Source organism: Triturus cristatus, chromosome 3_1, assembly GCF_964204655.1.
Source record: "Triturus cristatus chromosome 3_1, aTriCri1.1, whole genome shotgun sequence".
Lineage (NCBI taxonomy): Eukaryota > Metazoa > Chordata > Amphibia > Caudata > Salamandridae > Triturus > Triturus cristatus.
In genome coordinates, this window is record NC_140583.1 from 651,178,863 (window position 1) to 652,270,836 (window position 1,091,974).

General features: G+C 47.1%; 2 protein-coding genes, 1 long non-coding RNA gene and 1 other non-coding gene across 5 annotated transcripts; 2 read left to right on the forward strand and 2 right to left on the reverse strand.

The window, feature by feature from the left end:
• Positions 1 to 105,162: 105,162 nt before the first annotated feature.
• On the reverse strand, positions 105,163 to 222,604 carry MORF4L1 (mortality factor 4 like 1). Of its 2 annotated transcripts, none has more exons than XM_085644677.1 (12): positions 222,398 to 222,604; positions 206,937 to 206,983; positions 206,124 to 206,191; positions 203,177 to 203,263; positions 202,200 to 202,277; positions 198,731 to 198,756; positions 197,789 to 197,877; positions 179,711 to 179,812; positions 177,447 to 177,535; positions 157,972 to 158,144; positions 119,524 to 119,608; positions 105,163 to 105,890 (listed from the first exon to the last, which is right to left on the reverse strand). In XM_085644677.1, the coding sequence occupies exons 1-12, from the start codon at positions 222,435 to 222,437 to the stop codon at positions 105,806 to 105,808; spliced, it is 969 nt and encodes a 322-aa protein (XP_085500803.1). In that variant the 5' UTR covers positions 222,438 to 222,604; the 3' UTR covers positions 105,163 to 105,805. The 2 variants fall into 2 exon arrangements, with proteins under 2 accessions (XP_085500803.1, XP_085500804.1); XM_085644678.1 differs by having other exon boundaries at positions 203,177 to 203,259; positions 206,123 to 206,191.
• A 42-nt stretch (positions 222,605 to 222,646) lies between these two features.
• On the forward strand, positions 222,647 to 224,099 carry LOC146860735 (uncharacterized). The gene is made up of 2 exons (XR_014978856.1): positions 222,647 to 222,983; positions 223,409 to 224,099. It is a non-coding gene; the product is annotated as an uncharacterized LOC146860735 (long non-coding RNA).
• Positions 224,100 to 382,813: 158,714 nt separating this feature from the next.
• Positions 382,814 to 382,886, reverse strand: TRNAK-CUU (transfer RNA lysine (anticodon CUU)). Its single transcript has one exon. It is a non-coding gene; the product is annotated as a tRNA-Lys (tRNA).
• Positions 382,887 to 487,376: 104,490 nt separating this feature from the next.
• ADAMTS7 (ADAM metallopeptidase with thrombospondin type 1 motif 7) lies at positions 487,377 to 974,781 on the forward strand. Its single transcript, XM_085644679.1, has 24 exons — positions 487,377 to 488,408; positions 548,698 to 549,059; positions 606,203 to 606,398; positions 668,250 to 668,446; positions 672,905 to 672,988; positions 675,508 to 675,632; positions 680,452 to 680,601; positions 684,343 to 684,486; positions 690,101 to 690,245; positions 693,693 to 693,785; positions 702,667 to 702,812; positions 760,412 to 760,581; positions 763,076 to 763,209; positions 768,960 to 769,080; positions 795,944 to 796,188; positions 837,116 to 837,257; positions 855,415 to 855,541; positions 876,582 to 876,795; positions 879,194 to 881,008; positions 882,175 to 882,327; positions 893,923 to 894,096; positions 904,726 to 904,872; positions 921,965 to 922,124; positions 972,833 to 974,781. Exons 1-24 carry the CDS (start codon positions 488,312 to 488,314, stop codon positions 972,994 to 972,996), a joined length of 5,505 nt encoding a protein of 1,834 aa, XP_085500805.1. The 5' UTR covers positions 487,377 to 488,311; the 3' UTR covers positions 972,997 to 974,781.
• Positions 974,782 to 1,091,974: the final 117,193 nt, after the last annotated feature.

Genomic DNA, 1,091,974 nt, shown 5'->3' on the forward strand with positions numbered 1-1,091,974 from the left:
GTTTTGAAGCATGTTCGCTTCCTCACAGGAAGCCAATGAAGATATTTTAGGCTTGGTGCTGAGGAAATCTAGATGGAAGATTCAGTACCAGCCTAGCTGCTGTGTTTTGCAGAACCTGGAGCCTGGAAAGAAGTTCGTCATTTATTGATGTCAACAGGGCATTTCCGTAATCCATACGGCTGATTATTAGTCCCTGGACAAGTGGTTTCCTGGCTTCTATCGGAATCCATTTGAAGACTTTGCGCAAGCTGCGCATGATACCAAAACAGGTACAGATTGTTTGGTTTACCTGGTTCTTCATTGATAGTTGGTTGTCAATTAGAATTCCGAGGTTCCGCACCACCTGTCTAGAGACTGGGCAAGGACCGAGTTTAGGAGGCCACCAGTCGCTTGACCAGTGCTCACATGCCTTACCAAAGAGTATTACCTCAGACTTGCCACTGTTGAGTTGCAGGTGGTTAGTGCTCATCCACCTGTCGACATGCAGTTTATGAAACACATTTTTGTGTCCTTAGAAACTGGACATAGGGTGATCAAAATCTGAGTGTCATCTGCATATGACACTACATCAAATCCATAAGATCTGATCACCCTGGCCAGTGGAGTTACATAAAGATTAAAGAGTGTACGCTCAAAATAGAGCCCTGAGGCCCTCCCATCTTTTCTGGACGACTGCATGAAACCCTGTCACCGATCTGTACTGTGGTGGCTCTATCGGCTAAATAATTCTTTAGCCACTTCAGAGCCTTCCCTCTGACACCAATCTCCCAGATCCGTTGTTCTAGAATGCCATGGGAGTTGGTGTCGAAAGCGGCCGACAGATCTAACAAAACAAGAATGGAGGATTTTCCTTTGTCCAGTGCCAATTTAATATTATCCATTACTTCCACCAGTGCTGTTTCGGTGCTGTGGGCCGCTCTAAAACCAGATTGCGATGGATCCAATAATCCATGACTTTCAAGATGAGTCACAAGTTGACGGTTGATCAAAGACTCGAGTACTTTCCCAAAATAGGGGAGGAACGAGATCGGACAATAGTTCGTCGAGTTTCGGGTCCGCAGTAGGCTTTTTTTAAAATTGGCCTAACTCTGGCAGCCTTCCATATCACTAGAAACACTGATTGTGACAGTGACCTATTAAATAGGTCGGTGAGATTGTCAAGGAGCAGAGGGATGATGGTGGCAAGAAATCGAGGTGGCATAGGGTCAACTGGTGAACCAGATTTGAGTTTTGACATAGCAATTGCCACTTCCTCAGATTTACACTGAGAAAATTCTTATAGCAAGGGGAAAAGACCAGTTAACCAATGGAGTCTTTTCCCTGAAAGTTTTTATAGATTCAGGAGGGGGAAAGGAGATATGAGTTGCCAAAATCTTATTTTCTTTTTTTAAAAATTTTTTTAAATTTTATTTAGGAGTTTTTTTCCCATATAATTTGCACAGGGCTCGACACATTACATAAACAACAACAATTTATACACACTGTTCACTACTGTCATTTTCTTAAACCTTAAATAGTTCATAACAATCATATATTATATACAGAATATACTATCAATTAATTATAATCTAACAAAATATATTAGCTCAAACGACACTCTTTCCACTAAGTTATGGGTTCCCAGATTTGTCTGCCTAATCTTCTCCCCTTTTTTCCCTTCCTTGCATAAATTGCCATCTCCAAATTATAAATCTCTGTTAATCTAGCTAACCAGCGGTGAAAGGTCGGGGGTAGGGGTGCAAGCCATTCCGCAGCAATACACGATCTCAATACTGCCATAGCAATAAAAATAAAACAATCATATTCGAGTAGCCTATCGCAATTGTTGACTCCTAACAATATAGTCACCGGTGTTAAATTAATCTCTAATCCTAGTGATCTAGAAAAGAAGACCTCGATGTCTTTTTGTATTGTTTGCATATGCGGGCACGTAGCGAAGATGTGGACTATATCTGCCTCTAAGCTTCCGCATCTTGGGCAATTAGTACCTGCAGTCCCTCCCCATTGCGCTATTCTAGCAGGGGTGTAATATAATCTATACAGAGTTTTATAATGTTGTGCCTGGAGTGCCGCGGAACATAATATAGTCTGTCCCATTTCTAATGAAAGAAAAAAGGATTCTTTCCCTACATCCAATTTTTGTGCCCAGTTTTCCGCTCCTTTTTCTAAATCATCCTGCTTAGATTCTATCAATTCCGAATAGAATCTTTTAATTGTACAATCGGTTCCTCCCTGGATAATCTCCATAATTGGATTTTTCTTAAATCCTGCCTGCCCTCCCTTCTTAGTTACCATAAAGCTTCTGACCTGTAAATACTTAAAAAAAATGTCTTGAGTCCAGTCCATATTTACGTTGGATCTCCGAAAACTGCATTATCCCCTGCCCATCCAAAATATCACCAATCTTATTTATTCCCTTCCTTCCCCATTCTTTAAACACAAAGTCATAGAAGATATCTTGAGGTAAGGAGGGGTTCTCTCCCATTCTTGTATACCAGTTATACCTCCCAAGGCCAAATTTCTTTGTGAAAGCTTTCGAGATACGAAATGCTGCCGTAACTGTCTTAAATCTGGTCCTTTTAAAGTAGCTCGAATCCATCTGCTTCAAAAAGACATTTTCTGCTGCTACTCCTAATGCTAACCCATATATAGCAATTGTACTAAAAGTCCCTTGTCCTTCAATTTCTGCCCCCCCAATTAGGCCTGCCATATACTGCAGGGCAGCTGCCCAATAGTAAAGTTTTAGGTCTGGTAGCGCCCATCCCCCCCTATGTCTTGGGAGCGCCATGAATCTCAATGCCCTCCTCGTCTTGCCCTTGGCCCAAATAAATCTGTTTATCACGTTCTCTAAGGTTTTAAACCACTTATCCTCAAACATTAGGGGAATTGCCCTAAATATATATAAACATTTCGGGAGGACCATCATTTTAATGATATTTGTACGACCCATAATAGAAAGATGTAAATTATGAAGCCTATCTAGATCTTTCCTGACCTTAACTATTATTGGGGCTATATTTTTTTCCACCAGAGTCTCTAAGGCAGAGGTGATAGTTACACCCAGATAAACACCTGAGTCCACCACTCTGTGATCCAGGCAGTGCGCATACTGGTTCTTAATTATTTGTGTTTTGGAGCTATTCAGTACATACCCCGATATCCGTCCAAATTTAATTGCCTCGATCTCAATCTGTTCTATTGCCTCTGTTGGGTTTGGTGTTAGAACCGCAACGTCATCGGCATATGCTAATATCTTGCACTGTCCCAAACGTGTAATTAGTGGATCTATTCTTTCGTTCATCTCCAGCCTACGCATTAGCGGATCCATGTACATCGCAAACAATAGCGGTGAACAGGGGCATCCCTGTCGTGTTCCCCGTTTTATTTTCACTGGAGTAGTGGAGCCAGCATTTACTCTAATTGAGGCTACCGGAGCTATATACAAAGCCTGCAGTGCCCTGACATATCCTTCCCTAAGCCCTGCTCTCTTTAGAGTGTACCACAGATAGTCCCAGGAGACCCGATCGAAGGCTTTCTCTGCATCTAAAAGCATTACCGCAATCGGTTCTCCTGTGACTTCTCCAACGTCAAATAGTCTAATAACCTTCCGCGTATGATGGGTAGTACCCCTACCGGATATAAAACCGTGTTGATTATTACTAACAAGGGTATGTATTATACTAGCGAATCTCGTAGCTAATACCTTTGAGTATATCTTCGTATCCCCATTCATTAAGGTTATCGGCCTATACGAGCCTGGTTCGGTAGGTGGTTTCCCTTTCTTTAAAATTATCACAATATCCGCTCCTCCCCATGACGCCGGTATAGAAATTCCTGCCTGCGCCTGCTGTAATGTAACCAGAAGATCTCTAGATATCTCATTCCAAAATACCTTATAGATATCGATCGGTATTTGATCCGAACCCGCTGCTTTGCCAGAGGGTAAATTCTGAATAGCGATTGTAATTTCTACTCTGTCTATGGGTATCTCTAGCATCTCAGCATCATCCTCACTTAATGTTGTTGCTGGTATCTCCCGTAGATATGTATCAATTGCCTGCTCCTCTTTACCACATTGCTCATCATATAGGTTCGCATAAAACTGCCTAAATACTTCACGAATCTCCTCTGTATCTATATGTAGCGTACCCATATTATCCCTGATTTCCCTAACTTCCCCTGTAGCCACCTTCTGCCTAGTACGAATGGCAAGTGTACGTCCCACTCTCTCACTGAACTCATGACATCTCTTTTTACTTGCCAAGTATAACTTAGCAGCCCTACCTGCCTCACTCTCTTCTGCTTGCAATTTTGCCCTGGCAACCTTAATGAGGGCTTGCTCAGGCGCAACCCCCAGCAGAATACATTGCTCTAGCTCCTTCTCAGCATCCAAGAGTACTCTGGTTACTTCTAAATTTCTCAGGCGCTCTTGTTTTCTTTTATACGTACTGTAACTAAGGGTCTCTCCCCGGGCTCCAGCCTTAAAGGTATCCCATACCATACCTGTCGCAGCCGTCCCTCTATTAATCTCAAAAAAGGACTTTATCCATTGTTTCATATGCTGTATATACTGTTCATCACTTAATAACCCTCTTTCAAACGTCCATACCCTCTCCTTCCGAGTAGCAGCTGTTGTAACCCAATTTAAAATCAGCGGGTTATGATCAGAAAATACTCTAGGGGATCTCTCAATTTCTAAACTAGGAATCAACGAATTAGTTACAAAATAATAATCCAGCCTTGCGCAAGTCTTATGCGGAGCTGAGTAATATGTAAACCCCATATCATCCGGTCTTAAGCTCCCCCATACATCTGTTAGAGCATTATTTTGAACAAGGCTAGATAACGCCTGACATACTCTTTTTTTTACTACCCCTATATAGCCCAGGCCCCAGTCCATTTGACCCATTAATGTTGAAATCCCCGGCTAAGATAACACATGGTGCCCATGTGGCTAATTCCAGATCCAGGTATTCAAGTATCTCTGGGTCATCATCAGTTGATCCATAAATCGCCCCCAGCGTGATCCATTTTCCACTGAGTAAACACTCAACCAATGCCCACCTACCCCACTGATCTTCTAGCTTTTTCCTTATAATTATGTCCTTTTTTCTGGAAAGAATAGCCACACCTCTATTTTTTGCCCCTTGTTTAGAGTATGCTAGTACCTGGAAGCCTAACTGTCCCAGGAGATACCCTTGTGTCCCCATTATATGTGTTTCTTGTAGTAGGACAAAATCCACATTCATCCTTTTTAATACCTGTGCAATTGCCCGCCTTTTCCGATAATCATTTAAACCACATACATTCCACGTAACAAATCGAGTACCCATTAACTTATTTCTACTATTTGTCTCAACCAGTAAATCCTACTTTTTTCCTTTAGTCCTTCTTCGGCTTTGATATTGGTCTGTCTTTTTTTTCCATACATGTTTTCACGCCATCTATCTCTAGCATTCCTTCTTCCCTAACTATTGTGCTCATACATTCTCTCAGTGTGCCTTGCCCTGTGCCCATACCCCCCGACCCCTCCCCAAGGATCCCGCCCTGAGAACCCTCCCCCCCTTACTGGCAAATAGGTCAATCCTGACCTATGCGTGTCCGCCGGTTCGCAGTTTGCAGCCCCCTCCCCCGCTCTCTCCTTTTCCTCCCCCATTTCATATTTCCATAAGATACCAACATTTTCGCTACTGGTTTAGTCTAACCTTATCAATCGGTTTTTATTACCGTATGAGATATTGATCTCATCTTAATCTCATCCTGCTATACTCTTTATTTATATTTGATTTCTTCTTACTTACTCTTACTAGCTGCCTGACCTTCTTGTCCCTTAGACAGTTTTATTTCATTAAGATATTCCTGGGCTTGTATTTCAGAATGAAATACCTTAAATTGGCCACTAAGCCCTATTTTCAAACGAGATGGAAACAGCAAATAAGCTTCACACCCTAGAGTATGAAACGGTGCAATAAGCTGTCTCATCCGCCATCTCCTTTCAACAGTGGCGTGGCAAAAATCAGGCTGGACAAAGAAAGTTATATCTCTATAAGAGCGCTTAGCCACAGGTTTTGCTTTGCTCATAATCTCCTCCCTTAATAAAAAATTCCCCACATATAGCAGAATCGCCCTAGGTTTGGCTGTCGTTTTTTCCTTCTTCTGATATAAGGGGAGACGATGAACACGCTGGATTTCTTTTTCCCAATCCCAATTAGTTATCTCAGGGAGTCCCTCTCTGAACAAATCAATGACAAATGATCGAATATCTTGTCCTTCTTTCCCTTCCCCCACACCCAGCAGTCTGATGTTGTTCCGCCTTTGCCTGTTTTCAAACGCTTCAAGTTTCCATAAAACATCCGTTGTAATTTTTTCCTGCTCAAGCCTAGTGTCTCTCCATTTAGCGACCTCATCTTCCAATTTTCCGGTTCTTTCTTCTACCTGCGCAACCCTGCCTACCATGTCTGCATAGAGTTTATTCACTTTTCGCAGTGATCCCTGTATATTTTTATTAGCCTGCCTGGCCCTTCGGCTTTCAATCCTCGCCTCGCCCTGCATCTGCTTCAATGTTGAAAATAAAAGCTCAAGACTGGGATTCTGTGGCTGAGGTGGAGCTTGAGCTTGAGCTTGATCTTGTTGTTCAAGCAAATATGGCTGTAGTGGGCATTGAGTATTATTTCCTTCCCCCTCGTGATATGTTTGTGAGGTAGCAGAGTAGTCCCAGTCCAATTTCTTCGCAACCTCTGCTTGTAGGAGGCTTTGCGGTTGTTTTACCCTATTACGTGCTCTTTTCCTAACACTTTTTAACCTTCTTTGCGGGCCAAGCCTATTCACTGTGTTATCATCTAATTCTGAAGTATCAGATCCGAGCTCCGAGTCTTGTGTATAACTTTCTAAGGATAGTGAGCGAAGACCTATATCAGACCCAAGGTCCGAAACTGATTTATCTTCATCATCTTCCCCCTCGCCATCCTCCTCATCATTAACTGAGAAAAAAAACATCACCGCCCGGGGAACCAGGATTAAGGGTGTTAGTGTCTATTTCCACCCCAGTACCTCTCTTTGAAGCAGGTACTGCAATATTAGAGTTTAGTTCCAGATTTCCCAGAGCTTGGGAGTCTCTTACTATAGCCAGCTCTGTTAATGTACCGCCTTTTCCCTTCAGTTGAAATTTCAAGGATCTGAGCCTATCGTTCACCGAGTCTGCAGTTATCTTGTTGCTGTTATCCGTGGTGTCATTTCTCATAGCATGTGCATTGTCCAGAGCATGGACATGTACATGCCCTCCCTCATGTTCTCTAGTTATTGCTCCTACCTTACAGCTTGTTGGTGGCTGCTGTCCGTCCTGGTGCTCCTGAGACTCCTGTAGTTCTGGGTCCGCTACCTGATGTACAGCTCTCGGAGCCATGAGAGGCCCCCGTTCTTTCGAATAGTTTGGCTCCGCGTCCAGGATGTGTACCGCGGTACTCTGCATGTTGCCCTGCGCACTCCGTACCTCCAGGTGCTCCGAGCTCTCAATCGGCATCACTGCCTGCGTACATACGCCCCCGGCCATGACCGGAGCAGCTGAGAGCGGCTTCTGTAACCCTGACATCAGTATTGGTGTAGCAGCCGAAGAGGAAGCGAAGGATTCCAACAACGTAGGTTGGCGCAGAGATGCCTCCTTCCCTGAACAGTCGTCTCCTTGTCGTGCTTGATTCGTCTTTCTTACAGGCAGCCCCATTTCTTTATTCTTTTCTTTGTCTCTATCCTTCCTTTCTTTTACCTCGGGGTTTTCGTTATTCTGTCGTTCTTCTATAACTTTCTCTGATGCTCTCTCCAGAGCTCTCCTAGTCTGAGCCTTAGTTGAAGCTTTTGCTCTTAAATTTGGCATATCCCTGGGCGCAGCTTTTCCCCTTTCAGCCTGTCCCTTGTGTTCCTTCGAGACTTTCTGTTTTTTCGGTGCCATGGTTTGCATCAGGCCGTCCCAGCCTTTCCTAACCGTCAAAGCGGTTAAAATTACTGCCTGTAGAGATTTTATATATCTTCTCTCTGAGCCGTATATCTGAAATTTCAAAAGCGTAGTCATCTTCAAGTAGTTTCGTAGGCATTCTGAAATCCGCTTATACGAAAAACCACCAAAACCTCCATATCCATCGTGCTCATAAAAACAGCAGCATTTCTTCGATTTACTTCAGAGAGGGGGGAGAGTGTGACTACTCCCTACGAGCTAACAGCGGCCATCTTGCCCCCAAAATCTTATTTTCAAAGAAATGAGAGAGAGAGTCAGTCCAGTCCTGTGAGGTGGAGGCACATGTCTGGCTGGGAGGAGTCGAACAATCTTTTAGAATTTTAAAAAGCTCCTTATTAGAATTTGCCACCTTTTCAATCTTTTTTAAGAGAAACAGTTTTTTTGTTTGTCTGATATTCATCATGTGGCTGCGGTGCATACATTTATATTCTTCATGATCTTCCGGGCTTTTACTTTTCCACCATTTTCATTCCGCAGTCCGACATGAGAATTTATCCATTTTTAATTTCTCAGTAAACCAAGGGGCGGTTGTGGGTTTACATTTAACCCTAGTGAAGGGGGTAACCTTGTTTAAGGTTGCTGTGATTGCTTCCTCAAAAGAAGTCGCTACTTGATCTATACTGGCTTTGTGACATATGGGAGGGAAACTAAAATGAGTTGAAAAAGAAGTAAGGGTGAATTTCCACCATAGCCTTCTCCATATAAGTTCCTTTCCAGTCTCATTTTTGGTCATATGGACTGGCCTCTCTGAACGGGTTGGAGGGAAAAGTTTGGATATTGAATGTTTCAAGTGAAGAACTGCTATGCGAGGCGTTGTAAGATAATAGAAAGGAGTAATTATCATCCTCTGACAGATGTTCAATGTTCCTATGTGCCTGGAGCGGTGATTAGGAAGAGGCCTAGTTTTCCAGTGTAAATTTGCCTTGCTTTCTACTGACAAGTTTTCACTTAGGTGACGTTGGCCGTGGTGGGGTAAGAAGATTGATTAGTCAAGGAGGATATGAAGGGGTTCCAGCACTTCTCCATCAATTGGAGTAGAGTGATAGGTTCTGAAGCTCCTTTTTTTATTCTCAATGGGGGAAGGGTATAAGGTGTGGGTGGCTGCGCTGGGGGGTAGATAGAGATTGACATCTCTCCATGGAGGAAGCCGTGACCGACTGAATGGATACCTTATGGATACCGAGTTTAGGAGGCCACCAGTCGCTTGACCAGTGCTCACATGCCTTACCAAAGAGTATTACCTCAGACTTGCCACTGTTGAGTTGCAGGTGGTTAGTGCTCATCCACCTGTCGACATGCAGTTTATGAAACACATTTTTGTGTCCTTAGAAACTGGACATAGGGTGATCAAAATCTGAGTGTCATCTGCATATGACACTACATCAAATCCATAAGATCTGATCACCCTGGCCAGTGGAGTTACATAAAGATTAAAGAGTGTACGCTCAAAATAGAGCCCTGAGGCCCTCCCATCTTTTCTGGACGACTGCATGAAACCCTGTCACCGATCTGTACTGTGGTGGCTCTATCGGCTAAATAATTCTTTAGCCACTTCAGAGCCTTCCCTCTGACACCAATCTCCCAGATCCGTTGTTCTAGAATGCCATGGGAGTTGGTGTCGAAAGCGGCCGACAGATCTAACAAAACAAGAATGGAGGATTTTCCTTTGTCCAGTGCCAATCTAATATTATCCATTACTTCCACCAGTGCTGTTTCGGTGCTGTGGGCCGCTCTAAAACCAGATTGCGATGGATCCAATAATCCATGACTTTCAAGATGAGTCACAAGTTGACGGTTGATCAAAGACTCGAGTACTTTCCCAAAATAGGGGAGGAACGAGATCGGACAATAGTTCGTCGAGTTTCGGGTCCGCAGTAGGCTTTTTTAAAAATTGGCCTAACTCTGGCAGCCTTCCATATCACTAGAAACACTGATTGTGACAGTGACCTATTAAATAGGTCGGTGAGATTGTCAAGGAGCAGAGGGATGATGGTGGCAAGAAATCGAGGTGGCATAGGGTCAACTGGTGAACCAGATTTGAGTTTTGACATAGCAATTGCCACTTCCTCAGATTTACACTGAGAAAATTCTTATAGCAAGGGGAAAAGACCAGTTAACCAATGGAGTCTTTTCCCTGAAAGTTTTTATAGATTCAGGAGGGGGAAAGGAGATATGAATTGCCAAAATCTTATTTTCTTTTTTTAAAAATTTTTTAAAATTTTATTTAGGAGTTTTTTTCCCATAAAATTTGCACAGGGCTCGACACATTACATAAACAACAACAATTTATACACACTGTTCACTACTGTCATTTTCTTAAACCTTAAATAGTTCATAACAATCATATATTATATACAGAATATACTATCAATTAATTATAATCTAACAAAATATATTAGCTCAAACGACACTCTTTCCACTAAGTTATGGGTTCCCAGATTTGTCTGCCTAATCTTCTCCCCTTTTTTCCCTTCCTTGCATAAATTGCCATCTCCAAATTATAAATCTCTGTTAATCTAGCTAACCAGCGGTGAAAGGTCGGGGGTAGGGGTGCAAGCCATTCCGCAGCAATACACGATCTCAATACTGCCATAGCAATAAAAATAAAACAATCATATTCGAGTAGCCTATCGCAATTGTTGACTCCTAACAATATAGTCACCGGTGTTAAATTAATCTCTAATCCTAGTGATCTAGAAAAGAAGACCTCGATGTCTTTTTGTATTGTTTGCATATGCGGGCACGTAGCGAAGATGTGGACTATATCTGCCTCTAAGCTTCCGCATCTTGGGCAATTAGTACCTGCAGTCCCTCCCCATTGCGCTATTCTAGCAGGGGTGTAATATAATCTATACAGAGTTTTATAATGTTGTGCCTGGAGTGCCGCGGAACATAATATAGTCTGTCCCATTTCTAATGAAAGAAAAAAGGATTCTTTCCCTACATCCAATTTTTGTGCCCAGTTTTCCGCTCCTTTTTCTAAATCATCCTGCTTAGATTCTATCAATTCCGAATAGAATCTTTTAATTGTACAATCGGTTCCTCCCTGGATAATCTCCATAATTGGATTTTTCTTAAATCCTGCCTGCCCTCCCTTCTTAGTTACCATAAAGCTTCTGACCTGTAAATACTTAAAAAAAATGTCTTGAGTCCAGTCCATATTTACGTTGGATCTCCGAAAACTGCATTATCCCCTGCCCATCCAAAATATCACCAATCTTATTTATTCCCTTCCTTCCCCATTCTTTAAACACAAAGTCATAGAAGATATCTTGAGGTAAGGAGGGGTTCTCTCCCATTCTTGTATACCAGTTATACCTCCCAAGGCCAAATTTCTTTGTGAAAGCTTTCGAGATACGAAATGCTGCCGTAACTGTCTTAAATCTGGTCCTTTTAAAGTAGCTCGAATCCATCTGCTTCAAAAAGACATTTTCTGCTGCTACTCCTAATGCTAACCCATATATAGCAATTGTACTAAAAGTCCCTTGTCCTTCAATTTCTGCCCCCCCAATTAGGCCTGCCATATACTGCAGGGCAGCTGCCCAATAGTAAAGTTTTAGGTCTGGTAGCGCCCATCCCCCCCTATGTCTTGGGAGCGCCATGAATCTCAATGCCCTCCTCGTCTTGCCCTTGGCCCAAATAAATCTGTTTATCACGTTCTCTAAGGTTTTAAACCACTTATCCTCAAACATTAGGGGAATTGCCCTAAATATATATAAACATTTCGGGAGGACCATCATTTTAATGATATTTGTACGACCCATAATAGAAAGATGTAAATTATGAAGCCTATCTAGATCTTTCCTGACCTTAACTATTATTGGGGCTATATTTTTTTCCACCAGAGTCTCTAAGGCAGAGGTGATAGTTACACCCAGATAAACACCTGAGTCCACCACTCTGTGATCCAGGCAGTGCGCATACTGGTTCTTAATTATTTGTGTTTTGGAGCTATTCAGTACATACCCCGATATCCGTCCAAATTTAATTGCCTCGATCTCAATCTGTTCTATTGCCTCTGTTGGGTTTGGTGTTAGAACCGCAACGTCATCGGCATATGCTAATATCTTGCACTGTCCCAAACGTGTAATTAGTGGATCTATTCTTTCGTTCATCTCCAGCCTACGCATTAGCGGATCCATGTACATCGCAAACAATAGCGGTGAACAGGGGCATCCCTGTCGTGTTCCCCGTTTTATTTTCACTGGAGTAGTGGAGCCAGCATTTACTCTAATTGAGGCTACCGGAGCTATATACAAAGCCTGCAGTGCCCTGACATATCCTTCCCTAAGCCCTGCTCTCTTTAGAGTGTACCACAGATAGTCCCAGGAGACCCGATCGAAGGCTTTCTCTGCATCTAAAAGCATTACCGCAATCGGTTCTCCTGTGACTTCTCCAACGTCAAATAGTCTAATAACCTTCCGCGTATGATGGGTAGTACCCCTACCGGATATAAAACCGTGTTGATTATTACTAACAAGGGTATGTATTATACTAGCGAATCTCGTAGCTAATACCTTTGAGTATATCTTCGTATCCCCATTCATTAAGGTTATCGGCCTATACGAGCCTGGTTCGGTAGGTGGTTTCCCTTTCTTTAAAATTATCACAATATCCGCTCCTCCCCATGACGCCGGTATAGAAATTCCTGCCTGCGCCTGCTGTAATGTAACCAGAAGATCTCTAGATATCTCATTCCAAAATACCTTATAGATATCGATCGGTATTTGATCCAAACCCGCTGCTTTGCCAGAGGGTAAATTCTGAATAGCGATTGTAATTTCTACTCTGTCTATGGGTATCTCTAGCATCTCAGCATCATCCTCACTTAATGTTGTTGCTGGTATCTCCCGTAGATATGTATCAATTGCCTGCTCCTCTTTACCACATTGCTCATCATATAGGTTCGCATAAAACTGCCTAAATACTTCACGAATCTCCTCTGTATCTATATGTAGCGTACCCATATTATCCCTGATTTCCCTAACTTCCCCTGTAGCCACCTTCTGCCTAGTACGAATGGCAAGTGTACGTCCCACTCTCTCACTGAACTCATGACATCTCTTTTTACTTGCCAAGTATAACTTAGCAGCCCTACCTGCCTCACTCTCTTCTGCTTGCAATTTTGCCCTGGCAACCTTAATGAGGGCTTGCTCAGGCGCAACCCCCAGCAGAATACATTGCTCTAGCTCCTTCTCAGCATCCAAGAGTACTCTGGTTACTTCTAAATTTCTCAGGCGCTCTTGTTTTCTTTTATACGTACTGTAACTAAGGGTCTCTCCCCGGGCTCCAGCCTTAAAGGTATCCCATACCATACCTGTCGCAGCCGTCCCTCTATTAATCTCAAAAAAGGACTTTATCCATTGTTTCATATGCTGTATATACTGTTCATCACTTAATAACCCTCTTTCAAACGTCCATACCCTCTCCTTCCGAGTAGCAGCTGTTGTAACCCAATTTAAAATCAGCGGGTTATGATCAGAAAATACTCTAGGGGATCTCTCAATTTCTAAACTAGGAATCAACGAATTAGTTACAAAATAATAATCCAGCCTTGCGCAAGTCTTATGCGGAGCTGAGTAATATGTAAACCCCATATCATCCGGTCTTAAGCTCCCCCATACATCTGTTAGAGCATTATTTTGAACAAGGCTAGATAACGCCTGACATACTCTTTTGTTTACTACCCCTATATAGCCCAGGCCCCAGTCCATTTGACCCATTAATGTTGAAATCCCCGGCTAAGATAACACATGGTGCCCATGTGGCTAATTCCAGATCCAGGTATTCAAGTATCTCTGGGTCATCATCAGTTGATCCATAAATCGCCCCCAGCGTGATCCATTTTCCACTGAGTAAACACTCAACCAATGCCCACCTACCCCACTGATCTTCTAGCTTTTTCCTTATAATTATGTCCTTTTTTCTGGAAAGAATAGCCACACCTCTATTTTTTGCCCCTTGTTTAGAGTATGCTAGTACCTGGAAGCCTAACTGTCCCAGGAGATACCCTTGTGTCCCCATTATATGTGTTTCTTGTAGTAGGACAAAATCCACATTCATCCTTTTTAATACCTGTGCAATTGCCCGCCTTTTCCGATAATCATTTAAACCACATACATTCCACGTAACAAATCGAGTACCCATTAACTTATTTCTACTATTTGTCTCAACCAGTAAATCCTACTTTTTTCCTTTAGTCCTTCTTCGGCTTTGATATTGGTCTGTCTTTTTTTTTCCATACATGTTTTCACGCCATCTATCTCTAGCATTCCTTCTTCCCTAACTATTGTGCTCATACATTCTCTCAGTGTGCCTTGCCCTGTGCCCATACCCCCCGACCCCTCCCCAAGGATCCCGCCCTGAGAACCCTCCCCCCCTTACTGGCAAATAGGTCAATCCTGACCTATGCGTGTCCGCCGGTTCGCAGTTTGCAGCCCCCTCCCCCGCTCTCTCCTTTTCCTCCCCCATTTCATATTTCCATAAGATACCAACATTTTCGCTACTGGTTTAGTCTAACCTTATCAATCGGTTTTTATTACCGTATGAGATATTGATCTCATCTTAATCTCATCCTGCTATACTCTTTATTTATATTTGATTTCTTCTTACTTACTCTTACTAGCTGCCTGACCTTCTTGTCCCTTAGACAGTTTTATTTCATTAAGATATTCCTGGGCTTGTATTTCAGAATGAAATACCTTAAATTGGCCACTAAGCCCTATTTTCAAACGAGATGGAAACAGCAAATAAGCTTCACACCCTAGAGTATGAAACGGTGCAATAAGCTGTCTCATCCGCCATCTCCTTTCAACAGTGGCGTGGCAAAAATCAGGCTGGACAAAGAAAGTTATATCTCTATAAGAGCGCTTAGCCACAGGTTTTGCTTTGCTCATAATCTCCTCCCTTAATAAAAAATTCCCCACATATAGCAGAATCGCCCTAGGTTTGGCTGTCGTTTTTTCCTTCTTCTGATATAAGGGGAGACGATGAACACGCTGGATTTCTTTTTCCCAATCCCAATTAGTTATCTCAGGGAGTCCCTCTCTGAACAAATCAATGACAAATGATCGAATATCTTGTCCTTCTTTCCCTTCCCCCACACCCAGCAGTCTGATGTTGTTCCGCCTTTGCCTGTTTTCAAACGCTTCAAGTTTCCATAAAACATCCGTTGTAATTTTTTCCTGCTCAAGCCTAGTGTCTCTCCATTTAGCGACCTCATCTTCCAATTTTCCGGTTCTTTCTTCTACCTGCGCAACCCTGCCTACCATGTCTGCATAGAGTTTATTCACTTTTCGCAGTGATCCCTGTATATTTTTATTAGCCTGCCTGGCCCTTCGGCTTTCAATCCTCGCCTCGCCCTGCATCTGCTTCAATGTTGAAAATAAAAGCTCAAGACTGGGATTCTGTGGCTGAGGTGGAGCTTGAGCTTGAGCTTGAGCTTGATCTTGTTGTTCAAGCAAATATGGCTGTAGTGGGCATTGAGTATTATTTCCTTCCCCCTCGTGATATGTCTGTGAGGTAGCAGAGTAGTCCCAGTCCAATTTCTTCGCAACCTCTGCTTGTAGGAGGCTTTGCGGTTGTTTTACCCTATTACGTGCTCTTTTCTTAACACTTTTTAACCTTCTTTGCGGGCCAAGCCTATTCACTGTGTTATCATCTAATTCTGAAGTATCAGATCCGAGCTCCGAGTCTTGTGTATAACTTTCTAAGGATAGTGAGCGAAGACCTATATCAGACCCAAGGTCCGAAACTGATTTATCTTCATCATCTTCCCCCTCGCCATCCTCCTCATCATTAACTGAGAAAAAAAACATCACCGCCCGGGGAACCAGGATTAAGGGTGTTAGTGTCTATTTCCACCCCAGTACCTCTCTTTGAAGCAGGTACTGCAATATTAGAGTTTAGTTCCAGATTTCCCAGAGCTTGGGAGTCTCTTACTATAGCCAGCTCTGTTAATGTACCGCCTTTTCCCTTCAGTTGAAATTTCAAGGATCTGAGCCTATCGTTCACCGAGTCTGCAGTTATCTTGTTGCTGTTATCCGTGGTGTCATTTCTCATAGCATGTGCATTGTCCAGAGCATGGACATGTACATGCCCTCCCTCATGTTCTCTAGTTATTGCTCCTACCTTACAGCTTGTTGGTGGCTGCTGTCCGTCCTGGTGCTCCTGAGACTCCTGTAGCTCTGGGTCCGCTACCTGATGTACAGCTCTCGGAGCCATGAGAGGCCCCCGTTCTTTCGAATAGTTTGGCTCCGCGTCCAGGATGTGTACCGCGGTACTCTGCATGTTGCCCTGCGCACTCCGTACCTCCAGGTGCTCCGAGCTCTCAATCGGCATCACTGCCTGCGTACATACGCCCCCGGCCATGACCGGAGCAGCTGAGAGCGGCTTCTGTAACCCTGACATCAGTATTGGTGTAGCAGCCGAAGAGGAAGCGAAGGATTCCAACAACGTAGGTTGGCGCAGAGATGCCTCCTTCCCTGAACAGTCGTCTCCTTGTCGTGCTTGATTCGTCTTTCTTACAGGCAGCCCCATTTCTTTATTCTTTTCTTTGTCTCTATCCTTCCTTTCTTTTACCTCGGGGTTTTCGTTATTCTGTCGTTCTTCTATAACTTTCTCTGATGCTCTCTCCAGAGCTCTCCTAGTCTGAGCCTTAGTTGAAGCTTTTGCTCTTAAATTTGGCATATCCCTGGGCGCAGCTTTTCCCCTTTCAGCCTGTCCCTTGTGTTCCTTCGAGACTTTCTGTTTTTTCGGTGCCATGGTTTGCATCAGGCCGTCCCAGCCTTTCCTAACCGTCAAAGCGGTTAAAATTACTGCCTGTAGAGATTTTATATATCTTCTCTCTGAGCCGTATATCTGAAATTTCAAAAGCGTAGTCATCTTCAAGTAGTTTCGTAGGCATTCTGAAATCCGCTTATACGAAAAACCACCAAAACCTCCATATCCATCGTGCTCATAAAAACAGCAGCATTTCTTCGATTTACTTCAGAGAGGGGGGAGAGTGTGACTACTCCCTACGAGCTAACAGCGGCCATCTTGCCCCCAAAATCTTATTTTCAAAGAAATGAGAGAGAGAGTCAGTCCAGTCCTGTGAGGTGGAGGCACATGTCTGGCTGGGAGGAGTCGAACAATCTTTTAGAATTTTAAAAAGCTCCTTATTAGAATTTGCCACCTTTTCAATCTTTTTTAAGAGAAACAGTTTTGTTTGTCTGATATTCATCATGTGGCTGCGGTGCATACATTTATATTCTTCATGATCTTCCGGGCTTTTACTTTTCCACCATTTTCATTCCGCAGTCCGACATGAGAATTTATCCATTTTTAATTTCTCAGTAAACCAAGGGGCGGTTGTGGGTTTACATTTAACCCTAGTGAAGGGGGTAACCTTGTTTAAGGTTGCTGTGATTGCTTCCTCAAAAGAAGTCGCTACTTGATCTATACTGGCTTTGTGACATATGGAAGGGAAACTAAAATGAGTTGAAAAAGAAGTAAGGGTGAATTTCCACCATAGCCTTCTCCATATAAGTTCCTTTCCAGTCTCATTTTTGGTCATATGGACTGGCCTCTCTGAACGGGTTGGAGGGAAAAGTTTGGATATTGAATGTTTCAAGTGAAGAACTGCTATGCGAGGCGTTGTAAGATAATAGAAAGGAGTAATTATCATCCTCTGACAGATGTTCAATGTTCCTATGTGCCTGGAGCAGTGATTAGGAAGAGGCCTAGTTTTCCAGTGTAAATTTGCCTTGCTTTCTACTGACAAGTTTTCACTTAGGTGACGTTGGCCGTGGTGGGGTAAGAAGATTGATTAGTCAAGGAGGATATGAAGGGGTTCCAGCACTTCTCCATCAATTGGAGTAGAGTGATAGGTTCTGAAGCTCCTTTTTTTATTCTCAATGGGGGAAGGGTATAAGGTGTGGGTGGCTGCGCTGGGGGGTAGATAGAGATTGACATCTCTCCATGGAGGAAGCCGTGACCGACTGAATGGATACCTTATAGTAGGGGAGGTCGATCGATGGGGAGGTACTGGAAGGTTGGGGGCTAGTGTTCGATGTCCTGGGGTGACCGATTGGGTATGGGAGAGGCGAGAAGTCAGGTTGCCCTCATCTCTGGGTATCTTTTGCAGTGGGTCCTTAGAAACCCGAGTGTTAATGAGCATCATGGGTGGGGTATTACTTGGGGCGAGGGTGAAGTAGAGGGAGATGCAAGTTGAACTCATAATATCCGCATTGTTACCGCTGTATGTTTTTGGGGTGTAAGTTTTGAGTGTCAGTGGCCAATGTGGAGCGGGTGATGGAAAATTGCCAACGTATGGACTAGGATAGTCTATCATTGAGGACCAAGGTTTTGTTCCTACCAAAATGGGCTCATTGATAGTGCAAGGGGAGTGGCTGTGTTGGGTCCTAGTAGGTGAGGTAGGAAGGGGGAGGAGGTAGAGACTGTAGATAAGGCTGGAGAGTTCAATTGATGGTGGGAGTTGGTATTCTGGGGTTAGAACCAGGGTTCCCCCAGGCTCAAGGATGCACTCCTGAAACACCCTCAGCGGCACTAGGGCGGCAGGGTGCGGAGTGCTGAGGCCCAATGTTATCCAACAGAGGTTAGGGGGCCACCGGTTGGTGGCTGCTCACAAGCAGGCCACAAGGTTGTGGGAGCAAAGATCTTGGTGTTAGGCTCAGGGCAAAGGGGGATCCTAGTTAGCGCCCAAAGTACACGAGCAGCGGCGGCTGGGTGCAGGGTGCTGGTTTGGCGTCGGGTGGCCTGCTGTTTTCAAAGGGCATTCTCCAGTCGCAACAAAGACTGCAGGCTCGAGGACAAAGATCTTCTGGAGGTGACCACCGGTTGGAGAGGTAAGTTGGGATGCCTGGGGATGCTGGGACACCGTCGGTTGGGCCACCCAAGGCCATGGGACTTCTGGTGCAGGGGTGTCTTTAGGTGCTGGGTTTGCTTACCAGCTCCGGTCATGGGTGTCCTCCAGAAAGTGACTGCAGGCGTCGTGTGGAGAGTCGAGGCAGGTCAGAGATCATGAGATCTCAGATCAGAATTGCCGGGGAGACCTCCTTGTGGTGTTGGGCCACTCGAACTCGGGCCATAGGCGTCGGGTGCAGAGTGGTGCAGACTCGCAGTTTTGGCTGGGGACAGAGTCTGTTGGTGAGCAAATCCGGTGCTCACGGGAGACAAAGTCTTTGGGTTGGAAGGTAGGGCAGGTCCTTTGGGTTCTCGAGGTTGCTGGGTGCAGGACACACTGGGATTTCGCTGGAGCAGGTTTGAGGTGGGGACAGGCCGGTAGGGCTGAGGCCAAGTTAGTGGGCGTCCTCCTCTTCTTAGTTCAGCATGGGTTCTTCTGTCCTTCTCCTTCTTTTCTTCTTGTCGATTCTTGTCTGAGGAGGCAAGGTTCTGGGTGGCCCCTAAATACTAGATTTAGGGGCGTTACAGGTAGGTAAAGGTTGGGACCAATGCGTCCCTTACTTGGGGTGGGTGCAACCCCTATTATGCCACCCTCCAGTGGGAGGGGGGCATATGCCTCACTCTGGTTGTCTAGATCCCCCCCATCTGCAAGATGGCGGGGACTGAGAGTTGTGCTTCACCTTGCCTCCCCCACCTGAGGGTTGGCAAAGGTGCGCACACCTCCATTCCTCACTTGGTTTCCCGAGGATTCTCCCACCCAAAGTGGGGGTCGGAACTGGTGGGGGCCAGTCTTTGAAGCTTCCCCTTTGTGGACCCTACCCATCCTGGGGAGTAGGCTTGGCACCTCGTCCCAGGATGTGCATTGTTTCAGACCCCTGAGAGAAGCAGGCTCTCGACCCAGGGGGTCCAGAAACATGTCTGGTGATGGCAGCTGGCAAGCAGCCACTCAGTCTGGACACTAATGTTAGGTCGTTTTTCAGGGGGCATCTGAGTGCATTTTTCATTAAATCCCAAACTGGCATCAGTGTGGGTTTAATGTGCTGATAATTTTGATGCCAAACTTCCCAGTTTTCAGTAAAGTCATTATGATGCTGTGGAGTTCATAATGACAAAAACTCCCAGCACCATATACTCTTAATGGCATTAATGCACTTATAATTGGCTTAGACACTGTAGGGGTACAGGGCTCATGCACCTGTACCCTCACCACCGGTATAGTGCACCCAACCAGAAGGGTGGCTGACCTATGCCAGGGCAGTGGGTTGTAGGCATGGCACACAGGGATGTCTGCCTTGTCGACTCTTCACTTTGTTGGAAGGGTGGCAGAATAAGTGCTGCAGGCCTTCGATGCCTACCCTGGCCACAGTGCCCTTGTTACCTGTGGTACCATTTACAAGGGACTGATCTGTGACCAAAGAGTGCCAATTGGGTTTTGTTTTTAATGCAGTTTAGGGAAAGAACATAGGCCCCGGGTACCTGTTTGGCAGGAACCCTGGGCACACTCAGTCAAAGTGCACAATCAGCAGTTTAGCAAAAAGTGGGGCAGCCATGCAAAGAGGACACTTTCTTACAATTAACCACAATGCCTTTTGAGTTGCATTAGTAGGCATCAGAGACAAGAGTTTAGGGGTATTGTTTGAGTAGATTATGTTTGAAGTTCTTAGCAGCATTTTTGGATAGGTTTGGAGGGTACAACATTTTAAATGACTAATGACCTAACCGAGATAGCAGGAAATCAGAGTGGATGGTGTTCCTAGTAGCCATGTAGGTGTGGTGCAAGTAAGGTGATATGCATATATTTCTGCGTAAAGGAAGATTATGCTTCGATTAGAAGTAGCTGACGACCTGTTAAAATTAAAGAGTACTATATAGTTGAAGAGTAGAAATAATGGTGGTGGGACCAGCAGCTTTACTAATCAAACAGAGAGTATGGAAGGAGTCAGTGAATCAGTCTTGTTTAAGATAGGCAATAAGATAACCACAATATAGTATGTCCGCACCCTGGTTGTAACACAATGCATATTCCTATCTAGTTACCATTGCTGTGGTAAAATTCACAATGAGCTGGATCTGCTTTCCTAAAACTACTTGGGGAGTAGGGGGTTTTAAAAAAAAATATTTTGCAAAAGAGCTAGACCTCCTTTCCAGTTAAAGACTTGAGGACTTGCACAAAGTACTCTTTCTATTTCTAGGCAAGGACAATGGACCTATGTCTGTTTCAGTGTCCTGAGACATAGGAACCATCTTGCAAACAAAGGTTCCCGATAAGGGCTGGAGGGTGAGAGCCTGAAAGGGGGTGGGGGAAAGGGGAGCAAAAAGCACAATCAAAAGGAATAATCAGTGTGAGTGCCCCAGATCGGGGCCTCTTCCCAAGAACTAACTCCCCCCTCTGTCTGGCGTGACAGCCCCTGCAGGCGAGCTCTCCCAGGAGCAACCATCTAACGCTGCCAGATCCGGTTCACCTCAATCGAGAGGCTGTGTGGGGTGGGACTGCTCATACCAGTGAAAGGCAGCACCACAGCACGTCCGATGACTCCAGGGACGCAAGGCAAGTCAGTGGCAGCATGAATGGGACATCAACCCAGACTGGCAGTCGATCTAATGTCTTGGGTAGCTCGAAAACAGACGCAGCTCCGTCCGATCAGGAAGGTTGTGCAGGGCCGACGTAACCATGAAGAGCAGGTGCAGCACCGTCAGATCAGGTAGGTTGTTCAGGGCTGAAGAAACCACAAAGAGCGAGCACGGCACCGTAGGACCCGGAAGGTTGTGCATGGTCAGATCATCAGGAGATAGCGGGGTCCGGTCACGGCATCGGCAGATGAGTCTCTGTACTTGATTGGTGATCCTTTGTGAATGCGTTCAGCCAATATACCAAAGCTCAAAGAAAAGTCTAAATGTTGCACCGAGGCAGGAGGGAGGGAAAATCAAGACACCTTTGCTTACCGCTTTCCTTTCCAAGCAATGGTCAGTGGGACTCCGAATCGGACTCCATATTCGATTGGATCCCTGGGTATTCTTCGAAATGTAGAGGATATTGTTACAAATAAAGTACAGTTCTGATACGTTGGTTCTGCTAGATTGGGTTACGGTGGTGGAAGATCACTGATGTCGGCTTAACAAGGAATTGCAGCCGAAATCTGATACCGAGCCCCGGAGCCTCTTCAAGGCATGACCATTGCGGTGGCCATCTTGTCAGACTACCTGATCTGCATGAACTTGGAAGGGTTCTTGAAGAGTCATGGCCTGAACTTCACTAACACACCTGAGAGAGGTGATGGCCACTTGGAAGGTTACCTTCCAAGCGAGATACTGTAAAGGGCATTAGCGGACGGGTTCAAAAAGAGGGCCCATAAGTCTGGTGAGAACTATACTGAGGGGTGGGTGACACCCTGGGTGGAATTACTCTTTTCGGCCCCTCCACGAAGACCTTAATGACCGGAAGAATGAAGTGTGTTCTCTGTTCTGGAGGTAGGCAGCAGCGGTGGCTAAGTGAAGTCCAATGGAGGTATAAGCAACGCCTGACTTTTGCAGGTGAAACAGGTAACAGACAATATCTTGGACTGCTGCCCTGAGCTGGTTCATGTGCCTAGGAATACAGTAGTGAAGAAGCTATTTCCATTTAACTGCAGCTGTTGTTGTAAGCTTGTGTGCTTCCTTGAGGATAATCATGTATTCTTAAGGTAAGTTGCAGCAGCTAAATTCTAAGACCCCATAAGCCAGCTTGCAAGATTCAGCAACTTTGGGGTTCAGGTGTCAGAGCGTGCTCTGGCTCTGCATGAGAAGGTCCAGTTGGTTGGGTAGCTTCATATAAGGTACCAGGTAGAGGTCAAGAATAGTGGTGAACCACGGCTGTCGGGTCCAAGTGGGTGTCACTAGGATTAGAGTGAGGGATGTTTGCTGAATACTCAGAACGGAAGAAGTGTAAGAGGCAGAAAAGCATAGCCGAAAATCCCTAAACAATTCATCCATAGTGCATTACAGTTGGACTGAGGACAGATGAAGGCAAAGCTTGGGCATTTTTTATTTTTGGCGATGGCAAAGAGGTCTACATCGAGGAATCTCCACTGCCCGAAGTACAGGAGGAGCACTTGCAGGTGGAGTTCCCACCCGTGGATTTGGTGTATCCTTCTGAGCAGGTCTGCAAGGTTGTCATCAACTCACAGCAGGTATTCTGGGAATGGACTTTGTGATTGATCGTGCATTGCCCAATGCTCTGAGCTAATGCGGACAACTGTGGCAAGTGCGTTTTGCCCTGTTTCTGTAGATAGCACAAGGCAGTCATGTTATCTTAGCGACAAAGGAGCACTTTATTCTGAACATCAACGAGGAATGACTGGAGTGCTAGAAGCGAATAAATAGGGGACAAACTAGCGCACCCTCCTGTCGCACAGCTGAGTGGGAGTCTTCCCTCATAGTTACACATTCTTTTAGAAGTTGTCCATTTTCACCATTTTTAAGACCATCTTAAACTTCATGATTATGTGATTCGTTATTCTATTTTTCTTCCGAACTTCATAAACCACTGCTGAGACAGCGAAATTCAATCCTGTTTCTTTATTTCATTTTTTCAAATGTCCACTGAGTGCTCATAAGGCATTTCGCAGTAACACGTTAAAATAAAGTTCAGAATCAAACGTTGCAGTAAAGATGACTCATTTCTTATGCCCAATGCATTTCGAGCCTAACTGGCTCTTCGTCAGGGGTCTCTGTAACATAAAATACACATCTAGCTTAACCATTCACTGCTAACAAACCATATTTAAACCTAACAAAACATAACGAAATGTTCAAGTGTTATTCCCTCTACCCTAGTTCCCCCTCCCCTTCTATCTCAAATGCCTTAAAGTCCAAATGTTCCCAGACCCAGACAAATCCCTGTCCCTCCCACTCTCCCTCCTGACTACCTCGTTTCTTGCTGAAATAAAATGTGAACAACCATTTATGTAACCCTCAAAACAAATACCTTAGTTAGTACCCCAATTCAACTCATAATTCTCGCTTATGACCACTGTACTCCTCTCTCTTAGTTGATTAAGCACGTCTTGCCTACCTAATGCGTGTCTCCATCTGCAGCCTTAGCTTCATCGCGCTCCTCTCTCTTCCTGATGCCATTAACCATACTGCCGGTCAACCGTTGAATTTTATGAGATAAGAACCTCCCCCGTATGTATCCAATCAAGTGTGAATCCTCTCAAAACCAAACCACATGACCCGTGATTCCTGCAGCTGTACTAAATGATCTACCAACCTAACCTAAACTGCAGATCCCATAATGCCCTCCTCTACCTTATGGCTCACCTGAAACGAACCTTAATAAACAGAAACCCACCCAAAAAAATTCGGTGAACAAAAAATTACATAGTGAACAGAGAAATAAAAATGATAATAAATAACGTTACATTCATATTAAATTATATGCAAAAAATCACTTGCTCTAACACCCAGTTCCCTCGAACGGAGAACAAAAATCCCACGTTAACAGTCCAATGCGTCCACTGTTGTGATGTGTTTATATGGATGTAATCATCTCTTCGTGAAATTCACTTCCTGCTTAGTCGCTGTCTCATTTGGTGATAGAAATTCCACTACCATTAATGTTGCTTTGTATTCCGTTTTTTCATGGGGTGCAAACCAAGTTGGGACGGTACATTTCTTGGAAAGAGATTACTTGATAGGAATGCACACCTTCCCTTGTGATATTCTTTTGTAGCTCGTGATACAATCTATTCACTTACATAGATGCGTGCAGACAGCTTTTGCGAACCGCCCCGTTCACAGTTATGCTGAAGCGACAAACTAGCGCACCCTCCTGTCGAATTTTTTTGGGTGGGTTTCTGTTTATTAAGGCTACCTGTTCCCCATAGGCCAGAATGGGTAGTTTGATTATTACATCCTATAATCCTAACTGACTCAGGGAACATGGTAGAAATTCGAGTTTAGTATGCCTGAACTCAGAATGATAAAATACATCTTTTAGTGCAGTTGGTTTTAACATTCTGTGTTTGAAAATACCACATTTAGAAAGTAGGTATTTTCTTGCTCAACTGTCCAAGCCTGCCTCTGCTAGGTTGTGTATTGTGTGTCTGGTTCTGTGAGGGACATGGGCTGGGGGATTCCAGGGGAGAGGGTGAGTCAGCACAGGGCTGAATAGGAAAATCTGCATGTAGATGGGTGGGAGGAGTTGCACCTGGGACCTGAATAGGGCTGTGCCTTCCCTCCACAATGCTGGCTCCACCTCCTGTGGTGTGTCTGATGTCTCTGCCCTGCACTCTGAAAGGAAAGAAGGAGTCAGGTAAACAAAGTGCTCCAGGACTGACCAGAACTGTTTTGGACTAGGCAAAGGCCTCTCTGCCTTCAGAGAACAAAGAGAAAAGTAGTCGGTTCAACGCTTAAAAGGAGGATTGTCACACCAAGCTGTTTAATCCTGATTATACTGTTATTGCTTTTTAACTTTGTAACTCAAGACTCTGTTATATATTCATATTAAATTGATACGGCAAGAACTATATTGATGTCCTGCTGGTACTTGGAATTGACTTGTTTAAATAACTTTATGAATTAATATAAAATTGAACAAGAGTGCCGAGGTTTATATATCTGTTTTACGTTTTCACTGGGTCCAATTGGGCTTCGGTGTTTTGGCACCTTAGGTAGTGGGATGCAGTTATCTCAACCTCGAGGGGCACCAATACTTTTATGCTTATATTGAATGCACAAAGAGAATAGATGTGCTACCGATTAAACCACCACTGCCATTTGTAAAGACAAAAGTAGTATAAATATGGGGACCCAAACCCCAAGACTTTAGATCACTTCTGGAACAAGAAGAGGAAACCTCTGCCAAGGAGAAGAACCAAAGGAAGCTGTAGGAGCGGACTGGCCCCCTGCCAGTGTGCTGTGTTGCTGGGTTGGCCTACAGTGGTGTCTTCAGTGCCAATGAGAGGAGAAGGAACTTTGTGTGTACTTCATCATCTTGCAGAATATTTCTCCAAGGGCTTGAACTTGTGCTTGCCTCCTGCTGAAGTCTCAGGGACAAAAGACTTCACGACCAGCTCCCCTCTGAATTTCCTTGCTTGGAATTCTACCTGCAGAAGCCTGCGTGTTACTGGGAGCTGAAAGCGCGACGCAACGAGAAGAAGCGTGTCGCCGCCGCAGCTGTAGTCATCGCATCGCCGGAGAAGCGTGCTGCCGCCGCATCTCCCAGAAGCGTGCCTTCGTCACAGCTGTCTGCTGTCACATCACCGGAGAAGCGCGTTGCAACCGTGAGGGTCGCCATCGCATCATCGGTGAAGCGTGTTGCAGGGCCTGTCGTGGCTCCAAGTACAGAGTCGCCGCAAGGCGGCCAGGGCGTGTCGCATCGTCTCAACGTCGTCGCATCAAGGGTGCCATCTTATGACATCGCACCTGATTGTCGCATTGCATCGAGGCACCATCTTGCCGCATCGCAACCGGGCTGCAGCATGAGAATCTACGCATCACCTCCGCTCCGGTAAGGATCAAGACGCATCCCCTACTCTGCGCAAGCATTGAGGCGCGACGCATCGTCTCCCCCGAAGCAAGGAACCGACGCATCTCCAAGTCTGCGAGCCTTTTGTTTATTTTGCATTACACATCCAGGTACTTTTGTGAGAACTTGAACTAAGCTAATTCTACCATCTTTAAGTCAATTTTGAGTACAGTATTGTGGATTTTTGTTGTTTGTGGTATTGTGTCAAGTCTATATAAAGAATAGTTATTTTTATAAAGCCTGTGTGGTGTCCATCTGAAGGGTTTTCACTGTATGTGTTCACAAATGCTTAACACACTGCCTCTGAGATAAGCCTGTCTGCTCGTGCCAAGCTACCAAGGGGGTGAGCAGGGGTTATCCAGTAGTGTAATCCCCTTTCCCTGACTTAGAAGCAAGGGTCCCTATATGGTCAAAGGTACCTACCTCTGCCAACTAGAGACCCCCAGTTCTAACATAGCCCATAATATTACTTAGTAATCTGGCTGAAAAAGAGGGAACAATGTTTGGAAAGTTTGGATGCGTGACGGACTGTAGTAGGCTTTCCCAAGTAAGTGAGTTGAGAACTGCTCCCCATAAAAATCTGGCTTCGGAGGGGATGGGATTTGCCTAGGTTGATGGTGAAACCCAGCTCATGCAGCAGGTCGAAGGTGCATTGAGTGTGTGTACCAGATGCAGCTGTTTAGTTGCGCTGTTAATTAGCCAGTTGTCCAGATAAGGATGATGTGGATGCTGTTCCACCGGAGTTGAGTGACAACCACACCAGACATGTTGTAAACACTTTGGGGGTGGTGTTTACCCCATAGGGCAGTGTAAGGAAATGCCGCTTTTTGTATGATACCCCCAAGTTTTTCAACTGATGCTGCTGGTTTTTCGACTCAGAGCAGTGAGACCTGCTAGCCAGACCTCAGTGCTGGTGCCCTGATCCTAAAGTGTATGTCAAATTGGCTGTACCAATTGGAAATGACTAACTTACCTTTAAGTCCCCGGTAAATGGTAGCCTTGTACCCAAGGGCATGCAAGTCAAAGGGATACCCCATGGCTTGCAACACTGATTGTGCCACCCTGGAGGTACACAAGTCAGCTTTCTGCCCTTCTATAGAGACATGCTAACGACTCTCAGGAAGGAGAACCATGTGGGATTGCCGGCCAGAGAGGTGTTACCTCCCTCCTGCAGCAGGCCACTGGGGTGTTAGCCCAAAGGACAGGCTTCAAAGGTGAAGCTGCCTTTGAAGAGTAGATGTGGGACACAAGAGGGGAGGGCCACTCCATTGTTGAGATACACAGATGGTATGGGAATAGAGAGGGGGAACCAGTTGCCAAACTGGTTTCCACAGCGGCTTGTAGCCCTGAGGTAGCCACACCCCAGGGATTGGTGTACACCAAGAGAAGGGTCTCGCCATCTTGGGAGTGGGTAGAATGGAGCATCCTGGGATAGCCAGATGCCACACTTCACAAGAAGTGGTCACCAGGTGGGAGGGAGCCTGGTAGCCTAAGGGCTACTAACCGCATCCAGCCATGAGGGCACTTTTTGTAGCATAAAGGAGGCACCCCAGGCAACCAGACCTCATTTCTCGACCAACTCTGAAGGGGGACTGCTGTGCTGCACTGAGGGACCAGCAAAGAGAGGCTGCACTGGCGAAGATTGCACCTGCTGCATCTGGTGGTTAGTATAGAGAGGGACTGTGCCTGCCATGTCATGCTCAAGGAGAAGCAGTCTCCAGAGCCCAGTCAAGTCTAGAGAACTCCGAGGGCCAGCTGACTGCACAGGCACAGAACAGCTAAAGAAGCGTGCTGTGGCAAATTGGAAGCCCAAAGTCTTGAAGCAGCTGCCAGCGCTGCGCAGCACTGAGGAGCAAGACACAGACAACGTGGCCGCCAACGCTGTGTATTGTGTATATGCTGACGACAAGCAGATAATCTTTTCCCTCACTTCATCTAAGGGATCGGATTCATCTGCTCTTCAGGTTGGTCTGAGAAAAATTGCATCTTTGATGCAAAACAACTTATTCAAGCTAAATGGAGACAAGACTGAAGTTGCGATCCTAGGAAAAGAACAAGATCTTTGGGGATCTCAACACTGGCCCGCTGAAATGGGTACCCTACCTCAGCCTGTACATCAAGTTCGTAACCTGGGATTCATCATTGACGACCGCCTGTAAATGAAACAACAAATCACTAAGGTGGCCTCAACCTGCTTTACCATTCTAAAATGGTTAAAAGAGAATTGCGGATGATACCCCTCTCTGTTCAACAAACGGTAGTCCATGCCCTGATTACATGTAGGCTTGACTACGACAATGTTCTATACTTAGGCTCAAACAAAACTATAGTACAAAGACTGCTAGTGGTGCAAAATGCAGCTGCCAGGCTGCTGTGTCGGGTCCCAAGGACTGTGTCAGCTACCAACTCTCTTTGTGATCTTCATTGGCTTAAAGTGGAGGTTCGTGTTAAATTTACAGCCTTAAGCTTTATGTTCAAAATTAAATCTGGAACAGCCCCAACTCTATATACCTTCTCGTCTTCTGCATTCTGCCGGACAGTCCAAATTTGCTATTCCTAGAATCAAACTTACTTGGATGGGCGGCAGGTCCTTCTCCTTTCTTGTACCCTCCCTATGGAATGCTCTTCCTATCGCAATACGGGAGGAAACCGTTTTTGTCAATTTCCGTAGAAGAGTGAACACATGGCTATTTAAGCAGTAATTTCCTTCTTTCTCCTTTTCCTACCTAGCCGGCGCCAACAAACCCCCAGGGTAGCTGTGCGCTTTACAAATTTAAATAACAATATAATAACAACAACATTGCAGAGCCCAGGAGTGCTGTCAGAGAGTTGCTGTGACCCTCAGAAGAAAAGTTATTGACCCAAGACCACAACAACAGGCGACTGGTAGTCCAGTGGCATTTGGACTACAGCCAGAACGTAGAGGGCTTCGTGGGATGACAACCCTGCAACCAGGACCCCCCTCTCGAACTACATGGACAGAGGGATCTCTGCAGGAGGACTCTATTGACTGTGTTGCATCCACAGCATCCTTTGAGCATCTACAGCATCTTTCATTCCTTGAATAGGAATCTATTGCAACACAGAACAAGCATTGGCATAGCCAATTGGTCTCGCCTTTGGGACATTATAAGTGTTTGGCCATGCAACTGTTAATGTTGCGCCACGGATATCGTGCTGCATAATTAAATACTTATAGGCGAGACCTATTGGCTATGCCAATGCTTATTCTCAGTTGTCTTGGGGAAGTTGCGCTCCAACACCCTGGAAATGAGTAGCACTTGGATGTTTCATTCAGCACCTTTGGATTTTTAACCAATTAACGTAAAACTTTTACAGTATATTATTATTACCCCGTTTGGCCTTGTATTTTCAAAATGTTCTTACAGGATAGAATCCGCACCGGACCGTCATTTAGAATGTCAGCCTTGCTTGCTCCAATTCCAAGTACATATGTACGGCTCACCTCTTTCAATGTTCACCAGCCGCCACTGCATGGCAGTCCGACCGCACATGCAGTGTTAGTTAAATGAATTGAACAACATGCAACATAACAGGCCACACTTGAATGTTAAATGAATGAATGAAGGAAAGTGCCCTAACCGAGCAGTGCTCCATCCATATTAAATGGCTGGGCTGTACTTCTAATTTAAGTGCTAAATGCAACAGATTTCTGAGCACTGGCTCGAAAGAAACCGTGAGATTGTAACTAAACCCTCGGTGAAGGAAAAGTCAAATGTTTAAGGTGGTGTCATGGCATGTTGTTTTACACTTCAAACGAAAACGCGCTATAATTCACGTCATCAGTTCCTATCTCCGCACCCCATTCTCTAGCAACACATCCTGTTAACAGATTCGAATCCGTACAGAGATTGATTGAACCCATGCATTCAAAGATCAAAGTGAGGGACTTCTGGGGAAATAAAAGAGCAATTAAACTGGCTAAAGCCGAAGCAATTGAGAAGGCCTCTCAAAAACAGTCTGGCCTGGCGCTGCAAATTCAAGAAAGCATGGCTGACTGAGAAAACAGGATGGCCCCTAAATGGGGGAGATTCCACCTTCAGATTAGACAGGGTTGTAAATACTTGCGAGCACCTGGGGCTCCCAGCAATCAGCGCCGGGATGCAATCTCGGGATTGGTGCTAACATTAAACAGCTCTCCATTTAAAACACCTTTAGAAAGTGGACATTCCACAGCGTGCTTCTCCGAGGCCACAGTGGGCCCTAAAGCAGCGTGTACCACATCAGAACAGAGCATTAACAACAAGTGCGCGCGTGCATCGAGCTAAAAGTAAAACAAGCATTGGCCGCGTGGCTGTGAAAGTGACATGGCCGCGCAGCCCGCGAAAGTGAACGTGATCACGATCAAGCGCGGCGAGCGAAGAGATCTGTGGTGGGGAAAGGGGAGAAGCGGGAGTTGTGTGACGGAGGAAAGACAGATGGCGGCTGCGCACGTAAGCTTGAGGCCACCAAAAGCCTGTGGCAGCACTTTGAAAACCCACACACTAAATGTCTCGCAGAGCAGCGCATGCGCTGGCTCAGCGAGACCTAAAAAGTTCCTAGAAACTTTGAAGGACTGCGTCTCCTGTGAAGGAAATCATTCTTGAGGACCTTGCTGATCTTCCTCACTAGCTCCCTGCTGTAGTTGGTCACCCCAACTACTTCTAACCGACTGAAATGACACTTACCAAGGTTTTCTTTGATAAGGTTTCAAAATTTCCAGTTAGCGGACTTTGCCAAGGCTTGTTCGAGGTTGAGTGAAATTGCGCTGATTTATTACTACTTGCGAAATCTCTATCTCCGGAACCATCAGGTAGGTCTTTCTCATTCTAGTCTCTAAATTCTTATAAGAATACAACCTATTTTTATAAATAGCTGTCGAATTTCCTGTGTCATGTCGATTTCTTCTTCAATTGTTTTGGTGCTGTTTAAATGCTTAACACTTGTTCCTCTGTGTAAGCCTTGTTGCTCAGTGCCAGAGCTACCCAGGGTTGAGCTGAAGGTTTTCCAGATGAAACAGACTGGACTTAAAGAGGCTACATGGTGAGGTCTTACCATATAATACACCCCCGTTTTCTCACAGGCCACACAGTGAACTGGTAATGCGGACCACTTGCCACAAACTGGAGGTACCAGCAATGTGCAGGTTGGATAGGAATGTGGAAGTACGCATCCATGAGGCTGGGGTGGGTTTGAGTCATTAAGTTGCCTTGCTGCAGTAGAGTGATGATATCCTGGAGTGTAATCATGTGGAAGTGCTCTGACAGGATGTATTTGTTGAGGGATCCATTCTTCTTGGGGAAGAGAAAGTACAAAGAGTACACTCACTTGCCAAGGTGGTGAAGTGACACTGGTCCCATGGCCCCTTTGGGAATTAGTGCCTCTGCTTCTGCCTGGAGGTAGTGCTGATGTTCTCGGGAGAAGTGTCTGCCGGGAGTGATGGGGGGCGGTTTTGAGATGTATTCTAGGCAGTTTACCTTCTTGATGACAGACAGCACCCATTGATTGAAGGTGAATTTACGCCAACAGGCGAGAAGCCCCTGCAGTCTTCCCCCAACAGGCGTAGAGCGACCGGGGGGGAGGGAGTCACTGTTTAATGGTGGAGGCTACATTAGTCACAGCACCTCTACCTCTGGAGTTATTGCTCTTGTAACCTGGAGGGTGTCTGTTGGTGCCTCTGGTAGGAGGTAGATGCCTCAGGGAGAGATGGTTTTGTAGCCCCCCTCTATATTTGGACCTATGAACAGATTCCCCTCAACCGTGGAGGTTGCCTTTGCGGTGTCCTTTTTGTTCTTTTCCAGCAGCTCATCAACCTGCAGTCCTAAGAGGTACCTCCATTGAAGGGAAGATTGAGGAGATGCAGGTGTACCTCCGTTTTGAAACCAGAGACGCAGCCAGGCATGTCACCAAATGAGGACACTAGAGTTAATGCCCCACACTGCAGCGTCCGCTCTATCCAGTGTACAGCAGATGGTGGTGTTAAATAAGAGCTTCCCTTACAAGACGATCTTGTCCCAGCTTTTTGTACTCATCGGGGAGATGAGTACGAAGGAGTTTTAACATCTCTTCACAGCACAATCATAGCATGAGAGTAAACTAATGGGGTTGGCAATTTCCCAGTGGTTTGTAGATTGGGAAGGACCCATTTGCCTTCTGCATCAATTTTTCTACTCTTCATCCGGCGGAGGGACATCAGCGGTGCCCGGTACATTACTGCATTTGCACCCATATGTACCACTTGGGAGACAGGCGGTAGTTAGGCCCGAATGCACAGCAGGACAGCGGGTGAAGCCTTTTTTTTTAAACAGCCGAGGGGTTACCACTGTAGCCTTTACAGGGTCTTTAAAGGTATCGGGCATGGTTCTTAGCAAACCTTTAATCATGGGGATATACCGGACTGACCTTTGGGTAGAGGAGAGTGTCTCCACTACAAAGTCCTGGTCTTTGTGATGCTCTAAATTGTGGAAGGCTGTGTAAGGAAGTGGGTTTCTGTTGCAGTAACACCCCGCTTTTTGCCTGATACCTGATGCACTTTTCCTTGGTGTGCCCTGGGTCCCTGCCAATCAGGTACCTAGGGCCTGTGTTCCTTCCCTAAAAACTGTACTAAAGCCTAAACCCAATTGGCATCTCTGGCCACATGTCAGCTCCTGGTAAATGGTACCCTAGGTACCCAGGGCATTGTGACCAGAGAAGACCCCTAATGGCTGCAGCACTTATTGTGCCACCCTTAGGGGCCCTGTACCCTGACACACACACACTGCCTTTGCAGGCTGAGTGTCCTGGTGTAGAACTAAACACAGAGTCAACATGGCACACATCCCTGTGTGCCATGCCCACAAACCCACTGCCCTGGCATACATCAGCCACCCCTCTAGTTGGGTGCCCTATGCCAGTGGTGAGGACACAGGTGCATGAGCCATGTGCCCCTACAGTACCCAGGGCCATTACTCGGCACTGTAAGTGCAGTGATGCTATTAAGAGTATATGGAGCTGGGAGGTTGTCATTACAAACTCCACAGCACCATAATGGCTACACTGAAGACTGACATGTTTGATATCAAACTTCTCAGCACATTAAGCCCACACTGATGCCAGTGTGGGATTTAATGTAAAATGCACTACTGAGGGCATCTTAGAGATGCTCCCTGAAACCTAACCTACAATCCACGTCTTGTCTGAGAGGCTGCCTAGGCTACCACACTGCAGACATGTTGCTGGACCCCTGGGTGGAGAGCCCCCGCTCTCCTGGGTCTGCAACAATGCACATCCTGGGCAAGGTGCTAGGTCTCCTCCCCCAGGATGGGCAGGGGGAAGCTTCAAAGGCACGCCGCCTTTTTGAGCTTCTCCAGGCCACTTGCTATACCCAGCAACTGGCCCCCACCCGTTCTGACCCCCACTCTGGCGGGAAGACTGGCGGGAAACTCTACGTGAGGAAAGGGGGTGTGCCAGCCTGTGCCAACTCCACGCCTCAGGTGGGGGAGGCGAGCTGAAGCACAACTCTGGGCTCCGGCCACCTTGAGGATGGGAAGCCCTGCCCAATCACAGGAGAGGAGCAGGATAGGGGGTGTACTCACCCCAGGACAGGGACCCATTGGTCCCTGCCCTCACCCTACCTGTAACACCCCTACATTTGTATTTAGGGGCACCCTGAACCTTCCTTCCTCAGATCCAGATTCGAAAACAAGCAAGAAGATCAAGAAACCAGAAGACCCGCCGCGCAGCTGCTAACAAGAGGACGACACCAACTGACTTGGCCCCAGCCCTACCGGCCTGTTGATCATTGAACCTGCTCCTGTGGAACTCCAGCACCTTCAGTGGTCAGCAACCTCAAAAACCCCGGCGGACCTGACCACCTTGAGACTCTACCAAGACTGGGACTCCCACGAGCAGTGGTTCTGCTCAAACAGCAATACCACTGGTGCCAGCCAGGAACCGCAAATCCATTACACTCTGCACCCGCTGAGCCCGGCCTGTGCCCGAGTGGACAAAGATCCTGAGGACGTCCCACCGGTGATTCTGACCTGGAATCCAGTGCCCAAGGACCCTCCTCGACGACCCAGACGACGCCTGCAGCCTCAGAACCAGGGACCCCTCCAACCGCGACCAGCAGGAGGTAAGATTCTCAGACGTCAAAAGACACCCCTGCACACGGCGCCCCGCGGCCCCCGGTGCCCAACTCCTGGGTGCCTACCTATCCTCCAAGATCCCAACTTACCCCTTGAAGTGTTGGTCGCTCCTGAAGATCCTCCATCCCCGAGCCTGCAGCCTTTGTTCACTTTCCCAGATCTCCTTTGAATAACATTGAGCGCACGACTGCTCAAAAGCACCCTGCACCCAGCCGCGTGGCCTGCTCGCCAGCAGCCACCAACGGAAGGCCCCCTGCCTCTCATTGGATAACATTGGGTCTAACTACCTCTGCACCCGGCTGCCCCTGTGCCGCTGAGGGTGTACCAACTGTACCTACCTGACCCTGGGAGACCCCTGAGTCTATGCCCAGAACCTTAACTCTGTCAGTCGAGTATTTACCTAAAGGCCGCTAACTCACTTTTCTTCCACAGGTTAACATTGACTGGTATCACTTGGAAATTCTTCTAAGTGTGGAGTTTTGGAACTTTAAAATATTCATCTAAAATCAGCCGAACAATGAATTCTGATGTACTCACCTGTCATCAGGAGAGACCTCAGTGCTGCATCTTGTAGCTCAGTACTGACCCCGAAAAGTAATTTTAACCATACTTACCAGTAACTTGAATTTCCTTCCATAGGATATCATTGCCTGCTTTTTGCTGAAAAAGTTTCTAAGTGTTGATTTTTGAAACTTACAAATATTCTTTAAAAATCGTGCCAACGATAAAAACGTAATTACCTGCCTGTTTTAGATAGATGTCCCAGTGCTGAACCTGGGGGCTCAGCACTGGATTACAAGAGTAACGAGAACATACTTTACCCGTAACTCGAATCTTCTTCCATAGGAAACCATTGACTGTTTTTCGGTGAAATTTCTTCTGTGTCGATTTTGCAAACTTATAAATATTCTTTAAAAATCGCCTGTATAATTTAAACGCAGTTTCTCAACTGCTTAAAGGTGGTACACTAGTGCTGGATCCAGGATCCAACACTGACCTAGAAAAAGTAACCAAAACCCCACTTACCTGCTAAGTGAATTTCCTTCCATAGGATAACATTGGTAATTTGATCAGAAAAAGTTTCTAAGTGTGAACTTTTAAAATAGCAAAATATTGCTTAAAAATCACAACAGTAACTAAAACGTATTTACTCACTTGTTTCCAAGAACTGTTCCAGGACCGAATCTAGGATCCAGTCCTGGAGTTAGAAAAGTAATCCTGAAAGTAATCAATTGCATATAACTTAAAATTCCCATTGAGCTCAATGTATTATTGTGTTTGAAATTGTGTTGCCTATTGCAACAAACTGTAACTATTGCATTTCAAGTCAATTGCCTTTTGCAAATTATTTAACTAAAAGCATCTCATTCTGAGAAAGTATATTTTGATACCTCTTGTTGGTTCTAAAATAAAACAACCATATATTTTTATATACAAACCATTGGCCTAGAGTTCAGTTCTTGAGTGTGTGAGACCATTTGCTGACTGAATGTGTACAACAAATGCTTTACATTGTCCTCTGATACTGCCTTACTGCTCGACCAAGCTACCACTTTAGAGAGTAAGGTTATATCTAACTTTAGCCTCTGCCAAACCTCTGGGGACTGTGGACTCTGTGCACACTGTACCTATTTGGGAACAGTATATACAGAGCCACTTTCTCACAGGCTGCTGCTCTGCTTATAACCTCGTGTTAAGAGGTGGTATCATCAGGAGGCAATGGCTTTGCGGAGCAGGGATCTGTGTCTGCAGGTTGGTCCGTTGTGTAATCGTCCCATGGGTTATACCGGGTCAAAGGTTGCTTCATATCAATCAAGGAGATACAAAGGACTACCTCCCCTATAAGATGAGCATGGGGATCCGTCTGATGAATGTGACTGAAGAATGCAAGGTGGAGCAGGTGGTGGTGGTGGTGGTGGTGCCGGGCTAGTGTCCCTGTCCCAATGTTTTCTGAACTTAGGTGGGGCAGGAGTTTCCTGTTGCACAAGTTACTTATCTTCAGTAACGATATATCTGTAAGACACATTAGTGAGTGATAGATTCCTTACCTTAGAATTACCCCCAGGCGTCAGATAGATTTTGACTAGCATGGGCATTCAAATATGTCTTAATCGGCGAAGTGGGAGGGGAGTCATTTCTCCTCACATCAGTAAAAACAGCCTGACAGGTACACACTTAAGACAGATGCATTCTGGCAGCTACAGGTCTTTCTGAGCACGCGCAAGGCTCTGGCTCAGCACTAAAGGAGTTAATTATAGTTCATGACTCAAGCGAAATACAAGAGCAGGCAACAGTGAAGACGGGAGAAGCACATGGCGAGCACATGGTTGACTAAAATGGATGTGTATAACGCACAGGAGGGTCTAGAGTAGGACAATGCTACAGGATAAACTTCTTATCCTATACTACTACTGCATAAATATAACTCACACTATGTATAGGGTAGCAAGGAGCGAAGAGTAAAAGGCAAGAGAGCTTAGGGCACAACCCGGTTGTGGACGAAAACCCTCACTCACCCGAGGGTGACATGCTTCATCATTGGGTTCCTCCAACACATGGGGACCGCAAGGTACCCCAGGTGGGCTACGACTTAACCCCAGAGGGAAGGAGCAGGAGTGCAAAGCATGTGTTGGATCTACCAACTCAAAATGGTAAGGAGGGGCAGAGTGCAAAAGTGAAAAGTGAGTAAAAACTACCTACATCGGGGCAACAACTTTATTCTTCCTTCCATTAGTGGTAGTTATTAAAAAGCAAGTGAAGAAAGGGTTAGATATATATACCCTAACTATTATTCGGTCAACATGTTTCTGCCATAGTGACAATTAAGTTCTGGGCATTCGTCAGGACCTGTAGACCTCAGTCACTCTGCTAGTGAAGGTGCAACAAAAAATAATAAGTGAAATGTATAAGGTATTTAGGCCTCTATACGTGACCACAGGTGTAAGTCATCAATGTTGTTGGTCAAAAGGCTCTGTAGAATAAAAAACATTTACATTTACTATTTTAAGTGACCTATTGTGAAATAATACCAACAACCTTCAAGTATGCCCCATCAGAAAGATAAAATAGATGTAAACACTCTTACCTAAACATCATTGTTTATATTCCCACTCAACCGTCCACAGAGTCAATCACCTCTGTCAATTTCTGTAGTAGGGATTAAGGTGAAGCTGGTATGAGCATAGTTTACAGTTTGTATGATCCAGCACATATTACAAACACCAACAGGTAGTGTAGGAAGAAAACCTAACTATAAAGGTATGTCTCATAACCTTAAACAGATAAAACACCATCTCAAATAGAGTGTACTATTTGCTGGTGAAACAGAAGTGGGTTCAATGGTCAATAGATATATACTGTTGGTATTCTTATGGGCAACTACCCTCAGCTGTCGCCAAAAAGACCAGTGCATCAGAATAGAACTCTCTGTACTACAGGATCCATAACATTTACGGTACCTATATTTATGTGCTGCATATTATGTAGGCACAGGATCGCTAGATATATATAACTACGAAATCTCCCGCTCGTATGTAACAATGCGTTTACTCTATTTTTCTCTATCAATATGAATAACGGGCCATTGTGAAGCATTCGCTCTATGACCGTTTAATGTATCAAAGTTAAAAATTAAAAACAGAGGAATAACTCAATCAAGGTCATAGTAGAAGCGGGGTGCTGGTGCTTACCTAAAATACCGACCGGGCTCTCCTGTCTGACTCTGGCAGGAGTCCCATCACATTATGCAGGTGTGTTTACATACCCAGGAGAAGAAGTTAGTATGGCATGACGTTACGACTTTGTCCCGTACAGTCATGTGTTTAACGTGGTGACGTATTACGGTGATTCCGTTTACGTCGTCACCATGGCGAACATAGTAAATAGATAGACATCGATCTAATCCTGAAAACCTACATATAAAACATGTTTTTAAATTAATAGGTACGGGGTATTATGGAAATAAGTACCTTATGTAATTATTGAGTCTCGTAATGAAGATTTGGCGGTAACCATAGCACCCAATAATAAAAAGATAATGTGTATCAAAGATACATGTTTGATGATGTCGTCTTCATCATCTAAATCAGTTTGCAATAACCATCAACCCAAATCCAAAACAATCATGAAATTAGTTTGTTTGGTGGGGTATTATATCCGAAAATGGAATCAGGTGACCAAAACCAGAATAAAAGGAGAACAGAATGGAAAATAAGACCTCTTGTATCGTGCATACATCAGATACGGTCCAACTACTTATTAAAGAGCCCTTTAAAAAGTGATGGATAAGGGTGACAGTCTCAAATTATTAAATTATTAAACATTACACTGCACACCACGGTATTTTATCATTCAAGCCAATGATGTGGCTGCGGAGTTGGAAAACCCATTGTTGTTCTCTGTGGAATAAAATAGGCTCAAGAGGACCCATATTTTTATGATAATGGGGTTTGACTAAAATGGATGCCACAAACAAAATGGCTTCAGCTCATGCCAACAGCGATTTCTGCCAACTTCCACTGACGACCCTTTTAGCATTAGCTGAAGACATCTCTATGACTTAGAAGGAACAAGTAAAACATCTTGTATGTAAATTTGCATCATCTCATTAACTTCTTGGTCTAATACATATTGGGCGCTCACATTCTTAACGTCGCGTGGTGGGTATACAAGCAGAGGCACAAAGTGAACAAAGCATTGGACCACATTGTAGGCATAAAAAACATGACAGTAGGATCACAAAGAATATACATAGGACTGTCAACAGTTTCCAGCCCCAGGTAACTGTCAATGTCCATAACCAGCTAGTTAAAGACCATGTTCCTGTATCGGGGTGAATCTCAGCGGCTAACTTATGCAGTTTAGAGAGTGCATCAAAAACTGAAGGGGCGGGACGGGGTGTGGCTAGCTGCCAGGCAAGATGGCCGCAGCCTGAAGGAGCTCCGAGGGTGAGGCCGACTCCCTTCTAATCGGTTCACTAATCCGCGGCATAAACTGTGCCCAAGGACCGTAGGCTGAGAGTCTGGAGGAAGCGACTCCGCCCGATCCGACTTTGAGGTCTCCCGCGGCGCGGAACACGGTCGGCGGCGCCCCGTCAGTTGCGGCCTGCGCCGATGGCTGAGACCGGGGCCTCGATTTAGCAGAGTGACCCAGGCGCGGTGCGGGAGGCTCGGACCCGCCCGAGTGGTGCACCAGAGGATCTGCAACTCGGCGAGGGGCCCGGCGGACGCACGAGGCATCTACGCCCTGGCCACGTCACCACTGCATGGACCCAGTAAATATAGGGCGGGACAGACAGGGCGCCGAGGTGGAACACCGGCGGACTGCCCCACGAAAGCTGGACGGGTCCGACGGTGGACCCCTCTACAGCGCAACACGAGCTACAGGAGGCGACCCTGGCAGGGGGCCGGCAAAGACATGCTCCTGGGGAGAGCTGACTACTCACATTACCTCTGGGTCTCGTGAGGAGGAGGGAGTGGACGAGACACAACTAGTGGCGTCGCCAGACGACGGTACTGTATGACTCCTGCGCCGACTCCCATAGGCGAGTCATATAAGGTGTGCTACGTGCTCAGAACGGCTTGAGCGAGCACGGGCAGCAGCTAGTTAGACTTTGGGGCCTGTGATTACTCGGGGTGAGCCTGCAGACGTGCTTCTTGCCATGGAGTTGAGTCACCTGTCGAGGACTGAGACGACGATAAATCTTGCACTGAGTGGCGAGCAAGGGCGTCTATCCAGAGCTCCCTGCTCCACCAACTGGCCCACAGTACGCAGCAGTCACACTGAAGTACATCTACCTGCCCAGAAATGAGTGGGAAAGGAAATCGTGCGCACCAGCAGGGTAAACTGGATAAATTTGCACACAGTAAAGACTCTTCCCCAACACCGGAGCGAAACGGGCTCACGGAAAAGGTTGCGGAGGAAGCTGGGGCGCCTAAAGTGAGACTGGAGGACATTATGGCTGCCCTTAATAAAGTACAAACTACAGTGGGGTCTATTTCCACAGATGTGTCCCTCCTTAGAGCAGACTTACAGAAAATGTCTGCCAGGGTCACAGAAGTGGAGCAAGCGACAACTACCCTGACGAAAGACACTAATTTCCTGCTCCAAAAAGTGTCGCAACTGGAGGCAGAGAACAAGCGCATGGCGACGAGGCTGGACGATCAGGAGGGGCGCTCCCGTCACAATAACGTGTGAATTATGGGAATTGCTGAAAGTGAGGGGAACCCAGCCATGGACCTATACGTGGAAGAGCTGATAAAAACCAGACTGCAACCTAGGGGACTCTCAACCTTCTTCTCGGTGGAGCGCGCACACAGAGTGCCTGGGGGCAGGCCTAAAGTTGGAGCGCCCCCCAGGCCGGTCCTGGCTTGTATATTCAATTTCCGCGACAGGGATGACATTCTTCAAACAGCCCGAGTGGCGCCGCCCCTGCGTATCCAGAATTCAACTGTGTCCTTCTTCCCGGACTATAAGGCAGTGGTGTCGGCGTGGCGGAGGAGCTTCCTGGAGATCAAGAAGAAACTAAGAGCCGAGAACTACCCTATTCCATGCTTTTTCCGGCACGACTGCGAGTGGTAGCGGATGGGAAGACGTGGTTCTTCGAGACGCCAGAGGACGCTCACGACTGGCTCGAGGGATGGCAACAGGTGAAAAGCTCTGGACGCTCGGACAGGCGGAGGCGACATCCTGGAGGGACGGAGGACCTCGTTGATCACGACCGAAGGGCGGAGGAGACAGACCGGTCGCAGGGAGAGGCTGGATAGGGCGACGATCGGCGCCTCTCCTGGACCAGAGGTGTGTAGAGGACTTGGAGGACTATTGGGGCTGGAGTTGCCTACTCAGCTTTGCTATAACGTATAGACAATTGGACTTTGGGACAGGGGATGCTCTTGGTCTTCCTCGGACCTCCCGCTCCTTTACACGCAAGTAATGTTGTGGGATTTGGGTTCTGAGCACTCTGCTAAGTTGGGGTCGCAGGCAGTTCGAATTCCGTATGGCAGGGAGGGGGTTGGGGGGATCTGAGTTGTTTAAATGTTTTCTTCAAAAGTTTACGTTAATGATGACAGTGATACTTAGACACGCAGTGCAAGCACCAAGTACAGCACACACGACCTACACCGATATATCCGCAACGCCAGTTACCTACTACCCCAGCCATTGTAATGACTGATATAGCGCATGAGACGTCAGCTGAGAACCCTCTAACTCCAGTACAGCCTCTCTCTCTGCTCACGTGAAACGTGCGTGGCTTGGGAGACAAAATTAAACGAGGTCTGGTCCTGCATGGTCTTAAGAGGTGCGCCCCAGCGGTGGTCTTGCTGCAAGAGACCCACCTTACCGGCACTACTAGTAAAGCGATGGATAGATGGGGGTACAAGATGGTAGTACACTCCGAATTCTCCTCTGGGTCTCGGGGGGTGGGCATAATGGTGCGAAGACAGTCCCCTTTAATAATACACAAAGTTAAAACTGATGGATCGGGGCGGTTTGCAGCGATCGTCACCCAATGGGAGGGGCGGCCCCTAAATATAGTCTCTGCTTACATTCCCCCCGCACTACATGCCACGGCACTCCCGACGCTTAGCGGATTTCTGCTTGACCTGCCGGAGGGGGAGCTTATACTGGGCGGAGACTTTAACGCTGTTATAGACGACCTTGCTGATCGATACCCGGCACGGGCGGGTGGCACGGGAGTATCCCGCCTCGGGAGCTTTATCGAAGCACTCGGACTAACAGATTTATGGCTGCTATATCACCCAACAATGCAACAGTTCACATACCACTCTGGGGTACATAATAGCTTAACAAGGAGAGACTACTTTCTGGGTTCGGCTGGTAGTCTCAAGAATATAGACAGCATAGAAATCAGACCCAGGGGCATATCTGATAATTCCCCGATACTCCTACAATACACGCACTACCACCTAACACGACGCCGTATCTATCCAATACACCCAGGCTATCTCCAGCTCCCCGTTGTCCATAAAACAATCACCAAGGCGACTAGCCTTTACTTTCAGGAGAATGCCTCCTCTGTTGACTCCCCAACTGTCCTTTGGGAGGCATATAAAACAGTCCTTAGAGGGCAGGCTATAGCCTCCATTGCGGCGCACAAGCGCAAAAAACACTTAGAACTGCAGTCGTTAGAACTGGAGCTACACGCGGCAGAGGTTCAACAGGCCCAAGACCCAACTCCTGAGACTTCTCACAGCCTGCGATTAGCGCAGGCAAGGTATAAGGAGCACCTCACGGAGCGTACTAGACAGCAGGTGGAAGGCTCAAGGCACAAAATCTACGACGTTGGTGATAAAACTGGGAAGCTGCTGGCATGGTTAGATAGAAGGGATAGAGGCACTAGGTGGATTGCGCAGATTAGCGCTGAGGGGGGACAGGTAACAACTGAACCGCGCGAAATAGTGCACATCCTTGCAAGACACTTTCAAGCGGTCTATTCCTCCGCCTCCTCCATGACAGTGGAGTAGGCGCTGACATATGTGAAAGATCTTGATATGCCCAAACTCACCCCTGAGGCAATGAATGCCCTGGAAGCCGATCTCACAGTAGAAGAGATACAGGCAGCAATCGGAGCGCTGCAGTCCAGTAAAGCGTTAGGACCAAACGGCATACCGGTCAAACTCTATAAGAGGGCAGCTGGGACACTTGCCCCTCACTTGCTTAGTATGTTTACTGACAGTCTGCAGATGGGCGAACTTCCGCCTGATCAACGCACAGCCACCATAGTGGTGATACCGAAACCGGGTAAGCCAGCTGATAAATGTACCTCCTATCGCCCCATATCACTGCTCAATGTGGAGGCTAAGATCCTCGCAAAATTACTGGCGACCAGGCTAACACCGCGCCTGTTGGAAATCGTACACCCAGATCAGTCTGGCTTTATGCCCGGCAGAAGCACGTCCCATAACTTGAGGCGCTTACACGGCGTGCTGGCTCGGACGGATCTTTTGGAAGAACCAGCGGTGCTCCTTTCACTGGATGCACAAATGGCGTTAGATATGGTTGAATGGCCCTTTCTATTCGCAGTACTTTTGCACCTGGGCTTTGGGCCAAAATTCTGTGCCTGGATCCGACTCCTTTATACCAAACCATTGGCTCACGTTACTGCTAATGGACATATGTCTGAAGATTTCCCCTTGACACGTGGTACACGTCAGGGTTGTCCCTGATCACCGCTGCTCTTTACCCTGGCGCTGGAGCCGCTAGCGGCGTGGATTCGCTGGGAACCCATGATACGGGGACTCAAATAGTCGGACGGCTGGGAAGACCGAGTCTCCCTATACGCAGATGATGTGTTGTTGTACCTGTCCTCCCCGCGACGCTCCATACTGACACTACTCAACACTTGTGAGGTCTTTGGCAGAGCGTCAGGATACACAATAAATTGGTCCAAATCTGTTATGTATGTGCTGCACGGCCCTCCACCGCAACTACCCGCGGACTGCCAGCTCCGGACGGCAGAGGGATCATTTAAATATTTGGGTATATACATCACTGCGGATCAGGCGGACTTCCTCCAACGGAATCTCCAGCCCCCTGTGGACCGCCTCAAACGAGATGTGCGTCACTGGGGAGCGCTGCCGCTGACCCTGTTGGGGAGGGCAGCGCTCTTTAAAATGATGGCCCTGCCTCGATTTTTATACGTACTGGAAAATACGCCGAACCAGATACCACCCGCTTACTTTCGTACAATTGCGGCGCAAGTAACTAGCCTCCTATGGAGTAACGGGCCGGCACAACTAACCCGCGGCTGGTATGACGGAGGGATAGCGCTCCCCAATGTCCAACTTTACTACTGGGTGGCACATCTGAAGGTAATCAATCAATGGCTCCACGCGCCGCAGTCCGACCCAGCATTCAAGGCAGACAGGGACGTACTGGGCACGAGGGGTATGTTGTCGCCCCTATACGACGGAAGACTGGCCCCAGAGTTAATCGGCCCTCTGAGACAGACCGTTGCCATCTGGCATGCGGCGCAGGACAGACTGGAATGGCATGGGGTTCTGACCCAGCTCACGCCTCTGTGGGATACAAAGCGGTTTGGGCGGCTCAGGAACAGCAAGGGCTTTGACAACTGGGACAACATCGGGATCTCCACGGTGGGCGACATGTGGTATAAAGGTGCAGTGGTCCCATTCGCACGCCTGCAACAACAATACGAACTGGCGCCCTCGGAATGGTTCCGATATACGCAGATTAAGCACGCCCTAGTAGCACCCGGCGCTGAGGTTCCGGAGGCATCTCCCATGGAGGACAGGTTGCTGACAGATTATATGCCAAAGAAGGCCTTATCACTCACGTACGGTAAACTAGTATACAATCTGCCGGACCCAATGGGACCCCTGCGAGAGAAATGGGCCCGCGATGTAGGCGAGTTTGACAACCCGGAATGGTGGGAGGCGCTAGCTTCACCGCGAGAGGCAGGTATACCCTCGAGGCTAAGACTGGTACAGCTCCGGATTCTGCACCGCTCATATTACACCAGACACACTCTACATGGAATAGGTAGATCACCACACCCATTCTGTCTACGCCGTTGCGGGGAGGAGGGTACCTTTTTTCATACCATATGCGAGTGCCCTATAAACCAAGAATATTGGAAGCGGGAGATGCGGACGCTGTCACAGTCGGGGGGGAGTGTCATTGGTGCCGGAACCTAGGCGCTGTCTGTTAAATGTGTGGGAACCTAATGACCTCAACCGCCAAGCTCAGAGCTGGGCTACGTTGGGGATTGTGATAGCTAAACGGACCATAGCCCAAAAATGGGGGGCGGGGGAAGCACCATCGCTGTCCGCATTGGCAAGGGACATGGATGCAGCCATGCTGGCTGAACGATCAGTGTTCGTCAGGCGTGGATGGCCCCGTAAATGGGGTAAAGTATGGGGGGCATGGAATAAATTCAGAGGAGGCATATGCGATCCACCACCAACGCAGGAAGATGATACCTCTGACACAGACTGACGAGAGAGACTTTGAGGCAGGCGTATGGGGCGTTGATATCAGAAATGTAAAACTGTATAGAAGTGTTTTCAAAGGGCTGGATGTAGTGTCATGTGCTATACTGCTATATGATATGGAAAATCTGTATAATCAAATAACAATATGTTTTGTTCAAAGGAAAATAATAAACTATTTAAAAAAAAAAAAACTGAAGGGGCGTGATCAGGGATGAAGACACAGCAACTGCTCCCGATGATGCGACATGCACCACCACGATCTGCAAGGACGACGTCAAGCACCATCCGATTTTGGAGCACCACAATTCTCGCAATCTGTAGTTCTTCATTGATGTTCCAAAGTGCCATAGCTGTCTGGTTGGTCACAGCTTCTACAACACGTGTCAAGCGCCTGATCTTTCTGCTGTTTAAGGCGGCACAAACAAAGAAGAACAGTCCCAAATTGAAGTCAACGTACTGTTGTAATGCAGTATCAGTTTGATCCACCTCATCATGATTTGTTGTCCTCTTAAATCTATTTTTAGAAATATCATTAAACAGTTTATAGTCTTTATGATAGGATGCAGGTGCCAAAAACACAGGTGGTAGCAAAAAAGACTCAAAACAAGTTCCGGACCAACCAATGGGCAAATTATAGTATCCCTTATTTCCGCATATAAAATAGGAGTTGTGTGATGACATAAAACTGCTGTTATTTACTCCAGTAATATTTAACACCAAAGTACAATTACTTTTCCCCACAGGAATACTACCAACACTGTTTACACATAGGTCTGCTCAAGCTCTATTAATAGCTATAACAAAAGGTCCATTACCCATGGCAGTTTGAGTGTTTGGGAAAACAATGTGTGGAGGAATTTCCTCGGTGATACTCTTCCATTTCCCACACAGTTCCTTTGGCCTGTGGATCTCCTTCCTCATCAGGGCAACAGGCTCTGTTTAGCTGAATGTTCAGTCTTCCTACGCCATAGTCAGTGTTGTTAGCAACATGAGTAGCTCATAGGAGCGCAAACCAAGCTCTACAGGAGCCGTTGTGTGAAAATGGCAGAGGAATAAAAGGCGTTCCTCCCTTCTTCTGATGAGCTGGCATCATTCCACATACCCAACAGTTGGTAATGTTCATAGCATTATGCGTGTGATGCAACATTTGAATTAACATGTTGTTGAGATAAGACTGTCTATGCTTCTGCTCATGATAAGGGAGGCTGAAGTAGTGGTGCTCAATGGGGACAGGGGTTGTGGCAGTCAGTGTATTTCGAACAGGAGCCACTTCCTCTATAGTCCAAGTTATCACTGCCATAATAATCACAATGGAGGTAAACCCAACGATGAACAAAGTCTTTCTGTCACAGATTCTCGCAGCAGTCGATGTCTCCTCCATACGCATGTTTATCTCGAAGTTGAACAACAAAGCAGATAGAACTCTAAAGTCCTGGGCAGCCGTTGGTTTCTTCACTGAGGGTCGAGATGGGTGTCACTAATAGATTCCCCACCCCCCCTTTGCAGCTCAGCCTTTCACTAACCCAGGAAGGTGGCTCAACCAGTCTTTTTCAGCAATGGAGTTTCTCTTTTTTGGGGTCGCAGTTGTTATCGAGATGCACCAGGGATCGTGTGGTCCGGGAAGACTTCCTCAGGCTCTTCAGGTGACGTAGCTTGGCCTCTCTCTGTGTCCAAAATATCACAATAGTCCTTAAGCGCAGCAGGTTCCACCAAGGTGGGCGGTACCTTCTTGCAGTGGGTGGAATGGACCCAGTTCTTTCGATTGGTCACTCGGACTGCAGTTCTGGTCACCAAGAGCACCTGCTCAGGGCCACGCCACCTTGGTTCCAGGCTATTCGAGCTCTGGAAGACTTTGACCATCACTTAGTTGCCGGGCCGTATATCATGGCCATCACCTCGCGACCTGTCAGGAAGAGCTTCTCGAACCTGTTGATGAATAGAAAGCAAGCTGTCAGTCAACTGTGACAGGTAGTCACTCATCAACACACATGGTACATCATGTATAGGGCGTGGCATAGGAATCCCCCAAATAATAATTGGCCTTCTGAATACCACCTCATACAGTGTGAGGCCAAATCGTGTATGTGGCACTGATCGAATGGACAGCAACGCCAAGGGCAGTGCATCAGGCCATTTCAGAGATGTGGAAGCCTGGATTTTTGCCAACTTAAGTTTGAGGGTGGAATTATATCACTCCACTAGCTCTGCTGATTGTGGGTGGAAAGCAGCATGGAACTTCTGCTTGATTCCCAATCCTTTCAAGACATACTCAACAACTTGCCCAATGAAATGGGGTCCGTTGTCACTCCACAAAAATCGGAAAACACCAAATCTAGGAAAGAACTCTTTTAGAAGCACCTTTGCTGTAGTAAGAGCTGTATTATTTTCGTAGCGTATGCCTCTATCCATTTACTAAAGGCACACACCCCTACTAGAACATACTTCAAATTATTATAGCATTCAAGCTGGATGTAATCCATAGCATTCAAGCTGGATGTAATCCATTTGCAGAACCTCAAAAGGTGCAGTTGGTGTTGCAAATCCTCCTCTGGGAGTTTGTGTGCCCTTTCCAGGATTGTATTGGAGACAAATCGGACAAGACTGGACTATCTTTTTAGCTGTGCCGGCAATTTCTGGATGATCCCAAACTTGCATAAGTATTTCACTATCGAGGAAGATCCAACATGTGCCGGCCCATGTGCCATGTGAATCATGGGATGTAAATAGGCTGCGGGTAATCACCATTTGGTCATGTCTTTATTTATCCAGCAGCCCTCATCATCCAATGTTCCCTCCTTAGACCATTGGTCTAATTCATCAGCAGAGGCAGATCGCTGCATGTCCAGCACTTCTTGCCTGGCATCATGCCAACGTTCAGCCTGTGACTTAATCACATACATAGATGTAATGCTTCGTTGAATTGCAGTCACTTTCTTGTGTGCGCTACACTTAATAGCTACTTTCTTAGGGTATGTCAAGGCAGTAAGGAGATTATGCACTAATTCTCCATGCACTATTTGTGTCTCATGTGATGTAAAGAAGCCTCTTTCCTTCCAGAGTAGCCCAAAATCGTGAGCCACTCAAAACGCATAGTGGCTATGGCTATCGGTGTAGATGTCAACAGACAAGTCAGTACAAAGCTCACACACCCTCGTTAATGCTATCAACTCAGCTGCCTGAGCTGACTTCTGTGGGATGCGAGCTGTCTCAACTACTATCTGAAGTGTTGTAATTGCATACGCAGCTGTCGTCGTGCCATCTGGCAGTTTCAAACAGGACCCATCAACCCACAATTCCCCATCAATACTTGAAAGGGGCGTATCTTGCAGGTCAACATGACCCTTTGTTTGTTTCTCAGTAAGGAATATACAATCATGGGACTCTTGTGACTGGGACTGAGTAGCTGGGAATGGCAATAGAGTAGCCGGATTAAGAGTTGAACATCTTTTCAAGGTGATATGAGGGGCCAAGTGTGTCAATTCATATCCTGTCAAGTGAGCACTAGTTAGGTGCTGCGTTTTCATCTGATTTAAAAGGGCATCGACTGAATGAGGCACTAACACAAGCAATCTGTGTGATAAGACTATCTCCTCCCTCACTTTGACGTATGGACACAGCTGTTGCCGCCACCGCTCGAAAACACCCAGGCAACGCACTGGCGACTGGATCAAGGACAGCTGAGAAATATGCACAAGGATACTGCTTATAACCGTGTGTCTGTGTTAAAACCGAGAGAGCACAACCATCCCTCTCGTGTACATAAAGTGTGAAGGCCTTAGTGTAGTCTGGAGTGCCTAATACTGGTACAGAACATAGAGCTTGACGCAATTGTTGAAAAGCAGTCTGGCATTCAGTAGGGCCAACAAAGGTTTAATATGTGAAAAGCTAGGGAACCATTGCCTACAAAAAAAATTAAGGCGAATCAGTGCACGAACATCCTTCTGAGTACGGGGCACGGGCATGTCTAAGATAGCTTGAATGCAGACTGGTGTGAGCGCACGTCCCTCTTTAGACAGGAGGTGACCTAAATAGGTAACCTGCTGTCTACAATATTGCAATTTCTTCCTATAAACCTTATGATGGTGAGATGCAAGAAAGGAGAGCAATGACAGTGTTCCTTCTTCACACTGTTCAGGGGTATCTGCAGCCAACAAGATGTCATCGACATATTGTATGAGAGCTACCCCTTTTGGTACAGGGAAAGAATCAAGCTGTCTTTTCAATGCCTGGCTATAAATGCTAGGACTCTCTGTATACCCCTGTGGAGCTCTACAAAAATCAGAATGATCGATTATTCAAAGTGAAGCCGAACAAATAACGGCTGTCAGGATGAACAGGTATCGAGAAAAAAGCATTCTTCAAATCAATCACAGTAAATGTAGTAGCAGTCGGAGGAACCATTGTAAGAAGTGTTGTGATGTTAGAGACTACCGGGTATTGGGGCACTACGATCTTATTAACCTCTCGTAAGTCCATGATAAACCTGTATATTTTAGTATCAGTGTCTTTTTTCAAGATGGGAAGGATAGGACTATTGCAAATATTGTATGGGGCTCCTTCCACAAACCCTACTCCAATCAGATCTTAAACAATACATATTAGTGCCTCTTCACCTTCGAGATATTTTATATTGAGGAAGTTGTGGCAATGAAGCACCTTCCTTCACCTGAATATGGACTGGTGGGATAACCATTTGACCCACATTAGTATCTGATGTAGCCCACAAAGTACTAGGTAGTGATGCCAAAGCGATATCTTTTTAATAAGACAAAACCTCTCACCCATGGGATAGTTATCATTCAAAATAACACGCACACCTTCTGGGGAACATCGTATCGTAGCACGAAAATGCTTGAGCATATCGAGACACACAATATTGTCCAGTGTGTTAGGGGAAAGCAAAAAAGGACATGCTGCAGTAAATTAATCAACATGAAATGCAAGTGGCTGTGACAGTGGGCTAAGAGAAGGTATCCAATCGAATCCTATCAATGCTATTTTTAAGCCAGACAGGGTAGCCCTAGGAACCAATTGTTTAGACAGGGCGCTATGAGTAGCTCCTGTATCAATCAGAAACCGATCAGTAGAACCCAAGACATTTTTTTTTTTAAACTTCTGTTTGTTTTCAACCAATTAACACCAGACAGTCAATCAGAATTACCATTACAAGCAGTACTCGATACTTCATCTCTTCGCAGGAGATTACAGACAGGACAATAGCGCATCAGTGTATGAAACAAGGCACATCCAAGCATTACATGACATGAGCAGCAGCGTTGCACACCCCACCTACTCACCGTCCTCCCTTAACAGCTGTGTATTTTGTTATGACTATATAACCATGCGGGGGGATAGTCGTCCATCTTAGGTGAATGCAGACCTGTCTCGACCAAGAGGGACCAGTCTTTTGTTAATGATCAAAGGCCTCACCCTCCATCATGTTAGCATGGACATCCCCTGTACCACCCGAGGATACGCGTGCCCACCTCACAACGCATCGAAGGAGGGCCTCACCTGTCATTAAAGAAATCCATACCACCACCCACCCTTGGACTCCCAGATATCAGCTGTCCTGATATGAAAGATGGATCCCCAGGGGGTGGTCCCAGACAACAACAGGACGGGCAAAAAAACCTCAGTGCTCAGCCTCGGCGGCCTCAGATGAGGCAGGTCCAGGTGAATGGGACAGTAAATAACACTTTAAAGGAGCCCAAATGTCTCTAGGCCTAGAGGAAACAGGAAGCAGTTCGGCATACGTGGTGAGTTGTTCTTGGCAAATCACTAGATCATCAATCCAATCCTTGAACTTAGGCGCCCTCCCTCTTCCCCAGCGACAGGCCACTCGCCTCTGAGCCATAAGAAGGGCAAGCGCAACATATTTACGGTTTGCCGCGGGAACAGGCTTAACATACCCCAGTATCGCCATCAATGGTGTGGGCTCCATCTGTGTGTTCGTCATCCGAGCTAACGCGTCAAAGACTTGCCCCCCAAAATCCTCGCACTCCCGGGCAGTCCCATGCCAGGTGCAGGAAATCCGCCCCAGGAGCACGACACCTGTCGCAGCTATGCGAGTCACGCAGGTTAAATCTATGCATCTTGGCTGGGGTATAATATAATCTGTGTAGAAACTTATAATGGAGTAGACGGAGCCTGCCGCTGGCCGATACCCTCTCAGTTTGCAAACTGCAATATTCCCATTGTTCATCGGACAATGCGAACCCCAGTTCGTCGTCCCAGCGCCCTCGGGAAGGCGCGGCTGGATACACCCTCTGGGCATGCACTGTCTTGTAGATTATGGAGACCAATCGCTTGCACGTCGTGCTTTTGAACATAAGCTGAAGCGGAGCTAGTGTCTGCGGCTCCGCTGGAAAGTCTGACGTCAATGACCGAATGCCATGTCTAAGGCGAATGTAGATAAAGACATTCATCGGAGTCTGCCGCCTGCCCTGGAAGATATGCTCAATCGAGCGGAAGCTACCGTTATAGTATACGTCCCCCCACGTGCTGATGCGCCCGCGCTCTTTAAAAAGATGAAACAGTCTCTCCTGGAGTAGGGGTATGCTCGGGTGATAAGTAAGAGGCAGTAAAGGGGAATAAATCAAATCAGCATGCGCCCAATACGCTGCCAGGACGATGCAGTACAAGTGAGTGTGGTCGGATGTCGGTCTCTAGGTGTACACCAGTCATAAAATACCCCCTCTAATGGGGTGGGATGTGCGAGCCAATGCTCAGCCGCAACTTGCGGCACGTACCGTGGCTGCTTCACCCAAAGTCATGCATAATGAGCTTGTGCACTAAGGTAGTAGAGCTCAAAATTCGGTATTCCGAACCCTACCTGCGCATATGGCCGAATGAGCACCTCCCATTGCAGCCTCGGCTGCTTCCCTCCCCACACCAGCCGCGTCAATTCAGATCAGAGTGTCCTGAAAAAAAAAGGTACCAGGATAATACGGGATGTTTAGAAATAAATACAGGAGCCGGGGGAGGATCACCATTTTAATGAGGGAAGCCTGCCCCGCCAGAGAGAGGGGAAGGGTTATCCAACGACTAATATGCTCGGTGATACAAGTCATAGTGGTGCCATAATGCAAACGCATGAGTTCCTCCCTATCTTTCGTGACCCGAATACCGAGATATCGCAGCTCGTCCTCACACCACTCTAATGGGTAATCTAACGGGAACCGTCCCGTCACCGCCGTCAGCGGGTAGATACAGGATTTCCCCCAGTTGATTTGAATCCCCGACAGTACCCCAAAAGGGTATAAATTCTCGCAATATCGGGTTCAAATTTAGTTGCGGGTCCCGGATATAGAGCGTGATATCATCGCCATATAATGATATCAGTATCTGCCGCATATTACACCGCAAAGCCTTGTCATTATGCCACTGTCATAATCGTGCCGCCAGCGTCTCTGTCGCCAGGGCAAAGAGCAGCGGGGACAATGGACACCCCTGCCTTGTGCCTCTGGTGATATGGAAGGCTTGCGGCGTTTGCCCATTAATGAGCACTTTGGCAACCGGCAAGTGATATAACAGCCGGATCCAAGATAAGAAGAGCGGCGGGAAACCCATCCGCAGCATAACCCTGAAAATATAATCTCATTCTATGGTATCAAACGCCTTGGTGGCATCTAAAAATACAGCAGCCAGCGGCAGATCCGGTGAGACATTATTTAATGCAACAAAAAGTGTTCGTAAGTTATGAGAGGTGGCTCTACCGGGCACGAATCCCGATTGATCCGGGAGAATCAAATTCTCCATGAGAAGACTCAGTCGAGTGGCAATTAGCTTGGCTAATATTTTAGCATCACAATTGAGGAGAGATAGCGGTCTGTATGAGTCACACTGCCTGGGCGATTTCCCCAGTTTCAAAAGAGAGACAATGATAGCTTCCCTCATAGAGGCCGGCAGGCAGCCAACCTCCAGGGATTCCTCATACACCTCTCGTAGGATCGGGGCCATGGGATCGATGTATGTTTTGTAAAACTCTATGGGGATGCCATCCGACCCCGCCGCTTTCCCAGATTGCATACGCATGATAGCATCCCTGACCTCATCCAACTCAAATGGTGCGCATAAGAACTCCCGTTGTCTATCGCTCAGCCAACCCAACGCCACATCGTCCAAAAAACTGCCCAAGTCCAAGGCACTGTCCCTCTGAGTGGTATACAGTTGGGCGTAGTGATGCGTGAATGTTTAGAGAATAGGAGTTGTGTCACCCTGAACTGTGCCATCCGTGTCCTCCACCTCTAACACACACCCGGTAATGTCGATCCTGTCTAATTACTTGTGCCAGGGCTTTACCAGGTCTTCCTCCCTCTCCATAACAGCGCGCTACCCATAATTTCCCCCGGAACCGAGTTTCCCTTTGCGCAGCATCCATATATCCCGATAGAGTCTCCCTAAATTTGAGTTGGGTAGCACTACTTGGGCACATCGCTAATTGCGCTTCCAGCGATCTCAGCTCTGCCTCCAATTTACTCAATGTGCGGACTATGTCTTTAAGCACTCCGGCCCCTTTAGCAATAAAGAACCCCCGGAGAGTGGCTTTAAATGCCTCCCGGATAGTTTCCACACTAGCCACCGAGCCCTTGTTACGGACAAAGAAATCCTGTATCTCTTCCCGCAGCTCAGTCTGAAAGACTGTATCCAACAAAATGGGAGCATGCAGACGACAAACTCTGCGTGGGGTGTAAAAATCTGCGGACGCCAACGTGATCTTAACTGGGGCATGATCGGAGTACGTTCTAGCTAGATGCTGCACTGATACTATCGCAAGCCCCAACCCCCTAGATAGCAACCAATAATCTAAACGAGCCCATGCCGCCGCCAGCGCCGTATAATGCGTTCCCTGTCTAGTGTGCGGGTGAGTGTGTCTCCAAGCATCCAGCAAATGGTAGGCAGCCACTATATCCTTAAGAGCCGCGCACGCTTTGGTGTAGTGATGAGGTGCAGGGTGTGACCTGTCCTGGCCTGGGTCCTAGGTTACATTGAAGTCTCCCCCCCAAATAACGTGGCTAGAGCCTATGTCAAATATCCTAGCCCATAAGGATGTAAAGATCTCTGGTGTGTCTACGTTAGGCCCATAGCAACAAGCTAGTGTGACTGTTACCGATCCCAGCCGTCCGCACACCAGACAGTAGCGACCCTGCGGATCACAAGTTGTACCCATGAGCTGAAATGGCACCTGTTTCTTAACAAGGATAACCGTACCTCTCGCATAGGTTGAATACGAAGAGAAAATTCTGTAGCCCGCCCATTTGTGTGCAAAGGTGTTCGGTCGGTCGGGAGCGAGATGCGTTTCCTGTAGCATGGCTATGTGTATCCTGTGCCTGTCCAGGTATGCTATTATGTGCTGCTTCTTCCTCGGACCCCCCATGCCCCTGACATTCCAAGTGAGAATATTCAATGCTCCAGCTTCACTATCCGCCATTTATCACAACACATGTCAACAACTTATATGAGACCCACTTGGAAAACCCCCGCAGTCCATACACTGTGCAAAATCCAGTCCAGACCAAGAATGATGCATACACCCAATGAAGCATCTGATACCACCTCCAAAACATCAATGAAAGTCTTGTGCGAAATGACTGTCATGCGGCAAACCAAACAACCCCCCCTCTCTCCCACCCCCACCCACTACAGCACCCCCAACTTGCCAGAATGATACACCCACCCCCCTCCCCAACTCCCAACAGAAACATTAACCCCAGTATCATCCCAGCAACAGTTATGCGGGGAGCTGCCCCAGGGGGATGCCCGTTGGGGTACATTGATAGGTGGCAGCACGGAAACCTCTTGCCCCACAGGCCCACCTCGGAGTCATACCCGAGGCCCGTACAGGCAGAGGGTGCCCGATGTTCGTTCAGTATTATTCATAGTTGGACCTCCGCTTAAGTAATTGTTCTGTTCACACATCGGGTCCCAGGTCGGAACAAGCAGCCAAGCATACCCCTTGCCTCGTCAAACACTGTAAAGGATTAAAGTACAATTACGAATCTTCCTCCGCTGCCAACTGTGCGGACCTCTGCGATGCCTCCATGGTGTTGTCAGTGCGCAACGCTCGCTTGACTCTCTTGAGGAATTCCTCCACCTGTTGAGGCTTTGTAAACAAAATGCTGATGACCCTGATGGGTCACCCCAAGCCTCGCGGGGTACAGCAATGCATAATCAATTTGAGCTTTGCGCAACTTGGCCTGGACTTCAATGAACTTGCGCCGCTCCTCCTGGACCATCGGCGTGAAGTCCAGATATATGGAGAACGTGTTCCCGTCAAAGTTCAGAGATTGTTTGCTTCTCGCCACCCTCAGCGCCACATCACGGTCCCTGTAATTTAAGAGTCTCGCTATGAGGGGTCTCGGGGCACTGCCAGAAGGAGGGCGCTGCCCAAGGGATCAGTGAGCACGCTCAACAATGAACTGACTGGAGAAGGAGTCAGCCCCAATCGAGGCCAGGAGCAGCTTTTCGATATATTCTTCCATTTTCCCTGTATTTGTGGACTCCGGAAAACCTATTACGCGTATATTGTTGCGCCGACTGCGCGCCTCTAAATCCTCGTTCTTCGAAGCGATAATCTTGAGTAGCTTGTCCATGTGGGCGAGTTGCGTAGCATGTCTGGGGGTCATGTCCTCTGTGTCCGAAACGCGTCTCTCTGCTTCCTTCAGCCGATCATCGTGCCCCTCCAATTTGTGGGCAATAGAGTCCATTCTTGTCGACAATCTGTCTACCTTATCCACAATGGTGGCGAATCCCAACCTGACCTCCTGCAGGATGCTGTGCACATCAATGTCCTGCGTCGTCCCCCCGCCCGCTACCGCCGCTCCAATGTTTACAGCAGGGTCCATTGGCAAGCTACGGGAACCGTTTTCAGCGACTCAAAGTGCAGCTTCGGCTGCCTAGCGTCCGATTTGCCCATGGCCACTGATGTCAGAGCACCTGGGGAGGCGACTGCAATTCACTTAGCTCCTCTGGACCTCCAACCGCACAATGCAATAGTGGTACAATCAATGTCCGCTTAGTAGGGCGACCGCAGCCAGGGCTCGCCCCCACGCAACGCCAGCGGGTCGCCCCACCACCAGTGCGCAAGGACGAGTCCCCCCGCGCAGCTGCCCGCTCCCGACACCTGAGCTGTATGACGCAGAATCACCAACCGCGCCACCAGAAGTTCCCGCAGAGATGGAACCTCCCGCCACTTCCAACTCTGCAGCACCCGTACACCAGGCCCCGTGTGCCAAGCAACCAGAGTCTCAGTCCTTTGCGGCAGGCTGGGGCGAGTAAAGGAGGTCTCGCGGCGGCAGCAGACCGGCAATGTCGTATGTTCTGACTGGATGCTCCCAGCGACGCACCCGCTCTGATGGTGGGGCCCCCAAGGCCAAGGCCCACGTCCCGCTCAGCAGTGACCCGTGGCACAGTGGTCAGTGCGGCTGAAGCGTAGCAAAGCGCATTCGTGTAGAGGCACAACCCGCAAAGGGCATTACGGAGAGGAGTCCTTCAGTAGACAGCAAGCTCCAGCAGTACACTGCCCCCGTCACCCGTGCGGGCGAAACCCCTCCTCAATGTGCACCGGTTGCCGCACAGCACCTCTGCTCCCGATATTCAAACAGCACTCTCCTTCTTGCTGAGTGCAATGGGCCACCGACGCTGAGGCCCCCAGCCACCACGCCAGCAGCGCCGCGCGTGCCGCCACCTTGCAGCACAACCTCAGGGGAAACACACCTCTCACGCTCCGGCCCAGCCTCTATCGTGTGCGGCGCGGGTCGAATCCCCTCCCGCCAATGCCGCGCAAGTCAGGAGCTGCCACTATTAGGGGAACATACGCGGCGGACGCAAGCAACAGCTGCGGTGCCCCGAACTCCCCCGCCACAGCTCACCGGTACCTTCTGGCCTAGCAACCTCGTGGGCGGCCTCGGGCTGACGTACCGGCCGATGGCGCCACAGCGCACCACTCCGCTCCGCCGGCCCTCTCGGTCGGAGCCTCCAGAGGTCGCAGCAGCGAGCAGATCGGTCCGACACGGCCGCGAAGCACAGCGAGTCCGCCCCCAGGCTTCACACAGCCGGGATCGTCGTCTCCAATCTGCAGGAAGGCCAACAACAGGATAAATAAGAGGATTAAAACATCGGGCTGCCAGAGCCTCACTCTAGTGCGGCCATCTTGGACGTGCGCCACCTAGTGCCCCCAGAACCCAAGACATTTGCATCTACATAGGGACTCTTATGATCTACTCGGACTCCAACTGGTTCCTTACCCCATCCTAGGCATTCCTATGCATAACTAGAATCCCTCAAATAATCGGTCGAATAATCAGACATTTGATATTGATTTCACCTGTCAAAAGTATTAGAAGAATTTTGAGTATGCTCTACTGCCTCAAACGTAGTACAATTATCCATACCTCCCCTATTTCCGGAGTTCCCTGGGCAGCTTCTCGTTTGTCCTCTACCACGCCGATACTGCTGCCCTTGCAAAAGTGGACAATCAAAACGCCAATGTCCAATCTCCTTGCAAAAGGCACACTGCTCAGAAGACAAAGTAGCTCGAGGGAAAGGGAGTGCACTAGGATGATACATCGCACGTCTGCCCCTACCTCCACCTCTATAAGATGGACCATGAACCTGAGCTAACATAACCTTTGTTTTTAAATCCTTAGCCTTTTTATCCTCCTTGCCCTTAGCTTTCAATTCCTAACGGTCATAATACTGAAGGTAACAACAAGAAACAGAGACTGGAGGGTCCAAGGGACAAGATTTCTAAAGACCGGCGAGGAGAAAGTCCCCTACTCATAAATAATATATAACACTACGAATCCTCGGGTCTATAATAATGATGTGTTATTATTGTAACAGATTACGTTTAGATGTCAACTCTCCATAGGGGAGAGATCCCTTTAAGGACGAATACCCTCACTCACCATAGGTGACATGCTTCTTCATTTGGGTATCTCCTCTCAGTGGAAATCCTAGTTCCACTGAGGGCTACAACTCCCTCACTGTGAGGAAGGAGCTCAGGGGTGTTTTTATGTAGAAGCTGCTACACTCTCGGGGATCCTAAAGTCCCATGGTGATTAGGATTAAGTGCAAAAAAAACGCAGAGCAAAACAGGAAAAAAGTGATTTAAAACTACCTAGTGAGAGCAAAATAATCCAACTTTATTTGCTTGCCCTCTCTGGTAGAGTTAAAAAGCAGTGCAAACAGCAGTATGGAAATAGACTGCTGGATTTTGACACACGGTCAACATGTTTCAGCCCCCATGATCTAATTCAGTATCTGGGCTTTCGTCAGGACCATAAAAAACTACAAAGCTGCTGCTCAAAGTGAAAAAACCGCAAATGTGCAAAAACAGTAATTTTAAGGATACTAGACCAGTAATCCAGTGGATTCTTCAGTAATACTGGATACACCTATAGGGATATAAGCAAAGATACGCATATAAGAGGTCAAAAACGAACTCTGTGTAACCAAAACACTCATCAACTTTTTATTTAAAGGATTGTAGTCATATCCTATATAACACTATTAGTGACAGGGTGGCAACACTCAACCAACTTTGTGGATATATACCCTCACCTCAATCTGGCGGCAGCTCAAGGAATGGGGCCCGCTCTAAAAAGAAAAAATATATAACTCTGTGTCATGTATCTCAATTGTCATACTGACAAATGTATTCAATTAAAAACATAGATAAAGCATCCACGCAGTGAGGGAGTTGTAGCCCTCAGTGGAACTAGGATTTCCACTGAGAGGAGATACCCAAATGATGAAGCATGTCACCTATGGTGAGTGAGGGTATTCGTCCTTAAAGGGATATCTCCCCTATGGAGAGTTGACATCTAAACGTAATCTGTTACAATAATCACACATCATTATTATAGACCCGAGGATTCATAGTGTTATATAGTTCATAATACTGAGCCATAGTCAAAAGAGAGACTGGGAAAGACGTAGTCCATGAACTCTCGCTGGCTTTTAGGCGACTAACTATTCCTGGCAACATGTTTGCAACAAATTTGTCAACGAACAGATGCTTGCCCGTGTCATCTGTCAATGACTGCCCACTAAAGTCATGGAATGTCTCCTCAAAACGCGTAAAGAAATCAGAAACTGGCTCATCTGCCTTTTGCTTACAAGATGTTAACATAGTCCAATCTATCATTTTAGGAGGTATAAGGATTTTCAACTTAGTTATTATAGCCTTTGGGAGGTCTAAAATCTCTTTTTGTGTTTTCTGTGCAGGTTTTCTTTCTGCATCTTTTCTCTCTATTTCTGCCCAAATATCTCTGAAAGTTGTTTGATCATCTACTTTCCGAATCAATCTCCACATATCAGGGGGTAAAATAAGCCCAAAAAACACGTAAACATCAGGCAAAGTCATAGTGCAAGTACTAATAGTTCCTTCAACTTCTTCATAAAAAGCAGCCGGATTTTTCCGCGGGTCAGGCAAAGCAGCTTTAAGAGCCATGACATCCGCTCTACTCCAAGGAGTTTAGACCCAATTGTAAACAAAATATCCCTTCGCATCAATTGCATCTTTATTGTCACTTGTTCCCGCACCCCTAGGAGGAACATATAAAGGCGCAGCTTCACGCATTGGTTTCCCATGAACTACAATATCCTTATCTGTCCTGGGATCCCCATCTTGTGGCACGGTGGTCTGAACTGTTTGTTTAGCTGTAGCAGATGCCTTTTTCTCCTCTCGCAAACGGAACGCATCAATCCGTAGTTTAACCACACGTCTAATTAAATCGGCCACCTGGGAAGGGAGAAAAAGACCGTCACTCAATTGTTTATGATCAGTTTTTATATCAACAGGCTCTACATCATCGGAATGTTTCCTATAATTTTCTATTACTTCTCCAGTAAACGACTCTGCAAAGTATAACTGTTCTGACTTGTCATTGCTGAACATTTGCTATAATGTCTGGAGCAGAGGTTGTACCGCGAGCTGCTTTACGAGCAACGGGTCTAAGAGTGGCTACACAGTCAGCAGTCAAGATGGAGCGAGTCTGCCATTTACCTTCTAATTCTGTCCCTTTCTGATCTGGGGAGGATTTATTCAAAAGTTAGAGAAAAATCTCCTCATTGCCTGCCTATGTATGTTGCAACGTACATAATACCCAAATCAAACCAGAATCTTGACCAAGTACACCAGAAATCAAGAGTGCTGCTATAGCAACCTTACCAAACAAAAGACTCCAGCCTCCAACTGCCAAGTTCTGAATTCAACCTAATGGTCACTGGAAGACTAACGCCAAAGGGATCTCAGCTGGGACCGTTCACCACCTGGAGCTTCAAATCGGGAAAATCGGAAAAGCACTTTGGTCTGCAAAGACAAGGGTCTCCTCGTGCAGCGTACGTCCTCAGCGAGATTCCAAACCTGCGTCGGGCAGCTGCGTCTCCGATGAGTCCCACGTGACGGGCACCAATTTGTGGGAGGTGAGACTCTCTGGAAGCCCACCAGTGCAAGGGTTCGCCCTTCTTTGTCCTTTGACAAACAAAATTGAGATTGGCACGGAAGCTGTAATATCAAAACAGTTTATTATCACTCGTGAGTGGGACTACATCGATACATAACCCTCAGGCAATGTATGAGGCAGTACAAGGAGTACAGAAACCAGGGGCCTTTTATATACATTTGTTGCTCTGTCAGCATGAGACCAAGGGAATAGATATTGACTAACATGGGCATACAAATATGTCTTAGTCGGCGAAGTGGGAGGGGAGTCATTTCTCCTTATATCAGTAAAAACAGCCTGACAGTTACACAATTAAGTCAGATGCATTCTGGCAGCTACAGGTCTTTCTGAGCATGCGCAAGGCTCTGGCTCAGCTCTAAAGGAGTTAATTATAGTTCATGACTCAAGCAAAATACAAGAGCAGGCAACAGTAAAGACGGGAGAAGCACATGGCGAGCACATGGCTGACTAAAATGGATGCCACAAACTAAATGGCTTCAGCTCATGCTAACAGTGATTTCTGACAACTTCCACAGCAGAACTGATGACATTGTGCGTTCTCTTCAGTGGCGAATAGATCTAACCAAGGCTCTCCCCACTGTTGAAAGAGACCTTGTGCCACCTCCGAGTGAAGACGCCATTCGTGATCCATCATGCACATGCAGCTGAGTTTGTCTGCCCTGGCGTTCAAAGAACCTGCCAAGTGCTGAACCATGCATGCCCAGAGGCACAGAGCCTCCTTACATAGGGTCCACGACCCCAATCCGCCTTGCTTGTTGCAGTACCACATGGCGGTGGTGTGGTCTGCGAACACCTACACTACTCTCCCCTTGAATGCCCGGAGCTCCATGTTGATATGGAGCCTGGACTCTGCCGGAGACCAGAGGCCTCTGATCTCCGCCTCTCCCATGTGGCCGCCCCATCCCAGGAGGGACCCTTCAGTCACCAGTGTATGCTCTGGTTGGGGCCAGGGAGAGTGATCTGCCGTTGACCCAATGCTGGTTCGTGAGCCACCACTGCAATTGTCGTGCAATGCCCTCCGAGATCTGGACGTACTCTGACAGGTTCCCCTCATGCTGCGCCCACTGGAACTTCAGGTCCCACTGCAGAGCCCGCATATGCCATCTGGCATGATTGGTCAGCAGGATGCAGGAGGCCATGAGGCCCAGCAGCCTCAATGTCATCCTGACCGAAACCCAGGGCAAGGGCGAAAAATCAGAATCATAGCCCGAATGTCCCGGACTCGCTGTTCGGGAGGATAAACCCGAAATGCGCCGTGTCCAGAACCGCTCCAATGAAGAGGAGCTTGTGAGAGGGAATCCGGTGCGACTTCGGCACGTTGCAGGGGGTCGGCTGTAGTCTGGAGGTGGGAGACAACTGCCTGAGGCAAGCCTGCCTTCAACAACCAGTCGTCGAGATAGGGGAAGACTGAAACCCCTGATCTGCGCAGATGAGCTGCGACCACCGCCATCACTTTTGGGCCGGCAGGACGGGGATATGAAAGTAAGCGTCCTGCAAGTCCAACTGTACCATCCAGTCTTGCGGGTCTAGGGCAGACAAGAACTGAGGAAGTGTAAGCATGTTGAACTTCTCCTTCCGGAGATAGAGATTGACTTTCCGAAGGTCTATGAAAGGACGCAGGACCTTGCCCTTCTTTGGAACAACCACCACGACCTACTTCTGGCATTAGAACGCGCTCAATGGCCCCCCTTGGCCAAGAGGGCCGTAACTTCCTGCTGGAGAAGTGTCAAGTGATCTCCCGACATGTGGTGGAACTGAGGTGGCATGGCTGGAGGGGTAGTCTCGAAGGGGAGGGAGTAGCCCCTTCGGAATATCTGTAAAACCCACCTGTCCGAGGTGATTGTGTGCCAGGGGGGGAGGTGATGGCAAATCCTGCTGCCCACTGGCATCTGATGGGCCTGAAACTCCGGACTAGGATGGTTTGGAGGCAGTTGTGGGAGAGGTGGTGGTGGACTGACCCACCCACTGGCCCTATGACTCACCTCAGCAGGTCCAACGTCAGCGGCTGCGCTGAGACTGTTGCTGCACAGGCCTGTGGCTCTGAAACAAACGTGTTTGGGCACCCCTTCCTTGGCCACGAAAGAAGCCGATGGAGTGCGCGTGGCCGAAAGACCCAAGGACTTGGCTGTCCTTAAAGCGCTCCAACACACTATCCGCTTTGTCGCCAAAAAGGCGACTGCCATCAAAAGACATGTCCATCAGAGTGTTCTAGACATACCCGGAAAAGCCAGTCGTCCTCAGCCAGGCGTGACGACATAGCGCCACTGTCGTGGAAATCGCTCTGCCCAGCGAGTCAAGGCCACAACGAATCGTGAACTTGGCTGCATCTCTCCTCAGCAATAGCTTGGGAGAGCACCGTCCGGGCCTCCTCCGGACACTGAGGCAGCACTTGCACCACCGTATCCCACACAGAGTGGGAATAACGGCCCAAGAGGCATGCGGTGTTCACAGACCACAACCCTGAATGGGCGGAAGAGAAAATCTTCTTCCCAAACTGCTCCAGTTTCTTGGATTCCCTATCCAGAGGTGAGGAAGGGAATGCGCTCGGGGAGGCAGAGGCTTGGACAACCATGCTCTCAGGGGTAGGGTGTTGGGAGATGAAAGATGAAAGATGATGTCACCCGGGGCCGGGAAATGGCGTTGGGCCATGTTCCTATCCACAGAAGCCCCTGTGTTAGGCCTGGGCCAGATGCCCAAAAGAACGTCTGAAAGTGCATCATTAAAAGGCAGCAGTGGCTCCGCAGAGGCAGCCGCCGGCCGAAGCACTTCTGTCAGGAGGTTAGTCCTGACGGCCACTGTAGGGAGCACAAGGTGGAGAGCCTCTGCTGCCCGACGCAACACCACTGAATAAGTACCACCCTCCTCCGTAGCCACGGTAGAAGGAGACAGTGCGCCAGGTTCTGGAGAAAAATCCAGCTCACCGGCATCCTCTAAATCCTCTGCCCAGTCCGGGTCTATCTCGCATTGGTCTGCGAGAGGGTCTTCAGACCCCTCCCAGTCCACCCTGTCCTCCGCAACCTGCTGGGCAGGTGGGAAAGAAGGAGGATGGAGAAAGGGATAGAAATTCCCCATCAGCGTCAGACTCGGCATCGACGACACCGGTTCGGCACCGTCTCCATGTCGGGGTGGAAACCGGGGACGACATTGGCCGGTGCCATAGACGTCTATGTCGGCGGAGGTCGTACGAGGTCAACCGACATCGGCTGGGGGTCTCGCGGCGCAGAGGCTGGAACCGTCGACAATGTCGGAGCCGTTGATGAAGAAGAGCGAGGACCCCCAGTCGGACCCATGGGGCCCGAAGGCAAGCCGGCGGGGCCCGAAGGCACGCCGGCGAGGCCCGACGGGCCACAGAGGCGGGCCATGGCTGACAGAAATTCCTGCAGCTGGACCAGGGTCGCCAATGGACCCGGGAAGGGCGGGTAGGCCATTGGCAACTGCTTAGGCTCTGCTGGAGCCGCAGGGGTGGCACCACCTGCACCCTCAGCAGTGTCACGCGACAGGCTAGGCGAAGAGCGATGTCACTTCTTCGACTTCTTGTGCTTTGTCTTACCTGACCCAGAGTGTGAAGACTTCGAACGATGGTGATGGCTCTGCGACCGGTGCCTCGACTTCCCACGGGACCGGGACCTTAAATGGCGTGGAGCAGACTCCCGGGCCTCAAATAACTTTCGGGACTGCTCCTGCAAAGTTTTCGGAGCCATGGCCCGGCAGTCGGAGCACGACGTGGGGTCGTGGTCACGCCCCAGGCAGTAGAGACACTCGTGGTGCAGGTCCGTCACAGACATCATGCGGGGACAAGCCACGCAATACTTTAAACCGGGCATCCCTATACACCAGGAGTCAAAGATTCAAAAGAACAGAGACAAAAGCCCCAAACACTCAGTAAAAAATTGACTGGGGGTACCGCTCTCTCCGGATCTGCGCCTGCTGGCACGGAAAAAGATAGAACCGACGTCAGCGCGCGAGAGCGGCGTCTAAGTAGCTGCCGCAACATCATCCCGACGATCATGACGGACGCGGAGCCGCACAACGCCACCTTCCGAGACGCGCAGGGGTACTGCCAAAAAGTTTACGGATCCAGTCTGACACCTGGGGGTAATTCTAAGGTAAGGAATCTATCACTAACGTGTCTCTTTCAGATAAAGTTCCTCCTCAAATAGGAGTTTCTGTTTTCAGGATGGAAAGTCCTGTTCCTGTGAAGGAATCCTCGTAATAATTTTCTGTCTGAGGGTGGCTGGCAAGGCATAGTTGCTGGACATCAAGCTCTCCTGGACCTGAAGCAGGATGGGTTGTTTCTGGTCAACAGCAGGGCTTTGGTCAGCGTACATCCAATGGCTGCAGGGGCAATTACTTTATTAGGGCGAAGCCCCACTTCAATTGCTAGTTAAATTGCTACCTCATACTGTTTTTATGAATGTTTAATTCACTAAACCTTCAGAGATTGTGACCCTCGCTCTGCGCCAGGGTCAATCAAAACAGGCACTTTCAAGCGACACAGGGCTTATCTGATTTCAGCCCTGTCCTCCCATGCCCTACAACACTGTAATACTCTGCCCTAGATGCCCGCAGTGCAGTCTCGCTGACTGAAAACAGCTGGGGCACTGTAAGCTTAAGCCCTGGGTTTCCAAGGCTGCTTGTGAATCAGCGAGTCTGCACTGTGCACCACTGCACACCACCCATTTCCTATATCGTCACAGGGTGGGGTGAGAACAAGGCTCCATTGCCCCCACCACGCTCTGAGAAGAGTTGGGAAAGGCCTAAGGTACACACGAGGCAGGCTATCCACTACCTGGTTTGCGACACACATGCCTCACCGATGAAGCAAGCAGCAGAGATGTTTCGAAGGATGACTGTTGTAACTAGAGTAGTTCCATTCCATGTAGTTTCTTTAAATGATTTATTCCAAGATAAGATGTTACAATAAGAGAGCCCCACCAGGAGCAGCCTCCCTGCTGCTCAGCCCTTCCTCCAACTGGCTCTCTCTCATCCAGCCTTCCACAACCAGCTCTCACACCAACATTCCACTCCACAGACACAGGCTGAGCAGCAGGTATAAAAGACTGCCATTTAGTTTGTGAGGCAAGTGTGGTCACTCTAGGATACGGAGGAAGTCTAAAGCAGGTTAATGGGCTGGGTCATTATTCAGGTGCTAAGAACCTGCACACAAAAATAATACAGACCTTGAAACGTGCCCTTGCAAGGCCCTAATTTCTTGTCCTTCGCTCACCGTTAAGAGGCAGTACGTGACAAGAAATGCCTGTCTCACTTTTGCCATACCATCCTCAACACATAAAATTCACAGATGAGCGCCATTCTTTCATTTTTTGGATGACTAGAAGCAAGTGAACAAGCTTAGGCGCTTTATGAATTGCGTGCTCCTAACTTTTAAACCCTAAAGTCTCCAATGCAACAGTGTTGCTTCTTTACCTTCTGAACTCCAGCATGGTTATTTTGGGAGTGCTCCAGCACCCCCACAGTCCAATTTCCAGCCACTAAACAACCAACTTGCCTTCTCAAATTGCTGGGTTTTTTTTCTCCTGTCGTCAGTAGGCAATAAAGGGCTTCTGGTGCACCTCCTTTTTGTTTAATTTTGCCCTTCTCTTTCGTGAAGGGACACTTTTGCGTTTAGTTTTTCAAAATTAATTTAACAATAAAAAAAGAAGCGCCTTCTCTCATGCACACTGTTAAACATTTGGTGCATGCTATTTCTTGTGGTAGAGAGACCAACAGCAGTTTTGCATTGTGTGTTTACTGGTCTTTCATTCTAGGTGTTTTTCATTTGAGTGTTAACCCTTTCGCTGCTAGGACTCCCCCCCCCCCCCCCCCTCCCCCTCCCCTCCTCCCCCCCCCCCTCCCCCTCCCCTCCTCCCCCCATCCCCGTGCTAAGCCTTTTTTTGGCTATTTGGGGTAGTTCGCGTTTAGGCCCCTGTAACTGTATCCACACCACATATGCATTGTTTTCTTCCAACATCATGGGGATTCTAAAGGTACCCAGTTTGTGGACTCCCCTGGAGGGGACCCAGAAGTTAGCCAAAATACAGCTAAATGTTTTTTTTAAATGGGAAAAAATTCTGCTGCAAATTAAAAGCCCGTTTTTTCCCCCTGCAAATGGTATCAAAGGGGCTGTGGGGTTGAAATCACCATTTTCCCAGTTTTCAGGGACTGACAGAATTTTGTCAGAAAACCCCAAAAAATGTTTACACAGTTTTGGTATTTTACTGGGGCATAGCCTATTTTTTGTGCTTTCAACCTTCTTCCAGTTAATGGAAGAAATGGGTAAGAAAGCAATAATGGATCCTGGAAAGCTATACATTTTCAAAAAGTAGACAAAATTCTGAATTCAGCAAGGGGTCATTTGTGTAGCTCCTTCAAGGTTGCTTTATTAAAACTAACAGTAAAAAATAGAAATAATTGGTGTCGCGCCCTTTTGTTTTGCAGAAGGGCACAAGGCAGGGGTGCCCCATCTCACCGATCCCGTTTGCTCTGGCGCTTGAGCCCTTGGCGGCCCGGATCAGAGGGGATCCGATAATGCCGTGTATCCATGTGGGCGACCAGTGGGAGGAAAGGATATCGTTGTACGCCGATGTCTTCTTATATACCTCAGTTTACAATAAACAGGTTGCTCCAGATTTTCAGACTTTTTGAGGGCTACTCAGGCTATCAGATCAATTGGGATAAGTCCCTTCTATATAGGTTGTCGGATGTACCACGCCCGAACCTGGGGGCTCCAGATTAAAACTAGTTTTAAATATCTGGGCATAAATCTGATGTTGCGGTTCTGGAAAGTAATCTGACACCGCAGTTGAATCGCCTGAAGAGGGACGTTGCACACTGGAGGAAGCTACCAATCTCCCTGATGGGAAGAGCAGTTCTCTTCAAAATGATGTCTCGGCCGCGGCTACTATACGTTATACAAAATACCCCATCAAACACCCAAAAAATTATTTAGGAACATAGACCGTGAATTGAGAACAGTGCTGTGGGACGGGGCGCACGGATAGCACTGGCCAAACTGCAAAAGGGGGTGTACGAGGGAGGGTTAGCTATTCCAGATATTCAAAAGTACTATTGGGCATCACAACTGATGGTCATAAATAACTGGGTCTTGCCAGATAGGTATGAACCAGCATATAGAGTATCATTGGGCGATGGGGGCAGAAGGTTACCTGCGGGCACTATATGGTCACGCGAGACAGGACGGTATGCCCCCACATACTCAATTAGTAGGACAGCATGGAATAGGGTCACTCGATTCCTGGGTTGGGTGAGAAGGCTGACGGAGCAGACCCCCTTGTGGACCAGTGAGATGCTCCGGGAGGTGGGTCGACTACAGGGCTTTGCGAAATGGAATCTAATCGATATTGTTCGGTTGGGAGATGTGAGGCGGAGACAGGCTGTGTTGCCATTAGCAGAGCTGCAATCAGAATTTCAGTTGGAAACCAAGGAATACTATAAATATTTGAAGCATGCGCTGGGCAGTTATCTTAAGGATGGGGACCATATCCCCGAGTATAGCCCATTAGAAGACAGATTATTGTTGGACCCAATCCTGGAGAAGGCATGGTCCTGTACATATAAAAAAAAAATTGTAAACAACTCACCGGATTTATTATTCAAGGTGCGAGAGGCGTGGGAGTCCGATGTGGGATTATTAGAGGATGATGTTCGGGTGGAGGCACTGCAGAGTCCCAGGGAGGTAGCAATCCGGAAACGCTTTAGATTGGTCCAACTGCGGATCCTGCACAGGTCCTATTGTACAAGTACACTTATGTTTAAATTAGGGCGCATCTCAACTGAGGAGCGTCAGAGGGGGTGTATGCAGAAGGGCAAGTTTTTTCATATCCTATGGGACTACCCGATTATACAGAAATACTGGCGGAAGGTGGTCCGGATTATGTCAGAAGTGTTGGGGCAAGAAGTCCCCCTGGATGCCAGATGGCATATATTGTGTGTGACTGGGCAACTGAATTGGCCCAAATATCAAAGAATCCGGCTACAGGTGGCGGCAAGAGTTGCAAAGAGGAATATTGCGGGGGCCAATTCCAGATTCCGAAATACAAAAATGAGCAAGAAGAAAGAAGATCTGCCCTGCCCTGCAGCTGCTAAGAAGAGGAAGACACCAACTGCTTTGGCCCCAGCACTACCGGCCTATCAACCCTCGAACCTGCTCCTGCTCCAACCCGGCATCCCTTGTGGCCAGCAACCTCACAAACCCCGGAGGACCTGGCGTCCTTTTGGCTCTAAGCACCTGGGATTCCCATGAGTAGAGTCTCTAATCAAAATCTGCTTCTAATCCCTGGCATCAGCCCGGAACCGCGAACCCTTCACACTCTGCACCCGCCAAGCCTGGCCTGTGCCGGAGTGAACAAAGACTACGAGGACGACCCCACGGCGACTGTGACCCCGAGTCCGGCACCCAAAGACTTCCCTTGACGCTCCTGACGACGCCTGCAGCCTCAGAGCCAGGTGCCCCCCCAACCGCGATCAACAGAGGGTAAGATTTCCCGACACCAAAAGGCACACCTGCACCCGCCGCCCCACGGCCCCCTGTGCCCAACTCTGGGGTACCTACCTATCCTCCAACTACCCAACTTACCTCTCGAAGTGGTGGTGGCACCTGAAGAATCTTCGTCCCCAAGCTTGCAGTCTTTTTCTAAACCGGAGCTTTCCCATTGAAACCAATTGGGCGCCCGAAGGCTCAAAAGCACCCTGCACCCTGCCGCCCGAGTGGCCCTGGCAGTGCAACCTGTACACCTATCTACTTCCCCATTTGCCCTGAGCAAGTGACCAGGAGCCCAGCTCCCACAGCCGCGTGGCCTGCTAGTCAGCAGCCACCAACCAAGGCCACCCCGGCCTCCCGTAGGATAAAATTGGGCCCAACTCTCACTGCACCCGGCTGCCCCTGTGCCGCTGAGGGTGTAACAACTGTACCTATCTGACCCTGGGAGACCCCTGAGTCTATGCCCAGAACCTTAACTCTGCCAGTCGGGTACTTACCTTAAAGCCGATAACTCAATTTTCTCCATAGAGTAACATTGACTGGTTTTTCCTGAAATTTCTTCTAAGTGTGGACTTTTCAAAACGTAAAATATTCACCAAAAATCAGCCGAGTAACGAAAACTAAAATACTCACCTGCTATTAGGTGAGCTCCCAGTGCTGGATTTTGGTACCCAGCACGGACTCTGAAAAATATTCACAACCGTACTTACCAGTAACCCAATTTTCTTCCATAGGAAACCATGGACTGTTTTTCTGTGAAATTTCTTCTGTCAATTTCTGCAAACTTTAAATATTCTTTAAAAATCGTAATTGCTTACCTGTTTTGGATAAAGGTCCCAGTACTGAGTCTAGGCACCCAGTACTGGATTACAAAAGTAACGAGAACATACTATACCTGCAACTTGAATTTTCTTCCATAGGGAATCATTGACTATTTTCTATGAAATATTTTCTGTCAACTTTTAAAATATCAAAATATTGCCTAAAAATCATAACAATAACTAAGTCGACTTTTATCACTTGATTCGAAGTACTGACCCAGGACTGAATCTAGGATCCAGTCCTGCAATCCCAAAAGTAATCCTAAAAGTAATCTGTTGCAAATAACTTGAAACTTCCATTGAACTCAATGCATGATTGTGTTTAAAATTGTGTTGCCTATTGCAACCACTTGTAACTTTCTACAAAAGTCAATTTCATATTGCTAAAGTATTTATATAAAGCATCTCATTTTGAGAAAGTATATTTTAATCCCTATGGTTGGTTCTAAACTAAAACAAGCATATATTTTTTACATATAAACCATTGGCCTAGAGTTCAGTTATTGAGTATGTGAGACCATTTGCTGACTGAGTGCGTGCAACAAATGCTTTATACTGTCCTCTGATACTGCCTTCCTGCTCGACCAAGCTACCACTTTAGAGAGTAAGGTTATATCTAACTTTAGCCTCTGCCAAACCTCTGGGGACTGTGGACTCTGAACACCCTGTACCTATTTGGGAACAGTATATACAGAGCCACTTTCTCACATTGGTGGATCAGCGGTGAGATACAAACTTGCATTTGTTGGACTACTTGGTTATCATCTGATCACACGACAGAACTCTTAAAATTGCCTTTAGAACTCTGATTGGTCTTTTCCAAAATACTAAAAGTCTTGCTAGGGCCTTGCTTAAATCCCATTAGAATTTTAGAACAATAAGTAACTATAGTCAGGGTAGAGGATTAGAACTGCCAGGTTAGAATGACTCAAACAAACCCAGCTATTGGTGAAAATAATAACATGGACCTGGTGGAGGAGCTCGACCTCACACCTTAATTACACTTGTCTTTCAAGGAATTGAGGTCCCTATGCAAACCTAAAAATGTACCAATGGACCTGCATCCAACCAAACTAGGGCTCCAGGAGCTCTTGGCTGAGTATGCTAAGGACCACCCATCTGAATATGGTGATGGTCAGTCTGATGAGGAAAGGGAAGAAGAGGAGGTGGATAATAACCCCCCCCACACACACACACACACTATTCCCTAGGGAGAAGAGGGCCCCCATACCCTTCAATCCAGGAATTAGCATCTGGGGACCTAGAGATCACACAGGTGACTCTGGTACCAGAGAGATCTCTAGGGGACCCACCAGTGAAGAGGACAGCCTTGTAAGGCTGGCCAAAAGATTAGAGCTAGAGTCCTGGCTCTAGAAAAAGAAAGGAGAGAGATGTCTTTAGCACCCATCAATGGTGGCAGCAATAATAAAAACAAGGATAGGGAGGAAACTTCTGATCCTAAAATCGCCAAAGGGATTGTCCCTAAATTTGAGGAAGGTGATGACATCACCAAATGGTTCACAGCCTTTTTAGAGGGCTTGTGAAATAAGAAGAGTAAAGAAACCTATCTGGGGGGCAGTCCTATGGGAACTGTTCTCTGGTAACTGCAGAGATAGGCTTCTAACCCTCTCTGGGCCAGAAGCTGGATCCTTTGACCTCATGAGGAAGACTCTGATTGAGGGATTTGGATTCACTACTGAGGAGTATAGAATTAGATTCAGGGGGGCTCACAAAACCCAGACCCAGTCCTGGATTGATTTTGTAGACTTCTCAGTAAAGACACTGGATGGTTGGTTAGCTGGACATGGTGTGCAGGATTTTACTGGATTGTACAATTTATTCATGAAGGAACATATATTAAGTAACTGCACAAATGAAAAGTTGCATCAGCATTTGGTAGACCTAGGTCTAATTTCTCCCCAAGAATTGGGAAAGAAGGCAGACCACTGGGTCAAGACTAGGGTGACAAGGACAGCCACTGGGGGTGACCAGAGGAAAGTGGTCACAAAGCCTCCCTCGGGGAAAGGTGGTGAGAATCCCCAAGATAAAAAGTCTGAGTCTTCCAAAGGGCCCCAAAAACCTGTTCAGGGGGGTGGGACCCAAACTACTCCCTATGTGCCTCAACCCTATAGGGGGAAGAACTTTGATACCTTAAAGGCCTGGTGTAATAACTGTAAGAGGTCAGGACACCTAACTGTAGATAAGTCTTGACCCCACAACAAAGCCCCTAAGGCACCCAGTACAGCTACTCCTGGGGCAGCAAGCATAGAGATGGGATAAGAAGTGTACCCTGAGCAAATCTGGGAACACACCGAAGCAAGTCTAGTCTCACTGGGGGAAGTGGAGTTTGCCACTGTAGCTGTGTGGCCATCCAACTTAAAGAAATATTTGCAGTACTCCTGGGTGACTGGAACTAGGGTAGAAGCTCTGAGGGATACAGGTGCCAGTGTCACTATGGTGAGAGACACACTGGTTTCCCCTGAGCAATATTTGATTGGGAAGTCTTACTCAGTCACCAATGCTGACAGTGTCACCACTAGTCATCCCATGGCCATTGTGACATTAGGCTGGGGGGGGGGGGGGGGGTAACTGGACTGAAACAGGTAGTGGTCTCTCCAAAGTTGCCAGCTGCCTGTCTGCTTGCAAATGATCTGTAAACCTCAGCCTGGGCTGAGGTGGAGCTAAAGGCCCATGCAGCCATGCTGGGCATCCCTGAATGTGTGTGTGTGTGTGTGTGTGTGTGTGTGCAAACCATAGCACAGAGCAAGAGGAAGGGTGAAAAAGTAGGTCTGGAGCCTGAAATAATGTCCCAGTCAACCAAGAGAAAAGTTAAGAAGACTGGGGAACAAGTTTCTTTACAGCAAAACATTTAGGACCCCTCTCCACAGGTAGAGGATTTGGATACCCCTGAGGCAACTGAGCCCATGGAGCTTGACCCTTACCAGGTTGAACTATTGGGCCCAGGGGGACCCTCTAGGGAAGAGCTGTGCCAGGGTCAGCGAGACTGTCCCACTCTTGAAAGCCTGAGGCAACAAGCTGTTTCAGAATCAAAGGGAGATGTCAGTGGTACCCACAGAGCTTATTGGGAAGAGGGATTACTGTATGCTGAGGCAAGAAACCAAACTCCTGGAGCCACCAGGAGGGTGGTCGTGCCACAGAAGTACAGGGAGTTCCTCCTAACTTTGGCTCATGACATCCCCCTAGCTGGACATCTGGGGCAATCCAAAACTTGGGAAAGGCTAGTGAGTCACTTTTACTGGCCCCAGATGCACCAAAAGCTGAAGGAGTTTGTCAGCTCCTGGGTTACCTGTCAGGCCAGTGGCAAGACAGGTGGCCACCCAAAGGCCCCCCTCTTTCCACTACCAGTGGTGGGGGTACCCTTTGAAAGGGTAGGAGTGGACATTGTGGGTCCACTTGAACCTCCCACAGCCTCAGGGAACAAATGTATTCTAGTAGTAGTGGATCATGCTACTAGGTACCCTGAAGCAATTCCACTTAGGACTACTACAGCTCCTACAGTAGCCAAGGCCCTCCTGGGTGTCTTCACCAGGGTAGGGTTTCCTAAGGAGGTGGTTTCAGACAGAGGTTCCAACTTCATGTCTGCTTACCTGACACACATGTGGAAGGAGTGTGGAGTGCAATACAAGTTTACTATACCCTACCATCCACAAACCAATGGCCATGTTGAGAGATTCAACAAGACATTGAAAGGTATGATCCATGGGTCTCCCTGAAAAACTCAAAAAGAGATGGGATGTCCTGTTACCATGCCTGCTTTTTGCTTACAGGGAAGTACCACAGAAGGGAGTAGGTTTCTCACCCTTTGAACTTCTGTTTGGTCATCCTGTGAGGGGACCACTTTGTCTTGTAAAAAAGGGCTGGGAGAGGACTCTTCAAGAGCCCAAACAAGACATAGTGGACTATGTGCTTGGCCTAAGGTCCAGAATGGCGGAGTACATGGAAAAAGCATCCAAGAACCTTGAGGCCAGCCAGAAGCACCAGAAGCACTGGTATGACCAAAAAGCTGCACTGGTTGAATTTCAACCTGGGCAACAGATGTGGGTTTTAGAGCCAGTGGCACCAAGGGCCCTCCAAGATAAATGGAGTGGCCCTTACCCTATCCTAAAAAGAAAGAGTGAGGTCACCTATTTAGTTGACCTGGGCACTAGCAGGACACTCAAAAGGGTTATCCATGTGAACCGCCTTAAGCTCTACAATGACAGGGCTGACATCACCATGCTGATGGTGACTGACGAGGAACAGGAAGCAGAGAGGGAACCTCTCCCTGACCACCTCGCCTACAGCCCACGAGATTGGTCAGTAGATGGTGTGGTCTTTTCAGACACCCTCTCTGCCCAACAGCAGACTGACTGCAAGCAAGTCTTGCAACAGTATGCAAGCTTCTTTTCCCTGACCCCTGGTCTGACAAACTGGTGTACCCATGATGTGGACACTGGTGACAGTGCACCTGTCAAGAACAAAATCTATCGCCAGTCAGACCAAGTCAAGAAAAGCATCAAAGCTGAGGTCAGCAAGATGCTGGAGTTAGGGGTCATTGAACCCTCTGAGAGCCCCTGGGCTAGCCCAGTGGTTCTGGTCCCCAAACCTCATCAACAAGGTGAAAAGAGAGAGATGAGGTTCTGTGTGGACTATAGAGGGCTCAACTCTGTCACCAAGACAGATGCTCACCCTAATGCAAGAGCAGATGAGCGGATAGATAAATTAGGGGCAGCCCAATTCCTCAGTACCTTTGACTTAACTGCAGGATACTGGCAAATTGGCATGGCCCCAGGAGCAAAAGAAAAGACAGCATTCTCCACCCCTGATGGGCATTATCAGTTTACTGTGATGCCCTTTGGGTTAAAGCATGCCCCTGCCACCTTCCGGAAGTTGGTGAACCATGTCCTGGCTGGGCTGGGGTCCTTTAGTGCAGCTTATCTTGATGATATTGCTGTATTTAGCTCCACCTGGCAGGATCACCTGATCCACCTTGGGAAGGTTTTAGAGGCTCTGCAAAATGCAGGTCTCACTATCAAGGCATCCGATTGCCAGATAGGGCAGGGCACTGTGGTGTACTTGAGCCACCTTGTAGGTGGAGGCCAGGTACAACCCTTAAAACCCAAGATCCAGGCCATCCAGGACTGGGTAGCTCCAACAACCCAGACCTAAGTCAGGGCATTCCTTGGCTTGACTGGGTACTACAGGAGGTTTATGAAGGGATATGGGTCCATTGGGACCCCCCTCACAGAACTCACCTCCAAGAAGATGCCCAAGAAGGTTAACTGGACATTTAGTTGCCAAAAGGCTTTTGACACCCTGAAAGAAGCAATGCGCTCAGCACTAATTCTAAAAGCTCCAGATTATGCCAAGCATTTCATAGTGCAGACTGATGCCTCTGAGCTAGGGATAGGAGCGGTCCTATCCCAGACCAATGATGAAGGCCAAGACCAACCTGTTGCTTTTATAAGCAGGAGGCTACTCCCGAGAGCAGCGTTGGAGTACCATTGAGAGGGAGGCCTATGCTGTGGTTTGGTCCTGAAGAAGTTGAGGCCATACTTGTTTGGTACTCACTTCCTGGTTCAAACTGACCACAGACCTCTCAGGTGGCTAATGCAGATGAAAGGGGAAAATCCAAAACTACTAAGGTGGTCCATCTCCCTACAGGGAATGGACTTTGAAGTGAAACACAGACCAGGGACTGCCCATGCCAATGCAGATGGACTTTCCAGGTTCTTCCACTTAGACAATGAAGATTCCATAGGGCAAGGTTAGTCTCATCACCTTTCGTTTGGGGGGATGGGGGGGGGGGGGGTTGTGTGAGAAAGTGCCATATTTCTTGCATGGTATGCCCCCACTTTTTGCTGAATTAGTGAATGTACTTTGAATGTGCCCTGGACTCCTGCCAATCAGTTGCCCAGGGCCTATGTTCCTTCCCTAAAAACCTAAAACCCAAATTGACAAACCCTGGCCACATGTCAGCCCCTGGTATTAGGTACCCAGGGCCTTGTGACCAGGGAAGGCCTCTAAGGGCTGTAGCACTCATTGTGCCACCCTTAGAGGTCCTGTACCCTAACACACACACACACTGCCCTTGCAGGCTGAGTGTCTGGGTACAAGACAAAACAAAGAGTCGACATGGCACACATCCCTGTGTGCCATGCCCACCACCTACACTGCCCTGGCATACACCAGCCACCCCTCTAGCTGGGTGCCCTATGCCAGTGGTGTGGGCACAGGAGCAGGAGCCCTGTGCCCCTACAGTACCCAGGCCCATTCCTGGGAACTGCAAGTGCAGTGCTGCCATTTAAGAGTACATGGTGCTGAGAGCTCGTCAAACACGAACTCCACAGCACCATAATGGCAACACTGAAGACTGAGAAGTTTGGTATCAAACTTCTCCGCACATTAAACCCACACTGATGCCAGTGTGGGATTTAATGTACCAAGCACCCCAGAGGGGATCTTAGAGATGCCCCCTGAAACCTAACCTACAATCCACGTCTGGTCTGAGAGGCTGCCTAGGCTGCCACACAGCAGACATGTTGCTGGATCCCTGGGTAGGAGAGCCCCTGCTCTCCTGGGCCTGCAACAATGCACATCCTGGGCGAGGTGCTAGATCTCCTCCCCCAGGATGGGCAGGGGGAAGCTTCAAAGGCATGCCGCTTTTGTGAGCTTCTCCAGGCGACTTGCTGTACCCAGCAACTGGCCCCCACCGGTTCTGACCCCACCCTGGCGGGAAGACTGGCTGGAAACCCCAAGTAAGGACAGGGGATGTGTCAGCCTCTGCCAACCCCACCCCTCTGGTGGGGGAGGCGAGGTGAAGCACATCTCCTGGCTCTCGCCATCTTGAAGATGGGAAACCCTACCCAATCAGGACTAGGCTGCTGCCCCCTCCCACAGGAGAGTGGCAGGATAGGGGGTGTACCCACCCTAGGGCAGGGACCCATTGGTCCCTGCCCTTTACCTACCTGTAACGCCCCTAAATCTAGTATTTAGGGGCACCCTGAACCTTCCTTCCTTAGATTCCAGATTCCGAAAAAGCAAAGAAGAAGAAGAAGAAGAAAGAAGACCTGCCATGCAGCTGTTAAGAAGAGGAAGACACCAACTGCTTTGGCCCCAGCCCTACCGGCCTGTCGACCCTTGAACCTGCTCCTGCTAAATCCCATCCTGCGGGAGGAGACCTAGCACCTCGCCCAGGATGTGCATTGTTGCAGGCCCAGGAGAGCGGGCGCTCTCCACCCAGGGGTCCAGCAACATGTCTGCTGTGTGGTATCCTAGGCAGCCTTTCAGACAAGACGTGGATTGTAGGTTACGTTTCAGGGGGCATCTATAAGATGCCCTCTGTAGTGCTTTGTACATTAAATCACACACTGGCATCATTCCGGTTTTAATGTGCTGAGAAGTTTGATACCAAACTACTCAGTCTTCATTGGAGCCATCATGGTGCTGTGGAGTTCGTGTTTGACGAGCTCTCAGCACCATATACTCTTAAATGGCAGCACTGCACTTACAGTGCTCACGAATGGACCTGGGTAGTGTAGGGGCACAGGGCTCATGCTCCTTTGCCCACACCACTGGCATAGGGCACCCAGCTAGAGGGGTGGCTGATGTATGCCAGGGCAGTTTAGGTTGTGGACATGGCACACAGGGATGTGGGCCATGTCGACACTTTGTTTTGTCTTGTACCCAGACACTCAACCTGCAAGGGCAGTGTGTTTGTGTTAGGGTACAGGGCCTCTAAGGGTGGCACAATGCAGCCCTTAGAAGCCTTCCCTGGTCACAAGGCCCTGGGTACCTAGGGTACCATTTATCAGGGGCTGACATGTGGCCAGGGTTTGCCAATTTGGGTTTTGGGGAAGGAACATAGGCCCTGGGCCCCTGATTGGCATGAGTCCAGGGCACACTGAGTCAAAGTACATTCAGCAATTCAGCAAATAGTGGGGGCATACCATGCAAGAAAGATGGCACTTTCTCACACCTGTCGGTGTACTTTTGCAGCTTGAAGACTTTCTGGATTCACTATGTTGTGCATTATTCCGCCATCTTGTGGTTGGTTTCGGAATCAAAGTATTTTCTCTTTTTTTTTTGTGGCCCAGGTGGACAGTGATGTCCCACCATTTGGTGTCCTTTGTGACGTGACGTCCCAACTTAGGTCGCCATCTTCTGATTCTTTTTTCTGGTCTTGCGTTAATACCGTCTTCTCCTCTGTTATTTTGTAAGTCTTGTTTATCATTAACCCTTTACCTCCTGTCTTATCTTTGTCGGAGGAGGGTGGGTTCGCTAATGAATCCAGAAAGTCTTCAAGCTGCAAAACTACACCGACAGGTAAGAAACTATACGTTTTGCAGCGTGAATCTTTCTGGATACACTAAGCTGTGCATAGTCTTTGTAGCAGTTTGTCCTTATTGTGGTGGCTGGGTGGAAGATGAGCACTGGTTACTGAATATGTGTTGTAAGACTTTCAGTCCCACTTGCGCTTCTTTGTTCATTTGAATATCCACACAGTAGTGCTTAGTGAACATATGCACTGAAGACCATGTTGCCGCTTGGCAAATGTCTTGGATAGGTGTGTTCGCTAGATACACAATTGTTGCTCCTTTCTTCCTTGTTTATTGAGCCTGAGCTGCTCCTTCTAACTGTTGTCATGCCTGCGGCGGAGTTGAATTGTCTGCGCAATCCATCGTGCAATGGTATTCTTGGTGACTGGTTGTCCCAGAAAATTGCTTGCGAAGGAGACAAAGAACTGTTTTGTTTTCCTGCACTCCTTTGCCCTTTCTATATAGTGCATCACAGCCCTTCTGGCGTCTAGTGTGTGTAGAGCCCTTTCTGTTTTTGTGGTCGGTTTTGGGAAAAGTTGATATTTGGATTGTTTGGTTAATATGGAACCGGGACACCACCTTTGGCATGAAGTGTGGGTCCGTCCTCATTACAATCCTGTCCTTGTGTATTTGTAAGTATGGCTCTTGGAGTGTGAGCGCTTGCAACTCACTTACTATTCGTAGTGACGTGATCGCCACTAAGAAGGCCGTCTTTAGTGTGAGCATGTGCAGTGTAGCCTTGTGAATAGGTTCAAAGGGTACCTTCATCAATTGAGGTAGCACTACGTTGAGGTTCCATGCTGGTGCTGGCATTTGGGGGGGCAATTCTCTTGGCCCCTTCCAAGAATCTCATCACCACTTGAAAGGTGAAGAAACTTTTCCCTGTTTCTCCTCTTGTGTAGGCCACCACCGCAGCCAAGTGCACCCTCAGGGATGTGTAGCTTAATCCGCTTTGTAGCAGATGCGTTAAGTACTTTAGTACTGTTGATTCCCTTGAGACCTTACGTTGTAGCTTCTCCTTGATGCACCATAGGGAGTACCTCTTCCATTTTGCTATGTAGCTCTTTCTTGTGGTAGACCTCCTTGCTTCCCAGAGTACTGCCATAGTATTTGGTGTTAGTTTTAGGTGTGCAAATTCTAGGTCTTCAGGAGCCATGCTGCTAGGCTGAGACCCTCTGGTTCTGGGTGAAGCACCCTTCCGTTCTGCATTGTTAACAGGTCCCTTCTTCTTGGGAACCTGTGTGCTGGTTCTTGTGGCATTTCCACTATCTGTGAGAACCAGGACTACCTGGCCCACTGAGGTGCTATCAGTATTAGCGTCATGTTGCTGATTCTGCATTTGCCGAGTACCCTGTGTATTAGTGGTATCGCGGGAAAAGCGTATACAAAGCTTTTTGACCAACTTATCCATAGTGCACTCCCTAGAGACCGATGGTCCGGTTGTCTGGATGCAAAGTGTTGGCATTTTGCATTCTGGTGTGTTGCAAATAGGTCTATTTGTGGAGTACCCCATTTCTGGAAAAGCTGCTCTATTTCCTGCTGTTTGAGCTCACATTCGTGAGATGCAGACGTCTGTCTGCTGATCCGGTCTGCTTCCACATGGTCCTTCCCTGGGAGATGTATTGCTAGTAGGTCTATTTTCAGTGGGATGGTTCATCTCCAAATTTCCTGTGCTAGCCCTGATAATGGTACTGATTGTGTTCCTCCTTGTTTGTTGATGTAGAACATGGTGGTTGTGTTGTCTGTTTGGACCAACACCCTGTTCCCGTAGAGCTCTTTCTGAAAGACTTTTAAGGCTAGGAATACAGTTTTTAGCTGTAGGTAGTTGATGTGTCTGACTGCATCTTGCTGCGACCATAGGCCCCTCACCTTGAGCTTGTTAATGTGTGCGCCCCACCCCAGCTGGGAGGCGTCCGTTGTGATGGTCACTGTTGGAGTTGGTTGTGTGAATGGCTTCCCCTGTGATAGGTTTTCCTTTTCCCACCACGCTATTTCCTGGTGCACTGTGTGTGTGTGTGACAACCACAATATCTTCCCAACTCCCTGGGTCCGGTGACCATTGCTGCCTGATCCATTCCTGGAATGGTCTAATGTGTAGTCGGATATTTGGGACTAGGTGGATGCATAACGCCATCATTCCCATCAGTTTGCTCGCCGTCCTCACTGTCAGAACTTGCCCCTTGCAGTAACGACGCGTTTCCTTCAGTATCGCAAACGTTCTCGTCCTGCTGTGGAACACTTTGGCCTGTATGGTGTTGATCTCTGCCCCCAAGAATATCTTGATTTGTTCTGGTTCTGTTGACGATTTCTCCCAATGGATCGAGAAACCCAGTCTTGTCAGTGTTAGTATGACCTGTTGGATGTGGAGTTTGCATTGGCTGTACGAACTTGCCTTTACGAGCCAGTCGTCGAGATAGGGGTATACGTGTATTCCTTGCCTTCGTAGGTGTGCTGCGACCACTGCTAGGCATTTTGTAAACACCCTTGGTGCAGATTTCAGGCCGAATGCTAGTACTGTGAACTGGTAGTGGCTTTGGTTGATCACAACCCTTAGCAGGCGCTTGTGTTTGTGGTTGATGGGGATGTGCAAGTATGCATCCTTTAAATCTATAGTAGCCATGAAATCCCTTGTATTTGTGGTATTACCTCTTCTAGGGAAGTCATCCTGAACCTCTGAGTTCTTAGGAATTTGTTCAGGAACCGTAGATCTAGGATAGGTCTTAGTGTTTCGTTCACCTTTGGCACCAGGAAGTAAGCTAAGTAAACCCCTTTGTTCCTTTGGTTCCACCTCTATTGCCTTCTTGCTGAGCAGTTCCTGTGTGCGCCTCTAGCTGCAAGAGCGAGAGCTCCTTTGCTGAGTGTCTAGCTTCTTGGTTTTCTGTTCGGAGGCTGTCTTTTTAACTCTATACAGTATCCGTATTGTATGATGTTTAGTATCCATTTGTCCGATGTGACCTTCCTCCATTCCTGGATGAAGTCTCTTATTCTTCCCCCTACCGGTGTGGAGTGTTCGAGGTACTGCTTGTTGTGGAACGTTCGGCTGCAGTTCTTCCTTATGTCTTTCCGCCCACCCCGAGGTGTTGCTAGGGTGGAGCCTGTTCCATGTTGGAGTCACATGCTGCTGGCCTCCTCTTCGTGTTTGTCCTCTTCCGTTCCCGCGCCCTCGAAAGTACTGTCCCCGGTGCTGGTACTGCCAGTTCTGCTGCTGTTGACCCTGCTGCTGCTGGCCTTGGTTGCTACTTTGGTAGCCTTGCTGGGATGTTTGGTGCGATGTGCTAGGCACGTTGCACCCCCTACCACCCGGCCTTCTCATGGGTGTGCCTCTCCTTATTCCTCTGAACTGCAACGCTCCCATGGACCTTGCGGTTTCGTTGTCCTTAAGCTTCGTCAACTTGTAGTCCACTGGTGTGCCGAACAGTTGCTCTCCATTAAAGGGTATATTTAAGATGTTACTTTGTACCTCTGGCTTGAATCCCGAAATTCTGAGCCATGCGTGTCTTCTCTCAGTCACTCCCATCATCATTAGCCTGCTCGATGTTTCTGCAGCATCCAATGTCGATTTCAGGCAGGTGTTCGCCAGGTTCTTTCCTTCTTCTACCAGGGGAGCTGCCCTTTGTTGGTACTGGTCTGGTAGATGCTTTAGGAGCTGCCCCACTTCATCCCAGTGCTGGTATGCGTGCCTGTTGATCAGGGCATTGGAATTTGCGATGCGCCAATGTATTGCTGCATTCCTCTCCACCTAACTCCCTGTGAGATCCATCCTTCTACTCTCATTGTCTGGAGGTGGTCCGGCATTTGTGGGAACATTAGCCCTCTTCCTAGCCGTTGCTGCAATTATGGAGTCGGCTGGCACGGACCCTTGGATGTATGCCGGGTCCTTTGAAGAATGTTTGTACTTCTTCTCCGTCCTAGGTGTTACAGCTTTGCATACTGCTGGCTCCCTAAAGGCCTCTCTTCCCTGGTCCAGCACACTAGGGAGCATAGGCAGGAATTGGCTCCTAATCTGTTGAGGCAGTAGTTTCCATGAGGAAACATGCCTTGGGCTTCTCCTCCTCCATTTTCACTCCATAAGTCTGTGCAGCCTTCTGGGCGACCATGTTATGGACTCCTATGTCGTCTGACGGCGAGGGCCTCGAAAGGTAAGTGTCTACGCCTTCTTCTGGCGATTCTGCGTCAAGATCTTGCCATTACACGTCTTGTGCCTCCGAGGACGTCGAGTCCCGGTAGGATTGCAGATCTTCGTCGCCTTCTCCCTTGAAATAGTTGTCATCTTCCCCTAGTTCCTCGACTGGTTCGGGCGTTTCGGCGGTTCCGCATCTTCGTTGTCCCTTTCGACTTCGACCGAGGGTTTCAGCAGGATGGTGTATTGACTCATCTTGTCGAAGTCCTTTTTCCGCTGTAGGATGCTCGCCATTTTGGCCTCGAGCCTCCTCTTCTTTCTCTCCATCTTGGCGTCGAGGGTTGGAGCGCTTCTCTTCGAGGCAATCGATGACGATATCGGCCCTTCTTTCCTCGGCGCAGAGATGTCCTTCTCAAAGGCAACCTTCGACGTCTGAGGTTTTTCGCCGATTGGGAGTCCTTTTCAAAGGATCCGCTCGGTTGACTGTCCCTGGAGGCTGTTGCTTTCGTCGAGTGTTTCGGCTGCAGAGCTCCTTTCGAGGACTTAGCTTCACCTCTACGAGTGTCGCTCGTGGCTTTTGCTTCACTCTTTCGAGTGTCGCTTGGGTGTTTAGGGGTCGTCGACTCCCTTACCTCACCTCCTGCGACGTCTTCTTATAGACCTAGACTACCGTGCCGTCCTCCAGCGATGTGGTCCTTTTCTCCAGTGGAGAGGACCAAGTCTCGTAGCGTTGGAGGTGGCCCCTGCATGTTGTGGTTCGCCCTTCTCTGCCTCTCTCTTACTCTAAGGGTCTTGGGTGTGAACGCCGAGCAGGCGTTGCAGTCTTCGCTTCTATGGTCGAGCGGCAGGCAGAGGTTGCAGACTGGATGCTGATCATTCTGGGCATACTTGTGGTGGCAATTGGTGCAAAACTTGAATGGTGTTTTGTCCATCCCCGCGCACAGGGAGCCCACTGCTAGTGCATTCTCTGTCGAATGTCAAGGGTTTGTTCGTTAAAACTTCTCCCTTGTTGCTCCGGGTACCTGACCTGTAGTCCAATGTAGTTGAAAACTTGTTTCTTCATCAATTTTCCTCGATTCCTCTTCCAAAACTCTGGAACTCTTCGGCAACGATCCAGACCCAACGGCGGAAAAAAAGAATCTGAAGATGGCGTCCAAAGGTGGGAGCTTCCGCAGGAAGCGCGCCGGCGTCACGAAGGACACCAAATGGTGGGACGTCGCCGCCCACCTGGGCCACGAAAAAAAAAAAAAGAATACTACGATTCCGGACCCAACCACAAGATGGCGGAATAATGCACAGCATAGTGAATACAGAAAGATTCATGCTGCAAAACTAGACACCCAGGGGAATACAGGATGGGGTGACTTGCCTGGCTGTTGCCAGGTTCTGTTATCCAGAATCCCTTGCAAACCTCAAACCTTGGAGAGAAAAACCCAACAAACACATTTTCCTCACATTTCTGTGGAGCAAAGTTCTAAAATCTGCGTGGATCCACAAAATTCCACCCACCCCGCATTCCCCAAAGTCTTCCAAGAAAAATGGTACCCCAATTGTGTGGGTAGGCCTAGTGCCCGCAACACGAAACGGCCCAAAACGCAACATGGACACACCACATTTTTACAGGGAAAACTGAATTTTTGCAACGTGCCTAGCTGTAGATTTTAAGCCCTAGCTCTGCGGGCACCTAGGGAAACCTATATATATTTTGAAAACTAGACACCCAGGGGAATACAGGATGGGGTAACTTGTCTAGCTCTCACCAGGTTCTGTTTCCCAGAAACCCTTGCAAACCTCAAAACTTTCTAAAAAAAAAAAAAAAAAAAAAAAAAAAAAGTACTGGAATCTGCCTGGATTCCCAAAATTCCACCCGCCCCGCATTACCAAACGTCTTCCGAGAGAAATGGTACCTCACTTGTGTGGGTAGGCCTAGTCCCGGGAAAGGAAACAGCCCAAAACGCAAGGTGGACACCACATTTTCACAATGAAAACTGACCCTTTGTTTGCAAAACGATCTGTGGAACAGGGTCGATAAAGGGCCACCCTTTTGACAGGTTTTGTGTATTCCACCACTGCAGAGAGCGGCTGTCTACCAACACTAGATTGGTTAATAGACCCTGTGAATGATTCCACTGACGCGCTAAACATTCTTGCAGAAGACACATGTGAAGCCTTGCATGAGGTACGATTGCAATGCAGGATGCCATCATTTCCAGCAGTTGCATGAAGACTCTGGCCAGTAATGATTGACTGGGTTGGAATTGTAATATTGTGGCCTGAATATTGTGAATTCTGACTACATTGGGAGTGGCCAGAGCTTTGAGAGTGTTGAGGGAAGCTCCCAGATAAGTTTCCACTTGTGCTGGACACAGGTGAGACTTCTGTGCATTTATTGTAAACCCAACTGGTGAAGTAGAGGCACTGTTGTCTGAGTGTGCAGTATACAGTTCTGGCAAATGCCCGCTTTGATAAGCCAGTCATCAGGGTAAGGGAAGACATGTATACATGGTCTTCTGAGATGAGTAGCTACCACTGCAAGACATTTGGTGAACACTCTGGGGGCTGCGGTGACGCCAAATGGTAGGACCTTGAACTGGTAATGTTTGCCTGCTATCTCAAACCTGAGGTATTTGGGATGAATTTGAATATGAAAGTAAGCATCCTTTAGATCTAGAGTAGACAAAGTCGCCCTGCTTAAAGAAAGGAAGTACTTGTTGAAGAGTTACCATGTGGAAGTGTTCTGACAATAATTATTTGTTTAACTCAGATCTAGACTAGATCAAGGGGACGTCCTTTTTGGGAATGAGAAAGTAAAGGGAATAAACTCCTGACCCTTGGTACTGAAGTGGAACTGGTTCTATAGCCCCTTTGAGTAGGAAATATTGCACTTCTTGTTGAAGCAAGTTCTGGTGGTCTGGTGATATAATGTGAGATAAAGGAGGAATGTTTGGAGGATTGTTGATGAGCTCCAGGCAATAACCATGTTGGATAATTCCAAGCGCACCCATTTGTCTGTTCTTGATTTCCAAATGGGAAGAAAGTCGAAGTCTTCCTCCGACAGGTGTGGAATAGTCGGAGAGAAGTGTTGGGACATCACGGTTTGCTTGAGGAAGGGGAAGTGCAAGGCGTGTTTTTACCTCTACCCCTGGGACGGTTTCCCCTATAACCTCCTCTTACAAGGAATTGCCTTTGTAGGTAGAAGTGTTCTGGTCCGTGTCTGTGGACTTGGACCCTCCACTTTAAAAAGAGAGCCAAAAGGAACCTCTATTTGAGGGAGATTGAAGCGCTCCCATTGATTTTGCTACATTGGTGTTCTTTTTTTCGAGCGCTAGATCGACTTCAGGGCCAAAAAGAAGTTTTTTATCAAAGGGTATAGCCAGGATGCATTGTTGGACTTCAGGTTTGAACCCCGATATCTGCAACCATGCTTGTCGTAGTAAGATGCTAGTATTTGCTTCTCTAGCTGCGGTGTCAGCTGCATCTACAACGCATCTGATATAGGTATTATGCCTTCCTGGAACAAATCCCGAGCCTTTGCCTTATTCTCCTCTGGGAAAATTCGAAGTAATTGTTCCATTTCGACCCAGTGGGCTCCATCGTATCTTGCTAGTAAGCCCTGCGTATTAGCGATATGCCATTGGTTAGCTGCTTGCACAGCCACCCGTTTACCCGAAGTATCGATGAGCTTAGATTCTTTAATTGGGGGAGTGGCATCCCCAGATGCTTGAGAGTTAGCCCTCTTTCTAGCATGTGATACCATTTAAGAGTCAAGTGGTAACTGACCCTTAATAAAAATAGGGTCTGTGGGGGAACTTTTATATTTTTTTATCTACTCTAGGAGTAAGGATTCTGGCATGGACAGAATCTTTAAAAATATTGTCTGTGCCTTAACATACCCTTGGGGAAAAGCCACAGGAGTAGAACCCATAAAGCTAGTTGAGATCTGGGTAGGTACAGTACAAATATACAACAATATCTCAACCGTATTCATTGAAAATAAATATACTTGTATGTGCAAGACATTATAGGAACAAAGGCGAGAGACTACAAACTATTCGTTAAAGGTTCTCCTGGCATCATATATTTAGAAGACTGGATTTTACAGCGATTTAGAGAACCAAAAGCATGGTGTGCGCCAAAAAATTGCGCCGGTGGGAGAGGGTTGACGGCGTTTCGATCCTTTCAAGTTAGGATCATCATCAGGACCGGGTAGCCATAAAGGTGGGTGCTGTTGCACGAATGGATCGGTGCCCGGGAATAGGAGGGCTGACTCGTGATACCTAGGTGGCGTCGCAGGACATCTGCAGAGGATGGCTGATCGCTAGATAACAGGAGTATGCAAAGCATGTGATCTACAGCTCACATGCCTCGGACATATATATACATACACACACACACACACACACACACTGTTGCAAAACAAATATATAAATAAAACGATAAAGAACAAACATGGGTATGAGGGGGATCTGGGAAAATGTCACAGATTAGGACTGGCAGGAACAAGACATCCCCCAAGGTAAACAGAAACATTCACCATATTTAAAACAATTAATAAAAAAAAAGTCAGCATACAAGTTACTGGACTTGTGGCACACGCATTTTTCCAACATCAAGGTGTATGGTGGCCAGGTCTTGGTCATGTGTGTCTTAGGGTCTCCTGTTCCTGCAGACCCAACAGTCACCATACAATGCAGTAATGAAACTGATGGTGGGTACTCTTGCACATGCAGGGTGCTGCTTGGCATACTGCTCCATGCTACAGGTTTAATAAACTCTGACATATTAGGAACACAGAGCGATATATATCCCAGCAGAGCTGTAAATTTAACCGAGTTCAGCTCCAATACAATACTTCACTAAACTAGAGCATTGAATGCTTTTTGCATTTAGCCATTTCCAGAAAACAATGGAAGACGTTTCCTCTATAAATTGTCATACTCTGAGAATCCTAAAATGGTGAAGCAACTCATGATCCTTTTTTTTCTCTCTTATGGTCTAGTGAGGTACAGAAAGGAGTCTGTTCTTTTGGAGGGAGAGTGGGTTGGAGGTGTAGATTTTAAAAGGATTATTTTGTTTTGCATACTATCTGTACCTCTCCTCTATTCATAAGGGAATTACGATTGCTTTCTACAATCCACTGTAAACGAAAAATCATGACAACATGCTTACCTACAATTAGCGCCCACAATTAACTTACTTCGCAATCACATCTTTGTATGATTACAAAAGCTAACTTAAGTGACCCAAAAGGTGTAGTTAAAATGATAGAGCCTTTTCTTGAATGCTTTAATGAGGATAAGTTACTTACCTGTAATCCTAGTTCTCTTCCAGGGGTATCATCAAAGTCATAAGCATACAAGTCATAAGCACTAGAATATTCCAGCCCATGCGCGGGACCCCGGAAACATAATCATATGTGACAAACATATATGCATCTCCACATACACATATATATATATATATATATATATATATATAAAAAAATAAAAAAGCAAATGCAGCCTTTCATAACCAGAGTTGAAAAATGCTGTAAGAACTCCCCTGTATATTATAAATAATATATCTAATATAAACAATACATCATAACAACAGGGAAGAAAGCAGCAAAGCATGTTTGAAAACGGTTTTAGTGCTTAGCATTTAGCCCAAAACCTCAGATAGGACTGAAAGCATTGACAGCTCACAGGCTGCATTGGAGAAAACTACAGCCTAGAAAAGGCTAGAAAGCTAACTCATAGCTACATAGAAAAAACTGGCACCGTGCCTTCAAGGCAGCCAAGACCCCTAGCTTCCCATCATGCCTCAGGGGCGACAGGTTAGTTGTTCTTTGCGGTGACAAAAAGCCATCACACAAAGAGTTGACAGTTCCTTAAGAATAAGGCTCCTTTGCCCGGGGAGGCGGGAGGGTTGCTTATGACTTTGATGAGGATACCCCTGGAAGAGAACTAGGATTACAGGTAAGTAACTAATCCTTCTCTGCCAGGGGATCCTCATCAATAGTCATAAGCAATAGAATAGCGAGCCTCACCTCATCCCCTGCGGGAAAAGGAAAATAATTAACAATCAAGGTTAGACAACTAAACTTGAAAACCCATATAATTCTCTTATCTGAATAGATGTCTCAAGGAGGCCTGGCCTACTTGAGTATCTGCCCTGGAGTTGGATTCAAGACAATAATGCCGTGTGAAATTATGCACCAATCTCCAGGTTGCTGCCTTGCAAATTTCTGCCATCGGAACGTCCTGCAAGAAAGCTATTGTAGCTGCTTTCCCCCAAGTGGAGTGTGCTTTAGGTGACAACAATAGGGGTTTATTTGCCAGCTGATAGACCAATTTTATACAGGAAACTATCCATCTCGAAATGGATCTTTTGGAAGCTGGAAAGCCTGTCCTCATGGAACCATAATTTAAAAACAATTGCTCCGATTTTCTTATGTCCTTCGTTCCCTCTAGATAGAACTTAAACACTCTCTTAAGGTCTAAGGAGTGGAGTGACCTTTCCGCAGGAGTAGCGGGATTGGGAAAAAAGGACGGTAAGGAAATTCACGGATTAACATGAAAATCAGATACAACTTTCGGTAGAAAAGCAGGGTGAGTCCTTAATACTACTCTGTTGTGGTGAAAGATAGTATATGGCTTTAGAAGACAGCGCTTGGATTTCGCTTACTGCGCGACTCGGTCTTCCATGTCAAATGCTGCAGCGTGGCTTTATGGATGGGCTCAAAAGGAGGACCCATTAATCTAGAGAGGACTAGATTCAACTCCCAAGGAGGAGAAGGAGGCCGAACAGGGGGATACACTTTCTTCAACCCCTGTAGGAAATCCTTGACCACCTGTAGTTGAAAAAAGGAAGGCTGGTTTGGAGACTTTCTGTAGGCCGTAACGGCCGATAAATGTACTCTGATCGATGAATACTTTAACCCTCATTTAGCCAAGTACAGGAGGTAAGGAAGAATTACCTCCTCCTGCCCTGTGGTAGGATTAAAATGATTACGAGTGCACCACAAGTAGAACCGTTTCCACTTAAAGGAGTAAGACACCCTTGTGAAAGGTCTCTTTGCTTCCTTTAGTATATGCATACAGTCCTGTGGTAAAATTCAAATGTCCATATTGCAGGACTTCAGGTGCCATGCTGCCAAGTTCAGTGCGGGAATCTTCCAGTCCATCTTGGTCAGTAGGTCCGATCTGTAAGGAAGCCTCCTGTGGGGGTGCACCGACAGCTGTAATAGGTCCGGGTACCACCACTGCCGAGGCCAGTCCGGGGCCATCAGGATCATTGACATGTTGGACCGGATGAGTTTGGATACCACCTTCGGAATCAGAGGCAGGGGAGGAAAGGCGTATGCAAATATTCCTGACCAATCCATCAAAAGAGCATTCCCCCTCGTCCCTGGACGGTGGAACCTGGAGGCGAAGGCGTGGCATTTTTTGTTTTGATCGTCTGCAAACAAATCTATGGAAGGTTGCCCCCACTGATGGAAAATTTCTGCCATTACCTCGTCGTTTAGCACCCAGTCTGGCTGATCTTCGAAGTGCCGACTGAGTGCGTCTGCTCGCACGTTTTGTTCCCCTGGAAGGTGCACCGCTGTGACGGAGAGGCCTCGGGCTAGAAGCCAATGCCTTATCTTTTGAGCTTCCAGGGAGAGAGGGCGAGAACGTGTACCACCCTGAGGTAATACATGGTGGTAGTGTTGTCTGTTTGGATGAGGATTGAGTCTGACATGATCGAGGGCTGAAAAGCTTTCAGAGCTAGATGGACTGCTCGCAGCTCTAACATGTTTATGTGGTAGGATTGTTCCTTGACTGACCACCGCCCCTGCATCTGTAGGCAATCCATGTGCACTCCCCATCCCTGTAGAGATGCAGCCGTTACCAAGGACTGGGTCGGAACAGGTTGATGGAAGAGGACTCCCACTAAGAGGTTCTGTGGACAAGTCCACCATAGAATAGACTACTTTGCTGCTTGTGAAAGCACAATTCTGTCTTCCCAGTGACCCGATGTTTGGTCCCACTTGTCCTCCAGGTCCTGCTGTAAAGGCCTCATTCTCAGCCTGGCGTTGGGAATGAGGAATATGCAAGAAGCCATCGATCCCAGCAGAGACGCCACTTGCCAGACCGTTGGACGATTTGTCTGGAGAAGAGCTTTGCACTTCTGTTGAATTGATGAAAGTCTCTGTTCCGAAGGAAAGGCTCTTCCTAGGCTTGTATCCAGAGTGGAGCCTAGATAATGGATCACCTGAGTAGGCTGGTGAACAGATTTCTCCATATTCACGTGCAGACCTAGCCTGTGGAGTAGAGATACACATTTGGAAGCTGCTCTGTGCTTGCTGAGGAGACGGACCTTTCAGGAGCCAACCGTCCAAGTACGGATATACGAACAGACCTCTTCTGTGTAGAGCCGCCGCTACCACCGCCATGCACTTGGTTAATTCGAAGGGCAGAATTTAGACCGAAGGGCAACACCTTGAACTGGTAGTGATTGTTGCCCACCACGAATCGCAGATTTTTGCGATGACTGGGAATTATAGGAATGTGGAAATACGCATCCTGGAGATCCACTGAACACATCCAATCGTTTGCCTGCAGATGTGGACATATTTGATGAAGCGCCAGCATGCGAAATTTCTTTTTCAAGATGGTTTTGTTCAGCGCTCGATGGTCCAGGATAGGTCTGAATTTGTGCTCCTGATCTCTTTTTGGTACAAGAAAGTACCTGGAGTACACTCCCTTCCCCCGCTGAGAGGGAGGAACCTTCTCTATGGCCTTTTTTTTGCAGAAGGGTCACCACTTCTTGTCGTAGCAACTTTAGCTGGTGAGGACGAGATCTTTTTGGAGGAATGTCCTGTGGAGACACAAGGAAACGTAGTGCGTATCCATTGCACAGTATACTGAGCACCCAACGATCTTTTGTTATGTTGCAACACTCTTTCAGATGATGTGAAACACTTCCTCCCACTGGAGTGGGCAATGGCGGCAGAGGAAGCTCTGGTTCATTGCTTCCCTGCTGATCTAGCTGTGGAAGAGGACTGCTGTTGATTACCTCCTCTACCTCTGTTAGACTTTCGACTTTGGAACTGTGATCTGACTTGGTTTTTGCTTTGGGACCACTGAGGGGTTTTTGAACCCTCTGTTGGTATCCCTTGCGCTGGTTGGGCCTGTATCTCCGCCTGAATTATTTTTTTTCTCTAACCCCACCGCCTTCAAAGTGTCTAATTCGGCTTTCATTCGAGCCATCTCTTCATCTGTGTGGGTGCCAAACAATGAAGAACCAGAAAAAGGCAGTTTAAGGATCCTCTGTTGAGCATCCGGTTTGAGAGCTGTAAGCCTTAACCAGGCAGACCTCCTTGCGCAAATGCCATGCGCATACGAATGAGCCGATAGTGTGGCACCATCCGATGCAGTGCTAATCATTTGATTAGCTACCAGGGATCCTTCTGTAATGACTTCCTCAAAGTCCTTTTGATCCTCCTTTGGTAGCTTCTCTTTGAAACGATCCAAAGAGTTCCAGAAGGCTGTCGTAACGACCTAATAAGGCTGCTGCGCTGGAGACTTTCAGTGATGACGCTGCAGACCCACAAACCTTTCGTCCCCAAGAATCCTGGGACTTACTCTCTTTATCCGGGGGGACCAACGCATGTGCAGAGACTGCGTGCGTTTTACGTGCCGCTGCGACGATAACTAAATCTGCAGGTGGATCCTTTTTCAAAAACACCGGGTCTGTATCAACAGGTTTTTTTTTTTTCTGTATCCTGGCAGGTGTAGCCTTAATCATGGAGGGTGTTAGAAAAATGTCCATCACTGGTTCCAGAAGTCCAGGAACCAGAGGTAGTAACGGCCGAGAATCAGATCTTTGGTGCAGCGTCTCAAAGATCACTGTCATTGCGAACTGAGAACCCTCTCTGTAGCACATCATAATATGTGTTAATGTCATCTATCGGAGACACTCTCGACTGAGGGCTGTCCGATGGAATAGGCGAATAGTCCCTTTTAGAGGAGTGGGTGGAGAAAGAGGACCATGAAGGAGACATTCTTCGGTGATGGGACGTAGAAGGCCTGCGTTCGAGATCTTCCTGTGCGGCGCTGACGTACCGGCGAAGGCGACCTATCCACCTCTTGTACCAATCTTTGTAGAGGAGATGTGTGGATAGGGCTCGTATATTCTTCCTCCCTTTTTGATGCTCCTGCCGGAGCCTTACTCCAGTGATGGACCGGTAAAAGCCCTCCTCTAATGTGATAGGGACCTTTGCCGTGACCTCCTCGCATGATGTTCTGGGGACGCAGATGGAGAATGCATCGACTGACGTCTCGAGGAATGAGAAGATGTGTCGCGACGCTGACTCAGTCACCAAAACCACTGAACCCCCTCCAGATCCAACTGATGTGGGTCTCTACGTCGAGCGTATAGCCCGCTCCGACGAAGCCCTTCTCGACGTCGATTTAGATCTTCTAGCCGTCGAACTTCGACCAAGTTCTGGAAGCGATCTCGGTGCTTGTTTCGACGTCTAATGACTTGACGGCGAATGTCGTATCGATGACGCCAAGGTACTTCTTAGTCTCGATGTCAAGCGTTGTGGGATCGACGACGAAGGACTCCTTCGCCTCGACGCCAATCGTCGGTGGGATGACGACGGCGGACGGCTTCTGGTTCTCGACGCCGATAGTCGTTGGATTGACGTCGGCGGAGGGCTTCGGGTCCTCGATGCCGATCATCGCCGGGATGACGACGGCGGAGGGCTTTTCGTTCGACGCCGATCGCCGCCTGGTTGGCGACGGCGGAAGACTCTCTCCCCTCGACATCGATCGTCGGACTGACGACGACGGAGGATTGCCAGCCTTCGATGCCGAACGTCGAGCCGACGCCAGTCTGCTGATCCTCGACACCGATCGCCGCTGGGTTGACGACGGCGGAGGCTCATGAATCCTCGACGTCGAATGTAGGGACGTACCTGCATGCCTGCTTTCGACGGCAAGCCCATCGTCGAAGGTAGTTTCTTCGATATATGTCCCTCCAGTGGTTGTGTTCTCAGCGCCGAGCCGGACGCTGATGGATTCCTACTCCTAGAAGAGAATTTGGGCTTCTTAGAGCCCTTTCTCACCGGAGACCTGCCTCTGGAAGCCTTTTCTGTCAGCCCATAAAGACGGATACGCTCCCTGTCTTTCAAAGTTCTTTTAGAGAGAGACTGGCAATGAGGACAAGTCTTGGGAACATGATCTTTAGGCAGGCAGAGAATACAGACAGTGAGAGTCTGACCTGGCCTCCTTTTTTCCACAAGAAGGGCAGGGATCAAAAAGGGATGGCATTTTGAGTGGAAAAAATGCTAAAATTAGTCAGAAAAAGTAAACACCTTACTTGACTAGATGTAAAACGTCGAAGTAAGATAAATTTATGAAAAATTGTAGATTATTTCTGAATAAAACCAGAAAAGAGTGGCACTGTGTAACCAGGGTCCTGACTGAAGGAGCCGGAAAGAACAACTGACCTAACTGTCACCCTGGAGGCATGATGGGAAGCTAGGGGTCATGGCTGCCTTAAAGGCACGGTGCCAGTTTTTCTATGTTGCTATGAGTTCGCTTTCTAGCCTTTTCTAGGCTGTAGTTTTCTACAATGCAGCCTGGGAGCTGTCGATGCTCTCAGTCCTATCTGAGGTTTTGGGCTAAATGCTAAGCATTAAAACAGTTTTCAAACATGCTTTGCTGTGGTTTTCTTACCTGTTATGATATATTGTTTATATTAGATATATTATTTATAATATACAGGGGAGTTCTTACAGCATTATTCAGCTCTGGTTATGAAAGGCTGCATTTGCTTTTTTATTATATATGTGGAGATGCCTATATGTTTGTCACATATATGATTATGTTTCCAGGGTCCAGCGCATGGGCGGGAATATTCTAGTGCTTATGACTATTGATGAGGATCCCCTGGAAGAGAACATGAATTTTCCTGATATAGAACTTGCAAATAAGCGGCTGTTGCGGATCAATGAACATTAATGCTACATTACGTACACAATTTGAGACCAGCTGAGACTTCCTCCCTGCTTGTGAAGTACAAGGCTCCGAGTCTCTTCATAAGCACATTACACACTGGCATGTGTGCGCCCTAAGCACTAAAGACATCACTTTGTGTTCCAATGGACGAACATTAAGGAGATATTCTGCTGGGCTACACTTCTACTGAAATGATATACCAGATGTTGCCTGCCAACCTTGGGAGACTTTAGTTGTGAAGGACCAACGATTTAAAAAAAGTGTTGCACTATCTTGAAGCAAAAAACTCAATCTAAAGACTCCATCCAATTCAGCTTCCAACAAGCATCATTCTAAACTAGACAACCGCACTCCAACTGACAAATGCAATATCAGCAAATTAAATTAGATGGAATACAAGCATTGGCAATGTCAATAGGTCTCACTTTTGTAATGTTCTATCTTTGCCAATGCTTTTGTCAAATGCTGTATATCACCTGCCAATCAATTGACACGGTAAGACGCTATATTAACACGTGTCATTTAGCAGGTTCACGCATGTGTGAAGATGCATGTATCTGCATGTGTCTCAATGCACCCACACACCTACTGAATGACACTAGACCCCTTTTATATAACTATCCAACATAGTGGAAACCACTTGGAATGGAATATAATAAGGAATATGCTACTTACCAGTATGCATCTGTTCTTGGCATGTAGAGCTGCAGATCTAGACACTGTGCACAGATCGCCATCTGGTGTTGGGCCCGGATGTTTGCAGTTTGTTTTTCCTTTTGGAAAGTCTTTGGAAGTCACGAGGGCGGTGACTCCTCCTTTGGTTCGTATTGCGCATGGGCTTCGGCTCCATCCTCAGATTGTTTTTCGCCAGCCGGGAAAGATGGAGCGTAGTAATAATAGTAAAGAAACCCATGTGTGTTGTATCTAAATAAGATAGACTGGAACGGATACAGGTAGCCGGGGAGGCAGGTGGGCGTGTATAGATCTGCAGCTCTACATGCCAAGAACAGATGCATACTGGTAAGTAGCATATTCCGTTCGAGGCATATGAGCTGCAGATTATACATTGTGCATAGACTATATAGCAGTACCCAACCCTAGCGGCGACCACCGGCATCCGTTGCAGTTGTTTGGAACAGTGTTTTTAGTACAGCCTGGCCCAGACTAGCTTATTGCTTGGTTTGCACATCTACACAGTAATGTTTTGTGAAAGTGTGCGGTGTTGACCATGTCGCTGCTTTGCAGATGTCATCTAATGGTATGTTTCCTAGAAAAGCCATAGAAGCCCCTATCTTCCTTGTAGAGTGGGCTTTAGGGGAACAGATAGCGTTCACTTTGCCTTGTGGTAGCAAATCTGTATGCTTTTTACAATCCACCTAGCTATCCCTGATTTAGAAATAGGGTTGCCTTTATGTGGTGGAGAGAAAGAGACAAATAGCGGTTTGGTTTTTCTGAAAGGTTGTGTTCTTTGGATGTAGTAAAGTAAGGTCCTTTTAACATCCAGTGTGTGTAAAGCCCTTTCCGCAACTGTTTGAGGTTGTGAGAAAAAGACTGGTAATTCTACCGACTGGTTTAGATGGAAGGGAGAAATGACTTTGGGTAGGAATTTTGGGTTGGTGCGGAGTACAACTTTGTTCTGATGCATTTGGAGAAAAGGTTCCTGTATAGTGAGTGCTTGTATTTCACTAACCCTTCTAAGGGAAGTGATGGCCACTAGAAAAGCGGTTTTCCATGTGAGAAATTGCAGCACACATTTATGTAATGGTTCAAAAGGCGGTACCATTAGCCTTGTGAGAACTATATTCAAGTTCCAGACAGGTGAGGGTGGTACTCTGGGTGGAATTACTCTTTTGAGGCCTTCCATAAAAGCTTTGATGGCAGGCACCCTGAAAAGTGATAGGTGCTGCCTGTTCTGTAAGTAAGCAGCAATTGCTGCGAGGTGTAACCGAATGGATGTATATGCTAGGTTACACCTTTGTAGATGGAGCAAGTAACATATGATGTGCTGTATGGACACATTTAGAGGGTTAATTGTGTTGTTGTGGCAGTAAACAACAAATCTTTTCCACTTTGCAGCATAGCATGCCCTAGTAGGGCGTCTAGCTTCTCTGATAATATTCATGCAATGAGGGGGAAGGTTAAGGTATCCGAATTCTAGGACCTCAGGAGCCAGATCGCAAGGTTGAGCTGCGCTGGGTCCGGGTGCCTGATCTCTCCATGGTTCTGGGTCAGGAGGCATGGTGAGAGGTGTAACTTTTGGTGTGGTACTACCGAGAGTTCCAGTAGTGTGGTGTACCACGGTTGTCTGGCCCATGTTGGAGCTACCAGGATTAGCGTGAGGGAATGCTGTTGTAGCTTTCGCACCACTAATGGAATTAGTGGGAGAGGTGGAAAAGCGTATGCAAATTTGTCTGACCAGTTCATCCATATCGCATTGCCTTTGGACAATGGGTGTGGATATCTGGCGGCGAAGCTTGGGCATTTTTTGTTTTCGTGGGTGGCGAAGAGGTCTATCTGAGGATGCCCCCACTTCTGAAAGAACGGGTGAAGAACCTGTGGGTGAAGTTCCCATTCGTGGATCTGTTGCGTTTGTCTGCTGAGCAGATCTGCCACGGTGTTTTGGACTCCTGGGACGTGTTGGGCCAGGAGAAAAATTTTCTGCGGAATTGCCCGTCTCCATATGCTCTGTGCTAATTGAGAGAGCTGTGGAGAGTGTGTGCCCCCCTGTTTTTGAATGTAGTACATGGCAGTCATGTTGTCTGTGCGAATGAGGACTGCCTTGCCTGAAATCTGCGTCTGGAAGGATTTTAGGGCTAGAAAGATTGCCAGTAACTCCAAATAGTTGATGTGGAGTAACTTCTGTTGCGGCGTCCATGTGCCCTGTACTGTGAGATGTAACAGATGAGCTCCCCAACCGGAGAGCGATGCGTCTGTTAGGATTATTTGTGGAACCGGGTCCAGGAACGGTCGACCTTTGGAAAGGTTTGTGGTGTTCCACCAATGCAGAGAGCGATGGGTGCGACCGTCCACCAACACAAGATCTGTCAGTTGCCCCTGGGCCTGGTTCCACTGGCGCGCTAATCACTCTTGGAGTGGACGCATCTGGAGTCTTGCATGAGGCACTATGAAAATGCAAGAGACCATCATCCCCATCAGTTGCATAAACACTCTTGCTGGGAGAGAGTGTTGGAAGTATGAATTTTTGACGCAGAGCCTGTATGTTTGTAATCCTGGCAGGATTGGGATAGGCTATGGCTTTTGAGGTGTCTATGGTGGCACCGAGGTATTGTTTTGTGTGTGATGGTATCAGGTGGGACTTTTGGTGGTTCACCGTGAAACCTAGCTGGTGAAGTAGTTGGATTGTAGCGGCGGTGTGGTGCACACATTGGTCGTAGGACGTGGCTTTTATTAGCCAGTCGTCCAAATATGGGAAGACGTGAATGTGCGGTCTTCTGAGGTGTGCCGCCACTACTGCTAGGCACTTGGTGAATACCCTTGGTGCTGTTGTGACCCTGAATGGGAGCACCATGAACTGGTAGTGTTGCCCGTCCACTACAAATCTGAGGTACTTTCTGTGAGCATGGTGTACTGGGATGTGAAAGTATGCGTCTTTTAAGTCCAGTGTGGTGAGAAAGTCGTTCTGGGAGAGGAGTGGAAGAACCTGTTGAAGGGTTACCATGTGAAAATTGTCTGAATGTATGTAAGTGTTTAGAGGTCTGAGATCTAGAATAGGTCGTAGAGTCTTGTCTCTTTTTGGTATCAGAAAGTACAGGGAGGAGACCCCTAAATTTTGCTGATTGATGGGGACTTGCTCTATGGCTTGTTTTTGCAGGAGGGAGATTACCTCCTGTTTGAGTAACGTGGCATGTTCTTGAGACATTGGGCGTTGCCTGGGTGGAATGTTTGGGGGGGGGGGGGGGGGGTAGATGTTAATTCTAGGCAGTACCCTGAATGAATAACTTGGGTCACCCATCTGTCTGAGGTGATGGTCTCCCAGACGTGAAGGAAATTTTGTATTCTGCCCCCGACCGGAGTGGGATGGTCTGGAGGGAGCGGGGGAAAGTCATTGGGTAGGCGGTGTGGCAGAGCGGGCGGTATTTGTTTTGCCTCTGCCTTTATTATTGTTGCCTCTGTAGCCGCCTCTTTGATAACCCCTTGTGAAGGTGGACTGAGGAGGGGATTTGTAGGACGTGGATGCGCTATCTGAGGAGTAGCCTCTACCCGTGCCCCGAAAGGAAGAGCGGCGAAAAGAGCACCTAGGAGTGTGTGACTGTAGGGCGCCCATGGATTTCGCCGTATCAGTGTCTTTCTTCATCTTCGAGGGCTTCATCAACTTTTGGACCAAATAAATGTTGTTGATCAAATGGGTGGTTCAATATGGAGGCTTGCACCTCAGGTTTAAAGCCTGAAACTCTAAGCCAGGCGTGGCGACAGAGGAGGACACTGGTGTTTATGGCCCTGGAGGCTGTATCTGCCGCATCTAGGGCACAGCGTATAGAGGTATTAGTTATACCCTCTTGGATCAATTCATTAGCCCTATTTCTGTATTTTTCAGGGAGATGGTGCACGATTGTTTCTAGCTCATCATAATGCTCTCTGTCGTATCTGGCCAATAGCGCTTGAGTGTTGGCGATACGCCATATATTGGCGGCTTGTGACGCAGTGCGCTTCCCTGACGCGTCTAGGAGCTTGGATTCTTTGCTAGGTGGTGGTGCTTCGCCTGACGCCTGAGAATTTGATCTCTTCCTAGCTGTAGATACCACTAAGGAATCCAGTGGTGCAGGGCCTTTAATGTATGCAGGATCTGTGGGGGCGGCTTTATATTTTTTCTCTATACGTGGGTTTAGGACCCTAGCCCTGACTGGGTCTTTAAAAACCTCTGGTGCACGTTTGATTACTCCTTTTAGCATAGGTAGTATAGCAGTAGACCTATGTGCAGTATCGAAGGTGTCTAGGAGAAAATCTTCCTCCACAGGGACAAGGTATTTGTGTCTTCCTGCCTTACGATTTGCATGCATAGCATAGCACTACTTTAAGGGCTTGCTCTGCTTGTTCTATGTTTTTAAATACTCCCGTTTTCTATTTGAGTTAAATCTTAATTTTCCCCTTACCCTTGATTTTATCCTGGGGTTCTGCCCTCTCACTCGCATTGTAAATTGTGTGCCGCACCGCTGCTTAGCGGGTCCAGTCCTCGGGTGGGGAAACTGTGTGGACTTTGGGCGCCATGTTGAGTGGGGCATTGGTGGTGACATAGCTCTGGCGCCATCTTTCGTGTCCTAGGCGCGATGCCTATCCGCGGGCAGTCTATTTAAGCCAGCCTCCCTAGCGCGCAGCGGTTACGCGCAGCGGGGGGCGCCCTCCCTGCGCCTGAGTCGTGCCAGAGTCCTGCCCGTCTGCGCTCGTCCGCGTCGAGGCCGGGCTCCGCCGCGCAGCATCTTTGTCACTCCACGATGTCCCGGACAACATCGCAGGTGAGGTATCCAAGGACTACTTTGCTTAGCCTGCGTAATCTGGCACCTTGCAGGCCCTGTTCATTTCACCCTCTTTCTGGCCCTGTTAACTGCTCTGATTGTGCATTTCAACTGCTATCGCCCACCCCTATCGCTGCCTACAGGAAATCTCCCTCGGGCTGCTTAGGCTGTTTAATATCTCCTTCGGTTACATCCCAGGCTTCCCTCAATCTTAAGATTTGTCATCTTAATGTGAGGTCGCTGGTTAGCCATCACGGGGATGTGCATAATTTACTTACTGATGTTGCCCCTGACATGCTGTTCATGTCAGAGACCTGGCTACATGAGGATGCTGCGGTTGCGATCAACTTAGCTCTTCCGTCGGAGTATACGATCTTCACTCTTAATCACAACTCGAGAGGAGGTGGCATTGCGACCGTCATTAAATCTTGCTTTTCATGTGTCTGGAAGCCTCTGGACATAGCCGCCTGCGAAAGTGCCCACTTCCGTATCTCGGTCAGCCCTCATTTTACTTTTTCCGGGCTACTTATCTACCGACCTCCGGGTCCTGACGCTGCCTTTAGGTTAACTCTGCCAGAGGTCGCTGGTGCACTGGCCTTGAATGCAGCTAACTTAACTATTATTGGAGATTTAAATCTCCATTTTGATTCTCCCCTCTCTCCTGCAGTTAGCAGTACGCTCGCAGATCTGGAAGCTTTTCAGCTACATCAGCTTGTCGACCACAGCACTCATGATGGTGGCCATATATTGGACCCCATTTTTACCAACCTCCTGTCAGTTAAAGTGCTGCCTCCCAAGCCTATGGCTTGGACTGATCACCATCTTGTTTGAGCTCCACCTTGCAATTAAGGATTCTCCTCACAAAACTACGGCGCCTGCGTCGTTGAGACGCCCATGGAGTAAGCTGAACTTGGCTGAGTTTCATCGGATCCTTGGTCAACAAGCTCTGGGTCCTTTCTCCGATGTAGAATCAGGCTATGATCTTTTCTGCAAATGGTTGACTGATGCGTTGGATTGTTTGATTCCAACTGCGGTGATTAAATGTCGCCGTGGTGAGCCTAGTCCTTGGTATGACGATGCGCTTCGGCTTTTAAGGAAATCCTGTAAACAAGCCGAAAGAGCTTGGCGCAAATTTTATTCACCCGACAAGAAATCGGAGTATTGTGCTAAGACTAGGCTCTATCATAGAGCGGTCTGGAAAACCCGGGCCGCCTATTTCTCTTGTGAATTCAATCTCAGCACTAATCCTACTAAATTAATTTTCGGGGTTCTTAAGGACCTTACAACTAGCAGAGCCTCACTTGATGAGATCCGTTCTGCATCGCACTGTGAAAATCTCGCCTCTTTTTGTGGAAAAGGTGGCGGTTATACATCGCTCCTTTCCCGATTCACCTGCCCCTTTGGATAAGGGAGAATTTCCTCTGATGACTACGTTGGCTCTTTGTTCTCTCCCTGAGCTCTCTTGGGAGGAGTTTACAAAAATCGTGGCAAAGGTTAAATCAGGCTCACCTAGGGACCCTCTTCGTACTGCTCAGTTTGGAGAATCTGCGTCTTTGTTTTGCTCCACTGCGTGATCTTGTCAATTTATCAACTGGCTCTGTCCCTGTAAGCTGGAAAGAGGCTCAGGTGATGCCCATTCTGAAAAAAACAGCCCTGGATCCATCTAAATTGGAAAACTAATCGCCCCATATCGCTTATTCCGTGGGCGGCTAAACTGACTGAGGCTCATGTCAATGCCATTCTATCTGATCATCTCCACCGCGCTGATATTCTGGACCCTACTCAGAACGGTTTCCGACCCGGCCATAGCACGGAGACGGCGTTGCTTTTTATGGACGACCATCTACGAACTTTGGTCGACTCTGGTCAAACTGCGGCACTGGTGCTCCTCGACCTCAGTGCCGCGTTTGACACCGTCTCCCATGCTATTTTATTACAACGTTTGGGTGAGGCTGGTGTCGGTAATACGGCACTGGAATGGTTTCGATCATTTCTATCTGATCGCACGTTTAGGGTTGTTACACCCCCTTTTCAATCTAATCCTTATCCTATCGTCCAGGGCGTCCCGCAGAGGTCGGCTCTCAGCCCCACACTTTTCAACCTATATGTTCAGCCGCTGGCTGCTGTAGCCAAACGGTGGAACCTGACTATGGTGTCCTACGCTGACGACACCCAGCTGGCGGTTGCATTAAGTGGGGCTTGCGACCTGGAAGCTGCTAAGTTCCGAGAGGGAATTAGCTCAGTAGCGCGTTGGATGACTGATAACTGCCTACAATTGAACGCTAAGAAAACCGAGGTGCTCATTGTTGGCAAGCAGAGCCATCTTTGGGGTGATTGCTGGTGGCCATCTGAGATTGGCTCTACTCCCCTCCCTGTTACGGAGGTTAAAAACCTTGGGATTTGGTTAGACTCCAAACTTAGCTTTGTTTCTCATACAAAGAAAATTGCTGCCACGTGCTTTGGGATACTTCGAAAGCTTAGATCCACTTTTAAATATTTTGATGCTCCAACCAGACAGCTTATTGTACAAGCTATGATCCTGTCGCGTCTGGACTATGCGAGCTCTCTTGTTAGGAGCCAATATGGCTGAACTTGTTAGACTTCAACGCGTTCAAAACGCTGCCGCCAGAGCCCTGGTTGGTTTACCGAGATTTTGTTCGGCCAAAAAAACTATTGGTAAACTTCATTGGCTCCCTATTTCACAGAGGATCAAGTTCAAGTGTCTTTGCTTGTTATTTAAAATCCTCAAGCACTCCTCTCCTCATATCCTGGAGCATCTTATTCAGCCTTATATTCCCTTGCGTGCTTTAAGATCTTCTGGACTTCACTTTGTCGTAGTCCCACGTTTTCAGAGGGTTAGGGCCGGTGGCCGCTCCTTTAGAGTACTAGCGGCCAGGCTCTGGAACTCTCTCCCCGCCCATATCCGTGCTATTGATGATCTTCTGGTTTTTAGGAAGGTTGTAAAACCTTCCTTTTTCCCCAGAATTTATAGTGATTTGCTGTTGGTTATGTTTGGCCTAATACCTTGTCTGCTGCAGCGCCGGGACGCCCCTTTGCTGGGGCATCTGTGCGCTTTACAAATCTGGCTAACATAACATAACACAGGGTCAGTATGTAGCTCTACCCCGTGGTAATGTGCCGCCCTCTGTAGTAGGTGGTGAAAACCTAACGAGTCTTCTAGTGGGGATGGCCTGGATGGATAAAGGTCATCCTGTGGGACATCTGGGATGTCCGGATTGTTATAGTCATCCCATGGGTCTGGGGATCCAGTAGGGGTGGGGTCTTGTGGCACATCTGCTGGATCGTAGTAAGGGTCCCCTTGATCATCATGGTCTGGAGACAGAGTCGGAGAGCGATGAGGCAGGGGTGGAGAAGGTGGAAGTGGGGAGGGTGGAGGGGGTGGAGGAGGTGGGGAAGACACTCTGAAAGGGGAGGTAGCAGTGTCCTTCCTCTTTGGAGGAAGAGGTGGAGCTGGTTTGTCCAAAGGTCTCTTTTTTGAAGACAGTGTCAAATGTCCCGTTTTTGGATCCTTGGTAAGTGTCTTTTGCAGAGGATCCGGTGTGAATAGTTCTTGCGACACTGGTTGTTCGGTCGGCGCCGAGGTTTTCGGGGCAGGCGGCTTTTTAGGCTTGTCTGTGCCGTGCTTTTTTGGGACCTCCGATTTTTTGTTCGGTGTCGAAAGAGGCTTCGGCACGGGAGTGTCGGCGCCGAGGGCCTTATGATGTTTGGTCGGCACCGAGAGGGCGTGTTTCGACACCGAGGGCTTTGGTGTTTAGCTCGGTGTGGAGGTGGAGGCCGATTTTTTCTTCAGTGCCGAAGGGTGTTTTTCGGCACCGCTGGTAGGCTGGCTCGAGCCCGAGCTGCCGGAAGGCTTAATAGGCTTCTTTACCGGGCCCGAAGGTGGGGTGTTAGAAGCAGTGTCCTTGGTCATGCCTAGGCTCGAAGGCGAAGGCGTGACCGAAGCCTTTTTGGGTATCGCCGTGGGAGGGGGTATAGTACTCACAACCCTCTGCGCCGGGGTGATGTCCTCCACATCTGAGTCGTCGGCCTCGGAAGCACCGACGAGGTAGTCGTCATCTTCGATGTGCTGCTGTCCCGGAGCTTCGACGTCGTCCCCGAAGATGTCGACTGGAGCGGAGGTCGAGGAGTGCGCCATGTTGCGTCTGGCCCTTCGATCTCGAATAGTCTTTTTCGATCTAAAAGACTTGCAGGCGGGACAGTCTCGAGCCTCGTGTTCAGGGGAGAGGCAGAGGTTGCACACCTCATGAAGATCGGTGTGGGGGAATTGGGACCCACATCGAGGGCACTTCTTGAAGGGAGTTCTTTCCATCAGCCGAGACCGGAGCCGGGATAGGCCCGAAGACCGCCGTCGACGACCAGAATCGAAGAAGTGCCGAAGAGAAGGTGATTAAGATGATTTATTATCTGAAGAATCTTGATGAGCGAGGATTTGCGTCGATCGTTGAACTGGAAAAGTTCGGAACCGGAGCGCGAAGTATTACATCCGAGCCCGATGGCGGAAAAAACCAATCTGAGGATGGAGCCGAAGCCCATGCGCAATACGAACCAAAGGAGGAGTCACCGACCTCGTGACTTCCAAAGACTTTCCAATAGGAAAAACAAACTGCAAACATCCGGGCCCAACACCAGATGGCGATCTATGCACAGTGTATAATCTGCAGCTCATATGCCTCGAACATATGATTTACTTCTGCAAAAGAATATTTCAGAAAGCGGAGCAGCCTGACAAATGAGAGCTGCCAGGACACTAAAAACAAACAGTGAGGAGTTGGAGCGCTGTGGAGGGGCATAGGTGTTCCAAAGCCCTCGTGGATACTTTGGGGGATATTGCAATTTTGGCGATGCACTGGTGATCTTACCAGGAAATATTTAGCACCACAATGCACCAAGGAGCTTTAGATATTTGAAGCTGAGCTGCCAGTGACTCCACTCTCAATACAAAACAGACATTTTATTTCCGATACTTGCAGACAAGATCCAGAAAGATCCACCCTTTTATAAGAGTGAAGGACACACTGCTTGCTCCCAATGTGACAAAGCATGCACAAAATCTGGGCAAAACTAGGCGGCTTTGCAAACCCACTCTTAGGAGCTTTGGTAAGGAGGGAGGAAATTCACAAGGTAGAAGACTCAAGCTCATCTTTCCTTCCATAAATAAAGAAAATGTCCTGGAAGAGAAAGGAATGTCTTTAAAATCCTCTAGAGTCACAAAATGCTTGTGGCCAAGTAGGTAATGTATAACGTTCAGTGCCACGCTGCAGAACACAGTCCAGTTTAGAGCCTTTGCTGGAGTCCAGCATATCTGGCTATTATACCATTTGGTCCATAGCTTTCCTGCTCCCGGCATGGTGAAGGACAGTACCAGCACCAAATGTCTGCAGGTTCCAGTCAACTCCGGGAACACAGACAAGATCAGGATGTTGACCCAACTCCAATGCCAACAGTACAACCGATTCATGTTCATAAAGTCTGTTGAAAGAATCTAGTTTAGAGTGGCTTTCTTCAAATTAAATGTAGAGTGTGTCAAGAGCCATGTCTTCCAGTAGAAGTCTCTGATAGTATCAACGAGGCAAAGCTACACTGCCTTCCGATGGTATTCAGGAGGTGCTACTTCATAGTCACTTGTGCTGAACAACACGGGAGCATTCTTTGCAAGATACCTTAGAAGGGAACAAAAAAGAAAAAAAATAAGAAGCCAGCATGTTCACACGACAGGTTTCCTATCACACTTTGCATCAGAATAGCTCCATCTGCACACAGTCATAAGCACAAGTTAAATAAACCTTTCACTAAACCCATCACAAAGGAACAATTACCTGCGTGTAATCCCCCATCTCTATCAAACACCGGCTAACTCTGCCTATGGATAGAGTATGAAAAAACTGCATGAACTGCATTTCACTGGTTACCATTTTTAATCTATGGACAGACCTCCAAATTGGATATGCGATGTGACAGCTGATTTTTAATCTCCTACAGGGAGTTCAGACCATCTTGTTTTACAGATGAAAATTCTCACGATAAGGAAATCAGGATTAGAAAGGAATTGCTTCATCTCATTTACCTACATTAACGAATCATGTATAGCATATCAATCTCATATTGAGCAACACCCAAAGCAACACAGTGATAAAGAAATGGACAGTCAGCTAAATGCCAGCTAGCACTGCAGGTGGTGGCTATGATAAATGGTGAGTGACAATACACTCCAACTAATTCTCACATTTACAGCAGAAAGCATACAGTGGCAGACTCTAATTATGCTTGTGATAATAACCTTTAGCTTAGGGCAAGATTTTTTTCTGGCAAGTTATTGGCCGAGAAGTCGAGGGAATGTTGGACAATAGTAGTTGAAACAATCCTCCCAAAAGGTGAAATGTATAGCCATCTGGTGAAAAACGTTTTTTATTTCACCTAGTTTTAAATATCTGCACTAAGTGGATTGAGGAACAATGTGGTCTAGACCTTAAGCGAGACAGAGGTACAGGATGCTGCCTTTGAGTTCTTGGTAGGAGGACAATCTGTAGGGTCAGCATGGATTCAGAGACTACACATTTTGCGTTTTTGGCTAAAGAAAAAGCCTCAATAGTCTAAGAGACCAAGACTTGCCCAATATTTAGTCAGATAACGGGTAGAAGACTGGTTAAGATTGGATTACAAACAATTACTTGATTGTTCTTCACATCTGGCAGGTAGATTTGGTGTTATGGAAATGTATGGCAATCATATAGCCATTTGGAAGGAGTTTTCAGTGACCGGGCCCACTCTTTTATACCTCTGGATTGTACGCGTGGTAGCGAAGTTACTAAAGAGACTTCTTCATACTAGCTGGTCCATCAATTCATACCCCTTTATCCCTCTGGTCTCAGCTGGAAAGGATTTGCTTATACCAGGTCATCTTTTGTTCAGCAGAGGAAAATATTAGCAAAAACATCCCCCCATATCTTCCCACTTCGAGGCACAGACACTACTGGTCCTCTACACACTCCAGCAAAAGCTCAATAATACATCAGACTAAGAAACCGCAGGAGCCCTCTGAGCTAATGAGACATCGTAATTATTGAGTGTAGGAAACTGGCTCTGTATATACTATACCAAAATGAGGTATAGTGTGCACAGAGTCCAGTGGAATCCCAAAAGGTAGGCAGAGGCAAAGTTATATAGAATCTTACTCTATTTGTGGTAATGTGGTCGAGCAGTAAGGTAGTATCAGAGGACAGTGTTAAGCATTTGTTGTACACACTCAGTCAGCAAATTTTATTTCTCGAACCAAGCAAGCCTGGCACAGGTAAGTAATACGTAGTTTACAGTAGTAAATGCGGATTGTAAAACAGTTCAATTGCAAATGTACTATGGTTTGACTTACATTATTGTTTCAGAGAAATGCAATCACTTGTAAATACAGTACATAGACTTGAATGGGATTTTCAGTAAAATAGCAGGTTAGTTACTATTGGATTACTTTTCTTACTCAGTGCTGTATGCCTGGATGAAGCACTGGGACATTTCCTGTAAACAGGTGAGTAAAAGAGTTTCTGTTTAATCATACAATTTTAAAGAATTTCTTTAGGTTTCAAAACTCCACACTTAAAAAACTTTCAGGAAAAAGTGTCATTGTTATCCTATAGAGGAAAATATGGTTATCATTTTTTAGGTAAGTATTCGGTAGTGGGAGTTGAGGTTCTGGGGGTAGACTCAGGGGTCCCCCAGGGTCAGTGATGCACTTTTGTTACACCCTCAGCGGCACTAGGGCAGCCGGGTGCAGAGTGTTGAGGCTCAATGTTATCCAATGGGGGATAGGGGGCCTCCGGTTGGAGGCTGCTGGCAAGCAGGCCACTGGGTTGTGGGAGCAAAGATCCTGTACTTTAGCTCAGGGTAACGAATAGTTTACCTGTCGGTGTAGTTTTGCAGCTTGAAGATCTTTCTGGATTCACTATGCTGTGCATTATTCCGCGATCTGGTGGTTGGGTCCGGATTCGTGGTCTTTCTTTTTTTTCGTTTTTTGTAGCCCAGGTGGGCGTCGACATCCCACCATTTGGTGCACCTCTCGTGACGTCGTCGTGCTTCCTGCGGAAGTCCCACCTTTGGGGCGCCATCTTCGGGTTCTTTTTTACCCTTTTTTTTTTTTTTTAACCCTAGGCGTTCTCTTAATTTTCCTTTTCCAATTTCTTTTAGTATTCCAATTAGTCTGTTCTTCCTTGCCCTTCCACCTCTTTCTCCACCCTCATCTTCCTGGCGGAGGTGGGTGGGTTCGCTAGTGAATCCAGAAAGATCTTCAAGCTGCAAAACTACACTGACAAGTAAGAAACTATTCGTTTTGCAGCATGAATCTTTCTGGATTCACTATGCTGTGCATAGACTTTGTAGCGGTTTGTTATCTTTGTGGTAGTTGGGTGGTAGATGAGTGTTGGCTGTTGAATATGTGTTGAAGCACCTTCTGTCCTACTTGTGCTTCCTTGTTCATCTGAATGTCAACGCAATAGTGCTTAGTGAACGTGTGCACTGAAGCCCATGTTGCCGCCAGGCATATGTCTTGAATGGGTGTATTTGCCAGAAAGGCAATAGTTGCTCCCTTCTTCCTTGTGGAGTGGGCTCGTGGCCCCTCCAATAGCTCCTGCCCTGCTTGTTTGTGGCCGAATTGTATTGTCAGTGCAATCCATCGTGCAATGGTGGCTTTTGTCACGGGTCTACCCAGGAAACTAGTTGCAAAGGAGACCAAGAGCTGCTTGGTCTTCCTGTGCTCTTTGGTCCTCTCAATGTAGTGCATCACTGCCCTTCTAGCGTCCAGAATGTGCAGTGCCCTTTCTGCGCTTGTCGTGGGGTATTGAAAGAAACTCGGTATCTGAATTGTCTGGTTCATATGGAATGCCGACACCACCTTAGGCATGAAGTGTGGGTCCGTTCTTAGAACCACCCTATCCTTGTGTATCTCGATGTAGGGCTCTTGCAGTGTTAGTGCTTGCAGCTCGCTCACTCTGCGCAGCGAGGTTATCGCTACCAGGAAGGCTGTTTTCATTGTCAGCATTTGCAGCGTGGCCTTGTGGATGGGCTCAAACGGCGCCTTCATAAGCTCGGTTAGGACCACGTTGAGGTTCCATGCCGCCGACGGCGGCATCCTCTTCGGTGGCGCAATTCTTTTCGCCCCCTCCAGGAACCTCTTTACTACCTGTGACATAAAGAGACTTCCTCCTCTCTCCCCTCGTGTGTAAGCTACGATTGCCACTAGGTGTACCCTTAGGGAGGATGAGCATAGATTACTTTTTAGTAGGTGTGTGAGATATCCAAGCACCGTTGACTGTTGTCATTTTATTCAGTAGTTTATTTCTGCTGCACCATATTGTGAACCTTTTCCATTTCTCCCCATAGCATTTTCGTGTTGTAGGTCTCCTTGCCTCCCGCAGCACTTGCATAGTGCTTGGAGGTAGGTTCAGGTGCGCAAACTAAGTCTTCAGGAGCCATGCCGCCAGGCTGAGGCTCTCTGGTTCTGGGTGCAGGACCTCTCCGTTCTGCATGGAGAGCAGGTCCTTTCTTCTTGTGAATTTGTGAGGAGTGCCTTGTGCCATTTCCACTATTTGAGAGAACCATGTCTGCCTTGCCCACTGCGGTGCTACTAGGATCAGTGTCATGTTGCTGGTCCTGCACTTGTCGAGCACCCTGTGTAACAGCGGTATCGGTGGAAAGGCGTAGGCAAATGTCTTTGACCAACTTATCCATAGGGCATTCCCTTGCGATTGCTGTTCTGGTTGTCTGGACGCGAAGTTTTGGCATTTTGCATTCAGGCGTGTTGCAAACAGGTCTATTGTCGGAGTTCCCCATCTTTGGAACAGCCTCTGCTTTTCCTGTACATTGAGCTCCCACTCGTGGGATGCCGATGTCTGTCTGCTGAGCCAGTCTGCCTCCACATTGTCCTTCCCTGGTAGGTGTATGGCCAGCAGGTCTATCTTGAGTGGGATGGCCCATTTTCAAATCTCCTGTGCCAGAGAGGAAAGGGGTACAATTGTGTCCCTCCCTGCTTGTTGATATAGAACATGATAGTAGTACTGTCCTTCTGTATCAACACTTTCTGGTTGTATAGCTGTTTCTGGAAGGCCTTCAGGGATAGCAGGACAGTCTTCAATTCCAGGTAATTGATGTGTCTGACCGCATCTGCCGGAGTCCACAGACCCCTCACCCCGAGTTTGTTCATGTGTTCTCCCCATCCTATTTGTGATGTGTCCGTGGTAATGGTCACAGTTGGGTTTGGTGGTTTCAAGGTCTTTCCTGTAGTTAAGTTCTCCCTGTTCCACCATGTTATCTCCTCCTGCACTGCGTGCGTAACAACCACTAGATCCTCCCAACTCCCGCTTGCTTGTGACCATTGCTGTTGCAGCCATTCTTGGAATGGTCTCATGTGAAGCCGTACATTGGAGACTAGGTGGATGCATGACGCCATCATCCCCATGATCTTGCTCACTGTTCTCGCTGTCAGAACTCGCCCCTTCTGGTAGAGACGCGTCTCGTTCAGCAGAGCTATTGTTCTTCTGTCGCTGGGCATCACCGTTCCGTTTATGGTGTTGATCTTCGTCCCCAGGAAGATTTACCCCTGTTCTGGTTCTATCGATGACTTCCCCAGTGTATCGAGAACCCCAGGTTTGTTAGTGTTCTTGTCACCAGTTCTGCGTGCTCCTCGCACTTTTCGCGAGTGCTTGCTTTGACCAGCCAGTCGTCTAGGTAAGGATACACATGAATCCCTTCCCTTCGTAGGTACGCTGCTACTGCTGCAAGGCATTTTGCGAAAACCATTGGGGCTGACTTTAGGCCGAATGCCAGGGTTGTAAACTGATAATGATCCTGGTTGATGTTGAACCTTAACAGGTTTTTCTGTCGCCTGTTCATTGGGATGTGCAGGTAGGCGTCCTTGAGATCCACGGTGGACATGAAGTCTCCGCCTCGCATTTGGGGTAGCACTTCTTGTAGTGATGTCATCTTGAATTTTTGCGTCTTTATGAATTTGTTTAGGAACCTTAGGTCCAGGATGGGTCTTAGTGTTTCGTCCACCTTTGGTACAAGGAAGTAGTTTGAGTACACTCCCTTGTTCCTTTCTCTGCATGGCACTGGTTCTATGGCCCTCTTTTTCAGTAGTTGAAGTGTCTCCTCCCCGAGTTGAGCAAGCTCTGTCTTCTCTTTGGTTTCTTGTTTGGAGGCCTTTTCTCTAACTCTATGCAGTATGCGTGCTGTATGACGTTGAGAACCCATTTGTCTGAGGTTATTTGTTTCCATTGTTGTAGGTAGAGGCCCAGTCTTCCGCCCACCAGTGTTGCATGTTCGTAGGCGCTTGTTTTGTGTAACCCCCTTGGTGTTCTTACTTTGCGCTTTACCCTTCGGGGTATGCTGTGGGTGAGCGTCCTTTTGTGTGTGTAGTCCCTTAGATGAGGGTTGGTCTCCCCCTCTCCTCCTTTGGCCACGTCCGTTTCCTCTCCCTCGAAAGGACTGGCCTCGAGGCTGGTACTGCCAGTTCTGCTTCTGCTGTCCCTCCTGGCTGTGACTGTCACCCTGCTGCCTGTGTTGGAATGTCTGGTGCGACGTACCCTGCTGGCTTCCTCCCCTTCCATAGGGTCTCCGATTTGGGGTGCCTCTTCGCATCCCTCTGAATTGCAGGGCCCCCATGGATCTTGCTGTCTCATTTTCCTTTTTCAGTTGGGTGAGCTTCTCGTCCACAGTTTCCCCGACCAGCGTTACACCGTTGAAAGGGGTGTTCAGTATGTTATTCTGGACTTCCTGCTTGAATCCAGAAATTCTGAGCCAAGCCGGTCTCCTTTCAGTGATCCCTATGGCCATCAGTCTGCTAGAAGTTTCCGCCCTGTCCAATGCAGTCTTAATGCACGAGTTGGCGATATTCTTCCCTTCCTCCACTAGATGGGAAGCCCTCTGACGGTACTCTTCTGGGAGATGGTGGACTAGTTCCCCCATCTCATCCCAGTGCTGGTACTGGTGTCTGTTCAGTAGCGCGTTTGAGTTTGCCATGCGCCAGTGCATTGCGGCGTTTCTTTCTACCTTCCTTCCAGTGAGGTCCATCCTTCTGCTCTCCTTATCAGGAGGTGGCCCCAAGGTCGCCGGCACATTGGCTCTTTTCCTAGCCGTGGAAGCAATGATGGAATCTGCAGTGACCGATCCCTTGATGTAAGGAGGATCCTGCGAGGAGTGCTTGTACTTCTTTTACGTTCTGGGTGTGATGGACCGGCATGCTCCCGGGTCCTTAAACACCTCCTTCCCCTGGTTCATCACGCTTTGGAGCATGGGGAGGAACTGGCTCCTCGTCTGGATGGGGAGCAGAGTTTCGAGTAGAAAGTCTGCTTTCGGCTTCTCTTCGTCCAATTTCACACCAAAGGCTGCTGCAGCACTCTTGACGACCATGTTGTACGCCCCGATGTCGTCAGGCGGAGAAGGCCTCGAAGGATACGAGTCCACGGGCTCTTCAGGGTTTTCGGTGTCGATGTCCTGCCATTCCAGCTCCTGACTCGTCGACGGCGCCGAGCCGTAGAACGACTGCTGATCCTCTTCATCACCTTCTCCCTCATAGTAGGTGCCTTCTTCCTCCTCTTCAGGACCCCTCGACTGCTCTTCGGCATCGAAATCTCCTTCTTCCTCGATCTCAACGACATCCGTCGACGGGACCGTTGGGATTTTGAATGGTTTCATTCTTTCGTCGAACTCCTCCTTCCGGATGCTCTCCATCTCCGACTCGAGCCTTCTCTTTTTCTTTTCCATGCTTGAGATGTGCTCGGCGTCGACCGCAGGTCTCTTCGACTGAGCTTGCGTTGACGCGGCCTTGTCTTTCGTCGCCGAACGTCCCACCTCGTGGGTCTGTTTCGACGAACTCTGGCTCTCGGCGGTCTTCGGCACCTGGGAGTCCTTGTCGAAGGATCCGCTCGGCCTTTTGTCCTTTGAACCACTGGCGGATGACGAAATTTTCGGCGCCGGTGTTTCCTTCGAGGACTTTGACTAATTTTTTCGAGAGTCACCATCCGATTTTCGGGGCCCTTTCGGTGGTTTTGTACTCGACGTGTCTCGTGTCGCTTACCTCGTCAGGCGTTTTCTTATCGGTCTCTGCGACCGTGAAGACATCAGGTCACTCGGCGATGTTGTCCTCAGTCGGTGGAGAGGCCCAGATCGTACAGCGACGGGGCCTTAGCCTTGCCTTCCATGCTGAAGTTGGCTCTCCTCGGACGTTCTCTCACCCGGAGAGTCTTCGGCGCGAAAGCGGAACAGGCGTTGCAGTCCTTGCTCTCGTGGTCGAACGGCAGGCAAAGGTTGCAGACCGGATGTTGGTCCTTCTGCGCGAACTTGTGGTGGCAGTTAGGGCAGAACTTAAATGGTGTCTTGTCCATTGCGCTCAGAGCCTCTGAGTGCGCATTTTCCTATGTGCGTCGAAGAATTTCGAGGATCCCCTCCTTCTTAGTCATCCCGGCTGAAATACCTTTCTCTCTGTAGTCTTCTAAAGATTCTCTTTCAATGAAACTCGCGTATTTTCCTTCTCCCTTCGTCTAAAACTCTGGAGCTTCTCGATGACGATCCAGACCCAACAGCGGAAAAAAGAATCTGAAGATGGCGCCCCAAAGGTGGGACTTCCGCAGGAAGCACGACGACGTCACGAGAGGTGCACCAAATGGTGGGATGTCGATGCCCACCTGGGCTACAAAAAAAAAAAAAAAACACAACAAAAGAAAGACTACGAATCCGGACCCAACCACCAGATAGCGGAATAATGCACAGCATAGTGAATCCTGAAAGATTCACGCTGCAAAAATTGGGAAACAAATTAGCACTAAAGGTGTACCCTCAGCGGCACTAGGGCAGCTGGGTGATGTTTCGACGTCGAATGCCCTGTTTCCAATTGAGAGCCTCCGGTTTGCAAAAGCACTGCAGGCAGGGAGACGAAGGACTTCAAGTTGTGACCACCACTTTGAGAGGTAAGTTGGGAAGTTAGGGGTTGTTTAGGCACTGCTGGTTTGGGCACACAAGGTTGTGGGGTGTCGGGTGCAGGGGTGCCTTTTGAGGGTCGGATCTTCTTACCAGCTCCTGGTCGCGGTTAAGGGGGGCCTTCTGGATTTAGACTGCAGGTGTCGGCTGGAGGCAGGTCAGGGGTTGCCGGATCTCGGTTCACGATCGCCAGGGTGACCTCCTCGTGGTGTTTCCCCGCCTGAGCTCGGGCGTGGACGGCAGGTGCAGAGTGGGGCGGATTCGCGGTCTGCGTACTGCCAGAGGTTACAGTCGAACACATCCGGTGTTCAAGGGAGAAGCAGTCTTTGAAAGTGAAAGCAGGCAAGCTCTCCGGGGTTTTAGAGGTGGCTGGCTGCAGGACACACCGGTATTTCGCAGGAGCAGGGGGATTCAGGATGGTAGGGCTGGGGCCAAGTCAGTGGGCAACTTCCTCTTGTTAGCTGCTGCACTGCTGTTTGGTGCTACTTTTCTTCTTGCCTGGATGTGAGGAAGCAATTTTCAGGGGTGCCCCTAAATACCAGATTTAGTGGCGTTACAGGTAGGTAAAAGATCGGGACAAATGGGCCCCTTCCCTTGGGTGGGTACAACCCCCATTATGCCGCCCTCCAGTGGGAGGAGAGCATGGGCCTGTCCCTGGTTGGCTGAGTCCCCCCATATTCAAGATGCCATGGACCGAGTTGTGCGGGGTGGAGTTGGCAGAGGTGGGCACACCTCTCTTCCTCACTTGTTTTTCCCGCCTATTCTCCCACCCAAAGTGGGGGTAAGAACCATTGGGGACCAGATGCTGAAAGCAGCAATTGGCCTGGGGAAGCTCACAAAGGCGACAAGCCTATGAAGCTTCCCCTTCGTGAACCATGCCCATCCTGGGGGAGGAGGCTTGGTATCTCGTCCAAGGTTGTGGATTGTTTCAGGCCCCCGAAAGCATCAGGCTCTCAACCCAGGGGTCCAGAAACCGGTCTGGTGGTGGCAGCTGAAAGCAGCCACTCAGCCTGGACACTAGTGGCGGGTTCGTTTTCAGGGGGCATCTCTAAGATGCCCTCAGTGCATTTTTCATTAAATCCCACACTGGCATCAGTGTGGGTTTTATGTGCTGAGAAGTTTGATACCAAACTGCTCAGTTTTCAGTGTAGCTAATATGGTGCTGTGGAGTTCGTAATGACAAACTCCCAGCACCATATACTCTTAATGGCAGCACTGCACTCACAATGTTTAAGAATGGACATAGACACTGTAGGGGTACAGGGATCATGCACCTGTACCCTCGCCACTGGTATAGTGCACCCAGCTAGAGGGGTGACTGACCTATGCCAGGGCAGTGGGTTGTAGGCATGGCACACAGAGATATGTGCCATGTAGACTCTTCACTTTGCCCTGCACCAAAACACGCAGCCTGCAAAGGCAGTGTGAGAGTGTAGTGGTACAGGCCCTCTAAGGGTGGCACACTAAGTGCTGGAGCCCTTAGAGGCCTTCTCTGGTCACAGTGCTCTGGGTACCTGTGGCCAGAGATGACAATTGGGTTTAGGCTTCAATGCAGTTTTAGGGAAAGAACATATGCCCTGGGTACCTGATTAGCAGGAGCCCAGGGCACACTTAGTCAAAGTACATCAGCAATTCAGCAAAAAGTGGGCGCAACCATGCAAAAATAGGGCACTTTCTCACAATGGGCCATTAGTCAACAATGGATTTTTTTCTGAACAGAAGAACTACCTTTCATCCAAAGGATACATCAACAAAGGTGTCTGTTTGCCAAAGGTGACATGCTGCCCTACAATTTGTGCTGTTATTGCTGTATGGAGGACTTTTGCTACCCTTATTTAGGCACAAATGAAACAAACATTCCTTTCCTAGGGTAAACATTCTCAATACTTAAGATTGATAGAAAAGTTATGCCCCCGACGCACTCACACAAGTCAAAGGCTTGAGGAGAAGATCAAAATGAACACGTAGGAATAGAGTAAGGCTGACCACGAGAAAAGGGACCCTGCCCTTTAAATATTGTAGTGTGTGTGTATATATATATATATATATATATATATATATATATATATATATATATATATATATATATATATATATATATATATATATTTTATACCCCTCTCTACAGTATTTACAGGCCAGGGCCCGAAGCTCTGTTGGGGGAATTGGTCAAACAGATTTCAGACAAATATTCCATTGTGTTCAAACTAGAAGGATAAGAAAAGGAGGCTGTGGCTTTATAAGATACACCATTAGATGTTGGTCATGGAAGGAGGCAGACTTAGCCTAACATCCTTCTTATCTCTTCCACCAGCAAGTGTAGGTTATTGGATGGGAGAAAAATGGGGTGCCTAATATGGTGAATAATGCAGCGAGGAAGATAAATCCCGATCGCCAGCCTTCTTCATAGAGATGGAATAGGTTTCAATAAGACAGATAAGAAGGTGATGTTAAAGGAAAATGATCGTGGATAACAGATGTAGCCTCATAACTTTCTCTTCCACAGAGTAATTGCTGTAAGTTAACCCTTGGATTGACTATGAAAGACCATCACAGATATTGGTGTGATATCAACTTCACTTTTGATATAATAAGAGAACAAAAATAAATTAGTTTGACTCAACATTCATGTGCAATCACAGTTCCCCACTTTAGTAAAGGGGGTTACAGCAAGGGGAAGTGACTCTCCAGGTGATTCCCAGCTTGGGGCAGGATCAAACGGAGGCTACTCATTTTGGTGCTACAAAAGTTCCTGCCCGGATATCATCACTCTGTCACCGTATGCATCTAGTTATCGCTGTGCAATACAGAACTTCCTCAAAAAGGACTGTTTATTTCCTTATGCTGAACATTAAGTTTAAGTAATGATGATAGACACAAACTGTCCATACGAATATCCACCTCTGTGGAGGCACCAATCATCTGTCTGGTTATGAGTAAGTAGTCTTTCACAACTTCAATGAAATCCTGATCTTCTCCGTTTGAGGTCATCTAAGAGCCAGATATGTATTTCTTGCATGGGTAGTGGAGATCAACACTTAATGATCTTGGTAAATGCACCATGCAATGCTTAAAGCAAACTAGCTTTTGCAGAATTGGGGAGGATGGAGTTAAGGCTGTCACTGATCAAACTCAAGGAAAGCATGGTCTTGTTATGGTCCATTTTAAACGCATTTCCACTGGGCAAAGCTGCAATTAAAAGGAGGTGAGCAGAATACATTTGAATTAGTATCCCTGTAACTGGTGTATGCCATTGTGAAGCCTGACTCTAGGTAAGTGAAGTGTGCAGTTTTCTAAGTGTGCAATTTGCTTTTTGTGGAGAAGGTGAACACTTCATTTATATAGAAATTCTTACAAAGCTGCTGTTTTAATCCTAACAGAACTGCAGTGGAATTACCTCTATTTGATCGACATCAAGGACAAAGATGTACTAACTTCTGAACAAGCAGGGATGAGGGTAATGTAATGTGTTACTATTCACTTGAAACTTGCTGAAAAGGGAAGGGAAAATAAACGACTCAGTTCAGCTAGGTTTATTCTGGTTGACTGTAAACCATCAGCTGTAGAGAGGAAGCAAGAGTGTTGTTCACATCCAAGGAAACTTGCTATCCCATCTTTTAATATCTTCCTTCCCTGTTTAACGCTGCCTTATTTGCCACTAGATCACCGGACCACTACATTGTATCCATAACAGCACCCAACTTTTTCAAATATATTTTTTAGTCATGCTCAACAACTTCTTTTGCAGGTCTGTTTCATCACTTCTGAAGTCTCAAAATGTCTTTGCTTTCTTTCAGCATGTTCAACATCTACAGCCAGCCTTGGTCTAAATTAATCAGAGGGTTTGGATCTAAATTCTACAACTGTGCAGGTGGCATAACTTAATTTGGATGATACTAAGATTTCCAATGGCCTCTCAAATTAGGCCATTTTCAGCAACCCACTGCAAACTATACAGATTTAAAGTGGACATTAAAGTCTCCTCATTCCTCTAAATTTTAACAGATAGTTGCTTTTCTTTATGAAGCCAGTAGAGCGACTGCTGTGGCCACCATCATTAGCTCTAGAATGGATTCATGCAATGCTCGATTTCGGTACTGCAAAGAACCAACAAGCTTTTGGTTTAAGACTGCCAAACCACTGCTGTATAAGCTTCACTGGCTCATAGTAAGAAATAAGATCATTTGAAAAAGTAATTTTACTTTGGCACAGTGTCTCTTTGGCTCTTCTGCATGGTTTTGAGACTGCTTGGTGAACAAAATCTAAGCGCTAACTCAGGCCTTCATGTAAATAGCTCTTAATCTTAAATTCAATAAAGCCACATATGAAGGGAAAGCCTGCTCAGTACTTGTTAAGAAGTCATGGAACGAACAGGTTGGCACTCAAACAAGTTTCTCTTCCAATATTTTTGGGAAGAGATGTAAAACATTAATTTTCCATAGTGAATTTCTCTTTCTGTACTCTGTTTATTTCAATACGAGCTTTGGTGCCATAAGGGGAGTGGGAGCTCTAATAAGGGTTCTGGGAGCTCTAATAGGGCACCTATTCAATGTTAATGATTAGATCTCTCAAGATCTCATGATGGAAATCGAACTTTTCTACCTCTAATTCAGTCACCTTGCATTCCCAGCCCCACACAAAGACTGTTAAATCGTCAATGCCCGTTCATTATAGCTTTGTCAAAGAGGAAACAGTCAATCATGAACTCTCAGCATTCCAAATACACCATTCACAAACTGTAACCATATGCTTTTATCAGTTGGAAAAGACTGGTCTCGTGCACCGTTCACAAATGCATTTCAATAGGTTAGTGGTCACAATTCAGACCACAAAAAACCATCAGGACTGAAGGAGTTTCCATCTGATTGTACTATTTGCGTGCAAGCATTAAGGCTTTCAGTCAGAATGAATGAACGCAACAAGGCATACAATATCCCAGGCCATTGTTACGCTTCCAGTTGTCACAGGAAGCGGAATGCTCGTAGTTAATTAAACTTTAAAATCTCAGCATGGCGAACTAAGTGTTCGCTGCTTCAAAAGTAAATAAAATATCATTTAACTGGGTAATAACTTACAGTCTACTGGATGACAAAAATGCACCATTGCGGGTTTTTTTTTTTTAAAGTGTTTTTTAAAGGTATTATTCATGAAGAGCCAGATCAGGAGATCAAAAACTGTCAAAAGCAACACAATTTAGTAGTGAATTTCATAGCAAAACCAGACAACATATTGTGGCAGAAATGGTGACAATGTCTGTGCTATTCTGCCTGAACATGTAATAGTTAATACCTAGAAATAACATTTTGCTTGCGTCACCAAAAGAAGATCACTTACTTCAGAAAATCATGCAAATAGTTCAATAATAAAGCCAGACTCTTCTCATCCAGAGGTGTGTACGCAAGCATTGCACCAATACGGACTGCAAAAGAGAATATGGATAAAACATGAAAACATATTGGTCATTACTAGACACCCGCCCAAGTAGAGGCCGAATATATGTACACCCATACTGACAACAGCTCACATAGCCAGAAACGCAGTTAATGAGTACTTCAATAATATAGGATGACCATGTAATTACACAACAGAGAAGTGTTCTGTTCACTAGTAGTCCTATCCTCCAACAGAACACCCACACCAGTGACAACTGTCAATAACAAATTTAGCTAAATAAACGTAATGGTTCATTTACAACCTTAATTAGAAGTACTTTTAGAACTGTAGGCTTATTATACTGTCATCGAACTGTGTAATTGTAATTTGTTTAAAGCCATCAGAAACAGAGGTGCTGCCAGCAGTGCAAGATTTTGAGGGGAAGGAGGGTGTTTTGCCTTTTCTTAGCGTTTCCACACTCAAAATGATTTAAAGATCCTGCCTATCCAACAGGTTTTTTTCAGTTAGGGTGACTGGCTCAGGTCCAGTCCATCTGGCCTGCGGAGGAGAGATGCTAGCTGAGACTCCCACAGTCAGAATGGTGGCTGCATGCTACACACCGTTTTACCAGAGTTTACCCCTAAGCCATGTTTGAACTGGCAGTCGGCAATGAGAGGCGCCCTGTTGTCACACTTACTTCAAGGGTGGTGCTCCTCCTGATGAGTACTCGCCTGTCACTGCCGTGTAGCAAAACTCGTAAACCAACATATTTGTCTAAGGAACTACCTTTACGTAAGGATTAGGGTTTCAGTTTTCCATGAACCTCGAACGGAGGTCAGAGCACAACACTATACACTGGGACTGGCAGAGTCCTGAAGAAGGCCGGCGTTACTAATCATTGGGCACAGACAGCCGAATCATGTCTTTTTCCTGTCAGTAAGGAGGGGTGTAAGGAGCACATTATCTCCCCCCAGCACCACCATCTTTCACGTTTTTAATCCTGGCCGGAGGATCTAGGAATAAAGTATAGGTATAGAGATGCCTCCGAGCTAGTTTTAAACCCACACCACACTGCACTTTCACTACCGGCGTTCCCAGTCACTATTGAAAGCCTTGTTTTCTCTCTTTTTGTTGTGATTGTCTTCCCCACCCTATTGCTCCACCCCAGGCGTTGGCGGCGCCACAGTGTATTGTAAGCAGCCCGATGATGAAGCATGCCACAAACTAGTGTGAGTGAGAGCAGTACTGGGACACAGCACATGCCACCACTGAATCACTACACCAAGATTTTATCCTTTTGGTGCGTACAAGTATTCTACAGGGGGTTCGGAGTAGGAGAGTTCCGTACCCTCTTCCCTTCCTGTTTGTGTGTAATACAGTACAAGACTTCCATACCGGGTGCCTCTGTGTTAATGGGGTCCCAGACACCAATACCCTTGGGTTTCGCTTCTCCTGGAGGCTGCATGCGCAATTGTAGGAAGTGCCCATCTAGGCTGGACTTAGTGGGTGACATCGATTCCCATCAGACTTGACCCTTCTGTAATTTCACAGACTCAGAGTGGACTGCAACAACGGACCCAAATAAACTAGACGTCCCGACCCCAGTACCAGACTCCTCCCATGGGGGCAGCAAAGCTCATGTTCCCTGAAGAGTTGTTGCAGCCATGCTGGTGTGTTTAGCATCCTTCGCTGATGCAGAGGGCCCACTGTGGAATGCCGGATATTAAAGTTGAATCTTTGGTTTAATACATCATTTAGTTTTGCATAAGGGTGCAAACATGTTTGAGGTTGCTATAGGAACCCCCTTTCTTTTCTTGATTCAGTAAAGTTTAGGAGTTCTAAATGAGTGTCTTAAATAGGGCAACAGAAGCTTCTCAGTGAGAGGTATAGAGTGGGGCATGGTGTAGGAAAGTGGCTCTGTATATACTGTTCCCAAATAGGTACAGGGTGTACAGAGTCCACTGTCCCCAGAGATTTGGCAGAGACTAAAGTTAGATATAACCTTACTCTCTTAAGTGGTAGCTTGGTCGAGCAGTAAGGCAGTATCAGAGGACAGTGTAAAGCATTTGTGTACACAGTCAGCAAATGGTCACACACACTCAAGAACTGAACTCTAGGCCAATGGTTTGTATAAAAAATAATATATGGTCGTTTTATTTTAGAACCAACAATAGGTATCAAAATATACGTTCTCAGAATGAGAGGCTTTAGTTATATACTTTGCAAAAGACAATTGACTTGGAATACAATAGTTACAGTTTGTTGCAATAGGCAACACAATTCACAATAATACATTGAACTCAATGGGACTTTTTAAGTTATATGCAATTGATTACTCTCAGGATTACTTTTCTAACTCCAGGACTGGATCCTAGATTCAGTCCTGGGACAGTTCTTGGAAACAAGTGAGTAAATTCGGTTAAGTTACTGTTGTGATTTTTAAGCAATATTTTGCCATTTTAAAAGTTGGCACTTAGAAACTTTTTGCTGATCAAATTAACAAGGTTATCCTATGGAAGAAAATTCACTTAGCAGGTAAGTGGGGATAGGGTTACTTTTTCTAGGTCAGTGCTGAATCCTGGATCCAGCACTAGTGTACCACCTGCGAGCAGTTGAGAAATTGCGATTAAGTTACACAGGCGATTTTTAAGGAATATTTATAAGTTTGTAAATCAACCCAAATTTCATAGAAAAACAGTCAATGGTTCCCTATAGAAGAAAATTCAAATTACGGCTAAAGTATGTTCTCGTTACTTTTGTAATCCAGGGCTGGGCTCCTAGGCTCAGTACTGGGACCGCTATCTAACACAGGTAAGTAATTAAGTTTTCACAGTTGGTACGATTTTTAAATTATATTTGTAGTATGCAAACAAACAGTCAATCGTTTCCTATGGAAGAAAATTGGGTTAGTGGTAAGTACGGTTGTGAGTACTTTTCAGGGTCAGTGCTGAGCACCAAGATCCAGCACTGGGATCTCTCCTAATAGCAGGTGAGTATTTCCGTTTTAGTTACTCCGTTGATTTTAGGTGAATATTTTAAGTTTCAGAAACTCCACACCTAGAAGAAATGTCAGAAGAAACCAGTCAATGTTACCCTATGGAAGAAAGGAATATGCTACTTACCAGTATGCATCTGTTCTTGGCATGTAGAGCTGCAGATCTACACACTTTTGCATAGATCGCCATCTGGTGTTGGGCCCGGATGTTTGCAGTTTGTTTTTCCTCTTGGAAAGTCTTTGGAAGTCACGAGGTCGGTGACTCCTCCTTTGGATGGTATTGCGCATGGGCTTCGGCTCCATCCTCAGATTGTTTTTCGCCAGCAGGGAAAGATGGAGCGTAGTAATAACAGTGAAGAAACCCATGTGTGTATCTAAATAATATAAACTGGAACAGATACAGGTAGCCGGGGAGACGGGTGGGCGTGTGTAGATCTGCAGCTCTACATGCCAAGAACAGATGCATACTGGTAAGTAGCATATTCCGTTCGAGGCATATGAACTGCAGATTACACACTTTTGCATAGACTATATAGCAGTTCCCAACCTTAGCGGCGACCACTAGTATCTGTTGCAGTGGTTTGAAATAATGTTTTGAGTACAGCCTGGCCCACACTAGCTTGTTGCTTAGTTTGCACATCTACACAATAGTGTAGAGTGAAAGTGTGCGGTGTTGACCATGTAGCTGCTTTGCAGATATCATCTAGTGGGATGTTCCCTAGAAATGCCATGGAAGCCCCTATCTTTCGTGCAGAATGGTCTTTAGGGGGGAGGGGGGGGGGGGGGGGGAACGGATAGCGTTCATTTTGCTTTGTGGTAGAAAATCTGAATGCATTTTACAATCCACCTAGCTATCCCTGATTTTGAGATGGGGTTGCCCTTGTGTGGTGGAGAGAAAGAGACAAACAGTTGTTTGGTCTTGCGGAAAGGTTGTGTTCTCTCGATGTAGTAGAGTAAGGCTTGTTTGACATCTAATGTGTGCAGAGCCCTTTCTGCAACAGTCTGTGGTTGCGAGAAAAATACTGGTAGTTCTACAGATTGGTTTAGGGGAAATGACTTTAGGTAGGAATTTTGGGTTTGTACGGAGAACAACCTTGTTATGGTGCATCTGAAGAAAAGGTTCTTGTATGGTAAGTGCTTGTATCTCACTGACCCTTCTAAAGGAAGTGATGGCTACAAGGAAAGCCGTTTTCCATGTTCGGAATTTTAGTTCGCATTTGTGTAAAGGTTCGAAGGGAGGCCTCATTAGTCTTGTGAGAACAATATTTAAGTTCCACACAGGTGAGGGTGATACTCTGGGGGGAATTATTCTTTTTAGGCCTTCCATGAAGGCTTTAATGGCAGGTGCTCTAAAGAGTGAAAGATGTTGCCTGTTTTGTAAGTAAGCTGCAATTGCTGCGAGGTGTAGTCGAATGGACGTATAGGCTAGATTACACCTTTGTAGGTGGAGTAAGTAGCCTATGATGTGTTGAATGGACACGTCCAGGGGATTGATGGTGTTATGGCAATAAACAACAAATAGTTTCCACTTGGCAGCTTAACACGCTGTAGAGGTAGGTGGTCTAGCTTCTCTGATGATGTTCATACACTCATGGGGAAGATTTAGGTACCCAAATTCTAGGATTTTAGGAGCCAGATCGCAAGGTTGAGCTGAGCTGGGTCCGGGTGTCTGATCTCTCCATGGTTCTGGGTTAGGAGGCATGGTGAGAGGTGTAGTTTTTGGTGTGGTACTACAGAGTTGCAGCAGCGTGGTGTACCACGGTTGTCTGGCCCACGTTGGAGCTACTAGGATTAGTGTGAGGGAGTGTTGTAGTTTGCGCACCACTAATGGAATGAGTGGGAGAGACGGAAAAGCGTACGCAAATTTGCCTGACCAGTTCATCCATATCGCATTTCATTTGGACAATGGGTGTGGGTATCAGGTGGCGAAGCTTGGGCATTTTGTGTTTGTGGGTGGCGAAGAGGTCTATCTGTGGATGCCCCCACATTTGAAAGAACGGATGAAGAACCTGTGGGTGAAGTTCCCACTCGTGTATTTGTCGTGTCTGTCTGCTGAGCAGATCTGCCACGGTGTTTTGGACTCCTGGGACATGTTGAGCTAGGAGAAAGATTTTATGAGGAATTGCCCATCTCCATATACTCTGTGCTAATTGAGAGAGCTGTGGAGAGTGTGTGCCGCCTTGTTTTTGTATACAATACATGGCCATCATGTTGTCTGTGCGAATGAGGACTGCCTTGCCTGAAATCTGCATTTGAAAAGATTTTAGGGCTAGAAAGATTGCTAGTAACTCCAGATGGTTGATATGGAGTAACTTTTGTTGAGGCGTCCATATGCACTGCACGGTGAGATGTAATAGGTGAGCTCCCTAGCCGGAGAGCGATGCATCCGTTGTTAGTATTATCTGGGGAACCGGGTCCAGGAACGGTCGACCTTTGGAAAGGTTTGTGGTGTTCCACCCCTTTAGAGAGCGATGGGTGCGCCTGTCTACCAACACCAGATCTGTCAGTTGACCTTGGGCCTGTTTCCACTGGTGCGCTAAGCACTCTTGAAGGGGACGCATCTGGAGTCTTGCGTGGGGCACTATGAAATTGCAAGAGGCCATCATCCCTATTAGTTGCATGAACACTCGTGCTGGAAGGGAGTGTTGAAGTATGAATTTTTGTCGCAAAGCCTGAATGCTTGCAATTCTGGACGGATTGGGGTAGGCTATCGCTTTTGAGGTGTCTATGGTGGCACCAAGGTATTGCTTTATGTGGGATGGTTGTAGCTGTGACTTTTGGTGGTTCATCGTGAAGCCTAGTTGGTGCATGTGAGAAAGTGCCATCTTTCTTGCATGGTATGCCCCCACTTTTTGCTGAATGTACTTTGACTGAGTGTGCCCTGGACTCCTGCCAATCAGGTGCCCAGGGCCTATGTTCCTTCCATAAAACAAACCAAACCAAACCCAAATTGGCAAACCCTGGACACATGTCAGCCCCTGGTAAATGGTACCCTAGGTACCCAGGGCCTTGTGACCAGGGAAGGCCTCTAAGGGCTGCAGCACTCCTTGTGCCACCCTAAGAGGCCCTGTACCCCAACACACACACACTGCCCTTGCAGGCTGAGTGTCTGGGTACAAGAAAAAACAAAGAGTCGACATGGCACACATCCCTGTTTGCCATGCCCGCCACCTACACTGCCCTGGCATACATCAGCCACCCCTCTAGCTGGGTGCCTTATGCCAATGGTGTGGTACAAAAGGGGGTGGTGATGGACGGAGCATCAGACACTCACACCCAGTCAACAGATCTGGGTTTGATCCATCACCGTTCGAGCCCACTCTGCCACCCCAGTTCAGACATGGCCATATGCAAATCAGTCTGACCCTGTGCCTCATGGGAACAGTCCAGCCCGAACTGCCAAGCCATGCCTTCCCTGGACCGGAAACAAGCTTCCTAGGACCGGTTTCTGGCATTTCAGCCGTCTTCAGCCAGGCTTGCCAATGATGTGGGCACAGGAGCAGGAGCCCTGTGCCCCTACAGTGCCCAGGTCCATCCCTGAGCACTGTAAGTGCAGTGCTGCCATTTAAGAGTACATGGTGCTGAGAGCTCATCAAGCACGAGCTCCACAGCACCATAATGGCAACACTAAAGACTGAGAAGTTTGGTATCAAACTTCTCAGCACATTAAAACCACACTGATGCCAGTGTGGGATTTAATGTACCCAGCACTCCAGAGGGCATCTTAGAGGTGCCCCCTTAAACCTAACCGACAATCCACGTCTGCTCTGAGGCTGCCTAGGCTGCCACCCAGCAGACATGTTACTGGACCCCTGGGTAGGAGAGCCCCTGCTCTCCTGGGCCTGCAACAATGCACATCCTGGACGAGGTGCTAAATCTCCTCCCCCAGGATGGCCAGGGGGAAGCTTCAAAGGCATGCCACCTCTGAGCTTCCCCAGGCCACTGCAACCCCCCACTCTGGCGGGAAGCTTTGGCCGGAAACCCCAAATAAGGACAGGGGACGTGCCAGCCTGCCAACCCCACCCCTCAGGTGGGGGAGGCGAGGTGAAGCACATCTCCGGGCACTCGCCATCTTGATGATGGGGAGCCCTACCCTATCAGGACTAGGCTACTGCCCCCCTCCCACAGGAGAGGGACAGGATAGGTGGTGTACCCACCCCAGGACAGGGACCCATTGGTCTCTGCCCTTCACCTACCTGTAACGCCCCCAAATCTAGTATTTAGGGGCACCCTGAACTTTCCTTTCCCAGATTCCAGATTCAAAACTACAAAGAGCAAGAAGAAAGAAGACCTGCCCTGCAGCTGCTAAAAAAAGGAAGACACCAACTGCCTTGGCCCCAGCCCTACCGGCCTGTCGACCCTCGAACCTGCTCCTGCTCCAACCCGGCATCTCTTGTGGCCAGCAACCTCACCAACCCCGGAGGACCTGGCTACCATTTGGCTCTAAGCCCCTGGGACTCCCATGAGTAGAGGCTCTACTCAAAACCTACCTCTAATCCCTGGCAGCAGCCCGGAACCGCGAACCCAGCACACTCTGCACCAGCCAAGCCTGGCCAGTGCCGGAGTGAACAAAGACCCCGAGGACGACCCCACGGCGACTGTGACCCAGAGTCCGGCACCCAAGGACCTCCCTCGACACTCCTGAAGAAGCCTGCAGCCTCAGGACAAGGTGCCCCCCCCCACCGCGATCAACAGAGGGTAAGATTTCCCGACACCAAAAGGCACCCCTGCACTCGGCACCCCGCGGCCCCCTGTGCCCAATCCCGGGGTACCTACCTATCCTCCAACTAACCTCTCGAAGTGGTGGTGGCACCTGAAGAGTCCTCGTCCCCGAGCTTGCAGTCTTTTCTAAACTGGAGATTCCCCATTGAAATCAATTGAGCGCCCGAAGGCTCAAAAGCACTCTTCACCCAGCCGCCCGAGTGGCCCTGGCAGTGAAACCTCTACACCTACCTACTTCCCCACTTGCCCTGAGTAAGTGACCAGGAGCCCAGCTCCCACAGCCGCGTGGCTTGCCAGTCAGCAGCCACCAACCAAGGCCCCCCTATCCCTCATAGGATAACATTGGGCCTAACTCTGTCTGCACCCGGCCGCCCTAGAGCCGCTGAGGGTGAACCAACTGTACCTACCTGACGCTGGGAGACCCCCAAGTCTGTGCCCAGAACCTCAACTCTGCCAGTCGAGTCCTTACCCTTGAACCGCAAACTCTATTTTCCTCATAGGGTAACATTGACTGGCTTTTTCCTGAAATTTCTTCTAAGTGTGGACTTTTCAAATCTTCATATATTCACCAAAAATCAGCCGAGTGACAAAAACGAATTTACTCACCTGTTCCTAGGTGAACTCCCAGTGCTGGATCTTGGTGCCCAGCACTGACTCTGAAAAATCGCAACAACTGTACTTACCCGTAACCCAATTTTCTTCCATAGGAAACCATTGTCCGTTTTTCTGTGAAATTTCTTTTAAGTGTCGATTTCTGCAATCTTTAAATATTCTCCAAAAATCGTATATTATGAAAACGTAATTGCTTACCTGTTTTGGATAAAGGTCCCAGTACTGAGTCTAGGCACCCATTACTGGATTACAAAAGTAACGAGAACGTACCGTACCTGTAACCTGCATTTTCTTCCATAGGGAATCATTGATTGTTTTCTCTGAAATATTTTCTAAGTTTCAACTTTTAAAATAGCTAAATATTAGTTAAAAATCATTACAGTACTTAAGTCGACTTTCATCACTTGGTTCTGAGAACTGACCCAGGACTGAATCTAGGATCCAGACCTGGAATTACAAAAGTAATCTAAAAAGTAATCTGTTGCACATAACTTGAATTTATCATTGAGCTCAATGTATTGTTGTGTTTAGAAATAGAGTTGCCTATTGCAACTACTTGTAACTGTTTACTAAAGTCTATTGCATATTGCATATAGAAAAGTATTTATATGAAACACCTCCTGTCGAGAAAGTATATTTTAATTCCAAGTGTTGGTTCTAAAATAAAACGAGCATATATTTTTTATATATAAACCATTGGCCTAGAGTTCAGTTATTGAGTGTGTGAGACCATTTGCTGACTGAGTGTGTACAACAAATGCTTTACACTGTCCTCTGATACTGCCTTACTGCTCGACCAAGCTACCACTTTAGAGAGTAAGGTTATATTTAACTTTAACCTCTGTTAAACCCTTGGGGTCTGTGGACTCTGTACACCCTGTACCTATTAAGGAACAGTATATACAGAGCCACTTTCTCACAGTACCGAAGAGCCCTAGGTCCGGAGGCGAAGGCGTGACCGAAGCCTTTTTGGGTGTGGGGGGGGGGGGTGGGGGGGGGGGGTGTTCCACATCTGACTCGTCGGCCTCGGAAGTGCTGACGAGGTCCTCTTCGGTGCGATGATGTTCCGGATTGTCGATGTCTCCGAAGATGTCGACTGGAATGGACGTCGAGGAGTGTGCCATGTTCCTTCTGACTCTTCGGTCCCGAATAGTCTTTTTGGATCGGAAAGCCTTACAGGCCAGACAGTCTCGAGCCTCGTGTTCAGAGGAGAGGCAGAGGTTGCATACCTCATGAAGATTGGTGTGGGGAAATTTGGACCCACATCGAGGGCACTTTTTAAATGGAGTGCTTTCCATGAGCCGGGACCGGAGTCTGGGTAGGCCCGAAGGCCGCCATCGACGACTGGAACCGAAGGTTTGTGCCGATGAGAAGGTGCGTTGATTGAAGAGATCGCGATCGAAACTATACAGCGAATTGGGGTGAGGATGGCGCGTGGATCGTCGAACTGGAAGCTGTTCGGAACCGGAGCGCTAAGATAACATCCGAGCCCGATGGCGGAAAAAAACAATCTGAGGATGGAGCCGAAGCCCATGCGCAATACCATCCAAAGGAGGAGTCACCGACCTGGTGACTTCCTAACACTTTCCAATAGGAAAAACAAACTGCAAACATCCGGGCCCAACACCAGATGGCGATCTATGCAAAAGTGTGTAATCTGCAGCTCATATGCCTTGAACATTGGGTTATCGGCTTTTGGGTAAGTACTCGACTGGCAGAGTTAAGGTTCTAGGCACAGACTCCGGGGTCTCCCAGGGTCAGGTTGGTACAGTTGTTACACCCTCAGCGGCACTGGGGCGGCCGGGTGCAGAGTGAGTTAGGCCCAATGTTATCCTATTGGAGGCAGGGGGGCCTTGGTTGGTGGCTGCTGACAAGCAGGCCACGCGGCTGAGGGAGCTGGGCTCCTGGTCACTTGCTCAGGGCAAATGGGGAAGTAGGTAGGGAGTAGAAGTTACACTGCCAGGGCCACTCAGGCGGCTGGGTGCAGGGTGCTTTTGAGCCATCGGGCGCTCAATGGATTTCAATGGGAAAGCTCCAGGATGAACAAAGGCTGCAAGCTCAGGGACGAAGATTCTTCAGGTGCCACCACCACTTCGAGAGGTAAGTTGGGTAGCTGGAGGATAGGTAGGTACCCAGGAGTTGTGCACAGGGGGCTGCCGGGTGCAGGGGTGCCTTTTGAGGTCAGGAAATCTTACCCACTGTTGATCGCGGTGGGAGAGGGGGGCGGGGGGGGGCTGTAGGCATCGTCGGGAGCGTCGAGGTGAATCCTTGGGTGCCGGATTCGGGGTCACAGTCGCTGGGGGGACGTCCTCGGGGTCTTTGTTCACTCCGGCACAGGCCATGCTTGGCAGGTGCAGAGTGTGCAGGGTACGCGGTTCTGGGCTGATGCCAGGGGTTAGAACTTGTTTTGAGCAGAGCCACTGCTCATGGGAGTCCCAGATGCTCAGAGTCACAAGGTAGCCAGGTCATCCGGGGTTTGTGAGGTTGCTGGCCACAAGAGGTGCCGGGAAGTAGCAGGAGCAGGTTCGCGGGTCGACAGGCCGGTAGGACTGGGGCCAAAGCAGTTGGTGTCTTCCCCTCCTTAGCAGCTGCACGGCAGGTCTTCTTTCTTCTTGCTCTTCTTTCTTTTTCGGAATCTGGAGAAGGAAGGTTCAGGGTGCCTCTAAATACTAGATTTAGGGGATTACAGGTAGGTAAAGGGCAGGGACCAATGGGTCCCTGCACTGGGGTGGGTACACCCCCTATCCTGCAACTCTTCTGTGGGAGGGGGGCAGTAGCCTAGTCCCGATTGGACAGGACCTCCCATCTTCAAGATGGCGAGCGCCCGAAGATGTGCTTCACCTCGCCTCCCCCACCTGAGGGGTGGGGTTGGCAGGCTGGCACATCCCTGTCCTTATTTGGGGTTTCCGGACAGTCTTCCCGCCAGAGTGGGGGTTAGAACCGGTGGGGTCCAGTTTGCTGGGTACAGCAAGTGGCCTGGAGAAGCTCACAGAGGTGGCATGCCTTTGAAGCTTCCCCCAGTCCATCCTGGGGGAGGAGACCTAGCACCTCGCCCAGGATGTGCATTGTTGCAGGCCCAGGAGAGCGGGGGCTCTCCACCCAGGGGTCCAGCAACATGTCTGCTGTGTGGCAGCCTAGGCAGCCTCCCAGACCAGACGTGGATAGTAGGTTAGGTTTCAGGGGCCATCTCTAAGATGCCCTCTGTAGTGCTTTGTACATTAAATCCCACACTGGCATCAGGGCGGGTTTAATGTGCTGAGAGGTTTGATACCAAACATCTCAGTCTTCAGTGTTGCCATTATGGTACTGTGGAGTTCGTGTTTGACAAGCTCTCAGCACCATATACTCTTAAATGGCAGCACGGCACTTACAGTGCCCAGGAATGGACCTGGGTACTGTAGGGGCACAGGGCTCCTGCTCCAGCACCACTGGCATAGGGCACCCAGCTAGAGGGGTGGCTGATGTATGCCAGGGCAGAGTAGGTGATGGGCACGGCACACAGGGATGTGTGCCATGTCGACTCTTTGTTTTGTCTTGTACCCAGACACTCAGCCTGCATGGGCAGTGTGTGTGTGTGTGTGTGTGTGTGTTAGGGTACAGGGCCTCTATGGGTGGCACAAGGAGTGCTGAAGCCCTTAGAGGCATTCCCTGGTCACAAGGCCCTGGGTACCTAGGGTACCATTTACCAGGGGCTGACATGTGGCCAGGGTTTGCCAATTTGGGTTTGAGGTTTTTAGGGAAGGAACATAGGCCCTGGGCACCTGATTGGCAGGAGTCCAGGGCACACTCAGTCAAAGTACATTCAGCAAAAAGTGGGGGCATACCATGCAAGAAAGATGGCACTTTCTCACAATCGGCTATGGTGCTTTGGACTCCTGGGACATGTTGGACTAGGAGAAATATGTTCTGAGGTATAGCACACCTCCATATGTTCGGTGCTAGCTGAGAGCTGCAGATGGTGTCCCGCCTTGTTTTTGTATATAGTACATGGCTGTCATGTTGTCCGAGCGGACTAAGACAGCCTTGCCTGGTATGTGTTTTTGAAATGCTTTTAAAGCTAGGAATATGGCTAGTAACTCCAGGTGGTTGATGTGGAGTAACTTTTGTTGAGGGGTCCACCTCCCCTGCATGGTGTGATGTAGTAGGTGAGCTCCTCAGCCGGAGAGTGATGCGTCCACTGTCATAACTATTTGAGGAATCCGCTCTAGGAACAGTCACCCTTTGGAAAGGTTGTTGGTGTTGCACCACTGCGGAGAGAAACGAGTACGACCGTCTATCAACACCAGATCTGTTAACGGACCTTGAGCCTGGTTCCATTGGCGTGATCAGCACTCTTGGAGGACGCATCTGGAGTCTTGCATGAGGCACTATGAATACACAAGAGGCCACCATCCCTATGAGTTGCATGAACACTCTAGCTGGAAGAGTGTTGCGGTTTCAATTTGGTGAGAAGAGCCTGTATGCTTGCTATCCTGGCGGGACTGGGATAGGTTAGTGCCCTTGAGACGTCTATTGTTGCACCGAGGTATTGTGTGTGGGACGGTTGTAGCTGGGACTTGGCATGGTTTACCGTGAACCCCGGGTCGTGAATTTGTTGAATAGTGGCGTGAGTGTGTTGTACACACTGATTGTATGAGCTGGGTTTTAGGAGCCAGTCGTCTAGATATGGGAAGACGTGGATGTGCTGTCTTCTTAGGTGTGCTGCCACCACCGCTAGGCACTTGGTAAACACTCTTGGTGCTGTGGTGACTCCAAATGGGAGTACTTTGAATTGATAGTGCTGACCGTCCACTACGAATCTGAGATTTTCTGTGAGCGTTGTGAATGGGAATGTGGAAATAGGCATCCTTGAGGTCTAGGGTAGCAAGGAAGTCGCCCTGTGAAAGCAGAGGAAGGACCTGCTGAAGTGTGACCATGTGGAAATGGTCTGAGTGTATGTATAGGGGTCTGTGGTCTAGAATAGGCCTTCGAGAGAAGTCCTTTTTTGGTATGAGAAAATAGAGGGAGTAAACTCCCTTGTTTTGTTGGTGCAGGGGAAATGGTTCTATTGCACTTTTGTAGGAGGAAGATTACCTCCTGCTTTAGTAGTAACAAAATGTTCTTGTGACATTGGACGCTGTTTGGATGGTATGTTTGGGGTGGAGGGGGTAGATGTTAGTTCGAGACAGTAGCCTGATTGAATTATCTGTTGCACCCACCTGTCTGAAGTGATGTTTGCCCAGGCAGGGAGGAATCGTTGGGAGTCTTCCCCCGACTGGAGTGGAATGGTCTGGGGGAAGTCGAGGGAAGTCATTGGGTGGGGGTGGAGGCAGAACGGGAGTTGTTGGTTTTGCCTCTGCCTTTGTTGTTGTTCCCCCTGTAACCACCTCTCTGGAAACCTCTAGTAAAGGAGGATTGGGAGGGAGCCTTGTAAGAAGTGGATGGGCTATCAGAGGAGTAGCCTCTGTGGATGCTTTTGAAGGATGAGCGACAAAAGGAACGTCTGGGAGCTGGCGACTGCAAGGCTCCCATAGATTTGGCCGGGTCTGTATTGTTCTTCATTTTTTCGAGTGATACGTCCACATTAGGGCTAAATAGGTGTTGCTCATCAAATGGTTGATTGAGTATGGAACTCTGGACTTCAGGTTTGAAACTTGAAATGCGAAGCCAGGCATGCCTGCGCAGAAGGACACTGGTGTTTATTGCACTTGAGGCGGTATCTGCCACATCCAAGGCACAACGGATGGAGGTGTTAGTGATGGTTTTACCTCCCTGTATGGGTTCAGTGGCCCGGTTTTAATACTTATGGACTCAAGCTCATCATAATGTGCCCTGTCATACCTAGCTAACAGCGCTTGGGTACTGGCAATGCACCATATGTTTGCTGCCTGTGACGCCATTCGTTTGCCAGAGGCGTCCAGGAGTTTAGATTCCTTATCTGGTGGTGGTGCGTCACCTGATGATTGGGAATTGGCTCTCATCCGCACGTTGGAGACTACAAGGGAGTCTAGAGGTGCGGGGCCTTTAATATAGGCTGGATCAGTAGGGGCAGCCTTATACTTTCTCTATTCTAGGGTTGATGACACGAGCCCTGACCGGGTCTTTAAAGACCTCTGGTGCATGCTTAATGACACCTTTATGCATGGGTAAAACCGAGGTGGACCTTTGTGTGGTGTCAAAAGTGTCCATGAGAGATCTTCCTCCACGGGGTCTGTATGAAGGGCAACCCCGTGGTACTGGGCAGCTCTGTGGAGAAGCTGGTTAAAGCAGATATTGTCCTCTGGAGGGGAAGGTCTGGAGGGATAGAGGTCTTGTGGGGGTGTAAGGGACGTCTGGGATACTATAATCATGCCAGGGGTCTGGGGAGCCAGTAGGGGTAGGGTCCCCTAGGGGTAGATCGTCCACACCTCCCCGTGCATTATCTGAGGTGTCATCATCATCTTCTGGAGTCGGTGATGATGTAGGAGAGCGGTGGGGAGGAGGAAGAGGAGAAGGGATCCTTAATGGAGAGATAGCAAAGACTCTTTTTAGGTGGGGGAGCCGGTGGAGGCATATCTAGGGGTCTCTTCTTGATGCTAAGCATTAAGTGACCAGTCTTCAGATCCTTCACAAGAGGTTTTGGGTAGGATCTGGGTGAATCAGCTCTTCTGTGGCAGGCAGATCCTTCGGTGCAAACGGTGTTGGTGCCGTAGGCTTTTTCAACGCAGACTCGGTAGCGGTTCTGGGTTTGGAACCGTGCAGTTGCAGTGTCGTTGACCGATGGAACCGGTTTCCTCGGTTCCGAGGTCTTTTTCGGCTTCGAAGCATGGGAGTCGGGGCACTTTGGTGGCAGTTTTTTGGTCGGGTCCAAGTGTGTTGTCCGTGTCGAGGAGCCGGTGCTAGTCTTAGACGCAGAGTGCTTAGATGTCGAAGCAGCTGCTGGCGTGGATGAGGAAGAGGACGACTTCATTTTCGGTGCCTGTGTATGTTTATCGGCACCGAGGGTAGGCTGACTCGAGCCAGAGTCACCTGAAGGCTTAGTAGGATTCTTTACAGGGCATGGGAAGCAGTCTCTCGGTATGCACCTGGGCCCGAAGGTGAAGGTGGGACCGAAGACTTTTTTGATGGTGTAGAGGGGGGTTGGGGTCGGGGGTCGACGTCTGTACTCACGGCCCTCTGTGCTGGAGTGATGTCCTCGACGGAATCATCTGCTTCGGAGGCACTGATGAGGCCTTCTTCGACCCGCCCCTGCTCTGGCACATTGACGCCTTCTTGGAAGAGGTCGTCGGGAATCGAAGATGACGAGCGAGCCATTGTTCTTCTAGCTCGTCGGTCCCGAATCGTCTGCTTGGAGCGGAAGGAGGCGCAAGCTGGACAGTCTCTGGCCTCATGCTCCAGTGAGAGGCAGAGGTTGCACACCTCATGCAGGCCGGTGGGGAAACTTCGACCCACATCGAGGACACTTTTTGAATGGCGTCCTTTCCATGAGCCAGAAGATGAGGCCCAGGTAGGCCCGAAGGCCTTCGTCGACGACGACCGGAATCGAAGACTTCAAAGTTGTTGAGACGCGTGAATTGGGAAAACGCGATCGAGACAATACCGTCGAAAAGGGAAGGATTGCACGTCGGAAGAGAAAACCGGTAACGGTTCCGAACTGGAGCGCAAGAAACACATCCGAGCCCGATGGCGGAAAATAAACAATCTGAGGATGGAGCCGATGCCCATGCGCACTATGATCCAAAGGAGGAGTCACCTACCTCGTGACTTCCAAAGACTTTCCAAGACAAAAACAAGTGCAAACATCTGGGCCCAACACCAGATGGCGATCTATGCATAGTGTGTAATTTGCAGCTCATATGCCTCGAACATAATTTTTTTTTTTTTTTAACTTAATTCTAGGTATCCGATGTGTAGCTGGAGTACATACGCAAGGCATGCTTGGGCCCTACGTTTGATAAAATAGATCTGAGCTCAACATAATTGCACAAAGGACCTAAAAAAAATCCCAGGCAAGAAGGGCTGATGCAGGTGTTACTAGCCACTGGTTTTTGTTATCTACCTCTACAAGTGGGACGTGCATGATTAGTCAAGGGTCTTGGCGGTAAAACAGAGACCAGTTGAGTTTTAGGAGGAAAAGTAGCAAGGGTATGGACGGAATATGCTACTTACCAGTATGCATCTGTTCTTGGCATGTAGAGCTGCAGAGCCACACACTTCGGATAAGATCGCCATCTGGTGTTGGGCTCGGATGATTGCAGGTTGTCGTCGTCTTCGGAAGAAGCCTTTTTGGTCACGAGATAGGGGACTCCTCCTCTGGACAACAGTGCGCATGGGCATCCACTCCATCCTCAGATTGTTTTTCGCCATGATGGGAAATGGAGTGTATAAGAATAAAGAGAAAGGATGTCCATGTGTAATGTCTAATGAAGACAATGCTGGAACAGATGCAGGTCCCGGGGAGGTGGGTGGGCGTGTGTGGCTCTGCAGCTCTACATGCCAAGAACAGATGCATACTGGTAAGTAGCATATTCCGTTCGAGGCATATGAGCTGCAGATCACACACTTAGGATAGACTATATAGCAGTGTCTCCCCTAGCGGTGGTCACCTGTATGCGTTGCAGCAGTTTGGAATAGAGTTTTTAGGACAGCTTGGCCTACGGAAGCTTGTTGTTTTACACAGTAATGTTTAGTGAAGGTGTGTGTGGTAGACCATGTGGCTGCTTTGCAAATATCTTCTAAGGGAATGTTCCCTAAGAATGCCATGGAAGCCCCTATTTTACGTGTGGAGTGCGCTCTAGGGGGAACTATAAGAGTGCGCTTAGCTTTTTGGTAACATATTTGGATACATTTAACTATCCACCTGGCTATACCTGATTTTGAAATGGGGTTGCCTTTATGTGGTGGAGAGAAAGCCACAAACAGTTGTTTGGTTTTGCGAAAAGGTTTGGTTCTGTCGATGTAATAAAGCAAGGCTCTTTTCATCCAAGGCATAGGTCTTCAAACTGTGGGGCGCGCCGCCCTGGGGGGGGCGCAGCATCCCTCCAGGGGGGGGCGCGCTCTTCACCTTCTATTGTTGCTTTCAGGCGCCAGTCCTGCATCTCAGCCCGGGCGCTGCAGCTTCAGCTGCTGGGGGCTCGGCTGAGTGTGTCTGGAGTCACAGGTCTTTAAAGGCCAGAGGCGCAACGATTTCAGAGGTAGTGGGGAGTGGAAGGGGGGTTAATTCTTCCAGCAATAGGAAGAGTGGAGATGCAGGGGCTCTAAGAAGGGGGGAAAAAGACAAAGCCACATTAACGCGTAAATGGTCTTTTAAAGACCTGTGAAGTACTCGGGTGCGGCTGGCAGATTCAAAAACTGTGTGTGTGCGCGCCCCGGAAGCTGTCTCTTACTGAAAACGTGACTTCAAGATGGGGTTCTCACTCTCTTTCCTCCCCTTTCTTTTATTTGCTACCCTGTGAAATGGATCCAAAAAAGAAAATAATTTTTGCTGGATATGTCGTATTTTAATTCCAAAGTGCAGTATCTGGAATAAAAGGTTAAAAATATGAAAAATAACTAAATAAACTAAGACAGAGTGGTAGCAAACTGGCCAGATTGATTTTATTCACACCAAAGCACATTAGCGCCACTTTTACAAAGTGTGCCAGTGAAGCGCTATTTTTGTTTTCTTGTCTTTGTTTTCCCTGGGCTTGCAACTAGTGCACCAATCCTGGAGGTACTGCAAAGTGTGGATTGGAAAACAAAATGTGTACTGCGGCTCTGCGTCCAGGGATGTGGTCTTTTTACCATACTGCTTACGTTTTGTAAGGATATAAGCAATGGACATTGAAATGGGTTCATTCAGGGCCCTGTAGTCTTGGCTTTAACTTTTGAGGCAAAAGAACTCACTGATTTCTGAATAGTGAGTGTAAAAGCGTCACGGTAACCATGCTGTTCCTGCTTAAATTTCACATGGCTTGCTAAATTTTGCATTCCCTATCAGCGTTTGCTTTTTCCAGGATGTTACTTTTTTTTGTAGGCTGCATATTGCTCTTGTCTATTGCGTCATTTAAATTTAGCCTCATCCAGGTGTTATAGTTGGCAGCAATTGGGTTGTAGTTGAAGGCAGTGTGAGTTTCTCAGTGGGGCAGTATGGTGTTCAGTGGGGGAGAGGATGTGGCACTACGGCTAGAGCTGCTGAATTTGGAACTGGGGAACCAGGTTCAGCCTTAATAACCAGTCCACCAGACGACTCTCCAGAGGGAGCACAATCCTTTGCTAGACCTTAGAAGGCTTCGCAAGACCTTAGAAGCGCTGATGTCTTAGCACCAGCAGGTGGACCCTAGCAGTGGCAAGTCTGGGTTAACCTTCCAGGTTTGTCCACCACAATCCATACTGAAGTTCACATCCAGTCTTGCGGGTAGGCCTATGAAGCAGCACAGCCAAGAACAACAGTGACTGTCACTGAGGTCACAGGACCCTTGAGAAGGGCCAGCTCTAGGGCAGTGCAAACGGTGTGACCGGGCGCTGACTTTGGGTGGAGGCATTATGTTTACAAGTATATTAAGGTTTTAAAAGTGCTTGCTGCCTCCTTCCTGGCCTCCAGCAATTAGCGGCAACAATAAAAATGTCATGATGACTCTGGTGTTTAATGTTCTTCCTAGAGAGAGATCAGAGATTTGTCTAGTGGAAGTTTTGACTCATGGATAGGTAGCACAGAGGGTTAATGTGCCTGCTGCAAAGAACATGTACCATGCAGATCACAAAGTGCAGTTATTTCTGAAGCTTTGTAAGGCGATCTTCTTAATAAGCCAACTATGCGAACAAATTGACTCTTGATGCTGCTAGAGAATAAAGATGTATATATCCTTTTGAATCACTTATATCACAGGTGTATGATGTAAATGTCCCCTAGGCCTTCTTGGAAAACTGTGGCTGGCCTCCTACTGACATGGCTACACCTGGCCATACTCCACATAATCATGGACTTTTTAATTGTGTCAGAAAGCATGTTTTGTGGAACTTCTTGTATAGGGGCAAGGATGTGGCACAACAGCCAGAGCTGAAGACTGGAGTTGGGGAGCCAGGTTCAATTCTTGATGTCTGCTCAACAGCCTGTGATTCTGGGCAAATCACTAAATCTCCCTGCGCCTACAAAAAATGAATGTGTGCTTGTGTAATGTAAAAGATGCTCCTGCAAAGCGCTCCAATACCTTTGGGTCATGTTCACGCTATATAAAACTGAACAAAAATATATTACAACATTTTGTGAGCACTCCTGTTTCCAGGCACTGCTCAAGACTGGAAGAGGAGCACAACCTAAGGATGGCAGAAGCAAGAATCCATCCACACATTGTCTCTGTGGAGAAAAACATGCACACCCTCACCTGAGTTTTGGGAGTGTTTTTGCTAATCTATCCTAAATGTGTTTTATGTGAAAAATAAAGCACCAATATAAGTTTTTCTACTAATTCTTTCTTGGAGACTTTATTTGAACTTTATAATAAGCACAGGCACTACAAAAACTTCAGTTTACTAAACACTTACTTTATTTAATATTATTTGCCCTATACAAACTGGGCTCTGCAGAAGGGAAGGGCCATCAATGATGCAGAGTACCAGCTTCCAGAACTTTTTCAGGTGGTGGTGGGGGGGCTTGACGTGTAAAAAGGTTTAGATGGGGGGGCTCGGCCAACAAAAGTTTGAAGACCTCTGATCTAAGGTATGAAGGGCTCTCTCAGCTACTGAGTCTGGATTAGGGAAGAAGAATGGTAGCTCGACTGATTGGTTAAGATGGAAAGGGGAAATGACTTTTGGTAGGAATTTTGGGTTTGTCCTAAGAACCACTTTGTTACGATGTAGTTGTAGGAATGGTTCTTCAAGAGTTAAGGCCTGTATCTCACTTACCCTTCGCAGGGATGTGATTGCGATAAGGAAAGCCACTTTCCATGTAAGGAATTGTAGTTCCCATTTATGCATAGGTTCAAATGGAGGGCCCATGAGCCTTGTGAGAACAATATTTAGATTCCACACTGGAGAAGGTGGTAATCTGGGAGGAATAATTCTTTTGAGACCTTCCATGAAGGCTTTGATGGCTGGTACCTTAAATAGCGACAAGTGTTGTCGATTTTGTAAGTAGGCTGCTAACGCTGCCAGGTGTAGACGTATGGAGGAATACGCTAAATTGCATCTTTGTAAGTGTAGTAAATAGCAAATAATGTTTTGGATGGAAGCATCCAGTGGACGTATATTATTGTAAGTGCAATAAATGGCAAATTGTTTCCATTTTGCAGCATAACATGCCCTAGTAGTAGGTCTTCTAGCTTCTTTTATGATATTCATATAGTCTGGTGGGAGGTTGAGGAAACCGAACTCGAAGACCTCAGGAGCCAGATCTCCAAGTTCAGTAGCTGTGGATCTGGGTGTCTGATTTCTCCATGGTTCTGGGTTAATAAGGCCGGGGAAAGGCGCAGTTTTTGATGTGGAACTAGCGATAGTTCCAGAAGTGTCGTGAACCAGGGTTGACGTGCCCAAGTGGGAGCTACTAGAATCAGTTTTAGAGACTGTTGTTTGAGCTTGCGTACCACAAATGGAATGAGTGGGAGAGGCGGAAAAGCGTACATAAATCTGCCTGACCAGTTCATCCATATTGCATTGCCCTTCGACTGTGGGTGTGGAAACCTGGCGGCGAAGGTTGGGCATTTTGCGTTTCCGTGTGTGGCGAACAGGTCTAGGTCTGGTTGGCCCCATTTCTGGAAGAATGGCAGTAGGACTTTGGGGTGTAATTCCCATTCGTGGATTTGCTGTGTCTGTCGACTTAGGAGATCGGCAACCTGGTTGTGAGCCCCTGGAAGGTGTTCTGCTAGCAGGTAGATGTTTTGGGGGAATTGCCCATCTCCAGATGTTCTGTGAGAGTTGGGACAGTTGGAGAGAATGTGTCCCCCCTGTTTTTGTATGTAATACATGGTCGTCATGTTGTCTGTGTGGATGAGGACAGTTTTGTTCCTTAGATATACCTGAAAGGATTTCAGTGCTAGGAACACCGCTAGAATTCTAGGTGATTGATATGGAGCAGCTTTTGTTGAGTGGTCCATCTGCCCCGAGTGGTGTGTTGAAGGAGATGGGCTCCCCATCCTGTGAGAGATGCGTCGGTTGTCAGCATTACTTGTGGAAGAGGCTCCAAGAACGGTCGCCCTTTGGACAGGTTGATGGTGTTCCACCATTTCAGTGAGCTAAGTGAGCGACTGTCCACCAACACCAGATCGGTAAGTTGTCCGTGAGCCTGGTTGCACTGTTGTGCTAGACATTCTTGCAAGGGACGCATTTAAAGTCGTGCGTGAGGCACGATGGAGATGCAGGACGCCATCATGCCTAACAGTTGCATAAACACTCTTGCTGGAAGAGAGTGTTGAGTTTGAAATTTTAAGATGAGGTTTTGTATGTTGGATATCCTGGCTGAGCTGGGATAAGCTATGGCCTTGGAAGTATTTATGGTGGCTCCCAGATATTGATGTATGTGGGAGGGCTGAAGTTGAGATTTGGGATAGTTGATGGTAAATCCCAAGTTGTGTAAGGTTTGAATAGTGCGGTGAGTGTGGAGAACGCATTTGTCGAAAGTATTGGCTTTTATTAGCCAATCGTCGAGATACGGGAAGACATGGATTTGTTGTCTCCTGAGGTGCGCTGCCACTACTGCTAAGCATTTGGTGAATACCCTGGGTGCAGTTGTTACTCCGAAGGGGAGGACCGTAAACTGATAGTGCTGTCCGTCTACCACAAATCTTAGGTACTTCCTGTGAGCAGGATGCATGGGGATGTGAAAGTATGCGTCCTTGAGGTCCAATGTGGCAAGGAAGTCGTCTTGTTGAAGTAGTGGGAGGACTTGTTGGAGAGTGATCATATGGAAGTGATCTGAGTGTATGTACTGATTTAGTAGTCTGAGGTCGAGTATGGGTCTTAAGGTCTCGTCCTTTTTGGGAATTAAGAAGTATAGAGAATATACTCCTGTACCCTGATGTTGGAGTGGAACTGGTTCTATTGCGTGTTTTTGAAGCAAGGACTGAATTTCCTGTTTGAGGAGTGTAAGATGGTGTGGTGACATTGGGCGGTGTTTGGGTGGTATGTGTGGGGCGGGGGGGGGGGGGGGGTGTTTGTGAGTTCGAGGCAGTAACCAAACTGGATAATTTGTCTTACCCACTTGTCTGTTGTAATGGAATTCCAGACAGGTAGGAACTGTTTGAGTCTTCCCCCGACCGGAGTGGAATGGTCTGGGGGGAGTGGAGGCAGGTCACTGCTTAGTGGTTGGAGAGGTGCGGGTGTTGGTATTGCCCCGACCTCGGCCCTTGGTGTTGTTTCCCCTATATCCTCCTCTAAAATATCCTCTGCTAGGAGATGTTTGTGCGGAGGTTTTGAAAGTGGAAGAGGTGTCTGTTCCAACATTTTTGGAGGCTCCCCTATAGAAGGAGCGTCGAAAGGAGCCTCGCGGTTGTGGAGACTAATGCTCCCATTGATTTAGCAGTCTTGTTATCTTTTTTCATCTTCCCAAGTGCAGTATCTACTGCGGGCCCAAATAGTTGCTCTTGGTTGAATGGTTGACCAAGTATTGTTGTTTGTACTTCCGGCTTAAAGCCTGAAATACGTAGCCATGCATGGCGTCTAAGTAGTATGCTTGTATTGACCGCCCTAGAAGCAGTGTCCGCGGCGTCTAGTGCACATTTGATTGATGCATTAGATATGAGTTTTCCCTCTTGGATGAGGTCATTGGCCTGGGATTTGTACTTATCTGGCAGGTGTTGTAAAAGATCTTCTAACTGATCATAATGAGCCCTATCATATCGGGCTAATAGGGCTTGTGTATTGGCCATACGCCAATGGTTGGCAGCTTGTGCTGCAACTCTTTTGCCCGAGGCCTCTAATAACTTGGACTCTTTGTCTGGGGGCGGTGGGTCTCCTGTTGTTTGGAAGTTAGCCCGCTTTCTTGCGTTTGAGACTACTAAAGAGTCTAGAGGGAGCTGTGATTTATTGTACGCGGGATCTTGTGGGGCAGGTCTATATTTTTTTTCAATTCAGTTGTTAAGAACCCTAGCTCTAACAGGGTCTTTACAAACCTCTGTGGCGTGTTTTATGACTCCCTTAATCATGGGCAAGATCTGAACTGATTTTTGAGGCTGTTCGAATGGGTCTAGAAGAAAGTCTTCTTCGGTGTATCTGAGTGCATGGTGATGCCATGGAAAAGCGCCGCCCTGTTTATCAGCTGCCCAAACCCTAGGTGGTCATCTGGAGGGGAGGGTTTGGAGGAGTATGTAGTGGGATCAGGAATATCAGGTAAAGGGTAGGCCCAGTCATCTAAGGGTGCTGTATCCGGGAGTGTGAAAGGATCATTAGGATCATTAAGGTCATCCGGATCACCCCCTCTCCTTAAGTCATCATCATCATCCTGTGAAGGTGGTGTATGTGAAGGAGATGGGGGCGGGGGGGGGGGGGTGGGATGAGAGGTGATATAGGAGAGGAAGGACGAATGGGTGAGGTGGCGTAGTCTTTCTTCTTTATGGGAGCTGGAGGAGGTGCTGTGTCCAGCTTCCTTTTCTTGTATGGCACAGCGGTGTGACATGTCCGGTTTTCGGATGGATATAAATCCTTTTTTGCGTGGGATCAGGGCGAAAAAGTTCTTCATTGTCCGAAAGTGGCTTTGGTGCCGACTTTTTCGGTTCCAGTCTTTTTGGACTTTAGACAGACTTTTCGGTACCGATGATGGTTTCGGTGCCGATGATTTCGGTGCCGGTGGGAATTTCGGTGCCGAAGCACGTTTTGGTGCCGGTGGAGATTTCGGCCTCAATGGTTTCGGAGCCTGCTTCGGTGCCGAGAGGTGTTGAGTCTTTGGTGCCGAAGGTATTGTGGGCACAATCACATGTGGTTTGCTCGAGCCACCTGTAGGCTTATATTTCTTCGGAGCCGAGCCCGAGGGCGGGGCTTCTGAAGACTATTTTCGGTCGCGACTGGGGCCAGCTGGCGGAGTCCTGACCAATGCCTTTTTTGGGAGGGCTGGGGTAGGGGCACTGGTACTCACTCGTTGCCCCGGGGTGATGAGGTCATCAGAATCGTCCGCTTCGGATACGATTTGGAGGTCTTCGGAGTCGTCTTCCGGGACATCCTGGGCAAAGAGGTCCTCTGGTTCTGGAGCTGGTCTGGCCATGATATGGCGTCGAGCTCTTCGGTCCCGGATGGTTTTCTTCGAGCGGAATGCGGCACAGGCTGGACAGCTAGATTCGTTATGTTCCGGCGAGAGGCACAGGTTGCAGACCTCGTGGTGGTCACTGTGGGGGAACTTTACTCCACATTGGGGGCATTTTTTAAAAGGTGTCCTTTCCATGAGCCGTATCCGGAACCGGTCCGATTGGATTTCGACGTCGTGTTGTAAAGGTTTTTCGTTTCGAAAGCTGGATTTTCAGAAGTTTTCAGCCGGAGTGGAAAAGTTCATCCGAACCCAATGGCGGAAAAAAACAATCTGAGGATGGAGTGGATGCCCATGCGCACTGTTGTCCAGAGGAGGAGTCACCTATCTCGTGACCAAAAGGCTTCTTCCGAAGACGACAACAACAACCTGCAATCATCCGAGCCCAACACCAGATGGCGATCTTATCCTAAGTGTGTGATCTGCAGCTCATATGCCTCGAACACTACTTTGCATACCATTTATCTGCCTTGAAACCACCTAAGTTTGGTATCAAACTGCTCAGCACATTAAATCCACACTGATGCCAGTGTGGGATTTAATGTACCAAGCACCACAGAGGGCATCTTAGAGAGGCCCCCTGAAACCAAAACCTACAATCCACGTCCGTTCTGAGGCTGCCTAGGCTGCCACACAGCAGACATGTTGCTGGACCCCTGGGTAGGAGAGCCCCTGCTCTCCTGGGTCTCCAACAATGCACATCCTGGGAGAGGTGCTTAATCTCCTCCCCCAGGATGGGCAGGGGGAAGCTTCAAAGGCATGCCGCCTCTGTGAGCTTCCCCAGGCCACTGCAACCCCCCACTCTGGCGGGAAGCTTGGCCGGAAACCCCAAATAAGGACAGGGGATGTGCCAGCCTGCCAACCCCACCCTCAGGTGGGGGAGGCGAGGTGAAGCACATCTCCGGGCTCTCGCCATCTTGAAGCTGGGAAGCCCTGCCCAATTAGGACTAGGCTACTGCCCCCCTCCCACAGGAGAGAGGCAGGATAGGGGGTGTACCCACCCCAGGACAGGGACCCATTGGCCCCTGCCCTTCACCTACCTGTGACGCCCCTAAATCTAGTATTTAGGGGCACCCTGAACCTTCATTCCCCAGATTCCAGAATCCGAAGAGCTAGAAGAAAGAAGACCTGCCCTGCAGCTGCTAAGAAGAGGAAGACACAAACTGCTTTGGCCCCAGCCCTATCGGCCTGTTGACCCTCAAACCTGCTCCTGCTCCAACCCGGCATCTCTTGTGGCCAGCAACCTCACAAACCCCGGAGGACCTGGCTACCTTAGGACTCTAACTCCCTGGGACTTCCATGAGTAGAGGCTCTACTCAAAATCTACTTCCAATCCCTGGCAGCAGGCCGGAACCGCGAACCCAGCGCACACTGCACCAGCCAAGCCTGGCCTGTGCCGGAGTGAACAAAGACCACGAGGACGATCCCATGGCGACTGCGACCCCGAGTCCGGCACCCAAGGACCTCCCTCGACACGCCTGAAGAAGCCTGCAGCCTCAGAAGGAGTAGTTTCTTTTCTGTAACTCCAGTTCTGTAGTAGGGGTATCTCTGTTATAGTCATAATCTAGTGAATAGTCCCGCCCATGTGCGTGGACCCCGGAGCAATAAAAAATAATCTCTAAAGGTGACAAATCATGCAGACCTGCATACACCTTTAAGAGAGAATTTAATTTAAAGACAGATAATGCAGCCTATACCCACAGGCTACACTGTCCAGTACTTCAACTAGAATTCCACCAACATCCACAAACAGCACTGCCTGTCCAGCTTTTCTCCACATAGGAAAAAACCCTGCCTCTACCAGCAAAATCCTCTGGAATGATAGAGAGGAAGGAGTGGACAGACAAGCCCCATAGGCTGCCATTATGTGGCTTAGAACAGGATACTGTGCCTTTAAGAAAACTTTCCAGATCTTTCCCCAGTATCCCAGAATGCCCAGCAGGTCCCTTTTACTTTCAGTTCTTTTTGAAGGCGTAGCACGCCAGACCTGTAGCATTCTTCATATGAATAATTCTCTCCACCGGGGAGGAGGGCGGGCGCTTATGACTATAACAGAGATACCCCTACTACAGAACTGGAGTTACAGAAAAGAAACTACTCCTTCTGTAGTAGGGGATCTCTGTGTATAGTCATAATCTAGTGAATAGAATGGCAAGCCCAACCCCACACAACAACAGCGGTGGAGAACAAACGAGACAAAACCACTACTGTGCGAACAAATTTCGCAGCGAAGCCTGCCCAACCTGAGCATCTGCCCTGGCATCCGAGTCCAGACAGTAATGCGCAGCAAAGGTATGGACCGACTTCCAAGTGGCCGCCTTGCAGATTTCCGCAATAGGAACATTACACAGCAAAGCCGTCGTGGCAGCTTCGCCCTGGTGGAATGAGCCTTAGGTTTACCCCCTAAGGTCTTATTAGCCTTTTGATAACACAATTGTATGCAGGACACAATCCACCGTGAAATGGACTGCTTAGAGGTCGCGAGACCAGTCCTGACTGATCCATAATTAACAAACAATTGGTCAGACCTACGAATATCCTTGGTCTTATCCAGATAAAATTTCAACACCCTCCGAACATCCAGGGAATGGAGAGACCTTTCCGCTGGCGAAGAGGGATTTTGAAAGAACGTAGGTAAAGTTATGGTCTGGTTGACATGAAAATCAGAGATAATCTTAGGAAGAAATTTAGGGTGAGTACGCATCACAACCTTAGCAGCATGAAATACAGTATAAGGTTCTTGACAACATAATGCCTGAAGTTCACTCACCCTGAGGGCCGATGTAATGGCCACTAGGAACGCCGCCTTCCAGGATAGGTGCTGCAATGAAGCCTTGTGAATGGGTTCAAAAGGCTCCTTCATCAGTCTGGACAGCACCACATTCAAGTCCCAGGAAGGCGAGGGAAGTCTGACGGGAGGAAACACTTTCTTCAAGCCTTCCAAAAAATCCTTGACCCCAGGGATCTGAAAGAAGGAAGTCTGTGAAGGGCATTTCCTGTAAGCAGTCAAAGCAGCCAGATGAACCTTAATGGAATGGAAATTAAGGCCAGACTGCGCCAGATGTAAAAGGTACGGAAGGATGACATCTTCCTTACATGTCGTCGGATCAAAGTTCTTGGACTTACACCAGATACAGAACCTCTTCCACTTGTAGGCATAGGATGTCCTAGTGGAAGGTCGTTTAGACTCCTTCAGTATGTCCATACAATCGCCTGGTAGATTCAGATGGCCATATTGCACTATTTCAGGAGCCATGCCGCCAAACTCAAAGACGAGAGGTTGGGGTGCACCATCCACCCCCCGAACTTCGTGAGAAGGTCCGGCCTGCACGGCAACCGTATGTGAGGAAGGAGAGACCGGTGAAGTAGGTCCGTGAACCACCACTGCCTGGGCCATTCCGGGGCGATCAGGATCATCCGCGCCCTGGACTGGGACAGCTTGAGCACTGCCGGAATCAGGGGAATGGGTGGAAAAGCGTACAGAAAGCTGTTCGACCAATCGATCCATAACGCATTCCCCAGCGTCCCCCGCTGGTAGTACCTGGATGCGAAGTCTCTGCATTTGCTGTTTTCGGCGGTGGCGAACAGATCTACGTCTGGAGTCCCCCACCTTGCGAAGACTTCTCCTAGTACTTCGTCGTTTATGACCCATTCGTGGTTTTCCTGAATCAGCCTGCTCAAGGCGTCCGCCTGAGCATTCTGCACCCCTGGCAGATGCGTGGCCGTAATCGTCAGTCCTCGGGCCAGAAGCCAGTGCCAGATCGCCTGCGCCTCCTGCGACAGAGTGCGCGACCTCGACCCTCCCTGCTTGTTGAGGTAATACATCGTGGTTGTATTGTCCGTCTGTATCAGCAGCGAGTTGGTCTGGAAGGACGGAAGGAAGGCCTTCAGTGCCAGGAAGACAGATCTGAGTTCCAGGAAATTGATGTGGTACGTCGATTCCAAAGGAGACCACTTTTCTTGAATCTGCAAGTCCCCGGAATGCGCTCCCCAGCCTTGGAGAGACGCATCCGTCACGACACTCTTCGTGGGAATATCCTTGTGGAAGGGAACCCCCATGAGGAGGTTTTCCGCCGAACACCACCACTTCAGAGACTGAAGAGCATGTAGAGACAGTCGTATCTTGTCGTCCCAAGAACCGGTCCTCTGATCCCACTGATCCTCCAAGCACTCCTGCAGTGGTCTCATGTGTAGCCGTGCGTGAGGCGTGAGGAAGATACAGGAGGCCATCGATCCCAGTAGCGAAGACACCTTCCTCACTGTCGTCGATGGAGCAGCCCCGAGGTCCTGAGCCTTCCGAAGGAGTGATAACCGTCTCTCCTCCGAAGGAGACACGCTTGCTGACCGCGTATCGATGGAGGCTCCCAGGTACTGTATGCACTGGACCGGAGTCGGGACCGATTTGGACATGTTGACGTGTAACCCCAGCTTGTGCAAGAGAGCGCACGTCCACCGGAAGTGTTCTTGCGCTTCCGAGTAGGATGATGCCTTGATCAGCCAATCGTCCAGATACGGGTAGACAAACACCTTGTTCCTTCGCAGATGTGCCGCCACCACCGCCATGCACTTCGAGAAGGTCCTGGGCGCAGACTTCAGCCCGAATGGCAGTACTGTGTATTGATAGGGAATGGCGCAGACTTGGAATCGCAGGAACTTCCTGTGCTTCCGTGCTATGGGCACATGGAAGTACGCATCCTGTAGATCTATGGCACAGAGCCAGTCTCCCCGTTGCAGCTGAGGGTAAATCTGGTGCAACGATAGCATGCGAAACTTCTCTCTGCGAATCCATTTGTTTGCCTGTCGCAAATCCAGAATGGGCCTGAACTCGTTCTTGTCCTTCTTGCGAACGAGGAAGAACCGAGAGTACAGACCTCTTCCCCTTTGAGACAGAGGTACCTCTTCTACCGCCTTTTTTCTCAACAAGCTGTCTGCCTCCGCCTGGAGCTCTCCCAGCTGGAACTGAGAGCTGACCGGCGGAATCGCTGGAGGCGAGCTGATAAACCGAAGACTGTATCCATTGCAAACAATATTCGGCACCCACTTGTCCTGAGTAATTTTTCTCTACTCTGCCGGAAAAAGTTGAATGCTTCCCCCCCACTGGAGTGGGTAACGGTTGAGGGGGAAGTAGTCGCTCAGGGCCGAGACCCGGCCGGGCCCTTGGTAGTGGTAGCCGCCTGCTGGCCTCCTCTACCCCTCTGGCGTTTCTGGAAGGGCTTCCGGAACTGCTGCCGTTGGTGCTGCTGCTGTCCCGAACCCTGCCCACGCCCTCTGCCCGTAGACCCGAACCGCCTCTGGAACGGGCGCTTCTTCTTCTCGGCCTTCTCCAACCCGACGGCCGTCAGGGTTTCCGCCTCCGCGCGGGCCATCTCATCATCCGCATGTTTCCCGAACAGGGTTTCCCCCGAGAAGGGCAGGTTGGCCACTCTGTGCTGCGCCTCTGGTTTGAGGGACGTCAGGCGCAGCCACGAATGTCGCCTCTGGTGGACGCCATGACAGTAGGCGTGGGCGGCCAACAAGGATACATCCGCCGCCGCGCCGATCACCTGATTAGAAACCAGCATGCCTTCGCGCACTGTTTCCAAGAAGTCCTCCTTCCTGTCCCGGGGCAGCAGGTCCGCATACTGCTGCAGGGACTCCCACAGGGCCCGGTCGTAACGGCCCAACAAAGCCCCTGCACTCGCCGCCTTCATGGTGGTGGCGGCGGTCCCACACACCTTCCTGCCCGCAGAATCCAGCCAGCGGCTTGGTCAGGCGGGACCGTCGATGAAGGGGCGGTCGCATGTTGTTTCCTCGCTGCCGTCACGATGACCGAATCCGGCTTCGGGTCCACCCTCAAAAAGGTGGAGTCCGACTCCGGGGCCCTATACTTTTTCATGAGCCTGGAGGGGGCGGCCTTCGTCACCGCGGGAGTGAGGAACAGCTCCAACGCGGGTTCCACCAGTCCTGGTACAAGTGGCAGTAGAGGGCGAGGCAGATGTTTCTTATGAAGTGTCTCGAATATCACGGACGTCGTGGGTGTTGGAACCGTCACCGTGATACCCAACTTTGCTGCCCCTCTCAACAGCACCTCTTGGAAAGAGACCAAATCGTCCACCGGAGACACCCTAGTCCCCGGTGAGTCCGACAACGTCGGGGAAAAATCTCTGGTCGAGGATCGCGTATGCGACCTGGACCTGTGCCTCCTACGGCGCAGTCCTGAGTCCGACGATGACCGTCCATGGCTCCGTGATCTTCTCCTGAGAGAGCGGGAGCGCGACCTCTTCGGCTTCGGTCTGCCCGCCGGTCTAGCCGGTCCCAGCGACCGCGGGCGTCGTGGCTTCGGAGTCCCCTGCGGCGGACTCCGGTACCTCGGAAGGGAAACCGACCGCGGGGGAACCGCCGGCAGCCCCAATGGAGTGCGTGGTAACGACCGAGGTGGGGGCGGCGGAGGCAGTGGCCGCGGCTGTGGAGGCGGTGGTGGTGGCGGCGGTGACGTAGGCATCCGAGGAGGCGTATACACCACAGAGTACACCGATCCAGATGACTCTCTCCTCGACGGCGATCTTCTTGACCTCGAGCGTCTCGACGTCGATCTCCTCTTCGACGGCAACGTCGACCGTCTCCTCTTCACAGACGGCGAACGGCGATCTCCCCTCGACGGCGAGCGCCGACGCCGGGTCCGATCTCGACGCAGACTGCTGGACGGCGCCGTAGACGGAGTCGTCGCCGAAGATGCCGATGTAGTCGACGGCGGCCTATTCAGGTCCCTCGACGTCGACACCGCTTCTCCCCAGAGCCCTGGGGAGACGGCGAACAGATGGTAGTCCTCCTCCTAGACGTTGCCGTCGACGCCCTCGACGGGGAGTGGGAACGCTTACTGGTCTTCCTGCCCCTGGGGAGCCCCCCCAGAGGCCTCAGTATGGGCCAAATCAGCCCCTCCAGACCAACCTGGTGCCTTCAGCCTTCTCTCCTCCAGGACTTGAAGCCTGATTTTCATTCTGTCCCTCAGGGTCCTGGCTGAGAACGAGTGGCAGATATTACAGTCTTCAGGCACGTGGGACTGGGGAAGGCAACCTATACACACCTCGTGTGGATCAGTTTTAACCTTCTTTCTACCACATTCTGAGCACTTGTCGAACAAGCCAGGCATGTTGACAGTACCAGCCACTAAGCACTTGAAAAAGTGACAAAAATTGACAAAAACTACAATAAACCCTTGAAAAGGGGAGAGCTCAATGCTCCAGGGTCCTGCTAGCAGGAGCCGGAAAAAAGAACTGAAAGTAAAAGGGACCTGCTGGGCATTCTGGGATACTGGGGAAAGTTCTGGAAATCTGGAAAGTTTTCTTAAAGGCACAGTATCCTGTTCTAAGCCACATAATGGCAGCCTATGGGACTTGTCTGTCCACTCCTTCCTCTCTATCATTCCAGAGGATTTTGCTGGTAGAGGCAGGGTTTTTTCCTATGTGGAGAAAAGCTGGACAGGCAGTGCTGTTTGTGGATGTTGGTGGAATTCTAGTTGAAGTACTGGACAGTGTAGCCTGTGGGTATAGGCTGCATTATCTGTCTTTAAATTAAATTCTCTCTTAAAGGTGTATGCAGGTCTGCATGATTTGTCACCTTTAGAGATTATTTTTTATTGCTCCGGGGTCCACGCACATGGGCGGGACTATTCACTAGATTATGACTATAACAGATACCCTACTACAGAAGATCTAGGCCCGAAGGCAGAGGTCTGGTTTTTATGGATGAGTTTTTTTAAAGTGCTTCAACACGCAGAAGATGCTAACGCGATCGGACAATACAGACGAGGGTAGAGTGAATTGAGAACCCAAGGGTCCCCGATTGACTGTTTCGAATCGGAGTGCAGCAATACACGTCGAACCCAAAGGCTGAAAAAAACAATCCATCAATTGAGTTGATGCCCATACGCACTGTCACCGGAAAGAGGCGTCACCTTAACTTGTGATTGAAAAGGAATATGCTACTTACCAGTATGCATCGGTTCTTGGCGTGTAGAGCTGCAGATCTACACACTTGTGCATAGATCGCCATCTGGTGTTGGGCCCGGATGTTTGCAGTTTGGTTTTCCTTTTAGAAAGTCTTTGGAAGTCACGAGGTAGGTGACTCCTCCCTTGGATCGTATTGCGCATGGGCTTCGGCTCCATCTTCAGATTATCGCCAGCAGGGAAATGATGGAGTTTTGTAAGAAACAGAGAAGAAGCCAATGTATGCTGTATCTAAATAAGAAAATACTGGAACAGATACAGGTAGCCGGGGAGGCGGGTGGGCGTGTGTAGATCTGCAGCTCTACACGCCAAGAACAGATGCATACTGGTAAGTAGCATATTCAGTTCGAGGCATATGAGCTGCAGATTACACACTTGTGCATAGATTATATAGTAGTACCCATCCTTAGCGGCGACCACCGGTATCTGTTGCAGTGGTTTGAAATAATGTTTTGAGTACAGCCTGGCCCACACTAGCTTGTTGCTTAGTTTGCACATCTACACAATAGTGTTTAGTGAAAGTGTGCGGTGTTGACCATGTAGCTGCTTTGCAGATATCTAATGGGATGTTTCCTAAAAAAGCCATTGAAGCCCCTATTTTACGGGTAGAATGGGCTTTAGGGGGAAACGGATAACGTTTGTTTTGCTTTGTGGTAGCAAATTTGAATGCATTTGACAATCCACCTAGCTATCCCTGATTTGGAGATGGGGTTGCCTTTGTGCGGTGGAGAGAAAGAGACAAATAGTGGTTTGGTCTTACGGAAAGTTTGTGTTCTCTCAATGTAGTAGAGTAAGGTTTGTTTGACAACTAGTGTGTGAAGAGCTCTTTCTGCAACGGTCTGTGGTTGCGAGAAAAATACTGGTAGTTCTACAGATTGGTTTAGGTGAAATGAAGACATGACTTTGGGGAGGAATTTTGGGTTGGTACGGAGAGCCACCTTATTATGGTGCATTTGTAGAAAAGGTTCTTGAATAGTAAGTGCTTGTATCTCAATGACCCTTCTGAGGGAAGTGATGGCTACAAGAAAAGCGGTTTTCCATGTTAAGAATTGAAGTTCACATTTGTGTAGTGGTTCAAAAGGAGGCCCCATTAGTCTGGTGAGAATGATATTTAGGTTACACACAGGTGAGGGTGGCACTCTGGGGGGAATTATTCTTTTAAGGCCTTCCATGAAGGCTTTAATGGCAGGTACTTTAAAGAGTGAGAGATGTTGCCTGTTTTGTAGGTAAGCTGCTATGGCTGCGAGGTGTAGTCGAATGGACATATAGGCTAGATTGCACCTTTGTAGGTGGAGTAAGTAGCCTATGATGTGTTGCATGGACACATCTAGGGGATCGATGGTTTTGTTAGGACAATAGACAACAAAACGTTTCCACTTGGCGGCGTAGCACGCTCTAGTGGTAGGGCGCCTAGCTTCTTTGATGGCGTTCACACAGTCAGGGGGAAGATTTAGGTACCCGAATTGTAGGATTTCAGGAGCCAGATAGCAAGGCTGAGCTGGGTCCGGGTGTCTGATCTCTCCATGGTTCTGGGTTAAGAGGTGTGGAGAGAGGTGTCATTTTTGATGCGGTACTACTGATAGTTCCAGCAGTGTGGTGTACCACGGTTGTCTGGCCCAAGTTGGCGCTACTAATATTAGTATGAGGGAGTGCTGTTGTAGTTTGCGCACCACTAGTGGAATGAGTGGGAGAGGCGGAAAAGCGTACGCAAATATGCCTGACCAGTTCATCCATATCGCATTGCCTTTGGACAATGGGTGTGGACAAAGCGGTGAAGCTTGGGCATTTTGGGTTTTCGTGGGTGGCGAAGAGGTCTATCTGTGGATGCCCCCACATTTGAAAGTACGGGTGAAGAACTTGCGGGTGAAGTTCCCACTCGTGGAGGAGTTGTCTTTGTCTGCTGAGTAGATCTGCCATAGTGTTTGACTCCTGGGACATGTTGGGCTAGGAGAAAGATTTTCTGGGGTATGGCCCATCTCCATATGCTTTGTGCTAATTGAGAGAGCTGTGGAGAGTGTGTGCCGCCTTCTTTTTGAATATAATACATGGCTGTCATGTTGTATGTGCGGATTAGGACTGCCATGCCTGAAATCTGTGTTTGAAAAGATTTTGGGGCTAAGAAGATCGCTAGTAACTCCAGATGGTTGATATGGAGTAACTTTTGTTGAGGTGTCCATGTGCCCTGCACAGTGAGATGTAACAGATGAGCTCCCCAGCCGGAGAGCGATGCGTCTGTGGTTAGTACTATCTGGGGAACCGGGTCCAGGAATGGTCGACCTGTGGAAAGGTTTGTGGTGGTCCACCACTGCAGAGAGCGATGGGCGCGACCGTCTACCAACACCAGATCTGTTAATTGACCCTGGGCCTGGTTCCATTGGCGCGCTAAGCACTCTTGGAGAGGACGCATCTGGAGTCTTGCGTGAGGTATTATGAAGATGCAAGAGGCCATCATCCCTATTAGTTGCATAAACACTCGAGCTGGAAGGGAGTGTTGTGCTATGAATTTTGCGCGTAGAGCCTGAATGCTTGCAATCCTGGCAGAATTGGGTAGGCGAGCGAGTTTGAGGTGTCTATAGTGGCACCTAGATATTGTTTTATGTGGGATGGTTGTAGATGGGACTTTGTGGTTTACTGTGAAGCCTAGCTGGTGAAGTAGCTGGGTCGTGGTGGGTGTGTGTGTTGTACACACTGATTGTATGAACTGGCTTTTATCAACCAGTCGTCTAGGTATGGGAAGACATGAATGTGTTGTCTTCGCAGATGTGCTGCTACCACTGCTAGGCACTTGGTGAATACTCGTGGTGCACTTGTGACTCCGAACGGGAGCACTTGGAACTGGTAGTGTTGGCCGTCCACTACAAATCCGAGGTACTTCCTGTGAGCGTTGTGCACTGGAATGTGGAAATAAGCGTCTTTTAGGTCCAAAGTCGTGAGAAAGTTGTTTTGGGAAAGCAGCGGGAGTACCTGCTGAAGCGTCACCATATGAAAATGGTCTGAGTGTATGTATTTTTTTTTAGGGGCCGAAGGTCTAGGATGGGCCGTGGAGTCTCATCCCTTTTTGGTATGAGAAAATATAGGCAGTAGACCCCCATATTTTGTTGGTTGGTAGGAACGTGTTCTATTGCCTTTTTGTCTAGGAGGGAGATTACCTCCTGCTTGAGTAGCAGTAGATGTTCTGGTGACATTGGGTGTTGTCTGGAGTGGGATGGTCTGGGGGAAGTGGAGGGAAATCATTGGGTAGGCGCGGTGGCAGAGCGGGTGGTGTTTGTTTTGCCTCTGCCTTTGTTATTGTTGCCGCCTCTTTGGTAATCCCTTGTAAAGGTGGACTGAGTAGGGGATTTGTATGAAGTGGTGTCTGAGGAGTAGCCTCTGGATGTGCTCCGAAAGGAAGAGCGGCGAAAGGAGCGTCTGGGAGGGCGAGATTGTAAGGCTCCCATGGATTTTGCCATGACCGTGTCCTTTTTCATTTTCTCTAGGGCGTCATCCACTTTTGGGCCAAACAAATGTTCCTGGTCAAAGGGATGGTTGAGGATGGAGGCTTGTACCTCCGGTTTAAAACCAGATATCCTTAGCCAGGCATGGCGACGGAGGAGGACACTAGTATTGATGGCCCTAGAGGCTGTGTCTGCTGCATCTAAGGCACAACGTATGGAGGTATTAGAAATTGTTTGGCCCTCCTGAATTAGCTAATTGGCCCTAGCTTTGTATTTATCAGGGAGATGGTGCATTATGGCTTCCAACTCGTCATAATGGGCCCCGTCATACCTCGCTAGTAGTGCTTGTGTATTGGCGATACGCCATATATTAGCCGCTTGAGATGCAGTACGCTTGCCTGATGCGTCCAAGAGTTTAGACTCTTTGTCAGGTGGTGGTGCGTCGCCTGACACCTGGGAGTTGGCCCTTTTCCGTGCTGTGGTTACTACCAGGGAATCTAGTGGCGCTGGCCCTCTGATGTAGGAGGGATCTGTTGGGGCGGCTTTATATTTCTTTTCAATGCGCGGGTTAATAAACCCTGGCCCTGACTGGGTCCTTAAAGATCTCCGGCGCATGTTTTATAACAACTTTAAGCATAGGCAATATGGAGGTGGTCCTATGTGTGGTGTCAAATGTATCTAGGAGGAAATCCTCCTCCACTGGGTCAGTATGTAAATCTACCCTGTGGTAGTGTGCCGCCCTTTGCAGTAAATGGTTGAAGCCCAAGGAGTCTTCTGGTGGAGAAGGTCTGGAAGGGTAAAAATCGTCTTGTGTGACGTTAGGGATATCAGGGATATTATAATCGTCCCATGGGTCTGGGGATCCTGTGGGAGTGGGGTCCCCTGTAGGTATATCTTGGGGCACATCCCCTATGTCATCATATGGTTCCCTTGATCATCATCATCATCCGGGGATAGGGTCGGGGAATGATTAGGTGGGGGTGGAGAAGGGGAAGGTAGCCTGAAAGGGGAGGCGGCAGAGTCCTTCCTTTTTGGAGGAGGTTTCTCTAACTATCTCTTTTTGATAGACAACATCAAATGTCCAGTTTTGGGATCCTTAGTTAGTGTTTTTTGTAACGGATCCGGTGCAAATAGTTCTGGAGAGGTTGGTGTGTCCGTCGGAGCCGAAGGCATCGGGCCATTGGTTTCTTAGGTTTATCGGTATTGGTTTGTTGTTTGGAACCATGCTTCGAAAGCTCGATTGTTTAGTAGGCGCCGAGGTGGATTTCGGCTTCGAAGTGTCGGTGCCGGTGGCCTTGTATGCTTTTGTCGGTACCGAAGATGGGGTCGGTGCCGAGTTGCTGGGTCTCGACCCCGAGTGTTTCGTGTGGGGCTCGGTGTCTAGATGGAGGCTGGTTTCTTTTTCGGTGCCGAAGAGTGTTTATCGGCTCCGACGGTGGGCCGCTTCGAGCCCGAGCCACCCGAAGGCTTAATTGGCTTCTTTACCGGTCCCGAAGGTGCGGTGTGGGAAGCAGTGTCTTTGGTGTTGCTTAGACCCGAAGGCGTGACCAAAGCCTTTTTTGGTGCCGGTGAGGGTGGGAGTAGATTAGTACTCACGACCCTCTGTGCCGGAGTGAGGTCCTCCACATCTGAATCGTCGGCTTTGGAGGCGCTGACGAGTCCCTCGTCGGTGTGTTGTTCTGGAGCGTCATCGCCTTCCCCGAAGATGTCGTCCGGGATCACCGCCGAGGAGTGTGCCATGGTTCTTCTGGCTCTTCAGTCCCGAATAGCTTTCTTGGACCAGAAGGATTTACACGCCGGATAGTCTCGAGCCTCGTGTTCAGGGGAGAGGCAGAGATTGCATACCTCGTGGAGATCGGTGTGGGGGAATTTGGACCCACATCGAGGGCACTTTTTAAATGGAGTCCTTTCCATTAGCCAGGACCGGAGCTTGGGTAGGCCCGAAGGCTGCCGTCGACGACTGGAACCGAAGATCTTGGCGATGAGGCGCGTCGAGTGGGGAGATCGCGATCTAAACAATACTGCGAATTGGGGTGAGGATTGCGCATCGATCGTCAAACTGGAAGCTGTTCGGAACCAGAGCGCGAAGATTACATCAGAGCCCGATGGCCGAAAAAAACAATCTGAGGATGGAGCCGAAGCCCATGCGCAATACGATCCAAGGGAGGAGTCACCTACCTCGTGACATCCAAACACTTTCCAAAAGGAACAACAAACTGCAAACATCCAGGCCCAGCACCAGATGGCGATCTATGCACAAGTGTGTAATCTGCAGTTCATATGCCTCGAACATACTTCTTCGAAGAACAACTTGCAAACATACGGACCCAAGACTAGACAGCAGGTGTATGCAAGGCATGTGCATCTACAGTGCACATACCTTGAACCCAGGATTTATTGCTTTGAGGAACAAGTGTGTTGAAAGGAAGGACTTTGCTAAAGATTTTCCTATAAACAACTGCTTCACATCTCAGGGAGCATGGACTAATGACTCACCAAACAGTCTCAACAGGTGAGGCGCTCCATAGACGTGCGACATCTGTGCATCTGGATGATCAGCCAGAATTTCTGCATACTGTGGTCTCTCAAACTTGTACAACAGCTGTGTGCCGAGCATCACGTTAAAGTATTCCTTAATTCCAGCAACCACTTCGTTCACTGCATACTCCCTGAAACAAGAAAATATAAGTTAGTACACTGCATAAATAGAAAGGCCTACATAATCTCTAAATCACAATTCAAAGCCGGGGGAGTCATTAGGTCAAGACTAACAGACAGCTGAAGCTGTCTGGTTGCGAAAGACCCATTGTCCGCTTTCCAGTTCTTACAGTGAGTTCGAAACTAGTCAATTACTCAACAAATAGAATTTAATACTTTATTGCGTACGATTAACCCGTTGTGTGCTTATGACGAGCCCAGCTCGTCATTAACACAGTGGAGCAGTGCTCATGACGAGCTGGGCTCGTCATAACGGTCGCACTCCACCCACGCGCAATTGATTCCCCGCCTATGCGGGGAAATCAATTAGTGGGCGGAGTCTTGACAAGCTCAGCTCGTCACGAGCACAGCGCTGCCCCCTCCCCCCCCCCCTCCCTCCCCCAGCGGGGGAATTACCCCCGTGGCGAAGGGGTTAAAAACATCACAATTTAATAACACAAGTGTGAGAAAGTGCCATCTTTCTTGCACGATATGCCCCCCACTTTTTGCTGAATTGCTGAATGTACTTTGACTGAGTGTGCCCTGGACTCCTGCCAATCAGGTGCCCAGGGCCTATGTTCCTTCCCTAAAACACACAAAACCCAAATTGGCAAACCCTGGCCACGTGTCAGCCCCTGGTAAATGGTACCCTAGGTACCCAGGGCAGGCCTCTAAGGGCTGCAGCACTCATTGTGCCATCCTTAGAGGCCCTGTACCCTCGAACACACACACTGCCTTTGCAGGCTGGGTGTCTGGGTCCAAGACAAAACAAAGTCGACATGGCACACATCCCTGTGTGCCATGCCCATCACCTACACTGCCATGGCATACATCAGCCACCCCTCTAGCTGGGTGCCTTATGCCAATGATGTGGGTACAGGAGCAGGAGCCCTGTGCCCCTACAGTACCCAGGTCCATTCCTGAGCACTGTAAGTGCAGTGCTGCCATTTAAGAGTACATGGTGCTGAGAGCTCGTCAAACACGGACTCCACAGCACCATAATGGCAACACTGAAGACTGAGAATTTGGTATCCAACTTCTCAGCACATTAAACCCACACTGATGCCAGTGTGGGATTTAATGTACCAATCACCCCAGAGGGCATCTTAGAGATGCCCCCTTAAACCTAACCTAGAATCCACGTCTGCTGAGGCTGCCACACAGCAGATATGTTGCTGGACCCCTGGGTGGGCGAGCCCCTGCTCTCCTGGGCCTGCAACAATGCACATCCTGGGCGAGGTGCTAAATCTCCTCCCCCAGGATGGACAGGGGGGGAAGCTTCAAAAGCATGCCGCCTCTGTGAGCTTCCCCAGGCCACTGCAACTCCCCACTCTAGCAGGAAGCTTGGCTGGAAACCCCAAATAAAGACAGGGGGATGTGCCAGCCTGCCAACCCCACCACTCAGGTGGGGGAGGCGAGGTGAAGCACATCTCCGGGCTCTCGCCATCTTGAAGATGGGAAGCCCTACCCTATCAGGACTAGGCTACTGCCCCCCATCCACAGGAGAGAGGCAGGATAGGGGGTGTACCCACCCCAGGACAGGGAGCCATTGGTCCCTGCCCTTCACCTACCTGTAACGTCCCTAAATCTAGTATTATGGGGCACCCTGAACCTTCCTTCCCCAGATTCCGAAATACAAGGAAAAGCAAGAAGAAAGAAGACCTGCCCTGCAGCTACTAAGAAGAGGAAGACACCAACTGCTTTGGCCCCAGCCCTACCAGCCGGACGACCCTCGAACCTGCTTCTGCTCCAACCCGGCATCTCTTGAGGACAGCAACCTCACAAACCCCGGAGGACCTGGCTACCTTTTGACTCGAAACCCCTGGGACTCCCAGGAGTAGAGGCTCTACTCAAAATCTACTTCTAAACCCTGGCAGCAGCCCGGAACCGCGAACCCAGCACACTCTGCACCAGCCAAGCTTGGCCTGTGCCGGAGTGAACAAAGACCACGAGGACGACCCCACGGCGACTATGACCCCGATTCGGGCACCAAAGGACCTCCCTCGACACTCGTGAAGAAGCCTGCAGCCTCAGAACAAGGTGCGCCCCCCCCCCCCCCCAACCGCGATCAACAGAGGGTAAGATTTCCCGACACCAAAAGGCACCCCTGTACCAGGCACCCCGCGGCCCCCTGTGCCCAATCCCGGGGTACCTACCTATCCTCCAACTACCTCTCGAAGTGGTGGTGGCACCTGAAGAATCTTCGTCCCAGAGCTTGCAGTTTCTCTAAACCGGAGATTTCCCATTGAAATCAATTGAGCGCACGGAGGCTCAAAACCACCCTGCACCCAGCCGCCCGAGTGGCCCTGGCAGTGCAATCTCTACACCTACCTACTTCCTCACTTGCCCTGAGTAAGTGACCAGGAGCCCAGCTCCCACAGCCGCGTGGCCTGCTAGTCAGCAGCCACCAACCAAGGCCCCCCCCCTACCTCTCATAGGATAACATTGGGCCTAACTCTCTCTGCACCCGGCCGCCCTTGTGCCGCTGAGGGTGAACCAACTGTACCTACCTGACCCTGGGAGACCCCAGAGTCTATGCCCAGTAACTTAACTCTGCCAGTCGAGTACTTACCTTGAACCCATAACTCAATTTTCTCCATAGGGTAACATTGACTGGCTTTTCCTGAAATTTCTTCTAAGTGTGGACTTTTCAAAACTTAAAATATTCACCGAAAATCAGCCGAGTAACGAAAACGAATTTACTCACCTGCTCTTAGGTGAGCTCCCAGTGCTGGATCTTGGTGCCCAGCACTGACCCTGAAAAATACTTAAAACTGTGCTTACCAGTAACCCAATTTTCTTCCATAGGAAATCATTAACTGTTTTTCTGTGAAATTTCTTTTAAGTGTCAATTTCTGCAATCTTTAAATATTCTTTAAAAATCGTATAATATCTGAAAACGTAATTACTTACCTGTTTTGGATAAAGGTCCCAGTACTGAGTCTAGGCACCCAGTACTAGATTACAAAAGTAACGAGAACCTACTATACCTGCAACTTTACTTTTCTGCCATAGGGAATCATTGACCGTTTTCTATGAAACATTTTCTAAGTGTCAACTTTTAAAATAGCAAAATATTGTCTAAAAATCACAGTAATTAAATCGACTTTTATCACTTGATTCCACGTACTGACCCAGGACTGAATCTAGGATCCAGTCCTGGAATTCCAAAAGTAATCCTAAAAGTAATCCGAGGCAAATAACTTGAAACTTCCATTGAACTCAATGCATTATTGTGTTTAGAATTGTGTTGCCTATTGCAACCACTCGTAACGGTCTACAAAAGTCAATTGCATATTGCAAAAGTATTTATATAAAGCATCTCATTCTGAGAAAGTATATTTTAATGCCTATTGTTGGTTCTAAAATGAAACAAGCATATATTTTTTATATATAAACCATTGGCCTAGAGTTCAGTTATTGAGTCTGTGAGACCATTTGCTGACTGAGTGCGTGCAACAAATGCTTTATACTGTCCTCTGATACTGCCTTACTGCTCGACCAAGCTACCACTTTAGAGAGTAAGGTTATATCTAACTTTAGCCTCTGCCAAACCTCTGGGGACTGTGGACTCTGTACACCCTGTACCTATTTGGGAACAGTATATACAGAGCCACTTTCTTAGAGGAGGAAATTCACTTAGCAGGTAAGTTATGTTAACAATACTTTTCTTACTCACTGCTGGATACCTAGATTCAGCACTAGGACATTTCCTGAAAACAGTTGAAAAAATGCGTTTTGGTTATTCGGCTGATTTTAAGGAATATTTGAAATTTTCAAAAGTCGACAAAAAGTAGACAAAAACTTGAGTTAGGGTTCTGGGGTAAGACACAGGGGTCTCCCAGGGTCAGTGATACACTGTTGTTGCACCCCCAGTGACACTAGGGCGGCCGGGCGCTGAATGTTGAGGCCCAATGTTAACCTATTGAGGATAGGGGGACTCCGGTTGGTGGCTGCTGGTAAGCAGGCCACGGGGTTGTGGGAGCAAAGCTCCTAGGGTTAAGCTCAGGGCAAGTTGGGGACCAAGTTAGCACCAAAGGGGCACCCTGAGCAGCACTAGGACAGCTGGGTGCAGGGTGCTGTTTTGAGGTCGGGTGCCCCGTTGATTTCAATGGAGAATCTCTGGGACAAAGAAACACTGCAGGCTCAGGGACGAGGATCTTCCAGGAGTGACCACCACTTTGAGGGGTAAGTTGGGATGTAGAGGGTTGGTCGTGGGGCGTCAGGTGCAGGGGTGCCTTGGGACGCCGGATTTTCTTATTCGCTCTGGTCGCGGTGGGGGGGGGGGGGGGGGGTCCTCTGGATTGAGGCTGCAGCCGGCATCAGGGGGCTTGAGGCAGGTCAGGGGTCGCCGGATCACGGGTCAGGATCGCCCGGGGGGGGGGGGGGGGGGGGGGCCTCCTTGTGGTATTTGTCAGCTCGGGCCGGATTCGGCAGGTGCAGAGTGCGCGGGATTCGCTGGCACCAGAAGCTGCAGTTCAAACACGTCCGGTGTTCATGGGAGAAACAGCTTGGAAAGTGAAGGCAGGCAGGTCCTCAAGGGTTTTTGAGGTTGCTGTACGCTGGACACGCCGGGGTTTTGAAGGAGCAGGTTCGAGGGGAGACTGGCCGGAAGGGCTGGGGCCAAGTCAGTGGGTGTCTCCTCTTGTTAGCTCTGCACAGCTTCTCTTCCATCTCTTCTTTTTCTTGTGGTTGCTGGATCTGAGGAAGGAAGGTTCAGGGTGCCCCTAAATACTAAATTTAGGGGCGTAATAGGTAGGTAAAGGGCAGGGACCAATGGGTCCCTTCCCTGGGGTGGGTGTGAGAAAGTGGCTCTGTATATACTGTTCCTTAATAGGTACAGGGTGTACAGACTCCACAGACCCCAAGGGTTTAACAGAGGTTAAAGTTAGATATAACCTTACTCTCCAAAGGGGTAGCCTGGTCGAGCAGTAAGGCAGTATCAGAGGACGTGTAAAGCATTTGTTGTACACACTCAGTCAGCAAATAGTTCCACACACTCAATAACTGAACTCTAGGCCAATGGTTTGTATATAAAAAATATATGCTTGTTTTATTTTAGAACCAACACTTGGAATTAAAATATACTCTCGACAGGAGAGGTTTCATAAAAATACTTTTGTATATGCAATAGACTTTAGTAAACAGTTACAAATAGTTGCAGTAGGCAACTCTATTTCTAAACACAATACATTGAGCTCAATGCTAAATTCAAATTATATGCAACAGATTACTTTTTAGATTACTTTTGTAATTCCAGGCTTGGATCCTAGATCCAGTCCTGGGTCAGTTCTCAGAATCAGCTGTTGAAAGTCGACTTTGGTACTGTAGTGATTTTTAACTAATATTTAGCTATTTCAAAAGTGAGCACTTAGAAAATATTTCAGAGCAAACAATCAATGATTCCTTATGGAAGGAAATATAGGTTACAAGTACAGTAGGTTATCGTTACTTTTGTAATCTAGTACTGGGTGGCTAGACTCAGTACTGGGACATTTATCCAAAACAGGTAAGTAATTACGTTTTCAGATGTTATACGATTTTTGAGGAATATTTTGAAATTGCAGAAATCAACACTTAGAAGAAATTTCATAGAAAAGCAGTCAATGGTTTCCTATGGAAGAAAAATGAGTTAAAGGTAAGTATAGTCGTGGGTACTTTTCAGAGTCAGTGCTGGGCACCAAGATCCAGCACTGGGAGCTCACCTAAGAGCAGGTGAGTAAATTCGTTTTTGGTACTCGGCTGATTTTAGGTGAATATTTTGAGTTTTGAAAAGTTCACACTTGGAAGAATTTCCAAGAAAAAGCCAGTCAATGTTACCCTATGAGGAAAATGAAGTTAGCGGTTTAAGGGTAAGTTCTCGACTGGAAGAGTTGAAGTTCTGGGCATAGACTCAGGGGTCTCCCAGTGCCAGGTAGGTACAGTCAGTTCACCCTCAGCGGTTTCAGGACGGCTGGGTGCAGAGAGAGTTAGGCCCAATGTTAGCCTTTGAGGAATAGGGGGGCCTGGTTTGGTGGCTGCTGACTAGCAGGCCACGCGGCTGTGGGAGCTGGGCTCCTGGTCACTCACTCAGGGCAAGTGGGGAAGTAGGCTAGTGTAGAGATTGCACTGCCAGGGCCACTCGGGCGGCTGGGTGCAGGGTGCTTTTGAACCGTCGGGCGCTCAATGGAAATCAATGGGAATGTTCCGGTTAGGAAAAAGGCTGCAAGCTCGGGGAGGAGGATGCTTCAGGTGCCACCACCACTTCGAGAGGCAAGTTGGGTAGTTGTAGGATAGGTGGGTACCCCGGGATCGGGCACAGGGGGCCGCAGGGCGCCACATGCAGGGGTGCCTTTTGGTGTCGGGAAATCTTACCCTCTGATGATCGCGGTGGGGGGGGGGGGGGGCACCTTGTTCCGAGGCTGCAGGCTTCTTCCGGAATGTCGAGGGGGGTCCTTGGGTGCCGGACTCGGGGTCACAGTCGCCGTGGGGTCGTCCTCAGGGTCTTTGTCCACTCCGGCACTGGCCAGGCTTGGCTGGTGCAGAGTGTGCTGGGTTCGCGGTTCTGTACCAAAAAAGAGGAATACTTCACGCATGCCAACAAATTAAGAGATCGCCTACTTGAGAGGGGATACCCCAAGAAATTACTCAAACACTCTTTGAAGAGAGCTTGGTGGACACCAAGAGAGACATTGTTGGAGCAAAAAACTAGGAATAAGGGCAACAGACCAGTCTGTGTAACAACATTCTGCCCTAATAGCCACCAACTCCGGAAACTCATCCTAGGCAATTGGCATTTGATTAAGGACCTCCATGAAGAATTTTCCACCCCTCCAATGTTTGCTTATAAAAAGGAGAAAAGTGTAGCCAACTACATAGTCCGTGCTGCTCTACCAAAACAAGAACAGCGGACATTAAGGAGCATGCTGAATTTACCGCCAGTTGTGGGTCACCACAAATGTGGAACATGCATAAGTTGCGAGCAGACCATAGAGGGTGATGTCTTTTCTTTCAATACCATCCACTGGAAGCATAACACATTTAGTAATTGTAAAACAAAAAATGTGGTCTATGCAATAACTTGTCCCTGCCCAAAGTTGTATATTGGGAAGACAACCCAGGAGGTCCGACAACGTATCATCCAGCATAAATCTAGGATTAGACGACGAGTGGAAAATGCCCCATTAGTCAACCACTGGGTCACAATGACACACAGTGAGGAGGATTTGAAATGGACAGTTTTGTCCAAGATTGAAAGAGACCCTCGTGGAGTTGATTTGGAAGGCCAATTAAGCCAACGTGAGGCATTACTCATCATGAAATTCAACACGGCGATTAACGGCCTGAATGAAGTAGCGGAGATATTCAGACCAATTGTTTAATTTGAGAACAACATCGTCCAGTTGTCACCACTGTTTTTCCTGTTCGTCCTGCTGTTCCAATGTTACAAACTATGTACGGCTTTCCTGTCAACTGAGTCCGTTATAGGCACAATCACATGAGGTTTGCTCGAGCCCGAGCCACCTACAGGCTTAGATGTCTTCGGAGCCGGGCCCGAGGGCGGGGTTTCTGAAGAGGATTTCTGGTCTCGACTGGGCCCAGCTGGCGGAGTCTTGACCAATGTCTTTTTGGATGGGGCAGGGGCAGGGGGGTTGGTACTCACACGCTGCCCTGGAGTGATGAGGTCATCGGAATCGTCGGCCTCGGACACGATCGAGATCTTCGGTGTCATCTTCAGGAACATCCTGAGCAAAGATGTCCTCCGGTTCTGGTTTGGCCATAATATGGCGTTGAGCTCTTCGGTCCCGGAGGGTCTTCTTGGAACGGAAAGCGGAACAAGCTGGACAGGTCGATTCGTTGTGTTCCGGCGACAGGCAGAGGTTACAAACCTCGTGGTGATCACTGTGGGGGAACTTCGCTCCACACCGGGGGCATTTCTTGAAGGGTGTCCTGTCCATCAGCTGTGAGAAAGTGGGTTTCTGTTGCAGTAACCCCCCCTTTTTTTTTGCCTAATAGCTGATGCACTTTCCCTTGTTGTGCCCTGGGCTCCTGCCAATCAGGTGCCCAGGGCCTATGTTCCTTCCTTAAAACACACAAACTCCCAATTGGCAAACCCTGGCCACATGTCAGCCCCTGGTAAATGGTACCCTAGGTACCCAGGGCCTTGTGACCAGGGAAGGCCTCTAAGGGCTGCAGCACTCATTGTGCCACCCTTAGAGGCCCTGTACCCTTACACACACACACTGCCTTTGCAGGCTGAGTGTCTGGGTGCAGGACAAAACAAAGAGTCGACATGGCACACATCTCTGTGTGCCATGCCCATTACCTATACTGCCAAGGCATATGTCAGCCACCCCTCTGGCTGGGTGCCTTATGCCTATGGTGTGGGCACAGGAGCAGGAGCCCTGTGCCCCTACAGTACCCAGGTCCATTCCTGGGCACTGTAAGTACAGTGCTGCCTTTTACAAGTACATGGTGCTGAGAGCTCGTCAAACACGAACTCCACAGCACCATAAGGGCAACACTGAAGACTGGGAAGTTTGGTATCAAACTTCTCAGCACATTAAACCCACACTGATGCCAGTGTGGGATTTAATGTACTAAGCACCCCAGAGGGCATCTTAGAGATGCCCCCTTACAGCTAACCTACAATCCACGTCTGCTCTGAGGCTGCCCAGGCTGCCACACAGCAGACACGTTGCTGGACCCCTGGGTGGGAGAGCCCCTGCTCTCCCGGGCCTGCAACAATGCACATCCTGGGTGAGGTGAGAAATCTCCTCCCCCAGGATGAGCAAAGGGAAGCTTCAAAGGCATGCCGCCAGTTGGAGTTTCCCCAGGCCACTGCAACCCCCCACTCTGGCAGGAAGCTTGGCCGGAAACCCCATACAAGGACAGGGGATGTGCCAGCCTGCCCACCCCACCCCTCAGGTGGGGGAGGCGAGGTGAAGCACATCTCCGGGCTCTCGCCATCTTGAAGATGGGAGGCCCTACCCTATCAGGATTAGGCTACTGCCCTCCTCCCACAGGAGAGAGGCAGGATAGGGGGTGTACCCACCCCAGGACAAGGACCCATTGGTCCCTGGCCTTCACCTACCTGTAACGCCCCTAAATCTAGTATTTAGGGGCCCCCTGAACCTTCCTTCCCCAGATTCCAGATAGAAACCTACAAGAAGAGCAAGAAGAAAAAAGACCCGCCCTGCAGCTGCTAAAAAGAGGAAGACACCAACTGCTTTGGCCCCAGCCCTACCGGCCTGTCGACCCTCGAACCTGCTCCTGCTCCAGCGCGGCATCTCTTGTGGCCAGCAACCTCAAAAACCCCGGAGGACCTGGCTACCTTTGACCTCTGATTCCCTGGGACTCCCATGAGTAGAGGCTCTACTCGAGAAACCTATTCCTAGCTCCTGGCAGCAGCCCGGAACCGCGGACCCAACACACTCTGCACCAGCCAAGCCTGGCCAGTGCCGGAGTGGACAAAGACCCTGAGGACGACCCCACGGCGACTGTGACCCCGAGTCCGGCACCCAAGGACCCCCCTCGACATCCTGGACGAAGCCTGCAGCCTCAGAACCGAGTGCCACCCCAGCCGCGATCAACCAGAGGGTAAGATTCCCGACGTCAAAAGGCACCCCTGCACCCGGCGCCCTGCGGCCCCCTGTGCCCAATCCCGGGGTACCCACCTAACCTACAACTACCCAACTTACCCCTCGAAGTGGTGGTGGCACCGGAAACATCCTCGTCCCCGAGCCTGCAGCCTTTTTCCAAACCGGAACATTCCCATTGACTTCCATTGAGCGCCCGAAGGCTCAAAAGCACCCTGCACCCAGCCGCCCGAGTGGCCCTGGCAGTGCACTCTCTACACTAACTTACTTCCCCACTTGCCCTGAGTAAGTGACCAGGAGCCCAGCTCCCACAGACGCGTGGCTTGCCAGACAGCAGCCACCAACCAAGGCCCCCCTATCCCTCATAGGATAACATTGGGCCTAACTCACTCTGCACCCGGCCGTCCTGAAACCGCTGAGGGTGAACCAACTGTACCTACCTGACACTGGGGGACCCCTGAGTCTATGCCCGGAATTTCAACTCTGCCAGTCGAGTACTTACCCTTAAACCGCTAACTTCATTTTCCTCATAGGGTAACATGGACTGGCTTTTTCTTGAAAAATCTTCTAAGTGTGAACTTTTCAAAACTGCAAATATTCACTAAAAATCAGCCAAGTGACAAAAACGAATTTACTCACCTGCTCTTAGGTGAGCTCCCAGTGCTGGATCTTGGTGCCCAGCCCTGACTCTGAAAAGTGTTCACAACTATACTTACTTCTAACTCATTTTTCTCCCATAGGAAACCATTGTCTGCTTTTCTGTGAAATTTCTTCTAAGTGTCTACTTTTGCAAATTTGAAATATTCTTTTAAAATCGTACCATTTCTGCAAACGAAATTACTTACCTGCTTTTGATAAGGACCCCAGTCCTGGGTCTAGGCACCCAGTCCTGGATTACTAAAGTAACGATAAAGTACTCTACCTGCAATTTGAATTTCTTGCCATAGAGATCCATTGAATGTTTTCTGTGAAATATTTTCTAAGTGCTAACTTTTGAAATAGCTAAATGTTATTTAAAAATCATTACAGTTATTAAGTCGACTTTCATCACTTGATTCTGAATACTGACCCCAGGCTGGTTCTAGGATCCAGACCTGGAATTCCAAAAGTAATCTAAAAAGTAATTTATCACAAATAACCTGAATTTACCATTGAGCTCAATGCATTGTATGTTTAGGAAATAGGATTGTTTATTGCAACCAACTGTGACTGTTTACACAAATTTATTGCTTGAAACAAAAGTATTTATATTCAACCTCTCATTCTGAGAAAGTATATTTTTACCCCCTTTGTGGTTCTAAAAATAAAACAAGCATATATTGTATATATACAAATCATTGGCCTAGAGTTCAGTTATTGAGTGTGTGAAACCATTTGCTGACTGAGTGTGTACAATAAATGCTTTACACTGTCCTCTGGTACTGCCTTACTGCTCGACCAAGCTACCACTTTTTGAGAGTAAGGTCATACCTAACTTTGACCTCTATCAGCCTCTGGGGGACTGTGGACTCTGTACACCCTGTACCTATTAGGGAACAGTATATACAGAGCCACTTTCTCACATTGGTGGATCAGCGGTGGGATACAAACTTGCATTTGTTGGACTACTTGGTTACCATCTGATCACACGACAGAACTCTTAAAAATTGCCTTTAGAATTCTGATTGGTTTTTCCAAAATTACTAAAAGTCTTGCTAGGGCCTTGCTTAAGTCCCATTAGAATTTTAGAAAAATAAAAGTCACTATAGTCAGGGTAGAGGGTTAGAACTGTCAGGTTAGAATGTCTCAAACAAACCCAGCTATTAGTGATAATAATAACATGGACCTGGTGGAGGAGCTCGACCTCACACCTTACTTACACTTGTCTTTCAAGGAATTGAGGTCCTTATGTAAACTCAAAAATTTACAAATGGGTCAGCATCCAACCAAACAAGGGCTCCAGGAGCTCCTGGCTGAGTATGCTAAAGACCACCCATCTGAACATGGTGATGGCCAGTCAGATGAGGAAAGGGAAACAGGGGAGGAGGACAGCAACCTCCCCATACTATTCCCTAGGGAGGAGATGGCACCCATACCCTCCAACTCAAGACATAGCATCTGGGCACCTAGAGACCACACAGGTGGCTCTGGTCCCAGAGACAACACTGGGGGTCCCCCCAGTGAAGAGGACAGCCTTATGAGGCTGGCCAAAAGAATAGATCTAGAGTCCAGGCTCCTGGCTCTAGAAAAGGAAAGGAGAGAGATGGGTTTAGCACCCATCAATGGTGGCAGCAATAATAAAAACAAGGATAGGGAGGAAACTTCTGACCTTAAAATCCCCAAAGGGATTGTCCCTAAATTTGAGGAAGGTGATGATATCACCAAATGGTTCACAGCCTTTGAGAGGGCTTGTGATATCAGGAAAGTAAAGAAACCTCTCTGGGGGGCACTCCTGTGGGAACTGTTCTCTGGTAACTGCAGGGACAGGCTTCTGACTCTCTCTGGGCCAGAAGCAGGATCCTATGACCTCATGAAGAAAGCTCTGATTGAGGGATTTGGATTCACCACTGAGGAGTATAGAATTAGATTCAGGGGGGCTCACAAAACCCAGACCCAGTCCTGGATTGATTTTGTAGATTTCTCAGTGAAGACACTGGATGGTTGGTTAGCTGGACATGGTGTGCAGGATTTTACTGGATTGTACAATTTATTCATGAAGGAACATATTTTGAGTAACTGCACAAATGAAAAGTTGCATCAGCATTTGGTAGACCTAGGTCTAAAATCCCCCCAAGAATTGGGAAAAAGAGCAGACCACTGGGTCAAGACTAGGGTGACTAGGACGTTCACTGGGAGGGACCAGAACCAAGGGGTCCCAAAACCTCCCCAGAAGAAAGAGAGTGAACCCCTTGTGGATAAAAGAAAGGAGTCCCAGGTAGCCCCCCAAAAACCTGACCAGGAGGGTGGGCCCAAAGACACCTCACAAACTAAACCAGGGTACCAAGGTAAGAATTGGGATCCCAACAGAATATGGTGTTTCAACTGTCAGAAGGCTGGACACCACACCCAGGACTCTAGCTGTCCTAAAAATAAGGTTCCTAGTACAGCTCCAGGGGTGACTAGTGTAGCCCCGGGGGTTGCCAGTGTAGCTTGGGAGGGAGGGTCCTCAGATGAGGAAGTCCTCCTAGCTTTCAACTGGGGAATGGGCCCAAGAAGCAAGCTGGAGATCCCAGAAGGAAGTAGACACTTCCACCACCTACTGGTGAATGGAATCCCAGCCACTGCCCTGAGAGATACCTGTGCCAGTCACACTGTGGTACATGACAGGTTGGTATTCCCACACCAATATGTCTCAGGGGAAACAAGAAGGGTAAGAACTGTCCCAGGGGGAGTCACTGTTAGGCCTGTGGCTATCGTGCCCCCTAGCCACAGCTGGGTCCCTTAGATGGAGGAAAGTGATAGTCAGTAAAAACCTCCCCCTTGATTGTCTCTTGGGGAATGATCACTTAGATGTGGAACTGAGCCAAAGAGAGGTGCTGGCCCAATGCCAGGCCTCGCCCAAAGAACCTGTGGGGGCTCAACCTGCAGTCAGTGCAGCTGAGTCCCAAAAGAGTGAGAAGAAACAGGGTAGGAAAGGTGGGCAACTGTTAGCCACAGTTCCAGAGAGCCAGGGAGATTCTATCCCAGTAAGGGAAAACTCCCACAATGGCACTGGTAAAGCCCCCCCTAGCCAACAGCAAGACCTGACTAGTCAGGCAACTGTCCAGCCTGAATTAGTGGTTCCTCAGGTGGCAGAACAAGGGGTAGAGGAGGGGTGTTCCCTACCAAGAGTAGGGACCCCCTATCCTCAAACAGACCAACAGCCAGGACCCAAAGAGAACTATAAAATAGCCCCCTCACTTGCCAGTCAGGAGCTAAAGGTATGGTACTGGGCACTGACAGCTGTCAGCAGCCTCTGCTGGGTGTTAGCCTTCATGGCAGCCCTATCCTTGGCATGGTGGCCTAACCCCCTGCCAAATAGCAAGTCAGGCCCCCTGACCTTATTGGTCATGGTGGGGTTGCTCAAGCTGTGGGTAGCCTCTGTGGGTAAGCTGGGCCTAGCCCTGGCTAGGTTAGAAACTACCGAGGTATACACCTCTAAACCCAAAATAGAAAGATGGGACCAGGACAGTAAAAGACAAGGAGAGGAGCCTTGGGAGTTAGGTCCTGAAACTAATAAGACAGGCCAGCTCCCCAAAGGGACTGACCTAGGCAGAAGGATGTAAGGCAGAGTAGGCCCTGCAACTTTCAAACCACTTCCCCAACTCTTCCTCGCCTGAAAGACTAGGTAGACTCTCCCAGCTTTGGCAGAAGTCTCCTGGCCTTTGGGCTGGGGGGGGCTTGTGTGAGAAAGTGGGTTTCTGTTGCAGTAACCCCCCCTTTTGTTTTGCCTAATAGCTGATGCACTTTCCCTTGTTGTGCCCTGGGCTCCTGCCAATCAGGTGCCCAGGGCCTATGTTCCTTCCTTAAAACACACAAACTCCCAATTGGCAAACCCTGGCCACATGTCAGCCCCTGGTAAATGGTACCCTAGGTACCCAGGGCCTTGTGACCAGGGAAGGCCTCTAAGGGCTGCAGCACTCATTGTGCCACCCTTAGAGGCCCTGTACCCTTACACACACACACTGCCTTTGCAGGCTGAGTGTCTGGGTGCAGGACAAAACAAAGAGTCGACATGGCACACATCTCTGTGTGCCATGCCCATTACCTATACTGCCAAGGCATATGTCAGCCACCCCTCTGGCTGGGTGCCTTATGCCTATGGTGTGGGCACAGGAGCAGGAGCCCTGTGCCCCTACAGTACCCAGGTCCATTCCTGGGCACTGTAAGTACAGTGCTGCCTTTTACAAGTACATGGTGCTGAGAGCTCGTCAAACACGAACTCCACAGCACCATAAGGGCAACACTGAAGACTGGGAAGTTTGGTATCAAACTTCTCAGCACATTAAACCCACACTGATGCCAGTGTAGGATTTAATGTACTAAGCACCCCAGAGGGCATCTTAGAGATGCCCCCTTACAGCTAACCTACAATCCACGTCTGCTCTGAGGCTGCCCATGCTGCCACACAGCAGACACGTTGCTGGACCCCTGGGTGGGAGAGCCCCTGCTCTCCCGGGCCTGCAACAATGCACATCCTGGGTGAGGTGAGAAATCTCCTCCCCCAGGATGAGCAAAGGGAAGCTTCAAAGGCATGCCGCCAGTTGGAGTTTCCCCAGGCCACTGCAACCCCCCACTCTGGCAGGAAGCTTGGCCGGAAACCCCATACAAGGACAGGGGATGTGCCAGCCTGCCCACCCCACCCCTCAGGTGGGGGAGGCGAGGTGAAGCACATCTCCGGGCTCTCGCCATCTTGAAGATGGGAGGCCCTACCCTATCAGGATTAGGCTACTGCCCTCCTCCCACAGGAGAGAGGCAGGATAGGGGGTGTACCCACCCCAGGACAAGGACCCATTGGTCCCTGGCCTTCACCTACCTGTAACGCCCCTAAATCTAGTATTTAGGGGCCCCCTGAACCTTCCTTCCCCAGATTCCAGATAGAAACCTACAAGAAGAGCAAGAAGAAAAAAGACCCGCCCTGCAGCTGCTAAAAAGAGGAAGACACCAACTGCTTTGGCCCCAGCCCTACCGGCCTGTCGACCCTCGAACCTGCTCCTGCTCCAGCGCGGCATCTCTTGTGGCCAGCAACCTCAAAAACCCCGGAGGACCTGGCTACCTTTGACCTCTGATTCCCTGGGACTCCCATGAGTAGAGGCTCTACTCGAGAAACCTATTCCTAGCTCCTGGCAGCAGCCCGGAACCGCGGACCCAACACACTCTGCACCAGCCAAGCCTGGCCAGTGCCGGAGTGGACAAAGACCCTGAGGACGACCCCACGGCGACTGTGACCCCGAGTCCGGCACCCAAGGACCCCCCTCGACATCCTGGACGAAGCCTGCAGCCTCAGAACCGAGTGCCACCCCAGCCGCGATCAACCAGAGGGTAAGATTCCCGACGTCAAAAGGCACCCCTGCACCCGGCGCCCTGCGGCCCCCTGTGCCCAATCCCGGGGTACCCACCTAACCTACAACTACCCAACTTACCCCTCGAAGTGGTGGTGGCACCGGAAACATCCTCGTCCCCGAGCCTGCAGCCTTTTTCCAAACCGGAACATTCCCATTGACTTCCATTGAGCGCCCGAAGGCTCAAAAGCACCCTGCACCCAGCCGCCCGAGTGGCCCTGGCAGTGCACTCTCTACACTAACTTACTTCCCCACTTGCCCTGAGTAAGTGACCAGGAGCCCAGCTCCCACAGACGCGTGGCTTGCCAGACAGCAGCCACCAACCAAGGCCCCCCCTATCCCTCATAGGATAACATTGGGCCTAACTCACTCTGCACCCGGCCGTCCTGAAACCGCTGAGGGTGAACCAACTGTACCTACCTGACACTGGGGGACCCCTGAGTCTATGCCCGGAATTTCAACTCTGCCAGTCGAGTACTTACCCTTAAACCGCTAACTTCATTTTCCTCATAGGGTAACATTGACTGGCTTTTTCTTGAAAAATCTTCTAAGTGTGAACTTTTCAAAACTGCAAATATTCACTAAAAATCAGCCAAGTGACAAAAACGAATTTACTCACCTGCTCTTAGGTGAGCTCCCAGTGCAGGATCTTGGTGCCCAGCCCTGACTCTGAAAAGTGTTCACAACTATACTTACTTCTAACTCATTTTTCTCCCATAGGAAACCATTGTCTGCTTTTCTGTGAAATTTCTTCTAAGTGTCTACTTTTGCAAATTTGAAATATTCTTTTAAAATCGTACCATTTCTGCAAACGAAATTACTTACCTGCTTTTGATAAGGACCCCAGTCCTGGGTCTAGGCACCCAGTCCTGGATTACTAAAGTAACGATAAAGTACTCTACCTGCAATTTGAATTTCTTGCCATAGAGATCCATTGAATGTTTTCTGTGAAATATTTTCTAAGTGCTAACTTTTGAAATAGCTAAATGTTATTTAAAAATCATTACAGTTATTAAGTCGACTTTCATCACTTGATTCTGAATACTGACCCCAGGCTGGTTCTAGGATCCAGACCTGGAATTCCAAAAGTAATCTAAAAAGTAATTTATCACAAATAACCTGAATTTACCATTGAGCTCAATGCATTGTATGTTTAGGAAATAGGATTGTTTATTGCAACCAACTGTGACTGTTTACACAAATTTATTGCTTGAAACAAAAGTATTTATATTCAACCTCTCATTCTGAGAAAGTATATTTTTACCCCCTTTGTGGTTCTAAAAATAAAACAAGCATATATTGTATATATACAAATCATTGGCCTAGAGTTCAGTTATTGAGTGTGTGAAACCATTTGCTGACTGAGTGTGTACAATAAATGCTTTACACTGTCCTCTGGTACTGCCTTACTGCTCGACCAAGCTACCACTTTTTGAGAGTAAGGTCATACCTAACTTTGACCTCTATCAGCCTCTGGGGGACTGTGGACTCTGTACACCCTGTACCTATTAGGGAACAGTATATACAGAGCCACTTTCTCAAATCAGCCGCTTCCGGAACCGGTCCGAGATGATTTCGATGTCGATTGAAAGAAGATTGAAGAATTAAATCGATTGCTGAAAGTTTTCTGCTGGAGCGGAAAAAAGTTCATCCGAACCCAATGGCGGAAAAAAACAATCTGACGATGGAGTGGATGCCCATGCGCATTGTTGTCCAGGGGAGGAGTCACCAACCTCGTGACCAAAGGCTTCTTCCGAAGACGACAACAACCTGCAATCATCCGAGCCCAACACCAGATGGCGATCCTATCCTCAGTGAGTGATCTGCAGCTCATATGCCTCGAACATGAAGTTACACCCTCCATTATGCCACCCTACTGTGGAAGGGGGCATAAACCTAGCCTGGATTGGAGGAGTCTCCCCATCTTCACGATGGCGGGGACAGAGAGGTGCTTCACCTCGCCTCTGCCACCAAACAGGTGCATTTGGCAGAGGTGGGCACACCTATTCTCCTGTGTTTTCCTGATCCAGTTTTCCAACCCATAGTGGGGGGTGTGAGCCAGGGGCTGCCATCTCCTGCTAGAGGCTGGTGGTCTCAAAGACGGTAGGCCTTTAAAGCTTCTCTTCCAGCACTGGATGTGCATGGTTTCTTTTACCAGAGAGTAGCGGCTCTCCATCCAGGGCTCCAGAAACATGTCTTGTGGTGGCTAGCTGCCTAAAGCCGGTCAGAGACCACACCAGGGTTATTAGGTTTTCAATGGGCACCTCTGAGGTGCCCTCTAAGTACATGGTACAATAAACCCCACACTGGCATAAGTGTGCATTTATTGAAAGGAGTAGTTTGGTACCAAACACTCCTGTGTTTAGTGAAACCATCATGGTGCTGTGGAACTACAGTTGGAGTTTCCAGCCCAGGTATTCCCTATGGCTTTCCTGGCACTTACAATATTTAAGGAATGGACCCCAATATTGTAGGGGCATATCTGTATGAGCAGATATGCCCCTACAATATGCCATCACATGTGTTATAGGGCACCCTGCCTCAGAGCTGTGAGGCCTGCTAAAGAGGTGACTTACCTATGCCTTCAGGCAGTGCTGGCTGGCATGGCACCCAAGCAGGGTGTTGACTTTGTCCTTTTCTCCCTCACAGAGGGTATGCAAGCTGCAAGGGCAGTGGCATGGCCCCAGGGGGAACCTCTTCAGCTCCCAGGCCCTAGGTACCCATGGTACCATTTACTAGGGACTTAAAGGGGGTAAAAGTACTAACTGAGGATTGATTTTTTTGGAACAGTAGACCTGGTTGGCAGGGACCCTGTGCACTATAATCGAAACCACATCAAAACCACGCAAAACGTGGGGGCTAACCATGCAAAAAGCAGCACTTTCTCACAGGGGTGGGATGGCTAAAAAGTTTGTTCTTTTTTCATAAACGTTATAAAGTATAGCATTATAAATAATCTCAACAATTGTGAAATGGAAAAAATAAACAAACATTCTTAACAAAAAAAACAACTGAAAAAAATAAATACAAGTAGGCTTAAATATGGTTGGTGCGTATATGCGAATGCAGATATGCCCACACCTGCAATACACTGCACCCTACCTTAGGGGTGGAAGGCCTGCTAGAGGGTTAGCTCACCTATATCTTAGGCAGTGCTAGTTGGCATGGCACACAGGCAGTGTGCCATGTTGTCTTTGTCGTTTTGTCTGCACCAGGCCATGCATGTTGCAGAGGCAGTCTGCATCGCCTAGGTGAGTGGTCCCTAGAGGACCTTTAGTCTCAATGCCCTAGGTACCCAGGTACCATTTACTAGGCCTGAAAGGCCAGTTGTGGAACACTTTTGGGGAAGAAGCACCAACACCGGGGACCTGGTTGGCAGGAACCCTGTGCACCACTCCTGAAACCACATCAAAATACCAGGCAAAATGTGGAGGCTACCATGTCAAAAGAGGCACATTCTCTCACACACTACCTCGTGTCTCCAAACATGTCTAAGAAAAAGAACTTGCACACATCTAAGTCCAACACTAGATGGGAGGAGTTTGCAGAGCAAATGTGGCTGTAGATAAGACATGCCTCAAACATTTGTACAGCACCACACACGCAAAAAAAAAAAAATACACAAGAGCGATGCCACAAAGTAAAACAGAATACCAGTGGTTGTGTTTTAACTTACTTGTTGTCTGTGTTGCCTCGCGATTTCTTGTAATTTGCATAATCCTCCAAAATGGCATCAACACTTTTTTTAGCAGGGAGATAGAAGAGCTGCGTGTACAAGAACAATTACATGAATTATAAAGATGAATTTACATGGTATAATGGTGGTCTTGCTTCTTAGCATGAAAAGGAGTTGTACTGACTCGATTTGTGAGGATATTTTGTTTTTCACTTTACTAAGAGCCTTGACACCAGCCAACATTACTCTCATAACACTAAACACTCTCAATATGAAAATCCACACACTAAATCTTATCATGAAAGTCCGTTAATATACGCTGACAGGCCCCACCTTCCAACATCAACTCCACAATGATCTTTCAAATTCTAAAATTTGATTACAGAAAGCCTTACATTCTTAAAGCGTGCAACCAGCCACCAACCCCTTCCAAGTCCTCCCAAGCCCAATAAAGGAACCATTAGTAAAAGTCCAGGCCACTCAGAGCCATGCTATTGATAAACCTCTTTCGAAATAAGCCATGGAAGTTCATGAACATGACTGACTAGTAAATGGGACAGAGCTAGGGTAGAATCCAATACCTACAATTGGCTTGTGGAGGAGATTCACAGAAAACAGAACATGATTAAAATAAATACTAGGACTCCTACATCCGTGAAGAAACAATCCAAGCGTAACCGCTTCCTCCAAAACTGTAGAGCGGCAGCAAAACACAGACTAGGAATAGCTGAAGTTTCCAGTAAACAGAACTTGCAATTTTTTATTCTTCACAGGAAATTGATTAACAATTCCTCACAGGCCACATTAGAAATGCTGGTCCTACAAGGCTTCTCCATCATCCACCTAGACAGATTAGACAAGACATGGGGCTGAGAAGCAGCTGTACAATAAACGTTTACCAACTGCTAAGTCTCAAGAAATGTCCTCTGAATGCTTATCAGTGGAAATAAAAAATGCACCAATACTCCGTAAATAATCTACTATCCCTAAGAGAACAAATCAGAATGCATGATCATTTTACACTGGGGCAACCAGAAGAACACACCGATTTCTACTGGTATTCACATAACTTGACTAAAACAAAACACAAATTTACAGTTCCCTCACACTCAAAGTGCACCACACTGGATGACCGTTTTGCACCGGGGGGAATGCTAAAGATTGATTCAACAGTCACTGTACTTTAGACAGACAAAATAGCAACCGTAAACTCTAGTCAACCAAAACTATCTAAACAATCTCTTTCAAAATAACACATGGTAATAGAATTGTACCAACTCAAAAAGTTTACATTTAAAAATATCTTTGTAGGAAAGTCGACTATGATTCCTGATGGTTGTGGCCACATCAAAGGTCCTGCTAGAGGTCATAAAATAAATAAACCTGCGCTCAATCCCTGGTAAATGGACACAAAGCAATCAGGCTGAAATCAAAGGCAGGGTATTAAGTATTGAACCAGTGCATACAAGGCAGAAAAAGCCACAAAACTCCACAACCAATTCTAAAATAAAGTGTTAAGAGTAAAAGACCAGAATGACAAAAAAAGGGGGGGGACCCAAAGAGATGAAATTTTGAAGAAGATTTAGGTGTGGCAAGTTCTAGTACAAGCAGAGACCACCCCCCCCCCCCCATCCATAGATAGTGAAATGACAGCAATATACAACTTCTCCTTTCAAGGGGATTTTAGCCAGTGATTGCCACAATAGATGTAGGTGTGCCCTGCTATATAGCCGTAAGAAAAGTCTAGGAACACAGAGTAAGAGAAAACAGCTTTGAATCAGAGTGGCCTCCTACCTTTTCTGTAATAAAATAGTCTTGATAAAGGAAACTAGTTCTTGTCAAGCCCCTAATTTCGATGCTGCAAAATTTATCTAATGAGATACAGCAATGGCTAGACCCAGAGAGGAGGCTTTCTGAACAGAACATATTTTAATAGGTTCGGCTATTCAAGTTCTTGAAAATGTTCCCTCTGTTCCATCCATACTCTCCTGTAAATCTCAATATTGTTTTCTTATAGAGCAATTCTCTATTTGTTCTAACTTGCGCTCCAGACCTTTAAAAGCTGATTTAGTTGCTTTGTCTTTCTGTGTATTAGTTCCTAACTGCGCAGAGCCAGCCTAAGCAGGGTCACGTGTGCCCCCCACTGCTCTGCTCCCGTCCAAATGCTAACCCAACCACAGGTAGTGCTGAAACAAAATGTATTTAATGTCTGTGCCTCCTGTACACTTGAAGTTATTACAGATATACAATGCTAACAGTCTTACCTGCTTTTGCCTGGTGATCAAGTCCCAGTCATCAACCAGCCACGGTTTGAGCTCCTCTGGAATCTTTACTTTCACTTCAACTCTGTTCATAAACGTTTCCTCCTGAGGCATAAGGTTTAAAATAAGTCAAGTAGCTGGACAAAGGAGGCACACTTTTAGAGGTAGCAGCAGATATGGCAGTTGTAGCCTAAATGACAGTAATCAGAGCACATAACTTTAAATACAGCATCAACAATTCATCAAATACCCCCCATCAATAACGTCGGCGGGGGGGGGGGTTTGGGGGGGGGGGGGGGGAGAGTACAGAACTTTAAAAAAATAACTGAGTAGCCAAATGAGCGAAATAAATAAAAAGTGTAATACATTAAAGACTAATTCTGCCATTTTACTTTAATAGGCACCAACTTTCGAAATTGTTTTGGGTCCGGAGGAGGGGGTGCAATCGGATTTAATTCAACTGACAACAATATTCTAGCTACAGCATGTCACATAAGCATTGGAATTGGGCTATTCATCAGTTAACACTCAACTCCTGCTTGGTCATTTAAATTGCTATGTTTTCAGCACAAAGCAAAGTAACTGCACAGGTGCAAACACTGTTGCACAACAGAAGACGGCAAACAAGGAGCATAAAAATAACAGGGCTAATGAAAGCGATCCAGCACCTAGACTGCAGATGCACAAGTTACTACTTGTGTAACGATACATCTTTGAGAGACATTAGTTAGTGATAGATTCCTTACTTTAGAATATCCCCAAGCGTCAGACTGGATCTGGAAAGTTTTGCTAGCAGTACACCTGCGCTTCAGTAGGTGGCGTCGTGCGGCTCCGCTTCCGTCACTGGCGTCGTAAGCGCCGAGATGAAGTCACAGAGACTACTTAGGCGCCACCCATGCACGCTGACGTCAGTTCTGTACACTACTTTCCGCGCCAGGAACGCAGAGTCATGCAAGAAACTGACCACTGGCGTCAAGAAACTAGGGCCCTGAAAGGGATGACCTTAAACCTAGAAATCAGCAGAACAGGGACCATGGTAAGAAATCTTTCACTAACTAATGTCTCTTACAGATGTATTGTTTCACAAGTAGCAACTTGTGGATCTGAAAGAGACACGTTGGTGATAGATTCCTTACCCTAGAATAGATACCCGAGCAAAACCAACCCCGGTGGTGGGTCTGCGAATAGATTACACCAGAAAGTCACGGAGAACAGAGCGGCCAAAGAAGCAGTCTCTTCGGTCCCGACTGTCAAGGCAGTAATGCTTGGTAAACGTGTGCAGCGAGGCCCACGTAGCTGCCTGACAAATGTCCTGCATATGGCAGTGTCTGAACTGGGGTGGTGGAGTGAGCTAAAGTATGATGGATTAAACCCAGATCAGTTGACTGGAGGTTAGTGTTTGATTTGCCCAAACGCTCGGTCCATTATCCCCTTTGGTATCGCCCTGGAAGAATGGGCACGCAGTCCAAAAGGAGGCTCCTGCTAAGCCAACGAGTAACAGGCCTTGATGCAGAGAACGAGAGATGGTTCGTTTGTGCACAGCCCAAACTTCTTTGGTGCCCACATAGCGAACAAAGAGCTGGTCATTCACCCGGAACTGTAGTGTGCGCTTCAGGTAGAACTAGTGGTACAAAAGAGGGTGGTGATGGACGGAGCATCAGAACCAATCAAACACTTGTGAGAAAGTGGCTCTGTATATACTGTTCCCTAATAGGTACAGGGTGTACAGAGTCCACAGTCCCCCAGAGGCTGATAGAGGTCAAAGTTAGGTATGACCTTACTCTCAAAAAGTGGTAGCTTGGTCGAGCAGTAAGGCAGTACCAGAGGACAGTGTAAAGCATTTATTGTACACACTCAGTCAGCAAATGGTTTCACACACTCAATAACTGAACTCTAGGCCAATGATTTGTATACATAAAATATATGCTTGTTTTATTCTTGAAACCACAAAGGGGGTAAAAATATACTTTCTCAGAATGAGAGGTTGAATATAAATACTTTTGTTTCAAGCAATAAATTTGTGTAAACAGTCACAGTTGGTTGCAATAAACAATCCTATTTCCTAAACATAACAATGCATTGAGCTCAATGGTAAATTCAGGTTATTTGTAATAAATTACTTTTTAGATTACTTTTGGAATTCCAGGTCTGGATCCTAGAACCAGCCTGGGGTCAGTATTCAGAATCAAGTGATGAAAGTCGACTTAATAAATGTAATGATTTTTAAATAATATTTAGCTATTTCAAAAGTTAGCACTTAGAAAATATTTCACAGAAAACATTCAATGGATCTCTATGGCAAGAAATTCAAATTGCAGGTAGAGTACTTTATCGTTACTTTAGTAATCCAGGACTGGGTGCCTAGACCCAAGACTGGGGTCCTTATCAAAAGCAGGTAAGTAATTTCGTTTGCAGAAATGGTACGATTTTAAAAGAATATTTCAAATTTGCAAAAGTAGACACTTAGAAGAAATTTCATAGAAAAGCAGACAATGGTTTCCTATGGGAGAAAAATGAGTTAGAAGTAAGTATAGTTGTGAACACTTTTCATAGTCAGGGCTGGGCACCAAGATCCAGCACTGGGAGCTCACCTAGGAGCAGGTGAGTAAATTCGTTTTTGTCACTTGGCTGATTTTTGGTGAATTTTTGCAGTTTTGAAAAGTTCACACTTAGAAGATTTTTGAAGAAAAAGCCAGTCAATGTTACCCTATGAGGAAAATGAAGTTAGCGGTTTAAGGGTAAGTACTCGGCTGGTAGTGTTGAAATTCCGGGCATGGACTCAGGGGTCCCCCAGTGTCTGGTAGGTACAGTTGGTTCACCCTCAGCGGTTTCAGGACGGCCGGGTGCAGAGAGAGTTGGGCCCAATGTTATCCTATGAGGGATAGGGGGGCCTTGGTTGGTGGCTGCTGTCTGGCAAGCCACGCGGCTGTGGGAGCTGGGCTCCTGGTCACTTACTCAGGGCAAGTGGGGAAGTAGGTTAGTGTAGAGAGGGCACTGCCAGGGCCACTCGGGCGGCTGGGTGCAGGGTGCTTTTGAGCCTTAGGGCGCTCAATGGAAATCAATGGGAATGTTCCGGTTTGGAAAGAGGCTGCAGGCTCGGGGACGAGGATGTTTCAGGTGCCACCACCACTTCTAGAGGTAAGTTGGGTAGTTGTAGGTTAGGTGGGTACCCCGGGATTGGGCACAGGGGGTCGCAGGGCGCCGGGTGCAGGGGTGCCTTTTGACGTCGGGAATCTTACCCTCTGGTTGATCGCGGCTGGGGTGGCACTTGGTTCTGAGGCTGCAGGCTTCTTCCGGGATGTCGAGGGGGGTCCTTGGGTGCCGGACTCTGGGTCACAGTCGCCGCGGGGTCGTCCTCTGGGTCTTTGTCCACTCCGGCACTGGCCAGGCTTGGCTGGTGCAGAGTGGGTTGGGTCCGCGGTCCCGGGCTGGTGCCAGGGATAGCAAGTAGGTTTCTTGAGTAGAGCCTCTACTCGTGGGAGTCCCAGGGGCTTAGAGCTAAAAGGTAGCCAGGTCCTCCGGGGTTGGTGAGGTTGCTGGCCACGTGGGATGCCGCGCTGGTGCAGGTTCGAGAGTCGACAGGCCGGTAGGGCTGGGGCCAAAGCAGTTGGTGTCTGCTTCTCTTTTTAGCAGCTGCAGGGCAGGTCTTTGTTCTTCTTGCTCTTCTTGTCGTTTTTCTATCTGGAATCTGAGGAAGGAAGGTTCAGGGGGCCCCTAAATACTAGATTTAGGGGCGTTACAGGTAGGTGAAGGCCAGGGACCAATGGGTCCTTGTCCTGGGGTGGGTACACCCCCTATCCTGCCTCTCTCCTGTGGGAGGGGGGCAGTAGCCTAATTCTGATAGGGTAGGGCCTCCCATCTTCAAGATGGCGAGAGCCCGGAGATGTGCTTCACCTCGCCTCCCCCACCTGAGGGGTGGGGTGGGCAGGCTGGCACATCCCCTGTCCTTGTATGGGGTTTCCGGCCAAGCTTCCCGCCAGAGTGGGGGGTTGCAGTGGCCTGGGGAAACTCCAACTGGCGGCATGCCTTTGAAGCTTCCCTTTGCTCATCCTGGGGGAGGAGATTTCTCACCTCACCCAGTATGTGCATTGTTGCAGGCCCGGGAGAGCAGGGGCTCTCCCACCCAGGGGTCCAGCAACGTGTCTGCTGTGTGGCAGCCTGGGCAGCCTCAGAGCAGACGTGGATTGCAAGTTAGCTGTAAGGGGGCATCTTCTAAGATGCCCTCTGGGGTGCTTAGTACATTAAATCCTACACTGGCATCAGTGTGGGTTCAATGTGCTGAGAAGTTTGATACCAAACTTCCCAGGCTTCAGTGTTGCCAATATGGTGCTGTGGAGCTCGTGTTTGACAAGCTCTCAGCACCATGTATTCTTAAATGACAGCACTGCACTTACAGTGCCCAGGAATGGACCCGGGTACTGTAGGGGCACAGGGCTCCTGCTCCTGTGCCCACACCATAGGCGTAATGCACCCAGCTAGAGGGGTGGCTGACATATGCCTTGGCAGTGTAGGTGATGGGCATGGTACACAGTGATGTGTGCCATGTCGACTCTTTGTTTTGTCCTGCACCCAGACACTCAGCCTGCAAGGGCAGTGTGTGTGTGTAAGGGTACAGGGTCTCTGAGGGTGGCACAATGAGTGCTGCAGCCCTTAGAGGCCTTCCCTGGTCACAAGGCCCTGGGTACCTAGGGTACCATTTACTAGGGGCTGACATGTGGCTAGGGTTTGCCAATTTGGAGTTTGTGTGGTTTAAGGAAGGAACATATGCCCTGGGCACCTGATTGGCAGGAACCCAGGGTACACTCAATCGAAGTACATTCAGCAATTTAGCAAAAAGTGGGGGCATACCATGCAAGAAAGATGGCACTTTCTCACAACACTCACACCCAGTCAACAGATCTGGGTTTGATCCATCACCGTTCTTTAGCACTCGCGTTCAGAGAACCTGCCAGGTGTTAAACCATCAAGGTGATGCCTTGATGTTCCAGCCATGTCCAGAGGCGCAGAGCCTCATGACATTGGGTCCAGGACCCCACCCACCCTGTCTGTTGCAATACCACATGGCGGTGGGGTTGTCCGTGAACACCTGCACCACACTTCCCCGGACAGAGGGAAGGAATGCCTTCAGTGCAAGTCGAATCGCCCAAAGCTCCAACAGATTGATATGGAGCCGGACTCCGCCGGAGACCAGAGGCCTCTGATCTCTGCCTCTCCCAAGTGGCCTCTACATCCCAGGAGGGACGCATCCGTCACCACTCTGTGCTCCGGTTGGGAATTGGAGCGGGATCTGCCATTGACCCAATCGCAATTCGTGAGCCACCACTGCAATTGCCATGCAGTGCCCTCCAAAATCTGGACATGATCGGTCAGGTTGCCCATATGCTGCGCCAACTGGAACTTCAGGTCCCACTGCAGAGCCCGCATATGCCATCTGGCATGTGCCATCAGCAGGAGGCCATCAGACCCAGAAGCCAGGGGGTCAACCTGACAAACCCGGGACAGAGGCTGGAAGATCGGAATCATAGCCTGAATATCCCAGACTCGCTGCTCGGGAGGATAAACCCAAAACAGCGTCGAATCCAGAACCGCTCCAATGAAGGAGAGCTTCTGAGAGGGACTCAGGTGCGACTTCGGCACATTGATGGAGAACCCCAGCAAATGCAGGAGGTCGGCCGTAGTCTGAAGGTGGGTGACGACTGCCTGGGGCGAGCCCGCCTTCAACAACCAGTCGTCGAGGTAGGGAAAGACTGACACCGCTGATCTGCGCAGATGAGCTGCGACCACCGCCAACACTTACGTGAACACCCAAGGGGCGCTGGTAAGGCCGAATGGGGAGCACGGCAAATTGAAAATGCTCGTGGCCAACGGTGAACCGCAGGTAACGCCGGTGGGCCGGCAGGAAAGGGATGTGAAAATATGCGTCCTGCAAGTTCAACGCTACCATCCAGTCTCCAGGGCAGCCAAGACCTGAGCCAGAGTCAACATCTTGAACTTCTCCTTCCGGAGGAAGCGATTGACTTTCCTGAGGTCCAAGATGGGGCGCAGGCCCCCTTTGTCTTTCTTGGGGACCAGAAAGTAGTGGGAATAACAACTGCGTCCTACTTCTGGCCCAGGAACGCGCTCGATGGCCCCCCAAGCCAAGAGGGCCGTGACTTCCTGCTGGAGAAGCACCAAGTGATCCCCTGACATGCGGTGGCACTGAGGTGGCATGGCTGGAGGGGAAGACTGAAAGGAAAGGGAGTAACCCCTGCGGATGATCTGCAACGCCCACTTGTCCGATGTGATATCGCGCCAGTGGGGGGAGATGATGGGCGGATCCTGCCACCCACCGGCGTGGGGTGCTCCACAAAGCTCGGATTAGGAAGGTTTGGAGGTAGAAGCAGCGGGGGCAGAGGTGGACTGACCCCCACACTGATTCCCAGACCCTCCCCTGTGGCAGCCACGGCCACGGCCACGCTGAGGCTGGTTCTGCACAGGCTTGTTGAAGGAACGCGCCTGGGCACCTCTGCCGTGGCCACGAAAAGGAACGAAAACCAGGAGTGGCCAGGCTCTTTGCGGAAAGACCCAAGGACTTGGTAGTGGCGCGCGAGTCCTTAAAACGCTCCAGCGCACTGTCTGCTTTATCGCCAAACAGGCGAGTGCCATCAAAGGGCATGTCCATGAGCGAGCTTTGGACATCGGGCGAGAACCTGGTAGATCCCAACCAGGCGTGGCGACGAAGCGCCACAGTCGTAGAAACCACCCTACCCAGTGATTCCGTGGTATCCAAACCATGGCGAACTTAGCCACATCCTTACCTTCAGCAACTGCTTGGGACAACACAGCATGGGTCTCCTCAGGACACTTAGGCAACACCTGTGCAACTGTGTGAGAAAGTGCCATCTTTCTTGCATGGTATGCCCCCACTTTTTGCTGAATGGACTGAGTGTGCCCTTGACTCCAGCCAATCGGATGCCCAGGGCCAATGTTCCTTCCCTGAAAACATCAAACCCAAATTGGCAAACCCTGGCCAAATGTCAGCCCCTGGTAAATGGTACCCTAGGTACCCAGGGCCCTGTGACCAGGGAAGGCCTCTAAGGGCTGCAGCACTCATTGTGCCACACCTAGAGGCCCTGTACCCTAACACACACACACACACACACACACACACACACACACACTGCCCTTGCAGGTTGAGTGTCTGGGTACAAGACAAAACCAAGAGTCAACATGGCACACAACCCTGGGTGCCATGCCCACCACCTACACTGCCCAGGCGTACATCAGCCACCCCTCTAGCTGGATGCCCTATGCCAGTCGTGTGGGCACAGGAGCATGAGCCCTGTGCCCCTACAGTACCCAGGTCCATTCCTGGGCACTGTAAGTGCAATGCTACCATTTAAGAGTACATGGTGCTGAGAGCTTGTCAAACACGAACTCCACAGCACCATAATGGAAACACTGAAGAAGTTTGGTATCAAACTTCTCAGCACATTAAACCCGCACTGATGCCAGTGTGGGATTTAATGTACAAAGCACCACAGAGGGCATCTTAGAGATGCCCCCTGAAACCTAACCTACAATCCACGTCTGGTCTGGGAGGCTGCCTAGGCTACCACACAACAGACGTTGCTGGACCCCTGGGTAGGAGAGCCCTCGCTCTCCTAGGCCTGCAACAATGCACATCCTGGGCGAGGTGCTAGGTCTCCTCCCCCAGGATGGACAGGGGGAAGCTTCAAAGGCATGCCGCCTCTGAGCTTCCCCAGGCCATTTCCTGCCCCCACTCAGGCGGGAAGCTTGGCCGGAAACCCCAAATAAGGACAGGGGAAGTGCCAGCCTGCCAACCCCACCCCTCAGGTGGGGAGGAGAGGTGAAGCACATATCCGGGCATTGGTCCCTGCCCTTTACCTACCTGTATCACCCCTAAATCCAGTATTTAGGGGCACCCTGAACCTTCCTTCCTTAGATTCTAAAAAACAAAGAAGAGCAAGAAGAAAGAACACCTGCCGTGCAGCTGCTAAGAAGAGGAAGACACCAACTGCTTTGGCCCCAGCCCTACCGGCCTGTCGACCCTCAAACCTGCTCCTGCTACTGCTACATCCCGGCACCTCTTGTGGCCAGCAACCTCACAAACCCCGGAGGACCTGGCTACCTTTTGGCTCTAAGCACCTGGGACTCCCATGAGCAGAGGCTCTGCTCAAAACCAGCTTCTAACCACTGGCATCAGCCCGGAACCGCGAACCCTGCACACTCTGCACCTGCCAAGCCTGGCCTGTGCCGGAGTGAACAAAGACCCTGAGGACGTCCCCCCGGCGACTGTGACCCCGAATCCGGCACCCAAGGACTCACCTCGACGCTCCTGACGACGCCTGCAGCCTCAGAACCAGGTGCCCACCCCCCCCCCCCAACCGCGATCAACAGAGGGTAAGATCTTGCAGCCTATGTTCAACCAGGAGCTTTCCCATTAAAATCCATTGAGCGCCTGAGGGCTCAAAAGCACCCTGCACCCAGCCGCCCGAGTGGCTGGGTGCAGGGTGCTTCAGGGTTTCAGGAAAAACCAGTCAATTTTACCCTAAGGAGAAAATTGAGTTATCGGCTTTAAGGTAAGTACTCGACTGGCAGAGTTAAGGTTCTGGCCATAGACTCGGGGGGTCTCCCAGGGTCAGGTAGGTACAGTTGTTACACCCTCGGCGGCACAGGGGCAGCCGGGTGCAGAGAGAGTTAGGCCCAATGTTATCCTATGGGAGGCAGGGGGGTCTTGGTTGGTGGCTGCTGACTAGCAGGTCACGCGGCTGTGGGAGCTGGGCTCCTGGTCACTTGCTCAGGGCAAATGGGGAAGTAGATAGGTGTAGAGGTTACACTGCCAGGGCCACTCGGGCAGCTGGGTGCAGGGTGCTTGCGAGCCTTCGGGCGCTCAATTTATTTCAATGGGAAAGCTCCGGTTTAGAAAAAGACTGCAAGCTCGGGGACAAAGATTCTTCAGGTGCCACCACCACTTTGAGAGGTAAGTTGGGTAGTTGGAGGATAGGTAGGTACCCCGGAGTTGGGCACAGGGGGCCGCAGGGCGCCGGGTTCAGGGCTGCTACCAGGGATTAGAAGTAGATTTTGAGTAGAGCCTTTACTCATGGGAGTCCCAGGGGCTTAGAGCCAAAAGGTAGCCAGGTCCTCTGGGGTTTGTGAGGTTGCTGGCCACAAGAGATGCCGGGTTGTAGCAGGAGCAGGTTCGAGGGTCGACATGCCAGTAGGGCTGGGGCCAAAGCAGTTGGTGTCTTCCTCTTCTTAGCAGCTGCAGGGCAGGTCTTCTTTCTTCTTGCTCTTCTCTATTTCGGAATCTGGAATCTGGGGAAGGAAGGTTCAGGGTGCCCCTAAATACTAGATTTAGGGGCGTTACAGGTAGGTGAAGGGCAGGGACCAATGGGTCCCTGTCCTGGGGTGGGTACACCCCCTATCCTGCCTCTCTCCTGTGGGAGGGGGGCAGTAGCCTAGTCCTGATTGGGCAGGGTTCCCGATCTTCAAGATGGCGAGAGCCTGGAGATGTGCTTCACCTCGCCTTCCCCACCTGAGGGGTGGGGTTGGCAGGCTGGCACATCCCCTGTCCTTATTTGGGGTTTCCGTCCAAGCTTCCCGCCAGAGTGGGGGGTTGCAGTGGCCTGGGGAAGCTCACAGAGGTGGCATGCCTTTGAAGCTTCCCCCTGCCCATCCTGGGGGAGGAGATTTAGCACATCGCCCAGGATGTGCATTGTTGCAGGCCCAGGAGAGCAGGGGCTCTCCTACCCAGGGTTCCAGCAACATGTCTGCTGTGTGGCAGCCTCTAAGACCAGATGTGGATTGTAGGTTAGGTTTCAGGGGGCATCTCTAAGATGCCCTCTGGGGTGCTTGGTACATTAAATCCCACACTGGCATCAGTGCGGGTTTAATGTGCAGAGAAGATTGATACCAAACTTCAGTCTTCAGTGTTTCCATTATGGTGCTGTGGAGTTTGTGTTTGAAGAGCTCGCAGCGCCATGTACTCTTAAATGGCAGCACTGCACTTGCAGTTCCCAGGAATGGGCCTGGGTACTGTAGGGGCACAGGGCTCCTGCTCCTGTGCCCACACCACTGGCATAGGGCACCCAACTAGAGGGGTGGCTGATGTATGCCAGGGCAGTGTAGGTGGTGGGCATGGCACACAGGGAAGTGTGCCATGTCGACTCTTGTTTTGTCCTGTACCCAAGCACTCAGCCTGCAAGGGCAGTGTGTGTGTGTGTGTGTGTGGGGGGGGGGGGGGGGGGGGGGGAGGGGAGGGTACAGGGCCTCTAAGGGTGGCACAATGAATGCTGCAGCCAATAGAGGCCTTCCCTGATCACAAGTCCCTTGGTACCTAGGGTACCATTTACCAGGGGCTGACATGTGGCCAGGGTTTGCCAATTTGGGTGTTATGGTTTTAGGGAAGGAACATAGGCCCTGGGCACCCGATTGGCAGGAGTCCAGGGCACACTCAGTCAAAGTACATTCAGCAATTCAGCAAAAAGTGGGGGCATACCATGCAAGAACGATGGCTCTTTCTCACAGCGCTCATGACAAATGACTTTCCTCTAGAGTTCACAAGTGGTATTGTTGGTAAGGTGGGGCAGGAATATTTGTAATTAATATGTCTCAATGCAGTGGTAATCTGATTTAATTAAGGTGAAAAGCTTCCACATGTTAAAGACACTTTTTTGACTTTTAAAGAGACTATCATATTTTTACATGTTTGCTGCATGACATGCATGCGAAAAATTTTACTGGCTCAGCTCCGACTTGGCTGTTAATTTCTTCGCTCACCCATCTCTAATGTTATTGCCTAATTTAAAGCTGAGAAGTACCAATTGAAAAACAATCTTGCATCTTCAACCAGACATTAAAGTACATGCCTCTGCCCAGCTAGATACTGTTCACATAAATACCAAACCATAGAGGGTGGTACATTATATCCGCATATACAATTTCCTGCCAAACACCCACGTAGCATTAATTACAGGTGATGAACAAAGGAATCAATGTTGCATAAAATCCACTATCCTCAAATTTTGCAGCACCTGGCCATTGTATCCTTATTTAAACCAGACTAAATACAGCTCAGAGAGGCTATACACGTGTGATATAACTGGTCATCCTCATCCCAATTGTAAATAGTTTGTGCTATATTTGGAATCACAGCTTATCTGTAAATTGTGTTTTGTCTGCACAACTCCTTCCAGCAGTACCTGGGGAAATTTGATCGGCCAAAACACTGGTCAAAGGGAACACTGCAGAAGTACCAAATGCAAAGATGTGGTATTTCCATTGCATGAGAAACCTATAAATCAGACACATTAACATCCTAAACAACATGTGGAAACAGTGGCGGCTCGTGACATTTGAAAGTGGTAAAGCTTAACATTGTCGTACTGCACTGCGGCGAGCGAGCCCGAACAACCTACAAGGGGCTTGGGGTGGGGTTCCGAGTGGACACACAGTGCATTTTCAAACAAATTTGAGGAAGCAGGAAGGAGATATTTAACTGATTTTTAATTGTGTTAATTCACTTTATCTATCTTTTTAATGCATGGGGATGTCTTTGTGAATTTTCTTTTGTGGTAACCCTTTCTGTCCTTGTATGGTCGTCACAGTCATTTGTCGTGTTAGATGTCTGCGAATTCATTATGTGTTTCTGTAATATGTATAATGATTTTATGTATTTTCTTACAGCTCTAATGAAGTTCACGTGTAGTGAACGAAACGCATTGGCTGTCTTTTGCGATCAATGAAAAATAACGTTCTGGATTACATACTTTTTAGAATTGGACTTGTATATGAATGAATTTTAACTTTGCTGTGCACTACCATCCGTGTGTTTTGGATCACTATGAAACTTTTGGTTTTCTCAGATCGAGGTTTCGTCTTTTTTCTGAGTGAAAAAGAACGTGTAAATATTGAGCAGTACATTTTTGGTGGTGGTGCTGCTACTGGTCGTGCTGGTGTTGTGCGTGTATGACATCACTGATTACGCTTCTGAGCAGGTCGTTCACCAAAGCATCGAACCACCTACTACGCTCAACGTTGGGAATTATTCAGAAAACCTAACACGTCCCACTCCTTCCACAGAATTACATTCTCAGTTAAGTCTTTTCAAATGGCTCTTTATCATAGGATTTGTGTTTTAAAAAACTGTCACTCAGATTTCTGCAAACACCCGTGTGACATTATTAGACAAAACATGCTAACACGGCTGCAGAAAGACAATACTAGCAAATTCTTTCAGAGATCATATGACCTACGCTGCGTACACCAACACTTGTTATGTCCGTGTTGTGTGCTATATTGATTACTGGGCGGCTCTCCTTGAACATCACTCTATAGGCAAGCTATAACTTGAACAGCACACAGTCCACTTCACGAAAACGGTTGCTAGCACTCCACAAACTCACAAAATGCAATCTTATATCTACAAAGCGCACATCATTCCCCATGAGAACGCACATGCACAGAAGCAGCGCACGGCGGCATAAATGGTTTCATCAATGCACACATATACACAAAGGGATCTCTTGACAGCACCACAGACTGCACATCGCAAGATACATTTTATCTGCACAGACAATACACCACACAGCAGACCTCTTAAGTGCACTGCTCGTACACACCAGGAACGCCACAGCTTGAATTCTCATACGAAAAGTATTACAAGGACTGCACACAGCACATCCACAAATAACAGTTATTACATGCAGGCCGGACCTTCACGTTACTGCTGCCCCCACACTTATTGCTCCTTCATTGCGTCTGTCAGCATTTCCTGACAGCGTACTATGGAGCACATGGTGCATAGTCTGCATCAATCAGCCTGCACGGAGCAGATCTAAGCAGCAGACTATCGATAACAGGCCTGAAATCGGCGCACTGCAAGTACTGCATTTTCAAAATAATAAACATATTTACAAGTACTCTGCCTCACACGACCAGTGGCGGCCGCCAGTAACAAATGGTGGTGGGGTGCATGGGGGGGGGGGGGGGGAGAGAGGGGGGAGTGGGCTGGAGTGAGCACGGCGGAGGAGATTAATAAATTTAAAACGTACCTCGCGGCCCGCAATACTCACGGGGGGGGGGATTTTCGTGCAGGGATGGGGGCCGGGGGTTTTAACAATCAAGTTTAAAAAAAAAAAAAAAAAAAAAAAAAAAAAAAAAACTTAACTTACCTGACCGGGCGGCGCCGCCTCTGCTGTCGACGCCTGGGCCCGGTGCGTTGGCACCTTCAACGTCTTCTGGGTGAGTTGCTGGCACCCCCTCTCAGCCAATCCAGACGCTGCTCCAGCAGCGCCAGGATTGGCTGAGGGCAGGGATACTCCCTGCCCATTAGGAGACCGGGGGCTGCGCATGAAGCAATCCTCGGTCTCTTAAGGGGAAGGCTAGCGCGCATGTTCGGGCTGATCGTAGAAATGATCAGCCCAAAAACGAACATGCGCACTATTGTGCGCCGCTGTCACACATCCCTAAGAGTGCTGCTGCAGCCCCACCCCCTTCAGCGTCCTTAGCGTGTTCTACTTCTGAAGCGAATTCCAACCAGGTGTCCTGATTGCTGCAATTAGCGTCAGAAATAGAACGATTACATTCTAAATGGGGCCGTGGCATTAGTGGGGCAACGCCCCAAATCGACGCACCGCCACTGTGTGGAAACCATAGTTACTCCTCACCTTCTCCTTTAAAGAAGTCAATATTAATGAGGCTGCAAGACAATCTGGAATTTCTGTATATGTTTTTCGGACTACTAATGCCTCTATGCAAAATATGGGTGAAGGTAAGAAATAAACGTAAACTATGCTGCCTAGCAATTTGAGGCTGAAAACTGCTCCAGATTACAAAGAAGTATATTAGGAGAGGCAGAGAGGACCAGTATTAAGTGAAGATTCATATTTGTATCTTAGATTAACCTTTAGTGAATTTGCAGTTCAACTTGTGATCTCTGCGCATTTTCTGTAGAAGGCATTTTTTCTGGATCAAACACTCAATTCTAACTGCACCAGTCATTAAAGCAAAAAGGAATTTGAAGTTATGAAATTGTTGGACTCCTAAATACAATCTGTGCTACTAGTTTCTGCCGTGTCAGTCAAAATAAACGGGTGCATGTACTGACGAATCCAAATACTACTAATCCAATTGAGATTTTGTCAGATGAAAGCTTGTTTCCGGTGTGTTTAATGACAGAGCTGCATGAAAAGCTGCAACAGTATTTTTTTCAGCATTATAGTCAATAGGCTACAGAGTAAGCCTGAATCGATTATAGCTGGAAGCAAAACCTTCACTGCCTACCGTCAGATATGTCCCAATTGACTTATTATTGATTTTAAAGGGGCATGTGGCAATCAAAGGTCACTGGGCAATATCAGAGGTAGTTACTCCAGTTTACCAATCAAGTTCCAGGCCTGCAACACTGCTTTGTTACAATTAGATAACAAAGTTACTTCTTTTCGGCACTCAAACACCAACGATACATTTCGGCAGCAAGGGTTTACAGCTCATTGCATCTTTAACTGACTGATCCAAGAAGAATTCGAGTTAGGTTGTGCCATCTGGTACGGTTGCCATCTGGTACGGTTGCCCTAAAAAGGGCTCAGCACAGGGAGGAAAAGTCTCAGCGTCTAAAGGAGAAGGATAGCATACTTTCTCTAAACTAGGTGAGGACTCTAGTCATAGCACTGTCCTAGTTTGTTTCTTCTTAGAGAGGCATTGTGTGAGAAAGTGCCCTCTTTCTTGCATGGTATGCCCCCACTTTTTGCTAAATTGCTGAATGTACTTTGACTGGGTGTACCCTGGACTCCTGCCAATCAGGTGCCCAGGGCCTATGTTCCTTCCTTAAACACACAAACTCCAAATTGGCAAACCCTGGCCACATGTCAGCCCCTAGTAAATGGTACCCTAGGTACCCAGGGCCTTGTGACCAGGGAAGGCCCCTAAGGGCTGCAGCACTCATTGTGCCACCCTTAGGGGCCCTGTACCCTTACACACACACACACACACACACACACACACACACACACACACACACACACACACACAGCCTTTGCAGGCTGAGTGTCTGGGTGCAGGACAAAATGAAGTCGACATGGCAAACATCCCTGTGTGCCATGCCCAACACCCACACTGCCAAGGCATATGTCAGTCACCCCTCTGGCTGGGTGCCTTATGCCCATGGTGTGGGCACAGGAGCAGGAGCCCTGTGCCCCTACAGTACCCAGGTCCATTCCCGGGCACTGTAAGTGCAGTGCTGCCATTTAAGAGTACATGGTGCTGAGAGCTCGTCAAACACGAGCTCCACAGCACCATAATGGCAACACTAAAGACTGGGAAGTTTGGAATCAAACTTCTCAGCACATTAAACCCACACTGATGCCATTGTGAGATTTAATGTACCAAGCACCCCAGAGGGCATCTTAGAGATGCCCACTTACAACTAACCTACAATCCACGTCTGCTCTGAGGCTGCCCAGGCTGCCACACAGCAGACACGTTGCTGGACCCCTGGGTGGGAGAGCCCCTGCTCTCCCGGGCCTGCAACAATGGGTTAGGTGATAAATCTCCTCCCCCAGGATGAGCAAAGGGAAGCTTCAAAGGCCTGCCGCCTCTAGGAGTTTCCCCAGGCCACTGCAACCCCCCCCACTCTGGCGGGAAGCTTGGCCGGAAACCACATACAAGGACAGGGGATGTGCCAGCCTGCCCACCCCTCAGGTGGGGGAGGCGAGGTGAAGCACATCTCCGGGCTCTCGCCATCTTGAAGATGGGAGGCCCTACCCTATCAGGATTAGGCTACTGCCCCCCTCCCACAGGAGAGAGGCAGGGTAGGGGGTGTACCCACCCCAGGACAAGGACCCATTGGTCTCTAACCTTCACCTACCTGTAACGCCCCTAAATCTAGTATTTAGGGGCACCCTGAACCTTCCTTCCCCAGATTCCAGATTCGAAAAACTACAAGAAGAGCAAGAAGAACAAAGACCTGCCCTGCAGCTGCTAAAAAGGGAAGAAGACACCAACTGCTTTGGCCCCAGCCCTACCGGCCTGTCGACTCCCGGACCTGCACCAGCGCGGCATCTCTCGTGGCCAGCAACCTCACCAACCCCGGAGGACCTGGCTACCTTTTGGCTCTAAGCCCCTGGGACTCCCATGAGTAGAGGCTCTACTCAGAAACCTATTTCTAACCCCTGGCAGCAGCCCGGAACCGCGAACCCAGCACACTCTGCACCAGCCAAGCCTGGCCAGTGTCGGAGTGGACAAAGACCCTGAGGACGACCCCACGGCGACTGTGACCCCGAGTCCGGCACCCAAGGACCCCCTCGACATTCCGGAAGAAGCCTGCAGCCTCGGAACAAGGTGCCCCCCCAACCGCGTTCATCAGAGGATAAGATTGCCCAACACCAAAAGACACCCCTGCACGCGGCGCCCTGCGGCCCCCTGTGCCCAATCCTGGGGTACCCACCTAACCTACAACTACCCAACTTACCTCTCGAAGTGGTGGTGGCACCTGGAGCATCCTCGTCCCCGAGCTTGCAGCCTTTTTCCTAACCGGAACATTCCCATTGATTTCTATTGAGCGCCCGGCGGCTCAAAAGCACCCTGCACCCAGCCGCCCGAGTGGCCCTGGCAGTGCAATCTCTAAACTAGCCTACTTCCCCACTTGCCCTGAGTAAGTGACCAGGAGCCCATCTCCCACAGCCGTGTGGCCTGCTAGTCAGCAGCCACCAAACCAGGCCCCCCTATTCCTCATAGGCTAACATTGGGCCTAACTCTCTCTGCACCAGGCCGTCCTGCAACCGCTGAGGGTGAACCGACTGTACCTACCTGACATTGGGAGACCCCTGAGTCTATGCCCAGAACTTCAACTCTGCCAGTCGAGAACTTCCCTTAAACCACGAACTTCATTTTCCTCATAGGGTAACATTGACTGGCTTTTTCTTGGAAATTCTTCCAAGTGTGAACTTTTCAAAACTCAAAATATTCACCAAAAATCAGCAGAGTACCAAAAACGAATTTACTCACCTGCTCTTAGGTGAGCTCCCAGTGCTGGATCTTAGTGCCCAGCACTGACTCTGAAAAGTACCCACAACTATACTTACCTTTAACTCATTTTTCTTCCATAGGAAACCATTGACTGCTTTTCTATGAAATTTCTTCTAAGTGTTGACTTCTGCAATTTCTAAATATTCCTCAAAAATCGTATAACATCTGAAAACGTAATTACTTACCTGTTTTGGATAAATGTCCCAGTACTGAGTCTAGCCACCCAGTACTGGATTACAAAAGTAACGATAACCTACTGTACCTGTAACCTACATTTCCTTCCATAGGGAATCATTGATTGTTTGCTCTGAAATATTTTCTAAGTGCTCACTTTTGAAATAGCTAAATATTAGTTAAAAATCACTACAGTACCAAAGTCGACTTTCAACAGCTGATTCTGAGAACTGACCCAGGACTGGATCTAGGATCCAAGCCTGGAATTACAAAAGTAATCTAAAAAGTAATCTGTTGCATATAATTTGAATTTAGCATTGAGCTCAATGTATTGTGTTTAGAAATAGAGTTGCCTACTGCAACTATTTGTAACTGTTTACTAAAAAGTCTATTGCATATACAAAAGTATTTTTATGAAACATCTCCTGTCGAGAAAGTATATTTTAATTCCAAGTGTTGGTTCTAAAATAAAACAAGCATATATTTTTTATATACAAACCATTGGCCTAGAGTTCAGTTATTGAGTGTGTGGAACTATTTGCTGACTAAGTGTGTACAATAAATAATTTACACGTCCTCTGATACTGCCTTACTGCTCGACCAGGCTACCACTTTGGAGCGTAAGGTTATATCTAACTTTAACCTCTGTTAAACCCTTGGGGTCTGTGGACTCTGTACACCCTGTACCTATTAAGGAACAATATATACAGAGCCACTTTCTCATACATTGCTCTTCCCAAATCAATTCTCTCCACCACTTTTATCTGAATTGTGAAAATCCACACAGGCATCAGTTGTTTTAGTGGATTTAACATGGATCACACCAACACCTCCGCATACTCATACCATTAGCAAGCCATAGATCACTGTTGAACGTACATTTTCAACGCTGGGGTCTACACGAGCTCTCTTCTTACGTGGTGGTTGAGGAGCTTCACTCGTACTACTGCCTTCTCCAGCCCCTGGCGCTGCAGACAAAAATGAAATCAAGTAACACAGCTCCATGCTTATAACTTGTAAACAAAAGGCAAGCACAACCCTTGGAGAACCAGATTGCCTTTCCCTTTTTATTAGGGGACAAACCTCCAGTGTATTTTATCCTATCCATAGGTTAGCTCAAAGGTGTAACCCCCTAACCTGTCACTAAGGTATGTGCAGAGTTTTTTTCCAAATAGCAGCAATGTTTAGCTGAAAGTAACTCGGTCATGAAATAGGAATCAATAGTGAATGTAGCTTGGTAATAAAGGTTAGAGAGAAGTATTGGGCCGAGAGAAATTTTCAGAAAGGTTATAGGGTTGTGGAAGTGCCTGGTATTAAAATATAGGAGGAGAATGTGTGAGCTATGACATTCTATTGTGGGTGCTGAAAGAACTTCCTTGATCACAAGGGCATTGTGAAGTCACAAGGATATTGTCAGAGAATGAGAGCTTTAGAACTGGGTTTCATAAGTGCCACTGTCTATTTACCAGAACCCTGTCTTGTATTGAAGTGTATAAGTGCATGCAAGTCTTCAAATAACGTAGGGTGTGAATGTCGTAAAAGGCCAGTAGCCAGTCTTCAGATTAGGGAAGCAGCTTGTGGAAGCCTACAAGATATTATAATTGTAAGGGGTCCACAGAGCTCAGAGTTCAGGTATTCGAGGGCTTAAGTGTGAAGACCAGTCCAACTCAAGGACAGTGGTTTACACCAGGTGGACATATTAGCGACTAATGACTTGCTGACTCCGTGTGCGTGAAGAGACTTGCAAAACATGCCGACTGCATGTCCTGCACCCTAATAGCTTGCTCTTTGGGTGTGTAGAAAAAAATAAATAAGACTTACTTTTCTGTTTATTTTTCTTCGTTTTTCTGTAAGAAAAAAAAACAGGGTACACAATTACTGTCAGCAACTTGATTTGGTCATGTATGCAGCACTGTTGTTGAAAGTGTCCAAGTGATATGCTTAGGTAAACAAGACATTGGGTGTGAAAGTTTAACTGCTCTAGCAGCGACTTCTTTTACAACAAGTCAGCAATGCAGGTGGACAGTTCTTACAAAACAACGTCCACCCACGGTTCACATACAAAAACTAATTATATAGGTCACTTTCTTCCTTGGAAATCAGTTTTTAATACTGGCCACTTCAGCAAAGCGCACTTTGACAGTCGCCTGCACTGGATAAATCAAACATGCATCAGATGGAAAATACACCCATACAAAGCCACGTATTAGTAACTTCACAATGATGGGAAGAGCTGGAGGACAGGGAAAGACAACACTACTACATTGAGAGTTGGAGTACTACCAGATGTAAAGAAATCCCACAATCTTGCATTCTTCAATCGTTCTGCATGAATGGTAGAATAGAGTTGGGCATAACTCACTTGGCAGAATAGGCTCAATTTCCACTGGGACACATTACTTGATCTTCCACCTAGTCCCAACTTGGATTCTCTGTACCACCTAAGAGCATCTCCACCACCAGTTGCTTTAGCAAGCTGGAATGCCTGGGGAAGGCAGTGTTCTATGGCTGCTGCTACAGACTGCCAGGACAAGCTGCCTTGACGTCAACATTTAAAAAAAATGTTTTAACATTACTTTAAATTTTACAAAAGTAAATAAAACAATAAAGCGCACTGCCTAACATGGATTTATCCTGATCGCTAGGTGGGTGAGCGGGATCTTAAAGCATGTACGAAAGACTTGTCACTGCCACTTAGAAATGGGATACACTAAGATGATACACTAAGATGTTTAAATAATTTAGCTGCACAAAGAAATTGGAAACAAACAAAACAAACAGACCTTGACAGCAAGCTCGCTCAAATGCCAAGCAGATACAATCCTATGCTTGTAGACTATAGGAGATGCCTTACTAAAATCTGTCAGGCCTCTGGAGAATCAGTGCTTTTGAACCAGGTCTCTGCGGCACAATGAGCCCATAGCTTAGAAAAGTTGGCTATTTGTGAGAAAAACACGACCTTCTGGAATAAATCAGAACAGCTAGCCACATTGATAAGTGTGCGCAACAGGATCGGAAAACTATTTAATGGCACGGATGGTGACAAAGCCTCTGACAGCGTTGGATTTGAAAACTTGGTGGCATGACCATCTGGCTACATGCCTCAATGAGTACACTTCTAACAAATCAAACTGTGGCATCCTACTGCATGTGGCGCGTCGCTCTGCAGGCTTAGATTTTACTCTGTTAATACTCTATTAAATGCAGCAAATGTTGCAAAATCCAATTGCTTTCTTTGCCTCTCACTAAACACTGACTTGAGGCAAACAGAAACCCTTTCCAAATCACGAATCTCCTATGGCTTCCTAAGGCTACATTTAAGGCCTCGATCTGCATTACAGTACTCTTGACACCGGAGAGCTTTTGAAATGGATGAGAGTCTGATGGACCGTTTGAGCTTGCTGTAAGGGGGGGGGGGGGTGGCTGAAAGATTTAGGTATAAGCAGATATCCTACAGGGCAGTCTTCTCCAACAAGTAGCTCGCAAGCTAGTGGGAGTTCTCCAGCTACCTTAAAAAGTAGCATTCTTGGTGCAATAAACACTACTGTGTAAGAAGCTGGTGCTTGGTTATATATATGTAAACCAAACTTGAAAAATGTGCGTATAAGGCCAAAATTAGTAGGTTGAGAACTCCTAAAAAAAACCTTTTTTTGAGAATAGTTTAGTTTCCAGTATATATTTAAAGTGGATATTTGGGTGATAAGTCACAAGGAATTAGAGAGACTTCTTACAGATATTCTCTCAACGCAAGAAGCATTGCAGCTAAAGGCATTCCAAATTAATGGACTTTTACATTAGGGTTGGCAAATCCTGGCTGCTACACTAAAATGACAACTGTTGTTAATTTTGAATATAGTGGCCACTATTGTAATCTTATCTGATCTGGTTGCAGTTACAACACTAATATTTATAACTCAGGACGACTTATTGGCTACAAGTAGTTCTTATTACAGAAAAGGTTTGAGACTGCTCTAGGGTCCCTTTGTAGCCGACTTGTCCCCAGAGCGGCTACCTGTCCATGCTGCATGTTAAGATTGTGAAGATCCTTAGTCAACTTTAAACAGTTCCTCCTTAATGTAAAGTTATTTTCCTTTTTCTCTTAGAAAGTGGAGAAATCCTTTTCAACTAGTTTAAACTTACCTGTATTAACATGTAAGTAATGTACAGGAAATGTCGCCTTAAGAGCAATACGGTTTTTGCTCTTTGGAAAATATATTTTCCCTATCCATCATAAGAGAGTTGTAGGATCCAGCATGTAAGCAGAGTTGGTAACTGAATATCAACAGATTGAGATTTAAGTCTACAAGTGATCTCTCCTCCAAGTTGGAGCTTTCTTATAATTGGACTATTGCTTCTGAAACATAGTAATGTGGATGGTGCTAGGTAAGCCAATAATTTAATACCCGGTTTAAACCAAACTCTGGAAGAGAAACATACACCAGAACCCCCTCCCCCCCCCCCCCCCCCCCATCACCCTCTCAAAGTTACATTTACCACCAATATTTTCAGGACTTTTCGCTTGATTCTCAGACTGTATACACCCTATCCAAAAGGATATAGCTAAAAGATCCCTGCATATGCACCAGTTATACAAAGTATGCTGGAAGCATCTTATTTGTCAATATTCGGTTTGTTATTTTAGAGGTTTGACATGCTAAGGATGCATCTGAGTGCTTAGTGGGGATGCCGTGAAAAGGGATAGATAAATAAATGGGGGGATGAGAAGTCAGCTGAAATGAGGACGGTGCGAAATAAGTGGAATGGTCTTCCCAAACTCACATTTCACAAGACAAATCGAAAGTGTTGCGAGGATAAGTTGGCCCTAGGAATCGGATCACCAGGTTGGATACGTGCAGGAGAGGCAAGGGGCCATCATAAGATTAAAGGAGGTAAAAGTAGGGGACGGTCACTGTAAGACATTGAATGAAAAACCATGCCACACTATTCAAGAGATACCATGGCGGACCACAGAGCCTCTGGGAGGCATAAAACCACCACCATCCTCCCATAAAATCAGTCAGAGCCACAAGAAAAGAACACAAGCAGAAAAAAAGAGGAAAGGGCAAATTAATATTAACAGCAACCCTTCAACATTTAATAGAGATAACTAGTAATCGTCCAGAGACTATCAAGATAACACATGTTCTGACCGTCAAACCGCTGAAACAGGTATCGTCCTGGTTTCCCCCCCCCTCTGTAGCTAGAAATCAGCACAAAACTGCTGCACGGAATGACTCACAGCCCTAGGCAGACAAGGAAGCACAACATGAAAATAAACATGGGTTCTTACACTTCCACATGTTTCTGCTGCGGACCCCCGGCCTTCTTTGGTGCTGCACCTCTCATTTTCCCCTCTGCATACTGCTCCCTATAACGAAAAGTGAAGTTAAATTAATCACACAGCCTTAACCCTCAAGTGACAAACTAGATTAAGCAGTTACAATAGAAATCTAGCATCTATGTGCTCCCTAGCATTCGGCAAGGTAAAATATATATTTAGATCAAGGTGGCTGGCAAGACTGGGCTGTAAAACCAGTACGCAGATGAGCTAAAGATTATAGAATCCTGATGCAAATTGAAATAAGTAGTCGAAAATAAAAAAAATACATGCAGAAATGCAATCAGCGAGACCTGTACGCGCACAAAGGCCAACATTTCAAATGTGCACAGAACGCTACAGGTCTATCAAACAGTAGCGTAGTGCCAATATTGCACTTAATGACTCCCAGGTGACTTGACACAACTAACCAGGACCCGAGACACCAAATTGTTTAGGTTGTGGATTTTGACAGAGAAATTGTCAAATAGGCCTACTGCTTAAAATACACAGAGAAAAGTGTTCTGGTTACATAACTTTCAACCAGCCTCTTTCAGCCACTGAGTTTGCCGATCAGGCCTTGGATCACACGTGCTATTGACAATCAGGATGTAGGATTTCCACTCAAGTGCTTGCAGTGAACTGCACAGTAGACTACTTTACAACAATCCTCTTTATTGGAAAAACCAAACAAGACTGTACTGGATGCAAGAGGGGACTTTAATACGTTCTGCTTTTCATTTCTTGTCTTGCTTTTATGTGCGTAGGCATTAGACGATTAAAGCCAGATCTACTGTTTCCGCTAATGCTGGCTGTAAGATGCACCCTCCTTGTCTTGAACAAGGTTGACACCAGGGAGAAAAGCCAATTTATCAGCAGTAACCGTCTAGTTATCACTCCTGCACAAGGAGATGCATGCAAGGTGCTGGACAGTGGCAACAAATACTTACTGATTAGCCTTCTGAAGTTCCTTCTGCTTCTGCAGGTTGGTTTCCACGTATTTGAGTACTCTGCTCTCTGGCACCCACTCATCCCAGCTGATGAAAAAAAACATATCAAGTAACAAATCCCTGGATTGGACAACACAAAGAGGAAGACACCAACTGCCCCCGTTTCCCCAAATACTAATGGTCAAGAACACAGCAACAACTCATCTAACGCTAAAGGGGCGGATGGAATGCCATGTTAGCAAAATAATGTTTTTTTGCCAGATTTGCTTCAGAAAACCCCACAGGATGCAAAGGGTGTTTATAATGGTAATTACACCCATCACTCAGTCCTTGGGGAGGAGGTAAATTTAAGGGTTTTTTCCTTAAGGATGGTTATATTACCTCCATTTTCTTCACAGCTTCTATGTCACTGGAAGCTGGTACAAGAAACACTAGTGCCACAGTTATACGTGGACTGAGGCAAGACCAGAATGAGGCCGCTGGTCAACCTAAAACATTACATTAAAGGCAGTTCAAGACCACAACTAGTTCATATTTCACAAATGGCACCAGTAGAAATCCATATATAAAAACAGGCATACCTGTACAAGACAACTAACTGGAAGGCAACTATGATTTCCTGGATTAAGACCTTTCTTGATGATGGAACATACTACAAGACACTAAACATTCCAATTAAGGAGACTGAAGCTCTTTTCAGCATGGGCAACCATTAAAGAGGAAACTTCACTGTACATATGAGTTTGCGGCCATTGAGAGCGAATTTGGAAATAGAACAAGAGATTACCAAAATAATCTGGCACACTAAACCAAATAATTAGGGCTTGGAAAAACAAATTTTAAAAAGTCGAATGCAAACGACCATTGCTCCTTAGACTGCTCTGAATTGTACGCACCGTGTTCGACCTCCTATGATTGCAAGAATTTATGTTTATTTTATTCTCATTTTGCTCATTATCAAAATGTTCTTACATAGATTAACATTCCAAAAGTAGAATAACCCTCAAATTAGCAACAAGTAAACAAGCATTGGCAAACCCAATGGGTCTCGCTTATGCAAGAGCTTTAGCCTGTCCATCATAGCTAAAAATTAATGGCGTAGAGGAGAGGCCCATGGAGTGTCAAAGTGAAATGGCGAAGAGTACAGTACTGTTGGATTGGCAGTGTCATGAATTGAAGTGGCACAGTTTAGAGTCGTATAGATTAGCATACACTGGAGTGGCATAGAGTAGACTGGTGTACATTGCATTGGCGTAGTGTTGCAGAGTATAGTAGCATAGAGTGCACTGGCATTGAATTCAGAGGCATACAATGCAGCGTCGCAGAATGCAGCGGCATATAGTAGAGGGCAGTGGCAGAGTAACTTGAAGTGGTGCGAGTATAGTATAATGCCGTAGAGTGCAGCAGGGTGGAGTAGCACAGAGGAGAGTGGAAGAGTTTAGTCACGGAGAGTGCAATGTTGCAGAGTAGTATCAGAGTACAGTGGTGGCGAATTTAGTATAGTGGCACAGAGTACAGTGATGCAGAGCAGACAGCAGTGACAAAATGCAGTTGTGTAGAGTGCTTTGGCATAGAGTGCAGTGGCTAAGAGTAGAGTGGCATGAAGGGGTGTGGCATGGTGTAGATTGTTTTATGTTTTAGAGTAGTCAAGTGGCGTGGAGTGGTGCAGCGTAGAGTGGCATAGAGTGTAATGGCGTACAGTAAAGTGGTGTAGAGTGCAGTTGCAAAGTAGATTAGCGTAGAGTGGAGCGTTGGAGTGAAGTGCATTGGCGTAGAGCATACTGGCATAAAGTGTAGATTGGAGTTGTGCAGAGTAGATTTGTGTGGCCTGGTCTGGACTGATTTAGAGTGCAGTGGCAAAGAGTACATTGGCGTAGAGAGGTGAAGTGACAGAGCAAAGTGGAATAGAGTGGAGCAGGGCAGAGTGCAGTGGAGCAGTGCAAAAGGGCAGTATGCATGGTATGGTATGGTAGTGACCTGCCATTACAGACAACACATTTTCAATTGAAATGATCATTACATTTGCACAGACAGTTTTACTAATAAAAATATACAGTATTCAAACGAGAATGTTTTGAAATTGCATTACCTAATGCAATCATTTGTTTTGATCATATGAAAGTACTTTTTTCCAGGACACATCAGAAATAACAAAAAAATGTGCTTCATTTGTGTCCCAATTCTGACATTGTCCGAAATATTTACACAGTTCATTTAAATGAGTATCATGAAAAATTATCACATAAATCCTCTCACTTTCAAATCAGGGAAAAGTAAACAAGCGCCTTCAGAAGACAGTGCCTGACATTTGACCTCGGTCTTTGAATGCACAGCAAATATGACAAGATAGGAACAAGATTTAAAGGCCTGTTTACAGAAAGGGTGTACGTGGAACAATACAGTAAGTACACTTAAGGCAACTGGAGGGACAAACTGTACCTGGAGAGCCTAAAGCAAAGAGAAAGTCAGAAAACGTGAGTTACAAACCACAAAGCCAATGGTAATCAACGGCGGAATGCATTCCTAGGTCAACTTTCTGAAAGTCCCCAAGATGTCTTTAGCAAACTCTGCGACCTAAAAAGGAATACATATTAACCCAAAACTATTGAAAACAACTATTCCCAATGCTGCAGTAGAATATTTAAATAAAAGAACAAGTGTTGTATCGGTCCCCACGTGCTTCAGATCTTGCAGCAATTTCAAACTGGAAATATTTGTGAGAGCTTGATCTACTACTAGGAAACCACTCATTGTCTTCCTTCCCAGTAATATGCTTTCACACTGAATAAGTTCTTGGTATCAGAGGGGGCAGAATATGGATGTACAGAACATGGAAGAAAAGCCAGTTGCTCACACACAGTTTAGTAAAGCCCATCATTGACTGAAGTAGAAAAAGCCCAATGATCAGGTTACAACATGCAAGTTTTTTGAGTCATTGAGTACTTACTTCTTATTCCAACCGCTGTAATGTATAAAGTATTTCACTTGTTTCTCCTTTATGGAAACCTTCACACACTGAAAAGAAAAAGAAAAAAGATTGAGAAATCGTCATATGTTCAAGTGGAACTGACACTTAATATAATGGGTATTTACTACGGAAAATAGAATTAACAAATCCACAATGATATCCATTAACAATTGCATTAACAATTGCAAGCAAGAACTACCAGGTAGGTGTGCAGTTTTGTCTCGTGTACCGAACTGTCTAATCACTTAAGCGCTTGAAGCTGGATTAGTTAACTGCTTAGCTCCTCATACTGTAGTCCCAATTGCTTACCCATCTGTATTTGCGAAAAAGAGGCAAAGCAGAGACAATTTGCCATTATACTGATTTGTGCTAGCTATTGCTTTGAACTCAAACACCGTATCCTCCAACGCTGCTTGTCAGGACCAACTGCAATACAACATATAGTCTGACTTCTGGTACTTGCCATCATGGTGAATGACTAACGACCAAAATTCTCCAAGTCCACATCATTGGGTCGCCAACTATTTACTTTGTAAAGGTAGCTGTGAATGTGCTGAATGCAAGACATCAAAATGGGCATGTTTCTTAGCTGCACACAAAATAGATGCTTTCTTTCTAACATAATGGGGTTCAATTCTCACAACAATACAGCCTCAGTTAATGAAAACATTCAAGTACTCCAAGTAGAGGAAGGCCAAAGAGAAAAGAAAGTACGACACAGGGGGTAAACAAGGTACTTTGTAATGCAGGTCATTTTTAAGGTCATCCAAAAAAAAAAAAAGACACACATACCTTGGCTTCATAAAGGAGAGGTCCGTGGAAACACAAAACACGCTCCCCTACGAAACAAGGAGCGGAGGGTTAGTCAGGCATTAAAAATGAGACATTACATGCATCTGACATCCGAATCTCCAACAGTAACGGCTGAAAAGGACATACACCCTACCTCCTTGCGGATCTCTTAGCAAAAAGCTAGATGCTACATCAAGAGTTCACTGCCTTGCAAGTTAAACTGTTTGTGCAGTGCCTGATCGAGCTACTATGTGAAAAGGCGCTGGAGAATTCATACAAAAAAGTCACTGCCATGCGAGACCAAGCAGTTTACAGAGCAGATTCACAAATCTAACAACTGTAACCAATAAGTGTTGCTTTGGCAAATAGCCTTTTAGTACATTGTACCATACATTTAACACAAAAAAAGAAGAAGAAAAGAAAGACGCCGAAACCGGTGACCAAAGCACTGAGGCAGTGTACTTCATCCTTTTCACAATCTAGATATGCATTTACACAACAGGAGCCCTGCACTGATGACTAGCCTTCACCATACTGTTACCTCAAATGTTAACATTTAAGCAATTAAGTACCTTTTTGTCAGAGTAAGGAGCTCCATAAAATGAGCATTAGCTAAAGTGATAAGTAAACCAGTATTGTTGTACAGCAACGATTACTCATGTTATCTACTTAATTCATTCGTCAGTCAAACATGAAAGCAAGAAGCCAGAGCATTCAACAGTAATACTATGTTGGTGGCTCCTGCAAAACAGTACAACAGGAGCAATAGAAATACTTTCCTTGGGACAAAAGGCATACACATAATCTAATTAAGGCAAACACAGCCTTCCTACTAATCACTCATTAGGTTTGCATTCTACACTGCATTTTAAACTAAAACTGTTTCATCCACTCTTCATCCGAGCTGTAGAAAACTACAACAAACAAATGATGGACGGAATGCTGACAATGCATACATTCTCCCCCAGTCAAGAGATCTGGGTTAAATCCATCGTTCTTTTGCCCACTACACCACCCCAGTTTAGACATGGCCATATGCAAATCAGTCTTGACCCTGTGCCTCATGGGAACAGTCCAGCCCGAACTGCCAAGCCATGTCTTCCCTGGACCGGAATCAAGCATCCTAGGACCGGTTTCTGGCTATCAGCCGTCATCAGCCAGGATAGCTTGACTCCAGTGGCGTAGTGAGCACGGGTCCCACGTCTGGGAATACCCATCCCACTTAGGGCGAAAAGCGTTACAACAAACAAATGATGGACGGAGTGCTGACAATGCATACATTCTCCCCCAGTCAAGAGATCTGGGTTAAATCCATCGTTCTTTTGCCCACTACACCACCCCAGTTTAGACATGGCCATATGCAAATCAGTCTTGACCCTGTGCCTCATGGGAACAGTCCAGCCCGAACTGCCAAGCCATGTCTTCCCTGGACCGGAATCAAGCATCCTAGGACCGGTTTCTGGCTATCAGCCGTCATCAGCCAGGATAGCTTGACTCCAGTGGCGTAGTGAGCACGGGTCCCACGTCTGGGAATACCCATCCCACTTAGGGCGAAAAGCGTTACAACAAACAAATGATGGACGGAATGCTGACAATGCATACATTCTCCCCCAGTCAAGAGATCTGGGTTAAATCCATCGTTCTTTTGCCCACTACACCACCCCAGTTTAGACATGGCCATATGCAAATCAGTCTTGACCCTGTGCCTCATGGGAACAGTCCAGCCCGAACTGCCAAGCCATGTCTTCCCTGGACCGGAATCAAGCATCCTAGGACCGGTTTCTGGCTATCAGCCGTCATCAGCCAGGATAGCTTGACTCCAGTGGACCTGGCTTTGCAGTTCGGGCTGGACTGTTCCCATGGGGCACAGGGTCAAGACTGATTTGCATATGGCTGGGTTCAAACTGGAATGGCATGGTGAGCAAAAAAACGATGGATTTAGGCCCAGATCTCTGTACTGGGGTGAATGTATGACATTGTTCTGCATTCTGTCCATCAATTGTTGTTTTTGCATTTGTCACCCCGAGTGGGAAGGGTATGCTCAGACGTGAGTCCCTTGCTCTCCATGCCACTGGAATCAAGCTATCCTGGCTGACGAGGGCTGAAAGCCCGAAACCGGTCCTAGGATGCTTGTTTCCAGTCCAGGGAGGACCTGGCTTTGCAGTTCGGGCTGGACTGTTCCCATGGGGCACAGGGTCAAGACTGATTTGCATATGGCTGGGTTCAAACTGGAATGGCATGGTGAGCAAAAAAACGATGGATTTAGGCCCAGATCTCTGTACTGGGGTGAATGTATGACATTGTTCTGCATTCTGTCCATCAATTGTTGTTTTTGCATTTGTAGAAAACTACAAGCATGTCTGCACTCCCATTCTCAGTCCATGAGCAGCCCAAGACATTGAAGACAAAAGCAGAGAAAGCGACAATATACTGCATGCATGTTAGCCAGCCCCTTAACCAACGGAAGAACTGGCGTGAAGCACAAAGATTACCCCGCACTCAAACATGCATTCAAGAGATTCAGTTAACATTTTTCCACATGAATAAACTATGCCTACAATAATGTTAATACTGCTGGCCATCAGTGGGGGAAGTTGGGTGGGCGCTCCTTCCAATCATCGGTACAAAGCACTTGTTTAGCCTTGTGGATTCAAAAACTGTAGCATGCAAAAAAAGTGTTTGATTTGATAATGGAGCAGAAAGGACAATGAAAGATCTTACTTTATAGCCTTAGAACTACCCCCTTAACCAATAGCTAAGAATAAATAAAGAAAATCCTTAATAATCTGATATCCTGAGTGGTCAGTGGGATTCAAAAGGGTGGTGAATAAACTTTTCAAAATATTTTATTTTGAGGGGGCGGGGGTAGGGCATAAATCTTCACCAACCCAGTGTCCCACCCAATTTCACAGGCTGAAATACAACAATATAATGATTCTGCATTAGTAATTAAATTGTTAATGCTAGAGCAAGATAGGTCACAGTATTGCTCCCTCAAGAATCAACCCCCCACCACAATAGTCCAAATCTTAACCCTTTTTTACATGTTCCAATCCGAGAGCCCCTATAAATTTAGAAAAAGAAAAATAACATACTTCTCAACTCAAGCAGTGATAAATCTGGAGTCTCCTTACTAAAAAACCTTGCACTGATGCAACTGTCCTTCAAAAGCAGGCGGTGTGCTTTTTTATTTACCTGCGAGAAAACAAAAACAGTCAGGGACATTCTGAGACTGCAAACTCCGGATTCTCACAACACATCTACAAGAGTTGAGAAGTATGAATTAAAGCGCAATCTGCACTGTGATCCATTCAACACTGCACCAAAAGAATTGCACGGAATATTTTCATACAAATACACAGGTTACTTACTGCCCCTTACCCGATTCAATGAACTGTTTTAGTCATACTTCAACAGCAAAGAATCCAAATTTTGAAAAACTCCAATGGGCACATAACCTGCCCTCTCAGTGGACAGCGTTCACAGTTTAAAGGCTGGAAAGTACCCTTAGAAAACAGTCCAACAATGTTTGGCACATACTGGTAATAAACGCTGGAGAGCACAACCCAAGTACTGGGGGAATGAACAGTCAACGGAGAACAAAAATATAAGGACTGTGCAATTATAAATATATTGGTTTAAGAAAAACAGACTAAAAGCAAAAATATTGGTCTGGCGTTAAAGGACAGACAGGCTTTCGCTGCAAGAGCAAAGATACATATTACAGACATATTCTTTACATAGAGTATACCTGATAGGCATTGTGCACAACTACCAAGACAATCAGCGATTCGAGGAAACTCTAGAAATAGCTATTGTTAATGTGGCAAAGGGAAAGTGAACCAAACCAAAATAATGCTCACTTAGCCTTCAGGAAGACAAACATACATTTAGTTCAATATCCCCAGTAACCAATCTTAACAGGTAAGAACTTCTTGAAGCAATATAAGTATCTACTTACGTGGGAGCCATAGCCACCTAGATTCAAAGTTTTATTACCAAGGACCTTGCCTATTTTGCAACCACCACAAATCTGCCCAGGATGCAGTGTATACTGCCAAACCTAACTCAATGACGAAAGGTAGCTATTTTATCTACCTCTCAAAATAGAAACCTATTGGACTCTTCAAAGTGAATAGCAAAGATTATGGCACCTCACAGCAGTTAAACAACTATAAAACAGGGTTTACTTACTGGCTGTTATCTAATTTCAGACACTTGCTTGTTCAAGCAAGGGAAGAGACTTGGGGCCTTATTTATTTCTCGGCGGACGGTTATTCCTTCACAATGGTGACTGATATCCCATCCGCCTAAATATAAATCCTATTATATCCTATGGGATTTATTATTTCGGCAGATGGGATATCAGTCACCGTTTTGAAGAAGTAATGCGTTCGCAGAGATCTAAATTAGGCCCTAGATCAGCAAAGTATCAGTCTGTGCTATGAACTGGTCAAGCAAGACTAATCCAGAGACTCCTAAAACATTCATTATTTAAAATATCCCCACTGCAAATGCCCCATGCATCTGTGAAAGCCAACCAAAACCAGTTTGCTTCATTGGTTAGAGAGAAAAACAAAACAGGCATTGACAAAGCGAATAGGATTCTTTTGGCTTTGCCAATTCTGTAGATGCTGTTCTCCCCCCCAAAAAAAGCGCTGAACTAGATGCACGGGGAGGGTGGGGGACGCCCTCAATATGCATATCATTTCATCTGAGACATGGCTACACAAGCCCCCCCGGTGTGTATGCATCATGATACTTGGGTGGGACATTTGTGATTTACCATTCAAAGATGGCAGATGCACATCTTTGGGAAGCAATTTACTAATTATAAAAAGTGTGCAAAAGTGCTTTTTTAACACGGGACTGCCCAACAGCAAATTGCAGTTGCCTGGCGGACGGAGCTGGAGGAACAAATGAACGGCCGTGAGGGGTATGAGGTATGTGGGAGAGAAAGCAAGAAGAGACATGCAGAAAATTAGTTCCCTAGACATAAGTAGAAGGATACAACTAATGATAAGCAATCGCTGACCCAAAGCCCACTGCATGTATTAACGCTGTTAACAGTACGTCTTCAACAATAGACAGGTGTGTGTTTAGAGCAATTGCCCACTGCTACTAAATATGCCCACGTCAGTGCCCTGATGTTTCCTATGGATGTATGAAGTTTTAGTATCGCATGTCTCATGGACAGGCTTTGGGTGGCAAGTGCAGTTTGTGCATACTAATGCAATAGCCTATCATTTTGATTCACAGCCAGTGCGCAAGAGGTCAGAATGCACTAGGAAATTACTAAGAGCAGTCTCTCTCAAATAGGGGAAGCCTTGCCCAAACATCACAGCATAGATGCTCCATCCTCTACTTCGCACATCAGGGCCCCACTCTTAAGCAGAGTGAGCAGCTCATTTTCCTGATAAGTCTCAAACACAACCCCATACAAAAACAAGCATATGCAATGCAATCGGTCTCGCCTTTGGGACCTTATATGCATTTACCTATGCTGCACATTAACGCACATTACAGCAACATATCCTCACTACGGACTGCGTGGCAGTGATTTGGGGTCTGGCAGTAGATTTGGCACCAGCTTTGCAGCTGTAGTGGTGGAAGTGGCCCACTCCAGTGACAGAAGTGGGCTGCCAAACACGGATTTTCTTTTATCATTTTTTTAAGGCTGAAATTATGTATGTATGTATGTAAAAAAATGAATTGTGCATTGTTCTTGAATTAACCACATAATAAAGAATGAATTTGAAATATTGAAAATTTATTTTCATTTGTCGAAATTAATTGAACGAAGGAATAATCATTCTGAATAATTAAAGCAGATGCAGTGGTTTCACATAAGGCCAGTTTTTGATTCCTCCGAAAACAAACCGCATACTTGATATAACTGTTGCAAAAGTAGAAGGAAAACTTAGATGGTTTTCAATTAGCAGTGAAAGGAGCGATGGTTCAGGAATTAAACAATCCCACTGGTGGTTACTCTGCCTGTGGTGTGGAAGATGTGGCACATCACAATGGGCAGCGATACCTGTGTCAACACCTAAGTGTTTGCTTGCACTTGTATTCCTGGATTATGAGTGAAACCTAATGGCTGGTGCCACACACTAAGGGATGTGAGAGCGTGCTCTCTGAAGTCAGGTATGGCATTGCCTGCATTGCTCTGGTGAATATTGAGGCTGGTGCAGATTCAGGGTGCCCAGCCCATGTCCACAGTCAAAAATAATTTATAAAAAAAAAAGGAAAGCGTGAGCCTCAAGAGTAACGCGCTACACTGGGAGAGAGGGTATACAAGGGTGTGAAAGTTATACTTTACAGGGGCTCACGGTAGGGCACGTTAGGCAGCTGAAGCTTCTCACCGCAACGCGACAGAAAAAAAACATGCACTAAGGTAACAAACCGCACTGTATTCATTCTAAGTTTGAGTTTGTATTTTTCACCCTCCAAGGGTCACAGCGTGAAACTGTTTCTGTATAACATTTTGTAAGAAGAGTACGGTATTATTGAATTCCTATTTATTTGCGGGGTTCTTTAATGAGCTGTGTACTGCAGCCAGCACCCTTTATTTAGATCACCTGATGTGTGCCACAAGAGTGAAAATCTTAGTAGATTCCAGTTGAATCTTGACACTGTGATAATGTCGCTGACTGATGTTCAATGGTGTCTGCTAGTGTTTAGCTAGGGCCGCCGGAATGCCTAGCGCGCAGGGAATCACAGAGCGTCAAACCGTCGGGTCTCATGGCGCAGCAGCCGGGTGTGATCAGCCTGCACTCGCAGCAGAGGGCGGCCACCAGCAGCAGCCTGGCCTCCATTGCGCCTCCTTGTGTTGTTCCAACACCTGCCTGGAACCCTCATTCCTTCGCCTCGTAAGTACGGGTCACAGGGAGAGCCGCCTCAGGCACGGGGTCTGCAGCCACAGAAGCCTCCCGCCATCAGCATCGAGAGGATGCCGGCAGGGCGCGAGCAATGCCCCTCCCGAGCGAGAAACAGAGCTTCTCCTCAGCCGTACACAAAGCGCCGACCCGCTGCCAACTCAGGTCGATGGGGCTGTCCAGGCGAGCACGCGGTGGGAGCGCTCGAAAGTTAAGAGATGCCTGCGCATGCTCATCTGCTGTCCGGGCGCAAGCTGAAAGACACGCCGTGCATGTGCCCAGGTGCTGTCCAGGAGCAAGCTGAGAGACACGCCGGGAGCGTGCACATCGGCTGTCTGAGAAAGTGCACATCTCCGGTCCCCCTTCCAAACTCAAGTCGACAACAATAGATCTCGCTAGCGAGCAGCTGCGCTACGTCGCTAGGCAAGACCTAAAAAGCAAGATCATTTCCATGAGCCATTAAGCTTGTACAATACGTCTCAGCTATCAGACCTCTAGGAACCTTCATTTACAGAGTCAACTAAAAAGATCTATTGTGCAAGAACGTTCACATACGGGAAACAAATGTATGCAATGAGGAAACCCATACTAGTATCAGGTGCTCACCGGCATCTTAAGTCCCATACAAATACAAGGAAGGGCACACAAGTATGCAATAGACCAATATGTGTAAACTAGTTGATACAAGACTCCAAAGCCAACAAATAAACTGCTTCTCTTAGCCAAGCTCATATATCCCTCTTCGAGACAAGGACGCCCATTAATTGAATTAATAGCTTAAAACACACATAAGCAATACACTTGTTTAGGATGGGAGCCTTTAGTTCACTAAACAATCTTGAAAAGTTTAGGTTAGAAACTGCTTTTTGTATTCCTCCCTAGGACTCCTATTCAGCATGGGCAAAAAACAGATCAGTCATGCGGAATATCTTCTAGGCTGGCTGAAAACGATGTGCTGTGGTGGAGTTGCTTTACTCTAGTCTTACATTTTGTCCAACAGGTACACTATTCCCACATACTTCTTTCACAAATGCTGGTCATTTCTATCCACAATCACGTTGATTCAAATTACGGGAAATTACGAAAAAAGACAAACAGTAAAAGCTAGTCTATACCCAATACTAACCCACTGTAATAATAATCAAGGTAAACAAATGAATGGGTGTCCACAACTCATTACCGGCCCCCCGCCCATTTTATCCACAATGTTTAGTATGCTACCAAATTGATATCCGCAATAGACTCACTCATTTTGTAATGGAAAGCCCACCCATAAATGTATGAGAAATTTTGAAATTATTTTAGACAACAAACTGGAATATCAGTTCGGTTTGCCAGAGGATAAGATTTACATCTTACTGAGGTATTGCTCACAGCCAAATACAACAGAATAAGTATTCTAGTCAGTTTTATTACAGCATGGTGATAACATAGAACGCATTCTACCAAAGAGTAATGCATCTATCCATGTGACACGAGCGGGAAACTAAAATGTAAACATTTGACTAAACTAATATCTACTGTAATTATACATCACAATTTCATAATTTGCAAGAGAGCCTTTGTGAAACAAGTGTTTGCTTATACGTTTTCTATTGAAGATTAAAATAAAGTTTTGTAAAATGAAACTAAAGAAACCAATATTATTTATTTTCAAATCAATGGAACATTCAGTCATAAAAAACACAGACTGACAGAAGTGTTCCAAACTTCAAATGATGTTTTTCAATTTGGCATCTGGGCAAAGGACCACTTTTGTGGGTTGCACCACAGCTGGGCTGATAAGCAGTCACAAGGGGTCCACTATGGAAGCAAATATCAGGTGTTTTAAAATAGACTGCCTAATGGACCATGGTCACGGCCCTGGAAAATAACACTGCACAGAATCGTACTAAAAGGCCGTGTGATGTGGACTTGCTCTGACATGCTTACAATCAGCCTTATCGCGTTCCTAACTAGCTGAGACCAGCTTTTAACCTGCACAGCAAGAGGAATTGCAAACGCAAAAGTAAAATACTCATTTGAAATTGGCACTGACCAGTGCCACATGAAGTCGCATGTGAAGGAAAAAAAATCCTTATAGATGAAGAATTGAATACCAGCATTGGAAGATTTGGTTACCAGTATCTCCAAATGCAAGTAAGCATCCAGATCAGATCTAAGTTAAGCAGTTGGCTATAGTAATAGAATGCTGAGATCCACTGTTTAAGTTTGAAGAAGATATGAAATTATTAAAAGCAGACTGTGACTAGTATAAAATGGTACAATCACCTTTCCTGCCCTCCAATCCCATGAAAGGACTACTTTCAAAAATATGGGACAGTATACCCCTACAAACTGCAGAGACTGAACTGACTGAAAAGGCAACAGAGGCACAGAAAAATGAACTGGGATGGAGTGGTAACATACCACTTTTGATAACAAAACAGGATGTTTGGTTTTCTGAGGCAGTCTGTTTTCAGTTTCAAAGTGAGAGCGCAAATGTGTAAGAACATTTGGAATGCAAAAAATTGTGGTTTACTGTGTTTCAATAACAATTTTGACTTCACTTTAGTTGCAGCTTCTCTTTTTGAGGACCGATGGTTGGGGCCATGCATGCACCAAGAGGTATTCAGTGTCCTATCAATTATCTATTTAGTTCCTGGGCCAGCCAGCACTGATGGGATCCATACATGGCCACAGCACACTGAGTGGTTACACTGTACAACTGACTTAACAGTATGTAAACGGGAATGAGGAAATGTAGTTCCCACTCATTTTTCGTTTCAGATACATAGAATAGTGGTTTCACCATGTGCCTACTATGGGTTTTACAGACATGCTTTACTTTTATGTATGGCATCATTACAAGCTCACGTGACAGCTACACAAATCAGGCCATGTGTTTTAGCTTGGCCAACTTTGTTTTATGATTTAGAAGGATTTGGGAAAAGAACAGTTAAAGTCTAGTGCAACAAATGTATCCTCTTATTAATGTAATTTTGCTTGTAAGCAAGTGTGACCATAATGAGTGTTGTGGCCACTGTGTAAATATATATATATATATTTTAGAAGTATGTGCATGCAGCATTGAAGAAAATAAAAAGATGTTTCTGTTGGGTAAGCCATCCATCTCAGAACAATACAGCGGCGGATTTGACAAAATATAACTATGACCAAACTGTAACAAGGAACTGTCCATCCACCTTGATCTATATTTCATCTGCTGAAGTACTCAACGGTGCAGAGTATCCCTTGATGAGAAGGGACAGAGGTACCAGGAACAGTTCATTGATTTAGTGGACTATCCAATGGACAGTAATGATGGAATAAGTGGGAAGCTCCTGGGAACGGCAACCATTTTCATGACTGATCTATTCAGTGATTCAACAGATGCTGAATCTTGATCAATGGTTCTCAATTTCAGAAAGAGCGTGATTGAGAAATTGTGTGAACATTTTTAACTAGTAAGATCATTTTACATCCGGTCAGCAAAGAACATTATAAAGATTGTGAGGTGAATGAGGCAAACCAGTAACATTAGCTGTTGCAAGTCCTTATGAGGCGATTTATACAACAAATGCCTGGAAGAATATCTTGTAGGCCACTGATATAAGGAAAGGAGCCAAAAAGTGTAAATGGCAACTTCACCGACTGTGGAGGTCTTGGTTAAAGAGGCGATAATGGGAACGCACAAGTGGAAATGAGGAGGGTTTCGCGCTAACATTTACACAGATAATACGTGAAGTGGAATAAATGATCTGATGGAAATGTGCGGGGGAAAGCACGTATTTATGTGCCTGAATGAAAAGCATTTACTATCCCACAGGGACACCAGATAAATTCCGTTATATGCAAAAAGTGGTGCTGTCAAAAAGCCAAGTGAAAAAGGGGTACATGAGAATCAAACTGTTAAGTGAAACCATGGGTGTGCTTCAGGGTATCAGTGCAAACAAGAGGGCAGACGGTGCCAACTACAAAGACAACCGTGTTGCATAATTCTTCTGAAAGTCTATTGAGGACCTTCTTATTGTTACTGTTCAAACGAAAGCCGGCAAGACAGAATAATGATGAAATGGTAAAACAGAATGGTCACAGATGGCATAGTGTGATTTCCGTCCACAAAATATAATTTCTATAATGCAGACTGCCATCCGACAACCTCAAACAACGCCTTGCTGGAAGACGAAGAATGGGTGATGTAGGCTGCTACTTCAGAGTACAACAGACCACGAGCAAGATGGAAGAGGACAAAGTAATCAGTTTTTGCATTTGGTGACAGGATATATGGCCACGGCGTCTGCAACAGCAGCATCTTAAGTAAAGTGGACCGCAAGAGACTAGAAATTTCTGAGTTCACTGGAGATTATGTTGCAGGAGTGCTCAGGGACCAGATACGGGTTAAATTGAAGTCGGCTAAGTTACACGTCCAATTTTAGTAAAATGTTTGATGTAGCTATTGTACAATTATTTAATGTTAAGAACTGTAAAGGTACATAAATAGCATTTTCAGGACCATCCATGTCTCCCCCTCCTCCTCTCATGGGTTACCATAACAGTTCTACAGCACATACAACTGCATTCTTGAATAAGAGGCAATGGCAAATGCACTGAATGAAAATATTAACACTTTCAAAGTCCACTCTCAAATAACCCAATGGGCCCCTGCTCTATGCTAGTACAAGGATTAATAGGATGCTTGTATGTTTACTGGCCTTCAAAAACATTCTAGATTGAGGAGGTATACAGATACTGTAAGGGACTTAACTCAGAAAGTGTTCTATCGTCTAGAATAGAGTACAGTTAGGTCTAGGTATGAAGTCACTTTCTAGAGGCATGTGAGCATACAGCTACAGCTTACTGTGACAACCGGCAACCATGCCTGTTAAAGGGCATTCATGAGTGGTATACATGACTCTAAATAGTGATGTCCACGCGGCTGAAACCCAAAATTCAAGGTCCTTGAAAGGATACAGGATAAAGAAATGTCATGTCAATATATGATTTACTAAGAACCTAAAAAAGGTTTTGTTTGCAGAGCATGTTTCAACCTACCATTGCCTATAACAAGTACATTCATCAGAATTGCCTAGACCCAACAACCCTGCAAGTCTGGGACAACCTTGCTGAATGAACTGCAGATCTTGGTGAAGCCAGTAGTGCAGTCTCAAAGGGCACCAAGCCATGTCAATGAGGTCAGTGCAAGAGTTACATTTTGAAGTGACAGCATACAAGCATCATTCAAAACCACGAGGTAGACTGAGAAAGAAGTACTGTGTGTTTTAGCAGGGCAGATTGCAATAAAATGAATCTGTGACACAGATGAAGGCAGGTGACCAGTCAAGAAGTACTGTCGGATCTTTCAGTGTGCAAGTACGAAAATAATCTTTCCCCAGTTTTGGTCAGAGATCTAGCGGGCCTGTACTGTACAGCCAAATTACTGCCATTTTTTGGGCCCTCTTTTATCTGAATAACTACCATTAGGAGAGTTTCTGTCTAAGCAGGATTTGTTTTAAGGCGCCAGTCGAAACAGAAAGGGTATACAGCTTAATGTTGTTCGTCGTAAGAGGTGCTGCAACTCTTTCATTGCTAAATAAGCAGACCCAATATAAGGGCTAATGGCTTTAATTTAAGAGGTCTCCAGTTTTGATCTAGTACAGAAACCGGGGATGTCTGCCTCTAGAAACTTTATTGAAGCAAACTACAAAGTGATTGACCAAACCATAGGGAGAAAGATGATCCTTAGTTGTGAATATAAACGGACACGGCTACTCAAAAGGCCAACTCTTTACAGAGCCACACAGCCAGCATTCTAAAAATCTATAGTATTGCTAAGGGCACTGGAACTATGCAATTCTGCAGAGTTTTACACATAATTATGGATTTGCCTGATCTCAATGGCTGCATAATTTGCAGATTTAAACAAAAAAAAAATGTGTTTCTAGATCAAAAGGATGAAAAGCTTCTGAGAAAAATATAAACCGTGTTGCCGCGCAGTAGGATGGCACAAAGGCTGACTGGTCATTTTTCAGTGGCTCATTACTGTATTTGTGTGTGTAAACATGGTACGGCGGTAAAACCTTTACAAAGACAGATTTACCATGGGAAGACTAGCATTGGCACAGCCAACAGGGATCACTATGACAGCTATTGTCAATATTTTGGCGCAATGCTGTACAGTAGCATGGATGCTTTGTACTGTGGATAAAACTAATTTGATAAGAACTGGCAAAGCAAATAGTCTTGCCAATGCAAGAGCTACTGGCTTTGCCAATGTGTTTTAGTCACGTATACCAGCATGGCTGCAATGCAGTATGAATAGAAGTTAGTCGTGCAGAGCAGAGTGGCATGGAGTGTCAGAGTGGAATGGCCTTGAATTACGTTCAGTGGAGTGGAATGGACTGGTGTAGAATACATAGGCATAGAGTGTTGCAGAGTATAGAGGCGTAGAGTGCCGTGGCTTAGGGTGCAGCAGCAAAGAATATTTTGTGTCGTAGATTATAGTGTTGCATATTAAAGTGCAATGGCATACAGTAATGCAGAGTAGAGTGGCAAAGAGTAGATAGCAGTGGCGTAGAGTATGCATGGTGTGGTAGCACGCGACTATTACAGACAACACATTTAAAATTTAAATGACCATTACATTTGCACAGACATCCAGTTTTACTAAGAAAACGATACAGTATACAAATACTTACACAGTTCATTTAAATGTGTGCTAGAAAAAAAACTACTACCCCCAGTATCCAGCAAGATTGTCACATATATCCTCTCACTTTGAGGTCAGAGAGAGAAAAGTAACCAACAATCTCACTCAAAGAGAGAGCCTGACATTTTACCTTGGTCTTTAAAAGAACAAAACAGAAAGTGTGGCAAGATAAGAAAAGAGCAGTTGTGGAACAATGCAAGGAGGTAGTGTGAAAAGGCTTTGCTCCTTGGGAGAGAAAAACTCACCTTGGACAGCCTAAAACAAATAAAGCCATCAAATAGAAAGCCAGAAAATGTGAGTTACAAACCACAACGCCAATGGTAAGCAAAGGCCAGAACACAATCCCAGGGAAGCTTTCTGAATGCCCTGAAGAGGTCTTTAGCAAACCAGACAGCTGGAACGTTCTACATACGGCCATTGTTTTCGAAACAACAAAAACATTTCACCTTTCTTGGTCACTTCACAAAAAGTCAACTTCAACGAAGATAAAAATAAAACGTGGGTCATTAGAGTGGAGAAAATATAACAGTTATGATGTTGCTGCAAATTTAGACCGTAAGTAAACCAACACTGGGATTAATTAAAGTCCTTGTACAATACTAGGATGGGCAGCCTAGACCCTACAGAGCAGAGTTGGATTGGGATAAAAAAAAAAAAATAGGCCTGGGCACTATAAATAAACATGCGGGCCACGTTTGCGAATTGCGCCTTTTCGTAAAACAATACTTTTGTTTTAAATATTACGAAAAGAGTGGGGGTCTCTAAAAGAGACGCGTTTTCTTAACTTCACTGATATAATAATAATACAGACATTACCGGGGCTCTTTGTACACGGCTGAATTCACACCTGAATATACGCGCTCAGGGACCCTGCTCCATCTGAATACATTTATGGAACGGCCCAGAGGCTGATTGACACCTAGCGAGGTAATAGAGTCCCATCGGCATCCGGAAAGGGCGCTCAGGTCCCCGCTGGAGGCATTTTAACAGCACAAATAGAGCCAGAGGCTCACAGCTTCAACTCCGATACCGGCCCATTGCCCGCCTGACCAATCCAATCCTGCTACAGTGCTAATGTGGGGGTAACCGGACGGTATTCACTGACTGAGGGGTATTTTCAAAAAAATCTTTAAAAGGGGCGAATGCTCAATAGTAATAAGAACATCCGCATTGTCACGATCGCTTAAATGAATGTAGGAACAGAAAATGAACTTAGTAAAGACTAGGTACAACGACAGTCAGCTTCATCTGAGATTTATGAATAGCTACGGTAATAAGGTGTAACAAAGGGAAGCTGCGAGAACAGGCGGAAAGTGCAACATAGGCGGAGATTTAAGACGGAGGAAACAACTCGGACGCAGAATAAATGGATGAATACCTTGACGAATCCGAAATCTACTTTAATCGCCGAAAGCACTAGCCGTATTAGTGGGAACGCGGCTAGGAAACAATGACAAATACCAAAAGGAAAATAAGGAGAAAAGACGCATTCCACAGGAGGATGTGGGAGGAGCTTAAACAGCCAATATAGAGAAGGCAAGGAGGATGGGACAACAGGGAGGTGGGAAAGAAAACGGAGGGAGGGGCTATAAAACACCACATACTTATTGGGAAATTCCAAAAGAAGGGCATAAGGACTCAGCGCTTATTTGTTGGTTCAAAACACGCACTCACCTAACTTAGTAAAGCCCCAACACGGGTCAATATACACCCCTCCAGTGGCACCTTTCTCTCTGCGGCAGGTATGCTCGACCAGTACCAAGAATTCCGCAATCCCCAGGATTTGGCGCCCCTCCCCCACCAACTTCCCCCGCCCCCTTTTGCAATAGGGCTTATCCCCATAACCACATTCCCGCCTATCCTTGGTCCATTTCAGCGCCACGCCCCTCACTAACCTTCGGTAAATTTGGGCCTGGGCTCCTGCTTCGGCGCCATTTATACTGCCCGCTCCTCCCCGGGCCTCCGCTCCCGGCCCCGCCACATCTAATCACCGCGCGCCCGCCCCAGCCGCCGCCACCGCCCGCGACACGTCATGGCGAAGCGACTACTGTGGAAAGCTGCGCACCCTCAAACACCGCTTCCTTTCGGCCCCACCTACGTTTGGCGTCAAACAGTGAGTCTGCGCTTGCGCGACAAAAGGCCCCGCCCTCTTCATCCACTCTTTCCAGATAGTGTGCGAGTGACTGTGGTCCTAGTGTTTTCGTGCTGCCCAAATGTCGGCGCTAGCACACTATCTTATGTTGGCATCCCGGATCCCTAAAACCCACTCTGCCCTGATTTCTCTTTATGGAGGGATTGAGTCCGCAGTTTATTAGACAATCTCCAATTTACTTACATGCGATCCTTTCAGTGAGCCTGTGCCCATGTCACAATTTATTTGTGTATGCTTATTTAGCGCGGACCCTTACATGGAAGTTATATATTGTTTAAGATAGATACTACAACTATAAGTAATTACAAAGATTGAAAATATAAAACAAGGTAAATGATTTTGATGGAGCTGGTAGTACAAAATTTTGTTTACCCCCCCTATTTTTGCATGAATATACTAGTCGAATAATCTATTAATTATAATATTACTAAATAATTTTGTGTGTGTATTAACCTTATTAGTGTACGAAATATACCTGGGATTTGCATTTTGCATGGCTGAATAATTGTCATTACTAAAATACGTACGCATACTAACAGTAGTATACATAGTAAATAGAATATTGCATGATATATGTGGCTTTTGTGATGTTTTCATTATGTTGCCCCAGATGACATCAAACGGGTGAATATGAACGCTTTAAATGTCGCTATACGCTAGATAATTACAAGCACATGGAGGGATTAGTAAGGGGTTAACATTTTATTCATTACTTCTATGTATTAATTACGTTTTTGTGTTTGTTTCGCTTAAGTTGTCCTTTGGGCCTAAAAACAAGATGGCCGCCAACGAGACACGACGTGATGGCCACCATTCCACGAGGTCTCGGGTGAAGTACGCTTGCGCTGCAACATGTTCCTGTGGCCTCGACATGACCCTTGTCACACTGTGCCCGAACAAGGCCACGGTGGGAAGCCCGCCAAGTACTATAACAAAGGACAGTTACAAGAAACCGGAAAGATCATGAACAGTGACATAACCTCTTGAACTGTGTGAAACCTCACCGGACGATCTCAACCGACCAATGGGAAAAGCCCAAATTCTGTAAAATGTAACATCTTGACTTTACTTTTATTATAAAAATGACGGTAGAATAGAGAGGACTCACATGTGCTTTCCCTTTTCGCTGACGGAGACGACGGTGACGCTACGTGACTGCTGCGTTCCTGAATCTATGACAGACTGAATGCTGCCCATTTCTTTGATGAACTGAAAACTTTATCTATGGGCACTGATAGATGCTTGCACGTCTCTGGTCCTTGTCCATTCTTGGGACTGTAGCGTGCTGCATGAAGAACTTTTGAATTCCGACTGATTGACAGCTAATTTGGTGACTTAGAGGACAACAAATAACCAGATTAGGTAAATATGATGTTCTGTGATTTAATAGATGGAACTAAAATCCTTGCGATAATTAGATAAACAAATACTGATTAACAAGAAAATGCGTTTTGTCATTTATTGAGGGAGGTAAAGATCAAGATCTTAAGCGTGTTTTTAGCCAGACTAAATCACCATACTAATCCAAGTAAATGATCCATTGATCACGTAGGAAGAGTATCTTAATGTTTAGGATTGAGATCCGTAGGGGTAAGGATATTAGTGTATAGATGTGTAAAATACATTTTCTCTCTATAAGTTATAAGGTATTCCTTTCATGTCAGCGCTTGGAACATTCATCTCTCCTGTAAGTGCAGACCAATGAGAAGTGAAGTGTGAATATTGGTGTTATGGGCCCAACCAATGATTATATCAGTAAATGTATTAATGTGATATTTGGTCTGTGACGAAGGGAGGATATTTGGTACGGGTTTTGTCCTGACCCCGTTACTCAGGTTTCCGCGCTGCAACAGTTTTTCTGGTAGCAAGATGATGTTTTTTATTGTTTTGGTTTGGTGATTATTGCCTGTAAATAGCTTATTGATTATTGGAAAATATTGGTTTATGTATTAATACTCTTTGTTGAGTCGCGTTGAGTTCTATGTTGTTGGCACGACTTCTGGGATGTAGGAAGTCGGAAGTTTGTAACGGTTCCATAGCAGAGCAGAGGTAAGCGCTGCTCTCGGGAAATATGGAATTGTTGTTGCCCTGTAGGTACACAGGGGAAACGTGTAACAATTGAAATTGCACTACGCATTGTCTGGGTTCGGTTCGGTGACATCGTCGTGTGTTGCCATTAGAAATATTTCCTGTATGAAAGAAGTGTATGGTAGCGAAGATCACCTGTGAAATTTTGGTCTTAGGTACCAGGAGTCCAGAAGGAGCTCTGATAACGCTTATCACTGGAAAGGTAATAGGTGTTCCCTAAGCTTGTTAGAAGGATAAAGTAGAGGGAAGTGCTACTTTATTAACGTATGTCATAATTCTGTAGTAGGACAGATTGTTCGCTGTTCTCGGGAAAGACAGAATTCTGTGTGAATGTACTACATTTTCCGTGTGAAAGTGCGTGAAAGAAAAGGCATTCGGGTTAGTTGCGAACTCTGGTTTTATTTCTCAGGAGCATTGGGTCTCCAACTAGGTGTCTTAATTCTGGAGAAACAGGTAGGGCAGAGGTAAGCGCTGCTCTCGGAAAAAGACGGAATTCTTGTGAGAAAGGCCATTAATTATTCTTTGATTAGCGAAGCGGACAATGGTGGCGTTTTTATGTCGTTACTAACAGATTTGTAAATAAAAGAACGTAAGAAAAGTTACAGATTTTTGTAAACGAGGGGTCAGCAGGGGCTGCAACAGCGAGAAAGAGCTGACGTCTGAAAGGCAGCGCTGGGATTGGCTAGTCAGTAAGAAACGTAGACGCCCCTGATTGATGTATTAGTGCATGCCGCGCTAGGAATGGAGAATTACAGGGTGAAGTAGTGTAGGAGAGTAGGGTCTGCTATCCTATGGTCACCCCAAATTTTTGCTTCACTGGTTTTTGACATATTGAGGATGTGGGCCTGCCAATCAGACCCCCAGCCTGCTGTTCTCTCTACTAAATTAAAACTATGCACCCTAGGTGCATAACCAATTGGGAGTGGATCACCCTGTCAGCCCCTGTACCAGTGTACACTAGGTACCCAGGGCATTGGTGTATCTAAGGCCTGCCAGGGGCTGAAGCATGTATTATGCCACCCCAGGCTCGGCCTAACAAATTTGACACAACTGGCTGATCACTCAGCTGGGGTAAGTTGGTGTAACCACCTCTTACTTAGGTGTAGTATACCTATACCTAACCTTAAATGGGACACATGATAACCTATAAGTCACTCCTATGGCAGGCCTTAACAATCCTGAAGGCAGAGTGCTTGGTTCCATGTGAGATGGTGCTCTGGCATGAGCTGAGCCTGTCTGCAGTGGTCGGAACAACTTCCTTCTACTGTTTCCAGATATCGTCATACCATATACTCTTAAGTGCATTATGAACCTCGCGGTTAAATGCTAACTTTGGTTTGGCTTTATCAAAACATGTCGAGTAAGGTGTCATACGAATTGGAATACTAACCCCTCGCCAATTCTGGCGACGGGGTTAGCATTCCACCCTTCTAGAGGGACACGACATGTACAGTACCTGAAACCCGGGTAAAATCAGACATAGCCTCAGCTCCACAAAATGGATGCTGCCACCACAGACACAAGTCTGCCCTCCTGCTGCTGGGAGTCCTTCCAGCTTGGGAGGTGTGGACAAAGGGTTTCCTGCCAGGGGAGGTGCGTGCACCACCCCAGACAGGATTTTGTGTGTATTGGTCAGGTAGGGCTTGAAAGAAACCAGACATGCCTGAGGCTCACAAGGAGCCTCGGTGCATATGCCAGTTCAATCCGGTCCTGGGGCACACCAGTCCCGGGCCTGGGGCGAGCTGGACAAAGGATTGGGGGTGTAACCACCCCCTTCCTGGTCCCACCCTTAGGGAGGGACCTAGCAGGTAGTCCGGCCCCTAGAATCCGCTTAAAGGTAGGAGCTGTGTCCTAAGACTTCAGACATCCTGGAATCAACTTGAAACTAAGAAGAAGACGGGAACTTCGACGCTCTGCCGCACAGAGGACTGAAGCCAATCTCCCCTGTGGTCAGGGAGTGACCACCTTGCTAACGCAAGCACCATCCAGCGAATCAACGTCTGCTTTGCCGCCGCCTCCCGCCGGAGCCCGAGCCCAGAGACTGACAAGACCTGGACCTCCAGACCTCTCACCGCCCGATCCACAGTCCCTGAGAAGAGGAGACCCGTGGAGGCAGCCATCTTGAAAAGACCACGACAAGCTGCAAGCGCAACAACCGAGGCTCCCTCCAAGTTGTGCTTTGGGATCTGAGAAGCCCAACACCCGAGCAGCATCTGCACCAAAGGTGAGCCCTCCAGCATCTCCACGATCTGCGTGGGGCCCTTCTGCATTTTGCCACTCGACGCGCCTACCCGGTTGCTGGCCCGCTGGCTAGTGGCCATCTTGGCGACGAACTACAAGAAATACACCGCTAGTCTGGTTGCTCCAGACTGGCCCTTGCTCCTCTCCAAAGGAGCAATCCCTCTGACCTTGCTGGTCAGAACCATCAGCTTATTTCATCTTCCACAACAATTGCTTTTGCCAAGGTTTGGTTGCTTCGATCAAGTCGCCGACACCGCCGACAGCGAGAGCCTGCGTGGGACAGCTCGTGACCCGACTCCTGGACGTCGTCAACCTTCAGGGACCACGTGGCTGCAGAGACAAGCTACACCTTTCTTCCTGTTTGCACCCGACATCGCCTGGTACCCACCTGGCGCCACGCTGGTCACTGGCTAGTGACTGTGAACACTGTCCCCTCTGCTTACAGGTCTTCTGCATCTCCGATCCACTCTTGGATCCACCGCATCTCTTCCGGGCCGACCGCCTGCAGCATCTTTATCGACAGGCTCCATTGAACAGATAGAAGAAACCCGACGCACTTCGACACCTATGCACCCGCTTCCTGTGGGTGAGGTAAAGCTGGCACTCCGGTGCCCAAGTGTAGAGAATCATCTCTAGTGTCTGTGTTTCCAATCTTGAGTTCATAGTCCATCCGGAAGATTCCTTTTGCAGTAACTTTGTACTTTTTACGCACCCATTGAAAACCTATGGGAGCTCGCGTGTGACTATTTGCTCTGCACACGCAGCCCGTGGACCTCCTGGTCACTAACTGAAGTTAGCTCCTTGTAGGCCCAGCGATTCTAGAGGCCCTAGGCCTTTTCCCTTTTCTGTTCGTGGTACTTATACCACTATTTTAGTATATGGTTTGAGCGGCCACCAGGGCCTATCCATATAAAGTGCAACTTCTGTGTATTCTACTGTAATCTTGTTAGACGATTTGTGCTCCTGTGCTCATAAAGAGGCTAGGGGTTACTTTGAGAAATAAATACATATATATTTTGAATATATATCTGTGTGGTGTCCTTTCATTGGTATAAAAGGGGGTTGCATTTGGTAAAACAGCTTGCTTAACACGCTTCACGAGTTTAGCCTCAAAGACTGCTTAGCCTACGCTACCACACCATAAGGGTTGCTTGGCATGGTACAAGGTGGTCACTTTAACTAGTGAACATCATATACCAGGCCAACTTCTCACATTGGTGAGCAGCGGTTGGATTTGAGCTTGCTGTGTTTTACCATTGTAATCTCTTGGTTACCAATTGAAAGATCACATAGGTACCTGTAGGTACATATAAAACAAGATTAGATATACTTAAGTTCTACTGAACTTAGTTGTTGTAGAGCAAAGGGAGTAGCACACCCTGACTACAACTACTAGATAGGTTTAGTAGGTAAACCCAAGTGTAGGTAGATTGCAACACATCCACCCACACTTAAGAGCAATGGCTGGGGCAGAGGGGTCCACTGTACCCATCTCTGTTGAGAGTGACCCCAAGAGGGCACCATCCATCTTTGCTACCCTTAATCAGAATGAGCTCAGGCATTTGGCAACTCTTAGAGGCCTTAAACAGCCCAAGAACCCTACCTCTGCTGAGCTCAGAGAACTCTTACAGAATGATGAAAATCAGAAAGAGCTCGAGAAAGCTTCCCAGTTAGCCCCCTTAGGGACAGGAACAGGAGGCCCCCCTTCTGAAGATGCCACTGAGGTACCCCTTTCCAATAGCCGTCCCTTAGATGAGTACCATACTACAGAGGAGGAAAGTGATGGGGATACAGATGTGAGTGAGGATGAAGGGAGAACTAGCCCAGTGCCAAGTGTTATACTTGGCCCAGCTAAACTAAGGCTATTGGGGACTGTCAGTGGGTTCACCCCATTGGATCTCCCCAGTGGACTTAACACAGGGCTTGGGAGGCAAAGGAATCGCTCAGGTGAATCTAATGCTTCTCATGGCTCTAGAGGCTCTCAAGGTCACCCCAGGAAAAGGATGACCACCCCTCAGAGGAGGGAACATGAGGCCAGAATGCAAGAAGCCCAGCTGAGGATCAGGAAGCAGGAGCTAGAAGTAGCCCTGATGGAAGAGAAACTGAGCAAGGCTAGGCAGCATAAAGAGAGTGGGTCTATACCCACTGGTGGCAGCATTGTCCCTAAGGACAAAGATAGGGTCTTTGATAATAGGAACCTGTCTAAGGTTGTGCCCCCCTACAAAAGTGGGGATGATATCCACAAATGGATAACTGCTCTTGAGAGAGCCTGCAAAGTACAGCAGGTTCCTGAAGACCAGTGGGCAGCAATCCTCTGGCTCTCCTTTGAAGGAAGAGGCAGAGACAGACTCCTCACTGTTAGAGAAGAGGATGTCAGAAACTACAGAGTCCTGAAGAGTGTCCTAGTTGATGGGTTAGGCTTAACCACTGAACAGTACAGGTTAATGTTCAGAGACACCCAAAAGACACAGACTCAGGACTGGTCTGAATACATTGAATGTGCCACTAAGGCTTTGGAGGGTTGGTTGCTGGGAAGTAAGTTATCTGATTTTACAGGATTGTATAATTTGATGATGAGAGAACAGATTTTAAATAACTGTCAAAACCAGCAACTGCATCAACACTTGGTTGACTCTGATCTGACCTCTCCCCAAGAATTGGGAAAGAAGGCAGACAAATGGGTCAGAACCAGGGTTAAGCAAAAGAACCAGAACCAGGGCCAAGGGGGTGATCAGAAGAAAACAGACCAAAAGGGTGGAGATCAGAAATCTAAAGACCAGAAGTCTTCAACAGGGCCCCAAACTACTGCTAAGGAGGGTGGGTCCCAACAGTCCAAAAAGAAGAAAGAAGGTCAAAAGAAACCCTGGTGCAATCATTGTAAGAATACAACTCACTGGACTAGTGATTGCAAAAAGGGTGGAGCCCCCAACACTGTTGCCCCTAAGGCACCTGCTCCCAGTACTACTGTTAGCAGTGTTGGTCCCCAGACAAAGGGTGTAGTGGGAATCACTATGGGAACTGAAGGAGATTCTGACTTAGACAGAACCCTGACACAGGCAGTCCTGATCTGTGATGGAGACATTGATTTGTCCCTGACTGTGAGCCCCAGTAACCTGGGCAAGTACAGACAGACTCCTTTAATTAATGAAAAAGTGGCTCAAGTCTACAGGGACACATGTGCCAGTGTCACTATGGTGACACCAGGCTTTGTGGATCCTGGACAGTACATACCAGGTGAGAATTACCTGGTGACCAATGCCAGCAATGCCACTACTTCACATAGTGTGGCAGTTGTTAACTTCTCATGGGGAGGGGTAACTGGCCTCAAAAGGGTTGTGGTTAGTGCTGACCTCCCAGTAGAATGTTTGTTGGGCAATGACCTAGAGAGTTCTCTATGGTCTGAAGTGGAGTACAGAACACATGCAGAGATGTTAGGTATATCACCACATGTCCTTGCTGTGACCAGGTCACAGGCCAAAAAGTGCCTTACTGAACCTCAGGTCTTGGATCCTGGAACAATGGACCAAGCACCTACCAAGAAGAAGAACAGGAGGGTCAAGGCTGTGCCTTCCCCCCTGCCTCAGAGTGATGATCAGCCTTCCCAGGAAGCTGATCTAGAGAACCCTGAAGGAACTGTCCCTGAAGAGCTTGAACCTGATCAGGTTGAGTTTCTGGGGACAGGGGGACCTTCAAGGGCTGACTTGAGGCAGGCTCAGTTATCCTGTCCCTCTCTTGAACCCCTCAGACAGCTGGCTGCTGCTGAGGCTGCTGGGAATGCTCAAGGTACCCATAAAGTGTATTGGGATGATGGGCTCCTTTATTCAGAGGCTAGAGACCCCAAGCCTGGTGCAACCAGGAGGTTGGTTATACCTCTGCAATTTAGGGGCTTCCTTCTTACCTTGGCCCATGATATTCCTTTAGCAGGACACTTAGGCCAGAACAAGACCTGGGACAGACTTGTCCCTCACTTTCACTGGCCTCACATGAATGAAGATACAAAGGAGTTTTGTCGCTCCTGTGTGACCTGCCAAGCCAGTGGCAAATCAGGTGGCACAACAAAGGCCCCCCTAATACCACTACCTGTGGTGGGGGTCCCCTTTGAAAGAGTGGGAATAGACATAGTGGGTCCCATGGATCCTCCCACTGCATCTGGGCACAGATTTATACTGGTGGTAGTGGATCATGCCACCAGGTATCCAGAGGCAATTCCCCTTAGGACCACTACAGCTCCTGTTGTGGCCAGGGCCCTGCTGGGAGTATTCTCCAGAGTGGGGTTTCCTAAGGAGGTAGTATCTGACAGAGGTACCAACTTCATGTCAGGATACTTGACAGCTATGTGGAAGGAGTGTGGTGTCAACTACAAGTTCACCACCCCTTATCACCCAAAACGCAATGGGCTTGTTGAGAGATTCAACAAGACCCTAAAGGGTATGATCAAAGGATTACCTGAAAAGCTCAGGCGAAGATGGGACATCCTTCTACCCTGCCTTCTGTTTGCTTACAGAGAGGTCCCACAAAAAGGAGTTGGCTACAGCCCCTTTGAATTGTTGTTTGGGCACCCTGTGAGAGGCCCACTGTGTTTAGTGAAGGAAGGATGGGAGTTACCTCTCAAAAAGCCTAAACAAGACATAGTGGACTATGTACTTGGTCTCCGCTCCAGGATGGCTGCGTATATGGAGAAGGCATCCAAAAACCTTGAGGCAAGCCAGGCCTTACAGAAAGCTTGGCATGACCAAAAGGCTGTCTTGGTTGAGTTTCAGCCAGGACAGAAGGTATGGGTGTTGGAGCCAGTGGCCCCAGCAGCACTCCAAGACAAATGGTCTGGACCCCATACAATCCTGGAAAAGAAGGGAGAGGTCACCTACTTGGTGGACCTAGGAACTCCCAGGAGTCCCCACAGGGTACTCCATGTTAACAGGTTAAAAGCATATGTTGACAGGGCAGACATGGGCTTGCTCATGGCTACAGATGAGGGACAGGAGGAAGAGAGTGACCCTCTCCCAGACCTGTTGTCTCAAAACCATGAAGATGGCTCAGTTGAAGGAGTGACCCTTGGATGCAACCTCACTGCCCATCAGCAGACTGAATGTAGACAAGTTCTACAATCATTTCAACATCTGTTTTCCCTAATACCTAGCCAAACTGACTGGTGTACCCATGTTGTGGACACTGGTGACAGTCTGCCTGTAAAGAACAAGCTCTACAGACAACCTGACCACGTCAGGGACTGTATAAAGGCTGAGGTACATAAAATGCTGGAATTAGGTGTCATTGAACCCTCAGAGAGCCCCTGGGCTAGCCCAGTGGTTCTGGTCCCCAAACCTCACACCAAAGATGGCAAGAGAGAGATGAGGTTCTGTGTGGACTACAGGGGTCTCAATGCTGTCACCAGGACAGATGCACACCCTATTCCAAGGGCAGATGAGCTCATAGACAAACTAGCTTCTGCTAAGTTTTTGAGCACATTTGACTTGACAGCTGGCTATTGGCAAATCAGATTAGCTGAGGAGTCTAAGGCCAAAACAGCATTCTCAACCCCAGGTGGGCATTATCAGTTTGTGGTGATGCCCTTTGGTCTGAAGAATGCACCTGCCACCTTCCAAAGGCTGGTGAACCAAGTCCTTACTGGGTTGGATGACTTTTGTGCAGCATATCTTGATGACATTGCTGTCTTTAGCTCCACCTGGGAGGATCACCTGATCCACCTGAAGAAGGCTCTTGAGGCTCTGCAAAGGGCAGGCCTCACTATCAAGGCTACTAAGTGCCAGATAGGGCAGAGTAAGGTTGTATATTTGGGCCACCTTGTAGGTGGAGGCCAAGTTCAACCACTGGAGAGTAAGATACAATCCATCAAGGACTGGTCCCCTCCAACCACCCAGACTCAAGTTCGAGCTTTCTTGGGCTTGACTGGGTACTACAGGAAGTTTGTTAAGAACTATGGGTCCATTGTGACTCCTCTTAATGATCTGACATCCAAGAAGATGCCCAAAAAGGTTCAGTGGACAGTAAGCTGTCAAAAGGCATTTGATGACCTGAAGGAGGCCATGTGCTCTGCACCTATCCTGAAAAGTCCTGACTACTCCAAAGAGTTTATTGTCCAAACAGATGCTTCTGAGTTGGGTGTGGGAGCTGTGCTGTCACAACTTAATGTAGATGGTCAAGACCAACCCATTGCTTTTATTAGCAGAAGGTTGACCCCCAGAGAGAAGAATTGGCCAGCTATTGAGAGGGAGGCCTTTGCTGTGGTGTGGGCCCTGAAGAAGCTGAGGCCATACTTGTTTGGCACTCACTTCAAGATTCAGACCGACCATAAGCCCCTCTTGTGGCTAAATCAGATGAAGGGTGAAAACCCCAAACTGCTTAGGTGGTCCATTTCCCTACAGGGTATGGACTTTACAGTGGAGCACCGGCCAGGTACTGACCATGGGAATGCAGATGGTCTCTCCAGGTACTTCCACTTAGGACATGAAGACGAGACTGGTCAAGGCTAGTTTAATGTCCCTGCGTTTGGGGGGGGGGGTTGTGTAGGAGAGTAGGGTCTGCTATCCTATGGTCACCCCAAATTTTTGCTTTTTGCTTCACTGGTTTTTGACATATTGAGGCTGTGGGCCTGCCAATCAGACCCCCAGCCTGCTGTTCTCTCTACTAAATTAAAACTATGCACCCTAAGTGCATAACCAATTGGGAGTGGATCACCCTGTCAGCCCCTGTACCAGTGTACACTAGGTACCCAGGGCATTGGTGTATCTAAGGCCTGCCAGGGGCTGAAGCATGTATTATGCCACCCCAGGCTCGGCCTAACAAATTTGACACAACTGGCTGATCACTCAGCTGGGGTAAGTTGGTGTAACCACCTCTTACTTAGGTGTAGTATACCTATACCTAACCTTAAATGGGACACATGATAACCTATAAGTCACTCCTATGGCAGGCCTTAACAATCCTGAAGGCAGAGTGCTTGGTTCCATGTGAGATGGTGCTCTGGCATGAGCTGAGCCTGTCTGCAGTGGTCGGAACAACTTCCTTCTACTGTTTCCAGATATCGTCATACCATATACTCTTAAGTGCATTATGAACCTCGCGGTTAAATGCTAACTTTGGTTTGGCTTTATCAAAACATGTCGAGTAAGGTGTCATACGAATTGGAATACTAACCCCTCGCCAATTCTGGCGACGGGGTTAGCATTCCACCCTTCTAGAGGGACACGACATGTACAGTACCTGAAACCCGGGTAAAATCAGACATAGCCTCAGCTCCACAAAATGGATGCTGCCACCACAGACACAAGTCTGCCCTCCTGCTGCTGGGAGTCCTTCCAGCTTGGGAGGTGTGGACAAAGGGTTTCCTGCCAGGGGAGGTGCGTGCACCACCCCAGACAGGATTTTGTGTATTGGTCAGGTAGGGCTTGAAAGAAACCAGACATGCCCGAGGCTCACAAGGAGCCTCGGTGCATATGCCAGTTCAATCCGGTCCTGGGGCACACCAGTCCCGGGCCTGGGGCGAGCTGGACAAAGGATTGGGGGTGTAACCACCCCCCTTCCTGGTCCCACCCTTAGGGAGGGACCTAGCAGGTAGTCCGGCCCCTAGAATCCGCTTAAAGGTAGGAGCTGTGTCCTAAGACTTCAGACATCCTGGAATCAACTTGAAACTAAGAAGAAGACGGAAACTTCGACGCTCTGCCGCACAGAGGACTGAAGCCAATCTCCCCTGTGGTCAGGGAGTGACCACCTTGCTAACGCAAGCACCATCCAGCGAATCAACGTCTGCTTTGCCGCCGCCTCCCGCCGGAGCCCGAGCCCAGAGACTGACAAGACCTGGACCTCCAGACCTCTCACCGCCCGATCCACAGTCCCTGAGAAGAGGAGACCCGTGGAGGCACCGAGATACGTGGAGCCAGCCATCTTGAAAAGACCACGACAAGCTGCAAGCGCAACAACCGAGGCTCCCTCCAAGTTGTGCTTTGGGATCTGAGAAGCCCAACACCCGAGCAGCATCTGCACCAAAGGTGAGCCCTCCAGCATCTCCACGATCTGCGTGGGGCCCTTCTGCATTTTGCCACTCGACGCGCCTACCCGGTTGCTGGCCCGCTGGCTAGTGGCCATCTTGGCGACGAACTACAAGAAATACACCGCTAGTCTGGTTGCTCCAGACTGGCCCTTGCTCCTCTCCAAAGGAGCAATCCCTCTGACCTTGCTGGTCAGAACCATCAGCTTATTTCATCTTCCACAACAATTGCTTTTGCCAAGGTTTGGTTGCTTCGATCAAGTCGCCGACACCGCCGACAGCGAGAGCCTGCGTGGGACAGCTCGTGACCCGACTCCTGGACGTCGTCGACCTTCAGGGACCACGTGGCTGCAGAGACAAGCTACACCTTTCTTCCTGTTTGCACCCGACATCGCCTGGTACCCACCTGGTGCCACGCTGGTCACTGGCTAGTGACTGTGAACACTGTCCCCTCTGCTTACAGGTCTTCTGCATCTCCGATCCACTCTTGGATCCACCGCATCTCTTCCGGGCCGACCGCCTGCAGCATCTTTATCGACAGGCTCCATTGAACAGATAGAAGAAACCCGACGCACTTCGACGCCTATGCACCCGCTTCCTGTGGGTGAGGTAAAGCTGGCACTCCGGTGCCCAAGTGTAGAGAATCATCTCTAGTGTCTGTGTTTCCAATCTTGAGTTCATAGTCCATCCGGAAGATTCCTTTTGCAGTAACTTTGTACTTTTTACGCACCCATTGAAAACCTATGGGAGCTCGCGTGTGACTATTTGCTCTGCACACGCAGCCCGTGGACCTCCTGGTCACTAACTGAAGTTAGCTCCTTGTAGGCCCAGCGATTCTAGAGGCCCTAGGCCTTTTCCCTTTTCTGTTCGTGGTACTTATACCACTATTTTAGTATATGGTTTGAGCGGCCACCAGGGCCTATCCATATAAAGTGCAACTTCTGTGTATTCTACTGTAATCTTGTTTGACGATTTGTGCTCCTGTGCTCATAAAGAGACTAGGGGTTACTTTGAGAAATAAATACATATATATTTTGAATATATATCTGTGTGGTGTCCTTTCATTGGTATAAAAGGGGGTTGCATTTGGTAAAACAGCTTGCTTAACACGCTTCACGAGTTTAGCCTCAAAGACTGCTTAGCCTACGCTACCACACCATAAGGGTTGCTTGGCATGGTACAAGGTGGTCACTTTAACTAGTGAACATCATATACCAGGCCAACTTCTCACATTGGTGAGCAGCGGTTGGATTTGAGCTTGCTGTGTTTTACCATTGTAATCTCTTGGTTACCAATTGAAAGATCACATAGGTACCTGTAGGTACATATAAAACAAGATTAGATATACTTAAGTTCTACTGAACTCAGTTGTTGTAGAGCAAAGGGAGTAGCACACCCTGACTACAACTACTAGATAGGTTTAGTAGGTAAACCCAAGTGTAGGTAGATTGCAACACATCCACCCACACTTAAGAGCAATGGCTGGGCCAGAGGGGTCCACTGTACCCATCTCTGTTGAGAGTGACCCCAAGAGGGCACCATCCATCTTTGCTACCCTTAATCAGAATGAGCTCAGGCATTTGGCAACTCTTAGAGGCCTTAAACAGCCCAAGAACCCTACCTCTGCTGAGCTCAGAGAACTCTTACAGAATGATGAAAATCAGAAAGAGCTCGAGAAAGCTTCCCAGTTAGCCCCCTTAGGGACAGGAAGAGGAGGCCCCCCTTCTGAAGATGCCACTGAGGTACCCCTTTCCAATAGCCATCCCTTAGATGAGTACCATACTACAGAGGAGGAAAGTGATGGGGATACAGATGTGAGTGAGGATGAAGGGAGAACTAGCCCAGTGCCAAGTGTTATACTTGGCCCAGCTAAACTAAGGCTATTGGGGACTGACAGTGGGTTCACCCCATTGGATCTCCCCAGTGGACTTAACACAGGGCTTGGGAGGCAAAGGAATCGCTCAGGTGAATCTAATGCTTCTCATGGCTCTAGAGGCTCTCAAGGTCACCCCAGGAAAAGGATGACCACCCCTCAGAGGAGGGAACATGAGGCCAGAATGCAAGAAGCCCAGCTGAGGATCAGGAAGCAGGAGCTAGAAGTAGCCCTGATGGAAGAGAAACTGAGCAAGGCTAGGCAGCATAAAGAGAGTGGGTCTATACCCACTGGTGGCAGCATTGTCCCTAAGGACAAAGATAGGGTATTTGATAATAGGAACCTGTCTAAGGTTGTGCCCCCCTACAAAAGTGGGGATGATATCCACAAATGGATAACTGCTCTTGAGAGAGCCTACAAAGTACAGCAGGTTCCTGAAGACCAGTGGGCAGCAATCCTCTGGCTCTCCTTTGAAGGAAGAGGCAGAGACAGACTCCTCACTGTTAGAGAAGAGGATGTCAGAAAATACAGAGTCCTGAAGAGTGTCCTAGTTGATGGGTTAGGCTTAACCACTGAACAGTACAGGTTAATGTTCAGAGACACCCAAAAGACACAGACTCAGGACTGGTCTGAATACATTGAATGTGCCACTAAGGCTTTGGAGGGTTGGTTGCTGGGAAGTAAGTTATCTGATTTTACAGGATTGTATAATTTGATGATGAGAGAACAGATTTTAAATAACTGTCAAAACCAGCAACTGCATCAACACTTGGTTGACTCTGATCTGACCTCTCCCCAAGAATTGGGAAAGAAGGCAGACAAATGGGTCAGAACCAGGGTTAAGCAAAAGAACCAGAACCAGGGCCAAGGGGGTGATCAGAAGAAAACAGACCAAAAGGGTGGAGATCAGAAATCTAAAGACCAGAAGTCTTCAACAGGGCCCCAAACTACTGCTAAGGAGGGTGGGTCCCAACAGTCCAAAAAGAAGAAAGAAGGTCAAAAGAAACCCTGATGCAATCATTGTAAGAATACAACTCACTGGACTAGTGATTGCAAAAAGGGTGGAGCCCCCAACACTGTTGCCCCTAAGGCACCTGCTCCCAGTACTACTGTTAGCAGTGTTGGTCCCCAGACAAAGGGTGTAGTGGGAATCACTATGGGAACTGAAGGAGATTCTGACTTAGACAGAACCCTGACACAGGCAGTCCTGATCTGTGATGGAGACATTGATTTGTCCCTGACTGTGAGCCCCAGTAACCTGGGCAAGTACAGACAGACTCCTTTAATTAATGAAAAAGTGGCTCAAGTCTACAGGGACACATGTGCCAGTGTCACTATGGTGACACCAGGCTTTGTGGATCCTGGACAGTACATACCAGGTGAGAATTACCTGGTGACCAATGCCAGCAATGCCACTACTTCACATAGTGTGGCAGTTGTTAACTTCTCATGGGGAGGGGTAACTGGCCTCAAAAGGGTTGTGGTTAGTGCTGACCTCCCAGTAGAATGTTTGTTGGGCAATGACCTAGAGAGTTCTCTATGGTCTGAAGTGGAGTACAGAACACATGCAGAGATGTTAGGTATATCACCACATGTCCTTGCTGTGACCAGGTCACAGGCCAAAAAGTGCCTTACTGAACCTCAGGTCTTGGATCCTGGAACAATGGACCAAGCACCTACCAAGAAGAAGAACAGGAGGGTCAAGGCTGTGCCTTCCCCCCTGCCTCAGAGTGATGATCAGCCTTCCCAGGAAGCTGATCTAGAGAACCCTGAAGGAACTGTCCCTGAAGAGCTTGAACCTGATCAGGTTGAGTTTCTGGGGACAGGGGGACCTTCAAGGGCTGACTTGAGGCAGGCTCAGTTATCCTGTCCCTCTCTTGAACCCCTCAGACAGCTGGCTGCTGCTGAGGCTGCTGGGAATGCTCAAGGTACCCATAAAGTGTATTGGGATGATGGGCTCCTTTATTCAGAGGCTAGAGACCCCAAGCCTGGTGCAACCCGGAGGTTGGTTATACCTCTGCAATTTAGGGGCTTCCTTCTTACCTTGGCCCATGATATTCCTTTAGCAGGACACTTAGGCCAGAACAAGACCTGGGACAGACTTGTCCCTCACTTTCACTGGCCTCACATGAATGAAGATACAAAGGAGTTTTGTCGCTCCTGTGTGACCTGCCAAGCCAGTGGCAAATCAGGTGGCACAACAAAGGCCCCCCTAATACCACTACCTGTGGTGGGGGTCCCCTTTGAAAGAGTGGGAATAGACATAGTGGGTCCCATGGATCCTCCCACTGCATCTGGGCACAGATTTATACTGGTGGTAGTGGATCATGCCACCAGGTATCCAGAGGCAATTCCCCTTAGGACCACTACAGCTCCTGTTGTGGCCAGGGCCCTGCTGGGAGTATTCTCCAGAGTGGGGTTTCCTAAGGAGGTAGTATCTGACAGAGGTACCAACTTCATGTCAGGATACTTGACAGCTATGTGGAAGGAGTGTGGTGTCAACTACAAGTTCACCACCCCTTATCACCCACAACGCAATGGGCTTGTTGAGAGATTCAACAAGACCCTAAAGGGTATGATCAAAGGATTACCTGAAAAGCTCAGGCGAAGATGGGACATCCTTCTACCCTGCCTTCTGTTTGCTTACAGAGAGGTCCCACAAAAAGGAGTTGGCTACAGCCCCTTTGAATTGTTGTTTGGGCACTCTGTGAGAGGCCCACTGTGTTTAGTGAAGGAAGGATGGGAGTTACCTCTCAAAAAGCCTAAACAAGACATAGTGGACTATGTACTTGGTCTCCGCTCCAGGATGGCTGCGTATATGGAGAAGGCATCCAAAAACCTTGAGGCAAGCCAGGCCTTACAGAAAGCTTGGCATGACCAAAAGGCTGTCTTGGTTGAGTTTCAGCCAGGACAGAAGGTATGGGTGTTGGAGCCAGTGGCCCCAGCAGCACTCCAAGACAAATGGTCTGGACCCCATACAATCCTGGAAAAGAAGGGAGAGGTCACCTACTTGGTGGACCTAGGAACTCCCAGGAGTCCCCACAGGGTACTCCATGTTAACAGGTTAAAAGCATATGTTGACAGGGCAGACATGGGCTTGCTCATGGCTACAGATGAGGGACAGGAGGAAGAGAGTGACCCTCTCCCAGACCTGTTGTCTCAAAACCATGAAGATGGCTCAGTTGAAGGAGTGACCCTTGGATGCAACCTCACTGCCCATCAGCAGACTGAATGTAGACAAGTTCTACAATCATTTCAACATCTGTTTTCCCTAATACCTAGCCAAACTGACTGGTGTACCCATGTTGTGGACACTGGTGACAGTCTGCCTGTAAAGAACAAGCTCTACAGACAACCTGACCACGTCAGGGACTGTATAAAGGCTGAGGTACATAAAATGCTGGAATTAGGTGTCATTGAACCCTCAGAGAGCCCCTGGGCTAGCCCAGTGGTTCTGGTCCCCAAACCTCACACCAAAGATGGCAAGAGAGAGATGAGGTTCTGTGTGGACTACAGGGGTCTCAATGCTGTCACCAGGACAGATGCACACCCTATTCCAAGGGCAGATGAGCTCATAGACAAACTAGCTTCTGCTAAGTTTTTGAGCACATTTGACTTGACAGCTGGCTATTGGCAAATCAGATTAGCTGAGGAGTCTAAGGCCAAAACAGCATTCTCAACCCCAGGTGGGCATTATCAGTTTGTGGTGATGCCCTTTGGTCTGAAGAATGCACCTGCCACCTTCCAAAGGCTGGTGAACCAAGTCCTTACTGGGTTGGATGACTTTTGTGCAGCATATCTTGATGACATTGCTGTCTTTAGCTCCACCTGGGAGGATCACCTGATCCACCTGAAGAAGGCTCTTGAGGCTCTGCAAAGGGCAGGCCTCACTATCAAGGCTACTAAGTGCCAGATAGGGCAGAGTAAGGTTGTATATTTGGGCCACCTTGTAGGTGGAGGCCAAGTTCAACCACTGGAGAGTAAGATACAATCCATCAAGGACTGGTCCCCTCCAACCACCCAGACTCAAGTTCGAGCTTTCTTGGGCTTGACTGGGTACTACAGGAAGTTTGTTAAGAACTATGGGTCCATTGTGACTCCTCTTAATGATCTGACATCCAAGAAGATGCCCAAAAAGGTTCAGTGGACAGTAAGCTGTCAAAAGGCATTTGATGACCTGAAGGAGGCCATGTGCTCTGCACCTATCCTGAAAAGTCCTGACTACTCCAAAGAGTTTATTGTCCAAACAGATGCTTCTGAGTTGGGTGTGGGAGCTGTGCTGTCACAACTTAATGTAGATGGTCAAGACCAACCCATTGCTTTTATTAGCAGAAGGTTGACCCCCAGAGAGAAGAATTGGCCAGCTATTGAGAGGGAGGCCTTTGCTGTGGTGTGGGCCCTGAAGAAGCTGAGGCCATACTTGTTTGGCACTCACTTCAAGATTCAGACCGACCATAAGCCCCTCTTGTGGCTAAATCAGATGAAGGGTGAAAACCCCAAACTGCTTAGGTGGTCCATTTCCCTACAGGGTATGGACTTTACAGTGGAGCACCGGCCAGGTACTGACCATGGGAATGCAGATGGTCTCTCCAGGTACTTCCACTTAGGACATGAAGACGAGACTGGTCAAGGCTAGTTTAATGTCCCTGCGTTTGGGGGGGGGGGTTGTGTAGGAGAGTAGGGTCTGCTATCCTATGGTCACCCCAAATTTTTGCTTTTTGCTTCACTGGTTTTTGACATATTGAGGCTGTGGGCCTGCCAATCAGACCCCCAGCCTGCTGTTCTCTCTACTAAATTAAAACTATGCACCCTAAGTGCATAACCAATTGGGAGTGGATCACCCTGTCAGCCCCTGTACCAGTGTACACTAGGTACCCAGGGCATTGGTGTATCTAAGGCCTGCCAGGGGCTGAAGCATGTATTATGCCACCCCAGGCTCGGCCTAACAAATTTGACACAACTGGCTGATCACTCAGCTGGGGTAAGTTGGTGTAACCACCTCTTACTTAGGTGTAGTATACCTATACCTAACCTTAAATGGGACACATGATAACCTATAAGTCACTCCTATGGCAGGCCTTAACAATCCTGAAGGCAGAGTGCTTGGTTCCATGTGAGATGGTGCTCTGGCATGAGCTGAGCCTGTCTGCAGTGGTCGGAACAACTTCCTTCTACTGTTTCCAGATATCGTCATACCATATACTCTTAAGTGCATTATGAACCTCGCGGTTAAATGCTAACTTTGGTTTGGCTTTATCAAAACATGTCGAGTAAGGTGTCATACGAATTGGAATACTAACCCCTCGCCAATTCTGGCGACGGGGTTAGCATTCCACCCTTCTAGAGGGACACGACATGTACAGTACCTGAAACCCGGGTAAAATCAGACATAGCCTCAGCTCCACAAAATGGATGCTGCCACCACAGACACAAGTCTGCCCTCCTGCTGCTGGGAGTCCTTCCAGCTTGGGAGGTGTGGACAAAGGGTTTCCTGCCAGGGGAGGTGCGTGCACCACCCCAGACAGGATTTTGTGTATTGGTCAGGTAGGGCTTGAAAGAAACCAGACATGCCCGAGGCTCACAAGGAGCCTCGGTGCATATGCCAGTTCAATCCGGTCCTGGGGCACACCAGTCCCGGGCCTGGGGCGAGCTGGACAAAGGATTGGGGGTGTAACCACCCCCCTTCCTGGTCCCACCCTTAGGGAGGGACCTAGCAGGTAGTCCGGCCCCTAGAATCCGCTTAAAGGTAGGAGCTGTGTCCTAAGACTTCAGACATCCTGGAATCAACTTGAAACTAAGAAGAAGACGGAAACTTCGACGCTCTGCCGCACAGAGGACTGAAGCCAATCTCCCCTGTGGTCAGGGAGTGACCACCTTGCTAACGCAAGCACCATCCAGCGAATCAACGTCTGCTTTGCCGCCGCCTCCCGCCGGAGCCCGAGCCCAGAGACTGACAAGACCTGGACCTCCAGACCTCTCACCGCCCGATCCACAGTCCCTGAGAAGAGGAGACCCGTGGAGGCACCGAGATACGTGGAGCCAGCCATCTTGAAAAGACCACGACAAGCTGCAAGCGCAACAACCGAGGCTCCCTCCAAGTTGTGCTTTGGGATCTGAGAAGCCCAACACCCGAGCAGCATCTGCACCAAAGGTGAGCCCTCCAGCATCTCCACGATCTGCGTGGGGCCCTTCTGCATTTTGCCACTCGACGCGCCTACCCGGTTGCTGGCCCGCTGGCTAGTGGCCATCTTGGCGACGAACTACAAGGAATACACCGCTAGTCTGGTTGCTCCAGACTGGCCCTTGCTCCTCTCCAAAGGAGCAATCCCTCTGACCTTGCTGGTCAGAACCATCAGCTTATTTCATCTTCCACAACAATTGCTTTTGCCAAGGTTTGGTTGCTTCGATCAAGTCGCCGACACCGCCGACAGCGAGAGCCTGCGTGGGACAGCTCGTGACCCGACTCCTGGACGTCGTCGACCTTCAGGGACCACGTGGCTGCAGAGACAAGCTACACCTTTCTTCCTGTTTGCACCCGACATCGCCTGGTACCCACCTGGTGCCACGCTGGTCACTGGCTAGTGACTGTGAACACTGTCCCCTCTGCTTACAGGTCTTCTGCATCTCCGATCCACTCTTGGATCCACCGCATCTCTTCCGGGCCGACCGCCTGCAGCATCTTTATCGACAGGCTCCATTGAACAGATAGAAGAAACCCGACGCACTTCGACGCCTATGCACCCGCTTCCTGTGGGTGAGGTAAAGCTGGCACTCCGGTGCCCAAGTGTAGAGAATCATCTCTAGTGTCTGTGTTTCCAATCTTGAGTTCATAGTCCATCCGGAAGATTCCTTTTGCAGTAACTTTGTACTTTTTACGCACCCATTGAAAACCTATGGGAGCTCGCGTGTGACTATTTGCTCTGCACACGCAGCCCGTGGACCTCCTGGTCACTAACTGAAGTTAGCTCCTTGTAGGCCCAGCGATTCTAGAGGCCCTAGGCCTTTTCCCTTTTCTGTTCGTGGTACTTATACCACTATTTTAGTATATGGTTTGAGCGGCCACCAGGGCCTATCCATATAAAGTGCAACTTCTGTGTATTCTACTGTAATCTTGTTTGACGATTTGTGCTCCTGTGCTCATAAAGAGACTAGGGGTTACTTTGAGAAATAAATACATATATATTTTGAATATATATCTGTGTGGTGTCCTTTCATTGGTATAAAAGGGGGTTGCATTTGGTAAAACAGCTTGCTTAACACGCTTCACGAGTTTAGCCTCAAAGACTGCTTAGCCTACGCTACCACACCATAAGGGTTGCTTGGCATGGTACAAGGTGGTCACTTTAACTAGTGAACATCATATACCAGGCCAACTTCTCACATTGGTGAGCAGCGGTTGGATTTGAGCTTGCTGTGTTTTACCATTGTAATCTCTTGGTTACCAATTGAAAGATCACATAGGTACCTGTAGGTACATATAAAACAAGATTAGATATACTTAAGTTCTACTGAACTCAGTTGTTGTAGAGCAAAGGGAGTAGCACACCCTGACTACAACTACTAGATAGGTTTAGTAGGTAAACCCAAGTGTAGGTAGATTGCAACACATCCACCCACACTTAAGAGCAATGGCTGGGCCAGAGGGGTCCACTGTACCCATCTCTGTTGAGAGTGACCCCAAGAGGGCACCATCCATCTTTGCTACCCTTAATCAGAATGAGCTCAGGCATTTGGCAACTCTTAGAGGCCTTAAACAGCCCAAGAACCCTACCTCTGCTGAGCTCAGAGAACTCTTACAGAATGATGAAAATCAGAAAGAGCTCGAGAAAGCTTCCCAGTTAGCCCCCTTAGGGACAGGAAGAGGAGGCCCCCCTTCTGAAGATGCCACTGAGGTACCCCTTTCCAATAGCCATCCCTTAGATGAGTACCATACTACAGAGGAGGAAAGTGATGGGGATACAGATGTGAGTGAGGATGAAGGGAGAACTAGCCCAGTGCCAAGTGTTATACTTGGCCCAGCTAAACTAAGGCTATTGGGGACTGACAGTGGGTTCACCCCATTGGATCTCCCCAGTGGACTTAACACAGGGCTTGGGAGGCAAAGGAATCGCTCAGGTGAATCTAATGCTTCTCATGGCTCTAGAGGCTCTCAAGGTCACCCCAGGAAAAGGATGACCACCCCTCAGAGGAGGGAACATGAGGCCAGAATGCAAGAAGCCCAGCTGAGGATCAGGAAGCAGGAGCTAGAAGTAGCCCTGATGGAAGAGAAACTGAGCAAGGCTAGGCAGCATAAAGAGAGTGGGTCTATACCCACTGGTGGCAGCATTGTCCCTAAGGACAAAGATAGGGTATTTGATAATAGGAACCTGTCTAAGGTTGTGCCCCCCTACAAAAGTGGGGATGATATCCACAAATGGATAACTGCTCTTGAGAGAGCCTACAAAGTACAGCAGGTTCCTGAAGACCAGTGGGCAGCAATCCTCTGGCTCTCCTTTGAAGGAAGAGGCAGAGACAGACTCCTCACTGTTAGAGAAGAGGATGTCAGAAACTACAGAGTCCTGAAGAGTGTCCTAGTTGATGGGTTAGGCTTAACCACTGAACAGTACAGGTTAATGTTCAGAGACACCCAAAAGACACAGACTCAGGACTGGTCTGAATACATTGAATGTGCCACTAAGGCTTTGGAGGGTTGGTTGCTGGGAAGTAAGTTATCTGATTTTACAGGATTGTATAATTTGATGATGAGAGAACAGATTTTAAATAACTGTCAAAACCAGCAACTGCATCAACACTTGGTTGACTCTGATCTGACCTCTCCCCAAGAATTGGGAAAGAAGGCAGACAAATGGGTCAGAACCAGGGTTAAGCAAAAGAACCAGAACCAGGGCCAAGGGGGTGATCAGAAGAAAACAGACCAAAAGGGTGGAGATCAGAAATCTAAAGACCAGAAGTCTTCAACAGGGCCCCAAACTACTGCTAAGGAGGGTGGGTCCCAACAGTCCAAAAAGAAGAAAGAAGGTCAAAAGAAACCCTGATGCAATCATTGTAAGAATACAACTCACTGGACTAGTGATTGCAAAAAGGGTGGAGCCCCCAACACTGTTGCCCCTAAGGCACCTGCTCCCAGTACTACTGTTAGCAGTGTTGGTCCCCAGACAAAGGGTGTAGTGGGAATCACTATGGGAACTGAAGGAGATTCTGACTTAGACAGAACCCTGACACAGGCAGTCCTGATCTGTGATGGAGACATTGATTTGTCCCTGACTGTGAGCCCCAGTAACCTGGGCAAGTACAGACAGACTCCTTTAATTAATGAAAAAGTGGCTCAAGTCTACAGGGACACATGTGCCAGTGTCACTATGGTGACACCAGGCTTTGTGGATCCTGGACAGTACATACCAGGTGAGAATTACCTGGTGACCAATGCCAGCAATGCCACTACTTCACATAGTGTGGCAGTTGTTAACTTCTCATGGGGAGGGGTAACTGGCCTCAAAAGGGTTGTGGTTAGTGCTGACCTCCCAGTAGAATGTTTGTTGGGCAATGACCTAGAGAGTTCTCTATGGTCTGAAGTGGAGTACAGAACACATGCAGAGATGTTAGGTATATCACCACATGTCCTTGCTGTGACCAGGTCACAGGCCAAAAAGTGCCTTACTGAACCTCAGGTCTTGGATCCTGGAACAATGGACCAAGCACCTACCAAGAAGAAGAACAGGAGGGTCAAGGCTGTGCCTTCCCCCCTGCCTCAGAGTGATGATCAGCCTTCCCAGGAAGCTGATCTAGAGAACCCTGAAGGAACTGTCCCTGAAGAGCTTGAACCTGATCAGGTTGAGTTTCTGGGGACAGGGGGACCTTCAAGGGCTGACTTGAGGCAGGCTCAGTTATCCTGTCCCTCTCTTGAACCCCTCAGACAGCTGGCTGCTGCTGAGGCTGCTGGGAATGCTCAAGGTACCCATAAAGTGTATTGGGATGATGGGCTCCTTTATTCAGAGGCTAGAGACCCCAAGCCTGGTGCAACCCGGAGGTTGGTTATACCTCTGCAATTTAGGGGCTTCCTTCTTACCTTGGCCCATGATATTCCTTTAGCAGGACACTTAGGCCAGAACAAGACCTGGGACAGACTTGTCCCTCACTTTCACTGGCCTCACATGAATGAAGATACAAAGGAGTTTTGTCGCTCCTGTGTGACCTGCCAAGCCAGTGGCAAATCAGGTGGCACAACAAAGGCCCCCCTAATACCACTACCTGTGGTGGGGGTCCCCTTTGAAAGAGTGGGAATAGACATAGTGGGTCCCATGGATCCTCCCACTGCATCTGGGCACAGATTTATACTGGTGGTAGTGGATCATGCCACCAGGTATCCAGAGGCAATTCCCCTTAGGACCACTACAGCTCCTGTTGTGGCCAGGGCCCTGCTGGGAGTATTCTCCAGAGTGGGGTTTCCTAAGGAGGTAGTATCTGACAGAGGTACCAACTTCATGTCAGGATACTTGACAGCTATGTGGAAGGAGTGTGGTGTCAACTACAAGTTCACCACCCCTTATCACCCACAACGCAATGGGCTTGTTGAGAGATTCAACAAGACCCTAAAGGGTATGATCAAAGGATTACCTGAAAAGCTCAGGCGAAGATGGGACATCCTTCTACCCTGCCTTCTGTTTGCTTACAGAGAGGTCCCACAAAAAGGAGTTGGCTACAGCCCCTTTGAATTGTTGTTTGGGCACTCTGTGAGAGGCCCACTGTGTTTAGTGAAGGAAGGATGGGAGTTACCTCTCAAAAAGCCTAAACAAGACATAGTGGACTATGTACTTGGTCTCCGCTCCAGGATGGCTGCGTATATGGAGAAGGCATCCAAAAACCTTGAGGCAAGCCAGGCCTTACAGAAAGCTTGGCATGACCAAAAGGCTGTCTTGGTTGAGTTTCAGCCAGGACAGAAGGTATGGGTGTTGGAGCCAGTGGCCCCAGCAGCACTCCAAGACAAATGGTCTGGACCCCATACAATCCTGGAAAAGAAGGGAGAGGTCACCTACTTGGTGGACCTAGGAACTCCCAGGAGTCCCCACAGGGTACTCCATGTTAACAGGTTAAAAGCATATGTTGACAGGGCAGACATGGGCTTGCTCATGGCTACAGATGAGGGACAGGAGGAAGAGAGTGACCCTCTCCCAGACCTGTTGTCTCAAAACCATGAAGATGGCTCAGTTGAAGGAGTGACCCTTGGATGCAACCTCACTGCCCATCAGCAGACTGAATGTAGACAAGTTCTACAATCATTTCAACATCTGTTTTCCCTAATACCTAGCCAAACTGACTGGTGTACCCATGTTGTGGACACTGGTGACAGTCTGCCTGTAAAGAACAAGCTCTACAGACAACCTGACCACGTCAGGGACTGTATAAAGGCTGAGGTACATAAAATGCTGGAATTAGGTGTCATTGAACCCTCAGAGAGCCCCTGGGCTAGCCCAGTGGTTCTGGTCCCCAAACCTCACACCAAAGATGGCAAGAGAGAGATGAGGTTCTGTGTGGACTACAGGGGTCTCAATGCTGTCACCAGGACAGATGCACACCCTATTCCAAGGGCAGATGAGCTCATAGACAAACTAGCTTCTGCTAAGTTTTTGAGCACATTTGACTTGACAGCTGGCTATTGGCAAATCAGATTAGCTGAGGAGTCTAAGGCCAAAACAGCATTCTCAACCCCAGGTGGGCATTATCAGTTTGTGGTGATGCCCTTTGGTCTGAAGAATGCACCTGCCACCTTCCAAAGGCTGGTGAACCAAGTCCTTACTGGGTTGGATGACTTTTGTGCAGCATATCTTGATGACATTGCTGTCTTTAGCTCCACCTGGGAGGATCACCTGATCCACCTGAAGAAGGCTCTTGAGGCTCTGCAAAGGGCAGGCCTCACTATCAAGGCTACTAAGTGCCAGATAGGGCAGAGTAAGGTTGTATATTTGGGCCACCTTGTAGGTGGAGGCCAAGTTCAACCACTGGAGAGTAAGATACAATCCATCAAGGACTGGTCCCCTCCAACCACCCAGACTCAAGTTCGAGCTTTCTTGGGCTTGACTGGGTACTACAGGAAGTTTGTTAAGAACTATGGGTCCATTGTGACTCCTCTTAATGATCTGACATCCAAGAAGATGCCCAAAAAGGTTCAGTGGACAGTAAGCTGTCAAAAGGCATTTGATGACCTGAAGGAGGCCATGTGCTCTGCACCTATCCTGAAAAGTCCTGACTACTCCAAAGAGTTTATTGTCCAAACAGATGCTTCTGAGTTGGGTGTGGGAGCTGTGCTGTCACAACTTAATGTAGATGGTCAAGACCAACCCATTGCTTTTATTAGCAGAAGGTTGACCCCCAGAGAGAAGAATTGGCCAGCTATTGAGAGGGAGGCCTTTGCTGTGGTGTGGGCCCTGAAGAAGCTGAGGCCATACTTGTTTGGCACTCACTTCAAGATTCAGACCGACCATAAGCCCCTCTTGTGGCTAAATCAGATGAAGGGTGAAAACCCCAAACTGCTTAGGTGGTCCATTTCCCTACAGGGTATGGACTTTACAGTGGAGCACCGGCCAGGTACTGACCATGGGAATGCAGATGGTCTCTCCAGGTACTTCCACTTAGGACATGAAGACGAGACTGGTCAAGGCTAGTTTAATGTCCCTGCGTTTGGGGGGGGGGTTGTGTAGGAGAGTAGGGTCTGCTATCCTATGGTCACCCCAAATTTTTGCTTTTTGCTTCACTGGTTTTTGACATATTGAGGCTGTGGGCCTGCCAATCAGACCCCCAGCCTGCTGTTCTCTCTACTAAATTAAAACTATGCACCCTAAGTGCATAACCAATTGGGAGTGGATCACCCTGTCAGCCCCTGTACCAGTGTACACTAGGTACCCAGGGCATTGGTGTATCTAAGGCCTGCCAGGGGCTGAAGCATGTATTATGCCACCCCAGGCTCGGCCTAACAAATTTGACACAACTGGCTGATCACTCAGCTGGGGTAAGTTGGTGTAACCACCTCTTACTTAGGTGTAGTATACCTATACCTAACCTTAAATGGGACACATGATAACCTATAAGTCACTCCTATGGCAGGCCTTAACAATCCTGAAGGCAGAGTGCTTGGTTCCATGTGAGATGGTGCTCTGGCATGAGCTGAGCCTGTCTGCAGTGGTCGGAACAACTTCCTTCTACTGTTTCCAGATATCGTCATACCATATACTCTTAAGTGCATTATGAACCTCGCGGTTAAATGCTAACTTTGGTTTGGCTTTATCAAAACATGTCGAGTAAGGTGTCATACGAATTGGAATACTAACCCCTCGCCAATTCTGGCGACGGGGTTAGCATTCCACCCTTCTAGAGGGACACGACATGTACAGTACCTGAAACCCGGGTAAAATCAGACATAGCCTCAGCTCCACAAAATGGATGCTGCCACCACAGACACAAGTCTGCCCTCCTGCTGCTGGGAGTCCTTCCAGCTTGGGAGGTGTGGACAAAGGGTTTCCTGCCAGGGGAGGTGCGTGCACCACCCCAGACAGGATTTTGTGTATTGGTCAGGTAGGGCTTGAAAGAAACCAGACATGCCCGAGGCTCACAAGGAGCCTCGGTGCATATGCCAGTTCAATCCGGTCCTGGGGCACACCAGTCCCGGGCCTGGGGCGAGCTGGACAAAGGATTGGGGGTGTAACCACCCCCCTTCCTGGTCCCACCCTTAGGGAGGGACCTAGCAGGTAGTCCGGCCCCTAGAATCCGCTTAAAGGTAGGAGCTGTGTCCTAAGACTTCAGACATCCTGGAATCAACTTGAAACTAAGAAGAAGACGGAAACTTCGACGCTCTGCCGCACAGAGGACTGAAGCCAATCTCCCCTGTGGTCAGGGAGTGACCACCTTGCTAACGCAAGCACCATCCAGCGAATCAACGTCTGCTTTGCCGCCGCCTCCCGCCGGAGCCCGAGCCCAGAGACTGACAAGACCTGGACCTCCAGACCTCTCACCGCCCGATCCACAGTCCCTGAGAAGAGGAGACCCGTGGAGGCACCGAGATACGTGGAGCCAGCCATCTTGAAAAGACCACGACAAGCTGCAAGCGCAACAACCGAGGCTCCCTCCAAGTTGTGCTTTGGGATCTGAGAAGCCCAACACCCGAGCAGCATCTGCACCAAAGGTGAGCCCTCCAGCATCTCCACGATCTGCGTGGGGCCCTTCTGCATTTTGCCACTCGACGCGCCTACCCGGTTGCTGGCCCGCTGGCTAGTGGCCATCTTGGCGATGAACTACAAGGAATACACCGCTAGTCTGGTTGCTCCAGACTGGCCCTTGCTCCTCTCCAAAGGAGCAATCCCTCTGACCTTGCTGGTCAGAACCATCAGCTTATTTCATCTTCCACAACAATTGCTTTTGCCAAGGTTTGGTTGCTTCGATCAAGTCGCCGACACCGCCGACAGCGAGAGCCTGCGTGGGACAGCTCGTGACCCGACTCCTGGACGTCGTCGACCTTCAGGGACCACGTGGCTGCAGAGACAAGCTACACCTTTCTTCCTGTTTGCACCCGACATCGCCTGGTACCCACCTGGTGCCACGCTGGTCACTGGCTAGTGACTGTGAACACTGTCCCCTCTGCTTACAGGTCTTCTGCATCTCCGATCCACTCTTGGATCCACCGCATCTCTTCCGGGCCGACCGCCTGCAGCATCTTTATCGACAGGCTCCATTGAACAGATAGAAGAAACCCGACGCACTTCGACGCCTATGCACCCGCTTCCTGTGGGTGAGGTAAAGCTGGCACTCCGGTGCCCAAGTGTAGAGAATCATCTCTAGTGTCTGTGTTTCCAATCTTGAGTTCATAGTCCATCCGGAAGATTCCTTTTGCAGTAACTTTGTACTTTTTACGCACCCATTGAAAACCTATGGGAGCTCGCGTGTGACTATTTGCTCTGCACACGCAGCCCGTGGACCTCCTGGTCACTAACTGAAGTTAGCTCCTTGTAGGCCCAGCGATTCTAGAGGCCCTAGGCCTTTTCCCTTTTCTGTTCGTGGTACTTATACCACTATTTTAGTATATGGTTTGAGCGGCCACCAGGGCCTATCCATATAAAGTGCAACTTCTGTGTATTCTACTGTAATCTTGTTTGACGATTTGTGCTCCTGTGCTCATAAAGAGACTAGGGGTTACTTTGAGAAATAAATACATATATATTTTGAATATATATCTGTGTGGTGTCCTTTCATTGGTATAAAAGGGGGTTGCATTTGGTAAAACAGCTTGCTTAACACGCTTCACGAGTTTAGCCTCAAAGACTGCTTAGCCTACGCTACCACACCATAAGGGTTGCTTGGCATGGTACAAGGTGGTCACTTTAACTAGTGAACATCATATACCAGGCCAACTTCTCACATTGGTGAGCAGCGGTTGGATTTGAGCTTGCTGTGTTTTACCATTGTAATCTCTTGGTTACCAATTGAAAGATCACATAGGTACCTGTAGGTACATATAAAACAAGATTAGATATACTTAAGTTCTACTGAACTCAGTTGTTGTAGAGCAAAGGGAGTAGCACACCCTGACTACAACTACTAGATAGGTTTAGTAGGTAAACCCAAGTGTAGGTAGATTGCAACACATCCACCCACACTTAAGAGCAATGGCTGGGCCAGAGGGGTCCACTGTACCCATCTCTGTTGAGAGTGACCCCAAGAGGGCACCATCCATCTTTGCTACCCTTAATCAGAATGAGCTCAGGCATTTGGCAACTCTTAGAGGCCTTAAACAGCCCAAGAACCCTACCTCTGCTGAGCTCAGAGAACTCTTACAGAATGATGAAAATCAGAAAGAGCTCGAGAAAGCTTCCCAGTTAGCCCCCTTAGGGACAGGAAGAGGAGGCCCCCCTTCTGAAGATGCCACTGAGGTACCCCTTTCCAATAGCCATCCCTTAGATGAGTACCATACTACAGAGGAGGAAAGTGATGGGGATACAGATGTGAGTGAGGATGAAGGGAGAACTAGCCCAGTGCCAAGTGTTATACTTGGCCCAGCTAAACTAAGGCTATTGGGGACTGACAGTGGGTTCACCCCATTGGATCTCCCCAGTGGACTTAACACAGGGCTTGGGAGGCAAAGGAATCGCTCAGGTGAATCTAATGCTTCTCATGGCTCTAGAGGCTCTAAAGGTCACCCCAGGAAAAGGATGACCACCCCTCAGAGGAGGGAACATGAGGCCAGAATGCAAGAAGCCCAGCTGAGGATCAGGAAGCAGGAGCTAGAAGTAGCCCTGATGGAAGAGAAACTGAGCAAGGCTAGGCAGCATAAAGAGAGTGGGTCTATACCCACTGGTGGCAGCATTGTCCCTAAGGACAAAGATAGGGTCTTTGATAATAGGAACCTGTCTAAGGTTGTGCCCCCCTACAAAAGTGGGGATGATATCCACAAATGGATAACTGCTCTTGAGAGAGCCTGCAAAGTACAGCAGGTTCCTGAAGACCAGTGGGCAGCAATCCTCTGGCTCTCCTTTGAAGGAAGAGGCAGAGACAGACTCCTCACTGTTAGAGAAGAGGATGTCAGAAACTACAGAGTCCTGAAGAGTGTCCTAGTTGATGGGTTAGGCTTAACCACTGAACAGTACAGGTTAATGTTCAGAGACACCCAAAAGACACAGACTCAGGACTGGTCTGAATACATTGAATGTGCCACTAAGGCTTTGGAGGGTTGGTTGCTGGGAAGTAAGGTATCTGATTTTACAGGATTGTATAATTTGATGATGAGAGAACAGATTTTAAATAACTGTCAAAACCAGCAACTGCATCAACACTTGGTTGACTCTGATCTGACCTCTCCCCAAGAATTGGGAAAGAAGGCAGACAAATGGGTCAGAACCAGGGTTAAGCAAAAGAACCAGAACCAGGGCCAAGGGGGTGATCAGAAGAAAACAGACCAAAAGGGTGGAGATCAGAAATCTAAAGACCAGAAGTCTTCAACAGGGCCCCAAACTACTGCTAAGGAGGGTGGGTCCCAACAGTCCAAAAAGAAGAAAGAAGGTCAAAAGAAACCCTGGTGCAATCATTGCAAGAATACAACTCACTGGACTAGTGATTGCAAAAAGGGTGGAGCCCCCAACACTGTTGCCCCTAAGGCACCTGCTCCCAGTACTACTGTTAGCAGTGTTGGTCCCCAGACAAAGGGTGTAGTGGGAATCACTATGGGAACTGAAGGAGATTCTGACTTAGACAGAACCCTGACACAGGCAGTCCTGATCTGTGATGGGGACATTGATTTGTCCCTGACTGTGAGCCCCAGTAACCTGGGCAAGTACAGACAGACTCCTTTAATTAATGAAAAAGTGGCTCAAGCCTACAGGGACACATGTGCCAGTGTCACTATGGTGACACCAGGCTTTGTGGATCCTGGACAGTACATACCAGGTGAGAATTACCTGGTGACCAATGCCAGCAATGCCACTACTTCACATAGTGTGGCAGTTGTTAACTTCTCATGGGGAGGGGTAACTGGCCTCAAAAGGGTTGTGGTTAGTGCAGACCTCCCAGTAGAATGTTTGTTGGGCAATGACCTAGAGAGTTCTCTATGGTCTGAAGTGGAGTACAGGACACATGCAGAGATGTTAGGTATATCACCACATGTCCTTGCTGTGACCAGGTCACAGGCCAAAAAGTGCCTTACTGAACCTCAGGTCTTGGATCCTGGAACAATGGACCAAGCACCTACCAAGAAGAAGAACAGGAGGGTCAAGGCTGTGCCTTCCCCCCTGCCTCAGAGTGATGATCAGCCTTCCCAGGAAGCTGATCTAGAGAACCCTGAAGGAACTGTCCCTGAAGAGCTTGAACCTGATCAGGTTGAGTTTCTGGGGACAGGGGGACCTTCAAGGGCTGACTTGAGGCAGGCTCAGTTATCCTGTCCCTCTCTTGAACCCCTCAGACAGCTGGCTGCTGCTGAGGCTGCTGGGAATGCTCAAGGTACCCATAAAGTGTATTGGGATGATGGGCTCCTTTATTCAGAGGCTAGAGACCCCAAGCCTGGTGCAACCAGGAGGTTGGTTATACCTCTGCAATTTAGGGGCTTCCTTCTTACCTTGGCCCATGATATTCCTTTAGCAGGACACTTAGGCCAGAACAAGACCTGGGACAGACTTGTCCCTCACTTTCACTGGCCTCACATGAATGAAGATGCAAAGGAGTTTTGTCGCTCCTGTGTGACCTGCCAAGCCAGTGGCAAATCAGGTGGCACAACAAAGGCCCCCCTAATACCACTACCTATGGTGGGGGTCCCCTTTGAAAGAGTGGGAATAGACATAGTGGGTCCCATGGATCCTCCCACTGCATCTGGGCACAGATTTATACTGGTGGTAGTGGATCATGCCACCAGGTATCCAGAGGCAATTCCCCTTAGGACCACTACAGCTCCTGTTGTGGCCAGGGCCCTGCTGGGAGTATTCTCCAGAGTGGGGTTTCCTAAGGAGGTAGTATCTGACAGAGGTACCAACTTCATGTCAGGATACTTGACAGCTATGTGGAAGGAGTGTGGTGTCAACTACAAGTTCACCACCCCTTATCACCCACAACGCAATGGGCTTGTTGAGAGATTCAACAAGACCCTAAAGGGTATGATCAAAGGATTACCTGAAAAGCTCAGGCGAAGATGGGACATCCTTCTACCCTGCCTTCTGTTTGCTTACAGAGAGGTCCCACAAAAAGGAGTTGGCTACAGCCCCTTTGAATTGTTGTTTGGGCACTCTGTGAGAGGCCCACTGTGTTTAGTGAAGGAAGGATGGGAGTTACCTCTCAAAAAGCCTAAACAAGACATAGTGGACTATGTACTTGGTCTCCGCTCCAGGATGGCTGCGTATATGGAGTAGGCATCCAAAAACCTTGAGGCAAGCCAGGCCTTACAGAAAGCTTGGCATGACCAAAAGGCTGTCTTGGTTGAGTTTCAGCCAGGACAGAAGGTATGGGTGTTGGAGCCAGTGGCCCCAGCAGCACTCCAAGACAAATGGTCTGGACCCCATACAATCCTGGAAAAGAAGGGAGAGGTCACCTACTTGGTGGACCTAGGAACTCCCAGGAGTCCCCACAGGGTACTCCATGTTAACAGGTTAAAAGCATATGTTGACAGGGCAGACATGGGCTTGCTCATGGCTACAGATGAGGGACAGGAGGAAGAGAGTGACCCTCTCCCAGACCTGTTGTCTCAAAACCATGAAGATGGCTCAGTTGAAGGAGTGACCCTTGGAGGCAACCTCACTGCCCATCAGCAGACTGAATGTAGACAAGTTCTACAATCATTTCAACATCTGTTTTCCCTAATACCTAGCCAAACTGACTGGTGTACCCATGTTGTGGACACTGGTGACAGTCTGCCTGTAAAGAACAAGCTCTACAGACAACCTGACCACGTCAGGGACTGTATAAAGGCTGAGGTACATAAAATGCTAGAATTAGGTGTCATTGAACCCTCAGAGAGCCCCTGGGCTAGCCCAGTGGTTCTGGTCCCCAAACCTCACACCAAAGATGGCAAGAGAGAGATGAGGTTCTGTGTGGACTACAGGGGTCTCAATGCTGTCACCAGGACAGATGCACACCCTATTCCAAGGGCAGATGAGCTCATAGACAAACTAGCTTCTGCTAAGTTTTTGAGCACATTTGACTTGACAGCTGGCTATTGGCAAATCAGATTAGCTGAGGAGTCTAAGGCCAAAACAGCATTCTCAACCCCAGGTGGGCATTATCAGTTTGTGGTGATGCCCTTTGGTCTGAAGAATGCACCTGCCACCTTCCAAAGGCTGGTGAACCAAGTCCTTACTGGGTTGGATGACTTTTGTGCAGCATATCTTGATGACATTGCTGTCTTTAGCTCCACCTGGGAGGATCACCTGATCCACCTGAAGAAGGCTCTTGAGGCTCTGCAAAGGGCAGGCCTCACTATCAAGGCTACTAAGTGCCAGATAGGGCAGAGTAAGGTTGTATATTTGGGCCACCTTGTAGGTGGAGGCCAAGTTCAACCACTGGAGAGTAAGATACAATCCATCAAGGACTGGTCCCCTCCAACCACCCAGACTCAAGTTCGAGCTTTCTTGGGCTTGACTGGGTACTACAGGAAGTTTGTTAAGAACTATGGGTCCATTGTGACTCCTCTTAATGATCTGACATCCAAGAAGATGCCCAAAAAGGTTCAGTGGACAGTAAGCTGTCAAAAGGCATTTGATGACCTGAAGGAGGCCATGTGCTCTGCACCTATCCTGAAAAGTCCTGACTACTCCAAAGAGTTTATTGTCCAAACAGATGCTTCTGAGTTGGGTGTGGGAGCTGTGCTGTCACAACTTAATGTAGATGGTCAAGACCAACCCATTGCTTTTATTAGCAGAAGGTTGACCCCCAGAGAGAAGAATTGGTCAGCTATTGAGAGGGAGGCCTTTGCTGTGGTGTGGGCCCTGAAGAAGCTGAGGCCATACTTGTTTGGCACTCACTTCAAGATTCAGACCGACCATAAGCCCCTCTTGTGGCTAAATCAGATGAAGGGTGAAAACCCCAAACTGCTTAGGTGGTCCATTTCCCTACAGGGTATGGACTTTACAGTGGAGCACCGGCCAGGTACTGACCATGGGAATGCAGATGGTCTCTCCAGGTACTTCCACTTAGGACATGAAGACGAGACTGGTCAAGGCTAGTTTAATGTCCCTACGTTTGGGGGGGGGGGGGTTGTGTAGGAGAGTAGGGTCTGCTATCCTATGGTCACCCCAAATTTTTGCTTTTTGCTTCACTGGTTTTTGACATATTGAGGCTGTGGGCCTGCCAATCAGACCCCCAGCCTGCTGTTCTCTCTACTAAATTAAAACTATGCACCCTAGGTGCATAACCAATTGGGAGTGGATCACCCTGTCAGCCCCTGTACCAGTGTACACTAGGTACCCAGGGCATTGGTGTATCTAAGGCCTGCCAGGGGCTGAAGCATGTATTATGCCACCCCAGGCTCGGCCTAACAAATTTGACACAACTGGCTGATCACTCAGCTGGGGTAAGTTGGTGTAACCACCTCTTACTTAGGTGTAGTATACCTATACCTAACCTTAAATGGGACACATGATAACCTATAAGTCACTCCTATGGCAGGCCTTAACAATCCTGAAGGCAGAGTGCTTGGTTCCATGTGAGATGGTGCTCTGGCATGAGCTGAGCCTGTCTGCAGTGGTCGGAACAACTTCCTTCTACTGTTTCCAGATATCGTCATACCATATACTCTTAAGTGCATTATGAACCTCGCGGTTAAATGCTAACTTTGGTTTGGCTTTATCAAAACATGTCGAGTAAGGTGTCATACGAATTGGAATACTAACCCCTCGCCAATTCTGGCGACGGGGTTAGCATTCCACCCTTCTAGAGGGACACGACATGTACTGTACCTGAAACCCGGGTAAAATCAGACATAGCCTCAGCTCCACAAAATGGATGCTGCCACCACAGACACAAGTCTGCCCTCCTGCTGCTGGGAGTCCTTCCAGCTTGGGAGGTGTGGACAAAGGGTTTCCTGCCAGGGGAGGTGCGTGCACCACCCCAGACAGGATTTTGTGTATTGGTCAGGTAGGGCTTGAAAGAAACCTGACATGCCTGAGGCTCACAAGGAGCCTCGGTGCATATGCCAGTTCAATCCGGTCCTGGGGCACACCAGTCCCGGGCCTGGGGCGAGCTGGACAAAGGATTGGGGGTGTAACCACCCCCCTTCCTGGTCCCACCCTTAGGGAGGGACCTAGCAGGTAGTCCGGCCCCTAGAATCCGCTTAAAGGTAGGAGCTGTGTCCTAAGACTTCAGACATCCTGGAATCAACTTGAAACTAAGAAGAAGACGGGAACTTCGACGCTCTGCCGCACAGAGGACTGGAGCTAATCTCCACTGTGGTCAGGGAGTGACCACCTTGCTAACGCAAGCACCATCCAGCGAATCAACGTCTGCTTTGCCGCCGCCTCCCGCCGGAGCCCGAGCCCAGAGCCTGACAAGACCTGGACCTCCAGACCTCTCACCGCCCGATCCACAGTCCCTGAGAAGAGGAGACCCGTGGAGGCACCGAGACACGTGGAGCCAGCCATCTTGAAAAGACCACGACAAGCTGCAAGCGCAACAACCGAGGCTCCCTCCAAGTTGTGCTTTGGGATCTGAGAAGCCCAACACCCGAGCAGCATCTGCACCAAAGGTGAGCCCTCCAGCATCTCCACGATCTGCGTGGGGCCCTTCTGCATTTTGCCACTCGACGCGCCTACCCGGTTGCTGGCCCGCTGGCTAGTGGCCATCTTGGCGACGAACTACAAGAAATACACCGCTAGTCTGGTTGCTCCAGACTGGCCCTTGCTCCTCTCCAAAGGAGCAATCCCTCTGACCTTGCTGGTCAGAACCATCAGCTTATTTCATCTTCCACAACAATTGCTTTTGCCAAGGTTTGGTTGCTTCGATCAAGTCGCCGACACCGCCGACAGCGAGAGCCTGCGTGGGACAGCTCGTGACCCGACTCCTGGACGTCGTCAACCTTCAGGGACCACGTGGCTGCAGAGACAAGCTACACCTTTCTTCCTGTTTGCACCCGACATCGCCTGGTACCCACCTGGCGCCACGCTGGTCACTGGCTAGTGACTGTGAACACTGTCCCCTCTGCTTACAGGTCTTCTGCATCTCCGATCCACTCTTGGATCCACCGCATCTCTTCCGGGCCGACCGCCTGCAGCATCTTTATCGACAGGCTCCATTGAACAGATAGAAGAAACCCGACGCACTTCGACACCTATGCACCCGCTTCCTGTGGGTGAGGTAAAGCTGGCACTCCGGTGCCCAAGTGTAGAGAATCATCTCTAGTGTCTGTGTTTCCAATCTTGAGTTCATAGTCCATCCGGAAGATTCCTTTTGCAGTAACTTTGTACTTTTTACGCACCCATTGAAAACCTATGGGAGCTCGCGTGTGACTATTTGCTCTGCACACGCAGCCCGTGGACCTCCTGGTCACTAACTGAAGTTAGCTCCTTGTAGGCCCAGTGATTCTAGAGGCCCTAGGCCTTTTCCCTTTTCTGTTCGTGGTACTTATACCACTATTTTAGTATATGGTTTGAGCGGCCACCAGGGCCTATCCATATAAAGTGCAACTTCTGTGTATTCTACTGTAATCTTGTTTGACGATTTGTGCTCCTGTGCTCATAAAGAGACTAGGGGTTACTTTGAGAAATAAATACATATATATTTTGAATATATATCTGTGTGGTGTCCTTTCATTGGTATAAAAGGGGGTTGCATTTGGTAAAACAGCTTGCTTAACACGCTTCACGAGTTTAGCCTCAAAGACTGCTTAGCCTACGCTACCACACCATAAGGGTTGCTTGGCATGGTACAAGGTGGTCACTTTAACTAGTGAACATCATATACCAGGCCAACTTCTCACATTGGTGAGCAGCGGTTGGATTTGAGCTTGCTGTGTTTTACCATTGTAATCTCTTGGTTACCAATTGAAAGATCACATAGGTACCTGTAGGTACATATAAAACAAGATTAGATATACTTAAGTTCTACTGAACTTAGTTGTTGTAGAGCAAAGGGAGTAGCACACCCTGACTACAACTACTAGATAGGTTTAGTAGGTAAACCCAAGTGTAGGTAGATTGCAACACATCCACCCACACTTAAGAGCAATGGCTGGGCCAGAGGGGTCCACTGTACCCATCTCTGTTGAGAGTGACCCCAAGAGGGCACCATCCATCTTTGCTACCCTTAATCAGAATGAGCTCAGGCATTTGGCAACTCTTAGAGGCCTTAAACAGCCCAAGAACCCTACCTCTGCTGAGCTCAGAGAACTCTTACAGAATGATGAAAATCAGAAAGAGATCGAGAAAGCTTCCCAGTTAGCCCCCTTAGGGACAGGAAGAGGAGGCCCCCCTTCTGAAGATGCCACTGAGGTACCCCTTTCCAATAGCCATCCCTTAGATGAGTACCATACTACAGAGGAGGAAAGTGATGGGGATACAGATGTGAGTGAGGATGAAGGGAGAACTAGCCCAGTGCCAAGTGTTATACTTGGCCCAGCTAAACTAAGGCTATTGGGGACTGACAGTGGGTTCACCCCATTGGATCTCCCCAGTGGACTTAACACAGGGCTTGGGAGGCAAAGGAATCGCTCAGGTGAATCTAATGCTTCTCATGGCTCTAGAGGCTCTCAAGGTCACCCCAGGAAAAGGATGACCACCCCTCAGAGGAGGGAACATGAGGCCAGAATGCAAGAAGCCCAGCTGAGGATCAGGAAGCAGGAGCTAGAAGTAGCCCTGATGGAAGAGAAACTGAGCAAGGCTAGGCAGCATAAAGAGAGTGGGTCTATACCCACTGGTGGCAGCATTGTCCCTAAGGACAAAGATAGGGTCTTTGATAATAGGAACCTGTCTAAGGTTGTGCCCCCCTACAAAAGTTGGGATGATATCCACAAATGGATAACTGCTCTTGAGACAGCCTGCAAAGTACAGCAGGTTCCTGAAGACCAGTGGGCAGCAATCCTCTGGCTCTCCTTTGAAGGAAGAGGCAGAGACAGACTCCTCACTGTTAGAGAAGAGGATGTCAGAAACTACAGAGTCCTGAAGAGTGTCCTAGTTGATGGGTTAGGCTTAACCACTGAACAGTACAGGTTAATGTTCAGAGACACCCAAAAGACACAGACTCAGGACTGGTCTGAATACATTGAATGTGCCACTAAGGCTTTGGAGGGTTGGTTGCTGGGAAGTAAGGTATCTGATTTTACAGGATTGTATAATTTGATGATGAGAGAACAGATTTTAAATAACTGTCAAAACCAGCAACTGCATCAACACTTGGTTGACTCTGATCTGACCTCTCCCCAAGAATTGGGAAAGAAGGCAGACAAATGGGTCAGAACCAGGGTTAAGCAAAAGAACCAGAACCAGGGCCAAGGGGGTGATCAGAAGAAAACAGACCAAAAGGGTGGAGATCAGAAATCTAAAGACCAGAAGTCTTCAACAGGGCCCCAAACTACTGCTAAGGAGGGTGGGTCCCAACAGTCCAAAAAGAAGAAAGAAGGTCAAAAGAAACCCTGGTGCAATCATTGCAAGAATACAACTCACTGGACTAGTGATTGCAAAAAGGGTGGAGCCCCCAACACTGTTGCCCCTAAGGCACCTGCTCCCAGTACTACTGTTAGCAGTGTTGGTCCCCAGACAAAGGGTGTAGTGGGAATCACTATGGGAACTGAAGGAGATTCTGACTTAGACAGAACCCTGACACAGGCAGTCCTGATCTGTGATGGGGACATTGATTTGTCCCTGACTGTGAGCCCCAGTAACCTGGGCAAGTACAGACAGACTCCTTTAATTAATGAAAAAGTGGCTCAAGCCTACAGGGACACATGTGCCAGTGTCACTATGGTGACACCAGGCTTTGTGGATCCTGGACAGTACATACCAGGTGAGAATTACCTGGTGACCAATGCCAGCAATGCCACTACTTCACATAGTGTGGCAGTTGTTAACTTCTCATGGGGAGGGGTAACTGGCCTCAAAAGGGTTGTGGTTAGTGCAGACCTCCCAGTAGAATGTTTGTTGGGCAATGACCTAGAGAGTTCTCTATGGTCTGAAGTGGAGTACAGGACACATGCAGAGATGTTAGGTATATCACCACATGTCCTTGCTGTGACCAGGTCACAGGCCAAAAAGTGCCTTACTGAACCTCAGGTCTTGGATCCTGGAACAATGGACCAAGCACCTACCAAGAAGAAGAACAGGAGGGTCAAGGCTGTGCCTTCCCCCCTGCCTCAGAGTGATGATCAGCCTTCCCAGGAAGCTGATCTAGAGAACCCTGAAGGAACTGTCCCTGAAGAGCTTGAACCTGATCAGGTTGAGTTTCTGGGGACAGGGGGACCTTCAAGGGCTGACTTGAGGCAGGCTCAGTTATCCTGTCCCTCTCTTGAACCCCTCAGACAGCTGGCTGCTGCTGAGGCTGCTGGGAATGCTCAAGGTACCCATAAAGTGTATTGGGATGATGGGCTCCTTTATTCAGAGGCTAGAGACCCCAAGCCTGGTGCAACCAGGAGGTTGGTTATACCTCTGCAATTTAGGGGCTTCCTTCTTACCTTGGCCCATGATATTCCTTTAGCAGGACACTTAGGCCAGAACAAGACCTGGGACAGACTTGTCCCTCACTTTCACTGGCCTCACATGAATGAAGATACAAAGGAGTTTTGTCGCTCCTGTGTGACCTGCCAAGCCAGTGGCAAATCAGGTGGCACAACAAAGGCCCCCCTAATACCACTACCTGTGGTGGGGGTCCCCTTTGAAAGAGTGGGAATAGACATAGTGGGTCCCATGGATCCTCCCACTGCATCTGGGCACAGATTTATACTGGTGGTAGTGGATCATGCCACCAGGTATCCAGAGGCAATTCCCCTTAGGACCACTACAGCTCCTGTTGTGGCCAGGGCCCTGCTGGGAGTATTCTCCAGAGTGGGGTTTCCTAAGGAGGTAGTATCTGACAGAGGTACCAACTTCATGTCAGGATACTTGACAGCTATGTGGAAGGAGTGTGGTGTCAACTACAAGTTCACCACCCCTTATCACCCACAACGCAATGGGCTTGTTGAGAGATTCAACAAGACCCTAAAGGGTATGATCAAAGGATTACCTGAAAAGCTCAGGCGAAGATGGGACATCCTTCTACCCTGCCTTCTGTTTGCTTACAGAGAGGTCCCACAAAAAGGAGTTGGCTACAGCCCCTTTGAATTGTTGTTTGGGCACTCTGTGAGAGGCCCACTGTGTTTAGTGAAGGAAGGATGGGAGTTACCTCTCAAAAAGCCTAAACAAGACATAGTGGACTATGTACTTGGTCTCCGCTCCAGGATGGCTGCGTATATGGAGAAGGCATCCAAAAACCTTGAGGCAAGCCAGGCCTTACAGAAAGCTTGGCATGACCAAAAGGCTGTCTTGGTTGAGTTTCAGCCAGGACAGAAGGTATGGGTGTTGGAGCCAGTGGCCCCAGCAGCACTCCAAGACAAATGGTCTGGACCCCATACAATCCTGGAAAAGAAGGGAGAGGTCACCTACTTGGTGGACCTAGGAACTCCCAGGAGTCCCCACAGGGTACTCCATGTTAACAAGTTAAAAGCATATGTTGACAGGGCAGACATGGGCGTGCTCATGGCTACAGGTGAGGGACAGGAGGAAGAGAGTGACCCTCTCCCAGACCTGTTATCTCAAAACCATGAAGATGGCTCAGTTGAAGGAGTGACCCTTGGAGGCAACCTCACTGCCCATCAGCAGACTGAATGTAGACAAGTTCTACAATCATTTCAACATCTGTTTTCCCTAATACCTAGCCAAACTGACTGGTGTACCCATGTTGTGGACACTGGTGACAGTCTGCCTGTAAAGAACAAGCTCTACAGACAACCTGACCACGTCAGGGACTGTATAAAGGCTGAGGTACATAAAATGCTGGAATTAGGTGTCATTGAACCCTCAGAGAGCCCCTGGGCTAGCCCAGTGGTTCTGGTCCCCAAACCTCACACCAAAGATGGCAAGAGAGAGATGAGGTTCTGTGTGGACTACAGGGGTCTCAATGCTGTCACCAGGACAGATGCACACCCTATTCCAAGGGCAGATGAGCTCATAGACAAACTAGCTTCTGCTAAGTTTTTGAGCACATTTGACTTGACAGCTGGCTATTGGCAAATCAGATTAGCTGAGGAGTCTAAGGCCAAAACAGCATTCTCAACCCCAGGTGGGCATTATCAGTTTGTGGTGATGCCCTTTGGTCTGAAGAATGCACCTGCCACCTTCCAAAGGCTGGTGAACCAAGTCCTTACTGGGTTGGATGACTTTTGTGCAGCATATCTTGATGACATTGCTGTCTTTAGCTCCACCTGGGAGGATCACCTGATCCACCTGAAGAAGGCTCTTGAGGCTCTGCAAAGGGCAGGCCTCACTATCACGGCTACTAAGTGCCAGATAGGGCAGAGTAAGGTTGTATATTTGGGCCACCTTGTAGGTGGAGGCCAAGTTCAACCACTGGAGAGTAAGATACAATCCATCAAGGACTGGTCCCCTCCAACCACCCAGACTCAAGTTCGAGCTTTCTTGGGCTTGACTGGGTACTACAGGAAGTTTGTTAAGAACTATGGGTCCATTGTGACTCCTCTTAATGATCTGACATCCAAGAAGATGCCCAAAAAGGTTCAGTGGACAGTAAGCTGTCAAAAGGCATTTGATGACCTGAAGGAGGCCATGTGCTCTGCACCTATCCTGAAAAGTCCTGACTACTCCAAAGAGTTTATTGTCCAAACAGATGCTTCTGAGTTGGGTGTGGGAGCTGTGCTGTCACAACTTAATGTAGATGGTCAAGACCAACCCATTGCTTTTATTAGCAGAAGGTTGACCCCCAGAGAGAAGAATTGGTCAGCTATTGAGAGGGAGGCCTTTGCTGTGGTGTGGGTCCTGAAGAAGCTGAGGCCATACTTGTTTGGCACTCACTTCAAGATTCAGACCGACCATAAGCCCCTCTTGTGGCTAAATCAGATGAAGGGTGAAAACCCCAAACTGCTTAGGTGGTCCATTTCCCTACAGGGTATGGACTTTACAGTGGAGCACCGGCCAGGTACTGACCATGGGAATGCAGATGGTCTCTCCAGGTACTTCCACTTAGGACATGAAGACGAGACTGGTCAAGGCTAGTTTAATGTCCCTGCGTTTGGGGGGGGGGGGGTTGTGTAGGAGAGTAGGGTCTGCTATCCTATGGTCACCCCAAATTTTTGCTTTTTGCTTCACTGGTTTTTGACATATTGAGGCTGTGGGCCTGCCAATCAGACCCCCAGCCTGCTGTTCTCTCTACTAAATTAAAACTATGCACCCTAGGTGCATAACCAATTGGGAGTGGATCAACCTGTCAGCCCCTGTACCAGTGTACACTAGGTACCCAGGGCATTGGTGTATCTAAGGCCTGCCAGGGGCTGAAGCATGTATTATGCCACCCCAGGCTCGGCCTAACAAATTTGACACAACTGGCTGATCACTCAGCTGGGGTAAGTTGGTGTAACCACCTCTTACTTAGGTGTAGTATACCTATACCTAACCTTAAATGGGACACATGATAACCTATAAGTCACTCCTATGGCAGGCCTTAACAATCCTGAAGGCAGAGTGCTTGGTTCCATGTGAGATGGTGCTCTGGCATGAGCTGAGCCTGTCTGCAGTGGTCGGAACAACTTCCTTCTACTGTTTCCAGATATCGTCATACCATATACTCTTAAGTGCATTATGAACCTCGCGGTTAAATGCTAACTTTGGTTTGGCTTTATCAAAACATGTCGAGTAAGGTGTCATACGAATTGGAATACTAACCCCTCGCCAATTCTGGCGACGGGGTTAGCATTCCACCCTTCTAGAGGGACACGACATGTACTGTACCTGAAACCCGGGTAAAATCAGACATAGCCTCAGCTCCACAAAATGGATGCTGCCACCACAGACACAAGTCTGCCCTCCTGCTGCTGGGAGTCCTTCCAGCTTGGGAGGTGTGGACAAAGGGTTTCCTGCCAGGGGAGGTGCGTGCACCACCCCAGACAGGATTTTGTGTATTGGTCAGGTAGGGCTTGAAAGAAACCTGACATGCCTGAGGCTCACAAGGAGCCTCGGTGCATATGCCAGTTCAATCCGGTCCTGGGGCACACCAGTCCCGGGCCTGGGGCGAGCTGGACAAAGGATTGGGGGTGTAACCACCCCCCTTCCTGGTCCCACCCTTAGGGAGGGACCTAGCAGGTAGTCCGGCCCCTAGAATCCGCTTAAAGGTAGGAGCTGTGTCCTAAGACTTCAGACATCCTGGAATCAACTTGAAACTAAGAAGAAGACGGGAACTTCGACGCTCTGCCGCACAGAGGACTGAAGCTAATCTCCACTGTGGTCAGGGAGTGACCACCTTGCTAACGCAAGCACCATCCAGCGAATCAACGTCTGCTTTGCCGCCGCCTCCCGCCGGAGCCCGAGCCCAGAGACTGACAAGACCTAGACCTCCAGACCTCTCACCGCCCGATCCACAGTCCCTGAGAAGAGGAGACCCGTGGAGGCACCGAGACACGTGGAGCCAGCCATCTTGAAAAGACCACGACAAGCTGCAAGCGCAACAACCGAGGCTCCCTCCAAGTTGTGCTTTGGGATCTGAGAAGCCCAATGCCCGAGCAGCATCTGCACCAAAGGTGAGCCCTCCAGCATCTCCACGATCTGCGTGGGGCCCTTCTGCATTTTGCCACTCGACGCGCCTACCCGGTTGCTGGCCCGCTGGCTAGTGGCCATCTTGGCGACGAACTACAAGAAATACACCGCTAGTCTGGTTGCTCCAGACTGGCCCTTGCTCCTCTCCAAAGGAGCAATCCCTCTGACCTTGCTGGTCAGAACCATCAGCTTATTTCATCTTCCACAACAATTGCTTTTGCCAAGGTTTGGTTGCTTCGATCAAGTCGCCGACACCGCCGACAGCGAGAGCCTGCGTGGGACAGCTCGTGACCCGACTCCTGGACGTCGTCGACCTTCAGGGACCACGTGGCTGCAGAGACAAGCTACACCTTTCTTCCTGTTTGCACCCGACATCGCCTGGTACCCACCTGGTGCCACGCTGGTCACTGGCTAGTGACTGTGAACACTGTCCCCTCTGCTTACAGGTCTTCTGCATCTCCGATCCACTCTTGGATCCACCGCATCTCTTCCGGGCCGACCGCCTGCAGCATCTTTATCGACAGGCTCCATTGAACAGATAGAAGAAACCCGACGCACTTCGACGCCTATGCACCCGCTTCCTGTGGGTGAGGTAAAGCTGGCACTCCGGTGCCCAAGTGTAGAGAATCATCTCTAGTGTCTGTGTTTCCAATCTTGAGTTCATAGTCCATCCGGAAGATTCCTTTTGCAGTAACTTTGTACTTTTTACGCACCCATTGAAAACCTATGGGAGCTCGCGTGTGACTATTTGCTCTGCACACGCAGCCCGTGGACCTCCTGGTCACTAACTGAAGTAAGCTCCTTGTAGGCCCAGCGATTCTAGAGGCCCTAGGCTTTTTCCCTTTTCTGTTCGTGGTACTTATACCACTATTTTAGTATATGGTTTGAGCGGCCACCAGGGCCTATCCATATAAAGTGCAACTTCTGTGTATTCTACTGTAATCTTGTTTGACGATTTGTGCTCCTGTGCTCATAAAGAGACTAGGGGTTACTTTGAGAAATAAATACATATATATTTTGAATATATATCTGTGTGGTGTCCTTTCATTGGTATAAAAGGGGGTTGCATTTGGTAAAACAGCTTGCTTAACACGCTTCACGAGTTTAGCCTCAAAGACTGCTTAGCCTACGCTACCACACCATAAGGGTTGCTTGGCATGGTACAAGGTGGTCACTTTAACTAGTGAACATCATATACCAGGCCAACTTCTCACACGTAGACGCTGCTGATTGGTGTGTAAGTGTGAGACGCGCTGGGATTGGAGAATTGAAGAGGTGACATAGACGCTCCGGATTGGTGCGTTGGTATGAGTCGCGCTACGATTGGTTAAAATAAAAGTCGTAAGAAAAACTAGCGATACACAAAAGACAAAGGGCCATATGTAGGTAGCCTAACATTTACCACTTCATAAATACCGAATTTTACCGATTCGGTATTTATGAAGTGGTAAATGATATGTAGGTAATCCATCGGTAATATTTACCGATTCGGAATGGGTCGGTAATTTAGAATCGGTATTTACCGATTCGGTAATGGTAACTGGCTTCCCATTGATTCCTATGGGCCAGGAGGCCCATAGGAATCAATGGGAAGCCAGTTACTATTACCGAATCGGTAAATACCGATTCGGTAATGGGGGGAGCACAATCAAGGGTGGCAGGGTGTCACAGTGACACCCTGTTGCACCCCTGATTCCTGCATGTGTGCACATGTGGCACACATACATGCCCTAAGGGCATGTATGTCTGCCACATTGCACACTTCAAAGTGCAAAAAAATGCTTTTTTTACAGTTATTCGTCATTTACCACCAACTTTTAGTTGGTGGTAAATAACGAATCCCCAAAACAACCACACACTCCCCCTACATATCATTTCAGGATTCGGTATTTACCGAATCAGTAAAATTACCGATTCGGTAATCTTACCGATTGGGTAAATTACCGAATCCTGAAATGTGCCCCCTACATACCAAAAGCCTGAATACCGGTCGGTAACGGGATATTTACAGAAAATCGGCCGTTACCGACCGGTATTGGGCTTCCTACATATGGCCCAAAATGATGTATTACGATCCACCTGAGAAGGAGAAAAAGTCCTGGTTTGGGAAAATCAAAAAATGGTTTAAAAGGGATAAACCAATTGTGACTAGAGAGGGACAGTTGCTTCCCCCACGAAAACTCCCACATCCTTTATGGTTGCGAAATACGGATATCATACTTGTATTTGGTTAGATAATTGGGTAAAATATACACAGAATGATGGAGTTTTGGCATTTCCAGAGCATGGTTCGTTTAATTTAGCGGTTTTGAGAAATTTGAGAGAGAAAATGATGAATCTAGAAACAAGACCTAGACCAACACAGTTTGAAGCATTGACAGAATGGGAAGATGAGATGCATGACAGAGAAAGACAGAGGAGTGGCGGAAGATAAAGATACATGTTTGGTAGATATGGACATGAAATTCATGATGGTAGAATGAGGAGGTGGCGAAACGCAAGTATGACTGATGGATGGGTTGTTTCCTGTAAGAAATGTTGAAGAAATTGGAGGTACAAAATTTACGGAAAAGAGACATAATATAGAATCAAGAGGGTATGGAGTGAATGAATCGCAGGATGATGTTCTTGATGACATGTTTTATAAAAATCCACCCCCATATCAACCAGAATCTGAAATGTTGACACCAAGTGCCCCAATGAAAGAAACTTTGCAAATCATTAACACTGAACCAGTACCCCAAGAATTAGGGAAAAATAATTTCCTCAGAGAGATAGAGAGAAAACCGGATGATAAAGGGAGTAGTGAATATTCAGCAGAATTAGCAAAAACAACTTTGGAATTAACTGAAAAGATAAGAGAACTGACCAAAAATTTAGAAGCAGTGACTGTTCCAGTGACTATAGGCCCTGTAATGCCTATTTTCGATAAACAGAAAGATAGGGAACATTGTTTAACGGTTCCTTATAACAGTAGTAAACAAAATGAGAGGCCAAAGCAAAGTATAGATGAAAATCCATGGAGACAAACTGAGTATGATCGAGCCAAATGTTCCTAGAAACCTGATATTAAGTCCCAATATAACAGAAAGATATGCAAAGACAATGGAATCAGTATTAGAAACTCAAAAAGACTTCGAACAAAGTAATGTAGAGAAACCAGTAGGTCCTACTTCAGAGGAATTGAGTGAATGGTTGAGAAGCTTGCAGAGAATAGACAAAGAATCCCAATCAATAGATGTGGCCAAGCTACGAATGGTTCTGGAAGAATTAATAGTAGGGACTATCCCTACAGAGAAGTAAAAAACTTATCAAGATGAGGAGTTACTATTTCTATGTAAAAGCATAACTTGGAGAGCAAATAATTTGCATGAAAGATTAGAAGAAGTAGCAAATGAAATGGGTATAGACATTGAAAAGGTAAAGGCCCTACAGAAACCATATTGAATAGATTTTACTGAAAAGGATATTGAAAATTCAAATACCACAGGACGAATAAGTCAGATTAAGGAAATAATTATTCTGTTGAGAAAGTGGGGAGCTGTGGATAAATGGAGAAGCAGGTGGTATCGAAAACGAGATGATGCCTCAGATACAACTTTTGCAGCTTTCCCTGTTAGAGAAAAATAAAAAGTAGTAACAGAATGCCCCATGAGAGAAATTCCAGGAGGAGGATATGTACATGTTCCATGGACTAGGCAAGATATTTTGTCATTTACCAATGATTTCCCTCGACTACACGAAAAACCTGTCGAGTGGTATAGGCAAGTGGACAGATTTGTGAAACTATCTAAAGTATTATGGATTGACCTAAATAGTCTGTTTGACATAATAGTCCCAGCAGATTTATGGACAGTGTGCAATCTAATGATAAATTGGCCTACACAAGAGTACCCTAGGGATCCAAAGACAGGAGCCCCTGACCCAGAAGTTATGAAGAAATATGAACAGGTTATTGCCTTTCTGAAAAATAAAGTGCCTCCCAAAGAAACGGATTGGGTAAAAATTGACAGAACTCATCAGGAAAGTAAGGAGTCAGTACATGCATATTATGAGAGGTTAATCCTGGCCTTTAAACAGTTCAGTGGTGATGAAAATTTGAGTGAAAAGGATTTGAGTCATTTTGTATACAGATTTGTATATGGTCTACGTCCAGAAATTAGTGAAATGATCAAGCAACATACCGTAGATTGGCAAAACAAGAAAATAGATGAAGTATTGAGACATGCAAAATATTTTAGTGATGAGATTGAAGCCAAACAGCGTAAATTAAAAGAGGAAGCTATGTGGGCACAAGTAAAGGTGGCAGAAAGACAGGAAGCTCAGTTAGTGGAACAGGCGAATAATACAGGACCTAGATCAAAATTAATTCCTGGGAAAGGTAAGGGAAATTTTAATATAGAAGAAGCTAAAAAGAAATTCACATGTCATAATTGCGGAAGAATAGGGCATTGGAAATCCGGGTGTAAATTTCACCCAAGTACTAATAATGAAAATGCATCATTGAATCCACAGGTGCAGAATGAGGTGAGTGGTCAACCGCAGCGACAGCAGCAGGTTGTTACCCAACAGAATCAGGTGCTAAAACCGCCTTTTCCACAAAGCAAAAATTCACAGAAATACAGTAATGAGACAGGATTCTACAACGAAGAACAGGTAACTAAGCTGCCGCGCGCTAACGCTGTTTCGCAGTATTGGCTACAACGCGATGAGAGTGAGTCAGAAGAAGGTTATTGACGGTGCGGAGGGGAGGAAGAAGAGTGCGTACTTGGCTCAACTCTATAAGTAGACCAGACAGGCCCATTTGTGGACGGAAAAATAAATGAGGAAAATATTACTTTCCTAGTAGATACTGGTGCTACTCTATCAAATGTTAGGTCAGCTGATGTTAAGAATCTTCCTCTCTCGGATGAAACAATCCAAGTAGTTGGTGTATCCAACAAACCTATCTTACGGAACCAGTGAAAGTTAGCATAGGGAAATTCTCTGAAATGCACCACTTTGTTGTGTGCGATACGAGTCCTGTGAATTTGTTAGGCAGGGATTTGTTGTGCAAAATGAATTTCACTATATTCTGTACCCCTGATGGTTTAGCGTTTGAGATTCCTGATGAAGATGTACTGTATAAGATGACTATGGCAAACAGGGAAACTGAGGTTACTGAAGCCTATGCTGTATTTAACCCTGATGAATTACCTTGGATGAGGAAGTGGGGTTTGCGTTCCAAGTTTGGGGGTGCGGACAGTGCTGTGACAGTCTCTCGTGATTCAGGGTTGAGTGCGAACAAACCTTCAGCTTATGCATCCAATAATTTGACAAAGAATTTGTCAAATAGGTTTTCCAAGAATGCTGTCCGGGATTCCCAAGACTTTAATTCCAAGGTGTCTGTGGGCGGTTGGGTTAAAGTTAAGCTTCCACTTAAAATGCCCAAGGGTTTGTCTAAGTTCAGTCCTCCTGTTAAGGTGGATGTAACTTCATGTTTTGCTGCGAGAGTTAATGGAAAGAATTGGTTGAACTGTTCCAGTATTTACAGGATTCCCAGGAGTGTGGTTCTCAAATTGGGACTCATGAGTGTGTCTGGGAGTTCTGATTGTGAGTTGGTTCATTCTCAACACAAAACCCTTTTCTTACAGGGGTCTCCTCTTAGTTCCAACTCAAGTAGGAGTGTTAGAATATGTGTTCCACCTAAACGTTTGGATTGGTAGTTGCTTCTTGTTTAACGCAACATGTCTTAATCTATTGTACCTTTTTTCTTTATTTTTCTCCATTGTTCACCTCTTCCTTGTAATGTATTCCTTTGCTTTTGTTCCTTTGTATTTTACTGCCTTGTTATATATCTTTGTTCCTTTTATGGAGAAAAAAAAAGAAGGGAAATGATGTAGTAATTAGATAACCTGTTTATCCCTGCTGTGATGTCAACTCCATGGTTACGGAATGTTGGTCTTTGAAATCCAGGGGTCAGTTGTGGTGTTCCCTGGAAGCTGTGGAGATGAACGGTCAATAAACCAAGTGCTCTTACACTCACCTGTCTGCGTGTAATCGCTTCAATACCTCATGAGGACAAAAAGTTGCAGGGGCCTAAGCACGAACTACCCCAAATAGCCAAAAATAGGCTTAGCAGAGGGGGTCGGGGTAAAGGCCTAGCTGCGAAGGGATTAAAAAATGTTGGGTAGATTGAAAACTGTTGTGTCTAATCGGCAACGCCCCTAAAGCCCCTCCCCATGCTCTGCCTGATTGTTGGGAAATCTTAAGTTCACACCCCCCTCCCTGCCAATATTACTGAACAAACTACACCCCTGCCCCTTTACTACCTCAACCTCTTGACAGCCATATACACCTGTATACATTACGCTTACTGCCTGAACCCTTTTACGTTTTTTTGTACATTTAAGTTTTATGTAATTGTTGCAGCGCGGAAACCTGAGTAACGGGGTGTACTGCTCGATTTTCCCGGCCCTATTGTGTTGATGGGTGATTAGGGTGACTTCAGTCTATTACCATTCAAGCCTAAGGGTTAGAGTAGTGAATGAAGTCTATTTACTAGGCACTTCGACATGATCCTGTGTTCTTCCCCATAGATTAGGGCTTGCACACATATCCTAGGGGATAGATTCGTTAGTCTTAGGGATAACCTGCCCTGTAGTGAGGGTATTTCATGGAGCCGTGTTGAATTCAGGCCTGGTAGGCCTCAAACGGGGGAGACTCCATCTTTCTTTCTGCTCCAGCAGCTTGAGATGTTTCTAGGTTACAGGGGATGTTTTAGTTATGAGGTGTTATTCGCTTGGAGAGAACCGGTTCAGACCGGCCCTTATCGAAGGATTGTATTTTTCTTCATGCCGAAGACGCTACATCAGGCCGGCCGGCTGGGAAAGTGTCCTTGGCACGGGGAGGTACAAGAATTTGGTGGGCGGCAGGTTACGGGCTGGAATTTTCCATGAGAAAATGCACCTCTATATTAGTGAAAGTCTGAGGCAGACACTGGCACTTATTCTTTCAATCCATAGGCGGCACCTAGCCGTTAGCAGAAAAGCTACTACTTATTCCAGGGAAGACAGATGACAAACTTGAGGGCGGAGAAAGACCAAGAGACAGATACTCTTCTAGCAGAATTGCCAGAGAGGAGAGAGTAGCCGATGAGTAAGAGGTCCCAGTGACTCGGAGAAGGGAGCTACGGAGGTGTGATCTCCAGGCAAGCCGAGGCACAGACGAGAAGGGGACCTAGATGACCATTGAGTGCAGGCTACACACGACTAAGGTGATGTCGACCCCTTTCTTATTAGAGTGTACAACCTAATCTTTCACTTTTCTTTACAGGTTATGTGTTACATTATGTGCTTGCGTATATGATATGTATATATATAATAAAGTCAGTTTGTAGTAAATCAACATGTGCTGCGTGTTCTTGTATAAGAGGGTAGCCTATTCTTCTAGTCAGCTGCAACTCGACATGAACAGATGTTAACCCTGATCCGGTAAGTGGTAACTGAATAAGGGAGAAAGGAGCCCCTCGAACCAGAGAACAGGTTGTGCTCAAACTGGCAGTTCTTGTGTGATCTGATACACTGATTCCCTTGTCGTATGTTATAGTGATCATAGGATGAACTCGTGAAGGCTGCCGTCTGGGTAGGAAGTCCTGGGTCCGTTTGGGACCGCGAGGCTAAGGCTGCCGTCTGGGTAGGAAGTCCTGGGTCCGTTTGGGACCGCGAGGCTGAGGCTGCCATCTGGGTAGGAAGTCCTGGGTCCGTTTGGGACCGCGAGGCTAAGGCTACCGCCTGGGTAGGAAGTCCTGGGTCCGTTTGGGACCGCGAGGCTGAGGCTGCCGTCTGGGTAGGAAGTCCTGGGTCCGTTTGGGACCGCGAGGCTAAGGCTACCGCCTGGGTAGGAAGTCCTGGGTCCGTTTGGGACCGCGAGGCTGAGGCTGCCGTCTGGGTAGGAAGTCCTGGGTCCGTTTGGGACCGCGAGGCTAAGGCTGCCGCCTGGGTAGGAAGTCCTGGGTCCGTTTGGGACCGCGAGGCTAAGGCTGCCGTCTGGGTAGGAAGTTCTGGGTCCGTTTGGGACCGCGAGGCTAAGGCTGCCGTCTGGGTAGGAAGTCCTGGGTCCGTCTTGGATCGCGAGGCCGCCACTTGTATTATAAGAGGTCTTGATATATATATATATATAGTAGGAATTCCCTGTCCTTAGGTGGTATATATATATGTGGTTACTTATTGTGAATAGGCCCTAGGGAGGGGGTAACGTTCTGGCTGGGTTAGAAAGGCTCTGTTGAGCGGGTTCTATCTGATCCGACAACCCAAGCAGAACACGGGGTCAGGACAAAACCCGTACCAAATATCCACCCTTCATCACAGGCCAAATATCACATTAATACATTCACTCATACAATCATTGATGGGGCTCATAACACCAATATTCACACTTCACTTCTCATTGGTCTGCACTTACAGGAGAGATGAATGTTTCAAGCGCTGACATGAAAGGAATACCTTATAACCTATAGAGAGAACATCTATTTTACACATCTATACACTAATATCCTTACCCCTACAGATCTCAATCCTAAACATTAAGATACTCCTCCCACGTGATCAATGGATCATTTAGTTGGATTAGTATGGTGATTTAGTCCGGCTAAAAACTCATTAAAGATCTTGATCTTTACCTCCCTCAATAAATGACAAAACGCATTTTCTTGTTAATCAATATTTGTTTATCTAATTATCGCAAGGATTTAGTTCCATCTATTAAATTTATTAAATCACAGAACATCATATTTACCTAATCTGGCTATTGGTCGTCCTCTAAGTCACCAAATTAGCTGTCAATCAGTCGGAATTCAAAAGTTCTTCATGCAGCACGCTACAGTCCCAAGAATGGACAAGGACCAGAGACGTGCAAGCATCTATCAGTGCCCATAGATAAAGTTCTCAGTTCATCAAAGAAACGGGCAGCATTCAGTCTGTCATAGATTCAGGAACGCAGCAGTCACGTAGCGTCACCGTCGTCTCCGTCAGCGAAAAGGGAAAGCACATGTGAGCCCTCTCTATTCTACCGTCATTTTTATAATAAAAGTAAAGTCAAGATGTTACATTTTACAGAATTTGGGCTTGTCCCATTGGTCGGTTGGGATCGTCCGGTGAGGTTTCACACAGTTCAAGAGGTTATGTCACTGTTCATGATCTTTCCGGTTTCTTGTAACTGTCCTTTGTTATAGTACTTGGCGGGCTTCCCACCGTGGCCTTGTTCGAGCACAGTGTGACAAGGGTCTTGTCAAGGCCACAGGAACATGTTATAGCGCAAGCGTACTTCACCCGAGACCTCGTGGAATGGTGGCCATCATGTCGTTTCTCGTTGACGGCCATCTTGTTTTTAGGCCCAAAGGACAACTTAAGCAAAACAAACACAAAAACGTGATTAATACATAGAAATAATAAATAAAATGTTAACCCCTTACTAATCCCTCTATGTACTTGTAATTATCTAGCGTATAGCGACATTTAAAGCGTTCATATTCACCCATTTGATGTCATCTGGGGAAACACAATGAAAACATCACAAAAGCCACATATATCATGCAATATTCTATTTACTATGTATACTACTGTTAGTATGCGTACGTATTTTAGTAATGACAATTATTCAGCCATGCAAATCCCACGTATATTTCGTACACTAATAAGGTTGATTAATACACACAAAATTATTTAGTAATATTATAATTAATAGATTATTCTACTAGTATATTCATGCAAAAATAGGGGGGGGGGGTATACAAAATGTTGTACTACCTGCTCCATCATAATCATTTACCTTGTTTTATATTTTCAATCTTTGTAATTACTTATAGTTGTAGTATCTATCTTAAACAATATATAACTTCCATGTAAGGGTCCATCTCAGTATTTACCAATAAAAATCCGCCAGCGGTGCTTGTTGACAAGCGATCCACTACTGTAGATAGTCTTCTAATTTTGTTTGCATTCAGAGATATTCCCACTGCTGGTATCAATGCTCCAAAGATGTCACCTACAATTTCTGACCAATATTCTCTCTTTCTACGTGCTAAATAACTACCTATCTTATGTACACCATCTTCTCCTCTTCCCATGTGAAAAATCTTTGGGAAAACCAAGCCTACATAACATGTGCCATACCAATGGTCTGGCAAACGATAATATGCCTTGCTCCCACAGATAAAATATAACCCAGGAAAAACTGGATAATTTCCTCCTTTAAATCCCCATCCACCCATGATTCGGTATGTATCATGGCACTCACTGTTCCCTACAAAGTAATTATCATATGCAGTCTTATTCCTTCTAAAACACAATTTTCCTTTCTGAGGCCAATCTAAAGCCATAGTTGGACTAGTTTCTCCCTTCAAGTGTTTTTCCATTTCTACATCCCAGACTGTCTTTTCCACTTTTCCCTCAGATGCCTTCCTTTGCATTTTCAATCTCCTTTCTTCAACCATATCCAAAAACGTCTTTTCTTCTTTCTTTAAACTGCAAGTCAGATTATTTCTAAATATATACTCTAATGTTAGTTCTTTAGTCTCTAAGAAAAATTCACCTAATATCTTTGCAGGTTTTACCTTATTTAGCTGGTTAATCGAGGGTACTTGTGAAAATATGTTATCTACATCTGAAAAATAATATTCTAACTTTCCTGTTTGGTAAAATAAACTAGCTATTACACTACATGTTATTCCATAGGTTACTGGAAGGTGGTGATAAGTCACTCCCTCTGATACAGATGCAGGTAACTGCATACAAACGTAGCAGTCCCTTACGTCCATTGTCTTTACATATTCATACAGTAATTTCGAAAATACATTGTTAGAAAAATCAGTTATAGACCTGTCTTTATGCAAATAATTTCTATCTATTTTATTCAGAACTACCTTCTGAATCTTTTCTATACTAGTTTTGTTTTCACTATGTTCTTCTATTGTGTCTATGGTAACTTTAAATGAGATCATCAGAGCTAGTACACTCCACAGAAGCATTAGCAATCTTGTATAACAACAACACATTTTACACCATCGCTTCAAGAATATACATCTATCTTTTCTACTATCTGTGTTTGCCATTTTTGTAAAAATGAACAGTGTCTTTTGACTTAGCCTCTTCTACTTCACAACTAGTTTGTCTAACCCAAGGCTCTAAGCACCTACTTGGTTCTACCAGTTTTTGTCTTTTTCCATATTTTATTGTCTTTCCATTAGCAGTATTCTTGTCTTATACAGTTTGGCATCTCATCCGGCTAAGACTATTTTCTCTCTGCTCAAAGGTATGAAAAGTGCAGGTTCATCTGCAGTCTCCCCGATTGTTTCTAACCACCAGTGTAATGAGTTGGCTCATTACTTTGTGAATAAAGTTGAGCAGATCTATCTTGATCTGCCTGCGGGGGTTCGGCCTGTTTGGGTGGAGGCTTTGGGGCCTTTGGGTCCCACGGCGGGTAACAGTCTGTTATCCTTTCCTCCCTTCTCATCTATGGAATTTGAGGCACTTTGCCTGAAAATCAAGTCAGGATCTCCGGCAGATCCTCTGACCCCTGCCCTGTTTCGCCAGCTTCACCCTCTGATCTCCCCTTGGGATATTGATTTGGTGAATCTGTCCCTGACATCTGCAGCGGTCCCCAGGGTATGGAAACATGCTAAAGTCATTCCATTACTTAAAAAATCTTCCTTGGATCCCGCGGAACCAGGTAATTATCGGCCAATTTCCCAGCTGCCTTTTCTGGCAAAGGTGGCTGAATCCCACGTCAACTCCGTCCTCTCTGAGTACATCGAACTGAATGCTATTCTGGATCCATCTCAGCATGGCTTCCGAGCACGGCATGGGACTGAGTCCGCATTACTGACAGTAACGGAAGCTATAAGGGACAGTCTGGACGGCGGTGATTCAGCGGCCTTGGTCCTTTTGGACCTAAGCGCCGCATTTGACACCATCTCCTATGCGATCTTATTAACTCGTCTTCAGGAAATTGGCATCAGGGAGGTGGCCCTGGGCTGGTTTCGCGACTTCTTAGAGGGGAGGTCCTTTCAAGTGTCAGTGCCACCATTCCACTCACAGGAGTTTGCTCTGCATCAGGGGGTACCGCAGGGCTCAGTTTTGAGCCCTCTTCTGTTTAACATCTATGTTCTGCCACTGGTGTCGTATGCCGACGACACCTAATTGGTGATCTCCTTTTCTAAGAACTGTGGCGACAATTTGGCTAAATTCAAAGAGGACCTCCTAGCAGTGGCTGACTGGATGGCGGCCAACTGCTTGCAACTGAATGCTAGCAAATCGGAGATTTTACTGTTCGGGAAGGATCGTGAATTATGGTCTGAACAGTGCTGGCCAGAGCGTCTGAAACCCGCCCCCATACCCAAGGAGGTTGTGAAGAACTTGGGGGTGTGGCTCGATCAGGGTCTGACGTTCGATGTTCAATCTAAAGCAGTGGCAGGGATGTGCTTTGGGCTCTTGCGGGGTTTAAGATCACTGCTGGGTTTCTTCCCTCCAAAGGTGCGACAACCCATAGTCCAGGCTTCAATCTTGTCCAGATTGGACTATGGGAACGCCCTTTATTTGGGCGCCAATAAGGTCAGTATCAAACGCCTGCAGAGGGTTCAGAATGCTGCAGCTCGTTTGTTAGTAGCACTTGCAAAGTCCTGTTCAGTTGCCCATCTACTCTCCAAGCTGCACTGGCTGCCCGTTGAAAAACGCATCCAGTTTAAGGCGCTCTGTATGTTGCACAAGATCTTGTCCCGTTAGGCCCCTTTGGGGCTGTCCAACTTGCTCGAGTTTTATGTTCCGCGGCGCCTATTGAGATCGGCGGGCCGTGCACAGGTCTGTATTCCCTGTGTTCTTAAAGCTAGAGCAGGTGGCCGTTCCTTTCGTAGCCTGGCAGCAAAACTCTGGAACTCATTGCCTGTTTCCATCAGAGTAATCCAGAATCATCTGGCTTTCCGTAAAGCCATAAAAACCTGGCTTTTTCCCGTCCTTCTTGGTTAACATCTAATTTCTTTCTCCTGGGCATATGTCTTAAGTTTGGGGTCGCGCTGGGACGCCCCGTTGCTGGGGCAGCCATGCGCTATACAAATCTGACTAATAATAATAATAATAATAATAATCGTCCTTCACTTTTCCTTCGTGATCTGAATACAGTATTTCCTGAACATCCGTCTCTTCTCCAATATCGGACAAGATAACTCTCAGGATTTCTGATTCTTTGTCTTCCTCAACCACTTCCGGTACAGTCACCTCTGGATTTACTTGGCTTTCCGCCTCTTCTTTTATTTCAGGCAGGGCCACATACGTCCATTCCGGCGACTTATGCTTCTGGTTAGGTTTTCTCGTTCTTTTGCTTTCCTCTATTACAATTATTTCTTCGTCTTTTGATTTCTCTTGACTAGTCACTTCATTCACCTGTTCAGCTCTTGGTCAATTTACTTGTGTCAGTCGATATCTCAGCCTTTTTTTTTTGTTTGGCCAAACTTCATCTCTTGCTGATCTTTTCAGTTTACTTCCTTTATCATTCTTTTCAGTTCTCCATGCTCTCTTTCTTAAGATTCGACCTTCTGGTACTTCGTCTTCACTTTCCTCTGATTCGGTTTCCACTTGCTTTTTACTTTCAACTGTTTTTCTTTCCACCGCTTCTTTCGTTTTCCCTACTTCTGTCCCTCCTCGAGTCTCCTGCACGCAATCTTCCTGCTGACTACTTGTCCCTTTCTCTAACTGGATGTTGGGATTCCCTACACCTCCTCAGGGGTCTTCCGTAAGAATCTTTCCCTCTCTTTCTGTATCTGGCACCTGTCCATCTAATTTTGTTATTTCAGGTGGAATTTCTCTCAACTTTTCATCTGGAATTTCTATATCAACAATTTCTTGAATTGTCTTTTCACTGTCTTTCCTTTTCTCGAGCGTAAAGTTACTTGTTCAGTCTCTGTGTCTGAGCTGGTATCAGAAGTCTGTAACCTTCTTCTCAAGGAAATACTTCTTGGGACAAAATTTAGTTCTGACTCTGTTTCTCCCCTTTCAGAGTTTTCTCTTGTTCTTACCTCTTCATCATCTGATTCAGAACTTGATTCTGATTCATTGAAATATTTTTTTTCTTTGTTATCCACTGAATCCTCAATGTGTGACTCGCATGAATCCAGTTCTTGATTCTGGCACACTTCACAGCTGTTGTTGTAGTCAAAATCACCTGTTGTGGTTTTCCCCACCTTGGGACCAAACAGTTCCTCCTTCTGTGTACTTTGATTCTCACCCAGTCCCCTGGGCTCAGATCATGAGCTTGCTTCTTTTCAAGGGTGGTGGCATCCGCTCCAACCTGATGAAACACAGAATGAACTGTGTCAGCCAGGCCCCTACAGTAATCCAACACCATGTCATCAGTTATAGGTAACAGCTTGTTGACTGGTATGAACACATGACGCATTGCTCTGCCCATGATAATTTCATGGGGACTCAACCCTGTAGTTCTGTCTGGAATTGATCTAATAGTCATGAGTACTAGAGGCAAGACATCAGGCCATTTCATACCTGTGGCTAAACACATTTTCCCTATTCTGTTTTTGATAGTTCCATTAATTTGTTCCACCACACCAGAAGCCTCTGGGCGATAGGCACAATGTAATTTTTGCTGTACATTCAATGATTCACAAATCAATTTTATGATCTCATTATGAAAATGTTTTCCCCTATCTGACTCAATTGTCACTGGGAACCCGAATCTAGGAATGAATTCCCTCAAAAGCAATTTTGCTACTGTGATTCCATCGCTTCTTCTTGCTGGGTATGCTTCTACCCATCTAGAAAACAAACAGACCATGACTAGAACATACCTCAACCTGTTGCAGGGAGGCATTTCAATGAAGTCTACTTGCATTCTGGTGAAAGGCTCTCCTTCTCGACCTATTGTTCCTAGACTCACCACTGTTTTCCTTCCAGGGTTGTACTGCTGACATATAAGGCATCTTTGACAAAGACTTTATGCTACAAGTCTCAATTTTGCATTGTACCAGGTCTGTTTAAACGACCTTATCATGGCATCTCTCCCTATGTGTCCCTGTCCATGATACTTCCGTGCCATGGCAGACACCATGCTATTGGGCATAACTGGTCTTCCATCCTGATAGATCCACACATGATCTTTCTCCCTTGGTGCACATCCTGCTTTTACCCACTGCTTCATTTCCTCATCTCCTGCTTCTTCCTGCAATTGTCTCACCTCCTCCCAGGTACCCACAATGTTAGTAAACATTAAGGTGCAAGAATTCAAATCTCTCTCCTTTACACTGGTAAAGATGATCAATCAATTAATATATACAAATTATGTTTGGGGTTAAATTCTACCGGATACTTATATACCCAGTATTTTTTTAATGATATTTGTCATATTAGGGGTCTGAGTGGTGTCACACTTTTGGGAGTACTGTATGAATCAAATTCCACCCATACATGTGACAAGCTTCATAACCACTATCATTTGGTCACAAGTGAATTTTTCAAATACTTGCAAACAAGATTATATATGGGTAAGATAAATGTAATTGAAATCCTATGTAAGCCACTTACTTCCTCCATTAAATTATATATATATATACATACATCTACATCTATCTATATATATATAGATAGATAGATAGCTATATTCCATAAATACCATGTCACGTTCCGTCGTCACAGAAGACTCACACTCCCAGAAATATTTCAACATGCAAAGTTTAATCAACTACGTGTTGCGACCCAGCGGGGTTGTCATCAAGGCCAAATAATGGTTACATGAGTGCCCAATCACCTCTAAAAAACAGTTTTACAGCATGAAAAACATAGAAGACATACTATGTCTGAAACCAAATGGCAAAGCGCATCGTATATTTCACTGTCAATCTATTATCGACAACATTTTTTGTGACATTCCATTCATCAAAAAGACACAAATAATTATGCAATCGATTCATAATGTCAGCAGCGCAAATTTCACATATGTAGTGAACCTCGCACAATATTCCAAACTCAAAGTTACTCAGTTTTTAAAGGAACAGTGTACAAAATTCAATGCAATATGTCCAATGAGTATTGAAAGTTATATATATATACATAACAACAATATGATGCAGTCAAGTGGCTTGAATGCATAAAATTTAAGCACAACATTTAGAATGCAAATATTGGCAACATTAGTCAGAATGGATAAATTAAATGAACAAAAGCAAAACATGTCTGGTGGACCATCTCCCTCTAGCTTTAAAGAGGCATGGCACACTGGAGTACCAGGCACAGCCGGGTCTGGGGGGTATGGGTCATGGACGGAACAGAATAGTAGTCGTGCATAGATCTGCTGCTTTGACTGGATGGACAGTGCGATGGGTGGGGGAGTGGGGTGGGGGGTGCTGTTATGTTTTTTTAAGGGAGGGGACTGCTTTGGTTCTGCATGTCTCTTTTGTAGTCTGTATACGATACTTCATGAGAAAAATGTCAAAGCTGGTATGTTGTCTTTTGATATGGTTGAAGTCTCTGGGTCACAGAGCTTCGCTGGATGTGTCTTTGACGAATAAAATTTGTTTACAAAAAAAAAAGCAAAACATGTCAACGCCAAGTTGCTTGCCCTGAATCAGAGTATCGTTTCACAAAGAACATGCTTCCTCTGTGAATTAATTTCCTGCCAATTGGCCCCTACTTTCAAACACTGGTTAAACAAGAGACAATGCTACTGATGCTGCTGATCATGTCACTGAGGTCCCCATCCCAAACCATAAAGATTAAAAAAAAAAGGTAAATAAAGAGTCAATTGGTTACAAAACGTAATCAATACTTGTTATTGTAATGCAGTGGTCAAAATAACATTAAGCCCCAGTAGGCTGATTATACTGATTGGTCATCAAGTACATTTCTTATAATTAGGCAAAAGAAAAAAATATATATATATATACTTGTGAAACATAATGATACAGAATATACTTTTTTCAGCATACTCAGTGGATAATCCCTCTGAATAAACTTCACTCAATTCAGTTTCTCTTGTTATTTAGCACTAGTGGTCTCTTAATTTCATTCACAGAAGGAAATATCCAAAATTGTAATGAATCTGAAAAAAAACGAAAAAAGGTTATTAAAAAAAACGGAATGCCTATGCATTAATTACTGTACAAACATCACATGATTATGCATAAAATAATCCATATTTAATCCATATTTGTAGATTGCGAACATATTACACCTTAAGATTTCAAGGCGCAGGGGGCCATCAGGGAGATTAAGTGAGCTATTGCCCAAGTTACATGATGCTAAGCTGAGCTGCTGCCGGCGGTCGAACCATGTTCTTCGTGCTCCGGAGTCAGCCGCTCTGCCGCTTGCCGCTGCACCACACCTCTTCCTGCAGTCAGTGAAATTAAAATAATTTCAAGTACACTATCAATTTGTCTTCTGTGTTTAAAGCTTTCCTTCCACAGGTACCTAGGTCTATTATATACCAGGACTCCACTTGTCTTAATCTGAGTTTATAATTTCCTCCTCTAAGATAATTCATTACTTTATCTATAGCAAAGAAAATCAATTCTTCACAACTAGCACCATGGACCTGTTGAAAGTGTCTAGCCGCAGGATACTTCTTTTCTCTTTGTTGTATATCTCTTTTAGGTTCTAAGATTATTTTCTTAGCTGAAAACACCCTGCTTCCTATATACTATTTTCAACAAGGACATTCCAGAAGGTAAACTACTTATGATATTGTACAAGTGATTAATTTTTCTATCTTTCGAATTTGTTTAGTATCAGGTACCACCTAATGTTCATTGTCTCTTGCATTTCTATAAGTCTTACAAGATCTACATATTCTAAAGCCTTTAAGGTCAGAAATAGATATGCTAACTTTCTCAGGCAGATGATAGCTCAGTACCAAGCTACCCTTAAGTGTTCTTGCTCTCTTTTTAGTTTAGTTAGTAGGGTGCCAATAACCTCTGATAACTTGGTATCTGAATGGTGAGGTCCCCAATCCCTTCGTAAACTATTTTTCATATTAGGTGCCTGTGAGCTATATTTGGTGATAAGTCTGACCAATGATGATTCCTTCCTTCCAATTTTAGGGATCAACAGTTCTTCTCTTTTAATTTGCTTCATTTTTCTTTTTGCTTCCATCATTACATGTGCTGGATAGCCTCTATCTCCAAATCTCATTAGGGTGGCCTCCTGCTCACATTCAAAATCCTCATTCAAGCTACAATTATGATGAATCCTAACTAATTCTCCATAAGGGATACTCCATTTGGTGCTACAAGGATGACAACTCTTAGCATGTAAAAAACAATTTCCTGCTGTTGGCTACTGAAATAGTCTTGTTGTTAGAGCACCATCTATGAACTTCACAGTGACATTAAAGAATGTTACACAATGTCTGTCTAGCTGAGTTTGCAACTTCAAATTCAAATCATTCTTGTTTAACTTTTGTATAAATTCTTTGGCTTTGCTATTACACCATCATTCCAGCTTACAAAAATGTCGTTGATATACCAAAGCCACAATACTATGTCCTTGGCATACCACAACCTGTCATCAGACTAGACCACCTGCTCCTCCCACCAGGTCATGAATACTATGCAAAGCTAGGGGCAAAGCAGGTGCTCATACCTGTTCCCCATGTCTGTCTATATATCTCAACTTGGAACACAAAAATATTGTTGGTCAAACAGAGTTGCAACATGCCAATCAACATTTTAGTTTGTTCATAATAATGAATTGACCTCATTCTCAAGTAGTGATTATAAGCTTTTAAGATTCATGTTCAATTGAAGCATACAAAGAAGTTACGTCAATGGTTATCAAACAATACGTTTCACACCATGGAATACCCTCAATCTTTGCCAAGAAATCCATTGTTTCCCTTATATGAGACCAAGCCTTGAGCAAATGGGGAAATTAAGTGATCAATATAAATGGAACAGTTCTCTAGCAAGCTGTCATTAGAGGAAACAAATAGCCCCCCTGAGGGTTTGTTCATTTTCCTATGTATCTTAGGTAGGAAATAAATAGTGGGCAACGTAGGGTGTTCCTTATAAGGAAAATAATATTCAATCAATCTTTTATCTTTCCAATCCAAAAGTTTCTTCTTGTACCTTTGTATTATACAATGATATGCCGCCCTACTGATTTTAACATGACATCCCATGTCACTTAACTGGCTCATGGCTTCATCAATATACATTTGTTTGTCCAAAAGAACAACATTACCTCCCTTATCGGATTGTTTTAGTACAATTGATTTGTCAATGAAAATCCATTTAATAACATTATTCTCTTTGCCATTTCACTTATGGAAAGCTTTGTATTTCCGTATCGTTCTTAAATCATCCGCCACCACCATTTAAAAGGCATCTTTATTGTCATCTGATAGGTTAGAGATAAAGTTTGATTTGATACCCAAGCCAATATCCTCCTATCGACATTCAATTTTGTAGCAATCTCCAACCCAATCAAGGTCTGACTTTACGTGTAAGATACACTGTCCCCCATGCTTGTTCTAAATTGCGCAGCTCTACCAATTGATTAATGTCCGCAATCTTCAAGCTCATATTAATGGATGGTTTCCTGCTGGGATCCCTATCTAATTGTATCTAATTGTATCTAATACTGTACTATATGTTATTCAATGTTTAGATAACTGATTACAATGATATAGTATCCGAAAAATGGTCTAGAAGCATGAACGTTAGTGTCATGCCAAATGCTTTTTTGTATAGCTTTAAATTGGGCCATATATATTCATGTGCCACAAATTTGTTATTACAACAACACAGTTCATATGTATTGTTATACTCCTATTAGGCATAAACTGACAATGACCCAGATGTTAAGATGTAATGAGGATAGTGTGCATATGTTTGATAAATGTCACATATTACTTTAAAAAAATATATTTTTACCAAGAGTCAGAACAGTCAATACAATAAATTGTAAAAACAACAAAAAGAGAGAAATAAGATAGAGAAGGGAGAAAGAGGAGACCGAAATCTTGATTTGTGGCAAAATTAATTCATACAAGAGAAAGCCAGCTAGGAGCAATGCCAGTGTAACCATAGCTTTTCAACTTTTTGGGTTGATTAGGGAGCCCTTGCCTTTGCAACTACAATCTCACATTCATAAATTTGATGCAACATTGCCCAGAATTTAAATAATGTGGGTGATGTGGAATCTATCCATACCCTGGCAATACATAGATGAGCGCTGACTATTATAATCCTAACAAGCGAACTGAAGCTGGGACCCAACCCAGGCTTATAACCGAACATAATTTCCTTATAACTCAAATAAATTTCAAAACCTGAGTGTGCTGAAATCAGTTTAAATAAATTCTCCCAATACCCTTTAAGCTCGGGACAAGTCAACGAGCATATGTGATATATCGGCCACTTTAAGGCGACACTTAGGGCAATGTGAACGTACAGGGGCTCCAACTGTTGGCCACTTCGAAATATTATTTTGTGCGTGATATAGCATACAAATTGTCTTAAATTGCTGTAATTTAAGGCTGACTGAGTTAATTGCCTGATTTGGCTGCCATAACCACAGTTACAAGGCGCTGACTCCATTTTAAAGTAAGTTGTATGCTATCGTCCAGAGCATAAAACATGTATTTCGGATACACCGTGCTTATGTTGATGGAAGTTGTCTCCTGAGCGGGCTGCTAATAACAGGTGAGGAGTTTGCATATTCCTTGATCATTACTAAATTCGAGCTTATTTAGTATTTAGTCCCTCACCAAGTAGCATTGCAGGATCCCATATGCATCCCGTAGTGTAGTGAATGTCTGAAACCCCTGAATATCATGACAAATGCCCCAAGTTATATACACCAAGTTGACCCCAGAGATGGCCAAAGTTATCGTGAAATATGTCAGGTAATTATGGATTGCCCCACAGTGGAGTATAAGAATGAACTGCTGGTATAGAAACCTTTATGCAAATTTCACGCCAGATCTGAACTATATCTCTAATTACCTTGAACCTAACCTTCTTGAAGTAGTTAGGGTATAGTAATCTATGCAACTAGTATGTGATACCAGAACCTAATGTTAATTGATACCCGATTGAAGTCATCCCGGATTTGCTTTCAGTCAATAAGCTTTTAATCTGGCCAATAAATGATGCCCAAAAATATAGCTTAAAATCCGGCAACTTGAATCCACCTCCTATAGCCCCATATAAAACTACTAACTGCCCATTCGAGGCGTTTAAAGAACAGTCTGGAACTCGCAGTGGTATTGATAGGAATAGGTAAAGAAACTTTGGCAATATATTCATTTTAATAATATTGCATCAGCCTAGAATACTCAAGGAAAGACTATGCCATTGCCGCAGTTTTGCAATTGCTATTTTCAGAAGAGGTTCATAGTTAAGTGTGATGACATTTTCCACATGACTGCTCAGACGTATGCCAAGATATATTGCTGTATCTACCACACCTATCATCGAAAAGGGTGATTTAAAGTACAAAATAAGCTGCGCTTTAGAAAGGTTCAGTTTGTACCCAGAGAAGGCGCCGAATTGTTCAGCCTCCTTAGATATGAGATTGACAGAAACACTCGGATTGGTATAAAAAACTGCTACATCATCAGCATACGCCATTATTATGAGTTCAATAACATTTAACCTGACAGGCTGTATACCCTTGTTCAAAACGAGGTGCCTTACATAAGGTTCAATATAGAGGGCAAACAGCAGGGGAGAGAGTGAGCACACTTGACGTGTGCCCCTACCGATTATAAATGTAGTAGAGAAGTTGCCACCTCTCACGACCTTAGCGACCATGTTCTTGTAGAGCTTCTGCACCAGTGTCATAGACTGACTACCTAACCCACATGCATCCATAATCAGCCATAGTGTTTCCCAGGTGACCCGGTTAAAGGCCTTCTCTATATCCAGCATTATCATGCCGATATTGTCCTTAGTTTTACCAGTAACAACAAATGCAGCAATTGTGGTATTTATATGTGCCGTAGTATCCCTTCTGGAGATAAAGCCATGCTGCTGTTCTGAGACTAGATTATGCATGACTGGAGCAAGACGCAAAGTTAGAATTGTAAAGAAGACCTTGGCATCAGCAATTATCAGGGAGATAAGTCGGTAGACCTATCCTCAGGTGGTGTATCTTTTTTAAGAAAGACCACAATATTAGTTAGTCCCCATGATGCCGGGGCAGTGTCTCCATTACTGATAGCCGTGATCAAACAAAAAAACTCTGGTACAAGGATATCCGTGAATACCTTATAGAGTTCCAGAGGTATTGCATCTTCTCCAGCAGACTTCCTTTGGGGTAGAGCACTTATAGCTGCCTCGATCTCACTGACACTAATCTTCTTTTGTAGCGTAAGTTGCTGTTGGCGATCAAGTCGAGGCAGGCCGCTCTGCTGTAGATGGCTTACAACAGTCTGGTAGTTGTTAATATCAGGTTTATTATACATCCTTTGATAAAACAGGGTGAATTGCTCGGCTATCGATTGAGAATGGGTGTATACAGCCCCTTCATCCCCCAAGGTCCTATTTATGGTGTTTCTCGCCCTTTTGTCAGAGATCTGATGACCTAAGTGGCGCATCACTTTTTCCCCATAGTCATACTGAAATGCCTTGTTCTTCTGCTAACTGGCGGCCACCTTCTCAGTTAGTCCCCTGCTAAGCATTTGACACCTCTCAATTAACCTTAGATATAAAGACTGCTCTTGTGGATCCTTATAGAGGATCTCCTGAGCATGTTATAGTTCTAGGTTCAAACAATCCTACCGACATTGTGCTGCTTCATGCTGTTTAAGTCTGTTTTGATTCAGAATAAACCAAAGCGTTACCCCCCTAACATATACCTTCATGCTGTCCCACACAATTGCAGCAGTAGCAGAACCTTTATTGTTTCGTATGCATTCTACAAGTAAGTTCTTTATATATCCTCGAAATTCCATATTGAGGACAACATGTTGAGGGAATGAGAATGGACGCCGTCCCCCTCCTTCTGCTGGCGTTGTCTGCATAGTAAATATAATGGGGGTTTTGGCCTGAAGTAATCTTTGGACAGATCTCAATAATAGCCCCTTCCAACACCTGTCCTTGCTCCAGTATCATGTCTATACGAGAATACTGTCTATGAAGGGAAGAGTAATAAGTGTAGCCTGGTAGCAGAGTGAACAGAGTTCTCCAACCGTTGACTAGACCATGCAACCGCATTACCTCCATAATAGAAGCACGGGTTTTAACCATCCTAATGTTAGCTTGACGATTAGTGGTATCAATGCGATAGTCCACTATGCAGTTGAAATCACCCATAACAATCAAGTCTCCAGACCAATCTAGCAGTTCTATATTTGACTAGTCAAAGACTGCAGGATCATCCAAGTTGGGGCCATACACCACACAGATAGTATATATCCGCCCGTTGATAGCAAGCTGTGCTATAGCCCACCTACCTCTGCTATCTGAAGCAGTTCTGAGATTCCTAACTACCAGATTCCTAGTATTCATTTTAAAACAAATATTTTTTTATTGATTTTCAAACAACCAACGACAAAAAGCAACATGCCATATCAAATAGGTGAATGACATCATAGCATATCGCAAACTGCTTTCCCCAGCGTCCCCTCCCCCTCAGCCATCCCCAGCCACCGATGTGCCTTAGAGCATGTACCATAAACAATAAGGAGCATCTGAATCCAATAAGGTAACAGTATTGTACAACAGTAATGCAGTACATGGTATAGATTTTCATTAGAGTTGGATCCCCCCGCTCCTCCAAAACTAACCCTCCTCCGAACCTGTTTCCGGAGCCTGCAATATTGCAACTAAGGCCTCCCACGCCCTTGCCGCCTCCAGTGCCTTTTCATTATTAGTTCGTAGGGCCTGTTGTAGACTAATTGTACCTTCACTACGCGCCCACCTGAGTAATTCCGCCCGCCATCTCCCCACATTCGGCCCCCTCGCAGATTTCCAATGCATTGTGATTTCCCTTTTGGCTAATACAAGGCCCAGGTCTAGAAATGTACTTGTCACTTTTGTTTTAGCGGTATCTGGGAACCAGTGCAGTAAACAAGCGCCCAGGTCTAGCTCTATTGTACGGTCAGTTACACCACATAGCAATTCCAACACTTCCTCCCAATACGTTCCCAGACTCGTACATCCCCACAGCATATGCTGGAAGTCGCCCCCTCCAAACCACATCTCGGGCACTGAGCGGCCGCCGCATTGAAAGATTGATTAAGCTTAGCTGGTGTCAAGTACGCTCTATGCAGGACATGGAAATGCACCAATTGAAATCTGGCATTCCTCATGCTCATCCAGGCTCTTCTAACCAACTAAGCCCATGTCTTTTCAGGAATTTCCCTGCCAAGGTCCACTTTCCACTTCCCCCGTAACGCGTGCAATGGTTCTAGAGCCTCAGTCAACATGTGCCTGTAAAGGCACGCAATGGCCTTAAAGGTCCCTGCTGCCATTACCACATATTGGCACGCCATAGAGGTCCGTGATTCCAACAGTCCCGTCCCCCAGTAGCATTGCATTGCCGAGACAAGTTCTGAATGCAGCAAATAATCCCCTCGCGGGAGATCATACCTATGTTGCAAGGCCTGGAATGACAACAGTGTTTCGTTTTCGTAGAGGTCCCCTAGCACTTGTATTCCCAGTTTTCCCAGTTAGCCAGTGCCGTCCAATCTCCGCCATGCGGGAAGGCCGTGCACATACCCAGCGGTATCTCCGGGGCGTACGGGTGGGTGAATCCAGCCTGGCGTTGACTCCGGTTCCAGCACAACCGCAGAGTCCTCTCCTCAATAGTGAGCAGTTCGAGACGCATCTTCTGCTGAAGCACTATAAAGGACAAGATATAGCGTGGGACCCACCGTCCTTCAGGGCCATCTGGGCCTCGGAACTCCCGATCTACAGCCTGTGTGAGCCACTGCAGCTGTGCTGCCAGATAGTACCACTCAAAGTCAGGCACTGCCATACCCCCATCAGCTCTTGGGCGTATCATTGTAGCCATTGCATCTCGCCGCCTGCCCGTCCCGCAGAGAAATCCTCCAGCCATAGAACAGAGCTTTAGGAAGAAGGAGCCCGGCACCCAGATCGGCAACGTCCAAAAATAATACAATAAGCGCGGGAGCGCCACCATCTTCAGGAGCGCCTCCCGTCCTGCTGCCGATAACGGTAACGTACTCCAAAACCCCAAACTGCTCCTAAGTCCTCGTATGGCCCGACCAAAATTAGCCTCCAGTAAATCCTCGGTAGTATGATAAATGTTAGTGCCTAAGTAAGGTAAACAGTGGGGTTCCCAGCGGATGCCCGCCACCTGCGAAGGGTTCACCTCAGCCGGCACCACCGGAAACAAGCAGGTCTTTGCCCTGAGCATTGCCCAAACATATGGAACAAGTGTTGCGCGCCTTCCAAAGCCATATCCGTGTTTGCGAGAAAGAGTAACAAATCATCCGCATAGAGGGATATAAACTGCATGTCCCAGCGGAGGCATAAACCAGGATAATGCCTCCCCAACAGGGCATGGGAGGCCAGAGGCTCAATGGCCAAGGCAAACAGCAATGGAGAGAGCGATCATTTCTGTCTATCTCTTTCCATACTTACCAACACAGGGGGGAAAGAAGCAAAGGCCATGATATATTCTGGGGCTACAGGAAGCAGTGTGTGATGGTCATCATAAGGAAGAGATTAGATTCAATGTTATAAAGGCTCCCCAATATGGAATCATATAGGGGTTGCGATGGTTAGTTAAACATAACCCTACTGTAGATTGGGTTTCTAGAACCCTGACCTTCAATTCCCCCTGGTGTAAAAAGAATTGTGGTTTCGCTCTGCCTTTATCAGTCACAGCCTTAGCCAACAAATATACCATAGCCACTGCTGCAGAACAAGACATTCTTGTTATCATGAGTCTCAGGATGTCTTTTGTGAGAGCCAGGAAGAGGTGCTACCGCCTCACAGATCTTATGACTGCCAAATTGACCTGGTTCCAGGGGCGAGAATACCATGTGGGTGAATCTATGCTCTAACTGAGCCCAAAAGCCAACATCTGGATAGATATTTGTTGAATGAATTTATCAAACCTTCCAAATCCCCTGCAGCATTGCCTTTATTTTTTACGCCAAAGGCAAATGGCGAACTCAGAACGCTAATTGACTTTAGAGCTCTCAACTCTATAAACGATAACAAATCGATACCCACTACCTTTGATCCCTGTTCTTCTGGATCAGGTGAGAGAAGCCAAGATATTTACCCGGTTGGACCTCAAAGGGGCATATCATTTAGTCCGTATGAGAGAGGGCAATAAATGGAAGATGGCCTTCCGTACTAGGTATGGTCTCTTCGAGTACAATGTGATGCCCTTTGGGCTTTGTAATGCCCCCGCAGCCTTCCAGTTCTTTTTAAACAACATCCTCAGGGAATTCCTGGATGTTTTTGCCGTGGTATATATAGATGACATTTTGATTTTTTCTACTGCTGAATACATTCATCGCCAACATGTCAAGTCTGTGCTTCAAACATTACGCAACAATAGATTGTACTGTAAGATCAGCAAATGTATATTTCACGTACAGAAAGTGGACTTTATGGGTGTTATATTAACACCTAATGGACAAGAAATGGCGACACACAAGGTCCAGGCAGTAAAAGAATGGGTTTCCCCTTCCTTGGTGCGAGAAGTACAGTGTTTTCTAGGTTTTGCCAATTTCTATAGGCGATTTATACATCAGTTCACCAAGGTAGTGTCTTCCATCACCAGACTCCTGAGAAAGAACACAGCCTTCCAATGGTCGGATGAAGCTCAAAAGGCATTTGAGCATCTTAAGGAAGCATTCAGATCCGCTCCTATATTGGCTATTCCTGATCCAAAAATACCTTTCATTGTAGAAGCTGACGCCTCTGACATAGCCTTAGGGGCTATCCTATCTCAAAGGAACCAAACAACCGGTCAAATGCATCCAGTGGCATATATGTCTCATAAACTGAATGAAGCAGAATACAATTACACAGTTGCTGAAAAAGAGTTATTGGTGATTAAGAGGGCGTTTGAAGCATGGAGACACCATTTGCTAGGTGCACAACACATGGTCACTGTGTATTCTGATTAGCACAACCTACAGCTCATGAGGTCTACGCGCACATTATCCCCAAGACAACTGAGATGGATGTTGTTCTTTGAGGAGTAAACCTTTGTGGTCACCTTTCGACCGGGATCATAGAATAAAAAGGCCGATGCCCTCTCAAGACAGGTTTCAGTACAGATCGAAAAAGAGAAAGAAATACATTCCTGCTCAGGTTATTGGGGTTGTACAAACAGAAGCATTTCTCCACAAACTAAAGGAAGCGATCAAAAAACCTATTGGAAAGAATGGCTAAAAGGGCACAACCAATGGAAAATAATACAAGGACTACCTATGTTTCAAAACCAATTATTAGTTCCCACAAAAGCAAGACAACAAGAGGTAAGCTATTGGTGTCACCATATTTCCCAGTGCAGGACACAATAGGGTGGAAAAAACCTTAGACCTTAGACCAAGTGTTAAGGAACCTCTGGTGGCCCTCAGTACACAAAGATGTCCAACAAGCCGTTCTCAATTGTACAACTTGTATCCAAGCCAAGACTGATCATGGGAAACCAGCTGGGTTATTACGACCTCTGCCCACTCCTGAAGAACTATGGGAAACCATTTCCGTGGATTTAATTGTTGGTCTACCCAAAGACAAAGGGTTTTCAACCATCTTAGTAGTAGTTGACAGTCCAACAAAAATGGGACATTTTATAGCCTGTGTTAATGTCCCTACTGCAGGACAATTGGCCCATTTACTTCTGGTTCATATTGTACGTATACATGGACTACCAAGAACGATAGTATCAGAGAGGGCATCTCAATTCACCGCTCAGTTCTGGACAACTTGGTACAAGGCATTACATATGGCCTCTGCAAAATCCACTAGTTTCCATCCCCAGACTGACAGACAAACTCTAAAACAATATTAAAGGTGTTATGTGGAAGAAAACGCTGACTCATAGGTGGACTTGTTATGGGTAGCTGAGATGGCATATAATAGTACACAACACCAATCCACTTCAATGGCTCCTTTTTACAGTAATTATAGTTTTCACCCTATGATAGTCCCCTTCCTACATCCCAGATTAAACACCAAGATTCCAGATGTTAATCAGAGGGTGGTACACATACAGAAGGCTATCAAGGACACTAGGAAACACCTTAAAAGGGCCAAGACAAGGCATAAGAATCAAGTTGACAAACACCGTAGACCTTGTCCTGACTATAAACCAGGGACTTTTGTCTGGTCATCTCCCAAAAATCTTAGATTTAAAAAATATAGTATTTTTAATCCTAAATACATAGGTCCAAATAAAATCAAAAGGTGCATTAATCCAGTTACCATGATGTTAACTCTGCCTAAAACACTACGCATACAGCCAGTGTTCCATGTCTCCTTGCTCACGCATTCCTACAACTCCCTTAGGAAAAAACCTCCTCCTATATGGGTGGATAATGAGCCAGAATACGAGGTAAAAGGTATCCTAGATTCAAGGAAAAAGGAAACAAAGATGTGGTATTTAGTATCATGGAAAGGATATGGGGCAGAGGAGAACTCATAGGAACCAGCCTCGGGCATTCATGCTCCTCAGTGCATTCCTAAGTTTCACAAACTGTATCCATCCAAACCTAGCCCATGTCAGCGTTCCTCAGAGGAGAAATGTACTGTTACGGCTACCAATGGTGCCGCGGGGGTGCCGAGAGTAACGCTTCCATATGCGTGACTCCGGCTACCCTCCTTTCTTTCCTTTGCTTCAGCGAGAGGCTCTGTCATTGGTGGCGCCGCGCTCGTGGAGGAGGACTCCTGCGGTGCACCTTTGTGTTCCACCAGGAGGTACGTGCGTGAAGACGTCAACCCAGAAACTCTCAAAAGAGGTTTCCGGGTTGAGATCGAGGCAGATTATTTTGCTTCAGAAACATCGAAGAGAAACGCTGTGAAGGAACAGCGTCTTCTGGTGCGGTAAGGTGCTAATTGCAGCTATAGAAATAACTTGGTCAGTTGGCGATATTAACGTTGTTCAGAACTTCATTTCTGAGTACCAAAACATTAATGGGTATCTATTCTATGGAAGTTCTTATGCTGCCTCAACCTGCAATATTTCACGGAATACCTTTCGAACAAACAATTAATTTCTTTGTTATTAATTGCCTTTGGAGAAACCTTTCTAGTCATTGCTGCTTACTTGGATTATTTTGACCGGATAAGAAGTATTAATTGGTCATGGTACATAAAGAGCGCAACCAAAGAAGTTCATATAAATTCCCAGCTCCTGGTTTATTTTGTTAATTGCTGTTTCCTAACAGGGGGTCATGAGGTCTGTTAGATTTGGCATCTTTTGGCGTGTTTCCCCTGAGTTTTTGCTTTTTGACCTCTCGGGTTTTGACTCTGTTTTTGCTGGCGTAGCGTTTCTGCGCACTTTTCGCACTGCTGATCAGTGGTAAAGTGCAAGTGCTCCTACGGTAAAGTATTTTATTGATTGGTGTTCCCATGATTGGATGTTTGGTTTACTTGTCACTCCCTAGTAAAGTGCACTGAGTGTGCCTGGGCCTGTGAATCAAATGCTACTCGCAGGCCTGCAGCACGGATTGTGCCACCCACATGAGTAGCCCGGAAAAAGGTACCTTGGACCTGCCATTACAGAGTCTGTGCGCAGTTTGTAACTGCCATGTCGACTTGGCCCGTGCACCCACTGGCCAGTCCCTAACCTTCCCTTTTCTTACATGTCAGGCACCCCTAAGGTAGGCCCAAGGTACCCCTGTGGGTAGGATGCAGTGTATGTGAAAGGCAGGACATGCCCTGGTGTGTGTGGCATGCCCTGATAGTGAATTACAGCCAATTTCGTTTTTCACTATTGCACGGGTACCTGTTCCCCATAGGACAGAATGGGAAGTTTGTTTATAACATCTCATAAACATAACGAGCCCAGGGAATTAGGTACGAAACATAAGTTTAGTATGCCTGAACTCAGAATCTAAAGATGCATCTTTAGTGAGGGTGATTTTTTTCATTCTGTGTTTGGAAATACCATTTTTAGAAAGTAGGTATTTTCTTGCTCAGTCATCCCATGTGCCTCTGCTGGAATGTGGATTGCCTGTCTGGGTTTGGATGACAGAAGGCTGGGGAGCAGGAGTGGCTCCAGATAGTCTAGGTGGGTCAGGAAGGGGCTGAATAGACCTGGGCTGCGATGGGGGAAGAGGCAGGAGATTTCCTTGCACCTCAAAGGGCCTGGTCTGCCTCTGACAATACCGTCTCCACCTCTTGCCAGGAACTCACACCAGAGAAGGCAGAACTGGTTCTGGCTGGGAACAGACACTCTCTGCCTAAGAGATCAAAGGATTTTGGGATATAAATATTGGGGCCCAGACCTCTGAACTTTAGAGTTTTTTTGGATCAAGAAGACTGCCAAGAAGAAGAGCTGGAGGAGCTGTGAGGAGGAACTACCACTTTGCTGTGTGCTTTGCTGTGTGGACCTGCAGTGGCTGCTTCTGTCTTGGACTGGACTGAAGTTTCTGCAGTCTGCTTTTGAGAGTTTCTCCAAGGGCTTGAGGTAGAGCTTGCCCCCCTGGTCTAGAAGTCTTAGGAACTACAAAGGCTTCAAGCACTTCTGCCCTCAGCACTAGGGACTGTGTGTTTTGTGCTGCAACAGAAGAGAAGCAACTCAACGACATCTACGACGCCGCTGCCGACTCCTTGTTTTGAAGGCACTGCAGAGGGCACCGCAGCAACACCGCACCACAACCCTAGTCTCAACAACGATGCCGGCTGTCGCCACCACCGAGCCACTGCTCGCACTGTAACCTGTGGGCACCGCACTCCGCACAGACTTTGCTTCACGGTAACGGCTTGGCACCGCAGAGGGCACCGCCGCAACGCTGCACCGCGACCCTGGTCTCACCGACAACGCCTGTTGATGCCGCCACCAAGCCGCTGCTTGCACCGCGATCTGTGGGCACCGCGTCGCTTCACAACGACACCTTGGTATCCCCAACAACGATGCTCCAAGCCAAAATCGATGCCGCTGCTTGCACTGTGGTTCTAGGGCACCGTTCGTAACGTTACACGACGCACCGCCCACATCCCACACTGCAGCCTTGGCCTACCGACGCCGGCGCCATCGACTCCTCAGCCGACGACGGCGCATCAGCAACGACGACGCCGCTGCCTGCACCGTAACCTGCCAGCACCGTGACAAGCACCACCTTCATCTTGCACCGCGACCCTGGTCTCACCAACGCCACCATCTGACGCCGCCACTGAGCTGCTGCTCACACCGCGACCTGAGGGCACAGCACGCCGCACCGCTGCACTTTGCACCGCAGCACCCAACGCCTGCCAACGCCAGCACTCCTGACTCCATCAGTGAGGAGATCGGCCTGCAACACGTGTGACTTGGAGGGCCCCGACGACTCCGGAACCGACCTCCGACGCCTGCAGACGTCATGTCTTCGGAAGCTCAACGAGAGGTCGTCTACGCCCTGCATTACTAAAGGTACTGTATGCGGGTCTTCGCAACACCGTAGTTGGCACACGACGCCGGGGTCAGCCACAACTGTTGGATTTGTTTGCTCATGACGCCGTGATAGCCCCGACTGAGCTATCAACATCAAGGAACTGTTTTTAAAGCTTATTTTGACAACTGTAGATTTTCAAGCACTGTATTGTGGATTTTTATCGTTTTTGGTCTTGTCTTAAAGTATATACAAATATTGGCTATTTTCTAAACTGGTGTGGTGTCCTTTTGTAGTGCTTACACTGTATTACTGTGGGTTATGTGCAAATGCTTTACACACTGCCTCGAAGATAAGCCTGACTGCTCGTGCCAAGCTACCAAGGGGGTGAGCAGGGGGTTATTTTAAGAGTGTAACTCCCTTACCCTGACTAGGAAGAAGGGTCCCTATTTGGACAAAGGTGCAAGCCCTTGCCAACTAGAGACCCCCATTTTTAACAAGGTCTTACTGGATTCATCCCCTGTGACGCTTGGTATCATTATTATGTTGGTGGGTATATTGTGTGTACATCCTTGATGAGGTTACTAACTCAGGTGCATGTGACTATAACAAACATACATATATTCACTGGTTAGTTCTTTATTTCAGCATCCTTTTCCACCACCGTGACTAGAAAAGGATAGAACAATTCCTTGTGTGCTCTTTGTACAGGACTGTATTGTTTTCTTTTACAGGTAATACGAGAAAGAGAAGTTCCTTATAACTTAGACTGGTGATTGTTATCCAGAGTTCAAAGTGTTATTTCTCGTTTCAGGTCTCCTTCCCTACTGTTCCCATCCTTTCCTTCCCTCACGTGATCACCTTAATCTTCTGTGCTATTATAGCATTCAGAATTGAGGCTATCAAGCGGTGGACCCACTTGAGCCACAAATCGATCCCGAGGATCCAACAGGAGAAATCCGATAGATGACAGCGTACCACAGACTGTGGATCTACTGACCCAGTGTCCAATCGAGCCACTCTTCCCGGAACGTGCGCCCCCTCCACCCATTACTATCTCCTTGGTCAAGGGAGCCTGAACTTATGCAGGTCCCAGCTAGATTCAGTGTGGAGGCATTACAAGCTTTCACTGATAATGAGGACCCCCACTAGGGAAGGATTGAGGCATTGTCATGTAGGATTACAACAGCCGGTAAAGCTGGATAACTTGGTAAAAGTTTTAACCTTGTGGGAGAGGTACTCTAGCTGGAGTTATCTGTTGAGGAGAAGAGTGAAGCTCCAATCCTGTTGCTCAGTTTGAACGCTGCACAGCGCTCAGTAATGAACCACCATTAAAGCCTCAGAGTTGTCCATATTGCAGGCACGTAGGAGACTGTTTGTGCTTCCTGATTGTAGCATCTTAAGAATGGGACACCTGACCTGAAAGCTAGAGGCTCTCTCCGTTGCATGCTGGTGGCCGCTAGTTTCTCCCTCTGCTGCTGCCGCTGGTTCTGCCGTTGCAGATGTGGAGGCTGCTGTGGACCGGCCACCTCGCACTCCGTGCTGAACGTTGACATGCGGAGGAGCTATGGCAGGGTTTGAGTTTCTTTGACCCTCATCACCGAAGGGGCAGCTATGACAGACACAGCTCAGCCACTGTACCCGAGCCTGCAGAAGACGGCCCTACACAGACCTAAACAGCTGCCACTGCATCAGTGTCAGAAGACTTCCATCAAGTACAAGATTATGCTGGTAAGTGAAGGTGCAGTGAGGAGGGATGGCTGAGCTGACTTGGCTGTGGGAGCGGTCCTGAGCGTGTGCTCAACCAGAGCGGGATCAACCCACCATCTTCGCTCACCGCAAAGACCCCGTAACTTTTTAGTATTTGTGTAACTGAATCTATTGATGCATGTTACATATTACATGATTTTTGGGTGGCTGTAAGTTGTACATTTTCCAATCTGCTGTCTTCAGAAGTGTTGCTCAATACATTGTTATTATGCTTGGCAACAATGTACAAGATGGGGCTATACCACTGGAACATATAGGAATATGTTTTGTGGCAACTACTATTGCCAAACTTGCCATTGCCAAGCATTGGCAAGACTCTATTCCTCCAGAATAGGTATATTGGTGACAAATTATGTGTTCTATGTTTGCTATTGAGTTTGCCATGTATGGATTCAAAGGTAGAGTGGGAAAACAGATTGGGTTTGAAGTATGGGTTATGTTTGTCAAAATATTTAAGTTTATACTAAGATGGACTTGAATTTCTATAATGATTAAGGTGAAGTGTATTTTTCAGTGTTCTCTTATTTTCTGTTTTTCTTCTTTTCTGGTGATGATGCTATTTTATCAGCTAATCTAAAAATAAAAGCGCCTGCACAGGATTGGGGTGGTGTTGTCCTCTGGAATATTTGAGGAAATGTGCCTCATCATAGATTAGATTATCAGCAAATCAGATAGCATTATCAATTAAATAAACCTTCTAGAGACAAGGTATAAGTTGGAATGATGAGGGTTTATTGAATAATTAAAGTTCATTACACAAGGCAAGATATGGTTAGACTCAAAATCAGGAAAAATACATATTAAATCATATATTGGGAATTGGTATAATGCTCAATGAATTTCCAGAAATCAGTTGCCTGCAGTGTTCCCTCTAAAACCATGCCTGCAAGCCCACCAAGCCTCCCATCACATGCTGTGCAGTACGAGGCTTTCGGGACTCACAGAGATAAAAACTTAAGTTGTCTTTGCCTTTCCCACTATAAATATGCATGTTTGTTTTGTATTCTATTTACATCGGGCCGGGGACCCACACCCTCTGAAAGCACCTCACTTTCTTTCTTTAGAGCAGTGACATGATTCTTCAACTTTTTAACCCACACTTCTGATTATTTCTACTGGTGGGAGTTCTACAGCTGCTGTACAAGCAGCCCTAAAGCAAAAGAAGGCAAAGCCAGGGGCAACACTTGTAGGTAAGCTTTGCTGAGAAATAGCTCATATAATGAAAGAGAACTTTGTTAGTCAACTGAATGTGTTGATTATTTGATGCAAAGGTCTGCCACAAACTGCATTGTAGAAACTGTTCAGAAAGTGTGAAAATAATTGACTATTTATACATTTAAATTTGGTTCTGATAAAATGGATTGAAAGAAGAACCCAGCTTGCATGATGCTAATCTAAACTGACACAGAGATAAGTATTAGAGTGTTTGTGATTTTCGTCCCAAAAAGGTCTAATGGTAGTGATGTGAGAATTGGGTGTTTCCCAGGGCTTTAACTGGGTCTAGTGCTTCCCTGTTTACATTTCACGGCCCTGATTCACAAAGGTAGGGTTATACTTTGTGTAAGTGTGCTATTTTGTAGTGTTCACAAACTACGAGTTTAATTTTTCTAACTGTAATTTTAAGCCTGCGGAGACATAAAAAGATAGGCCGGCAGCACCAGACCCAGTTTAAGCCCTGAGAACTACCCAATTCTCACATCACTACCATTACACTGTGGCAGTCAATAAATTACTATTAGTAAAATTAAACTCATAATTTTTAATTACCCAAAACATTGTAAACTTAATCAAACTGTAAGTTTACCTTTGTGTATCAGGCCCCACTTGTTTTACTTCTTACATTTCCTAAAGCTCTCATCACAAGCAGGTTGGTAATTGGTGTGATATTTATTACATACAATCTGACTCCAATACCACCGAATTCTGGTGAATTTAGGTAAATAACATCCAGATTTTGGTGCTTCCTGTACCATAATATGCATGTTCTAGTAAATACCAGGCCCTTTTTCCCCAATAAAAATTGGCATCTGTGACCTGGTAACATTTATCACAAAACTCCTAATTGTAATATGTGCAGTAACAGCACTTACTGCCATATCACAATTAATCAGGCTCCTCATAATGAGAGCCTAAATGTACTTGCTTTCCAGATGTGCTTCTGTAGTTTTTTTACACAAGTCATAAGAGTTGTATAGTGCATACAGTCCTCCGAGTCCCTTCTAGGCATTGGGTGTGTTCATGATGTAGATTGCTGTTCATGTCTGAGCACAATTGAGAGATCTGGTATTGAAGGTGATTACACTATATGTTTCTGACAGTGCCTGTCAGTGGATCAAGGTGCCCAGACTACATGATCATCCAATCCTAGGCCTCACTGCAGAGCACAGAAGGCAATTGTCTCGTAAATATCAATTGCAATTTCCATTTTATGTGAAAGTGTGTGAAGGAGGTACACAGCCATTGAAATAATGACAGCACCAAAGGAAAAGAAAATGCTGTGAAGGAGGCAGAGAAAGTGTGTGTGAAAAAGAGAGGGCAACTTGAAGGTGAGGTGACGCGATGAAGTTCTTGAAAAAGGGTAGAATAAAAAGACAATGATGCGATAGAATGAGGTGATTTGTGAGATATACTGATAGAAGATTTCAGAAAGATGTTGGAAGAAAACGGGTGCATCTGACAAATATACTGAGAGACTACAGAGGAAAGTGTTGTGAATGGGAGAAAAGGAGTGAACAAGACACTCCAACGTCTACTGCCCTGCCCACAGTAATGTTTAATTCAGTGAAATATTTTAAAAATTGGCAACTTAATCAATGTTGTTACTCATTTATCAGATACTGTTAACAAGCACTGGCAAAACCAATAGTTCTGGCTAGCTTTTGGTGTATGTTGTGTTATATATTTGGATGCAATAATAGAAAACTAACAGGGTGGGTGCCAAATAATGGTCAAGAGGCATACTGTGTGAACAACAGTATTTTAGTTCGCATATTCTAAGCCATACTCTCAATTAAAGAGACCAACTTGGAAGGTATTCCTAGTTACAATTATTTGGCCATACCCCCTTTACAGACCACTCCACACACACCTTTTTTCATCCCAATTGAAGCGTTGGTGGTTCTTTTTCCTGTCTGCCTCTGAGCTAAATATATCTTACCCCTAAATCTAAACCCCCTGCTCTTTGGGGGTACCTCTATGCAATGTAAACAAGTCATTCAAAACAACTGCGTTTACTAATGAATATCACTGCAGTGACATTGCAGAATGAATCCTAATTAGACCATAACCCTTTTCTGGGATTTGAGGCTCCATACCAGTAAAGGGATAACAGCTTCGCAATAGGTGTGAAATCGCATTAAAACACGTGGTCTACCCTCACTTAACATCCTACATCTGAATAAGGATCACAGATTCTCCTCCCTAACCTTTAGCCACTCTATCTCAGGGGCCTGGATTGACAGCCTAAAACAGGAACCATTCTGAGACTCAAGACTGTTCTCCTTTATTAGCTGTGAGTGGTGAAAGAAAGTGACCTCTGATAACAGGACAGGTTCCTGCATCTCCCTCTGGTAAGCTGTGATCTTGTGCCCCATTTGCGACCTCCATGCCTTTAACTGACTTTACATGTGAGATCCATAAAAGAGGGCCTAGCATTTCCTGAGACACTTTTGCAAGATATCACTATTAGGGCAGATAGATAGCAAGCCCTCCAAATCAATCAAGTTTAGACGTCTATTACTACTTTGTTACATTGTGTTAAAAGTTATAACAATTAAGTTTAGTTAGTAATGAATTATTCAAGAGTGCTCTTTCTTTCTATTTATATTTAAATTCCCAGGGTGATAGCAGGGCACCCTAAGCAAACATCCATTTTAAAGCAATTGAGGTAGCTCAGTAAGCTGAATGTACTCAGTTAAAATCTGATTTTCAGAGAAGCAACAGAATCAAATCCTGCCAATGCTCACTCAACCTTTCATCAATTCACGGTTGATAAATGACCACCACTGAATTGCGTAATTTTAAGACCTATTATTAACAGATCAACGGAAATGTAAAACTGAGGTCGCGAATAATATATCAAAGATAAATTATTATTACTGAATTAAGAACGTTCAGTATAGTATGGCGTGCTAGATGGCAGCAATCAGAAACTGTATGTTTATATGTTCATCTTGAACTATGTTAGACTCAACAGACTACTCGCTTAACTATCCTTCTGTCTGCTTACATATGAATCAAAGGCCTGGCCCCCAGCTCCCAACATCTTGAGACGTGGATACCTCGCTCACTACAGTGTTTCACTCAGTGGGTTCATTGCTCCTTTTGATTTCATGGATATGAAAAAAATGTACTCTTGTATGATGAGTTAGTGCACATATCCATGGCGACAGTGCACAGAGTCCTTTCATTGCCGTATATAGAGGAAAATAATTATAGGGAACATTGATTGTATGTACTAGGGAAGAGCTGGCATTAAACTAATAAATGCAGCATGAGACTTAGGGTCTTTCTGAAGTATAATTTGCACCTAATTTTAGATCCAGAGTATGCAAGAAATCAATATGAGTCTACGCCGTAGGAATAAGGAAAACCAATACTGACTCACCTCCAAAACGAGCCCTTTTTCATTGGAAAATACACAGTAAAAACCACACAGTCAGCACGAGGTGAGCAAAATGTTACATAGGCTCAGCGAATCACAAGACAGAATAAAATGCAACACTACCTACCACCATCCTAACAACATCTGCTAAATGAATAATAAAAAGTTCCCTGTTAACCTAACGTCTCTGAAATGAACAGAACCACCGAGGTCAGGCAGGAAGAACGGAAGAAACAGCAACATTTAAGAGGAAAGCTACCTCTATCGCTTGCAAACAACAACATTTTCATTCATAGAGGGCAAGCAGGGTTACAAAATGTGATACATTCAGTAATTTTTCAGGGCTCAGTTTGCTGCCTGTGGAGTCAGAGAGAAAAGAAAACATGGTCACGTTTGAAATACATCATGGAGTCAGGGCCTAGTTTGGCCAACATTAAGAGAACACAGTTCTGTAGAGTGAAGTAAGTTACATATGCAAATCATTCATGCCACTAGTCATTTATTAATTAATAATTTGCTCAAACAATACCACCTCAACAAAAAAACAAACAAAAAAGTCACTTCATCCGCCAATGGATTAGATTTCATCAAAATAACTTCCACACTCCAGTCTTGGTTTCTTGTAGAAAAATAATGTTCTGTTTTAGTTTCTTACAGTAATGCAACCCTCACTTCTTTTAACAGGGTGTGGCATTAGTAAGAACATATGAAAAAATGTGAAAACGTTCTCAATAGAAAAATGTATTTTTTGCATTATCTATTTTTATTTCGATTGTAGCTCTATTTCAATTGGTTTGTGTGTAACATCGACTATAAAGTTATGTTATAACTTTAAAACTGTTTTGTCATATTATTCCTTGTTGTCCTTTTTTCTTCCCTCACTCCCCTTTAATTTTTATGTAGGTGCAGACCCAGCACGCATGGTTCATGGAATGTTGGGGTTCAGGTTCTGCGAGAGATCATACTGGCCTTTACGCTTGCGTATGAAATCATACATTTTATTACAAGACTCGAGGCTCATATTATGTGGTCTTTTCTTGCCTTTTTTAACAACAGCCAAGCAAGAGAAAACTACATTTCCCTGAAAAAACTGGTAAAAGGACTACAAACATTGACATCACAATAGTACAACCAATAGGACATCGAGTAACCCAATAATTATCTTGACTGAGAGTAACAAATCCTCTTTTCTTGCAGTCAAGATAAGCATTATATTCACTTATTTTTTTTATTTTTATTGATTTTTTTAAATATGTCATCTACAAAGAGAACAAAGCATCACTATACAACAACAATAACCACCCCCCCCCACCCACCATCACGAACTTTCCCAGTTCAACATGTGCCCACGACAAAAGCAGAGAGATCCATTTTGTATTTTAGCCGTATCCATCATTTTAGGCCAACAAGAACATAGAAGTCAATACTGCAAAAAATACATTAAGTGCAAGGTTACAATTCACCATTTTTCTAATATGCATTCATTAAAGGTAAAGTGACCTGTGCAAAAGTGCAAAATGCAAAACACATGAAGAACAGTGCAAACAAATGCGTATAAATAACATGCCGGGCTAGGCCAATCTTCCTATCTTCAATTATATGGGTTACCTATCCCTCTAGTAGTTTCACAGTAAAGCACGGGAATCAGGGACCCTCACCCCCTCCCTAAGTTTATTGAGGATTTGTCTGACAAAGCCAGCTGAACAGAGGTTCCCAAATAACTAAACCTTTCTTTTTGGCCCGGATGCCCGTCTTAGAATAGAAAGCTTTTTCGAGGTTACATATTGAGTATAGCCGGGCCAACCTCTGTGAAAATAGAGGGGAGTTAGGATCTACCTAAGCAGATGTTATATATAGCCTGTAAATCGCCATAGCATTAAAAATTAGGGTCCCTCCTCTCTTCCTATCTACAACTTCTTGTATATCCAACAAAACAGTTGTGGGGTTGAGACGGATGTCTCGAGATAAAACTAGCCCGAGAAAGTCTTGTATCTTAGTTAGTAATGGCCTAAGTTCCTCGCAAGTAGCAAACACATGGACGGAGTCTGCGATATATGTAGAGCATCGAGGTCAATGAGTGCATTTTCCTGTTCCTCGTTTCGCAATACTACTTGGTGTAAAATACAAAAAAAAAAAGTTTTGTAGAATTGTGCTTGTAAGTTGGCTGATAATAAATCACTTTGAGGAAATTGGAGAGCTGGGCAGAAGACATTGTTGGTAATTTACAATTTTTGTTGCCATTTATTTGAGATTTTGGCCAGGTCATCAGGCATTAGGCTATTAAGAGTGTCATAGATTGACCCAATTCGGGGGGTGGTGGTCCCCAATAATCTTTCAATAAGTTCACATTTAGTGTACCCCGTAGGCCCGCCTGCCTTGCGTGATAAAAAATCCCTAATGGCTAGATATTTAAAGGCCTCATTTTGACTCAAGTCAAATTGGGTTTGAAGATCTTCAAATGCAAGGACCCGCTCGGTCGAATACAAGACCCCTAATTTATTTATGCCAGAGTTAAACCAATTTAGAAAATATGATCCCGCAAATATGCATTGCAAATTAATTAGCATTGTTTCTAGTAGGTATATAGTGATTCAGTCTGCCAATTCCTAAAAGCTTGCGCACTGCAGTGAAGACCTTCAAGGTTCCCATGAGGGTCTTGAATCTAACCTTCATGTAATACCCGAATTCGAGCTGCTGCCAAATGCACTCCCAGGCATCAGACTCAAGTAAAAGTTCAAACGGAGACTGGAGTCCTGTTATCGATACTAAAGGTTGGTCCTGTACCAATACTGGACATGTCTGCAGGACAGTGGCCCAGTAGTACAATCTTAAGTTTGGAATTGCCCAGCCCCTCTCTCCCGGGCAAGGGATAAAAATGTAAGTGATCTCCTTGGCTGCGAATACGCCCATACGAATTGAGAAAAGAGACGATCAAATTTCTGTAGTATTATGTTAGTGAATTCAAGAGGGATGGTTCTGAAAAAAATATAGAATTTTTGGAAAAAATATCATTTTGAGGACATTGCACCGGCCCACAATAGACAAATGTAAATTGTTAAGCCGGTTCAATGCCTTCTTTGTCTCCATGGCAAGTGGATCCAAGTTTTCTCCAACTATTACATCTGTTTCAGCCAAGATGTTCACCCCTAGGTACCTTGCCTTAGAGACAACTCTATTATCTATCCAATTGATTTTATTGTTAACGATGATCTGAGTCTTTACTTTATTTAGCGCATACCCAGAGACCTCCCCAAAGCCCTGAGCCTTTCGTTCTATAGCTTTTATAGCTTTCTCGGGTTCCGCATAGGCCATGATTTTTGTTTTTAAGCCTTGTCTGTATATGGCCGGGATTTCCCGATTATTTAAAAACTTTTTGATAAAAGGATCGATATACATTGCAAAAAGCAACGGGGAGCAAGGACAACCCTGCCAGGTCCCGTCTGTAATTGCAAACTGCTCAGTTAATTGCCCGTTTATTGAGACCCTAGCTGTAGGATTGAGTTATAAGGCCTTAATGGCCTGAATAGCCCCGTGCCCGAAGTCCATTCTCTGCATGACGCACCAGAGAAACAAAGCAAAAACCAAAGGAAATGATGGACGGAGTGTTGAACATTGCAAGCACTCACCCCCAGTCAACTGATCTGGGTTTAATCCATCACTGTTCTTTAGCCCACTCTGCCACCCCAGTTCAGACATGGCCATATGCAAATCAGTCTGACCCTGTGCCTCATGGGAACAGTCCAGCCCGAACTGCCAAGCCATGTCTTCCCTGGACCGGAAACAAGCTTCCTAGGACCGGTTTCTGGCATTTCAGCCGTCTTCAGCCAGGCTTGCTTGAATCCAGTGGCAAAGTGAGCAAGGGACTCACGTCTGAGCATACCCTGCCAACTTACGGCTGAAATGCCAGAAACCGGTCCTAGGAAGCTTGTTTCCGGTCCAGGGAAGACATGGCTTGGCAGTTCGGGCTGGACTGTTCCCATGAGGCACAGGGTCAGACTGATTTGCATATGGCCATGTCTGAACTGGGGTGGCAGAGTGGGCTAAAGAACGGTGGTGGATTAAACCCAGATCAGTTGACTGGGGGTGAGTGCTTGCAATGTTCAACACTCCGTCCATCATTTCCTTTGGTTTTGCTTTGTTCGCCATAAGTTGGCAGGGTATGCTCAGACGTGAGTCCCTTGCTCACTTTGCCACTGGATTCAAGCAAGCCTGGCTGAAGACGGCTGAAATGCCAGAAACCGGTCCTAGGAAGCTTGTTTCCGGTCCAGGGAAGACATGGCTTGGCAGTTCGGGCTGGACTGTTCCCATGAGGCACAGGGTCAGACTGATTTGCATATGGCCATGTCTGAACTGGGGTGGCAGAGTGGGCTAAAGAACGGTGGTGGATTAAACCCAGATCAGTTGACTGGGGGTGAGTGCTTGCAATGTTCAACACTCCGTCCATCATTTCCTTTGGTTTTGCTTTGTTCGCCATAAGTTGGCAGGGTATGCTCAGACGTGAGTCCCTTGCTCACTTTGCCACTGGATTCAAGCAAGCCTGGCTGAAGACGGCTGAAATGCCAGAAACCGGTCCTAGGAAGCTTGTTTCCGGTCCAGGGAAGACATGGCTTGGCAGTTCGGGCTGGACTGTTCCCATGAGGCACAGGGTCAGACTGATTTGCATATGGCCATGTCTGAACTGGGGTGGCAGAGTGGGCTAAAGAACGGTGGTGGATTAAACCCAGATCAGTTGACTGGGGGTGAGTGCTTGCAATGTTCAACACTCCGTCCATCATTTCCTTTGGTTTTGCTTTGTTCGCCATGAGTTGGCAGGGTATGCTCAGACGTGAGTCCCTTGCTCACTTTGCCACTGGATTCAAGCAAGCCTGGCTGAAGACGGCTGAAATGCCAGAAACCGGTCCTAGGAAGCTTGTTTCCGGTCCAGGGAAGACATGGCTTGGCAGTTCGGGCTGGACTGTTCCCATGAGGCACAGGGTCAGACTGATTTGCATATGGCCATGTCTGAACTGGGGTGGCAGAGTGGGCTAAAGAACGGTGGTGGATTAAACCCAGATCAGTTGACTGGGGGTGAGTGCTTGCAATGTTCAACACTCCGTCCATCATTTCCTTTGGTTTTGCTTTGTTCGCCATAAGTTGGCAGGGTATGCTCAGACGTGAGTCCCTTGCTCACTTTGCCACTGGATTCAAGCAAGCCTGGCTGAAGACGGCTGAAATGCCAGAAACCGGTCCTAGGAAGCTTGTTTCCGGTCCAGGGAAGACATGGCTTGGCAGTTCGGGCTGGACTGTTCCCATGAGGCACAGGGTCAGACTGATTTGCATATGGCCATGTCTGAACTGGGGTGGCAGAGTGGGCTAAAGAACGGTGGTGGATTAAACCCAGATCAGTTGACTGGGGGTGAGTGCTTGCAATGTTCAACACTCCGTCCATCATTTCCTTTGGTTTTGCTTTGTTCGCCATAAGTTGGCAGGGTATGCTCAGACGTGAGTCCCTTGCTCACTTTGCCACTGGATTCAAGCAAGCCTGGCTGAAGACGGCTGAAATGCCAGAAACCGGTCCTAGGAAGCTTGTTTCCGGTCCAGGGAAGACATGGCTTGGCAGTTCGGGCTGGACTGTTCCCATGAGGCACAGGGTCAGACTGATTTGCATATGGCCATGTCTGAACTGGGGTGGCAGAGTGGGCTAAAGAACGGTGGTGGATTAAACCCAGATCAGTTGACTGGGGGTGAGTGCTTGCAATGTTCAACACTCCGTCCATCATTTCCTTTGGTTTTGCTTTGTTCGCCATAAGTTGGCAGGGTATGCTCAGACGTGAGTCCCTTGCTCACTTTGCCACTGGATTCAAGCAAGCCTGGCTGAAGACGGCTGAAATGCCAGAAACCGGTCCTAGGAAGCTTGTTTCCGGTCCAGGGAAGACATGGCTTGGCAGTTCGGGCTGGACTGTTCCCATGAGGCACAGGGTCAGACTGATTTGCATATGGCCATGTCTGAACTGGGGTGGCAGAGTGGGCTAAAGAACGGTGGTGGATTAAACCCAGATCAGTTGACTGGGGGTGAGTGCTTGCAATGTTCAACACTCCGTCCATCATTTCCTTTGGTTTTGCTTTGTTCGCCATAAGTTGGCAGGGTATGCTCAGACGTGAGTCCCTTGCTCACTTTGCCACTGGATTCAAGCAAGCCTGGCTGAAGACGGCTGAAATGCCAGAAACCGGTCCTAGGAAGCTTGTTTCCGGTCCAGGGAAGACATGGCTTGGCAGTTCGGGCTGGACTGTTCCCATGAGGCACAGGGTCAGACTGATTTGCATATGGCCATGTCTGAACTGGGGTGGCAGAGTGGGCTAAAGAACGGTGGTGGATTAAACCCAGATCAGTTGACTGGGGGTGAGTGCTTGCAATGTTCAACACTCCGTCCATCATTTCCTTTGGTTTTGCTTTGTTCGCCATAAGTTGGCAGGGTATGCTCAGACGTGAGTCCCTTGCTCACTTTGCCACTGGATTCAAGCAAGCCTGGCTGAAGACGGCTGAAATGCCAGAAACCGGTCCTAGGAAGCTTGTTTCCGGTCCAGGGAAGACATGGCTTGGCAGTTCGGGCTGGACTGTTCCCATTAGGCACAGGGTCAGACTGATTTGCATATGGCCATGTCTGAACTGGGGTGGCAGAGTGGGCTAAAGAACGGTGGTGGATTAAACCCAGATCAGTTGACTGGGGGTGAGTGCTTGCAATGTTCAACACTCTGTCCATCATTTCCTTTGGTTTTGCACCAGAGAAACAGCCAGGAGATCCGATCGAATGCTTTTTCACCATCAAGAAGTATTAACACCATCGGGTCCCCTGTAGTCTGAGCCGCATCAAACAGTAATGGTCCTCCGGATATGGTCTTTGGTACTTTTTGGGGGGATAAACCCATGCTGCCATTTAGAGACAAGGTTTTCAATTCTGGTGGAAAGCCAGGACGCAAGGATCTTGGAGTAGATTTTAGAGCCTCAGTTGATAAGTGTAATTGGACGATAAGAGCCCATTTCTAAAGGAGATTAATCTTTTTAAGGAAAGATAATAATCTTGGCTGTCGACCATGATGGAGGTGGGGTCGCGCCATTGAAAATTTGGACCACCAGGGTGTAAAAATATCTTTAATCTGGGAGGAGAAGACTTTATAAAATCCGACCGGTATGCAGTCAGTGCCTGCCGCCTTGCTTTCTGATAGGCTTGTCATTGCCATGGTAATTTCTTCCCAAGAGGGAGGATCATCTAATTGATCACGATCCTCCAGGCCAAGGCATGATAGCGAGACTGAATCCAAAAAGTTGTCAATCGCTTCCTGCCTGGCATCCTGTGAGCCCGCATCCTCTTTGGTATACAGGCCTTGATAGAATACGCGGAAGACTGTTTGGATTTCCTTTGGATCGCTAGTGATCCCTCCTGCAGGAAATCAAATGGAATGTATCCCTTTATTTGTGAGATGTTGCCTAGTTCTTAAAGCCAACTGGAGGCCAATTTGCTCACTGCATTCACAGATCTTTTTGCGTGCAGCGACCCATTTTGCGGCAGCTTTCTCAGCCAAAATTTTACTGATTTCTGCTCTAATGGCTGCTGTTTCAAGTTGTGCTGGTTCAATTTCTCCCCCCAACTGGACGGCACCAATACGTTTTTCCTCTGCCTTTGCTAGTTTTTTTCTGAAGCTCTAGGATCTGTGATTTCTCCTGTTTATTCTTCCTAAGAGAGAACTGTAGTGTCTCCCCTCAAATGCACACTTTCAGAGCATCCCAAACAACCATAAATGGGGCAGACCTAATATTCCTCTCAAGGGAGTCCTGAATCCAGCTTTTCATACGAGTTTGATAACCTATATCGAACAGTAGCGCTCTCTCAAAGTTCCAAGGTGAGACTTCCTTACAGAAAGCCAATCCTCTAATATTTAAGATTAAGGGGTTGTGGTCTGACAAGAACCGTAGAGTAATATCACTGCTACTATCCCGAATCAAAAAAGGCGAAACCAAAAAATAATCGAGTCTTGCAAATGAATGATGTCATGCGGATTAAAAAGTATACCCTGGTTGGTTCGGCTTTAGGCGGGACCAGACATCAACAAACCCATGTGTATGCAGTAGATTCTTTAAGGCCTGTAAGACCTTAGGTTTGCAACCTGTTTACCGAGATTGGGTATCCATCCCCAGTTACTGGGTAAATTGATGTTAAGGTCTCCGTATATAATAACAGGGAGAGGCCAATGGGCCTAGCTCCCCAGAAATCCAGTTAATTACTCCGGGGTCATCAGCTATACTCCCATATATTGAACATAGGGTAAAAGAAAATTCAGATGTTACCTGACGTTCTGCTAAAACCCCTCTTCCATAAGGATCAGATTTAGTTTGAGTGGGCTGGAGCAAGCAATTGTGTTGGGTCAAAATAGTTACGCCTCTCGTATGCACTCCCTGTTCTGTCCCCCAAATAAGCTATATCCCATCATATTTAAAAGATGTCTGTGATCCTTCAATATGTGTTTCCTGGAGGCAGACTACATCAGCCCCCATCAGGCGCAAGCCTTGGGAAACCTTCTGCCTTGAGTACTTTATATTTGCCATTTTAAATCATTACTAAATTTGTGAATAACGTAACATACCTAAGAAACATATGTCAAGCAATAACAACACCACAAGAAGACCCCACCCGGCCATAAGAGACCGTTTGTTCTAAAAATGCAATAGCACCAAATTCCTGCACTTTCTATTTTTTCAAGACAAAAATGCATACTAATAATGGCACCAAAACAAAAAGCATGAAAAACCCTGTCCAACCTAGCCCGCCCTACCCCCCCCTTCACTCTCCCCCTGGCTCGACCTTCCCCCACCGAAATAGAGCAATCAGGTATAACCTGAATGATGAGCGCCTATAGTAAAACCCGGCCCGCCGTGACTTCTGACACAGTTTTTAACCTTTTAGGCCAATATATAAGAACAACAGAAGAAGTGGAGAAACAAAAATAGAAAATACCAAAAGGGAAGGGACCTTAACCTCATCCAAGCCCAAGATCCCCATAGTGCCCTAGCCTCATTTCCTCCCCCAAGAACCTGTCAAGAGCCTATCAAGAACCTATCAAGAGCCACACTCGGCCCATTCCAGAAAAAATGAATGTAAAGAGAGGAGTAAATGGAATCTAGACCTATCACTTTTTGGACATAGCACTCGCTAACTCTGCCCTTTTCTAGCCTGTGATTTCACAGAGGTATTCTTGGGCCTTAATTTCTGACATAAAAGTGTGTGAAAAACCATTAGCAATGATTTTTAATTTTGCACGGTTCATCAGGAATACATGCGCGCCCAGTTGCTGAAAAGGGAAAATAGCTTGCGAAGGTGCCACCTCCATTCCACCTTAGCATGGCAGAAATCGGGCTTTGCGAAAAGAAACACCCCCTCAAAGCTCTTCTGAGAATTCAGTCGGGCATGCTCGAAGACCATCTGTCTAATTAGAAAGTTTCCAAGGAACACCAATAGGGCTCTAGGTTTCTCTCTGCCATTAGCATGCTGTTTCTTCAGGGTGAAGGGGAAGCGGTGGGCCGTCTGAATTTCATGCTCCCTGTTCCACTCCGTTTTATTGGGAAAAGCCCCCTTCAGGAGTTTCACGATGTACCAATGGGGCTCTTCACCCTCCACTCCTTCAGGAATCCCTAAAAGGGGGAGGTTAATTTGTCGCTGTCTATTCTCCTGATCTTCCATTTTCCACATGACATCTGTCGTGGAAGCGCCTTGAGAGGAGCATAGATCTTTCAAGGTGGTAACTTCGGTTTCCAAACTCTCGATGCGACCTCCCATCATGGTGACCCGCTCCTCGATGTTTGAGCAGGTTTTATTCAATTTTCGAAGACCCTTTTGCAGTTTTTTGGCTGCCCCCTTAGCTTGTCTACTGTCTGTCCGCATTTCTTACTGAAACTGTTTGATCGACAATAGAATAGCCGTCAAAGAAGGTTCTTCTGATTGATCCGATGTAGCTCTCATACTCTCAGAACCTGGGATCTTGCCGGATTCTTTACTATAGGGGAACGTAAGTTGTGGGCCAAAATAATCTCATTTTATATGACTATGCTTCTCTGAGCGCTTCACCCTTCGCTTGCTGGATGTGGTTTTCTGGTGCTGGATCGTGACGATTTCTTTAGAAAAATTGCTACAATTAGTGTCAGATTGGTCCGTATCACTTGAGGAGGGTGAGCTCTCTTCCACTGCGGATTCTAAGCCATCAGACACCGAAAAGAATTGTTTGCCTGCCAGTTCGGGGGACTGGACCCCCTGAGACACCCGGGCGCTAGCAGTACCTTGATTCACAGTGATGGTAGTGAAGCCACAGGTTTTCTGTTCCTTCACATCGGAGAGAGACCCAGCCTGGGCAATAGAGTCCTCAGCGGGAATAGCCAAAAGAAGAGCTATGGGTTCAAGAGCTTCCCTAGAGCTAGTGATGTCAGCAGTTGAAATCACTTATCTGTGGGACTCCAATGCTTGTGCTAGCACAAGTCTTTCCGGTCCCTGAATGACCGATTGCTCCTGCAAATTAGGTGGCCCCATATGTGAGAAAGTGGCTCTGTATATACTGTTCCCAAATAGGTACAGTCCCCAGAGGTTTGGCAGAGGCTAAAGTTAGATATAACCTTACTCTCTAAAGTGGTAGCTTGGTCGAGCAGTAAGGCAGTATCAGAGGACAGTGTAAAGGATTTGTTGTACACACTCAGTCAGCAAATGGTCTCACACACTCAATAACTGAACTCTAGGCCAATGGTTTATAAAAAAAATATATGTTTGTTTTATTTTAGAGCCAACAATAGGTATTAAAATATACTTTCTCAGAATGAGATGCTTCAGTTAAATACTTTGCAATAGGCCATTGACTTGTGCAGGTAATGGTTACAGTTTGTTGCAATAGGCAATACAATTTTAAACACAATAATACATTGAGCTCAATGGGAATTTTAAGTTATATGCAATTGATTACTTTCGTTTTAGTTACTGTTGTGATTTTTAAGCAATATTTTGCTATTTTAAAAGTTGACACAGAAGCTTTTTCTGATCAAATTACCAATGTTATCCTATGGAAGGAAATTCACTTAGCAGGTAAGTGGGTTATGGTTACTTTTTCTAGGTGAGGGTTGGATCTTAGATCCAGCACTAGTGTACCACCTGTAAGTAGTTGAGAAACTGCGTTTAAGTTATACAGGCGATTTTTAAGGAATATTTATAAGTTTTCAAAATCGACACTTGGAAGAAATTTCATAGAAAAACAGTCAATGGTTCCCTATGGAAGAAAATTCAAGTTACAGGTAAAGTATGTTCTCGTTACTTTTGTAATCCAGTACTGGGCTCCTAGGTTCAGAACTGGAACAGCTATCTAAAACAGGCAAGTAATTACGTTTTCACAGTTGGTACGATTTTTAAAGAATATTTGAATTTTTTAAAAATCGACACTTAGAAGAAATTTCACAGAAAAACAGTCAATGGTTTCCTATGAAAGAAAATTGGGTTACTGATAAGTACGGTTGTGAATATTTTTCAGGGTCAGTGCTGGGCACCAAGATCCAGCACTGGGATCTCTCCTAATAGCAGGTGAGTATTTTCGTTACTCGGTTGATTTTTGGTGAATATTTTAAGTTTTAGAAACTCCACACTTAGAAGAAATTTCAGAAGAAACTAGTCAATGTTACCCTATGGAGGAAAATTGGGTTATCGTCTTCTGGGTAAGTACTCGACTGGCAGAGTTAAGGTTCTGGGCACAGACTCAGGGGTCTCCCAGGGTCAGGTAGGTACAGTTGTTACACCCTCAGCGGCACAAGGGCAGCCGGGTGCAGAGTGAGTTAGGCCCAATGTTATCCTATGAGAGGCAGGGGGGCCTTGGTTGGTGGCTGCTGACTAGCAGGCCATGCGGCTGTGGGAGCTGGGCTCCTGGTCACTTGCTCAAGGTAAATGGGGAAGTAGATAGGTGTAGAGGTTACACTGCCAGGGCCACTCGGGCGGCTGGGTGCAGGGTGATTTTGAGCCTTCGGGCGCTCAATGGGTTTCAATGGGAAAGCTCCTGGTCGAACAAAGGCTGCAAGCTCGGGGACGAAGATTCTTCGGGTGCCACCACCACTTCAAGAGGTAAGTTGGGTAGTTGGAGGATAGGTAGGTTCCCAGGAGTTGGGCACAGGGGGCAGCAGGGCGCCGGGTGCAGGGGTGCCTTTTGATGTCGAGAAATCTTATCCTCTGTTGATCGCGGTTGGGGGGCACCTGGTTCTGAGGCTGCAGGCGTCGTCAGGAGCGTCGAGGTGAGTCCTTGGGTGCCGGATTCGGGGTCACAGTCGCCGGGGGGACGTGCTCGGGGTCTTTGTTCACTCCGGCACAGGCCAGGCTTGGCGGGTGCAGAGTGTGCAGGGTTCGCGGCTCCGGGCTGATGCCAGGGGTTAGCAATTTGCTTTGAGCAGAGCCACTGCTCGTCCCAGTCTTGGTAGAGTTTCAAGGTGGTCCGGTCCTCCGGGGTTTTTGAGGTTGCTGACCACTGAAGGCGCCGGAGTTCCACAGGAGCAGGTTCAAGGATCAACAGGCCGGTAGGGCTGGGGCCAAGTCAGTTGATGTTGTCCTTTTGTTAGCAGCTGCACGGTGGGTCTTCTGGTTTCTTGATCTTCTTGCTTGTTGTTGAATCGGGATCTGAGGAAGGAAGGTTCAGGGTGCCCCTAAATACTAAATTTAGGGGCGTTACAGGTAGGTAAGGGGCAGGGACCACTGGGTCCCTGCGCTGGGGTGGGTACACCCCCTATCCTGCCACTCTCCTGTGGTAGGGGGGCAGTGGCCTAGTCCTGATTGGGCAGGGCTCCCCATCTTCAAGATGGCGAGAGCCCGGGGACGTGCTTCACCTCGCCTCCCCCACCTGAGGGGTGGGGTTGGCAGAGGCTGGCACACCCCCTGTCCTTCCTTGGGGTTTCCCACCAGTCTTCCCGCCAGAGAGGGGGTTGAGGACCGGTAGGGGCCAGTTGCTGGGTACAGCAATTGGCCTGGAGAAGCTCACAAAGGCATGCCTTTGAAGCTTCCCCTGCCCATCCTGGGGGAGGAGACTTCGCACCTCACTCAGGATGTGCATTGTTGTAGGCCCAGGAGAGCAGATGGCTCTCTACCCAGCGATCCAGCAACCTATGTGGCAGCCTAGGCAGCCCCTCAGACAAGATGTGGATTGTAGGTTAGGTTCAGGGGGCATCTCTAAGATGCCCTCTGTCGTGCATCTTACAGTAAATCCCACACTGGCATCAGTGTGGGTTTACTGTGCTGAGAAGTTTGATACCAAACTTCTCAGTCTTCAGTGCAGCCATCATGGTGCTCTGGAGTTTGTGTTGACGACCTCCTAGCACCATATACTCTTAATGGCAGCATTGCACTTACAGTTCCCAGGAATGGACCTGGGCACTGGGCACAGGGCTCATGCACCCGTGCCCACACCTCTGGCATAGGGCACCCAGCTAGAGGGGTGACTGCGGTATGCCAGGGCAGTGTGTGTTGTGGGCATGGCACACAGGGATGTGTCTCATGTTGACTCTTTGTTTTGTTCTGCACCCAGACACTCAGCCTGCAAAGGCAGTGTGTGTGTGTCAGGGTACAGGGCCTCTAAGGGTGGCACAAGTGCTGCTGCCCTTAGGGGCCTTCTCTGGTCCCCAGGCCCTGGGCACCAAGGGTACCATTTACCAGAGGCTGACAGGTGACCAGAGATGCCAATTGGGTTTTGGCTGTTAGGCAGTTTTTAGGGAAGGAACACAGGCCCTGGGCACCTGATTGGCAGGAGCCCAGGGCACAACAAGAAAAAGTGCACCAGTTATCAGGCAAAAAAGGTGGGGGGGTTACTGCAACAGAAACCCACTTTCTTACACCATATTATCCATGGCCATTTCTACGAATTCAACACCTCCCTCGGGGCTTGTCATTATTTCTTCCTTGGGGGCCAAAGAGCTCGTGACGGGAAACAGTTTGTCAATTGAAGGTTGGGAGCCCTTTGCCATCTTTGAGTGCTCTCCCTCAGCAGATCTCCCTATGTTTTTTTTGCTTCCCCCAGCCTCCCGTTTACCTCTCAGCGTGGATTCCACATCAGAGGTCGACATCCCCACGTTGGTGGGACTGGTGTTGCCTGGGGCAGTCCTTGTCTTCGTCCCCCTCGCGCCACGGACCACCATACTCTGCCCTAAGCAGCGATAAGCCTATTTTAGAGCCCGCAAAGTATCAGCGGTGGTCGCGGAGCAAATCAGGAGAGCGGCTGCAGCCCAGAGTGAGAAAAGATCCAAAAGAGCTACCGAGGCCTTGGCAGTTCGTAGTGCACTTGTAGCGGTACCGGCACCCACCCCGTTTTATTAACGGCAGCGGCTTCCTCCAAGAAGAGACAGAGGTTTGTCAGGCAGCGTCCCCAGTCAAGGCAGCATAGCCGATGGCCGAATTTCCTTGCAGCATAGGCGGCGGTGTAGCAGAGTGTTACACGGGAGCCATCTTGATCGCCTAAATAATAAGTATTATATTTACTTCTATTGCATTTTATGATTATGGTTAAAATATATGCTTGTCTTTTGCCATTTTTATTTATAGTCATTGTAGACATTCTCAACTTGCATCTGCGCACGCACGCTTCCTTGTAATGCTCTGTTCTATCTCGCACGTCTTTCCCGTCACAGTTGTTATGGGCTTGTGCTCCTCAGGTTGCCTCTATACCGCCACCTCCTGCAGTGCTTTGTCGTCTCTTGGAGATTTCAATTAAACCGCTTTATGGTAACATCTTTCCCCTCCTTTGCTCCTCCCGATCAACTGTCCTTTTCCTACTGGGCAACTCCTCCCCTTCTATACGACCCTTCTCCTCATTGCATGCCCGATTAAAGGCTCTTTTACCTTTAATTCCTGCTTCCTTTAACCCTTTCCTATCAATTTCAGGCAATATTTAGAAATTATTACTTTTAGTTGTATTCCCTGAGTTTTGACACATTTTTGGTCATATAAATTGGTTTTTATCGCCCTGTTTTTCAGTCCTAATGTATATGGAGGAAGAAACTCAGGTTTGTAAGGATAATTTAAAATCCTTTATTAAGGATTCTGTTCAGCAGGCTGTAGCTGTCTTTATGCTGGACGAATCAAAAAACGTAGATGCTTCCCTTTCAAAAATGCTTTCCTACCCTACTGAAGTTCCCGCAAAAAAGGGCAAGAAATGTGCTACAACCCCCTGGAGGAACTTTTAAAGGCGTTTCATTAAATACTGGTCCTCGCATCCGAGAGGTTTATTTTTCAGGGCTCCCTTCTTTCCCTCTCCAAGATACTCAGTTAAAAGACACTGACGATGATGATGATGATCTCATGGTTGACACACACAATTTTGATGGATCTCCTGATCCTACTGATTATGGGCCTATGGAGAAAAGGCATAACATTTCGCCTAATGATGATGGTGTTTCTCACCCAGTGTCTAATGATTTAGTTTGCCATCTTGGAGAACCCATGTTGGATTGATCCCTCCCTTATCCATCATTCTAATTCAACTGAATGGTTCTCTTCACAGCATGTGGCTAAATATGTTTCTTTTTACCTTCGCCATGCTCTTGATAAATCTTGTTGAAAGAAATTGAAGTCAGAATGTCCCCACCCTTCCCTTCCCAATAACATTATGGCTACTGCTGTCGTTGATCCAAACATGTTAATGTTTTTTTACCAAATATGGGACAGACCTGAAGAAAGGAGTTGACAGGGCCTGCTCCAACTGTCAAGACAGGATTTTAGACTTGGTTGGTCCCCTGTCCCGGATACTGCATTTGGCCGAAGAGGCAAAAATTGAGAACACACAAGTGGATCCAGATACCCTCTCTACGTTTACCCAATGGGCTATACGATTTAGGGCAATGCTCATATTTCGCAAGAAAGACTGAAATGTTTGCTACTAAAAATAGACCCTAAACTTAGTAGTCATGCCACTAAGGAAGAAGGACCTCTTGCTAAAGGCCTTTTGTTTGGAGATTCTTTTATTAAAGAACTTGGGAAATATGTATCCACCTTTGCCACGATGGATAAGGTCAAACATTCTCTGAAGAAAAAGTTCGTATCTCCGGTAAAAGTTGGAGTCGCTATGCTGGGCATTATTCCACTTCGATCAGCAATCCCAAGTCAACATCTACACTGCTTAAAAACCCCAGTTCTCTTACCACCATTCCAGAGGCTTCCTGTCCAGGGGATATAGGAACAAAGGAGAACAATACTCAGGCAATGTTTCCAGTTTTCCAGTTCATGGCTTTCTCTTACCATAGATCCGTAGATAATACAAATAGTTCAAGGGTATCATATAGAACTCTATGAACCTCCCGTACAGCTGCAACTTCTCTGCCCTCATCTCTTTTCTCAGGATCAATTCCTTCTAATCCAGGATGAGATTCAATTCCTTCTTTCCGAGCAGACTATCGAACAAGTTCAGTTCGATCCCACAGGTTTTCACGGTACAATTTTCTTGATACAGAAGAAGAACAAAAACTTTGTAATAAAGCCACAAGTTTTCAACAACTTCGTAGTGTATTACCACTTCAAGTTGATGACTATTCTCCACCTCAGAGATATTTTGCTCCAAGATAACAGGCTAGTCAGAATGGATCTTCAGGATGCTTATCTTACGATTCCAGGAAATATCTCCAGTTTCAATAGGAGCCTTCCTTTTTCTGTTTCTAAGCTCTTCCTTTCAGCCTTTCATCAGCTCCTTGGTGTTTCATCAAGATTCTCAAACCGGTTGTAGCCTTTCTCAGAGCATAGGGATCAGACTAATCGTGTATCTCAACGATTTTCTGATTATGGCTCAAGACAAGAATGTTCTTCTCTCTCATTTACAGCTTTGTCAAGATCGTCTTCTTCTGTTATATTTTCAATGTTCAAAAGTCAGCTCTAGTTCCTTTTTAACAACTGTATTCCTTGGGTTCCAGATAGATACCTCTCAGTCTATCCTGCAACTCCCTAAACAGAGAGTAAAAAAGGAAATCTGGCATTCCTTAACTCTTACTAATTTTTCTCTCAGATCTCTGGCCCGTCTTTTGGGGCTTCTGGCTTCTTCGATTCAAGCAATTTTCCAGGGCCCGCTCGATAATCAGGCCCTTCAAAGACTAAAAATCTGACAGAGGTCTCACTTACTCAGACTCCTTTTCTTTTGTTTCAGAGTCCAAACAAGAACACCTCTGGTGGTTGACTCGCATAGATGCCTGGAATGGGAGAAAGATTTCTCTACAGCCTCAGAACTTCTGTTAGAGTCCGATGCAAGTCAGAGAGGTTGGGGCACAAGATGCAGTCAATACTCGTCATGAATCATTCTTGCATATTAACAGTTTAGAGGTGCTTGCAGGTTCCTTTGCTATCCAGTCCTTTACAAAAGACAAAGCAAAATGCACAATGCTTCTTCAGATGGACAACTTAACAGCGGTCTGATACATAAATGATCTAGAGACTACAAGGTCCAAATTGCTGGTGGATCTTACCAAACTTCTTTAGGAATATTGTCTCAGAATCTCTCAGTAGAGCAGTTTATCTCCCAGGGAACCTGAAAGTCATAGCAGATTGATACTCTAGACGCCTCCAAGACTCAAGCGATTGGCAACTGCATTCTTTAGTGTTCAATCGTCTTTCTTTCATCTTTGGCAACTGGTCAATTGACCTTTTGCTTCTCAACTCAATACCCAACTTCCTTCCTTTTTCAGCTGGAGACCAGATCCTCAAACTCTGGCCATTTATGCGTTTCTCTAATCTTGGCCGCAGACTCTTCTCTGCACTTTTCCCCCGTTTTCTATTGATCGCGGGAGTTCTAGCGCAGGCTCGCAGACAGTTTTAATCACTGTTTCTAATCACTCCCTTTTGGAAAGCTCAACCTTGGTGCCCAACTCTGTTGCAACTGGCTGGGGAATGTCCAGTGTGGATTTCTCACTTTCCTGATTTGCTTCTCAACCCTCAGGGACTTTGATACAGCATGATTCTAGAGGCTCTCTATTTTTTATTGCCTGGAGGATTTAGAATCTTCCTGGAGAACCCCAGGAATTTCGGAGGAGGCTATTAACCTCATTTAATAATCTAGGGCCCCTGGCATTTCAAAACTCTGCAAGTCGGCCTGGTTGGCCTGGTGTAGCTGGTGTATGGGCAGGAATTCAGATCCCATTTCAGCCTCGTTAGCTTCTCAAGGAAAGGCTTATCGTACAATGAATACTAGGGCTGGGCGGAATTTGCGTAGTTGTGCTCCGCAAAGCTCTGCGAAAAAGTAAAAAATCTCCGCGAGCACACAGAGTTCCGCGAACACCCAGAACTGCTTGTTCCGCCCGTTCATGATGCTTTTTTTCTGTTCACAAACGATGTGTGCGTGCTCGGGGGGAAATATCCCGCAAACACGCATTTTGAAAGCACGAACAAGCAAAAAATTCCTCAAAGCTGCAGATCGCGGAGTTTTTGGCAATTCCGCATTCTCTGCGGAACGTGAAATTAACCAAATTCCACGAGCGGAACGGAATTTACCGCTCAGGCCTAATTAATACGTATAGATCATCCATTTTAGCTGAACATCTCAGGGTGGATAGAAGATGCATTGGAGATGACCCCTTGGTCTGCCGACTAATAAAGGGAGTAAGATATGTTAATCCTCCGGTTCCCAAATATAATACAATGTGGGATGTTAATTTGGTGTTAAAAATGTTTATTTCATGGCAAGATAATGTATATCTTTCTCTCAAACAGTTATCTGCAAATTTGACAATGCTTTTATGTTTAATTTCCTTGAAACTTGTTTCCGATGTTAAAGCATTAGATGTGTCTCCTTTCCACTATTCACCGCTTGGTATTTCCTTTCAAGTTCACAGACGTACCAAAACCAATTTATAGACAATTTAGTATCCTTTTTTTCCCTTCTCAACTGAAATTATGTGTAGGATGTTGTCTAAAAACATACGTTTCACCAACTGTATATTTTAGGTCTCCTTCTTCAACCCAATTGCCTATTTCTATCCAGAAACCTCATAAACCTGTCTCTTCTCCCACTTTAGCCTACTGGGTAAAATGGATCATGTCTTTGGCTGGTATTAATTAAGCCTGGGCAGAGTTCACGTAGCGGTGCTACGCGGAACTCCTGGAAATTGCAAAGAAACTCTGCCGCGCTACATGGAGTTCCGTGAGCGGGCAGAGTTGCTTGTCCCGCCCGTTCGCGTGATGGTTCCGCCATACGTCAACACGAATTGCGTGTTCAGGTGGAAATATCGTGCAAACTGCACCACGCGTTCGCACATGGTTGTGGCCATCTTGTTTCTTACTCTGTTTATGGTGCTGGGGCCTACTTTTTCATCCTTCCATAATCTCTGTAATCCTTCGATTTTAAAACTTTTTTCCTATCTTTTTTATTTATTATCTTACCCTCTTGTCTTTCTAAGTGTGTATTTGTAATTTTTTTCTACTTTACTGTGTGTTTTTGATGAGTTTTGTACTTAATCTTTTAGCTTTACTACTTCCTTATTATTACCCAGTCCTTCCTTCTTTTCCCCCGTTTCTTTTATTTCTCTCTTTCTCTTTCCCTCCAGCCCCATGGCAGATAAGGGCGCACCAAGGAGCTGCCGCCTTCCTTGCGGAAGGTGGCACCAGGCAGGGGTGCAGCCCATGCCCTGTTTTCCAAGGTGGAGATGGCAGTGCTGGTTTTTTATATCCAGCGCCTCCTCCCCTCCACCCTGGCAGCAGGCGGCAGGCCTGGGTCCGGGTACAGCAGCGCAGCAGCACTAGGCGAGGGTGTGCCGGGCAGTTTACCGCTGCTCTGGGGTCCGGCGCACCCATCAGCTGTTGGTGTACCGCTGGTCCGACATCCCGTACCAAGACCAGGACCTGCTGGACCTGCTAGGAGTTGAGGTTGCAGGGCTAGGTGAGTAATTATGAAAATTATTAATTTTTATTATTACTTGTGTGTTCTATACTATAGCTAATATTTTTTCCCCAAATAATAGCAAGCATACTGCTCACATGCAGGGAAGTTAAAGTTTTCAAATATTATGTAATAGTCTGTTATTCTAGACAGGTGCTTAGCTTACTTGGCGCTACCCACCGAACCTAGTTATTGAATCGTACCTGTTGCCGCTCGCTTGGGCTGATGTGATTAATGATGATTATGTAAGACGTTCTGTAATTAGTTCTTTGTAATTTCGAAACCGCATGGTGCATGCCAATGCCACACGGACGGTGGAAGGATGTTTGTGGACAATAACATCCATTTTTCAATGGAAGCTTGTGCTGCAAGCCTTTTTCGCCTGACACACAAGCTTCCATTGACAAATGGAGGTATGTGACCGCCCTATGAGCGATTGCATCGATTCGTAATTAGTGCGGTCGTCATGACGGTGGCGTCAACCTAAGGTCGGGCGGTTCTAGACCCTGAATGGCGTCCACCCGACATCATTGTAATCATTATAATAAGGCCCTTAGGGCCAGATGTAGGTAATAACAAATTTGCGAGTTCTTAATAGCGATTTTTACCAAATCGCTATTAAGAACTCGCAAACCGCAATATAGGAAACAAATCGCAAAATGTCTGCGATTTGGTAAAAATCGCAAACCCCTGTCCGAATCTGTATTACCGATTCGGAATTAGCTAAATCGCAAATTTAAAAAATCGCAAATTAGCGAATCTGCCATTCAGTTGCACCCTGATGACTTAACGAGGAGATAACTTTGAATCATATGATCTTGAAAGACTGCCTAGCACTAGATATGGCCAGTAAAATCCCGTGGTTAGCATACATTGAATCCACTTTTAAAAAACTTGGCCGGCCAGAGCTTTTTTTGGCCCCAGAAACCATTAAGAAAGCAGACATAGATTTGATAAAAATTGCCATGGTAAACCTTCAATTAGCTGAAAGGGAGGAATTAGAGTTGGAAAAACCTCTAGTTAGACTACACTTTGGGTTAGTGAGTCTACCAGGTATGGAACTCTACCTGAAGCTAGCCCCTTCCATCGTTTTTTGTTAATTAGATTTCGATTTAATTTAATTCATTATTCTTTGGGAGATTTCCCCAAATGGGGAGTACCGGACAATGCTGAGCCCTGCAAGTGTGACAATCTGTCATCACAAGACACTTTGCACTTTGTCATGCTTTGCAAGTATTACTCAGACATTAGGAAAAGGTATCTATTACCAGTGCTAAAGGAAGTAGGGTTTGCTCAGGTTAGACCGGCACTTATACATTTACAATTATTGGGTAGTGTCCGGACTATTTTTCATGTCACTAATTTCTTAGTGGCAGCCGTTCGAATTAGCAATATGAAGAAAAAAGTAGGCCAGGGAATGCGGGATTTTGACCTGGGATGATGTTGTGGTCCTATTTAGACTTTATTAAATGGTTATGACCTTTTAATTAATTTTAAGTATAATATTTATTATTCATTATTAATTATATGGAATTTTTATTGAATACCCAAGTATAGATTTGAGGGGAGTGTGTCATATGTCCCTGCTTTTATGCTTTATGTAATTGATATGTAAAAGAATTTATGGTGTTCTATCTGTTTTTATCCTTTAATTGTATATTTATGTCAATCAATGTAATTGTGTCTTTTTATGATATTAATTTATCGAATAAAAGTATATGAAAAAAAAAAAAAGAGGCAGAGAGCAGGAGCACACACCCAGGAGCTGCACAGGAGTTACCAGGCAGACACCAAATACCAGGATGGAGACACAGGAGAAGGGAAAGGAGCCTGCAGAGAGGAAGAGGAAGTAGAAATTTAGTGAAAAGGAGTTGGAGGTGTTAATTGAAGAGGTTGTGAAGACTAGCGACCAACTTTTTCGGAAGAAATCTATGCATGTTCCAGAATCCCAGAAAAGGAAGATCTGGCTTGAAATCCAAAAACAAAGTTAATGCCATTGGTGTCACCCAGTGCTCCCTGGAGGAGCTGAAGAAGCTCTGGTATGATCTGCGCTCATGTGCGAAGGAGAGGGTGGCTGACAGGCTTAAACGAGCCAAGAAGACAGGTGGCGGAACATCCACAGCACCTGCAAGCACATCCCTGGATGAATTGGTGGAGTCCACCCTCCAGCCAGAGACCATCAGTGGGATACGAGATGTGGACAGCTCAGCCAGAGACAACAACAGACAAGGTAAGATGCATGCACAGCATGGCCTGACCACCCCCCAATTCCCAATCCCCCATGAGTTAGTCAGAATTCCACTCCAGTCCATATTTTGTAAACAACCAGCAATGCATCATGGGAGATGTAGTCATGAAACCCATATAGCATATCAGTAAGTTAAATAAACACATAAACACAGAAGAAGCAAACATCATGATTTGTTGCAATTTATTATTAGTAATTCCAAAATGCAGTTTACTAAATTTGGAATAGGAATGGACTAGGTAGGTAAGTTTTGGAAAGCTTGAATAGGATAGGATGGTCTGCGATGGTCTGCGATATACTACTACTAGTTGATCTGATTTAGAAATGTTCAATGTTGAATGAATTAATGAAACTTTATTGTTCAATTAATTAAAATTGTTACAATATTCTATCAATAAACAAGGAATATTTAAAATCTCACTAAATTTTACTAAGACTGAAAATACGTTAAAATGCTTAAGATAATAAAAAAACTATTGCTAGATCTATTATCCTGTCTAGCAGTAAGGTGTTGTGCATAGGACTTAAGGAGGAGTTTTACCATAGTCTCTCTTGCTTGATGGCCGACTGATTACTTTTATGTCTCAGTTTTCAGTGTCAGTGCGGCCCGGATTGCGTCTATGAATTTCCCTAATCAGGCCACTGTTTGAGTTGTGTTAACAGAGAAGCACAGGTCTGAAATTTGTCTACAACTTCGAAGGCCATAAAACCTACAGATGGGGAGAACCAAGCGCTGCCACTCACTAACTAGCTTTGGGCAGCAGCACAACAGATGGAGCCAAGATTCACGGTGGTAGCTGCATGGTCAACAGGCCACTAGGTTGTCCTGCCGGGCCCAAGTTGAATTAAAGTCCATGATAGGCAGAGCGAGCAGTCTCATATAGATAATTCTTTTCCGGGCCAAAACTGTCTGAGCTTACTCAAGATAGGGCTGCGGTTTTCCCACAAAGTATGGGGCATCCAGTGAAGAAAGGTTGTATTGATGATGCAAACGCTCCAGGTCCCTTTTAAAAGATATTCTCTTGACCTGTGTGTTCACTGTTTTTCTCCAGGCTATTACTGGAATGTCAGAGTTGTGCAGATTTTGGGCATCTATATCCAGTACTCTGATGGCTACTGCCAACTGCACTTGCCATGGAGAGCCATCCTCTTCGAAGATAGTTTTAATTTGCCTTTTTAGGAACGATACTGCGGCTCGCAGAGTTCTAATATAGTATTTTAAGAGATCACCTGAGCAAGAAATGCCCGTACGGGTGAGACCCAGCTCCAACCTTACTCTTGCTCTCCTAGCCTGTCGAGGGTGAGCTAGAATCTTTTTATAGGCCAGAATTTGAAGGTTCATAAGGAACGAATTAAAGGCACCAGGAAAAACTAAATGGCCATAGTTGAGAGAGGGCAATAATTTTGCCTTGAGAACTTTCAGATTAGGTTCTGCTGTTCGGCTGTGAAGTCGCTGGTTAAGGCTTTTTTTTTTTTGAAAACACATTTTATTGTGGCAATTTAGCCAGCACCATGCAGAGCTCTGTAAACTGGTTAAGGCTTTTTAAGGAAAAGATAATACCAGCCCCTTTCCTTCTCAGATGTTTCAGGTGGGCTGTAGGTTTAGCCCCTTCCAATAGCCAGAGGCCCAAATACTTGTAGCTTATGCTTTTTTAATTTGCAGAGCACCAAGTCGCCAATGTGTGGTCTTCTTTTGTTGATACCTCCCGAAAATAAGAATCCTGGTCTTCTCCTGATTCACCAGGAGTTTGTTCTGTTGATTGTATCCATGCAGAGCATTTAGAGCCTTCTGTAAGCCGGTTCTCGTGTTGTCCATTATTACAATGTTGTCCGCATACTGGAGTATTTGAAGACACACATTCCCCAGTCTTGGAAGCAGTAGACTTGCCCCCTCCAGGGCTTTTCCCAGATCAGCTGTATACAGATTAAAAAGTATAGGGGCAAGTACACACCCTTGTTTTAAACCGTTATTGGTTGGTACCTTGGCAGTAACTGATGTTTGGCTGATTTTAATACTGACCCAGGTCCCCTGATATAGGGAGATTATAGCCTTTAGCAGCTGTTGAGGAATTCCCCAAGAATGCAGTTTTTTCCACAGCTTCCCTCGATCAACCCAATCAAAAGCTGCACTATAGTCCACGAAACAGCAGAAAAGGGGCAACTGTGATGGCTGGGTCACGCGGTGTGACAGATGGCACAGTACTAAGAAGTTGTCTATAGTAGAGCTTTGAGACCTAAATCCTGATTGAAAAAGGGGAAGGATTTTGTTATCTGTTACCCAGGCTTCTAGTTCTTTCAGAAGTATTCTGGCATATGCTTTCGCTTCAAAATCTAATAATGCAATAAGTCGATAATTTTCAGGTTTTGTACTGTCCCCTTTTTTATAAATAGGAAAAATTATTGAATCTTTCCATGACAATGGAATGGTGGAAGTGGCGAAGGCATGATTAAAAAGCGGTGTTAACTGTTCTGCCCAGAATTTGTGCGAGGCTTTGAACACTGATGCGGGTACTCCATTGGGTCCTGAAGCGCCATCTGTCCTCATTTTTATAATCAGGGTGGTTACCTCGGCCACAGTGATGTTGGGAGTTTTGACAACTTTATCTTTTATTGGAGATTGTTGATGGGGATAGGTTTGATTGATATTCTGATGGGTTGAGTACAGCTGCGTTGCATGTTTGACCCACTCCAAAGCTGCCACTCCGTTTCCTTTTGACTGACCAATGTTAGTGTATTGCTTAATGTATCTCCAAATTTGAATATTTCCCCTTTCTTTTAGGAAGGTAAATATTTTCACCCATTCTGCCTCGATTTTCTGGGATCGTATCTCCCAAACTTTCTTTCTGTGTTCTGCACGGAGAGCTCTTTTTTCCTGAGTTTCAGGTTTTTTAATTCCTTTCCTTCTTGCCTTCAAGGCTCTTAAAAGACTGCGTTTTGTGTGAATTAGGTCTCTTGATTTGATTCGTGAGGGGGTCCCTGGGAGTGGGAATCCTGCACTTGAGTGCTTCCAGTTCGTCCCCCTAGGGCTGATTTTAATTCTACTAGGAGTGCTTCCCAGTGCTCCTGGGGGGAGACTATGCTCATGGCTATGGAATTTTTTTTTTTTTTTTTTTTTTTTTTTTTTTTGAAACCGTTTATTACAATCTCAAATAGTTACAAGTATGGGCCTACAACCGTCTGGCCGGCCGCTAGAGTAGCAGTAGCATATGACATACATACAGAAAAATCTCTTGGCGGTGCGAAAAGGGTAAATCAGGAGGTATCAGTAGTGCAGGCCACATAACTCCGAACCAACAATACGGTTTCCTTTTGTCAAAACACAACAACACAAAAACAACCACACCCGCAAGGCAACCCGCAATCCCAAGTGACAGCACGCGCTCCTTAAGTGGGGGACCCCAACCAATCGCCAAACTCTGAAGAGGGGAATGAGAACAGATCAGGGACTGGGGAACCACGTGCCCATGGCTGGGGGAGGGGGTCGGCTTGGGGGACGGAGCTGGTGAAGCAGCCGGCAGCAGCGGCGGCTCGCAAATACCCCCGCGATAGGCGTTCCAGGGGCCCCAGATTTTCACCCACGCCCCAGGCTTACCCCTCGCAACATACACCACCTTTTCACGAAACATACACCAATCCATGTGTTCTTTCCAGGCCGACACCGCCGGAGGCCTCTGGGATCCCCACAATTGAGCAATGTCACGCTTAGCGATCATGTATCCCAGAGTCACCCACCGCGTCTGCGGAACCGAGTAGTCAGTTGGCTCCCACACATTCAGCAAGCATCTCCTCCCTTCAGGCAACAGCACGACACGCGTAACCACTCGCAGGACCTCATGCACACCACGCCAGAATCGCTCCACCTTTGGGCATTCCCACAGAATATGCAAGAAAGTTGCCAAAGCACCACAGCCATGCTTACACAGTCCATCCTCAGCTAAGCCCATACGTAGAAGCCTTGGCCCCGTCACATAGACCCGGTGGAGGATCTTAAGCTGGACGAAGCGAAGGCGAGCCGGGATGGCCACCTCCTTCGGAGAAACCACCGCGGACATCCAGTCCTCGTCGTCCAACTCCAGCCCATCGGCAACCCAGGCCTCGCGGAGGCCAGTCAGCAGGCCCGATCGGTCGTTAATCAGTTTTTTGTATATGAGGGAGATCGTGCTGTCTGGGACATGGCCATCCAGCACTCTGTCCTCCAGGGGGGAAGACTCCGGAATGGACGCGACATCCGGAAAGACGGAGCCCAGCGCGTGGCGGACTTGTAAGTACCGGAAGTACTCACTGCCTTGCAACTGAAACTCCGTCTGCAGCATCTCGAAAGTTTTGAATCCCCCCCTCGTCCAGAGATCTCCCACTGTGCTGATGCCGATCGTGTCCCATTTCTCGAAGCCCTTCGAGGTCCACAAGGAGCCCAACCTCGCCGATGCATATAGCGGTGACGCCCGGGTCAAACGGTCCTTCCACCCCATAGCTGCGTTAGCCGCGTGCCATACACGCACCATGACATGCGTCGGTCCCGTCAGGCGAGGGTCCGGCGCGCCAGAGTAAAGCGCCCGATTGTAGTCGCCACCGGGCAGGAGCATCTTGTCCATTTCAAATGCCGGATTCAGGGCGGGCCCGTAAAGGCCATGATTAATCGCAGCTAGCTGGGAGGCCCAGTAATACCGTTTAATATCCGGGAGGGCAACCCCCCCATCGTACCACGGGAGCGTCAATTTAGCCAAGGCGATACGTGGCCTCCCGTCCCAGAACAGGCGACGCTGCAAACTCTCCACCTCTCGGAAGTAGCGCGCCGGAACCAAATCCATAGTGTTCTGGAGAGCGTACAGAAAGCGCGGCAACGACATCATTTTAAACAAGGCCGCTCGGCCAAGCGGCGAAAGCGGCAGACGCCGCCAACGCACCACGTCCTCCTTCAAGCGCTGGAGGGGGGGCAGCAAATTCCGCTCGTAGCGGGCCTCCGGGTCCAGAGTAATATATATACCCAGGTACCGAAACCCCTGGGAGGCGATCTGGATCGGACAGTCCCGTGGTAGGACCGGAGCCTCCCCGGCAAGCACATATACACAGGATTTCGCCCAGTTGATGACGAGGCCTGAGTTGCGACCGAATGAGCGCAAAACATCAACTAGGACGATCAGTGATTTACGCGGGGAGGCAAGATATAGAAGGATATCATCAGCGTAGAGGGACACACGGTCCTCATGCTCGGGGGTCCAACGGAGACCACGGATGGAAGGGTGCCACCGCAGCCACTCCGCCAGGGGCTCCAGGGCCAGTGCAAACAGGAGAGGCGACAGGGGGCAGCCCTGTCGCGTACCCCGTCCCAGTGCGAATGGGGCCGAAACTCGTCCATTCACCACCACCTGCGCCAATGGGCCGGAATACAACAATTTGACCCAGCTGATGAAGCCCGGTCCGAAGCCAAACTTCGCCAGCATCGCCCAAATGTATGGCCACTCAAGCGTATCAAACGCCATGGTGGCATCCAAGGACGCCAAGATGGCCGGTTCCCGCACGAACGGGACACGCGCAAGCACCCCGTGCAAGCGTCGCAGATTAAGGGCCGTGTTACGATGGGGTATGAAGCCGGACTGGTCTTGGTGGACCAAGTCGCCCACCACGCCAACCAGCCGGTTGGCCAGCACCTTGGCGAGGATTTTGGGCTCCGCATTCAAGAGCGAGATAGGCCTATAGGATGTGACCCGCTCACGGGGCCTCCCCTCCTTGTGGATCACCACGATCGTGGCCAGACGCTGGTCCGGCGGAAGGGAACCCCGCGAGCAGGCCGCCAGGAACATCGCGCGCAGGTGGGGCGCCAGCACATCCGGTCGCAGCTTGTACAGCTCGATAGGAATGCCATTGGGGCCCATGGCCTTGCCAGATGCGACCGAGCGGATAGCAAGGGCAATTTCGTCCGAGGTGGGAGGAGCGTCCAGCGAATCCCTGTCCTCCACCGAAAGGGAGGGCAGCGCGATGTCCCGAAGCAGGGCATGGGAATCCTCCTCCGAGCAGGGAGAAACCGGGGAATATACCTCGCGGAAATAATCCGCGAAGCAGGAGACAATGGCGTCCGGCTCGGTGACACATACACCATCCATCCTCTCGATCAACGGAACCACACGACTCGCTCTCTCCTTTTTATCCAACCACGCTATCAATTTACCAGCCTTATCACCCACATCATACAGTCGCCCCTGTTGCTCTCTACTGAGGCCCCTGGCCGCCTCCGTGACGAGGGCCCTATAGGCCGCCTGCTTGAGGTGTAGAACATGCAATGTGGCATCCGTCACCCCGCTCCCCAGGTCACCCTCTAGTTCAGTAATTTCGGCCTCCACCCGGGTTACCTCCTCCCGCTCGCGCCTCCGGGCATGGGAGATAAAGGAGAGGGCCTCCCCCCTAAGAACTACCTTAAAAGCCTCCCAAAGGGAGATGGCAGAAGGGACAGACCCCACATTCTCCTCAAAGTACCGCTGCAAGGATTTGATCAATTCGGCTCGAATAGTGGGGTCGCGCAGGTACCAGGCATTAATTGGGGCCACCCTGCCCTCCCCCCTCGGGAAGACATCCAGATGCAGCAGTAGTGGGGAGTGATCTGAAATACCCCGCGCCAAATGGCGCACCTCTCCCACCCTCCCAGCATAGGCCGCAGGAACAAGGATATAATCAAGCCGCGAGAGGCTACCATGGGCACCCGAGTGGAAGGTGTATTGCAGCTGAGCGGGATGCTTTAGTCGCCAGCAATCCACCAATCCTAGTGTATCTAAGAGGCCGGACAGCCACGCCTGTGCCCGGGGGAGGTCCCTGGGGGGATGACGATCCATAGACCCTGAAGCCACCGCATTGAAGTCCCCCCCAACTACCAGAAGCCCATCCGGGAGGTCAAGGAGGAGGCGCCCCAGGTCCGCAAACGTGGTAGATTGCAACCCCGGCGGAACGTACACTGATACAAAAACGACCACTCTGCCCTCCATTCTACCCACCAAGACAGTGTAACGTCCCCTCTCATCATGGCGCACCTCATCAATCTCCAATGGGAGCGAGTTCTTAATCATGATGCCCACCCCCCGCGAGCCCGAGGTGAAGCCCGAATGGGCCACCAAGCGATAGCCTCTCCGATTCATGGCATGAAAGGAATTACCTATAAGGTGTGTCTCCTGCAGGAAGATCACATCTGGTGAAATTCGTTTCAGATACTGCAGGACCACACCACGCTTAATCCTATCCCCCAGTCCGTTAACGTTCCATGATAACACAGTCAGGTCCCTACCCCCCATCATACATGGAAGCCATCAATCGTCCCCCAAAGAGCATCTCAAAAACAACAATACAGTAAAGGGTTCGCCTTGCGGTGCAAACAAACAACACTCCACCCCCACCCACCCATCCCAACAGAACTCCCCCCTCCCTGCACCCCTGCATGAGCCCAGACAGCCCCCCCAAAGTGCAGTGTGCCTGTCGCCCCATAGATGAAAAACTAACTAGTCCCCCAGAGGAGGAGGGAAAGCCCCCAACGGACCCCGTACGACCTCCATAGGAGGGGAACATACACGATCAGTGAATGGTAACCAAAATGTTGTCCAGAGCAAGGCCTACTATTCACCCCTCAGTTCTGATCCGGTGCGCCCTCCCCGCCAACCGCACCCCCCCCACCCCCCCGGCCCCGATCCCCAGGCAGAGTATCCAACCAGTCCCCAGCCGCCTCGGGACGGTCAAAAAAATGCGTGCGACCATCCACCTCTACCCTCAGCTTAGCTGGAAAAAGCATTGAGTACTTAAGGTTCATGTCCCGTAGGCGACGTTTAACTCCGAGAAAACTCAGTCTCTGCTTTTGGACCGTCGGAGTAAAGTCAGGGTAAAAATTCACGTCCATATTATCAAGCTTGACCGGTCCCTGTAGCCTGGAAGTCTGCAAGATAGCGTCTCTGTCCCGAAAGTTAAAAATCCGGGCAATGAGAGGCCGCGGCGGAGCTCCGACCTTAGGTCTTCCTCCGGGGACCCTGTGAGCACGTTCCACCGCAAAAAGTTTACTCAGCCCCCGGGGCTGGAGATGGGCGAGGATCAGGTCTTCCACAAACAAATCTGCCGCCTCCTCCTCCCGTCCCTCCGGCACCCCGACAATACGAACGTTGTTCCTCCGGGCCCGACCCTCGGCGTCCTCCAATCGACGGTCCATCATGGCGCTCGCCTGGCCAAGCCGGTGCACCTCCTTTTGAAGGGCCGCCACGTCTGTAGTGAGACTTAAGGTGGTGTGGGCCAGGGAATCGACCCGGTCATTTGTTTTAGACAAGTCGGCTCTCACCAGGCCCACCTCCACCAGGGCCGAGTCTATCTTCTGCGCCAGAGTATCAAAGCGCTGGTCCACCGAGGCCTTCATTTCGGCAATGGCGCCCATGACGTCCCGGAGGGTCAGATCCGCGGGTTGAGCAGACGCCTCAGCCGGGCCCGCGGGGGATGTACGCTGTGCCTCTGGGGATCCCTTCTGGAGGGTGTAGCGGTCCATACTGTTTGACTGATGTGCCGGGCCGCGGCGGGTCGATTTCACCTTGGCCCGGTCGCCATCTTGCTTTGTGGACATGTCGCACTCCCAAAGTCGTGCCAATCTCCTCGAAAGGGCCGATAAACCAGTTCACAGGTTCCGGGGGGGGGGGTTGACCACTGCACCGCAGGACAACTCACAGCCGGCGGGTCAGCCGGGCACAGGGGCAAGGCCACACCACCGCACCCCGCTCCGCAACCCTACCTCGCTTGAGGGCAAGGAGGGCGCAAAAGCGAAAGTGAAAGCGCGGGGTACGCGAGTCGCCCAGCCCTGCCCGCCGTTGTTGTTCGCTTTGTCCCCGGATCGCCCCACAACTCCAATCCGGGGGGCCGGCGCGGAGAAGGCCGCAATCTTCGATCGGTGCTCCCACCAGTGTCCGGGGTCCGATTCGAAAACGGAAAACGGGTGCCGCCTCAGCTCGGGTACACAGACACAGTCCCCTCGTCAAAGACAGGATATAATCAGGATTAATTCAGGAGGTCGCGGAGGTCCTCGGGAGCTTCGCACCTACGCGGCCATCTTGGTTGCGCGCTAGGCTCCTCCATGGCTATGGAATTTAACTCTTTATTATTTACCCACTCCAGACGTTTTGGACCAAGATTGATAGTTCATTTTATTCTATTCAGGACTTCGTAGCATTCTTCCCCTGTTGAAACCCCCAGTGCTTCCAATTGTGCTGCAGTTTCCCTTTTAGCTGCAAGGTTATCCTCAGTGGCCTGTGATCGCTCTCTTCCCTGTTGTCCACTTCGAAGTTGTTGAAGTATGGTACTAGGTGATCTGAAATAAAGATATAGTCTATTGTAGACTTATCCCTGAAGGTGGGGAGAGGGAGCCAGAGAGGAACCGCAGCTGTTTGCGGGTCACCAGCAATAACAGGAAAGTTTGAAACATATTTGTTTATAACCTGGTCCATTTTTGTTGTCAGTGTTTTTAATACTTGTTTTTTTTTGCTGGGAGGCAGGGTTTACATAGCAGTTGATTACCAAGAGACAAATTGAGACTTTGTTAATTTTCAGTCCGCTAATAAGTACTGCTTGCAAGTCTGGGGTGTTGGTTACTAGAAAAAGTTGTCTCCAGTCTGCAAGCTTGGTTTATAAAGATTGACAGCCCACCAGAGGCTCTCCTGAAGATGTTATGTTTTATAGCTGTAGTATGTAATTCGTAAAAGCCTTGAAGAATTAAAGGTTCGGTGGCCCAAGTCTCTTGTAGACATAAGATATAATTTTCACAAAAATAGTTACTCACTAAGCTGTGCTCAAGAAGTCTTTTTAAACCAGCTACATTCCAGGATAACATGGACAGCTGAGTTTTATTTCCAGAGGTTCTGGAGCTAATCAGATGACGAACTGGCTTTTTGATGTTAGAGGTGCCATCGTGGTTGCTGATCTACTGGACGAGACCTAATACCCTCCCCTGGGTATGGCTTGGCCCACTTACGTGAACTGTCCTATGTTCTAAGGTACTTGTGATCCTGTATGTGTGGTACAGACTTGGCTCTGCAGCTAATTTTTTCACTTGTGGGTTCCTCGCTGTCCCCTTTAGGACTGTGTAAACTTCCTTCATAGGCGATGGTGCTGCTAGCACGTGCGGATATTTCTCTGGAACGGGAAAAGCAATATCAATGCACCAGTCTGCCATTTGAGATATTTCTTCTGGTGTTAGCCCCACACTGGTATGACAACTCAGCCCTATCGAGGTTGATTCCCCATGGGTGTCACTAGAAAGGTGAAGGAATTTAACCAAGGCTAGATCGTCTGAGTATGTTTCTGATAGCGTCGGAATGTGCTTAAATAAACCAAGATAAGATGTCATGTTGGCCTTTAATGTAATATCTAGGCATGAGGATTACCTCATGGGTTTTTTTGCAGACTTTATTTAGTTTACTGACTTGCTCTGTTTTTGGATGGGTGTTTGAACCGGTCTGTAAGGTACTTTGGTTGAGGCTTGGGCCTGCATCGCGTTGACAGGTCTCTAGGCTAGTACTGGGGCTTTGTGTTGGTGGAGTGGTCCTTTGAGGAGCCGGTTGGAGAGGGCCCTGGATGGAGTAGACCCCAGTGGCAGTTCCTTGTTCCTTGGGCGAGCCTAATTGACTTTTATACTCCAGCTTCTTGATGTTTAGTGAGGGAGCTGATTGAGTGTTTATTGCCGACCCTGGTAAACTGTACGAATCCCCCGTTCGGGGAATTGACTGTAATGAACTTTCAGTCACTTGTTTTGCATCTGATGAAGTTGATGCTGTAGATTTGTCGTCACTCAAGGCATGTTTTGTAGTAAAAATTGGAAAATTCTGAATTTTTCCATTGTCAGCTTGTGATGTTTGATTATGGGTTGACCAGAAGAGGGCAACTTTTTCTGTAGCTTTGGTTTTTTCTCTTGTTTCCTTTTTTTTTGTTGGCCCTCCGTGAGAGAGCTCGTCCTTTCTTCCCAGGGTGGGATCATTGCTCTCAAGCTTATTGGCTAGGTGTGTGGATCCAGGGCTGGAGCTGAGACCTACTGAGCTGATATTGACTTTGGTGGATTCGGATAAAACTTGGTTGTCAGGCTTTGTTGTGGGATTACTTAAATTGATTGTAGCCAGATTGGCTTGAAGCTCTTCACTGTTTGTTGTGGATGCCGTGCCACTGTTATTTAACTGGCGACTGGTTCCTTCTGTTTGTTCCTTCAGTGAGGCTACCAAGTCTGTTCGAATTTTGGGGAGTGTTGCCCATTTATCGATGAGTTCAGCGCACGAGCAAGTACAGTGTTGATTGTCCTGCGTAACGCTAAGCTTGTTCTCTATAAGATCCACCTGTTGTTTAACTCCACCAAGAGTTGTGCAATTGTAGATCGCAGGTCAATTTGCAGCTCCATTTTATTAGACTGCCAAAGTAGTGCCATTGCCGTTGATTGAGTCATTATGCCAGTTAAAGTTGGTCCTGGGTCGTTTATGAAGCTGCTACTGTGTAGACTTTGGCTTTGAAAAATTTGGGTTGGAGAAGGAGAGAGTCGAGTATCATTGGCCGTTCTAAGGAGCTTTGGAGTAAGCTCCAAAGTTCCTTGTATCTTTGTTTCCAAGTTCTGTAAAAATATTGGTGATAAGAACTCGCAATTTCCCTGATGTTCTTGAGTTTCAGTCTTAATTGAACCAAAACCTGGTGGCTCTAAAGAAGATGCCAGAACGGGAGACTGCAGAGTTGCTTGTTGGTAGCAGTGAAATTGGACTGGGACTGTCAAGTACCAGACTCAGAACTTCAAGCTTCCGCCGGAGCCGATGACTTTTCCTCAATTCCCCAACTCAGCTACCCAAGCATGTACTCGCATACATGAATGCATAAATACATATACCCAGGCAGCAGAAGGGGGGAAAGGGGGAAAGGGGAATGGGAAAGAAAAGAGATACGCCACGTCTTCTTCTACTGGACAGGAATGATTCTACTCAGGTAAGTTCTCCTGTAAGAGAAAATCCACATTAACATCTTAATGTTGTAATCTACTTGTCTATCTTTCACGTACCCCTCCAATATTGTGATTACCTGTCTTAGCTAAGTGACTGTCTATTCTCTTGTAGATTGCTTCCTATTTATCTCTGCTACTCAGTGTTCTGTAGGTCAAGAGAATACTAATTAATTCCAATCCTACTAGATGTGTCTCTGACAACTCTCAGCTCTTTCTATTTGTATATTACTGTGTTTTACCTTGCTCACCCTAAGTGCAGTTGTTAATTCCTTTCTTTAATCTTTTTCAGGTTGAGAACTCCTCTACAGGTGATATATGCAGATGCGTCTTTATGGAGGATGAGTGCTTCTTTAAGTTGGTAAGTATCTTTATACATATATATATATACATAACTACACTTACTTGATGGTTTCTTGTGAATAACTCTTCTAACTTATTGCCTTTCTTGTTTTCATAGATAAAGTTCTCATTCACACCTCAGAGGTAATGTGCAGCTTTCTACGTTTCCTTCAAGAAACCAGGATATAAAGTCTTAGTTCAAGCAACGCTCTCTAACTGACCACTGAGCGATGCAAGGTATGTAAACTAACCAAGAAGCATCTGAATCCTTTTATTGAACAGTTGTTCAGGACTTGTGGATTCTTCTAGTCAGAACCCTCACTCGGTACTAAGCTCCTTTCAAACTCGACTGTAATCCAATATAGACTTAGAGTAATTAGTCTTACCTTCCGCAGCCGCGGAAACGGTATCGCTGTGAACAACTCGAATACTCACAAACTCTGAATTGCCAAAACGGGAGAATGCCGCTAGAAAAGTGCAACCGTCTTCCCTCAGAAGGCAGTTGAAGTGCGCAGTTTGCCGCGATTGCAGTCACGAGCACAGCTGCGCTGAGGAGGAGGAAAAAACTCTGGACCGGCAACCTCCCTGTTATCACCGGCAGCCATCTTGAAAGTCCGCATTGCGTGAATCTATTGCCTTGCCAAAGAACGGGGAAACCAATGATGGGGCAAGTTCCTGCTTGATCTAAAGCGGCGAACCTTATGAATTTCGCAACAAATGGGAAGAATACCTTGGTAATGCAATGCCTTACGCTGACTGACCCTGACAGGGACAATCTGCAAGTATTTTTCGAAAATTGGAGCGGTGGTGGCCCCTGGTGAATCAGGTGATTCACTTGCATATTTATGTTAATTTCCCGGCCACGGGTAGGATTGGGACAGGCGTCTCCCAATTTGAGTGCTGTGGTCTAGTATTGCAGAGGAGTTAATATTGTGAGATCTCTCCAAACAGGGGATCGTTCCATTGCTGGCCTTAGTCCTTTCTGGTAAGTTGATCAGGATGGGGGAATTCTTAACATTAGAATGGCGTTTGCATAAAAATTGAGTGATGAGGCCTGTTTTTGGTGTCGTTAAAAATAGACTTCGAGTCAGGGACTGCATTCCGTGAACTCCTTAAGATTCTGGATGAAACTTGAGTCAAGGGTTTTGTTTTTACAAAGACGTTTCCTTGACGTAGGGAAGCTGTTTTTTTTGGGGGACATCCTGAGATTGAGGCCCCGCTGTCAGTGACTGTATCTTATCCCGGTAGTCTTTACCCTCTTCCTTGGGGATAGCCGATCACCAGGAGGGATGGCTGCAGCAAGCCAACAAACCACCTCTCCCCAGGGAGCCAAAGGAAGTCAGGAGGCCCAGTGCCAAAAGTAGTCAGGAGACCCGGGGCTAAAGCCAACCTGCTCTGGAGTTTAGCCTCAAGGGAGCCCGGGGGAAAACCCTGGAGGAGCCCATGGAGAGGCCGAGAGGCAGAAGAGGACGCTCTCTAGCCTTCACTTCCCCCGGCGTACACTCTACTGTGCCGCAGGCGCTCCTCCCTGCAGCCTCCCCGAGTTTCTGCTGCACCCGGGACCCGACGGGGCACTTCTCCTCCTTCCGCGGTGACTCGTACAAAAGGAAGGAGCCACAACGGCTGGCAACAACAGCTGCTATGCCAATTGTCAGCAGGTCTCAGTCAGCCCCCACCGCTGCTGCTGCACCAACCAAGGCGACCACCGACGGTCCGGAAGCTAGAGGCCGCAGGCGACTGGACTCAGCGTGGGTGCAGTTGTGCAGTTTATGACCTTCTTAGAAAACACTTGGCAGTTATAGAACCATTTAGGTTTTGGCCAGGCAATATCAGAAAAAATCTTCCAACCGTTGACTGTGGTGTGGCTCTGATTTCCTATTTTCCCTTCTGGAGTCACTTCATAACATTCAGCAGCAGTTTTCTAGCAACAGTTTTCTGCCATATCTAAGTCCTCCCAATTACGTCTGTTAAGGAAGATCTTATCATGGTGAGGAATATCCAGTCAATAGTGTTGGCTCTGTATTATTTCCTAATTGGGCCAAAGGAATTGTATTCTCTTAGGATACCCTAAAACACCCTATTCCCAGCCAAATGCACAGTGTGGGTGCTACATGGGGGGCTCTGGCCTCCGGGAGCACAGGGGACTCAGGGGGCCTCAGTGATACTGGCTTCCCCTCCCCCTCATCAACTCGCCTCACTTACTCCGCTCCACGCCGTCAGCTGCTTCTCCAGTGTCTGGCTCCCTGGCTCCGGCTCTCAGTTGAAGTCCGTCCGTTGGAGTCCGCCCTCTATCTGTTCTCCGGCTGCAGTGTGGATTTCGCTTTGGTACCGGGGGTGCTGCTCGGGAGCCACAGAAGGGCTCAGGGGGCCTTGATAATAGTGGCTCTCCCACCCCCGTCTCCCATCTACCGCTCGCACACTCGCCCCGCTCTGTGCCATCTGCAGATTTCTTCGTCGTCAAACTCCGGCTCTCAGTTAGAGTCCGTACTCAATGTTCAATGTTATTGCGATTGCCTTTGCCTGTCAAATATATTCTGGGGAGATATTATAAATTATTATCACTAATCTTTTTTTGTCTTTATGTTTTACATCAGCGTCCAGGGGCAAGAAGAGGGCTGAGGCGGGTGAGGGTCCAGGAACTAGAGATGGAGGTGCCTCACAGAGTTCATCGGCCAATGGCTCTGCTGGCCCCAGTAAGTCCTCCTGGTGTTAACATATATATATTTATTGCTCTAATTTCTCTGCTCCTTTTTTGAATAATGTGATGTCTACCCGTTTTATATTATTTTTCCAACTCCTCTTCGATATATCCATTTCTAAATTCTTGTAGATCCCTGCATTATCCTATTTACTTATTTTTTTTATATTTCAAGTTTCTCTACTTTAAGTCAAACTGTCTCTAGTTGCTAGTCTGTCTGTAGCTTACTTTCTTCTGCTTTTTCAGTCAGCTTTCCCTCTACCCTGTTGCGGACTGCCTGGTGGTGGTACTCTAAGACTCAGAGAACCCATTGGTCACATAGTACTACGACTACTCCTCCTCTGCCGTGCAAATTGCATGCCTATTGCGCAAGTAAGGTATTCTACGCATGTAATAGATGAGAAGGCTTAATCACAAAAAAAAAGAGCGTGGCAATGGTCCCGTTGAACACACCAAAGTTGTGTCTTCTTATTAGCTAGTCCTAGTATTATTAGCAGCAGTGGGTGAACTGATGACTGTACACCATGTCTGGGAGAAATTACGAGGAGGACGGCCCCATTGCATTTGCAAACCAAGGCTATATCCTATTTTTTTTATCAAAACATCAAATTCATCAATGAATAGCTCCAGCCACTCCTTAACAGCTTGTCTCTAGTCTTGACTTCAGGCTTTTAAAAAAAATTCCACCAACAAAATGCCTGACCTGATATTTTTGATAGAAGATACTGTCTGTAATGTATCCAAATTGTAGTGAATGGTGGTTATTTTGCTATAAACTAATTAATAGGGGGAGGTGTATCCGGCATCTAAGAAATGTGTAATCTTTTTTTTCTAGCCGCACCGACCACCAGTGCCGGGGTCAGCAGTGACGGCGCCAGCAGAAGGGGTAGAGCCAGTGACAGTGGCGGGCAGTGATAAGTCTTATTGCTGGCTTATTATTGACAATTAATTAAAATTATAAGCTCACTGTAAAGGTGTAGTCTTGTTGACTTGTGAATACAGCAGGAGTTGAAGTTGAGCTGAGTAACTAATGGCCGCTCCTATCTTAAACTCAGAAAGAACGTTTCATGAACAAAACCTTTAACTATGAGTTGTTGGAAAAGGGAAGGATGGAAGGGGAAAGGTTGGATGAAATGTAATATATATTACTGAAAGCAAAGGAAGCGTGGGTGAAAGCGCCAGATGCATAAATAGTACAATAGGTGGTTGATAGCTAGGGTGCATGGTTGGGTGAAGGATGTATGAAAGGTTGGTATACGGGTAGGAAGCTTGCCTGGGTGGGTGAAAAAGTGTATGTGTGAAAGACTGAAAGGATGACTGCCTGGGTGGGTGTTCGGAATCCTGTGGTGGTTTCTTTTGATTGAAATCAACTTAAGGATGCATGGGTGGGTAAATGTCAAATGACAAATGTATGTTGCTGAAAGGTAGTTGAGATAATGAGACTAAAGTGAGACAGAGAACCATGTTTGGAACTTTGGATGGATGATTATATGGATGGATGGGTAGTTTCAATGGTGAAGAGTAGATTGAGACAGTATAAAAAACTTAAATGGTGGTGATCAATGGTGGTGAGTAGCAAAGCCAAGGGTGAAGAATCAAAAATAAAATACTCAAAGAACAATGCAATGATGAATGTAAAAATCCTTGGGAAGGACAATAAGGAACGATGGTGCTCCTCTGTAGTGGTATTTGTCTCACCTTTACTTGCCTGGAATGGTTTTTTTGAGGTTTTGTTTTATTCAAAGGGTTGAGGAGGTGGTGTTTCAGACTCCTCCCTGGACACACAGTAGTTTTCAAGCACAACATTATGTATCCTTAGTTCCTACCCACCCATCATCAATCACCTGGGAGACATTGTTTACAACGCATGCGATACATAGTCGTTACAACTACGCGTTGTTACATTGCATGCCATTACAACACAAGTCGTTACAACGACTTGCTGTAGGGGGTAGAAGATGTGTAAATTTGTTGGATTTTCTATCCAACACCTTGCCTACTGTTGCACACACTGGAGTTGGAATAGTAAATTATACTATTCCAAACTCCAGCACCCCCCCTACAGTAAGTCATTGTAACAACTTGCATTGTAATGGCATACGATGTAACAACGTGTCGTTGTAACGATTTGCGTTGTAATGGCATGTGTAGAAAATGCATGTGTTGTAACAAGTGCTATTCCCCTCCATACACATGGCATCATTTTCTATGTGTTTTGCTAAGAGCATTGTTTACAATTTGTCTTTTTTCTTTCTTGATATGTAGCTACTCCTGCTGCTCCAAAAACACCAAGCAGGCAGGAGATAGCAGCCCGACCCGGTGGCTGAAAATGGAGGCCATCAGGGCCGAGTACCAGCAGCTGGTGGCCTTGGAGGATGAGGCAGAAGCTGCTGTAGATGACCCGGGCCCCAGCCAGGCCTCAACAACCACCCCATCACTCCGTCGCCATGGTCCAATGGGCGCCTGCCAGCACCGCCACCATTCCACCAGCACTGCTGCTTCCCCTTATTTACACCAGTTTCAGCGCTGCATCATGCGAAGGCTGGCGGATATTGAAGCCAGGCAGGAACAGGTGGCGAGGCACCTCGAGAAACTCCTAACCCGCCATTAGTGCTCTCTTCAGCCCCCTTTTTAATCTGTTTTTGGGTGGGTGGGTGGGAGTTGGGGATTGTTGGGTTTTTCTTTATTTATGGGCATTTCTTGGACACTACTTGGACATTGGTTGGGGTTAGGGAGAGGGGTGGGCCAGTTTTGGGTTTGGTATTTTGCTTAGGGAATAATAAAATGTTCATACTTTACATTTTATGATTATGAATGATTAAAAAAAATTGATGGGGTTATTGATTGTTTGTTTTACTTCTCACTGCTGCCTTTGCCGCAGCCTGTTCAAAAAATCTGCTGATATTGTAAACAAAATAGTGATGCGGTACCCTCCCTTGTCCTACTACTCTCTTCTCCTAGTCTCTTCAGTCTACTCTGCTTCTACTATATATTATTATTAACCCCTAAGGACTCGGAGGGGGTGGGGGGTGAATAACCATTGAATGAAATGATTGTCGTTCAACAATGATCAATAAACCATAGTTGACTTCTCTTACCTGATTAGATGTAGCGAGGGCTCCATGGTTTCCCGAGGTACCATCATGTTGATGGTAGTTGTAGCAGCATGCATTGCTAGCATTTCTTTGGATATTGAAGGCAAACTCATCAGATCTGAAGTGAGGTCCCACTCCCTCCTAGGCAAACTAGAACTGTAGGATAAGGACTTGGGGAGTGGGGACTATTCATCAAAAGGGACGTTTTAACAAACTGAAATAAAAACTAGGTTAGTGCTGGTATTATATGCAAGCTTGATGACAGTCACCAGAGACTAGACTACTAGAACAGACTCAGCTCAGACACTAGAAGAGAGTATGATAAGCAATGAGAAATTGAATTAATCAGAACAATGTTTTTAAAAAAAATATCTTTATTGGCATTTTCTTGATTGTAGTACAGATACAGTGGAGGTTCCAAGAAGCAAACGCATGTCCATTTTAACATTGTCATTCTCATTCAATGGCAGTAGTATATATACCAGTAACATATAACCTGGTAGAGATAAAATCTCGGTTCCCTTTTGTCGCAAGCCCTTCCCTCCGACCCCGCACCCCTGGCTAACCTGTGTCCGTGGGGGCTCACTGCGAGTCCTCTATCAGGAGACCATAGTGCTTTATCCTTGTTTCCATATTTTCTGGAACTTTTTGGGACAGTCACGAGCCACATACATTGTTTTCTCCCCAAACATATACATGTCCATTCCTTTCCTCCACTCATCTACTGAGGTGCTTTGTGCTGTTCCCCATTTGCGTGCCAAGTCACGTTTGGCCACCACTTGTCCTAAGTTAAGTAGTGTCAGCTTTTGTTTGGGAAGATCGACTTCTGTATGAATGCCCAGCAACACAAACATGGGGTCCAGGGGTATCTTGTCCTCTAGTATATCCTCTAGCTCAGTCAGTAGGGCTCCCCAGCATTCCTGTATGTGCAGGCCTTCCCAAATCGTATGAAAGTAGGTACCATTAGCCATGTTGCATCTAAGGCAGTTGGGTGTGTCAGCTCTCCCTATATAATGCAGCCATGCTCTGTCGTAATAAATCCCGTGCAGGTATTTAAACTGGATTAATCTAAGGCGGGACTTAATAGCCACCTCCTGGGGGTGCATCAACGAAATTTCCCAGTCTAGGTCGTCGATCTCGCCTAGAACCACTTCCCATTTTGCCCTCAATTTCAAGAAGGTGTCCGGTTTGTTGTTTATTATGGTCCGATACGTCCAGGAGACTGCCTTTTCTTTCATTTCGCCCATTGAGAGCCTTCCTTCTAAAGGGGCATACTCGGGGAGAGATCCCCAACAGGTCCCATCCCCAGAACCCACTCAGCTTTGTGAATTCTTTAAGTCGTTTCCCTACCCAAAGAGGGGTTTCCCTCGTGACCCGGTCATTCCATTTCATTTGTTTTTGCGCTTTCCTCCACATTGTTATCACCACTCGTGAGGCCATTAAAAGTTGCGTGACTCCCTTTCCTCCGTAAAGGTAGTGTATGTGTGGGCGCTTTTCGAATTGCGTGCGTTCCAGCACATATGTGGGGTGGTCGCCCGACATATGTCCCAGTCATTTACCACGATCAAGTGAGCCGCCCAGTAGTATGCCCTAATGTCTGGTAGGGATATGCCTCCTTTATATTTATTGTGCTGCAATGTTGAAAGTGTCACTCTGGGGAGTTTTCCCACCCACAGGAACATCCTCAGTGTGTCATCATTCTTTACAAATGCCTCTTTTGGGACCGGCTGATATGTGTTTTGAAGGATGTATAGGAATTTTGGGAGTACTATCATTTTGTAAAGCACCGCTCTGCCCAACAACGTTAGTGGCAAAGTCTTCCATCTTTCTACATCAGTGCTAAAATCTTTGAGAACTCTATACAGGTTGCGAGTTAAAGCTTCTGCTGTATCAGTGGTGGCATATATTCCCAAATATTGATGTGTTCAAATGACCCCCCCACCTGTCCCCGCTGGATAAAGGTGAGACTTCTCCCAGTTAATTTTATATCCTGCATGTGTGCCGTAGCATTCAAAACTATCCAGAATATTCGGGAGTGTCTCTCCGGGGTTTGTGACATACCGAAGGATGTCATCTGCATATAGTGATATGCGCTCATCCGAGGACCCATCCCCTCCCCTCCGGAAACCTGTTATGTCTGGATGCGCCCGGGTGACACACGCAAGGTGCTCCAACACCAGAGCGAAGAGGAGGAGGGACAGAGGGCATCCTTGACGTGTCCGGCGCTCTATTGGAAATTTCCCTGAAACTACTCCATTGACCCGTATCCTAGCCAGAAGTCTTTCATATAAAATAGCTATCCACTGCCTAAATATAGGGCCAAATCAAACTTTTTACAGGGTGGACATACGAAAGGGCCAGTGGACAGTGTCAAATACTTTCTCAGCATCAAGTGACAAGATGAGGTGGGGATCTGCTCTAGTACTCGCTACTTCCAGCCAGTTGTGCAGTCTTCGTAGGTTTAGTCTTGTGGACCTCTATGGCATAAAGCCTGATTGATCCCGATGGATGAGGCTGGATATGACTCCGGTGAGCCTGCTAGTTAATATTCTATCTAAAAATGTTGTTTCTAAATTAATGAGAGAGATGGGTCCATATGAGCTACACTTCTGTGGTGACCTATCTTTCTTGGGTATTACCACTATTGTGGCCGTTCGAAGATCCTTTGGGAGGCTACCCACCGTCTGCGCTTCTAAAAACAGATTGAGCAGATGAGGGCTGAATAGTGCCGTGTTTTGCTTAAAGAGTTCAGGTGGTAATCCATTCGGACCTGGAACTTTCCCAGTTTTCAACTGACTGATGGCTTCCCCAATCTCCTCAAGCGTGATCTGTTCCTCTAATGTCTGTATGTCACTCACTGCTAGTTTGGGGATCTCTATTGTATCAAGGTAACTCTTTATTTGCGACGTTTCCGCCAGTGGTCGTTTTGCATAAAAGGCCTCATAGTACCCATCAAAGCCATTGGCTATCCCCATGGGCGTCGTGTGAATCTGTCCGCCGTATGTATTTATATGAGTCACCCACCGGATGTCCAATTCTTTTTTACTGAGCCAAGCAAGCAGCCGGCCTGTTTTGTCTCCAGCGTCATAAAGGCGCCAATGCATAGCTTGTATTGCGTGCTGTGCGTCTTTCCTGGCCAGGGCGGAGTATTCCCGCTGGAGAATTCGCATTCTCCTCAGCAGGAAGGGGTCGTCGCTTGCAAGGGCTAGCTTTTCGAAACAAAGGAGTTTGGATTCACGCACCGCAATCTCCTCAGATTCCTTCTGTTTCTTATAGGCTATTATGTTCTGGGCTCTATCCCGTGAGACGGGCTTGTATGCTTCCCATAGGGTGATGGCGGATTCCACGGACCCCGCATTTTCTTGAAAGTAAAGTTCCAAGTCCACCCGAATTTCCTTGGCCACCTTAGGGTCCTTAAGTTCCCATGCAATGAGATTCCACCCCGCGGCAGAGCGCTTTGTATTTATGCCCACTGTGCGCCAAAGAGGTGAGTGGTCCGAGAGACCTTTTGCCAGATAGTCTATCTTTTGAACCCCTATTGCTTCCCCTGCTGGGGCTAGAATATAGTCTATCCTTGAAAAGACTTTGTGAGCACCTGAATAGAAGGAGTAGGCTTTAGTCTGGGGATGCTGTCTTCGCCATATATCTGTTAATGTTAGCGTGTCTGTGAAACGTTTGAGTTGCGTCCCCTTTGGCCCTCCCGTAGGAATTGTCGTACGGTCGGATAGAGGGTCTATTACATCGTTAAAGTCTTCCACAATAAGGTGGGTACCAGAACCCGCCTCCAGGAGAATGTCAGCGAGCTTCGCTAGTGTCTGCTTTTGTAGTCTGGGGGGCGCATATACACTTATAAAAGTGACGTCCCTTCTATTCCAAATACCTTTGACCGCCACATATGTTCCATTGGGGTCTGCCCATGTGCGCTCGATTCTAAACGGCTGACTTTTCCAAATTAGGATGGCCACTCCTCTCGCCCCGGTGGAGAATCCCGCATGAGCTAGTGTCTTATATGCCCCTCTACCAAGAAACCCACATTGTGTACCCTTCAAGTGTGTCTCCTGCAAAAATATTACGTCTGGCTTCAATCTCCTGATGTACGCCGACACCAGTCCTCTTTTGACTTTATTCCCCATCCCATTGACGTTCCAGGAAAGGACTGAGTATGAGTCACTGCTAACTGCTGTCATGGTGCAATTGCGAGTTGCTTTCCTCACTGCCGAAACTGCCTCCCAGGTCTCCGTATCTGTTGTCTCAAAAACTTTTTACCTATTCTAACCTTTTTACTAACTGTATTCAAACCCTCAACCCCCAACCTACCCCCTTACACTCCACCACTACCCAAACGACTATCCCTAGGGTCAACATGACCAACTATGTCTTGCTCGGATTCGAGAAGTCTGTCGCCCACCCTCCCAAAATCCTTCCCTCAGGTGTGTCCCTACTTGCCCAGCTTTCTCGTTGCTGTTTTATAGGACTAAACTAAGCACCCCCGAGACTAACGTCTCTGGCTACCTGTGTCCACAGCTGAAGGGGATATGAGGGAGATACCCCACGCAAACAGTCAACGCAGTAGTCCAAACTTGAAATGTAGAACTGAAACAAATAGGGGGGAGAACAAAAGTAAGGGAAGAATCAAGTACACTAGGAAAAGCACACAAAGGGGAAAGAGAAGCCTCCTCTTAAGCTTACTGTCCCTGTGGCCCTCCGGTGGCCCGGTACTCCTCATCATTCTTCAGTATCTGCTTGTTGGGTCTGAGTGTTCATGGCAATCTCAGGATCATCATCTATAGGTTCCTTGAGAAGATTAATGTTCTTCATCAAGGGGGGTCCCCCTCCGAATCGGACGTAATGTCTTGGTCTGCGCATTCTGCCGATTGCTGCCTCCTAGTCTCTCTATCTCGCAACTCCCCACTGGGCTTATCTGTCAGGTGCGTGCTCTCCAAATCCGAGGCCTGGGGCGTTGACTTAGCAGGTGTCTTACTTCGGTATGACATTACCCTGATTTGTTCGCTCGACGTGGTTGTGTTATTTCTCCATTTTAATCGTTGTGATCTTGGTCTACCGCTGAGTGCTGGAGGGCCTTTTTTGGGAAGTGTCACTGAGCCCCCTGGTGTCTTTTTTGGAGGGTGCTCTTCCAACCACTGCCAGGCCTCTTCTGGGGTATGGAAAAACAGTGTTTTAGCCTGCTAAATCACTTTAAGTTTGGCGGGGAAGAGCAACATATACGTGATCTGTAAATTCCGCAGCTTTTCTTTCACTGAGTCAAATGTCTTGCGTTGTTTTTGCACATCCCTCAAGTAATCTGGAAACACCATTATTTTGTTGCTGTCATCCGTTTTTCTCCTTTGTTTCTCATTTCTCTGAGGATGAGGTCCCTATCCTGATAGTTGAGGAAACGCGCAATCAACGGACGAGGTGGGGCTCCTGGCGGTGGTTTTGCTCCTGGTATTCTATGTGCCTGTTCGATCACAAAGCAAGGTGAGAACCGTGCATCATGGAGCTAGTCCGTCAGCCATCTGTGCAGGAAGGAACCAGCATCTGATCCTTCTCTGGCTTCTGGGAAACCTAGGAAGCGTAGGTTGTTTCTTCGAGCGCAATTTTCTGCATCGTCGACCTGCCATGCCACATCTTTCATGGCCTTCGTCAAGGCCGTGACTTCCCTCCTGAGAGTGTGTGAGGTATCCTCTACCTCCGTAATGCGTTGTTTGGCTTGAGTAACTTTTTCCGAGATGTTTTGGAGATCTTGGCGCAGCAGGTTGACATCTATTTTAATTTTGCCTATTTTGCCGTCTAGTGCCTCCCTTGACGATTGGATGGCCTGAAGGATGACAGTGTTATCCAGGACGTCTGCAAGCGCCATGGCAGAGGCCTCCGTGGTAGTTAGGACCTTGGCAAATTTGTCCATCTTCCCTTGTTTCTGTGTTTTGGGGTCCTTGTCTTTAGCCATCTGAGGTTATTGCTTTAGGCTCCTGATATGATATGAATGAGAGGAGGGTGGGGGGTCCCTCAGGTCTCTATGCACCTTCACTCTCTTCAGGATTCCTGGTCCCGAGGCCGCGTTCACAGCAAGTCCTCATGCAGGTGCCGCTTCTCTGATAACCGGCAAGATATCTTTCTTGTCACTGCGCGCTCATTTGGATGTGCGTGCCTTCGGATCATAAGGGCCCAGTGCGTCCCCTGTGGAGTTATAATCAGAAAAATGTTGAGCTACTACGAACAGTACGAAGTGGACAAGCTTAACCATCAACGCAAATTAATACAGTGCCTGAATGATGATGCTGGCAATCAGTTATTCCTCTGAAAAAAATATCATACACTGTGCTGGGGTGGATATTATATAATATATACTGCCTGCCAGTGTGGGCTATATGAGCTTAGTTAAGAATAAGATCCTCCTCACCCTCCACTGAGTTGTGTTGCTTTCACCACATTCACCCCACCAAGTGTATGATCAATTAATGGTGTAAAAGTCACACCTCAATAAATCACACATCATGGGAGAAGAGGGTTAGGGGTTTGATGGATGGTTGGGAAGGAGGATTTGAGGGAAAGGTTTGACAAAGACAAACACTACAAATGGACAACACTCAGCTTGGCAGCCGACCATCAAAAGTCTGTTATGGGAGGAAAAGGAAATGCATGCATGATGATGAGTGGCAGTAGACAAGTACAGGGTAGTATATTAATTATGAAATTGTCTGTCTGCACCCAGAAAGACCCAAGTTACATACATTATATTTATGTTCTGTTGTACCGGGCTTAGAAAGATAGCAAATACAATTAAAATATCTGTAGGAGTAAAATAGACAACCATAAACAACACACACAGTGGTAATGATTGAAGAGAAAAAAAAGATACTGTATAATTTGGGAGTTGTATCTCTGCATTCCTATTGGACTCTCTGCCCGTGAATCTTGGGTGCCTGGTGAATGCGGTTTGGTATGGTAAATGTGAGTTGTTTTTTCAGTATGGCGCAGGGTCAAGGCAAGGGCCTGTAGATGGAAAAACTAAAAAAATATTGAAAAATCAATGAGAAAACAAAAAGTTAAACTGCATAAGGAATGCAACAAGAAGACTTTCAGAGGCAGCATGGCTAAATCAGACTCTGTTTCCAGCAGTTACCTCCAACAACAGGCCACCTCAACGCAAACTCCACTTAATTTCGGATTAGAGCCAGACAGCACTGAGCATTGTGCACACCTACATAGTATACACACAGCAACATAGCATTTTCTAAATGAAGTAAAAAAAATCAATGCGCCGCTGTCAGTCACAGTGCACTCACCGCCCACCACCACTACACAGACATGTAGGTGTGTTCTGTGTTGTTGTTTACCTTTAGGCAACTTCAAAGTCATCATCAGTCATCCAAATCGGTTGGTTTCAGTGAATTAAAAGAATTCCATCTTCTTCTGGTGGCATTTCTCTAAGCTCGAGTCCTGACCTGATACTGACTGCGAGTATGGTCCTGGTGTCCAACTCCGAGTCCGTACCAAGAGTGTCCGACTCCCGAGTGAGTCCTCCAGCCTCGTCCACTCCCAACTCAAAATGCAATGGGTCGGCCTGTAGTAGTACAATTTTGTTATTTAACAACAAGAAGGGAAAGATTGACTTGAGTCACTTTGTAGAATAGACATTCACAACAAACAACAATCACTCATCGTGCCATGCATGCCATCATTTACCGGTTCTTCCGTGGCAGTCTCGCTAGGTTAGGAAAGTATAGATAGATAGTCAGGGCCCAGGGTTGGAGGCAAGCACACATTTGTTTGAATTCTCCATCCAAAGACTGGCTTGAGGGAAATGTTGTTTTGGGCGAGTCAGTTATTGACTGCACACAGTTGCAACTCTGATCAGGAAATAAAAAGAGTAAGACGGTGGGGATGGATTTGCGATCCAGACAGAGTGTGACACACCAAATAATAAAGTAAATAATGTTCCTTAGCTACATCTTTTTTTTGTTTTTTTGGGGGGGCGTCCAGGAACATCTTAAGGATTTTGGGGGCCCTGGGCCAAACATATTTTGGGGGCCCCTGTTCAGAACAGCTTTGAATTTATGATCCAATTTGAGCCCCTGTTTCCCACGCAGTTTCTGCTTCCTCAGCTGCGTTAGTGATCCAGTTTGCATCATAGACATTAGCCTATATATTCCCGATGTAAACGGACGGTCGCAGCTGACAGCAGTAACATTTAGTTTTTCCTGCTCTGCTATATTAATACTTTTTAAATTGTATATGTGTGGCTGAATTACTCTGGGCTTTTTAACAATTTCTCCTACCTACGCACACTTGCACTTTTCTTGATTCTGCTTGCCTACAAATCCTTAGCTGCTTTGATTCGCTTCCTGCTTTTCCTCCAGTCCTGGTCCGCCGCGGCTGATACTCCGATTGTGCGGAGGGCTGGGGCTACTATCGGGCTCCTCACTTCTGGCAACGTAGTTTCCACTTCCTCAGCTGCGTTAGTGATCCAGTTTGCATCATATGCATTAGCCAATATATTCCCGATGCAAACGAACAAACGCAGCGAGCACGCCAAAGGCAAGCCTGTCTGTGCCGTGAGGCATCCCGGGGGCGTCCAGCGCCGGCCATGCTGCCCATTTCTCCTCCGGTGAGTTTTTTCCACTATATTACAATAGAAAAAAACTGCTTAGCCTTAGGCGGCTACCATTATGTCAGTGTACAGCGGCTGATCCGAGCTTGGAGGTAGACTTTCGATGCAATAAGTGCAACTGGTCTCTCCTCCAGCACAGGAATCTCGCACCCAAGATCCTCCCACGCAACAATAAGTGTAAAAACAATAAGAAAATAGAGGACTTAAAGGCCACCCTGTTAAATTGTCACTCTATGCAAAAGCATGAACCACACATTTAAGGCCTACTTTTAGACGAACAGCCTAATTTTTTATTTCTCACTGAGACCTGGCTGTCTGAAGCCTCTAACCCTACTATCACCTCGGCCATCCCTACGGGTTATAAAATCCTTAGGAGAGATTGGGAAGGGGGGCGGTGTCTCCAAAATATACAATCAAAAACTAGACTGCTCTCCCATCCCGATGGAAAACATCAAGAGTGCAGAGTCCTTAGGCTTCCGCCGTACCTTACCCCCCCATCACAGCACTGCTGTTTTTCTGATTTACAGACCTCCCAGCACAATTGGAATTTTTATTACTACGCTTAATACAGCCACCACCTCCCTGGCTTTAAAATACAACAACTGACTTATTCTGGGAGATTTCAATATACATATGGACAATGGAAAAGACCCTCAAAAATGTCCTTGTTGGACACGCTGCAGGCCTCCAACACGTTTCCATCTATTTCTTCGGCCACCCATGAGAAGGGCCATACTCTAGACCAAATCTTTCACAACTTTGACATATCAGTAAGCTTACTTCTTCCCATTATCTGGTCTGACCACCTCCTATTAAAATGTGTCATTCCCAACTCTGCCACAGCCCTCGGGCTAACACAGAGCAGAGGGACCCTAATTACAGGACGTTCCATAAAATATCCATCCCGATTTTAGCTGATGACCTCGGTCATTCCTCACCGACTCAGACACCCTCTCAATAGATTCATGGCTCTGAACCAACATTGATGCAGTGGTACCAGTTGGGTCCCGCTCCTTAAAGAGTTCGGCCCCACCAGCTCCATGGTTTAATGATTCCCTCAGATCTAGCAAAAGGAATTGTAGAAAAATGGAACGGAAATGGCGTAAATCCTATCCACCTGAGGACAGGAAGGTGTATAAAGACAACTTAAAAGCTCATTACATTCTCGTGAAGGCAGCCAAGAAAAACGTCTTTCAAACCAAGATAGAAATTGCCCAAAATAAGAGTAAGGAAATCTTTAGTATAGTTAAATCCTTTACTGCCCGAAAGCCGGCACAAAGGAAGGGCCATGCATGGAAGAATGGTCTAAGCAAATAGCTCAATTCGTCCACAAAAAGATCTCCGTTATCCAACATGACTTCAATAACCGCTCAGAGGAAGAACTGGCCTTCTACCTTGGTTCTAATAGCATATTTCACCTCTTGGATCCTCCATCTTCACTAGCTTACCCTGAGTTTCAGCTTAAAGAGTCACTGACCCTTCTCCAAAGCATTAAGTCTGGCTCTCCTACCGACCCGTGCCCAGCGAATATCCTGACCCTATTAGCTCCCACCATAAACCCCACGGTAAACCAGCTCTTTAATGCTTACCTCGCCTCAGGCAACATTCCGAAATTATGGAAGAATGCTAAGATTCTTCCACTGATAAAAAAGGTTAAGGCCAAACCGACGGACCCAACCAACTACAGGGCAATCTCCCTTCTTCCGGCCCTCTCCAAAGTACTAGACAAGCATGTAAACCAGGCTCTCAAAAAATACATTGAAGATGGGAAGCTCCTTCATGAGTCCCAATCCGGTTTTAGGGCTAACTACAGTACGGAGACCGCTCTGCTGGAAGTGACTGAATTTCTCAAGGGTAAGCTGGAACAGGAAGGCAAGGCTGTTCTGATACTGCTCGATCTGTCGGCGGCCTTCGATACGGTCCCAGATGAGAGGCTCCTGGAGAGACTTGCTAACATCGGCCTGGGGGGACCACCTTAACATGGATGTCATCTTTCTTGGCAAATAGATCTCAGGACATCTGGCTCCCCCCTTTCTCATCCCCGGTTCCGGCCATGAATGTAGGTGTCCCTCACGGCTCCATTCTCAGTCCTACCCTTTTTAATATATATCTATCCCCCCTTGCATTTCTGATAGAGGAAGAGTGCGCCAAAATTGTTTCCTATGCTGATGACACTCAGCTGATTTTTACGTGTGAAAAAGGAACCGACTTTGATGGGGCAATGATTAGGTCTTGCCTCACAAAGGTTTTTAACTGGCTTATGATCAATCAGTGGAAGTGCAATCCTTACAAAACTGAAGTTATTTTCTTTGGTAATCCAGAAACACCTGACTGGAGCTCTTGGTTGCCATAAGATCTGCCGCCCCCGCCCGCGGAAAAAGAGAAAATAAAAAACGTAGGAAATGTCATAGACAAGACACTGTCCATGTGCTTTCAAATCTAAAATCTAACTGGCGTTTGCTTTGGCATACTCCGGATGCTAAAATAATTCCTGCCACTGTTACTGCTTGAGAGCAGAAAGATCGTGCTGCAGGCACTGGCGACATCAAAGCTTGACTATGTCAACAGCTTGTACCTCAGTCTTCCCAAATTCCTTATCCAGCGCCTACAAGTGGTACAAAACGCGGCGGCCAGAGCCTTCCTGAGACCTAAACCCAGATCTAGTATGACCCCTATTCTTAAGTCTCTACACTGGCTCCACAAAAAAAGAACGGATTGACTTCAAAGCGATGACCATCTTCTTTAAAGCTTTCCCTGGCTCAGGAGCCGGCTACCTGAATAAGCACGTTAATCGCTACACAACATCTAGACCCCTAAGATCTTCCAATGCCAACCTGGCCATCGTGCCTAAAATATGCCGTGCCCGCACTGGAGGCAGATCCCTCGGCTTTCTAGGCGCAAAATTGTGGAATAGACTCTGAGTCTCTGAGACTAACCACAGACCTACTCTTTCAGGAAAAACCTGGCTTTTTAATAACTGATGGGTCTTTTACGCACATTTTCCTCCCGCTGTCAAGCGCCAGGACACTCTAGTCTGAGTAGCTGCATGATTTATTAAATACACTATTTCATTTCATTAGGGCCCTGACAGTGCAAAGGAACACATGTTCAAATTCTAAGGGCCTTATTTATGAGGCCTTGCTTCACTTTTATGCTGCAGGTGCGTCACTTTTTGCGACGTACCGGCAGCGTAAAAAATGTGCCATGTTGCCCCCTATTTACAAAGTGGCGCATCTAGGCAGATGCATCACTTTTTAAACCCCTGCACCACATTATACCTGCGCCAGGTATAATGTATGCAGGGTGGGTGTTGCCCCGCAAAAAGCTTTGTAGAAGTGGCGCATTGAAATCTATGAGAACTCAGTGCGCCACTTCTAGGACGCCATTGCGTCAATATCTTACACCTACCTCACAGCAGGTGTTAGACTGATGCAGGCAAGCCCCATGTGAAAGGACACATTGCTGGAGTTGCGTCTATTTTCAGACATACCCCAGCAATGCATCACTTTTGCGCCTACAGATATGTCAGAAATACTGACGTATCTGTAACATGATGCATCATACAGTAAATATGACGCATCCATCATGCGATGCATCACTTCTCATAAATAAGGCCCTAAATGTGTTTACATCTAATGTTCAGGGATAGTTATGTGTGTTTTCAATATTGTAACACAGCAGCAGCTCACCAATATTACTGCAAATAATTTCTGTGATGCCCTCCCATTTCTTATGTTAGGCCTTGTTTTGATCTAAAATAAACTTTTTTATGTATATTGCATGAAACAAGCACAACATTTCTCTGCAAAATGGCTGTACTAGACTTTCACACATCAAATACATAAAAAATAAATGAAAGGAAAACAGTATTTAAAACAATCTGTTTAAGCAATATTCAAGGTCATTAGGGCAAAACTCTGGAGAACAGAGCTGACTTTGTCAGGGGGCCCCCTGAAAGGCTGGGGCCCTGGGCCAGAGCCCACTTTGCCCATGCATTAAAACGTCTCTGGGGGCGTCAAAGAAAGAAAGAAAGTAACTGGATATTGAAAGAGCCTAGTTGTCAGGGAAGTGGAGCTCGTCCTCAAAACTCTGGTGGTTCGCCTAGAAGTAGGTCACCTAACACACTACTTTCATGACCTGAGTTGCCGTCATCATCTTCCTGCTGTGCTACTTCAGGTATGGTGTAATCCGGTGGTATAAAGTGCTGATTAATTTTGATCATGGTTAACCTCTCCACATTTTGGGGCGAGAGACTGGTCCTTCTCACTGTCAGAATGACACCAGCAGCACTGAAAACACGCTCAGCAGAGACACTTGCGACAGGGCAAGCCAGATTCTTTATCACCAGCCTGCTGAGCACTGGCCATTGGCGCCTTTTCCAATGCCAATAAATACAGAAATGGGCTCTGATCAAAGTAGACCTCGGTTGGGTGATCCAGATAGGTCTGGACCATCTGCTTAATGCCCATGGGTGCTCTGCTCTGCTCGGCCTCTTTTGCCTTTGCCACAGCACTGGACTTAAGCCCTGCCTGTAGAAACCATTCCTGTGCCGATTTTGGGGCTGATGCTCCTGTTCTTGTTGTTGTTGATGTTGTTCTTGGTGTTGTTGGTGGTTTTGGCTGCTGTGAGCTAACCGCACTGCCCTCAGGCTCTGAAGTTAAACTTGAAGCCGGCTGCCCTGCAGTACTTGTTGTACCTTGGAGGAGCAGGGTTCTAATTCCAGGCCGTTCTTTTTCTGGCTGAATGGCTTGCACAGCTATCCATGTTTTGTAGCTAGCAACATCCCAGTCTGAAAAAGGAATGAAAGTGTGCAGTAATGGTTTGTACCGTGGATCAAGAATTGTGGCAGACATGTAATGGTTCTTTGCACCCTTGTATTTTCAGATAAGCGAAGGGTTAAGCTCTCCACCAACTCATATGCTTCTTTTTTTCCTCCACACCTGCGTACGTTGCAGACACTCCCTTCAGCTGTTTCTGTAGCATGTGTAACAATGGGATACATAGTACAATCCTCCTTTCTGACTTCACGTGTGCAGACCTCGAAAGGAAGTAGCCTCTCTGTCAGGCATTTGACTAGGCCCCATTGGTCCATCTCAATGATCATGCCTTTCACAGTAGCATCCCCTCTTTGATTGACATATTCATTAATTGGTCTGTACTGCTCAAACAGATGTTCAAGCATGTAATAAGTTGAGTTCCAACGTGTTGGCACCTCCTGGATGAGTGCTTTAACTGGCATTCTATTATCACTTTGAATGATCCTCAGCTGCTTCCTGGCCTTAAAAGAATGGCTGAAATGTGTGCATAACAGCTTCTGCAGGTGGTCAGTAAGTTGCTGACCTTGTCTTCTTTTTTCAGAAAGTCTTGAACAATGTTGTTAATGCAGTGCGCCAAACACAGGACCCTGAAATAGCCACCATCGGCCATGACCTTAAATATATTACTGACATTGTCCGTGGCAACAAAACCAATGTTAAGCCCTCTTGGTCGCAGCCATTCAAAGGTCTTGTTGTCAAAGTCTTCCGAAATGTTTGCAGCAGTATGAGATTTCTCCATGGCGAACATGGCTACATTTGAATGTTTCTGAGCGGCATTAAAAATCTCAGCAGTGTCAACACCTGCAGATATCTTTTCTATAACCCCCACAAAAGAGATCCAGTGTGCAGTGATGCACATGTAATTCGTGGCTTGGCAACTGGTCCACATGTCTGTTGACAGGTGGATAGTGTTAACAGCACTCTGCTGCAAAGCCAGTGCTTAATTTGTAAAATATTAAGTGCCAGGGCTCTGACAAGGAGGCCACTGCAGCTTACACCACCCATCGCCCTTGTCATCGCTGCCAAAACAACTACTAACCATCTCTCTCACATGTAAAATGAGTTAAGATTATTCCAGGTCCCCAAAGCTAAAGGAATGGCAGGGGAGGAAAATATTAGCAGTTTTAATGTATATTATATTCCTAAACTACCGTTGTTCTGCTCATCTTTAAATTAGATGAGTAGCGCCACCATGTGGTGGACTGTTCTGAGTATGGTGTTGACAATTAGGTGCCAGTACGGAGCACCAGAAACTAATTAGGTGCTGGTGCTTAGCACTGGAAAGCCCCTGCTCAAATTAAGCACTGTGCAAAGCTTGTCCAAGCATGTCATGATGCAGTGCTGGAACAGCAACTCTGGCAAAATAGGACCGGCTGGGAACCTTCCATTTTGGGCAGATGGCTGCCACAAATTCAAGAAAACCCACCCCTTCCACAAAAGAAAAAGGGAGGTGGTCCAGCGCTAACATTTTAGCCAGCTTCGCGTTGTACAAACGTGCCGTTGGGTGGTTGCAATCGTGCTGCCTCTCTGACCTAAACATGCTGAGAATGGTAGCCTGTTTTTTTTTCTTTTCTGGTGCCACTGATGCAGGTGACTTCTTGAGACCAGATATTAGGTTCAATGTGCGTTTTGTCATCGCAGTACTTTCGTGCCTTGGACCCCTTGGTGTACTCTAAGCCTGACTTTTGTGCCATTGTGATGTTGCTGATGATGATGGCAGCGGTACCGCTGCACTGCTGGGGACAGGGCTGCTTTGTGTTACAGAGAAAATGTCTCCCTCTTGTTCACCTCCCACGTGATCGGATCTTCTTCTTCATACCCTCCACCAACAACACTTGCAGTTTTTTGGGAGCTAAGGTGCGCCTCCCACTGGATCAAGTGGTGTTTTCTCAGATGGGTTGTTTGGCCTCCAGTACCATAGCAAGCTTACTTTGACTAACACTTGCTCCACAAATGGATCATATAGCAATTTTCACCTCCTTCCTCCTAACCGAAAATAAGTCTCAAACTAGGGAGGTCAACTTTCTGACGCTGCTGGTGCCACTTGCAATGTTGGATTAACTGGTAGGTGGGTGTGACGTTTGACTCTCTGCAGTACCTACTTCTACTGAGGTGGTTGTTGTGGTGGGTGTAGGTCGCTGCTGGGACTTAAATATGGTAGCTGTAGGTGGTGTTGGTGGTATCTGTGTAGGTGGTATCTGTGCCACCAGAGGCGTAGCTAGGGGGGGGCGGTGGGGGCGGTCCGCCCCAGGCGGCACTATTTTGGGGGCGGTGGCGCGACCCTGGTGGCACATGGCGGCGGTGATTATGATTTAATTGGGAACACGGACACCTCCCCCACACGTGCGGCAGCGGCTGTGAATCTATAGCTGAAGTCGGAGCACTGCACACGTGACGGTGACGTGCAGTTAGGTTGTTAGTGAAAGTGAACCGGCTGTAGTGCTCGCACGCACCACCTAGCAAGTGATTGTTGTGCGTTGCGCGGCGTACCGTCTATGTGGTTCCCAGGGCCGTCAATCATGTTGCGCGCAAAAGCGCTACGAATGACGGTGACGGCCCTGGGCATAATTTTTATCCAGCCCCTGCGCAGTGCTGCTAAAATGCAGCAGTGACGCGCTCCACCACCACGCGCTCTTTTTACAAAGTAGAGTCTCGGCAGGGGTCTGCTGGGCGATATGAACCCTCGAGACTTCTTATTGCTTTCTCTATCCCGTCTAAACCCCCCCTTCCCCACACTTTGTTCACCCCCTCATCTGTATTGGTTCGCTTATTGGGCTAAGGAGCTGTTTAGCTGTAATTCTTCTGGTAAAGAGATCTTTTTTGATGTCTTGGCAAAAATGGTGAGTGCATCCCTTCCTTTTGTTTAAGTGGCAGAATGTTGGAACTACAAGTTGTGAGGCATGACTTTGACTATTGAAATGCCTAGGTCTTTGCTCGTTAGGACCTCGGAGCTCGCTGTGCATCAGAAACGTGCAAGGAATGTTCAGCTAGAGTTGTCTCGGTGGTGGGGTGGGGGGGGGAGGGGGGGCAGAGAAAATAAGCTGGAAATGGGAGACCAGGGTATAACAAATGTAAACTTGCAATATATTGGATGATGAACTTGTCTAGTCAATACCAGTAGTCCCCGATTTCAGTCTCTGGCTTTATTAAATGGATTCACTGAATTTGTTTTCACCACTTTTGATTTAAAGATGTTCCTTGTAGTCTTTACGTTTTGTGTGTAAAATACATGTTGTAATGTTACTCCTCCACCTGAAAGCCTAGGACTTAGTTTCTTCAGAATTGCTTGACTTTTTATGTACATTTATTTCTCTTTGGTCAATAGATCATGAGGGTGTTTTTAGTAAACGCATTCTGCAGTAGTCATGCGGTTTGTCTGGTGTAGACTCATCATTACGCAGCAAATTGGTGTCTTCTTTTTAACACGACCCAAAGCCCCTACAAATGAGAACTACTGGGTGCGGGAAAATTTGCTGCCATGATTTTTGCCATTTTGTTCTCTCTTCTGCCCCACTGTGAAGCATCAGCCTCCGTTGCGAGGAAGTACACCAAGGCTGGAAGACGCCTTTAAACGCACTTGAGTTGCTGGTGTTGTTTTAACTGTCTTCGCTCTCTTCCTGATTTACATCCTAGTCTGAGCCTGCATTGCCTCTTATCTTTTTTTTGTTGTAGTTTTATATAGCGCAAACTATCAGTATCGGAGCGCTTCACATGAGCACGAGTTGCCTTACAGACTAATTTATTTCAACCTTTACTGGAAACAAGGATATTTTCCCATTTTACTCGTTACCAAACTGGGATCATAGCAATTATTATGATGGCTGGCGTTTTGCCTATGGTACTTTGGAATACTGTAGAAGTGGAGTTGAACCGGAAGTGATCAGATTCATCAACAGTGAAGCGACTTTAGTTCTTTAAATAATATAGGGCAAGAGAGAGAAACTGCGTTTGGCATTTGAGACGTGAAATAGGTCAATAGCTTGCTCTGCCAAAACAGGTTTCCGTTTTTGATACCTGTTAAGGTCACCCTTGCATTCTCATGCTCGTAATTATTTGTGAGAAAAATGATCATGTGATCAATACTAGAAACCTCTGTATATTAAAGTATGAATATGGGACTTGCCTGCACTTGTCCAGGTTGCCTACAGGTGGACACTTGATTCTGTGATTCAGAGTATTACTTTTGTCAACAAGCCTTTTCAGACTCAGATTAGCATGTAAGGAAATTACAAGTTAAAGGGGTACCTTGGTACAATAGCATACAAGTAAGGAGTCTACCCCATTCCACTATTAGTAATAAAGGGTCATGACCTGAAAGCACCATGTCAGGTGGTTCAGGGCCAGCATTGGAACCCACCCTGGAAGTAGAGTGCAGTAATCCCCTCCTGCTGATGTACAGGAACCAGGCTCACCGGGGGAAGGCTTCTAGATGGCAGCTCTGTGCTCACTTGTGCCATCTACAAAGCTTCCTTTAGAACTTTGTTTGACTTACCCATTTTGACACACCAAGTCCAAATTCGGCTAATGAAACAAACTTGAGATATGGAATCAAATTTTTTGCCACCTTCTTAAAAAAATTATAGGCCCCACTAGAACATCTTTATTGTCGGCACAAATGTTAACGCTAAAAGACACGCCCGGCCATCCTTCACCTAAGTCTCTTAACAGAACATTAAAACTCCTCAACATGGAGAAAAACTGGAATGAAACTATTTAATATTTGCCCTTTAGGGGGACATACTAGCCAATCAGATGAAAGTTAAATCCAAGGGTTTCCAAGTGACCTGCAGAGACGAGATACTCATGTATCATCCTGAATTCATGTAGGTTTTGCCGCTGCATGACTCCTTCTCAATGGAACTGACAATCATGTTCATCAGGATTTTTTACCTGTAGTTTAATTCCACTTTAGCTACAAATCACCCACACCATTAGTGATTGCTAGCGCTGCAACTATAAAAGGAGAAACCAGCTAATCCTCATTTGGTTTTGTTTATGGAGCTGGTAATTAGGAAGTTTATTAATGTCTTCATTAGACAGTGAGCAATATGATAATGAAATTTAATGATTATTGACCTCAGCAATTGTGAATCTTTTGATTTGTTTGTTGGAGATGTAAACAACTATTCACAGCTTTTTCTTTGATTAATATTTCATAGTTTCATTTGGAAGATCCAGATAAGCACCACATTGCGGAAACTGTTTGAAGTTGTCACTTAAGCTTGGAATAGGGATTTCAATTTGATAGGATTTAAACATATTGTTAACCCAGACTATTTGAAGGAATCACTGAATTCCTCAATCTGCTAGAAGACAGCAGGCAATACCTGTTGAGTATGTGATTAACATATTGCGATGCAACAGGCTATGGTCCGTAAAAGTCCTTCAACCCCAAATCCTTTCCCCATCTCTTTTGCAAATGGGTCCCACATTAAGGCAAACATCAAAGGGGACCAGACACAACCCAATATGGCCCCTCTTCGTAGTGGTAAATTGGCAAGACATCAGAAACTGTTCAAGCACAATTCAGAAACTGCATTTAGTAGAACCTTTAGAATCAGTACAGTAGTACTACTCTCATACTACAAAATGCTATTCACAAACCTATGTGTGGAGACCTCTACCTTTACCACTGCTCTGTTTTATGTGCTGAGATCTCCACCCAAGGAGGTATGCGTTTAAGGTGTAATAACATCTATTCAGACCAACACATTGCCACCGCATATAGGACTCTGGTCATATTTTTAGTTAAATATGCTAGAGGTTGCAAATAAGTCAACCTTGATACCTCTGTACTTGTATATTATTATTGCAAAAAGAACAATTGATGGATAGAATACAGAACAATGTCATACGTTCACTGGACCTAAATCCTTAATTTTTCTGCTCCCTATGCCATTCCAGTTTGAACCCAGCCATATGCTAATCAGTCTTGATTTGCATATGACCAAGTCTAAACTGGGGTGGCATGGTGAGCAAAAGAATGATGGATTTAACCCAGATCCATGGACTGGAGGTGAATGTTTTGATTTGTTCTGCATTCCGTTTATCAATTGTATGTCTTTGTACTGCCGGTGTATTCAACTGTGTAGCCTTGGCCCGTGTCATGTATGTGCATATAACTTGCATGATCGAGGTAACTATTAGCGGTTATACCACGTGTCTCTTGGACCTCTTTCAAGTGCTTGACATTCTTTTTACCGAGCATCCCCCCCCCCCCCCCACCATCCCCGCTACCTGCCATGGGCGGCAATCTGAGGGATAGCCCCGGGCGCCAGAAGCTCTAGCTACGCCACTGTGTGCCACATCCCTCACAGCAATTTGTGATGGGGTAATGTCGGTCTCCACTGGCGCGGGGCTAATGTACATGATGAGTGGCTCGTCATCATCATCCTCCTCTTCTACATCTACCTCCGTAACTCTAAGGCCTTCTGGAACCTTCCTTTTCCCTAGCCTCGCCTAGCGTGTCTCACTCTCAGACTGAGGTGGCTTCCAAGTGGTGTCTAGATCATCAGAAGGGGGGCTTGCAGAAGAAGTTTATGGACTAACCCTCCTTTTTCTTGCTGGGGATCTGGAAGACAATGGATCTTCTGAAGGAGTGGCTTGCTTCTCTTCTTCCTCTGCAGGAAGTTCGATCTCCTGAACTGCCCCTACTTTGGGAGGAACAACTACTATTGGGGTGGTTGCAGCTGTTGTTGCCCACTTATCTGAGTTTCCTGCATTGATTGGGTACTACTTTGTAATAACGATAAGTCAATTTCAACATCACTGCTCGTCGGTGTTGGACTCATGATTAGACTTGCTGCCTCTGAGACAGACATGGGCTTGGTCCTAGGTTGGTGGGGTGGGTCCACTGATGCGGGGATGCTGCTCCCAGCTTGCTCCCCAGACACCACTGCTGCAGGTGCAATTTTTGGTTTCCCAAAAAAAGTCTTGGGCGACATACCGGTCTTGGTAAGTGGCAGTGCCTTCTTCTGATTTGCAACTTTCTTGGTAATGGACCTGGTACCTTTCTTCGGGGCCATCTTGAAGATGTCAGCAGCACGCAGTGGCACAAGTTGAAGAGATGTCTGTGGTCACACGTCACGTGATGTCATGCGCAGCAGGACTTCTGTCTGGCAGTCCAATGGGTGATGCTGTTTCCTCCACTTTCGTGCACCTAAAAGCAAAGAAGCAAGAAGAACATCAGTGAAACGTGGCATTCATTGTTGGGGTTCAATTACTACTAGTACAAACAAATAAAAAATATATCTTAGTGTGTGGTCACACTTGTTAGTGTTATAAATATTATGAAATGTATTATCTCAGTTATTAAAACAATTAACAATACAGTGTAGCCATGTGTGACACTTTTACAACAACAAGGGCTTTCATGGTGTACTTAACAGTACACTCATGAAGGATAGGAAAGAAGAACAACAACAAAAATACAAATGTAACGGTTTGGGATTGTGCATCATGTGACATGGGATGCAGCATTCAGGGAGCTGCAGCTGACAATGGATGGAAGCAATAAGCCAAGAGGGACAAAGGAAAGACATGCAGACCTATGGCAAAAGTACACTTACTGCCACCACAAAATGGCCACCAGCCACATGGTCACTTACAAGTCATACAACAACAACAAGCAGGAGGCCTGGAAAACAATGAACTCTAGCAGGCTTATATGGACACAGACTTTACAAAATGGCCCCTGGCCACATGGGGAGGCTCAGCCAAGGCAAATGCTGGCCCACTATTACAAACACACCCACACACTGGCCAGACAAAGGAGGCATGCTAAACACAGCTTTAATGCAACAATGCTAAAAACGAAAATCCACAGGGCTAAAAAAGGTGTGCAAGTTACAACACCCACACACATCCAACAAAGGCATTTAGTTAACACACATGAAAAAAGTGAAATACCAAAAAAAACATTTTGCATTTCAATCCAATGCCATCCATGCCCTAAATAATGTTTAAATTCAACAGACACCACATAATCAGTTGTTTCATGCACCCATGAGTAGATCTGGGCCTATTGGTTGGAAAACCCATTGGCATACTAGGCCACATAGTGAATCAATTCAAATCAATAATATTGCAAATTCATTAGAAAATGTAGTGAACTGTGCTATATTTTTTGCTTGATAAAAGAAGAAGAAATTGCATGCAAAACAATAATCAGAAAGAAGGCATGGCCACCAAAAAGAAGGCCTGCAGGCCCATTGCAGAAGCAAACTGGCTGCCCCTTCACAAACTGGCTGCTAGCCACATGGCCAGGCCACAACAATAAGAAAGGGAAGACAGACAATGCAGGCCTGGGCTATGGCAAAAGCACACTGGCTGCCTTCACAAAATGGCCGCCAGCCACATGGTCAGACCACAACAACAAGAAAGGGAAGCCAGGCAATGCAGCCCTATGGTAAAAGCACACCGGCTGCCTTAAAAAAATGGCTGCCAGCCACAGGGCCAGGCTACCACAACAAGAAGCAATAAGCAAAGAGGAACAAAGCAAAGACATGCAGGCCTATGGCAAAAGCACACTAACTTCCACCACAAAAATGATAAAATGGCCACCAGCCACATGGTGACTCTCAAGTCATATTACACAAAAAATACTCCAGCTGACCAGTAGATGATCGGGGATTTTGCTATGTTGTTCGTGTCGTGAGACAGTGAACAAGCAAAAAGGGGGGTATGGCGTGGGGCCTCGCTATTGAAAAGTTGTGCTAAGCACAATCTTGTGTGAAGGAGAGAACGCTTCTTGTTTTAGTTACCCTCACACACCCTAGTGGTGTCATGCTTCATCATCGGGTCACCCTGATCCCTATAAGTCGGGGTGGGCTCAACCACAGTGTTGGGAACTCTTTTGATAAATGAAGATAGGGGGGTTAAAGATAAAATACCTCAGGCAGACCCCCGGTTTCCCTTTATTCTTGGGTCTGTCTGGGTCAGTAAAAAATCTAAAAACGGGTCTTTACGGAGTATTATGGTCCTAAGACCCTAGTCCCGAAATGTTTCAGTCCAGAGCGGCCAAAAAAGGTCCCGGACTTTCTTCAGGGCAGAAGGTGACCCCCTATGTGAGGGCTCTAACAGAAAAGGGGATTCCCTATACTTTCTGTAAGGCGAGGGCAGAGTAGCTACTCCTCGCTGTGTGTTTAGTGTATGTGTATCAGTGTATAGCCAGTCTCCATCTGAAAAATTACAAAAGGGGATAGATACACCATAATAAACAATTTTAAAAAATAAACGTTCAATCAGTGCCATACCCATTAGGTGTATGGTGATTGCATGCTGACCTTTATGTGCATGCCTCCGGTGGAGGAGAAGTCCCCTCATTGTGCCACTCATCCTGTATAGCTCTGTGACATACTAATTATATGTGACAGATCTAGTGAGGTGGCGATTTTACTCGCATTCTAACACTATCTGCGTGTTAGTCGCAACTTCTTAAACAGTAACAGGTCGCACCAATGTAAAACAGTCTCAGATTGTTGTAGTCATTGCACCGTTTCTTAAAAATGGCTAGATAAACATCATGCATGTATAGATGACCAAATGAACACCATGCATGTAGAGACACACTCATTCACTTGCGTTCACCATCTCTTCCTACTGTCATTCAGACTTACCAATTGCGGGAGGGCTGCGCGTTTCACGTAGGACCGGAGCGATAATGTGGGTGGTCCTATTGTTGGTGTTTTGAGAAAATGAAGGTGGTGGTGAGGGGGGGAGAGCAGCATGGGGGAAGGATTCCCCAAAGGTAATAGCGTAGGATCGAGTATACTGACACCGAGCGTGTTACGAGGCTGTTCGCGCACTTACTTCAATTGGAGTTCTCACCCAGCATTTCAACCTGTTGTGGTCCCGGTCCTCAGCTCGTGTGAATAATGACACGAGGGAGCCGGTATTTTAAGCAAAATATTGGCGCCATCGAGTGAGGAAACGGAGTACGCCTACTCCGGGTGGACCAGAAGTGACGCTGGCCCGCCGTGGCTTTGCGTGGGGAGCGTCTCAACGCATGATGGGAAATGTAGTTGAACGCTCAGCATTCAGCTAGAGCGTTGTAGTCTGAATGTCAATCTTCAATACTCACGCTGTTCCAGCAGTGTGGGGAACGAGCTACAAATCAAAGATACTGATGTTAAGTCTGGGGTGCCGGGGCAACCTCATTAATTAGTGAATTCAGACGGGCCATTTGCGGGGTTAATGATCCGCTTGTGGTGACAGAGGAAGTGATGAGGCTGAGACCTCGTAGTCAGTAGTTGGTTAAATGCTGGTTTATGAATCAGCTGATGTTCATTCATAGTTACAAAAACGCGGGAGATAGGGGTTGATCGTGCAACGTGTTTGGGAAATTGCGGTGCTGTCCTTTCTGTTCAAGATCAAGATCTGAAGGTTATGTGATACAGCTAGTGGATACCTCATTCAGACCATTGGTTGAGCAGCATGAAGGGGTATTTTGTAGATCTCATAGTGCTAAAGGTAGCGAACATGCTCCAGTTAGTATCTAAGGTAAAAGGAGCTAATGGTATATCCCTATAGATAATTAAATTAATTTTTCAGAGCAGGTTCATTCTAGATTATAAAAACGCATCTATGTATGGATGGAATGTCTGATTTATTTGTTGAGTTGGCTCCACAGGATGCCGTCGTTCAGTCCCGTCTCATGGGTTTTCAAACGGTATACCCACCGTTGTTCTTTGTCTAGTAGTCTCTTTTGTAGGTTCCCAGTCCCCTTCACTTTCTCAATTACCGTCCACCTTATGTCGGTGTCTTTGTGATGTTTTTCTACAAAATGTGCTGTGAGTCTGGTTGCTGAGACAGCCCTCCTGATTGTACTTCTGTGTTCGCTTATGCGGATCTAGGGAGAGAACCTTCTCTAGATTGCAGATTCTGCGTGTTCGGGATCACGTTCTTCACAAAACTTCCTCCGGAAGTCCGATGGCGCGCCCAAATTATGTGTTCGCGATCGCAAACTCTCGCGGGGCCATGCAGCCAACTAGCAAATCTCGTGGCGCTCGCGAACTGCTCTGGAAATCTCATCAGTGATCTCAGGCATCCGGTTAGTCACTCCCGCACGTGTAAAAACACATTTCGGGCACGCAAACTAAAAAAAACCTCCGCTGCGTTTTGGAGTGCGGAGTTTTTCAGTAACGCGTAGTTGCCAAAACTCCGCATACTCTGCAAGCGGAGTTTTACCCCCAGGGTTAGTATTAATATTGATTCCTTTGGTGCCCATTCTTCCAAGGGGGCTATGGCCTGTAGGGCCTTTTGGGCAGGTGCTAGCTTGCATGACAATCTCAAATCTGCAGATTGGTCGAATGTTAATACTTTCAGAACTTTCTACTGTAAAACAATTGCCCATATTTCTGATTCTGTTATTGCAATGCTTTGAAAAACAAAATATGAGCCTCTGGTCTTGTAATAAAATTGAGATTTTCCTAGCCTTTGTGTAAGAAAGGCTAGATTTTTACTAGAGACACGGAGGCAAGTATTATTCCACCACTGTATCATTAACTCTCCCTCATCTGTTATTTTCTGCAGTTCCAACACCTACTGCTAACTCAACCTAATCCAGATGGATTCCCTTCTCTGATGCAATTTACTGAACCATTCCATGGACTGACGGTTCCTGATCAGAACAGAGTTCTTCACCTCCTTTTGGATTACCTTACAGACTTTTTGACTATGCTGCTTACTTTCTATTCAGTGTTGTTGTTTCTTTCCATGATTCTTTATGAATAACTCTCTACAAGAAAAGAGGATTTTTTTCTCTCAGTCAGGATAAATATCGGGTTATTTACGTCCTATTGGTTGTGCTATTGTGATGTCACTGTTTGTAATCCTTTTATCATTGTTTTCTGGGAAATGTAGTTTTTTCTTGCTTGGCTGCTGTTAGTAAAAAGCAAGAAAAGACAGCATAATAGTCGCCTCTGTGTCTTTAATAAAATCTAGCCTTTCTGACACAAAGGCTAGAAATATCTCAATTTTATTCTGTTAACTTGCATAGGTCTCAGTGAGTTACAACAAAGTATATTTGGTGACGAGGCCCCACCGAATCCAGCTACCTACTGCTGCGTGCACACTGGTAAGAAGATGGGGATTTTTCGTATTATTCTTGTCATTTATGACAATTCTGGTGTCTTTCTTAAACGGGCCCTCTCAAGTGCTGATAATGTTTCACATAAGTGCTAGACGTCCAGGGGCGTGGGAAATAAAAATGCTGGAGCTTAAAGGATGAATGAGCAATAAAGGTTCCTTTCAATTAAATTTTTAACTTGTCACATTTGCTGTGCTTCAATGATAGACTGTGGTTCAAAGACAGAGGTCAAAAAAGTCAGTCTGTCTTCTGACAAATTGTTGCCTACTCTTTTAACATGGAGATTAGTGTTTACTTTGACTGCAAAGTGAGAGGATTTTGTAAATGGAACTATGTGACAATCTGGCTGAGGTACACTAAGTGGGAAAAGAAAGGCTGTAGGAGAGCATTTTTTATAACCCCAACACAATTGTAATACCTGTGAATGAACTGTACAAATATTTCAGAATATGTCAGTAGTGGGGAAAGCACAAATTAAGCACATTGTTTTGCAATTCTTAAGTGTGATGGAAACAAAGATTTTAATAGGATCAAAACAAATCAAGACTCTTTACTTGGTGACATGTAAATGAAAAATATTTGCTGAAACTAGTTTTCCACACATTATTGTTTGTGCGCTATATAGTTTTATCAGTAAAACTGTAGTCTATGCAAATTTAGTGCTGCAAATTTAGTGGCCTTTTCAATAGAAAGTGTACTGTCTGTAAATGAGAGTGTGGTACCACACCATGCTTTACTCATATTTGCGACAGTGTGCTACAAGATGCACCACGTGCTTACCACGCCTACTAAATGGTCATGGCTCATTTTCTACACTTTCTCTTTGCGAGACTCTTGGAATTTTCAAAATCCCTAGGACTTCAGAGATGTAACATTGATGACAGTACCCCCACTCTGAAATGGGTGCCAGCACCACTGAGGCATCCCTCAGATTTTGCAGAAATGCTCCACTCTGCAGACTGCAGTCCTTTTCGGGTTCTGTGCTTTTCAATAGTTTTCCTGCGAGTGCTGCCTGCATCTCTGCTGTTGCTTGGATATTCTCAATCAGACTGACTTGTTCGTGTCACAGCCTGCCTTGCTTTGATCTGTATGCATAAAGACTACTCCAGTGGACTCATGACATCAGCGGCAGGGCCTCGAAGCCAGCACCACCTGCTTCCTGGCCTCATTCTAGTAGGTTTTATAGGTGATACTTTCCTTCAAAGTGACCAACAACTCGACATTCTACTACTCCCACAACTCAGTGACAATGTCAGCTTCAAGTCCTCACCTCTGCACCTTATTATGTAGCATTAACTCCTCAGTGGAAGATACTCTGTGCTTCTCATTACCAGCAAGCACATCAACTGTTTTCTACCGGGAATGTTGTATGGTAGTGTGAAGCGTTACCATTAAATAGAATGGGAATGGATATGAATTTGTGTGGAAGCAAATAACTGCAGAACAATATCGGTGTAGGTTCAAAGGTCAGGTAATGGTTGCACTATCAAACCAAATGTAAACATCTGCGCTACTACCAGAGAAAAACACCATAAAGGATTTAGTTATCTATTACACTTTAATAGCTCCTGTAAGTTCAAGTTCAGGCAGGTGTATAAATAAACAAAATGATCACAGCTGTGTGGAGGGAAAGCACTTTTATTGTGAAAGCACACAACTTCTACCGAAATGAAACATGTACTCCTGGCTCCCAACATGTGGGCAGAGCCAAAGCCCCTCTCCTGGTAGGTCTCACATAGTTGTCTGGTGAAAGCTGCACTGTCAACCCAGACCAAAAACAGAAATAGAAAAAGAATATTGTTTCAGTACAGATTCTTAGTATAAGTTAAAGATATGCTTACTAGATGAATATGTAAAAGACATTGCAAACTAAACAAATGAATAACTGTGAAAGTTAAAAGACTATGGGCCATATGTAGGAAGCCCAATACCGGTCGGTAACGGCCGATTTTCGGTAAATATCCCGTTACCGACCGGTATTCAGGCTTTTGGTATGTAGGGGGCACATTTCAGGATTCGGTAATTTACCGAATCGGTAAAATTACCGATTCGGTCATTTTACCGATTTGGTAAATACCGAATCCTGAAATGATATGTAGGGGGAGTGTGTGGTTGTTGTGGGGATTCGTTATTTACCACCAACTAAGAGTTGGTGGTAAATGACGAATAGCTGTAAAAAAGGATTTTTTTGCACTTTGAAGTGTGCAATATGGCAGACATACATGCCCTTAGGGCATGTATGTGTGCCACATGTGCACACATGCAGGAATCAGGGGTGCAACAGGGTGTCACTGTGACACCCGGCCACCCTTGATTGTGCTCCCCCCATTACCGAATCGGTATTTACCGTTTCGGTAATGGTAACTGGCTTCCCATTGATTCCTATGGGCCTCCTGGCCCATAGGAATCAATGGGAAGCTTGTTACCATTACCGAATCGGTAAATACCGATTCTAAATTACCGACCCATTCCGAATCGGTAATTATTACCGATGGATTACCTACATATCATTTACCACTTCATAAATACCGAATCGGTAAAATTCGGTATTTATGAAGTGGTAAATGTTAGGCTACCTACATATGGCCCTATAAGTGTAGTGTGCTCCACTAAATCTCAAACTCTTAACAATTTACTAAACTTTATTAAAAGAATGATATTGTACAAACTTGAACTTATAACCAGGCACATTTTGTCAGCAATAACAAAGGACATTTTTTTAAAATAACTGCTAACATAGTATTGACTTTTTAATCCTGCCCGTGCTTGATTATTCATTACACTATGAGTGGAGTAATGAATACAGCAGGTAGGCCTGTAACATTTTTAGGCACACCAGGGGCCGTATTACGTATTGGCATTGTTTCACCCAGCGTACCTTTGAAAATGTGCGCCGGGCGCAAACAATGCCAATGCGCCCCATTATGGTGAATGCGCTCCCCCCCCCGGGCAGCCGCGAACTTGCGCTGCCCCAGGGGCAGCGCATTAATGTGAAATCACAGAGCAGCCGCTATGTGTTTTCATGGTGCAGGAGCACCCGCCTGCACTTTCAAAAGGGATTAGAGATCCCCTTGCAAGTGGGTGCAGTCAGTGACTGCACCCGCCTGCACTTTCAAAGGGATTGGAGATCCCCTTCACTTTCAAAAGGGATTAGAGATCCCCCTGCAGGCGGGTGCAGTCAGTGACTGCACCCGGCTGCAAGGGGATGTCTGGGGGGTCCTTACCTCTGCGGAGGGCTTCTGTCAGTGCGCCACCTTTTAAATGGCGCACTGTCAGTGCGCCTCCTGAGGGCTTCTTTGACTCGGCGCCCGCGTCTGTAATACAGTGCAGGCGCAGAGTCAAAGGAATTCCCTCATTTGCATAGGGCACAGCCCTATGCTAATGAGGGAACACCCTCTGTTGATAGCGCTGGCGCTTTAGGTGCGCCAGGGCTATCGGTATTATGAAAGGGGACGCACAAGCATCTGCGCCCCCCTTCTATAATACCAAAGTGCCCCGGGGACGCGCAAAGCCCCTCAGGGCACCTTTTGTAATACGACCCCAGGAGTGTCAAAAAAGAAGTGTGAATGGATTCACAGTTTTGATTGCACCTGGTTGCCATAGATGCTAAAAAAAAGCAAACTAATCTATAGAATTGTTTGGGTATTTATGCAAAGTGCCTATTTGATCATATCTCACCAATTTGGAACGGAAAATATAAGGAAGAATGGGATGTGCACTTAGAAGCCAAAAGGAGAATGGAAGTTGCTCTTTGAAAGCACATCAAGTATAATAATGGAGAGACAATTTCTATTACAGATACCAGGCTCCAATGTGACTCTGTAAAGTTGTATGTTGCAATATTGTGCATGCTAGAAAAACTTGTGCATTCAAAGACACTGACAAAATGATACATGAGCAAACAGTAACTGTAGCAAATGGGTTCCGCCTATTTAGTTTACCAGGATTGTTCGCCTTGATTACCCAGTTTTCAGACATTTACTGTGGGTGAGTCTCACAACCTGAGTCTCAGGCACGGAAACTTTACGATAATTGGACTGAGCGTGCTGACCACCAGTCTCTGCCCTTTGAATAAGGCTGCTACTGTGCAGCTAGGGTAACAGGTACTGGTCTGATTACATGTGAACTAGTGAGTACACATGTGTACGGGCTGCGCTGTGAGACTACCGTTGTACATTGCCCAGTATCTGCACACCGGTAGACTGTCGCATTAGAGACTGTGCCAGGATTGTTACTGACCTGGGGTGGCCTTTAAGCTTACTGGAGCATTTGTGTTGCTTCACTGTATATAAAACTCAAAGATTAAAGAGAGTCACTGTAGGAAAGTAGGATCTGCTTTTATGGTTACCCCCACTTTTTGCCTGGTGCTATGCTGTTTCTGACTAGTCTGACTGGGATCCTGCTAACCAGGACCCCAGTCTCTGTTCTCTCTCCCATAAATTGGTATGGTAAGTTCTTAGGTACACCCCAGATTGGTCACTGGTGTACCCTTATCAGTCCTTAGTATATAGTACTGAGATACCCAGGGCATAGGTACACCAGTGGTCACCTAAATGCATTTGAGATGGGCCTTAGACACTGGTCGTACGTCGGCACTGATTTTGCTTGATCTCAATGCTAGGTCCGACACGGTCTCCCACCAGATCTTCCTGAGGCGCTTGGAGGAGGTGGGCATAGCGGATGCGACCCTTGGTTGGTTTGCCTCCTTTCTTTCTAGGAGGATCTTCCAGCTGACCGCCCCTACTTTTTCGTCCAGAGTTTATGCCATCAAGCAGGGGTTTCCTCAGAGCTCAGCTTTGAGCCCTACCCTGTTCAACCTGTATGTGCTACCTTTGGCGACGGTGGCTAAAAACAGAGGGCTCACGGTGGTGTTGTATGCAGACGACACCCAGTTGGTAGTCACTCTCACAGATGACACTACTCGGGATGCTTGTAAGTTCCGTAGCGATCTTGAGGCTGTCTCGGGGTGGATGACTGCCAACTGTCTGCAGCTCAGTGCTAGCAAGTCCGAGGTTCTGTTAGTGGGGAGAGACGACGGAGCTGTGGTGTGAGCACTGGTGGCCCGCCGCACTGGGGTCGGCACCCGCTACTAAACATGTGGTAAAAAACCTAGGAGTCTGGCTTGACACTGCCCTTAACTTTAGAACCCAAACTAAGAAGGTGTCAGGGACGTGTTTCAGGCTACTGCGGGTGCTTAAACCTCTGCTGGGCTTCTTCGACCCTTCAATCAGGCAGGTTGTCAATGGACTTGATTATGTCTAGATTGCACTATGCCAGCTCCCTTTATCTTGGGGCTAACCAGGCTGAGATTGTCAGACTGCAAAGGGTCCAGAACACAGCGGCCCAAGCGCTCCTTGGCTTGCCAAGGTGGTGTTCTACCTCTAATGCAATACGCCACCTACACTGGCTGCCTGTGGCCAAGCGTGTGGAATTCAAGGCCCTGTGCATTACTTTTAAAATCCTCAACTCTTCATTGCCATGCATTCTGTCCAACCTGCACTCTTTCAACACCCCCTCTCGCCAACTTCGCTCCATGGGACAGAATCTTGTGGTTGTCCCCAGGGTGAGGAGGGCTCGTGCTGGAGGCCGCTCCTTCCGGGTGTTGGCTTCTAAACTCTGGAATTCCCTTCCTATTTCTTTTCGCAGCATAAAGCTTTATCTGCCTTTCCGTACAGCTATTAAAACGTTCCTTTTCCCTCCGCTATAAGCTGTTCAGTTGCTACTAGCTGCGCCCATCTGGTTTCCGTGCCGGGACCCCCCTTTGCTGGGGCAGCCGTGCGCTTTATAAATCAGTCTAACATAACATAACAAAGAGGGTGTAGAATGTTGAAAATCAAAATGTCACTTGGGCCCTTGTCAACAACAAGTTGAACTACAGGAACACCTTCTATGCTTGGATCACCAAGCAACTCGCTAGAAGACTACAAACATCCAGAACTCTGCAGCCAGACTAATCCTCGACCTCCCACACAGAACTTACATCACACCACAACTCAGGGAGCTCCACTGGCTTCCGATACACAAACGTGCTAATTCCAAACACCTAACACACACATTCAAGGCACTATTCAACTTAGGCCCCACCTAGCTGAATAGTTGCATCTCCTTCCACAAGTCACCCAGACACTTCTGCGCTGCAGGACTCTTATTTGCACACATTCCATGCATACACAGCAACAGATCAAGAGGACAGACGTTTTCTTATATGGCTCTTAATCCGTGGAACGACATCCCACTCCAAATCAGATCTGCCTTCTCTTGTTGTAAATTGCGCAAGAAGCTGAAGACCTGGCTTTTCAAGTAACTAATCTAACCTAGACAGAACTAGGCACACACACCTACTCAGTGCCAGGATACCCTTGTGGGTGATATTGTGCTTTACAAATACACATAAAGTTAGCCAAAATGTGTAGCAGTAGTCAATCAGACTTGAGTGTGTGTTTTGGTGGATATTGGTCAAAGATTAAAATAATATTGAAGATAATTTAGGAAGTATTGAGTGAAAAAGTTGAATTAAGGTGCAGTTGTGTAGCCCCAGGTGCACATGCTAGACACAAAATTAAATTAGAGAACGTTTTAACTGCAGGGCTTAATTTTGATGGAAGAGAAACTACTGCAAACTTGGCTGCATAGAATAACAAAACCTGTGCAGGCTAATTGTTCTATTTAAAGCAAACTATTGGTTCAGCACTCAGGAAGATGAGTAGCCCACATTGGTGGTTAAGTTCAGGAATGTCTTTAAACAAGAACTTTGGTGTGTGAAAGGTTTACAATACTAAATTGTCTCGAAATAAGGTCTCAACCACTAAAGCTCAATGTATGCAACATTTCATTATCAGGTAGGAAGGATATTATGTGCTAGATGAATAGTGCAAAGCTGGTGTCACCGTCTCAGTGGTTATCTCTGATAGTAACTGCGATAAAGATAAATGTTCTGAGTAGTCTACACACAGACTTGCAACAACTAAATCGGCATGTTGTTGTTGATTGTCATTCTTTACCACTAATTCATGGAAAGGTGATGACAGTTGACAGTGCTAAATTCTTCACTACACTGGACTTCAGCTTACTATCAGATTGCTCTACACAAAGATTCTAGAAAGTATACATCCTTCAGCAAGCTGAATGGAGCCTGCAAGTTTTGAAAAATGACATCTCGCCTAGGTTCTGCCTTGGTGGTGTTTGTACGATTATTGAACACATTGTTCAGTGGAATGGAGGTTGTGCATTCCTTACAAGATGACATGCTAATTTTTAGCAGCACAACAGAAGAACATGTAAGTATTCTACGGGAGGTTTTGCAGAAAATTATCAGAAGTGAGCTTACACTATATAATGAAAAGTGGAAATGCATGAGACCAAGTGTGAAATACATAGACAACATTATAGGAAGTGTACTTTCAAAGCCCTCCTTGGTATCGGCGATCAAAAGTCACCAACTCAACATAATAAAGACGACTATCATCCTTCCTTGGGATGTGTCAATTTTACTCAAGATTTACAGGAATATATTTCACCATAGGTTACCTTCCAAGGAAGGCAAAGAGTTGGATGATTGTGATGACGTATGGAGTGATGACTGCGACCTGGTTATAGAATGGCTTTCTGATATGTTAGGGGATGAGTGGGCAGGGACTGGGAAATCATGGTTAAAGGTCAAGGTGGCTGATCTTAAGCAGTTAAAACCTCAAGGAGTTTATGATTAAAGAATGGTCAAGATAAAAGTATTTTCAGTTGTTTTGGTGAGCAAAAGAGGATCTTTCATTTGAAGAGGGTGTTGTTGTGAAAGATTTCATTGTTCCCATCAATTGGAGACCAAAGCTTATAGGCTTGGTGCTTGAGGGGCCAGTAGACATGAGTAGCACCAAGAAAATAGGATGTGATGGCATATTAGCGGCCATTAGGATGGGGAGGTTAAATTAGTCTGTGTTATATATGTACGTTATGACAAAACATTTTTGATCTGTGCATGTCCAATGCAACCATAGACCTCCACGAAAAACCTTGACAAAAAGATGTTGTTGATTTCATCAGTCCATTGATCACTAGAAGTGCTTTACGATTTGAAACTGCTTTGTCATATTACTTTTTGTTTCCCTCTTTTCTTCCCTCACGTTTGAAGACTCAGCAGACCTGGTTAATGGAATGCTGGGGATGTGGGTTCTGTATACCACACAAAACAGGAGGTAGGGTAGAAGAACGGCTTTAATCCACTAGCAATTGCTGAATGTTTTTAAGAAAGCACACATGTTTTTTGAAAACTGCCCTCACCCACAACGAGTTGTGGCATGCTTCATCATCGGGCTGCTACTAACGCCTCTGCGCAAGCCAACGCTAGAGGCGGAGCAATAGGGAGGGGTAGACAGTACAACAATGATACAAACAAAAACAAAAGAAGGCTGGATCCTTAAGTGCAGAAAAGATGAATCTTAAAACTGACCCAGGGATATCTCTCTAATAATTTTATTCCTGGATTCCCCTGTCAGATTAAAAAGGTATATATATGTGAAAAGACTATATACCCAAATGGATGGTGGTGGAGTGAGTTAATTAGGTGCTCACCACCCCTCCATTCTGCATAGCAGTCGACATGTTTCTGCCGGTTCAAAAAACGAAATCTCCGGCATTCCTCAGGACAAATTTGATCCACATGCCCTTTTGCCAAACCCCTGTTTTTTCCCCACTGTTGTGGGTTATACTCCACCTGTCAGTCTGGAGTTCCTCTTATAACTTACTCCTTCAGAGAGTAGGAACTGAAAGAAAGAATACGGAAGTAACTTCCACATAAAACATAAAAATAATAAAATAAAATCTTAATCACTTGTGCTCTCAGACAAACAACAGAAATTGCCAATCACCCATTTGGTGTAGCCAGAATTCTAGTCTATGTGGTATTAAATCTACCATCATAGTGTAACAGGCAAACAATAGCCCTCCCAGTGGTATCTTAGATGCATACTCATTTCTGTGCTCAACACCCATTCAGATAAAATTCCTTGTATATATAATTTTTGTGCATCACACACAAGGAGAAACATGCCGAAACACATGTGATAAAACATCTCTCATCACCCCCACATGTATTCCAAGGGTATTCAGGTTTTACTACCCTCATTTTAGAAAGAAGATCTTAAATATATTCATCTGGGATCATGCGATATCCAGATATTCCCATAGCTTACCAGAGTTTATTAGGCAATTTGCTTAAAAAGGCACTGGAGTAGAGAGCGACCCTCTGTAGTCAAACACTGCGGGAGGGAGACACAAAGTGTATTCAATTCCTAGAATTGTAATTCATACCGGTTAGCATACACCTACACACGATATTTCACTCGTGTTTCAAAATTCCCTCAATGTCGTGTATATGCCAAACCTCATATCTTGTTTTTTATTTGGAATATGCAACGTTACCCTTTTTCCACATCCCGTTGGGGCCCCGATGACTTTTATGTGTCCGGATAAACATATTTATATATATATATATCTATCCCCCTCACACACACACACACATATAGTACAGGGGCAGAACTTCACTCTCCATAATGAGGCCTCTATGTTACTCCCGCATACTCGAGTGCAGAGATAGTATCTTCGAGTAACTCCGGCATAGATGTAGTCAGCCCCCCTCAATTACTGGCCAAATATCCCTCTTACTTCGTCAAGAGTGGTGCGCTGCCTCCTGATTCCGTCTCTCCTGGTGCCGTGTAAACTGCCTGGATATCGTGCCCTCCGTATTTACACTTCCGCTATCGATTCACGTGATGCGTGCGAGTGACGATGCATGCAACACGTGACCTAGCGGCAGAGCACGCAATCAGCAGTGGGACTATAGCGCTAACCTCCCTAGTATGAACCAATATGGCGGAACCAGTCTTTGTATATAACGACCTCTTATCACGGAGTGAAAAAAGAAGAAAACCTTGCATATGGAAGTAAGCTCATAAGTCATGGATCCTATCAAGGCACATATCACCTCAGAAAATAGACCAATATCCTTGCTAGTATGATCAAATGTATTTTCAAAATGCCTTAATGTGTATAAACCTATTGTCACAGGATGTTAATTTAAACAACAGCAGCCACACCCCCAGGGATGGGCTCATTAATCAAATTATTAATTTCAGGGACAGTCTTGCCAGGACATCTACTCACACATTATTTGATGGAATATTTTTTAATGATGTTAGTGCTTCTATTCGATCAAAATGCCCCTCACCTACTATTCCAGTACATCCTCACCAACTTGTTCTTTTTAGAACTCCGAGAGGGATGGGTACAGAGAGACAAGGTGGAGCTGCAGAGAGGAAAGAGGCAGGGCAGGTGAGGAAGTCTGTAAATGTAAATGTGCAGGAATTTATATAGCACAAATCACCAAGCGGTCTCTAAGCACTTGCTTAGGGAACCCGTCCTGGTATTCCCCTGTGAGATAATCCGGCAGGGCATCCACAAGGTGAAAGCCAGGCATCCCGCCGCGAGGGGTCATTGTGGAGATTAAGCAAGCTATTGTGAACCCATGAATCGAGTATGCACTGGAGCGAGAATTATCAAGTCCATGGACTTTTTATGGACTCAAGACCCAGATGAGCTGGGAATTGAACCCTGGTCCCGGGCTGACCTCTGCTTCCAGGTCTGCCTCCTCTAACCAGTGAGCCACACTTCTCCACGAAGTCTGATTGACTACTTGTATTATTAAAATCTGGTCACACAGTGTGTGATTTAGACTTTGTTTAGAATGCACGAAAGTAGTGTGAAAGGCTGTATTTGAATGTGTTTCCCATGCTGGTAGCAGAATTAGTGCACCAGGACTTGATCGAGGTGCCTGTATTTGTGCTTGCACTGTTTGTACAGTTGCCAGACAGGTTTGTATTTTGCATTAAGCAGCCACGGCTGCTGAGCCAGTATTGCAGTTGTAAAATAAATGAAGTTTTTATTTTTTCTAAAAAGCATCTATTGTCCCTGTCTCAGCCTCTCCTGTCTACCTTCGCTTCCTGCGGTATCTCTCTTTCTCCCCTGCATTCTATTACTATCTAGCTAATGTTAGCTCATTCTTTGGCATTCCTGGTCATCCAGTTGCTCATGCTATCTTTGTTTCATTCCACACTAGTTCATGACAGCATTGTATAGCTATTTAATCACTGGTGGCACAGCACCCAGAATAATGTGCTGCATGGCTAAACACTTATAAGGTCCCAAAGGCGAGACCTATTGGCTATGCCAATGCTTGTTTTTATTGGCCTGACGAGTATTTATAACTCCAGGTCGGGAAAAAAATTATGGGAAAGAACAGCAGTGGAGTCTGGAATGTTGTCCCTTCTGGAACATTCACTAAAACAGAAAATGCAAAGAAATCACATAAAAAGTATTTCAGAGTTGTCTAAATCGTTTCTGAATGATTATTAGAGCAAACACAGGGATAATTGCCATGTAACAAAAAAATAGGGTGTCAAAAATTACACACATTATTTTTAACCACCCTTGTTCCAGAATTGTAAAACGTAAACAAGTGGACACTGGACAGTATTTTTTTTTCTAAAATAGGAGACAAACCTAGAAGATCCTGGTTTGTATTTTGTAGGATTTAACATTGAACCGAAGTGTGGATTGGCTATAAATGCAGCACAGGCACAGCCTCGCTGCCTTAATCTTTTCTGAATATATTTGTTTTATTATATACTAAACCTATCGCCTTTATTTTCGATCGCTAGACAAAGGAACCACGATTTAATTGCAAAGTAAACGTTTAACAAAAAAATTTGCCCAACAAAAAAATTAATGTGTCCTCATGTAATGCAACTGGTGCTATGTAAAGCGCTCTGATACCCGATTCGGGTCAAGTTCGCGCTATTATAAAACTGTGTAAAATTAAAATACAAAAATAAAAATTAGATGTCAGCAGTGCAACATACTATAAAAATACTGTACGAAATAGACCACGGCCAAAGCAACGGGCAAAGCAACATTTCCAAAAATACACCATAAAAATAATGTATACACATTTTTAATGCAAAACAACGCTCTTTTATTTTATTGTGCCTTAAGCATACTGTCTAAAGTAATACTAAATAAAATAAATACAAAAACAATTTCGCCCAACGTGGGGCTCGAACCCACGACCCTGAGATTAAGAGTCTCATGCTCTACCGACTGAGCTAGCCGGGCGCTTGCTTCATCATGGCATTTGTTTCATATTTAACTAATACAATGGAACCTACAGAACGCTGTTAAATGTCGAAGACATTTTGGTGTACGAGTGAATGTGCTAATTAGAGTACATTCTAAATGCAAGCAACATTCTTAAAGTTCATGTATAGACATTTAACTGGGCGATGATGAATATTGTCTTACTAAACGCAACATAAATAACGCTAAAAGCCTTAATTAAAAAAAGTGTACTATAGGACGGCACAGGGGTTCCACGGCACCAAAACTCGGACGATCAGAAATAAAGTAACTTTAAAAGGTTCCCGGTACCTAATTATTATGTAATAAATAGTTAGTGTGTCCTTTCTATAAAGTGCACCTTGTCTAATTTGCAGCGTGTATAACTATTGTTTTGGAACATTCATATAGTGCGTGCCGTTGAAGTGTTGGTCTGCATGGGGAGCATGCTACATCGTATAGGCTGTGTAGTTCGGTGTTGTTTTAGGAATGCTCGCCGGTTTAGGCATTGATATTAAATTATTGTTGCTTTTTACTGTCCACTTCCTTTCTATTTAAAGTCATAAATCCCACAATTCAACCACAGAATCTGTGGCGGGCTGAAAAAACCACTTGATTTAACCCCTTTTGGAAAAATAATCATTCCGGACAATAGCATGCGTTGGTTGCTAAGATCGCATGGTGTCTACGTCAATTCAAAGCTATTTTTTCCAAGGTGCCGCTGGCAACTCAGGATCTGATTTTCAGAATGAATTATTTTTAAGGACTTCTCTGAATTCACACAGACTGAGCATTTCTTAACCAAATTCGAAATGCGAGAGCCCATATAATGCCACCAGAAATCCTCTCGGACTGTTTTTCTAGTCATTGTTTCACCTAAATGGCCTTTGAGTGCAGGCCTTTTGAGTGCAATGGAAATAATGTTACCGCGAGTACCCAGGTGAGTGTGGTGTTGGGCCTCAGGCCCACATCTCCGGAATAATGGACACGGACACCTGGTGATTGTGGGTTAGTGACTGACCACGAGCACGTGCACCCGGGCCTTTTTATTAGCGGGGCCACGTCACTCGTGACACCCGTGATGGATGGGTGTGGGGTGCAGTGTGTCCAGCCCTCGAGGAAGTGGCTTGGGTTACAGCTTCCTGTGAGACACTAGAACGTGTCTCGCAGGACACTACATTCCTCCCCAACTTTATTGAAGGACAAACAAAGTGTCAGTCCAACCTGTGGGGAAGAAAACAAACGGTTACCTAAATACCACAGGGTCCATCAGCTTCTCGAGTCAGGTGGCAGGACGACATCAGACGTGGACTGGTGAACTTGGCTTCCATCAGGACCTTCTCGACGGGCACCCGTAATTTAACCTGAGGGACTCAGGACACGACCGCTGGCTTGGAGACGTCCGCTGCGTACCGTCCGTTCACTGACAATGTCCTGTCTTGGTGTCTTGCCTGGCTTCCTCTTGACTGCCGTCGGTGATAGTCTGTGGTGGGTTCTAACAGTTCTTTTTAGTGTGCTGCGTCGTGACCATGGATGGAGTCTCACATGTTGATTCACAAAGGTGTTACTGGACCGACTGTCCCTGTTGAAACGCTTGGCCAGGACCGGTCCCCTGACGGTGGGGCAATGTCTCTCCTCACTCTCCCGCCTGGGGAGGCCCGTCGTCGGGGTTGCTGCGGGACTGTAGGAAGGCTGCACTGGAGCCGCTGCTTGTGTGCCATCTGGTGGCAGCTGCAGGACCGCCGAGGAGCCGTTGCTTGGTCGCACGCACAACCCTCACGGGTGGATGGGTCTTGGTCAAGACTGGCACTCGCTGCCGCGGTTCCGGTGTAGGCCAGGTTCACAGGTGGCTACTGATTTCGTTTAGTCGGCTTGTTGGGTACTCGGGGAGTGGTGTTTGACGCAGGTGTTGATGGCTGGCGTGGTGATGGTTGCCAGCCATGTGGCGAGTCGGAATGACCGGTGATGGTGACTTGCTGGTATAGTACGGATGTCAGGATAGACCTGGGCAGCCACGTGCCTCCGCCTTGCCGATGTTGAGTGTCCGTGGCGGTTTAACACGTAGAGTGTGTTGATCCTCTCTTGCCTGGCTTGGGGCCACTGCCGACTCCATCTTGAGGCGGTGTGAGGACGGACACTCAGAGCAGATCTTCACCCGTGGCATATGCGGACAGGGGCAGGGATGCCACTTGACTTGGACTGCCGACACTTGGGGAGTGGCCGTTCACCTGGGGAAGCGTTGTGGAGAGACGCGGTTCGCGACTGCTGCAGCTTACATTCGGTTCTCCTGTGAGGCTGTGCCCAGGGACGGTGGTCCGCCTTGGTGGCTGTCGGATGTGTCAGGGTGAGCTCTTGGCTTGCTGTGAGTCTCTGGTCTTCTCCTTTCGCTGGTCTGTTCAGTCTACCTGTGTCTTCCGGTTTTTCAGGGTGACAGGGCTGTCACTCTTCTTTCTTCGAGGGCGTTGGGCTTGGACCTCGAGGCGGCGCTGTCATGGCGCCGGCTTCTGCCTTCACTCCGGCGCGCTTCCTGCGTGCTGGGCGGTGTGACGTCCAGTCGAGTGTCGCTGGCGTTGGAGCGCCTGTTGCTGTGGCGGCCGCCACGTGGAATGTGCGACTCCTCTCTTGCCTGTCGTGGGTCACCGCCGACTCCATCTTGAGGCAGTGCTGAGGAGGACACTGTGTCGCGGACACTGTGACGCTTCCGGGCCGCTGCGGGTGCGACTCCTCTCTTGCCTGTTGTGGGTCACCGCCGACTCCATCTTGAGGCTGGGTTGAGGAGGACCCTGTGTTGCTTTCAGCCCACTGCGGGGCTTCGCTGGTGCAGTGGGGACGTGGTCGCTCTCTGTGCTGCATTCAGCTGTGTTTCTTTGTGGAGAAGTCTCTCTCCGCTGGGCGCCTGCCCGTACTGTCTGGTTCGCTGGTGTGGTCTTCTGTGCGCTTCGGACCACGTGCGCTCCGTCTTCGCCTTCCGGTGCTTCTCTCAGGGCTTGCCGTCCTGCTGGGCTTCAATGTCTTTTGCTTCTTGGCACGTTCCTGTGCTGGGGTAGTCCTAGGCCCTTGGTACCTCCTTGCTGGGTGTGAGTTTCACATGTGTGCATTCATCTCGTATATTGGGCATGCTGCATAGGGACAGAGACACTGTAGGACTATCTTGTGCCCTTCTCTTGCAGGGCAGCTGGGTGCGGTCAGTTCTGGCACTGGTTGAGTTTTGCAGCCTCTGTTTCTATTGAGAAAGTGTGGCGCCGGGCTGTAGGTGTCCCTGTTTTCGTCTCTTAGTTGGGGTGGGGTTGGATGCATTCTTCCGTTGGCGCGTTTCCTTTCCTTTCTTGGGCGTTGTGTGCTCAGGCTGTGCTGCTGTGGGCCTTTGGTCCCGCTGTTCTGACAACTCTCTGCTGGGTTGACAGTCTCTCCCTTGTGCTTTGTTGTTGGCTTCCAACAGTCTCTTGGCAGCTTGTGTAGCTGTGGTAGGCTTGGACTTCCTAAGCCCTTTGCTATGTGGGGCTTCGAAAATTCTTCCTTTCAGCCACTTGGCAACGCCTTTGGCCCCTCTGTGCCGTGGTGTTGGGATCAGTGCTCAGTCTCTTCTGGCTGTGGCTTGTTGCCTTTTGGCGTTGCTGCTTGAAGCTTGACTTGTTGTGTTCCCTTAATTGGATTGGGCTTACCAGGCTATGCAGTCTCTGGGCTTCCCGGGTGGGGGCAACCAGTTTCTCCCCTTCTGTCGGCAGCGGTCTCGGCTGCGCTGGGAATGGTGCTCTGTCTCTATTCGTCCTTTACCTTGTGGGTGACTGCAGTGCGGTATGGTTGCCCCTGAAGACACACAGCCGCTGTCAAGGGCTCCGTGTGGATGGGTGCACTTGATGGGAGGCACTATCCTGTTTCCCGTGTGTGTGTGGGTATTGGGGCTTTTCCTCCTGTCGGCAGCAGCGCCTGGGCATGGATTCTGGAGATGCTTGGGTGCAGATCCTGAGCAGTCGTTAGGTGGCGCTGCAGCCACCTGTGCTGTGAGTCCACGGCAGTCTGTCTCACTGATACTGTGGGCTGTGCGGCGGTGCAGGCATGCAGCCACTGGGGGCGCTGCACACAGGTCTCTGCAACGTTTCTCCTCCTGTGGGGCATCCAGATCATGCGGGTGCAGGACAGCCTATGCATTCCTGTGGGCTGGGATTTCAGCAGACGCTGACACAGCACGGCAGGTCACTGCCACGTATCCTTGATGTAACAGTGGGGGTGCGGTACTAGTGGCACTGTCCCATTGAATGTAGGCCTCAGCAGCGTCCCTGACGCCATGGGCCTCGGGCTGGGGGCACTGATTTTGCTTGGCCCTCTCTTTTAGAGTTCCGGCGGCTGCCCAGATCCAGCAGGTTGTCCGCCCCCCATGAGTCTCGCGGGAGCAGATGCAGAGGGGAAATGACGGCTCGGCAGGCACGGCTTCCCGCTACCTGTCGCTATCGGGCAAGTGTCATTGGTGAATGGGGGCAGACACGCATTTGTGGTGGGTGTGGGATAGTCTCTGCTCCCTGCAGGCGGGAGCTATAGTAGGCGGCTGACTCAGTAGAACCGGCGCCGCTTGGCCGGTTACTGCCCTTGTTTCATGCACGCTCGGTGCTCCTTGTGTATTGCAGCTGCCGGTAACTTTGGGGACTCAGCTACTGGTGTGGCGCTTTCTACCAGCGGGGTTTTTACCATTAGCCGGAGCGACTTCAGAGTCTCGGGTGTGCAAACGTCGTTCATTATTAATTAATTGATCGTGGTCGCGCTGCTGATTTTATTTATTTGCACACTTCAAACTGGCCGCGGCAGCCTCCCTCCTGCTGCGGGCAGGCTTTCCGGGTTTCAGGTGTTGCAGGAGACACGGAGATGTACGCAGTCTCTTCGCCCTGCAAGTAGCTTTCGCTGGGCGCCAGGTCGCCTGGTTTGTGTGCGCGCCTTACTCCTTATCATCGGGCACCAGGCTGCGCATCGCTGGGAATGCTAGGTTTGATCTCACAGTGTCGGGGCAGCTTGCAGATGGTTGCTGGCGCCTTATAGCCGGAGGAGGCACTGGGCCACTGGCCACGTTCACCTCACTGCCACTCCGCCTGTACAGTCACACTTGCCTCCTTTTGCGGCTGTGATCGCCTTGACCCTGGGGAAGCGGTGCCAGTAGCAGGGCGAGGTTTGCACGCAGTTCACCCATGTAGCCTTGCTTTCCCTCACCACCTCACCTTGATGCGAAGCTGGCAGTCTTCGCCCTGTGACGCTGCGGCCACTTCAGAGGCTACAGCCACGTTGCTGCGGGCTGTGATCGTTGGTGCTTCGGGCAGTGGGTGGAGGGGGGGCGTACTCGGCAATGTAGCAGCACTTCACCTCTACTCTCCCATGTCCTGTGCCGGCCGGCGGCTGCCTGGTCATGCATTGCGGGAAGACAGGTACCGGTACCTCGGCATATATTTCCTCTCGGGGGTACGACAGATGCAGCCCGTGTGCATGCGGGGTCTGGACCCGCTCGTCGCCATTGTGGTGTTGGGCCTCAGGCCCACATCTCCGGAATAATGGACACGGACACCTGGTGATTGTGGGTTAGTGACTGACCACGAGCACGTGCACCCGGGCCTTTTTATTAGCGGGGTCACGTCACTCGTGACACCCGTGATGGATGGGTGTGGGGTGCAGTGTGTCCAGCCCTCGAGGGAGTGGCTGGGGTTACAGCTTCCTGTGAGACACTAGAACGTGTCTCGCAGGACACTACAGTGAGGTACGATGCACCCTTCCTTTAACTACATATCGCCACATAAGGGCAAGACCCCCTTACCTTGATAAAAATATGTCTGCAATTCATGAGATAGTATTATTTTGTGAGAGCAGTCTTGAAAACAATACCCAACAATCTTCTGAATAACATCATACTGCCTCCATCCACCCATCTTTGGTAAATTTCGCTTCACACAGCCCATTTACACAATTGACTGATGCCACAACACATTCCTCTATGTGACGTTTGCGTGGGCAATCTCCGTAAACCTAGAGGGCCCATCAGCAGCATAATTGAACACTCTGGGAATGTATCTAACTTCAAAGTTATATTCATATAGTTTGGTCAAAATTCTAACTAATCTGGAAGATGCTTTTCCTGTGCCATTGATAAATCAAGTAAAGATTTGTGATCAGCCCTAATGGTGAATCTGCAGCCCCACAAATAGGTATTCAAGTACTCAATTTCCCAAGAACATGCCAAGTTCCCTCTCTCAATGGTAGAATATCACTTCTCAGCTTCAGCTGGGGCGCTAGAGGCAGATTAATATTTATTGCAGAACTCGATGCTCTCTGGTACAAGGCAGCCCTAATTACTTCCTTACTGGCATCAACCCAAAAAATACAATGTGCGGTGATGCAGCGCCAAGGGCAAATTTACATATTCTCCCTATGTCACAGATTCGGAATCACAACAACTCATCCATACACTCATTCATTGGTGGGGCCCATAACACCAACATGCACTCATCTCATTCAAATCCGGACACAGGAGAAAAAGCGCTCAACATGGGGGACACCTTATTACCAATCAGGATTACATTTCTTCACATTATATACATTATATACATGTGCACCTATAGAATCCTGACCTTAACATCAAGGCACTCCACCACTTGGTTGATGGACCAATTAGTTGGACTGGTTGATGGTGAATTCGAACTAGCTAAACTCAATTAAAGCCTAGGATACATTTGATTATTTTCTGTAATCAATTAAAGAATCACAAACTCATTTCTTAGTAATTCAAATTTTGTTTAATAATAATTCTCTATTGCATTAGCATTTATGCACTACAGGTTCATATTACAACTTCGGTTTATTTCAAAGAGAAATTGAACATCTAGTAAATGAGTATAGATTTAGAGAGCGCATTTAATAGTTACCAAATATCAAACGTTGGCGACCCTCTGAGAAAAACAGACAATTATCCGCATTCTCTGGTACAGTCTCCGGGATAAATGACTGACCCACAGCAAAGATGAAACCATCAGACGAAATAACCTCCCGCGAATCAAAGAAACCCAAGGCGAACCATGGAAATCTTCACCAGCTCAACGCAGACCCAATGCCAAGAAACATCAGCCCGAATGATGAACCCCCCCCCCCCTTGGGCGGATGAGGGTATTTTATACCCTCTTAACCTCTTACTTCAGTTTTACATGCTACAATTTAGGGGTAGAGAAATGTTCTGATTGGACAGCCCGGGGTGAATTTATAATTCTTTTAAAAGATTCCCAGGGTAAACTGGTTTTTCATGAGACTTGGCATAGCAAAGCACACATTTTATATTATTCATTCGGTTCACAGGCGAAAGTTCCGAAAGTAACGTTTGGAGTAAAAGAAAGCATCCTAGTACAGGTTCGGCATTGTTCCCTTGGTGGCCCACACCGTCCATCAGTTGGTAACCCTCCACGCTCATATCCTTGACAACGAACACGGTGTCGCAGAGCTGAGGTCACTTGGAGGTCTCAAGAGCCATCCGATTCTGTGCAGAAGTCATCGCGCTCACATGACGGCGGCTTCATAGGACCTCCATTTTAAGTACTGCGGCCTAGTAGGCCCGAAAGCCAACTTAAGCAAAAACAGAAATAACAATAATTAAATATATAGAAATGAAGATTCTAATGTTTAATCCCACACAAATCCCAATGTATATTAGTATTTACCTAGCTTGCAGCAACATTCAAAGCAATAATACTCACCATTCAGTGGTACTGGAAGCACAAACCATCACAAAAGCAACATAAATCATTCAATGTTCTATTTCACCACAATCTAAGGTTAATTTACGTACCATAGTTTTTTTTTTGTTTAAATCGTTTTTATTAAACTTTTCTTTATTTTGTTCGTTTTTGCACATTTCTCAATAAAACATATAGTCGGAAAAGCACTCATGTAATAGATGGAAAAGGGGGGAGGGGGAGAAGATGAATTGCCAGTAGCAAGGTACATTTGACTAGTAATAACATGGCAATGAAATTCAGATGGGATCAGTTACATCAAGACTAGTGACAATATCCCAAGAAAGGCAGAATGGTGTTGACAAATCCCAGCATTGGGTAGTATGCAAGGAATTCAGGCAATAAAACATACAGGCAGGGTAGTACTTATATAACAGATGGAGAAGGAGAGAAAATTGGTTGTCAGTGATAAGGCACTCAGGCTAATAACATGGCAATGAAAGTTCAGAGTGCAGGACTTGCATCAAAGCTTGCGGCAATGTCTCAAAAAAGACAGAGTGATGCTGACAAATCACGGCATCAAATAGCATGTGAGTAATGTGAGAGCAGTGCAGTTCAAACGTAACCTAGAACAAAGGGCACAACAAAATGAGGACAACGAAAGTGAAGGAAGGGTAGGGTAGAGTCGCCAAGACCTGTCGCCATAGCCAAACTCGCTGGAGGACCTCAAACACCTCCAAGTCTCAGTGGCAGCGGGGTTCTGTGGTAGAGGGGCAGTGGTGATCTGGGCGTCCGTGTTAGTCTGCAGTCGTGTCAGTGGGGGGGGAGGGGAAAGGAGGGTATTCTGAATGGTAATCCTGTGTGACGCTGGTGAGGATCCCGTGTCTGTGTCTGTTTCCAAAAGTTTGGAGACCATCGCATTCCATTGAGGTGCCAGGGGGAACATGCGAATGCCAAGCAGGTCTTCTCTGCATAGCGATGCACCCTCTGCCCTCACCCAATTGCATAGGGATCGACGCCAAGCAAGAGGGTGAGGCGGTAGGGGGGGTTTCCATTGTTTGGTGATCAGACGCTTGGCTGTTATTAGGCCTAGGTCTAAAAACTGCGTGGCAGCTCGATATTTCTTGTTTCTGCTGAAGAGGTTTAGTACATGGGCTTCCCAGGTCGGGGGAATGGTGCGGGAGGTGCAACTTATGAGGGTAGCTGTCACAGTGTTCCAGTAGTCATTCAGGACCGAGCAACCCCAAAGCATATGTATCAAGTCAGCATCCAATTGTCGGCAGCGGGGGCAAGCTGCATCTACACGGAGGAAGTATCTGTTTATGTGAGCTGGGGTAAGGTAGGCCTGATGTAATATGAAAAATTGTATCTGTCGGAATTGTTGATTCCGAGGAATGCGGGTCGGACCTCTACGGGCAGCCAACCATTCCTTATCTGTGAACGCTCTACCCAGGGCCTCCTCCCAGTGAAGTCGAAGTCGAGCGAGATCTGTTTCTGTGTGCTGCCAAAGCGAGGATGCAAACCAGCGTGTGAGGAGCCGTCCCCTCCCCATCACGAGAAGGTATTGCAAAGTGTGGTGCATGGGAGGTTCCTGAGCGAGCACGCCCCATTTGGATGCTAATGAGGCTATGAGTGTTCTGTGTAGTAAAAACTGCCCAGGATATATATTCTCCCCTATTATAGGTTCCTGAAACGGAATAAGAGCGCCGTCTTGAAATAGGTCCCCCGCATCTTGTATCCCCTCCGAAGTCCAGTGATGTTGTTCTGCTGCTGTCGTGTAAGTGTCCCCCCATGAGGTTCCCAACAGTGGGATAGCGGGTGCATATGGAATGGTGGTTCTAGTGAGGAAAAGGCATCTGCAAAAGCATTTGTGTGCTACAGTGAGGAGAAAAGTATCTGGAGGACTAAGCGTCGAGCAGTGATGGAAGACCTGGAGCAAAGTCTTCAGCTACAGTGGGGGTCGCAGGGAGGCCGTGTCTAGTAGGTAACAAGAGGACATCCACCTGGCGATCCATTGCAGCTGGGAGGCCAGGGAGTAATGTTCAAAATTGGGTACCGCGAGGCTGCCCAGCTCCGTCGGCAGATAGAGTTTTCCCATGGACACCCTATGGCGCGAGATCCCCCATATGAAGTCTCGCACTACACCCTCCCACTGCCTGAAGAAGGGGGGGAGATGATGAGGGGTAAAGTGGCAAAGTAATAGAGGAGGTGGGGAAGGACCACCATTTTAACCAGGGCGATCCTACCAGAGATCGCTAATGGGAGAGTTTTCCAGAAACCCATCTGGGATTGAATCGCAGTGGTATCACGGACAATGTTTCTGTCAAAGAAGTCAGCCTTGGCGCAATAAATCCGAACACCTAAGTAACGGAAAGGGTCAGTGCACCAGGCCACCGGTGCCCTCCCGAGTGTGTAGCCTGGGTCCGGAGTATCCCTTAGGAACGGGGAGAGTATGGACTTTGCCGGGTTGATTCGCAGCCCGGAAGCTCGCTCAAAAAGGCTAAGTGCACGATCAAGGGAAGGAGGAATATCATGAAGATCCCTGGCATATATTAACAGATCATCGGCGTAGAGCGATATGGTGTGTACGTCATCCCCTAGTTCGATTCCCATGTCAACGTGCGGATATGAGCCGCCAGCGGCTCCACTGCTAACGCGAACAATAGCGGGTACAACGGGCATCCCTGCCAGGTCCCACGTCGCACTCGAATCGGATCTGAAATATATGGGCCCGTCCGAACACGGACCGATGGATTACTATATAACAGCTTCACTAAGCCTAGGAAGTAGGGGCCAACTCCAAAACGAACCAGGGTGGCAAAGAGGAAGTTCCAGGCTAGCGAGTCTAAGGCCTTCTCAAGGTCTAACACCATGTAACCGGAGCGTGGCCAGGAGGTTGGGGCATATTCTGCCTCCCGAAAGTAGCGGCGTAGATTCAGGGCCGTGCTACGCTGCGGAACAAATCCGTTCTGGTCAGGGTGCACCAGATCAGGGATGAGCGGGGTCAGCCGGCTGGCCAAGACCTTTGCCAGGATTTTATAATCCGAATTTAATGTAGCGATCGGCCGGTAGGAGCTGGGGGATGTGGGGTCCTTATCAGGCTTCAGCAATGACACTACGTTAGCGGTACGCATGGTGGGGGGCAGGGTCCCTTCCGAGATTGCCTCCAGAAGCACCAAATGTAGTTGTTGTGCTAAATGTTCCGCATAGGTTTTGAAAAATTCCGTTGAGAGTCCGTCTGGCCCTGGAGTTTTACCCGAGGAGAAGGCACGTAACGCATCTCGTATTTCGTCTTCAACTATAGGAGATACCAGCTCCAGGGACTGGTCCACCGTGAGAGTGGGTAACTCCACCGTGTCTAGGAAGGATCCTACGTCATGTGTGTTACCTGTCAGAAGGGTGTCATACAGATGAGTGTAATGCTCAGTCATCAGTGCGTGTATATCTCCCTGGGTGTCGTATTCTCTACCAAGATCGTCGAGTAAGAGATGTATGGGGCGCTGGGGATGTTCCTGCCTAATCAAATAGGCCAGCAGTCTCCCGGCCTTGTCCGCAGTCGAGTGGGAGCGGATTGAGTGTGCCAAATAGTTATGACAGCGCAGGCGGTCTAGAAGCGTCGCTCGCTCGGTATGAGCAGCATCAAGCTGTTGCTGTTTCGCTGGGTTGGTGACTACCTGTGATTCGAGTAGGAGTAACCGTCCCTCAATGTGGGTCAATGAGGTGTCTAACTGCCTGCGAATACTCCATTTCTCTCCCAGACAATGACCTCTAACCACCACCTTTAAAGGCCTCCCACTCAGTGAGGACCGAATCTGCGGAGCCGGTATTAAGCGCAAAATAGTTGGCTATTGCTGATTCCAGCTAGCTTCGGAAGAGGGGATCCTCCAGGGCTGCGGTCTGTAAGCACCAGGTCGAAACCAGTGGGGGTGGTGCCTTCCAGGCCAGATGCATTAACAGGAGATTATGATCGGAGTGTGTCCGACCAAGGTAGTCCGTCGCTTGTATCAAGGGGAGGAGGGCTGCGGACGTGAGTATACGGTCAAGGCGCACATGTAGTTTATGTACTGGGGAATAGAAGGAGTAGACCCTGGAGCGAGGATGACGTTCCCGCCAGGCCTCTGAAAGGGCCCAGTTACCCAGCCATGCATTTAAAAGGCGAGCGTTGGAGGAGGCGGTGGTACTAGTGAGAGGAGGAAAGGAACGGTCAAGGGAAATATCAAGTACTGCATTAAAATCCCCACCCAAGAGCCACGGGACGTCCCTCCAGCGAAGCATTATGTCTGAGAGATCACTCAGAAAGGTACCCTGGGCAACATTGGGGCGTATAAGGAACCCAGTAAAATCGGTTGGCCATTCAGTCTGCCGCTTATCAGGACATTCCGCCCCATTGGGTCTGTCAGGACTTCCCTTTCTTCCCATGGGACCCCAGCTTTAATCCATATCAACACCCATCTAGCCATAGACGAGTAGTTGGTGCTATAAATCTGGCCACGCCAACGTCGGCGTAAGCGTGTGATTTCAATGGCTGCTAGGTGTGTTCCCTGTAGGAGTGCAACACTCGTCTTATGACGCTGCAAGTAGGCATAGATGGCGTATTGCTTACAGGGTGTTTGGATACCCCTGATATTCCAAGTTAGTTAAGGTTGGTCATCGGGGTAAATAAAATCCGTGTGTCCCACCCAGGTGCTGATGGGCACTCTGTATGAAGGACTCCCTTGGATGGGGAGGACAGAGAGGCGACAGGTCTGCAGGGATGGCGACTCGCACAGGGGGAGAAAAGTAAGATGATGGGGCAATAGGAAGCTTTGCAACAGGAAGAGAGTGGAACCCCAACGTGGGGAACTGCCCAAACAATCATTCAAAATCATGGCTACGGAACTATCGTTGTTGTGTGACTGTGGGGGGGAAAAGGTGTGGACCAGCGAATAAGAGGAGTCAATGTAGGGGCTACCCCCTTTAATTACCGCAATAGAGCAGGAGAGAAAGCATAACGAATGTATAAGAATCAACCGGTTCTGAGGCACTATGGTGTTCTAACATGTATATAAGGCACAAGTCAACTAATGCCGGGTCGTCGGGGGGAGAGAATAAACTGAAAGAGGAAATAAACAATGTAAGGGCTGACCCTTTCCAGCACCACAAGAGAGTATGCGAAGACAGGTGGGGGAGGAAAGGGGGGCCCAACACACGGCCGCTAGAAGGAATCAAACAAGTCCTGGAATATCGGGGGAGTCCAGTATGAAAGCAGAGTTAACATCAGATAATGCCATCCGCGGTCTGCGGGGTGACAACCCGAAGCAGTGGAAAGTCCGCATCTATGGACCATTCCGGTGTGGACTCGGGTGCTCCGGACTGGGGCGGGGAGGCAGCAGAGCCGACTGGAGATGGGGATCTGGAGGGCTGGAGGGCCGCCATCGCCTGCAGGCCCCCCTGTTGCTCCAATCTGATTTGGTCGGGACCGGGGACAGTCACCGTAAGCCCCCCACTCTTGGCCCTACCTCCTCTGCGTCTACCTCTGCGAGGGCGTTCACGCGGACGGGACTCTTTAGATGGTTTGGGTGCCGTTGCCAACCCCTGGTCCTCGAGCCAGTCCCAAGTCTCAGCGGAGGAATCAAAGTACTTCGTAGATCCATCTTTGATGATTCGCAGACGGGCCGGGAAGAGCAAGGAGTAGCGGAGGTCTAGATCCTGGAGCTGCTGTTTTACTGCTGTGAAGGTGTGAAGGTGCACCTGAGCCGTGTAATCAGGAAAAAGAGAAACAGACGTTTTGCACCTTAGGGCCAGGGTGCTTGCCCAGTTCCCGTAGAATAGTGTCTCTGTCCCTGAAGTTCATGATTCGAAATAGGAAAGGGCGAAGGTGCGCTCCGGGGGGGGCTTGCGAGCAGGTATTCGGTGAGCCCGCTCCACTACGAACTGTGGGGAGAGTGATCCGGGGGCCATAAGCTCCTTCATCCAGGCCTCCGTGAAGGCCTCCGGGTCCCGCCCCTCTGCCCCTTCAGGGAGATTGACTACGCGGATATTATTTCAGCGGGAGCGACCTTCCGCATCAGCTACTTTGTCTTCTAGGGTACAAACTCGATCCAGTAGATCTTGAAGTGCGGAGGAGCAATTCTGAGACCGGGGTCAGAGGTCAGCTAGCATGGCCTCAGCCTCACTTACTCGGTCCGAGAGTTGGTGTTGGTCGGCCCGAAGGAGTGTGAAATCCGAGGTGATAGTGTCCATGCGGCCCTCCAAGGATGTGCGGGTCAGGTCCAGGGCGTTGCTGATGCGTTCCACTGCTGCCAGTACAGAGTCCAGCTTGGTGGCAATGTCAGGGGGCCCATCGCCGTCGTTGATCCATAGGTCGTGCACAATGTCCCCGTCTGGCCCCCGGGGGGTGCATCGCGAGAGCCGTTGTTGGCAAGGCGACCCATGACGATCTGCTGAGCGCTCTTCATAGGGAGCAAGGCCGAGCTGCCAAGTCCTCGCGATCCCTCCAACCTAGTGGCCCCGTCTGTGATCAGGTTCAGGCTCTCCATAGTGGAGCTCCACTCTAGTCAAAATGTCTCACCACAGGAGCGCATCACATTAAGAGGCCGAGTCCCGGGAAGGGCCACTACCGCCCCAGCAGACAACAACCGCCTCCAAGGGGAGGGTAACAATGTGCGTCAACTTTTAATGCCAGGGGGAGCAAGATACAAGTGTGATCGTCTCTCCTAGGCCACAGCAGGCGTGGTTACTCAGTCTTAGTCCCATGTAGATGAGGGCCCCTAGGCCCGACTGACCCCCGTGGACCCCCACCGCACACGGGCTTCACAGTTCTGGAAAGATTGCAAGGGTCGTCGCATGCACCCAGTCAATGGGGCCCCCGTACAGACCACCACTTCTGGAGCCCTAGGCCCGACCGGCCCCCGTGGCTCGCACCGCCCGTCTGGAACACAGGAGCAGCGGCACCGCTATCAGGCAAGGGATCCCTAGGCCCGATCGACCCTCGTGAGCCCCCACCGCCACCAGCCGGCACCTAGAGTGTTCCCCGCAGGCCTACCTCCGTATCGCAGGCCCCATCGGGCTGCTCAAGCGGTGCACCAGCAGCCCTCGTAGGTGCAGTCCGTGTCACCGGGCACCCCCACGAGTCGCCACTGGTCCACAGTGAGCATAGGGCGCCCTCCGCCGCTCGCGGCACCACTAGGGGAGGAGGGGGTGTCCAGCGACTGCGGGGCCACCACACTCGCGTTACCTGTCTTCACGGGCACAAATGCAGCAACATCATAAAGGCACACTGTAGCTGCGGGCCCCTTCACAAGGGTGGACAAGCAGAGTCTACGATTTCCAGTCCACGGTACTGTCCCACAACTCCGGGCCCCAAAGGACGGAGCAGCGCAGGTTCAAGGCACCAGACAATCCCCAGACTATTGCAGGTGAGTGGCCCACCACCTCAGCCCAGCAGTTCCCATTTGTAGGCCCAGTGCAGCAACCATGCCATCTAGGGTACGTGAAGTCCGGGTGGGGTCCCAAGTCCGACCGACTCCTGTGGCCCCCCGTAGGGCATCTACAACAGTAGCAATCAGTGCTCCGTCTGCGTATTCATGCCAGCAATGCCAGCTACGGAGCTCACCCCAGCATCCACGTGGCTACCTCTGCTCTGTGTCCAGACAGGGGGCCCTAGGCCCGACCGACCCCCGTGGCCCCCGACACCAATCAAATGCCCCAGCCGCAGTGGAGAGACCGCCACCTCCACCACTCAGGGACCTCGGCGCAGCATTCCGGTGGGGGCTCTAGGCCCGGCCGACCCCCGCGGCCACCCACCAGCTCGCAGTGCAGCACCAGTCTCAGGGCTCACCCCAGCAGCCACGCGGCCACTCTGCATCCAGCCGAGGGGCCCTGGGCCCGACCGACCCCCGTGGCCCCCGATGTCGAGGAGGCGCCGCTAGCACAGACCACAGGCCTACCTGTTCCACCAAGGCCTCGTCAACCGTTGCCCGGCCGCCGGCAGGAAGAGCACCCCGCAGCGCAACCCAGGTCTGCGTGGGTTCAAACGCTGTGTTCACGTCCCCGCAGGCCGCGTCCAGTACTGCCTTCTTTTGGGAGTCTGCGATTCGGAGGGCAGCAGAGTATGTCTCTTTCGAGTTCCCTGCCGAAGCCGCCACGAGGCCGGATCGCAGCCGGCTCCCACTGTGCAACAGGCCAGGGTGCCCGGGCTCTCACAAATGGCCGCCGGAGGTTGGGGAAGTGCTCTCCAGATGCCGCCGAGGCTCACAGGCACAGCGGGTGCGGGCCAGGCCTGGAAAAACCGCAGATCTCAGGGGATGCTCAGGATAAACGGGGGATTCACTGCGGAGCCATCCACGGCGCTTGGCCACGCCCCCCCAGTTCGCGTACCATAGTTAATTAATTAGTTGTTCTGCCATGCAATTAGCAATTTAGTCCCACGTGTATCTTGTGTTTATCAAGGTGTAAATGTTGATTAGTAATTTTCACTGCAAACCGATTAGTACAAGTTCGATTAGAAGGATTATGTAATTAATTTCATGCAAACTAGAGGAGGTATACAAAATTTTGTTTTACCTGCTCCATCAATCCCCCCTTTGGTGATTTTGAACATCACCACTAATCACTAAATTTTCTAAAATTTTCTAAGGAAATGGTTTTACTCAGTCTCTTGCATTTGTTAGGTTAAATCATGTTTCTTCCCATTTTGCACTCTTGTTTACTTGTACACATTTTCTTGCAACTCTTCTAGTTCTATATCTTCTATTTCTCTTTCTCTTATTTCCTTCTCTTTTCATTTCTTGTTTTTTCTTTTTATCTTATTTTGTCATTTTCTTCTTTTCACGCACACACATCCTAATCTTAATATTAACACTAAAATAATCACAAAGGTCACAGGTATCAGTATTTTACCCACAAAGGAACTACCCAGTTTTGCTAATAAATTCTTAATAGTCGAAAAACCCTTACCAAGTTTCTCCCAAACACCTCCAACGGAACAATTTCTTCATGCAACTCAGTTATATTCTTTATGTATTTCTTTAAATTCTGACTTTCATCAGGAATGTAAGTATAAGAATGCTGCACTTTCAGCATTCCACAGACTCCTCCCTCTTTTGTCAATATAATCTCAAGGGCAAGTCGATTTTGCATAATCATAGCTCTCATGGCAACCATTTCGGTATTCACCATTAAGTACCCTCCAGCTGTGCTGGATGACAAACGATCCACAACTGTAGACAATTTTCTAATTTTTTGGGCATTCAGCTGGTATCAGTGCTCCAAAAATATCACCTATAATTTCTGACCAACTCTCCCTCCTTCTACATGTTAGTGGTCTACCTATTTCGTGCAAACCGTCCTCTCCCCTTCCCACATAAAATATTTTTGGGAAGACCAGGCCTAGGTAACATGTCCCATACCAGTGGTCCAGTAACCTATAATAAGCTGTATTTCCACAGATGTAATATATTCCAGGGAATACCGGATCATTTCCTCCTTTAAATCCCCATCCTCCCATGATTTTATATAAGTCATAGCATTCACTTGCACCTACAAAATAATGATCATATACAGTATTATCTCAACTGATGCACACCTTCCCTTTCTGGGGCCAATCTAAAGCCATTGCTGGATTTGTTTCTCCCTTTAAATGATTTTCCTTTCCAACATCCCTCTTTTCCCCAGACTCTCCTCTCCTCTACCATGTTCAGGAAAGTTTTCTCTTCTTTCCTCAAACTACAAGTGAGGTTATTCGTAAACACTTCTTCTAAAGTTAATTCTCTTGTTTCCAGGAAAAATTTACCTAATGTTCTACCAGGAATCACTTTGTTTAGTTCAGGAACTACAGGAATCTGTGAAAAAATATTATCTGCATCAGTGTAATAGTATTCTAATTTTCCTGTTTTATAAAACAAACTAGCTAAGACACTACAAGTTATCCCATATGTCAAAGGAAGGTGATGATAAGTGACACCTTCTGATACAGATGCAGGTAGCTGCATGCAAACATAGCAGTCTCTAACCGCCATGGTTTTTACATACTCGTACAACAACCTTGAAAAAACATTACTAGAAAAATCATTTATGGACTTATCTTTGTGAAGTTCTGTTCTATCTATCAGTTTTATAACCTGACTTTCACTAACCTTTTCCTTATTAGTTCTGTTTACGGGGTGTTCGTCTATATCCTCAATTGTTACTTTAAATGAAATTGTTATTGCCAATATGATCCAGATAAGCATTTGTAATCCTGTACAACAAAAACACATTTTACACCATCTTCAAAGAAACCCACATGTGGGATTTCTATTTTCTCTGTTTGCCATTTCGGTAATGATCTGTGTCTTTTGACTTAGCCTCTTCTCTACAACAATTTACCTTCGTCTAAACCTAAGGCTCTGATTGCCTACTTGGTTCTTTTCTGGTCACGTCTCTTGTCCGGGTTTTAATTTCTTTGTATTTCCTTTGCCCTTCACTCCATGTATGAATCGTCTTTGTCTTTAGGTTCACAGTTTTTGTTCAGAACTTCCTGATCAACCGTTTCTTCTCTAGTGTCAGACAAGATAACTCTCAGGATTTCTGAATCTTCTCCTTCTTCAACCACTTTCTGCACAGTCACTCTTAGGCCTTCTTGGCTATCTGCTTCCTCTTGTATATCAGGAAGTGCCACATATGTCCATTCGGGTGACTTGTACTTCTGGTTCGGTTTCTTCATCATCTTTGCTCTTTGCAAGTGTTTCTGATCAGTGTCTTCTTGTTTTTCTTGACTAGACACTTTATTCACTTGATGAGCATTAGAAGATTTTATTCTGGTCAGTCGGTATCTCAATCTTTTGATTTTGTTGGGCCAAATCTCTTCTATTGTTGGCCTTTTTAATTTTGTTCCTTTCCCTTCTCGCTCCGTGTTCCAAGCTCTTTTCCTCAAAGTTCTTCCACTTTTGCTTTCTTCTTCACTTTCTTCAGATTCTGTGTCTGTCTGGATTTTACTTTCTTTGGATTTTATCCTCAAGACTTCAGGTTCACTGTCTGTATCTATCCCTCCTTGTGTTTCGTCCACGCAATCTTCCTGCTGACTAACTGTCCCTTAGTCGCTCTTCTGGTCTAAAGCACTCTGCACTTTGAAAACGGGACTACACCTCCCAGGCTGCCACGCGCCCAGGAGGGAGGAGGAACCGGCTGAACTCGCGCCTAAAAGCGCACAGGAACTCCGCAGCGCGGGACGCGCTCTTCTGGTCTAAAGCACTCTGCACTTTGAAAACGGGACTACACCTCCCAGGCTGCCACGCGCCCAGGAGGGAGGAGGAACCGACTGAACTCGCGCCTAAAAGCGCACAGGAACTCCGTAGCGCGGGACGCGCTCTTCTGGTCTAAAGCACTCTGCACTTTGAAAACGGGACTACACCTCCCAGGCTGCCACGCGCCCAGGAGGGAGGAGGAACCGGCTGAACTCGCGCCTAAAAGCGCACAGGAACTCCGCAGCGCGGGACACGCTCTTCTGGTCTAAAGCACTCTGCACTTTGAAAATGGGACTACACCTCCCAGGCTGCCACGCGCCCAGGAGGGAGGAGGAACCGGCTGAACTCGCGCCTAAAAGCGCACAGAAACTCCGGAGCGCGGGACGCGCTCTTCTGGTCTAAAGCACTCTGCACTTTGAAAACGGGACTACACCTCCCAGGCTGCCACGCGCCCAGGAGGGAGGAGGAACCGGCTGAACTCGCGCCTAAAAGCGCACAGGAACTCCGCAGCGCGGGACGCGCTCTTCTGGTCTAAAGCACTCTGCACTTTGAAAACGGGACTACACCTCCCAGGCTGCCACGCGCCCAGGAGGGAGGAGGAACCGGCTGAACTCGCGCCTAAAAGCGCACAGGAACTCCGCAGCGCGGGACGCGCTCTTCTGGTCTAAAGCACTCTGCACTTTGAAAACGGGACTACACCTCCCAGGCTGCCACGCGCCCAGGAGGGAGGAGGAACCGACTGAACTCGCGCCTAAAAGCGCACAGGAACTCCGTAGCGCGGGACGCGCTCTTCTGGTCTAAAGCACTCTGCACTTTGAAAACGGGACTACACCTCCCAGGCTGCCACGCACCCAGGAGGGAGGAGGAACCGGCTGAACTCGCGCCTAAAAGCGCACAGGAACTCCGGAGCGCGGGACGCGCTCTTCTGGTCTAAAGCACTCTGCACTTTGAAAACGGGACTACACCTCCCAGGCTGCCACGCGCCCTGGAGGGAGGAGGAACCGGCTGAACTCGCGCCTAAAAGCGCACAGGAACTCCGCAGCGCGGGACGCGCTCTTCTGGTCTAAAGCACTCTGCACTTTGAAAACGGGACTACACCTCCCAGGCTGCCACGCGCCCAGGAGGGAGGAGGAACCGGCTGAACTCGCGCCTAAAAGCGCACAGGAACTCCGCAGCGCGGGACGCGCTCTTCTGGTCTAAAGCACTCTGCACTTTGAAAACGGGACTACACCTCCCAGGCTGCCACGCGCCCAGGAGGGAGGAGGAACCGGCTGAACTCGCGCCTAAAAGCGCACACGAACTCCGCAGCGCAGGACGTGCGCGGGCCGCCCCCGGGCGTAGCCCGGGCCAAGGGCGGGCCCGTCCTTGCCCGTCGAGGACTGTTCGAGGCCGGGCTGGGCACCCTCTCTTACATCTGTCGCAGAACACCTGACTTGTAAGTGCTGCTGGTGGTGTGGCTGTATGGCTATGCTATTTACCTATATGCATTTGTTTACCCTCGGTGCAGCATTGTTCATTTCTCCTCCATAAACCCTAGGCGTCCTTGCAATATTCCTGCCTCTGTGTTACTTGACCCATTTAGACCTGGTCATAACACCTGGCATTGTCCCATAGGATATAAGCTGTTATTACCTGTGGGCTGATAGGGGTTGCAGATACGCCTGTCGTGGGCCAGTGGCTCTTATTGGGACCTCTTGAACTATCCTACCTGTGTTCTTCCCCAACCGCCCTGTGTGCTGTTGCTGTATTTCCCTCCCGCCGCCGCTTTTCAAACATATTGCGGCCGCTGTGTGGAGGATTCCATCTTTTAGGCATCGAAGCACCGGAAGGCGGTCCCTGAGACTTTTGTTGATGTACCTGGAAGCCCGCTAAATCCTTGCTTGTTTCCCGCGTTGCGGGAACAGCGTGTGGCCAGCGGGCAAAGGGCGGGCCCCCTGTGGCCCAATAAGATCGGACTGGGCCAGGGTCCCTAGTTGTGCGCCCACTACAGACATCAGAACTATAAACTCTTTGACTTCTCATTGTCTTATTTGTACTATCTAAGGGGTGATTATATTGCTGATATAATTCATCTGTAAGCTATCACATTTCACCCATACGAAGTCTAGATCTTATAGGGGATTAGCACCATCCTAAAACCCATAGGAGCATTAAGTGGGAACAATATGAGCAAAATCAAGTGCACACCAATGGCAACTCGCTCAATCTCCAGGAAAAAGGCCCAGGTCAACACACCACTCCCTAGCATTACTGCCATTGACAGGATGCTTCAAAGGACCATAGGAGTTGTGGTCAATGCGATTGAGAATACCGAAAGGCGCCTCTCATTACCCCCAAGTATGTGTCTATCGACTCAACCGACTGAGGGCATAAATATTGGTGCAAATACCTCCATTGTTACCGCATACTCACAGGATTCCATTCTTATGGGCTCATTTGTTGGTTTCCCAGTAATAGAGACAAATCAGACAATACCCCTACAACAAATTTCCCCCCCTGAGTTCATAAGCCGGGAAAGTAGGCTGTCAGTGACTCCAAACACTCAGATGAACATAGAATCTTCACCACTTATTAACATCTCAGAAGGCGAGGTAAGGACGGATGTCTGCATCATTAATGAAGATAGTAACGCACCTGACAAAGCTAACCCCATATGTAATCATCTGAGGGAGAAAGGGTGTACAGACAAGCTGGAACCCAAAAGAAAGGTGAGGGCTGCTAACAAATCAAGGGTAAAATCAAAAACTGCAAGGCCCAAACATGGATCAGGGCAGGGTAGAAATGTGAGCCCTGTGTTAAAAATCACCAACAGGGCAACACAACCTATAACACACACAGATCAACCACAGAAAACTGCTATTCAGGGAAACATATGTCATGAAACTGTTGATACTCTTCTTCGTAACCAGGAAAGTATTAATAATTTTTGTACGGAGAACTTAATGTCTAGAATGGAACAGTTAATGAAGTCGCTCATGCTTCCTGTAAATGAAAGGGTAAAAATAATAGGGGAAAGGCTGGGGAAAATTGAAAAAGCCCAACAGCAAAATAATGAAATCATGTTGAAATTTGCCAAGTCTTTTCAAACACAGAGCCAAAATAATATCAATGATAAGCCAGGGCACTCACGGAATAATGAGAACAGTCTGAGAGCTGCGTCGGGCACTAGCAAGCATACCCAATTACCCCAGCGACTCACATCTTTAAATAATGGGCATAAGGAGTCGCTAATAGCCCCTCAAAAGAGCTTGGATGGGGCTAAAGAGGCGCGATCTCTCCCTAGTGCACAGATCGGAGATCTAGGTATAGAGTGCACCATTTGGAAGGATGGGAGTAAGTGGGCAGCCAAGGGATCATGTGGTAACAACAGTAACAACAGCAATGCCACTCAGGAACAACCCGAGAGACTAAGGCCACTTAGTAAGAGCACATGTGTCGATCTACCACCAGAATCGCACCCTTTCACCGTGGTCATGATAGGAGTACCTACTTTAAGAGAGGGCAAGTCAGAAAACTACATTGAACTGAAGAATAAGGTTAGCCATTGGCTATCTCAACATAGGCCTATTCCCCCATATTTAAACGGTCAAATACTTCATGTCAGAAGATTAAATTGGGTGGGACAGAGACAAAAGGATTATGAAGGTGACTGTATTATTATAAATTTCAAAGACAGACGTTTAGTGAATTATATTAGTGGGTGGAGGGAGGGTGGTTTGGAGAGTAGAATTCAAACAGTGGACCTTACCTATTTTTACCCACCCTCCCCGCTTGCCCAAAGAAACTTGTCGCAAAATTTTATTCAAGGAAACAGGCACTTCGATTATTACTATAATCGACATATGGCTCAAAGCCACCCACGCCTTGTACCCATATACGAAGATAGGCATTTTGACTATTATGATAATCAATACAGGATACCCATTTATAATCGTTTTGATGCCTTTAATTTTCAAGGTTTAGAGGGCGTGGATTGACCCTTTGAAGAGATTGTTACACTACCAATTTTTAATCTACTTGAACTCAAAAGCAGTGTAATAATCAAAGAACAGGCCCAGGTAACCTTGAACCCAGTAGATGAGTAGCTGGCTAGCCCCAATTCATTATTCGTAAATACTTTTGGAGACCAGGACAAGACTAAGAAGAACCCAGAGCAACTGGCGGCCGTTAATAAATCATTGATCAACAAAAAACCACTTAAAGATTTACCCCCATATATGTGTGAACCTATAGGATTCCCAAAAATAGACCAGAATAAAGCCTATGATTTAAAAATACTTAGCTGGAACTTTGCCGGCCTTGAACCCAGACTAAAGGATAAAGACTGGGTGGAGTTAATTACAAGGTACGACATAATTATGTTCCAAGAAACTTGGGCACCATATAATTTGCACATCAATGGGTTCCACTGTTATAACATACCAGCGCGTAAATTGCAACATGGTCGGGCTGTTGGTGGGTTGTTTGTTGGTCTCAGTATAATGGCCGGGGGAAATCATAGGGCCATCGAGACTGACAATGTCAACATACAGGCCATTAAGTATAAGCGGGAAAACCCCTTTGTTTTAATACATTTTTACAACAATGATTTTATAACAGTCCCAAATAAGAACTTTATAGCACTGTCTAATTTCATTTCCAAATTAGCTGATAGATGGGGAAAAATTGCTGGGCCCGAAATTGTTGTGGCTGGGGATTTTAATGCTCAGCTTCCAAGAAATGTATGGCAGGTAGAACAGCGAAACGGACATCTTGCCAATCAAAGGGGTCAGGAACTGAGAGCTCTCTTAGATGACCATATCCTCAGTAATATAATGGATCATGGACCAAAATTATCGCAGCAGCAGGTACCCACTCATAGAGGACTAGCTAGTACCTCCACTATTGATTTCATTTTTGTCTCCCCTGGTATGGCTGATCGCATAATGGAAACTGATACGGTAGCTACTGACTTTGGGGATCACTACCCTGTAACTGTAATATTTAAACTAGCACCAAAACCGGTTTACAGTTCAATGCAGGGAGCAAAAGATCTAAGTGTAACCACTGATAAATTGCGGTTAAAATGGAAAGGCATAGATAAAGCAGGTATCATGGGATCCTTGTTAGGGGAAAATCAGCAGTGCATAGATCTTTGCCTAGACCAAACAACTAGTGGCCAGCTAATTATAACACATTTTAGTAAAATATGTGCCACAGTCAGGACTATGCTGATGGTCCAAGCCCCTCAGAGCCTTAAAGATCCCAGGTGGTTTGACCACAGCTGTTCCGTGGCAAACAGGAACTTACGCAAGACACTTACAGAAATTCCTAGAGTTGGAGCAAAAGTAAGTGCAGCAAGGAAGGCTTATAAATTAGCCCTAGAGAAAAGGAGATCTACGCTCCTGGGCGAACGTTGGGAAGCATTGGCTCTGACCGCAGGAAGGAAATCGAGTAACTTATTCTGGCCAGCAGTAAAAGAACTCCGGAATATGGGCCAACAATTTACCCCAATTAGCTGTACCATTTCCGCTAGTTCCTGGGAATTACATTTCTCCAAAATGTATGCTGCCCCGGTAAAAGGCCCAACTACTAACATCCCTGAAACCTCTGCCAATTTAAAGATAACTATGGGAGAAGTCGAGGAGGCAATCGCCCAGAGCCTTGGCAATAAGGCCCCTGGCCCAGATGGACTTCCGAAAGACCTCATCAAATGGCAACCTGATTTTTGGGCACCCATATTGGTGAATGTTTTTAATAGTCTGCCCGAATCAACAATGCCTGATACATGGAGCACTAGCATAATAGTCCCAATTTACAAGAAAGGGGATAGGTCTGATCCTATAAATTATAGACCAATCTCATTGTTAGACAATACACTGAAAATACTAGGTCGTGTTATCTACAATACAATAATTACATGGACAGAGGAAACTGGGATATTATCCCCCTGCCAATTAGGATTTAGATCAAGGGTCGGCACAGTGGAACAATGCCTTAATCTTAAATTAATTATTGATAAATACAACATTAACCGCTCTGCACCTATTTATTTAGCTTTTATGGATTTGTCATCCGCCTTTGATTTGGTTAATCGGTCCAAACTCTGGACTATTTTATTAGAGTATGGTTTGGATATCTCCCTGGTCCACTTTTTAGCTTTTTTACACATGGACCTAAAGTCCAGGGTGAGAATAGGCGTAGGTGGAGAGCTGTCTGGACCCATTGAAATCGGAAGAGGAGTCAGACAGGGGTGCGTTTTAGCACCCCTGCTTTTTATTATTGATATAAATGGGCTTAGTAATTATCTTGCAAAGTTTAAACCAGACGTACCCTTAATAAATGGCAAAGCCATACCCACTCTTCTGTACGCAGACGATGCGGTGTTAATGGGTCGTACGCCAAACTCGCTTCGTTCTTTGGTTCTTAATTTTACCACATTTATGGATGACCTGGACTTACGAGTCCATTTAAAAAAATCTTTTATAATGGCATGTGGTCCAGGCAAACGACGACTGAGCCCCATACAGGTCTGGGGAGAAAAACTTATTGCAACCAATATCTTCCCGTACCTGGGTGTGACCTTTGCTGCGAATGGCTCATGGTCTGGGCATTTGGTCCAGGCCACGAGCAAATTCTCAAAAGCCACAAATTCGATTTTAAGCATTCCTAAACCAAAGAGATCGGGAGTCATTAAGGCGATTGCTAAGATTTTTAAACTTCAATGTGTCCCAGTGGCAACTTATGGAGCAGAAGTTTGGGGCATTGGGAACAGCATCTCTATTCAGCGAGTAGAGAATCGGTTTTGTAGGAGACTATTAAATGTGCCAATTTTCACATCTAATTTTATCACACATTATGAATTAAACTTAAATTTTATCTCAGATTTCGTCAGTTCCCGACCAGTGCTATTTTGGCACTCAGTCTGGATGAACAAATCAGCGTCACTTACGCAAGAGATATTAAACGATTGTCTAAGCTGTGATAGGGGGTTGAAGATCCCGTGGATTTCTTAAATATATACAAATTTGCGAGAAATAGTCATGGACAATATTTTTATTAATCCTACCCACGCCAGCAAAATCAAGAAATCTGAATTAAAAGAGGCATTAAGTGTACTGTACTCCCAAAAGAGACTCAGGAGGGAACAAGAGAAACCAATAGTTACGAGGTACATGGATATAGCAGTACCCAGATATCCCCTTGCATTATATTTAACACTACAACTGACAAATTGGGAAAGAAGTCTTTTATGTCGTCTGAGGGCTGGAACTATTAGGTATCTGTTAAATTTCCCTCTGGGCTATCAGGAAAGTGTGACTATGATGAGCTGTCCCTGCAACGGGCAAAGCAAACAAAGGGATTTGCACTTCTTTTTTCTCTGTAATTTCTACTCAAAGTACACAAAACGGGTTTTAATTTCCTATTTTAAAAAATTTAGACCAATTAGTTTGGTCAAATCTTATCAGGCACTGTTAACACTTGGAAATGAGGAAATAATTTTTCGTGTTTGTAGTTTTTTAAAGATTGCTGTCCATGCGCGCAGAACGATGGAAATGTAAATAATGTTGTGTTTTAATCTGCATGCCTTTTACTGGGAAATTAGATTTTTCTCATGTGTCATAAGATGTGCTTTTATGAGTTGTTACAGTTCGAATAAAGATTCTTTGAACTTTAACTAACTGTCCCTTTTTATGCCTGTGTGTGTGGTGTCCCAACACCTCCTCGGTGGTCTACCGCAATTACCTCACCCTCACTCTCTGTATCTAATTCCTCACCTTCTATCTCTATGATTTAGGGCGGAATTTCTCTTGTGCTTGTACTCGGAACTTCCTTGCCAAAGATTACTTGTTCAGTTTCTCCAGTATTCTCATTTATTCTTTCTTGTACTCCCACTGGTTCTGTCTCAGATTCAGAACTGGTATCAGAAATTTCAAGTCGTCTTCTTAGTGGTATATTTACTTGCACAACAATTTGACTTAAACCTGCTTCTCCTGCTCCTGGGTTTTGTCTTGTTCTCGTTTCTTCTGATTCTGATTCGGAACTGGTATCTGATGCGTCTTGTTGTTCCTCTTCAGATTGATCTTCCGGATTTGGGACTGGAAGAGTGTGACTGGCATGAATCCAGTTCTTCACTTCTGCACACTTCACAGCAGTCGTGGTTGTCAGAATCACTTGTCGTGGTCTTCCCCAGCGTGGAACCAGACAATTTCTCCTTCTGTGTACTTTGGTGTGTACCCAATCTCCAGCACTTAAGTCATGAGCTGGCTTATTTCCAAGAGTGGTCGCATCCAGTCCAACCTGATGAAACACAGAATGTACCATATCAGCCAATCCTTTGCAATAATCCAAGACAAAGTCATCAGATATAGGCAGTAGTTTGTTGACAGGAATGAAAACATGTCTCATTGCTCTGCTCATGATAATTTCATGGGGACTCAGACCAGTGTTCCTATCAGGAATTGACCTAATTGTCATGAGGACAAGAGGCAAGACATCTGGCCATTTTAACCCTGTGGCCAAACACATTTTCCCCAATCTGTTCTTTATGGTGCCATTTATCTGCTCCACCTCTCCAGAAGCCTCTGGTCGGTAGGCACAATGCAGTTTCTGTTATACATTCAATGCTTCACAAATTTTATTATTTCATTCTGGAAATGTGTTCCTCTATCTGTTTCAATCGTTACTGGGAAGCCAAACCTAGGAATGAACTCTCTCAGTAGGAGTTTTGCTACAGTAACTCCATCATTCCTTCTGGTCGGGTAAGCCTCAACCCAACGTGAAAACAGACAGACAATCACCAGTACATATCTTAGCCTGTTACATGAGGGCATTTCAATGAAATCAAGCTGCATTTGAGTGAAAGGACCTCTCTCCCCCGTCCTATGGTTCCCACGCTCACCACAGTTTTTCTTCCTGGATTATATTGCTGGCATATAAGGCATCTCAGACAAAGGCTCTCAGCTATAAGCCGAAACTCTGCATTATACCAGGTCTGTTTGAAAAGTCTAATCATGGCATCCCTACCTATATGAGCCTGCCCATGGTACATCCGTGCCATGGTAGAGATCATGCTATTAGACATTACTGGTCTTCCATCTCCATAAACCCAAACTCTATCTGCCTCCCGTGGTGTACATCCTGGTTTTATTCACTGTTTCTTCTCCTCTTCCCCTGCCTCTTCCTGTAACTGTCTCACTTCATCCCATGTACTTACAGTGTTAGTAAAAAGCAAGGGACATTACTCCATTTCCTTCTCCTTATTACGGTTTAATGAAGTTTGGTTTCGAACACAGTACTGTACTAAGTCATTGGCAAACTCATTGCCGGCTGACACATAGTCAGTTCCCTTTCTATGTGCAGCACATTTTATAACAGCGATCTGTTTAGGCAGCTGTATCGCCTCTATTAATTTTCCAACCATTTCTGCATTCCTGATTGGAGTTCCACTCGACGTCAAGAAACCTCTTTGGGACCAGATCTGCCCAAAGTCATGCACCACTCCAAACCCATACTGACTGTCAGTAACCACAGTGACTAGCAGATTCTTTCCCAACTTGCATGCTCTAATCAGTGCAAACAACTCAGCAACTTGAGCAGATCGTACTGCTTTCAAACAAGAGGCTTCCAACACAGTCGCTACAGTACACACATCTTAGGCAGCACTCAAAATCCCTTCTCCAGTTCTTAGGCATGACCCATCCACAAACATCACATAGTCACTCTCTTTCAGAGGCCCATCTTTTATGTCTGGCCGCGGTTTGGTGCAAAAATCAAGCACTTCCAAGCAATCATGATCAACATCATCTTTCACTTCCGCATTCACAGCATCAGGTAGTAATGTCGATGGGTTCACATTAGTGCATCTTACAAGACTCACATTTGTAGCACCCAAAATCACCTTTTCATATTTGGTTAGACAACTATGCGTCATGAACTGTGTTTTACTCCTTGTCAAAAGGATTGCCACATCATGGAGCACAAACACTCTCACAGAATATCCCATCACAATTCCTTCACTTTGTTCCAAGCCTTTATACGTGGCTGCCACAGATTTCAAACAACCAGGCAACGCTACAACCACCGGATCCAATACAGCTGAGAAATACGCAATCGGTCGTCTCAATCTTCCATGTCTGACCTAATACGGAAAGAGCACATCCATCTCTCTCACTGCAATAAAGCTCAAATTCTTTTTCGTAATCAGGCATTCCAAGAGCTGGTGCTTCACACACGCTGTCTCTCAGTTGTTTAAAAGCTTTCATCTCTTCTTTATTCAGCTCAAGGGGATCTTTCACATCCCTTTTTGTCAAGCCCACCAGAGGTTTTGCGATCAGCGAAAAGTTGCTGATCCAATGTCGACAATATCCCACCATTCCAAGAAACATTCTGACTTCTCTCTGTGTCATTGGTGCTCTCATTCCTTTTATTATTTTAATTCTGTCCACAGTCACTTTTCTCAGGCCCTTATCAATCTTATGACCTAAGTATTGTACTTCTTTCTGACAAAACTGTAATTTTGATGGGGATACTTTGAGTGCTCCATCGGCCAAATGATTTAACAGTGCAACTGTGCCCACCACGCATGCCTCTCGCGTCTTCGATGCCACCAATAGGTCATCGATGTATTGCAGAAGCACTGAACTTTCTGGCATTTTTAAATCTTCCAATGACTTCTTTAGAATCTGATTAAATATTGATGGACTTTCTGTATACCCTTGAGGGATACGGCACCGTGCCAAAATACGCTCACCGAACCGGAACGCAACAATTTGTTGGCTATCTGGGTGCAATGGAATAGAAAAGAAAGCATGACACAAGTCAATGACTGTGTACCATTCTGCATCATGGGGAATCTGATATAGAATTACTGAAGGGTTTGGCACGATGGGACAGCAAGGAACAACAATTTTATTCCCTTTTCTCAAATCTTGTACTATCCTAAAGGTCCCATTTGGCTTTTTCAAACCCATGATCGGGGAGTTACATGGACTACTCATAATCTCTCTCAGAATTCCTTGTTCAATCATTCTGTCTATTACAGCCATTACTCCCGTAATTATCTATGGTGTTAATTTATACTGAGGAATTTTCGGGTAATTTATTCCTTCTTTACAATTATTTTCACAGGATCTACTCTTTTCATTAATTCAATATCCTCTCCTGTGAAATCCCATACTTCGGTTTTCACTGTTTTCTTCAACTCTTGAGGCAATCCTTCCGGATCAAATACAACAAATGCCTCAGTGATTTCAGGTTCTAAGTTTGCCATTGTCATTCTATATAGTACGTCTTCATCACGAGTTTCAAAAGCTATACCATCAGGGATACAAAAGATGGTGCAATTCATTTTGCACAACAAGTCTCTCCCCAACAGATTTACAGGGCGAGTGTCACACACAACAAATCGATGCATGTCAGTGAATTTCCCTATCTTAACTTTTACAGGATCAGTAAGATAAGCTTTTATCTGTCTATTTGAAACCCCAACTACTTGGATTGTTTCACCCGTGAGAGGGAGATTTTTAACGTCAGCTGATCTAACAGTTGAACTAGTAGCACCAGTATCTACTAGAAACGTAATGTTCACTTCATTCACCTTTCCATCCACAAAGGGTCCTGTCTGGTCTACCTCTAGAGTTGCGCCAAGTACGCACTCCTCTTCCTCTCCTAGGCACCGTCAATAACTCTCTTCTGACTCATTCTCATCACATTGCAGCCAATACTGCGAGACGGCACCAGCGCGTGGTAGCTTTGTTACCTGTTCTTCAGTGTAGAATCCTGTCTCATTACTGTATCTTTGAGGATTTACGTGCTGTGGAAAAGGTGGCTTTGGTACCTAACACTGTTGGGTAACAACCTGCTGCTGTCGCGGCGGTTGGCAACTCACCTCATTCTGCACCTGTGGATTCAATGATGAATTATCACCATTAGCTCTCGGTGGCAATTTACACTCGGATTTCCAATGCCCTAATTTTTCGCAATTATGACATGGCCATTTCTTTTTATGCTGATCTGTCCTTTTTCTTTTCCAATATTAAGTTTTTGTTTTGCTTGGCCCATACCATTAGCTTGCTCGATCAACTGGGCTTCTTGTCGCTCAGCTACCTTAACCTGTGCCCACATTGCCTTTTCTTTCAGTTTACGTTGTTTGGCTTCAATTTCATCACTAAAATATTTTGCATGTCGTAACACTTCATCTATCTTTTTGTTCTGCCAATCTACTGTATGCTGTTTAATCATTTCACTAACTTCAGGCTTTAAACCATAGACAAATCTGTACACAAAATGACTCAAATCCTTTTTGCTTAATTTCTCATCTCCACTGTATTGTTTAAAAGCCAACACTAACCGTTCATAATACGCATGTACTGATTCTTTAACCTCCTGGTGAGTTCTGTCAATTTTTACCCAGTCAGTTTCTTTCGGAGGTACTTTATTTTTCAAAAAAGTAATTACCTGATCATATTTTTTCATTACTTCCGGATCAGGGGCTTCCGTTTTAGGATCCCTAGGATACTCTTGCGTTGGCCAGTCTATTGTAATTTTACATTCTGCCCATAAATCTGCAGGTACAATTATATCAAAAAGACCATTCAGATCTATCCACAACACCTTTGAAAGTTTGACAAACCTTTCTACCTGTCGGTACCATTCAACTGTTTTTTATCTTAACCTTGGGAAATCATTGGTAAATGACAAAATATCCTGTCTAGTCCATGGAACATGCACAGATTCTCCTCCAGGAGTGTCCGGGCCCCGTCCAGTGTCTCCGAGAAGGACCTATTGGGCACACTAGCTGGTATGGCATTGCGAGTGACAGAGCTGGCGCGTGGCATTGCTCGAACTTCCCAGCATGTGTGCGTGAGCGTAGGTTATTTCACTTAATATCAGCTCAATTATTGAAGGTTGCTGTCACCGCCATGAAGTGGCACCCAGAACATACACGTCCGTATATATATAGCATTATTCACAACTTTTTTATGTCTGTTTCAGTGCGGTGCCATATGATGGATTTGTGGGCCCGAGCAAGACATAATTTGGAGGCCCCAGTACAGAACACATTTTGATTGTATTACCCGTTCCTTGCTAATTCATACAACGTGATGGCAAAGAATACTGAGCGATATGTTAAGCTTTGGTAGGATCAAGTAAAAACAGTTGCAATATGTCTTACCCAGAATCTCCAAAATCCGGAAGATGACATGAGTCGGTAATAGAGAGAGGGAGAGATGTTTAGACAGGGGCAATAACACAGGGCCAGTGATAGAGAGAGGGGGAAGATGTTTAGACAGAGTAATAGAAGATACAAGCTTTCGGGTGAGTCCTGAAATTGCAGTTTATAAATAAAGATGCCTTTAAATTCTGTATTTATTTTGTCACATTTTCTGGCTTCAAAGACAGAGGTCAAACATCAGGGTATGTCTTCTGACAATTTGCTGCATATTTTTCAATTTGGGGATTGATGTTTACAAATTTCTCTCACTTTGCAGTCTGGGAAAGAAAAGTTAAGTAAATTATGTGACAATCTGGCTGGGGTACAAAGAGTGAAAGGCTGTAGGATGTAAAAAAAAAATTCTTTTAAGATAATACAAAATGTAATTTTGTGTAAATTAACTGTTCACATTCAGTAGTTATGAAAGCACAAACGAAGCACGTTTTTAGGTCGAGCCTGAGCCAGCGCTCAAGCGCTGCTCTGGAGACCTGTTGTACGAGTACGGAGTAGAAGCCCCGCCCATATTTTGTGGCTTGTGTCTTTGTCTTTCGTAAATGCTGGCTTCTGATTCCTTAATAGGCTTGGTAGTCCCTCCTTAGTACCGCTGTGTCGTCATTTGTAACCTCCCATGGCTACTGACCCCATTACTTTGGTTCCCACACGGTACGTGTTATTTTTTATTTTATTTTTTTTGAAACCGTTTATTACAAATCTCAAGAATATACAAGTATGGGCCTACAACCTTCCGGCCGGCCGCTAGGAATGACATGAGCATACGACATACAATTATAATAAACGTGATGCTGTAATGGAGTATGCTCAGGAGGGAACAACGTCAAATGCCGCATCAGCCAGACCCCACTATACGGTTTCATTTTAAATTACGAACAACAAAGAACACCACACCCACAAGGCAACCCACAATCGAGAATAGCAGCACGTGCTCCCCTGGCGGGGGATCCCAGCTATCCAGCGGAGTCTAAAGAGGGGGAAGAGAGCAGAACAAGGACTGGGGGAACCCAATACCCGGCACCGGGGGGATGAGTCGGTTAAGGGGACGGAGACGGGGCTGGGGAGGCAGCAGGCAGCAACGGTGGTGCACAGATGCCCCCGCGGTAGGCATTCCAAGGGCCCCATACTTTCACCCATGTCCCAGGCTTACCCCTCGCCACATACACCACCTTTTCTCGAAACATACACCAGTCCATGTGTTCTTTCCAGGCCGAGACCGTCGGGGGCCTCTGGGATCCCCACAATTGAGCAATATCACGCTTGGCTATCATATATCCCAGAGTCACCCACCACGTCTGCGGCACCGAATAATCAGTCGGTTCCCACACATTCAACAGGCATCTCCTCGCTTCAGGCAGCAGCGCCACATGCGTAACCACTCGCAGGACCTCATGCACACCACGCCAGAATCGCTCCACCTCCGGGCATTCCCACAAGATATGCAGAAAGGTCCCCAAAGCACCACACCCACGCTTACACAACCCATCTTCAGCATAGCCCATACGCAGAAGCTTCGGCCCCGTCATGTAAACCCGGTGGAGTATCTTGAGTTGGACGAATCGAAGGCTAGCCGGTATGGCCACCTCCTTCGGGGAGGCTACCGCGTAGGTCCAGTCCTCGTCGTCCAACTCCAGCCCGTCGGCAACCCAAGCCGCACGAAGGGGAGTCAACAGGCCCGAGCGGTCGTTAATCAGCTTTTTGTATATCAGGGAGATCGTACTGTCCGGGACGTGCCCATCCAGCATTCTATCCTCTAGGGGGGAAGATTCCGGGATGGAGGCAACTTCCGAAAAGACGGAGCCCAGCGCATGACGGACCTGCAAATACCGAAAGTATTCGCTGCCCTGCAACTTAAACTCCGTCTGCAGCGTTGCAAACGTTTTAAATCCTCCCCTCGTCCAGAGATCCCCCACTTTACTAATGCCTATGAGGTCCCATTTCTCAAAGCCCTTTGAGGTCCATAAGGAGCCCAACCGCTCAGACGCGTATAGTGGTGACGCCCGGGTCAGACGGTCTTTCCACCCCATCGCAGCATTGGCCGCGTGCCACACTTGCACCATGACACGCGTAGGCCCCGTCAGACGGGCGTCGGGCGTGCTAGAATAGAGTGCTCGATTATAGTCGCCACCTGGCAGGAGCGTCTTGTCCATTTCGAATGCCGGGTTCAAGGCGGGCCCATATAAGCCATGGTTAATTGCAGCTAGCTGGGAGGCCCAATAGTACCGTTTAATGTCCGGGAGGGCAATCCCCCCGTCATACCACGGGAGCGTCAACTTCGCCAGGGCAATACGCGGCCTCCCGTCCCAGAACAGATGGCGTTGCAGACTCTCCACCTCACGAAAGTAGCGCGCCGGGACTAAGTCCATTGTGTTCTGCAAAGCATACAGGAAACGTGGCAACGACATCATCTTGAACAATGCCGCCCGGCCGAGCGGCGAGAGCGGCAGGCGCCGCCAGCGCGCGACGTCCTCCTTCAGGCGCTGGAGGGGGGGAAGCAAGTTCCGTTCGTAGCGGGCCTCCGGGTCCAGAGTAATGAAGACGCCCAAGTACCTGAACCCCCGCGAGGCGATCTGAATCGGACAGCCCCGCGGGAGAATGGGAGCCTCCCCAGAGAGCACATACACACATGATTTAGCCCAGTTGATGACAAGGCCAGAGTTGCGACCGAATGAATGTAAAACATCAACCAGGATTATCAGTGATTTACGCGGGGAGGCTAGGTACAAGAGGATGTCGTCAGCGTACAGGGACACGCGGTCCTCATACTCGGGGGTCCAACGGAGACCCCGGATAGAAGGGTGCCACCGCAGCCACTCCGCCAGGGGCTCCAAGGCAAGCGCAAACAGGAGCGGCGACAAGGGACAGCCCTGTTGCGTGCCCCGGCCCAGCTCGAACGGGGCCGACACTCTCCTGTTCACCACCACCTGCGCCAATGGCCCGAATATAACAATTTGACCCAACTGATGAACCCCAGGCCAAATCCAAACTTCGCGAGCATCGCCCAAATGTATGGCCACTCAAGCGTATCAAACGCCATGGTGGCGTCTAAGGACGCCAAAATGGCCGGCTCACGTATGAATGGGACACGTGCGAGCACCCCATGCAAACGCCGCAAATTAAGGGCCGTATTGCGATGTGGAATAAAGCCGGACTGGTCCTGATGAACCAAAGCGCCCACCACGCCGACCAGTCGATTGGCCAGTACCTTGGCGAGAATTTTGGGCTCCGCATTCAGTAGCGAGATGGGACGATAGGATGTTACCCGGTCCCGAGGTCTCCCTTCCTTGTGGATCACCACGATTGTAGCCAGACGCTGGTCCAGCGGGAGGGAGCCCAACGAGTGGGCCGCCAGGAACATTGCACGAAGGTGGGGCGCAAGGGTATCCGGTCGCAACTTGTACAACTCGATAGGGATACCATTCGGGCCCATGGCCTTGCCAGAAGCGACCGAGCGTATGGCGAGGGCGATTTCGTCGGAGGTGGGGGCAGCGTCCAGCAACACCCTGTCCTCCCCGGAAAGGGACGGCAGCGCGATATCTCTGAGCAGAGCACGGGAATCCTCTTCCGAGCAGGAAGAGACCGGGGAATACACCTCGCGGAAATAATCCGCGAAACAGGAGACAATTTCTTCTGGCTCAGTTACACACACACCATCCTCTCTCTCAATCAGCGGGACCACACGATTCGCTCTCTCCTTTTTGTCCAACCACGCTATCAATTTACCAGCCTTATCACCCACATCATACAGTCGCCCCTGTTGTTCTCTACTGAGGCCCTTGGCCGCCTCCGTGACGAGGGCCCTATAGGCCGCTTGCTTGAGTTGGAGGAAATGTAGTGCAGCATCCGTCACCCCACCGTCTAGATTACCCTCCAACTCGGCTATTTCCGCCTCCACCCGGGTACGTGTTATTTTTAGTGTTGTAAGCACTTTGTTTATTGAGTTTGTCCAACTTTGGGCAGGACGGAGAGCTTTGTTTGCATTCAGCGTGCTGTGCACGCTTTCACTTTCGAAACTGCCTGGACAATCGCGACCGCTTGTTTTTTTTATTTAGCATCCTGTTTTCTTCAATTTTCAGTACAACTATTTCTATTTTGCTCCGAGATTCAAGTTGAATGATTGTCTGTAGGTTTGCCCTTCATCAAATTCTCTCTGTGAGTTATATAGTTGTGTAAGTTCCTCTAGGCAAGCGTCACAGTGTTGCCGCAGCTTCCTGCATGCTGTATCAGGTTCTCGTGGTCTCGCTTTCTCCAAAGCGACGAGGCGTATACCAGGGCTGGATGTGACTGGAGCTCAATGAAGAGGGGACGGTCGTGATTAGATTGACGCTTGTGCTTATGCCAGTCCCTTCCTGCCCCTGAGCCTCTGGGCCTTCCCTGCATTCAGTCCTTCCTCCCCTCTCAACGGAGCGGACGTGGCTCTCCACAGCCCGTGCTACGAACCCTTTCAGCCAGGAGCTCCTTGCCCCGACTTCCGGGCTCCTGCTTATGCTACAGCCCACACAGGTCACTAACTTTAAGGTATGCCTTGCAGGTAATGTTTCCTGGATGCTGCCACCCAGCGGTTGGGAATTGTGAGGCCCCCCATGTAGTTACGGTTTAAAAAAAGACCAAAGCAGCAGTGGGATCATTACTTTGGAGTCCTAGTTTGGAGTTAAGAGTCCAGCTTGTAATGCACCACAAGGTGCAGATTAGTCCTTACACTGAATACGGGAGGTGGGGGTCTAGGACGGAACGCTCTCAAGAAACCCAACAGGTCCTGTATCTTGAACTGCCTTCTACTTGCCACCAAGCCCCACTCTTACTTCCTTTGGAGGATGACATCTTGTTAACTCAGCAGGAGGAGTGGCTAGTAGTTGGGCTCACTTACTTTTGGAGGACCATAAGGTACCAGTGATTTGTCATTTCAGGCCTCTCGAGATAGTGCTAGCATACTCCTAGCCACCAAGGAAACCATCCACTTGCTTACAGAATATGAGAAGGTCACTTATGGCCTGTCCCTTGGCTCCTGAGAAATAGTTGAATCCACTTTCCTTCACAATGGATGGCGTTGTCACCTGCTTCTGCTTAGCCTACTTAAGATGGGACCCACTGAGCACATCTGTGAATGAGGATGCTTATAGGGCTTCGAGAGTTAGGTTTCTTGTTGCACGTGGGTGATACATTATATTTTTCTATGGGGTCCTCCTCTTATGTACCAACAAAACCAGAAGAAGGGAGGGGACTAAGAAGCTATTAATGGTCCAGTGTTCGTGCTCCTAAAACATGATAATTAAACCTGCAAAAGGACACTGTTCCTAGGGCGGGGTGCAAAAAGTCACCCAGGCGCCCATTTAAAAAGAAGAAAGAAAAAGAAAGAACCTAGGTGGACAGGGGACACCACAAGTGAGGAGGAAGAACAAGTCTATTCTCATGTTGCCCTCACACACCCCGAGGGGTGTCATGCTTCATCATCGGGCATTTGCTCCTCCGTAGGGAATTGCAGCGCTAGCCCTACATTTTTTTTTTGTTGAAACATTTTTATTGTTTTCCAACTCAACAAAACATCAATCATCTCGCCATCCCCCCCCGTCCAGGAAATACCATACATGTATCAGCATCCCCTACTCTCCTGAAGATGGCTCAACCTTCCCACCCGGTCCCCTCCCCCCCTCCCCCCCTCCCCCACCCCCTGTCAGTGTGCCCCCTTCCCCTACTCCGTACCCTCTTCCGACGTGCCCCCCCTCCCTAGTCAATAAAATCCAGGAGCCCAACCACTCCCTAAACCAACAGAACCTTCCAGCTAGCCCAGCCAAAAGTGTAGGCGGTCAGTGCCCACCTTCTCGCCTCTTCTACTCCCCGCTCCCCACTACCTACAGCGCTAGCCCTACAAGGAGCAAATAAAGTCTGTTGAAAAGTAGGTTCCTTCCTTAATGATGAGAAGAGGTCTTGAATTCTTGACAAGGGTTTATTAAGTATCAGCATAGAAGAACAGCTCAGCCACCCAACTGGCTCTGTCCACAGATTCTGCTCAAGTCCCAGAACTTGAGCATTTCAGCACATTACCACGCAGTCCCTCCCTCCATCCCTGGGGCCAACCACAGGGTCCCGAACCTGTGACATACTTGATTGAACTGGTGGATAGACAAGTGATTCATTACTGAGGATGCAACGCTGTGATTCAGACTGTCCATCCAAAACTACAATACTGCCTTGATGTACATGGCTCTCAATGCCAGGAGATGTGCTTCTGCCCAAACAATATATGAGATGTCAAGTGATTCCCAGATTCAGTTCTTGTCCCTCCATGACAGTTCAGACAGTGGCATCTTTCTACCCAGTTTTCGTTTCTGATTTACACATTCCTGCCTTAAAACTGTGCCTGCAAAAACAAGAGAGATTTTAGCACCACACATAATTCTCTCCAGTTGGAAGACTGAATCTTTTCCCAGGGAGACCACTGGGCTTCTGGTCCTGACCACCCAGAATCACACCGCAGCCCCAAAGACTGGTACATGGTCAGTAGAGTTGGAGCTGGCGATTGAAAAATAATTCTCTTTCTCGAAGTTCTTTTTTACAACCACTTTGACAGATTTTGACTACACTGGGAGTCAATGGAATTGGTCGTAATTTGTGGAGCTCGAGTACTGATGTGCCAGAATGTGAATGACCGGTGATCTCTGGTGAAAACGCGCCCAGGGAGCCACTACTGTGGAAGCTGCTAACAGACCCTGTGTCCTGGGCCAAGATCTGGCTCTTGTCTTGGATTATTCTGACAGTCTCCGGACCTTGGACATGATGGCCAACCTCCTGCTTCCTGGTAGAAACACTGCACCCACCTGAGTGTTGAAACAGGCTTCAATAAACTGTTCAACTTGCGATGGAGTTCGCTGTGATTTCTGATGGTTTAACAGCGGTCTCAGTTCTTGAAGCAATGGGATCACCTTCCTCAGTCTTTAAAAGAGAAGGAATAGATAGCAGTCAGTCATTCAAGTACGGAAAAACAGTAATACCATTGGTGAGAAAGTGCCATCTTTCTTGCATGGTATGCCCCCACTTTTTGCTGAATTGCTGATGTACTTTGACTGAATGTGCCCTGGGCTCCTGCCAATCAGGTACCCAGGGCCTATGTTCCTTCCCTAAAACTGTGTTGAAGCCTAAAACCAATTGGCATCTCTAGCCACATGTCAGCCCCTGGTAAATGTGCACTAGGTACCCAGGGGCCTTGTGACCATAGAAGGCCCCTAAGGGCTGCAGCACTTATTGTGCCACCCTTAGAGGCCCTGTACCCTGACACACACACACACTGCCCTTGCAGGCTGAGTGTCTGGGTGCAGAACAAAACAGAGAGTCGACATGGCACACCATGCCCACAACACACACCACCCTGGCATACATCAGCCACCCCTCTAGCTGGGTCCCCTATGCCAGTGGTGTGGGTAAAGGTATATGAGCCCTGTGCCCCTACAGTACCCAGGTCCATTCCTGTGCACTGTAAGTGCAGTGCTGCCGTTTAAGAGTATATGGTGCTGGGATAGCGTCAACACAAACTCCACAGCACCATGATGGCTACACTGAAGACTGAGAAGTTTGGTATCAAACTTCTCAGCACATTAAACCCGCACTGATGCCAGTGTGGGATTTAATGTACAATGCACGACAGAGGGCATCTTAGAGATGCCCCCTGAACCTAACCTACAATCCACGTCTTGTCTGAGGGGCTGCCTAGGCTGCCACACAGCAGACATGTTGCTGGACCGGGTAGAGAGCCAGCCACTCTCCTGGGCCTGCAACAATGCACATCCCGGGCAATGTGCTAGGTCTCCTCCCCCAGGATGGGCAGGGGAAGCTTCAAAGGCATGCCGCCTTTGTGAGCTTCTCCAGGCCACTTGCTGTACTCAGCAACTGGCCCCTACTGGTTCTGACCCCCACTCTGGCAGGAAGACTGTCCGGAAACCCCAAGGAAGGAAAGGGGGTGTGCCAGCCTCTGCCAACCCCAACCCCTCAGGTGGGGGAGGCGAGGTGAAGCACATCTCTGGGCTCTCGCCATCTTGAAGATGGGAAGCCCTGCCCAATCAGGACTAGGCTACTGCGCCCCTCCCACAGGAGAGTGGCAGGATAGGGGGTGCACCCACCCCAGGGAGGTGACCCATTGGTCCCTGCCCTTTACCTACCTGTGACGCCCCTAAACTTAGTATTTAGGGGCACCCTGAACCTTCCTTCCTCAGATCCAGCTTCCGAATCAAGAAAGAAGATCAAGAACCAAGAAGACCTGCCGTGCAGCTGCTAACAAGAGGAAGACACCAACTGATTTTTCCCCAGCCCTACAGGCCTGTCGACGCTCAAACCTGCTCCTGCTAAACCCCGGCGTTTCCAGTGGTCAGCAACCCCAAAAACCCTGGAGGACCTGACTGCTTTGTGACTCTAACTAACTGGGACTCCCACGAGCAGTGGTACTGCTCAAAGCAAGTAACAAGCCCCTGGCATCAGCCAGGAACTGCGACTCCTACACACTCTGCACCCGCCAAGCCTGGCTTGTGCTGGAGTGAACAAAGACCACGAGGACGTCCCCCCCGGCGACTGTGACCCCGAATCCAGCACCCAAGGACCCACCTCGACGCTCCTGACGACGCCCAGGGACCCCTCCAACCGTGACCAGCAGAGGGTAAGATTTCCCGACGCCAAAAGGCACCCCTGCACCCGGCGCCCTGCGGCCCCCTGTGCCTAACTCCTGGGTGCCTACCTATCCTCCAGCTACCCAACTTACCTCTTGAAGTGGTGGTCGCACCTGAAGAATCTCCGTCCCCGAGCTTGCAGCCTTTGTTCGTCCTTGAGCTTCTCCATTGAAATCCATTGAGCGCCCGACGGCTCAAAAGCACCCTGCACCCAGCCGCCCGAGGGCCCCTGGCAGTGCAACCCCTACTCTAATCTACTTCCCCATTTGCCCTGAGCAAGTGACCAGGAGCCCAGCTCCCACAGCCGCGTGGCCTGCAAGCCAGCAGCCACCAACCAAAGGCCCCCTGCCTCCCATAGGATAACATTGGGCCTAACTCACTCTGCACCCGGCAGCCCCTGTGCCGCTGAGGGTGTAACAACTGTACCTACCTGACCCTGGGAGACCCCTGAGTCTAAGCCCAGAACCTTAACTCTGCCAGTCGAGTACTTACCCAAAAGCAGATAACTCACTTTTATTCCATAGGGTAACATTGACTGGTTTCACTTGGAAATTCTTCTAAGTGTTGAGTTTTGAAACTTTAAAATATTCATCTAAAATCAGCCGAATTACGAAAAAGAATTTTCTCACCTGTTATCAGGAGAGATCCCAGTGCTGGATCTTGATGCCCGGCACTCACCCTGAAAAGTAAACACAACCGTACTTACCTTTAACTTGATTTTTCTCCATAGGATATTGGTGGCGCAGGTAAAACGAAATTTTGTATACCTTCTCTATTTTGCATGAAAACACTAATTACATAATTAATCTAAACACTAACCTGTACTAATGGATTGGAGAGTGGTATTAATCAACCTCACACCTTAATAAACATGAATTACACGCGGGACAAAATGCAAATTGCATGGCAAATAACCCTAATGAATAACTGTTATACGCATATTAACGGTAGATTGTGTTGATATAGAAAATTGCATGGTTTATATTGCTTTTGTAATGTTTTGCGTTCCTGATGGGACGAAATGGTGAGTATTATTGCTTTAAATGTTGCTATAAGCTAGGAAAATACTAATATATAAAGGGATTAGTGTGGGTTTAAACATTAGAATCTTCATTTGCGTATATTCATTATTCTTTATGTTTGTTTCGCTTAAGTTGGCATTCGGGCCTACTTGGCCGCAATATCCAAAAGGGAGTTCGGAAGTGGCCACCTTCGTGTGAGCGCGATGTCTACTGGGCAGACTCGGATGGCACAGAAGATCTCCAGGCGTCCTTTGACCGAGTCACAGTGTTCCTCGTCAAGGATAGGAACGTGGAGGACTTCCAAAGCCCAACTAGTGTGACTGACAGAGAAGAAAAAGGACACCTGTTCTTAGCAGCCACAATATTGATACTTCGGACCCTTTCGCATGAGAACTGTCCAAACCATGGGATGATATCTTTAGTAGAGCATGAGAAACAAGGAACTTTGTGAATACAGTCCGAAATTGCAAATTTTGATGGCTTGGCCAATCAGAGCCATTTCCAATGCAGCAAATGTAGCATGTTACCCAAAATTCATTATTAAAGGGGAGTTAGTAGAAGGGTGTTAGGTTGTTGCGTTCCAGGAGTGTGATCCAAATCTTGTTGACCAATTGGCTTGCATGAGTATTGGGTCCCCGGAGATCTTTGGGACTGTGTCGTGCTAAGCGAAATAACTTTTTCCAGGACTGATTGGGGTTGTAGCCTGCATTTGATTGGAGGGTTACATCGGAAGAGATTTGATTTATGCAGGGCTAATAGGTTGCGGGAGAATGGTCGCCAAAATCAGAGATTAGGTAAATATAATTGTCATACTGATTTATGCTAATGTTATTAAAATTCTGATTGATTATAATGATGATTATGCCAATGAAGGTGAATTTAATTAGATAAACTAAACATTTATTAACAAAGAACGAGTTTGTGATTCTGTTAAGGGTATTGATTAAAGATTCTGAGCCTTTAAATGTGTTTTAGCTGGTTCTAAATCACCATCAACCAGTCCAACTAATTGGTCCATCGACCAAGTGGTGGAGTGCCTTGATGTTGAAGTTAGGATTCTATAAGTCCAGATGTATAATATGTAAATACTGTAAATATTTCTTTCTATAGGTAATAAGGTACCCCCTCACATGTCCAGCGCTTCTCTTCCTGTGTGCAGATTCGAGTGAGACGTATGAGTGTTGGTGTTATGGGCCCCACCAATGAATGTATGCGTGAATGAGTAGGAGTGATGACGGGTCTGTGACGCAGGGAGGGTATGTAAATTTGCCCTTTCCCGCTGGAGCAGTTTTTCTGGTAGCAGAGGATGGTTTTATTGCATTGGTTTGGTGATTATTGATTGTGGATGTTTGATTGATTGTTGATTTATGTTCTAACATTCTATGTTGAGTCGCGTTGCGTTCTACGTTGTTTTTTGAGGTTTTCCGGGATGTAGGAAGTCGGATGCCCTGTAGGTACACGGGGAAAACGTGTGGCGATTGGAGTCGCACGACGCATTGTCTGGGTTCGAATTGGTAACATCGTCGTGTGTTGCCGTTAGGGACATTTCTGGGTGAAAGTGCGTGGGTGAAATAGCAACAGGTTCTCTCGTGAAACTCTGGCCTTAATTCTCAGGAGCAGTGTAGTCTCCACATGTGTTTTATCCCCAGAGAAACGGTTAGCCTTTTTGCTTGTTAGAAGGGTAAGGTTTGGGGAAGTGCTACTTTATCGGCAAAACTGAATAATTCCGTGGAAGGGCAAACGTAAGCACTGCTCTCGAGAAATACGGAATTCTTGTGTAATTGGACAAAACTATCTCTTTGGTTTAGCGGAACAGGCAATGGTGGTGTTTATATGTTGTTACTAACAGATGTTTAATTGAAAGGAACGTAAGAGAAAGATTGTCGATAAGGAAAAAAAAATAATTGCAGAGGAGGGGACAGCAGAAACCGGAGTAGCGAGAAAAGCTGACGTCAGTAAGACCGCGCTAGGATTGGCCATCTGTGGAGTCACGTAGACGCACAGGATTGGTGCGCTGGTGTGTGCCGCGCTGGGAGTGGAGGATTTCCAGTGTGACGTAAACTCTCCTGATTGGTGCATTAATGTGAGTGACGCTGCAATTGGAGAATTACAGAGCAACGTAGACGCTCCTGATTGGTGCGTTAGTGTGAGTCGTGCTGCGATTGGACAGCAAACAGAATAGTTGTAGTAGAGCGATTCAAGAAGTCTAGCAAGTCTAGACTACAGATTAAGAGAAAATGATGTACTATGATCCACCTGAGAGAGAGAAAAAGACATGGTTTGGGAAGATCAAGAATTTATTTTAAAAGGATAAGCCGATTGTGACTAGGGGGGGACAGTTGCTTCCTCCACTGAAATCACCCGCATCCTTCATGGTAGCGAAATATGGGTATCATACATGTATCTGGCTAGATAATTGGGCAAAGTATACAAAGGATGATGGAGTTTTAGCATTTCCAGAAAATGGTTCATTTAATCTAGCTATATTAAGGAACTTGAGAGATTAGAGCCGAGACCTAGACCTACTCAGTTTGAAGCTTTAACGGAATGGGAAGATGACATGTATGAAAGAGAATGACAGCGGAGTGCGGAAAGTATAATTACATGTTTGGTAGACCTTGCGGACAGGAAAGACATGATGATAGGATGAGGAGATGGCGGAGTGCGAACATGGCTGATGGAATGTTTCCGTTGAGAAATGCTGAAGAGACCAGTGGCAGAAAATGTACAGAGAAGAGAAACAATACAGGGTCAGAAGGATACAAGTATGGTGTGAATGAGTCGGAGGATGATGTGCTTGAAGACATGTTTTATAAAAATCCTCCCCTGACGCCGAGAAGTTCCACAAAGTAAAACTTTTGAGCAAACGCCCCCTGATTTAGGGAAAAATAATCTCTTTAGAGAGTCTGAAATATCACAACCCGTTAGGATGGTAAATGAAAATTCAGCAGAATTGGCTAGGACTACTTTAGAACTAACTAAAAATATGGAAGCTGTAACTATAGGACCAGTGATGCCTGTCTGTGATAAACAGAAGGATAGCGAGCATTGTTTGACCGTTCCATAACATAGTAATAAACCAATTGAGGCAGAAACAAGAAATTCAGGAGAAAACCCATGGGGAAAAATAGTAGGAACCTCAGGATTAAGTACTCCTAAAAATTTGACAATGAATCAAAGTCCAGCAAGTAAAACGCTAATGACAACAGAATCAGCACCAGAGACCCCAGAAAGAAGCGTAGAGCAAATAAGAAATGAAACAATTCCTGTAGGCCCCACTTCTGACAAATTGAGTGACTGGTTAAGGAGTTTACAGCGAAAAGATACAGAACCTCAACCTTTAGATGTGGCATAACTAAAAATAACACTGGAAGAATTAATAGTAGGGACGATTCCAACGAAAAAATTAAAAGCATATCAGGACAAAGAGTTAATGTTTCTATGTAAGAGTATAACTTGGAAAGCTAGAAGTTTGCATGAGAAACTAGAAGAGACAGCAAGCGAAATGGGTATTGATTTTGAAAAAATAAGAACATTACAGAAACCATATAGAGTAGATTTCTCTGAAAATTATATCGAAAATTTAAATACTGCAGGAAGACTAACTCAAATCAAAGAACTAATTGCCTTGTTAAGGAAATGGGGTGATGTAGATAGGTGGAAAAGTAGGTGGTTTCGGAAAAGAGATGAGACAACAGATAAGACCTTTTCAGCGTTTCCAGTAAGAGAAAAGGAAACAGTGGTAACAGAGTGTCCCATGAGGGATATCCCAGGAGGAGGGTATTTGCATGTTCCTTGGACTAGACAGGACATTTTGTCATTTACAAATGATTTTCCCAGACTCCGCGAGAAGCCCGTGGAGTGGTACCGACAAGTAGAAAGATTTGTCAAATTATCAAAAGTACTGTGGATAGATTTGAATGGTCTGTTCGATATAATTGTGCCGGCAGACCTATGGGCGGAATGTAAAATTACAATTGGTTGGCCCACTCAAGAGTATCCCAGGGATCCTAAAACAGGTGCCCCTGATCCAGAAGTAATGAGAAAGTATGAGCAGGTAATCACCTTCTTGAAGAATAAAGTGCCTCCAAGAGAAACGGATTGGGTAAAGATTGATAGAACTCACCAGGAAGTAAAAGAATCTGTACATGCCTATTATGAGAGATTACTATTGGCATTTAAGCAATACAGTGGTGATGAAAAACTGAGTGAGAAGGATTTAAGTCATTTTGAATATCGATTTGTGTATGGGTTAAGACCTGAGGTAAGCGAAATGATTAAACAACATACAGTAGATTGGCAAAATAAAAAAGATGGATGAAGTACTGAGACATGCAAAACATTTTAGTGACAAAATTGAAGCCAAGCAACGCAAGTTAATAGAGAAGGCCATGTGGGCTCAGGTTAAGGTAGCGGAAAGACAGGAAGCCCAACTGATTGAACAAGCAAATGGCATGGGCCATGTAAAACTAAAACCTAATATTGGAGAAGGAAAGGGACCTATTAGTTTAGAAGAAGCCAAAAAGAAGTGGCCCTGTCATAACTGCGGAAAGGTAGGGCATTGGAAATCCGAGTGTAAATTGCCCCCAAGTGCTAATGGCGATAATGCATCATTGAATCCACAGGTGCAGAATGAAAGTGAGTTGTCAACCACAGCGACAGCAGCAGGTTGTTGCCCAACAGTGTCAGGTGCCAAAGCCACCTTTTCCACAGAGCGTAAACCCTCAGAGATACAGTAATGAGACAGGATTCTACACCGAGGACCAGGTAACAAAGCTACCGCGTGCTAGTGCTGTTTCGCAGTATTGGCTGCAATGCGATGAGACTGAGTCAGAAGAGAGTTATTGACGGTTCCGAGGAGAGGAAGAAGAGTGCGTACTTGGCGCAATTCTAGAAGTAGACCAGACAGGAACTTTTTGTCAGGATCGGACAGGTGCTCACCTGTTGGTTTCTGCAGAAGCGCCCGGGAACCGATGATTAGGTCCACTACTTCTCCAACCCCGTATTGCGCCTATCAGACTCTAGACAGCAATATGAGGTCTGGGGAAGAAGGGAAACAAAACAAGGAAAGTAGGGATCTCTCAGCTTATGGCACCAACCAGGGGTCCTTGCAGAAACGGAACTGGAAAGAGAAACAAACAATGTATCTCTATACACTAGGAAAGGATAAGTACTCTAGATAAAGTGTGTTATAGAAAGATACCTAAAAGCCACCCTTCTTCCACTAAGACAGGACGAGCTCCACCGTACCATGGGTTTGCACTGTAAAGGGATAGAAGAACATGTCATATACCATGCAAAGTCTACTGGGATGAAATGAGACAAACTGATTTCAGTGCTTACTGGGCGGAGTCAATGGAGTCTCAATGTATAGGAATCCAGATGTAAGCAATAACGACTGTCAGACTACTCTTCCTTCAGAGAAGTATGTCTTGATTTAAACGTATAACACAACAGGATACTGAAGTCCACAAACCAAAAAGATAAGAAAAGTAAACGCAGCGAATACTCGCTGTTACCGTATCCCCTCTGGCAGTCGCAGTGTCCTCTTTCAGCGATGTTTCCAAATAGAGATAAGCGGTGTGAAGAACAAATGAAATGGAGTCTCTTCCCTTAGAGAAGTTTCTTCCACCGAAGGTGGATATCAGGAATATTCTAGAATCATGTATTAAGGGCTGTCAGTATTTTCCATAAGCTCCCACCAGGATAATGAACAGCCCCGACCTACACGCGAGTGACACCAGGTAATTCCACAGGTCCATGAACTTCCGATTCCATCGACGAGGGAAACCCCCAATGCACTTTACCCATTCACGGGACTGCCCCTTACCCCGTGGTACGCACAACGGACAAATAGTGAAACCCTATTAAGCAAAGGACTAAGGGCAAGGGGTGACGCGGCACTGACTCTCTGCATCGCACCGTGCTCTTGAAACAGGGGAACAAGGTTCTTCCAAAGCGGGTCCAAGACGTCTGTTCGGGAACACTAAAGGCACCGTAGGACTCTGGTTTCCGGAAACGAAAATGACACAAAGCTCATTTCCAGGCGGAAATCAGGCATTCATTGACGGCCTGACCTCCTCGCGCAAGCGCGTTAGGGTCCCGTTGTCTGCATCGGGGTGAAGACGGCAATCCTGACAGTATACCCCTCCCAATAAGCCTCCCACCGGTCTAGGCTTGTCTGGATGTCGTCTATGAAAGAGACGTACAAGGCGAGGGGTATGCATGTTACTGGCTGGTTCCCATGTGCGTTCTTCTATTTCATACCCCTTCCAATGTATCAAGTATTGGAGCTTACGCCTGACTCTTCGGGAATCTAGGATCTTCTCTACTTCATATTCAATTTCCCCATCTAATGATACAGGAGCCGGGGCTAAGGGAAGAAGAGTACCAGGTTCTACAGGTTTCAATAGGGACACATGAAACACAGGATGTATTTTTAGGGACGGAGGAATTTCCAATCTCATGGGTACCGGATTAATCACCTTAGTTATGGCAAAAGGGCCTATGTATTTGGGTTTGAATTTACAGGATCCTCTGAGTTTCAGGTTTTTTGAGGATAACCATACTTTGTCTCCCTGTGTGCATGTTGGTTCTGGAGTTCTGTGTGCGTCAGCAGTTTCTTTATACCTAGCCTTGGCCTGTTCTAAGGCTAAATGTGTTGTTTGGTGTATTGTTTGTAATTCCTGCACCAATTCGATTGCTGCTGGAGATGTACAGGAGGAGTACTCTGGGCATGGTATGATACGTGGATGATAGCCAAAGTTGCAAAAGAAGGGTGTGGTGTTGATAGATACATGATAACTGTTATTGTATGATAGTTCAGCTATCCATACTAACAAATCCCAATCCATAGGATCTTGCAAAAGTTGGCATCTGATGTATTGCTCAACGCACTGGTTTACCCTCTCTGTTTGTCCGTCTGTCTGTGGATGGTGGCTGGACGACAAGCGGGCATCAATCTGTAACAGGTTACACACCCCTTTCCAAAACTTAGAAATAAACTGAGCGCCCCTATCAGAAATAAGGACTGACGGGAGACCATGTAAGCGTACAATTTGTTGAAGAAAAACTGTCGCTAACTTCCTGGCTGTAGGAAGCCCACTTAAGGGTATGAAATGGGCCATTTTCGTAAATAAATCCACTACCACTAAGAGCGTGTTGTGTCCTTGAGCGGTGTGTGGGAGCTCTACAATAAAGTCTAGTGACACAGTATGCCTGGGATGACTAGGAGTAGGGATGGGTTGTAATAATCCCACAGGCTTTTGATGCGAAGCTTTACTTTGGGCACATACATAACAGCGTTGCAGGAAGCGCTTCGCGTCTCCTCCCATAGTTGGCCACCAGAAATGTCTACGTAGGTGTTCTAGTGTCTTTTTGTAGCCAGGATGTCCTGCTATAGGGTGAGAATGACACCATTCTAAAGCTTGTGTTTGTAGTTCCACAGTGGGAATGACCAACCCTCCTTCTATGTAAAGGAAACCAGAGTCCATGTGGGGTGTGTGAGTACCCTTTATTGGATTCATATCTGTCTGACTTTGCTCATGTTTAACCTTGGCTAAAAACTCTTCCTCTGAAAACAACCCACCAATTCCTCTGTCCTTGGCTATGATAAGAGGAGGTTCTGTCGTGATTTTTTCAGTATCAAAGCTGAGCCGAGACAAAGCATCTGCTTTTCCATTCTTCCGTCCTGCTTGGAAGCGAATTACATAATCATAGTCACTGAAAAATTGAGCCCATCGTAACTGTCTCATGGAAAGGGCTCGTGCAGATCTTAGGAATTGCAGGTTCCTATGATCAGTTAGGACTGTGATAGTGTGGTGAGCCCCAATAAGTACTGCCTCCATACTTCAAACACTTTCTTAATGGCTAGCAGTTCCTTATCCCCAATGGAATAGTTAATTTCTGCAGGGGTCAATTTCCGTGAAAAATATGCAACCGGATGTAGATGTCCAGTGCTGGGGTCTTTCTGGGACAGGATCCCTCCCACTGCCACCTGGCAGGCATCTGCCTCAACTACGAACTCATGAGCAGGATTTGTATGGCGTAGAACTAGAGCCTGAGTGAACGCCTTTTTTAACATCTGCAATGCCTCCCCTGCTTCAGGAGTCCAAGTAAATTTCTTTCCTTTTCTCAGTAATGTGGTAATGGGAACCACCAATCCAGAGAAATTGCAAATGAATCGCCTGTAAAAATTGGCGAAGCCAATGAAACTCTGTGTTTCTGTGACTGATCGTGGGGCCTGCCATCTGTGAATTGCTTCCACCTTTTGAGGATCCATGCTAATGCCTTGTGGAGATACTATGAATCCCAAAAAGGCTACCTGTTGTACGTGAAAGAGGCATTTCTCGAGTTTACAAAACAGCTGTGTCTCCTTCAATCTCTCTAAGACATTTCTTACGTGCCTTTGGTGTTCTTGTAAGGAGGATGAAAAGATTAACAAATCATCTATGTAGGCGATAACGTAATCGTCAATCATCTCCTTTAGTGTTTCATTTATAAAAAACTGGAATGCAGAGGGGGCATTGCAAAGCCCAAAAGGCATAACCAAATACTCATATAGCCCGTACTTGGTGCAAAAGGCGGTCTTCCATTCATCCCCCTCCTTGACACGCACTAAATGATATGCTCCCCGCAAATCCAATTTAGTGAAAATCTTTGCGTCTCTAATGCGGTCAAGGAGAGAGGAAATTAAGGGTAACGGGTACTTGTTTTTAATGGTCACATTGTTTAACGCCCTGTAGTCAATACAACATCTCAGACCGCCTTCCCTCCTAGGAATGAAAAATAGAGAGGAAGACGCAGGAGAGCGGGATGGACGTATAAACCCCATCTTGAGCATCTTGTCTAAGTATTCTCGCAAATAGAGGTTCTCTTTTTCAGTCAGCGAATAAACCCTGCTACACGGAATTCTCGCCCCCACCTGTAGATCAATACGACAATCGTACTCCCTATGGGGAGGGAGCGATGTGGCTTCTATTTCATCAAAAATAGAAAGGAGATCCTGATACTGCAACAGCAAGGTGCCGTCTTCCGTAGCAGTAGCAACCATTCTAGTAGAGACATGGGTCACCTGGGCCGCAACATGAGATTTGCATGTTTCAGGATGAAAGTCCAGTGTCATATGCTTCCAATCTAGTACGGGGTTGTGTAGGCGTAACCAGGGTATTCCTCAGTGCTTAATTTGTAAAATATGAAGTGCAGGTGCTCAAATCTTTGTCGGAGGCCACGCCTACTTTGCTCTGGCTCCACCCACTTCATCCACTGGCTCTACCCACTTCCTCTATTAGCTCCACCCACATCCTCAACTGGCACTGCGAAAAGTCAGATGAATTTCAGCAAGGGACCTCTACTTCCTGGGACTGCCTTTTGATAAAACAGCTGAGTGTGTGTGACAATGCATTTGCCCCAACTCCAAGTCATCATGTGACAATTTCAAATCCAAGCAAGGGTGACTCAGACTTGCATACTTATGAAATCAATAAAAACGCACCATTGGGTTGTGCTATACATACAGCATGTCACCCTGGGGCCTGTTTTCATAAATGTCGTCTGTACTGAGAGAGGTGGAGCACAATGTGTTTGTGAATACGTTGTTTAAAGTGACAGCGGTCACATTGTGCCAGTAACAGCCTATCTCCACATAGATTGGAGGTAACGCACAGCTTCTACCTGGACACAGTGCAATTTTTCTGACAGCCTCCAATGTTACAGCTGCAACAGATGTAGGTACGGACGCATCTGTACTCTTCAGTACCTTTCATTGTCCCGACGTGCACTGGCCTTTACCAATTTGAAATGCATATTTATCCGAACCCTTTCCCCTCACACTGAGAGGGAAGTGTTGCTTATTATGCACAAATGCACCAATAACGTGTCCCCTCAAGAACCATTTACCATAAGAGCCACCAAAACAAGTGTGCTGTGCATAAAAACCACACGTGCAGTAAGATACCAACTCCGTCTTAATTAGTCAAGGAGCACATGTGATAGAAACACATTTGAATAGGAGCAGGAGAAAAACATCAATCAAAGTGAGGGTTGACATTACATGCTTAGGGGCGTAGCTATCATAACCACTGCAGGTAGGGTCACAATGGGGCCCTGGGAGTTGACGAACCACTGAACTTCAGTTATGTCAATTGGTTACTAAAACTGGGGGTAGGAGGATAATTTTTCTTCTTGCTTTAGGGCCCATTGCCCCCTTATCCACTCCACTGTAACTAAGCATCTTCACCTCGCACCAAAGCATACGTTATGTGTTGTAAACGTGAATTCTTCTGCACTGCTGTTTCTATCCTTGAGTGCACGAACATGGCAATGCCGCTTTATACAATGCCTGTAAAGTCACCCAGGTATTTATGCACGCTAGTACTACTGATGATCATTCCAGGCAGTGCTGGCGAGGTAAACCTGTGGCACCCTACAGAGCATGCTGAGTATGCACACACGGAACCCCACAGGAGTAGCAAAGAGATGCACAATTTAGGGGTGGGCGTTCCTAATTTGCATGGAATGACAGACAAAAGCAGCCATAAGGACTCCACCTTTAACAACTCGTCCAATGCAGAATGTTGCCCAAATGAGAAAAGCCTCCACTGCTTGAAATTCAACATTCATATGAAAACGTTGTCAATTGGAAAGGCAGCCCCTTTGGTTTTGCTTTGAGCGCACAACATCGAACAGACATCGAGCAGCCTTGCCAATAAACTTCTGATAACAATACTTATTGCTAAGTACAAAGAAACAATGCGTTTGTCAGATTTTAAACTTGTAGCCTGCAGATTATAAATAGTCTTTTACAATGAGTGCTGCTAAGATCAGGTGGCGCGCCGATGCGTTATTCATTAGCCCCCATCATACCTCCCTACCCCTACAGCCCCTCCCGCCACCAGGGCTAGGGCTGGAAGCCACTACTCATCGCGCAATATAACTGGCTTCAAATTAAATTAATGGACGACATTGCAGGTGGTTGACGGGCCTACTTCTGTTAGTTGTTTTTGCACATCGACTTCCTAATCTGCACATAAGGCACGATTACAACTTAGTTTACTTTAAAAGCACAAAAACCATGGCACGCTTGAAGAGCTCCTTTACCAGTGTATATGCCTAGGATGGGCTCATTTATTAGGTGTGGTTTGTTTGGGAAGGAATGGAGGATTCTTCAAGGGCAGGGGCAGGCCTTTAACTTCGTAACCCTATCTATTGTGATGTATAATAAATGTGTATGTGGGCCGACAGCCGGTACTAGGCCAGGACAGGCACAGTGCGTCATCGAGTCTTCTGGAGCTGCCGCCGGAGCTAAGGAGTTTACTATTACTACTAAATTCAAAGGCAAGGGCCGGGCAGGGCCTTTAACTTTAACACCGGCCGGCCGGCCCGGCCCTATTGTGATAATAATATGTGTACAGCATGGGCGACCGCTATTAGGCCAAGCAGCAGGCCAGGATCAGAACAGTGCATCATCGAATGGAGCCGGAGCTACCCCGGAGCCCGACACCACGCCACCACTGACTTGGCATGTCGCATGTGGCATGATGTCTGACTGACTGCTACAGTACTTACATTTACACTCGTTGTGGTCGGCCGGGGCTGCGGGGCACTTTATTAACTGATAGGCCTGTCCTCAACATGGTCAGAGTGGCTCTAACTCGTGGGGTGCGGGTGTGCCGGAGCGTGGCAAGCGGAAATAAAACTGCGCGCAGCGTGAAAACTGACCCAATCAATGCCTGACTCCCGCCCAGCACTGCTCCCGAGTCCCGCCCACCCCCGGCAACAGTCCTGAACTAAGGGCTGTGCCCGCGCAACGCCGTGACGACGTGACGACGTGGCCGCCATGATAACTCCATGAGTATCATTAATATGATTAATTAATGCAGCCAGCAATTGCTTTGCTCCGGACCTCCGGCTCACATTCACACTGACTGACTCAACCGAAGCACACTGTACTCAGGAGACCCAGAACAACACTCTGCGCCAACTCCGAGTCACTGAGTCAGTATTGCACCATGTTATCATATGCAGATGCGTGTAGACCCGGCCCTGAAAAGAAAGTGCCGGTGCTAAGCACCGGAAAGCACCGGCACAAATTAAGCACTGGTATTCCTAGAATAACAGGAAACTGAGGTGTACAGATTAAATCAAAACTTAACTGTTCCTGGTGGCTGGGATGTATGTCTAGGACCAAAGGAATGGTGTGATGGGTAAAGGGACCTGATTTCAATACGCTCCCATCAATAGTGGTGACTTCTTCCTGTATCTTCTTTTCTATACCAGGAATGAGTCTATCCTTTGCCCATGGAATGTCCATAAAATTACCAGAGGCCCTTGAGTCTATCATAATGTGAACCTCTTGTACATTATCGTTCCATGAGAGCAATGCCTTAAAAAAAATGGTGATTACAACCCTCAAGTGTTTCTAAAGAGGAGACAACTAACCCTGAATTACCCGAGGACCCTGTCTCTCTAGGCCTCGGGCTCTTTAGTTTTCCGTATTCTTAGCTTGCTTCGGCTTCACTGGACACTCTCTGAGAAAATGGCCTTGCTTGCCACAATACAGGCACAGCTTATTGTCTCTTCTTCTCTGCCTTTCTTCTGCACTTAAAGGTCCTCTCAAAGTACCAATTTGCATTGGCTCGGGGTCAACGCTACTCTTTTCAGGATATGTCTTTGGCTCTTTGTACATGATCAGCTTAGTGTCGCCCTTACCCCTTTCTCGTCGCCTCTCATTAATGCGATGATCCAATTTAACAACCAAGTCAATTAAGGCAGGGCATGAGTCTGGTGGATCTACCACCTGAGATAAAGCATCTTTCAGGTCATCCCTGAGGCCTTTATAAAACAGAGCACTTCTTTTCTCTTCAGGCCAGCCCGCTTCTGCAATTAATCTATGAAACATTGTAATGTACGCCGTTATATCTTTTGTCCCTTATTTTAAGGTCAAAAGTTCCATGTCTGCTGAATGCGTGAAAGTATGCCTATCAAATAATTTTCTCAGTTCTCTACGAAAGGCACTGTAATCATGTAGGAGGGGGTCGTTTCGTTCAATAAGAGGAATGGTCCAATTGGCCGCTGAACCCCCCAAATAAGAGGTAACAAAAGCCACCTTGGCTTGTTCTGTAGGGAAACATGCTGCTTTACACATAAAATGTAATTGGCATTGGCTTATGAATGCTGCGAATTTCGCGGGATCCCCAAAAAACCTTTCAGGAGGGGCTAAAGGAACTGTTTGTGGGGTGGAAACGTGGATAACTGGTGAAGATACACTTGGACCTGCTCTACTAGGCTCCGCCTCCACTCGTCTCTCTCGCTGTAAAGCGTCTACTCGAGATGCTGAAGCCTGGGTTTCTGCCTGCAAGTTTCCAATCATGTTAGCCAAATCGGCTAATGTTACTTGACTCAGTTCCATGACGCTCGGGCAGAATATGTATCTATTTCTTTGGGCTTTGCGTTCTGTCAGGATCGGACAGGTGCTCACCTGTTGGTTTCTGCAGAAGCGCCTGGGAACCGATGATTAGGTCCACTACTTCTCCAACCCCGTATTGCGCCTATCAGACTCTAGACAGCAATATGAGGTCTGGGGAAGAAGGGAAACAAAACAAGGAAAGTAGGGATCTCTCAGCTTATGGCACCAACCAGGGGTCCTTGCAGAAACGGAACTGGAAAGAAAAACAAACAACGTATCTCTATACACTAGGAAAGGATAAGTACTCTAGATAAAGTGTGTTATAGAAAGATACCTAAAAGCCACCCTTCTTCCTCTAAGACAGGACGAGCTCCACCGTACCATGGGTTTGCACTGTAAAGGGATAGAAGAACATGTCATATACCATGCAAAGTCTACTGGGATGAAATGAGACAAACTGATTTCAGTGCTTACTGGGCGGAGTCAATGGAGTCTCAATGTATAGGAATCCAGATGTAAGCAATAACGACTGTCAGACTACTCTTCCTTCAGAGAAGTATGTCTTGATTTAAACGTATAACACAACAGGATACTGAAGTCCACAAACCAAAAAGATAAGAAAAGTAAAGGCAGCGAATACTCGCTCTTACCATATCCCCTCTGGCAGTCGCAGTGTCCTCTTTCAGCGATGTTTCCAAATAGAGATAAGCGGTGTGAAGAACAAATGAAATTGAGTCTCTTCCCTTAGAGAAGTTTCTTCCACCGAAGGTGGATATCAGGAATATTCTAGAATCATGTATTAAGGGCTGTCATTATTTTCCATGAGCTCCCACCAGGATAATGAACAGCCCCGACCTACACGCGAGTGACACCAGGTAATTCCACAGGTCCATGAACTTCCGATTCCATCGACGAGGGAAACCCCCAATGCACTGTACCCGTTCACGGGACTGCCCCTTACCCCGTGGTATGCACAACGGACAAATAGTGAAACCCTATTAAGCAAAGGACTAAGGGCAAGGGGTGACACGGCACTGACTCTCTGCACCGCACCGTGCTCTTGAAACAGGGGAACAAGGTTCTTCCAAAGCGGGTCCAAGACGTCTGTTCGGGAACACTAAAGGCACCGTAGGACTCTGGTTTCCGGAAACGAAAATAACACAAAGCTCATTTCCAGGCGGAAATCAGGCATTCATTGACGGCCTGACCTCCTCGCGCAAGCACGTTAGGGTCCCGTTGTCTGCATCGGGGTGAAGACGGCAATCCTGACAGTATACCCCTCCCAATAAGCCTCCCACCGGTCTAGGCTTGTCTGGATGTCGTCTATGAAAGAGACGTACAAGGCGAGGGGTATGCATGTTACTGGCTGGTTCCCATGTGCGTTCTTCTATTTCATACCCCTTCCAATGTATCAGGTATTGGAGCTTACGCCTGACTCTTCGGGAATCTAGGATCTTCTCTACTTCATATTCAATTTCCCCATCTAATGATACAGGACCCGGGGCTAAGGGAAGAAGAGTACCAGGTTCTACAGGTTTCAATAGGGACACATGAAACACAGGATGTATTTTTAGGGACGGAGGAATTTCCAATCTCATGGCTACCGGATTAATCACCTTAGTTATGGCAAAAGGGCCTATGTATTTGGGTTTGAATTTACAGGATCCTCTGAGTTTCAGGTTTTTTGAGGATAACCATACTTTGTCTCCCTGTGTGCATGTTGGTTCTGGAGTTCTGTGTGCGTCAGCAGTTTCTTTATACCTAGCCTTGGCCTGTTCTAAGGCTAAATGTGTTGTTTGGTGTATTGTTTGTAATTCCTGCACCAATTCGATTGCTGCTGGAGATGTACAGGAGGAGTACTCTGGGCATGGTATGATACGTGGATGATAGCCAAAGTTGCAAAAGAAGGGTGTGGTGTTGATAGATACATGATAACTGTTATTGTATGATAGTTCAGCTATCCATACTAACAAATCCCAATCCATAGGATCTTGCAAAAGTTGGCATCTGATGTATTGCTCAACGCACTGGTTTACCCTCTCTGTTTGTCCGTCTGTCTGTGGATGGTGGCTGGACGACAAGCGGGCATCAATCTGTAACAGGTTACACACCCCTTTCCAAAACTTAGAAATAAACTGAGCGCCCCTATCAGAAATAAGGACTGACGGGAGACCATGTAAGCGTACAATTTGTTGAAGAAAAACTGTCGCTAACTTCCTGGCTGTAGGAAGCCCACTTAAGGGTATGAAATGGGCCATTTTCGTAAATAAATCCACTACCACTAAGAGCGTGTTGTGTCCTTGAGCGGTGTGTGGGAGCTCTACAATAAAGTCTAGTGACACAGTATGCCAGGGATGACTAGGAGTAGGGATGGGTTGTAATAATCCCACAGGCTTTTGATGCGAAGCTTTACTTTGGGCACATACATAACAGCGTTGCAGGAAGCGCTTCGCGTCTCCTCCCATAGTTGGCCACCAGAAATGTCTACGTAGGTGTTCTAGTGTCTTTTTGTAGCCAGGATGTCCTGCTATAGGGTGAGAATGACACCATTCTAAAGCTTGTGTTTGTAGTTCCACAGTGGGACTGACCAACCCTCCTTCTATGTAAAGGAAACCAGAGTCCATGTGGGGTGTGTGAGTACCCTTTATTGGATTCATATCTGTCTGACTTTGCTCATGTTTAACCTTGGCTAAAAACTCTTCCTCTGAAAACAACCCACCAATTCCTCTGTCCTTGGCTATGATAAGAGGAGGTTCTGTCGTGATTTTTTCAGTATCAAAGCTGAGCCGAGACAAAGCATCTGCTTTTCCATTCTTCCGTCCTGCTTGGAAGCGAATTACATAATCATAGTCACTGAAAAATTGAGCCCATCGTAACTGTCTAATGGAAAGGGCTCGTGCAGATCTTAGGAATTGCAGGTTCCTATGATCAGTTAGGACTGTGATAGTGTGGTGAGCCCCAATAAGTACTGCCTCCATACTTCAAACACTGTCTTAATGGCTAGCAGTTCCTTATCCCCAATGGAATAGTTAATTTCTGCAGGGGTCAATTTCCGTGAAAAATATGCAACCGGATGTAGATGTCCAGTGCTGGGGTCTTTCTGGGACAGGATCCCTCCCACTGCCACCTGGCAGGCATCTGCCTCAACTACGAACTCATGAGCAGGATTTGTATGGCGTAGAACTGGAGCCTGAGTGAACGCCTTTTTTAACATCTGCAATGCCTCCTCTGCTTCAGGAGTCCAAGTAAATTTCTTTCCTTTTCTCAGTAATGTGGTAATGGGAACCACCAATCCAGAGAAACTGCAAATGAATCGCCTGTAAAAATTGGCGAAGCCAATGAAACTCTGTGTTTCTGTGACTGATCGTGGGGCCTGCCATCTGTGAATTGCTTCCACCTTTTGAGGATCCATGCTAATGCCTTGAGGAGATACTATGAATCCCAAAAAGGCTACCTGTTGTACGTGAAAGAGGCATTTCTCGAGTTTACAAAACAGCTGTGTCTCTTTCAATCTCTCTAAGACATTTCTTACGTGCCTTTGGTGTTCTTGTAAGGAGGATGAAAAGATTAACAAATCATCTATGTAGGCGATAACGTAATCGTCAATCATCTCCTTTAGTGTTTCATTTATAAAAAACTGGAATGCAGAGGGGGCATTGCAAAGCCCAAAAGGCATAACCAAATACTCATATAGCCCGTACTTGGTGCAAAAGGCGGTCTTCCATTCATCCCCCTCCTTGACACGCACTAAATGATATGCTCCCCGCAAATCCAATTTAGTGAAAATCTTTGCGTCTCTAATGCGGTCAAGGAGAGAGGAAATTAAGGGTAACGGGTACTTGTTTTTAATGGTCACATTGTTTAACGCCCTGTAGTCAATACAACATCTCAGACCGCCTTCCCTCTTAGGAATGAAAAATAGAGAGGAAGACGCAGGAGAGCGGGATGGACGTATAAACCCCATCTTGAGCATCTTGTCTAAGTATTCTCGCAAATAGAGGGTCTCTTTTTCAGTCAGCGAATAAACCCTGCTACACGGAATTCTCGCCCCCACCTGTAGATCAATACGACAATCGTACTCCCTATGGGGAGGGAGCGATGTGGCTTCTATTTCATCAAAAATAGAAAGGAGATCCTGATACTGCAACAGCAAGGTACCGTCTTCCGTAGCAGTAGCAACCATTCTAGTAGAGACATGGGTCACCTGGGCCGCAACATGAGATTTGTATGTTTCAGGACGAAAGTCCAGTGTCATATGCTTCCAATCTAGTACGGGGTTGTGTAGGCGTAACCAGGGTATTCCTAGAATAACAGGAAACTGAGGTGTACAGATTAAATCAAAACTTAACCGGTCCTGGTGGCTGGGATGTATGTCTAGGACCAAAGGAATGGTGTGATGGGTAAAGGGACCTGATTTCAATACGCTCCCATCAATAGTGGTGACTTCTTCCTGTATCTTCTTTTCTATACCAGGAATGAGTCTATCCTTTGCCCATGGAATGTCCATAAAATTACCAGAGGCCCTTGAGTCTATCATAATGTGAACCTCTTGTACATTATCGTTCCATGAGAGCAATGCCTTAAAAAAAATGGTGATTACAACCCTCAAGTGTTTCTAAAGAGGAGACAACTAACCCTGAATTACCCGAGGACCCTGTCTCTCTAGGCCTCGGGCTCTTTAGTTTTCCGTATTCTTAGCTTGCTTCGGCTTCACTGGACACTCTCTGAGAAAATGGCCTTGCTTGCCACAATACAGGCACAGCTTATTGTCTCTTCTTCTCTGCCTTTCTTCTGCACTTAAAGGTCCTCTCAAAGTACCAATTTGCATTGGCTCGGGGTCAACGCTACTCTTTTCAGGATATGTCTTTGGCTCTTTGTACATGATCAGCTTAGTGTCGCCCTTACCCCTTTCTCGTCGCCTCTCATTAATGCGATGATCCAATTTAACAACCAAGTCAATTAAGGCAGGGCATGAGTCTGGTGGATCTACCACCTGAGATAAAGCATCTTTCAGGTCATCCCTGAGGCCTTTATAAAACAGAGCACTTCTTTTCTCTTCAGGCCAGCCCGCTTCTGCAATTAATCTATGAAACATTGTAATGTACGCCGTTATATCTTTTGTCCCTTATTTTAAGGTCAAAAGTTCCATGTCTGCTGAATGCGTGAAAGTATGCCTATCAAATAATTTTCTCAGTTCTCTACGAAAGGCACTGTAATCATGTAGGAGGGGGTCGTTTCGTTCAATAAGAGGAATGGTCCAATTGGCCGCTGAACCCCCCAAATAAGAGATAACAAAAGCCACCTTGGCTTGTTCTGTAGGGAAACATGCTGCTTTACACATAAAATGTAATTGGCATTGGCTTATGAATGCTGCGAATTTCGCGGGATCCCCAAAAAACCTTTCAGGAGGGGCTAAAGGAACTGTTTGTGGGGTGGAAACGTGGATATCTGGTGAAGATACACTTGGACCTGCTCTACTAGGCTCCGCCTCCACTCGTCTCTCTCGCTGTAAAGCGTTTACTCGAGATGCTGAAGCCTGGGTTTCTGCCTGCAAGTTTCCAATCATGTTAGCCAAATCGGCTAATGTTACTTGACTCAGTTCCATGACGCTCGGGCAGAATATGTATCTATTTCTTTGGGCTTTGCGTTCTGTCAGGATCGGACAGGTGCTCACCTGTTGGTTTCTGCAGAAGCGCCTGGGAACCGATGATTAGGTCCACTACTTCTCCAACCCCGTATTGCGCCTATCAGGCTCTAGACAGCAATATGAGGTCTGGGGAAGAAGGGAAACAAAACAAGGAAAGTAGGGATCTCTCAGCTTATGGCACCAACCAGGGGTCCTTGCAGAAACGGAACTGGAAAGAAAAACAAACAACGTATCTCTATACACTAGGAAAGGATAAGTACTCTAGATAAAGTGTGTTATAGAAAGATACCTAAAAGCCACCCTTCTTCCTCTAAGACAGGACGAGCTCCACCGTACCATGGGTTTGCACTGTAAAGGGATAGAAGAACATGTCATATACCATGCAAAGTCTACTGGGATGAAATGAGACAAACTGATTTCAGTGCTTACTGGGCGGAGTCAATCGAGTCTCAATGTATAGGAATCCAGATGTAAGCAATAACGAATGTCAGACTACTCTTCCTTCAGAGAAGTATGTCTTGATTTAAACGTATAACACAACAGGATACTGAAGTCCACAAACCAAAAAGATAAGAAAAGTAAAGGCAGCGAATACTCGCTCTTACCGTATCCCCTCTGGCAGTCGCAGTGTCCTCTTTCAGCGATGTTTCCAAATAGAGATAAGCGGTGTGAAGAACAAATGAAATTGAGTCTCTTCCCTTAGAGAAGTTTCTTCCACCGAAGGTGGATATCAGGAATATTCTAGAATCATGTATTAAGGGCTGTCATTATTTTCCATAAGCTCCCACCAGGATAATGAACAGCCCCGACCTACACGCGAGTGACACCAGGTAATTCCACTGGTCCATGAACTTCCGATTCCATCGACGAGGGAAACCCCCAATGCACTCTACCCGTTCACGGGACTGCCCCTTACCCCATGGTATGCACAACGGACAAATAGTGAAACCCTATTAAGCAAAGGACTAAGGGCAAGGGGTGACACGGCACTGACTCTCTGCACCGCACCGTGCACTTAAAACAGGGGAACAAGGTTCTTCCAAAGCGGGTCCAAGATGTCTGTTCGGGAACACTAAAGGCACCGTAGGACTCTGTGGTTTCCGGAAACGGAAATGACGCAAAGCGCATTTCCAGGCGGAAATCAGGCATTTATTGACGGCCCGACCTCCTCGCGCAAGCGCGTTAGGGTCCCGTTGTCTGCATCGGGGTGAAGATGGCAATCCTGACACTTTTGTAGACGGAAAAATAAATGATGAAAATATTCCTTTCCTAGTAGATACTGGTGCTACTCGTTCAACTGTTAGATCAGCTGATGTTAAAAATCTTCCTCTCTCGGATGACACAATTCAAGTAGTCGGAGTCTCAAACAGGCAGATAAAAATGTATCTTATTGAACCAGTTAAAGTTAAAATAGGGAAAATTTCAGACATGCACTGCTTTGTTGTGTATGATACCAGCCCTGTAAATTTGTTAGGAAAAGATTTGTTGTGTAAAATGAATTGCACGATTTTCTGTACTCCTGATGGCATAGCTTTTGAAACTCCTGATGAGGATGTACTGTACAAAATGACCATGTACAATCTGGAACGCGAGGTTACTGAGGCATTTGCTGTATTCGGCCCAGAAGAATTGCCTCAGGAATTGAAGAAAACAGTGAAACCCGAGGTATGGGATTTCACAGGAGAAGATATGGCACTAATGAGAAATGTAGACCCTGTAGAGATAACTGTAAAGGAAGGAATAAGTTACCCAAATATTCCCCAGTATAAATTGACACCCGAAATAATTGCAGGAGTCACTCCTATAATAGACAAAATAATTGAACAGGGTATTTTGAGAGAGATAATGAGCAGTCCATGTAATTCACCAATCATGGGTCTGAAGAAATCTAACGGAACCTTCAGAATAGTGCAAGACCTGAGAAAAGTGAATAAAATTGTTGTACCATGTTGTCCCATAGTACCGAATCCTTCAGTGATCCTTTACCAGATTCCTCATGATGCAGAATGGTACACGGTCATCGACCTGTGTCATGAATTCTTTTCCATCCCATTGCACCCTGACAGACAACAGATTTTTGCGTTCCGGTTCGGCGAACGTACCTTGGCATGGTGCCGAATCCCACAGGGGTATACAGAAAGTCCATCGATATTTAATCAGATTCTAAAGAAATCCCAGGAAGATCTAAAAATGCCCGAAAGCTCAGTACTAGTGCAGTACATCAATGACCTACTGGTGGCATCGAAAACCCGAGAAGCCTGTGTGGTAGATACAGTTGCATTGTTTTTTTTTTTTTTTAAAAACCTTTATTCGTATAATTCAGATACACTGCTATTCAGCCGACAACCCGGAGGTTCGGCAGCTCCTCAATCGACACGTGCAGTCATCTACAGCTCTCATACAGGATAAAAACAAAGGTTCCAATTTTTACAAATGAACACAACAAGCAAGGCAATATACATCATGAGTTCGCGTCAGCTCCCAGCGAGGGGGCGGCCCCATTTCCAACATCAGATCAAGCCACCGATTGAGAGGAGGAGGGAGAAGCAGAGGCGCTAACATTCTAGCAGAGGTGCATCAGAAAGACCCAAGTCGGACGCGAGGCTAGGGGGAAAGTTGCTCCTCTAGTGGTTCAGTGGCAGGAGGCAAACATATGTACCCCCTATACTGGTTCCAACCTCCCCATACCTTATGCCATTTCTTGGGCCTCCCCCGCGCACTATACACCGTTTTCTCCCGGAACATGCACCAGTCCATGTTGTCCTTCCAAGCATCCAGGGTGGGAGGGCTAGGGGATCCCCACAATCTTGCAATATCTCGCTTAGCCACCATATTACCTAGGGTCACCCATTGAGTCTGCGCCGCGTCGTAGTCTGTAGGACCCCACACATTCAAAAGACAGCGCCGCGCCTCTGGGTGCAATACAATGCCCGTGACCTCCTGCATCACAACGTGAATCCGCTTCCATAGTTCCGCAATCACACCACACTCCCATATAATGTGCAGAAAGGTGCCCACCATCCCGCAGCCCCTCTTACACAGCCCATCCTCGGAAAAACCCATATGGACCAATCGGGGCCCAGTGACATAGACTCTGTGGAGTATCTTAAGCTGGACAAGCCGCAACCTGGCGGGGATTGCGACCTCCTTAGGAGAGGAGACCGCGTACTGCCAATCCTCATCGTCCAGCTCAAGTCCGTCTCTAGTCCACTGGTCCCGCACCCCCAGGAGGAGATCGGTCCGAACGTTCACAAGCTTTTTGTAAATTAGGGAGATTGTGCTCTCCGGCATATGGCCGTCCAGGATCCGGTCCTCCAATGGAGAGGACTCAGGCACCTTTTCCCCCTCAACAAGGACCGACTGCAGCGCATGGCGCACCTGCGCATACCGGAAGTATTCCGTGCCCTCAAGCGCATATTCCGACCGCAGCTCATCGAACGACTTAATCCGCCCCTTGGTCAGCATATCCCCCACCCTGGAGATGCCAATCAGATCCCATTTGTCGAATCCCTTAGAGTGCCAGAGGTTCCCCAACATGTCCGAGTCATACAACGGAGTGGCGAGGGTGAGCCTATCCTTCCATCCCAGGGAGTTCGTGACTGTCTTCCACACGTGCACCGCCACCCCGGTCGGCCCTGTGAGGGACCCAGCCGGTGGCTTCGAATAAAGTGCTCTATAATAGCCACCACCCCGCAGCAACCACCGGTCCATAGCAAAGCCAGGGCCAAGAGCCGGACCGTAGACTCCATGATTGATCGCGCTCAGTTGGGAGGCCCAATAGTATCTTCGGATGTCGGGAAGCGTGATACCCCCATCGTACCAAGGGAGAGTTAATTTTGCTATCGCTATACGCGGGCGGCCGTCCCACAGCAGCGAACGCTGCAGACTCTCAACCTCCCGAAACTAGCTGGCCGGAACCAGCTCCTGGGTGTTCTGCAGGGCGTAGAGAAAACGGGGAAGAGACATCATTTTGAATAGCACCGCACGGCCAAGGAGGGAAAGCGGCAGCCGCCGCCAGCCCGCCACGTCCCGCCGCAGGCGCGCCAACGGAGGGAGCAGGTTCCTCTCATACCGTACCGTTGGGTCGGCAGAGATATAAATCCCAAGATACAGGAAACCCTCCCGGGCAATCTGGATCGGGCAATTCCGCGGGGGAACCGGGACGTCCCCACACAGGGCATACAGATATGACTTACCCCAATTAATGGTTAGCCCCGAGTTCCTCCCGAAGGAAGTCAATATGTCGCAGACAACTATAAGGGACTTCCGGGGTGAAGTAAGATAGAGCAGAATATCGTCGGCATAGAGGGAAATGCGGTCTTCGTGATCAGGGGACCATCGAATCCCCCTCACATCTGGGTGCCATCGTATCCAGGCCGCCAGCGGCTCAAGGGCGAGAGCGAACAACAGCGGCGATAGAGGACAACCCTGCCTGGTACCCCTCCCCAGGTCGAAGGGACGGGACACCCTACCGTTAACTGCGACTGTGGCGAGAGGTCCTTCGTATAATAGCTTTACCCAGCCCACAAATCCGGGCCCGAAGCCGAATTTCGCAAGCGCAGCCCACAGGTATGCCCACTCCACCGTGTCAAATGCCATCGTCGCGTCGAGCGCAGCCACCATGGCCGGCTCCCGCATCGTCCCCACCCTTGTGATCACTCCGTGGATGCGCCTAAGATTCAACGCGGTATTACGATGCGGGATGAAGCCAGATTGGTCAGGGTGGATCAGATCCCCGACCACCCTGACCAGCCGGTTTGCGAGGATTTTGGCAAGGATCTTCGGCTCAGCATTAAGGAGCGAGATCGGCCTGTATGAGCTGCACCGGTTCCTGGGCTTGCCATCTTTGTGGATGACCACGATCGTTGCCAGGCGCTGGTCAAGTGGGAGGCAGCCCGTCTCCCGCGCCTCCACAAACATAGCCCGCAAATGCGGAGCGATCTTGTCCGGTCGGAGTTTGTAAAGCTCAATTGGCAGGCCATTCGGACCCGAGGCCTTGCCCGGGCGCAAAGAGCGGATAGCCCCCGCAATCTCGTCGACTGTGATGTCGCCATCAAGATCATCTCTGTCTATGTCGGAGAGGCAAGGCAGGGCAAGATCGCGCAGGAGCTCACATGAATCCTCCACTGGCCTGTCAGACACAGAGGTATAGACCGTGTGGAAGTAATCCGCAAAGCACTGGACTATGCCGTCCGGCTCCGTGACCATGACGCCATCCTCCGTCACAAGGTCCGGCACAACACGATTGGCCCGCACCTTTTTATCCAGCCACGCGATCAATTTCCCGGCCTTGTCCCCGACGTCGTACAGACGGCCCCGCTGTTCCCTACTCAGGGCTTTGGCCGCATCCGTCACGAGGGCCCTGTACTCCGATTGTTTAAGGCTCAACTTGTGCAGCACCTCCAGTGGGACCTCCCCTTCCAGAGCCAACTCTAGATCCGCGATCTCCGCCTCAAGCTGGGCGACCTCCGCGTCTCTCCGACGCTTGGCCGCTGTTATCAAGGAGAGGGCCTCACCCCTAATCACTGTTTTGAATGCTTCCCACAAGGACACCGCCGACGTGACCGAACCGAGGTTTTCTTGAAAGTAACGGTCGACCGCCTTCAGTACCGCACTACGAGTCGCAGGGTCCCTGAAATACCACGGGTTAATTGGGGCCACCCTACCACCCACTCCTCTGCCAACATCCATACAGATCCACACCGGGGAATGGTCGGAAATACCTCGTGCCATGTGCCTGGCCTCAGAGACAAAGGAGGCGTGTGCAGCTAGGGTAAGGACATAATCAATTCTGGAGAGACTGCCATGCGCCCCTGAGTGGAAAGTATATTGTCGTTGTGTGGGATGCAACAGTCTCCAACAATCAACCAGCCCAAGGGTATCTATAAAATCAGGAAGCCACTTCTGAGCCCCCCCCGAACTCCTCTGCGGGTGTCTGTCGAGCAGGCCAGAGCCAACCGCATTGAAGTCGCCACCCACCACCAACATTCCCTCTGGGAGATCCAACAATGTCCTCTCTAAGTCCGCTAGTGTAGAGGGCTGCAATGCAGGGGGGACATAAACCGACACCAGGACCAGGGTCCTGCCCTCCCACCGCCCCGCTACTGCCGCAAAGCGTCCCCTATCGTCAACGGTAGTGGAGTCAACCTCGAATGGCAGAGAGGACCTGACTAGTATTCCCGCCCCTCTAGAACCCGAGGAAAACCCGGAATGTGCAACAAATTTATAGCCTTTACGATTGAGTGCATAGCACGTGTTACCAATCAAGTGCGTCTCTTGCAATAAGACAATATCAGGGGTACATCGCTTCAGAAATTGCAGGACAATCCCACGCTTAATACGATCCCCCAAGCCATTTACATTCCAACTGAGTATTTTTAGGCCCCTACCCCCCATATCAACATGTAAGGAGACCACCACCCCCCGCGTGGAACCAGACCCGAATCACAGAAGCTTGCATCTTTACGCCTTGCATAACAAAAAACAACAACAACCCCAACAACAACCCCCATCCACCCCCCACCCTGCACCCCTGCGTAAGCTCTAAAGTGCCCCCCAACTTGCAGTGTGCCTGTCGCCCCTTAAAACTACTAATCTACGAAAAGAACCCCAGAGGAGGAAAAGGCTCCCCTACTGCCCCCGCTACCCCCCGGATTATCAGCCTCCCGGAGGAACCGGAGTCCTAGTACTTAAGTCCTGGCTCAGTGTTCATCCCCACCACCGTCTGCGCCACCGGAGCGTTCCACGCCAGTCCGTCCTTGGGGCAATGTGTCCAGCCAATCTCCGACCATGTCAGGAGACTCAAAAAAGAAAGTCCGCTCGTCGAACACCACCCGCAACCTGGCCGGGAAGAGCATGGCATATTTTAGTCCCATCTCACGTAGTCTTCTCTTGACCGCCAGGAAGCCTTGCCGTTGCTTCTGCACCATCTGGGTAAAGTCCGGATAGAAACTTACAGTAGTGTTCTGGAATGGCAGCGGGCCGGCCACCCGCGATGCTTGCAGAATGGCATCTCGGTCCCTGAAGTTAAAAATCCTGGCGATAATCGGCCTCGGAGGGGCCCCCACCTTGGGCCTCCCACCAGGGACTCTGTGGGCCCGTTCGACAGCAAAGAACTTACTGAGGCCTTTGGGCGCCAGATGGTTCACCACCAGGTCCTCCACGAACAGGTCCACCGACTGCTCCTCCGAATTTTCCGGGACCCCAATGATGCGCACGTTATTGCGCCTTGCACGGCCTTCGAACTCTTCCAACCGTCGGGCGAAGTGATCATTTGCCGTCCGCAGGGTACGGACTTCCCGCTGAAGGCCGGAGACGTCGCCCAGGAGGCCGGCGGTCTTGAGGTCCAAGGACTGAACCCGCTCATTAGTTTTCCCCAGGTCTGCCCGAACCAGATTGACGTCAATCGATATGGCATCCACTTTATGTGCCAGGGTCTCAAATTGTTGCCCAATCGAGGACTTCATCCCTTCGATGGCCCCCATGATATCTTGCAGGGTCAGTTCTGTGGGGGGAGGTGTCGCGTCCTTCGAGGCTTCCAGTATCGGGCCCGATCCGCCCGGAGACCCCTTCTGGTGGGCATAACGATCCATGTTGTTAGTCTGGGTGTAGCTACCCCGCCTGGTACTCTTGGGCTTCTGTTTGTCGGCGTCCAATTTGGTCGACATCGCAATCTGCCGTGTAGACACTCTCCTTGCCCATACAGAGTAATCAACCATGCGACCAGTGGCTGGCACTACGCACGCCCCGTCCCGGGCGCTGTGGAGACTGGAAGGCGAAAGCGAAAGTGAAAGTGGAAACACCTCCCCTCCGCCGACCCGTCCCCAGCCCGGCCGCTGTTGTTCAATTAGCGCACGGGCACTGTGCCAACGCAAGGCCTGGGCACCGTGCGGGGAGTAGGCCACAAACTTCCAGTCGGTACAACTTCGGTCTCCGGTGGACGATTTCGATCCGGACAGCGGCTCTCGCCTCAGCAACAGCTCCCCTCCAATATTCCGGGCATCAAAAGCAGGATAATAGACAGGATAGCTGCCGGAGGGAGCGAGGGTCTCGGGAGCTCTAGGCTCACGCGGCCATCTTGATCACGCGCTAAGCTCCTCCCCTACAGTTGCATTGTTAAATCATTTGGCAGATGGAGGACTTAAAGTATCCCCATCGAAAATTACAGTTTTGCAAAAAGGAAGAACAATATTTAGGCCATAAAATTGAGAAAGGTTTGAGGAAAGTGACTACAGACAGAATCAGAATAATAAAAGGAATGAGAGCACCAATGACTCAAAGAGAAGTGAGAATGTTTCTTGGAATGGTTGGATATTGCCGTCTGTGGATCAGCAACCTTTCGCTGATTGCAAAACCATTGGTGCGATTGACGAAGAGCGATGTGAAAGACCCCCTTGAATTGAACAAAGAAGAGTTGAAGGATTTAAACAATTAAGAGACAGTTTGTGTGAAGCTCCAGCTCTTGGAATGCCTGACTATGAGAAGGAGTTTGAGCTCTATTGCAGTGAGAGAGATGGATGTGCACTTTCTGTGTTAGTACAGAAACATGGAAAATTGAGACGACCAATTGGATATTTTTTGGCTGTATTAGATCCTGTAGCTGTGGCATTGCCTGGTTGTTTGAAAGCAGTGGCTGCTACATGTAAGAGCTTGGAACAGAGTGAAGGAATTGTGATGGGATATCCAGTGAGAGTGTTTGTACCGCATGACGTGGCAATCCTTTTAACGAGAAGCCGCACCCAATTTATGACGCATAGTTGTCTAACTAAATATGAGAAAGTCATTTTGGAAGCAACGAATGTGAGCCTTGTGAGGTGTCTCAATGTAAACCCCTCAACGTTGTTGCCCGATGCTGAAAATGTGGAAGTAAAAGATGACGTGGATCATGATTGTTTGGAAGTGCTTGACTATTGCACCAAGCAGCGTCCGGACATAAAAGATGTACCTCTGAAAGAAAGAAACTATGTGATGTTTGTGGATGGGTCATGTTTGAGAACAGATGAATGGATTTTGAGTGCAGCATATGCAGTGTGTACTGTAGCGGCTGTATTGGAAGCGTCTTGTTTGAAAGGAGTGAGATCCGCTCAAGTTGCTGAACTGTTTGCGTTAACAAGAGCGTGCAAATTGGGAAAGAATCTGAGAGTCACTGTGATTACCGATAATCAGTATGGCTTCGGAGTAGTACATGACTTTGGGCAAATATGGTCCCAAAGGGTGTTCTTGACATCGAGTGGGACTCCTATAAGGAATGCTGAAGTGGTCGGGAAGTTGCTTGAGGCGATACAGCTGCCTAAGCAATTAGCAGTGGTAAAGTGCGCTGCCCACTCGAAGACTGCTGACTATGTGACGGCGGGAAACGAGTTCGCAAACGACATAGCGCAATACTGTGCGCGCAATCAGAATTCGGTAAACAGAAACAGGGAAAAGGAAATTAACTCATGTCCCTTACTTTTTACTAACACCGTAAATACGTGGGAAGAAGTGAGACAGTTGCAGGAAAAGGCAAGAGATGAGGAAAAGAAACAGTGGATAAAATCAGGATACGCACCCCGAGAGTCGGACAGAGTTTGGGTTTATCGGGATGGAAGACCAGTCATGCCTGATAGCATGGTCTCTACCATGGCACGGATGTACCATGGACAAGCACATGTAGGAAGGGATGCTATGATCAGACTTTTCAAACAGACATGGTATAATGCTAAGTTTCGGCTTGTAGCGGAGAGCCTTTGTCAAAGATGTCTCACATGTCAACAACACAATCCAGGAAGAAAGACAGTGGTGAGTTTGGGAACAATAGGACGGGAAGGAGGTCCTTTCACCAGAATGCAGATTGATTTCATTGAAATGCCCCGATGTAATAGGCTAAGATATGTCTTAGTGGTGGTTTGTCTGTTTTCACAGTGGGTAGAGGCATACCCAACCAGAAGGAGTGATGGGGTTACAGTAGCCAAACTTGTATTGAGAGAGTTCATTCCTAGATTCGGTTTCCCAGTTACGATCAAGTCAGATAGAGGAAAGCATTTTAAGAATGAAATCATCAAATTGATTTGTTAAGCATTGAATGTACAACAGAAACTGCATTGTGCCTACCGTCCAGAGGCATCTGGAGTGGTGGAACAAGTGAATGGCACCATTAAAAACAGATTGGGAAAAATGTGTTTGGCCACAGGGTTGAAATGGCCTGATGTCTTGCCTCTAGTGCTCATGACTATTAGTTCTATCCCTGATAGGAATACTGGACTGAGTCCTCATGAGATTATTATGGGTAGGGCGATGAGACATGTTTTCATTCCTGTCAACAAACTACTGCCTATAACTGATGACTTTGTGTTGGATTATTGCAAGGGGTTGGCTGATTCCGTTCATTCTGTGTTTCATCAGGTTGGATTGGATGCCACCACCCTTGAAAAGAAGCCAGCTCATGATTTAAGTCCAGGAGACTGGGTAAGGATCAAAGTACATAGAAGAAGAAATTGTCTGGTCCCACGTTGGGGAAAACCGCGTCAAGTGATTTTGACCACGACGACGGCTGTGAAATGTGCCAGGGTAAAGAATTGAATTCATGCGAGTCATACTCTGCGAATCCCTAGTCCAGTGAGTAGACCTGAAGACGAATATTTTGGAGAATCCGATACCAGTTCCGAGTCGGACTCAGAAGAAACAAGAGCAAGACCAACTCAGAGAAGGGAAGAGTTGGAACCAAGTCAAATTACAGAGTTAGAGAATTTGCCATTAAGAAGGCGATTGGAGATTTCTGATACTAGCTCAGAGTCATATCCTGAACAAGAGAAAATACCGAAATTTGTAAAGGAGAATATTGAAGAGACTGTTAAGGAAATTCTTGAGAAAGAGGCTCCAAGTGCAAGTACAAGAAAAATTCCACCAGAGGTCATAGAAGTAGAAGGTGAGGAAATAGATACAGAGAGTGAGGGTAAGATTGTTGTGGAAGAACCCCGAGGAGGTGTAGGGAAACCACACATCCAGGTAGAAGAAGGGACAGTTAGTCAGCAGGAAGATTACGTGGAAGAAACACGAGGAGGGACAAAATTAGATAGGGAACAGGAAGTTGTGGAAGGAAAATCTGCAGAAGGTAAAAGTCAAGATGAGACCGAATCTGAGGACAGTGAAGGAGAAGTACAAGAAGGACGCGTCTTGAGAAAGAGAGCCTGGAAAACCGAAAGAGGTGAAAAGGGAAATAAGTTGAAAAGGCCAGCAAGGGAGGAAATTTGGCCAAATAAAGTGAAAAAACTGAGGTATCGATTGACACGAGTGAAGTCATCTAAAGCAGAACAAGTGAATGAGGTGAAAGATACCTGAGGGAAAAGGAGAGAAGACGGTTTGGGACATAGAAAGAGAAAAACATTTGAAGGGAGAAACCAGTCTGGCTATGGCTTTAGATTGGCTTCGGAGAGGGAAATTGTGCATCAGAAGAAATGAAAATGTGTATGATAACTATTTTATAGGTGCAAGTGAATGCCATGATACATATAGAATCATGGGAGGATGGGGATTTAAAGGAGGAAACGATCCGGTATTCCCTGGGTTATACTTTATCTGTGGGAACAAAGCTTGTTATCGGTTGCCGGACCATTGGTATGGCATATGTTATATAGGCCTAGTCTACGCATGAGATAGGTAGACAACTAATATGTAGAAGGAGGGAAAGTTGGTAAGAAATTGTAGGGGACATTTTTGGAGCACTGATGCCAGCCATTGGAATATCTCTGAATGCACATAAAATTAGAAAATTGTCTACAGTAGTGGATTGTTTATCGACAAGCACTGCTGGAGGGTTCCTACTAGTAAATACCGAAATGGTAGGTATGAGAGCCATGGTAATGCAAAATCGACTTGCCCTTTATATTATTTTGGCCAAAGAGCGAGGAGTTTGTGGAATGCTGAGAGTTCAACATTGTTGTACATATATTCCTGACGAGAGTCAAGATTTAAAGACATATATTAAGAATATAACAGACTTGCATGAGGAGATTGTTCCATTGGAGGTTGAAAGTGTTTGGGAAAAGATTGGTAAAGGGTTCTCTACTATTAAAAACTTCTTAATTAAATTAGGCAGTACATTTGTAGGTAAGATTCTAATTCCAGTGACTTGTGTGGTAATATTAGTATTAATGCTGAGATTAGGGTGTGTATGTATAAAAAGAAGAAAATTACAAAATAAAATAAAAAGAGAAGTAGCCAGAAAAAGAGAGAAAGAAAGAAAGGAAAGAGAAATGGGAGATATAGAACTGGTGTGGATTTCGGGGTCTTTTGGGGGACCACCCAAAGGTGCAGGGTCACCCTATAGTCCACGGGTCTGGAATATAAACTGAGACCAACACTGCAGCATGGAGAGAAAGGATATTTATTACAATCTCATGAGAGAGAAAGCATCAACAACACACACCCATAGCTGTCTGAGGAGGCAACCTGCTGAGTGCTTTGGTTCTGCACCTTATATACCCTTCATCCCCACCCTGTGCGTGCTAGGTGAACAATAACAAACACCAATAATTTACAGACAAGCAATGGTCAGTTCTGATACAATCAGCAGGTGGTGGCTGTTTGGCCCCTGCAGGGCATAGGTGAAAAAGGCATGATTATATGTCAAACAAAGGTTAATCTGATAAGTCCACAGATGGTAGCGGTGAGGCCCCTGCAGGGTGTAGGCAAAAAGCATGTTTATACGACAAGTAAAGTTCGATCGGATAAGTCCGCAGATGGTAGTTGTTGGACCCCTGCAGGGCACAGGCGAGAGGAATGATTACACAGCAAGCAGAGGTCAATCTGATAGGTCTGCAGATGGTAGCGGTTGGACACCTGCAGGGCATAGTGTGCAGGGTGCGGACGATAAACATCTGGGAAACTCCCTGTCCGACTGGTTGAGCATGGGCTGGTCAGTTTGTGGCAGGTCAAAGCACGAACAGGGTGTGAGCGTCCGTGCAGGAATGTGGGAGGTCAAAAGTGGAGCTCCAGAGTGTTCGTAATACAGAGAGAAGGTCAGTCATGAAGGGTATAGCACAAAATGGCGGAGTGAATGGCAAGATAACAGACCTACGTTTCCACACTGGAAGAATAGAAAGAATGTATGTATAAGAAGGCAAAGGAGGATGAGATGTGGGAAACAGTGATGGCCTGCCTTTGAAGCTTCCCTTTGCTCATCCTGGGGGAGGAGATTTCCCACCTCACCCAGGATGTGCATTGTTGCAGGACCGGGAGAGCAGGGGCTCTCCCACCCAGGGGTCCAGCAACGTGTCTGCTGTGTGGCAGCCTGGGCAGCCTCAGAGCAGACGTGGATTGTAAGTTAGCTGTAAGGGGGCATCTCTAAGATGCCCTCTGGGGGGCTTAGTACATTAAATCCTACACTGGCATCAGTGTGGGTTCAATGTGCTGAGAAGTTTGATACCAAACTTCCCAGGCTTCAGTGGTGCCAATATGGTGCTGTGGAGCTCGTGTTTGACAAGCTCTCAGCACCATGTACTCTTAAATGACAGCACTGCACTTACAGTGCCCAGGAATGGACCCGGGTACTGTAGGGGCACAGGGCTCCTGCTCCTGTGCCCACACCATAGGCGTATTGCACCCAGCTAGAGGGGTGGCTGATATATGCCTTGGCAGTGTAGGTGATGGGCATGGTACACAGTGATGTGTGCCATGTCGACTCTTTGTTTTGTCCTGCACCCAGACACTCAGCCAGCAAGAGCAGTGTGTGTGTAAGGGTACCGGGCCTCTGAGGGTGGCACAATGAGTGCTGCAGTCCTTAGAGGCCTTCACTGGCCACAAGGCCCTGGGTACCTAGGGTACCATTTACTAGGGGCTGACATGTGGCTAGGGTTTGCCAATTTGGAGTTTGTGTGGTTTAAGGAAGGAACATAGGCCCTGGGCACCTGATTAGCAGGAACCCAGGGTACACTCAATCGAAGTACATTCAGCAATTTAGCAAAAAGTGGGGGCATACCATGCAAGAAAGATGGCACTTTCTCACACAACCCCCCCCCCCAAACGAAAGGTGATGAGACTAACCTTGTCCTATGGAGTCTTCATTGTCTAAGTGGAAGAACCTGGAAAGTCCATCTGCATTGGCATGGGCAGTCCCTGGTCTGTGTTCCACTTCAAAGTCCATTCCCTGTAGGGAGATGGACCACCTCAGTAGTTTTGGATTTTCCCCTTTCATCTGCATTAGCCATCTGAGAGGTCTGTGGTCAGTTTGAACTAGGAAGTGAGTGCCAAACAAGTATGGCCTCAGCTTCTTCAGGGACCAAACCACAGCAAAGGCCTCCCTCTCAATGGCACTCCAACGCTGCTCTCTAGGGAGTAGTCTTCTGCTTATAAAAGCAACAGGTTGGTCTTGGCCTTCATCATTGGTCTGGGATAGGACCGCTCCTATCCCTAGCTCAGAGGCATCAGTCTGCACTATGAACTGCTTGGCATAATCTGGAGCTTTTAGAATTGGTGCTGAGCACATTGCTTCTTTTAGGGTGTCAAAAGCCTTTTGACAACTAACTGTCCAGTTAACTTTCTTGGGCATTTTCTTGGAGGTGAGTTCTGTGAGGGGGGTCACAATGGACCCATACCCCTTCACAAACCTCCTGTAGTACCCAGTCAAGCCAAGGAATGCCCTGACTTGGGTCTGGGTTGTTGGAGCTATCCAGTCCATGATGGCCTGGATTTTGGGTTGTAAGGGCTGTACCTGGCCTCCACCTACAAGGTGGCCCAAGTACACCACAGTGCCCTGCCCTATCTGGCATTTGGACGCCTTGATAGTGAGACCTGCACTCTGCAGAGCCTCTAAAACCTTCCCAAGGTGGATCAGGTGATCCTGCCAGGTGGAGCTAAAGACAACAATATCATCAAGATAAGCTGCACTAAAGGACTCCAACCCAGCCAGGACATGGTTCACCAACCTCTGGAAGGTGGCAGGGGCATTCTTTAACCCAAAGGGCATCACAGTAAACTGGTAATGCCCATCAGGGGTGGAGAATGCTGTCTTTTCTTTTGCTCCTGGGGCCATGCCAATCTGCCAGTACCCTGCAGTTAAGTCAAAGGTACTGAGAAATTTGGCAGCCCCCAATTTGTCTATCAGTTCATCTGCTCTTGGGATAGGGTGAGCATCTGTCTTGGTGACAGAGTTGAGCCCTCTATAGTCCACACAGAACCTCATCTCTCTCTTTTCACCCTGTTGATGAGGTTTGGGGACCAGAACCACTGGGCTAGCCCAGGGGCTCTCTGAAGGCTCAATGACCCCTAACTCCAGCATCTTGCTGACCTCAGCTTTGATGCTTTCCTTGACTTGATCTGACTGTCGATAGATTTTGTTCTTGACAGGTGCACTGTCACCAGTGTCCACATCATGGGTACACCAGCTTGTCAGACCAGGGGTCAGGGAAAAGAGGCTAGCATATTGTTGCAAGACTTGCTGCAGTCAGTCTGCTGTTGGGCAGAGAGGGTGTCTGAAAAAATCACACCATCTACTGACCCATCTTTTGGGCTGTAGGATAGGAGGTCAGGGAGTGGCTCACTCTCTGCTTCCTGTTCTTCATCAGTCACCATCAGCATGGTGATGTCAGCCCTATCATTGTAGAGTTTAAGGCGGTTCACATGGATGACCCTTTTGGGTGTCCTGCTAGTGCCCAGGTCAACTAGATAGGTGACCTCACTCTTTCTCTCTAGGATAGGGTAAGGGCCACTCCATTTGTCTTGGAGAGCCCTTGGTGCCACTGGCTCCAAAACCCACACCTGTTGCCCTGGTTGAAATTCAACCAGTGCAGCTTTTTGGTCATACCAGTGCTTCTGGAGCTCCTGGCTGGCCTCAAGGTTCTTGGATGCTTTTTCCATATACTCAGCCATTCTGGACCTTAGGCCAAGCACATAGTCCACTATGTCCTGTTTGGGTTCTTGAAGAGGCCTCTCCCAGCCCTCCTTTACAAGACACAGTGGTCCCCTTACAGGATGACCAAACAGAAGTTCAAAGGGTGAGAAACCTACTCCCTTCTGTGGCACTTCCCTGTAAGCGAAAAGCAAGCATGGTAACAGGACATCCCACCTCCTTTTGAGTTTCTCAGGGAGTCCCATGATCATACCTTTCAATGTCTTGTTGAACCTCTCAACAAGGCCATTGGTTTGTGGGTGGTAGGGTGTAGTAAACTTGTACTGCACTCCACACTCTTTCCACATGTGTGTTAGGTAAGCAGACATGAAGTTGGAACCTCTGTCTGAAACCACCTCCTTAGGAAAACCCACCCTGGTGAAGACACCCAGGAGGGCCTTGGCTACTGCAGGAGCTGTAGTAGTCCTAAGTGGAATTGCTTCAGGGTACCTAGTAGCATGATCCACTACTACTAGAATGAATTTGTTCCCTGAGGCTGTGGGAGGTTCAAGTGAACCCACAATGTCCACACCTACCCTTTCAAAGGGGACCCCCACCACTGGTAGTGGAATGAGGGGGGCCTTTGGGTGGCCACCTGTCTTGCCACTGGCCTGACAGGTAACACAGGAGCTGACAAACTCCTTCACCTTTTGGTGCATCTGGGGCCAGTAAAAGTGACTCACTAACCTTTCCCAAGTTTTGGATTGCCCCAGATGTCCAGCTAGGGGGATGTCATGAGCCAAAGTTAGGAGGAACTCCCTGTACTTCTGTGGCACTACCACCCTCCTGGTGGCTCCAGGAGTGGGGTCTCTTGCCTCAGCATACAGTAATCCTTCTTCCCAATAAGCTCTGCGGGTACCACTGACATCTCCCCTGGCTTCTGAAGCAGCTTGTTGTCTCAGGCTTTCAAGAGTGGGACAGTCTCGCTGACCCTGGCACAGCTCTTCCCTAGAGGGTCCCCCTGGGCCCAAGAGTTCAACCTGGTAAGGGTCAAGCTCCATGGACTCAGTTCCCTCAGGGGTATCTACATCCTCTCCAGGGGGAGAGGGGTTCTGAGTGTTTGGCTGTACAGAAACTGGTCCCCCAGTCTTCTTGCCCTTCCTCTTGGTTGGTTGGGCCATTATTCCAGGCTCCAAACCTACTTTTTCACCCTTCCTCTTGCTCTGTGCTCTGGTTTGCACACACACCAATTCAGGGATGCCCAGCATGGCTGCATGGGCCTTTAACTCAACCTCAGCCCAAGCAGACATGCAGCTGGCAACTTTGGAGAGACCACTACCTGTTTCAGGCCAGTAACCCCCCCCCCAGCCTAATGTTACCATGGCCATGGGATGACTAGTGGTGACACTGTCAGCGTTGGTGACTGGGTAAGACTTCCCAATCAAGTATTGCTCAGGGGAAACCAGTGTGTCTTTCACCATAGTGACACTGGCACCTGTATCCCTCAGAGCTTCTACCCTAGTTCCATTTACCCAGGGGTACTGTAAGTATTTCTTTAAGTTGGGGGGCCACACAGACACAGTGGCAAACTCCACTTCTCCCAAGGAGACTAAACTTGCTTCAGTGTGTTCCCAGATTTGCTCAGGGTACACCTCTGATCCCATTTGTATACTTGCTGCCCCAGGAGTGGCTGTACTGGGTGCCTTAGGGGCTTTGTTTTGGGGGCAAGATACAGTTAGGTGTCCCTGCTTCTTACAGGTATTACACCAGGCCTTTAAGGGATCAAAGTTCTTCCCCCTATATGGTTGGGGCACATAGGGAGTAGTTTGGGTCCCACCCACCTGAACAGGTTTTTGGGGCCCTTTGGAAGACTCAGACTTTTTATCTTGGGGATTCTCACCACCTTTCCCCTGGGGAGGTTTTGTGACCACCTTCTTTTGGTCACCCCCAGTGGTTGTCTTGGTCACCCTAGTCTTGACCCAGTGGTCTGCCTTCTTTCCCAATTCTTGGGGAGAAATTAGACCTAGGTCTACCAAATGCTGATGCAACTTTTCATTTGTGCAGTTACTCAAAATATGTTCCTTCATGAATAAATTGTACAATCCAGTAAAATCCTGCACACCATGTCCAGCTAACCAACCATCCAGTGTCTTCACTGAGAAATCTACAAAATCAATCCAGGACTGGGTCTGGGTTTCGTGAGCCCCCCTGAATCTAATTCTATACTCCTCAGTGGTGAATCCAAATCCCTCAATCAGAGCTGTCTTAATGAGGTCATAGGATCCTGCTTCTGGCCCAGAGAGAGTCAGAAGCCTGTCCCTGCAGTTACCAGAGAACAGTTAAGGGTTGGAATATCGCGCACACCTGTTTAATCTCTAAGTATAGTAACATTTTTGACAAGTAGTGGCGTGCTGCTAGAGGAGCGACCCCTAAACCAAGGTCGAAGAAATGATGAAGGTTGCACTGTCCCATCCAGGGTGGTGTCCCTCTATGCGCACTGCACTGTGGGGTAACAAAGTTACCAATTTTCGCACTGGTTAAATCAAAGTTCATTTATTCATGATTAGAAATTCATTGTGCTGTGTAACAGATTGTCACATGTTGTATCTACAACGGTACTGACGGATATCCTCTATGCATTTCGGGTAAAACCCTTCATCAGGAGGAATCCTATAAACAGAAATAGGAGATAATGTAGCGTGTCCTCTCATAGGATTCATTGTTCAACCATTTAACGTTAACTAACAAATGCATTAACAAATAAATACCATAGCCTAGAACCATGTGAAACTAAGTGTATAAGCATGTACCATCCGGGATATCAAACATAAAAAAGTGCGCGAAAACATATAAAGAAACGCTGTTGAAAAGAATTGCCAAAACGTGTAACGTTGCACCCAAGTTGTCCGATGTTTTTAAATTTCCCGCGTGTAAACCGTGCGCCGAAATAGATGCGGTGATAACAGCATGTTAAATAAAATACAACCACGTACCAAGATCAAGTGAGATAGTTCATCGCGTGTGCAAAGTGTACAAGAAACAATACAGTGTTAACAGCATAAACGGTGAGATAGAACCACGCACCAAGGTCGAGTAAAGTCGTGAATGTTACCTCAGTTCACCCGTTCGAATGAGCATATCCAAAATGCTCTGATCCGGAAGACCGTGAATGAGCGTGTGACCGTGTTAAGTATATGGATAGTGAACAGAGAAAGAAGACTCTAGTTGTGGCGGCCATCTTAGAGCAGGAAACATGTATAATGTCAGAACGTGACGTAAATCAATAAAGGGCAACTCAACTGAAGAACATGCAAACGATTTAGTGCAATGTAACCAGAGGCTAAATATGGGTTGAAATGATAAATTATGTGAAGTAAAGGTTGAAAAAATTGTGTTTGGGAAAAACAATAAAGTTGTAAAAAATCAAAAAGCAGGTCCAGAAACAGAAATATAAATAGAGAAAACATGTAAACAAAAAGGTTGAAAATGGGTAAAGATGGGTTGAGAAAGGGTAGGTGAAAAACAAATGAGGATAATAGCATTTTGGGGTTAGAAGCCACGGAACATTTTCTTCTACAATCACAGACTCCTTATGATTTACAGGTTTTTCTAATGGAGCTACTACACTTCACGCTTTATCACAGTTATTTCTCTCACAACAATCAATTTTTTCTCCAATTGAATGGAACATCCATGGGAAATTGCGCAGCACCTTGCTACGCCAACCTGTTCATGCACAAGTTTGAGTTGGATCACATTTTGCACACCACACCATGGGAGAATCACCTGTTACTGTTTGTCCGCTACATTGATGATATTTTTTTTAATTTGGAGAGGTTCGAAAACCACATTGACTGAAGCGATTATGAATCTTAATACCATCAACGATAGGCTCAAGTTCACTTTCACCATCAGTGACACACACATACATTTCTTAGATGTTCACATTTACATCGTGGATCAACATGTCCAAACTACACTTTTCAGGAAAGATACGGACAGAAACAACTTGTTACACTATTCGAGTTTTCACCAACCTTCACTTAAACGACACTTACCATTTTCCCAATTTCTCAGGATAAAGAGAATCATCTCTGAACCTCAACAACTAACCCAACAAACTTTGGAAATGGAACGACGCTTCGTAAAGCGAGGCTATCCATCACTAATACTGGCAACAGCCATTGACAAATCGCGTAACAAACAAAGGAGAACATTGTTGGAAAAACAATCAACATCCTCAGACACATCTATGAGAATGGTCATGGTTACAAAATTCTCCACAGAAAGTTTTAACATCAGGAAATCCATTCTCAGGCATTGGCCCCTACTACAAATGGAATCTGACTTCAATCAGATCTTTTCGCAGCAACCACTGTTTGCCTACGAAAGGAGCAGAAATTTCATGGAGGTATTAAAATCAACATGCTCCTCACAGCCTTTTTCCGAATACAAGGGCACCATACCTTGCCACAATTGTGGGAACTGTAACAACATCATTACAGGCACGAACATTCAACATCCGACTAAGGGCCACAACATAAAACTTTTTGTTTCAGCAACTTGCGATTCCAAAAACGTTGTTTACATGTTGAAGTGTCCATGCGGCTTGCCCTATATTGGCAAAACCGAAAGAAAAATGAAAACCCGACTAAATGAACACAAAAGCAACATCCGTAATAACAATCTCAAATCGACAGTAGCAGTACACTTCAATGAACACAAACACAATGTCAGCCAATTACGCTTCCTAGTGTGTGAAACAGTTCCGCTAAGGGAAGGTTGTGACAATAGAAAATTTCTGATTCAAAGAGAAACTTTTTGGATTTACAAAATGAACTCCATGGTACCCCTTGGACTGAATGACCGCCTTGAACTGAGTTGCTTTATTTGACTTTGCATTGATGCCCGCAAGAACGCCCAAAAGTTTATACATTTTACAGTCAATGGATACTGTAATCTTTTTTGTGCCTAAAATGCTATTATCCTCATTTGTTTTTCACCTACCCTTTCTCAACCCATCTTTACCCATTTTCAACCTTTTTGTTTACATGTTTTCTCTATTTATATTTCTGTTTCTGGACCTGCTTTTTGATTTTTTACAACTTTATTGTTTTTCCCAAACACAATTTTTTCAACCTTTACTTCACATAATTTATCATTTCAACCCATATTTAGCCTCTGGTTACATTGCACTAAATCGTTTGCATGTTCTTCAGTTGAGTTGCCCTTTATTGATTTACGTCACGTTCTGACATTATACATGTTTCCTGCTCTAAGATGGCCGCCACAACTAGAGTCTTCTTTCTCTGTTCACTATCCATATACTTAACACGGTCACACGCTCATTCACGGTCTTCCGGATCAGAGCATTTTGGATATGCTCATTCGAACGGGTGAACTGAGGTAACATTCACGACTTTACTCGACCTTGGTGCGTGGTTCTATCTCACCGTTTATGCTGTTAACACTGTATTGTTTCTTGTACACTTTGCACACGCGATGAACTATCTCACTTGATCTTGGTACGTGGTTGTATTTTATTTAACATGCTGTTATCACCGCATCTATTTCGGCGCACGGTTTACACGCGGGAAATTTAAAAACATCGGACAACTTGGGTGCAACGTTACACGTTTTGGCAATTCTTTTCAACAGCGTTTCTTTATATGTTTTCGCGCACTTTTTTATGTTTGATATCCCGGATGGTACATGCTTATACACTTAGTTTCACATGGTTCTAGGCTATGGTATTTATTTGTTAATGCATTTGTTAGTTAACGTTAAATGGTTGAACAATGAATCCTATGAGGGGACACGCTACATTATCTCCTATTTCTGTTTATAGGATTCCTCCTGATGAAGGGTTTTACCCGAAATGCATAGAGGATATCCGTCAGTACCGTTGTAGATACAACATGTGACAATCTGTTACACAGCACAATGAATTTCTAATCATGAATAAATGAACTTTGATTTAACCAGTGCGAAAATTGGTAACTTTGTTACCCCACAGTGCAGTGCGCATAGAGGGACACCTCCCTGGATGGGACAGTGCAACCTTCACCAGAGAACAGTTCCCACAGGAGTGCCCCCCAGAGAGGTTTCTTTACTTTCCTGATATCACAAGCCCTCTCAAAGGCTGTGAACCATTTGGTGATATCATCACCTTCCTCAAATTTAGGGACAATCCCTTTGGGGATTTTAGGGTCAGAAGTTTCCTCCCTATCCTTGTTTTTATTATTGCTGCCACCATTGATGGGTGCTAAGCCCATCTCTCTCCTTTCCTTTTCTAGGGCCAGGAGTCTGGACTCTAGATCTATTCTTCTGGCCAGCCTCACAAGGCTGTCCTCTTCACTGGGGGGTCCCCCAGTATCGTCTCTGGGACCAGAGCCACCTGTGTGGTCTCTAGGTGCCCAGATGCTATGTCTTGAGTTGGAGGGTATGGGTGCCATCTCCTCCCTAGGGAATAGTATGGGGAGGTTGCTGTCCACCTCCCCTGTTTCCCTTTCCTCATCTGACTGGCCATCACCATGTTCAGATGGGTGGTCTTTAGCATACTCAGCCAGGAGCTCCTGGAGCCCTTGTTTGGTTGGATGCTGACCCATTTGTAAATTTTTGAGTTTACATAAGGACCTCAATTCCTTGAAAGACAAGTGTAAGTAAGGTGTGAGGTCGAGCTCCTCCACCAGGTCCATGTTATTATTATCACTAATAGCTGGGTTTGTTTGAGACATTCTAACCTGACAGTTCTAACCCTCTACCCTGACTATAGTGACTTTTATTTTTCTAAAATTCTAATGGGACTTAAGCAAGGCCCTAGCAAGACTTTTAGTAATTTTGGAAAAACCAATCAGAATTCTAAAGGCAATTTTTAAGAGTTCTGTCGTGTGATCAGATGGTAACCAAGTAGTCCAACAAATGCAAGTTTGTATCCCACCGCTGATCCACCAATGTGAGAAAGTGGCTCTGTATATACTGTTCCCTAATAGGTACAGGGTGTACAGAGTCCACAGTCCCCCAGAGGCTGATAGAGGTCAAAGTTAGGTATGACCTTACTCTCAAAAGTGGTAGCTTGGTCGAGCAGTAAGGCAGTACCAGAGGACAGTGTAAAGCATTTATTGTACACACTCAGTCAGAAAATGGTTTCACACACTCAATAACTGAACTCTAGGCCAATGGTTTATATATATAAAATATATGCTTGTTTTATTTTTAGAACCACAAAGGGGGTAAAAATATACTTTCTCAGAATGAGAGGTTGACTATAAATACTTTTGTCTTAAACAATAAATTTGTGTAAACAGTCACAGTTGGTTGCAATAAACAATCCTATTTCCTAAACATAACAATGCATTGAGCTCAATGGTAAATTCAGGTTATTTGTAATAAATTACTTTTCAGATTACTTTTGGAATTCCAGGTCTGGCTCCTAGAACCAGCCTTGGGTCAGTATTCAGAATCAAGTGATGAAAGTCGACTTAATAACTGTAATGATTTTTAAATAATATTTAGCTATTTCAAAAGTTAGCACTTAGAAAATATTTCAAAGAAAACATTCAATGGATCTCTATGGCAAGAAATTCACATTGCAGGTAGAGTACTTTATCGTTACTTTTGTAATCCAGGACTGGGTGCCTAGACCCAGGACTGGGGTCCTTATCAAAAGCAGGTAAGTAATTTCGTTTGCAGAAATGGTACGATTTTAAAAGAATATTTCAAATTTGCAAAAATAGACACTTAGAAGAAATTTCACAGAAAAGCAGACAATGGTTTCCTATGGGAGAAAAATGAGTTAGAGGTAAGTATAGTTGTGAACACTTTTCAGGGTCAGGGCTGGGCACCAAGATCCAGCACTGGGAGCTCACCTAGGAGCAGGTGAGTAAACTCGTTTTTGTCACTTGGCTGATTTTTGGTGAATTTTTGCAGTTTTGAAAAGTTCACACTTAGAAGATTTTTGAAGAAAAAGCCAGTCAATGTTACCCTATGAGGAAAATGAAGTTAGCGGTTTAAGGGTAAGTACTCGACTGGCAGAGTTGAAATTCCGGGCATGGACTCAGGGGTCCCCCAGTGTCAGGTAGGTACAGTTGGTTCACCCTCAGCGGTTTCAGGACGGCCGGGTGCAGAGAGAGTTAGGCCCAATGTTATCCTATGAGGGATAGGGGGGCCTTGGTTGGTGGCTGCTGTCTGGCAAGCCACGCGGCTGTGGGAGATGGGCTCCTGGTCACTCACTCAGGGCAAGTGGGGAAGTAGGTTAGTGTAGAGAGGGCACTGCCAGGGCCACTCGGGCGGCTGGGTGCAGGGTGCTTTTGAGCCTTCGGGCGCTCAATGGAAATCAATGGGAATGTTCCGGTTTGGAAAGAGGCTGCAGGCTCGGGGACGAGGATGTTTCAGGTGCCACCAACACTTCGAGAGGTAAGTTGGGTAGTTGTAGGTTAGGTGGGTACCCCGGGATTGGGCACAGGGGGCCGCAGGGCGCCGGGTGCAGGGGTGCCTTTTGACGTCGGGAATCTTACCCTCTGGTTGATCGCGGTTGGGGTGGCACTTGGTTCTGAGGCTGCAGGCTTCTTCCGGGATGTCGAGGGGGGTCCTTGGGTGCCGGACTCGGGGTCACAGTCGCCGTGGGGTCGTCCTCAGGGTCTTTGTCCACTCCGGCACTGGCCAGGCTTGGCTGGTGCAGAGTGTGTTGGGTCCGCGGTCCCGGGCTGCTGCCAGGGGTTAAAAATAGGTTTCTTGAGTAGAGCCTCTACTCATGGGAGTCCCAGGGGCTTAGAGCCAAAAGGTAGCCAGGTCCTCCGGGGTTGGTGAGGTTGCTGGCCACGAGAGATGCCGCGCTGGTGCAGGTTCGAGAGTCGACAGGCCGGTAGGGCTGAGGCCTAAGCAGTTGGTGTCTTCTTCTCTTTTTAGCAGCTGCAGGGCAGGTCTTTGTTCTTCTTGCTCTTCTTGTAATTTTCTATCTGGAATCTAAGGAAGGAAGGTTCAGGGTGCCCCTAAATACTAGATTTAGGGGCGTTACAGGTAGGTGAAGGCCAGGGACCAATGGGTCCTTGTCCTGGGGTGGGTACACCCCCTATCCTGCCTCTCTCCTGTGGGAGGGGGGCAGTAGCCTAATCCTGATAGGGTAGGGCCTCCCATCTTCAAGATGGCGAGAGCCCGGAGATGTGCTTCACCTCGCCTCCCCCACCTGAGGGGTGGGGTGGGCAGGCTGGCACATCCCCTGTCCTTGTATGGGGTTTCCGGCCAAGCTTCCCGCCAGAGTGGGGGGTTGCAGTGGCCTGGGGAAACTCCAAATGGCGGCCTGCCTTTGAAGCTTCCCTTTGCTCATCCTGGGGGAGGAGATTTCTCACCTCACCCAGGATGTGCATTGTTGCAGGACCGGGAGAGCAGGGGCTCTCCCACCCAGGGGTCCAGCAACGTGTCTGCTGTGTGGCAGCCTGGGCAGCCTCAGAGCAGACGTGGATTGTAAGTTAGCTGTAAGGGGGCATCTCTAAGATGCCCTCTGGGGTGCTTAGTACATTAAATCCTACACTGGCATCAGTGTGGGTTCAATGTGCTGAGAAGTTTGATACCAAACTTCCCAGGCTTCAGTGGTGCCAATATGGTGCTGTGGAGCTCGTGTTTGACAAGCTCTCAGCACCATGTACTCTTAAATGACAGCACTGCACTTACAGTGCCCAGGAATCGACCCGGGTACTGTAGGGGCACAGGGCTTCTGCTCCTGTGCCCACACCATAGGCGTATTGCACCCAGCTAGAGGGGTGGCTGACATATGCCTTGGCAGTGTAGGTGATGGGCATGGTACACAGTGATGTGTGCCATGTCGACTCTTTGTTTTGTCCTGCACCCAGACACTCAGCCTGCAAGGGCAGTGTTTGTGTAAGGGTACCGGGCCTCTGAGGGTGGCACAATGAGTGCTGCAGCCCTTAGAGGCCTTCCCTGGCCACAAGGCCCTGGGTACCTAGGGTACCATTTACTAGGGGCTGACATGTGGCTAGGGTTTGCCAATTTGGAGTTTGTGTGGTTTAAGGAAGGAACATAGGCCCTGGGCACCTGATTGGCAGGAACCCAGGGTACACTCAATCGAAGTACATTCAGCAATTTAGCAAAAAGTGGGGGCATACCATGCAAGAAAGATGGCACTTTCTCACATGGAACGTAACATGTTGTAAGTAGGCCTGGGCAAAATTTTCGTTCCGTTCGCGGAATTTGCGATAATTTGGCATTTCCGCGTTCCGCGGAGAGCGCGGAAATGTCAAAATTTCCGCATTCCGCAGCTTTGCGATAATTTGGTTCTTGCTCGCGCTGTAAAATAATACATTCTCGCGCGCGCGCGATCGCCTTACCTGAATCCCCGCGTTCGCTGACAAGTTTTCCCGATCCGGTCGCGTTCTCCATGAGATGTTGTATTGTTTTAGCCATTTGCGCTGTCTCGCGACAGTTCGCGTCCGCAGTGACGTCATGCGTCGCGCGATCACGTCTTTTTTTCTCGCGATCATGCACCGCGAGACAACTGAAAACAAGATGCCCGCGCCCGCAAGCAACCACATGGGTAAGTTGGCGACCCGCAACCATGCAGAAAATCTCGCGAACATGCCGGAAAAAAACTTCCGCATCTTCGCGATATTTCCGCTTGTTTGCGGAGATTTTTAACATTTTCGCGATAATTTTTTTATGAAGTCGCTTCCGCAAATTCCGCCCACCCCTAGTTGTAAGGGAACTGAGACATAATTTCCATAAAAATTTTAATTGAACTTTAGGGCGATTTGTGGTGATATTAAAAAAATCACCAAAGGGGGGATTGGTGGAGCAGGTAAAACAAAATTTTGTATACCTTCTCAATTTTGCATGAAAACACTAATTACATAATTAATCTAGACACTAACCTGTACTAATGGATTGGAGAGTGGTATTGATCAACCTCACACCTTAATAAACATGAATTACACGCGGGGCTAAATGCAAATTGCATGGCAAATAACCCTAATGAATAACTGTGGTACGCATATTAATGGCAGATTGTGTTGATATAGAAAATTGCATGGTTTATATTGCTTTTGTAATGTTTTGCGTTCCTGATGGGACGAAATGGTGAGTATTATTGCTTTAAATGTTGCTATAAGCTAGGAAAATACTAATATATAAAGGGATTAGTGTGGGTTTAAACATTAGAATCTTCATTTCCGTATATTAATTATTCTTTATGTTTGTTTCGCTTAAGTTGGCATTCGGGACAACTAGGCCGCAATATCCAAAATGGAGTTCGGAAGTGGCCACCGTCGTGTGAGAGCGATGTCTACTGCGCAGACTCGGATGGCACAGAAGATCTCCAGGCGTCCTTTGACCGAGTCACAGTGTTCCTCGTCAAGGATAGGAACGTGGAGGACTGCCAAAGCCCAACTAGTGTGACTGACAGAGAAGACAAAGGACACCTGTCCTTAGCAGCCGCAATATTGATACTTCGGACCCTTTCGCATGAGAACTGTCCAAACCATGGGATGACATCTTCAGTAGAGCATGAGAAACAAGGAACTTTGTGAATACAGTCCGAAATTGCAAATGTTGATGACTTGGCCAATCAGAGCCATTTCCAATGCAGAAAATGTAGCATGTTACCTAAAATTCATTATAAAAGGGGGGTTAGTAAAAGGGTGTTAGGTTGTTGCATTCCAGGAGTGTGATACGAATCCCGTTGACCGATTTGGTTGCACGAGTGTTGGGTCCCCGTAGATCTTTGGGACTGTGTCGTGCTGAGCGAAAGAACTTTTTCCAGGACTGATTGAGGTTGTAGCCTGCATTCGATTGGAGGGTTACATCGGAAGAGATTTGATTTATGCAGGGCTACTAGGTTGCGGGAGAATGGTCGCCCGAAATCAGAGATTAGGTAAATATAATTGTCATACTGATTTATGCTAATGTTATTAAAATTCTGATTGATTATAATGATGATTATGCCAATGAAGGTGAATTTAATTAGATAAACTAAACATTTAATAACAAAGAATGAGTTTGTGATTCTGCTAAGGGTATTGATTAAAGATTCTGAACCTTTAAATGTGTTTTAGCTGGTTCTAAATCACCATCAACCAGTCTAACTAATTGGTCCATCGATCAAGTGGTGGAGTGCCTTGATGTTAAAGTTAGGATTCTATAAGTGCAGATGTATAATATGTAAATACTGTAAATATTTATTTCTATAGGTAATAAGGTACCCCCCCACATGTCCAGCGCTTCTCTTCCTCCTGTGTGCAGATTCGAGTGAGACGTATGAGTGTTGGCGTTATGGGCCCCACCAATGAATGTATGCGTGAATGAGTAGGAGTGATGACGGGTCTGTGACGCAGGGAGGGTATGTAAATTTGCCCTTTCCCGCTGGAGCAATAACATTGCCTGGTTTTTGCTAGAAATTCTTTTTGTGTCGATTTTGCAAACTTACAAATATTCGTTAAAAATCGCATGTATAACAAAAACACATTCTTTCAACTGTTTACAGGAGATGCCCCAGTGCTGGATCCAGGATCCAACACAGCGTTAGAAAAAGTAACAATAACCCCACTTACCTGCTAAGTGAATTTCCTCCCATAGGATAACATTGGTGATTCTATGTGAAAAAGTTTCTAAGTGTCAACTTTTAAAATACAATAATATTCCTTAAAAATCACAACTGTAACCAAAACGTTTTTACTCAACTGTTTACAGGAGATGTCCCAGGACTGAATCTAGGATCCAGTCATGTGTGAAGAAAAGTAATCCAAAAAGTAATCAATTGCATTTAACTAGAAATTCCCGTTGAGCTCAAAGTTATATTGTGTTTGAAATTTTCTTGCGTATTGCAGCAACTGTAACTATTGCATTCAAAAGTCTATTGCCTATTGAAAAGTATTTATCTAAAGCATCTCATTCTGAGAAAGTATATTTTGATACCTATTGTTGGTTCTAAAATAAAACAACCATATATTTTTATATACAAACCATTGGCCTAGAGTTCAGTTTTTGAGTCTGTGAGACCATTTGCTGACTGAGTGTGTACAACAAATGCTTTACACTGTCCTCTGATCCTGCCTTACTGCTCGACCAAGCTACCACTTTAGAGAGTAAGGTTATATCTAACTTTAGCCTCTGCCAAACCTCTGAGGACTGTGGACTCTGTGCACACTGTACCTATTTGGGAACAGTATATACAGAGACACTTTCTTACACCTTTAAGTTGTAAAGAAGCCACAACAGGTGCTAATACCTTGCTGAAAATGTGGTGATGTTGACAAGCCGAAGGAGAGAGCTTGAACTGTGTTGTCCAACTAGAGCAGATTTCAGGAACTGTTGGAAGTCTACATGAGTCGGAACATGAATGTAGGCGTTCTGCAGATAGTCGCCTTTCATGATCAAGGGACAATTGGACACTGTAAATTACGTCACTCTGCTTTTTAGACTAGGAGAAATGGGAGTGTTTACACACACCAATATAGGTCTAAGTCACATCATCTAGTCTCTGGGGTGCCGCAGGACTCTACCCTAAGCCCTATCCTTTTCAATCTCTACGTAAGACCTCTAGCATAGATTGTAGAATCTCAAGGCTTACATTCATAATAATAATAATCCACATTTGTAAAGCGTAAACAATCACCCGTAAGGGTCTCTAGGCGCTGGGGGCCATCGGGAAGATTAAGCAAGCTATTGCCCAGAGTCACATGGTGCTGGGCTAATCTGCCGCTGGTGCCAGGGATCGAACCGTGATCCCCAAATTGCCCTGGCCGCGGCGCCACACCACTTCCAACATTGTTCTCATACGCAGATGATACCCAATTTTTGGTATCCTATCATCTAAGGATAACCACAGGCAGAAGCTCTCAACCACCGTCTCGCCCAAGTTTCATCGTAGATGAATATCAATTCACTGAAAATTAATATGGATATGATGGAGATGCTACAGGTGTTCAACCATCCCCAGCTTTGGGTCCTCCCTCATCTGTGGCCATCAACCATGGGTATTACACCCTATACAGTACATATGGTAAAAAAATCTGGGGGTATGGCTCGGTGATAATCTCTCGATGAGCCACCAGAGCAATAAAGTGGCTGCTACTTTTTTCAGCATCCTCAAATGGCTGAGGAAAGTTCTAGTTTGCCTTCCGGTTCCAGCTCAAAAAACTGTAGTCCAGACCCTGGTTTTCTCCAGACTGGACTATGGTAATATTCTGTACCTGCATGCCGCAAAATCAATGCTCAAATGGCTCCAGATAGTACAAAATATGGCTGTATGCCTTCTTCTCCACCCACCCAATTGTACCTCCTCTGCCAACATGTTACACACTCTTCATTGGCTGCCAATCGAATGCCGCATCCAATTCAAGGCTTATGCTATATGCATAAGTGTCTATCTAATACGGGGCCTATGGATTTGAGTGCTTTAAGTGTCTTTGTGTACTCCCAAACGCTCGCTCTGCTCAAGCCGTCTGGAGCTGAATTACGAAATCCTGCCACGGTGGTGGGGCATTCAAGTATCTGGGACCTAAGCTCTGCAACGCCATCCCACAGACGCTGAGAGCCTGCAAATCACTCACAGCCTTTCTTAAACTGCTTAAAACCTGGACGTTCCCACATCTCTAATTTCTGTTAACATTGGTCAACTCGTAATGTTTTGGTGACTGTGGTTAAGTGAGTAGGCTAGCGCTGGGAAATCTTTTTTTAAGTAGCCATGCGCTTTACAAATCATGTGTAATAATAATAAGGGGATGGTGGATTGCAGGGTCACCATTCTGAATGGTTCCATTAATACAAACTTGTTTAATGCCTTGAGAGCTAATACCGAGCAATATCTCCTGTCTGTCTTTGACACCAAAAAGAGAATGGTGTAAAATTCTTTCTTTCTTTCTTTCTTTCTTTCTTTCTTTCTTTCTTACTTTCTTTCTTTCACAAAAGATCTTGAAAGAACACAGCACAGAATACAATAGAATTTTGACATAATAAGTAAAAACATCAGTTAAAAAAATTTTGAGATAAGACCACAAAAGTTAAAAATAGGGTACATCAGAGAGTGGTTAACGTAAACCAAGGACACAGAGTAATTCCCAAAAACTTTTAGCAAAATACATGATATCTTCCTAAAACTGTATTTAAAATCAGGTTGATTTAGAAAAGTGCAATGTGTCGTAAAGTGCATTTCAAACGTTTATCCATAATGCATGCCAAAATCTAGAAAGGCTAAAGACAACTACTCTATGAGTATCAGTGCTCAAGATTCTTAGGAATTCTAAATAGTGACCCCTGCCAACTAACTTACAAAGTGGTAATATCCATTTTTTCCTAATGAGTTTATAGTTAGGGCAAAAAAATAAAAGATGAACAATGGATTCTGGGGTAACATTACATGCCGGACAGAGGTCATCCATAGGAAAATCTCTTCGCCAACTTTTACTAAAATGTTTTGTGGGTATAGACTTGTATCGAAACTGGAAGAATAGCTTTCGGGCCAAAGGAGGAACAATTTCATCTAATGTTTCCTCAAAGCAGGGAGTCGATTTAAAATGTAAAAGTTCAGAGGCCAATTGGCCCATATTTCTTTGTTCATGTGGGACAGGTACTATTGCACCCTGTCTAGGAGAGCTTGAACTCTTGATGTTAGCACTTAGTGCCTTACATTGTCTTTTGGTAGTAGAGTATCTCTGACGATTGTCCTGGCCTTTTGTTTCAACTTGATCCAGTGCTCAAATTGTGCCGATGTTTGCAGGTGCTCAGCACCAGCACCTTTTTCAAAACACCGGCACATATTTATCCACCACATGGTGGCGCTGTGTGTCTATTTTTTCTTTTTGCAGAATTCCTCAACGGTGATGTAACATTCTTTTTAAAAACTAGTACATAGGTATTGCTGTCACTATTATGTGGTAGCAGTGGTTTGAGCTGAGATGGTTCCAGGTGCATTGGACTCACAAGAAAATACTTAGGGCCCTGGCACTTCATTTTTTACAGATTAGGCCCTGACTTGACCTGATAACCATGTTGTACTACTGAAAGGGCACAGGAGTCGGGGATTGTCCGAGCCTACTGGCGATGGAATTGCTTTAGCATTCCCCCTACCATCATATAGTAATTTCTATGGGAGTGTGTCTTGATTTCGCAAGGTATTCGGCCAGGATTTGTTATAGAATACAGCCCACCGACCCTGGTCCTATTTTCGAAATGGACATTTCTCTAGAGTATTAATGCTGAGGTTCTTCTGGCAAAAAGACTTTATTTTGATAACTCTTGAAAGGCCTCAATATGTTCTTTTCATCAGCGGCTTTCTGAACCAATGTGTCTAGTTTGGGGCCAAATAACTTCTGTCCAAAAAAGTTAATTTATATCCCTTGGTTACAATGGGGTTTTACAATGGGTGTCTTCCATGCCCAGTCATCACAGCATTCGCAGGAGCGTAAAGCAGATCTCTGCAGCTCCTGCAGTGCAGGGGCCCCCAAACACTTCCACCCCCACTTAGCCCCAAGCCAATAAATATCTGTAAGATATCGCAAAGTCAGGGGCCCCCATCACATTCTGCAGAGGGGCCATCATTTTGCATTTCGCCACTGAGCACTGCATTCTTGTGGAAAAGTAAAGGTTAAAGTTTGCACCAATCAGGGTTCCGAATAGAACCTGGGCGAGAGGAATTGCTACAGGGCAAGATAGAGCAGAATAACCAAGCCAGGTACAACAGCAAAAGGCCGATTTATTAGGAAAGATTGCAGCTGAACTATATACACAATATTGTAACATCAAGAAACCCCACCTCACTAATACAACGAGTCAACCTAACCCCTCCACCCATAAACCTCCCCACCTTCCCCCGATGTGTTCAAAATACCACTCAGGATCCCGGCATTCATCTCTTCCCCCTTTCAATGGATTCACCGTCCTTTCACAGCTGACCCCAGCCTCAGTCTCCTGGCCTCCTTCTGCCAAGGACCCCCGGCAAGGCTGCTACCCTTCCGGCTTCATGTGTGAGCCAGTCGTGGTTGACATGGCTCACAGGCGTGGGGGGGGGGCACGGGGAGGAGTGGTCACGGGGAAGGTCACAAGGTGGTTAATTTAGAAAAAAAATCAAATAAAAAGAATAATTTCAACTTACCTTGAGGCGGGTCCTGCGTCTTCTCGGCTCCTGCTCTCTGCCTCCAACAGGAACAGGAAGCAGGCAACCAGGCTCCCTCCCTAAGCCAATTACAATGCTGCAAGCAGCGTTGTGATTGGTCGGGACGGCACTCAGCCAGGGGCTTTTGGGGTGGGCATGTTCTCCATACATGCATTGTAGCCTGCGTGTAGAAAGGCAGCGTGCGCATGACTGGTTTTGGCGTCCCAAGAGGGACGACCATACAGTCTTTACGCACTCAGCAGTGGGCACACCACTCCTCCCCTGTTTGGAGAGCAGAGCAGCCCCGCCCACCCAGCCGCCCGCAATGCGCAAACATAAAATGGTAACAAGTAAAAGTTATTACCATTTTATGTTTCTGCTTCTCGCACTGCGACGCTCCTCTGCCATAGCGGAGGAGCCGCCTCTGGTGTGAGCCCTCCGCTTGACTGCCACCTGGCCAAAGCGACCTGCTAAAGATCAGCCTCAACTTGCAAAGACCAGCAATGTCAGCTGGAAATCCTTTTAAATCAAAGAGATAAAACTACCTGAACATAAGGGAGGGATGGTGGGAACAAGGAATACGTACCCTAAGCTCCCTTCAGGAACACACCGCACCTACAACTGTGCCTAAACACGGGACGACGATGCTAGACTTGTCCTCGGCATTCCATGACAACACCACATCACCCAACACCAGTGCTTTAAATAGGCCGGTACTGAGTACCAGCACTTTTTTATTTTGAGAGGGAGAGTACAAACTCTTTTCAAGAGTGACGTAATCTATTTAATTGGAGAGTACGGGCACTTCTCAGAAACAGGCAGGTACTCTGGTCCAGAGTACCTGCACTTCTATTTTTCCATTTCAAGCACTGCCCAACACCTACGAGAGCTCCACGGGCTCCCCATCGAAAAGAGAGAATGACCTTCAAGCTCATCACCTACGCCTACAAATCCCTCCAGAACATCGGGCCCCCCAATACCTCAACGAAAGAATCTCCTTCTACGCACCCAAGAGAAGCCTCTGATCCGCCGATCTGGCCCTAGCCGAAATCCCAGGCATCAGCAGAGCCAGAGGGGGGTGAGCATTCTCCTACATCGCAGCCAAAACCTGGAACAAACTCTCACTCAGCATTAGACAAACCCCCACTCTGCAAGTTTTCAGAAAGAGCCTCAAGACCTGGCTCTTCGGATGTGATGAAGCTGTGCGAAACCACCCGCTCCCCCAACCCTCCCCCCCAGCGCTTGAGACACTCGCGGGTGAGTAGCATGCTTCACAAATCCCCTGATTGATTGATTGATTGATTGATTGACGACGACCTAGTCCCTAATGCCCACCACCTGCCTGTAAATTAGCCAATCCTCTATCTCCTAAGCCTGGACTGCTCCACCTATCCGAATACCACCGGGGGTGGAATCCCTTCTGGGAGCCACCTTCGGGGCCACATTCTGCTTTCTCTTTTTTAGTTTCAACCACCATCTGTTGTTTCCACTTGGAAGATGCTGCCAGAATTACAGGGGCATAACACCCGAGGATTTTCTTTCTGTTTTGAGTCTTTTTCCACCGATGGAGCCAAGCAGTTAAGCCAGGACAATTACTGTCGGGTCTAGAGAGAGTCACGTGTGGAAACCCCCTGGGCAACATACTATCACTCTGTACAGTCAGACCATCACGCAGAAATCATAGGAATGGTGGTAGACAATCAGACTGCATACCCTTTCCGGGTGCAGCTCTATATTTCTGCTAGGGTGGTGTCCCTCTATGCGCACAGCATTGTGGGGTAACGAAGTTACCAAAATTCGTTTTAGTTAAACCAAAGTTCATTTATTCATGGTTGAAAAGTTGAAATTCATTATTCCATATGACAAATTATGGCATGTTGAGTCAACAAAGGTACTGATGGATATCCTCTATGCATTTCGGGTAAAAACCCTTCGTCAGGAGGAATCCTGTAAACAGAAACAGGAGAAAAAGTTGCATATCCCCTAATCGGGTTTGTATTCCATTGAAATTAAAATGTTAAAAATGTAGAAAATGAGAAAAATATGTATCCCAGATATCAAGCTCCGAAAAAGTGCACAACGGAACAGTGTTAGAAAGAACTACGCAAACCATATTGGAAATTACACCCGAGTGACCCGGTGTTTTTCTGAAAATTTACCGCGTGTGACTCAAGTAGCAAAACAAATACAATGATAGCAGCGTATTAGTTGACTACGTTAAAAGTTGTGAAAGACGTGTACTAAATTTACCGCGTGTGACTCAAGTAGAAAAACAAATACAATGATAGCAGCGTATTAGTTGACTACGTTAAAAGTTGTGAAAGACGTGTACTAAAGTCAGGTGAAATCGTCATGCCGGTGTATAAAATAAGGGCGTGTCAAAGAATAGAACCTCATACCAAGAATCGGTACAGGGCAAGAAAGTTACCTCAGTTCACCCGTTCATGTGAGCATATCCAAAGTGCTCTGGTCCGAAGAACCATTGTTGAGCATGTGGCCGGGTTAAGAGTGTGTTTGGTAAACAGAGAAAGGAGACTCTGATATTGGCGGCCATCTTAGAATGGTCAAAAAACACTTGAATAATGATTCGAAAAAAATGACTCGGGAAGTTGGTGGAAAGTAACCAAGGTAAAATGTGAATAAAGAAAAGTGTGTGGAAGGGTGAAAATAATAAAGTTATTTTTTTAAGAAACGTAAAAAACGTAGAGAAAATATGGGTGAAAGATAGATGTAAAAAACAATTTAAATGTGAAAACGTGAAAAACGATGAACAATTTAGAAATAATAAAATTTGATGATACAGATAAGTGTAAACTTTAGGGCATTCTGACAGACATCAATACAAAGTTAAATAAAGCAACCCAGTTCGAGACGATCATTGAGTCCAAGGGGTACCATGGAGTTCATTTTATAAATCCAAAAAGTCTCTCTTTGGATCAGAAATTTTCTGTTGTCACATCCTTCCCTTAGCGGGACCGTTTCACACACTAAGAAACGTAATTGACTGACGTTGTGTTTATGTTCGTTGAAATGTACAGCTACTGTCGAGTTCAGGTTGTTGTTACGGATATTACTTTTGTGTTCGTTTAATCGAGTTTTCATTTTCCTTTCAGTTTTGCCAATGTAAGGCAGGCCGCATGGGCACTTCAGCATGTAAACAACGTTTTTGGAATCACAGGTTGCAGATACGAAAAGTTTTATGTTGTATCCTTTGGTTGGATGTTGTATGTTCGTGCCTGTGATGATGTTGTTGCAATTCCCGCAATTATAACAAGGTCTGGTACCCTTGTATTCAGAAAAAGGCTGTGAGGAGCTAGTTGATTTCAATACCTCCATGAAGTTTTTACTCCTTTCATAGGCGAACAGAGGTTGCTGCGAAAAGATGTGATTGAAGTCAGATTCCATTTGTAGTAGGGGCCAATGTTTGAGAATGGATTTCCTGATGTTATAACTTTCTGTTGAGAATTTTGTGACCATAACCATTCTCGTGGCTGTGTCTGAGGCTGTAGGTTGTTTATCCAACAACGTTCCCCTTTCTTTGTTAGATGATTTGACGATGGCTGTTGACAGTATTTGTGATGGATAACCTCGTTTAGCAAAGCGTTGTTCCATTTCCAAAGTTTGTTGGGTTAGTTGTTGTGGTTCAGAAATGATTCTCTTTATCCTGAGAAATTGGGAAAAAGGTAAGTGTCGTTTCAGAGAAGGTTGATGAAAACTCGAATAGTGAAGTAAATTGTTTCTGTCAGTGTCTTTCCTGAAGAGTGTGGTTTGAATGTGATGATCCACAATGTAGATGTGAACATCTAAAAAATTAATGTCCGTTTGACTGATGGTGGAAGTGAACTTGAGTCGATCATTGATGGTGTTGAGATTCGTGATCGCTTCAGACAATGTGGTTTTTGAGCCTCTCCAAATTAAAAAAATATCATCGATGTAACGGACAAACAATAACAAATGATTCTCCCATGGTGTGGTATGCAAGATATGATCCAACTCGAATTTGTGCATAAACAGGTTGGCGTAGCAAGGTGCTGCGCAATTTCCCATGGATGTTCCATTCAATTGGAGGAAGTATTGGTTATTGTAACAAAAGTAGCTGTGATAAAGTGTGAAGTGTAGTAACTCCATTAGAAAAACCTGTAAATCAGGGGAAATTTGTGATTGTAAAATGAAATGTTCCGTGGCTTCTAACCCCAAGTCATGAGGAATTGAGGTATAGAGGGAAGTAACATCAATCGTGCATAGATACATGTCTGTATCCCACGAGATGTTGAACTTAAGAAGAATGTTCAAAAAATCTGTAGTGTCTTTGACATAGGTAGACATGGACTGTACGAGAGGTTGGAGATGTCTGTCCAGGTATTTGCCAACTGGTTCGTGAAGTGAGCCCCTCGTTGATACGATGGGCCGCATAGGAGGATCCACTATATTTTTGTGGATCTTCGGTAACATCCGTAAGGATGGACTTCTAGGAAATTTAGAAATAAGGAATTTCTTTTCTGTCTCACCAATGGTGCCCGATAGGACTGCTTTATCCACAAGATTCTGTAATACTTGTAAGATGGTCATTGTGGGATTGTGATCAAGTTTTGAATAGGTGTTAGAGTCTAACACATGTTCATCCAGTTTCCGAGAGTAGTGTGTGGTATCCATGACAACAAGTGCCCCTCCTTTGTCAGCATCAAGGAAGGTTATGTTGGGATTATCAGCCAGTTGTTTAAGCAGAGATTTATCCTTCGATGTGAAGTTTGCATGTTTGGGTTTACGATGTTTAAAAACTGACTGAAGATCTTGCTTCACCAAAGTCTCAAAGGTATCAAGAATTTTGTGGCTTACTGGGGCTACATAGGTACTCTTAGACGTAAGACCTTTCAAGGTATTTTCTGTTTTAAACAGCGGCTCAATAAGAACATTGTCAAAAAAATGTCTCAGTCTGAGTTTCCGCATGAATTTGAATAGACTTACATCGGCTTCCATGGGGTTGCTGGAGTATGTTGGTACGAATGAAGACCCCTTTTGTAACAAGCGTATTTGAGATTTATTGAGAACCGTTGAAGAAATGTTGATGACTAAGTTGTCTCTATCATTTATCGCTGGCTCCTTGTCGTTCTTTTGTCCAAAGGTGGAATTGCTTTTTTTGCCCCTCCTGGATCTCCGGGGTCTTTTTGGCCTATCCCTAAAAAAGGAACCGCAGAGGGTAAAGAAGTAGAAGTTGAAGTCGTTGGGATCTCAGTATCTGAAATGGTTTGAGATTGAGGTTGATCCTTTTGTGGGAAACTCTTCGGTTTACGGCGAGTGGTATCGGAATCACTGGTGGCCGGTGATGTGTCAGTATCAGATGTTCTGAAGGGTGGTTTAAATTGTCTTCTCCTGGCGTATACTTCCGCCCAGTTATAAACTTCCCCGAGTTTATAATCAATTGTGTCCCGTCGGAACTTCCTGAGTTTCCTCTCATTGACTTCTTGCTTGTGCTTCTCTAATTGGTCATTGATGTCCTTGAGAGTCTGAGATAAATCATCTGACGACATTTTAGTGGCTAATTCATTCTTGAGTTGGGTGATCTCTGTGTTTAGATCTTCCAAGATATTGGATAATTCTTCGATGATCAACAATATAAGATCCAAGGAACACTTGTTCAGGATACCATACCATCTATCTACAAATTTAGGATCATTTTTACACAAGGATGGTTTGAGGGAGATCCGTAAACCTCTCGGAATGCGTTGCGCTCGGTGGTATTGAATCATTGTGCTCGCATGTAAACGCTGGTTGATTTCACGTTTTGTTAAATAAAGGAGTTGCTTGATGTTGCTTTGTATGGTGCCTGTGCCAGAGGGGGTAGCTTCAATGTCTCCTATTAAAGAGTAGATCCTCTGTGTTTCTTCATCGCCGAATGCAAATGTTTCGGCGCGTTTGTCCGTGAGGTTGGTAATGTCTTGATAAGCCATGGGTGCTGCGATAGTGGTTGAGCGATGCAGAAAGACAAGTGTTGAAATATCGCGCACTCCCTTTTAATCTCTGATGTGTATTGAGTTTACTCGAGTAGCGGCGTGCTGCTAGAGGAGCGACCCCTGAACCAAGGTCGAAGAAATAACGAGAGTTGCACTATCCCTGCTAGGGTGGTGTCCCTCTATGCGCACAGCATTGTGGGGTAACGAAGTTACCAAAATTCGTTTTAGTTAAACCAAAGTTCATTTATTCATGGTTGAAAAGTTGAAATTCATTATTCCATATGACAAATTATGGCATGTTGAGTCAACAAAGGTACTGATGGATATCCTCTATGCATTTCGGGTAAAAACCCTTCGTCAGGAGGAATCCTGTAAACAGAAACAGGAGAAAAAGTTGCATATCCCCTAATCGGGTTTGTATTCCATTGAAATTAAAATGTTAAAAATGTAGAAAATGAGAAAAATATGTATCCCAGATATCAAGCTCCGAAAAAGTGCACAACGGAACAGTGTTAGAAAGAACTACGCAAACCATATTGGAAATTACACCCGAGTGACCCGGTGTTTTTCTGAAAATTTACCGCGTGTGACTCAAGTAGCAAAACAAATACAATGATAGCAGCGTATTAGTTGACTACGTTAAAAGTTGTGAAAGACGTGTACTAAATTTACCGCGTGTGACTCAAGTAGAAAAACAAATACAATGATAGCAGCGTATTAGTTGACTACGTTAAAAGTTGTGAAAGACGTGTACTAAAGTCAGGTGAAATCGTCATGCCGGTGTATAAAATAAGGGCGTGTCAAAGAATAGAACCTCATACCAAGAATCGGTACAGGGCAAGAAAGTTACCTCAGTTCACCCGTTCATGTGAGCATATCCAAAGTGCTCTGGTCCGAAGAACCATTGTTGAGCATGTGGCCGGGTTAAGAGTGTGTTTGGTAAACAGAGAAAGGAGACTCTGATATTGGCGGCCATCTTAGAATGGTCAAAAAACACTTGAATAATGATTCGAAAAAAATGACTCGGGAAGTTGGTGGAAAGTAACCAAGGTAAAATGTGAATAAAGAAAAGTGTGTGGAAGGGTGAAAATAATAAAGTTATTTTTTTAAGAAACGTAAAAAACGTAGAGAAAATATGGGTGAAAGATAGATGTAAAAAACAATTTAAATGTGAAAACGTGAAAAACGATGAACAATTTAGAAATAATAAAATTTGATGATACAGATAAGTGTAAACTTTAGGGCATTCTGACAGACATCAATACAAAGTTAAATAAAGCAACCCAGTTCGAGACGATCATTGAGTCCAAGGGGTACCATGGAGTTCATTTTATAAATCCAAAAAGTCTCTCTTTGGATCAGAAATTTTCTGTTGTCACATCCTTCCCTTAGCGGGACCGTTTCACACACTAAGAAACGTAATTGACTGACGTTGTGTTTATGTTCGTTGAAATGTACAGCTACTGTCGAGTTCAGGTTGTTGTTACGGATATTACTTTTGTGTTCGTTTAATCGAGTTTTCATTTTCCCAAACATGCAAACTTCACATCGAAGGATAAATCTCTGCTTAAACAACTGGCTGATAATCCCAACATAACCTTCCTTGATGCTGACAAAGGAGGGGCACTTGTTGTCATGGATACCACACACTACTCTCGGAAACTGGATGAACATGTGTTAGACTCTAACACCTATTCAAAACTTGATCACAATCCCACAATGACCATCTTACAAGTATTACAGAATCTTGTGGATAAAGCAGTCCTATCGGGCACCATTGGTGAGACAGAAAAGAAATTCCTTATTTCTAAATTTCCTAGAAGTCCATCCTTACGGATGTTACCGAAGATCCACAAAAATATAGTGGATCCTCCTATGCGGCCCATCGTATCAACGAGGGGCTCACTTCACGAACCAGTTGGCAAATACCTGGACAGACATCTCCAACCTCTCGTACAGTCCATGTCTACCTATGTCAAAGACACTACAGATTTTTTGAACATTCTTCTTAAGTTCAACATCTCGTGGGATACAGACATGTATCTATGCACGATTGATGTTACTTCCCTCTATACCTCAATTCCTCATGACTTGGGGTTAGAAGCCACGGAACATTTCATTTTACAATCACAAATTTCCCCTGATTTACAGGTTTTTCTAATGGAGTTACTACACTTCACACTTTATCACAGCTACTTTTGTTACAATAACCAATACTTCCTCCAATTGAATGGAACATCCATGGGAAATTGCGCAGCACCTTGCTACGCCAACCTGTTTATGCACAAATTCGAGTTGGATCATATCTTGCATACCACACCATGGGAGAATCATTTGTTATTGTTTGTCCGTTACATCGATGATATTTTTTTAATTTGGAGAGGTTCAAAAACCACATTGTCTGAAGCGATCACGAATCTCAACACCATCAATGATCGACTCAAGTTCACTTCCACCATCAGTCAAACGGACATTAATTTTTTAGATGTTCACATCTACATTGTGGATCATCACATTCAAACCACACTCTTCAGGAAAGACACTGACAGAAACAATTTACTTCACTATTCGAGTTTTCATCAACCTTCTCTGAAACGACACTTACCTTTTTCCCAATTTCTCAGGATAAAGAGAATCATTTCTGAACCACAACAACTAACCCAACAAACTTTGGAAATGGAACAACGCTTTGCTAAACGAGGTTATCCATCACAAATACTGTCAACAGCCATCGTCAAATCATCTAACAAAGAAAGGGGAACGTTGTTGGATAAACAACCTACAGCCTCAGACACAGCCACGAGAATGGTTATGGTCACAAAATTCTCAACAGAAAGTTATAACATCAGGAAATCCATTCTCAAACATTGGCCCCTACTACAAATGGAATCTGACTTCAATCACATCTTTTCGCAGCAACCTCTGTTCGCCTATGAAAGGAGTAAAAACTTCATGGAGGTATTGAAATCAACTAGCTCCTCACAGCCTTTTTCTGAATACAAGGGTACCAGACCTTGTTATAATTGCGGGAATTGCAACAACATCATCACAGGCACGAACATACAACATCCAACCAAAGGATACAACATAAAACTTTTCGTATCTGCAACCTGTGATTCCAAAAACGTTGTTTACATGCTGAAGTGCCCATGCGGCCTGCCTTACATTGGCAAAACTGAAAGGAAAATGAAAACTCGATTAAACGAACACAAAAGTAATATCCGTAACAACAACCTGAACTCGACAGTAGCTGTACATTTCAACGAACATAAACACAACGTCAGTCAATTACGTTTCTTAGTGTGTGAAACGGTCCCGCTAAGGGAAGGATGTGACAACAGAAAATTTCTGATCCAAAGAGAGACTTTTTGGATTTATAAAATGAACTCCATGGTACCCCTTGGACTCAATGATCGTCTCGAACTGGGTTGCTTTATTTAACTTTGTATTGATGTCTGTCAGAATGCCCTAAAGTTTACACTTATCTGTATCATCAAATTTTATTATTTCTAAATTGTTCATCGTTTTTCACGTTTTCACATTTAAATTGTTTTTTACATCTATCTTTCACCCATATTTTCTCTACGTTTTTTACGTTTCTTAAAAAAATAACTTTATTATTTTCACCCTTCCACACACTTTTCTTTATTCACATTTTACCTTGGTTACTTTCCACCAACTTCCCGAGTCATTTTTTTCGAATCATTATTCAAGTGTTTTTTGACCATTCTAAGATGGCCGCCAATATCAGAGTCTCCTTTCTCTGTTTACCAAACACACTCTTAACCCGGCCACATGCTCAACAATGGTTCTTCGGACCAGAGCACTTTGGATATGCTCACATGAACGGGTGAACTGAGGTAACTTTCTTGCCCTGTACCGATTCTTGGTATGAGGTTCTATTCTTTGACACGCCCTTATTTTATACACCGGCATGACGATTTCACCTGACTTTAGTACACGTCTTTCACAACTTTTAACGTAGTCAACTAATACGCTGCTATCATTGTATTTGTTTTTCTACTTGAGTCACACGCGGTAAATTTAGTACACGTCTTTCACAACTTTTAACGTAGTCAACTAATACGCTGCTATCATTGTATTTGTTTTGCTACTTGAGTCACACGCGGTAAATTTTCAGAAAAACACCGGGTCACTCGGGTGTAATTTCCAATATGGTTTGCGTAGTTCTTTCTAACACTGTTCCGTTGTGCACTTTTTCGGAGCTTGATATCTGGGATACATATTTTTCTCATTTTCTACATTTTTAACATTTTAATTTCAATGGAATACAAACCCGATTAGGGGATATGCAACTTTTTCTCCTGTTTCTGTTTACAGGATTCCTCCTGACGAAGGGTTTTTACCCGAAATGCATAGAGGATATCCATCAGTACCTTTGTTGACTCAACATGCCATAATTTGTCATATGGAATAATGAATTTCAACTTTTCAACCATGAATAAATGAACTTTGGTTTAACTAAAACGAATTTTGGTAACTTCGTTACCCCACAATGCTGTGCGCATAGAGGGACACCACCCTAGCAGGGATAGTGCAACTCTCGTTATTTCTTCGACCTTGGTTCAGGGGTCGCTCCTCTAGCAGCACGCCGCTACTCGAGTAAACTCAATACACATCAGAGATTAAAAGGGAGTGCGCGATATTTCAACACTTGCAGCTCTATATTTCGACACATGGTGGAGCCCTTACATCAATGATTCCAGAGCTTGGCAGATGAAAGCGTCTGCCTCCTTGGAAGGGAATTCCTTCTGTCTTGTCCTTATGTGTGCCTAGCTCCTGGAAACAGAGCCAGGGCAGCCAGCCGAGCCGCACTCTCCTGATTCAGCTCTCACACAACAGAACAAAACGACCCTTCTCTGCTCTCCTATGGCACTTCGAGCTGCCCTCCTTTCTGCTGCCACTTCCCCATCTGAGCTTTAACTCCCAGCTAGCTCTGCCCTTCCAAGCTAATACCCCCTCCTACGCACGCCTGTGCAGCCCCTGCCTGGACCGGCACCGGGAGACTGAGCCCCTCAACTTCAGCTGTGCTTGCATCCTAGAATACTATAGCTCCCAGAAGGCGTTTCCATGGATGCCAAGCACTTCTTTGAGCTGAATGGAAAGTTTATCAGAAAGTCGGGGAACTTTTCCTCGCAGTTTTATACATTCTGTTAGGCCGTTTACACTTTCTTTGAAGTAAGTTTGACTTCTTTGAAGCCTCTTGACTTTCTTTGAAGTTCCCAGACTTTCTGCGAAGTTTTCTGGGCGTTGCCTTCGGAGGTCTTTGAGATGTAGCCGGGCAGAGAGAAAGCCGGTGATGGCGGGGGCAATGGCTGCAGCGGGGGAAGAACAAAGGTGGTAGGAGAGCTCTTCTGCCTGCAAGTCCCCAACCCTGAGGTCCTTTGTCCCGAGCTGTGTGCATAGGAGCTAGTGAAAGTGAGCCGGCTGGGAAGGAGGGGCGCTGGGAAATCCCTGGACAGAAGGGGCCGTCCCTGCCCGTTGGTCACACAGCGCCCACCGGGGAGGCAGAACTGCAGCCTGGGGTCCCCACTGGCTGCACTCTCACTCACAAACAGCAGCCGGTGAGGAGGCTGTGCACCCCCCTCCCCCCCACACACACCGCCGCTGCACGCAGAGCCTCCCCCGCTGCCCACCCCCTCCCCAGGGTTCACTGTCCCTAACCGCCCCATGCAAGGCATTAAGTGGCAGTTCAGTGCGAGTGCTGCCCCCCACAGCCCAGGATGCGGCACCCGAGCTCTTCGACAGCCCCCCTGCTCCTCGTCGGACTGCTGACCGCCTGCTGCTGCAGCTGCTCGGAAGGGACGCCCCCGGGACCAGGTACGTACCCTGGATCAGGAGGTGTCTTCGCGGAGGGCCCCGCCGCCCCCTGCGCAAATCCACGCTGTTAACTAACTTTTTACAGACACTGCAAACTCTGGCGTCCCGCAGCTTCTGTTTTACTCCTAAGCTCACTGTCAGCGAGCCTGCTGGTGTGCCCGGGTGCCCTCAGACAAGCACTTTGCTCCGGTAGAACCGTGGAGGGTGCGCTGCCAGCCAGCTGACCACCTGCGAGACCCCAAGCTTTAACCCCATTGGTGCATTTAGAGGGCAGTTTAAGCTGGACCCAGATTTTGACCGACATCGCTTGCATAAACTGTAGCCTGGAAAGTCTCTGCGCTGTCTGCCGCCCTTGGCACCGAAGCTAAAGGTGCCGTGAATATAGCACATTGAACCGTGCCTGCCAGGAGCTGCACTGGGCATTTTCGTGTTAATATGAGCTCATGGTTTCCGGATCATCATAGAACTGGGGCACATTGAGACATAGTAATATGCCCAGGAGCACACCATGTGTTCGTGTTGTTATATCTCAAGTCAGCCTTGACCACTACATCGAATACTGGGGGGGGGGGGGGTGCAATTCAGACGTGCCCTTGGTTTCCGACCCCCCTACCCACCGTCCATTACTCATGGGTATAGATAGGAAATATTTTTGTCATGATTTTTATCAATCAGACAATAAAGATTACAATGTTAAATGTTGCTCATTGGCATAGTGGCATTTAGGGGGAGGTCACAGACGTAGCCCACTGCCCAAGACGGCTGCGGTCCGGCCAGGGTGCAAGGTGTCCCGAGCCTGGGGACACACTGGGTCTGCAGTGCCCACTCGCCTCTGGAGAGGCTACCGGCGTAGTGCCTTGTATGACCTTAGGGAGGGGGAGCGGGAGGGAGGGTCTTAGGTAGCCCAGGGCTCATGACATGCTGCCCAGAAGCTGAGAGCCTGGGTGTGAACTGAGAACCAGGTGTGCCCTCTCCTCCCCTGGACGCAGGCCACACACCTCAGTGTCTGAGAACCCACCCCTTTCACGATGGGGAGGGAGTTACACAGGGGTGTAGTGGACACAGCATCTATCCCACAGTCCTAGCGCACAGAGGTTCTGCTCCAGTGTCTTGGTGCACATAGCGCCTGCACCAGGGCCTTCAGGCGCACACAATCAGTTCCCGTGGTTTTAATGGTACACACAGTGTCAGTCACCGTGATCTTAGTTCATAGTCCAGTGTCAGCCATCAGGATCTTAGTTCATAGTCCAGTGTCAGCGACCAGGATCTCAGTTCATAGTCCAGTGTCAGCCACCGTGATCTTAGTTCATAGTCCAGTGTCAGCCACCAGGATCTCAGTTCATAGTCCAGTGTCAGCCACCGTGATCTTAGTTCATAGTCCAGTGTCAGTCACCAGGATCTTAGTTCATAGTCCAGTTAGCTCATAGTCCAGTGTCAGCCACTGGGATCTCAGTTCATAGTCCAGTGTCAGCCACTGGGATCTCAGTTCATAGTCCAGTGTCAGCCACCGTGATCTTAGTTCATAGTCCAGTGTCAGCCATCAGGATCTTAGTTCATAGTCCAGTGTCAGCCACCAGGATCTCAGTTCATAGTCCAGTGTCAGCCACCGTGATCTTAGTTCATAGTCCAGTGTCAGCCACCAGGATCTCAGTTCATAGTCCAGTGTCAGCCACCGTGATCTTAGTTCATAGTCCAGTGTCAGTCACCAGGATCTCAGTTCATAGTCCAGTGTCAGCCACCGTGATCTTAGTTCATAGTCCAGTGTCAGTCACCAGGATCTCAGTTCATAGTCCAGTGTCAGCCACCGTGATCTTAGTTCATAGTCCAGTGTCAGTCACCAGGATCTCAGTTCATAGTCCAGTGTCAGCCACCGTGATCTTAGTTCATAGTCCAGTGTCAGCCACCAGGATCTCAGTTCATAGTCCAGTGTCAGCCACCGTGATCTTAGTTCATAGTCCAGTGTCAGTCACCAGGATCTTAGTTCATAGTCCAGTTAGTTCATAGTCCAGTGTCAGTCACCAGGATCTTAGTTCATAGTCCAGTTAGTTCATAGTCCAGTGTCAGCCACTGGGATCTCAGTTCATAGTCCAGTGTCAGCCACTGGGATCTCAGTTCATAGTCCAGTGTCGGCCACCGGGATCTTAATGCATACAGTGTCGGCCACCAGGGTTACCCACCAGGTCTGAGTGCACATAGCGATACCACCAGGTCTTAGTGCACATAAGGTCTGCATCGGGGTCCCAGTGCACATAGCGTCTGTCCCGGGGCCTTCGTGCACACAGAGTCAGTCAGCATGGTGTCAGTAGTGCATACAGTGTCAGCCACCAGGACCTCAGTACACACAGAGCGTCTGCCACCAGAGTCTTATGCACGCAGTGTCTGCCCCAAGTTTTAGTGCACACAGAGCCTGCCCCAGAGTTTTAGGGCACACACTGTAAGTCGCCAGGGTCTTAGTGCACACAGCATCGTCTCCGTGCACACAGCTTCGGCCGCATGGTCTTAGTGCACACAGTGACTGCCCTACGGTCTTAGTGCACAGAGCGTCAGTCTCAGGGTTTAGTGCCTGCAGACACTGCCCCAGGGTCTTAGTGCAGACCGGGTCAGCGGGGAGGGGCGTTCAGTGCACACACTGTCAGCCCCCTGGGTCTCAGACACAAAGCGTCGACCCCGGGATCTCATTGTAAACCGTACCAGCCCTGGGTTTTTGTGCACACAGTGCTGGTCACCAGGATCTCAGTGCACACAATGTCACTGTCAGCATCATAGGGCACATAGGTCTATGCCATTGGACGGATCACCTCGGGGCCCGTTTCCAAGCACACATGCACTCACAAAAGGATAGGAAACCATTTCAGTTTCACGTTAACGCCATGAGATCTTGCCCTCTCTTGTGTTCGTTAGCCTGCAGAGGACGACCCAGAGTTGTTATTTATCGAGTTAAATTCAGAATTTTCCAAAACTTTAGATCGATTCATTCATACCTGCCTCCAAATGTAAGGTAAATTACAACCCCGGGGCTAAGTTCAGACCCTGCTTTTCCACCGAACTAGCCACGTTTGAACTGCCCGACACCCCAGAACCCCTAGTTCCCGCGTCGACAGCGCCTCTGGCTTGAGGCACCGCGGTGCTGTTGCCAAGGCTTGGTGGGTATTCCTGCCACCGAGGGAGAGGGGGCCTCCCGCCACCAGATGGATTCCCTCAGAGGCGTCAGCAAAGCAGCGGCAGCAGCAGCTGATGGCAGCCCTCGCCCCCACGCGGTGCTTGCATACTATGATAATGTGCAGACTTGTGCACGCAGTAAACGTGCAGCATTGTTATACACGGAGAGGCCGAGTAACAATGCCCCGCTGTTCGGGGAAAGCCAACCATGCTGGAATGGGTTGCGCGTCTGAAGCAGGTTGTTGACCCCCAGCTTGCTGGGAAAGGCGCAGCCAGGGATGCAGGAACGTGCACACTTCACGAGACATCGGTTCTCGTCATTATCTGAGGGGACATTGTTAATATGAAATGACCGCACGGCATGAAATAGATGTCCAGCAAATGCCCTCTGACCCGGAAGAGACAGGCGCTTGCATCAGTGGTCAGTCGTCCACCTCACATTAGAGTCTGGGGTTGTCGATGTACTTCTTTGGCATTAAAAGTCAGTAAGATTTGGAAAATGTATTAAAATAGATTCGACCAGATTTAACGCTCTGAATAATTCCAAACAACTAAAGTTATTTTAAGGTGACCTGCCACACACATTGTAAAACGACTCAAGTGGGAGTAACGTTCCCACCCAGCTCATTTATTATAGGCAGCACAATGACTATGAAACGACTGCCTAATGGCAAATACTGCATGGAAATAGGAAATTGATGGCTTTGACACACTGATGGCTTTGACACGTTCTGTTCGGAAGAAAAGGGGGCATGATGGATTTATGGACTGCATAAAAAGATTTTGGCGAATTCATTTTATGATTGTTCTTTTTAGCTAATTTATTTATTGTCTATATATTGATTTTTCCATTGTTAACATGTTTCCATTCCTGTTATTGCTGTAAATTATTTATAACGATTTTAAGTAATTGTATACAATAAATTCAGTACAATTAAAATTCAATTCAGTAAGAAAGCCAAGTGCGTTTGCTGCCCACCCCTACTCACACTGTACAAGCCTCATCATGGTGGGTGAACTCGGATACGCTCATAGTTGGAGAACTCAAAACCATGTCACAGCCCTTTGTAATTGCGCCTCTTAAGAATATGAGATATCTAAGAATGGTAGAAACCATCATAAACCGAAAACCACAAAACCTACTCCGCTCTGAAGCAATAAGTGAACATACCCCTTCACACTACAGCTGATTCTCAACATGCAGAACTGTTTAGAAGGTCACCAAGGGCTACAGAAAGCGCTACAAAGCCAGCCCAGCGTTAGCTAGGCTCTATACAGATGATAGCCACATAGCAAAGCAGGTGCTTAGTTGAGAAAGCTTGTACGCAATCTTGGTTGCTGTTTGCATTTCCTTCTTCCTTCTCCAAGCACACAGTGCCCTCCTAACCGCTGCATGCCAAGGTGAACTCTTTCTTCGTTGATACATAGAGGCAGGAGTCCAGGAGTCCAGGCCTCCAGGCCTAGAGCACTGCCTCCCACATTGGTACTCTGCAAAGACTTCCCTGCTCCCTTTTCAGCTTGAGTTGGAGAGAGTAGAGTTGTCCACCTTTTATCCTCCATTAAACAGGGAGACTATTGGATGCATTCCTTGACTGCCTTCTCGAACTGCATCGCTTTTCAGTACTTTACTCTGTATTATCTTAAGCAAAAGCAACTCAAGTGTTGGGTTCTCCTTCCCTCAGGGATAGTATGCTTGTCAGAAAATCTCAATCTAGGCAAGTCAGTGCAGGCCAAGTGTAGGCCAATCACTGTTCTTGTTGTAATTTCTAAGCTGCTAAAAATAGTATTGATTATTGCAGGAATTCTTCCACATTTGTTTATGTCACGCCTTACATCAGTTTGGGTTCAGAACTGAAACAGAGAGAGAGCATTTTAATGTATTTTGAGAAGTTGTTCCCATACTGTAAGATGGTGGTTTGGGCTGTTACTGGTGAAGGTGCTCTAAATGGTGACATCTAGGGGGTTTAGGACCACCATGTCCTTCAGACATGGATGTCCACAAGCTAACACTTCATTCCACAGATCCTTGTCTCCAATAGGGTTTTGTTTCCTCACAGTGCCCCATTCAGCTCACCATGATAGCCTCCACACTTCAATGTTTACCAAGCCACCTTTCAGTAATATCCTCAAAACACTTGTGGTATCCACGCCACCCACGGCGACAACACCCTTGTCTCCATCACCATGGCAAGCAAAGGCAACAATCTCAACCCGTTTCATGTAGAGTTGTAAACAGGGGCATAACACAGGCCCATGCTGCCACTGTGACACAGTGGGCCCCCAACCCTTCATGGGGCCCAATGTGGATGACCATTTGTGAGAGAGGGGAGACTTAGGGGCCCCTCAACACATTCTGCAGATGGCTGTATTATTTTATGTTACCCCCACTTGTCTTAGACCATTTCAGTTAGTGACTGAATGATCCTAAGACAGACGTAGCATACTCTACTCTGCAAACAAACATGACCATATCTGAAAACCTAAAAACGTAGGGGGCTTTTTTTTAAACAAAGAGTTGACTTTTTGCTCCCAAATTAATTCTGTTATAAGTAGCTGCTTCTTCTAGTTACACAAACTGCTACAAGCGGTGTCCTTATAGTCAATGAAATATACAGCTGCGATATGAGAATATGTTTGATATTAGACCATGCCAACATCTTTTACTGGGACCTTTTAACTTCAAATACTCAGACTCGAAGTCTTCAACTCTTGTTTGTGGGCTGATAAAATGTGGTTGTGTGTCAGAAGCCAGAATATTTCTCCACTGGCTACCAATGCCTTGTAAGTTTCAAGGTGCCTTTTCTGGCTTTGAAATCCCAGAATAATATAGCTCCCAAGTACCTTTTTAGGAGGAATTCCAGATATCCTCTCTTCCCTCAACTAGGAAGTTCACATGGATTCCTCCTCTCTGTACCCCTTTAAACTTTCTTCTTAAAATGGAAGGTATTGTGTCCTACAGGCAGCCAAAAACCGCAATGGCCTCCAAAGGGCTCCTTGTCAGACCACCTGGCATATATTTCATTTCGACAATCAGGTGCCAACTGAAGCCGCCTTGTTCTAGACTAGAACCCATGGGTGCACGCTGCCAAGGGGTCTCTAGAAGTAGTCTGCACTGTACAAATGTAACTAGTTTCTGTGCAGGGTCTGGCTCAAGCTCTCACCGTTCAGGGAGCGATTAACCAAGTGCGGTTGAGTTATTATGAAAACATTATCCTTAGGACCTGTGTCTAAAACCAACAGACAAAATTAATATTCTCAAAAACTTTCCTCGGATGGGCTCTCACAGTGGGTTTATTCACAGCCATGTGTTAAAGCTGAAAACACATTATCTCAGCGGATCAGATTTTCTTGTAAGTCGTGAGGAGGGGGAGGGGGAGGAGGGGTGAGAAATGTGTAGCTCGAGGGGACAACCCGATCGTTGAGGAATTTGCTTTTAAAATCATTAGTACTCAATGTTGAATATGACGTGAACGGCTCCAAAAATTCAGAACCGGCATCCTTTGCGTGGTGTGTGCTAAGGAATCCGACCCCCACATTCTCGAGGACGTGATTGAACCGCTTTTAAGCATCAACAGACTGGGAAAAAGTTGCACGTGGCCTGAGCCACTGTGACTAGACTGTAGACAGAGGGCCTGTACTACACTGGCCCTTTGGCCCCGCCCCTTCTTTGCTTTTCACGTGGGCAGACGTCAGGGGGAAGGGCAACGGGCGTCATTTCATAAACAACCAGGTGAACTGTTGGCCTCTGGAGCCAATGAACAGTTGAGGTTTGTTCCCACTGCGCATCGTTCTCGGGTTTTGTCTGAAACTGAAGGCAAACCTTCAACGAGCTGCTGGTGCCCCGATGAATAGGGTGACCAGACGTCCCGGTTTTCCCCGGACGGTCCCCGTTTTTGGAGAAGTGTCCCCGTGTCCCGACACTTTTCTCCAATTCAATGAAATGTCCGGGTTTTTAAACAGTGTCCGGGTTAAACATACACATGTCCCGGTTTTTCATTTGTTTCGGTTGTTTGAGCATGCGCGTGCATGCTCTCTTTGCACTGATTAAAGCGTGACGTTTAGGTGAGCGTTGTAGCAGGAAGGGAAATCGGGCTTTGAATGGGATGGGGGGGTGGGGAGAGGTGCTCCTTTCATTCCACAGCGCAAGGTTCAGCGCTTTGAATGTGACCTCTGTCTCCAGGCCGAGAAGTCAAAGGATGCAATCTGCATACATTCACACCTGAATGCCAGTCACTTAGGGTGCTTCCAGAGATACCTTTGTTTTGTTAATGCAGCGCTCCTGCTCCAACAGCTACTGATGGCAGTGCGTCTTTGAATGTCTTTATTTTGTAAAAGCCTACTTGCAGGACCTGCTTATATCCTTGTTTAGAAACAGTAACCTGTTTGTACTTCGTGTCCAGGGCCGGCTTTAGGGCGGTGCGAGCGGTGCCACCGCACCGGGTGCTGGCTTCCTGGGGGCGCCGTGTTTTAAAGTTTATTATGCTTTTGAAGCACCTGCTGCAGCATTTCTTTACCCCCAACAATTACCAGGCCTCACATAAATGTCAAGATAACTCGTGTGATTAATAATCTTCCTGGAGAGAGATCAGCATTTTGTATAGTTGAGGTTTTGACTTCGGTGAAGTTAGTGTAGAGGGTTAACATGCCTGCTGCAAAGAACCTGTACCAAGTAGATTACAGAGTGCGTATGATGTAAACAGATCAGCAGATTACTGCTTTCAAAAGAGATATCCTTTTGTTACTTGCAATTTATAACTTAAAGTCCTGATATAGAATAGTGAGCTATTAACTTTCATCCTAGAACTGCATACACACTGCAAAGTATACATTATTAGAGCATTGATTAATGTTGCAAAAAGGCATAATTTGGCTAGAAATCGATTCTTATTATTAAAGAAAACTCCCAACTATGCTGTTTCTTTTTCGACTCTGCGTTTGTGCTTCTCCACACAAAGCACTCTTAAACTATACTGCCTACCAGTATGGATGACATGTGACTACCTACACTTTTAGTCCTTTGGCTTATGTAACATTTCCTATACACTGATTACACATGCATGATTGATTGTCTCTGTGTAATGTGTGTGTGATGCGAAGTGCTCGGACACCCTACACTGGTATGAGTGGCGCTATATAACTAATTCAATGCATCTGAGAGAGTGTGGTTATGGAGACTTGGTCACTGTTAAAGGGTGCTAGTGAGAGAATCCGTGGTGGAGGTGGTCTTGGGGGGGCACCAACAAACACTGTCGCACAGGGCGCCACCAGCACTAAAGCCGTGGTCACCAACTATAGCAAATTTTGAGGCAAAGTCTGTTTAAATGGAATTAATGGTTACAGCCAATAAAAGACCTCTGATTTGTCGTCTGTATTGCTTCATCTCGGTCTGTGGAGGGAGCTGTCTTTATAGTCCTTTTTCTATGTCCATGGCAGCTGTCAAATAGTCCTACCTTTATGTCGATGGTTACTGCAAACCGTAGTCCTACTTCTATGTCTATGACCTGTCCCCGTTTTTTGTTTTGAGAATCTGGTCACCCTACCGATGAATCCAGTGCTTAATTTGTGTATCAATAAGTGCCTGGGCCCTCGTCAGGAGGCTACAGCAGCTCACACTACCCCGCGCCCCTGCCAGTGCTGCCAACGACAGTATCATCAACACAGCTTCTAACAATCACACTCATACAAGAGTGACAATTCAGACTGTTCCAGGCCCCAAAGCCATAACAATTTAGCTTTTACTCCAGGTATTGGTCATTTGTAATGTATTTTGAATTAACAAACAACTGTTGTGCTAATCTGTAATTCAGGCAAACAGAGCCACCTTGTGGCAGACGGCAAAAAGTGTTGGTGTTGACAATTGAGTGCTGGTGCCGAGCACCAGACACCACCGCACAAATTAAGCACTGGGTGAATCTATAGGAGAAGTTGTGAAATAAGGAACTAAATAAACACCCCGGAAGACCAACATATGATGGTCTTACGTGACAGACTCAACTGAAATGTTTTCTGTAGTCACTTCGCTGTCCAAAAAAACATATACAACACCAACTGGGCCCTGTAGAAACCGTTTGGACAACTGTAAATTCCACCAGGACTTTGCCCTTGAGCTGCAATCAACGGGTTGCTATAGGTTAGCTGGTGCTACCAAAGGAAGCACACTGCACAGTTCTGAAAGGAGCTATACCCGTGTGATGGTGCACCTTGCAGCAGATGTACGTGCCTTTATTTCCTGAGGTGGTGTTATAGCGCCAACATGCTGCCTTCAAACCATGGCGAGGTAAAGCACACAGCAATGAAGAACGAACAGTAGGATAATTGTGCTAAACAGACAGCCCCAGCAACCAGCGCCTGCTAATTGTGAGGTGAACAACAGGCTTTTAGGATTCTGTCACTTTGCTGCGCAACACTACCACACACAGTTTCTTTCCAACTCAACCTTTATTTGTTCATGAAAGGATTTCTGTGGTGCACAGGTAACCCCAAGGCTAAGGGAGGACTGCACACTAACAGCAAAAGAGAGGCCTAACTACCTGTGAAGTATCGCAGTGGGTTATCTTCTTATGTGTCTCTGCCCCTGCCGTGTGTTAGCTGCTTCATGGTCCACTGAGACCCTCTCATACACAGTAGCAAGCACTGGTAAAGCCAATAGGTCTGACTTTACTGTGCTAACGCATGGAAAGAGCATGTATTTTGCTGTTACCACATTAAAGCCAGGCCTATTGACTTTGTCAATGCTTATTTTAATTTAAGGCGCTGCAGTTTGTGAGCTTATGCATGCGTAGGTGTGTATACACAAGTATGCATGCGTGTGCCAGAGCTTCTCACATGATTAAAAAAGCCTGCAGCAGTGAAATAAAGCAAGAAAGGATTGCTTTCTTTACACAAAGCACGTATGTGATATAAAATTGTAGTGTGTAATAATTCAGTGCACTATTGAAGTGCAAAACAGTCCCTCATGCATTGTAATGCAAGAACTCCATACAAGGCGGAATAATACATCAAACTGTCTATTTAGTGTGTGATAATTCAGTGCACTTTTGAGATGTAAAACAGTCCCTCATGCATTAGAATGCAAGAACTCCATAGAAGTAGGAATGATACATCAAAGAGTCAATAGAGTGAGGTGAGATAGAAATGCAGATCTTAGTGAAGCAAATATGCTCGGTATATATTAAAAACATTAGTAATTACAAATCAGGCAGACAGCTGCCCAGCCTACAAACACAACGTTGAATATGTCGGAGGGAACAAGCACTTGTGTGAAATGTGAATCCACTATTTGAATAGTAATCAAGGCCTGTTTGGATGAGAATGTGTTTAAACAGCCACCACTTTCGATTTTTTGTATTTTTAATTTGCAGTAACAGATCCAAGGCACAGCATCAATGTTGCATTTTCTTAGTAATCAGAGGTGTTTTATTGTTAACAGGCAGGCAGTTTGTTATACACTTTAGGGTTTTTGGCAGGCCTGTGTTTCTAGGGTTACTCCACGTGCTTTCTGAAGGCTTCTTTGGGTTTAAACATATAATTATGGTATGGCAATATATTTGTGAGAAAAAAGGTTAAACATAGTTCACTTCCATTTTTATGAACGCTGAACAATCAGCAGTAGTCGTTTTCTAGATAACCTGTACGGTGAGTCATGGTAAAAGATGGTTTGGTTGCTGTTTGTGCCCTTCCAGCAGTTGACTTTCCGTTTGTTTCACAAGTTCAGTTATTGTTAGGTCTCACCTAGGCAGCGCTCGCCGAGGCAGCGCGCTGCCTTGGAGGGCCTTTAGCCATCGGTCTGCCCCTTTTCAAGCACACTCGTGCTTGTGGTGGCATCCACCTTGCGGGAGCGAGCAGCGGCACGCGTGCTAATTGGCCGCTGCTCGCTCCCGCAAGGCGGATGCCACCAGAAGCACGAGTGTGCTTGAAAACAGCTGCTGCTTGTTTGAGTTTCAGCATTAGTCATTCACAGTCATTAAACACAATGCGGGACGTGTTTTTTTTTCATTCCTCCCCTCACTCACTCTCTCTTTCGCCCGCACTCTGTCTCTCACTCTCTCTCTCTTTCTTACAGCAATTCGTCTTACAATTTTCTTTGTAACGACAATTAACAATAGCCTCAATATAAGGCAGATACTACTAAGCCCTAAAATATCACATTATAAGTTTTCCCTCGTGCACGGCTCTCTCTCCAAAGTGTCCCATCACATTCATTGCATTATGTTTGACTGTTACTTTCCTACTACCAGCTGCGGGGCATAAAGTGCATTGAATAACTCAAGCAGTGTCAGTACTCTATCTGACGCGGGCCGTGCTATTTTTTTCATTCCCCCCTCACTCACTCTTTCTTTCGCTCGCACTAGCACCACCACCACCACAACGTCCACCACCACCATGTCCCCACCACCACCACGTGCACCACCACCACCACCACATCCACCACGTCCACCACCACTACGTCCACCACCACCACCACCGCGTCACCACCATGTCCATCACCACCAAGTCCACCATGTCCACCACCACATCCACCACCACCATGCCCACCACCACCACATCCACCACCATGTCTGTCCACCACCATGTCCACCACCACCACCACCACCACATCCACCACCACCATGTCCACCACCACCACCACCTCATCCACCACCACCACGTCCATCACCAACACCACCACCATGTCCACCACCACCATGTCCACCGCCAATACCACCACCATGTCCACCACCACCACCACGTCCACCACCACCACCACATCCACCACCACCACTTCCACCACCACCATGTCCACCACCACTACGTCCACCACCACATCCACCACCACCATGTCTGCCACCACCACATCCACCACCACGTCCACCACGACCACCACCACGTACACCACCACCATGTCCACCACCAACACGTCCACCACCACCACCACGTCCACCACCACGTCCACCACCACCACGTCAACCACACCATGTCCTCCACCACCACCATGTCCACCACCTCCACCACCATCACCGTGTCTACCACGTCCCCCACATCCACCACCACCACGTCAACTACCAAATCCACCACCACCACGTCCACCACCACCACGTCCACTACCATCACCATATCCACCACCACCATGTCCACCACCACCAAGTCCACCACCATTACCATGTCCACCACCACCATGTCCACCAACACGTCCACCACAACCACATCCACCGCCACGTCCACCACCAACACGTCCACCACCACCACGTCCACCACCACCATGTCCACCTCCACGTCCATGTCCACCACCACCACAACATCCACCACCACCATCACATCCACCACCACCACGTCCACCACCACCACCACGTCCACCACCACCACCACGTCCACCACCACCACGTCCACCACCACCATGTCCACCACATTCACAACCACCACCACCATGTCCACCACCAGCACCACCACCATGTCCACCACGTCCACTACCACCATGTCCACCACCACGTCCACCACATCCACTACCACGTCCACCACCACCACCACATCCACCACCATGTCCACCACCCCCACATCCACCACAACCATGTCCACCACCAACATGTCCACCACAACCACCACCACATCCCCCACCACCATATCCACCACCACGTCCACCACCACCATGTCCCCGTCCACCACCACATCCACCACCACAACCACATCCACCACCACCACCAAATCCACAACCACCACGTCCACCACCATATCCACCACCATCACCATGTCCACCACCACCATGTCCACCACCACCACATCCACCGCCACCACCACACCCACCACCACCACCCGTGACAGGTAAAGTGTCACTGGAGGGCAGGAGTAATAGGAGTGTCAACCCTGGCTGTACATGGGACATTTAAGGATGCATAGGGTGCGAGAAGACGGGAATAGGGGCTAGAAGTATTACACCAGACCCAAGATACAATTTGAAGAGGCGCAATGTCACAGGGGCTCCTGAAAAATCACTCGCAGCATCTCTACCTCACATTGGCATTCCTGCATGAGCCACTCACTCAAAACAAGCATTGGCATAGCCAATAGGTCTCGCCTTTGGGACCTTATAAGTGTTTAGCCATGCAACACTTGATGTTGTTGCACCAATGATATTGTGCTGCATAACTAAACACTTATAAGGCCCCAAAGACGAGACCTATTGGCTATGCCAATGCTTGTAATTGTTATGGCGTGTCATTGAATGTCTACGACATTAAGTTGCCCGTTAGCCTTGTTGGGTTTGCAAGAGTAGGTCGGGGTTTATTTCTAGGTCTGGCTTGACAGCGTAGCTGACTGCATGACCTACGGTTACAAAAATACTTAAAATATACAAAGAGTGGTTTTGGATTAGGCCAGATGAGTATTTCTTCTTTCAAATCATGCTAATGGCTGTTTGGTGTATGATTCCACCTACTGTGGGGTGCTTACCATGCAACGCACGATAGACTATTTTACACCTCAAAAATATGCTGAACAATCACACATACATTTCTTAATTTCATAAATGCATTGAAGTCAGAGAGCCATTTTTTTAAAAACGTTTTAGCCAGGTCTCAAAGTTCAGCCCAAACCTGTTGGCTTTGACAATGCTTATTTGTTTTCAAGGGAGCACACCATTCCAAACATATAAATGCACAGCCTTGGCCAGGGCAGGGTCCAGTTTCGCAAAGGGTTTCATTGTGGGACATTCTAATAGACAGGTAGAGTGTTGCCTCAGCCTTCTCAGAGGGAGCTGTAAATGTGTGGCATCAGCTGTATTTGTGAACAACACAATGTGCGGATTACAAATGCCATTGTTATGGGTAGCTACTCACTGCAGATAGGCTAGGCCTGTTGAGGCCATCAAGGGGTGCACTGGGCTGTCTTATGTTGGGCGAGACAGCTATCGGAGGAGTGCGGCAGCACTGAAGTATGGGGCTGCAAGTGAGGCCGCCCATCGCCAGGATGAGGTCTGTCTCATATCGAGGGTCTCTCTGAACTCTAATGCATATGTTGGATGCTGCTGCAGTCGTTGTGTTTTAATATCACTCTTATTCTTATATTTATAATGTATAGTTGGAGTTATCTAAAATGCAGCCCAAACCCCAGATGGTGCGAGGTCTCTGTGAACAGTTCTGAGGGCCCAGAGAGTAACATGCATCCAACGTGACTCCCTTTGCTAAAGGAGGTGGAGACATATTACTCAACAACGCCCTCACCTGCCCACGCCACATATGGCCCTGATGGTGTGCATCCTCCCCTGCTCATGCCACATGTGGCACTGGTGATGTGCATCCTCTCCTGTTATTGCCACATGTGGCACTGGTGGTGTGCATCCTCACCTGCCCCCGCCACATGTGGCACTGGTGGTGTGCATCCTCTACTGCTCATGCCACATGTGACACTGGTGGTGTGCCTCCTCTCCTGCTCATGCCACATGTGGCACTGGTGGTGTGCATCCTCTACTGCTCATGCCACATGTGGCACTGGTGGTGTGCTTCCTTACCTGCTCATGCCACATGTGGCACTGGTGGTGTGTATCTTCACCTGGTCATGCCACATGAGGCACTGATGGTGTGCATCATCACCTGCCCATGCCATATGTGGTACTGGTGGTGTGCATCTTCACCTGATCATGCCACATGTGGCACTGGTGGTGTGCATCTTCACCTGCCCCCGCCACATGTGGCACTGGTGGTGTGCATCCTCTCCTGCTCATGCCACATGTGGCACTGATGGTGTGCATCCTCACCTGCCCCCGCCACATGTGGCACTGGTGGTGTGTATCTTCACCTGCTCATGCCACATGTGGCACTGATGGTGTGCATCCTCACCTGCCCCCGCCATATGTGGCACTGGTGGTGTGCATCTTCACCTGATCATGCCACATGTGGCACTGGTGGTGTGCATCCTCACCTGCCCCTGCCACATGTGGCATTGGTGGTGTGCATCCTCACCTGCCCCTGCCACATGTGGCACTGGTGTGGTGCATCCTCACTTGCTCATGCCACATGTGGCACTGGTGGTGTGCATTCTCACCTGCCCACACCACATGTGACACTGGTGGTGTGCATCCTCACTTGCCCCTGCCACATGTGGCACTGGTGGTCTGCATCCTCTCGCTCATGCCACATGTGGCACTGGTGGTGTGCATCCTCTCCTGCTCATGCCACATGTGGCACTGGTGGTGTGCATCCTCACTTGCCCCTGCCACATGTGGCACTGGTGGTCTGCATCCTCTCTTGCTCATGCCACATGTGGCACTGGTGGTGTGCATCCTCTCCTGCTCATGCCACATGTGGCACTGGTGGTGTGCATCCTCACCTGCCCCCGCCACATGTGGCACTGGTGGTGTGCATCCTCTACTGCTTATGCCACATGTGGCACTGATGGTGTGCATCCTCTCCTGCTCATGCCACATGTGGCACTGGTGGTGTGCATCCTCTACTGCTCATGCCACATGTGGCACTGGTGGTGTGCATCCTCTCCTGCTCATGCCACATGTGGCACTGATGGTGTGCATCCTCACCTGCCCCTGCCATATGTGGCACTGGCGGTGTGCATCCTCTCCTGCTCATGCCAAATTTGGCACTGGTGGGGTGCTTCCTCGCCTGCTCATGCCACATGTGGCATTTGTGGTGTGCATCCTCACCTGCCACATGTGGCACTGGGAGTGTGCATCCTCACCTGCCCCTGCCGCATGTGGCACTGGTGATGTACATCCTCCCCTGCTCATGCCACATGTAGCACTGGTGGTGTGCATCCTCACCTGCCCCCACCACATGTGGCACTGATGGTGTGCTGCCTCTCCTGCTAATGCCACATGTGGCACTGGTGGTGGGCATCCTCTCCTGCTCATGCCACATGTGGCACTGGTGGTGTACTTCCTCACCTGCTCATGCCACATGTGGCACTGGTGGTGTGCATCCTCACCTGCCCCTGCCACATGTGGCACTGGTGGCATGCAACCTCCGCTGCCCCTGCCACATGTGGCACTGGTGGTGTGAATCTTCACCTGCCCACGCCACATGTGGCACTGGCGGTGTACATCCTCTCCTGCTCATGCCAAATTTGGCACTGGTGGTGTGCTTCCTCACCTGCTCATGCCACATGTGGCACTGGTGGTGTGCATTCTCACCTGCCCACACCACATGTGACACTGGTGGTGTGCATCCTCACTTGCCCCTGCCACATGTGGCACTGGTGGTCTGCATCCTCTCGCTCATGCCACATGTGGCACTGGTGGTGTGCATCCTCTCCTGCTCATGCCACATGTGGCACTGGTGGTGTGCATCCTCACTTGCCCCTGCCACATGTGGCACTGGTGGTCTGCATCCTCTCTTGCTCATGCCACATGTGGCACTGGTGGTGTGCATCCTCTCCTGCTCATGCCACATGTGGCACTGGTGGTGTGCATCCTCACCTACCCCCGCCACATGTGGCACTGGTGGTGTGCATCCTCTACTGCTTATGCCACATGTGGCACTGATGGTGTGCATCCTCTCCTGCTCATGCCACATGTGGCACTGGTGGTGTGCATCCTCTACTGCTCATGCCACATGTGGCACTGGTGGTGTGCATCCTCTCCTGCTCATGCCACATGTGGCACTGATGGTGTGCATCCTCACCTGCCCCTGCCATATGTGGCACTGGCGGTGTGCATCCTCTCCTGCTCATGCCAAATTTGGCACTGGTGGGGTGATTCCTCGCCTGCTCATGCCACATGTGGCATTTGTGGTGTGCATCCTCACCTGCCACATGTGGCACTGGGAGTGTGCATCCTCACCTGCCCCTGCCGCATGTGGCACTGGTGATGTGCATCCTCCCCTGCTCATGCCACATGTAGCACTGGTGGTGTGCATCCTCACCTGCCCCCACCACATGTGGCACTGATGGTGTGCTGCCTCTCCTGCTAATGCCACATGTGGCACTGGTGGTGGGCATCCTCTCCTGCTCATGCCACATGTGGCACTGGTGGTGTACTTCCTCACCTGCTCATGCCACATGTGGCACTGGTGGTGTGCATCCTCACCTGCCCCTGCCACATGTGGCACTGGTGGCATGCAACCTCCGCTGCCCCTGCCACATGTGGCACTGGTGGTGTGAATCTTCACCTGCCCACGCCACATGTGGCACTGGCGGTGTACATCCTCTCCTGCTCATGCCAAATTTGGCACTGGTGGTGTGCTTCCTCACCTGCTCATGCCACATGTGGCACTGGTGGTGTGCATCCTCACCTGCCTCTGCCAGATGTGGCACTGGTGGTGTGCATCCTCACCTGCCCCTGCCATATGTGGCACTGGTGATGTGAATCCTCCCCTGCTCATGCCACATGTGGCACTGGTGGTGTGCATCCTCATCTGCCCCCGCCACATGTGGCACTGGTGGTGTGCATCTTCACCTGCTCATGCCACATGTGGCACTGGTGGTGTGCAACCTCACCTGCCCGCCACATGTGGCACTGGTGGTGTGCATCCTCACCTGCCCCTGCCACATGTGGCACCGGTGTGGTGCATCCTCACCTGCCCCCGCCACATGTGGCACTGTTGGTGTGCATCCTCACCTGCCGACGCCACATGTGGCACTGGCGGTGTGCATCCTCTCCTGCTCATGCCAAATTTAGCACTGGTGGTGTGCTTCCTCACCTGCTCATGCCACATGTGGCACTGGCGGTGTGCATCCTCTCCTGCTCATGCCAAATTTGACACTGGTGGTGTGCATCCTCACCTGCCCCTGCCACATGTGGTACTGGTGGTGTGCATCCTCACCTGCCCCTGCCACATGTGGCACTGGTGATGTGCATCCTCCCCTGCTCATGCCACATGTGGCACTGGTGGTGTAAATCCTCACCTGCCCAGACCACATGTGGCATTGGTGGTGGGCATTCTCACTTGCCCCTGCCACATGTGGCACTGGTGGTGGGCATCCACCTTGCTCATGCTACATGTGGCACTGATGGTGTGCATCCTCTCCTGCTCATGCCACATGTGGCACTGGTGGTGTGCATCCTCACCTGTCCCCGCCACATGTGGCACTGATGGTGTGCATCCTCTCCTGCTCATGCCACATGTGGCACTGGTGGTGTGCATCCTCTCCTGCTTATGGCACATGTGGCACTGGTGGTGTGCATCCTCACCTGCCCCCACCACATGTGGCACTGGTGGTGTGCATCTTCACCTGCTCATGCCACATGTGGCACTGTTGGTGTGCATCTTCATCTGCTCATGCCACATGTGGCACTGTTGGTGTGCATCCTCACCTGCCCCCGCCACATGTGGCACTGGTGGTGTGCATCCTCTCCTGCTCATGCCACATGTGGAACTGGTGGTGAGCATCCTCACATGCCCCCGCCACATGTGGCACTGGTGGTGTGCATCCTCACTTGCCCACGCCACATGTGCCACTGGCGGTGTGCATCCTCTCCTGCTCATGCCACATTTGGCACTGGAGGTGTGCTTCATCACCTGCTCGTGCCACATGTGGCACTGGTGGTGTGCATCCTATCCTGCTCATGCCACATGTGGCCCTGGTGGTGTGCATCCTCACCTGCTCCTGCCACATGTGCCACTGGTGGTGTGCATCCTCTCTTGCTCATGCCACATGTGCCACTGGTGGTGTGCATCCTCTCCTGCTCATGCCACATGTGCCACTGGTGGTGTGCATCCTCTCCTGCTCATGCCACATGTGGCACTGGTGGTGTGCATCCTCATCTGCCCCACCACATGTGGCACTGGTAGTGTGCATCCTCACCTACCCCCGCCACATGTGGCACTGGTGGTGCGTATCCTATCCTGCTCATGCCACATGTAGCCCTGGTGGTGTGCATCCTCACCCGCCCCACCACATGTGGCACTGGTGGTCTGCATCCTCTCTTGCTCATGCCACATGTGGCACTGGTGGTGTGCATCCTCTCCTGCTCATGCCACATGTGGCACTGGTGGTGTGCATCCTCACCTGCCCCCGCCACAGGTGGCACTGGTGGCGTGCATCCTCACCTGCCCCCGCCACATGTCGCACTGGTGGTGTGCATCCTCACCTGCCCACGCCACCTGTGGCACTGGCGGTGTCCATCCTCTCCTGCTCATGCCAAATTTGGCACTGGTGGTGTGCTTCCTCACCTGCTCATGCCACATGTGGCACTGGCGGTGTGCATCCTCTCCTGCTCATGCCAAATTTGGCACTGGTGGTGTGCTTCCTCACCTGCTCATGCCACATGTGGCACTGGCGGTGTGCATCCTCTCCTGCTCATGCCAAATTTGACACTGGTGGTGTGCATCCTCACCTGCCCCTGCCACATGTGGTACTGGTGGTGTGCATCCTCACCTGCCCCTGCCACATGTGGCACTGGTGATGTGCATCCTCCCCTGCTCATGCCACATGTGGCACTGGTGGTGTAAATCCTCACCTGCCCAGACCACATGTGGCATTGGTGGTGGGCATTCTCACTTGCCCCTGCCACATGTGGCACTGGTGGTGGGCATCCACCTTGCTCATGCTACATGTGGCACTGATGGTGTGCATCCTCTCCTGCTCATGCCACATGTGGTGCTGGTGGTGTGCATCCTCACCTGTCCCCGCCACATGTGGCACTGATGGTGTGCATCCTCTCCTGCTCATGCCACATGTGGCACTGGTGGTGTGCATCCTCTCCTGCTTATGGCACATGTGGCACTGGTGGTGTGCATCCTCACCTGCCCCCACCACATGTGGCACTGGTGGTGTGCATCTTCACCTGCTCATGCCACATGTGGCACTGTTGGTGTGCATCTTCATCTGCTCATGCCACATGTGGCACTGTTGGTGTGCATCCTCACCTGCCCCCGCCACATGTGGCACTGGTGGTGTGCATCCTCTCCTGCTCATGCCACATGTGGAACTGGTGGTGAGCATCCTCACATGCCCCCGCCACATGTGGCACTGGTGGTGTGCATCCTCACTTGCCCACGCCACATGTGCCACTGGCGGTGTGCATCCTCTCCTGCTCATGCCACATTTGGCACTGGAGGTGTGCTTCATCACCTGCTCGTGCCACATGTGGCACTGGTGGTGTGCATCCTATCCTGCTCATGCCACATGTGGCCCTGGTGGTGTGCATCCTCACCTGCTCCTGCCACATGTGCCACTGGTGGTGTGCATCCTCTCTTGCTCATGCCACATGTGCCACTGGTGGTGTGCATCCTCTCCTGCTCATGCCACATGTGCCACTGGTGGTGTGCATCCTCTCCTGCTCATGCCACATGTGGCACTGGTGGTGTGCATCCTCATCTGCCCCACCACATGTGGCACTGGTAGTGTGCATCCTCACCTACCCCCGCCACATGTGGCACTGGTGGTGCGTATCCTATCCTGCTCATGCCACATGTAGCCCTGGTGGTGTGCATCCTCACCCGCCCCTCCACATGTGGCACTGGTGGTCTGCATCCTCTCTTGCTCATGCCACATGTGGCACTGGTGGTGTGCATCCTCTCCTGCTCATGCCACATGTGGCACTGGTGGTGTGCATCCTCACCTGCCCCCGCCACAGGTGGCACTGGTGGCGTGCATCCTCACCTGCCCCCGCCACATGTCGCACTGGTGGTGTGCATCCTCACCTGCCCACGCCACCTGTGGCACTGGCGGTGTCCATCCTCTCCTGCTCATGCCAAATTTGGCACTGGTGGTGTGCTTCCTCACCTGCTCATGCCACATGTGGCACTGGCGGTGTGCATCCTCTCCTGCTCATGCCAAATTTGGCACTGGTGGTGTGCTTCCTCACCTGCTCATGCCACATGTGGCACTGGCGGTGTGCATCCTCTCCTGCTCATACCAAGTTTGGCACTGGTGGTGTGCATCCTCACCTGCCCCTGCCACATGTGGCACTGGTGATGTGCATCCTCCCCTGCTCATGCCACATGTGGCACTGGTGGTGTACATCCTCACCTGCCCAGACCACATGTGGCACTGGTGGTGGGCATCCTCACTTGCCCCTGCCACATGTGGCACAGGTGGTGGGCATCCACCTTGCTCATGCTACATGTGGCCTTGTGGTGTGCATCCTCACCTGCCCCTGCCACATGTGGCACCGGTGGTGTGTATCCTCACCTGCCCCCGCCACATGTGGCACTGATGGTGTGCATCCTCTCCTGCTTATGGCACATGTGGCACTGGTGGTGTGCATCCTCACCTGCCCCCACCACATGTGGCACTGGTGGTGTGCATCTTCACCTGCTCATGCCACATGTGGCACTGTTGGTGTGCATCCTCACCTGCCCCCGCCACATGTGGCACTGGTGGTGTGCATCCTCTCCTGCTCATGCCACATGTGGAACTGGTGGTGTGCATCCTCTCCTGCTCATGCCACATGTGGCACTGGTGGTGTGAATCCTCACTTGCCCATGCCACATGTGGCACTGGCGGTGTGCATCCTCTCCTGCTCATGCCACATTTGGCACTGGAGGTGTGCTTCATCACCTGCTTGTGGCACTGGTGGTGTGCATCCTCACCTGCTCCTGCCACATGTGGCACTGGTGGTGTGCACCCTATACTGCTCATGCCACATGTGGCCCTGGTGGTGTGCATCCTCACCTGCTCCTGCCACATGTGGCACTGGTGGTATGCATCCTCTCTTGCTCATGCCACATGTGCCACTGGTGGTGTGCATCCTCTCCTGTTCATGCCACATGTGGCACTGGTGGTGTGCATCCTCTCCTGCTTATGGCACATGTGGCACTGGTGGTGTGCATCCTCACCTGCTCATGTCACATGTGGCACTGGTGGTGTAAATCCTCACCTGCCCAGACCACATGTGGCACTGGTGGTGGGCATTCTCACTTGCCCCTGCCACATGTGGCACTGGTGGTGGGCATCCACCTTGCTCATGCTACATGTGGCACTGATGGTGTGCATCCTCTCCTGCTCATGCCACATGTGGCACTGGTGGTGTGCATCCTCACCTGCCCTGCCATATGTGGCACTGATGGTGTGCATCCTCTCCTGCTTATGGCACATGTGGCACTGGTGGTGTGCATCCTCACCTGCCCCCACCACATGTGGCACTGGTGGTGTGCATCTTCACCTGCTCATGCCACATGTGGCACTGTTGGTGTGCATCTTCATCTGCTCATGCCACATGTGGCACTGGTGGTGTGCATCCTCTCCTGCTTATGGCACATGTGGCACTGGTGGTGTGCATCCTCACCTGCCCCCACCACATGTGGCACTGGTGGTGTGCATCTTCACCTGCTCATGCCACATGTGGCACTGTTGGTGTGCATCTTCATCTGCTCATGCCACATGTGGCACTGTTGGTGTGCATCCTCACCTGCCCCCGCCACATGTGGCACTGGTGGTGTGCATCCTCTTCTGCTCATGCCACATGTGGAACTGGTGGTGAGCATCCTCACCTGCCCCCGCCACATGTGGCACTGGTGGTGTGCATCCTCACTTGCCCACGCCACATGTGGCACTGGCGATGTGCATCCTCTCCTGCTCATGCCACATTTGGCACTGGAGGTGTGCTTCATCACCTGCTCGTGCCACATGTGGCAATGGTGGTGTGCATCCTATCCTGCTCATGCCACATGTGGCCCTGGTGGTGTGCATCCTCACCTGCTCCTGCCACATGTGGCACTGGTGGTGTGCATCCTCTCTTGCTCATGCCACATGTGCCACTGGCGGTGTGCATCCTCTCCTGCTCATGCCACATGTGCCACTGGTGGTGTGCATCCTCTCCTGCTCATGCCACATGTGGCACTGGTGGTGTCCATCCTCACCTGCCCCACCACACGTGGCACAGGTAGTGTGCATCCTCACCTACCCCCGCCACATGTGGCACTGGTGGTGTGCATCCTATCCTGCTCATGCCACATGTAGCCCTGGTGGTGTGCATCCTCACCCGCCCCCACCACATGTGGCACTGGTGGTCTGCATCCTCTCTTGCTCATGCCACATGTGGCACTGGTGGTGTGCATCCTCTCCTGCTCATGCCACATGTGGCACTGGTGGTGTGCATCCTCACCTGCCCCCGCCACTTGTGACCATGGTGGTGTGCATCCTCACCTGCCCCCGCCACAGGTGGCACTGGTGGCGTGCATCCTCACCTGCCCCCGCCACATGTGGCACTGGTGGTGTGCATCCTCACCTGCCCACGCCACCTGTGGCACTGGCGGTGTCCATCCTCTCCTGCTCATGCCAAATTTGGCACTGGTGGTGTGCTTCCTCACCTGCTCATGCCACATGTGGCACTGGCGGTGTGCATCCTCTCCTGCTCATGCCAAATTTGGCACTGGTGGTGTGCTTCCTCACCTGCTCATGCCACATGTGGCACTGGCGGTGTGCATCCTCTCCTGCTCATGCCAAGTTTGGCACTGGTGGTGTGCATCCTCACCTGCCCCTGCCACATGTGGCACTGGTGATGTGCATCCTCCCCTGCTCATGCCACATGTGGCACTGGTGGTGTACATCCTCACCTGCCCAGACCACATGTGGCACTGGTGGTGGGCATCCTCACTTGCCCCTGCCACATGTGGCACTGGTGGTGGGCATCCACCTTGCTCATGCTACATGTGGCCTTGTGGTGTGCATCCTCACCTGCTGATGCCACATGTGGCACTGGTGGTGTGCAACCTCACCTGCCCCTGCCACATGTGGCACTGGTGGTTTGCATCCTCACCTGCCCCCGCCACATGTGGCACTGATGGTGTGCATCCTCTCCTGCTCATGCCACATGTGGCACTGGTGGTGTGCATCCTCTCCTGCTTATAGCACATGTGGCACTGGTGGTTTGCATCCTCACCTGCCCCCACCACATGTGGCACTGGTGGTGTGTATCTTCACCTGCTCATGCCACATGTGGCACTGTTGGTGTGCATCCTCACCTGCCCCCGCCACATGTGGCACTGGTGGTGTGCGTCCTCTCCTGCTCATGCCACATGTGGAACTGGTGGTGAGCATCCTCACCTGCCCCCGCCACATGTGGCATTGGTGGTGTGCATCCTCACTTGCCCACGCCACATGTGGCACTGGCGGTGTGCATCCTCTCCTGCTCATGCCACATTTGGCGCTGGAGGTGTGCTTCATCACCTGCTTGTGCCACATGTGGCACTGGTGGTGTGCATCCTCACCTGCTCCTGCCACATGTGGCACTGATGGTGTGCATCCTCTCCTGCTCATGCCACATGTGGCACTGGTGGTGTGCATCCTCTCCTGCTTATGGCACATGTGGCACTGGTGGTGTGCATCCTCACCTGCCCCCACCACATGTGGCACTGGTGGTGTGCATCTTCACCTGCTCATGCCACATGTGGCACTGTTGGTGTGCATCCTCATCTGCTCATGCCACATGTGGCACCTTTGGTGTGCATCCTCACCTGCCCCCGCCACATGTGGCACTGGTGGTGTGCAACCTCTCCTGCTCATGCCACATGTGGAACTGGTGGTGAGCATCCTCACCTGCCCCCGCCACATGTGGCATTGGTGGTGTGCATCCTCACTTGCCCACGCCACATGTGGCACTGGCGGTGTGCATCCTCTCCTGCTCATGCCACATTTGGCACTGGAGGTGTGCTTCATCACCTGCTTGTGCCACATGTGGCACTGGTAGTGTGCATCCTCACCTGCTCCTGCCACATGTGGCACTGGTGGTGTGCACCCTATCCTGCTCATGCCACATGTGGCCCTGGTGGTGTGCATCCTCACCTGCTCCTGCCACATGTGGTACTGGTGGTATGCATCCTCTCTTGCTCATGCCACATGTGCCACTGGTGGTGTGCATCCTCTCCTGCTCATGCCACATGTGGCACTGGTGGTGTGCATCCTCACCTGCCCCACCACATGTGGCACTGGAAATGTGCATCCTCACCTACCCCCGCCACATGTGGCACTGGTGGTGTGCATTCTCTCCTGCTCATGCCACATGTGGCACTGGTGGTGTGCATTCTCTCCTGCTCATGCCACATGTGGCACTGGTGGTGTGCATCCTCACCTGCCCCCGCCACATGTGACCATGGTGGTGTGCATCCTCACCTGCCCCCGCCATATGTGGCACTGGTGGCGTGCATCCTCACCTGCCCCCGCCACATGTGGCACTGGTGGTGTGCATCCTCACCTGCCCACGCCACCTGTGGCACTGGCGGTGTGCATCCTCTCCTGCTCATGCCAAATTTGGCACTGGTGGTGTACTTCCTCACCTGCTCATGCCACGTGTGGCACTGGCGGTGTGCATCCTCTCCTGCTCATGCCAAATTTGGCACTGGTGGTGTGCTTCCTCACCTGCTCATGCCACATGTGGCCCTGGTGGTGTGCATCCTCTCCTGCTCATGCCACATTTGGCACAGGTGGTGTGCTTCCTCACCTGCTCATGGAAAATGTAGCAGTGGTGGTGTACATCCTATCCTGCTCATGCCACATGTGGCACTGGTGGTGTACATCCTATCCTGCTCATGCCACATGTGGCACTGGTGGTGTGCATCCTCACCTGTCCCCGCCACATGTGGCACTGGTGGTGTGCATTTTCACCTGCCCCCGCCACATGTGGCACTGGTGGTGTGCATCCTCACCTGCCCCCGCCCCATGTGGAACTGGTGGTGCGCATCCTCTCCTGCTCATGCCACATGTGGCACTGGTGGTGCACATCCTCTCCTTCTCATGCCACTTGTGGCACTGGTGGTGTGCATCCTATCCTGCCCCCGCCACATTTGGCACAGGTGGTGTGCATCCTCTCCTGCCCATACCACATGTGGCACTGGTGGTGTGCATCCTCACCTGCTCATGCCACATGTGGCACTGGTGGTGTGCATCCTCACCTACCCCCCACCGCATGTGGCACTGGTGGTGTGCATCCTCACCTGCCCCCGCCACATGTGGAACTGGTGGTCTGCATCCTCTCTTGCTCATGCCACATGTGGCACTGGTGGTGCGCATCCTCTCCTGCTCATGCCACATGTGGCACTGGTGGTGCACATCCTCTCCTTCTCATGCCACTTGTGGCACTGGTGGTGTGCATCCTATCCTGCCCCCGCCACATTTGGCACAGGTGGTGTGCATCCTCTCCTGCCCATACCACATGTGGCACTGGTGGTGTGCATCCTCACCTGCTCATGCCACATGTGGCACTGGTGGTGTGCATCCTCACCTACCCCCCACCGCATGTGGCACTGGTGGTGTGCATCCTCACCTACCCACGCCACATGTGGCACTGGTGGTGTGCATCCTCTCCGGCCCTTGCCACATGTGGCACTGGTGATGTGCATGGAAGCCACACTCCACCCATCCTCCCCAGCACTGCTCTCTGCTACTGTCCACTGGTGTGCTCGCTTTCAAGTAATCCTTGGAGAGAGGCTCTGTTTGGGGCCACGAGCTCTCAAGGTCGCATTCCTTGTTATGATAGAGAGAAGGGTTCAGCATAGGTAACAGTGTAAGGTCCAGCACCTGGCATCCCTGAGGTGTTCAAGTTGATCACATGGACGTGTTTACACGGACAGTGCGTACGGTTAATCCACTGGACACGTGCTCCCCATGGGATCCAAAGATTTCTGTATCGGGCCTGATTTTAGCGCTCCTGGGATACCGACTCCGCACCATCCTATATTTTTTTTTTTTTATTTAGCTTCCGGTTTTCTTGTATTTTCAGAAGAACTATTTCTCTTTTGCACCGGACGAGATTTAAGTTGATGGTTGTCTGTAGGTTTGCCCCCCGTCACCTTCTCTCTGTGAGTTATATAGGGGTGTATAGTCCCTCTAGGCCGGCGTCACAGTGTTGTCGCGACAGCTACCTGCATGCCGCATCAGGTGCTCGCGCTCCCGCTTTCTCCAGGAGCGACGAGGCGGGTGCCAGGGCCGGATGTGACCGGAGCTCGCTGGAGAGGGAACCGTTGTGATTAGATGGACGCCCGGGCTTATGCCAGACACTTCCTGCTCCGGAGCCTTTCTTTCCTGCATTCAGTTCTTCTTCAGTCGTTCCTCCCCTCTCAAAGAAGCGGACGTGACTCTCCACAGCCCGTGCTCCGCGGCCTTGCAACCAGGAGCTCCTGACCCCGGTTCCCCGTCCTGCTGCTCATGGTACAGCCCACACAGGTCACTAACTTTATGGTGTGCCTTGCAGGTCACGTTTCCTGGACGCTGCCACCCAGCGGTTGGGAATTGGGTGCCTACCCCCATGTAGTTACGGTCTCAAAAAGACAGAAGTAGCAGTGGGCTCATAACTTCGGAGTCTCGTTTGGAGTTAGACCAGTCTTTACACTGAGGACGGGGGTTGCAGGCGCTGGGACTGAACGCTGCCAAGAAACCCAACAGGTCCTGGCTCTTAGACTACCTTCTGCTTGCGAGCGAGCTCCAGTCTTACTTCCTTGGAGGGATTACATCTTAACTCAGCAGCAGGAGTGGATGGCTAGTAGTTGGGCTCACTTACTGAGCGTTTTTGAAGGTGCCGGTGAATTGTCATTTCGGGCCTCTCGGGTTAGTGCTGGCATCCTCCTAGCCGCCAAGGAAACCATCCACCAGCTTACAGAGTACGAGCAGGGGCCGCCTGTGGCCTGTCCCTTGGCTCCTGCGAAATAGATGAATGATTCCACTTTCTTGCACAACGGACGCCGTTGTCACCTGCTTCTGCTTAGCCTACTCAAGATGGAGCCCCACTGAGCACATCTGTGGGTGAGGATGCTTATAGGGCTTCTGAGAGTGAGGCTTCTTGTTGCCCCTGGGTGACACATGATGTTTCTATGGGCTCGTCCTCTCCTGGCGGCCATCCAAGAGCTGGGTTTAAGATTACATTCCAAGACTGTCCACGCAAGGCCCATGCAAGAGTGCTCAGACCCCACCCGCTGGTTCCTTCAGGTGCAGGCAGGCTCCAGGAGTCTGCGCAGAGTAACCTACTGATTCATTTGAATAATGGCCTTTGACCATGAGTGACCGCAGTGAAAATTACGAGACTGACCCTCCAGAAATGTATAACTGTAGAACATTTTCCCCTTCCTCGAAGAGGATCCCCTGACAGTTTATGATTTTATTTTAAACATTGAGACCACCCAAGATACTTTTGGGCTTTGGATCAGAGCCAGTGAAACAGAAGCCTCCCATGATGCTCCACTCCACATTTATGATGTATGAGGTAATATCCTTCACGTGCCCGTGCGGGGGTTCCTCAACACGGATCCTCATATTCGTGGTGTTTTAAAAGGAGTCTGACACCCTTTTTACTTTATTTAAAAATATATATATATATATATATTGCTGGTCTCTCCCCTTTTTGAGGGGCTTTGTCAAACAGACAAGTTGCGTTGCCATATACAGGCGTCTGCTTTTGCCACTTTCCTGAGGTGACCCCGAGTTCCCAGTTTGAACTTGACCCCACTCAGCAGCACCCGGACCCCCCAGGGTGTAGCCAAGAGTGTAGTGCACTATGCAACTTCGTGGGTGGCATGGGGTACAGTGCATGCCCCTGCGTCCGTGGGTGTAGGACAGGACACATCCTACACCGCCTGTCCCTAGCACGCGAGTGAGTTGCCGTGTCTCCTCAGTGAGTGAGCAGAGAGCGTCAGTACAGGCACTCCCCAGTGAGCGGGGAGGGTGCAACGCCCCCCTGATACAAGAGGCGGCGCTACAGTGATATTACAGCAGTGTGCGCCCATACATACTCTGTATACATCCCTGCTATCATGGGATACAGGTAGAAGGGATCCCTTCAGGGGCACAGCGTACCCCTCACAGCGCCTAAGCGATTGACTGAGTAGGACAAGCCCCCTCCCCGTGTATTTCACGTCTCAGGAAAGAGCGCAGCGCTGAGTCGTATTGACGCATGTTCATGTACTGTTATACGTTGGGCACCTTTGTGTTTGAACTCAACCCCCATTCCACTCATTGTCAACCAGTCAGCTGTGCAAACAGCGCCCTCTCCCGGGAGGTGGGGGAGGGGAGCTCAATACACAACTGCTACATTCACGCTTTCCTCTTTTCAAAGTGGGGCGAAGGGTGTTCGTGGGAGGTGGTAAGAGAGGGTGCGATGTGGGTAGAAGAGAGGTTGGTATGTGGGCAGGACAGGCCAGATGCAGTCTGTGTCCTCCAGGGCCGGACTGGGTGGGGGCCGATTTTGGGTCCCTGGGGGTCGTTTTTGTTACAGGGCCGTAGCTGCAAAATCGGCCCTGTAACAAAATCGGTCCCAGGGGGGCCGGCCGAGCTCTTTGCCAGGGCCAGTTTTGGTTCCCAATCCGGCCCTGGTGTCCTCTCCTCCCTCCGCCATGGCGTCCCGCCGCCCGCCTTACGTGTGCAAGTCCGACTCCCACAGCCTCTCGAATGAGGGCTGCGGGGTACTACAGGAGTTAGGGGGCTTTGGGAGGAAAATCGTTTCTTGTTTTATCGCCAAAGGTGAGCAACCAACACCAGCGTCATCTTCAAACCATCTCAAATGACAGTCTGTTCTGAAAACATACCTGCCAACTCACAGTGTGACAAACGATATTGGCTCCCATCACACGGTCACCGGCGAGGAGCCGTTTTCAACTGTGGCAAGGAAAACGAGCTGAAACCACTGTGAGCAGTGGTTTTCCAGCTCGTTTTCCAAAGGCTTTGACCTGCCCACGTCCATTAAGGGGTGTGAAAACACACTAGGACATCGGCACCAGCCTCAGCAAACTTTCTTTTGGGGTGGGGGAGTAGGGGGGATGTGACGTGGGGGGCCGGTTTCAAAAGTGCTTCCTGGGTACATCTCGGCAGGAGGCCCGCTCCCTCCTCACACTGTGAGATTGTTCTGTAAATTGGCAGGTGTGTGTAAAGCCTTAAACACACCTCTTTTTTTTTTACTATATGAGGCCAGATGTGCAAACATAGAATTCACAAAAAGTGGTCACAATTTGCACATCCACGTTTAGCGAATCTAATGGTATTTTGAGAACAGACCTATGGGCCAGATGTAAGATGCCCTTTTGCTGTTGCAAAGGGCTTGAATATGTGAACGGTCTGTTTGTTACCGCTAAAAGGCTTTTTCTGATGTATTAAACCCAAATTGCGATTTGGCAATACGTTACCGAATCGTAATCTGGGTTTGCGACCAAATACTGATTTGGTATTTGGAAGGGGTGTGTTTAGGGAGTCCCTTCCAATTACGAATCATAGTGTTATATATTAATATTCTGCAACCGAATTACTGTCGCATAACAATATTTTACCGCCTTGGTAAGCCATTCGCAAATGAGAATGCTAATAAAAATATTTATAAGAGCAGGCATTGCCTACACTTTAAAAATTAAAGTTAAATGTTTCATTCTTTTATTGAAACGCATCACGTTTTCCTTTAAGAAAAACAAGCTGTGTTTTTTAATTAAAAGAAATCACAGACATGGCGGTCTGCTAACCCCAACAGGCCACCATCCCTGTGATGGGTATGATTCCTAGTAGGTCACAAACTGCAACCTACATCATTAATATTCAGGAGGTAGGTCGACCCCCTGGGAATTGGTTATTTAAAAATAAAAAGGTAATACATTAGAAATTTTCTTCAAATCACAATTTGGAAATTGCTATTCCCAATGTTAGTAAATCTGGCCCTATGTACTAATAGGTCGGGTCTCAAAATACCGAATTGTAGTGCGTCACAATTCAACCTACCTCATTAACATTAATGAGGTAGGTCGCAAATTTGGATCCACTACGATTCAATGCCATCACAGGGGTGGTGGCGTGTTGGGGTCAGCAGACCACCATGTCTGTGTTTGCTTTTATATGAAGCATTTTTAGGTCGAGCCTGGGCAGCGCATGCGCTGCTCTGCGAGCCATGATGTACTGGAGTATGTACTCGAAGCCCTGCCCACTCTCTGCCCATATTTGTCATTGGCTTGTGTCATTGTCCTTCTTAAATGCTGGCTTCTGAATTGTTATTAGGCTTGTTAGTCCCTCCTTAGTACCGCCTTATCTTCATTTGTAACCTCCAATGAGGACTGGCCCTTTTACTTTGGTTGTTACACGGTACATCTTCTTTAGTCTGTAAGCATTATTTTCTTTAATGAGCTTCTCTTACAGCAGGAGGATCTCTCATGCGCAGTCATGACCACCGGCTTGTTTATTTAACTTGTAGCAAATGAGGAGCTCTTCAGGGGCCATGGGAGACAGAAGGGGGCAACTCAGCGATGCCTTCAAGCATTTGGAATGTAATAGGTCTCAGATTTTGTGAGAGATTAGGCTATTAGCATTGCAAATGACAATGTCTTTTATTTATCTTTTAAAAACCAAAACATAAATAAAAGGCATTGTCATTTACAGACATTTGCATTGCAAATGCTTGTTTTGAAATGCAGCCCATTTTACTTCAAAGGAAAATAGGATGTGTTTAAAACAAAAAAGTTTTACAAACCTATTTTACGACTTAGCAGTGGTCCCAAGGACCACTGCCTACTTCTAAAAATGTTTTCTCAACATTCACTAAGGGGGAAAGTGTCCCTTAGGAACCCCTTTCCGTTTGCAAATGGGTAACCACTACCTTGTAATGCACCCTAAATCCGTCCCTTCCAAATAGCGATTTGGTGAGTACTCATAAACACAAATTGAGATTCTGTAACATGTTACTGAATCTCAGTTAGAGTTTTGTACGTACCAAAAGGCCATTTTGCAGTCGCAAAGGCTCCACTATCCCAAATTTGAGCCTTTGAGGCCTTCGTACATCTAACCCGAAATTACTTTGTTGGGTGGCCTTAGTCACGTGTCTCATCAGCGCCAACAAGCCCTGGGTGTATGTTTGCTTACATTTTCATTCATTCATCCATCCATCCATCCATCCATCCATCCATCCATCCATCCATCCATCCATCCATCCATCCATCAATCAATCATCCATTCATAAATTCATTCTGTTGTTCATTCTTCATTCCTCATGCAGAATAGCACATTGAGAATGGAGACGATGAAAACTGGGACACTGCCATCCATCAGGTGTGGTGTCCCTGAGGCTATCCGAACCAGCGAGTTGTGCCAGTGGTTTAGCTATCAATCGTGCAGCGGGTGCAGTGGCATCGAGGCCCAGAGGGTTCAGGGGGGGTAATTTCATCCCAGTTAAGGCTGCCCTTCTTCCTATCTGGGGAATGGGGGCCTTTTTTTTATTGTTGCCGGCATTGGGCCCATGGCACCCTTGGTACGACAACCCCTTGGAAGAAGCCAGGCCCACACTCGGTGGTCACACACTCTGAATTCTGTATATTTTAGCTTCTTTCATGTACACGTGAGATTTGACACCGATTGCAATAACAGACAGTGTAGCTCGGCGCTATCAGCAAACTAATGTATGGTGTTGCAGAAAAGTTGTCCAGTACTATTTGTAGATGATGTAAAGCTCCCATATGCTGATATAGCAATGGAAGAGCTATGCAAGGTTTGGTCGAAGAGCTGCTGGAGTGGTCATTTGAGACGGGTAACTTAGATTTAAGGCAACTCAGTTCAGCGTCATTCGGGGCACAGAAATCCAGATCAACAGCAGAGAATGAGAGTTAAAATTCATACAGGCAGGAAAACTGTGTGCCAGATATCAGTGGTGGTCGGTAAGTTCACCTGAGATGGGGCAGGAGCGCACAAACACACACACATGTATACTCACATGCTGACACACGCACTCACACATACATTCATACATACACGCATGCACCATACAGTCAATAAACAACAACACTTACCTGCTGCAGATCTCGAAAAGGGAAGCCTCGGAGGTGCCAGGAGGATTAGGACTGCTGCCTCCCCTCATTGGCCCTAGGTCAGCCAATGAGGGGAGGCAACAGTCCCTACCTCATCACAGAGTAGGATGGGGTCAGAGACAAGAGTTACAAGTTGGAGGTGATTAGAACTAAACAAGAGTATTTTACTTCTCTTTCCTCCTCCCTCTCTTCGCCGAAAGAGCTGTTTAAAATTGTAGATACGCTCACATCATTGAGGGTGGCTGATCCGGTTGTCAGCTCTCAGCAGCTTTGCAATGATGTTGCACAATTTTTTCAATCTAAAATTGTTGACATATACTCAGCTTTAAAACTCCAGAGGTTGACACTACCTATCCCTGCAGGCCTCCCTGCCTTATCGCCTGCTTTATCGCCTACTCTATCTGAGGAGGTGCCTCCAGGTTGTCTGTCCAGCTTCCCACCCCTCTCCCTTCAGGAACTTGAAGTCCTCCTGACTAAGACTAGGTCAGGTTCTCCTCTAGATCCTTGCCCCCTGAAACTCCTTAAACAGTGCAAGGAAACTTTTTTGCCTATATTATTGGAGATTATGAACAGGGCAATGAGGGATGGGACTTTCCCCTCTCAATGGAAGAAAGCTGTGGTCAAACCCTTGCTAAAAAAAACTACTTTAGATCCGGGGGTTCTTAAAAATTTCCGCCCCATTTCACTGCTCCCAGCCCCTGCAAAGATGCTGGAAACCCATCTTAACCAGCACCTTGCAGCTTTCCTGGAAACCTCTGGCCTTCTAGATCATTCGCAGCACGGATTTAGGAGAGAGCATAGTACGGAGTCTGCCCTTACCATTGTGCTCGATAACATCCGCACGAGAGTAGATAAGGGTCAGACTACTCTCCTTATCCTGCTTGATCTTACGGCTGCGTTTGACACTCTGTCTCCTTCAGTTTTAACATCTAGGCTGAGGGAGATAGGGGTAGAGGGGCCCGCACTTAGCTTGCTGACCTCTTTTCTTGGCCAGAGGGAACAGAGAGTTAAGCTGGGGGAGTTTTTATCTCCATCCCTGCCGGTGCATTGTGGGGTCCCCCAGGGGTCGGCATTAAGTCCGACACTTTTTAACATCTATGTGACCCCACTTGCTAAGCTTATCAGATCTTATGGGATGGAGGTAATCTCCTATGCCGACGACACGCAGATATTGATGTCTTTCGCCCAATCTGACATCTTCGCTGCCTCCAATTTTAGATACTGTATGGAGGCAGTCGCTCAATGGATGATCTGCAATTCATTGAAGCTTAACGGCGAAAAGACAGAAATTCTGGTGTTCGGAGGAATGGAGGATATTTGGTCGGCGGATTGGTGGCCCACATCGCTGGGTGGGTGTCCGACACCCACCACTCTGGCCAGAAATCTAGGTGTCATGATTGACCCCACCCTTGGGATGGGTCAACAAATAAAGAGGACCGTTTCCACATGTTGGGGCTTAATAAACATCTTGCGGAGGATCAAACACTATCTGTCCCTTCAAGCCAGAAAACAAATGGTCACTGCTTTGATTGGCTCCAGACTTGATTATTGTAATGCCTTATATTTAGGCATCAATAAGGGTCTGTTAATGCGCCTTCAAATGGTGCAGAATGCCGCCGCCAAGTTTGTGTTAGATCTGCCTAAACGGGCCTCTGCTTCAGCTGCCAGAAAGACATTGCACTGGCTTCCAATTGAGGCCAGGATTTCTTTTAAGTCCCTGTGTTTGATCTATGGGGCTCTGGCTAGAAACAGAGTTGGAGGCCTAAGGGACTTGTTGACCCCTTATACTCCCTTCAGAACTCTGCGCTCGGCTAAGAAATCTTTGCTTTCAGTTCCCCGCTTTTGTAGAGCCAAGTGGGGTGGTAGAGCTTTTTCAATCTTGGCTCCTAAGTTGTGGAACACACTGCCAGTGGAAATTAAAGTTCTTCCCTCGAAGCAAGCCTTTAGGAGGGCCCTTAAGACGTGGCTATTTGCCATAGCCTACCCTTAGTTTTGGAACTGCCTTTTATGATTTCTTTTGATTAGGCGCCTTGATGCCTTCGGGCTTAGTTGCGCGTTTACAAATTTCCTTTCATTCATTCATTCATTCTTTCCTTTCATTCATTCATATTTGTCCCAACCCACTCAGTGATGAGGTGCCAGTGATAGGCACTTGGCCCTGGGCATTTCAGGGCTTAAAACTGAAGTGCCCAGGTGTGAAGTAATGAGTGACGCTTCTCCTTGTCACGATGGAGAGGGCCTCTAGAACCTTTGCTGAGCTGAGGAGGTCTCGCCCACAGGAGCTGTGGCATCCTCATCCCAGCAAAGTTCAGCTCAGCCAGCCAGGAAACTGTGCATTTAGTGCATGCTTAGCTACTGGCTGCCTGAACTGACAATAAAGAGTGTCTGTCAGACTAAGTTTTGCTCAGTCTGACAGACGCTCTTTATGTCCAAAAGGTGCAGGGACGTGGCCCCTCCGCCCTTAAGGATGGGCCGCTGCAGCCAGATATATGAACATCATGAAAGTGGTTACAATTTGCACTGATTTTAGTGACTCCAATGGTATTTTGTGAACCAACCTATGTACTAATAGGTTGGGTTGCAAAATACCAAATTGTAGTGGGTTGCAATAAAATCTACCTCATGCATATCAATGAGGTAGGTCGCATACTGCGGCACACTAAAATTTGCTCTTATCACAGAGTTAGTGGCCCTCTGGTGTCAGCAGACCACCATGTTAGTGATTGCTTTTAAATAAAGCAAGTTAAACAAGCATTTGCCAAGTATTAGGTCTCGCATTTGCGAGAGTTTAAGCTATTGGCATTGTAAATGACCATGCTTTTTATTTGTTTTAAAAACCAACACGGCAGTAAAAGGCGTTGTCATTTACAATGCAATAGCTCAAACTCTTGCAAATGCGATACCTATTGCATTGCAAAAGCTTTTTTTGTTATGATCGGCATCATAGTGCAGAATTGCGGCAACTAGGACAAAGGATTTAGAGGGGCAAGTGAAAAGGAGTGTGGCACTGAGGAAAGAAGAGAAGATTGGGATCCGGGTAGGAAAGAAGTAAGACGACCCATGTAGCTCTCGAATCATTCATGGAGATTTTAATAAAACTGAGTGGGCGCTTTTAAGCTCCAGGCTAGAGCTCAAATACCCCCAAAACAGAACACTTGTAAGCAATTGCCACATACCTGCAATATTTCCCAAAGCCCTCACTGCGTGCTCAGAATGTCAGGAAAAATTTGCAGTGCCAGCCGCGAGGGAAGGCAAAATATGTTGGTTGTTTATCTTCATTACTGCAACCACACGAAAGGCAAGCTTCGCAAAGATATTACACCCTGGCCACTGCCTAAAACAAGCATTGGCCGCGCGGCCGTGAAATTAACGTCGCGCGGCAATGAAAGAGAAAGTGAGCCACACGGGTAACATGGAAGGGGAGGGGCGGTGGGTGCTAAAGCAACACAGGGAAGGCTGGCATATGGTGAGCACTATTGCGGCGGCTTTGATGTTCTCAGTGGCCGCGCGGCTCACTGAGAACATCAAAGCGGCCGCGAAAGTGATCAGCAGGCTGACAAATGGTGAGCGCGTCCGGCGCACATGCACTGTAGTTGGCGGCCTGAAAAGCACTAGTTTGCACTTCCAAATCCCGCTTTCTAAAGCTCTCGCCAGAGCAGCGCTAAAGCGCTGGCTCAGGCGAGACCTAAAAAGCAGTTTTTTTCTCCTAAGGAAAGCCTGATTTGTTTAAAAAAAACGTTTTACAAACTTTTTTTTTTTTTTTAAGACTAGGCAGAGGGCCTTAGCACCACTGTCTGCTAGTAAAAATGTTTTTGTCATCATTCATAAAGGGAAAGGGTCGTTTATGGACCCCTTTTCTGTTTGCAAATGGGTTACCATCGCCTTTGTGTATTCGGTAAAATCGTAATCTTCTGCAACCGGATTTTAGTTGCAAAACATTAATGGATTCCATTTTGAATCGCTGTTTGGAAGGGATGCCCTAAATACGTCCCTTCCAAATAGCGGTTCGCTATGTACTCGGAAACCTAAATTGCGATTCAGTAACATGTTACTGAATTGAAATTTGGGTTTTGTACGTGCAAAAAGGTCATTTTGCTATTGCAGAGGCTCCAGTTTTGCACCTTGGAGCCTTTGGTGACTGCAAAATCCCTTTGTACATCTGGCTATTTGGGTATTACATTAGATGACCGCGAAGCAAGGAATGAAAGTGGCAATGATGTGGAGAGGGCAAGAGGAGTGCTGTGAGGCAAGGGAGGGCGTGCATACATCAGAAAAAGGTGCCTGTGTTACCAATGAGCGCATCAATACTGAATCCACCTGTGGAGTACTATGCAAAGCTCTATAGACCACATCTGGAGTACTATGCCCTACCCTGGAGGCCATATCTTGAGAGTTGTACCCGGGTTGGAAAGCCACATCTGGAGTACTATGCCCATTCAATGGAGGCCACATGTGAAGAACTGTGCCAAGCTCTAGGGGCCATAACAGGGATACTGTACTCAACCATAGATGCCACATGTGGGTACTGTGTCCAACTCCAAGAGTCATTTTCCAGTATAGGACCCATTTTGGAGGTCCCCATTAAGTACTGTACCTAGCACTGGCGACTGTATTAAGTATTGGGCCCAGCTGTGGAGGTCACATCTCCACAGCTGGGCTATGGAGATGTGACAGAGGCAGCAGGCCGCGTCTGGAGTGCTGTGTCTAGCCTTAGAGGCAAGATCTCTGGTGCAGTACTCAGCTACAGAGGTCACATCTGGACTCCTGTATCATGCTCGGTAGGCCACGTCTGGAGCAGTGTTTGCATTCACATCTGGATTGCTCTCCCCAGTTCTTGGCACCTCTTCTCCAGAAGGATATAGACAGAATGAAGACAGTCCGGAAGGGATCAAACCCGTGGCAGGTGTAAACACTGAAACATGCGAGTAGTGGTAACTCGGGTAGGGTTGATATGATGTGCACATTTTCATTCCTAAACGAAATAAACACTGGACCTCAGACTGCATTTTTTTCTTTTCAAAAGACGAGTAGATTAAGAGAGGCAGGAACAGGGATTTAAAGGGGGCTGGGGCGGCTCGAGAGCAGAATGTAATCCGCTCCCCCATACATAGAATAACACACGACGCGCAGGAGGTCTAAGCAGTAGATTAAGTCCGTTTTTAGACATACCATAACCAGAGCAATATGCGAAGCAGGGAGGCGGCTGGATGGGGGATTACTGGAATGAAAACGTGGCAAAAGACTACTGAGTCAATAAACACCCTTAACACTCGAAGTTCCTTTAACTGGGAAAGGCCTCTAGTGAAGACATCAGAACGTCAGTACTGGGGGAGGCTGGGGACCACACAGGGTCTGTTTGTAAACAGAAGGCATGGAATGCTCTGCTTGGCTGCGCCTGTGGGTCCTTACCTACCTGTCCTGCTACACTTTCTCTCCAAAGGCGGCTGCTAGACCTGATCTAACGTCTCTTCTGCCCTTTTGTCTACTGAGACTTTATCTCTCTGAACGGATTATTTCAGCCATTTGGCTACGGTTTTTGTTTTAGGTCCGGCTAGAGTCAGCTTTAGGTCTCTGCCAGAACTCATGAGATAACAAAAAGGAGAACACAGGGAGGGACTGGACTTTCATTGTTGATTGTAGATTTATAGATGTTGTATAGTGTTTTTGCACAAGGTTTTTACATAATCGGAGTGCAAAGCTTCCCTTACACAAATGCTTCCCCCGGTACACTCAGTGATGCCAGCATGCATCCACAGCAGGTACTACAGCACCCAACACATCTACAACCGCAGCAAGGCCCGCAGTGGCAATAGCAGCTGCTGCGACAACAGGGACCACAACAACATTTTCAGCGGACACCATGGCAGGGACAACAGGAATAACAACAGTTGTTGGCAAAACAGAGACAACAGCAGTGACCACAGTTGTAACCACAACAAAGTGATAGATGGAATACTTGAATTAATCTCAGCCACTCGCAATCACTCGGGCCGCTTTCCAGTCCATCATTTTTCACCCACCATGCCACTCTAGATAAAGGCCCACCATATGCAACTGCTCACCTGGCAGTTCGGGCTGGACTGTTCCGATTGGAGCAAGGCCAAGACAGAATTACATATGTTTGGGTTCAAAATGAGGTGGCATGGTGGCCAAAACAACTATGGGTTGGAACACCACCCTGAAGGATTGCCAGTGGTTACTTATTGGCAGCATTCCTCCGGTCACCATTGTCGGGTCAGATGGGTGGATACCAGCCGGCACCAAGCATAGTTCCACGGGAGCGAAGAGACAAGTCCTAAAACTTCCAGAAAACAGCACCTGGAGGAACATAGAATGCCTCACTCACAGGTAACTGTTCGCTAAAATTAGGGGGAAGAAACCATAGAGTGACCACCACTCTTCCCCTAGGTAGACACAGGAAACGTTGGTGTGTGAAAACAGGATACTCAAATGCTGAAAGATAATACAGATGGGTATAACTACAATATTCAGCTAACTATAGATACACAGATTAATGCCATTCAAATACTCTGTTATCAGTCCACTTACCAAAAGTGATAATTCCAGACCGTCTTACATAACCAACTGGCAGAGGCAAGACGTCTATTGTCTGTCCAAGGACTGGGTAAGGATGCTTCAGTGGTCTTAGAAGAGAGCTCCTAAAGGGGCACGAGATCAGCAGACACTTCTACTCGCACACACCAATTAATCTGGGACTACGTAGGAAGGTTGGGGCCAAAGGTAAAGGGACAGTAATCCTAATTAGGACCGTAAGCGCAAAGTGCAGATTGATTTGGAAACTGGGGGGGAAGAGAGAATCTGCAACAGATACGCAATAGGGCTGAGGACTAAAGGAAAATCAGGAAATAATTAACTCGTAACGTGCTGGCCGGCACACAGGGTAAGAAGTGAGCGGAGCAGTCACAATTACGAGGTCGAGTGAAGAGATGCAGGTGACAGAACGAACAGCGCAGCGTGCTGGCCGGCTCGAAATGCTTAAGAGCGGAGCAGCCACGCGTACACGTTTGCTAGAAGGGTGCAAGTGCAAATTAAAGAATCAAATAACGCAGCGTGCCTGCCGGCTCACAAGAGAAAGAGAGCGGATCAGACATGCGTGTGCGTAGGATTGAAAGTAATAGGTATGCGAGGAAGAAAATACGTATAGCGTACTGGGAACAAGAGGGGAGCAGTCACGCATATACACTCTAAGGAATAACGGGACTCACAGGTAATTCGGGCGGTAGGCAGCCGCGAATTCACAGGGCGAGACAGCCGGAGTCCAAACTTGAATTTTGAAAGGCACTGGAAATGGAGATCGGCGAAGTACATGCCGCTGGGAATCAGGAACAGAACGGAAGCCAAAGGGAGCGTTGTCACATGACAGGATCAGTAAGCCAAGCAACGGCTTACGAGTGTAGCGTCCTTTTACGTGGTTTAGGGGCCGTCTCTAAAGTACTGGAATCAGTGGGCTAACAGAGATTTGAATCTGCACTAATACTCTGCTTGAGTTTGGACCTGACCAACGCTACACAATGCCTGAGCCCTAACAACCATTTTTGTGTTCACAGTTGTAACCATCATAGGGCTAATAGCAACAACAAGCCACTGTAGAAAGAGAGCGGTATAGTTGTTGGGTGGGCGGAGCTAATGGGACAAGGGAAAGAGGAGGGGACACGGCAGGAAAAGGCAGTTAGAGTAGGCACGGGGACCGAGCAAGAAGCTCTGAATAAAGCTCGTAATAAAAGTATCTCTAGTGTCTGTCATCCTTGGGCCAAGACACTACAACTGGCGACGAGGGTGGGATGCTGCAGCCCAGCACCCACTGAACATTAAGAAGAGCGTCCCGTCCCCTGGAGCGTGAAAGAAGAGAAGCGCGTTTGAAGCGGAACGTTGGTTCGCGCCAAATTGTAAGTCACCCCTGATGCGTGCAAGTTGGCACGCGAGTGACGAGGAGAAATCGGGAGCCCGCCCTGATTCTGCCTACTGCCCTGGTGATCGGGAGGTGTCCGAGGCACTGCTGAAGCCTTGTAGCAGGGATTGTAAGAAAGAGCGCCGTTGCACGCCAAGAACGAAAAGCTCACCCCGATGCGTGAGAAACGGCACGCGCACAAAGAAAAGTCGGGAGCTCACCCCGAGCCTGCCTGGGTAGGTGAAGTGCCCAGAAAGGTGCGCGAGACACTGCTGACGTCCTGGCACCTGGGGAAGTAGCTGCGGGTGAGTGCCGTATGAAGCGTGGTGAGCCTGACAAGGACTGCAGCCAAAATCTCATGGGTGTGAGAGTTTCTGTGTAGCGGCCATCTTAGAGTCAGGCGTCCTTGAAAGACATCCCTATGAAGTTCATGGGGCGGCCATTTTGAAGTCAGGCAAGGCCAAGCAAACAAGCATTGATCAAAAAAAAAAAGCCTGAAAAGTAAACAAGCACCAGTTAATGCAAACAAGAAAGAACAAACAAGCACGTGCATAGAAAAGAAAGAAATAAGAGCGTACTGCCAAGATGTCGAATCATAACTCTCCACAAAGAAATGAAGTCAAACCACTCCTGACGGGAGTGTCACATCTGCGCCCCCCAGAACCCTTAACGCTGACGACTGGAGGGAGCATGGGGCCCCGATGGCAGGAATGGCTCGAGGACTTTGAAGATTATATCAAGGGATCAAAAGTGACAGAGGATGAAGACAAAGTGATTGCACTGTGCAACCTTGTGGGTAAAGAAATCAGCAAGTTAATCAAAGAACTGCCGAAGGCAGACACAGGAACCTATGATAAAGTGCGAGACGCTCTGAACAAGAAGTTCCTACCTAAAAGAAATGTGGATTACGAGAGATATGCTTTTCACCAAGCTCGTCAAGGGAAGGAGGAAGTGATGAGCACCTTCATAACGAGACTACGTCGACTGTCCAGGTATTGCGAATTTGATGCGTTCTCAACGGATGATGCCATCAGGTCACAAATAATCGATGGCTGTCAATCCGAGACGCTTAGGAGGAGATTATTAAGAAAGAGTCACAATCTGGAGGAGATTGAGGAAATGTTCGAGTTTACGATCAAGCGGAGGAACACGCCAAGAGCATGGAGACCGGGCGCACTGAAAGAAGAGAGCAGGTATGCCGAGTGCAAGCCAGCCGTAGTCGCAGACACTCGAAAGAGCGAAAGCACAGATCCCAACCGTCCTCTCGCCAGCAATACATAGAGCGTAGGAGGCATGTGTCAGGCCGGAGAGACAAGAAACAAGACAGCTTAAGAAAATGTTATCGGTGCGGGTATGACTTCCCCCACAGAGAGGCCTGTCCGGCCATGGGCCAGCAATGTCGGAAATGTGGACGGATGAATAATTTTGAAGCTATGTGTGGAGAATATCGCAGGGAAAGAAGGGATGAAAGGACAAGGCCACCTCGCTCTGACACCAGACGACACCATGTGAAAGCTGTACAAGATCGACCGAAGTTGTCCTCTAGCTCTTCACATTCCAGCAGAGATTCAAGGAGGTCTGAATGGTCGAGGAGGTCGTCGTCCAGGGATTCCCGATCAGGGTCGCGTGAATCGGAATACACTATTGAATACGCTAGTATGGTCGCAGATCCTGACCAACTCAAGAAATACCCGAGACTGAATATAAGTGTAGGGAATCACGCCACGAAGTTTGTTCTGGACAGTGGAGCATCACTGAATTATATCCCCGTAACGGAATACAAGAAGCCACTGCCGCCTTTGAGTCCAGCGTACGTCAGGGTATTTACCTGGATGTCGAAGAAGCCCCTTCCCTGTCTAGAAAAATTCTCAACAATACTCAGGCACCAGACCATATCTGTGCCGGCATTCATACGCGTAATTGATGGCCCGGAAGCTGATTGTCTTCTCAGCTTACCAACTGCAGAGCGCCTTCGTCTAGTTGAGATTCTATACAGGGTTAATGTTGACCCGGACATTCTACACAAATTCCCCAAGCTGTTCACCGGGCTGGGAAAGATAAACAGATGTCAAATTCGACTTCACATTAATGAACAGATAAGACCTGTAGCACAACATCCCAGGCGAGTGCCTTTCCACCTTCAGCAAGCAGTGGAGGATGAACTTCAAGAACTATTAGCAACTGACATCATTGAACGGACCGACGGTCCCACCCCATGGGTGTCGCCTGTAGTCATTGTGCCAAAGAAAGGCACCCCCGGGAAGGTGCGTCTATGTGTTGATATGCGGCTTCCTAACACTGCTATCGAAAGGGAACGTCACCCCGGGCCTCATTTGAGTGACATGATTTCTGCATTAAATGGTGCCAGGGTATTTTCGAAACTTGACTTGAATAAGGGATACCATCAGCTGGAGTTGCATGAAAAATCAAGATACATAACAACATTCGCAACTCACTTGGGGTTGTTTCGATACAAACGGTTAAGTTTTGGTATTTCCTCGGCTGAGGAGATCTTTCAAGAGACCATCCGTCAGACTATAGACCACATACCCAACACACTGAACTACAGCGATGATATTCTCGTGTATGGGTCAAATGTTCAGGAACATGATAAGGCTCTAGATCGGGTATGTCATGCCCTCTTGGAAGCTAATCTGACCCTAAACAAGGACAAGTGCGAATTCCATCAATCCACTCTCAAATTCTTTGGACATGTGTTCTCTGGAGCTGGGATGAAGCCTGACCCTGAAAAAGTGATGGCGCTCAATGACACTAAGAGTCCTCAAGATGTCAGTGACATTCGATCGTTTCTGGGCATGGCCAGCTATTGTGCCAGATACATCAAGGACTATACCACAATTAGTCATCCTCTCAGAACTCTTACAAAGCAGGGACAGCCTTTTGACTGGGCCCCTCAGTGTGAGCGGGCGTTCCAAGACATCAAACGTGCAGTTGAGTCTGCCGACAATCTAGCATACTTCAGTCCCAAGAGGAAGACGGAGATAACTGTAGATGCTAGCCCTGTGGGCCTGGGTGCAATTTTGGCTCAGTATGACAATGACTTGGATCAGCGGCATATTGTGGCGTACGCCAGTCGCAGTTTGTCGGACACGGAGAAGGCGTATTCTCAACCAGAGAAAGAAAGTCTGGCAGTTGTATGGGCCTGCGAGCATTTCCATGATTTCATCTATGGCAAACATTTTACCATGGTTGCCGATCATCAGGCGCTTGTCACCATCTTTGGAAATCCCAGGTCAAAGATGCCACCTCGGATTGAGCGATGGGGTTTGCGTCTACAGGAATACACATCCACGATACTGCACAAGCCGGGAAAATCAGCAAATCCGGCTGACTACATGTCACGACACCCTCAATCATTGCCAGCATCACGATCATCGATGGCCGAGGAATACATCCACTTTGTGGTGGGCCACGCTCCGGATACCTACCTGGGAAGGCGCTCTGAGAGCGGTCTCACCTGCCCGTGTTCATCAGGAGGTCATGACAGCTGACCGTATTGGAAAAGACAAAATGAAGTCATATGCGGACGCCTGAAGGAGAGCGAAATCACCATCCATGCATGAAGGGGACTGTGTCATAGTCAAGCAGGAACAGCAGAGGAAAACGGACTGTAAGTTCAGAGCTGAGCCTTTGACGATTACTCAGCAAAAGGGTACCATGGTGACTGCAGAGTCTGACAGCAGGAAAGTCACCAGGAATGTATCACATTTTCAAAAATGCACTCCAGCCATGAGAGAGTCGCTCCAGAAGATGTTGGGACGACCAGAGAGTGAAGGGAGAGAACGGCCTGAACCAGCAGTCGCGGTTCAGCGTCCTGATACTCACGTAGAACCTGAGACTGAAGCTGGGGGGGTATCCCTCCGACCTCGACGAGACATTCAAAGGCCAGAACGACTAATTGAAGAACTATGAACAAGTCAGTCATTTCGTTTTTGTTAACAAGGGGGGAGATGTAGAAAGAGAGCGGTATAGTTGTTGGGTGGGCGGAGCTAATGGGACAAGGGGAATAGGAGGGGAAACGGCAGGAAAAGGCAGTTAGAGTAGGGACGGGGACCGAGCAAGAAGCTCTGAATAAAGCTCGTAATAAAAGTATCTCTAGTGTCTGTCATCCTTGGGCCAAGACACTACAGCCACAACAGCAGGTACAAAAGCAATGACAAAAGCAGGCACCATAACAATTCCCACAAACCCACCACAGCAGATACAACACTTGCAAGCACAGTTAGAGCCACAACAGTGACCACTGCTGTAATGAGAACAGTAATCACAGAACTCACCGCTGTATTGAAAGCATGGACCAAAGGAGTGAACAAAGCTGGCATCGTGGCAGGGACCCAAGTAGTGACCAAAGCTGTAACCACGGCTACTACAATGACATCAACAACAGCAGCCCAATAGCTTCAACTATATGCAACCAATGCTACTACGACGGCAGCAATAAATGCAGCAACAATAGTTAAATGCACAGCAGGACAACAGCAGTCACGAGAGCTCCCACCACAGCAGTGAATACAAGTGATAAAATGGCAAGGACAAAAGTAACAACTACAACAGCAGTAAACACCACAGCTGCCAGCACTGTAGGAACAGCAAAAGCCACAACAGCAGGACCTGGGGCACCAAACACAACTGTACCCACAGCAGAGATCATAGCAGCTGCCAACACAGAAGGGACCATAGCACCAACCGCTGCTGTAACAACAGCAGTGACCACAGCCAACACCATACTATGGACAACAGAAGCAACAACAGCTGCCAGCAAGTCAAGGGCACCAACAGTGACCCCAGTGTTAACCACATTGTGAAAATAGCAACAACAGCTCTCAGAACAGCAGGAAACACAGCAGTTGCAACACCTTTCACCACAGCTGTAACAACAGTTTCCACCATAGCTGCCACAATCGTCACCACCATAGCAGCAACACTCTGAGTGCTAGACTTTTTCGCTTTTCGCGTGTGAGTGCTTTGATTGGTGTTTTATGCCTTTTTCATTGTAAAGAATTGACTATAGATGCGCCTTGTAAAGTACACCTTTAAGAATAGGAATTTGTTTTGATAAAGCACTGTACATAGAAATGTTCTATATGAAAGAACAATGAAAAAAATAAGAAAACTTATTAGTGGATCCATAGGTGAATTACCATTGATTTGCGATACAAATACATATCAGTGTGATTAAGCGGTCCCGTAGAGCCTGGATACCCTGTGTTAAATGGGCCTACCGTATTTCAGTGAGAGAAGATGGCCAAAAGCAACAGCAACGTGTTTTACCACAACAGGGCTCTCAGCAGCAACAACTGCCAGCACAGCAGGGCTCTCAGCAGCAACAACTGCCAGCACAGCAGGGCTCTCAGCAGCAACAACTGCTAGCACAGCAGGGCTCACAGCAGCAACAACTGCAAGCACAGCAGGGCTCTCAGCAGCAACAACTGCCAGCACAGCAGGGCTCACAGCAGCAACAACTGCTAGCACAGCAGGGCTCTCAGCAGCAACAACTGCAAGCACAGCAGGGCTCTCAGCAGCAACAACTGCCTGCACAACAGGGCTCTCAGCAGCAACAACTGGAAGCACAGCAGGGCTCTCAGCAGCAACAACTGCCAACACAGCCGGGACTACAGCAGCCACAACAACATGGAATATAGCAGCAACCATAACTGCAACCTCAGCAAAGACCACAACCGAAACCACATCTGACTGCTACCTCATCAGGGACAACAGCACCAACTACAGTGACCACAGCAGGAACTCTGAAGTCACCGCAGCTGTCATCAATGCAGGAACATAAACAGTAGCGACCAGAATGGCAGCAAAACGAGCACTGACCACGATTTTAACAGCAGGAGGGGCAACCGCAACGATTGCTACCACAACTGCAAGAACCACAGCAGTGAGAACTGCTGCCAGCAGGGACATCAACCACCACAATAACTGCCAGCAAGGTAGGGAGAAGAGCAGCGACCACCAGTGTAACTAATGAAAAACAATCCAATAATGGAATGTTTGTATTAATCGCAGCCACTGAGAGAATCTAAACTACAAGTTGTCCAAAACACCGCAGCCCCTCGAATTTGCAATCTTCCATCTAGGGTTGCTTCCCCTCCCCTTTTGAGTGCCTTACATTGGATACCTGCCCGGAAAATAATTATTTTTCAAATTTGTTGTTTAACACACAAGTCATTGACGAGGAAAAGACCAAGGGCATATTATCAAGCACGGTGTTAACATTATCGCCGCTTTCACACCAGAACATGGGCTTCTATTAGAATTCTCTGCGGCATATTATCAAGCCCATTATCGCCGCTTTAACAGCAGTTTTCTGCTGCTAAAGCGGCGATAATTTTAACACCGTGCTTGATAATATGCCCCCAAGTTACCTTTCCTTAAAGCTGACTTACACTCACCAAGTTCGACTTTTAAGATCCAGCGACAAGTTTTTGCTTACTGTCTCGGGGATCAGAAAGTCTAGAATAGGGGGCTGATTCTTTTCTTGCTAAGTCCCCCTCTATGGGAATGAGTTGCCACTTCACATTCAACTAAGCACTGATCATCTTACATTTTAGAAAACTACTTAAGACAGTGCTATTTTAACTCAGTAGTTTCCCTTTGCCTGTGATCTGTTCTGCGCCGAGATACCCCTCCCAGGGTGATTCGTGTACAATATAAATTACATTAACGTAACATAACAAAGTACTTGTGCTTTTTGCTCACTGTAATGAAAGCAGGAGATTGATATGCGCACTATCTTCGTTGTACGTTTTGGTTGGCTGTGGCGTGCTGCTGGAGTTTCACTCTCTGGTCTGAAGTGTAAGAATTCAGATATGTCAAGCGTCTCCTGAAGTATGGGACGTACCCCTGCGCACAGCGTGAGACCCAGAAGGGTTAGAAAATTCAATAGTCAGTACACGATAGTTTGATGTATGGTGAAAAATAGTCGAAGACTATATTTTGATGGTTAGTTTGCTGATATTTAATTGGTCATATCACAAAAGATTCATCAATAAGTATTCAAAGTGTCAATCCATGGTTATGGTGAACCTTGCCCAATGCCTTTCGGTCCATACCAGACCTTCATCAGGGGAAATGTCTACAAAGAAGTTCAAAGCAAAGAATCAGGAGGGAACCAAAACATAGCAACTTATATCAATGGTAGTTTCATGATGTCAAGACATACAAAATTAAACTTGTCATGTACGATGTAACAGAAATGCAAATCCTGAGAGAGAAGAACTAACGGGGTAGCCTACCAAACAAGATTGTGCAGTTAAATAAAAATACTGGTGTGCGGTGTGTTTATAAAAAAAGAAACTTAAACCAGAATAACAAGTCAGAATAAAGCCGATCGCATGAAGAAAAGTGGACGAGCAGTTGCAATCTCGTGGATAGTGATGAAACGTGACCATGCAAAAAGCGGAATGTGTTTTAACCAGTGGAAAACGGATTGTGTCCAATAAAGTATACCCGTACAAACAAAGGCTGAAATAGTAAGTCGCCGCGAATCAAGAATGAGCCCAAATTCAACACAGTGGAACGCAGAGGTTGAATGCGGGTGCGTTCACCAGGTGCGATAAGATTACAGCAGTAAAGTGAACGGTGTTAGGGTCGCAGAGTGACGAACAAACAAGATAGAGAGTTAGAAGAGATTAACAATGAAGTTTACGATAAGCAGCGTTTACTCGAGTTCACCATGTTGTGAAAACGGAGACGCGAAGCTATATATAGTATTGGTTAGTAATTCATTTCGGGTCTTCATTGTGCAACGTTGTTTAGCTTGATCTAAAACCTGTTGTGGCTAACTACGTTGGGAAAACTTCTTTAACATAATTTCAGTTTGTTCAGAACAGATGTCCGGTTGTGATACTATGCGTTTCACGCGAAGTAATTGTGAGTAAGGTAAGTCGTTTTTCAAGGCTGGTTGATGGAAGCTGTTGAAGTGTAAGAGATTATTGCGATCAGTCTTCTTGCGATAGATGGTGGTTTCAAGTCTGTTGTTAATGCGACTGATCTTGACGTCAAGAAATGTCGTAGTGTGTTGTTGAACCTCAAAAGTAAATTGTATCCGTTTTAGATCAAGCTAAACAACGTTGCACAATGAACACCCGAACAGAATTACTAACCAATACTGTTAAACCTACCAGCCAACGAACAGTTGTAGTTTCTAAATTTTCAACAATGACTAATCCTTTAAAAAAAAACATCTTGCGACATTGGTCTATTTTAGCCCTAGAACCGGATTTTAAGGGCTTATTCACTGAAAAACCCATCTTTGTATTTAAAAGAGGCAAAAACGTGAAAGAAATTCTCACACAACCTACAAGTAAGACACATTTCACCACGTACAAAGGAACTAGACCTTGCTACAACTGTAGTAATTGCAATAATATTATCACTGGATCCTACATCAAACACCACACGAAAGGCAACAAGATCAACCTCAAAGTCAATGCCACGTGCATCACCATCAATGTTATTTATCTCCTCAAATGCCCCTGTGGGTTTGTTTATGTAGGGAAAACTTAAAGGAAAGTCAAGACTAGAATTCTTGAACTCAAAAGCAATATTCAAACTAATAACACCAAATCAGTGATAGCTGCACATTTTGCTGAATTTCATCATAACATCAGCCAATTAAAATTCATGGTCTTGGAGACCGTTGAAGCAGCTGAAGGAAGAGACGTTCACAATCTTCTTCTCCAAAGGGAAAATCACTGGATTAAGCTTCTGAATTCCATGAAGCCTCATGGACTCAACGATCGCATGGAATTTTTATGTTATTTGTAAATGACTTTTGTTTCTACACCACATTTCCTGAGCCTTTTGTCCTTTTGTGAGATTTTCTTATTTTTGTACATATTTCACTTTCCATCCTTGAGCCTTTTTTATTCTTTGTTGACCTTTTCACTTTATCATTCTAATTTTTCACTCACATTTCTTACTTTCGTCTATTACAACTCTGACTCATCATTCATCTATGCTTCAAAAGAAACTCTTGTGCATCCTTTTTCTCACTTCTCTTTTCTGACTGTTTTTCACTATTTCTACCCATTTATACTTTTGATTTAGATTGTCATTGAAGCGTTTCACCTATTTCTTCGTATTTTTCTATCTTTCCATTACATTGATTGCATTAAAAAATGGCGCCCACCGTTCCCACCGTCCGTCCTCTTTCTACTCTGCATGTCACGTTATGCTCATATAGCCGGAGACGCTTGGCGTCTCCGTTTTCACAACATGGTGAACTCGGGTTAACACTGATGACACGCTGCTTATCGTAAACTTCATTGTTAATCTCCTGTAACTCTCTATCTTGTTTGTTCGTCACTCTGCGACCCTAACACCGTTCACTTTACTGCTGTAATCTTATCGCACCCGGTGAACGCACCCGCATTCAACCTCTGCGTTCTACTGTGTTGAATTTGGGCTCATTCTTGATTCGCGGCGACTTACTATTTCAGCCTTTGTTTGTACGGGTATACTTTATTGGACACAATCCATTTTCCACTGGTTAAAACACATTCCGCGTTTTGCATGGTCACGTTTCATCACTATCCACGAGATTGCAACTGCTCATTCACTTTTCTTCATGCGATCGGCTTTATTCTGACTTGTTATTCTGGTTCGAGTTTCTTTTTTTATAAACACACCGCACACTAGTATTTTTATTTAACTGCACAATCTTGTTTGGTGAGCAACCCCGTTAGTTCTTCTCTCTCAGGATTTGCATTTCTGTTACATCGTACATGACAAGTTTCATTTTTTATGTCTTGACATCATGAAACTACCATTGATATAAGTTGCTATGTTTTGGTTCCCTCCTGATTCTTTGCTTTGAACTTCTTTGTAGACATTTCCCCTGATGAAGGTCTGGTATGGACCGAAATGCATTGGGCAAGGTTCACCATAACCATGGATTGACACTTTGAATACTTATTGATGAAACTTTTGCGATATGACCAATTAAATATCAGCAAACTAACCATCAAAATATAGTCTTCGACTATTTTTCACCATATATCAAACTATCGTGTACTGACTATTGAATTTTCTAACCCTTCTGGGTCTCACGCTGTGCGCAGGGGGATGTCCTCTTTTTGCTCACTGTGCCAATACAGACAGAGCTCAGCCATCTATGAATCAGCATTGGGGTTGCTCTCATAGAAGCAGTCCTGTCTGAATTGATAAGCTGTGTTCCCTTTGAACGGGATTGAAAGCAATTTCAGCGTTGAGTCTCGTGCCGAGGTACAGTATGAGCCCTACAGCACATACATCTGGAAGTGTCTGGATATACCCGATGGGCTGATGGCACCTGACTGAGAAAACAAAGTGCACTGGCCTAGTCAATAGGTCTGGGTTTAATGTGCTAACACTTGAACATAGCTACTCATAAATGTGCACAGACTCAACTATGTTCATCCCACCTTTTTGTGTGCCTCTGTATGGTTCCTATTTTGTATTCCCCAAGTTTACAGCAACATGCATCATGTCACACATTGACACGGCACAAATAGTTTGTGTGCACCTGTGCATGCCGCTGTTTATATGCTTTAGCATATTCAAACCAGATCTATTGGCTTTGCCAATGCTCATTCTAATTAGTGCCTAACAGCACGTCATACCTAAGTGGTGAGGGACATTTTGTTTACCTTGGTCCCTGACATGCTATATGTTTCTATAGTCTTGTTCTCCAGGTGTAGCCACTAGAGAGCAATGTGTTGCAGTGTTTCGTGAAGGAGAAAAAGGAAGCGCATCACATAACATTCAGCACTTTCCTGCCAAGACGGCTGCCCTAGTGTAATTGATTTTTCACCATTTATGTTGCCTTTCAAATGATTTATTATATGAAGAAATAAATACTACTGATTTTGCATTGCTCTTTGCACTTTTATAACATTTACTATGCAATCTTTACCACGGGAGCACTCAGCTCCTTTAAGAAATGTCAATGTATTTTGTAGTGATTTGTAGAGCGAGAACAGTCTGGCTTCTTTAATTTTCTGTTGGTGTTGAAAAGGGTCACTGGTTCTTGAGCTCGTTTGTTGTGTACCCATGCCCTTCATGGCAGTATGACAGCCCCATTTCATTTATAGTAAGTTTCCTACATGGCTGACCACTAAAATCCGACACACATACATGACCTGCTGGTCTCCAACAAGACAGGCAAAAACTGAGGGGCATATGTACAACGAAATGTCACAGCATGGTGGAAAACTTTGCAGCGCCACGCAGTGCCATTTCCAAAATGCAGGGAGGCGCCGTATTTACAAGAATACGGCACAACCTTGTGTTTTCCCTTGTGCTGGCGCCAAAAATAGCTGCCTAGTGGAGACACAGACACCCTTACACCATTATGCAAGGGTGCCTGCGTTGTAGGGATGATTGTTTATGTGCAGGAAGGTGTCCCTTCCTGCACATAAACAATCAATAATGGCGATTTGCTACTTCTATGTGGGCTGCATTCTGCAGCACACACAGAAGTAGCAAATCACCATTATTTAATGATTGTTTTTGTGCATGAAGGGACACCTTCATGCACAAAAACAATCATTAATTGCGTTTTGCTCTTTCTAACAACACATAGACACACATAGTCACACAAAAAATAATCATACTAACATATACCGTCACACATAGCTATTGCATATGCACAGCTTTCTCACAAACACATTAACACGCTCTCAGTTGCTCTCTTTATCTCTCTTTCAGTGGTAAGCTTGTGCTCTTATCGCCTGACCTGGTACAGTTTGTGTATGTGACAGAAGCAAGTACTGCAAATTCTGTACCTGTTCTGTGCGTGCACAAGGAAGCGTGCCCTTCTGCTGCCTATGCAGTCACTATGTTGCACCACTGCTGCTTCCACCCAACCTGTACCTATTCTTATACTGAATTGTAAACATTTATATAGCCTTTACTACCCCTATTTGGGATGCTGAAGCATTTATCTACATGAGTAGCATGTAACACTCTGGGGGTGTTTAGTTTGATTTCTGTTGCCTTTGTTTTGATCCCATGACGTGCGTGATGACCACCAAGATGGGTTTATCGTGTTATGGGATGCAAACTAGGTAGTGGGATGCATGAAGAAGTGTACGAGATACGCACATAGGTTATGGTTTTCAGTAAGCTGGCAGGTTTGGGAAGCCTTGCAGTTCCCTTTATGGTATTTCTTATTCTTACAGTCCACCAGGCTGGTTATCACACAGGGTTGTCTCTTTATGTTTATTGTCCTGAACAGGCACAGGTTGGGGGGAGAGGTGCTCAGGAGATCTACTGGAATGGACTTAGTTACAATGGTCCCTTATATGATTGTCATTCTGAAATGTCGAGAAGAGGACACAATATGTCGTTCGTTAGGATCTGCAGGGTGGACTAAATTTAAGCAGTATGTGGCACATCTATTTGGTAATTCCATGCCTGTTCAGTTTATAATAGTGAGTTTTTGGCAGTGTACTGGTACAGTACCGGTTGATAGTAGGTGGATAGAAATGACCTATAGGGATTCTGTCTGACATGAGTGTAAGAGGGGCGTGCATTATAAGGGAATCATTGTTCAGGTTGCTTGAACATTGTTCAGGTTGCTTGAATCAGCTGCATGACCACTGACAGTTAGTATTAGCGAGGGCCAGGAAGGTAATGTATGAATTTTCATTAGTATATAATGCCCAAGCTAGGCCCAGGTCAGCTCTTCGTAACTTACCTGGACATAGAAAGTTGTTAGTGAACACGAGCCGACTGTGCTGGTCAGGCTGTTGCATACCTGTGGACTGTCGACTGCACTTAAAGGTACAATTATTGTTCTGCGTTCTATCTCAGGGTTAAGGTATGGTGCAGTTCTCTTTGAAACAACCATACTTTCACATCCCTTCTGAATTGTAAGTGCTCCTGGATGCTTTGACTCTTGACTGGTAGTGAGGTCCAGAGCTTGATGGCTTGTTCTGAAAAAGCGCTGCCTCTTACGCATTTCTTACAGTAAAGTAGTTTGATGTTCCATGGTGCAAGCCTGAAATGCAGTTTCCTATTTTATTTGTATTGCTTCAATTTAATCTGTAGGATAGTGGTCCTTGTCCTTGGGAGGCTTGGCAGATGATGCAAAATGCTTTGAACATTGCACATCTGGCTACAGTTAGCCAATGGAGTGCGTGCAGGACTGTTGCGTACAATCTCTGGGTGAAGGTGGAGAAGGAATCTTGTGGCTGTGTTTTGGATTCCAAGTACCTTGAGTATGATGAGAATGGGGGCTGTTGGCATAGTCGAGTTTGTAGATTATGAGTGCGAGGACAGATTGTAGCTATTGTTGGCATACAGGTGTGAGAGGATGCGTCGCAGTGTTTTCATTGTATGGAAGGTGCTCGTTGTGATCTTGTTGATGTGTAAGTTTAGTGATAGGTCTGAATCGAATGTCACCCCAAGGCTTCTTTCCTTTCTTGATGTAGTTTGACGGGCATCAAGTCCATTGGGTTATATGGCGGTAAGATGGTGTTTGTGCGGTTATCCACAGATCATTATCCCCGTTTATGTGGTGCTGAGCTTTATGTGGTTACTCGTCAACCATGAATTTAAGACACAGAGGCCGCATTCAAGTCTTGACCTGTAGAGGTCTTCTGGACCTATCATTTTTAGAATGATTTATTTTTTGTTTGTTGGTTTTATTACCGGTTCTGAACATACATAAACAAAATAGTCAGAGGGACATTAGCACCCAACTCACATACAGTATATTACAGATACATAAACATATTTAGGAGGCCAGTCCCTTTTCTCCTGCCCACCCCCGTTGTCAGTAGACAGATCTTTCCACACATTTTAGAATGATTTTAAATAGTTTCTCTATAGATTTTGCATAATTGTTACATTGTATCTAGTCTTGTCTGTTGCGCATGACGGAGCGGTTCCGTCATGCGCGTCGGTTGCGCTGTGCGCATGACGGAACCGTTCCGTCATGGCCCCGCCCGCGCACAGAACCTTCAGCACAGCACGGAAAATCCGTGCCGCACTGAAGGGGTTAAAGGGGTTAGGGAGCTGTTGACTAAGAGGGAAGGTATGACGGATCTCTGTGGGATGCCCCAAGGCTAGGTGTGAGGGGCTGACGTGAAAGCTGCTGGGCACACCAAGCTTGGTGTGTTTTTAATAAAGGAAGCTATCCTGTTCAGAGCATTTTTACATAGTCCCACGTGATGGAGTCTTGGTAGTAGCTTGTGGTGGTAGATAGTGTCAAAGGCCACTGATAGGTCCAAGATCAATAAGGTGGCTGTGTTAGAGAAGCTTGCACTGCTGCTCCCCATGCTGTATTTTTGTGGTGTACTAGGGAAGCAAGTTTAAAAAACTCTTGCTATACAAAAGTCATCCTATCTGGCATTGCCATTGCTTATGTTTTTCAGTACTTGGCACTCCCTTTTCCTCCTCCTTATTCACTCTCTTTGTGTTTTAGTTTTTTACGTGGGTTCCTTTGTTATATAGCTTTCTTTCACTGTGGGGAATCATCTTGTGGTTTGAGTTTCGCTGACTTTGCTAATCCATTGCTATCTGCCGTCTGTTTATTGTTGTTTGCTCGTGTCTGGATTGCAGACTGTATAGTTTATAGAGACCGAATCATCAGTGTGTGCTAGAACGGTGACTACCAGCGGGTTACAAACAGGAAAACACAAACTGTCCACACACAGAGCAGTCAATAAAACGCACGAGTGTTCAGAAGCGCTGTAACCTGACCCTGTGCGCACACACTGATCTCAGGTCCTCATCTCCTAAAGTAAATGGAAAGATCTCAGAGCACTGCCTCTCGGATGCAAGCCTGGCATGTCTGATCTGCACCAGCCCTGCACCACCTCTCAGTGGCAGGTGGTGGTGGGTAACGGGATGGCACCACCTGCCCCTGCCCCCATTGCTCACCCTCGCGCAATAGTTCACCCATAGGCAAGACCTATTGTCTTTGCCAGTGCTTTAGTCTCAACTGCTGCTTATACTTTTATGAACACTACATCTCCCAGAGTTCACCATACCTGGGTTAATGCTGCGAGGGAATGGAAAAAAAAATCCAAATGGACTAGTATATATATATATATATCCTGGTACAGTTACCCCAACCATTCACATAGTACCTCTGTCCTTTCTTACACCCTATTTAGGATACAGTGACACCAATCAAAGCTGGGCAGAAGTGATTAGATCAGCAGTGGGCCGGGCTGGATAATTTAGGGCTGCTGTAGTTTCCTCGTGGTCCGTGCAGGAGTCTTGAGGCTATTTTAATCGCAAGGACCACGGCGATTCTTTACGAGGGGCATCATAGGGAGGCTCAACTGATCAGTTTTCACTTGGGGTTCAAATGGCAGATTCCAGCCATAAATGACTCCTAGCGTGCAGAACTTCTGAGCTGCCGAGGCTGTGTTCATGGGTTTTGTGGCCAATTAAAGGGTATAAGGGTGGTGAAGACAGAGCTTACAAACAAAAATTAATTTGCGACTAAGACAGTTCTGGTGCAACCAAGACTGGATGTGACCATTATACATAGGACAATGTGCCGGGTCCAGCATGGATGCTGATCCCAAGGACAGGTGTTTCTCACTCGCCATCCTCAAGCGCGGCATGCCTTGTATGGCCACGGGTCTCCCATTGTACATCAGGAGGTGGCACATTCTCTGATGAGCATGGAAGTTGTGGAACTCTCTGCTCTCACGTCACATTCATCTCCTTGCAATAGACTCTTCCAGATTGTCGGTTTCCCTTGTTTCACTTTACATTTTGCACTTAGCCTATGACTGAATAAAAAACTAATACCAAATGGAAGTCACTGCGCAGACTTTTTTTTTGTCATGGTTGGTCAATGACGCACAGTCAGTTGTGGAAATCAAGAGATTTCTCGCCAGGCCATTGCTTCCGAAAGATCAGTCAGGCCGAAGCAAAGCCACTCACTAACAGGGCAAGTCCGCCTCTGCAGAAACGTGTGGTGTGAGCGAAGGCCGTCACATTGTAGGAAAATCTGGCGTATAGTGCAGTATCCTAAATCCTCTAGGCTAGTCCACCACTGTGATTGGCACAGGGAAGTTCACACACTCTGGTGATGACAGAGCATGGAGGAACAGCGTCCGGTAGCTTATTTCCAGTTGGCATTGACTCGGCCGTAGATGTAAGGGATCAAACTTTCATAGGTGGAACCTGGGTGGGCTTGACTTTTCAGAACTACACTGTCAGGGCCGGCTTAAGCGCTGGTGGCGCCCGCTGCAACAATGATTGTTGGCGCCCCCCAATGACCTCCTCTGCCACGGATTCCCCCCCAACCACCCTTTAACAGGGTCCCTCAAGTCTCCATAACCACTCGCTCTCACATGCTTTTCTTTTGTTTTTTAGCGCCACTCATACCAGTGTAGGATGTCAGAGCACTTTACATCACACACACATTACACAGAGACAATCAATCATACGTGTGTAAATCAGTGTATAGGAAATGTTACATAAGATAGAGGACTACAAGGTGTAGGAGTCACATGTCATCCATACTGGTAGACAGTATAGTTTAAGACTGCTTGGTCTGGAGAAGAACAAACTCAAGATTTAAAACGTAACACCATGGTTGGGGGTTCTCTTTTCTAATAAGAATTGATTTCTACCCAAACGAACCCTTTTTGGATAATGAAAGACTAGGTAAGAAAGTATTTCGTTCTCACCTATACCTTGCAGTCTGCGTGCAGCTTTTGATGTTTATAGGGCACTATACTATATTAGGAATTTAACTTATAAACTACAAGTAACAAAAAGATCTCTGTGACAAAAGCAGTAACCAACTAAACTGTTTACATTATAATATATGCATTTCTGTGATCTGCACGGTATTCGTTCTTTGCAGCACAAACCCTCTGCAGTTCTTTATGATGAGTCAACATTTCCAAAAGACAAAACCCTGTCTCCCTCCAGCAGGTACAGTAATCACCAGAGGTATCTTGACATTTTTATTGTTGTCTGGAAATTGCCGGAGGCAAAGAAGCTGCAGCAGGTGCTCTTACTTCCACAATATATTTGAAAATACGTCGCCCCTCGAAAGTCAGCGCCCGGTGCGGTGGCACAGGTCGCACCGCCAGTCAAGTCAGTAGTACCGCGCTATCGGGAGGTATCTGAACTCTGTGCCAGTTCCCCTCTGCAGTTGGCAAAAGGCATACCAATGAAGGGATGACATTTCTTAGTTGACCATCTCAAGCCACAATGCTTCGGTGACGTGCTTCAGATGAGCGTTTCAATCAATTCACCTCCCTCCGCAATATGAGTTATCTTGCAGTCACTTCCCACGAAGTTCCTGACCTATCCACTGTACACAGGAAGTTCATGAACCTCGAGCTTCCGGAATACTGGCCTGGGATGTCCCAGTCGACCTCTGGGAATACTTCCGGTTCTTTCCAGTGATGGCTCGTGGCTGAGCCCCCAGCATCTTCCCTCTATCTCACGCTCAGCACGCCTCGTTCGTCCACTGTGATTCAGTTCTTCATGACTTCTTGGTCTGGATTTGTTTGTAGCATCAGTCTCAAGGGGTCAAATCACTGAGAGGGAAAGGGGCAGGGAGGAAAAGAAAGAGTCATAACAGGGACTGCTGCAGAGGCGCGCGCGCTCTAGTCTACTGTCTATACGCTATGTTTATTAGCAGAATTAGATAACCAGTTTGTTTATTGAGCACTCACGGAACAATAAGGTGCTTCTAGGTACACTGCGAGTGTAGCGAACCTGTTGCTGGTGAAAGGTGCCAGGGGACAGGAGTTGGAGGCTGACATTCTGCACAGAAGTGGATTGTCCTCACATTGGCTTTTCATGAGGCCCCAGCCTGCTGTGTGGGCGAGGGGGTACAGGGACAAGCTCTGGCATGGGTAGAGTGCTTACTTCTGTATACTTATTATTCACTAATAGTTTACGTGTTTCTAAACCTTATAACCAATGGTAAAATACACTTTCATAAAATGATATAAAATGTCACCTGTTGTGAATTAAGTGTATTACAGAATGTATCCATTTTAAATATTTTTACTTCCTTCACATGAGAATTCGGTAATCTCTAGCAAGATATTAATTATCCATTACAGTAAATTGTTTGTTAACTTGTACAAAGAATTGTCTCTAGAGAATTAGCAAACATAGGCATTCCAATAGTAAGCGTACCATTGTTTGAATTGAGCTGGACAAACAGGGGTGACACAGCGGCTTGTAGCGCTTCATACCACCAATCCATTCAAATGACCGCATGTAGCGCTTCATACCACCAATCCATTCAAATGACCGCTTGTAGCGCTTCGTACCACCAATCCATTCAAATGACCACATCGGATCCGGAGATGGAATAATATGTTTTGTTGACGAAAAAGGTGCATCCATGGAGATGCTGGGAACTTCCTTGGATACCTTGGTTCATGTATAGAGTGTGCAGACTCCTTCCTCTCAATGCATCCTCGTCTGCAAATCAGGAGCACATTTTTAAGGAGCTCTTTATCCTGTTCTTTAGTACATTTCAGTGCTTTAAACCAGTCCCTGCAGATTGCCATGTAAGCGTCATCATAATTACTTGATGGAGTTGTTCCACAAAACCTTTCCCCAATAGCATAGACTCCAGTGCCCCGGAAGTATTAAAATACAAACTAGGTGTCACTTAAGTGAGTGTAACCGTGCTGAAATTAGACCACATTCAACCCCAAAAGGCTCAACTTGGATTAATTTGTGCAGCTGGAAATATCTGTGTAAAATCGTGATGCTGAAGGAGTCTATTGATAATCTTCTGTGAGGTAGCCAGGGAGCTCCCACATAAGAATCATGGTGTCAGGGAAGTCCATTGGGAGTCTTCCATGTTGTAACCAGGAAGCTCCTACATAAGAATCATGTCAGGGAAGTCCATTGGGAGTCTTCCATGTTGTAACCAGGGAGCTCCCACATAAGAATCATGATGTCAGGTAAGTCCATTGGGAGAATTCCATGGGGTAACCAGGGAGCTCCCACATAAGAATCATGATGTCAGGGAAGTCCATTGGGAGTCTTCCATGTTGTAACCAGGGAGCTCCCACATAAGAATCATGTTGAAAGGGAAGTCCATTGGGAGTCTTCCATGTTGTAACCAGAGAGCTCCCACATAAGAATCATGATGTCAGGGAAGTCCATTGGGAGTCTTCCATGTTGTAACCAGGGAGCTCCCACATAAGTTAAATAATGGGAGGATCTTTGTTTTCAACACAACATATGGAGAGTGCGGAAAAAGAGGACGACTGTCCCAGCATTGCCAAAAACCCCACACTGAAGTCCTCCAAAACATGAAATGTTGAATAGTCTAATACTCTGATCATAAGTATAATCCGAGATACAAAGCATTACAAAACTGAATATGCAATGGTCTTCTGGAGTGTTTAGGGATTCTTAGCGGGTTGTACAGGTAGAGAGTGGATCCATGTTGCTTTGCCTCCCTGTTCTATCTATCCTCATCCAAGGTCACTCTCAAATGATGCTTTATCATGGTATTTCTCTGGGCGACTATCAAGAATTTTTCATTACCTTTTGCCTTCTGTATGCTGTTTGTGTTCAGGATTATACACATATTTATTCTTGTTTAAGATACTGCTATTTTCTTTTACAGAAAACCATCATGAGAGTTATCCAGAGTCCGACATTGTGCATCCTGTAAAGGTGGATAGCAGCGGATCCTTTCTGACCTACGATCTCGCCTATCGGGGCATCTCGAAACGGAATCTGGGTCTCCGTGATGGTGCCTCTTCCCATCTCTACTATGGCTTCAACTATGGGGGGCAGGAGGTGCGGCTCAACCTAAGCGTGAATCCCAATCTGTTGGCACCGGGATATGTCCGTGAAAGGCGGTACGGTGGAATTGCGCAGGCGCAAATTCAACATAAGGCAGTTAACACATGCCACCTGCTCGGAGAGATCCAGGGCCACACAGGGGAGAGAGGACTTGCGGCTGTGAGCACCTGCGACGGGCTTGTAAGTACAAAAGCATATGTAGTCCCATATATGGACCAGTATCATTCTGTCACCTCATGCCCTGATCCCATGGATTGTATTATATTGGTATTTGTAGTAGGTTACCGCTACTGGAGTGACTGCGTAGCACCAGGGTGGTCTTCTCTGATTTGTTGAGAGCCTGAGCTTTCATACCTGGTGACTTTGACCAACTGGGCTCATGCCGGAGTTTGGGTGCCTGATTAATTGGTCGGATTTAGTGCAAGATTGAGCTAACATGCATAGTTGATTGGGTGGATGGTTGTTGTGTTGACTGTGATAAGCATTAGTGTTGTGCGTCGGATCTTCTGAGGTGCTCCAAACATGTTATCACTTGATGCTGTCCAGATGCGAACTTGTGTCTTGAAATGAGTAAGGGGATAAAGTATCATTTTTAAGTGACTGAGAACATACCTGTGTTGTTCCCGTCCTTTGGTATGATTCAACATTGTGCTGACCACATCCGATTTGGTGTGAGCAAGCTCTGGCGTTTACTTGTATAATCTGATTTGGTGCAGTGCTCCAGTATTCAAAGTGTTCGGCGGCATCCAATTGATTGGCCACTGAATGTGCCTTAACATGTATTTCTTTGTGCCACAGTTCAGCATTTGACTTTGTACAGCCATTGCTTGACACCAGGGGGCAGATTTACTAGATTGTCACGGAGCGCAGTGCAGCAGCCGCAAATGATGTGCTGCGCTGGGTGAGAATGAGAGAGCAGGAGAGCGCTATATTTACAGAAATTTGGAACTGTCCTCCCTCTCCCTAGCACTGACACAGAAATCTGCGGCCGTGTGCCACGGACACACCTTTGCACCATAGTGCAAGGGTGTCTCCGTGAGTCTAGCATAGGGCAGAACAGAATACCATGCTTAGACTAACTTTAAATCTTTTCCCACTTTGTATGTGTGCTGTACAGTGCAGCACACATACAAAGTCGGAAAAGAAAGGAGAAATTAAAGCATTTCTCCTTCATAGTGCCTATTTAAAATGGCGCTATTTACTCACGCTAAACCCTGTCTGCTTTTTTATGTAAATTCGGCTTAGCCTCAGAAACCTTGGGTGGTTGCATGGGAATGCCCATTCACCACTGATGATACGCCCCCCCCCCCCAGGCGCTAAGTACTGCAAAACAGCGCTATGCGTTGCTTTGCGTTACTTTGAAGTTATTTACCAGCGTAAAACAGGTTTTACACTGGAAATTAAATAGTGGAAAAAAGATTTAGCGTCATTTTGCATCACTTTTGTGATGCAAACATGGCGTTAAATCTTAGTAAATATACCACCTAGGTGTATAATATGCTACTTCACTCCATTTCTTTTAACAAGTTGTGTACCACTAAAGCACTGTGCCTACATGTTTTTTGCAAATTTGTAGCACTCGAAGGGGCTTATTTACAAGCCCCTTGCGCCACCGATGTGTCACTTTTAATATGGGAAAAAGCGACGCACTGGCGGAGTAAGAGGCTTGTAAATAAGCCCCAAAATGTCTCTAAATGACTAAAAATATTCTACTTTGTACCTATAAAAACTCACAACTTTCTTAAAGAAAGGACCGGTCTATGTTGGTGGTCAAATTTGTTTTCCCCCCAGAAAATAACATTGGATTCAGACCCTAATTGATGTCCTGTTTCTGTTGATTGAGGCACTTCTGCCGATCTACTAGACATATATTTGTCTCCTAAACAACATCCTTGGGAACCAATTTTTCTTCTTACTTTGTCAGGGTTCGGGCAAGCTGGGCTTGAGTGTGTGGTCTCCTCTGTCCAACATGGTAGAGACTGAGGCTTGCCTGCTTAGATATGCCATTAGTGTGGTCAGATGCTCCAGGGGTCGAGTGTAGGCTCACGATTGCTTGCCTGGTTTGCCATGTGGCATGCATTCTACCTTGTGCAATTGGATGTGGCCCTGAGCACGTACTCAAGGTTACTTTGTCCTATTTGGTGCATGCTGGGCCTTGCTAATTGTGTCCTCGGTACAGTAGAATTCTTGTTTACTACTGGCATGGATCCTAGGGTTTGTTGTGAATGAATAGTCGAGGTACAGAGCTGTAGAAAATGTCACCGCAGATGAAACCTCTACAAACACAGGCTTAGTAGTCCAGCACGGTGATTGAAAGAAAGAGCGAAAGGTGACATATATATAATAGAACAGCAGGTCAAGTTATTTTGGAAATGCAAGCCGTCATTTGAATTACAGTGAAAATAGACACGTTCCTCCCACTAGATGGGATGTTGGTCACAGCCCAGTGTGAGCTGCTGCAGGAGAACTGAAAGAAGGCCGAGCTTGAGCTGCCAATTGCATGGGAAGTTCAGTGTGAAGAGAGAGGTTCTATCTGTCTGTATCTCTACTCCTATTGGTTGCAAATTTGAAGCTTGCTGGTCTGAAGTGAGACTGGGGCACCCCCCTTTGGAGTTTATTGGACCTTGGGGTGAAAGCTGAGCTAGGAAATAGCTCTGGTTTGAGGAACAATAGTTCATGGCTGTGATTGCCAGATGTAAAATGCAAAGGACACTAAAGTGAGTTTGTCTGGGTACTAGGAGCCAGCGCGACACTTGCACGGCTGGTGTGACAGGTTTCATGATTGGAGGTGGAGTAGAAATCTGGCTGCTGTGCTCTTGATCTGTTGAAGCTGTTGGGCAGAGTAACAGGTGCCCTTGATAGGTGCTGTTGGTGTCATCTAGGTGGGAGAAGACAAAGGTGATACTTGCCCAGAAGGGAAATACAACTCAGGGTCCTGGCGTGTGGAGAAATAATGTATTATCTGATTAACTTGAGATATTAATGAGAGTTATGTGTCTGTGAATGTTTCTGGCTTCCAGACATAGTATGCCACAGCTGGCGGGAAACCAATTTCTGTTGGTCTTAGGTCACATGGTTGGACCATGGAAGGAAAGCCAGGCTCTGCTCACTTCTGTCAGGGATGAAGTAAACTTGTTACATGGATTTTCCTCAGACTCACGTGCAGGCCCTTCCGGCAGCTATCGCCTTCGTCATCTCCCACCTAGATAACTCCAACAGTACCTGTTGCTCTGCTCCAACACGTGCAGAACACAGCAGCCGCCAGACTGGTACACAGCAGTAGCACCTTCCTTGACTGGAGGACCACATCTGCGCACTGCTGCAGAGACCAGAGTGAGTAGAAGAGTCATCTGGGCGGTGACCAAGTTAACGCGGCTTCTCCCCACGGTTTATGTGCAGACAGACACCAGTGGAAGCGGTGCGCTCCTCACCTCCCAATGGGCAGAAGCATGTTCCATCCGCATGGAACTGATAAAGGTGTGATGCAAGAGTGAGGCACTGCAGGAAGAATACTTGAATTAGGATCATATTTTGCTTTCCAAACCGCTGGTCCAAAAGTACATTTTGAAGGGTTGACTGTGAGCCCCAAATGGCCTTCAGTGAACGCAACCCACTTGATCCTCCTTTGGTAACTTGTCCTCAGCTGAATTGACTATATCATTAAGGAAACAGTTTAGATCAGCATTGTCTGGTTTCCCCACGCTGAGATTTCTCCCAAGGTAAAGCAGCGTACATTATAATCGCCCTCTAAATCTTAAAGAAGGTTGTTGTGATTAAAGTGCTTTTTCATTTGTAGGTGAAAGCATTGGCTAGACAATTATGTTGCAATTGTTGTTCTGAGTTTTGCTGAGTTCTGTGTTTCTACCCCCCACACAACCTCCTTGAGTAAGCTGTGGGCTGCTCATCTTCACTAGTCAGAGAGTCTCGTGCTAAAGGATGCATTTGGTGCTCAGTTTCTTACATGTCGAACCTGGTAAACCCTGATTGCTCTCGGGCTCCAGAAACGTTATGAATCGTGCGGCTGAAGTGAAATGATACGTGGACTCCCAGCAAGGAAAGAAGAGATGCAGTCAATCCTGAGGACTATAATTCTAGTTTGACTTAAGCCTGAGCAGAAAGTTGGGATGATTAACGTAAATGAAAACTGCAGAAAGACTGATTAGCAAAACAGCTGTAATGGACTTCTGTCTAAGGTTGACTTGAGGTCATCCTAGATTGTGATCAGTGAGCATTTAGTGCCACATCCTGGATGGAAACCAATCTAGGCATCGGACAAGGAGCCATTATATTAGAGGAATGTAGATAATTGTGTTTTGTTTCTCAGTCAGTTTGCTCACGCAGAAACACTTAACTGTGACTCTGTAGTCTGCCATGTCAGAAGAGCCAAGTCCTGGTTTCTCCTGTAGTGGCTGATACAGGTAGCCTTGAGAGTGCTTTGGAAATTTACAGAGAATAGAGAGGAATATATGGTTTTGCTGTGGTGGTCAACATAGCAACGTTCTTCATGATGACAGGAGAGCACAGTTCAAGGAGGGACTTAGGCACGTAACTTTACCAGCTCTAATACATTTTCTTCATATAATTGGAGAAGGCAAGGTACAGAAAATAGTTTTTTGGCTGTTATAGCTGGATGATAAATAAGATACATGTCAAAGTTTTGGTGATGTCAGAAGCTTTCCATACTTTCGGCCTTCAATGCAACGGTACGCCCACAGCTTCAGTATAGGGTGGACGTTGTTACCCTAGGTGGCAAATTGAATTGGAATCCAAAGGAGAGCAAATGTACGAAACAGCTCCTTGCTCCCTCACCGTCAACCATGATACAGGCTGAAGCTACTAGGGGCTGCGAGCTACGTTAAAGTTTTGGCAGAGATTGAATGGGGAAGGCAATTATAAAATATCATACCGTTGTAAAAAAGGGGAAACAGCCTTTAGATCGCATGCTTTACATCGCATGCCATTACAACGCGGTCGTTACAAACTTATATTAGGAAAGTTCTGCATTAAATTGTGACTGGTGCCAGATTGGTGGAAGGATGGGCAATCGACTCCCAAGCAGGAATTACGTGCTATTATAAGGAACAGTATGAGAGAGGAGGATCTGCTTTATTTCGGGTGGAGACCATCTACCCAAATTTTGGTTAAGGGTTGGAGCAATGAAGATGTGTTCCCGTATATCGAGATCATGCCAAGCCCCAAGCTAAGGAATGCCATGTTGAGATTTAGAGTTGGGCTAAATCCTTGCTCTGGAGATACAAAGATTAAAGCAGTAATGAGAGATAAGCAGGGCTTATGTACATGTGGACTGAATATAAAATGTCGCGGGCTGCATGTTTTAATAGACTGTACTTTTTTGATGAACGGAAATAATTTTTAAAGCCAGTTTTTAGTAGCAATAGTATTATTAATCAGGATCAAGCCATTAGTCTACTATTTAACCTGCATTGCTTAAATGTGGTCTGTGCAATAGGGAGATTCTTAATCGCAATAGGGTAGTCCCTAAAAGGGCTCCCAGCCAAAATGCAAGAGTTTAGGGGGGTTGTATGAGCTTCCATCTATGGATTTATGACAAATGGCATGTATATTGATGGGGTGTTTTTAATTATTTTATGGGTGAATGTTTAGGATATAGTAATATATGTAACTGTGTTGAATGTTTATAGACCATGGTCTAAATAAACAAAAAAAATACATCTTAATCTGAATCCTGGTGTCTATAATTCTAATTTAAGCCTGAGCAGGAAGTTGGGATGATTAACTTCATTTAAAGCTGCAGAAAGACTGATTAGCAACACAGCTGTGATCCCATTCTTGCTAACCGTTGACTTGTGGTCATCTCAGATTATGATCAGTGAGCATTTAGTGCCACATTCTGGATGGAAATCAATCTAGGCATCGGACAAGGAGCCATTATATTAAAGGAATATAGATAATTGTGTTTTTTTTCTCAGACAGTTTGCTTACGCAGAAACACTTCACTATGACGATGTAGTCTGCCATGTCAGAAGAGCCCAGTCCTGGTTTCTTCTGTAGTGGTTGAAACAGGTTGCCTTAAGAGTGCTGTGGAAATTTACAGAGAATAGAGAGGAATATATGGTGTTTCTAGCTGGTTTTGCTGTGGTGGTCAACATAGCAATGTTCTTCGTGATGACAGGAGAGCACATCTCAGGGAGGGACTTAGGCACATAACTTTACCAGCTCTAATACATTTTCCTCATATAGGTGGGACAAGGCACGGTACAGAAAATAGATGTTTGGTTGTTATTGCAGGATGATGAATAAGATCCATGTCAAAGTTTTGGTGGTGTTCAGAAGCTTTGGCGATAATGTGTGTTGCAAAGATGTCACAGAGCAGGTGTGAGAGGATAATAAGAATTAAGAATAATACAGACATAGCTAGGCAAATACACCTTGTACAATAACTATTGCATAGAATAGTGTTAACACTATATACAGCAGAACATTAGTCAAAAACTTCATAGTTCTCCAACCCTTTTTGCGCTTTGTGCAACCTAACTACAAACCACTTCATTTCAACAGAACAGTCCCTCTTGAAATTTCCATCACGTTCACACAAACAATCATGCAACTTCACCAACGCTTTCCAATTCCAAACATTTTATACCATCACTAAGAAGTGCGGAGTAAAGATCAACCCTTTTTACTTGAAGAGGATGAGAGAACTTTGACATGCCCTTCCCAATAAAACAATCCCTCACCCGAACCCAGTCACCTACATTAAACTTTCCAGTAGCTACCTCCACCATCCCATCCCTCGCTTCTTTGTTCAAACTCACTCTTTCTACTCCCTTCATCAACACAGTTCTTGGTTTCTTTCCCCTCATCACTTCAAAAGGAGTGTTCCCATTAATGTCAATAGGAGTGGTGCAATACGCTCACACCAGCTAACAGCCTGTTTTTATTTAATACTATTACGCAAAGCAAATTGGAACCCTTCCTTCAGGACTCTGTTCCACCTCTAAACCAATTGGTTGCTTTGGGGATAATACGGCTTGATCCTAATCAACTCAACCTGCTGTTGGGAACTATGTCTGAAATAATGTCAGTGTTTCATAGGTTTTGGGAGGAGGAATATCTAGATGTATTTAATACTAACCTAGGATTGTTTAAGAGTGCCATGCACAAAATAATTTTGAAAAGCAGTGCTGTGGCTAATGCCAAAAAAGTAAGGAGTGTTCCATTTGTTATGAGTGACTCCTTGAGAGTAGAACTGCAGAGGTTGTGCAAAAATGATATCATGGAGGAAATTAAGGCATCAGAATGGCTGGCTTCTGTGGTGTTGGTGAAGAAGGCCAACGGGTAAATTTGCTTGTGTGTTGACTTGCGGGATCTCAATTCTGCAATCTGGGTGACCAGACATCCCTTGCCCAATACTGGTGAGATGCTGATGACTATAAGGGGAGCTAAGTTTTTCTCGACTGTAGATTTGTCGTCAGCATACCACCAAAATTCTCTCCATCTAGAGTCTATACCCTTGATATCCTTGATTATTCTAGAGGGGGCATACAGGTTTAAACGCATGCCTTTTGGTTTGTCTCTCACCTGTTTTCTAGAGAGCTACACACCTACTTTTCAAGGGGGTACCAAATGTAACTTATATTCAAGATAACATTTTAGTGTTTGAGGAGAGTGTGCAAAACCATGACACTACTCTCAGGTTGGTTTGGAAGATTCTCTGGAAAAGTGGATTAACCATAAAGAGAGACAACTGCAACATCTGTGTGAGGGGTGTAGATTATCTGGGACACTGGTTGGATGAAAATGGAATTTCGCCAAAAATTTTATTAATTTCTGCCATTAAAGATGCTCCTTCTCCAGTCAATGAGGGTCAATTACGATCATTCCTTGGAGGTTGGGTTGATTAGGATCAAGCCGTATCATTAAATCTTATAGTTGGAACCACCGCAGCAAACATGATCCATCTTTGGCAATTTACACATTGGAAATCGATTTGACCCTCCGAAATGCGAAAGTGGCCTCAATATCCCCCAAAAATTCCATAGATTTACTACCATATGCCATTAACTTCTCATAAGGGGGATTCAATTTATGTTTGGGAAATTTAAGTAAGTATATCTTGCCAAACGGGATATAACGGGCTCCAGATTCGGCCATCTCATGAACATCCACCCTATCAACCTTATTAGTACAGTTAGTGCTATTACTATCAGTAAGTTCCTGATTTCATAAACTTGAACAATTGCATTTTCAGATACTAACTCACTCTCGATAATATTAACTGGAAATTTCAAGTTTGTTCTCATGTTGTTTGATCTATCTTTTCAAACCCTGGTAAAATGACCTTTCATTTTACATTTTCTGCATGATTGCCCTATTACCAGATAATAGTCATCATTTGCTATGTGCCTTTTCAACCCGCATTTGTAACACAGCAAGTCTGTCTTTTTGCTTCTACTAAAATTTCTTGAACCTGTTGATGCTCATGTGTCACCCAGTCTGCCCTTCGCACTGCAACTATGCACAGTTGACACTTTTTTCATGTGCGCCTGGTGACATTTCAATAAGACCCTCATCCATGTTTTCTCTGTACAATGTGAATAGCTTTTTTAATGACAAACCCTCTGTGTCCAGCAGTTTCTCCTGCACCTTTTTACTGTTAACCTTTTGTACCAACTGATCGGAAACCCTTGAAATTGTACGTTGTCACAGGAAGACGCAAAGCTGCAACACAATTCTTCTCAGATTCCCCAGGAAATTGTCCTCTTCAAGAACTTGAACCACTTCATAACCTCATTCTTCTTCTTGATGATTGGTTGCAAGCCCTTAAACATTAGGACGTGTCCCCTGGGCACTGGTATATCGATGTTGGATTGTTGTTATTCAATTGGATTCAATAAAGATTTTTCAAAAGTTTTTTGTAGTTTATATTTCTTTAATCACGAAATTCATATATCATTTCGATGATGCATTGTATAATACGAGTTTACAATTCCCAATGCATTTCGGCGTGATGCCTTCTTCCGGGGAATATCTAAAAGTAAATGAATGAGGCGTTTGTAATACTATATCACCTTTTATCACTAAAGAAAAGTATTGCAGGCGTTCATTAGCGTTAATAGTGGTTAGTCTTTCTGTGCGTCTCAGTGGTGATTCATGTGGGGCGGTATTTAGTGGCTGTTAGTGTCGTAGTCTTAAAACTAGGTCCAAGATCATGTGACTATGGAGTTCAACAAAGGTGCTGCAAAAGAGAAATTTTGTGCGTGGATTTAAAAAGCTATGGGTGAGTGTTTAAAGAAACGGAGTGCAATCTTTATGCTAATGCGGGCGTGCATCGTAGTGGTGGTACAATCGAAAGTGTCTCCCATTGTTTCGCGTGTGACACAAAGTAACGCTTGCTCTCTAAAGTTATCATTCTTCTTCTTGCCATAGTTCAAATCAAGTTGTTTCAATGCAGTGTCATGGTCATCAGTATAATTGCTGTCATTTTCATCCCCCTCAAGCTGTGGGGGAAGATGCATTAGCATCCGTCTCTCTTCATCTCCTAAACAGTGCTTTAATAGCTCTCATTTCCTGGAAGAGTTACACACATCACCCCAATTGCCTCAACAAATGCTTCAAATCCTTCATGTCATCCCTTCAAAATAAGAGGAAGTTCCCCTAGTGTGGTCAGGAAGGACGAAGATACAATAATGTCTTCCATGACACTGACAATATTCAGTTATTACACGTGTTGATTGATGTTTTAATTGTAAGTACACAAATAAACTTCCCTAAATTGAATTCCCTTTTAATGTCTTATTTATTAACAATTAGATTTTTTTGTTCCAGGAATGCTTCAAAATGTAAAAACAGTTGTCTTTTAACTTGTTGTTTGCGGGTGTGCAGGCTCAAATACTAAACTCACCATGGATGCACCAGGTTGGCACAGCTACCCATCTCGCCCAAGTTGGAAGGGCAGAGAGCAACCTCCCAGGGCTTTACAACATGCACACTGTGTGCTGCTCTGAAACACAATTTGTCACCGGGCTGTGAGTCTGTTTGCTTATCCAGTTCCGGCCAGCACCACTCTTTGATACCATTTGCTGACTCGATCCAAATACCAACACCAGTCTCGGATATTATGTGGTGTTTGAACCTACACACCAGCAGCAATCTTTGATACACTGTACTGACTCAATCCACCGACAATCATCGGACTGTGTTACAATGTACTGCGTGAATCGGTACTAGTCTGTAGTGTGATGTGCTGCCCACATCCACAGACCAGTATCACTCTCTCTGTCACTATATACTAACTTGTTCCACAGACCAGTGGCAGTCTGTTATACTATATGCTATCCCGATCCACAGACCAGTACAATGATGTGATAACCATGTACTGCTCAGATCACAGACCTCTTAAGCCATGTACTTATTTGATCTACAGACCATTACTTGTCTGCATACTTGGAAATGTTGGTTTTGATGGACCCTGCGGATTCCCACTAAGTGCCCAGCAATATAAAAGTGAGTGGCTGTGGCCAGAACTATTTAAGGGGTCTACATTTTCTTCTGACACATCCTTAGCCGTTCCCCATACGTGTGAGAAAATAATGTTGGTCTTAATGACAAAATACTCTCTAAAGCTGAAAAAGGCAGTTAAAATATATAGTAACAAGAAAGGAGGTGGCCCTGAAAGAATGACCTTGAAACGTTAGATCCTGAGACTGAATTAAAATCCATGGGCCTCAAGGCCAAACCCAGTCAATTCATGGCACTGTGTATGGGATGCAAAGGCAGCTGAACCCACCCATAAAGCAATACCCGCCTGTGATACTATGCGCTGATCCCATGAACAGATCGGTGCCAGCCTGTGATTATATGTGCCGACCCATCACAGTCACAGCACCGGTACCAGTCTCTGGATGGCGGCTCTTGACAGACAGTGTAGCCTGTCTGTCTGTTACTGCTGCTGTTAGTGTCTTGTTGGGTGACAGTAGGTCCAGGCCTGTCGGACACACTGCACTAATGTCAGAGTTCCAAGGTGTCAATAAGCAAGCCTGTCAGTCATACTGCAGGTATTAGTATCTCTAGGGGACACTTCCATTTTGCTGATGTCAGTGTCTGTAGGTGAATACTGTAGGGTTATTGGCTTGTTACGTATGGCTCTCATAGAGAGCTTCTGTTGTTTATTTCAGTTTCTGAAAGTCATACCTCTTTGCTATGACATCACCACAACTGATAACAAAACTGTTTACCAACTGTTGTGATGTCATAGAGGCTTCCAGGCCAGGTGACGGGGCTCTCCGCAAGCCCGTCACCGCAGCTCTGCTTGTCTACTCTGACTGAAAGCAGAAAGCACAGCTGTAGGAGGGCGAAGGAGGCTGGGAAGGAAGTGGGTTTCTGTCTAGCATAGTAAGTAAGATATTTATTTTTCATATTAGCTTCAGAGTGAGAGGGTGTGTTATGTATTGCTTTCCCATTATCCTCTTCCCCTGTACAATTACATATGGCTAAAAAGTGAATTTTGGTGATGTTTTCATCTCAGGGTTCTGAGTTACATCATAGACAACTTGAGCTTTGCTCTTCTTGTCTATTTGGCGTCACTCAGAACCCCTTGGTGAAAAACATCCCCACAAATCACTGTTAGCCATTTATAATTCTATATATGTGTAGGTGATATAGTAAGAGGGATGACGGAGATGGTTTCTTTGTCTCTGTGGGTAACAGTGGAGCAGGGCCCAGCCACACTGTCCTCGTGCCGGCCTCTCGACGGGACAGTAGGGAAGGGCAGTCAGTCTCTGCTGATGTCAGCATCTTTGTCTATGACAGTATAATAAGGATGTTAGCCACAGCTCGTGTCTGAGGTCAGGTTCAAGGATGTCAGTCACATTGTCACAATGTACTGGTGCCAGCGTGTCAGGGCGGTAGTGGGGCCAGCACGGTGGTCAGTCACTTCTAATATCAGCATCTCTGCGGGTGATAGAGGGGCAGGGATGTCAGTCGCTGCTGATGTCAGTGTCTGTAGGTGCCAATAGGCAGGGTTACTAGTAACCCGTGCCCATGTCAAAGTCTCCAGGTGATGGCCAGTAGGGCTGTTGGTGTCAGCCGTTGAACGCAGCAGGGCAGTTAGTCATTGCTAGCGTCAGTATCTCAGTTTATGCGGGAAGACTGTCAGTGTGTTCTTCCCACATAAACCGACGGCCTTGGGTTTATCTCCTCCCCGCCCCACATTCTCTCCTTTTACTGCTGGTCCGTTTCCCTGATGGACGGGATGTACCCGAGCCGGCAGGCCCCCCTGCCTTCGAATCTAGCGCCCCCGGGGCACCGTCACTGTGACTCCTGGATGCGCAGGGCAGGCCGGGCGGAAGACCAGGGCAAAGATTTTATGTAACGTGGATGTCATTCGCTTATGAGAAATATTCCAGCGGCCTCCCTGGGGCTGTCGTGCAAACATTACACTTCGGAAGCCCTGACTTCCATGCGGGAACATCTGCTCAGGGACTTCCCTTTGTGGCCCGGCTCAGATAATAATAGCGTATTTCAGGCCTATTCGCTGCTGTTTTACAAGTATATTTTCTGTCAACACGTGCTCTCTTTGTCAGTATTTCCTGGTTACTAATAGTTGCCCAAAAACAAGAGACCTCGCCCGGCTGCAGAGCGCCGATGTGTCTGTGTGCGCCGTTCTGTGGTGAGAGGGAATTGTTAGATAAAACCTTCATTTACCTGGAATTTCATATTTCCTTGAGCGCTGGCTTCTGTAGAGGGGCCACAGCTCTTGTAGGCTCAAACCACGCCCCCTCATCGCATTAACCTCTCAACGCATCATCAGCAGCAGTGTGTGATCTTCGCTGAAGCTGAGCATCAGCAAGGCCCAGGGTTTCCAAAGCCTTCCAAAGCCTACTGGAATCCCTGGCTGCAGACCATGAAAACTGAGAAACAGAAGAGGGACTATGGTTCCGGGTCCCACACCTGCTTGGTTCTTTTCAGCACGTCTAGGTTACAGATTTTTAATTCTTGAAACCTTTGTTGTTAATTCATTGTTGCTGTTGACTTTATTATTGGAACCATATCGTACTGCACTACATCATTTATATAGTGCTTATTACCCCAAGTCCACTTAGCTGGCTACTGCACTGGGTTGTCCATTGTGAGATATTTTGTTTAAAGTTGATGGTCCTGAACAGGCATAAGTTAAAGGAATAAAGGCGCGGAGATCTGCTGGGATGTGCTGCTATCATCCCATATCTGATAGTCATAGCAGACCTGCAGGGGTGGGCTAAACAAGAGTCCTCCATTGGCCAGCAGAGATTGGCAGGTCTCATCACTTATCTCAAACATGTTCAGTTGGCGATGGGCGGCTTATTTCTGCAGACTGCTTAAGTTCTGAGTGATGTACATGACCCATGGCAGATCTATCTTGCGTGAGTGTAAGAAGCTGGAAATATACAGTGGTGGGTATCAACAGGCAGGCACAAATTTATGAATCGTGTCCACAAGCACGCAACTTTGGACGACCAGATAGAGTCACCTCCCAGAATAAAAGAGAGAGCAATAATTGTTTCCTGTGTTTGTTCAAGCCACCCCCCGCTGGAGGCTCTGTGCAAGATTACAAGCAGGGCCGGACTGGGAACCAAAACCGACCCTGGCAAAGTGCTAGGCCGGCCCCCCGGGGCTTGGGGGTGCCGCCGAGCTCTTTGCCATGGCCGGTTTTCGGCCGATTTTGTTACAGGGCCGATTTTGCAGCTATGAACGGCCCTGTAACAAAAACGCCCCCCAGGGGTCAAAAACCGACCCCCACCCGTGCGGCCCACGGGGGATTGCCAGATGCCCAATACGGCCGGTCTGGCCCTGATTACAAGGAGCAAGCCTCCAACCTGCTGCCCATAAACACTGATATGTTTTAGCCACGCTCTACAGCAGGGGTACTCACAAACTTTCTCTCGGGGGCCAAATTTACAGTATGGTTTGTGGCCGAGGGCCGCACCGTGGGGGCGGGGTCATTGGAGGAGGGGGCGGGGCTAGAGCAAAAAAAAACTGTGACCATGAGGTGGAACACAGGCCCCTGCAGCGGACGCCTTCGTCCACTGAGCCACCGGACCAGGCATACACATCTCTCTCTCTCTCTCTCTCTCCCTCCCTCTGTCTGTCTGCCTCGGTCTCCCTCCCTCTGCCTCCCTCCCTCTGCCTCCCTCCCTCTGTCTCCCTCTGTCTGTCTCCCTCTCCCTCCCTCTGTCTCCCCCTGACTCCCTCCCTCTGTCTCCCCCTGACTCCCTCCCTCTGTCTCCCTCTCTCTGTCTCCCTCTGTCTGTCGCCCTCCTCTCTCTGTCTCCCTCCCTCACCCTCCCTCTCCCTACCACTGTCACCCTCTGTGTCCCTCCCTCCCTCTCCCTCCCACTCCCTGTCTCCCTCTATCTCCTTCCGTCTCCCTCTCTGTCTCCCTCTCCATATCCATATCTCTCTGCCTCTCTGTCTCTGACTGTCGCTCCCTCTATCTGTCTGCCCCGTCCCTGTCTCTGCCTCTATCTGTCTCTGTCTGTCTCTGCCTCTATCTGTCTCTGCCTCTATATGTCCCTGCCTCTATCTTTGTCTCTCTCTCTGTCTCTCTCTTTGTCTCTATCGTTGTCTGTCTCTGTCTTTCTCTACCTCTATCCGTCTCTGCCTCTATCTGTCTCTGTCAGTCTGTCCCTGTCTCTGCCTCTATCTAGCTCTGTCTGCCCCATCTCTATCTGTCTCTGCCTCTATCTGGCTCTGTCTCTATCTGTCTCTGTCTCTATCTGTCTCTGCCTCTATCTGTTTCTGTCTCTATCTGTCAGTCTGTCCCTGTCTCTGTCTGTCTCTGTCTCTATCTCTATCTGTCTCTGTCTGTTTCTGTCTCTCTCTACTGCCCTCTGTCACCCTCTGTCACCTCACCCGACTCTCACACCCTGCTGTCTTTTGCCATTATTTGTCTCCTCTCCTTCCCCCCCCCCCCCACTTGTGTGGCAGCTGAGACAGCTTCCCTTCCCGGGCACACACACACAGCCCCACCGAGTACTTCACAGGTCTTTAAGAGACCATTTGCATGATAACGAGGCTTTGTTGTATTTCACCTCTTCTTAGCCACTCTGCAGCTCCACTCGGACTATCACTTGAATCGCCAGGCCCCCACAGAGCAGAGTTTGTGTTTGCTGACACTGCAAAAAAAAACCCAAAACACCGGTACGATGTCTGCAAGGTCCGCGGGCCGCCAAGAAAGGTTTGCCGGGCCGCTGGCGGCCTGCGGGCCGTACTATGACTACCTGTGCTCTACAGCATCATGTCTGCTGTACAGCATGGCTAAAAAAAAGACCTGATGATGTGGCTGTTGAATCATTTTGTAGATGCAAATATACGTTCATCATTTATGTGCATGCCTACAGAAGAATGCAGGCTTTTCTCTTCCAGTTACCAATCCGATATAGATCAGTAAATTAAACAAGCATTTGCAATGCAACAGGTCTCACATTAGTGAAACTTTGAGCTATTGTCGTTGCAAATGCTAATATTTGTTATTTTTTTTCTTGGTTAAAAAATATCACGGCAGTAGAATAAGGAATAAAAGATATTCCATGAAGTAAGGAAAGGGTATAGTACCTTATATGGCTTTTAGAGGTCCATTTACAACTCCCACAGGGACACCTAGTAACAGCTTGTGGTACTGCACTTTTTCCTTGCTTAGTGGAATTTCTTTTATTACTTATGCTGCTGCTGTAATGTTTAAAATGCACATATTTTTGTCGTGATGCAGAATAAAGAATGGGGAGAGATGATGTGACAAAGAGGAAAGCATAAGCAGCAGGCTAAAGTACGGTGCTGAGCAATAACTCACTGGTCCAGGTCTGCTCACAGGAAGACTAAGACCTACCTGAACGTAGGTCGCCCACCTCCATGGCTGGAGGTACATGATGTCACTAAAGATGGTAATCCTTCAGCAGCTGTCCCCGATGGGATGTTGTCATTACACTCCTCTTGCTCTCACACTGATGCATGTTTACCACATGAGACTTTCAAGGGTAAGCAATAAGCACGAACAGGGATCTGCTCAGCATGATGCGAGTCGCTCAGCGCTCCCCACTGCATTGAGGGACCACCACCAAAGTCGAGGGAATCCGGGGGGCACTTTGTTTTCAAAGATTCTGTAGCAGGCAAGAGTGCGGAAAGCTGCAGGAAGTATAACACGGGTACTTTGCAACGTTTGTGTCTTTAGGTCCATACACACCCAAGTGGCCACTGGGTTGCGTTTCTGTATCTTTCATATCGTTAATGTTGGTTGAATGGCTGAGACCGAATCGATGACAATCCATCCGATACCCTTCTCAAATGTCTTCATTTATTCTAAACCTTTGTGTGTAACTGAAACGGAGGCGGGTTTGCATTGCCTGCTATGCTGGGATGTTTGTATGCAGAGTACACATGTCAGCATAGGGATAGACGCCCTTCCAGTACTGTAGAAACCCGAGTTTCCAATAACATCCTTAATGGAGGGTTCCCCTAGAATCCTGCACGCTGGTATCTCCCGAGGGCTCCTGTGACTTACATCAGTAATTGTGAGTCTCATACAGCAGGCCTCCTTCCTCAGTTGAAAAGCACAGTCAATAATAAATTAACATCACAGTTTTGCATCGGGTAAAAAAAAAAATGAAGCACACCAGAGAACTGCACAAATACCTTTTCTTCTCAATTTATGGGACAGTGAAGGAATTATTTTAATTAACAATGGTCAATTTGATGGTTACAGCGAACGGGGGTGAAAACAGAGGGGCACACTGCCAGAATCTTGCAGAAACAAAGTAAACTTTGAAGCTAGCAATCCTATTATAGGGCTTATTGTTTATTGTAGGTTCACTTTGAAAATATGAACAAACTTGAAAACATTAAGGCGATTAACTTTATAAAATGCTTAAGTCGATGACGCATGCAAATGCGGAAAGGGTCAGGGCAGCGGCAATGCTGGACCAGAGGTTTGAAAAGGTTGTGCTTGTATAGACGCAGGGCTTTAGGTGGGCCGGGTCCTGTTGGTGCTCAGAACCAGCAGTTCTAAAAAGCAAGTGGTGCGACGGGTCCCTATCAGCCTCTCTATTTTTGTCCTCAATATCGGTGAAAAAAAATCTTAGCTCTGCAGCAATACAACCCTTCACTGGCTTTGATGTAACTTCAAAGAGACTCGTAATAGTTCTTTCACAGTCTGAACGAAGTATTTTGAATATTATATACAATGAAGACATAGCAACTAACACCTATTGACAAAACCAATAGTCTTGGCTTATTGTAGGCATAATGCTACTTATATTATATATACGGTGACTAGGCGTCCCGGATTTGCCCGGACCATCCCGGTTTTCCAACAGTTGCCCTGGCCGATTTCGATAAAATTGCCTCATGTCCTGGTTTTTTGAGAGGGTAAACTGAAAACAGTGAGAGGCACTTTTTTAGGTGTTCCAAAGCAGGGCTAGTGAGCAGCTATTATGAGTAAGCAATTTAAGTAACAGGTATGGTGCTGGTTTAAAACATTACATGTTATTTATTTTCTTAGTGCCTCTTCTGTGTTTCTATGAGGATGAGGGCTGTCATTCTTTGCAACTTTATTGATGTAAATTTGTAGTCCTTCCTCCATTTTTGCGAAATGTCTCCGTTTTTGGGTCACACAATCTGGTCACCCTAATTATATATCTGGATGCAATGACAAAAGCAGCAAAATACCAGTCGGGAGGCACGCTATGCTATACACAGATTTTTAACATACCTGTTTACTAAGCCACTCCCTTAAATACATTGGCCACGCCCCTTTGAAAGATCCCCCCAATTATTTCATCCCACTTGAAGCCCTGTTTAGACTCGTAGAAATGGTGAAGATAAACAAACACTGAGCAGAATCCTAACCAGAAAACAGAGTGATTTGAGGTATTGAAAGTATGGGAAGCCAACATTCTGTAGTTGGGGAACAGATGTCTGCAGATGTTGAAGGGAATCATATACTGGTGCCCAGTAAGGATTGAAACATAGGCTGGCGCTCTCTCCCATGGTGGTGCGTGCGGCCGAGGCTCGGGCCTGCGATGAGCTGCTGCTGCAGCACGAGCCGAGTCCTACCCTGACCCACCCTCAGCTTTTGGCAGAGCTCCAGCTGTGAGGTCAGGAACGAGGTGCGTAAACAAATACAGGCTATAGCGAAAAGGCAGTAGGATAAAAGTGGGCACCTACTAAAATATGATGTGCAGCACCCGTGTTGTTAATCTAAAAGCGGGTGCCATGTTGAAAGTTAAAGTGTGGTGCCCCGGGGCGGGATGGCGATAAGGGTCTTTAAGCTGCGGGGGCCATTATTGACTGTGCGTCCATGTACAACAAGAGAAAGGAACGAGGGCGCCATGTTAAAGATAAAGTGTGTGTGACGCATTGTGGAAAAAAATGTTTTGCATACACGGCGGCCCCTCGTGTTGCATGCCGCTTCTTCTGAGCACTGTGAAGTGAAACATGAGGGATACTGGGAAAACACACAAAAATAAAAACAAAACCAGCATGGCGCTTGGGAAACGGGTGCAGCGCTGATAAAATATGTCCACAATTATTAATAAAAATAAAAAAAAACAGGATGGCGGCCAGAAGGGAAGTGAATGGAACAGAACATGTGCCCTCCAAACTTCTCTAAAAAGAAAAAAAAAGAAAAATGCTGTGTGTATTAGCTGGGAAGGGAAAAGTGTGCCTGGAACAGCAGGTACTAGAAAGTCATTTAAAAAATGTGGCTGACAGACTGTAAATAAAGCATACAGAGGAACAACACATGTAAAACTGCCAGACCTGATGGGAGGTAACAACAGAAGACAGGGAAGTACTAAGGAGGGACGACTAATTAAACCTATTAACAAATCAAATGGCAACATTTACAAAGCACAGTCACAGCAGCCTATTAAAAAGATGGGCGGAGATTGTGTGGAGTTTCAAATCCATACCTGAATACAGCATTTTATGAAGAGACAGCGCAAGTGCTGCTTAGGCACAACCTAACAAAGCACTCTTTTAAAATGTAGCGTTTAAGTACTTATAAAAAATAAACACATGAGTGGGAGTTACGCAGCACGGAGGCCAGGGGGGTTAAGCAGCACAGTGAATGGGAACTTAAGTAGCACAACAAGCATGGGAAAAACAACATGAGGAAAAGAACATGGGCAAAAGAGAGCATTATGAGTGTGTATGGGGGGAGAAGCACATGGTTGAGAGAGAGAGCAATGTAGAGGGGGAAGAACATCACACAAGGGAGACAGTTGGAAACGCATACAAACTTATGGGGTGCTTAATCAAAAAGAAAAACATAGCTCCTTAAAAGCGAGCAAAGGAAGCATGGAAGCCAGCTAATCAAACAGATGGTAAAAAGGAGGAACAAATTCAAGATTAACAAAAAAAAACATCAAATACGAAGCAGCCAAATGAGAGTGACAGGAAAGACAACCAATGGTAAGCAAAGGGCTGGCTCTAAACCCCTGTATGGTCTTGGAAAGCCCACACTATGTCTTTCACAACTAGACCGTTGGTAGTCTCAGCCTATTGAAGGAAACTGAAAACGTTCTCCAATCTTCCTCTGGTAGCCTTCTAAAAAGAAAATTACAGTTCGAAACAAATGGCAGTTAAAAGCAGACACAGCAACTAAACAGCAGAAGATGGGACACATCTCTACTGATGCAAACATAATGTGTACAGATCACACCAGTATACAAAATGAACATAGTACAAAATGCAGGCTTCTTTTACCGTTTTATCATATTGTAGATAGACAACATGCCTCTACCTTGGTGAGGCAATGCAAAGACCCAGGTAAACAATCAGTTTGCACAGAGAAAGCAATTCCCTGGCAGAGGACATAACGATAAGGACACGATTGTGAGGAAAGGAAATCATAGCAATTCCAAATTATGCACACATTTGTGCTGCTACTGCATTGTACAGAGCTTTTTTTTCCCCAAGCTGCAGATCTCCCCATCCTGTCTGGGACACCCCCGGAAGAATATATGATGTTGCGAAGCAAACAATTACAACACAGATTTTACATCGCAATTACCATTACATCGCATGATTTTACAGCGCATGCCATTACAACACATTTTTAAAAACTACCATTACAACGCATTCCATTACAACGTATACATTACAATGCATACCATTACAACGCATAATACTTTTAGGGCAACAGTAGGGTAAGTGTTGGATAGTGTATGGGGTAGAAATTACTATTCTCACTCCAGTGAGTGTAACAGTAGGGTAAGTGTTGGAGAGTGTAGGGGTAAAAATTACTATTCCCACTCTAGTGAGTGCAACAGTAGGGAAAGTGTTGGATGGTGCAGGGGTAAAAATTACTATTCCTATGTACCCCAAAACCCATACCCACCCTAAAACTAAAAAAATCTCCATTACTTACCTTATAATGCATTGTAATGGCATGCGTTGTAATGGCTTGTGTTGTAATGGTATGCGTTGTAGTGCCATGCGTTGTAATGCCATGCATTGTAATGGCATGCGATGTAAAGGCAGTCGCTTTGTAATAGTTGCGTCGTAAAGGTAGCACATTGTAATGACTGCGTTGGAATGGATGTACCGCCCCCCCCCCCGCCTCCCCCCCCCCCCCCCCCCCCCCGGAACAGAGTGCTCTGGTTTTGTGAATATTTTGTAGCACCTCAGGAAGGAGCCTGCTCTGAGTGAAGGCACTCTGCTTCCTCCTCCTGCGCCCTGTCTGTGAAGCAGAGAAGGAGGCATGTCACTCAAGCTGAGTCTGGGAGACTCCCCGTGTGACTCCAGAGTGCTAATTCAACAGCAGCACAGGAAGCCTTACTCTACTCCATAAATGTGCTGCATGGTCTTTAAGGAGGAAGCTGCAGCCCTCTTGGGTGCAGTAAAAACTGAAGGTATTATCCTTGAAGGACTTGAGAAGAGAGGCAGTGGGGACTAGAGCCGCACTGGAAGGCATGGCCTTATAAAGTCAGGGTGCTGCAGACGCAATGCTAAAACTATGCTCGAGAGCCTGGACAATCTAACGATGGGTGTCCATCTGAGGTTGGGTTGCTTACGATTCCATCTCAGATACTGTGTGAGTCTTGTTTCTGAGACGGGTAACATCTTTCTAAAGGTGTTGGTGTTAGATGTTTGGCAGGAGCATGAGGTGGAAAAAGATGTGTACCAATTCCCATCGAGCTCTACAGCCTGGCAACGCAACAAAGAAAACTCCACGCTGTGGATTGAGGTGATAAGGTGTTGGAAGCTTGGCCGGACTGGGACAGAAAGAAGCCAGGGAGCCAAAGTAAAAGTAGTGCCTATTCAGTGTTTAATTTGAGCCGGTGTTTTCCGGTGCTCGGCTCTGGCACTTCATTCTCAATACTGGCACCTATAACAGTCCATAACATGGTGGCGCTGTTTGCCTAATTGTGAGATGAACACAACACGGTGTTTAATATATCAATACACATTAACAATAAACAATACCTTCTGCCCATGCCATACTTCTAGCTTTGAGCAACCTGAAATAGTCTAAATTAACACAGTTGTAGGAGTGTAATGTTTAGAAGTAGTGATGGTACTGTTAACAGCAGTGCTGCAAGGGCGATGGGTAGTGCAAGCTGCAGTGACCTCCTGAGAAGGGCCCTGCCACTTACCTTTCTTTTCTACAAGCTAAGCACTGTGCCTATTAGTAAATTAGATAGCTAAAAAGAAGCCTGTGTTTGCAAATTGGAGCAGTTCTGACTTGTATAGACACACTGTGTAGGTGTTCTCAAAGTATGAAAGACTGCATGGATTTGAGCTTGCTGCAGGCAGTGTTTGTTTTAATATCAAGTAAATCAACAGTTAAACCCGTCCCGTGCACTGACCTGTCAGACCACTGCCTGGGTGCCCTGTAGGCCAGTTTTATCCTTGTTGAGAGACTCCGTATATGCCAGTCGGATGAGATGACTTCTTCAGAGGAGTTCATTCAGTGCACTGAAGCAGGAGAGAGGCAAGCCACCTTGAAGTCCAACACTGCTAGAGTCCCTTACAGGATCACTGGACAGAATCCTGCCACGTTGAAGTCCAACACTGCTAGAGTCCCTTACAGGATCACTGGACAGAATCCTGCCAGGCAGACCACTGAAGGCATGATGGCACCACAAAGGAGGCTCAGTCGGAATGCAGAGAGGGCCACTGATTAAAAATCCTCAAACAAAGATTACTTGTCTATAAGACACAGACTTCTAAAAAATACTAATTATCCGAGATGAGCTGCTTGTGGCCAGAGACCAGGGCAGTGGCTGTACCCGACCTTTGACAAGACCGACATTGCGCATTAGCATGCCACCTGTAAGTCTGTTTGGGCATTGATGGAACAGCACAAAAGTGGTTTGCTGGCTTTCCTGCTGATTGCACTCACCAGGTTAGGCTTGAACTCGCCAGGTTAGGGCTTCCACCTGTCTCCCATCACTGAGATGGCTTGCAGGGTGCTGAGGTGATCACATTTAATACTGATCTCCTGTTTCACCTACGAAGATCCACTGGTACACAGCATCTGAAGTTATAGGACGCGATCCCATGTGCACAGTGACCAGACGCAGCTGCATCTCAGACTCCTGGAAGGCGACCGTTATCGGCCGAGGTTTGCGGACTGGATGGATGTCAGATGGTTACTCTGGAACACCTCATAGATGCTCGCGTAGTCCTTGACATCCATGGTCCCTTCCATTCTCCGTAGCCACCAACCGTGGGCTTCCTCCGTGTGCCCAAACATGAAGTCTGTAACCTTGGCATACCCTTTGATGCTGATCTATTTCTTTGTGCTGGAGGCAAATGTTGTATCTCGTCAGCATTCTACCACCCGAGGGTTCTACAGGAAACCCCTCTGTCCTACAAATATCGTTTTTCGAAGGGCGCCGACCCTAGCGTTCTATTAGACCAAAGCAACTGTATCTATACTGGGCATCCTTCAGAAAACTCAAAAACCCTACACTGTGCCCAGTGCTATGCCATTTACCTTGTACGTGTCCTCAAGACACCTACTCACCTTTTGCCGGCCATGAAACCTCAGTGCTGACTTTTGACCAACCAGAGGCTTCAAAATCCTGTGCCAGTCGCTGAAAGCATCTCATAACCAGGCACTTTCGTACTTCATCGGGGCATTCGGACTCGGACCAGCCACTCAGATGCTCACGGTTGACTTTCCAAAACCTACTGGCCATCTGCTGGCTAAGGTACAACAATTTTGGGGTAGATGCTGGCGATTTCATAGCTTCTTCTCATTGCCATCTCTTCCCTTCTCATTCCTCAGCGCTCTGAAACAGCCTGAGTGCTATCTAATATAACGCTGTAAAGGGGGGTGGCACTCAAATCCTTCCCTAACTCGATCATTGGCTGATCAGAGCGATAAAATAAGGAGCTCTTGATTTTACTCATGATGTCATTTGCACCTTCATAGTTTGCAAAAATGTACACAAGTAATGCACTATTAGAGAAGTAATGCACTATTACACAAGGCTGAGTTTGATGTAAACATGTCAGTCGTATTGAATGTGGCAAAGAAGTCATCCACAAACTGTGCAGCAGGTTTCACCCAGTGCTTTGCTCTCAAACATTTGAACATTGGCATATGACTTCAACTTTGTAATAGATTTACTGATCACTCTGAACTTTTCATATTTCGTTATGTTTCATAACCATCAATGTGTCAAAAGTATTCAGCCATTTTCAACATTGTAATACACAGCTTGTTGAAAAGTAGAACATCTTTAAAAAATAAATAAATAAGGAGTATTTAAGGCCTTGCAAACCATGAGACAAAACTGCAAAACTATTTCGTGAAGTAACTTTCAGAAACTTGCAGGAATTTTCTTGTAAACCTATTTTATTTTTATATTTTGATCCTCATAATGCATGGTAAATGTTCAATAAATAAAATATGTACCTTCTTTCCCTGATTTTCTGAAAGCTTTTCCCATTGTTTTTGAATTGTTCATTTTGTGTATAGACCCAAAAATATTTACAGAGAGGACGTGGCCTCATGGCACTGTCCCTGTGGGAAAAGGCAAAGACTGTTTAGACTGATTTACATATGCGTGGACCCGGCTTGTAAGGCACAGATGTTCTAAACAACAAGGAAACAGAATGAGACATTAATTAATACCAGTTCCTTCAAGCATTTCCACCCACCACTTCCTTTCTGTACCCGCAAGGAACTGTTATATATAACGGTATCATAAGATGAAGTTTGTGTTGTAAGTAATGAACGTAAAAGACATCACGAGCAAAATATTGCATGGTAAATACTTTTGGCAGTGGGAGGGTGCATCTGTAAGAAAGCCCTTGGATGCACTCACTGTTATATTACTAAATAAAAACGCTTTGTAAATCCAACAACCTATAATCATGACAGCAAACTAAAATAAATGAGTGTACAAGGGTGGAAATTAAATAGCCTTAGTTTGTCCTAAAGATAAACAGTGTGCACTAAACAAAAAAGCCATAAACCAGCAATTAAAATGTCATCGTGTAAGCAAGGTAAACAAATCAAACAACAAACACTGAATTACAAGCTACATGTAGTTGCTTCTGCAGTCTAACAAAATGGCTACTTGAACCCATGGCCAATACTCAGAACACACATGGGATAATGTAACCAACTTCATAATTTCACGACCTTCATGAACAGCCCATTCAAGCAACGGCAAATCATGATAAACATTGGCAAAGTCAATAGGTTTTGCCTATGCAACAGCTATTGACTTTGCCATCGTATTTTAGACATGTTGTACACCAGCGTGGCTGCTGTTCATCATGGCTTAAAGTTAATGGCGTAAAGGAAAGTGGCATGGTGTGGAGTGTCGTAGAGTGGCATGGCGTTGAGTGTCGTGGCTTAGTGCTGTAGTGAAGAGAGTCATAGAGTGGCGTGATGCAGTGTCGTACAATGGCGTGGCGTATAGTGTTGTAGAGTGGCATGGCTTGTTGGGTAGGGAGTAGAATGTTGTAGAGTGGAAGGGAGTAGAGTGGAGTAGAGTGTCGTTGACTGAAGTGGCATAAAGTGGCATAGAGTGGAGAGGCATAAAGCTAAGTCGAGTGGCAAAGAGGGCGATACGTAGAGTGGAGTAGAGTGTCCTAAAGTGCCGTAGAGCGAAGTAGATTGTCGTAGAGTGGCATAGAATCAATCCCTCAATCAATCAGGGATTTGTGAAGCATGCTACTCACCCGTGAGGGTCTCAAGGTGCTGGGGGGGGGGGACGTGCAGCTCCGAGTCAGAGGGGGAGGGATCTCAGCTCGAAGACGGAAACCGGCTGGGGGGGGAGGGGCCATGGGTCAGCAGTGGCGGAAAGGGTGCGAAAGGAAAACAGTAAGACAGGAAAAACAGTGAAGGCAGGAAAAACAGTAGAGAATCAGACAAAAAGACACTCAAGCAAAAAAGGCTAAAACAGATACACAGATAGGCAAAAGAATAGAAGAAAAACAAACAGGACAACAGAAGGCTGAGCGGACCAGCAGAAGAGCAAGGCTCTCCCACTGGACCACCAGGGATGAGGCGCAGAATGGAGTAGTGTAGTACAGTGGAGTGGCATAGAGTGTCGTAGAGTGGCATAGAGTGGAGTGGAGTAGAGTGGAGTAGTGTGTCATAGAATAGAGTAGAGTAAAGTGGCATAGAGGTGAGGAAGTTGTGTAGAGCATTACAGAGTGGAATAGAGTGTCATTGCGTGGCAAAGAGTCGGCTGAACCAAAGCCAACTCTGTCCTAGCTACTTATTACATATACTTTTTGGTTTTGCCAATAGCGTGCGTGTGCGATCAGCAAAAAGTATTATTTATTTTTTAAAAAGCTTAAAAATGGGCTTAGAGCCAGCCCATTACTAACTAATAATTACCATTGGTTGGCTTGCACGTTACTCTTGTTTCCTTGTTTCTTACTGGTCACGCCTCCTGCCGGTTGCTCACCTCCTCTTGCATTCTTCCTAGAGCTTTTGTCGCTGCCATGGAGCATGGACCTAGCACAACTTCCTGTATGCGGCCAGTGTCCTTCCACTGGCTGTGTGCTGCCTTAGGTACTTAAAAAAAAAAATCATGTGCTGTTCAAGAGTGTGTGGAATTTGACGGTCTCCCCACCCCCACCCTTCTTCCTTCTCCTTCTTCCTCCTCCGCAGCACTTACCCGTCCTCCTCCTGCTCTTTGTTCTCCCATCCCCTGCCCTCCTCCCACTTTCAGTTGTTTGTTTAACCCTACCACCCCAATCTCATCCCGCTGTCCATTGTTTGTTACTTCCCAGCCCTGCCCTCCTCCTGTTGTCCGTTGTTGCTGTGCAACATGTCTAAAGACCTTTGACAAAATCAATAGATCTCGCATAGGTGAAACCTACTGGCTTTGCAAATGCTTGTTTTACAGTATTGGTAACATGAGACCTCCCGGGCATCTAAACGTGTCTGTAGAGAGAACTCCCACTGTCCAACTATCTTTTTCTAACGGTTCAATCATGATCAAATGCCTAGGAGCCTTCTTTTTACAATCTATAGCATCTGTCTGTGCATTCATGTGTTATTACTATGTTCACTGTCAAGTGTCTTTAATTGGCGTAATCAGATGGTAGAATGAAGACACCTTCTGAGAGGTCGTTTAGGATAGATGAGGACAAAACATGCTCTTACTAACACAGGTCTGTCTATGGGTCCATATCCAGGCTGGTTTCATTCGGGTACTTCTCTTTCCATTTTTAGCATTCTGAGGATCAGTGTTCTCCAGGTGCTGGCTTGCATTCTCCCGTCTCAGTATGGCATTACCTCATGAGATGTCTAGTTTAAGATGAATTAAATATTGCAATTTGTCAAGAATAAATACATAAATGAGAGCATGCACAATAAACAAAATGCACAGTGCATCTAGTTACTTTTTTTAAAGCTCGCAGTACAAGAAATTTCACATTAACAACCTGGGGTCGTATTATGCATTGTGCCCTGGGGGCACAACAGGCATGTGCAACTGCTTTATGTGCCCCAGGTGCACAATGGTATTACAAAAAGGGTCTGCAAACGCTTGTGTGGCCCCTTCTATAATACTGATAGCGCTGGCACACATGTAGCGCCAGCGCTATCATGAAGGGGCATTCTCTCATTTGCATGGGGCCATCCAAAGGAGGGAATCTCTTTACCTCTGTGCCCGCGTTGTATTATGGACGCTGGCACAGAGGCAAACATGCCCATAGGAAGCACGCTTTCGGTGCACCAGAAAAAGTTGGCGCACTTTCAGTGCACCTCCTAAAGGTAGCCCCCTGGAAGGGACATGATCTCTCTCCCCTCTTAGAAGTGCAGACGGGTTGTTGCCTGCACCGCTCTGTATTTCACATGAATGCGCTGCCAGGAGGGCAGCGCTAGTTGCGGCTGCTGCCCTTAGGGGATATGTATTCTTTGTAATACAGCACACTGTTCCTGTTTACGCCTAGCGCACCTTTTGAGAGGTTTGTTTGGTGCTATTTTCAGAGGCTTTCAATCAGCAAGATCCTAGCGTATTAGAAGAGATTTCCGGCAAGTGTCATTCAGTAATAAAGAAGGGGAGGTAGCATGCACTGCAGACGGGGGGTTAGCGTCTCTAGCCTGTAGTGCAGTGTTATGTTATTTTCCGTTACATATATTGATTATCTGCAAAGTGCTAATGTTGCATTCAAGTGCTGAAGCTCTTAGTCGTCCTGCCTCTTGCCTCCCCATCATACATATCAGGGTCACTCAACATTTGCTCCCCGTTGTGTGAAATTATAATAAATCGCCTCACCAGTCACTGTCAATCCATGCTCCATTCCCAGTCGTGTGGGAGAAACCATTCCTCTACACGGGGTCCTCCTCCAGTTTAGGTCATGCACCTACTGGGATCCAATTTCCTCCCTTTGGAAGGAATGTTCACAGGCCTGCTTGCTTCACCAGCTGGCACCCACTAGCTCCAGGCTCGCTAGTAGTTGTGGTGCCAGCTATGTCCATCTACATTTCAAATCACATTTGATCCATAAAAATAAAAAATGTAATTTCCTTCTGGAAGTCAATCTGCCAAGTCTTATTAATTCACTGAACTTCTATTTTGTTTGCGTGAATGAGTTGAGATTATAAATTCCAAGGTCATACTCTTGCCTGCACCCTGGATTAATACTTACACAATCCAATTAGGACATATTGATCGTAGGTCGGAAGAACAATATTTCCCTCACAATACCTTTGTTCGAGACTATAATATCTGGGTTCCCCGACATGCAGCTGTAACTCAAAGTTTCTGTAGTTAAAAAGGCAATTTTAGAAGGCCTTGTACCCTCTAGAAAATGAATACTGGATCGTAATATCACCGGGCCTTTCGAAGGGCACTAAAGGTGTCGTTGTTCAGGGAATGCTTCAGCCAAGTGGCATTGGACTACACAGCTCTAACCGCTCATCTCTGCGTCACATAATCGTTAGTACACTTTTTAAGTAAAAAGACATATTGTGGGCTTACCTAGGACATGGAGGGACTACCATTGGCTGGCTTTACTCTTACTCTCTTTGCCTGCTTCCTAGTTGATGGATTGCCTTGTTCATCTTGTGTCAGTTCCTCACCTGGAGCACTGTCAATTCACTTGTGTCCTTCCACTGCTCACTTTTAGAGAACTTCCTTTTTCTTTTGTCAAAGCCCTCCATGAGAGAGTATGTGTTTTCCAGCTGTCTCCCGAGTATGCTTATCTTGCTCCCGTGTTGCTTTCTCTCACCCATGTGCTTCTCCACTACACCACTTCATGATGCACTGGTCCTCAAGTGCTTTCCCCATATTCCTGTCTCGCCTGTGTGCTTCTCCCCGCAGCTCCTTATTGCTTTCTTTTTCGACTGTTTGCTGACCTCCATTCCCCACCCATGCCATCCATGTTGCTTCTCAGTCACGGAATCTGAGTTGATTCTTCCCTCCCACACCCCACATGTTGCTTCCCCCCACCAGTGCCCCACACGTTGCTTCCTCCCTTCTCCAGCTGCCCATGTTTCCACCCCACTGTGTTCCTTCTATCCCACACGCTTTCCCCCCCAAAAAAGGGTTCATACTTTTTTTTTATTTACTGACTAGCTCAGATCATTATATAAAAAAAACACCTGTATCATTTTGTAGGCACCTTATGCATGGTGCGTGTGCCTACAAAATGACACTTGTGTCCAAATTATAGACTTTTTTTTTCTTCTTTAGCCATGCTACACACAGCATCACTAAAAACCGTTGGTTGCACCGGCGAGACATATCGGCTTTGCGGATACTTGTTGGGCCTTCTACTCATGAATCCTCAGTCCTCCATGCAGAGAACACAATATGAAATACAGCCATTCTGCACATAGATGAGCTTAACAGACCTCTGAACAGAGATCTAGGTCATTGATGCAATCTGCAATGGATAGTCTAACCTCTAAAACAATAGACTCCAATGGCTTTCCTCAAATTTGACAGTCAGAATGAATTATCTTGCTAGAAATATATTTTTCACTAAGAAAAGATTCTTCCATGCTCAATCCCAATGAACCATCTATCTGTTGCCTATACCGGAATTCTGTATTCACTCTGACAGAACCCTTTCCAGGCCGGGGCTTTTGTAGCATGTGCAGTATAAACATGGTAATTGTGTTATTTTCAGACTTGTCCTTAAATTGCTGTGCACGTGCAGCAGGCATTTGTTGATATGCCTTGTGACAGATATTACGGATTCAGTGAAGTGTCTTCGCGAGCATCCTCAGCACAGGACAGATCCTCTGTTTCTAAAGAAAGGCATCCAATACCCTGACAACTGAGACAACTAGCAACCTGTCACCCATCGCCCATTATGGTTAAAATCCCAGAAAAGCAGTTGCCCTCAAATATCAACACCAGTTTGACCCTAATCGTCTCCTTCATTACTATCAATGGAGATGTAGCTATCATTCATAAGGACAACATCGCCGTCATGGAAATGGACTCCTACAAGTACAACACCTTTGAAAGTCTTACTGCCAATATAAAGACTAAGGATGAGGGAGCAATAGTCTGCCACTTTCTCTATCACCCACCAGGCAACACCACCGCATTCGGGGAGCATTTGTCCGACCTGATTGCTCACTATGCACTCGGGGACGCAAACAACCTAATCCTTGGTGACCTAAACCTTCATTGGAATGAAGCGAACAACCCGTTAATTCAAACGTTATCTAATCTTCTCCATGACAACAACTTATCCCGAGACTGCTCAGAGGAAACGCACAACAAAGGAGCAACCTTGGATGTCATTATCGCCCAGCGAGACGCAATTATGATGGACCACATACTCCCCGTGGACGGGTCGGATCATCACATGATCTTATTCCACACCAACCAAAAAATGCTTTCCCAGCCACCTATGCTAGACCCCCCACAATGGGCTAGAAACCTCACCCAGATCCCCATGGTAGCCCTAGAAGAAAGGATAAGCTCACTCCTTCCCAGCGCCAACGACCACCTCACCACAACCGAACTCACCTCGATCTACAACTCAAATTTGGTGGATATGCTTGACCAACCAGCCCCTCTAAAGCTAAAGAAAAGCCGAGCCATTCCATCCAGGTCATGGTTCAACACTGACATCAACTCCGAAAGGAGACAACTAAGAGCCACAGAAAGACGCTGGAGGAATAACCCCACTATTTCTCTACGCGAATAACTCAAAACAGTTCGCAGGAAGTACAACAATCACATCAAAATCCAAGTTTTTCTGCTCAGTGCTGGACTGCGCAAAGAATAGACCCAAAGAGCTCTATAACATCATCAGGCAACAAACCCCCAAGCCCATTACAGCTTGAATACAGGCGTCCGAAGAACTCTGCGACAACTTCGCCAACTTCTTCAATGACAAGATCACCAAGATCGAATTCTCCCGGGTCACCAATAATACCCTCCCATCAAAGAGCAGCACGCCTAGGGCGTATGATATCACCCCCTATCCCACTACCAAATCCTGGATAAGCTTCCGCCCCATTCAGGAAACTGAGATAATTAATCTTATCTCCACCTCCAAACCCTCATCTCATGTCCTGGACCTCATTCCCTCCCAACTGACAAAAAAGCTGAAGCGCTCCCTAGCACCGCTCTGGTGCACGATCATCAACAGCTCCATGAAAAATGGAGTAGTTCCAGACTTTCTTAAAGTGGGGCAAGTCATGCCTTTGCTGAAAAAACCCAGCCTTGACATAAAGGATTTGAATAACTTCAGACCTGTCTCTAACCTTCCTTTGCTGTCCAAAATCCTAGAAAGATGCGTGCTCGAACAGTTAATCCAACACTTGGACAACATCAACCTCCTTGACTTCCATCAGTCGGGCTTCAGAAAAGGCTGCAGCACTGAAACCGCGATCCTCAACATCATTGATGATATCCACAAATCACTAGACTCTGACCAATGCTGCCTCCTCATTCTCCTAGACCTATCGGCAGCATTCGACAAGGTAGACCACAAACTTCTCATTAGGGCTCTCCAAGAAAGAGCCGGACTTGGCGAGGTGGTCCTCCAATGGTTCTCTTCCTTCCTACACAATTGCACCCAAAGAATAAAAATCAAAAACTTTGCATCCGACCTTCATCCAGTCAACAAGGGAGTCCCTCAAGGCTCAGTGCTCTCCCTGCAACTTTTCAACATTTACATGGAACCTCTCACCAAACTACTCAAAAAAGCCAACATCCGCTTCCATCTTTATGCAGACGATACTCAGATCTACTTGGAAACCACCTCCATCAGGGACCTTCAAAGACTCAATGACGTACTGAGAGATGTTCAACTCTGGCTGTCATGTAAACACCTTAAACTAAACCCCGACAAAACCGAAATACTCCTCATCTCGAACAAAGAGGAGAACCCCCAAATTGTTGAATGCCTAAAAGCCGTTGATGCGCTCAACGGGAACCTCACCCTGGCCTACTCTGTCAAATCACTGGGCATCACGCTAGACCCGAAACTGGACATGTCCATACACATCAAGAACTTAACAAAGAGTGCTTTCCTTAACCTTAAGCTACTGAACTAAATAAAACATTTCATTCTGCCCAGTGATCTCAAACAGGCCACCCAAACATTGGTGTTGTCAAGACTGGATTATGGGAATGCAGTCCTCTCTGGAGTAGCAAAATCACATCTTGCTCCCCTCAAAACAATGCTCAATGCGGCAGCCAGAATGGTCACCGGAATTAAGAAATTCGATCACATTTCCCCTGCACTCAGAGAACTTAAGTGGCTCCCAGTTGAGGTGCGACTTAGCTTCAGAACAGCCTGCCTCACACACAAAGCCCTGCACACAGGCAAACCCGAATACTTGGCGGCCAAACTCAAAAAAGCCGGTCAGGCCAGGAACCTCAGAAGCTTAAACTCCCTCCTACTCACCCCGCTGAAAATTCGAAAACAAAAAACTGTGGCACGATCCTTCGCCGTGAGCGCACCCAAAATCTGGAATCCTATTCCTCCTCACATCCAAACTATTCCCTCTTTTGTAAATTCAAAAGTCAGCTCAAAATCCTGTTCCTCGACTGCTCCCTAAGGAACTGATAGGAGCAGTCGGAGCGGGGAAGTAGACACCTCTCACTGCTTCGACTCTCTGTCCCCAAGACTTCGAACCAGAACTCCCCGCCATCGACCTGCACTGTTATTGTTTTTTGATTCTCTGCACTGTATCTGATGTAAAGCACTCCGATACCTTTGGGTCAGGCCAGCGCTATATAAAACTTCTTAAATAAACAAATGAATAAATCAATAAGGCTTCTGATAATCCTGCGTACACAAAATAAGGACGGCCCTATACGGCCACGGAGACCAGGGTGATCCTATATACTCAAACAGGCATCCCCTAGGACTCATCTGGATGATCACCCACTGTGGCTTAATCATGATCAGAATAATCATATGTATGTATTTGCCATGTCTGTTCCATAACACACATTGACTAATAACAAATAAATCAGTCAAAGCCACTTTTTTCTTAGTACCAGGTTTAGCCATTGATCTGATACAAATAATAAGGTGCAATATATACAGTAAAACATAGTCCAGATGATGCAATGCTAGTGAAAGGTAAACATACATATACAGGAGTGCACATAGACACTGAATAACCCACGGTTGATAATTTATTTAAACCAATTTTCACAGGAGATTGTATAAAAGTGCAACATATGCTCCACATTCAACAAATCATGAAGCAACCAGGGGAAGGGGCTGACCAAGTTTCGACCCAGCATTACTTGCCGGGACTCATCAGGACATAGTCATATGTCTAATGCACCAACAAAGTTGTAAGTGTAGGGTACCCGGGAAGGCCACCATCAATATCAAGTCTCAGTGTAGTGCGACCAAGAGTGCGAAAAGTACAGTAACATAGGAAATTTTAAAAATGAAGAGGGCTCAGGTAATGCAAAGGCTCCCAAACAAATTCAAGAGTAGATTCAACTAAGGGTGTGTGTCTACACCACTGCATTGTGCAGCAACGTCGGCCTGTGGATTATATCAGGTCATGCTGCAGCAGGCAGACAACTACTGTCCAAGACGTGGATGGCACACTCCTCATCCCAGACAATGGCAGCTTTCTCCGATGCACTCAAGTTGTCAACAGCTACCACTGTCATGCAGCCTCCCAGAAGGACCATCCTCCTCTTCTGTGATCTACACTCCCTATATGTAAGTGTTCAAAGTTCTCTTTACCAACCACCAATTAAGGTTCACCAATATGACAATGTGCCGTAAATGAAAGTCCCCACATTCAAGGGCATCTACCACTTCAAAGGATGACTCTCCATCATCCAACAATGGATGTTAAGCTTGTACCTTGAAACTACTTCCAAAGAAGGATGGCATTACAAACAGTGCCACAAGGGCGCAATGCAGGTGCATACCAGGGCACCCCAGGGCACTGCTGTATTACCGAAGGGGCTGCAGATTCATGTGCGACCCATTCTGTAATAGTAATAGTGCCTGCGCACATATAGCACCGTCACTATTTTAACATGGCGCTCCTTCATTTATAAGGAGGCTTGGCCACATGGAAATGAGGGAAACACTTTGTGTCTGCACTCGTACCGAATCATGGATGTAGACGCAGAGGCAAAGAAGGCATCGGGGGCATTGACTGCACCGCAAACAGGTAGTTCACAGTTAGTGCGCCCCCTGATGGTATCCCTGTGGAGGGTTTAAAGGGAGTTCCATGGATCCGCTCACTGCACCCACCTGCAGGGGGATGTCAGTCCCCCTTTGAAGTGCAGGTGGGTGTAACCTGAATAGTGAAAGACATAGCGGCGGCTTGGGGGAAGTCACTTTCCTTAATGGAATGCCCCCAAGGCACAAACAAGTTTGTGGCTGCCCTGGGGAAGCACAATGCTAGTAATAGGGCACACTGCCTTGATCAGCGCCAGGTGCACCTTGTTAGACTTGCGCCACTGTGCAGACTGAGCAGCACCCCCTTACTATAATATGGTCCCAAGATGGAAGTTCAGCTTCTTTACCAGTTAGATCAAACAACTTCCACCCTCAAGCGCAGGTCCTAGTCAATGGTACCCTTTCAGAGCCCCTTTCCAATTTGATGGGATACCTGTTAGGGATGCCCTCTATCTCCCCTGTAGTTCGCCCTTGCCATTAAACCATTGGTGACGTGGTGAGGTGTGACGCTCAGGTCTGGAGCTTTGATTGGACAATAGCAGCGGAAGACTGCATAGCACTTTACGCAGAAAATATCATTCTGTTCTATACGCGGTCCTCCCTCACGGGCCCTCGCCTGCTTCAGATGCTGTAAGGGGAGGCATCCGGCTTGCTGGTTAATTGGCCCTCTTCACTCTTGGTGCCTCTGAAAGGCGACATGAGCACTGTGGATTGGTAGACACAGCTGCTGGTCCACAGACTTCGTTTTCAATATTTGGGAGTGCTTATAGCCTTGGAGCTCAACCTCACATTGTCTCTAAATCCAGCCCCCTTAATGACAAAACTGACAGCGGCCCTCACCATGTGGTCCAAATTTCCTCTAAACGTGCTAGACAGAGTGGCACAAAATGATCATGCTTACATACATACTCTGTGCCATTCAGAACTTCCCCCTGCCGATACCCCGGGACTTGTTCCAAAAGTATCTGCCAAACTCTACTCCTTTCTTTGGTTAAACCGACCACTCAGAGTGGCAGTTGTCATATAATGGGAGAATGGGTTTGGTGGACAACCGCCTGTATTACTGGACCTCAGACCTCTTGACAGTCAATGAGACAATCAATGACTGGTTGAGCGGGCCTAGCTGTGGCATGGATCGGATGGGACATACTCAACATACTCTATGGCAGCCCAATTCCTATGTCTCTTCCTGAGATCCCGACGACAGTCCTCTGGTCTTGCCCCTCCACACTAAAATGGATCGGCTAGGACTGAAGAATTACCCTTGAAACACCCTATTGGATGGATAATTGCTTACATCCCACAGCAAAGCTTAAGTACTTCGAGAAATGGCAACTCATTGGATCACCAGGGTGGGCGACTTATGGCAGAACTCTTATCTAAAGTTTTTTCAAGATTTTCAAGATGAATACTTGTTACATAAATCCCAATTCATCTGCTACCTACAGTCCAATCCCACTGAGCACTCCTTGACACTGTGCCCGAATACAACCCTCTAGATACACATTTCCTATTGGGTCCAATGGCCAAGGGAGGAATCTCCAAGATATACAGAACTCTAGTAATCAACTCCTCAGACCTCCTCATATATCTGAGAGCCTGGTGGGAGAGGTGGCTGGGACCCATAGACAAGCAGTACTGGAGAGATTCATGCATGTCCATCAGAGTTTTGGGGATTCACACCAGACTCCGACTCATCCAACTCAAGTACCTGCACATAGCCTATCTTACACCCCTAAGAATGTGGCAGGCTAACGAACTGACTGTTTCGACATGCAGCCGTTGTTGCAGCAAAGACGCTCATTTTTACCACATGACATAGGAATATGGGATATTGGAAGGGAGTGTTTACAATTCTTTCGCATGTGATTGGGGAGTAGATATGCTAGCGTGGCCACGACTCCCTCAGGGCTGTTTCGTCGGTATGGCCAGTGTTATCTTTTAACCGGTTGTAATTCCGTCCCGGTTTCCCCAAACAGTTCCATGTCTTCATTAGTTTTTCTCTCCCAATCGTGACAGTATTATCCCTTATTATTTGTTGTCATCCGTTTTACCACCTTCCGAGTGTTTGCTCGTGCAGCCTTCCATTGTCCCAGCAAGTACGATTGGGAAATCCCAAAACAGGATCTTATGGCGAAGGGGGCATTGAGCACTTTTCAGTGCCACGTACTGGCAGATTTTTTCAGGTAAGATGGGCATTGAAAAACTGCTATATGTCCGCCGATCCAAATTAGGTCGGCAGACATATAGCCAAAATTCATCAGGCCATCAGAAGACTTTGACCACTGTAGAGATGGGGTAGTCTCTGCTGCCGTAAAAATATGAACCACCTGAATTTAAATCGGTCGAGCGGGGAGGAAACTCCATCACCATTGAGACAATATTCCTTCCCTGCCAAAATATAAATTAGGCCCTAAGTCTGTAAAATTGTCATGTTCCCTCATAGAGGTGCATCAACTTATTGGTTTCGTTTTGGCTTCAGTGGCACTTCAGCGTATCTGGGTGAAGCATTGCATTAGGGGTGTTCAAATGCATGTACAGTGTGCCATCCACTCTGAATATAGAAAAAAAACTGATCATGCTTGATGAAGAGTGAGGTTGCTCCGCTGTACTTGGATGAAGACAGAGGCAGGGCTCTGGACAGTGCTGAGAGGGTGCCTCATAGATTGTGCTGGCACAGCATGGATTTTTCAGCACCAAGAGACACTTTAGTGTCTGGTGCATTATTACTGGGCTTGCCTTCCGCTGGCAGTGCCAGTGCCGGGATCCTCACCCGACCGTCTTCCTTCGATCAGGATGCTTCTCCTTGGTGCCCAGAGCAGAGGCTGCCTCCATCTCCATCTCATTTCATGAACCCTAAAGTGCTTTGAGGGCAAGGCATCCCTCACTCCTCTATTGTACCCTTCCCTTTTATGCCCCTTATCCCGTAGAGTCCTGTCTTCTTTCTGTGTTTTCCAGTATGGAGTTTTCCTTCCTTCTCTCTGTATACATCTCTCCTCTTTCTTCATCCTCTCGCTCGCTTACCTTCCAACCCACCTTCACACCCCAGTTTTTGTACTCCCTCCGTAACTATAAGCACCCCTCTCTGTTTCTCTCTTTCTCTGTGTATATGTATATATGTATATATTATCTCACAACGAAGACCACTCAATAAAAGTAATCAGAGGACACAGTGGGGAATTACACGGAATCCCTTTAATTGATCACTCTCGGCATAATGCATTTCGGTGCAATAAGCCTTCCTCAGGTTCCGCCCCCGCACTGCTATGTAAGTCCTGTGGCACTCCCATTGGTGGGAGTTCAGCTGGCTCCACCTCGTTGTTTAAAGCCCCAGCTATAGCTGAAGTCCATTGACTACAGCTCCCAGCATACAGTTTAGCCGGGTAAGTGCTTGTGGCGGAGCCCAATATTCCTCAACTGGGCGCTGTTTGTTCTGGGCAAAGCAGGGCTTTGTGTCGATGGTAAAGCCCGGTTGAAGGAGTGACCCGGAATTCCTTGGGTCTCCAACGTCCTGCCCCAAATATATCTCGTTCTCTTCATCACTCCTCCTCTGCTCTTGGTTTCCCCTGTCCCCTATGTTCTCTTTTGGTTCCCTCTTTAAGAGTCCATCCATTCTAGGTGTTGCAGTCAGCGCCCAACCCTATTCAATTGCCCATTTTGTCTCCTTCTTGCCTCCTTCCTCTTGGCTATCCAGTCTCTCCGGTCGTTACGCTCTCTCTCACCCTCTTCCATTGATGCCCCCCTTGGGTGTTGTTATTTTACAACAAAGTTGGTGATTACCCTCAGGGAACCCTGATTCTATATAAATGCAAAGCCTTCCCTATTCTATCCCTCCACTATCCTTTTTCAATCCAAATAACAGACTCACATGTCTACTACTCAAATTAATTTCATATTTCCTTTAATGAACACCACTAATCTTTTTTGGGTTCCAGAGTAGCTTGCTATTCGCCGGAAAGCACTTCAACACCTCATCAGGGTTAGCAAGTGCCATTTAAAGCAAACCCTTCCCTCTTCTATCCCTCCACTATCCTTTTTCAATCCAAATAACATACTCACATGTCCACTACTCAAATTATTCTCATATATCCCTATACTAATTCACCACTAATCCTTTTTGGGTTCCGGAGCAACAGTGCTACTCGCCGAAAAGCGCTTTGACGCCTCATCAGGGGTAGTAAGCACTATATAAATGCAATTGCAATTACGTAAGAACTGCCCGGCCCACCCATCATGCCCACCCGTCTGTCACCTCTGAAGCCACACGTTCTTCAGGGCTCATCCTCTCCACTGCTCTTTTTGTTTCTCAGACGTTTTTCGAAATTATGAGTTTTTTTCCACACTTCTGCTGATCTGTGCAACCACTTCTACCCTTTCTCTTGACAAATATTATCAGTGACTCCTGTGGCCCTTCATTGGCTCCACCCATCGCCTCCCCACTCCCACGAGACACACAGCGCCCCCTGGTTCCCACCCACTGCGCACGCAGCTGGACAGCAGGACATTTGGGGGGAGTTGTTCTAAAATGTGCTATCACTGCAAAACTGCTGCAGAAACCTACCAGCGCGTGCACGGCAGTGTTCCGATATGGTCTCTTATTCAAACTATTCAAAAGTTCAAGGGCGCGTCTGATTTGGAGTGCTTTGGAGAACAGCCTAGTTTTCTGTTTACTGAAGGCAGAGAAATAGCCCGAAAAGAAATACTTAACACTGCCTTTTCAGCCTTAATTCATTTTCTTCCTGGTCAACCGAATTCCCGTTTTAATTCTTTTTATATCCCTAATAGTGAGCATATTGTGAGAGTAAAAAGTGCGCCCCTTTAAGTCTTCCCTGGAACCAGTGTTTAATGTTCCCTGTATCCTTTCACCTCTTTGCTCCACCGTGCCTAATCCCAGCCTCCAGAGCGCATGCTACCCCGCCTCACCCCCAATTTCCATTAGATGGAATCTTTCTCCCTTCATCTCTAAAGGGCACCTTACCGCCCCACCTAGCCCTCAAGAGCATGTACAGCAGAATGCAAAACACTTTTTACTATTCAAAAGCCATGCCTGTTGGATTTGCCAATGCTTGTTCTGTCTAGTTGTAATGCAAAAAGATATTATTCTGGCAACCGCAGCTTTCAAAGAGCAGCGATTTATCGAGACATTCATTTCATTTGCAGACAAGGTTGTGCCCAGTGAGAAGCAAGTGAGTTATGTGGGAACAAGGAGGAAGGAACCACTGCTGTCATCCTTGAGTTGAGTTCATCCCTCCCCCTGTCTAGAGTTGCACAACTAATAACGAAATTAACAGGCAGCTGGCGTGCCACCAGCAAGCCCCTGCAGACCACAAGGCCTTGCAATTTACATTTTTTTGCTTCTGAATCCATATTCTTTAGGTTCGCTTTAATCCACATTTAGCACCGGCTCTGCAGAGTTTACAAAAGTGCATTTCAGTCATGCAGGAACATGGGTTATGGGGAACTCACTGCTCCAGAAAGCAAAAGAAAACAAGCTAAAGATCTCACATGCGCAAGGTATTTGCTTTGTCATTGTTTAGGTCGAGCATTCAAGACCTCTTGTATATACTTTGGTATATACTTATATATTAGTATATACTTATATGTGTATGTACTTAGTGGGCTCTGGAGATCAACCCTAGGACTTGTCTGCTTCCGCTTAGGGACTTCTTTTTTGTTCAACTGCCTCTATTTAACTGTCTTAATAGAAAAGGGCCAGCAAAGAGATCAGTAAAATGCCAGAATTGCTTTCTGCTGAGGGACTTTATTTTTTTTATTTTTCTGGCAACTGCCTCTATTTAACTTTCTTGATAGAAAATGACCAGCAGAGGTCAGTAAAATACCAGAATCACTTTAGCATTCTCTAGATTCAAGACCATAGAAATTGTCTTCCACGAGCACCCGTAGACAATAATATTTTTTAAAATCTTTTATTTTCAGTGATATGACCACCGAAGGCCCTGCTTTTATATTAAAAACCGAGCTTTGGACTATACCATTTCCCGCTGAAAGGCAATATTTCTCTCCATGTGTTCCCATACCTGGCGTGTCACGCAGTCTGGTACTTACTTTCCCTTCATGTTAAAGAACAGTAGATGTTTCAGCACCCAGGCTAATGTGCTGCATAGCTAAATACATATAAGGTCCTAAAGGCGAGACCGATTGCATTGCAAATGCTTGTTTTAACCATGTTGTATAGCAGCCTGCCCGCTGTAAAGTATAGATGAAAATTAAAAAAATAATAAGCGATATGACGGGGCCAGTGCCGGACAATGGAGGGATTCAACATGGACAACGGACGGTCAACGTGAACCATGGAGGGAAGCCGGTGGGGGCAATCAATCAATCAATCAAGCATTTGTATAGCGCGCTACTCACCCGGAGGGTCTCAAGGCGCTTGGGGGAGGGGGGTCCGCTACTGCTCGAACAGCCAGGTCTTGAGTTGCTTCCTGAAGGAGAGGTGGTCTTGGGTCAGGCGGAGGTGGATGGGGAGGGAGTTCCACGTCTTGGCAGCCAGGTAGGAGAAGGATCTTCCTCCTGTTGTGGCTCTTTGGATGCGGGGGACGGCGGCGAGGGCGTGGCTGGTTGATCGAAGCTGGCGGATGGGAGTGTAGAAGGTCAAGCGGTCGTTGAGGTATCTTGGGCCTTGGTTGTGGAGAGCTTTGTGTGCGTGGGTGAGGAGTCGGAACGTGATTCTCTTGCTGACGGGGAGCCAGGGCAGGTTTCTCAGGTGTACGGAGATGTGGCTGTGTCGGGGAATGTCCAGGATGAGGCGTGCTGAGGCGTTCTGGATGCGCTGGAGCCGTTTCTGGAGTTTGGCTGTGGTTCCGGCGTAGAGGGAGTTGCCGTAGTCCAGTCGGCTGGTGACGAGGGCCTGGGTGACCGTCTTCCTGGTTTCGGTGGGGATCCACCGGAAGATCTTACGTAGCATGCGTAGGATGTTGAAGCATGATGCGGAGACGGCGTTGACTTGTCTGGTCATGGAGAGGGAGGAGTCCAGGACGAAGCCCAGGTTGCGTGCGTGGTCTGTTGGTTTGGGTGCGCTGCCAAGGGCAGGGGGCCACCAGGAGTCGTCCCAGGCGGAGGGTGATGATCCCAGGATGAGGACTTCCGTCTTATCTGAGTTCAGTTTCAGGCGGCTGTTCGTCATCCACTCGGCTACGTCTTTCATCCCTTCGTGTAGGTTGGTTCTGGCGGTGGCGGGGTCGTTGGTGAGGGAGAGGATCAGCTGGGTGTCATCGGCGTAGGAGATGATGTTGAGGTTGTGTTGGCGTGCGATGGCTGTGAGGGGGCTCATGTAGACGTTGAAGAGGGTGGGGCTGAGTGATGAGCCTTGTGGTATGCCGCAGATGACTTCGGTGGCCTTGGATCTGAACGGGGGTAGGCGGACTCTCTGTGTTCTTCCGGCGAGGAAGGAGATGATCCATTCCAGTGCCTTCTCCTGGATACCGATGTTGGTGAGGCGCTGCACTAGGGTGCGGTGGCAGACCGTGTCGAACGCCGCGGAGAGGTCCAGGAGGATGAGGGCCGTTGTTTCCCCGTTGTCAAGCAAAGCTCGGATGTCGTCGGTGGCTGCGATGAGGGCGGTCTCGGTGCTGTGGTTGGCCCGGAAGCCGGACTGCGAGTGGTCGAGGGATCCGTTCGTCTCGAGGAAGGCGGCCAGTTGTCTGTTGACGGTTTTCTCAATGACTTTGGCCGGAAAAGGAAGGAGCGAGATGGGGCGGTAGTTTTTGAGGTCGGTGGGGTCCGCTGATGGTTTCTTCAGTAGGGCGCTGAGTTCGGCGTGCTTCCAGCTCTCTGGGAAGGTGGCGGTGTCGAAGGAGGCGTTGATGATGTCCCGCAGGTGGGGTGCGATGACGGAGTCGGCCTTGTTGAAGACGTGGTGAGGGCAAGGGTCGGTTGGAGATCCTGAGTGGATGGAGTTCATCGTGCGGATGGTGTCTTCGGTGTTGACTGGGGTCCAGGCGTGGAGGGTGGTGGTGGGGGGCGTTGTTCCGGTCATAGGGTGCGTTGGCTGTGTGCTGAAACTGTTGTGTATGTCTGCGATCTTGCTGTGGAAGAACGAGGCGAGCGAGTTGCAGAGGTCTTGCGAGGGCGTGATGTCGTTGTTTCCGGCGCTGGGGTTCGAGAGCTCTTTGATGATGTTGAAGAGTTCCTTGCTGTTGCGGGCGTTGTTGTCCAGTCGTTCCTTGAATGCGGATTTCTTGGTGGCGTGGATCAGCTGGTGATGTCTTCGAGTGGCGAGCTTGAGGGTGGTCATGTTGTCTGTAGTTGGGTCTCTGCGCCAGGCTTTCTCGAGGGCCCGGCAGTTCTTCTTGGAGCTCTTGAGTTCGTCGGTAAACCAAGATGCTTTCTTGGTGCCGGGTCTGGCGGGGGGGGTCTTCAGTGGAGCGAGGTCGTCTGTGCAGTTGCTGATCCATTTCGTGAGGTTGTTGGCGGCTTGGTTGGGGTTCGCTGATCTGGTGGGGGGGTTCTGGCTCAGGGATGTGGTGAGCTGGTCGGCAGTGATCTTGTTCCAGCTTCTGCGGGGGACCAGTTGCGGGTGGTGGTGAGTCGTGGTCCTTCTGAAGCTGAAGTGGACGTAGCTGTGGTCTGTCCAGTGGAGTCCGGTGGCGTGGCTGAAGGTGATGTCCTTGCTGGAGGAGAAGACGGGGTCAAGCGTGTGGCCGGCGTAGTGGGTGGGGGTGGTCACCAGTTGCTTGAGTCCAAGGTTGGTGAGGTTGTCCAGCAGGGTGGTGGTGTTGCGGTCGTTGTTGTTCTCCAGGTGGAAGTTGAGGTCCCCGAGGAGGATGTAGTCAGCGGAGGGGAGGGCGTGCGGGCTGATGAAGTCGGCGATGTCTTCGCTGAATTGTGTGCGAGGTCCTGGGGGTCTGTAGATGAGGGTGCCTCTGAGGGTGGTCTTGGAGTCGGTGTGGATCTGGAAGTGCAGGTGTTCGGCGGCTGTGAGGGTGTCTTCGGAGTTGGTTGTGATGCGGATGGTGTTCTTGTGGACGATGGCGATGCCTCCTCCATTCTGGTTGGCGCGGTCCCTCCGGGTGATCTTGTATCCGTCCGGGATGGCGATGTCGGATGCTGAGGAGGCGTTCATCCAGGTTTCCGTGAGGAAGGCGACGTCTGGGCATGTGGCGTCGAGCAGGTTCCAGAGTTCCACTGCGTGCCTGTGGACGGAGCGGGTGTTGAGCAGGATGCACTTCAGGTGCTTCAGGTGGTTGCTGTTGGTGCTTGGCTTGGCGGGTGCGGTACGGGTCCGGATGCAGGAGAACTTGCAGGATTGGCAGGTGAAGGGTCCGTGGGTGCGTCTTGGGGTGGCTCTGCAGCAGCCGGGGCTCCGGCCGGTGTTGAGTGCGATGAGAGTGGCGGCGTTGTAGGTCTTGCGGGTGGGCTGGCATCTGCGGGGGCCAGGGGGTCTGGCGCTGGGCGCGGGCCAGGCGCGGACGGGCGCAGACGGGCTATTCTTAGGCGCGCCTTTGGCGCGTCAGCGGCGCGGCCGCTGTGCGCGGCCTCCATATGAGTGGGAGAGGGAAGGAGGAGCAGCTGGGAGGTGGGAGCGGGGCTGCCAATGGGGTGCGAGGGGGCGGAGCTACGGGACGCAGCGGCCAATAGGGTGCGAGGGGGCGGAGCTATGGGACGCGGCGGCGGGAAACGGGCGGCGAGGGGGAGACGCGGGGAATGACAGAAGAAAAAAGGGACACAATCTGGGCACCAAGGAGAGGGGGACAATCAAGGCAGCAAAATACACAGGTACAGTGGGGGAGAATCACTCACTCGTGGGTACAGAAGAGAAGGAGGGCACAGTCACTCTAACGCAGGCAGACACAATGCAGCAGCGGTCAGTGGTCACACAGGGGGCTGCGTGGCGGTGAGGGGAGTGACCTGCCTGGTAAACAGGGTCAGAGGGCAACACGGACAACAAAGGGATGAAGTGGAGGGCATGAATATGGACAGCAGAGGGTCAGCGGGCAGGAAGAACAATGAATGGAGGAGAAGTACACGGGAGAGACAGCTGAAAAAGACACACTCTGGTAGAGTACTTAAACACAAAGAAAAAAGTAGCGGCTAAACCTATGAGCAGTGGAAGGACACGTGCATTCGTGTTTAAGGGGAGGAAAAAACATACAAAGAGTAAGGAAGCATATTGCAGCTGACCAATAGGAAGCAAGCAAATGAGAGTGACAATGATGTCAGCCAGAGGAAAACATTGGGTGGCCTCTAAAAAACAATATGCCTAGCAAGAGAAGCACAGTCACTGTCTTGGACGAGACCTAAAAATGAGAGAGCTGTTGCTTGAGTTCGAAATCCCTTAAAAAACAGAAAACAAGAGGCATTTGGCAAAACAGGAACAGTTTGTTTAATTAAACATTACGGCCACGAGAACAGTTACAGGCACGGGGTCTGAGGACTGTCTCAATTTACAATCAGTCTGTGTCCTTCTTCTATACAAAACATGATGGAATGTAAAAGTTTCTGGCGTACCATATATGGTAAGGAATGTTGGTTGCTGCCTTTGGAGTCATAAATTAATTGTCTAAAAGGTTACCACAGGACCTCGTGTGGATACAATGTGGCCAGTGGATATCGTGTCCAGGTGTCCTGCATGGGGAGTGTGTGATCACTGCGTGTGCTAGGTCCTGATTGGCTATGTGTTCCTAATTCATGTGACATCTCACTTTTTATGGTGTTTTTAGGGGTGCACGTACCCTCTCATTGGGGCACTCTCCCTTGACCATTGTAATGTAGCTTAGCCTATCCGTGGGACTGATTAAGAGTTTCCTATCCGAGTGTTTGCTTTCTAGGTATGCACCCTCCCACCTGTGAACTATCAATCAGCAGTCCCGGGTCTAGGTCTCAGGGCCTGCGTGACTACATATTTGCAAATCGAGGTTGATGTGGAGTTCACCACGGGCGATTCTGTTTATAAGGACGAAATTTCATTTTTATCGATGAATTCATCGATTTCCATATTAACAGAGCCATTGGAAGAAACTACTTTGAAGGCTTACGTTAATGCTAACATAGAGGTTCAGGTGTTAGGGGTTCTCTGTATTGTATGTGATATATTGCATGGCCATAATATCCTATCCATTACATTGGAAAGTTATTTTTATAATTACAGGTCTTTATTCCACTCCGAAGGTAAGTATCAACAGAGTTAAAAACACACAATATATACTCATCTACCAATATAGTGGTATGTCTACATAGTGGATGATATGTAATCATAGGTCAATTTTCTGTATACTGACATATAACTGTTAGAGGAATTCCTTGCAGAGCTTATTATAACATCAATCTTACAGGTTGTCATTCGGAGCCCCTTGCAGGGTTCCAGGGCAGGACTGGAAACCAAAATCAGTCCTGGAAAAAATGGGAAACACAGGCAAAGTAGGGTCATGGCATCCGGGCTTGCTCTGAAATCAGCCATGAGCCTGCACCCTACTGTGGAAATGCCAGACTGGCAGAATGGCCAGTCCTATCTTGCAGAACTCACTCTCATATATGAAGTGGGACAGACAAACCTTTGAATGGCTTTATAAAGTTGTGCATTCCTGTTATGTTCATTTTCTGATCTACTTTACATTTTCTGCCACTGAATTCGATAATCTGTGAGCCGAAGGGAGGTGCTTCAGCCTTAATTAAGAGATGTTTGATATTATAACAACCCTGCTGAAAGGAGGCACATAAAAAGTGCACCTTAACTATAGATGAGGCAGGCACTGGCTCACAGGCTTTAAGGTGGATGTGGGCGTTGGTGGCGGCTATGAAGTTGTTGTAGGCTTCTGTGGATTTGGTGTTCCTCCAGGCCTTTTCGAGGCGGCGGCAAGGTTCGGTGGCTTTCTTGGCGTGGGTGTTGTTGTTTTTCTTTAGGGGGCTATGGTGTTGGCGCTGTCGGAGATCCATCTGTGCAGGGTTCGGGCTGCGGTGTTGGGGTCGTCATTTTCCACGATGGTTGGGGTGGAGTTACTGAGTGATGAGGTTAGCTGGTCGTCGGTGATTCTGGTCCAGTTTCTTCGTGGGAACAGGTGCAGGTATCTGTGGATGGTGGGTTTTCTGAGAGTGAAGTGGATGCATCGATGGTCAGTCCATGGGAGTTCAGTGGTGTGGCTGAAGGTGATGGAGTTACGTGTTGTGAAGAGGGGGTCGAGGGTGTGTCCTGCTGAGTGCGTGGGTTCGGTCACAATCTGGCGGAGTCCAATGGTGTGGAGGTTGTCCTGGAGGGATGTGGTGCTGGAATCCAGTTGGTTGTCGAGGTGCAAGTTGGGGTCTCCCAGTAGGGTGTAGTTGGTAGACGCAATGGCATGCGGGGAGATGATGTCCGTGATGGAGTTGGCGAAAAGTCCGTGGGGTCCAGGGGGTCGGTAGATGAGGGTTTCTCGGAGGGTGGTGGTAGGGCTGGCCAGTATCTTGAAGTGAAGGTGTTCCATCAGGTCTGTGGGCTCATCAGGGAGTGTGCTCAGGCGGAGGTTGGATTTGTGGACGATGGCGATTCCTCCTCCCGGGCGGGTGGGGCGGTCCTTCCTGGAGATCTTGTATTCTTGGGGGATGGCGATGGCGATGTCCGGTCCCGAGGTGGTGTTGGTCCATGTTTTGGTAAAGAACGCTACGTCCGGGGTGGTGCTGTCGAGGAGGTCCCAGATTTTGGTGGCGTGTTTGTGGAGGGATCAGACGTTGAGGAGGATGCATTGCAGGGTCTTCGGTTGGGTTGTAGTCTTGCGGGCGGGTTGCGCTGGGTCCGTGGTCTTGGCGGTGCTGCAGGTGTGCCGGCAGCAGTGACAGCTGAAGGGTCCGTGGGTGTCGGCTGGTGATGCTAGCTTGCAGTTGTTGTTGCTTCCTGGGTTGAGAGCGTGGAGTGCCGCTGGGTCGTAGCGTTGGCGTCGAGGAGGTCCAGGGTTCCTGGCGCTGGTCATGGTCGGGTCGCCAACGGGCGCAGATGGGCTTGACTTTGGTGTGCCTTTGGCTGCCATTAAATAGGGGTCGGGGAGGGCTGGGAGGTGGGAGCGGGGAGGGGAGCTGGATTGGGCCGGTCACGTTGGTCATGCTGGGGGGAGGGGCCGCGGGGACAGCAGCGGCAGGGAAAAACGGGCAGAAAAGGCAAAAAGAGAGGAAAGAGAGGAAAGAGTGAACATGAGGCAGTGAAAGGTGCAAGAAAAGTGGGGGAAAGACACAGGAGGAGAGTGAGAGGGGAAGATTAAATTAATGAAAAATTAGTGAAAACGGAGGAAAGACACAGAGGGGGAGTGAAAGGGGAAGATTGAAATCAGTCAAAAATGAGTGAAAACGGAGGAAAGACACAGAAGGGGAGTGAAAGGGGAAGATTGAAATCAGTAAAAAACGAGTGAAAACGGAGGAGAGACACAGAGGGGGAGTGAAAGGGGGAGGTTGAAATTAGCAAAACACGAGAGAAAATGGAGGAAAGACACAGAAGGAGAGTAAAAGGGGGAGATTGAAATCAGTGAAAAACAAGTGAAAATGGAGAAAAAGAGCAGAGCGAGAGAACGGAAACAGAGGTCCACTGGACCACCAGGGATGAGGCGCAGGTAAAACCTGCAGGTGAAGGAGGGCCTCGAACACCAGCACTTGGAAGTGCAGGGGCTCGGGGAAGGCCTCACTTGATGGTGGAGCTGCGAGGGGGGAGAGCAATTTCACTGACACTGACTGTATGAGACGGTATCTGGAAGCAACAGCAGCATCACGGGGACTAGCTATCGCCTCCGCCCAATCGTCATCCGTCAAGTCGGGAATGTCATCCTCCCAAGCCTTTCATGATTTATGTAGGGTCGTGTTGGAGTGTGTTGTCAATGTCTGTTAAATCTGTCTTATTTTATGGGCACATAGATCCCCCATAAGAAGTCAGCCTTCCGATGGATGAAATTCGGGGAGGACAGGTATATTTGCAGACAAGGGAGTCAAAGTATGGCGCAGTTGGAGGTACCTATAGAACTGAGTTTTGTGGAGCTGAAATTCCCCCTGTAGTAGCTGGAATGATTTAAAGACAGTACCTCGCATAACATCCCCCAAGGTAGAAATACCAATCAGGTCCCACTGGCGGAACTCTTTCAGTGCATGCACTGGACGCAAAGAATGACCATACCACAAGGGCGTCACATGTGTCAGCCACCTGTGCCATCCCATATGTCGAAACGTATATCGCAACAACCTAATCGTCATTCAACTGGCATGTGGCAGATGGTCAAGGTTCCGCACACTGTAAAGGAGCTGTAGGAGGGGAGTCCCTCCCATAGCCGTGTGCTCTAGCGTGAACGCCGAATCCGTAGGTGAGTTGTCCCCAGTCGTTAATGATTAATAGATGACAGTGTTGGTGTTTTAACCTTGTTTTGTAACGGGCTCACACCCAGTGACTGGTGCCCTTGGGACACCATAGTTGACATGAAAGACACCTTCAACGATACTGGGGAAGTGTGTTGGGCCATGGGAGGTACATATCTACATGCTCTTGTCTGATACTAACACATGCCCCTTCCTGTTTTGTGAAGACTGTTGCCACTGTTTGAGCCAAAATGATCTCCTGTCACCGAGAGCACTGTGCCTCGAATGACTGACGCTACTCCACAAATAACCTTGATAGGTGCTGACCAGCTTGTCCCACAAGGTCAGTAAGGAAAACTCCAGTAAGGAAGAGGACAAAAAAATAACATGCACTTTCTATTGACTTTAAAAATGTACACTTTTTTAAAATGTGTAGGCTTTGACAGCGTGTGACTTCCCCCCAGTGAGACCTAAGAAGAATAAATGCTTTCTGTCTAGTCACAGACTTTAAGCTTCATCGTACTTTGTGGAGGCTCTGATGCTTGCCAACGACAAGACCTTTCTTAGCAGCTGTTCTCCTTAAAGGGTAGGAACAGCCCTCGATCTAGCTTGACCCAATCAGGAAGAAGCAGAACTTCCTAAAAGGAGAGGTTGCCTTTGACAACTGAGCTGCCGAAAATTCATGCTATCCTTACTGGCCAGATTTGAAAAGAAGTGACCAAGCATCGCCTTAGGTTAAGGAACGGCATAGTCTCTTTCCAGGAAGACACACCTGTGGCGAGCCTGCACTCTTCATTGTCCATATCTGCCCTGACTCTCTATGGCTGGGCTAAGATCTTTTCAATTTTCAAACCAGGATTTGTGGGTGCATCTTTTTTAGGGGTGGGCGGAATTTGCGGAATTAACCTTCGCAAATTATCGCGAGAATGTTTAAAATTATCGCAAACAAGCAGAAATATCGCAAAGATGCGGAAGTTTTTTTCCGGCATGTTCGCGAGATTTTCTGCATGGTTGCGGGTCGCCAACTTACCCATGTGGTTGCTTGCGGGCGCGGCCATCTTGTTTTGAGTTGTTCTCGCGGTGCATGATCGCGAGAAGAAAGACGTGATCGCGCGACGCATGACGTCACTGCGGGCGCGAACTGTCGCGAGACAGCGCAAATGGCTAAAAACAATACAACATCTCATGGAGAACGCGACCGGATCAAGAAAACTTGTCGGCGAACGCAGGGATTCAGGTAAGGCGATCGCGCGCGCGCGAGAATGTATCATTTTACAGCGCGAGCAAGAAACAAATTATCGCCAAGCTGCGGAAACCGGAATTTTTGACATTTTCGCGCTCTCCGCGGAACGCAAAAATGTCAAATTATCGCAATTTCCGCGAACGGAACGAAATTTTTGCCCAGGCCTAATCTTTTTGGCTGCAGTCGGCGACCACTGAGCTGTTTAAATCAATGCTCAAGCCCTTACAGAACTGGAGATATTATCATGGGTGAGTTGGACTACTGTAGCCCTGAATCTCGTTTTCCAGATAGGATTAGTCTAGCCTGCAGCATCCATTAGATGCCTGCGGCCTTTGGGTGCTGTTCTCAACAAAATTTTGACAGAAAACAAGCTGTTTAAATAAGCAAGTCGATAAACATTGGTACCATTGGGAAACAACGAGACACCTTTGTGGAGGGATGTTCACTACAGACAGTGAGATCGGTTGGGCCCTTAGTTGGTCTCACCCAGAATTGTATCCTACAAGATACCAATTAGTGGACACTGAGTCTCCCTGTAGGAAACTGGGTCTTTTTTTGCAGTAGTCCCCCAACTTTTTGCCTGGCATTTGATGCAACTTTGACTGGAGTGCACTGGGTTCCTGCTAACGAGGTCCACAGTGCCCATGTTCTTTCCATAAAACAAGGTATCTGATCAATTGATCCCCAAATGGCAAGGCCTCTAGCACCTCAGTAAGTCACTAGTAAGTGGTACCACTGGAACCTAAGGCATAGGTACTAAAGAGGGTCCCTAAGAGCTTCAGCATACATTGTGCCACTCACCCAGCACCAAACTCATGCTCTAAAAAGTGAAAACACAATATGGCACACAGCCTGTGTGCCATGTCCCCTAACACTGCATGTAATATTTATAAATTACCCCTACAGCAGGCCTTAATTTCCTAAGGCAGGGTGCATTATTTATATTATGTGTGAGGACATATCTGCATGAGCAGATATGTTTCTGTGCTGGGCAGTTCAATTACTGACAGTACCAGTGACCAGAGAAGCCATTTTAAAGCGCGTACTGGGCACTGATCAAAACGAGTTTCTACCTACATAACGGCTTCACTGAAACCTATAGTGTTTTGTATTGAACATCTGATATTAATAAAGGATATTAATAAGGGAAGAAGTATGGCGCAGCGGCCAGGGCGGCTGACTCCGGAACACAGGGGTTCGCGGTTCGATCACCGGCGGCAGGTTAGCCCAGCACCGTGACTCTGGGCAATAACTAGCTTCATCTTCCCGACGGCCCCCAGCGCCTTGACACCTTCGGGTAATTGTTTGCGCTTTACAAATAATGGTATTATTATTATTATTATAAACCCACACTGACTCCAGTGATGGATTCATTAATACATGCACTCAGAGGGTACTTTAGAGGTACCGCCTAAAAACCTACCGATCTCTAGTGTACTGGCTGACTGGTCCTGTCCAGCCTGCCATCACAGAGGCATTTCTGACCCCCTCGAGGTGTCAGCCCAGGCTCTCTAAGGTCGGAAACAATGCCTGCTCTGGCAGGAGGTGTTGTCACCTTCTCCAAGCACGATGACATGATATGGGACCCTGGCTTCAGCCAGACAGGGGCATTGCCACCCCCTGCCACGGGCCCATTTGGCACCAGGACGGGTGGGAAAATTAGCTAGTCAGAAGGTGTGTTCACCCTCAGGCTAGTATCACCCCTAAGGTGGACTGCCTGAAGGGCACATGACTAGGAAAAATCCACCATCTTGGTTTTTGGTGGAATTTCTGGGTCAAGGCATGCAATTATTTTACTGTATCCGCGCTTCATAGGGAAGCCAGTTCAGGGCCAGCAAGTCCAGAGAAAAATGGTTGAATCTTTTAGTGCCAGTTATGAGCCTAGCAGCAGAATTGAGGGCAACCCTAAGAGGAGCTGTCTTTACTCTGGGCAAACCGCAAAGCGTTGCGCTACCATAGTCCAACTTTGAGATCACTAGTGAATGAAAAGCCAACTTTAGGTCCTGAACCGGTAGATAGAGTTTAAGTTTCCTCAAGATACTGAGTTGGTAGTTAGCTCCTTTGGTAAGGGAGCTGATGTGTTTCTGCATGTTCAGGCTTTTGTCTAGAATGATACCCAGAGAGGATGCCGTATCAACAAGGAGAGGTCTGCAGTTTAGAGCAGTAAGTTGATTCAACCATTGTTCCAAGACCGGGGAATGCTTGTGGGGTGAGATTAGGAGGAATTCAGTTTTTAAAGCATTTAGTTTCAGGCGGTTACGTGTCAGCCAGCTTTGTGTTTTCAGCAGGATTGAACTGAGGGATTGAATGTCCTCAGAGGAGGCAATCTTCAGATATAGTTGGGTATCATCTGCGTACATGTGATAGTGAATGCTGGATGATTTCAGAATTTGTCAAAGGCTCCATGAACAGGTTATAGAGCGTAGGAGGCAGTGCTGAACCTTGAGGAACCCCCAGCATGACAGGTGCAGGATGGGAAAGGGATTGGTTCACCTTGAAGCTTTGGGATCTATTCTGAAGGAACAAAGTGAACCAGTTAAGTACAGGCCCTGACAGCCCTATCCTGTGTTTCAGGAGGTCAATTAGGTTATCGTGTTTGACAGTATCGAATGCCGACGAGAGGTCAAGAAGGATCAGTAGGCACGACTCATTATGGTCCAATATTCTTAGCGCATCATCAACGATGTGCGTTAGTGCAGACTCTGTACTATGGCCCGGGCGGGAACCAGATTGGTATTGGTCTAGGGATTGAAAATGTTCAATATGGGAATAGAGTTGGGCAAGCACACATTTCTCCAGGAGCTTTGCCAAGGTGGGGATGTTAGAAATTGGGCGAAAGTTATGAAGGTCTGTGGGATCCGCAGATGGTTTCTTTAAAATCGGGGTCACTTGACCCGATTTAAGGCAATCAGGAATTGCACCTTGCCGTAGTGAAGCATTGACAATCTTAGTCCAGAGTGTTAGTAAGGAGGCTCCAACCTCCGGGAAAAGGTGCGCTGGCAAAGGGTCATTGTAGTGATTGGAACGTTTCAACGTCCCCAGCCTTTTGCGAATAGTGCCTTCATCCAAGGTTTGGAACAAGCTCCAAGATGCGTTGTTTTTGGGAAGGTAGGGCTGCGCAGAGTCTGTGAAATCCAAGCCTGGGGGATGGAGGGTTATCAGAGGACTGATCGAAAGGTGATCAAGGCAGAGCTTAATTCAGTCTCAATCTTGATAGTCTTATCTGTGAAGAAGACCGCAAATTCTTCACAGTTCGGCAAAGACCCTTGACCCAGTGACGAGAGATTAGGATGCTGTTAGCTTGGGACTTGATGAGTTTGAACAGTTTTTTGGGACTTTTTTTGCTTGGTCTAGTTGAGATCTGAAAAAGGTGGCCTTCGAGCATCTGATGCGTTTATTGTTAGGCTTCGCAGGGATCTCAAATGGTGGAGATGTTCAAGGGACGGGTTGGATCGCCACAACCTTTCTGCAAGCCTTAAGTTTCCTCTATCGGAATTGAGACTCTCATTGAACCATGGTTTGGAGAGTTTGCAGGATATTCTCTTAAGCTGTAGTGGAGCAACCAAGTCTAGTACATTGAGCTTTGAGCGGTTATAGTGGGCGATGAGGTCGTGGACATCCGACATGTGCAAGGGAGGGGGCAGGATGTTATCGCAGAGAGCAGTCAGATCTTGCAAGTTAATGTTCCGTAGACATCTTTTCAGCTGTTTTGGGTTCTTAGGCTGGGATCTCTTTACTCTTACCCAATCCAAGATGAGGAAGGTGATGCAATAGTGGTCTGTCCAATCACATGGGAGGATCGACTCAAGGAGGATGGAGTTGGGCTTACCAATGACAAGATCTAAGGTAGCTCCTTTGATATGAGTTGGGCTGCCACAAATTTGGGTTAGGTTGAGGTCAAGTAGGAAGGATTTAAGGCTATTAACCACCATATCATTTGCATCATTCCAGTGGAGATTGAAATCACCCAAGAAGATCTGATTACCATGGAAATCAGCGTTAGCAGAGTTAATGTCCATGATCTGTTCTGTGAAGGGAAGGTTTTCACGAGGGGGGTGGTAGAATGTGTGCAGTTTACATGAGAGATTGTTGGCACCAGTCACTTTAATGCAAAGGTATTCACAAGACGGCAGTAGGTCGGCATGAAGTACTTTCACTATTAGATTGCTGTGTTGCAAACATGCTATGCCTCCACCTTGCCCACAAGCTCTGTCCAACCTAATGATATCATAGTTGGGAGGCATTAAAAGGTCCAGGGAAACAGCAGATGAGTCATTTAGCCAGGTTTCCGTCAACATTACAATGTCAAGATCCTGGGCAAGGATGATGTCGGCAATGTTCGCCGCATGTTTAAGAGCCGATCTGCAGTTTAGGAGTACGCATTTAAGTCTTATGTTGGTGTCCATTGGTGCAGGAAGAGTGGTGGTGATCCTCCTGAGGTTGGCCTCATTTAGAGTTCTGGTGTTTGGCCTAGGTTCTCTGAAGGGGTCAGTGGGGATTGGTTCAATTAGTTGCAAGTTTGGTAAGGGGGAGGGATGTGCTGGATCATATGAGAGTAGTAGGGATTGGATATCTCTATCAGACAATGAGGTTCTACATCTGGAGGGGCGAGAAGGGCCGTTGGGGTGGGGAGCGGAGGCCCAACTATGTGTGATGCGGGATGGAGGTCGCCAAGTATAAGGCAGGGAAGGGAGCCAGGTACGACCCCTAGCTGGGAGCGAGTGGGGTTGGTGGTGGTTGTGTAGCTAGCAATTCCTCGGTGACAAGTAATAGGCTGGGAACCTCTGCCTTAAGTTGTTGTAGGCAGCAGACACCTCAATACACCTCTGCACCCGAGCCCCACAGCCCGAGTCCGAAGGAGGTGAGGGTGCCAATGGGTTTCTGAGACCCTCAAAAGCTGAGCCCACCCTTGGGCTTGGCCAGACTGGACTCCCTGTTGCCACCTGCAGTCTCTTTTTGCAGTGACGGATTACCGCAAGTGGCTTTAGCAACGCGATCCCGCCAGACAAAGCCCCACTGTACTTTCTGACTGGACGGTTCCAAATAGACTTAAATGGGGCATCTGATGCTGAAACGCACCTCTGCACCCGGCCGACCCTCTGCCGCCCAAGGTGACCTGTTTGTGATGCCTTAGACCTCACTCCATACTCACCTTAAGTCCAGGAGAAGAAATTACCACCCCAAAAATTGTAGTGTGAACTTTTGAAATCTGTAAAACTTCATATCTCGAAGAGTACTTACCCGATTCCGGTCATCTTGGTATCTAAATTCATATAGAAATCTGTGTTATGTTTAGAAAATTGGTTTTGGATTTCTTTATTGAATGTGTGTCTCACTTCCTGCCTTTGGGTGTGCAGTAAATGTTTAGTACTACCTTTTGATAAGCCTAAACTATTCACCCACACTACCACAAAAGAGAGCATTCAGTGTTATCATTTTTGCCTCTGTTAATCAATGAGGGTTGCCTGGACTCTATACACAGTGTACCTCATATAAAAAAATAAGCTTCCTACACTCCCTATTATCTGAAGGCTCACACTATGGACATCTACTAATGGCCCTCTAAAAATGTTTTACATTTTGGTACAATCATGCTTCAGTTTGGGCAGTGTATCTTTGTTTGTATGCCTTCCATTCCGGATGTTTTTAAATTGTAACCAATGCCAGAAAGATCTAGTGGCTACTGAGGTGCAACTTTAACTGAAGATAGGGTTAGATATTTCATATGGGGTAAACTACTTGGATCGTCTTGGTCAGCATCTCTGGTCCATTGACTATGACAAGTAAACAAACACACACCAGTGAATTGAAGCCCCTTCCTCAACTTAACTGAAAAGCGGAAACCTAGGAATGTTTTCTAATGCTGAACTTTCTTTTGCTCCACAAATCACCGTTGTGACAAACAATGTGAACATGCAGCTCTCCCTTCTTCAAACAAGTCTTCCATTTCTCCACACTGTCCATTGAGTTAAGCTGATGAAAACCTGTATTATGGTACACCTCAATTACTACATCATCTACTCTGTGTTCCAAATGTTCTTTTTGCCAGGCTTGCCAGGCTCCAAATACCTCCAAATACGCCTTATCCTCCATAAGTGGAACCACGTAAAAACCTCCCGTTAAAGCTCTCCATTGGATCTCTTAAACGCCAGAACCAAGTTTAAAGTTCTGTGCACTGACCATAAAGCGTATTGTGTCAAAAACCTGAATACCATCAGAAAACTTTCCAACTCCAGACCTTTAATAAAAACACATCAGATCAACCAACAATTTTTCAAGACATTGAAACCTGAGATCTGAGTCTACCCATCCTTCACAACCATTAGGCTGTACTTTCTATCTCTATCAGGGCTGTGACAATTCCAAAAGGAGACGGAAAGAGCTCAACAAAACTCTTACATAAATATTTTTTTAGCAAACCTGATGAACCTGAAGATTTCTAAGAATATCTGAACACTTTCACTTTGGGTAACATTGGAGGTAGGGCTTACATTAAATACAAACCCACTGCTTAGTCCTTAAATGCTATAAATACGTTTCTGATCATATATGCCCTATTTTACCTGCCTGTAAACAAAGTCTTATTCTTATTTGAAGTTATAGCACTGACTGGACATATAAAGATACATTTACTAATCTTTCACACTACTCAAGGCAGCAAGAAAAATTGCAGCACAACGTTATGTAAAAGAGCGAGAGCAGAAATGCTCCTATTTACAAAGACGTGGAGCATTGTTGCTCCCTCTTAGTACTGGTGCACTATGTGCTGCCTAGCACCAACGCCTATATCCTTGCGCCATGTGGTGAGGTTGACTGTGTTACAGGCAGGATAGTTTTTTTGCAGGAAGGGGTACCTTCCTGCAAAAAAACAATCCAAAGAGACATTTTCCTCTTTCTATGCATGATGCAGAGGGCATCACGCATACAAAGAGGAAATAAAAAGGTGAAACTAAGTTTATTCTCCTCGTTACGTCATCCTCAGGTAGGCTTACTGATTTGACACAATCCCAGGTTTAGAAAGTTTGCAAATATGGAATTGCATCAAATTCATGGGTAGATGCACTAGAATGCCCTTTTCCATCCATGGAATGCCTCCCAGCTCGAAATGCAACTTAACACAGAACAAACAGCCCCTTTGTTCTTTACATAGCCATGCAAATTGTCGATAATCCCCCCTTGTGTTGCTTTGTACATTTTACTGAAGGCTTTGTGTTGTCCTTGCATTGCCTTGCACAACCCAAGACCAACACAAAAGCGTAGTAAATCTGGGCCTCAGTTTATTGGTTTCTCTGCCTCCTGCCACATTTGAGCCTTTAGACCCTGACATTGCATAGTGTAAGACTCGACTGCTTGATTACACTACTTCTGGAGAATCAAGGGCCCAAATGGAGTAACTTGGTGATCCAGTCGGAGTGTAATAGTGTCTGTGGCCATTTGAATCAAGTGGTAAATGACAGTATCCACTTAGCATAGTGCCAAGTAACCACTGATTGTCCTACGAAAAGACCTTACAGGTGTCATACAGATACATGACGTCATAGGGAGTCAGTCCCCTACACTGCCTTGTGTAAGCCACTTACAGCCTCCATATCGTACATTAGATAAGTGGGTGGAATCTGTCAGTGTGATTGTCTGTTTTCAGTGATTGTCAGTTTGCAGTTGTGAAATTGCCATTAAACACTCTTTACCTTTTCTCTCTCCCCCCCCCCCATTCTTGACCTCTTGTCTTCTCCAGAGAGGAGTTTTTCAGCTCTCGGATAATGAATACTTCATCGAACCTTTGGATGGACCAGGCCCAAGGGATACTGCTCCTCGGCCGCACCGGGTCTACAGGCGCCATGTGCCTGAAAGAAGAGAGGAGGAGGAGGACTCAAGGCGAGGCACACCTGAGGCAGAGAGCAGCAAGCACATGAGAACCTGTGGGGTCAGAGGTATTGTCTTTTGCTTACTGGGGGCATTCTGTAGGAGCAGGGATGCTCACTTCTCCTTATTAAGGGACCCTGTAGGCCTCTGTTATTGAGCAAAACCTGTGGGGGCAGAGATAGACTCTACTGTTTCTCTGGGGTATCCTGAAGTGCTAAGGGGTTTCTCTTCTTTTTAATATTGTGAACAGACTGCTTCAGAGGCACTTTTTCATTTAGCAAGGAGAGCCTGTGAGACTCTATTCTATTTACTATGGCATACTTTAACGTCAGATTTATTCTCTTATATATGAGAAGGGGTTGATGGCGTCAAAGTTACTCTTTTCTGTTGTTTGAAGCAACTGGTGGGGGTCAAGACTAGCCTCTTCCATTTATGGTTTGTACCATGGGATCTGGAGTTCTCTTGGCTCTCTTGAGTTAATAGAAGAAAACACGCAGTGTCTGATGTGCTTTCTTCTGTGTGCTGAATAAGGGGATCTACAGGCCAAAGTGCGTTGAACAGCCTTCGATAGCTCCTCAGCATTATCTCTTATTCCCTGTTGTCAAGCTGGGAAGCTTGACAACAGGGAACGGTTTGACATGGTACGTTTGACATAGTAGTATAAACAGCATCAATTTAATACTTTCGTTTATGTAGCCTACCCACATCGTTATGTATCCCAGACACCCCACTGAGGTGAAGTTGCACAAGTCACTGTTACTTGAAGTCATCTTGAAATTTGCTATTGCATTTGATGTGCTAAGGAGGGAGTCCTCGACGTGATCTGTACTCCTTCAAGTTTCTACAATTACTTCTAACAAATATTTCCATCATTTTTCTATCTACACAACATCCTGCTGCACTTCATGAACAGATAAGAATTTGGGGGAATACCTTTCCTCTTGGGCACTCCTGTTATCTTTTGTTTCCTCTGAACTTCCCTGTTGGGGGCCTGTCTATGAGAACAGGACAAAGGACATTGTTTCTTCTTTGCTCAGCATTCTGGGTTCAGGTTTTCTTTACCTCCCAAAATAATAAAAAAATTATCTGTCTCCAGAACCCACGACTGTAGCCAGAGGATATTCCAGGTTACCTTCATGAGAAGTATGTGTGCGGTCTTCGTCCCCCTAAAGTTCCTGATGAAGGGATATCCTCTAACCTTTTTCAGAAATCTCTGAGATATAGGGTGATGAGACTACTGCCTCCCTTCTTTCAGTATGGGACTCTATGAAGTCCTTTAGGAAAGGCCACTCCCTCTCATTGAGTAACCCAGAGTTCTTTATTTCCTGAAGAACCAAACACATTCCTCGCACCGGCCATCAAAATGAAACAGCCCGCGGGATAAATGGAATGCAGCATGGTCCGCAATGGAGGGTTGGATGCTTTCTTCTCCTGTCCCTCAGGGAAGTTCAGACGGGAGGTTATTCTTGGAAAAGGCAATGAAAATAAATGGATAGGAAAGGGTATGAAGTGTAGACCGTGAAGGAGGGCTGGGTGCTTCCTTCTCTATCCCTCAGGCAGGCAAATAAACATAGACTTAGGATCCAACCACTGCAGAGTGTACATGCATGAACATTTACATAAGAAATAAAACACATAAGAAAAACAGGACCAGAATTTTGAGATACAGGTAGAAAGGCTTTTGTTCACCAAAACACTTGGAGTGATGAAGGAATATATTCTGCAGAATATATCTACTCATTAAACCCATCTCTAAAAATCAGTGAATTCCACCTACATTATTCCAGCGGGCAACATGCAGTCCTGGCACTGACTTTGATTGCAAGCAATTACATCAGCCATGTGAGAATGGAAGATTTAGGTATTCTGATCTGAGGACAGCAGTGGAGGTAAGAATTAAGCCGAGATTTATTCCAAGAGTTCCATCAGAATACGAGCTTGACCAACCAGTAGTGCTATATTCTTCCCAAATCTTGATCCATGGCTCAATAGTAGTTGCATTCAATGGATGTCAAAAGATGTTTGAGATTTTATATGGATACAACACCAAATAATTGAAGCTCTGGGCAGCTCGTCATCTCTTTAAGGCAGGTGAACAACGACCAAGCTATTTCCAAGCAGAGAATACCCAGAAGGATCCCAACCTGGAACACCCTCAGTCATACAAAAAAATTGCTAGAGCTGTGCCCATCACGGTATGAGTGGCGGTCCCAGCAACATGCTATGTAGGGCTGTCTCTTCTAAACATCTGTAAGGCTTTTAAATGCTGGATGTGTAATAAATTTGTAAAGCACTACTACCTGGAGAAGCAGTCAAGGCAGGACGCCAAAGCTCCCCAACCCAATTTTTTCGGGGACACAGTTAGCTCGTCCTTTCATCCACGAGGACATCTCTCAACCAATTGGATTAACTGAGTCGTGCCATCAAAGGCAGACAAGAAAGCTTACTGAGCTCAAGAAATCCATAATTCTGATTTCCATCAGGATGCTGTTTTCAAGGTCGTGAACAATACCATAATTTAATTTGGCAACTCTATATCATTTCCCCCTCTGGCACCTTTGTACCAAACTGAGCCATTTCTTTTTTCATAAAATTCAAACAGTAAGACATACCCTAGAAATGAGTGTTAAACGAAACCCTACATACTTCTCACAGCCTGCTGTTTCAGCTTCATCCAGTAAGCTTCAAAGAAATCCTCTCTTCTCCAAAATCTTGAGCCCACAGACTTCATCCAGGATCCAGCTCCCACCTTGCCCCGGAAGCAAGTTACTTTTGCCCCTACGGTTCAACTGCTTAAAAAAAAGATTCTTGAAAAAAGGTGTGATCATTAAATTGAGAAAGCCAACTTATCTCCCACTAACCTTGCTGTTTTTATCTTATGAACCAATGTAACTGTATGAACTAAAGAGTTAGAAAATGTTACAACCGCTCAACTGCAGCACCTTCTAGATAACAGAATATTTTGCGCCAATCCATGCAGGATCAGACCATTACATTGAACTGATATCTCACTTCATGATTTCTGGGAAGGTCAGTCTGAGTTTTACAGATGAGGGTACTGCACCCCTTCCAGCTTGTTGGACCTCTGCGGAGCCTGTAATATGTTGGATCACACTCTAATATTGGAGCATTTGGCAACCGTGTTAGGGGCCGCGCATGACGCCATCAATTTGTTTTACTACGTTTTGACAGGCAGATCTCAGAATGGTAAATTGGGTCCATTTTGTTTCCACCAGGCAAGGCATATTTTGGCATCCAACTGGATTCAGCCTTTACTCTGCCATATTTTACATCTGTTTACTCCCCTTGTTCAATCTGTGCCACAACTACAGATGGTTTAGATAGTCCTGTACATTTGGTTTTGTAAAGGTGCTCAGTTCTTCCTAACTTATTGCAATTAATGGTAGAGGTGTAAGACTGGATGTCAAACAATTGCCTCCAACGCAATCAATCAAAGCCAAAATTGTTATCTTTGGCTTCAACAGAATATCCACTCTGTAATCCCAGGAAATTCTTAACATTTTTGGACAAAAATATCACTGTCCTGACATTTTTTGACAAACTTGCACTAGCAGAAAAAGATAAATATATATGGTTTAATTTTTACTCTAATGACTGTCTGACTGACTGAAATACATAGAAAGTGCTTGATTGCCGTGGCGTCTTGACGCTAAGGTGTGTTGATACCGTTGCCCGGCACGCCGAGCTGGATACTAGGGGAATAACCAGGTCTTGACCATTTTCCTCAAAAGAGGCCAGCTGGACTGTAATCTGATAGTGGTTGGAAGAGTGTTCCACCATTTGGCTGCTCGATGGGAGAGGCTCTTGCCGCCCCATCTAGCCTTCTTTATCCTAGGAACCAGTAGCAGCCCTATGTTGGCTGACCTGAGGTTCCGTTGCGGCTCATACCAGAAAAAGAGTTTTTGAATATCCGTGGCTCCCCCTCCATATAGAGCTTTGTACACGAGACAGAGGGCTTTGAATTCTGCTCGCTGTAAAACTGGGAGCCAGTGAAGCTGTCTGATACTCGCAGACGTGGGGTGGTGTTTAGGAAGATCCAGCAGCGCAAGTGCTGCCGTATTCTGCAATGATTGTAGTTTGGCGATCTGGCCCTTCTCTGTTCCCAAATATAGAGCGTTGCTATAATCAATTTTCGAAAGGACAAGCGCGCCTATCACCGTTTTCCTGAGAGTGAGTAGAATAAACGACAGAATGTTACGCAAGATTTTCAGAGTGAAGAAGCAGGAGGAAGTTAGCTGACTAATTTGTTTTGCAAACTTTAGTTCATGGTCAAACATGAAACCAAGGTTTCTAGCCTTGGTCACAGGAACCGGGCAGTTCTCTGCCTCGGAAGGCCACCATAGTTGACTCCATAGAGATGGACCCAACCCAGACTCAATGACCTCAGTCTTTTCAGTGTTAAGCTTCTCTTATACCGCAAGCAGTTCGGTAACTAAGAGCTGCGTTTACAACATGCAGTCAAATCGCTCACAAATTAACTTTGCATTGATGCTATGTGCTGAAATGTATTTATTCTTATTTTATTTTATCATTTATAAAGCACACCTGGATGTGCCAGGTGTTAGGACCTTTCACAAAGGAGCAAACAGGGTTCCTTCAAGATGTGGAAGTGGATTAACATGGATGAACAAACAGTCCATGATTAATCTTGTGGCTCATTTTAAGTTAGGACTTGTCTGAAAAGAGTGGCTTTGAACTGTTTCCTAAATTTGGTGAGTGGAGTCAGTTTTCTGAGTTTGATGGGAAGAGAGTTCCTGAATGAGTTGGCTGCTGTAATCCACACCAGGCTAGATTATTGCAATGCTCTGCAAGCAGGGCCTCCCTGTACTCTGTTGTAAAGGCTGCAGAAGGCCCAAAACACAGCAGCTCCTGCTATCGTTGGTCTACATGAAGGCAATCCCATCTCTGTCACATCAAGCTCTGCAGTGGCTACCTGTTGAAGACCACATCACATTCTATAAATTGACTACACCAGATAATTTTCAGCTACTTAAATTATAAATCAAATGCCAATTACCTTTTCGAGCAGTTCGTAGTAAATCTTAGGAAATGCTGTTAGAATAGACTCCACGTATAACCGTAACGCTAGTGAGTGGCACATATGCTCTGTTCAGTGATGCTTTAGTGGAATTTGCTACCCATTGAAATCAGGCGGGCTCCTTCACTCTTAAGCTTTAGGAAAAAGCTGAAGACATTTATTTGGATAAACAACTGGTAAACCAATGCCAAAAGACCCCTTCTGGGTTAATAGGCGCTTTATAAATTCACTCACTCACTCACTCACATATCGAGTGGTTCTCTTGTTCACAGGACTGTGTGTACATGCTTTAGGAAGGTTTAAGTTCCTTGTACAAGTATATATGTGTCCTACTTTACTGCCAAAATAATGTCCTAAGACATATATCCTCATTGTCCAAGGACGGTAGCCAGGTATGGGTGACCCGTGAAAAAGAACTTTGGGACAGGGGCATTCTCTCTCCAGTAGACAAAGGGTTATTCTGCAGCCTGTGATGACTAACCTTATGCCTGTTTATAGTTTGCTTGTGTTTATGGTGCTCGAATGTGAGCATGTTACTGGTGTGTAGTTCCTCTCTGGCTGCCAGTAGTTTTTTGTTGTGCTTTGTGTCTGTATTTGGACTTCTCAGTGTGGTGTACAGCTTCACGCAGTTTCTCTCAATGGTAGATTCTTGAGGTGTGTTTCTGAATTGCTGTTTTCTCCTTGGGAAGGTTTGGTTTCATGTTGCTGATTACGGACTGTTTTGGAGGTGGTGAATGCCAGTAGTATGTCGTTGTGCTTTGTGTCTGTATCTGGGCTTCTCAGTGGGTTGTACACCTTCATGCAGTTTCTTTCAAAGGCAGATTCTTGAGGTGTGTTTGAAGGGCTGTTTTTCCTTGGGAAGGTTTGGTCTTGTCGTGCTGCTGATTATGAACTGTTTTGGAGGTGGTGAATGCCAGTAGTATGTCGTTGTGCTTTGTGTCTGTATCTGGGCTTCTCAGTGGATTTGTACACCTTCATGCAGTTTCTCTCAACGGCAGATTCTTGAGGTGTGCTTGAAGGGCTGTTTTTCCTTGGAAAGGTTTGGTCTTGTCGTGCTGCTGATTATGAACTGTATTGGAGGTGGTGAATGCCAGTAGTATGTCGTTGTGCTTTGTGTCTGTATCTGAGCTTCTCAGTGGGTTGTACACCTTCACGCAGTTTCTCTCAATGGTAGATTCTTGAGGTGTGTTTCTGAATTGCTGTTTTCTCCTTGGGAAGGTTTGGTTTCATGTTGCTGATTATGGACTGTTTTGGAGGTGGTGAATGCCAGTAGTATGTCGTTGTGCTTTGTGTCTGTATCTGGGCTTCTCAGTGGGTTGTACACCTTCATGCAGTTTCTCTCAAAGGCATATTCTTGAGTTGTGTTTGAAGGGCTGTTTTTCCTTGGGAAGGTTTGGTCTTGTCGTGCTGCTGATTACGAACTGTATTGGAGGTGGTGAATGCCAGTAGTATGTCGTTGTGCTTTGTGTCTGTATCTGGACTTCTCAGTGGGTTGTACACCTTCACGCAGTTTCTCTCAAAGGCAGATTCTTGAGGTGTGTTTGAAGGGCTGTTTTTCCTTGGGAAGGTTTGGTCTTGTCGTGCTGCTGAATATGACCTGTTTTGGAGGTGGTGAATGCCAGTAGTATGTCGTTGTGCTTTGTGTCTGTATCTGGGCTTCTCAGTGGATTTGTACACCTTCATGCAGTTTCTCTCAAAGGCAGATTCTTGAGGTGTGTTTGAAGGGCTGTTTTTCCTTGGGAAGGTTTGGTTTTGTCGTGCTGCTGAATATGACCTGTTTTGGAGGTGGTGAATGCCACAAATACTCATAGCTTTTAGGACAGTAGCTACTTCCATGTATAACCCCCGTTCCAAATTCCACCGAGGACCATGGGGTAATGCTGCATGTTTCTCCAGGTCCAGGTTAGGTTTTAGCAGGCAAGAGTTGTCCTGGGATTAGTGCAGTATCACCGCACATCTTTTTCATCCTGATTTGTTCTTTAAAAGTATTGGTTTAGTCACAGAGTCAAATAGTTATAACCAGAACTTTGCCGGGTTTCCGTGGTCTTTCTCTCTCACCAACTTTCTCTCCATGTATCCGTTTCCCAGTTCTCCTCTCTGTTTCTTTATTCTATCTTTAACCCTATTTTATCTATTTCTGTGTCCTGTATCCTATCTCCTACTTGGTGTGTGTCATGCTCTTCTCTCTTTAATGTAGTTCTGTCTTTCTTCCTCCTCTTCCATTTTCTCCTTTCCATCCCTATGAAACTCCGTTCTTTCTCAATGTGTGTGATTTAGTTATACCTCGTCGCTTTACTCTCTCCTTTCTCTTTGACATGAGGACCTCCTCTTGCTTTTCACTTTCTCGCTGTTTTCTTTCTCCAGTCTGTCATCCTGCTCACTATCTTTCCTTTCCCCATCGCTTGTGCTTCTTTCGCGTTGTTTGTTTTCCCCTATATTCTACAAAATCTCTGCCCACGCATCCCCTCTTCTCAAATTTGTTCTTGTCTCTCGCCTCTTTTGCCTTTGTTTCCTCCTCTCCCTGCCCATCTCTCTTCTCCTACGTGTTGGCTCTTTTCCCTCTGCCCCTTACCAGTGTATGTTTGGGCACTTCTATTGCGTGGTTGTGGCACTTAGGCAATAGAGCCTTTCCTCCTCCTGTTCTTCATCACAGTCCTCCCTTCCCCTTCATTTCTAGTCCTCTTTGCTTCTTTTCTCCGTTCTCTGTAAACTCCACGTCTCTTTTATACCTTCTCTCTTTCTTGTTTATGAATCACACAGGGTTCTATCCACTCTGCTCTTCTGTCTCCTGCCCCCTCCTGTCGCCTATGAGTCCACAGCTGCTCTCTCCTCCCCCGTGAGTCCCGCCGGGCCAGCCCTCCAGAGCGCGGCCTTTGTGTGGGCTTTGCTGTGTACATGCCGGTATTTGCAGAGGTTTCCTTTCTGCGGTTTGTTTGCCGCCGCCGCACCCCTCCTAGGGGACATGTGGGGGAGCGGGGTCGAGGGGGCGTCCAAGAATAAAAGAGTTAGTGGAGACCGGTTGGGGGGACGGGCAGGGGATACTCCGGGTCATCTGTACGCGGAGGTTTTGTTAAATAACAAAGGCATGAAGGTAGGAGGAGGTTTCTTAGGACATGATGCACCAAGCCCCGTTGGGATGTTCAAGCTCTCATTGCAGCTTTTTGGACTGTATTAAGCTCATTTTTCAAGTCAGAAAAACATACCTGACTTGCAAAAGTAAAAAGGGTTTATCGACCTATAAAGAATCAAAGAGGCGGCCCATCCTAATTGCGGTTTGGTATAGTGTGTAGCACTGGTTTGCAAGCGCGAAAGAACTGTTACTGACACCTCAAATGGGGTGGTAACTCATTCGCAAAGGTTGGACAGCTTTCCTATGGGGAATCGTGGCCTCGTGTCCTTTGGACCACCGTCTGCTCCTGCCAATATATTCCAAACCATATTTATGTTATGGTTTTTAATTTAGCAACAAGTCCTTTAAGGAAATAGGCTGCTTTAAAACAATCCTGTTTGGGAATGCAAGTTATCTGGGCTGCATTCTCGTCCATTGTTTTTCAGCTTGCCTGTGCCGTTACAGACAGGGATCAGCTATGCGCCAATCAGCCTTCGACCTACCCCATGAGTTAAGGTCCAGGCCAAACTTCCAGGCCCGATCCTCTTCTGAATGAGTACAAGCAAACTCATACTGATTTCCGCATTGTTGGACTCCATCTCTGAGGTGTGGCTTGAGTCCTGTAGCACAGTGAGCATGGTACCCATGTCTGGGAACGTGCCTCTTACTTTGGGAGACTCACTTAGACAGCACAAATGAGTGGAGTGCTTGAAGTAATCTCAACCACAGATAATCATTCTGGCCCGTACTCCAGTCCATTGGTTTTTTAGGTTGTGTACTATCACATGCAAATCAGTCTTGGTCCCACCCACAAGGGACCACACAGTCTAGGCCTAACTGCCAGGTGGTACCTAGCCTGACAGTTCAGTTTGGACCGTCTACTGTGCTGTGAAAGTGGGTCTCCCTAACCATTAGGTGTTTGCCCAGATGTGGGTACCGCGTTTGCGTGCCATACGAATCAAGCTCCATTGCATTAATGTGGCCCTACAAAGCTGATACCAGTCTGAGATCACTTGAATTCTCATTCTGAGCAGACCTTGGCCTGGTGGTTCGGTCTCGACTGTTGTTGTGGGTGCAGGGCCAAGAGTGATTTGCATATGTCTGGTCCCTGCCTATAATGGTATATATGAGATAAACTAAGATGTATTGGAATGAGTATCAATAACTGAGCTTAACTCAAGCAAAAGATCCATCACGTGCTGTGCTGTTTGTATTAAGATTACACCCCCCTGTTTAAGCCTGTAGTATCATACCTCCTTAGTCCTGTTCCAGAGGGACATAGATATATTTTCCCTTTTCTTCTTGCGTCTTAGTGTTGTGTCCTTTTTGCGCGTCTGGTTGTCCTGAATTTAGACCAACTGAACGACCTTTCTAGCCCTTACAGTTGCAGACATATTAACTACTGAAGTTATGGCACGACTCTGACCTTAAATTGGGGTACCCAGTTGGAAATGTTTGCATCCAGAGGTTCGTTTGGTGTCCCACTGTAGATCCTTGCCCCTTGGTCTGCACCACCCCACCACTAAAAACCTCGACCGTAATCGGCTTTTTGAGATACCGATTTCCTAAATTTGTCAAAATATGAACACTGTAAATTCTTACCTGGTCTCAGGACTTATATGCTGCTTTAAAAGTACATACTACACAATATTTTATTGTTTATATGCCTTTCAAATTCATCACTTACAAGGCTAACATAATCTTCCTGCTATTTTTCATAACACTCGTCTTTGGGGATACAGATTAATTTGGCTAATGTAGTCTGTTCAGGACATGGGCCCTATTCCCAGTGTTGAAGATGCTGCTTCATTATTTATTTATTTTTTTAAAATATTTGTTATTGTTTTTATAATTTTAAAACAAAAACATACAATAACATCCAACTGTGCTGCCTCATTATTAAATTTTCCTGGGGCCAACATATACAAAGTTGCCAAATATTTTCCCTACCAATGCCCGACCTATAGGCTTTGCCATTGCTTGTTTTTCTTTTATTTCGCCACATTCTGAATCCATTCTTCTGCTGAATATATCGCAGGAGTGCAGCATTAGATTTATGCAGGCTGGGACAGCAGTGAAAAATAACTCATTGAGTAGTTCAGTTCCTGCACAATTGCTGCAGTGTGAGTCAGGTTGCGCTGTTACCTACTCTTCATTTAAACACTGGTTTACTGCTTTGGGTCCATTCAAATTACTAAGTATTCCATTTTTATGGTTACTAAAAATGTTTTCCATCCCACCCTATCGCATTTGTTTTCAGTTGTATCATGCCAGTCTTAAAATCAAGATAACTTACCATTGTTTAGGTCTGGCGTGGCAGTTTAGCTCTTTACCTTATGTGATCAGAGATCAAAAGAGAGCTTTGAACAGTTCTACAGAGAAGGGTCGTGGCTCCGCCCAGTTGTGGTTCATCTGAGAACTGCTTTTGATTTGTAAAAAGCTGTGTGCTTCCACAGCTGCGATCACTTATTCTTTCAGCTACTTGAGCCAGGCTCTTTATAAAGCAAAGTTTTTGTCTTTGACATTTTGGTCACACGCATGCCACTTGTTTCCAGTCCAGGGAGGACCTGGCTTGGCAGTTCGGGCCGAACTGCTCCCATGAGGCACAGGGTCAAGACTGATTTGCATATGTCTGGGTTCAAACTGGAATGGCATGGTGAGCAAAAAAACGATGGATTTAGGCCCAGATCTCTGTACTGGGGTGAATGTATGACATTGTTCTGCATTCTGTCCATCAACTTTTGTTTTTGCATCTGTGATGGACAGAGCTCACTCTTTAAGGTCCCACAAATACCCTGATGCTATTACACAACGTCTCGTAGATAATTATGGTGTTTGTTCTTCTCTATTTGCCAAGCATGAAAGCTTGCGCTCAACACAGCATGGCCTTGTCAGTTATGGTGGCAAGCCAATGAATAAATAATAAATATTACCTACTGGTGGTCACCAGGAGGTAGTTATATTTAGGACCTCAGGATTGGGTCCCAGGAGCCGAAATGGGCCGAGGGAGGGGGGCTGCGTGCTCCACCTCCTGGATTGGCTACCTTTGGGGGTTGGCCACCCAACCAGGCCACAGGCCAGGCCCAGGGGCGTAACACAGGCCCCCACATACTCCGTGGTGCGGGGGAACCTCCAAGCTCCAGAGGGCCCCCTCAGCACAATGCTCCAGCCCGGGAGCTCCTGATTGAGCCCCGAGGGGGCCCCTCCACATACCTTGCAGGGGGCCCCCTCAAGTTTTGTTACGCCACTGGCCAGGCCCTGTGGCCTACCCCCCACCGCACACGGCTGAAGGGCTAGGCCCTGTTGCGGCAAGGAGTTCGCTACATGCTGGGCGTTGGCCGCAGGACCGTGCGCGATGGTGGTTGGATTAACATATGGTAATTAAATATTCATCAATATTAAAAATCCTAGAAATTCACTGAAAAAAACAAAGGTTACAGGGACGTTATAGTTAGGAAATACCATTAAAAATACCATTAAAAAACGTAGATATTCACTGAAAAAACCAAAGGTTACAAGGACGTTATGGTTAGGAAACAGAATTAAAAAAAACATTAGAAATTTACAAAAAAAAACAAAGGTTACAGATGTTACACACACAAAACCATGGAAATTCAGCAGTTATAGTTATACGTATCTCAAGAAACTATAAATCGTGCCCACAGTAACTATAACTCGCGCCCTCGCTTTGTACTGCTAATTGCCCCACATCCGTCATGACATCTTCTACGACATCATAGATAATATCACTGTAACTGTGCATGGCATGGGCGCGAGATACAGTTACCTTTGGGAACTAGTTATTGTTTATGGAGATAAGTATAACTATAACTGCTGAATTTCTATGGTTTTGTTTGTGTAAAATCTGAACCTAACTATAACGTCCCTGTAAGGTTTTTTTTTTTGTGAATATATAAAAATGTTTATATATATTCTATATATATACATTTCCATAAGAAATGCCTTTTTTGTTTTGCTAATAACTCTGGCACCGTTTGATGAATCTTCAGTATGATTCGTAGGCGGGGGCCGAGACAAAAGGGGGGTCCCAAAACGCAAACTCTGCATTTCTATTCCATAGACTTTTTTTAATAAGACTACCGCAAAAACTTCTGAATAGAATTGCACCAAATTTGTCAGGAAGTGAGATCTTGGTCCACCAAGCATGCTTTTGTGATTTGGTGAAATCTTTTCAGTAGTTTTTGAGATACTGTATCTCTAGTAACTATAACTCGTGCCCTAAAGTAACTACAACTCACCCCTGACCATGCACAGCTTATTACGCCACATATTATATCACTCATGACAAGTTCTATAACATCATTGATAACCACTACAACATTTGAAATGACATCATTGATGACAAAACTGTGCATGGTGGGGGTGCGAGTTATAGTTACCTTAGGACACAAATTATCATTACTAGAGATAACTAGAACCAGTGAATTTCAGAGTTTTTTGGGAGTTTAAAATATTATGTTGTCACTGACATTTTCACTTAATTATAACGTCACTTTAACCTTTGTTTTTTCAGTGAAATATATCCATATCTATATCTATCTATCTATAGATATATATATATCTATATATATATCTATATATATATATATATATATATATATAAATATATATATATATATATTGCGGCGCTAGCACCAGTGTAGTTGATGTTAGGTTAGACTTTCCATAGAAAATGCATATTTTGTTTTCTTATTAACTTTGGTGTCATGTGACAAATCTGCAGAAAAAATCCTGTAAAAAAGTTTCCAAACAATGATTACGAAAAAAAAGAGTTTGGCCACCCCCGGTGGTTGGGAGCAGCCATTGGCCAGGCCCTGCACCCAGCCTCCTTTCTGCATGACCTTGGTTGGAAGCAGGGCTTGGGCACAGGCCAGGCCCTGCTGCCAGCCTCAATGCACAACATGGCAAAGCGAATGCAAATTCTAAAATTACTACCTCTGGACCCACGTCCATATTTACTTTGAGAATTAGGGACAGATATGACAAGCAACATATATATTTCTATTTTTAAACCAATAAAGGTGGTCCAAGAAGAACCCTTTAAAAAATGTTTGGAGGGAGTAAACTAAAAACTGAAAAAGGGTGTTAGAACTTGGGGCGAGAATTCTTTAAAAAAAAATCTCTTTACAAATGACCTAATGAGTTAGCATCTAGTTCTTCCGAGTGGCGACACTCTGCTCTCTGACAGAAATAACTTTGCTACATTCCAGACAAAGAATACCATCTCTGGCAAAGTACAGATCACAGTCGTGCTGTTGGGCTGTGTATCTCGAGGAGCCATAGTGTGCTGGAGATGCAGTGGCCATCTGCGCTTCGTGCCATCTCCTGTTTGTACCTTTGTACCTGTGAGAATGCCATACATTGTGATTTTTATGCACCTCAGAATTATTAAAGAAGTACGTTTCCCTATCCCTCTGCGGAACTCCTTGTCACTTACTTTGTATGTCACTTTCTTTGCAGAGACCTTCTTATTTTGGGATGGAATTTTGAAGAACTCCCAAACTATCGATAGGGGAGAGGCTCTGATTTCCTGCTCCACCTCTTCAGGGTTTTGAGGTTCAGGGTGGTCCATTCCTGATGCCATTTTCCAAGTTATAGTTGGTCTAATCATCACAAAAAAGACCAGAGACCAAAAAACACATAAGGACAGATTGGATAAGGTGTGAACTGATATCCAAAGTTTTGATGCAGAAAATGGGACTGGAACTACTTCAAAATACATAAACACAGCTACACCAATCAATCAGATGTGGTGTTACTCTGAGTCCCGGTACCCATTTTAGGTATACTGCGGTACAGCAACACCTAAAAACAAAGAACTTTAATAAAAACTACAAAATTATATCTCTTACTTATTTGGGCCTGACAGCAAACGTCTTGGCATAAATTTGAAACAATGACCCATTCATAGTTGGCTTAACTTAAACATCCGGGTCCCGCAGTATTTTTCTTGGTACTTCTGGACCCAGTTTAGGAATTAAAGGCCTTGCAAGAGCCATGCAGCACACTATCATTGTCTCTATGGGTACCGCAGTACCCATAATACATTAAAAAAATAAAAACCAGCCATCTAATTGGCCACTCATGTTACACTGCTTAAAAGATAGGCCTTCAGACTTCCTATAAAAGCACAAAGCATTTTTGTGAACACCATTTACACATTACTATTTTGCAGAGATGTCCAGAGAATCCAAGTTCATCACAGTCTAGGGAAAAAACTTCATAGTAGAAGCCACCTACCACCACATTGACAACAGCACCTTCGTCTAGGCGTGAAAGGGGATTGGTGGACTGAAAATTATTTACATTTCCAGCTGTGCAAAAAAATGCAGCAAAGTAACATGCAGCTAGTGCAATCAAATTCTTTACAGGTGCCAACCTGGGCAGTGTTCCATGGGAACAAGAGACAAGACATAAGGAACAGCAGCGGCAAAATGTGCCTGTACAAGAATAGTTGCCAGGCGGTACGGCTAATGGAGATAGAGCGATGCGTAAATTGATTGGAGCATGACATGGCAAACACTGGCAATGTATGCCTACTAGATAACATGTACCAACTTAGGGTGTGTGGCCAAGCTGACCATGGTCTAAAAGGCTGTGTCTCCATGTTCGACTCCTGTCCGGCTAGAAGTCAGGGCTACTGAGCACCTGAATCTTCACCCTGGAGGGCCTCTAGTTTTGAGAGAGATGAAGAGCTGGAGAGGGCCCCCAGTAGGCTCCCAAGGAGTCAGGTAGATCATGCCGGGCCATCTGCTGCCTTTCTTTGCACAGACTGGGAGCAGTAAGACATCATTTTGTCAGCAAGGTAGGTGATTCAGGGGGGTCAGATGACTGCCATCTTAGCTCTGGGTGCCACATCTCTCCTAAAAAGCAAGTGGGCCCTAGAAGAACACGGGGAGAGGCAGGAAAAAAGAGAGACGTGCCCACTGGGTGACAAAAAAGAGCAGGCAAAATATAGAACTTGTCACAATGCGAGATTCTTACAAAAGAGGACATCAGACAATAGGCCATATCGCAGTTAGTTCCTAAGAGAAAATAAGAAGGATGTCTGGTCAAGCAAAACAGATCTCAAGATGTGCATGTAGGAGCCTAGGAGAGAGGTGGCAGAGTCGGCGGCAGAATTGAAGACTTTGAGTGTACGGTAGATGGGGCAAGATTGCAAGTCTTGGAGGAGCAAAGCAAAGACTCTTCACAAGATCACTAGGAAGCAGTGGGCACATTAGAGGGTTTCCGAGAGGAGCAGATGGGCACAACATCCAGAGGAATGTGAGCTGTGGCATTGGATCCACAATACACTTGACACACCACTGTTAAAACTGGATAAACACATAGAGTAACCCAGCTGGGATCCTATAGCGAGGTCCTAACAGATCTTCTTAGCCAAATTCACTTTTTTGGCGAGAAAGAGCAGACGATGGACAAAATCCAAGAGAAAGATGCCATAACTTTTAATGACCCTAAAATACAACCCTATTAGGCTCTTTCATCTATAAGCCTCAAGAAACACAGAGACTTTACGCCAGTCACTACGGGGCATATCAACAACAACCGGCGATAATTATCGCTGAGCGCACTTAGCGCTCACATAATTAGCGCCGATTTTTATCGCTGAGATAGCGTGCTATTAGCAACGCTTATCTCATCAGTGATAAAAATCCTAGCGCTAACTGGCTAACGTGAGATTATCGCTGGAAACCCAGCGATAATCTCACGCAATGTGGCGTTAGCTTGCTGATAGGGACTCACAAACTTAGCCATGATATCCACCTTCCATAGGATATCATGGCTAAGTCAGTCCTGAAGCAGGCGTAAGGAAAGTAGCGATAACAGGGGTATCGCTACTTTTCCTGACGCTATGCTTCATAGCGAGGGGCTTGCTGATAGGAGGAATGTCGCTTAGCGACATTTCTCCTGTCATGCCAGGTCAGGAACGCCCACTTTGCATCTCATTAGAGATGCAAAGCTGGGCGTTAGGAATCCTGGTGCTAAACCAAGGTTTCACGCGTTAGCATGAACTTGCTGATTATGCGATAAAATTATCGCCGCTTTTCGTCCGAAAACGGCCACAAAAGCTGCGATAATTTTTTATCGCCTGCTTGTTGATATGCCCCTACTTTTTTTAACGCCCTGGTAGGAGAAGATTGCAGTGTGGTCACTGAAGGAAGAATATGGGATTTCAAGATTCAGCAAAAATGCAAAAAGGAGCTGGGCCTGATCCCTGGCCCTCACAGAAAGAAATTCATTTACACGGGCAGACGGCGCAATATGAAAGAGCCATTAAGCAGCCCACGAGAGCAGACATTGGAGAAGCGAAAGAGGAGATACCACAGGACTTGAAGATAGTTCACTGAGCAATGTTCTACAGTGCAAGACTGGAGCAGAAGGACGAAGCTGAAAACTGGGGTCACCGAAAGTGCAAGATGGGAAGGCTTGATGATGCTGAGAGAGGGGAAGGAAGTTTGGGTTCTTCGGAGCTGGGTGGAGTGGGAGTGATATAGCGACTAATGCGGATGCCATCTTTGAAAGAGCAGGCGATCAGGGGGGGGCCCAAAGGTTCTAAAGATTGAAGGGGTAGTTTTTAGAGTCAGAAAGGGGAGCACACGTTGAGCTTCAGGGTTGTTGGGGGAAGTAGCACTGACTGAGGGAGGGAGTTGGAACAGAGGGAGGAGGAGCCATGGCTGGGTAAACTTCGCCATGGCTGGAGTCTTAGAGAGCGGGAGGGAGATGACAAACGACCCGATAGTGGAGCCAAAGAGAGTCAGAGAGAGATCCTGTTTGAGCATTAGTTCACTCACTGTGAGGGGAATACACGTAAATACGAAGTGAATGGCAGCACTGAGACAACTATAGGAAGCAGGAGACCTTTGTCTCCTGTAGGAAACCCTCATCCTCCCAAAAGACTGAGACAAACTGAGGTCAGCTAGGTTCCCCATTCGACATGAATCAGAAGAACTCTTACAGAGGCCATAATGCCCCATCAGGACAGGTGCCCCAATCCATTCTAAACTCCCCATGGATTTATGACTGAAATAACCTGCCTAAAATTAGGCGATGGTCTGATGATACCCTTGCCCGGCTGAAGAACAACACCTATTCCAAGCCACTCCTGCCAGGAAGTGTCAATGCGAGTGTAGTTACGAGTTGACAAGATAAGGGGCCGCCTAGTGTCAGTCCTGACAGAGTTTTATACGAGTTAAGCACTTTACGCGCTGAATTGTGAGGTCTTTTGGACACAGCTGGGCCGGTGTTAGGGCAAGGAGATTGGGGCGGTCACAGTCCTTCATTCCCGGGTCTCGAAGTATGGGTGCAGTCACATGGGCAGAGCTCCTGGTTGATGCAGTTCTTGAACTTATTGCCAGTTGGGACGGCACGACGTAGTGGGAGACATACAATATTCGTACATCCTCCAGTCACCTTCAGTAGACCTGCCGCCCATTCCTCGCGCGCGCCGTCCTCCCCTAGCCACTCATTTCTCATGCTTTCATTACCTCCCCCAGGTGCCGCACCACCAGATGTGCGGTACCCTTCCTTATGGTTGGGGTCCCCTTGGTAAGACAGGGCTGTATTGGAATGTTTCACGGTGTGCTGTGATGCCTTTATATTTGTGTGCCTTGTCACACTTGGCCTGTCAGCTAGGTGTGTCGACGGTGGCTCGCGTTTGGGTAAGCATTGAAGCAAGGCGGTGATAAAGTGTAGTTGGGTTGACAGTTGTAAGGGGATGTAATTTCTAAGTGACTGATTAGGATTTACACAGCCTCTTCATTCCAGAACAATTACATGCAAAGCGGAGCTACAGGTTGCCTAGGCAATGAGGCCACCACCTCCCAACAAGTTTGGCTTGTAGGTATAGTGTCCATTTGTAGTGCGTAGCTTGAGGCAGTGACAGGCCGCATTATGCCGCACGCAGGCATTATGTTTTATGGGAGGATGATAAGGTAAAAGCGCAACAGGTTACGATGATTTGGAATCACATCGTTATTGGTGTTGAGAGGGAGGATTCGGTGGTGCTGGTAGTTCGGCAGAGTCACTGTGGCCCAATGGTTAAGGTCTGAGACTCTTACTCTCTAGGTTACAGGTTCAATTCCCCTTGATTCTGTCCAGGTAGATGTCTTCCTATAACGGAAAGGGAAGAGCTGGGGGGGGCCTGCCTTCTGAGGAGGCCGCTGTGTATCTTGTGCAATTCCTCCATCCTCGCCTTTTTATTAAGGGCTCCCCCGGGAGTTGTGCAGAATTGGCTGTTTGCAGGTGTGGGAAGGCCAGCCCAGCTTTCGTATTCGCAGGCAGTTTAATCTGAGGTAGAATAGCTCTCGGGCATGCAACGGAGCTACAATGGGGAATTATTTCACTATAGGCAATTAGCAGCACTGATTAGCAAATAGAGGGGCTTGTTGTAGGTAGTGCCCCGTGTGTAGTAAATATAGGGATGCGATGACGTGCTCAGTATGTCATGTAACTGGAGCTCATGTTTAACGTTTCTACACCTTTGCGTTCACATACTCTATACAACACTTGAGGCTTGCGCAGGGCTCCCTCGGCTCTGGGTGTCTTTTAGACTGGCCGGGTTCTACAGGGGCCTCTTCACCGCTGTGTCCGGGATCAGGGGGAAGGTATACTCACCGCCTTCAGCACCTATGCTAAACAAAGAGTTAAGCTTAGTGTTGAAGGAGTTTTAATGTTCCCGGGTTGTTCATTGGGGCTCCTTAGGGTAGGATGACCTAGCGGCAAGGAACAGCTAGGGTGGTTTACGTGTGCTTTAGCGATCATGTAGACAGTATGCATGCATCGCGGGCCCTGGCTCACACTGAAGTGGGCACCGATCTCACACACACCACAGGTGCCGAGGCCTGCACTGCTGCCTGGCCCTGGGTCCCCAGGTCATTCCGTGTCCGTTGTTATTTACTCTAGTGTTATTGGTTATTTCCTGGGTTATCCGCGGGTGTAGAGTGTTAGGCTCTTGTTGTCTTTCCATTGGGTCCGTTTGATGCGGGATGGTGGTTTTGGGGCACAGCCGCGTGGTGGGTCTTTCTGTGTCACGCTGGGGTTAGCCTGCCTTTCACCCACCTGTTTGTCACACACGGTTGTAATACGATGATTGAGTTGTTAGTACTGTTATTAGTATTGAACACACCAGGTACTTGTGGTACTGATATTTGCACCCAAACAATAGGTACTCTAGGACACATGTCCTCCATTACACACATCTCCAGACAGGACTGCCCCCTCTCCCCCCTCCAATTTTGGAGCAATAGGGGTCCAAATACTGGTGGGGTTGGCAGGCTTCGACAGGTTGGCGGCGAGCTCGCACATCATTCGGCTCATAGGATGATTCCGTTGAGTTTTGGGGCAGGTCACAGGCCGCTTCTCCACGCTGTGTTTGTTCTTCGAAGTATGGTCGGGTCATGTGACGGAGTAGAGCAATAATCGCATGGTATATCTGGGCATGGAGGAATGCCAGGCAAGATTGTAGCGTAGGCAGGTAGTGGTACTTATCGGGGTTTGGATGTTTGTCTCAATGGCGTGCCGCCATGCAAAGGGACCATGTAACTAGGTCACGTACATCAGGCATTGACAGGTCAACAGGGACCATTTGTACTAGAATGTACAGGAGTGGTTCTCACCACGGTTGGTCAGATGGGAGGCTGTCGTCTTTATTCTCACTGGATACCCTTACTCCAACAATTCTATTGTAGGCTTAGGATGCCTGTTGATGCTGTTAGACCTGCTATTAGTTATTGAAATCTCCTATGTGCCTTGGCTTGGTTTGTCCCGCATCAGGGCCAGTTGGGGTTACTGTTCAGGATACGGTTAGACTTCTTGAACATAGACTTGTCAACATCCTCCTAGGAAACCATGATTAGCATGAAGGTATTGTACAATGGAGAGCCAATGGTTGTGGTTTTGTGCACAACAGTAGCAAGGGAATTACAGTCTGCTTCATCAGGCCTCGTGTTCCATCATTAACACCTGCAGCTGTAAAGCTCCTATTTTCACCCGGGACTGGGACTGGCATTGTCTAACCCTTACAGCCAGACACGGATTAGGCAAAGGACATACCTTGTCGAGGCAGGAGCATTGTCTGCCTCGCTTCCAGGCCAGTTGGGGGTTACCGTTCTGGGTACGGTCCGACTTTCTGGTTGCGTTTGGATGTTTGGACAGGTGCCCGTGCACCTGTCCAAGAGGACATGTAGCACGGCGATAAGTGGTTCAGTTGCTCCAGTTATTCATGTTAACGGGCAGGTGAAGCAGCAGAACTTAGAGGGGCTTGGGTCTGACCTCTGGTTCAAGGGCGGAGTCTGGTAAGCCCACTTAGTAGCCCGTCCTTTAGTTTGACGAAACAGGTACCATTGATGGGAGTAACGGTAACTGGCGACTTCTCCCGCCCTCCAGCACTGCTGGCAGCTATGCAGGTTGTGGAAGTGGCCTTCCAACTGGGGCGATGGTCCTTATGATTGGGGGAAACTCCTGGGAAACATATTTGGGCTACAAAGTAGCTGGGGAACTATTGGCATTCCCAGTATTCAACATAGAGAGGGATTTATGCTTGGGTTCCCCCCTGGGTCACGCTGTCCTGTCTGCTCCCTGGTATGCTAGCAGAGGTTTGGGAGGGCAAGGCTTCACATAGGGTGGTGACTGTCGGAAGGTGATGGTCATACTAGTGCTAGACTCAGATAACTGAGGAAAGAGGAGGTAGAGCGGGCTTGTCAACTCGTAACTACACTCGCATTGACACTTCCTGGCAGGAGTGGCTTGGAATAGGTTTTGTTCTTCAGCCGGGCAAGGGTATCATCAGACCATCGCCTAATTTTAGGCAGGTTATTTCAGTCATAAATCCATGGGGAGTTTAGAATGGATTGGGGCACCTGTCCTGATGGGGCATTATGGCCTCCGGCCCTGTATTGGTTAAGACTTGTTTTGGCTGGACCTGGGAGAAGCCCGGCAATAAGAGGTTTTGGCTTAATCAGGCATGGTCTTATACACGCCGAGTCCACAGGGTGCCTGGAGGGAGATGGGGTGCACCTCTCTAGTTTAGGCATGGATCCTTTCCTACTGGACCGAGGGGAAGCTTTGGCTGCAGCAGGTTGTAAGGAAATAAGGCTACCTTGGTGGGGGGCCCTGGTAGTGACGGTGGCCACTCCCAAGGCTGTGGAGGAGTTACAGGGCGATCCAGAGTCTGCAGATACCAAGGGGTACTTCATGCAGCAGCACAGCGTGGTGCTAAGCCAGGATACCCAGGGATGTCTAGAGTGTCCCCTGGAAGAACTACGGCGCCCCGTTAGTCCTACGGGCGGTTGTGGGTCTGAGCAACCGGGGGCTGCCAGCATACGCTCCGCCCACCTCTTTCGGGGGGGGGCGTGAGTAAGCACGTGGACTGGTGGTCCACGAATGGGAGGGGTGGCCCCTCCCAAGATTTGGTATGCACCAATTGGCGACTGCCACGGTGTAATTTAGGCTTATCAGACGGGCAGGCTGCATTGGGGTTGGCCTGCCCTGGGATCGGATCGCCCGTAAGATAACCCACCATGTTTGCATATTGGTTATGCTAATAAACCTGCAGCAATATTTCTCCACTTACAAAAGTGTTGTGTGGTTTATTTATGTACTTACTATATGTTTTGTGACAACAGTTGCCGATATTGGCACTATGAGATATGCACCTAATACAGAGCAAGAGCGCTCAGACCTACTGGAGACTGCGGAGGGGGAGGCGATCATAGGAGGGGGCACGATTCCGATGGATGGGAACAGGGAGAGGATGTATCAAAGGCCAGATGAAGCAGAGGCGATCACCTAACAGACATCTGGAGGATGCTGCCCCCAGATGAAAGAGACGACACTTTTATTCCAATGTACCTAAACGCCATACACGTCGAATGGAAAGTCTCTGAGGGGAAATGCGCAGGCGCTAGCCTCGTCTCGGACGATGGCCCTACAGACCTGGAACTAATGACTGGGAATATGCAGAGGCCGAGGGGCAGGTAATATGGAACCAAGTGGCGCTGGCAAGAGATGTGGAGGCTCCACATGCAGAACAGTAATACAAACATTGAGAAATGACTTCTGTGGGACACCCACCTAGAAGCAGTGTTGAGGGAACACTTTATAGCAGTAACGGGAAAATTAAATACAATGAGGGCATTGGTCAGAGAGAGACAGGGTGGCAGGGTCGGAAAAGCAATTCAGCTATACACAGAAGGCAGGCGTTGACAGTGTGGGCGCAGCTTAGGCTCATCCGTTAAAGGAAAGACGAATTCGTATTACTTTTGGTGAAGCAGACATTTTCTGAGGGCGGCAGAAGGCCAGGAAACTCTTGGCCTGCAAATTAAGAGCCAAACAAACGCAAGCCAAGATTGTTAGCCTCCTCGGCCTGGGGGAGGGGCGGATGAGTATGGAGGGGAAGGATTATTAAGAAACAATATTCTCACATGGCAGAGAGGCTGGGCTGGCACAATTTATGCAAGAGCAGCAACTGGTTGGAGCCCTGCCCTGCCCTGAACTGGACTGGACTGCCCCGGACTGGACTGGTTGGGAGGAAGTGATCAACGGGGGGATACACTGAAAACTGGTGAGGCTCCAAGCCACGGCGGGTGAAAAGCCATCTCTATAAAATACATATAAATCCTTCCTAAGTAGTGCGAGGGTGTCAGACACAACGAAGGAGGGTTCTGTCGCGGCGATACCGAAGCCAAGAAAGGATTTAGTGGAATGTGGGGGAGTCGGTGGGGGGGGGGGGGGCTTACAGCGCCATCTTGATTCTGAATTTAGATTCTATGATGCTTCCAAATATTTTGGCCTTGTGACAGGAGTCACTTTTCATCTCATCGATACACTGTAGTACCGACTCTGAAGTAACCAGCGGGATCTAAGGTAGGTTCTTTATTAATGCAGCCCTAGACACGTCATACAGACACAGCCTCAAGCTTTCCACCACCAGCTGCCACCCTTGGAACCCCGATCGCTGCATGTTCTATAGTGGAACCGTATCTGTCCACTTGTCAACAAAGAATACTATATACATCATCATTTACAACTTGGCATTAAAACACACCTTCCCCTTTACAGAGCAACAAAAGCTAAAACTAAAAATTATTTACCAAAAATAAAAAACTATTGAAAATATGCATACAATGCATATTAAAATGAGAAAATGTGTCAGCTTAAAGCAAACAAAAATGTCTGCATGTTTAGATTATTCCATACAAACACAAATAAAATCTTCAAACTTCTTCGGGTTGGTAAACATTCTACCAAATCTTTCAGCATTGAATTTGCTGTCAATGCTGTCCTCGCATGTACGTTTGGAGCACTAGATGTACCTGGCCCATCACTCACCTCTTCGGTACTTGCTTCACATTCACTCATAACATGCCTACAGTCGGAATTTACATTTTCATCCATTTCTATTCAATCATATTTATTAGCATCATCTTTTTCAGCTTGGTTGGCATTACAACATACACCCAGACCAATCTGGCTTTGTGAGGAACAGGTTGGGGGGAAGGTTGTGAGTGCAACATCACCAAGAAAAAACTACCCATTATCAGGCACACCCTGTGATCATGCAAAGAGGCAGGTTTACTCATTCTGGATTTCGAAAAACTCCATGACAAGGTGCACTGATCATTCCTAGAACATACACCGAGTGAAGTGGGGCTAGGGCCGAAGTTCAGGACATGGATTCTGGAGGGTTACAACAGGTGACGGCCAGAGCTGGAGTAAATGCCGTGATCTCAGAGCCATTCGACATTAAATGTGGTACGCCGGTGGGACGCCCCCAGCCTCACCTCCCCCACTGTTTGTCATTACAATGGACAAACATAGCTAAAATGAATTCCCCCATCCCCATTCAATTTCCAAATTGCTCATGGGTCTAGAGTGAAAGTGAATGAGATTTTATACATTTTTGTGTAGGTTTAGTTGAGGCCATGAGGTTGGGGAGGTTTGTACAATATATGTATTGAATAAGGGTTGATGTTTTAGTGTGATTTAATGAATTTGTGAAATAATCAGAAAATCACAATAGTTAATAAATAAATCTTTGTACGAACAAATAAGAAATTGTGTTGTTGTATACAACATTGGGGCTCCCCATTACAATTCTTGATGTATGACAAATTATTGTAGACCTATGAGCAATTTTGGAATTGGATGGGGAAGGCGGAATTCATTTCATGTGTATAGAAGTTACTGAGCCGCTGCAGCTGCACAGGGAGGGAGGAGAGGGTCTAAGAGGGGCTAAGGGCACGGTGGAGTCTTGGGAGGGAGGGGGACACTTTGGCGTTTCAGGGGGTGGGAGTCCAAAGGTGTGACTTTGGGGTATCCAAGCTATTTTGTGTGCAGTATGCGGTAGCAGCACTTATACAGTAAAATCCACACATTCTACACATGCTCCTTATACTTAGCATACTGCCGGGTACTTATGCAGAGTTTCATACCACAAATTGGCCAATCCCAAAACACTCATAATTTTACCAGAAATGAGAAATAAGCCACAAAGACATTCAGTCATTTGCCCAGAATCACACAATGGGTGGTTTGTGGATGCCAGAACTGGAACCAAGGTCTCCTGATCTAAAGTTATCGTCTATGCTACTAGCCCACAACTCCTCCCTAAGCTTGCCTACATGTTTAGGCAAGCATCTTAAAGATGAGATGACTTTAAATATCTTTTTGATAATATTGAGTGGTTCTATTGCTTATAGGCCCCATGTTTGTAAGTGCGCCTTTGCAGCACTGCGATAATAGTGCCTAGAAACAACTATACCAGCATGTTACACGAATGATGCGGGACCTGTGACAGGATCCTGACAACTGCACAGTCTGCCTTCAAACCGTGCCTTGCTTAAGATCTCCCATAAATCCCTCTGCTCATTGACGAATAGTGAGCAGAGGCAACATTGTGACCCATCCATGACGACCCATCCACGACGGCTGCAACGTATCCAGAACGCCTCTGCACGCCTGATCCTCGACATCCCTCGACACAGCCACATCACACCCCACCTGAGAGACCTTCATTGGCTCCTCGTGAACAAGAGGATAACCTTCAAGCTCCTCACCCACACACACAAGGCACTCCACAACACCGGACCAGAGTACCTCAACAGACAACTCAGCCTCTACACCCCCACTCGCCAGCTCCACTCCGCCGACCTCGCCACAGTCCCCCGCATCCAAAGAGCGACCTCAAGCGGCAAATCGTTCTCCCACATTGCCGCCAAGACCTGGAACACCCTCCCCAGCCACCTATGGCAGTCCCAAGACCTGCTAACCTTCAGAAGACTCCTCAAGACCTGGCTTTTCGAGCAGTAGCAGCACCCCCCCCTAGCACCTTGAGACCCTCACGGGTATGTAGTGCGCTTTACAAATGACATGATTGATTGATTGATGAGGCAGACACTACAAACTATGTTGATTGATGAATCAAAGATTGAGAGGCGTGCAAATAGTCACTATTTAGGCGTCTTTTTTAATGGGACATTGCGGGAGGACTTTTATGTACTTATACCAGCTTATATAGGGCGCACTTGGTTGAAAAAACACTCACATTTACAGTTGTATGCTGTCCGTTTGGTGCATTATGCTCTAGTGATGCTTTGGTAAATATGCCACGTTGACTGGTTCTGCCTCACTTTATCTCTTTTGTGCCACTGTAGGGCTTTGTTTTTGCGACTTTTTGATGCTTTGGCTTCCTCTTTTAAATCTAGCCTTATAATGAGTTTTATTAATGCATCATTGTGGAGGTGTTGTACCTGAAATACATATCACCTATATGACACACTTCTAACTCCAGATATGATCAACATAAACGTACAGTGCCTCGACGCCAGAACCGGCCTGATCTGAACCCTACAAATAGCATCAGTACTTGAATAAGTAACTAGTATGTGCTGTTTCTGAATTTTTTTAAGTGCTGTTTCAGGACTCAAGCTGATTGCAAGAATACATTTCTGGTTGGGCAGCATAAATATTTTTTCCTGTTGATTATTCTAGATTTTAGCTTGATCTCGTAAGATCCATCTTGTCCACAGTCATTTTACAGCTCCCTTACCTTCCAGATAGATTTGACATTTTGAAATTGTTAAACTGTCTTGTCATTACTTGCTGCTTACTGCACTGACCCTGCGCCCAGAAGCTATAGGTTCGGTCCACAAAATATTCAAGTGCTGAAAAGTTTATTTGCCTCGTTTGTCGAGAGGCTCCTATGAAGGTGACGTATGTGGTTCCAACCTTTACCAGTCAAATGTCTTCTACAGGCTCCCATTACATGTTTGTGTCCGTAGGAGGAATGTTTATCCCCTAATCTCTTCATAATGCTTGCGGCTACCCCTCATTGTGGTGGTGAATTTTTCCCTATCTGCACTAATCACATACTCATTTCGACATGCCATCCTTATTTTCATTGAGTCCCGGATCATGTGTTTGTTTGAAACATCCCAATTTGCTCTCTTTTCGTCAGTGTATCTATACTAAAACCCAGGCTCCTAAACGTTTGTTATTCTCCCTCGCTAACACACAGACACACACTCAGTCACACTGCAGCTTTCATTCATGAGCTTCATTCTGGTGAATGGATTCTGTAAAACCATAAGATGGCGGAAAAATGTTATAGATTGTTGCCACTTGAATGACTCGTGTGCATTTCCTGGAGGGGACCAGTTCTATGTCATTCCAACTGCCCCACACACTTTTAAATACTTGAGGGTCTGCATCTGTTGGGATCTCGATGATGTCCATGAGGGCAATTTTGGTGGGGTGATCACCTCCCTTCTCTCCTCATCGTCTTTTTTACAGAGGTTCCCTTTTTACCCAATGGGCCGCATCGCAATATCTAAAATGGTGGCTTTTCCTCGTCTTCTGTATCTGTTTGCCAATGTACCTTTGCTAGGGGCCCGCCGCCCCAAAGGTGACTCAGGACCTCAGTAATTGGCTTTTAGATCTGATCTGGTAGTGCAGTAGATTCTGGGTGGCTCTGTAGAAACAGTTTTTGCCCATGGAGGCCGGGAGCACCGAACTCATATTATTTAGCAGCTCAATTACAATGGCTCATGACTTGGATTGCCATGGGGGTGCCACCTATTTCTGGCTTAGAGTGAGTCATTCATTGGTACTTCAAGACGTCCTGCGAACAGCCCCTCGTTTTATGAAGTTTCCACTCTTGCTGCGGGTAACTTGGCACTGCTGGTCCTATAATCTTCGCCGCAGGCATTGCATGGTGGAGTACTCCCCAGATTTGCAAGGCTGTGGATGACCATGCGATGATCATCTTTAGCCTAACAATGGTTGCCTAGGTCATACTTACAACTTCCCAGCCTCCAACATGACAACGACACCCGTTGCCAACAGCTCCCCACATCGCCCATTTCCAGATTTGGCACCAATGCTTATAAGATCAAATAACTCCCAATATCACGCAATGAAAAACCTGAAACACCGGTCCTTGAGGGACTTCCCCACAACCCTCTTCACAGACCATTGCCGCTAAGACTCCCTTAAAACGGACTCCCTCCTCTTCACACATGACATTGACCTATCTATCTATCTATCTATCTATCTATCTATCTATCTATCTATCTATCTATCTATCTATCTATCTATCTATCTATCTATCTATCTATCTATCTATCTATCTATCTATCTATCTATCTATCTATCTATCTATCTCTCTATAACATCCACTTTAGACGCAAACTCAAATATCCACTTACAACAATGGGAAGATCATATTCCAAGCCAGCACAATCCTGACCACAATCAACTTAATTTATCTCACCCTCAGGCCCTTTGATGACCCTCCACTCTTCCCCTCTCCGTCCATCCATAACAACGCTTACTCAATCTCCTCCCCTGCAGGTCCACCCAGACAGCACCTCTCACCCTGGACTCTCCTACAATCCGATAGGCCTCCCGCAACCCACAGCACACCGCCAACACCAGACCTTGAACTCCCCCCCCACAGACCATCCCCACACCGTTCCCCTCCAACCTCCCACAAACCATTATTTCCCACCCCGGTTACTGTCGCCACCCTTTTTTTCAGCCCTTCCATCATCCCAAATCTTCCTCCCTACCTTCTTCGCCCTAACATCTCCCAACACCAGATTCTAACAACCAGCGCCTTCCCCTGCCTGCACCTCAACCCCCCAGAGTCCTTCCTTGACTGCCCACCCCAATCCTCACACAATTGTTGAACATAACTGTCCTCTGCTAAACAAGCTCCTTTCCTCATTCTCACACCTCTCTCAAAGAGTGGATATCTTCACTTCGGCTCTATTCCATCTAAGTGACTCTCTGTCATCTCGTCACTGCTACCCTCATCACCCCTTGTGGACCCGCCCACCGCATCCTTCTGGCATACCGAGTCTACCCAGACCCAAACAGACTCAATCACCTCTAGAAAACTCATGCCTACGCCATCTCCTAAAGAGTGACGCAGCTTTAAATTCTGCTACCTCCTCCACCTATATTTCCTCAGGGGGTCTCCCGATTTCCACCATCATCTCTGACCACATTCAAACTCACACACACCATCCAAGCGCAAGCTCATCCCCTCCTAACTGGATAAAAATACCAACTACTCTCCCGGTTCTGCCAAGTCAGAAAGACAACAGCTTCTGCCTGAACTTCACGCTACACAATTGTGGGTCAGCAGTCAAACACTGTCTAGAGATATCTGACTCGATCCAGTCTCCTAATCTTGACATCCTAATCCTTACAGAAACATGGCTCAATGTCTCATCTAACCACACCTTAGGCCTTCTTCTTCCTCTTAACTATTTCATTTTGCATCACGACAGGAAAGAGAGACCTTGTGGAGGTCTCGCACTCATCCATCGAAACTCCCTGAGTTGCCGAACCCTCCCAAAGACTCATTTTCAGTCTTTGAATACATGTAGGTGGAACTGTCCACTTCCACTACCTCGTCCTTCAGATTGAATGTGATTTACCATCCACCGGGTCAAATTAACCCCTAATCGAGGATTGCATGGATTTCTTCACCTCGCAACTCATCAGCTCAGAAAATAATATCTTTCTTGGTGACTTCAACATCCACTGGGGAGGTGTGGGCAACAGTTATGAGGGGACCTTTACCTTCTTTCTCAGTGACAACGATCTCCAACAGCACTGCCATAAACCCACACACCACAAAAGTGCCATTCTGAATCTGATAATCTCCAACTCCCCCAACCTAAAGACATATGACCACATCCCAGTTGACTTGTCTGATCACATGCAGATTCCATTTTCCCTAACAGGCTCACATACCAAAACATACGGACAACCCAAGAAAGAGAAAATTTGGTTCAGGCACACATTCAACCTTGACGCAGAAGCCATTGCCATCATGGCCATTCCCACCTTAATTTCGATTACACCTCCTCTGGACATTATCAAGGCCACTGACAAATTCAACTCCTGCATGGAATACCTATTGGCAAATGTGCACCCCTGAAGTACAAATTATTCAGACCAATACCCCCCAGGCCATGGAGATTTATGAAGAAAGAAAGCTTATCAGAAAATGGGAGAAATAATGGAGACAGGCACCATCTCACCTGAGTTTGATTAAGCTTCGCAAAGCGAGAAAACAATACAAATACCAAATCCTCAGAGCTACATCCTCCCATATCGGAGCCGTTGTGAATTCTGCAAAGAGACCGAAGCGCCTGTTCGAGATCATTGCACAGACTACTAACCCCTCCACCACCTCGGCCCCTATGTCATCCGTGGCCCATTGCGACGACTTTGTGCACTCCTCCTCACCCTCCTATCTAAATGAGAAACTGAAAATCTCCGGAGCAAATTGGGGTTCCAGAAATGCCCAGTCCCTGCTACTGGAACCCCCCACCTTCAGTTGAGAACGATACATAAACCAGTCTTTTTTCTGGAAGTGCCACTAGAATCTGGAACTCTCTGCCTTCCTCCCTCCATCTAAACACCTGCCAAGTAACCTTCAAAAAGGACCTCAAACTCCTCCTTTTTCACAGACATCTTGGTTAATTCTCCCTGGACCTGCCTTAAATACTCTCCTCACTGCGATCTGACTTGCCCTCGTTACATGACTCCACCCTCTAAATCGATGCCGTAGCTTTGTATTTTCCCAGCCCATTCGCTGTAACTGTTTCTTGTGATAACTCCTGCACACACCCACAAATGGAAACGTCTTGAGTTTAATTGCTAGTATTGTAACCCGCTATAACCCTTGTACCGTGCTTGTTATAAAGCGCTCTGATGCCTTCAGGCCATGTACGTGCTATATAAAATTGCAAAATTAAATAAATCTTCTTCTCTGGTGCCTTCCTATGTTATCCGAGGTAGGGATGACGGGTCATAAATGACAGTATCATGTCCCCTAGGGCAGTTGTTGGGAAGTACCCTCACATTCAAGGGACTTTGCGAGATGTATGTGCTTTGGTTGGGACAGTTTCTGACACATACGGTACTTCGGGGGAGATAGGCGGTGTTTGGGGTGGCCCATGCACGCAATGCCCATAGGGCTAGAAGGGCTTTAGCCCCCCTGCCGTGTGTCTCAGCCCAGGCTGCTGAAGGTTCAAGGACAGTTGCACAGTTCCTGAGCTGCTGTGGCCTCGAGTATTTCACATGTCTTTAAAAGGCCATTTACATGCCTTTGTGAACTGGTTAATGAAGCCTTGTTTTTGTTTTTCACTGACTCCAGTACCCCCAGGTCCCCACTCTGCCTGTTCCTTACATTTGTATTTTCCTTTACTGCCCCAGTGGAAGAATGCATTTTGTGAAAAGGCATTTCACAAGTAGGGTTGCCAGCTTTCAAGAGAAAAATACTGGCCATTTGTTGTTGTTTAAGAGTTTGTAAAGGCCTAGCCGTGATACTGAATAGGACTGTAAACAAAATCACGTGTTCATTTGTAACATGACTTTTCTGCCTCTGTGTACTTTAATTATTAGTCATGAGTCGTTGAATCATTATCACAGCTCTAGATAACATTTAAAAGTGTTTTCTATTTATATTTGCTGTTTGACGTATGCACTGATAAGGGCTAAACATAAAGCCTTTATGTGATTTTGCCTATTTGTGTACAAGCCAGAGTATTAAAATACCGGTAGTGCCGGTAGAAACGTGGTCAGCTGGCAACCCTAATCACGGTTTTGTTGCAAGATCAGCAAATTATTTATTTCCATCACCCTCCATCCGTGAGCAATAGTTTAACTTATATCTAAAACCCTACTCTCCACCTGTCGATAACATGCTGAGTTACTCCAAGTGTCTGGGAATACATCCTGCATTCAGACGATTCACTCTTCATTCTCACTTTTCACCCTTCCCTTTCATGCTTGCCCTGCACTTGCAACGATCACACTGCACTCACACAGTTTGCCATGCACTCATGCACTTACCCTCACACCATTCATCCTCCTCTTGCCCTGCGCTCACAGCAACCACACTGCACTCATGCCGCTTGCCTTGAACTCATGTATTCCTCCCTCAACTTTCCCTCTGGGTCACATGAGCATACCGCTCACCCTGCGCTCACAGTGTCACACTGTACTCACACCGTTTCACCATGCGCTCATGCTGTTCACCCTGTAGTCACACAAGCACACTGCTCACCCTGCACTTGTGATACTTAATTCACTTGTCACTGTCACTACTTACCCTACAATCTCACTCAAACAAGCACATCACTCCCTATGCATTCGTTACTCCCACTCTGCACTTTCACCCACACTCAAACAAAGAAGGTCACATCATTCACCATACTGTCACTCCGCTCACCCTACTCTCACACTGGCACATCGCTCACATAGGCACTTCAGGCACTCACACAGCTCGCCCTTCACTCACATGGGCCACTACTCACCCTGTACTCACTCCACGCAAACAGCCACATCACTCGCCCTTCACTCCCTCCTCTCACCCTTCACTCATATGCACACACCTCTCAGCCTGCACTCACACATGTTCTCTGTTCACCCTGTCTGCACACAGGCACAATAGTCTGCCAGAACTCACAGGGACACACCCTGCACGGGGAACAACCTTTACAACGCAACTTTTACAACGCACTACACTTACAACGCATTTTTTACAACGCAAAATTCATTACAACGCATTCCATTACAACGCATGACACTACAACGCATTTTTAAAAACTACCTTTACAACGCATTCCATTACAACGCATACTACCTTTACAACGCATACCATTACAACGCATTATATTACACTACACTATCCAACACTTACCCTACTGTTGCACCCCCTGGAGTTAGAATAGTAATTTTTACCCCTATACTATCCAACACTTACCCTACTGTTGCACCCCCTGGAGTTAGAATAGTAATTTTTACCCCTATACTATCCAACACTTACCCTACTGTTGCACCCCCTGGAGTTAGAATAGTAATTTTTACCCCTATACTATCCAACACTTACCCTACTGTTGCACCCCCTGGAGTTAGAATAGTAATTTTTACCCCTATACTATCCAACACTTACCCTACTGTTGCACCCCCTGGAGTTAGAATAGTAATTTTTACCCCTATACTATCCAACACTTACCCTACTGTTGCACCCCCTGGAGTTAGAATAGCAATTTTTACCCCTATACTATCCAAAACTTACCCTACTGTTACACCCCCTGGAGTTAGAATAGTAATTTTTACCCCTATACTATCCAACACTTACCCTACTGTTGCACCCCCTGGAGTTAGAATAGTAATTTTTACCCCTATACTATCCAACACTTTCCCTACTGTTGCACCCCCTGGAGTAAGAAAAGTAATTTTTACCCCTATACTATCCAACACTTACCCTACTGTTGCACCCCCTGGAGTTAGAATAGTAATTTTTACCCCTATACTATCCAACACTTACCCTACTGTTGCACCCCCTGGAGTTAGAATAGTAGTTTTTACCCCTATACTATCCAACACTTACCCTACTGTTGCACCCCCTGGAGTTAGAATAGTAATTTTTACCCCTATACTATCCAACACTTACGCTACTGTTGCACCCCCTGGAGTTAGAATAGTAATTTTTACCCCTATACTATCCAACACTTACCCTACTGTTGCACCCCCTGGAGTTAGAATAGTAATTTTTACCCCTATACTATCCAACACTTACCCTACTGTTGCACCCCCTGGAGTTAGAATAGTAATTTTTACCCCTATACTATCCAACACTTACCCTACTGTTGCACCCCCTGGAGTTAGAATAGCAATTTTTACCCCTATACTATCCAAAACTTACCCTACTGTTACACCCCCTGGAGTTAGAATAGTAATTTTTACCCCTATACTATCCAACACTTACCCTACTGTTGCACCCCCTGGAGTTAGAATAGTAATTTTTACCCCTATACTATCCAACACTTTCCCTACTGTTGCACCCCCTGGAGTAAGAAAAGTAATTTTTACCCCTATACTATCTAATACTTACCTTAAATGCAATTTAATATTATGCGTTGTAATGGTATGCGTTGTAAAGGTAGTAAGCGTTGTAATGGAATGCGTTGTAAAGGTAGTTTTTAAAAATGCGTTGTAGTGTCATGCGTTGTAATGGAAGGCGTTGTAATGGATTTTGCGTTGTAAAAAATGTGTTGTAAGTGCATGCGTTGTAAAAGTGTGCGTTGTAACGACATACATCCACCCTGCACTAACTCCTCTTATCATGCACTTAACAGTCACTCTCACAGCTCACCTATAACTCTTGCCGGTCACCCTGCTCTTGCACACAGGCACACTAATCAACCTGCATTTACACAGGCACAACCCTCACCCTGCATTTACACAGATCATACCACCCTGCACTCACTCCCCTCACTCTGCAAGCACTCCTCTCACCCGACACTCACATGGGCCCTGCTCTCACATTGCATTCATGCAGCTCACATCAGCACATTTTTCACCCTACACACACGCTGCACTCACTCACACCACTCACACTGCACTCACTCACACTATTCACCATCATACAGCACTTACATTAGCCCACCTCTTATGCTGCACATTTTAAAATTACACAACTCTCATGAATATACTCATGTTTCTACAAAGGCACCCACCGAATACCTGGGGCCCGATTCACAGAACTAACTTAAGACAAAATCCTAAACTTACTACCATTTTGGTATTCACAGAAGGCACTTACTCATTTTGGTATTCACAGAAGGCACTTACTCATTTCGGTATTCACAGAAGTTAGGAGTCCTAATTTTAAGACTCCTGAATGCCTTCTGTGAATACCGAAAGTCTTAAAATTAGGATTTTTCTCAGTTTAGTAGTAGTAAAGTTAGGACTCCTAACTTTAGGACTCCTAAATGCCTTCTGTGAATACCGAAAGCCTTAAAAATAGGATTTTTCTCAGTTTAGTAGTAGTAAAGTTAGGAGGCCTAACTTTAGGACTCCTAAACTGAGAAAAATCCTAATTTTAAGACTTTCGGTATTCACAGAAGGCATTTAGGAGTCCTAAAGTTAGGACTCCTAACTTCTGTGAATACCGAAATGAGTAAGTGTCTTCTGTGAATACCAAAAGGAGTAAGTGCCTTCTGTGAATACGAAAATGGTAGTAAGTTTAGGATTTTGTCTTAAGTTAGTTCTGTGAATCGGGCCCCATCTGTTTCCATAGTACTAGATGCCTCCTCAATTCCATCTGTAACAACAGGGATGGTTTAGGAGGTGAGAGTGGACTGAGGGTGTGGGATGGCATGAGGAGGGAAACTAGGGCTGAGGCTTTTGGGTATGATGCTGGATTGAGGATTGTGCAACACCTTCAGCCAGTCCCTGTTTCCATACATCACAATGCTTCATTTCGGGAAATGTAGTTTTTTGGGGGTCTGAAAATCACAAAATACAAAGTGTTACTGGATAAAATCCATGGTTGCAGAAGAAATCAAGCATTTCATAAGATCAATTGGATGCTGTGATGCTACATGTAAGAAAGTGAACTAATTAATTTCCAATACTGTAAGTGCTTGATCCACATGTGAAACCAAATATAAGCCATGTACAGCTTTTTTAAGGAAGTGCACTTTTCTTCACAGCATACTTGTAACAAACATTGACAGGGCAATATGTTATCATTTTTGAATCGTGTATACAGAATATGTTTTTTTCAGCTTCACTAAGAGGCAAGACAGGTATAGCAGAAGCAGCAGGGCAAGCTTTTCTAACACAATAAAAGCAGATTGACTAATGGAAGTGTGAGTGGCAGTGTGTGAGTGTGACAAAGTACAAATGTACGAAAGAGCATTAGAGATATAGCGAGAATGAGTGTGAGTTTGTAAACCTCAGTCTGTGAGAGAATGTGTGTGTGTGTGTGTGTGAGTTTGTGTGTGAGTGTATGTGTGTTATGCTTGCAAGTGTGCTGCTGGTCTGGCATACAGGTGGCTATTCTTGCCTTATGGACAAAGGCACTAATAGCATATGGATGGACGGTGTTACCTATGTCAAACTGCAAGCCCTGACATGCTTCTATTAAGACACTATCATTGGCTGTGGGGTCTCGAACAGGCTAACTGCGAAAGCAGCTTGGCCAGCCATATCCAGTGGCAGAGACACAGAACACGCATCACCACACCTGGCCGAAAGCACTGGCATGATGCACAAAATTCTTAGCATATGGGGTGGATCCATAGTAAAATGCTGAAACTGACATTTGAGGCAAGTCTTGTCATGAGAGAACTTGTACTCGTTTAATAGGGGGTGTCAATGTCAAAATGCTGACCCTTGTACACTCAAGTAAATTGTCAGAGGTACCAATCACTATGGCTGAAGTATCCATAGCAAATTTCTGGAACCGTCATATTGTATGTACTCCTTGGCATAAGAGGCTCAACCATGAAAAAATTCTGGCCTTGGTATAGTGAAAGTAATTTCGGTCTTATGAAATTTGAAATAGATTGGATCTACTCCTAGGAAAGGCCAGGCTTCACTGGTGCACCATGAAAGTACAGGAATACTTCATGAATGCCCTTTAAGGGTCGGTGGCTTTTAAGCAAATTTGACTCAAAAGGTTTCAACAAGTTCTCAGAGTAGAAGCCGACTCTCCCTGACACCGGCTACAGAAAGTCTGTTTACTCGTTCTGGTCGCTGGGATTTAGGGACGTATCACACCCTACCAATTTTCATATATCTTTAGCCCGCACTAGTGAGCAGAATTTGCAGACTGAGGAGGGACAATTTAAGAGTAGAGTGCACACTGCCTCTGCAGAAAGGATAAGAGGAAAGTTTTAGCAATGAAATAAAAGCATTGTCGAATCATAAAACGGAAATCAATTGCTGACATTTAAAAAAAGCGGCTATGCCTGTCGCTCTCAGCCTGCACAGACACCTTCGCAACATTAATCTGGATGACACAACCACTTTGAATGAGGGAACATCCTTATTGAAAACCTCTATTTGCCAGTAGGATTAGCCTATCCATAAGAACATGGTCCACAGTGTAGTCAATGCACATAGAGAGCATATCATGACACTTTAGGAATATTATTAGCCAATACTATTACCACATGGTAAAGGAGTCTTCCCATTGCAAACTGCCACATCATTATGTTTTTCTCAGGAGGCAAGAGGAGTACGACAAGCAAAGGTTCTCAATGGCAGCATATGCCTTCTGCCCAATCAAATATTGTACTCAAGGTAACCTACCTGTGGGCAGAGACAAAGCCCCTTTCTTAGATGTGCTTCTTAAAGCTCTTTTTCTGTTGATCACATATGGTCAGGTGACTGCTGCAATGTGCAGCCAGACCTACAAGCTCTGAATCTCAGAAGTTCTGAAACACATCTGTTAACTATGGTGCTTTAAAAAACACACAGCACAACATTCTACAAGTGCCTTAAAATCTCCAGAATGATGTATGGGGTTATGGCAATGGTTGCATAGAGTCATTATCAAGAAGCAGGGCAGAAGTTTTATAACAAAATCACGTTGTTTTCATTTATTGCCATTAATCTTGCATAGTTCCTGTCTGCATCCATTGTGCCTTTGACTCATTGAAATCTTAGTAAGTGGATGACAGTGATTACAAGGCGCAGTTGTCCTGTTGGAATATGTATCCTTTCTAGAAGAGCATATTCTTGCAACATTGTATTTTTCCTGAATTAATATGAGCTGTTTTATGGCTTGTTCACTCCGTACATGTTTAGTGGACTCTGTTAAATATATCACTGCATGGATACTAAACTGATGCATGCTTGTGTATAAGTCTGTAATCATCGAACTATATATTCTTTCCAATAATTGTCCATGTCTGTACAGCACACACCTACAGGAATATTGACTGCTCAACCTTTAAATGATTCTTCTGATTCTGAAGAACAACCTAGGAGTAGGTATCAGAGAAACCTGACCGAAGCCAGGAACGCTATGAGATCTCATGCCTGCCTTGCTTCAGAGTAAAGTGCCCTGAAAAGCTGGCCTGGAGAGTAGACAGTAGTCAAGAGACATTAACATGAGACACGAGACCAGAACAGTGAGAACTGATGATGGGTCTTAAGGTCCCAAAAACAGACCTGCTAGAAGAATTCACCGGAAAAAAAGTCTTCCAACCACAGAACCTGAAGTGGCAGTACTTTAGGACAACCTGATGCCTTGACAGCACAGTCGGAGGCACCACTTGCCCTTTCTGTGTGCCTGGCATACCTGCATTCCTTCCAACCTTCCAAATAATTTTAGTCCCCCTGCATCTCTCTTCATTGCTCAATCACAATTTCAGCAGTGCTGTGCAGTTTACTAAAAAACAAATCATGAGACCAACCACAGTTACTCACCTTTAGCCTCGTGACCACACAGGACTTCATCAAGGCTGAAAAAGCTGATAGGCCAGCACGAGCCCCGGCAGACCCATGTCCTGCTCATATATGCAAGAATATACGGATTAAAACCTCCACAGGCAGTCTAGCCAGAAATAACAACTCCATGGCTAAAGGTCTGTTCCCAAAATAACTCCCTAAAGCAAGGAGGCCTTCAAACAAAAGCTCCCTCTAACTTCTGATCAATAACCAATTGTTTCGACGCAAAAAGGATGAAAGATCAGCTTCAAGACAAATATCTACATTCATTGGAGGAAGTAAACTCCTCTCAGCTTACCAAAACAGATTCTGGAATGGCTGTGGCACAAAAGCAGCAGTGACTTCCTAAAGGGATGATTTAAATACTGCGATAGATTCAAATGGAGAACCAGAACACCTATCCTTGACCTCTCCCTTGCCTTAGATTGTTTTCATCTCTACACGGAACTGGACCAATCATCCAAAACAAATAACTTTGCATCTGTATTCTAGCTAGACCTCTACCATCGGGGCTGGCACCTCTGCCCATAATACTCTATACTTGGCAATTTTTTTGCCAGCTCGTCAGTAACAGCCTGGTGCATTCCTGCATGGATGGGGCTCAATATGCTACATATACAGGAGCTGCTCAATGTGGCATGGTAGCAATAACTATTGGGTTGTTTTTTTGTGTAGCACATGTGTGCATCTACAGGCAGAAATATTACCAATTTATAGCTCAAAATCTTTTTTTCTCCCAAAGTTTTATATAGCGCAAACTTGACCTGAAGGTATCAGATATCATAGGGCTTTACAGAAGCACCAGTTTCATTACATTCATTTTTATTAGGCACAGGGATATTACGTGATTTGCCCAGATTCAAAGGAAGTTGAGCGTTGTTGCTTTACTCAAACCTGGTTCCCCGGATTTGAGGTCGACCACCGTAGCTACATCCTCTCCCAATTAACTCAGAAAGAAGAGATATTATTTTGGGAATTCAATCTGTGACTTACCAGTTTACACACCCCAACATAACAGGTAGTGAAATAATAAATGTCGGGCCCAAAACCACTATAAGGAGGTACAGCTCTAATGTCTTACACAAATTAAGAAGAAATGCCTTACCCTTATGCCCCCCCATGTGCAACCCAGTAGAACCAGGGTCAGCCTGCCCACACTGCGGTTTCCAACCCTTCTTCAATCTCACAGCTAAAAATACCCAACGTAGCATGTATCTACTGAACTGTAGATTGCTTCCTAAACATGTTACAGAGATTTTTCTGCTTCTAGATAAAATAAACCCAGATGCCCTTTTCCTGACAGAAACTTGGCTCCACTCTGAATCAGAACCTGACATTATCCAGACACTGCCAAAAGAATACCAAATCCTACGGGCAGACCGCCCCACTGGGAGAGGGGGTGGATTAGCAATTATTTACAAGGACTGCTACAGTTGTCGCAGTCTGCCTAATTCTCCACCCAACTGCGAAAGCTTAGCTTTCTCTCTCGACTTCTCCCCCACTAGTACCTTTTCGGGACACTTGTATACCGCCCACCTGGGCCCATGGGACAATTTCTCAATGCCCTGTCTTCTTCGCTAGTCAGTTTTGTGTGCAGTTCAGTAAACTACACACTTTTAGGGGATTTTAATATCCACTTTGATGACACCACAGACCGTAATGCTTCAGATCTGTCTACGAGTCTTGCTGCGTTACAACTTCAGCAATTAGTAATGAAACCCACTCATTCTAAGGGTCATCTCTTGGATCCTATCTTTAGCAATCGTACGGATCTCTTGGTGGGAAATCCCTCCCCGCTGCCATGGACAGATCCTTCCCTGATCCCCTTCCTCTGGGCCACCGCATATAGCCCTCTTCCTTCTTTTACAGTTACTCGGAAGGAACGTAATTGGTCGAAACTCTCCCGGGCTGATTGGGCATTGACACTCGAAGCGTCCAGACCATCCTCTAACCCTGATCTTACCCTTGCCAACCGAAACTATAATAGTTGGATTTTAAATTCTTTAGACTCTGTACTCCCCATAAAACGCACTAAACCCAAGCGTGGCACTAAGACTGCCCCCTGGTACTCCCAAGACTTGCGAGAAAGCAAGCGTCATTGCAAAAAACTGGAGAGGAAATGGCGTTTGGACTATTCACTCCCTAGGAAAATCGCATAAAGAGCTGCGATAAAGTCTTACAAAAAGGAAATTATAACCTCGCAAGCTGCTTTTTTCGAAAATAAGATCAACGCAGCAGCCTCCAAGCCTAGGGAAATTTATTTAGCAAAAACTCTTCTTAAACTCCCAGAAAAGCCTCCTAACCCCCTCCACGCCCAATCCCGCTGCAATGACCTGGCAGAGTTCTTCTACAATAAATTTCAAACTATTTACACCTCCTTTCCTCACACCCAGACTCCCACATTGGTTGCTGAACCTGGTGAGACAGAGCTTCATCCCCTAGCAACACTTGATAAACTCCCCTCTCTCGACTGTTCCATGTTACAGTCCATCATGTTTCAGGTCAAGTCTGGTTCCCCCAATGATCCAGCACCCGCGCGCTCACTGTTGTCAGTCACCTCACATATTTTACCCACTATTCTGGATCTGCTCAACGCTTCCCTAGCCACCGGTATAGTCCCGCTCCCCTGGAAATGGGCTATGGTTAAAGCGCTCTTAAAAAAAACAAACCTGGACAGAAATAACCCTGGGAACTATCGTCCAATTTCCTTACTGCCCTGGCTCAGCAAGATCTTAGAGAAACACGTCAACAAGACATTGACGGAGTTTCTCGAGACCAATCATCTGCTTGACCCCTCCCAGACAGGTTTTCGACCTTTGCATGGGATTTAGACCGCCCTTGTTACCGTGACTGAAGAGGCCAGGATGATTATGGATCAGGGAGGGACTGTAGCCATCTTCCTCCTGGACCTTAGTGCCGCCTTTTACACTGTAAATCATAGCATCCTATTGCAGAGGCTTACCAACTTAGGAATTTCAACTAATGTTCTCAGATGGTTTGAATCCTTCCTGTCTGACCGCTCCTTCCAGGTCTTTGAGAGCGATGCCACCTCTCCCAGCAAACCGCTCGGATGTGGTGTGCCGCAGGGCTCTTCTTTGAGTCCTACGCTCTTTAACATTTATATGACCCCCCCTGGCTGCGATCGTCGGCCCCTTTGGGATAAAAATTGTTACCTATGCGGACGATACCCAGTTAGTGGTAGCCCTAAATCACCCGCACACCCAGACAAACAACAACCTGAGGAACTGCTTAGAAGCAGTTACTTCTTGGATGACCTCTTCTTGTCTCAAACTAAATGGGGACAACACAGAGCTGATGCTCCTAGGTAACTCCTCCAATACCATCATCAACTCCCTCTGGCCAGTGTGCCTTGGACCAACTCCTATTCCAATGGACTCAATCAAGAGCCTGGGTATCTGGTTGGATAAATCTCTTAACTTCACCCACCAGGCAGCTAAGCTCTCAGCAACCTGTGTCGGCATTCTTAGGCTCATCCGGAAAATTCTTCCCCTACTTCCCTTTAAAGCCAGACAAATCATGACCCAAGGTCTCATATTATCTCATCTGGACTTTGGGAATGCCCTCTACCTAGGGGCTCCCCAGGCTACTCTAAATAAGCTCCAGGTCATCCAGAACTGTGCAGCACGAACTCTCCTTCAGATTCCCCGCCATCTTTCGGTAAAATCTGAATTAAGGAAACTTCACTGGCTCCCAATAAGGGAAAGAATATCCTTCAAGAGCCTATGTATTGCTCATCGCGACTTCTGGAAAATGGGCGCCACTATCAACCACTCCCTGATTTCACCTCATTTACCCACTAGACAACTCAGATCAGCTTCCATGTTTCTGACCACGGTGCCCAAAATCAAGAGAGCCAGATCCGGAGGCCGGTCGTTCTCCTACAACTCAGCCAAACTCTGGAACTCTCTTCCCCTACATTTACGCTCAGAATCTAATCATCTATCCTTCTGAAAGGGGCTAAAACACTGTTGTGTAATACCTCAGACTAGGTCCTCTCTCCGTTTATTCACACTCAACTGTACATAGCGCTGGAACGCCTCAGGGTAGCCATCGCGCTCTACAAATGCTCTTTCATTTCATTTCATTTCAAAGTCTTGCTCAGTAGCCTATACCCGTCAATATCAAATGTTGTGAGAACCGAATGTTCTACCACTTCTTCCGTTGCCAGCTAGGAGAGTCATGGTCCAGGCGCTGGGTCTCTCCCACCTGGACTGTGGACATTTCCTCTACTTTGGTGAACCTAAAACCACCACAAGGAAACTTCAAGTCGTGCAGAATTGCGCAGCCAGATTGCTACTTAATACCCCTAAAACTCATTCTGCCAAGCCTCCCCTTTAAACGCTTCAGTGGGTGCCAATAAACAAAGGCATAATATTCAAATCATTATATATAGCTCACAAGACCTTGCGGGAGAAAGGTCCCACAATCAACCACTCCCTTATCACCTTATATCGCCCCTTGAGATGTCTTCGTTCAGCCGATCTGTTCTTAGCATCAGTCCCGAAAATCAAAAGGGCCCGTTCCGAAGGCCGCTCTTTCTCCTATAACACTGCCAGATTATGGAACACCTTTCATCTTCATCTTCACTCAACTGCCCATCATTTCTCTTTTTCGGAAGCTACTGAAGACCTGGCCATTCCAGAATACGATCTAGAACTCTTGCTGTCGTCTTCCTGTTGACACTAGCGCTGGGATGCCTGCGGGCAGCTACGCGCTCAACAAATGTTAAATAATAATGCCATGACTGCTTAGACGTGATTCTACTGTGCGCCACTTTCATCCACCACCAGGCACTCCCTGCCCTTTTATCTCACTCTTGCGGGTTATTTTTTATCTTTGCTATTTTCCTTTGTCACAATTTTGATATCTTTCTCTTTCTCCTGTCTCCCTTTTGTGTTTTCTCTCACAAAGTCTGATGAGGAAACATATGTGTGGGACCCTAAACATGAGTGCCAGTGGGCTCCACCTGCAACTACCAGCTCAAATAAAGCACTGCTACTAAGCCTAATATTTTGAGACCTGTACATAACGGCAGCCTACATGAACATTTTACAACATCCCATTGGGTAAACTAAAACTGTACCGTCAGTCAGTAATAGGTAAGGAGCATTTTTCTGGACTTGCAATGAGTAGAAGCCTAGGAACAGTGTCACATCTACAAAAAATATGTTTGTTATGATTTCAGGTTTGTCCAATATGTTTAATTGCACAATTTGTTACTTCATTCTCCTCATATAATGGCTAGAAGGTTAGCTCCGACCCCCATTTCTGGAAATGCTTTTCCTGCCCCATTTCAGGAAATGTTAGCCTCCCCAAGCCGAAGTTCCTGTCTAGTTGTCCCTCTGGGGTGGCCCAGGCCTGCGACCAGCCCTACCTTGCATTACACTGCTGATGTGGAGTTCCATTAGACACAGCACATATATAGTGATTGGCAGGGCTTTAAGTGGGATGAAAAAACTGGGGGGTCTCCCAAAGGGGCGTGGCCAATGTAATTAAGGGTGTGGCTTAAAAACAGTAAGCTAAAAATCTGTGGTTAGCATAGTGTGCTGCCCGACTTGTATTTTACTGTTTCTGTCATTGCATCAAGATGTATGATACAACAAGTGACAGCATGCCTACAACAAGTCATGACTATTGGCTTTGTCAATTTGGTTGTTAGTTGCATAAGATAACTAAGCAGCAACTATGGCTTGTATATATATATATTTTTTTTTGTAGTCCTCATTGTGTAATATGCTGGAGAGGGAGGCATCAGGGGTCCTGATTCTAACTATTCCGTCTTAGATCAGCCCCCTATAAACACGGGAGGGTAGGGAAGATCTTTAGCTGTCCGTCAGAACCCCCTTTTTCCTACTCCATTCCATTTGTTGGGGGAGATAGCCTTTTGCAGCTACTCACACAAGCACCTTGATTGCAAGTTATTGCTATTGCTTAATCATTGGACATCCAAAGACCCTTCAACATACCCGTTATATGCAGTTTGTTTATGCTCCCAAATGTCCCAAAATCCAAATCTCTTGCTGTGCCTCCCACTTCGATCTAACTTGTTAACCCTCTGTATCAATGCTAGCCATTCCCACTGGGTTGGTGGATTGTGTAATATCCACTCAATACATATTTCACGTCTGGCTAATAAGATTAAGACAAAAAGAAGGTTCTCTTGCTTTTTGCTTAATTAAGAAAGACCTTCAGTATAAGTTCAAACCCCAAATATAACAAGATCTATGCTTACCCCTATTTGTTGGCCCAATAATTCCGTGAGAACCTTACCAAATTCATTCTAACATTTCTGGAGCTGGGGCACTGCCGAAACATGTGTACGTCATCCGCCATCTCTTCTCCACATTTTGGGCAACTTCTCAAACTGTATGTCCATCATATGTATTTGACTCCAACCGCATCTACCTAGGATGTTAGGCACTGCTTCACGTAAATGGTCGAGTGCGACTTCGACCACGCAGACTTTTATCACATGACGTGGCCGTGCTCCACATTCTGGTCATTTTTAACTGAAGTCTGTGATTATCTTATACACATAAGGGGCATACGGCACATTCGCACCCAAAACGATTCCTTTTGGGCCTTATGCCTCACCCAAAACAGACTAGCATGGGAGCAATTTCATCGACCTGGATCTCGCATCAGCAAAACGGATGATTGCGATGAATCGGGGCGCGGCCTCCCCTCCTTCTCTACCTGCTCGGGAATTCCATCTCCGTTGCTGGACACATGCTGTAGACGATGTGATGCAGTGTTCGCGATACAAGGGCAAACAGAGCACAAAAAAGATGGAGTGGGAGTGGGACATAAAATGATCAGCTTTGGTACCAGACTCAGACTTACGGCTGTCATAACCGGCAAGCACTCCTCCCCACTGCCACCGTATTACTATGCACGCATGCTGCATATGGTACCCGCTGGCCACTGTACAACTAATCCCCAAGGTGCCTATTACCTTAGATGCTCCTGAGCGCCTACCTCACCGCCAGTAGGGTTGCAGGTCTGTCCTCACCATGCTGGAACATTATTCTGTTTACTATGTTCTAGCATAACCCACATGGCAGGTAACGCAGCATGTCCTGCGTTATTCATCTCTGCATGACCTCACATGGACCTCCTTAGCCCTGTTTGCTATGTATAATCGTTGATAACTATATGTAACCCTGCAAACTGTGGCTGGCTGTGCGACTTTTACACCTTTTATTTTGTAATGTAGGCAAACTTTTCAGTAAACAGCAATTTACAAAAAAAAGATTTTTGCCAGTGGAAGCAGACAGGCAGCTTCCACATCTTGGAGGCAACCCGAGGAAATGACCTGTCACCAAAGATGCTCAGAACGGTGCTCCCTGCTGGAGGTGTAAACTGCAAACCTCTGAGCCAAGCACGGGGGCCAGGTTACTAGGAATCCCCTGTGAACTAAGCACAGTTGACCATTGACCAGTCCATTTGCTGACAGATAAACTGACAGATAAAAGGGGGCGTTTGTAGCAGAAGAGACCTTCTTCTGTCGTCATAATTAAGTGACTAATGTCCCCTTTGAAGTCTGGATCTGTTGTAGCTTGTGCAGGGTCGCATGGGTATTGTTTCCGCATATTCTTAGACGCTTTAATCCCTTTATGACCCGCTGAAATTTCTCTCTGCCTGGACATTCCCTCAGGGTGAGCTCAGTCAAGGGTAATGAAACGCATCAGTCATGGATACAGGCTTCAAATACAGTCCTGCGGGTACATTAGGAGGAGCATTTCCTCAGTTTCCAACAGTTAGCCTCACACAAATCTATATGTGGACTCAGTTTGGCATCGATGGAACTATTTAATTTACAGCAGTTATGCAGTAAAATCTATGCAATATACACATGTACCAGGCCCGGCTCCTTATACTACATGGACAGATACTTATGCAACGCTTTGTACCCACAATCATCCAGTCCCCAGACACATAATCGTGGCATACATTCCCTCTCCACCCTGTACCCACTGCACTGTTGGCAACTTCTTTGCATCGGAAATGTGTGTCTCTTCTACCTGTGCTGGATCGAGGATCTTAAGTCTACATACTGGAGCTCTTTTGTCCCAGAGTTTTTGTCAGAATCCTGTTGCCGCTCCTGCTCCATTTCAGGACTGCTGCATACACATACTGCTAGTCGATTCCACCAAATGCCTCCTTCATGCAGCACCCTACACTTCCTGCACCTTTATGTCATGATGAAAAATAAGTCCAGGTGCCTATGAGCCCCACCTGCTACCACTAGCTCAAATTAAGCACTGCAGGAGCTAGCACAATTATACAAACAACCCATGTGAGCCCTAAAGGATAACACTGTATTCGTAGAATGTGTTGTCTGCAGATAAACATGCTATGCTCACTCCTGGCAGCTAGTGTTTGGCTCGGACTTACAAGTTGTTTTTCTTTAGAAAGTCTTTATACTACTGATCTAACATCGAGTCTCCACCTCCTCGAGGGAATGCGCATGTCCATGAATGAATGATTTTTCCTGATACGGATTTGGACGAATTGCACTGGAGCATCATGCAGCTTCGACGCCTTTGTACTCTATGGACGCCTAACAGCTCGTAACGCCTCTTCTCATCGAAAGTGACTTCAACAAGTCATTGGCGACTAGCACATCCAAGTTTTTTTAGCCGCCGCAGGATTTACGGTTTACTTCAATAACCCAGTTCCCTTCTTAGACCAATCAAGAATGTTCTGCTCCAGGTAATGGAGGGTAAAAATGACAGTCTTTTTCATAACTACTAAGCAGACATGCCTGGTTACATATCTCAGGGTTCAAGCCAAAGGTGCAACAAGTGCTTAATGTCCCATTTGACGGAAAACACCTATTTGCATCCTACCTTCAAAACAGGTAGGCTCTATCATCTCACCCATGCTTTTCAACATCTACATGAAGTCATTAACGGCAATAATCAATTAATTTCGGCTCACATGCTATAATTATGCAGATAACACACAAATACTCCTTAAACTGGAAAGCCCCAAAGACATTGTAAACTCATACATTTTCAGTTGCCCCAGAGCCGTTGATCAGTGGATGACATGGAGCCATCTCAAATTGAATGCTTCTAAAACGGAAATACTCACGTGTGCCAATTGGGAAAATTATGATGACCTACTTGCCACCTGGCTTGACGATCTGGGAACACCGCATAAATTATCTAAGGAAGTAAGAAACCTTGAAATTACCATGGACTCGAAGCTAAGAGTGAATGCCCAAGTGGGCAAATTAGTGTGATCAAGCTTCATTACTATGATAACTCTGCAGCGCATCTTCCCCCTCCTGGGATTTCGTCACAAGGTCCAGGCTACTATCCCTCTTGTACTGTCTAAACATGATTACGCCAATGGCTTCTACCACGGATCATCTTTATCAACTATGAAAAGACTACAACAGATTCAGAACTCTGCTGCCAGACTACTCCTACATGTAAAGCCACAAGCCCACATCACCCCTGCCTTGAGGGCCCTACATTGGTTGCCCGTTGCCAGAAGACCTACGCTCAAGCTGCTTTGTATCACTCACAAAGCACTACATGGAACAAGGCTGCTTTTCATCAGGAATAAAATCCCTAAATACATTCAGCAAAGAAACCTCCGCTCCAGATTAGCACCTTGTCTCAAAATCTCACCATACAATAAACAAGCATTGAAAATGCAATAGGTCTCGCCTTTGATTAAGCTAAAGCCATTTGCTTTGCTAATGGTATTGTATAGCAAAGCAAATTGCTTTACCTTAATCAAAGGTGAGTCCTATTGCATTTTCAATGCTTGTTCTATATCCAGGTATGTCTCCTGAGGGTTGGTAGGAATGGTGGGCTCCTACATTCCCTGCCACGAATAGCAACATGTGATTAAATCCTCTATGAAGCTCTTGTGCTCTGGGTCCACCATTTGAAACCAGCAGAGGAAACGTGCTCTTGGGCTTTGAGGTCGTTTAGAGAGGAGGGATATTGGCTGCACACCCCTGCAGCTGTGGGGGCGAGTGTGTAGCTCAAGCGGAGCCCCAGAATGCACAGTAGACTACAGCTTTTCTTGCCACTCCCTGTAATCATAGGAGGGGTCTGCCTTCCCAGGCAAGTTTGAACATTTGTGCGGTCTACTCAGCTTAGTCAGTGTATTTTCCCACGTGTGAAGCGGTTTCCAGCGGGTTAAAAATCAGTGCACCGGTAAGTGCATTTAAGGGAAAGGAAAATGCAAGGTTTACTACCTGCATTGGGCCTGTATAAAGGAATTGCCCGACGCTGAAGCCACATGACAAGATCTATCTTCAAGATCTCACTGCACCTGCACTGCTAACCAAATGAAGACTGCTCTTTGAATTGTTGATGTTCATATTCGTATAGTGTCTCTGAAGCAGCCCACAGGGGGCTGCATCTTGATGCGCTACTATAATAAGAGCACAAGAGAGCATTAAGTAATTTAACCTGTAATGCATGTGTTCATCATAGGAATGGTAAAAGGCGTCTTTAGCATTTCTCAATCCAATGGAGCTCAGTAAACGATATCCATTATTTTAATTACCTACAATTGAAAAGAGCAAGTCGCTGTGTTATCAGTTTTTTCATTATTTTTATCCTCCATCTTGTGACACACTACAAAGATGGATTCCTTTGTACACCTCTCAATTAATGATGGTGGTGGCTATTAAAATTTGTGTACAGTTAACAGGCTGTCTTTCTCCACTCATAACCCACTTAAACACCTATTTCATGGCCCATTTCAGAATGGGTCATCTGTTCAAGGGCAGTGTGGACTCTACAAGCCACCTGGAACTTAGCCGAGTTACTAGTAATGGCTAGGCCAAAGGGAGTGACCTGCTTTTACCTCTATTCTTTGCACCCAATATAGATGCGGGGCAACTGCACCCCCCCCCCTCCCCCAAAGCAGGATTAGAGGTGAGGGAGCCGAGTGGCATCTTAGCAAACAAATGTAGATGTGTTGGTCTGCCTTTAGTGATTCTTGGCTACTACTGTGTTGGGTTAGCTGCAATTATTGCATGGCTCTGAAGTATGGAAATATTTAACGTGGCTAGTTCTTACTAGTGTGTCTTTACAAGCTGCCACTGTTGTCATTTATAAAAGCTTAATGACTGGTCCTAATTACGACTGCAGGACCATCAACCTCCTTATTTTCTTCACTCTGGTGCCCAAATTGTATGGAGCTTGGTATTGTCAGCAATGATAGATACCCTATATTTTGATATCTATCTAACGTGAAAGTGATGTCAACCTCTCACATGAACTGTACTCGTTTTAGGATGGACACAGTGAGTAAAATTACCAAAAACCATATCTAGAGACAAAGCTGACCTCTGGTGATTATAGTACAATGGAAATATGGCAGTCATATAACTAACTAGAATTACCTTCTGCCATATATTTTGTTGCTTTGTTGCTTTAATTGTCTCGAAACATTAATAAAAATATTTTTTTTAAATTATATTTTTGATATAACAAATACTGTGGATGGTCGTTTTCTGACTTATTTTCAATGTATAATTTTCATTGTCTGTGGTAGACATTTGGTTGCCTTATAATATTACATTATTTGATATAGGAGGTGCATGCATGCTGTCACTGTTTAAGAATTAGCATTCACGGGTATAAGTAGATGGAATAGGATACCGAAAAGAAAGAGGCGGAATGCCTAATGGTATCGGTGCAGTCTCCCTAGAGTCCCATAAGTGGGAACATGCATGGGAAACCAAAACAAAATCAGTACCTCCAAACGAGGCGAGTTCACAGATGAACTTCCTGTGTCTCAATATGATCTATGTCTAAAAACAACGAGTGAACATTAGCTAAAGAACCTTAACTGAACGCGGTGTGTAACACCGGTCTATCTCAACAAATAATTACCCCTTCTTACCAGTATCCAATTTCCTGAAACTGTAAAATCTGGTATTCATACGGTGTCGCGTTCTGCAACAAAGAATCCCCGTGTTAAAACAAATCCAGCCGGTTTCGTGCCTTGTTAGATTTAACCGTATCACCGCTACAAACGCGAGGAGACTTACCAACGTTTTCCAAGTGCCGGATATCCTAATCACCTGATTCTGGGGGGGGCGTGTCATCAGACGGCACTAGAGCGTCTTAAATACGTAAACACTATCCGCAAAAGGATACAAAGTTAATCCAACGTTATTAAGAACCCGGTAACCGCTACAACTAAAATCTAGTTGTACCGAAGTGAAAAAAACGGTAAAAGAGATAGATCACATTTTTAAACAAGGGAGGTCGGCCGGGCAGGCGTGCAGTGCACGTGCGCGCATGGCGGCGTGCTTTCACTTTGAAAGCACGCGTGTTCAACAAGATGGCTGCGGGCTGTCCACTGTCCTTACATGCACGTGCATGCTGTTAGGTTTGGACAAATAGCGAGAGCAGCCATCTTTGTCCATCCCTGCGAGTGCATGTAAGGCTTTCGGCGAATCGATTCCAAAAGTTCCTTGCACTAGCGAGTGCAGCGCATGCGCTACTTTCATTAGGCGAGACCTAAAAACGTAGATGGCGCATCCTTCTCTGCTCAAGCAGCCAAACTATGGACCTCTCTACCCCTAAATGTAAGATCTATGGATAACTGTCTTATCTTGAGAAGACTACTCAAGAGTTGGCTCTTCCTTTACATAACCACCATATTCAAACACAAATGTACAGCACATCTCTGTGTATATACGCATTTCATTTGGCTATATGTATGTATCTAGCAATGTGCATTTCTTTGTATAAATATGGATAGTAATTATGTTTATAAATACCTAGATATTCTTTAGGTCTGCTTAATAAATGTGCATATTACTTATGGTTCCGTTATGCTGGGCTCAACATGTATAAAGATCCCCGTATAGGTTTCATATAAGATATTTGATTAAATGCCTGTGGGTCTCTATTTATTTATCAATCACATTATGTACATTTTATCATAACTATTTACAATTGATTCACTATTAAATTATTGGAAAGAAAAAAATACACAAATAAAGTACAGCAACACTTGAAAATCTGAGTTTATTAAATGCAACTTACATTGATATATTCCCTTCCTTATACCTGCACACCTTTTATGTACTTATCTATATAGTTATTATTTTACTCCTACTGTAAAAAACGCATTTGAGTCTCTCCAATACACTACCCTATGTTTAACCCTATACCTCTCTCAATATATCCTCTACCTCAACTCTCTGACTTATCCCCAACCTCATCCTGCTACTATGATCTCCAAAATAACCCTTTCTTGAATCTTCCCTCCTCTATCCTTCCTTGCTTCACCCCAAACCTCATTTTACTATTAAGATCTCCCAAACAACCCTTCTAAATTCTTCCCTCATGTATCCCTCCTTAGACTCATCCGACAGCTCATTTTACTACTATGATCTCCCTAATCCATTTCTAGAGACTCTTTCCTCCTCCATCTCTCCTTTACTCATCCCAAACCTCCTCCTACTATTATGATCTCCCAATAAACACTTTATAGACTCTTCCCTCTTCTATCCCTCCATTCTCCTTTTCAATCCAACTAACAGACTCACATGTCTATCGCTCAAATTAATTCATATTTTGAAGGGGGATTGCTCTGTACTTTGTTCACCTTAGAGTCAACCATAGAGTCGTTAATACAGGTCATGGCTCTAGTGCTTGACTCTGTGGGGATAAAAAGATGGTAGGGCAGCTGGCGTGTAGCGGGTAAGAGGCTGCACCTCGAGGCTGTTGTGGAATGAGACTTTGTTTCCATTTAAAACGCTGTTTTTAAAATATAATTGTACTGTGAGTCAAAGCTTTTTAGAGTGTTAATTTTTTTATTTTCTAACTTTTCTGGTTGGGGGCTTGGTTTGGGCAATTGGGAAAGGGAATAGTTTCTTGTTGAAGGGGGATTGCACTGCACTTTGTTTACCATAAAGTCAACCATAGAGTTGCTAATACAGGTCAGCGCTCTAGTGATTGACTCTGTAGGTATAAAAAGTTTGTGGGGCAGCGGGCGCACTGCTGGCACGCCAAAGGCAAGCCCACCTAGGCACATCCGCCCCGAACGGGACCAGGTGGCCAGAGTCCTTCGTCAGTCCCCAACATAACAACCGATTCCAGAGACATGCAATGTATCTGCATGAGTGGGACAAAACTTGTAAGTGCTGTGACTACAATCTGTCTGCTGAAGCACCAGCCATGAAATCCTTACCCAAGATGGGAGGGAATATGTATTTGCTAAATTGCAGTTCTCTTCTATGCCTTAAGTTGGACGTCTTTACTTTTTTGTAAGACGCTAAATCATATGCACTCTTACATACTGAGACTTGACTCATCGGGTTCCGACATTGTTCAAGCTCTTCCCCCAAACTGCCACATAATACGTAAGGATAGAGCAAATAAAAAAGGTGGAGGTTTGATAATCATTTTGAAACCTAGTCTTATCTATCAAACAGACTCCTCTGCAATCCCTGAGTGTGAAAGTCTTAAATTCGCCATTTCAATGTCTTCTACATCTACGTTTTCAGGAGTGTTAGTCTATCAATCTCCAGACCCTTCTGGCCAATTTATTCAATCTTTTCCAGAAGCTGTGTCGAATCTGGCCACTACGCAAAGCCATTTTATGGTACTGGGGGATTTAAACCAGGACTTAGAGAAAGGTAGTGATAGCCGAGCAGCAAGCTTCAGGTGTGATCTGCAGCAATCTAATTGGAGCAAATAGTCCTGGGTCCTACGCATATAGGAGGCCATCTTCTGGATCCTGTATTTGCCACCAGTCCCTTGTAACAGGTCTTGGAACCTGTACCATTTGCTTGGATTGGACAGATCATTATTTCATCCCCATAATCCTCAAGGTACCTGGACTTACTACTCTCCAGAGATGTAAGGGAGTTAAAGGCTGACTGTGGTCTAAGCTAAATCGAGATAGTTGGAGAGGCATTCTAAGTACGTACGCACCTTGTCTGGACTCAGACCTTCAATGTGCCAATTATATGATTGCCGAAAGGTTGACTGTATCTTTAGACTAAACTATTCCCAAGAAGACCATGATCCAGAAACCTACAAATAAATTGGCCACATGGTATTCTTTGAACCTTAGAACTCTAAAAAAAGATTGCAAAATTGTGGAAAGGGCATAGAGGAAAGTTTAGGATGAAAAGAAAAAAACACTGTGTAGGGAGAAAGTAAGGACCTACCACATAGAAATCCGACAAGCCATGCTTCCTACTTTGAAACTAAGAAATCAGTATGGGGAAAGATGAGTTGGTGAAAACTCTTAAAACATGCAAGTTAGTAGGTTTGCACAGGCTTAAAAGTGAATCTCATCACTGGAGCTATTGCTTACCATTATCTTCAGCCCCAGTATGTAAATCTGCCAAAACGTGGCAACATAAGGGAATTGCTAGTATTCAAACACTACTTTGGAAGGAGTCCTGGCATAATCAGAGAGGCTATTTCGGAGCTCTTATATAATGAGATTGCTGCCATAATATGTCGCCGCATTACATGGCACAAAATGGACAAGTGGATTTTGTTACAGGACACGTAGATTTATGAAGCAACCTGCCCGATGGACCAGTAATGGACAAGTAAATATTTGATTATATTCCACACCCCTGGCCCCTCTACATAGCTTTGTTTCTTGGAAGAATGGTGAATATCCTGCTGCATGGCAAGTCGTTGTTCTTCCTTGCTTTGTCATATTTTTATACCTGTGTTTGTTCCTTTACAGATTCACAAATCGACTTAGTGATTACCTCTGCATCACGTGGCACTTTGGAATTCCCAGGGTGGACTAGGTCTTTGTGGCATTGCAGATTGGCCTGCTTCCAAAAAGGCTGCCCTGCAGCCATAGGACTGGTATGCATGTGTGCTCAGTGCTGGGCCTCCTCCTTTCTTTGCCACATCTTAGGGTATTACGCTGCTGCAACATGCAACCAATGTTTTGATTGGCCCTGTAACTTGCCTATTTGAATCCAGCTGTGTCCCCCACCTTCCTTTATTCATTTCATCTGCAGTTTGCCTGCATCCAGTCTTGTTCTCAATAGCTCGTGCCAGGGAATGTTTCACAGTGGGATATTTAATCATTTTGGCAGAGACTAGGTAGACTTGATGCCAAAGTCAGGAAACATCATGGGCAAGTGCTTCCATGGCTCATGGCCATGGTTCCTCAACGTTATTCTCCAGATGTGGAAATGGGAGGAGATTATCCTTCTCACAGCGGATCCCCATCAGTGCATGCGCTACTGTGTGCCAGCATCACTGCTAGCAGATGTTCTGACACTTGTATGCACTGGTAATTCGTGGATAGTTCTGGAGAAATCATTACAAACTAAGCCCCCGGTTTGAGATGCACCGTAGCCTCAGCGCAAAGATTTCATCTTGACTCGGCACAAGCCACACACTCCAACTTATACCCTAATTCCACCCCCAGCCTTTTAAATCTGTCACTAATCTGGAGATGCAGCCCTTGGACATTCGATATTAACAAAAGTAAATAGGATAGAATAGAATAGAAGACACTAAAATGGAATAGGACAGGTTAGGATGGAATGGAATGGGACAGAATAGAATAGGATAGAGTAGAGTGGGACACAATTAAATAGAATGGGGCACAGCAGGATAGTTTTGGAGAACAGAATGAGACACACTTGAATAGAATGGGGCACAACAGGATAACTGAGGAGAGAAGAGAAATGAACGGAATGGGATGGAACAGAATAGAATAGGATTTCTTATAATACAGTCAGCATACAAGGGCATAACCTAGCTTCTAGGTGACATTCGAAATATATCCATTCAAGCACAGTAGCCTATGAAGTAAATTGTTCCTCCCACCTGCATATAGAGAGCAGCAGTCAGATGTATCACATTACCCTCAGTTTAAAAAAACGTCTCCAACTGCTTTCCAGAAGCCATTAGTGTTCGTCATAGCATGAATCCTTACAATATTCCGGTTTCTGCATTTTACAGACAAGCTCTGAGGTGTGGCCGCAGGACTGACAGCACAGGGCGCAGGTGATTGGGGGTGAGGTAAAGCAGCACACAAGGGATGCAACCACTAAAAACATGCTCTCTCATGGGATGCTGAATAAAAAAGAAGACAGTAGTTCTCCGAATGTGAGCAGTGGAAATATACAAGCCATCCAATCAAAAGGATGGTAAATAGGCTATGCTCCAGGGGACGGACAAAACACAAGAAGAGGAAGGAAAGCTATTGAATAAGAAGTAAGCAAACAAGAATCACAAGAAAGCCAACCAATGGTAAGCAGTGGGCAGGCTCTAACCCCACTGTAAGTTTTTAGTAAGGTCCACAAGAGGTCTTTTGACTGTAGACAGCTAATCGCTATCTGTAGGCAAGACTTAAAATCACTCCTGAATCATGGACAAACAAACCACTACATTTTAGGAAGATCTCTGAACTCCTCTGGCCAGTCAGTCAAAGGATTGGACAGAACTTAAAAGCTCTAATATCTCTGTCTTGCTGTATTGTGGAATAATGGTATACATATTTTTGGGACATTCAGTATTTTTACTGATATCAAGCCTTCAGAGATCCTGTTTCTCTCTGAGAAAACTTTAGGAAGTCATAACAGAAGTTGGACAGAACTTAAAAGCTCTAATATCTCTGTCTTGCCTGTATTGTGGAATAATGGTATACATATTTTTGGGACATTCAGTATTTTTACTGATATCAAGCCTTCAGAGATCCTGTTTCTCTCTGAGAAAACTTTAGGAAGTCATAACAGAAGTTGGGTGTTGCTGGCATGCAACTGACATAGGAGACCATGGGCTGTTATTATTCCCTATAAAGCAAGCATATAAACTAAAGATTAAAAAATATATATATATATGTTTGTTGCCTTCATTTCTGTGAACAGAGCTTGGTCATCCTATGTCACGTTACGTTTATTCAACACACTTCTGCATCTTGACATCTGGTGCAACTATAACACGTTTAGGCAATTGCTTAAACGTGTTTTCATCAAAATGATGAAACTGAAAATATAAAACATATTTTTAAAGCAATGGAAAATACCATGCCGGAAAAGGGTGAGGCCAGTTGAAAGGGTGCAAGTGACTGTGCACTACGAAGAGATTTTACAGAGGATAAGGAAATAATATGGGATTAGTGAAGGGAGTATAGAATGCCAACTATCTGCTCATTAAGATATTGTGATAGTGTTGCTAGGATATTTGTGAATAGTGTGTGACTCTGAATCAAAGGAGGGACTTTTGGGCGAAGGCGTAATTGCTGTAGGGGGAACTTGGAGAATAAATAAGAAATCAAAAAAAACTTCTAACTGTAAGATTTCTTTCCATGCTCCATGCTGCACCTTAAATTGTTGGCCGTTTGCTCTTCCATAACCTACAAATATTCCGAGTTTAAGCTGGTTCCACTCGTCAAGATGAATTCTCCTCAGTTGCTTTATTCACATATTTAACAATTCTTGAGCTGGCCTTTTTCCTTTGGCCAGGCTACGTTTTTGTGCAGCAGGACCACGGCCCACCGATGGTTGGAGGCCCATGACTTTTGAATCACACTTTATAACAAACATGACCTAAAGGTTGCAGTTCAAGCATTAGTGATCTCAAAGCTGGACTATGGTAGTGCAACACTTTGTGGCCTGCCTAGAGTGTGGTCGGCTCCTCTTAGGGCTACCCTCAACTCCGCTGCGAGGCTCTTAACTGGCACAAAAAAATACCACCACATCTCCCCGGACTTGCGGGAACTGAATTGGCTGCTATATGAAGCTCGGATACAGCTAAAAATTGCGTGCATGGCTCACAAAGCCATTCACTTCAAGACGCCGTTGTACCTTGCGCAGAAACTGGAACTTTCCTGTGGTTCTAGAGCCTCCAGAAGTGCCAGCTCCCTTTTTCTTACATCTCCCATATTTTCTTACCTATAACCGTGCCTTCTCAGGGATGGCTCTGAGGGTCTGGAACTCCCCTCTTTTGTTTAATTTATACATCTATCCCCTCATTTTTATGTTACAGCAGCTCGAGGTCACGGTGTTCAATTACGCCGATGACCTCCAGCTAATTTTTGACCTTTCCCATTCCACTTCCTCTGCTTCGAATGTCCAATCCGTCATGTTGTTCATCCAGGATTGGATGAACTGCAACCACCTCAAACTCAACCCGGACAAGACGGAATTAGTCCTGACCAGAGGTGGTTGCAGTCCCTGGTCCCCCTCCCACTGGCCCTCCTCACTTGGTGCTCCCCCGCTCCCAGTTCCTAAGGCCAAGACCCTTGGCATCCTCCTGGATCCCTCACTTTCTGTTCATTTTCAGGTCAATTCAGTTGTTTCTTCCTGTTTCTTTTCTCTTCGAATCATTAGGAAGATTTCTCGTTTTTTTTCTTTACCTGCCCTAAAAATTATAGTGATGGCCATGGTGCTCTCGCGCCTCGACTACGGGAACATCATCTATAATGGCGCTCCAGCCTACGCCACTCGCCGTTTGCAGCTAGTGCAGAATCAGGCTGCCCGCCTGATCCACGGCCTGCCCAAACACCATCGAGCCACTCCCCTACTGCAGGCCTTGCACTGGCTGCCGGTGAAAGAGCGTGCTCTGTTCAAGCTTGGCTGTACTACCTTCCAGGCTAAAACAGGCACTGCCCCGGAATATATCTGTTCTGCCATCACCCCCTACATACCCGGACGAGAGCTTAGGTCTACTCATCAGGCTTTGTTAACCATCCCCCGCTTCAGCAAGAAAAAGACCGGCGGCACGAAATTCGCAGTGCTCGCTCCTGCTTTTTGGAACTCCCTCCCTCCGGAACTCCGCATGTCGTCTTCTTACATTGAGTTCCGGAAGGGTCTTAAAACTTTTCTCTTTTCCCGCGCTTACAATGTTTAAATGTTTAAATTCCCCTCTGCTCCTGCCTGCTTCTCACAATCCAACAGCGCCAAGAAACCGCTTGGTAAAAGTGCGCTTTAGAAATGCTTTTAAATTCAAATTCAATTCAAATTCAATTCCCCCTGAAGTCAGGGTGAACCTGTCTACTGTCTTCTTCAAAAAAGAAGTGAAAGGGCTCCTGATGAAGAAATTTCTGCCTTAGCATGGCATCTTCCTCTGATTCTGGGTCCAAACCCGTTGACTCTTGCTCAGACACCTTGTTCATGAGCAATTTTAGACTCTGATCTTTTTTCTCCCTCTGTTGTTTATGATGTGTTTTGCTGTGCCTTCACGAGAATGCTGGACAATTTTGACTTTGAATTTGTTGTTTTGGTTATTCTGTTTTGTATGCTTATTACCTTGTGATGCATAATCTGTAAAGCCCTCTAATACGCTCGGTGGTCATGTTCGCGCTATATAAAACTTTCAAAATAAATGAATAAACAAAGTTGTTTCTGTCATGTATCTTGGTTGAGGCCTTTTTGTCGTTCACTTCTGACATCTCTCCATTGGTTCTCATTATTTTAGCAGTACTTGGTTTGAGCCTCAGTATTACATAGGCTACTGTCTGCAGCTGCTATCCTTGTGGAAGGGATTGATGTATGAATGCTTGTGATTGCATGTAAACTCTTATGCTGGGTCTAGCAGTTAAGTAACATTTCTGATTTCCAAACAGCGATCTCAGTCTGGGCAGTGGTACAGGGAATTTTGTTTGCATTCTCTATTTGATTTGGCACGTGATGTCACTGACTTTAACAAAATGGCTTGTTTTGTATATTGGTTTGGTTTGTATATTTCACCTGGATTTTATTGGAAAGGGGCTTCAATGATTGGAGAGTGGGTTTGATTCCTGGCATCTGGAATAGGCATCTTGTCATGTTTGACTTTTTTTTTTGATGTCTTGCAGTATTCTTCTTCTTTTATTCACTAGAGCTTAAAGCTCAACGTGTGAGAGGGTGATTGCCTCTTCCCAACTGCATCACCCACCCTCCAGTTCTTAGTGTTGGAATATGTTGCCTTGACAACTACCCAACTCGAAATGCTTGACCTTTAGTCGACCATCTTGTTTCTTTGGTGGGGTGTTAATGTCTGGGTGGCTCTTGGGAACTTATTCGCCACAGGCTATCTTCACACATTGAGGATAGCACCTCCACATAGATGTTCTCAGTGGTACAGGTGATATTGTTATGAGCAATGAAGTGGGACGTCTCGACTGTCTTTCTTGCCAACATTTCACAGATATTTCCTGGGATTTACCACATCTTTTTGACCTTCTAGGAATGACGTCCTTGGCTAAGCCATGTTCCCTCAAATTTCTAATCTCCCCTTACCCCCTTTATTCACGTGAGCATGCTACTGGGCATGCTACTGGCGTCCGTCATTGGCACTTGGGATAGATGGCGCTCTAGTTACTGTAGTCCATGTGCTTTGAGATACTGTTAACAGCTCAGTATGTTGACCATATTTATAAGACCACTTCCTCTACTGGTTGATGGTGGAAATTAGTATGGCCACTATGCAGATACTCACTTATTGCTAAGCATTTTAATGCTAGAATCTGCAATATCCTTGGAATCACTATTTCTCTGTTGCAGAGATGATGGCCGTGTTGTGTAGTGTAAAAGCATAGGGGCTTCCATTACTCTTTGCTGCCACCTTCTCCTAGCTCACCCCTGAGACATTGCTGACTTCACTGATGCAAGGGTGTGCTTCACCTGGACATCATGGATTCCTGCCTCTGGCACTATGGACTCCAGCCTCCGGCTCCGGTACCATGAACTCCAGCCTCTGGCCCCATGGACTCCAGACTCTAGCCCTGGTGCCACGGACTCTAGCCTCGGGCTTTGGCACCCTCGACTCCAGCCTCTGGCACCATGGACTCCAGCCTCTGGCTCTGGCGCCATGGACTCCAGCCTCTGGCCCTGGTGCCATGGACTCCAGCCTCTGGCCCTGGTGCCATGGACTCCAGCCTCTGGCCCTGGTGCCATGGACTCCAGCCTCTGGCTCTGGCGCCATGGACTCCAGCCTCTGGCGCCATGGACTCCAGCCTCTGGCCCTGGTGCCATGGACTCCAGCCTCTGGCTCTGGCGCCATGGACTCCAGCCTCTGGCTCTGGCGCCATGGACTCCAGCCTCTGGCACCATGGACTCCAGCCTCTGGCCCTGGTGCCATGGACTCCAGCCTCTGGCTCTGGCGCCATGGACTCCAGCCTCTGGCGCCATGGACTCCAGCCTCTGGCCCTGGTGCCATGGACTCCAGCCTCTGGCTCTGGCGCCATGTACTTCAGCTGCTGACCCTGGCACCATGTACTTCAGCTGCTGACCCTGGCACCATGTACTTCAGCTGCTGACCCTGGCACCATGTACTTCAGCTGCTGGCTCTGGTGCTATGGACTCCAGTCTCTGGCACAATGGACTCGAGCTTATGGCTCCGGTACCATGGACTCCAGCCTCTGGTTTTGGCACCATGGACTCCAGCCTCTGGCTCAGGCGCCATGGATTCCAGCCTCCGGCTCCGGTACCATGAACTCCAGCCTCTTGGCACCATGGACTCTAGACTCTGAACCTGGTGCCATGGACTCCAGCCTCTGGCTCCATGTACTTCAGCTGCTGGCTCTGGTGCTATGGACTCCAGTCTCTGGCACAATGGACTCGAGCTTCTGGCTGCGGTACCATGGACTCCAGCCTCTGGCGCCATGGACTCCAGCCTCTGGCTCTGGCGCCATGGACTCCAGCCTCTGGCGCCATGGACTCCAGCCTCTGGCCCTGGTGCCATGGACTCCAGCCTCTGGCTCTGGCGCCATGTACTTCAGCTGCTGACCCTGGCACCATGTACTTCAGCTGCTGACCCTGGCACCATGTACTTCAGCTGCTGACCCTGGCACCATGTACTTCAGCTGCTGGCTCTGGTGCTATGGACTCCAGTCTCTGGCACAATGGACTCGAGCTTATGGCTCCGGTACCATGGACTCCAGCCTCTGGTTTTGGCACCATGGACTCCAGCCTCTGGCTCAGGCGCCATGGATTCCAGCCTCCGGCTCCGGTACCATGAACTCCAGCCTCTTGGCACCATGGACTCTAGACTCTGAACCTGGTGCCATGGACTCCAGCCTCTGGCGCCATGTACTTCAGCTGCTGGCTCTGGTGCTATGGACTCCAGTCTCTGGCACAATGGACTCGAGCTTCTGGCTCCGGTACCATGGACTCCAGCCTCTGACTCTGGCACCATGGCCTTCAGCAGCTGGTTCTAGGATCTTGAGGCCCCGCAGAGCAGGTAGGAGTACAGTGTGGACTATCAGGGTTGCCGGCAGGAATCAGAACCCAAGGAGACTTTCACATATGTTATTTTTTTTATCAGTTTAGAATGTCATTGTCATCGAGCTGTCTACATTTAACCCACTCAGCTCTTGAAATTGTGTCTTTAGACTGAAAGATCAATACTGCTAAAGTATTGTAATGTCAGTAGTTTTCACTTTGACGGTCGAGGCTTTTCAAGACAGCAACAAAACATCCTAATGCCAGCAAAGCAATGGCTTTCTTTCTTATATATTTATTTTTAGTTTTTCTTGCAGGGCACTAAACTACTCTAGTTCATCTCAGAGTGCTTTGTGGTAAGGGAGACAAGGCGGTCATAAAATTGCCTAGCACTGGATTCACATGGGATTGGGTGTCGCAAGTCAGTGGCAGGTGCGATACATTTTTGGTGTGTTAAGAAGATGGTTTTAGTGATAGTGAAAGCTATGACACTCACTGGCTAGTGGGGGGTGAGCACAGTCTTGGATGTATGACTACAAAAGATTCAGAGAGTTTGGAGAAGATAGATAGATTCTCTCCAATTCATAAACAAAAAGGAAGAGATATGTGTGAGATTTGTAAGAAGAGCATGCTAGAGACTAAATCCTCAGACAAGTCTGGATCTCCTACCTAATCTGCTCCTAATAGTGGTTGATATTTTTGATTGTTTCTGAACCTCAAGTTAGTCTGAACAAAGGTAGACATAAAGGTGGGACTGTAAATTTGGAGGCCCTATGTCACAGCATAATATTTCTACCCTGTAGAGTCTCTGAGGACACTGGACAAGATCGAGCGCCGCAGAGAGAGCTGGGAAGCCATGCAGAAGAAGAGACGGAACAGGCCACAGAGGTCCATCAGCAAAGAGAAGTGGGTGGAAACCCTGGTGGTGGCTGACGCCAAGATGGTGGAGTACCACGGAACCGATAATGTGGAACACTATATCCTCACAGTGATGAACATGGTGAGGGATGTCTGGCAGCTGTTGCTCACTACGACAGAACAATTCATGCAGATTTTGATTCAACACGAACAGTGACATTGGATTATGTTATGTACACAGTTCTCAAAACAAGTCAATTTTATGTTGTGTTAATTACTGTAATCTGTGGTTACAGTAAGGTGCGATGTGTGAGGCCTATTTTCTCAATCCTAGGTGAGTCAGTAGTTACTGGTCAGTATTCGTTTTAAGTGGAGAGGATGTGGTCCAACAGCTAGGACGGCCTACCTCAAATCTGGGGAACTGGATTCTAGTCTCGGCAATGACGTTCAACATCCTGTGATTCTGGGTAAATCACTTAATCTCCTGGTGCCTAACTAAAATGAATTTGTCCTTGAGTAACGCAACTGGTGCGCATGTAAAGCCCTCTGATACCTGATACCTTCGGCTCAAGTTCACACTATATAAAACTTCCCCCCAAAACAAAGTTCAGTTGTTCACCACTGGTGCCTCAGAGTTGTATGTACTATTGCAATATGTCTTCATTTACATATAGGCAGAGTAAGGCAGATGCTGCAGAACCCAAATGACCACCACGAAAAAGTAAAGTGGGATCCCACCCTCAGAAATGACAGCAGTAGGGTGCTAAAGACCTGGTCCAAATTGAAAGATGTCCAATGAACAGGGCTACTTGCTACCATGGTTAGTGACAAAGCAGGGTGGCGAGGCTGAACGCATTTGACTTGGAGGTCAGCGTACTACTCCAGTTGGTCTCTAGGGTCCACATCACAAAGAGGAGGACTGGCTGATGATGGAAATGGGCTCACACTCACGAAGAGTTTCTTGAGGGCAGCAAAGTATAGTGGTCCTATGTCATTAACAGCTTGTTGAGGTTGGCGCAAACACTTCAGGTCATGGGTAGCACACTGTATTCACTAGCAACTAGTAAACAGGGATGTAGGGTTAGGGTTTGGGTGTTCCTTTAAACAGTGATATCTCTGGAACTATAAAAGTGAGAAAGATGACTAAGACAGTTCGGAATCTGGCTGACCAGCATCACCCTTTGGGCCAACAGTCTAAGATTTAGGCGCTCTCGGTTGGAAAAGAGTGATATAAGTTATCACAAAGTTAGGGACGGCACAGGACGGGTTCAGGTTCATCAGTCTTGGAGTGCTGAAATAATTCCAGCATCTAGCCACCCTCTTGTGAAGCAGACGTCTGAGGTTTGGTTCTGGCCAGCTGAGTTCCAAGGCCCTCCTAGTTCTGGGCGGCTGACTATCTCTTGGGGACCTCCACACTGGCTTCAGTCGTATGGCCCTGTCTTCTTGCCTTCCTGGCCAGGGATTAGTTCCTGTTGTCTTTGGGCAATACAACTTCTTATTGTGCCAGAGGTGGTCATAGCGGGAGAGCTTCCTCGAGAGTCCGGGGCATGTTGCCCTTCAGAGTCCTGTTCCAGGTCCAACATCTGTCTGTGCTGGTGCACCAGAGCCTCTCTAAAGACCCTCAACAAACGGCTGTTGGCGAGAAGGGGCCTAAAATTGGCTGCTCTGGAAGGATGCCTTGGGATTAAAAAACCGCAACACCAGCAAACCAAGTCTAAGATCATCTTTGTAGGCTTTCCTCTAATGCTTATGTGAAGAAGTTGAAGGGCAGGTAACACCAGGATAAGGAAATGTAGACAGTGGCGACTCCCTGTGAGAAGTCTCTAGATAATCTTAGGCAAAGCAGGAAAGGGGGGGCGTCAGATAGCCAGGGGATGCAGCTTGAGCCCCACTATGTTCAGAAACCCAGAGCTGGGGTAAGCAGCTGTGGTAAGCCCTGGGCCAGACGCTCTGTGAAGTTTGTGTTCTGCAGGCCTCTGGGACGAATGTCTAGTGCAACCAGAAACCAGAAAAAGATGAAACCCTGATGTGGCTTCTACATACACATCGATGTTGTGATTGGCTTACCCTGTGGAAGGAGTCACTGTTTTGAATTGCACGCGATATGCTTTTGCAGAGGACAACATTCATACCACATATGGTCTCTATGCACTCTGCATGTAAACCCAAACACACAATACACGCATATGGAAGATAAGGGCCCTAATTAAGGGAGAAAGAGTCAATTTTAGATGATTTACCTGTGCTATTACAGTTTGAGAAACACTAGGATAGCCAGAAAGCTGAACAAAAAGAAAGGGTGATATAGCTATACACTTAGTATGACAAATATTGTTTCTGCTTCACCTATATTTAAATCTAGAATACGTGGACTTTTTGGTAGAGGTTAGATAACCATAACAAAATAACAAAAACTTCTGAAAGTTCAAAGAGAGTGTGTGCTCGATTGAGTCAGTAATAAATATGGTGCCCATGATAGTAAATTATCACCAAAACATCATTACTTTACACATGATAATTCTTGTCAAAGTTTCACTCAACCGTCAAACCAGTCATCTACTGAGGCTTATGGTCTTATCATCCCTTGAACTGTAAACAACACACTCACTACTAATAAGCACCCACACTTACCAAAATATCTTATTAAAGCTTTAAAATCCCATATTAACACAAGATAGTCAAAACAGATGTATTATATAGTTGTAGAGAATAGGGGTTACTTAGGAGAGTACTCCGTCGATTGTGTATCCCTTGTACGCCGTCTAACTTGGGCGTCACTTTGCCAGTTGCTAAACATAAGAGGACTATTTTGATTTATGCTCAGCACTCTGTGATATAAAAACCAATGCTGCTAAATTGCAGGTGCTAAAAGTTACGGATATCTATTAATTTACCTTGACTTCTGATTAATGTACAATACTATACCCAAAATATATCACATATCACCACCTCATCTTTTCGAAACTAATTCATATAAGAAAAAAACAATTAGGTACACTAATTGGCCGAAGCAAATTAGTCACAAACTTCAACATAAAAAGTGACAACGGATGGTAGCTCTACAGAGGATTTGAGTTTCATCTATTGTTTCTATCCAGTATTGGGAATAAAGAAATCTTCCAAACAACATCCATATAACTCTATTTGGTCCATAGATCCTGACCCAGTATTACATCCAATTTAAGTAACTAGCAAAATTGTCAGACCACTTCGTACCATCATCATAGCCAAAGATTATAATTTTACAAAAACAGCACATAATGAAAGCGCTTAATGTGCATAAATAAATGGTATATTAAAAGGTTCTATAATATTGTAATCTCAAACTCTAAAAGATTGAGGTCTCGGAGGCACTATAACTAGTTAGGTCAGGCAAGGAATTTTCCTCATTAAAGTGCATCCAGGAGCAATAACCTGCAAGAAAAGACATTCCCAAGTCTCTTTTGCATATAATGTTTAAGAAGGGCTAAAATGTATGTTCCCACATGTTTGCAAACCAGCACAATGCTTGGGGGTTTAGAGTGATCCTTGCAATGCTGATGTGAACCACTTTTCAACCAATAAATAGTTTAGATCATGTGAAACACATGCGTTCTCGGCTTATGAGCATTTTATTGATTTTCAAAGGGATTTAGTTGTGTCGAGTCCTGATCCTTATTGATCATCTAATGAACTGATTGGTTGACCAAATCAATCAAATCTGTTTTCAAATGTACAGCACTTACATGTTCCCGAATAACGGACGCTTAAGAACATTTTTGAAAAATTAAATAAACATGTCTATTCTGAGAAAAAAAGGTTTCTGAGCAATTGTTAAATATGCTGGATGTGAAGGATTTGAGATGTGGCATGGGCAAAGGTTTTTTATATCTCTGAACATCTCTTCATGACACATGGAGCAGGTGCCTACAGCCTAAGGCAAGATATCCTGAAGAAATTATTTTGAGCCTGGTTAAATCAGTATTAGGTGTTGCTATTAGATGGCGAAACAATTTTTGCCAAGTTGTACTTAGTACTCAGGATGTACTAGAACACTTGTGATCAATGTCTGTCCAAGAGGGTTGGACCAATGCCAGATTTTTAACATAACCATTGACTATTTAAATGATTCCCATTCAGATTCCTTTTTAATTTATCATGTGGGTATCCTGAAAATACGGCATAGCTACAGTCCTTGTGGACCAACGCTGAACATCCTTGTAATGTAGAGAGGAGAGAACTTTTGTTAAAATTATGTAATATTTCCTGCTCCAGCTGAAAACCGTTCTCAGCACAAGCATCCAATCTTGTGCTGGCAGGCAGACCAAAGGAAAAAGAGCACGGTGGATGGAGGATTGAATGGGGGGAGGGGAGAAGAGAGAGAAATAAACTAACACCAGAAGGAGTGGAGGCTTCTCCCACTGGCATGCCGTCTGCAGCATCATCACAGACTCACCATTGCTGTACCCCCTGATATCCTGCTATTCCTCTAGGAGTATCCTGCAGGCGAGTGTGCCTTTCATGCTCTCTCAACTGGTACATGAGTCTTCACTTGGCTGTCTGTTGTTTGGTTTTACTTTGCTGTCTCTTGTTTCTTACGTTTTGACCTTGGATTTTGCAGGTTGCTGGTTTGTTTCATGACCCGAGCATCGGTAATCCCATTAATATTGTGATTGTGCGTCTGATCCTGCTGGAGGATGAAGAGGTAATTCAGTATGTGGTGTTATATCTTCTTGAATCTAAGGTTAGTTGTGACGGGGAACAACCTTTACAACGCAACTATTACAACGCACTACACTTACAACGCAATTTTTACAACGCAACATCCACTACAACGCATTCCATTACATCGCATGACACTACAACGCATTTTTAAAAACTACCTTTACAACGCATTCCATTACATTGCATACGACCTTTACAACGCATACCATTACAACGCATAATATTACATTAAAACCCCTACACTATCCAACACTTACCCTACTGTTGCACCACCTGGAGTTAGAATAGTAATTTTTACCCCCATACTATCCAACACTTACCCTACTGTTGCACCCCCTGGAGTTAGAATAGTAATTTTTACCCCTATACTATCCAACACTTACCCTACTGTTGCACCCCCTGGAGTAAGAATAGTAATTTTTACCCCTATACTATCCAACACTTACCCTACTGTTGCACCCCCTGGAGTAAGAATAGTAATTTTTACCCCTATACTATGCAACACTTACCCTACTGTTGCACCCCCTGGAGTAAGAATAGTACGTTTTACCCCTATACTATCCAACACTTACCCTACTGTTGCACCCCCTGGAGTAAAAATAGTAATTTTTACCCCTATACTATCCAATACTTACCTTAAATGCAATGTAATATTATGCGTTGTAATGGTATGCGTTGTAAAGGTAGTATGCGATGTAATGGAATGCGTTGTAAAGGTAGTTTTTAAAAATGCGTTGTAGTGTCATGCGATGTAATGGAATGCGTTGTAGTGGATGTTGCGTTGTAAAAAATGCGTTGTAAGTGCATGCGTTGTAAAAGTGTGCGTTGTAACGTCATACATCCGTTGTGACATTACATACAGTTAGCAGAATTGTCCCTCATCTTTCACTGATCTCACCGGCTCAGATGCCACAACAGTCCCTTAGGTTACAGAGATAGTTCAGGTTCAGGTCTCCTCAAACAGCGGCACTGTTCTTCAGCTTTCGTGGATATCCCAGAGTGAGATAGCAGAACAAACCCTCAGGTAAAGAGGCTTAGGTTGTAGACAACGTTCCTGCCACTTAGGTTCCACAAATCTCACTGGCTGAGCCAGCAGACAATCCCATAGATTGTTCAGAAATGATATTCTCAGGCTTTATTAGACAGCATTGATATTCCTCAGACTACACAGATATTGTTGGTTGAGACAGCAGATAATCCCATTGATTGTGCAGAAATGATAATCTCAGGCTTTAGACAGTATTGATATTCCTCAGACTACACAGATCTTGTTGGTTGAAACTGTACCACTGTCCCCAGATCTGAGATTCGGCCTCAGACAGCAGACCTATCCCTATAATTGCACAAATCTTCCATTCTCTGCCCTCAGACAGCACACCTAATCTTCAGGAGTTTGTAAGATCTTTGTTACCTAATCTTCAGGTAACAAAGATCTTACAGAATTAAAAACTTTACATGATAAACCATGCGACAAAGGCCACTGGAAGCATGTCGCACCCTATTCAGCTGATGATGGAAGATATGTAAATACGTAATAATCCTTAACACTCATTATTTTAAAGTACTGCCATAACAGTTTTGAATAAATGTTGTAGCTATAATTTCTTACTGAACTATCCCTATGTGTTAACCTCATGTATTCTATTTCATTAACCTTGTGTGTTCTATTTCATTGTGCATGTTAGTAAATTAACCTTGCAAAGTAAAAACATATCCACCCAGAAAAACTAGGCTTAACTCATGCCAACTAGAATTATTAATATCCTTATTAAGGAAAACATACTGAAAATTTGACATCTTCTGTATGCCATCTTCTACTGAGGAAAAATAAAAAGGTGCTAAAGGGTACATAATAAAGTACAAAAAAAATCAACCAATGCAAAATTAAAAATAAAGATTTTCAGTTCATAAGATTCAGGAATCCCTATTATCTTTGTCTGGCTACCTGAGGTACAAAGCAAAAAAAATCGATTCCTGTAGATTCAAAATGTGAGCTCAAAGTTCATCAGAACTAAGCAAAAGTTCAAGGTGGTTTTTCTTCTTCTGGTTCGCCTTCAAAGATGAATCGACAGCAAATTGTTAGATCAAGAATGTCCACATGTGACTCTTCATCTTTAGATACTGTTGCTAGATAAGATCCACTCAGGTGACGAATACTTTCTATTTGGCACTCTTTTTCTCATTGATCTTTAAGCTACAGGTGATTCACTTTCCCTATTTTCAAAATCAGCTTCAGTTGTCTCTGGTTCTTGCCTGATAGCTTCTGGCCCCTGAGTCTTCCAGTGCAATCTTGTGTTGCTTCTCACTGACACCGACCGCTTATCTCCAGGATCCGTCAGTGATGCTCAGGGGTCAGTGATAATTTCGGTGGCTCTGTCACTCATGCTTGTGTGGCTCTGTCAGTGATGCTCAGGGCGCATTTGTAATGATGTTTGGATGGGTCTGGCAGTGATGCTTGTTTTACAGTGAGACCTGAGGTCTTTCTTCTGTCCTTGGCAGGAGGAATTGAAGATCACACATCATGCAGACAACACCCTGAGGAGCTTCTGCAAATGGCAGAAGATGGCGAACATTAAAGGAGATGCTCACCCCACGCACCATGACGTGGCCGTCTTGATAACCAGGTAAGGCTGGGCTGCGCCAGCTCATGCGCTTGATTCCTAAATGGGGCAGTTTTGATAACCAGGTATGTCTGGGGGCGCGCCATGTGCCGGCTCATGGGCCAGATTCCCAGATGCTTCCCCTGTACAGAGCCTTGCACACAGCACTGTCTCTATTCCTATCCATCTGCCCTCCAACAGCTCTCTAATGCAACCAACAGATGAGTGGGTTAGATGCCTACTGTCTCAATAAATAGTCTAGAAAAACAACTGGCTAATATTTTTATGATCCTCACAGGCCGGGGTTGTGGCTCTCATGTTTCATGGGTCATTATTCTGCTGCATCGAATTCATGGGTGTGTTTGGCATTGCTGTTGCCCTGCGGTTGAGCAGCCATGGGCCCCTTTTCAAATGGCCTCCTGCTTCTTGTCGGAGAGGAATGCATGGGGAGTGTTGCGACCCGGATTGGATAATTTGGGAACTGATTTACTGCCTACTCTAGCTTCCATCTGAGGGGTCCTTGCACACTTACTCCCATCTGGTGGGATCATTATACACTTCCTGTTTCCCAGGATGCATCAGAGCATTATTACCAATTTCGACTTGTCTGGTTAACCGCAGTGCATCGCTTCTGTTAAGGCCTGAGCAAAATTTTTATTACGCTGGAATAATCAGAGTAATTCAGCTTTCTGCTACTGTTCATGTTCTGTTGCATTTAGCACTATTTTCTCACTGCAAAATACATCCTTGGGCCCATTTTGGTTGCGAGAAAATGCAAGGTTACGCTATTGGGCAATATATGCCAACCCCTACTTTAAACCTGTTCCATATACAGATCTTGCACATAACTGTTTACCAGACATGCATTATTCATAACTCTTTTATATCTTCCAATCTTTGCATATACCTGCTGATTGCACATGTATAATGACATTTTTCACCCAAAGTGTTTCTGCTGACAAGGGAAAGGCAAAAAAGCAATGCTTGCAAGTGTGCCATGCCATAGTGGCATTCTGGACCCCTAGGTATATTTTTCAAAAGATAAATACCCAAACCGGGAAGATTGTTTTTAGGAAATGTAAAATCAATATTTCTACGTGCTGGGAGTTTTCTCCTAGAGCATGGAAGACTTCAATCTTTTTTAGAACGGCCATCATGTACAAGACAATAACATGTCTGACAGGCTTCAGAAGGGCCGTCCGTGTTAGCTGGAAGTTGAGGGACTTGCAGGATGTTTCTGGTGGCTCCTGTGTCTCTGAAAACACAGCACTTCCTTCACCTCTAAATGATGGTGATCCATGAGTAGGTTGGCTGTCCTAGTATTGCCCACCGCTAAATGACCCCTCTGTTTTTATTCCTGGGCTTTTAATGAACAAATTTGTGCATTTCGAGAGGGATGGTGTATTACCTTCTATTGCAATAGACGCACGCTTCTAATAAAAACTTGTAAAAGGAAAGTGTAGAACTGGAGAGCTAGTGTCCTCATGACATATATATATATATATATATATATATATATATATATTCACTGAAAAAACCATAGGTTTCACACACGTTATAGTTAGGAATTAGCATTTAAAAAACCTTGCAAATTCACTTAAAAAACCATAGGTTTCACACATGTTATAGTTAGCTGGGCATTTCCCTCGTAAAAAACCAATGAAATTCCCCCGTTATAGTTAGTGCAGGCAACTATAACTCACGCGGGCGCAATCCGCTGCTGATGACGTCAGATATTACATCACTGTATTTAGACACTTATTTACCCATGTCTTCTTCCATTCATCTTTAGCTATACATATATTTCATTTTTTTTTTTTTCAGAAAGACACATATGTCATCAGTGATGTAATATCTGATGTCATCAGCAGCGGATTGCGGTCGCGTGAGTTATAGTTGCCTGCACTAACTATAACGGGGGAATTTCATTGTTTTTTTACGAGGGAAATGCCCAGCTAACTATAACATGTGTGAAACCTATGGTTTTTTAAGTGAATTTGCAAGGTTTTTTAAATGCTAATTCCTAACTATAACGTGTGTGAAACCTATGGTTTTTTCAGTGAATATATATATATATATATATATTATCTACTGGCGGTCGCCAGTAGATAGTTATAGTTAGGACCGTGTTTCCATAGGAAATCCGCAACATTCTATTTGGAATAACTTTGGCGCCGAATGATGAATCCTCGCGAAATTTTCAAAATAGGTGGGCCGCTCCGCTCCGCTCCTACCCTGAAAGTCTCGGGGGGATTCGTCAAGCGGGGGCTGAGAAAAAAGGGGGTCCCAAAACGCGTTTTTCCCATGCAATTTTCCATAGGGACCTTTAGTCCAAGGTACAGCCCAAACGGCTGAACAGAATTACTTTAAATTTGGCAAAGAGGTAGTCCTCAGGTCAGGGATGTGCCTTTTGCATATCTGGAGTCAATCTGTTCAGTAGTTCCTGAGAAAATTGCAGTTAAAAGTACATACATATCTATAGCTGCGCACCGTGCGCGAACGGTGCGCGCACGGTGACGTGCGCAATTCTGATTGGTTGTTAGATGTCAGTAAACATTCGAATCGGTCGAAATCAGGAAGTGTCGGCCGCCATTTTGTCTCTCGCAGTCTGAGGCAGTGAAAAACAAAGGTGGAGAACGTGAAGAGGGGGCAGGGTGGACAGTTCCTGACCCCCTAGCCTTTGTCAGGGGGTGACTGAAGGACCCCCAAGGATGGAAAAAACATTTTTTTTTTTCAAAAAAGCGCGGGGTGCGCGCACTGTGCGCGCACGTAACGCATAAAGCATCATTGGCGCTCGGTGCGCAAAGCGCACCCTGCGCCCACAGCGCTCGCACGGTGCGCGCACGGTGAAGAACCTGAAAAAAAAAAATATTAATAAATACATAACTTAGCATTTAAAAAAACGTACGAATTCACTTAAAAAACCATAGGTTTCACACACGTTATAGTTAGGAATTAGCATTTAAAAAACCTTGCAAATTCTTTTAAAAAACCATAGGTTTCATACATGTTATAGTTAGCTGGACATTTCCCTCGTAAAAAACCAATGAAATTCCCCCGTTATAGTTAGTGCAGGCAACTATAACTCACGCGACCGCAATCCTCTGCTGATGACGTCAGATATTACATCACTGATTACATATGTGTCTTTCTGAAAAATAAATATTTGTAATATATGTATAGCTAAAGATTAATGGAAGAAGACATGGGTAAATAGGTGTCTAAATACAGTGATATAATATCTGACGTCATCAGCAGAGGATTGCGGTCGCGTGAGTTATAGTTGCCTGCACTAACTATAACGGGGGAATTTCATTGGTTTTTTACGAGAGAAATGTCCAGCTAACTATAACATGTGTGAAACCTATGGTTTTTTAAGTGAATATATATATATATATATCAAAACAATACCCTTTCAGGCATAGAGAGACGAATAAATTATGCAAAAAAGAAGCAGAGAACTCAGAGTAGTTCTCAGGTTTAGGTGGAAAAGCAGCTCCTGTATAAAGCACCCTCAACGAATATGACTCGTTACAACGCGAGTCATCACAACGCGTGCCATAACAATGTGGTCGTTACAACAACCGCGTTGTTACCACGCAAAGCCGTTACTATGCAAGTCATAACATTGACTTGCTGTAGATGGCGTGTTGACATTAGAAATTTATAATTTACTATTCCAACTCCAGCCTACGTAACAGTAGGGAAGGTGTTGGAATAGTAAACTATACTATTTCTAATGTTAGCACGCCATCTACTGCAAGTTGATGTAATGACTTGCGTAGTAATGGCATCGCATGGTAATGCGGTCGTTGTAACGACCGCGTTGTAAGGGCATCGCGAAGTGAAGCCCGTGTTGTAGTGGCTGTTTCCCACCCTCAACACCAGCGACACTCTAGATCTGCTCACCTCAAATGTCTGCTTTACTATCAAAATCTTTAAGAAGTTGCAGGTCAAAAACTGGCTCCAAGTAAAATATGGCAGTTTACAAGACAAGCACCATCTGCCCCGTGCTATTCACAGGAGCTGAGGGATCAAAAGCTAATTTGCAAACATCTGGAGAGAAAATGGCGAAAGAACTATTTAGCTTCATTGGCTTCCAATTAGAAAACGCACCCAGTTTGAGGCCTTGTGTCTGGTGTACAAGGCGATTCACGGAACAGGTTCAGCGTATCTAAAAGAGCGGCTAGTATGGTATTCTCCTGCCCGAACGCTCTGGTCAGCGGCAGCGAAACAAGTTTGTGTACCTCGGGTAAAAAAAGCCTCTTGGGGTGGCAGAAGTTTGGTAGTGAACGCAGCTAAAGCATGGAATGAGCTCCCATTACATCTAAGAGAGCTGACTAATCTTCTGGCTTTTCGTAAAGCCTTAAAATCGTGGTTGTTTTCGGAATAATTTTTCCTGTTTGTTGCTGAGTTCCTTTTGGTACTTTCACACAGCGCCAGGACACCCTTGGGTAACAGCAGCGCTCTACAAATGTTATAAATAAATAAAAATGAAAGCATTTTCATGCATATGAGTTCAGACTACCAGTTGCATAAAACTATCACTTTTGATAAATACTTCACACTGCGGTGCTACAATGTGCCCTATTAATGCCAAGGCGTCCACGTGTTAAATACACTTTTTAGAATTTTGGAGAGACTTTATCGTATTGTGTGCGATCTTTGCTATATGATTTACATCACAAATATTTTCAGGGCTCGGCTCGTGTAAGGGCTGTAAGATCCGAGCCAGACGCTTGGCTCGGCTCTGCCTGTTTACCTCTGTATATACTGTGTGTGTGTATTCGTCTGTGTTTGAGACCTGTGTCATGCTGCTGTTTGTGTTTGCCTCTGAGCACAGGAAGGACATCTGCGCCGCCATGAACCGCCCCTGTGAGACCCTGGGCCTGTCCCACGTCTCCGGCATGTGCCAGCCGCACCGCAGCTGCAACGTCAACGAGGACACCGGCCTGCCATTGGCCTTCACCATTGCACACGAACTTGGACACAGGTACAGGCGCTCTGTGATTGGCCGGCCGAGGCGCATCTGCACCAGGGAGCTCACATCACGCAGGGCTCTGACCCCCTCCCCTCTGACCCCCGTGATAACCTCTGACCTCTCCTTCCTTTTACAGCCTGCTTCACAGAAACTGACTGATAAAATCACGCCATCTCTGCATGAATGATGTCCATTCACTCCATTAGGAGACACAGGCTGGCGCTGTCACTTCAGGTCCCAGCAAAACCCTTGGAGGGGGCTCGGTCCATTTTTTTTCCCCACATTTTTTTTTTTACTTTTGCAAATAAAACGTTTCGAGTATGGGAACGGCTGTTGGGCAGCCGGCGTATAATCGTAATCCAGCGGTTGATAAGGGGCAGGAAGTCAAGCAAGGAAAATAAACACGCATGCACACAGCTCCAGCCTTCTGCTTCTTATCCAGTTAATGAATGACAGGATGTCTCGAAGGAAACGCAGGCACACGATACACGTGCGAATCAAGGCCGGGCCGGTCACACGGTCTCCCCAAACCATCCACCAATAATTAACTAAGAAATATATGCATGCACTGCGTGGGTTTAGCTGTGGAAACTCCTGTACGCCCCCTCCCTCCAATGCCCTTTTATTACTGGCCTGGGTGCATGGCCAGTAATTGCTAATCTTGTCGCACACGGTTTCTTTGTTTACCCGGGTCATGTGTTGGGCTGTATTGTTATATGTGCTCTTGGGTTAAGCACTGAGCGAGTCGCGTGGGTTTTTCTGGTCCTTTTGCGTTAGGTTACATTATTTTCTGAGGTCCTGTCCCGACATACACAACGTTCCACGATCCTGTATTTGCTTTTGATGTTATGTATTAGATTCCATATTCAGGTCTTGAGTTTGACAGCACAGCTTTCAAACAGACCTGTTTTTGCTCACAATGGGGCAGATTTACAAGCCCCTTGCGCCACTTTTCCCATGTTAAAAGTGACGCAAACGTGGCGCAAGGGGCTTGTAAATTTGCCCCAATATGTTTATCGTTAGCTTTGCGGCCTCCCCACGGCCCCGTCAACCATTGGCTTTGCTCGACCAGCCTTTCCTCTATTGGCCTTTGACTTTGTCCATCGCTTCTTGTCTCAGTCCAGTCAGTGGAGCATTCATTTCTCGCATTCTGTTATTGCCTGTTTGTCACCTTTCGCTCTGGTGCTTGCAATGAACTGCATGAGGTGCTAGTTTACATCTGTAGCCCAAGGTCGTGCTGGTCATACCGACATCGGGCGTTAACTCGGGAGGCTGGTGCGTTGAGGGCCTGTTATTTTTAGGTTTCACCTGCATAGAGCTTGCGCTCTGCTTGTGAAATCTCTTGTATTTAATATGTCTTAAGGGGGCACGTATCAGTTCCCCACACCGAATTACTGTGTTCATTTGCTTTTGTGTGGAACTTTTTTTTTTAACTTCCCCTGGCTGCATGCATTTACGATACTTCTACTAAAGCTGTTCACACTGTTTAAGCCCCATTCACTGTCAAGATAAGTTCTCTTCCCACAGAAAAGGCAGACAGCTTCTAACAGTATGCTGGAATGCTTGCCTTGTATTATAGTTGTGTAAAGCAGATGCTTTAGCCTAAGAACATTTGTGGCATTTCCTATTCATGCCTCCGTGCTTTTCTTTGGTCTTTGTAGGTATTATCAGATTGATTTTTTCAACTTATCTATTTGGTCAGACACAATTGGAGTTACTTTGCAGTTAGAAGGGGCTTGATTTCAATGGTGCAGCAGGTGCAGTGGCACCAGGGCCAAAACTTTACGGACTCCACTAAACACAGAATATTGCTAAACTTTACTACTAAACAGGCAGTCACAAGTGCAGTTACCGTGCAGACAACAGGGTGATGATTTGAATGGTACAGCAGGTGCAAAGACAACAGGACCCAAAGCTCTAAGCACCCCACAAACACATACAATTGCTAAATGTTTCTACCAAACAGGCAGTCACAAGTGCATCTACCTTGCAGACAACAGAGTTATGATTTGAATGGTGCGGCAGGTGCAGTGGCACTGGGCCCAAAAGTTTTCAGAACTCCTCTAAACACCTAATATTGCTATATTATATAACTAAACAGGCAGTCACAAGTGCAGTTATCTAGCAATCACTAGGGTCATAATTGCAATAGTGCAGCAGGTGCAGTTATCTTGTAGGTAACAGGGTAATTATTTGAAAGGTGCATCAGGTGCAGTGGCACCGGGCCCAAAATCTGCCAGAACTCCTCTAAACACCTAATATTGCTATATTTTACAACCAAACAGGCAGTCATAAGTGCAGTTATCTAGCAGTTTAAAGGGACTTGATTTGAATGGTGCAGCAGGTGCAGTGGCATTGGGGCGAAAAGCTCTAGGGACCTCACTAAACCCAGATTATTCATACATTTTACTACTAAACAAGACAGTCACAATTGCATTTATCTAGCAGGCAATAGGGTCATGATTTGAATGGTGCAGCTGATGCAGTAGCACCAGGACCAAAAGCTCAAGGCACCTCCCGCCCCCACTAAACACCTAATATTGCTATTTTTTACTACTAAACAGGCAGTCACAAGTGAAGTTACCTTGCAGACAACAGAGCCATTGTTTGAATGGTCCAGCAGGTGCAGTGGCACCAGGCCCAAAATCTGTCATGACCTCCTCAAAACACCTAATATTGCTATATTTTACTACTATACAGGCAGACACACTTGCAGTTACTTTGTAGTTAATAAGGGCTTGATTTGAATGGTGCAGTAGGTGCAGTGGCACCAAGGCCAAAAGCTCTAGGTACCCCCACTAAGCGCAGAATATTGCTAAACCATACTACTAAAGAGGCAGTCACAAGTGCAGTTACCTTGCAGGCACTAGGATCATGATGGCTCTATCAGAATTTAAAGTTACATTTGGCCCATAACCCTACATCTTAGTTTCCAGTTCAGACTTGTTGTCCCTTTGGGTATAGTAGGTGTCCCCATTCCCATGGCTGCCCCTGCCTTCGATAACGATTTGCCCATTAAGTCCTTTGTTTGCCTGTGAGATCATGCATTAGATAACATGATTTTTTGTCATGCTACATGTCATTTGTTTTTCGTTATTTTCTGATGTCAAGCATCAGTGTATCAGGTTATATGAATATTTGTGAGTCTCTGATGCATTGCATTACATGCATGATTCCTTGTAAAGCTGTCATGTCTAGCTTTACACTACATGGTTCTGTGAGTTTGTGATGGCATGCATTAGGTTCCTTGTTTCTTTGTTATTGTGTGGTGTCATGCATTAGGTTTCTAGGGTCTTTGTTATTGTATGGCGTCATGCCTTAGGTTTCTAGGTTCTTTGTTAGTGTGTGACGTCCTGCATAAGGTTCCTTTGTTCTTTGTTATTGTGTGGGGTCATGCATTAGGTTTCTTGGTTCTTTGTTATTGTGTGGAATAATGCCTTAGGTTTCTAGGTTCTTTGTTATTGTGTGATATCATGCATTAGGTTCCTTGGTTCTTTGTTATTGCGTGATGTCATGCATTAGGTTCCTTGGTTCTTTGTTATTGCGTGATGTCATGCATTAGGTTCCTTGGTTCTTTGTTATTGTGTGATGTCATGCATTCGGTTTCAAGGTTCTTTGTTATTGTGTGGAGTCATGCCTTAGGTTTCTAGGTTTTTTGTTAGTGTGTGATGTCATGCATTAGGTTCCTTGGTTCTTTGTTATTGTGTGATGTCATGCATTAGTTATATATCACGTGACTCTCCTTTTTTGCAGCTTTGGTATCCAGCACGACGGCAGCGGCAATGAATGTGAGCCTGTTGGGAAGAGGCCGTTCATCATGTCACCACAGCTTCTCTACGATACTTCACCCCTCACGTGGTCCCGCTGCAGCCAGGACTACATCACCCGGTTCCTCGAGTAAGGACTTCCCCTTAGCCCCTGCTAGCGTTCTCTGCCGCAGCCCCCTCAAACTGCCCGCTCAACACCTCTACTCCCATGCCTGGCTCTGTATCCCCTGTGAGCATTAACAACACCTGTGTACTGACATCTCTCTCCCACCTCTAAGCTATTTTCTTTTGATTTGTACTCACGTGCCTTCCACTGCTTTCTGTCTATCACCCTCACACATTTGTTCTTTTCCCTGTCCTATGTCTGCACCTGCAACATGCTCTATAAGGGTCAGGTGAATGAATATGCTCTGCAGGTGTCGGGTGAATGTATGTTCTGATAGCATCAGTTAATGTAACATGCTCATTAAGTGTCAGGGGAATTACAATGCTCCGTGGGTGTCAGGTGAGTGAACGGTCTGACAATCTCAAACAAGTAGAGGGAAAAGGGGGGCTTATCAATAATAATCTATCTTATTATTATTAAAGGTCCAGCATACATGCCCATCAATCAGTGAAAACAAAGAGGTATGCAGTTCCTAAAGTTAGCGCAAAGTGTGTTAGAATCACTAAAAGATACCAGGGTGATACTGTGAAAATGATGAAATGGGCAGGAGTGAAGGTTACTCCTTCTGGAAAAGAAGACCCTCACACACCCAACAAGTGGGTGTCTTGCTTCATCACCGGGTCTTTGCTCCTTATCGGGCCGGCGGTGCAATGCCCGATCAGGCACCCAATGGGGCCTTCCTATCGGAGATCTTTATTTTCAACGCCGATGAGTGAGGTGTGTGGGGGGGAGTTAATTTTAATAGTTGGTGTAGGTGCATGTGAGGTGAAAGGTGAGTGTACTAAAACAGGGGTAGGTGATCCACTTCAAACAATTTTAATAAAGCGTGGTCACCATCCTGATTAAAATCAAAATAATCCGCACATCTCTCACCTTTAGGTGTGTGAGTAAACGTGCTAAAAGGATCAAAGGGTCAACATGTTTCTTGCCTTGTATTATATTAAATGGCAATTCTTCAGGACCAATGAAAAAGATACGACTACCTGCACCTTTTTGGTGGTGACCACAACCTCTAGGAGGTATCAATGGTGGACACACGTACAGCACCCTCAATAAAGAGGCAGTGGCTTCTGCCCTGGCTGAGCTTCGAACCAAGAGGCAGAGAGAGGATCAGGAGGGGGACCAAGATGGAAATCATACAGGGAAATATATTCAAGCTTCACAGCTTTGTGGCCTCCTCTAACACATTAGAGAGGTTTTAGGCTCTAAAGAGAAGCCTCAAGAGGACGAAGGATATTACTCCCAATACAGTGGGGATCAGGTGGAGGATTTGTTCATACAAATCATTATCAAGCAAATCCTACAAAAGGACTAGAAGGATATTGACAAGACATCCATTCCATGCAAAAGATACTGTGCAAAATTTGAAAGTTGAATTTCCACAAACTCCTAAGGTCAGTATGATCCTGGCATTGACTGGCTCAACATGATCTCTGGCCCCAGCGGATGCTACATTGCCAGACGTTGTTGACAAAAAAGTGGAGGCTATGCTTAAAAGATCATTGCAGCTTCCAACTTTGCCTTTAGAGTGAACACATGTGGCCTATGCTACGTAGTTGATGCTGAAGGACTTCCAGCTCCTGGCGTGATCCTTGTTTAACACCAGTTGGATCATGTCGTCCTACCCCAAAGCAGGACATTTGCACTTGAGAACAGTCTGTCCTTTATGCTCAGTCAGCCACGGATGACGGCCAGGGGTTGATTTAAGGTACAGGGCCTGATGGGACAGTGGACTGCTCTGTCTAAGGTGGGGTCGTCTCATTTAGTAGGGACTGGGATTCGAACAGGGGAACTGAAGATTTACTGGTAAGCAATTGTTTAATTCACTCTTTTAGGACGGGAATCGTTTGCATGGCTTGCAATCCTCCGTTGCTCATTTTATCTGACCTGCTCTGGACGTTGGGAAACCTACAGTCTTGACACCCCAAAATTTACTTCAATCAGAATGCCCACAATTTGATGGATTGGAGAGGATGTTCAACCTCAATTTCATGAGGCAATGTGTCCCTGAGTCAAGGCACCTCCCAAAGCATCAAAATACCAGAAATACAATCAGTTAAGTAAAAAGACCCACTCAATAACTGAGTTCTAGATTACTGGAATATTTAAAAGACTTCATTACAAAATTAAAAAGTAAGGAGATACAAAGTCAATGCCTTGAAGTCTGTCAGTAAATAGGGAAATGTAGAGGAATGCAAAATCAAAAATTAGTCCTAGTCTCAAGCGGGCAGCAAATTAGCAAATCAGCGAGAAAAACAGACCGCATCCCCAGTAGAACAGGAACGTCTCTGGATCACCCCCTAAATCAAGGAGTTTTATAAATTTTCACATATGAAATTAATAGAATGACAGAATCACGTCCTAAAGGAAGATCTACTGGCCTCCGGAGAAAACTTCTGGATGTACCCTTTAAAATGACTGCATCCAGATGGACTGAACATCACTGATAACACCACTGGATTACTGCATTTCTCTAGAGATCTCAGGACTGCATTGAACCCACATTCCAAATGGAATCTTTACTGATGTTGCAGCCACTAAGCAAACAGACTTGTACTTCCTGAGGAGGTTTGTGGTTTGTTGACACACAGCTCCTGTGAGAGTACCAGGAGGCTCGCCATAGATTATTACCTCCATAGCAGTCTGAAAAATGTCATATGTTGAATTATCAGCCTCTGTTGTCTGGGCTTGGAAGTATTGTTTTTCAAACCCCATACATGCTGATTTGTAGTCATTAGAGTGTCCTCTATAAGTACTGCAATGAGATAGTAACTTTGATTTATTTCAATGTCTTTCCAGTCTCGGCCTTAACGTTTCAATTGCCGATGTTCATCTGTGAACCACTGTTTGATATTCATGGGATCAGGCTTCCAAGAGTGCCAAGGAGCAACGAGGGGACAAGAACACCTAATGCACCAGAATTTTTTTTTAGATGAACTAGTATTTCCTGAGGTGGCTCCAAAAGCAGTTGTGTGAAATCATAATTTTAGAGGTTTAGGTTTTTGTAAAATTCAGTGTTCTGGGGCGGAAGAAAGATTTTTTTTTTTTACAGAACTCTCTTTTATTGGAGACGTTAATTAAATTATGGTATGACCAGGATAACTTCTGGGAGCTGATAAGGAGAAGGTAAGTAATTGTGGAAAATAGATCAAAACAATGGCTTCATAAGTGAGTTGGGACATTGATGAGTTGTGAGAAACCAAGAGTGTCCATTTTTCAATGATGTTCTATAGCAAAAATGTTTTTTCTACAGGCTGGGAAAGGAAGAGCAAGGAGTGAGCATGTAAAATGCTCCTCTACCCACTCACTCTTTCTGGGGAGCCTTGAGAGAGCGTTCAATGTCTTTGGCGTGGATGTCCCCCACACATAGGAGGCATACTAGAGAAGCGAGAGTAGGTGTCCTCCCAAGTGAGTTCTTTGATTTAAAAATGTGAGTCACTTCTTTTTTTACTACCCAATTTGCTAATAGGGCCTCTTTTATTTTGGTGCCCAGGCCTTTTGTTGCCTCAATCTGACCCTGCTCAGTACACATTTACACACCCATCTTGGTATGTATCCTCTTAGTCTGAATAGCAAGCCTACCCGCACGTGTGTTATATTCTGTCTCAGTAAACATTGAGTCTGTAAGACCAGGACATAGGGAACAGGTTCTCTTCATCCAGGTTGCAAAAGGACACTTGTGTTGGTGCTTTGAAAAATCTTTCCAAGATCCAGTCAGTCCCTGCAGATCGAGCTGCTGAGACCTCAGTCCTAATGAAATTACAGACTCGAATAGGGGTGGGCCCTCAGCGATGTCAGGCTGCAGGGTTATAGCCAGCTGGGAAGCAGAGAGAGATACCAAACTGTACCTTTGTCAGATTCATTGTATCCTTCATATACCAATAGCCTCCTATTTCTCAAAGGAGGTGTCTAAACTTATTTCTTGAAAGACTACTGTCGCACCGTGACTATTAATATCATACGTGAACTCTCTAATCACTGTATGTAATGGAACTACACAATTTGTGCTTTCTTTGCAAGTTTTGAAATATCGACTTTTCCAAACTCCAGGTACAGTGCACATTGTGAAGTGAACAATTACTAAGAAGATTTTGTTCCACAATGTTGAACTTAGGGGCCCCTTTGTCACCAGTAGCCTGCATGCCTTACTAAAAAGAAGATACTACTTAGCTAAAGCCAGAACAAGCCAACATCCCTGATTCAAGTAAGTCTCCAGCATACAAATGACTATAACTTTTGAGACCTAAACTGTTTTGTGGGCTCTCCATGTTAGGGCTTCGATGTGTGAACCCCGCTGCAGGGGAAGCGCCTCGCGCATCCTTGGATAGCGGAACATTTTACAAACGTCATATGCATTTCTTTCACATCCCAGCAATCCTCATGGCGCCCACTGTCAAAAATCATAACTCCGTTCCTAGTAGTGTTCACAGTTAATGAGTTCGTCTGGTAATATTCACTCAAAGAGGAAATAAGCCCCGAGAGCCCGGTCGGAGTCTGGTCTGTCAGGATGAGCGAGTTCTTCAGCAAAGGTTCAGAGGGAAATCATTCCGCCTCCTAGCCTTCGAGGAAAGGTTTAGTTTATATTTACAAAAGATGAAACAATATATGGCATACACATCGATGAATTCTTCTGCTGAAAGGGATAAGATGCTTCTGTATGGTGGAAGCTGCGGTGTAAAACTGCTGGCTCCCAGCTGTGCTTAGGGACCTCCTTTGCATTGATTCTTTGGCATTTTTCGATTTTAACCCATGACGAGCACTTTGACAATTCGAGTTGTTTCAAGGGTTGACAATATTCTGGGTTGTGAAAGAGGCGGATCTCTTTATTTAATGTTTGTTTATAAGCGTCTGTCCCCTGGGGCGTTATTATGGGCAGAAGAGTTTTCCCAGGAGGCAGGATACACTCTGCGTTTTATGGTCTCCTAGGAAGTAATTAAATCCTACTAATTTAGGCAAACTCTGGGGTTAAAGGCAATTTTAAAGACCAAGAAAACCGCGTTCCCTCCTTTTAACTTAGATTAACATTCCAGTGGCATGGAAACAACGCCTGCCAACTGGTAAAGGGCGATGGCGAGGAGGGAGAAGGGAGCAGGGCTCAGACGGGAGGATACCATGGTCGGAAAGATTGTTTGTTGCCTCTGTTCATAAATAATAAAGGCAGGTTGGGGCCATATGTCCTATTAATGCCTCGGCGCTGAACCTTCAGTCCTGTGCCTCTATTTTGATGTCGTTTTAGGGGTGGAGGGTGGTGGGTGGGTGCAGTCTCGGATTATCAAATAGGAAAAGTAGGCACCGGCCTAAGGGCCCCACTTCTTTTAGGGGCCCGTGACAACAGATCAAAATAATATTGATTTGATCTTGAAGGAAAATTACAATCAAGCTTTCTTAAATTGTTTGCAAAAGATTATTTTTTTAAATGAATTGAGGAGGGCCTGGAAAAGTCGACTGCCTGGGGGGCTCCACAGGGTTTAATCCGGCACTGGGTGGGTGTCTTGGTTGGAGAGGAGGCAGCTTGAAAGTTGGTCATTATTATTCCGATGTTGAACCCCTTCTTGTTTTTGTTGTTGTTTTTTTGCAGCCGTGGCTGGGGGCTCTGCCTTGATGACGCCCCCACCAAGGAGCTGATGGACTATCCCTCGGTGCCCCCCGGGGTTCTGTATGACGTGGGCCACCAGTGCCGGCTGCAGTATGGGTCGCTCTCCACCTTCTGCCAGGACATCGATGTAAGTCGCAGCTCGCTTCCGGTCTGACCCGAGGGTCGTCGCGTGCATGCCCTGGCTGAGCACACCAGGCCTTGTCGGCGCTTCAGGAGTAAAGAAGTGCGCGTCCCACTGTTTGCACATCCTGCTTACTGTACACCTCGTCCTCGTGTGCACAGCTTGCACTCACCCAGACCTTTTGTAGTCACAATGTGTACACCGCACCCTTGTGCCACAAACTTCCTACACTCATCCCATGTGTGCACATTATGAGCATCTAGCCTTTGTGTAGGCTTACACCCATCTTTTGTGTTTAAATACCCAATGGGCGTATGCTCTGTAACCAAATCCTTGCTTGTGCACAATGCATACAGCCGGTGTCCACAGCTCTATTTCTTGCATGGACATGTCTTTTATGTGCACACTCTTCTCACACCCGTGCATATCACGCATAAACCTAACCCAGTTGTGCACACAATACCTACAACTGCCATTGTGTGCATGCCCTGTTGTTTCCAACCCTTCCCTCAGCTGCTTTTTCTTGTCTCCCTACTTTCCTCTCTTCTGTTCCCCTTAACCCTTTGAGAATACGTTATAATAATTTACAGCATTATGATAACAATCAGCATTACTCAAGATATCATTGTGTGCATGTTCATGGGTCGCCATTCTATCTATCCCTAGTCCTTTTACACACACTATGCTTACACAAGCCCTTCTGTGCACATCTAGATTAGACAAGTTCCTCCATGACAGTCTGCATACACAGGTCATTCTTTACCCACCCAACACACACCCAGCTGTTGTCTGCACACCCTGCTTACACTCATTCCTTCTGTGCACACACTGAGTTCTACTAGGCCCTGTGTACACATCCTACATCTCCAGGGAATAGTGTGAACCCATGGTAAACACCTGACGTTTGTTTGTGCACACTAGATAACACCAGCCCTTGTGTGCACCTACGGTATAGACCCAGCCTGTTTATGCAGTTCTGGTGTACACTCTGCATGTGCACACACTGCTCACACCAAACCCATCTGTGTACACTCTGCTTAATGCAGCCTTTGTGTGCACGACCTGCATATACCAAGCCCTTGTGTATACACCATCCATACACTCAACCAACCTATGCACAATTAGACGTTGCAATACACCCAGCTCAAGTGTGCACATACCGTGTAACCCCCATCCTTGTGTGCACATGCTACATACACTCAGCTTTTGTGTGGACACGCTAACAATACTTACATCCATTGTAAATGTGCGCACCCGCCATATACCAAGCCCTTAAGTGCACACACTGGAGACAATTCACAAAGGCATGTATGTGTATGTGAATTAGTACCACCAGGGTGCAACTCCACGAATTCCTAAATAACTTTGTGAATTAACCCAGAAAAGTTCAACTTCCTATTAGTACAAGTAGAAAAAGGGCGGGGCCCTTTCTATTAACACTATTCGTATATGCATATTTGCTGCATATTCTCATTTGAGATGTTTTGGTGCAAACTCACAAAGTCATTTAAACATGAGAAGTAGTGTTACAGGATTACTACTTCACGCGCTCGTAAATACCTTTGTGAATTGGCTCCACTCTGTTCATCCAACCTGTGCTCAGTCCCTTTGCCTCACGTTTACATACACTCAGCATCTGCAATTTCATTCTCACTAGGCAGCCATTTTGTGCACCCCTTAAGTGCGTTCGGCCTTTGTGTGCACACTTTACAGGGAGTTTATCATTGTGTGTGAATCCCTTGCATGTGCTCTTTAAGCATACAGTACTCCATTTTGTGTAGGACATGTGCACACTCAATCATTGTATACAAACCCTGTACAAACATCAGGTGTGAAGGGGCTAGGAGGGAGTTTACCACAGGGAGGAATGAGAAAGGAGCTCTCAGCTGAGGTACGCCAGGAGGAAGGAGCTCTCAGGGGTGGGTTAGGAAAGACCTCTCTTTCAAGGAGGGGTCTGAATGGAGCTTGCATTAGGGAAAGGATAGTAGTGAGAATTTTTGGATCAGGCCAGTAGGTAACTCCATCAGGTTGTAGTGATGAGTTCTCTCTCTCTCTCTTTCTCTCTCTCTATCTGTCTCCCTCAGAGAAGGCCAGGAGCCCTCTCTTTCGCTGTCTCTGTCAGGGTCACAAGCTCTTTCACCTGGGGGGGGGGGGGGGGGGAGGGAGTTGGTCACAAGCTCATTCCCTCAGGGTGAGGTCAGGAGCTCTCTCTCAGGGTGGGGTGATGAACTCTCTATGGGGTCAGGAGCTCTCTCTCTCAGGGTGGGGTTAGGAGCTCTCTCTCTCTCTCTCTCTCTCTGTGAGGTCAGGCTCTCTCGAAGGGTGGCGTCAAAAGCTATCTCTCTCTCGCTCTGTGGGGTCAGGAGCTCTATTTCTCTCTGTGGAGTCCGGAGCTCTCTCTCTCTCAGGGTAGGGTCAGGAGCTCTCTCTCTCTCTCTCTCTCTCTCTCTCTGTCTCTCTGGGAGGTCAGGAGCTCTCTCTCTAAGGGTGGGGCCAAGAGCTATCGTTCTCTCTCTCTGTGGGGTCAGGAGCTCTCTCTCGCTCTTTCTGTGGAGTCTGGAGCTCTCTCTCTCTCTCAGGGTGGGGTCAGGATCTCTCTCTCTCTCTCTCTCTCTGTGGGGTCCGGAGCGCGCTCTCTCTCTCTCGGTTGGAGCTCTCTCGCCATCTCTCTCAAGGAGGAGGCAGGAGCTATATCCTCGTTGTGTCTCCTTGAAGAGGGTCAAGACTTCTCTCGCTGTCTGTCTCAGAGATGGGTCAGATGCTGTCGCTCTCACTTTCTCTCTTAGGGAAAGGTCAGGAACTCTCTCTCGTTGCCTTTCAGCGAGAGGTCTGGAGCTCGCTTTCTTCACTATCTCTCACAGGAAGGATTCAGGAAGCACCTCTTGTGGATTGGGAGTGAAAGAGGGGGCATTGAAGTAGCCGATCTCTCTCAGGGTGGGGTCGTGATGGCGATCTCTCTCAGGGATGGCCAGAAAGAAGCTCTCTTGGGAGTTAGTTGCAGGGAGCGGCATGCGCTGCCTCCGGAAGCGGTTAATGGAGCTCTCTACGGCTGGCGGGTCTGGAGGGAACTCTATACCCCGGAAGTGTCAGCTGCACAGAGAAGTCCTCACTGTGGGTGGGTCAGGAGGGTGCCGTTTTCTAAAATGTGGTCAGGAGGTTGCTTTCCATGTTGAGGGGACCTGTGAGTGCTGCTATCCCATAGAGAAAGCATAGAGAAGGGTTCAAGACAAGGCACTCTCTGAAAGGGGTAAATATGGGGTATTCTCCTACCATCGTTAGTTGGAGCCTCTATCACTCTGCGGAGTGGATTGAAGAGAAACCTCCATACGACCAGGATGAGCGAGGAGAAGGAGTCTCTGAGTCTCATCCCATCCCCCCTGTCTTCTTTTGTGGAAGCCCGTCCATCTAGAGGGTGGGACCCCAAAATTCACCCACTTTTACTCTCTCCTGCAGAATGTCTGTAACACGCTCTGGTGCACGGTGGGCATTACTTGCCACTCCAAGCTGGACGCCGCAGTGGATGGCACAAAGTGTGGCGAGAACAAGGTATGGCTGGGCATGACGGGGAGCAGGGGGGTGGGGCGGTGAAGGGCCAGAGACTTGAGTATAAATGTTTACAGTGCATGGCGCATGGGGTGGTATTCATAGCCTGTATCGCTTCACTTATGTCCTAGTTCTCATAAAGCAGTAGTGACCAGTGAGGGGCGCCCTGTCACAGAGCTTCTTGCATTGGGAAGTAAGTTACGCACCCAATGCCGACCTAGGGCGATAATGCTTTTTAGGTCTCGGCCGCGAAGGCTGCGCTTGCGCAGTCTCGCTCCGAGATTTAATGAGTTTGTGACTTTGAGAAGAGGGGCTTGCACCCGCCCCTCTTCTCTCCTGTTCTCCATTGGCTGGCCTCTTAAATGCTGGCCAGCCACTGGAGAAGAGGTCCAGTCACTCCGTTGAAGCCCCGTCCTTTTCGGATCGGGGGGCGTGTTTTTTTCGTTGCTTTTCGCAGGGCGTGTTTTTCTCTCCTCCAGCCAATGGCAAGAGGAGAGAAAAAGAAACACGCCCCCGAATCCGAAACCGAGGCTGCGTTTCTCCGAGGCAGTTCTTCTCTGCCTCGGAGAAAGGCGGTGGTGTCCCGGCGTTGCTCCCTCACCTGATCTCCTTGTTTTGCTATCGGGATCCGCACCGTGCTTTGGACGGGATGTCCTCTCCAGGTTCTGCTGTCTTGCGCTTCCCCTCCACGCTCCATCCTCGCTCGCGCAGCCCCTCCCCTTCGGCGCAAACATGGCACCCACGCAGCGCGAGGCAGGATGCGTCCATTGTGTGATCCGACTTGTTTACCTAAGCCTCCTGCCTCATTATCAATGTCGTGCGTTGTTGTGCTCACTTTGTGAGGTTCTACAATGTTTTGAAATTGTTCGCGCTTCCCCTCCACGCTCCATCCTCGCTCGCGCAGCCCCTCCCCTTCGGCGCAAACATGGCACCCACGCAGCGCGAGGCAGGATGCGTCCATTGTGTGATCCGATGCCGGCATGCAGCTCTGATATTCCAGTGGAGCTGCCATTATACAGCTAGATACAATATCAAATGTACAATTACACACCAACGGGGGTGATCTGTGACCCACAGAGCCGGCCTGGCTCGGAGGGGTCTGTGAGAGAGAAAGACGGGCTGGATTACACACAGCATGGTCTTGTGCGCCACAGACCCAGCTGTACACACCCACGGAGGTGATCTGTGAGCCACAGAGCCGGGCTGGCTCGTATACTCAAGAGGGCTTGGAGGGGAGGGGTCTGTCAGAGACTGTCGGGCCGGATTTCACACAGAGAGTGGGGTGCTCCTGTGCGCCACAGACCGAGCTCGGCTGCACACAGAGGAGGCTAAGGACACGTGAGGCGGGGGGCAGGCTGGATTACACACAGGAAGGAAGGGACTGCTGCCTGCCGGTGGGGAGAGAGAGAGCCTGCCTGCCTCCCAGCCGGCAGAGGAGGAAGCGAGGCAGCCTGGGAGCCCGGAGGCAGGAATGTGCCGGAGGATTCGCCGTGCCACACCAACCGGGAACAACAATAGCCGTCCTGGAGCAGGCAGCGGAGGCATGGGGGAACAGTGATCCTGCGCACAGCTGGATGTTCACTGGATTACACAGGCTTCACCACTGCTCAGGAAAGACGGACGCCGCCTGGTGAGTGCTAGCCTCTGCTACTCGTTCACCGCTCCTTCGAGGGGCTGCCCTTAAACACCCTCCCTCGTTTCCTGGTGCTGGGGAAAAGTTACTGGGAATACGTGCCACGGGAGAGTGCAAGCTATAGTGGCGGGAGACGGAAAGGTGGGACCTAGCGCCTACATCGTTAACTGTGAACCAGGGAGCCCTGGCTCTCAATCCCTGCATCCCAATTTGACACAAATGGTGTGATCCTGAACAGAATATTTAATCTCCATGTGCCTCTTTACCCTCTGTGTTGCCCAAACGGAAAGCATGTAGATTAAAAAAGAACTCGCTTTAGGCGCTATTCGGAAGGTAAATTAATAACACCGTTTGTCGTCTGGTCGCCACAATATCGTAAAATGAGGCTCTGTGTGTTTTTTAAACAGCTCGTAGAGGAGCCCCGTATAAAGCACAACAGCGTCGCTGTTTTTTAAAGCCCGACAAAAGGTATAGGATATTGAGTGATATTGGCCCTACTCGGACACCGTAGAACCAGCCACATGTGCTGCTGCTGGCCAGATGTGATCACGTCGCTTGCGGCGGCTGTTGGCTTGGATAACAAGCATTTACAATGCAACGGTGCAAGAATAATAAAAGAATTTGAACAAAGCAGTTATACAGCAGGCAAGTAAGTCTGTTTGAGCTGCCTCACATATACCAGTTTTGGTGATGCAATGATATGCCGGCATGCAGCTCTGAAATTCCAGTGGAGCAGCCATTATACAGCTAGATACAATATCAAATGTCCAATTACAGCTAAAATATCCAGCCACAATTATTATGCGCCCTTCCAACCCAAATAGCCATGCACACAGGGCACATATCCTGAACAAGCATTTACAATGCAACGGTCTCGGCATTGTTAAAGTTAGAGCTATTGGCATTGCTCATGACAATGCCGATTCTTTAAATGTTTTAAAAACAAACACATAAACAAAAATAATGTCATGAGCAATGCCAATAGCTCTAACTTTACCAATGCCGAGACCATTGCATTGGAAATGCTTGTTAACATGTCCTGTCATTGACCTGCAAATAACACCTGTTTTTGATGCGAATGCACAAGTCTAACCATATTGTACAATACTCAGTAAAAAGGTGAAAGAAAGTGTATGGTGCAGTTTGCAGCAGAACCGAAACCTTCCGTAACCATTCACACATTGCATACCCTAGGCAGTCCTTTCAGAAAGGTGTCATTTGGAACCAAGGTACGAGCTGAGGTTAGGGTCAATACAAATCTCAGTGAGGAACAGATGTTTTGCTTAAAAAACTCTGTAGGACACCTTCTGGAGAGGTTTTACTTTGACTAACATGTACATGCTTCACTTCACGAGTCCTCGCAAGGAGGTAGGATGTTTTGTGCTAATGTTACTCTGGGTAGTTTTACAGCCAATAGCCCTCCTTCTGGCCATTTTCCTGGCACTATTTGCTGGGCTTCTGCACATACCACTGGTTAGCAGCTTCAAGCAATGCCGAAATTTCAACTCCTTGTGTGATTATGCTTAGGTTCTCAACAACGTATGTGCGCATGCTCACTCTGCGTGTCTATCTTTCATCTGGGCGCCCAAGAACTGGCTACACCAGTGGGCATCTTGAGGCATCTTAAGCCGTCTTCCACTCAGGAGTTTCAGGATGTCATTGTGTGGATGACGTGCTCTTTTCAGACAAGTCAGGATGTTCAGAAAGGGCTTTGATTGACTGTCACATTGCTCTGGCCCGAACTCATTGCAGATCCTTGAATTTACTTGTTCAGTATAATGTCGGAACTTGCAGATAATGCCTTGGTCCATCTACAATGGATGTGGCTTATTTTTGCTTGGTCTGAGGTTCTTTTCAGGCCTAATATCGAGGCCTGCTTCATGGTGCAGACATGGCCTAACTTCAGGACGTGTCCACCATAAAACTGGAACGATACCCTAGGTTTCTCCGTAGGCGTAGGTCGGCAGTAGTCTCATGACTTATTCAAAGTCTGTGACCAAAGCATCATACGATTTGTGAAACAGCACCTAAGCCAACGGCACGGCCAGTCTGAAAGCCCAAGTAAGCAGTCAGCACTCCAATAGCATTGTTTGGCTGCATCTACGGATCAGTAAGTACACCAAGATACTTAGGCCAGAGTCTAGATCTGAAGAAAAGATGTAGGAACAAAACCTAGTGAAATAGTGGGTGCAGTTAAAGGTGACAGAGTCTCCCATCACCAAACATTTGTTTTGGCCTTTAAGTTCCAGTTGAATATCCCAGGCCAGGTAACCTTGTTAAGGCGAATATGTGACAGATATCTCACTTGACCAATGAGGTCTTTAAAAATACAGACATCAAGTTTGTAGCTTCTGTGGACAATTTTACGTGTATTTCTTCATACTATCCAGCCTACCCTTCAAAGAGTTGAAGCTGCTTTAAGTTGAGCTTAGAGAAGCAATGTTCATTAACATGTTGAGAAAAAGTCCTACCACTAATTCTTCTTTGCAATCAAATCAAGATAGGGATAGGGACGGGTTGGTCATTTTTCAATTGAGTAGTTAGTTCGGCCTGAATCATGTCAGAAGTGTTGTGTGTAGAGGACTAGTTTGATCTGCATTTGTTGAGCTCCTGTTACTCTCACATGATGCCCAAAAGAAAATGTTTGTTAATCGGTTTGAAAATAAAATGTTTTGAGCCTTTCATGGATGAGGCACTTCAAAGCTAAGGTTGGTCCAGTAATCGTCAGATCTCCAACTATTATTTCTATCAAGCCTGACCCTAAAGTTTCTCTTCTTTAATCTGCTGCATCCGATGCTGACAGGTTTAGACCCAAACACTGAGCTGTGAGTTAACCAGCTTCAGAACTTTCAAGCAACCCAATTGAAAAACAACAAAAGTCTTTTGGAGAATTCCTCCTTCCACGAATCAAAAGAAGTACAACTAGTTATCAAATCCATTTTGTAAGAGAGCACCTCTCAGAAGTGGTGGAGCAAGGGCAGCCTCTGCCTCATACATCAACTCACAGAAAGTAATCACAGCGGACCCTTGCCTTCTGTGCTTGTTCTGACAAGTTGAAACTCATTCTTCAATCTTCCCGTCTTCTCGCGCCTAGGAGAACTTCTTCTCTTCAGAGTCTGAGGCCAAGGTCAAGTTCTCAGAAACACATCTGACCCTCTAACAAGGGTTGTAATCCCACTTTATTCATAGCGCACCAGAGGCAAGTAGGACTTAGTGCTATTATTGATCTCTTAAAGATCTTCTTCCCAAAAATGTATATTCAAACCATATTCCTTCACTCTGTAAGTAAGGAACGGTCTGGTACATTGGTTTTCAATTAACAATTTGCTCCATTACCAGCAGAATTTATTAGAATGGATCCCTTTGAATGTTAGTGGGAAGCTCCTCTGGGGTCCTGAAGATGGTTTGTGAAACATAGAACATTGCACACCAGTATCCTTAGATTGGAATCCATCATTAAGGCCATAAAACTTTTCTTTCATTTGTGCAATGGAAAGAACCCACTTTTCTCAACTTTGCCTTCTGGCAGTTTGAGTATGATGGTGGTCCCTGAAAAGAACATGAGCCCGTGAGAGAGACATTTTACTGAAATATTTGCCTTACAATTGTAGCTACCCAGCAGGCAGAGGCCTAATCACTACAATTAAGAAGGTCGCCATGAAGTTAATCTCTGTTCCTTCAGTTACACTGACCGTAGAACTGTTTGTTTCCAAGAGCAATGCAAATATTGATTTCTCTGCTTCCTCAATTGGTGGAGAAGGTTACACCTTGTGAGGTGCATTTCTTCTCCTTAGAGGCAGCTATTCTTATTGGCACATGCCTTCTTTTCAGCTAATCCTAATGCTAATTCACAAATTAAGAGCGAGCCATGGGTGCAGCACAGTCCTTATGGCTCTTTTCTCCCCATCCAGTTTTCACTTCAAGACATTGTGCAGCTTGCGAAGAACCCTCCATCATGCTTATATCCTAAGAAGAACTTGTGTTTCAGGAGAGGCTTTAATGATCCACCGAGGCCCCTATCTTGGCTCACCAATGTGGTCTCTGAGAATCCAACCTATGATTATCTGAGTGGATCCCAAGAAAGTGTGTAAATCTTTCAAGAGGCCAGAAAACATCAGACGTCTGTGCACGAGAAAGTGGCAGATTTTGCCACTGGTCTCATGGGAAAATAACCTGTTATCATGCTTGCTACGCAATGTTTTGTCACATACTCGGTTAGTCTGGCATCCGGCATGTACAAAATGTAGTTCAGACGGGATATTCTCTTTTCAGAATCATTGTGTCTAGCTCCCTTTTGATTCAGCTAATATACATATTTGGAGATGGTGTCTCGTCTGGGAATATAGTCTTCTACTAGCACTAACACTTTCTTAACAAGCATTTGCAATGCAACAGGTCTCGCATTAGTTAGAGTTAGAGTTATTGGGGTTGTAATCGTGTTGTTTTGAGCGTTGCAGCATATATATGTGGTATAGAACTGAAAGCGCGCCATGCACGCGTTGTACTAAAACACTTATATGAATGGATAGGGTTGGCAGCAACTTGAAGGCTGTGCTGCTGTACCATTGGTGGCCCCGACGGCTTGTTTCCACAGTAAATAGAATTTTTAGGGAGAATAAATTGCAGCAGTGGGAGCGGTGAGGTTAGGGTGCAAGGGGCACTATATTAAGCAGCTAAGGAAGAGGCAGCGACAGGTCTACTGACAGGGTAAATAGGAAGGGTCGGCGGGGGTTAGTGCTTCCTAAAGTAGAATTTTTAAATGCATAGAGTGGTCCATGCATGTAATTAATACAGCAGGGTGGCGGGTGGGGGTTGCTGAATGAGACAGTGTCAGAAGCCACAGCCAGAAATACGATGTTAATGCATTTCCGCTAATAAACTGAGCCCTTTAAAGTTCCAAACACGTGCCTTTGCATTTTTTATTGGGGGGGTTCTGTGCTGAACATGTGGGGCCGGCTTAGCATTCCTCACAGTTCACGGGGCCCAGGCTAGACTACAATGGGCACTAAGTTTGTAAGCAACAAAACATGTACGCTTTTTAACACCAACGATTTGTATACTACATTTTGGCACTAGAAGAAGAGAGAGCACGCACGGGGTGTAGCTGTAAATTACATAGGCGCACGGGTGTCTACGGCGCGTATATATGGACAGCAAGAGCACAAAAGGAGCAGAGGGTGAAGAAGATAAATATAAATAGTAGCAGGCGGGGGAGGGGGGAGAGAAGGAAGCACTGAGTTTTAGAACTTTCACCACTTTTACCTAGCAGACCATGCGCGTTGCAGCGTATATATGCAGGTAACAGCATGCAAGGCCTTGATGTAAAGTGTATATGTTAGTACTGTAGCCCAATATGCCGTGGCGCAGACAGTGGTAGAATTTGTGGGCAGAGACACAGAAACCACTGCAACGGTAACAGGTACTCCTTCTATATTGCACTTAAAGCACTGGGCATGTGAAGGCGGGATGCAGCAATGAACAAAAATGTTAAATACCTGCCTTTGAACACCAGAGATGTGTTTCCTTCATAAAGGCACTACAAGAAGAGAAAGCACGGAGGGGTAGTAAATTAAGTAAAGGCGCCATATGCGTGTTCTGCTGCAAAGCCGTAATTAAAAGAGACGACCGGGGAAGTGGGCAGAAGACAATGCAAAAGAAAGTGGAAGCGGGAAGTAAAGAAAGTGAAAGCGCACCAGTAAAGAAAGTGAAAGCGCGCCATGCGCGTGTTCTGCTAAAAAGCTGTAATGAAAAGACACGGCCGGGGCACTCGGCAGGAAGCGCGCCATGCGTGCACACCAAACGCGTGCACATCTCCTGTCCGACGGGGGGAGGGAAAGTAAATGCACACCATGCGTGCCTTGTGCTGAAAAGCCGGGAGCCCTACACGTGCACATCTCCTGTCCGTATGCGTGCACATCTCCTGTCCCCCTTCGCAAGCAAAATCAACAACAACAGAGTTCGCAAGCGACCGGCGCATGCGCTGCGTCGCTAGGCGAGACCTAAAAAGTGGCCTTCTGTGACATAAAGCTGGAGGAATAAGAAACGGCTTCTTATGTGCAGTAATTTCAGCTTCTGTCCCTTTCCTCTGGTCAGTCTTATACAATGTACCAACTAAACAAATGAGTTCTGAGAACTCCACCTTCTTTGCCAACTTTTCTTTTAATATGAACCAGAAAGCTTGATCCCTCATTCTTTCCGAAACCTCACTGGATGTTGAAATAAGCAATTGCAATTTGATGTCCAAAATATCCTCAGCTCTTACTTGGACCATACAAATGCTGATCACATAGGTTCTTATTTGCTCATATTGGGCTCAGCACAGGCCATTAGTAGATCCTCTTCTTCAGACCAAATCCACATTCATGCAGTTAGGATCATAGCATCTTCTGTGGCTTTTAAGCATCACCTTTCCCTTTATGTTGTCTCCAAAGCCTGTGCTTTGGCTACACCTCTTACATTCTTTAAACTATGATGTCAGGTCCAGATCTGAATCTCAATTAGGTTAAGCTATATTAAGGAAAACGCTTTTCTAGGCTTCCGGATTTTCCATTAAAATTGTGTCCCCATATGGGTTCCTAGGTACTTTGAAATTGCCCTATAAACTATTCTTATGCTGGAATAAAGTACTCCGGACTCCTTACGTATCAGCAAATTATATGCCTCAAATCTGGTGGATGGGTAAAACCGGAAGAAGGTACAAGTATCACTACATTGAGAAAAGTATCATTTTCTTTCCGTTTCAAGATTTGCACGTAGGCTGATTTCTTCCAGTAGATGGTTCTGGAATTCAGTTCTCTGTATGAATCAGATCATGCAATGTTTCACAGTGTTCTGCTTAGCCCATGTCTGAACAGCATCTGTCTGTCTGTGGCATGACCCCATCAATCAGAGATGCTGTAAAGTTACCAGTTGTGATACAATTACTAATTGTCTTCCGAATTCCACCCACAACACCAATATTGATACCTGTCCTTTTTGAGACCCATTGGACACCCATACAGTGTATCAAAGACTCATTCTCATTGGCGGAATTGAACTTGTGTTGAGAGAGAGACTAGCAAGGTTGATTGCCGTAGCTAGTTCTCTTTGTTACTGTGTCACAGTCAGGCCTGATGTAGATGGTGCAGAAGAGCAGTAATGAAGTGGAGAGAGGTATGGAGGGGAAGCCCTACTGCAAGGTGAGGCTGAGAGGAGGTGGGGAGGTATGTCTGTGTTTCGGCTTTCATCTATTGCCATCTGTCTTCTGTTTAGTGGTGTTTCAATGGTGACTGTGTGCCCGTGGGCTACCGGCCGGGCTCCATCAATGGAGGCTGGGGCTCTTGGAGCTTATGGTCCACTTGTTCGAAGACATGCGGGGCTGGAGTACAGTATGCTGAGCGCCAGTGCAGTAATCCCACGTAAGTTGAACACATTTTATTTCTCTTTTTTATTCGTTTCTCAACAGTACGGCATATTGTTTAAATAATAATAAAAAGCATGACCCAGCAGTACACATAGCTAATCCCAAGTGTCTACCAGTACAATAAGATGCTAGTGATACAAGCACAATTGAACATTTTTTAACCAGTGAGCCAATATATATTTCCTTGGGAGCAAGATAGCACTTGAAAAGAGTTAGATAGCATCAAAAACAATCCTATGGTTCACACCACCCTGTGCCCACAGGTAGTCCCAGGGAGTGCATCTCACTAACCTCTCCAATGTATGTGCAGAAACCAGGGAATTAAATATGTTTTTCTCGCCCTCCAGTTCTCATAGTCTTTCCATACGTTCTACGGTCATGAAGCAGCTGTATTAAATTCAGTAACATACATCTTCGCTGACATTACAGAGTGCAATGTCTTTATGTCACTCACGCATCAGGATAAGAGGGTGAACCCCTCCACCAGAATACAGCTGTGCATATTTTGCAAGCAGTTTAAGTCTCAGCACCCAGCCCTTGTGGAGGTCCTTGTTATAGCCAAGCAACACCGGCATGGTTTAGGTTCCTCAGGATAAATTAATAATTTAATTTGTAATCTAATGAACCTTAAATTAAAATTGTCACATCATGGGGTAGCAGTAAATGTGCAGTAAGGTTGCGGGGAGAGCATGGAAGTCTCTAATTCGCTCTTTCTCAGCCACTCATTGTTGATCTCCGTGCTCGTGAGTCGAAGTATTCACAGGTATGCCGGGCAAGTGAACTCCCGGAAGGTTCTTGCAAGGAATTGTATGCATTGACCCCGTATCTTGTCAAATTGTGGGAGTTCATGGTCTACAACAGCTGTCAGTTTTTCCATGCCTAGTAAATCCCATAGTTTATGTAGCCAGTCAGTGTTGTCTCTGTGCACCCACCAGGACAAAATGACTAGGGTTATCACCTTCCCTCTGCTTCTCTATCGCCGAGCGTAAAGGGTAAGTCAGGGCGTTGGCGAGCTCTAGCCGGATGTAGCTGGGAAACGTAGGGATATCTGTTTTGTACTTTTTGTTAATGTCGGTTATTACGCCTGTCCATTAGCGTTGTAGTTTAGGCCAGTGCCAAAGAAGGTGAGTTAGCATACGTGAGTGGCCACAGTTGCGCCAACAGCTATAATTTCTGTTGTGTTTCCATTTAGCCACTCTGGCTGGGGTGTAATACCAGAAGTGGGTCAGTTTAAGGGGGGTCTCCTTCCCGGAAGCACTAAAGGTGGTGATATGTTCCCTATGTAAAATGTCAGACCACTCTTTGGAAGAAAAGGTTTGCTCACCCTCCAGTTCCCACCTCTTCTGGGCTGGAGATGTATTAGAAGCCATAGGGATGTTCAGGAAATTATAGATATCAGAAAGAAGGCCCTTATCATTGTGGCGGGTGAGGAGCCACTTTTCAAAAAGCGTAAGGGGTCTGCCGGTATATGCGTGCACTTGGGGGTGCATCACCCAGTGTACTCACTATCCGGCACCCCATAGTTGGTTTGGATTTGGGGGAAGTCTATAGGGCTGCAGTGATCAAATATCCCCAATCCTTTTACAATTAGCGTTTTGCGATGCAAGGAACGTCGTACCCTGTAGGGCAGGGAGGAAGTTAGGGTTCCCAATAATGTGTGTTTGTATTGAGATGTGAGTGGAGAGTTTCTTGACCTATTTAACCCTATCCCATGTCCCTATAATTGCCCGTACTGGGCTGGTGCACTTATACTTTCTATCTCTGTTAAATCGGGTAGAGGTGGCTATGAAGATACCCTCCAGGACCGCTTTTAGAGTGTCCCAGAGTAAAGATATGGAAGTGCCACGTGTGTCATTTGTGTGAAGGACTTCCTTAACTTTTTTTAGTAGAATCGTGTGTCAGCAAATTGGGATTAAGGCGCCACGTTTGGTGCGACACGTGTGCGCATGGCATCACCAGGGTCATTGAGACAGGCAAATGATCAAACAAGACTGCTGCGCCTATATCTACTTGGGTGGTGGCTGCGGTGATGTAGGGAGATGCCAGAAAGTAGTGTATTCTGATGTATGTTTGCTGGGAAGCTGAGAAGTAGGTAAAGTCATTAATGATAGGGTTAGCAACATGCCACACATCTACCAGTCCCATTTCCCATAGCCAGCGAAGGCCTGCAGTTATAAAAAGCCCCTGCCTGACCTGTCCTATGGGCAGAACAGTCTAGAAGTGTGTCTGGGACCAGATTGAAGTCGCCCCTTATGAGTATGTCGGCATCTGGAGCGGAGAGTACCTGTACTATTGCATCTAGAATTAACTTCTCTTGATGGTGGTCGTTTGGGGCGTAAATGATGGCAACTGTAAAGATGTATGTGGGCATCGAAAGCCTCAATGAGCGGAGCCTGCCAGGCGTTTCAGCTTGAATCTGGAGGACCTGGCCCTTAATGCGTGGCAAGAAAAATTGCTACGCCAGTCTTTTTCCCTTGTCCTTAGGAGGAGTACTGTTGTTTGAACCAGCGGGACCTCATATGCTTCCAGTCTCCCTTGAGGAGATGGGTCTCCTGCAGAAGGCAGATATCACAGTTGGAATCACTGAGCATAGAGAGAAGCGATATTTGTTTTGCAGGAGCTTTGAGTCCTTGGACGTTCAAACTCAGGATTTTAACCATGTCTTCCTGAGGGGGTGGTACTGCTGGTGGAGTAGCAAGGAAGTGGATTGACCACGGCTCGCCTTTGACTTTGAATTAGTTTGTCGCCATGTACGACTAATGATCATGCAGCATGGTCGTCGAGCAAGAGTTAGTGAGGTAGTAAACAAAATTGTGTAACTCAAGCACTGCCATTTCAGGCAGGCGCGGTGGTACAGGTAAGAGCTAAGGGGGCAAGGTGGGGTGTGGAAGAAGTGGACATACAACGAAATAGGGGAAAAAAATTAATTAATAAATTAAACCACTTACCTTGCGCTCGCTGCATCACTGACTCAGTGATGCAATGAGCGCAAGGTAAGTGGTTTTATTTATTTATTTTATTTTCCCTATCCTGCTGTAGGTCGACTTCCCTCCCTCCCCCACTCCACCCCGCCCTGCCCCACCTCTCTTACCTGTACCGGCTGTGCATGATTTCAGGAGCTAGAACAATGTGATGATTGGGACTCATCTCACTAGTGTGCACATGCCATGGAGCAAGAAACGGTTTGGTGGAGCCCCACTGTGCCTGCACTGACAGACGGGTGAAAAAGAAAGGGCAGACTCACCAGACCCCAGGCCACCCATCCAGGGGGGGCGCTGCCAACAGCGAGGGCACGACAGACAGCATCCCCACTGTCTGGCCTGCAATTGCTGCTGCCTCACGCTAGGTGGATTCTTGTTCTGAGGAGAGACCCTTGCTGAAGTAAGGCTGATCGTTCTGTGTGGCTCTCTGACTTCGTGGGTTTGCCTGTTTTCTTCTGTGGCAGGTGGCGGGTGTGCCTTCCTGCCACTGGTAGGATTGGCGAGTTCTTCAGTGTTGGGGATCCTGTATCCTCTCCCTGTTGGGCCTCCAGGCCCAGAATCAGTCGTGTCTCATCCAGGGTGCGGATCATGTGTGTCTTGTTGTGCCAGGCAAAGATCTGTCTAAAGGAGTGTCCCCATTTATATCTGATTCCTTTCTCCCATAGGAACGTGGTGACCAGCTTGAGTGCTTGATGGCGTTGTAATGTGATAGTGGATAGGTCCTGGTACAGCCACACTTTCCATCCTTTGAACATTGTGGAGCCCTCGTTCCACATTGATGACATTAGGGCTTTCTTCTGGTCATAGTGGTGCACACAGGTCAGGATGTCTTGGGGCCGCAGAAGGACGACCCGCTCTATGCATGCGGTTCAGGATAATTTCGTTCTCTGCGAGCTCCGGTAGGATATGGAGAAAGAGATGGATGACTTATTCCTCTAGCTTTCCAGAGGAGGCCTGAAGAGGAGCTCCTATGATCCTAATGTTTGACCAGCAGGATCTATTTTTGAGATCTTCCAGATGAAGCTGCAAGTCTGCGTTTCTGTCACATAGTTCAAGCAATTCATGTCAGTGTTCATCAATTTCCTCCTCTCTCACACCACTAGTTTGTTCCAGAGTGTCTGCCCACTGTCCCAGCTCACCGACATCTCTTTTTATTTCCTTAAATTCTGCGGACATCTTGTGATTTAGGGCAGCTATGTCAGTCCGTATCGTATTGAAGAGGATCTCCATGTAGAAGTGCGCGATCGGACCTCCTCGTCTAGGTGGTCTGTTTCTGTCGCTTTACGTGAGATCGATGGAGTTGGCAAAGTATCATGAGGCTGCTCTGCCTTCTTGGAGGGGGCTTGGTAAGCATCTCCTCAAGTGCCTTGGCTTTTTTCCTGCGTAGAGCGGCCATTAGATGCCTAGATCTTTCTATAAGCTAATCCGCTGCAGCACTCTATAGCAGGTCGGGGACACAATCTCAATTCCGTCACCTGGTTCACAGTGAGAGGGTCCTTCCTTATCTGAGAGGGGCTTGTCAGGGTCATCCGGGAGCAGGGTGGGGGTGTGTGAGGTGGTTCTCAGGGTCATCCGGGAGCAGGTTTGGGGGTGTGTGAGGTGGGACAGCTTGTCGCTGTTGTCCTCCCGTCCTCCCATGCTTGTATGCCTGATTGTCCGCTTCCCTGCTTCTATCTGCAGTGAGTGTTCAAAGCCACCACCGCCGGCAAGTCTGAAGCGCCCCACTGCTGGCCTCAACGTAATGTCCATACCTGCTGTTCAACAGGCATTTACAAGTCCCTCTAGGTGCATACAGCACTGACGAGTGATGGGGGCGGCCGGACTCCGAACTCAGGTGGCATCTCCAGCACTGTGTCTTCCTGGGGCCTCTAACCACCACTGCATGCCGTCGTCACCACAGAATGGCTCTGCAGCGCTTCCAGTGCCACTCCTGCGGGCCTAGAATCCTGGCAGTGGCATCACCGTTGGGGCCCCTGCAGTTGAAGATGGGCCAAGCGTCGAGGGGGTGAGCAACCCCGCGCTACGGTCTCTGCTCCACGTTTTGGCTCTCTGCCCAGGGATCGTGCCGGTGAATTATGCTGCGAGCTCCACAACCGTCACAATCTTGACTGTGTTTGCGGCCCTCATGGCATCAGCGTCCTTCCACCGTGGCAGCCATCCATCAGCGGAGGGCAGTCCCCGTTCGTGGAGACTTTTCTGATATATCTCCCACCATCATAAGGGGTCTGAACGGCGAGGGCGAGCCAGATCTGCCCATTTGTATGGTCGAGCGGAGAAGCTCCGTACATCTGCTCCTACATGGGAGCTGTTTGACATGCCCCCTATTGAGTGTTTTAAACTCCCCTAGATGTGGAAGGGAATGTCTTTACTATCTGCTGAAATATGTGTTCTGCATGGGTTGTATGACAGAACAACGCAGGGAAATACTTTGCATGCCTATAGATAGCATTTTTTACCCCACATATGCTTTTACAACATATGCCTTTACCACGCATTGTGTATATATATATTTATGTATTTGTGAGGGGAGACCCGACATCCCAATCTTACCTGAAATGCGAGGTAAAGGCATGCGTTGTTAAGGCATAAACGTTGTAAAAACATGCGTTGTAAAGGCAGTTTCCCTTCTGCATGACAATGTAGAACATGTCTACTGCATTACTAGACCATGTCCTTTTGGATGCTTCATTGTTACTGACATCATTAATTGAGACTAGTCTCTAAAGGTACCGAAGTCCAGCTTCTTGATGTTGTTAGGGAAATCTGTCTGACTCTCACATTAATACCAGTGAGTATGGGTAATCCTGAGCTGGCTTTTAAACGAGACTTTGCCAAGCCACACAATTCTTCTCCAAGTATTTATATGTTTGTCAATCTCATTGTTTAATCCATTGACACTGGATTATAAAGAGGCCCCTTGCCACAAATCTCGCCATGCAGGCCTGTGAATGCTCACAATATGGAGCCTCCAGTGAAAGAAACAGTGAGTTTGTACAGCTGGGTAAGGTCATTCATAGTTTGGAACTCTGAGACCACCCATATTTTAGGGTAGAATCAATGTTTCGATTTAGATCTATCTAGCTATCTATAGATATATTGGTAAGTTTAGATTTAATATTCTCAACTTCACATCTACGTACCTTGAAGATACTTATTTTTCAATATAAATGGATGTGAAGTTAAGAATAGTAAATTTAGCGGCAAAGAAGCAAGGCAGTGATTCACAGACAAGCATCGCCCAGCACTTGAAACTGGAGAAACATTTCAGCGTCCTCGCTGTTTAGCCTGCATAGATCACCATCACACCTCAAACCTTTAAGGTAAGCATTCTGCCGTTCCCAGCCCAAGAGACTCATGGATGTGAGAACCTTCACGCCCTGGTATGGGATCTGGTCCCATTGCTTGTTAGGTACATGATAGTACCCACACAGGGTACTGCCCAGTACACAATGACTGCCCACAGCCCCAAAAATCAGGCCTCACTTTGGTGGGAAAGTGGTGGTTTCACTGGAGTCCACACTTCCGAGGAGACTAAATACTACTTGATGAAGTCAAGTCCAGTTTATAGTAACATTGCTGATATCAGTGCATGGGAAGAGGCTGGACAGAGGGCTGTTACAAAAAAAGCCCTAAAAAAATCTCCTTAGAAGTCAAGCCCAAATCATTTCATTGCAACGTAAGCCTCTGAGTCTAGTGGAGACAAATGCCAGGAAGGACTAGTGATGTCTCAGACCTCTTAGAGGGAGGGCTTAATTGAAAGCCAGGTACCTCAGTTCTGGTTATTGCAAAAGCCCCCCAGCCCACAAGCGCACACCAAAAAAAACCCAGAGCCATCTCCTCGTTTAAGAATGTGCCTGCCCAAGAGTTCTAACCCATTTCCAGAGTCCTTTAGTGGGGTGGACAGTATAACATCCATCTAACACACTGGTATGTGATCACCCCTTTGTTTAAATTTGAGACATCACACAAGAACTGTGTATCTGAGCACTCTGAAATGACCACGAGGTAACCTGTTAGTATTCTACACACTCTCAAATAAAAATGTGATGTGCCCAATATTTTTGCCATATAAATTGATAAGCTCCTTAACTGCACCTACTAACCAAACAAAATAATACTATAAGTAATGTAGCACAGGATGAACCATTGTGGAGTTCTGGGCCCAGCATAAGATTCATGAGGTGCCTTCCATGTGTTTTTGGAAATCTCAGTCTTCGCACTGGGAAAAATGCCAGATATGCATCTTTCTGAGCTTTCAGTCCTTGAAAGTGCAAAGCAGCCTAAACAGCTTAGTGGGTTTCAAGCAATGTATACTTTTATGGACACAAGAGGGCCTTCTAAGGGCCTGCATGGTGTGGAAGGCTGCTTGAGTGCTGGGTGTGGTGTGAATGGCCCGTTGAGGGCATGTTTGAATGGAGGGTTGTCCGAGTGCCCTGTGTGTAGTTGCAGGCTTTCCAAATCCAAAGTGGGCTGAGGGTTTGGCTCATTGCAATTCCCCTTCTAAAACAATACGTAAACAATCATTTCATACTAATCTTCTGGTTAATTAGTTAGAAAGAAGGTCATCTGAGGACCTGCTATTGGACAGAGAGCTGTCCATGGTCCTGAAATTGAGTTGGCTCCCCTAGGTGGAATGGATGGCCTTCTGAGGGTGTGTATGGGAGGAATGGTATGTAATGAATAGGTCTCTGATAAATGGATGGTTGAAGTCCATATGTGAGAGAAAGGCATCTCTGAAGGCAAGGAATGGTATGGAGGGCTTTTCAATGGTCAGGCATATAATGAAGGGTTCTTCAGGTCCCAGATTGAGGGCTTCACAGGGAATGGCATTTGTTTCATGGCCTTGTTGGGATTGGAAGTAGTGGGCAAGTAGAGAAAACAGACTCCTCCATCGAGCGGGCACAAAATATGCAGCCCAACATCACCCTTGAGACTCTGTTTACTTTTTCCAGTTGAGTGAAATGGCGCTTTTTATATCACGGTTTCTCATTGAAGTCATTGCTCAGAAGGGGCACTTTTATTGCGCATGTTCTACCAAGTGAGCATGATGCTCCTCATAGGTCCTCACTCCTGTCACAAAAATGTCGTTCTGAAAATGTGGCCAGGCTTGGCATTCTAGAGCATAGTTTCTCTTAGAAATTGCCTGAAAGCTGTGCATTTTACAGGTGATTCAAATGAATATGAAATTTGATATGGCTTTCTTATAATGTTTTTTAAAAGTATGAAGCCTCTTCTTAAATTTTATCTCCAATTCCATCCATTTTTCCATGTACGTATTCCAAACATTTTTATTGATTTTGTAGAAAATTAACAAGACACGCAGAAAGATCATCCCGCACATAATATTTCAGGAAATCAGTGAATATCTCAGATTGTGACAATTCATTGAGATCACAGATAAACAAAACATGGCGTCTCTTATCAATAGTTCAGGAAACAACCATCAGCATAAGTCACAATAGACACTTTTAATAAATATTGCACATTATGGAAGCAATTATCCCCCCCATTCCCTTTTATTTCTGACTGTGCTGCAAAGGGTGTAGCTCATGAGAGTGCATTCCCAACCGAAATTTCTTGTGGCAGTCTTACAGGCCCTGAAAACAGAATATGTGTGAGAGGGCAGATTCTTGGCCTGTGTCCCATGCAGCAATGTCAAGTATCTAGCCTCACTAAGCACTTGTCTGTCGGCCCTCTTGTTTACCACCACCATGTGGGAAATTCAATAATATTTGTGTAAGTTAGGAAGTGCAATCCTCCAATCATCTACCGCCTGAGTCAGCATTTCTCAGGCTATGCCAGGAGGAACCCCAACCCACAAGAACTCTTATCATGTCATTGATGCTTCAAAAAAAGAAATATGGCACCGAGTAGCACATTTTGGAGCAAATAGAAAAACTTATGGAGAAAAATTATTATATGGAGCACTGGCCTCCAAAGTAATGAAAAAGGCAGCGTCCTCTAGTGCTTCACGTCATCCCAAACGGCATCCAAAGCTTTAAGTAAGTTAGCTTTGTGTAAGACGTCCATTTCTTGTGGGCCGTATATACACCTGGATATTTAAACTCTTCAGAACTCTTTCTGAAGGGCAAAGAGTATCACTGCATCTGATCTTGAATGGATATAAGACCGACTTGCACCAGTTCATGGCAATTCATTAGTATTTGCCAAATGTGTGAACTATCTGCAAAACCTTTTGCATCGATGCCTCTGGATCTGAAATATGCAACAGGAAATCATCGCTGTGCAAAGATACGCGAACATCCCTTTGGAAGCTCCCATCAAGTCCCTTTAAAAAAGCAGGTACTAGTTCTGGGTGGTGGTATTTTTAATAGGTGATAGGCGCTTATGGTTGATTCACCTGTTATCTAGTGAGAATTGTGTTATTCACGGTGCTAAAGGGTTGGGGAGAACCACCAGCCTCCCTAAGTTATTGTGGCAGAGCAACAAAATAGTCATCAAAAAGGTATACCCAAGCACACGCAGAGTATCAGTTAGCATAAATGCAAGATCATTTACGACATGAAACAAAATAAGTTAGTCTTTTGCTTCTTTCTTTGTGGTTTCTTTCCTTTAATATTCCTCTTTTGACAGTAGTTCTTCAAGCCAACACGTGTTTCGTCGCCTCCGTAAAATAGTACATGCGACTTGTTCACGGCTGAATACGGTTCTCAATAGTGGTATAAAGTGTGACGATAATTCCAGGTCACACTATCCTGTGACGCAAGGAGGTACCCTGTCAAGGGTTTGGCACGTTGTTCAGTTAAACTTCGGATTCAAAGTTTAATCCGTTATAATCTTCTTCTTAATTCGTTGTAGTTCTTGACTGGGGGGTGTGTGTATCGCTACCTCCTCAAGCCGGACTCCATATACGAGTATTCAGCCGTGAACAAGTCGCATGTACTATTTTACGGAGGCGACGAAACACGTGTTGGCTTGAAGAACTACTGTCAAAAGAGGAATATTAAAGGAAAGAAACCACAAAGAAAGAAGCAAAAGACTAACTTATTTTGTTTCATGTCGTAAATGATCTTGCATTTATGCTAACTGATACTTTGCGTGTGCTTGGGTATACCCTTTAAAAAAGCATCCTCTCACCCAGCATGCTAATGGCTTCAGGGTGAAGAGCATGGACGAGAGGGAACACGTCGTCTCATGCCCTGTTCCAAGGGGATTTCATCAGACAGCCCTCACCCTAGTCTTGGGTGCTGTGTATAGAGGTCTCACCCAAGCCTGGAGCGCGTGAGAATCTACATGAAAGCGCCGGGATGGGCAATGGAGAGTTACACCGATCTCACAGTATTAGGCTTTAGGCATGAGAGCTATCCTTCCATGTGCAGAGATCTCAAATTGAAGACTTATCCTCTCTTGTTGCAGAGCCCTGAGACATATATATATCCTCTTAGGCCACTCTCATCTTGGAGGCTAAGCCTGAATCAGCAGTTGTATGCAGCAATGAAGCGAATGTAGTTCGTGTTTTGCTTTCTGAGAGTCATTACATAAGAGCAATTACTGTTCATAGGTACAAACTTGTATTGAGCAAATGATGCCAAAAATGCTGTAATAACGTGTTTTCTACACTTGGCATGAATGACCAACATAACTCTATGCTTTAAAAATATTTTGGAAATGTAGGCATTTTGCCACCAGCATTAGTCGTGCCATTTTCCAAAAATACACACCTTGGGCTCAAAGAAAAGCTTGTTATTTTTGGCAAATAGTTGATTTTTCAAGCTAACAAAAATGTACAATGTGCTGACACTAAAACACACTCTCTTTGTCTTTAAATATTCGGTTTCTTTTCATTAACAATATTCTGCGTCCATACACCACTTTGCATTGCCATTTTCTGGAAAACAGAGACTTTGCTGTCAGCAATCTTTTCTTTTTAGTAAGTAAACTAATTTTGAAAACAAAATCTCTTTGCCCTTTTCACCAAGAGCTATGATTTTCTCCTTAACATGGACAGATACTCCATTATTAAATGCCCTTTGAGTTGTCCCATGCCAGGAGAGAAGTTCCTCCAGTTCACATTTTTGAATCGCTCTGTGGCACTGCTAGTCCTGCATTAAGATTTGGCACAAACAAAAGTACAAGCACCAGGATGCTAATTTGGAGCCACAGGTAGATGAAGTATTCATAGCTCAATCTGAACATTCTGTGGCAGTCAATGTGAATGTTTCATAAGTAAAGGCCCTCCTCACATGTTGAGGAGATTGAGGATGTGCAGACCGGTCTGTATGGGCAGCCAGCCAGAACCAATGCTTCCTCCCGTCTGCATGAGCAGGAGGATTCAGGCCGGCTTACTATTCACACTGGTGGTGTCTCCCCCTTGTGTGCAGTACCTGGCTCCCTCACCTCTTAAGTTATCTAGTTGCATGAGTGAGAAGCTCAGCTATTCAGGAATTTTCTTTGAATTCTGGGACTTGTAATCTCGATTTTGCAATTGGTTAAGCTGGGCTACAAAATCCCAACATGCAAAGAAAAAAAACTCTGGACTAGATGAGGTAATCACGCATGGAATTGGGTAACTTGAGAATTCTGGACTCCATGCAGTGGTGGCCGCCGCAAAACTCAAGTGCGCACTACTTCCCTGCTGGCTGTGACGACAGCCAAGCCCGCCCGCCCAGACTTGGCAGGCTCAGTGGCTGCCTGCATTGATCGGGGTGGCGGGTCGGAGGTCTGAGGGGGTGGGAGGGGTAAGGGGAATCTTTAAAAAACACCAAAAAAAAACACTTACCTTGCCGTGTCACACATCTCTCCTCCGTTGGACTCGAGCCGGAACAGCAACCAGGAAGCACACCCAGGTTCCCCTGACCAATCACTTGTGATAGGTAAGCACCAAGTCTCCCCATACTAATCATAACGCTGCAATGCAACGTTGTGATTGGTCTGAGCGCTGTGGTTCTTCACTCAGACGGAGGCTAGGGGCCTGGGCATGTTCTCCACGCAGGTTGTAATGCAGCCTGCGTGGATAACATGCAAAGTGTGCATGACTGTTTGGCCGGCAGCAGAGGGCCGGCCAAGCATTCATGCGCACTTGGAGCGGGCAAACCACTCCTCCCCTGCCCTTTTCTGAGAGCAGAGCAGCCCCACCCGCAAAGCAGCTGGAAACAATAAAATGTTAATAACAAGTTATTTTCATTTTATTTTTCCTTTCGTCACACTGCTTAAAAGCAGTGGGGCAACGCTCCTCCGCCTTAGCGAAGGAGCCGCCACTGGGCAGGCTCTACAGGGAAATGAGAAAAGTTAAATGGTAATAAAACCAATTTATTATCATTTTATTTTTCCTGTGTCCCTCAGCTGGCTCTCAGCAGGGGGGTGATGCTCCTCCGCCATAGCGGAGGAGCTGCTGCTGACTCCATGCCCAGGTGTCGGAGTCCCACTAACCAACACACAGCATCACATGGCACAAGAAGCATAAGCTCTACAAATGTAATTCACAATTAGATCAGGTACAACACATGTGGAAGTTGTGGTATCGAAGAGGAACATTATGGGCAGCTGCAGTGCACCCTTCGCTCACACATAAACAGGTGAAGCGTAGGCGGAGCGCAGTGCAAGTCAGTCACACTCAGATGGGATGCAGGGAGGCCAACTCACTCAGTGCTATCAGGACATTGTATGCAGTACTTGGCTTTCATGTGACAACATAGCATGTTCTGGTTATTGTAGTCCTGCTTTGCTTCCATTTACCCGCCTTGGCTGTGCAGTGTCCTTGGGTGCTCTGTGGCGCACCTCCTCCTTGGTCAGAGAGAGCATGGAACTGGGACAGCAAGTGGGTCAGCAGCCTTTACTGTCATAAAGAGTTGGCAGACAGGGGAGGTGGATTCCTGTCTGTCTTTACTGAACCCGTTTGGATCAGTTCCCTTGTAAGCGTCATTCTCAGGCTGTCTCTCAGCCTTTGTCCTGAATGATGCTCTTCACAGCACGGTTGTTACCAGGCTGGAGCACCCACAACAGAGGCACAAAGAGGTTTGAGCAATCTGCACGTGACTAAAAATCTGATAGTGATAAAAAAAAGAGCCAAAATGGCTGCTTTCCATCTAAATGACCCTTTCCACCCTGACAACAGAAGCTGCCATCCCACCCCTCACCTCTGCCCCCCACCAAATGGCAGTGTAAGGAACGCCACTCAGCAGCACTTATCATAAATAAAGATCCCAGTTTTCAATTTTTACGGATTTTTTATGGATACAGAGAGAAAACAATGCGTTTCCTATCTGTATTTGTTTTTCAAAGTAGAAAAATACAGATAATTGTGCTTCTTGTGAGAGACCCTGCATGCTGTTTTTCATGAAATGTAAGTAAAAGCTTAGCAGATAGACAGCATGGGGAGTTAAAAAACAGGAAGAACTTTCCTTAAATACAAGCTTATGTTAATATATATTAGTAGTATAAGACTATAATGTACCTGTGGGTGTAGTGTTTTGTTATATGTGGCTGCCTAATTTGCTAAACCACGACAGGCTTCCATGTATGAGTGCACGTCTACGAGTTAAATAAATGTGAAAAATACCATTTTACAACTATTTATTCACAAAATAAATATGGATAAATATCAATAAGATGTACAAAAAATATAATATGGATAACTACAGACGGAAATGTTATAAGAATGAATACCATAAAACCGGGAGCCCTAATCATAAAGGGCCTGATTGAATTCCTAAGGGGAAACATGTCTCCTCTTTCCAAATGTTATTGGCTGGGTTCCCTCCCTTCGGTTCTAAAGAATGTCAGCTATAGATTTACACTGTCTGGCAAGCAACCTCACTTCCATCTTGTGCACATGAATAGACCAGTGACTTCCAAAAGTGGAACCCGGAGGCCTATGTCAAGCTGGGTCACTCAGGCATTCATAAAACGCCTGCCAAACTTCAGTAACAAATATACACACATCCAGGTGCACAGGATCTTGGAGCTAGGATTTCAGGTTCACTGTCTGCAGCAGAACTTTAGGTGAATGGGTCAGTAGGCTTTCGTTTACATTACACAGGTAAAAAGGCCTTGTCAGACAATAATCACTGCAACACAAGGTATGCTACCAGGGTTGCACTACACATGTGAACCCTTTAAAGGGACAGTAATCCTCCTGTCACTAAAGAGGGTCCACTTCATGTGTCCTTTTAGGTCCAGGGCAGGCCCAGGGTCAGTCATTAGGCTAGGGCGGGTCAAGGCATACACGCACAGGCTATATTAGCGTACGGCTGGGACACAGATCTAAAAACCAGAGGACCAGATGCTCGGAGTCAGGCATGAAAGGCAGGAGTCACGACTGTACACCATACAAAGAACATTCCTGTCCAAGCAGCAATTAAATTAAGAGATGTCCCCCAAATCTCACCAGAAGGACCTGAACATTCCAAATGAAACGAATATTCCTGAATGAATGTGTTGTACAGATGAGGGAATATTTCAACTCAGTTCTTGCTCCTCTCATCGCCAATAGATACAGATTTCAGTGGACCCTCACTGTGCTTACATCCTGAAATGGATTCTCACTCCTGCATCGTGACTTGTCCTACAGGCTCTCAGGGCGTCTCACACCTGTACCGTTACTTGCCTTACAGGCTCGTGGGGAGTCTCACTCCTGCACCGTGACTTGCCTTACAGGCTCGTGGGGAGTCACACTCCTGCACCGTGACTTGCCTTACAGGCTCGCAGGGTGTCTCACTCCTGTACCGTTACTTGCCTTACAGGCTTGCGGGGAGTCTCACTCCTGCACCGTGACTCGCCTTACAGGCTCGTGGGGAGTCACACTCCTGCACCGTGACTTGCCTTACAGGCTCGCAGGCAGTCTCACTCCTGTACCGTTACTTGCCTTACAGCCTCGCTCAGAGTCTCACTCCTGTACCGTAGCTGCCTTACAGCCTCGCTTGGAGTCTCATTCCTGTACCATTACTTGCCTTACAGGCTTGTGTGGGGTCTCACTCTTGGACCGGGACTTGCCTTACAGGCTTGCGGGGAATCTCACTCATGCACTATGACTTGCCCTACAGGCTTGTGTGGAGTCTCTCCCTGCACTGTGACTTGCCTTACTGGCTTGCGGGGAGTCTCACTTCTGCACCATGACTTGCCTTACAGCCTTGTGGGTAGTCTCACTCCTGCACCGTGGCTGCCTTACAGGCTCGCGTGGAGTCTCACTCCTGCACCGTGACTTGCCTTACAGGCTCGCAGGGAGTCTCAATCATGCACCGTGACTTGCCTTACAGACTCACTGGGAATCTCACTCCTGCACTGTAGCTGCCTTACAGCCTCGCTCGGAGTCTCACTCCTGTACCATTACTTGCCTTACAGGCTTGTGTGGGGTCTCACTCGTGGACCGGGACTTGCCTTACAGGCTTGCGGGGAGTCTCACTCATGCACTATGACTTGCCTTACAGGCTTGTGTGGAGTCTCTCCCTGCACTGTGACTTGCCTTACTGGCTTGCGGGGAGTCTCACTCCTGCACCGTGACTTGCCTTACAGGCTCGCATGGAGTCTCACCCCTGCACCGTGTCTGCCATTACAGGCTCGCAGGGCGTCTCACTCCTGTACCATGACTTGCCTTACAGGCTCGCATGGAGTCTCACCCCTGCACCGTGTCTGCCGTTACAGGCTCGCAGGGCGTCTCACTCCTGTACCATGACTTGCCTTACAGGCTCGTGTGGAGTCTCACTCCTGTACCGTGACTTCCCTTACAGGCTTGCGGGGAGTCTCACTCATTCACTGTGACTTGCCTTACTGGCTCACGGAGAGTCTCACTCCTGTACCGTGACATGCCTTACTGGCTCACGGGGAGTCTCACTGATACACTGTGACTTGCCTTACTTGCTTGCGGTAAGTCTCACTCCTGCACCGTGACTTACCTTACTGGCTCACGTGGAGTCTCACTCCTCCACCGTGTCTGCCGTTACAGGCTCGCAGGGCGTCTCACTCCTGTACCGTGACTTGCCTTACTGGCTCGCGGGGAGTTTCACTCATGCACTGTGACTTGCCTTAGAGGCTCGCGGGCAGTCTCACTCCTCCACCGTGTCTGCCGTTACAGGCTCGCAGGGCGTCTCACTCCTGTACCGTGACTTGCCTTACTGGCTCGCGGGGAGTCTCACTCATGCACTGTGACTTGCCTTAGAGGCTCGCGGGCAGTCTCACTCCTCCACCGTGTCTGCCGTTACAGGCTCGCAGGGCGTCTCACTCCTGCACCGTGACTTACCTTACAGGCTCGCGGGGAGTCTCGCTCCTACACCATGACTTGCCTTACAGGCTCGCAGGGCGTCTCACTCCTCCACCGTGTCTGTCGTTACAGGCTCGCAGGGCGTCTCACTCCTGCACCGTGACTTGCCTTACAGGCTCGCAGGGCGTCTCACTCCTGTACCGTGCTTGCCTTACAGGCTCGTGGGCAGTCTCACCCCGACTGTCATTTTAGGCTTGAATGCAGTTTCAGCGGGAAGGCTTGTAAAGCATTTGTTCTAGGCGAGTAGCAAGCTGTAGGAGATGACTGGCCGGATCGAGGGGGGCTCTCTAGCAGCACCCCTGGGCTCCCGTGCTGGGGTCTCAGCTGAGAGCACCAGTGCTTAGAAACAGTCTTAAGTGCTATAAAGGAAACTGAGTGGTATTCACGCCCCTTCTTCCAGTTAACAAGTACATATGACGCAGCCCCCTACATACAAGTGTCAAACGAAGCTTGAAAAAAGGGAGGTGACAACTGTGTTTAATTGTATTTCTGAGAGTGCTATAAATTCAGAGACCGAGACCTCCACTTCAAACAGTGACAACATGGAGATTTGAGGGACCTGTGGACACTCGCTCCCAAACAAATGGGCATATTCGGATAAGGGAAGCCCTGGTATTTTTGTAGGGTTAATCCGTTTTTTAAACAACAATACATCTCAATATGAAATATAGCTCATGGACAATAATTGGCAGTGAGTGATAGGAGAATATTGCAAGTCTAAGACTGGAAATTACTATATTTCCGTTTATTTCACCAACTAGGATTCAGAGGATTCAAATCGAATTAATGTAAACAATACACAAAACAAAAGTACTGCATTCGAGTGTGCCAGCTGCAGCTACCAGGGTTTGTGCACTTGGTTCCTGGCTACCATCTGCTCTGTGCACGATCAGTGGCACGTGCTGCTCGACTCTGGCACCAGGACTCCGAGTCCCAGTCATTCGCATGCTCCTTGCCGGCTCCAGGTGCCTTGAATGGGCAGGTGCCGTCAGGTGCTCAGTGCCTGTCATCTTGTAACTGAAAGGCAGAGCCCCTGTGTTTCTCACATGAGATTTCATTTAATACTTGTATTAGGAGAATCCTGTCACTTCTCTGGAAGAAGCAGTTCCTCTGGTATAGTGAGTACCCTCATGTCTATATTTACATTTCAAGCACAGCCGACTACCCTCCTATGATCACGTGCATAAGAGAATTGACTGTGTGCGGCAACAGAGAAGGGGGGGGGGGGGAGGTGGGGGAGGGACCTGTCACCTCTCGTCTCTACCGCAACTGCAGTGGAAAGAAATTACAGGTCATGAACCAGGAAGGCAATTTAAGTACCGGGTGATGCCGACAGGTCCCTCCCACTTCTAGGCCCCGGTGCCTTTGCACTGAGCATTGCGCCCTGATTGGAAGAACGCCATAGGGCCAGAACAATGGCTGGCGGACCCGATCCCGCTCGCGAGAGCGGGACATCTCCCACGACGGTAACATGCCCAATTAATGGCAGATGTACTGGCAGCCTCAATGTTATATGCGCCCCTACTTCCATTAGTGTATCACCCACATATACAAGTGATTCAAGAAATAGGTTTTAAACATTCATGAGGAAAGTGAACATACAATGCTGGGGAGACCTATACAGTAATGAGAAGTTCCGCACACTAGAACAATTTTAATAATAATTTAGAACCCACTCCCATTGATATATTTTTATATGTACGGCTGAGGTAAGGTATTAAGGAAAATACACCCTCATTCCCGACGGAACCACCAGTACTATCTCCCCTACATACAATATTGCAATCCGCGACACCCGCACATGTTGTCTCCTCCTTATATCATATTATTCAGACCAACCAAGTGTTAGATCAGTGTGTAGCGGGGGGAAAGTGGCAAAGGGAGCTTGGCTCAGCACTAACAGACAAACAATGGGAATACTGTTGCATACAAACAGAACAAGTGGTTACAAGCATTCGACTACAAATTATTCATTTAACATTTTTACATCGCATTTATTTATTACACTCCTCTCAAAATACCCAGTTATAAGCTAAAAGATAACGATCGTTGTGGCAGATGTAGAATGGAAGGGGCCGATTTTTTGCATTGGGCCTGGAACGGCAGTAGCATAAATCAATACTGTCAGCAAGTGTTTGCAGCATTGACACAGATGATATCAGTGACTATCATAATGTCTCCAATAGTTGCTCTACTAGGGTATACTGAACAAATTGAAGTGGGGTATCGAAAATATGTGTCCCTCGGACTTCTACTAGCTAAGCCTAGAGTGGCATGCACATGGGGATGAGGCAGGCCCCTAAGTTTAAGGAGTGGATCAAAGATCTCTTATTTTGGCAGGAACAAAAGCTCACCCATGCAGAGCTACTACCAATTACTCCACGTCCAAAAGATATATGGGATCCTCTTAAAGAATACATATTATCCCACCCAATGGAAGTTATTAGGGACCAAGAGTCACGATGAGGGAAGAGATGTGAACATGAGATGGGATAGCCAATGGGGGAAGACAAAGAGTATGCATAAAGGTGAATAGACGAGATTAGATCTATAACACTGTTACCATGTAATGTCGAAATAAACACTTATGCAAGAAAAGAATGAGGGACATACATACAACCAAGGGACAAACACTTTTTATATGTTATGAACTGGGGGACCCACTCTACAATATGATAACACAAGATAGTTGATTACACTGTGTATTGAGAGAAAGAAAAGGAAATGCTTGATATTGTGCACAACAAATTGTTTTATTTGTGGTACATTGATATGATACAAATGTATAATTCTGCCAATGTACCCATGACAAATTACATGATAAATGTTTAATAAAGAAAATTTTAAAAAATTATTTAAAAAACAACGCCATAGGGCCACCTATTGGATGCCAGTATCCAAATGCAGAGCGGCCTGCTCTCAGAAGGCCAAATGTTTAATGCAGAGTTCTCAGAGAGCACAGCACGTGGTGGAGGCAGTGCAGAGGTCCATTTGTGGGATGGGTGGCTCTCTGAAGCCCCAGCATGACATTGAGGGCTGTTAAAGGTCCACAAGTGGGGTGGATGGCTCAACGGGGGTCAGGCATGGGAGGAAGGGCCCTTTGAGTGTCAGGCATAATATGTAGGGCTCTTGCAGGGCCGGGTGTATGGTTGAAGGCTCATCCAGGGCTCTCTCAGGGCCACAGATGGGAACAACTGCTTTTTTTCAAGGCATGTGATGGAGACCTCTCGGGGGACTTGACTTGAAATGGAGGGCTCAATTAAGGTAGGGAATTGGATGGGGGGCTCATTGAGGGCCCTGAGTGAGATTGAAGACACTTCAAGGGCCACTGGTGTGAAGAAGGACTCTTCAAGGTTCAGGAGTGGAGTAGAGGGCTCACCCTGGGCCAGACATGGCTTAGAATGGAGGACTTTCCGAGGGCCTGGCATGGACTAGGGGCCTTTATCCGCCACCACTTGACTGGTTATCTAAGCTCGTTCATCTCCTCAGCTCTGTTTGGGAATTGTTACAGGAAGTTTATAAGACAAAGAACACACAGCTGGGACCATAGAGCTGGCAGAATGCTGAGTGAAGATGGAGCGGAAGAGGAGAGAAGGAGATATTGCAACATGATAACATAACCGCAGTTCTGTATTTAGAATTCCTGTATGCTGAAAAGTTGACCTTTGATGCTTTCCACAGCGAAAACCAAGTTGTTAATGTGGCCGAAGACCTGCAACATGTATTTGTAGGAATGGTTCTCACCTTCCAGGCTCCTCTGTTTACTTTCCATGCTCTAGTTCTAAAGAACAGTGATTGTGAAAATAGCCATGCTAGGTCTGCATAAGCAGGTAAAAACTAATTAGTACAGTTTGCACTGAAAATCTTTTAGGCATTTTCTCCAGATCCTTTTGATTGCAAGGAGTACTTAGGAGTTTCATAGGTGATATTGACTACTCCACATATTTACAACGTCTCTGGACATTAGGACTGCAGCAGTTACGCATGACTATAGCGTCCTTAATTCTCCAGCAAGCACTATCTTAACCTGCTTACAGGCATGCATGTGCATCGAGACTGTATCTCAGTGCACCAATTTTACTGCTTTAGCTCAGATTTTACTATTTAGTGATGATTCAGCAGCATCAAAGCGTAGGGAGATTATTGTCTCATGTTAGGGGGCCCTGTGGCCAAGCAATCTAGGCCTACCTCATGTCAAGTAGTGTGAAGGCTGGTGGCAGATACAATAGGACTAGTTGTCAACACAATCCATCTAGGTCGATGTGTAGTAGGGGTATTGCTTTTCCAAAGAATGCATTACCTCCCCGTCGTATTCCTTGTTTCACTCCTAACTGTACTGACCTCCCAGACATGTTTCTCCAATATCAAAATTGGAAGAAATATCAAGTTTTAGTCTTTCTTCCATTTCCTCCCTCAACCTTACAAACTCCACCCATTACTTGAACATCTTTTGCCCATGAGATAAGAATTAACAAGCATTTACAATGCAATAGGTCTCGCATTACTATTAGTTTAAGGTATTGGTGTTACAATTAATAATGCAACGCCAATAGCTCATACTTTTAGTAATGCGAGACCTAGTGCATTGCAAATGCTTGTGTAGTGAGCCGGGAGCCAGCATTGTATGTCTCAGTGCAGTACAGCAAGCTGCTTCTAGAGGTCCCTAGTGAGCAAGGCACCAGCATTGTATGTCTCGGTACAGTACCACAAGCTGCTCCTAGAGGTCCCTAGTGTGCAAGGCACCAGCGCTGCATGTTTCGGTGCAGTACCGCAAGCTGCTCCTAGAGGTCCCTAATGAGCAAGGCACCAGCACTGCGGACCTATTTTGGTCACATATGGTACTGCACCCTGCAGAAGATATGGTAAATCCACCCTACCCATAATGCATTAAATACAAGACAATACTACAAGTACATTCAAATAGCTATGTCCATATATACAATTAATAGCTTTGAAATGTGACAAAAGAATTATTACATTAATTTCGGATTAGGTTGTACTCTGTGTGGAGCTGATGAAGGGAAATTTATAGACTGTCTCATATAAATGTGAGATGTTCTAGTGAGCGAAGTAACCACTGCCAGCCTAGCTTAGGATCAAGTGTGTGTCTTGCCTGAAGCCTTTTAAGAAAATAGTGCCTTGAGGCTGTATTTTAACGTAGGGAGTAACAACACATGTAATAGGGTGTGTGCTCATGGGAGGTTACAAGAAGAGACAAGGCGGTACTAAGAAGGGACTACTAAGCCTATTGACCAATGAAAAGTCACCATTTACAAAGGAAAGGGACAGGAGCCAATTAAAAAGATGGGCGGAAAGTGGGCAGAGCTTTATGCTCATATCCTGAATACGATTGAACATAAACAGGGTTTAGGCTGCAATCAGTAAGGCCATGCCTCATATCATAAGTAACAACAAAAATACCAATACTGATACACTTTTACTCCACTTTTTTATGTGGGGACATTTTGAAAAGAAACAAAATGAGCAAGGACCTTTTGTTTAGTCGATTTAATCAATCTATTTTAAACGTTTTTGTTTTCAATTTACCATATACTTATGGTGTATTTCCACGATTTACATAAGACAAATGACAAATAACAACAATTAGTAACTGTACATATATAGACTTATTTACACATAGCACCACAGTCATATCCACATTCGCTCCCATACCACACTGGACAGTCCAGAAACAAACATACTCTCTAATAATACAATCAAAATTCACTCTAAAGACACAAATTCGAATAGGGCCATAGGGAAGTGTTATATTCTGTAAAACACAACACAGAAAATCCAAGTGGTTCTTTGAGTCCTTTAGGCCCAAAAGTTTAGGGTCGACGCGTTTCAAGCCCCTTCTACTACTGGGGCTCTCATCAGGACCTGGGAGCTGTAAGGAGAACACAAGGGGAGTCTTACTAAATTGTCACCTCCTCTTAAATGCAACAGCATATTTCATAGTGAAAGATATACCTGTTAATGAAGTTCACTAGTGTGTCCACCAGACCTCTTGTTGTCTGAGATCTAAATGACAAAATAAACCAAAATTCAATGCCACTATGTCATCTTCCAAACTACAAATTAGAAGACCACCATACATACAAGTGACATTTTTACTGTTATGCTTACGTGCAAAAGTGTTGGGGCGGAATTAATCTGAAAAATCAAATGAGAAATGTATAAGATGCAACGTTTGGTGAAAACGATATCAGTTCAGCGCATCTAAGGGTTGTCAGTTAAGTTGGAGCGAGTTGCTTGATTAACAAATGAAAGAGGTGCTCTAGGAGTGTCAATTACTCAAGAGCACCTTGCGCGCGGCTGACAGGCAAGTCGCCTACCTTAGATCGGGGAGCTTTGGAAGGAAACAAATCTTCTCGTATGTTCCGTTTTCTTTGTTCCGTCGTGATTAGATCACTGAAAATGATGAGAACGGATTCATCAAAGAGGTTCAAACCGCCGTAAAAGCGGATGCGCTTTAATATTTTTGTTCGATCTTTCTCATACCTGTATGCGTTGCTTTTCACTCGTCAAACTCGGAGGAAATAAACTTCCGTGTTTGTTCTCCAATTCTCGTGAGAATATAATCTTGTGTTACACGCCCAGGGAGTTCTGGGTAGTGTAGTGCTTGGCGGTTTTGTGTGCCGCAGAACGACTTCAGTCTAGGAATTGTGGAGTGTTGGTTGTTTGAAAATCTCCTTCGCAAAATTTAGATACACTTTTCTTGGCTGCAGGGGTGTACTATAATGTTAAAAACAGCTTTGATAAGTGTGAGGGTTGTAATCTGTCTATCTTTTGAATAGATGAACTTTATTGTTCAGTCAAAGATGAGCCAAGCAGGCAGGAACGTGTACTGTAGTGTTCACTTGTATCGCTCCACGCAGGGGTGGTACAGTGGGCTTGACTTGTGATTTAATATTTACATATATCACTCGTCCAAAGATGAGAATCATGTTCAATGAGTGTCAGGCTCTCGAAGGGATAGTGTGGAGGGGATCCACTTTCATCCACGGTGTTTTATCCAAGATTATAGATTTCCGATAGTTCATTTAGACCATTCATGGCTGTATTGAATTTCACTATAAGCATTGCTTCGCGCCGCGAAAGTTGTCGTTCAAGGTCGCCTCCTCTTGAGTCAGGATCCACTTTGGAAATAACAGTCCATTTTAAATCTGTTGTTTGATGGTTGTAGGTTTTCCAATGTTGAACCAAAGGAGCATTTTGTACATTTTTATTGATCCGCGATTTGTGTTGTGATATTCGGACTCTGATTTCCTGGCTGGTTTTACCTATATACAATAGTCCACAAGGACAACGGATCGCATAAATCACATTTTTGCTCTTGCAATTAGTGAAGCATTCATGTTTCCAGTACATTGAATTATGTGTAAATAAATCACCTTCTTCTGTTGATGAACAACAGGCACATGTTCCGCATTTATGGTGGCCAGTTATTGGAGGTAGGCCTACATATTCTCTTAGTGATTTTTTGGTTGTGGTTGGCATAGATGCTCGCACTATTTGGTTTGCAATACTGCGATCTTTTTTGAAAGCAAAAAGGGGATAGTCACTTAAAGAGGGGTCCAAGTTCTTGACTAGGTGCCAATTTTGGCAAATGATCTTCTTTAATGGATTTGAATTTGGACAGAATGTTGAAACACATACAATCTTATTGAGAGGGGATTTTTCTTTCTGTGTCAAGAGCTCCTCTCGTGGTGTCCACCATGCTCTTTTCATGGCTTTTTTCAATAATTTCTTCGGATACCCCCTCATTTTTAAGTTATCCAGCAGATTGGTTGCATGGAGAAAATATTCGTCCTTGAAAGAACAGTTTCTTCTAATCCTGAGAAATTGCCCGTAGGGCAAGTTCTCTCTGAGATTCCTTGGATGACTGCTGGTGAAGTGAAGTGCTTTATTGCGGTCTGTTGGTTTTTTGAACAGAGTTGTCACTAGTCCGTTGTCTGCTGGATATACCTCTACATCTAAAAAAGGTATCTTGGTCTTAGAATGATTCAGACTGAATTTGATGTCTTCCGTTCGGTTGTTAAGCCAGTCGTGGAACCGGTCCAGGTTCTGTTCAGTGCTTGTCCAGATCATAAAAACGTCGTCTATATAGCGTACCCATTTTCCAATGTGTTGGGAGAATGGGTTGCCATTATAGACGAATTTTTCTTCATACTTTGCCATGAAGAGGACTGCCAGTTCAGGAGCAAATGGACAACCCATTGCTACTCCTCTTATTTGGTAGTAAAAGTCTCCTTTGAACTTGAAATAGTTCTTCTTCAGGGCGAAGCTAGCCAGGTCCATGATGAATTCCGTGGGAACTCTTGTTGGTTTCGGTCTACTCTCCAAATACAATTTAATCACTGCCAAGCCTTCGTCTTGGGGTATTTGGGTATACAATGAGACAACATCTAGTGTGACTAGATGATGTTCGTTTTGCTCAAAGACTGATTCTGCTAATTGATTAATGAAATCGGTCGTGTCACGTATGTATGAGGGTACTTCTTGAATAAATGGTTTGAGGAAAAAGTCAACAAATTTTGATATCGGTTCTAAAAGAGATTCGCAGCCGGAGACAATCGGTCTTCCAGGTGGTTTTGAGGCATTTTTATGTACTTTGGGAAGTACGTAGAAAAGAGGAATCCTTGGATTCTTGTTCTTTAAAAACTCGAATTCTTTTTTGTTCAGAAAACCTTGTTGGAGGCCTTCGTCAAGTATTGGAAAAAGTAGATTTTGGAGCTTAGTTGTCGGGTCATTCTTAATTTTCCTGTAACAATTATTATCTTGTAGTTGTCTAAGCACTTCGTCCGTGTAGTCTATGGTGTCCCAAACTACAATTGAGCCGCCTTTATCAGCCTGCTTTATTATAATAGAAGAATCTTTCTGGAGATTTAAAAGCGCTTCTGTCTGGGGTTTCGAAGTGTTGAATTTCACCCATCTTTTTTTCTTTTCCATTTCTGTGATTGCTGATAAAATTGTTTTTTCAAAAGTCACCACTTCTTTTGGAATCTTGCTTGTGGGAGGACAAAAGGAAGATTTTTTCTTTAGACCGGTGTTCTCCATTAGTTCGATGTATGGGTTCTGGGCAAAGAAGGTTTTCAACCTGATTTTTCTACAAAATTCAATGACTTCCGTTTTTAGTCGTACAAAATTTGTATTCTTGGCGGGTACGAATGTTAGCCCTTTTTCCAAAATGCTCTGTTCGTCTTTTGTCAAAGTTTTTTTGGATAAATTGTACACTACTGATGGCTCTAGTTTTTGTAGTTTTGTCTTCGAGTGGACATTTCCCATGGTTGGGAGTTGAATCTGACCCTTCCTCGCGACTTCTGTTGACCCCTGCCTAAAAAAGGCGTTTGTTGTTGTTGTTGTTGTTGTGTGAAGTTTCCTCGTCTGCTATGACACGACCGATTTCATTAATCAATTAATCAATTAGCAGAATCAGTCTTTGAGCAAAACGAACATCATCTAGTCACACTAGATGTTGTCTCATTGTATACCCAAATACCCCAAGACGAAGGCTTGGCAGTGATTAAATTGTATTTGGAGAGTAGACCGAAACCAACAAGAGTTCCCACGGAATTCATCATGGACCTGGCTAGCTTCGCCCTGAAGAAGAACTATTTCAAGTTCAAAGGAGACTTTTACTACCAAATAAGAGGAGTAGCAATGGGTTGTCCATTTGCTCCTGAACTGGCAGTCCTCTTCATGGCAAAGTATGAAGAAAAATTCGTCTATAATGGCAACCCATTCTCCCAACACATTGGAAAATGGGTACGCTATATAGACGACGTTTTTATGATCTGGACAAGCACTGAACAGAACCTGGACCGGTTCCACGACTGGCTTAACAACCGAACGGAAGACATCAAATTCAGTCTGAATCATTCTAAGACCAAGATACCTTTTTTAGATGTAGAGGTATATCCAGCAGACAACGGACTAGTGACAACTCTGTTCAAAAAACCAACAGACCGCAATAAAGCACTTCACTTCACCAGCAGTCATCCAAGGAATCTCAGAGAGAACTTGCCCTACGGGCAATTTCTCAGGATTAGAAGAAACTGTTCTTTCAAGGACGAATATTTTCTCCATGCAACCAATCTGCTGGATAACTTAAAAATGAGGGGGTATCCGAAGAAATTATTGAAAAAAGCCATGAAAAGAGCATGGTGGACACCACGAGAGGAGCTCTTGACACAGAAAGAAAAATCCCCTCTCAATAAGATTGTATGTGTTTCAACATTCTGTCCAAATTCAAATCCATTAAAGAAGATCATTTGCCAAAATTGGCACCTAGTCAAGAACTTGGACCCCTCTTTAAGTGACTATCCCCTTTTTGCTTTCAAAAAAGATCGCAGTATTGCAAACCAAATAGTGCGAGCATCTATGCCAACCACAACCAAAAAATCACTAAGAGAATATGTAGGCCTACCTCCAATAACTGGCCACCATAAATGCGGAACATGTGCCTGTTGTTCATCAACAGAAGAAGGTGATTTATTTACACATAATTCAATGTACTGGAAACATGAATGCTTCACTAATTGCAAGAGCAAAAATGTGATTTATGCGATCCGTTGTCCTTGTGGACTATTGTATATAGGTAAAACCAGCCAGGAAATCAGAGTCCGAATATCACAACACAAATCGCGGATCAATAAAAATGTACAAAATGCTCCTTTGGTTCAACATTGGAAAACCTACAACCATCAAACAACAGATTTAAAATGGACTGTTATTTCCAAAGTGGATCCTGACTCAAGAGGAGGCGACCTTGAACGACAACTTTCGCGGCGCGAAGCAATGCTTATAGTGAAATTCAATACAGCCATGAATGGTCTAAATGAACTATCGGAAATCTATAATCTTGGATAAAACACCGTGGATGAAAGTGGATCCCCTCCACACTATCCCTTCGAGAGCCTGACACTCATTGAACATGATTCTCATCTTTGGACGAGTGATATATGTAAATATTAAATCACAAGTCAAGCCCACTGTACCACCCCTGCGTGGAGCGATACAAGTGAACACTACAGTACACGTTCCTGCCTGCTTGGCTCATCTTTGACTGAACAATAAAGTTCATCTATTCAAAAGATAGACAGATTACAACCCTCACACTTATCAAAGCTGTTTTTAACATTATAGTACACCCCTGCAGCCAAGAAAAGTGTATCTAAATTTTGCGAAGGAGATTTTCAAACAACCAACACTCCACAATTCCTAGACTGAAGTCGTTCTGCGGCACACAAAACCGCCAAGCACTACACTACCCAGAACTCCCTGGGCGTGTAACACAAGATTATATTCTCACGAGAATTGGAGAACAAACACGGAAGTTTATTTCCTCCGAGTTTGACGAGTGAAAAGCAACGCATACAGGTATGAGAAAGATCGAACAAAAATATTAAAGCGCATCCGCTTTTACGGCGGTTTGAACCTCTTTGATGAATCCGTTCTCATCATTTTCAGTGATCTAATCACGACGGAACAAAGAAAACGGAACATACGAGAAGATTTGTTTCCTTCCAAAGCTCCCCGATCTAAGGTAGGCGACTTGCCTGTCAGCCGCGCGCAAGGTGCTCTTGAGTAATTGACACTCCTAGAGCACCTCTTTCATTTGTTAATCAAGCAACTCGCTCCAACTTAACTGACAACCCTTAGATGCGCTGAACTGATATCGTTTTCACCAAACGTTGCATCTTATACATTTCTCATTTGATTTTTCAGATTAATTCCGCCCCAACACTTTTGCACGTAAGCATAACAGTAAAAATGTCACTTGTATGTATGGTGGTCTTCTAATTTGTAGTTTGGAAGATGACATAGTGGCATTGAATTTTGGTTTATTTTGTCATTTAGATCTCAGACAACAAGAGGTCTGGTGGACACACTAGTGAACTTCATTAACAGGTATATCTTTCACTATGAAATATGCTGTTGCATTTAAGAGGAGGTGACAATTTAGTAAGACTCCCCTTGTGTTCTCCTTACAGCTCCCAGGTCCTGATGAGAGCCCCAGTAGTAGAAGGGGCTTGAAACGCGTCGACCCTAAACTTTTGGGCCTAAAGGACTCAAAGAACCACTTGGATTTTCTGTGTTGTGTTTTACAGAATATAACACTTCCCTATGGCCCTATTCGAATTTGTGTCTTTAGAGTGAATTTTGATTGTATTATTAGAGAGTATGTTTGTTTCTGGACTGTCCAGTGTGGTATGGGAGCGAATGTGGATATGACTGTGGTGCTATGTGTAAATAAGTCTATATATGTACAGTTACTAATTGTTGTTATTTGTCATTTGTCTTATGTAAATCGTGGAAATACACCATAAGTATATGGTAAATTGAAAACAAAAACGTTTAAAATAGATTGATTAAATCGACTAAACAAAAGGTCCTTGCTCATTTTGTTTCTTTTCAAAATGTCCCCACATAAAAAAGTGGAGTAAAAGTGTATCAGTATTCATATCCTGAATACAGCATGTCTCGAAGAGACAGTGTAAGTGCTGCCTAGGCGAGACCTAAAAAGGGATAGATCTGAATTTTATAATTGTATAAGCGTTTGTGTTGTAGCCTTCTCACCTTCAGCTAAGGGAAGCATGCTCTTTGTTAGCTCAATTGGGCAGAAACTCAAGGTCAGCATGGCCTCCAGGGCCGGACTGGCCATAGTGGGCACCGGGCATTTCCCCGGTAGGCCGCTAGGGTCGGGGGCTGTTTCTGTTACCGGGGGTCGGCAATATCGGCCCCCTGTAACAAAATCGGCCGAAACCGGCCCTCGTAAACTGCTCAGCTGCACTCCCCCTGGGGGGGGGGGGGGCAGCTGAGCAGTTTGCCAGGGCCGGTTTCTGTTCCCAGTCCGGCCCTGATGGCCTCCCTCCTAAGCTTCAGATGGCATGTGTTCTTCTATTGGCGGAACAATGGCAGGGCCATAAGGAAGATTTCAGTCTGCACGTTGTGGCACTCTGGGGTATAAACGAGTTCCATATTGAGTACCGCAATTCTAAAAAGAATGTCCCTGGGGTAATGCAGGTCAGGCCCAGCTATAGCGGGAACATTTTTGTCATAGTGTGTTCTATTGGCAGTAGTAAGAACGAGGCCACAGGATGCCAGTACTTTAGATGTAATTATCTATTTCAAATTGTAAATTAACGGAATAGATCGGTTTAATAAAGTAGGTGGCCTTAGTGGTGGGTCTTGCAGTCCTATACACACAGTGTTTTTCTCAGCTATCATGAGAAGTAAACACAAACACACACCCTAAAAAAACACTGAAATGCACCAATTGGAGTTAATGGAAGTAACAATAACTTGCGCCCACGCCATGCACAGTGTGGTCAGCAATAATGTAATTTCAGATGTCGCAATGATGTTATCAATGATGTCATCGAACATGTCATGAGTGATGTAATATGTGAGCTAATAAGCAGTGCATGATAAGGGCTCAAGCTATAGTTACTTCTAGCTGGTTTTCCTCTTCATCACCTTTAGCATCAGAAGAGGCTTCATTGCCAGAAGCATTGGACAAAAAAGCGGAATCATCAATTAAGAGATCATACATTGCATGACAGTTTTCAATTAGAGCTGGGTCATATGAGGCATATGCAGTCCATTCACCCCTGAAAGGCTTTGAAATGTTATTTGAAGCTATACAAAAAGGTGAAGACTTTATTCCATTACTAGGCAACATGAAACTGTAGGCCAGTTTTTTTTGTTATAACCTTTGATCTCTTATGGGCATCAGCAACGGTTGCAGTAGCATCTGTAGCATCTAGGTGTGCCTGTGTAAGAAATTGGGGTATTAGCTGATGGGGGTAAGTACCCGCCTCAAGGTAACAATACCAATCCTTGCCAGGGTGAACCCTCAAAGTCACTAGGTAAACCTGAGCTCAACTTCCCTGGTAGCAATTGCACAGAGCAGATCGGCTAAACTTATAGGAAATGCGTAAAGTATGTATGCTGTACTAAAACAGAAATAAAGTTGTAATCCAAAATGAGTTCGAAAAATAGAGTAAAATGTAATAAACAAAATGACATCAAAATAAAAAAAATCCAACAAGGGAAACCGGAGACATGAATTTTTAAAGGTTGAATTACAAATAGTGCTAAGAAGCACAAAGTGCCAATCGTGGTCAGTGGTCGCAGTAGAACTGGACCTAAGTGCAATTCAACGCTGTCCGCGATGGAGCACGCATCGGATACACCAACCTGCTAGCCAAAAGATTTGACCTGCTGACTTTAGTCCTTTAAGTCCCAATCCACTGATGGAGTTCACTTCTAAAGCCAACCAGGACCTCAGGGGAGGCACTTAGAGACTCACAGGGTGTCAGGCAGAGGTCAAACAGTAGGATCCATTCCTGGTCCAGTTGCCACTGGTCAGCTGAGCAGTTGCAAGAAAAGGTTTCTTGTAGCTTGTCGTGTTCCCTTTAGCTTTGAATGAATGTTAGTTTTTTAACATGCACAGCTACTCCTAGGAGTGTCCTTGCGTGAGGATCACAACAACAGCAGACATGGTGCAACCACATCACAACTTAAACAGCCAGGACTTAAGACAGGACAGTTCATCTTCTAAGCTGCTTATCTTGACCAAGCGGCAGTTCCAGGCTCGCGCTACCAGATAGGAGAAGGAGGCGCCTCCCTTTCTCAACTGTTTGATCTCAGCGATCACTGCAAGTAAAGTATGCGAGGAGTGCAAGGCCCTCGCAGGAAGGTAAAATGTGTAAATCTCTCAGTAAGGTAATGAGGACCAGAGACAGAGTAGGCCCGGTGTGCAAATATCACGGTCTTGAACAAAATCCTTTTTTTAATTGACAGCCAATGCAAGATAATAAGATGCTGAGAAACATGATCACGACGAGGGATTTTTAACTGCAGTCATGCTGTGCATTCTCTACCATCTGCAGGCGGTTAATGAGGGCTGCAGGAAAATGAGGTAAAGCAGTTTGCATAGCTTTAACAGGAGGTCAGAATGATGACCCTTGGAGTCCACTTCTTTGTCCTGAGGACTGGAGGGAGAGCCGGCCCAGGCTCCAGGGCTCTTATCAGGCCACAGACAGCAGGTGAAATCCACTTCTGTTCTTCCACAGGTCCAGAAGTGATCTGAAGTGGTACCTGGAGGTGCCACATGTATGTCTTAGTTACTGGTAATCTTCCTTACAGTTAGGACTAGAGAAAGAGGAACGCATGGGCATGGAGTAAAGACGTGCAGGCATTTCCTCTGTGCCTTTCTGGGCTGAAGCCTAACCGGCGTTTCTGGATGCCAGTCCTTACTATGCTACATGGACTACTCCTGCATCTCATGCCCCTGATCACTGTATCTGCTGGGAAGGGAATAACTGAGGTAACTAATACATGCAATCTGCAATCCGCTTATTCTCACATATCTACTATAAATCGAACAATGATATAGTCTAAACTGTCTTACCTATGGTATCTGTAGTGTGTTACATGCTTGTCCTAGACACATAGAATGCTCTGAAGTTGAATGTGGTACTAAAACTGATTTACAGCTGTTCAAGTGTTTTTTTTCAGCTGTTTGTTCTTTGTCTTATAAACTTCCTGTAACAATTCCCAAACAGAGCGGAGGAGATGAACGAGCTTAGATAACCAGCCAAGTGGTGGCGGATAAAGGCCCCTAGTCCACGCCAGGTCCTCGGAAAGTCCTCCATTCTAAGCCATGTCTGGCCCAGGGCGAGCCCTCTACTCCACTCCTGAACCTTGAAGAGTCCTTCTTCACACCAGTGGCCCTTGATGTGTCTTCAATCTCACCCAGGGCCCTCAATGAGCCCCCCCATCCAATTCCCTACCTTAATTGAGCCCTCCATTTCAAGTCAAGTCCCCTGAGAGGTCTCCATCACATGCCTTGAAAAAAAGCAGTTGTTCCCATCTGTGGCCCTGAGAGAGCCCTGGATGAGCCTTCAACCATACACATGGCCCTTATATTCTCTATAGTTCTGCATGTTGTCTCTTTACATTGTCTACAAGTTACCCACATGTCCCTGTGTTCACAGTGGTTTTATATCTGTATTTTAAATGTTGTGATATTTTTTTTTGGTTATATTTTTCTATTACTACATACTTCATCAGTCGGTGCATTTTGTGGTCAGTTCACTAACTCTGTTCTGACATTGATCGCACTACATATAGCTGTAAAAATAAACATGTAAACAAAATTATGTATTGTGAAAACTTGTGGTCAGCTCAACTCCAATATTAAGGACAAACACATCTGCAGTCAAAGGTTATGATTCATGAATCCTGGGAAATTACTAGACTTGTCTGGCGAACCCATTGTTCCTGTTCTCTTATTTTTCTTGATGCCTAAAATTCACATTGGGAAATAAAACAATGTCTATGGAAAAACATTACATTTGCTCCTTGTATTAAGAGTTCAGTATTTTCTGGTGTCCCAGGCTACCTGACCACTGTCTGGGTCACTTTTAGGGTTAGGACCCCAAAAGGGAGGAATGCAACCCCTATTTAGGTTCCTGAAGGCCATGGTCAGAATTTCCCAGGGTTCCTGCGGTTCATAGACCTTGCAGTTAAGAGGCCACGGGACAAAAAAAACGAGCCCATAGCTAATTTACTACCAGTTGCAAGAGAGAACTGTAGGTTCCCCGTGGATGCCTTGCATTTCGACCTGTTTGTGGTGAGAATTAGTGGATGTGGAAAGACATTATCTTTGGTTTTGCTCTTCGTGGCAGGGCTTTTGTTTTGCTTGCCTCTGTGTGTCTTGGTTGGGTCTCAGAACTACTTGCGGCAGGTAACTTGGTCTAAAAGCTTTGGACAATGACTCTTCGTAGACACTGGTCTAAGCGCAAAGGTGCAGCTCTGCTGGACCTCAGCTGTACCTGATGGCAGTCGCATTGGCTGGAGTACAACCCAGGATGCATTGCAGCGCTCTGGAGGCCTGACCTCTGTTGGGGGTCAGAGGCCTTGCCTCAGACCATGGGCAGCAGGAGTAGGTGTGCCATGCAAAGGGGGGAGGGGCTTGCAAGGGGCAACAGGCTCCCACGGTGACTTTCAGGCCACGAGCAGCAGTTGTGTTTGGGGCTGCCTGTCAGAGATGGTCACCGCCTGCACCTGACGCTGCAATGCTGCAGGTCTGTCCCCATTGTAATGTGCCCTGTACAGTTTGCGGCGCAGCCCCATAGTCTCCCGCTCAGATCTTGAGGGTGGTGTCACTATTTACTCTGCTGCTTTGTAGGACGCAGCTGCTTCAGGCAGGCAGATCCGAATTCTGGTTTAGTAAAGACTCCCATGATTGCCACTTTGTTTATTAAATTTATGTAACGCAACATATCCCGCTGCAACAAGGATCAGTTCCTTTCTCCGGTTCAGTGGACTTTCTCCCCAAAAAGGTACTGTTCAGATATAGGTCTCATGCGGCTCCGGGTGCACCCTGTAGGCATATGTCTAGTTATGTCCTCTCTCCTCTGGGCGGCAGATGCAGTTCAGTTTGCTGTATCTCGTTCCTCTTCTGCTTGAGTGCTGCTCCTATGGTTATCAGATGTCTCAGGTCTGCTGGTGTTTCCCGGTTAAATGACAGGTCCACTCTTTGGGTGCCAGCTGTATCCTCCATTTCTGGGCCAGTCTCAGGTCTCCTAGTACACTGACAGTTGAGTGCTCTCTCCTATGGTTGTCAGATGTCTCTGATTCTGTGGCCTGTCTCAGGTCTCCGGTTACTTCCAGTTAAGTGATATGTACTCTCTCTGGGTGTTAGATATCTCCTCTAGTTCTGGGGCTGTCTCAAGAAGCCTGGCACACTTCCGGGTGAGTGACCTCTCCTGTTGGTGTGAGATGTCTTCTCTGGTTCTAGGCCTATCTCAGGTTTCCTGGTACACTTCCAGGTGAGTGACCTCTCGTGTTGGTGTGAGATGTCTCCTCTGGTTCTGGGCCTATCTCAGGTTTCCTGGTACACTTCCAGGTGAGTGACCTCTCCTGTTGGTGTGAGAAGTCTCCTCTGGTTCTTGGCCTATCTCAGGTTTCCTGATACACTTCCAGGTGAGTGACCTCTCCTGTTGGTGTGAGATGTCTCCTTTGGTTCTGGGCCTTTCTCAGGTTTCCTGGTACACTTCCGGGTGAGTGACCTCTCCTGTTGGTGTGAGATATCTCCTTTGGTTCTGGGCCTTTCTCAGGTTTCCTGGTACACTTCCGGGTGAGTGACCTCTCCTGTTGGTGTGAGATGTCTCCTCTGCGCCTATCTCAGGTTTCCTAGTACACTTCCGGGTGAGTGACCTCACCTGTTGGTGTGAGATTTCTCCTCTGGTTCTGGGCCTATCTCAGGTTTCCTGGTACACTTCCGGTTGAGTGACCTCTCCTGTTGGTGTGAGATGTATCCTCTGGTTCTGGGGCTATCTCAGGTTTCCTGGTACACTTCCGGGTGAGTGACCTCTAGTGATGGTGTGAGATGTCTCCTCTGGTTCTGGGCCTATCTCAGGTTTCCTGGTACAGTTCCGAGTGAGTGACCTTTGGTGTGGGCGCTCTATCGGTGCACTGAGTGGTCGGTGCGGTCTCCTCATCCTTGTGCGGTCTCTTGGTACAGTCCTGTTCAGTTATGTCTCCTCCATTGTCAGACCCCTCTGGGCGCTCTCTGAAGCGGCAGTAAGCGCTCCCTGTGTTTTTCGGGGCTGTGCCGCGGCGGCTGCTGCAGTGTCAGTGCTGCCCCCGTTCTCGGCCCCCCTGATGTTGGGGCCCGCACTTGAATACCGCCCTTGTCTCTGTGGGGGAGGGGCGGGTGTACCTCAATTAGTCTTTAATTGGTGCGCATCTCGCCCCGGGGCACTGAGGGACTCTTGTTCACGGGGCGAGCGAGGGCCTCTCTGCTAGGGATGAAAGCCTCCGACTTCCGCCTCAGGATGCCCTGACGTGTTATCTCTCGGAGGCCGCATTGCAGTCAGAGAGAGCTGCCTTTTTCATGAAATCCAGCTGACGGGGGGACAGCTCCGCGAAGAAGGGGCTCGGGGTCTGTGCTGTGAACTGGACGTCCGCCTCGCAACTCCCCAACCCCACAGTCTATGGGGTAGGTGGGGCCAGGCCAGGGTCGGCTTTAGTGTTGGTTGCGCCCGGTGCAGCAATGTTTGTGGATGCCCCCAGTGACCGCCTCCGCCTTTGATTCCCTCACTACCACCCTTTACCAGAGCCCGTCAAGTGTCCATAACCGCCCCCCCCAGATGCATTACTGCAAGCGCTCATTGATGGCCTTTAATGACTCACTGTTCTATATATTAGTATTCTGCAAGTATCAAAAGGATCTCTGAGAAAAGCAGTAACCCACGGAACTATTTACATTATATGCACTTCTGTGATCTGCATGGTACACGTTGCTTGCAGCAGGCATTTTAACCCACTGCACCACTTTATGATGAGTCAAAACTTTTACTAAAACTCCATCTCTCTCCAGCAGGGCCATTAATCTCCAGAGTTAGCTTGACATTTTTATTGTTGTGGAAATTAGCTGGAGGCAAAGAACACTGCAACATGTGCTTTTAACTCCATAACATATCTGGGGGGAAACAGCAGCGCCCCGTGCGGTGGCACCGGTCACACCGCTCTAGAGCCGGCCATCGGTGGGACCAGCAGGACCCCTGCCACCAGGAGAAGGTAGCTGCCAGGCGGATCCAAGTTCTGATGGTCAAAATCAGCCAGTCCTGTTTTTGACCACATCCCTCCCTGCGTGCTAACACTCCTGGACCCATACTTACAGAGTGAACCCCAAAACGTTCAAGCTGAGCACCCAAAGAGATCACGCTGGTCTGCATGAAGGGGACCATGATGGCCTCATTCGGACTGAGACATCGACACAGGCCCAGTCACTTAAACAGACAAGGGGCAGTGAGACTGGAGACTTGTAATGACACACAGTGTTAGTTGTAACTTGGCATGCACTTTTACGGAAATGTGTCTAGTGGTGCATTTTAAAGCACGAGGGGTCAGTAACATTGTGCACAACTGGATAGGGTTTTAAAGTCTACATGGAGTCAGGATTGGGGGAAATGTTGTGCTTGTCCAGCCGGAGCGGTGTGAGGTTGCGGGTAGGTTCCAGCATATTGGGAAATCATCGCACACCACACCCAACCTGAAGCGTAAAAGGCCACTTCATTAGGAGGGATTTGTATTTATGCCTGCTTAACTTGAAAACAACTCTAACACATTATCAACTTCGTAGGTACATCACATTCTTGACAAACCCCTTTCCCATAAACAATTCTCAAGATGTACCAACCAAGTCCCCATACACCGCCTTCATTCTTTCATCTCATTCTCCCTCCGGCTTGCATTCCCCCAGTCACCCTCTCTCACCATCCCCAGCATCCCCCAAATGAAGCCTCCTTGTCCGGCTCCAAAGCCCCAAACGTCGTCTTCCCTGCCCCCTTGCTCCTTTCATCCCCCACCGGAGGGGTGGATACACCCACACCCAGGGCTTTAAGTGGATGGAATAAACTGGGGGGGTCTCTCAAAGGGGGCCAATGTAATTAAGGGCGTGGCTTAAAACACATAAGCGAAAAAACCTGTGCTTAGCACAGTGCGCCGCCGGACTGGTATTCTGCTGCTTCTGTCCATTTATCCAGATATATAATATAACAAGTAACATTACACCTACAGCAAGCCAAAGCAATTGGCTTTGTCAATGGTTGTTAGTTGCAGAAGCAACAACTATATACTATGAGAATCCTTCAGTTCTGAATTGATGAGCCTGTGAAAGAATTTTAACGAGTCTCTTCGAAGTTACACAAAGGCAGCGAAGGGTGGCACTGCTGCAGAGGTAAGATTTGTTTTTCATCTGGAGAGTGATGGCAAAAAAGGAGAGCCCGATAGGGACCCTTCTCGACACCTGCTTTTTAAAACTGCCTGTGCTGAGCACCAGCGGGACCTGGCCCAGTTAACGCCCTGCCCACACCTGACTCAACCACCACTGCAACCTCCCCCTCGCCCCCCAAGGGGTGAATACGCCGATACCTCACTCAACCATCACGCCAACCTCTGCCATACCCGTGTCAGTACAAACTCTGTCCTGCTGTGGCGTGCCTTAACCCTCACTACGACCCCGATAATGCAGGGTGGGTGGGTGGGTGGGTGGCTGTCTAATTTTTTCTCTGTCCGTAGGAGTCAGCAAGAGGCTGAACTCCCGGCCCCCTGTCCTTAAGTACCCTATCCCTGACCCGCCCCTCCTCTATCCCCTAACTTGTCCTTGGTCTGCTCCATTATCACTAAGCCTTCCGGGGGTGTACTGGCTTCGCCTGTTTCTCCCCCAGGTCCCTTCATTGTGAAGCAGCAGTGGCGACCTTCGTGCGAGCGTCCCCTAGATATAATAGTAAGCGTTTCTAGTAATGTTGGGAGGTGGGGGGCTCTTTCCTACCTCAAGATTCCTGAAGAGTCCCGAGCCAAGACTCCGAAAACAGCAGGCCCTGTGCTTGGAACTGATACCCCGCTAATCATGAAAAAAGACAGATGTGAAAACACAGATATTTTATTTTCATTGGCAAAAGAGGAGATACTTAGAAATGGGCAGCATAAAAGCAGGGGTCAAAGGAACACAACCAAGAAAACATTAGAAGGGCCTAAAAATAGCTCCGGGTGCGCGGGCGGCAGAAGCGAAGGTTAGTTTCAGGTCACTGCACGGGAGGGGGAGGGGTCTCGTGACCGCGGCTGCCACGAGGCGGACCTATCCCGGAGAGTTCCTGTGCCTCTCGCGGGAGCAGGACCTGCTGCCAGCGCCTTGCTGAATTTTTTGTTGGCACTAAAATGAGGCAATTAATGAGGGGCTGCGCTGCACCGCTGCCAAGTTCATCCCTCGGCTGGACTAGCCTCGTCCTCTAGGGTCTCTCCCTCGCACGTGCGTGTCCCAGGCCTCCGAGCATGCCTAGGGTGAGCAGAGTTAAGAAACCAAACACCGGACAGACTATATACACAGAAGTAGGACTACAAAATGTCAGTGATAGCAGAGGGTTCACTAATCGACAGTTTCAGGCATCGCTAGGTATACTTTACTTTTAAACCTGACAGCAATATACCCTGTTCACATATTGTAAATGTGCATATTTTGTCAAAATCATATGACAACGAGCTACAGCGTGTTTCCCTATACTACTCCACCACTAATCCCTTTGGTTTCTGGAATAACGTTAACGTGCTAATCGCCGAAAAGCGCTTTGACGAGTAGTAAGCGCTGTATAAAAACAATTACATCCATGTAGAGAGGTCACAATAGTTTGATAGGTTAGGACGTGGCGTTCACGTCAGAATGAGCTGCTATCATGTCTGTGTGGTCCAAGGTGAGAAAAGGCAGCGGCGGTGCAGGTTGAGGGACACTGTCCTGGGTGTCTCACGCTGCATGCGGGAGAGCTGAGGGTCCGATGGAGATGAGAGAAAGCAAGCGCAGCGCCTTACCCCTAGTGCTCACACCCACCTGAACCTCCCTCGAAACTGGGACATGTATTTCATTTTGGTAAAAGGATCGGGACGCCGGGACAGGAGTTAAACAACTGGGATTGTCAGGGAAATCCGGGACGGCTGCGCACCCAATTCTGCCTGCAGCAGCCAGGATCGTACGGGCCTATCCGGCAATCAGGCAGTGCCGGAAGGGCCAGTCAGACAGGCAGGACAGTGTGTGGGCCGGTATGTGGATGTTGACTGTCTATTTCTGAGATATTACCACAAACACTCCCTGCAGCGAGCTCAAATGCATACAGACTCCCAGACCTTGGTGTTACTCGTTCTAAACTGCCCTGATTTGCAAATGTGGGTCATTTGTTTTAGCTATCTGATTCGCTGATGGGGCACTTTCATTTTGGTGCCTGGGCCTATGTGTCCCAGTGCAACCCTGGCTGCAGCTCCATAGCGTATTATAGAGTGAAAAAGCCTTTGCATCGATGTCCCTGTTAAACACCACGGACAGCTGCAGCTCGGGCAGAGAAATACCAGGCCTGGTTTTAACGCAAGGCTGTTACGCCCCACACGAGGTTGGGGCAGTGCAACATCATGCAAGTCAGCTGTACGTCTCTGAGCAACTCCATGAAAGAAAGAGCCTGCTTCCTGTGCAACAAGGGCCCTTTCCAGTTTGACCCATACAAAGACGTGCCTCGGCTCTCTCCCCTGACCACCTCAGTTGTTGAAGGCTCCACACATGGGTTTGAACCCGGGCCTCATTGTCAATGTAAAAGTGACCAATCCAACATAGTCCAAGTTTAATGACCTCGGTGAAGGATAGACACATAGTCCCATTATGGCACCAGGCCCCACCCTTACCACAACAGAGTATGCATGCATAAATAAATACACAACACAACTTTTGTTTGGGAAAAATATTGCTGCAGGTTTATTCCATACAAAAGTATGCAATATGGTGGGTTATCTTACGGGCGATCCAAGGGCAGGCAGCTGTATAAACCTATGCTGCCCTGCCCGCCTGATGAGCCACGCACTGTGGAGAAACCAATCAGCGCTACCCTTGTGGGGGGGGATCCCCTTACTGGATCACGGGTGATCCCCTTACTGGATCATGTGACACATTGGTCCCTTATTACTCACGCCCTTTTCAGGGCGGAGCGTAGCAAGGCAAACCCCCAGTTGTTCAGGCCCACAACCGCCCGAAGGACTAACGGGGCGCCGACGTAGTTGTTCCAGGACCCTCCACACGAGGTTCCTGTGATTTGGCTCTGGCACCCCTATTGTGCTCTTGCAGAGGTAAACTTTCTGTACCCATATGCTTCCAGATCGCCCTGTAACTCCGCCTGCAACGACAAAGAAAAACATTACAACATCCTATGTAATTCGCCTGCCAACCCCACGCCGGGTAAGCGGTAGGGTGGGAGACGGCGTGTCCGGCGCAAAGAGGACGCCAAGATGGCCGGGGGAGGCATAAATACCTCCCCCTCCTCTTTGTGCCGGAAGTGACGTATCTGGCCAGGGGACTCCTCCTATAGTCCCCCGTATTAGTGGGGGTGGGGGAGTGCCAAATGCGACTAAGGGTGGCCGCCCGCTTAGAGTGGCCCCCTGCGGGGGCCGCGGGCAGCCGCATACTCCCATTATGGCACCAGGCCCCACCCTTACCACAACAGAGTATGCATGCATAAATAAATACACAACACAACTTTTGTTTGGGAAAAATATTGCTGCAGGTTTATTCCATACAAAAGTATGCAATATGGTGGGTTATCTTACGGGCGATCCAAGGGCTGGCAGCTGTATAAACCTATGCTGCCCTGCCCGCCTGATGAGCCACGCACTGTGGAGAAGCCAATCAGCGCTACCCTTATGGGGGGTGATCCCCTTACTGGATCACGTGACACATTGGTCCCTTATTACTCACGCCCTTTTCAGGGCGGAACGTAGCAAGGCGAACCCCCGGTTGTTCAGGCCCACAACCGCCCGAAGGACTAACGGGGCACCGACGTAGTTGTTCCAGGACCCTCCACACGAGGTTCCTGTGATTTGGCTCTGGCACCCCTATTGTGCTCTTGCAGAGGTAAACTTTCTGTACCCATATGCTTCCAGATCGCCCTGTAACTCCGCCACAGCTCTGGAGGCGGCTACCGTCGCCTAAAGAGCACCCCCACCAAAACAGTTCCTTTCTCACTGCCACCTGCAACTTCCCGGGCCATATTCATGTCCTGTAAGAACAGATCCAAGCCCACCTGTGCCATGTGCACTCCAACTTTGTCACAATAAGCTTTGGGGTTCGCCCGGCATGGCTCATGCCTGATGAAGCCAAAGCCCCTTGCCCTGCGAATTTGCGCATGGAGCGGTGCATGCTTCTCTGGGAATGACCAGTGCCTCGCATGCCCTGCAAGGATGTGATGGCCTCACAGGAAGCACATAAGAACATACCTTTGGCCATAAGAAACTTGAATAATGTCAGGAGCCATTCCAATAGCTCTAACTTTAACAATGCCAAGACCATTGCATTATAAATGCCTGTCTTTGTTAGGCGCGGGGAGATTAATTGATTTGCCCAGAATGACAGGATGTTCAGCGTCATTGCCGAGACTCGAACCAAGTTCCCCAGATTCGAGGCCGACGGCCCTAGCCGTTAGGCCAGCTCCTCTCAGTTTGCTTTGGCAGGGAGCAAATCGCTGAATCTGACATTCTACCCTAAAGGGTGGAACTACATAACCCACAGGACCACGGACTCGTGTGTATATTACCAGTGATACTCTTAGAAATTAAGGTTCCCAGTGTCAAATGAGGGCTGTCCCGCCATGGACTGAGACATGGTCACTGGGTTTCCCACTTGACCCATACAGGGTGGTGATACTAACATCCCCCAGCAAAAGCTGAAAGTCTTTGGTTGCTATCATACCACCTGTGTCCTTTGAATCACCCCCATTTCCTCCCTGCAGTAGTTATACTGGTAAGTGGGCAATCAATTCACCATCCCTCCTTTCCTGTCAGACTGGTGCCTGTTCGGTTTTATCTGTGGTGGCTGTCCACAGACTTCCTAACCAGCCGTACTGCTAAAATTGTGAGCAGTTGCTAACATTGATAGGAACTCACGCTTGTAACTACAGTGAGTATTTAAATTATTATGATACGAGTGTCCGGTCGAACTATGCACAGGTAATTGACACTCTCCCACGTGTAGTCGCTGTGTAACGTTTGAAATAGTCCATCAAATTCAGCCAGTCACCCTCCTAGGTGGAAACTTGCCCTCCCAACTACTGCTAGTCTAACCCCCGGTCATACCTCCTGCTCAGTTGAATTTAGAAATTAACGACACTGCCAACCCCAGGGACCTATTACTGGGCTGTGTATATGCGGCCCCAGATGACCTTAAACAATTTGCTTTGATTGGATGGGTGTTACCATGGACTGGCTGCCAACCCGCCTGCCGCCCCGGCTAAGTGCGGGTGAATATGTCTAACACGGGCTACCTGTACCCTGCCCTTGCATGCAGAGGGCACCTATAGCTGCATCTACCATACCTAGCAAGACACGACAAGATAGCGAGCCCTATCCACACACAACCAATATTAAAACATGGTCCCTCAGGGGCCGAAGCCTTGACTTTGCCTTCAGTTGTTTGACCTGGATTGCTCAGACCGAGCGACATGAGGGCACAAAATCATGTGTACCCGTTCTTGTGCCACATTTGTAGGAGGATTAGTATGCTCCTTGCCTGTTTGCTTGGAATTAGTGATGGTCCCTCGCGGGGTGAAAGCTCAGGGCCTTATCCCTGAAGCTTGTCCATCTATACTTCCCCAGGAAATCTAGCTAATCGTACGCCTGCCTAATACCCAGGGCTGGCTGGTTTAATGCTTTCCAAATTAAACTGTCCAACCAAATGAGGCCATGTACTAAAACTTTACTGGGTTGTCTCAGGTTTCTTTTAGCGCTAGAAACGCCCCCAAGTGTACATGATACCTGTTTCTATATGGTGCCAGCAGATGTTCCTAAAGGCCCTTGTAGCCCATTGCCCTATGCAGTCTCAAAACATTTCGCGGCACCTCTTATGCGTTGTAATTGCCCAGAGTAAGTGTAAAATTATACTTTCCCACCAATGGGCTGGTAACCTGTGGCCAAGAAAGACAGAAACCGGGCATAACCTCCCCGTTTCCTACAGTAATGCAATGATTCTCTTGCACCAGTATGAACTGTGCCACATGCATCCATGCCCTATCATCAGTTGCTATGCAGCTGGTAATCCAATTCAATGACTTGTATGTTTGTGGGCAACCAATTCCATATGCCGGGATTTCACCACTACTATCTATGATGCTGAACCTGGACTTGCAAGGCAAACCTGAATCGACGATCGTCCCATGCTAATCGCCATATTTCCAACCCCTCAATATCGTCTGACTTACTGAGGGCACGACGAGGACTCGTGGGACGGAATAACGGTCTGAAGCATTAGCGCCAATTAAGAAACCGCCAGGAAACATCGACATCATGCCAATACACCCCCATAATACTGCAACCCCGACGTACACCCGGGGAGCCAACATGCGACTTTGGTAAAGGTGAAAGAACGTGCAGCTTACATCCCTGCAACCCAGGCATAATACTAAGTTATTCCCACAGATCAATATAGGCGACCAAAAGGACCGCTGAGCCCAGCTGTGCCACATCCAAGAAGAACCATCTACAGTTTGAAGACCACTGAGGGGAGAAGTACAGTTCCCGCGTACTTCGCAAACCATAACACTAACAAGGAAGTAGACGTCTCTGGCGTGCCCACTTCGGCCTCCAGACATGCACGAGCGCTAGGGGGAGGTGAGGGCAGAAAACAAAGACCAACTGATGCCCCGGGTGGGCTTGCATCCCTAGTCTTGGTGGGAGCACACACAGCGTCCCTGGGAAAAGCTGGCTCTACATACCCATAGCAAACCGTTCCCATCGCGCCTTGCTGCTGCGCGCCCGCCACATGCTCCGCACAGCCCCCAGAGCTGAGGTGTAAGCATACTCCGCGCTCCTGTAGGGGCAATCGGCAGCTAAACTAGCTGTTGCTGTGTTAAAGTATTGAAAGCCCGACCCCGTCCGCGCATATTGGATGGAATCCTTCGGAATTTGGACGAGTGTGTCTATGCAATGTCAGTAACCTTCCTCAAGGTGGGCATGAAAGAACGGGCAGTCTCAATAAAAAGCCCTTCCAACGGGTGTCCCCAAAAATTTCTGACGATGGCGGCTGGTAGTACTACCACATGTGTGATTGAAAACAAGTAAATGCACTCCTGACCTCAACCTTCAGGGTGACGTGTTTTAAACGCCTCAGAGCCACCCACGCGTGCTGAATAAGGCCATGCCCTTGCCTAGTATTTTGCCGCTATGTCAATGCGTTCCTGTATTTCCTACAAAAGGAGCACTAACCTACAACAAGCCTAACCATTGTCATAGTCAACACTTCTATTTTCATAAGGTAACTAGGCCACCATTATAGCTACGTTGCATAGCCAAACGAGAGCTAGCCGCCTCCATCCATAGCTGCCAAGGTTTCATATTGCTATGTATGACATTTGATAATTTCCGCGCCACTGTGAGTGACATTCAAAGACTATAAATGACACTTCCTTGGGAGCAAAATCAATCAATGATACGGCGCATATCCAACCTACCCATGCACATTTCGGAAACATGTTAGGGCAGCGGGACCTGTGATGCGATCTGCCGGTATAGATCAAATTCTCTCGCTGGCTCCAAAAGTCAACGCCATCATGAGAAAGAACTCCCACTCAGTCTGTACCCCTAACTGTATTTGCATTGAGTGGTCCTATAATGAAATTAAACAAATTGTGTGCTTGTGTGAAGGTGTCTGCGAAGCATGGTTCATGTCGTGGCTGCTCAAACACGTGACGTATCCTGTGCTGACCTCGACACTGTGGGACTGTTCTTAAATGGACATGCTCCCTACGGCCTAATATTAGTCAAACATTGCAGCACATGACAACGGAAAAAAATTCCACTATATCACCTCCATATTACCACTTCTTTCCGACTTAGTGATGGTACCACAGCCCCAGTGCCAACTGGTGGCGTACCATATGCAACATGGGCAAGCATAGAACTAGTGACTGTCGTATAATGTACTAGAAGCAACAGGTTCTATATTAGACCCTCAGCCGGCAAGGCATCCTTAAATGTGCATCGCAAACTCCCTGTATAAAGTTTTGAATTAAGCCGCAGCATGGCCTTATACCAGAACGAGCTGGCGATAAACGAGAATTACAAAAGCTGCGGCACAGTGCCACCCGGGGTCATAAACACCTTATAGCACTCTGGAATATACACCCACAAACAATAGGGTGTTCGTACGTAAAACAACCAACAACGAAACCCGCGGGCAGGCCAGCAGACTCACTCACACCGAGGCCAGCATCGCCTTACACAAGAACAAGCTGGCGATAAAAGAGAATCACAAAAACTGCGGCACAGCCCCTGTCACTGTGGCACTGCAGGAGGCCTACAGGGTCGTACCGTTCTCCTGACCACCACAGTACCAACCACAGTCCAAACCGCAACTCCCTCCATGCAGCCAATGGCACACTGGACCCTATGTCCTGCACAATGCTTGTTTGAAATTAAAGGGGGTGGGGTCCAACGCCTCCCTCGTGTGCAGGATTGTAACCTTACCCCGGAATGCATCCCCCTCATACTTCCCTTCAATGCACACCAAGCGAGTATCAGGCTGAAAGTTGCTCAAAAGCATGCAGAGACTTGGACCGACTGAGAGGCAAGACCACTAAACTGGAACAAATAAAATATGACCACTTATCACCAAGACATAGCCGCCTACTGGAAAGTCAGGGATCGGTGCTACGCTCCCGTATCAATGGAGTGGCTCGGGACAGTCAACACGGCCGGAAGCCAGGCTTAGCCTTATCGCGGTCCTACAATGGGGGAGCTCTGACTACTGTTGGGAAGACTCCGGTTGCCCTGGCCGTAAATGGATTGCCCTGGGGGGAAAAGGCAGCCTGATGCTGTCGACGCCGCCATACTCCAAATAGCAGACATCTGGCCCGCAGCACAAACAGTGAGTGTCCCGTACAGCACAGCACAATGCAGAGGTGATTAACTTAAAAACAACGAATATTGGTTTCTGGGCATGTTACACCTTTATGACAATGAGCAGCCCTATTGACCAGTTATGAGGGGATACCTGGCCAGGGGACTCCTCCTATAGTCTCCCGTATTAGTGGGGGTGGGGGAGTGCCAAATGCGACTAAGGGTGGCCGCCCGCTTAGGGTGGCCCCCTGCGGGGGCCGCGGGCAGCCGCAAACTCCTCAGTTGAGCAGGGAGCGGAAATTGAAGTCCCGCTTTCAACCCTTCAAGCCACCTCCATGTTCCACTGCAGCGTTCCACCCCAGGAACAGAAAGTAACACCCGGGCAAGGGATTCAGTAACACAGGACAATCATCCTGCACTGAGAGCCCAGGTACTCTGAGCCCAGAGCTGCGATAGAAGCCTGTAGTCTGTGTGCGAAGGGGAGAGTCTAACAAAGTGTAGGACTAACACAACATTTCCAGTGCCTAAACTCACTGTGGTACCTGACAGAGCTGCATACATACATCCCCTGGGCCCCATTAGCACTATCTGGAGTAATGAAAGTAGAGGTCACTATAACTCCAGGGGTGCAGAAATAACAGGATTAAGAGTTGAACAATGAGAATCCTTTGAGGAAGGAAGAGTTACAGGAAAATTGGCAACTCCAAGGCCTGATTCCTCCTGTAATTACTTGTTCTACCCTTGCAGTTTCCTCCAGATATTAGGGGAAACATGAAAGGTTTGTAGTGTTTCCATGGGACTTTTCTGGAGCACTCATAAAGAGGTCGTAGTGTTCGACTGTGGTTGAATTGAATGATTTCTGACAGATTAGGGATATCACTGTCACTTGATCTGAACCAGGTTTACAAAGCCTAGCTAATATATATCACAACTGTCCAAACACCCATGTTTACCCTAACCGGGGATTTGCTAGCAGCTAAATTGTATGTTCCATCAGAGAAACTTATTAGTGTTCCAAATATGTTTTTTGGGCCTATGTGATACTCTGTCCCAGAGCGACTCTATAGCCTTCTTCGATCAGGCCCATAATCTAGTTCGGTTCAGACTGACCTTGACTGAATGCAATGCTTAATTTGTAAAAAAAAAAATAGGTCCAGGGCCCTTCTCGAGAGGCCACTGCAGCCTGCACCACCCATCGCCCCTGCCAGCGCTGCCAATGACAGTACCAACACAACTACTATTCATCACACTCCTCCAAAGTGACAATCCAGACTATTCCAGGCCCCCAAAGCTATAGGAATGGTGCTTGAGATATTTATTTTTACTGTTTCGTGACTTATTAAACACTGTTCTTGTGCCCTTCTTAAAATGAAACAGACAGTGCCACCATGTGTTGGATTATCATTAGTGCTGGTGTTGAGAATTATGAACTGGTGCTGAGCACCAGAAACCACCTGCTCAAATTAAGCACTGACTGAATGATTGACTGGGGATTTTATAAATCTCATGATTTCCCAAGAGGGTGCCCTGGTGCTTGGTGGACACACCACACATCAGAAATGTTATGTTATGTTATGTTAAGCCGCACTTTTTGAGCGCACGGCTACCCCAAAAGGGTGTCCCGGCGCTTTAGCAAAGAGGCCCAGAGAAACAGGAAACCAAAGGCAAAACCTACTACAGTCACAGCGGGTTACTTGGTAAAGAGCAGAGTCTTCAACTCCTTCCTAAAAGCCAGGAGGTTGTTCGCTTTCCGAAGGGAAAGTGGGAGCTCGTTCCACAAGCAGGCTGTCACATATTGGAAGGAACGACCTCCCATCCGAACACGTTTGACCACAGGCACCTCCATTTTAGCCAGGTCCGCCGACCTCAGCAACCTCCGCGGCACATAGAAAGCAATACGCTTCCTCAGATAGTTAGGGCCAATCGCATGGAGGGCTTTAAATGCCAGAGTGAGGAGCTTAAATCTAATTCTCCCCGAAATTGGGAGCCAGTGCAGCCTAGCCAGGAGCGCAGAGGCGCTAGCTCTCCTGGGCAGCCCATAGATGGCTCTGGCCGCCGAATTCTGAACAATCTGCAGTCTGGATAACAAATACTTAGGTAGGCCTGCAAAGAGTGCATTCGCATAGTCCAGGCGGGAGCCTACAAGCGCCTGGACTACATTCCTACGGTACTGCAGTGAGAGCAGAGGAAGAAATTTCCTGAGCATCTTGAGGATGCTGAAACATTTCCCTGCTAATCCCAGGATGTGTGGACGAAAGGATAGATCATCGTCAAACACCACTCCGAGATTTTTTACCTGAGCAGATGGTTTCTCTGGGGGGGACATGTCCTGGGGCCACCATGTCTTCCAGCCCGGATCAGGGGCACAGCCGAAAAAGAGCAGCTCAGATTTGTCTGAGTTGCATTTCAGGCTGTGCCGCTGAAACCACGCAAAGACTGCGTCTATTGCTTGTGGAAAGAAATTAGTTTATACTTTCTTCGTTGCTTCCTAAAGCTAAGAGGCAGTTTATTCCAGTGTCTGGGGCTCAGATAAGGAAAAGCACTGCCTCCAGATTTGACCTGGTTGAATTTAGGAGTAATATTGAGGTCTTCAGTAGAAGATCATAGAATGCAGGCAGGAACATAGTGCCTCAGTCTGGATTTAAAATAAGAGGAACTAGAACCATAAAAGGCATGATAGCAGCAATACTATACTTTGAAGGAGATACTATGTTGAATTATGAGCCAGTGTAATTGTATAAGGGTTGACAGGGCAGGAGCCCACTGTAATAATCGTAAAAAAGAGACATGCTGCGGTGTTTTGTGCAATCTAAAGCTACTTCATCAGACAGGATGGAGCCCTCAAACATAGGGAATTACTATAGTCGAGGTGAGAAAAATAAAGGCCTGGACTATACTTTGTGACTAGCAAGAGGGAGCAAATGTAGCATTTTGCAAATAGGATAATTGTACTAAAAACAGTTAGACACCCCTTTTTGCACTTGAGAAATAAAGTAAGGTACCAAAGAAAACACCAAGATTTTTAAAAGAGTTGCAAAGGATAGGTGTGTAACTAAACTTAGACGGTCACCATCCTGAGGACCAATCAGAAGGTGGGCCACCCAACAGCCACACCTCGATTTTATCCATATTGAGTCTCAGCCAGTTGGTGCTCTTAGGTTGATGACGTATTACTCTCATAACTAGCCTCAGCACAAGTGTTCTCATCAGAAGAGCGGAGAGTTAAGAATGTAAATATATTGGTTTAATAGACGTGATACAGACAAAATAAAATCATGGAAAACAAAATGCATATACATTAAGAGAAGAATGTATAGCATAATGTAAGTCGAGTGTCGGGAGCTAAGCATATTTGAGAGAGAGAAACAAATAATAGTTCAGGTAAATGCAAAGCCAATAGAAAAAGACCCAAAGTCTGCATGTATGTATGCATTTATATATCACGCATTACTGTCAGTCTATATTAATGGGCAAGAATCATGTTAATTCCATGAAAATAAGTCAAGCAATGCCGGGCTTTGTCCGCTGTGTCCTCCATTCTGGAGGTGGTCAGGCACTCCAAGCCAGGAGCACACTCACCTCCTGTTTCAAAGTTAGGAGACAGAAAGGGAACAGAGTGGTGTGTGGGGCGGATGGCCCAGCTCTTTTGTGAGCTGGCAGCAGGTACAAGCCTTCATTTTCTCACCCGTTGGGCCTTAAAGAGTTCTGAGAATTCCCATTATAGCCTGACAGACATGCACAGCAGCCTATAGGAGGATCCTCCATGGCTCTTCAAGGTACAAGCTGTGGCTCAAGGATGCATACTAATAGACATGGGAAATTACTTTGAATCCCCCACTCCTCATGGGTGTGGCCATACACCCCACCTGCATGTGGGAATCCCAGAATATCTTCAAGCTTTTTGGTCACTGAGGCACTAGACTTTGAGGTGCCACTGTGCCTCGGATAGAATACCTCAGTTAATTGCCCCTAGATGCTGTAGAATCCTGGAATGCCACCACTTTCCCCATACCACCATAAATGTGTGGCAGCTTTGGAGGAACAAAATTATTAAACACGGTTAAATAATTAACACAATCATCCAATGAACAGGTAAAAAATGATTAAAATACTGTTAAAATTATCTATTAAATAACTAAGGAAAATACATATTTTATTATCTAATTAACAAATGCAAACTTATAAAACAAATGTATAATCAATTAAGAAATAAATATTTAGAATGTATACCATCCTTTTCCCTTACAAACCCAACCGCCTACTAAAAAAATAAATATAAAATTGGCATGAAATATAAAAAACGTACAATTTATTATCAAATCAAAAAATAAAAATAAAACACAACTAAAATTATATTATGTACAACTACATTTTAGAAAACGATATAAAGACCTAAAAATTATATTCTTCCTTTATATATTCTGTCCCATGGTATTCTTGACTTAACAATATTTTTAACACAATATTTGTGTCCCACAATATTTTTTACACAATATTTTGTTGGAGTATCGTCTTCAAGTATAGATGGATGAAGGTTAGGTTTTGCAACATCAGGAAGCCCTAGAGCATGCTTGAAATATTCAGGGAAGATCGAAGGAATAAAGATAGATACAAAGTGTAGATAGATTAGGTAACAGCCGATCCATAAGGATGTGTTAAGGGAGACACAAAGAACAACAGATGGGGTCCCAGTGGGATTGCCATTATGGAGACAGTTAGCATTTTAATGGGTATCCGAGGTGGTGAGCTTGGTGAAAGTTGGGTCATGAATACATCTGAAAGAATGTATTATGCAGGAAAGGAAGAAAAAACATTTTAAAGAAGTCATACATTGTAAAAAGTCAGGGGCACAAAATATTGCGTGTTCAGGGGACTCTTGGGGAGGAGGTGATAGGAGGTGGAAAGACTCTGCTGCTCTCCCAAGTACAAACAGGTGATCCATAATTCAAAATGGGCATCTCAATTCTATAGGAGAAGCAGAGAGTCCATGGTGTTTCCACTGTATAAGCTATGAAAGCGAAGCAGGCCAAAGGTAACCACAAGGGCTTTTTCTGAGCTTGCGACTTGGTTTTCCACAATGCTTTCATGAAAGTTAGCAAAAACAAGATTTCTTCCTTCAGGTGGATTCTTGTTCAACATAAGATAGTACCAAAGGTAGAACCTTGGTTTAAGTCACTGTTCCTATAAATTAATTGCTGTTTGAATATCCAGAAAGCAACTGCCCATGGAACAGAAGCCAAAGTAGTGTCTGGCTAATAATGACCGAATCATCCACAAATGCAAGTTCAGTACTAGAGTCATCATTCATTTAAGAAGGTAAATGTGAGTGCCTGTAACACATTCAGGAAAATCTGCTAAACAAGGAATGAAAAGTAGTGGCATGAGGACACAAACCTGCCCTAATCCATTGTCCCTTTGAGGGGTTACTGCACTATCAGTTAGTATAACTGGGTTAATGGTCCAGTCAATGTAACTTCATCAAGATGGTAGGCAAGCTGATGGCCCATGTAACATTATCCAGATGATAAGCCGATGGTCGATGTAACATTATCCAGATGATAAGCCGATGGTCGATGTAACATTATCCAGATGATAAGCCTGTCCACTTTGCTCAAGGTGAGAAGTCCTCAACACAACTGGAAAGATCACTGTCTCATGTACATGTGGGCAGTATGAGCTAAGACAACACATTGATCATATTTATTTTCATTTTATATTATTTATTTAGAATGCACACACCTCAAAGTGAACTGCTTTTAGCTCCAGGGGGCTTACAAACATGTGCAAATAGTTACAAATAGCTACAGTGTCAGTACTTGTGCTGGTTGCAAAAAAGGCAATAAACTTAGGTGGCAAGTAGGGTTGGTTTTTGAGACTTCCATATTCCCAATAAGATTAATTTCCATTTAACGTCATCCAGTAGGAAGTTCCAAACACAAGGATGTAGAACACCAGACCTCCTGTCCCCTATCCAGTGCATTTGGAGTCTTTGATATTTTCTAAAGCGTGTGCCTGCTGGATCTCTTGGATATGCTCTACAAAATATTGTGTAGGTATTTGAATGTTAAAGAGGCTTTTTAAAAAGCAATCAGTGTATCCACTGGTAACCAGCGTATGATGCTAGTCTGGCCCTAAAAGGTCTGTTTTCTTTCATCCATAAATACGCGTGGCTGCTGAGTTTTGTAACAGATTGACAACACCTTATCTGCTTTCTAGGCAGTCCTGCTAGTATGGCGCTAGCCACTCCAACTTGGAGTTGATAAGAGTCCCCCTGATTACTTGATTTATTTGTTCAAGAAAAGGAAGTACATGTTTTAATTGCTTTAATAGGCAAAAAATAACTAGTGAACCACTGAGCCTCTGTGTTGTTCAAAACAGAGGCTGGGATTCCACAACACCCAAGATTTTTGGCTGTTTTCGCAAAAGTAGTTGGCATGCTGAACTTTTCTGGTGGCTGGGAGCAGCTGCCTAAAACCTCGCATTTGGCGTGAGATCCTCGAAGAGAACTTTGATTTTAAGCCCACTCTCAATCGTACATTGGGCGATGTCAGTTAAACAGCTGTTTAGATACAAAAAAAGTTGGACCATTCTCTCAGATACATCTGCATGTCATAAGCATAGCAGTGAAATTTAAGTCATCTGGCCATGATCATAGAGAAAATTGTTTTAATGCAGATGTTAACTAATAAGGGAGGTAGCAGGGAACCTCGCGGCATTCCCACACGCAACCACTTCTTTGGAGATCAAGTCTTATCACTGAACCCACTGAATGTTTCCCTGCAGAAAGAATCGGAATCAGACCAGAGTGTCTATCGTCACAATGGGCCTCCGTTCCCTGTCTGGTATCAAAAGGGCATCGTCCACCATGTCGAATGCAGCGGATAGGTCCAACAGGACCAGTCTGCACATTCATCCCTCATCTGCAGAGGCCAGTGCATCGTTAAGTAATGGCAGTAACATTTGTTTAGTCCTAAAGCCAGACTGATTACAACCCGGCCTTGGTTTGATTCTAGAAACACCTGAAGCTGGACAACAAGAAGCTTTTCAAGGAATTTTGACAACCAGGGCAAGAGGTTATGGAAATTGTCTGCATCTAGGTTCGCTGTTTGATGGGTGCCATCAAAACAGATTGTTTAAGGTTCGAAGAACTGCAGTCTCCTGATAATGAATGATTCAGCAATTAGTACTACATGGGGTGATGGCCTTGGACATTTTATTGGCAGCCAGCCCTGATTGGGCATCATAATCATAGCGCGTGGGGTGTAGTTATCTCAGAATATCTTCAAGCACTAGTTCAACTCTCTTGTGGGATTTCCCCCTTTAAATATCTCTTGACCTCTACCTGGCCAGCACATTCATGAGCGGTTTTACAGACGTGTTTCTGCTGATATTCTACAGCCATATCAATATGTGCAATTCAGAGTCTTTACACATAGAACATTTATATATCAGAATGGCAAATGAGGGAGAGTATGTATATATTTTATTAATTCATTCGTTTCCAGAATAGAATTAACAATAGATTTAACATTACATCATAGCAAACACTGCTGGTTGTATAATTCACTTTTGCAAAGAGATCGAATCCTAGCCCAGTAAAGAGCATTTCCTTCAAAAGTATATTGAGGAATTAAGAAACTCATCCAACAGGGTCTGAGACTCTGTACTTACTTGGGGACCATGATATACTAGCAGTAGTTATTAACTCACTCTTACGCAGCTTCTAATTAAATGTGTGTCTAATTTTCTATCTTGGGAAATGTTTTTAAAGCATTCTCATGTGTTTATTGGCTGTCTATTTTGTCCAATCTCTTATCTGATGAATATTTGTCTTTGTAGCAAGGCAGGCAACAGAATAATGCACATTTATTATGCCTTTTCCTTGGGTGTCTCCCAGGGTCAAGTTTTGATTTCGTAGAAATAAACTACTGCACTTAAGTGAAGCAACTACCTATCCACAATGATATGTGTTTCGAAGAGCCAAGAATGCCACCAAACTTGTTGGGAGTCTACAGCAGCTCTGTTAGGAGGTCCCACATTAAAACCAGGCTGAAAAGTGCTGCCGCACTGCTGTACAATATGGGCATCCTCTTTGGTGGCTAGTCGAAAAGGATTCAATCTCAGAAGCACACAGTAGCAGCTTACAATAAGGATGTCTGTAGATTGTGGATACATGGTAGCTCTGCAAATTCTGGTTGTTGATAAAGATGGTTGCTCCTTGTTGCTTTTAGGCCAAAGCCTTCCACACTAGCCTACCGCCCCACAACCCACAAGACTTTGAGTTTGTGCACCTTTCAGATAGCTGCTCGCTACACTGTCTTTGCGGCTGAGCTTTACTTTTATGGTGTCAGTCTGAATCAGGCGAGAGAGCACTTTAACTGACTGCACCACTAGTAAGGTTGTATGGACTTATGGTGCGTCATCATACAGCAGACGTGACCTTCAGTGGCTTCTTAGATGGTCTTGGGAGATCCCTGTGATTCATGCTGCGTTGTACCTGCGGTCCAGGAGTCTGTCCAAAGTTTCAACTTTAATGACTAGCTGCATCTTTGTGTCTCAGATTAATTCGGTAACGTGGGATCCCACAGCTGTTCCCAGCAGGGGACAGAAGTTAAGGAAAGTTCACAAGCTTTAGATCCCCGTCCTCAGGATTCTGCATCTCACACCCATCTTTAATGGTCTTATCTTTCAGTAAGGTTTCAAGGCTTTACACATTCTGTAACAGTGGTACTGAGGATTCTGGCATCTGCCTGTCAGTAACTCACTTGCAGGGCTTTGTTTGTGTCCTTGAAGACTTGAATAGAACTCCAGTTTCTGCACATCATGCAGAAGATGAAGTAAACATCCTGACAAACCCCAACCTTTATAAAGAGATTCTGGATACACAAGATTGGTTCTCTGGGGCACCTGCCATTGAATCTGGTGTCCTCAAGAGGAACACAGGGATTTACCTCAAACATCCACGTACTTCAAACACTTCCCCTGCCTGCAAATTTCAAGCAAAAGAATGTGAAATGAATGATAGCAGTGGGGTGGAGAATGGGGATTTGAGTGAAGCGTAAACCTGGGTATGGAAACGCCAGTGGGAAAGGGAAGTTTACAATCAAGACTTTATCTGAAGACCCACGACAATCACATGTTTTGTATGTTTAGAGTATCCTTTTAAGGTAACAAGTACATAAATATTTCTCAGTGACTTCTCTGGACAGTGCTATCCCAGACCTGGAGTGAAAATATAGAGCACGGGCTACTGCATGCAGTAACCTAGCCCTCTTTTAGTAATAACGTAAAAGACTATTGTCCTGTGTTGATAAGCTGACGCCCCTCTATTTAGGTGTCAGCATCAAGTCCGTTGGTAAAGCATAAGCAAGAGTGTCTCCTTCTCCTAAGAGAGACCCTCTCACAAGAGTAAAAAATGCGGACTCCGAAAGTTTGACAATGAAGGCAAGTACACAGGAAGGATAGGTTTGTCACAGGGAGGCCATGTGAGCGTGTTATTAAAAGTTGAGTATGTTTTTAAGGTCTTGTCATGCAACTTTTGAGGCGTGGTCTCGATCCTGCCACAGTCAGTGGCTAATCGACACTATCGCTGGAGATTGCTGCCACATGTCAGTGGTGTCCAAGGCCTCCGGTACTATGGCCCTCCAAGTCGAGCAGCCATGGGTTTCTCCAGGATGTGTCAGTGAGTCAGTCACAACTAGTAAATATACTCAATAAACTCAATGTCAGAGATAATCTTTGGAAAAAAGAGATATTTCATTTATATGTAGTAAAGTAGGGAGTTAGATTTATGAACAACACAAAAAGAAGAGTTTCTGGCTCCTCCTGGGCTTAGCTGGGAATACAAACAAAGGGGCGGGTCCTCCATTAGAGCAGAGGAGCGTTGCCCCACTTAAGTGCCCCACAGCCCCAGAGATGAAAAATAGAATGTTAACCACTTTTTTATCCATCTTACCGTCCTGGACCGAGCGCCAGGACGGGACGGGGCCTGTTGAGTGGCAGCAGGCAGGAGTGGTGGGCAGAGGGCTGCCTTTGCACTGTTTAAAGTGCACATGTCCCTTTCGCCGGTTGTCTTGCGACGGCCGGCCTGACATGCGCACTTTAAATCTCTCAACCCAGCTGTCTTAGGACAGGTAGGTTGAGAGTAAGTGCAGGCATCCAGCGCCCTCGAGAGCGCAGACAGAGGCCACTCCCACCAATCAGGACACTGCTTCCATGCTGGTTAACAGCATGTGAGCAGGCCAGGATTGGCCGGGAGAGTTTGCTGGGGCCTGCACTTCCGTTCCAGCAGAAGACGTCCTCGTCACGATCCAGTACGTTTTTTTCTTTTACTCTTTTGTTCGCCCCCCTCACAGTAGATGCCATCCGCCACTCTCCAAACTCAGATGTGGTGCTTGCATGGTAAAATGCTGCAAAGCATATTACATGAGGCTCTATGGCAGTGTCAGTCAATTGGATAGGGTTAGGACGTCCTTGGCAGTTTCCACGGAGTCTAGGGTTAACTATGAGGCAGAGGAGTCAGGCAGAATGCTACAACGTGTCAAGCATACTGAGGTACCGTCTTCCTCCCCCAGTTGTCAGCCTTCCCATAGCCTGGCATAATGGGACAGTAGCCACCGTTGACTGTCGGTGGTGTGCCTGTGATTGAACCCCGGTCAGAAGGAATCCTGGAGCACTTCCTGGCAAAAGGTGATTGAGGTCTTCTGGTTCCTCTGGTGAAGGTTGAGTGAGCTCTTGAGTTCATTCTGGTAAAGTCTGAGCAAGGTCTTGTGTTAAAGGTGGCTTGATGTCATGATATCTTCTGGTGCCGGTTGAATGATCTCTGGAGATCGCCTTCAATGTTTTTCTGTTCAAAGTTGTCCCAGCGACTCTCCCTCTAAAAAGCTGCTGCCCTGGCTGGGGCATCTCCATCAAATCTGCTCCTGCTTCAACCGCGTTCCCTGTTTCAGCTGCTCCTACAGCGGCTCTCCCAGGCCTCGTCTGTTGCATTCCTAGTTGCACACCATGTCTGTTGTTTCATTTAGTCCTTAACCACCTAATGATCTTTCAGTTGCTTTTCATTTCAAGGTAGGTTGCTCTGACAGTCTCTGTCCCGTCCCACATTCATTTACTTGGTTTCTTTTGCCCCACCTGTTCCTTTAGAAATTCTCCCATCTCTAATTCCTACTGTTATTTTATTTGTTATCTCTGCACGTGCCTGCCGCTCTTCTCAGTTGCCCTCCCTCTCCATGCCTGCTGCTTCTTCAGTTCCTCCCACCTCTCCATGCATGCTGATCTCAGCTACTCTCCCTTACCTACCTCTTCCCTTGGCCTCTTCTGCCGTACCTTCTGCTTTCCCAGGCACTTTCCATCTTTCCCAGACGAATATATGATGTTACAATGCAAACAATTACAATGCATGCTTTTACAACGCAGTTTTTACATCGCAACTACCATTACATTGCATGATTTTACAACACATGCCATTACAACGCATACCATTACAATGCATACCATTACAACGCATAATACTTTTAGGATAAGTGTTGGATAGTGGAGGGGTAAAAATTACTATTCCCACTCCAGTGAGTGCAACAGTAGGGAAGTATTGGATAGTGTAGGGGTAAAAATTACTATTGCCATCTAACCCAAAACCCATACCCCCCAAAAACTAAAAATTCCCCATTACTTATCTTATAATGCGCTGTTATGGCATGCGTTGTAATGGTGTGCGCTGGAATGGCATGCATTGTAGTGACATGCGTTGTAATGGCATGCATTGTAATGCAATGTAAAGGCAGTTGTGTTGTAACAGTTGTGTTGTAAAAGCAGTGCGATGTAATGACTGCGTTGCAATGGATGGATCCCCTCCCAGACTGATGTTGCTATCCATTTCAAACTTGCTCTGTTCTTGTCATCTCTCTTATCTGGTTCTGCTGAAAGGCTAATTTTATTTCTTGTATTTTTTTTCACGTGAAGTCCAAAATATGGTGGTAAATACTGCCTCGGAGAACGAAAGCGATATCGCATCTGTAACACCAAGCCTTGTGCGAAGGATAAGCCCAGCTTCCGCCACATGCAGTGCTCACGGTTTGACTCGGTGCTGTACAAAGGAAAGCTGTACAGGTGGATCCCAGTGCACAACTTGGGTAAGTGTGCCAAAGCTTTCTTCTGTATGAGGTCTGTCAGAGGAAACAAACGGTGCAGGAGCACCAGGTGAGTCATGATTAGGCAGAGTGGCATTGCACCTGCGAATACTGCTCCGCCGGACTCGTAATGAGGGCCTAGTTTGATAACCCCAACCAACCCCAGAATTACAAAGATTCAATCTACTGTAAGGCACTTCGTTATAGGCGGGAGCATATAACAACAAAAACTATAATAATATCAAAGATCAAGAACACAATAGGAAATAAATACTTTCCTAATTTCAACTGAATTTTTCATCAACAAACACATTTACCACCTTACCTTATGCTTCAATCTAAAATCGACTTTTTGGGTTTCCTTCAAATACTTAGGGCCTAATTACGATGTTGGGCGGATTACACAGTCTCGGTCCTCAGATCGACCGGACTCTGGTGGGCGGTCCCGACAGCCTAATTAGGATGCGACGGAACACTGTTTGGTCTCATTCCTACATTTCCCTATGGGAGCATGCTTTACGGCTGTAACCCGGCCGTAATACATGCTGCCATAGGGAGATGAGAGGTGCTGTTCATCCCTGCACCCCGTGGCAGGCACTTCATAGGTGCCCCCTCAGCCCCCAACCAGAGACCGCACACATAAGGGGGCCCTGCTGGCCCCCCCAAAACTCGCTTTCCGACATGGTTTCCATGTCAGACAGGCCAGCATGGAAGCCATGCTGGAAACCGTGCATCGTAATCCCAAGTGCGGAAAGGGATTATGAGCCGGTTCCGACTGGCCGATGGGCTCAGCCAAAATGACCGCCCGGTTTAGTTTCTGATAGCCAGCATTGTAATGCTGCTGTCGGAAAGTAAACCAAGGGGCCGATTACAATGCGGCCATGAAGCCTTTTCGGGCCACATCGTAATCGGCCCCTTAATTGGTAATTAGCATGCAGACCTAGAACAAGTCCTTTACTACTCAGAGATTCATGATTCTAAAGGTTTTATGACAGGCATGTTACACCTGCTCTTACCAGGAGAATGTGGATATGCACCCAGTAAATCTGGAACCAGCATTTCTGTACTTGGGAATTTCAGATGTGGAAACACTAGGCCATTCAGAATTGGCTGGAGTAGCATCCTCTGGGATACTGTTCAAGGCCTGCTTCCAAATCCATGTCCTTCAGAGATATTAAACTGGTGATCAGCAAGATATTAGCTTTTTCAACGGAACAGCATTATACAGATGTCTTTTTTGGAACAACTTTTAAAAACTTGTTTCTAGATGGTCACATTAACTGCATTATTTGTGGTTTTAATTGTAAAGTCAATTCACTCTGTCCACAGCTCAACCCCACCCATCTTTCATAATTTGCCCCATGCCATCTCTTGATATCTGCCATAATATTTATTCAAGCAATACTGGCAATACAGATCAATGGTGGGCATAACTAGGCATACAGATCAATGTTTTAACGTCATTAATAAACATGTATAAGTCTGGTTCATGTGGTTTTCAATGAGTTGAATGTAATTTTGTTTTATTCCTGATGATTTTCTGGTCTTCAATTTAAGAACTACATCCATACATCTCATGTGATTCACAATTTTGTCATGCGTGGGCACCTTGGTCATAGCATCATTACGTTTTCTTTAAACGTTTGTTTTTAGTGGTGGCGAGTTATTCTTCAAGCAATAGCTAGAGACTTAGCCCTCCATTCCCTTTTGCTAGTTTTGCATCTGTGCATAGACTTCCGCATATAGCCTTTGCAGGTCTTGTGTGAAATTAATCTTACTTGATCAATGTCTGTGATGCTCCTTGTTGCAGTTTTGGTCGGTGTTCCCGGTATAGAGCAGTTGCTGGGCCTGGGACCCTTTTCTGCTTTGTTTATCAGTGTGATGCACGCTTATTTAATCATTTTCAGAGGGCAGCTACTTCTTGACCATGCAATGCAATCTCTTTGTTAATGCTGGGCCAGGAGAGCCCATGAGCCTATTGGAACATTGTCCCACGTGCCATATCATGTTTCTTGGTTGAACTCCCGCTGGTCCCTCCTTTTGTCTTCTAGGTTGTGGCATTTTCTAATTTGGGGCTTTCATTTTACCCACTTTAGATATCATTCTGCTATTGCAGGATGATGCTCAGGTCAATTTATTAGTCAGCTGACATAGTGTGGTTGGGGTGGACGTCAAGGAATCGTGTATTAAACCTAGTGGCTGGAAGTTGTTCATTGACTTCCGCACTGTGGAGAACAATATATTGGTACTTGACTGCAGCTCTTGCCGGCAGCAAAGGAAGACAGGGGCAGCTGTCCAACAAATAACGTCTCCTCATGAACTCTTTGCGGAGTACAGTTTAAATTCTATTGGTTTATTTCTGCATGGTGTTGTGGGAAATGTAGTTCTTCCTTACATGAGTTCAACTTCACTATTATTAAAAAGATAGAATCACATGGAGATTATGTATTTGTGTTCAGAAAGTGGCTTTCATTTTACAGTATTTATTATTTCTTAGGTAACCCATGTGAACTGCACTGCAGACCAGAAGGCGAGTATTTTTCAGAGAAGTTACTGGATGCTGTGGTAGACGGAACCCCGTGTTATGAAGGCAACGCCAGCCGTGATGTGTGCATCAATGGAATCTGCAAGGTATATTGGTTATCAATATTATACAGAGGACACTGCTAGGCATTTTAAAAAAGTGTAGTGATGGCATTTATGGATTCCAGCTGTAATTGTGATACGTGATGCTTGAATCTAGATGAACCATAGCTTTCAACTCTTCAATGTTGTATTGAGGGTCATTTTAAATTAAAGAACCAGTTCAACTTGAGCTTTTCATTGAAATGCATTGAAGGTTCACATCAGGAATTGTCCATTATCTGACAATCAAAGAGTGTGAAATGATAATCTGACCCTCTAAACGGGGGCAAAGCTGTCTTGAAACTGCTGTACATACTATGTTGGTGAATCCTCCAAAGACTCTTTAGATTAGAACCTTTCAGGTAAGCGATAGGGGCCTGGCCTAGAAATGCCTTGGTCTCTGTTGCTCATGTGAAAACCACTCCCTTAGAGGCCAGGCCAGTCTTGCAGTACCAAAACCAGCGTTTATGTGCAGCTATATGAATACAGTCCTGTGCAAGTGACAGCCAGTATAGTCTCCCAGTGGCACCTGTATAAAATCAAAGTAGGCCCTAATCAGAGCGTAGGTATCATTAGTGCACCAGGTACAGAGGCACAGGTCCCAGGTGTCTGAGGGGCCCAGTGAAACCCTCTACTATCACTGACTTCTACTAACCAACCACATGGCCGGGTGGGGGCATTTTTAGGTCTCGCCTGAGCCAGCGCGCATGCGCTGCTCTGCGAGGCTTTAGTAAGGGCTTTAAACTCAAAACACACGCTCGTCCGTGTGCTTTTTTAAAAATCTCCCGCTATTGGCCTTTGCATGCGTCTTTCTAAGAAAGACAGCACGCAATTGGCCCAAGGCAGGTGCATGCCCCGCCTTTTCTGTCCCCTGGCCTAGGGTGCTCGGGAGCAAGCAGCAGCAAGGCCGGGTGCCAGATGCATACCACGCATTCCTTGTTTAATTAGCAGCGCATCTGTTGTGGCTCATGTTACAACAAATGCCTTCACTTTTGCGGCCGTGTGCACACACTGGTATTTTATACATTAATCTCCCATCTGCTGGTTTGGCCTCGGCATCCTCGAGTAGTCCTTCCGTGGTCCATCTCAGCTGGCAGATACATGGCGCGGCCTGGAAACGGTTACTTTGCACTTTGTAACATTCGTCTCGCATAACTCCATAAAACTGCCACGTGGCGACGACACTTTTGTCTGTGCCGAGTCTGTTCACGGTCTGCCACGAGGGCTGCATTAGGGAGAGTCCCAAACCCATGCATCGCAGTCCGAAAGCAGAGAAACATCGTGCGTGGTTTATCAAAACTTTCTTTGCAGTCACCCTGTTTTTCAGTAACAAGAACACTCGCATTTTCTTCATTTTTCCTCATTACGTAGGACGATTCAAATAGACTGATTCGACCTCAATGTGGGCCTGGCCGGCGAGTCTGCAAGTTCACGGTTTAGTGGTCGTGCCACTGTGGAACTTGGAAATGTCAGTCCCAAATCCAGTTTTTCAACTTTATGACAAAGCCGGATTCCAGGAAATAAACACTCTATCATGACCTCAATTCTCCTACCTGGCCAAAATAGCAGCTTCAGGATAAACCTCATAACTGGCCATCAACTTATTTAAAACGACACTTCGGTATCCTGGTCCTAACCCACAACAGAACACATTGGCCTGTAGTCCTAACACGTCCTACGCTGTCCAGCCAGGATTACGGCCCCGGTTGAGTCGTGCAGATCAGTAGCCCTGGCCTGGTCACAAGTGGGAAACCTGGGTGTGGCGACAGCAGGCCTGATCTTATTGGCAGGAAAATCCAACCAGTGAAACCACATGCGATCCGGCAGGGTCTTCATGCACAGAAGGAATCTGGTCCCCATGTGAACCGTCCTGAAGCACGGGGAAACATGGAAGCCAACGCCCCACCCCCCCTCATCCTCGCAAGCTCACAGCCTGCCAGCCCACGCCCATTGACCACCAGCTCAGAAGAGATGCTAGATGTAAGCCGAATGGTTTCTGGAATGGGGAATTCACATATAGAAAAGGACTGGTAATTCCGGCTCGTCGGGTTACTTCCAATTCCATGGACAGAATCTAAATTTCATGATACTGGGGTGCAATTACAGTCTGTATCTGCTGATCCCACACACAGTGTGACTCTTACTTGAGGCCATAGTTTGCTACCGCTGTACACAAAAGATCTCACCACCAAGAATTGGCACATGCACACCTTCACCCTATCCGGATGCGCAGGACAGCGAGCAAGTCTACAATACCCTTTGGCTACTATTGCGGAGCAAGCCGGGCTCACTATCTACTCGTACGCCGATGATACCCAGGTCATTTACTCTCTTTCCACGGGTTCACACTCTTCCCCCTCTTCCCTTTGCACAGGACTCAGTAACATCGCAGCTTGGATGTATGATAACAAACTGAAACTGAACGGGGGGAAAACAGAGCTTCTGCTGTTTGGCCATAATACCACCTTATGGGGACCCCAACATTGGCCCTCTCAAATGGGCACTTTACCTATTCCATCTAAAACAGCTCGCAACCTCGGCGTCATTTTTGACGACCAGCTATCTATGAAAAACCACGTGGTCAAGATTTCCTCCACTTGCATCACTATCATTAAATGGTTGCGTAAGATCATCTGGATGCTCCCCCAGGATACTCAGAAAACCGTGGTCCAGGCCTTAATTACCTCTAGACTGGACTACGGGAACATTCTTCTCCTGGGAGCCTGCAAAGAGGTGATTCGTAAACTACAGACAGTCCAGAATATGGCAGCACGACTGCTCTGTAAACTACCCAATACATCCCCTACCTCCAACTCTCTACGCACTCTGCATTGGCTCCGTATTGAAAGTCGGACAAAATTTAAGGCCCTTTGCTTTATGTACAGAATAAATGCTGGTCTGGCCCCATCCTATCTTAACTCCTTGGTACAGCACTACTGTCCCCCCCGCACTCTGCGACCATCTAATCAGCATTTGTTTTCGGTTCCTAGAATCAAAAGATCCAGAATGGGTGGCTGCTCCTTCGCTTGGCTGGCCCTCTCACTCTGGAACTCCCTTCCTCTCCGGTTGCGAACTGAACCCTGCTACCTTAAGTTTCGCAGACTGGTAAAAAATTGGTTATTCGATATGTAACAGCCTTCCTTTCTGACTCTTCCCCTCACATTTGGTTTCTAGCGCCGGGAAACCTACGGGTAGCTGAGTGCTTTACAAACTTAAATATAATAATATTAATAACCCACAAGGACCTTAAGCAATTGAGAAAGCTGCCTGGCCTCAGACATCAGAAACACTCTCAGGTTGATAAAACACCCTCACGAACAGATCGGCACATATCAAAACGAAGTCCATTTCCGGATTGCCATGGAAAATTCAGATAAATGCTGAGGGGCCTTGCTACTGAATGCAACATGCACTCCACACAATACCACTCAGTGCCACATAATTACATGCCACATAATTAGACTCTACTCAATGCAACATAAATACACGCCACATAATACCACTTAGTGCCATATAATTACACGCCACATACTTACACTCTACTCAATGCAACATAAATACACTCCACATAATACCACACAGTGCCACTTAATTCTATGCTACATAATGACACTGGACTCAATGCAACATACACTCCAAATACCACTCAGTGCCACATAATTACACACCACATAATTACACTCTACTGAATACAACATACACTCCCCATAGTACCACTCAGTGCCACATAATTACACGCCACATAATTACACTCTACTCAATGCAACATAAATACACTCCACATAATACCACACAGTGCCACATACTTATTTGCTACATATTTACACTGCACTCAATGCAACATACACTCCAAATACCACTCAGTGCCACATAATTACATGCCACATAATTACACTCTACTGAATGCAACATACACTCCACACAATAACACTCAGTGCCACATAATTAAATGCTACATAAGTACACTGCGCTCAATGCAACATACACTTCAAATAATACCACTCAGTGCCACGTAATTACACACCACATAATTACACTCCACATAATTACACTCTACTAAATGCAACATACACGCCACACAATACCAATCAGTGCCACATAATTATATGCTACATAATTACACTGCACTCAATGCAACATATCTCCAAATAATACCACTCAGTGCCACATAATTACACGCCACATAATTACCCTCTTCTGAATACAACATACACTCCACATAATACCACTCAGTGCCATATAATTGCACACCACATACTTACACTCCACTCAATGCAACATACACTCCAAATACCACTCAGTGCCACCTAATTACATGCCACATAATTACACTCTACTGAATGCAACATACACTCCACACAATACCACTCAGTGCCACATAATTATTTGCGACATAATTACACTGCACTCAATGCAGCATACACTCCAAATAATACCACTCAGTGCCACATAATTACACGCCACATAATTACTCTACTGAATGCAACATACACTCCACACAATACCACTCATTGCCACTTAATTATATGCTACATAATTACACTGCACTCAATGCAACATACACTCCAAACAATACCACTCAGTGCCACGTAATTACACGCCACATAATTACACTCTACTCAATGCAACATAAATACACTCCACATAATACCACTCAGTACCACATAATTACACTCTACTCAATGCAACATAAATACACTCCACATAATACCACTCAGTACCACATAATTACACTCTACTCAATGCAACATAAATACACTCCACATAATACCACTCATTACCACATAATTACACATCACATAATTACACTCTATTCAATGCAACATAAATATACTCCATATAATAACACTGTGCCACATAATTACACTGTACTCAATGCAACAAAAATACACTCCACATAATACCACTCATGCCACATAATTGCACTGTACTCAAAGCAACATAAATACACTCCACATGAATGCACTCAATACAACATACCACCAATCAACATAAATGCACTCCACACCATGACACAATTTCACTAAGCATAATTTCACTCAACACCACAGTTCCAGGCCACACAATTCAACTCCACACATTTCCTATACACTCAGCATAATTTCACACCAAACAACATATTTCAACTCCACAACTCCACAGTCCACAGCGTACCTCCAATCCACACCATATAGTGTCAACACCTGAGCACCAAACATCATTCACCACCACCATTTTGCATCAGCGTACCACCTAAGCATCACGTCAGTCTGCCCTTGGAATCTGGCATCTGTTGATTCTCCCCTAGTGTCCGTCCGCTGCTCGTGTTCTAATTAAATAACTGTTTTCCAACCTCTACTCCCCTTTTATTTATGTCGGGCTCTCCCATAACAAAAAAAATGTATAACAAACAAGTATGAGAACAGGCAGGAAGAAGTTGCCAGCAGTGCAAGTACAAAAAAACTAGAAGAAATGTTTTTAATCAGGTTTTTCAGTTTATATAATGTCGTCTTTGTATAAAGGTAACAAAAAATGCTTAACACTTTTTATTATAACTTTTCAACATAATGCACAGCAGCCAGAATGCTCTACAGCATAGCCAAAAGTTCTGGCTAAACTCATAAGGTCCCAAAGGCGAGACCTATTGGCTATGCCAATGCTTGTTCTTTCTTGTGTTAGGTAGGGGCCATGACCCCTTGCTACCCTCTGGCTTTAATCTATTCCACTCCACAGGTTTCTGCCATTTTGACAGAGCTGGGCTTGTTTATGTCTTTTAGAATGTGGGCTGTGACTATGAGATTGACTCTGGTGCCGTGGAGGATCGGTGTGGGGTCTGCCAAGGCAACGCCTCCACCTGCCAGACTGTGAAGAAAACCTTTGAGGAGAGTGAGGGGCTTGGTAAGTGTGACTGCTGTCTGTATCAATTGAGTGCCTCTCCTTCCTGTATTTTACTGGCTCTGTTGCCCACTTGTCTGTCTTGACAGACCCTGCCTTTTGTCATCAGTTGTGGCTTTGTCGATTTTATGCTTGCCAGACATATCAGACAATTCCGTTTGTTGAAAATGCTGCTGGGTACTTAATCACAAGAATTAAAAGTAAAATGTCATCCTACATTAATTATATTTTGAATATTTTTAAAGTCGGCATGTTTTTAAATATGTAAAAAAAGAAAAAAGAAAAATTAGACCCTGCTCTCTACAAGTTGTAATCACCATTAAGAGGCGGCTTCTCAAACCTATGGCCAAAAAAGCCCCTTTGGTTTATTTTCAACTAGCAGCCATTCCACGCTCCTCAACATGGGCGGATCATTGTGTGGTAAATATTTAAATTACCTGTACTATTTTTTTATGCGGAAAAGTCTAGTAAGAATAACTCAGTCAAAATAAGAGGCAGAATCCGTGGTATTAGAGGTTCTGAAAAGGGCTTTATTGCTTACAAAGGAATTATGGTCGAACCAGGCAATCTTATTCCATCACCACGAAGGTTCAGGAAGGGATAGGCAATACATTATTGACAAGTAACAATATATATATGAAAAGCATTGCATTAAGACAGATGCAGGAGGCGTAACAGCTGATAATACAGATAAGAATACACATACGTAATGAAAATAGGCGTAATAACAGGCGTATACCAGAAACGTCATTTAAAATGATGTCACAAGTGGGTGGATCCATAAGGGAATCCTGCAGTGTCAGCAGGAATATTTGGCAGAGATGCGCGCGCAGCCGCATGACGTGTGATTGACGTGCAACTAGAGGGTGAAGGGGAATTGACATTTAGTTCTACATGTGGAGACAGAAGTCTGGGGGTCAGGTCAACCTAATCCCAAATCGTATCTGATATCTTTGTTTAAGGAACTGTTTTATCCAAAAGGAAAGGTCTCTTGGACGGAATCTATTCTATACTGACTGTTAGTGCATGTACAAGCGTCTATGTGTCTACATGGGATGCGAGGGGGCAGGAATCTTCCATGGTAACAGGGGCTATGAATTACTTGCATGAAGACAGCGAGGCCGAGCTCTTTGCTCGGTAGCTGGAAGGATGTTTACCTAAACTACTAGACAGAAATGCATTGGATGAGGAGCGGAGCAGATAACTTGAAGGCTGAATACAGTTTTTGGCAGGCAACAGTCCGCGTCAGGCACCGTTAGCCGCGCAGGGAGTAGGACAAAGTTCATGGATACGGATGCAGGTCCAAGCTGGAGCATTTCAGAGGCAGAAGCAGGAAAAGGCTTGATGACAGAATTCAGGGCCTACTTGCCTGAACTGTAAAACGTGAAAAGTGAACCATATAAAGTCGGTGGCCAATCATACTTAGGAATGGGATATTCGACCCATTTATGGCGGATCTGAAAGAGGACAGGTTGACGTTGGACGCACATGTATTTGCGTCTTCATAGCTGAAACTGGAGGGAACATACATGTACTTGTAGCATGTACATGGAGCCGTTGGGGTCTAAGATAGGGGACACAATTGACCATAAAAATTCATATTTCCTCATTCCCTCCTTGTCCCCTACGGACCCTTATGAAATATCTATCTTCATCAATCCATCAATCTGTTCATATAGCATCATTTGTTCTTCTTTCTTCTTCCGGGATCTTGAATGAAAATTCGAAGGCGGGATACACGATGTGGCACACAGACCACAAATCGCTGGCCCACATTGTAGACACAAGCAGCAACTGAATAGAATGAGAAAGCCAATACCTAGGAAGGATAGGATCCTCCATCCCCAGGCTGACAACACGCTCCAGAACCAACCGGACCAAGTCCAGGTGCCTGGATTTTGGTGTATCTGGCTTGCGATCTTATGAAGTCGAGTTATGGCTTTATATACTGACGGCGCGTTTTCTGGTATGAAAACACAGCAACTTGATCCGATGACCCTACAAGCTCAGCCCCTATCGGCCAGGATGACGTCAAGGACAAGACGATTTTGAAGAACAACAATCCGTATCGCAGACTGCTCCTCTGTTAAGTTGCCTAATGCGGAAGTAGTTTCATTCACTACTGCTTCAAGGGTTCTAGTTAATCTACGTATCAGCTTACTATTAGTGACTGTACCTATGTAGGGAAAGAAACCTTTATTGAAATCTGTGTATTGCTCCCATGCTGTTTCGGTGTAGTCGACAATCGGGAGATCTCTCTGCTGTCTATTGTGTACTAAATGGGTATTCCTATGGTAATCAGGCGGGGCTAGGAAAACAGGTGGCAGAAGGAATGCAATGTAACAGGTACCATCCCAATCTAGGGGTAGGCGTATATATGCGGTGTGACCACAGATGAAGTAGGAGTGACGAGAAGCTCTAAATGTAGACTTGCCTTTATCACTGAATTCTATTACAGTGGTACATTTACTATGGCCCATGTGTATTGAACCATTCTTTCTTACACATAATTCGCCTCTAACTGGAAATACTGACATAGCGGGCAAGATTGGTGTAGCTTCGGATTCAACATTCAGGATCATGAGATTAAGTGTAAAGTTACCTAATCCATATACTTCATTTTCTAGATCAGTTCCTGTTCTTTTGGGAAGTCCCTCCTTGTTAGGGTAGCAGACTTTAAGTAAAACTATGTTCAGGTTTCCCCAAACCCAGTTGTCTTGATAAACTACTAAATTTGAATCTAGGGAATTAATCAAACTAAACCATGCTCCACAGGAGCCATTGTGTGTGAATGGATACGGAAAGAGAGGCAGAACTCCCTTGTATTTCTGATAGGGAGGGAGTCGGCCACATATCCAACAATTTGTAGCATTGCTGGTCTGATGAGAATGATGTAACATACTAATGAATGTGTTGTTGCGCAGCGCAAATCTATAGGACAACTCATGCGGGGGTAATTCGCTAAAAGAATGTTCGGCAGTAGCATTGAAAGCACGCTTGGAAATAGGGTAATACATGTGTAATAATATACTGGCAATGATAATCAGAAGACTTAGAAAAAACATAATTAACAATGTCACTATGCAGTGACTACGAAGTGATTTACAGTACGCATGTTTCTTGAGCTGTTTCTGTCTATTTCTCTCTCTATTTCGGTCTAGAGGATACATGTCAGAGACAAATTCAACCGATTCACCTTGGAGAGGACTTAAACAATCAAATTGTCTGACTTGCTAGACCTTAGTTTCAGTTTATAGTTTTCTTTTTCTGTCTTGTCAACCAGGGGAAGTTTTGAGTCAGTCTGGGAGGGAATGCAGGGCTGAAAATTCAAGTCGGATGATAGTCCATGAAATTTTTTGATATGGCTCGAGGGCAACCACCCTTTACGTCCCTCAATCTTCACGGCTGTCCTTGTGGTCAATAACACGAGTTTAGGCGACTGCCAGCGAGGCTCAAGCGGGTTCCTTCTGTCGAAGTTCCTTACAAGTACAAGATCTCCCGGAACCACATCATGGGGCTTCACCTCAGTGTTATCGGGAAAAGCTGCAGCTACCTGTGAACGACAAGATTGTAGTGCAGACATCAAGGAAGCCAGGTAATCTGTCAGCATATTACAATCAACATCAGTTATCTTACGAGGTATAGGCGTCCCCCACATATTTGGTGGTCTACCGAAGATCACCTCATACGGGGATAGCCCTGTTCGAGAGTGTGCTACCATTCTCATGTAAAAGAGCGCAACTGGTAAAGCTACTATCCAGTCGACACCTTTTTCTCTACATACTTTGGACAGTCTAATTTTCAAAGTTTGATTATGCCGCTCCACGGGACCTGCTGCCTCGGGATGTCGGACACAGTGGAATTTCCATTGATAGCCTAACAGAAGTGAAACATGTTTCATTAACTCGGATGAGAGCGGTTGGCCATTATCTGAGTACACGACACGGGGCAAACCATACCGTGGGAAGAATTCTCGAACTAACTGTTTGGCAGTAGTCGGGGCAGTGTAATCTGAGACGGGATACGCCTCTGTCCACCGGGAAAGAGCGCATACAACTACGAGGACATATTTGAATCCTCGACATCGTTCCATCTGGATATAATCCATCTGGAGGACTTCAAAAGGGTGATCGGGGGGTTGAAATCCACCCTGTTCTACAGGTACGCCTTTTCCTGGATTGAACTGACAACAAATCATGCAGGTACGTACTTTCTGTTTAGCTGCTGCTCGCAAGTGTTTATTGAACCAAATGTGTTGAATACTGTCTAGCATAGCTTTCTCTCCTAGGTGCGCTGGACTATGTATTGTGTTAATGATGACTTGAACCATTGAGTCGGGGAGAAACCATATAGATTTTCCCTTCGTCATCCATCCTTGATCCGTTTGGATCCCTCCTAATTCAGTCCATCTCTTTATTTCTTCTGGTGTAGCATGTGTCTGTATGTCAATTACATCAAGGGCGGGATCCTTAACTGTCATGCAGTGTGTTGGTGTCGGAACTACTGTCTTTGTCGTGTCAGTTGTATGAGTCTGATTCTGAGCAGCCTGTTTAGCCGTTCTGTCAGCTAGGTCGTTACCCTGAGAAATAATGTCAGTCACTTTTGTATGGGCTTTACACTTCATAATCGATATTGCAGTTGGCAGATGTATTGCGTCTAACAGAGCTTGAATAAGGGGACCGTGCTGGATGTGGGCACCGTGAGAAGTTAAATAACCTCTCTCTCGCCAAAGCACGCCGAAGTCATGGACGACTCCGAATGCATAACGTGAATCTGTGTATATGTTGACTTTCTTATTTTTGGCTTGAATACAGGCTTGTGTCAGAGCGATGAGCTCTGCTGCTTGAGCTGACAAGGTATCGATACAATTTGTTTCAATAATTTCAGTGTCTGTTGTGACTGCATAAGCGGCCACTAACTCTCCTGTACTTGTTCTCATGCATGAACCATCTACATATAATGTCAGGTCTGAATCTGATAATGAAATATCTGTCAAGTCTTGTCTGGGTTTCGTCGTAATAGTGATAACTTCAATACAATCATGTGCCAATGGGTCTGTTCCACTTAATGGCAAAAGTGTGGCAGGATTTAATGTACTACAACGTCTGATTTCTATGTGTGGTTGGAACAATGTCAATTCATAACCCGTCAGTCTTGCTATAGTCAAGTGTTGTGTTTGGGTCCGGTTCAAGAGAACCTCTACTGCGTGTGGTACTTGTACTGTCAATTGATGTCCTAACACTATGGCATCGCTTTGTCTGATTGCTAAAGCTGTTGCTGCGACTGATTTCAGGCACGCAGGAAGAGCCTGAGCTACGGGATCTAATGTACTAGAAAAATAAGCACATGGCTTGTGTGATCCTGCTTGTTCCTGCGTGAGTACTGACAAAGCAGTACCTTCACGTTCTGTAACAAAAAGTGTAAAACGTTTGCTGTAACATGGTGTTGCTAAAACAGGTGCTTGGCATAAAGCTTTCTTTAAGCTTTCAAAAGCTTGTGTATGTTCCTGAGTCCAAGGGAGGACAGTCGATGTCGCTGCCTCCTGTGTTGTCAACTGAATGAGTGGTTTTGCTAGAAATGCATATTGAGGGATCCACTGCCTACAGTACGAAGTGAGGCCTATGAATGCCCGTACCTCCTTTTGTGTCTTGGGTGTCGGCATGTTAACAATTAACTGGATACGGTCGGGTGTAAGCTGTCTTCCCCCCTTGGACAGCAAGTGCCCAAGGTACACAACTTGCTGGACACAGAATTGCAGCTTTGAAGGGGACACTTTGTGCCCCTTGTCGGCTAGGAAATGTAAAACCGTCAGTGATGCTTTTTCACATTCAGGTTCGCTTCGGGCGGTGATCAGCAGATCATCGACATATTGAAGCAGGGCAGTGTTAGCTGGCATGTGGATACTGTCAAGTTCTCTTTTCAGTGCTTGGCTATAGATGCTGGGGCTTTCTGTGAATCCTTGAGGTGTGCGTGCGAATTTAAAACTTCGTCCATTTAAACTGAATCCGAACAAATATTGGCTTTCCGGATCGATTGGGACGCTAAAGAAAGCGTTCTTGAGATCAATTACAGTAAAGAACGTTGCTTCTGAATCTATGGCTGTTAGCAATGAAGAGATATCTGGGACCACGGGGTATTGTGGTACAATGCATTTATTTAATTCTCGTAGATCAATAACTAATCGATATACTGGTGGTGCTTTTGGATCAGTTCGTTTAAGAATCGGAATTATCGGGGAATTACACACATTGGAGTCCGTTTCTACAACCACTCCTTGTGCAATGAGCTCGTCAATGATTTGCAGTAAAGCCACTACAGCATCTGGGGGTAACTTGTATTGTCGTATTCGTGGTAGTACCACTCCTGTTTTGAGTGTGACTCGATATGGTGTAATGTGCATACAACCTACATCAGTGGGGCCTTGTACCCATAAATGTGCAGGTAGATTCTGTAACCGATGATCCATGTCTCTAGACACGTAGTGACCCTTAAAGTCACGCAAAAATAGTCGTACTCCTTCCGGAGAACAACATATTACAGCTCCTAGAGACTTCAATGTTTTTATACCTAATAAGTTTTCTGGACATGATTTCGTAAGCAATAGATCTGTAGTCCGTGTTAATGGACCGACTGTGAATGCAAGTGGTTGCGATACTTCGTTAATAGTGGGCTTTCCTGAAAAACCAAGGGAAATATTTTGTGAGCCTGAGAGGGGTGCCCCTGGGACTTCGCTGTGACTGATAGTGGTTCTGCTTGCCCCTGTATCGAGTAGAAACTTTCTGTCTTTCCCTAATACTTGACTCTGTACGTAAGGACCCTCTTGATCTACGGGAACCTCAATAAGGGGTAGGCCAACTTCCCTCTCTAGGCTATTTCATGTGTAGCGCTGATACTCTGGATAGTCATTTTGTGCATACTGGTACATCTGTTGTGTCGTGTTTTGTGTTGCAGCAATAGGCTGTGGCTGTTGTTGTGGTTGTTGTTGTGGTTGTGGTGCGGTCTGTTGTGGAACTGGCATAGGTTACGCATGCTGAGGTACCTGTTGTTGGATCTGATCCTGTCTAGGCGGACGTGGTCTCTCCTTCGTTATACCCGTAGAGATATTATGTTTTAGAACTGCGCAATCGTGTATATAATGACCTGGCTGTTTACAATAGTTGCATGTCCCTCTAACAGGACCTGCTGAATCATTGGACTGCGTCGTACCCTTTTTATGACCGTCAGCTGGAACTGACTGAGCAACAAGCATTTTCATTTTCGTGTCTTTCATACGTCTTTGTTCATTTTCTTGTTCTTCTCTAATTCTATTGTGATGATATTGTAACATTTGTAACATCTGTGACGGTGTGTTACCTTGCCAAGTACTCTCGAATTTTAATACTCTACTCTTAACTTGGGGCAGGGAATTTTCAACTAATTTTGTCACAAACAGATGTGGATACGACTCACTACTTGCTTTTATGCCACTATTAATACCAAAACATTTTTCAAATCGGGAATAGAAATCACTAGTGTCTTCATCTTGTTTTTGTTTACAGGCTGAAATTGCACCCCAGTCTTCCTTTTTCGTAGTTAATAAACGTGGTAGTACCTGCACTAATAATCCTGGTAATGCTGTAGTCTTTTCCCCAAGCCCTGAACCTGCAGCTCGGGCTTTTCCTTCGTTTTCTAATGCTGTCCACTCTATCTTTTGGTCTCCCACCTCCCATTCCTTTTCTTTGAGTTTCTCGTAAATACCGGCAGGTAATAGAACTTTCAATATTTTCATAATGTCAGGATAAGTATACTCTCCCATGAGTAACATGTCTTTTATCTCACGGTGGAAACCTGATGGGTCTTTGTCATGGCTAGGTACTACTTTCTTCATTTCTAATAATTCAATTTTAGTTATGGGCGTGTACACAAACACGCGTTTAAAAGTATTGTCTTCACCTCTGATTGGGTGTACTTCGCGTAAGGGATTCTGTCTGTCTATGTGATACGTTTTTCTTTCCTTAGGGGGAACTGAAACATGTTCTGGGCATACGAAGACAACGTACTGGTGTCGATATTCTAGAATTTCTTTAATTAAATCAGTACCTGAACCTCTCCATTTATTCGTAAGTAATTCTATCAGTATATCAGGTAGGGGACCAGGATCGGAACGTTGGCTTCTATACAATATAACGAGGTGTTGTATCATGTATATACCAGCTAAACGCTGTTCGTCTGGGGTAAGATTCAAAAACGTGTGTGCTAGCGCATCATCACTGTATTTTTCGGAACTGTCAGCCCATTGTACTGCTGACCTGGCTAATTCTTGTTCATCCATAGAATCGAGCATATGATACCCCCTTCGGTCTCGAAGTAATTTATCAGCAGCTTGGAATAGGTGTTCAGGGGACTTCGTATTTAACATAGGGGCTTGAAAATGTCTGTTACATTCTGGGCGTGTCGGACGTATCGGATCATTGAAGTATCTGGTATTGTTACAAGGTCTTCCCCTACCTACATAAGCTATCGTTTCTAATTGTCCTGTGGGCATTTCTGATTCTTCCCCCTCCTCTCCCTCTGATTCAGTTTTGTCTGCCTCCGATCTGGCTTTATGTGTTCGTTCTACTTCCTTGCGGATCTTTCGGCACATAGCTACTATACATGTCTGTTTATCATGTTTTCCCTCTGATATATTCTGACCCCATCTGGTAAGTACTTGCATTTCATCTTGATCTACCTCGGACCTATCTCTGTCTCTGATCAAGCAGTTTATGAAGAAACGTAACAGTAGTCTCTGTATATCCACTTTCTGGTATTCCATGGCTTCGTCAATACTTTCAGGGCCTTGCCCTGTTTGGACAAAGCGATATATATTGTCTAAATGTTTAATCATTCCTGGTAGTGTCGTTAAATACATTGAAGCTCGTCGTATACGTAGTGATGATAGCAGCATTCTGTCATTTTTACCGGGCACGGGATCATATCTACAATCTACAAGATGTTCCTTAAACATGTCGGACGTTGCTATTTGGGGTGTACGTTGGTTTGCTAAATCTCTAAGAGACGATTTGCTTCGTAATGGTGGCGTGGCGAAAATTGCTGCCGCACCTCCTGTCGCACCTTCTGAGGTGCTAGGCATAAAAGGATTTGTGGGATGTAAGGTAGAAACTGTGGATGCAGGAAAAGTTGAATTGTGCGGAGGAGTTTGTGGTTGCGGAGTTGGGGGCGGATGATCTCGGTGTTGAGCACCATCGACAGGTGGCGTGTGTGGTGGAACATTAACATATTCTGGAGCTACATCGTCTAAATAGGAGGAAAGGAAAATATCTTTTGCGGTCTTGGGATGTGCTTTAATCGGAAGTAATGGGGGTGGCAAATCTTTCGGTATTTCCGGGGTGGCCTTAGGTAAACCTTCGGCCAAAAGAGGATACATACCATTCATAAGAGTGTTTCGTTGTCTGTCTACTTGTTCTGTTTTTACTCGGGTACCTTCCTCAATTAATATATTTTCTCGGGCTTTATTTAAGTTCTCCCTACTTTTCTCTTCCTGTCTGAGCGCTTTCTCCGTGCGCCTATGCGATTCTTTATGCCATAGTTCAATGTCATCTTTCTGTGACTGTCTGGCTTTCTTTTTCCATAATTCTTCTTCTACTCTCATGATGCAATCTGCATCCCATGTCCCAGCTTCGGGCCACCTCTGACTTTCTGCTAGATCCTTGGTGTAGTCCACCCATAAGTCAAGATATAGTACGGCATCTAGACCATGTTTATGATACATAAAATACCCTGGAGTGTCCCTAGGTGGAATGGGAACAGCTTCTTCGAGTACTCCTTTTCTAGTTTTGATCTGTCTTAATTTTGAAAAGAACGGCATCTTTAAACCTTGCTACTTGATTCTTACTCAAACTGGACTTGAACACAATTAATACGATAAACACAATAATGAACACTCATTCATACCACAATTTTAAACACTGTAAACATTTAACATTTAATATTTAACGAACAATGATAATTAAGAGAAAACTATCTACGGGCATAATACTAATACTAGATAATACTGAATTATATACATATGAACATACTGGATATACTGCTAAACAGTAGAGATACACTGCTAAAACAGTGCAGACCGGATTTGTGTACCCAAACCCGTCAGGACCGGCACAAATTAATGTGCACGTCTAAATGCCTCCCCAGCAACGGTACTCACCGGGTAGCACGGAACGGAAGGCCTCGGAACTGAACTGAACTGGACCGGACTGGACTCGACTCGACTCGGAACTTCGGAACCTGGTGGGCCTCTGTATACCTCGGATCTTGCTCTCTCAGCTAGGCTCTGGTCGGGATACTTCGCACTTCTCACCGCCTCGTCTGGGTGTTGATCGCAGCCTCAGTCACCCCCGCTTGGCCGGAGGGAGATACAGGAAATCCTGCGGGTACGCGTTTTTGTCCGTTCAGCTGTGGCAGGGGGACCGGGCCTTCAACGCACCTCCGGCGCGTGAGATGAGAAAGTGTCCCTGTTCGGGCGCCAATTTATGTGGTAAATATTTAAATTACCTGTACTATTTTTTTATGCGGAAAAGTCTAGTAAGAATAACTCAGTCAAAATAAGAGGCAGAATCCGTGGTATTAGAGGTTCTGAAAAGGGCTTTATTGCTTACAAAGGAATTATGGTCGAACCAGGCAATCTTATTCCATCACCACGAAGGTTCAGGAAGGGATAGGCAATACATTATTGACAAGTAACAATATATATATGAAAAGCATTGCATTAAGACAGATGCAGGAGGCGTAACAGCTGATAATACAGATAAGAATACACATACGTAATGAAAATAGGCGTAATAACAGGCGTATACCAGAAACGTCATTTAAAATGATGTCACAAGTGGGTGGATCCATAAGGGAATCCTGCAGTGTCAGCAGGAATATTTGGCAGAGATGCGCGCGCAGCCGCATGACGTGTGATTGACGTGCAACTAGAGGGTGAAGGGGAATTGACATTTAGTTCTACATGTGGAGACAGAAGTCTGGGGGTCAGGTCAACCTAATCCCAAATCGTATCTGATATCTTTGTTTAAGGAACTGTTTTATCCAAAAGGAAAGGTCTCTTGGACGGAATCTATTCTATACTGACTGTTAGTGCATGTACAAGCGTCTATGTGTCTACATGGGATGCGAGGGGGCAGGAATCTTCCATGGTAACAGGGGCTATGAATTACTTGCATGAAGACAGCGAGGCCGAGCTCTTTGCTCGGTAGCTGGAAGGATGTTTACCTAAACTACTAGACAGAAATGCATTGGATGAGGAGCGGAGCAGATAACTTGAAGGCTGAATACAGTTTTTGGCAGGCAACAGTCCGCGTCAGGCACCGTTAGCCGCGCAGGGAGTAGGACAAAGTTCATGGATACGGATGCAGGTCCAAGCTGGAGCATTTCAGAGGCAGAAGCAAGAAAAGGCTTGATGACAGAATTCAGGGCCTACTTGCCTGAACTGTAAAACGTGAAAAGTGAACCATATAAAGTCGGTGGCCAATCATACTTAGGAATGGGATATTCGACCCATTTATGGCGGATCTGAAAGAGGACAGGTTGACGTTGGACGCACATGTATTTGCGTCTTCATAGCTGAAACTGGAGGGAACATACATGTACTTGTAGCATGTACATGGAGCCGTTGGGATCTAAGATAGGGGACACAATTGACCATAAAAATTCATATTTCCTCAATTGTCATACTAGTTTGTGGAGTAGCGGGATCCTCTCACCGAAGGACTACTGTCACAGATAAGTAGCCTTTTCTTTTCCAGCACCTAAGATATACATTAGAGGTGTTATCACAAAATGTTCAGTGTGGTGGTCTTGAGCGCATATCAAACAAAAGATGTATGTATTCAAAAGCTAGACAGGAAAGTCCTACAGCTAAGTTAAAATGAAAAGTAGCAAACAAAAGCAAGGTATTACAAAATGGCTAAATACATAAATCTTTATGAAATTGTCTTTGCTATGGTTATCAACCCAGCAGAAAGCTTAGTAAAAGACATGTCACAGCTGAAGGAAAAATATGCCTGACAACAAACAAAGTCAATAAGAAAAAGGTGAGAAAAGAAACTAGTTATAAAACGTAACATAAAGAAGTATTTTGGGAATCCTATGATAAGTTTTACAGTAATGGACCTAATCATGATTACAAACAAGGATTGTGCTGCAAGTTTGGAAGCTGAAAGAATGATCCCGTAATTGGGAAGACGCTGGAAGATCAAATTTAACAAGGTGAGACAAATTGTTAAGATATCGGGCCCAGATGACCACTTGAATGAGTTTGTAGAGCCTTGCCAGTACAAACTTAGCACAGTTGTGCAGAGCCATCCCAGTTCTGCCATTGGGCTATTCCTGTGATTTCCCCAAAGAAGGTTCAATATTTCTGGAGTTGTGGATGATTTAGTGACCAAGTCAGGTGCAAATATAAATGTGAAGTTATTCCGGAGGGTGGGGATCCTCATTTTCTCCCCCTCAGAGTTCCTGTGGTACGTCCTGGGGCTGTCCCCAGTGATGTCTGTGTTGGAACAGCTCTTGGAACAGATGCTGCGTCAAATGGGTGTGAAACCCACAACTTATTCTCAGCATATCGGATATTTTGATAGAAAATACAGGCAACCTCCAAAACATATATTCTGATATCCAGCAATGGGATGTTCCTAGCTGAGCCTCGGTGAGGGCGTGTGTGTTCTGTCAGAGGTTACTGAGCCGTGCAGGCATGTTTAGAGTCAAGCTTTCAAGTTCAAACCTCTGTGACTTGCTCACTGAGCTTCTGGTGTATATATGGACAGGAACCACAGGGATGGATATCACGTCAAAGGTGCTATGTAGACCGGCGCAGTTCAGCAGTCTGAGTAAAGTACTCTGTCAGCTGGCATGCCTTTCTCAACGGTATGTCCAGAATGGTTTGATACTACTTACCCTCTACAGAGAGGTCTCAAGAGGCCAGCAATGCCAACAAGCAGTTTCTATAGATTATTGATAACTCCTAATTGTTTGCGATAAAGATTTAGTAAAAGATCATGGAACAAACTGGTCTTTGGCTGGAGGTCCAGAAATCTGCCAAGTGATCAAGTCCCGCACAATTAAGAGGTGCTGTTCCCACTTGGGAGTCTGCAGAAAGCTGTGTTTAATCCAACACTGTTGGCTAACTACCTTAGCCATACTGATGTATGTACGGCGCAGGTCCCTTCCTTTGCAGCCGTCCGGCTCTCCTCCCCGTGAGAGCTCCAAGTCGCGGCGATGATCAGTGCCAGCACCTCTCGCTCGCAGAGATCAGAGAGCAGGCAAGGCTATGTAGGAGCTTGGGAGGCAAACACTGGTGGAAACACTTGAGCCCAGGCTCCTACAAACCAGGGAACACCTAGGACAGGCCTTATGCTATTTATTGTCCGGCCTTGTGAAGAGCCGGTTTTAGACACTATGTTGTATCTTCTATCATTTGTTAACAAACAATCTGGTTTGATGTCATCTGAGGCTCTTGTAGTAAACATTTCCAGAGTGCATTTAATCCCAGTATGCCTCTGGCCCAGACTAGAAGGAGCAAAGTATCAAAGATCACGTCAGTGTAAATAACAAGGTAGTTTGTATGTTAATGATTTGCCAGTACACCAGCAGTGAGCCCCTGCTCTTGAGCTTGGCGTTTTACCAAGAGGTGGGAGCCAGGAGGATGCAAGGCTTGTGCCCAGGAAGAGGTGGTGCATATGTGGCCATCAGTACGCACTATGCAGCTCAAAGTACAGAGCTGGGAAATATATGTGAGCCTCTACTCAGTGTCAGATATACTCAGTGTTGTCAGGGCACTGCACCATCATCAACAATTTACAACATCTTCTGTACCCTTTTCTCTTCTCAATTTCGCACCTCTGTTTTCCTCTTTCTTTCCCATTCATGTTGTTCCTCTTGTTAGCACTTATTTGCTCGCTTCCACCTCCTCTCTCACACGCCTTTCATGTTATTTATTTTTTCTCCTTTACTTCTGTCTCCCTTTCTTCCTGTTTGGTACAAATTGTTTATCCTAGTTTGTGTGAGCTTCCATATGCTCTTAAGGCCCTCCTGAAACTCAACAACGTTCAGCATGTCACAGTAGCTACAGTCTGCCACCAATAGGTTTTCTAATGCTGCCTCACTACAGAATGCTTCCCAGTTTTACGTCTAATGTGTTTTATTTATTTTATGTTTTTTAAGTAAAACTGTTTTCTCACGTTTATGTTAACTTGTTTGGTTAGTTGTATTTATCTACTCGTAGGTGTGGCGTCTACGAAGCTAGACGCCGGTACCAAGAGTTGCTGGGCTCCAATTGTTTTAAGTTTCCTCACTCCTGCGTTTTCCTCCCAGTACAACGCTTTCTACATTGCCAGGCAACCCTACTAGGACATACCCATTTTTTCGTGTTCAAGCGGCAATTTCATGCCGCTGGTGCGCTTAAGGCAAGTCCGTCGGAGACCTGTTCATGCCCAGTCTGCTGCCTGCACCTGCCATGCTGCCGATTGCCCCACAGCATCTCGACAGAAGGAAAAAGGAAGCTGCCCTCGTCTACAGTATTGACGGGAAAACTCTCTGTCTTCAAACCCTACTCTCGCCAGGAGTGCTTCCACTATCCTGGATCTCAATAGGACTATAATGATCCCCACCAACTGTTGTTGGCTTGTTCTTGAGTTCGAACAATCGCACACTTTAAATTTGAGAGATAATCTCTCCTGCAGGCACGGACTTGGCCTTTCCTCCATTAAGGTTTGACTTGTCCGTGCTAGGTGCCTTGGCAAGCACCCTACGGAGACTTGGAATCTTTTAGTTGGTTCTAGTGTACATCTGATGTTTATAACAGAAACCTGGAAGTCTTCTCTGCAGCTTGGCCCTCGGGTTTTAAGAGTCTACATTGTTCCTGAGCGTACTGGAGGCCGTATGGCCATTCTGCTTCGAGAGATGGTTCTGGTGCGTCCAGTCACACTTGCTGGCTTTCCTGATGAACTACTAGGCTTCACGATCACTGTACCTGCCACAAGAGTCATAAATAGGGTACTGGGCTATCATTCTCCTCCTCTTCCAGCTCCAGCGTGCTGAAGCATTTTTAGAATTCATTGCACCTATGTCCCTCAGTCATTCTACCCTCTTTACAATTGGGGATTTAATATCAGGCCAGACTCCATAGAAAATATCTTAACTGTTAACATGGGCTGACCATGCCTTTAACCCATTTTCATTTCTATGTGGACATATCCAGATGTCCTCCTCTAGAGGTCTCATGGGCCAGACTCACTTCTCCGCTGCCCTGGTCAGGAACACTCATGACTGCCCACTCAGCGCCCCGCTTGAGGACAACATTTCCCATTTTGAACGATGGGTGAACATGGCCTTTGACAGTGTGCTCCTTGTTTAAGCGAAATGATCTTGCCAGCATGCAATCTACTCTGTCAGAGAAGCCAAACTTAAACGTAAGAAATTTGAGTGAGTCCGGAGAATGGACTATTTATTGGAAAATTAGGTAGGGGTAAAAGAAAGACATTTGCGAATACAAACTACTCGTTCATATGTCTAATGCAAATTTTCATACAACCAACATTTTGTTTCTAGAAGAGAACTCTTTAAAATTGTCAATACTCTCTCCTCCCCCGATTGCATTTAAATGACAGTTCCGGGGGAGGAGCCTAGCGCGCAACCAAGATGGCCGCGTAGGTGCGAGGCTCCCGAGGACCTCCGCGACCTCCTACGTTTATCCTGTCTTCATCCTGCATCGGTTGAGGGGACTGTGTCGGTGAGCCTGAGCCGAGGTGGTACCCGTTTCCCGATCTCGAATCGGACCTCGGGTGCCGGAGTGAGCACCGATTGAAGTTTGCAGCCTCCTTCGCTCCTGACCCCGGACTCGCGTTTGGGGGGCGTCCCGGTGGCAAAGTGAACCACAACGGCGGGCTGGGCCTGGCGAGTCGCGTACCCCGCACTTTCACTTTCACTTTCGCGCCCCCTTGCCGTCTTTGCAAGTGGGATCGCGGCGCTCCTTGTGTTGGGGTGGCCTCGCTGGGTGACCCAGCCTGCCTGCCTGCTGTGGCCCGCTCCGCCGTCCTGGGGTGACCCCCCGGAGCCCGTGGCCTTGATTGCTTGCCTTTTACTGCGTTGCTGATGAAAGGGTGAGACCCGCGACGATGGCCACGAAACAAGATGGCGATCGGTTGAAGGCCAAGTCGACCCGGCGTGGCGCCGCACATCAGGCCAACATCATGGACCGCTACACCCTCCCGAAAGGATCTCCCGGTGGACCGCACAAGTCCTCTGAGTGCCCTCCGGATGCCCCGGATTTGCCCACAGAGTTGACTCTGCAAGACGTCATGGGCGCCATTGCTGAGATGAAGGCCTCGGTGGGCCAGCGGTTTGACACCTTAGCCCATAAAATCGACGCGGTCCTAGTGGATGTCAACCTGGTGAGGGCTGATCTCTCCAAGACCAACGACCGGGTCGATTCTTTGGCCCACACCGCGTCGGGCCTCACGACCTAGGTGGCGGCCCTCCAAACGGAGGTGCACCGACTTCGTCAGGCGAGTGTGCTTATGGATCGGCGCCTGGAAGATTCCGAGAGTCGGGCCCGGAGGAATAACATCCGCATCATCGGAGTACCCGAGGGACGGGAGGAAGCGGCGGCGGATCTTTTTGTAGAGGACCTGATCGTTACCCATCTCCAGCCTCGGGGACTGAGTAAATTCTTTGCCGTGGAGAGGGCCCACAGAGTTCCCGGGGGAAGGCCGAAGGTCGGAGCCCCTCCGCGGCCCCTCATTGCCCGGATTTTTAACTTTCGGGACAGGGACGCGATCTTGCAAGCCTCCAGACTGCAAGGGCCGATTAAGCTGGAAAATATGGAGGTAAACTTTTATCCCGATTTCACTCAAGCGGTCCAGAAACAGAGACTGAGTTTCCTGGGTGTTAAGCGCCGGCTCCGGGACATGAACTTAAAATACGCCATGCTCTTCCCGGCCAAGCTGCGGGTAGAGGTGGATGGTCGCACGCACTTTTTTGATCGTCCCGAAGCGGCCGGGGACTGGCTGGACACTCTGTCTGGGGGTAGTGCTCGAGATGGTGGGGGGGGGGCGGCGGGAGGAGACGGCCCACTGGATCGGGACTGAGGGTTTGATATTGGACCTCACTCTGGACGACTATGATGCCACTTTCGACCAAAGCTTCTGTCTTTGTTCTTTCCCCTCCCTTGGAGGTTGTGTGGGGTCTAGAAGGGGTACTCTTTCCTCCTCTAGGGGGTCTAGCTAGTTTCACTATATAGGGGCGACAGGCACACTGCAAGTTGGGGGGGCTGTCTGGGCTCATGCAGGGGTGCAGGGAGGGGGGAGTTTTGTTGGGGTGGGGTGTTGTTCGTTTCTACCGCAAGGCAAAAGCATCGTTGTATCATTTCTAAAGTGCTCTCTGGGGGACGAGTGATGGCTTCTGTTTATGATGGGGGGTAGGGGACTGAGTTTGTTGTCCTGGAATGTTAATGGATTGGGGGACAGGATAAAACGAGGTGTGGTCCTGCAGTTCTTGAAGCGAATTTCGCCCGATATAGTTTTTCTGCAGGAGACACACCTCATTGGCAACTCCTTTTGTGCCATGAATAGACGGGGCTACCGCCTTGTGGCCCATTCGGGCTTCACGTCTGGTTCAAGGGGTGTGGGCATTATGGTTAAGAACTCGCTCCCGTTGGAGATTGATGAGGTGCACCATGACGACAGGGGACGTTACACGGTTTTGGTAGGTAGAATGGAGGGCAGAGTGGTCGTTTTTGTGTCTGTCTATGTCCCGCCGGGGCTGCAAACGACCACCTTTGCGGATCTGGGGCGCCTCCTCCTTGGCCTTCCGGAGGGGATTCTAGTGGTGGGGGGGGATTTTAATGCTGTGGTTTCCGGAACTGTGGATCGTCACCCCCCTAGGGATCTCCCCCGTGCCCAGGCATGGTTGGCTGGCCTCTTGGATACCTTGGGGCTGGTGGATTGTTGGCGTTTGAAACATCCCACACAGCTGCAGTACACCTTCCATTCAGGGGCTCATGGTAGTCTCTCATGGCTAGATTATGTCCTGGTTCCGGCGGCGCACGTTGGGAGGATAGGGGAGGTGCGCCATTTGGCACGGGGTATCTCGGACCACTCTCCACTCTTGTTGCACTTTGATATTCTTCCGAGGGGAGAGGGTAGGGTGGTCCCGATTAATCCCTGGTACCTGCGTGACCCCACCATTCGCGCAGAGCTGGTTAAATCCCTTAAGCGCTACTTTGACGAGAATGTGGGGTCTGTGTCATCGGCGATCTCATTGTGGGAGGCGTTTAAGACGGTACTCAGGGGAGAGGCCTTGTCCCTTATTTCCCATTCCCGGAGGCACGAGCGGGAGGAGGTGACTCGTGTTGAAGCGGAGATAACCGAGTTGGAGGGTGATCTAGAATGTGGGGTGACGGATGACAAATTACATGTTCTCTGACTCAAGCAATCGGCTTATAAGGCCCTCGTCACGGAGGCGGCCAGGGGCCTCAGTAGAGAGCAACAGGGGAGACTGTATGATGTGGGTGATAAGGCTGGTAAATTGATTGCATGGTTGGACAAAAAGGAGAGAGCGAGTCGAGTTGTCCCGTTGATTGAGAAACAGAATGGTGTGTGTGTCACTGAACCAGAAGAAATTGTCTCCTGCTTTGCAGACTATTTCCGTGGGGTGTATTCCCCGGTGTCCTCCCGCTCTGAAGAGGATTCCCACGCCCTGCTCAGGGATATCGCGCTCCCTTCCCTTTCGGAGGAGGACAGAGTGTCGTTGGACGCTGCTCCAACTTCCGAAGAAATTGCCCTCGCCATACGATCGGTCGCTTCCGGCAAGGCCATGGGCCCGAATGGTCTTCCCATCGAGTTGTATAAATTGCGACCGGATACGCTGGCACCACATCTCCGTGCTATGTTCCTCGCGGCCCACTCGGCGGGTTCCCTCCCGCTAGACCAGCGTCTAGCTACTATCGTGGTTATCCATAAGGAGGGGAGGCCGCGGGACCGGGTCACATCCTATCGGCCTATTTCGTTATTGAATGCAGAGCCCAAAATCCTCGCCAAGGTGTTGGCCAATCGGCTGGTCGGCGTAGTGTGTGACTTGATTCACCAGGATCAGTCCGGCTTCATCCCTCATCGCAATACAGCGCTTAACCTGCGGCGTTTGCATGGGGTGCTCGCACGTGTCCCGTTCATACGAGAGCCGGCCATTTTGGCGTCCTTGGACGCCACTATGGCGTTTGACACGCTTGAATGGCCTTATATTTGGGCGACGCTCACGAAGTTTGGGTTTGGCCCAGGATTCATCAGTTGGGTAAAATTGTTGTACTCTGGCCCGCTGGCGCAGGTCGTGGTGAACGGTAGAGTGTCGGCTTCGTTCGAGCTGGGCAGGGGGACGCGGCAGGGCTGCCCATTATCGCCGCTCCTTTTCGTGCTCGCTTTGGAGCCCCTGGCGGAGTGGCTGCGGTGGGAACCTTCTATTCGTGGTCTCCGCTGGACCCCCGAGTATGAGGACCGCGTATCTCTATACGCTGACGATATTCTCCTGTACCTGGCTTCCCCACGTAAATCACTGCTAGTGCTGGTTGATGTATTGCATTCATTTGGTCTTAACTCCGGCCTTGTCATCAACTGGGCTAAATCGTGCGTCTATGTTCTCTCTGGGGAGGACCCTATCCTTCCGCGGGGCTGTCCTATCCAGATCGCCCCGCGGGGATTCCGGTACCTGGGTGTCTTCATTACCCTGGACGCGGAGGCCCGATATAGTCAGAACTTGCTTCCCCCCCTCCAGCGCCTGAAGGAGGATGTTGCGCGTTGGAGGCGCTTGCCGCTCTCGCCGCTCGGCCGGGCGGCATTGTTTAAGATGATGTCGCTGCCGCGTTTCCTGTACGCTCTGCAGAACACAATGGACGTCGTCCCGGCGCGCTACTTTCGCGAGGTGGAGAGTTTACAGCGCCGACTGTTCTGGGAGGGTAGACCGCGTATCGCCCTGGCGAAGCTGACGCTCCCGTGGTATGATGGGGGGATCGCCCTCCCGGATATCAAACGGTATTATTGGGCCTCCCAGCTGGCTGCGATTAATCACGGCCTGTACGGGCCCACTCTAAACCCGGCCTTTGAAATGGATAAGGTTTTACTGCCGGGTGGTGATTATAACCGAGCGCTGTACTCCGGCTCGCTTGACGCACGTCTGACGGGCCCCACGCGTGTCATGGTACGAGTGTGGCACGCGGCTAATGTGGCGATGGGGTGGAAAGGTCGTTTGACCCGGGCGTCGCCACTATACGCATCTGAGCAGTTGGGCTCCCTGTGGACCTCGAAGGGCTTTGAAAAGTGGGACATGATAAGCATCAGCAGGGTGGGTGATCTCTGGACTAGGGGGGGATTCAAAACGTTCGAGATGCTACGGACAGAATTCCAGTTGCAGGACAGGGAGTACTTTCGGTATATGCAGATCCATCATGCGCTATGCTCCGTATTCCCGGACGTTGCCTCCATCCCGGAGTATTCCCCTCTGGAGGATAGAGTGCTAGATGGACATGTACCGGACAGCACGATTTCATTGATCTATAAAAAACTTATCAATGACCGCTCGGGACTGCTGACTAACCTTCGTGAGGCATGGGTGGCCGATGGATTGGAGCTGGATGACGAGGACTGGGTATCGGCGGTGGCCTCCCCGAAAGAGGTGGCCATACCGGCCCGCCTTCGCTTCGTCCAGCTCAAGGTACTCCATAGGGTCTATGTCACGGGGCCAAGGCTATTGCGTATGGGATATGCTGTAGACGGGTTGTGTAAGCGTGGGTGTGGTTCTTTGGGGACCTTTTTCCATATTTTGTGGGAGTGCCCGGAGGTGGAGCGATTCTGGCGTGGTGTGCATGAGGTCCTGCGGGTGGTAACGCGTGTGTCGCTGCTGCCCGAAGCGAGGAGATGCCTGTTGAATGTGTGGGAGCCAACCGACTACTCGGTGCCGCAGACGCGGTGGGTGACTCTGGGATATATGGTGGCCAAACGTGACATTGCTCAACTGTGGGGTTCCCAGAGGTCGCCGACTGTCTCGGCATGGAAGGATAACATGGATTGGTGCATGTTTCGGGAAAAGGTGGTCTATGTTGCGAGAGGTAAGCCTGGGACATGGGTGAACGTATGGGGCCCCTGGAACGCCTACCGCGGGGGAATCTGTACCCCGCCGTTATTGCCCGATCCGTCACCGGCCCCATCCCCTTAGCCAGTTTATCTCCCCGGTCCCGGACACTGAGTCCACCTAATCCCAGTCTTGACCTTTTTCTCCCCCTTGCTACTCCTATGGATTGGTAGGGTCCCCCCCGCTAGGGGAGCACATGCTGCTGTTTCCGATTGTGGGTTGCCTTGTGGATTTGTTCTTTTGTTGTTATTTATATTAAAATGAAACCGTTATGTGTGCCCGGATGGTGTGGCTACCACCGCTTCTAACTCCTGTGCATTTCCCTTTGCCGCGGCATGCGCGCTATTGTTTGTATCACATGCTCCTCTTGCTTGCTAGCGGCCGGCCTGAAGGTTGTAGGCCCATCTCTGTATATTTTTGAATTTTGTAATAAACGGTTCCACCTTCCCAGTTTCTTTCTGATTATCTCTGTGGCGTCTTCCATAGCAAAAATTAGATATCTGTTAACAATTCTGCGTCTCTCTCTTCTACTCACATAGTCTGTACAGAAAAGCCAGTTCTCTTGGAATTTTCTCTGATGTTATCTTCTAATTTACACAAACTATAGCCGGCTATCACCTCTGCTCTTCCCTTTGTCTCCCTCGTGTGCTTTCTCGTGCTTTCTCCCCACCAGCTCCACATTGCATCCTTGGACCGCCCACCCGTGCCCTTGTGTTACTTCCCCCACCCTCACCTCTGTGTTGCTTCTGCCCATCGTCCCCTGTGTGTCTTTCACCTACCACTGCACCTCCATGCTGCTACCACCCTCTGTGTCACTTCCCCACCCCCTATAAAAACCCAACTTCCCCACGCTGCTTCCGCCCCTTGTAACCCATGTTGCTTCCGCTTCCTTCCTCAGAACTCGAGTTACTTTCACACTTCTGTTTTCTCTTTGGTTAATTTTCTTTTTGGTTATCGATCCAACTTGGTAGAAAAAAAGTAACCATAATATTTTGTTGGCAGTTTTTTTCAAATTCTTTAGCCAATTAGTATTGGGGCATTACGTGCCGTATGGCAAAAACCATTGGCAATAGGTCCCAAAAGAGAGATCTATTGACTTTTGCCAAAGACTGTTAATGTATTCGTCCAGCCTTTGATGGATTTGGTACATTCTTTTAGACTGAAATTCATGACCATTGCAGATGATACGCAGATTCTCTTTCGGCCAGATATATCAAGGGTTTTCCCGTTCACAAACTGTCTGATTCGCAGAATCGGCCCGTTTGTGAATGGGAAAAAGCCTTTTGGGATGTATCATCCCAAAAGGCCATTGCAAAATAAGGAATCACAAAATTTGCGATTCCCAATTTTGCAAATGCATTTAAGGAATCGCAAATTGCGATTCCTTAAATGCAATTCTGGAAGCACCCACAATTTGCGATCTGGCCTTAAGGAATCGCAAATTACCACCAACTTCAAGCTGGTGGTAATTTGCGATTTTCCTAGAAAAATGCACTTTTTTGCATTTTTCAAAGTGCCATGTGGCGCTCATACATGCCCTTAGGGCATGTATGTGCGCCACATGTACACACATGCATATTTCAGGGGTGGAACAGGGTGTCCTTTTGGCACCCTTGCACACTTGAAATTACATTCACAATTTGCAAATGTCTTCACATTCATTCCTATGGGCCTCTAGGGCCATAGGAATGAATGGGAAGGTATTCCTTAATTGCGAATCGCAATTTGCCATTCGCAAATAAGGAATATGTAGAAATCGAAATTATTATTGCAAAACCTACTTACACTGCATTTTGCAAGTCCTTAATAGCGAATCGGTAAAATTTGCTATTAAGGACTCGCAAAGTACAATGATGATACATCTGCCCCTGTGTCTCTAGAAAATCAGGCTGTCGAAAATTCCAATAACTGTCCACATGGTCAACTGGAAGGGTCAGAACACTCAAACTGAACCTGGCAAAAACAGAATTCGTACTCCTCTCGAGCCTCCATGCACCCACTGCTTCCATCACATGCCCATGGCCTGCTGGTCTCGGAGAGACACTTGTTCCTGCCTTTTCCGTGGCTTCACCCTGGACCATGAACTTACTCTTATAGGCCAGGCCAGCAAACTTTGTTCTGCCTGTGTCTAATTGCTCAAAACTTTACCAAAGATTCTTTCTTTTCTTCCTTCTTCTTGCCAGACACTAATCCTGGCCACGGTATAAAGCAGGCTGAGCTACTACAGTTACTGTATATATGTTTCATCTGCTGCAAATAATCCAAAACACGACTGTTAGGTTTGTGCTGCAGCCACAGCGTCAGGCATCCTTTTCTACTACCCGTAACAAATTACATTGGCTCCCTACAGCCAAGGGTTCTTTTTAAATCTCTCTGTATCACCCTTTGAGCCTTTCATGCTTGGGGCCCTGAACCTAGAGAACAACCTTTTTCACTATTTTCCATCCTGCCGTCAGTCCTCTTGACCCCAGCTGCTAGCCATCCCCAAATTCAGGTATGTAGGCGCAAAGGCCATGCTTTGTTTTAGGTCGGGCCTGGGCAGCGCATGCGCTGCTCTGCAGGGCATGATGTATTCGAGTATGGAGTTGAATCTCCGCCCACTCTCCACTCATATTTTTCATTGGCTTGTGTCATTGTCCTTTGTAAATGGTGGCTTCTCATTCGTTATTAGTCTTGTTAGTCCCTCCTTAGTACACCCTTGTCTTCATTTGTAACCTGCCAAGAGGACTGGCCCTTTTACTTCTGTTGTTACATGGTATGTTTTATTTAGTCTGTAAGCACTATTTTCTTTAATGAGTTTCTCCTACTGCAGGTACGACATGCTTTCCTGCAACATTCAGCGCGCCATGCATGCTTTCATTTCCAAGCAGCCCGGGACAATGGGGGCCGCTTCTTTGAAATGAAATAGGTCTTGCATTTACAAGAGTTTCAGCTATTGGCATTGTAAATGACAATGCCATTTATTTATGTGTTCAAAACAGATAAATAAAAGGCTTTGCCATTCTCAATGCCAATAGCTTAAACTCTCGCAAATGCGAGACTTATTGCTTTGCAAATGCTTGTTTTATCTTGTAGCAAAGACGTAGAATGCTTTTCTTTTGCAACTGCTCCAGATTGATCAGTTGCTCCGATCCCGTAAATCCTTTAAAACCTGGCTCTTTACTCATCAATCCTGCTTCAACTTCCATCCAGCTCAGGGTCTCTAAGCAATTTCTGCTTCTAGCGCCAGGACATTATTTGGTAACTGTTGCACTCAATAAATGCTTCTTACATTACATTAATCGTAATACTGTGTTCAATGCAGTGATTCTACAGTTCTCTCCCCTCACCGCCAATAAAATATGGGCACTCAAAGGCAGGTGCTGAAGCACCACCATGTGTTATCTTTCAAAGTGAATAGGACTACTTCTCTGTGAGTAAATCTGCATCTGTGGAATGTGAAGCGCTCCTCAAAAAGAGCTCCCTCCTTCAGTCTACTACCACCTCCTTCTGCAGGCAAGAGATCTATGTAAGACAGTTATGTCATAGATGCCTGTTAGCTACAGCCCCATCTCACACCCTTTTAATCACCCTTGTTTATCTGTTTTATTTTCTTCATTGTCTTTCTTTTTTCTGTCTGGTTCACCAATTAAATAATTTCCTCCACAATTGCAAATGTTTCCTGTCCTTCCACCTGTTATGTTTCTTGGGGTTATACCCTAAGTCACCAGTTGTAAAGATCTCCTAATTCTTTAACACAAGGACTTATGCAGTAGCGGCTGCTCTTGATAATCCGTGGCGGGACAAGTGGACAAGGGTGTTTAGGTGTGGGGGTAAATAACAAAAAAAAAGCACTTACCTGCCGCTGCCGGCCGCCGTCTCAAGTTCTTCTGCTCCGGTCCCGACTTCGATTCCCCACGGGCTGGTGCACACTGCGCAGGCTTGTATATGCCAATCAAGACGCTGCTCTCATACTGGTAATACAGCATGAGAGCAGCGCCGTGATTGGACTGAGCAGGCTGGTTTGACGCTAACTCATGTCTTAGGAGCCTGTACCTCTTCTACACCTGGCTGTGCATCACAGATCGGGTGGAGAGAGATCTAAGTGCGCATGACGGTTTGGCCGACCTTAGACAGCCAGCAAAACCAACATGAGCACTTACAGTGTGCACGACTCCGCCCCTGCTGTCATCATGGCCCTGCCCCACCCAGGCTTGGCTGGCTCTAGCGTGTAAAGAATATAAAATGATAGTAAAATTGTTTTATTATCATTTTATTTTCCCCGTTTTCCTCAGCTGGCTCTCAGCCGCCATAGCGGAGGAGCTGCCGCTGGTTAAATGTGTTATACATGAGGAAGGAGAAGCTGGTCAACTACGGACCCACAGCCTGCTCTGTCTCACAGTCGAAGGGGTACTCTATGGTAAACAAACAGTCCCTTTGCTTTCTGTGGTAATTAGCAAACCCACTTTTTGTGCTTAAAATGCCACACTTCAGCCACTGTACTAATAATAACACAGTGTAAGTTTAAAAACATTTATTGTCATAACCTACTACTTAGTACAAGCATTTTGACCACATGACATATAAAATATATTGCTAGAAATGTGAAAACAACAAATAGTTCTACTATGGTTTTTAAGAATATGGTTCCTAAATCCTACACCCTACTCTTATACACTGCATTGAGAGCATGAAGTAATCTAGCTTGACTAATGGGAGAATATTTGGATTGCTGCCCTCCATACCTGAACCCCGCGTGCCTCTGTCAGACCCTCTGCCTCTGTTCATGCGTCCAACCTCACTCCAAGAGGGCAACACAGCAGTCCGGCATCTGGCCTCTTATGATACATCTGAAGCAAAGGCCTTTCTTCCCCAAATGGTCAAGTCTTGATGTTTATATAACAAAATGACCACTGATTAGTCTAGCTGATTATGTGTGAAAAACAAGGCAAAAATGCAGTGAGAAAACCCAGCTGAAAACAGTGTTGATAATATGCGCCACCTCTGTGCACAGATCATCTCTCTATCTTCGTGTCTGTACAAGGCGACCCTAAGAAGTCGGTATTCAGGTCATATTGGCCAGACTCATGTCTAATATTCTGCTGATAATCAAGTGAGAAGGTGCTGTTGTGCAAACTGAACGTGCCTGTGGTGAAATGTGCAGACAGATTGTTTGAGGCTGACAATGAAAAATAACTCAGTCAGGCTAACATTAAATGTATTTAAAAATGGAGTCAGGCTCCAGATTCTATATCACACCCATTTGAATTTCCTTCTTGTCTCTCTTCTCCCTTCTGACTGTGCTTCTGCTTCTTCCTGTGCAGCCTCAATGTCTCCTTATTCCTCCCTATCCCTTCCTCCTCAAATGGAATTGGCCTCACCACTGTCAAGTCATACAATTATCTGCAATGAGAAATGGTGCAATAATAACAATTTGAAGTTGTGTTTGGTGGATTAAGTTCTCTTCTGTTTTACCGCCAGTGCCCATAGGTGCACATATAACATTGGCGTCTGGGTTACCCTATGGAGGAAGAAGTTGAGCTTTTCCTTTCTTGCCATTGTTTACCCTGTCCTCATAGTTCTCTGTCTCTTGAGTCCTCCTTCTCCCTGTCACACTCCCCCATCCCTTGCTGTCACCTACATAATTCAGTGGGCTGACATAAACATGTATGATCCTACTTTCCTTCTCTGAGACAGTCGATAGATGTAAATAGTTTGTTGTTGCCTACAGGGTACGTTGACATTGGATTGATACCATCTGGAGCCCGGGAGATCCGCATTGAAGAGGTGGCAGAGGCTGGAAACTTTCTTGCATTGCGAGGTGAAGATCCTGAAAATTACTTCCTGAATGGTGGATGGATCATCCAATGGAATGGAGATTACAATGTAGCGGGAACTACTTTCACCTACGATAGGCAGGGAGATCTTGAGAACCTCAGTTCTCCAGGACCCACACGGGAGCCAGTCTGGATTCAGGTACCAATTTGCCGTTACTTCTACATCAACACATGCATGAAGCTGGTCATTGTTTAGGTTTCATTATTTCATCAAATGTCAGAAAAGGCGGATCTAACTATAACACCGTTTGAACAAATAATCTGCTCTTTAAAATCCACCTTCTCACCCATGGAGCCAAAATACCGGGGCCTAAATATCGAAAACCAAAATGTCATGAATATAAGTAAATATAGTTTAGCATAGGGGAACTATACTTTACTGCACATATATGTATCTTGACAATATCTGTCTTCAAGGTGCATAGAAGTGGAGTTAAGAATAGTAAATCTAAACTTTTTCTGTCCTCGCCTTCACAATGTTTTGCTTCTTGATTTTGATTCCATGATATTTTGGCCCCACTATGTTTTTTAAAGGACAGCTTTCTCTTGACTCTGTCTCAGCACTGAAGCAGCTATTCTCGGAGATGGTGTATCCAGTCCCAACAGTAACCTCACAATGGAACATTCCCTCCCTCAACTAACAAACCCAATCATTGGCTCTACCAACATTACGTCTAAGAGGATCCAGAGTTCCTAAAGCCATTATTAAATTACAGTGGGGCAGCAAAGATAGAGCTGTATCTACCAAGTAGTGTGGTTAAAGTGGTACCCAGAGGAATAATGTAAGGAATCTAGACCTGTGAATGTAAGGATCACTAGCCCCACAGCGAATCAGGCCCTAATAAAAGTAAAGGAGACGGCTTAAGCCACTTTACATTGACCCACAGTTCAGCCAAAAGCAGACAGTAGCAATTAATGAATGGAGGACTGGCTATGACTGCTGCATTGAGGCAGGAGAGTGTTGATGAAGAAATGCAAGATGAGAGCACACATGTTGTCTGCAGGATCATGGCCTCATACGAACCATGAATCCACTCTACTGTGAACAAATCAATCTTCACTTACCAGATCTGACAATGACTCATCACGACTATGGTCAAAGGGGAATCCCAGAACAATGTGAAAACTGTGCCTTGAGTGCATAAAATAAACACCAAAACCATAATATGAAATATATGTATGTAAGTGGTTTTTGTATACTGTGAACCCAGTCGAAAAGCAGCTGAGCACTGTATATAGTCAAAGACAAAAAATCAGTCAATGATGGAGTGGAGGGTAGCTAGGTTCTGGGTGCTGTACTGTGTTACTTAAAGAGGAGTGCTTCAACTCTTTCCTAACTTAGAGCAGGGTTGGAGTGGTCCTCAAAGATAGGGATCATTCCAACTCCTGGGTACATAGATGGAGAAGGCCCGCTGCCCAGGCTGGACTGGGAACTCCAAGCAGCCCTGATGATGAAGGAAGTGCTTAAACCTTTCAAACACTCAAACCCTGGACAAGAGATATGGGTTTAATCCATCGTTCTTTTTCTGACTGTGCCACCCAAGTTTGGACCCAGCCATATGCAAACCAGTCTTGACTCCGCTCCTCATGGGAACAGTCCAGCCCGAACTGCCAGGCGAGGTCCTCCCTGGACCGTAAACAAGCATCCTGGGACCGGTTTCGGGTTATCACACCTAATCAGCCAGGCTAGCTTGAATCCAGTGGCACGACAAGCAAGGGACCCATGTCTGGGCATACCCTTGACCACTTAGAGCGAACATAGCAAACACAACACGATGATGGACGGAGTGCTGAAACATTTCAATCACTCACCCCCAGTCAAGAGATCTGCGTTTAATCCATCGTTATTTTACTCATTATGCCACCCCACTTTGGACCCAGCCATATGCAATTCAGTCTTGACCCTGCTCCTCATGGGATCAATCCAGCCCGAACTTCCAGGCACGTCCTCCCTGGAAACAAGCATCCTGGGATTGGTTTTGGGGCATCACCCCTCATCATCCAGGCTAGCTTGAATCCAGTGGCACAGAGAGCAAGGAACCCACATCTGGAATTACCCTTGGCCATTTAGAGTGAAGATAGCAAACACAACAAGATGATGGACGGAGTGCTGAAACTTTTCAACCACGCTCCCCCAGTGAAGAGATCTGGGTTTAATCCATCGTTCTTTTGCTCGCTATGCCACCCCAGTTTGGACCCAGCCATATGCCTATCAGTATTGGCCCTGCTCCTCTTAGTAATAGTCGAGCCCGAACTGCCAGGATAGGTCCTCCCTGGACATGAAACAAGCATCCTGGGACTGGTTTCGGGGTATCACCCATATCAGCCAGGCTAGCTTGAATCCAGTGGCACAGCGAGCAAGTGACCCATGTCTAGGCATACCCGTGGCCACTTTGAGCAAACATAGCAAACGCAACAAGATGATGGATGGAGTGCTGAAGCTTTTCAACCACTCACCCCCAGTCAAGAGATCTAGGTTTAATCCATTGTTCTTTTGCTCACTATGCCACGCCAGTTTGAACCCAGCCAAATGCAAATCAGTCTGGACCCTGCTCCTCATAGGAACAGTCCAGCCCAAACTGCAAGCAAGGTCCTGCTCTCTGTACTGGGATGAATGTTTGACATTGTTCAGCATTTTCCCCATCAATTGTTCTTTTGGCTTTTAAGACGATGCAGTTGGTTTTGAAGATGTTACAGGAAAAATTACGAAATAACAAGATAACGTACATTTATTGAAGGATGCGGCACACTAAATTATGTCTCACTACAAGCATGGGGAGGAGCAAAGACAACTAAGAAAGTCTTTTTTCTGCCAACGTGCTGGTAAACAGACTGAATCGAATGATTACTACACTGATCCACCCAGACCAGTCTAGTTTTTTGCCAAACAGGGGAACAAAGCTTAATTTGCACAAGCTTTTACGGCTGTATCGAGTACACGAATGAGGTGCAAGAGCTGTCATTAGACGCCACAATGGCTTTCAACACCCTGAAGTGGCAGTATATATTCACAGTCTTAGAAAGGATGAGAGTCAACCCTCCAATTCAGGCAATGGATAGAGCTTTTATATAAGTTACCAATGTCTAGGTTGAGGTTTAATCTTATTATGTCAAACCCATTCCGGTTAGCTGGGGGACCAGGCTGGGATGGCCGCTTTCACCCTTGATTTCTATTTTGACTCTAAAACCCGTTGCAGCATGTATCAGGTTAGGCCCTGCAATAAGAGTTCTTAGCTGAGAAGACATGTTGGATGAAAGACTTTCACTATACGTGGATGATGTGTTACTAGACGTGGCACAACCCGAGTTAACTATCACCAGAAATTTACAGGTCATTGAAAAATTTGGGAAATACTCTGGTTATAGAATAAACTGTTGTAACTCCCATTTATACCCATTGACCGGGGGATACCAAAATTGCTGATAAGTTGCAGGCTACAACTCTCAATGCGAGTCTTCCAATACTTTGGCCTTTATATAACTGGGGATGCAGATACCTTTCCTGAACAAACCTCTACGCTTTGATAGACGAGTTCAAAATGGACGCCGAGCACTGGAGGGCCTTGACGCTCTGGCTGGTTGGCAGTGAGGCCATGTTTAAAAGGACCTCCTGACAAAATGTTTATCTGCTCTCCAGAATAGCCGGTTCAAAATACCAGAAGGTTGATGGAGTGGAGCCCTTAGTGATAAGACTGTGTCAGTTAGGTGAGGAATGGGGCATTACATAGGAGGATTAGAGGGGGAAACACATACCATGTATCTCTATGCTGATGACGTCTCGATATATATCAAAAATATCCACAGTGCTGTGCCCATTGTAGCACAACAACTGGGCCTATTTCAAAATGCCTCCGGGCTTGGTGCTAAATGGTCTCGCCTTTCCCCCCTAAACCTGGACTGTCCTGCATAAACTATTATCATCAACAGCCACTATATCAAGTGGGAACCCATTACATTTCACTAACTAGCTGTTATCATCTACCACTCTACAAAAGACTTGATCAATGGCAATATAATGAAGGCATTATCCTCGCCCAGTTCTCAAATCACATGCTGGAGGACGCTCATACTCTAGTCCCGGGCTGAGTGGACCTCGCAAAATTGATAATGCACCCCATACTGATCAACTGTTTCTCTAACCTTCCCATATACCTCCCACAAAGCCACTTCCACACGCTGGATGGCATGGTGGGGGACATGATATGGGCCAAACACAGACGTCGACCTCCTTAACTAAATTAAAACTCCCTGCTGAACTCGCTGGTTTGAGAGTCCCAGATTACGAACACTACTATCTGGCATCACAACTTCATGGGGGTGTACCTCGAGGGAGGGCATGGATTGGTGCATGATGGTTGAGAAGTAGATCTACAAAGGTAGAGGATGCCCTAAGGAATGGTCAAAAATACCGGAGTCCTGGCAGTCATATTGAAGAATGAGTATAACTGTATAGAATACAATAAGGCGCACAACTAATAAAGGTGATAGGGAGGTGAAGGGGGCACAAACTCGGCTGGAATGTGAGAAATGCAAGTCTAAGAATATTATGTCTGCTTTATACTGTTGTTTATTATTCATTCTGGGACACTGTTGGCGCCAAATTCTAATTGCTTTTTTTAAAACACCAATAAAAGGGTATGGCTTGGAGCATCAAGATGGCAGTCACACTCTAAGAGTGCTCTGACCCCTCAGTTATGCGCTGCCTTCAATGAGCAGTCAGGACACCCACCTGGCCAGGAAGATGCCCATTGTTGCCCCTAGGTCAGCTCTGTCCACGGCCTGAAGGCAGATGATTCGAAATTCCTCATACCAGCCATGCTGTGGGGAGCCCGCCTCTTCTGACATGGCGGCATCTGTGTGACAGGGCCCGGGGAGCTGCTGGGTCACAGGAGGTGTCACGTCCTGTGGCGCCTCTGTTACATTTCATCCGGAGACGCCGCCTATGGGGCCCTGCCGCGGACTGTTCGGACTGCCTGCCTGTGCTGCCAGGGCCTGCTTGTGCTCCCACCTGGGGCTAGTGAGTGTGGGGCAGATCGGCTTGCCGGCCTGCACAACTGAATCACAGAGGTGTGGAATTTGCAGGGGGCCCTGTCCCCTAGGGAGACTGCTCACACCCGCTGCATAAACGATCTACAGAGCAGCGGCGGGGGACCGGCGTTCCCTGGTGTGACCCCTGTGAGGCACTTTTGGTGGGGATCCAACCAGGCCTTCATCATCTAAGATTTCTTCCTTGCTCTGGGCGTGGCCTACCTGCCCGTGGCGCCCTGTACCTCCCAGCCCCAGGCAAAGGATGAGCGTTTCATTTACTGGACATTGCCCCGAGGAATAGGAGTGCCCCCTGGCGCCATGGACTTACTTGATTGTGTGGCTTGCCTCCAAATACTGCAATTGACACTTTGCCTGGGGCTGCAAACTGAAATGTGGGCCTTCTGTGATCTCTGGGTCCTTGTGTGTCTGCTGACTGTTCCACTTCACCTACTGCAGCAGCCAAGGAGCACCCTATCTTGGGCTTACGCCCCTGGGTGTGGCGGACTGACTGCCTGTGTCCGATTTTACATAGTAGCAGCCGCAATTGCTCGCAGGGGCGTGGCGCAGGAAAGGGAGGGGTCGTGCGGGGAAAGGGGTCATAATTAAAATAAAAAATTAAAACCTACCTTTCTGCCGGGTTCCGCTTCTTCTCTCCTCCTGTTCTCCTGTCTCCAAAAGTAACAGGAAGCAGGCAGGCTCCCTCCCCAAAGCCAATCACAATACATTGTGATTCGTCGGGACGGCACCCAGCCAGGGGCTAGTGGGGTGGGCATGTTCTCCATGAAGGCTGCAGTGCAGCCTGCATGGAAAAGGGCAGAGTGCGCATGACTGTTTTGGGAGGCCTGAGAGGGCTGACCAAAAAGTATTTGCGCACTCAGGAGTGGGCAAACCACTCCTCCCCTGCCCTGCTCAGAGAGCACAGCAGCCCCGCCCACCCGCAAAGCAAACACTGCAAGAAAGCAGTGGGGCGACGCTCCTCTGCCATAGCCGAGGAGCCGCCCCTGATACTTGCGGCTCCGGCCCTGCACCCTTGCCCTCAGCGTCTGGGGCACTTGTGACTCACCGAACTCCATCCCCAGCACTCATAGTCCTCGTGAGCCCTGCCTCTCTTTTCTCACTGGCTACAGGGCCCTTTTCTTGTTTGCAGACTTCGCCTGCCTAACAAATGTCCTGATTGTTGTAGCTGGGTCTTCTGACCTGCCTGCGGGGTGCGAGATGCGACCTTCAGGGAAGAAGGTTTGGCCCACTCGGACAGGACAGCTCTGTCTTGACATCTTCTACTGCCCAGCCTCACTTTTGACAGAGACAATACTGCGGCCAATTTCGACACACTGCCTGAGCGGACTGCCGACCCCCCCTGTGAATGATAAACTGGTTTCCCTGAGGCTCCTGGGGTGTGCCTTCCCTCTGGGGTCTAGCTGCTCATGCTGCCCTAACTCTGCCGCAAGCGTGCTGGGCTGCCAACTCCCCTTGCCACCATGGGTAAAAATAGATCCGCTTGTCCAGCGACCTCCCAGACCTGCATGGACCAATACACACAGGACCATTACACAATGAGGACAGCACTATGGATAAGCCGCCCTCCGCAGAGGGATACATTGCCGTGATCCTCCAAGCCATCCAGACCTCTCAAGCTGCTGTGGAAGCTAAGATTGGAGCGGTGCGGGTAGATGTCGCACTTCAGCGCCAGGACCCCTGCATCTCCACGGCCAGGATCACAGAGGCTGAAACTCGTCTGTCCACGGTGGAGGTTGATGTCACTAACCTGCAGTCCCAGGTCTCCAGCCTACCCATGGGCACGGTAGAGCTACATCGCTGCGGAGAAGACGCTGAAAGCCGTGCTTGAAGCAATAACGTGCACGTGGTTGGAATTCTGGAGGGCAGCAAGCCTCAGCAGGTGATGGAATTCCTCGAAACCTGGATCAGGTTTCCATGGCCTGGATGGCCATCTGATCAACTGTCCCTCTTGTTTGCGATAGAGAGGGCGTATAGGGCCTTGACTCCTAAGCCTCCCCGAGAGCACCACACAGCCCTATGACCTCCCGAATCCTTAATTTCAAGGACAGGCATGCAATACTGAGAGAGGCCCACTCTCGCCCTGACTTCTGATGCGGCAGCTCCAAGGTTCTCCTCTTCCCTGACTACACTAGGGAGGTTCAGCTGCAACGTCGCTCTTACCTGGAGGTCAAGCAGAAGCTCCAGGTGTTTGGCCTTCAATACATACTGATGCTTCTGGCCAGACTTCGAGTTGTTCATGCAAATACGACCCACTTATCCGATACTCTGGAGTCTGCCTGGATGTAGCTCACCGAGGAGGGCTTGCTCCGCGGACTAGGTAGGTCTTCCCCTCGGGAACCTGGGCACTCTGGGCCAGCTTGAACAATGACCACATCAAAGCCGAAAAGCTATTGCACCCGCTCACGAAGGGGACACAGCACAAAAAGATCTGAATCGTCGTCCCTGTCTTCCCAGCCACACAACCAGTCCCCACCCTCGGTGCACACCCCCGGGGCCTCCTCTACAGTGGAGCCAAGGGGGTCTCCCTGCCACGGCCTCTCAGTCTCCACCTCCTGCTATCACAATGCCCCACAATATACCTCTCCGGCTTCCAGTTGTTTTGGAGCACTGTGGCATTACTTCCTGATAATCACTAAGTGTGTCCTTCCTGATGGCTGCAACTGTTCCTGTAACACGGAGGGGTCCACCACTCCAGTCCCGATTTCAAGCTGTTTTGTGTCTTAGTTCTTGATTTAAGGGCGCCAAATGCTTATGGGGTGGGGGGTTGTTGAGGTGATGGGACTGCGTAATGTTATGTTTTTTTGTGAGAGTTCTGATTTATTTATATAGATGCTTGTTCTCTACTGCACTCAGACACACCTACGTCACACTTCAGGCAGTATGGCTCAGATACTCAGGGCCATATGTATCAACACATTTTTCCATAGACTCAGAATGGGCAAAACACTTTGATACATCTGGCCCTCAGTCCTTCTGTATGCGCTACAGACACACACTCTAGTTGACTTATGCGGCGGAGCGGGACACCTTTGACTCCTCCTGCCTACACAAAATCTCTGTACCCTGGCATGCAATCCTTACGAGTCTTATCCTGGAAAGGTAATGGGCTCCTAGACCACGTGAAACGTACCGCGGTCCTGATGCTTCAAGAGGCCCATCTCACGGGGATCCATTGTCCCTTCCTGGTGCGTAAAGACTTCAACAGAATCTTCCACTCTTGCTTTGTTCTGAGTTCCCGGGTGGGGTGGGGGAGGGGGCGATTTGATCACGTCTTTCCTTCCCCATGACGTGGCAATTTTATCACGCCACTCCTTCCCCATGGTTGTTACCCATGAAGTTGGAGCCCCTCAAGGTTGCTACATTGCGCTTGCCGGCACTGTTGAGGGACAAACCATTAATCTTTTGTGCTCAAAGTACGGCCCAGGGGCCGCATGCGGCCCTCCTGACCTTTACATGCGGCCCTCTGGGCAGCAGCAGCACTGGACTGCTGTTTACTCGACTCAGCACTTATATGGAAAAAAAATTAAATATACAGAAATCACTTATTTAAAGGTTAATTGCAGTTAGGGAAAGGAAGTAGCTAGGCCCTTAACTTTAGGAACACCTTCATTTTTAAAGACAGCCACTAGATATACATGCTTTGCTTCCCCCGCACCCACTTTACACCCACCGCTGTAATCAGTGCGACCCTCGGTCACACCGTAGACCAAGCTTTGCGGCCACGGGAAAATGTTTGTGAGTACCCATGCCTTACAGCAACCATCACTGCAACGGTTGCTCTAAAGGGTATAGAGCTTGCGCAGTGGGTGGGCATCATGTTTGTTGACCTGCTCAGAGGAAGTTTGTTCTTCGAAAATTGAAAATCAATGGCTCTGACATTCGGGGAGAAAGCTGTCTTTCAGATGTTGAGCAATTCCTCTGTCTGGCATCACCATGACTTCGCTCATAGAGAAATCTAGTCACATTCACTCTCGCTAAATAAGGCAGGCAGCCGCGGCCCGTGGAGGGAGTTCCGTGGGGCAGAGAGGCGGGGCGCGGGTGGTGCAGGGTGGGGGACACTAAAAACTGGAATATGGATAATTGGAGGTAAGTAAACAATTAAATAAATAAAACGAATTTCGTAGCGCGCGCTGAATTGCATTTTGCGATGCAGCGCGCGCTACGAAATTCGTTTTATTTATTTAATTGTTTACTTACCTCCAATTATCCATATTCCGGTTTTTAGTAGTCCCCACCCTGCCCCTCCCCCGCCCCGCCTTTCCGCCCCACGGAACTCCCTCCACGGGCCGCGGCTGAAGGCAGGCCAATTGTAGTTATGACCTAGTGGCCCAGTGTTAAACGTGTCGCTAGGTAAAGGGTTTCTGACAGTGTAGACCGCTGGGGCTGCTTTCCCAATGTCTAAATGGGGCAGAGGAACTGCACGTTTGTCAGTTCGGCATTCGCCAGACTCTAAAGGAGAGCCTAGCTCTCCATGTTGGCAGATACTCTTGTGAGAGAATGGAGCAACAGCCATTGTCAAAAGATCCACTATTATATTTTGAAGAAAAAAGGCTTTGCAGACGTTGATGATATAGGCTACCCGAAAGAGTAGTAACGCTTAAAGCCCACTACAGGACCAGGCGGGATGTGGTCCTCTGCTAAATGTGTGTTAACAGGAGTGTTGCGCAAGAAGATGTCATAACCTCAACTACGTCATGTGAATTGCTTCATCACTGGATTTGTCCGTGTGTGGGGAGAGCTCCAACATTAGAGTGTTCCTTAGGCCTAGTTCCTCTATAGTGTTCCTTTGGCCTATTTCCTCTATAGTGTTCCTTAGGCCTAGTTCCTCTATAGTGTTCCTTTGGCCTAGTTCCTCTATAGTGTTTCTTTAGCCTAGTTCCTCTATAGTGTTCTTTTGGCCTAGTTCCTCTATAGTGTTCCTTTGGCCTAGTTCCTCTATAGTGTTCCTTTGGCCTAGTTCCTCAATAGTGTTCCTTAGGCCTAGTTCCTCTATAGTGTTCCTTAGGCCTAGTTCATCTATAGTGTTCCTTTGGCCTAGTTTGTCTATAGTGTTTCTTTAGCCTAGTTCCTCTATAGTGTTCTTTTGGCCTAGTTCCTCTATAGTGTTCCTTTGGCCTAGTTCCTCAATAGTGTTCCTTAGGCCTAGTTACTCTATAGTGTTCCTTTGGCCTAGTTCCTCTATAGTGTTCCTTTGGCCTAGTTCCTCTATAGTGTTCCTTTGGCCTAGTTCCCCTGTATGTAGTCAGAGAATGTGTTGTGACTTTCAAGATCCTTATACTGTACCGCTGGGGATACTTTATTCCCCAAATATGGATATTGATGTCTGTGTGCTTGTATGATAATCACGGGGAATTCTCTTTTTATTGCTTCAGCTCAGTTCATATCAAATGCAACAGACAATTTGGAAATGTCTGTGGTTGCACTGTTAGATTCTGCTTTTCTTGTGTGCACCAGATTACATCAAGAAACATTATTAGGAAGATGCTCAAAAATCAGAAACTCTCTCCTGAGATAACAAACTTCCCTTTTTAGGTCGAGGACTACCGGTCTGCCGAAAGGCAGAACCGGAAGTCGGAGATTTAATGACTTGGAGAAGAGGGGCTTGAACCAGCCCCTCTTCTCCCCTGTTCTCCATTGGCTGGCCTCGTAAATGCTGGCCAGCCACTGGAGAAGAGGTCAGTCACTCTGATTAGGCCCCGTCCTTTTCGGATCGGGGGGCGTGTTTTTTGCGAGAAGTCTCAAGGAGGAGACAACAGCAAAACACGCCCCCGAATCCGAAAAGGACGCTGCGTTTCTCCGAGGCATTTCTGCTCTGCCTCGGAGAAAGGCGGTGCTGTCTTCCGGTGCCCTCGGCTTGTTTGTAATCTTGTAGAAAGAAGGAAGAGATTTCTCGTTGAAAATGTAATCTTCCCCGACCTTCGTTTTCCCTTCTCTAAAGTTAAATAATAATAACGGCAGTTCTTGTTATTTTAACCACTGTCAACCAGACATGCGTACTTGTGAGCGTTGCCTTTGCTCGCTTCAACCAATCGAGTGCTAACCAATCGGGTGCCGCTGTACTGTTCATTTATACAAACAGTATAAAAGCAGCGTCGGGAATGGTTTATGTGAATGGCTATGTCTCACTCGAGTTGTGGAGCCTACCTAGTGTGGTGCAGGAAGCGCGGGCACGGTGTATTGAAATGGAACGCAGGCGGCAAGGTAAGTTATAGAAAACGTTGTGCTTAGCCAACTCACCTGAATCACACACACAGTAATTAGCTCCTCATCCGGGCGCCAAGCTGTTTGTAGGAGGCGGGTGGGACCGGGGTTAATTGTTTAGCAGCATGGGGAGAGAGGGCAAGAAAGCAGGCTGATGGTGTGGTACCATCATTACAGATGGGCGTGTTAACAAACCGTGCCTTCTATGTGTTAGAAAAATGAGCGAAATTATGTTAATGTAAATCAGTGGAGCCAGGCGGCAGGGACACTGCTGTTTGCATTGCCTTAATGCAGACAAAAAGCTCTTTACGCACCTTTTGATGATTGGCGGCCTGGGCCCAGCTCGCCCTTCGTGTAAGTGTCGGGAAAAAAGTCTCTGGAGAGACTCGTGTTCGGCGGTGGGCTGCGGAAAGTGGTTCGTGCAGGGTCCCTTTCAAGCAGGGCTTTAGTGGGCCGGGTCTAAAAGTCAGGTGCTGAGACGGGTCACTGCCGCTGCCTTCACGCCGAAGTTACTGTTCCTCCTCCCCGCTGCAGCAGCAGGGAGGCAGCGCCATGCGAGGGGGACTCCCAGGGCCGTGCGTGTGCCCTCCTGTCTCGGTGTGTTTATTTATATAATTAATTAGCCGAACGATTTTCGCACGGGCCGCTTTCACTTTTGCGGTCCACTCATGTCCAGCTCGCACTGGGAAGTATCTTTTTCATTTCAGATTTCATGCTTGCCGAAGGCCTGGGTGGCCGCAGAGAGGGAGGGGGTGCGTGTGAGGGGACTTTGAGCCGGTGTCAGCTGCACACTGGGCCCAGGATACCCAAAAGCATCGGAGATGCAGAGGCTGCCCGGGTGGCATAGCTAGCGGCTGCTCAGGCCCCCGCGGTGATGAGGGGAAAAGGAGCGGAGCTGAACAGCTTGGAGACCTGTGCCGAGCATAGCCCCAGCACACCCCCCTTCTACTATGTTGTTTTTACATGTTGCATGCATCTGTTCCTGTCTACATCACTGTTAGTCTTTTTCTTCTCAGGGGCTAACGCAGGTCGTACAGGGGCCCACATCCCTCACGGTCCCCCTTTCTACCCAAGGGTATGAGTAGCTGTGGGGGCGGGCTCGCCACATTCTGCAGAGGGGGGCATCCTGTTTCGTTAAGATACTGTTTGTCCTGATTTCCTCTCTCTCTCTTCTATCACTCTTCTATAATAGTTTATTCTGCCCCCTTCGGCGTGTGCTTTTAGTGTTGTATTTGTGTACTCATAAGGCACCATCTAAACCACCAACTGATGGGGGCCGTTCTTGTTTACATTAATAACACAACGCAAGGAGAAGTCTTTGTTGTTACGGTTCTCTCGTCCTCTGCTGTTGCCTCGCCATAGACAAGCATTTACAATGCAATGGTCTCGGCATTGGTAAAGTTAGAGCTATTGGCATTGCTCATGACATTATTTTTGTTTAGTGTTTTTGTTTTTAAAACATTTAAAGAAACGGCATTGTCATGAGCAATGCCAATAGCTCTAACTTTAACAATGCCGAGACCGTTGCATTGTAAATGCTTGTTTTTCTAAGGCATGGGCGGATGAGAACATCCTGAATGCCTCAGTGGTTTTCGTGAATGCTCCATGGCCAGGCGACCCTCCTCCACCAAGTGCAGCATCGGGCTGGGAAGAAGCCTGTCCGCCCTTAGTTTCAATGGTTATTAGTGGGTCAAGAGCAGAGTTTGTGTCAATCCTTTATTCCTGGGGTTTTAGTATACCTTATTCAGTTGTAATTAGATTACAAATGTTCATATACTGAGCAAGACAGAACAATACATTGGGGTCCTGAATTGCTTATATACATTCTTAACAAAGAGTCTGTTGAGTGTTTCTGTTTTAGTGGAGGAAGCCCCATTTTGTAAGTAGTACCCCCTTCCTGTTACTTCTAACAAGCACAACATTGACAATTCATTTGCGTGAATATGTTTTCCACTGTTGACACTTAGGGATAAAGTTCCTTTCACTCTCCATATTTATGATTTCGGTGCTTAATGATTTCTAGAGAAATGTACATTCTTCCTGTTGTATCTTCTGCTCTTACTTTGAGAGAGTGAAATTCCCTGCATCCTTATTTTCAGCCACATCCTGAATATAGTCTTCCTTTTTGCCAGTATTTTGCCAGTTTGCCGCATGAGTTTGTAAGGTTTCTAGAAGGAAAACTCTTGCGTCCAGCTTACTTGTGTGGCTGGAGAAATGGTGCATGAATACATACCTATGAACCTACCTTGAAAGCAAGGATGGAGCTGTTCCAGTTAAATACAAGTTAAGATGTTCTCATTGGAGTTTAAGATTTGATCTTTGTAAAGTGCTTCATAATATGTAGAAAGTAAAAAAAAGCGTTAGGAATGTATCATATGTTTAGAAGCGGTTCCTCTTCTATGGCGGAGGAGCGTCGCCTCCCTGCTGAAATGCAACAGGCAGAAGACAAAGAAAATGACAATAAAACTATTTTGTTATCATTTTATTTTTGACTTCCATTCCGCTAATCTAGGGCAGAGCGGGGCCATGTCGCGTCAGCAGTAGGGTGAGGAGGAGTGGTAGGCACTAAAAGTGGGCATGTCGGTTTGGCCGGCCAAACGCACATGCACACTTGGATATCTCCAGGCTGTTCCTTGGAGACATCCGCAGGGCACAGACCCCGAGTCCCTGCTGGAGCGTGGGACGTGCCCTCTCTGCCCAATCCCAGAGCTGCTCTCATGCTGGGATTAAGAGCACGAGGACAGCGTTGGGATTGCATGGGGAGTTTGTGAGCCTGTGTTCCTGGGCATTGGAGTGCCGGGAGCAGAGCTGCAGCGAGGCGCAGTAGCAGAAGATTGTGGCGGCCGGCATCAAAAGATAAGTGTAGTTTTTTTTAATTATAATTTTTTCCCTGCTCTTCCCTGCCAATCGGAATTGGCAACAGCCACCACTGGGTTGTCTGCAGTTAAGGAAGGCAGCAAATGCAACAAAGAGCTACATGTATGCATTGATCTTTACAGTGTCAATCGTACCATTAGGTTAGATGTTCACCCACTACCCAAAAATAGATGAGATGGTGAGCACATAACACTGAGCTGAAGTTTTTACGAAACTGGACCTTAGACCCACTGATCATCAGGTGGGGCTAGCTAAAGAATCAAGGCATCTCACGATCTTTGCCATACCTGATGGAATATTCCATTTTCATAGGATGCTGTTCAGATTGTCATTCACAGCAGCCATTTTTCAATGGATAATGTACAAAATATTTAGGCCCTTATCATAAGTTCGGCGGTATAATGGACCGCCGATCCTGTGGTGGTTGGTCTGCAGACCGCCAGACTGGCAGTCCGCCCGCCGCATTAGGAAAGTGGCAGTTGGACCACCACGGGACCGCCGCTGCCGCCAGGGATCCATGATCCCTGGCGGTGGTGCAGCCGTCTGAGGCCACCAATGCCAAGCATATTAGGAGTTTTCTCACTGCCACACTTTTCATGGCAGTGTGAACATCATGAAAAGTTTGGTGGTGAGGAAACAAATGGGGCCGTACAGGGCCCTCTGTTGCCTCTGCACCGTGGGGTGCATGCAGAGGGGCACATGTTATGCCCCCTTGTGTGCATGCACCACCAGTTCCTGCAGGGCATGGACATAGCATTCCATGCCCTGCAGCAACTGCCTTTGACGTGCCCATTGCAGTACCTTTTACAAAGGCACCACAGTGAGACCGCCAGAGTAAAAATAAGTTGTACTCTGTGGTCTTTAATAGCTTTGGCGGTCTCGGAGCGGGACGGCAGTGTGGCAGCCCCACTCCGAGACTGCCAAAGTCATAATATGGCCCAGAGGGTTATGACGGGGATGCAGTGTTAAGAACCCTAAATGAAAATGGAAAATTGACTGAAGAAGGATAAATCTGTGTTCAGTGTGGCTATGATTTTGTTTTTTAGACATCAGATTTTCAGGGGGAACAACCTTTACAACGCAACTTTTACAACGCACTACCTTTACAACGCATTTTTTACAACGCATAATCCATTACAACGCATGACATTACAACGCATGACACTACAACGCATTTTTAAAAACTACCTTTACAACGCATTCCATTACAACGCATACTACCATTACAACGCATACCATTACAACGCATAATATTACACTACACTATCCAACACTTACCCTACTGTTGCACCCCCCGGAGTTAGAATAGTAATTTTTACCCCTATACTATCCAACACTTACCCTACTGTTGCACCCCCTGGAGTTAGAATAGTAATTTTTACCCCTATACTATCCAACACTTACCCTACTGTTGCACCCCCTGGAGTTAGAATAGTAATTTTTACCCCTATACTATCCAACACTTACCCTACTGTTGCACCCCCTGGAGTTAGAATAGTAATTTTTACCCCTATACTATCCAACACTTACCCTACTGTTACACCCCCTGGAGTTAGAATAGTAATTTTTACCCCTATACTATCCAACACTTACCCTACTGTTGCACCCCCTGGAGTTAGAATAGTAATTTTTACCCCTATACTATCCAACACTTACCCTACTGTTGCACCCCCTGGAATTAGAAAAGTAACTTTTACCCCTATACTATCTAATACTTACCTTAAATGCAATTTAATATTATGCGTTGTAATGGTATGCGTTGTAAAGGTATTATGCGTTGTAATGGAAATGCGTTGTAAAGGTAGTTTTTAAAAATGCGTTGTAGTGTCATGCGTTGTAATGTCATGCGTTGTAATGGATTATGCGTTGTAAAAAATGCGTTGTAAGTGCATGCGTTGTAAAAGTGTGCGTTGTAACGGCATACATCCGATTTTCAGTGAAGGAAGAAAATGGAGATCAGAATTACTGAGAGCTATTGAGAAAGGGCAAGCACCAGTGAGCAGAAATTAATGTTTGAACCACCGAATAGACATTTTGTTGCAAATGGGTTCTGCCCGTTTAGTCCACCAGGATTTTGAACTTTTGACTATTCTTTTTTTTGGACCTATAGTATGGCTAAGTCTCACTACATGAATCTCACTCAAGATAATTTGGACTGAGTGTGTTTACCGCCAGCATCCACCTTTTAAAATAAGCCAGCTGCAGTGCAGCTAAGGTAAGGGGCATTGAGCTGGTTACAAGTGAAGATGTGGGTACACATGTGCGAGCTGCTCATGTAAAATTGCCACCCTGCACAGCCCAGTAAGCCCACACAGGTAGCCTGGCACAGAAGGCATTTTGCAAGGATAGGTGCTAACCTGGGGTAGGCCTTATAATATTAGCAGGCATTCATAGATAGGCCAGTAAGGTGTACTAGAATATCTATATTGCATTCACTATTTTATACTTATAGGTGAAATCTGCCTTAAATTGGAGTTTTACTCTACCTAGATCTACACGGTGATATCAAACAGGGGTAAAACATGAATGCCAAGTTTAAAATTGTAGTTCACTACAACATACATCCACCACTTATGGGACTTCAGGAATTGCCATATTTCTCACATTCAGCTCATAATCAGATTTCAGGCTTTGTCCACCCTAATGAGCCAAGTTGATTACTCTGCCACTCAGCAGATGGAGCAAAGGCCTCCTAACACAAAAGGAGCCATTATCAGTGATTGACCCAGTTCCTTGAAGAAGAAAGGGCCGTGGGGTAAATTTGCATCTGATAATTACTTTGGCACACTGCAACTGGGCTGGTGTAGCCCAGGATCACTGAACAATAGAGGCCCAGACATCTGAAGCTAACACAGGAGGGGATCGCCTTTGAAGTTTTGGCGGGATGGAATCTGGCAGTGATTTCAGCTAGGGGCAGAGTTGAGATCCTCAGAAGAGGCATTTTCAGAAAAAATGTGAAGTCACCATGATGGACTGTCCCAAAGTGCTGTGACAGAGAGTTGGGAAAGGGTGGAGGGATGATGTGGCATCCAAGGATTGCCCAAGGGCGCCTGCCAACTAGAAATTTCTGCTGCCACTTAAACCCCTGCACAAGGAAGAGACACGAAGAAGAAGATCCTGGACCTGAGAGGCAACAGCAGCAGACGAATGCTGACCTGGAAAGAGAAGCCACCTGATGCCCGGCAAAAATGGACTAAGGACTTTGACACCAGCTTACCCCCTCCCTCCGAAGAGGAGATGGTTCTCTCCCCCTTATGTTCCCTGAGGACCACTTGGGTGAGCACCAGGCCTCCACTGCCGTCTCCCTAGGTGCTCTGTAAAACAGTCAGGAGGCCATGGCATCTGGGGAGTGCGAGCCAGGGGGGTGTTCTGTTGGCTGATAGCAGAGGGGCAGTTAAAAAATGCTCCACCTGCAGGAGAGGAGCACCAGGAGCCAAGTAAAGGAGACGGTAGGCACAGGGAGCAAGAAAACCTAGCTCCCTGCAAAGTGTGCCCTTTAGAAGACAGGAGGCCTAATGGAAATGCCCCTGGTAGCTAGGCTGGTCCACCATAAGCATAATGAGCCAACAGATTGCCCAAATCGACCCAACTGGGCTAGAGTTATGCATTTTTAGGTCTCGCCTAAGCAGCGCGCATGCGCTGCATAGGAGACCTTTAGCCATCGTGGAGCTCTTTTTCGAAGCACATACTCGTGCTTGTGGCGGCATACACCTTGCGGGAGTGCGCAGGGGCATGCCACAAGCACGAGTATGTGCTTCCAAAAAGGGCAAACAGCTGCTGCTTAGCGCGTGTGCACTCCCCCCACCCCTCCCACTTGTTTACTTCTTCAAGCCTCAAGGCTCAATCCCGCCCAGCTGCAAGAGTTGTCTCCTGTACCGATATTCCATTTTGCAACTTACATAATTGTGCTATGTGCTGCGAAATGGTTTACGCAAAATAATTAACTACAGAAATATACTTAAATAGCAATTTGTTAAGCCTTCTATTCCAGGACCAAATGGCTCAGTGCGTTTTAAAATGCATTGTTTCCCGGAAAATAACTCTCCAGGCTGTGTATTGTTCCAATCCAGAACAGTAAAGGGAGTGTCCACGGGTAATTCTGACTAGGATCTGAAGATATACAAGACACTGTGGGTAAACAGTTCCTCTGTTAAGGCAGTGGTCACTGAAGAGCAGGCAATGCCCTCCTCGTAATCGTTGGTTATTCTGTAATATTTGGGCCAACTCCCCCCTCCTTCCATGTAGTGCTACTTTCCACCAAGCAAGGTGGAGAGGCAAGGTGGAGTCCCGCCTTGGGATCTACCTTTGTTCTAATCACACCATCCTATTTTGGATGTTCCTACTGTCTGGTGCTCTCCATTGGGGTTCACCTTTACCTACCCTAGGTCCTGAAGTAGTGTCGCTCGATTTTGGAGCGTAGATGACACAAAACATGTCGACCTTATAAACTCACTATCCACCTAGGTACTTTACGTCCTGCTGGCGGCACCACTGCTTTTACTTAGTCCCAGTTCTATTCTTCGAATTAAAACATTCTTAGATCTGGAGCCTGTTTTAAAAAAAACACCCATTCACGTTATCATACACATAGCACCAGTTGCCCACATACACCTCTCACATACAGCGATCTCAGATCTAAAGAACTCCGCCAAAGTAGCCACCAGGCCCGTTGGACATTGCAGCGCCGGTCCGACGAGGAGCGCCCTATGATGAAGCATGACAACCTAACAGGTGTGTGAGGGCATTATGATCTGAAATTCAGATCTCCCAGCGACAACGCTATTGGCATATAGTGACACCTTTCACATACATGCCTTAACAGAGGAACTGTTTACCCACAGTGTCTTGTATATGTTCATGGAGGTGCATGGGAACAGGACCTCTTTAAATATCAGCTCTTCCGTCCCCCTGATTGATTACATAGGATCTGAAGATGCCTGTGCCCACATTCTTCGAAAGGGTATCCCAACGCCCCTTCCGCTCACCCCTCTTTCCCCACCCGAAACTTGGTTTTAGGTGCGCAACTGCTGACTTTAATTCCATTTCGGAATTAAAACGCAGCTGCTTTGCAACATGTAACACTTTAAAAATATAAACATTTCTTCTATGGCGTCTTAGAGCTGAGATGATGCTCGACCGTGACTCAGCAAGGTGGGCTCCGAGAGGCGTCTCGTCTCCGATCCTCTGGTCCAACTCCACCCTGATTTAACTCTTCTCCGGCCGCATTTCTTTCTCCACCTTTCCCTTTCTTCTCCCCCTCATCTCTGCTCTCCGCTCCCCTTTAACGGGCTTCCTTTTCATCCACCCCTTTCTTTCCCTCTTATCTTTGTTTCCCTTTTCAATACTCGTACCACTCCTCTTGCCTGCAGGGCCTTAATTAGGCCAGTTTAGGTGTTAGTGGTGTCTACCGGGAGGTTGTGCCGTGGGCGTGACCGAGGAACAAACCAGCCCGGGGAGAGGAAGCAGACGGGCGGACTTTTGGCAACTGTGAAACATTAAACTGTTGCATGGCTAATAGAATTTTGTAGCGCTGCTTACAGTGAGCCTATTCTCTACATAATGGCACATTCTTGATGCTCATTTGGCTTTTCCTACTTCACGGTGGCCCATATTTACGTGCATTGAGCTTGATATGGTGAATTTTAATTCTTCCTTTATGGCCCATAATTAATGCATATTGATTTCACTTCCTCAATCATTAGTGGACCTACTTATTGTGAAGCGATTTCTACATGAAGTGATTCTCACATGGTGCTTCTTTACTTGTAGAATCCACTATTCCTTAGTGGATCCTCTGAGCAACTACCTGGGTGGCTCACCCCTAGCGCCCTTAATTTTTGCATACTTCCTACCTCTGGGTGAGACTCTACGCCATTTCCTTGACCCGTACACACACGTGCTTCCTCCACCCTCTCTTTCTCTTCCTCCACCCTCTCGCTCTCTACCTCTCTCTTCCTCCACCCTCTCCCTCTCTACCTCTCTCTCTCTCTCTCTCTCTCTCTACCTCTCTTCCTCCACCCTCTCTCTCTACCTCTCTACCGCTCTCTCTCTACTTCTCTCTACCTCTCTCTCTACCTCCCTCTCTCTACCTCTCTCTCTACCTCTCTCTCCCTCTCTCTCCATCTACCTCTCTACCTCTCTCTCTCTCTAACTCTACCTCTCTCTCTCTCTACCTCTACCTCTCTCTCTCTACCTCTCTCTCTACCTGTCTCTCTCCCTCTCTACCTCTACCTCTCTACCTTTACCTCTCTACCTCTCTCTCTACCTCTCACTACCTCTCTCTACCTCTCTACCTCTCTCTCTACCTCTCTACCTCTCTCTCTACCTCTCTCTCTATACCTCTCTTCCTCTACCTCTCTCTACCTCTCTCTCTACCTCTCTCTCTACCTCTCTCTTTACCTCTCTCTCTACCTCTCTCTACCTCTCTACCTCTCTCTACCGCTCTCTCTCTACCTTTCTACCTCTCTCTCTCTACCTCTCTCTCTACCCCTCTACCTCTCTCTACCTCTCTCTACCTCTCTCTCCCTCTACCTCTCTCTCTCTACCTCTCTACCTCTCTCTACCGCTCTCTCTCTCTACCTCTCTCTACCTCTCTACCTTTCTACCTCTCTCTACCTCTCTCTCTACCTCTCGCTACCTCTCTACCTCTCTACACCCCTCTCTCTACACCTCTTTCTACCCCTCTCTCTCTACCACTCTATCTACCCCTCTCTCTCTACCCCTCTCTCTACCCCTCTCTCTACCCCTCTCTCTACACACCTCTCTCTACACACCTCTCTCTACACACCTCTCTCTACACACCTCTCTCTCTCTACTTCTAAGTGGCAGCCAGAGCCTGATAGCACTGCTTGTCCTTTCAAAAAAAGAAACAAGCATTGGCATAGCCAATAAGTCTCACCTTTGGGGCCTTATAAGTGTTTAACCATGCAACAGTTAATGTTGTTGCACCAAGGATATTGCTGCATAACTAAATACTTATAAGGTCCCAAAAGTGAGACCTATTGGCTATGCCAATGCTTGTTAAAGAATTGCCTTTTCCAAAAGAAAAACCATGAATTACGGGTGCTTGGTGCTTTGCCACCATTCTCAGAGCCTAGGGTTCAGAGCGGAATTAAATATTTATTTCTGGGGGAGTGGACATACAATGGGGCACCCTCCTCTGAATACAGATTGCTCCTGGGGAAGACCATCTCACTGCGGACCGCCACAAAATAATGCAGAGAACTGCCAATTTCTAATTACCTGCTTTAAGGACCCCATACCTGGACAGGGATCTCTTGCCTGTATGCGTTTCTTGCCTGTATGCGTTGCTACCCCCTTGTTGTCAGTGTTTGGGGGGGGGGGGTGGGCATGGCCACCACAAAGTGCCACGGTAGATCAGCTGTTCACCCAGCATGAGCAGCAAAAGAAATGCTGCCTCCTGTATGCCTCAACCGAGGTGCGTACGCAAGCAGGGAGCCGGCGGGGCTACTGTGAGTGGGCTCCCTGTGCTGCTCCCATCTCTCTACCTGCACCAGTGGTGCATAGTAGGCATGAGCCCCCGAGATTGGGAAAAAAGAACGTGACAAGAGGCTGTAAAGTCAAAAAGAAAAGAGGGGCCAGAGCCGCTCATTACCATTCACTGGTGTGCCCCATAATGCCCTGTGTAGGCAGATTTCCATATGATCTTTTGCTGGTCGTGCCACAAGGAGGGTTCAGAGGGCCTGTAGGTACAGCAGCAGGCTACTAGAAGGTATTGATCAAAACACACGGCCTAAGTCTCCTGGGGCCCTGTAAGGATGACCCCAGGAGATACTTGCTGAATTCTAAGCACTTATGCTGATGGAGCTATTGCTCTTTGGCTCTGGGGTGAAGGGACTCCTAGTGCTTGGTCCTATAATTACATGTTGTGGTTTGAAGAAATGAAAGAAAGATTAAGACGCACAGCTTATTGATCGAATCGAACTGCTTTATACATAATACTTTATTTATAAGGACTATTGGTGAACATTCAAATGCATTGCAATTTATTGTACACTGTACCCACGGAGCATAGGTTTGCAATACTATTGTTAGTATAAAAAAGCAATAACTGGATAATTGTGTTACGTAAGACATAATGACACATATGGTGCTATAAAATGTTTAGTTGATGTACTTTCAAGGGAAGATTTTCCAAAGGAGGCAGTATCTGCAAGTGGTGCCTTGTGTTCAAGGAAATGCAGACATTTCCGAGAGGAAGCTGTACTGAACAGAAAGGTGAAGGGTTTACCATCCCCAATATAAAAGGATTTCAGAAAGGGTCAATAGTCTGGTGGAGGTTTGCGAGATATGTGCTGTGGCTAGTGGTGTGCCACTTTTGAATGTGATGTGGCGAGTCTGTGTGCATGTCTTGCAAAACGCACCATTGCGCCACAGGTGGTAGGCCCTTTAAAACATTGAGAGAGCTTACATTGTTTTGAATCCAGTTTGGTTAGGAAAACTGGAAACGAGGAAAGACTGATCGGGGAGAAAGCAAGGAAAATATTAGAAAAAAGGAAAACAAATTGAAGAAAAACAAGTCAAGGTTTGACCGATTAAAATGTGTTGGGTCTAAAGAGGTGAAAGTGGGGTGCAGTAAGAATATGGCAACCTAGATATGTAATGGAAGGGTGTATGATGTACAAAATGTGGAAGAACAGTAGTAGCCACCAAACAGTGCTCAGAAGGCTTGCCCTGAGCAGTCTGCTTATGGGTGCAGAAGAGATGGGTGAGAAACAAATCCTAGACAAGTTTAAAGAGCTTACTTTCACTAAGCTATAGGTTGTATTTTTACTTCCCGAGTCTTTGTAATTTTGTGGTTATGTGTGTGCATGGTTTAGGGTGACCATGCATCTGGATTTGCTGAGATAGTCCTACTTTTTACCTGGACAGTAGATTCAGCACCTGTTGCGGTTTTTAGAGAGAGTCGATTGAACAGAGAGGGAAGCAAGTTTTTATGTGTTCCAGTGCAGAATTAGCCAGCAGCCTCTTCGGAAAGCAGTGTAGTTTACCCAAATGGTTCTGTGTGTGAAGGTTGCATCTCATTACCCAAAGTGCATTATTGTTGTCTGTGTTTTCTTTGTTGACGAGTGCTTTTAACTAAGTCCCTCTGTGCTCATCAGTTGATGCCAAATGATAGTCCTACTTCTCTGTTTATGGACTATCCCAGTTTTCTGTTTTTAAAATCTGAAACCCCAGCGTGGTTACAGGTTTCATAATTGTATTTGTGTTTGTTAAAAACGTGTTTTGCCCTGGTTGGTCTCGTGACATCGTTATATATTGTTTAATTCTGGAAATGTGATAGCCTTGCAGTGTGGCTGCAGGGTCAGGTGTTGCCTGGGACCACCCGTGCTCTATGTGTGTGGGCAAATGAAGTCTTTTCACAAAGATGAGGCTGTGGTTCTCTGCGGTTCTGATTATTACATGAACGGGGTTGTGTGTTTACCTATCTCAGGCTCCCAGCAAACGCTTCTGATGAAACTATGGGGCATATTATCAAGCCCCTATCGAAACCGCAACCTTGTGCAGTACACATGGAAAAAGCAAAATGCCATGGTTTGTTTATGTACAGAAAGGTGTCCCTTCCTGTACATAAACAAACCTTTTTTAAAAGGCCGTTTTGTAACTCACATGTGTGCTGCATGAAGCAGCACACATGTAAGTTACAAGCTGTCATTTTAGGTTTGTTTATGTGCAAGAAAGGACACCTTCCTGTACATAAACAAACCTCCCTGCTCGCAGACACCCTTGCACTCTGGTGCAAGGGTGCCTGCGTTGGCGCTAAATTGTAAAACTTAGCGCCATCGCGGGGGGAAACGCGAGGCTGCACCATATCCTTGATAATATGGTGCAGCCTCGCGTTTCCAAAGTGGCGGAGAGAGGCGTTAAGCCAAGAAGGCTAACACCTCTCTCCGCCACTCCCTTACTAATGTGCCCCCATATGTGCACAGCATGGATGTCACGCATGTTTCACCAGAATGCAGGCAGCCTGGCACAGTGGTCCAAGGACTGCAGTGTGGAATTTGTGCATTGCCAGATTATCCTTTACCCTTCAGAGGTTCATAAAATGAATACCATTATGTTGGGAATAAGCCCCAAAGCGCCTAGATATAGTTTTGTGTGTGTGCTTTGTAGACAATGATTATTGTTATTGGCTGAGATGACTGTAAATTACTAGCAATCTTCAGGGAAGTTCCTGTCTTACCACATAAATGTTTTCATCCCCCGAGCGTAAATATCTTCTCCGCTCATAAATATTACCAGTGTTCACTGTACGAAGAGCATTGCCCCCTTGATGTTACCCGCGGTCAGCTTATTCAGCCTCCTGGAGCAGTAAATAATACCAGTGTTCAATGATAGCAGCTGTCAAGGCAGTATCTAATAACACGCTCCAAAAGAAGAGTCTCCTGGAGGATTACATATTACTAGTGGTTAAAGTAAGTGGTGTCCCAGGCAGTATCTAATACCACACTCCAAAAGAAGAGTTTCCTGAGTCATTACATATTACTAGTGGTTAAAGCGGCGTCCCAGGTTGTATCTGATACCACAGTTCAATGGAAGAGTCTCCTGGGGGATTACATATTACTAGTGGTTAAAGTAAGTGGCGTCCCAGGCAGTATCTAATAACATGCTCCAAAAGAAGAGTCTCCTGGGGGATTACATATTACTAGTGGTTAAATTAAGTGGCGTCCCAGGCAGTATCTAATACCACGCTCCAAAAGAAGAGTCTCCTGGTGATTACATATTACTAGTGGTTAAAGTAAGTGGCATCCCAGGCGGTATCTAATACCACGCTCCAAAAGAAGAGTTTCCTGAGTCATTACATATTACTAGTGGTTAAAGCGGTGTCCCAGGTTGTATCTGATACCACAGTTCAATGGAAGAGTCTCCTGGGGGATTACATATTACTAGTGGTTAAAGTGGCGTCCCAGGCAGTATCTGATACCACAGTTCTATGGAAGAGTTTCCTGAGTCATTACAGATTACTAGTGGTTAAAGCGGCGTCCCAGGTTGTATCTGATACCACAGTTCAATGGAAGAGTCTCCTGGGGGATTACATATTACTAGTGGTTAAAGTGGCGTCCCAGGCAGTATCTGATACCACAGTTCTATGGAAGAGTTTCCTGAGTCATTACAGATTACTAGTGGTTAAAGCGGCGTCCCAGGTTGTATCTGATACCACAGTTCAATGGAAGAGTTTCCTGAGTCATTATATATTACTAGTGGTTAAAGTGGTGTCCCAGGCAGTATCTGATACCACAGTTCAATGGAAGAGTCTCCTGGGGGATTACATATTTCTAGTGGTTAAAGTAAGTGGCATCCCAGGCAGTATCTAATACCACGCTTTGTCTCCTGGGGGATTACATATTACTAGTGGTTAAAGTAAGTTGCGTCCCAGGCAGTATCTAATACCACGCTCCAAAAGAAGAGTCTCCTGGGGGATTACATATTACTAGTGGTTAAAGTGGCGTCCCAGGTTGTATCTGATACCACATTTCTATGGAAGAGTTTCCTGGGTCATTACATATTACTAGTGGTTAAAGCGGTGTCCCAGGCAGTATCTGATACCACAGTTCAATTGAAGAGTCTCCTGGGGGATTACATATTACTAATGGTTAAAGCATGCGGCTTCTCTGGCAGTATCTAACTCCCCCGTCAATGTGAGCAGTTCATTGGGCAGTAAATATTACCTGTGTTAGACATAATCTGCTTCTCAGACCAGTGCTCAGTCTGAGCTGCTTCTCAGCAGGCGAATAGTACCGGTGTTCAATGTAAGGGGCTTCTCAGGCAGTAAATATTAGAAGTGTTTGATGGAAGAGGCTCCAAAACAGTAAATAATATCTATGTTCAATGTTAGCAGCTTCTCATGCAGTAAGTATTACCAGTGGGATATTATAAGCGTTTTCTGGGGCAGTAACTATTACCAATGTTGTATTGGTATAGTATAAGCAGCTGAGACGAAGCTCGTGTTGCCAGTACTAACGAATGCCCGGAGGCTACAACAAGGCTGATAAAATTTAGAATCACAGCCCGTAATTAAGACGCTGTCGAGCCGGCATGAGACGCCTTGGCTGACAACGGTCACAAATAAATTCAGCATGAAATTTGCTGAAATGGTGAATGAAGTCCTGTTGCCCTGAAGAATTTGCCGAACACGTAAGGCAATGAAACATGTTGGTGTTTGACTTCGTGTCTGTTTAATCACAGCACTTTTTATAGTTGAAGTGGTCCATGAGCAGAAAATAAAGTTGTGGTAGTCATGGCCCACTCTCAATTTTAAAGTCAGGACTTTGGTGTGTAATTGATCACTCCTTTTTTTCACCGTTGTGTTTTCTTCAACTTTTGTTGGTACAGTTTCCAATTTTTGTTGAACAAGGTGGCAACCGATGATGAGAAACGTGGCAGTACTGGTAATCATCAAACCAGTGTCAGCCCGCTATTGTGTTGCGCACGTGAGGTGCCTCCTTGCTCCGCACATTTTTTCCAATTCTTGGTTTCTTTTCTTTTTCTCCCACTAACTTCCACGGCGGGGGTTGCCACAGCTTTACAATTGATAACTGTGGTCTACAAGCTAAGGGTTCTTGCAATAGTCACTGCTTTTTAAATAAATAGTACAGATATTGGGCTATCAGGAATCCACCTCACAAATATAGATTATTGGGGGTGGTTGTGATGAGAAGAGTTTTCCTTCCCCATTCCTGGCAGTACATAATATAAAATAAGCAAGCACTGTACGTCATCGAGTGGGTCTGTTGTGTTATAGAATAGTATAAGCAGCACCTGGTATAGTGAATATTAACAGTGGGAAAATATAACCATTTTCTAGGACAGTTAATATTACCATTGATATGTTATACGCATTTCCTGGGATGATAAATATCACCATTGGTAAAGTATTAGGATTTCTTGGAACGGCAAATATTGCCATTGGTATATTATAAGTATTTCCTGGTATAGTGAATATTACCGGTGGGATATTATAAGCATTTCCTGGTATAGTGAATATTACCAGTGGGATATTATAAGCATTTCCTGGTATAGAGAATATTACCAGTGGGATATTATAAGCTTTTCCTGGTATAGTGAATATTGCCAGTGGGATATTATAAGCATTTCCTAGTATAGAGAATATTACCTGTGGGATATTATAAGCATTTTCTGGGACAGTAAATATTACCAGTGTTATATTGATATTTTATAAGAAGCACCTGGGAAAGTAAATATTACCAGAGTAATATAAGCAGCTTGTGTGAGAGTACATTTTGCCAGTGCTCAATGTAAGCAGCTCCTGATGCTCAAGACATCTCCATTCTTCAATGTGAGCAGCTCCTTGGACAGTAAACATCAATGTTAAATGTGAGCAACTCTTCGGACGGTAAACACCACCACTGTTTAATGTGAGCAACTCGGGCAGTAAACATCAAAGCACTCATTTTGAGCAGCTCTGGCAGTAAACGTCAAAGCACTCAATGTGAGCAGCTCCTTGGACAGCAGACATCACTGCGCTCAATGTGATTAGCTCATGCAGTAAAGATCACCCGTGCTCAATGTGAGCAGCTCCTCGGGCAGTAAACACCACCTGTGCTCAATGTGAGCAGCTCTTTGAGCAGGGAACATCAACAGGGTTCAATGTGAGCAGCTCCTTCAGAGGGAAACATCACTAGGGTTCAGTGTGAGTAGCTCATCTAGAAGGAAACATCACTAGGGTTCAATGTGAGCAGCTCATCAGGAAGGAGACATCACCAGGGTTCAATGTGAGCAGCTCATCAGGAAGGAGACATCACCAGGCTTCAGTGTGAGAAGCTCATCAGGAAGGAGACCTCACCAGGGTTCAATGTGAGCAGCGCATCTGGAAGGAAACATCACCAGGGGTCAATGTGAGTAGCTAATCTGGAAAGAAATATCACTAGGGTTCAATGTGAGTAACTCATCTAGAAGGAAATATCACCAGGGTTCAATGTGAGCAGCTCATCTGGAAGGAAACATCACCAGGGTTCAATGTGAGCAGCTCATCAGGAAGGAGACATCACCAGGAGTCAATGTGAGCAGCTCATCTGGGAGGAAACATCACCAGGGGTCAATGTGAGCAGCTCATCTGGAAGGAAGCATCACCAGGGTTCAATGTGAGCAGCTCATCTGGAAGGAGACATCACCAGGGTCCATGTGAGCAGCTCCTTGGACAGCAAACATCACTGCGCTCAATGTGAGTAGCTCATGCAGTAAAGATCACCCGTGCTCAATGTGAGCAGCTCTTCAGGCAGGGAACATCACCAGGGTTCAATGTGAGCAGCTCCTTCAGAGGGAAACATCCCTAGGGTTCAATGTGAGTAGCTAATCTGGAAAGGAACACCACTAGGGTTCAATATGAGTAGCTCATCTAGAAGGAAACATCACCAGGGTTCAATGTGAGTAGCTCATGTGGAAGGAAACATCACCAGGGTTCAATGTTAGCAGCTCATCTAGAAGGAGACATCACCAGGGTTCAATGAGAGCAGCTCATCTGGAAGGAGACATCGCCGGGGTTTAATGTGAGCAGCTCATCTGGAAGGAAACATCACCAGGGTTCAATGAGAGCAGCTCATCTGGAAGGAGACATCACCAGGGTTCAATGAGAGCAGCTCCTCTGGAAGGCGACATCACCGGGGATTAATGTGAGCAGCTCATCTGGAAGGAAACATCACCAGCGTTCCATGTGAGCAGCTCCTTGGGCAGTAAACATTACCATTCTGTAATGAAAGCAGCTTCTATATGAGCTGTGAGAGGCAGCCTTGTAGAGAACTGTGCATTCATACAGTGTTAAATTCCACAGCCCTCATCATCTGACAGTCCACATGAGGTCCAGGCACAGAGGCGGCGCTTGGAAGGCGGCAGTCACTGCCAGCCCTGATAAGATGCTGTTATCAGGCCAAGAAACTGAGTGCAAAGCCCACACGCCAACAACAGACTGCCAGAGACGTTCAACAGGCACCGCAAGAAGCTTCTCAAGGATGTGCTGACAGCTGTGTGGGTGGGCACAGGATACAGGCCAAGAGCCTCCTTGTGCTCAGAGAGGAAGGGGACGGGGGACGAGGGCAGCAAGGGTCTATGCTTGCCAGCGAGGTGCCAGAAACTCAGAAAAAGAGCCTTCTGGCCAGAGGCATGGACGCCCTGGAATCGCTATCAAGAAGATAGTAGAGCTGGGGCAGAGTAAACACAAGTCAGACTCTCTCCCCCAAAAGAGGATAAATAGCTCATCTGCTAATGCAACTTTTCTGTTAAATTCAATTCACCACTGAAGAACAGGATACATGGGTGTTTCAAACTTGGTAAATAGAATGGTGCAGAGGTCCAGATTTCAAGGGTGGGTCTCAAAAGAATGTATAGGGTTGGCTCCAAGAGTAACCAGGGCCAATTAGCCCCTTCCAGGAGTATGTATGGATAATCCGGAGTAGTATGTGTTCCTTCCACAGGGTTTGGCATTTTAGGGAATCTTAGACTGATAACTTTACATCTATCCTCCTGTTCTCTGACTTCCTCACCCTGTTAGCAGATCAACTGCTCTAACTCTCAGATAATGTTTCTGTATTGCTTAATGCCTGTTGTCCCGCTCTACAATTTAGAGTTGCGCATAGGTTTCGGCATATGTCTGATGCACTGTGCTGATAAGGAGTCTCCTGCATTTTTACAAAGGGCATGAGCCCATCTATCTGTCCCCAGGGAACTGTAAGCTGGATAACAGACAGCGCCTCCAATCCCAGGTACATCATAGTTCCTTCTTGAGGGCACACCATAGAATGTATGTGTACATCCTGAGATAAGTGGTGGGGGTATTTCGTTAGGGGCAAGTTATCACGCCCTTATATTTCACATTCCACATCTCAAGAGCCTTATGCAGACTTGTTTCTAGGTCTCTCCTACCAGACAGCTTTTAGCTATCCTCAGGTGAAAGCCTATTGTGGACCATACTAAAAAACTTACAGCGGTCTTAGAGCCTGCCCTTGGTTTATCATTGGTTGGCTTTATTGTCACTCACATTTGCTTACTTCTTATTTGATTTGATGGCTTTGCTTCCGCTTTGTGTGTGTGTCCCTCCCCTGGAGCATAGCCTCTTTACCAAGCTTTTGTTTGGCTGACTTATATTGTTCCACTGCTCGCATTTTGGGAGCTATGTTTTTTCTAATTAAGTACTCTAAGAGAGTTCATGTGTTTTCTTGCTCTCTGTCTCTCTCATTTGGGGCTCCCCCTCAAATAACACCCCCCCCCCCCTGTTGTTTCCACCTCACCCTACTCCCCCACCCACTCCTCCGATGGTCCTGTACCCTTCACAGTAAAAGTAAATGCTTTCATTTGTATTTATGTATTTGTTTTGGAGGGCCTGGGTGCTGCCATTTGCTGCCGAGCTGCTCAGCATTGCAAAGAGCACCTTTTGAGAGAAAAAAAATATATATATTATTATTTTATTTACCGGCCCACTATTGAAACTAAAAGAAAAAAATGATCTGCATTACATGCATGCATGGTGTTACATGCTTAAATTATTATGCATGTGCACACCAGGGAAATTATTATTGTGTTGTAGTGCCTTTTTTGCTGATGCTCCATTGGCAAAACGCGTTAGCAAAGCCAACAGGGGAACAAGGCGAGACCGGCTGCATGCAGCTCTTCTCTTAGCCCAGTCAGAATCAGTGCACGCTTCACCTTCCCTCCTGTCTTGGCTCCCACCAATGGCAAGTATTGTCTCAGAAGGTGAAATGCAGAGCTGATGTCACTGACTTCACATACTGCAGCTCTCAAACTGCTGGCAGGAAGGGTGCTTCACTGGGGCCTTCTTCTGTGCATAGCAATGCCATGATGGACTTGCCTACAGTTCCTACACACAACCTCTACCAATGGGAAGACTACCTGGTTTCAGTAGGCAAATTCAAGGTTGAAAAACTGGGCCACGTGATATCCCCTCAGTTTATGCCACCTCTTACTTTTTGATTTTCATTATTATATATTTCACCTCAATGATACTATATATCCTTGGGGTAAGATAGAAAAGGACAATTAGCCCTAGGCTTATTGTACAACATTGGGGGAGCGGATGTGGTCTCACGGCTAGACTTCCGACCTTGGAGCTGGGAAACCAAGGTTCGAGCCTCGGGGTCGACTCCACATAATGTGATTCTGGGCAAATCACTTAATCTACACGTGCCTACCAAAAAAATGAATGTATCCTTGCATAACGTAACTTGTGCTCATGTAAAGCGCTCCAATACCTTGGGGTCGAGTTTGCGCTCTATAAATCTGCAAAAAAATAAATGCATGTTGAAAAATGTATCCTTCTGTTCGCATAGCAAGAAGTCCCTGTGAAGCAATGATTGCACTGCCTTTTCCCTTCAATATGCACTGGTGAAAGGCAGCAAATCCCTTCGCTTTCTCAATTGTGCCTGCCCCCTACCTTTACACAACACCTGGGCCCATATTACAGATAAGACACACTGCCCTAGTCTGCGATGCGCGGCATCTTAACTGGGTGTGTTGGGCTCTGACCAGATGAATGTGTCCTATCGCAGTGAATGTGCTGCTAACACTGAAGCCACAACTCGGAGCTGCGATGCTGGAAATGCAGTGCTGACAGGTAGACTGGATAGTTGAAGCCACTGGTTTCCCTTTCAGTGTGCATGTGGTAACCTGGCCTGCATTTGAAAGAGGGACAGAGAACCCCTTGCAGGTGTCTCTAGGGGGTCCACAGGATCCCATTTTCCACCTTCCAAGAGTCACTCTCTGGGGGGGACGGAGGACGCACTGACTGCGTGCCACCTTTATGGGGTGTACACTAAGTGCACCTACTCACTCCCTCTATTCCACGTGTCTATAATACAGCATGATCAAAGAACAATTATTTAGCGGTTTCAAGGCCTCTCCTACCACGTCCAGTGCAGCATTCAGATGTGAGTTCTTGAAAGGCTGCTTTCCAGGCAGTTTAACTCGTGTGAAGAAGAGCCGTGATACAAGCCTCCATCCCTGGTCTGCCCCAACAAGCCCACACTGCAGACATGTGGGTGCGGTGCACCCACGCAGTTCCTTTATATGCTGAGAGATGAGGTGAGACGATGCAGGCTGCATGTACAACCCTGAGATGTCAGTGACCTCAAGGCAATGCTTTTAGTCGAGTTTCCCATCTTGGACCATCACACAACTAATATTCAAGAATGACCTGAGTCAGGCATTAACGCCTATCTAAAAACAAAAGTGTTTAATAGTTAAGTGGCCCCGTTTAAAACTCAATGACCTCTAGCGTCCTTCCTACAGGATGGTCCTCCAGTTCACCCATGACCATTGAGTACATGAAGGCTCTGGCAATGCTCTTTCCTCCCCACCAACAACAAGGCCATGGTTCATCTTCAATAACTGCCCTTATAACTACGACTCCTCACCATTTACTTTTTCTGCATGCTGTCGTCATCCTGAGCAACTTCATAGTTGCCATAGAGGCTGGGAATTATGTAGTGCACTTCTCCAAAGGAGTTAGATCCTCGTCGCCACTTCTGTAGTGAACTTCTCCACATGATTTAGATTATAAAAGATTGAATTTTATTCATTAAAGGTCCGACACGTCTACCTCATAGTTGGCACTGGAGTAACTGACATCCATGGAATGCAACACTGTGACATCGTCACATTCCATGATGTCTCACCATTCTGCCCTTATGCATCACCACAAATCCCCAAGAAGGCTCGAAGCACACGCCATCTTGGTTTAGTGCTCTCTCACGAGAGCAGAAATGCTTTGAGGTTTCCATCACGTTTGAATTAGGCTTGAGGAGAGTAAGCCAGGTGAAATAAAGTGGAAGAGTCAGGAAATACACAAATACTCCTTTTATTCGAACTGCCGATAATGAGCCCACTGGTGACAGCAAATACGTTCTGCTAACGTGAAGTCCAACTGAATAATCATCCTAAAGACTAACATTCCCTATGACATGGTAAACATTCTACAAGTGACGAGTGTATGACATAAGAGAATTCTGAAACGTGGAATAATAGCCATACCAAATGCCCCTTTCATAAATAAACAAAAGTTAAAATAGAAACAAAACAGAAAAAAACGAATCCAAAACATAATCTTCAAATTTCCTAGGTAACTTCACCTTCCTTTTGTGAGACGAAGTGGAAACTTTATCTTTATTGGTGGTAGCTTCCGTTGAAGATGTCAAACCTCCATTATTCTCATAGGAAGAATTAACTTGAAATTCCACATCCTTACCACCAGGGATTTCGGCTTGTGGACCTGTTTTCAAGGAAGGTGAATTTGTGTTGTTATCACCAAACCACACATCGGAACCCTCCTCTTTTGGTTCAAACATTTTCTCCTGCCCAGATTTGAGAGCCACAACTGAGCCTTTGTTCCACCACCCTCTGTCCTTCAACAGAACAGCAGAATTGGAAACTTTATCAACTTGAACACGATCAGAGAATTTGGAAGAACCTTTGCGCTGTAAAACTGTCTCCTTCTTTGATAACCTTAGCTTTGACTCTATGACAAGAATCATGATACAACTTTCCCTTTACTTGTACCTTGACATTATTCTCTTTAGCTCTAGCAATTGCCGCATCAAGAGAAATATTACGTTTGAAATTACAAACTTCAGGTGTAACAGCTGTCAAACCCAGTCTCCCCATCATAAGAAAATAAGGAGAAATTCCTGTGACTGAATGTGGAATAGTGTGGTAACGCCACAAATTTTCCTTAAGAAAACTGAAAATGTCCAAATTACTTTCCAACGCAGTTTGGATGCCCTCCTTAAAGAATCTGTTAGCCCTCTCAACTTGGACATTGGCTTTAGGGCAATACAGAGGTGCTCTCTCTGAAATAATACCAAATTTCTTCAAAAATGACAACATTTTGTAAAAAACAAATTGTACACCATTGTCAGACATCAAAATTCTAGGAGGACCCTCCACACGAAAAATATCATCCAAAAATGTGATAACTTCCTCTGTGTTGGGATGCTCCACAAAAGTGTAGTAAATCCATTTAGAAAAATGATCCACAACAACAATTAAAAATCAGTTAAGTCTGCTCAAACAATCAAAAGGATCTGAAAAATCTAGAGAAATCTTCTCCCAAGGTGCCTGTGGAGCATCATGCAAACTTAAAAGTTCAGCAGAAACTTTCCAATGCTTATCAGAAAGAACACAAACTTTACACGTGTCAACATGGACTTCCACACAAGCATCCATTCCAGACCACCAGTAATGTTGCCTAAGAATTACAAGCTTACCTCTGATACCAATGGGCGCACTATGCTCCAGAGGAGGAGTCATCTACCATACAAAGACTCTTCCAGGACAACAACAAAGTGTAATCATCCGGGCCCACCACAAGATGGTGATCTATGCACTAGTGTGTGACTCTGCAGCACTACATGCTAAGAACAGATGCATACTGGTTACTAGCATTTTCCTTTCAATAGACAATTCACTAGAAACTTGCTCAAAACTACTCAAGTCCAGATCAATATTTCTGCTAGGAGGCCAACCATTCACAACATATTGCTTAACTTTGAGCAGACCTTCATCTTTAGCCACCAGCCTTAACCACTCACTCTCTGAGATAACAGCATTGCACGAACTAAGAACATCGACAATAGCAACCACACACTCATACTGATAGGTTACAGAAACATCTCCACTCTCTTTAGGAGGCAATCTAGATAAACAATCAGCCATTAGATGTTTGCCACCAGAAAAGTGTCTAATCTGAAAATTGAATTCTTGGAGCCTGGCTATGAGCCTGATAAGTCTAGAAGAATCATTCCTCGAACGAACACCATCCATCATGTAGACTAAGGGTTTGTGGTCAGTAACCAAAACAAAAGGTCGGCCCCACAAAAAATTCTTGAACTTTTCGACCGCCCAGACACAAGCCATTGCTTCCTCCTCTAAAGTCCTATAGTTTAACTCAGCACCTCTAATGGCTCTGGAAATAAATAAAATTACCCTTTCCTTGCACTTACAGCAATAATAAATCCAAGGCACATCAAACTCTCCCCAAGAACAAAAGCGATTCACCAAGTGAAAAAAAGAAAATGAAGGTCATAGTGGACCGACATCCCATCCTCATCCCCATTGAAATAAAGTGGAAGAGTAAGGAAATACAAAAATACTCCTTTTATTCGAACTGCCGGTAATGAGCCCACTGGTGACAGCAAGCACGTCCTGCTAACGTGAAGTCCAACTGAATAATCATCCTAAAGACTAAGATTCCCTATGACATGGTAAGCATTCTAGAAGTGACGAGTGTATGACATAAGAGCATTCTGAAACGTGGAATAATAGCCATACCACACCAGGTATCCACTGGTTTCTCGCCAGACTACTGCTTTTGTGGTGACACCATATAGGAATTAGCAAGGACCCAGAATTAAACCTATCGCAAGAGCCCCTGTAGTGTTTAGCTATGGCGAGCATCCTCGTGCCAGCATCTGGGCTCGAGGATGCCTCGCTCTTGTTATGTATCCCTTTGAACATGGTTCTACAATCTGCACATACCATACTTTCGGCAGTTTTGGGCAGGTTTGCGGCTGCGAGTTGATGATGTCATTCTTCTCGACATTTCCCTCGCAACGCTCCATCACATAGCAACGTAAGATGCTTCCTGACGTAAGACGCTGGAATATCATCACGTAACCGTAAGCGTCCCCACGTCGGCGGCCATCTTTTGCTCAGCTTCTCATGGTTACTGTGGTAACCCAACGCTGCGACGACACAGCCAGTGTTTTCCCCTGAGCTGTCTCTTCTTTTCCAACGTGATCTCTCTCTTCGATCCCAGTTGGATCCAACCTGCACACTTTTGCGGTGACAGGCACACCCTTTCAATTTCACTTTACAATTTTCAGTTTTATTTGTTTGAACCTTCGAATTCGGTGATAGGCTCACCTTGCCATACTACTTCAAGTTTTATACAAAGTTTTGCCTGGAACTGTGAATAGCAGTGACAGGCTCACATCTTTTTAAAACTATTTATTCAAAATTGCCATTTCATTCATAATATTGCATGTTATCAACTGCAGTGAATATGTTGTTTAAGCTATAATTTTATTTACAGTACTACATTCTTCACATTTTATTGTTCATCTAATCCTATTTAATGGCTACTTCTCAGCAATTTGCGCAACCTCCTCCCTTTTTACAACAAGCCTGGCAAACCCAGTATTCCATGGCGTCAATGGGTAAAAGCTTTTGAGAACCACATTATTGCCATTGATGCTGTCAAGTTTTCTCCGGAACATAAAGTTGCAATTCTGTATGGTTGTTTAAGACTTGCTGCACAACATGTCTTCGAAAATGTACCCAAATTCCCTACACCTATTGGAGAAGCTGGTGATGCTGAACATTGGAATTCCTAGAAAGAAGCATTATCTCGCCTAGCAAAACATTATGACCAAGAGTCAAACATCATGCTTGAAAGACACAATTTCTTTAGGAGAAAACAACGTAAAGATGAATCTGTAGAGGAATACATTGTGCAGTCGCTACTCTTAGCTTCAACATGTGAGTTTGAGGCGGATCCCGACATTTATATTCGTGACCAATTTGTCTTGTCTGGTTTTTCAAGAAAGATTCAAGAACGCCCCCTCAGGTGCAGAAAAACCTCACTCCAAGAAACAATCGATTTTGCTAAGAGCATTGAGAAATCTATCATCACCTCCAAGGCTCTTCAACATGATCAGTCTCTCAACTCTTTCAAAACTCCTGCACAAGACATTGTTAATTCCGTCAATGCTGTCTGCACAAACAAACCTGTTAGACAATTTGTTAAAAAAGGGAACACTTTTTGTTACAGATGTGGATCTAAATCACACCTGGACAACTACCCCATGTGTCCTGCTCTTGGGAAAAGATGTGTTCTATGCAAAAATAGGCCATTTTCAAGGCTCATGTAGATCCTCCAAAAGACCTACCAGGGTCAACAGCATTGAGTACTCTGAAACCATTAATGATTGTACAGATCATTTTCAAGACATGATTGTATCAATTGAGTGTTTTTACTCCTCATTGCGTTAAAGTTCCTATAGGAACTGCATTTTTTGGAAATACAGAGATTCCTATCATGGCAGATTCTTGTTCTCCCATAACCATTTTATCAGATGTCATGTTTCTTGCGAAACGGCAAGGATCCATTACATCATTTCAAAAAGACATCAACCCCAAAGCATTTGGCGAGTTTGAGATAGATATGTTGGGTTACTTCAATTCAAGATTAGAATGTTTAGGAAGGTCCATATTTACAAAGGTAAATGTTGCGGTTAGGGGATGCAACATCATTGGTTGGCAAGATCTCACCAAAATGGGTCTACATCTTATTCCAGGCTCTTATAACCCAATTACTCTTGGTGATCCTCCTCAGGGCTACAGTCCTGCTGGCTCTAGGAATGACCCAATCACCCACTCTCTAGGAATGATCCACACCCCAAAACTGATTGCCTATGTCTCACAGACCACACCTTTGATCTCAAAAAGGTTCTGGATAAATTTCCCAGACTCTTTTCCAACAAATTAGGAACTGTCAAAGGTTTTCAACACCAGATTAGACTTAAGTCGAACGCTCAACCCTTTGTTCATAAGGTACGTCCTTTGCCCCTTAGTGCGAAGGATGAACTTAAGTCAGTTCTCAAGTCATTGTGCGATGATGGTGTCATTGCTCCTTGCGACTCCCATCGTTATCGTCTGAAAAAAATCTGTAGAGGTCAGATTATGTGCAGATTTGCGCACCTTGAATAAAAACATCTTGATTGACTGCCACACCCTTCCCAAAATTCATGAACTTCTGGCCAATTTGTGGGGTGGAAAAAATGTTTTCAATCATTGACCTGCGTTCAGCTTACCACTAGATACCTTTAACGGTAGATTCCCAGGAGTTCACCACTTTTGTCACACCATTCAGAGTGTACAAGTACCTTAGGCTTCCTTTTGGCCTGGCCTCTGCGGCCAGTGTTTTTCAGAAAATTATGGAAAATATTTTTCGAAACATGCCAGGGGTCCAGGCCCACCAGGACGATATCTTGGTTTATGCAGATGAGTGGGAAACACACTTGAGCAATTTATTCTCCGTTTTGACCAAATTAGATGAGGCAGGCATGACAATCAGGGCTGACAAATGTAAATTTGCCGCACAGCAATTGGATTATTTGGGCCATACTTTGTCTCCAGAAGGAATTAAGCCTAAGGTGTCACTTATCAAAGCCATCAGCCACGCTACTTCTCCCAAAGACAAAGACTCACTTTGATCATTCTTGGGCCTAGCAGAATACTATGCCCGTTTTGTCAAAGGATATGCACAAACTGTTGAGCCATTGTGTGCTCTCCTATGGAAAGGCTCTAAATTTGATTGGTCTGAAGAAGTTTCATCTTCATTTGATCAAGTTAAAAAACTAATTGTGGAAGCACCTGCCCTACATCCTTTCCATGACTCTTCAAAGTGTTTTATAATGGTGGACGCCAGTCTCACGGGGTTGGGGGCGGTTCTTGGCCAATGGGGTTCAGGAAAAGAGCACACCATAGCCTTTTCTTCAAGGATGCTTAAACCATCTAAGGCCCATTATCCCACCATTGCACGCGAGGCTCTTGCATGTGTTTGGGCAATAGAAAAGTTCAAAAATTACATTTGGGGGGGCGTGAATTCAAATTGTTCACAGACCACAAGCTCCTTGCGCAGTTACTTAATGGTAATGGGCTTGGATAAGCATCAGCCAGACTGGTTAGACTGCTTTTGAAATTACAAGAATTCCACTTCTCCATTAAACACATTTCTGGAAGGAGAAACTTCAGGGCTGATTGCCTTTCACGTATGGCTTTTCATGGTCCTTAAGAAGTTGAGAACTTAGAAGATACAGAATGTGTGGTTGCTGCTCTGGATGCTGTTAAACTATGTCCCAGCATTACTGAACAATCCTGGTTGGACGCATACAACAAGGATGGAAATCTCAAACTTGTCACTGATTATATTGTTACGGGTTGGCCAGAAAATAGGAAACTTCCTGATGAGTTGAAAGCCTTCACCATGGTAGCATCTGAATTATCCCTGGTTAATGGCATGGTCATGAGACATGATTATTTTGTTCCCCCGTCCAGTCTCAGGAATGACATCATCAAATTTGTGCACCAACGTCATCTAGTAATTTCAAAGACTTCACAACTCATTACGTTGTACTATTGGTGGCCATCCCTAGAATCTCAGGTCAAATTTTACATTGATTCATGTCCTGAATGTCTCTTATCTGATAAAAAAAAAAGGAATGTTATGAACACACCCCTACACCCCGTGCCCTTTCCCATTAAACCTTGGGACATAGTTAGTTTAGACTTTTCTGGACCTTACGATCTCCTGCCCCATGACCTTAAATATCTTATTTTGTTAATTGATTATAACTCAAAATGGATTTACCACGTGTTTTGTGACTCACCCAATTCCACCAATGCTATTACATTTTTGAAGAAGATATTTTCTGTGGAAGGCTCGCCCTCTGTCATAGTCACAGATTATGGCACCCATTTTATCTCCCAAAAGTTCAGTTCATTCTTAATCGAGAGTGATGTCAAACATTTTAAGGTCGCCCTATACTCACCAACCTCCAACGGTTTGGTTGAAGGGGCAAACAGACTAGTTAAGGACGCCATTCCAACTGCTCTCTCCTCCCATCATGATGTACATGATTTTCTTGAAGCCAAGCTGTGGTCTTATAATATTTCTCCTTATTGCACCACAGGTGTTTCCCCATTTTCCCTCTTAAGGGGTAGAACTGCTCACACTAGTTTGTGTCCAAATTGGCTACTAATAAGCACAAGAGCATTCATTGCAATGAAGATTTGGCATTTAGAGTTTTACAAAAGCAAAATCTCATAAAGTCAGCGCATGACGCTGCAAAAAATTTTAATACTCTAGCATTGAGAGTGGGTGATTGTGTCCTCATTAAAAATCCCAAAAAAGTGTCAAAGGGATTATCAAAATGTTCCCCTCCGGTGCAAGTCACTGGTGTTACCAGGGGCTCAGCCTTACTTGGAAATAAGTGATGGTGGAACAAGAGATCGCTGGTACACCTTTCCGACTAACAGGCTGGTTCTTTACTCATATTATCCAAACAGGAATTGGAGAATTCTGGTTGGACTCATTGGTTACACGATCCAGCATCCATTGTTGAAAATCCCTCCACCTCTCGGAGTCCCATTGTACATTCCAGTCCGAAATGTGCTTCTGCACCTGGTTCTGTTGTGACCACTGCTGACACCTATTCCTTACCACCGGAATTGGGAGTTGGTTGTAGAAGATTGCCTTCCAAATTAAATGACTACGTTTTGTCATGATTCTGTATTTCTTTTGATAAGTTTGTTTGCTTCATTTGCTTTGACAGCAATACTATCAACCTTACTTAAGGTTTCCTGTTTTCTATTTTTGCCTTTCTACTTTGTTCTTTGTGGAGAGGGAGAAGTTGTAGTGTTTAGCTATTGCGATCATCCTCGTGCCAGCATCTGGGCTCAAGGATGCCTCGCTCTTGTCATGTATCCCTTTGAAGATGGTTCTACAATCTGATGCTGAACACTGTGTGCCAGGGTTCTGACAACATTAATCAGTTGTCGGAGATCCTGGTATGTGGCGGGAGCGTCTGGTTGAGGTGCTGTTGAATCTTAAATAAAGAACAGCTTACTTACCTTAACAATCTCCGGACCTTCATTACTTCAGCCCCACAGATCTGTGACCATCTACGAACGTGGTTAGCTCCACTGTCATGTCAAATTATTTAGTGATTATTCTGGGATCCAAACAAAATGGAAGCTATTCAAAAAACCAAATCTGAGGAAGGTACTCTCGCTCATGAGCTACTGTTAAAGGTCAGTAACTTTACATTACTTACCTTTTAATGGCATATAGTTGGCTATACTGTGTGTTTAACTGCATGTTGTACATGTCTTTGCAGCTGCTGTTTCAGGAGAAAAATCCAGGCGTTCGCTTTCAGTACATTATCCACAGAGAGCTAGACGATGAGAATGAAATCCCACCTCCCGACTTCTCCTGGCGATATGGATCATGGACCAAGTGCACTGCTACCTGTGGGACAGGTGAGAAACAGAGATCAGAGCCTAACAGCAGCCTGGCCAGTCGCAGGTGAGAGCAGAGACCTGTCCTGAAAGAACAACCATCGGTGTCAGGTGAGAGGCAGTGACCTCTGCCCAGTACTCGCTGACCTGTAACAGGTGAGAGATGTAGACAGCAGTATCTTTTGTGTCAAAGGAAAGACAGGGACATTAGCCAAGAGCACCATGCCCTGTCACTGGCACCATGCCTTGCCACCGGTATAAACAGTGACCTCAGCTGAAAGTCCAAGACTTTTTACAGGTGTGATAAAGAAACCTCAGTCAAGAGCATTATGACCTGGCACAGGTGATACATGGAGAATGGTGAGATATATTACATGCTTACAACATGGGAGGCATGGACCTATACTGAGATGAACCTGACAGGGGAGAGGTGTTGGCATCACCAAAGAAAGCATCCACCTGTTAGAGGTGAAAGGAAGGGTCGATAATGAGCACCATTTCCTCTTTCAGGTATAAAACAATTATAGTCATTTGGAGAACAAGTGCTCCTGTGTGATTAAATCTATATCACCCGACTGTCAAGTGCCTGGACTGGGAACCATTACAGCAGGCCTACCAAGAAGCGCTGGGGCTGTCCCATTAGAAGTATGTCAGTGTCCTAATGAAAGAGCTGCAGCTTACTGAGAGATTTTAGGGATGGTGAGCGGAATGGAAAGAGAGAGACTTCATTCAGACTGCCACACACACAGAATGTACTATGTGATCTATTATCTCCCAAAGTTTACATGTTTGTAAATTTTATAACGTTCACCATGAAATTGAAGATGTGTCATCCTCCCTCTTGGTAGGTCCTCGACTCATATAGATGTGGTGGAACAGCTTTTTTCAGATGCCTGACCCTCACTTTGCTGTGCTATGCAAACCCCTTTACAGCAGGCCAACTACCACAGCGCTTTATCCTGGCAGTCGAAATACCCGCAGGGGGGTTCCTGCACTGCTATTTCCGGTCAGGGACAGCCAAGCATGGTCTGGTGGTCCATGACAAGTAAACAAGAGCAATGTTGCAGAGAAATAGAAACAGAGAGTCAAATGTTGTTAAGAATACAGAGATATGAGCGACAAAGATGAACTTTCAAACTGACGAAGAAGGTACTGAATGTGCGGGCTTAGAAGAGATTAGAAATAGCTGTCTGCAAGATATGGGGCATTCTGTCGCCTGGATAAGGTGTTTGGACAAAATATAGAGCAAAAAATATTGTGTTGCATAAATATTGTGTCAAGAATATTGTGATGTCAAAAATATTGTGGATAGGAATATCGTAGGTAGGAGTATCGTTTTAAGTGTTGCGGTTAATATTGTTGTAAAAAAATATCATTTTGTAAAATATTGTTGTATATAATATCATTTTTATGGATTATTTCTTATGGTTTTATAAATGATTAAATGTATGGTTTCGTTGTAGCAATACATAATAATTTAATGTGTTATTAATTATTGGAATTACAAATTGTTTTAATTGTAAATACAAATTTAGTATAAATTATTTTAAGTTTAATTTTTTATATGATCACTTTATTGATTTGGTATGGAATTATTTTGTATAAAATTAAATTTATGTTTAATTTGTTTAGTATTATAGTTTGGTATTATTTTTTCTTTTTAAATGTAAACATATTTTTCTAAAATGTTTACAAATTAATTTGTTTGCATTAGGCCTATTTGGGTAAGTTTGTATAAAAATAAAAGTATTTGTGTCTAATTTAGAATGATTATATATGTATTATAATTACTCATTTTTATTTTAAATGTACAATTTATTATTAATGTATGATGTTTACAAATTGTATTAGTTTATATTAATGTGTTATGTTATGTAGTAGATATTTTGTTTTTGTTAGATTTATACATAAATATTAACAATTCTTTTATGTCAAAAATATGTTTCAATTTATATGTTTTTAATATTTTTCTCTGTTAATTATATTAAAATGATTTATCAAGCAGGAGTCGGGAAACTTCATTTTGCCCCTTTACTCTTAAAAACTTTCTCTAAAAATGGCTTAAAATGGGATGGGAATAGTAGCTGTCACTGCTTTAGTATCCAACACCTTCACAAAATGGTTTAGATTGGAGTGGGATAAGTAAATGTTAGCCCTTTAGTGTCTAACACCTTCTCCTAAGTGGTTTAGATCGGAGTGGGAATAGTAAATCGTACCCCTTTAGTGTCCAACATCTTCCCCCTAAAGGGCTTAAATCGGAGTGGGAATAGTAAATCATACCCCTTTAGTATACAACATATTCCCCTAAATGGCATAGGTTAAAGTGGGAATAGTAAATCTTACCCCTTTAGTGTCCAACACCTTCCCTGAAGTGGTTTAGATTGGAGCAGGAATAGTAAATGTCACTCATTTAGTGTTCAACATCCTACCTTAAATTGTTTAGATTAGAGTGGGAATAGTAAATGCTATCCCTATAGTGTCCAACACCTTCCCCTAAATGGCCTAGGGCCTTATTATGAGTTTGGCGGGTGGGAGCAGGGTGGTCCACCACTGCCTCGCACCCCCAAACCCGAATGCTGCCCGCCTGCTAGATTACGATACAAATAGTTGTCTGGCAGGCGGGCAGCATGGCAGTCCCGCAGCGGTGCAGTAAAAAGGCTCAATGAGCCTTTAATACTGCCCTGCCGTGAGACCACCACAGAGCGTTCCAGCATGGCACAGACTTAAAAGTCCATGCTGTACTGGAACTGGGCGGGTACCTACCTGCATGGGGTATGGGTTTCCCCACCATCAGCTTTTACATGGCAGTGCAGACCGCCATGTAAGGTTGGCAGTTGGGAAACTCAAAATATGCATGGAGGTGCCACAGCAGCACCGCCAGCATATTCTGAGCCCCTGACCGCTGTGCCACCACCAGGGAATGCGATTCCCTGGTGGTTGCGGTGGTCAAATGGCGGTCCTACTGCCAAATTCATAATACGGTGGTCGGACCGCCCTCACGGGAGTGGCTGGACCGCCACCACCGCGCCCCCATGAGTCTGGCGATCCATGTACTGCCAGACTCGTAATAAGGCCCTTAGATTGGAGTGGGTATTGCATTTTTCGCATACATTATTAATATTTGCATTTGTTCATTAGAAAAGGTACATGACACGGATTATCTTTTTTTTCCAACATTTATTCAATGTATATGTGTAAATTTTTAAAACATATACATATGTTTATACATAAGAAAAAAATATTGTTATTTTTTTAACCTATATTTTCATACAATACAGAACCTTGTTTGATATTTATTTTTTAAATGTTTTTATTTTCAGGTATGGTACATTTATATTTATAAATATATACATTTGTCCAACATTTTTTTCACATCTTTTGTTTAGCTTTTTAAGTACATCATTAATAATACATTATTATTTATCTTTTGTTTTTTATAGTATTATTTATTTTATACTTTACATAACTTTCATATTTTCATTTAACATTTATTGACATACTTTATATTTTTATAACAATTGTAAACATTTTGTAATCATTTTTTTTTTAAAGTTCCATTGTTTTTTACAGGGAGATAGTCCTTTTTTTTTTCATTTACCGCTCACTTCATTTTTGTAGTCTTTTTGTGTAATTATTTTACAGTTTTTCTGGGAATGAGTCACAGTAAGGTGCTGCTGCTCATTGGGAAAGATAAGACCTTTTTTAAGGTTTCCTATAGGGTTTTAGTGACAGGGGTGAATGAAGGTAGATCTAGTTAATAGTTGTCATAGTGTTGATTTCTACTTTTTTGGTTTTTATTTGTACTTTGTATTATTTTGTTTAATAGAGTTCACGGTTAGGCCTAGTTAGAGTTTGGTAGTACTCTATTATTATTTTTATAATGTTATGTTAAGTGTTTTGCATAGTTTTAATGTAATGTTTACATAATGTTTGAAGATAGTGTTTTCTGTGGGTTGGCATGGCATGTGTTTTTTACAGGTTTTCGGATCCAAAGTTATCGTATTGACGTTTGGATTTTGTATTTTTTTTCTAAGGAAATTATTTTGATTTCTAGTAAACCGTTTTTAGTTTTGATTTCCTTAGATTTTTGGGGTTTCCTGGAGTGTTCCATTTGATTCAACTTTTCGTTTTTTGCTGTTTCTTACAACATTGGATTGCTTTGTTGGATTTAAAATTGACCTGTTTAATTTTTTACATTTTTGGGGGATTTGGCGGAAATATTTTCTCTGTTTTTTGTGGATTATATTTTCCAACATGGATATTCATGATGATCTACAGCTAAAGAATAGTACGTTTTATTTATGTAATTATTTTTGTGGGGGAAATATTTCATTGTATTATGTATGTGTATTTGATATCATTGTTATGTCTTATTGTATAATTTATGTGGTGTACTTAACGGGTCCTATTTGATTTAATTTGTAATTTTGAGTTTTGTGGTTGGTGATCGGTTTATTTTTTTTAACTATTTAGTAAACTTGTTATTTTTATGCATCAGTCTTTTTTGCTATTTTATTTGTATGTGGTTTTGACTGCTGAATTTTGTTTAATGTTTATTTTAAAATATTTTATTTACGCTGGTGAGCACCTTTGTTAATGTTTATTGGTTACTGTTTAGATAGTTTTTTTTTATAATAGGGTTTTTGGTATTGATTCTAAATAGTGTACTCCTATGTTGTTAATAACACGTTTTATTTACATTGTAGCATGTTGTACATTCTATTGGTTTGTTTGCTAATTTTAGGTTTGATTTGGGTTACTGATTGCTCCATTCTTAGTAGTTTGTTGTTTTTGTAGAGCTGCTATGAATTAATGGAGTGTAAGTTGGGTTCTCCCTAGTGTAGATTGGATGGCATTGTGCTACCCTTCTATTGTGTTTGTTGGGTTTGGCTTCTTGAGCCATGGTACTGTCGTAGACATTCCACCATGGTATTTGGAATATGGGTTGGAGTCTGAATCCAGAGTGGAGCAGTCTGCCAAACTAGGTGTATTCAAAGTAGTCCATTAGGGGACTTAGTTCGTGCTCGTTTTGTTGGTAGAAAGGACTTTCTATAAGTAAGTTGTAGTGGTTATCTGTTACAGGGACAAAGGCTAGTGCAATCATTAATTTAATTTAAAAGTCAAATTGGTTGCTTGTTGCATATTCTACACTTAGGGCCTGATTAAGAGTTTTGCGGTCTGACCACCCCAACACCGTCCTCCAGAAGACTGCTGAGGTCTTGCGTCTGTGGTGAATTTTTTTCCATACATTTTGATGCTTTTGTGAGCATTTCAACTGCATATGTGTTGAATGCACATATATGCATGATACATGTGGAAGAATACAACCTACCCATATGTGGGCAGTCCAGGAGATAAGTATATGGTCCAAAAAGCACTTACCTGTGTATCGCCACAGACAGGGTCCTATTCTTCGGGGTGAAGATGCTGCTGTGAAGGGGGGACCTGGAGAAAGGGATCCGCGTCGAACTCTGATGGGAAGAACAGGAAAGGGATGAGTATGCACCCCAAATCTTTCACTTTCGCCGACCTGAAGAAGGCAGCCCCACCACCATGGCTGGCTCATCGGAAAGCTAACTGGTAATACAGACGACAGTGAGACTCCTCTGTTTTACCCTATGGCTGCTGATTTTCCCCGGCCGCAGCTGCAGCGGTCTGCGGATGGCTGGTGATGTTGGTGGTTCGACCCCAGTCTTTGCAAAGGAACACCGACAATCTTGTAAAATGGCGGTTGGACTGCCGAGCTCGTGGCAGTCGGTGCACGGCAATTCACGGACCCCCGAATTCATAATTGGGCCCTTAGTGTAGATTGTTGGAGGTGATCCAAATGCTTGTGTTAAAATTGTGGTAACAGCCTTGTATAGGTGTGTGTGGGTATGGTCTAGGGGCTTATTATAAGTATGGCGATCCTTGAAACACTGTACTCGCTGTAGCGGCCCGACCGCCACCACCTCGGCGGTCCGACAGCCGTATTAAGAGTGTGGCGGTGGAACCGCCACAAGACTGCCGCCTCCGCTGGGATGAAGGATCCAGCTGTGGCGGCGGACTGCAAAGGGCCTGAATATGCTGGCCGTGGTCATGCCAGCACCACTGACCATATTACGACATACATTTCCTCTGCCCATTTAATGGCGGGGACACCACCATGAAAAGGTTGGTGGAAATGCAGGTAAGGAGGCCATAACAAGGCCTTTAGCTGAATCTGGTCATGGGGGTGCGTCTGGGGGGTGGATCACATGCTGCGAGGTACTGGTCCCAGGCGAAGACCGCCAAACTCGTAACTAGGCCCTAAGTATTGTTTAAACTATGGCTTATTCAAAGTGGATTATTATTTTATGTGGGGAGTAGTTGTTTGCTTTAATTTTAATTCGGTTTAGTAGTTTATAGTAAGTGCTAATTTTGTTTGGTAGCATGGCGTATTCGAATGGTATGTTAGTGTTTCTCGTTATGAGTAAAATATAGATATTTTTTATGGCGATCCTGGGAACACTGTACTCGCTGTGACGGTCCGACCGCCACCACCCTGGCGGTCCGACCGCTGTATTAAGAGTGTGGTGGTGGGATCGCCACAAGTCCGCCACCTCCGCTGGGATCAAGGATCCTGCTGTGGCGGCGGTCTGCAAAGGGCCTGAATATGCTGGCCGTGCTGAAGCCAGCACCACTGAACATATTACAACATGCATTTCCTCTGCCCATTTAATGGCAGGACACCACCATGAAAAGGGTGGTGGAAATGCAGGTAAGGAGACCATAACGAGGCCCCTGGCCAAATCTGACCATGGAGGTGTGTCTGGGAGGGGTGGCGGAACACACGTTGTGCCACCCTAAAATTGCAACTTGGTTCATGCACGGTGTGGCATGCATGACATGGTGCATGCCACACCGTGCAGGAATTTGGTGCAGGCTCTCTCACAACGGCGGTATGCTGTTTAGGCTCTCCTATACCCCTTATACCTTTCTGCGTACTTTGGACGGAAAAAGAAATCAGGTCAAATTGGGAACTAACCACAGAAGCACTACAAAAGTCAGCCATGATTGATTAGGACAAATGAACCGTAAGCCCCACCTCATCAAGGGGTCCTACAGTCCATAACATATGCCCAGGCATTCTTACACGTGCCTCCCCAGCTTCACCCATTCACCCTGAAAGGATTTTCTTCAATGTTAGGCCTGCAGGCAAAGGCACCCGGGACAGCACCACCACCTCAGTTCCCACAGAGGCCATATGCGATCCACAATGGTAAGTGCTCAGTGGCAGGGCTTGGTCTCCGCAGGCCCTGCAACAAGTCTCAATGCCTCTAGTGACCCCTTTCTCCCCACCCCCAACCCCCGCCCCCCACACACACACAGCGCGTGCTTAAAGACTAATTAGCTGGAGAGAGAAAAAAACTAAACCTAGGAGCCCCATTGGATGAAGTCAGTACTTCTCAGAACAACAATGGGCCCTGATTGCCATTAGAATATTCAGGTGTGATTTACTTTCATGAAGAGGATGCTAATTAAACAAAGGCCAGTGCGGCAACTCTGTAGAGGGGTTTGCGGTTTCATTATCCAGATTCAGTGTTGTGCTTAGAGACTAATTAGCTGGAGGAGAGGTAATCGCACTGAGCCTTCGTCTCCCATTGGAGGAAATCCGTATTTCATTGGAATGATGTCATATCTGTAAAATAACAGATCCCTGTGATATACAAGTTTAGAAACCACTGTCTTTTGAGCAATACTGGCAGCCAAACACGTAATATACATTTTTACAGAAATATAAGAGAAGGCAATGGATAGAAATGAGATAAAGTACGACAAATGGGTAAATGGGGAGCAGTATGGAAAGAGGGGAAGAAGAGGAAGAGAGTTAGAGGAGAGAATGAGGAAGGAAATGAGAGGAAGGTGTGTGGGGAGGAAGGACAACGAAAGGAATCGTTGAGGAAATGATTTAAGCATGAGAGGGATACAGAATGAGTGCTAGGATGGAAGGATTGTGAAGAGGTAGAAAGCCCGAGTGCAGAAGGGAGAGTGTTGTGAAGTTAGAAGGAAGAAAGTGAGCGTTGGAAGTTGAGGGTAGGTGGGAGAGGGAAAGTGGGGGGCGAAATAGAAGAGGACAGCGTAACTGAGCATGGGACAATTAAAAGTGGGAGCAAGAAAGGGAAGGGGCGAGGGGATGAGAGACTGATGAGAGGATGCTGAGTATTAGGGAGAGAGTACACGAAGGACAGAGGAAGAAAATGAGCTAAGGTTGTGGTTAAGTACTGAGAAAATAAGGCTAGAAAATGCGGGAAGGGAATGAGTGACTATTTGAGAAAAACGAGAAAGGATAGACTGAAGGAGGACGGAAAAGCAGACTAAGGAAGGAAGAACGGGCGAATGTAGGTGAAGGAGCAAGGGGTGTAGGACGGAAACTGGAGATTGAGGAAACATCGCGAGAGTCAAGGACGTGGGTAGCGAGTGAGAGTCCGAGCGGTAGGTTGACAGAGTGTGATAAAGCCTGTGAGAGGGGTGCTATAGAGCATACATTCCAATAGACCCGATTCAGGCGGGAGACTCACGTTTTTTTTCATAGCCAATCAGGAATATATTATGGCTGTCTCCCGCCTAAAATTGCCTCTCTTTCAATAAAAGTCAAATCGTGGGGAATAAACTCCCGATTATGTTTTTTTAAATGTCCCAATTTCCTCTACTAAAATGTTGGCATGTATGCTATTTAGGTAGAGAGGAGAGGGCGATTGGGGAGTGAGGGAAATGACAGGTGCTGAAAGAAGCACTAAGCAGTGGGGCGAGGGGAGACCCAACTGGTAATGAAAGGCTGGAGACGGAACGTAAGAAAAAGAGAGGGAGGGAGAACGGGAACCAAGGCAAATGAGCGAGGGAGGAGAGCACGGAGGCAATGCCTGTGAGAAAGTGGGAGGCAGGGGAGACATGAAGCCTGCGTGAATCCCCGAGTGAACACGACGCCGCAGCCTCGGCGTCCTCTGGATAACGCCTGCATTGTTTCCGCCGACAATAGCCTCTCAGCCTTGCAGCGACCAACGCTGCCTGTCTGCAGCCTCGCGCGGTAACGAGCGCGCGGCTCTTGGAAAGGTTTCAGGAAAACGGGATGTTTTCACGTGACAAAGCATGTAGCGCCCACGGAGAGAGCAGAGCCCCGACTAGAGCCAAGGGTGTGGGCAAAACCCTTTCCAGACTCAGAGTGTTCAGGGCGTGGGCATAATAACCACCTAGACATTGTGCCAAGGGGATGGGCACAGCTGGTATTAAGGGAACAGAGGGGCTGGGATGTGAGCATAACCCCTCACTAGAAATTAATTTTTCAGGCTGTGAGCAAAAATCCACCGAATCAGATTGCCCAGGCTGTGGGCATATCCTTTGCCAGGCACAGAGTGCACATTCTGTGAGCATAGCCCCTACCAGCCACAGAGGGCCAAGGCTGGGAGCTTAGCCCCAAACAAACGTATAGTGTCTACCAAGCACAGGTGCATAAAACCCACCTAGATATAGAGGGCAGATTTACCAATATTCCATGCACTGCAGTAGTGCAATTTGATGTGTTGTATGAAAGGAAGTGATCAGAAATGTTCCATATTTAATAAGATATGGCCAGTGGCAGACGCTACTTAATGGGGGATGGGTAAATGGAAAAAAAACAGCACTTACCTGCATGCTAGCCGGTCGCTTGCTCTCGGCACTCTCTCCCAGCCAATCGCAACGCTGCCTTAGAGCAGAGTTGTGATTGGTCAGTGTGCCGGGGTTCGGCGCTCATAGAGGGACTGGGGGCCTGGGCATGTTCTCCACCCAGGCTGTAATGCAGCCTGCGTGGAGAACATGCAAAGTGCGCATAAATGTTTGGCAGGCCCAAGACGGCCGGCCAAACATTCATGCACACGTAAGAGAGTGCCACCACTGTTCTCGTGACGTGCAGCTCCTCCCCGCCCCTAACCAGGTGAGACACATATGGTAAAATATAATGATAATAAAGTTTGGTTATTCTAATTTTATTTTTCCTTCTGCCAACTGCTCACACAGTAGTGGGGCGACTCTCCTTCACCTTAGCGGAGGATGCGCCCCTGGATATCGTGCATTTCTGCTCTCTCCTAGCGCTGGTGCACTGTGTGCTGCTAGTGCCAAACCAGAGACCCTTGCACCATGCTGCAAGGCTGCCTCTGTTACAGACAGGATTGTTTTTGTGCAGGTAGGAATACCTTCCTGCACAAAAACATTCCTGAGGGTCAATTTCCTCTTTTTACGTGTGATGCAGAAAGACGATATTTCTCCTTGTTAGGAATATGGTCAGCACATCATTTTGACGCAATCCCAGTTTTAATGCCTTTAGTAAATCTGGGATTGCGTCAAATTCTATATGTGGATGCATGGGAATGTCCATGATCCTCCCATGGAACGCCTACCAAAACAAAATGTAACGCAAGACAGTGCAAACTGCTGAGTTGTGGTATATTTCTTTGCAATGTGATGCAAAGCGGCACAAATAGCCCCTTTGTGTGCCTTTGTAAATCTCATTTAATGGCTTGCGTTGTCTTGCGTCATGCGGGGACAGCACAAGTTCTAAGTAAATCTTCTCCTAGGCATTCAGGGACAGATTTACTAATATTTCACACAACGCAGTGCTGCAAGGCAACTTAATACGTTGTGTGAAAGGGAGAGAGCAGAAATGTGCCAGGCTAGGTTCCTGCACAAAAACAATCTAAGAGGCAACTTTCTCTTTCTATGCATGATGCACCATGCATCATGCATAGAAAGAGGAAGTAATGAGTAAAAATTAAGATAGTTCTCCTTGTTACGCCTTTCTGTGGTAGGCTCACCATTTTAGAACTATCCCAGTTTTAGTTCCTTTAGTAAATCCGGGATTGCGTTAAATTTCATGGGTCTATGCACGGGAACACCCATACTCGATCAATGGAACGCCTACCACATCATAATGTAACGTAAGGCAGTACAAGCCCGTACATCACAAAGTCACCCAAGGCAGCGCAAATAGCCCCTGGCATGGCTTTTTAAATCCTGTTTAAGGACTTGCATTGCCTTGTGACGACTTGTTTTATGTAAGGACAAAGCAATTCCTTGGTAAATCTGCCCTTTAGGGTGTTAGTGTTACATCTGGCTAGGTGTGGAATACGGCGATTGTGTCCATAACCCAACCACAGCACAGAAGAATAATACATGCCCCCTAGAGTAGGACGGTTTCGAAGGCCCATGTGTTCAATACCTCCCTCTCACCAAGCTCCTTTGTATATTTGTGACAAGCTAGTCTAAATTAAAATTTTAGGGATTATATGCCAACTTTTGCACAAAGGTCTTATTACACCACTAACAAGGCACAGATAATTTAGGGCCCGATTTAATGTTGGGCAGAGAGGGTGATCCGTCAAATTGAAGGTCCACCCGCCTCATTTAGAGTCTGGAGGACATTAAGTGTGTCGACGGTGGAGACTACTGCACCTCCGCCGCAGACGTACATGTCTGACGCCCCGAAAAGGTAATGGCCATCTGAGGTTTTGCCATTTGTCTCCCTCGCTATGTAGATTAGGCAGATAAATGACAAGTTTTCACTGTGACCCCCACACCATGAGAGAAAAGTCCCTTGGTGGACAGGGAATGGGGGGGGGGGGTCATTGATTAGATTTTTTTGATTTTCAAAAACAAAATCCCTCTTAGGAATTTTGTTTTTGAACATTAAAAAAACATTGAAAATCCATCGAACTTTCAATACATTTCCAGGAACAGCTGTGATGGTGAATCCAGGATATGCAAGAGACGTCTGCTTGGAGGCCTCTCTAAAGTGCTCCGCCATTGCGGCGGTGCCTACTTTGTCCGTCAAACTCTACATCAGGCCCTTAATCTGTTCTAATGTTGTGAACATTGTCCTCTAATGGTTGTGCTTACCATCCTAGGATGGGTGTAAGTAGAACAGATCTCAGACTCTGAAAGTTTCAGTTAGAGATCTCTTGCACAGCAATGTTGGTCCACCTTTAACTCTCCATTAAAATGCCTTGAACTGAGAAAAGTATTTGGAAGGCTACAACAGAAAGGAAACATTGACATTTCTAGGTCTGTCTTGACACTGCAGTTGTCAATACCTTATGTGATCAACAAAATAGTGTTCTCAGAGTACTCCTAAGAGAGGGGCTTAGGTTCCACCCACATATTAGTTGCCCCAGGTACAGGATTTGACTGGGCATAAGTTCTGTGTGTCCAATGAAAAGAATGCTTATATTGCAAATTTTTTGCTTGTAGCAAAGCGTGCATTCAAGACTGCAGAACTGAGTTGGTTGTGGCAGCAAGCCATGGTTGTAAGCTTGGTTTGCTTATTATGAAATGTTACGATAAAACCAGTAGACTTGAAGTATTTATTATGAAATGCATATGTTAACTTCCATCCATTTAAGGGTGAATTATTATTACTCTATCTAAAAACCGCAGAGAAGAATTTTGTTACATGCAGTCACACAGATTTCTGTAGCAGACAAGGTTTTGGTGTTAGTGACCCACCTGAACAAACCATGGGGTTAGAAGACGTGCTCTAGATAATCCTTATGATGCTCTCTTAGGAGGGATTTTACATTCTGTTGACGACTGTAATTTTTAACATAATTGTAATTTTATTACTGTATACCTCGTCTTAAAGGTAATGGACCAATTGTTTGTTATGAAAAGTTGCGATAAAGGCAGTAGGCCTCACCTATTTATTGTGAAAAACATATGTTAAATCAACAGGCATTTAAGTGTCGATTGTTATAAGTAATAGTGTCGACAGCCACAACTGGTCTAACTGCTTTCTGATACAGGCTACTGACACTTACCTTGGATCTCACAGACTTCAGTAGAAAGCAAGGATTTTGGTGTTGGATGCACCCTCTGACAAACCATCTATACATAAAATTTTCAATATGAGAATCCATGTTAGGTCCTCAGAGGGGAGATAATATTTTGCTATGAGAACTGTAATTTTGTAAATATTTGTAATTTTATGGATGATGGTTGCCTTACGGGAAAGCGTATGCTCAGTACAGAAGGCCTAAGTTGATTATGAGGACAAGCAAACAATAACAGCTATAGAGCTGCTTGATGCGCTGTGAAAAGTTATGCCAGATGCCATAAGCCGGGTCTGTTTATTATGAAAACGTATGACAAAGGCAGTAGGCTTAGCCTATTTATTGTGAGAAGTATTTGTTAAAGCTAATTGGCCTCTAACAGAGGATTGTTAGCACGCTATGCTATAAGCTGGTGACATGTATTTTGTTATGTCATCACACAGATGTTGGTCACCCACTCTGACAGATCCTGGATTAGAAGATTTTCACTTTGAGGATTCATGTGATGTCGTACTGTGAAGGGTTTTGTTGTTTTGCCAACTGTAATTTTGTACATATTTGTAATTTATAACCGTATGCATGATGGTTGCTGCTTTATGCGCACTTCATCAGACCTGTGTTGGTTATAGTATCACGTCAGTGATGAAGGATACAGGCCTTTTCGGTTCCCTGGGAAAAGTTAAGTCAGATACCTTGGGTGTGATCTGTCTATGATAAAAAGTTATGACAAGGCAAGTGGGCTTGACCATACCTATTATAAAAGGTATGTGTTACAGACAATAGGTTTTTAAGTGTGGAATGCTATTACACTGTGCTGAACCCATATATAATTTTTTTGTTACATGTAATTTCGCTGATTATCGTAGTAGGTGAGGGTGTTTGTGTTGGTGACCCACTCGAACAAGCCACAGGGTAGAGGATTTGCACAATGTTAATCCTTACTAGGCTTTATTAGAAAGTATTAATAAAAGTGTACAGTAATTTTGTACATATGTATAATTTTATTACGGTATACTTGATCTTTTCCTCATGAAAAACCTTATGCCCAACACAGTAGGTCTCAGTTGAGTATGGTGTCAAGCCAATAATAAAGGTTATTGGCCTGATTGTTATGATAAGTTATGGTAAATACAGTAGACCTTACATACTAATTGTGAAAAGCATATATTAAAGTCAATAGGTATTTAAATGTGGAGTGTTGTTTCCCCGTATTAAAGCCTGCAAGTAGGAATTTTGTTACAGGGAATCTCACAGATTACCATAGTACGCAAGCTTTTCAGTGCTTGTTACCCTCTTTGACAAACCATAGGCATAGAGGATTTGCACTGTGAGAATCCTTGTTAGACCCTATTAGGAGAAATAGCATTTTTCCAACTGTAATTTTGTATACTTTTGTAATTTTATGAATGTATGCCAGATGGTTGCCTTGTGTGAAGCTCAAATTCAATGCAGTAAGCCTGTCTTCGTTATCGTAGCAAGCCAAAGATCCCTAGGAAAAGGTACTTATATCTCATAGATATGTTTATTATAAAACTCTGTTTATTATGAAAAAGTACTACAAAGGCAGTAGGCCTAATTTATTTACTATGTAACACATCTGTTGAAGCCTGCATCCAGGTTACATGATACCTCACACATTACCTGAGTAGGGAGGATTTTGTTGTTTGTTACCCCCTTTGACAAACCTCACTAGATAGAATATTTGCACTGTAAAAATTCTTGCTATAACTTTTCGGAATGCTTGACATGTTTAGCTGTCTCTCAGGATCTTGTAATAAAACAAATAATTAAATAGATCCATCCATATATATATATATAACTATATCAATATGGATACATGGAGGGCCTTTGGGTCCGCACTCTTCTGCCATTGGCCTGTCTAAGTGTCATTTGCTCTCTGCATCTATACATGACAGCATACTTCACTGGGTAATGGTTCCGTCCACATCAGTCACTGTCTCACTTTCCCTGTGAATGACCACATTTACTGATCACTTGTGCATCCACCTGAAACTGAATCTGCTTCAGTGTCATAGTTGGCTGTCCAGTCCTTTGATTTTCAATTTTCTCTTTGTATAGTTCACCTTTCATTTCTTTGTTTCTCCTCTTTTTATGTACATTTTTCTTAAGAGGTTACTACAGTGCACGATGGGTGGTTTGCTTGTCCCTTATTTCATCTGCAGTGCGCCGCATACTGCATGGCCACTTCCCCCAAACCAGGTGACGATTAAGGAATGCTTATTTCCATAATCTATCATTGTTTTACCATTCCAAGATGGTCAACATGTTGGCTTTAAACGTGACAGACATGTTAGCACTTTAAAACAACAATAGGCTATGTACAATGCCTCTGCAAGAGGAACACCCACTGCTAAGTTTAGTTATTACAATCATATGCACTCTGTGTTTAGACGTCAGAATGTTTTCTTTTTTCAACTTGCATTATTTTAATTTATCTGGCATATCATTTTTGAGTTTGTGTGCATTTTATTGTGGTTGTGTAAGAGGGTGAATTCAAGAATGTGTCAGTCACTTTTATTCCACACCTATTAGTATTGCCAATGCTTGTTAAGTGGCGGCTGTAATTGTGATCAGCATCCTAGAGTTCTCCTTGTCTAGGGTTTACAAAGAGCCCTTTGCAGGATTGTCACAAGGGAGTAGAAGATGGGCCTATTTGCCTCTGGGCTCGTTCATTGCGGGCCAGAAATGCCACTGCTAGATTTATTTCTCTATCACAAAAGCAGACCTCATCTGCAGTTGTGCTAGATTCATCATAGAGCAGATACCGTAGGCTGCCACTTAATGGGACCGTATGCTGGTTCTGCCTCAAAATATGTCCAAGGACATTGTTTTCCTTTTGAGCGAGGTCTTCCTCATGCACCAAAGAGGCCCCACATTGGTCACACATGAGGATGAGGACCAGCAGTGCTGGAGCTCAAAACTTTGATCAGACGTCCATGGCTGGCACTGTTAAATGTCGGTGTGCTAAACACCAGGGCTGTGTCGTTTTGATTTTACCTCAGGCCCATTTAATCCATTTCTCTTCGTCTAGATGTTCTGTCTTTCTCTTCCTCCTTGTTTCCTCCCTGTGTGTTTTTCTCTCCCCTGATCTGTGTCAGAGTCTAATGAGGAAACAATAAGTACTGGTTCCCAAAAATGAGTGCTGCTGACTCCACCTCCAAACACCAGTTCAAAATAAGCACAGGCCCTGCAAAAGTGTGTGACACGCATGGCCAATTCTAAGAGTGAGGTGTGAGCCATCTAACCCCAGATTAACATGATTCATCTGTTCGGTTAATGAGCCCTTTATATACATGAAGTGCAGGCCTGAGAACGCTTATGTGAGGTTGTTGGTGTGTGGCTGTAAGACGTTTTCTTGTACCGAGGTAGCAATTGGTTAATGTGCGGTACTCCATATGACACTGCTGTTTACCACTGGTATCCCAGGACCTTTACAGGGTAGAGCTATTGGGCAGTCCCATAGGAGTACAGTTAAAAAGACCTTTGGTTTAGAATCATGCTGCCACCAAAAGTAGCAATCTCATAGTCTGGGGGTGATGAAGCAGTAGCCCAGTGTGGTCTTTTTGGGGCAGCTCACTGCCATCAGAGCCTAGCTCTGCTGTCAAACAGCAATGTGCAGGTGTGAAGCAGCAGCAGTGGACTCTCAGATTGTCAAGACTACTGGAGGGAAAACAAAGGGCAGGTCATAAATGTACAGGACAGGGCAGCACAGTTTTCTATGCGAGGAGTTCTTTTGTCTCACAAATGGCACAGTGCTGAGGCCAAATGTATGAGGCTGAAGGTGTGTGTTGAAGTTAAGAGGTTGAATGTATGAGGCTGAAGGTGTGTGATGAAATTCAGAGGTTGAATGTATGAGGCTGAAGGTGTGTGATGAAGTTCAGAGGTTGAATGTATGAGGCTGAAGGTGTGTAATGAAGAGGCTGAAGGTGTGTGATGAAGTTCAGAGGTTGAATGTATGAGGCTGAAGGTGTGTGATGAAGTTCAGAGGTTGAATGTATGAGGCTGAGGTTTGTAATGAAGAGGCTGAAGGTGTGTGATGAAGTTCAGAGGTTGAATGTATGAGGCTGAAGGTGTGTGTTGAAGTTAAGAGGTTGAATGTATGAGGCTGAAGGTGTGTGATGAAATTCAGAGGTTGAATGTATGAGGCTGAAGGTGTGTGATGAAGTTCAGAGGTTGAATGTATGAGGCTGAAGGTGTGTAATGAAGAGGCTGAAGGTGTGTGATGAAGTTCAGAGGTTGAATGTATGAGGCTGAAGGTGTGTGATGAAGTTCAGAGGTCGAATGTATGAGGCTGAAGGTGTGTGATGAAGTTCAGAGGTTGAATGTATGAGACTGAAGGTGTGTGATGAAGTTCAGAGGTTGAATGTATGAGGCTGAAGGTGTGTGATGAAGTTCAGAGGTTGAATGTATGAGGCTGAAGGTGTGTGATGAAGTTCAGAGGTTGAATGTATGAGGCTGAAGGTGTGTGATGAAGTTCAGAGGTTGAATGTATGAGGCTGAAGGTGTGTGATGAAGTTCAGAGGTTGAATGTATGAGGCTGAAGGTGTGTGATGAAATTCAGAGGTTGAATGTATGAGGCTGAAGGTGTGTGATGAAGTTCAGAGGTTGAATGTATGAGGCTGAAGGTGTGTAATGAAGAGGCTGAAGGTGTGTGATGAAGTTCAGAGGTTGAATGTATGAGGCTGAAGGTGTGTGATGAAGTTCAGAGGTCGAATGTATGAGGCTGAAGGTGTGTGATGAAGTTCAGAGGTTGAATGTATGAGACTGAAGGTGTGTGATGAAGTTCAGAGGTTGAATGTATGAGGCTGAAGGTGTGTGATGAAGTTCAGAGGTTGAATGTATGAGGCTGAAGGTGTGTGATGAAGTTCAGAGGTTGAATGTATGAGGCTGAAGGTTTGTAATGGCTGTGGAGTGCTGCTCCTAGGCTGCAGGTGTGACGCAGAGGTCTGCTTTGCCATTATGGGTCGCAGAGCTAAAGTTGCAAATGTGTACTCTAGCTCTGAGCCCCCAGGTGTGTGATGGAGTGTGGCTCCACACCTGCAGGTAAAACTGCAAGCGTGAGGCTCAGGACAAGCCCACAGATGTCTGTAGGAACTCTGAGGTCCCAAGTGTTGTAAATATCTGAGGCTAAAGGTGTAGGAGACAGGTCTCAGATAACAGCTGTTTATAACAAGCTTGAGGCTATAGGTATGTCACGTATGTGTCAGTGTGTGTGTATGTGTGGGGGCATCCATCAGGAGCAGTAGCCATGCTGACAGGAGGCGAGGCACCTGAACAGGTGTGCTCATGCGATCATGATTGGGACTTCCCTCAATGCTCTGTTTCTCTGCTCCCCACAGGTGTACAGCGGCAGATTGTGCTCTGTGTGGAGAAGCTCTCAGGTATTGTAGAAGAGCGATATTGTGACTCGCACACCCGGCCGGACGACCAGCAGCGGAACTGCAGCCAGGAACCATGCCCTGCCAGGTGAGCCATGCCAGCGCCATCAGTCTCTCAGCACCCCGCCACCCTACGGTTGAGACCCCGAGTGTCAGCGCTATGCAGCTGTCAGTGTCTAAGCCATCGAACTCTTTTCACACACACCACACCGCAGCGGTAGGGTACAGCAAGGGACTATATGATGCATTCTCCCATTTGGTTCCAGAGAAAAATGTGAAAACATTTAGAAACAGTCCATCTGCACCACGGGTTTCCCATAAATTTAGAGAAATTAAGCAGGAATGTCGTACACAACAAAACAATATGGAGATAATGCTACAGGGAGGATGAAAAAGTTAAGTACAGATGACTTATTCAGGAGTATAATAAACACATTATTGAAGAAAAAACGAAATATTACACAGCTAAAAAAATAATAATAATGCTGCAGATTCACCAAGAGAACTTTTTAATACTGTCCAGTCATTAGTGTGTGCCAATTTATCGATCGACCCTTCCCAGAGCCAGTCCTTCTGTGAGACACTTGCAACATACTTCAAAGATAAAGTTGAAGCAGTTTAAACCGAATTTGAATCTTTTAGATCATTGCATGATCTAGGGGCCGGAATTTCCTTCCAAGAATCTCATAGTACTGAGCTTTGCAACTTTCCTCCACTCACAGACAATCAAGTGGCTGAGTTAAGTATGCATACAGAATCAGGGGCCCCTTCAGACCCCGTTCCATCCAAGCTAATGCATAAAATGTCTCATAAAATACCCCAACACTTACGGTGCTCTTAAATAACATGATTAGGAAGGGTTGATTTCCTGTGGATTGGAAAAAAGCTTTGGTCTTACCACTTCTGAAAATACCCTCTCTTGACTCTAGGATGGGAAGCAATTATCGACCTATATCCTGATTGCCTTTTCTTGCTAAGCTCATCGAGAAGCATCTCAACAGAACTTTGTCAGAATATCTGGAGAAGAATATTTTTTTTATGAATCGCAGTTCGGCTTTCGATTTTGCGGTGTCCTTGGGAGCGAATAAGCTGGAGGTCCTTGAAAGACAAATCTTTAAAGCCTCCTTGCCCCAGCAACACCATGGAGTAGAATAACACCTCCAAAAAAAAAAAACGTCGACCCTATACAACTAAGAAATCCTTGGTGCAAGGGAATCGTATGTATGTAACAAATTAAATACGTTACAACAAGTATAAAACTAACTGAAATTTTAAATACACAGAGTGGTACACGCAAGGCTGGTCCTTGTGTGGTCCTGAGGAAGTGGTTGGGGTAACCACGAAACATGTCGACCAAGTAAATAGGGACAGCTTCACATAACGGTTACTGTACTCTGTTACTAGCCCCAATTTTATTATACATTTGCCAGATAGGAGCAGAATAAATTTAAGGCTCACTATCTAGGTAACTTTTATAGAAACTCTTTTCACTTTTCACTCCACACAGCACATCACTACACATAGTAGAAACAACAACAAAGTGCTCCTGCGTATTTCGCTAAGTTGTAGCACGCCCCAGACAGTAGATGCCTGGGAGGACCCCTATGATGAAGAATGTCACCCAGGGGTAACCCTAGGTGAGTGAGGGGACTCTAGAGAAACAAATGTTTTTTCTAGCACAGGTCTTTAAAAATTGTTGAATACACAATTTTCTGGTAGGTTTTTATTAGGATCCCTTTGGATTCTTTTGGTAGATATGTTGTAACAGGAGGCTAAAAACCTACCCCCTTATCCTCCAACTCCCTTTTCATTATTCAAATGGGGACAAAACAATATTAGGTATATAGCTAGTATGAGAATAAGGCAAAAAAAGGAAGGCAAGGTCCATACAAGTATTCACAAAAAAACAAAGAGGAAGTGAAAAGGGAGTGTAAAAAAGGGATTACGGATGGATATAGAAAAGATTGCAGATTAAAGAGTAATATCCAGAACTGAGTATACTGTAGTGAAAATGAGTTTGAGGTTTCAACACTACAACAAGATCGACAGCCGAGCATAAAGAAGTAAATTAAAAAAGAAAAAGAAAAAGCGATCATAGAAAAGAACATAGGTACACAATACATTAAGGTTTCTGACCAACAGTATCCATTGCATATGAGGAAATCTTCTGGAGGTACAGTTTCAGTTTAGCAGGATAGTCAAAAGATTTTGTGGTGCCCTTGTAGGTTATCTTGCATAAGCAGGGATGTAAGATACTATAATGTGCTGAGATGCTTCATTTCGAGTGTCTGGGCAAGAAATGCCTTCTGCCTGGCATTGGTGGCAGCGGAAATGTCTTGAGATATCAAGATATCATGACCAGACGAGCTGCCACTTGGCTTTAGCTGCTTTCAAAACATAAAAGAGATCAGTAAATTCTAGAAAGAGCATTCTAATGCCTCAGAGTCTAGAATAGAGGGGGTTAAGGCAACCAAGCTAGTGAGTGCATTTCAAGTCAAGGGGAGTAGTAGTGGGAAGCCTCAGCAAGTCTGAAAGTCATTTCTTCAAAAATCAATAAGATTTGGACCTTCAAGAGACTCCAGTAGTCCATACAAATGAAGATTATTGTGACGGTTCCTGTTTTCCAAATCCTCTATGTGAAGTTTAAGTTTTGAAATCTCTTGTTCAAGTAAAGGAATCCTCACATCAATGTCTTGAAAAGAACCAATAGATTGTCCCATTTCCACCATTCTACTCTCCATAATAATCCACCTATCTTCAATCTGCTGAAGTTTGTCATTAGTGGCACTCATAAAGGGTTGTAAACCCCTCACTTCATTAAGAAAAATTGGATTAATGGAAGATGCAATAGGCCCATTTAGATTTTGCAACTGATGAAATAGCCTTAGCCGTTTCATGCAGATCACTTGCCATTTTTGCGTACAGCAACTTATTAGGTCTCTGTAGATATTTAGTTCTGCCCATAAATATGGGGTAAGAGAATAGAACAGATAATCAATTAAAGGACAAAAAGGACACACCTTATAACTGTACAGAAAGTTAGCACAACACACCGCAACAGCGACTGGTGGACATGGCAATCAACAACAGGTCAGGTGTTTCCACTCTCCAGCACATGGTCCACAGTGTCTGTGATAGTGAAAGCTTGCACCCAATCCTAGGAAGGTGCGGTGGTATATAGAGGCACGAATGTCCAGGCATCCCAACAATCCCTGCAATGAAAAGCTCCTGCCCAAAATATAACTACAAAGCACTCCTAGAACCTTACTGTGCAATCCAGCCACCATAATAAAAAAGCAACAGAAATGGTTGGAGGTTAACAGCCTGCCAGAGATTTACTTGAAGTGCTATGCGAGGCAAGGTGCACCTAAAATGTCAGCAATGGGTGTTGAATGAGGCTTATAATGTAAAGAGTGCACAACAAGGCAAAGAAAAGTATTTTAGAAGCCTTAATAAAGATGACGGTGAAGGGGCCAGAAATAGCTGAGAGACATCGTCATGTGAGGAGAAAGCACATTACAAGCGAAATGCTGTACAAAATGGTATCTGCATGCACAAGGATCCAAAAAGTAGAATTCCTGTCAGAACGCGGTGATTTTAAGCGAAAATCAAGGGAGCCTCAAGAGAAGGAGCATATCCATGGTGCAGTGAGGCCAACGAGGAAACAGGAATGCATCAATGGATGTCTTGAAATGTGAATAAATGCTCCACGCTGCAGTGGAGCTCACAGGATCGCCGCCATCGTGGTTGGCATCTGAGCCACGCCTCTAGCCTTCGACATAATTAACCTCACAATTCTCTTACAGACCCTTCCCAACTCTGGTTTGTCAGCACCTTTCTTAAGTGGATTTTATTTTTTCTCTAGCGTCAGACATCTCCAAAGTGACCACTACTTGTTTTTACCACCTTCAGATTCTGAAAATAGTACTTCCCTATATTGACACCAGCTTGCACATAAGAGATATAAATGTTTTTATCAAGCCTAGGTTGGATTATGCTAATTCCATATACCTGAATCTCCCTAACAAATCTTTTCAGCCAATACAACTGGTACAAATACTACTGTCCGGCTTATCACAAAAACTCCATGTGAAACCCATATTCCTTTTGTTCTGAATTCTCTTCGCTGGCTGCCTATACATTCTAGATTCACGTTCTGAGTTCTGACAATCATACAGAGGGCTCTTCCTAGCAACCACCCCATGCTATTCACAAGGAAGCTCTCTTTGCCCCAGTCCACAGGAGTCCTGCGATCAACCTTCTAAAATCTTCTGACAGTCCCAAGAGCTCATATTGCCACCTATGGAGATAAAGATTTTTCATTATCTGCTGCCGAGCTGTGGACCTCTTTACCCTCAAAAGGGGATGCACAGAGAAAATCGAAAGGTGCCAGCACCTTCTGGAGCAGAGAAATAACCCCAAAAGTGTCTATAGTTTCCTCTTGCTAGACACTAGGTTTTCTGTAACATTGCCCTTGTGACCAATGTTATCTTATGTGGATCCGTTCTGGTCAACTCTGGAAATGTATTGAGTCTCTGACATTAAATGAAGGCTTTACCCCACAAAGTTTTCACATTTGTGTTAGGGATGCAGAGGCGGGCTTCTGGGCCACTGCTTATATTGATCCAGCTCTGGGTTCGATGCTGAATACCTCAGTGGGCAGAAGCCTCAGAAGCTGAGTTTTCACAAACAAACATTTACAAATGACAAGGCCCAAACAAGATCCTCCCTAACAAAGTCATTGGTGCAGTTTATGGTCCTTCAAGTTCCTTGCGCCAATGCACACCGGCTTGCACGATAGTGCAAAGCTGTGTGCGTGATATCAAGCATAGGTGTTATCCTGAAGGCTACTTTTTCAGCACAAAATGTTATGCCTTGGCAAATTGTAACGCGTTGCAGCAAACTGTACAACACACAATCAAAGTTGGAAAGCTTTGGAGAAAATAACTATTTTCACCAACTTTATGCCTGCCTTGAGGGGACGTAATTTTGTTATGCAAATCTATGGATTAGCATCAAAATCCATGTTGAGTCCATGGGAACATCCATGTAACACCTCTCCTTGAAACAACAGCACATAGTGACACTGTTAGCTACTTTATGGCTACTTTACATGCCATTCATGATTTACACAGGAAAGAAAAACCCCGAAAACAACACTTTGCATCAGGTTTGCATCACTTCTGTGATACAAACCAGGCGCAAAGTGTTGATAAATCTGTCTACAAAGCTTTAAGATTTGAAACATATCGCAATGATTGGGGGTGTCATGAAAAATGAATAAAATAAGATTTTATTACTGCTCAAATTAACTTTTTTTTAGCAACATAAGAATACCGAAAAAGCCCGTGGATATCCAGCACATGTTCTTTTTAATTTAAGGTAAACGGTGGGAATATTATGGGCTGTTCTCATCAGTAGATTCTGTTTCGACTCATATAGTCTGATTTACGGCTGGGGACAGGCGGGGGATGTGGATGGAACATGGATGATGTGCTTGGAGCTTTGTTATTGTTTCTTTTTATTTGTTCTGCTTAATCTGCTCTCTACACTAAAACTCAATAAATTTTGTTTATAAAAAAAATTGGGGCAACAACAATAAGGTTGTAAACCTATGCCTTGCAATTTGATGCAGTGCTTTGACGCAAGTTCATACCCCAATGTGGTATATTAGAAGGATTGGAACCACTCAAAGCCTCCATAAGTGTCCTCCAGAGGATCAAGGCAAGTGACCCAAGTTACCCCAGAGACGGGGTCACATGCCCCCAGAGACGGACCTTTAACTATAGAGAGCCAGTAAGCAGCCTCGGGATACAGGTTCGAAGAAATGCGCCCCGGACGTCTAATCCACGGCCACCAGCAGAACTTGCTACAAAGCCCAGGCAGAGGGTGGGTAGCCACCCTCAGGCACTATGGGCATGCAGCTGAGTGTCTCCTATGATGATGGACAGGACAGGACAGGAAATGGCACACCTCCAGTGCACCTGCATGACCGTCGAGTTTAGTGCGGACAAATGGGTAGTCAGGAAACGTGAGAGGATGTGGCCTTACGCAGGGCTTCAAGTGGGATGAAAAACTGTGGGGGGGGTCTCTCAATCAATCAATCAATCATAGGCATTTGTATAGCGCACTGCTCACCCGGAGGGTCTCAAGGCGCTGGGGGGGGGGGGAACGCTACTGCTCGAACAGCCAGGTCTTGAGTTGCTTCCTGAAGGCGAGATGGTCTTGCGTTGTCCGGAGGTGGATGGGGAGGGAGTTCCATGTCTTGGCTGCCAGGTAGGAGAAGGATCTTCCTCCGGCGGTGGCTCTGCGGATGCGGGGGACGGTGGCGAGAGCGAGGCTGGCGGAGCGGAGCTGGCGGGTGGCCTTGTGAAAGGTCAGGCGGCTATTGAGGAACTTGGGGCCCAGGTCGTGGAGGGCCTTGTGTGCGTGGGTGAGGAGTCGGAACGTGATTCTTTTGTTGACGGGGAGCCAGTGCAGGTCTCTCAGGTGTTCGGAGATGTGGCTGTGTCGGGGGATGTCCAGGATGAGTCGTGCTGAGGCGTTCTGGATCCGTTGGAGTTTCTTCTGGAGTTTGGCGGCTGTGCCGGCGTAGAGGGCGTTCCCGTAGTCCAGCCGACTGGTGACGAGGGCCTGGGTGACCGTCTTCCTGGTCTCGGTGGGGATCCACCGGAAGATCTTTCGAAGCATGCGCAGGGTGTTGAATCATGAAGACGAGACGGCGTTGACTTGTCTGGTCATCGAGAGGGAGGAGTCCAGGATGAAGCCTAGGTTGCGTGCGTGGTCCGTTGGCTTGGGGGTGGCTCCCAGGGCGGGGGGCCACCAGGAGTCATCCCAGGCGGAGGGTGATGATCCCAGGATGAGGACCTCCGTCTTGTCTGAGTTCAGTTTCAGGCGGCTGTTCTTCATACATTCGGCGACGTCTTTCATCCCTTCATGTAGGCTTGCTCTGGCGGCGTCCGGGTCACTGGTGAGGGAGAGGATCAGCTGGGTGTCGTCAGCGTAGGTGATGATCTTGAGGTTGTGTTGACGTGCGATGGTTGCGAGGGGGCTCATGTAGACGTTGAAGAGGGTGGGGCGGAGCGATGACCCTTGTGGAACGCCGCAGATGACTTCGGTGGCCGCTGACCGGAACGGGGGGAGGCGGACTCTCTGGGTTCTTCCGGCGAGGAATGAGGTGATCCACTCCAGGGCCTTCTCCTGGATGCCGGTGTTGTTCAGGCATTGTACCAGGGTGCGGTGGCAGACAGTGTCGAACGCTGCGGAGAGGTCCAGGAGGATGAGGGCCGCAGTTTCCCCGTTGTCCATTAGGGATCTGATGTCGTCTGTGGCTGCGATGAGGGCAGTCTCCGTGCTGTGGTTGGCTCGGAAGCCGGATTGCGAGTGGTCGAGGGATCCGTTGGTCTCGAGGAAGGCGGCTAGCTGTCTGTTGACGGTCTTCTCGATGACTTTGGCAGGAAACGGGAGGAGCGAGATGGGGCGGTAGTTCTTGAGGTCGGAGGGGTCTGCAGTTGGTTTCTTCAGCAGGGCACTGATCTCGGTGTGTTTCCAGCACTCCGGGAAGGTGGCGGTGTTGAAGGAGGCGTTGATGATGTCGCGGAGGTGGGGTGCGATGATGTGGTCGGCCGTGTTGAAGATGTGGTGTGGGCAGGGGTCCGTAGGGGATCCGGAGTGGATGGTGTTCATTGTGCGTGTTGTGTCTTCGGTGCTGACTGGGGTCCAGGTGCGGAGGGTGGCGGTGGGGGGCATCGGTTTGGTGGTGGGGTTCGTGGTTGGTGGGCCGAAGCTGTTGTGAATGTTGGAGATCTTGTCGTGGAAGAAGGCTGCGAGGGAGTCGCAGAGGTCTTGCGAGGGAGTGATGTCATTGTTTCCGGCATCGGGGTTGGAGAGCTCTTTGACGATGCTGAAGAGTTTCTTGCTGTTGTGGGTGTTGTTGTCCAGTCGTTCCTTGAAGGCTGTCTTCTTTGTGGCGCGGATCAGTTGGTGGTGTTTGCGGGTGGCGTGTTTGAGGGCCGTCATGTTGTCTGTGGTCTGGTTGGTGCGCCAGGTGTTCTCCAGGGAGCGGCAGTTCTTCTTGGAGGTGATGAGCTCGTCGGTGAACCAGGAGGCTTTCTTGCTGCCGCGTCTGCTGGGGGGGTTCTTCTTCAGTGGTGCGAGGGCGTCTGCGCAGTTGGTGATCCACTGTGTGAGGTTGTTGGCAGCTTCGTTGGGGTCCGTTGAGCTGGTGGGGGGTTCTGGCTGAGGAAGGTGGTGAGCTGGTCGCCGGTGATCTTGTTCCAGCTCCTGCGGGGGGCTTGTTGAGGGTGGTGGTGGGTCGTCGCTTTACTGAAGCTGAAGTGGACGCAGCTGTGGTCAGTCCACTGGAGATTGGTGGAGTGGCTGAAGGTGACGTATTTGCTGGATGAGAAGACTGGGTCAAGCGTGTGGCCGGCGTAGTGGGTGGGGGTGGTACCAGTTGCTTGAGTCCGAGGTTGGCCAGGTTGTCCAGCAGAGCAGTGGTGTTGCGGTCCTTGTTGTCCTCCAGGTGGAAGTTGAGGTCCCCCAGGAGGATGTAGTCGGTGGAATTGATGGCGTGCGGGCTGACGAAGTCTGTGATGTCTTTGCTGAACTGTGTGCGTGGTCCCGGTGGTCTGTAGACGAGGGTGCCTCTGAGCATGGTCTTGGGGTCGGTGTGTATCTGGAAGTGGAGGTGTTCGGCGGAGGTGAAGGTGTCATCGGAGTTGGTCGTGATGCGGATGGTGTTCTTGTGGATGATGGCGATGCCGCCTCGTGTCTGGTTGACGCGGTCTTTCCTGGTGATTTTGTAGCCTTCCGGGACGGCGATGGCGACGTCGGGCGCTGAGGAGGCGTTCATCCAGGTTTCCGTCAGGAAGGCGATGTCTGGTGCTGTCGAGTCAAGGAGGTTCCAGAGTTCGACGGCATGCCTGTGAACGGAGCGGGTATTGAGTAGGATGCACATCAGGTGTTTGTTGCTGGGGCTCGGTTTAGCAGGTGTGGTGTTGGGTCGGAGGCCGGTGAAGCGGCAGGTCAGGCAGGTGAAGGGTCCGTGGGTGCGTCTCGGGGTGGCTCGGTAGCGGCCGGCGTTGAGTGCGTGGAGGGTTTTGGCGTTGTAGATGTGCAGGGTGTGCTGGCGAGGACCAGGGGGTCTGGCGCTGGGCGCGGTCCAGGCGCGGACGGGCGCAGACGGGCTTACCTTTGGCGCACCTTCGGCGCTCAATCGGCGCTCCCGCTGCGCGCGTCCGCTGCGCGGTCGCTCTGTGGGCGTCATAAGTAAGGAGCCGGGAGGGAGGAGCAGCTGGGTGGCGGGAGCGGGGCGGCGAATGGAATCACAGGGGGCGGGGCCGCAGGGAGGCAGCGGCGGGAAATTCCAAGAAGCAGCGGGCAGCGGGAAATTCCCAGGAGCAGCGGGAAATTCCCAGGAGCAGCGGGCAGCGAGCGAAGGAATCTGCAGGCAGGAGGCGGCAAAGGCAGGGAGTGGGGCGACCAAGCCCTGTGGAGGGCTGAGCGGTCACACTCTGTTGTCCCATACGGTCCCCTTAAGTAAGGAGCCGGGAGGGAGGAGCAGCTGGGTGGCGGGAGCGGAGCGGCGAATGGAATCACAGGGGGGCGGGGCCGCAGGGAGGCAGCTGCAGGAAATTCCAAGAAGCAGCAGGCAGCGGCAAATTCCCAGGAGCAGCGGGAAATTCCCAGGAGCAGCGGGCAGCGAGCGAAGGAATCTGCAGGCAGGAGGCGGCAAAGGCAGGCAGGAGCGGCAGCAGTGAGTGGGGCGACCAAGCCCTGTGGAGGGCTATAGCTGCTGCGTCAAAGGGGCGTGGCCAGTGTACTTAAGGGCGTGGCTTAAAAACACATAAGCTAAAAATCTGTGCTTGGCATAGTGTGTGGCCCGACTTGTATTTTGCTGTTTCTGTCATTGCATCCAGATATATGATACAAGTAACACATACCTACAAGTCAGGACTATTGGCTTTGGCAATGGTTGTTAGTTGCATAAGATAAATAAGCGTTAACTATGGCTTGTATATAATATTAAAAAAACTTCCACTTAAAGCCCTGGTGACACCACGACAATGTTGCTGCTCCTGAGTTTCAAAAAGAGAAGGGAAATCCGGAGAGAAAATGACTCTCTTAATGGATTTCCCTTCCCCTACAAGGCTCACCTGGCATGACGTCATGCCGTAACTTCTCCACTAGTGAGAAGTGAGCAGTGTGAGCAGCACGTTCACATCGATGTGCCTGCTGTCACTGCAGTCCGGAAAAAACGGACCGCCTGTGCCAGGGCACAAAACAGAGCCGATAGAGACCCGTTACAAGGCTCCCTTTAAACAAGCATTTACAGTGCAATGGTCTCGGCATTGGTAAAGTTAGAGCTATTGGCATTGCTCATGACATTATTTTTGTTTATGTTTTTGTTTTTAAAACATTTAAAGAAACGGCATTGTCATGAGCAATGCCAATAGCTCTAACTTTAACAATGCTGAGACCGTTGCATTGTAAATGCTTGTTCTCTGTGTGAGCTGTGCTTTTGTCCTTTTATTGGCGCCGGGTACAGTAGAAGGATAGGGGAGCTTCTAATCTTTAACCTCTGACCTCGGACAAAACAAAGGTCGGCTGGCCGAGCGTATGGTTAACGCAGACTGGAGGTGTCGACGGGGTTGTTGAGGGGTCAGTGTTATATGGGGACTCGGTCCGTGTCCCGGAGAGCTTGCTGTGACGCTGCACACACCACGCACGCATGGCGACATTGACGCTACGCCGACGAGATAGCTGAGTCGGTGGAGCGCCTGTTTCAAGTGAGATATTTGAGTCCTGGCAGGTTCTTCCCAATTTGTATGTCACTTCGTTGTGAATATAAAGAGAACCGCATTTGTTTAATGAGTGCAGGGCTTGAATACCACAAGGACGGGTCCAGCGCTCTCAACAGACACAGGGTGTTATAGTAAGCGTTTCCGCAGTGTGCCGAGAAGCAAATCTGTTCACATTGTGCGCTACAGTGGGAGTGTTCCCTGTAATGCGCATCTTATGTTTTATGGTACGGTGCCACTAAGCGTTTGTAATATGACGTTATTCCATAAACAGGGCACTATTGACTGTTTTCACTGCGTCCGTGTAAACGTTAATTCGAAGAGCCGTCTTTTACATTAACTCTTTCATCAACAGCCCGGACTGCCTTGGAAATGTAGTCCCACCCAAGTCAAGACTACCGCAGCCTCAACCTCATGTGGACGACAGCCCACCAGGATTGGCAACCGCGGCCTGTACTGTGCAAACAGATCTCCACAGCACACCCCAACCCACTCGGCCACCTAACAACTTCACACCGACAGCTTGCATGACTGCCAGCAACAAGCACGCAGCCCACGCCTCCAGCCCGCAGCCCGCCTCCCCAAAACATGCACGAATGGATGCTGAACACGCAGAGAGGGCTGTTCACAGCCAGTCACCACTTGAAGGAAAACAGCAACTTCGTGTAACTGCAAAGTAAACACGGCCGGCCTTCAGGGGTCAGGCAGAGACCTGCGACTTCCGCAGCGCCTTCTGCTGTGTGTGTGGGCGCTGCCTGCGCTCTCGGCCCAGACACTGCAGCCTGCTAAAACCCAGCATCGCACTCTGATACCGGACAACTGGACAGCACAAACCCAATGAGGTGCAAGTGCTTGAGTGATGGGTGCTGTGAATGCCCACTTCCAATGGCACTCGTGGCAGTGACCTCAGAATGATGAAAGGCAGAGTCAGGCACTGCTGTTTTTAACTGCTTAAATAGAGATGTCCAGTGCAGGCACATCAAGCATAATTTAAGGTGAGGGAGCAACGCCGGGACACCACCGCCTTTCTCCGAGGCAGAGAAGAACTGCCTCGGAGAAACGCAGCCTCGGTTTCGGATTCGGGGGCGTGTTTCTTTTTCTCTCCTCTTGCCATTGGCTGGAGGAGAGAAAAACACACCCTGCGAAAAGCAACGAAAAAACACGCCCCCCGATCCGAAAAGGACGGGGCTTCAACGGAGTGACTGGACCTCTTCTCCAGTGGCTGGCCAGCATTTAAGAGGCCAGCCAATGGAGAACAGGAGAGAAGAGGGGCGGGTGCAAGCCCCTCTTCTCAAAGACATTAAATCTCCGGACTTCCGGTCTGCCGACCGGATGGTCCCGAGACCTAAAAACTGCCGGTGCCCAGCACCAGTGACACGGCCCACTTACGGACAGAGCTGTCGGCTTTGGAGCTGGGGAACTGTGGTGTTTGGGGCCCTAGGCCCTCATGCTAGTAATCATGGACCCAGACACGTAGTTGGATGGTGGGTTAACTGGCCACGAGCACGTGCGCTCGGCCCCTTTTATTGACAGCGTCACCTGACACAGTGACGTCTGTGGTGGGTGGGTGTACAGTGTAATACAGCAGGTCGGAGCACTAGAACGTGTCCATGCTTGGACACTACATCCCTCCCAATTTTTAATAACAAAACCAAACGTCAAAGTTCAACCTGGGGGAGAAAGAAAGATATACACAGTTGTAATACAGTGACCAAACTTCTGCAGAATCGCTCACGCTTCAGCTGCTTGGAGTCGCAGAAGATGTTCTTCCTGTCGCGGACGATGCTCTTCCTGTCGCAGACGATCACCAGTTCACTGTGGCACCAGTCATGGGTGCTCGATGGATCTAGTCTGTTTGACGGCTCTGCCTTGAAGTTGTTCTCACAGTCTTTCCTTCGCTTTTACTTTCTTGGCGACAAACGCAGTTGAGTTCTTGTGGTTTTACCGCTAGATGTTGCCGTTCGTCTTTTCGTCCAGTCCTTTTCTTTACCTGTGGCGTGTGTTCTGTTTTGCAAAACGGATTGGTTGCAAGACACCCCTCTCACCAGGATGCCTCTCTCGCAGGTGTTCCCCTGCCACGGGATATCCCTGAGGCCCTCTGGCTCGTCCTGAGCTGGGTGTACTGTGTCGTGTTACTCGCACGCCGATCCGTGTGGGTGCAGAGGAGACGACAAGTCTCACCTCGGGTTCTGCAGTCGTGCCTGGAGGGTAGCTGTTGGCTCCTGTCTTCGCACACAATGTCTTCATCCTCCTGGGACCTTTGCTGGAGGGCGGCTGATGACCATCTCTCGTCGCGGGGACGCTCTCTCACTGGCATCCCTGAGGCCTCTGCCCCTGGGTCACCACGGCTGGCGTTGTCCAGTGTCCGTGTGACCCCAAAGGTGGGTGTTTCGAATAGTCCGGCCTGCTCACCCCTGCAGATCCCAGGTGCGCTGAAAGCATCATCAAACAGATGGTCTTTTCTCCGTGCCACGGGTGTTCTTCAGGACTTGCGCACCGTGCTTGTCACCTTCCTTGTCTTTGAGGTGTGAGTAGTCTCGCCACCCTCTTCTCTCTTTCCTCTATTTCTTTCTCCGTGAGGATGTCCTGTCACTCTGACTTCTTCTTTGTTGCAGTGGCAACCGTGCCACTCAGATCTCTTCCTTTCCCCTTTCTTTTGGTGGCAAACGTGCCACTCCGATATCTTCATTCTTCTTTTCTTGTAGTGGCGAACGTGCCACTCAGACATCTTTTTTTTTCTTAGTGGCGGACGTGCCACTCTGGTCTCTTCATCTCTTCGCTTCACGCCCTACTCTGGACCGTTCCTGTTCTCCTCTTATCTGGCCAGGCTTCTCCATGCAGCGCGCGCACTCTGCACGTGTTCCCCCTGGTCTTGTCCTCGTCCGAGAACACTCTCTTCATCTTCCTCAGCATTCCGAGTTAGGGTCGTGACCTTCTCTTCATCTTCACCTTGTCACCAGTTACTTCGGTTGAAGTTCGTGGGGCCATGCTCATGGTCCGCTTCGGTCTTCTCCCTTTCACCAGTTGCTTTGGTTCATCTTGAGCTTCTTTGGACCACTTGACGGTCCGCGCTGCCGATCACTGGCAGGATATCTTCGGTCTTGCGTCAGACCTCTTTGTGCGACTCCTGGCGAGTCGGCTTCTTTGGTGCGACCATGTGGCAGGTCGGCTGGGCCTTTGTGGTGCGACCGTTCGGCTGGTCGGCTTGACCTTTGTGGGGCGACCGTTTGGCAGGTCGGCTTGGCCTTTGTGGTGCGACCATTTGGCTGGTCGGCTTGACCTTTGTGGGGCGACCGTTTGGCAGGTCGGCTTGGCCTTTGTGGTGCGACCATTTGGCTGGTCGGCTTGACCTTTGCGTTGCGACCGTTTGGCAGGTCGGCTTGGCCTTTGTGGTGCGACCATTTGGCTGGTCGGCTTGACCTTTGTGGTGCGACCATTTTGGCTGGTCGGCTTGACCTTTGTGGTGCGACCGTTTGGCAGGTCGGCTGGGCCTTTGTGGTGCGACCATTTTCTGCTGGTCGGCTTGACCTTTGTGGTGCGACCGTTTGGCAGGTCGGCTGGGCCTTTGTGGTGCGACCATTTTTGGCTGGTCGGCTTCACGAGGTGTGTCACGTCGTGTGACTACCTGTGTCCGCTGCCTTGTCAGGCGCTGGTGCGTGCTACTCTTCGTACCGTCGTGGTACAGCTTCAGTGTAGCGTTGCTCCTAGTATCATGATCATTTGATGTGGTGGCTTCTTGGCGCCACTGGGTGTTGCTCTGCATCCTTGGCCGCCAGTGTCGGATACTTGCTGCGCCCATCCTCTTCAGTGGGTTCCTCTCGTGTAGGCGCTGCAGTGTACTGTCCGCGTCCGGGGTACCTCTGCGCTGAGTCCGTTTGTTCTCTCGAGGGTTCGCTCCACTTGATGCGGCGACAGCGCAGTCCTCGCTGGGGTGGATGTGGCTCAACACCGTTCTTCTTTCTTCCTCCTTGTTGCTGCGGGATGACGCTGCATCCCTGTGGCACACCGTCTCTTCTTCCTGTGCTTCTGTCGCGTTCCTGCGCTTCTGGCACATTCCCGTGCGCCTCCGTCGCACTCCCGTGCGCTCACCTTCGCGCCTCCGTCAGACCTTGCGGTGCGTGCCTTGCTGCCTCTTCTCCCACGCCGTCGGTCTCTTGTGACTGCTGGACCTCCTTGGCTTGCTGTAGGCTTGTTGATCTTCCTCTTGCTGCAGTACCACCAGTGGCCACTGGGTGGCAGTGTTGCTTTTCTTCGGCTCCAGCAGCAACCTTCTGCGCTGCCAGAACTCTATGCCTTGTTTTCCTTTTCTCCAGGCTTCACTCGTGAGTAGGAAGGCTGGAGGGGAGCTGGAGCCAGGCAGAGCAGTGGAGTCCAGGACACGTGGCAGCAGGTAAGTCCTTTACGTTTTTTTTTGTATGGGGGGCAGGAGGGCACTGGCAGTCTGTCCAGTTTATCTCAACTTCTATTGCAGGTTGCAGCGTGCTTCTCTGGGCCACATTTCTGCCTCTTCCCCACAGCTCCTGACGGTCACCCGGGAGGACTCTTGACTCGGTGTGTGCCGTCCTTTCTTGGAGGGAGGGGCTCAGTAACTTGCTCTCTCGCGCTTCCCTGGCTGCTCAGGGACACACGTTGCAGCTGGCAGCCCGTTTACTTTGCTGGGGGCGGGGCCGGCTTCAGTGCATGCTGCCATTATCTCTTTAGTCACTGCAAGTGGGGAGGGGGGGGCCCCTCGCAGGCTGTCCGTCCTGCTCTGTCCTCACTGCGGGGTCTGTCTTTCGCGTGGTTACCGGCCACGCGCGGAATGTCTCAGGGGGCGGGGCACTACCCCGGACTGCAGCTCACGCTAGGACGCCTCACAGGCAGCCCTCTCGCCAGAATCACCGCACCGCCTCCCGAATCCCGGTAAGCTTTTAACTTCAGGCTCACCCGCCGCCGCAGCCTCACCTTCTCTACGCTGCGCGGCGGGGAGTAGGGTGTTGGTGAACTTGGTGCAGTCGCGCTTTACTGCGGGTGCTGTCGCTGCGGGTGGGCTCCGCTTTTGCTTACGTAGCTTTGGCAGGACGGTGGCAGTGATCCACTTCGCTGCACCTTCGTGCTCGCTCTCCGGGCTCACCTTCTGCCCGGTTGGGCGTCCTCTAACGCGGGTGGGCTCCGCTTGATACAGGCTCCGGTGAGGGGGTCGTGGCCGACGCGGGTGGGCTCCGCTCGGTCCACTCTTCGAACCGGGCACAGCGGCAGGCTAGACAGGCTCGGGGTGGGCACCCGACTTTCTCCGGCTGAATCACGGCGTCGCGGCCGGTGCGGGTGGGCTCCGCACGGCTCGCACTTCTCCTCCTTCACCGGGCAGGTCGCGGCCGATGCGGGTGGGCTCCGATCGGTCTGCTTGTCGTCGGGGCGCTTCCCACGCGGGGTTCACGGCGGCAGACTCGGGGTGGGCACCCGGCCGCCACGGGACATGCTGCGGGCTCCGCCTCGCCCCGTAGGCTTCTCGGCGCGTCGCGCCTTCATTCAGAGGGGGGGGGTGTCCTCACCGGGCAGTCCTCTCTCCCCCCATGTCGTCGATGGTGCGCCGATCGGGGGCTGCACACGCGGGTGTAGATTACCCGCCTCGTCGCCATTGTGGTGTTTGGGGCCCTAGGCCCTCATGCTAGTAATCATGGACCCAGACACGTAGTTGGATGGTGGGTTAACTGGCCACGAGCACGTGCGCTCGGCCCCTTTTATTGACAGCGTCACCTGACACAGTGACGTCTGTGGTGGGTGGGTGTACAGTGTAATACAGCAGGTCGGAGCACTAGAACGTGTCCATGCTTGGACACTACAGGAACTAGGTTCGACCTTCCGCGGCAGCTCCGCATCCTGTGATTCTGGGCAAATCTCCCCGTGCCTATCAAAAATAAATGGCTCCTTGTGAAGGTAACTGGTGCTCATTTAAAGCGCTCCAATACCTTCGGTTCGCGCTTCATAAAATCTGCACACAAAAAAATCACGGCGCAAGCCACGCATAGGACTTACAGCCAAACAGTTCTCACCTCACCCTACCCTCCACTGTGCAGGCTCTTCGCTGACGCTCCCCGGCGCCCCAACCCCCCCTCACATCCTGCACTCCAGCCTCCGCTCCCGTCTGGGTTCACACCAGGAGATCTGGAGGCCGAGGTTTCAGCTGCACTGGAAATAATAATCCTGCTGCTGAGAATGACATTCCACAGAGAGTGGGAGGGAAAGACACGAGGAACAGGCACAATGTCAGCTGGATCAACCCACGCATCTCTGCTGAGGGACCTCAGCCGTGGCTGCGACACCCCCTGCTGCTACTGTTCAGAAACACACGCACAGCTCTGCTAAGGCACCTCAAACCTACAGCATGGCGCTGGAATTCACCGCTCTGCCATCGTACCTCAGCCTGGCCCTTCAGTCCCATGGATGAGACTCCCTTGCGGGTCTGTTAATACCCTTAGCACAATCTTCTATCCTTTGTGAACTATGAAACCCGCACAGCTCTGTCCATACACCTCAGGGCACAAGTCCTAAAAAAAGAAGTGGGGGGACTGACCAAGTTAGGCAGTATGCAAGTGACATCATGTCAGGGGCCATCAAACCACATGGCGTCATGACACGTGATATTCCATGTGGCATCACAGAAAGTGACCTCACTGGAAGTGACATCACAAGAAGTGACATCATATACTATGATCTCACACGTATGTTTATCAGGTGCATCATGAGTACTTTTAAGTGCATTTAGCAAATGAGATTTGAAGCCGGGATTGTGCCAAAAAAGTGGCGCAATCCTGTCGCAAAATCTGGGCCTCAACCAATAAATTTTTTTTAAACCCTGCCAAAGAAATTGGCAACAAGGAAAAGCATAGTAGTACATCTGTTCTGCTTAATTGGTTGCAAAGTCTGCATTTTAAAATATCTTATGGGGTTAAGGCATCTGCTGCAGAGGTGCCCAGTGAATCTCAGGGAATAATGATAATGGTGAGATAACTCTGGAGTTTAATGCATTTGTTGGAGGGATATGAGTTTTGTGTAGTCCCAAATTTAAACCAAAGTAGTGTAGAAGATTAAGTTGTCTTTTGCAAAACATAATCACCTACTGTTATGGAGGGGGGGGGGCCCATTTGGGGATTGTTGAACCTCTATTTTGTTGCTACCTTCTTTGGGTTTATTGTTCATGATATCGCAACACACATGGTGTGCATCTTATATAATGTTGTGAGCATTAATGTACCACTTAATTATGCAGCAGTGCTCTGATATGTGCCAAATGAAAATGCAATAAAATATGTTTAAAACAAAAAGTTCTCTCCTGCAAAGCATATCAGGTAACATGCAGATCACGGATTTTATGTAGATAGGTAAGTGGATTACTGCTTTGAACACAGAGATCCTTTTGTTACTTGCAGTTCATAAATTGTAATCCTTCTAGTAGACTACAGTGAGCTGTGAAAGGAATTTGACTCCTACACCCTGTAACCCTGAATGTCTCGTGTAACACATCTTGTATATTGATTTACACACTTGCATGATTTATTTGGAATGAATATGTGTAGGTTATGGAAAGCGCTCTAACACTGTATTTGGATGAGTAGCGTTATGAAAGAAATAAAATAGTGCTATTTAAATTATTATTTGTCAAAACACTGGGACAGAGCAACCCATCTGACATTCTTACAGTGCATGCACTTATATACAACAAAGTAAAAAGCATGCATCTCTTAAGTACCTGTGAAAAGATAATACGCTGTGTGCTTTTGTTTACTTGCTGGTGCATTTGTGAGGTCCCAGGACATCCTCAGTCGCACACCGATCCCCATAACTTCTGTCTTTATCTTTGCTCAGTTCGAGGTGGAAAAAAAGCCCCCTCGCTGCCTCCACGTTGCTGCTGTAAATGGAAAGCAGACAACATGCAGGAGCTGCTAAACATGTCCATGTGTCTCAAAATTACAATGGGACAAGTTCAACATATTTCTGTGGGGCCCAACTTCTTAGCAGGGTGGACGGCGTCCACCCTGTGAAAATAGTGGGTGCACGCCGTGTACCCGCGTGTACTGCATGACTTGTACCCTGATACACCTCATTCCTAACCAGATGCCACAGACATTTCCCTCAAGGCTGCAGGCTCAGGGGCTGCTTTCAAAGCAGCTTAGACTGCCATGACCCAGGGATGGCCCCATTCTGCTCGCTGCCTCCTTCCATGGGTGATTTGGGGGTCTAGTCCGGTATAGTGTGCTATACAAAAAGTGATAAGCACCCAGCATGCCAGAAACCTACCTGCAGCACCACCTGCTGCTCCAGCAGAGAGCCCCATGTTATTATTAGTTTTGTTGGTCCATTCTGATGGACTCACACCCATGCTACAATTCTCAGAGTGCATAGGGTTGATATTCAGTGCTGGCCCCCGGGGAAGTGAAGCCCGCAGTCTTCCCTCGGGGTGCTTCCTGCGGGCTGGAAGGACAAGGTGGGGATAGGACGTGTTAGAGGGAGGGGTGGGTATTAGATAGGGCTATAAAGGGGTCAGGAGAAGAGTATCCAGCCTCTCCCTGACACCAAGCACCACCGGGAGCGTTTTTCAAATGTAAGTCCTGCCGCCCACCCTACATGTTGTAGGAGGATGGGTGGGAAATGTTGGTTACAGCATTGCCAGTTTAGGATAGGTTGTAGGGCATAGGCGGTACTTTGGAGGGGTGGTGAGTCATATATGGGCAGATACACGCCTTGCGCGGTTTGCAATGAGTAACGGAAGGAACTTCAAGGGAGGATGTTTGGAGGGCAAGTGAAGGAGAGATTGGATGTATGGAATGAGCTCAGCGAGTGAAATGGGGAGGAGTGAAGAAAATGAGATTGTTAGTTGCGAATGGCACGGGAAGAATGAAACTGTTCGGGTTATGTCAGGAGTTATAGTTGGAATTATTGTTAAGGTTAATAAAGTTCATTAGTATGTTTGCAACCTTAACCTAATGAATGGCCTTTTACGCTACTATAACAGGGTGGAGTGTGGTTATTGCACAAAAACCAAGCCCTGGAAACATGGTCTCTTGATGACTGTTGCTAGGTTGCACCTCATTGCATATAAGATGTGATACACTTGTCCCTACGGCTATTGGTCAGTGGTGTAAAGCAAAGTGACACCCCCCGCAGAATGTGAAGAGGGGCCATTTAGTATCCCATATCTCACAGATGTTCATTGGCCTTTGGCTGAATGGGGTCTCCCTGAAGGCTGGAGGGTGTGAAAGGTTGGGGAGCCCATCTGCTCCGCAGGGACTGAATGGGTGAATTCATGCCACCGGCAGGTGAAGACATCTCTCTCTGATAAGGTTGTCGATGCCAGCTGCTGAGTAGCCTTACTGCCAAAGGCGCTGGCCTGGGGTTGGCATTCATGCTTAATTTATCAGCTAGAAGACTATGGCCAGTGTAATTTGGCAATCATTTCCTCAGGTGACGTCATTGAAGCGCAAGGGTGCCCCAACAGTTGTCAACAGGCCCAGTCTACTAGTACCCTTTCCAGATGTAACTTCCGCACTGTCAGTACTCTGCACTCTGAAGGAGGGTCTTACACTCCTCGCACCCCGGGGGTCCCATCGCCACAGTCTGCGTTCCTCCAGTGCTTAAAGGGGCTCCAGCATCTAAAAAGTCCCACCGACTCCCTACTCCCAGCCTAGACTCACCCAGCTCCAGGCTTCTGCACTCCCAGCCCTACCCTACTTTGCCCAGCCTAGACTCACATAGTGTCTGGCTCCAGCAGTCCTGGCGCCTCAGAGGCCACACCGCCCCCTACTCGCAGTCTAGCTTCACCCAGTATCTTAGGGGTTCCCCAGTGGCGTAACAAAAGCCCCTGCAGCCCCCGCGGTATAGGGGGCAAGATCCGGGTCCCCCCTCCGGCACTGGCATGCCTCTGGCCTGAGAGCTTCGGACTGGCTCTGGAGTGTGGAGGGCCCCCTGCATGGTCTTTGCATGGGACATCCCTCAAATGTCGTTACGCCACTTGGGTTCCCTCCAGCATGCCAGCCTCTGAGAGGCCCACCGCCCCACTATCATAGTCTGCATTCACCCAGCATTTAAGGGCTCTCCTGCACGTTGATCACTTGGAGTCTGGGCTCAACCTGTGTCTGTCCATCAGCTGCAAGGATAATGTGTGCGCACAAGGTCGGGATGTGAGAGAGCCCCAGCACATCAAGTTCACACGCCCCCTGTATCTGATGGTGCCCAATATGTGCCAGTACTTTCTGCTTGGTTGTGTCAGAGTTTGGGAAGGTTCAAGCCTTGGCAACATTCTCAGTTCATATTTTCAGATGTGTGAATCTGCCGTTTGTTCTGGTGCAGGTGGTGGGTCGGTGAGTGGCAGATGTGTTCCTCTACATGTGGGGAGTCGGGCCTTGTGCGGAGAGCTGTTCTCTGCACCCAGAGTGTGGGGTTGGACGAGCAGAAAGCCCTTCCAGCCGCCGACTGCGGACACCTTCCCAAGCCAGGATCCAGCACCCCCTGCAACCGGGAGATCCTCTGCCCGTCAGACTGGGAAGCCGGCAACTGGTCTGAGGTGAGCTAACTGGTGTGGGCGAGCATGCTTCTCACAGGTTCCATCACATCGGTGCATGAGAGATCTTGGGCTTTAAGATGTCTTGTTTCTGTAGTAACACATGGGTAAAAGAGTCCTCCATGCGCCACAAAAACCCGTTCCAGAGACGGCCTACTGCTCCTCGGAAGACAGCTACACAGCCATTGTTCCCACTGACAAATTTGGGCCAATTCACCAAACATCTGACTGCACCTTCCCCTCTATTCTAGGTTTAGATCCTACAAGTGGCCTCAGGATACCCCCAAACTCTCACGAGTCATCACTGACATGGCAGTACTGGTGGCGAGCACATGGTGTGCTAGGTAGGAAGCTCATAACTATACCAGTCCACCTGTTGTAGGACAGGCGGCAACCACTGAGGATTGGGTGAGAGCATGCTGTCCACTCACCCGTTCCTCATAGTCCAGTCCACCTCAGCCCCTGAGGAGCAGGACTGCCACCAGTGCTGGAACAGGACACAGAACATGTCACAGCCAGTGCCAAAAGGACCCACTGACTAAGGAGAGAAGTGCAACACAAGCAGGCCATTCAACTCCCAGTGGGTGAATTCAGGAAGCTTAGTGGCTGTTTCTGAGAACCACGAAGCTACTGAGACTCCGGGGAGCTTGTGGGGAGCTGCAGGGCACTCAAACGAAATATGGGTGACATTTAAAAGAAGTCAATTGTTGAGCAAAACACTTAATTCGATAAAAGTTAAAAAAAGAGACGCACGATGATCTGCGATATGAATTTGTGTGTCATATTTATTGTCCAGATGATGCCAAGTCCAGCCCTTGAGCTGGTGGTGCACGGCTGATGCTTGTTTGTGGTCTGGCGTCCCTGAAAGTTGAATTGGGCAGCCTTTAGCAGGTGCTAGAGAAGAGCAGAGGGAGAAGCTGTGTAACAGTGATCATGAATCACAACCACACGTAACCATGCACGAGCCCTCTCTATACCCCCACTGAACCCGAGAGCAACTAAATGCACCTCTTGTTTCAGACAGGCCAGTTTTCTTTGATGCTCCCCCGGAGTTTGAAGAGAGACCCTTATGTCTGGGTGGTGATGGCGCAAGTGACATAAGGTGCTGTCATATTTGGCAGCCTTCCGCAAAGGCGGCTCTACCAGCTGAAGCCCTGGAAAGAAGCCGCCTGTAGCCCACACAAACTCTGATGGGGATGGAGGACAGAGTAGCTTCAAGAAACAAGGGATTCGCTGCTTAGGAAGTCGAGTGCTTCCTCCCTAGGGTGGGTGGAAAGTGGCACTCAGTCCAGCTGTCCATCTCATGACCCCTTACCCTTAACTTCCATGGCTGGCCTCAGAGAAAGGCTAAATAGCGATACATATTCAGACATCCCCTTTCTCCAGGTCTGCATCATCGATTAGAATAAGTCTGAACTATCGGGTTGATGTCCAAACCCTCAACTGAACTCGCGGCATTATTTCCAGTATAGTTTTATACTAAGGATACTAGCGCTGGAGACCTAGTGTTATAGACAGGTAATATTATCTTCATCCACTTGCAGGGTTCAGACGAGCGTAAGGTAGCCAGCCAGTCTGTGAGATTGCTTTGCTCCAACCCAAGTATTACTAGTGGAAACCACAGTAGGAAATGCCCAGCATGCCAAGGCACAGGACCCTGAGTGCCTCTGGTGGCAAGTAGAACAAGCATTAGAAATGCAATAGGTCTAACATTTGTCGAGTTACAGCTATTGGCATAGCTCAACAGCTACCTGACAGAAATTGCCACTTTGCAGGTGCAGAACAGAGCGTTGCTCTGTGAAACAGCCTGAAAGCCTAAAACGTTGTTGATAGCCTACAACATAAAAATGCAGATCAGGATGACCAGGAGGAACCTCTGAGGTATTGGTATGGCCAAGGCAAGCAAACGATGAGTGAAATCGCATGGGCGTGACCCAAGCACGCAAAGGTGGGAGAATCAGACCCAGTGCACCAATAAAAACCCCATATTTCTAAATGGCACAACAACGAACAAATGGCAATTCATGGGCATGCCAAAACCCGATAGAGGAGATAACAGCAGGTTTTACAAACAGCACATGTTCATTGTCTAGGCTCAACCTAAAAATGACCCTTCTATTGGAGGCTGCTTCACATGCAGCTGCGCATGCAAACTCACACAGGCACACAAACACCACCAACACACACGCTCTCTCTCTGACTGTCCGGTAGTTCAGATGCCTTTACTCTTCTACTCAAGGACTAAGGGTCATGAGACCTCTGCTTTGTCTTGTCCACGTTCAGGATTTAAGTCTATTTTAAAGCACATCTTGAGCTTCCAGTATTAAACACTGTGACATCTGCTTTACGACAGCCTCGTTCATTCCTTTCAACCCTTTCTCTTTTCATTTCGTTTGTTTAGTGTTCAGCAACTTGTGGCAGTGGACTGAAATCGCGGCAGGTTTACTGCAAAAACAACACTGGAGAAGCGTGCAATATTTCTGAAAAGCCAGTCTCTGAGAACGCATGCAACTTACCACAATGTCCAAAGCCTACCATGTCCTTCAGCCCAGAATGGTTAGGCAGCGGGGCCTCCAGCCATGAGCGTTTCAATGAGATCGGCCACATCCCTGAGCGCCCAGTACTCAAAGGAATTCCCAAACACCACAGTGAGAACATTATTCCCGAAGATGGTTTTATGTCCGTCCATAGCAAAAAGAATGGTGGCCGTGGTAACAGCAACGCCTTTGTGGATGACTTTTACTATGATTACAACTTTATCAACTTCCACGAGGACTTGTCTTATGACCACTCCGGAGAGAAGAATGGGCCAACAACCGGGAGCTATGAAACTAAGGGAATACCTGAGGAGATCCCCGTGTCAGTGGACATCACCAAAGGATATTCGCCCACTCCTCCCACTTTCTTCAAGAAAAATGATGGGCCGGGCCTGCAGGATTCCATGGAGAATGACACTGATGATGCCAATGGCAACGTGGGTGCTAATCTGACCAAGCTTGAAACACAGAGCACGGAAAGTGTCTTTACTGTGGCAAATACAGAAGAGAGTGTCAACGTCTCAAAAGCTACCTCCACTATTGCCTACATCAGCAGTTCAGAACAGCACATGGACAAAAACCATTCTTTGGGGCTTCCATCTCCTAGGGAGCAGGGAACTCTGTTAAACAGCTCTCAAAGCTCACCTAAGAAAGAGCTTGAGGGCACCCAGAGCATCCCAGCTGTTCCCAAACTTGACACATTGGTTACGGTTGCCATTCTACTGGTGCCACCCTCCTCTCTGCTTCCTCCCATTGATGGACGTTTCAAAGAAAGCGGGGAGTATTTGAGCAAAACCCAAGAAGAGAATAAGGACATAGTTGGAGGTGTGGGCAACGACATCCATGACAGTCACCAAACAGTCGGTGATGATGATAAAGGTACTGAGCAACCAGCCAACAGTACATTCAATGGACGTCCCTCCAGAAGTGATTCCTCACTCTGGAATGATGAAGAGCAGAAACACAAAGTCACGGTTTCCTCACTAGGGCAAACCTCTGAGACCATCCAACCTAAACCTGAATTTTACCTTGCTCCAACATCTTTGCCAGTAGAAGCCATTCCGTTCACTGCTGACCATGTAGATCCTCCCGCAACAGAAGACATGGAAGAGGACATGAAAGGAGCTAGTGACCGGACTCAGGGCACGCGTGACGACGATCCCACAGATCCAAGCTTGTACAGTCCCTATACACCGATTTATACTGTGCTAACGGACACAACACATATTCCACCAGTGATATCACCTGCTTCCACCAGATACCCGACTCAAGTGCCTATCAGCAGAACTACGGTCTCACCAACAATATCCAATTCCAACACAGCTGGTGCAAGTGCGCGTCCTACCTCTGAGTGGAACAGCTTTGCACAGACGCAGGGTACAGGATTGCACGTTTCTACCTCCATCTATTCACAGAGAGTCCCCACTGCCTGGCCTGAGTCCAATGAGTTACCAATGAACTATCACTTTGAAAACCTCCCCTTGCCAAGCTCCTCTTCTGATTGGGGGAGAGGTGGTACTGGGGGACGTCTGGGCTCACTGCCAGCAACTGTCTTCCCAACAAAGACAATCAATGATGAAGTTAAGACACTGGTGCCAAGGATGCCAAGCAGTCTGAAAGAGGAAAGTACACAGCCCACTATAAGCAAAGCGTACTGGGAAGTTGGAAACTGGACTAAGGTAAGTGTGTCAGCAGTGTTTTTTGGTATGCATTTGTATCACTATGAGTTTGCTTGTATTTCGTTGTATATGTGTATGTGCGGGTGTGTTTTTTTATTTTATTTTTTTTAATTTGTTTTAGAGGTTTTATATAGCGCTGGCTGGACCCAGAGGTATCAGAGCGCTTTACATGGGTAAGAAGGTGGTCACAGTATAAAACAATCATTCAACAGCATGTAAAACCAACATGTCAACAAATTAGAAACAGCTTGAGTTTACATAAATCAAATACACAGGTAGGAAGAGCAGGTGCTATATAACATAAGTAAAACAAGGAAGTGGGAGATTAGATTTCGTATGGTAGTATGGGAAGGGGGAAGGCATGAAGGGCAGCAAGGGGTAGGAGGTTAGACTGTGTTTTTGCAAGTGTGTGTATGTGGGTGTATTTAAATGGTGTGTGTGCCACTAGTCTAGTTTTATATTTCTCAGTTTGCATTTCTGGTATGACATGTTGGTCTCTGTAATGATTTTGACAACAAAGATTTGTTGCAAAACTATATTCGCAACAGCTTCTGTCATACAAACATATGTGCCACAGATCACACCATCTGCGACCAATGACCACTTGAACTAGTCTCATAGCTAACGTCCTAGCTGCAGGCCTTGGGCTAGAATCAGGGGGTACTGTACAAAGCCTTACGCATGCACCTCTGTATACATGGACTGACTGCTGGAGGAAGCAGTCCTGCCATTTCCACCTGCAGCAAGCTCCAAAGAAGGTGTAAGTAGACAGGCACTCATGCAGCATTTACACCTCTCATTCCGTCCGAATGCATCACTTGCTGATATGCTGGATGGGCAGACAGTCACCAGGGCAGCAGTGACTGCCTGTGTCCATGTGGAGTAGGCTTAGGTCAGGCCCTGGGTGCAGCAGTGGTGATACACACTGACCTATTATTTGGTTGAAAACTTTAATAAGCACAGCAGCCACAAGGGACCCTGTAATCTGACCTGTCTGGGGAGAAAGAGAGATACAATTTATAATTGTATACATGAGTTGTTGATCAGTTGATTGATGCATTGATTGATAATGAGGTCTGTGCTCACCCGCGGTGAATGACAGCGATATTCTTTCTTATGTTTAACAAGTAGCAGTGATATATGTTGTCTTTTTCCACATGTTCCAGTGCTCCACCACCTGTGGCCTGGGTGCAATATGGCGGACCGTGACATGTACCGGTGGGAAAGATATTCACTGTGATATTGCCAACAAGCCCATACCAGCTCGCCGCTGCTACCTCAGACCTTGCTCTTTCTGGCGTGTCGGCAACTGGACCAAAGTAAGCATTGACTTCTCCTTCGACACGTACCTGAGCTGATGTCTGACATTTACAGAATCCTAGTGCATCCAATCTATGTCTTTTTTCAATCTCAGTTACTACAGAGAGTTCTCCTAAAATATTGTCTGCGAATTCGTTGGTCTTTATGTGAGGAGCGTGGGCAATGCTTCAAGAGCAACATAAGTGTTCGCTCTTGTGCATTGCAGAGTGAATGTGAAAGACCATGTTACAGTCAAGTGCGTCACTTATCTGCTGGTCCATCAGCAATCTAAATAGATGATGAACAAGGAAAAAAACATACAATTTAATTTCTATGAACTGCCTAAGAGTAATAGAGATATAGGGACTGGCAGTTCCCATGCCATCATTTATGTCTGATTGCCCATAGAGGCACACATGCGTCCCAGTAACAGCACACATGCATAAGTTTCCAATCGCTGAAGATATGCTCAGGCTGTCTGTGTACTGCTGGCATGGTCGGGATTTCCAAGCTTTGCGGACAGTCAGGCTCGCTGGGTACTGTAGTCATGCTAAGTCTCGCCAAGCTCTGCTGATGTACTCAAGAACTCCAGACATTGCAGATATGTCCAGCATTGCAGACATGCTTACTCTCTTCTGGCAGGGTAGGCATGCACATGTCCTCCAAGCACAGCAAGCATTTTCAGGCCTTAAAGGCACTGCTGCCATGCAGTACACCCAGGCCCTGCAGACATGCTCAGGTTCTCCAGGCAATGCAGACATGCTTATATGCTGCAAACACTGTTTGTATTCACTATGTACTGCAGAAATTCTCTGGTTCATCAGGCACAAAAGACATTCTCAATCAGATATACTCAAGCTTTCCATACACTGCATACATGATCAGACATTGTCGGCTCCAGAGCGTACTTCTCTGCCCATGTGGTTAGAGCTGTGCAGTATAAACTCTTGAAATAACTCTATAGATGCACAGCAGTGCTTAGGATCTCTGGGCGCTACAGATCTGCTCAAATTCGTAGTTAGTTGACAGTGCACCGTTTAGTTGACTTGGAAGGCGTATGATAAATAAAGAGAAGGCACATGTTTAGCTCATGCAAGATTTGTGGCTCTAGGTCAAGGATATGGTGTGCACAGGCACTGTGGCAGATGAAGTGAGAAGATACAGAGCCAGGAAACATTTGAGTGCAGACAGATACCTGGGAGCCAAAGAGACTATGTCAAAGTGAGTTAGTAAGTTGTCACTCTGAGCTTCTAAGCCCTCACTGTCAGCCTTATCTCAGCCTTATCTCCAGCCTGGCTGGTATTTCTATTAGTGAAGGCTCTCTCCAACCTTTATCCACCCGCCCCTTGTTCAAGTGTCCGCAGACTCCCATGTGTCTGTCTCAGAGTGAAGACCTGTGATCACCCAGGGGCATACGAGCTTCGTATATGCTATTGCCTTATATCCCTGTGTGTTTGTTCTTGCTGAATTATCCCTGCATCTGAGCTCATGTGCTGTGTACATTATAATGCCTTCCATACATACGTGCTTATTGTTATGTCAAGCGACCTTGCTCCAGACTTGTGGAATGTTAGTTCTAGAGGAAAGGAGAGCTGATCAACTTTTGCACAACTTTAAAAACTTTCAAAAGCAGTTCTACAAATAGAAGTAACTGCACACAGAGACGCATAGTTATGCACCTACCACCTTTCAGGGCCTCTGTTCCTTTTCCACGGCTCATGGGGATTGGATAGTTTGTGCACACCATGCATGGGTCCCTAAAGCACTTTTCTGTTTCCTCTTATTGCCTCAGTGTGTTTTCTATTCATTACTCCCCACTGACAGAAAAATGTGTGAAACTCCTATATTCCATTAATGATTCAGACCAGCCGTTCTTAACCTTTTGAGTTCTGCGGACCCCGACTGAACCATTATTGGAATCCAGGGTTCCCCGCGGAGTCATTATTGGAAGTCAGAACCCCCAGCCAGGCAATGTCTATGATTTGAGCCCTAAAACAATACACAAAAATATAGAAGCAACTATACATCAGAGAAACACACAAATGTTCAATATTTGTGTGTTTCTTTGATGTGTTGTTGTTGTTATATTTGTATTTAATTCACAATTAAATATAGAAAAGTCGAAATTTTAATCTTAATAGGAATGTTGGAGGTTTTATCTATTTTTTTAAATTCTGTAACGCAGAGAGATATGCGAAACTGAAGCATATCACTGTCTTTTTTTCCCTCCTAATCCCTGTTCTCTTTTTGTTAGTGTTTCAGTTGAGGCTGCCCATTGTCTGCGCAATATTCTGTTCGCTCTACTTGTGCTGCTCCAACAAATAAAGCTAAGAATACCAACTTCATTTTTAGCCTACAATTTCAAATTCCTTTACATTTAGAGAACGTTTTAAAATTTTCAATTTTGCTTCTTTATTTATGTAAACTTGATTAATTTTAATATTGTTTCAATATCTAAACTGTCACTGACCCCCTGAGTAGGCGCACGGATCCCCAGGGGTCGCAGAGCAGATGCTAAGAACCACTGATTTAGACTATCGTCTTAAAAAAACACTGTGTGCATGGCTTTCCTACTTAAGATATGTTTGCTCCTTCAATCATTGCCATAACAAAGGCCCCCGCAGTGCCAGAGGGGGGCCTGAGATCCAGGGGGGCCCTCAGCACAGTAGCCGGGTCTGAGTGAGTCCAGACGGGGGTCCCTCCATGTACTTTGCAGGGGGGCCCCTCAAGATTTATTACGCCACTGCCTCCCATGCCTTGAAAACAAACAATTTGGTTAGGTGAATGGGAAGCAGGTCTGTTTGGCGCACAGGTTTCTGTGGTTAACTGGCTCCTAAGAGTTGTGAAGATTTTCGGATGCATGAAAAGTAAAACTATTGTCATCTTGAAGTCTTGGTTGGGCAGGAGAGGGATTATTTGCAAACCACTGTGCCTATTACCAAGCTTGATCAGAGTAACTGCCTTATAAAAGTTCACCAAGAAAAAATCATCTTATCATTAGGTTATTTAATTTTGCCAAGTTTGTCTCAGATGCACACATTTTATACATGCTAAAGTTACATAAAGTAAGCAAACATTCGTATGACGTCCTACTTTAAAATACGAATCCAGCAATGTTCGAATTTTAGATACATTTTGTTAGTTTCATCATAAACCAGGGGTGATTGTCATATTTGCAACATTTTACTACTTTAACAAGTAGGGACACACACAAGAGGTCAAAACTAACTTATGCTTGTAAAACTAATACAAAATTTGCCACCCTTATCCCAATATCCCTTTACTTTCAAACATTGCCAAAGTAGATGTTGAAATTGTTGACACTCAACTTAAATGTTCAGGATAGAATTAATGGTACCCCAACAGTATTTAATGTCATTATAAACATAATTATCATATTGCAGTTTTATATTTTTCCTTATTTTGTGTTTCATCCAAATGTGTCCTCAGTGCTCATCCATGATTCATCCTTCTACGTTGTATTCCTATTTTGTTTAATGTTATCAATTTTCTCAAATTTGTTTGGGGGGAGTTTTATATAGCGCAAACTCGATCCAAATGTATCAGACCAGTGTGGTTACAGACAGACACAATAATTTTGTTAGACACAGGGATATTGAGTGATTTGCCCAGACTCACAGGATGTTGAGCATACCTGCAGAGACTTGAACCCAGTTCCACTGCTTCGAGGTTGACCGCTCTAGCCGCTAAGCCACATCCTTTCACTATTCTTTGTCTTTCTGATACTCGAGAAGGAATATAGCAACACTATTTTGTATTGTGCATATAATAGCGCTCAGTCAGGCTGTTATATTAATCGCTTCCATATAACTTTGGAATCCATGTAATTTCATTCACATAATGAATGTTTTTTTTTTTTATCCTGCCAAGATCCCAAATGTTATCAATTCATATCTTCCAATTAGAATTAGGCTTTATCTGTCTCGAGGTAAATATGGAATTCCTCCAATTTCTTCTACTACTCTCCCTGATTTAATTTCTGTCACGCAATTGAACCACTTTCTAATGTTTTTTATTATCTACTAATGTCATATCTCTATTGACTAAAGGAAGTTGTAGTTTATGGATATTTGACTTCAGTGACTTGCCTTCTAATATAAATTGCTTTGAATTATATGTGTCACATACATTTTCAAAATATATTTTTGTGCAATAATAAATGCCAGAACCCCTTTCAGAGGGCCACGTGGCAAGCAGGAGTTACTGGGTCCAGCCGTGGTGGCTGAAGCCTTTTATTCCCGATGTCTTGTCCTACTTTGTTTCCCACTCAACTATGCCAAGCAATTCGCCTGCACCTGACTCTCAATTAGGGAGTGTCGGACGAGCAGTCAAGACTCCATCGGGGGGAAGGGGAGGATTGCAGATAAAGATCAGTGAACAGGAGTCATAAGTGAGCGTGCAAGCAGCGCAAACAATAAATCAATGTCCTGTCAAACACTTGACTTTGTATAAAAGAAGTATATTAATTCTAATTCTACACATGCAAAGGTAAACTACATTCAAAAGCAGTAACAAAATATATTTGTTTTTGTTGTTTGCATCCACAAGTGATATGCTGCAGTCAACAAAAGATAGTCTAAACAAGAGCACAGCGCGAGGGTAGGGGAGCTTGCATCCCCAGATTTGTAATTCTCCTAACTCTTCTCACGCCATATCATTAAATATATAATTTAGCATTACATTGTTCTCAAATAGCCAAAATAGTGTTTTCAAGTCCCTATCATGTGACAGATCTCAAGATAGATAAAGTTAAATCCTCCTCCCAAATGTGGTATCTCCAGCTGAGAGATTTCCAACCAATTCCAAAGGGAACGGGGATAGTGCACCACCATGCATCCAGACCGGTGGCCCTCCCCAGGAGCAAAAAGCTGGACTCTGAGGACCACGGGGATGGTCTCACTCCCAAACTCAGTGACGCTTACTTTGTACTTCTTCTGGCATTGGTCCCTACAGCACTTACGGGGGGGGGGTGGACTCCACATATGCCTACCTAGCAAACATTCCCTTTGGGCTATGGCTTTCATGGGACCATTTAATAAATTGCCACATGCAGTATTGGTTTTCTTAGCCTGGAGGGGTTCCCTGGCAGTTTCCCACCACGAATGGAAACTACAAACACAATTTTCTCTAACATTACTGGTTCACTCTTGAGGTAAACTGTGTTTTTCTCCTGGTGGTGTGCTGCTTCCTCCAGGAAGGTTTATTTCAAGCCTTCCAGCCTCTAAAATCATTTACTTCTTCAGGAGCTTGATTTCAACTGTCCCCACCCCCTTACACCTGCAATGATGCAGAGCTCAGGGCCTACCCTCTAGCTATTCCCCCAGGACCCTCTTTTGTCTGTGATTCCTGTATTTCTCCTTGGCCCGGGTCTTCCTCTGCAGCGTCCCACAACCCCAAGGCAGATTACCCTCCCTGCCTACACCCCCGAGGCCTAAGGCTTCCTAACCACTTGTGCGGTGCCTGTGTGTCAGCGGGAGTCACAGGGCATCCCTCTGGTAGTTGCTCACCTACAGGATCAGTCCACAGAAGGTTCCAAGGGAAACCTCCAAGATCCCCCCAGCTGGGCCATCCCTCTACTGTCCCCAGAAGGTGAGGGGCACTGACTCCTGAGAGACAATCGTAGTCCCTGGGTGCCAGGTGACGTCAGAGCACTTGAGTCCCTTCTAAATGAACATCACAGCAGGCTACATTATCCCAACCTCAACACAATCAATCTTGCAATTTGGTACCTCAGATCTTAACATTTGGGTATTTACAAGCACGGAAACCTACTACACGGACATGTAATGTGGTTCAATGAACAAGTTACTTACCTTCGGTAACATTCTTTCTGGTAGAGACTATCTAGCCACAGATTCCTCGCTATTTGAATATTATATTCCCCAGGCATCAGACTGAATCCAGAATCTTTTCAGCAAGGCTTCTGTGTGCTGGAAGGTGATGCCTTTGGCTCCACACTCATACAGTTCAGTTCCAGAAATGATGTCCGGTGCCTATATAGGCACCATTCTTGTGCTTATGTCAGATGCTTTCGAGACTGTTCGTTCTCCCAGACACAGAGTCCCAAAAGCAAATTGGTAGACAGTGTACAAATTCCCAGACTTAGGGCCATATATATCAAAAAAGAGTTTTGCGATTCTCAAATTGCGATTTTAACTAATCGCAATTAGAGAATCGCAAAATGCAATGTATGTAGGATTTGCTAAAAAGTTTGCGAATACCTTCCCATTCATTCCTATGGGCTAGGAGGCCCATAGGAATGAATGGGAACACATTCTCAATTTGCGATTACCAATTGTGATTACCAATTAGAGAATCACACATTGAGAATGCAATTTCAAGGTTGCAAGGGTACCAAAAGGACTCCCTGTTGCACCCCTGAAATATGCATGTGTGCACATTTTGCACAAATACATGCCCTACGGGCATGTATGTGCGACATAAGGCATTTCAAAATCGCAAATTTCCACCAACTTGAAGTTGGTGGTAATTTGCAATTCCTTAAGGCCAAATAGCAAATTTCTGGTGCTTCCAGAATTGCATTTAAGGAATTGCAATTTGCAATTCCTTAATTGCATTCGCATAATAGAGAATCGCAAATTTTGCGATTCTCTATTTTGCAATGGCCTTTTGAGATGATACATCCCAAAAGTCTTTTTCCCATTCGCAAACGGGCAGATTCTGAGAATCTGCCTGTTTGCAAACGGGAAAAAGGCTTGATACATATGGCCCTTAGGATCTTATTAATGGGTAGAGTCCTAACACAGTAAGGGGACGATGGGAGGAATCTGCGGCTAGATAGAGTCTCTACCAGAAAGAGTGATACTGAAGGTAATTAACTTGTTCTTCTGATAGAGACTTTAAGATGCAGATTCCTCACATTTTGAATAGATACCAAAGCAGTACCTAATGGGAGGAGGTCAGTGGATGGACTCAAACCAGATAGTCCTGACTGAGCGGCCAACATGCCCTTTTCTGCAGACTTGGCTATCCAGACAGTAGTGCTTCGTGAACATATGGAGGGAAACCCAGGTAGCTGCCTGGCAGATTTCTAGTACAGGTACTTCGCAGTGGTAGCAGTGGTGTAACGAAAGTTCAGGGCCCCCCCCTGCAAGGTACACAGAAGGCCCCCCCGCTCCGGACTTAACCGGGAGCTCTCATTCCTGAGTACTGTGCTGAGGGGGCCCTGTAAGCTCGGGGTCCCCCCGCAACGCGGGGGCAGCGGGGGCCTGTGTTACGCCCCTGAGTGGTAGCAACTTTGGTCCTGGTGGAGTGAGTTTGCAGTCCTCCTGGTGGCTGCTTCTTTTCCAGTGCATAGCAGATCTTAATGCAGAGCACAATCCATCCTGGGATGGTGGGCTTCTGCAAAGAGTTGACTTTTTTCATTCTGGGGAACCTGTCTTTGCTACAATCGATGTAGCAGCTGAGTGCTTTTTTGGGGTCCAAGCGATGGAGTCTCTCCTACTCCTTTGAGAGTGAGACTGACCATAGAATGCTTGCATGGTGGAGGTTGCAAAGGCCAGGGTGGAAAACCCGATAGTTCTGCTGTGATAACAAATCCTCCCAGAGGGGCAGCCTGATCAGAGAATAGATGCTCAAATCCAGGAGCTCTGGATGCCATACTCTCCGTGCCTAGTCCGAAACAACTAGGATGACTTGGACCCAATCTGTGCTGATCTTGAGGACTCAGGGCAGGAGGGTATCGGTGGAAAGGCGTACAGGAGCCCTGAGTTCTACTTGAGGTGGAAAAAGTCTCCAAGCAAGAGCACAGAAGTGCTGATATTGTAAGTTTAAGATGGTGGTGAATAAAATGGGCCATGGTTCTCCCCATTCGCGGAAGAGACCTCACTCCCCCACGGGGTATAACTGCCACTCATTACCACTAGGTGCTGAAGGATCAGTTTCTCCGCCTTGGCATTCAAGGAGCCCCCCAGGTGGTTCACCACCTGAAAGATTCCCTGGCATACTGTCAGCTCCACAGGCAAAAGGCTTCGGTGACCCCACCTGCCCTGTTTGTTGCAGTACCACATGATGGTGGTACTTGATGGTTGGCAGACAGGCTTTCAGCGCCAACCGGATTGCCCTTGATTCCAGAAGGTTGATATGCAGCCTGGACCCAGCTGGATACCAGAGTCCCTGATCTTCACTTCTCCCAAGTGGCCGCCCCTGCCCAGGAGTGATGCATTAGTCACCACTGTCAACACTGTCAGCTCTGGGTGGTGAAGGGAGAGGTGTCTGCTGCGGACCCAGTCTCGACTGGAATCTGGATGTGGTCAGAGAGGTCCCCTTGATGTTGGGCCCACTGGGGCTTCCGATGTCACTGCAGAGCCTGCATGCTACCTGGCATGCTCGTCCAGCAGGATGCAGAAGACCATCAGTCGCATCAGCCTCAGAGTGGACCTCAATGAAATCCAGAACCAAGGGTGAAAGATTGGCATCATAGCCCTAATGTCCTAGACCCTCTTTCCCAGGAGGAAAGCAAGAGAATGAGCCGTGTCTAGAATGGCTCCATTGAAGGGGAACGGCTGGGAAAGAGTCAGGTGAGACTACAGCACATTTTTTGTGACCCCAATTATGTCAGGAGGTTCCTTGTAGTCTGGAGTTGGTTAACTGCCTGGGGGGGGCTAGCCTTCAACAGCCAATAGGGGGAAGACTGGTAACCCTGACCATCCTGAATGCCCTGAGAAAGAACAGGGCAAAAGTCTTCCGGAACACTAGGGAGGACTTGTGCCACCGAGTCCCAGTATAATTTATTGCGTGTCAGGTTCTTCTGGTATTTCCAAACCTGATATACTAAAATACAACGCAAGCTTCTATAAAACTTAAAATATGGGCTTCCGTGTAAAGCAGATATCTTTGTTCTGCAGGCAGGACGCGTTGAAGTAGTTCCAGAGAGACTGCCACACTAAACAGCTGCTGCCTCGATTTACCTGCAAGGCACCCTCACATTGAAAATTTCTCAAACATGTTCCTACAAACCTGCAGACTGCTGCTATTTTTTAAAAACCCGTCAGTAGTGGACCACAGGTTTGCAAAAAACCATAATTTAAAACAACGAATATACGAAATCCTAACTTTATAGAAAAAAATGTCTCTATTTCTTCAAAATGGTAAATATAGCTTAGGTATCTTGGTAGAAAAATCTATTGCCTAAAAGTTAAAAAGTCTGTTAAGATCTCAAATGTTTTTTTTTTCCTGCGGGCACACTAACACTAGTATTCTAACTGACTGACTGAAAAGGTTTTTGAGTTGGTCTGTCACAATAGTGTTTGTTAGACATATATCCTTGGAAAATCCCCAACACTGGTTCCACATTTTTCTGGGAACCTTTAGCGAGAGGCTCATTGTTCTGTTCAGAAAGGATTAGACGTCACTGGTCATCACCTTAGCCAACTCGGTGTCTGAGGTCTCTTTCTTGCATCAAACCATACCTTAGAGCATCATCTGACATGTGGGTTTTGAGGGCAGGTCCTCTTTTTCTGCCAGAGTTGGTTTGTCTTATTTGCATTAGACAGTCGACCATTCTCTCTAACGAAGGAACTGCTATGTTATCTACACACCAAGAGGTCGATTACCATTTACATGAGTTGATAGGCTGCTTATAGGAAGTCAGAGAATCGTGGCGTGGCTGTGAAAGCTTCCGCACCTCCAGCATTGATCCCAGATAGTGAGATTATGCTAGCTTTTGCGCCAGCATTTTCTCAGCCAAGGAGGGCCTTCCTAAAGTTCAGGACAGAAGGACAAGCATGTTTCAAGTTTTCAAGTTTATTTTATTATGATAAGGAACTCTTTATGAGGTCCACATAAAACAACATATACATACAAAACCAAAAAATACATAATATAATAATCCATCACAATTACTCAAGCTTAATACAGGTCCAAAAAACATTTTAAAAAGTTGTACAGTTTAAAAACAAACATTTCATTAGGTGGATTAATCAAGGCTGCCTTAAATGAAGAGGCAGATAATATGTTGAGTTGTAAGCAAATTGGTCTCAACCATCTACGCCTGCAAGACATCAGTGCAGGACAAACAAACATGACATGATCTAAGTCCTGATCATACAATTGACAAAGATCACAGCATGCCGAATGACCATACCAGCTGGCATGTAGAGCTTTCAGGGGAAGCAAATTATGTCTTACTAAGTACACAAGGCGTCTAACGCCATGAGAGATGTTCCAAGACATATACAATTGAGCTTTTCGCAGGGTATAAGAATCAATAACAGGCGAACCACCTTTTTTCGCTAAACAGAAGTCTCTATCCTGACGAAACCCCAATTCCCAAGAGGCTGACTTCAGAACAGTTTTTAATTGATGAGAGGATAATAAAAATAAAGTCCCCTCATCCAATTTTAATTGCAGCACGGCAAATCTGAAGTTTTTTACAATCAGGGAGAAATCATTAAAAGATCCTAATAATTCATTTTTTATAAGATCTCTTAGGGTATTAGGTTCACCTTTAGATAAAGCTACTACCCAACGTATTATACTTGCCAGACCTTGAACCCAACTGCTACGTAAGCCCAATTCCTGTCTCAAGGAAGCAGTCGAATTTGCTGTACCTACAGACATTAAACTGCGTAAAATTTTCCCTTCCGCAGAGTTTAAAAAATTCCACTTTTTTACATCAATTAACTCAATTCCGTACAACAGGGAGGCCGGAACTTTCGCTCTGAAAACATCTAAAAGAATAGAAAAATGCCTTCTACCTGTGGCTTTATACAGGGAAATTAAACTCTTTCCCTGAGAAATAGCCTTCCGGGAGTTATTATCAATGTGTAATTTGTCACTTAAATTAGAAGTGACAATTTTACCTAGGAAGGTGTAAAATTTCACACATTCCAGTTTTTTCCCCCCCACAACCCATGGATAATTAAGGCATTTAGGCTTCTTTCTACCGGAAAAGCAAATCACCTTGCTTTTTGCCGTATTTATTGATAAGAAATGACTTTCCGCAAATTCAAAGAGTGTTTGCAGCCGATTGTTCAGGCCCCTTGGGGTGAGATCCAAAATCAAGATGTCGTCTGCATACATAAGGCATGCAGGACAAGCATGTGACTGCCTCTTGATCAGAGGCGCTATGTGTGTTTCTCAGGTATGCGTAAAGTAGCAACGTGAGCTTCTCTTCATATAATCACGCTGCACTCTCCGGTGTGGATGGACCTATCTTCACCGCAACAAGTCGTGCTAAACTGCTGGCCTCCTTACCACACTGGATCTGCCCCAGCTCTACGCTCAGTAAAGCCATGGGTAGCACTTTTGAGTTTGGTGCATTGTCTTATTTTGGTTTGTCAAAATTTGCTGATTGGTACTTACTTATAGAAGTCAGGAAATAAGCTGAAGTAGAGTGATGAGGTGGTAATGCTTGGATTAGGGTTATCCTCAGCTTAGGTAATGGGGTGCCTGTCTCAAAACAACACACCTCATTGAAGCATGCACTGTGACGAGGAAAAGACTGCATAAAGGAGAATACCAATAATTTATTTAGTCAGTCATTTTGTTGGACTGTATTTGGAAAGTGCGGCTTTTTGTATGAGGGTAGAGTGCGCTCCATGTTCATCATGTGCACCTTCTGTTTTTTCTAGTGTTCTAAGAACTGTGGCGGGGGCACAACGGTGCGTGATGTGCAATGCGTGGATACCCGAGATGAGCGGCTCCTTCGACCATTCCATTGCCAAGTGATGGTGTACAAGCCGTCATCAGAGGCCACATGTCAGCCCAAGCCTTGTATGGACTGGTATACCTCATCATGGAGAGAGGTGAGCAGAGCCCCTGTACCATACTTTACTGCAGACACGTCCAGAGTGCAGTGCATTGCATAGCTGCATAGCATTAGAACTGCAAATGGTCCCTCCAACCTTAAGCTAATCTAAAGTTATATTCAGTGAATGCATGTTAACTGTGTAACTGTTCAATACACAGTAGCCAGGTTGTAATTGCACTGTAATATCTGTTGCAACATTACACACTGAACAGTAGTAAAACCTAGACTACACCCAGCTGCATTACAGTCCCATTGATTGCAATTACATTGCACATTGGTTGTTTATTTCTTAAATGCTCTCAATTTTGGGAAAACAGGTTTTCGTCCCAGGCAAGTATGATAACGAATGAGAGGTGTTGAATATTTTGCATCTTAGAAAGGGATTTTAATTCTGAATGAGTGATAATGCACTAGGGATAGAATTGAATTGATTTTTCATCAAAATGACACACCCACTGACAGTAAATTAGGATTATCATGGTGTTGGCAATTGGATTTCTGGCTGGCAGAGGTATGCACCTTTTCAGGCAGGAACCACAATCCTGATAAGGGTAAGTAAGATGCACACTAAAAGTTAACCTGTGCTCACCCTCTGGTAGCTTGGCACAGAGCAGTCAGGCTAAACTTAAGTGGCAACGTGTAAAGTATTTGTGCAACATGGTAACACAATGAAAACATCACAGAAAGATTCCACACCTGGTTAGAAAAATAGACGATCATTTTATACCTAAATCAAGACCAAAACAACAAAAATGCAACAAAAGTCGAGATAGGAATAATGTTTAATAAATAAAAGTGTTCTTAGAGCCTATGAGGGTTATCTGGACGCGCTGGACCGGGGCTAAGTCATAACCATGACCACGATGAAGTGCAGGCCATATACAGGAGCCACACAGGCCCACTGAAGAAAGTACCTTGGTCCTGGTCGCAACAGCGAGATGCGGGGTACAGCCAAGCAATGCATCAGTGTCGATCCCGCAGTCAAGGTGATGCGTCGATTTTCTTCACACAGTGGTGGCGATGCGTCAGTTCCAGATATAAAGCGCAGAAGCCGAGATGCCTTGGTTCTGAGTGCAATGCACCGGGTTTCTCTGCTCAGTCGAGGGGATGCATCAATCCTCCCACACTGCTGCAGCGGCAATGCGTGGTTCCGATGCTTCAGTTTCTGGAGGCAATGCTCTGGTTCTGAGTGTGATGCGCTGGGTCCACTCCCGTAACAGGGGCGATGTGTCGGTTCTGCTTCATGCAAGCAGAGAATGCTAGGGTTCCACTGGAGCAATGTTAGAAGGGCGATCTCCGGGGAGTCAGATGGTGTCGGACTGACCACCCCGCGAGCCACCGTTCCGTAGGAAAGTAGCCGAGCGCCGCTGAGAAGCCTCCTGGGCGAGGTCCTTCTCCTATGATCGTGACAGCCAAGCAATCCCACCACCACAAAGGGACACAACAAGGGTATCAATTCTCACAAGTCTTTATCGGTATTAAAGGCAGGTCTCCGTGGCAATATTTACAGGCGGATCGAGGGATCCAAAAGAGTCTCAGGGTCTTTTAGGGACGGGGTAGCGGGAGAGTCTCAGTACCAGCCTGGTATGGGGACACCCTACGCCCAGCTCTCAATCCTCGAGCTGGGGGGGTTCCGGGAACCGGGACGTCGTCCGCAGGGCTCCGGTGGTTACTTCAGCGAGGTCGAGCCGCGACGAGGTCAGCAGAGCTCCGATGGTTAGTTCAGCGGGGTCGGGCCGTGACGATGTCAGCAGGGCTCCGATGTTCCGTGAGGATCTTTCTCCTCAGCAAGGGGGAGCCGCGATGTAGTCAGCAGGGCTTGAGTTTCCAAGTTCCAGGCAATGAGTCTCTCTCCGTAGGGTCAGCCGCGATCCGATCAGCAGGGCTCTTGACTCCAGGATACAACTACTGTCCTGGTTTTGGGCTGCCCCAGATATAGGTCTGGAGCCCTTTGATGTCCGGACCCTCGCGCCTGGGTTAGTCGGAGGGGCTGGGAAGAGAGAGTCCAGACACCCAGCGGGGGGGGGGGAGCCAGCGCCCAGGGAGGCCGGAGGCCGATCGAAACCAGGCGTCGGGGGACGGCTGGAGGCCCCATCGAAACTCTCCTCCTCCGGGATCTGTGCAGTGGCCACTCGACCCCCTCCGGTCAGATCTTGGCGCCTTGATGTCGGGGCTTCGCTGGGACCGAGGCCGGGGGCGGGTCGCGTCGCGAAGGCTGGCGCGGGTAGCGGGGTACAATCCAGGGGGACCCGGAAGGGTTGAGGTTGCCCCCGTTTGGTCTGGTAGGGGGGTTCGGGACCACGCCACGAGACCGGGTCCAACAAGCAATCAACTATGTCCACTTCTAATGGACCAGGCACATGACTAGATGATGAGACTTTGAAAACCGTGAGTCTCAGAAACAGGAGGCAAGCCAACCAGCCCTTGGAGATCACTCAGCAGGGTCAGATAGCAGTGACAGGTAGCAGGGCAGCACAGTAAAGAAGCAAATCTTCCAGGGCATCAGTCCAGCCAAGTGATTGTCCTTGTAGCAGCACAGCAGTCCTTCTGACAAAGGTTCTTCACAGGTCCAAAAGTGTCTGATTTAATGGGGTCAGAGGCCCAGTACTTATACCCAGTTGTGTCTTTGAGGTGGGGGTGACTTCAAAGAAGGGTCTTTGAAGTGCACAGAAGTCCTTTCTTCCCAACCATTGCACCAGACTATCTGTAGGGGGTAATCAACCCTTTGTGTGGGTGCAGGACACTGCCTTTCAGGTGTCAACTCCTCCCTCCCATCCTGCCCAGGATGAGCCATCAGGATGCAGATGGGCACTCAGACACACCTAACCTTCCTTTGTCTGTGGCTGTCAAGAGGGAATGTACAAAGTCAAGCTGTCATCCACCCCAGATGTGTATTGGAGACAAGCTGCAGGCACACAGAGCTTTAAGAGCAGAGAAATGCCAACTTTCTAAAAGTGGCATTTCTAAAATAGTAATGTTAAATCCAACTTTACCTGTAAAGAGGATTTATCATTACCATTCCAAAGATATAAAACATGACAAAGCTTCTCCTTCTCAATCAGGAATTACAGTTTAAAAGTGTAACAAGGAATTCCCAATGTTAACCTATGAGAGGGGTAGGCCTCACAGTGGTGAAACATTGCTTTAGGTGTTTTTCACTACCAGGACATGCAAAACTTAAAAGTACATGTCCTACCTTTTACTTACACAGCATCCTGCCCTATGGGATACCTAGGACCTACCTTAGGGGTGACTTATGTGTAATAAAAGTTGAGTTTAGGGCTTGGCAAGGGGTTTTTAATGCCAAGTCGTAATGGCAGTAAACTGCCAACACAGGACCTTCAGTGGCTGGTCTGAGAGATCTTTGAAGGGCTACTTGTGTGGGTGGCACAATCAGTGCTGCAGGCCCACCAGTAGCATTTAATTTACAGGCCCATGGTATATGATACCCCACTCTACAAGGGACTTACAATTAAATTACATATACCAATTGTGGCTAAGCCAATGTTATCATGTTTGTGGGGGCAGCACATGCACTTAAGCATTGGTCAACTGTGGTAAAGTGCTCAGAGTCTTAAGTCCAACAAAAAGAATCAGCATAAAGAGAAGGTAAGCAGGCAAAAAAGGTCTGGGGGAAGACCACCCTAAGGCTGATTTGTCTAACACATGGCCTGACCTAAGTGCAGAATATTCTGCAGCAAATAGGAATATTTTTGTATAAAAAAGTCCAAAAAGGGTTACACAGTTTTTATTACTATTAGCAACCCCAGTATATATTGGTTTCAAAGGAACAGTATGGGCCCGTGAGTTAAAAGTCCTCATCATCAGTGACAAAGAAACTTGTTTTTTATAATGCTTGTTGACAGCCTTCTAGCTTATTGGCACCGTAAATAGAAGGTATCACTAGCACCAAATTCAAAGACACTTGTTTTATTGACCTTGTGAGGACATGAAACAGAGTTGGACCTGAAAGGGTTTAAATGTGGGATAGGCAGGATGTTAATAGGCTTCTGCAGCAAGGCATTCATTAATACATTAATCTATTTATTCATTCATTGGTTATATCATGTTTGAGTGAGGGACACTGTAAAAGGGTAAAAGGTATTTTCTCATGAAACAATATTGCTTTCAATTCATTTGGTACTTTTTCATGACAGAGTTTCCTTTCTTATGTAGCAGATTGTCTTTCTCTGAATTTATCATATTTATACAGTTGTGGATGGTGGTTTTAATCTGTGAAAGGGGTGTGGGCTTATGACTGAGTAAATGTAAATTCTCTCTGCTGTAGTGGTGCTTAATCTGTAGCTGGTGCAAGAGGGAAGCAAACGTGGGGCCATAATAGGGAGAGTGCCCTGGGGTACGATGGGCATGTTTTCTCACTTTCTGCACTGCCGGAGCACTTTGATATTACAGAAGGCGCTATAGACGTTTGCACAACCCCTTCTGTACACATGTAGTGCTGGCACGATCCAAAGGGGGTGTTACCACCCTATGAAAATGAGGGAACTCTTTGCCTCTGTGCCTGCACCATATTAGAGGCAAAGGAGCTGTCAGGGGTCCAGGGAGGTACTACATTTACTGGCTGATTGGGAATTTAAGTCTGAAGGCCCATCCAAATCGTGACATCTCTTGTGCAAAGACCTCGATGTAACACTGCAGATTAATCTCCCAATCTATTCAGCTTGACCTCTCTGGGATGCTCACATATAGTTAACACAGCAGGCAGTATGTCTTTCGAATATGTGACGCAGTTATTACAACGCAAGTCGTTACAACGACTTGCGCTGGAGGGTGCTGGACTTAGGAATAGTATGATTTACTATTCCAACTCCAGGCTACGTAACAGTAGGAAAGGTGTTGGAATAGGAAATCATACTATTCCTTAGTGTATAACGCCATTCAGCGCAAGTCGATGTAACGACTTGCGTTGTAATGACCGTGATGTAAACGTACCGCGGTGTAACGACCGCGTTGTAAAGGTCGTTTGCCATGTCTTTCCCATCTTCTTTCTTAAATATTGCTATGTCCTTTCCTCTGTGTTTTAATGGGTTTTTCAGCTTTTGGGCTCACCAAAATTAATTTGAGATAGTCAATTACTCAGGTAAATGTATTGTCTTCAAATGCTGTGAAAGGACTACAATGTAATAGCCTATTGCCAACTACAGACGGGGCCCTTTTCTCTCTCAACCAATCAACTGGGACAGATGGATTCTGAAAGACAAATATGGCTTGCTTCATTTAACAATCCAGCAGTAAAGAGATGTTGACACTTTTGGATAGTGTGGTGGATGAAATTCTGCTGGTGGATCCAGTGCGGATTTAGCACTTCCTCCGGAAATGGGCGCATTTACTGTTATCACCCAATTTGTAAATACAGGGCCCATAGTTTCACATGGTATCTGGCTGCCTCCTCATCTGAAGAGGAGAGTCATTTATGTGAGTTTATCTGAAGTGTTCACCTTTGTAGACATTTTCAGTGTACTGTGAGAACTACAACAGTTTCCACAACACAGCTTTTTAAGTCCTTAGGTGGGTGAAAACTCACCGCTTGCTTAACTAGGGACAGGAAAGGAGCGCTCCATGCCTTGTACGAAAGAGCTTTCTCTTTGATACGAAACAAACTTTCCTCACTCCGGGTAAATGTGTGTTTTTATTGGCATGACATTTAAGGAACTGGGACTATGTAAACAAGATGGTAGTGGCAATCTACACTGACCCAGTTTACAAATGGTGTTAAAAATAATTCAAAGGGGAGAAAAATTACGGCCTATTTTGTTCTTAAACCACAGCAGAAAGGAAAGTGTTTCAGTTTCCTCTCAGTATCGAGACAAAATATGGGATATGTCAGAAAGGATAACCCCCAGGGGAAACAAATGAGGCCTTCCAGTGTTTCTATTGTGCAATTGTGTCTTCTATTAGAACGTTCCAGACAGTCTCCATTTTGGCTTGGGAATGCAGTTCTGAGACGAGCGTTCCTGGTGGCTGTCTGCCAAAATCGTTTTTGCCGACTAAGACCTTAATGTCATCGGCCACAATGGGTTCTATGTCACGAGATCACTGATGGTGAGAAATTATTTTCATCAAGGCTGTCAGCGTTGAGAAAAGAAAATACTGAGTTTGTGTGTCATGCAGAGGTTCGTGGATGATGCAGGGGGCACTGTGACATTACACAACGGTTTTTTGTCTGAAGCAATTTTAAAGAGCTATAAAAGGAAAACCGAGGCAAATCTTACGAAGGGGGATGAAAAACCTCCTTCTCAGAGAAGCCGAAACCTCATGGAAAAATGGAGGGCAAGAAGCATCAAGGCAAAAACTGGTCGCAAACGGGCAGATTCTCAGAATTCGCCCCTCTGCGACCGGTATTTTTGCATTTGTGATGCATCATCCCAAATGCAAAAATAGCAAATTGCGATTGCATTTAAGGAATCGCAAATTGCGATTCCTTAAATGCAATGCAAGATGCCTTTTAAAATAGCGATTTCGCTATCAGGGTTCGTTATTTACAGAAAAATAATGCCAGGTGGTAAATAGCAAAAACTTTGAAAAATGCACTAAAGTGCATTTTTCAAAGTTGTAGGTTACACACACATGCACTTTGGGCATGTGTGTGTAACATGTGTGCACAGATCTATTTCAGGGGTGCAACAGGGTGTCCTTTTAACACCCTTGCACCCTTGAAATTGCATGTGCAATTTGCGAGTACCTATTGGTACTCGCAAATTGCGCATGCAATTTCCCATTCATTCCTATAGGACTGTAGGCCCATAGGAATGAATGGGAAGCCATTCCTTAATTGCGAGTCGCAATTTGCGAGTCGCAATTAAGGAATGTTTAGGAATCGCTATTTTTATAGCGATTCCTACATGCATAGGCTTTTGCGAGTCCTTAATTGCGATTCCTTAATAATCGCAATTAAAGACTCGCAAAAGCATGTCTTGATGCATGTGCCCCAATGACCTGGTCATGCTATGTAATGATGTCTCGAAATGCAATGTTTAAAGCCCACAAAGAAAAAAAGAGCTAGATCTCTCTGATAAATACCTTACCTTGCTGGGCGAAAATTCCCATGTACCTTAAAAAGCATTTTTGCATTTTTTGGCTATGCACCGAATTGCAGAAGAATTCACATAGCTTTTACAAGAAGAATGAAATAGAAAGCTTTCCTGTTGCCTAAAATTGTCCAAACGATATCATCTAAAAGCATACTAATGTCTTGAACATGCTGGAACTAGGAATGAATATCCCTAAGGCCCCTCAATACTTTCTATCTCATGAAGACGAGAAGAAAAATAAGAGCTCTGTGTTCGGCTTCCATCTTCATCAGAGGGCCACTCCCCTTCTCCCCTGTTGACATGTACAGTACACAGGCTGAAAAAGATCTCTCACCTGGTGACAGTTTTGCTGTTACCTCGCAGTTGTAAATTGTCGTATTTTAGAGAAACTCTGGGGCATATTTATAATAACTGACGCATCCCTGCATATCAGCAGGGATGCCCCAGTTATTTTGCGCCCCAGCTCCGCCACCATGGATGCGCCGCATTTATAATGCGGCGCACCATGGGGCAAAAACGGCACAGATGCGTCACGCATCTGTGCCGTAAAAGTGGCGCATTGCTGGAGTTGCGTCGCAAGCGCGACGCAGCTCCAGCAATGCTCTGGGGGGCCCTATCTGCACAATGCTGCGTCAATCCTTACGCCTGCTTCAAGCAGGCGCAGGGTTTTGACGCAGCATGGGCTCAAAAGTGACTGAGTGAAATCTTGTAGATTTCACTCAGCCACTTTTAGGAGGCGTTCCTGCGCCGGAACGCCCCCACCTGCCCTGGAATGCCTACATGTGGCACAGGGCTTTACAACGTGACGCATCTCCCCGATGCGTCACGTTGTAAATACCCCGCACCATGGCGCAGGATTTGCGCCACTGCTGCGTCACAAAAGTGACGCAACGGCGGCGTAAATGAGGCGCAAGTCAAACATAAATCTGCCCCATTCTGTCTAGGTGGTAGCTCTTTGCACTGGTCATGCTGACAGCGGAAGAAACACCGGTGTGGGGGCCACATTGAAATACGAAAGAAGAATTCTTGTCGATCAAGTGTGTGTATAGCTAATGTTTTCCAAAAGGAACCAGAGTTCTTATTTGGGATGCTAGCTTTTAGAACTTTTCTCTTTTCAGGAATTAGAAGACATATATGACTTGAGGTGAACTTGTGAGCTTGTCCCTTTTGCTTACAATTATAATCACTATTAGTACACCCACTGTATTGGTCTACAAGGGGAAATGGCTCAACCTCTTGTTTCAGCAACAGTTAAACACACTGGCTAGTAAAAGCCTGGTCATTCCTGCATCACTGAAGAAATGTCTTATAGTGTTCTGATAAAGTTAAACCTGTGATCTAAGGACAGACTTTTTATTCATTTTTTCCCTATAAAAATATTTCTTTTAAAATGTAAATAAAAACCTGGAATATTAACAATCTCGTTTTCTTGCAGTTTGGGTAGCAAGCATAAAAATGAAACAATGAGAACAATACTGATCAGTATGAGAAGTAGAGAGAGTAAACTAATAAGGAAAATGCAATAACGTACATTGGATTTATATAGCGCTCGCTACCTCTGATGAGGTGTTGAAGTGCTTTCTCGGCGAGTAGACTGTACTCCAGAACCCATAAAAGGATTAGTGGTGAATTCGTGTAGTGAAATATGAAAGTAATTTGAGTGCTGGATATGTTAGTCAGTTATTTGGATTGAGAAGGATAGTGGAGGGATAGAAAAGGGAAACGGTTTGCAGTTATATAGCCCTTGCTACTCCTGATGAGGTGTTGAAGTGCTTTTTCAGCGAGTAGCACGATACTCCGGAACCTATAAAGGATTAGTGGTGAATTAGTATATACATTTGGACAGAACATACATTTTGATAGTGCTAAGTTTTGCCCACATGGGCAAATCCAGGCTGTACTCTCCATTAGTGTCTTGGAAACGAGCCAACACTTTTGTAACATTTGATGGGAGTATGGAACAAACATTTCGGTTTCAATTTATGCCCAGATAAGGTATTTGCTCTGTTGACCATTCAACATACCTGTAACCCAAGTTACAGGTAAGTTGAATGGTTTTCAGTGGCTGCTGGCGAGAGAGGCATTATTTTGGACTTCGACCAATTAATGTTGGATCTTGGTAGTGAACCAGAGTTTGTTGGAAGAAGAGAGGGTCACTAGAATATCACCTACAAAGAGGATAGCTGGTGGAAGAAGAGAGGGTCCTAGTATATTGTTTACAAAGAGGGTAGCTTTTATAGGGTGCTCGCCATTATGATTCCTTGAATGGTATCACTTTGCCTAACTGCATTGCACTCCATTATGGCACTGTCATAGGCTTACAATTCATTGTTAGTGTGGTACGTTTCTTGCTGAAACTAGGACATATGCCTAAGGGTGTCTTGTTTCAACAAAATTCTTCCTCTATTCAAAAGAGATTGAACTGGTCTTGATTCATCTTGGGGTAAAAACTGAAATAAACTCCCTAATTATAATTGTAAATTTAGGAATGCCTAGAGATATCTGTAAAATGTGTTTTCATCCACACTAGAGAGCTAGTGGCACAAAACTTCCTTTCATCTGGTCAAACGTTCTGCCCTTTTTGTCTTGAGCAGTTGTTGAGCAAGAACCTGTTTAATGCCCAAGCCTGCAGGCTGTCAGCCATGAACAAAAACGACATATTTTTATATGCCAGTTTGAAGGACAATACAGGGTTTGTCCATGGGTGAAGCTGAGCTGGCACTAGGAGTACAGAACTATGTGGGGTTTTGCAAGACTCGAGGATCACGAAAGAAATCTGAACTGGGACTGTATGAGAACCTGCACAACCGCTCTCCACTTCGATTCCTCAAAGGACACATTTTGTCTGGGCACGATTGGCAAAAGAAGTGTTGGATGCCAACAGCTGATATTTTATGTATTTATTATGCCCAGTGCTGGTTTAAAATTTTAATATATTCAGAATTGTAAAATAGTTTTAAGTGTACTCCCCCACCCCTAGGCAGATATTCTTCATAGGTAAAGGGGGCAACTGTGAGTTTCAATCCATAGTGTTCATGAATCTGAATGAAACCACATGAATATCCCCCCCCCGAAGACTGGGGCCTCTACATTTATGATCATCTGAACTTCTGGTTTCTTCTTGCTATGAACTACCACCACATTGTTGAAAAGTAAGACCAGGATGTCCCAATGCCGATCAATGAAAGGTCAGGTGGGCGATTCTGCCTGTTTGGGCAGGAGAAGGGGATCCGTTTAGGGATGTCAGAGCGTGTTTAGTGGATCCAGTGGGACACAAATTATCTCTTCCAGATATTTTTGGTGCGGGCTCAGCGGGGGCCCCTACAGTTTTTTCCTTGGGAGTAGTTACAATTGAATGGTCCACAGAGGAATGCAGATCCTATGCCCAACGCAGTATGCTCTGTCACAAATTCTGTTTTTTCTGGATCGTAGAGTAGAAATTAAAACAGGCAGTTGTAGTGTCTGTCTGTCACTGGCCTCTTACAGAGTATAACATCTTCGATTCATTACTAATGTGTGGCTCTGCCTCAAACGTTTTCCAGTCTAATGCTGTATCCTTTGTACCTTGGCAGTGCTCAGAATCATGCGGTGGAGGGGCACAGGAGCGACTGGTCACCTGTCCAGAGTTTGGACGCTGTGATGACAGTGCACGACCAAACAACACAAGACCGTGCAACACCCACCCGTGCACCAAATGGGTTGTTGGTTCTTGGGGACAGGTGAGACACCTCCGCTTACTTGTATTTATTTTTTGTGCTTCTAATAGGACTGCATGCTGTCTAGGGAACTTCTTCAGAAAACTGGTAGTACATTGTGTGATATAAATTCTTCAGAAAACTGAAAAAGCGTAGAAATACAGGCTTCATAGTAACATGCATTCAGGTAGGAAACACAAGAATTTGTGTTGCATTTTACTTCATTATGCCCCAGTCATATACTTAGAAAATATCTTCAGTGGGAGGATTGGTAAACATCGGGTGGGGGGGTTGTACTGTAATACTGTAAGTGTAGCATCATGTGCATTTGTAGCTTTGATTATTATCTACCTTAAATGTGGGATAGTGTATGAAGAAAAATGATTCTTAGATCCATGCTCCTAATTCATTGTTGTATAGTGTTAGTATTTGAGACATGTGTCCCATCATGTTTTTTGGAACACTCAGGCCAACATTTTACATCAACTGCATTATTGTGCAAGAAAACTATTCTCCTTCGGTTTCAGAGAAAAAATAAACTATCTTATGTCTGTGTCAAAGTGGGCTGTTTAAAAATATTGTTTCTATGACATCTCTATGATTGTACGAGGAGTGATTCCCTTTAATAGTAAGAGTTTGGTCAAAGGTTAATAAAAACTCAGAATCCTTTATTTATGTTGAAAATACTTGCTTACATATAACATCCTTTTTACTTTAAACTTGTATATCCGTCTTGTCTGCATCTCTTACTCCATTCGCCACCCAGTCAGTCACAGCTATTAAATGTAGGCCTATTTTGTGCAACACCTGGATACATTATTTTTGAGGAGCTTAGTACATGCTACAAAGCCTGGTCTGCCTCTTTATTCGATGAGCTTGTCCCACCATGGGCACCTGGAGATGTTCTTATAATGTTGTAGATCATGGATATATGTTTAGTTGTATCAATCTAATCGATATCAGCTAGTCTTAATAGATCCTTAGTTTCATATATGTGTACAACCTTGGAAAGCTTTGCTAGATCCATGTTTTCTTTATGATGTTTTTCACTGGAAATAATTCATAAATAAATGATTTTGTGGCCACGTTCTAAAATTGTTCTACACCAAAGAGCCTTCCTGGATGCATGGTTCATGGATGAATTGCACATTGGAAATCCATGACACATTCATGAATGCATTGGCGTGTTTTGTTCTGTAGAGTTATCATAACTCCTCTACTTTCTGAGATTATTCTACTTTGGAGAAGCTTGATAGGTTCATGGTTCAATGGCCTGTTCCACAGTGGTGAGCATTGAGAGATCCATGATGCCACAGCCCACTTCTAGACTAATGAGCCTTCATACATCCATAGTTTAAAGGCGTTTCAATAGATCCATTATTTCATAATCTATTTCTTCACTGGAGAGCTTCGTTAGATCCACTGTTTCAAATAAATTCCTCTTTGTTAGCCTGGATAGATTCACAGTTTCACTGGCCTGTGTTACAGCAGAGCGCCTTGATATAGGTGGTTTTGTGAGCCTCTTACTCACTGTAAAATGTGTATATAGTCATGGTTTCCTAGATCTGTTCTACAGGGCTGATAGAGCTGTTCTGTCACTGATTGGTTTTATGCTGGAGACCCTTGACAGGTGAGTCTCCAGCTGTGGGACCTTCCCAGATTCATGAGCTGTGAAAGTCTTCTGCCTCCTGAGATCATAAAGCTCTACATTCAGATGATTTCAGGGGAACGCATTCATAAGGTATTTTAGATGTACTCTCTGTCACTTGAACATGACACTTCCATTGGTACATATTGTAGGACATTAAAGCCAGCATCCCATAGCAAAAGGAGAATATTTGTGTCGGCCAGGCTTCATAAGAAAGGCTCTCAGCGGATGAGCCCTCAGAGTAGAGTTCTAAACATAGCAATTTGAATAGATCCTTAAGGGTAGGCTTTAGAACCAGAGGAGGAAGGTAGCTATGAAATAGTCCTTATTCTCTTTCGATATATTGGAAGTAGCTATCACTCCTCAGCGTGAGGTCTTTGCGCGACCTGCCTCTTGCTCTTCCTCTGCCACTTTTGTGCACTGCACTAGCTCGTTGTGTACGCCATCTAAAGTGTCTTCAGCATTGCACTAGCAGGTGCTGAAAAACATTTGTATGTTCTCCTTAAGGGGGAATTCAATGAATTTGCCTACAGTACTGGGAAATGTAGCATCAGAACATTGCTGGCCCGGGACTCCTTTCCAATGTAACTCCCCCAAAATCTGAATACAAATCAAAGCTCGTCCAATATCATACTCGGGGACCTTCGGGTACTGATAATGATGGATACTGATACCCCTCATTCCACATCTATGGATCATTGAGATGTTACTTAGTATAAGGGAGGGTTTGGAAACACTTGAATGTACTTTTTGTTCCCATCCAGGCCATCTCCAGCTGAAAGAAATTCTTTCTTTTGAAACCTTAAGCAGAGTGTTGCAGTTTAGAAACCTCTCCAGTACACATCATGGTTGTTGAAGGCACCTTTGCTTTAAAAATGTGCATTGGCTCTAGTATCAGGTATCTTGGAGCCTACAATGTTCATTACTCAGACTCCGCCCTCAACAAAACCTTGCCTGTCTCGTTAGGAGAAAACACACAAAGCTCCTAATTCAGATCCTTTACCCTTCCATCGTCTTCTTTGTCAGTGATGACAGTCTTGAGGCAAGGTACTTTGGGTTCATCCAGTTGAAGGCACCTTACATCAGGGTAGCCGATAGGAGAGGTGAGTGAACCTGACGACTTCTTTCCTCCTGAGAAAAAGGAGAAGAATGCAAGCAGTAGGCTCCATGGACCTATGTAAACCCAGATCTGGCTCCTGACAAGATATGGATGGCTCCCTTCCAAATGAATTAGTGAGGGTCAATGCTGGGAACAAATTGAAGAGGCAAAGTAATTATTCCTATAAGGAGCAATGTCACTACTGATTTGCATAAGGAGAGCCTTTGTCTAGAGTGGCACAGTGGGCAAAAAATAGTGGGTTGTAATGCTACCCAAAGTATTTGCCAGTGATTAAGACAATTTGCAAGCATTCTTCCAGTCATATTTTGTGTGCTTGATGTAACACCATAAATGGCTAACGGTATGTCCAGACATGTGTACCTTGTACTTTCTCAGTAACGAAGCCTTACAAGGCGAAACCAGTCTGGGGCTCTTTGTGTTTCCTTCCGGGTATTGCCTAACAGTCTAGGATGGCCTGGTCCCATCAGGTGCTGGGTAAGCACTGATTTGTATAAGGCAGCCCTCTTTCTAGAGTGGCACAGTGGGCAAAAAACAATGGGTTAGGATTCTATTCAGAATGATTGCTTGTGTTTTGGATTATGTGCAAGCGTTCCACTCGTCACTTTTTGTGAGTTTGATCGAACACCCTAAGTAGCCATGGTAATGTCCAGACATGGTTCCCTTGCACGCTGTGCCACAGAATGAATGAATGAATGTAATTTATAAAGCACACAGCTGCTTCAGAAGAAGTGTCCTGGCACAAAAAAGCCTGTAGAAGGAACAGGAACGAGCTCCCTGAAAAGATGAGTTTTTAAAGATACCTTGAAAGTCTTTTCTGGATCTAAATCTCTGAGCACTTTAGAAAGCAAGTTCCAGCATTTTGCTGCCAGATAGGTGAAGGAACGTACTCCCAGCCTATCCTTATGTATCTTAGGAGTACTTATCAGACCCTTATTGGAGGAGCGTAAGGTCCTGCTAGAGTCATACTGCTTGGGTCGCCTTTGTAAATAGAGAAGGCCAGAATGATGTAAAGCCCAATAAGTGATGGTCAGGGCCTTACACATTACCCTCTGTTTGATCAGGAGCCAGTGTGGAATCTTCCAGGTTTTGCCTGGTGGATTGTCATCTTGGACATTTCAAGATCAGACGAACTAGTACTAGTTGTAATTTATTAAGAAGTCCACCTGGTAATTCAAGATACAGTGAATGTGCATAGTCCAGCTTTGCTGTGATCAAAGCTTGAATCACCATCTTGCGAGAGCAGTCAGGTAGAAATAGCAGGGTCTTCTTTAAGGATTTCAAGAGGATAAAGCAAGCTGCTGTGATATTTCTCACCTGTAGTTTAAAAGATAGTTTGTTATCAAATATTACACCTAGGTTTCTTACCTCACCTATAGCAATCAAAGAAGGAACCAAGTCATCTGGCCACAGTAGTGTGGCTGCAGGAGAGTCTGATGCTACGATGAACAGAATTTCAGATTTTTCTGAATTCAGCTTTAGATAGCTTTGTTTAATCCAGTTCACTATGTTTCCCACCACTGCGATATACATTTGTTGAAAGGAAAGCATCCGCTGGGTGTCATCAGCATAGAAAACAAGATTAAAAAACCCCAGATCTCTACTAACTAACCCAAAGGTGCTAGATAAATGTTGAATAGTGTAGAGCTTAAAGAGGAACCTTATGTAAATGTTAGAAGGTGTACAGACTGCTCCCTGTCCAATAAAAAAGATTTGAGCCACTTATTGGCCATGTTGGTAATGCCGGCAGCTCTCAGCTGGTCCAGCAGAATCACATGAGAGACTGTATTGAACGCGGGCGAGATGTCCAGCACTGCTTGTTTACCTAAATCTCAATTAGATTTGACAGATTCTGCCACCTCGAGAAGTGCTGCCTCTGTACTAAAGCCTTTATAAAAGCCAGATTGGGAAGGATGAAGAGAAGCATTATTTTCAATTAAGTGCGAAATCTGAGAATTTAACTAAATGTTCTAACATTTTTCCCAGAACGGGAAGGAGGGAGATTGGTCTGTAGTTACTCATACAGGAAGAGTTCGAATTAGCTTTTTTAAACAAAGGTAGGACCATAGCCTTCTTCCTTGATTTAGGGAAGAGGCTCATTTTTAATGATTGATTAATAGCATATTGATTTGTTTGCTAAACACTGATGATGCTAACTTTAAGTACTAGAAGGGCAAGGGTCAAGAGGAGATCTAGATTTCGCTGAAGGCAGAGCCTTTTCGGTTTCTTCCAAATAGATGCTCTCAAATTCTGATAATACATATCTGTCTTTAAGAGGTGATACTTCTTGACAAAGATCAGGACCAAGAGCATTATTATCACTAGATGACACTTCTTGACAGAGCTCAGGACCAAGGGCTTTATCGTCCATAGCAAGATTCAAGTAAATTTTAGTAATCTTTTCCTGAAAAAAGTCTGAGAGATTGTCGCATAGGTCCTGAGTTGCTTCTACATTTTGTTTAGTACTGGATGGAGAAAGGAAATATTTTAATCTCCAAAAAATAGCTTTGGTCGAATTACGGCATTATCAATTAGGTCTGACATGGCATCTGCTCTCGCATGAAGCATGGGGGGTTTTTTTGTGGAAAAAAAGTGCTAAATAACATTTGTATAATGAAGTAGCATACACAAACAACTTAGAACAATAAAAACAGACCAAAATAATTACCAGGGCTAATTACATCAAGATTCACATTAGAATACAACGAGTCATGAGTAATACAGCAAGTGTGGTTGGGAAAGGCTAAAGAAGGAGTGGAGGAAACAGGAATGGCAGGAGACAATGGAAGGGGAAGGGTGAGGAAGAACTGGGTAAGTTTAGGCTGAGGCTATAAGGGGATTTAGTTATATGAGAGGGGAAAGGTAGTTAAATAGGGTAGTTATAGGAAGAGGGGGGAAGAGGAAGTCAAGTGATCGGTAAGGAGAGCCCTAAACAGTGAGACGCTGGCTGAGACTATAAGGGGGACTTAGTGATATAAGAGGGTAAAGGTAGTAAAATAGGGTAGTTATAAGAAGAAGGGGGGAAGAGGAAGTCAGGAGATCGATAAGGGGAACCCAAAATAGTGAGAAGCAGGATTGGGAATTGTTCCCGGTGTAGGGATTAAGGACCACAGTGTTTGCTGAGAAGGTGCAGTTTCAGGGCTTTTTTGAAGCTGTAGTAGGAGGGGTCTCAGCGTAATTCTATAGGGAGGGAATTCCAGATGGTAGGCACATTTCCAGAGAAGGAGCGTGATTGTGTGGATTTCTTATTTAGCAGAGGGGGAATGAGAGCGAGTGTGTCGGTGCTCCTCAACACTGTAGAGCCGCAGGCTTTGTGGAGTTTATCCGAGAGGTACCGTGGGGTGTTTTGATGAAGGGCTTTATGCGTGATGCAAGCGGTCTTGTAGGTGAATCTGCATTCAATGGAGAGCCATTTGAGGGATTTGAGGGCAGGGGAGATGTGATCGAACCGTTTGCAATCTGTTATAAGCCTAGCAGCAAGGTTGAGAACAGATTTGATTGGGGCTAAGTGGATTTTAGATGTTCCAACGAGGATGGCGTTACCATAGTCGATTCTCGATAGGAACAGTGATTGGACAACTAATTTAAAGTCATCTGCAAGAATGAAAGGTTTGATCTTCTTGAGGTGATGGAGCGTGAAGAGAGCACCCTTTGCTGATTTTTTATGTGAGAAATAAGACTAAGGTTCCGGTCAATGTTAATACCGAGGGATTTAACTGAGTTGGAAATGGTGAGAGAACAGTTGAGAGCTTTAAGGTCAGAGATCCAGGCTTGGATGGGAAGCAGGTTGTTTTTTGGCGAGAAGAGGATGATTTCTTCTTTTTTTAGGGTTGAGTTTGAGGTGGATGAAATGGAACCAGGATTGAATCTTAATCAGGGTGTCATTGAGGTGTAGGATATCAGAACGTGATTTAATCTTGCAGTAGATTTGGGTGTCATCGGCATAGAGGTGGTAATTGATTCCCGCTTGCTTAAGAATGAGTGTGAGAGGTTCCATGAAGAGGTTGAATAGAGAGGGAGAGAGTATAGATCCCTGGGTGACACCAAGGGAGACAGGCCTAGGTTTAGAAAGGCAGTCGAGAGTTTTAATTTGTTGGGTTCTGTGTTGAAAAAAGGAGGAGAACCATTTGAGGACTGAGCCATTAAGGCCAAAACAATCTTTGAGAGTGCTAAGTAAGGCAGAGTGGTTGACAGTATCGAAAGCAGCAGAGAGGTTGAGGAGAATGAGAAGGGTGGACTCACCCTTGTCAAGGGATTGATGAATGTCGTCAATTACGTTAAGCATGGCTGTTTCAGTGCTGCAGCCCTTTCTAAAGCCTGATTGGAGTGAGTCCAACAGATTGAAAGTGTCAATGTGTTTGTCCAATTGAAGCAGGGCAAATTTTTCAAGGGCTTTAGGGAGAAGCGGGAGGTTAGAGATAGGACGGAGATTATTAAGGTCGTTTGGATCGGCTTGAGGATTTTTGAGGATGGGAGTGATTTGTCCAAGTTGGAGGGAGACAGGGACACAACCCGTAGCCAATGAGGAGTTGATGACAGTGGTCCAATAGGGAGCAATGATGTGTTTTAATTCTTGGACAAGGTTAGTAGGGAGAGGGGCTCTTGTGTGAGAGGAAGGTTTAAGTCTGGTAATGATGTTAAGGACATCACGTTAGGTAACTGGGTGGAAATGATGCCAGGAGGCATTATTTTTTAGCAGGTGGTAGGTGGAGTTGTGTTCAGGCGGGGAAATGACGAGAGGGAGGAGAGAGGCGTCAGGGGGAATGGTAGAAAAGGGGAAATCTTTGGGGGAAATGTCTAAGGGAGTAAGGTACTGTGAGGGAGGGGGGTTAAGATGCAGGATTGATCAATTTTGGTGATTTTTATAGAGAAGAAGTTACAATTTCTTCACATTTCTCAATAGAGGCCATCAACTTGGGGGGGGGGTAGGGGGCCGAGGCTGTTTGGTTTTTAACAATGCTGTATAGTTCCCCGGGTCTATTTTTGGCCCAATCCAGTTGGGAACGGAAGAAGGAGGCCTTTTCGTTGAGAATGTGTTTTTTATACTTAGACCTAGCAGATCTTAGGAGGGTCAGATTTGTGGGGGACGGGTGTTGCCTCCAAGTACGTTCAATCATTCTAAGAGAATGTCACCCCCAGTTGAGGTCAGAATTGAACAGGTGGTTCACCTGTCCCTCCTTCCCTGTAATCATAGGAGCCACTTTGTCCTGTAGCTTGCTATCACATTGTGGGGCAGACAGGTAATATGGAGTCAGTATAAACTGACAAAACTTACAGACCCAGGTATTAACCTTATCCTCACATAAAAAAAAATTGCCAGGGCAATTGTGGTTTCTCAAAGACCAAAGAGCTTTTCACGTTCCCACCAAAAAGGGCACTGTTCAGGCATAATGGCTGTCCCTGGATGCTTTTGGGACGCCTGCGGTGTGTCCGCACTCCTGCCGTCATTTTATGAGCAGCCAGAAATGTAACAAGCACTGCTTAGAGTGCAACTAGCGCCCAAACTCAAAAGATGGTTCCCGTACATTGGCTCAGCTAGGAGTAAAAATAGCAACACTTACCAAAATAAAACCATCTCCTTTCTACCAGAACCAATTCCCGCCTCAACAATTCTCTCACAATTAGAAAGACAACCACCCCATAAAAGAACTTCCCAATAGTGTGTTATAAGCCAATTAATTCAGTAAAAGCTCAAAGTTTAATTAAAAAAATTACAGCTCTTCAAGCTATACTTGCAAACTATACCTTACTGATGAGGCCTATCAAGGCAGAAAACCCAGTCTAGGGTTGCTTGTGTGATAAGTAAATATATATATATTTCACCCATCACCTTTTGTATGTTTGAGGCTAATGGACTACAGAAGTAGGGGTGGGGTGTGGTCGAAAGGATGGAATTGAATACCATCTGTCCTCTTCCAGTCACCTTTCCTATGAGAAATCAGACAGCCTTAGCATGGACCCAAGAGCAACAGAGCATGATGGATCCAGCCAACCAAGTGCATTGGGATTTGAGAACCTCTTACAAGGGTCTAATAGATCCAGGGCTCCCAGTATATAAGAGACCCCAAGCCGCAGCACATGGGAAAACCATTTTGAAACAGAATAAATTACCCCACTACCTAGAGAAGAGTTGACAAACAGAATAGTGTGAAGCATAAACAACATTGACAAGAAAACAAGTAACGCCTGCATCCTTCTATTCAATGACATGTCACAACTGGCTCCAAGTCATTGCCTTACAAGCTGTGAAATGTAAGAAGATACTCTTCTGTGATTATAATCCAGTCCACCTCTACTCAGGAGGTTTTCTAGCACAGAAGCAAAAGAAAAGCACTTCGTGCAGCCAGGAAAACGTTTACGTAACGTGTGTTGACCAGCCAAGAGGGATGGAGAGGTCGTTTCACGGTTTCTGGAAAACGTATTATCGGAATAGTTCTAAAAAAGATTACCCCGAACATATTAAACAGCCACAAAATCCCAATTTTCTATTAATTACGCCCCCATTCTGAGGTATGTAACTCAGAATCGGAAGACACGTGATACTGAGCACCCTCCCCACCCTCCTCCCAGGAGGAGCACTCAGAATGTGCAGGATTTACCAAGAACAAATCCCTCCATGTTTACTTTTCTAATATCACGGAAGGGAAAGGATTAGTTGTTTATCGCACATTTTGTAATCCCAGTTCATGTGCAGATTCATGTTTGCATTTAAACCAGGATTAGCCCAGGACTAATGAGGCTCATAGTGTGCTCTTGAGAAAACACTACAAGACTTGAGGGGTGCCGGGGACAGATTTGTGAGGTGAGAATCCAATCCTGCTTTTATAGGGCTTTTCTCTAACACAGAAGCATGAGCAAAGAACATCAGACAGTCAGTAAACTTTTTGAGCAGATGGAATTCAAGATAGGCATAATGTCCCAAGTTACGAAGAGAAGTCAAAGAGAGAAGAAACAATATATATTTTGAGATCCTGGGATGGAAAAAGGTGACTAGACTGATTCAAATGCACCCAATGAGAATCTTCTCGTCTGCAACGTTATGCAACAAGTCAAGCTAATGGTACCAGGAGAGAAACACGAAACATCCATTAAAATCTAACAAAGTGGTGTCTGTGGTTAAAACACACGGGGTTTTCACATGAAGATAACGACACGGAATAGGAAAGGGTGGGTTTAGCTTAAGTAGGGCAGACTTGGTACCTGACTACCTTCCCCACCGACCAGGTACAATTTACTAGGAAAGGGCTACAGGCGAAGCGCACATGCATGTTGAGAAGTCCAAGATGGGCACTGATGGACACTACCCATCCAGAGACAAACGCAAAACACACAGACACACATCACAGGCATCCTTAAAGGTGTGTCCTAGAGACGATGAAGATCAAGTACCCCAGTATGAGAGAGTGAGCGGACATTTAGCCGAGGGAAGCTAATAGGCAGTTCCCAAGTGGAGCTACAGGTAAAACCTGCCAATGACTAAAAATAACTCGGCCACCAGGGGAAGCGCTTGTCCAGCCACTTGCCATTTGCCTTCAAGGGGACTCCAGGTCCCAGGACTTCGTGCTCTCCCTGGAGGGAGGAGCGTGCTGCTGCTGTGGTGTGCTGAAAAGCGCTGGCCTTCTCCCGCGGCGCGGGACGCACGGGCCATGCCCGGGCAAAGCCCGGGCCAAGGGTGGGCCTGTCCTTGCCCGTCACTGACCTGAGGTGGCCGGGCCAGGCTATACCCTTTGCATCTGTTACCAGCGAACTAAGTACTCATCAGTAGACTGCATGCCGCCTTACAGTAAGTGACGATCACTGTATAACCCGGGCGGGATTAAGCCGGTACTTGTGTTCAGTAGTGCTTGAAGTGTTGTGTAGCGGCATCAAGACCTTGCAACTGTGTGTGCCCTGTGTCCTATGCTGTGCCAGCAGCAGGTTATGGGGAAGAGGAAGGACGCCCCTACGGGTTTATCCCCGAACACACCCAAGAGCACTATTAATTCCTTCCTAATAAAGGCAGTGGGAACAATCACTAAAGAAATTGATAAAGCAGAGAGATGGCTCTCGCTGGGCAGGACTGGTACACCAGCGCTGACATTAGAAGGGGACCCGGCACTGGTAGCTGGAAACATGGATGGAAATGGAGCAGGAACTACTCTAAGCCAGAGGCAGGGGGAGGAAGGTGAAGAGACCTGCAACGTAAACGAGAGGCCTAGTACCAGTAGCAGTTTGAATACTCAAGTAGTGGGGCAGATCACACGGAGCAGGGCCACACTCTCAACTAGTCGATGTATGGAGCTGAGTGGTCCGCCAGCCCCAAAGAGACAGCGCAAGGTGCAGAGAAAATTAGCGCCCAAGGCGGCGAAGGATAATCTTAAAGACTCGGACTCTAGGGGAACTATGGGTTCGGGCAAGGACGTAGAAGAACTTTGGGGGTCTCTCAGGGAAAAAATAGTGTTATTGGTGACTGGCCTCTTAAAGGATTTCTTAAGTGAACTATCAAACACGGTCACCGATATTAAGGGATCTCTGTCGAACATTGAGAAAGTGTTGCCCCCGGCTGTTGAGCCCAGGTAGGATGATGTGTCTACTCACACCTGCCACCAACAAATAGGCTTGAATGTTATGCCACGCTCAGAGATAGGCTCTGAGTCCCAGATCCCGTCAGTGTCCACGGATACAACAGGGCAGGAGGGATGGGGGGCACAGGGGGGTTTGTTGAGGGCGGGCCAGCTGATCCAACACAGCAGGGATCCAAATGAAAGAGGTGATCAGGGGGGTTCTCACCACCGGGGGCAGCGAGCTAGTGGTGCTGCTCAATTAACCCACAACACACGGAATTTGCCAGTTATAGACCTCCCACCGGCATGTTGCCTGTACACGGTGGTATTAGTCGGGGTACCAGGATATGACAGTTCACAGGAAGAGTCTAGTCACCAGTTGATAAATAAGGCTACCTACTGGCTAAGAAAACAGTTTGGCTTTAATAGCTCAGACCACAGACATGTCCTGATGGCAAGAAGGGTTGCGTGGATGGGCAGGTTCAAGAAAATATTTGAAGGGGATTGCGCGATTGTCACGCTGAGGTACCCTTCAATGGCCCAGAAGATTTTGTTCTCATCCTCGCAATCATTTATGGCAGACGGGGCTTCTTTTATAAACCCCCACCCAAATCTTTATTCCCCCACGGTGTGGCTACACAGGAAGGGGGTCCGAGTTGGAGAGGGGGTCCACTGCAGCTAAGGAATGCCTTCGCTCCATTGAGGGAACTGAACGACATAGATTGACTTTTAGAGGGAGTGAGTGCAACAAGACTGAAGGGCAATCAGGCAACACACACCAAGGCCCAAGGGGGGAGGGATGTGGCTGATGACGTTGGGGGACTTACCGAAACCCATGTCGAAGGATATAGGGACCTTAGGGAATGCAGGTCTCCTGCATAGATGGGTATAAGAGCGATGCCTCAGGCCACCAGGTGAGGCGAAATCTGGATGACTTAAAACTTATCTCGTGGAACGTGGCAGGTTTGGCGAGTAAGTTTCAGGACGAACAGTGGTTCCATTATATTAGAAAGTTTGACGTAATAGCCATCCAGGAAATATGGGAACCAGTAAATACCTTCTTTTTAGAAGGGTACAAAACTTTGTTTTGCCCAAAAAGAAGGTCTAGTGCAGGGAGAGCCAGCGGGATCTGATAATGTTTGCAGATATAAAGATACAGGGGAGGTGGAATTCGATCCCATGGCAGTCGGAAGTAGTACGGGGTCTAACATTTGTGAGCAAGAACTACCGTTTTGCATTTATTAATTATTATAATGCTCAGCCAAACTTGCAAGGTTCAAAACTCTTTGAGGAACTAAGCCTTTGCTTAGGGAAACTTCAAGCAGAAGGACGTGCCCAAGCACACCTAATAGTAGTGGGAGACTTTAATTGCCACCTGTGTCCTAACTTGAGGGTGACTGAATGTGATTGGCAGACATGTACACTAAACAAAGGGCCTCACATGGAGCACACCAAGTCAGGAAGGGAGCTGAACATGCTGCTAAATACCTTTGGGCTGACCCATACAATGGATTTGATTGTCGGCCACCCAGATACTCCTGTGCCCCCCACGTATAAGGGTAGAGACTGTGCATCATTTATTGATTTTATTTTTGTCTCTCATAGAGTGAGGAGATTTATTACTAGTTTTAATATTAGGTATAGTATATTCAGTGACCACAATCCGGTAACTTTGTCACTTTTTGCTCCACGACAGCAACCGGTCCCGCACAGTCTGAAGGGGGGGTTGATTTCCGCAACGGATCAAGGAAGATGGCTGCGCTGGGCGCAGGTTGACATGACTGCTTTTAATAAATCCCTTTTTAGGAGATGTTAGCAGGATATACAGAACTGTTTAGACCTAGATACACAGGGACAGGATTTAATTCAGTCATATATAGCTATTGCGCAGTTAGTGGATAGCCTTTTAAAAGCACCTGCACCTACACACCTCAAGGACGTGCCAAGATGGTTTGATGGGCACTGCTCAAAAACCCGCAGAGTTTTAAAGATGGCACTTAAACAATCTCCGAGAGATAAAGGGTGGATTACGACCTGACGCAAAATGTATAAACAGGCCGTTAAGACACAGAAACGCCAACTACAACTGAAGGCTTGGGAAGATCTAGAAGAGGCTGCTGAGCTTAAGGATTCCACCCGATTTTGGAAGGTTATACACAACCCCTGTTTTAAAGATTCAAACAATCCATGTATGACCCATAATATTTTACCTGAGCAATGGTCGGCTCATTATGAGGGCCTGCATAATCAGCCCCTGAGAGGAGACGAGCCACAGCTACAGATCGAGGCCCAGAGAACTGGCATTATTTATTTTACCCGAGATGAGGTGAGATTAGGAATAGATTGTCTCACGTGCAATAAAGCCCCGGGACCAGACAGGATTCCACCTGATCTACTCCGTAATAATCTAGAGGTATGGGCACCAATCTTGGTGAGGGTAATAAACACGTCAGTTGCAATAGAAATGCCTCCCTCATGGTCCACGGCAACCATTGTCCCGATATTCAAGAAAGGGGATAGGAATATCCCACATTGTTACCGCCCAATATCCCTTATTGACGTAACAGTGAAGGTTTTGGGCAGAGTGGTGTTGAATAGGTTGTCTGACTGGGCGGAGACCCATGGAATAATAACGGATGTCCAATATGGGTTCCAGACGGGCAAATCCACGGTTGCACAATGTTTAAATCTCTACCTGATCCAGGCGAAGTATACCGTAGCCAAAGACGGGGAGCTTTATCTTGCATTTATGGACCTTACTGCAGCATTCGACTGTGTAAATCGTACAAAACTGTGGAAGCTCATGAGAGCATTGGGGGTGGACCCGGCCTTAATTAATGTACTCATGGCTCTACACTCTAATACCTCTGCCGCAGTAAGATACACGCAAGAGGGGAAGACTACAGAGTATTTTACATGTTCAAGCAGGGTCAGACAGGGATGCATTTTAGCTCCTTTTTTATTTACATTATATATTAATGGTCTTGATCTGGCATTAACATTAGCATTACAAGTTGACTCCCCCAAAGTAGGTTCAAGACCAGTCCCTGTTTTACTTTACGCGGACGATGCGGTCCTCCTTGCTCGTACACCCAAGGCTTTGCAGATCCTATTAGACGGGTTTGTGGGATTTATGATTGGTTTGGATTTGACACCCAACTTAACTAAATCCTACATAATGGAACTAAGGAAAAGGAGCAGGAAGACAAACTCTTATGTAGTCGGTACACACACACTGGGTGAAGTACCGGCCTTTTCATACATAGGCATCCTGTTCGATGAAAAATTTAGTTTTAAACAGCTAGTGGAGAGTAAGTGTCCAGGTATGGTAAAGACCATGGGAGCAATTACATCCTTTGCTCACAGGTTAGGCAAGTGGTCACCGGGAACAATCCTAAAACTGTATAACTCAATCTGTAGCTCAAAAACTCTATACGGAAGCGAGGTGTGGTGGGCTTTACCAGGACAAGTGAAATACAGAGTGAAGAAAACAGGTACTTCAGGTGGTTGCTGTGAGTCTCCCAAAGTACCCCCTCATTTATAGTTCATGAGGAGCTGGGGCCTAAGTATATTTCTGACCTGGTGGCGGTGAAACCCCTCCTCTGCTGGGTGAACATGTGGTCCAATGAGGAGACAGGTTTTAACAGGAAAGTAATTCAAGACTGTCTCTCCCTGGATCACAAGTTAAAAATCCCATGGATAAAATAAGTAAAGGATTCCCTTACTACACTGGGCAGGGCCGAGTTGTTCTCTCACCCGGATAAGGTGAGCCTACGGGATAAAGCTCTTATTAAAGATCAGATTTTTAAATTAATTGGGGCCCAAAGGGAGGAAAACGAACTGAAAAAGCCCTCGGTCAGAAATTATATTCCAGTTAGGTCAACTCAAAGCATAGAACCTTATTTAACTATTCTTACCAGTGCTCATGACAGATTTTTAATCACACGGTTCAGATTGAACTTGTTACTCCATTTACTGGCTGTGCCGGCGGGGCATACGGCACCTTCAGAACAAAAAGGACCCTGTGGCTGCGACGCTAGGTCTCCACAAGATACCCTTCACTTTGTGCTCTTGTCTTCGTATTACTCATTCCCGAGAAGAGTGCATCTCAAGGTGCTTTTAAGGAAACATAATTTTGAGCAGGCCCGGTGGCCCTACTTTTTTAAAAACTGTCCCCTGATGCTTTTACATTATTTTGTGTCACATATTTTTTAAAGATCTGCAGTAAAACTAAGAAATACGAGGGGAATATAAAAGGAGGAGTCCTTCAAGCACCTGGTGCAGTAATGAGGATAGTGTATGGTACACCTTTTAGTGTTTTTTTAAATCTTTTTATGATGTTTTAAGATGTTTTTGAGCATTGCTTCTTATGCTGATGCGGTGTCCTGGCTGCCCATGATGATCATTGTTCTGTATTGTTGTGCTGATGAATGTGTATCTTTTATGGTCATATTTTTTTTATATATGCCAACTAAAGATTTTTATTTTTATTATTATTATTATTAACTCGGCCACCAATGTCAGTCCCTCAAAGTTTGAATAAAGAGGAGATTAGCCATTTACAAAAAGGGTACATTTTGGATGATCCCTGCATCAGAGCCCATCTCTAAATATATCAAAAGTGCACCGTTACTGGGAGAACCTCCAGTGGTATCACAGAATATGTCGATCTCACAAGTGAAAAACACATTGGGTTGTTCAGAAAATGTACAAAGTCAAGGGAACACAGCTCCCCAAAGCATCACCAAGGACCTCTTCCCCAACAACATCAAGCAAAGTTGCCTTGTGCTACATATAGATGCATTCAAAGTGGGGCATACAACACTCATTCTTGTAAGGCAGATGCCTCATAGTTTCAAGAGTAAATGCTTGCAATGTGTATTTACAAAATATACATAGATTTAGAGGGACTGTGTTGGTTCAAACATTCCCGCTTCTTCAAATATCTAAATCACTTAGGAAGTAAGGAGGGATGAGAAGTTTTCCAATGCTATATTGCCCAGGAATGCTACTATGGTGTTCCTGCCAACTGTGTGAAAGCGGGGTCAGTACAAATGTAAGGGATTACTAAACAGCAGGCGAGGGCGCCACAAGCGAAGGGTGCAAGGATACCATTAAAAGCCTCAAAAATGTCTTGCTAGCTAAATGCAATTTTGCCTTGTGCACCAAATATCCTTGTACTAGCCATTTGTTAATTAAATTATCCCCTGTGACCCACTCTTCCTGTAGAACTGAGGGTCTGATTGTAATACGCAAACTCTAGATCAATCAGCACGGGGGCTTGAGAGTACACCAACAAGAACCGCAAAAATAACACATATACTCATGCACGCACATGCGTACACCCTCTGTACAGTGTCTTTTCTGGACCTCCCATCCATCAGTGATACTCTGCGTGTGAAGTATGGGTCAGTACTGGTTCTGTCACAGCGAACGGAGTCCTGTCTCTCCTCATTGGTAAAGAACACCCCATGGCTCAGCATCAGTGCACTGTGTGATCCATGCTCAGCATCAATGCACTGTTTGACCCATGCTCAGCATCAATGCACTGTTTGACCCATGCTCAGCAGCAATAAATGCACTGTTTGGCCTATGCTCAGCATCAATGCACTGTTTGACCCATGCTCAGCATGAATGTGCTGTTTGACCCATGCTCAGCATCAATGCACTATTTGACTCATGCACAGCACCAATGCACTGTTTGACCCATGCTCAGCATCAATACACTGTTTGGCCCATGCTCAGCGACTGTGTACTTTAAGTCCCTTGCCTGAGGTTTAAGTCCCTTATCTGTCACTTCTGGTGTAGTGCACGGCGTCCTGCGGTGGCGGCATCCAGCGACGACTGGTGAAGTGCGTCAACACCAAGACTGGGGACCCTGAAGAGGACAGCAGCCTGTGTGACCACGAGCCTTGGCCGGATAACACACAGAAGTGCAACCCACAGGACTGTGAACACACAGAATCAAGTAAGATGTGCATGCACTGGCAGGAAAAGGGAATGAGTGGATGGGGAAGGACAGGGGATGTCTGCAGATTTGTTTGTCGTCTACCAGATTCACAATGTTGCAAAAAACTTATTTTGTACTTATCATATGAGCTGGTATTAGACCTTCTAGCTTTGCAGCATTTTCCCCCTTACTACCCAGCCTTCTCCACTTGCTTTTGTAGAAATAATAAATAATGCTGCAGTGATCCTTGTCCAGGCCAGGGCTCACATGTTGACAGATCTGCATGTGATGGCACGACAGGCCTTCGTTCCAAGTGCGGCTGCCGAGACCAGGTGATTGTGGGCCTGCAGATGACAGCAGTCTCCAGTATTCTGTGTCCTCCACCTTTAAACTTTGATGTCTTGTCCCTAGCTCTGCCTCATGAAATTAACCTATTTGCGAGTAAAATTGACAACAAGCATGGACAATGCCAATAGGCCCGGCTAATTAATGGAAGTGCCTTTTATATCACTGTTGGCTCTAGGCTCTCAATATGTCATCATACATGCACCCCGCCACTCATCTTTGCACTTAGGCATCCATTAACTGACTCATTCTACCATTCACCCTCTGACTCAACTGCAATTAAACACACACACTTTAAAAAAGATTTGCAAAATAAATTTAAAGGGTACAAATAGAAAATAAAAACATTCTGTCGTCTGAATATGGAGGGTATATGCGTGCAATAACAAAACTAAACATTGCAGAGGGTGTCCATTTTATAGAGGCATTGTAAATAGTTGATAGTTGTATTAAAGTTCCACATTGCAGCTGCATTTAGAACCAAAATAATGCCCATCTTGTGATGATAAAATAATCATACGCTGAGGACAATACCATCCCAAAATGGACAACAACTGCGTGCCGTAACATGTGTCTGTTGTTATCCATTATTCAACATACTGAAGATGTGTTGTTACTTTATGAATGTACTGAAGATTTTGGGTTCCTGTTTTTCCAATAAATCACATGATTGACTCATCGATATGTATTCCTACTGTATGGACTTCTTAATATTGATGGACTTCCAACAAGGGTGCTATGGCATGTTTTGTTGTTTGACGTTGCACCGTGGATCCAGTGGTCTGAGGGGATTATCCACCCTTGGTAGTAGGGTGTGTGATACCTGCAAAGCCCCAACCCAAAATAATGTTAAGTACCCAGATTATACTACTATACCCACGTCAACATGTATATTGAGAAGTGCGATTGTTAAGCCACTACTACCTAGATTGTATTTTATACCATTCCATAATGGTCCTGGTTTAGAAGAAGTGGCCACGTGGGATCTGGCACCTTCCAAATGAAATAGCAAGTGACCCATTAGCACGGCCTCAAGCGCTGTAGTATCTTTTAAAGAAAAATGAACATAAAAAGAGCAGAAGCAAAGAAATAAAAGGGGAACTATGAAAGGAGAAAATTAAAGGTCGAGCAAACGGTCAATATTACTAAGGCATGCTAATTTTCAGGTGAATGCACACAAGTGATCAGGAAATGCTGTCCTTCACATGGCAGGAAGGCCAATGACTGCCGTGAACTGAACTATTACCACATGCAGTAAGCTGTAATCGAAGGAAGCAGAGTCTAAATGACACTCAGACAGAGCAATGGATTCTCACAGAGCATACCTCTGCCCATGGATTGTCACACAGGTCACCAGCACCAACATCATTGCCTCTGACAATAATCTGTGAAATTCCATGTGACAAAATACTTCTCTCTATGCTTTAATATTGAGTAAAAGCAATCCATACTTCAATGTCTATTTACTTTAAGATATGATTTTCACAATAAATATGACAGGCGTAGTGCCATCATTAGCACATTTCAGAATACACAGATCAGGCCTATTGCAATAACCACTGGCATGCCACCAGTGCTGGGCTGGGAACCCAAAGCAGCCTTTGCAAATTTTGTTAGACCAGCCCCCGTACGGTGCATAGTGAGCAAGCACACTGAGCGAGGCTGGTCACTACAGAGGGGGTTCAGGGAGTTCTCCCCCGAAGAAGATTTGGGAAATATTTGCAAAAATGACACATTCTACAACACATTTTCATTATATATTCAATTGTATTAGTTTTTAAAGCATAGTACATGATGACCTTTCAGTGCACCAGGATACAACAGTCTTTGTTCGGGCTCTTCAATGATTCCCTCACTACCACCCTCCAACAGTGCCTCTCATTTATCCATAGCCCCGCTCTCACATGTTTTTCATTTGTTTTATAGTGCCTCTCATACCAGTGTAGGGTGATGGGCACTTTACATCTCACACACATACAGAGACAATGAATCATACATGTGCAAATCAGTGTATAGAAAATGTGAAATAAGACAATAGGGACTACATGTCATCCATAATTGCAGGTCTGTTATAAGAGTGCTTGGTCTAGAGAAGCACAAACTCAGGATTCAGAATGTGACATAGTGGTTAAGGTTGGGTTTACTAATAAAAATGCATTTCTACCAAAACAAACTTTTTTAAGCAACATTAGAATAATGAAAGACCGGGAAAGACATAACTTTCTAACTTGTACCATGCAGTTTCCATGCAGCTCTTTGATGGCAGTTGATAGGTCGCTGTGCTACGAGTGTAACGCATGAGTTGCACAGTAACAAATGTATCTCTGTGACAAAGGCAGTAACCCACTAAGCTGTGCACATAAAATACTGTTTTGTGATCTCATGGCACACGTTCTTTACAGCAGGTATATTAATACTCTGCACTACTTTAGATGAGTCAAAACTGCTTCTTTACAATCCTCAGATCTCTCCCTAGCAGGTTCATTCATAACCAGAGTTATCTTGACACTTTTATTGTTGCCTGAAAATTGCTGGCTATAAAAGGAACTCTGCAGCGGGTGCTTCTAAAACTGCAGCACTGCTACGAAACCGGCCCCCAACCCTTCCAACCTTCCTTAGAAACGCGCAATGCTTAGTACGGCCAGTCCGGCCTTGCGTGCCACCATAACAAACTGAGCCATGTTATATAGAGGATAAGCTTTGTCACGAGTCAAAAAATGCAATACAAGTAGTATTTGTAGTGGAAGTACACAAATTCGGTCCAATCAAATCCTGTTCTGAGGGAAACCAACATATAGATGGATCCTAAGCTCCTCTTTCATTAGTAATCTCTTTTTTGTTCATCACATAAGGTCAAACAACAGTTGCAGTGTCAAGCCAGACCTAAAAATCCATGTAGATTAGTGTAGCCCTGGGTATCTTTTACTGCTCTCAAACACAAAACGGCTTTTTGGAGACTAAAGTTAATGATGGAAGGGGAGGCTGCTGGGACTGGAATACATTCCTCATGCCTGCCCTCCTCCTGTCTGTGCTTCGGCTGGAGAAAAACAAGCACTGTAAATGACCCCACCTGCATGGAGGAGAAACACTTTTTTCTGTGAATGCACATAACGTCTGCTCTATCGAAACATGTACTCCTGACAACCAACATGTGGGTGTAGCTACAGACCATCTCTATAGCACTCCCGAAAGCTTTTTTTAGGTGATCACATTACGTCTGGGGACAGCTGTGCTGTGGAGCCAGAATTTAAAATCATATGAGAACTACACCTATAGATATAAAGCATTCGACTTAGATCCAGGAGGATGCATGCCGCCCTGCAGCATAGCCTATGGCGATGTAAAGGTTTTTCTTAACGTTCAGCACCCCTTCGTTTCCAAACTAAGTTCTTGATATGTGAATACCAATACATATATACAAACATTCATTACATGTAACTGTATCTTATATGGACATCCTGACAATATGGTACAGGCACAGCCATCGTGGACCAACGTTGGACACCCCTGGCCTAGGAAATATTTTATGACAATTTAAGATTTCCAGAAAATGCTTCAGATGTGACGGTTTGCCCCTTTAAGCAAGGTTCATGGCCATGGAACTGGGAAATGATGTGATTTCCCTACTGGCTGGTGTAGTGGATAGACGGGCAAGGCTTGGGCAGAGAAGGTCACATGTCAGGCTCACCTGTGATTCACTCTATCTGCCCCTGTCAGCCAGTCTAGCACCCTTGCCAGTCAAAGAATCTACATTTTTCCATGGTGGCTAGACCCCTTCGGCATCTTCTTGCTAAATAGACAAATCCCATTGTGCTAGAGGAACACTGTCTTGTCAGAACTGCCCATGTGCTCTGCCCTACAGAGCTATACCACTGTTCCTATGCAGTGATATCAAATGGTGGGTGGCCGCTTGCATGTCAGCCTCAACTTCCATGACCACATCTCTCATGCTTCTTTGGCTCACTCCTCTTAGCTTCACATTCATGGTCCACCCATGGCGCGCCCATGGCCATTCTGCAAAAGGGCTGCAGGTCCTCGTCAGGGATTTTTAAAAACGCGATTATCTGCAATTACAATGCAATACAATTCCACTTGGAGATGCCTGCTGTGCTTAAAGACAAAGGTTCGGTGAGTCTGTCTTCAATGTCTATTCCATCTCTTGCTGCTTGTTGAAGCTCCAGCAGGTCTGGGCGGTGCAGCACAGCCTTTGCAAATACCGTTTTCACATTCAATAAGCATTGTTCTGCCGTTGACACCTGCGATGAGTACAGGTCATACTTTGGCTATTAATCACTCACTCACTGCTGTCTACTCCGTGTCGGGGAAACAGACGGTGTCTGTCTGCGCCACGCTGCCGTGCTTAACCCTTTCCCACATCTGTGGAAGAGACGAGCAAAGATGCCCTGGGGGCTGCTGCTCCTGTCTGCCACTGCGGCGGGAAGGCCTGTGCTTCTGGGAGCTATGCATGCCGTCTGCCCCCGGAGGACCGCGGATCCTGTCTGGGCTGGTGGTTGGAAGAACGTGAGGTCACGTGTAGCTCCGGGGCCCTGCCTGGCTCGGGCCCCAGACCTCTGTCACTGTCTGAGGTCAGGCTCAGGGTGCTTTTTCCCAGAAAAGCTCACAAAGCCGAATTATTTTTGGAAGCTTTGAGAAGTGTCTCGAGGCGCTTGGCCCAGCTGAAACTTGTCTTTGGGAAGGCAGAGGTGGCGTAATGGCTTCGAGGTCGGTGAGAGCAGGGAGCAGCTCTCACAGGGCGACGAGGTCTGAGAGTGAGGCTAGCAACATCAAACAGAGGCGAGGCGTCGTCAGGGCTCGGCTGGGGCCGGAGTGGTGTTATGGGTCAAAGCGCCGTCCACAGAGTCTGAATCACACTGGGAGGGGAAGGGCGGGAGAAGAAGCGTGTTCAAATGTGTCTCAAAAAGGCGTTTCCTTGCAAGACTAGAAGCTTCCTTCTGCGTCGAATGACACTTTCACACCTGCTGTCCCCAGATTGACGGAAAGTGACCAACCTCGGCCCAGCCCTGCCATTATACTTATATTTGGGACAATTTGCCTCTCTTTGTTATATACGCTTGTGGTTAGAGTAGAACATGCCTTGCATCCCAAAGGTCCCAAGGGATGAAGGGGCAGCACAGAGCCAGTGCACTGTCCTGTGTAAACCCTAGCACCCGAGGGCGCGGCGTGGCTTCTGAGGTTGCATTAGGTTAACACTTGTATCCAGTGTTAACCATGAACATTACAGGGCAGTCCTACAAAGGCTCCTATTGGACAGTAGATTGCTTCAGGCAGGCACTCACGCCTTATCTGTTTGTAGAATTTCCTAAGAGCCCCCCATCCCTATAAGTCCACCACTTCTCAGGTGGCTGGCATAGCCCGAGAGGTTTGGTAAGACTTTAGCTGTGCCCGATGAATGACCAGATACATCTCTGTATTAAGAAATACCATGTATGGAATTTGGAACAGAAATGGATACCCTCAGGCACAGCCTGATAAAACAACGATGCCCGTGTCATAGAGACTAGAAGAGCGATGGCAGGGAGCACCCTGGAACAATGGCTTTGGTGATTCGCAGCAAGGATGGGGCCGGACCTCTGGTGCACACAGAGTAAAGGAGCCTCAAACTCTTCTTCAAGCTGAAAGAGGAAGAGAAGTCGGAATAGAGCTTTCTGACAATTCCCAGCTTCAAGGGAACGTGCACAAAATAAATCCAGAGACCAGCACACAAATTCAGGTCCCCATTTCTCAATAAAAACAAGAAGCTTTAACCCATAACCCATAGCACACAGGAAGCTTTAACCCACACTACACAGGAAGCTTTAACCCACACCACACAGGACGCTTTAACCCACACCACACAGGAAGCTTTAACCCACACCACGTAGGAAGCTTTAACCCATTCCACACAGGAAGCTTTAACGCATACAATGCAGGAAGCCCTAACTCATACCACGCAGGAAGCTTTAACTAATTCCACACGGGAAGCTTTAACCTATACCACGCAGGAAGCTTTAACGCATACCATGCAGGAAGCCCTAACTCATACCACGCAGGAAGCTTTAACTAATACCACACGGGAAGCTTTAACCCATACCACGCAGGAAGCTTTAACGCATACCATGCAGGAAGCCCTAACTCATACCACGCAGGAAGCTTCGATGCATACCACACAGGAAGCTTCAACCCACACCATGCAAGAAGCTTCCACCCACACCACACAGAGAGCTTTAACCCATAGCACACAGGAAGCGTACACCCATACCACGCAGGAAGCTTTAACCCATACCACGCAAAAAGCTTTAACCCACACCACACAGGAAGCTTTAACCCACACCACATAGGAAGCTTTCACCCATAGCACACGGGAACCTTTAGCCCATACCACACAGGAAGCATTAACCCATACCACACAGAGAGCTTTAACCCATAGCACACAGAAAGCTTTAACCCACACCAGTGCACATCTTTAGCTCCACACAATAGTCCAAAGCTTTGTTACAAACAATTTGCCTAAAAAACTCTAGGAAGAAAACCACAAAGGAAAATGCAGCACATCTCCACCTAGAGAGGAAGTGCAGTCCGAGTAAAAAAAGCTCCTCTTCTTAACCTGCACTTTGCATGGACCAGAAGTATTGACTAGTACCTTAACCATAGCTAGTGTAGTCGTCGACACAAAACCTTTGCTTCTCTGACACCAGCTGAACAGTTTTGTCAAAACAGCCACACCACAAACGTGAGCGACTGATAAGCGACACATCATCTTACTTCCTCCATGCTTGCTACTCATTGGATCCTGCACCACAGTGCAGACCTGCACTGCTGCTGACTGTGCATTGGCCGAAGCCCACCAAGTTTTACAAGAATCAACCCCAGTGATCTTTGTAACTGATGTATTTGTATTTGTATTTGTAGGGGAATTTATATAGCGCATGTATACCGGCAGGTCTCTTAGCGCTGACAGAAGGAGATTTGCAAATTGGACCGGCAAAGACAGTCCTGGTAACGGGGATCTTAAAATGTCTCTCTAAAAAGCAGCGTTTTCAGTAGCTTTCGAAAAGGGAACAAGCCTGGTTCTTTCCGTAAAGCATCTGGCAGTTGGTTCCAAAGACGTGGCAAGATAGCAGAAATAGCTCAGCCACCCTTGGTGGCCAGATTGCTTCGGGGGCAGACTAGCTGGAAAGCATCTGTGGATCGGAGTAAGCGTCCTGGAACATACTTAACCAGGCGATCCCTAATGTAGCTGGGGGCGTGACCATAAAGGGATTTATGAGCGATACATAGGCCCTTGAATTTTGCGCGTTGTCTAACGGGCAACCAGTGTAGCTTAAGAAGCAGGGGTGAGGCATGGGACCTCCTAGGACGGCTGAAAACCAGCCTAGCAGCGTCATTCTGTACAACTTGGAGTCGGTTAGTGAGTTTCAGAGGAAGGCCTAGGTACAGCGCATTCCCATAGTCAAGGCGTGATAAAATAGTAGCCGAGACTATGGATTTCATGGAGGAAGTTGATAGAAGGGGAACCAGCTTCCTCAGTTGTCTCAAGATACCAGTGCAGGTGCCCACCACTGAGGAGACTTGATGACTTAGCGAGAGTTCTGCATCAATCTTGATTCCCAAGCTTTTCACAACTGGGGATGGGCAAGGAGGAGCCCCAAGTTCTTTGGGCCAGAACAGGCCACTCCAGGAGTTATTAATTGTTGGGATGACGAGAACCTCCGGGTTGATTTTTAAAGAATTAACTGTCATCCAGTTAGTGGTGAATCTTAAAATATTTTGAACCGTCTCCTGGGCATGGGCTGAATTGTCAATCCTCAGAATAAGCTGAGTGTTGACAGCATAATTAAAGACACGACAGTCCAAATTGGACAGTGCAGTCACTAAGGGTTGCAGATAAATATTAAAGAGCAAAGGGGACAGCGCAGAGCCCTGGGGTACGCCGCATGGGACGTCACCTCTCTTACAGGAACAATCACCAAGATGAACCCTTTGCGAGCGGCCAGAAAGAAAGGATTTTAGCCAGTCATAGGTCGAGCCCCTGAGTCCCAGATCCATCAGTCGGGTCAGTAAGATGGAGTGGCTGACCGTATCGAATGCTGCAGAGAGATCCAAGAGCACAAGTGCGCTCGGCTCTCTCTTGTCAGCATTCAATCTAAGATCATCAAGGACAGACAACATGACTAGCTCCGTGCTATGATGGGCTCTGAAGCCAGCCTGACGTGGGTGTAGACGCTTGAATTTGTCAAGGAAGTCGGATAGGCTTTTTAAGACATGCTGCTCCATAACTTTAGCCAAGAAGGGGAGTTGTGAAATAGGCCTATAGTTTTTCAGTTCAGCCTTGTCAGCTCCTGGCTTTTTCAGTAAGGGGTTAACTCTAGGCTTAGTCAAGTTAGATGGCACCTGGCCAGTGGCCAGGAAGTTGTTGAGAAGCGAGAGGATCTGACATTCCAAGACTGGGCGAGCCAGCTGAAAGATCCTAGGTGGACAGGGATCAGCCGGTGAGCCGGATTTGATTTGATTTATCAAGAAGGCCATAGCTTCTGAATCCAGGGGAGGAAAATGGGCAAGAAATTGAGTTGGTAAAGTGGGAGGTGACGCCAGTCCCTGGCTGCTCAGGGCAGCGACAGCAGGAGATCTATTAATCTCATGCAGAATATCCATCACTTTCTGCAGGAAGAAGGACTGCAAGGTGTCGACGTCGAAAGGTATTAAAGTTGACTTGACATCGACCTTTCTGCTAAGTTCCTTTAGGATCTTGAAGGTTTTCTTTTGTTTGTTAGGGGCATCAATAATCCGAGCCTCATAATATTCTGCTTTCCTGGAAGTGATAGCTTTCTTATAGAGGGCCAGAGCAGCTTTATAGAGGATCAGGTCGGAGGCGTTATATGCTCTCCTCCACTGTCTCTCAACTTTACGCAGGCTCTGTCTGTGTATCCGTAAGGCCTCATTGAACCAGGGGGCCCCTTGATTTTTGGACTTTATTCTTTCCCTACGTTCTGGAGCCAGGTGATCAATGGCCGATTGGAGAGTATCACTAAGAGATTGACTAGCTAAGTCGATATTGGTATGACCCTCCTCTGGCCTGTGTGGAGGTAGTCTCTGAAGAAAATCGGTAAGATTATCCGACTTGATCTTATGCCAGCTTCGCACTCTCCTCCATTCTGGAGGTGAACGGGTGGAAGGACAGTCCAAGGGAACCCAGCAAGAGATTAGGAAATGATCCGACCAGATACATGGGAGACAATTTAACAGTCTATCTTGCTGGCTAGATGACCAAACTAGATCAAGGGTGTGTCCCTTAAGGTGAGTGGGGCCATTTACCAACTGATGGAATCCTAAGTTAGACATAGTCATGTCAAATTGACTGGCCTGAGACTCACGGGGACTACTATCCCAGTGGAAGTTAAAGTCTCCCACCACCATAAGCTTTTGATAGCGTGTACTAAGGTCCGATATAGTTTCGGTGAAGTAATCGCAAAAACCAGGGGAGGCGTCCGGGGGGCGATAGACTGTCAGAAGTACAAAGCAAGAGGAGTCAAAAAAAAACTTGACTCCTGGGATCTCAGAGTTGTCCGAGCTTTCTGATAGTATCATAGTAGCCTTGAGACTAGATTTAAAAAAAGTCGCCACCCCCCCTCCTCTTCAATTATCTTGCCTATTGTGCCAGAAGGCATCAAAGTTCCCTGGCAGGGATGAGATGAGGTCAGGGACTGATGCATCCCCCATCCATGTTTCTGTCAATGACAGAATGTCAATATCGCCATCCTGAAGAAGGGTAAAGACTTCGAGGTGATGTTTATGCAAGGATCTTGTGTTCAGGAGGGCCACTGTCAGGCCCGGAGGCTTCACTGGTCTGGGTGACGGATGGTCTGAGGGAGCAACAGAGTGGACTGGGGCTACAGCGGGAGTCCTAAGGAGGTTTTCAGCTTCCAATATTGAAAGGGTGGAGGGTTTGAGAGGGTAAATAAATGTGGCGAAGGACAACAGCTCATTAGATGAATATATTAACATTGGGCCAGGGTTTATGGCCCCTGGTCCCGGCAGGGCGCAGACGGGCGCAGACAGGCTTGCCTTAGGCGCGCCTTTGGCGCGCCTGTGGCGCATCTCTCGCTTCGTCCGCTGCGCGTCGGCTCCAGCGCGCTGAAATGTCGTCCCCTACCGCCCCCCAACCAATCAGCTCTGCTGTGCAGCAGCTGCCAACTCCCTCCCTCCCAGCACTAGACCGCGTTCAAAGCGGAAGTGGTGGTTCAGGTCAGTGATTCAAACAGGAACCAACAGGAAGTGAGTGAATTGTTTTAAGTTTAAAAAACACGAGAATAACTTTCAGCAAATTAAAACAGTGACAATTTTGCATCAGGGGCAGATAATCAAGCGCTGCTTTACCAGGACACACATGAAACAGGACTGCCAGAGAGCTTTTTGGCGCGTCTCTCGCTTCGTCCCCCAATTTATCTGCAGTCTTCTATTTTTGGGACTTCTGTCTATTCATGTTGCATCAACCTAGCATCCAGGGGGCGGGGTTTGGCACTTGAATACCTTATTTAGCATAAACATTATATGAGGATGTGTACAGGACTGCAATTATCATAAGCAGAGATTAACATGTGTAGCGACAGACGAGTCCTGTCAGTGTTTACCCGGCTTTCCTGTCCGGTCCAGCAACAGGTTAGCCCTGCCACTGGCTCTTAATTCCCGCAGCTGGCTCAGGCTCCCAGAGTTCGCCAGTAAGTGATTTATAACAAAACAACATCAAAAACCACTACAGATGGAATCATGATTCCGCCCGGAAGGAAATGACGATGTGGGTTGGATTGAGCTCTCACCAGCTCAGATATTTAGCTGACGGCTGGACGGTTGGCCTGTTTCTCCTGCAGAATGTACTGCGGTTGCTCTTTAATGAGTATGCGTCACCTCCTCCCACCCCTGTCACTCGTCACCAAGGCCACCTTCAAGCTGGGTTCCCAGGCACGACCAAGGGCCTGGGAGGAAGGTTCTTATTTTCACCTCCAGCTGTTCAGCACTGCCATGTTAGCTTCAGAGTGAGAGCTGCACTGCCCACACCCAACCATGTCTTGTGGGGTGCTGCTTCCACGATGAGGTGAATTACCTCCAAATGCCCTGCCCAAGACCTAGCCACAAACACTCTTGGACTGGCCTATCTGGCAGCAGGGATATTACAAAAGGCCAGCGTGGCCTGCTTTTGAGGGTCTAGGTGCTGGTTTTGTGGCCTAATCGCGCAGCTTTTGTAACACTGTATTGCTGCTGGAGCAAATGAGCCTATGCCTGCTGTTTCTGCTTTCAAACATCCCGCTCGGTTCCCTTTAACCAGTTCTGCAACACCAACACTCACCAACAATGAGCATTCCAGAATGTTCCTTTTGTTTGATGATGTCTGCATGCACACTGAGACATGTTGTGACATTAAACAGCGTATGGCCTCTTCAAATGTGATAAGAACCAGTTGCTGTGTTCCTCAAATTAGAAAATCTCTGTGTTCAATTTAGATGCTAACATTTTCACAAGGATTTTGGAGTCCACATTAAGCCATCCAGTGCGGCTTTATCAGAGGCGGACAATTTGAAGGTGCTTCACCTGGTAGACGTTTCTAGAAAGATTGGAAGGGAGCTACATCTCTAGATGCTGAGAAGGCATTTCACAGAATGGACTGAGCCTTTGTGGTGGACACACTCAGAGCCAAGAGAGCAGATGAGATATGTGTAATGGGTGATGCCCAGCTATACCTAAAGTGATCAATGGATGCTTACTGGACAGTGTAAATCTACGAAGAGTCACTCGACAGAGATGCCCTTTGTCACCGTAACCTTCTGGCTCAACAAGTTAGCACTCATGCATTTGGGCTTTTTTATACCTGTGCTGCTCAGTGAACAAAATCATTATCAAGAGGTAGTGGGCTGCAAAATAAGCATATCAGCCAGAAGGCCTGGCTCTGACTTCAAGCCAAGGAAGGTTAAACAGGCGGAGACGGGCACCTCTTCCAAGTGGGCCATTGGCGGATATGCCGCTTTTGAACAGAGATAACAGTGAACCACCAAGAGGCCCTGAAAACTGATACAATTAAGTGGCAACATACCATGAAATCCTATGAGGGGAGGGTTACAATATTCAAAATGGAGCTGAGACCTCAGATATTGTACGTTTTCCAGGGGGTGCCAGTGTAATTTCAGATGGAAGATACAGAAAAATCACAGAAATCATGATGCATCTATTTGTCGGGACAGAAAAGAGCAGGAACAGCTAATGCGGGAAGGTTTGGGATCCTGAAAATTCTTACACATTACCACCACATTGGTACCACGCCAAGTTGTTGGGAGCGGACAGCAAAAAAGGGTTGTGTTTTGTTGATTACTCATTGGGGGTGGAGACCCTTATTGGAAGACCTGTTTGCCCTCAAAGTGAAACTTAATGGCAGAGTATCAGGCCCGGATCCAGGAATTTTTATTTGGGTGGACCAAGGATACGTTTGGGTGGGCCACTGCGGGCCCGATTTGTCACTTATATGTCTAGCCAGGCCTGCTTCAGGGCCCTCGTTTATCTCTCCTTAATCTTACAAGGGCCCAATAAAATGCATTATTTTCTTTCCAAATATCTTTCTAAATGTTAGCATCTCAAAAAGTGTTTTTTTCCATGTAATGTCCCTTTGATGGGAAGAGGAGGTTTCTGAGGAGGGAGTATCAGGCAAGTGACACTTCTCGGGCTCTCCCTCATGACCTCCTCGGATTCCCTCACTGCCACACTCCACCAACGCCCCTCAACTCTCCGTAGCCACCCCCCTATTGACCTCATCCTTGGATTCCCTCACTGCCATCCTCCACCAGCGCCCCTCGGGCCATATTATCAAGAACGGCGAGAACATTATCGCCGCTTTACCGGCAGGAAACTGCCGCTAAAGCGGCGATAAGGGGCTTGATAATATGCCCTTGAGAATTACAATAGAAGCCCAGGTTTGATGTCCTTCACACCAGGACCTGGGCTTATATTGGAATTCTCTAGGGTATATTATCAAGCCCCTTATCGCCGCTTTAGCCGCAGTTTTTTGCTGCCGCTAAAGCGGCAATAATGTTATCGCTGTTCTTGATAATATGGCCCCTCATCTCTCCGTAGCCCCCCCCCCATTGTCCTCCTCCTCGGATTCCCTCACTGCCACCCTCCACCAGCGCCTCCATCTCTCTGTAGCCCCTCCTATTGACCTCCTTCTCGAACTCCCTCACTACCACCCTCCAGTGCCTCTCATCTCTCCATTGCACCTCCCCTTCAGTCCCTCTCACTACCACCCTCCTCCAGTGCCCCTCATCTCTCTGTAGCCCCTCCCCCTATTGACCTCCTTCTCAGACACCCTCACTACCACCCTCCACTAGCGCCCCTCATCTCTCTATAACTCTCATATGTATTTCATTTGTTGTATAGCGCTAATCATATCAGTGTAGGGTGTCACAGTGCTTTACTTCACGCACACATTATACAGAGACAATCAATCATGCAAGTATGTAAATCAGTCTACAGGGAATGTCACATAAGCCAATGAGGATTACAAGGTGTAGAAATCACATCTCATCCATACTGGTGGGCAGTATATTTTAAGAGGGTTTGGTCTGAAGAAGCACAAACTGAGGATATAAAGCATACCTCAGTGGTTAGGGGTTGGCTTTACTGATAAACATGTATATCTATCCAAACAAACTCTTTTTAGCAATATTAGAATAATGAAAGACTGGGGAAGTTCTAACTATATAACAATACAAAAAAAAGCTACGTTCTAACTATACAATTCAGGTTTGCATGCAGCTCTTTGATGACAGTTCATAGGTCACTGTCCTATGATAGGATTGTAATTTCTGAACTGCAAGTCACACAAAAATCTCTGTGACAAAGGCAGTAACCCACTGAGCTATTCACATAAAATACAGTTTATCTGCATTTCAAAACTACCAACAGACAAAGGATTGGCAGAATGATTAATCACCAGTTATCTAGACATTTTTATTGTTGTCTTACATCCATGGCAAAGCTGGCCTTGCTAATGATAAAAACTGTTTAAATAAAGCATTCGGGAAGTATGTGTCTTGCTTGGCCTTCCCTGATGATTTTAAAAAGAAGAACAAATAGCCAGACATTCTCTCACCTGCTCGGTTCCTAGTCACAGCCCGAAAAACAAACTTTTTTTCTCCAGCGTGGAATAGAAAAGTAAATATCCACACAGCAGAACGGTTAAGGTTACCCGGTCCCCTTCGCCATGCCCCTATTTTATCTGAACGAGTGGGCAGGAACACAGCCCACCTTTCTAAAAGGAGATGCGTGATTGGGGGTGCTTGTAAGAGAGAGCCCAGGCCCAATCACGCAACTCCCAGAACAGGAAGGGAAAAAAACAACGTTTGGAGGAACGTTTTAAATGAAAGATGCCATTTACTACTGGCCTTCATGCCGTCTCTGCCAGGGCCAAGGCTCATGTTTGGGTGGGCTAGGCTCCTTTTTGGGTGGGCCTGGCCCACCCGGCCCACCCGCTAGAACCAGGCCGGCAGAGTATACATGCCACCAGCAGTATAAACAACATGGGGCAACAAGGAATCTAACACCATTTGAATTGATGTTATGTGACCAAACTAACACTACCCATGCCATTGACGGCTTCCCTAGATATGCTAAAGGTTGCATGGACGCTGACACGGGTGATGTGCAGTTTGTTTGCTGTGCACAGGGGCGTTTAGGAGGGTGTGTGAAATGACGCAATGTTTTGTGTCCCTTTGCGCCGTGCAAGTGCTCGCGCAAAACCTTAGTAAATAACCCCACTGTGCCACGAATAGTCACAAACCCCACACTGTGAATGAGGGACCGTTTTTAGTCTCAGTCTAACCACGTCCTCATGCTGCAGACAGACAGGCAATGCCTGCTGAACATTCTTGCTTGGGCACCTGGCCGAAGCCAACGCGATGGTGACCTGGTGTCTCCTGCCACAGTATGGCGTCAGCCGAGATTCATGGGGCTCGCTAAGCCAGGACAGGTGACTGTAAATTCTGAATGTTCTCTAATGGGAAGCAGGCAACACCTACAGTCAGAGGCTGCCAGTGACACAAGTCCTGGAAGGCAGCAGGCACTGGCACTGCATTGTCGCACAGAGTTTTGAGACAGCGCAGCATTTATTGAGGTCCTGGAGAAAGTGGACAGATCCCCAAATCAGTTGGTCCTTTCGGGGGCCCAAGACCCCGTTTCAACACCGTGTGGCCACAGATGTTATGCCATTCGCTGAGGTTGTGGGGAAAGGAACTATACAGCGCTGCAGTAGTGGCATCCAGGAATCTCCTATAGTTTGGCATAGTTGAGCAAACATTCTTGTGCTGAGCTACAATCACAGCAAGTACTCCATTGGCTTAAGGCTGCAGCATTGACTTCCAGGGCGGTGATTACATGAGGGAGCACATTTATTCATGGTGCAGTGGCAAAGTGGATGTTCATATCACAGAACAGCATTACCTAAGGTTTAGAGGGATCAAACAGACCCATTGCCACCCAGAACATGGCAATTTCTGAGGAACGTCAGGGAGCGGATGAACATTGAGGAAGAAGAGATAGTTGGCTGACAATCAGAAGATGGCCCTGGATGATGAAGCAGCTCAGTTCATGATGTAGAAATTCGAAACTTGGATTCAGATAAATATTAACAGCGAGTTCACAACTAAGTGTTTATATTGCTTTGTAATGGGTTTGTAGAAATGCTCTCACAAGGGTAAACTATGACCACAGTAATGAAAGTATACAGTGCAAAGTCTGCCCCTCCCTAACTCCAACATCTGAAAGAAACACGTAGTGATAGATTCCTTACCTTAGAATTACCCCCAGGCGTCAGATTTGACCTGGAAAGGTTTCGTCAGCAGTACCCCTGCGCGTTGGTAGGTGGCGTCGTACGGTCCGCATCCGTCGTTGGCGTCCTGGTCACCGGGATGACGTCGCGGCAGCTACGTAGATACCACCCACGAGGGCTGACATCAGTTCTTTCTTTTTCCGCGCCAGCAAGCGCAGATCCGGGAAGAGCGGTACCCCCAGTCAATTTTTGACTGACTTTTTGAGGCCTTTTTGTCTTTATTTTTCATCGAGTCGATCGATTCCTGGTGCAGATAGGATGCCCAGTTTTAACTCCTGAGAGGACTGTCACTGTGCCGTTGGAGGTCCCGGTCCCGTGGGAGGTCGAGGGACAATGCGCGGAGTCATCACCATCGATCTTCGGGATCAAAGTCTTCGCACTCGGGGTCAGGTAAGGCGAAGAAGTGTCATCGTTCTCTGACTTCCCGTCACGCGACGAGGCTGAGGGTGCAGGTGGTGCCACGCACGTGGCTCTGGCAGAGCCTACGCAGTCACATCTGGCCTACCCGCCCTTCCCGGGTTCGTCGGCGAATCCGGCCCAAATACAGGATTTCTTGTTTTGGGCCGTCGGGTCCTGACGGTGCGCCTTCGGGCCCCGCGGTCCCGACTGGGGGTCATAGCCTTTCACTGTCGCTGTCAGCCCTGGCCTCAGCACCGCAGGACCCCCCTGGATCCAGACCTGGATCCCGGTCGATGCCGGTTGACCTCATAACGCCTCCACCGACATCGACACCACCGGCACCACTTCTAACGTCGCCCACTCCTCAGGACGACGTCGGCCTCGGTTTCAGCCCCGGAGTGGACCCGACGTCGGGCCAGCGTCGATCGATGCAGTTCTGGACGCTGCTGGGGGATTTCTATCCCCATGTCCCTGCTCCTTATTTTCGGCCTGTGAATCAGCCTGAGGAGGAGGGGGGGAGAGAACTGGGAGGTGTCTGAGGACACTCTCACAGCTCACTGAGAGTCTGAACAGGACTGGGCAGAGGAGTTGGGGAATGCCATTGGTCTGGATACCTCACCACAGTGGCGGTGCGTGCATTGGGGGCGTTGGGGCGTAGCCCCCCCGCCCGTAGCTCCATCGGCGTTTTCAAACTTATTTAAACTCAAGACGCCGAGGGAGAACCAACTGACAATCATGTCAGTCAGCATGACGTCGGACCGCCCACCCCCTTCAGAGTCTGAAGGGGGTGGGCGGTCCGGCGTCATGTTGACTAACATGATTGTCAGAGTAGACCAGGGGCAACAGGCAGCAGCACAAGTGCGCATGAGTGGGGACGGAGGGCGAATTTTCACCCGTGCCCAGTCATGCGCACTTGTGTTTGCACTGGCTTGCGCATGCCCATTAGGAGCCCCTCGGTCTCCTAATGGGCAGGCGGCGGGCGTAGCGTAAGCTGTGCCGTCAGCCAATCCTGGCGCTGCTGGCAGCGCCAGGATTGGCTGAGAGGGGTTGGCAGGCCCCTCCAGTGCCGTTCGTGAAGGCGCCCAGGGGAGCAGTCGAGCAGAGGTCTGAGAGGTGGCGTGGACCGGCTGTGACTCAGGTAAGTTTTTTGCTTACTATATTTCATTGTTTCCTCAGCCAACAGGACTATGTATGCTGGGGCTTGTAGGACAATGTTTACAATTGAAAATCGTTATTTGTCAATGTGCCCGCCTTTAAAGCGTCCCAGGATATCTCATCTTATTTAATGTTTCTGTTAAATGAGCACAGGCGCTCTACTTTGTAGCCTAAATGTTTGGAGATGGAGTATTTCCAAGGGCATTTTAGTAGAGGGTTCAGTTCTTACAGCGACATTATTAATTGACATATCTCAGTTGATCCTGACTCGCGTCGCGTTCTAATATGTAATGTACAATCAGAGAAGCTTGCAGGGGTGAGCAGGAAGTGTCTTCAGATAGGTTGCTTCCCCTTATAATTTGTGGGATTCCCGTCTGATCTTTGATTGTTATTCGTGAAAATAATAGAGGCAACATAAACCGGGGTTGTAGCCTCGTAAAAGCCAAAATGTAAAAGAAAATCTACCAAAGTTATCCATTTCAAGTTACGTCAATGAGTATTCCTGAAAATAAAAATATATATTTGAGGCTGATGTATGTTTTTGGGGCAAAAAGGTGAGCTTATCTCACTTATAACGGGCTAACAAGTATCGAGCAATGTAGTCACCTCGCCAGAAAACTAAATTGCGTTGCCTTCCAGAACTGCCTATCTGGACTATGAGAGACATGACAGGTGCATATTATAGGGTACTCGTGTCAAGGCACAAAGACAGGGGCTCGAGCTAAACTCGTGAGTCACTATTATGGGGAAATGAAAGCTGAGGTGAACTGGCAGATGAGCATTAAGATAGCTGTTTTCTGAGGAGGAGAAATATTTAGTATTGTTGGCAAAAAACTGTTCCTTTCAATATAATCACTCTGTTTTACAAGCATGGGCAAACATTTGTAGCTTTAAAATATGGACGTTTCCGAATTTATTTTCTTAACTTTCAACGCCACAGTAAGTGGAAATGTTTTAAATGCCATGGTGTTGGAGAGAGAAAAAAAACAGAATAAAAGTTTTCTTAATAATCTTTGATTGGAAATAGGCTGTGGTGGGCTGTCACTAAACTCCAGTAAAGATATGTCCGTCCATTTAGAGAGTAAGTTGTCCCAGAAGCAGCTTTTGTGAGCAATCAAAAATGTATGAGTTAAATGCTAAAGTGTACACCAAGATACCATCATCATCTAATCTCTTTGTAGCAAATACCTCAAGACTGGGATCTGCAGTACCAACAAGTTGAAGATAGTGGATTTTAAGGTCACTAAGAAGCCCATGAAAGTAAAAAAAAAATATTCCAGATTAGCTACATTTAATACCGGTGGATTCCTGTTGTAGCCATTCGAAAGATGGCAGGATTTTTTTCTATATCAGTCAGCGTTTTCGGTCATCACAATATTTTTCAGCCATATTCTCTATTACCAAATTTGTAGTGTAGAGTTCTGCTCTTTCGCTGTCGTCATTGGCCAAAAACAATAGAAGATATGTGATCATTGCACTGCATTCATAAAAGTAGACTACTCTTGAATTAATCCAATAAAAATCAATAAAAAGAAGAGCAATAACTATTAATGATTTGATTTGATTTGATTTGATTTAAATTATTTCTAGAGCGCACGTATACCAGCGGTTTCTTGGCGCTAACTCTAACCGGATCCGGGGCTAATAGGCAGGGAGGGTTGATGGAGGATTAGTCAAAAGACTTCGTGAAAAAGTAAGTCTTGAGGTGTCTACGGAATTGTGAGTAAAGAGTAATGGTACGAAGTTCAAGGGGGAGGGAGTTCCAAAGGGTAGGGGCAAGGGTGGCAAATTTAGAACCTCCCCACTTCTTTCTCCGGAAGCGGGGGACGGTGAGGAGGGATTGGGAGGACGAGCGTAGTTCCCTGGTGGGAACGTATGGAGTAATCTCAGAAGAGATAAAGGCCGGAGCCAGGCCAAGACGGGCCAAAAAGGTGATGGTGGCGAGTTTGAATTGGACTCTGGCTCGCACGGGGAGCCAGTGAAGAGATTTCAGAAGAGGGGTAGAGTGGTGAGATTTAGGAAGTTTGAAGGCCAGGCGGGCCGCCTGGTTCTGAATCTGCTGTAGGCGCCGCAAACTATAAGCGGGAATGCCGGCATATAGAGCATTGCCGTAATCCAGGCGGGACACCACCATGGCCAGAATTATAAGCTTGAGAGCAGAGAAAGTAAAGAAGCGAGACACTCTGCGTATAGTGCGCAGGGAAAGGAAAGAAGAAGATACCACAGAGCTAACCTGGGAGTGAAGGGTGAGTTGAGAGTTGATTTTTATGCCTAGGGTTTTAACAGAGGAGGAGGGTGCAGGAGAAGGGCCAAGAGAGGGAGGCCAGAAGAGGGAGGACCAGGGGCTGGATGAACTATGGTTCAAGCATTCTTTTGCATGATGGCACATGTCTAATGCAGTGCTTAATTCATAATGTTAGCAATATGTGTAGAACAGTAGGCACTGTTTATAGGCATGGAGCACTGTGCACAACAATGGCATCCACCACAGAACATATGCCTCCATGTATCTGACTTATATTTCTGGAATGGTGGAAGGAAGGATGGAAGGATAGCTAGATGCATATGTGGATATAGTGATGGGTGGATGTGTGGAAGGATGTATGTATAAAAGTGTGAAAGGGTGGATGAAGGGATGGTGGCTGAATGGATATGTGGGTAGAAAGATGAAGAGATTGTCAGATGAATAGACAGAAGGGTGAAAGGATGGATGGAAGGAGTATGAAGGGGTGAAGGGAAGGGTTCCTGCTTATTTACCTTTACTGCTCGTTGCGATTAAAGATTTGGTTCAAGAGGGGGATATTTTAATTTTCTAGCTATTTCCTTGTACTATGAGTTATGACACTGTATTCAAATTTAAATCCTAGTGTTTGTAAACCCCAAACACAAAAGTGCAAGAACCTGTAAACAACCATTTGCACTACATTTTTAGACTTTGCACCGTAATCGGAAGGAGGCTCACAATGGCATATGTAGGTGGAAATTGGTGTGCAGGTCTATGCACTATTAATTATTGGAAAGTATACTTCCCACATCCAGTGTTATTTGAAAATAAGGTGCACGTTGCTTTTTGCATAGTTCAGGATTTTTTTACTGACAGGGATGCATAGATTGCATGGTCCAATTTTTCCTCAAAATGTCTAGATTAGACAGTTCACATCGGTGATGGTGCCAATTAGGCAACTTTTTATCTGCTTAGTTTAAGTCATGAAGGGCGTATGGTAGGTTGGTTACATTTGTCTCACTTTCTTGAGGTAATTGGACTAATTGTAAACTAACATTTCCACTAACCGTTGTAGAAATAACATTTACACCAAAAGACAGAGGAAAAAAACAAATTTTGACTCCAGTTTATTGAAATATTGATGCAACATAGCACTAGTGTAATCCATGTAAACTGAACATTTTGGTTTTAAATTGCTCCAGTGCAGTCTTTGTGATACAGCTGGATACCGTGCGTTTTCACCCAGGAATAAAGGGCCATGAACATTTTAAAAAGATTTGGTTGGTAGAACTTGTGTGTTACTGAAATGTCTTACTAAATGAAATAACAATTAATATTCGAGAATATATAAGGTTGAAAGCTCTTTTGGTGCTCTACAAATGCATTTCTATCTCGCACACAGCAATTATTCTTTGTTTGGCCACCAACTAGATACAGAAGTCATTTTAGCTGCAGAACATTTCACCAAAATAAAAGAGTTGTGGCGCTGAGCGAATAGTCAGGTTGGATTAAATCTCCAAGCACAGGAAATCGCCTCTCACATTCTGCTTGTTAATGTTCAGAGCTAATCCAGGTTAGAAATGCCACCGACTTCCAGCTGAGGCCTGCAGCTGTGAATATAAGGTACAGGGCAGATGTGCCCTTCCTTTCTTCCATTTAATGACTGCCGAGTGAAAGTTGAAAGTCAGAAACTTAAAGTCAAGAATTTAGAATATTGTGTAGTGCACAACAGAGTTTCCAACTAATCTGGTGTAGGCAACTGTATATTAATGGAAAATGCAAACGATAAGGTAGAATATAGCTTCTTTTTTTGCAGTTTTGTATAGCGCAACCTTGGCCCAAGGGTATTAGAGGCATTACGGATTTTTTTAAAAGCACAGTTAATATGTGGTGTATAAGCCACCGTTCCCCCCCCCCCCCCCCGCACCCTCCTTTTTCAGTTCGGGCTCGCTCGCTTCGCTCGCTGTACTAGGATATCATTTTCCGCACCACCACTTTAAAAATCCACCAGCCGCCACTGCCTCACCAGACCTTGGCATGCTGTCTCCTCCTACCGTGGCTACGGAGGAGGGTGCTAGTTATGCTGTGGTGTTGTGTAGGGCGACTGAGGCCCTACACCTCGAACTCCCTACTGTGGCCGTCAAGACTAACCTCCTGACAGAAGTGCTTCAGCCAGCAGCTACTTCTGTGGAGCCGCCGCTGCTTCCCTTCAATGAAGCACTTTCTGACGTTCTTTTGGGCACCTGGTCCAGGCCCAACACAGAGGCTCCTGTGGATATGAACGTGGCCCAACGGCATCGCCCGGCTCCGAGTGACACCATTTTCATCTCTCAACACCCCACCTCTGAGAGCTTGGTTGTCCAAGCCTCTGCATCCCTAAGCGCCTTCCCTTCCGCACCACCGGATAGGGAATCCAAGAAACTGGAACAGTTCGGAAAGAAGATTTTTTCTTCTGCCAGTTCTGCGCTGCGGTCCGTGAACACTGCATGCCTCTTGGGCCGTTATTCCCACTCCATGTGGGATACGGTGGTGCAAGTGCTGCCTCAGTGTCCGGAGGAGGCCTGACAGCTCTCTCCCAGGCTGTTGCAGAGGGGAGAGACACAGCTAAGTTCATGATTCGTTGTGGCCTTGACACCGCCGACTCGCTGGGCAGATCGATTTCAACAACGGTGGCGCTCTGACGCCATGCCTGGCTGAGGACAACTAGTTTTTCGGGGATGTCCAAAACACCCTAATGAACATGCCTTTCGATGGCCGTCGCCTCATTGGAGACAAAGCATACAGCGCATTGGAGAAGTTTAAGTACTCATGGGCTACGGCCAAGACTTGGGACTTCCCATCTCCCGCCCTCCTCCGCATTCTGCTTTTCGCTCCTTTCGTGGCACCGGAAGGGGCTCCCCGCAGCGTTCGCAACAGAGCCACAGGCCTGCGCAGCAACAATTCTAGCACGGCCCCGGACGTGAGTTCTGCCGCGGCAGAAAAAAGGGCCAGCGGGCGGGTCAGTCTACCTCCACCTCGGCCACCACTGCCTCCAAACCTTCCTAGTACGAACTTTCAGGCCCATCAAAAGCCAGTGGGCAGCAGGCTTCGCTATCACCTCCCCCACTGGTTCACCATCACGTTGGACAGGTGGGTTTTAGAGATAGTCTGAAGGGGCTACTCCCTCCCTTTCGAGACTACCCCTCCAGCCATGCCACCTCAGTATCACCGCATGTCGGGGGATCACTTGGTGCTTCTTCAGCAAGAAGTTGTGTCCCTCTTGGCCAAGGGGGCCATCAAGCCTGTTCCCTTGCCAGAAGTAGGCCGTGGTTGTTATTCTCACTACTTTCTGGCACCCAAGAAGGACAAGGGCCTGCGTCCTATCTTAGAACTCCGGAACGTCTGGAACGTCAATCGCTTCCTCCGCAAAGAGAAGTTCAAGATATTGACTTTAGCTCACGTCTTGTCTGCCCTCGATCCACAAGACTGGATGGTAGCGCTGAACTTGCAGGATGCTTATTTCCACATCCCAATCCTGCCGGCCCACCGGCGTTACCTGCAGTTCACGGTAGGCCACGAACACTTTTAGTTCACCGTGCTTCCCTTTGGCATTACTAGCGCCCCTCGGTGTTCACGAAAGTGATGGCGGTGGTCGCAGCTCATGTGCGCAGATCAGGGGTTCCAGTCTTCCCCTATCTTGACGACTGGCTGTTGAAGGCGGGCTCGCCCCAGGCAGTCATCTCCCACCTCGAGACGGCCGACCTCTTGCATTCGCTGGGGTTCTCCATCAATGTGCCAAAGTCGCACTTGGTTCCCTCTCAGAAGCTCCTCTTCATCGAAGCGGTTCTGGATACGACGCTTTTGCGAGTTTCTCTTCCCGAACAGTGAGTCCGATGTATATTCAGGCTCTGATTCCGATCTTTCAGCCTCTATCTCGGGTTTCGTCAGGATGATCCTGAGGCTGCTGGGCCTCATGGCCTCCTGCATCCTGCTGGTCCATCATGCCAGGTGTCATATGCGGGCTCTGCAGTGGGACCTGAAGTTCCAGTGGGCGCACATCAGGGAAACCTGTCCGATCACGTCTAGATCTCGGAGGGCACTGCACGACAATTGCAATGGTGGCTCACGAACCGGCATTGGGTCAACAGCAGATCCCTCTCCCTTCCCCAACCGAAGCATACAGTGGTGACGGATGCATCCCTCCTGGGATGAGGCGGCCACATGGGAGAGGCAGAGATCAGAGGCCTCTAGTCTCCGGCGGAGTCCAAGCTCCATATCAACCTTCGAGCTTCGGGCGATCCGACTTGCACTGAAGGCATTCTTTCCCACTGTCAAGGGGAGAGTAGTGTAGGTGTTCACAGACAACACCACCGCCATGTGGTACTGCAACAAGCAAGGCGGGATGGGGTCGTGGACCCTATGTCAGGAGGCTCTGCGTCTCTGGACATGGCTGGAACATCAGGGTGGTTCAACACTTGGCAGGTTCCCTGAACGCCAGGGCAGACGAACTCAGCCGCAGGTGCATGATGGATCACGAATGGCGTCTTCACTCGGAGGTGGCGCAAGGTCTCTTTCAGCAGTGGGGAGAGCCTTGGTAAGATCTATTCGCCACCGAAGAGAACGCGCAATGTCATCAGTTCTGCGCGTTGGAATTTCCAAGGCGGGACTCGCTCGGCGGCGCTTTTCGTCGCGAGTGGAGTTGCGGTCTGTTGGATGCCTTTCTGCCTATACCACTTCTGCCCAGAGTGCTGAAGAAGATCAGGCGCGACCGGGCCCAAGTCATCATTGTGGCCCCGGACTGGGCTCGAAGAGTTTGGTATCCCGAGCAACTCAGTATGAGCATCGATCCCCCAATCAGACTGCCTCTTCGGGAGGATCTTCTGTCGCAGCAGCAGGGGACAGTTCTCCACCCGAACCTGTCCAGCCTCCACCTCTTTGCATGGAGATTGAGCGGCGGCAGTTGATTCCTTTCGACTTGCCGCCTGAAGTTTGTGATGTCATTCTGGCAGCCAGACGTACCTCCACTAAAGTGGTATACGCCTGCAGGTGGAACAAATTTGTGGCATGGTGCACAGCAAAGGCTGTGGATCCCCTTTCTGCCGCTCTTTCTGAGGTCCTTTTGTTCCTTCTATCTTTGGCCCGGCAGGGCTCTGCTCTGAGCACTATCAAGGGCTACCTTTCTGCCGTTTCAGCCTTTCTCAGGCTCCCTGATCAGCCCTCTCTTTTCAAGTCCCCTGTTGTAAATAGATTTCTCAAAGGCATTACTCACCTTTTCCCTCCTATTCTGTTTGTGATGCCACAGTGGGACTTGAATCTAGTTCTTACTTATCTCATGTGTGCTCCTTTTTAGCCCCTTCACAATTGTCCTCTTCGTCTCTTGACCTTGAAGACTGCCTTCCTGGTTGCCACCACCTCCGCTAGGTGAGTGAGTGAGCTCCAGGCTCTTTCTTGTAAACCTCCTTTTCTATCGGTCCATCCGGACAAGGTTGTGCTCAGGCCCCGTCCTTACTTTTTGCCAAAAGTTGTCACTGCCTTTCACATTGGGCAGACTATTACCTTGCCCACCTTCTTTCCGACTCTGCATCCTTCCAGCGAGGAAGAGAGGCTCCACCGTCTGGACCCAAAACGTGCGCTTTTGTTTTATCTAAACCGCACACAACAGTTCCGGGTGGATGACCAATTCTTTGTTGGCTAAGTTGGCACCAAGAAAGGTCGGGTGGTACACAAGCGGACTATCTCCCGCTGGGTCGTCTTGTGTATCAAAGCCTGTTATTCTTTGGCTAAAAAAGAACCTCCGGTGGGGCTGCGTGCTCATTCCACTAGGACAACTGCAGCTACTACTGCATTGGGACGTGGTGTCCAACTGCAAGACATCTGTCAGGCAGCCACGTGGGCCTTCCTGCACACGTTTACTAAGCATTATTGCCTGGAAGGTGAAGTCCGGAGAGACGGCTTCTTTGGCTGTTCTCTTCTCCGTGATTTTCTGGTGTGATCTTGGTTCGCAGACCCACCACCGGGGTTGGTATTGCTGGGATATCTATTCTAAGGTAAGGAATCTATCACTACGTGTTTCTTTCAGAGGAACAAGTTACTTACCTCTGGTAACAATATATCTGTAAGAAACATTAGTAGTGATAGATTCCTTACTGCCCCACCCATCCTCCCCATTCTGCGAAGGGATTTCTAGGGTTAAGGTCATCCCTTTCAGGGCCCTAATTTCAACACACCAGTGGTCAGTATCTTGCATGGCTCTGCGTTCCTGGCGCAGAAAGTCGTGTACAGAACTGACATCAGCGTGTGTGGGCGGAGTCTAAGTAGCTGCCGCGATGTCATCCCGGCAACCACGATGCCAACGACGGACGCGGAGCCACACGACGCCACCTACCGATGCGCAGGCGGACGAAAACTTTCCGGATCCAGTCTGATGCCTGGGGGTAATTCTAAGGTAAGGAATCTATCACTACTAATGTTTCTTACAGATATATCGTTACGTAAGTAACTTGTTCTTCTGCACTATAAGAGACCTACCATGTTTTTAGTCATGAGAAACATGAGTGGGGGGTCCATTGTTCCAGTACCTAGAGGTGAGGCTCCTCCTTGCAAGTTCGTTAACATGAGCACGCATTGAAATGGGCAATATTACGCCTGTTTACTGTGTTAACAAGCAGTAAAGACGGTTGTTATGCGCATGACGCATTAGTGAGACACAAACACTCCTTGCAGTCTAACCTCTCCCTTTGCAGTGTTTCATCACCCAGTGCCAATAATAGCAAAGTTTAGCATGTAATTGACATGTTTATAAATCATCCTGTTCTCACATAACCGTATGCATTGTATCTCTTAAGTATTTCTTTATAACGCTTACATGTGAGCTTTACACATCAATGGTACAAAGGTGAGGTGTTGTTTTTGTGATTCCAAATCAGGGCTTAATTTGCGCCGGTGGTTTCTGGTGCTCAGCACCGGCACTTCATTGTCAGCACTGGCTCTAGTGACAGTCCACCACATGGTGGTGCTGTCTTTATAGTTTGAGATGAGCACACCAAAAGTTTATTAAGTTAAAATATATTGAAAATGACTAATACTAGCCTCTCGTGCCATTATTATAGGTTTGTGTGGCCTGAAATAGTCTGAATTGGCACACTTGTGGAAGTGTGATGGTTAGGTGTTATGTTGGTACTGTCATTGGCAGCACTGGCAGGATATGGGTGGCGAAGGCTGCAGTGGCTTTCCGAGAAGGGCCCTTGTACTTAATTTTTTTTACAAATTAAGCACTGTAAAGTTCTTTATTCAACACAGCTGGAGGGTTAGTATATTAGAATGTATCCATCTTTTTCACTGTTGCTTTATATCACCATTGAATGTTTTCATTACATTTACAACCCCTTCACTAGTGTGTCTGATGCTTCTTAGAGTGTGTTAGCATTAAAAGTGTATCTTTTAGTGCCTCCTATTTTAATTTTAGCATGCTCTGTGTTTCTTCCAGTGTCCATGGCGCGTGCATGACCCTTTCACAATGCCTTAATTAACATTATGTCTCTGAAAATGATGCTTTGCATTTCCTCCAGTTGCTTTATGTATTTTTTTAACTAACTGATGTCCTATGTTAGTGGTTCCCTGCATCGTGTTCTCTTTCACTGTCGTTCCGTAGCCGGTTTTGGGGTGGTTCTATTTTCAAACATCCTTTCCCCGCTGCTCCAGGCACAGCCGTTGTGTTGTGATACCCCTCACAGCAAGGTAGTCTCCAGCCTAGAACACCCACAACAGAGGCAGAAAGAGGTGTGAGGTTTTACATTGGCTGGCATCAGCCAAACGGAAAGCTTGATCAAGGAAGACCAAAGTCCTCACTTAAGGGACCCCTACACCTTGCACCACAGAATCTGCAGTCCCTCCCCTCACTCCTACCACCTACCAAAGGGCAGTGCTCCAGGAGGTCTACTCGGCAGCCACTTCCTAACAAAGTCTCCATTGAACTTCAGTGTCTGGATCTCCATCCTTCAGCCGCAGGAATGCAGACAATGTACTTCCACTGTCTGGGGAGTCTAACCTCACCCTCCATCTTGTGCCATGGTCACCCAGTGCATCCAAAATGGATCCCACTCTGTTTTACAATTCATACTGTGAGCCAAACTCGAGAAGACATCCACTCTAGCATTTACAGAATCTGCTTCCAAGGTTTGCACCCAGCCATTATTTTAAACTTCCAGCCCATGAACTGATGAGCTGTCTTGGCTGAAGCGGTGGTCTACTGGTAGCCTGGCACCACACAGAATGTGTACCTGATTCTTGCACTTATCAAATTGCCAACTATAGCACTATCTTCACACGCCTAATAATGTTGCTTATGTCTAGAGTCTTGTATACTTAGATTGTATGCTGTCAGTGGCATGAAAAATTGATCTGGACTTAAAATCTCTGATTTTCCCCTCTCCTTTTTCCTTTCAAGTGAATCCCTTCTATCTTTCCCATCGTCTGCATGTCTTTTCTCTCTGGGCACACCCTTCTAGAAGTCACTTGGGTGCTTGCCTTAATCTCTTTTAATGCATTTCCGCAATTTGCGCACAACTCATTACAAAGATCACAATCTCTCCATTTTCGAAAACCAGTGGCCTGCAACCTCACAATACCTAACGTCCTCTAGCTCATCTGTGAATCCCACCAAACATCCGCTTGAACTCACATACGTGCCCCCCACCACGTCTAGTGATAACGCCTATTCATGTAATCTTCCACAAAAAAACGGGAGCGAGTGTTTGGAGTGGAATGCTTTAGCACAAGAGACTAATCACAACTATACTGGACCAACAACTAACCATGGTTTGCAGAGCAGCATGACGCTCATCGTAAAGCGCTTCAGCGACTCGCATGGGGGTAGTTAGTTAGCACTATATAAATGCAATTACATTTACAGTTATAGTTTGAGGGAGAAGACGGAGACACCCCTTGGCAGATAAGTGTAAACTATTGTTTAAGGTTCAGTTGGGAGCTGATAGACACTGACGTAGCAGTGACACCCAGCGGCTAATCGCTGTACAGTATTAGATGTTCCAAAACAGAGCAGGCAAATCAGAAGCAGTAGGGAGTAGGGACACCCAGCGTGCATTCAGAATACGTCCCAAACAGAGTGCCTGACAGGCAAGGCACGTGTGCAGCAGTGCTGCCACCCAGTGGCCAGACACAGTATGGTCTATTCTTTAAGTTCCTGGGTGGAGCAGAGAGACAAAGCACTGACACACACCTAGAGTAGTAGCTAGCCAGAGTAGGCCACGGAGGTCGTGGGGGCAGAAGTGCATTGGTTTGGCATTGAAACCAAGGGTCTGTTCGCAGAATGGCAGTGGCTGTGGTCCTGGTGGGTGTAGGCAGAAACCAGTGCAGCAATATCACCTACCTCTGCGGGGGCTCCATACCTCTTCCACTTTTTTTAATTGTGGTCATTGAGGTGTTGAGCCTCTGAAAATTGTTCTTTTTCTCACATCAGCTGAGGCAGCAGTAGCATTAAAAAAATGTGCATCTCCTGACTTACCCTACTCTGCTGGCTCACCTGGCTTGATAAATAGAATGCTTTTTAAGAGACACACAACACCTCAGTGACAGCAAATAAATAATTAAGCAAACCAAAAGGTCCTTGAGCTCCCTCGGTTTACTCCTCAGGCTACAGCATATAAAGGAGACACAGCAAATGTGCAGTATGGCTTCAGAGAGCCATGTTTTGTCAGCACTATTTAAACTTCAGTTTCCACTTCCATGAGCCCAGGCACAGCCACTAGTGTAGCCAGAGTGTCATGGGTTCTAGTACAAGAAAGAAAGTGGGCCATCTGGCTGCTGTTTGAATGATAAATTGCAATTGTAATCAGTATTCAGTGTAAAGTATTGTAGAGTATTGCAGCATTTATTTAGCTCCTATTACCCCTATGTGGGGTGCTGAGGCACCTGTTCCATAGGTAGCATAAGGCACTGTGTATGGTGGTTGTTAGAAGGATGTTGTCATGGTTTTGATCCTATGTGGGAAGTGTTTCCATGTTGTGTGTGATGACCACCGAGGTGCAGTTATCGTGTTATGGGATGCAGCACGTAGCAGTGTGTTGGATGATGAAGTGTGAGAGACAGATGCGCAGTTTTATGTTTTTCAGTATGCTGGTAGCTTCAAGCAGCTCTGCTGGTCCTTTTATAGTATTTCATTTGATATAGTCTGCTTAGCTGGTTACAGCACTTGGTTGTTCAATTTGAGATGTGTGTGTATAGTTGTGGTCCTGTGCTGGCATGGTGTGAGGGAGAGAAAAGTGGAGAGATAATTTGGGATGGGCATTTTTATTATCATTCCATATCTGAGTGTCTTTGTGAGATGTAAATAGGCAGTCAGATTGTATGGAAAGATTTTAAAGCCCGGAAGTTGTGGACTGCATTAAAGTCCTCCAAATTGTCCAGCAATGTGTGTCAGATCTCTTCAGTTATTGCTTGCCTGTTCATTTGGTGGCGTCTGTCATTTGGCTGTACAGTGCTGGTGATGGGCAACCCGCATAGCAGATATGTCTTATGCGAATTTAAGAAGTATAAGTTATACTTTGCTGCTGACTGCTGTGTATTGTGGTTTTAGTATTAATATGGGCCAAAACTGTTATATCTGCAAGTATATAACTATACAATGCCACAGTGTATCATAGGTCAACCCTTCTTCGCTAACCTGTATATTGAAACCAGTTTGCCTGCTGCGTTATTTGCAGTTTGTGGGTTTTAAGCTGAGAGTGCAACTGTTTTCTGGACTCTGTTGCCAGGTTGTGTGTGGTGCAGATATTTAGGAAATAGCCATGTTTTCAACTGTCTTCCGAAGTGTGTATGCTCCTGGGTGTTTCTAATGCTGGCTGGTAAAGAGTTCCAGACCTTGGCAGCTTGTTCTGAGAAAGCAGAGCCTCAGATGGATTTCTTAGGGCAAGGTGGTATGATGTTAGGTAGTGCAAGCGTGAAGCACAGTGTTGTGTTATGGTTTGTATTTACATTGTAGGTATAGCGCTTTCCTTAGGAAAGTCTTTTAACAATGCAGAGTGCCTTGAACATTGCTCTTCTAGCTATTGGTAGCCAGTGAAGCGATTGCAGGACTTGAGTCAAGTAGTCTCTTGGGTGAAGACAGACAAGAAGTCTTGCTTTAGAATATTGGATGAGCTTTATTTTGCATATGATGAATGAGAGTGCACCAAGGTATAGGCTTTTGGCATAGTCAAGCTTGGAGGTTACAAGTGAGGATAGCTTTCAGTTTATATTGGTGTACAAGGTATGGAAAGATACGACATAGTATTTTCATTTTGTTGAAGGCACTCGTTGTAACGTTGGTAGCATGCATTATCATGGATAGGTCTGAATTAATGGTTACTCCTAGTTTTCCAGTTTCTTTTGATGTTATTGGAGGGGCGTGAAGTTCCTTAGGCCATGTGGCGGTAGGCTGGTACTTTTGCCACTAACCGCAGGACATAATCTCTCTTTGCGCACTTGAGCTTTAGATGGCTATTCGTCATCCATGTGTTTGTAGCAGTTTGTAGACAGTTATCGAGTTGTGAATTGTATATATCTTCAGGGGTATCCATTTTTAAAATGATTTGGGTGTTATCTGCATTGTTGTAACCGGTGTGGTTGTATGATTTAATCAAATTTGGTAAGGGGTTAGGGAGATGTTTACTAATAGAGGGGATATGATTTATCCCTGAGGAAATCCACAATGTTGTGTGTGATAAAATCACGTGAAAGGTGGTAGGTAGACTACACTTTGTCTGTCTGTGAGATAAAAACAGTCAATTTTAGAGCATTTTCTCAAATTCTGAGATCGTGAGTTTTTGCAGCAGTGTGTGGTGGTGAACAGTGTCAAATGCAGTAGATATATCCAGAAGCCACAAGACATCTACTTCTTTTCTTGTCCACTGTGAGTTTTAGATCATCCCAGATGTTTATGATGGCTGACTCCTTGCCTCTGCCTGCTCTGAAACTGAACTGTCGGTCTGACAGTAATCCATAATGTTCTGTAAAGGTAGAGAGTTTAGTAAACACTGCTCTCTCAAAAATCTATTCCAAGAATGAACCATTCACATCGGCCTGTGGTTTGCTGGGCCAGATGGGTCGAGGGTTTTCTTTTTGAGGATAAGTCTAATGTAGGAGGTTTTTCAGCTCAGGTGGGAATTAACCTAGTTCCAGGGACTTGTTGAGTAGGTGGCATTTGGCTACCTTCCCTGCACAGGTAGAGCAAAGAATATCTTTAAAGATTTTTGGCTGCGCATGGTCTGAAGGTGATCCTGATGGTCTGGCTACAATGGTAATATCAAGGGAATCTTTTTGTGACAGAGTATTGAAAGTATGCATAGATGGATGATTTTTTATGTTGACTCTTTCTATGGTGGTTTGGTCATGCGTCGCTTTGGTGTTTCTGCGTTCTCCTTAAGGTCATTTTCAATTTTTCATTTTTTGTTAGATCAATTCATTGCAGATTTTGGCATAGAAGTCTTGCTATTGTGGTGTTTCTGTGTTTAGGCACTCTGGACAGCTGAATTCCGTTAGAATTTTATGAAGTTCTTTAGGAAGAAGGTAAGGCTGCTTCAGTTATTTGTGTGGAGTACTGATGTCTTTTTGTGGTTCTGTTGGCTCTTTTGTAGACTCTGTTATAGTGTTGTGGCAAGTAAAGATGAGTTTTCATTTTTTTTTATGTTTCCATTAACTCATATGGTGTTCTTTTTGTGGTCAATCCTGGATGGGGTTTGTGTTGGTATCTGTTTGTCCAGTGCTGTGAAGTTCCAGTTGTAGAAGGTGTGTATATCTTTTGGCCACATATTTATTGGGTTCTATCAAGGTGGTTGTTGAGAGGCTGGATGTCTTGTTTTTTCCATTGTATAGTGATTGGTGTTGTTGGATTTTGTTGTCTTCAAAGTGTTCACATTGATAGCTGTGTTGATCCTGAAAGTGATGATGTTGTGGTCACTCTACCTTATGGGGGAGTTGTCTGTAACTGTGACTTGTCATAAGGGTGGGAATAAGACATCTAGACTATGTCCTTTGCCGTGAGTTGGGCCAGAAACGATTTGTTTTAGGTTGAAGTCTTCAAGGTTGGTTATGATAGCTGTGGTTGTAGTAAGATTCTTCTTGCCAAACCATATGTTGAAGTCTTCTTGTATGTATTGGTTTGGATTGTGCAGATGGATATTGGTTACTGTAGCAAGTAGGACATCTTTAAAGTTGCCATTGCTGTGTGATCGTCTGTATATTAAGAGCAAGGGATAAGTTAGAGTTGGAGTGGAGTGGCATCTTATCATCAAGGATCCACAGCCGTCCATGGCGAGGTTTTCAATTATTTGTAGTGTTTTTTATGGATGACCGACAGGCCTCCTCCAATTTTGCCAAAAAGTTTTTGGTTACGATGTGAAAATCAGGAGGAATGAATGGCTTTGTGGAATCTTCGTTGAGCCATGTTTCTTTATTTGAAAGTTAGATCTGGTGTTTCTGAGAGTAGGTCAAAGATGTTCAAGCGATTTTTGATCATAAATCTTGCTTTGAAGAGTAGACATCTTAGTTGCTCGATGAGTGGTTGTTCTGATAGGAGAAGAAGCCTTGGGAACCAATTCTGCATTGTCCACTGTGGCGCAATTATTATCCAACATGGTTCCTTCTTCATCTTGCACATAATTCACGGTTTAAGGGGAAGAGGGGGGAAAACATAGGCAAAGGTCCTTAACAACTCTATTGAAAACTCACTGCCCCACAAACCCAGTATGGTAGTCCTGCAGGCATAATGACAGCATTTCCTGTTTCGATCAGCCGCAAACAGGTGTGGGCCCTTCAGGCATCTGGGCGCATGTCCTACTGCACCTGCGACACCAACGGAAGCCACACCCAGATATCACTTCCCCCAATAAAATAGTTAGTCACCCGCAAGACATTTCAGCTTGAACCCACTCTTCTGCAGGATACACTTTTACGCACCTGGCATTAGCGTAAGGGAAATGGGAAACTATGCAAGCAACATGTACTTTCCTTGTCTTCTGAAGGGGCTGATATTAAATTCTGCCCAGGTGGGGCCTGTATCACTTCCCTCATCATCTCTCTGTAATGTAAAGTTCAGCGCAGGTGTGGCCTGCGTCATCTGTCTCTGGCGCGCGTGGCCAGGATCGGTCCCTGTGTGTCTCCGGGCTTTGTTGACATTCAGAGAGGGTGAGACTTGTGTTTCTCAGCTAAATTGAGAGGTTGTTGTAATGCACTTAAACAGATATGGATGGAGCAGACAGTCACAGTGTAGAATTGGTGACTTCACTGCACTCACCCCGGCCCCCTCAGAGTGTGAAGGTGCTGTGTTACATATGACTCTGCCTTTCAGCTCTTACATCCGGGCCTGTTCGGGCCGATCCTCTGAGGGGTCACTTCGAGTTCCCCAGCCCCCCGGGGCTGGACGGTGTGCTGAGCTCCTGCGTGTGCGGACAGGCCCCCCTAAAGGGCGCAGTGTGATCCAGAGCAGGTGATGGGGCCGTGGGAGCCTGTCTGGGCCCGGGAGGGTTGATGGGGAGGGGTGTTAAACTTGGGCATAATCACAGAGCCTGCAGACGCACACACATTATTAGTAATTTCCAACACCACCCGAGCCCAGGGCACTGGCTGTCAGACTCGCTCCCCGGGGCGCTGCGAGGGGGAGGAGGGGCGGTCACGGAATGCGGTTCCGTGGCCGTCAAGGAATGCACCCACGCTGGCAGCCTGTGCGGCAGAGCGTGAAGGCGGCCCAGGGACCGGGCTCCTTCCTAAAAGAGTTATGTGCCCTCGTGCTGACTTTACAGACTTATTAAAAGGGTAGCCGGGCGTTACAATCCGGGCCTCAGAACGTAAGTAGCCGGGTTTACATCTCGGCGGCTCCGGGAAAGAGGATACCAACGCTGAGAATAACACGTGTACCCAGGAGCTCGTGCCGGGTCTCGTCCATGAAGTATGGCGAGGGTCATCAGTGTAGTGTTGGGCCTCAGGCCCACATGGTGATCAATAACTGACACAGACACTAGATAGTCGGGTGCAGTAAGTGGCCCAGGGCACGTGCGCCCGGACCCTTTTATTGACAGGGTCACCTGACTGGTGACGCCTGTGGTGGGTGGGTGTCTAGTGTGGGTTACATCTGCACTGGAACACTAGAATGTATCCAGCCGGATACTTCATCCCTCACAAACTTTAATAAAAAAACAAACTAGAGTCCAACCTGTAACAAAAACACATAAATTACACATAGCAAAAATGAGTCTCTTCAGGCCGTCAACTAGGCAGCACTGGGGCTTCGAACCGCAGAGTCAGGATGCCTTCAGTCGCCTTGGCGATATTCTTTAGACCGGCCTGGTCTTGCGGTGTTGAAGTCTATATATAAAAGTACAGTGTCGATGCATCTGGAGCTGTGGTGAAATCCACTTTGGTGTCGGAGATGATCTCTGTGAGTGAGGCCTTCCGGTGGGGGCGTCGTGCTCAGTGACTCTCCTTACTCCTGACTGCTGAGCGACGTTCGACTTGCCTCTCTCGCCTGGACTCCTCTGCTGGCTGCCATGGGACCGTATGGACCGTGCGGGGCTTCGTGTGAACCCCGCGAAGGCGTCGCTGGGGAACTGCCAACGGACTCACAGCCAAGTCGCTCATGTAGCCTCCGATGTCATTGTCTGGACGTCCTCGTCGTCTGGACTCGGGTTCTGCGTCTTCCTCTGGCGATCTTGTGGGTGACCAGTCTTCAGCTGTGACCTTCGTGTTTCCTGCGCCTGACGTGGAGCTGCGGCCGACACATCTCTCCTACTCGGACTCCCTTCGCACGGGAACTCCGTCGAGGCCCTTGTCCCCTGGACTGGCACGTGACCTCATGGGCTGTGCGGGCCGTTGCGTAGGCCACACTTAGGGGTCACTGCAGAACTCCCAACAGGGCCACGGCCAAGTCTTGTGTAGTCCCCAAGGGCGGATCTTCCAATGGCCGGTTGTGCTCGACTTCGGCAGGCTGTAGGTTGACTGGGGTGCACAGACTGTTCCGGGTGCCTCCTTGAGCTCCGGTTGTTCGGGGTGTGTGTGGATTCACTCGGGTGGTGCGATGCTGCTTGGTGATGATGCACCTGGAAGGTGGTAACAGGATGTTAGTTTTCTTCAGTGGGCAGACAGGCGGTGATCTTCTGTCAGGGTGACTTGAGGGAGTGAGAAGGACCTGAGGGACTTCGTGGCATGCTCCATTGTCTTCAGGCAGGTGCACTGCGAGGTGTGGTGCTATCGATACCAAGCAGCCGGTGACAGGTGAGAGGACGGTCGAACTGCGAAGCGTGGGGCCAGGACGCAGATCGCGCTTGCTAGCGGCTTACGGTAGGTCCTCCCGCGGAGCTGTCTCCAGTGACGTCTCTGCACCCTGGTGGCTGGCTTGTGTGGATGAACACCTTCCTCGGTGCTGGTGCGAGTCCTTGGTCCTGTCGCTCTTCTCTGTTCCATCTTGCACGCCTTTGGTGGTTGTCTGCCCTGTGGCATCGTGCCACGCTCTTCTTCTTCCGACCAGGTTTTTCCTTGGATGTGGCGTCCTGCCACCTGTCTCATGTTTGCGCCACATGGACATCTCACTGGTCACGTTGTTCTTGTGACGGTCTCTCTCCTTCTTTTGCGGGCCTGTTGCCGGCCTGTCATGTCAGTAGGACTTGCATGTATATCTTGGGGACTTCCAGTAGCACCATCTCCTCTTCAGGGATTCCACAGTGTCCCTTGTCCCTTCGCTCGAGGGCGTCGTACTTGCGCCTGCTTCTTCCTTTCTTCCGGTGCACTTGTCTGGACTGGGTCACTTTGCGTGACGGGCTCCTTGTCTGCTGTGCGTTGTGATGTCCGGTCACGTGTCGCCATGCGGCCGGAGCGCCTGTCGCTGTGGCGGCCTGCCACATGGAGTGTGCGACTCCTCTCTTGCTTGTCGTAGGTCACTGAGAGAGGATACTCTGTGTTGCCTTCGGCCCATTGCGGGGCTTCGCTGAGGCAGTGGAGAGGTGAACGCTCTCCTTTCTGCATCCAGCAGTTCTTCTCTGTGGAGACGTCTATCTCCCGGGCACCTGCCACGGCAGTAAGATTTGCTGGTGCGGTCTTCTGCGCACCTCTGCCTCTTTTGGCACGGGCATGCCTGCTCCTCTTTCTTGCGGTGGTGCCTGTGCACCATCAAGGGCATGCAGTGGCATTTTTCCACTTGTGGTGGCGTCAACAGCCACTGGGATGTGCGTGCGCACAGCGCATGTTTCCCTTGCTCCCTTCGTGGGCTGGCTACTTTTAGTTTTCCTGCTTGGGCTTATCCTGGCTCTTGGTAGCTCTCTGACCTTTCACGCTCCATTCCCCTTGTGCCGTACTTGCGTGCTGCCCTGTCCATCTTACGGTAGGGCAGTTCCAACAGAGACACTGCAGACTGTGCGTCCTTTACCTAGTCCAGTGCAGCACTGCTCTCATGCGGTGTAAGCTTTTCATCTGGGGCTGACTTCTTGAAAGGTAATTTCTTTACCCTTGCAGTCTTTGACTTGCCTGTCATGCAGAATTTTGTTGGTAGGGGGGTCTAAAAGCTGTAGTCACCATGCTGTGCTGGCTACAAGATAATTCTCCTGAGGCTGTTGGCCTTTCATTGCGAAGTGCTCCAATTTCTCGGGCGCAGTAACCAAACCTGGCTACTAGGTGGCACTGCAGTGAAATTATTTGTCCCGTTCGCAGCAGTCTTGGTTGAAGCCCGGAATCTTTCTGGAGTGGAGATGCAGGCACGGGGCTGCTTGCAAGGCTGAGACGGCTCCAGTCGTCGCTGAATGCTCTTTATGCTCAGGGCTGCCTCATAGGATATTCCCAGGTGAGTGGTGTAGCTGCTGTAACATTGGAGGCCATGCAGTCTGCCTCAGTGAGGGCTGTTTCTCTCTCTACCGGCCATGTTTAATTCAGTGCCAGGCAGATAGGGCTGCTCCTGCCGGTTCTACTCGTGCTGTGTGAAAAGCAATAGGGGAGCAGTAGCCACTTCATAGCGGCCAGGGCCATTCACACGGGCCCCCGTGTCCTCGTTGTGCTTTGTTTTCAGGGTGCGTTGGAGGTCTGCGACTGCTAGGTGACGCTGCCCTCGGGACTTCTCTCCACCAACCGTGGCGGTCCCGCCTTGCACCTGCGGGCCTTGAAGGGTGTTGAGAGAGAGCGCTGCTGGGCTTTCCTCGATGTCGGTGCTGGCACCTCTTTGCCGGGGCAGTTGGCGGTATGCACGGCAGCTTTCATTAGCCGGTACGGGGGCATTGACCCGCTCACCGCCTAGCCTTCGCTTCTCCCTCGAGTGCTCATGGGGCAGAGGCTGTGTGGCGCAAAGTTCCCTCGCGGGGTAGGTGCAGTCCTGCCTCTGGTGATGCAAGCACTTTCAGGTGGCGGTGACTACAGGCCCTCTCTGGCTGCGGGGCGCGCCGAGCGGGCAGGCGGCAACCCCTTCGCCCGCTTGTGTGTTGTAAGGGTGTTGGAGGGCGCAGTGTCCGTCCATGTGTCAGTAGTGCGCCTCCCACGTTGCTGCCGTGGGCCGATCCACTCGCCGCATGCTGGGCACTCACTTGTGTTTCGGGAGGGAGTCCATTGGGGGCGTAGAATGCACTGTCCAGCAGGCTGTACCTTCTCTTCCCGCGACGGTTTCTGCAGCAGTGTGGGAGACGGGGCTGCGATCCGCTTCCAGCGACATTGGCTTACTTGAAAAGATGGGGCTTGTCATTTCTTTCGGCGCTGGGCATGCGGTGTAGCAGCCTCAGGACGTTTGGGGCTGGTGCTGGCTTGCTACCCCCACAGGCATCAGCAGATGGGGTCACTCGACGGTGTGGCGGCACTTCCTCTCTGCTTCTTTCCCCCCCTCACACTCGTGCAGGCTGGCGGAGCTCCTGGCGGGTGCGGAGGACTGCAGGTACTCCGGTAGACGTAACCTTCTGCAGTGCCAGGCGCATCACGTGCGACCACTCCAAGCCTGGTGTGAAGCCGTTCAGGGCAGTGGGTTGCTACCAGGTCAGCGTGCTGTCGGATGCGGTGCGAGCTGGGGGGCGCGTGTCCCGGCATGCCACAGCAGCGGTGCTGCGGTTGCTCAACAGCCAGTGCCGGGGTGCCCTTAGCGCAGGCGTTCAAGCTACCCTTTCCCCCCACACAGGGACTGTGACTCAGCTGCCTCCTCACGCGTGGGATAAGACTCACTCGTCGCCATTGTAGTGTTGGGCCTCAGGCCCACATGGTGATCAATAACTGACACAGACACTAGGTAGTCGGGTGCAGTAAGTGGCCCAGGGCACGTGCGCCCGGACCCTTTTATTGACAGGGTCACCTGACTGGAGACGCCTGTGTTGGGTGGGTGTCTAGTGTGGGTTACATCAGCACTGGAACACTAGAATGTATCCAGCCGGATACTACAAGCACAGCAGTAGCGTAGCTAGTGCGCCATGAGCCCTGGTGCAAGGGCGGAAATCAACACCTCCCCCCCCACACACACACACACACCGGCTCCTGTTTAAAGGATAAAATACAGCGGTAATCGATGTGAAGTGGGCCTCTGGGACCCCGTGCCGCTGCACCTACTGCACCAGAGGGAGATATGCCCCTAGGTAGGAGAACAGCCTTGTAACTAAGGGATGGATGGCACCGCAGCAACAGGCCTCGCCCCTCAGAGTCGTTACTGCTTTAGCATCAGACTTTTTTGTACCTCTTGTGCAGCAGGCCCTGTCCCAGACATTGGCTTTAGGCGGCAAGAAGATAAGGGCTGCCGAAACCCAACCCACAAGCATACCATTTCACCCTTGTGTTGTCGTTTCATTGCCAGTGTGTCTGTATCTCACAGAACATGTAAAAGAGGCAGCGCAGCGAGGTACGCGCCACTGCGCTGTCAACGAGTAAATACAATGTGCCCCGTTTTTTTAAAGGTATTAATTTTGTTTTCCATCTTTCAGTTGCGAAACACAAACAATTACCTTCTTCAAAAGCATCTCAGTGACAGTGAAGAGTACACGCTTGTTTTAAAATGTTTTTTCTTGAGGATGTTTTAATCTATGTCAGGGAGATATATATGATTAACAATATGTGTAAATGGCACTAGATGTGTTTGTGCGTGTTGTGTGCGCACATGCCAAGTGGAAGGGGCGTGAGAGGGCATACTTGGGCATATTTGCATTGAGTAGCAAAAACTCTAGGGCCAGGCTGGACCTCGAGGAAGGCCCAACGGCCACTGGGGCAGCGCAGTCCCTGTCCTAACCCTTGCACTTGAGGATGGCCAGGTACAGCGATACACTGGCACCCACCGAAGTTAACGCAAGAAACATTTGCTTAGCCTGGCTGGATTTTCTGTGGGAACAGATAAAGAGACGGCCATATTTACAAGAACTGACACATCAGCATCGATGCGTCAGATTTCTTGTGCCTGCCGCAAATGCCCTAACGACGTGATGGATGCGCTGTATTTACAATACAGTGCTCCATGGCGCAAGGACTCACAGATGCATCAGAAATTCTGACGCACCCTTTGGAGCTAAAGTGACGCATTGCTGGAGTTGGTCGTTCGACTGCTGCAACTCCAGCAATGCGTCAGAACACAGAGGCGAGTCCCATGTCAAGTCGTAGAGTGACGCAGGGAGTGAAAAGCTGTAAATTTCACTGTGCCAGTTTTGTGTGGCTTTTAACGTTGGAACGCCTACCCTACGTGCTTTATACCTGGCGAAGGTATAATGTGATGCAGGCCTCTACAAACTGACGCATTGGGCCCATATGTCAGTTTATAAATATGGAGGAGTGTGGAGCATTGTTTGCGCCACCAGTGTAAAAAGCAATGACGCTGCTGCGGTGTTAGATCCTTGTAAACATGCTCCAAGATCTCTTAGTAGTGTGTATGATGTATGCATGCTGACGTCACTGCGTAGCTGGCAGCAATTTAAGAATGTGTGCAGCAACAGGCAATTAAGTCACCTGGTGGAACCAGTTTTCTGGGGAATTACAAGAGCATGGAGAAAGCTGTCTATGACAGTAGAGGCCTAGGTTTGTGTCCCTAAAGCAGGATAGAGGGATGGCGAATGGGAGAGAGATGCTAGAAAGTACGAGCTGGTCGGTTCTGCTGTTATGTAAAAAGAAAAAAAATAACCTTTATATTCCACCCTATGCAGAGCTGGAAAAATATTTATTGTAATGGACATTTATGTTCCACACGTTGCAAAACAGTTGCAGACATTTTGCAAAGGATAACTAGTTCTTTGTTGTATTTCATGGGGGCAATAAAAGTGCAGAAAAATCCCCCACATTGCATTTCTCTTTGTTAAATGTGATGTATTGAATCTTACAGTAACTCATAGCCATACACTTCAATTATACATCTGTCATGTACAATAATGCTCTTCAAGGTAGTGTCTCAATGGAGAGAAGTCCTACTAGAGGTGTATAATGTCCATGAAGAGCAATATTTTAAGTGGGATGAAAAAAGTGGGGGTCTCAAAAAGGGGCGTAGCGTATGTAACGAAGAGCATGGCTTAAACATGTAAACTTCGTTTCTGTAATCCCCACTCACCTGTAAGTGCTACATTTTCTTAATTTTCTTTTACTTTTACCTTGTCAATATTTTGACAGCCGTGTACTTCCTTCACAAACATTTGCACAGATTCACAGCTGAAACTGAAATACATGATCATTGTACTGTGTGCTCTGTAGAGAGGCCAAGGATTGGATGACCATGTATTCTGAATACTTGTTTACACACTGACAGGCATTGAGAGAAACTCACATTGCCTTCAGTCTCAATCGTGACCCGACATCTGGAGGTGACTCAGTTCAAAATATGCACTATACGAGAGTAACTTGCTATATGGAGGGAAAAAAAACAGAAACACAACATCCTGGAAATAGTTAACACTCTGAGGAAATGCAAGATTAAGTAAAACATGAAATATGAACAGGAACTAAATCACTGATATGGATTGCCTTAACATTTTTTAACTTTATTGTTCAGAAACCGAGGAATGTTTTTGTCATTAAAGTGGATGACATGAATATATGGCCCAATAAGGCTGTTTTTTATTTCTATCCGTCTGGAACCCGGAGGGACCTGGTGCATTTAAAGCCCTGATGATCAGTAAAAACGAAAGCAAAGACCTGTACAAAGAGACAGAACTTTATTGTAAGCTTTAATTTATTGTAAGTGTGTAGGCCTTTTTTATGCTGAATGTAACATTGCATGCTTTACACAAACATTTGTTTACTCCGGGAGTTACAAGGGGCTGTGTTAGTACACCAGTGCTGCTGTGCTTCCATCCTAAAGAAAATAATTACATACTGGCGAATAACATTTTCAATGTGATCTAGTGAATGCGTATAATTTTTTTTCTTAAGAAATCTTTTTATCTTGCGTAGCGTTAGAATACTTTTCCTATCAATGTGTGTTAAATTGACAAACTAGTGATATAAATATGCAGCAGATCGTGCTGCATATTGCCACATCATTTGATTTTCCTCCTGCTTAATTTAGTAATTCCTGCCATATAGTAATGATGTCTTCCATTACCGCATAACTCTAGTGGCCCTGTCCATAGATGTCAAAGACGTTCACTGTGAATTTATCTCAGTGCCACTTTAGCTTTTATTATTGTTGGCATCATGGTGTGTGTGAAGTAAAATGAGTGTAGTTATATACATAATATCAGCAACCATGTTTGATACCCTCCTACATTACACAACATTTTGTAACACTATATTCTTTAAATAAATGTGTTTTCCAGATAAATCTTTTAAAAGGTCTTATATTAGTCTTGAATACTGTAGGACTTAGAGTTCTGCCTTTCTTACTGATGAAAGTATGTGGGTCAGTTCCTTGTCCTCTCTTCTTAGTTAGTACATTTTCTATTGCTTCCTTATCAAAAAGTCATAATAGCTCTTCTGGTAATCCATGAAAATTATCTCATATAGGAAATGGCATCTGACCCAGAGTGCAACCTCCTCAGGTTGCCACTCCGCTTCCTTTATATCCTGTTCCATACACGTGACATGCATAGACACCAGGAAGGCTTCAAGATGTTTACACAATTACAAGAAAGTCACCAAACTAAGACCATCTATCATTAGTTCCTTAGGAAGATACAAACCAGGGTAAAAGGATATAACAATCAAACAAAGGACCCCCTGACTGCTATTAGTGAAAGAGATATGCTTTAGGGCTTTCTAAACAGCCAAGTGATTCAAAATGTGCCTGATTTCATTCGATAGCCTTCAATACTCTCTTACTTAATTCTGCAAACATTAAATTGGAGGTGAAGGGTAAGCGTAAGGCACATCTGGGTATGTATTGCAGGAGGAACCCAGCCAGTTTGGTTTCTCTTAGCCGTTGAAGATTTTATGGGTCAGGGAGAGCAATTTGCACTGAACCTGTTGTCCCATGAACAACCAGTGCACACTTTTCATCATTGGCATTTGGAATGTAAAACAAAAAAACATTATTTTGTGTGTGATCCCTTTGTAATCCAGGTAATCTTCCATCACAAAGGAGGTAATTTATACATTGTCTCCTAAAATAACACTTGCAAAACTTTCATCCAAATCATTTCTTCCACGACCGTGAACACCTTCTTTGTTTTTCGCTTGGACACAATTTATGTACTTACCTCTAGTAGAGGCATACTAAAACCATATTCTCCTAAGGCAATCTTAGTACATCTTCAAGGATCAATTCAGCTGTTCCTTCGTAATACGTACCTCATCACTGCTCATGAACTTCAAGTTGCCACTCGTCAGTCTCTCCGCCACATCATCCAGATTAGGCAGCCAATAACCAGCTCTAGGTCTGCCCATAGTTTTGGTCAGAACTAATCAAAGGGAGAGTGGTGCCACTATAACACCTTTCCTATCCTGGAAATCCTTAGAATATTTTAAAAGGGCTCTCACCCACTAAAGTTTCCTCTTGCGGCATGCTACATCATCAAGTCCACCCCCAGAACCCCTAGCGTATCTGGGTGTGCTCAACCTCTAGAAAGCGGGAGCACTTAGAAAGCGTTATGGTGACACCACTCCCCTTTGATTCGTTTTGTACGTATTTGGAAGTTGATTGGCTCCACTCTCCATACTTCTTACTCCCCCTTCTTTTGATTATCTGCTTAGTTCTGGTCATCTATAGATGGCCCTAATGGGCCACATTTAGCAGTCTCTTCTACTACCTGGGGAGGACCCAACAGATAACGCCTTCCTAAAAGGTCCTTCTCTAAACCGAACCCATCTCTCACAATGTAATATGAGTTTAACTCATTTGTCACCCTTTTTCTCTAACCACAATTGTCTCACATATCTGCTTACTTCCTATAAGATTTTCTAAAAGTACCTTGCGACCCTACTATCATCAGATCTCCCGCTGTAGGATTCACCTGCTGTAACAACGTTTCTACTTTCGCATTTTTGTGTCTGCAAGTCCCTTAGCGGTATCTGCAAGCTCAATAAAACCTCAGGCACACAGTTGTTTCCAATTCCTCTTAAACAGCTTTCACCCTATGTAATTATAATATTCATGCAATTGCTGTAGCTCCTGTCATTAATTAGTCATGTAAACATCTCCTTTTAAACAACAAAGACTATCCTATAACACCACAGGGAGAAAAAAAACATAATCTTGAGTATCACTCCTAGGGTCTAATTCTGTTTTTATGATTCTTCTGATATGGTCAGCTCACTATATCTTTTTCTGGCACAGAATTTCTCATGTGAACGTGACATTACCGAGTGGTCCCTGCCATGGTTTGTCATCCATCATTATAATCAGTTTTTTCCCCTTGCTCATGTCATTAAAGCACCATCGATGCCTCTGTCATATCTGAATTCGAACAGTATTTGCCATGTGCATGCTCTTCCTACAATTCTGCACAAGATTATTGTTGCTGGACTACCCGTGAGACTGGTAAAATGAGAGTTACCAGAACATATGTACCACAATTAGGAAGGTAGTGTGGGTGTTTGCAACTGCAGCAACAGTGTGGGAGGGTGTAACCCCCCCCCTGGCGACACCACCACTGCTGGACTTGAAGTTGGCCCTGAATTAGTTTCATTCCTTGGTGCCAAGCCTTCGTGTTCCACTGTGCATGGCAGGGCCGGACTGGCCGTAGCGGGCACCGGGCGTTTTCCTGGTGGTCCGACTTAATTGCCAGGGCTGGTTTGCATTCTCAGTCCGGCCGTGGTGCGTGGTAGTAACCACAACAGTAGTGAGAGACAAGATTTGGTCCCATCGAGTAGGCGATCCATCTGCAAGAACAAGGGTAGCCTGCAGAGCTCAAGGAGCAGCTTTCCTTTGAGCAATGCAAGCCTGCCCTCACATCCTGCAGAATCACAGTCTGGTGGCACAGAAGCAGGGCCAGGTGGTGAAAAAGCACCACAATAGGACAGTCTGACCACGTAAAGGTTAAGATGATACTTAGTACACTAGTGACTGGTTGTACAAAGATGCGAATTTGCTGAACGTAGGATACACACGCATGGCCTGATCTGGAGCAAGAGATGTTGAACGCTCAGCTCTGGAATCACTTAAGGAACTGGCATGAGGAGAACCCACAGAAGGATTCTCCATGGCAACACATGAGTTCTACATGAGACAATAATAACATCACTGACCACATAACTAAGACACAATAACAGCTCTTTTTTTCAAGAGAAAAACAAACAAGAAAAAAAAACATTCCTAGAATTATATCCACAAAATAGATCATGGAACATCCATCATGTCATCTAAACTGCACTCACACCTCCACAGACAAAATCTTCCACACCAACATGCAATCTAGCATATGCACCCAGCAACACGCGGACGCGCACAGCAATCAACTACACATTATGACACTCTTTCCTTCCATCAAAACTGAAGAACACTACTACTCCCACTACAGCCAAAATTGTATCTTTTGGCCCCATCAGTGCCATAAAGCAACAAACTAAAATGCCACACTCATCCTACAAACTACATCGTTTTTGATACTTCTACACACAACAAAAACAGCAGAAGTGCCTTAGGCACCACACATGTAACAACAAAGCTAGGCTGTTAAAAGACCAATACAACCAGACTTCCTGTAAAAAAAAATCTGAAATGCGTTCAATACCTAAAGCAAATAAATTAACTGAAAAGAATATACCAAGTGTTAAAATGATTATATCATTCAGACTGCATGTCCAATGGGTTTAAAATGCCGATTGAAAACAGACTATCTGTAGAAAAATGTTTGAGATGATACTGGAACATGCTGACTTGATATGTTTATAGATGATACTGTAGCCAGAGAGTATAAAAGCACCGGCATAGTCACTGCAAGTCAATCCTCGGCGTAGACATCAACCAATGCAGCCTTATGACAGGTGCCAGCGAGGACAGAGGCTGTAGGTCTGGCCGGCACAAGAACCGTAGGCGGGAAGCCTTTGCAGAGACCCCAGCAAGGACTCAGAGTACAACCTTGAAAGGGCATAAACTGAGCACTACATGATGATGATCCCTGGTGAGAGGAGGTGGTCTCAGGGCATAGAGTGAGGACTCGCCTGCCCCATGGTTCCTTCCACACATCCCTGCCTTCATTTGTGGCTTCAGCGCCTGCAAGGCTCGCAGACAACCTACTCCTTCATATGCTGTTCCGAAAGAAGCCTTCATCTTCTCAAACACAGTGTCCACATCTGCCCATGCGGTGGGTGCACAGACCCTCATCATCTCTGACATAAAAAGTTTAAAGGTCTTCCCACGGACCTTTCTCATCTCACTCCATGCAGTTTGTCTTGCAATAGCAAAATCTCACCAATTCCTGGGTCTAGCCTATATAAACACTACAGGGACTAGACTAAAGCTTTCTGTAGTCTGTTTTCAGACTTAATTTTTAATGTATGCACAGTAAAAAGAAACACTTAAAATTCTGGGCTGTCTACACCACGCAGGTCAATTACGTTCTTCTTAGTCGACAGCCCACCTCACCCAAAGAGAAAGCAAGGAAGCAGTACGGCAGGCCCTCTGAAGAAGAGGGTGCAAAGCGTGGTGGCTGCTCCTGCCAGCACCGCCACGCTTCAATGCCCAGAAATAAGTATGTCGGGAAGTGCCCCTTTCCAATATGGCGAAGCATTCTTTCACACCAGCAGTGTCCATGTGCATTAGTTATACTGATGGTCACTTCGGCATGATGCAGGGCAGCGGCACCACTCGTTTGCAGCAGGGCAAGCAGTAAGTGAGGAAGGGTGTGATGCAGCTGGTCATCTCTGTGCCCACAGGCCCCTCCTGAGGAAACACAAAATGTAATACTTTATAACAATAGTTCTAATGAAGAATACCACATAATACCGAGGTCGGGGTACATTCAGGAGTATGCTTTAATATAATCGCTCTTGCCTGAGCTACTGTCACTATCTATGTCCCTCAAAAACCCCTCTTCCCGCGTATCCGAGAAGGTACCAATATTCCTATTCCTGCATAATTCCTTTTTCCCCCATCATTCTTCTTTTGTTAAATAACTGTAGCATTAACATTTGAGCACTTTCAGATTTTCTCTAGTCATTTCTTCTTGTAAATATCCTTGCATATCTACAATGGTATTCACTTCTGGTTATCCATCCTTGATATCTCAGCGTCACTCATCGTTATCGGAAAAGCTTCTTCTCTGCACACTCAGTTTTCCTAGCTCTGGATGAACAGATCTGCCAGAAAAAAAGTGTCAATAACTCACATAATTTGATATCATAGCTCCCCAGCCTGAAAACGTGATCCACAATACTGAAAAATGACATTAAAAGTGACCAGTAGCACCAGAGCAATAACCCAAAGGCAGAAATTAAAGACATTTGAGTACTTCATGTGACCTCCAATCACAGAAGTATCTTTACTTTTAGCAGGCGCAGACCTGGCACAGGTTTCTTCTTACCAACCATCCTAGAAGATGGCTTCTTCTCAAGTGCAAGTTGAGATTCGCTCTGGTAAAATTATCCTCCTCCCAAGTAAATGGCTTGCGCTTCCACAATCGAATAAGTTACTTACCTTTAGTAACACTGGTAGATATTCTATCTAATCTCTGATTCCTCCCTATGTGAATTTTCCCGCGGTACCAGACAGGATCCAGAAAACTCAAAAGCAGTACTTCTGCACGCTGGAAGGTGCTGCCGTGCGACTTCACGTCTTCACCATCCCGCTCTGGAAGTGACAAACTGAGCCGCATACAAGTGTCACCCATGTGTGATGATATCAGTTTCTTTCATGAACCTGTCCATGCCCTCAGACGCTGAGTCCTTCAGCAAATTAAATGAACCACTGTGAAGATTCCTAAATTGGGGTCTTTTTAAATAGAAGAGATCCTCCACACAATGGGGAGGTAGAAGGCCTGTGAGGAATCTGGGGTTAAATAGGGTGTCCACCTGAAAAGCATTACCGAAGGTAAGTAACTTGTTCATCTGATGGGATACTTCTAACCATAGATTCCTCACCTTGTGAATAGATACCAAAGCTGTACCTCCCAAAGTGGTGGGTTGCGAGATAGCTCAGACTAAAATGTCCTGCATGACTGAGCAGGTAAAATGTCCATCTCAATGAACACGATTGCCGAGGCTCTAGTGCTTCATGAACATCTGCACTGATGCCCACATAGCTGCCTGACAGATATCCAGGTATGGAGAAAGTGAGAAAGAGGAAGACCCTACAGACTGTGATACGCTGTACAATATCTTATTCTAGAGTGAATAGTTAAACTAGGAGGTAAATCACTCTGGATGTGGGATTGGGTTTACGGAGTGCTTTCCTCTTATATGTGTTGAACTTAAATCCATAGATCCTGGGGGAGACTGCTACCCTCAACCATTGACGAAGGGTAGCGATCAGCATCAGCACATTTGTAAGCCCTCAAGGGGCATGGGTGAGGCGGAGGAGTGGACGACAAATTGAAAGTACATGTGGCCCACTGTGAACTGCAGGTAGCATCTGTGGGCCAGCAGGACCGGGATGTGAAAATAAACATCCTGCAGATCCAGCGCCACCATCCCGTCTCTGGGATCCAGAGTGGACCTGGGCTAGGGTGAGTCTTTTGAATTTGCCCTTGTACAGGAAGATTTAGGATAGGGCGGAAACCTCAGTCCTCCTTCTGTACCAGGAAGTAGTGGGAATAGCACCCAATTCCTATTTCCAAAGTTGGCATGCTCTCCATGGTCCCTTTGGTCAAAAGAGCCTGCACTTCCCTGCATAAAAAAGACATTTGGTCCTCCGAGAAGTGGTATGATGTAGGGGGCAGGTGCGGTGGGTCAAAAAGCAGTGGCAGGGCGCATCCCTATTAGACAATCTGCAGGACTCATCTGTTGGATGTAATGTGTTGCTACCCCTGCAGAAAGTGGCTGATCCTGCCTCCTGCAGGATAGCGCTGTGCGTTAGAGGGTTAACTAAAGGGGTTTTGAGGTTGTGGGTAGAGGATTGGGATGAATGCTGCCCCTTATGGCGATGTCATTGTTTTTTGGGCCCACTGTCCGACCTTGAAAGGACTGGGATGCCTGTTGTGCGGGCAGTGAAGCCTGAGGATGTCCATACACCAAGCCCCTGGCATATCTCTGGAAGGTAACAATTGTTGGGCAGTGTGCCTGACTTGAGCTGAAAGGCCCAAAGAGAGTGGCGTGGCTCAGCTTCCCTTAATATGCTCTACGGCTAAGTTCGCCTTTTCATCAAACAGGGGAAGCCATTGAAGGGCATATCAGTTAACGATACCAGGTACATCCCAGGAGAAGCCAGTGGACCTTAACCATCTACCATCTGTTGTCATCATAGGGCAAGGCAAACTCTTCCTCTTCCCCACCATTGCATGGTCATCTCCATATGGCTGGCTCTGATCAGAATTCGAACTAAAAAGTTGGTGTAATGTCTGTGTACTGTAGCGGACTCCTGTCTGTCTGAAGGAGGCTACGATAAACCAAAATCTGGACGTGGTCTCAGTCAAGATGAAGCCTGCTTCAAGTTGGATACAATGATGGTATGCAACTCTTCCTCCGACGCTGGTGGCCATGCTCGAGGGGCCAGTGTGGACTTCAGCATCGGTCCCAATGCCGGTGTGGAACAAAAAGCAGGCTATAGGGGACTAGACATCACCAAGGGTGAACCCACATGTGGTAACCACACTGAGAGTTTGTGCAAATACTTGGGGCCCTTAGAGGGAGCGTGACATGTTGACTAGACTGGTCCTGCAGAAGTGAGCCTTGAGTTTATTTCAGAACATTAAATGAAGAGTGGTGATAGGCTGCTCTTTGGGTAGAATTTTCTTGATGTGCAGGGCATTTCCATAGAAAGCCTGGGCTAGGGTCTTGCTCCTGTGCCCGTTGAGTGTATTTAAGCCAAAGATGTACTTAAGTTACTGGACTAAGTGTTTCAGGTTATGCACAGTTACGCTGCCAGGTAAGTGGGTTGTTGACAGTGACTTTCCTTATGCTAAAGGAATTATATTTTGAAAGCAAATGCAATTTCTGTTTAAGATTCAGTGTAGTAGGCCTATAAACAATGATGTTTTCGAAGCAACTGGTGTCAGCTATGAGGTATGCTTAATCTGTGGGGTGGCTTTCACTGGAGAGTAAATCAATTTCACTAGTGCTAATATGTGCTGATATGTTGGGTGCACCCTGAGTCAAGTCCGAAAAAGCACTCCATGCCTGAATTTTCCCACATCATATTGAGGGAAGTATTAATGTTTCTTCACAGTGAGTGACAGAGAGCCTGTTCTTCACAGTGGTGACTATAAGGTTTTGGCCTTCTCCTGAGAGTAATCATCTTTTCATCTGTGTTTTTTTGTGCAGGCTTTCATTGTGAGCGGGACCGTCTCAGCTTTAGCTTCTGTCAGACTCTACGACTTCTGGGAAGATGCCACCTGCCAACTGTCAAGGTGCAGTGCTGCCGAACCTGCTTCCCTCACAGTTCCGGCACCCGGGACCGAGGGAACGAGCGAGTTTCACGCAGGTGAGACTTCTCGTTCCAGAAGACATTGTGAAAGTCAATGGCTTGCTGAAGCATTTGCCCCAACCTATCATCATCAGTCACATACTAGGGGCTTCCGTCCATGGACTTTCCGATCCCAAGATGCCACTGTTTGGAAGACATTCTAGGCTCAAGGATTTTCCAGCCTGGGTGACTGCTCTATCGAAAGGATTACTCTACATTCATTCTTCTATCTCTAGCACCGTCCAACTGAAGAGTTTTCTCTTGTTGTATGCAACATTCAGGAAGCTCCTGTGACATCTTCTGGACTCATGCTACTGGTGCAGGTGAACTCAAACTGCACACTCGGGCTTCCCCATGCAACTTGCAGACCTTGTCCTTGGTCAATCAGGGGAATTCAACAAGCAACACCACTGAGGAGCAGCTCCAGGCTTTGTCATTAATTCATCATCTCTTGAGCTGGACTCTTATTCCTTCCCATGGTGTATATTCCTGCTGGATGCAGCTGCGCTGCTTGACGCAGTACTCCATGATAGCCGACCACAAGCGCTGCTTAACGTTCCCAGGCCAAGAAGAAATCAGCCTTGTGAGGCAGGGAAAAACTTGGTGCTGAAGGTGCAGGCACTCACCCAATATAAAGGTGGGTGCCAGTGACCACCCTGGAGGAGCTAGTGGACCTCACCAGGGGGCTTCTTGAGGTGCTGGCGGGACCAGCATGTGGTGCTCCAGCCCCAGTGTTGTATTGCTGGGTGTGAAACTATTTTAATGGACTGTCCTAGAAATAAGTGGACTTCCACTCAACCACCTATCACATTCCATTCCTGACACTTGGTGAGAATAATGTGTGACACGCATAGTCTATCTTAGTCCCTTCATAAATGGCAATGTCGGGTGCACAGAGCACCGTCAAAGTTGAGTGTCTGTATTTGGTTTGGATGCTTGCAGGCTTTTTGTTGCACAATAGGCCATTCTTATCCTCAGCCTTTCGACATCAGTGGTCAGCTGGGCTGTCCACTCTTGGAGGGTATCCTGTAGGTGCGGTCATAAAGCAAAGTCTGTCACATCGCAAGCTCGTGGCATACTGACAAGTATGGATGGAGCAAAGCAGTTTGCATGTCGAACTCAATCAAATGTGACTGGTTCTGCTCCAGTCCTCCCCAGCTTTTACGAGAATCTGGCGTATTGGCCAGCGGTCTGTGATAGGGGTAGGTGTACATCCATGGGACCCTTGATGGCGCACTAGATCCCATGGTGCTGGATCTACCTGTGTTCTTCTTGAGCATGCCCTCCAGGATGTATCTTCACCCACATGTTTGTCACAAAGAGAAGACATATGTTATCTACCTTACCTACAAACTGTATGCACTGTACTCATCTTTCCCATTGTGGCTAACTACCACCAACACTCTTTCAACAATGCACATGAAGCGCACCCAGGAACTTAATGAAAGTCAAACTATTCAAGTGGCCTATATAAACGATACGTATGGACTAGCTACTTACGAAATTTCCCAAAAGCGCATTAAGCCGTGCAAGGGGAATGGAGATTGCTAATTAAATAACCATGCAATGCAAAGCAATCCAATCAAGTGCATTTTCTTAGTGACTGACATTAAAGTTTCCCCCTTCTTAGTCTGTTCCACTGATGCCCCCGGCTCGACCACCTCCATATCATTCCGTCCCAGGGATTTCCCCCACCCCTTCCGCCTTTGCAGTTTTTGGTGCTAAACAAGATCCAGGTATTTTTTATTGTTTTTTTTTTACTTGTTGTGCTCACCAACGCTTTAAATTAAACGGTGATTTAATTAAACATTTCCTTGTTTGGTTTCTCTGGGTACCTGTTGGGGTAAAGCATAGTGTGGGTGGCCATGCGTGTGATGCTTTTGTGGGGGACTGCATTCAGACCTGGTGGTCTGAAACAATGGGCCCATGGAGTCTCACAGAGATGTCATTCAAGGCACATGTTGGTAGAGACAGACAATGCTTTCAGTTAAGACATTTCACCTGGGCAGTCCGGCAGGAAAGTCCCACAGCACTTCAAAAAGACTGCGATCTCCACCAGTCAACACTACATTCCTTAAAATAAAGAACCATCCTAGGAGCATACATGCTGAATGGAGAGGCTGTGTGCACGTGTGTGGTGGAGAGGTGGGGTGCAACGGGTAGGGCAATAGGTGTGGATTGTTTAGAAGAGCAGTTGCTTGTGGGCTGGTTTCAGGTCTTGCCTGGAGTAAGAGTGCTTGTGGCTGGTATCTCCATCTCCGCACATTCACATAAAAGACAGTGGGGCATATTTACTAGTAAATGTCAGAGCACGGATGTGCGCCAAATCTGGCAGCACCACGGTCCGACATTTTCAAAACGCAATGATGTGCCGTATTTACTACAATATAGTGCACGCCTGTATTTTCCCTAGGCACAAAAATTAGCTGCCTTGTGCCAACGCAGGCACCCTAGTGCAAGGGTGTCTCCGTTGCGGGGAATGATTGTTTATGCGCAGGAAGGTGCCCCTTCCTGCACATAAACACTACATAATGGCTATTTGTTACTGCAGCACACATAGAGGTAGCAAATCGTCATTATTTAATGATTGTTTATGAGCAGAAAATGCAGCTCACATAGAAAAAGCAAAAACAAGGAGAAATAAAAGTATTTCTCCTCGTGCGCCATTCTAACGCCTGCTCTTGCATGGCGTTAGTATTTGGTTCTTCAGATTTGCAGATTCTTGTAAATTTGGGACAGCGTCAGAAAGCAATGGGCGTTGCATTGGAATGCCCACAGCAACACCCATTGCACGCCTCTTTGCCGCAGAGACCAACGGCGGAGAGGGGCAAATTTACAAGGTAACTTTAAGCCACAACAAGTGGCTTAGCACCACCTTGTAAATATTAACAATGGCGTTGTGCCTCCGGAGCGTCAAAAAAAGTGATGCTTCACTGGCGATAGTCGTTTTTAAATATGCCCCATTGTGTGAGATCACAATGCTCTAAATGTGCCACTAAAGAAGAGATGTGTGTGGCTGTAAACCCTTGGGTTTGAATGCGCATTTTGGGTTGCTAGTTACACCCTTTGGTGTGTAGGCTCTGGTATTTCCTTGGACGTGAATGCGCTGTCATTTGTGTGTTGTGGCTGGTAATTCCTTGAGCATGCATGCGCAATGGAGAGGTTCTTTGTGTGGCGTGCATGGTTACTGAAACATTACATGCAGCTGGTAAGTCCTTGGATGTGCAGGGCAGGTGAGACGCTGGTAGCTCTCCGGGGGTGCATCTACAGGTGAGACTGTCTGCTAAGTCCTTGGATGAGAAATAGACAAATTGAGGGTGGCTTGTATCTCCTTTGCTCAGCATGTGTAAAAAAAATTGGGTATGTGCCTGTGTGCGTAATGATGCCATATATATGTGGTAGAAATCAGTCCAAATGCTGGCGTGTGTCTATGCGATAACCAAGAGCGCGGGAATACCTTTAAGCACGCAATGCTGCCTACTTTAGGGAAACAAGACGGACACTAAAGGCACTAGTTTGTTGGTTTTGGGCCAGGAGCCTCAGTAATTGGCGGCGTCTGACCTCTCCATTGTCAAGGTGAGTCTTATGGGTCTCGGGTTCCATCTGCTCCAGGGCCACCAATTATTGGTTGGAATTTTCAGAAATACGATGTTTCCTCCCTTACTATGGTCATATAGCCATAACTGCAGTGAATACCCTGGCATTTAACACTGTTTAACGTGATTTTTACCCAGGACTCGAAGTGGAAAAGAACCAGAAAAAAAATACTTTTATCTCAATTTTGCTCCTGTTGGAAGCCAGAGAAAGTCTTGCAAATTCTTAACTTCATGAAAGGTATTGAGAAGGAGGACGAAAAAACATAATCTTGGCCCCCAGTTTCTATCATATCAGATGATAATCAAGACATTGACATATTTTTAGAACAAAGGATTATCTCTTGTTTAATCTGGCCAACGTGCCTTTCCCCCCAAGTACTCTGATTGGCAGGATGTCATATTCCAGTCCATGTATCTAACTCGCAGTGCGACAGGCCCGTTTTATTTTCCTCGGTAACACGGAGAGGTTCAGCTGAGGCAGCTTGCAGACTTTAAAACACAACATAACTTTCAGATACAAATTTGAAGAAAACACGCTGGCTGCAGGTAGCAGAAACATAAGTTGTTAATGGGGCAGATAAGGGTTCCTGGATGTTTTGTAAAACTTGTTGTGCAGTGGGATGTATACAAAGATGTTACTACAACGCATACATATGACACATAAACGAATGAACCTCGTTGATCCTCAGCTCTGTGGAGCCAGAATTCATCGCGGGAGCTTATTTTTGGCACACATGGTGCTAAACGTGACCGGTCTTTTTCTGTAAAAGGTATCGACTTCCGCGGGGAATGCACCACACCCAGGAATTCGTCCCCTTATCAAGTCGGAGCCGAATTTAGAATCCAGAAGCCCAAAACGGCAGCAGCTTTCCAGTGCCCGAGGCAGCGTCCTCCCCTGGTCCAGTTAACAGGCGGGGCCTCCGTCTCTGGTCAAGGTACGAGGCCTTCCGTGCACGAACGGCGCCCTTAAGAATGCCACAGAACACAAACATGGCGTCTAGCAGCCGAACCCTTGCACATTGCCACTTGACGGTTGACTGCCAAACCAGGTAAGTGTTGTGATGTGATCGGACGTCTCGTGGCAGCTGTGCCGCTGCCGTCACAATACGAACGCCGTATGGTATTTTAACACTATTATTGAAGCTAAATATTTAATGACAGACACAAGCTACTACTGAGTACGCCCGAAGGGGAGCAGTCTCCGGCCCTACCTTCCTGGTGGATGACTGACGCTACCTTGCCTTTATGAGGTGCACCCCTCCGGGCCCCGTCTCCCTGCAGGCCGCCCGCCTCCGCCAGTGCACCAGCTAGACATAACAGGCCCTCTAGGAACAGCGCACGTCAGCCATAACGCTCAGACATCAGGTTAGGTTTCACTGCAGAAGAAGATCGCAGCTAATGTATATAGAAACAAGCATCCCTTCTACTTTTTGGAAGAGATCAAATGGGAAACTTCCAGCCACCCTCTCACCCCTACTCTGTCGGGTCACAGCTCTAGGGCGGGCGAGAGAAGGGAAATGAAAGAAGCAGCAGAAAAGCCAGGCGTGCAGACTGGCACTCAGACAAGGCCCCGTGTGAAGGGGAAAGTGAGGGAACAGCTGCGAGGGGTGTTTTGTGCATCTAGGCCCACGCCACGGACTGAAACCAGATCGTTCTGCAGAGTCAAAGTGTAATTCCAGCCATGCAGTCCCCTCATGTCCGAGTGATGGCGAGGCATGCAGAAAGCTGAAAAGCCTACATCAGTTTATAACGAGCCTGGCCGAGGGTGAGCCTTCCTTCCAGGAGATGAGTCTTCCAGGCTTCCCCTCTGGCAGAAGAACCGCAGGTGCTTCCTCTTAGTGACGCGCTCAGAGCTGTCTGCGGCTCAGAAAGTGCGTTGGGGATCAGAGCGGCTACCCTTAGTGGACCACTATTACTGGCACAGAGATCTCTACTAGCAGTGGGCATAAGCCACGTGGAATAGAGACCTCGACCAGAATCAGCCCTCACCCACCATTAGTGGATTAGAGACGTCAACTAGTATCTGGTCGGCCACCATTATAGTGGAGTACAGACCACAACCAGAATCATCTGTGTGCCACCGTTAGTGGAATAGAGACTTGTTGGGACCGGAATGTACATTACATGGTGTACAGTTGTGTTCTCCTGCCTGGAATGGACCACTGTGAGTATCGGGTATCCTATTTTGAGAGAGAAAGAAGAGAGCTGTCCTTTGTCATGTGTGAGGTCCTGGATCTGGATTGCACACAGGGGTGCCCAAAGCGTGTGCTTGTTTGATGACAGTCGGCTTCCAACCCTCTCATGGGTTTAGCATGTAGAGTAGGGGTGGCAGCATACTGTATTTTGTGAATCAGTAGTTGTGGCCCAACCATTTCATCTGTGTTATGTGAGTGGGCCTACTCTAACACCCATGTAACATTCAGCTGCTGTGCGCTAACCCCAGTCCTAGCGCTAACATTCCAGTGTATGTTTGAGTGTATGTAGGTGTGTGGACTACATGAGGCAAACCAGGGACATCTTAATAATTTTGAGGGCCCTGGGCCAAATGTCTGCTATTTCTGTATAAAGGTGACCAATGTGTGGTTCCGGTTGAAAAGTTCTCATTGACCAAGGAAGGGGGCGCTCTGCAGAGTACCCAGAGGACTGCTGTGCAACCAGAGCTGGTGCCTGCCTGACAGCCAGCTTCCCAGATGTGAGAGAATATCACCTACAATCTGACCTTAAGAGATAAATCCTGAAGCAACTGGTGTATGACCTGCATGTGGTGTAACAAAAGCCCACACAGCCCTGACCTCTAGGGGCCCCCTCCAGCACTGGCAGAACCCTGGCTTGTGCACAGGTGCGCTGTTTAGGCCGAGCCTAGCGCAGCGCACATGCGCTCCTCTAGGAAATCGGCCTCTTGGAATCACTTCAGCTTTTCTAGAAGCTCGTGCGTGTGGTGCTCACACGCTATTGGCCTTTGCGTCTGGCTTTAGCATGCAATTGGCTAAAGGCGTGTGGATGTCCCAGCTTTTCGGGAAATGTTTACTCCCAGAGCATTTTGCTCTCGGGAGCCATCAGCGGCGCGCAGGGGCCATCTGTTGTCGGTCAGGTTTCCTTGGCGCTTTCATTAGAAGGCGTGTCCCGTCCACCCCGGGCAAGGGACACACCCCACCTCCACAAGAGTACGCTTTCACAGACGCGCTTGTTTGACTCGCTACAAGCTCGTCTGTAAACAGGGCTGTAAATTATGGTCTTATCTTTGACTTCAAGTCAGAGGATTTTCCCCCGTCCCTTAACCCCCTCTGCCTTGCTGCTTCAGCAGTACCCCCCACCATTACATTTCCGTGTGTATCGAGTGATGCAGTAAGAGGCCCAGGCACCCACTCAGCCCTGGATCACTTTTGGTTTCCATTCATAGATCAGCTCTCATTTCAACTTGTTTGAAAAACTGGAGCTGTGCAACACAGGAAATGGCGAGGCTGGAGCGCAGACTGTCTCCGAGTACGGGTGAGTGCCCCGTACCATTATCTTTAGCATGTCATGGCTCCCTACCCCCCCTCTGTGCGCACAATGTTACATACATATCTCCCACTCAAAGTACACCCACAGCTGCTCGTCTTCTTCCCTCACCCCACATCGGCCGAGCATCCCTTGAGGGTTTCATTTTCCGGGCGCCCGGCCGTTGCTTGTTTATACAGCACTTAGAATCGCACTTCTCACGTCTCTAGGAGCTGTCAATAAACAGTACAGGCGGAAGGAATCAAGGACGCAGCCACAGCTAGAAACTCTGCTCCTTAAATCAGAGGTCTTATCCATGACTTTTCTCCACCCCCTGCTTGTTTTAAATCCTCATTATTATTCTTTTTGGTCTGTTACAGCTGAGACATCACCTGCGTTGATGAAGAGCGGCAGGGAAGCAGCATCGTTGGTGCTTTGGACTGCCCGACGCCATCGGTCATGTACACAATAGGCAGGTTTAAGACATCTAGCTGAATTTGTTTTGGTCTGAAGACAGCCCTGACGTATCCAATAAGCCCTTCCTGTTTTGCCGTGCTCACCATCATATGCGCATGGAAACTCAGAACTGCACTCACTACAGTGTGTAGTGCATCCATGTGTTAAGCTTCAGAAGGTCTGTTAAAAGCTAGTCTTTTGTTACTTTCACTGTTTTATAATTTGCACCTTTCTTTTCCCCCCGATCATCACCCCTCTTCCCTGTGCCCCATCTCTTTCCATTCCACTTGTCTGCTCTGGCTCTCTCCTCCTTCACCTCCTACCATCGTTCTCCACTTCCGTATCTATTTGGAGAAGGACAGACGGAGATCTCACTAGCCCTCAGTACTCCATAAGAGGACGCACACGAGACGGGCTCGAACATTTCCACCAATCATGTGTACCTTCTGGATTTTGGTAACTATTTCAATTTACAACTAAGAACATTGAAACATTTCTTATGTTACAATAAAAAGAGAACAAATCTCCATCTGCGAGAGTTGGGAAAAACTATTTAACACCCGTCCTTCGCTTCCACCTGGGAGCTTCTGTAAACTTGGCACGAGCATCTTGTTCACCAGACTGGGCAGGGCTGACGCAAAGTGCCCTGGTAGCGTTTACCTTGGCCCCACCCACCCCACTCCTTGGTCTTCTCCCTCCTGCCATCACTGTTTCTTCTTTGCACCAACAACATCTCTACTTCATTTCCTTGTGTTTTTCCCCTTCCCAGGAGTAAAACAAAAATCCTATGAAGTGGCCAATGCTAGCTGCTTCATATCACTTTTTATTTTAACTGTCCCATTATCCAACCATTGCACCACCACCCCTTTATCCAGAAACCCCCCCCCCAATCCATTACCTGCCCTAGTGCCAAAGCCAAAAATAGCTTGCCCAGAGGCGAGACATATTGGCATGGCCAATGCTTGTTTTAATCCTGGCACAGAGAACGAGTGAATAAGGGTAGCTTTGTCGCTCTCGTTAGCTAATTTTAACATCACTACCCACACAGTTTGTATTTTTGTTGGGCTGCGCCCTCGACCCAACCGCTTATCTTTCTTCTTGTCTGCAGGATTTAGTATATCCTAACACAGTAGGAATAAAACATCCCTGAGCTCCTTCCTCTCAGAGAGGAAGTCGTAGCCTTTGGCGAGACTAGGCTTTCCCGTCAAGAGGAGAATCCCAGATGATGAAGCATGCCACCTATGGTGGGTGAGGGATTTTGTCCTAAAAGGGATTCCCCCACAAGCTCCTTGAGAACATTTCTAGTGTCTCATGCCTGTTTGTCTTGGCATTCCAGACCCAACTTTCTTTGTTGTTTAAATGTCCTGAACTATGCCTAAGCTTACTGAGCCAGGAGTGTATAGTATACAGTTTTGGAGTGTATTAAAGTAATTTTTTATTTTTATAAAAGACATAAACTGAGTTGGACAATCAATTATTGTGCTACTAGGTGATTGTTAAGTTCTGAGCTTAATGCACCCTCATAGAAGCTCCCTGAAAAGCATGTGACTGCTCACCATTGCTACCACTGAGTCAAGTGTGGAAGGGGATGTACTTAGCCCACTTTGCAGACCAATAGGAGGATGGACATCATAGGCAAATAACCCCAGCGCTCACAGCTGAGACCCAATTGCCCCTCTTTGCCCAATGGCCCCACTAAACAGGGTGAGACAGGACTTCGGCTTCTATCAGCAGCACCCACAGTTAGTGAAATAGAAACCGCAGTATCAGCCATCTTTATTGGAATAGAAATCTCAACCAGAATCTGACATTTGCCACCATTAGTGGCATAGAGATCTTACCCAAAATTAGTTATCAGACACTATTACTGGAATAGACACCCCAAGCAGAATAATTCATCTGGCAGTATTAGTGGTCTAGATACTTCCACCAGAATCAGACATCAGCCACCATTACTGGAATAGAGACCTCCGCCAGAATCAGACTTGTACCACCATTATTCCGACAAAGAACAAAGTCAGCTGAATTCTGACATCAATCACCAGAAATACAGAATCAAATGACAGTCATAAACATACATCAGCCAACACAAGATCAAACTCCAAACTATGGGGCATATTTACAAGGGCATAGCGCCACCAGTACATTACTTTTAGCGATGTTCTGGTGGTGCGATGCCCATCTCCATATTTACAAAGCAGCGTTAAGCCACTCTTTGTGCCTTAACACTGCCTTGTAAATGCAGCCTCTTTACACCATCACTTAGCGTGAAAAGGGCATGCAATGAGTGTTGCTGTTGGCGTTCCACCACAACACCCCTTACTTTTCAACACTGCTACAGATTCACAAGGAGGTGTAAATCTGAGGCAGCGCCAAAAACGAATGCCATGCAAGAGAAGGTGTTAAAATGGTGAAACGAGGAGAAATACTTTTATTTCTCCTTGTTTTTGCTTTTTCTATGCGTGCTGCATTCAGCTGCACACATAGAAGTAACAAATCGCCATTATGGATTGTTTATGTGCAGGAAGGGACACCTTCCTGCCCATAATCATTTCCTGCAACGCAGGCACCCTTGCACTATTGTGCAAGTGTGCCTGCGTTGGCGCTAGGCAGCTAATTTTAGCTCCATTGCTAGGGAAAACACAGGGGTGCGCCGTGTTGTTATAAATACGGCATATCCCTGCATTTTGGAAATGTCAGAGCACAGCACTGCCAAATTTGGCGCACCTCTGCACTCCGACATTTTGTTGTACATATGCCCCTATGTGAGGAAATTATACACTAGCCAATGCAGTACCAAGTTGGAGATCTGAGGCAGACAAACTCAAAGCCAGCTGGAATCACATATCTGCCACTACTACTATGCCAAAAAAGAAACTGACAGGGTTGGCAATCACCCAGTGATAACTAAGCTAACTAAACCTGCTCAGCGACAACCAACCGTTATTAATCCAGCGGGAAAAATCCTCAGACTAAACTGGCCCCCAGCGACACCTATGGCAAAACGGAGTAGGAATCACAAAGGGGGAAGTATCCAGCAGCTGTGACCCAGGTAATGCAGATCTGTTAGTGCACCTCGTGGGGGTCGAGAGGGAATGGAAAACTGGTTCCTAAGAGTCCTTCTGAAGCCCTGGGGAAGGGACAGCGCTCACCATGGGTCTGGATGACAGCGTAGCAGAAGGATGATACCCAACTGGGATATTGCCAGCACGGTAGTTATATATGAGATCAGCTTTACAGTGTGGAAAGAAAGACCTGTGGAAGCATCTCACTGCTTAGAAAAATCACAGGATACTAGCTTCTGCGTTAGCCAGAATAGGCTTCTCATAACATCCATGCTGGGATGCAAGTAGAGGAAGGCCTAAGTTCAAAAACTTCACATTGTTATTGTGCCACGCATGCTTCAGAGAATGTTAAACACCCCTTAATAATATGTCAGTCCACGTTCCTCCTACAATGTGCCATAACTAGTTTGGAGTCCCCTTAAAGTGTATAACAGTAAAGTAGCAAGCATTTACAATGCAATAGGTCTCGCAATGACATTGTTTTGAGCTATTGGCATTGAAAATGTTATTGGTTTTTTTCCCCTTCGTGAAGCATTAACCCCTTCAGCGCGGCGCGGATTTCCGCGCCGCGCTGAAGATTCCGTGCGCGGGCGGGGCCATGACGGAGCGGTTCCGTCATGCGCACAGCGCAACCGACGCACGTGACGGAACCGCTCCGTCACAAGGGTCGAACAGGTTAATCAAGTAATGGCATTGTAAATGACAATGCCTTTTACCCCCTGTTAACTCCCGCATACAGACATACATAGAAACCGCACTACATACGGGCACACATACATGCACACGCTGAGAAACACAAGCACCCCGTGAGACAGACACACTAATACATAAAGGCACACGGGTGCACTGAAGCACGTGATCACACACGCAGGCACGCTGAGTCACAGGCACACTGAAGCTTTGGGTCTGGCAGACTAGCCGACACACCAGACACTGTCACACTGAGTAGAGGCGCACACATGCTGAGAGGCATGTTTTAATTATCAACTTCAAGGTGCTCACTGTAAAAGTCAAGAGGAGTGGAAGACTGATGTGACGTTATGTAAACAAAAAATATTATGCAGTGAACCAAAGGATACAATTATATACAGTTTTAAACTGTATAGCGTTTGCTCACACACCATAACTACAATGCACACACTTGTAGATCACCAAACAAATTAGAACCATTGAAGTCATTTGCACCGTGTAAGAACAAGAACAGCAAAGAAATACTGAAACGGTGGTGTGCAACAATCCGAGCAGCTCTATGGAAAGCGCTATAAACGGTCAACATTATTAATGACATGGTCGCAATTAACTGATTTTGCATGTCTGCTGACTGTTTCTGTCATGTTTATACACGTGGGACTACGAGGTACACATCTAAACAGAAACTATCATGTATATACAATATAGACATGAAATCGCTGTGCAATCTAGACAGATCTGAATGTTGTAAGGTGCCAGCAAACCTTTATCCAACGAATGCCCCACTTTTAAGTTTTTAGGTGCTGTAACCTCTCAGTTTTCTATGCGCAGCCTAGAGATTTGATGGTAGCCCTAGTCTGATTGGGGAGCCAGTGAAGCTTCCGGGTTGCTGGCTGGTGCTTTTGTAGGCCAAAGACGCTTGCTGCAGTGTTATGGGTTCTGTATAATCTTTTAAGGGGGGACAATCACTGTTAAGCTAAGCTTGTTGGTCGGCCAGGCATCGGTTTACTCGTGTGCCAAGAACCGCAGAGTGCTGTGTTTCTGGGATAAAGGGGTAAAACATTTTAAGAACATCTGGTCTCATTTTTAGGTCTCGCTGAGTCAGCGTGCATGCGCTGCTCGGAGAGACATTTAGTAGGTGAGTTTACAAAGTGCTGCTGGCTGGCCTAGCGCTTGCGTTCACGAGAGCGTGCACGCGCGCAGCCGGCAGCTTTCAGCGCCCGAGGCGCCATCTGGAGCTTTCACTTTTTCCGCCGTCGCGCGCACACCTCAGCTGCGAAAAATGAGTGCCATTGCCCACCCCGTGCAACCACCGGCACAAATTTAGCACCAGCTAGGCGTGTTTCTGTTCTAGCATGGCGTTATTTATCCACAGAATCATTGCCATGTTTCTCCTGCATTTATCTAAGTATTTGCTTTCGTGACGCTTTCCAGCTGTTGTCCTGAGACCAGCTGCCTTCGAACACCCATTTGCCTGTTCTGTGCACCGAGTTACATGCCCTATTACCCAATTGTCTCCTCTACCTCCAGCCACCCCAAAAATGAAAGAATACAGCACCACCACGAGCACCTTCATCGTGCCACTGAAAAATATGAATACTGGTGAACTGCACACTAATGAGCCAGAAATCAGAAGGCCAGGAATGTCACTAATGCTGCAGGAAGCTACATCAGAATGGCGGCAGGGCGCAGCAGTTCCTTTCACACTACATGCCCCTCCGCCAGATTCCTTTCGGGAAGTGAGCGCGTTGCTTGTCCATTCATAAAGTCCCCCTCCATTGGCAGAAGTCACGCGACGCTGCAGTGCAGCAGTGTTTCAGGTTTTTGATTGAGAGCCATCGCCTTGTTTGATGAGTGTACCCGGGTTTGGGTTTTAGTAGCTCTGTTGCTAGACTTCTGAATTATTAGCAAAGTATTGTAGGATTATGTACAGGGTAGATTAATGTCCAAAATTGAAATGTTTTGTTTCTATGTAGGTTTTACACCTTTTTATGTTTTTAATCAATCAAGCTGCACCCCATAAGTGTCTGTGACGTTCAAGTTGGTCATAAATGTAACAAATCAATGCTTTTCGGAGATTCAAGGCACTCGCTCCCCAGGGACATGCCCCTGATGCATTTTAAAACCATAGTCAGTCATACATACCACTGTGCAGCACGAGACACATTAAAGATTGCATCGGTAGACCACAGGATGGTCGTACAGCAGTGTGGTGCTGTACACCAGGAGCGCACGCTTTGATGTGCCCTATGTGAGCATTAAAGATGCATGTACCTAAGTGTGTAAACGTGGAGCAGTTCTAGGGTGAAGTACATCCGAGGCGCAGTTGATTTCTGCATGAGACGATCACTGGGTCTTTTCCATGAGCTGCCCACTAGGTGTGTGCATCGGGCTGGCAAAGGTCGATGTACAGATCAGAGTCAAAGGCCAATGTGCATTATAGGGCACAGGGCGGTGGACTTTGGAAGTTCATGGTGATGTATGATGGGGAGCTCATGTATGTGCCCCATTTCATGAATGATCCTTACAGCCAATCCTGTGTTTTTGGGAAAGCAACATTTGACATGCTGGAATTGTTATCATTGTTAAATCTTTTTTGTTTGAATAACTCTACATTATTATAGTATGACAACTTGATGTCTAAATAAAATAAATCTGCCTTATTTAGACAATTTAAAACATTTGAGAAAAAAGTCTCAGGCTAGCTCCGACACTGCTGACCCTTTCTTACAAAAAAGTCAACACATCTTAGTAACAGCAGCAGCCAAAGCTTTCTTCAAAGTCACAGCCTATGGACTTATTATAACACAAGTTAAGTTAGAGCACACCTTAACAACTACAAACTGCTGTTTCCCTGTTCTTCCTCCACAAAAAATAAATACATTACTCTATCTAGCCCCTCCCCGTGCCATATTAAATTCACAGCAGTATTACTTTTAGCTGTGCAATGGCAGATGGCTATTTTATCAAAGTATTAATGGAAATGTTATTATCAGTCCTATGAGTTCAGGGTGATCCCCACTTAAACAGGGTGTGATATGGCTAAACTCCTGGTACGCGCCAAGTGTTCCTGAGGTGTCTCGTCGGCTCCAACTCCACCCTCATGCATACAAAGGATGTACAACAGTGACTCTGCTAGCGAGAGCTACATAAGACGCAATCCAATGAATTTACGACTGGTGAATTTTGATACTACAAAAGAAGTTAGAGATAACAGATTTCTAGGCTTAGTTAAAAGAAATCAACCACAAAACTCTTTCCTAACTTTGCCTTTCAGCACCTCCTTAAAGCTCACATGGCATGCCCCCCCCCTCTCTCTCTCCGTAGACTTCCTAGTTCTCCAGTGCACTTGCAAACTAATTGTATCGTCAATGAGGCATGCTTTGGATTAATGCCATAGCATAGGACGCCCTTTACTGATTCTTATAGATGACTGCTCTCACCCTGGCCCATGAACCGAATGTCTGCCCGTGTGCATCACTTTCCAGCACACGTAAAGCCAGATCTGTGTGAATCTGGAACTGGGAGGCTGATACTTAAGATTGAACAGCGAGGGAATCAGCTGACAGTCCATCAGATCTAAAAGGCCGCAGGGTTTACCAACATGTGCCTAGGTTCTTTCATAAGTGCTGCAGGCAGAAACGTTGTTTGAATTACAGCAGAAATTGAGGCGACAGTGGGGCATGGAAAGTTTAAATAGAGATTTCTTTCTTAATGCATGTGCCAAGTATGTTTTATTCTTCAAACCCATAAGAGATTTTTTTGTGTTTCTCCAGGTGTTCAAACCACAGCCCCAGGTACCAGAACTTGTTTGATCGTGGGACCCGATAACCATTTATCTAACAACTGGCACCTTTAGATTTCCCATGTCCAGAAACAACTATATTAGTTTTGACCATAAGTATTTGCGGATGACTTTATACTTTTTGATACTGATTAAAAAATATGACAAACCCACTTGCGTGCAGTCCATCAGCATTGCATGATCGGCATACTGAAGGGCTGCAACGAGGACCAGCCCAATCTTGGATGGAAAGCTCATGGTTCAGCCTAATGCTGGTCATAGATCAAAGGAAACAAGCATTGGCATAGCCAATAGGTCTCGCCTATGGGACCTTATAAGTGCTTAGCCATGCAACAGTTAATATTGTTGCACCAAGGATATTGTGCTGCATAACTAAACACTTATAAGGTCCCAAAGGTGAGACCTATTGGCTTTGCCAATGCTTGTTTTTCTTTGCCTACTCTCCCAAAACCCACCCACGACCCCTCCCCCACACACATACATGTTGGGTGCTGAGATGGAGACCAGTGTACATTGTTGTTGGTGGTACAGCGCTTTTGAGGAGGACATTTGTCAAGAATTCCTGTCATGCGAGGGGAGGAAAACGGTAACCAGCGTAAACGGACTACATCTCCCAGGATGCTTAGCGGTTGAGAGGTTATGTAAACAGGAGAGCTGTTACATAACTCAAGGAAAACACGCCCTTATGTAAACAGGAGAGCTGTTACATAACTCAAGGGAAAACACGCCCTTATGTAAACAGGAGAGCTGTTACATAACTCAAGGGAAAACACGCCCTTATGTAAACAGGAGAGCTGTTACATAACTCAAGGAAAACACGCCCTATAAAGGGAGGAACCGGGAGGTACAAGGCTGTCGGATATTGTGTTTACACCGACGTACCTGCTTCGTGAAGAGCAGTGTTCCGGAGTGGTGCTCCAGTAAGGCAAGAACGGAGGTAGGTCGAGTCGTTACTCCCTGGGCCGTGTCTTGCCCCATCGTCACCTGTGAAGGACCCGGAAGCTCTACCGGTCAACCATTGAGCTTCGCTTTTTGACTCGGCTGAGTCAAAGCGCAGTGGCGCTTTTGCTGGTTGGAGTCGTAACTCCCAGCCCGACCAGAGATACAGGGACTGCCAGCTGTAACGCACACCAGGAGGTGTTTGCCGCGTTACAGACTCGGAAGTCCACAGGATCGATCGAGCGGCTGCTCTCGGTTCAGTCTTCTTGCTTTTGATTGGGGTATCGGTGACGCATCACCAGGAGGTGACTCCGCGTCCCGGTGCAGTCTGAGGAAGAGGTTGAGCGGCTGCTCCCTTCAGGTAGAGACCCCGGCTGGGTGTTTCCCTGACTCCTCGATTCTCCCCAACACTCGTCGTGCCCCTCACAGCCTACCGATTGGCATTGTCGGCCATTTCATTTCTGCCCTCTGTTGGCATACGCCGGGATCGGCGTATATGCAGAGGACGGTTAGGACCATCCGTGCTGTGGGCTGGTAACGTACTTAGCCTGGAGTATTCCAGTGACTATAACTTTTGTTTATTCGTTGTATTGTTTTGCCTTCATTAAAATAACTAACCCTTCACAAGTGGTTGCGTCCTCATTATCGTGTCTGTTAAACGATCCTGGGACATTCAGGGCGTTACAAAATATCCGACCGTAATAACACTAACTGTCTCCCGGTCGATAACAGACATGGCAACACTTGATGATGTGCTGGCTGCTTTAGCGACCGTGCAAGTTGAAGTGGCTGCCTCTAGGCAAGAAACAGCCGATGTAAAAGCCAGACTGGATGCTATCCAATTGGACCCGCTCACGCCCAGCACCTCCCTCACGAACCAGACCCCTGCGGTAGTAGTGGAAATGCCGGTAGCCATCCCCTTGGCAACACCAGAGAGGTACAGTGGGGATCCTAACACAGTGCAGGTATTCCTCACACAAGTGGCGCTACATTTATCGTGCAAACCAAAGGCTTTCCCCACGAGTCAGGCTCGTGTGGCTTTCCTTATTTCCTATTTGGCTGGAAACGCGGCACAATGGGCCGTACCTCTGGTGAGCAGGGACGACCCCATCTTATGTGATTGGGGTGCTTTTCGCGAGGAATTCCTGAAGGTATTCGACAGAAGGGCTGACTCGTACACGGCGGACCGTGAAATGCTTGAGTTGAGACAGGGATCCAACGACCTGGTGCAGTATCTCAACGCGTTCCGACGGCTAGTTGCGGAAACCAAGTGGCCTGTTGCTAAACAGACGGCGCTCTTCCATCACGGGCTGTGCGAGGAGCTCAAAGACGCCGTGGCTCATATTGACCCTCAACCCAAGACATGTGAGGGCCTTATCAACCTGGTATTACGGCTGGAACATAGGCTGAGTGAAAGAAAAGGGGATCATGGGAGAAAAGGAAAATCCCTTCCATCCTATGTGACGGTGGGAAGTCCTGAAACTTCCACCGCATCCAAGGGAGAACCCATGGACATCGGCGCAATACGAGCGAGCCTCACAGCCACGGAGAAAGAGTCACGCCGTAAACAAGGATTGTGCCTATATTGTGGCAAAAAAGGCCACTACGTACGTGAATGCCCTGCCAAACCGAAGACGTCACGTTATCGGGCCAACCGGTCGGTAACAGCCGTGGTGGACATACCGGCGGAAAACTAGAGGACTCCCAGACCAAAGAAGGGGCATCTCGGAGTCACTCATCCATCCCTTCACTCTCCAACTCGGTCACTAAGGGACACCGACACCTGTTTCTCACGGTGCACGTGGGAGTGCATGACCAGTGGATACCCGTTGTGGCCATGGTGGATTCAGGGGCCACTGGCATGTTTATGGACCACAACGAGGCATGCAGGCTAGGGCTAGTGCTTCTTCCCAAAGCTGTACCCGAAGACGTCTATGCTGTAGACGGAAGGCGATTGGTGACGGGGCCCATCGGGCAGCACACGGGGGTCCTTCCGATGAGATATGGGAGGAACCATTTGGAACAAATCGATTTTAACATCATCCGAGCGCCCCAATATGGCGTCATATTGGGATTGCCGTGGCTACAGAAACACAACCCCTCTGTGGATTGGCCAACACATCGCGTCGAAATGACGTCACCGTATTGCATCCTGCATTGTGGAAAAAGAACGGAATCCCTTGACGCAGATGAGAGCGGGAGTCAGACGGTGGCTACAGCGGCAGAAAAAGATGTGGCTCTCCCCCAGGCTTATCACAGTTTTGAGGATGTATTTGATGAGGTGAAGGCGGACGTGCTACCACCACATAGACAGTTTGACTGCCAGATCGACCTGGTGCCAGGGGCCAGCGTTCCCAGCGGCAGGCTGTATGCCCTGACGGAGCCTGAAAACGTGCATCTCCGGGGGTACCTGGATAAACTCCTCAAGCTAGGATTCATCCGCCCGTCCAAGTCTCCGGCCGCCTCGCCACTCTTCTTCATCCCGAAAGCTAATGGGGAGCTGAGAGCCTGTGTGGACTTTAGGGCATTGAATGCGATAACCATAAAGAATCGGTACCCCTTGCCTCTCATCAGTGTACTGCTGGAACAGGTCAAGAAAGCTCGTATCTACACCAAGTTGGATTTGAAAGGGGCATACCATCTGGTGCGCATGAGGGACGGAGACGAGTGGAAGACCGCCTTTAAGACCAGGTTCGGCCTTTTTGAGTACCTCGTCATGCCGTTCGGTCTGTGCAACGCCCCGGCAGCCTTTCAGTACTTTTTGAATGAGGTATTCAGAGAGGAGTTGGATATCTACGTGGTCGTATATATCGACGACATCCTCATCTACTCGTCCAGTGTGGAGGAGCACGTACACCACGTCAATGCTGTGCTCCAAAAGCTGAGGGAAAACAAGCTGTTTTGTAAACTCAGCAAGTGTGACTTCCACGTCACGTCCGTGGAATTCCTCGGAGTGATGCTGAGTCCAGAGGGACAGGAGATGGCAGAACGAAAGATCAAGGCGGTGAAAGAATGGCCGGTGCCCCAAAGCGTGAAGGACGTCCAAAGTTTCATTGGCTTCGCCAACTTTTACAGGCGGTTTATAGATGGATTTTCAGGATTGGTGGCCCCAATCACACAGCTACTGAGGAAGTCCAAGGAGTTTGTCTGGTCCCCTGAAGCGAACACAGCCTTTGAGGCCCTGAAAAGCGCCTTTGGTAAGGCGCCGGTGTTGGCTCACCCCGATCCGGATCTCCCCTACGTGGTGGAAGCGGACGCTTCGGATGTGGCGCTGGGGGCTATCTTGTCCCAACGCAACCACGACACAGGGGTGCTTCATCCCGTTGCGTACATGTCCCGCAAACTCAACGACGCCGAACGCAACTACCATATTGCGGAGAAGGAGCTTCTCGCAATCAAGGACGCCTTCACCGAATGGAGGCATTGGTTGATGGGGGCAAGACATGTGGTATCGGTGTACACGGACCATCGGAATCTACAGTTCATGACGGCCACAAGACACCTTTCTCCCAGGCAGCTGCGGTGGATGATCTTCTTTGCGGGGTTCAACTTCCGCATCACATATCGGCCGGGGACGGAAAACCGGAAGGCGGACGCCCTGTCCCGTCAATCTGCAGTTAAGGAACCATTGCCTGCGACCGAGCGTTCCATCATTTCCCCGAGGATGGTATTGGGGGTTATCCAACCGGATGCTTTCCTGAGGGGAATAAAGAGAGGGATCAGGTCATTCGCATGGCGGAGGTGGCTCCTCAGTCACAGAGAATGGCAGCTGAAGGACGGGATACCCCTGAAGGGCAGGTGCCTGTTGATACCCACGCCTAGGCTAAGGAAACAAGCATTCATCTGGTGCCATGACTCTCCATGCGCCGGTCATTTGGGCTTTGAAAAAACGGTGGCTAGCATGGGACGGCATTTCTGGTGGCCAACCATGAGAGTGGATGTCAGGAGGTGGGGACAGGAGTGTCCTACGTGTGCTACCATGAAGGCCGACCATGGCCGAACCCAAGGGCTCTTACATCCACTTCCGACCCCGGATAGACCATGGGATAGCATATCACTGGACTTCGTGGTGGGCCTACCGGTAGACCAGGGGATGACGGCAATACTGGTGGTGGTGGATTACTTGACGAAAATGGGGCACTTCATCCCCTGCAAGAGAGTCCCTACGGCCGGGGAATTGGCGTCACTACTCCTAAAGAATGTGGTACGACTGCATGGATTACCTGGGGTGATCGTGTCGGACCGGGGGTCGCAGTTTACTGCGCAATTCTGGAAGGCTTGGTGCACTGCGCTGCATGTTAAGACCGCCCTGTCCACCAGCTACCACCCTCAAACGGACGGCCAAACCGAGCGCCTGAACCAAACGCTCAAACAGTATCTGCGATGTTTTGTGGACCAGGGCAGGGAAGAATGGGTCGACTTGCTATGGGTTGCAGAGATAGCCTATAACAACGCCACTCACGGCTCCACACAGTCATCTCCGTTCTATAGCAACTATGGCCAACATCCCAGGTTCTTGCCATTTCTACATCCGTTCAGAGAGGACAGGATTCCCGCCACAGCGGACAGGGTGGCACACATAAAAGACACGTTGATGCGCTCAAGGGCTGTCCTAATAGAGGCCAAGAGACGATACAAGGCTGCGGCCGACAGGAAGAGAAGGCCCGGGCCACTGTACCGCACTGGAGACTACGTCTGGATATCCACAAGAAACATGAGGTTTCGAAAGAACAGTGTGTTCCATCCCAAGTACATGGGCCCCTATCGCATTACCAAGTGTTTGGGTCCCGTGAACGTGAAGGTGTGCTTGCCCCAGTCATTGCGGATACACCCTGTCTTTCATGTATCATTGCTCAAACCAGCACCCTCCAAGCCGTCTGGGACACCTAGGCCGGTATGCGTGGAGTCGGAGGTGGAGTATGAAGTGTCGAGCATACGGGCGTCCAAATGGCGCAGGGGGAAGCTGTGGTACCTGATTGCGTGGAAAGGCTATGGCCCGGAGGAGCAATCATGGGAACCGGCTGAAGGGGTTCATGCTCCGCGCTTGGTCTCCTTGTTCCATCGGCGTTTTCCTGCCAGCGCTGGACCCGTGGGGAGCCGCTGAGAGGGAGGATGTACTGTCAAGAATTCCTGTCATGCGAGGGGAGGAAAACGGTAACCAGCGTAAACGGACTACATCTCCCAGGATGCTTAGCGGTTGAGAGGTTATGTAAACAGGAGAGCTGTTACATAACTCAAGGAAAACACGCCCTTATGTAAACAGGAGAGCTGTTACATAACTCAAGGGAAAACACGCCCTTATGTAAACAGGAGAGCTGTTACATAACTCAAGGGAAAACACGCCCTTATGTAAACAGGAGAGCTGTTACATAACTCAAGGAAAACACGCCCTATAAAGGGAGGAACCGGGAGGTACAAGGCTGTCGGATATTGTGTTTACACCGACGTACCTGCTTCGTGAAGAGCAGTGTTCCGGAGTGGTGCTCCAGTAAGGCAAGAACGGAGGTAGGTCGAGTCGTTACTCCCTGGGCCGTGTCTTGCCCCATCGTCACCTGTGAAGGACCCGGAAGCTCTACCGGTCAACCATTGAGCTTCGCTTTTTGACTCGGCTGAGTCAAAGCGCAGTGGCGCTTTTGCTGGTTGGAGTCGTAACTCCCAGCCCGACCAGAGATACAGGGACTGCCAGCTGTAACGCACACCAGGAGGTGTTTGCCGCGTTACAGACTCGGAAGTCCACAGGATCGATCGAGCGGCTGCTCTCGGTTCAGTCTTCTTGCTTTTGATTGGGGTATCGGTGACGCATCACCAGGAGGTGACTCCGCGTCCCGGTGCAGTCTGAGGAAGAGGTTGAGCGGCTGCTCCCTTCAGGTAGAGACCCCGGCTGGGTGTTTCCCTGACTCCTCGATTCTCCCCAACACTCGTCGTGCCCCTCACAGCCTACCGATTGGCATTGTCGGCCATTTCATTTCTGCCCTCTGTTGGCATACGCCGGGATCGGCGTATATGCAGAGGACGGTTAGGACCATCCGTGCTGTGGGCTGGTAACGTACTTAGCCTGGAGTATTCCAGTGACTATAACTTTTGTTTATTCGTTGTATTGTTTTGCCTTCATTAAAATAACTAACCCTTCACAAGTGGTTGCGTCCTCATTATCGTGTCTGTTAAACGATCCTGGGACATTCAGGGCGTTACAACATTCCATGCTTGGCACTTCGCTTTAGGCGGGCATTATTTCTACTGCAGCAGCATCAAGAGCTGCTGTACATCAAGTGCTACTCCTAGGCGCATGGGGCTTCTGATGGACATAGATGAGGTTTATGTTTGCCTACCCTGAGATCTGACAGAGAGAGGGACGCCATAGAAGCAACTGCCCACAAGCACACAAGAAGGCAGCAATGCATACATGACTAGCTCATGGTTGTGAATCACTTCATCTCACCCATCGCTCAGCCGCGCAATGTAGGCGGTGCAATCATACATATGGTGATTGGAAATGTATTTAACACACACACATAGGGTGCGCAGGGTAATTCGCTTGCCTCTTGGTTCACTAACAGTGTAGTCAGGGCAGTGGGGGAGGCAGGTATGTTTCTAAGTTCATGTGTACAAACTGTCAGTTGTACTGAGATGGAACACTTTTAAATGTTAAAGAAATACTTTCTTTTTTATTTTTTAAAGAGAGATTTAATCCTATTTTTACATGACGCTTATTGCTCAATTTACATGCTAAATATTTTCATGGCTCGGGTGCTGCATGGGCTCTTAGAGCCAAGCCAGACCCTTCGCTCGGCTTCAACTGCAAACGTGTTGGCTCGCCTACCTTTCGTTTATTTATTTTTTATTAATTTTGAAGGTTTTATATAGCGCGGACCAGACCCTTGTGGGTATCAGAGCGCTCTACAACATATACAGGACAAGCATTTGCAATGCAATAGGTCTCGCAATGACATTATTTTGAGCTATTGACATTGTAAATGGCAATGCCTTTAAAAAAATTAAAAGGCATTGTTTTTTACAATACCAAAAGCAACACCTATTGCATTGCATAGTGTGGTGTCCGTGAAGACGGCGCCGCTCTAATTAAAGTAAAAAAAAAAGTGTGTTGTGGGACAGAGAGCATTGGCATAGCTACTAGGTCTCGCTTTTGGGACCTTATAAGTTTTCAGTTATGCAGCACAAGATCTTTGATGCAACAACATTAACTGTTGCATGGCTAAAGACTTTTAAGGTCCCAAAGGCGAGACCTATTGCTTATGCCAATGCTTGTTAAGTCTTGTCACAAATGTCCTTCTTTGGGGGGGGGCTTATCTCGTCATTTTAATAGTTTTTATAAGTTTATTCTCTTAGGACATTTTGTCCTCCTATCTGGAAACAATCTTGTCCTTGGGAGTTAAACATTATCCTATTTGTTATCCATTCAAGCTCATGCCTTTGTCAGATTTTCAAAATACGGCATGAAAGTTTGCTTGGAGAGCGATTTAGATACAGGCGTTGTATGCCCATCAGTTATACATCTTATTCCACTCAATTCCACCACAATAAAGTATTGTTTATAACCTTGCTCAACCTGTCTTCCAAAATGAATATCACATTTTGACAATAATTAGAATGTTTTGATGCCTTCATTTGCCAAAAACTGGCCTGATCCACAGAAACATTTTGTCAGTCTCTGGGTGTTAAAATTCTTAAGTATTTATTATCTTTATAAGACTGAAGATATACATACATCAAAAAACGCTATTTGTAGGGTAATAACCTAGCTGGGCTAGTTCAGCGTCCTTAAAACACATCAGTAGCTTCATGGCTAACGCCCTGCATCATTGGGTGATGTCACATAGTCTACAGACCCTTTTCAGGTTTTTCTAAGGCACACTCCCCAAGAGACAAAGCAGTCCGCATGAGAAATGACCATCCCACTTTTCGAGATTTGCAGAGCCATGGTGTGATTGTTCCACACCTTTCCAAAACATGACTGCATTGATTCTGACTTCAGAATTGACACCTTGGTGTGTCTGACCTGTCTTTGGAGCTAATTTACACGCTGACGTGGTTCTCCTGGTTTACCAACTTTGCGGTGCCAAGATGGGGGTGGGGCTTTAAAAATATCCCTTGATGGAAAAGAAAATGTCACTTATTTGTAATCCTAGTTCTTAACCATGACTACCTTTTTAATTTCGTAAACCCTCCCTCTATCATTTTACAGCCAGGAGCATAGTTGGTAATATTTCTTTGGACTTTCCTGACGAAACCAACTCCTTAACCCAGATTGCTGTGCATAATGTGTCAGTAAAGCCTTGCATCCCTTCAGGGAGCAGTAGCCAAACCCTACCAGATATGGCTTGATGTCTTGGTGCAGATATCTTTGCTTTGCTTTATTCCTTTGCTAGACAACTGCAGTAGGCTTTTTAGTCAAATGTACTTTACGGTGTAAAAATTAGATTTGAGTGGATTCTCTTTCCAATAAAAACAAGTTGCCACCTTCAGCCATGCCTTCTTTAAAGTTATTTTCAAAACGAGAAATGTGTGCCTTCATTGCATTTAATATGCGTGGTTATTCTAATGACTGTGAAATTAAAGAAGATACTCATTGTAGAGAAATAAGATTACAATAAAATAGCTTACTTTCTCGCCTATTTTTACCTCCCTTTCCCCTTCAAGCCCCTTGGTTTCCATCCCAAGAGAACGTTGCTACACCTCCTCCTATGTACAGCTTCTCTGTGCCACTCAATGGATTTAGGTAGCTAGTAGTGTTGGCTATGCTGAAACTGTCAACATGTGATATGACTAAGGTAGAACTTTGCTGTCATCTTGATTTATGTTCAATACAGTAGTAACAAAACTTGCGCCATAAAAACCTGTTAATTTAAATGTAGACATTTAAAATTAATTGTTAACCTGAAGTCTGATTCAGAAACGCCATGTGATATTTAAAAAAAAGACCTAACGATTCAATTGGCAACCATCCCTGCTATTGTGCCTTCCTCCCTAGCGCGTATCCCTTTTTTCCTCCCCTGCACGGTACGGGTTTAAATTCCTCTGAGGCCTCTCAAGAGGACAAGGAGAACTGGGCCGTAATGTCGCTTGTGGTGCCTTGACTAACGTTTGCAAGTTTGCCCCGTGCGCTGCCTAACAAAGTCAATACATGCCAAGAGGAATCAAACGGGAAATCACTAATGGCCGGCCATCCGCAGTTACCGTTTAAAGCCCGTCACATTCTTTTGGGCCGCCAACTGATGAGATGGATTCACTAACAAATGATCCTGTTAACAGCGATGAAATCGACCACAGCAATCTCTGCATTTTTTTTTTTTATAGTTATAAAAATATCTGTCCCACAGACCCTCATTTTAAGCGGCAGCTGGAGACTTATTGAAACAAGCAAAACAGAAAGCAGCTCCGGGCTGGGGAGGAGACCTGGGAGGGCGAGGGCTGCCCGCGCATGCGCAGTACCTGTCACTTTCGCGTGCAGCCGGTGTGGGAGCTGAAGTCCCGGGTCCCAGGAGGGGGCCCGGGTGAAGAGCGGCAGATAGCAGTGCGGGGCTCCCATGCATAAGGAGAGAGCCCAGCGTCGTGCTGGCAGTAGTGGAGCTGGAGTGCTCCGGAAGCCGCCGTTCAGAAGGATTCCCCCGCAGACCGGGTGAGTGGGATTCTCCATATGTCGAAAGTGAAACTAAATGCTGGCTTGCGAGGGAAGAGGGACAGGAGATGTGCACGCAGCGTGCCTGAAGCGCGTACACAGGCTCCAATCCGCCAAAAGCCTGCGCGTGCACATCTCCTGTCCCCCTTCCGAGGCAAGTCAGCAACAATAGATCTCGCTGGCAACAGCAGCGCTTCGCGCTGCATTCGCCAGGCGAGACCTAAAAAAGGGGAAATAGACAGATGAGACATAGGCATATACATACGCAAATAATATTGCTTATAATAGGTCAAACAAACGGTAACTGTTCCAACATATCACATATCTACCATACTGCATCAAATAGATCAAGTGAATTTTGTAAGGAGAATCAATTTAACTTCCTTTTTAAAGGATGCCGCATGAGTTTTTGGGGGTAAGGCATTCCAAATCCTAGGGACCATAGTTCAGTTGTTTGCTTCCAGGAACAGCAGCACTGGGGCACAATGAGAGGACATGAGAGTTTATACGAGATATCGGTTATCGGCACGTCCTTTTGTCTTCAGACAAACAGCATGCTGATTAGTTTCCTTGTGTACACAATCCATTTTTTCCTTGTTCGTTATCCCTAAAGATACCTCGGCTCCACCCATGAATCTACACTTCATTTGTACCCGTACTTTTATGGTCTGTCTGCATGGAGCACGTCACATGGCGGGGGCGTGGCTTGGAGGCCGCCGAGCATGGACGCGTGAGCCCTGAGCTCCGTGCTGGCCGTGCGATTTATCCTGATGTGACCCTCGCTGGCGGTGTCTGTGACCCGGGAGGGGGCTCCCCTGGACGGAGAGGAGCTGGCCGATTGATTGGATCCTCTACGGCGGCGCCGGGGGCTGCCTAGCGCGGAGACTGCGAGGGACCTGCCTGGTGGGGACCGGCCATCTTGCCTGCGGCCTGGGGCGGCTCTGTCATCCCCGGAGTTGCGTGGAGCGCGGCCCCGCCGGAAGTGGCAGAGGACTCGGCGGGGGCGGCTTGCGGACCGCGCTGTGGCTTGCTGGCCCTGATCTGTGCGGGCGGAGCGGAGCCAATCCCGGCGGGGGACAGTGGACTGTGAGCGGCCGGGGGCAGCGGCGGAACCTCTGGAGCCTGGGGCGCCGCCGCGGGATCCGTGGAGCTGGTGCCGGCGAGGTCACGGGTGAGCGGGGACGTGCCTCTTCGGGGCGCTGGCGGTGGATTGTGACCCGCGGCGGGGACGGAGGACCCTGGGGGCGATGGGCAGCCCTGTGGTGCTGAGGGGACCCCGCCCCTCCGAGTGCTGGCGTGCGTGATCGTCGGCCCGCGGGAGGGCTGGCGTGGACTGGACCGGTGGTGCCCCCTGCCTCGTGGCCCTCTGAGACGGTGGGTGCTGTGCCCTTGCTGGTGTTGGCATTGGGCGTGCTGGACCTGTGCTTCCTGGGCAGCGGGGGGAGCCCTCGCTTGGTGGATTGGACTCGAGGCTGTGTGGTCCCCTGGCGGCGCTGGATTGGGAGCGGCGCCGGACTCCTACTTACCGGCCTCACCTCGGATTGCACGTGATCGGGTGCCGCGACTGTGCACCTGCGGCTGCCCGCTAATCCCCTCCTGCCTAGCTGAGACCGCGGTGGTCGCCCCTGCCCCGGGTGCGGCGGACATGGACTTGCCCTTCCTGGTCCTGGTGCTGTGGGTCCGGGGGGCTCCTGGGACTTTTGCCGCTGGTCGGGGAGATCGGGGCTGGACTATAGCCGAGGCCCGAACATGGGGAAACCGCGACGGGGCCCAGGGGGGGGCTCCGGCTGAGCACCAGGAGAGCCCGCCTGACTCTCAGGCTCCGGGCACGGATGGCGCCTCGGCGGCGGGACTCCAGCAGCAGCAGCTGGATCAAATTCTAAAGGCCATATGGGACACGCGGGAGGCATCGGGCCGTGACATTGCGCAAGTGTCCACAAGTCTTGGATTTTTGCGCGCCGATCATGCCAAATTGGTTGACCGCGTCAAAACTGCGGAACACAAGTTGGAGACGCTGGAGCCTGCCCAGAGGGCGACGGAGACCTCACTGAGTGGCTTGGAGCACAGGGTGCAGCTGTTGGAGAAGAGGGCTGAGGAGGCAGAAGGGCGCAATCGGCGCAATAACATCCGGGTGGTGGGCCTTCCCGAGAGAATTGAAGGGGACGATATGGTCGAGTTCCTGGAGAAGTGGCTGCGAGAAGTGGTGGCGCGGGAAGGCCTGTCGCAGTTCTACACCTTGGAGAGGGCCCACCGGGTGCCGTTTCGCCCTCCGGCGGCGGGCCACCCCCCTAGGCCAGTGGTTGCACGCCTGCTGCACTACAGGGATCGTGACCTTATACTGCGGAATGCTCGGGCGTCAGGCCCGTACAAAGTGGATAACGCTGCGGTCTCTCTTTATCCTGATTACTCCCAGGAGGTCCAGCGGAGCCGCTACTCCTTCATGGCAGTTAAGAAGGCCCTCCGAGAGGTGGGGCTCCAGTATGCTCTGTACTTTCCGGCCCGTTTGAAGGTGATGGTGGATGGGACTTCAACGTTCTTTGATTCGCCGGATGATGCCTGGCAGTGGCTGGAGCGGCACCGCGCCGGCGGGGATGGCCCTGGCCGGCGAGCCCAGGAGGTGGGGGCTGTGCAGCGGCTACGCCGGGGCCGCCGCAATAGACAGCGTGCCAGGAGTGGACGATCGCCGCCTGCTTCTCAGACGGAGGTGGAGAGGCGGGCGGCCCTGCAGGCGGTCTCTGCTATTTCTGGAGCTGCGGCGTCACCGGTGGGTTTGGGCTCCCGGCGGACGTCCTCGGGGGCGGACTCACCGGGGTCGGAGGATGCTGGGGAGGATGTCAAACTCCTATCGGGGGTGACTCCCGGAACTGCCGATGGCCTCTTGGATGAGTGACACTATTGCCTTCTTTATGGGTTGCGACTATGACTGGCACGTTGAGGTTGGCGCAGTGGGTGATGGAGAGGGTTCTGCTGCCGAGGGGCCGGGTGGGGGTCTTGTGGTCCGCGGGGCCGCCTGGGTCGGGACGCTGCCGGGAGGAGGGGAATGTTGTGATTGAGGCCTGACACATCTGGTGGGCTGGTGGGATTGCGGTCCGGCTGGTGCTAGGTCACCCCTCTTACCTCACACCTATTGTGAGTCCCTGGTAGCTACCAGGGGGACTTTCATCGTTGGGACAGTGTTTGGATGGGTAACTATGGTTTAGAGCCTGTTCTGGGGAAGGGTGGGGTGGGGGTTTGTTGGGGATGTTTTGCAGGGGGGGGGAATATGTCAGTGTGCCCGCTAGGCCGGGTTGGATTGTGCTCAGTTGTATTTTCCGGTATGGCGACCCGACTTGAGTTACGATGCGTCACATGGAATGTGCGCGGGTTGAACTCCATGAGGAAACGTTATAAGGTACATGCTTACTTAGTCCGTAGGGGGATCCAAGTGGCCTTCCTGCAGGAGACACATATTGACCAGGCGGAGGGGCGGAGGTGGAGGGGTCAATTGTTCTACACCACATTCTCAGCATTTGCTAGGGGGACCTTAATTTGGGTACGAGCTGGGGTTCCTTTCCAACCCCTGACCACGCTGATAGACCCTGAGGGGAGGTTTGTGTTGGTGGCTGGCCGCCTGGATGGTAGGGATGTGACATTTTGCAGTATCTATGCCCCGAATTCTGAGCACTCTGCATTTTTTGCGCGGCTTTCTGGGAAGCTGGCGGCGTACTTAGTTGGTACCGTGTTCCTCGGGGGGGACCTTAATTCCGTAACGGATGTGGAATTGGATCGCTCTCACCCCCCGCTGGCTCAGTCCGGGGTGCGCAGAGTGGCTAAGGTGCGACGGGATTGGCAGGAGGCGTGGGGTCTAGTGGATGCCTGGCGAATACACCACCCATTAGATAGGGACTACTCCTTTTACTCGGTACTACATGACTTGCATGTTCGACTGGATGGTTTCTTGTGTACCCCGGGGGCCCTAGAGCTCACGTCTTATAGTGAGTACCTGGCAAAGACGCTCTCGGATCACAATCCGTGCCTGATCACGATACTTTGGTCGCGGCAGCGGCCGGCGATCCCGACGTGGCGTTTGAATCCGGCGCTGCTGGAGGACCCCGTGTTTCATGCGGAGCTGGGGGACGGCGTGGAGTGCTACTTTCAGGGTAACTCGGGGACGGCGACGAGTAGAGCGCACGAGTGGGATGCACTCAAGGCGGTAGTGAGAGGGATTTGCATTTCGTCTGTGACTGGGACGCGCAAGGTGCTGCTACGTGATGTCGATCGGGCGGAGACGCGATTGCGCCAGGCGGAGTTGAAGGACCACGCGTCTGAGGGTACCCAGGGAGAGCTGCTGGCGGCGCGGGAGGAGGTAGCCCTGCAGGTCGAGCGGCTCCGCTGCTATGACCACAAGGAATATATGGTGCGGGCACAAGCGGAACGTGACAAGGTGGGGACGCTTTTGGCCTGGTTGGCTGATCCGGCGGCTCGGGGCTCCCCGGTGGTGTCGTTGGCTGCGCCGACGGGGAACCTAGTCCACTCCCAAAAGGAGATTAATGACTTGTTTTTGGGTTACTATTCCCTGCTGTACCAGAGTAGGATGCAGGGTCTACCGGATGGGCTAGACGATTACTTGGAGGCTGCGGGGTTGCCCCGCCTGGACCCGGAACAGGGTTCTGCTCTGGGGTCGGAGATCTCTCTGGGCGAAATTAGAGCGGCGGTCAAGCATATGGCGCGGAAGAAGACTCCTGGGGCTGACGGCCTTCTGGTGGAGTTCTACGCTGCGTATTTGGACACTCTGGCGCCGCGGCTAGAGGCGGTATATCGGGAGGCGTGGGGTCTGGGACGGCTTCCGGCCACCATGAGAGAGGCGATCATAGTCCCATTGTTGAAGAAGGGTGGGGTTCCTACCTCCATGGCGGCATACCGGCCGCTTTCCATGCTCTCGGTTGACTACAAGATTCTTAGTAAGATCTTGGCCACGCGATTGTTGGGTCATATGCGCTCCTTGGTTCATTCGGATCAATCGGGGTTCATCCCGACTAGGAACACTGCGACGTGCATTCGGCGGTTGGTGCGGATAATGGGAGACGAGGGGGAGGGGAGATCGGATGCCGCGGTGTTGTCGGTCGACATTGAAAAGGCGTTCGATAGTGTGGAGTGGCCGTATTTGTTCCGGGTTCTGCGGGAATTTGGCCTCGGTGATAATTTTGTACGCTGGACCGAGCTGCTGTATAGCTCCGCTACGGCTAGGGTCCGTACGGGACGTACTATTTCGGCGGCGTGCTTGGTGGGGAGGGGCACACGCCAGGGTTGCTCTCTCTCCCCGCTGTTGTTCGCGCTGGCCGTGGAGCCTTTGGCGGCCCGCGCCCGGCAAGGGCAGTATTACGGGGGGTTTGGTGGCGCGAGGAACTGCAACACATATCGTTGTATGCGGATGACCTCCTGTTGTATCTGGCTGATACGGGGGATTCCCTCCGGGGTGCTCGGACTTTGCTAGAGGAATTTGGTCGCTTGTCGGGTTTGCGGGTGAATTGGACTAAGACCTGCCTGTTTCCTCTGTCGCTGGGAGCGCGGCAGCCCCTGGGGCTGGCTGACCTGCGGTGGGAGCCTGGCTGTTTGCCGTACCTGGGCGTTCGTATATTCCACACCCCCAATGACCTTTTTGAGGGGAATGTGGGGGGCTTAGGGGTAGTATGGTGTTCTGGCGCACCCTTCCTCTCTCGGTTGCTGGACGAGTGGCGCTGTTGAAGATGATAGCGCTACCGCGCCTGCTCTATTATTTCTGTACTTTGCCGATCTGGATTCCGGCCGCCTTTTTCCAGACGCTTCCGTCCTTAATGACAGGGTTCATTTGGGGAACTGGGAGGCGACGAGTGGCGATGTCGACGCTGTTGAGGCCACGGGAGGCGGGAGGGCTGGCAGCCCCCGATTGTGAATGGTACTATTTGGCGGCGCAGCTGCAGTGGCTGACGCAGGCCGTGGCACGTGAGTTTCGGGGCCCAGAGGGTCCGCAGGATAGGGTCATTCCGCGCCATGTGTTGTCGTTCATTGTGCTCCGGCAAAAGGCTCAGATTGGATCAGCTTACCCTCGAGGAACGCACGCTTCGGCTGTGCTGGATCCGTAGTCAGAAAAGGGCAGGGTTTGCTCGGCCGTATGCCCCGGAGATACCGTTGGGCATGTGCACGGCTCTCCCGCACGGCGGGGATTGGTCGGCCCAGGCTCACTGGGAGGAGTGTGGGGTGCACATGATTGGGGACTTATACGGAGATGACGTTTTGCTGTCGTTCCAGGATCTGCAGGGGGCATATGACCTACCACGGGGGGACTACCTTTTGCATGCTGCCTTGGTGCGTGGAATCCAGAAGCACTGGAGGATGGGGCTGTCGGAACCCCCAATTTCCCAGGGATGTCAATACGTCACTATGGCGGCGGGTACGGTTAAGGCCATTACTTGTCTGTATAGACGGTTGTCCACGGAGAGGCTGGCACCCTTGGAAGTCTTGCGGGGTAAATGGGAGGGGGATCTTGGCAGGCCCATTCCTGAGACGACTTGGGCACAGCTTTTACGGCGGGCCTGGAAGGGCACGCGCAATGCTAGATTCCAGTTGATCCAATTTTACACCCTTCATAGGGCTTACCTCACTCCGGTCAAAATTCTGCGGTATTTTGGAGGCTCTCAGTCGCCATGCCCGCGATGCGGAGTAGAAGGGGCTGATTTTGGTCACATGTTCTGGTCCTGCCGGGGCCTGGGCTCGTACTGGGCGGATGTGGTGGCGTGTCTGAATCAGGTGACTGACCGTGAGTTGGAGGTGGAGATGGGGACTTGCCTTTTGTTGTGGTTTCCGCACACCCCCCGCACCAAGGTCACAAGCAAGTTTTGCGATTTGGGGCTGATACTAGCGAAGCGGGAGCTCACTCTGCATTGGAAGGCCAAGCCCGGCCCGAGTTTTCGGAGATGGAGGGGGAGTTTCCTGGCCTGGGGGGGAAGCGAAGGGACGCTTTGGCTTCAGATGGCCAGGCGGACCGCTAATGAGAAGGCGCTGGATGTGGCGAGGGCGTGGGGGGTGTTGGTGGAAGAGCTGCGCTCCTGGGAGACGAGGAATGTGGAGGCTGTGGAGGATGGGGATTCTGTAGACGTGGATGGGGGAGTGGAACCTGGGACGGGGTCGGTGGGGGCCACGGGGGAGTACATGTAGGACGGGGTCACTTAGTTACACTCATGGAGGACTTGCTATCTGCACTCTACCTGGGCAGCGGTTGAAGAGCGCAGGAGGGAACAGGGCTGCGGAGGGAGGTCACGGCGGGGCCCTCTCTCTCGGGCTGAATACTAGCAGGGGTTTGCCCGTTTGCCCGGAGCTGGGACGTCTCAGGCCATAGGGCCAGATGGAAGGTGGCTGATGAGGAATTACTGCGGGCACACTGACTGGGGGGGGTGGGGGTAGAGGGGGCGGTGGGTGGGGGATGTAGGGTAGGAATGCAGTGGAACGGATTTCTCCTGATGTGTATTTTGAGGGGGGATTCTTCGTCTGCTGGTCATATGTGTAATGTTGGTCTGCAGGACCCTGGGTGTGAAAAATTAATAAAATCTTTTACCAAAAAAATGGAGCACGTCACATGGCAAAGACGGTTCCAAGATTACCTGTTGTGTAACTTTGCCTTCCTGTGGCGCCACATTCAGTCCATGGGGCCAGTCCTACCCCCATCCCCCCCACACACAAACACACAACCTCAGTTGGCCACCAGCAGACAGTGTTAACTGCAGGTAAGCTACGCCTGGCCCAAGCAGACTGCCTATAGCAGGCCTCCCATTTCTACATGTGCCTGCATGGTTTCCAGCCATACTGTGCTCAGTACTGCCCTCTGTTGGTCTAGCCATGTATTGAATGCCTCCTTTACCATACTTAACAATTTCTATTAGTTGTGGTTGTTGGACCTAAAGTCCTAGGGTAGCTTGCTCAGGTGGAAAGGCCTCGTTCCGGAGTAACATGTCGTGCTTGCATCACACTCACCTCAGCACTCCAGCGTATCACCACTAAAAACGACACTACACCAAGGTATTATAAAAGTTAGAAAAGCTTTATCTTTCCTTTTATCAGGTTTCTCTTTTCTTTCAAATGAAATCAATCAGTTTTTATCTACACCACATTAGGGTCAAAACATTTAGTTGTGGTTAAATTGGCAGTACTTAAGTACCTTAGCCCTGATGTGAAATCAAGCGCACCACATGGTGGTCAAACACAGCACAGCAAATTCAATAACGCTTTAAATAGAGTCATTAAACATAGCGCTGCACATAGCAATTTCATAGCGCCTTAAATAGAGTCATTTACGTAGCACTACACATAGTAATTTCATAGTACCTTAAATAGAGTCATTAACATAGCACTGCACTTGATAATTTCATAGCCCCTTAAATAGAGTCATTAACATGGCACTGCACTTGGTAATTTCATAGCGCCTTAAAAGTGGCCCTTCCGCTTAGCGGTATACTCAGTACCTCATTAGTGCTATCCCCGGCAAGTACCTAAGGCCTTAACGGGACTCTCCGTCTGAGGCGAGGTCCTCGGGCCCCAAACTCCCTTGTCCTGGAGCCCTACAGAGGAAGGAGATGCTGGTGAGGTGGGTCCCAGGTCAGGGGGAAATGTTGTGGCTCACTGGGCCTCCCCAGGGGAGGGGCGAACTCTGGGCCTCTCTATGGGCTTCCGCCCGCCTCCCCCAGGGGTTATTTTTCTCCTCAGCCTTCTCTCGGCCCCTGCGCTGGTTTTCGCCCCTCACGGGCCTCCTCTCAGTCAGCGCTCCACTCGGCGCGGTCCGGCGAGGTGGTGGGGGCTCCGCAGGACTCCAGACGGCTCCGTAGTTTCTCTCAGACTTCCAGGGCCCACGCCCGCAGCCACCAATGCAGCGCGACCTGCGGGGCGCGGCCCAGTCGGCAAATCACCCAGCGGCGGGGGCGGCGTCTCGCAGCCCGCCCCCGTCATGTAATGGGGGGAATCCGCTTCACGGCCTTGCGCGGCCCTCACAGGATGGATCCAGGCCTGTTGAGGCCTTCGCAGGGTTCCAGTGGGCTTTCCTGCCTTCCGACTGCAGCGATGGGGCCCTGGGCTTCTCCACGGGCCCGATGACTATGGGGGCGATCTTTCCGGCCCTGGGCCGCAGCGGTGAGCTGTTCTCTGGGACAGCCCCGACGGGGGTGGCACAAATTAAGGGGTGGCCGGCAGTTCGGGTGTGGTGAAGTGTTCGGCGCCTAGCGCCCCCTGTCTCCTCACAGCGACGCCCAGGCTCAGGACAGGTTGGTTAGAATGCGGCAGGCCACACGCCAGTGGCGGACCAAGATAGGGGGGACCCAGGCACAGTCAGGAAAATGGTGGATAAGGTCAGAAATGGTCACTCTGTTCCCCAGTTCCCTTCAGGGGTCCTGACTAGGCGGGGAGCACAAAAAGTTGACGTGATCCCAGGGTCAGAGGCTGAAGGCAGGGCTAGGTCACGAGGTAGGGGGTGGTGTCAACCGAGGGGGGAGAAAAAGCAGGCCCTAAGAACAGTCAGTTCCACCCCTCTGGTGCTCCTACCCCCCCACTCAGGTGCCTTACTCCTGACTACCTCAGTTCACCCCCCAAAATGGCAGTCGCACCTCACCTCTATATATAGCCTGGGCCCTGACTGGCTAGAGTGGCCCAGAAGGTTCTGGAACTCCTCATGCCAGCCTATGGCCCAGGTTCTAAGGTGACAGTTTAGGCCACCATTTTGTGGAGGAGCTCTCTCCCTCCCTCCATTTTAGGGAAGCGCCTTGCGCCACACCATCAATTAGTGATGATGGGGCACCCAGAGCCTCTAAGTCAACACCAAAAAAAAACTAGTGGACAGAAAAATTAGAGGGTAAAGGAAGAAAAAAATGAGGAGGGAACAGCCAAAGGGCTGGCAGGTCTAACACGCGTCCGCCCCAGCTGAAAGTGGGGAGAGCTACCCAATCCCTTGGGAGTTCTCTTCACTAAGGCGGAAATAGCTGGAGAGACCGTCAGCATTGGCGTAGTCCACAGATGAGTCCTTCCCGGGATAAGTGAGAACAGTGAAGCGTACTGCTCCAGAACCTGGCGGCAGTCCTTCCGCTGTTCGGGAGTTAGAGATGGTGAGAGGATCACTCCCTCCACCGACCCATCCTTCTCTTGGGACGCGAAAAGATCAGGGAGAGGTTCACTTTCCTCTTCCTCTGACCCATCAGTCACCATCATCAAAGTGACCTCTGGTCTCTCTTGGTGGGGCTTGAGGCGGTTGACATGGAGCACCCGATGGGGCTGCCTGGGGGTCTTAAGATCCACCACATAGGTGACCTTGCCCCTCTTCTTAATCACCTCAAAGGGTCCTGACCAGCGATCCTGGCGGGCGCTAAGCTCTACAGGCTCCATGACCCACACCTTCTGGCCAGGCGCCAGCTCCACCGGGTGAGCATTTTGGTCATACCACTCCTTCATGACCGTCTGGCTGGCTTCTAGGTTTTCGGAAGCTTGCTTCCACAACCTAGCCATTTGGCTACGAAAGGCCAGCATGTAGCTCACCACATCCGGGGGAAGTTTTCTGGGAGTCTTTTCCCATCCATCCTTCACCAGGCTGAGGGGTCCTCGTACAGGGTGCCCGTACAACAGCTCGAAGGGGCTGAAGCCCACTCTCTTCTGCGGTACCTCCCTGTAGGAGAACAGCAAACAAGGCAGGAGGACGTCCCATTTCCTCCGAAGGCTCTCGGGCAGACTCCTGATCATGCCCTTCAATGTTTTATTAAACCTCTCCACCAGACCATTGGTCTGAGGGTGATAAGAGGTGGAGAACCGGTAGGTGACTCCACACTCCTTCCACATAGCCCGCATGTATGCCGACATGAAGTTGGCACCTCTGTCGGACACAACTTCCTTGGGGAACCCCATCGGGTGAAAATCCCCATCAGGGTCCGTGCCACCGCAGGTGCGGTAATGGTCCTCAGAGGAATAGCCTCGGGGTACCGGGTGGCATGATCCACCAGAACCAGGATAAACCTGTGACCGGCAGATGTTGGTGGATCCAATGGCCCAACAATGTCGATGCCCACCCTCTCAAACGGAAAGCCAACGACAGGCAGCGGTTCCAGGGGAGCCTTCAGCTTCACCCCTGTTTTCCCACTAGCTTGGCAGGTGACACATGTCCTACAAAAAGTGTCAGACGTAATCCTCTTCTGAGGCCAGTAGAAGTGAGGGACAAGCCGAGCAAAGGGCTTGTCCTGTCCCAAGTGTCCTGCCAAGGGTATCTCGTGAGCCAATTCCAAAAGGAAGGCTCTGTAACGCTGGGGAACCACCAAGGCCCGGGATGATCCATGCACCGGAGCCTTGGGTTCGCTATAGAGGAGACCATCTTCCCAATATATGTGGAAGTTCCCCAAATCGTTACCCGCTGCCTGGGCTTCGGCCTGCCGCCGTAAGCCCTCAAGGGTGGGGCACTCCTTCTGGGCCTGACAAAACTCCTCCCTGGTAGGTCCTCCCTCTACCTGCCATTCTGAAGGGGTAGGTAAACCCTCCAGGGAAGTCACATCCCCCCCTGTGGACTCCAGGACCACCTCAGTTGCCCCATCCACCTTACGAGGTGCAGATGCCGGGGCAGGCTTCCCCTGACCCCGTTTACCCTTTTTGGCAGCTGGTTGGGCCTTTGTCCCAGGCTCCAACCTCTGTGAACTCCCCCTCCGGGCAGTCACGGACCGCGTGTTGGCACAAGTCCACTCAGGCGACCCCAACATCTCCACATGAGCCTTGAACTCGACCTCCTTCCAGGCCGTATGTTCAAGGTCATTTCCCAACAGACAGTCGACCGGCATGGCAGGGTTTACCGCAACTCGAAGAGGACCTGCAACCCCTCCCCACTCAAAGGGAATCTGAGCCTCCGGATAGTGACCCTCTCGGTTGTCAGCCATCACAACCGGGTGGACTACGTTGGGAACCACCTGCTCTGGGGACACCAGCTGACTCCTTACCATAGTCATGCTGGCTCCTGTGTCCCTCAGAGCCTCCACCCTCTGGCCATTGATGGTGACCCATTGCCTGTACTTGGTAGTATTCGAGGGCACATGGGTCTTAGGAACCATCTTGCAGTCTCCCAGGGACACTAATGTTAGACCTGCCCACTCACCTCCCTTATCTAGGGGCAATTCCTCCCCGAGCACTACACTCGCCACCCCGGGGGTCTTTCCTCCTGTGGGAGGGTGTGGTCTCTTGGGACACTTGGTATCCCCCTTGTAGTGCCCAATCTCGCCACACTCATAGCAACGGACAACCCTAGGCTGCTGACCACGGTCAGGATAAGGGGGTTTGTGGGGGCCAACCTTAGAAGGGAATCCTGATCCCTTTCCCTGTGAACTCTTTTGGGGGCCTTTAGGGAACTCCTTCTTTTTGTCTCCCCCCTCTTTCTTCTGGGAAGCGCCCTGTCCAGTCCTTTGGGAATCCCCCCCAGTTCCTTTAGAAGACACCAGGGTACTAGCCCAGATGTCCGCTTCCTCTGCAAGCTTTCTAGGATTAGTCAGCTTGCTGTCCACCAGGTGTTGACGCAGCTCCGGAAAACTTTTCTCGAGGAGGTGCTCCCTCAAAAACAGGTTATACAACCCCTCGTAGTCTTTTACCTCACTGCCCTGCACCCAGCCCTCCAAAGCCTTTTTGGCGTAGTTCAGGAAGTCCACCCAATTCTGGGTGGCCAGCTTTTGGCTACCCCGGAATCTCTGCCTGTAATTCTCAGGGGTCAGCCCAAACTTCCTAATCAAGGCGACCCTCATAATGGGGTAATTGGTCTGCTCCCGTTGTTCTAGGGCTAAAAGGGCATCCCTCCCCACCGGAGGCATGAACCTATACAGACCACACCCCCACTGAGGTTCCGGGATCCCATGGGCTCGTAAGGAGACCTCATAGGCAGCCAACCACTTGGCGATGTTGTCCCCAAAACCGTAGCTGGCAACTACGTCCTTTGGTAAGTGGGGTCTGGGCTCCCTGGTGACTTCTTTCTGTACGCTGCCACCAACAGGACTACTGGGGGCCCCGAACTGAAGGGCCTTGAGATCCAATTCTTTCAAATGGAGCTCATGAAGGAACCTCCGCTCTTCCCTCTCCTTCTCCAAGCGGGCTAATTCCATCCTGAATTGCCTCTCCTCCCTCCTGTCGGCTAAATCAGCCGAAGACAGGCTTCCCCCTGAAGCGCTACTACCGGCGCTTGAAGGCGTCCTGGGTCCTGCAACCATATTGCTGCTCTCAGAGGGAAGAAGTGACTCTGCCCCTTCCGTGGTGTCCGGTCCCGGTCCCTCCTCCTCCTCCCGTCCCCCGCTAGGGTGGGCCATTACCCAGGCTCTCAAGCTAGTCTGGAGCTCCTCTCTCTTTGCTCCCCGCTTGAAAAATACCCCCCTCTCTTGGCAGAATTCCTTTAGCTGGGTTACAGTGTACTCTTCTAGACTATCCAGCTCAAACTCCATCCTGCCAGGTGGGGCCCTAAACAATGCGGAAAGGAACTCTCAAGGTAAGAAGAACCTTCTTTCAAAAGAAAGCCACACCACAGGACAGGGATAATTTCGGAAAATCCAAAAAGAATCCAATCAGGGAGACAACCTGGAGAAAACTCCAATAAAAACAAAAATCAGGTGTAGGGTGCGTGGCACACACTGAATTGCTGATGAATGGACGCAAGCACAAGCTCAGAATCCCACCGCTGAACACCAACTTGTTGGACCTAAAGTCCTAGGGTAGCTTGGCTCAGGTGGAAAGGCCTCGTTCCGGAGTAACATGTCGTGCTTGCATCACACTCACCTCAGCACTCCAGCGTATCACCACTAAAAACGACACTACACCAAGGTATTATAAAAGTCAGAAAAGCTTTATCTTTCCTTTTATCAGGTTTCTCTTTTCTTTCAAATGAAACCAATCAGTTTTTATCTACTCCACATCAGGGTCAAAACATTTAGTTGTGGTTAAATTGGCAGTACTTAAGTACCTTAGCCCTGATGTGAAATCAAGCGCGCCACCTGGTGGTCAAACACAGCACAGCAAATTCAATAACGCTTTAAATAGAGTCATTAAACATAGCGCTGCACATAGCAATTTCATAGCGCCTTAAATAGAGTCATTAACATAGCGCTGCACATAGCAATTTCATAGCGCCTTAAATAGAGTCATTTACGTAGCACTACACATAGTAATTCTTGTCTTAGTGCCTTAAATAAGTCATTAACATAGCACTGCACTTGGTAATTTCATAGCACTTAAATAGAGTCATTAACATAGCACTGCACTTGGTAATTTCATAGCGCCTTAAATAGAGTCATTAACATAGCGCTGCACATAGCAATTTCATAGCGCCTTAAATAGAGTCATTTACGTAGCACTACACATAGTAATTCTTGTCTTAGTGCCTTAAATAGAGTCATTAACATAGCGCTGCACATAGCAATTTCATAGCGCCTTAAATAGAGTCATTTACATAGCACTGCACTTGGTAATTTCATAGCACCTTAAAAGTGGCCCTTCCGCTTAGCGGTGTACTCAGTACCTCATTAGTGCTATACCCGGCAAGTACCTAAGGCCTTCACGGGACTCTCCGTCTGAGGCGAGGTCCTCGGGCCCCAAACTCCCTTGTCCTGGAGCCCTACAGAGGCAGGAGATGCTGGTGAGGTGGGTCCCAGGTCAGGGGGAAATGTTGTGGCTCACTGGGCCTCCCCAGGGGAGGGGCAGAGACATCTTAAGGATTTTGGGGGCCCTGGGCCAAACATATTTTGGGGGCCCTTGTGCAGAACAGCTTTGAATTTATGATACAAATTGAGCCCCTGTTTCCCACGCAGTTTCCGCTTCCTCAGCTGCGTTAGCGATCTAGTTTGCATCATGGGCATTAGGCTATATTTTCCCCGATGTAAACAGATGCGCGCAGCTGACAGCGGTAGGATTTAGTGTTCCCTGCCCTGCTACTAGGTTTTTAATACTTTTTAACTTGTATATATGTGGCTGAATTACTCTGTGCTTTTTAACAATTTCTCCTACCTATGCGCACTTGCACTTTACTTGATTCTGCTTGCCTACACCTCCTTAGCTGCTCCGATTCGCATCTCGCTTTTCCTCCAGTCCTTGTCCGCCGCGGCTGATACACCGATTGAGCGGAGGGCTGGGGCTACTATTGGGCCCCTCACTTCCGCCGTCACAGTTTCCGCTTCCTCAGCTGCATTAGCGATCCAGTTTGCATCATAGGCATTAGCCTAAATTTTCCCGATGCACACAGACGCCGTCAGCATCCTGGAGGCGTCCGGCGCCAGCCATGCTGCCCAGTTCCCCCCCAGTGAGTTTCTTCCACTATATTACATTAGGGAAAAACCGCTTAGCCTTAGGCGGCTACCATTATGTCAGTGTACAGCGGCTGATCCGAGCTTGGAGGTAGACTTTCAACGCAATAAGTGCAACGGGTCTCCTCCAGCCAAGGAAACGTGTACCCAAGATCCTCCCACGCAACAATAAGTGTAAAAACAATAAGAAAACAGAGGACTTAAAGGCCACACTTTTAAATTGTCGCTCCATGCAAATGCATGAACCACACATTTATGACCTACTTTTAGATGAACAGCCTTATCTCTTATTTCTCACTGAGACCTGGCTGTCTGAAGCCACCAACCCTACTATCACCTCCGCCATCCCTACGGGTTATAAAATCCTTAGGAGGGAACGACCGAGTGGGAAGGGGGGCGGTGTCCCCATAATTTACAATAAAAACTAGACTGCTCTCCCATCCCGATGGAAAACATTGAGGGCGCAGAGTCCTTAGGCTTCCGCTCAACCTTATCCCCCCATCATAGCATAGCTGGTTTTCTGATTTACAGACCTCCCAGTGCAATTGGAAATTTTATTACTACGCTTAATACATCCACCACCTCCCTGGCCTTAAAATACAACAACTGCCTTGTTGTGGGAGATCTCAATATACATATGGATAATAGAAAAGACCCTCAAACAATTTCCCTTATTGGAGACGCTGCAGGCCTGCAACATGTTTCCATGTATTTCTTCAGCCACCCATGAGAAGGTCCATACCCTCAACCACATTTTTCACAACTTTGACAGATCAGTAAGCTTACTTCTTCTCATTACCTGGTCTGACCACCACCTATTAAAATTCATCATTCCCAACTCTGCCACTGCCCCTCGGGCTAACGCAGGGCAGAGGGTCCCTAATTACAGGACATTCCATAAAATATCCATCCCAATGTTAGCAGACGCCCTCAGTTATTCCTCACCGGAGCTGTCTGGCTGCCCTGACTCGGACGCCCTCTCAATAGATTCATGGCTCCGAACCAACATCGGTGCAGCGGTATCGGTGGTTTCCCACTCCTCAAAGAGGTGGGCCCCACCAGCTCCATAGTTTTACGGTTCCCTTAGATGTAGCAAAAACAATTGTTGAAAAATGGAACGGAAATGGCGTAAATCCTATGGACAGGAAGGTGTATAAAGACACCTTAAAAGCTCATTACATTCTCGTGAAGGCAGCCAAGAAAAACTTCTTTCAAACCAAGATAGAAAATGCCCAAAATAAGAGTAAGGAAATCTTTAGCATAGTTAAATCCTTTACCGCCCCGAAAGCCGGGACAAAGGAAGGGCCATGCACAGAAGAATGGTCTAAGCAAATAGCTCAATTCTTCCAAAAAAAGCTCTCTCGTGATCAAACAAGCATTCACTAACATCTCAGAGGAAGAACTGACCTTCTACCTTAGTTCTAATAACAAATTTCACCTCTTGGATCCTCCATCTTTACTAGCTTTCCCTGAGTTTCAGCTTGAAGAATCACTGACCCTTCTCCAAAGCATTAAGTCTGTCTCTCCTATCGACCCATGTCCAGCGAATATCCTGAACCTATTAGCTCCCACCATGAACCCCATGGTAAACCAGCTCTTTAATGCTTCCCTCTCCTCAGGGAACATGCTGAAATTATGGAAGAATGCTAAGATTCTTATACTGATAAAAAAGGCTAACGCCAAACTGACGGACCCTGACAACTACAGGCCAATCTCCCTTCTTCCTGCTCTCTCCAAAGTATTAGAGCAGCATGTAAACAAGGCCCTCCAAAAACACATTGAAGATGGGAAGCTCCTTCCTGAGTCCCAATCCGGTTTTAGGGCTATTTACAGTACGGAGTCCGCTTTGCTGGAAGTGACTGAATTTCTCAAGGGTAAGCTGGACCAGGGAGGCAAGGCTGTTCTGATACTGCTCGATCTGTCGGCGGCCTTCAATACAGTCCCACATGAGAGGCTCCTGGAGAGACTTGCTAGCATCGGCCTGGGGGGACCGCCTTAACATGGATGTCATCCTTCTTGGCAAATAGATCTCAGGACATCTGGCTCCCCCCTTTCTCATCCCCGGTTCCGGCCATGAATGTAGGTGTCTCTCGGGGCTCCATTCTCAGTCCTACCCTTTTTAATATATATCTATCCCCCCTTGAGTTTCTGGTAGAGGAAGAGGGCGTCAAAATAGTTTCCTGTGCTGATGACACTCAGCTGAGTTTTACATGTGAAAAAGGAACCAACTTTGACAGGCAATGATTAGGACTTTCCTCACAAAGGTTTTTAACTGGCTTAAGATCAATCAGCTGAAGTGCAATCCTGACAAAACTGAAGTTGTTTTCTTTGGTAATCCAGAAACGCTCTTGGTGACAAAAAGATCAGCCACCCCCGCCCGCAGAAAAGGAGAAAGTCAAAAACTTGGGCTTGCTTTGGCATGCTCCGGATGCCAACAAAATTCCTGCCACTGTTACCGCTTGAGAGTAGAAAGATTGTGGAGCAGGCTCTGATTACATCAAAGCTTGACTATGTCATCAGCTTGTACCTCGGTCTTCCCAAATCGATAATCCAGCGCCTACAAGTGGTACAAAATGCGGCAGCCAGAGCCATCCTGAGACCTAAACCCAGATCTAGTATGACCCCTATTCTTAAGTCTCTACACTGGCTCCGCATAAAGAACAGATCGACTTCATAGCGATGACCATCTTCTTTAAAGCTTTCCATGGCTTAAGAGCCAGCTAACTAAATAAGCGCGCTAATCGCTACACAACATCTAGACCCCTAAGATCTTCCAATGCCAACCTGGCCATCGTGCCTAAAATATGCCATGCCTGCACTGGAGGCAGATTCCTCGCCTTTCTAGGCGCAAAATTGTGGAAAAGACTCCCTGAGTTTCTGAGACTAACCACAGACCTACTCTCTTTCAGGAAGAACTTAAAAACCTGGCTTTTTAATAACTGATGGGTCTTTCATGAATGTTTTCCTCCTACTGTCACTTTTTGTGAAGCACCGGCAGCGTAAAAAATGTGCATGTTGCACACTATTTACAAAGTAACGCATCTAGGCAGATGCGTCACTTTGTAAACCCCTGCTCCGCATTATACCTGCGCCAGGTATAATGTATGCAGGGTGGGTGTTACCCCGCAAGAAGCCTTGCAGAAGTGGCGCATTGAAATCTATGAGAACTCAGTGCGCCGCTTCTTGGACCCCATTGCGTCAATATCTTACCCCTGCCTCACGGCAGGTGTAAGACTGATGCATTCTCTTTCACGTGGGGCTGTCCCATGTGAAAAGACACATCGCTGGATTTGTATCTATTTTCAAACACACCCCAGCAATGCATCACTGTTGCGCTTACAGATACGTCAGAAATACTGACGTATCTGTAACTCCTTGCGACATGATGCGTCATACAGTAACTATGATGCATCCATCATGTCGCAAGGAGGGTGCACTAAGAATTGACGCATCCCTGTTTTCACACAGCGATACATCACTTCTCATAAATAAGGCCCTAAATGTGTTTACAGCCAATATTCAGGGATAGTTATGTGTGTTTTAAATATTGTACCACACCAGCAGCTCACCAATATTACTGCAAATAATCCCTGTGATGCCCTCCCATTTCTTATATGTTAGGCCTTGTTTGATATAAAAGAAACTTTTTTTATGTATATTGCATGAAACATAAACACAACATTTCTCTGCAAAATGGCTGTACTAGACTCTCACACACCAGCTACATAAAAAATAAAGTAAAGGAAAACAGTATTTAAAACAATCTGTTTAAGAAATTTGCAAGGTCATGAGGGCAAAAGTCTGGAGAATGGAGATGACTGCCAGGGGGCCCCCTGAAAGGCTGGGGCCTGGGGCCAGAGCCCACTTGGCCCATGCATTAAAACGTCTCTGGGGAGGGGCGAACTCTGGGCCTCTCTACGGCCTTCCGTCCGCCTCCCCCAGGGGTTACCTTTCTCCTCAGCCTTCTCTCGGCCCCTGCGCTGGTTTTCGTCCCTCACGGGCCTCCTCTCAGTCAGCGCTCCACTCGGCGCGGTCCGGCGAGGTGGTGGGGGTTCCGCAGGACTCCAGACGGCTCCGGAGATTCCCTCAGACTTCCAGGGCCCGCGCCCGCAGCCGCCGATACAGCGCGACCTGCGGGGCACGGCCCAGTCGGCAAATCACCCGGCGGCAGGGGCGGCGTCTCGCAGTCCGCCCCCGTCACGTGATGGGGGGAATCCGCTTCACGGCCTTGGGCGGCCCTCACAGGATGGCTCCAGGCCTGGTGAGGCCTTCGCAGGGTTCCAGTGGGCTTTCCTGCCTTCCAACTGCAGCGATGGGGCCCTGGGCTTCTCCACGGGCCCGATGACTATGGGGGCGATCTTTCAGGCCCTGGGCCGCAGCGGTGAGCTATTCTCTGGGACAGCCCCGACGGGGGTGGCACAAATTAAGGGGTGGCCGGCAGTTCGGGGGTGGCGAAGTGTTTGGCGCCTAGCGCCCCCTGTCTCCTCACAGCGACGCCCAGGCTCAGGACAGGTTGGTTAGAATGTGGCAGGCCACACGCCAGTGGCGGACCAAGATAGGGGGGACCCAGGCACAGTCAGGAAAATGGTGGATAAGGTCAGAAATGGTCACTCTCTTCCCCAGTTCTCTTCAGGGGTCCTGACTAGGCGGGGAGCACAAAATGTTGACGTGATCCCAGGGTCAGAGGCTGAAGGCAGGGCTAGGTCACGAGGTAGGGGGTGGTGTCAACCGAGGGGGGAGAAAAAGCAGGCCCTAAGAACAGTCAGTTCCCCCCCTCTGGCGCTCCTACCTCCCCACTCAGGTGCCTTACTCCTGACTACCTCAGTTCGCCCCCCAAAATGGCCGTCGCACCTCACCTCTATATATAGCCTGGGCCCTGACTGGCTAGGGTGGCCCAGAAGGTTCTGGAACTCCTCATGCCAGCCTATGGCCTAGGTTCTAAGGTGACAGTTTAGGCCACCATTTTATGGAGGAGCTCTCTGCCTCCCTCCAATTTAGGGAAGCGCCTTGCGCCACACCATCAATTAGTGATGATGGGGCACCCAGAGCCTCTAAGTCAACACCAAAAAAAAACTAGTGGACAGAAAAATTAGAGGGTAAAGGAAGAAAAAAATGAGGAGGGAACAGCCAAAGGGCTGGCAGGTCTAACACGCGTCCGCCCCAGCTGAAAGTGGGGAGAGCTACCCAATCCCTTGGGAGTTCTCTTCACTAAGGCGGAAATAGCTGGAGAGACCGTCAGCATTGGCGTAGTCCACAGATGAGTCCTTCCCGGGATAAGTGAGAACAGTGAAGCGTACTGCTCCAGAACCTGGCGGCAGTCCTTCCGCTGTTCGGGAGTTAGAGATGGTGAGAGGATCACTCCCTCCACCGACCCATCCTTCTCTTGGGACGCGAAAAGATCAGGGAGAGGTTCACTTTCCTCTTCCTCTGACCCATCAGTCACCATCATCAAAGTGACCTCTGGTCTCTCTTGGTGGGGCTTGAGGCGGTTGACATGGAGCACCCGATGGGGCTGCCTGGGGGTCTTAAGATCCACCACATAGGTGACCTTGCCCCTCTTCTTAATCACCTCAAAGGGTCCTGACCAGCGATCCTGGCGGGCGCTAAGCTCTACAGGCTCCATGACCCACACCTTCTGGCCAGGCGCCAGCTCCACCGGGTGAGCATTTTGGTCATACCACTCCTTCATGACCGTCTGGCTGGCTTCTAGGTTTTCGGAAGCTTGCTTCCACAACCTAGCCATTTGGCTACGAAAGGCCAGCATGTAGCTCACCACATCCGGGGGAAGTTTTCTGGGAGTCTTTTCCCATCCATCCTTCACCAGGCTGAGGGGTCCTCGTACAGGGTGCCCGTACAACAGCTCGAAGGGGCTGAAGCCCACTCTCTTCTGCGGTACCTCCCTGTAGGAGAACAGCAAACAAGGCAGGAGGACGTCCCATTTCCTCCGAAGGCTCTCGGGCAGACTCCTGATCATGCCCTTCAATGTTTTATTAAACCTCTCCACCAGACCATTGGTCTGAGGGTGATAAGAGGTGGAGAACCGGTAGGTGACTCCACACTCCTTCCACATAGCCCGCATGTATGCCGACATGAAGTTGGCACCTCTGTCGGACACAACTTCCTTGGGGAACCCCATCGGGTGAAAATCCCCATCAGGGTCCGTGCCACCGCAGGTGCGGTAATGGTCCTCAGAGGAATAGCCTCGGGGTACCGGGTGGCATGATCCACCAGAACCAGGATAAACCTGTGACCGGCAGATGTTGGTGGATCCAATGGCCCAACAATGTCGATGCCCACCCTCTCAAACGGAAAGCCAACGACAGGCAGCGGTTCCAGGGGAGCCTTCAGCTTCACCCCTGTTTTCCCACTAGCTTGGCAGGTGACACATGTCCTACAAAAAGTGTCAGACGTAATCCTCTTCTGAGGCCAGTAGAAGTGAGGGACAAGCCGAGCAAAGGGCTTGTCCTGTCCCAAGTGTCCTGCCAAGGGTATCTCGTGAGCCAATTCCAAAAGGAAGGCTCTGTAACGCTGGGGAACCACCAAGGCCCGGGATGATCCATGCACCGGAGCCTTGGGTTCGCTATAGAGGAGACCATCTTCCCAATATATGTGGAAGTTCCCCAAATCGTTACCCGCTGCCTGGGCTTCGGCCTGCCGCCGTAAGCCCTCAAGGGTGGGGCACTCCTTCTGGGCCTGACAAAACTCCTCCCTGGTAGGTCCTCCCTCTACCTGCCATTCTGAAGGGGTAGGTAAACCCTCCAGGGAAGTCACATCCCCCCCTGTGGACTCCAGGACCACCTCAGTTGCCCCATCCACCTTACGAGGTGCAGATGCCGGGGCAGGCTTCCCCTGACCCCGTTTACCCTTTTTGGCAGCTGGTTGGGCCTTTGTCCCAGGCTCCAACCTCTGTGAACTCCCCCTCCGGGCAGTCACGGACCGCGTGTTGGCACAAGTCCACTCAGGCGACCCCAACATCTCCACATGAGCCTTGAACTCGACCTCCTTCCAGGCCGTATGTTCAAGGTCATTTCCCAACAGACAGTCGACCGGCATGGCAGGGTTTACCGCAACTCGAAGAGGACCTGCAACCCCTCCCCACTCAAAGGGAATCTGAGCCTCCGGATAGTGACCCTCTCGGTTGTCAGCCATCACAACCGGGTGGACTACGTTGGGAACCACCTGCTCTGGGGACACCAGCTGACTCCTTACCATAGTCATGCTGGCTCCTGTGTCCCTCAGAGCCTCCACCCTCTGGCCATTGATGGTGACCCATTGCCTGTACTTGGTAGTATTCGAGGGCACATGGGTCTTAGGAACCATCTTGCAGTCTCCCAGGGACACTAATGTTAGACCTGCCCACTCACCTCCCTTATCTAGGGGCAATTCCTCCCCGAGCACTACACTCGCCACCCCGGGGGTCTTTCCTCCTGTGGGAGGGTGTGGTCTCTTGGGACACTTGGTATCCCCCTTGTAGTGCCCAATCTCGCCACACTCATAGCAACAGACAACCCTAGGCTGCTGACCACGGTCAGGATAAGGGGGTTTGTGGGGGCCAACCTTAGAAGGGAATCCTGATCCCTTTCCCTGTGAACTCTTTTGGGGGCCTTTAGGGAACTCCTTCTTTTTGTCTCCCCCCTCTTTCTTCTGGGAAGCGCCCTGTCCAGTCCTTTGGGAATCCCCCCCAGTTCCTTTAGAAGACACCAGGGTACTAGCCCAGATGTCCGCTTCCTCTGCAAGCTTTCTAGGATTAGTCAGCTTGCTGTCCACCAGGTGTTGACGCAGCTCCGGAAAACTTTTCTCGAGGAGGTGCTCCCTCAAAAACAGGTTATACAACCCCTCGTAGTCTTTTACCTCACTGCCCTGCACCCAGCCCTCCAAAGCCTTTTTGGCGTAGTTCAGGAAGTCCACCCAATTCTGGGTGGCCAGCTTTTGGCTACCCCGGAATCTCTGCCTGTAATTCTCAGGGGTCAGCCCAAACTTCCTAATCAAGGCGACCCTCATAATGGGGTAATTGGTCTGCTCCCGTTGTTCTAGGGCTAAAAGGGCATCCCTCCCCACCGGAGGCATGAACCTATACAGACCACACCCCCACTGAGGTTCCGGGATCCCATGGGCTCGTAAGGAGACCTCATAGGCAGCCAACCACTTGGCGATGTTGTCCCCAAAACCGTAGCTGGCAACTACGTCCTTTGGTAAGTGGGGTCTGGGCTCCCTGGTGACTTCTTTCTGTACGCTGCCACCAACAGGACTACTGGGGGCCCCGAACTGAAGGGCCTTGAGATCCAATTCTTTCAAATGGAGCTCATGAAGGAACCTCCGCTCTTCCCTCTCCTTCTCCAAGCGGGCTAATTCCATCCTGAATTGCCTCTCCTCCCTCCTGTCGGCTAAATCAGCCGAAGACAGGCTTCCCCCTGAAGCGCTACTACCGGCGCTTGAAGGCGTCCTGGGTCCTGCAACCATATTGCTGCTCTCAGAGGGAAGAAGTGACTCTGCCCCTTCCGTGGTGTCCGGTCCCGGTCCCTCCTCCTCCTCCCGTCCCCCGCTAGGGTGGGCCATTACCCAGGCTCTCAAGCTAGTCTGGAGCTCCTCTCTCTTTGCTCCCCGCTTGAAAAATACCCCCCTCTCTTGGCAGAATTCCTTTAGCTGGGTTACAGTGTACTCTTCTAGACTATCCAGCTCAAACTCCATCCTGCCAGGTGGGGCCCTAAACCAGCGTTTTTCAACCGCTGTTCCGCGGCACACTAGTGAGCCGCGAGATGTTGCCTGGTGTGCCGTGGGAAAACGTGGGAAAAATGGAAACATTCCCAACATTTAAAAAAAAAAATAATATTTCCCCCACTAGGCCGGGCGGCGGGCACTGGACTGTATCCTGGGTATGGGGGGGTGGGGTTTTTGGCGCTCCTCGTATGTCCGGGCTGTGATTGGTCCAGACTCCAGCCTGGACCTATCACAGAGCAGTATCTTCGGACTTCCTTCCCGCCCGAGCGCAGTGTGCGCAGCAGCGGAGAGAAGAAGACGTCGCGTCACCAGGAGGACCGGAGCAGGAGGACTGACGGACGGAGACCAGGACTCGGCGGGAGTCGGCACTGAGAGACCGCATCCGGATCCAGACCAGGCCGCAGGTATTTAATGTTTAATTTCCTCCTATCCAGAGTATTCTTATGCTAGTTTGTACAACAGTAATCAATTGGTGGTGCACTGTATCGTTTGGTGGTATACCGGGGCGTATGGCTGAGGCCGGGGGGAGCACTTGTGGTCAGGGTGCAAAATCTGTCACCTAATAGTGTTTCTTGTGTAACTGTATGGTATGCTGTTGTAAACCTTAAATAAAGTTTTAAAAATTCAAGTGCGTCCTCCGCTGCTGTCCCACATTCACAAAGGCCCTATCACTGACGATGCTGTTTCTCTTTAGCTTTATGGCAGACGAGCAATTTGAGAATATGGTAATGGGTTACAAACAATATTATGACGGGAAACTATTGATCCAAAAAGGCCTGCAGTATTATTAAAAACGACTTAATATATATAGAATTTATAGAGATCACCGTTAACCCATGCACACGCAGCTGTCAACCAAACTATTTCCAAGTCTATAAATAAAACTAAATGACAATTGATACGACAGATTCGATGTTAATGTGGTTATGGCGTAAAGGGGGGGCGTAGATCGTGCCGAAAACGTGATGAAACACAGGATGTGTCTGTGGTGACTGTACAAAATCAAGTGCATGCATACACTGCCGTTTTTTGAAGTCAGTAATATGAGGAGCGTGATCGGTTCTGTGGTAAGTGCGGTGGTGTGCCAAACGTAATGTGAACTTCGCTAAATCAAGACCGTGATCGTAAAAAAGTGCCGGGTGCATGCTTGTGTTTATTTGATTCCTATTCAAGAGAATTACTTTATATATATATATATAGTCAATATATAGGCACAGAGTTAAATTTTTTAACATTTTCTAATGGTGGTGTGCCTCGTGATTTTTTTCATGAAACAAGTGTGCCTTTGCCCAAAAAAGGTTGAAAAACACTGCCCTAAACAATGCGGAAAGGAACTCTCAAGGTAAGAAGAACCTTCTTTCAAAAGAAAGCCACACCACAGGACAGGGATAATTTCGGAAAATCCAAAAAGAATCCAATCAGGGAGACAACCTGGAGAAAACTCCAATAAAAACAAAAATCAGGTGTAGGGTGCGTGGCACACACTGAATTGCTGATGAATGGACGCAAGCACAAGCTCAGAATCCCACCGCTGAACACCAACTTGTTGGACCTAAAGTCCTAGGGTAGCTTGGCTCAGGTGGAAAGGCCTCGTTCCGGAGTAACATGTCGTGCTTGCATCACACTCACCTCAGCACTCCAGCGTATCACCACTAAAAACGACACTACACCAAGGTATTATAAAAGTCAGAAAAGCTTTATCTTTCCTTTTATCAGGTTTCTCTTTTCTTTCAAATGAAACCAATCAGTTTTTATCTACTCCACATCAGGGTCAAAACATTTAGTTGTGGTTAAATTGGCAGTACTTAAGTACCTTAGCCCTGATGTGAAATCAAGCGCGCCACCTGGTGGTCAAACACAGCACAGCAAATTCAATAACGCTTTAAATAGAGTCATTAAACATAGCGCTGCACATAGCAATTTCATAGCGCCTTAAATAGAGTCATTAACATAGCGCTGCACATAGCAATTTCATAGCGCCTTAAATAGAGTCATTTACGTAGCACTACACATAGTAATTCTTGTCTTAGTGCCTTAAATAAGTCATTAACATAGCACTGCACTTGGTAATTTCATAGCACTTAAATAGAGTCATTAACATAGCACTGCACTTGGTAATTTCATAGCGCCTTAAATAGAGTCATTAACATAACACTGCACTTTGTAATTTCATAGCGCCTTAAATAGAGTCATTAACATAGCGCTGCACATAGCAATTTCATAGCGCCTTAAATAGAGTCATTTACATAGCACTGCACTTGGTAATTTCATAGCACCTTAAAAGTGGCCCTTCCGCTTAGCGGTGTACTCAGTACCTCATTAGTGCTATACCCGGCAAGTACCTAAGGCCTTAACGGGACTCTCCGTCTGAGGCGAGGTCCTCGGGCCCCAAACTCCCTTGTCCTGGAGCCCTACAGAGGCAGGAGATGCTGGTGAGGTGGGTCCCAGGTCAGGGGGAAATGTTGTGGCTCACTGGGCCTCCCCAGGGGAGGGGCGAACTCTGGGCCTCTCTACGGCCTTCCGTCCGCCTCCCCCAGGGGTTACCTTTCTCCTCAGCCTTCTCTCGGCCCCTGCGCTGGTTTTCGTCCCTCACGGGCCTCCTCTCAGTCAGCGCTCCACTCGGAGCGGTCCGGCGAGGTGGTGGGGGTTCCGCAGGACTCCAGACGGCTCCGGAGATTCCCTCAGACTTCCAGGGCCCGCGCCCGCAGCTGCCGATACAGCGCGACCTGCGGGGCACGGCCCAGTCGGCAAATCACCCGGCGGCAGGGGCGGCGTCTCGCAGTCCGCCCCCGTCACGTGATGGGGGGAATCCGCTTCACGGCCTTGGGCGGCCCTCACAGGATGGCTCCAGGCCTGGTGAGGCCTTCGCAGGGTTCCAGTGGGCTTTCCTGCCTTCCAACTGCAGCGATGGGGCCCTGGGCTTCTCCACGGGCCCGATGACTATGGGGGCGATCTTTCAGGCCCTGGGCCGCAGCGGTGAGCTATTCTCTGGGACAGCCCCGACGGGGGTGGCACAAATTAAGGGGTGGCCGGCAGTTCGGGGGTGGCGAAGTGTTTGGCGCCTAGCGCCCCCTGTCTCCTCACAGCGACGCCCAGGCTCAGGACAGGTTGGTTAGAATGTGGCAGGCCACACGCCAGTGGCGGACCAAGATAGGGGGGACCCAGGCACAGTCAGGAAAATGGTGGATAAGGTCAGAAATGGTCACTCTCTTCCCCAGTTCTCTTCAGGGGTCCTGACTAGGCGGGGAGCACAAAATGTTGACGTGATCCCAGGGTCAGAGGCTGAAGGCAGGGCTAGGTCACGAGGTAGGGGGTGGTGTCAACCGAGGGGGGAGAAAAAGCAGGCCCTAAGAACAGTCAGTTCCCCCCCTCTGGCGCTCCTACCTCCCCACTCAGGTGCCTTACTCCTGACTACCTCAGTTCGCCCCCCAAAATGGCCGTCGCACCTCACCTCTATATATAGCCTGGGCCCTGACTGGCTAGGGTGGCCCAGAAGGTTCTGGAACTCCTCATGCCAGCCTATGGCCTAGGTTCTAAGGTGACAGTTTAGGCCACCATTTTGTGGAGGAGCTCTCTCCCTCCCTCCAATTTAGGGAAGCGCCTTGCGCCACACCATCAATTAGTGATGATGGGGCACCCAGAGCCTCTAAGTCAACACCAAAAAAAAAACTAGTGGACAGAAAAATTAGAGGGTAAAGGAAGAAAAAAATGAGGAGGGGACAGCCAAAGGGCTGGCAGGTCTAACAGTGGTGTGTTAAGGATCCTAGTGCAGGGAAGGATAGTGCCCTGTTCCTCCCTCCACTCCCCCCCCCGTCCCCTCACCCCCATCAGATGTTTGAAGGCTGAAATACAGCAATCAACAGGGTTCAGTGGTGGGCTCCTTAGGCCTTTTGGCCCCGGTGCATCTGCACCTGCTCCAGCATTGGAAGCTACGTACCTGGCATTACCCCATACGTTCCACGCTTTCTGACAAGCAATATGCTGTAATTTCACCTACTGTTATCTCAAGATTAATAAATACTCTTGTACCCCAAAATCCAAACGCATGTCCTCTGCTGAAGCCCAGAGTATATGCAGGTGGCACCCTTCAACTGGTGCCGCGGACATCACGGGACATTCTATAAGGGCATAAGTTGTGACACGCAGTCTGTGCACTTTGAGGGAAGTCGGGGGTATAGGTGGTCACCTGACAACATTTGTCTGCATGTGTATACTGGTTTAGTGACTGATGGGGCTGAGTGAGACTCCGCTTCTGAGTGTGAGGCCAGTAACGTAGGAGTCAGTGAGAACCCAGAGCTCTGTGTGCAGCCACAGGTAGGAAATCTGTGACACTCCACTACAGGGTGACAGACCAGAGGGAGGGAACGAGGGACCCATCGCTGCAGAGCGAAGCCAGTGCCTGGAGAGTCAGTGCTACCCACGTGCAGCCAAGTGTGGCCTGGGGCCTCAGTGCACGCTGGCGATACAGGCCTCCTCCACTGGTTGCTTAGTAAACAGATCACGTAATCGGTGTTCAGTTGCCTCTAAGCACAGGGGTCAGTAGGAAATAAGCGACTTTTTGAAGTATGTGAGAGAGGTTCAGGTCGGATTATATCTGAGGTGAGGTTCTATGGAATTAGGTGGTCCTGCACAAATGATCATAGGTGCATCATACATCGAAAGTTTATTCATTTTATTATATTTCATGTGTTTACCCGAAGGTGTTATAGCGCTTTACAAAAGGTCCAGTTACATTACATTAGGACATCAGAGTTCCCGCCGCACACAGCCGCCTCTACTCTGCCTCGACTGACACTTTGACTGTCCGTAGTCTCCAGCTTATTCTCTCCACATATTATTAGTCACTTTTGTGTCCTAGGCCCGTGGTCGAGCTGGAAACAACAAGTTACGTGTGCTCCGAGGCGGGGGTGGGGGGCTAAAGCGAGGAGAGGCTCCCTGAGCGGACGTGTGCTCCGAGGTGGGTTGGGGGGAGAACGCTGAAGCGAGGAGACCTCAGTGTGCAGGGTAGAGCCTGCAGACTTTCTTATCTTTAGGGGGGGCCATCTGTTTCTAATTAGCATGGCCGCGCTAAGGCCATGCTAATTAGAAACAGATGACCCCCCTAAAGATAAGAAAGTGCTTCACGACAGCCGTGAAGCAGACAACTCAGTCCGGATGGGCCAGGCGAAAGGGAGACAGGGCAGTGGCCAAAAAGCATCATTTTCAATGGGAAGCCAGCGTTTAGCATAAACGCTGACGTGACCCAATGAAAATGATGGGCGGGGCTTCAAGTCCCCTTCTTAAATCTCTCTCACTATATGCCTTGCCGAGCGAGCACCGCATGCGCTGAAACGCTAGGCGAGACCTAAAAAGAAGATATAGGCGGTTTTGAGATAACCGGGTAAAGTACCTGCCTGTAATTACCTTTTTATTAGGTCTCGGCTAGCGATGGCTGCGCTTGCGCAGTCTCGCTCGCGAGACATATTGACTTGGGAGAAGAGGGGCTTGAACCCGCCCCTCTTCTTCCCTGTTCTCCATTGGCTGGCCTAGTAAATGCTGGCCAGCCATTGGAGAAGAGGTCCCGTCACTCTAATCCTGCCCCGTCCTTTTCGGATCGGGGGGCGTGTTTTTTGCGAGAAGTCTCAGGGAGGAGACAACAGCAAAACACGCCCCCCAATCCGAAAAGGACACTCCCTTTCTCCGAGGCATTTTCTGCTGTGCCTCGAAGAAAGGCGGTGGTGTCCCGGCGTTGCTCCCTCACCTGATCTCCTTCGTCATCAACGATTACCAGCCCGGAGGCTGCATCGTCTTGCACCTGGACCCCATCCACATCTTCGAAAGGCCCATCGTTTCTGTGTCCGTCTTCAGCGACTCGGCGCTGTGCTTCGGCTGCAAGTTATTGCATTAATTAGTGATTATGAATGTGTGTCAATTTTTTCACTCTCCAGTTATTTGTGCCCATTACATCCAATACGAAACATAGACAGCAATTCCTGCTGTAGTTAGCTCTCGATGACTTGGTTTCAGTTTGTGAGCTTTTATTAGCTGACCTATGTCAGGAACAAAAAAAAACATTTACAATGCAACGGTCTCGGCATTGTTAAAGTTAGAGCTATTGGCATTGCTCATGACAATGCTGTTTCTTTAAATGTTTTAAAAACAAAAACATAAACAAAAATAATGTCATGAGCAATGCCAATAGCTCTAACTTTACCAATGCCGAGACCATTGCATTGTAAATGCTTGTTAAACATTCTGTCCTCGAGGGCATCTTAACGGAAGCCAGAAAAAGGAAGCGCTGATGCACCAGTCCACGTTGAACACAAGCCATGGGATAGCATATATATATATTTTTTAGAACCAACTTTACTGAGAAATCTATGGGAGAGCACAGCATAACTCAATTCAATAATGATCGATGTAGAGGCACAGCATTACAGCAAATCCAAACAGCAGAATTGTAAAGCATTACATGATCAAATCAGCACTCCATAATAACGACACCACTTCCCCCATATTCGTTTATGCTTTTTGAGGGCAGCCACGTGCCTTGAAGATTGGTTTCTCCTGGTGAGCGCACCAATCCTTCCCAATGTGACAGCAAGTAACAGTTAGTGGCTTGTGCTGTTTTCACGCATGGACCACATCACATTTGCCAACCAAACAAGCAACCTCCAAAAAGTGACGCTCATCTCTAGGGCCACCAACCTCCTTCAGCAGCCCTTATAACGCAATGTGGGGTATTAGCTCCAGGGTACGGCTCAACACAGGACATTCCCAAGCCACATGGCAGACCAAAGACCTTCTAACCTTCAAGAGACTCCTCAAGACCTGGCTCTTCGAACAGTAGCAGCATCCCCCCCCCCTCTAGCACCTTGATAACCTTACGGATATGTAGTGCCCTTTACAAATGCTATGATTGATTGATTGATTTTAAGACTTTTGAGGGCCCTGTGCCAAATGTATTGTGGGGGCCCCTGTTCAGAAGAACTTATAATTTATTATGAACTATCTGCTCACTCGCCAGCCAACCAAGGTTGCAGTGCTGCATTCCCTCTCAGGGAAAGTGAAAAATAGCACTATATCCGCTATGATATGGTGTTGTTCTCTCACTCAGAGGCCATTCGCCAACTCACACACCCTTGCACCACAGAGTAAGGATGTGGGTGTTTTGTCAAGCATAGGTTTTTTACTGGAAGGGAACCCTCACAGTACAAAAACTATGCCTTGATACTTTCCTCACTTCGTATGCTTGCTGTAAAATGCAGCACATATGCAAAGTTTGGAAAGTATGGAGAAATAAAAGATTTCCCCTATATTACTCCTGCCTTGAAGAAGTATATGGTTTTGGTGCAAATCACTGTCTACAATTGTTAGTAGATAATGATGTGTGTCAAAACCAATGGATTGGCTGCATAGGAACGCCCATGTACCACCCCAGGTATGACCCCTTGACACAAAGTATGGCATAGTACTACTTTGCGTTAGTATGGCTCCAACTTTTCAGTGCAAACCTGATTTGCATTGAAAGTAAATACTGCCATAATGTTTTGCGCTGGGTTGGAGTTACAAAACTAAGGCAAACCCAGCCCAAAGGGTTTGTAAATATGAGCCAAAAAGTTCAGAATACATGTACCGGCAGGCAAAGCAGTACTGTTTGAGATTTGAACACTGTGGTACAGCCACAGCTTAGTAGTATTAATAGAAATAGTCTGTTATGTCCCCTCCCATTAATCATGAGTGAGACATTGTTTAGCTCTAAATACAACTTTTTATGGAAGTTACACGGGGTTGAAAACATTCACATGCAAAATGTCTGTAACAAACTCCCACATCACCCTGCCTCCCCTTACTAAAGACAAATGAAAAGAAAAGTACATTTCATTTTTTTGCAGCTATCCATGTTAATACTGTAAGAATAAGACAGATAGTTCAGGGAAACAGCTGAGAACATTCTGGTATGGGGCCCGCTAAAAGACTGGTGCCCTGGGCCAGAGCCCACTTTGCCTATGCCTTAAAATGTCTTTGACAGCAGGAGGATTTGGACGTTGATGCAAAGGTTCTATGCAGTGATGGTCCATCACTATGTGACCCAATGGTGTTCATTTCAACTTCATAACTCTGTGAATTGGTGACCTGATGACATCTGAACTGCGACCAGGAGATGAGCATTTAACCCATTGTTCTATTATTCAGTCAACATAGTTCTTGCAGATTCAATATGTTACAGCAGTCAGGTTGGATCAGAGAGTCTTGTTGACGGCGTGCGGCATGACAGAGATGAGGTGGCATTAGTGCACTCCCAGATCTACCAGCCTCCCCTCTCCAGAGGCACCCACCTGTCAAGAACCCTCCCACTTGCACAGTACGCCACTCCACCGTGGGTAGGTCACCTTTTCCCATGTTAAAAGTGACGCACCGGCGGCGCAAGGGGCTCGTAAATAAGCCCCTAAGTTGATTATTTCATTAATATGTGCCATCGAAGGCTGCGGTCTCTGCTGTAGAATTGGTTAAAAGCAGGGCCAACGCCCCCTCACATCCCACACTTCCATGGTGGAAACTGTGACCTCTGTAAAGACGTGCAGACATACTACCAGGTTTGCTGTAAAATATTCCAAGTGCTATAAAACTGCTCTGGTTTTTCAATCACGTCGTTTAAGAACCCAGGACTAACTTGCGTCACTTTGTGCAGCTTCCCCAGTCAGACTGCAAGACCGAGGGCTCTTTCGAACCAAATAAAACCAGGAACACTGCGAAAAGAACAAGCATTGCCAAAAACCATCAGGTTTCGCCCATGCCAGATCTGATGGCTTTGTTGATGTGTTGTTTTAGATGTTGCATAGCAGCGCGAGTTGCAGTGCAACATGGCAAAAAAAAAACAAGCATTGGCATAGCCAATAGGTCTCGCCTTTGGGACATTGTGAGTGTTTAGCCAGCGCTGCTGGCTTTGCCAAAGTATTTATGTTATGAATGATGTAGAGCAGTGTGGTTGCTGTCCAGCATGTTGAAAAGTTATCATAAAAAATTGTTCTAAGCTTTTCTGTTTCCTTAGAAAGGGAAATAAATGTGCCCTAGTGAACCTCGAATAAAGCAAATTTGGCCACTCGGACTGGCCAGCCGTCTGCCAGTCCTCCCTAAGGCGTGACACTCTCACTAAACGAGCGAGACTCGGATTTTTTTTTCATTTAAAAAGATATACGTTGCAGGAAATGTGTTTTGATAAACACGCCAGTCTTACGCCTATTTGAGAATTAATGATCCTGAGGTCCAATGCCCTCGGTCTCAGGCACTAGTGAACAGTCGCAGAAGGGCCAGAGGGAGGTGTGAAGTTGATGGGTGTCACATGCCCTGACACAGTCTACCCCTCTGGCCCTTCCCCCACTGCAGGAGAGACTGACTTACAAGCAGGACCAATAGAATTATGCGATTCTGCGTCCCTGGCATTTTCTGCAGAATAATGGATTGGCCACATAATCCACCAACAGAGTTAAACAAAAATGTGTGTTTCTTTCATTCGGATCATAAATTACAAAAAGAACCCTGCACGTGGTCTGCAGAGTGGAACAGGATATCTGTCAATGGGCGATGGCTGTACTCCGGTATTACACTGGCACCATAGGGGTAAATATTTGACAGGACAGAATTACCATGTGTAATAAAGGAAAACACACGGACATAACACTGCCACAATAAGGGCTGCAATATGCTTCATTCTTTGCACTATATTGCCAAGTTATGTAATACCTGCCGCATAATTTGGTCCTGTACTGTTCATTCATTCCATTGGCCCTGGTTATATATAGGGTAACCCAGCATGCCAATAGGCCCTCATTAAAGCCCCCTTCAGCATGCCCACATATTTGGTAAAGTGACATCCTTTTAGCTAATATTCATCCAGGCGTGTTAAAGTATTGCTGGAAAGATTGAGTCGGACGATGAACTCCCAGCTCGCCTGGTTGAAGGGTCAATGACCCCACCGACCTCTATACCGGATGTAGAGAGCCTGAGGACCCAAACTGAGGCATCACTAGTTGAATGCCGAAAAACGTCCACGATTCGGAAGTCGAGACTGAGTTGGCTCTGTCAAGTCCACACTAGTGACGTATCCTGACGGGGGTGAGGTGTCACACTCCACAAACACACCGTTCATTAATTCGTCTAATGGAAGACCATGAAGCTATCACCAAAATCCTGTGAAGTAAATCAACAAGGACGTAACCGAGGAAAGCCAAACACAGCTGAAGCTTATGGACGAAATTTAGAGACGGGAAGGGAATCGGAGCACGAAGGAGTTGAGAGGAGGGCAGAGAATACTAGATGACTGCTTCATAGCACGTTTTTCCTTTCACCCACGTTGCACAGGGAGGAGGCTGGGGGGTGAATGAAACTGCAGATAGCGGTAGGAGAAAGGGGTGGGTAAAGAAGCCATGTAGAGTTGGAGGAGGGTAGGTAGAGAAACCACAAACAGCGTGAGGTGGGCGAGTAAAGAAAGCACAGACAGCAGGAGGTAAACAAACCCGGAGAATCGGAGGACAGGGGAGGATCGAAACAAACCATGGGCATCTGGAGGAGGCAAGGGGCATAGGGAACAAGGACAGCGCTAGGAGGGTGAGGAAAGCAACAAAAGGGAGCAGTAACAGTGGGAGGAGGGCAGAGGAAGGAAGAATGACTGCAGATACATGCACTCTATAATGGTGCATGTTAGAAGGTGAGAAAAGAGTCCATGCAGGAGACTGCAGCCAGTGGAAGGGCAATAGCAGCGGACAGGAAGCTGTACTTGGTCCATGCTCCATGGCAGAGACACACACAAAGCACCAGTAGGAAGGCGAGGCGAGGAGCAAGAAGAAGTAAGGAAAAGGGAGAGACATTGGAGCCAACCAATGGTAAGTAATGGGTGGGCTTTAATCTCATTTTAAGCTTTACATTTTTTTTTATTTACAAGAGATTTCGCAAGCACTCTGCGGGTGAAACCTAAAAAAGGCCTGGTAACACATGATGGTTAAGCATGAAGAGACAATGTGTGGTAATGGAACACAACACATTTCAGTGTACACCCTAACATGCACCTGGGAGGTGGTGTTGTGTGCAGCCTAGAGCCCTGGGCCACAGAAATCCTTGTGGAACCATCTGGAATGCTCCTTTCAATATGATGTGATAACACTGCACTAACATCATATTATGACATTTGTTGCCCTTCAATTTGTTGGAGCATATAATCTGGACAAAGCCTGCAACAGTGCAAGACAGCAAGTGTTTTATGACACTTGATGAAGGTTGGGTGCTGGTCGATCCAATTTATCTATCTACACGCTAATTCTCTGCTTCTTCCTTTGTACCTCATCCTGTGAAGTCAATAAGGTAACGTAGGGGGCGTGGTTAGCTGCCTAAAATTGTGGTCAGGTCCCGTTAGAGCTCCGGACCCTTAGGGGGGATTAACTTATCCTGCACCGCAATCTCCGGTCCACACGCTCGACTTCTGGCATCAATACTGAAACGCCGGAGTCCCCCGCACAGCCACATACCTTCTACGACCCATAAGACTGAGGCACGGTGGGGTTTGGAGATCGTGCCTACTCGCCGCTGCGCACGGACTGAGGCCGGGATCTACAGTGTGACGCGGGCTCGTGCACGGCGCAGGCTTCCCAGCGCGCCCTGTGCGAGACCCGCTACCAGCCTGGAAACATCGGTAGTGGTGCGGATCCTGGCCTGGCACTATAACAGCCATATGCTCCCTGCCTCGGCTCGGCACCATATACCCGGTGTGGCCCACATGGAAGCAACGACAAGCCACGAGTAAACAGGCACGCCACCTGGCGGTTACCGCAAGGTGATGGTGGACGGCCGCACGGCCTAAGACCTGTACCGCCCCTGAGGAGCCTGGCGACGGGGGAGGCGACGGAGGAGCGCCTGGTGGATCCCCAGGAGATTGTTGCAGTGAGGTACATCGCCCGCATTAGCCTGCTGTGCCATAGAGGTTTCACCCTCGTAGCAGACCTCGCTGCCGGAGAGCGCTGCTGGAGGCCCCCTTCACTGCAGTCTAAGGCCCGAAATGGCCTTAAAGATTTGAACATGGGCTGGATATCCGTGGGGCAAGAATAACACCTACTGCTGGTCCCCACCCCTTGATTGCTGCAGGCTTCCCCCCCTCATAAGGCGGGCAACATCACCGCAAGGGCCCTGCGCTGCACGCCGTTGATCCTCGCTGGGTTACCAAGACTTCGCGCGCGCACCCTGAGTAAGGCCCGCATTACGGACACAGTGCCTTCATATCAGGCGGAGCGGCCTGGGGGGCCTTGCCAGCCTCCGCGATGCTCTGCACATACGGGGAGGGGCCTGGCCTGCTGAATCTGTTCGGTACCGTAAACAAATAGTATTCCCTGACACATTGGCTACTACCAAATGTTCTTGAACACTATGCTGGCCTAATTGACTTTGCCTACTACAGTGGGGTCCTTTTATGTGTCGGCCCTGGCTACCGCTTTGTGAGGAGGGGGTGTTTTTTGCTGCTTTCTCCGTGGGGCGCCCCGGCCGCCTGCTCCCTCTCGGGCTGCGAGGGTCCGGCATTACACACTCCTTGACCTACCAGGGGAAGATTGGCCACACACCTACAAGTAACAACTACAAGGTGTCCCGCCGACAGTCATTCTAGTCACTTACCCGGAAGAGGCTGCCCCGCTCCGCTACTATAGACTCGCACTATGGGCAGAGTCAGAGCGAAGACACTAGATGGCCACCAAGGAACAGCCCCACCCTCCGCAACGGCGGAGCTCTCCAGTAGACCTTCCTCGCCAGGAGCAGCTTCCTCGGAGCCTATGGAGGGTACACCTGTCAAATACACACTTTTATACCCTGCTAGGCTGACAGTCATGTACAACAAAAAACTCACTTCTTCGAGAGCCCAGCTGACGCTGAGGAATGGCTTGAAGTTATGTGCCTTGGCTCTAGCCAGTTCAGCCACTCAGACCTATCTTTGCAGAACTCTGACAAACTCCCGAAACCGAGCTCTCGCCAGTCTCAGACCTCCAACCAGGGCAAGGGTGGCGATGGACCATCACGAGAACGACAACATCGTGACCAGGAAGGTGCCCTTGCTGTTGCTGGGGCATTTCGTGAAGACTCCAACAAAATCCCACGGCTTCGGAGGACAGAACCCTGAATTCAGATTCTGAGCACAGTATAACTCTATTCCCTACCATTACACCCCAAGCAGCAGACGACATACTTGATAATTGAAAGCGAAGAGGGCTACTCGAGGAATATGGCCTCTGCTAGAACTGCTACTCTATGAACGCATCTGCAGATTGGATGGGCTCCAACTCCTGGCGCCCCCTGTATCCTTTTTTTCACACTTTTGCATTTGAACATTGTCATTTTGTCATAACCTATGTGTGATTAGGGAGGGTATAGATTGCTTGTTGGCAATATATACATGGATTTTCTATATCTGCATGTGAATCGGACACTGCTTTGCAAGGACTCTGGCTAAACCTTGCATAAGAATATTTACTGCGGAAATACTTTCTTTGACATGTCTAATTATAACTCCCCCCTGCTGGGTCCCGTAGAGCCACCAGGAACCCGGCCACATGACCGTGGCTGACGGCAGCAACCCCCCTATTAGCGTACGCACCGTTATCTGTTCTATGATTATTGTAACTTGTTGTTGGGCCCAGCATAGTTCGGGTGCTGAGCCATGTTTTGTTAATGTTCATGGGATAAGGGACTCCTGGTTGATCTCGGTATATTGGCTCCGTGTAACTTGGAGCTCCACCCCACATACAGTTGCATGCCCAGAACAGCTAATACTTTAGGGTCTTACAACCTAACCACTTGGAATGTACGCGGGTTGTGGGCGATTCAGAAGAGACACAGGGTACATGCATATCTCCTCAGGCGTAAAGCCCATATAGTTTTCCTACAAGAATCCCATTTAACCGACTCGTAAACGCAAAAATCACGCAAAAATGGAGGGGACAGATATATTCCACTAATTATTCGGCATTTGCTAGGGGAGCGACCATTTGGGTACGCCACGGGGTCCCATTCATCGAGCTAGAATGCCGGGTAGATGACCAGGGGAGGTACATTCTGTTGAAAGGCACACTGGACAGTTCACTAGTGATTCTAGGCAGTGTTTATGCCCCTAACTTTGATCAGGATCGCTTCCTGCACAGACTGGGTGCGGCCCTGGCTGACTGGGATGGTATCCCCTGGCTGCTGGGAGGCGACTGGAATGCGGTTCTAGACACTAACTTGGACAGATCTTACCCCCCCCTACACGGCACGAACGCCAGTAAACTAGCTGACCTGTTTGCTACCTGGACTGACGGATGGGCACTTTCAGATGCATGGCGATGTCTACACCCTACTCATAAGGAATATTCATTTTATTCACCGGCGCATGGTCTCCATACCAGAATCGATAAATTCCTCTGCTCCAACTCCATTACCACACAAGTATGCCAGTCCACATACCTAGCTAACACCTTTTCGGACCACAACCCCCTAGAGCTCACACTTAACTGGGGTAATGTGCCAACTCCAGTATCCACCTGGAAATTACACCCACAATTACTAGAGGATACTCCGTTTCGAACAGCCCTTTCCAACACCATAACTAATTATTTAGCTAAAAATTGGAACACGGCCTCATCTAATTTAATTGAATGGGATGCACTAAAAGTGGTGGTATGGGAGGCGTCAATAGGACAGCTAGTGGGGGCCCGACAGGAGACACATCAACACTTACTCAGGGTCGAACAACAGATGACCACTCTGGAACAGGAGGCAGTAACTGACCCAGATAAAAAAGAGGCACTGCAGACTGCCCGTATTGATCATGCGGAAACACTAGAGAAACTACGGAAAATCGATCACAGAGCATTCCTGCAGCGCAAACAGTCAGAGGCAGACATGTCTGGTACACTGCTTGCACGCATAGTACGGGATAGGCCTGATCCACCAATCATAACTCGAATCTGCACACCTAATGGACATATAGCCCAAACCCAACGAGAGATAAACATGGCCTTTTATGAACATCTTAGTACGCTCTATGCTGCGCCCACGGATGTATGTCGTTACAACGCACACTTTTACAACGCATGCACTTACAACGCATTTTTTACAACGCACAATCCATTACAACGCATGACATTACAACGCAGGACACTACAACGCATTTTTAAAAACTACCTTTACAACGCATTTCCATTACAACGCATACTACCTTTACAACGCATACCATTACAACGCATAATATTAAATTGCATTTAAGGTAAGTATTAGATAGTATAGGGGTAAAAATTACTATTCTAACTCCAGGGGGTGCAACAGTAGGGTAAGTGTTGGATAGTATAGGGGTAAAAATTACTATTCTAACTCCAGGGGGTGCAACAGTAGGGTAAAAGTTGGATAGTGTAGGGGTAAAAATTACTATTCTAACTCCAGGGGGTGCAACAGTAGGGTAAGTGTTGGATAGTATAGGGGTAAAAATTACTATTCTAACTCCAGGGGGTGCAACAGTAGGGTAAGTGTTCGATAGTGTAGGGGTAAAAATTACTATTCTAACTCCAGGGGGTGCAACAGTAGGGTAAGTGTTGGATAGTATAGGGGTAAAAATTACTATTCTAACTCCAGGGGGTGCAACAGTAGGGTAAGTGTTGGATAGTATAGGGGTAAAAATTACTATTCTAACTCCAGGGGGTGCAACAGTAGAGTAAGTGTTGGATAGTATAGGGGTAAAAATTACTATTCTAACTCCAGGGGGTGCAATAGTAGGGTAAGTGTTGGATAGTATAGGGGTAAAAATTACTATTCTAACTCCAGGGGGTGCAACAGTAGGGTAAGTGTTGGATAGTATAGGGGTAAAAATTACTATATTATGCATTGTAATGGTATGCGTTGTAATGGTAGTATGCGTTGTAATGGAATGCGTTGTAAAGGTAGTTTTTAAAAATGCGTTGTAGTGTCATGCGTTGTAATGTCATGCGTTGTAATGGATTGTGCGTTGTAAAAAATGCGTTGTAAGTGTAGTGCGTTGTAAAAGTTGCGTTGTAAAGGTTGTTCCCCGCGCCCACACATGATGAGAACCATTCTATTACAGAGTTCTTGCAGGATCTTCCCATTCCGGTACTCTCAGAGACGATACAAAAAGGAATAGATGGCCCCGTAACCCAACACGAAATTCGAGCCGTAATAAAAGGTCTGAATCGATCGACGAGCTCCCTATTGAATTCTACCATACATACTCGGAGGCTCTGGTCCCCACACTGGAGTCGGTGTATAAGGCTGCCTTCGAGGCTGGCCATCTACCGCATTCCACCATGCAAGCGTTGGTCACATCATTGCCCAAACCAGGACGTGATAGCCTGGATTTGTGCAATTATAGACCTCTTTCCCTGCTAGCGACCGAATATAAAATTTTAAGTAAGACTCTCGCCAACCGTATACAGCCCTACCTTAATACACTCATACATACTGACAAATGCGGATTCCTACCGAGCCATAGCACGTCTCTCAACACGAGGCGGCTACATTATGTCATGCAGGCCACCCCGCCCGCTTACTGGCACGCGGGATGCCTAGCCCTAGACCTTCGACAGGCCTTTGATTCCCTCTCCTGGGATTTTATGTTTGCGACTCTACAACGCTTTGGGTTCCCGGACACATACTTGAAATGGGTACGCCTACTGTATACCTTCCCCACTGCCCGAGCCCGAGCCCGTACAGGCCGTTACATCTCAGACCAATATACAGCCCACAGGGGCACAAGGCAGGGATGTCCGTTATCCCCCCTGCTATTCATCCTTGCGCTGGAACCGCTGGCGATAGCGCTTAGACGATCAGCTGACCATCTCGGAATACACATTGATGGCGCGGCCCACCTATTCTCTATTTACGCAGACGACATCCTATTGTATTTACGTGATCTGACGGCTGAGAATACTCCCCTTCCCGATACTTTTGCTACTTTTGAGCATCTCTCGGGTCTGGCTATAATCCCGGGAAAATCTGTAGCATACTATTTTCAGGACATACCACACCCAATCAATCTACGGTTTGGCGGATACGCCTTACCAGTGGCCACCACCACCTTTAAATTCTTAGGCATTTAAGTTTAGAGAACACAGGCAGATCAAATTGAGGGTAACATAATACGGGCTATAACGGCCCTCCGAGCCAGTGTGGCCTTTTGGTCCACTCTGCCGTTGTCGGTGATGGGGCGGATTGCCATCTCAAAGATGGTGATGCTCCCTCGCCTATTACACTTCTTTGTGAACTTACCTGTCGTAGTCCCACAGTCTATTTTTAATACATTGAATACTATGTTGGTGGGCCTCATCTGGGGTACGGGCCGCAGAAGAGTTAGCCTGCAGAAACTTCAACTGGAGACCAAGAGTGGCGGCCTGGGAGTTCCTGACTGCAGAGCCTACTACTATGCTAGTCAGCTCCAGTGGTTATCTTACTGGACAGCCGGGAGGAATTTACAGGAAATTGGTTACACACTTAGGGATTTAGATCTGAGCGCTACACTTCCTGCTCTTACCTAAGGCCACAATCCCCATGAACAGCCCTCCCCTATTGAAGACGGCTCTACAATGCTGGAGGAGAGCGCTGTCATATACCTCTTCGACGACTCCCTATTCGACAAACATCCCCCTTTTCGGCATTCCTACACCGGAGGGTAAGCTTACAACGGCCAGAATACATGATTGGGTGTAGGCGGGAGTGGAAGACGTCGGGGCATTCTTCGGAAATGGCAGTGTGCTCGATCACGATTCCTTTATTCAGGCTACGGGCGCACCAACACGCTTATACCTACTACACGCTGCTGTATCCCATTACATAAAGAACACATGGGCCCCACAACGCAGTGAACCATCACAACATACCTTGGTACATCTCTTATACTACATGGGGAATGGGGGACACTTGGTCCGATGGCTCTACACGGGGATACGGGCTCATGCCGCAACCACACTTGCATCCCTCAGAACACAGTGGTCCGAGGATTCTGCTGAGGAACTTACTGACAAGGCTTGGAAATGCATGCTCGAACAACCGAAAAGAGTGTCCCATAATGCAATACTGAAGTGTATTCAGACGATGGTCCTTCATAGGTCGCATCTCACCCCCGGAGGATTCATCGCATGTTCCCTGACGCTCAACACTGCTGCCCCTGTTGTAAAGGAGACGAGGCAGACTTCCTACATATGCTGTGGTCCTGTCCCCATCTCCAGCACTACTGGAGAGGAGTCTGACAGTCTCTGGGCGAAGTCACACAAATTCCTATCCCGGATGACACCCTATACTGTCTCATAGGCCTTCGTAGACGTACAAAAGTACAGAAGGTACGACTGAGATTCTTAGATCTAGCCCTCATCTTGGCAGTAAGAGCCCTCACCATGAGGTGGAAATCCCCCAGGTGCCCAGCGGTGTCCAGCTGGCAAGAGGACATGATTCAGTGGGGGAAAGCTGAGGGTGCAGCTCTCCGGAGGTAGGAAGAGAAAGGCCTACGGAAACAACCCATTTCGATGGAGTGGGAGGTCATGCTAGACGAGTTCGAATTACTTGACTTACTACCCCCACAGTGTACCCACCCCCGTAACACACAATGTCGCTTTACGACTATCCGCCATTAGGTTAAAAGACTCAGACCTATACACTAAGACCTATAGGCACTGCAGACCCCTCAGAACTACACCGCTAGCATCTTCCTCCAATTATTATGGATCTTAGGCATTGACCGACCAGAAGTATGGGTTGGGAGGGTTAGGGAGGGAAGGGATATGGTTGAGATTGTTGTTCTCATAGTTGGACCTGTCAGCCCTAGGGTGGTCTCCCCTTCTATTTTTGATCGTACCTCATTTTTTCCACCCTCATTTTTATGTTGGACTAGGTCTCCGGGCGCCTTTACATTGCCAACCAGTGTTAAGGTGCAGGTGCTCCCTTCTCCCAAGATGGCTGCCACAGACCCGTGCTACTGCAGAGTGGTCTTTCATAGTAGCACCCTAGCTGCCAGGAGCTGGCTGGAACCCCACAACAATGTTGCGACACCAGCCCGCCTTTTTTGTCCCATAGGTAGAACGGGGAAGCTCCTGGAATGTGCTGGAACATTCTAGAAGGGAGGTGTGGTTTTTACTTTTGCCGCCTTGGCTAGAGGTCACCTGACCTAGGGATACATAAGTGAGGGAGAGAACTTTTTCTAGTTAGTTGGCCAGTGGGGTAAAGCAGAGTTGGAGAATCCACGCAGGAGTGTAGGCGGTAGGGCCTAGCCAGGGACTTATGCCTCTGAGAGTGACAGGATTTAGGTGCTGCCTCTTAAGTGAGTGAGGGACCCTGTGAAACCCACTGATCTTGCCCAGCAGTAGGAGGACCCAGGACACCTCTGCCCAGCCTGACTAGGAAGGACCTAGTCGCCAACTCACTCCCTACCCCCCTGTAACAGAACCCCTTAAGGGCGCCAGATCCATCTGCGCCATCAAGATTCGCTAGTGCAACTGATTGCAAGAACTGAATGCTGAGACTGCGTGTCCAGATTGAACCCTGAAACCATATGCCAAGCGCTGAGACTGCGTGTCCAGACTGAACCCTGAAACCCTATGCCAAGCAGATTGTTGAATCGCCGGGGATCGACCAGGTATTAGCGCTGTGACCCCTGCGCTCCCTGACCTGGCCTGGGACCCCCGGCAGCGTGCTCCGTTGAGCGCGGAGCTCCCCTGCTTAACTTGAGCCCCCCCCCGTGGCGCGGAGACCAGAGTGCGATCACCGCGGCGGCCCGGAAGCCGGAAGAGTGCCCCCTCATCGTGGCGAGGCCCGCGGAGAAGCCCGGGGCCCCGCCGCTGCCGTCGCAGCTGCTGGAGAAGGTGCGCGAGGCCGTGGACGATTTCCCCAGTTGCCGCCGGAGCGGACGCCTTCCGACGTCGAGAGCAAGGTAAGCCCGGAGGCTGGGATTGCCCCTGGTGCGCCCCCTGCAGGCTGGGAGCCACACCGCGCCCTGGGCCCGGGTTCCCTCTCCGTGGGAGTCCCCCGTTCACCACGACGTGGACACCCCTCCGAGGGATTTGCCCCCCTTTCCCCAGACTGTTCGGAAGCTTGGTGCGCCACGAACTGCACCGAAGGAACACTGGAAGCTTGCTCACTCCGAGTAGCGTGGCCCCCTCGAACCGCACTGAAACAGTCTCTGCTCTGAATGTTATGCGCGTTGCTGATTACGAGTATTGCCACATTTGCAGGTTCTGCTCTGAATGTTATACGCTGTGCTAATTACGAGTAATGCCATATTTGCAGGTTCTACTCTGAATGTTATACGCGTTGCTGATTACGAGTAATGCCACATTTGCAGGTTCTGCTCTGAATGTTATACGCTGTGCTAATTACGAGTAATGCCATATTTGCAGGTTTTACTCTGAATGTTATACGCGTTGCTGATTACGAGTAATGCCACATTTGCAGGTTCTGCTCTGAATGTTATACGCTGTGCTAATTACGAGTAATGCCATATTTGCAGGTTCTACTCTGAATGTTATACGCGTTGCTGATTACGAGTAATGCCGCATTTGCAGGTTCTGCTCTGAATGTTATATGCTTTGCCGATTACGAGTAATGCCATACTTGCAGGTTCTGCTCTAAATGTTATACGCTTTGCTGATCACGAGGGAGGCCATAATTGCAGGTTCTGCTCCGAACGATATATGCTGTGGGTGATTACGAGGAACGCTTTGCTTGCAGGCGCTGAGTGGAATTTCCTTATTACGAGTACCGCTATGGTGATAGGCTCCGCTCACCGGAGTTCCCTACGCCCTTACCACGAGTAGCGCTAGGTCTCATGAGCTGCATGTACAATTCCTAAACTGCATATGTCTCGTAAACTGCATGTACAATTCGTAAACTGCATTTGAACCCCATGAGCTGCATGTACAAATCCTGAACTGCATTGATCTTGAACTGTTGGATAAATTTGAGTATTTGCATAAAATATACAGTGTGGCGTCCCTTATTGTGTGTGTTCCCCGTTCCATGAGAGGTGCGTGTTGTATGGTTGCTTTACACACAGGCCTTTGGGTGCCCAGCCGCTCGTGTCACGTTACCGCCATAGGGACTGGAGACCCCGGTTTCCTACATTGTTGACGAGCGGTGGGATTTTAGGACCTTTGACCATACAGCACCCTTCCATGAAGCGGAGGGCACCACAATTAAACGCCTATTGTTTTTTTCAAAAAGCTCTGCAACCATTATTTGCTGCATTTATCGATTCCACTGTCCAGGCTGAGAGTGTAAGAGAATCCTGGTTAGCTGGTATCTGTCACCCATATCCTTGGAATTTTCTCCTTAGTATCTAGGTCCCCACCTGCCAGAATGGAATTCCGGTTAGCTGACCTGGAAGGGTACACTGTAAAGCAACTGAGAGAGTTCGGGCAGGGGATGGAGGTGCCTGGGGTGCAGAAGGCCAAAGGACCGGAACTCCGTACCGCCATTAGGGCATGGGTAGAGGCCCACCCAGAAGGGAGAGAGGATGAGGGACAGGAGGCGCCAGATGCACCTCAGGAGGAGAGCGCCCAAGAAGTACTAGACATACTGAATGTGGATATGTCTGAAAATGTGCCCCCAGGGAGACGTTCTGGGGCCAGTAGTAGGACAGGGTCTAGGAGGAGCGCGTCTCCAGAGGAGTACGAGGACAGGAGGGAAGAAAGGCAGTTAAAGTGGGAGCTGGCCAAGTTGGAACAAGAAAGAAAATGGGAACTGGCCAAATTGGAACATGAAAGAGAAAGAGAGAGAGAGAACAAGAAATGGGCAATGGAGGAAAAGAAGCTGGCGCACGAGCTTCAGCTGAAAGAGTTGGAGCTGCGCGCCCTCCAATTGAATGCGTCCAATAAGGACAATGGTGGCAGCATACCTAAGGAGTCTCACGAGTCAAAATTCTACCTACCTAAGGAAGTCATTGCCAATTACACAGTGGGGGACGACATTGCTAAATGGTTGGAGGCATACGAGGTAGCCTTGACGGCCCATGGGGTACCCGAGAGTAATTGGGGAGGTGGTTTATATCGGTATATACCTCACAATGTCAGGGACACCCTGCTATATTTGGCCAAGGCGGATCAGGTCAGGTATGCCCCCATGAAAGAGGCGTTACTGAAAAAGTTTGGTCTTAACCCCGAGAGGTACAGGCAGAAGTTCCGTGGCAGCCATAAGCTGTCCACACAGACATGGGTGGATTTTTTTGATTATGCGAGAAAGGCACTAGATGGTTGGGTGCGTGGCAGCGAGGTGCAGGACTACCAAGGGGTGTACAATCTTTTTTTACGGGAGCACCTCTTGGATAAGTGCTTTCCGGAGCTGCGCCAACATCTGGTGTACCGCAAGTTGATGGATCCCCGTGAGCTTGCGGAAGAGGCAGATATTTGGGTGAGCACCCGGGTGTCTCACAAGGGCCCCAGGGGAGATGGCTCGAAAGGCGGACAGGGTTACCCACAGAAGAAGGAGGGGGGAGATAAAAAGGTGGAGTTCTCTAAAGGCCCCCAAAATAAGTTTGGGAAGGGAGTAGGAACCCCACCCCTGTCCAATTCCACAAGACCCAATTACCCTGACAGGAGTCAGCAGCCAAGGATTATGCGGTGCTATGAATGTGGGGAGATTGGACACTACAAGGGAGATCCCAAGTGTCGCAAGCGACCTCCAGCCCCAACCGGCGGGAAAAGTCCCGGGGTGAGTAGTATAGCGCTTGGGGCGGAGCTGCCCTTAGATAGGGAAGGGGAGTGGACAGGCCTGACGCTGGTTTCACTCGGGGATAGAGAGGTGGTTCCCGTAGTGTCCCTGCCCCCGAACACTGCTAAATATCAGCAGAGGGTGAGAGTTAACGGGGAGGAGGTGGATGCTCTGAGGGACACAGGGGCTAGCATGACCACTGTCGTGCGGCGGCTGGTGTCCCCAGACCAAGTAGTCTCCGAGGAGTTCCATCCCGCCGTATTGGCTGACGGCAGTCTGAGTCACTATCCAGTGGCTCGTGTTCCATTTGAGTGGGGAGGAGTCAAAGGCCTACTGAGAGTTGCTGTGAGCCCTGCCTTGCCTGTGGGATGCTTGCTAGGGAACGACCTGGAGCACACCAAGTGGAAAGATGTCGAGTTTCGAGCTCACACCGAGATGCTGGGATTACCAGGGTGGACTTGCGTAGTCACGCGGTCCATGGCTGCCCAGCATGGGACTCACCCTGGGTTGGAGCCTGGGATAATGGCCCAACCCAACACCAGAAGAGGAAAGAAGAAGGTGGTAGAGGACACACCCCGTGAGATGGATGGGGAGGCCGCAGAAGTGCCCCCGGAGTCCGTGGAGGTGGATGTCGTTCCCGTGGAGGACTTGCCGACCCTTGCTGACTGGCATGTGGGAGGAGGCCCTACCCGGGAGGAATTTTGTCAGGCACAAAGGGCGTGCCCCACGCTTGAAGGCATGCGGCGACAGGCCGAAGCCCAAGTGGCCAGTCAGGAGATGGGAGGATATCATGTGTATTGGGAGGATGGTCTACTATACAGTGAGCCCAGGGTGCCGGTACATGGATCTTCGAAGGCCATAGTGGTCCCCCAATGTTACCGGGCCTTCCTGCTGGAGTAAGCGCACGAGATTCCCTTAGCCGGACACCTGGGCCAGGACAAAACCTTTGCACGGTTGGTCCCTCATTTTTATTGGCCCAGGATGAGGATTGCCTCAGACACCTTTTGCAAGACATGTAAGTCTTGTCTGGCAAGTGGCAAGACTGGGACTAAATTGAAGGTCCCTTTGGAACCGCTCCCTGTGGTCGGGACCCCTTTTGAGAGGGTCGGTATTGATATTGTTGGGCCATTGGACCCTCCGACCGCAGCGGGACACCGGTTCATTCTGGTTTTGGTGGACCACGCCACAAGGTACCCGGAGGCTATTCCTCTGAGGACCATCACTGCACCGGTGGTGGCGTGGGCACTATTGGGGATTTTTACCTGAGTGGGATTCCCCAAGGTCGTGGTGTCGGACAGGGGCACCAATTTCATGTCGGCCTACATGCAGGCCATGTGGAAGGAGTGTGGGGTGACCTACCGGTTCTCCACACCTTACCACCCCCAGACTAACGGACTTGTAGAGCGCTTCAATAAGACATTGAAGGGTATGATCCGGAGCCTGCCAGAGGGCTTGAGGCGTAAATGGGACGTCCTCCTCCCCTGCTTGTTATTCTCCTATCGGGAGGTACCGCAGAAGGGAGTCGGGTTCAGCCCGTTTGAGTTGCTCTATGGCCATCCCGTTAGGGGTCCCCTCAGTTTAGTGAAAGAGGGGTGGGGGAAGACTTCACAGAAGCTTCCCCGTGACATTGTCAGCTACATGCTGGCGTTCCGCAGCCAGATGGCCAAGCTGTGGAAGGCGGCCTCTGAGAACCTGGAGGCTAGCCAGACCGTGATGAAGGAGTGGTATGACCACAACGCTCGGACGGTCGAGTTGGACGTTGGACAGAAGGTGTGGGTCATGGAGCCTGGGGAGCTTTGCGCCCTCCAGGACCGGTGGACTGGTCCGTACGACATTGTGGAGCGACGAGGCCAGACCACATACGTAGTAGACTTGAAGACCCCCCGTCAGCCCCTCAGGGTGCTCCATGTCAACCGCCTGAAGCCGCACCATGAGCGATCAGAGCTTGCTCTCCTGATGGTGACGGATGGGAGCGAAGAGGAAGAGAGTGAAGGTCTTCCTGACCTTCTAGCGGTACAAGAGAAGGATGGTTCGGTGGAAGGTGTAATCCTCTCCCCATCCTTGACCCCAGAGCAACAGAGGGACTGCCGCCATGTCCTGGGACAGTTCGCCTCGTTGTTCTCCCTCACGCCTGGAATCACTCATCTGTGTACCCATGATGTGGACACAGGGGACAGCCCCCCGGTGAAGAACAAGTCTTACCGGCTCTCTGACCGAGTGAAAGATAGCATCCAGCGTGAGGTGGCAAAGATGCTGGAGCTGGGGGTGACAGAACCTTCCAGCAGCCCGTGGGCTAGTCCAGTGGTGTTGGTGCCGAAAGCGGCCCCACCGGGTACGACGCCGGAGCTTCGGTTCTTTGTGGACTACCGGGGGTTGAACTCTGTAGAGAAGACAGATGCTCACCCCATCCCACGTGCAGGCGAGCTGGTGGACCGGCTGGGAGCAGCCCGGTACCTCAGCACTATTGATCTGACATCCGGATATTGGCAGATTGCCATGGCCGATGGAGCAAGGGAGAAGACAGCATTCTCCACCCCCGAGGGCCACTACCAGTTTCGAGTGATGCCCTTTGGGCTCAAAAATGCTCCGGCCACATTCCAGCGGTTAGTGAATCAGGTACTATCTGGCCTGGAGTCCTTCTCAGCGGCCTACCTGGATGACATAGCTGTCTTCAGTAGCACCTGGGAGGACCATCTGCAGCACCTCCAGGAGGTATTGCAGGCGCTGCAACGGGCTGGCTTAACAATTAAAGCCAGCAAGTGCCAGATTGGACAGGGATCTGTCGTGTACCTGGGACACCTGGTGGGCGGAAGTAAGGTGCAACCCCTCCAGGCCAAAATAGAAACCATCTTGGCTTGGGAGCCCCCCAAGACCCAAACAGAGGTCCGAGCTTTCCTCGGCCTCACTGGGTATTACCGCCGGTTCGTCAAGGGATATGGTACCATCGTAACCCCCTTGACGGAATTGACCTCAAAGAAGCAACCCCGCAAGGTCATATGGACAGCTGCATGCCAAGAAGCCTTTGACACGCTGAAACATGCGATGTGTACCGCTCCAGTACTAGCAACACCAGATTTCAGCAAGGAATTTATTGTGCAGACAGACGCCTCAGAGCACGGCATAGGTGCGGTGCTCTCGCAACTCAACACCGAGGGCCAAGATCAACCAGTGGCCTTCATATCCAAGAGACTCCTCCCTCGGGAACGGCGATGGAGCACCATTAAGAGAGAAGCCTTCGCGGTGGTCTGGGCTCTGAAGAAGTTGAGGCCATATCTCTTTGGAACGCACTTCCTTATTCAGACCGACCACCGCCCCCTTCGCTGGCTCATGCAGATGATAGGCGAAAACCCCAAGTTGTTGAGGTGGTCCATTTCCCTACAGGGGATGGACTTTCGGGTGGAACATCAGCCCGGAGTTGACCACGCCAATGCTGACGGTCTCTCCAGGTTTTTCCGCCTTAGCGATGAGAACTCCCTAGAGGTTGGGTAGCTCTCCCCTCTTTCGGCTGGGGGGGACGCGTGTTGGACCTGTCAGCCCTAGGGTGGTCTCCCCTTCTATTTTTGATCGTGCCTCATTTTTTCCACCCTCATTAGGTCTCGCCTGACCCAGCGCATGCGCTGGTCTGGCGAGACTTATTGAGAGGGCTCCTAAAAGTGCTACCAGGCCAGCCTAGAGCTACAGTGCATGTGCGCGGGCGCCGCTTTTACCGCAATTACTTTCTCTTTCGCGGCCGCTTTGATGTTTGATCGCGATCACTTTCGCGGCGGCACGGCCGCTTGGCATAGCCAATAGGTCTCGCTTTTGGGACCTTATAAGTATTTAGTTATGCAACTGTTGCATGGCTAAACACTTATAAGGTCCCAATGGCGAGACCTATTGGCTATGCCAATGCTTGTTTTTATGTTGGACTAGGTCTCCGGGCGCCTTTACATTGCCAACCAGTGTTAAGGTGCAGGTGCTCCCTTCTCCCAAGATGGCTGCCACAGACCCCTGCTACTGCAGAGTGGTCTTTCATAGTAGCACCCTAGCTGCCAGGAGCTGGCTGGAACCCCACAACAATGTTGCGACACCAGCCCGCCTTTTTTGTCCCATAGGTAGAATGGGGAAGCTCCTGGAATGTGCTGGAACCTTCTAGAAGGGAGGTGTGGTTTTTACTTTTGCCGCCTTGGCTAGAGGTCACCTGACCTAGGGATACATAAGTGAGGGAGGGAACTTTTTCTAGTTAGTTGGCCAGTGGGGTAAAGCAGAGTTGGAGAATCCACGCAGGAGTGTAGGCGGTAGGGCCTAGCCAGGGACTTATGCCTCTGAGAGTGACAGGATTTAGGTGCTGCCTCTTAAGTGAGTGAGGGACCCTGTGAAACCCACTGATCTTGCCCAGCAGTAGGAGGACCCAGGACACCTCTGCCCAGCCTGACTAGGAAGGACCTAGTCGCCAACTCACTCCCTACCCCCCTGTAACAGAACCCCTTAAGGGCGCCAGTTCCATCTGCGCCATCAAGATTCGCTAGTGCAACTGATTGCAAGAACTGAATGCTGAGACTGCGTGTCCAGACTGAACCCTGAAACCATATGCCAAGCGCTGAGACTGCGTGTCCAGACTGAACCCTGAAACCCTATGCCAAGCAGATTGTTGAATCGCCGGGGATCGACCAGGTATTAGCGCTGTGACCCCTGCGCTCCCTGACCTGGCCTGGGACCCCCGGCAGCGTGCTCCGTTGAGCGCGGAGCTCCCCTGCTTAACTTGAGCCCCCCCCCCCCGTGGCGCGGAGACCAGAGCGCGATCACCGCGGCGGCCCGGAAGCCGGAAGAGTGCCCCCTCATCGTGGCGAGGCCCGCGGAGAAGCCCGGGGCCCCGCCGCTGCCGTCGCAGCTGCTGGAGAAGGTGCGCGAGGCCGTGGACGATTTCCCCAGTCGCCGCCGGAGCAGACGCCTTCCGACGTCGAGAGCAAGGTAAGCCCGGAGGCTGGGATTGCCCCTGGTGCGCCCCCTGCAGGCTGGGAGCCACACCGCGCCCTGGGCCCGGGTTCCCTCTCCGTGGGAGTCCCCCGTTCACCACGACGTGGACACCCCTCCGAGGGATTTGCCCCCCTTTCCCCAGACTGTTCGGAAGCTTGGTGCGCCACGAACTGCACTGAAGGAACACTGGAAGCTTGCTCGCTCCGAGTAGCGTGGCCCCCTCGAACCGCACTGAAACAGTCTCTGCTCTGAATGTTATGCGCGTTGCTGATTACGAGTATTGCCACATTTGCAGGTTCTGCTCTGAATGTTATACGCTGTGCTAATTACGAGTAATGCCATATTTGCAGGTTCTACTCTGAATGTTATACGCGTTGCTGATTACGAGTAATGCCACATTTGCAGGTTCTGCTCTGAATGTTATACGCTGTGCTAATTACGAGTAATGCCATATTTGCAGGTTTTACTCTGAATGTTATACGCGTTGCTGATTACGAGTAATGCCACATTTGCAGGTTCTGCTCTGAATGTTATACGCTGTGCTAATTACGAGTAATGCCATATTTGCAGGTTCTACTCTGAATGTTATACGCGTTGCTGATTACGAGTAATGCCGCATTTGCAGGTTCTGCTCTGAATGTTATATGCTTTGCCGATTACGAGTAATGCCATACTTGCAGGTTCTGCTCTAAATGTTATACGCTTTGCTGATCACGAGTGAGGCCATAATTGCAGGTTCTGCTCCGAACGATATATGCTGTGGGTGATTACGAGGAACGCTTTGCTTGCAGGCACTGAGTGGAATTGTTACAGGCTTCCTTATTACGAGTACCGCTATGGTGATAGGCTCCGCTCACCGGAGTTCCCTACGCCCTTACCACGAGTAGCGCTAGGTCTCATGAGCTGCATGTACAATTCCTAAACTGCATATGTCTCGTAAACTGCATGTACAATTCGTAAACTGCATTTGAACCCCATGAGCTGCATGTACAAATCCTGAACTGCATTGATCTTGAACTGTTGGATAAATTTGAGTATTTGCATAAAATATACAGTGTGGCGTCCCTTATTGTGTGTGTTCCCCGTTCCATGAGAGGTGCATGTTGTATGGTTGCTTTACACACAGGCCTTTGGGTGCCCAGCCGCTCGTGTCACGTTACCGCCATAGGGACTGGAGACCCCGGTTTCCTACACTCATTAATTGGAAATGTTTATGCTTTATAATGTAACTTTATCTGATACAGATGCAATGATATAGAACTTATGTTGTCATCGGAACCTTTTGCCTTTCATTTCTTACCAAATAGTACGAACACGGTATGATAGACTCATGCGATGTATATGTTGTATCTGTTTTAAATACAAAAGACCACCTCTCTATGGTATTCATTGCACTGGATATGCTGTCAAGGTCATCAATAAAGTATGTTTTAAAAAAAAAAAATTTTTAAAAGGTAACATATTCTCTTTAGGTACAGGGAGGCTGCTTGGGGCAATTTCCCAATTTAGACTCCTACATTTTTAGTTGACCTTTTGTCAAACAATTAAGAACCCCCCCCTTGCACATGACCAGGGAACAGGTACCATACATTTTGAAGACCACACGGGAAGTCTGGGAACAGTTCAGGGGGCAGGAGTGTTTTGTTGCCCTTCATAGAAATCCTTAATGTGAAGCCAAGGGTGCACGCCTTACTCCACCGTCCTCATCCATCTGTCACCTTCTTTAGAGTTACTCATGCTGTAAAAGTTGATCTTGTTTTTGGCGCTCATTGTGCTCCTTTTGCACTTGCTGACTTCTTCAAATACTTAAGTATTTTTTTAAAGGAGTGCAAGGGTTTCCGGAAGGCTGACTTCCACATGCCACTGGTCACAGTGTCCCAGGGATACCAGAGCTGCTTCCAAAAGTTTTCTTCAACTGACCCACCTAGGTCCTCAATATTCTTCTAGTACTTGCAGGTTTGGAGATTCTCTTCCAGCTCACACAATAGAGAATCTGATTCTTTAGAAGTAAGACGCTGGTGGATCTCAACTGCGTCTGTGGTCCTGAATTTCATTGTGAGGAAGCAATGCAAAATTACTGTGGATGAAACCAAACTCCACACAAAATATACAGAAGCCTTATTCTGGGCTTTATTTATTTTTATTTTTGCAGTTTATACAGCACCAAATTTGTCCCAAAAACATTAGAGCACTTTACATGAGAACCGGATACATTACACATTTTTTTAGGCACACGGAAATTGAGTGATTTGCCCAGAATCATAGGATTTTGAGCTGAGGCTGGGATTTAAAACTGGTTCCCCAGTTCCAAAGTTGGCAGCTCTGAGCCTTAGGCCACATCTCTTGACAAGGGAGAATGTCATGACTACAGAGTTCTTTGGGGAACACACTCTGTTTCAGAAAGCAGATTTCTACGAAATTGCTCAATGCAGCTGACAAGATATGACAGTACAAGAGCTTCGTCTTTCCATGCTTTCTGGGTCTAAGTCCAAGAGAGGCAAGTGATCTAACGTTGAATATCCCCCATTAACTGAACGCACGCCAACGTGACTGTTGTGCTTCAAAGCTCTGTTCTAGAGCAGCAATTCCATTGTGCAGCATGGCTGAAAGTAAGAATAAGCCAGCCAGTCAGCATCTTTTTAAACCTTTCAGCCATGCTGCACAGCAGCCACACTGCTGTACAACATGGCTAACAAGCTTTGGCATAGCCAATAGGTCTCGCTTTTGGGACCTTAAAAGTGTTTAGCCATGCAACAGTTGATGTTGTTGCACCAAGGATATTGTGCTGCATAACTAAATACTTACAAGGTCCCAAAAGCGAGACCTATTGGCTATGCCAATGCTTGTTAATACCAGTTATCCAACATGTAACAAATCTGCAATACTATTGCCACATCAACAGGGCAAAGGAAGGAGTCTGTAAAAAAAATTACAGTTCCTTTCAGATTTGAATTCCCGTCATTGGCTACTGGAAAAGGATACACGCTTTGCGAATCCACGTAAGATACATTTCTTGCACCAGTAACAATTGCACTGCAGGAATGTTGAACACCATGCAATAGCTGTAACGCATTTTTAAGATGCAAACATATCAAGTTAAACTAAGGTCTGACACTTAGATCTCTGGATTGACCAAACTTTGTTTTAATTAAATGAGCAAAGGGGGAGAAGCTTAAACATTTACTTGTTACAAAGTTTCTGACAATCTAACAGACTAACGCACATCACCATTCAATGGTCTGGGCTGCATCTGCCATGGCCACCTATTCAAAGATAGTTAATTTAGAGACAAAGTCCATAAAACCATATAGATAAACGACAAAGCCACAGTAGACATAAATGTAGTACTTTGAAATTAACCTTAAAATTGATGATGGACACAAATTAAGATAAACTGAGCGTAATAGGTATAAAATAAGCAAATGAATAAGAACTTGTGTTTCAGACCACATGTGCCCAATTTAACCTCCACATAACATTTAGTTTGTTGACTTTTCGGCAGCCGGCTCTACTTTTATTTCAAACTCAATTTTGAAGATGCATTTTTCAGCTGTTCTCAAGATCACGTTGAAAGCAGTGTCCAAAAAGATAACTATTGTCAGTGCTTAGTGTATCGACAACTAAATTACTGAAGGGATTTGCATTTCACTTGCTGAAGATCTAAACATCACAGCAAACGTCATGACCAACAACTAAGTGGGTATAGGGTATACGCACTGAAGGGCCTACACGAGTTCGTGCTTCTCCAGGGGAAAACAACCAATGCTGCTTCCCTTGTGCTCTGATCTCTGTACAGAGCAGAGCCTGTTTGGTACTGGGATGTAAATGAAGTGTGCCACGCATCCCAAACACAAATCTGGCATTCTGTCTCCACCATTCCTAATTGGACATAAAAATACTTAAGGTGAGACGGTAGAGTCGCGCTAAAGAACACATACAGGGAAACACCCTGTTTCTAGCCTTTCGGCGACAAGGAACCTAAAAGTTAATTATTCCGAAGGAATGGTATTATTGATGCCTGGAAGGCTCCAGGAAGTGAATCCTCTTAGTGCGTTATCCTGTGCAACAATATGTGGTGCTCCCTGCAGAAAGGAAGCAGGCCCAACTGTCTCGAGGGTCGAAAAACCCTCGGCTGTCATTTGCCTCACATCAAGGGACGGGTCGAAAATGACTATCCTGAACTAAACAATGACCGCTTCCGGGAGCAGCCAGAAAGTCAAACAGCGCAGAAAGCATACACAGCCAGCGGCGAGGCCCATTCTGAGGGAAATATCTGACAAGGGAATCACCTCGCGGGCAGTCGCAGTAACCAGATTTACCTCAAAATGCACTGGGGAGAGTACAGAACCCGAAAATATTTACGTACAAACTACGCCATACAAAAAAAAAAAGACACTCAGTGGTTGTTAACAAGCAGTCGATTATGAAACTAAAATACACCAACTAAATAAAGCAAAACTTGCAAATATGCTGTAAAAAAATCTGTATATCGTGGCGGCTCAGGAGCAACATTAAGGAATATTTCATGTCCTGTTGAAAGCATATGACAGCACGGAATAAAATGAAACTGACGCGGCCGTGGGAAGAAAAGAAAAGTGAGCCGGCGCGCGTCTGCGAAAGTTATCGCAGGGACGTGCTCTGTGGTGGGGGAGGGGCAGAGCAAGACGCTTGGGAGAGCGCTGTAAGGCTTTATGAGCCATGACGGCCAGATGGAGGAAAGATAGATGGCGGATGCGCGCATGCACGTGCGCGTAACCGCAAGCTTGAGGCCAGGAAAAGCCTCTGGTAGCACTTTAAAAATTCACTAACTAAATGTCTCGCAGAGGCAGCGCATGCGCTTCCTCAGGCAAGACCTAAAAAACAGTGACAAAGCCAATAGATCCCACGTAGGCTAAACCTATTGGCTTTGCGAATGCTTGTTTTAATGAGCATTTACAATGTACACACTGGACCAGGCTCAGCAGGTGCCTACATCGAGACAGGGAAATTTTCGAGCAATCAAGAGCTCAGAAGAGAGTGCACACTCTGCAGACGGTGGAGGATCAGCGGTCTCTGGGGTCAATAGTACAGCCTCTCTGCAGCTAATAAAGGGGACTGTCGGTCAGTAGTACGGCCTGTCTGCGGTTAACAGACGGCTGTCCAGTGGCGTCTGTCTTGTACCGAGGGTAGTGGGGCTGTGGAGTGTGACACAAAAACCTTGCAGCGCGACGTCCTCCTCCCTCGGGTGTCTTCTCTCCTAAGTGAAGTTCCTGATGCAGGAAACTGCACTACCCAATCCTGGCGCTGCTTTCACACCATGAAAGCAGCACCAGGATTGGATGCAGCATCCTCTTCCAGCGCTCCTAAGAGCATTGGAGTCCTGCGCTTTCTCTAACCTAGAGAACTTTAAAATGCGCGTGGCAGGCCCAAGACGGCTGGCCAAAGAGACATGTCATTTTAAAGCGCATACCTTTCTGCTGCTGCCATTCGGCAATGCTGGACCCGCCCCGTCCTGACAATTAGTCCAGGATGGGTTGCTAAAAATAAAACGGTAATAAATTAACTTTATTACCGTTTTATTTTTCAGCTCTGGGGCTTGTGGGGTGACGCTTCTCTGCTCAAATGGAGAAGCCGCCCCTACGGCTGTTTTCATCTGAGCAGCCTGTCTGTGGCTAAAAGAGGTGCTGGCTTCAGCAGTGTGGCTAGTGCTCCAGCGGAAAAGGGCAAATTTACATATCCCCCCTGCGTCACAGACCTGTCATCACGCCAACTCATTCATACACACGTTCATCGGTGGAGCCCATAACACCAGCGCTCATACGTCTCACTCGAATCTGTGCACAGGAGGAAAAGAGGCGCTGGACATGTGGGGGGGGGGTACCTTATTACCTATAGAAGGAAATATTTTACATTATATACATACTATACATCTGCACCTATAGAATCCTAACTTTAACATCAAGGCACTCCACCACTTGGTCGATGGACCAATTAGTTGGACTGGTTGATGGTGATTTAGAACCAGCTAAAACACATTAAAGCTTCGGAACCTTTGATTAATCAATACCTTATTAAAGAATCACAAACTCAATTTTAGTTAGTCAGTGTTTAGTTTATCTAATTCATTCTCTTTCGTTGGCATAGTCAGCATTTAATCAGATCAGTTTCAATTAATAATTTGGCACAAATTTGCATATCAATTATATTTACCTAAATCTTGACACCGGTAACCGTTTCCCGAAAACCCATCAGCCCTACGCGAATCAATAATCCCTTCTGATAAAATCGTTCAGTCATTTGCAGGTTAAGACCCAAAGTTCAGGAAAAGTTCTTTTCGCTTGGCACGATACAGTCCCAATGAAATCCAAAGGACCAGGTAATCGTGTTAGCAAATCGATCCTCCTCATTAGCAGTAACCAACGGAAATTCGGAACGCAATTCTACCCACCCTCTTCTAAAGTTCCCCTTATATATTAAATTCTAAGATAATTCGCAACATCTCTAGGAGTAGAAGACTCCTGATTGGCTAAGCCCTTAAACATTGAAATATTAGACTCTGTGTAAGAAAGTGGGTTTCTGTTGCAGTAACCCCCCCCTTTTTTGCCTAATAGCTGATGCACTTTTCCTTGTTGTGCCCTGGGCTCCTGCCAATCAGGTGCCCAGGGCCTGTGTTCCTTCCCTAAAAACTGCCTAACAGCCAGAACCCAAATTGACAAAACCCTGGCCACATGTCAGCCCCTGGTAAATGGTACCCTAGGTACCCAGGGCCTTGTGACCAGGGAAGGCCTCTAAGGGCTTCATCACTCATTGTGCCACCCTTAGAGGCCCTGTACCCTAACACACACACACTGCTCTTGCAGGCTGAGTGTCTGGATACAAGACAAAACAGAGAGTCGACATGGCACACATCCCTGTGTGCCATGCCCACAACCTACACTGCCCTGGCATACATCAGCCACCCCTCTAGCTGGGTGCCTTATGCCAGTGGTGTGGACACAGAGGCAGGAGCCCTGTGCCCCTACAGTACCCAGGTCCATTCCTGGGTCCTGTAAGTGCAGTGCTGCCAGCTAAGAGAATATGGGGCTGGGAGCTTGTCAAACACGAACTCCACAGCACCATAATGGCAGCACTGAAGACTGAGAAGTTTGGTATCAAACTGCTCAGCACATTAAATCCACACTGATGCCAGTGTGTGATTTAATGTACAAAGCACCACATAGGGCATCTTAGAGAGGCCCCCTGAATCCTAAACCTACGATCCACGTCTGTTCTGAGGCTGCCTAGGCTGCCACACAGCAGACATGTTGCTGGACCACTGGGTAGGAGAGCCCCTGCTCTCCTGGGCCTGCAACAATGCACATCCTGGGTGAGGTGCTAAATCTCCTCCCCCAGGATGGGCAGGGGGAAGCTTCAAAGGCATTCCGCCTCTGTGAGCTTCCCCAGGCCACTGCAACCCCCCACTCTGACGGGAAGCTTGGCCGGAAACCCCAAATAAGGACAGGGGATGTGCCAGCCTGCCAACCCCACCCCTCAGGTGGGGGAGGCGAGGTGAAGCACATCTCCGGGCTCTCGCCATCCTGAAGATGGGAAGCCCTGCCCAATCAGGACTAGGTTCCTGCCCCCCTCCCACAGGAGAGAGGCAGGATAGGGGGTGTACCCACCCCAGGACAGGGACCCATTGGCCCCTGCCCTTCACCTACCAGTAACACCCCTAAATCTAGTATTTAGGGGCACCCTGAACCTTCCTTCCCAAGATCCCAGATTCGAAACTACAAGAAGAGCAAGAAGAAAAAAGACCTGCCCTGCAGCTGCTAAAAAGAGGAAGACACCAACTGCTTTGGCCCCAGCCCTACCGGCCTGTTGACCCTCGAACCTGCTCCTGCTCCAGGGCGGCATCTCTTATGGCCAGCAACCTCAGAAACCCTGGAGGACCTGGCTACCTTTGAACTCTGATTCCCTGGGACTCCCATGAGTAGAGGCTCTACTCAGAACCTACCTTTCACCCCTGGCAGCAGCCCGGAACCGCGATCCCAGCCCACTCTGCACCAGCCAAGCCTGGCCGGTGCCGGAGTGAACTAAACCCACGAGGACGACCCCACGGCGACTGTGACCCCGAGTCCGGCACCCAAGGACCCCCCTCGACAATCCTGAAGAAGCCTGCAGCCTCAGAACAGTGTGCCACCCCAACTGCGATCAACAGAGGGTAAGATTTTCCGACACCAAAAGGCACCCCTGCACCCGGCGCCCCACGGCCCTCTGTGTCCAATCCCAGGGTACCTACCTATCCTCCAACTACCCAACTTACCTCTCGAAGTGGTGGTGGCACCTGAAGAGTCCTCGTCCCCGAGCTTGCAGTCTTTTTCCAAACCGGAGATTTCCCATTGAAATCCATTGAGCGCCCGAAGGCTCAAAAGCACTCTGCACCCAGCCGCCCGAGTGGCCCTGGCAGTGAAAACTCTACACCTACCTACTTCCCCACTTGCCCTGAGTAAGTGACCAGGAGCCCAGCTCCCACAGCCGCGTGGCTTGCCTGACAACAGCCACCAAACAAGGCCCCCCTATCCCTCATAGGATAACATTGGGCCTAACTTCCCTGCACCCGGCCGCCCTAGAGCTGCTGAGGGTGAACCAACTGCACCTACCTGACCCTGGGAGACCCCTGAGTCTGTGCCCAGAACCTCAACTCTGCCAGTCGAGTACTTACCCTTAAACCGCAAACTCTATTTTCCTCACAGGGTAACATTGACTGGCTTTTTCCTGAAATTTCTTTTAAGTGTGGACTTTTCAAATCTTCAAATATTCACCAAAAATCAGCCGAGTGACAAAAACGACTTTACTCACCTGCTCTTAGGTGAGCTCCCAGTGCTGGATCTTGGTGCCCAGCACTGACTCTGAAAAGTACCCACAACTATACTTACCTTTAACTCATTTTTCTTCCATAGGAAACCATTGACTGTTTTTCTGTGAAAGTGTTGATTTCTGCAATTTCTAAATATTCTTCAAAAATCGTATAACATCTGAAAACCTAATTACTTACCTGTTTTGGATAAAGGTCCCAGTACTGAGTCTAGGCACCCAGTACTGGATTACAAAAGTAACGATAACCTACTGTACCTATAACCTGAATTTTCTTCCATAGGGAATCATTGATTGTTTTGCTCTGAAATATTTTCTAAGTGTTAACTTTTAAAATAGCTAAATATTAGTTAAAAATCATTACAGTACCAAAGTTGACTTTCATCAACTGATTCTGAGAACTGACCCAGGACTGAATCTAGGATCCAGTCTTGGAATTACAAAAGTAATCTAAAAAGTAATCTGTTACATATAACTTGAATTTATCATTGAGCTCAATGTATTGTGTTTAGAAATAGAGTTGCCTACTGCAACTACTTGTAACTGTTTACTAAAAATATCTATTGCATATACAAAAGTATTCTTATGAAACATCTCCTGTCGAGAAAGTATATTTTAATTCCAAGTGTTGGTTCTAAAATAAAACAAGCATATATTTTTTATATACAAACCATTGGCCTAGAGTTCAGTTATTGAGTGTGTGGAACTATTTGCTGACTGAGTGTGTACAACAAATGCTTTACACTGTCCTCTGGTACTGCCTTACTGCCCGACCAGGCTACCACTTTAGAGAGTAAGGTTATATCTAACTTTAACCTCTGTCAAACCCTGGGGGACTGTGTACTCTGTACACCCTGTACCTATTGGGAAACAGTATATACAGAGCCACTTTCTCACACTCTGTTCCCAGGTTTTCTTGGTTCTCAGGGAATTGAATATGTCATCCTTTAAGTTTGTACAGTTCTCATGCGAAAAGTTCCGAAGTAACAACATGTAGACCTCTGGATACAGGTTACCATTGTCTTCTCTGTCATTCACACTAGCCGAGTCCTGTCAATCCTCCACGTTCCTATCCTTCACAAGGAACACGGTGCCCACATTGGAGGTCGCCTCGAGATCTTCAGAGCCATCCGAGTCTGCGCAATAGACATCACACTCACATGACGGTGGCCACTTCCGAACTCCATTTTGAATACTGCAGCCTAGTAGGCCCGAATGCCAACTTAAGCAAAACAAACATAAAAAGTAATTAATACACGGAAATGAAGATTCTAATGTTTAAACCCACACTAATCCCAAGGTATATTATTATTTTCCTAGCTTATAGCAACATTTAAAGCGATAATACTCACCATTCCGCAATACCTAGAGCACAAACCATTACAAAGCAACATAAATCATGCAATTCTATTTCAACACATTTTACAGTAAATATGCGTACCACAGTTAATTAATAGAGTTATTAGCCATGCAATCAGCATTAAGTCCCACATGTATCTTGTGTTTATCAAGGTGTAAAATTGATTAGTAATAACACTCCAAACAATTAATACAGGTTAGTAATTAGAATAATTACGTAATTAGTATTTTCATGCAAAATAGAGAAGGTATACAAAATTTTGATTTACCTGCTCCACCACTAGTATGTGTGCAACTAACAGAGGTGTCTGCTGACATAAATGCATCCAGTCTGTGGCTTTGAGAGGTGGCTACCACCAGCAATGTGGCCAGTCTGTGGGTAACGGCGGGGTCGGTCTTCAGCAGTGTGGCTAGTCTGTGGCTATTAGAGATGGATGCCGGAGAGCAGAGTCAAATACAAGGTTCTGAAGTCAGCACCATGGCCTCTACATCTCACAGAGGTGGCTCTGTCTGCACTGTGGCCTGTCGGCAGTTAAGGGTAAAAGAGGAGGCTGCCAGACACCAGTGCGTCCTACGTGTCTGCGGTTAGCAGAGGAGGCCCTCTTCATCAGTGCGGCCTGTCAGAAGCTAATAGATGGGTGCCGGTCAGTAGTGCGAATGTGGCTGACAAAGGTTCAGCATTGTTGGTTGTTTTTAGGTCTCGCGCTTAGCGTTGCAGTGCGCAGCACTGCTCGCACAGCGAGACTTCATGTAGGGGCTTTCAGAAATCGCTTCAGATGAAAAATGAAAAAATGAAAAAAGGAATTTGCTAAAGCGCACTGCTGCCAAGCGGCTTCCTGGCGCTGACACCTCGTCCAGACTCACAAGAACAGACCCCGAGAGCTAGTTAGGGAAAGCTTGGGAAAACAGAAAAGTTTTAAGGGCCTTACGAAAGTGGGTGTAAATAGGAATAGAACGAAGGAAAAGAGGGAGACTGTTCCAAAACCGGGGGGCCAGGACTGAGAAACGAGTGCCACCAATGCGGGATTTACGGAATTGAGGGACATGGAGAAGAGAAAGGGAGGAGGAGCGGAGAGTGCGATTAGGAACGTGGGGAGCAATGAGAGAGTTGATGAAATAAGGAGCGGAACGGGCATGAGCCTGAAAAGCAAAACAAGCAAGTTTGAAATAGGATCTGAAATGCACGGGGAGCCAGTGAAGGCATTTAAGAGCAGGCGTGATGTGGGAGGTTTTGGGGGAGACGAAGGATAAGGCGAGCCGCCTGGTTTTGGATGGCCTGAAGGCGGCGGGTTTCGTAGGCAGGAATGCCAACGTACAGGCCATTCCCATAATCCAGGCGGGACGTGATGAGGGCAGTGATAATAGTTTTGAGGGCATCAACAGAAAAGAACCTTGATATCTTACGAATTAAACGAAGGGAGAGAAAGCAAGAAGACACCACAGAACTTATATGGGCGTGCATAGAAAGATCCTGGCTAACCTTAATACCCAAGGTCCGAACAGAGGCAACCGGTGATGGAGAAGGACCAAAGGAAAGGGGCCAGTGGGAAGGGGACCAAGGATTGGAGGGACCACCCGTGAGTACAAGCTCCGTTTTATCAGGGTTGAGCTTCAAATGATTGAAGCTCATCCATTGGGAGATAAAGATCAGAGTAGAAGAGAATTTGGGAAGAGAATCAAGAGGGGAAGAAAGATCGAAAACGAGCTGGAGGTCGTCTGCGTAATTGTACACAGAGACCCCCAGCGCCAAAAGTGAGGAGATGAGGGGACGGATATAAAGATTAAAGAGTAGAGGGGAAAGAGAAGAACCTTGGGGAACCCCGCAGGTGACCGGACGCGGGGGAGCGGAAAAGCCGGAGAGCTGTACCGCTTGTGACCTGCCTTGAAGGAAGGACGCCACCCAAGATAGAGCGAGGCCCTGGATGCCCGCCGCGCTGACACGATCGAGGAGGATGGCATGGTCGACCGTGTCAAACGCAGCGGACAGATCAAGAAGAACCAGGGCTTGAGGGAGGTTTTTGTCCGCCATCCCCTTGAGTTCATCAAGGACTGCAAGAACCACTCCCTCAGTGGAGTGGCCTGGGCGAAAGCCTGCCTGATGAGAGGCCAAAAGGGAATTCTCCTCAATATAGGCGGACAAGCAGGATGTTACATAGCTTTCCAAAATCTTCCCAAGGTAGGGAAGCAAAGAAATAGGCCTGAAATTAGATAAAAGAGAGGGATCCAGACCCGGTTTTTTTAAAATAGGCAAAACAATAGCAGATTTAAATGAAGAGGGAACGGAGCCGAGAGCCAGGGACGTGTTAAGGAGGGCAAGAGGGGGAGCCGGACAGTTGGTGTAGAGAGTTTTAAGGATCCGTGCAGGAGCACAATCCGTAGGGGAACCCGACTTAACCTTGGCCAAAAGGTCAAGGAAAAGCTGGGGAGAAATAGGTTGAAAGCGATCCAGAGTGGAGGTAGAAAAAGAAGAGAAACCGGATTGTTCAGGTGAAGGAACAGAGGGAATATTAGCTTTAATGTTGGAGATTTTATCAATAAAATAGTCGTTGAGGGAAGAACAAAGAGCTTGAGATGGAACAAGGGGTGAAGAAGCGCGATCAGAAAAGGCAAGACTGTGAACAAGAGAAAAGATTTCGCGGGATTTATTGGCAGAGAGAGCCACTTTCTCTGTGAAGTATTTGGTCTTAGCCGCAAGGACGGCTCTTTTATAGTCGCAGAGAAGGGCTTTGTATTTGGCGCGAAGAGTCGGACAGTAGTTCCGTCTCCAATGGCGTTCAGCGCGCCTGAGACTAAGTTTGAGGGCTTTCAGGTCATAAGAAAACCATTTGTGAGCGTCGTGGGGACGGACAGATTTAACCTTCTTAAGCGGGGCCACCCGATCACAGGAAGAGGAAAGCCAAGCACTGATGGTATTAGCTTGACTTTCCAGAGACAAACCCGTAAGATCAGGGGCGGATGAGGCCAAGGAGGAAGAAAGAACATTAAGATCCGTCTGGTTCCAACTCCGAGCCAAGATATTTTTTGGAGGAGGAGCTTTGGTAACCGAGCCGAGGAAGATGGAGAATAAGATCATGGCATGATCCGACCAGACGCAAGGAAGGATGGAAACAGATGACATGTTACAACTTGAGGACCAAACTTGGTCCAGAGTGTGGCCGTGGACATGAGTAGGGGCCGAGACATGGGGAAGAAAATTTAGACACTGAAGTGTGGCAGAGAAATCTTTGGACAAAGAGTCCTCCCTGGGGTCCCCAGGCCAAAAGTTGAAGTCGCCCAGCAGCAGCAATGAAGAATTGTTTACCACCAAGGTGGCCAAAAGGTCCTGCAGGGTGGAAACAAACTGCGGCATAGGGTGCGGGGGGCGATACATAAGGACAACAGTAAGGGGTACAGGAAGATTAAGTGACCGGGCCACAAGATAGTCTACATTAGGTATGGGGGGATGAGCAAGGAGTTGAAATTTCAAGGATGAACGTATTATCATAGCTACCCCCCCCCCCCAGCCTTGCCGTCAGGGCGGTCGGCACGGAGGGCATAGTAAGTATCAGGCAGAATAGCCAGGAGGTCAGGAAGAGAGTCAGTAGAGAACCAGGTTTCTGTAAGAAAAAGAAAATCAGGAGAATCAGTGTTGAGTAAATTAAAGAGAGCAGATTGATTTTTGACTGCGGAGCGAGTGTTAAGCAAGATAGCAGAGGCAGGTGGAAATCTAACAGGGGGGCGGGGGGAAGGAGAGATGCCTGGAGTGAGAGAAGCCAGGGCGGGCACAACTAAAGAGGAATCTGGGGAATGCGGAAGAAGGATACCAAGATTATCCAAATAGGATATGAGAGAAGGGGAAAGAGGGGTAGGAGCAGAATGTGCAACCAGTTGGGACGACGAGTAGACCAAAGGAAGAGCGGGGTCAGAGGCCCCAGGTCCCGGCCTGTCGCGGACGGGCGCAGACGGGCTTAACTTAGGCGCAACTTCGGCGCGCCTTCGTCGCGCCCGCTGCGCCCGTCCGCTGCGCCGCCGGGGCTGACCAACCAATATATAGGGACACATGGGGGAGAAGGGTCAAAGGGGCGTGGTAAGGGGGAGGTGCCAAAGAGCAGCAGCGCGTCGCCCAGACCCGCCCAAGATGGTGGAGCCGCCCGTCCCCCTCCGAGAGCCAGGCGAGGGGGGGGCGATCAGCGGAGGCGGTCTGGGTTGCTAGCGCGAGAAGGGGCAGCCAGGAAGGATCCGAGCGCTGAGTTCAGAGCGCTGAAAGTGGAGACAGGCAGACAGGCAAGTCATTAAAATCCAGCCGGCGAAAATCACAAAAGAAGTTTAAAACGCAACGTTGCTCCCGGAGAGGCCTCGGGAGGTCTGGAGGTAAGGTGCAGGTTCAGGCGAGCAGACCGTCGACCACCTGAAGTACTTAGCCAAGGGGGAGGTGCCAAAGAGCAGCAGCGCGTCGCCCAGACCCGCCCAAGATGGTGGAGCCGCCCGTCCCCCTCCGAGAGCCAGGCGAGGGGGGGGGGCGATCAGCGGAAGCGGTCTGGGTTGCTAGCGCGAGAAGGGGCAGCCAGGAAGGATCCGAGCGCTGAGTTCAGAGCGCTGAAAGTGGAGACAGGCAGACAGGCAAGTCATTAAAATCCAGCCGGCGAAAATCACAAAAGAAGTTTAAAACGCAACGTTGCTCCCGGAGAAGCCTCGGGAGGTCTGGAGGTAAGGTGCAGATGCTCGCATACGCTGTGTGTGTGCTTTTACTTTTGTGCCAGGCTATTGGCCTTTGCTTGCGTCTTTTTAACAAAGACAGCACGCAATTGGCCAAAGGCGGCGCATTGCTCCGCCCATGCCCTATTGGTGTCGGTTATCCGGCCCGGCCTGCCGTGTGGTTTCAATTATCGTGCCCAGACACGGGCGCGATAATTGAAACCAGATGTCTCGCTGTGGCGCGCGCACGCGCACCACTCGCGGGCTTGTTCTTTTTTGGATCCATTTCACAGGGAAGCAACTAAATGAAAGAAGGAAAGAGAGGTTGTGAATCGTTTATTCAAGTCGCGGTTTTCAGTAATTCATTTCGTAGGCACTCTTTGTTCCCCTCAGCACTTGTGCAGGTAGTGGGAACAGTACTTTATTATTTGTTGAGATGTAAGCCAGTGGATGATTGAATCGCAGTGCACTGGTGTACGTAGCCCTTCTCAAGTACTGTGAGTACGAGTGACACGATGACTCGGACACAATGTGTACCGTGAGGGACTTGTCCCTGACTCATTGAGTACTGGTAATAGAAAGTACAGTGAGTACCAGTCAACCAGTAGCTTCCTGCTCCGAATATAGTGAGAACCAGCAGTGCCCTGGCCCCGAACTCTGACCTCCACGCTGCAGCGTCAGGGTGATTTCATGCAGCAAACTACCCCAAAACTGCAAGGTACTGCCCCTCTCATGCACAGTGAGTTCCAACAACATACTGGTGCCGACACAGTGAGTATCAGCAGTACACTGACCGCAGACTCTGAGTACTGCGCTGCACAGTCATTACATGCAGGGAATTGTTCCAAAAGAGGGACTGCTGCCCTTCTTGTGGACAGTGAGTTTCAGCAGTGCCTGCCCCTGACCACCAACTCCGAGCACCACGCTGCACATGCACAGTCATTACATGCAAAAAACTGCCCCAGACAGCGAGTGCTGCCCTTCGCACGCACCCCGAGTGCAGGCAGCACACTGCCCCTGCGACAGTGAGGGGCAGGCAGGTGATGTCATTTTCTACGTGCATGAGTACCTGGCACAGCCTTAGTGCTCACTGTATTTTGCAAGTTCAATAAGAATACTGCTCCGTACATAGTGAGTACCAGCAGTACACTGACTTCAGGCTCTGAGTACTACGCTACACAATAATTAAATGTACATTCGTCACACCGAACACCACGCTGCACACACACAGTCATTTCGTGCAGAGAACTGTGTCAAAACACAAGTACTGCCGTTCACACACGATACTTCTCCGTACACAGTGAGTACCAGCAGTACACCGACACCAGACTCTGAGTACCACGCGGCACAGTCGTCACTACCCTTCTTGTGCACAGTGAACTCCAGCGCCATACTTCCCCAGACACGGTGAGTACCAGCAGCGACCTCTCCCAGACTCTGCGTGTCACCCAGTACAGGCTCGGTGCTCTCTTGCAGCAACTCCTCAAGCATAGCGAGTACAAGACAGCCATGCCGCGGCGCAGTGAGTAAAAGCAACTGCTCCAGATAGCTTGTGTGTACAGCACCGTGCGCCAAGCACAGCAACACGCGGCACCAAACGCAGTGAGCAGCGCCAGAACCCACACAGACTCGGAGTTTTGCTGTGAGCTGACACGGTGACTACCGGCACTGTCCCAGGCACAGTGGCAGTACCAACAGCAAAGGCGCAATGAGGATTAAACCACCCAGCTGCCAAAGTCGCCTAGATTTGCAGCATCAAGACTCCTGCCTGCCAGTGCTTACCTGCAACAATCTCCCCACAGGGAACGCCAATTGAACACCGTCAATATGGTGAATACTGTAGTGACAGGCCTCACTCCGACCTAGATGCACCAAGCAGCAACCGCCCCTGAGGCACTGGAGTAGGTAGGGTGATGTTATACTCGGAGGACGGAAGGAGTGCAGGCTATCGAGCTAAAATAAAGTTTTGTGATACAGGATAAGTACACACAAAGTGCAGCGTATGAGGGTCGCTGCACGTGTGTTGAAGGGTTGATGTGGTCCGACTGTGTAAGGTGTATCTTTAACAACGTGCTTTTTTGAAGTGGGTGTATTTTTCAAATTGTATTTTCTCCATCTGCAAGTTATTGTTAATCTGTGTTTACCGCTGTTTATTGTGTTTCTATATTTTGTGTGTTTGTTTTTATATGGGTACGGACCGTACGGTTTGTTGTGCTAAATGTGCCCATGCACCTGAGCATCAAGTTACCTACTTAGAAATGTTTGATAACTTCACTAAGTAGTGGATCTGTAATCTTAGCTTGAACAGATGTGGGAGCCAAACCCCATTATTTTACTGCACCCCAAATTTACCTTCGGCGACTTGGCTCTGGCACCCTTGATTTCGCGATAATTCACCACCTGTTTTGACACCAGCCCCAACAAATTAGCAGCGTAAGTACATATTGATTGGGTCCACTTATAAACTGAGTTGTAGGCCAATGAAAACTGTGTTTTATTACAAAATCTCAAATAAGAGATACAGAAATAAGAGTGCAATGCCATAAAGGCTTAGTTACATAGTCTGATATGAGAATTACTCAACTTCTAATAAGCAGTAAAAATCATAAAGTCCAGACTGTCAGGTTTGCAAAGAATATTGACAGCATATCTAGATAAAACAAGCATTTGCAATACAATAGGTCTCGCATTTACGCAAGTTTAAGCTATTGGCATTGTAAATGACAATGCCTTTTATGTATGTTTTAAAAACGAAAATAAAAGGCATTGTTATTTTTCAATGTCAATAGCTCAAATTTGCGTAAATGCAAGACCTATTGCATTACAAATGCTTGTTTATGACAGGTCCTGCGGGCATAGCAACACAACGGCTGGCATGAAAGGTGGGTGCAAAGCAACCTGGATGGCAGGCAGGAAGGGGGTAAAGCAACATGGATGGCAGGGAGGGGGCAAGGCAACATGGACAGCAGGAAGGGAGAATGGGGTAAAGCAACACAGAGGGCGGAAAGGGAGGGTGTGGACAAAGCAAAAATAGATAGTGGGTATGTCATGCAAAGTAACACGGATGGTGGGAAGGTTGGGTGAGGGGCGCAAAGCAAAACAACAAATTAAAGCAACAAGAGAAACAAGGAAATGAGTGCCGATGAAGCCAACCAATGGTAAGCAATGGGCAGGCTCTAAGCTCCCTGTATAAACCAAATATCTCAAGTGACAGCACATGCGCTGTCTCGGGTGAGACAAAAAAAAAAAAAGACCCGTTCACTCGATCGAACACCTTTTCAGCTTCGAGGGCGATAATGGTAAGCAGTATTTTCTTTTTATTTGATTTCTCTAATCCTGGGAGTGCAATAAGTGTCTACTCCCCTATTGATGATAGGCTGTCCCTCTCAAACTGTAGGAGAGTACGTTGGGCAGACATAAATCAGTCCCAGTGTAAACTAGGCTCCCTGTACGAAGCCCTTATCCCGGTGCTCTTGTCCACAATTAATTCTGTACCTACTAATGGCGTCAGAATTGATCTCCAGATGGTCACCCAGAATCACACTAGGCTACTGGCTATTGCAGTAGACTTCTTTATCCCTATAAAATATCTTAGGCCTAACAGGGAATCTCCCCACCCTTGGTATAATGATAAATGTCGCAAGGCCAAAACAGCCCTGATTGCCTCTATCAAGGCTAGTGATCGTCCCTTAATTAAAACATCTAGAGCGGCCTATAAGGCCAGTGTTAGTGAGGCAAAAAAAGGGTGGGAAAGCGACAAGTGGGATATCTTGAGAAGCTTTCTGGGTGCCCGGGACATGAGGACCTTTTGGAAAGTGGTCAATACAGGCAGTTGCAAGGCCAAATCCCCGATAGAGCCAAACCTGAAGGCAGGCGTATGGCGGGACCACTTCGAGTCCCTGTACTCAAGGGTGGAGACATTGGATGTACCAACTCTCAATGTCTGCTCTGTGGGGATGGTCTCATCGACTACATTTATGTCTACCCCCACAACCTTGGATGACACCCCTGTGATATCCCTCAATGAGATAACTGGCGCCCTTTCCAAAATAGCACCGGGCAAAGCCCCCGGACTAGACAAGATTCCTGGGGACCTTTTCCGTAGTGAACCCACTGTCTGGACGCCATACCTCTGGATGCTATTCAATGCTATACTCCAAGGTATGAAGTTCCCTGCTAGCTGGGCCGGAGCTGAAATAATCCCCATATATAACAAGCATTGGCATAGCCAATAGGTCTCGCCTTTGGGACCTTATAAGTGTTTAGCCATGCAACAGTTGCATAACTAAACACTTATAAGGTCCCAAAAGCGAGACCTATTGGCTATGCCAATGCTTGTTATAACTGCTGCAATCTATTGAAGCCTCACGGAGAACATCAAAGCGGCCGCGAAAGTGAAAGTAATAGCGGTAAAGCGCGATGCGCACGCCCGCGCACATGCACTGTAGGTCTAGGCTGGCCTGGTAGCACTTTTTGGAGCCCAAACAAAATTTATGGTGTTCAATTCCCCCAAAAGCACTCGACCAAATCCATTCCTATATGGCAAACCCCTTGAAAGAGTATCCTTATTTGACTACCTAGGCATCACGATTACAGAGTCCATGGATTGGGGGGCCCAAATTAAAAAATCATCCCTTAAACTATCACAATCATCTGGAGGACTGATGAAGGTTTTTCGAAAATCAAGCTATAAACCTGTGAGTCCTGCCATAGAAATCTACAAGGTCCAAGCTAGGAGTGGGGAGTTGTATGGAGCAGAACTATGGGGGCACCGCAGATCTGAGAGTCTTACACAGACAGAAAACATCTTTCTCAGGCAACTGTTTAGTCTCCCACAGAGCACCCCACTCACGCCGCTACGACTGGACCTGGGGGTAAGGCCCATAGCGGATGAATCTAATCTTAGACCTCTCCTATTCTGGCGTTGTCTGTGGGCTACCCCTGAACCTGCAGCATATAGAGATGAATTAAGAGAGGTGATGAGTCTTCCAGGGGCGGGCAAATTACCCTGGCTCTCCTATGTTCGTCACACGTTAACGAGCTTGGGACGGGGCAACCTTTGGGATGACCTGGAGGTTGCTTGTGCCTCAACCTCTAGGAAAATGCTTAGGGATTGCTACGGGAAATTCAAACTGGCCCAACTCCAATGCAACCCTTTAGCAGGTAAGCTGACTGCAATCTTCCTAGAGTCCAAGGATAGGTATAGCTTAGAGCCGGCCCTGAATGACATTAAGCCGGCAACTGGCAGAAAGCTTTTTTTACTCATTCAAATATCAACATTTCACAATAAGTTAACCACAAATATGGCTGGGGCCCTAGGGGCGTACCAGACCATATACTAAAAAAGAGATTTAGGAAAGTCGACTTGCAGAATGACAAGACCTAGGGCCTGTAGAATCGCTGGGGCTTCACTAATGCAGTAAAAGCAGGTAAGTAACAGACCCACGGGAGACGCATGCAGTGTGAGAACACAGCCGCGGGTTCCCTATTGATTACAATGGACAAGTCGCGGTATGATTTTTTTTTTTTTAAATTGTTTTTATTATTATTAAAGTTAGGGCAGAACACAATCACAGGAATATCTATACAAATGCAGTCTGTTGATACATTTATCAGACGTTAACGCTCATACCACTGTTACATCAGAATATTGGTCAGATCTCACCTACGGACCCCTAGATAGCGCCTCACCCCCTCCCCGCTTCAGATGGAAATATCCTCATTCGGCAACTCCGGTGGTGCACAGATAAAGCCCCTGTACTTGTTCCAGGCACCCCAAACCTTCCCCCATTTCTGCGGGCAACCGCGGTTAACATATGTAGTTTTCTCTGCTACCATTGCTTCGTCCATGTCTCCACACCACGCCCTGACCCTCGGCGGGCGTCTGGAGCCCCACAACCTGGCTATATTCCGTTTGGCAACCATCATGCCTAATGTGGCCCAGTCCTGTGCCGGATGGTTTAGATCATTTGGCTCCCATATATTCAACAAACATCTTTTAGGTTCTGGTGTTACCGATACCCCCTCCACTTGTGAGATAGTCCGCATTACTGCCACCCAGTATGTCATAATCCTTGGACACTGCCATATAGTATGATAAAAAGTCCCCTCTTCTCCGCATTCCCGCAGACAATACGGGTGCAAGGTATTCCCTATTTTGTGTAAGGTTAATCTAGTGAAGTATGCCCGGTGCAGTATCTTCAATTGTATGAGTCTCAATCTAGAGGGTATTGCAACTTCCCGCGGTGACGAGAGTGCCATCTGCCATTCCGAGTCATCCATGTCCCCAAGGTCTGCAGACCATTTGACCTTCAGCGCCTGTGTCAGGTCAGGTAGGTTATTAACTAATTTACGGTAAGTGAAGGAGGTGGCTTTTTTCGTCATGTAGTCAGTGAGGAGTCTGTCCTCTAATGGAGAGGCCTCCGGCAGGACGGTGTTGGGCCGTATTGCTGCCTGCAGTGCATGTCTAATCTGTATGTACCTGAATTGCTCAGCAGAGGCCAGCTCGTATTGTTCCTGCAGGCGTTCGAACGCCACCACCCCACCTCTCACCCACAGGTCTCCCACCGTAGAGATGTCTATGGCGTCCCCGGCTTTGAATCCTTTACTCTTCCTAAGCTTTCCCAGCCTTCCTGTATCCCAAAGCGGTGTCAGCTGTGTGATAACCCCCTGCCATCCCAGTTTCTTTTGCGCCATATACCATACGTCTACTGTATGTGCCGTCGGGCCAATCATCGAGTTAGGTCGTTTTTTATTGTATAGGGCTGCCATAACTCCTCCATCTCCTAATAGATATCTGTCTGCCTGGAACGCAGGGTCGGACTGCGGGGCGTGGATCCATTGATTGATTATTTTTAACTCCACAGCCCAATAGTACAGCTGTATGTTAGGTAGCGCTATTCCCCCATCATACCAACCCCTGACCAGCTTTTCCATTGCAATTCACACTGGTTTGTTTCCCCACAATAGACTAGAGACCTCTGTGGCTATTGCTTTAAAATAGCTCGCTGGCACCGGGAATGGAGTATTTTCCAGAGCATACAAGAATCGGGGGAGCGCCATCATTTTAAAGAGTGCTGCTTTCCCAAGCAGCGTCAAGGGCAATGCTTGCCAATGCGCGGTATCCCGTTTTAGACGGTCCAAGGGGGGCAGTAAATTTTTGGTAATAAAGTCTTCTGGCTTAGGTGTCACATAGATCCCTAAATACTTAAAGCAGTCTGTCGTGATTAGGAGGTCACACCCTTTAGGCAGTTGTGGTGGCGGACCGCTAAGTATAAATAAGACCGACTTAGACCAATTTATGGTGTATCCTGACACCCTCCCATAGTTTTCACACACGTTCGCGGTTTGATTTTTAAAGTTTTAGGGTACTTCGAGGAAGTCTACAAGCAAGCCACTTGCAAGGTAAGCAATTTGAGGGCCAACACACACTAGGGCACCGGAGTGCACGAGTTACCTGACCCAGGGAAGCCGGGTGCATAGGTGTCTTTTGGTGTCGGGTCGCGTCGCTGTTTTCTATGGAGACCAAAGAAGACTTGCTGCTTGCGAAGACTGGAAAAGTGTCCGGTGGAATCCAAGGGTGGCTTCGAGATGCAGATGACCTGAAAATTGAAGTGACATGGGTTCACAGTCACTTGCCCGTGACCGAGGGCCAGGAAGCTGGTTGCCCACGGAAGTCGGGTGATTTCAGGTGATCAAGGGTGTTTTGACTCTTCGCTCACGAGGTCCAGGACCGATCGACGATGACCAGCAGCTGGATTCGGAGTGTCCCACGACGTCTGCAGCTTACTGAGGTGTCGGCAACCGGATTGGAGCCAACAAGCCTTGGCAACAGCAAGTCTTGTGGAAATCGAAGAAGGTCAGCGTTGCAGACCAGCAAGGTCTGAGGGACTCACCCAGCGAGGGTGAGTGAGGGCAGGCCTGGAGCAACCAGGGGAGCCCTTTGAATCGATAAGAAAGTCTTTGGGGGACCCACAAGCCAACGGGTAAGGGATCATGAAGATGCCTCTTGAGGAAATGCTTCACAGGAGCCCACGGTCACTCGGGACGGGGTAGGCCTCTGATTTTCGCTGCAAAACCTGCTGGAGGCAAATTCATAGAATGTCGTGAAGGGGTTACACTCGACAATAGTGCACGGTACCCGGGTATTGCTGTTCCTCATCACTCGTGGGGTCCACTCGCCTCAGCTCTGCTGGGGACTCACAATGGCCGTCGAGAAGTCAGGAAATCCACTTCCGGGGCTGCAGGGACTTCGAACTCCGGCGGGAGCGGGAAAGTTTGCGACGGTTGATTAGAGTTTCTGGTGCCTGCCAAGCAGGGGAGTCACTTGTTGACTCCAAGGGAGATTCTTCTGTCTTCCAAAGGTAGTGGAACGTCGAAGGGCCAGGATTCTTCTTTGTAGAGCGTCATCCAGGGTTATCTACTTTGCAATGGCAAGGTTTCCTATCTTATACTGAAGATAGGGGAGGGACTAGCTCTAGGACCACTCCTCTGGGAGGGTCAGGGTAGGGGGTGGTTACACCCACTTCCCTTTGTCCAGTTTCGCGCCAGAGCAGGGACAGGTAGCCCCTCAACCGGTTTGAGCTGGCATATGCACAGAGAAGCCTACTGCTCCCCCAGTGCAGGACTTCAAAGCACTCTAGAAGTGCACCCACCCAGCCCCAATACACTAAATCCTGTCTGGAAGGTGGTGACATCTCCCTGTGACAGGATGCCTATTGTTGGGCCTCCTCCACTGCGAGTTTCAGTCAGCAGTAGGAGGGCAGCCCAGTGTCTGTGCTTGTGGCATCCATTTTGTGATGCCAGGCCACTTTCAGATTTCTACCGTGTCACCACAGTAGATACATGTCGTCCCCTCTAGAAGGGTGGGATCATACTCCCACACCAGTAACTGGTGTGGGGGTATGATTCCAAGTTGTTTGACACCAAACTCGACATGTTTTGATGCAGTCATTCCAAAGTTAGCATTTACCGGTAGGTTATAATGCACTTAAGAGTATATGGTTTAACCGCATCCACAAACAGCCACAGAGAATAGACCCTGTCAGCTGCAGAGGGGTCCTGCTCAGCTCAGGCAGAGGCACCCCCTCTCATTGTAAACCAAGCACCCTGCCCTCAGGATTGATATGGCCTGCCATAGGGGTGGCTGATAGGTTTATATGTGTGTGTATGGTGAGATATAGGAACCTATACCTCTGTGAGGAGTGCTAACACTACCTCACTCAGGCTGCAGTAGCAGGCCTGTGGTGTCAGATTGAGTCTGCTTCCCAGGGGTGGCATAATACATGCTTCAGTCCCTGGTAGGCCTGTGAAGTGCCTATGCCCTGTGTACCTAAGGTACCATATACTAGGGGCTCATAAGGTACCACAGTATCCAATCATTAGTGCATCTAATATGCACACCAAGTCGTTTAGAGAGAACAGAGAAACTGGGGCCCTGATTAGCAGGGACCCAGCCAGACTATAGCCAGAAACCAGTGTATACATCAGAAAAAAAGTGGGGGCAACATAAGTGCAGATCCTACTCTCCTACACAACCCCCCCCTCCAAACGCAGGGACACTAAACTAACCTTGACCAGTGGAGTCTTCGTGTTCTAAGTGGAAATACCTTGAGAGTCCATGTGCATTGGCATGATGGGTCCCAGGTCTATGTTCCACTGTATAGTCCATCCCCTGTAGGCAAATAGACCACCTGAGCAGTTTAGGATTTTCACCTTTCATCTGTTTGAGCCTTAGGAGGGGCTTGTGGTCAGTCTGAACTATGAAGTGAGTGGCAAACAAGTATGGCCTCAGCTTCTTCAGGGCCCATACCACAGCAAAGGCCTCCCTTTCTATAGCTGACCAACGTTTCTCTCTAGGGGTCAGCCTTCTGCTTATGAAAGCTACTGGCTGGTCTTGACCTTCATCATTAAGTTGAGACAGTACAGCTCCCACACCCAGCTCTGAACCATCTGTTTGAACAATTAACCTCTTTTTGTAGTCTGGACTCTGCAAGATGGGGGCAGTGCATATTGCCTGCTTGAGGTCATCAAATGCCTTTTGACAGCTAGCTGTCCACTGAACCTTTTTTGGCATTTTCTTGGAGGTCAGATCATTTAAGGGGGTCACTATAGATCCATATCCCTTAACGAACCTCCTATAGTACCCAGTCAGGCCTAAAAAGGCTCAAATCTGTGTCTGGGTGGTTGGAGCTACCCATTCCATTATGGTCTTGATTTTGCTCTGCAATGGTTGAACCTGGCCTCCACCTACAAGGTGGCCCAGGTACACAACCTGACTCAGCCATATCTGGCACTTGGTGGCCTTGATAGTGAGGCCTGCCTTTTGCAGGGCCTCCAAAACATTTCTGAGGTGAGCCAGGTGATCCTGCCAGGTGGAACTAAAGACAGCAATATCATCTAGATAAGCTGAGCAATAAGTTCCCATACCAGTCAGAACTTTATTCACCAACCTCTGAAAAGTGGCAGGTGCATTTTTCAAACCAAAGGGCATTACCACAACGTGATAGTGCCCACCAGGGGTTGAAAATGCTGTTTTGGCCTTGGCATCATCAGCTAACTTCATTTGCCAGTAGCCAGCTGTTAGGTCAAATGTACTGAGGTACTTGGCTGAGGCCCAAGTATCTATTAGTTCATCTGCTCTTGGAATTGGATAGGCATCAGTCCTGGTGACTGCATTGAGGCCTCTGTAGTCAACACAAAACCTAATTTCTTTCTTACCACCCTGGGTATGAGGTTTAGGCACAAGGACTACTGGACTAGCCCAAGGGCTATCTGAAGGCTCAATAACACCTAGTTCCAACATTTTCTGGACTTCAGTCCTGATACAGTCCCTGACATGGCCAGGTTGCCTGTAGATGTTACTCTTTACAGGCAGACTGTCTCCAGTGTCCACCTCATGGGTGCACCAGGAAGTCTGACTTGGGGTCAAGCTAAACATATGTCTGAACTGTTGCAGAACTTGTCTGCATTCAGTTTGCTGATGATCAGTGAGGCTGCTTGCCAAAGCAACACCATCAACTGACCCATCATCAGGGTTCTGTGAGAGCAGGTCAGGGAGAGGGTCACTCTCCTCCTCCTGGTCCTCATCAGTTGCCATGAGCAAGCCCATGTCAGCCCTGTCCACATATGGCTTTAATCTGTTGACATGGAGCACCCTAAGGGGGCTCCTGGGAGTTCCAAGATCCACCAAGTAGGTGACTTCTCCCTTTTTCTCAACAATTGTATGGGGGCCACTCCATTTGTCCTGGAGAGCTGCTGGGGCCACAGGCTCCAACACCCACACTTTCTGGCCTGGCTGATAAACAGTCAGGACAGCCTTTTGGTCATGCCAAGCTTTTTGTAATTCTTGGCTAGCCTCAAGGTTTTTGGTTGCCGTCTTCATGTACTCTGCCATCCAAGAGTGGAGAAAAAGTACATAGTCCATCACATCCTGTTTGGGAGGTTTGAGAGGTAACTCCCATCCCTCCTTCACCAAACATAATGGGCCTCTGACAGGGTGCCCAAACAGAAGTTCAAAAGGGCTGTAGCCAACCCCCTTCTGTGGGACTTCCCTGTATGCAAACAGAAAGCAGGGAAGTAAAAGGTCCAATTTTCGCCTAAGCTTTTCTGGGAGGCCTTTAATCATTCCCTTTAGGGTTTTGTTGAACCTTTCAACTACCCCATTTCATTGTGGGTGATAGGGAGTAGTGAACTTGTAGTTTACACCACACTCCTTCCACATTGCAGTTAGATACCCTGACATGAAGTTGGTACCTCTGTCAGATATAACCTCCTTAGGGAAACCCACTCTGGAGAAGACTCCAATGAGGGCTCTTGCCACTACAGGGGCTGTAGTGGTCCTGAGGGGAATTGCTTCTGGGTACCTGGTGGCATGATCCACTACCACCAGGATAAACCTGTGCCCAGATGCTGTTGGAGGGTCAAGGGGACCAACAATGTCAATCCCTACCCTTTCAAAGGGAACCCCCACCACAGGTAGTGGTATCAGGGGGGCCTTTGTTGTGCCACCTGACTTGCCACTAGGTTGGCAAGTGACACAGGAGCGACAAAACTCCTTTGTGTCCTCTGACATGTGTGGCCAATGGAAATGTGGAACATGCCTGTCCCAGGTCTTGTTTTGGCCCAAGTGTCCTGCCAATGGGATATCATGTGCTAGGGTCAAGAGGAACCCCCTACACTTCTGAGGTATTACCAACCTCCTGGTGGCTCTAGGGGTAGGATCTCTAGCCTCAGAATATAGGAGTCCCTCATCCCAATAAACTTTATGGGACCCACTAGCACTCCCAGCAGCCTCAGGAGCAGCCTGCTGTCTGAGGGGTTCAAGAGAGGGGCAGCACTGTTGCTTCTTGCTCAGATCTTCCCTGGAAGGTCCCCCTACCCCCAAGAACTCAACCTGACCAGGCTCAAGTTACTCTGGGGAAGTTCCTTCTTCAGGCTCTGCTTCTCCTCCCTCAGGAGGGAAATCTGAGATCTGAGACAGAGGGGAAGGCACAGACTTAACCCTACTGCTCCTCCTCTTGGGTAGCATCTGGTCCATAGTTTCAGGATCCAGAGCTGGTTCAGCTTTATGCATTTTGGCCTGTGACCTGGGCACAGCAAATACCTCTGCAGGTATGCCCAACATCTCAGCATGAGTCCATAACTCCACTTCAGACCAAGCTGAAGTCTCCAGATCATTGCCCAATAGACATTCGACAGGGAGGTCTGCACTGACTACTACCTTTTTGAGGCCAGTTATCCCTCCCCAGGAGAAATTCACAACTGCCAGACTATGGTTGGTCCTGACATTGCTTGCATTGGTAACCTGGTACATTTCACCCAGGATGATCTGTGCAGGGTCCACTAGATCCTCTGCCACCATGGTGACACTAGCACCTGTGTACCTGAATGCCAAAGCCTGTTTGCCATTTATTATAGGCTGCTGTTTGTACTTGCCCAGATTACTGGGGCTCACTAGGTAGGACATATCAAGGTCTCCCTCACAAACTAGCAATGCCTGTGTTGGTACTCTGACTAGGCCAGAGTCCACATCAGAACCCAGGGTCAACCCTACTACACCCTTATTCTGGTTGCCACTTCCACCAATGACTGCACTAGGGGGAACAGTTGCCTTAGGAGCTGGAGTGGTGGTGGTCTGGTCTTTGGACTTGGTACAATCAGAAGTCCAGTGCCCTTTCTGTTTACAGAATTTGCACCAGGGCTTCTTTTGGCCTTTTCCCTTTGTAGACTGTGAATCCCCACCCGATGCAGATTTTTGGGGCCCTTGTGAAGACTTCTGGTCTTTTGCCTTATCCCCACCTTTATCTGAGCCTTTAGGATCTTGCTTCTTGGTGTCACCCCCTTGGTTCTGGGTTTTCTGCCTCACCCTGGTTCTGACCCATTTGTCTGCCTTCTTTCCTAAATTCTTGGGGAGAGGTCAGATCAGAGTACACCAGGTACTGATGCAACAACTGGTTTTGGCAATTATTAAGGATCTGTTCTCTCATGATAAGATTATACAATCCCTTAAAATCAGTAACTCTACTACCAACCAGCCAACCTTCCAGAGCCTTGGTTGCACAATCAACAAAGTCAGTCCAATCCTGAGTCTGTGCTTTCTGGGTATCTCTGAACTTCAACCTGTACTGTTCAGTGGTTAAGCCAAACCCTTCTATTAATGCACTCTTTAGGGCTTCATAGTCATTAGCATCCTCTTCTCTAACAGTGAGGAGCTGGTCTCTACCTTAATCAGAAAAGGAGAGCCACAGGATTGCTGCCCACTGTTTCTGGGGGACCTTTACAGGCCCTCTCCATAGCAGTTATCCATTTGTGGATATCATCCCCACTCTGGTAGGGAGGAACAACCTTGGACAGGTTCCTATGGTCTGGAATGTAATCTCTGCCTCTAGGGACACTGTTGCTGCCACCAGGGGTTTCTAACCCCTCTTTTCTAGAAGCTCTCTGGAGCTCAAAGGCTTCTCTATCTAAGGCCAATTGCTTGGTTCTGAGGGCAAGCCTAGCTTCCTCATAGTGGAGCATCTTGTACCTTCTTTCAGAGGAGGTCTCTCTATGTAAGTATGAGTTCCTCTGACGGACAGAATCATTGTCAGAGTGATATGAGTGGTTAGATTCCCTTGAAGGGGACCTAGGCCTCTCTCCCACTCTGTCAACTCTCTTAGGGAGAATTCCTCTGTCCTGTTCAGACCTTTCTGGGTCTGGCCCTTCAATCACAGACTCCAGGTCATCTTGATTTTCCTCATCTGACCCAGAGACTATGGCTGACCCACCCCCTGATCCAGATCCACCAGCTCCTAGAGCCAGTCTAAGATCATCTGCTATAAGTAGATTCATCAGGTGTTGTGTGGAGGGACTCTGGCCTAATCCCAGGTGTCTTGCAACACACATGGCCTTCAAGTCAAAGAAGGTCATGTCCTTATACTGGGGTTGGGTGGACCCACTGGCTCCATCCCTTAAGGACATTCTAGTGTTATGCAGTGTTGCACTACCTACACTAGTTTATGGCCTACTGATCCTAGCTTGAGCTGTAGCAAGGTTGTGCTATCCCTTCACAAACAACTCTAAGTTCAGTAGAACTTATTGATACTAAGCTTGACTTTTATATGTACCTTGAGTACCTTTAGTGGTTTTCAGTTAGTAATTCAAATTGAGATTTTCTGGTAAAACAATGGCAAGCTGGAATCCCACACGGTGCCCACCAATGTGAGAAGTTGGCCTGGCATATGCTGGTCACTAGTTATAGTGGCCACCTTGCACCAGTCCAATTCGACTCTTATGGTAGATAGGTTTAAGACAACCTTTTAAAGAAAGCTATCCTAGTGGTAGCTGTGGAGAGCAACCTTCAGGCTAAGTCTCAGAGGAATGTAAAGCAGCTTGTTTTACCTTATAATCTCTTGAATTACCAAATGAAAGGACACCACACAGGTATATATATCAAATATATATGTATTTATTTCTGGACACACTCTACTAATCTCTACTAATCAATAAGTTAAGCACAAATATGGCTGGGGCCCTAGGGGCGAACCAGACCATATACTAAAAAAGAGGTTTAGGAAAGTCGATCTGCAGAATGACAAGGCCTAGGGCCTGTAGAATCGCTGGGGCTTCACTAATGCAGTAAAAGCAGGTAAGTAACAGACTCACGGGAGACGCATGCAGTGTGAGAACACAGCCGCGGGTTCCCTATTGATTACAATGGAGCAAGTTGCGGTTTGATTTTTAAAGTTTTAGGGTACTTCGAGGAAGCCTATAAGCAAGCCACTTACAAGGTAAGTAATTTGAGGGCCAACACACAGTAGGCCACCAGAGTGCACGAGTTACCTCACCCAGGAAAGCCGGGTGCATAGGTGTCTTTTGGTTTCGGGTCGCGTCGCTGTTTTCTATGGAGACCAAAGAAGACTTGCTGCTTGCGAAGACTAGAGAAGTGTCCGGTGGAATCCAAGGGTGGATTAGAGATGCAGATGACCTGAAAATTGAAGGGACAGTGTTCACTGTCACTTGCCCATGACTGGGGGCCAGGAAGCTGGTTGCCCACGGAAGTCGGGTGATTTCAGGTGATCAAGGGTGTTTTGACTCTTCTCTCACGAGGTCCAGGAATGATCGATGAGGACCAGCAGCTGGATTCGGAGTGTCCCACGACGTCTGCAGCTTACTGAGGTGTCGGCAACCGTATTGGAGCCAACAAGACTTGGCAACAGCAAGTCTTGTGGAAATCGAAGAAGGTCAGCGTTGCAAACCAGCAAGGTCTGAGGGACTCACCCAGCGAGGGTGAGTGAGGGTAGGCCTGGAGCAACCAGGGGAGCCCTTTGAGTTGATAAGAAAGTCTTCGGGGGACACACAAGCCAACGGGCAAGGGATCACGAAGACGCCTATTGAGAAAATGCTTAACAGGAGCCCACGGTCACTTGGGACGGGGTAGGCCTCTGATTTTCACTGCAAAACCTGCTGGAGGCTTGGGCCACAAATGGTCTAATGCACAAGTTCATAGAATGTCGTGAAGGGGTTGCACTCGACAATAGTGCACGGTATCCGGGTATTGCTGTTCCTCGTCACTCGTGGGGTCCACTCGCCTCAGGTCTGCTGGGGACTTACAATGGCCATCAAGAAGTCAGGAAATCCCCTTCCGGGACTGCAGGGACTTCGAACTCCGGCAGGAGCGGGAACGTTTGCGACTGTTGATTAGAGTTTCTGGTGCCTGCCAAGCAGGGGAGTCACTCCTTACCTCCAAGGGAGATTCTTCTGTCTTCCAAAGGTAGTGGAACGTCGAAGGGCCAGGATTCTTCTTTGTAGAGCGTCGTCCAGGGTTATCTACTTTGCAATGGCAAGGTTTCCTATCTTATACTGAAGATAGGGGAGGGACTAGCTCTAGGACCACTCCTCTGGGAGGGTCAGGGTAGGGGGTGGTTACACCCACTTCCCTTTGTCCAGTTTCACGCCAGAGCAGGGACAGGTAGCCCCTGAACCGGTTTGAGCTGGCATATGCACAGAGGAGCCTACCGCTCCCCCAGTGCAGGACTTCAAAGCACTCTAGAAGTGCACCCACCCAGCCCAATACACTAAATCCTGTCTGGAAGGTGGTGACAGGAGGAGGGCAGCCCAGTGTCTGTGCTGGTGGCATCCATTTTGTGATGCCAGGGCTCTTTCAGCTTTCTACCGTGTCACCACAGTAGGTACATGTCGTCCCCTCTAGAAGGGTGGGATCATACTCCCGTAACAGTTACTGGTGTGGGGGTATGATTCCAAGTTGTTTGACACCAAACACGACATGTTTTGATGCAGTCATTCCAAAGTTAGCATTTACCGGTAGGTTATAATGCACTTAAGAGTATATGGTTTAACCGCATCCACAAACAGCCACAGAGAATAGACCCTGTCAGCTGCAGAGGGGTCCTGCTCAGGCAGAGGCACCCCCTCACATTGTAAACCAAGCACCCTGCCCTCAGGATTGATAGGGCCTGCCATAGGGGTGGCTGATAGGTTTATATGTGTGTGTATGGTGAGATATAGGAACCTATACCTCTGTGAGGAGTGCTAACACTAACTCACCCAGGGTGCAGTAGCAGGCCTGTGGTGTCAGATTGAGTCTGCTTCCCAAGGGTGGCATAATACATGCTTCAGCCCCTGGTAGGCCTGTGAAGTGCCTATGCCAGAGGTACCTAAGGTACCATATACTAGGGGCTCATAAGGTACCACAGTATCCAATCACTAGTGCATCTAATATGCACACCAAGTCATTTAGAGAGAAGAGAGAGACTGGGGCCCTGATTAGCAGGGACCCAGCCAGACTATAGCCAGAAACCAGTGTATACATCAGAAAGAAAGTGGGGGCAAAATAAGTGCAGATCCTACTCTCCTACACCAACTATGTTTATTTTATGTATCCAGCCTTGCTCCATCTTTTTTATTCTTTTTTAAAAGTAATGAATTGTATGTATTTTTAGTTGTACATTTAAGGTCAAATTGACTGAAATAAAGATATTACTTACTGACTGACTGATTTCTCTAATAAGTGCAGTATTCTACTACTACTGTCAAATGTTAGTGAATATTTTAAAGTCTGAGTTAAGAAGGATAATGGTCTGTAGGGGGAGCAGATGTCTGCAGGTTTGCCTTTGTCACAAAACCAGTTGAAGGGTCCCAAAGCAGAGGGGAGTACTAGGGCCCAATAGTAACAAATGGGATTTTTGACCGCTGGTGTTCTGAGACTCCCATACTGCAGAGCCCTTTACTGGGAATTAACACCTCAATTTACCACTGGATTCTGAGGGAAGTGAGACAGATCAGTGCAAGGCTTACTGAAGGCAGGTGCTGTGGGCTAGGGCCTCTGCCTCAGCAACACAATAAACAACACTTTATACATCTTAATAATTCACTGTCCAGTTGAAACCACAAAATGCCCCCATGTGCTTAACACAATATAGAGAGGGTCCATCCGATAAAAGTCAGGCCTATTGGCTTGGTTGGAGTATCACCCCAATAGCGAAAAGTAAAGTTTCATGGTCAAACCCCAAGTCAAACAAGATTACAGGTTGGTATCCTCTTTCAATATTATTCAACAAAATGTGAAATAATTCACTGGTAAAGTAGTGAATGGTCAATACAATGCAGTGTTACAGTCTTTTTTCAATTTTCACACTTTTACGAAGCAGCCTTGAGACCTAAAAACCAAAAGGTCCCTAAACCCCGCAGCCGGAAGGCTAACAGTCTCAGCTTCAGGAATGTTCGCGATAGTGGAAAAGGTCTCCCAGGTCACTCGTCTCTGGACATGGGCACTTAAGGTGACATTCTAATTTTTAATTTTAGCTCCTAAAGAGGGGTCACCACTGCTGGGGAGGGATGTGCTCCTTTGGGGAAGGGCTTTTGAGGGGGTGGCGGAGTAGGTTGAGGCACTGGTCAGGCTCCTGTGGTGCCCATGCACTTCTGAGATACCGTAATTCAAATATGCAAATTAAGGTTGCCCTCGTGTCTCCAGGGCACGCCTGCCTCCCACAACAGTCTCTTTTTGGCAACTGTAGGGAAAACTCTTTAGTCCCAGGTGAGGCACCCACACCAAATACACTGCCCCCTCATAGTCCCATCAGCTGGCAATGTTTGTTCTCCATCCCGCACACACTGCAGCTGCAGGCAAGGCGAACACAAGGCTTCTCGCTCATGCGTGGGAGAACACAGCCCACGTGAGCTGGGCCAGGAGGGACACCGCCTGCCTGACAGCGGTCAGTCCCAGGCCCTGGGGCTCACCTGGCCAAAATGAAATAAAAAATGCTCCAGGTGCTCTGGCCCTCCCAAGAGCCTTAGAGTTCAAGCGCCGTGGCATGCTGTAGTACCCTCAGGCGATGGACAATAATGGATTAGTGGATGAAGAACACCAAGGACTCTGGTCCCGCATGGGGGGCACATTTATCAAACCACTAGAGGCAGAACACTCTTTTTTCGGTCCTGCATTACTGAGCACCCACCGGGAATTTCCAAAACCATGTGGTTGAAACAAATTCTGTTTTCGCTGGCCCCGGTGAGCTGCTTTTGATGAGGTTTGGCTCGTTTTGTTCCTTGTGGCATGCTAGGGGCGTAGCTTGGTAAGTAAGCTTTGAAGTGGGTGAGGGGGAGCTTCAGAACTTGTCCCATGTTTAGGGGGCGTGGCCAAGCCAGCTACGATGGCGGTCGTGTCCTGCTGAGGCTCCGCGGTTGGGTCTGCATAATGCCCATTTCCTAGCGTCGCCCCGATCTACCCAGACACCAGCCAGGTGGCGGAACACATGCGGCACCAAACGGGGTCGTGAATTCATAACTGGGTGCACTCCCGATGACATAATGGAGGAAATTAGGATGCAGGTTCCCGGGGACAAGATGGCGCCCGCCAGTCTCGCCAGTCCCTGATTGTGAGCGCCTGGAGATCAGACTGGAGCCCCGAGACGTACTCCAGCAGCAACACTTGCGCAGGTGGACACAGCCACAGTGGCGGCGAGTGGGCACTCCGACACTTCTGTGACCTGACACGATCTCCGGAGCACGCGTAAGGAGGCAGACAGCGACGGCGGTGATAGGCGGTGGCCCGCCATTTTGGCTGCTGCGGTCATTCCTTCACTACTCCACTGACCCGCAATCCCGCCGAGCAAGATTGGAGCATCAACGAACGTCCAGCAGTACTCCAGAAGCCGGGAGGCCGATTACTACCACCAACCCAGCAACGGAGTGTGAGTTACCCCCAGTCAACAGCGGCTGCCTGACCCTAAAATGGCGCCTAGTGATTACAGCAGATGGCGGACTTTAATCCGGATCCCTGGACACCCCAGGGGGCATAAGGCACCGCCGAGACAGAGGTGAGCAGCGAACCCTACATGTCCAGTGTCAAAATTAAAGTGAACTTCTCCAGTTGTAGCAGGGACCTAACGTGCTCAAGGCATTTGCCGCCTGACCTTAAAATGGCGGCTATATAACCCGGACTCCCCCTGCTCCTATCTAACCGGTGAGACACTGACAAGGTACGCGACTTGACTACTAGGCCACTGGTGACCCCAGCAAGAACCTCTCTCCTGTACCGACATGCAACTTGCACCACGCCTCTCATTGCAGCACCCACAACCGCAAAGAAGCGAGCTGAACGCTGAAGCAAAGAGACCGTGGATCCCATTCCCACCTCCAGACACCTACTGAGCGGCCGTTGACTCCATTTCTTGCTCGGTGGGCGTCATTTCTTCAACAAGACCACACAACCCAGCATCAGATCATCTTCACGGTGAGAAACACGCTACGCCACCTGTGACAGCGCCCGCATCGCGCGAAGCCTCCATACTTACCGCAATGGGGAAACCGAGAGCAACACAGCATACCACAGTCTCCGAGACCGCCCCAGAGAACATGCCAAATACCTGGACATGGGCCACGACTACTGCTCCCTCCCGACCCACCTCCGCCTGACCCAGGACCACCTCGCCTTCAGGAAGCAGCTCAAGACCTGGCTGTTCGAGCAGTAGCGGACCCCCCTCCCCCAGCGCCCTGAGACCCCCTGGGTGAGTAGTGCGCTATATAAATTCTTGATTGATTGATTGATTGAATCAGACCTGTCAATTTCGGACAAACTGGATAAGGTCTTAACTGCCATCGAACTCTCCAGAATGTCCATGGAAGAACGACTTGGCACCCTCACGACGGATGTCAGCCTTATCCAAGATGACCACCGCAAATTGGCAGACAAAGTGAAGGAAGGAGAGAGGACAATGGCCGACCTGCAGCCCACCATCAAGGCGCACGAGAAGACGCTGCAGGATGTCCTGAGCCGTCTCACCACCATGGAGGAACGCGCAAACGATTTAGAAGGGTGCTCTAGGTGCTGTAACATCCACGTGCTGGGTCTCCCAGAGGGGATTGAAGGCGCGAACCCACTGGAATACCTAGAAGCATGGGTGAAGACCTTCACCCCCACGTATGACCGCACAGCATTCTTCTCCATCGAACGTGCCCACAGGGTTCCGTCTCGAAGGCCTCCACCGGGAGCAGCCCCCAGACCGAAACTGGTGAAATTCCTGCACTTTCGAGACCGGGATGCGGTACTTCAAGCAGCCGGACAAGCAGCGCGTGGAAAATAAACAGATAATGATATTCCCCGACTATGCACGAGCAGTGCAGCAACAAAGGTCCTCTTTTTTGGAGGTGAAACAACAATTGCGAGCGAACAATATCCTATACTCCTTGCTCTTCCCAGCCCGCCTCAAGGTTCTCTATAAGGGTCCGCTCTCTTTTTCCCTAACGCCGAAGAGGCACACGAATGGGTGGATCAACACTGTACGCAGCAACCCAGAACCGGGACAACACGAGGCTCACCTTTCAAAACACCCCGCACCAGAAGACGCAACCCGAAACAGCAACATGACGGGGCGAACAAAGATAGCGGGACCCGCACCCAAGACTCTCCGGACCAAGAACAAAATATGAAAGAAAAACGGGAGGTTTCGCAAGCGGTGATTGACCTACAGACTTCCCCCCCTGCGGAGGACATAGATCGACCCCTGCACATCTTTTCATCGGAGGAAGAGGATGACAGAGACAATACGCTGTCTGGAGCGGACTCAATTATGCCCCCCCTGGTCACCCCTCAGACAGCGGATATCATCCTGGACGAACAATTGACCACCCTCTCGTCATGAGTTGATTCCACGAAGACCGCGGTAAGAACTTTCACCGCTCCGGCTCACCCATTGAGTGCACGCCACATGGACACGATCTGACACGCCTCAGGCGACGCCCAATGATCCGAAAAATGGTCCGATCAGCGACTTGCCTCGCACACACGTACTGCCACCCCCACCGCATATTGTTGTACTCTCCGTTTCGAGGGAGTAGGTTTGGACGCATCGCTGCCATCGATGGGTCCCCGGTATTGAGACTGTTTCCCGACCCCAGTTGTACTGGTTATTACCCCCGTTCAGCAACATCCCGTCCCCTCATGCAACTTCACACAACATGGTACCCAAAATATACATATGGGCGACATTATGTATCACATAGGTGCTTCACACCACTGGGAGTCATTGGTCACTACACCCCGGCTGATACTAGCCACTTTAGCGTGCAATAACAACTATACATGGCTATAGCAACACAGAACACGGACATCAGCATCCTCACGCTCAACGCCAGAGGCCTCCACACGCTGAGCAAACGTTATGCTCTATACTCATATACAAAGCGCCAGAATGCCCGGATTGCGTTTCTGCAGGAGACGCATCTCACCACGCCGGAGATAGGCAAACTACAAACCAAATGGCGCGGAACCATATGTGCCACGTCATACTCGGCATACGCACGTAGTGCACTGATTTGGGTTCGTCCAGGGACCCCATTCCAGGAAATCAGACGGGTGGTAGACAAAGAAGGTAGATATGCCCTATTAGAGGGACTCCTGGATGGGCAGTCAGTACTATTGGGTAGCATATACGCCCCGAATACCGAGCAGGACAAATTTTGGGACCGCCTCACGAGGGTTCTAGCCCAATTTGCCTCCATACCGTGGATCTTAGGGGGAGATTACAACTGTATATTGGACCCCACCCTAGACCGATCCCATCCCCCACCCACACACTCATCCACATATAGGCAAAACTGAACGCTTTAAGGCCTGGGTCACACAGTGGGCACTCACAGACGCATGGAGAATACAACACCCACAAACTCGACTATATTCGTTTCACTCTGTCCCACATAACCTGCGGGTCAGTCTAGACAGATTCCTTTGTTCAGCGGTGATACTGCCCAGAGTCCAACACACGGACTACCTGGGTAGGGTTGTCTCTGACCATGACACCCACATCCTGCGACTTCATTGGAGACCCCCACACCCCGCAGTCCCCACATGGCGACTACCACGGGACTGCCTAACAGATCAAGCCTTCAAGCATGAACGGGGACAAAGTATCCAGGACTACTTCGCCAATAGCACAGGGACAGCGTCCTCGACATTAGTGGAGTGGTACACATTCAAAGTAGTGGCTCGGGAGAAAGCATTAAACAAATAGCTGGGGTAAAACGGACACTAGAACAGGCTCTCACCAAAGCTGAAAAGCAACTCACCACCGCTACTAAACGAGATTATGCCTCTGATGAAACAGCGACACTAGTGGCTAACGCCAAGACATAATACCAAACCGCCTGCAACGACCTACGGCGATACAATTTTAGAGGTATATGCAACCCGGATGCATAAAGAGCAGGACAAAACTGGTACACTATTGGCATGATTAGCCAAACAGGACAATGACGTGAGACCCATAACAGAAATAATAGACCCCCTTGTACGGTCCCAGGATGAGATCCTCTCGGCGTTCCATCAATACTACTCGGCGGTTTACTGTAATCCAGCATCGACCGTGCAGGGCTTACTTGACCAATTCCTCGACCCCCTGACAATCCCCAAAATTACGAGGACAGACAGGACAACATTGGATACGGAGATACAATCTACCGACATTATCCAAGCCCTTCACTCCCTAGCTCGTAACAAGGCACCGGGGTTAGAAGGTTTCCCTCTAGAGTATTACACCACTTTCTCCCCCTTATTGGTCCCCCGACTGGTGGCGATGTTCGCAATTGCCTTGGAGAAAGGAGAATTGCCAAGATCCCTCCGGGAGTCCGTTATCGTGACCCTCCTGAAACCAAACCGCGATCCCCAGCTAATGGCCTCCTACCATCCCATCACCCTTCTGTCCACAGACTGTAAGATTCTGGGAAAGATATTAGCGGACAGATACTCGCAAATCATACGGCCGCTGGTTCACCCAGACCAATGCGGCTTTGTCCCAGGCAGGAACACATCCCAGAATATACACCGACTATTCCATGTTCAAGATCAAGTTGGCGATGCGTATCCTCGGGCAGCCTGCCTCATCCTGAACCTTGAGAAGGCCTTCGACACTCTCACATGGCAGTTCCTGTTTTCAGTATTAGAACGAGCAGGACATGGTCCTACCCTCACGGCGTACACACGGCTCTTATACACCAAACTCACCTTGCGTATTCACGTCGGACGGTACATCTCACCGGAATTCGCGGTGCAAAGGGGCACGAGGCAGGGCTGCCCGCTATCGCCTCTACTCTTTGGCCTCGAAGTAGAACCCCTGGCTATACGGCTGCGCCTGGAGGGTGAACACTGGGGCATTCCTATAGTGGACACCATACACAGTGCCTCCATGTATGCCGATGACCTTCTTCTATATATACGAGACATCACCGCGGATCTCACACCCATTTGGGCAACGCTCACAGAGTTTGCCAACGTCTCTGGGCTGAGAGTGAATTAGGATAAATCCACAGTATAACCATTACATCCAAACCTTTACCCCCAGGACATTTGGATAGGTGACCAAAGAGTGGCCTGGAATGCTGATGCCCCCCGATACCTCGGGATTTGTCTCTATCATTCCCCAGCTGACATATTTGACGGCAATCACCGTAGGGCATTGGCCAGTATCAGGTCAGCGGTTGGATTATGGCGGAACCTCCCATTAGCCCCGATCGGCCGGGTGGCTCTAGCCAAAATGATAATAGTCCCGCGGCTGGGAGTCATGGTGGACGAAGACCTTCAAATGAAAACCCAGGCCAATAAATGAATTGGCATATGTTTTGCACTATTGAGAGCCCTCCGCCAAATCCTCCCTCTACTATCAAGTGAAGTGAGACCACTGGTGGTCCGCAGCATCATCATGAGTAGACTGGACTACTGCAACTCCCTGTATTTGGGCGCACCTAAATACATTTTGCAGGGGTTGCAAAGAGTCCAGTCTATGGCAGCCAAACTGGCCCTCAAGAGACAGCGCAGCTCCTCCGCGATGTCGGCATTGAGGGACCTACACTGGCTTCCTATCAAGGATAGAGTCAGTTTCAAATCTCTATACCTTGTCTTCAGAGCGTTACACGACTCAGGCCCGCTTCCCTTACAAGAGCGGTTTACTTGGTATGCGCCAAAAGACTCCTCCGGTCCACCAGCCAAGGCCTGGCGTCTGTTGCCAGAGTGAATTTGACAAAGCTGGGAGGTAGAGCTTTTGGTTCGGCAGCAGCTCGCCTCTGGAATGAAATTCCCCTAAGCCTCAGACGAGCTGACTCGTTGCTGATGTTTAGGAGGAACCTTAAGACCTGGCTATTTGCCAGAAACAGCTAGCAACATTCCTGTTCAGCGGCCTAATCGCTCTGTTTTGCCTTATGTCATCAGGGTCTCTAAGCGCCAGGATACCCGTGGGGTGATAGCTGCGCTATACAAATATTTTATACAATACAATACAATACTGTCCACCTGGGAGGAAGAATTAGGGCGCTCCTTACATGAGAAAGAATGGGAGAGGGCTCTCGAATACCCCATGAAGGTGTCTAGAAACGCACGCTTTAAAAATATACAATTCTATATTCTACATAGGGCATATCTGACACCAACCTACCTCCAAAGATTTTATCCTGACACCCAGTTCCTCTGCCCTAGATGTCACTCACAGGAAGCAGATTGTTATCATATGTTCTGGAGCTGCCCTACTATACAAGCACACTGGCAAAATATTCACAAATTACTCAGAGAGCTCACCGGGCTCCCACACATGACCATCTGGGAGGCCTGTGCACTGGGTATCTTCCGCAAACAGAAGCAACACAAAGTGCCCATTAGGTTTATCTCACTGGCCATTTTGCTAGCTAAACGGGGCATAGCCATGCATTTGTGATCACCCACAGGCCCTCCGATAGCGGCATGGGTGGGAGCAGTACACAAATGGGCAGCAGCAGAGGAAGAAACACTACGAGAGGAGGAGGCGAAAGGGATACGCAAGCTTCCAATCTCCATGGAATGGGCCCTCCTACTGCACCAATTCAAACAGTCACCGCCCGTGATAACCCAGATTGTGCCACGCACGTATCGATGACCTCACAACTATCAGTTCGGTCTGCAAATACGCACCCCGGATCTCCCCCCATGGCGTTCACAGAGAACCACTAGTGCTGAGCACCATACATTTTGACACGCCTGAAAGCCAGATGTCAGAATACACCCGACCATAAGTCTCCCATTACCCCCAGTAGTGCACAGATGTACCAACTAATGGGTATACAACGCCCCGATCCTTCATATGACAACAGCACCCAGAACTCCATGAACACCCCCCCCAGTTTCGTACCCCAGTTCTATATAGCAATCACTTGACATGGCGCCTCACTGTTACCAGAATAATTGACCAATCATAGTATGAATAGCGCTGTACCACGTTGTGAACAGAGTATTGCAATCCAATCAACTGTATCCAAACAAGCTTTGTTATTGTAAAACGTAAATGCCAATAAAAAAAAGTAAAAAAAAAAAAAAAAACTTGTACCATGTTTAGGCTCCTTTTACTTCTCCATGGCCCAGGGTCTTCCTTAGCAGCATTCTGTAGCCCACAAGCCAGATTACCCTCCCTGCCTTTCCTCCCAAGGCCCCACGACCTCTTGACCTCAACCCACAAGTGACCAATACCTAAAAACCTTTGTCCAGTCTCTGGTCCTCTCTAGATTGGACTATTGTAACTCTCTGCTTACTGACCTCCCCAAATCTCACCTTTCCCCTCTCAAATACGTACTCCACTCAGCAGCTCGTTTTGTCTTTGGGGCCAAAAGAAGAGACCACATCACACCCATCCTTATTCCTCTTCGATGGCTTCCCATTGAAGCAAGATCAATCTATAAACTTGCCTGCATCACCCACAAAGCCCTGCACACTTCCTCCCCTCGATACCTGGCAAATAAACTTAAAATCTCTGGAGGCTCTAGACCTTCTCGTAATGCCGAAAAATTCCTGCTTGA

Excerpts from the sequence above, each read along its gene's own strand:
- MORF4L1 (XM_085644677.1), bottom strand. The coding sequence starts at position 222,437 with ATGGCGCCGAAGCAGGAGCCCAGGCCCAAATTTACCGAAG. Across the intron at positions 197,878-198,730 it reads GAAGAAAAATAAACAGAAAA|CGCCAGGGGCTGGAGAAGGC; the intron begins GTAAGTCTTATT and ends TTTTGTCTGCAG. Across the intron at positions 179,813-197,788 it reads TAGACCCCAGCGTTGAAAAT|GAGGAAACGTTTATGAACAG; the intron begins GTACGTTCAACA and ends CTTATGCCTCAG.
- ADAMTS7 (XM_085644679.1), top strand. The coding sequence starts at position 488,312 with ATGCGGCACCCGAGCTCTTCGACAGCCCCCCTGCTCCTCGTCGGACTG. Across the intron at positions 488,409-548,697 it reads AGGGACGCCCCCGGGACCAG|AAAACCATCATGAGAGTTAT; the intron begins GTACGTACCCTG and ends TTTCTTTTACAG. Across the intron at positions 763,210-768,959 it reads GCATCAATGGAATCTGCAAG|AATGTGGGCTGTGACTATGA; the intron begins GTATATTGGTTA and ends TATGTCTTTTAG.